General features: G+C 55.1%; 314 protein-coding genes and 1 non-coding gene across 315 annotated transcripts; 160 read left to right on the top strand and 155 right to left on the bottom strand.

Annotated features, from left to right (window-relative positions):
* Positions 1–2,885: 2,885 nt before the first annotated feature.
* On the top strand, positions 2,886–6,121 carry LY79DRAFT_257640 (UNC-like C-terminal-domain-containing protein). The gene has a single exon (XM_060551902.1). It carries the CDS (start codon positions 3,063–3,065, stop codon positions 5,733–5,735), a length of 2,673 nt encoding a protein of 890 aa, XP_060419492.1. The 5' UTR covers positions 2,886–3,062; the 3' UTR covers positions 5,736–6,121.
* Positions 6,122–6,229: 108 nt separating this feature from the next.
* Positions 6,230–8,827, bottom strand: LY79DRAFT_665938 (RNA recognition domain-containing protein 2; the record flags this gene model as incomplete). The annotated part of the gene is made up of 11 exons (XM_060563141.1): positions 6,230–6,375; positions 6,430–6,544; positions 6,595–6,674; positions 6,731–6,761; positions 6,909–6,926; positions 6,984–7,014; positions 7,077–7,198; positions 7,246–7,785; positions 7,852–8,100; positions 8,155–8,328; positions 8,384–8,827. 11 exons carry the CDS (start codon positions 8,825–8,827, stop codon positions 6,230–6,232), a joined length of 1,950 nt encoding a protein of 649 aa, XP_060419491.1.
* Positions 8,828–9,177: 350 nt separating this feature from the next.
* On the bottom strand, positions 9,178–10,131 carry LY79DRAFT_538308 (uncharacterized protein). Its single transcript, XM_060556727.1, has one exon. It carries the CDS (start codon positions 9,944–9,946, stop codon positions 9,668–9,670), a length of 279 nt encoding a protein of 92 aa, XP_060419490.1. The 5' UTR covers positions 9,947–10,131; the 3' UTR covers positions 9,178–9,667.
* A 400-nt stretch (positions 10,132–10,531) lies between these two features.
* LY79DRAFT_505862 (exocyst complex subunit Sec15-like-domain-containing protein) lies at positions 10,532–13,389 on the top strand (the record flags this gene model as incomplete). Its single annotated transcript, XM_060553667.1, has 10 exons — positions 10,532–10,582; positions 10,649–11,659; positions 11,720–11,851; positions 11,913–12,014; positions 12,068–12,177; positions 12,230–12,365; positions 12,423–12,715; positions 12,796–12,952; positions 13,005–13,258; positions 13,311–13,389. 10 exons carry the CDS (start codon positions 10,532–10,534, stop codon positions 13,387–13,389), a joined length of 2,325 nt encoding a protein of 774 aa, XP_060419489.1.
* A 388-nt stretch (positions 13,390–13,777) lies between these two features.
* On the bottom strand, positions 13,778–14,985 carry LY79DRAFT_665936 (histone-like transcription factor and archaeal histone; the record flags this gene model as incomplete). Its single annotated transcript, XM_060563140.1, has 5 exons — positions 13,778–13,807; positions 13,862–14,530; positions 14,600–14,653; positions 14,751–14,764; positions 14,901–14,985. The coding sequence occupies 5 exons, from the start codon at positions 14,983–14,985 to the stop codon at positions 13,778–13,780; spliced, it is 852 nt and encodes a 283-aa protein (XP_060419488.1).
* A 2,147-nt stretch (positions 14,986–17,132) lies between these two features.
* Positions 17,133–18,522, top strand: LY79DRAFT_538290 (Fcf2 pre-rRNA processing-domain-containing protein). The gene is made up of 2 exons (XM_060556725.1): positions 17,133–17,566; positions 17,786–18,522. The coding sequence occupies exons 1-2, from the start codon at positions 17,357–17,359 to the stop codon at positions 18,164–18,166; spliced, it is 591 nt and encodes a 196-aa protein (XP_060419487.1). The 5' UTR covers positions 17,133–17,356; the 3' UTR covers positions 18,167–18,522.
* A 479-nt stretch (positions 18,523–19,001) lies between these two features.
* LY79DRAFT_538288 (ribosomal protein S10p/S20e) lies at positions 19,002–20,349 on the top strand. The gene is made up of 4 exons (XM_060556724.1): positions 19,002–19,118; positions 19,224–19,303; positions 19,378–19,805; positions 19,876–20,349. The coding sequence occupies exons 1-4, from the start codon at positions 19,059–19,061 to the stop codon at positions 20,148–20,150; spliced, it is 843 nt and encodes a 280-aa protein (XP_060419486.1). The 5' UTR covers positions 19,002–19,058; the 3' UTR covers positions 20,151–20,349.
* Positions 20,350–20,721: 372 nt separating this feature from the next.
* Positions 20,722–22,201, top strand: LY79DRAFT_586767 (tryptophanyl-tRNA synthetase; the record flags this gene model as incomplete). The annotated part of the gene is made up of 5 exons (XM_060560689.1): positions 20,722–21,054; positions 21,207–21,287; positions 21,356–21,471; positions 21,569–21,687; positions 21,744–22,201. The coding sequence occupies 5 exons, from the start codon at positions 20,722–20,724 to the stop codon at positions 22,199–22,201; spliced, it is 1,107 nt and encodes a 368-aa protein (XP_060419485.1).
* A 272-nt stretch (positions 22,202–22,473) lies between these two features.
* On the bottom strand, positions 22,474–25,912 carry LY79DRAFT_505660 (armadillo-type protein; the record flags this gene model as incomplete). The annotated part of the gene is made up of 8 exons (XM_060553644.1): positions 22,474–22,558; positions 22,617–22,897; positions 22,953–23,137; positions 23,197–24,982; positions 25,042–25,174; positions 25,237–25,578; positions 25,633–25,814; positions 25,871–25,912. 8 exons carry the CDS (start codon positions 25,910–25,912, stop codon positions 22,474–22,476), a joined length of 3,036 nt encoding a protein of 1,011 aa, XP_060419484.1.
* Positions 25,913–27,220: 1,308 nt separating this feature from the next.
* LY79DRAFT_505913 (metallopeptidase family M24) lies at positions 27,221–29,306 on the top strand (the record flags this gene model as incomplete). The annotated part of the gene is made up of 4 exons (XM_060553673.1): positions 27,221–27,296; positions 27,376–28,465; positions 28,556–28,817; positions 28,881–29,306. The coding sequence occupies 4 exons, from the start codon at positions 27,221–27,223 to the stop codon at positions 29,304–29,306; spliced, it is 1,854 nt and encodes a 617-aa protein (XP_060419483.1).
* Positions 28,982–30,453, bottom strand: LY79DRAFT_257235 (uncharacterized protein). Its single transcript, XM_060551900.1, has 4 exons — positions 30,154–30,453; positions 29,682–30,090; positions 29,601–29,620; positions 28,982–29,466 (listed from the first exon to the last, which is right to left on the bottom strand). Exons 1-4 carry the CDS (start codon positions 30,220–30,222, stop codon positions 29,317–29,319), a joined length of 648 nt encoding a protein of 215 aa, XP_060419482.1. The 5' UTR covers positions 30,223–30,453; the 3' UTR covers positions 28,982–29,316.
* On the bottom strand, positions 30,454–31,325 carry LY79DRAFT_257234 (histone H3-like centromeric protein cse-4). The gene is made up of 3 exons (XM_060551899.1): positions 31,149–31,325; positions 30,964–31,088; positions 30,454–30,900 (listed from the first exon to the last, which is right to left on the bottom strand). The coding sequence occupies exons 1-3, from the start codon at positions 31,210–31,212 to the stop codon at positions 30,685–30,687; spliced, it is 405 nt and encodes a 134-aa protein (XP_060419481.1). The 5' UTR covers positions 31,213–31,325; the 3' UTR covers positions 30,454–30,684.
* A 401-nt stretch (positions 31,326–31,726) lies between these two features.
* LY79DRAFT_689393 (Der1-like family protein) lies at positions 31,727–33,050 on the top strand (the record flags this gene model as incomplete). Its single annotated transcript, XM_060564712.1, has 2 exons — positions 31,727–32,369; positions 32,493–33,050. The coding sequence occupies exons 1-2, from the start codon at positions 32,190–32,192 to the stop codon at positions 33,048–33,050; spliced, it is 738 nt and encodes a 245-aa protein (XP_060419480.1). The 5' UTR covers positions 31,727–32,189.
* Positions 33,051–33,790: 740 nt separating this feature from the next.
* LY79DRAFT_538266 (uncharacterized protein) lies at positions 33,791–34,950 on the top strand. The gene is made up of 5 exons (XM_060556723.1): positions 33,791–33,930; positions 34,001–34,073; positions 34,170–34,481; positions 34,531–34,590; positions 34,647–34,950. Exons 2-5 carry the CDS (start codon positions 34,044–34,046, stop codon positions 34,776–34,778), a joined length of 534 nt encoding a protein of 177 aa, XP_060419479.1. The 5' UTR covers positions 33,791–33,930; positions 34,001–34,043; the 3' UTR covers positions 34,779–34,950.
* Positions 34,951–35,893: 943 nt separating this feature from the next.
* Positions 35,894–37,034, top strand: LY79DRAFT_575936 (short-chain dehydrogenase; the record flags this gene model as incomplete). The annotated part of the gene is made up of 2 exons (XM_060559755.1): positions 35,894–36,022; positions 36,087–37,034. 2 exons carry the CDS (start codon positions 35,894–35,896, stop codon positions 37,032–37,034), a joined length of 1,077 nt encoding a protein of 358 aa, XP_060419478.1.
* Positions 37,035–37,802: 768 nt separating this feature from the next.
* LY79DRAFT_586762 (UDP-galactose transporter) lies at positions 37,803–39,148 on the top strand (the record flags this gene model as incomplete). The annotated part of the gene is made up of 4 exons (XM_060560688.1): positions 37,803–38,051; positions 38,114–38,204; positions 38,263–38,643; positions 38,715–39,148. The coding sequence occupies 4 exons, from the start codon at positions 37,803–37,805 to the stop codon at positions 39,146–39,148; spliced, it is 1,155 nt and encodes a 384-aa protein (XP_060419477.1).
* Positions 39,149–40,049: 901 nt separating this feature from the next.
* Positions 40,050–42,589, top strand: LY79DRAFT_598404 (MBOAT family protein). Its single transcript, XM_060561806.1, has 5 exons — positions 40,050–40,485; positions 40,583–40,627; positions 40,733–40,832; positions 40,907–41,928; positions 41,985–42,589. Exons 1-5 carry the CDS (start codon positions 40,464–40,466, stop codon positions 42,413–42,415), a joined length of 1,620 nt encoding a protein of 539 aa, XP_060419476.1. The 5' UTR covers positions 40,050–40,463; the 3' UTR covers positions 42,416–42,589.
* Positions 42,590–43,143: 554 nt separating this feature from the next.
* On the bottom strand, positions 43,144–46,547 carry LY79DRAFT_257033 (uncharacterized protein). The gene is made up of 3 exons (XM_060551898.1): positions 44,009–46,547; positions 43,500–43,924; positions 43,144–43,446 (listed from the first exon to the last, which is right to left on the bottom strand). The coding sequence occupies exons 1-3, from the start codon at positions 46,198–46,200 to the stop codon at positions 43,187–43,189; spliced, it is 2,877 nt and encodes a 958-aa protein (XP_060419475.1). The 5' UTR covers positions 46,201–46,547; the 3' UTR covers positions 43,144–43,186.
* A 141-nt stretch (positions 46,548–46,688) lies between these two features.
* On the bottom strand, positions 46,689–47,407 carry LY79DRAFT_256919 (uncharacterized protein). The gene has a single exon (XM_060551897.1). The coding sequence runs from the start codon at positions 47,295–47,297 to the stop codon at positions 46,845–46,847; it is 453 nt and encodes a 150-aa protein (XP_060419474.1). The 5' UTR covers positions 47,298–47,407; the 3' UTR covers positions 46,689–46,844.
* A 412-nt stretch (positions 47,408–47,819) lies between these two features.
* On the bottom strand, positions 47,820–48,426 carry LY79DRAFT_538255 (uncharacterized protein). The gene has a single exon (XM_060556722.1). The coding sequence runs from the start codon at positions 48,395–48,397 to the stop codon at positions 47,831–47,833; it is 567 nt and encodes a 188-aa protein (XP_060419473.1). The 5' UTR covers positions 48,398–48,426; the 3' UTR covers positions 47,820–47,830.
* Positions 48,427–52,304: 3,878 nt separating this feature from the next.
* LY79DRAFT_505797 (CAAX amino terminal protease) lies at positions 52,305–53,244 on the top strand (the record flags this gene model as incomplete). The annotated part of the gene is made up of 2 exons (XM_060553658.1): positions 52,305–52,697; positions 52,762–53,244. Coding segments are annotated over 2 exons (876 nt in total), but the record flags the coding sequence as incomplete, so codon positions are not given.
* Positions 53,245–53,297: 53 nt separating this feature from the next.
* Positions 53,298–55,100, bottom strand: LY79DRAFT_575931 (uncharacterized protein; the record flags this gene model as incomplete). Its single annotated transcript, XM_060559754.1, has 2 exons — positions 53,298–54,504; positions 54,955–55,100. The coding sequence occupies 2 exons, from the start codon at positions 55,098–55,100 to the stop codon at positions 53,298–53,300; spliced, it is 1,353 nt and encodes a 450-aa protein (XP_060419471.1).
* A 219-nt stretch (positions 55,101–55,319) lies between these two features.
* On the top strand, positions 55,320–57,142 carry LY79DRAFT_505848 (Sec1 family protein; the record flags this gene model as incomplete). The annotated part of the gene is made up of 2 exons (XM_060553664.1): positions 55,320–56,459; positions 56,528–57,142. The coding sequence occupies 2 exons, from the start codon at positions 55,320–55,322 to the stop codon at positions 57,140–57,142; spliced, it is 1,755 nt and encodes a 584-aa protein (XP_060419470.1).
* Positions 57,143–57,778: 636 nt separating this feature from the next.
* LY79DRAFT_256859 (glucose inhibited division protein A) lies at positions 57,779–60,456 on the top strand. Its single transcript, XM_060551896.1, has 3 exons — positions 57,779–58,203; positions 58,256–58,520; positions 58,591–60,456. The coding sequence occupies exons 1-3, from the start codon at positions 58,082–58,084 to the stop codon at positions 60,274–60,276; spliced, it is 2,073 nt and encodes a 690-aa protein (XP_060419469.1). The 5' UTR covers positions 57,779–58,081; the 3' UTR covers positions 60,277–60,456.
* A 10-nt stretch (positions 60,457–60,466) lies between these two features.
* LY79DRAFT_256829 (CDP-alcohol phosphatidyltransferase) lies at positions 60,467–62,279 on the bottom strand. The gene is made up of 4 exons (XM_060551895.1): positions 61,690–62,279; positions 61,279–61,592; positions 60,867–61,113; positions 60,467–60,751 (listed from the first exon to the last, which is right to left on the bottom strand). Exons 1-4 carry the CDS (start codon positions 61,911–61,913, stop codon positions 60,658–60,660), a joined length of 879 nt encoding a protein of 292 aa, XP_060419468.1. The 5' UTR covers positions 61,914–62,279; the 3' UTR covers positions 60,467–60,657.
* LY79DRAFT_256817 (Gti1/Pac2 family protein) lies at positions 62,280–64,180 on the bottom strand. Its single transcript, XM_060551894.1, has 2 exons — positions 64,088–64,180; positions 62,280–64,025 (listed from the first exon to the last, which is right to left on the bottom strand). The coding sequence occupies exon 2, from the start codon at positions 64,000–64,002 to the stop codon at positions 62,647–62,649; it is 1,356 nt and encodes a 451-aa protein (XP_060419467.1). The 5' UTR covers positions 64,003–64,025; positions 64,088–64,180; the 3' UTR covers positions 62,280–62,646.
* Positions 64,181–72,819: 8,639 nt separating this feature from the next.
* On the top strand, positions 72,820–73,855 carry LY79DRAFT_256783 (uncharacterized protein). The gene is made up of 2 exons (XM_060551893.1): positions 72,820–73,316; positions 73,620–73,855. The coding sequence occupies exons 1-2, from the start codon at positions 72,974–72,976 to the stop codon at positions 73,775–73,777; spliced, it is 501 nt and encodes a 166-aa protein (XP_060419466.1). The 5' UTR covers positions 72,820–72,973; the 3' UTR covers positions 73,778–73,855.
* Positions 73,856–76,894: 3,039 nt separating this feature from the next.
* On the bottom strand, positions 76,895–77,576 carry LY79DRAFT_256730 (uncharacterized protein). Its single transcript, XM_060551892.1, has one exon. The coding sequence runs from the start codon at positions 77,491–77,493 to the stop codon at positions 77,029–77,031; it is 465 nt and encodes a 154-aa protein (XP_060419465.1). The 5' UTR covers positions 77,494–77,576; the 3' UTR covers positions 76,895–77,028.
* Positions 77,577–78,010: 434 nt separating this feature from the next.
* LY79DRAFT_256726 (uncharacterized protein) lies at positions 78,011–79,092 on the top strand. Its single transcript, XM_060551891.1, has 2 exons — positions 78,011–78,318; positions 78,571–79,092. Exons 1-2 carry the CDS (start codon positions 78,069–78,071, stop codon positions 78,804–78,806), a joined length of 486 nt encoding a protein of 161 aa, XP_060419464.1. The 5' UTR covers positions 78,011–78,068; the 3' UTR covers positions 78,807–79,092.
* Positions 79,093–79,628: 536 nt separating this feature from the next.
* On the top strand, positions 79,629–80,535 carry LY79DRAFT_538226 (uncharacterized protein; the record flags this gene model as incomplete). The annotated part of the gene is made up of 1 exon (XM_060556721.1): positions 79,629–80,535. A coding segment is annotated over exon 1 (587 nt), but the record flags the coding sequence as incomplete, so codon positions are not given.
* Positions 80,536–85,441: 4,906 nt separating this feature from the next.
* LY79DRAFT_505688 (ubiquitin interaction domain-containing protein) lies at positions 85,442–88,085 on the bottom strand (the record flags this gene model as incomplete). Its single annotated transcript, XM_060553647.1, has 10 exons — positions 85,442–85,805; positions 85,971–86,155; positions 86,256–86,434; positions 86,514–86,574; positions 86,664–86,737; positions 86,803–86,855; positions 86,922–87,106; positions 87,165–87,237; positions 87,290–87,396; positions 87,486–88,085. The coding sequence occupies 10 exons, from the start codon at positions 88,083–88,085 to the stop codon at positions 85,442–85,444; spliced, it is 1,881 nt and encodes a 626-aa protein (XP_060419462.1).
* Positions 88,086–90,467: 2,382 nt separating this feature from the next.
* On the bottom strand, positions 90,468–91,622 carry LY79DRAFT_575926 (uncharacterized protein; the record flags this gene model as incomplete). Its single annotated transcript, XM_060559753.1, has 1 exon — positions 90,468–91,622. One exon carries the CDS (start codon positions 91,620–91,622, stop codon positions 90,468–90,470), a length of 1,155 nt encoding a protein of 384 aa, XP_060419461.1.
* A 1,950-nt stretch (positions 91,623–93,572) lies between these two features.
* LY79DRAFT_538196 (RING-box protein 1) lies at positions 93,573–94,335 on the top strand. The gene is made up of 3 exons (XM_060556720.1): positions 93,573–93,838; positions 93,927–93,997; positions 94,052–94,335. The coding sequence occupies exons 1-3, from the start codon at positions 93,604–93,606 to the stop codon at positions 94,148–94,150; spliced, it is 405 nt and encodes a 134-aa protein (XP_060419460.1). The 5' UTR covers positions 93,573–93,603; the 3' UTR covers positions 94,151–94,335.
* On the bottom strand, positions 94,336–95,265 carry LY79DRAFT_538193 (microsomal signal peptidase 12 kDa subunit). The gene is made up of 3 exons (XM_060556719.1): positions 94,785–95,265; positions 94,656–94,715; positions 94,336–94,586 (listed from the first exon to the last, which is right to left on the bottom strand). Exons 1-3 carry the CDS (start codon positions 94,833–94,835, stop codon positions 94,374–94,376), a joined length of 324 nt encoding a protein of 107 aa, XP_060419459.1. The 5' UTR covers positions 94,836–95,265; the 3' UTR covers positions 94,336–94,373.
* A 1,075-nt stretch (positions 95,266–96,340) lies between these two features.
* Positions 96,341–98,282, top strand: LY79DRAFT_506004 (cora-like Mg2+ transporter; the record flags this gene model as incomplete). Its single annotated transcript, XM_060553678.1, has 2 exons — positions 96,341–97,641; positions 97,703–98,282. 2 exons carry the CDS (start codon positions 96,341–96,343, stop codon positions 98,280–98,282), a joined length of 1,881 nt encoding a protein of 626 aa, XP_060419458.1.
* Positions 98,283–98,760: 478 nt separating this feature from the next.
* On the top strand, positions 98,761–99,584 carry LY79DRAFT_538190 (Tim10/DDP family zinc finger protein). Its single transcript, XM_060556718.1, has 2 exons — positions 98,761–99,077; positions 99,232–99,584. Exons 1-2 carry the CDS (start codon positions 98,960–98,962, stop codon positions 99,396–99,398), a joined length of 285 nt encoding a protein of 94 aa, XP_060419457.1. The 5' UTR covers positions 98,761–98,959; the 3' UTR covers positions 99,399–99,584.
* Positions 99,585–100,854, bottom strand: LY79DRAFT_538186 (ribosomal protein L23/L15e core domain-containing protein). The gene is made up of 3 exons (XM_060556717.1): positions 100,703–100,854; positions 100,410–100,477; positions 99,585–100,268 (listed from the first exon to the last, which is right to left on the bottom strand). The coding sequence occupies exons 1-3, from the start codon at positions 100,725–100,727 to the stop codon at positions 99,888–99,890; spliced, it is 474 nt and encodes a 157-aa protein (XP_060419456.1). The 5' UTR covers positions 100,728–100,854; the 3' UTR covers positions 99,585–99,887.
* A 172-nt stretch (positions 100,855–101,026) lies between these two features.
* On the top strand, positions 101,027–102,563 carry LY79DRAFT_256341 (nucleolus protein). Its single transcript, XM_060551890.1, has one exon. The coding sequence runs from the start codon at positions 101,183–101,185 to the stop codon at positions 102,077–102,079; it is 897 nt and encodes a 298-aa protein (XP_060419455.1). The 5' UTR covers positions 101,027–101,182; the 3' UTR covers positions 102,080–102,563.
* Positions 102,564–103,048: 485 nt separating this feature from the next.
* Positions 103,049–104,085, bottom strand: LY79DRAFT_665910 (2,3-diketo-5-methylthio-1-phosphopentane phosphatase; the record flags this gene model as incomplete). The annotated part of the gene is made up of 3 exons (XM_060563139.1): positions 103,049–103,687; positions 103,858–103,898; positions 104,040–104,085. The coding sequence occupies 3 exons, from the start codon at positions 104,083–104,085 to the stop codon at positions 103,049–103,051; spliced, it is 726 nt and encodes a 241-aa protein (XP_060419454.1).
* Positions 104,086–106,408: 2,323 nt separating this feature from the next.
* LY79DRAFT_256274 (uncharacterized protein) lies at positions 106,409–107,238 on the top strand. Its single transcript, XM_060551889.1, has one exon. The coding sequence runs from the start codon at positions 106,530–106,532 to the stop codon at positions 107,025–107,027; it is 498 nt and encodes a 165-aa protein (XP_060419453.1). The 5' UTR covers positions 106,409–106,529; the 3' UTR covers positions 107,028–107,238.
* A 779-nt stretch (positions 107,239–108,017) lies between these two features.
* LY79DRAFT_256264 (uncharacterized protein) lies at positions 108,018–109,245 on the bottom strand. The gene is made up of 2 exons (XM_060551888.1): positions 108,775–109,245; positions 108,018–108,675 (listed from the first exon to the last, which is right to left on the bottom strand). The coding sequence occupies exons 1-2, from the start codon at positions 109,109–109,111 to the stop codon at positions 108,335–108,337; spliced, it is 678 nt and encodes a 225-aa protein (XP_060419452.1). The 5' UTR covers positions 109,112–109,245; the 3' UTR covers positions 108,018–108,334.
* Positions 109,246–113,915: 4,670 nt separating this feature from the next.
* LY79DRAFT_506097 (kinase-like domain-containing protein) lies at positions 113,916–115,847 on the top strand (the record flags this gene model as incomplete). The annotated part of the gene is made up of 1 exon (XM_060553685.1): positions 113,916–115,847. The coding sequence occupies one exon, from the start codon at positions 113,916–113,918 to the stop codon at positions 115,845–115,847; it is 1,932 nt and encodes a 643-aa protein (XP_060419451.1).
* Positions 115,848–117,158: 1,311 nt separating this feature from the next.
* LY79DRAFT_256214 (transmembrane amino acid transporter) lies at positions 117,159–120,048 on the bottom strand. The gene is made up of 7 exons (XM_060551887.1): positions 119,724–120,048; positions 118,924–119,613; positions 118,448–118,860; positions 118,227–118,387; positions 118,082–118,147; positions 117,631–118,025; positions 117,159–117,569 (listed from the first exon to the last, which is right to left on the bottom strand). Exons 1-7 carry the CDS (start codon positions 119,882–119,884, stop codon positions 117,416–117,418), a joined length of 2,040 nt encoding a protein of 679 aa, XP_060419450.1. The 5' UTR covers positions 119,885–120,048; the 3' UTR covers positions 117,159–117,415.
* A 2,043-nt stretch (positions 120,049–122,091) lies between these two features.
* Positions 122,092–122,838, top strand: LY79DRAFT_538168 (uncharacterized protein). The gene has a single exon (XM_060556716.1). It carries the CDS (start codon positions 122,255–122,257, stop codon positions 122,612–122,614), a length of 360 nt encoding a protein of 119 aa, XP_060419449.1. The 5' UTR covers positions 122,092–122,254; the 3' UTR covers positions 122,615–122,838.
* Positions 122,839–123,980, top strand: LY79DRAFT_655897 (uncharacterized protein). The gene is made up of 2 exons (XM_060562677.1): positions 122,839–123,379; positions 123,471–123,980. The coding sequence occupies exons 1-2, from the start codon at positions 123,027–123,029 to the stop codon at positions 123,937–123,939; spliced, it is 822 nt and encodes a 273-aa protein (XP_060419448.1). The 5' UTR covers positions 122,839–123,026; the 3' UTR covers positions 123,940–123,980.
* On the bottom strand, positions 123,981–126,627 carry LY79DRAFT_538166 (WD domain-containing protein). Its single transcript, XM_060556715.1, has 6 exons — positions 126,121–126,627; positions 125,986–126,067; positions 125,819–125,914; positions 125,024–125,672; positions 124,498–124,965; positions 123,981–124,441 (listed from the first exon to the last, which is right to left on the bottom strand). Exons 1-6 carry the CDS (start codon positions 126,251–126,253, stop codon positions 124,214–124,216), a joined length of 1,656 nt encoding a protein of 551 aa, XP_060419447.1. The 5' UTR covers positions 126,254–126,627; the 3' UTR covers positions 123,981–124,213.
* A 6,291-nt stretch (positions 126,628–132,918) lies between these two features.
* Positions 132,919–134,104, top strand: LY79DRAFT_506093 (fatty acid hydroxylase superfamily protein; the record flags this gene model as incomplete). The annotated part of the gene is made up of 3 exons (XM_060553684.1): positions 132,919–133,169; positions 133,256–133,837; positions 133,900–134,104. The coding sequence occupies 3 exons, from the start codon at positions 132,919–132,921 to the stop codon at positions 134,102–134,104; spliced, it is 1,038 nt and encodes a 345-aa protein (XP_060419446.1).
* A 955-nt stretch (positions 134,105–135,059) lies between these two features.
* LY79DRAFT_665904 (uncharacterized protein) lies at positions 135,060–135,446 on the bottom strand (the record flags this gene model as incomplete). Its single annotated transcript, XM_060563138.1, has 1 exon — positions 135,060–135,446. One exon carries the CDS (start codon positions 135,444–135,446, stop codon positions 135,060–135,062), a length of 387 nt encoding a protein of 128 aa, XP_060419445.1.
* A 779-nt stretch (positions 135,447–136,225) lies between these two features.
* LY79DRAFT_538155 (uncharacterized protein) lies at positions 136,226–137,340 on the bottom strand. Its single transcript, XM_060556714.1, has one exon. It carries the CDS (start codon positions 136,901–136,903, stop codon positions 136,388–136,390), a length of 516 nt encoding a protein of 171 aa, XP_060419444.1. The 5' UTR covers positions 136,904–137,340; the 3' UTR covers positions 136,226–136,387.
* Positions 137,341–139,287: 1,947 nt separating this feature from the next.
* LY79DRAFT_665903 (ribosomal L28e family protein) lies at positions 139,288–140,143 on the top strand (the record flags this gene model as incomplete). Its single annotated transcript, XM_060563137.1, has 5 exons — positions 139,288–139,339; positions 139,463–139,557; positions 139,627–139,650; positions 139,749–139,873; positions 139,966–140,143. 5 exons carry the CDS (start codon positions 139,288–139,290, stop codon positions 140,141–140,143), a joined length of 474 nt encoding a protein of 157 aa, XP_060419443.1.
* Positions 140,144–142,316: 2,173 nt separating this feature from the next.
* On the top strand, positions 142,317–143,686 carry LY79DRAFT_586745 (malate dehydrogenase; the record flags this gene model as incomplete). The annotated part of the gene is made up of 7 exons (XM_060560687.1): positions 142,317–142,329; positions 142,387–142,418; positions 142,498–142,608; positions 142,680–142,767; positions 142,828–143,290; positions 143,339–143,483; positions 143,546–143,686. The coding sequence occupies 7 exons, from the start codon at positions 142,317–142,319 to the stop codon at positions 143,684–143,686; spliced, it is 993 nt and encodes a 330-aa protein (XP_060419442.1).
* A 476-nt stretch (positions 143,687–144,162) lies between these two features.
* Positions 144,163–145,178, bottom strand: LY79DRAFT_665901 (transporter particle component; the record flags this gene model as incomplete). The annotated part of the gene is made up of 4 exons (XM_060563136.1): positions 144,163–144,294; positions 144,356–144,445; positions 144,534–144,651; positions 144,784–145,178. 4 exons carry the CDS (start codon positions 145,176–145,178, stop codon positions 144,163–144,165), a joined length of 735 nt encoding a protein of 244 aa, XP_060419441.1.
* An 880-nt stretch (positions 145,179–146,058) lies between these two features.
* On the bottom strand, positions 146,059–148,480 carry LY79DRAFT_689323 (MIZ/SP-RING zinc finger protein; the record flags this gene model as incomplete). Its single annotated transcript, XM_060564711.1, has 7 exons — positions 147,856–148,480; positions 147,507–147,737; positions 147,386–147,454; positions 147,020–147,327; positions 146,838–146,943; positions 146,558–146,783; positions 146,059–146,506 (listed from the first exon to the last, which is right to left on the bottom strand). The coding sequence occupies exons 1-7, from the start codon at positions 148,004–148,006 to the stop codon at positions 146,059–146,061; spliced, it is 1,539 nt and encodes a 512-aa protein (XP_060419440.1). The 5' UTR covers positions 148,007–148,480.
* Positions 148,481–149,119: 639 nt separating this feature from the next.
* LY79DRAFT_538131 (uncharacterized protein) lies at positions 149,120–150,204 on the top strand. Its single transcript, XM_060556713.1, has 3 exons — positions 149,120–149,511; positions 149,592–149,636; positions 149,695–150,204. The coding sequence occupies exons 1-3, from the start codon at positions 149,325–149,327 to the stop codon at positions 149,826–149,828; spliced, it is 366 nt and encodes a 121-aa protein (XP_060419439.1). The 5' UTR covers positions 149,120–149,324; the 3' UTR covers positions 149,829–150,204.
* A 208-nt stretch (positions 150,205–150,412) lies between these two features.
* LY79DRAFT_646567 (GPI ethanolamine phosphate transferase) lies at positions 150,413–153,775 on the top strand. The gene is made up of 8 exons (XM_060562466.1): positions 150,413–150,914; positions 150,974–151,018; positions 151,069–151,360; positions 151,410–151,537; positions 151,595–151,965; positions 152,017–152,252; positions 152,317–152,579; positions 152,639–153,775. The coding sequence occupies exons 1-8, from the start codon at positions 150,703–150,705 to the stop codon at positions 153,675–153,677; spliced, it is 2,586 nt and encodes an 861-aa protein (XP_060419438.1). The 5' UTR covers positions 150,413–150,702; the 3' UTR covers positions 153,678–153,775.
* A 106-nt stretch (positions 153,776–153,881) lies between these two features.
* Positions 153,882–157,069, bottom strand: LY79DRAFT_505769 (nuclear condensing complex subunit; the record flags this gene model as incomplete). Its single annotated transcript, XM_060553656.1, has 2 exons — positions 153,882–154,306; positions 154,363–157,069. The coding sequence occupies 2 exons, from the start codon at positions 157,067–157,069 to the stop codon at positions 153,882–153,884; spliced, it is 3,132 nt and encodes a 1,043-aa protein (XP_060419437.1).
* A 352-nt stretch (positions 157,070–157,421) lies between these two features.
* Positions 157,422–159,996, top strand: LY79DRAFT_255779 (RNA recognition domain-containing protein). The gene is made up of 3 exons (XM_060551886.1): positions 157,422–157,486; positions 157,550–158,281; positions 158,354–159,996. The coding sequence occupies exons 2-3, from the start codon at positions 157,552–157,554 to the stop codon at positions 159,856–159,858; spliced, it is 2,235 nt and encodes a 744-aa protein (XP_060419436.1). The 5' UTR covers positions 157,422–157,486; positions 157,550–157,551; the 3' UTR covers positions 159,859–159,996.
* Positions 159,997–160,409: 413 nt separating this feature from the next.
* On the bottom strand, positions 160,410–162,491 carry LY79DRAFT_586739 (magnesium transporter NIPA-domain-containing protein; the record flags this gene model as incomplete). The annotated part of the gene is made up of 3 exons (XM_060560686.1): positions 160,410–160,953; positions 161,049–161,619; positions 161,672–162,491. 3 exons carry the CDS (start codon positions 162,489–162,491, stop codon positions 160,410–160,412), a joined length of 1,935 nt encoding a protein of 644 aa, XP_060419435.1.
* A 1,276-nt stretch (positions 162,492–163,767) lies between these two features.
* Positions 163,768–165,839, top strand: LY79DRAFT_538120 (uncharacterized protein). The gene is made up of 2 exons (XM_060556712.1): positions 163,768–165,530; positions 165,818–165,839. Exon 1 carries the CDS (start codon positions 164,161–164,163, stop codon positions 165,352–165,354), a length of 1,194 nt encoding a protein of 397 aa, XP_060419434.1. The 5' UTR covers positions 163,768–164,160; the 3' UTR covers positions 165,355–165,530; positions 165,818–165,839.
* A 2,764-nt stretch (positions 165,840–168,603) lies between these two features.
* Positions 168,604–169,989, top strand: LY79DRAFT_255682 (uncharacterized protein). Its single transcript, XM_060551885.1, has 3 exons — positions 168,604–169,268; positions 169,351–169,572; positions 169,638–169,989. Exons 1-3 carry the CDS (start codon positions 168,982–168,984, stop codon positions 169,915–169,917), a joined length of 789 nt encoding a protein of 262 aa, XP_060419433.1. The 5' UTR covers positions 168,604–168,981; the 3' UTR covers positions 169,918–169,989.
* Positions 169,990–170,967: 978 nt separating this feature from the next.
* LY79DRAFT_575901 (uncharacterized protein) lies at positions 170,968–172,354 on the bottom strand (the record flags this gene model as incomplete). The annotated part of the gene is made up of 4 exons (XM_060559752.1): positions 170,968–171,234; positions 171,593–171,665; positions 172,027–172,036; positions 172,174–172,354. The coding sequence occupies 4 exons, from the start codon at positions 172,352–172,354 to the stop codon at positions 170,968–170,970; spliced, it is 531 nt and encodes a 176-aa protein (XP_060419432.1).
* A 412-nt stretch (positions 172,355–172,766) lies between these two features.
* Positions 172,767–173,770, top strand: LY79DRAFT_255593 (uncharacterized protein). Its single transcript, XM_060551884.1, has 3 exons — positions 172,767–172,780; positions 172,838–173,030; positions 173,077–173,770. Exons 2-3 carry the CDS (start codon positions 172,941–172,943, stop codon positions 173,608–173,610), a joined length of 624 nt encoding a protein of 207 aa, XP_060419431.1. The 5' UTR covers positions 172,767–172,780; positions 172,838–172,940; the 3' UTR covers positions 173,611–173,770.
* Positions 173,771–176,376: 2,606 nt separating this feature from the next.
* Positions 176,377–176,869, top strand: LY79DRAFT_538097 (uncharacterized protein). Its single transcript, XM_060556711.1, has one exon. The coding sequence runs from the start codon at positions 176,465–176,467 to the stop codon at positions 176,720–176,722; it is 258 nt and encodes an 85-aa protein (XP_060419430.1). The 5' UTR covers positions 176,377–176,464; the 3' UTR covers positions 176,723–176,869.
* Positions 176,870–178,752: 1,883 nt separating this feature from the next.
* Positions 178,753–181,386, top strand: LY79DRAFT_505707 (uncharacterized protein; the record flags this gene model as incomplete). The annotated part of the gene is made up of 1 exon (XM_060553650.1): positions 178,753–181,386. The coding sequence occupies one exon, from the start codon at positions 178,753–178,755 to the stop codon at positions 181,384–181,386; it is 2,634 nt and encodes an 877-aa protein (XP_060419429.1).
* Positions 181,387–183,747: 2,361 nt separating this feature from the next.
* LY79DRAFT_505946 (helix-loop-helix DNA-binding domain-containing protein) lies at positions 183,748–185,313 on the bottom strand (the record flags this gene model as incomplete). The annotated part of the gene is made up of 1 exon (XM_060553676.1): positions 183,748–185,313. One exon carries the CDS (start codon positions 185,311–185,313, stop codon positions 183,748–183,750), a length of 1,566 nt encoding a protein of 521 aa, XP_060419428.1.
* Positions 185,314–188,931: 3,618 nt separating this feature from the next.
* Positions 188,932–191,085, bottom strand: LY79DRAFT_586735 (AMP-binding enzyme; the record flags this gene model as incomplete). The annotated part of the gene is made up of 8 exons (XM_060560685.1): positions 188,932–189,236; positions 189,286–189,682; positions 189,739–189,855; positions 189,913–190,018; positions 190,070–190,093; positions 190,144–190,160; positions 190,228–190,283; positions 190,383–191,085. 8 exons carry the CDS (start codon positions 191,083–191,085, stop codon positions 188,932–188,934), a joined length of 1,725 nt encoding a protein of 574 aa, XP_060419427.1.
* Positions 191,086–192,042: 957 nt separating this feature from the next.
* LY79DRAFT_505937 (uncharacterized protein) lies at positions 192,043–193,939 on the top strand (the record flags this gene model as incomplete). The annotated part of the gene is made up of 4 exons (XM_060553674.1): positions 192,043–192,279; positions 192,348–192,856; positions 192,911–193,282; positions 193,336–193,939. The coding sequence occupies 4 exons, from the start codon at positions 192,043–192,045 to the stop codon at positions 193,937–193,939; spliced, it is 1,722 nt and encodes a 573-aa protein (XP_060419426.1).
* A 468-nt stretch (positions 193,940–194,407) lies between these two features.
* Positions 194,408–194,892, top strand: LY79DRAFT_665888 (uncharacterized protein; the record flags this gene model as incomplete). The annotated part of the gene is made up of 2 exons (XM_060563135.1): positions 194,408–194,632; positions 194,704–194,892. The coding sequence occupies 2 exons, from the start codon at positions 194,408–194,410 to the stop codon at positions 194,890–194,892; spliced, it is 414 nt and encodes a 137-aa protein (XP_060419425.1).
* A 1,244-nt stretch (positions 194,893–196,136) lies between these two features.
* On the top strand, positions 196,137–196,703 carry LY79DRAFT_665887 (uncharacterized protein; the record flags this gene model as incomplete). The annotated part of the gene is made up of 1 exon (XM_060563134.1): positions 196,137–196,703. One exon carries the CDS (start codon positions 196,137–196,139, stop codon positions 196,701–196,703), a length of 567 nt encoding a protein of 188 aa, XP_060419424.1.
* A 2,922-nt stretch (positions 196,704–199,625) lies between these two features.
* On the top strand, positions 199,626–201,389 carry LY79DRAFT_505856 (family 1 glycosyl hydrolase; the record flags this gene model as incomplete). Its single annotated transcript, XM_060553666.1, has 2 exons — positions 199,626–199,669; positions 200,003–201,389. The coding sequence occupies 2 exons, from the start codon at positions 199,626–199,628 to the stop codon at positions 201,387–201,389; spliced, it is 1,431 nt and encodes a 476-aa protein (XP_060419423.1).
* Positions 201,390–201,775: 386 nt separating this feature from the next.
* Positions 201,776–203,889, bottom strand: LY79DRAFT_254030 (sodium/bile acid cotransporter). The gene is made up of 4 exons (XM_060551881.1): positions 203,493–203,889; positions 203,193–203,378; positions 202,614–203,052; positions 201,776–202,533 (listed from the first exon to the last, which is right to left on the bottom strand). The coding sequence occupies exons 1-4, from the start codon at positions 203,659–203,661 to the stop codon at positions 201,936–201,938; spliced, it is 1,392 nt and encodes a 463-aa protein (XP_060419422.1). The 5' UTR covers positions 203,662–203,889; the 3' UTR covers positions 201,776–201,935.
* A 497-nt stretch (positions 203,890–204,386) lies between these two features.
* Positions 204,387–208,579, bottom strand: LY79DRAFT_254048 (uncharacterized protein). The gene is made up of 2 exons (XM_060551882.1): positions 207,999–208,579; positions 204,387–207,921 (listed from the first exon to the last, which is right to left on the bottom strand). The coding sequence occupies exons 1-2, from the start codon at positions 208,306–208,308 to the stop codon at positions 204,851–204,853; spliced, it is 3,381 nt and encodes a 1,126-aa protein (XP_060419421.1). The 5' UTR covers positions 208,309–208,579; the 3' UTR covers positions 204,387–204,850.
* A 4,399-nt stretch (positions 208,580–212,978) lies between these two features.
* LY79DRAFT_254003 (uncharacterized protein) lies at positions 212,979–213,914 on the top strand. The gene has a single exon (XM_060551880.1). The coding sequence runs from the start codon at positions 213,104–213,106 to the stop codon at positions 213,725–213,727; it is 624 nt and encodes a 207-aa protein (XP_060419420.1). The 5' UTR covers positions 212,979–213,103; the 3' UTR covers positions 213,728–213,914.
* A 188-nt stretch (positions 213,915–214,102) lies between these two features.
* On the bottom strand, positions 214,103–215,682 carry LY79DRAFT_586730 (uncharacterized protein; the record flags this gene model as incomplete). The annotated part of the gene is made up of 2 exons (XM_060560684.1): positions 214,103–215,135; positions 215,210–215,682. 2 exons carry the CDS (start codon positions 215,680–215,682, stop codon positions 214,103–214,105), a joined length of 1,506 nt encoding a protein of 501 aa, XP_060419419.1.
* A 7,320-nt stretch (positions 215,683–223,002) lies between these two features.
* LY79DRAFT_253815 (Golgin subfamily A member 7/ERF4 family-domain-containing protein) lies at positions 223,003–224,277 on the top strand. Its single transcript, XM_060551879.1, has one exon. It carries the CDS (start codon positions 223,162–223,164, stop codon positions 223,951–223,953), a length of 792 nt encoding a protein of 263 aa, XP_060419418.1. The 5' UTR covers positions 223,003–223,161; the 3' UTR covers positions 223,954–224,277.
* Positions 224,278–225,035: 758 nt separating this feature from the next.
* On the bottom strand, positions 225,036–226,218 carry LY79DRAFT_506060 (pheromone receptor; the record flags this gene model as incomplete). The annotated part of the gene is made up of 2 exons (XM_060553682.1): positions 225,036–225,523; positions 225,597–226,218. 2 exons carry the CDS (start codon positions 226,216–226,218, stop codon positions 225,036–225,038), a joined length of 1,110 nt encoding a protein of 369 aa, XP_060419417.1.
* A 1,271-nt stretch (positions 226,219–227,489) lies between these two features.
* On the top strand, positions 227,490–228,057 carry LY79DRAFT_665880 (single-strand binding protein family; the record flags this gene model as incomplete). The annotated part of the gene is made up of 3 exons (XM_060563133.1): positions 227,490–227,767; positions 227,862–227,950; positions 228,005–228,057. The coding sequence occupies 3 exons, from the start codon at positions 227,490–227,492 to the stop codon at positions 228,055–228,057; spliced, it is 420 nt and encodes a 139-aa protein (XP_060419416.1).
* A 380-nt stretch (positions 228,058–228,437) lies between these two features.
* LY79DRAFT_505833 (glutathione synthetase) lies at positions 228,438–230,167 on the bottom strand (the record flags this gene model as incomplete). Its single annotated transcript, XM_060553661.1, has 4 exons — positions 228,438–229,464; positions 229,523–229,671; positions 229,717–229,792; positions 229,860–230,167. 4 exons carry the CDS (start codon positions 230,165–230,167, stop codon positions 228,438–228,440), a joined length of 1,560 nt encoding a protein of 519 aa, XP_060419415.1.
* A 1,499-nt stretch (positions 230,168–231,666) lies between these two features.
* LY79DRAFT_505675 (SNF2 family domain-containing protein) lies at positions 231,667–237,164 on the top strand (the record flags this gene model as incomplete). The annotated part of the gene is made up of 2 exons (XM_060553646.1): positions 231,667–236,586; positions 236,643–237,164. The coding sequence occupies 2 exons, from the start codon at positions 231,667–231,669 to the stop codon at positions 237,162–237,164; spliced, it is 5,442 nt and encodes a 1,813-aa protein (XP_060419414.1).
* A 1,875-nt stretch (positions 237,165–239,039) lies between these two features.
* LY79DRAFT_623446 (5-aminolevulinic acid synthase) lies at positions 239,040–241,717 on the top strand. Its single transcript, XM_060562078.1, has 2 exons — positions 239,040–239,717; positions 239,770–241,717. The coding sequence occupies exons 1-2, from the start codon at positions 239,342–239,344 to the stop codon at positions 241,296–241,298; spliced, it is 1,905 nt and encodes a 634-aa protein (XP_060419413.1). The 5' UTR covers positions 239,040–239,341; the 3' UTR covers positions 241,299–241,717.
* Positions 241,718–241,841: 124 nt separating this feature from the next.
* On the top strand, positions 241,842–244,832 carry LY79DRAFT_538049 (uncharacterized protein). Its single transcript, XM_060556710.1, has 6 exons — positions 241,842–242,265; positions 242,339–243,019; positions 243,086–243,337; positions 243,401–243,678; positions 243,776–244,499; positions 244,552–244,832. The coding sequence occupies exons 1-5, from the start codon at positions 242,162–242,164 to the stop codon at positions 244,450–244,452; spliced, it is 1,992 nt and encodes a 663-aa protein (XP_060419412.1). The 5' UTR covers positions 241,842–242,161; the 3' UTR covers positions 244,453–244,499; positions 244,552–244,832.
* Positions 244,833–245,411: 579 nt separating this feature from the next.
* Positions 245,412–247,549, top strand: LY79DRAFT_538047 (hydroxyethylthiazole kinase). Its single transcript, XM_060556709.1, has 3 exons — positions 245,412–245,822; positions 246,013–246,148; positions 246,203–247,549. The coding sequence occupies exons 1-3, from the start codon at positions 245,537–245,539 to the stop codon at positions 247,377–247,379; spliced, it is 1,599 nt and encodes a 532-aa protein (XP_060419411.1). The 5' UTR covers positions 245,412–245,536; the 3' UTR covers positions 247,380–247,549.
* A 67-nt stretch (positions 247,550–247,616) lies between these two features.
* Positions 247,617–248,334, bottom strand: LY79DRAFT_665874 (isochorismatase; the record flags this gene model as incomplete). The annotated part of the gene is made up of 2 exons (XM_060563132.1): positions 247,617–248,187; positions 248,291–248,334. 2 exons carry the CDS (start codon positions 248,332–248,334, stop codon positions 247,617–247,619), a joined length of 615 nt encoding a protein of 204 aa, XP_060419410.1.
* An 829-nt stretch (positions 248,335–249,163) lies between these two features.
* Positions 249,164–251,327, bottom strand: LY79DRAFT_253711 (uncharacterized protein). The gene is made up of 2 exons (XM_060551878.1): positions 250,938–251,327; positions 249,164–250,878 (listed from the first exon to the last, which is right to left on the bottom strand). Exons 1-2 carry the CDS (start codon positions 251,131–251,133, stop codon positions 249,194–249,196), a joined length of 1,881 nt encoding a protein of 626 aa, XP_060419409.1. The 5' UTR covers positions 251,134–251,327; the 3' UTR covers positions 249,164–249,193.
* LY79DRAFT_253703 (uncharacterized protein) lies at positions 251,328–252,111 on the top strand. Its single transcript, XM_060551877.1, has one exon. It carries the CDS (start codon positions 251,522–251,524, stop codon positions 251,981–251,983), a length of 462 nt encoding a protein of 153 aa, XP_060419408.1. The 5' UTR covers positions 251,328–251,521; the 3' UTR covers positions 251,984–252,111.
* A 1,214-nt stretch (positions 252,112–253,325) lies between these two features.
* On the bottom strand, positions 253,326–254,252 carry LY79DRAFT_665872 (GDSL-like Lipase/Acylhydrolase; the record flags this gene model as incomplete). Its single annotated transcript, XM_060563131.1, has 4 exons — positions 253,326–253,862; positions 253,914–254,038; positions 254,092–254,188; positions 254,247–254,252. 4 exons carry the CDS (start codon positions 254,250–254,252, stop codon positions 253,326–253,328), a joined length of 765 nt encoding a protein of 254 aa, XP_060419407.1.
* A 783-nt stretch (positions 254,253–255,035) lies between these two features.
* Positions 255,036–260,541, top strand: LY79DRAFT_575882 (BP28CT domain-containing protein; the record flags this gene model as incomplete). The annotated part of the gene is made up of 3 exons (XM_060559751.1): positions 255,036–255,412; positions 255,464–259,586; positions 259,639–260,541. 3 exons carry the CDS (start codon positions 255,036–255,038, stop codon positions 260,539–260,541), a joined length of 5,403 nt encoding a protein of 1,800 aa, XP_060419406.1.
* Positions 260,542–260,786: 245 nt separating this feature from the next.
* On the top strand, positions 260,787–263,057 carry LY79DRAFT_253526 (pyridine nucleotide-disulfide oxidoreductase-domain-containing protein). Its single transcript, XM_060551876.1, has 5 exons — positions 260,787–260,952; positions 261,020–261,315; positions 261,419–261,987; positions 262,059–262,770; positions 262,839–263,057. The coding sequence occupies exons 2-5, from the start codon at positions 261,165–261,167 to the stop codon at positions 262,955–262,957; spliced, it is 1,551 nt and encodes a 516-aa protein (XP_060419405.1). The 5' UTR covers positions 260,787–260,952; positions 261,020–261,164; the 3' UTR covers positions 262,958–263,057.
* A 1,181-nt stretch (positions 263,058–264,238) lies between these two features.
* LY79DRAFT_505665 (pyrroline-5-carboxylate reductase) lies at positions 264,239–265,325 on the bottom strand (the record flags this gene model as incomplete). Its single annotated transcript, XM_060553645.1, has 2 exons — positions 264,239–265,212; positions 265,268–265,325. 2 exons carry the CDS (start codon positions 265,323–265,325, stop codon positions 264,239–264,241), a joined length of 1,032 nt encoding a protein of 343 aa, XP_060419404.1.
* Positions 265,326–265,599: 274 nt separating this feature from the next.
* On the top strand, positions 265,600–267,147 carry LY79DRAFT_537995 (CTD kinase subunit gamma). Its single transcript, XM_060556708.1, has 3 exons — positions 265,600–266,109; positions 266,179–266,355; positions 266,421–267,147. The coding sequence occupies exons 1-3, from the start codon at positions 265,954–265,956 to the stop codon at positions 266,868–266,870; spliced, it is 783 nt and encodes a 260-aa protein (XP_060419403.1). The 5' UTR covers positions 265,600–265,953; the 3' UTR covers positions 266,871–267,147.
* Positions 267,148–268,116, bottom strand: LY79DRAFT_537992 (ribosomal protein L7/L12 C-terminal domain-containing protein). Its single transcript, XM_060556707.1, has 2 exons — positions 267,750–268,116; positions 267,148–267,613 (listed from the first exon to the last, which is right to left on the bottom strand). Exons 1-2 carry the CDS (start codon positions 267,975–267,977, stop codon positions 267,290–267,292), a joined length of 552 nt encoding a protein of 183 aa, XP_060419402.1. The 5' UTR covers positions 267,978–268,116; the 3' UTR covers positions 267,148–267,289.
* A 282-nt stretch (positions 268,117–268,398) lies between these two features.
* Positions 268,399–283,689, top strand: LY79DRAFT_598291 (ATPase). The gene is made up of 2 exons (XM_060561805.1): positions 268,399–275,715; positions 275,775–283,689. Exons 1-2 carry the CDS (start codon positions 268,447–268,449, stop codon positions 283,428–283,430), a joined length of 14,925 nt encoding a protein of 4,974 aa, XP_060419401.1. The 5' UTR covers positions 268,399–268,446; the 3' UTR covers positions 283,431–283,689.
* On the bottom strand, positions 283,690–285,742 carry LY79DRAFT_537984 (histone acetyl transferase HAT1). Its single transcript, XM_060556706.1, is given in 4 exon segments — positions 283,690–284,378; positions 284,396–285,045; positions 285,101–285,376; positions 285,437–285,742. 4 exon segments carry the CDS (start codon positions 285,453–285,455, stop codon positions 283,890–283,892), a joined length of 1,434 nt encoding a protein of 477 aa, XP_060419400.1. The 5' UTR covers positions 285,456–285,742; the 3' UTR covers positions 283,690–283,889.
* Positions 285,743–285,932: 190 nt separating this feature from the next.
* LY79DRAFT_253305 (ZIP zinc transporter) lies at positions 285,933–287,803 on the top strand. The gene is made up of 4 exons (XM_060551875.1): positions 285,933–286,195; positions 286,288–286,304; positions 286,422–287,393; positions 287,446–287,803. The coding sequence occupies exons 2-4, from the start codon at positions 286,294–286,296 to the stop codon at positions 287,630–287,632; spliced, it is 1,170 nt and encodes a 389-aa protein (XP_060419399.1). The 5' UTR covers positions 285,933–286,195; positions 286,288–286,293; the 3' UTR covers positions 287,633–287,803.
* A 1,800-nt stretch (positions 287,804–289,603) lies between these two features.
* Positions 289,604–290,546, bottom strand: LY79DRAFT_253255 (uncharacterized protein). Its single transcript, XM_060551873.1, has 2 exons — positions 290,502–290,546; positions 289,604–290,430 (listed from the first exon to the last, which is right to left on the bottom strand). Exon 2 carries the CDS (start codon positions 290,348–290,350, stop codon positions 289,880–289,882), a length of 471 nt encoding a protein of 156 aa, XP_060419398.1. The 5' UTR covers positions 290,351–290,430; positions 290,502–290,546; the 3' UTR covers positions 289,604–289,879.
* Positions 290,547–292,720: 2,174 nt separating this feature from the next.
* On the top strand, positions 292,721–294,972 carry LY79DRAFT_505698 (WD domain-containing protein; the record flags this gene model as incomplete). Its single annotated transcript, XM_060553648.1, has 5 exons — positions 292,721–293,188; positions 293,252–293,847; positions 293,898–294,260; positions 294,316–294,664; positions 294,727–294,972. 5 exons carry the CDS (start codon positions 292,721–292,723, stop codon positions 294,970–294,972), a joined length of 2,022 nt encoding a protein of 673 aa, XP_060419397.1.
* Positions 294,973–295,929: 957 nt separating this feature from the next.
* LY79DRAFT_537977 (pyruvate dehydrogenase E1 component) lies at positions 295,930–297,837 on the top strand. Its single transcript, XM_060556705.1, has 4 exons — positions 295,930–296,141; positions 296,253–296,386; positions 296,451–296,905; positions 296,962–297,837. Exons 1-4 carry the CDS (start codon positions 296,010–296,012, stop codon positions 297,468–297,470), a joined length of 1,230 nt encoding a protein of 409 aa, XP_060419396.1. The 5' UTR covers positions 295,930–296,009; the 3' UTR covers positions 297,471–297,837.
* An 8-nt stretch (positions 297,838–297,845) lies between these two features.
* On the top strand, positions 297,846–301,232 carry LY79DRAFT_537975 (DNA ligase I). The gene is made up of 5 exons (XM_060556704.1): positions 297,846–297,995; positions 298,129–298,277; positions 298,333–299,494; positions 299,545–300,313; positions 300,390–301,232. Exons 1-5 carry the CDS (start codon positions 297,859–297,861, stop codon positions 300,924–300,926), a joined length of 2,754 nt encoding a protein of 917 aa, XP_060419395.1. The 5' UTR covers positions 297,846–297,858; the 3' UTR covers positions 300,927–301,232.
* A 556-nt stretch (positions 301,233–301,788) lies between these two features.
* Positions 301,789–304,308, bottom strand: LY79DRAFT_665860 (uncharacterized protein; the record flags this gene model as incomplete). The annotated part of the gene is made up of 1 exon (XM_060563130.1): positions 301,789–304,308. The coding sequence occupies one exon, from the start codon at positions 304,306–304,308 to the stop codon at positions 301,789–301,791; it is 2,520 nt and encodes an 839-aa protein (XP_060419394.1).
* Positions 304,309–304,448: 140 nt separating this feature from the next.
* LY79DRAFT_253266 (uncharacterized protein) lies at positions 304,449–305,116 on the bottom strand. The gene has a single exon (XM_060551874.1). The coding sequence runs from the start codon at positions 305,012–305,014 to the stop codon at positions 304,589–304,591; it is 426 nt and encodes a 141-aa protein (XP_060419393.1). The 5' UTR covers positions 305,015–305,116; the 3' UTR covers positions 304,449–304,588.
* A 1,941-nt stretch (positions 305,117–307,057) lies between these two features.
* Positions 307,058–308,664, top strand: LY79DRAFT_505877 (histidine acid phosphatase; the record flags this gene model as incomplete). The annotated part of the gene is made up of 2 exons (XM_060553669.1): positions 307,058–308,491; positions 308,551–308,664. 2 exons carry the CDS (start codon positions 307,058–307,060, stop codon positions 308,662–308,664), a joined length of 1,548 nt encoding a protein of 515 aa, XP_060419392.1.
* A 3,267-nt stretch (positions 308,665–311,931) lies between these two features.
* LY79DRAFT_575869 (uncharacterized protein) lies at positions 311,932–312,853 on the top strand (the record flags this gene model as incomplete). Its single annotated transcript, XM_060559750.1, has 2 exons — positions 311,932–311,955; positions 312,023–312,853. 2 exons carry the CDS (start codon positions 311,932–311,934, stop codon positions 312,851–312,853), a joined length of 855 nt encoding a protein of 284 aa, XP_060419391.1.
* A 155-nt stretch (positions 312,854–313,008) lies between these two features.
* LY79DRAFT_655852 (phosphatidylinositol-specific phospholipase C) lies at positions 313,009–315,831 on the bottom strand. The gene is made up of 2 exons (XM_060562676.1): positions 313,742–315,831; positions 313,009–313,665 (listed from the first exon to the last, which is right to left on the bottom strand). Exons 1-2 carry the CDS (start codon positions 315,351–315,353, stop codon positions 313,151–313,153), a joined length of 2,127 nt encoding a protein of 708 aa, XP_060419390.1. The 5' UTR covers positions 315,354–315,831; the 3' UTR covers positions 313,009–313,150.
* A 303-nt stretch (positions 315,832–316,134) lies between these two features.
* Positions 316,135–316,626, top strand: LY79DRAFT_252931 (uncharacterized protein). The gene has a single exon (XM_060551872.1). The coding sequence runs from the start codon at positions 316,166–316,168 to the stop codon at positions 316,517–316,519; it is 354 nt and encodes a 117-aa protein (XP_060419389.1). The 5' UTR covers positions 316,135–316,165; the 3' UTR covers positions 316,520–316,626.
* LY79DRAFT_252917 (uncharacterized protein) lies at positions 316,622–319,026 on the bottom strand. The gene is made up of 7 exons (XM_060551871.1): positions 318,597–319,026; positions 318,393–318,464; positions 318,233–318,294; positions 317,982–318,163; positions 317,320–317,924; positions 317,057–317,246; positions 316,622–316,968 (listed from the first exon to the last, which is right to left on the bottom strand). Exons 1-7 carry the CDS (start codon positions 318,681–318,683, stop codon positions 316,724–316,726), a joined length of 1,443 nt encoding a protein of 480 aa, XP_060419388.1. The 5' UTR covers positions 318,684–319,026; the 3' UTR covers positions 316,622–316,723.
* A 952-nt stretch (positions 319,027–319,978) lies between these two features.
* Positions 319,979–321,699, bottom strand: LY79DRAFT_586707 (kinase-like domain-containing protein; the record flags this gene model as incomplete). Its single annotated transcript, XM_060560683.1, has 4 exons — positions 319,979–320,006; positions 320,059–320,433; positions 320,500–320,753; positions 320,827–321,699. The coding sequence occupies 4 exons, from the start codon at positions 321,697–321,699 to the stop codon at positions 319,979–319,981; spliced, it is 1,530 nt and encodes a 509-aa protein (XP_060419387.1).
* A 4,643-nt stretch (positions 321,700–326,342) lies between these two features.
* LY79DRAFT_537935 (legume-like lectin family protein) lies at positions 326,343–328,030 on the bottom strand. Its single transcript, XM_060556703.1, has 4 exons — positions 327,523–328,030; positions 327,412–327,435; positions 327,276–327,346; positions 326,343–327,185 (listed from the first exon to the last, which is right to left on the bottom strand). Exons 1-4 carry the CDS (start codon positions 327,610–327,612, stop codon positions 326,414–326,416), a joined length of 957 nt encoding a protein of 318 aa, XP_060419386.1. The 5' UTR covers positions 327,613–328,030; the 3' UTR covers positions 326,343–326,413.
* Positions 328,031–328,298: 268 nt separating this feature from the next.
* Positions 328,299–328,628, top strand: LY79DRAFT_505746 (Tim10/DDP family zinc finger protein; the record flags this gene model as incomplete). The annotated part of the gene is made up of 2 exons (XM_060553653.1): positions 328,299–328,382; positions 328,449–328,628. The coding sequence occupies 2 exons, from the start codon at positions 328,299–328,301 to the stop codon at positions 328,626–328,628; spliced, it is 264 nt and encodes an 87-aa protein (XP_060419385.1).
* A 317-nt stretch (positions 328,629–328,945) lies between these two features.
* LY79DRAFT_575864 (coiled-coil domain-containing protein 55) lies at positions 328,946–330,157 on the bottom strand (the record flags this gene model as incomplete). Its single annotated transcript, XM_060559749.1, has 1 exon — positions 328,946–330,157. The coding sequence occupies one exon, from the start codon at positions 330,155–330,157 to the stop codon at positions 328,946–328,948; it is 1,212 nt and encodes a 403-aa protein (XP_060419384.1).
* Positions 330,158–330,399: 242 nt separating this feature from the next.
* Positions 330,400–333,084, bottom strand: LY79DRAFT_655847 (LMBR1 domain-containing protein). The gene is made up of 2 exons (XM_060562675.1): positions 332,517–333,084; positions 330,400–332,460 (listed from the first exon to the last, which is right to left on the bottom strand). Exons 1-2 carry the CDS (start codon positions 332,825–332,827, stop codon positions 330,666–330,668), a joined length of 2,106 nt encoding a protein of 701 aa, XP_060419383.1. The 5' UTR covers positions 332,828–333,084; the 3' UTR covers positions 330,400–330,665.
* A 2,645-nt stretch (positions 333,085–335,729) lies between these two features.
* On the bottom strand, positions 335,730–337,304 carry LY79DRAFT_505897 (CAF1 family ribonuclease; the record flags this gene model as incomplete). The annotated part of the gene is made up of 2 exons (XM_060553670.1): positions 335,730–336,782; positions 336,843–337,304. 2 exons carry the CDS (start codon positions 337,302–337,304, stop codon positions 335,730–335,732), a joined length of 1,515 nt encoding a protein of 504 aa, XP_060419382.1.
* A 628-nt stretch (positions 337,305–337,932) lies between these two features.
* LY79DRAFT_665849 (NADH-ubiquinone oxidoreductase B12 subunit family protein) lies at positions 337,933–338,267 on the top strand (the record flags this gene model as incomplete). The annotated part of the gene is made up of 2 exons (XM_060563129.1): positions 337,933–338,033; positions 338,099–338,267. 2 exons carry the CDS (start codon positions 337,933–337,935, stop codon positions 338,265–338,267), a joined length of 270 nt encoding a protein of 89 aa, XP_060419381.1.
* A 1,243-nt stretch (positions 338,268–339,510) lies between these two features.
* Positions 339,511–340,545, bottom strand: LY79DRAFT_665848 (uncharacterized protein; the record flags this gene model as incomplete). Its single annotated transcript, XM_060563128.1, has 1 exon — positions 339,511–340,545. One exon carries the CDS (start codon positions 340,543–340,545, stop codon positions 339,511–339,513), a length of 1,035 nt encoding a protein of 344 aa, XP_060419380.1.
* Positions 340,546–343,620: 3,075 nt separating this feature from the next.
* On the bottom strand, positions 343,621–344,998 carry LY79DRAFT_537914 (eIF-6 family protein). The gene is made up of 3 exons (XM_060556702.1): positions 344,735–344,998; positions 344,459–344,617; positions 343,621–344,380 (listed from the first exon to the last, which is right to left on the bottom strand). Exons 1-3 carry the CDS (start codon positions 344,767–344,769, stop codon positions 343,834–343,836), a joined length of 741 nt encoding a protein of 246 aa, XP_060419379.1. The 5' UTR covers positions 344,770–344,998; the 3' UTR covers positions 343,621–343,833.
* Positions 344,999–345,564: 566 nt separating this feature from the next.
* On the bottom strand, positions 345,565–348,935 carry LY79DRAFT_505837 (NRDE-2, necessary for RNA interference-domain-containing protein; the record flags this gene model as incomplete). The annotated part of the gene is made up of 3 exons (XM_060553663.1): positions 345,565–346,108; positions 346,159–346,592; positions 346,656–348,935. The coding sequence occupies 3 exons, from the start codon at positions 348,933–348,935 to the stop codon at positions 345,565–345,567; spliced, it is 3,258 nt and encodes a 1,085-aa protein (XP_060419378.1).
* Positions 348,936–350,817: 1,882 nt separating this feature from the next.
* Positions 350,818–353,755, top strand: LY79DRAFT_586699 (voltage gated chloride channel; the record flags this gene model as incomplete). Its single annotated transcript, XM_060560682.1, has 6 exons — positions 350,818–351,031; positions 351,106–351,482; positions 351,529–352,665; positions 352,714–353,046; positions 353,099–353,479; positions 353,534–353,755. The coding sequence occupies 6 exons, from the start codon at positions 350,818–350,820 to the stop codon at positions 353,753–353,755; spliced, it is 2,664 nt and encodes an 887-aa protein (XP_060419377.1).
* Positions 353,756–355,942: 2,187 nt separating this feature from the next.
* LY79DRAFT_586698 (4-aminobutyrate aminotransferase) lies at positions 355,943–357,554 on the top strand (the record flags this gene model as incomplete). Its single annotated transcript, XM_060560681.1, has 2 exons — positions 355,943–356,247; positions 356,345–357,554. The coding sequence occupies 2 exons, from the start codon at positions 355,943–355,945 to the stop codon at positions 357,552–357,554; spliced, it is 1,515 nt and encodes a 504-aa protein (XP_060419376.1).
* Positions 357,555–358,796: 1,242 nt separating this feature from the next.
* Positions 358,797–359,105, top strand: LY79DRAFT_575855 (uncharacterized protein; the record flags this gene model as incomplete). The annotated part of the gene is made up of 1 exon (XM_060559748.1): positions 358,797–359,105. The coding sequence occupies one exon, from the start codon at positions 358,797–358,799 to the stop codon at positions 359,103–359,105; it is 309 nt and encodes a 102-aa protein (XP_060419375.1).
* Positions 359,106–363,927: 4,822 nt separating this feature from the next.
* Positions 363,928–367,478, top strand: LY79DRAFT_252287 (SET domain-containing protein). Its single transcript, XM_060551870.1, has 3 exons — positions 363,928–364,731; positions 364,813–366,419; positions 366,473–367,478. Exons 1-3 carry the CDS (start codon positions 364,338–364,340, stop codon positions 367,313–367,315), a joined length of 2,844 nt encoding a protein of 947 aa, XP_060419374.1. The 5' UTR covers positions 363,928–364,337; the 3' UTR covers positions 367,316–367,478.
* A 929-nt stretch (positions 367,479–368,407) lies between these two features.
* LY79DRAFT_665841 (uncharacterized protein) lies at positions 368,408–369,535 on the bottom strand (the record flags this gene model as incomplete). Its single annotated transcript, XM_060563127.1, has 1 exon — positions 368,408–369,535. The coding sequence occupies one exon, from the start codon at positions 369,533–369,535 to the stop codon at positions 368,408–368,410; it is 1,128 nt and encodes a 375-aa protein (XP_060419373.1).
* Positions 369,536–372,267: 2,732 nt separating this feature from the next.
* Positions 372,268–375,629, top strand: LY79DRAFT_506099 (uncharacterized protein; the record flags this gene model as incomplete). Its single annotated transcript, XM_060553686.1, has 3 exons — positions 372,268–372,738; positions 372,820–372,915; positions 372,984–375,629. 3 exons carry the CDS (start codon positions 372,268–372,270, stop codon positions 375,627–375,629), a joined length of 3,213 nt encoding a protein of 1,070 aa, XP_060419372.1.
* Positions 375,630–376,197: 568 nt separating this feature from the next.
* Positions 376,198–378,360, bottom strand: LY79DRAFT_598224 (ThiF family protein). The gene is made up of 2 exons (XM_060561804.1): positions 377,621–378,360; positions 376,198–377,568 (listed from the first exon to the last, which is right to left on the bottom strand). Exons 1-2 carry the CDS (start codon positions 377,970–377,972, stop codon positions 376,388–376,390), a joined length of 1,533 nt encoding a protein of 510 aa, XP_060419371.1. The 5' UTR covers positions 377,973–378,360; the 3' UTR covers positions 376,198–376,387.
* A 954-nt stretch (positions 378,361–379,314) lies between these two features.
* On the top strand, positions 379,315–381,051 carry LY79DRAFT_586693 (uncharacterized protein; the record flags this gene model as incomplete). Its single annotated transcript, XM_060560680.1, has 2 exons — positions 379,315–380,243; positions 380,298–381,051. The coding sequence occupies 2 exons, from the start codon at positions 379,315–379,317 to the stop codon at positions 381,049–381,051; spliced, it is 1,683 nt and encodes a 560-aa protein (XP_060419370.1).
* Positions 381,052–381,715: 664 nt separating this feature from the next.
* Positions 381,716–382,524, top strand: LY79DRAFT_586692 (dihydrofolate reductase; the record flags this gene model as incomplete). The annotated part of the gene is made up of 3 exons (XM_060560679.1): positions 381,716–381,850; positions 382,013–382,339; positions 382,429–382,524. The coding sequence occupies 3 exons, from the start codon at positions 381,716–381,718 to the stop codon at positions 382,522–382,524; spliced, it is 558 nt and encodes a 185-aa protein (XP_060419369.1).
* Positions 382,525–382,796: 272 nt separating this feature from the next.
* LY79DRAFT_537890 (ubiquinol-cytochrome C chaperone) lies at positions 382,797–384,125 on the bottom strand. The gene is made up of 2 exons (XM_060556701.1): positions 383,522–384,125; positions 382,797–383,413 (listed from the first exon to the last, which is right to left on the bottom strand). The coding sequence occupies exons 1-2, from the start codon at positions 383,937–383,939 to the stop codon at positions 382,872–382,874; spliced, it is 960 nt and encodes a 319-aa protein (XP_060419368.1). The 5' UTR covers positions 383,940–384,125; the 3' UTR covers positions 382,797–382,871.
* Positions 384,126–384,324: 199 nt separating this feature from the next.
* Positions 384,325–386,540, bottom strand: LY79DRAFT_537887 (thiolase-like protein). Its single transcript, XM_060556700.1, has 3 exons — positions 385,820–386,540; positions 385,040–385,762; positions 384,325–384,950 (listed from the first exon to the last, which is right to left on the bottom strand). The coding sequence occupies exons 1-3, from the start codon at positions 386,225–386,227 to the stop codon at positions 384,789–384,791; spliced, it is 1,293 nt and encodes a 430-aa protein (XP_060419367.1). The 5' UTR covers positions 386,228–386,540; the 3' UTR covers positions 384,325–384,788.
* Positions 386,541–388,026: 1,486 nt separating this feature from the next.
* On the top strand, positions 388,027–390,810 carry LY79DRAFT_506074 (OPT family small oligopeptide transporter; the record flags this gene model as incomplete). The annotated part of the gene is made up of 6 exons (XM_060553683.1): positions 388,027–388,849; positions 388,902–389,241; positions 389,301–389,715; positions 389,769–389,974; positions 390,027–390,268; positions 390,323–390,810. The coding sequence occupies 6 exons, from the start codon at positions 388,027–388,029 to the stop codon at positions 390,808–390,810; spliced, it is 2,514 nt and encodes an 837-aa protein (XP_060419366.1).
* A 3,632-nt stretch (positions 390,811–394,442) lies between these two features.
* Positions 394,443–395,495, top strand: LY79DRAFT_575846 (dioxygenase; the record flags this gene model as incomplete). The annotated part of the gene is made up of 2 exons (XM_060559747.1): positions 394,443–394,664; positions 394,785–395,495. The coding sequence occupies 2 exons, from the start codon at positions 394,443–394,445 to the stop codon at positions 395,493–395,495; spliced, it is 933 nt and encodes a 310-aa protein (XP_060419365.1).
* A 438-nt stretch (positions 395,496–395,933) lies between these two features.
* Positions 395,934–399,961, bottom strand: LY79DRAFT_252005 (fungal-specific transcription factor domain-containing protein). The gene is made up of 6 exons (XM_060551866.1): positions 399,744–399,961; positions 398,490–398,901; positions 398,226–398,434; positions 397,816–398,167; positions 397,076–397,757; positions 395,934–397,020 (listed from the first exon to the last, which is right to left on the bottom strand). Exons 1-6 carry the CDS (start codon positions 399,822–399,824, stop codon positions 396,237–396,239), a joined length of 2,520 nt encoding a protein of 839 aa, XP_060419364.1. The 5' UTR covers positions 399,825–399,961; the 3' UTR covers positions 395,934–396,236.
* A 1,283-nt stretch (positions 399,962–401,244) lies between these two features.
* LY79DRAFT_537868 (uncharacterized protein) lies at positions 401,245–401,666 on the top strand (the record flags this gene model as incomplete). Its single annotated transcript, XM_060556699.1, has 1 exon — positions 401,245–401,666. A coding segment is annotated over exon 1 (206 nt), but the record flags the coding sequence as incomplete, so codon positions are not given.
* Positions 401,656–403,225, bottom strand: LY79DRAFT_575844 (uncharacterized protein; the record flags this gene model as incomplete). The annotated part of the gene is made up of 4 exons (XM_060559746.1): positions 401,656–401,682; positions 402,117–402,336; positions 402,434–402,639; positions 403,193–403,225. 4 exons carry the CDS (start codon positions 403,223–403,225, stop codon positions 401,656–401,658), a joined length of 486 nt encoding a protein of 161 aa, XP_060419362.1.
* Positions 403,226–404,516: 1,291 nt separating this feature from the next.
* Positions 404,517–406,302, top strand: LY79DRAFT_505753 (CoA-transferase family III; the record flags this gene model as incomplete). The annotated part of the gene is made up of 2 exons (XM_060553654.1): positions 404,517–404,907; positions 404,957–406,302. 2 exons carry the CDS (start codon positions 404,517–404,519, stop codon positions 406,300–406,302), a joined length of 1,737 nt encoding a protein of 578 aa, XP_060419361.1.
* A 1,003-nt stretch (positions 406,303–407,305) lies between these two features.
* Positions 407,306–408,505, bottom strand: LY79DRAFT_575842 (uncharacterized protein; the record flags this gene model as incomplete). Its single annotated transcript, XM_060559745.1, has 1 exon — positions 407,306–408,505. The coding sequence occupies one exon, from the start codon at positions 408,503–408,505 to the stop codon at positions 407,306–407,308; it is 1,200 nt and encodes a 399-aa protein (XP_060419360.1).
* A 944-nt stretch (positions 408,506–409,449) lies between these two features.
* Positions 409,450–411,126, top strand: LY79DRAFT_655827 (uncharacterized protein). Its single transcript, XM_060562674.1, has one exon. The coding sequence runs from the start codon at positions 409,755–409,757 to the stop codon at positions 410,790–410,792; it is 1,038 nt and encodes a 345-aa protein (XP_060419359.1). The 5' UTR covers positions 409,450–409,754; the 3' UTR covers positions 410,793–411,126.
* A 201-nt stretch (positions 411,127–411,327) lies between these two features.
* Positions 411,328–411,998, top strand: LY79DRAFT_251939 (uncharacterized protein). The gene has a single exon (XM_060551865.1). The coding sequence runs from the start codon at positions 411,413–411,415 to the stop codon at positions 411,800–411,802; it is 390 nt and encodes a 129-aa protein (XP_060419358.1). The 5' UTR covers positions 411,328–411,412; the 3' UTR covers positions 411,803–411,998.
* Positions 411,999–417,576: 5,578 nt separating this feature from the next.
* LY79DRAFT_537850 (uncharacterized protein) lies at positions 417,577–418,229 on the bottom strand. Its single transcript, XM_060556698.1, has one exon. The coding sequence runs from the start codon at positions 418,158–418,160 to the stop codon at positions 417,813–417,815; it is 348 nt and encodes a 115-aa protein (XP_060419357.1). The 5' UTR covers positions 418,161–418,229; the 3' UTR covers positions 417,577–417,812.
* On the bottom strand, positions 418,197–418,572 carry LY79DRAFT_537849 (uncharacterized protein). The gene has a single exon (XM_060556697.1). The coding sequence runs from the start codon at positions 418,547–418,549 to the stop codon at positions 418,343–418,345; it is 207 nt and encodes a 68-aa protein (XP_060419356.1). The 5' UTR covers positions 418,550–418,572; the 3' UTR covers positions 418,197–418,342.
* Positions 418,573–425,046: 6,474 nt separating this feature from the next.
* On the top strand, positions 425,047–427,712 carry LY79DRAFT_505780 (leucine rich repeat domain-containing protein; the record flags this gene model as incomplete). Its single annotated transcript, XM_060553657.1, has 2 exons — positions 425,047–425,079; positions 425,175–427,712. The coding sequence occupies 2 exons, from the start codon at positions 425,047–425,049 to the stop codon at positions 427,710–427,712; spliced, it is 2,571 nt and encodes an 856-aa protein (XP_060419355.1).
* Positions 427,713–430,666: 2,954 nt separating this feature from the next.
* LY79DRAFT_689237 (uncharacterized protein) lies at positions 430,667–433,393 on the top strand (the record flags this gene model as incomplete). The annotated part of the gene is made up of 3 exons (XM_060564710.1): positions 430,667–431,064; positions 432,845–432,924; positions 432,992–433,393. The coding sequence occupies 3 exons, from the start codon at positions 430,667–430,669 to the stop codon at positions 433,102–433,104; spliced, it is 591 nt and encodes a 196-aa protein (XP_060419354.1). The 3' UTR covers positions 433,105–433,393.
* Positions 433,394–435,000: 1,607 nt separating this feature from the next.
* LY79DRAFT_505813 (PHD-finger domain-containing protein) lies at positions 435,001–438,693 on the top strand (the record flags this gene model as incomplete). The annotated part of the gene is made up of 3 exons (XM_060553660.1): positions 435,001–436,476; positions 436,531–437,564; positions 437,616–438,693. The coding sequence occupies 3 exons, from the start codon at positions 435,001–435,003 to the stop codon at positions 438,691–438,693; spliced, it is 3,588 nt and encodes a 1,195-aa protein (XP_060419353.1).
* Positions 438,694–439,694: 1,001 nt separating this feature from the next.
* Positions 439,695–440,411, top strand: LY79DRAFT_251828 (uncharacterized protein). The gene has a single exon (XM_060551863.1). It carries the CDS (start codon positions 439,876–439,878, stop codon positions 440,347–440,349), a length of 474 nt encoding a protein of 157 aa, XP_060419352.1. The 5' UTR covers positions 439,695–439,875; the 3' UTR covers positions 440,350–440,411.
* LY79DRAFT_251856 (uncharacterized protein) lies at positions 440,412–441,187 on the bottom strand. Its single transcript, XM_060551864.1, has one exon. The coding sequence runs from the start codon at positions 440,957–440,959 to the stop codon at positions 440,474–440,476; it is 486 nt and encodes a 161-aa protein (XP_060419351.1). The 5' UTR covers positions 440,960–441,187; the 3' UTR covers positions 440,412–440,473.
* Positions 441,188–444,902: 3,715 nt separating this feature from the next.
* LY79DRAFT_251763 (calcineurin-like phosphoesterase) lies at positions 444,903–446,569 on the top strand. The gene is made up of 5 exons (XM_060551862.1): positions 444,903–445,021; positions 445,178–445,506; positions 445,616–446,017; positions 446,100–446,399; positions 446,465–446,569. Exons 2-5 carry the CDS (start codon positions 445,327–445,329, stop codon positions 446,561–446,563), a joined length of 981 nt encoding a protein of 326 aa, XP_060419350.1. The 5' UTR covers positions 444,903–445,021; positions 445,178–445,326; the 3' UTR covers positions 446,564–446,569.
* Positions 446,570–448,041: 1,472 nt separating this feature from the next.
* Positions 448,042–449,019, bottom strand: LY79DRAFT_665824 (selT/selW/selH seleno protein domain-containing protein; the record flags this gene model as incomplete). Its single annotated transcript, XM_060563126.1, has 2 exons — positions 448,042–448,623; positions 448,921–449,019. The coding sequence occupies 2 exons, from the start codon at positions 449,017–449,019 to the stop codon at positions 448,042–448,044; spliced, it is 681 nt and encodes a 226-aa protein (XP_060419349.1).
* Positions 449,020–451,590: 2,571 nt separating this feature from the next.
* On the bottom strand, positions 451,591–453,886 carry LY79DRAFT_689229 (GGL domain-containing protein). Its single transcript, XM_060564709.1, has 4 exons — positions 453,572–453,886; positions 453,019–453,089; positions 452,089–452,489; positions 451,591–451,956 (listed from the first exon to the last, which is right to left on the bottom strand). Exons 1-4 carry the CDS (start codon positions 453,645–453,647, stop codon positions 451,836–451,838), a joined length of 669 nt encoding a protein of 222 aa, XP_060419348.1. The 5' UTR covers positions 453,648–453,886; the 3' UTR covers positions 451,591–451,835.
* Positions 453,887–454,740: 854 nt separating this feature from the next.
* On the top strand, positions 454,741–458,638 carry LY79DRAFT_537813 (eukaryotic translation initiation factor 3 subunit A). Its single transcript, XM_060556696.1, has 3 exons — positions 454,741–454,923; positions 455,076–455,339; positions 455,403–458,638. The coding sequence occupies exons 1-3, from the start codon at positions 454,921–454,923 to the stop codon at positions 458,352–458,354; spliced, it is 3,219 nt and encodes a 1,072-aa protein (XP_060419347.1). The 5' UTR covers positions 454,741–454,920; the 3' UTR covers positions 458,355–458,638.
* Positions 458,639–459,881: 1,243 nt separating this feature from the next.
* On the bottom strand, positions 459,882–460,880 carry LY79DRAFT_575832 (uncharacterized protein; the record flags this gene model as incomplete). The annotated part of the gene is made up of 2 exons (XM_060559744.1): positions 459,882–460,163; positions 460,647–460,880. The coding sequence occupies 2 exons, from the start codon at positions 460,878–460,880 to the stop codon at positions 459,882–459,884; spliced, it is 516 nt and encodes a 171-aa protein (XP_060419346.1).
* Positions 460,881–461,979: 1,099 nt separating this feature from the next.
* LY79DRAFT_505805 (WSC domain-containing protein) lies at positions 461,980–463,898 on the top strand (the record flags this gene model as incomplete). Its single annotated transcript, XM_060553659.1, has 3 exons — positions 461,980–462,205; positions 462,265–462,965; positions 463,017–463,898. The coding sequence occupies 3 exons, from the start codon at positions 461,980–461,982 to the stop codon at positions 463,896–463,898; spliced, it is 1,809 nt and encodes a 602-aa protein (XP_060419345.1).
* Positions 463,899–464,186: 288 nt separating this feature from the next.
* On the top strand, positions 464,187–464,258 carry LY79DRAFT_t32. Its single transcript has one exon. It is a non-coding gene; the product is annotated as a tRNA-Thr (tRNA).
* A 1,743-nt stretch (positions 464,259–466,001) lies between these two features.
* On the top strand, positions 466,002–467,149 carry LY79DRAFT_537801 (uncharacterized protein). Its single transcript, XM_060556695.1, has 5 exons — positions 466,002–466,275; positions 466,493–466,511; positions 466,585–466,740; positions 466,829–467,074; positions 467,129–467,149. The coding sequence occupies exons 1-4, from the start codon at positions 466,258–466,260 to the stop codon at positions 466,981–466,983; spliced, it is 348 nt and encodes a 115-aa protein (XP_060419344.1). The 5' UTR covers positions 466,002–466,257; the 3' UTR covers positions 466,984–467,074; positions 467,129–467,149.
* A 3,343-nt stretch (positions 467,150–470,492) lies between these two features.
* LY79DRAFT_575829 (uncharacterized protein) lies at positions 470,493–471,203 on the top strand (the record flags this gene model as incomplete). Its single annotated transcript, XM_060559743.1, has 1 exon — positions 470,493–471,203. The coding sequence occupies one exon, from the start codon at positions 470,493–470,495 to the stop codon at positions 471,201–471,203; it is 711 nt and encodes a 236-aa protein (XP_060419343.1).
* An 82-nt stretch (positions 471,204–471,285) lies between these two features.
* LY79DRAFT_251550 (major facilitator superfamily transporter) lies at positions 471,286–473,486 on the bottom strand. Its single transcript, XM_060551861.1, has 4 exons — positions 472,944–473,486; positions 472,364–472,886; positions 471,473–472,315; positions 471,286–471,364 (listed from the first exon to the last, which is right to left on the bottom strand). The coding sequence occupies exons 1-3, from the start codon at positions 473,324–473,326 to the stop codon at positions 471,476–471,478; spliced, it is 1,746 nt and encodes a 581-aa protein (XP_060419342.1). The 5' UTR covers positions 473,327–473,486; the 3' UTR covers positions 471,286–471,364; positions 471,473–471,475.
* Positions 473,487–473,988: 502 nt separating this feature from the next.
* Positions 473,989–476,354, bottom strand: LY79DRAFT_575827 (uncharacterized protein; the record flags this gene model as incomplete). The annotated part of the gene is made up of 3 exons (XM_060559742.1): positions 473,989–476,113; positions 476,180–476,258; positions 476,315–476,354. The coding sequence occupies 3 exons, from the start codon at positions 476,352–476,354 to the stop codon at positions 473,989–473,991; spliced, it is 2,244 nt and encodes a 747-aa protein (XP_060419341.1).
* Positions 476,355–477,719: 1,365 nt separating this feature from the next.
* On the top strand, positions 477,720–478,487 carry LY79DRAFT_575826 (uncharacterized protein; the record flags this gene model as incomplete). The annotated part of the gene is made up of 1 exon (XM_060559741.1): positions 477,720–478,487. One exon carries the CDS (start codon positions 477,720–477,722, stop codon positions 478,485–478,487), a length of 768 nt encoding a protein of 255 aa, XP_060419340.1.
* Positions 478,488–480,427: 1,940 nt separating this feature from the next.
* Positions 480,428–481,139, bottom strand: LY79DRAFT_537787 (uncharacterized protein). Its single transcript, XM_060556694.1, has 2 exons — positions 480,663–481,139; positions 480,428–480,608 (listed from the first exon to the last, which is right to left on the bottom strand). Exons 1-2 carry the CDS (start codon positions 480,929–480,931, stop codon positions 480,521–480,523), a joined length of 357 nt encoding a protein of 118 aa, XP_060419339.1. The 5' UTR covers positions 480,932–481,139; the 3' UTR covers positions 480,428–480,520.
* Positions 481,140–486,374: 5,235 nt separating this feature from the next.
* Positions 486,375–488,377, top strand: LY79DRAFT_586679 (uncharacterized protein; the record flags this gene model as incomplete). The annotated part of the gene is made up of 3 exons (XM_060560678.1): positions 486,375–486,645; positions 486,686–487,953; positions 488,027–488,377. 3 exons carry the CDS (start codon positions 486,375–486,377, stop codon positions 488,375–488,377), a joined length of 1,890 nt encoding a protein of 629 aa, XP_060419338.1.
* A 3,676-nt stretch (positions 488,378–492,053) lies between these two features.
* On the bottom strand, positions 492,054–492,464 carry LY79DRAFT_537780 (uncharacterized protein). Its single transcript, XM_060556693.1, has one exon. It carries the CDS (start codon positions 492,421–492,423, stop codon positions 492,115–492,117), a length of 309 nt encoding a protein of 102 aa, XP_060419337.1. The 5' UTR covers positions 492,424–492,464; the 3' UTR covers positions 492,054–492,114.
* Positions 492,465–492,554: 90 nt separating this feature from the next.
* LY79DRAFT_251326 (uncharacterized protein) lies at positions 492,555–493,041 on the top strand. Its single transcript, XM_060551859.1, has one exon. The coding sequence runs from the start codon at positions 492,686–492,688 to the stop codon at positions 492,956–492,958; it is 273 nt and encodes a 90-aa protein (XP_060419336.1). The 5' UTR covers positions 492,555–492,685; the 3' UTR covers positions 492,959–493,041.
* A 428-nt stretch (positions 493,042–493,469) lies between these two features.
* On the bottom strand, positions 493,470–494,061 carry LY79DRAFT_251334 (uncharacterized protein). Its single transcript, XM_060551860.1, has one exon. It carries the CDS (start codon positions 493,856–493,858, stop codon positions 493,538–493,540), a length of 321 nt encoding a protein of 106 aa, XP_060419335.1. The 5' UTR covers positions 493,859–494,061; the 3' UTR covers positions 493,470–493,537.
* A 3,385-nt stretch (positions 494,062–497,446) lies between these two features.
* LY79DRAFT_586678 (PHD-finger domain-containing protein) lies at positions 497,447–499,918 on the top strand (the record flags this gene model as incomplete). The annotated part of the gene is made up of 3 exons (XM_060560677.1): positions 497,447–497,502; positions 497,591–499,660; positions 499,735–499,918. 3 exons carry the CDS (start codon positions 497,447–497,449, stop codon positions 499,916–499,918), a joined length of 2,310 nt encoding a protein of 769 aa, XP_060419334.1.
* Positions 499,919–500,680: 762 nt separating this feature from the next.
* Positions 500,681–502,068, top strand: LY79DRAFT_505834 (3-isopropylmalate dehydrogenase; the record flags this gene model as incomplete). The annotated part of the gene is made up of 5 exons (XM_060553662.1): positions 500,681–500,731; positions 500,808–500,828; positions 500,900–500,971; positions 501,055–501,775; positions 501,833–502,068. The coding sequence occupies 5 exons, from the start codon at positions 500,681–500,683 to the stop codon at positions 502,066–502,068; spliced, it is 1,101 nt and encodes a 366-aa protein (XP_060419333.1).
* A 3,000-nt stretch (positions 502,069–505,068) lies between these two features.
* LY79DRAFT_586677 (uncharacterized protein) lies at positions 505,069–506,366 on the bottom strand (the record flags this gene model as incomplete). Its single annotated transcript, XM_060560676.1, has 2 exons — positions 505,069–505,754; positions 505,775–506,366. 2 exons carry the CDS (start codon positions 506,364–506,366, stop codon positions 505,069–505,071), a joined length of 1,278 nt encoding a protein of 425 aa, XP_060419332.1.
* A 3,481-nt stretch (positions 506,367–509,847) lies between these two features.
* On the top strand, positions 509,848–510,160 carry LY79DRAFT_665811 (uncharacterized protein; the record flags this gene model as incomplete). Its single annotated transcript, XM_060563125.1, has 2 exons — positions 509,848–509,917; positions 509,988–510,160. 2 exons carry the CDS (start codon positions 509,848–509,850, stop codon positions 510,158–510,160), a joined length of 243 nt encoding a protein of 80 aa, XP_060419331.1.
* A 617-nt stretch (positions 510,161–510,777) lies between these two features.
* On the top strand, positions 510,778–511,137 carry LY79DRAFT_665810 (uncharacterized protein; the record flags this gene model as incomplete). Its single annotated transcript, XM_060563124.1, has 1 exon — positions 510,778–511,137. One exon carries the CDS (start codon positions 510,778–510,780, stop codon positions 511,135–511,137), a length of 360 nt encoding a protein of 119 aa, XP_060419330.1.
* Positions 511,138–511,493: 356 nt separating this feature from the next.
* On the bottom strand, positions 511,494–513,049 carry LY79DRAFT_251198 (RTA1 domain-containing protein). Its single transcript, XM_060551858.1, has 4 exons — positions 512,798–513,049; positions 512,593–512,692; positions 512,358–512,525; positions 511,494–512,296 (listed from the first exon to the last, which is right to left on the bottom strand). The coding sequence occupies exons 1-4, from the start codon at positions 512,817–512,819 to the stop codon at positions 511,528–511,530; spliced, it is 1,059 nt and encodes a 352-aa protein (XP_060419329.1). The 5' UTR covers positions 512,820–513,049; the 3' UTR covers positions 511,494–511,527.
* Positions 513,050–513,866: 817 nt separating this feature from the next.
* LY79DRAFT_586675 (homocitrate synthase mitochondrial precursor) lies at positions 513,867–515,016 on the top strand (the record flags this gene model as incomplete). Its single annotated transcript, XM_060560675.1, has 5 exons — positions 513,867–513,910; positions 513,972–514,258; positions 514,374–514,693; positions 514,737–514,852; positions 514,923–515,016. The coding sequence occupies 5 exons, from the start codon at positions 513,867–513,869 to the stop codon at positions 515,014–515,016; spliced, it is 861 nt and encodes a 286-aa protein (XP_060419328.1).
* Positions 515,017–516,993: 1,977 nt separating this feature from the next.
* On the bottom strand, positions 516,994–518,981 carry LY79DRAFT_251031 (uncharacterized protein). The gene is made up of 3 exons (XM_060551857.1): positions 518,270–518,981; positions 518,043–518,210; positions 516,994–517,989 (listed from the first exon to the last, which is right to left on the bottom strand). The coding sequence occupies exons 1-3, from the start codon at positions 518,567–518,569 to the stop codon at positions 517,255–517,257; spliced, it is 1,203 nt and encodes a 400-aa protein (XP_060419327.1). The 5' UTR covers positions 518,570–518,981; the 3' UTR covers positions 516,994–517,254.
* A 667-nt stretch (positions 518,982–519,648) lies between these two features.
* On the bottom strand, positions 519,649–520,721 carry LY79DRAFT_251021 (uncharacterized protein). Its single transcript, XM_060551856.1, has 4 exons — positions 520,666–520,721; positions 520,292–520,592; positions 520,091–520,224; positions 519,649–520,041 (listed from the first exon to the last, which is right to left on the bottom strand). Exons 2-4 carry the CDS (start codon positions 520,543–520,545, stop codon positions 519,689–519,691), a joined length of 741 nt encoding a protein of 246 aa, XP_060419326.1. The 5' UTR covers positions 520,546–520,592; positions 520,666–520,721; the 3' UTR covers positions 519,649–519,688.
* A 1,672-nt stretch (positions 520,722–522,393) lies between these two features.
* LY79DRAFT_665806 (uncharacterized protein) lies at positions 522,394–523,968 on the bottom strand (the record flags this gene model as incomplete). The annotated part of the gene is made up of 1 exon (XM_060563123.1): positions 522,394–523,968. The coding sequence occupies one exon, from the start codon at positions 523,966–523,968 to the stop codon at positions 522,394–522,396; it is 1,575 nt and encodes a 524-aa protein (XP_060419325.1).
* A 1,030-nt stretch (positions 523,969–524,998) lies between these two features.
* On the bottom strand, positions 524,999–526,547 carry LY79DRAFT_586673 (triose-phosphate transporter; the record flags this gene model as incomplete). The annotated part of the gene is made up of 4 exons (XM_060560674.1): positions 524,999–525,418; positions 525,609–525,831; positions 525,986–526,161; positions 526,284–526,547. 4 exons carry the CDS (start codon positions 526,545–526,547, stop codon positions 524,999–525,001), a joined length of 1,083 nt encoding a protein of 360 aa, XP_060419324.1.
* A 997-nt stretch (positions 526,548–527,544) lies between these two features.
* LY79DRAFT_250933 (uncharacterized protein) lies at positions 527,545–528,139 on the bottom strand. The gene has a single exon (XM_060551855.1). It carries the CDS (start codon positions 528,042–528,044, stop codon positions 527,712–527,714), a length of 333 nt encoding a protein of 110 aa, XP_060419323.1. The 5' UTR covers positions 528,045–528,139; the 3' UTR covers positions 527,545–527,711.
* A 4,056-nt stretch (positions 528,140–532,195) lies between these two features.
* On the top strand, positions 532,196–533,982 carry LY79DRAFT_505758 (uncharacterized protein; the record flags this gene model as incomplete). The annotated part of the gene is made up of 2 exons (XM_060553655.1): positions 532,196–532,297; positions 532,540–533,982. 2 exons carry the CDS (start codon positions 532,196–532,198, stop codon positions 533,980–533,982), a joined length of 1,545 nt encoding a protein of 514 aa, XP_060419322.1.
* A 3,505-nt stretch (positions 533,983–537,487) lies between these two features.
* LY79DRAFT_586671 (uncharacterized protein) lies at positions 537,488–539,436 on the top strand (the record flags this gene model as incomplete). The annotated part of the gene is made up of 6 exons (XM_060560673.1): positions 537,488–537,564; positions 537,632–537,836; positions 537,912–538,196; positions 538,252–538,315; positions 538,417–538,716; positions 538,769–539,436. The coding sequence occupies 6 exons, from the start codon at positions 537,488–537,490 to the stop codon at positions 539,434–539,436; spliced, it is 1,599 nt and encodes a 532-aa protein (XP_060419321.1).
* A 3,141-nt stretch (positions 539,437–542,577) lies between these two features.
* On the top strand, positions 542,578–543,582 carry LY79DRAFT_586670 (3-oxo-5-alpha-steroid 4-dehydrogenase; the record flags this gene model as incomplete). Its single annotated transcript, XM_060560672.1, has 2 exons — positions 542,578–543,136; positions 543,194–543,582. The coding sequence occupies 2 exons, from the start codon at positions 542,578–542,580 to the stop codon at positions 543,580–543,582; spliced, it is 948 nt and encodes a 315-aa protein (XP_060419320.1).
* A 327-nt stretch (positions 543,583–543,909) lies between these two features.
* On the bottom strand, positions 543,910–544,677 carry LY79DRAFT_250779 (calpain). The gene is made up of 2 exons (XM_060551854.1): positions 544,384–544,677; positions 543,910–544,285 (listed from the first exon to the last, which is right to left on the bottom strand). Exons 1-2 carry the CDS (start codon positions 544,507–544,509, stop codon positions 544,010–544,012), a joined length of 402 nt encoding a protein of 133 aa, XP_060419319.1. The 5' UTR covers positions 544,510–544,677; the 3' UTR covers positions 543,910–544,009.
* A 1,374-nt stretch (positions 544,678–546,051) lies between these two features.
* On the top strand, positions 546,052–551,832 carry LY79DRAFT_623302 (uncharacterized protein). Its single transcript, XM_060562077.1, has 3 exons — positions 546,052–550,437; positions 550,489–550,718; positions 550,773–551,832. The coding sequence occupies exons 1-3, from the start codon at positions 546,501–546,503 to the stop codon at positions 551,334–551,336; spliced, it is 4,731 nt and encodes a 1,576-aa protein (XP_060419318.1). The 5' UTR covers positions 546,052–546,500; the 3' UTR covers positions 551,337–551,832.
* A 1,019-nt stretch (positions 551,833–552,851) lies between these two features.
* LY79DRAFT_586668 (TGS domain-containing protein) lies at positions 552,852–554,478 on the top strand (the record flags this gene model as incomplete). The annotated part of the gene is made up of 5 exons (XM_060560671.1): positions 552,852–553,134; positions 553,220–553,748; positions 553,921–554,029; positions 554,185–554,305; positions 554,459–554,478. 5 exons carry the CDS (start codon positions 552,852–552,854, stop codon positions 554,476–554,478), a joined length of 1,062 nt encoding a protein of 353 aa, XP_060419317.1.
* A 1,741-nt stretch (positions 554,479–556,219) lies between these two features.
* On the bottom strand, positions 556,220–556,763 carry LY79DRAFT_250664 (uncharacterized protein). Its single transcript, XM_060551851.1, has one exon. The coding sequence runs from the start codon at positions 556,644–556,646 to the stop codon at positions 556,263–556,265; it is 384 nt and encodes a 127-aa protein (XP_060419316.1). The 5' UTR covers positions 556,647–556,763; the 3' UTR covers positions 556,220–556,262.
* Positions 556,764–558,132: 1,369 nt separating this feature from the next.
* LY79DRAFT_250687 (uncharacterized protein) lies at positions 558,133–559,183 on the bottom strand. The gene is made up of 3 exons (XM_060551852.1): positions 558,979–559,183; positions 558,506–558,836; positions 558,133–558,453 (listed from the first exon to the last, which is right to left on the bottom strand). Exons 1-3 carry the CDS (start codon positions 559,039–559,041, stop codon positions 558,323–558,325), a joined length of 525 nt encoding a protein of 174 aa, XP_060419315.1. The 5' UTR covers positions 559,042–559,183; the 3' UTR covers positions 558,133–558,322.
* LY79DRAFT_250660 (uncharacterized protein) lies at positions 559,125–559,561 on the bottom strand. Its single transcript, XM_060551850.1, has one exon. The coding sequence runs from the start codon at positions 559,427–559,429 to the stop codon at positions 559,208–559,210; it is 222 nt and encodes a 73-aa protein (XP_060419314.1). The 5' UTR covers positions 559,430–559,561; the 3' UTR covers positions 559,125–559,207.
* An 825-nt stretch (positions 559,562–560,386) lies between these two features.
* LY79DRAFT_250595 (uncharacterized protein) lies at positions 560,387–561,321 on the top strand. Its single transcript, XM_060551848.1, has 3 exons — positions 560,387–560,575; positions 560,626–561,024; positions 561,103–561,321. Exons 1-3 carry the CDS (start codon positions 560,480–560,482, stop codon positions 561,181–561,183), a joined length of 576 nt encoding a protein of 191 aa, XP_060419313.1. The 5' UTR covers positions 560,387–560,479; the 3' UTR covers positions 561,184–561,321.
* On the top strand, positions 560,936–561,767 carry LY79DRAFT_250634 (uncharacterized protein). Its single transcript, XM_060551849.1, has 2 exons — positions 560,936–561,024; positions 561,103–561,767. The coding sequence occupies exon 2, from the start codon at positions 561,247–561,249 to the stop codon at positions 561,721–561,723; it is 477 nt and encodes a 158-aa protein (XP_060419312.1). The 5' UTR covers positions 560,936–561,024; positions 561,103–561,246; the 3' UTR covers positions 561,724–561,767.
* Positions 561,768–566,168: 4,401 nt separating this feature from the next.
* Positions 566,169–566,612, bottom strand: LY79DRAFT_665798 (uncharacterized protein; the record flags this gene model as incomplete). Its single annotated transcript, XM_060563122.1, has 1 exon — positions 566,169–566,612. The coding sequence occupies one exon, from the start codon at positions 566,610–566,612 to the stop codon at positions 566,169–566,171; it is 444 nt and encodes a 147-aa protein (XP_060419311.1).
* Positions 566,613–568,087: 1,475 nt separating this feature from the next.
* Positions 568,088–569,466, bottom strand: LY79DRAFT_505912 (PXA domain-containing protein; the record flags this gene model as incomplete). The annotated part of the gene is made up of 2 exons (XM_060553672.1): positions 568,088–568,893; positions 568,950–569,466. 2 exons carry the CDS (start codon positions 569,464–569,466, stop codon positions 568,088–568,090), a joined length of 1,323 nt encoding a protein of 440 aa, XP_060419310.1.
* An 815-nt stretch (positions 569,467–570,281) lies between these two features.
* On the bottom strand, positions 570,282–571,843 carry LY79DRAFT_505963 (zinc-finger of mitochondrial splicing suppressor 51-domain-containing protein; the record flags this gene model as incomplete). The annotated part of the gene is made up of 2 exons (XM_060553677.1): positions 570,282–570,958; positions 571,012–571,843. 2 exons carry the CDS (start codon positions 571,841–571,843, stop codon positions 570,282–570,284), a joined length of 1,509 nt encoding a protein of 502 aa, XP_060419309.1.
* A 210-nt stretch (positions 571,844–572,053) lies between these two features.
* On the top strand, positions 572,054–576,484 carry LY79DRAFT_537698 (CPSF A subunit region-domain-containing protein). Its single transcript, XM_060556692.1, has 3 exons — positions 572,054–572,427; positions 572,576–574,655; positions 574,828–576,484. Exons 1-3 carry the CDS (start codon positions 572,184–572,186, stop codon positions 576,140–576,142), a joined length of 3,639 nt encoding a protein of 1,212 aa, XP_060419308.1. The 5' UTR covers positions 572,054–572,183; the 3' UTR covers positions 576,143–576,484.
* Positions 576,474–577,541, bottom strand: LY79DRAFT_537697 (uncharacterized protein). Its single transcript, XM_060556691.1, has 2 exons — positions 577,218–577,541; positions 576,474–577,168 (listed from the first exon to the last, which is right to left on the bottom strand). The coding sequence occupies exons 1-2, from the start codon at positions 577,383–577,385 to the stop codon at positions 576,494–576,496; spliced, it is 843 nt and encodes a 280-aa protein (XP_060419307.1). The 5' UTR covers positions 577,386–577,541; the 3' UTR covers positions 576,474–576,493.
* Positions 577,542–579,110: 1,569 nt separating this feature from the next.
* LY79DRAFT_250465 (uncharacterized protein) lies at positions 579,111–579,639 on the top strand. The gene has a single exon (XM_060551847.1). The coding sequence runs from the start codon at positions 579,158–579,160 to the stop codon at positions 579,524–579,526; it is 369 nt and encodes a 122-aa protein (XP_060419306.1). The 5' UTR covers positions 579,111–579,157; the 3' UTR covers positions 579,527–579,639.
* Positions 579,640–581,486: 1,847 nt separating this feature from the next.
* LY79DRAFT_537692 (uncharacterized protein) lies at positions 581,487–582,287 on the bottom strand. The gene has a single exon (XM_060556690.1). The coding sequence runs from the start codon at positions 581,961–581,963 to the stop codon at positions 581,739–581,741; it is 225 nt and encodes a 74-aa protein (XP_060419305.1). The 5' UTR covers positions 581,964–582,287; the 3' UTR covers positions 581,487–581,738.
* A 1,364-nt stretch (positions 582,288–583,651) lies between these two features.
* On the bottom strand, positions 583,652–584,144 carry LY79DRAFT_537688 (uncharacterized protein). Its single transcript, XM_060556689.1, has one exon. It carries the CDS (start codon positions 584,054–584,056, stop codon positions 583,796–583,798), a length of 261 nt encoding a protein of 86 aa, XP_060419304.1. The 5' UTR covers positions 584,057–584,144; the 3' UTR covers positions 583,652–583,795.
* A 3,212-nt stretch (positions 584,145–587,356) lies between these two features.
* LY79DRAFT_537684 (uncharacterized protein) lies at positions 587,357–588,083 on the bottom strand. The gene has a single exon (XM_060556688.1). The coding sequence runs from the start codon at positions 587,989–587,991 to the stop codon at positions 587,737–587,739; it is 255 nt and encodes an 84-aa protein (XP_060419303.1). The 5' UTR covers positions 587,992–588,083; the 3' UTR covers positions 587,357–587,736.
* Positions 587,819–589,788, top strand: LY79DRAFT_250382 (uncharacterized protein). The gene is made up of 4 exons (XM_060551846.1): positions 587,819–588,288; positions 588,465–588,681; positions 588,738–589,223; positions 589,286–589,788. The coding sequence occupies exons 1-4, from the start codon at positions 588,121–588,123 to the stop codon at positions 589,594–589,596; spliced, it is 1,182 nt and encodes a 393-aa protein (XP_060419302.1). The 5' UTR covers positions 587,819–588,120; the 3' UTR covers positions 589,597–589,788.
* A 3,481-nt stretch (positions 589,789–593,269) lies between these two features.
* Positions 593,270–594,408, top strand: LY79DRAFT_665791 (zinc finger protein-domain-containing protein; the record flags this gene model as incomplete). Its single annotated transcript, XM_060563121.1, has 2 exons — positions 593,270–594,111; positions 594,168–594,408. The coding sequence occupies 2 exons, from the start codon at positions 593,270–593,272 to the stop codon at positions 594,406–594,408; spliced, it is 1,083 nt and encodes a 360-aa protein (XP_060419301.1).
* Positions 594,342–595,163, top strand: LY79DRAFT_250119 (uncharacterized protein). The gene is made up of 2 exons (XM_060551844.1): positions 594,342–594,643; positions 594,751–595,163. The coding sequence occupies exon 2, from the start codon at positions 594,826–594,828 to the stop codon at positions 595,141–595,143; it is 318 nt and encodes a 105-aa protein (XP_060419300.1). The 5' UTR covers positions 594,342–594,643; positions 594,751–594,825; the 3' UTR covers positions 595,144–595,163.
* Positions 595,164–596,194: 1,031 nt separating this feature from the next.
* On the bottom strand, positions 596,195–598,258 carry LY79DRAFT_505939 (peroxin 8; the record flags this gene model as incomplete). The annotated part of the gene is made up of 1 exon (XM_060553675.1): positions 596,195–598,258. One exon carries the CDS (start codon positions 598,256–598,258, stop codon positions 596,195–596,197), a length of 2,064 nt encoding a protein of 687 aa, XP_060419299.1.
* Positions 598,259–599,623: 1,365 nt separating this feature from the next.
* On the top strand, positions 599,624–600,129 carry LY79DRAFT_575798 (uncharacterized protein; the record flags this gene model as incomplete). The annotated part of the gene is made up of 2 exons (XM_060559740.1): positions 599,624–599,934; positions 600,009–600,129. 2 exons carry the CDS (start codon positions 599,624–599,626, stop codon positions 600,127–600,129), a joined length of 432 nt encoding a protein of 143 aa, XP_060419298.1.
* Positions 600,130–600,525: 396 nt separating this feature from the next.
* Positions 600,526–601,068, bottom strand: LY79DRAFT_575797 (uncharacterized protein; the record flags this gene model as incomplete). Its single annotated transcript, XM_060559739.1, has 2 exons — positions 600,526–600,865; positions 600,893–601,068. 2 exons carry the CDS (start codon positions 601,066–601,068, stop codon positions 600,526–600,528), a joined length of 516 nt encoding a protein of 171 aa, XP_060419297.1.
* Positions 601,069–603,087: 2,019 nt separating this feature from the next.
* LY79DRAFT_505733 (isoprenylcysteine carboxyl methyltransferase) lies at positions 603,088–603,855 on the top strand (the record flags this gene model as incomplete). Its single annotated transcript, XM_060553652.1, has 1 exon — positions 603,088–603,855. One exon carries the CDS (start codon positions 603,088–603,090, stop codon positions 603,853–603,855), a length of 768 nt encoding a protein of 255 aa, XP_060419296.1.
* Positions 603,856–603,936: 81 nt separating this feature from the next.
* Positions 603,937–606,031, bottom strand: LY79DRAFT_249744 (MBOAT family protein). Its single transcript, XM_060551843.1, has 4 exons — positions 605,458–606,031; positions 605,363–605,403; positions 604,304–605,309; positions 603,937–604,245 (listed from the first exon to the last, which is right to left on the bottom strand). The coding sequence occupies exons 1-4, from the start codon at positions 605,726–605,728 to the stop codon at positions 604,019–604,021; spliced, it is 1,545 nt and encodes a 514-aa protein (XP_060419295.1). The 5' UTR covers positions 605,729–606,031; the 3' UTR covers positions 603,937–604,018.
* Positions 606,032–607,620: 1,589 nt separating this feature from the next.
* Positions 607,621–609,435, top strand: LY79DRAFT_586659 (WD40-repeat-containing domain protein; the record flags this gene model as incomplete). Its single annotated transcript, XM_060560670.1, has 2 exons — positions 607,621–607,698; positions 607,759–609,435. The coding sequence occupies 2 exons, from the start codon at positions 607,621–607,623 to the stop codon at positions 609,433–609,435; spliced, it is 1,755 nt and encodes a 584-aa protein (XP_060419294.1).
* Positions 609,436–609,990: 555 nt separating this feature from the next.
* Positions 609,991–611,058, bottom strand: LY79DRAFT_586658 (DNA/RNA non-specific endonuclease; the record flags this gene model as incomplete). Its single annotated transcript, XM_060560669.1, has 1 exon — positions 609,991–611,058. The coding sequence occupies one exon, from the start codon at positions 611,056–611,058 to the stop codon at positions 609,991–609,993; it is 1,068 nt and encodes a 355-aa protein (XP_060419293.1).
* Positions 611,059–611,353: 295 nt separating this feature from the next.
* Positions 611,354–611,627, bottom strand: LY79DRAFT_537661 (uncharacterized protein). Its single transcript, XM_060556687.1, has one exon. The coding sequence runs from the start codon at positions 611,614–611,616 to the stop codon at positions 611,386–611,388; it is 231 nt and encodes a 76-aa protein (XP_060419292.1). The 5' UTR covers positions 611,617–611,627; the 3' UTR covers positions 611,354–611,385.
* A 1,251-nt stretch (positions 611,628–612,878) lies between these two features.
* On the top strand, positions 612,879–614,585 carry LY79DRAFT_506008 (ZIP zinc transporter; the record flags this gene model as incomplete). Its single annotated transcript, XM_060553679.1, has 3 exons — positions 612,879–612,942; positions 613,026–613,156; positions 613,230–614,585. 3 exons carry the CDS (start codon positions 612,879–612,881, stop codon positions 614,583–614,585), a joined length of 1,551 nt encoding a protein of 516 aa, XP_060419291.1.
* A 405-nt stretch (positions 614,586–614,990) lies between these two features.
* On the bottom strand, positions 614,991–617,073 carry LY79DRAFT_537657 (uncharacterized protein). Its single transcript, XM_060556686.1, has 2 exons — positions 616,759–617,073; positions 614,991–616,701 (listed from the first exon to the last, which is right to left on the bottom strand). Exons 1-2 carry the CDS (start codon positions 616,835–616,837, stop codon positions 615,215–615,217), a joined length of 1,566 nt encoding a protein of 521 aa, XP_060419290.1. The 5' UTR covers positions 616,838–617,073; the 3' UTR covers positions 614,991–615,214.
* A 170-nt stretch (positions 617,074–617,243) lies between these two features.
* On the top strand, positions 617,244–618,153 carry LY79DRAFT_689189 (RNA polymerase Rpb6; the record flags this gene model as incomplete). Its single annotated transcript, XM_060564708.1, has 4 exons — positions 617,244–617,278; positions 617,332–617,598; positions 617,676–617,795; positions 617,884–618,153. The coding sequence occupies 4 exons, from the start codon at positions 617,244–617,246 to the stop codon at positions 617,918–617,920; spliced, it is 459 nt and encodes a 152-aa protein (XP_060419289.1). The 3' UTR covers positions 617,921–618,153.
* A 3,776-nt stretch (positions 618,154–621,929) lies between these two features.
* LY79DRAFT_505868 (S-formylglutathione hydrolase) lies at positions 621,930–622,945 on the top strand (the record flags this gene model as incomplete). Its single annotated transcript, XM_060553668.1, has 3 exons — positions 621,930–622,613; positions 622,685–622,789; positions 622,850–622,945. 3 exons carry the CDS (start codon positions 621,930–621,932, stop codon positions 622,943–622,945), a joined length of 885 nt encoding a protein of 294 aa, XP_060419288.1.
* Positions 622,946–623,093: 148 nt separating this feature from the next.
* LY79DRAFT_646482 (spindle pole body interacting protein) lies at positions 623,094–626,398 on the bottom strand. The gene is made up of 3 exons (XM_060562464.1): positions 625,177–626,398; positions 623,874–625,118; positions 623,094–623,819 (listed from the first exon to the last, which is right to left on the bottom strand). Exons 1-3 carry the CDS (start codon positions 626,020–626,022, stop codon positions 623,400–623,402), a joined length of 2,511 nt encoding a protein of 836 aa, XP_060419287.1. The 5' UTR covers positions 626,023–626,398; the 3' UTR covers positions 623,094–623,399.
* Positions 626,399–628,353: 1,955 nt separating this feature from the next.
* On the top strand, positions 628,354–629,251 carry LY79DRAFT_665777 (uncharacterized protein; the record flags this gene model as incomplete). The annotated part of the gene is made up of 2 exons (XM_060563120.1): positions 628,354–628,780; positions 628,836–629,251. 2 exons carry the CDS (start codon positions 628,354–628,356, stop codon positions 629,249–629,251), a joined length of 843 nt encoding a protein of 280 aa, XP_060419286.1.
* A 2,783-nt stretch (positions 629,252–632,034) lies between these two features.
* Positions 632,035–634,630, top strand: LY79DRAFT_249585 (uncharacterized protein). Its single transcript, XM_060551842.1, has 3 exons — positions 632,035–632,898; positions 632,954–634,115; positions 634,172–634,630. Exons 1-3 carry the CDS (start codon positions 632,244–632,246, stop codon positions 634,467–634,469), a joined length of 2,115 nt encoding a protein of 704 aa, XP_060419285.1. The 5' UTR covers positions 632,035–632,243; the 3' UTR covers positions 634,470–634,630.
* Positions 634,631–635,462: 832 nt separating this feature from the next.
* Positions 635,463–636,028, bottom strand: LY79DRAFT_575785 (transcription factor subunit Med10; the record flags this gene model as incomplete). The annotated part of the gene is made up of 2 exons (XM_060559738.1): positions 635,463–635,905; positions 635,989–636,028. The coding sequence occupies 2 exons, from the start codon at positions 636,026–636,028 to the stop codon at positions 635,463–635,465; spliced, it is 483 nt and encodes a 160-aa protein (XP_060419284.1).
* A 523-nt stretch (positions 636,029–636,551) lies between these two features.
* On the bottom strand, positions 636,552–638,068 carry LY79DRAFT_505902 (uncharacterized protein; the record flags this gene model as incomplete). Its single annotated transcript, XM_060553671.1, has 3 exons — positions 636,552–637,499; positions 637,547–637,835; positions 637,899–638,068. The coding sequence occupies 3 exons, from the start codon at positions 638,066–638,068 to the stop codon at positions 636,552–636,554; spliced, it is 1,407 nt and encodes a 468-aa protein (XP_060419283.1).
* Positions 638,069–638,626: 558 nt separating this feature from the next.
* Positions 638,627–641,328, bottom strand: LY79DRAFT_249562 (uncharacterized protein). Its single transcript, XM_060551841.1, has 2 exons — positions 641,086–641,328; positions 638,627–641,003 (listed from the first exon to the last, which is right to left on the bottom strand). The coding sequence occupies exons 1-2, from the start codon at positions 641,137–641,139 to the stop codon at positions 638,742–638,744; spliced, it is 2,316 nt and encodes a 771-aa protein (XP_060419282.1). The 5' UTR covers positions 641,140–641,328; the 3' UTR covers positions 638,627–638,741.
* A 2,034-nt stretch (positions 641,329–643,362) lies between these two features.
* Positions 643,363–644,082, bottom strand: LY79DRAFT_575782 (uncharacterized protein; the record flags this gene model as incomplete). Its single annotated transcript, XM_060559737.1, has 1 exon — positions 643,363–644,082. The coding sequence occupies one exon, from the start codon at positions 644,080–644,082 to the stop codon at positions 643,363–643,365; it is 720 nt and encodes a 239-aa protein (XP_060419281.1).
* Positions 644,083–645,017: 935 nt separating this feature from the next.
* On the bottom strand, positions 645,018–645,818 carry LY79DRAFT_249494 (uncharacterized protein). Its single transcript, XM_060551840.1, has one exon. The coding sequence runs from the start codon at positions 645,661–645,663 to the stop codon at positions 645,100–645,102; it is 564 nt and encodes a 187-aa protein (XP_060419280.1). The 5' UTR covers positions 645,664–645,818; the 3' UTR covers positions 645,018–645,099.
* Positions 645,819–649,559: 3,741 nt separating this feature from the next.
* Positions 649,560–650,718, top strand: LY79DRAFT_665771 (GTPase CDC42; the record flags this gene model as incomplete). The annotated part of the gene is made up of 4 exons (XM_060563119.1): positions 649,560–649,579; positions 649,896–650,015; positions 650,204–650,582; positions 650,653–650,718. 4 exons carry the CDS (start codon positions 649,560–649,562, stop codon positions 650,716–650,718), a joined length of 585 nt encoding a protein of 194 aa, XP_060419279.1.
* Positions 650,719–651,948: 1,230 nt separating this feature from the next.
* Positions 651,949–652,701, top strand: LY79DRAFT_249064 (uncharacterized protein). Its single transcript, XM_060551833.1, has one exon. The coding sequence runs from the start codon at positions 651,992–651,994 to the stop codon at positions 652,493–652,495; it is 504 nt and encodes a 167-aa protein (XP_060419278.1). The 5' UTR covers positions 651,949–651,991; the 3' UTR covers positions 652,496–652,701.
* A 1-nt stretch (position 652,702) lies between these two features.
* LY79DRAFT_249278 (uncharacterized protein) lies at positions 652,703–653,516 on the bottom strand. The gene has a single exon (XM_060551837.1). The coding sequence runs from the start codon at positions 653,322–653,324 to the stop codon at positions 652,794–652,796; it is 531 nt and encodes a 176-aa protein (XP_060419277.1). The 5' UTR covers positions 653,325–653,516; the 3' UTR covers positions 652,703–652,793.
* Positions 653,352–654,944, top strand: LY79DRAFT_586649 (arginase; the record flags this gene model as incomplete). The annotated part of the gene is made up of 4 exons (XM_060560668.1): positions 653,352–653,483; positions 653,579–653,735; positions 653,879–654,208; positions 654,337–654,944. The coding sequence occupies 4 exons, from the start codon at positions 653,352–653,354 to the stop codon at positions 654,942–654,944; spliced, it is 1,227 nt and encodes a 408-aa protein (XP_060419276.1).
* Positions 654,945–656,608: 1,664 nt separating this feature from the next.
* Positions 656,609–658,420, top strand: LY79DRAFT_506055 (asparaginyl-tRNA synthetase; the record flags this gene model as incomplete). The annotated part of the gene is made up of 2 exons (XM_060553681.1): positions 656,609–658,233; positions 658,294–658,420. The coding sequence occupies 2 exons, from the start codon at positions 656,609–656,611 to the stop codon at positions 658,418–658,420; spliced, it is 1,752 nt and encodes a 583-aa protein (XP_060419275.1).
* A 1,096-nt stretch (positions 658,421–659,516) lies between these two features.
* Positions 659,517–660,357, bottom strand: LY79DRAFT_249436 (uncharacterized protein). Its single transcript, XM_060551839.1, has 2 exons — positions 659,777–660,357; positions 659,517–659,716 (listed from the first exon to the last, which is right to left on the bottom strand). The coding sequence occupies exons 1-2, from the start codon at positions 660,184–660,186 to the stop codon at positions 659,626–659,628; spliced, it is 501 nt and encodes a 166-aa protein (XP_060419274.1). The 5' UTR covers positions 660,187–660,357; the 3' UTR covers positions 659,517–659,625.
* A 160-nt stretch (positions 660,358–660,517) lies between these two features.
* Positions 660,518–662,104, bottom strand: LY79DRAFT_249272 (uncharacterized protein). Its single transcript, XM_060551836.1, has 2 exons — positions 661,250–662,104; positions 660,518–661,200 (listed from the first exon to the last, which is right to left on the bottom strand). The coding sequence occupies exons 1-2, from the start codon at positions 661,678–661,680 to the stop codon at positions 660,849–660,851; spliced, it is 783 nt and encodes a 260-aa protein (XP_060419273.1). The 5' UTR covers positions 661,681–662,104; the 3' UTR covers positions 660,518–660,848.
* Positions 662,105–665,888: 3,784 nt separating this feature from the next.
* LY79DRAFT_586647 (RNA recognition domain-containing protein) lies at positions 665,889–668,261 on the top strand (the record flags this gene model as incomplete). The annotated part of the gene is given in 3 exon segments (XM_060560667.1): positions 665,889–667,832; positions 667,842–667,883; positions 667,896–668,261. Coding segments are annotated over 3 exon segments (2,352 nt in total).
* A 128-nt stretch (positions 668,262–668,389) lies between these two features.
* Positions 668,390–668,887, bottom strand: LY79DRAFT_249266 (uncharacterized protein). Its single transcript, XM_060551835.1, has one exon. It carries the CDS (start codon positions 668,784–668,786, stop codon positions 668,517–668,519), a length of 270 nt encoding a protein of 89 aa, XP_060419271.1. The 5' UTR covers positions 668,787–668,887; the 3' UTR covers positions 668,390–668,516.
* A 335-nt stretch (positions 668,888–669,222) lies between these two features.
* On the bottom strand, positions 669,223–671,644 carry LY79DRAFT_249424 (Neurochondrin-domain-containing protein). Its single transcript, XM_060551838.1, has 3 exons — positions 670,920–671,644; positions 670,564–670,870; positions 669,223–670,513 (listed from the first exon to the last, which is right to left on the bottom strand). Exons 1-3 carry the CDS (start codon positions 671,339–671,341, stop codon positions 669,302–669,304), a joined length of 1,941 nt encoding a protein of 646 aa, XP_060419270.1. The 5' UTR covers positions 671,342–671,644; the 3' UTR covers positions 669,223–669,301.
* Positions 671,645–671,903: 259 nt separating this feature from the next.
* LY79DRAFT_665766 (voltage gated chloride channel) lies at positions 671,904–674,811 on the top strand (the record flags this gene model as incomplete). Its single annotated transcript, XM_060563118.1, has 6 exons — positions 671,904–672,710; positions 672,761–672,913; positions 672,964–673,078; positions 673,128–673,219; positions 673,268–673,453; positions 673,501–674,811. 6 exons carry the CDS (start codon positions 671,904–671,906, stop codon positions 674,809–674,811), a joined length of 2,664 nt encoding a protein of 887 aa, XP_060419269.1.
* Positions 674,812–676,271: 1,460 nt separating this feature from the next.
* Positions 676,272–677,213, bottom strand: LY79DRAFT_665765 (uncharacterized protein; the record flags this gene model as incomplete). Its single annotated transcript, XM_060563117.1, has 2 exons — positions 676,272–677,051; positions 677,124–677,213. The coding sequence occupies 2 exons, from the start codon at positions 677,211–677,213 to the stop codon at positions 676,272–676,274; spliced, it is 870 nt and encodes a 289-aa protein (XP_060419268.1).
* Positions 677,214–680,220: 3,007 nt separating this feature from the next.
* On the top strand, positions 680,221–681,411 carry LY79DRAFT_248985 (uncharacterized protein). The gene is made up of 2 exons (XM_060551832.1): positions 680,221–680,846; positions 680,903–681,411. Exons 1-2 carry the CDS (start codon positions 680,517–680,519, stop codon positions 681,284–681,286), a joined length of 714 nt encoding a protein of 237 aa, XP_060419267.1. The 5' UTR covers positions 680,221–680,516; the 3' UTR covers positions 681,287–681,411.
* A 1,420-nt stretch (positions 681,412–682,831) lies between these two features.
* LY79DRAFT_248822 (uncharacterized protein) lies at positions 682,832–683,869 on the bottom strand. Its single transcript, XM_060551830.1, has one exon. The coding sequence runs from the start codon at positions 683,627–683,629 to the stop codon at positions 682,943–682,945; it is 687 nt and encodes a 228-aa protein (XP_060419266.1). The 5' UTR covers positions 683,630–683,869; the 3' UTR covers positions 682,832–682,942.
* LY79DRAFT_248839 (macrophage migration inhibitory factor) lies at positions 683,772–685,496 on the top strand. The gene is made up of 4 exons (XM_060551831.1): positions 683,772–683,807; positions 684,081–684,569; positions 684,624–685,019; positions 685,075–685,496. Exons 2-4 carry the CDS (start codon positions 684,186–684,188, stop codon positions 685,414–685,416), a joined length of 1,122 nt encoding a protein of 373 aa, XP_060419265.1. The 5' UTR covers positions 683,772–683,807; positions 684,081–684,185; the 3' UTR covers positions 685,417–685,496.
* A 497-nt stretch (positions 685,497–685,993) lies between these two features.
* Positions 685,994–686,519, top strand: LY79DRAFT_537572 (uncharacterized protein). The gene has a single exon (XM_060556685.1). It carries the CDS (start codon positions 686,003–686,005, stop codon positions 686,462–686,464), a length of 462 nt encoding a protein of 153 aa, XP_060419264.1. The 5' UTR covers positions 685,994–686,002; the 3' UTR covers positions 686,465–686,519.
* On the top strand, positions 685,994–688,944 carry LY79DRAFT_537570 (Gtr1/RagA G protein conserved region-domain-containing protein). The gene is made up of 4 exons (XM_060556684.1): positions 685,994–686,460; positions 687,638–687,753; positions 687,817–687,918; positions 687,979–688,944. The coding sequence occupies exons 1-4, from the start codon at positions 686,455–686,457 to the stop codon at positions 688,835–688,837; spliced, it is 1,083 nt and encodes a 360-aa protein (XP_060419263.1). The 5' UTR covers positions 685,994–686,454; the 3' UTR covers positions 688,838–688,944.
* On the bottom strand, positions 688,945–692,387 carry LY79DRAFT_646469 (anaphase-promoting complex component Cut20/Apc4). Its single transcript, XM_060562463.1, has 6 exons — positions 691,332–692,387; positions 690,695–691,280; positions 689,923–690,633; positions 689,813–689,870; positions 689,611–689,760; positions 688,945–689,549 (listed from the first exon to the last, which is right to left on the bottom strand). The coding sequence occupies exons 1-6, from the start codon at positions 691,943–691,945 to the stop codon at positions 689,224–689,226; spliced, it is 2,445 nt and encodes an 814-aa protein (XP_060419262.1). The 5' UTR covers positions 691,946–692,387; the 3' UTR covers positions 688,945–689,223.
* Positions 692,388–692,407: 20 nt separating this feature from the next.
* LY79DRAFT_537561 (adaptor complexes medium subunit family protein) lies at positions 692,408–694,543 on the bottom strand. Its single transcript, XM_060556683.1, has 5 exons — positions 694,425–694,543; positions 693,916–694,359; positions 693,657–693,859; positions 692,797–693,604; positions 692,408–692,740 (listed from the first exon to the last, which is right to left on the bottom strand). The coding sequence occupies exons 1-5, from the start codon at positions 694,425–694,427 to the stop codon at positions 692,651–692,653; spliced, it is 1,548 nt and encodes a 515-aa protein (XP_060419261.1). The 5' UTR covers positions 694,428–694,543; the 3' UTR covers positions 692,408–692,650.
* Positions 694,544–695,052: 509 nt separating this feature from the next.
* On the top strand, positions 695,053–697,845 carry LY79DRAFT_586639 (uncharacterized protein; the record flags this gene model as incomplete). The annotated part of the gene is made up of 4 exons (XM_060560666.1): positions 695,053–696,381; positions 696,430–697,054; positions 697,352–697,768; positions 697,823–697,845. 4 exons carry the CDS (start codon positions 695,053–695,055, stop codon positions 697,843–697,845), a joined length of 2,394 nt encoding a protein of 797 aa, XP_060419260.1.
* Positions 697,846–702,026: 4,181 nt separating this feature from the next.
* LY79DRAFT_248613 (magnesium transporter NIPA-domain-containing protein) lies at positions 702,027–703,999 on the top strand. The gene is made up of 6 exons (XM_060551829.1): positions 702,027–702,080; positions 702,180–702,223; positions 702,283–702,482; positions 702,543–702,794; positions 702,853–703,144; positions 703,203–703,999. The coding sequence occupies exons 3-6, from the start codon at positions 702,398–702,400 to the stop codon at positions 703,690–703,692; spliced, it is 1,119 nt and encodes a 372-aa protein (XP_060419259.1). The 5' UTR covers positions 702,027–702,080; positions 702,180–702,223; positions 702,283–702,397; the 3' UTR covers positions 703,693–703,999.
* A 364-nt stretch (positions 704,000–704,363) lies between these two features.
* On the bottom strand, positions 704,364–705,901 carry LY79DRAFT_537554 (ribosomal protein S3). The gene is made up of 2 exons (XM_060556682.1): positions 705,673–705,901; positions 704,364–705,501 (listed from the first exon to the last, which is right to left on the bottom strand). Exons 1-2 carry the CDS (start codon positions 705,693–705,695, stop codon positions 704,739–704,741), a joined length of 786 nt encoding a protein of 261 aa, XP_060419258.1. The 5' UTR covers positions 705,696–705,901; the 3' UTR covers positions 704,364–704,738.
* A 680-nt stretch (positions 705,902–706,581) lies between these two features.
* Positions 706,582–709,406, top strand: LY79DRAFT_623209 (protein-tyrosine phosphatase-like protein; the record flags this gene model as incomplete). The annotated part of the gene is made up of 2 exons (XM_060562076.1): positions 706,582–706,941; positions 707,028–709,406. The coding sequence occupies exons 1-2, from the start codon at positions 706,927–706,929 to the stop codon at positions 709,404–709,406; spliced, it is 2,394 nt and encodes a 797-aa protein (XP_060419257.1). The 5' UTR covers positions 706,582–706,926.
* A 1,393-nt stretch (positions 709,407–710,799) lies between these two features.
* Positions 710,800–712,947, bottom strand: LY79DRAFT_248566 (phenylalanyl-tRNA synthetase). Its single transcript, XM_060551827.1, has 2 exons — positions 712,740–712,947; positions 710,800–712,657 (listed from the first exon to the last, which is right to left on the bottom strand). The coding sequence occupies exons 1-2, from the start codon at positions 712,790–712,792 to the stop codon at positions 710,902–710,904; spliced, it is 1,809 nt and encodes a 602-aa protein (XP_060419256.1). The 5' UTR covers positions 712,793–712,947; the 3' UTR covers positions 710,800–710,901.
* Positions 712,948–714,395: 1,448 nt separating this feature from the next.
* Positions 714,396–716,666, top strand: LY79DRAFT_575764 (armadillo-type protein; the record flags this gene model as incomplete). Its single annotated transcript, XM_060559736.1, has 8 exons — positions 714,396–714,461; positions 714,545–714,650; positions 714,704–714,855; positions 714,908–715,399; positions 715,451–715,710; positions 715,764–715,864; positions 715,913–716,250; positions 716,295–716,666. The coding sequence occupies 8 exons, from the start codon at positions 714,396–714,398 to the stop codon at positions 716,664–716,666; spliced, it is 1,887 nt and encodes a 628-aa protein (XP_060419255.1).
* A 494-nt stretch (positions 716,667–717,160) lies between these two features.
* LY79DRAFT_575763 (S-adenosylmethionine-dependent methyltransferase) lies at positions 717,161–718,096 on the bottom strand (the record flags this gene model as incomplete). Its single annotated transcript, XM_060559735.1, has 2 exons — positions 717,161–717,932; positions 718,044–718,096. 2 exons carry the CDS (start codon positions 718,094–718,096, stop codon positions 717,161–717,163), a joined length of 825 nt encoding a protein of 274 aa, XP_060419254.1.
* A 1,133-nt stretch (positions 718,097–719,229) lies between these two features.
* On the top strand, positions 719,230–719,616 carry LY79DRAFT_665752 (uncharacterized protein; the record flags this gene model as incomplete). The annotated part of the gene is made up of 2 exons (XM_060563116.1): positions 719,230–719,361; positions 719,449–719,616. 2 exons carry the CDS (start codon positions 719,230–719,232, stop codon positions 719,614–719,616), a joined length of 300 nt encoding a protein of 99 aa, XP_060419253.1.
* A 434-nt stretch (positions 719,617–720,050) lies between these two features.
* On the bottom strand, positions 720,051–722,954 carry LY79DRAFT_505712 (uncharacterized protein; the record flags this gene model as incomplete). Its single annotated transcript, XM_060553651.1, has 2 exons — positions 720,051–721,114; positions 721,163–722,954. 2 exons carry the CDS (start codon positions 722,952–722,954, stop codon positions 720,051–720,053), a joined length of 2,856 nt encoding a protein of 951 aa, XP_060419252.1.
* Positions 722,955–725,589: 2,635 nt separating this feature from the next.
* Positions 725,590–726,491, top strand: LY79DRAFT_248313 (uncharacterized protein). Its single transcript, XM_060551825.1, has one exon. It carries the CDS (start codon positions 725,824–725,826, stop codon positions 726,388–726,390), a length of 567 nt encoding a protein of 188 aa, XP_060419251.1. The 5' UTR covers positions 725,590–725,823; the 3' UTR covers positions 726,391–726,491.
* Positions 726,492–727,301: 810 nt separating this feature from the next.
* LY79DRAFT_248315 (uncharacterized protein) lies at positions 727,302–728,276 on the bottom strand. The gene has a single exon (XM_060551826.1). It carries the CDS (start codon positions 728,072–728,074, stop codon positions 727,589–727,591), a length of 486 nt encoding a protein of 161 aa, XP_060419250.1. The 5' UTR covers positions 728,075–728,276; the 3' UTR covers positions 727,302–727,588.
* Positions 728,277–730,185: 1,909 nt separating this feature from the next.
* LY79DRAFT_248270 (uncharacterized protein) lies at positions 730,186–731,153 on the bottom strand. The gene has a single exon (XM_060551824.1). It carries the CDS (start codon positions 730,921–730,923, stop codon positions 730,267–730,269), a length of 657 nt encoding a protein of 218 aa, XP_060419249.1. The 5' UTR covers positions 730,924–731,153; the 3' UTR covers positions 730,186–730,266.
* Positions 730,965–731,689, top strand: LY79DRAFT_575759 (uncharacterized protein; the record flags this gene model as incomplete). Its single annotated transcript, XM_060559734.1, has 3 exons — positions 730,965–731,151; positions 731,234–731,465; positions 731,530–731,689. 3 exons carry the CDS (start codon positions 730,965–730,967, stop codon positions 731,687–731,689), a joined length of 579 nt encoding a protein of 192 aa, XP_060419248.1.
* Positions 731,690–733,569: 1,880 nt separating this feature from the next.
* Positions 733,570–735,381, top strand: LY79DRAFT_575758 (Pro-kumamolisin; the record flags this gene model as incomplete). Its single annotated transcript, XM_060559733.1, has 1 exon — positions 733,570–735,381. The coding sequence occupies one exon, from the start codon at positions 733,570–733,572 to the stop codon at positions 735,379–735,381; it is 1,812 nt and encodes a 603-aa protein (XP_060419247.1).
* A 1,585-nt stretch (positions 735,382–736,966) lies between these two features.
* LY79DRAFT_248226 (uncharacterized protein) lies at positions 736,967–738,016 on the bottom strand. The gene is made up of 2 exons (XM_060551822.1): positions 737,175–738,016; positions 736,967–736,992 (listed from the first exon to the last, which is right to left on the bottom strand). The coding sequence occupies exon 1, from the start codon at positions 737,948–737,950 to the stop codon at positions 737,411–737,413; it is 540 nt and encodes a 179-aa protein (XP_060419246.1). The 5' UTR covers positions 737,951–738,016; the 3' UTR covers positions 736,967–736,992; positions 737,175–737,410.
* Positions 738,017–740,239: 2,223 nt separating this feature from the next.
* On the top strand, positions 740,240–743,160 carry LY79DRAFT_505658 (glycosyl transferase family group 2-domain-containing protein; the record flags this gene model as incomplete). Its single annotated transcript, XM_060553643.1, has 5 exons — positions 740,240–740,635; positions 740,685–741,230; positions 741,286–742,028; positions 742,080–742,726; positions 742,802–743,160. The coding sequence occupies 5 exons, from the start codon at positions 740,240–740,242 to the stop codon at positions 743,158–743,160; spliced, it is 2,691 nt and encodes an 896-aa protein (XP_060419245.1).
* A 1,351-nt stretch (positions 743,161–744,511) lies between these two features.
* Positions 744,512–746,421, bottom strand: LY79DRAFT_623191 (CTLH/CRA C-terminal to lish motif domain-containing protein). The gene is made up of 3 exons (XM_060562075.1): positions 746,016–746,421; positions 745,409–745,948; positions 744,512–745,352 (listed from the first exon to the last, which is right to left on the bottom strand). The coding sequence occupies exons 1-3, from the start codon at positions 746,064–746,066 to the stop codon at positions 744,702–744,704; spliced, it is 1,242 nt and encodes a 413-aa protein (XP_060419244.1). The 5' UTR covers positions 746,067–746,421; the 3' UTR covers positions 744,512–744,701.
* A 1,900-nt stretch (positions 746,422–748,321) lies between these two features.
* On the top strand, positions 748,322–749,368 carry LY79DRAFT_575755 (uncharacterized protein; the record flags this gene model as incomplete). The annotated part of the gene is made up of 2 exons (XM_060559732.1): positions 748,322–748,985; positions 749,037–749,368. The coding sequence occupies 2 exons, from the start codon at positions 748,322–748,324 to the stop codon at positions 749,366–749,368; spliced, it is 996 nt and encodes a 331-aa protein (XP_060419243.1).
* A 1,016-nt stretch (positions 749,369–750,384) lies between these two features.
* On the top strand, positions 750,385–751,034 carry LY79DRAFT_575754 (uncharacterized protein; the record flags this gene model as incomplete). Its single annotated transcript, XM_060559731.1, is given in 3 exon segments — positions 750,385–750,504; positions 750,566–750,585; positions 750,602–751,034. The coding sequence occupies 3 exon segments, from the start codon at positions 750,385–750,387 to the stop codon at positions 751,032–751,034; spliced, it is 573 nt and encodes a 190-aa protein (XP_060419242.1).
* Positions 751,035–751,079: 45 nt separating this feature from the next.
* On the top strand, positions 751,080–751,562 carry LY79DRAFT_665744 (uncharacterized protein; the record flags this gene model as incomplete). Its single annotated transcript, XM_060563115.1, has 2 exons — positions 751,080–751,466; positions 751,545–751,562. The coding sequence occupies 2 exons, from the start codon at positions 751,080–751,082 to the stop codon at positions 751,560–751,562; spliced, it is 405 nt and encodes a 134-aa protein (XP_060419241.1).
* A 12-nt stretch (positions 751,563–751,574) lies between these two features.
* On the bottom strand, positions 751,575–752,381 carry LY79DRAFT_537495 (uncharacterized protein). The gene has a single exon (XM_060556681.1). The coding sequence runs from the start codon at positions 752,135–752,137 to the stop codon at positions 751,625–751,627; it is 513 nt and encodes a 170-aa protein (XP_060419240.1). The 5' UTR covers positions 752,138–752,381; the 3' UTR covers positions 751,575–751,624.
* A 2,983-nt stretch (positions 752,382–755,364) lies between these two features.
* Positions 755,365–757,358, bottom strand: LY79DRAFT_586629 (uncharacterized protein; the record flags this gene model as incomplete). The annotated part of the gene is given in 6 exon segments (XM_060560665.1): positions 755,365–756,101; positions 756,151–756,387; positions 756,444–756,485; positions 756,497–756,925; positions 756,980–757,181; positions 757,233–757,358. The coding sequence occupies 6 exon segments, from the start codon at positions 757,356–757,358 to the stop codon at positions 755,365–755,367; spliced, it is 1,773 nt and encodes a 590-aa protein (XP_060419239.1).
* Positions 757,359–758,555: 1,197 nt separating this feature from the next.
* On the bottom strand, positions 758,556–759,584 carry LY79DRAFT_247938 (uncharacterized protein). Its single transcript, XM_060551819.1, has one exon. The coding sequence runs from the start codon at positions 759,474–759,476 to the stop codon at positions 758,868–758,870; it is 609 nt and encodes a 202-aa protein (XP_060419238.1). The 5' UTR covers positions 759,477–759,584; the 3' UTR covers positions 758,556–758,867.
* Positions 759,585–761,143: 1,559 nt separating this feature from the next.
* On the bottom strand, positions 761,144–762,333 carry LY79DRAFT_247954 (uncharacterized protein). Its single transcript, XM_060551820.1, has 2 exons — positions 761,367–762,333; positions 761,144–761,292 (listed from the first exon to the last, which is right to left on the bottom strand). The coding sequence occupies exons 1-2, from the start codon at positions 762,116–762,118 to the stop codon at positions 761,289–761,291; spliced, it is 756 nt and encodes a 251-aa protein (XP_060419237.1). The 5' UTR covers positions 762,119–762,333; the 3' UTR covers positions 761,144–761,288.
* A 6,849-nt stretch (positions 762,334–769,182) lies between these two features.
* On the bottom strand, positions 769,183–770,076 carry LY79DRAFT_537469 (uncharacterized protein). The gene is made up of 2 exons (XM_060556680.1): positions 770,055–770,076; positions 769,183–769,952 (listed from the first exon to the last, which is right to left on the bottom strand). The coding sequence occupies exon 2, from the start codon at positions 769,894–769,896 to the stop codon at positions 769,414–769,416; it is 483 nt and encodes a 160-aa protein (XP_060419236.1). The 5' UTR covers positions 769,897–769,952; positions 770,055–770,076; the 3' UTR covers positions 769,183–769,413.
* Positions 769,590–770,505, top strand: LY79DRAFT_247709 (uncharacterized protein). The gene has a single exon (XM_060551818.1). The coding sequence runs from the start codon at positions 769,895–769,897 to the stop codon at positions 770,408–770,410; it is 516 nt and encodes a 171-aa protein (XP_060419235.1). The 5' UTR covers positions 769,590–769,894; the 3' UTR covers positions 770,411–770,505.
* A 1,518-nt stretch (positions 770,506–772,023) lies between these two features.
* LY79DRAFT_537466 (P-loop containing nucleoside triphosphate hydrolase protein) lies at positions 772,024–778,179 on the bottom strand. The gene is made up of 6 exons (XM_060556679.1): positions 777,501–778,179; positions 776,633–777,436; positions 775,962–776,577; positions 773,398–775,905; positions 773,189–773,257; positions 772,024–772,830 (listed from the first exon to the last, which is right to left on the bottom strand). Exons 1-6 carry the CDS (start codon positions 777,810–777,812, stop codon positions 772,496–772,498), a joined length of 4,644 nt encoding a protein of 1,547 aa, XP_060419234.1. The 5' UTR covers positions 777,813–778,179; the 3' UTR covers positions 772,024–772,495.
* Positions 778,180–780,118: 1,939 nt separating this feature from the next.
* LY79DRAFT_537464 (alpha amylase) lies at positions 780,119–782,005 on the bottom strand. The gene has a single exon (XM_060556678.1). The coding sequence runs from the start codon at positions 781,771–781,773 to the stop codon at positions 780,172–780,174; it is 1,602 nt and encodes a 533-aa protein (XP_060419233.1). The 5' UTR covers positions 781,774–782,005; the 3' UTR covers positions 780,119–780,171.
* Positions 782,006–782,938: 933 nt separating this feature from the next.
* On the bottom strand, positions 782,939–783,719 carry LY79DRAFT_247689 (uncharacterized protein). The gene has a single exon (XM_060551817.1). The coding sequence runs from the start codon at positions 783,637–783,639 to the stop codon at positions 783,148–783,150; it is 492 nt and encodes a 163-aa protein (XP_060419232.1). The 5' UTR covers positions 783,640–783,719; the 3' UTR covers positions 782,939–783,147.
* A 2,731-nt stretch (positions 783,720–786,450) lies between these two features.
* LY79DRAFT_665739 (uncharacterized protein) lies at positions 786,451–787,449 on the top strand (the record flags this gene model as incomplete). Its single annotated transcript, XM_060563114.1, has 1 exon — positions 786,451–787,449. One exon carries the CDS (start codon positions 786,451–786,453, stop codon positions 787,447–787,449), a length of 999 nt encoding a protein of 332 aa, XP_060419231.1.
* Positions 787,450–787,976: 527 nt separating this feature from the next.
* On the top strand, positions 787,977–788,908 carry LY79DRAFT_247662 (uncharacterized protein). Its single transcript, XM_060551816.1, has 3 exons — positions 787,977–788,319; positions 788,635–788,715; positions 788,790–788,908. Exons 1-3 carry the CDS (start codon positions 788,080–788,082, stop codon positions 788,826–788,828), a joined length of 360 nt encoding a protein of 119 aa, XP_060419230.1. The 5' UTR covers positions 787,977–788,079; the 3' UTR covers positions 788,829–788,908.
* A 1,092-nt stretch (positions 788,909–790,000) lies between these two features.
* On the bottom strand, positions 790,001–790,836 carry LY79DRAFT_537453 (uncharacterized protein). Its single transcript, XM_060556677.1, has one exon. It carries the CDS (start codon positions 790,658–790,660, stop codon positions 790,154–790,156), a length of 507 nt encoding a protein of 168 aa, XP_060419229.1. The 5' UTR covers positions 790,661–790,836; the 3' UTR covers positions 790,001–790,153.
* Positions 790,837–792,507: 1,671 nt separating this feature from the next.
* Positions 792,508–793,352, bottom strand: LY79DRAFT_247452 (uncharacterized protein). The gene has a single exon (XM_060551814.1). It carries the CDS (start codon positions 793,076–793,078, stop codon positions 792,593–792,595), a length of 486 nt encoding a protein of 161 aa, XP_060419228.1. The 5' UTR covers positions 793,079–793,352; the 3' UTR covers positions 792,508–792,592.
* Positions 793,353–794,285: 933 nt separating this feature from the next.
* Positions 794,286–796,834, bottom strand: LY79DRAFT_505854 (stress-activated map kinase-interacting protein; the record flags this gene model as incomplete). Its single annotated transcript, XM_060553665.1, has 3 exons — positions 794,286–794,402; positions 794,439–796,755; positions 796,812–796,834. 3 exons carry the CDS (start codon positions 796,832–796,834, stop codon positions 794,286–794,288), a joined length of 2,457 nt encoding a protein of 818 aa, XP_060419227.1.
* A 414-nt stretch (positions 796,835–797,248) lies between these two features.
* LY79DRAFT_586625 (mitotic checkpoint regulator, MAD2B-interacting-domain-containing protein) lies at positions 797,249–798,409 on the top strand (the record flags this gene model as incomplete). The annotated part of the gene is made up of 1 exon (XM_060560664.1): positions 797,249–798,409. One exon carries the CDS (start codon positions 797,249–797,251, stop codon positions 798,407–798,409), a length of 1,161 nt encoding a protein of 386 aa, XP_060419226.1.
* Positions 798,410–798,771: 362 nt separating this feature from the next.
* On the bottom strand, positions 798,772–800,257 carry LY79DRAFT_586624 (uncharacterized protein; the record flags this gene model as incomplete). Its single annotated transcript, XM_060560663.1, has 2 exons — positions 798,772–799,561; positions 799,626–800,257. 2 exons carry the CDS (start codon positions 800,255–800,257, stop codon positions 798,772–798,774), a joined length of 1,422 nt encoding a protein of 473 aa, XP_060419225.1.
* A 3,339-nt stretch (positions 800,258–803,596) lies between these two features.
* On the top strand, positions 803,597–804,764 carry LY79DRAFT_655741 (uncharacterized protein; the record flags this gene model as incomplete). Its single annotated transcript, XM_060562673.1, has 3 exons — positions 803,597–804,123; positions 804,266–804,405; positions 804,492–804,764. The coding sequence occupies 3 exons, from the start codon at positions 803,597–803,599 to the stop codon at positions 804,704–804,706; spliced, it is 882 nt and encodes a 293-aa protein (XP_060419224.1). The 3' UTR covers positions 804,707–804,764.
* Positions 804,765–805,556: 792 nt separating this feature from the next.
* Positions 805,557–814,612, bottom strand: LY79DRAFT_537435 (ubiquitin carboxyl-terminal hydrolase). The gene is made up of 11 exons (XM_060556676.1): positions 813,414–814,612; positions 813,192–813,357; positions 810,425–813,125; positions 810,016–810,373; positions 809,663–809,966; positions 809,391–809,607; positions 809,230–809,339; positions 808,967–809,175; positions 806,182–808,911; positions 806,071–806,127; positions 805,557–805,993 (listed from the first exon to the last, which is right to left on the bottom strand). The coding sequence occupies exons 1-11, from the start codon at positions 814,117–814,119 to the stop codon at positions 805,896–805,898; spliced, it is 7,656 nt and encodes a 2,551-aa protein (XP_060419223.1). The 5' UTR covers positions 814,120–814,612; the 3' UTR covers positions 805,557–805,895.
* A 2,175-nt stretch (positions 814,613–816,787) lies between these two features.
* On the top strand, positions 816,788–817,991 carry LY79DRAFT_247262 (uncharacterized protein). Its single transcript, XM_060551813.1, has 3 exons — positions 816,788–817,034; positions 817,090–817,140; positions 817,225–817,991. The coding sequence occupies exons 1-3, from the start codon at positions 816,970–816,972 to the stop codon at positions 817,838–817,840; spliced, it is 732 nt and encodes a 243-aa protein (XP_060419222.1). The 5' UTR covers positions 816,788–816,969; the 3' UTR covers positions 817,841–817,991.
* Positions 817,992–819,013: 1,022 nt separating this feature from the next.
* LY79DRAFT_575741 (uncharacterized protein) lies at positions 819,014–820,563 on the top strand (the record flags this gene model as incomplete). The annotated part of the gene is made up of 2 exons (XM_060559730.1): positions 819,014–819,206; positions 819,257–820,563. The coding sequence occupies 2 exons, from the start codon at positions 819,014–819,016 to the stop codon at positions 820,561–820,563; spliced, it is 1,500 nt and encodes a 499-aa protein (XP_060419221.1).
* Positions 820,564–821,170: 607 nt separating this feature from the next.
* LY79DRAFT_537431 (nucleolar complex-associated protein) lies at positions 821,171–823,549 on the bottom strand. The gene has a single exon (XM_060556675.1). The coding sequence runs from the start codon at positions 823,332–823,334 to the stop codon at positions 821,235–821,237; it is 2,100 nt and encodes a 699-aa protein (XP_060419220.1). The 5' UTR covers positions 823,335–823,549; the 3' UTR covers positions 821,171–821,234.
* Positions 823,550–823,757: 208 nt separating this feature from the next.
* On the top strand, positions 823,758–824,459 carry LY79DRAFT_586620 (60S ribosome subunit biogenesis protein NIP7; the record flags this gene model as incomplete). The annotated part of the gene is made up of 3 exons (XM_060560662.1): positions 823,758–823,983; positions 824,054–824,142; positions 824,211–824,459. 3 exons carry the CDS (start codon positions 823,758–823,760, stop codon positions 824,457–824,459), a joined length of 564 nt encoding a protein of 187 aa, XP_060419219.1.
* Positions 824,460–824,748: 289 nt separating this feature from the next.
* On the bottom strand, positions 824,749–826,829 carry LY79DRAFT_247185 (glutamate 5-kinase). Its single transcript, XM_060551811.1, has 5 exons — positions 826,663–826,829; positions 826,423–826,610; positions 826,256–826,366; positions 825,934–826,204; positions 824,749–825,825 (listed from the first exon to the last, which is right to left on the bottom strand). The coding sequence occupies exons 1-5, from the start codon at positions 826,712–826,714 to the stop codon at positions 825,038–825,040; spliced, it is 1,410 nt and encodes a 469-aa protein (XP_060419218.1). The 5' UTR covers positions 826,715–826,829; the 3' UTR covers positions 824,749–825,037.
* A 776-nt stretch (positions 826,830–827,605) lies between these two features.
* Positions 827,606–828,869, top strand: LY79DRAFT_247207 (peptidase M76 family protein). Its single transcript, XM_060551812.1, has 3 exons — positions 827,606–827,625; positions 827,685–828,456; positions 828,561–828,869. Exons 2-3 carry the CDS (start codon positions 827,854–827,856, stop codon positions 828,786–828,788), a joined length of 831 nt encoding a protein of 276 aa, XP_060419217.1. The 5' UTR covers positions 827,606–827,625; positions 827,685–827,853; the 3' UTR covers positions 828,789–828,869.
* Positions 828,870–828,928: 59 nt separating this feature from the next.
* LY79DRAFT_537421 (kinase-like domain-containing protein) lies at positions 828,929–830,674 on the bottom strand. The gene is made up of 3 exons (XM_060556674.1): positions 830,397–830,674; positions 829,358–830,329; positions 828,929–829,298 (listed from the first exon to the last, which is right to left on the bottom strand). Exons 1-3 carry the CDS (start codon positions 830,490–830,492, stop codon positions 829,182–829,184), a joined length of 1,185 nt encoding a protein of 394 aa, XP_060419216.1. The 5' UTR covers positions 830,493–830,674; the 3' UTR covers positions 828,929–829,181.
* Positions 830,675–830,760: 86 nt separating this feature from the next.
* Positions 830,761–831,452, bottom strand: LY79DRAFT_537419 (uncharacterized protein). The gene is made up of 2 exons (XM_060556673.1): positions 831,263–831,452; positions 830,761–831,177 (listed from the first exon to the last, which is right to left on the bottom strand). The coding sequence occupies exon 2, from the start codon at positions 831,094–831,096 to the stop codon at positions 830,839–830,841; it is 258 nt and encodes an 85-aa protein (XP_060419215.1). The 5' UTR covers positions 831,097–831,177; positions 831,263–831,452; the 3' UTR covers positions 830,761–830,838.
* Positions 831,453–831,999: 547 nt separating this feature from the next.
* LY79DRAFT_537418 (uncharacterized protein) lies at positions 832,000–833,187 on the top strand. The gene has a single exon (XM_060556672.1). It carries the CDS (start codon positions 832,071–832,073, stop codon positions 833,109–833,111), a length of 1,041 nt encoding a protein of 346 aa, XP_060419214.1. The 5' UTR covers positions 832,000–832,070; the 3' UTR covers positions 833,112–833,187.
* A 2-nt stretch (positions 833,188–833,189) lies between these two features.
* Positions 833,190–834,523, top strand: LY79DRAFT_598033 (TIP41-like family-domain-containing protein). Its single transcript, XM_060561803.1, has 2 exons — positions 833,190–834,118; positions 834,178–834,523. Exons 1-2 carry the CDS (start codon positions 833,396–833,398, stop codon positions 834,298–834,300), a joined length of 846 nt encoding a protein of 281 aa, XP_060419213.1. The 5' UTR covers positions 833,190–833,395; the 3' UTR covers positions 834,301–834,523.
* LY79DRAFT_537416 (uncharacterized protein) lies at positions 834,524–837,241 on the bottom strand. Its single transcript, XM_060556671.1, has one exon. The coding sequence runs from the start codon at positions 836,775–836,777 to the stop codon at positions 834,897–834,899; it is 1,881 nt and encodes a 626-aa protein (XP_060419212.1). The 5' UTR covers positions 836,778–837,241; the 3' UTR covers positions 834,524–834,896.
* Positions 837,242–838,582: 1,341 nt separating this feature from the next.
* Positions 838,583–840,400, bottom strand: LY79DRAFT_506020 (DEAD/DEAH box helicase; the record flags this gene model as incomplete). The annotated part of the gene is made up of 1 exon (XM_060553680.1): positions 838,583–840,400. The coding sequence occupies one exon, from the start codon at positions 840,398–840,400 to the stop codon at positions 838,583–838,585; it is 1,818 nt and encodes a 605-aa protein (XP_060419211.1).
* Positions 840,401–841,064: 664 nt separating this feature from the next.
* On the top strand, positions 841,065–843,748 carry LY79DRAFT_537410 (uncharacterized protein). Its single transcript, XM_060556670.1, has one exon. The coding sequence runs from the start codon at positions 841,385–841,387 to the stop codon at positions 843,575–843,577; it is 2,193 nt and encodes a 730-aa protein (XP_060419210.1). The 5' UTR covers positions 841,065–841,384; the 3' UTR covers positions 843,578–843,748.
* An 814-nt stretch (positions 843,749–844,562) lies between these two features.
* Positions 844,563–845,338, bottom strand: LY79DRAFT_247019 (uncharacterized protein). The gene has a single exon (XM_060551809.1). The coding sequence runs from the start codon at positions 845,200–845,202 to the stop codon at positions 844,717–844,719; it is 486 nt and encodes a 161-aa protein (XP_060419209.1). The 5' UTR covers positions 845,203–845,338; the 3' UTR covers positions 844,563–844,716.
* A 2,043-nt stretch (positions 845,339–847,381) lies between these two features.
* Positions 847,382–848,636, top strand: LY79DRAFT_665722 (KH domain-containing protein; the record flags this gene model as incomplete). The annotated part of the gene is made up of 3 exons (XM_060563113.1): positions 847,382–847,781; positions 847,839–848,446; positions 848,499–848,636. The coding sequence occupies 3 exons, from the start codon at positions 847,382–847,384 to the stop codon at positions 848,634–848,636; spliced, it is 1,146 nt and encodes a 381-aa protein (XP_060419208.1).
* Positions 848,637–850,085: 1,449 nt separating this feature from the next.
* Positions 850,086–851,523, top strand: LY79DRAFT_665721 (UAA transporter; the record flags this gene model as incomplete). Its single annotated transcript, XM_060563112.1, has 3 exons — positions 850,086–850,312; positions 850,410–851,203; positions 851,291–851,523. 3 exons carry the CDS (start codon positions 850,086–850,088, stop codon positions 851,521–851,523), a joined length of 1,254 nt encoding a protein of 417 aa, XP_060419207.1.
* A 230-nt stretch (positions 851,524–851,753) lies between these two features.
* LY79DRAFT_246888 (uncharacterized protein) lies at positions 851,754–852,628 on the top strand. Its single transcript, XM_060551806.1, has one exon. The coding sequence runs from the start codon at positions 851,984–851,986 to the stop codon at positions 852,497–852,499; it is 516 nt and encodes a 171-aa protein (XP_060419206.1). The 5' UTR covers positions 851,754–851,983; the 3' UTR covers positions 852,500–852,628.
* Positions 852,629–853,651, top strand: LY79DRAFT_246889 (uncharacterized protein). Its single transcript, XM_060551807.1, has one exon. The coding sequence runs from the start codon at positions 852,757–852,759 to the stop codon at positions 853,405–853,407; it is 651 nt and encodes a 216-aa protein (XP_060419205.1). The 5' UTR covers positions 852,629–852,756; the 3' UTR covers positions 853,408–853,651.
* On the bottom strand, positions 853,652–856,513 carry LY79DRAFT_246890 (dual specificity phosphatase). Its single transcript, XM_060551808.1, has one exon. The coding sequence runs from the start codon at positions 856,239–856,241 to the stop codon at positions 853,896–853,898; it is 2,346 nt and encodes a 781-aa protein (XP_060419204.1). The 5' UTR covers positions 856,242–856,513; the 3' UTR covers positions 853,652–853,895.
* Positions 856,514–860,502: 3,989 nt separating this feature from the next.
* Positions 860,503–861,334, bottom strand: LY79DRAFT_246868 (uncharacterized protein). The gene is made up of 2 exons (XM_060551805.1): positions 861,317–861,334; positions 860,503–861,262 (listed from the first exon to the last, which is right to left on the bottom strand). Exon 2 carries the CDS (start codon positions 861,223–861,225, stop codon positions 860,722–860,724), a length of 504 nt encoding a protein of 167 aa, XP_060419203.1. The 5' UTR covers positions 861,226–861,262; positions 861,317–861,334; the 3' UTR covers positions 860,503–860,721.
* Positions 861,335–861,488: 154 nt separating this feature from the next.
* LY79DRAFT_246855 (uncharacterized protein) lies at positions 861,489–862,526 on the bottom strand. The gene has a single exon (XM_060551804.1). The coding sequence runs from the start codon at positions 862,424–862,426 to the stop codon at positions 861,752–861,754; it is 675 nt and encodes a 224-aa protein (XP_060419202.1). The 5' UTR covers positions 862,427–862,526; the 3' UTR covers positions 861,489–861,751.
* Positions 862,527–869,835: 7,309 nt separating this feature from the next.
* LY79DRAFT_586611 (Tpt1/KptA family RNA 2'-phosphotransferase) lies at positions 869,836–870,977 on the bottom strand (the record flags this gene model as incomplete). The annotated part of the gene is made up of 2 exons (XM_060560661.1): positions 869,836–870,504; positions 870,780–870,977. 2 exons carry the CDS (start codon positions 870,975–870,977, stop codon positions 869,836–869,838), a joined length of 867 nt encoding a protein of 288 aa, XP_060419201.1.
* Positions 870,978–872,373: 1,396 nt separating this feature from the next.
* LY79DRAFT_246780 (uncharacterized protein) lies at positions 872,374–876,553 on the bottom strand. The gene is made up of 2 exons (XM_060551803.1): positions 874,759–876,553; positions 872,374–874,452 (listed from the first exon to the last, which is right to left on the bottom strand). Exons 1-2 carry the CDS (start codon positions 876,175–876,177, stop codon positions 872,494–872,496), a joined length of 3,378 nt encoding a protein of 1,125 aa, XP_060419200.1. The 5' UTR covers positions 876,178–876,553; the 3' UTR covers positions 872,374–872,493.
* A 3,075-nt stretch (positions 876,554–879,628) lies between these two features.
* Positions 879,629–880,075, bottom strand: LY79DRAFT_246706 (uncharacterized protein). Its single transcript, XM_060551802.1, has one exon. The coding sequence runs from the start codon at positions 879,957–879,959 to the stop codon at positions 879,708–879,710; it is 252 nt and encodes an 83-aa protein (XP_060419199.1). The 5' UTR covers positions 879,960–880,075; the 3' UTR covers positions 879,629–879,707.
* Positions 880,076–881,540: 1,465 nt separating this feature from the next.
* On the bottom strand, positions 881,541–882,771 carry LY79DRAFT_586609 (uncharacterized protein; the record flags this gene model as incomplete). Its single annotated transcript, XM_060560660.1, has 2 exons — positions 881,541–882,469; positions 882,558–882,771. The coding sequence occupies 2 exons, from the start codon at positions 882,769–882,771 to the stop codon at positions 881,541–881,543; spliced, it is 1,143 nt and encodes a 380-aa protein (XP_060419198.1).
* Positions 882,772–883,408: 637 nt separating this feature from the next.
* On the bottom strand, positions 883,409–884,661 carry LY79DRAFT_537380 (uncharacterized protein). Its single transcript, XM_060556669.1, has 2 exons — positions 884,160–884,661; positions 883,409–884,059 (listed from the first exon to the last, which is right to left on the bottom strand). The coding sequence occupies exons 1-2, from the start codon at positions 884,494–884,496 to the stop codon at positions 883,461–883,463; spliced, it is 936 nt and encodes a 311-aa protein (XP_060419197.1). The 5' UTR covers positions 884,497–884,661; the 3' UTR covers positions 883,409–883,460.
* Positions 884,662–885,094: 433 nt separating this feature from the next.
* On the top strand, positions 885,095–888,477 carry LY79DRAFT_505656 (WD repeat domain-containing protein; the record flags this gene model as incomplete). Its single annotated transcript, XM_060553642.1, has 5 exons — positions 885,095–885,674; positions 885,732–886,364; positions 886,416–886,988; positions 887,036–887,128; positions 887,195–888,477. The coding sequence occupies 5 exons, from the start codon at positions 885,095–885,097 to the stop codon at positions 888,475–888,477; spliced, it is 3,162 nt and encodes a 1,053-aa protein (XP_060419196.1).
* Positions 888,478–890,595: 2,118 nt separating this feature from the next.
* On the top strand, positions 890,596–891,888 carry LY79DRAFT_575723 (phosphoglycerate mutase; the record flags this gene model as incomplete). Its single annotated transcript, XM_060559729.1, has 3 exons — positions 890,596–891,298; positions 891,370–891,481; positions 891,738–891,888. 3 exons carry the CDS (start codon positions 890,596–890,598, stop codon positions 891,886–891,888), a joined length of 966 nt encoding a protein of 321 aa, XP_060419195.1.
* Positions 891,889–896,011: 4,123 nt separating this feature from the next.
* Positions 896,012–897,087, bottom strand: LY79DRAFT_537371 (uncharacterized protein). Its single transcript, XM_060556668.1, has one exon. It carries the CDS (start codon positions 896,888–896,890, stop codon positions 896,246–896,248), a length of 645 nt encoding a protein of 214 aa, XP_060419194.1. The 5' UTR covers positions 896,891–897,087; the 3' UTR covers positions 896,012–896,245.
* Positions 897,088–897,517: 430 nt separating this feature from the next.
* Positions 897,518–898,964, top strand: LY79DRAFT_665712 (uncharacterized protein; the record flags this gene model as incomplete). The annotated part of the gene is made up of 2 exons (XM_060563111.1): positions 897,518–898,814; positions 898,885–898,964. 2 exons carry the CDS (start codon positions 897,518–897,520, stop codon positions 898,962–898,964), a joined length of 1,377 nt encoding a protein of 458 aa, XP_060419193.1.
* A 419-nt stretch (positions 898,965–899,383) lies between these two features.
* LY79DRAFT_537367 (uncharacterized protein) lies at positions 899,384–900,406 on the top strand. Its single transcript, XM_060556667.1, has one exon. The coding sequence runs from the start codon at positions 899,700–899,702 to the stop codon at positions 899,946–899,948; it is 249 nt and encodes an 82-aa protein (XP_060419192.1). The 5' UTR covers positions 899,384–899,699; the 3' UTR covers positions 899,949–900,406.
* LY79DRAFT_246481 (uncharacterized protein) lies at positions 899,977–900,853 on the bottom strand. The gene has a single exon (XM_060551801.1). It carries the CDS (start codon positions 900,779–900,781, stop codon positions 900,326–900,328), a length of 456 nt encoding a protein of 151 aa, XP_060419191.1. The 5' UTR covers positions 900,782–900,853; the 3' UTR covers positions 899,977–900,325.
* A 593-nt stretch (positions 900,854–901,446) lies between these two features.
* Positions 901,447–902,250, bottom strand: LY79DRAFT_246477 (uncharacterized protein). The gene is made up of 2 exons (XM_060551800.1): positions 901,975–902,250; positions 901,447–901,834 (listed from the first exon to the last, which is right to left on the bottom strand). Exons 1-2 carry the CDS (start codon positions 901,983–901,985, stop codon positions 901,495–901,497), a joined length of 351 nt encoding a protein of 116 aa, XP_060419190.1. The 5' UTR covers positions 901,986–902,250; the 3' UTR covers positions 901,447–901,494.
* Positions 902,251–902,823: 573 nt separating this feature from the next.
* On the bottom strand, positions 902,824–906,142 carry LY79DRAFT_246335 (WD repeat domain-containing protein). Its single transcript, XM_060551798.1, has 6 exons — positions 905,669–906,142; positions 905,481–905,598; positions 905,258–905,419; positions 904,665–905,197; positions 904,461–904,603; positions 902,824–904,406 (listed from the first exon to the last, which is right to left on the bottom strand). Exons 1-6 carry the CDS (start codon positions 905,689–905,691, stop codon positions 903,151–903,153), a joined length of 2,235 nt encoding a protein of 744 aa, XP_060419189.1. The 5' UTR covers positions 905,692–906,142; the 3' UTR covers positions 902,824–903,150.
* Positions 906,143–906,839: 697 nt separating this feature from the next.
* On the bottom strand, positions 906,840–910,107 carry LY79DRAFT_505702 (uncharacterized protein; the record flags this gene model as incomplete). The annotated part of the gene is made up of 2 exons (XM_060553649.1): positions 906,840–907,117; positions 907,173–910,107. The coding sequence occupies 2 exons, from the start codon at positions 910,105–910,107 to the stop codon at positions 906,840–906,842; spliced, it is 3,213 nt and encodes a 1,070-aa protein (XP_060419188.1).
* A 3,032-nt stretch (positions 910,108–913,139) lies between these two features.
* Positions 913,140–914,032, top strand: LY79DRAFT_246339 (uncharacterized protein). Its single transcript, XM_060551799.1, has one exon. It carries the CDS (start codon positions 913,266–913,268, stop codon positions 913,794–913,796), a length of 531 nt encoding a protein of 176 aa, XP_060419187.1. The 5' UTR covers positions 913,140–913,265; the 3' UTR covers positions 913,797–914,032.
* Positions 914,033–915,916: 1,884 nt separating this feature from the next.
* Positions 915,917–916,595, top strand: LY79DRAFT_537350 (uncharacterized protein). The gene has a single exon (XM_060556666.1). The coding sequence runs from the start codon at positions 915,975–915,977 to the stop codon at positions 916,194–916,196; it is 222 nt and encodes a 73-aa protein (XP_060419186.1). The 5' UTR covers positions 915,917–915,974; the 3' UTR covers positions 916,197–916,595.
* LY79DRAFT_246292 (uncharacterized protein) lies at positions 916,210–917,054 on the top strand. The gene is made up of 2 exons (XM_060551796.1): positions 916,210–916,868; positions 916,944–917,054. Exon 1 carries the CDS (start codon positions 916,346–916,348, stop codon positions 916,811–916,813), a length of 468 nt encoding a protein of 155 aa, XP_060419185.1. The 5' UTR covers positions 916,210–916,345; the 3' UTR covers positions 916,814–916,868; positions 916,944–917,054.
* A 283-nt stretch (positions 917,055–917,337) lies between these two features.
* LY79DRAFT_586603 (F-box domain-containing protein) lies at positions 917,338–919,400 on the top strand (the record flags this gene model as incomplete). Its single annotated transcript, XM_060560659.1, has 2 exons — positions 917,338–918,552; positions 918,612–919,400. The coding sequence occupies 2 exons, from the start codon at positions 917,338–917,340 to the stop codon at positions 919,398–919,400; spliced, it is 2,004 nt and encodes a 667-aa protein (XP_060419184.1).
* A 480-nt stretch (positions 919,401–919,880) lies between these two features.
* LY79DRAFT_246300 (uncharacterized protein) lies at positions 919,881–921,722 on the bottom strand. Its single transcript, XM_060551797.1, has 3 exons — positions 921,566–921,722; positions 920,469–921,506; positions 919,881–920,368 (listed from the first exon to the last, which is right to left on the bottom strand). Exons 1-3 carry the CDS (start codon positions 921,636–921,638, stop codon positions 920,127–920,129), a joined length of 1,353 nt encoding a protein of 450 aa, XP_060419183.1. The 5' UTR covers positions 921,639–921,722; the 3' UTR covers positions 919,881–920,126.
* Positions 921,723–923,765: 2,043 nt separating this feature from the next.
* LY79DRAFT_537322 (uncharacterized protein) lies at positions 923,766–926,329 on the top strand. Its single transcript, XM_060556665.1, has 5 exons — positions 923,766–923,787; positions 923,905–924,254; positions 924,314–924,759; positions 924,820–925,862; positions 925,985–926,329. The coding sequence occupies exons 2-5, from the start codon at positions 924,023–924,025 to the stop codon at positions 926,079–926,081; spliced, it is 1,818 nt and encodes a 605-aa protein (XP_060419182.1). The 5' UTR covers positions 923,766–923,787; positions 923,905–924,022; the 3' UTR covers positions 926,082–926,329.
* A 753-nt stretch (positions 926,330–927,082) lies between these two features.
* On the bottom strand, positions 927,083–928,738 carry LY79DRAFT_246157 (uncharacterized protein). The gene has a single exon (XM_060551795.1). The coding sequence runs from the start codon at positions 928,397–928,399 to the stop codon at positions 927,296–927,298; it is 1,104 nt and encodes a 367-aa protein (XP_060419181.1). The 5' UTR covers positions 928,400–928,738; the 3' UTR covers positions 927,083–927,295.
* A 1,027-nt stretch (positions 928,739–929,765) lies between these two features.
* On the bottom strand, positions 929,766–931,676 carry LY79DRAFT_665705 (uncharacterized protein; the record flags this gene model as incomplete). The annotated part of the gene is made up of 1 exon (XM_060563110.1): positions 929,766–931,676. The coding sequence occupies one exon, from the start codon at positions 931,674–931,676 to the stop codon at positions 929,766–929,768; it is 1,911 nt and encodes a 636-aa protein (XP_060419180.1).
* Positions 931,677–935,908: 4,232 nt separating this feature from the next.
* LY79DRAFT_586600 (major facilitator superfamily transporter) lies at positions 935,909–937,713 on the top strand (the record flags this gene model as incomplete). The annotated part of the gene is made up of 3 exons (XM_060560658.1): positions 935,909–936,121; positions 936,207–936,307; positions 936,366–937,713. 3 exons carry the CDS (start codon positions 935,909–935,911, stop codon positions 937,711–937,713), a joined length of 1,662 nt encoding a protein of 553 aa, XP_060419179.1.
* Between the last annotated feature and the right edge of the window lie 2,317 nt (positions 937,714–940,030).

Genomic DNA, 940,030 nt, shown 5'->3' with positions numbered 1-940,030 from the left:
CTAATACTTATATTCTTTATAGAGATATAACTTACTATAACTATAGTATTTTTAACTATAAAGGAAAAGGTAGACTATATATTTACTATTAAACTATATAAAAAAGGGATTATTACTATACCTAGTAAACCTTTTAAAAAGTCTAATAAGGCAAAAGTAAAAGCCTTTATTAACTATAGTATATTTTATATTATTACCTATAATAAGAAATCCTATAGTAACACCTATATATTTAAATTATATATAGTCTATAAAGTAAAAAGTAAAAACAAGTAGCCTTATAAGAAATTATAGCTTATTATCTAAGGTTATATAGATAATAGTAAAAAAATAATTCTTATATAGTTACTTACTATTTAGTAAATAGCCTAGTAATTAATACTTACTTTTACTTTTTTACTACTTTAATATAGATTTCTTCTCTAGTTATATAATATTACCTAAGTATATACTTAGTTAGTAATACTACTAAATTATATTATTTTTATTTACTTACTTATATAAATTTACTATTTTTACTTAGTAAATATAATAATAATAGTAACTAAGCTATTATATAGTATTATAAAGATAAAAACCTACTAGTAAGTAACTTATAACTACTATTATAAAAAGAATCTCTAAATAAATTTATTAACCTTTAACTTTTACTTATTAATATTATTACCTAATAATAGTAACTTTATATTAATTAGTATATAAATAAATAATATAATTAGCCTTATAAATAATAAATTTTTTACTTATAAAAAAAAGAAGCTTAAGAAGGCTACTTTTATAGTAAAACCTAAGTAGTTACTTATAGCTAATAACTTTATTACTTTTAATAGTAGTATATTATCTATTACTACTAATAGTATACTTACTTTTTACTAAAAAGGCTAAAGTAAAAAGCTTTAACTTATTAATAAGAAATTACCTACTGCCTAGTAAAATTATATCTAGTAATATACTTATAGTGTATATATTACTTCTATTTATTAACCTAAAGCCTACTTTAACTATTTAGTTACTACTTAATACTAATTACTTATAGTAAAGAAAATTAAAGCTTTAAACTACTAAATTAAATAGTAAATTAATAACCTTAACTATAGCCTATAATTTTTACTAATTAACCTTATAACTACTAAGCTTTTTATATTTATTAATAGCTTATTTATAAATAACTATAACTTTACTTTTTAACTTAGCTTTATTATAGTCTTTACTAATAAATAAATTATTAAGTAACCTACTATTAATAGTAAAAGCTTTAAATTAACTAGTAATATTATCTACTTTAGCTTAATAAAGTATAAGAGAGTTATATATAGTATACTTACCTTTAAGGTCTATAAAATACTTACTAGTGCTAATATTACTTATATAATTAGTATTACCTTTATAATAATTACTAACTACCTTAAGCTATTATAAATACCTATAATACTTTATACTAACTTATACTTACTTTATAAGTACTTTATAAAGCTTAGTACTATAAAAAAAAAGTAACTTATAATAAATATTATAGCCTTTTACTAGTTATATAAATACTATAAGATTTATAAAATATAGTAGATTTATAGTAGTAATAACCTAGTAAATAAATTTATAAAGTTATTATTAAATAATATATTAATAAAGCTAGTTAGTAATAGGTAGTTAAAAATATAAATAAATAAATAAGTTTCTTATATATAATAAGCTATATAAGTAAAAAGTATTAAATACTTTTTAGCTTTTTATTTTTATTATATTTCTTAGCTATTCTTTTAGATATAAATAATAAGGGATTTCTAGTACTATAGAAAGTTACTAGTGTTATAATATTAACTATTATAGATAAATATTAGAGTTATTAGGTTAACCCTAATAACTTATTACTAGTAAATCCTTAGATATTTAGCTATAGATTCTCTAAGGATTTATAGGTAATAAGTTAGTTATTTAACTAACTAACCTATAATAATTATCCTTTTTTTTTATATATAATAGAGAACTATAGTTACCTTTATTATTTATTAATTACTACTAATATATATAGTTAACTATATTAACTTATCCCTTAGTGTTACTAATAATAAGACTTAAAGATACTAATAATAATAATTAAAGGTTTATAAAGCTTTACTTTATTAAAAAAAGAATTTAAAGACTATTAAAGTAGTTTACTAATACTAATATATAAAGTAATTAACTTATAGTTAAAAAGTATTAGTAAGTTAGTATATTAACTTACTATTATTAAGGCTAAGAACTATTAACTTTATATAAAAATAAAAGTACTAAGTAAGTACTAAAGGGCTAAAAAGACCTAACTATATCTTAGAAAGTTACTTAATATAGCTAAAGTAAAGGTACTATAAAAAAAAAAGAAGTAGTTAAAGCTAAAGCTAAAGAAATATCCTAAGAAGGGGGTTATATAGAGAGTAGTAAACTACTTATATAATAATATAGTAATTATAAAAAGACTAAAAATAATATATAAACTTATAAAGTAGTTTAAGATAGTAATAAAGAATAAGGTAATATATATTTTTAACTAATTTTATATAATCTAGTTAAATAAACTTATAAAAATAATAGAAAAGTAAATAAATATATACTACTTACTATAATATACTACTTACTATATATATATATATATATTAGCTATAATAGTAAAGATATTAGAGTTCTTATATAAAGAAAAAACTATTACTATATATAGAGAAAACCTATTTAAAAAAAATAAATAAAGAATTAAGATAGATATATATAGCTTACTATAATATAGAGCTTACTATATATATATATATATATATATATAATTTAAATTAGTAACTAAAAATAGTTATTTTACCTGGTTGTTTTAGTGTACTATATATATATAGATAACAAAGCTAGGTTTAGACACCGCTAGTATAATTGACTATAGTTCTGTCCTTTACCTTTGTTTTCTAATGTTACGCTTCTGTTTAGTACCATGTTCTTATGCGGCCTATTATCTCCTGACCACACGATTAATACTTGGTGTAATATGACTGAATGCTTGGAGCCGATTTCGCCAGCGCCGCTGTCAAACCTGGCACGACAATATGACGTCGATCTGTCATCGCCGTTATCTTTCTAGACACCTACCGATCTTCTTGTTGGCACTGGTCGTTCATTGTGCCACAGGTTTGTGCCAACCGTCGACCATCCTTGATGCCCAGGCGGCCGTTTGCGAATTCAAGACCATCAATTATATCACCCATACACTACCGCAACAGTGTTTAAAAACAAGCTGGCCGGGACAGAAGGGACCTAATGAAAGTGTGCACACCAAAACCGATGACCCGCGGGCCTCGCCTGACGACCCAATGAACACTTTTGGTGGTCACCACATTTCGCTGGGACCAAGCCTTTCAACAACCGGGCTCTCCACAGATGCGACGGCCGACAACGATCCCACACCGAGACCGTTCATGTCATTTGAGGACTGGAAGGAAATGATGTTGCGCAAGGCCGGACAAGACCCCTCGGATCTCAAGTCTCGAAAGTCACTAGATCGTACGATCGAAGCCGAAAGGGCCGCAAGGAGTCCAGGTCTAGATAGTCTTGGGGATGATGGAGAGATCGATCTGAATTTCGACGTCGTGTCAGAAAAAATCAGCAATATCGCATCAGCTCCCCAAGCAACGCCGACAGAAATTACAGCGTCCGAGCTCCAGCAAGAACCAGTGCTCTATGACGACGGTCGGACTCAATACTACCGAAGCAAGGATGCAGGAAAGACCTGCAAAGAAAGATTCTCTTATTCCTCCTTCGACGCTGGCGCAACAGTACTGAAAACCAACAAAGGGGCAAAGAATGCAAAAGCCATACTCGTTGAGAACAAGGACTCGTATATGCTGCTGGAGTGCTCAGCCGAGAATAAATTTGTCATTGTTGAGCTTAGTGACGATATTCTGGTTGACACGGTTGTACTGGCCAACTTCGAATTCTTTTCAAGCATGATACGGCGCTTCCGGGTCAGCGTAAGCGACAGATATCCTGTCAAAGTCGACAAGTGGAAAGATCTGGGCACATTTGAGGCGAAGAACTCTCGTGACATTCAACCTTTCCTTGTTCAGAACCCCCTGATCTGGGCAAAGTATGTCAGGATCGAGTTTCTGACTCACTACGGCAACGAATTCTACTGCCCGGTCTCCCTTCTTCGTGTCCATGGCACGCGAATGTTGGAATCATGGAAGGACCAAGAGACGCCTGCTGAGGATGAAGATGTGGACGAGCCAGCGGCTGAGGTAGTTGGACCTGCGAAAGATAACACCATTGGCGATACTATTGAAAGGCGAGATAACGTAACGACATCACCTCGCGGTGGAGCAGCAAAAGAGGCGAACTCCGCCGTTTCGGTAGATCCGCTGATGCCTATACACATATTCCGTCTTTCCGACGACGAAAACGCAACCTGTTTGTCATCGGCTACTTCTACCTACATGTCAAGCGCAAGCTCAGCGAGCGCAGGATCGCTAAGCAAGACGCAGGGCGACTCGGATCATGCCACAATTCAGATCAGATCTGGAATGGAAAGGCTCTTCGACCAGACACCCGAGGAAGAGTCTTCTGCCTCGACGACTGATGGCCGCCACATTGAACGGAACACGGTGCCGTCAGCTGTCACGTCTGGTTCTTCGCCCACATATCAAAGTAGCGTCAATTCGGACATGAAGGCTGGGGGGGCGAGTGAGACCTCCAACAGTGGTGCATCTTCCACAAGAGCACCTTCGCAAGCCACCACACAGGCTCGGAACAAGAACAACTCAACCGCGGCACCGGCATCTCCGACCGTTCAAGAAAGCTTCTTTAAGGCGGTCAGCAAGCGTCTTCAATATCTCGAGTCCAACGTGTCATTGTCACTCAAGTACATCGAGGAACAGTCTCGGTCTCTGCAAGCTACTCAACTGTTGGCCGAGAGAAAACAATTGTCCAGGATAGACCTTTTCCTAGACAGCCTCAATCATACTGTCCTTTCGGAACTGCGGACCGTTCGTCAACAGTACGATCAAATCTGGCAGTCCACAGTCATCGCGCTGGAGAGCCAGCGGGAGCAGTCACAACGGGAGACGGTGGCTCTTAGCTCTCGGCTTAACATTCTCGCCGACGAGGTTGTATTTCAGAAGCGAATGGCAATTGTACAGGCGATTCTACTCCTGTCCTGTCTTATACTTGTCATATTCTCTAGAGCCATGACCCAGCCCATCCTGACAGGCTCCTTTGACCTGGGACGATCGCCGAGTCGCAACCACCGGCTGCCTAGTTCTTCCCTAGATCGTGGCCTTAGAGGTGCGTACATCCCTCGTTATGACAAGTTTGGGCGGCCGTATGACAACGACCATGCTGGTGAAGGCGAACTGTCCGACAGGAATCTGGATATGCATCGGCCAATACCAGACGCATCGACCCGGCTTCTCACGCCGGCATCAGATGCTCGGTACAGCCACCGCCCAGATACGGCCATGACACCGGAGCTACTTCCGGTCGAAGAGTTCATGGAGAGTGACCCCGACAGTAGCTACCGCGAGTCTTCTCCCGGTTCTGATATTCGCTCTCCTTCGGACGAGACATTTGAAGTGAGTAATTCCGGGCAGATTGATCATGAGTACCCATCGGAGATTCAAGATCAAACGATAGCGGTCTTGGCAGATTCTGTTTCTGTGTATGCTCGTGGCTCCCACTCTTCTACGCTCCGCAAACCACTCCCAGCGTTACCTGAGTATCCACACTAAGAACTACAATGCCGATATGGCACCTCGAATACATTGCAGCTTCAGGTCAGCCCGTCAACTAGCTATCGTTGGTTGGTCCTTGCATCGTCACAGCCAATGGTCGAACATCCACGCTGGCGGGCGTCCTTTATACACCATGTGGTTAACCATCCTGTCCTCCGGGGACGGGATCGACTGTAGGCCTAAGAGATAAGTGGCCCCTCGATGATGGCTAGTTCGCTCGATGAGGCACAAGCAAAGATTGAGGCGGTGTGGACGGTTCAGGACAAGGTCTTAAAAGTAACGCAGCCATTATATCCCAGCAGTGTCTAGCAAGGCATTGATGATTACACGTTGATAACGCTTCCAGAAAGCTCCTGTATATGTAGCAAGCAAAGCTTAAGCCCGTTAAGTGGACAAAACCTTGAGGGTGTGCAAATCTTCCACAGTAGTATAACAACCTCCGTCGCTTCTTCCTCCGTAATCTCTTCCAAGTAGTGTCGATCAAGTGTCTTTCACTGTGAGTGGTAAATATACAGCTGCATCGAGGCATCCAAATCATGCTCCTCGAGCGCTGCCAGTCTCGTGCCTCTGTCATACTGGGAGCGCCTGCGACGCTGCTCGTCGCGGAAATGTTGTCCGGCATTGGGCGTGAAAAGGCCTGTATGGCAATGATCAGCGGAGTTTTGTGTGGCATGATTTAAAGACATCGTACCGACGTGCTCAGCATTTTCGCAGCTGCGCTTCATCTTGGACTGGTTGTCCGGCTGGGGAAATGGCTCCTCTTCTCCTGCCAGTCCAGGAACGGGTCCGTTGGAAGTATAGAACAACTACGCTCGTGTCATCTTCACAGTTCTTGTTCTATAGGGTAAGGTCGTACCTTGGGACGATAGTGCGCAGCTTCCAGCATCACGGAGCTGTTCCTGAACTTCTGGACAAGGCAGTCTTTGCCCTGGATGGCTTTAGAGCCACATTAGCGTGCGTTTTGACTCAACCTTCTGCATTCCGATACTTACTGGCGTATGAAATCTCAGCGACCTTGTCGCTCTTGAAGCAATTCCTGTGATCTTCTCAGCAAGGCATGTGACGGTCAGGAAGAAAAGAGTAACCTGCCATCTTTGGTTGCCTCTGGTATTGACAAACTGGATTCCTTTAGTCAGCTCATTCTTGCAAATGCGGGGAGTCCTTACTCACATCAATGATATCCAGGGGCTGGTGAGGGATTGATCAGCAGACACTCATCGCAAGCTCGAGAAAAAATAAACTTACGTCAACGAAGTTGATGAACGCATATCCGACACTTGAGGGCGCACAATATCAGTTCCATCTCATCTTTTCGCGACAGATGGGGTGAGAACATACTTGCAATCGTTCGCAAAGTCGATCCGTAGATACATGAAATCATACTTACCCCAGCTGGACTCGTCCACGATTCTCTTGAGCATCGCCTGATCGACCTTGTTCGGAATATTCCGGAGCATGATCTGGCTTTGTCAGTCAGGAGCATGCCTTACCAAGCTTTCTATCTCACCGTTGTGCGGACATCTATTCCCTCCCGAATACGGTTCACATCGACATGGTTGTGGTGACTCGCTACGTTATAGTAGGGCGATCTATTGACTCGAGCTGCGCTCTGTCTGCGAGACTCGTTTCTGGCTGTGGGTGACATGGAACCCATAGCCGACACGGCGTGTGAAGAATGAGAGAACATGGGGCCGGAAAATTGGTATGTGGCTGGACTGGACATAGCAGATGCCGATGGCACGCGTTGGCCATCGTTGAGCAAGTAGGGGCCATGAGGTTGAAATTGCGGTTGACAGAGAATCGGCCACATGGTGAAGGGAGGAACCTGGATACCAAAGGGCGAGTAGGGGGAGTTGGGCCCGGGCATGGAGGTACTATGAGGCACCAGATGCATTTGAGGGGCCTGTTTAGACAAAGCCAATGCCTGGAGGGTGTTGGTCAAATCGCCAGGCATACCGTGGCTGAGACTGTCGGGCGCTCCACCTCTATCCTGGGCCCTGCTAGAGATGTCACTGGATTCCACAAGCGAGAGTGTCATGTGTGCTCCCTAGTCAATGGTCAGGCTTTGCTTGGGATGAAGGACGTATATGTCAGATAGGCTGTGGGCACTCACCTCGACGACTTTGTTGTCAAAAGAAAACACTGCGGATGCGGCTTTAGATGGATCAAGGAACTGAATGAAGGCCCTGAATACTGAAGGATCATAGCCATGCTGCACATAGAATGCAGAAAGCTGACCTTGTGAGTCCAGCATACGTTTGACGACCGCTTCAGTACGAGACACGTCCAACAAACCTGGGGGGCTTGCCACAACAACCACAGATACCCAATGGTCGAATTTGTTGGACTCTCGATGTACATGCTGTATAGGAATTAATGGCCAGATTTGAACCGAAGGGTGTGAAAGGGGACACACCTCGTAGAAACCACCATCCGACAGATAGTCGGCTTCATAACAGGCTCCCACTCGGTGTATGTTGTCGCGCACAAGGACTGCATCGCGGATATCACTAAACTGAACGTAGAGTTTACCTCCCTTGCACTGAATCTGAGTCGGCTCCTGGACCGAGAGGCCAAGACGCTGCAGTTTCTGCTTGTTGTCAGTGTGTCTCCCTGAAGACTCATATTGCAGATGGATGCCTTACCGCGAAACATGCATCCAGGTCAGCAATGCCGAGATTCTGGCCCGGTGAACAAACTTCGAGACTTCGAGATAGTTCAGCCTCGTACTTCTGGCCTGGCAAAAGAAATTGCTGGTTGCGGTCAGGGGTGGGGTGGTTTCTGTTCTTCTCCGGAGTGCATGAGAAAGGCTGGAAGGTCGAGGCAGTCGGCGACAGCTTCTGATGGCCGGAGTTGGGTTTTACGGCGATGAAAGGATCTTTCTCGGCACTAGATGTGACACTTCCGAATGCACTTGTAGAGTACCTGGAAGGAGTGGTTTCTGGTGAATCTTGCGATGTAGACTTCAGGAGACGAGAGGATCGTGTTGATCCTCCCTCCGGGGAGAATGCGGTCAATCTCGTGTCTGGTGTACCTTTGAAGGACTCGGCACCTCCAATGGAGGAATGCGGGGAAGATGGATTGAACATGTCTGTCTCTCGACTATGGGCCATGCCGTTTGTGTCTCTAGTTGGTTGTCGTTGAGTGCCTGGCTGAATTAGCACATGAGACTTTGTCAAGAACGTAACCATCTGAAGCAAGCAGGTAGAACATCGAAGGTGCAGCTGCGCAGAAGGAAGATAACTGACTAGAAAAGATATGAATATGAGTTCAACGTCGAACAATCAACAACAACAGTGCCTCGAGCTTTTGGGTTGACCACACGCAGCTATGGCTTACACGAAACGGACTTGACGTCAAGGGGTAGCAGTCAGCTGTGAATCGAAAACAAGTGTAATGCCTCGGACGAAAGGTAGGATATGCGTGACAATGAATCGAGGGGGAGGGGGCTACAGAGAGACAGCGTTCGTAGAGGGTTGCAGAAGTGTAGAACAGGCAGTCTACTGACGTCCTGGTTGATTGTGTTCAACTGAGCCACCTCGAGGCTCAAATGGTGCGCTTGTGAGAAGGTAGCTCGATGGGGGTGGAACAAGGTAGAAGGTTGGTATTGGGTTAAGTAAAATGCGACAATAAGGTGAAGATCCACGGGGGAGAAGAAAGAAAGGAGACGTGCCCGGGGAGGGCAGTGAAGATTGCTATGCACCAGGAGAGAGCGTGTCGTTCGTGTCGGGTGGCCTGGGGAAGGCGCCGTGAAATGGAAGGCAGCAACGGGAAGAGCTGACCTACGAACGCTTGAGTAGGTTAGGTAGATTAAGATAAGTGGAAAGTACATCCAACTCCTCCTTCCTCGTCTGTTACCAAGAATTATCCTTGACCTCGAGCTGTCGGAGGCAGTTACGCGGCCTGGAAGTGGGCGCCTCACACTTCCGTCACTTTCTACCTTCCTCGCCTATTTCCCTGGCTTTCCCGTGATATCCCTCCGCGTACTGCATCGCGAGGTTTCTACGCCCTTCCTCTTCATGGCATTGCCTCTCCCTTTCTTGCTGTGTGTTTTTTATATTAGTTTCATATACTCCCTCTGCACTGTGAAGGGAAGATATGCAGACCAAGCCAGTCTGGCCAGCAGTCAAGTAAGGCTCGCACAATTGCAAGCCCATTAGGGTTCCTTCGCTCGTACCAAGAAGGTGCAATGTGAAAATCATTTGCATCACTAGGCAACGAGAACATCTCGTTAATCCTAATGGGCTCTAGAGCGGAGTCAGACAAAGTGTCATTATCAAATGAGGTATTGAAAGAGGTCACGGCCAATGCATAAGTATCCGAATTTTCAGGTAGAGCAGTTTGAATACGGACTAGACATGGGCAAATGGCAACTGTCGAGTGTCGTTTGTTTTGGGCAGCTGTCACCCTTTTGCATGAAGTCATTAATTACTAAAGTGCATGGCGACGAGTTTCGCCGGGATGGACAGGGGTCTTACATGTGGGCACATGCATTAGTGGTGCTGAGCCAGCCCAGGCCCACTAAAGAGGCTCATCAGCTGCTGTCACTCCACCAAACCGAGCTAACATGAATGTTGTCTGTCCGCCGACATCACCATTCCGTTTGGCGTAACCTCACCTATCCAACATTAATCCGGCAGGTTTCTGTCTTTACACCACCTTACCTCACCATAACGAGGTCAACACAGTGGCAATAGATCGGTTGCATATGACTTCTTGACTTGATTCTGCTGAAAAATACACCCATATCGAGATCAACGAGCTGCCGAGGATTGTCAAGATCATGGCCCAAGATGCCACGACGTCCGCAGACCTATGATGACTACGGCACAGCCGTCCAACAGGTTTCTCTCCATTATCAGGCACGATCCTCCATATTAATCTCAGAGAGCTGATTTTGACTCCTTCAGATCATCCTGACTTCGTCCGACACGGATTTCCTCGATCAATTGATCCCTGTCCTCAAAGATGCCTCCCACTCCAACCGAACCCCCTCGTTGATGCAAAATCTTGTCAGATATGCCGAGGATAGAGAATCAGATATTGAGAGGATAGGCCTAACGAAGCATGAAGAATTCCTGAGCTCAGTGAACCAACTCCAGGTTGTACGCGAGGGCACTGTCACGCTCACTGCAGAGATCCTGAGGCTGAACCAGTCAATCCAAGCAAGCACAGAGAAGCTTGCCGACCAAAAACAGGCTCTGGTAAATACAAGAGCTGTGAGGCAGAATATTGCCGATGCATCTGACGCCTTGAACGAGTCTCTCAAAATCTTGCATGCTGTCAACCATGCCCACGACCTGATCCGCAAAAAGAAGTACTACGCAGCACTCAAATCCCTCGAGGACTTGCAGAATGAGCATCTGATCCCGACACTTCAGAATAAATATGCCACCCAGCACAAGCTGGCTGATGTGATTCAAAAGTCAATACCGGCGTCGCAGAAAACCATTTCCGAAGCTGTGATGACAGACCTCAATACCTGGCTGTTTCGCATTCGTGAAACCTCGCAGTTCCTCGGTGAGGTTGCCTTCTATCACACCGAACTTAGAAGGGCGAGGCAGAGGGAACGCGTGGAGCGTGATATTTATCTGAACAACTTCAGACTCAACTCGTCTATTGAGCTGGTCTTCGACGAGAGCGAAGAGTTCGACGTGCTTGACAACGAAGAGCTGCAGGTTGACTTTACACCGTTGTTTGAATGCCTGCACATCCACGACGCCTTAGGTCAGAGCGAAAAGTTCCGTGCCGAGTATGCCACTACTCGCCGACAGCAGAAAGACTTGCTATTGCCAAGTACGGTTGGGCTCGTTGCAGATGACGAAACTTCACTCAGTAGTTTGCTCGAAGGCATCGCTGGCTTTGCCATCATCGAAAAAGCAACTATGCGACGTGTTCCTCATCTGCGCTCTGCTGTTGACGTAGGTTCTTTGTCTCCAGATACTTATTTATTGTTGGCGTAGCTGCTAAAACACGACCAGGTGGACGAACTCTGGGATTCAATGTGCCATACGGCCATTACTCTCACCTCGCAGGCGCTAGATGAAGTAAGCAATGCCGAAGTTCTACTCAAGATCAAAGGCGTGATAGCCTTGTTCATACAAACCATGGAGGTAGGGCCTTCCCTATTCCCTGATCACCCTGACGTTGGCTCCTGAAACTGAAGCTCGCCAGAGTTGGGGCTACTCTGTGTCCATGCTCGACAACTTTCTCCTCACCTTATTCGACAAGTACGCCGAGCTTCTCAAGCGCCGGTTTAGCGAAGATTTCCAGGAGGTAAGAGTTTTACATGCCGCTTTTGTGGTGCACCACGTAACTGACAAAACAAGATTGTCTCGACCGACGATTATATGCCCATGGCCATTAATACTCGGGAGGAGTACGAGAAGGTGGTGAATGTTAGTTGGTTTTCTCAAGACAAACCTCTCGAAGAACTCAGGTATAGTTTGTATCCATGTGGCGACGTTAGTCTGATTCTAACGATTATCCAGCTTCCCCTGCGTCTTGCCATTCTCGCAAATGTATCCGCTCTGTTGTATCGATATTCGAAACTTTCTGAACCAGTTTTACTTCTTTTCGGACGACCACTTCCAGCATCCCAATATCATCGACGACACACTCCGCAAGGTAATTGAATTGACGAGCTTAAGAACCGAAATACTCGGCTAACTTGACTACTCGCAGTCGCTAGATGAGCTTTTGATAGAGAAAGTTTGCAAGTCACTTGTTGAAAGATTAAGTTCGCAGTACCTTGGGCAGATTGTACAGATTCTTATCAACCTTGAGCACTTCGAAGCTGCTTGCCAAGAACTTGAGCAGCTTCTAATCAGAGCAAGATCGTCCACGTCGGCTGGCGGCCCTGTCACGCTCGTTGCTACAGAAGAGTTCCGAAACAACAAGAAGACGGCGGAGAAGCGCATCTTCGAACTTGTCAACTCCAAGATTGATGACCTTGTGGACACCGCTGAATATGACTGGTATGTATCGCCAAAGAGGGATAGGCCCGACCGCCAGTTGCAAAACTACACAATCGATACCAGCTGACAACATCGAATAGGATGGCAACCACAACGTCCCCTGATCCAAGTAGTTACATGCAGACCATGACCCGATATCTCTCCAACATCATGAACTCCACACTTCTTGGCTTGCCAAGAGAGATCAAGGAGCTCATATACTTTGACGCTCTTAGCCATGCCGCCAATAAGATCCTTGTGAGTTTTGATATGCAGGCGTCAATGTCCTAGCCACTAATACCTTCTGCAGGCGTTGCCGCTATCCCCTGATGTCAAACACATCAATACCAATGCAGTCGCAGCACTTGCAAAGGATGTGCAGTACCTTACGGAGTTTGTTGATAGTCTCGAGAATGGAGCTATGCTCCGAGAGAACCTTGACGAACTCCAACAAACCATTAATCTCATGCAGTCCGACAACCACGATGAGTTCTTCGACATTTCTATCCGCAACAAAAAATTTGGTCGTGTTGACGCCTTGAATGGACCCATATTGCTGGAGAAGTACGTTCAGACGTGCCGCACTATCCGAAGTCAAGTACTGACCAACATGCAGGCTCACTTCTAATGCCCAGGGCCCTACCCGCAGCGCTCCTCTTGCCAACTTTTCGTCTCGGTTTGGTATGATGAAGTAAGGCATATCTGCTTCGCAACAGCTATTGTATGGGTGTGATCATTTGTGAGGCGTTCAGTGAGGGACATGGCTCCAACGTCACTATATTTCAAAGCTCACTACAGCCCAAAAAATCATTTGCATTTTTTCTCACGGACGTGATCGGACTGGTCACTATTTAGACCAGACTCTTTACTCTGTACCCGGCCACTGCCATCTGGAGCACTTCATCCTCGGCCACTGGTCGATCTGACCGATACCGTTACATCATGATAGCTCTTGTCGCTAGTAATGCCTTCAACGCCGCGACGCCAGACCCAAATGGAAACAATATTCGTGCCTCTTCTCTTTAGCCTTGGCAGTCAAGGAGAGAAAGACATTCAGTTTATGCACCTTGCAACTGAGCAATCTTACTCAAATTCCTCGGTGGACATGGGCGCCTAGGGGCAAGTTAATCGATCAGCGCAAGACACCCATGGCCTGGATCTACTCACCTGCTGGGGCTGCATCCCTCCGTATCCATACATGCCCTCGATCTCGCCATACATGGGTTGTTGAGCTTGACCGTAAGCAGCTGAAGGACCTGGCTGTACTTGACCTGGGTACATGTTGGGGTTCTGCCGGTAGTCCTGATCGGGGCCAAGGGCATGGCCGGCAAGGCCATAGTCGGTCGCGGCCATTGGATGGGAGGAGGAAGAGTGGTTAGCACCTTGTTGCAGGGAGCCGTGCTGACCCGGCATCTGAGAATTGGTTTGGGCCGGGACGCCTTGGGGAGCAGGGGCGGCTTGGCCGGCAGTCCTTTTAGCGTGGGACGAGGCCTCTTCTCGAGGAACGATGTCGATGAGGAAATCAAACATATCGGACTTGGCTAGCGCAGACGCGATATCAGACCGCTGCAGAGTTCTTCGCTTATTCTCCTCGGCGTGAATCCAGGCGCGCATGGTGAGCTCGGTGATGAAGATGTCGCAGCCCTTGGCGAAGAGGATGGGCGCTTCGGCGGAGATCATCTTGACTTCTGGGTCAGCTTTCATAACCTTCTTTATGCGGGCCAACGGTAGTTGATGCAGCTTGTAATCGTGGTTGTCACTCTCTAAGTGGTTGATGGTCTGTTGCCAATAGGTTGTCAGGATGTCCTTGTACTGTCCGGTCAAACCCTGATGAACCTGTTTTTATGAAAGCGCGTCAGCTAGTCGGGTCTTCGTGTCGCTATGGGGACCAGGCAAGATACGCACGTTGGCCCATGGACCAGTGTAGAGTTCGGCAGGGGCGAAGCCTTGGGCGGAAAGCTATGTACGGACATGGTCAGTCGCGACGGTTGAATCAGTGAAAGCAAGCCGTTGTGGCGGTCGATCAAGAACAATAACGAGGCGAGAGAATACGAACCGCAGCGCTCGCACCTAGGTGATGGGAGTAAACGTTAGTATAGTGTCAACATGATGAAAGTAACTAGAGGAAGCGCGTGCAGCGCACGCGCTACGCGCTACGCCGGAGATGACAGGGAAGTAGAGCGCTGTTTCTCAATTCTTTGCTTACCGTAATGGCCGCCATGAGTTGTATCGTACACAGGCTGGGGACGGCCCTGCTGAGCATGGGAGCCAGACTGATTCTGAGGATCCATCGCGATTTGTTTGACGGAGTTGCGCGCGTCGTGATTGCAAGCAGCCAAGTTCGATTAAGACAAAGTAGCGTAACGTGAGGCGCGCCGCAAGTGTTGATCAAAGCTGTGATGAGGTAAGGGGAAGGTCCCTCTCAATCAGGTTGGTTAATGGGCGAGTTGGGTTTCGTGAGATGTCGCGAACGAAACGTTGCGTGGGGTCGGCGCAATGGTGTTTGCGCGAGCAAGGAACGGTGTTTGCTCTGTAGAAATACCTAGCTTTTCAGCTATAGGTACCCGACCACCAAATGTGGGGATTTTGGCTGAGCTCACTAGTACCGTAGACACTCGCGTGATTGGGACAAAGCTAAGGAATCCGCTAACGGCAAGGAGTATCGCGGGCCGCTGTAAGGAGTATAGTGTGCTGGCAAAAACAGGGATCTGTATATGTCTATTTTCTTACGTAACGGTTGTATTGCTACTAACAGCGGGCTGGCTAGTGGGAAACAGAGGGTGGAAAGGGTGACCGCCTTCTACGTTAGGACTAGTGTCGCCGATATCTGCTAGCTGTCATAGGATATTGGCTAGCTATATCTGGCTAGCGGGCTTCCTAGCTTTGTCCCAATCTCGCGAGTGTCTACGGTACCTCAAGGTACCTAACGCCGCGTGATTGTCCAACAGTGTAGATTTAGCAGCAGGGGGTATGTACCCGTGCTTACCTACCTCGAGATCACTTTCGGCTCCTTTCCCTATGTGGTAGCTGAAGCTTGGCAGCAACAAATCCAGGTACTGCCAAAGCCCAAACCGATTGCGCCATGGTGGTCTGCGACAGACAGTAGCAATTCTAAGGTTATGCAACCTGAGAAGCAGAACTGATGCGATTGTGGACTTATTCGCCGACAATACGTGGCGTTGGACACCTCGTAGAAGACAATCCAGGCTCGAATGCCATCCCATCTGTCAGCAACCACGATAGCAGTGTATACGACCGGAATGGCGACCAGGCACACTAGCCAGTCAGCGCCGGCCAGGTACCTACCTAGGCAGTATATCTTTGAGTACCTATTACTTTCGCTGCGGCAGACCCTAGCGTAGCTGCAGCCTATCTAAGTACGGCTCCAGTACTTGTCTACTGAACACCTTCGACACGGGCTTCTGTGGTTGGGCAGCTATTGAAGGGTTCGCCAGCCAGCCTCTTGGAAACCTGACCGCCTTGTTTGCACCGAGTTTGTGATGCATTTTCCTGACAGGGGTCGGTTTGCTCATATCATACGTTGAAGGCGCAAATGATCAGTCAAGGGGCTGAGAGAGTCACAAGTGTGAAGCAGTCACGTATTCGTTCACACTCCGCACCATGCAGCAAGGTGACGTGGCGGGGGGATGAAAGCTCACGATGTAACTCCAAGATTCTAAACCGTTGCCAAGTACTACGGCTTTGCCTGTCCCTCCGTAAGACATGCTGCCTTGAGGTTGGAGGTTGGTTGATTGAGGGCAGTCATTGTTCGACCAGCCACAGAACAGAGCCACGGCATGTACTCCGTACACCCTTGCTTTACAGAGAGTGCCTTACCTAATACCATATAATACACCTCTGGTGGTTCTCTCTGGGAGAATAGTTCGTAGGGGGGTATTCCAGCTTCGGGGGGGGTATCCGTTGTGGGGCCGAAAAGTTCGGGGGGGGTAAAGTAGCTAGGGTTAGGGTTATCAGGCTTATTTAGGCTTAGCTTAGAGTGTGAGAAGTGCAAGAGCTTGAGCATATGCTAAGCATATACTAAGTATATACTAATAAATATAGTGTCTACCCTCTATAAATATAAAGGACTTAGTTAGAAGACTTAGGTCTAAGTCCTCTATAGTTGTAGAAGGTAAGTACTATATTTTAGAGTATATACTCAGCATATGCTCAGCATATCCCTCTAAATATAGTGACTAGCCTCTATAACTATAGTAGACTTAGACCTAAGTCTTCTAACTAAGTTCTCTATATTTATAGAAGGTAGACACTATATTTATTAGTATATACTTAGTATATGCTCAGCATATGCTCAGTATGCTTTAGTTAGTTTTTTTTAATCCACACGGTGCTTAGGGCTTTACCCCCCCCCCCTGAACTTTTCGGCCCCACAACGGATACCCCCCCCCCGAAGCTGCAATACCCCCCTACCAACTAGGCACCCGTTCTCTCTCTCCCACTTTTTTTTTCTTCTTCCCCCCCCTGCAGCGTTCCTCGTCCCCATCCTAACTCCAAGTCGCCCCGCCCCACTTGCAGTTTAAGAAAGGGGGGGAAAAAAAATCCCAAACGCTCGCGTCTACTTTTCTGCTTTCCGTCTTTGGCTGCCTCTACTCGACCTCGAGTTTCCCTTCAATCTCCACCGTTCAGTCGTACGTCACCGCTATGCCAGAGCTGTGCGATGGACATCTTGATGAACTCTTGAAAGAAGCGGCAAGCCGCCTAGCGACTAAACAGTCGTCACTGCCGAAGGATTGCAGCTTGATCGCCGTCGCGGCCTTGCCTGTCGATCCGACTACTGAATCAAAGGCACTGCTCAAAGCACAAGACTCAAGAAGCATTTCGCTTCGTGATCCTAGGCCAGCGGAGGAAAAAGTACGTTTGCGCTCATTATTTGTTTTCTCCCCTCTCTGTCTCCTGATGAGAAGCAAATCCCTGCTTAATCTCCTTGATGTGATGACAGCGCCCGTCTTGGGTTGCTGCACCACGCCAAAATGATCTTTTATTTTCATAGTTACTCTGACTGAGAACCCCTCACTTGGCCCTTTTCAATCCATACTGTGGCCGGAAACGCTTGCTAATAATAAGATATAGGCACACGGTGATGCTGGCCCCGGCTGGTTTGGGATCCCTAAGACGGACCCTAACGACCCCGACCTGAAGCGGGATCTGCAGATTCTTCACATGAGAGGAACTGCCATTGATCCCAAGCGGCACTACAAGAAGGAGTCGCTCAAGGCCAGGATACCGCGTTACGCCCATGTTGGACGTATCGTTGAGGGCCCTACCGAATTCCACAGCGCTCGTTTGACGCGAAAGGAACGAAAACAGACGCTGGTAGACGAACTTTTGAGCGCCGAAAAGGCGTCGGGCAAGTTCAGATCCAAGTACGAGGACATCCAAGTGAAGAAGGCGAGCGGCAGAAAGGCACACTACAAGAAGTTGATAGAGCGACGCCGGCGCAACCGTCATTAGGCAGAACGATTAGACAATTCCCTATTCTCTAATGCGCCGCATGGTTGCACTACCGCGTAATTTTAGTCATGTTGGTTTTCCTAGGTGAACCCGTTGCTAGCCATAATATTGCGCCTACTTGCTGGGGAGAAACCCGGACAAGTTCCATCTTGCGGGCCACTCTTCTGCTGCAGTTCCTCGGAATAGAGAAGAAAAGATAGGGAAATAGAGCAAGGGCTTCACGTGGAATAATAAACTTACTGCTTATACACAGTAGAAAGGAGATCAGTGGCTTCAAAAATATAATAAATATGTATGAAACCTGTAATATAATGTACATGTATAGCAAGTGGCGCATTATAGTAAGTAGTATATATCCTTATTAAATAAAAAACTCTCTTTTTTAAACTATTTATTAAAAAATAAGCTCTTAACTAAAAAAGATCTAGTTTCTTTTTATTATTTAATAGTAAAAATAAGGCTTTAGGAACTAAGACTATAGAAATTACTATCTGACTTAACCCTTATATTTAAAGCTTATCTTTTGTCTAGAGGCTATATAAGAGATATAGATACTAGTACTATTTTCTAAAGGTAAAGTTTTATTATTATATAATAAAAGAAACTATAAGTCATATTTTTAATTAAGAATTTTCTTTTTAATAAATAGTTTAAAAGAGAGAGTTTTTACTTAATAAGAACATGTGCTGCTTACTATAATATGCTGCTTGCTATGATGTGCTATTTGCTATGCATGTATGCTATATACGAGTCTTCTTCTTTTGTGAATATATTCTTTTACTTGAATTACTTATGGGGACCTCTAGATTTTACGGACTTGGGTGTGATCCTCAACCTCTGTGCACGAGTGTTACTCCAACGGCAACGCCGCCCTGCCACGGATTCGAGAACGATGCGCGTGCCATCTTTACTACGACCGACGTCCCGCTTCCTTGCGCGGCCAGCGCCACGGGTATGTTGATGTTTTTGTCTTTCCTTTTTTGTCTTCTTTCCGACAAGAAGTTGTGGGCAAGACGACTGGGTTCGCAAGCTAACCGTCCAACTTTATTCCTTGCAGGCCATTACCCAGAGACAGTCATGGATCCGTTGCCTCGCCACAGAGACGAAGCCGGCCACCCTGGATAGGCATGAGGCCGTGTAAGGACCAAACTCGATCTTTTGTAGAAATCTCGCGCGTAGTGTGTATGTTTTGCTAACCATCGCAATTGTAGGGGACATGTCCTTGCCAAAAGCAAGGAAGGCGGTCCGCGATACCCTCGAAGCGTACAAGCCCTCTACCTCCAGCCACTCCGGCGCGAGGCCGATTACGGTATTCCGTCATGCGATCTTCAGCTACGCTCATACAGCTTGAGGAACCTCGAATTCTTTGCCGACTTTGCCCTCCGGGCAGCGTACTACTTGAAGCTCCCAGCCTTCGGTCCCGTGCCGCTGCCCCGAATCACCGAGCGATGGACAGTTCCCCGGAGTAGTTTCATCTTCAAGAAGTCACAGGAGAACTTTGAGCGTGTCACGCTGCGTCGTCTCGTCCAGATCCGCGACGGGAACCCGGAGACGGTACAACTGTGGCTGGCATTTCTGCAAAAACACGCGTACTATGGCATCGGCATGAAGGCCAATGTCTGGGATTTTGACAAATTAGGTATGTGTTATTTTGATTCGCGCATAGCTTGGCCTCTGATTTACCCAGGCGCTGACATTACATCTCCTAGGTGTTGGCAAGACAATGGACACAACGGATGAAGGCACGGCCAAAGCTATCGAGACCAAATGGAGCCATCTTGGTCAGAACCGGGACCTGAATACAGTTGAGAAGGTGGAAGAATTTTTAGCCAAGGTGAGGTTCGACGTCGACAGCGGCAAGTTGGCCGAAGGTGAGCGGCGGTTCGTCGAGGGGCAGTGGAAACGGGAGGTGGCCCTGAAGAGGAAGGCGGCGACAACGGTAGAGTCAGCGTCTTCCGAAGGAATTGGAAGGACTTCAGAGTGACGAATGCTTCCTACGCGATTGTCGACCTATCGGGAGGGAGAAGGAGCTGTAGAATACGACATGAGATCGGTACTCAGTCAACCTTGTATTACGTATCTAGAATGGGCTTCATGCGCCCTATGTAAATCTTAGCAGAGGGAAATGGTTACCCGGGTGGAAGTGCGATCTAGAAGCAATGCATCTGTACCAGTGTTACCCGATTTCCGCTCGAGACCCTTTAGGTGAGACGGGGGGATATTTTTGCGCCCCGCTATAGCAATACGTTTCAGTAAGTCAACTGTGCACTCGCTAATACTTTTGGCCATTGGCAAGGTCGATCCATTTGCGTCGTCGACGACATCGGGTCATGCAGACTCATGGAGCTATGAAGAGCATCTTCCGAGCTTCATATAGTCATCAGGGTTGTCTATCTCTCTAAGACGACATTGTCGCAGCCAGGGTCAGATCCGTCACCGGCCACTAAAGGTGAGCACATTGGCAGAGCCCTTCTGGAGACATCAGCTCACCACATCGTCAGATCTTTGGCCCAGACAATACCGGTCTTCGACTACCACGGCGAGTGTATTTCACCATGTGGCGGCGCACGAGACCGGTAGCACGCCAACTTCGAACCTTGGATTGGCGGCGTGCCGCATCAACTGGAAAGCGAAAGGTCATCTTCTCGGGTATCCAGCCTACAGGAATACCGCATTTGGGCAACTATGCTGGCGCTATCCGGCAATGGGTGCAGCTCCAAAGCGAGCCGGCTGATCATTGCAGGCTTATTTATTCCGTCGTTGACCTGCATGCCATTACCGTGCCTCAACAAGCGAAGCAATTGAGGCAGTGGAAGAGAGAGACACTGGCTGCGTTGTTGGCCACCGGTATCAATCCTGAACGCTCGACCTTGTTTTATCAATCATCTGTATGATACTGCCCCAACCTTGCTATAGGCGTTATTTCTCTTTCATTGCACTCCCAAGGAATCCTGCGCATGCAATCAGAAGTCGCTTGGTTGTTATTTTGTCATTTTTATCTTAGTCGTTGAAAAGCTCCATGCTTACAACTCGACTGCAGGTTCCGTCACACTCAGAACTCATGTGGATCCTGAGCTGCACAGCCTCTATGGGTTACTTGTCTCGTATGACGCAGTGGAAGGTCAGTTGAGTTATCACATGGCGCTTGTTCACCTGTTCCCTCGCTAACCAAAGCCCCAACCTCTGCAGAGCAAGTTGTCGCTCTCTTCTGACGCCACCATTCTCGATGAAAGTGCCAAGGGTTCATTGAAGCTCGGCTTGTTTTCGTATCCGGTTTTACAGGCCGCAGATATCCTCGTTCATCGGTTCGTGACCCTTTATCCGACTATCGACACTTCCCTTTGTTTATATCTGAGTGCTGTGGTAGACATTAGTGACTTGGCCTTCTGACCCTTTTCCCAGTGCTACACACGTTCCCGTGGGTGATGACCAGAGGCAACACCTTGAGTTTGCTCGCGAATGTGTAACCAACTTCAACCATCACTTTGGCCCGCACCTCGTGCTACCAAAAACTATCACATGTTAGTCAATCCTTCCATATTTTGTTGCCAGGAATTGATTGCCTAACCAGACACAGCTACTGCCCGACGAGTTATGTCACTTCAGCAACCCAATCAGAAGATGTCCAAATCAGCCAATGACCCAAGGTCGCGCATCCTCATAATTGACACGCCCGAGGAGATTCACAACAAAATCATGAGTGCGCGGACAGACTCTTCGAACTATGTTTCCTATGATCCGACCAACCGGCCAGGGGTATCGAATTTAGTGGAAATTCTATCTCTCTTCGATAGCCAGGGAAGAACCCCGTGCCAGCTTGTTGAAACCCTCTCCCAGGCATCTCTTAAAGACCTCAAGCGGATCGTCTCTGCAGCTGTCGTCCAAGGGCTTAATGGAATTCGTGCGCGCTACTTTGAACTCTTGTCGGCAGACGAGGGGAAATATCTCGACGCCGTCGAGGCACAAGGGGCAAAAAGGGCCCGCCTTAGCGCAGAGGAAACTATGACCATTGTACGAGAAGCAACTGGACTGTGAAAGCCAATCCCTGCGGGTTTTCGGCGTTTTTCTTCTTCGGTGTGTTCTGGGAGACGAATGTCAACACAACTACTTCCTGGCATAGAATAACGATGATAGATCATGTAAGATTGTGTAGAAAAGTATCCCATGCCAGTAGACGCCCCAAACCGACGCCTGCAAGTCATCGATGATGGTTTATCATGGATCTTCCGTTGCATTGTGCGACGCTCCGAGCTTCAAGGTCCCCCTATAGACTCAAACACCCTTTTCCTAGACTCTTCGCATCGGCCTCAGGAAGCATAAGCAAACTTAGACCCTCGTGCAGCAAGCCAGAAATCTCGTACGACCTGGTTGGTTCCTCTTGAACCCCTGAGGCTACATGCCAGAATCAACATTGGCGTTACATGCTCTACATGTGGCTGGGTCAACTCACTTGATAATCTTCCTGACAAAAAGAGCCTTCTCGTCATCAGAAAGTTGTTGGCCGGGGAATGACGAATCATACAGAGCTTGCTCGAGCCATACACGGGCTTTGGCATGATGGTTAACCATCTTCTTTAGAGGCTCGCTGAGCCTATCTAACTCGCTCCTCGAGGCATTACCACCAATATTTCGGATGATCGACCGAGCGAGTAATGGGCCAAGCTGAGTAATGGCATGATCTATCGTTTCTCGTACCCCTTGATCCGTGGGCTTCAGCGTCATGAATGTTGCCTGCGCACCCCATTAGCAAGTTATCAAGGATAATACTCTAGGTCGAGCAACAGACCCAGAAATCAGCGGCTGCCGCTTTCGGTAGTGGTTCGCGCCCATCTAACACCCGCAAAGCGTACATGAAGAAGAATTCGGCGAGCGGAAGGTAGTCGGGATGAAAGAGGACAGCGGGCTCCCGTGACGTTAAGCGATTTGTGAATTCGATGCCATTCTGTGCGAGTTCTGTATCATTGTCCGGTTCTGTAAAGCCAAGCCAACTGAGTTAGCAGTGCATCTAGGTGCAACAAGAATCATCTTACCTGGCAGTTGCTGAAGTAGACCTATGACCCATCCGAGAAGCTTAGCCCTAGTTTCGTCGACTGCGCCTCGTTTTACGTTTCTCAGAGAGCTGAGAAGAGAGCAAGCTGTGCTCACGAATAAGCCGATTCGAGGTGTTTGAGACGTCTGTTGGATGAGATAGTCACAGACAAGTCGGGGAGGAAAGACAAATGGGCCACCCTCATATTCGGAAAACCCTGTTCGGAAGATATTGCAAATACTCTCAGCCACTTCGCCGCTCTGTGGAAATGAGCTTTGCAGCTGGGCAACCAGGGACAGAATCCCTGATTGTAACTGGTCAAGCCTTGAATCCTGGTTGGTCGGCGAGAAGTCTTTTTCTTTCTCCAGGTCGCATGGTACATCTCCCGGTACCTGGAAGCCTTTGCCGATGCTAATCAGACATCTCAACGCCTTCAAGGCCATGTGAAGAGGGAGCTCGGACGGTTCGGTCAACGTTGAGCAACGGTGAATGTCCAGAGAACCTGCCGTTGCATCAGGCGGGAGCCTGGGCAAAGACAGTAACTGCACAGACTTGCGAGCATCATGCTGAACGAAGGAAAGGAGAGCCTCAAGGTGATCAAATTTTGAGTTTCCGTCCTGGACAGCCTGTATGACAGCGGCAATAGCCCCCATGATTCTTTCACAGGCTAGGCAATCAAGCTGGCTCTGCGTGGCGATGGTCTGATACTGACTCAGAAATGCACTTACCTCGGATGCCAAAATAGTCCGAGATGAGAAACAAAGTCGTTGAATCGATCTTGCCGCAGGCCCAGCCAATACAGGATCGGCTAGGACAGAAAAGAGCAAGTTAAGCGCAGCTGGAAGGCTTTGCGTCTCGCGCTCAAAGTAGTCCGCATATTTTTCAATCAAAGATATGCACGTCTGACGTGTGCGGCCGGGTATCGAGTCACTCGATGTCTGTAATATATTGAACAAGGGCGAAGAGAAGAGAGCGCTGAGTGTCTTGTCGCACCTCGGATCGCCCGTCACACAGTCGGCCAGAGATCCCAAGCAGAAGGCTGCAGCTTCAAGATTTGACCATGAATTGGATGATACCGACTGAAGAGTTAGGTTTCCGAATGTCGAAATCAATGATGGCCCCGTCACAGTGAATGTCGATTGGAGAAGGTCAGCGACGTCCTTTCTTGCGTCTCCAAATCCTGCACGTTCGGCCGAGTCCCAGCTAGCAATAACACTAGGAGGTGGGTAAGCGATCCGTTGCCAGACTGTCGATACAGCCTCCAAGACGTGAGATGTAGCCGTTGGTACCCAGGTCTTGGAATCTTCGTCCTCTGAATAGATACTGTCCGTCAATGTCTCCACATAGGTGGACCAAAACTCTAGAGCAGGGACGAATATCTTGTCGTCGCTGACGGGGTATCCTTGAGCAGAAAGCAGGCCGCGCAGGTGTCCGAGAAAGCGTGAGGACCGGCCATCGACACCATGAATTAGAGCCTCAACCTTGGAATCGCCAAGAGCAATCATAAGCTGCCCGAACTGAACAGAGTCGAAGTCAAAGTCTCCCCCAATAAGGCGTTGATAGCGTTCGCGAGACCACTGCGTCTCGAAGAGAGAAAAGAGAGACTCGTAATGGTCTTCCGTCAGAAACCCGGAGTAATTGGACAAGATATCTGAAAGCAGCTCCACGGCTGGTTCGTACAGTTCGTCCTTGGCCAACGACGCAATGGTTGGTTGTATTAGGACACGGAGAGAACCAATAAGCTCGTCGCTATGAGTTGACATCCTCTGAGAAAACCATATCCACGACTATGTCAAGTGAACAAATGCTCCTGGTGAAAGATTCAATTGGTGCGAGGAGGCCTTACCTGCAAGCAAGTTATGGAGTCTTTCTGAGTGTCATGGCTTGTTGAATCCACAGGCACCTGACGTGAGAAACCATGAGACATCAATGCCAAAACGTCTGGAACGTTGCGCGTAAGGGTCTCGTATAAGCCCATGCTACAAGCTAGTCAGTAGGGACGAGGATTAGAAAGAGTATCGCATGTTTCAAGCACACGTACTGCTTTGCTGAGTTCATTTCTATCTTGGCTGCTTCGTCTACCAGTGACCCTGAGAACCACAGTGCGGCCTGGAGCTTTCGAGAATGAAGTGTTTCTAGAACATAAGACATGTCAATGGATCCTTCGACCCTTTCCTGAGGTAAAGCACTCCCCTCTGACAGAGAACAGCAAAGATGGCGGATACAGAACTCCCACTGTGCAGGGAAGCACAGAAAAAAGGTGACCAAAGCCGAGGATAGCTTTCTGATGACCATGGCCCCAGAGCCGTCGTCCAGCGATTTGACAAACCAGCCGACCAGATTCTGTCGAAGTTCTAAAGCATCGCCACTTGACAGAGATGGACTGTGTTCAACGTCAGCCTATGGAAGGTGGACATATAACAGGAAAAAACCGCACCTCTCGGTATTCAACTTGACGATCAGTGTGAGGGCACCAAAAAACTTAACCTTGTCATCTGCATGGCCCAGGAGATCTCGGGCAATCCACCAGCCGGATGGGGCTCTTTGCATGCGATGGAGTGTATCTTGAATTCGGGCGATAGTCTCAGGGTGTGCCGGTTGATAAAGGGCCAAGACCAACTATACGCTGTCAGCCAGAGTGCCGGTAAGAGCCGTAGATGAGCTGAGTGGCTTACGGCCTCAGCCTCTTGGATGGTCGATGGCAGTGGGTTATCCATCGTGGTAGATATATGTGCTCGTCCTCAGCCTGTCAAGACTGCTGGCATAATAGACCTGTGGAAGATAAAACTACGCGGACGAAGGCCTGCTATCGTGAGGGCTCCTGGGCAGGTTCAAGCGAGCTTCAGCGTAGAAGGTGATCCAAGTCAGGAAAATACGATATGGGGAAGTAAGGCACACAGAGGCCGGAGAACAGAGGCCGGAGAACAGAGACCAAAAGGAGAGAGGCCCGTCTGTTGGGAAACAGAACGAAAACAAGGAGCAGTAATTGCAACTTTGTCGTGCCTGACGGTTTCTTGGAGACTCAACCCGTTGTTTGTTGAAAATGATGAGTGATGACCATATGTGAAAATGCAGTTATGCAACAAAAGGATCGAGAGCATGGGGCTTGAGGCACAGCTGCTTGCTGACGATGCATGGAGGCGAATGGAGATTACAGAGAAGGAAGAGGGGCGATATTCTACCTAGGTACCCAGCTAAAGCATACCTAGGTAACTACGTTTACCTGCAGTACCTGTCAATGCCATGCGAAACAGTGGGTGCGGGGCCTGCAGGCACTGGATCCAATTGGGAAGGAGTAGTCGTTTGTCTTGATTTGCAGCAGATAGATTGAATCGAGCAGGTGCAAAGTGCCAGTTGCAACTGCTACGCTGCTCTTGTAAATTCAGGTGATGTTATGACAGCTTCCCAGCGTTGGCTGAAGAGGTTTCATTTGTGAAATCATGTTGAAGTAGACGTCCAGTTTGCTGTCAAGATGCAAAAAGCACACACTGAATGACTGACTGACTGGTGGTACCTTGGTGACGTTCCTACCGATGTACGGAGTACCGACCTTCGAGTGGGCTGAGGCAAGGCCTTTTGCAGACAGCTCCCTGTAGGTAGGTAGATACCTAGCTAGATAGGTAGTGCACACCTCTGCAGGGTAGCTGTGACAGCACGATGGCAGGAGCTACCCCCCACCAGCAGTCGCCCACATAACTTATTGTTCATATTATGTTCTGTCACTGCCCTGTTGCTGCCTGTCAGGTCACCCCCGCCAAATGCAAGTTAAGCCATCTGTGGTATTTAGTCGGCGTTCCCATTGCAAAGCGATCGCGCTCATATTACCTTTCGCCGCCATTTCCTTCCGCCTCTCTCTCATGCTCTGGAGCAGTCTTCGTCCTACCTTCAGCATCGCCTGCCGGCCCGGTTTCGCATATCCAGCGATAAAAACCCCGTTATCATCAGCTCTGCCATTCGTCGGATTTCAGATTTTGTCACCTATTGGCTTAGGCCGTCGAGCAGTTCACCAAATCCCAGCCGTCAATATGGAGCGAATTGATACAACCGGCCGTCTCTCAAGGCTCAGAGAGTTAATGAAGGAGCGCAACGTTGACGTCTACGGTATGAACGCACCACTACATTCAATCTGAGGCGCGAGGATGCGGCACAGGTACTGACTTTTCGGGCCCCTCTTACACAGTCATCCCATCCGAAGACTCCCACGCCTCCGAATACATTGCTGGCTGTGATGCCCGGCGCGAATTTATTTCTGGCTTCAGTGGCTCCGCTGGATGCGCTGTTGTCACTCTGGGCAAGGCAGCTCTGGCCACTGATGGCAGATACTTCAATCAGGCCTCCAAACAGCTCGACCAGAACTGGTTATTGCTGAAGCAGGGTTTACAAGACGTTCCTACCTGGCAAGAGTGGGCTGCCGAGCAATCCGCCGGTGGCAAGGTAGTTGGTGTGGACCCTGAGCTCATCACGGGCTCAATTGCAAAGAAGCTCACGGAGAAGGTAAAACGATCTGGAGGGTCTGATCTGGTACCTCTGGACGAGAACTTGGTAGACCTTGTGTGGGCCGAAGCCCGCCCGGCTCGTCCCAAGAACCCCATCAAGGTGCTGCCGGAGAAATTCAGCGGCAAGGATGTCAAAACCAAGCTCAAAGAGCTGAGACAAGAATTGGACAGGAAGAACTCACGGGCTTTTGTTGTGTCCATGCTGGACGAGATTGCCTGGCTTTTCAACCTTCGCGGCGATGATATCCCTTACAACCCCGTTTTCTTTTCGTATGCCATCATTACATCCGACTCAGCAACCTTGTACGTGGACGCCTCGAAGTTGGGCGAGGAAACACACGCCTACCTCACAGACAATGATGTCTCTGTGAAGCCTTACGAGACCATATTCGAATCCATCAACACTCTGCGGTCTTCTGACAAATTGAGCCAGGCGACTTCCGGGGCGTCTTCTAAGAGATTCATGATCTCAACCAAGGCTTCATGGGCCTTGAAGCGCTCCCTTGGCGGAGATGGTCAGGTTGATGAGGTTCGCAGCCCCATCGGAGACTCTAAGGCTGTCAAGAACAAGACCGAAATGGCTGGCATGAGGGCTTGCCACATTCGAGACGGATCTGCCTTGATCGAATACTTTGCCTGGCTGGAAGATCAGTTGGTCGCGAAAAAGGTAAAGTTGGACGAAGTCCAGGCGGCCGACAAATTGGAGCAGCTTCGGTCGAAACAAAAGGACTATGTGGGGTTGTCCTTCGATACCATCTCTTCAACTGGTGCAAAGTAAGCAGACTTTCCATGACCTGAATCCCCCATTTCTTTCGTCCCTTGGATGCTTATACGAGAGCAACGGTTACTGACATTTCTCTCAAGTGCTGCTGTGATTCATTACAAGCCTGAACGTGGCGCATGCTCGATTATTGACCCTACCGCCATCTATTTGTGTGACTCCGGAGCTCAGTATCTCGATGGAACTACTGACACAACGAGAACGCTCCACTTTGGACAGCCGACCGAGGCCGAGAAGCTGGCTTACACTCTGGTTCTCAAGGGAAATATTGCATTGGATACTGCCATCTTCCCAAAGGGTACGACAGGCTTCGCAATCGACTGTTTGGCTCGTCAGCATCTATGGGTAAGTGGCGATGCCCAAAGCAAAGTTGATTCACTCAAATGGCTAACATGGCTTACTTTGCAGAAAGAAGGTCTGGACTACCGGCATGGAACAGGTCACGGCGTTGGATCATACCTCAACGTACACGAGGGCCCTGTTGGCATCGGTACCCGCGTCCAATTCGCCGAGGTCGCCCTAGCGCCAGGCAACGTTCTGTCGATTGAGCCGGGCTTCTATGAGGATGGATCATACGGCATTCGAATCGAGAATGTGGCCATGGTGACTGAAGTCAAAACAAAGCATTCCTTTGGCGACAAGCCCTACCTAGGATTCGAGCACGTCACTATGGTCCCATACTGCCGAAACCTAATCGAACCCAGCCTGTTGACGGCTGAAGAGAAGGCATGGCTTAATGCCCACCACGCAGATATTCTCCAGAAGACCAAAGGATACTTTCAGGATGATCCTCTGACTCTGACATGGCTAACCCGGGAGACTCAGCCTTTCTAGGAAATGAAGCTCAGAACCGGACGAAGGCGGCAAGAGTGAAGGTGGCAGCAAAAGATAAACGGAACACAACATTGTGGAATGGTCTTGTCAAAACGGCCTTATTCAGTCGTTCCTTAGCGCCCAAAAGACGCGGTAAATCCAATCCATGTCGGTGTGCGAGCTGCGAGTTAGAGGTCAGCATTTGATGCGACGTGCAATATCAAAGAGGTTGGCTTCGAAGGAGGTAGTAAATACATAAAAGATAAACATGGCCAAGCCAGTGAGCAGGACCAGCGTGTGTGACAAAAAGCCTACCAGAAGGCCAGCGCTGAATCCTGCACCTCTGTTAGCAAAACATCTTACGTCGGCTGAGCAATTGTGTGATGGTCAATATACCAGACAAGGTACCGCTTGAGAGCTGCCTCATAGCATCGGGGCTCAAACCACCAAAGGAGCGACTCTGGGCGCGAGGTGTTGGTGACGCAGACGATGTGAGATGCGAGTTGAAATAGTTGTGATTTTGTCGGCAATGCAGTGAGTAAGCGACACAGATGCCACTTCCGACGGGCCATACCAAACGCCGGCCAGCCAGTCGAGCAGAGAGAAGCCCGCTCATGGTGTCTAGGAGTCGATGCGATGGGATCGTCTTAAGAAAGTCGAGTGAGTGATTTGCCGCCTGAGTTTTGGAGTTGCTGTTCCTATGTACAAGTAGAGGCGCCGAGTGTGCACATAGAAGACGTATTGATTTGAGGTTGATCCACGTCTGGACGGTGCGTTGTGCAGGACGTCCCCGATATATCTCGTCCTGAGGGTGGATAGGTATTAATTAGTACAAACTGGGAGGTAGTGGGTAGGTATGTAGGTGTACCTTGCGTCTCACTGACGTAGGGGGCTCGGTTACAGCAGCAGGTACAGAGGTGTTTAGTAAGGTACCCATTCAATGATGTACACTATCCCCAAGTGAGCCATAAATTCGTGGATAGGTATCCAATATGCCATGCCATGCCATGTCTTGGAGCTCGACTGCCTTCCTGAAAGGAACACTGCTACCTACTACCTGATGCTGCACTACAGGGTAACAACACGCACCCTTCCCTTGGCGACATGACAGCGAGTATACAGCGGGACATCTCATCCACGTATCCAGTTATCTATCACGCTCCATTTTTCATCGTACACAGGTCTTGTGTATATCTAGCCGTGTCATAGGCGCCTCTTCCAATTGAACTTGAATAGAAAAAAGACAAAAAATGGGGGAGGAACAATGGGGACAACAAACCCCAGACTCCCGACAAAACCACTGCCGCAAATGACTTGGGTATTCGTACAATAATAAAAGGAGAGATATTGGCAATCACGCGAATCGTCTTGCCGGGTTGTTGTGCCATATCTAGTGACCTCAGCCTAGCCCACCCCAGACGCCCCGAATGCGCCTTGCGAGCTGAATATCTTTTTGCATTATTGTTACTCTCTTAGCATGAATAGCGCAGAGGTTGGTGTCTTCGAAAAGGTGTACCAAGAAAGCCTCCGCAGCTTCTTGGAGTGCCTGTATCGCTTGCGATTGCCATCGCATTGCTTCGCCTCGGGGCCTCACCGACTCGGCAATTTCGCGTACCTGTAAGCAAGTTGGTATGGTTGGTCAATTGGGCGATAAGAAGAGATATTACGGGCAACGTACAAGGCGAGAGAATGGAAGTTGACGCAGCAGAAGCTGAGTGCCACTTTGGTACTTTCGGATCTCCCTGAGAGCAACTGTACCAGGCTTGTAGCGTCGCTTTCCTCGGTTCGGAATAGGGTCACCGGCTATAAAGTAGTCAGAGGCATGCCTTGGCAATTTGGAGTTGAGGGCACCAGAAGTCTTGCGTTGCACGTCGCTCTGACGGGATTTCCGATGCAAAGCGCCTGACTGTCTCTTGTTGGGGGCCATTATGCGAAAGAGAGAGGGAAAGAGAGCTTTCGGCGTCGTGACCTCTAGTCGCAATGGAATGAGGCTTGCGCTGGCTTGAGGGCGGCGAAGGAGCGGGAATGCTATGCTGCGATAACGGGATGTGGGAGAAGCGGACGAAAATAAAGAAGGTGATGGCGGTAGAGACAGAAAAAGATATTTCGATTGAGCTTCGTCTTTGCAACAATGCCGTATAGTCAGACGCCGACTTAAACGTTGGTTGCCGACAGTGTTGGTGACATGAGTGCAGTGTTAAACTGCATGCGCGAGGGTGAAGGGGGCGTGTCTAAACCGAATTGGCGATTTGCCAGCCCCGCGATTTTCCCTGGTTACGACAGGGGTTATGCGCGACGGGCGCGTTTTCGCGCGTGCTGCACGCGATGTACTAATTTAGGAGACAGTGTTAGAAATGATGTGTGCATCAAAATCACCGTGTGGCTGATGAAGTATGGCGGGTGTGCGCCGACGATGTCTCCTCCCATCCCTACACGGTCATCGGTCGCCAGCTATCTTTGAACAGGTACGTACCGACCAAAAGCACGGTTGGTACCTTATCGATTGTGGTGTTCCAACCGTCATCTGCAGATGCCACTTTCAGGCCGGCAGCAAGTCCATCGTACTAGGGCCATCTCTTACCATACATACCTCGTTCGTCTTTTGGGCATTCGAATCAAGATTTAGCGCCAGCAGAACGTTTACGTACCTTCACCTTCCGACTCCCATCCGTTCGCGTCATAATCCGCCGGTTGGCTGTCTTTCGAGCTACCCTGTCCAGAAGCCAACATCACGGACGTCTTGTTCCCACATCTCGCAATATCCATTTTTGTGTGGCAATACCTCTTCTGCACACCGCGGACCTGCACTGCTTCTCCGTGTCACGATTGCTGGGCGATGAGCGCAACTGCCTCGCCTCCTGCTTTGTACCTTTGAACACCAGTCAGACCAACCCGCCGCACAGCATGGATCAGATGATGGGTGACGGGGGCCGGTTCCCCCTTGAGACGTGGTTTTGGGAAATGCCCATATGTACTCGATGGTGGACGACAGCCACAGTCCTCACCAGCGCACTCGTCCAGTGTCAAATGGTCACCCCATTCCAGCTATTCTACAGCTTTCGTGCTGTCTTTGCCAAGTCACAAGTTCGTCCTTCACTTCGTACTTCCGATCCCCCCGCTTCCCCTCTTCTACCAAACGACAGCCATTTTACATTCACCTCCGTTGGAAGAGAGATTAAGACTAACAATTCTTGATATCTACTGTAGTACTGGCGTCTTCTGACCACCTTTTTGTACTTCGGCCCTTTTTCGCTTGACCTGTTGTTCCACGTATATTTTCTCCAACGCTATGCCCGTCTTCTCGAAGAGTCCTCCGGCCGCTCTCCAGCCCACTTCTCGTGGTTGCTTGTCTACTCGATGACAAGTCTACTGCTTCTCTCGCCGTTGGTATCGATGCCCTTTCTCGGCCACCCTCTGTCATCTACTCTTGTCTACATCTGGTCGCGACGCAACCCCGACACGAGACTGAGCTTTCTAGGCCTGCTAGTCTTCACCGCTCCTTACCTTCCTTGGGTTCTCATGGCTTTCAGCCTTATTCTGCATGGCTCTATTCCTAAAGATGAGATTATGGGTGTTGTCATCGGGCACGTCTGGTATTTCTTCTCCGATGTGTATCCACCCTTGCACAATGGCTCACGCCCATTTGATCCCCCAACTTGGTGGAGACGGCTTTTCGAGCGGCGACCGACGGAGGAAACGACAGACGGGATTAACAACGAGATCGTTGTCGCTGGTGGTCCAGAACTCGCTGCCGACGTCCGATGAGAGAGTCTTACCATTCGGGCCTTCTGAGGGGTATATGTACGCACGAAAACCGGTGGGGAAATCAACATTGGCATGGTTTCGGCGTTTAGGTCACCAATGTCGCGATTCTGCGGCTCTTCATTTGCATCAATATCATCTTCGACAAAGCGCCTAGCCTAGATGTGCCTTGAAATGTGGGTAGAATGGACTGGGTTCCGATAGAATGTTGCTAAGCTCAATCTACTACGCGCGCGCTCAATCAATCGTCTTTGCAGAAACGCGTGCGTGGCTCACTTTTGCCCCTCCCAAATGGTAGTCTCTCAAGGCTACTGCAAGCCCTTGTGATTCCAATAGGGGCTCGATACCTACAGTACCGGCCCAAAAGTCTTGTTACAGCAAAAAGAACACCCAATCAAGCAATTAGGATCCCACCGTGTGACCCATATTCATAAGGGATTTACACAACATTATCATAATAACCGGATTGTTTAGCCTTGGTTTATGTGAGACAAGCATCACGTGACCCTTATAACTGTCGCAAGACTTTTGAGCTGGTATTGTATGTACCTAGATAGATACCTATGTCAGCGGGCCATACCGCACTCTGAATAGGTACTCAGATCTTTGGCGCCGCGATCGGCAGATGTAAAGGGGGATCGGTGCGGAGCCGACGCGGCTAAGCGCACGTGCTGATGAGCAAGCCGCTGAAGAATGGACAGCGTGACAGCCTGGGTATACACTATGACCCCACATGTAAAGCCAATAGCGTCATCTCAAAACTATCCGACAGTAGCCCCTCAATCACGCTTTCGATATTCTCGTCCATTGCGCATCAGAGCAAGAGCAAGCATAGGCACACCGTTTAATCAAACGAGTTCAACCCCGTGAAAAGGTTCAGCTGGTCGGTTGTCCCAGTTTTTCTTTCCTTCGGGGGAGGGCGCTGCAACAACTGACAAATCACGCTCTTCCAGTCATATACCCCCTGGCGCTTGCGAAAGACAGCCACAATTCGATATGAAGGCCTATTGGTATGATAACCTCGATGTAAGTACTAATAGGAGAGGCTGATGGTACATCCGCTCGACCGTCTTTTTCAGTCCCTGACGATGCCTCCTTTGCTGACTTCTCGTGAAACAACAGGGTGACCAGCGCCTGGCTCACGACTCGGGCAAAGAAGTTACCGTCGACGAGTTGAAGAAATTTGGAGTCGTTTACCACCGAATCTCCGATATTCATGGCGTTGATAAACTTGCAGCTGAACGTGGGTACAGGAACAGGGATGAGATCATCGTTTCACCGGAGAAGATGGGCGACGTCTATGAGGAAAAGGTCAAGTCGTTCTTCCACGAGCACCTCCACGAGGACGAGGAGATTCGCTTTGTACGCGATGGGCATGGTTACTTCGACGTGAGGAGCGCCGATGACGCATGGGTTCGCATCCGCGTTGAAAAGGCAGGTGTCGCCCATCGGAATCTGGCGCAGGTGGGCTAACCATAGGCAGGACGATCTGATTATCTTGCCCGCTGGCATTTACCACCGGTTCACTACCGATGAATCCAACGTGAGGCAGCACCTAGAAAGTTTCATTTCCTAAGGTGCTCTGCTGACTGCAAACAGTACATTAAAGCCATGAGGCTCTTCAAAGACGAGCCCAAGTGGACCCCCTTAAACAGAACTACGGATTTGGATGTGAACCCGCACAGGAAGGAATACGTGCAGGAGTACCTCCAAGGCAAATTTTCTGCTTGATTAACGCTACGCCAGAGGGGCCTCCTTGCAGAAGATGGAATGCAGTGGTCAAACGCTTGGAATCTCAATGCTCTACACCTATGTCACTGTCCATTTTCTCATTCGTTCATGATGTACCTCATGTAATTGAGATGACTCTGGGGCGTATATAGTGGTTCAACCCCCCCCCCCCCCCCCCCCCCCAAAAAAAAAAAAAAAAAAGGAATCCGGTGTATAAGAAGGGTATCTAAATTACTCATTAGTTTTGGCACTCACATCATGGCATGCAGTCAGATATACCGAAAGTACCATGGGGGCCGACCACTATGCGAATGTCCAAGCATGTCCTATATAAGAGTCTGCAGCGAAACCCATGAGCCTGTGAACAGTTCTGTATGACTACCAAGCATCCTGCTGGGACTGCTGCCATGTAGTAGCGCTTCTTCTCTGTTGAATTTCATTGCGCGTCGCCATCACCATGGCTGAGTTTTGGGTACTTTTTATGGACATTAATAGAAACAAGCTCAGTCCAACTTGCTTCACCCCTCTTCTAACAGTGTATGCCGATATGCTATTATCCGTATGTTGAGTGCTACATAGGCAATACCCCGTTTTATGTGGGTTGTGGGTATATAACTAGGTAGCTACTGTACTAGCGGCAAACATGGAAAGGTACGTATACAGGCTGCCAGCTCAGGGTTCATAGCACAGGTTATTTCAAACCCATATTGTTATTACTTGAGTCTTCGACATCCACAGAATCAGTTTAAGTTACGAGTTCAATAACCGCAAATATACGCCGTAAAACGACGTCAATTTGCCATTAAGCCATTCGATCTGGCAGCTTCGCGCTTCACGCTGCCCACCTGCAACATGAGCGACTACATACAATCTTTGGCAGCTTAACACAATCAGCTTCTCGTCTATTTCCTCAGAGGTGACGGTCCCTGTTCGTCTTGCCATTGCAGATAGTACCTGGAGCTACCCGGTCACCCAGACCTGCAACGCATATTCGGATTTCTGTGCTTTCATTGGCTACTTCCGCGGGCTGCGCAGAAGCTGTTCCAAAGCTCCACGCACATGAGGGCAGTTACCAGACATTCTAAACCGCTGGCCAGGCATTGTCATCCAGCCCTATGGATGTATCCAGCGAGCACAGCGCAGCTCAGTCTGCAGCGGAAGGGGCCGGCAAAGTAAAGCTGCAGCTCCCGTCTAGTTGCGATCCGCCTCAAGTAGACGGTGAGAGAAAGCAGTTGGTGTGGGTGGTGAGTAATGAGGGCAAAATCCTTTCACCTGCTATGAGGCACACACGTTGACTTCTTGTTGCAGGTTTTCGGTGGAACGGGCCACATGGGCAGGTCTCTTGTGAAGTCCGCCTTATCCAAGGGAGATCTTGTTACGTCCGTAGGGCGGGTCTTTGAGACGAGCCCCGAAGATATGGCGGTGCATCAAGACAAGGACAGTTGCCTCGGACTACTATGTGACGTACGCTCAAGAGACTCAGTCGCGCGCGTGGTTGATCGAACATTGGAGCGGTTCCAGCGCGTCGACGTCGTCGCCAACTGTTCTGGATACGGCGTCATAGGTGCGTGTGAGGACCAGGACGAGCACGAGATTCGGAACCAGTTCGAGACAAATTTCATGGGGACCCTGAATATCATCCAGGCCACTTTACCCTACTTCCGCCAGCAGAACGGCGGTCGCTACCTTATCTTCAGCTCGACGTCTGGAGCACTGGGTGTCCCCGGCCTCGGTCCGTATTGTGCCACTAAATACGCCGTCGAAGGACTGATAGAGGCCATGCTCTACGAAACGGACTCGTTCAACGTCAAGGCAACCCTCGTGGAGCCGGGATTTGTACGCAGGGATGAGCCCGATACCCTAGCGACCCCACTGCCTACCTGGGGCCACTTCCTTATTAAGCCGGCGAGCGAGGCATATGCACAAGCAACATCACCAGCATTACATGCCAAGAGAATGGTTCAGTGGCTCGGTGACCGGCAACCGACGAGTGCTGTTAAGTGTGCTGAGCTTGTCTGGCAACTGGCCCACTGTTCTTACCCTCCGCTGCGGTTGCTCTTGGGAAGCTATGCAATTGAGAGTATTCGCGACAGGTTACGGTCTGTCACGGAAGAACTGGAGGACTGGAAGCATTTGAATTTCCCTGTGCCTGAAATGGGCGGTGAGACCGAAGTGAAGGATGGTAAGCAGGATCAAGACGAGAGCATGGCAGATTCCGGGCAAGATGTGTCTGGTCAAGGGACGCGAGAAGTGTAGATTGAAACATCGTTGGATGGGACGATGTACATGTTCTACAGTAGGTTAGTCGCGCCGTGTGCGGACTCCATGGCACTCGATTGATGGTATTGATTTAATGACCGAGAATATTGCGTAACTGCATACATGCTAGATGTACCAGATATGCAATTGTACGAGATGTCGCGTCGCCGCTTTGATACCCAATCTCTATACAGAGCAATACTGGGTAGCTATACAAGCTGTTACCTTTAACACGTACCGTGTAAGCCCCCTTGCATTGCATCCGTTCCGTGCGTGGCTGGACCGACTGTCCCGTTGGAGCTTACGTGCCAAAATTTCTCCACCTGGCCTATAAACTACCTGGAACAACGCAAATTTGGCATGAAATTCCATGACCCTTGATAGGTGCACGCGTTTTCCCCTGCGTTCCTGTTCAGCGCTCGTGAACATACCTATACGTCTCTCCTGTTTGTTTCTGCACCCCCTTTACCTCAAGTTCTTTCCATTCACCCTCCGACTTCCCCAACACCAACTGATTCTGCCACATCTGTTGTCATCAAGCGTGCAAAGGGGAACGGCCCGTCGAGGATATTGACAGAAGCGACCTTCCTGTCATCTCTCTTTCTTCGACAAGAGACCAACTGAACTCCTCCAATCGAGCCTGGCGCATTTGCATCCTCGTTCCCGAACCCGTCCGATTTGAAGCCAACGTCGCTAAAGTCAGCTTGCTTCCCCGCCGAGGTCCGGCACCATCCAGACAGCGATTGCGTGCCAATAATCAACATCATGTCAGACAAAAAGAATGAGGACTACGAGCTCAACAGCTCGGAGTCATTTGGTGAGAAGGATGGCTTCCTGTCTCGACCTCCCCCAAGGACGAGGCCTGCGCTTGCTTCGCCAATCAGCAAGATCGACAATAGCCCTGGCATAGCCATTCTTGCCTACTGCTTCTCCTCCATCAGCATGACGGTCGTCAATAAGTACGTCGTCTCGGGTCAGTTCTGGAACTTGAACTTCTTGTACCTCGCTGTCCAGGTGCGTTCTCGCCACGTCCATAGCCTGTCAGAAGCCCTCTTCTAACACCTGAGTGTTCGCAGTCTATCGTTTGTATTCTTACCATCGTCGTCTGCAAAAACCTAGGAATGATTACAAACCTAGCGCCATTCGATACTGATAAGGCAAAGAAATGTTGGTCACAAACATAACGCAACTTCCATCATTGCCCGACGCTTACGTCTTCTCGCAGGGTTTCCCATCGCGCTGCTCCTGGTTGGCATGATTTATACCGGTACCAAGGCGTTGCAGTTTCTCTCTGTGCCCGTTTACACCATCTTCAAGAACCTTACCATCATCGTTATAGCCTACGGCGAAGTTTTGTGGTTTGGCGGTAGCGTTAGCCCCCTTTCTCTGCTCTCTTTCGGCTTAATGGTCCTCAGCTCGGTCGTAGCTGCATGGGCCGACGTAGCGCATGCGCTGGGGGGTGGCTCTCATACCGCCGAAGCTTCGGCCGCGGTTTCGACTTTAAACGCTGGATATGCTTGGATGGGCATGAACGTATGCTGCACAGCGGCGTATGTACTGGGCATGCGCAAGGTCATCAAGAAGATGAACTTCAAAGACTGGGACAGTGAGTATCCATCGGCTTTCCGCCGCTGCGTCGTGGTTTGAAAACGGATTTCTGACAGAAGAGTGATGCAGCCATGTTCTATAACAATCTTCTGACCATTCCCGTTCTCATCGTCTGCACCCTTCTGACGGAGGATTGGTCCTCAGCCAACGTACAAAAGAATTTCCCGGTCGAGACTCGTAACAGCCTCTTCGTCGGCATGATCTACTCGGGCTTGTGCGCCATTTTCATCTCGTACTGTTCGGCATGGTGCATCCGCGTCACATCGTCGACAACATACTCGGTTGTTGGTGCGCTCAACAAGCTTCCTATCGCCATCAGTGGTCTCGTTTTCTTTGACGCCCCGGTCACGTTTGGCAGTGTGTCAGCCATTATCATTGGATTCGTCAGTGGTATCGTATACGCGTGGGCGAGGATTCGACAGACGGAGGCTTCCAAGATGTCTTTGCCGACAACGCAGCCCATGAGCGCGAGCGCGCAAAGCAACAGGGATGCCAATAAATGAGAAACTTAGTGTCAGGCCTCTTGGAAGGGACTCAAGACAAGAGGCTGATTGTGGCTTGTACAGCTGTGTGCGAGACCGATGCGGCATAGCAGCATGACGATAATGGCCGTTTCCTATCCGACCTTGGACCACAGCGCAGGGGCTGATTATATACGGCTAATCAACCTGCATGGCTGGTATTGCATGGCCAGCTTGGGGCAAGACATAGACCAGTGCGTTGTACAGTAATGCAAACCCTGGGCATGCACAGGGAGGGGCATAAGAGGACAACTTGGCGTTGAGATAGTGCACGGGGTTTCATTTGCAATATAGCGTGACAGTGAGGGTGATCAATGTAGCTTCCTCCAATGCCGCGACTTTGATCTACGTATACCGCAGCAGCTATGACGTAAATTTGCCAGGAGAGGGGTGGGGAACGATTGTTGAATTGAGATATGACTCTTTACAGGGAGCTGCCCAAAACGATTCGATTCAACAAGAGGAAGCGGTGGGTTTGGTTGAGATGAGCTGCCTTTGCACTCAGTCAGTTTCTTACACTAAAAGTACGCGCGATAAGACAAGAAAGGCCGCAGTCGCAGCTAGCCAAGCATAATCTCCTGTATTTCGATATTTCGTAATTCTGCGGTATGTGGTACACCACAAATATTTGTTTGACTGGAATAAATGCTTTATGTTGACATTTTCGGCGACGTAGTTTTTTGTGTGGGATAGGATTCAAGGCCCAACGAAGGCAAGCTGTTCTGGTTTTTTTTTTTTTTTTGTTTTTTTTTTCCTAATTTGATGTGTTGAACCTTCAATAAGAGGTACTTTCAACATACGGCAGCCTTGAGAAAGCAAGCAAGATGAAAAGGTGGCACGGCAGCCGAGGCTGGCATGCCACGCATCGCTGGGCAGGGCGGATCAAATTTTGGTGGGGGCCCACCACTTGGAGCTCCCACGCGGTTGAAATTCCGCCCTGTCCCATCACCAACCATCCCGTCCCACGTGCATTGTCACACACCCAACTTTCCTCTACCTGAGACTCTTTGTTAGCACTCCCATTGTGGTCATCTAAAGTCAAGTCGAGCCACATGGCAAGCTGATCAGTCACCTCGAGCAAGACAAGAACAAGCCCATCCCACTGCTCACGGCGCAGCTCAACGTTCCGAGCCTCCATTTCTCAGCTGTTTGCCTCTTTCTTCTTGTCTATCGCCGTCTTGCAAGAGCGATGGCTTGAGCGAAACCAGAACCTTTCTTCTGTTATAGACGAGTCTCGCGCTTTATACTCTTCCAAGCAACTTTGCAGTAGTGGCGGTGGAAGTGGCAATTGACCAACATGTTGCCCTTCATTAGCAAGCGTATGTAATGCTGCTCCTCGGGCAGAACTCTTGCTCGGGATTCTGTTGTCTGCTCCACTGCTCGCTGTACGCCATGCTAACTCTCTCAACGTCGTAGCTTTCGAGCTTCTCGCCTTACGTCTCGGCGCATCTTCCGACGAACGTCAGTATTTCCTATCGCGAGTCTAGTCACCGAACAGAAGCCAAATTGAGCTCCACGGGCGACACCATTGATAGCGCACCATTGCTGACGCTGTTATTCCTACAGTCAAGCTTGTCTTCTCGTTCCTCATATCGTACCCTCTGGCTGGTCTACTCAAGCGAGTTCCTGATGCCAGGCCCGACCAGAAGAACCTTTTTATTATATGGTATGCCCGTCGCTTCTGGCTACCTGCTTCTCTTCTAGCTTCTCATCGGCTAACATGTTACACCTTTCCATTAGTACATCCACATTCTATCTAGTTGGTCTCTTTGACCTGTGGGACGGTGTGCGTACCCTTGCCATCGCCTCTATCGGCGTCTACAGTATCGCCAAGTACCTTCGTACCAGTTACTTCATGCCATGGATTGGCTTCGGTTTTCTCATGGGCCACATGTCCATCAACCACATCGCACGTCAAACTGCTAATAACCCGTCCTCTGTCGATATCACGGGGGCCCAAATGGTCCTTCTTATGAAGCTTAGCGCGTTCTGTTGGAATGTGGCAGATGGCCAGCTCCCAGAGGACCAGCTATCTGACTACCAGAGGGAGAGGAGGCTGGTTGACCTTCCAGATATATTGGACTATGCCGGTTACGTTCTCTTCTTCCCCTCTCTTTTTGCCGGTCCTGCCTTCGATTACATCGACTATCGCAAGTGGATAGACACGACAATGTTCGACCTACCTGCTCAGGTTGATCCCTCCAAGGCACCTCCCGTGAGGAAGAAGAGAAAGATACCTCGCAGTGGCACGCCCGCCACCCTGAAGGCTGCTAGTGGCTTGGGCTGGATCGGCCTTTTTATGCTTCTTTCCAACTACTATCCAACCGCCTATTTGACGAGTCCTTCATACATGGATCATGGCTTCCTTCACCGGGTATGGATTCTTCACATGTCTGGTTTCACGGCCCGGTTGAAGTACTACGGTGTCTGGTGCTTGACAGAGGGAGCCTGCATTCTTGCTGGTTTAGGCTACAATGGCGTGGATCCTGTCACCGGCAATGTATCATGGAACAGGTTACAAAACATCAATCCCTGGGGCGTCGAGACGGCTCAGAATACCCGCGCCTATCTCGGCAACTGGAACATGAACACCAATAATTGGCTGAGGAACTACATTTATCTAAGGGTCACGCCGAGGGGAAAGAAGCCCGGTTTCCGTGCAAGCCTTGCTACATTCGGCACCAGTGCTCTGTGGCATGGTTTCTATCCTGGCTACTACCTGAGCTTCATCCTCGCTAGCTTCATCCAGACAGTAGCCAAAAGTAGGACAGCCTCCGCGGTGCCGTTGGATTGCATAATGGACTAACAAATACAACAGATTACCGTCGCTACTTCCGTGCCTTCTTCATCGATCCCAGCAGTGGCGCGCCCACCTCCGGCAAGATCTACTACGATATTCTTTCTTGGTTCGTTACTCAGTTGGGTATGTCGTTTGTCGTTGCTCCCTTCAATATTCTCGAGTTTTCCGGGTCGGTCCAGGTGTGGGCTCGCGTCTATTTCTACGCCATCGTGGGCACCGTATTGTCCATGGCCTTTTTTGCCTCGCCCGCCAAGCAGATGTTGAGGAAGCAGCTGGAGCAACGGCAAGGCAAGGCTGGTGCCAAACTCACGCGCACACTCAGTCAAGACAGTCTCTCTGGCCGGGAACCCGTCTTGGGCGTAGCGGCGGATCCTCAGCGCGAGATTGACGAAGCCATGGAAGAAATCAAGGCTGGAGTGGAGGCCCGGCAGAAGAAGAAGGCGGCTTAGAATGAGCACCAGCGGTTTGTCAGTGGCATCGTCCGAATCCGAGCCAGGGAACCCATCATGCCTCTTGTACAAGCAGCTGTTGCTCCCATTCCAGACAACAGTCTATAGCCAAGTACATGCGATTACTGCTGCAGCTCATCGTTATGGAAGACATGGTATAGGTAGTGGTAGAAGTGTCCCTAGAGGGGCGCGTCATTAGAGATTGATGGCTATATGGGTTTAAAACTAAAGCATTAAGATATGTCTATTTCCCACAGATGATATGCATCGTCGAGATCTGTCATTTCGAATTCCACTAAACACCGAGTCAGGTAGCTTGTCACCTGTGTAGGACCGGGAGGGTATCGTCAAGCAAGTCCCGGTAGCCTATCGGAAATGCAGAAAACCAAACAGACTCTGCCACTTGATTGCCAAGTGTGAGCTTACTTGGCCTGATGTACAAATACAATAGTCGTGTACGGCACCCAGTACACATAGCAAGCGCCTTCCGTGCTCGCATCAGAGGGGGTTTACAAGGGGAAAACAAAGGATGGCAACACATGGTCCATTGAGCCATGGTACTGGTATAAGGAGAATCGTGCTGTCGGCGATGAATGAGAAAAGGTCGTATGTGCGTGCATGTGTCTATGTAGATGAAGGAAATTGTAGTCGTAGATTCGTTAGGGCCGTTGTCGGGCATTCATAGCCCATTCGTAATTTCGAGATGCTGAAATGCCAAGGAAGATGTCGTTCCCCAGAGTTTTCAAAGATGCCAGAGAGGCCGTCAAGCTGCTACGCCATTTGGCCCCAACCCTGCTTGACACCCACAACAACGAGGGCAGCGATAGCGCCAATGACCAGCAACCCAATGACCGACATGTACCTATTAAGTGCGCGCCACCACCGGGCACTTTGGAAGAGCGTCTCGTCGATTGCCAGGACTCTTCGGGGAAGATTACGTTCGTCGTCCAGTAGGCTCGATCGGTGGTCGTGCTCTGCCATCTCGGCATGAGGGTCGGGGGGAAGCGGGAGGAAGGCAGCGATCATCCATGCTGTCTCGTATTAGCTCGCGCTTACATAGATCCGAGAAACGAGGCCCACTTACCGAAAGGCAGGATGAACCCGATGGCAAACAATGTGACTTGCATGTTTCGCTTGCCAAGAATGCTGCTCTCTGCAGACCATGCCATCGAGGGAGGTTCCCAAATACTGTAACGGCCAGCCCGTTGATCACGCCGCAAGTGAGGCGACCATATGCTCGAAGTCTTCTTCCGCAATCCGGTGCGCACTAGGTGGTTCTGCAGCGGCGCCTGGCCGATTTCCAAGGACCCTACGTCGGATAGTGGGCGGGGATTGGCGGGGTCGACTTCCCTTGGCCGTCGCCGTTGGCTGTAGATGTTCATGGGGAGATGTTCGACGCTGGGCGAATGGCTCTGGAACGAGCTTGGCGGTCGGCTATCGTTAGGGTCCGACATCATTGAATCGCCAGAGTTAGCGAGAAATCTGCGTTCGCCACTTCCATAATAAAACCTACAATGGGCAGTCGGGTCAGTAAAGGGTACAAACACTAGCTAATCGATAGTTTTCATTTGCTGAGAAACAGGAGTTACTTACTTGGCCCAGGCTGGGATGGACGTCGAGTTCAGGCTGTTAGCGCGAGAACTCCCCGAAGAGTGAAGATTCCGATCAGAAGATGAACTTGAAAAGAAACTAGAAAGACGGGTTCGCGATGGGCGTTGATGAAGTTGGTGCAATTCTGTTAAACCATCGCCGTGCTCGTCTTGGTCGCTCACCATGCGAAGGGTATTTCCACGACTGTGTGTTGCTCGAGGGCGTTCAAGAGAGTCGGTGAAAGATCGTGAGTGTGACAGTGAGAGCTCTTCGTTGGCAGCTAGGGATGATGAAATACTGAGCATCTGCCGGCTATGACTGCTTAGGGGTATGCTGCCCCTTCTCCCAGACGCAGACCAAGGAGAAACAGAACGGGAAGGAGGCTCGCTGCCTCCTTCACTCTCCGAGACAACGGTGGACAGTTGTGAGCTCCATTGATGCGGGTGGGCGTTCATGTGGGATGCAACAGGGACAACGCCAACGGCAGGAACAGTAGCCCTAGACACGGTTATTGTCTCTGGCTGCCGTTCAGGCTGGCCAGTCAAGCCGCGTGATCGATAGAATGCTGCAGGAGACGCAAGGAAACTTTGAGCAGCTTCGAGGGTAAGGTTACCGGAAATTGATTTGGCCGAAGCTGCGCGTCGCAAGGAATCTCTTGACTTCGACTTGTAGTAACCGAATCTTTCGTTATGTCTCTTCTTTTTCTTTTTGTTAGGTTTTAGTGGTGCCACCAAAAGACTTTCTTGCGAATATTCTGGCCGAATTCGGGAACGACGGCTAGAAGCTAGAGATGATGGCGCCGGAGATGATGCGCCATGCAAGACGTAATTCTGTTCGCTGTCTGCAGTCTTTGGAGGACTTCCCTCGGCCGATGATGGCTCCGGGGGGGAGGATCGGCCCAGAACTACGTAGTTGGAATGACTTGATAATGGCGGCTGAGAGGACTCGTCTCTCTCAGGCGAAGGGGGCGAGCTGGAACCGTACACCTGGTAATTTGTTGTCTCGGAAGTCGTCGACGGTGCATGAATCACGCTCTCGGTGTCGGTCGCTGGGGGTGAATTAGAGGAGTAGAGTTTGTAATTTGTCTTTTCTGAAGACGTTGATGCGGCGGCTGATGACTGGAAGGAGGTCTTGGTCTGCAAATCGTGGGTGTCGGAGGATAAAGAGGGATTGATAGTAGGCGCCTCGGGCAGCGGCGCGAGTCGAGGGCCAAACAGGGACGACGGAGAGGACGCGACCGGTTCGGGTTCAGGGTAGAGGAGGGTTGGCTTTTGCTCCTGCTTGAGATCGGGGGTATTAGGAACCTTGCGAAGACCGCCGACCATTCGATAATTCCAAGGAGACGATGAGGAGCCTGCTGCGGTGGTGATATGATCACCGGCTAATTGCGTGGATGAGGATGCCGGGGTGAGAGTGGATGAGAAGCTTCGGTCCGGAAGGGAAGTCACTGTCGAGCTGGGACGATTTTCACTGAAGGCGTCGGAAACACGCCCATGCGAAGTAGTGGTAGTCAACGACAAGGTGGGGGCTGTGGAAGAAGAGCCATGGTTTTCTTGGGTTCCGGCCCGTTGCCCCTGTGGCAGGAGGGAGAATGTCTTACCATCAGCGTTCAGGGCGATGAGATTGTGGCGACGGGACAAGGGGCGCTTCGCTGAGGGTGTGACAGACTCTTCGTCGTCACTGCGCTGGGAGGACCGGGGTCGCGCATTAATGGTAGTAATATCAGTCTGATGAGGTGGAGTGGTAGGGACAGGGGTAGTGGGGGACGACTGTTCGCCGGGCAAGGAGTCGGATCGCAGTTTCGAGCCTGAAACACCACACTCCTTGGCTGCAACCAATGGGAAGGTAGACGAAGCTGACGACAAGAACGACGTTCGGTTGCTGGAGGAATAAGAGCGTCGATGGGAATAGCGATCGCTCGCACGACTGGCGGAGCGGTCGTCAGCCCATGACGAGCTAGTGCGGTCGTGTCCTGATGGGTTGGGAGACAGTAGGGCTGTCGTGGACGTCGGTGTGCGTGATGACGAAGCTGATGCGGTGGAATCGCGGCTTTTGTCGCTCGGGCGAGGGGGGCTGTAGGGAACGATGCGGATGGCAAGGGAGTTGGACTGTGATCCTGAACGCTCATGAAGCGGCCTTCGTTGAGACCGGGAGGGGCCTCCCCGGGAAGGGCTCCCGGACCCGGACCCGGACATGCTCAGCCGGACACGGGGAGGGTTTGATCGGAGTGGAGCGGCTGTTGAACTTTGGAGAAGGGGGATGAGCGAGTGGAGGCGGGCTGTCTGGTTCGGCGTAGGTGGTCCGGGCCATGGAGTGCTAGAGGTGCCAGGGGTAGACGGGTGCACGCAAGGCCGGGACAATAGACGGGGGGCCGAGCGCGAGGAAGAGCTGCCCGGCGTTGCCGGCTTGCCGGGACCTGCACGGCTACAGTGATAGAGGGTTAAGACGGCACTTGGCCGGCCTGTGCTTTAGCTGTCTTGATTCAAGCACAATGAAGAGCAAGAACTTTCTCGTTGAAGCTTTCTAAGAGCAGAGGTGGCGTGCAAATCGAGGTAGGACGAAAGGAAACGAAGGAGCCGGAGTGAGAGGACTGCAGCTCGCGGCGAGGTGCAAGATAGTTGGCCGGGTTTGAGGTTGGGCTGGAAATGTCGACAAGCCGTCGAAAGCGTGGTGCCCCAAGATACTCAGTGTCGTCGCCCAAGAGGATTCAATTGATTGAAACGCCGGTGATGAATAAGCATGGGAATGGCTTTTATTCTTCATCAGGACGTGGGCAACTGAGCAACTGTGGCGTGTCTGTCTTGTCGGAAGGGGGTTTCTCTCTTGGTGAATTTCTTTCTTACTTTTCCTTACTCTCTTCCTGGTTTCTTTCTGGTTGGAGATCCGAGACTATATGTGGAGCGATAGCAGCCAAACTGTGAGAGCCAGCAGAGAGAGTGACTGAGGAGAGCTGAGCCGTGTGAGAGACTAAAACGATTAGATATTGGCAACAATCATGAGGGAATGAAACGAGTTGGGTAAATGAATGCGAGGCTACGGTGGTGCCAAAAGAGGGTGGAAAGATTATTACAGGCGGAAGCACCTCGATATTGGAAAAGTGGACGATAGATAGAAATAAAGGAAAAAGAAATGTCGTCGAGGACACGCCGCCAGACTCGAGAGGCGGGAGGCACAAGCCGAAGGTGGAGGAGAGAAGCAAAAGAAAAAGGGAGGGGGAAGGGGAAAGGAGACGAGAGAAAAGGGCCAAAGCAGCACTTTTCCAGGTTTGCTCGCTCCGCATCTTCCCACCCATTTATCTCACATCAAGCAAGGTACCTCGAGAGGTGGAGAGGGCGATGTGAGCCAGGCCCGCATTAGAACGCACCGACGGGGGTGGGCGAGAGGAGTGGAAGCGGACCAGGGCAGGAAGCGAAAAACGAGGCCAGGGATGGATGTGTAGTGTGGTAAAGAAGGTACGGGCAGTACTCTGCACAGAGCACAGGCACAGACAAATACGGAGACGGTGTAAGTCACATACCTTTCTTCGCCGTCCCGAGGCGACCTTACATGCGTAGACTAATGTTCTGCGAAAACGAGTATAGCCCGGCGTCTATGCCTTAAACTCCCAGTTTCGTCTTGCTTGCCCAATGGCCAGCCAGTCTCGGCGGCTCCTCCACGACCTGTCGCAAGACAACCGCCGCCCTGTCCTGAGAAAACGAACCGTCCGGGCTCATGCAGGCCCCGAATCCTGGCAGCGCGATGAGACCAGTTGCTTGCCGACGTAGGTAGGTATGGATCTATACTATACCTGGTGTGGACCGCTACGCTTTTTGGCTACACACTGGGCTACGCCAGGAAGCCAATGTCTTCTTCGGGACTCGTGCTGGTTGGACAATGTAGCCTTGACTCCCTGTCCCCTTGCTTCATTCTTCTCCTATCCGGTAGCTGCGCCAGCGGTTGGTATGGCGGTGGTCGAATGAGTAGGCAGGGGCACTTGACACCGTTGGGTTGCGTTGCAGGCGACAAGGGCTCGCGAACTGGTCCTGGACACAAGTTCCAGGCACGCACCAAACGATGAACAGCCAGAACTGGACACAATGCCGGGGGCGGTGCGGTGCGGCGGGGATTGCGGCTTTCCTTACTGCGCCAGCAGCTGAACCTGATCTGATTCTGCAGCAGCCGGATTGTATGGAAATGGGGCGTAGACCTAGGAACCGATTGGGCGATATGACAGGGTGATCGAGCTGCTGCCAGAAATGGACAGCAAGGAGGGAGACAAGGGCAGGAACAGTGGCTACCCGTTTCAGTGAGTGAGTAGCCTTTGGGGAGGAGAAGGTCGACGCAGAATGGCAATGACGACGGGGTCGAGGCCTTTTTGACACCTGGGTATTGATTGGACTGGAATAGCTGCATTGCTTGCACTTTGGCTGCCGACGTGGTTCACAAAGCGAGTGAGAAACAACAAAACAATCGGCAGTTCGCGTCCAAGTGTTCCCACCGCCGTTGGGGGGTCTGATCTTAAGGGCCAGGCGGCGACCAAGGAGACCCACGGCCGCGGACGAAGACGAGGCCTGGACAACCTGGTTATCAACGCTCGACGGCGCTACCAAGGAAGACGACTAGAAGGGTCACGGGCTGGCTGGGCTGAGGTGCGGCGCGGAAACAAGGCCACCATTACCTATAGGACCGCACATACATATACATATCCGTACTAGTTAGCGGACAGGGCAAGGCAAGGTAAGGCAGGGGTTATCGAGTGCGGTGAGCAGAGTAATAAGACGATGCCTAAGGTAACAAGGTATAATCTTAGCGGCAGATGAATCCGATCAAGGAGCATTTTGCTCGCGAACCCAGGAAAAGGGAACGGACCCCGGATCAGATCGAGCTTGGCTTCCCAAGGGAGAGGGTAAAGGGAGAGAAAATAGTACGTGCAAATGTGAGTGTTTTGGACAATTGCAATCACGGGCATGAGCCAGAAACGGGTCGTAGGAACGTCTCGAAATGTCTCGGTCTGCACGTTTAACGCGCCCCCGTCGCCGTCGATACTAATGTAGCGCGCACGGCAAATGAGGAGGAAGAGCCTGCAACAACTCCTGCTACTACTACGTAGTAGTCGCGATTTCATTACTGTACTTCCCGTTGGTTGCGCCGTGTCCATGAGTCGCCTATAGGGTCGGGGGCAGCAGTGTGCGCTAAATACCTCCTACGTGTGGCTGTGCGTTTACATTTCCGTCTCCACCTCATACCCGTCAGTCTTGCCTCTCCGTGTTTTTGCAAAGCCCTTGTCCTTGCTTACACGCCCGGTATCTTGGGTCCCTGATGACGATGACGGGTCGAACACAGCAACAGAAAGAAAGTTTTGTTCATTAATTACAACCGACAGGCGGCTGGCCACAGACCGGTAGTGGGACGGAAGGCCTGCGATGCTGTCATCCCATGTCCACGCACGTTGTGGCACATCAGGGTAGGTAAGTACCTTAGTTGATCTCGGTCGGCGAAGCAGGGTCAATAGATGCAGAACCAAGATGACTATGTGGCCCGGGCGAGTTTGGCTCAACCACCTGATTCTTGCATCATCCACAATCGATCTTGTAGTTGTTTACTCGGTAGAGATGCAACTCGGTGGTGACCTGACCGCTGTTGCTGTAGCTGGTGTGACGGCGGGTACAATATGGACGTGAGCCCAGGTAAGACACGCACAGTGACAAGATGCACAAGTAGTGGGTTTCCCATAGGCGGTTGCTCCTCCAAGGCCCTTGCGTAGGGTTCTTCTAAGAGGTGGTACGCAAGGCGCAACCTAAACTACCTACCTAGCCTGGGTAGGTACCTACATCGCACCACCTGCCTTAGGTAGATTGATGGAAGATGGCCCGTAAACCCAGCCGACCAAGTTCCCTCCTCCTGTCGTCCACGTACGTCTGGGCCCAGCAGCAGCAAAACTGCACTTGTCACCACCATTTTTAAGGCTTAAACTGTGGCCTTCGAACCATGAGCAGTTCATTGAGAACGGCCATCTCCCTGTTGGGCATGGTGTCTGAGTGGGTAGGTACTAGGCAGGTCCCCCGCTGTACCCGTAAAACGTTTCTCAAGTATACCCAAGGTCCACCAGATTCATTTAGTGAGATGCGGAGTCTTGATTAACTGCAACAGCATTTTGTATTTGCACTGCGAAGCTGCCCGGTACTTCCTAAACGCGCCACAAAAAGCCCCCAACGGCTGGCTCGGACTCGACTCGACGGTGTCGCATCAGTTCTCGGTGCTCGGTCGCCCGTTGCCGTGATGATACACCCCAGATTCCAAACGTCGGCCAGCTTCACGTTAGGCCCCTCAGGGGCGGCGGCTCTAAGCCTTCGATAGGCCTCATGTCTGACCGCCATTGTTTATCGTCTCATTGCCAGGCGCGGGCTGGCCGGCAACCCCGAGTTCGTGGTGTAGTGTTACCGTATTCCAGGAACATTGACCGGAGAGGAGGCGGGGACTTACATAACCAGACCAACGGATAGAGGGATAATAGATGATGCCCCTTGGCGTTTCTAAGCAAGAGGGATTAATTTCAATGGTAGACAGGAGAGAAGCAAGTTCCAGGGGGTGACTGACGGCGGACTGAGCATGGAGAAGGCCTTGGTTAACGTCTGCTTGAATTGGTCATTCTGATTGGCAGACAAATTGAAAAGCCCAGGTCACGGACCAATGCCGATAGGTTACCTATTCTACCAAGTCCAGCCGCCCAAGGATCATGCAGTTCGCGCCTTCGCTGTCCTTGCATGCGCAGGTAGTACTACCGCGTTGCAGCAATATCTACATACGGATACACTAGACGGAAAAGTGGGACATTACAGTCTGCAGGTTCTGACAACTCAGCAGCCAATTTCCCCTGAGGCGAAGGTGTAAAACACAGGGGGTGTCTTCCCCTCGACGCGCTTCCCATTTTCGGGGCTGTCGCCTTCAAACCGAAAGAGAGTCATGATTAAAATAAAACAAAAGAGAGGGAGGGAAAAGACTTGTAGGAGCAGCTGTACACGGTACGTGCTTTGGACCCCGGCAGGCGGGAGCGCCGGTCCTGTCAACCCGGTACCTTCGTCGGGCAGTGAGGCGCAAACAGTCAGATTCTCAAAATTCCAGACTTCAGATGATACGAGTGTGGGTAAGTAGCCTTAAGAGCCCCAATATGGGCAACTTGAGACATGCCCGGCTCGGCTCTTACACCAACAAATTGATGTCCACGGGGTGTTCCGCTTCCTACACTACACGTGAGACCAGAGAGTGTATCCTGGGGATGGCGGTCATTAATTATGCTGCCCCTGTTCGTCTTAAGCCAAGCTCGGCAGCTCGAGTAGGGCTGGCGTCTGAGGCCATGTCTGCAGCACGGTTTGAGGATAGGCTCGGCTCATGGCAAGCCACTGGTTGAGGGAAACCAAGTCTGCTCCTGGAGCGTCTATGCACGCGATGGGCCGCAGATGGTTTCGCTTCACTGAACGGTCCATCAAGTTGGGCTGCATACGTCTTGAGGACAAGTGTTTGTACAGGCTAAACATATTTGTGCGCTTGCTGGGCCGAACCAAGACACTCATTGATCTGATGTTGGCGCTTCGCGCGCGGTAACTTCGCGCTGGCTGGGAAAGAGAACAGGAGGTGCAGCTGCTGATTTGCATCATCGGTAGTACAGTGAGTGAGTGAGGATTGACGCTGCGGTTGCTAAGCTACTGTATGTCCCTACAGGTTTCACACATCCGAACCTGGTACAGATGCGGATACCCGATACCCGCAAGGGACAACGTGTGATTATGTAAGTCGGCAACCTTCGAGGAGACCCGCAAGGAAGGTCAATGAATGAATGTGTCTTGGTACCTACCTACCTACCTTGGTACCTGGTATGTGTGTGCTAAACTGCCTAGGTACCCACCCGCCGTGCTTCACAGAGTGTGGCCAGCTGACCGGTATTTTCCACATCCAAGAGGTTTCGTTCTTGATGTTCGAGGCAATTCTGGCCTTCTCGGAATAGCCGCATCATATACACCCAGGCTGTTGTCTTGCACTCAAGCCACCATAGTCTGCGCCTGTCAAGGGATCATTAACTTTGCCTTCAACCGTTCACGGCGCGAACCACGTTGCACGTCGCCCGGATACTACCGAGTTGACCCGGCCGCCTCCATGTCTACTGCTAGCAAGTTCGGCTTTGGGCCCGGCGCCGGCTCTTCCGACATACAACCAGCGTCACTGCAGCCCCTAACGGCAGGCGCAATGCTGGTATGTACAGAGTCCTCTCTCCGAATCTGCCCCAAACCTTCCTCGCCGGCCCGCTACACAGCCACTAATCCATGCTTTCAAGGTCGTCTATACTGCCATCTACGTGCTACCACTCTACATCTCACCCGCCAGCAGACCCTCACCGACGCTTTCTCGAGATGATCCTGCTGTCATCCGTACCCGCATAACTTCTGTCCTGTTCTCCACCGGGGTGTGCTCTGCCTTGACCTATGTTATCCTGGCTCGCCTACCTGACGGTGCTCTGCCCTTTGGTCCCCTCCATGCCATGGGATACTGGCCGCTGGGTATAGTTGAGTCTGCCGCATGCCTGGCTCTCACCGCAACCCTGTTCGCTGCTCCCTTGTACGAGACTCTCCTCATTGACGGCGTGTGGGAAGACTGGCGGGCTTTTGATCCCCTGGTTCGCGTCTGGACCCAGTGGACGACGTGGCGTAATATCGTCATGGTATGTTGTAATTCTTTCGTGCCACTCAGTTCATCTTACCAGAAAACTAATCCGAATCTCCAAGGGGCCTTTGACCGAAGAGATGTTGTTCCGATCGGCTTCGGTGCCGTTACTCCTCTGCGCCCGCATGTCCCTGACCCAGACCATCTTCATGTCCCCCGTCATCTTTGGTCTCGCACATGTTCACCATTTCTACGAATTCCGCATCAACCACCCCAAGGTGCCTTTAATAGCCGCCGTTGCCCGTTCTGTCATCCAATTTGGTTACACGTCTCTTTTTGGCGCGTATGCTACCTTTTTGTTCCTGCGGTCGGGGAGCTTGCTAGCCATCGTGTTGGTGCATGCTTTCTGCAACGCAATGGGCCTTCCTCGCTTCTGGGGAGCCGTTGAGCCCTACTGGCACGCCCATGGACACTACACGCAAGCTGATAGTCGGAAATGGACATTTGTTTACTATGTACTTTTATTTACTGGTGCCTTTCTTTGGTGGAGTGGCCTGTTACCCCTGACTGAGAGCTCGGCGGCCCTGGTGTCGCAGGATGCTTGAGGGGCGCCTTGTATGTATAGTTACGGTAGATGGGATTCGAAGAGGTATGTATGTCACATCCTCATGTCAACATCCATCCCTGGTAACGAGCCTGGCATAGCAAAGTCATCCTCATTCCGCATCCTCCGGCGCCGAAGAGAATCATGTTCGCGGCCTGTGCGAGTCCCTGCTTCAGCCTCAACTTCTCGTCGGGCCTCTGCTCGGAGATCTTGGTTGATGTCCTTCCCCTTCGCTCTTCCCACTGATACATTGGTCTCGGCCAGGCCGTCTTCGGGCCCTCTGGTGTTCTTCTTGCGTGGCCAGAGATTTGGTAATGCAATCTCCTGGAACCGAGGCTCTACGCATCGCTCGTCGAACCAACGGTGAAGACGTGCCTCGATCAGCTGGGCGATCTTGGGGACATCTTGCAGTCTTGACCGACTGCCAAGCAGACTCCGGATTGATAGGTCGAGGCGGTAATCATCCATGAAACTGAAGGTCATCATGGTGGGGGTTGACTGTGAGGGATTGCTGGGGATGAAGGAGATGGATAGGGTGCCGCTAAATCTGACCACCGAGACGGAGAGAGCCACAGGCAGCACCGCACTCAACTTCTTTGGATAATTCAGGAGAAGTTTGGTCTCAAGAGCGAGAGTCAACATGTCGCTAAGGTCAACATCCATCCGTGCCTGTAGCTTCGTCCCCTCCCTCGTGGCTGCGCTGGCATCGAGTGTCCTGCCATTGCCTAGGCTCAGCCCATCTTCGTCCACGGGGATGATACGACAGTTGCTGAAAATGGGGAAGTCTTCTCCCAGACTCAGTTCCGTTACGCGAATCTCGTCGACGAAATCGGGCCTTGAGCCTCCGTTGAGTGCCTTAGTCAGGGAGCTGAGGATGGCGTCGTCATGCTGTGCATCGCTCCGAAATTGTGCGATGGTCTGCGCCACGAGGACGTTGAACCAGTCCAGGCTTTCCGGCTGGTGGCCGTCGACGTTGTAGTAGGTTTTACTGAGAATGGACCCAATGGTGAGGTTGGGAGGGTTGCGGAGAACACTCGACTTCTTGCGGTTGAGCGTCTGCTGGCCCTGCTTCGCATTGGCAGTCCGCAGGCTTAACAGAGAGCGCTTATGAGCTAAAGTTCTAGACCGGCGCTCCGTTGCTCTTAAAGAGGCCGTCACCTCGGGCGAGGGAGGATCGCCGAAGATGAAGAATTTGATGAAGGCGGCAAGGACCAGAACCACCGACAGCTGGCCCAGAATGAGGCCTTGTGTGAACGAGAGCCTAATCCAATGGATATTAGCACGTGACACTCCGTCAAAAACAGATGGCATATCTATGGATATACGACTCACGTCGGTTCTGCCTTTGCTGGGCAAGTGTCCGTGGACAGACTCTCCATGCTCTTCGTCGTTGAAGGCGAGCTGGTCAGCGACGAGAAGAATCGTTACTATCTTACTACAAAGCCATGAGGCAGACCAATGCAGATTTACAGGTTGAGCTTAAACGTTGAAGAAGGCCCCGGCCAAGCTGTCAAAGAAAACCTGGCGCTGTTGAGATAATTGACCAGGTGGAAAACCAGAGAAAAGGTGCCCGTTTGACCGGATTGGCACTGTGAAGAGGCTAAACGTCACTACTGGGCGGAGATCCACCATCACCCAGTGTTTCACCCGCGTCTTCGCACCTGCCCGGCCCACATGCCAGGCACCATTACTGGCACTGTGCCCGACGTACCTGCCTTGCGGTACCAACCCAACGTGGATGACTGGGGCACGTCCAGAGAGCTCAGGCGAGCTGTCACGGCGAGCTACGTATCCCATCCAACGACAGCGAGGGATGCGCCAACGACTTCGTGGATAACGACAATCACGACCTTGCATCTGACCCCATCAACCCGGCTTGCTCTACGACCGACACATACGGGGCATCCAACATTTGTATTCTCGCGTCTTCTTTCTAAAAATAAAAAATATAAGGTGGTCGGCAACACCCTCCCAACGAATCTGGACACAGCTCAGGACCACCTGACCTTCCCCCCCCGTGCCCACGGCTTAACTCATCGGACATTTGTTCTCTGCGCTGCACGCCTGTCAGCCAGGATGGATGTGGCACAAGCAGTAGCCGGCTATGTATCTCGCATGATATCCTCGGCCGATTCTTCATCGGCAACCCAGTCGGCGAAGATGAAGGTTCTTTTGCTGGATCGCGAAACAGTGCCCATTGTGTCCACAGCCATCACTCAGTCAGCGTTGTTGAACCATGAGGTCTACCTCATCGATCGAATCGACAACGTGAACAGGGAGAAGATGCGCCATCTTCGTTGTCTTTGCCTTGTTCGGCCGTCCCCTGAATCGATCCAACTCCTAATCGATGAATTACGAGAGCCCAAGTATGGTGAGTATCACTTGTACTTCACCAACGTGGTCAAGAAGTCTTCGCTCGAGAGACTTGCCGAAGCCGACGACCACGAAGTCGTTAAGCTTGTCCAGGAGCACTTCGCAGACTTCATTGTCATCAACCCCGATCTATTTTCACTCGGTCTCGGCCTTCCCCATCAGCGTATCTGGGCGAGCAGCCCAGACACTTGGAACTCCGACGCTCTTCAGAGAAGTGCCGATGGACTCATCGCCGTACTTCTCGCTCTAAAAAAGAAGCCTTTGATCAGGTATGCCAAGACCAGCCCACTTACAAAAAAGCTGGCAACAGAGGTGCGATATCGGATCACACAAGAGGACCAGCTTTTCGACTTTAGAAAGGTGGACACGCCACCTATTCTCCTCATTCTCGACCGGCGTGAGGATCCTGTAACACCACTACTTACCCAATGGACCTATCAAGCCATGGTACACCATCTACTCGGCATCACCAACGGCCGGGTCGATCTTAGTGATGTGCCGGATATTCGTCCAGAGCTCAAAGAAATCGTCCTGTCCCAGGACCAGGACCCTTTCTTCAAGAAGAACATGTATCTCAACTTTGGCGACTTGGGCGGGAACATCAAGGATTACGTCGAGCAGTATCAGTCCAAGACTCAGAACAGCGCAAACATTGAGTCGATTTCGGATATGAAACGCTTCATCGAGGAGTATCCCGAGTTCCGTAAGCTCTCCGGGAATGTTAGTAAACACGTCACTCTGGTGTCGGAGCTAAGCAGGCGTGTTGGGGCGGAAAACCTGCTTGAGGTGAGCGAGCTTGAGCAAAGCCTTGCGTGTAACGACAACCACGCAACCGATGTAAAGGTATGTATCGCCAACCATAGAAATGCTGGGCCTGCGCATAATGACTAACGCATGCGACTCTCCCATAGAACATCCAAAAGCTCATACAGTCTCCCAGGGTTACAAGTGATAGCAAGGTTGGCCTCGTTGCTCTCTATGCTTTGAGATATGAGCGAAACCCCTCGAATGCGCTTCCTATGCTTGTCGACCTCTTAGTGGCAGCTGGCGGCGTTTCGGTACGGCGAGCAGATCTCGTCTCGAAGCTGGTGACATATCATTCCACGCTACAACAGTCTCAGACCCAAACAGGTATCACGGATATTTTTGAGGGAGCCGGCATTTTCGGAGGCGCTGGCAACCGATTTAAGGGACTCAAGGGCGTCGAGAATGTGTACACCCAGCACAGTCCTATGCTGGAGAGCACACTCCAGAACCTGATTCGTGGAAGGCTCAAGGAGCAACAGTATCCCTTTGTCGAGGGTGGAGGCACCACTCGGGACAAGCCTCAAGACATCATTGTTTTCATGGTCGGCGGCGCTACGTATGAGGAGGCCAAGACGGTTGCAACTATCAACGCAAGTACGCCTGGAGTGCGCCTAGTTCTTGGGGGTACAACGATCCACAACTCGGCAACGTTTCTAGAGGAAGTTGAAGACGCCGTATCATCGTGGCCTGAGACTCAGAAACCAGCGGCGCGGCGATAGAGTACTGACTGGTCTTAACAATCTTAGCGCTAATTTGGACGAGGAGGATTTAGGTATAATAGGGCTGTCTATGAAGACCTAATCTAAGCGTGTTTTGCAACCCAATCCGGTAAAGTTGAATGTCTTGCATGCCGACAATGCGAAGGAACAGAACATTAGAAAGCACGGGGAAATTGAAGGCGAAAAAAGTGATGCCTATCGATCGAGCACACAGAGTCCAAGCAAAACTAAAAACATACAACACCAGGTATTCGCTGGTCGTCACCGACCCAACTACTAATCCGGCCCTCACTGGCTTATCTATGGGAGAGCGGACGGGATCCCGAGTTCTCCAGTGGGTATGGTCGTATGTGTCTGATTGACAAAGAAAACGGTATATAATGAGGTGATACACAGCATAGCAGTCCAAATTCATGAATATCTAGGTAGGAAGCATGGGAAACACAGGCTCATTGGTCTCCAGAAGGGCCGCTGGAAGACGTTGCCATTGAATGCCGCATAAAGGAATCGCTGTTGTGGAACGTGTTAACAGTTGCCTCTGTCACCGCTCTCAAATCAAGCTATTGGGTCTGGCGTGAGCCTGATCTTTGATTTAGTCGGGTGTGTTTTGATGTAAGAATTCAAGCTAGCACATGTATTGACTGGTCTTGAAAGGGGCTACACCTCAAGAGATAAGATAGATGTGCACTCAAGTCTGTGATCGGTGGTCATAGGCGCCGTGCGCCGACAATGTCACTGTGCTACACTGTGACACTAGGGTGGAAATCTCGGCGGATTCGCAGGCCAACATTGGAACCCCTAGAAAGCGCATCTTTAACCGTTGTGATCAAGGTCGTCACTACAACGAATTATCCAAAACCACAGGGTTTCTTCTAGCACACCAGATATAAACTGTGCACTGAATCAAACGAATGATTGGGTTTCCAACGGGGACGAACAATGCGATCCGTCTCAACGGCGTTGAAGCTGCGGCCGCGCAGTGCTGCTCGAAAGCTGCAGCATCTTCATTCTCCACAGACCCTCGGCAGGCGTGGGTTTGCAGCCGTCGCGGAAGGCGCCAGGTTTGCAGCCAAACACTTAGGCCACCCAAATCATTACTGACGCTTAGCAAAGGCCGTTCGATGTTGTCGTGGTAGGAGGTGGCCACGCGGGTGCGGAAGCATGCGCCGCCGCCGCCCGAGCCGGCGCGCGAACAGCTCTCGTTACCCCTAAAATGGAAAATCTCGGCACCTGCTCCTGCAACCCTTCTTTTGGAGGCGTTGGTAAGGGAATAATCCTTCGTGAGATTGACGCGCTCGATGGGCTGGCCGGCAGGGTCATAGACAAGGCCGGTGTACAGTTTAGGGTCCTGAACAGAGCTAAGGGTCCTGCGGTCTGGGTACGAAGAAGCTCGCTTGCTTTCGTGTTAGTTGGAACTGTGTCGCTAACGCCATGATGGTTATGTGTAGGGCCCTCGAGCGCAAATCGACCGAAAACTCTACCAGAAACACATGAGGGAAGAGCTGGAGACATACCCCAACCTCTCAATCGTCCTCGGCAGCGTGTCCGACATCGTCACGAGCGCAAACCCAGACACCACGGGCTCTGCCCCAAGCAAGATCACGGGAGTCCGCCTTGAGTCTGGCGAGGTGCTCCCGACGAGCGCCGTAATCATAACGACTGGAACGTTCCTCAGCGCCGAAATCCACATTGGCATGAAGGCGTACCCTGCAGGACGCATAGGGGAAGATGCGTCCTTTGGCCTGAGCAAATCACTGAAAGACGCCGGCTTCCGCCTCGGGAGACTGAAGACAGGAACTCCCCCACGCATCGCCAAAGACAGTATTGACTACACTCATCTCGAGAGGCAACCGGGCGACAACCCGCCGATGCCGTTCAGCTTCCTAAATGAGCGGGTCACTGTCGAGGAGCAGATGTCATGTCATGTGAGCTACACCAACGAGAAGACGCACGCGATTGTGCGTGACAACCTGGAAAAGACCATCCACATCCGAGAAACGATCAAAGGCCCGAGATACTGTCCGTCGCTGGAAGCCAAAATCGTTCGGTTTTCCGACAAAGACAGGCATATTGTTTGGTTAGAGCCCGAGGGGTTCGACAGCGACCTCATCTACCCTAACGGGTTGTCCATGACTGTGCCGCCTGAGGCGCAGGAGCAGATTCTGCGCTCCATTCCAGGGCTAGAAAACTGCGTAATGACACAGGTGGGCTACGGCGTCGAGTATGACTACATTGATCCCCGAAGCCTCAAGGCAACGCTCGAGACAAAGACCATTGCCGGTCTATTCCTAGCGGGCCAAATCAATGGAACCACCGGTTATGAAGAGGCTGCTGGGCAAGGGATTATCGCCGGCATTAACGCTGGCCGATCTGCCCTGGGTCTTGCCCCAGCCGCAGTTTCGCGAGCGGACGGTTATATCGGCATCATGATTGACGATCTCATTACAAAGGGCGTCACTGAACCGTACAGAATGTTTACAACCAGAAGCGAGTACAGGCTGACGTCGCGAGCGGACAATGCAGACCTTAGGTTGACCGAGCAAGGACGGAAGTGGGGCGTCGTGTCGGACAAGCGATGGGCAGCCTTCAGTGACGAGAAACAGCAAATCAGCGACCTCGTGGCGTTGCTATCGTCGACGAGCAAGAGCAGCCCAGAGTGGTTGAAGCAAGGATTCCAGGTAAAGGAGGATACCACCCCACGTGACGCGACCGATATGCTCCGGCTGCGCAACGTAACCATGGACCAAGTCGCAGCCGCGGTGCCTGGTGTCGAGGCCTTCCCCGAGCGCATTAGGTCTCGCGTGCACATCGAGGCCACGTATGCGCCCTTCATCAAGCGCCAGCTGGCCGAGCGTAAGGTCTTTGCCCGGGACGAAAGCCTGCGGCTGCCAGCCTGGATTGACTATGACAAGGTTCCCGGGTTGGCCATGGCCGAGAAGGCCGTTCTGAAGGCCACCATGCCCGAGACTCTAGCTCAGGCGAGGCGGCTAGAAGGCATCACGCCGTCCGGCTGTGTACGTTTGCTAGGCTATGTTCAACGTCAACGGCGGAGCACAACGATGGCAAACATGTCCAAGTCGTTGCGGACGAATAAAGAGGCCCCTGAAGGTAAGGGCATCTCCCCGGTTCCGTAGACGCCCCTCTCGAAGGGGTAAAATGAATGTAAACTAGCCCCAAAAGCAGTGGGCAGTTTGACGTTTGATAGAACATTTGGTGTGATGCCTGCCGTCCGAGTAGGGGCCCCGTTTTGTGATCATAATGTACACTACTTTTTTTTTTGTGCCAACCTCTCCGCAACACCCCTTTTGATGCGTATATGTTACAAAGTTTTCTTCCCAGACCCAATTGAGAAAATGTTAAATGTTTTACAATACAAAGGCCTTGCTGTTCGTTTCCCTGGTATGTGACGTCCAGGGCCCTCTGCTGACTGGGGCAGCAAATGCCTCAGTTAGTTGACAGCGTTGCAAAACTTATACGTTCAGCGGAGGTAGCTGATGGAGAAGCTGCGAGACTTCTCAAACCTTGGTGGGTGGCGTCAAGATCTTGACCGCGTCTTTAGTATAGATGTAGCTCGCGCCACTCCACACTGTCGTGGTGGCCACAACGTACCTGCCACCAAAGTCAGCATGTCCATTCATTACCTCTTTCCCACCACTTTCATCCGTCGTTCAACTACATGGACGGAGGAAAGGGGACCAAAGTTGAAGGGACAAATCCAACGTACTGCATGATGGCCAACGGTGTTGAGAGATCGTAGCTGAACACCGGGGCGGCGGTCGTCATGCCAATAAGGATGAGTTGGAGGAACGTATTATACTTGCTGATGGTCGTGGGACGGACCTCGGCCGAGGGCAGAGAAAAGTCCCAATATCGCGCAAAGGTCTTGGGGGGCGGTAGGGAGACCCAACGGTAGTATATAGCAGACATGGCCAGGCCGACATCGCGGCCGAGGATGATGGTCGCGAGCCATACTGCCGAGGATAGCCCAAGTCAGCGAACATGCATTATCATTTTCCAGCGCACAGCCTTGCTTCTCCCGTCACGCACGCTCGCGCGCCCACACATACACACACGCACGCACGCACACACGCCTTACTGCACTCCTCCAACGGCAGACAGACGGTCTGTAGACTCACCCGGAAGCGACCCCTGCGCCGCCAGACACACCGTAAGGATGGTCATGAGTGTCTTATCGGCCATTGGGTCGATGATGGTGCCGACCACCGTCTGCTGCTTCCATCGCCGTGCGATCCAGCCGTCCAGTAGATCCGTCACGCCGGCGTACGCGAACAGGCCCAGTGCCCAAGCATGCTGGTCGTGGAGGATGAAATAGCCGACAAAGGGCGCAGCGACGAGGCGCGATAGCGTCAGTAGGTTCGGCAGGGTACGGATGTCTTCATGGAGATTCTTCGGTAGCGTCGGGAGCTTCGCCGCGATCTTGCTTGCCGTGCTGCGTTGGAGAAACGGTTAGTCTCTGTTGCACACGATCGTCTTCTTCCCCCATTGCGCCACAGTAACAGCAGCTCCCACGACGCGGTTGGACTTACCCGGACGGCTTGCCGCCAGGCTGGGACGTATAGCGGGCGGCACATCCCAGGGATGGGCATAGCGGGCTGTTGATCGTATTGTTGCTGATAGGAAGAGATGTTTGCCTGGGCGACGGCCGGTGGTACGCTGATGACGACAACGCATGAAGTAGGCGATTGCCGCTGCCGGAAATTCGATCTAATTGTAACAATGCCCTTCGGCCACCAAGCCTGAGAATCAACATCTTCGTGTCGTTCGCAGAGCCCCGACTTGGACTGAGTTGATGCTGACCTTAACTCGCAGAAGCAGATCATGGGTGGGGCACGTAGGAGTTTGGCCAGTCATTGGCCCCCTATGTCACGTCACTCCGCGCGTCGTCATTCATCGTCCCCAAGGAAGCTCATCCGTTACTTGCATAGCTATGTCTTTTCGCATAACCAGCTCTCTGTCTCTCTTAAAATAGGTAGGTACAAAACCAATAAAGTGTGCAACTGTCCCCAGCCAGTCAAGTCGACATAGCAAGACTGCATGCAGTACGCCCCAAGGTTACACAAAACACACTAAAAATCTTCATCGCGCGGCATACCCAACATGTATGGCTGCAAACTGTAATTGCTTTCCAGGTAAACTTTTTTAACGGCGCAACCTAGACCTTTTTCCGGCTCCGAATACTCTGGGGCCGCATTACCCCAGTCTGGCGTGCCTGTTTCGTTCTTCCAAACAGTACAAGCTCATCGCAAACCGCAGCCTCGGCGCTGCGCTGTTTTTGGTTCTCCACCTTGCTCGACGCCCATTTTTCTTCTTCTTCTTCCTGTCACTCAAGGATATGTAACCCCGCAACATTTCCACACTGTCGTTCAAGGGCGATCCTCTGTTGGACCCATATCATAGTTGTATCCTCCTTCCGACGTCCAACACCGACGGGTGTTGGACAGCTGCGGTGGCTGTAACTTTTCTGTGCCTGGCGATGCTCATGTTCAAGTTCTACCCAATGAGTTGTTGTTGCTGCCTGGCCAAGCTGTATTTCCCTGGGAGATATACTGTCCCTGGTCTTCCTCTAATTGTTCGAACGAATTCCAAGTTTCGCGAGTACCTAGTCCGTCAAATGGTTGTAGCGACCGGTCACCACCCAGCCCCGATTCGGAGTGAACATTTCGGGGAGAGGGTGAGGGGAAGGGCTCGTGCGGCGACAGGTCGTGAACACGTTGCTGCGAGTATAGCATCGAAGTCATGTAGTTGCCACCCATGCCGCGAGAGGGATCTGTCGGGACGGCTGGCAAACTGCTGGCGAGGCTCATATCCGGGCCCGACGTAGGTTCGTAAGCTGCTGAGTGACGCCTAGGATGATGCTGCGACTCGAGAGCCATGGTTCGGGATATGTCGGGGGTCAAACCGGCGCTAGGAGGATACCGACTGGCTCTGCTGATGTTGTCATACCCGTAGCTTGGGTGCTGAGCCTGTGCATAGCCCACGTTACTGACGGATCCCGGAACGCCGCTTAAATATGACGACATATAAGGCGGTTGTCCAAACTGAGGCCCGCCCATGCCGCCGCCCATGTGGTGCAACGAGGGCACCGACATGGCCCGTGATAAGCTCTGGTGATGATGGCCGTTAACCGGATAAGCGTGAGCGAAGAGGCCGTGGGCGCCACGCGAGTCGTCCATTTCGACCTCGTCAATGGGAGCCCGGAAGTTCTGTGACATGATCAACTCCCCGCGAGGGATGATGGTGGAAAGCTGGTGGTCCTTTGAAGGAGTCATGAGCTTTCCTTCTGTGACGTCTTCCACGTTGTAGTAAGATACCAGATGGTGCGGCACGCCTTGGTACGTAACGCTGATCGTCTTCTTCACGAGACCGTTCTCCTTGAAAGGATATGAGTCGACTAGAGAGCCGATGAGAGCGCGTTCGGCCTCCTTGTTGCCCTGCGAACCATCCCCCATGCCCATGCTGGCGCCCGTTCCATTGACGCTTCCTTGACGCGTGACCTCAGGCTTTGTAACACCCGTGGGCTTCTTGTTGCGCTTCATGGCACGTTTTTTCTCGCCGGGAGGGAACGGTCTGTCGAGCTCGCGATAAATAAGAAAATTACCCAAGATTCGACTGGGACTCCAGGCAACACCGTCGGTCCAGCGCTTGATCCCGGACGAGTGTTCCTCATAAATGAACACATTGCCACTCTTGATAAGATCTTGGCGTTCGCGATCGTGAGGTCGTCGGGGGACGTGATGCAGGGCACTGCTCAGGCATGCCTCAAACAGAACCAGAGCATCCAAAGTGGAGGCAACATGGCCAAAGAAGGTTGGGTTTAGCGGGACGTTGGAGTTTGCCATTTTGGCCTCCGGTTGCGTCGAGTCTAATCATGTAAGTTACTTTCACCAACGTTTGCGGAAATGATTGCAGAGTTGCGCCACTTACCGACCGAGTATGCCGTACAGGAGGGAGGTATATCCAATAGAGTACAAGGCTGGAATATGGTGGATGTAATGCGTGGCCGGTCGACTTGGTTGCAGGGAACAGCCGTCAGCAAAGCTGGTGATCGTTATTGTTGGTGTTGATGCGCTAGTGTTGTTTGTTGGTGCGCGTTATGTACGTGATGATCTTCGCCAGAGCGCGAGGTCCCGACAAATGACTATGGGGGAGGAAGAGGATGAAAGAAGCGCGGAAGGGGAGCTGGCCTTTCAACAGCGAGTGGCAGACCAAGAGGTGTCAAAGCTAAAGTTCAAGAGTGTTTCTCCGAAGGGGGAAGAGGGGAAGAAAATGGGAAGAGGACCTAATGGGTAGGGTAAGTACAGTTCGTGGGTGGAGCTCTGGATCACAGCAGTCGGACCTTGGTTCGGCCTGCACTTGTGGTCGTATCCAGGTTGCGGTACCACCTCCCCCCTGGCACCTCTTTTCCTTCTTCTCTCCTTGCTAAACAACTGATCAAGACCTGTGTGACTGTGGCCTGAAGACCACGACTGGGTCTGGCGAGGGGACCTTGAGTGGCTAAGTGGGAAAGTGCCTCGAATTGGCAACCGGATATATTTCCCCCCTTGTGATCTGTTGGCTGTACCAGGGATGGGGTAAAGCTTCAAGGTGGGATATGTATGAACAGTGGTCCGCAAGTGCCTATGTAAGAGGCTTGTGGCTTGCGTGGGCCAGGAACCGGAGGTTGATGGTGAGATCCAGTATTTTAAGGTTTGTCGAGCGCAGCACGGGCGGTACGATGGGCGGGAGTCTTGTTAGCTGCGCGTGCTGGTATTCCCTCTCTGGCCCTGCTGAAAGGACGGTACGGTGTGGCTGCCGATGACCGTGTGGGTTTGACATGTACGTGTACGCAGATGAACAACGCTGGTCGAACCCGTTGCAAAGGAGGGAAAACGGTAAAAGGTTGTGGGTGGCGGGAAAGAGCAAGTAGTAGAAGGAGGAGTGTAGGAGGAAGGTTGATAGTTGAAAGGTTGATGAATGCGGAGCGGGACCCTTAGAATTTAGAGGTCGGGAAGGAGGGATGCAAACAGAAGGAGGGCCTCGGAGGTTTTTGACTCTAGAACCAAACGGTTGGGCCTCGAACTCGTGTAGTTCCTACAAGCTTCAGGAACCGGGGACGCAAGAGGTTGATGTACGGGGACTGGATGTCGCGGGGGACTTATAAGATGTCGGTGCCCGACGGTAAAACTGGTAATTGCGCGCGAAGATCGGAACACTGGATGAAATATGTACTTTGCTGTGCAGTGCAGGTGCTGATGCGGTGCGACAAGGGGAGCTCGCCCAGGGCAGCCGGGTGGAGAATACAAGACGAGGTCGAGCGAGAGGGCAGACGAGGATAGAACAGGCCTTGTCAACAGACAGGGCAGATCGGGCCCAAGGCTCAGGCGGGATGCCGACGTAGGGCCAGGCCAGGCCAGGCAAGGTGCCGTGGTCGAGGGTAGTAGGAAGCTGTTTGAACCCGAGCAAGGGTAGCAGATGAAGCTCTACCATGTACGTCAGAGAGCCAAGCAAGACAGGGCGGACGGGGCAGAGCGAAGAGCAGCGGCGTTGGTGAAGCGGTAGAAGGAGACGAGGACGAGGAGGGATGGAGGATGAGGAGTATGAAAGCCCTGCAGCGACAGGCATTCAACAACAGTCGCTGCAATATGATAATGGAGACGAGTGCATGTCCGTCTGTTCCTGGAGAAAGCAGCCGACGAACGTGGAGGTAGGGTGAGGCGGAGGAGACAGCGGCGGCGACGGCGGCGGCGGCGGCGATGAATCTGGGACTGGGGACTGGACGCAAAGACACACGACCCAAGGAGCAGACCGGCAAGCAGGATACCGGGGGGGGGGGGGGGGGGGGGGGTGCGTAAAAGCTGAATAGAGATGGAGAGGAGTGTGATGGAGGGAGGAGGTGTGAGAGGAAAGAGAAGTGGGGTGGGGTGAGGGAGGAAGTGGGTAGGAAGACCAGAGAGAATGAGAGAAAGAAAAGTGCAGCGATGAGAGAATGTGTGTGTGTGTGTGTGTGGGTGGGTGGGTGGGTGTGGGTGTGGGTAGTTTGGGGGTAGTTTGAGGGGGGGGGCAAGATGGGAGTGGAAACGCTCGGCGATCAGAGAACAGAAATGCCTCTCAGTGCCTGCTGAAGTAGTTAGGTATGGTAGGGCATGTAGGCATGCATGTGAGCCAGAAGAGGAGATGGAGAAGCTAGTGGGCGAGCGAGACGGACGCAAGAGCAGACAGACAGAGAGCAAGAAAGAGGTACAAGTATCTAATGACGGTCAGTAACAGTACCAGTGCAAGCGCAGATGCAGGTGTGCAAGGACTCGACTCGACTCGGCTCGAATGAGACTGGGTTGAAGTAGAAACCAAGCGCCCACGAGCTGCACAACCAGATAGAGTACAAAAAAGTGCATGCCGCAGGTATTCCCGAGGGGGGATGGGCTTTGTCGAGTGAGCGAGCGAGAGGATGAATTTGGACTTGGCTCAAATCGACTGGCGGACTGGCGAGGCCTACGAGCTGACAAGCAAGCAGCCTGGCACATGCACCCTGAAGGTATCCAAGTCTTGTCTTGGGTCCGGTATACCTTAGTATCCTGCTCTGCTTTGCAAAGGCGTTGCTGTTTACGCTCTCCTTCTCAGTGATGTACTGGCGGGCCGGCCTGGTCGGTAGCGCGGGTGCTTGGCACAGGCAGTCCGTACTTCTGTAAGTTGGCACTACGTTGCGTACGAGACTGGCGGCCAAGTACCGAGTGTTAAGGCACCGTGACTGATGTCCAAGCAAACGTACCAGGCGGTACTCCTTGGCGCGGCACTATCGCCAAGGGCAGGGTAGACAATACAACCTTCATGTAATGTAGTCCAATACTACTGGCTGGCTGTCGTTGCTGCCGTCGCTGGTGGGATGGACTAGATGGGCGGATGTTGGGAGTGAAGAAAAGAGGAGGGCAAATAGTCCAGCAAGGTTAAGCTCAGGCGCCTCAAGGTCTAGTAGAAAGAGGACAAGAGGCGGCACGCCAAGACAACGGAGATGCCATCGATCGAAGGGTAACATCATGATAGATGATGCTTGTTGCTTTGTTTGTGGTTTTGGTTCGCCCAAGATAACTCGGGAGATTTCCAATGTCCTTCTCCCCTTCTCCCAGAGTTAGGATACCGGCCGCCGTCAAGTTGGTATTTGTGAGTGAACAATGGCGTAACCATCATGCTCATTTTTTGCCTATCATTTCTGCCTCATCTATAGCGGTGGTGGAATGGGTGTTCTACTTGAAAGGGGGGGTGGGGTGTGGGAGCGCAGTGATGTTGTTGGTGATGAAGTTGGTGGTGGTGTCTCGATGCCGAGTTGGATATTGATGCTCCCTCTATACGGCGACTGCCGCCGCTACGGCTGCTCCCAAACAATGCAAGGCACAAACAAGGTAGAGGATGTTAGGGATCCCCAAAGATCCAGTGTCTTTCGGAGGAGGAGCATGCTGTCTCGTCCGGGAGCACAGCCAAGATGAAATGAGGGGCCGGGTCCCAAGACGCCGATTCCCCAGTCTTTCTTCAACAGAATCCCAAAGTCAAAGCCTTGGAGACGGGGTTAATCGATGGAGGCTCACCTCGAGGTCGCATCCACCACAGCAGTCTACGTATTGTTGGACGTCTGCAGAGGCCAAGGGTAAGCAGGTCTGAGGTCCAATTTGATCCACCTTTGCAGCAAGGTAGAAAGTACAGTGACTGCACTGCGGTGATGAGGTAGGATCTGTTTATTGCAGCGGGGAGCTGGCCGACGTCGAGATGAGCCCGGGGGCCTGTTTCTGCGACGCCACAAGGAGACGTGAGCCATGTCTTCGCTACCTTGAGTGGAATTTTGTTTCTTTGCCCAACGAGCGTCCTTGCGAAGCAAAGCGGTGCCGCCAAGCAACGTCGAGTGAAGTGGGTGGTGTGAGCTGAGGCGATGGGGAAAAGGTCGGATGGACCTCGCGTCTCGAAAGGTGGTAGCGCCAAGATCATGCTCGCTGAATCTCCAGGGGCCGGGAGGTACGGGCTAGATGGGTGTTCAGAAGGTACATAGTATAGTATGGGGTGGACAGGGGCGGGGAAGATGAAGGCATACTTTGAGGCATGTTACTGAGATACGGTGATGGATGGGACAAGGTATAGGGGGGTAAGAATAGAATGGGACGGATAGGATGGGGTAGGATAGGCATTAAACGGGCAAGCGGAACGGGGAGAACGGGAAGGAGTAGGAGTATGAAGGAGAGCGGCGATGAAGTGAAGGAGAAGCACGGCCAAAGGTATCAGAATGAGGCAAGAAGCGTGCGTGATGAGACGGGTACGGATGCGGCAGTGCGAGGGAGTCGATGACGATGACGGGAACGACATGGTGGATGCGTGCATGCATGCATGTATGCCATGGAGAGAAACGCGATGCGGTTCCTGAGTGTACCTGCTTGAACTGGCCGTTGCCGTTGAAGGATGAAAAGGTCAGAGCGAGCGAGAGAGGTAGGTAGAGAGGAGAGAGGACCACTTTGGCCTGCCTTAAGAGATACGTACCGTGAGCCGTGTATGTCCTATAGCTACGTAGGCAGGCAGGTAGTTATCGACTCGTGACTACCTCACAGCCTCGGCACCTTGAGGTAGAGAGAGGGTAAAGAGGAAGGACGCCTTTCTCCTCGACCGTGTGATCGATCTACGTAAGTCAGAAACCAGGAACTCGAGGTACATACATGATACCTGCCACGCTTCGTTCCACTACTTTCCTCGAGAGACGGACCTTCTAGCCCCCTTCTCTCGTACAACGTCTCCGTGCGTGTCCCCTCGCCGTCATCGCTTCACGTGTTTCGCTGAAGGACAGTCTACGACAACCGCTGCCCAAATGCCCACCCAAAGCAGTTGTACCACTTGCCTTGGCTGCCTGGCCTTATACAGTAGACTGGATGGAACACCAAGGTTAAGCCTGTCATGGGAAAGGCAAAGCACGGTTGGGCAGCTAGCAAAGAGGGAGAAGGGGAGCACGCAGGCGGGAATGGAAGGAAAGGCAACGCAATGCAATGCAAGGAAAGCACAGCCCACGGACTCGATAGACTGTGGCGTAACGGAATAAACAGCGGAGAGAAAAGGGGAAAGGAGAAAGGTGAGGAGGCGGCCGCGGAGAGAGTAAAAGCTTGCCCGGTCAAGGGCTGGCAAGAGACAGGCAGTACAGATGACAAAAGGGAAGGGAAGGTGGCATGTCGATACCGATAGCTCCAGCGCCCCTGCTCTGGAGAATCTGAGACAGGGAAACACGTCTCCGTCTAGGTAGTGACGGATATCTCCTTAGCCACATGTCCGTACAGAGACAGGGATAGAAAGAGGGAGAGCGCCAAGCGAGAGGTACGTATCTGCAGCTGCTGTTGGCACACAGGCCACCCAGCAGCGCAGAGACCAGTAGCAACGCATAGCCGTCGATATTGGTAGTCCGTCCGTCCGTCCATCACGCCATCAGAATTCAGCGACCAGCGACTGCAACGCTCGTAACGCCCACGTTGGAACACTGAAATTCCACATCTCGAGCCATCCATCCACGGGCCCTCCGTGACCCAAGATCCCATGCCAGCCTGCAAAGGCCACCAACGGCATTACATGGAGAGCCATGGCGAAATTTGTGAGCCGCGTCAACCACACCCTCGCGGAAGGTACACCCGACAAGAAGACAAGGAGAGGGCGTTGAACCATGTACCGGTACTATCAACGCACTTGGTGAGGCATTGAAGTCTGAATATCGCGAAAGGCTGGCGAGAGATGCGTCTCTCGATGGGAAGGGGGGGTGTAAGGACTCGTTCCGATTGCGAGTTGTTAGTTTACCCGCTCCAAAGCTCGATGCCACCAGATATGTCAAGTACGCGTGTCAACGCACCTACCGCAGTAGTTAAGATGCTGAGAGCAGCCGCCAAAGGATGTGTTTTGCTCCGAATCCGAAGCGCGCCATGAACCCGGCCGAGAAACAGCCATGAGAAACGCTAAGGCAGTTCGCAGGCATGCTACGCCAATGAAGTGCTAATCTGGTTTCGTCCGTTTGTTCCCCCTCTGGTGATGTTTGTTCCGACTGAACCGGCCTGAGACTGGACGGAACGGGACTGAGCCCAAGGAGCTAGAATGGACCGAACCAATCCGCCGAAACAGCCCAGACCTACCCTTCATCGTGCCCAAGTACCTACAGTACCTAGGTAGGTTGTTCGTCGTGTCCGCGAGGGTGATACGTCCCATGGATTCAATGCTGCCACCAACATATTCCCAGAACAATGGCGAGCGAGCCCAAGCATGGATAGACTAGGATGTCACGCCTTCTCTTGCCCAGTAGGGCATTTCTCCTCTCGTTGGTGGTCGAATATACTATTCCGGATTGTGTACGGATAGTCCACCATGCTTTGTTGACGGTTTCCCGCCTTATTTCGATTCTATCTCCACGACTACCACTGACTGAGTACAGTGTTGGTGCTGTACTCTCTTGCGTATCGCTCCAATGTTCGCTTGTGTTCCGAGCTGCGTCAAGGCACAACAGCATCCTAGAACCACCTCTTCGTCTGAAGCTCCAAATTGATGCCGAAAGGAGTGTTTGTATTGGCGTTGAACACCGTCGGCAGAGTGCCGGAACCACTGGCGAGCGTACATCCTGGCAAGAGATTGCAAACTACCTATCTACTGTGTAGGTAGGTGCGTAGTAGGGAGGTACGTAAGTAGGCGATAGGTACCATGGAAGGCAGGTGGGTAGATAGAGACAGCGGTACGTACTATACGGCGCTTTTCTGTATGGTCCTGGGTGTGCCCGTCAGACCCGCTAGCCAAGACAATGTGAGAAAGTGCCATGGTCGGTGCTTGTGGCTCGTTTTCGCAGTGCCAGACGCTATTAGCTTCGTGGTGTGTCAGAGCAGCAGGGAAGCGCAAACAATGCACGGAAAGGCCTTGCGTGCTAGGAAACAGCAAATCAACAACAGCGGGGGCAGGGGAGGAGAGGGCAGTACAGGGGTGCTTCAGGCCGAAAGCAGCTTTGGCTTTCAGTTTTGCTCATTTAGAGCTCCGCGCGGGTATTGATTCGTGCCTGAGCAGGGCCCGGGCTCTCAACCCCGGCCAGGATCGCTTGGTTGGGGTGTTGGAATGGTTAAAGATCGATCCGACAGGGAGCATGGGAGGGAAAGGATACGACGCCAATGTTGCTAATGCTCTACGCAGTAAGGACCAGGTCTTGAGCTCAAGCTTCACAAGCTAGTAGACCCCTTCCATTTCCTGTCCGGCTCTATTGTTCACATCTGAGGAAAATAAGTCAAGGTAAGTATGTAGTCAAACATTAACTGGCTGGCCCAGCAAGTGTGATTGGAGTGTCCGCATTAGGTAAGGCACAGATGACCTGTGTCCGAAAGGGACCATGGTGCCTTGGACGCAGCCACAAGGCGGCTGGCACCCCACGTGCTATGTGTTATGTGTTATGCGAGTAAATGTTTTGACAGTACCGTATCCACTGGGTAAATACAGCTCTGGCTAATGTACGTGCTAACGAGAAGTGGTATCGCGGCTGCCAAATAAGGGCTGGCGTGCTGGCAGAAACAGGGTTAGTTGGTTGGTTGATAAGTTTTCAACGTTAATTGTAGTAGAGGGTGTGGTAGATAGGGGGCTGACCGCTTTCCATGATAGATTTAGCGCCTAGGCGGCCGCTTTCCCCCTTACCGTTAGTACGTACGTTAGCCAGAGCTGTATTTACCCAGTGGATACGGTAGTGTACCGAGAAAGCCACAACGAAAGCCACAGCGAAAGCCACACACCGTTGGGAGATGGAGGGTACGTACCGTGTGGGCGGAAAGACAACAAACTACTTGGTAGGTAGCCTCAGACAGCTATTCGAGGAACAGTTGACGGGTCCATTAAATCCCTTCAATATGGCCAGCAACCGAATCCGCCGTCAGGTCGATGGACTGGTTGGCAAAGGGGCTACCCATGCGGGGTTTTTTTTTTTTTTCCTTGTCGTTTTTTTTTCCCTTCTTTTCTCTCGGTAACTACGCAAAGGCCTATCTATGACTAACCGTCATTCCACCCATGGAGATGGAGAAGAAGGAGGCAGGAAGGAACGAGTGGCAAGCAGAAGGACAGGGGGTTGGGGAAGTAAAAGTGCACCACAATTAAAAAGAAGAAAAAGGGACAAATGCCACAAGCCTGTGAGTTTGGGCAAGGGACAGGACAGATCCGCTTAGTCACGTGCAGGAGACAAGCCGAGCCAGTAAGTTGCTGGTGAAATAACAGGAAATCATAGGAATCCTTGCAATGGGCTGCTAACGCCGGGATCGCTAGCGGGGTGTGAGGCTCAGGTCCCCGAGAGGTTGAAGAATGATCAACACATGGATGGGAATTAGGTGGCCGGCCGATGGATGGCAGTGCGGCCAAATAATGGATGGAGTCGCCTGTTGTGGTTGAATTGGGTGGGAGGACAGAGATGTGTGTGTGTGTGTGTGGGAGAAAGGAACAAGTGCTGGTGGGGGAGGGCGTGTGTGTGTGTGTGTGTGTGGATGGCATGTTGGGGGTGTGTTGAGTGAACGGACGATGCGGTGATATGGTGGTCGTTCAACTCTCTTACCGGTACCTCTCTTTCTCCATCCCTCAGCGCCCGCGTGGGAGGGGGTCCATGTCCTTTTCTCGTGACAATGCAGCCCGATGTCCTCGCAATCCCACAGCTACGCGATATACCTGTACAAATGAAGACATGGGTGGCACCAGTGTCTTCCCTTAGGGCGCGTGGAGAAATAATTGGGGGAGGTGGGGCTTGCACCACCACGTACAAGGTACCCTGTACTACCACCAGAGCGCACCGTCGTCATCCACCGAGGGTCTGTTTTCCCAAACCGAATGCTACTACGACAAACGCATCTCCGCCATGGAGTGGTGCCATTAGCAAAGGGCAGAGAACAAGAGAAACATGAAGGGGGGAAAAAAGAAGAAGAAGAAAAGGGGGGGAGCACGTATTACAGAGGGAGGAGATGGAAAGGCGGAGACACGCGAATACACAGCATACAATATACAACTTATCTTGGCTCACCTACAGTCATTCACTGTTCACTCAACGTATCGTACCTCACGTGCCTAGCCCTTTCATCTGCACCGGTGCCCTTCAATGCATCGCAACGCCATCCCAATCTAGCCCTAGGCATGCAGCTAACGCACTTGCGTTCTGGAAGGCCAGGTCCGGAATGTGAGTGAATGGTGAGCGCAACCAAAACCATCTCATCATCTCCAACTCTCTTCTCCCCAGCAGTATGGTGTATGTAGCATAACTAGTTGGTCAAACGAGGGTAAAGCCGCCCACAGCACACGCACCACGCATCACACTGCCTTGACATAGTCTCTCTCCCCCCTTTTCCGTTCGGAGCGGGAGGGGTTTAAGCTCTAGGACACAATCAGCATCCCCCCTTCGCAGAGCTAACCTTATTGGCATCGCAGGGCGAGCCGAACATGTAGGTATGTGCTTGTTGACCGGCGAGGTCTCATAACATAGGTCAATCGCACAGACTGGATGGTAAATCGCCTTATTACGGTGGAGGTGAGACATGGACACTGGCGGGTTGGGTACAAGTACGATGGTACCAAGCCGAAGTTATTGCCCTGCTAGGTAACCAATGCTTACCCCCTGCTACAGGACTTCTCTGTTGGTGAATATTTCCCCTTTATTATGATGCCAGCTATGGGGTGTAATATCATAGGGAGCAATGACTTTCCCCTGCTACCTGGTACTTCGTATTGCCATGGTGAGAATGACACGCATATGCTGGGCATGATGCATTTATTCACTGACAATGCAAGCGTGGCGCTGCTGATGGGTTATCCCGTAATCATGGCAAGTGTCAATTCAGACTAATGGCGCGCTGACCATTGTGCTGCATAATGTAGGTAAGCAAGCCATCTCGTCTACGTTGATTGAACCACATAGGGTTTACCGAAGACGGACCGGGGCCCGTCAGGAAAGGTACATGGTAGGTCGCTCGCCGTTCGACTTGGAAGTTAATCCTCACCCGGGGAACTGTGTGTGGGCAGGTGATCGAAGGTCATCCTGGTCGGAGTAATGCGTCCAAACACGGGCCTTGAGTTACGGCACGACAACTTACCGGGAGTATGGCCGAAAATTAATTGCATGTCAAAATACCTAGACTCATCCAATTGCTTCAGTCAAAGCTACAACTCGGGTGGCAGAAAACGTAAAGGCAGTTCGATGGGCATAGCGTTTGGCGGACGACCCCCGCCAGTGTGCTCTTCCACGTCCCGCCCAGTATTCGCCTAGACGTCGCCATTCATGACACTCGTCGGTTGCACCATGGCCGTATACTGCTGGCCCAATATAGCCAGTTTCGTTCTCGCGTTTTCCCATGTCCCAGGGGCCACACACGCCATACCGTGTGTGGCGCGCTAACCACCATAAAGGGGATCGTGGGGACCAACTACTCTCCAATATGCCACTTTTAGCAGCGTGCTGACGTGCGTACCTTGCAAGCGCCTGTGCGTTTTGTTACACCAGCAGGCACCTGGATGGCCATGTTGGAATCAAGGAAGGTCGAAGCCAACGCGCCAAGGCGATCAAAAGGCGCATTGTGGCGGCGTGTGTGTGTGTTTGTGTGTGTTGATCGAGGTGATTGTAGGGGCGCGCGTCCATGTTCTCGTACCGCAAGCTGGCAAGCCAGACGTTGTCGGTCATGGATGTAGCGAGGCGGAAGCAAACCCTATACAGTCCTGTCTGGCTCTGCCTAGGACCACGTACGATGTACTTTACAGAGTCGAGGAGTGGAGCGTGGTTAGGCGACGGCTATGCAGCATCCATGTCAAGGCATCCTAGCCTATACGCAGATTTCCGACGCCCCAAAGTGATGAGGCCCAAGGTTCACCCATACATATGTACATACAACCTGGTGGCTCCCACCACGCATCTACAAAGACTTCATCCTGAGTCTTGTTACGACAACCTTGGATACCTGGCCGCCCATTGCCCGTTGTCGGAGCTGCCTCCGATGTGAGGGCGGCGGCGGCGGCGGCGGTGGTGGTGGTAATGGTGGTGGTGGTGGGGAGGGGGGATGATCATCTCGCATGCGCACGGATGAGAGGGACGGGCGCAAGGTGGCTAGCGTTGAAGGCAAATTTACGTGCTGGCTTACGAGCAGTAGCAGTAAATATTAGGACGTCCGAGGGCAGTCGGCGTTTGTCGGCAAGTGAGCTTTTGTGCCCCAATAACCCAATTCTGCTGGCTCAGCGACGACGTGACTGTTAGCTACCTACCTAGTTATGCGGTAGATCGAGGCACTGAATGAATGCCTGGATGCCTGCATTTATGCCTGGCGGCTTTGGTTTTCTTCCTCAGGCACGCACATACGGGAAACACCTCCCGTGTGTACTTGGGGGCCTTGAGGTAAGCGGAAGCCTGAGGCCTTGGACCCCTGGGACTCGGGACTCGCTGGCATCAACGTCTGGCCTCGCATCGCTTCACATCGCATTGCATCACGTTGCAGCCAGTGTGCTACCTACACTATTGTACTGTATCTCCCTCTTTCTCTTATTCACTGCTCGTGCGCGTGCCTCCTGTCGGCATCCCGGATATCCGTGCATTGTACTGACAGGTGCCTACAATGCCGGTCGTATGTGTGTTCCTTAATATGAAACTTGACAACAATAATACACCCCAGCTCTCAAGCCTTTTCTCTTTCCTTTGCTGTTTTCTCTTTCGCCCATTAAGGCACTGTCAAATTCGCAGCTCGGTCCTGCGGGCATTCGGAGCCAGCCCCAAGCCATTGATTCTGCAGCCGGACATGGAGATTGCCGGGGGGCTGATTCGTTGGGGTTACGGCCGGAAGTAGGTGCCTACTGCTCCGTCCATTCCTCATGAATCCATTCATCTATCTTTCATTACATCCCATCTTCTCGCACGTGACTGTTGGTTACGACTCAAGCTCGCATTATCCCGAAAGCTCTCCAAAGCCTCCATGGAGGCACGATGAACGCACTCGGGCCATGGACCCGGGATCGACGCGCTCTTCACGCCGCATCCTTGGCCTGCCGGATGGATGTATGATCCCTAGACGCTGACTCCCACGGGCTTCTGTCTGCCTTGTTTTTCTCGCTCCCGACGGCTTCGATTCCGTCGAACCAGGTAGGTAGACAGGTATTCCCAGCATCGTTGGTTTGACCCCGGTGGAAAGTGGCCAATTTAAATCCCCAAACAGCATGTGTGTATATCTATGTATCGGCGCCAGAGCGGTAGCGGGAGCAAGAGTCATTCCACCCCCCTGCTTCCATCGTTATAGCGAAGATCGGCCCTCTCATCTCAACATTCTCGTCAGCCATCCCTTAGCTTCGCTACCGCCCGAGAGGATAACCCGACCATGTAGGTGTTGAAGGGCAAAGAGTGTTGCAAGACACCCCACCGACGGCGTCGTCGTTGGTTTAGCGAGCGCAGGCCCGAAGGTCCGCAAGAATTAGCCGTCGGCGACTTCACGACAGCATCGATCGAGTCGAGTAAGTCGTGTCCAGTGACGACAACGCAGAAGCCATGCAAGGCCGCCAATCGTATCCGTCCCCGAATGACGGCACCGGCTGTCGGGACCATAGCTCCATGTCCGTCGTGCTTGACTCCAACAGGAGGAGGTCTTCTCTCCATCCACAGACTCCAAATCAATCACGTGGATCACCATTGTGTAGGAAGCAACCCCGACCGACTGCAATTACCCCATTCTGGATCAGATTTGTCACCCACTCTAAACTAGAATTTAGTGTCGTTAGCTGGCTACCTGTCTCTCCGTGTTCGGGCCCTCTAGCAGCTACGCAAAAGAAGCAGGCAGCCGAGAAAATCCCCCTCGTTCATCAGTCGTGGTGGTGAGTGGGTGGGTGGTGTGCCACCCTGCGTGCGAGTGGCCTGATTTTTGTCGTTATTCCTGGGGCATGTTGCGCCGAGTCGAGTGGTCTCGTAGCCCGCTGAGGTGAGGCCTTGGAAAGGGCCCGAGCAGACGCTGTCTGGCTTTGTTTAGTTGCTCGCCCTGTCGTCCGTCCTCGGTTCGCCTCACGTGGTGAGACCCTTCAACGAACAGACGCCTGGACATCAAGGATGAGTGTGTGCCTGTGCTGCGACGACCTTGAGAGGGACCGCTTTGGCAACGCGCATTAACCTCGACATCAAAGTAGAGCGAATCCACGGATACTCCAGTTACAAATAGCAGCAAAAAGGCATGGCATGCATGGTGGGGGTTCGAACAAAGAGAAGATGGGCCACACCCGAGGTGGAGGCGGGGTTTCCGCATTCCGCGGGCCTCCGTGACTGCATGGTGTGTATCTGTATGTACTATACTACCTACTGAGATGATGCTACCACTATGTACACTAGATCGCATCAGCATTCAGCAGAGTGGTTCGGGCTACACTGTACCATTTCCGGTTGTCTCCCTTCTCTTTTCTTTTTTTTTTTCTCCCCCCCCCCCCCCCCCCCCCCTGGCTTCTTCCATCTCGCCGATGTGCCCATTTAACCTGATGATTCGGCCTTCTGACCCGTTCAACCAATCACCTGCCTGCCCGTACGTGGATAGTTTGACTGGTATCGTCTACCATCACATGAACGATGATGGCACTCACTTCTTTGCTCGAGGGGACGTTAACAGGCAACAGGACAGGGGGCGAGAGGTAAGAGCCGGGGTTTTGGAGGACTGAGGCACAGCGAGGCCGAGAAGTTGAGACGATATGGCGGAGGGGTCGATGGCCGTTGACCCAAGTACTTCCCTTCTCATTCTCACGATGGTGCGGGTACAGTGGGGTGGTGGATACGCCCATGAATGATCAACAAGATACAAGACGGAAGGCAAAATAGTTTAAGCACAAGAGCGAAGAGAGACCCCATGCGCCGCGCGTGCCCAACCCTCTCCCCCTCCCTCCGCCCTTCTCCCCCTCCCCATCTCGTCCCATCCTGCTTGCCCCACCCATGCTTCCTCCTTTCACCGGCCCTCATGTTGCCTCATCTTGGCTGTGCGTGCAGCACTCTAAATCTGCGCCCGCTCGCTCGCCCGCAGCGCTCCTCACCCTGCCTGTTCCCCGTCGACAAGCGCCCCATGGCCTCACCCCAGTGCCTCTCGTCCTCGACTTCGTCCCCGTTCCGGTCCCTGTCACTGTCCCCGCCCCGGGACGACCTGTCCCTACGCGTCGCATTTGTTACCCGAGCAGAGAACTCTTGGGTAGGTCCTGTCACCATGACGGGGGCTTGTCAATGTTTCTGATGGTTCCTGCGGTGTAACCAACCCGAACGATTTGCGTACGACTCGCGCCAGCACGGCCGGCCCCCTCATGAACTCGGCAAAAGAAACCATGATTTCGTCTCGCATCTCGTCGCTTGCCCCCTCCCCCCTTCTCCCTCCTCACGATGCCCATGCTGATGCCGATGCCCGTATGCCAAGGCAGCATACAGCGTGCTGACATGGTAGCTGCAGTCCAGGCTCGAGCTGGGTCCCACGTGAACCAAGCTCCTCTGATTCTTCCTTCCTCCGTCTTGAGCTCCAATACAACTGACAAGATCGGGGCTCAGACCCCGACGGCGTGCCATCAACAAGCGACTGAGGACAAGTCCTCGCGTTCGCGGCCTGTATGTCAAGAGCCCATTACTGGTCAAGGCCGAGACAAACAGAGAACAAGATGGCATCCTGGATCAAAGAACCAACCCGGCTGAGGTGCCAGTGCGGCTACATGCCCACGGCCTCGACTGAACTTGCATGGTATATCCGACTTGCAATGTATTTGCTACACCATGCTACTGTTACTTTTATGATGATTACGATTGTTATTTACTATCATTGTTGTTGTCGTTGTTGCTGTTATTATTGTTACTGTTATCATTATTATTACTACCATTACTACCCCTACTGCCGTCCGCCAGCTAGACTTTGCTAGACGTACAGAACGGGGCAGAGCCGCCAATTAATCCATCCGGTCTCGATCTCGATGGCATGTTGTTGTGTTAAGCCTTACAAGTGTCACATCTTACCTGGTTGACGGGAGGGTTAAGATGCCGTGCCACGTTGGCTGCAGCACGCCTGCAGCACGCCTGCAGCGCAGCTTGCATATAGGGGCCGCACTAAACATTTAGGTCCCGTGCAAGGCAACGATGACGCCGGACAGTAACCACCTAACTGGTGGGAGCCGTGTAACACACAAACAAACAAACAAACGGAGAGAGTTGGCAATTCGTTCTTTCCCCGGCCAGATCTGGCGCACAGCCGTGATCCCATTGGGTTCCCGTCGAGCGGCTCATACCCTGTGTTACCCAAGCTACCTAGTCCAAGGTCCAGAGATTTGTCTCGCTTCGAGAAGGGGGCGCGTATGGCTCCCCTGTCTCCCCCCTCTACTCCCCCCATAATGCGCTCTCGCCCCAGTATCCACACTGACCGCCGACCACCGGCGACCTTACCATTGGCCATTGATCATTGGAAAAGATTACGTGTGACCCGGCGACGGCCCCGCATATCATCTTCCAGTTCCACGCCACGGGTACTTCTCTCTTCTCATTCTTATTCTTCTTCTTCTTCTTCCCGCAACCATGTCTCATCCAAGTCTTCCTCAACATACTTGCGAATGCCTAGGCCATGAGTTGGTGTCCCGAGGGCCTGTCACGGTCCACTATCAGCCGCCCTGACCCCCGGCAAGAAGCTTCGTCGTCGCAGAAGTGCCGTGCGGTGCAATGCGGCTGTTGTCACCGCCATCATCTCGCTTCGACTCGACCTCATGGCGATATCCGCACACCACAACGCTATACAGGCGCTGCTGCGTGCATCCGGTTGTTTGGCCAGACTCAGGGCCGTTTTTGAAGTGCAGACCCCACCTCGTCTACTTATTTTAGATAGCGTAGGCCATCGTGATGCCCTCTCTCCCTCGGTCTTGCCTTCTTTCAATTTGTCCGTCCGTCCGTCCGTCTGTCTACCTCTCTGCTTCCCTGCTTCCCTAGGTACTCACCTTCCTCTCTCGCAGTCCCCTGTGATGTTTCCCGGTACCTCTTCTCTCCATTCCCCGCGCCACACCAGTCTCGACTGCATCGTGACCTTGCTTCGTCTCGCCCGTTCTGGCAGTCTCGCAAGCACATCTTCACCTCAGCCCAGGCCACACCGGATCAACCGGGAGGGTTTGTTCAAGTCGCGACGGGGGGCTATGGCAATCAATCAATCAAGCAAGCATTCTTGTCCCAAGGAAGGGGATACCCCCGTCTTGTCGTATGCCCACCTACACTCGGCAGTCAATCGACCCTCCCCTGCCCGGCCTTCTTGGCCCCCGTCTCAATGTCGACCGGTACAACAGTCACCTGCACCACTCGCTAAGTAAGCCGGCCCTTGACCCCAGCTCCCGCTCGCAAGCGACATAGACGGCCAGGCCGACAGTTAGAAGAGAATGTGACAGCCGCCGCGGACTCCGCGGCTTCTTAATGGTTGCCGTGCTACGCCCTCCCACGCTATGCCATGTTCAATCTGGCGTGGCATGCGGTGCGCTCAACATTGCCTGCCACTGCCACTATAGCTGTGCGGTGAAGGCTGCCTTAGACTTGCCGCCATGCCGCCGAGATCTTGGCCTGATACATGGAAAGAGTTTATGTCCGTTGTCACTTGGGTGGTGTAACGGTGTGTAGCACAGAGAGAGAGAGAGAGAGAGAGAGTCTAGGTCAGAGGAGCAACAAGCTATCGGATCCTCGTCGCGCATCTTCCTCCGCCGGCGGCTGCATTTGTCGTCCGTCATCACAGAGTCAAATCAAGTCGAGTCCTGAGATGCCTTTGTCGTGCATTCCCCTTGCCCACACTCCTCTGCCCCCCCCCCCCCCCCCCGAACTTCCGGATGCCGGTCGCTATGACCGCCGCCGGCGCCGAACGACTACCACGACCACCGCGCATCGCCTTTGTGGCCCCCTTCCCCCAGCCTCGCCAACCCCTCTTTCTGGCCGTGAGCTCCGCCGACACCCTCAAGGCGTTCCTCTCGTTTCGGACCAGCAGGTTTCAAGCTCGGGTTCGCTACGCTCGGCTAGCTCGTCAAGGCGACGCCGCATGGTGCGAAAAGTTTCTGTGGTGCGGGTGTGGCGGGGGGGGCACAGCAAAATGGGAACACGTTACGCAAGTGAAGGACGACGACGACGACGACGACGACGACGACGGTGTGTTATCTTGATGCCAAGTGCCAAGCCTTGGTGCTCTTCCTGCTCTCATCACCCAAAAAAAACTTTTTTTCCAAGACCTCACAGCTCTCCTCTCCTACGTTCACTCCCACATTGCGCAGTCACTTCGCCAAGAAATGAGTCTTGCTTTCAGATCGCTGCGTCTAGATGAATGATGGACCCACGCCTCTGCGGCTATTGATACCACTTTCGGCTTCACTTTCTTCGTCACCATCAGCCCGATCTTGGCTGGGTTTAATCGACTTTTCCCTCCCCTTCTCCCCCGCCGCGATACATACATAGTAGTATACACTACACATTGCCTTCCTACCTGCCAATCCGACGTTAATGTGCATCAGGTGTACCGAGAAGGCTAGCGGCTCTGCTTCGTTCGGTGCTAGCTTCCATCCCGGATATGTTACCTGCTTGGCTCTTTCCCTCACCCTAGGTTCGGCAATTTTGCGTCCGTCATGCCTTTCATCATCTCTAGCATGACGCCGGCGCGGTCAGGACGACACGCAAAGGAGAGAGGGAGAGGGGGACAAATCATCATTCAAGGCGGTCCTCAGCTGGCTAGCCCGCCTTAGGCTAGCACTGGAGAGCCACGGCCTCCACTCGATGCCCCCTCCCACCGCTGTCGCTTGCAGGCACATGCAATACTAGACTATGTGAACTAGTCTACGAGGTATGCATTCTCGGTCTACCAAACCTTCTGGCCTTGATCAATCATCATCATCGAACCTGCTGCCATGGACTTAAAGGAGTAGCAACGATTCCGGATACTCTCTCAGTGATGAGCCCCCCCCCCCCCCCCCAGCCCTCACCCCTGACGTGTTCCTGGTGAACCGTTTCCCTGGGCCCGAAGCCAGCCCCCCGTCGCTCATCCATCACGGTCAGTGTAGGTGTCTGTCTTGTGGGTTGTGGTCGAGTGGGGCAGGAAGGACGGAAGCAACCTTTTACAACAGAAGAAGACAAAGAAGACGGCAAGCTTGCCCCTGGCGTCGAATCCATGTGCGCCCGTTGGGCATGTACAGAAATTGCCTTGTAGTAGTTGGCGGGGTGCGTGTAATTAGACAGCCGACAAAGGTGCCAAAGGGTGCCCGTCTCCGCCCCCTGTCCAACACCGAGTGGAAGTCTGCGAGTGTACGGAAACCTCGCCCAGGCCTCGAGGGGTCCGTCCGGTCCGCAGATCTGATCAGGGATACACTCCCACAAACCCGCGAGAAATGGCGCAGGTAATGAGTCTTGAGTTATTACATCTACCGGCTTCTTCATCTATTTTTTCACCTTGGTTCTAATTTCCTTGCACTGCCTAGTCTGCCTTATTCGCAAGGGGATTGCCCCAGAATGCAGTTGAAACTGGTTTTGGATCCCGAACCCCCGGACCTGGTCGGTGGACGGGTATCTGTGTTGTGTTCGTACACTGCCATTCTCGCTGTGACCCTGCACGTATGCCTCAAGCGGTAGGTTTACCCGCCAGTCAAGCAGAAATCTAGTGTTCGTCAACCGCTCGCCTCTACTGGGCACGAGGGGAGGGGGGCTGGGTGCCGGCCCCATGTCACGCTGTTCGACATGCAGAGAGAATTTGCCCGAGGCGGTTGCACCGATGCAACTCAACTCCTTCACGTACATTCATTCATTCTCAACTGACTGCCCTTAGCACCCACAAGCGCGCGCCGGACGGCATTGCTGGGCAGTGGGATGAAGAGTCGGAGAACCCGGAACCACCTTGGAAGAGCCTTGCTCCTGCTCCCGTTGTCTCCTTGGGGTTGCATGATCTCCTCTCCTCCCTCAAGTCGGCGCCAACTCGACCCCATGCCCCTTCCCTCCCCATCTTGCTCGTGACCTCTAACCCAGCTGACCTATCCCCTCCCTGGTCCAATCAACTGCGTGCACAGGTCCCAGCGAAAAGGGCTGATCGACGCTACACCATCTCACAGAGCGGCATTGTCCACCAAAACGTCCGGGAGGTCTCATCGCCATAATCTCGAACTGTGTAAGCAAAGGGAACGGTTCCAAAGGCGGCAGGGATCTGTTGCTTCTCTGCCATCCGACACATGCAGCCCGTGTAACTTGGGTGTAAGTAGCGTACACCAGCACCCCAAGGTCAGGGGGGATGTGCGTACTTGCAGTAGATTCTGTAGATGGGAAAACAGGCAAAGAGAGGGAGCAGGATCCGGAGGGAGAAAATCGGAAAGGCGCTCATCTGGGCCCTCGCTGCTGCCGACCAGAGCGCCCCAGGTCTCCAAGCATATATCATGTATATGTGCCTTGCCTCGTAACTCTTCCCTTTCCTCTTCCAGGATGACACTTAAAAAAAAAAGAAAAGAAAAAAAAAGAAAAAAAAAGGAAAAAGACAGGTACAAGGGAAGAAAAGTCAACAGTGGTTATGGGGCCCAACAGAGCAGGGGGTGGTTAGCGCCCAGCCACTTGGGGAAAAATAGACACAGGAGAACAGCCGATGAAGACCAGAAGAAAAAAAGGTGTTACCCACGTCGCGCTCACGACAACCACACCACCACCCACACCACGCCCGCACCCACACCCGCCCACAGTCAAAATCCAAGAAAAGAAAGTCTGGCAAAAAAAAAAAAAAAAGTCTCTATGGTACCAAGCCCGCGATCTCACAATCTGGAGTTCGCGCTAGCGGCCCAACTTACCAGGACCCCGACCTTGCCAAGCTTTCCATGTGGGCTTGGGGTACTTTGCACTTTGTAGTGTAACTTCACTACACCGCATCAAACCAACCCATCTCGCTCGCTCATCTGTCTCGTCAACGTCCGGCCGTCGAAGCCCTCGCTATCCGGACACGATGTATGAGAACCCGCGCTCCGAAGCGTTTTGAAATTCGCTACCGGCAACCGTGTTCCTCCTCCTCTTACTCGCTAGGCACGCGAGAGATGAGTATTGGCAGAAAATCCACCGCATCACTCTCGGCTCACGTTCCAAGCAAATGGTCAGGGCATGTAATAGCAGTAGCGTAGCACTCCGAAGAGCGTCCCATTTCCCGTCCGGAATCCATTGGTAAAAATACGTCGTTTTGGTCGCCGACTACGGTGGGGAATCACGCGCGGCACGGACAGGGTCGCCCATCACCAACTTCAATCACCATCGCCATCGCCGCCGCCAAGGAGATACACTTTCGTTTTCGTCTTGCTCATCCACATCGCATTCCCCGTTTCATTTGCCATCGCCCCCGCCGTCGTCGGCTATACAGCGTGCTACCGGCTCACGCAGTATCACTCTGGTGGGACCCGTGCCCGCAAGTCCACTGCGGTCGGCGAGCATCTTTCATGTTATTTACACCCCTGATCAACCGGTCACTTTCCCATCGATCCCACCTCCCCCTACATACAATCTACATCGAGCATGTAACGGTCCGCTACAAGAGCCACCCTGGACGACAGCAAACCCCCCCCCCCCTTTTCTCCTATCCGCCACTGATTTGAACGTATTGCACGGCTGCATCCACATGGACCATCGTTTACCTACTCATACCCAGTCGGCCGGATTCATCCGGCATGTGGGCCACCGCCCTGTACTTTGGGATTTTGGAATGCTCGAATGTGCGTCTAATTGTCCGCAGCCGCGTCTTGTGGGACATTCCTGTTGCTTTCGGCAAACACACACCCATCAGTCTGTCTAGGTACCGATGTCTCGTTTTCTCCCAGGCGGCTTGCAACCCGCCAACGGTCGCCAATACATGCCGTAATTCATCAGGATGCGACCCAACGCCTGGATTCCTTGTTCAAATCGGTCTAACATACAAACCGCAGTCTGCTCATTGCAATGATGGCCTTGATTCCGCACACTAACATACCGCACTACCTACCTGAGAGCAGACTGGTCACTACCTTAGACAGTAAACAAGGTGATGGAGGGTGCTCAGGCGAAACCCACAGCGACATGCATGCCCAGGCACGGCAAGATTAGTGCCGCCATCGGAGGGCTAATCAGCCCGGCCGACCCGGGGCTTGCTCCAGGTTGAGACGACGCCATACCAGCCGTGAAGATCCATGTCCGTGCGTTCTCGTGTAGGCACACCTGCAATACACGACGCCGAGCTCTATCTCGCTCGCTCACCATGCTTCTTGTTTACTAGTGCAGCATCGCAGCTGCTGCCATTGGCCATCACCTCTCTCGAAGGGGTGTCTCAGTTGAGTCGCACCTGCTTCTCAGTCGGCCTTCATGAAGAACCATGGCCGGCTGGCTGCCGATTCATCTGACGTGTAGCGCTCTGCCGGTACCTTCATCGGGATGGGCATCGTTGTTCCAAACACACCCTCAAGGCACCGTGATTCGTCCTGGTCGAGTTGTTGTTGTCGCCGTTTCTCCTGGCTGTCTGTCACTGTCACAGCCGGACCCCCTTCACCTTTCGACATCGGCGCCTGCCCCTGTGCATCTTGGTCGGCTCCCGGCCGTGTCCCGGTGTCCGCGGAGCCCGGCAGGTTACCATCCACAGCGACTAAGACGCCGCACTCCCAGTTACGACATGTGAGCTTGGGCGCTCCTGACTCCCGTTCCTTCACTAACCGACCCCTAAAATCCAATTTGAGTCAGCCTTATGGTAGATCCACGCTGTTTAATTTTGCTGCTCTCCGTCTCTTCAATCTCCTCCCAACAACCCCCTCCCTGCCCTTCGCCTCGTCGCCGAATGCAGCGTTAGGGGCTGTTGCCAACCGTGAGGTGTCCCGTATGACTTACCATGCGCTCTCAGATAGATTTGCACTACCCATATATGCCCAGGCTGCGCCGTCGCGCGCCCGGACAAAGATGGCTTTGGTGTGTAGAAGCAAACCGCTTCTAACACTCTGGCAATCTCGGAGTAATTCTCGTGGGAAAGTGGACGATTTCCACCACTTCTCTTGGAAGGAGATGGTGCCGGCAGACTGGGCCATCATGTAAGATGAGCATACAGGGAAAACACAAGGGAATTTTGGCAGCAGGATCGACCGGTACCGCGGCGATCCCGGGCTGCAGACAACTTACAGATCTACCGCCCCGGCTACTGGAAACGGTACGCTCGGTCGGGAAGTAAATACGGACATGGCGCTGCAATTGGAGCGGCTCATTGCAGACCAGTCTAGAACCGCCCAGGCCTGCTTTTGCGGCCTTGTTTCTGGCCGGTTTAAATTGCCTGGCATCGTATTCCTTGATACCCGAATCCCCTACAAGAGGCCGCGGCACGTTAGCATGAGGTTTCCTACCTTATCAAATGACAGCAGGCTTGCTAAGAACCAGACATACCTTGGCATGCATAGTAAATCGCTTTTAAATAGGCATGGTTCAACGAACCCAGTGAAGATGCCTAAGATGACAAACTGATTAGCAACGCCCCATGCCACGCGGGCCGCCAAGACCCTGACAGTCTTCTAAGCCAAGATAACGCTTGCGTACCACGTAGTCAATATCCACGGCATCCTCAGTTGCTAGACCCAAGCTTCGGACGGTACTTCCTAGCCCACAGTAGCCTAAGGTCAACAGTTAGTAATATTTCAACACGCCACGGCCGTGTAGGCCTCGCATTCCGGCCAACCGCGGGTTGACTGGCCTGTGTGCTGCCAAGAGTCATTGGCATGGCTGCCTGCACTGAATATCGATGTCACCGTCAGTCATGGGATCATCTCAACTAGGATCGTACTGGCGCTGACTCACATAGAATGAACGAAGCCGTAGCGGCTTGTCTCGGTAAAGTCGTAGTTGTCGAGACTCTTGACCAGCTTTTCGTCCAGTCCAAGAGCTCGTAGGAATCGCCGGAGCTCGGTTCCAAACAGCGTCTCGGCCGGAGGCGCAGCCTGCTGAGTGCTTTCGAGCTTGGGCAAGTCGATCAGGAAAACCATCTGCTATTGATCAGCGGAATGGCCAAGGATCTGCCAACTATTGGGGGAGGGGGCAAACGTTTTCTAGTACTCCAGTCTCGCCCCAATCATATGGAACCAGATTACCGGAAGGAATCACAATGCGGAGATAACTGTAAATCAATCAACAGCTGCCGGTAGCTTAAATAATGAAGACCAACGTACCCTTCATACTTCAGAATCTGCAGCTTCGAATGCATGTATCCGCCGTACATTGGCGGAAAGCAAAATCGGACAAGGCCAGTTGGGGCGTTTGCGCGGATGGCAGCTTTCTGGAGTAGTGAATTGCAACGTCAGTCATGGCTTCCAACTTAAGCCAATACAAGACCGATTGCGGCTTGTTTTATATCAGAAGACACACCTCAGCCTCGTTGTTTGCATAAGCAACGAGCAGCAGCCTAGTCTGTCTGACGTTGACCTTGGAAAGGAGCCACTCCTCGTCCCACTGGAAAGATAAGAGTACAGCCAGCTGTAGCTTGTCCTTCTGAAGAATCTCCTCGATCTTGATGTCCTCGCCGATCCTAGGATATCCAAGAGCCCAAGTCCGCTTGAACGCGCCTTTTGGGAATGGTAGTTGAGGCACGTGTCTTGCTGCAGTTGCTGCTTCTAATGAACCGAAGGTGGCGCTGGAGGGCCGGTGCCCTTTGGGTGCTTCAGCTCGCTGTATCTTTGGTCTTTGATGCTGATCATCAAGCTGAGCTTGAGTTGCTGAACGTTTCTTGAGTCTTGCAAGCCGCTCTTCCTCCATCCTCTTTCTATCGAGCACCAAGGATCCAAAGTTGGTAGCGGGGGCTGGCTTTGGGATATGTTCTGAAGGTCTCTCGGTAGAAGAGGTCGTTGTCGTACCCCCGATCTTCAGGTTTTCTTCTTCCTGCAAGGAAAGCGCAATGGCCAAGGCAAGATCGGGATCATCATCGGGACCTGGCGATGAAGAACGCGCCCGCTCGCGGTTTGAAGCCATGCTCGTTATCGTGTGCCGGAGGCGAGTTCGTTACAGTGACGACTTCCTCGATCTCTACTTACTTGGATGGCAGTTTGATCAAATCCACAATTGGTGATCACTCAGCTAGTCGTCTTTGATATGGCAATCAGATGTAATGGTGGATGTTGAGCATTGTGCGACGTCCATATGCAGGCGACGTGTAACGGGGCACTTCGAGTGGACCTGCCTGTCACGAAGTCATGTGCTTTCGTGTTGCATGTCACCCCGATATACGCACATCCTTGCTGGTGCGGGGGTTTATAATCGGGTAAGTGCATGTAGCTGAATGCCCAACCTGTCGACAGATAGCTTCTCCCTAGATTGACTGGCTATTCTGAAATGGAGCTTATGATCTCCCTAATATCAATTTAGATGACTTCTATGTCTGTTTAGTAGTGGTTCTTCTCGCTTCTCAAAACATGGTATCCGCCTAAGAATCAACACAACCCTTTGAACCCTGTATGGCTACTAGCAACAGTAGGGTTCCGAAAGAATCATCTAACAATAAGTGCACAGCCTTATAAGGGACAGCTACATTTTCCAACTGACTGTCGAGGCCCATCGCACCAATCGTTGGTCTGAGCTGTATACGGATTCGGAATTTCCGAGGAACCTGTATCACAACACAATAAACAGACTATATTGCCAAGAGAAAACCCCCTAGATGATTGCTACTATCAGGAGATAAGGAACCTAACGGGAGGAAACCCCGTCTAAATTACGTCTGCAAGAGATTCCGCGGTCATATAGACCAACAGAGCTGTACAGAGTGACTCCAGAATGAGATTGCTTCTATGCTCAAGGCCTGGACCTGTTGTATAAGCCACAAGGTAGCTTGCCATCAAAATAAACCTTCCGATGCCGTCGATTCGGTAGAGATTTTGCACAAAGCCCGAGAACTTGTAGCCCTAAGTATCTTTTGAGAAGCATGTAGAAGGCTCTCGGCAAACTAGTTTCCCTAGTAGGTATGCTTACCGGATAATACCCGTGGGACATCACCCAAGAGGTCAAATCATCGGTAAAATCATTGAAGGGACCATGTCAGATCTGTGCCTCGTTCTTATTGATATCGAGACTGGGACATGGTTTGTCTTATTCGAAGAGACAATAGGTGACAATGCAGTCAGCCCGCCCGCCAGGTTGATGCCTACATCAGAGACCAAACCAGACCGCTAATATAGTTCGCCCCATCGTCAAACGGTTGTTCCACGACTTACTCATGGAGCTTGTACACCATGACCTTGGCAGCTTTTTATTAGGCTTACCATGATAACCCTTGATAATGTCGACAACTTCGGTAGAGGATGGTTTGTAGGTCCCCCAAACAAAAGGCATACTAATCGGTCCTAATCCCGAAAAGTCATCCGCAACGTCTTAGGGTGAGTGCAATGACAGAGAACACCTCAAATGGCACCACGAGACCACTGCTGGAGAAACAAACACGTGCTGGACCTTGAAGCCAAACGCAACACAAGCACATTATATCTTCGAAGATGCACATATGGAAGCTCTGAGCCCATACACCACGGCAAGACATACGAGCAGGACGCGCGTCTCTACCCCAAAATGTCCTTGAACAGCAGCAATTAACGGTATCAGCTTCTCGAGGTTGTGAGCAACGACAAACCAAGAAACTACAAACCTTCTTGCTTACGCTATATAGACCTCTGAACCTCTGACGAGAACACTGAGGACCAAACTCTGGAACGGAAGAAGCGGCGCTGACTGGGTCGTTGACAGCGGCACCACCTCTGCACGGTGCCGAGAACATTGTTCCTGCATGAAAGCGGCACATCTAGTTCGATGCTTCAGACTAAAGCCTCGTTCCACGACCCTACAATATGGTATTGAAAGACCACTGTCGCCGCTGCCCGCCATTCGGAGACGCAGTATCGCAAGTTTAATATGGAGGACTTCCTCAAATGCCCACTCTTGTCCCGACGACATGATCTACCCTGAAAAAGAGGAACGAAGACAAAGCCCCAACCATCATTAAAGTCCTTACAAGTACATCAATCAACATGGCAACAAATACAACATACCCAGGCTATATGGAAAAGGAATTTGGAATTGTCCTAACTGAAGAAAAACATCAATGTCGCTTTCGGGTATCAAGTTGAATTTCAGGTCAGCATGTAAAGCAACCGCCAGCCTGCCGCTGCCCGCAACCCCAAGACACCCAACAAGACAAAAAGAATAATCATCAGATAGTAACCGCATAGACTCCTGTTCCATGCCAGTTGGTATCAAGTAGCCTTGGCGTCCTTAAAAAAAGGGCCAAGAATACTAAGGCACCGTGTAACGCCCGAGTTGATGAGTGTAATGCAACTGGCTTGTTAGTAGTCCACCCACAACGACTGCCTATGAGTATAGAGGGCGATCTCCGGACTTGGCGGTTGCCAATGGCGATTCGAGTTTAAGAATACGTCGCAAATTGTCCTCCATTGCGCGTAGGTCGGCAGAGTGACCACTCTGGGATTCAGGAGTGCTTCCCATAAAACCGTTATGAACATACTGAGCTGGAGCGCCAGAAGCTGACGGCTGGGCAGGCGAAGCTGGGCCTTTAGGTCCGAACAGATACTTTTTCAGAGCCTCAGAACGGTCCTCGATCGGCGGGGGCTCCGAAGTTCTCGCGCCGTTTGGTGACTGATTAAGGGCGCCGCGAGCAGCCCGAATGCGTTCCTGATACGGCGTGGAGAAGGCAGGGCCAAGAGGCTTGCCAGAATGTCCGTCGAGCTCTGCGACGGAGATACCACTGGACGAACGCTGAAGGGGCATGCGATGTCCAGGATGAGTGTTGTAGGGCTTAGCAACAAATGGACTGTTGTAACCATTCTTTGGCGAGGGAGCAGCGGGAGATTCGGAACCGACAGGTCGCATTGACGACTGGAGAGAACTGGAACGCCGCGCCTTCTCCTTTTCAGCTCTATCAGCTCTGAAAATGGCGTCGAGAGGCGACTCCTGGGCCCTGGGTACAGTAGCGGGGTGCTGCGGTGTAGAGTGCTCATGGTCAGCTGGCGGAGGGGATGGTTGTTGCTGAGCATCTCGCTTCGGGCCCGGAGATTCAGGGATCGACTTCGAATAGAAGCTGGGCATAGGCAGAGCCGACGGAGCAGGCGAGGCATGGAAAGTCGCGCCAGCAAAGGCAGCAGCGGCAGCAGCAGCAGCAGCAGCAGTTGGCTTAGTGTTGACGGGAATGTTCTGCGGGGTCGAGCGGCGGTTCTGGCGAGTGACGTCGGGCGAGGCTACCGTATTGGGATTCTTGGCTCGGGGCTTGTTACGTGAACGCTGCTTGGAGCCAGCCTGGTTACCGGTACCAGACTGCGGCTCAGGGGAGCCAGAGTATGACTTCTGAGGGGTATGGGGATTGCCGTGATGCTCGTAGGCGAGGTTTGAGACGTCGGCCACGTCGTTCTCGGAAGCGTACATCTTCTGGCCGGCAGCCTTGCCGCCACCACCCCGACCCTGTCGGGGACGAGTGGGCGTCGGCTTTGCTTGGTTGGTTGTCTCTTGCATTCTGGGTAAGAAGTATTGCGCAATGCAATTGGTTGCGATGGGTTCGGGTAGTAGGAACCAGAGTCAGAGTTGGCGAAGAAACTGCCCCAGACTATGTTCGCTTGTGATGAAAGGATAGCGTGGCGAAAATAAAGATAGGGCAAAGTGTATAAGGCAGGTATCGGGTTGACTGTCTGTCTGTTGGTTGTTTCGGCCGCAAGGCTCTGTATGAGGGTGCGTGTATGTATCTAATGACTGTTTCGATAGCGCTAGCCAAAGATAATGGGCTTTTCTTTCTTGTTTCCCCGTGTTTTTGTTGGGTTCAAGAGCCAGGGGGATGATCTGTTTGAGGAGGCGGATTGGAAGAAAGGGAAAGCGAGATATAGAGGCCAGTGTTTGATGCAGGAAAAGCGCGTGAGTATTCTCTGCTCATGTTGCCGTGCGGACAGTAATGGGCTGAAGCGTCGAGTGAGGTGACAGCGAAGAGGACGGGGGCCAGGTGCGATAGCGTGCAGCGAAGGAGAGGAGAGGGGCTTAAGTAACCCGGGTGTTGGTGTGGGTTACGGGTTGGCCTCGTTCGGCAGCTGGCAGTAGTACATACGCACCGTACAGACAGGCTGACAGACAGACGCCGCCCATGGCATTGTACTCCGTAGTCTTCCAATTACTTATCGCAGAGTCCTCAAGTTCTTGGCACCCCCGATAAGAACCCCCCACAGTGTTAACATCAGGCCTCATGGTGCGCAAGATATTCCCCACTTGGGTTTTCTTCCCACAGCGTTTATTTAGCCCATGAGCCTTACCCCAATCCACGGACAAGCGCACATTGCCTCACCATCCTTGCTTTCCGTCGCCCAAGTTGGCCCCGGTGTACGGTGTGCGAGTCACAGCCCTGGGCTTTGAGAGGGTGAATGCGTCACTATCCTTGAGGGGCGAAGCCGCATGAAGTCCAGGAAACCTGGAAAACTTATGACGCCCGTTGCTCGGCTGGGTCAGGATGCTCAAAAGCTTGGAGGTCAAGCCTGACTTGACTTGGCTTCACATGTACGCGATGCCTGGATGTGGTTGGCTGTTCACCTCACCTCGGTGAGAATTGTTTGTTTTAAAAAGCGTAGTTGAGTGTGCACGCATATCACTGCTACCTATTACTGATTGGTAACTAGGAAGCTATGAAGCGCACATATTCTGTCTATGAAACCAAATAAAATCAGAAGTCCAAGATGGGTTCTGTGAGCCACTTGAGACATTGAAGGCACCCTCCCCGCTGCTTGAGGGGCTGGCCCAGTCCGATATGATCCTCTATACAGTGTGCGACGAGCGCAACCTACTTAGTCATGGACCCTCCAAGCAAGCTGATTTAGGCTCTGCAGCACTGCGACTACAGTGACCTTTCGTCCGCACCGTCCGCTAGGTAATACTTAGGAAAGCACATCAGGCAGCAGCAACAGCAGAGCATTCTCCGCGAACCCCTCTAGCAGGTCCACCCCACCCCGCCGTAGCTGTCGCCGGCACTTCCTTACGAAATCGGGCCGCCTTCATCACCAGTAAGTAGCCTTGCCTTCTTTGACCTTGTCTGCCCGCTGCCGCCATACCCAGACATCGCCAACACACACAAGAAGCCAAACCGACCGACAGCGACGAGCCGCAACAAGTACCGCGGTGGAGATCACCGATTTTTTCTACTTCCTCTCGTATGAGCCGCTTCCATCATCTCTGTAAGCGTGCCTGCCCGCTACCCGGAAGGCTAGACGACGTCGCCCGCCACCCTTCTGACGTTGCAGATCAGTGCTGCCTATCCACCCGTAACAAAATAGAAGGTGCGCATATCAAGAATTGCCCAAATGTTAGCCTACCCCCTACAGCGAAATTCCTACAGACTCTCCGAATCGATTGCAACCCGTCGAGGCCTCTATTCCCTCTGCCGGAACCGCGCCACTAAACAGAGTGCCCGCGCTGACCGCCTCAATTTAGTTCAAACCCGGCCGCGAACCTAGCTACCATCATGGCTGATGTCGACATGACCGATGCGCCCGGTACCGCGATTGCCAAGAAAACCGCTGATGGAGAGAGCAAGGTCGCTGAAGGCAAGAAGCGCTTCGAGGTCAAGAAGGTGAGAAGGTTGGCGTTGGCATGCCTCGCACAAGCTTACCAGGTCCAGTGGAACGCAGTTGCCCTTTGGGCGTGGGATATCGTTGTTGACAACTGCGCTATCTGCAGAAATCATATCATGGATCTCTGTGAGTTGATAGCCCACGCGGCAGACCCGAACCCTCCCCCCCCCATCTCCCCTCTCTTTCTGTTTCGGCATACTAATCCTCCTTACAGGCATCGAGTGCCAGGCAAACCAGGCCTCCGCCACCAGTGAAGAGTGTACAGTCGCTTGGGGCATCTGTAACGTGAGCCCTTCCCCTAATCACCATGGCGTATATTCTTACTGACCAAGTACGTAGCACGCATTCCATTTCCATTGCATCTCGCGTTGGCTCAAAGCTCGGCAAGTCTGTCCGCTGGACAACCGCGACTGGGAGTTCCAGAAATACGGCCGCTGAAGCGGTGGTGAACCCGGACGGTACGGCAACCGACAGCAGCGCAACATCATACCACAATGGCTGCGGAGCATTATCATACAAACAGTGGTAATTTCACCAAGGGAGAGTTCTGCACGCAGCTAGCACAAACGGCTGAGAAGGGATTGGGCTCACAAGGATGGGCACAAGAGTAGATACAGAACCATAAACTGTTACTGAAATGACGGCAACCTCTTGACTTCCACTATCCTGACTTCTCTATTGTAGCCATGTTCTGCGTCCCATATACTGATCCAGAACCAGTTCTTGAGCCTGGTTCCAGCCACTTGACCGGGTGTTGTTTGTAGAAGGGCCAGGGGGGTACAATGAGGAGGAAAGTAAGAACGGTTCCGGCCAACCCTACGTAGACTGCGAGCTTAATATCTTGAAGCAAGTACCCGATGATGAAGGAGAGAGCCTGAGGAAAACAGTAGATTAGTATGTAAAGCGTACGAACCGAGAATGTGTATGAGTTGCGGGTACTTACTCCAGATGCCGAGAGGACGATAGTCGCAAGCAGGTCTGCCAGTTTCTGGCCTTCAAAATCCTACGATAAGGAATTGGTTAGCCCGCGTTCACGATGACACCATTGATGCTATGTTGTATCGAAACGTACAATCTGACCCTCCGCCAGATCGCGAACTTGCTCGAGGATTTGATCAGCCATTGCGGTTGCGATTGTGGTGGGTAATCAAAGCGGGTTGGACAGTGGAATGGTTGACCTCGCGCGTCGTCTGTCAAGGGGTAAATCGGAAGGCTGCCAGTCGATGTGCCAATACACTGTACAGCTCACTTGGGTCGCAGTCGCAGAGCGTCGGGCCGTAGATGTGTGTCCGAATTATACTCCTCTGTCGGTCTGAGGTGATCAAGTGTAGGCTAAGCACCTAGGTAGGTAGGGGCGAGAGCGGTGTTAGAAACAAGTATGCCATTTCAGAGGCCCTGGAAAGCACGGACGATATCTGTTGGGCCTAATTCGCCAGCCCATTCGGCAAGGGCCGCGCCTACACCATCTGTCACTGGCTGACCCAAACGAATGGGTGGGCTGTGGAGACAAGCGACAAAGGCCGTGTGAGCTCATACTGTGTATAATCAGCAGGCGCGCCATGTGAACTTGCGGGAAAAAAAATCTCTAGCTGGCCTGTGCCGGGCGGCTTCTCCCTGGTTCGGAATTTTTAGTGAGAACCGGGAAATCCTCTCTTCCATCCTATCGCCTGTTTCCCCGTCCCCCATCGCTTTCCTTTTACCACAAAAAACCCCCAATACGCTCAGGACAAAACCGTCCCAACTGCTTATTCTACAAAGCCGACTTCTGCTCATTGCGTTGCACCAGGAAGGACGGCCTCATCTTTATCAGATTAGTCTGATCCTGCTTGGTTCTTGATTCCAGCACCTACATCAAGAAACAACGCACACTGGTTCCGGACTACGACGAGTTCCGCATCCTTGAAGGTCAACGTCCACGACAACAACAGTTTCCGCCGATCGCCAGCCAGCCTTTCTCAACAACAATCCTCTCAGCGAGCAATATTGCCTGTCGACTCCTCAGTCTCTGTACCATCGAACCGATTTCCCTACCACGCATCCCGAACTGTTGTTGAGACCGCCTATTTGCATCCGGCTTTCAGTCAGGTCTTCCAGGTCGAAAGACCCAGCTTATATACCACTCGACTCTCAAAACCACCAAGTTGGCTTCACTCGCAACTGACGCTACCTCCCCCACCTGTTCACTCCGAGGTCCTGGTTTCTGGGTCTACAGCGGAGTGCACAAGAAACCTCCGTAATCGGGCTTCTCGTCGTCGAACAAAGGACCATTGGAAACATCAAATCGGCAGCATCGTCGCGCGTCATCGCAGGCTTCTTAGCACACACGCCTCTCCTAGGAACAGGCACAGACTTCAGCCACCCTGGAAGCTCTTCATCATTCAACGCACACCGCGCCGCGGCCGCGCGGAGTGCGATTTGACTACGGTCTATACTGAACCCGCATCAGTTATGGGTATCGCAGTCTGAGTCAAGAGTTGTGGAGGCTTTTGAAGAGAAACGAGTTGAGCCTTACACTCTGTCGCCTCTCTTTCCCTTCAAAACGGTCTTATCAGACCGAGCACATCGGTCTCATCATCGGTTGTGGACTTAAGGAGCATCGACAATAGTGTTCCGCCAACAATTGCCAATATGTCTGATCAAGAGGAGAACACCTCGGAAGGCGTCTTCAAGACGCCAATCCCCGAGCTAGACGACCACCGTCACCAAATTGCGGCTAGCCCCCATCCGGAGCGGCCCCGAAGAGGCACTTTCGACACGCTTTACGGAGCGCGACTGCTGGGACCGGAGTCGGTCTCTGGTGAGCAGTCACCGAGCATTCGTGTCCGCGACTTTGAGGAGGCGATAGTGGACGATGAAGGAGGCGATGTCTCCCCTAGCGCACGCCGTGTGCGTCGCCCGACCGTCGAGACTATAACCGACCAAAGATCAGTCTCCCCACCCAATTCAGTGAAGGCCTTCGCCGAAGCACGCCGCCGCGAGCGTGGCATGTCCTTCTCCGAGTCCAAGGCGGAGAGAAACGCCAGTGAGGAGGACCTTCACCGAGCCGCCTCCATCAGCAGTCGGCGTAGCCTTCGTAGCCGCCCTTACACGGCAGACGATGGCGCTAGCCTGGCTACCAACCAGTCCGCGGCGGAGGACGTCTGCTTCCCACTTCAGGATCCTCGACGCAAGGATCAACTGTACATTGACTTCGACTACCTCGAGAACTTCATTCAATCCGATCGAGCTTCGCGGACCGCTAGTCGTCGTAACTCTGTACGGTCCTTCCCTGACCTTAGGCAACAACAAATGTCTGATGGCGGACCGCCTCAGCTGCAACTCAGCACTGTTGACGGTGATATCCTCAACATGCCCTCCGATTCCTCGGTGGGACAGGACGCATCGGAGAAGGAGAAGGAGGCCCCCGTCGAAGACGCTAAGCCGAAGCCTGCACCTACCCAGCAGCCCCTGGACCCCAACCGGTTTAGCTTCTTCTCTTCAGCTTGGGAGTCGACGATTCATGCAGCGGAACTTGGCGACTTGGTCCTTCCTGGCGAGGACCTTCGAGGTCTTTTTGCGTTACCCGCCGACGAATCTGATGGAGTTTGGTGGCTGAACGTTAACAGCCCTACGAAGGAGGAGGTCACAGCCATCTGCAAGGCGTTCGGCATTCATCCTTTGACCATTGAGGATATCACAACCCAGGAAGCACGAGAGAAGATCGAGCTGTTTCCGTCGTACTACTTTGCAAGCTTCCGGTCCTTCCATGCCGTTCAAGAAGACGATGGCTTAGAGTACGAGCCTTATAACCTCTACGTCGTTGTTTTCCGCGAGGGTACTTTGAGCTTCAGCTTCGAACCCAATGCCCACGCGTCTCATGTGCGGAAGCGTATTGCTTTGCTCAAAGACTATGTTGCACTTAGCAGCGACTGGATCTGCTACGCCCTCATGTAAGTTGACAAGCTACAAGTAGCGCAAACTTGTTTGCTAACCCTATTTCTTTCTTCATAGTGACGATATTGTGGATTGCTTTGCCCCAGTCATCCGGGACATAGAGCTGGAGGCGGATGCCATCGAGGATGGTGTATTTGTGGCGCGCGAGGATGATTCCAATCAGTTCCTACGGTCCATTGGCCGTGTGCGCAAGAACACGATGGCTCTGATGCGTCTTTTGGGAGGCAAGGCTGACGTTCTCCGAGGATTCACTAAACGCTGCAACGAGAACTACAAGGTTACGCCTCGAATGGACATTGGTCTCTACCTTGGTGATATCCAGGACCACGTTGTCACCATGGTTACCAACCTTGGCCATTTCGAGAAAATCCTCTCCCGCTCCCACAGCAATTACCTTGCCCAGCTTTCCATCAATAGCATCTCGCAAGGCACGCATACCAACTTGGTACTCAGCAAGATTACCTTCCTTGCGTCAATTCTTGTACCACTCAACCTGGTCTGCGGTTTGTTTGGTATGAACGTTGCTGTTCCGTTTCAGCATTCGTCTTCTCTCGCTCCTTTCTTCACCATCCTCGGAGGTTTGATCTGCTTCAGTATCGTGAGCCTCTCATTGGCCCGCAAATACAAGTATATCTAGGGGTAATATCTTGGAGTGTCGGTGAAGGATCGGGATCTTACAGCTCCTTTGTTATGTGTAACAAGTATGTCTTGGGCAGTTGCGGCATGTGCAACCAGACAACAAGCGCATGTTGATAATGACAAGCTAGATAGTAATAACATTAGTGCTTTCATGGGTTCAGACTTTGGATTGATCAACCGCAGCAGCCACATGATACAAATTCCTTGGGGGATGGCCGGTACAGTGCAACGCAGCAAAATTGGTGCATGCAGCTTCATGAACCATGGCCAAAGGATTACATGATACGGCAAGCCTGCTACTCACTGAGACATTTGCCATTTTCGGAATCCATGTGTATTGTTCGTCAATCATCTTGCACGAAAGCAGCTCGCTGCTCATATCACTGACGAAGATGGTCGAATATTGAGGCTCGAAGTGCCGTGCACAGTGCTCGGCCAATGGGAGGTCGTTAAGCAAGAGTGGAGACCTTGAAAAAGCTGGATAGAACACAGAGGTCAACTACATTACTCAAAGCCTTCCGGCAATATCCCTTACACTGTCGCAGACAACAGCACGCCTTCCTAACAAATAGTTGCTGTACCGTTGAAAACGCCAACAAGGACCTTCCACGGAACCTCGGAGAAAACACATTCAATTGGGTTACATCAAAGAAAGAATATTCCACAGCCAGAGCCATGGACTCCTCAAGGTTGGCCCTCGAAAACTCGGACCTCGAAAAGCTCAACGACAAAGATAAGCTTGAACTCCGCCAGTTCCTCGCCAACGAGCAACAGAGATCCCAGATTCAGTCACGTTAGTACAGGTTCCTCTATATCATTCCTCAGAGAGGCAGAACAGGCGGGAGCCAGGTCTGCGAAACACGACTGGGGGAGAGTAGTGTAGCAGCTGCGTGACGTTATGGATTGCTGGAGAGAACCACCACTAACAAGAGATGCCAACATGATAGAAACCCATGCGCTCACCGAGATTTGCTGGAAGAAGTGCGTCACTGGCTCGATTCGGAACTCCAAACTGGACAAGGGCGAAGAGGGATGCCTGGCCAACTGCGTTGACAGATTCCTTGATGTCAACTTTCTGACAATGAAGCACCTCAACAACATGCGCTCTGGTTAGAATTTTTTTTGCCCTAGTAAAAATATGGAACAGACTCCAGGGGAGGCTAGTAGACGGGATAACGAGCCACGATCGAAAAGTAGTTCGTGTACGAACGTCTCGTGTAAAGCACATGTAGAACTATGATGTAAAGAATAGAGTGGTACATTACAACATCACTAGCCAGACTTGCAATAACAACGGCTATGCCTAATCGGGTTCAGTTCACGTCCCAGTCGAACGAGCACTGGTCAACGCTGGGTATTCATCATTGAAAGTATTGTGAATGCCGCAGAAGTCATGCATTTATCGAGACTGAACACGGTTATGGTACCCTAGCCTGAGTACCGGGGGAATCGATTGGTGCCCATCGGAGATGCCACTCCTGGGGATTCTAATCAACAACCGTAAGACGCCCATGCCAATGCCTTTGCGGTCAATGAACCCGAATTGCTTTTGTTTTTGCTCATTCTCCTTCCCAAATTCCCATCATCCCGCTAGACTAAGCGCTTAAACGAGAGCAAGCTTGGTGGCGGCGATGTCAAGAGCATCGACGTCGGGGGTGAGGCGGGCGTAGGCCTTCTTGGAACCGTCGGGACGGATCAGGGTGTTGATCTTAACGGTGTCGATGTCGTAGAGCTTCTTGAGGGCCTGCTTGATTTGCGCCTTGTTGGACTTGACGTCGACGATGAAGACGAGGGTGTTGTTCTCCTCGATCTTCTTCATGGCAGACTCAGTGTTGAGAGGGTGGACGATGACCTTGTGCTCGTCGAGGCGGGGCTCGTGGGGAACCGACTTGCGAGGGTACTTGGGCGCGCGCGAGACGACGAGGGTCTTAGGGCGGTGGAACGAGGTGGTGTAGCGGACCTTGTTCTTGTAGTGACCGTGGGCCTATGAGGTGAAGATGTCTTAGTATCTGTCGCGAAATCTTCTTCCCTGATGCGGCATCGCTCCTTCCAGTCCGATATCCCAAGACCCGCTCGCCGAACTGGTGGGAAGACGACACATCGGAGTTCTTCAGTGTTAACTTACACCCTTGAGGGCAGCCTTGGCAGCGTTGTTGGCCTGCTTGGTGCCCTTAGGCGCCTTGGAGGCACCGCCTAGAGTAGAGATAGTCGCATCAGCAATCGCTCTTTATGTTTCAAAAGAACTCGCAAAATCTGCTGCAGCATGATGCTTCGGGAAAGGCCTCGTTGGCGGCGAGCCCCCCCGTTGCGGTCGACGAAACAGGAGATTTTTATCGAGTTGACCTCATAATGTATGTTTGTTTGGTGGTGCACCGGAATCTGGCGATATCCTGGCGGGAAATTGTGGTTATCAAGTACCTTTCTTGGAGTCCTTGGGGGCCATTGTGTATGCTGGAGGGGATGTTGGCTGGCTGGGCGGGTTAGCTGGCTGTCGCGGTTGTCGAGGTCTAAACGGGAGAGAAAAGAAGAGATTCCCGAATTCTTTTTCTCACAGACAGTTCGGTTCTGTGGGCTTAGGGCAGCTTTTTTTTTTTTTTTTTTAGCCCATCTGGTCCGTGCCTCCTCGATGTTTCCCTGATTGAGTGAGGAAGGGGCGCTCAGCACGGGATGGATCATTGTTTTGCCGTTTGGCCGCTCCATCGCCAATCGCATTCGAAGACTTACATCCATCGATATCATAAAAATCGATTGCTAGCTGCGTGTTCGTTGTGACTACCGAGTTGATGAAGAGCCACAGCTGAAAATTAAGAGGAGGCCTTGTCAAAGTGGTTCATTCTGCTCATCAAAACCAGCTTTCTTCTGAGAACCTGCCTCGTTTACAGCCAAGACTCAAAAAATATGGGCAGGAACAAGCCCGCCAGCAGGCTTCTTTCGAGTGGCCGACCCCCTACCCTCAAGAAAGCAAAGTCAATATCTCGCAAAGAAACCAGGACTCTCATCAACTCTCATCACACTTTACAGAAGAAACGTCAACAGGCTCTTGCACGCGGTGACGAGAAGGAAGCGGCAGCAATAGCCGCAGACATATCTGCCCTAGGTGGTCTCGAAGAGTACCAACGAGCCAGTCTTCAAGGGCAGAGGGTAGACCGGGGTGGGGACAGCTCCAGAATCCTTCTCGACTGGTTGCGATCAGCCAATCTACAGCCCTCGGGAACCATATCCAGCGGGAAGGATAAGGGCGGCGCCCATCGCCGGTTGCGAATGCTCGAGGTGGGCGCCCTCAGCACCCAGAACGCCTGCTCCAAGAGCGGTCTTTTCGAGATGGAGCTCATCGACCTCAACAGCCAGCAAGCGGGAATTCTGCAGCAGGACTTCATGGAACGACCTCTTCCCAAGGATGATTCGGAGCGGTTTGACATCATCTCACTCAGTTTGGTGCTTAACTACGTCCCGGACCACTCCCAGCGCGGTCAGATGCTTCTCCGCACGCTTTCGTTTCTCCGCCAGCCAGAAGACGCTCCATCAGAGACTTCCTACGCCCTCTTCCCCTCATTATTTGTCGTCCTACCCCGAAGCTGCATCGCCAATTCGCGCTACTTCTCCCATGATAGGCTGGTTGAGCTGATGAATCTCTTGGGTTACGTCCAGCTCAAGGGCAAGGTCACGAGCAAACTAGCCTATTCTTTTTGGCGTAGAGAATCTGCTCCATGTTCGCCGTTGCCAATAGTTGCCAAGAAAGAGCTCAACCCGGGGGTGAATCGAAACAATTTCACAATCACTCTCAAGAACTCATAACCCTCCCTTCGCACGCCCCGATTCCAACTGTCACTGTCACGGTGTTTGGAAGTCTACTAAATGGTTGCCGCGGTGGCCACCTATCTTTTGACCACACACGGGCGACTATGTATTCCATCTGACACAGTACGTGTATACTCCGAACAAAGGCGGGCTCCAATCGCCAAACCCAGCTGCCTTTTTCGGGCATTGCTCGATGATCACACGCTGGGCATCAAAGGTGATGCGAGTTCCAAGCGTTTGCTTTTGCAGCGATCGGCAGGCGATCACTTGCGTTGACGTCTCCGAATGGACGCCTTGAGAGGATTACGTTTCAGCAAGCCAACGATGACCTACATTGCGGGACATGCGTCGTCAAGAAGTCAAGCAACATACAGTTGCTTATCAGCAAACGCATCTGGTTAATAGGTCGTTGCCTCTACCGGCTTCGTATCGCCGGACGGACGGTCGGTGTTGTTTCTGACAGACATGGATCAATCATTTGCCTGGTCTAGCCTGTGCGGCAGAAGTACCACGAACAAAAGTCTCTAGATGGGGCGTCGGATAGAGCGACTTGGCTCGCGATTGTGAGGACAAGATAACGCCATCAACCGCAGCTGAATGGCCTTCTTCATTTCAAAGAATCCCCCAGCTCCCACCATTCAGCTTTAGCTCGCCTCAATTCGAGCACACGATCGTCGTGTCTCGGCCGGGATTCGATTGGCGCGGCGACATTCAAACATAGTGCTGCCCGTCTGTGGCACGGGCATGAGCGATGAGCATCTAGAACGGTCGCTTTGGCATCTGGAGAGGGACAGTGAATGAACAAAAGGCGCATGGATCTGTGATCGACGGAGACGGGAAAGCTGAACGTGGTGTTCACCGGATGCAGACTGTATTCGAGGCATTCCCTGCCAGTTCTCCCGATAGTGCTACAACTTTTAGCAGAAACGTTCCTGGCTGAAAATACTGCAATCACTAGTCGCTTTCTCAATATCTTAGTCCAAGACCCTCCAGTTCGCTAAAGTCTCTAATGGGTTCTAATGTTGGGCTCATATCCGCCGGAAGGGGTGCGTTGCCGGGGCGGACTACAGGTATGCTCTGCATTCCAGCCGCAATGGCGGCAGTGACTTCGTGGGGGTTGTCACTGAGAAACAGCCATTCCTCAGGCTTGGTGTCCTCAAAGTTGGAAAGGATAGAGGTGTAGCTACTAGGCTGGGTCTTGAGGCCGGCATTGACGGTATCGAACCAGCCAGAGATGAGGGACGTCAGGTCCGATGGCTGAGCGTCAGTGTAGCCAAAGAAGAGCTTCTGGGCGGGAACCGAGCCAGACGAGTAGATGACGAGGCGCAAGCCGGCGTCCTTCCAGGACAAAAGACGCTCAGCAACGTCCGGAAAGAGAGGCGCCTTGATATCGCCCGACTTGTAACCCTCCTTCCAGAGGTATCCCTGGAGTGCCTTGAGGTACGAGGCCTTGACGTCTCGGCTGACAAGGTCCCGGAAGTGCGCTTCAAAGGCGGATCGGTCAGACACGCAATCCTCCGGGAACGCATTCCGGTAAGCAGCAAAGTCGGGGCTGTCCCATTGCTTGTCTAGGGTAGCTGGAAGAGCATTGACGGCGTAAGGGTACTACGCGGAGGTTTCAGTACGGGATGACTCTTCAGCCGTGTGTGGTTACCCGGCTCGGAATAAGCAAGCCACCTCCGTGCCATCTGGGAAAGCAGCAAAATATTGGGGGATCGCCGGATACCCGAAGGACCGGGGAGGGAAGAAGGGGGAGCACGAGCGGGACAACGTACTAGAACATCTTTGACAAAAGATATGGGACACACGGTGCCCTCTGCAGTGCATCGAAGTCACAAATCAGCAGGTGTTGTCTTATCGAGCTTGCACCCACAATAATCCGAAGACATTGTCACCAATGACTAGAGGTACATAATGCGGTGAGGCGAGGTGAGGTGAGACGAGGCAAAAAGCTCACCGATGTCAAGCAATACGACCTTGATAGCGCCTAGGTTGGGTGCCATTGTGTATGAATTGTCTACAGGGGAAAACTTGGCTTGGTGCGTCGTTGGCAGCTGCGGCAGTAACTAAGGCAAGGGAGGTGTGGGGATCCGAAGGGAAAAAAATGTTTTTTTTTTTTTCTGATTGAAGAACCATCCAAAAATCTCGGCGAGACGGTGAGACTGAGACGCGACGCGTGATCGGATAATTAGGAGAGGGATTTGGGGTGGAATCCTTCAGCGACTTTCTGTTTCGTTGCCGTTATTCAAGCTTCCTGCAGCTGGTTGGAACAGGTTCGCTGGCGCCAGTTCATGCATGAAAGGTTGAATGCACAGGAAATTGGAATAAGGCGGTCAAGCCAGACCGGAATTTGAATGGGCCCGGACAGGAAAAGGGCGGTTGCAGTTTTGGCAGGTCAAGTGCAGGTGAGAGTTTGGGTGACTGTGTGGTGTGTGTGTGAGAGAGCCTAAGAGGGAGACAGAGTTGGGCGCAGCTGTGTGAGTGTGTGAGTGGAGATGACGAATGAGGTTCCAAAGGGCTACACCAAAACCTCAAACTCGTGGTCGCAGCCGTTGGACGAGACCCAATAGCAGCGCACCGTTAAGGTGACCATTCTCATGGCAACTTTGAAGTAACAGTACCGAAGCAGCGGTGAGGAAAAACGAGTTGGAAAAAAACATGTCACAGCACCGCGCCGTCGCCGCGGTACGATTGATCCGGCCACTGGGAAGGCAAACGGAAGAAACAAAAGGCAGCTTAAGTGTCTACCTATTACCTACCTACCTACCTAGGTCAGGCAAGGCGGACTAAACAAGTTCAGGACCGGACGGACGCGGCAGCCCGGGAGCCGGAAAGATGGTACCGGCGGGGGCTGTCGAGAGCCCGTCGGAGGTCTGTCATTGTGACTCCCGTTGGGTTGTGACTCGACAGAAGCACAAAGAAGCTCGTCGTCCCCGGTCCTCCTTCGGCGTCAACGGACCATGACAGGACGCCCGGGCTCTTTTGACTGGAGTGGAGCATCGCCGGCCCCCTTTTCCTCGAGGCGGGTATGGGCGCCCAGTCCTTGCATGGATGGATGCATGCATGCAAAGCCATCGAAGCAAGCCGACCCGAACAGCAGAGCATGCATCGTGGAAAGCGGTATCGTGGCGGCCGGACAAGCCACATCAACACCAGCATGCCAGAAGCCAGAAACGTCCCGGACGTACAGTACCGGGCTGAGGTAGCTGCTTTCAATGGGTCCCGCTGCGAATGGGCCGTCGGCACGGCAGCTGCAGCTGTAAGCCAATTGACAGGAACAGGTAGGTGCCGGATCGAGGGTCCCACTTTGCTCGCGTCTGCAGATTGGTCTTGGAGTCAGGACGGCTGGGAATGAGTGGGGTCAATGCAACTTCTAGCCTGACAGTGTTCCTGTTTCCCGACCAGCCTCCTTCTCTCTTACCATCTCTGTCGATAATATAGCTTATCTGGGCTTACCGCGACTTCTCTGCTCATATTGCAGGCCAACAACAAGCCGATAACAACGGCTTTGGTATGCAGCAAACTCGACGGAATGGGGTCTGCAGGTTACATCGTATCGGCGTTGGAAAGGTGGCCGGCCACGAGACTCTGAACCCCTTTGTTTCTCGTTCCTATCTGCACCACGCATTTGGCCTGTAGATCACCTTCCCTCTCTTTCTCCGAATCCAGTCAAGCATATCAACTGACCGGAGCTAGCGATTCTACTGGCCCCACGCGCCATGCCCGCGTCCTTTAGATATCCGCTGTGTCTTGTTTAGTTGACTTGCTTGATCCGAGAGCTTTCAGGCTAGAAGATGCCCCCACTCCACTCAGCAACGTGTCTCGTCGAGAGGTGGTGCTAGTGGCTAGAAAACGGAGACACAGGTTGCAGCCATCTATCGCGGTACCTTATGCGGTGGCAGCGGGTCTGGGGATAAGACCAGGGACGTGTGCTTGGCTGGGAAGGAGGAAGAGGGAAGTGGGATCGAGGACGAGAGCGAGCCGGTGGGTGTACGCGTACCGTATCGCCTTGCGGCGAACGGACCCGACATGATCCGAAAGTATTGTGTTGTTTTCCGTAAATGATGGGATGTATCCTGCTCATTGATAGCTGGCGGCTTGTTGATTTGCGCGTTGCATCACAAAATCCCACGGGAGCACGCTTTAGTGGTTGAGTTCGATCCTTGACACACGGACCGCGGGAATCCGTCACAGAGGGCGACATATGGCTGACCGCAAACTGTCGGTTGCCTGTCAGAACCGCAAGACGGATTGCAAAGGTGAATAACGTTTTGACAGCTTGTTATCGAGCAGGTATGAATCGTATCCACACACAAATGCAGCATAACGGGGACCGGCTCTGCCCCGATCTCGCCTCCGCAAAAACAAGGAAGGGAAGGGAGAGGGAGGCTGGCAACCGTTCTGATGGACACACAAACGCTTGTCGCTAAACGTCTACCGAATCCCGATGAAGCCTTGGGAACACGCAGCTCGCTGTAGACTTGCTTTGAAGCGGATAGCTATCGCACGGAATGGGGACCCTGGAGCTCGGACCTGGGACATTGAGAATATCCACCCCCAGGAAGCCGAGGAGATGACGAGATGCCAAAGAGTCATTCCATCATGCATGACTGGCTGGCCTGCACTACGACGAGTCACCGCGTGCTTGTCTGCTCGACTCCTGGTCTTGCCCGGTGGATGCCATCTCTCCCGAAGCTCGCGGGGTGGAAACCTAGTCACCACGGCCGAGACTCCGTTGCCAACCCTCACCGTCCCCCCTAGTTTTCCACGTCTGACACACTCTGTGTCTCTCCGGATGCGGCAGGCATCGCCTTTCGCCAAAGAGTATTCCGTTCGGGAAAAGAATGCCATTCTCGCCCGCCGCGAAAGCAAGACGCCTAGGGGATACGCCCCGCGTCTTCTAAGGGGGCGGCGGAGGCAGTCCTACTACATCCTTTTAGCCTAAGCGAAGCCCAACGTGCAGAAATGCAGCCGCATCGTAGGACGGACGGGGTCGTAAGTTTAAGACATGATGGAACCATAAATTATTGGAGCTCGGCAGAGACCGACAAGGCGATCGGCTGTTGTTTTTGCTCCTTTCCCGGTCAGGACCGCTCACCTCTGGCATTTCGCAAGCTGTGAGGTGATGGGTCGGCAGAAGCCTACGTACCTCAGTTGAGTTAGCGCATTCGAAGGTTCGTGGGTGTCGACTGAGTCGCTCATTCAGCCAAGCCAAGCCACAAGAAAAAAGAAGAGGAAAAAAAGACCATTACTGGTCACACGACCAAAGCGTTGGGGATGGCTGGACCAGAGGTGTGGAATGGGTGGTAGGAGCGACGCCGGCGAACGGGGCAGTTGGCTGTGCCCGTGTGACGCTCTTGCTCATTTCACTTCCCCGCATTGCAATTCGCCATAGGTTGACGACAGGAAAAAGATGATGGCTCACCAGAAAGGAGGAGAGTCAAAGTTGGACGACCCCGCTGTCCACGTACTGTGTGTGTCCGATATCGTATCAGCCAGCCCGAGCGAGAGACACATGGTGCCGTCGACGATGAATTGTGGATACGACCTAGAACCCCTTCTCTGGGCAAGTAGTTTGGGTTCGTGGGGATGACGAAGAGCGTCAATGTCTGAAACATTCTCAATGGCGGTCGTGATCAGCCAAGCACCAGCGTCACGGGCGCTACATGCTGTGCGAGGAGCCGGCTCTGAGCCTCTTGAGAACCTACCGTACTACGGCTGGGGCTGGGCAAGAAAGCTCGAATGAGGTGGCCTAGAAGGGGTCAGATCAGCATGCAATCATCGGACGAAGGTTTGACGTTTGAGGCCCCAGACTCGGACTGGGCCAGATTGGCGATACGACACGGCTCCAGGGGGCTGCGGTTCACGGTTGCAGCGATGTTGCAATCGAGGGCACACTGTACGTATAGGTACACTGCTTTCTGTACATGTTGTATCCGTACATGACAGAACAGCAGCAGCGTTTGGCGAGAAGCCAAAAAACCTAGGACGCAGGCCGGGATACTGGTACCTACCTAACTACCTCATCAACGACGATGCAAGATAACGCTGGTTCCGGAGGTGGTCCCGCCACCCGTTATCAGCATTGGGGAGCATCTTATCTTTGGGGTTCCGAGGGATAGAGGGAGTGGGACTCTGAATGTCGTAGGCAGTTGGAAGCAGGAGTGGATCCAGAGAGGAGGGCTCCTCCAATGGGGGAAAGGGTTCCCACGGAAAAGCCCCCATCTTTTCGTCTGGTTCTGGAAAGTCCATTCATGGCGGCGGCGCTTGGGGTCCTCCTGAGTTCCTGGAAAAACCTGGGGGAACTCGGCTGTCCGTGAGTGCTCTTTCCCTTTTGGCACGGTTGGAACACTCCAGGATGGAGACGGGACTGCAGGTCGAAAGGAGTGCAGGAAGGTGCGGCCGGCGGCCAATGAGACGGAGGGCGGGTGTGTAGGTGAAACAGAAACTCGAGGAATTCAGTCGAGAGACTGTGTGAGGTAAACGGCTGCTGCTGGGCTGCCCTGCGCTAATTGGCCTGCTGGACAGGCACAGGTGCAAGTCGGTTATGTAAGATGGGTAAAAGACAACGGAAAACGGGTTCCTGGTTGGTACTACTTGCACCTCCACGTTATCCAAGTGAACTTCCCGCATTCTGGGTGTCGCGACAGCCGGGCGAGAATTGGCCATCTGTCCTGTCCCATTCTACATACCTAGGTAGGCCCCTTCAGCAAGCCACTTAGTGCTGCTGCTGCTCTTGCTCCAGGTCACGCGGCTCGGGCAATGCAATCCATTCCAGGACGAGCAATAGTCAATGGCCACCTGAGCCCTCAACCTGTTCTGGAGTCCCCGAGTTGCTGAGTCCGTCCCCAGGCCCACGAGTTTCCAGGAACCCCTGGGAAGCGGGTTTCCGAATGACCAAATGACGATATTCTTCAGCCATGATCCAGGTCGTGATTTACGGAAATTCTGGACCTCAATATTGGGAGGGACGGACCCATCGACATTGCCACTCTTTTTTTGGAAGCTAAACCATAACCGGCACTTCATTCACCCAGATCTGTTAGTGTAGTTAAGTAGACAAGGGTCGCTTATGTAACCTCCGAGCCAATAGTGTCGACGAATGTCATGGGCGTGGCGTGCATTTCACAGCACCATGTAGCTATTCTATCCCACGGTGTTTTCCGAAAACAAGGTTCGACGGGCACAACCAAGTCAGATGGTCACGACGAATCGAGAAAGACCCCTTTTCTCCCTCTCCCCCCCCCCCACACGGTGCCCCGAATCCTACTACCGGTAGTTCGCGTAATCGTCTTTGGCAGCAGCTCGAGCCATGCCGTCCCAATTCAGACAGCATGCGCTCGCACAGCACGAACAAATGGATTTCTGGTGACGGGCACCGGCACTATGAGCGTTAGTCCTGGGCCCATGGCCGCCTGGGCCGGTCGATCAGTCTCCGTCAATGGCCGCGCGCTTCCCGCTGCGCCCGCCCTGCCCTGTGCCTGCCCGGTGGGTGCCGAATCGACCAAATCGAGGGGTCTCGATGAACAGCCAGAATGCTGAACTGACTGGCGACGACAGCAATAACGACGACGGGCGGCAGCCCCGTGGTGGCAGCATGGCAGCCTGCATGAATCCCTGGTACGCGGCCGCTAGGTACAAGCCTTCACCGTTGCTGACGTGGAGGTACTGGAGGTCGACGTACCTACAGGGCGGTGTGGCAACTAGCCACGCAGCTGAGTGGGGTCGGACGGACCCCAAGGAATAGTTGGCCGTGGGCTGCCAGGTACGTAACCGGCAGTGCAGTGCACAATACAGTAGGAGGAACGTTAGGCGCCCACCCTCCCGACGTACGGTGCATTCTTGGGAAAAAAAACAAACGGACATGATACGAGTACGTGTCTGTTTGGGCCAACAATGCTTGGCCTCGTTCCTCATACTTGGTGGCACTGCGACTCATCTTCTTCCCGGTGGTGATGAACCTTCGGGTTCCAAGTCGCTTCTACCTTGGTTTACTTCCCGTCAGCGACAGCGGCAACAGCAGCAGCAGCAATATTAACAATAACATCACGCATAATAGTGTCGTTGATGTCTCGCTATGCCCAGCACTAGCTCCGCACTCGATGCAGAGCATGCCCAGATGGTCAGTCGAGTGTTCAACCCCAGACGGCCCCTTGCAGCCACTCACAATTACACCCAAGACTTCAGACTCACTCTCAATCACCAGCGAGCCTTGCAGCTGCCCCCCCCGCCTTGATGTCTCCCCATTCGCCCATTCATGCACATCGCAGGGGTTCGCCCGCTGTCTCGAAAGCCTAGTTTCTCAAACCAAGTTTCCGAACCTCGTCCCGTAGGTAGTTGCGTCGGTCAATCCCCTTGAGTTTGCGAGGAACCTTGAATCTCTTCGAAGCTACGTGGCATTGTCTCCCTGAGCCCGGCGGGCCGGGAGTATTTCGCTATCGGCATTCGTCATAGCTACCATGTTGCACGAGTTTAATTGGTTTGGCGGCACCCCCCTTACCATTCAGCAGGGCGACCAACGTTCTTGCCGGGTTGTTATTGTTGCAGCGCCCCCCGTGTTGTTGATGTTTATGTTGATGGACATAGTTGCCGGCTATGACCCGTGTTTACTCACACTCGCCGATCCATCCACTTGTACTCCGTATATGGCGACTAGGGTACTCCGTACATGGCTTTGACACGTTTCTCAAAGTGTCGCTGCTGGTGAAGACAGCGGCAGTGGAAGACACGGGGTGATGGGTCCATGTTCAGCTCCGTTTCCGACACCGTTTACACTATACCGATCACCCGCCCCGCGTCGACTATCGGTAGCAATCGAGGCTCTGCTTACGAATTGCTGTAGCGGCCACTGTGTCATCTCATACCATCGCCTGCCATTTGGACAACTCGACAGAGTATGGATACGTATGGGTGAATGGCGAGGTATGACTCTTGTTCGCTCGCTGGCAGCTCCAAGCAAGTTATGGGACCGAGGACGAGATGATTAAATTGCTCCTACTATGTATGGACATACCGCATGGAGCTACATATTAGGCGAGAAAGAGGCCGTGCCGGGGCCGATAATCCACCGTGGCTTATGTACATAGTTTAGCTGCCAACCAGCTCTGGTGGCACTCGCTAGGTTTACCAAGGCACACACCTTACTGAACGCCCGTCCACGGCTGAAGTATCTCTCCGAGGAAATACCAGGGTAGAGGTACATGGGGCAGCCATCTGTGCGTCAGCCAGCACTGGGCAAAGCATTCCGTTATGTCACCGCTGACGGCACATTGTCACAGTGCGCTACTCTCAGTCGCCCGTCCGAAGTGTTCTGGGCCATGCTCTTCGCAGTCTGCTAGGAAGGAAGGTGTCCATGAGTACGTACTGGAGCTAACGAAGCAAGCATGCACGCGATGAAGGGTACTTGGAAGGTTTTCAACTTGACAGAACGGTGCTCAACGGGACTACACTAAACGGAGGGGCCGCATAGTCGAGGAAACATGACACACATGGACGAGGAGTGGGGCATCTGGGCTGACTCTTCCTTTCGATCAGTCCGTCTTCTCTACACTATCGGGCAGAGGTGCCGGTCGGTATGTTGTTACCATAACCATGATAGGCCAACACAGTTTCTCCTCCTGTAGTGTACATATAGGCATGGCTGGGTTGGGTTGCATTGCATTTGTTGCCAGCCCAGCCAAAAAGAAAGCTCAGTCTCGTCGTGCAGGAATATAGACCATTCTAAAGCTTGGGAGAACTGTATTGGTTGGGTGGACGAGAGACAAGCAATCCTGCAGGCTTGGGGATGCTGCTGCTACTGCAAGTTGGTCAAGCGTGCGTCCCGGTGGTTCCACTCCCCCTTCCCATCATTCCACGTAGCGCGCCATGCCCCATTGCGGTACGTACTCTCTCGTTCGTCCACCGCCTCTCTCGGTCCCCTTCCTGCTTCCCGCTTGGCTGGAGGAGCCCCGCCGTTTTCCTACCGTCAGAATCCCCCCGTATCCCCCGTGTCACCGTAAAGGTACCCAGCTCGAGAGGCAGGTACCCTCGCAAGGTACACACTACCCTACCTCTTACACTTATCTCACTGCGTGAGAGAGCGAGATGAGGATAGAGAGAGGAGTGTGTGTTGCAATACGCAGTTCCCGGTACGTACCTGCACTTGCGCTCTCGCCTTTCCATCCCGGTCCGCCTATCTCGCTCTCTCCCTCTCTCTCTCTCTCTGCCTGTCCCTCTCCCGGCCGCTCGCTCACTGCCCTTTCCCATTCCATCCCATCTTTGTCCAAGCCAACCCATCCTCGTCCATTCATCTCCATCTTCTTCTTTCGTTATCCATCTGTAGCTCACGCGTCCTTCTCTCTCACACTCTTGCACTCACACCTCTCTTTCTGTCACCCTGCCTTCCCTGCACCAGCCTACCCACCCTTCTCCTTCATCCAACCTGCCATCCTCCTGCCTACATCCTGCACTTACCTACTTTACTCTAATACTCCCCCTTCACCATCCTCACCCTTTCTTCTTTTGCCTTCCCTACTCTACCGCACCTGATCCTCATCGTCGTCAACGGCCTCTCTTACTCTCCTTGCTTGCTAGCCACCATCCTCTCAATCCCGCCTCCACCTCTCTTCCCTTACTATCGTCTATACATCCCTCCCTCCCTCTTCTCTCCGACCTTGTCCTTATCATACAATACTCGCACCGCCAACCCAACGCTTTCACCCGCGAGTCGTTCCGCAAGCAATCACGCAATCCTACCGCCTCCGCCGAAGAGTTGACTACACTTCGAATCGTCAATCTATCGACAGAGATAAAAGAGAGGAGAGGCCTCTTGGACTTCGACTCAACACCGAATCCACGAGCCTCGGCATTTGCTGTCATCGAATACTGACTAACATTCGTATCCGTTGACTCACTTGTCCCCACCGCCTTGGTCACTCCACAAGGCCCCGTGTTCCTAATCAACGACAACTCCCGCTCTCATCCAAATAAGAGCTACGTCTTTCCACCTTGTCTCGACTCGAACAACGCTGGTCAACCAACTCGTTTTTTTGCAAACACCCGTCGACGCTCGAATGCTGCTGTAGCCATTACTTTTTGCCGATCCCGGTAGTCAGCTTGCTTGCAAGCCGTTGCAATCACACGTGGACGACGACCACCTTCGGCCATCAACCACTGCCTCAATCCGGCCTTCGTGCCATCCAGAGTTAGCACCCCGACAATCAACCACTGTCAGTAGCCGCCGCCGACTCGCATCCCCGCCCGAATCCTCTAGTCAGGAATCGGCCTCTTCGCTTCTTCTTGCTGCAACCTGACGAATACACGTTGAGCTTGCGCTATCTTTCCTTCGACCTCCGGGCGCCACTCTCTATCTAGTCTTCATCATCCTTGCTCTATTTCAATGTCCTCTTAACGATACTTCTCTGTCTTTTTTCTCTCTACGGACCCCGACGTCCCAAAACCGACTACGACCAACCAACCAACCAACAACAGACCTTCGCTTTCATATGTCCGACAACAGCAAAAAAATACCCTCGATGAGCCTCTGATACGTGAACGAATAGGAGTTAGATACTGTCTTGTTTCCTGTTAGATTTGTTCCTTCCAAAACCTGTATATTCTTGGCAACAAACCCGGTCGCCACCTTCCCCGAACTTCAGCACCGCGTAACGAAGTTATCACCAAGTTTCCACACGCATCATCCCAACTTTTCGAATCCTCCTTCCCGCCATCAACGAACCGTCGACACCGGGAAAGAAAAAAAAGCTTGCTTCAAGGCTGCTTCATTACCGTCGTCAAGTCGTTGTTTCTCTGCTCGATACCCCCTCCTCTACAAGTTCATTTTTCCAGTTTCGACATGGCATGCTTGAGAGACAACTTTCAGAATGGCGTGTTGCTCGACGGTCGGTACAAGACCATATCTCCCCTCAATCATGGTTCCTTTGGCATGGTCTTCATGGCCAAGGACATCAAAACCGACGAGACCGTCGCTATCAAGTGCTTGACTAAGAAGGAAGCCGCTGATGACTTCGACTTTGACTTTGCCATCGACGAGAAGTCTGAGGAGCTTGCTCTACACAGCCGCCTCGGATCGCACCCGAACATTGTCAACCTTCTCCACACCTTTGAGACCGAGGCTCATCTCTACCTCGTTCTCGAGTTCTGTCCCCAGGGCGACCTGTATGAAGCTATTCGCAATGGTCATGGACCCCTCGAGACCGAGCATGTTCGTCGGTTTATGCTCCAGCTTGTTGATGCCGTCGAGTACATCCACTCCAAGGGTATCTTCCACCGAGACATCAAACCCGAGAACATCTTTCTCACTAAGTCTGGTGACATGAAGCTGGGAGACTTTGGTCTTGCGACAACTGAGAACTGGACTTTGGAGAACACCGTCGGCAGCGACCGCTACATGTCCCCTGAGCAGTACGACTCGGCCGGAGCCGGCTACTCCCCTGCTCAGGCCGACATCTGGGCCATCGGCATCTGCCTTCTCAACATTCTCTTCTCACGAAACCCCTTCACCACGCCGACTGAGGCGGACCCGCTCTTCCTTGACTTCTCTAGGGATAAGCAGTCTCTGTTTGACGTCTTTCCTTCCATGTCACTGGACACCTACGAGGTTATTGCTCAGTGCATGAGCTTGGATCCCAAGAAGCGGTCTCTTGTTGGTGCTCGTGCTGCCCTCCAGCGTGTCGTTAGCTTCACCACCACCGAGGAGGATGATGACGAGTTCTGTTGCGCCGATCGTCATGTCATGGCCAGTGCCAACCGGGAGCCTCTCCGCACACCCTCCATCCAGAGCCCCCAGGTCGACCAGGGTGCTTTCCCTTGGGCCAAGGCGCTGCACACCACCCCCCCAAAGCCCATCCGCCAGCTCAGCGCTATCGCCGACGATGAGAGCTACACTGAGGATTTGTTCTCCAAGTCGGGAGAGACTCAGGATTGGTTCAGCTCTGCTCAGACACCGTCCATCTCCTCTACCCTCAACTCAAGCCTCGGGGCCTCCATGAAGTCGCTCCACATTGGCCGACCCATGAAAGCGGTGCCTCGTGCCATCCCCAAGGTTTCGCCAATGGCCGGATCTCTGCCCATCAACATGAACAAACCTCGCAGCAACCTGTCTTCTATGTCCTTGGTCTTTGGCCGTAAAGATGTTGTCTCCAAGAGCTGGAGTGACATGTGGGACGAGGATGAGGAGGAAGAGGAAGCGGAGCGCGAGAGGCAGATGCAGTCTCTGAAGGACCTAAATTCGAGGACTTGGAGCCACGACAGCAAGCTGGATGACCAGGATGGCTGTGACACGGTCGATGCTACCCCCCTTGCGACCACTCCTCAGCGTTCTCTCCATGACGGCGCTAAGCTGATCCACAACGACATCGACAGCGACCACGCCTCTGATGGATTCTTCTTTCAACAGTCGTCTCCACCGAAGCCCAAGCCAATGCTGACCACTCGTCAGTCGCCCCCCAAGCGGGACAACCTTGACAAGTGGTCAGCCTTGGGTCAGCGGCGTCGCGGGCTCACAGGCTCATCGTATTCGCAAATGTCATCCGAGTTTCCTCGGCAACAACGAACAATTGGAATAGGGTACAATTCTCATGCAGCGGGAGTTTGGGAATACACTGGACACCACAACAGTCACATCACTCACAACAAATCACCTAAGGAAAAGGTGAAGGATTGCCCCTGGAATAAGGGCAGAGATTGGAATTACTGGCGCAGGGAGAAGCGCAATGATCTCGCAGATGTCGAGTGGGTTGGTGGCTGGCAGGAAGCGCATTCCTAGCCGAGTCACCTCTTGTGGTTGGGTTCTCACTAGCAGGGCGTCGCCGGGTTCCCTCTGCAGTTCTTCGTCGTGACTGATTACAGTAGCGGCTGGACAGCCTGGGGGTTCTATATGGGCAAGACATGATACCTGATTGGATGATGGAACTCAACTCGCTTTCTGTGTATTAGATATCTCCAGATTAATGAACAATACCAGAAGTTACCCACTCAAATCAACTTACTACTCGTAAGGGTCATTCACCGGTGACCAGTCTATTCACTCAAAGCACAGGCAAGCGACTCTAAGCTCTGCCTAGCCTTCCCCCCAAATCTTCATGTTCATGCTACGCCATGCTACCCCTCACGTGACCTGACTCGTGCGATCGCCAAAAGCCTGTAACAGCGACTGACACTAGCTCAAGACCTGTACTGTGCAATCTGGGTACTGCCGACGGCTCGGACAGTGCTGCGCGTGATACTCAGTTTCGGCGTCCCTTTCGGCGTCCTTTGATGACCTGTCAAGTATTGTCTGCTCTGTCGAAACCATGTGCCGCCGGCCACAACAAAACGTTTACTCGATGAGAGATGGATATGTCACAAGCACGTCTCCTCTTGATTTGCGTCCGATGTTCCGGGGAAGGACTATAAGGTGAGCGTCGTTTCGCGCAGCGGAGCGATTGGAGGGCGCTCGCTGGAGGATGGATGCCCCCAGAGGGGGCTAAATACCGACGTGGCCTACGTGTTATGACCTACCTTCCCCTGGCTATGGAATAGCGCGTGCCTCTCCGTCCCATGCGCCTTCATGGCCGCTGGATGCCTGTTGCTGACATCGGGGTCAGCGGCGGTATAGAGACGCCTGGGAACGTAGTGCAAATCATCACCGTGCCAGGCGAAAGGGGGTGCCGACGGCACATATGTATAGGCCGTTGCACATGTGGAGCGTGGCTATCGGGTCTTTTAGAGGAACCCCGGATCAGCTGCGGACATTTGACCTTGGCCGCTCCGTAGCAGGGAAAGTAATACGGTTGCCGGCTCTGCCGTGTCACCAGCCCCCGCCAGCCAATGTCGTACATCAAGAGCACTCGCTTTGAAAGGATGTTTCACGGAGGGATTGAAGTGCCGAGCCATGTGATACCGAGCATGCTCACAGATCGCGTCACAAACAGCTATGACTGCGCCTGTGATGTAAACCAGTCCCTAGTATCAATGATCCCAGGGCGCAAGGCAGCCACGGCTTCTTCATGACCGGGACTGCTGTGCGGGAAGAGTGACGGACGGAGGATATTAACATAGTATTGCGGACCAATATGTTGTAAAGACTGCGAGGTCGCGTGTATGTAGTAAACGACACAGTCAAGCATCTATATATTGCCGTGAGGGACAGATAGACAGACCGTAGATACACAACAGTAGCTATGAACGGAGGCATCGCAACAATGATGCAGGAAAGCATCCAATATATCACGCAGGTTTTAGAGCCAGATGCCACCAGCGCCGTGCAATGAGCCGAGTTGAGCGATTTTCCAGTACGCCAATTATGCCACGACGAACACAAGTACCAAAAAAGCCATTGTCGACACGGCCGGCTTACTCTGCGCCAATGAGGCTTTTGGGCAGGAAGGCCCAGACTGTGCCTACAACAGACAGGATCGTCGAGATAGTCATCAAGACATAGCAAAGGAGCCTCTCCTGGGAACTGATCTCCTTGCTGAAGAGCTTCACGTAAAACGCAAGAGGCAAACTGCGAAGGAGAGGTTAGCTGGCTCGCCCAAAGGGTCCAAGTTGCATGGGGCTTCACTCACAGCACGCAAATGGTAAAGCATAGTGCACTGCCCATAAACGCCATGATGCTGTCGAATGCCGGAAACAGGATGGAGATGATGAGGAAGACAAATACAGTCACAACCCTGATGGCAACCTTCATGATGCCCCTAAAGGTGGCAGAGCGGCCAACCATAGCTGAGCTGTCGGCAACGGCCTGCTGGTGAATGCCGGTCAACACCTCCAGGGTCGCAACAATCGGCCGGGCGTTGAGCGGGATCTTGGTCAGAGGAATGATGGCGATAAAGACACACAACAGGATGTTGAGCGCGCGCGGGTAACCGCTTGTCCGAAGGATGTTGGCCGTGATCTCGTCCAAGACGTTGTCGCCATACATGAGGAGGCCCACAACCGCCGTGAAGGCGTCGAGGAGATACTGCATCGCAGTTAGTATTTGGTGCAATGAGGTAGCATCGCTGCATGTCAACTCACCACGGACGTGAAGACCGTCTTAACGGCCCGAGGATACTTGTGAGGATGGCGCATGTCCCTGTAGATCTGAACGAACCGTCAGTATAGGCCTCCATATATATATACAGCATCAGCCCGTCGTCGTGGGGGTTGAGTGAGCACTCACGTTGGGGAATACACTGTGGCCACCCCAGGGGCTCATGAGCAGGCCGAAGCTCAATGGTAATGTGCCCCAGTTTGCCGGGAACAAGTACGTCGTGGCCGGCTCCAGAAGGGAGCCGGGTGTTGTTGGCTTGATGAGACCGTCGATCACCAAAATTGCCACAACTAACCCGGTACGTCAGCCAGGACCCTTTCAACAGGAACACGGGAGGAAACAGAACTCACTGCTAAAGCAACACACAATGCCAATGACGCTGGTGAAACTCAACAATCGGAGGGGGAGGAAGTTGAGGGGAACCATGATCACGGAGCAAATTAGCTTCCAGGTGTTGACGCTCAAGAAACCCGGGAAGAGCAGGGTCAGAGAGTCGGCAAAAAGGACGATGAGAGCAACGCAAGCGGCAAGCAGCTCGAGGGTGAAGAGAATGCTGGTGGCGATACGCGCATTGCGGCCATACGAGATGTAAGCCAGATCTGAGAAGGTAATCAAGCTTGGGTCAAGATCCATGCACTTGGCCAGAAGCTTGGCCGTGTAGGCAGTCACAGCTGCGGAACAGGCCAGGATGACCATGCCGCAGATCCAACCAGCATACTTGATTCCCATGGGCAAACTCAAGAGGCCGACCCCGATGAGAACGCTGCGTTACAAGTCAGCACTTAATTGCCTTCGGTGAGATTTGCAGGGATGGGGCGCGACTGACTTGATCGAGTTGAAGATGGTTTGGGGAAGCGTGGACTGTCCCTCCACAGTCAAGATGATCTTCCCGTCCTGCTCAACCTCCTTCACGAGAATGGGCATGTTCTCTCCATCTGGAACATTGCCCCCTGCCTCTTGCTGCTGACGCCACAGCTCTCCAGCCTGCGCCATCGATGGCGAGTCAACGTCCTCTATCGTGCCATACGTCCTGTACGAACTGTAGCTGCCAACCAGCGGCGGCGTTGCTAGATGGGGCGGAACTGCGAAGATGGACTGCGAAGGCCGGCGGCCGCTGCCGAAGCTTGAGCCGTAGATGGCGCCCGACATTTCCGCCTCGACGGCTTTGCGCTCTCTGTCGCGGAAGTCATTCTGGACCGAGCTACCGTCCGCAACTGAACTGGAAGAGCCATTATGGTGTGAAGTGCTAGGACCCGTCTCCGGCGTGGCTTCGAGGTGCTGTCTGAGAAGCGAGGTTCTCGGGTGCGAACCTGACTCGACATGGCTTCGGGAGTAGTCGAGGGCCTCGTTCGATCCCGAGGCAATGGGGACCTGGTCGGGTGCGAAAACGAAGGATGGCCGTTGGGGGATAACCTCGGCGAAGCCTGCAGCACGCGCCCAACTGCGAGTGAAAGAGCGAATGCTGTTGACGCCGCCGATATCTGTGATGCCGGCAAGGTGTCGTGTTACTGAAGACCTAAAGGAGGGGTATGTATGGGTTAGCGGGGGAGAATCGCATAGCAGTAACGACGAAAGCGACAAGCGAAGTCATGAGGGTACTGCCAAGTTTTTTGTTCAAAGACCAACCTTCTACGAAGCCCACGAGAATTGCCGCCGTAACCTCCCTCGTCGTCCTCCCCCAAGAGCGACTGGTCCTCGGCGACGGCATTGGAGTCGATGCTCACGGAGCGCTGGGGGGATGCGCCCCGTTCGTACTCGTCCCAAGTGGACGGGTTTCTCGAGGCCATGAGGGGAGCAGGTCGTGGGGTACCAGACCTTGGCGGTATGGATTCAAAAAAACAGTTGCCAGAGCGAGGGTGCAATGGCAAAGAGGAGCGACAATAGAGAAGGTGAGAAGGAGGTAGATTTCGCGGTGGTCGCGCGACTGGCTTTTTCCCCCCTTGTGCGCGCGGGCGTTCGGACTTGTATATACCTGGTAGTAGTATCAGTCGGGTGGCGCGAGACACAGGCTACACGCGGCGCCCAAAAAGCCGTGTAGAGGTAGGTCGCAAATCTACCCTTTTGCACCCCTGACAGAAGCGGTCCAAGTGGGGATGTCGCGGGAGATGAGTTGGTGCTAGTGCAGTGGATTGTGGGAAGTCCAGGTTGTCGCAAGCAGCCTCTGGCGAGGTTCCAACTGGGTTATTTTTTTTTCTCCTGCTCCACGTCGGGGTGGGGATGGAGGACGGAAAGGACGACAGAGATAACAGCAGTTAAGGTTACGTCGCAGTGTAAGGAGAGGAAGAAGAGAGGGAAGGGGAAAAAAAAAAAAAAAAAAAAAAAAAAAAAAAAAAAAAAAAAAAAAAAAAAGAGGAGCTAGATAATCAACTCCATCGACCTCCGTGGGTTGTTGGTTGCTGGTTAGAGGCGCCCGTGGGACCGAGGCGGAAGGGAAGATGGGAGAAAAAGGTGGAAGGACGATTGTAGGGCCGGAACGGAGGGGGAGTGATGAAGAAGAGGAGAAGAAGCAGTGTAGATGCTCGAAAGCCAAGGAAACTTTCCACTCGGACAGGAAACCACCCCAGTCAACCCGATACCAGCCAATGCTTCTTCCAGCTTTCCGATAGACCATATGGGAGAATCAGAGGAAGCCAGAGATCAGAGCCAAGGGGTAAGAAAGGGTATCGATCTTTGAGGGGCTGGCTGGCATTCCCAGGTAGGGGATCATGGACAAGGTTAGGCCGTTTACAGGTCCTTCTAGTCATTCAACTCTCATAATCCAAGGTTATCATTGTCGGCGGTACCGTACCAGCGCATGGAGCACCCGTCGATGCGCCGATAGGTATCTGCAGATTCACCTGCATGACAGAGTCCAAGAAGTTCAATCTGGGGCTACGGGCTACGCAAGAGCATCAGACAAGCAACCACAAGGTTGATGCGCTAGGAAGTGGATTCGATGCTCGCACCTCGTCCGGGTAACAAAGCCGGCAGGACGTGGGTAGATGGACGGGCCAAACAAGAAACTGAGTCAGCTAGATATCAGGACTTTAGTTTCCATGACGCCGTCTACATCGTCAAAAGTTGGCCGGCTTATCGCGCCTGCGTCTATGGTTGGACAATGGGTGACCGGCTTAAACCTGCAATATCTGCAGGTTAGGTAGGTTGCAGGGCCTCGCAGCGGCCAGAACTTGCCCAACCCCGGTTCCGCACCCCACCTTCCTCCCCCACCCCACCATGGCCCCCCTTCCCGTCCTTGCCTTCTCTATCTCTGTGTTTCCTGGCTCTCTGCGCGTCTACCAAATTGTGCCTCCCAATCGCCGAGTGCTTTCCACACTACCAACCTAAGGTAGCCAGACCTGCAACAATATTACGTACTGCAGTCGCTAGGGGGTGCTAAAGTGGGACGGGTGAGGAGGGGACAGGAAAAAAGCAAGCAGCCCTGTCGACTTTACCTATTCCTACCATCCGCATGTATGAATGCATGATAGCTTTTCTCCAACACAGGTGGGGAGGCTTGTTACTACGTGTGATGGGTAAGTAAAAACTCCCTAACAGGTAGTGTGGAGTTGTGACCCACGTACGCTAGACTCTCACTGGCCAGAATTATGATGGATGTGCACAAGAACCTCAAAGTACCGTCGCTGAGGTAATCAAAAAAGCACAGCCATATTTACCTGACGAGGGGGTTAAACTTTGGCCCGATACCATAGTAGGTCTGTGTTTTACCTCAGAACCCCGGTTAGAGTCTATATTGTGCGTGGTACGCAGATAACCCCAGGATACCCGCGGGCTCTTCCCCGTGCCGCTGCTACTCACCGCTACTTGCATACCTTATTCCTCCACGGCACTTCAGTACAGTCCCGCCTGCCATGTCATCCAATGCCCCGCGATGAGACAGGTTCATGCATGGAGGTCAAATGCGAGAAGAGGCTATCACAACTAGGGAAGGGGACGGATAGCGACAAGTCAGTGCCAAAAGTGCAGTCAGTGAGGGATTATTCGTAAGTTTTCAATCCCTCTCAGTGCCAGTCATGAACTCAAAATTCCCGTGCCCCTCGGATGCCTGAGCCTCGTGCTCACATGCTGTGCTGCCCATCGCAATCGCCTCATCTGGCACCATGGCCGCACCTCTCCTAGTTGAGACTGTCTATGGATAGGCAAATGTCGCGATCAAACCCATGACCCCCCGGATCGCCCAAGACCATATTCCCCCTTCCAACCAGGAGCCCGACTCCCCGCACAGACGTGGCTTTTTCTTTGTTCCGACGCCCCTTCCAAAACCGCCGGGTATATTCTTGATCGTCAACACCACCGTCATCATTTTCTTCTTCTGCTTCTGCTTCCTCCGACTTCGCCGGCTCTGTCCTGAGTGGCTGGCTGTGAATAGTGAAGTAATGTCGGGCTTGGTTTCGTTTGGTCTCGTGGCGGTTGCCAGCTTGTCCCATGCAAGATCCCATGCGGCTCACCCAGACAAAAAGTCAACGACCTCCTCCTCTGCAGATCCCATAGTCCGAAAGACGGAAACCCCCCCCCCCTAATACAACTTTACCTAACCTGACCTCGCCATACATTACATTACCGAGCTAATTTAAACTCTCACCGATCCGAACCCAGCCCAACGCCTGGTCAGTCAAAGTCTGCTTCGATACCCGTTCGCTCGTGCATGCATAACTTAAAAAAGATAAATGTACTACGGAAAGAACAAGAGGCGGAGGTGCACGGTCCCCCCCCCCCACTATGACAGGAGAAATAAATAAAAACAAGCCAGCCAAGGTACAGGAGCCCGTTTCCCATCATCGACGACTTAACTCGCTAGCCGGCGACTAAAAATAAAATAAAACAAAAAGAAGAAGAAGAAGGAAAGGGAAAACCCCCTCTTGAAGTCCAAATCACGTCTAGAACACGCGCTTCCCATCCTCGCGCGCGCGCGCGCGCAGAGCGAGCCGAACCATGAACCCCGCCGTCCCGGCCGACCTTCACCAGCCCACAATCGACGCCCTGGTCCCCGTCCTCCAGATCCTCGACGGCTTCAACCACCGCAACAAAAACCAGCACCGTGTCGCCCGCTGGTGGTCCCAGTTCGACCTCCTCCGCCGCTCCGTCAGACGTCTTCACGACGCCCTCGAGGCCCGCGTCCGCCACAACCACGCCCAGAGCTTCAGGGCGCCCTCGAAGAGATTGGCCGGCAAGGTCAGCGCCGGCGCCCGCACCGGCAACGGGGACCGGCGGGGCGAAGCGTTTGGCGAGGACGTCGCCAACAGGGCGCGGCTATTGCTCGACACAGCCATCCCATCGTCATTTTTGTATGTCGTTGTTGCCCCGTCCCCCGCCACCTTGGAGGCCTAAGACGCGACTCTGCCACGTGTCTCTCGTGAACTAACATGGTATCATCAGAGCCTTCAGTCAGTTGGCCGCAGATAGCCAGCATGCCGCCCTAGGCCTGGTTTTACTGGGCGTTCTGGCCCGTATAAACTCTGCTATTGCTCCCTTGATCCCTCGACAGCCCAAGGGAGGTGATGCAATGCTGCCCATGGCCAACTCATCGACGAGCCATCGTGATGCGGTCACGGCCAAGGAAGGCCAGATGAATCCAGAGTCAATGGGTCTCGGCGTGGCCATCTCCCGAGACCAGATGAAGCTGATCGCTAAAACCCCAGGTCGCCGTCCAACAATGAAAGAGGACGCCAAGGCTGTCGCTATAGCGCCCATTGCGAGCAAAAAGAAACGCAAGCTGGTTGATGCCCCCATCACCGAGCCGGAACCCAGCAGACGGGTCAAGGAAACAAGGTCGGAGAAGAAGCCTAGCAAGAAGAAGTCAAAAAGGGGCGATGAGTTTTCGGATTTGTTCAGTTCGCTCATGTAGAACTACCCGTGTATATATTCCAACCCAATTCGTGTAAAGCTTTCAAATCTTTCATTAGCGACGGCTATTTGCTACGAGATTCCGACATGTCCCCTGCCAGTGCGCCCCCGACCGTCCTGTCCGTCTCCTCAACTGAGGGTGTCCCAAGACGTAAGTCAGAGACAACAGATTTCACCACAAAAACCCCCAGTGACAGAGCACCATTTACTCGAGACTGCTATTTGGTATACATATCTGCCACTCACGAAACCCACAAAAAGTTGACTCCAGCTTCCTACTGGACACTTCGGTATGACCAGATGCGCGCCCGCATATCACCAGAGCCGGTGGCGAAGTAGCCTCCCGTCGGGCTGGGAGCGACGGAGATAACACTGTTCTTGTGACCCTGAAGCATCAACTGTGTGGCTCCAGTGCGAGGATCCCAGAATTGCACGCCGCGGTCCTTGGAACCGGACATGACCCAGGCAGCATCGGGAGTCAGAGCGACGGAGAGAACAAAATCCTATTCTTGTCAGCATACCAGTGCGGCTTAACTTGTTAGTCTGGGGAGCTACTCACTCTGTGTCCTTCGAAAGTCTTGACGCAACGTCCTCCCTTGGGACCGGGGTTGGGAAGACCACGAGGCGTGCTTAACTCCCACATCTTGATAGTCTTGTCCAAACTGCCACTGACCAGGTCTCTGCCGTTGGGGGAGAAAGCAACACTGTAGACACTGTCCTTGTGGCCGTCGGGGCCCTCAAGTCGCTCCAGGAGGTATCCCTGGTGGATATCCCAAACGCGGACGCTCTTGTCAAGCGAACCAGCCGCGACATACTTGGTGTCGGGAGAGATGGCGACCGTCGTGACACCGTCCTCAATGGTCAAAGTAAGAGTGTTGGTACCCTGCTCAATATCCCAGAGACGGACGGTCCTGTCTCCACTTCCGGAAGCAATCGTGCGACCGTCGCGGGCAAAGTCAAGCGAGTAGATGTCCTGCTCGTGACCAGAGAAGGTGTTGCGAATCTGCCTGGACTGGATATCCCATACCTGAAAAGGCGGTTAGGTTAGCATGGTCTGGCCAAACATCCGTTTTCGTTCTACTTACTCTGATCAACTTGTCCTCGGCACCAGTAGCAAGGTACTTGCCATCGGGACTGAAGCAGACGCTGCGGATGTAAAGATCCCCGGTGATGTCGACAGTGTCGTCCTGAAGAACGCACAGCTTCTCGCCGGACTGAACATCGTAAATCTGGGCGGACCGGTTGCACCCGGTGGCAACGTACTTGCCGTCGTGGCTGAATCGCACACAGCAGACAACACTCTCGTGCGCAAGAGTGTGGACAAGGTCGACGTCAAGCATCCGCGGTACATGCTGGTTGAAGATGACGAACCAGTCGTGACCCGATTTCTTGGAATGGGGAGGCAGGCGATCAGGGTCAAGATCGCCAAGGGCGTTTCCCACAGGAGGGGCATGAGGACCTCCCATCCGCGCGTGATCAGGCGTCGGGTGGCTGACTTGGGGCGACTGCGTAGCGCCGGGGAATGGAATCGGGGTGTTGATCTGAGGAGTAGCCGGACCAACAGCCGCGGGAGGTCGCCCAATTCCGCGTCTGCCGGGGCCAGGCGATGCGGTCGTCTGAGGAGGCTGGGAGCCAAGGCCGTTAGAGACGGGTCCGCCAGGACCCTGGGGATATTGCTGGAAAGGCTGCTGCGACTGAGGGGGCGGCGGCGGCGGGCCAGGGAGGCCTGGGGGCCTTGTGCCATCTGATGTTGCGGGCCCATTTGCTGGTCCTGAGGCGGAGGAGGGGGAGGGGGAGGGGCCAGTTGGGCCTGGCCGCCGCCGGTCATGATGCCGTTGAAGAGGCCAGTCCCGGGAGTAATGGAGGGAGGCTGTTGCGACGGTCCGGCGTGAGGAGGGGGGCCGCCAATGCTAGGCGGCGCGTTTCCGCGGGCCCCCTCAAGCTGGCGTCGGAGCATAGCAATCTCTTCCTCGTACCTATTTGAAGTTTACTATTAGCATTTTCATAGCTTATCGGAAAGTCGAGATTGCATCGGTAGCGGACATACTTTTGCTTCAAATTCATCTGCGTCTGCTCCATCGCGTAAACCTTTTCTCTGACGAGCTGCATCTCCTGGACCTGGGCCTGGACTAAAAGGACAGTTAGCGACAGCAACAAGAGCGACCAGACGCAGTCGTCTTACTCTGATGTTCGTATCCCTCGGTCTGGCGCATCTGCGTGTCGAACTCGGTTCTGATCTGGTCGAGGAGCTCGTTGAGCCGGGCCGAGTTATTGGGGGGCACCGCGCCCATGGCGCGATGCGGATACATGGACATGGTGACAATTGTTGCAGTCAGGGACAATGATCAGGGCTGCAGATACACGGATCGCCGGGCCGGGGAGGTGGACGTCGGTAAAGATGGATCGCCGAGTATCAGAAGATGAAGGATGATTGGGTTTTCCTCTCAAAAGTCGACGATGAAGACGATGAACACGATGCGTCGAGTTTCCTTATGGAAATCGTGGCTCGTAAAAATTTGGCGGTTGCCGCAATGGGGCGCCCTTCAATCGGTGGGTGTACAATGACAAGGCGCGGTTTGCCTTGGGTAACGTCCCCTGAGAGTTTCGAGTGTCGGCAGCGGCAGAGCCGTCCAGGCAGGGAGGCGCAGCTGGATGCGCGATATCGATGCTGTCGTAGGTTGGGGGGGGGGGGGGGGTGACGATGAGATGAATGCAGCTTGGTGATCGATTGATGATGATGGTGATGTGTTATGTTGTGTGTGTGAGAAAGAGAGGGAGGGAGGATGTGTGTGTGTGCGCGCGCGCGTGTCGAGGTTGTCACGGCGGAGATGGGGGGGGGAGAGAGGAACGGAAAGAAAAGTTCGGGTAGGCAAAGAGAGGAAGGAGAGAAAGGACCCGGCTGAAGAGGCTGGCGAGTGGAAGAGAGGAGACTGGTGCAGGGTGCAAGGTGCACAGGCCGAGAAAAAGAAGAGCGAGAGAGACGGGGATGGGAGCCGCCTGGGGATGTGATCCAAATGTGGATCCCACGAGAGAGAAGGAGTGTGAGAGAGAGAAAGGTGAACTGCTCTATGCCGCCCCCCCCCCCCCCCCCCCCCCCTGGAACCAATTGCACGCCAAGCTTGACAAGTAGCTCGCCCGATGAGGATACATCGGGCTGCGCGGAAAGGTACAGGGGCATTAGGGCACTCGGCTCAGGGTTTGGAACTGGAAGCGTGGATGGCAGCCATGTAGTCGTAAAGTATCAGCCAGGAGGCCGCTACGCCACCATAAAGCAAGGTCTGTGCGTGTCGACTTTTGGAGGGTGAGCTGGCTCGAAATATGGGTCCTTCCCATGTGGCGCTTGCTTGAAGTGTTCCTCCCAGCGGGTGTGGGTAGTTTCAATCTGTCCGGGCTTGGCTTGGGTGAGTGGGTCCCAGGCGGCGGCGACTGAATCGGTTCAATACATAGTAGTGTAGGGCAGGGGTGCTCTGGTGCCTCAGCTACCTTGCCTTCGGAGCGGGGGGTGGTGCTAGAGTGGGGTGCAGCTCATACCTTGAGCCTACACTACCGGTACGATGTACACTGGGTAGTCCAACAGGCGCAGGGCTAGGTACAGTAGGTAAGTACCTGTCAACGACCGTCCAGCCTTTGGTTTGCTGTCGTCCATACGAATATAGGTAGGTAGGTAGGTGGTGAGTGTGGTATTCGTCAATCTACCACAGTTGGCCACTCACCCGACTTGCTGTCACCTTGTAGCCATCCACCACCAACACCAACACCAACGATAACAACAAAATGCTACTACACCCGAACGCGATGTAAACATCTTGGCGGTATATGATTCCGTTCCTTGATCAACGACCTACGTACCTACGTCTGCAATGCAAAGTTTTGAGACCCGTTAACTTACGATGATGGCTAACAGGGTGCGTACCTTCTACATCATGTTTTTGTCTTTCCGTATCACGCACAAATCTCAGAAACATTGCGATGCAGGTTCGTCATTCAAGAAGTTTTGCAAAAAAAAGGCACTAGGTAAGCCTAACTCTCTCTCTCTCTCTCTCTCTGCGTAAGATATGAGTCAATCCGCCCTATCGTATATGACAATCTTCAAATGAGGAAGTGAAGCATTTGAGCACTATTGGTGATGTCCTGTCAGCAAGGTTGAGCATCGCGGAAAACGCGGGTTGGAGACAGCATCTTGAGATGCAACGGCGCAGCTTGTGGAAAACCCCAAGGACACACGGGGGGTGCATCCGAAAGTGAGTGTGTGGATGTGGCGGAGAAGACGAGGGTGTGGGTTGTGGGTACGGACGGAGAATGTTCCATTCGAGAAAGACGAAAGACGTGACGGATTAGGCATTATACCACTCAGCAGGTACATACATCGTGCACTAGCATGTGTAGTACCTAGTTTGGTAGGCAGGTAGGTGATTTGCAGCGTGTGGTTTGGATGCGGCTGTTGTTTCCGATGATGAATAAGGGTTTGTTGTTTGAACAAAGGGTATGTAGGCGAACGTATAGGAGGGAGGACGGTTAGAATACGGAAGGGGGTGGGGTGGAGGCGTCGTTCGGAGTAAGGAAAGGGTCAAGGATCAGGGTCGGAGGGATAGGTATGCGCTTGGTGTGGTGCCTGTGAGTGAGAAGGTTGTGTCCGTTGTGGATCGTCTGGCCTGGTCTGGTCTGGTCATGGGTGTGCGCCGAGCGGAAGACGGAAACAAGAGCGGGTTTGACGACGTCTGAGGACCGAGAGAAGCTCCCGCGTCAACTGTACCTTACATGTTAACACATGCGTGTACTTGGTGCCGAAGGCTCCGTTGGGTGCGGCAGCAAGACGTTATCAGTAGGCCAAGGTGAGACCTTGCCATACATAAACCCAACTTAGGTACTTGGTGTGTAGCAAACAGCTACCTAGAGACAGAAATGCTTTCCCCAGTCAAGCGGCCGTTGATGTCTTGCGTCGTAAAGGATTGACAGTGGCCTACGGATATTACTTCTGCCGCTCTTGTTAGGAAGCCGACGCGCCACCGCCGCCAGCTAACGATAAGGTTGGCAAGATGGAAAAATGCGTTACAGTTCTTCGGCCATCCGTTCGCTGTAAGTACGGTGAGTTAGTTATTCGTCATGAGTCTGTCTACACAGAGTTGAGTAGGTCAAGGCCTGTGGGCGGTGGCCATGACGGTGGTCATCTTATCCCCCACTTCGGGCATGGAAGCTGTGGAAATGTTCCATGCCCCCGTAGGTCATCGTCAGGACTATCAAGCCACTGCGTAGCAGTAAGAAAAGGTGAATTAAGTACGGTGTAAGCTCACCAATGATCCCGCTCAGCCAGCCCCCGGCTCCCGCTCCCTCTCATGGTAGTGTAGTGTACCATCACATCACTGCCGCCAACAGCATGCGCCATGCAATGTCATGTAGTGATTATGGGTACGGATAGGCCAAACAGACCGGGAACACGCGCGTATACACACACACCGCACACAAACAGCTCGGTTAGCAAGAGCTTGCAGGTCACGGGTGTGGGTATACGGTAGTTATATCCGTACTCACCACCTACTACAGACTACCTTGCGTCCACCCACACCCCATCCATCTCTTGACGATGTTTTTCTTCTTTACTTCCGTCCTCTCTTTGTTTCTTCTTCATGGTTACCTTCGTACTCCCCCCCTTCTCTGTCTCTCTCTCTCTCTCTGTGTGTGTGTGTGTGTGTGTGTCATCTTGCTGCCTGCTCCTTGGCGCACAGCCGCCCTTGCGGCATTACTGGTAGGAGTGGGGACAAACAGCAGTTCGACCCCTGATATGTACCCGTCAATCAACAAATGATGCCACGCGCCATCCGCCGTCGATGTAGGGTGCTCATGCCTACCACAGCATCCTACCATGCAGCAACTCTGGCAGATATTGATCAGAATACTGTGCCTCGACTCACAGAGGTCGGCATCCCGTTACGTGTCACCAGGGCCGATCATTATGCTGCAACTCACCTCACAGCGACAAGAGATCACATCTTACGCCGAACAAAAGATGCAACTCATCAGGCCGCGATTATCGCGTCATCTCATGACCGTCCAAGTTGAATTATAACTCGGCATCACATACAACGATAGCCTGGTCTCGGACGACACGCCAGGACCTGTGCAACAACTACCCCGTCAACCTACTCGGAAGATGCGGTCGAAGCACCATTATATTTTTTTCAGGAGGCGGCTAGGGCGTAATGGAGGTGGACGGGCGCAGCGTGGTTGGCCACACTCATCTGGTAACAACAGCAGCCCTCAGCCCAGGAAGTGATTGAGGCGCATTTCGGTTGCGTTAGCGTTGGAATGGCGAGATGGGTTAGGTGACTTACCATTGTTAGGGGTTCCAGCTGAGGTAAGCGGCTAGGCTCAGTGAAGACGGGTGGAGGTCATGTGTGAGCAGGGCTAGATAGCGTAGGTAGCTTAGTGCCAGCCAGGCCTGCCCTGCAAAAGCTCATCGGGTACGAGTACACAGGTCAACCGCTAGCTCAAGTAGGTAGGTAAGTACCTATGCTCTGCTTTTTGTACTATTTTGCCAAGGTCCGAAGCGCAAAGGGCGCGGCCATCCATTTACATATACTCGTATCCTCGCCAATTCCTGGCTGATTGTTTATGTGGTTGACTGTAACCCCGCGAGTACCCCTTTTCCAGAGGCCGTTACTACAGGTACAGGTAGAATGCCAGAGCAATTTGGTCGGCGGCCAGAGACTAACCCTATCTAGAAGGCACTGCCACCACCGCCACTTCTACCGCCACTACAACCACCGCCCTTTTTGCTATAAATCCACTATCGCTAACAGACGCCCACGTTGCCTAAGATTAAGCCCTTATATCTAACCTTTAAAGAGTACTAGCAACACATATAAACTTACTATTATAATAAAGGTATTACTCTTTAATTAAATAGATTATATAATATAGCAAGTTTTTAAATTAATTATAGCTGTTGCCTCTATTTTGTTTTAACTTTAAATTGCTTAAATCTGAGGAGTTTTTAACTTTATATAACTTTCTGAATCCTGGCCTTGTCATTAGTCAGTCAAGTCGGAATATTGTTTTTGCTGGCGCTGACATAATATCTTCCGAAATAGGCTTAACCCACTGGCCGCCGACCAAATTGCTCTGGCATTCTACCTGTACCCGTTACTACGGCGCAAAGTCCATCGCAGCTTGCGCATACTCATCCCACCGGTCACCTTGGCTCATGAGTTGAAGACTCTGGTCGTGGGAAGTATTGAATTCCTTCTCCATTCCTGGCGAAGTCGCTCAGGGACATGCTTCTCCGAGCATTAACACAACTTATTCCGATGTTATGGTTCCCCACAACAACCGCAAAGCCTCGGACTGCTGGCGGAACAACTTAGAGGTTGCCTTCCGGGACGACCCCCGCTTCGTTCCGAGTCAGTGGCCCACCGACCGGCAATCACTCGTTTCACCCGTCATTGGAGACGTTCTAGGCGCTGCGAGCCAGTGCCCCTCTCTCTCTCAATAAGGGTGTCGAGATCGACGCCCTGGGTAAGGATGGCCTTGGAAAGGGCTGCTAAACGTCTCTGCGACCCTCTACGAAATTACGACCGCACCAGACCCCGAAGGGCGTGGCTGTTGGCATCCGACACAGCACTTCGTCATTTAGCAACACGTGGTTTCGTACGTTAACCGTACCTCGATTCGGCCATGTATGGCTGTGGTCAGAAACGACGGCCCAACCCAGTCTAGCTTGTCACCACGAGTGGATCTGGGACAATTCAGAAGGCCCTGCCGCCAAAGCTGCATAATCACCCCGATACTGGAACCCCGAATCCCGGGCAGCGGCCTTGTGTTCTGGGAACAGCCGAAGAACGTGAGGGACCACCAACGGGGTGCCCAAAGACCTACACCACGACCAGAGTCGAGATTTGCCTGCCACGATTGGGCAGCGGCGTCGGCTGGGCCTGTCTGAACAGGCTATGGCGCTGGCTGGCCGCCGTTGCACGTCAAACGCCCAGATCGTTTGCAAAAAAGATGATACTAATCAGATCTTGGGTAAAGTCAGGTAAGGTAGGTAACAACCACCACTGACCCAACAGGCTGGACTCTAGGTCTTGATTGGTCGGTGCCCGACCTGCCCTGAATCCGAATACGAGTTGGGTGCGTCTCATTCGCCAATGGACCATGCTAGCGGGCTCCCTGGCTGTCCACCCAACGTCAACGTCGAAAACGGGACGACAGGGCCCATTCGGCTGGATCATGCGATTCCCCAAGTGACGAACATCCCATTGGGATATTAACCTCGAACGACTCTCCAGGAGCGCGAGATGGGTTTTGGGTACACCGACTATGCTGCGTCTCGCAGCTTGCCTGCCACAGACATTGACAGATCGAGTCAGAATAAAAGATAGTCCACTCCCACCTTTGGGTGGTTTGTGCCGTTTGACCTCGCGACCTTGACTTATAGCAACTTTATACGGCTGCCTTTCCGCATCTTGAGTTCGATCGTCGTATCAGTCCCTGCCAAAAAGAAAAAGAAAGTCACAGGGCTGGGTACGTTCCAGTATCAACGCAACCTTTGGCAAAGAGCTTCGACAGCTAGGCAGCACAACTCGAGCTGATTCTCAGCTTCGAAATTTATCCCCAAGCTCTTCGCAGCATAGACATTTGGTCTTTTCATTGCTGCCATTGCCGTTGCTACCCCTCATCTCAAAGCCCTCCGGAAAGCGAGAACAGGTTCCCGCGGCCTGCTGCAACCAGACAACGGCTTCCTTGTGCTCTACATCGGAATTCCTTCTCGACGTTGGATGAGATCAGGCATTCCCGAGCTACCCCAGCTGCGATCCTCTGCAGCTTCGTGCAACTGCGTCGACTCGAAAACCCGCCCTACGCCGCTCTTTTCCCTGCTAAGGCCCCGGCTTTCCCTCTCTTCTGTTGCTTTCCTGCTCTGTCACCGTCATCCGTGGCAAGCAGACCCTTTGATACTCAAGTCCGTCCCTCTTTGGTCCAAGTCGTCATGGACGTTGCTCTCGAGGTCGTCGACACCTTCGTCGGCGACAAATTCTTCGCTGCTCTCCTACCTGCACATGCTGCTCCGTATGACTTCCCTCACCACACCGTAAACGCTACAGCCCTACCATTTTCGGCATGGAAGTACAAACCCTCGACGTACATGCTCTACTTGGAGCCCTCCGAAGCGGCATACATGAGCGCTTGGCCTCGGGACAACATATTTCGCCAGTTCACTTCCCTTTTCCTCATCACCTGGTATGTCTCATGCGGACAAAATACGGCGGAGGGGTCGTCTCGCTCTGTCTAGCCATCCAACCAGTCACTAACACAGTAATGTCCAGGATCTTTGGGCTTCTCAACTACTTCGTCTTCGCGACCCTCTCGTACATATTCATCTTTGACAAGAAGACCTTCAACCACCCCAAGTTCCTCAAAAACCAGATCCGCCTCGAGATGAAGCAGGCCAACAAAGCCATGCCCATCATGGCCGTCTGCACCGCCCTCACCTTCGTCGCCGAGATCCGCGGCTTCTGTAAGCTTTACGACGCTACCGAGGACGGCCCGGGACGCTGGTATGACTGGGCGCAATTCCCACTCTTCATCCTCTTCACCGACCTTTGCATCTACTGGCTTCACCGCTGGCTGCACCTCCCACTCGTCTACAAGCACCTCCACAAACCGCACCACAAGTGGATCGTGCCCTCTCCGTACGCCAGCCACGCCTTCCATCCGCTCGATGGCTTTGTCCAGTCCGTCCCCTACCACATCTACCCTATGTTGTTCCCCCTCAACAAACTGGCCTACGTGGCTCTGTTCGTCTTCATCAACTTCTGGACCATCCTTATCCACGACGGTGAGTACATCACTGACAACCCCATCATCAACGGCTCCGCGTGCCATACGGCCCACCACCTATACTTCAAGTGAGCCCCAACCCGCCTTCCGACGAGTGCACGGAGCAGTAGGCTGATGACATGTAATACAGCTACAACTACGGCCAGTTCACGACGCTTTGGGACCGCCTTGGGGGCAGCTACCGCAAGCCCGACCTCGCCTGGTTCAACAAGAAGACCAAGATGTCTCGGGAGACGTGGGAGTCTAACATGAAGGAGATGGAGGACATCCAGAGGGAGGTCGAGGGCACCGAGGACCGTCAGTACGTCGTCGCCGAGGCCAAGAAGAAGAACTGAAGACGGTCGCGCCTGTTGCCACCACTGGTCGTCTTGCGTGACCCCATGTGGCACACTAGTCACTTACCTGGCAGCCAGCAGCGGTCGTTGCTGGACCCGCTGGCTCGCCTTCTTGTAATGCCTGGATATTGCTAGGCGTTCGATTGTACATAGAAACCGGCACATGTTGATGCTGTAGGAAATGGGGGTTGCATATGACGGGACAGCCCCAAGATGAGACGATTCGATACGCCGTCCTCGCGGATGAGACACAAAGGTAATAGCTACTCATATCCGGCCTCCGTCACGAAGAGCTCGCGACACTAATACAAAATTTGACATGAAGTACGACGAGGTCGTCAACGCGAGTGGCGCTCCGACCTGGTGCTGCACGGGTTGAGAGACATACGAGTTACCGGTGGAGCCGTTTCTCGACGAGATGACGGCAAGGGATCTGGAACGAGAACAAGAACTGAGTGTAATATTGAAGCCTCGAATCGCAAGCGCTCTACGTGGAAGAAAGCCACCTCGAAACGGTGCCGCGGGCGATGCGAAGCATACCGCGCACACACCCATTCTCTCGTCCATTACCCCCTCCCCCTTAAATGTGCTTCCAAGTAAGAAGAGCCCAAAACATAGGAAATCAACGCTACAACGCCTAATTTCTCCAAGAACACGCGGGATATCGGCGCAATGACAAAGCAAGGAAAGTAGTTGGTGTCGGTATTGACATGTAATAGTTCGGTGGGTGCCAGTAAGGTTGTGCGGCCAGCGAACATCAAGTATCGTGATATATAACCGACGTGGTATTTTCAGCCGTGAGGGATCCCTTCGTCCCTCGGATATCTCTTATCCCTCTCGTCCTGCGCTTCAAAATGGGGCGCATCAAGGCGGCCCACGCAGCGCGGCTCGGGATGGTTACCTCCGGCCCATCCGAGCAGCCCCTTCCCCTTGGCAGCACCTCGTCCTGGCGCATTTAGCTGAAGGTCACGGCCTTGGGGTCCAGCGGGCGCCCGTCGGGTCCGATGCCATTTGCCTTGAAGCGCTGCTGCATGTAAACCCTGCGGGCATCGTCAAACTTCAGGCGGCGCTTCTTCATGATCTTGAGGATCTCGGCCTTGGACCGGTCGTCGAGGCCGGCGCGGGCATCGCCCGACTCGACGTTGGCCGCGAGGTCAAAGGTGGAGCTCGAGAGGCCGGCATCCATGTCGCCAGCGAAGCTCGAAGGAAGCCGCGAGTAGATGTATTCGCGGCCGGGGAACGGAAGGTCGGGGAGGTGAGGGAGCCAGTAGGAGCGGGTGAAGTAGAGAGCCGTGGCGGTAACGAGGAGGAGGAAGGAGACCGAGTACAAGAGGTAAGCCATCTTGGCGGTCAGTCGGTCGGTCAATGAGGCGGTGTCGGTGTGGTGAAGTTGTGGTTCTGGTCCAACGTGATTTGATGCGCTGGTTGTGTTGGTGTTGGGCGATGCTTAGCTGCGTCGAGCTGGGATCCCTCCCGGTCTGCTAAAATGCGACGACGATGTGGCCGCGGTGTAAGACGAATGGCACGAGGTAAGGAAACGACAAGGAAAGACGTCTTGGGTTAACCGAAAATTCAGTGGGGGGCAAGTCGAAACGGTCAGAGACTGCCGTTCGGTGGGTTTAAGCAATCATATCGAGACCTGCAGGTGGTCGGGCGCCGGTCGTGTTTGACTATTTGCAGGAAAGGAAGGGTAAAGTGGTGTTGCAGGAAGGGAAACGAGATGACGAACGCTGGCCGGCTGTGGGATAATTGAGGGGGGAAAGCGGCTGCATAAGTGCGCATGGCTCTCGGGGCCGTTTAGGAGTTGCCTGGCCTTGTGATTGTCGCAATTAGGTACCTGGGTACCTAGGCGCAGGCCTCTCGGGCTGTCAGCGGTCCTGTATTTCCGTTTGGTCCTACAGGTACAGGCGCAGGTGCGCGCCTGGGCTTGGGGGTTTCACTTTCATTTACCATGCCTTGTTCACAACTGAGAAGGCGGTACGGTACGTAAGGGTGGGGCGGGCGCAAGGCCATTAACGGCATCGGGTGCCGCATGCTGCTGCTGCAAGGGAGGCCGCTGGAATGGAACGAACCAACCGCCTCGTATCACGTAAGCTGCTCCTTCGACGGCGATTCCCTGGGCATGCACGGGCCGCGGGTTTTCTCCGGATGCCCAAAGGAGATAGGTTTCAACGCCCGGGATATCACCGGCACTCCTAACAAACGTCGCTAGGCTCCAGGCCCACGCTGAGCACCCCACGCGGGAGGACTGCCGCGAGCGGCGATGGACAACGCACCAGCGACTCAAAAGTCAATATGGGTTGTGAAGATCCCAAAGCTGATTACGACATAGTGCCCGGGCGGTTTGGGAGACCTCGCAGCCAAGGTGGGGCGCCGCCCGCAGCTAGGATACCTATCTTCGTCCAGCTCCGACAGAGGCAGGTAACCTTCCGTCAATCTCTTGCCATCACTGCCGACGCCTCCGGGTCGAATACTATTTCGCTTCGTGCTCAGTGCCTGCGCAAGACTGCACACCGCTGTCTCAGCCTCTGTCTTTTTCAAAACACCTCCTTCCAGAAGATTTCCGTGCCGAACTTTACAGTGGAGTTTGGATAACCAACATCTCCTGGCACAAGCGGCGACGGCCCAGCTTCGTCTAGACGATCTCACAATGACGGGTTGAGGAAACAGACCGGACTCGATTCTCTGTGGCTTTGCCCGGAAGTGCCCGGATTGTATATAAGCCGTGAGTTTGCAATAGCACTTGTCTGTCCATTCTGATACACAGATGTTTTCTTGTGTGGCGACGTTCAGTTGCATCAACGTGAGAATCTCGGGGGCACCTTGGTTGAAAAGCTGTCACTTTTCGGGTATGAATGGGGTGTGTATCGCTGCACAGTTTGAGATTGACAGGGTGTCAATCTTCCCCGAAACCGCATGAGCATATGCAATCGTTAATCAAGAGTTGGATTGTCAGCCTGGGTGTAGGCAGAGAGAAGAGTGGTGACTGACGTGTATTCTCGAGGAGCTCGCTATGACCATTACACCAAATTTTTTCCCATTCAGCGGAGAGCTATGTTGCCGCTGACCGTTGAGGTGTTTCCGTTGAATGACGGTTGGAGACATAGACAACATGCTCCCACCAGGAGGTCATGTAGTTGACTCTGGTGTATATGCTAATTTTTTGCTATACTCTTCCTGGCGCTCTGCCGTTCATAAACTAGACTCTAAAAATGTACGACGCTTGCGAACCCCTTATGCTGTGTTTCTTTATAGTATACAGTAAAGAACAGCAGAGGGTTGATATCTGTATAGTTGCCTGCGATTGTACTTTTTGATGTCGTTCGTGCTATGTCTGAAGCTATGTGGTGACCAAGCATACAATAGCTTGATCTTAACTCCCTCAGTTCCCATTGTTTATTGACTAAAACTTGCTTTCAGATTATAGTATCATGCATTCAGGGCTGGGACTTTGCAATCAAAGCTGCGATACACCAGGTTCTCCCAAGCTACGATGATGTACACCCATCACCGCTGACGTCCTGTCCAAGGAGGTGCTATAGCCATGTGACATACATCCTGTTCATTGCAAATCTATGTCAACGAGTGGAAATCCACCCTCAACTCTCCTGGAAGTCAGAGGTATCTATCTACATACACATGTTCAGATCTGCTTGTCTCGAAGGGCCGTCCGCCTACATGGCAGGTAGCGCATTTGTTAGCAATACAATAATCAATACTGGGAACCGTTCTTGATGTTTTGGGAAATTGGAGAGTTCCAATACAGTAGGACATGCACTCTTTGAAGACCAGTTTCTATTACGATCGCCAACCATATGGCAAAACTCAGGAAACCTTGCGGAACCGATATGAACTTAGATTACATAGCACTCAAACGTCGTTTTGTTTAACATTTTTCGATGTCGGCAGTCGCTACATATGGTTGTATGATAGTGATGCGTGATACGCATACTGGTTGCCAATGCTGCACCATCCTCGACGTAGGCTTACAAGTACTTTGTATTTTTAGAGCACCAAGCAGTAAGGCTTGTTCCCAGGTGTTACGATGCAGCTGTAACTGTGGATGGGTATCTCGATGCTTACCAAGGGTGATGTTTTGGATGTAAAACCCGGTGTCTAATCCTTTCATTGCCCCGTACGTATTGTAGTTTGATCAAGGCGTAGAATACAAGGATGGAGTCAAAAAGGTCTATGGGGGTCGTCTTGGATGCATGTATCTGTGCCAAATACATCACTGAATGTCTTGAACCACAATGCTTAGGCGTCCTTGACGTCTTATATCACAGACCTTGATGAAACGTCACGAAGATACCCGTATATGGGGGCTGGTGTGTTCTGGGTTGATGCTCATATCTCTGCCCAGGCCATGTACTACGTTCCAGACATGGTATTGTGTTCTCGGAAAAATGTTGTACGATGGGAATAGTCAAGTTTATCTCGGCACACTCTCGATCACATGGTTACTAACGTCTCACAGTGCTATTCTTTATAAATTCACACACACATATTGAAAGAGGTTTCAGAAATATAGTGCCAGGCGATGTGTGAAGTTGCTGGCCCTGTTAGCTGGCTCGCTGGGTGTTATGATGGCCACGCCACTCTGACCAAACAAGCATTGATGGGAGGAGAAGGGTTGCTTCCACGACACACCAGCCACAACCGACTCGAAGATTATAGCAAGACCAAATCGAAATTAGAACAGAGCCATTGACGGAAGAAAGCATGCCAAGAGGTTGACCAGACTCCGACATCGACTCACTATCAGGGAGAGGCCTCGTGCGGTTGACTTGTCAAAGTTTGTCGAACCCTCTTGAGGCAAGCCATGTCTCCAAAAAGCACGAGGACACAACAAAAGCATGATCCAAGTAAGCCCTCGGCTGACAAGTCGTCACACTGTCGGTTCAGTTGTGATGATGTCGACAAGGAATAACAGGGGGTTTCGTAGAATGCACCGCCATCACCAGCCACAACCGTGCCGGCCCGCCGAGGAGGGCTTTTGTGCCCCGGAGGGGTGTCGGACGTGGCGCTACGATAAGATAAGTGGACCCGTATTGCGCTAGTCCACAAACCGATACCTAAGCGATAGCCCACACATTGAATTCTGCTACGAACACCCAGAAGGAGCGAACAGAGAATCGTGAAGGTATTCATCAACCATTCCGTGATCCCTCAAATCAGTCAAAATGGCCGCCACTCTGCCCAACGTTTCCTCGGACCTGATCTGGGAGGTCGTCCGTAAGTTGCATTCCGACGTCCGGCTGCGCGTGTAGTACAGAACTCTCGCGGAAAGAAGAAGGAAAAAAAAAAGAAAATGAGGACAACCATTGCTCACCAGCTCTCGTTTCTCTCGACACACAGGCAGCCAGAATGCGTTCCTGGTCAACCGCAACGATGCCGGCGGTCTCCAGCTCTCCCGCGACCCCCTTAACTTGGTCAACAAGCACTCCCGCAAGGTATGTCAAAGGCCCAACCGTGGAAACGAACGACGGGGACCATGGCGGTTTGGCTAACCATCGATGCAGTACGCTGGCTTCGTCAACGACAAGGTACATACACTCGCACCCTCAGTCGCGAACCCGACACCCTACACATGCGAACGAACCAACGATCTCGAACAACAGTCACTGACAGGAGCGATGATTAGGCCATCGGCGTTGTCCCCAACGAGAAGGGCGGTGTCAAGGTGATCAGCAAGAACCAGAAGAACGGCAACAAGCCCGCCAAGAGCCTCACTGAGGTCACATACGGCGGCAACAAGTCTGCGCGCAAGTGAGTTGGGACCCGGCCCCATGTCGTTCCTCGGCATGGACACTACCACATGACCAGGGATGGAGGACGAGGTGTTAACGAGGAAAAAATAGGACCTACTCCGCCGTCGCCCGCCAGGCTGCTGCCGGCGGCTATCGTGCCGACCTCCGCGAGGCCGCCGTCCAGCGTGTCTCCGCCATCCGCCGCGCCCAGCGCCCCGTGAAGCCCACCCCCGAGAAGAAGCCCCGCGGCAACAAGGCCAAGAAGGCCGACACCGAGACTGAGGCATAAACATGTTGTCATGCTGTTTAGCGGACGGGAAAGGCTTGGTTTGGGCGTTACGTCGAGCAAATAGAATACCTTTTTGAGGGACACAGGCGGAAACAAATCAAAAGCTTGAGTCAAAAGGCCAAAAATAACGACTGGGACTGGTTTCATTGCTCGCAAGGAGAGACTCTTTTCTCCCTCTCTCACCGTGAAGGTCAGCGAGGCATTGTGCCTCAACGGCGTACGCTATAGTGATGATGTTCCTCAACCAAGGAGAAAGTCTTGGAGGGAATAGTGGATTGGCTATGATAAAACATGGCGACGTAATAGGCAGAGTGCGGCGTGCGTTGTTCGCAGTGCCGTGGCCAGCAGTTGTCACCCGAAGTTGCCCGACTGTGCTCGGGAGGGATTCATAGATGAACCTCGGAACCATAGGCAAGCACCGGAATGTTGACGGGTGGCTCGGCTTTGACCATCCGGCGTCCCTGACAATGACGAAGCTGAGCCTGCTGTTCGGTGACAGATTATCTGGCAAGTGCTGTTGGATCTGGACGGGTTTTGATTGAGCCCGTTTCGCGGGGTAAATCTTCGCCAACTTCGATACTTTTTTTCATGTTGCCCAGGCTCTATAACCCGGTGGTCCCTTTAGCAAGTAGGTAGGTAATAGGTACTGCAACATGGCGGGGCAACACGGCCAGTCGGGCGTGATCAATTGCCTTGACAGGCAGGGTACGTACTTTAATACAAAGTAAACGATGCACAAGAAACAGGCAATTGTTACTTGACTGAGTATTGTATTTAGCAATCGAAGAAATGTGTTGATACCAGGGAGTTTATTCTCTCAAGATATAGTAAACGTGATACGTCGCTCGTATTGTCTCATAGTCGAGGATGGTGAAATGATGCAAGTCACAGGTTCACCGGACGATGGGGTCCTGGCCTTGATACGGTGGCATCTTGTATGGATACGTTTTGTTTCTACCGCACCCGGGTTTTGGCTATACATAGCACAGAGCTCCCCCCCTGCGCTCGGGACAAGACGTCCTAAGCAGGAAGACATCGGAACGTGTTGGCCAATTCCCCGGGAGTTGACGGGAGCAACATGGATGGACGAGAACAGGCTTCTCGCTGGCGATTCTGCCGTGGCACCGTGCTAAGCTATTTGGTGTCCGGCTTTCTCACATGTGTCAGGCTGGGGGAAATGGCGAAATGGATGAGGGGGAATGGGGGATTTTTGGGGGGGGGGGGGGGGCGGGGGTGACCTGATGAAGGTTAACTCCGACTTAGCTTCGTCAGAGACGCCTGTCTACCTAGGTACCCGGGTTGGAGGTGGGAAAGATGGGGGAAAGCTGCTTGGGGATAAGTCCCTAGTCTCCTCTGGCTGGGCATGTCTCATAGGCCTTTTCTTTGTCTGAGTGTTGAATGACGACAAGGAGCTGTCTGCGACAGCCATTCCCAGTGCGGCTACGGGAGGGAAAAGGTACCTCCCTCTTTGTACGTAACCACTCGTTTTCCGACTCCCGAGACAAAAAACAGCACTGGGCCGGGGCAAACTAGCAAGCGAATAGATGGAAAGCAGCAAGCAGCATGATCTTGCTGGGTGCGGCGCATGGCAGCGCGATGTAGTACAGCGCCTGCATGCCTTCTGCAATACAGTTGCGGTTGCTATTCTGCGCATGCACTGGCCCCCCCCCTGGTATCGGCCCCCTTTCCCCTCCATTGTTGCCCCTCTTCTTGCCCCTCCATCCAATGACACAGACGATCCCACGGGGCGAGGGGGGAGCAATCCCGTCGCAATGTGCCCCCCCGCGGTCGAACCTTCGTCTCCGCCGACAGCCTCCGGACAAGGTATCAGCTGGCGCAGACTACTTCTACCTCGCCCTCACTCCCTCTTTTCTTCTCTCTCCTTCTCATACTGACCAACAACTTCCCAACCGATCCTATTTTACCCATATTACCTTGGAAAACCACAGGGAAATTTCAAGTACGTGTGTCGAGACTCCTCCTCTGAGCTCCCAGTAGACAAGCTCCAAACATTGTCTAGCACTACCATCACAAGCCAGAGCTTGACTTGCCGAGCGAGCAAGCTCTCCCGCCCGCGAGCTTTCTAATGACCACCCCGCTAATCTGCGAGAACCCTTTAGGCCACCACCTCTGTTACCCGTCTCCAACCCAAGATACATAAAAAACCTTCAAAATGGTCAAGGCCGGTATGCTTTCCCCCCTCTCGGGGCCGTCGCATAAGGCTTCGTTCTGACTTCTCTCAGTTGTTGCTGGCGCCTCTGGCGGTATTGGACAGGTACAGTGACACCAGACAAACCCCGCCTTGTCAGGGAAACCCAATTCGCGTAGGCTCACCAACAACTCTTCGTCTCTAGCCGCTGTCCCTCCTCCTCAAGCTCTCTCCTCTTGTCGATGAGCTTGCTCTCTACGATGTTGTGAACACCCCCGGTGTTGCCGCCGACCTTTCTCACATCTCATCCGTCGCGGTACGTCTAAAGTCTCAACTGTATTGCGCCATCCACCTCGGTGCATGCTAATAAAAAATACCCGTAAACAGAAGACCACCGGCTACCTACCCAAGGATGACGGCGCAAAGGCCGCCTTCAAGGATGCTGACATCATAGTAATCCCCGCCGGCATTCCCCGTAAGTTCCACCTGCTCCCGTTGTCTGCGCTACTTTCGTGCTAATAGAGGGCACCTCCAGGCAAGCCCGGCATGACTCGCGATGACCTCTTCAACATCAACGCCGGTATTGTTAAGGGCCTGATCGAGGTCGCCGCCGAGGTCGCCCCCAAGGCGTTCATCCTCGTCATTTCCAACCCCGTTAACTCAACCGTCCCCATTTCCGCCGAGGTCCTCAAGGCCAAGGGTGTCTTCAACCCTCAGCGCCTCTTTGGTGTCACCACCCTCGACATCGTCAGAGCCGAGACCTTCGTTGCCGAGGTTGCGGGCAAGTCCAAGCCCCATGAGCTGAACGTGCCAGTCATCGGCGGACACTCCGGCGAGACCATTGTACCCCTGTTCAGCCAGGTCCAGCCCTCTGTCTCCATCCCTGACGACAAGTACGACGCTCTCGTCAACCGCGTTCAATTCGGCGGTGACGAGGTTGTCAAGGCCAAGGACGGCGCTGGTTCCGCCACCCTCTCCATGGCCTATGCCGGTTTCAGGTAGGAACAGAATCCGCCCATTGTCAAGATTAAGACTGACAGTGGTAGATTCGCCGAGAAGGTTCTCAAGGCCGTCAAGGGCGAGAAGGGTCTTGTTGAGCCTAGCTACGTCTACCTGCCCGGCGTGCCCGGCGGCAAGGAGATCGCCGAGAAGACAGGCGTTGACTTCTTCTCCGTTCCCATTGAGCTTGGCGTAAGTTGCACAACTGCATCCCCATCCTTCCTTCAAAAACGTCCATACTGACGGTTTCGTAGCCCAACGGTGCCGAGAAGGCCGTTGACATCCTCGGCAACATCACGGAGAAGGAAAAGAAGCTGTTGGAGGCCGCTGTTGCGGGATTGAAGGGCAACATCAAGAAGGGTGTCGACTTTGCCCACAACCCCCCTCAAAAGTGATTACCCCCTTTTGTACAATTGTTTCAGCAACAGCCCCCTGAACCCTCTCGAGGAAGCATCATGACAACAACTTCCTAATGTAGCCAAACAAGAAAGAATTGGCAATAGATGAAATATAACCAAGGGAGAATTATGGCTGATCGATTCTTCTTCTTCCTAGGCTGTGAGGTGATGCTGTTGGTCTCGTACGATGTGTAGCACACGAGCGGACAGTGTCAAAGTGCTCGTAATTCCGCGGTGCGTACGAGAGTGGCGTCGGTAATTTTGGGATATGGCGACGATCGGCGGTGTTTCCATCTACTCACTAGGGAGCTTGGGTTATAAGTGGAGTTTGACACTTTCCGAAATCAACTCGAATTGATCGCACCATCTGATCGGGACTTGCGACAGCATCCCTGTTCAACTTTGTGACTGCCCTTGCTTGTGCCCAAAGCCACAGCAACTGAAACCCGATAAACAACTCGCTTTTCTGGGTATTATGCACTGGATGGTAGTGTCTTGATCTGAAAGATGGCGGCCGGCAGCTCGTTCGTCTCGGCCTGGACGGTGGCGTTAATCCCCAACGCCGCCAGGGCTCCACGCACGATCCCGCATGGAAACCAGAGGAACTGTTGGCAAGGTTAGTTAGCAATTTGGCACATTGAGTATGTGATCTTGACCGAAACGTACCGGTTGTGCCCGAACAACGGCTTGTCCGCCAGTTTCTGTGCTCATTCGCGAGAATGGTTTGAACGAGTTGTCCGTCAACACATAAACGCCCTGATACAATAGTGAAATGGTCAGCACACCGTTTTTAAAACTTGGAGTATCTCCTGACCGGACGCCCCAAGGTGCCGCGACGACCTACTCTATGATTCGTCTTGAGGTTGTCCACCTGTTTCCTAAACACCAGCGACCAAAGGTCCTTGCAGACGAACTTGATGACGTCGAGCGTGTCGTTGAACCGCGGCCGGTCCCTTGAGAATCTGCAACAACCAACAGCAAGTCAGCCGCTAAGCCTTGACATGAACAAATGATACCTCATCTTGCCCTTGGCTTCTAGTCGCAGAGAACTGAAGACAGGAGAGACGTCGAGCAACATTGGAAGCTACACGCACCTCTCCACAAGCCCCTGTCCAACTCGGTATCCCAATGTCTCAAGGCGGTAGAATACTGCATCACGCTCCTCGTCCTCGTCCATCTTCCGCGCCATGCTGCCCCCCGCGGCACCCTCCGCGGACGACGGCGCAGGGCCGCCGGCTACACCTCCGCCAGGAGTATGGCTCACAGATGACAATGCGTCTGCCGATGCACGGTCGCCGGCGCTAGAAGGCGCGTCTGCGCCCGTACGATTTGCTGCGTCGCCCGAAGGAAGGTCGTCGTCGAGCTCCCTTGTCACGCGGAAGGCTAGGGGCACAAGCTCGATGAGAAGGAAGTCCAGGCACGAAGAGTTGAGGAAGGAGGCCGATGGGTCCGTGGCGTTGTACGGCGGCATGACGCTCTCGAACGACATGGTTGAAGACGTGTTCGGATTTCTCGGGTTGTTTTGTTTTGTTTGCGTGGTCTGGAAAACGGCGATATGCTTCTCGTTGGCAGCTTGAGGCAAGGTGACTGTCTGTACGCCTAGGGAATTGCTTGGTGGCAGATTGCGATGGAGTAAGGCTGCGGTGAGAGTTCGCAAGGGGTATGGGCTTGTCGCCGATGATTTTCCTTTCGTAGTGTCGACGGTCTGATAAGAGGCTGAGTTTGCTTGGGAAAATCGCAATGGGCAGTCCGTATGGGTGCGAGGCCAAGGTAAAGGTGTAGACGAAGGACAGACGAACGGATGGAGCGAATGAATGAGGTCAGGTACGTACCTACCTGCATTGACAATTGTGTGGAGCTGATGTTGAGCTCCAGGGTCCACACTGCAGCTCCCCGTTCCCACTCCCGCCCTGGAGTTCACTGGATTGCCTGCCGATAGTCGACATTTGGTACTGACAAGAGCTAAAAGTATGACAAGGGAGGGAGGGAAGTGGCAAGAAAAGCTTCGCAGAAATTGTATTTGATTATGCGAAGTCCATATCCGCAATGATGGCTAATAGAGAGACTTCTGCTCCTAGAGCCCGGCGATGCTTTAGCCCTCGCCATCTAAACAGACAGACTTCTGCTCGCCAGCTGACGGTCGCCCTGCTTCCATGACATTTGATAGTCGGCCGTCATGGATATCGGGATGTGTTTTGCCCCCTAAAACGCCTGAACAGCTATCCATCCATCCCTGCCCACGCTCAACTGGGTAAAAAAAAGCATACATGAGCACAAATCCGCCTTAATTGGGCATATGTACGACGTGTCAAGGTGACTGACCCCAGACTCCGTGCCCAGTAGATGAAACCAAGAAGAATAAATCCTTCCTAGTATGGCAGACCACTGCTGTAGCCGTTGGTGTAACTGTTCACGCCCGGCTGCTGCAACTGCTGTCTCTTCGGAGGCGGTTCGGTGGGTTCCTCGTCGTCATCAGAAAGAGTCAGATCTATCGTTACTCTCTCCGAATGAAGTCGCTTGCCGCTCGTTGTGGCCACGCCTCGCGGCATGGCCGAGCTCTCCCGGGACATGACTGTTGTGGTGGGAGTAGCCGTGCTGGCTACTGAGCGGTTGGGTGTTTCGAAATTGCGGCTGCGGATAGGATTGACTTCAACAATGCCCCAATCGTCGTCGTCGTCATCATCATCAAGAAGGCCGCTTCCACCGTTGGTAGGCTTGCTATCGTTTTGTGCCGAGTTCACTCGCCACTGACCATCAGGCTCGATCGTAACCTGATCAAGAGACTTGGACGTGTTGGCCAGGATGTCCCTGACATACCTTGAACGAGAGTCAGCTGGAAAGTCATAGTCAACTAAGAACAGAACCTACTCATCAACAGCCAGCTGCTCAAATGGGGCGGACTTGTTGCAAATGGGACAGAGCCACTGGGGGCCTTGTTCTTGCAGCTGGAGATATGATGTTGCGTCAAAGCATTGGATGTGTGAGCAGTTGACAGAACGGCACGGAACATCGAGACGCATATAGGAGAGAGGACATTTGAGAGACAAGACTTGTGACGTGGTCACGATATCCGTATCCGCTGCCTTCTTGCTGACTATTGTTTCTTAGTAAGGTAGAAAGGTCGGGGGTCTCGCTCGGGCAAACCTACTCTCTTCAATGACCTTATATTTTGGGATCTTCTTCCCGACCTTGATCTTATCGGCCAATTCCTGAGTCGAGGTGATTTTGCAAGCGTAAAGAACGAGGTAGAATTTCTGCAAAGCGAAGAGATGTCAACAAGGGGCAGCCGGACAGGGCGATGCCTACCACAGTGCCGTCGAGAAAACCCACCTTTTGAGTCAGCGCGTAAGTGAACTCAACGAGATTCCGGTTGTCGTTTTTCAGACGCAGGTAGCTTGTGATATCGACTGGCCTTGTCGATCCCGGCTTGTTCTTCAAGCCTCTCAGGTTCGCCTTGACCTCATTGCCGTTGATCTTGATTTCCGACTGGTGGGGGAAGGAAATGTCTTGGGTTCCGCTATTGTCCGCGGCGCAGAACACCATGATGCGCAGCGATTTGTCTTCGAGAACTCTGCTGACTCCTGGGTTCTCGCTGGCTCTGACCGGGACAGACACCATATTCCTGTGCTGGGTCATGGCTGGATACTAGTTAATTCCTGGGACTTGCAACCAAAGGATAGCAGATCCATGACGTACCTTCGCAAGTGCGGACATCTCCAACCCGGAACTGTATCTCGTAAAACGGGCTATTCCTGAATGAAGGTCCTGCGGGCAATTAGACGTCTGCAGATGAGTCGTTTTCTGGCCAACGTACCACTTGATCCGTAACTGGGCAGAGCGTGCGCATTCAGACCGCCAGGGCGAGCGCTGCGCGAGGTTCCCCAGTATGGATCTTGCCGCAACATAGGTACGGGCGTAGTCGCTGCGGAAGGGCGACCCTGCTTATGGGAGGCGGGCGAAGAGGATGCACCTGTTCTTGTGGTTTCGATGCTTCGTTGGATTTGTTGAAAGCGAGTCACATCATTGAGGTTGTATGCCTCCTGAATAGCTGACGGGCACAAGTCAGCCAAAGTAGACGGGAAAAAAACCGAAGTCTGCGAGCGGCAGAAGTCACCAAGAAACAGCGAAGAAGGGGGAAGGAGCACAAGGAGCAGGGGGCGACTTACCGTTCACAATGCGACTCTGCAGCGATGCCTTCACGCCACTACTAGTGAGGCCGTTCAGCTGGCAGATGCTGGAAAGCTGGCGGTTGAGTAGTTGGTTGCTGTTAACCAATTTGACCAGAGCTTGCAGCTCCTGCCTCGGGATGGAGGTCATGTTTCCCGGGCGAGGTGGACAAGTCGCGGTGGTGCGGTCGGTGATAGCCTCATGAAGGTTTGCGGGTGCGACGTCGGATCGACTTCGGCCGTGGGGAGCGCGCAGATGTCGATGGCTTCGGATTTTCTGGCAGTGGTTCTAGTAGCTGTAGCAATAGCGTGGGCAGATACAGGAAAGAAGAAAGACAGAGAAGGAAAGAAGACGGACGGGCTCAAATGGAAAGAAGAACCATGAGCGCGACCACGCGAGGCAGGAGCGACGAGGCTCGTGGTGCGCGCCGACAAGCAGGAGCAAAGTGCGTGGGGAAGTTGCCGTCAGTCGAGGATAGCAAGGGCAGGGTAGCTGTGCACTGGCTCTCCTGACTGTCAGCGGCGGCGGTGGTGGTGGTGGTAATAGTGGGTGTTGATTGCGGCGACTTTCTCCTCTTGGATGTGTTTTTGGTGCAGGGCCTAACGGAGAAACCGTGACGACGGCACGGGTAGTGGTGACACCCTGACCCCAAACTCGACTATATTGCTCAACGAAAAAAGCGTGCCAGAATAGCGAGAAGCGCACGACAAAACGGCGATGCGAGTCGGAGCAGACAAGGCGTGGTTAAGCCAGTCAGCGGGCTATTCTTTGGGTCGGCAAGGATTTGATGTCGTTCGCGACTGGCGCCGGCTTTGGGGGGTAGGCTTCTGTGAAGACAATCTGAGGATAGTATTGCAAGTGTATCTTAGTGCACCGAGAGAGGGCTAGGTGGGTGTGGGACTAAATGGGAGGAGACCACACAGCCATTATAGGCATCTAAACACCTGAGTATTATCGAGGCTACAGTGGACGCGGCCACTGCTGTTTCAGTATCTACGTCCTCTAAATCAAATATGGCGCCCTCATCCGAGCGGCAAGGCCACCATCCATCTGTCTCATCGGCTCGCCCTTTGCAGGCAGGAGAACGCTTGTGTGAATTGGAAATGGGCCTTTGGATGGAGTGGGGTGGCAATAGCCGGCAGGCCCCGAGACGCGGATTGGACAGTGGCAGGCCGTTTTCTGGCCCAGCGTGAGACCCTTTCAGGGATTGCTGCGTGTCAGTGGGTGTCTGGATCGGGAGGCGGGGCGACTCGGCGACTGCCTGCGTAAAATTTCCTACGTTCACTCTCACTGAAGAGAACTACCGCTCGCTCTCGCACAGTCACTTTCACCCTGTCAACGACAACAGATTACTCTCAACTCACAGCTGGAAGCATCTTTCGACCAGAGAAACCTTGGTGATACACTTATTCGGTGAATCTGCCCCGTATATTCTAAAACACCAGCCGCTGAGGCAACCTCCGCAACGATGGCCAAGAGTTCGAGATCCAGCGTCATCAAGAAGAACAACCAGAGACTCAAGGCAAATGTCTTTGGTCCCGTTGAGCAGGCGAGAGCCGAGCGTCTTTCGGCGAAGCTGCAGGAACTAGCCAGGCAGCCCAAGCCTGAGAAGGAGGCCGACATCGACATGGATGATGAGCAGCAGCATATTGACGGTGAGTGCTCATTCATAACCATATCCAATTGGGCTATTCTACGTCTCCGAAGATATCATGAGAAGCTGACATGAATCCAGCGCAACTCAACGGCGATGATGCCGCGACCAGGACTGACGATAATGGTATGTCGAATCAGGACTCACCGCCCTTTACACTTTACATAACTCACACTCATGACAGTCATGGATGTCGACTCGGCCAAGCCCAAGCGTCGGACCGGCAGAATCCAGAAGCAGAGGAAGAAGACATCCAAGGTTGTCTTCCCTAAATACAAGGACCGCCACGGTGGTGTCCAGAAGAAGAAGAAGGCTTAAGCGCGTCGCCGTTTGTTCATTTTGCTTTTGACATGATGGACACTTTGTGGTTGAAGAGACGACTTCCAACGGCTAGGAAGAAGGCGAAACGCCCTCATGGGAAGTCTGTTTGTGAGGAGTTCACCTTTGGGCATGTTCCCCCTCGGCGTTTTGTGTGGATGATCAAAGGGATCGATTTTTCATTTTATTTTTTGTGGTTAGTTCGGGGGGTCATTTCCCCCCATTCGACTCGGTTAAAAGTTAGTAGAACGCATTTGCAGCAATGGAATAATAAGTACGACTCTTGAAATGATGCATCCACTATAAAAAATGCCAGGTCTCGACCTTTCCACTGTTGTTTAATCACAACGGTCATTGATGTTTGAGAATCATACACGTACTGGGCTTGTAGTGGAAGCGGAGGATTCTTGCCCGTATCGGCCGAGTCCTTCTGTGCTGCGACAGGGCTCCCGGACTTCGCTCTACCGAGCCCAACCAATCAGCGGATGCAATGTCGTCCAGCCGGGCGCGTCTCGTCCCTGTAGAGCTGTCACAATGTCCTTCTCAATCTATGCTCCTTATCCATAATTATTACGCAGCTGAGCCTCTCTGCTGGGCACTCACTTTACCTATTTCGGATCCAAACCACCTTGACAACATTGACGGAACAGCGCCGCTGCCTTGCATTCGTCACCCCTTCAACGTGCCGTTGCTTGTGGTGCTCACTCTTTATAATCGCAACATGACTGAATGACACGGCGGCATCTTCCCACATCAACGAGATCGGCCTCTTCCAGGCGTTGAAACTTGGGGACAACTTTACCCCAAAGCCCACACCTAAGCTCCCTTTCACGAAACGGCGCTCAACGACAACCTTGATGGATACGCGACGAAAATGTCTTTTCGATATGGTCCGGGTTTCCTGGCGACCCTTCTTACTGTTGCAAATATCCTAATTCCGCTGGCGATTGTCACCTTCGCATCCGGCTTCTTCCCTTACAAGCCAGTTCTCCCTGGTCTGGCCCAGTATGAAACTTTAGATTACGGCCCGCCGCCCGCCGCGCCTTTCGACCGCCTCATTTTCATGGTGGTCGATGCCCTGCGAAGGTAAAGAAATAGCATCTATAAAAATATACGCCTGAGAGATGTTGACTGCTTGCACACAGCGACTTCGTGTACGCCGACGGCACAGGTTTTACATATACTCAGGAGTAAGCCCCCGCAATCCATGGCAGGCTTTGCGTTATTGATCGTTTAGCAGACTTATTCGTAATGGAGCCGCTCTGCCCTTCACTGCGTATGCTCGGTCGCCGACCGTCACTATGCCCAGAATCAAGGCCATCACAACAGGCTCGATCCCGTCCTTCTTGGATGTCATTCTGAACCTTGATGAGGCCGACACGTCTTCCACTTTGGCCGCTCAGGACACTTGGCTAGCACAGATGAAGGCCAAGGGGGCCGGAAAGCTAGCCATGTATGGAGATGATACCTGGCTGAAGCTCTTTCCCGGAACCTTCGACCGCTCTGACGGCACTTCGAGTTTCTTTGTAGCAGTGAGTAATCACTATCGGTCTTCAGTCTTCTTCAGCTGATCCATTAAAGGACTTCACCGAGGTGGATAACAATGTCACCAGACACATCGACACCGAACTACAGAATGACGACTGGAGCACGCTGGTTTTGCACTACCTTGGCCTCGACCACATCGGACACAAATCGGGACCACGAAGGTGAGGCCATCATTGGACGCAGTCTTCCGGACTCCTGTGCTGATTTTACACCACCAGCTCGCATATGGTCCCTAAACAGCATGAGATGGATGGCATCGTCAAGCGCATCTACAGCGCTATGGATACCCAAAGTCACATGTCCTCGGCCCTGCTGGTCCTCTGCGGAGACCACGGTATGAACGACGCTGGTAACCATGGAGCCTCGTCTCCCGGGGAGACCTCCCCGGCACTTGTCTTCATATCGCCGAAAATAAAGGCCCTGCAACGCAACCTGTCGGCCCCTGCTGCGTTCAAAGAGGACTTCTCTTACTATACCGTGGTTGAACAGTCGGATCTAGTGCCTACACTAGGTGCTCTGCTAGGTTTTCCCGCGCCAAAAAACAATCTGGGCGCGTTCATCTCCGATTTCCTGCCCTTCTGGCCTGACAGTTGGTTGACACTACTTTGTATCTAGGAGAGTAGCCACTGATCTCTTGCAGGGAACGACCAGGTCCAGTTACTCATTCGCAACGCTCGCCAGATATTGAAAGTTGTAACAGCGACGTTCGGCCCAGAGATGTTCGACACCGCAACCATCTCGGCCCGAGAGGCTTGCACAGGCCCACAAGACGATGCCCAAGAGCTGGCTTGCGAATGGCATCGCGTCAATGACGCACTCAAAGACATGGATCGCCAGGCGGAACTAGACCCGATCTGGCTCGAAGCCATGTCCAAGGTTTGCATTCATCCCACTTCCCCTTTATCTAAACCAAAGAGCACACCCCACTAACATCCGGCAGTGGCTCAGTAGAGCGCAGGATCTCATGAGCGGCATGGCCAGCAACTACGACATGGATAGGTTGCACATTGGCGAAGCCGTGGCCGTCCTCGCTACCGGCTCTCTTGTCTTCGGCGCCCGGCTCAGCCTCGTCCCGTTGCTCGCCATCGCAGTCGCGTACGGCATCATGATGTTCGCGAGTAGCTATGTGGAAGAAGAGCATCACTTCTGGTACTGGACCACGTCCGCCTGGCTGGGCATTCTAGCCATCAAGAAGATGCAGACGTGAGCACTCCACGCCCGATCCTGCACCTTTATCTTCTACTGTCTAACCGTTTCCCCAGCACTCGCGCCCCTATCAAAACCCTTCTCTCGCTCCTGCTCGCATTGACAGCCACCAGACTGATCCGAGGATGGAATCAGACGGGCCAAAAGCGCGCCGGCGAGCCCGACATCGTCAAGACTTTCATCGCGGCGAACCCTCATTTCCTCTGGATCCTCGTTAGCTTGACTTATCTCTTTCTCTTTGTCCAAATCCTTAGACAACTCCGCGGCCTGCCTCGCGCCCTCGTAGTCACCACGTCCGCCACCCTTGCCCTCTCTGCCTTTACCTTCAAGGTGGCCTTCACCAATGAAGACGCTCCCGAGCTCGTCACCGGCGTCCCGGCGACCCTCAACGCCCTTACCCAGGGCCTGTCTCTTGTAACCCGGGCCAGGACCGTCTTTGCCGGTATTGCCGCTACTGCGGCGTACTCAACCTACCTCACGCTCTCTAACCCGCGTGCCGAGGCGAGACACACATCCCCCTTGCTCCACCACCTCATCACCCTCCTCCTCGCCACCCAGTCCCGCGTGACAAACATACCGCTCCTCCTGCTTTTCACCTTTCAGCTTCCTTTCCTCGCTTCCCTCGACCTCGGCCTGCCCGCGATCTCTACAACCTCCTTGCTGGTGCAGTACGCCTCCTTCTTCGCCTTCGGCGGCACCAATGCCATCTCCTCCGTCGATCTATCGAGCGCCTACAACGGCGTCGCGGGCTTCAGCGTCATCGCCGTCGGGGTCTTGACCTTTATCGGCAACTGGGCCGGACCGATTTACTGGGCGTCCGCAACGAGCCTGCTACTGCTTCAGTACCGCAGCCGCAGGGCCGGCGATGCAGCCGACGGGAGAAACGTGTTTTTACGGCACATCGGTCACATGACGCTTTTCACGGCGTGCAGTGTCACCTTCATCATGGTAGCTTGCGAAGCATTGCGGACACACCTCTTTGTGTGGACAGTCTTTTCACCGAAGTACCTTTACTGCATGGCCTGGAGCATTGGGCAGCATTTAATCATCAACGTCGTCATCGTCGGCCTCTTGTACCGACTGGGATCTGCGTGATTATATCTTGTCAGAGAGCAGGAGAACCGAGAAAGTAGCAAAAGAAGTAGGTAGTTGCGCAGTCGATTCCGCAAGGGGCAATCATTACATGTATATCATCAATCCTTGTCAAAACATCAATCCATAAAGCTCCCTTGTTCCATGATCCAGGAACAGTTGTCCATCCATCAAAAGTGCCGCCCAGTTCATCAACATGATTGCTGCTCACGCCCCCTCTTCATCTGACAACAGCTCGCTTACAAGAGAGTTGTCGTCTTCCTTGAGGGTGGTCTGGATGACAGTGCCATCGCTGTCTTCATCTTCCTCTTTGATGTCAGGTTCGTTCTTCTCAGACGGCGCGACGGACCCTGCAACGGAGCCAGCAGCGGACCCGGCGACGGAAGCGGCGACGGACACGCTTCTGCTTGTGCGACGCAGCTCGCCATCCTGCTGCTCCCCAAGGGTGGCAACAATCTTGCCCAAGCTGACATGGACCTTGTTGAGGGCATTTCGACCAGTTGTGTCGGAGATCAGCCTGTCGTTGACGGCGATTGTGACCTCGTCGTATACTTCTCGGATCTTCTCCTCCGTGCTAGTGGGCGAAATATACAATTTTCCGAGTAGCGACGCCACCACCTTCTTCTCATCCTCTGTAAGAGTAGTCAGTATTGATACTTGGATCTTGCCACCACTGAGGTTGACTTACTGCTTATGCTGCTGTTCAGGCGGTCCAGGATATCCAAAGCAAAGTCCAAGTGAATGTCACCATTGACAGTCTTCTTCTCTAGGTCAAGACCAGTGGCAGGGTTGAAACACTTGCGGGGATCAGTCCAGTCCACTAGACAAGCACCGATGGTCGTCAAGCTCTCCATATCTTCATCGACATCGGCGTCGTCGTCCTCCAGGCTCTCGCGGACGTTTAGGAGTGCGTGCAGAGCATCCAGTGCGACGGTACGCATAAGATCTTGGTTTTCAGCCCGCGAGTAGCAGAAGACGGGCAGGAAGTAGTTAAGAGCCTGTCTAACGCTTTGGTTGGTAGCTGTAACGGGGTCGAAGTATTGGACGACGAGTGTCTTGAGCATTTCAGCTGAAGCTTCAGGGTCCGTTACGACACGTCCCAGTAGCAGCTTAGAAACAGCCAGTGTGGCGGCAGCCTGGACTTCGGGCGACTTCGTGCCCGATTTGAGTGCTTTGATATAAATCTTGAGTAGCGCTGGCGTTGAGCTGAGCAATTGCGCTCCATGGACATTGAGGATGTCGGTAAGAATCTGCAGGGCTGTAATCTGAAGGGCAGTATGACCCTTAGTGAAGAAGTGCATGAAGAGTGTCAGGTTCTCCTCGGCCAGGGATCTGTCGAGCAGGGAGCAGAGACCCAGACACACAAGGCCCCTCTCACGCACCGGTGCCTCGTGGCTGCGAACAGCAGGGACCACAAGGTTGTTGAGCATCGAAACCAAATGGTCATTCTGTTGCAGATTGCCCGCGACGTTGGACAACATGCACTGCACGATATGCAAGCACTTCATGTTGATCATAATCTCCTTGACAGCCTTTGCTCGAGCTTCTTCTTCGCTGAGCTCGGGGCTCTTCTGCCGACTTCCGCCTCTCGTGGGCGTAGCGTCGCCGCTGACCTCAGACCTCGCTGAGTGGAAGCTGTCTTCAGTGCGGTCGTCCGGTGCAGGGTCATCGACGATTGTGTCGTGAACATCAGCGACGGCCTCGAGAACCACCGAACAGAACTCCTTCTCGCCGGCGTTGTCTGGCGCGCAGATGTCCCTGAGGACATTGATAGTGAGTTTTGTTACATCATCCGGAAGCTCTGGGACTGAGAGCGACTGGCGGAGGAGAGCGAACATCTTGCGACGACCGACCTCGTCAGAGTAATCGAGGGTGATGGCGATATGAAGCAGCTGCTCGACGATGAACTCCTGCTCCACAGTGTCTTCTTCTTCGTCCTCTTCGCCTTCAATCTCAGAAACCCGCTTGATAGCCTCGATCAAGACGCTAATATATCTCTCCAGGTAGAATGCGAGGGTAGTCACTTCTGGCAGCTTCTCCTCAACCAGCGACTCGAATTTGCCGTTACCCTCGTTCCTGCAGAAGTCGTTGAAACTGCGAGCCATGAAAACAGACTCGGCAGAGAGCGTCTCCCAGAATTGGTTATCGAAAGTGACAGCTTCCCGGTAGTCAGGTCTTCCTTCCCAGAAGCCTTTCATTGCCTCAAGAGCGACGCCGTTCTCTACACCGGAGTTCACAACATCGATTCGTTCCAGAAGCTCAAGGAGACCATCGAAGTTCGGAGGTGAAGGTTCGGCGGGCGGAGCCCCTTCTTCGGGTGGTGCAACGCCAGCGCAGTCTTCGATCCACCGTTCGCGGAAAAGTCTGCCTGCGGACTTGCGCACATTTTCGTCTCTATCGCGGAGACCCCACCTGAGGAGTTTCTCTCTCATCGAAAGCGAGAGATGTCGGAAATCACCGAGAGCTGGCAGAAGTCGCGAGTAGACTGCCCTGCGAGTCAAAGCATCTTGATCCCTGGCGCGTTCCAATAGGTAGGGGAGGGTGGCGGGAAGGATCGGGAGGTTAACGAGAAGCGACCGCCTCACATCTGCGCTGGGATCGTTTTGGAGAACCTCTAGGAGCTTCTCAAGCAGCCCGCTGGCGTCATCGTCATCATCGTCTTCGTCTGCAGCGTTGACTTGATTGCCAGCCAGACGCCCCAAGCCCAGAACTGCCTGCGCGCGGACCATGGCCTCCTTATCATGAATGCGCTTAAGGAGGCCATGCCGAAGTTTTTGGAAGAGATCATCGTCGATGGCATCGAGCGAGTTAATGATGTGCGAAATCAATTGAGTGGATCTGTACCGCACAAACTTGTCCTTGGCAACCATCAGGGGCAGAACCGTGCTCATGAGGTAGCTGGTAAGTCTGGTGCTAGGGGTCTCGGGCATGACGCTGGCGTCCTCGTCGATCTCTCCCAGGATCTCGTTGTCTTTGTCATTTGCGTGTCGCAAGAAGAAACCAATAAATCGGATCGTCTTCTCTCCAACGGCCTCTGTCTTTTTGATTGGCATCACTCTCAGGACACACCGGACGAACTCGGAGTTGAAAGCTTCCTCGTCAAACTCATTTGCTGTCGACTTCTTCAGGCTGGTCGGCTCGTAGGCGCAGGCCTCCTGAATCTTGCGCAAGGTGACGACGAGCTTGCGGTGTGACGCTGTGTTTTTCTGCGCATCTCGGAAGACGGCACACACCTGGCTGCGAAGTTCACTGTCGGGTCTTTCGGTCGGGACATCGAGGGCAAGCGAAGAGGAGCGGGACGCTGTTGAGGCTCGGGAGCCGACTGTCGCTGCGGAGGATTTGTGCGAAACGGCGGCCGAGGTCCGCGTGGACCGGGTAGATACGCGTGCGGGCATCTTGGGTCTGTCTGTTTATGTTGTAAAATGCAGCGGATCGGACGAAGCCGCACGATATATGGTGGGAAAAGCTTTATTCGTTAATGAAGCAGAACAGTATGTGTTTGTTGATTGACGGGTGATGGCCAGCGCCTGTTTGCAAAATGCCAGCACACACCGCACACAATTACAGTGGATGAACCCCCGGCGCGTTTTTGTTTTCATCCAGTCTGCAACAGGCAAGTCAATAGACTTCCAGAAATGGTATAGCGCGGGGTCGCCTCTGGGCTTTCTCCACTCGCGATTCCAAGTCCCGTGCACGTGCTGATAAGCCCAGGAAAAAAATCCTTATCGTGCAATTCGCAGCTACGATCACCACCAACCATTTTCCCATGCAGAAAGAGTGAACTCTCTCCACAACCTCTTTTGGCAGTCAAGGTAACCTTTGTTCATTCCTCCTCAATCAAGCTGGCTTTAAAACAATACAGCTAAATCAATCAGAAATGTCATCTCCTGGTAAGCCGCTCAAGCGGTCACGAGCCGAGGAGGACGAGCACGATGCCCTCGTCGCAGCCGCCGTCGCCGAGAACCTTGCAGCAGACTCTGCAGCGGAACCAAAGACAAAGAAAGCCCGCACCGAGGCCAATCGCTCTCTCTTCGTTCGCTCCCTTCCTGCGACCGCCACCAGCGAATCCTTGACCGACTTCTTCTCCGAGCATTTCCCAGTCAAGCATGCGACTGTCGTTCTCGACAAGGCCACCAAGGCTTCCCGCGGCTATGGCTTCGTCACCCTGACGGACGCCGAAGATGCTATGGAAGCCAAGAAGAAGCTCAACAACATGATTTGGGAGGGTCGCCGCATCAGAGTCGATGTTGCCGAAGCCAGACACCGCGACGGCAAGGAAAGCGCCGTCGGAGCGGCTGCTGCTGGTCAGAAGCAGAAGCGCGCGCAAGAACTTAAGGAGGCCAGGAAACCCCCCAAGTTGATTATTCGCAACTTGCCCTGGTCTATCAAGTCATCCGAGCAGCTGGGTGCTCTTTTCAGAGCTTATGGAGTCGTCAAATTCGCCGACCTGCCCCAAAACAAGGGCAAGCTTAAGGGTTTCGGGTTTGTGACCCTGCGAGGACGGAAGAATGCTGAGAAGGCCCTGGAGATGAACGGAAAGGTCATTGACGGAAGACCTATTGCGGTTGATTGGGCCGTGGACAAGAGCGAATGGGACCAGGTGAACGGTACCAAAGAAGACCCGGAGGATGACGAGAAGCCGAAGAGCAAGAAGCAGAAGAAGGCTAACGCAAAGGAAGAGGCCGAGGCTGCCAAAGACGACAAGGCTGGCGAGGAACCTGAGGGCGCTGACGCCGACTTGGAAAACTTTATGAAGAACCACATGATGAATCTCGAGGACGAGGAGGATAGCGACAAGGACGAAAGTGAGGACGAGGACGAGGACGAGGATCTGGACCTGTCCGAAGACGATGAGGAGGGAACCACCAGCAGCGCTCGGGACGACAAAAAACCCGTCATGAAGACGCAAACATCAACCGATAACAAATCGACACTCTTCATCAGAAACCTTCCTTTTACCGTTACAGACGATCAACTGAAGGAGCATTTCGTCAAGTTCGGCCCCGTCAGGTATGCCCGTGTTGTCATGGACCGGGCGACTGAACGTCCCGCAGGCACTGGATTCGTCTGCTTCGTTAACGAGGAGGATGCGAAAGCCTGTATCAAGGGCGCGCCCCGCCCACAGCCCAGCGCCCTCCCGACCAAGCACTCCGTGCTGCAAGACGAGGCCGCTGACAAGGATGGTCGATATACTCTAGACGGTAGGCTTCTGCAAGTCGCCCAGGCCGTTAGCAAGGACGACGCTGAACGCCTGGCCGCCGATGGCAGTGCCAAGAGACGGGAGAAGGACAAGCGACGTCTCTTCCTGCTCAACGAAGGCCAGATCGACACCAGGTCTGCCCTGTATCACAAGCTCACCCCCAACGAGATTAAGATGAGGGAAGATAGTGCCAAGCAGCGCAAGAAGCTCGTCCAGAGCAACCCTACGTTGCACATCAGTCTGACCCGTCTGGCCATCCGTAACATACCGCGCAATATCGGCTCCAAGGAGCTCAAGGAACTAGCCCGGAAGGCCTGCGTCGAGTTCGCCAAGGATGTCAAGGAGGGTAAGCGTCAGCCCCTTTCCAAGGAGGAGAAGGTTAGAGACGCAAAGGAGGCCAAAGACGCCGAGCGCGAGCGCAAGCTGAAGCGCAAGGGTATCGTCCGTCAGGCCAAGATCGAGTACGAGAGTCGCGAGGGCACCAAGGTCCCCGAGGCGAGCGGCGGCAAGTCCCGCGGATACGGTTTCATCGAGTACTCGTCCCATCGGTGGGCGCTCATGGGCCTGCGCTTCCTCAACGGCTATCAGCTGGAGAATGAACTTGGCAAGAAGCAGCGTCTCATTGTCGAGTTCGCTATCGAGAACGCCTCGGTCGTGGCCCGTCGCAAGGCCAACGAGAAGAACCTCGATCGCAACAGGCAGAATGCCCAGAACGCTAAGGACGGCCAGAACACCAAGAAGGGCGGTGCCAATGGTAAGGAACTGCCCAAGATGGCCTCCTTGAAAGACAGAAAGGATAGGAAGAAGGGAAAGAAGGGCAACTTGAACAAGGGTAACAAGGAGGAGCCGGAGTCAAAGTCCGAGAAAGCGGACAAGGCCGATAGTAAGAAGCCCAAGGGCAAGGTCGATCGCGAAGACGTGAAGCCTTTGCTGATAGCAAGGAAGCGTCTGATGAGAAAGAAGAAGGCCTCTTCCCGGGGTTAGGCCAGGCGGGAAGAAACATGGTGTGTGCGAGGGATGTAACTATGGGCTCTCTGCATCATCGAGGCTATTTAAAAGCATTCAAGTTTCGTTCGATAATCATAACATGTTCTGTCAACATCCATTTTCCTTTTTCCGTGCTCCCTTGGAGGAAGTCCCTTTTCCGATTAGCCAAGAATAGTCGTCAACGAGTGCACCTAAGGATTCCCAAGACCCGTCGTGAGGTCACGTTGACGCAAATCCTTGTTGCATTCAATGTCATAGCCCAATCAAGCGTGTATGAGGTGCAGCAAACCAACAGTGTACAAAAGGAGAAGAGCAATAAAAAAACGTGTTCCAGTACCATATCTCGGGCGCGCCCTCAAAAGGATGGACACTCGTATTTGTATTGCGGATGAAATTCCAACAGCACCCAATCTCAAAGTCTCCTTCTACCAGAAACGCCGATCCAATATGCAACGCTGGGGAAAGATAACGATGCCCCCCCGAAGCCCCTCAACCAGAAGGTCCCTCGGTTGTGCAATAAATAAATAAACATGTATCCACCTCTTCTTTTATAAGTTCTCCCCGGGGTCGGTGTTGGCATCCCTCCTGTTCCTCTTCGACCTAAATAACCCTCCTAGCGTGTCGCTCAGGCTTCGGGGTCTTCCCGTCTGGGGCCCTCTGGAAGCACCTTCGCCCGCTGTCCGACTACGCTCGGCAACGCCTCCGTCTCCGTAGTCAATCCCTCCACCCATTAGGTCCTGTCTCTCGGCATCGCCGTCCGGGCCCTCGCTGTTCTCGGACATGAAGAGACTGGCCCTGATGCTCGAGCGCAACCTCCGCACCGAAGGCCTGCGCAGCAGCGGACTTTCTGCGCTCCTAAGAAGTGTGTCCTTGACCACGGCGCTCACAGTGGACGAGAGTGGGGATGGAGAGAAGATAGGGCCTGGATATTGGTGGCTGTGAGGTCTGTTCGGCAACGATGTGCGCGGTGTGACCGGTCTTGTATCTGTGGGATACTTGGGCTGCAGTTGGCCGTCATAGTATGGCGTTGCTGGCTCCGACGGCGGGGAGCCGAAGCCAGGGAACGTATGAATAGAGTCGTCAGATATCGTCCTTGTTCCAGGCGGGGGGTAATATCATCTGCGGAGTTGCTCCAAGGGTTGGCCAGCAGTGGTTCCGCCTCTGAGCTAGGAATATTGCCAGTCGACGCAGCTGCGGGAACGCGAAGTGTGGGGATTCCCGAGTCGTGTTGCATACTGAACTGTTTCGACCCATTGTTTAGGTGCCCTCCGTTGGAAGCCCGAGAGGAGCGGCGTGATCTCGAGGATGGGACTGAGATGGATGAAGGCGCCAGTGGCTGCGTGGGGCTATAACCGTCTTGCTCGGCCAAGCCGATCGTCTCCTCGACGCCATCAGTGTCGGACATGCCATCCTCGACATCTTCCTCGACACGACCGTTGGTAATGAGAAAGACACCAAAAAAAGTGAGCAGGCAACCCCCAATAAACTTGCCTGCCTGTTCGGCGGATGTCCTCTCGAAGTCACGATACAGAACGGCACTACCAACGATGACGCAGAGCGTGAACAGAACAAACTGAATGGGAATGACCTGCGTCGAGCTGAACCTCTGCAGCGCCTTGTTGACGTAGCGCACCTGCATGACCGCGGTAAAGAGAAGTATGAAGAGTAGCGCCCAAGCAACCGGGGTTTTGAATGCGCCCAGGAGGGTGGTCGACAGGATTGAGGACACACCCTTGGTGGACAGAGCTGTGAAGCCACCTAGAAAAAACGTCAGCCGGCAGTTCTCATCGTCGTCGAGTACGGTACATACCAAAGAGTCCGACAAGACCAAGGTCAATCAAAATGGTCCGATGGCCGTATCTTGGGCTCGCCCACATGAGGACAACAATCAAGGATATCGTCACTGCAAGGTATATCTCGAAGGCCAACGTCGTGATCGCGTCCCACACAGCGCCGGGGTCGAGTTTCGTCTCCTCCTGCTTGGCGCTCAGAACGACGACAACAACTCCGGCCACAGCGATGATGACACCCCAGAAGTCGCGTTGCCTGAACTTCTCCTTGAATAAGATCGGCGCGATGACACAGTTGGATATCAGCGCGACGACTCCCAAAGGGGAGACGATGGAGGCGGGCGCGAAACCATAGGCCAAAAAGTTGCCCAGCTCGCCAAGGGTAATGAGGATTTGGCCAGCCCACCAGTAGGGCGACTTGAGGTACGTGGAGGGGGTTTTGTCGTCGTCGCCAGAGTAGTCGGAACCAGCTGACTCCTCGGAGCGGAAGGATCTCGTCAAAGGCGCGGAGTCGTCGCCATCGTCACCCGCGTGGTGGTTGACACCGTCGCGGCGCGCATCCGTGTCTCCTGCTTCTCCACCGCCAACAGTACCGTACGGCCCTGTCTGGACTCCGCCCGGCGCATGTTTCAGGGCCTCTCTCGCTCGCCGCCGGACGCGGATGCGCTCTCGGTGGAGTCGAAGGTGGGCGTAACGCTGGACATTGAGGGCGAGGGCGATGAGGACATTGCCAACGATTGCGGTGATGATGCCTATGAGCGAGGACCAGTTCTGCAGGTCTTTATCGTCGTCCGGGCGTGCCGCAGGCTCAGCAGCGACGAGCACGGGGGCTATTGTCATGACCGGCGGGCGCTAGTGTTGTGACGCCGGAAAAGAGAAGGGCGGGGAGTGTAGATATCGAGCCGCGGGTCGTGTATGTCACGAGTTTATTTTTGATAAATTTCTTTCTTTTTCGTTTCTTTTTTTCGGGAGCAGCACAAGCAAACGGTGCTAGTTGGGCGAGGTTGGCGATGACGACGACGCGAATTCGGTCGCCGGGCACCCAGGCGCAGTGGATGGGTGGACTCGAGTGGGATGCGGTATCATCTGGACGGCGCGAGGATGCGGCAACGAAAAGGCACCGGGATACTGGCAGAAAGGATTGGCGGACCTACGATACAGAATGCAAATCGTCGTAGCCAGCCATGAGTATCTGCGGTTGAGAAATGGGAATTGGTAGTTCGGGGGAAGGCTTAGTGTTGAGTGGTACAAAGATGTAGGGTAGGTACCTAGATAGATAAGTAGGTAGGTAGTAGTGATTGGAGCATTCAAGATTTTAGTGCAGTTGCTAGGTCTAGTGGTTGGCGGCGTTGACCAAGTGCTGCGATGGAACTAGGTAGGCTGACGCTACTCCATGCTCTCTTCCTGTTCCTTGTGGTGGTGGTGGTGGTGGTGGTGGTTCTCCTCTCTTCTACGACTCGCATCGGTCGGATGCTGACGCGCGAGTCTGGGCATGAGGCACGTTCCCACATTCGAGGTAAAAATCCCCCAGTCAAAGAGGAAAGGGGGCCCGCCCCTCAAAGAAAGTCCCTGAGCGGACGTAAAGGTGGGTCTCCGATGATGCTCCCAAAGTGTGGCTCAGCACCAGTGTGGGGTTTTCCAAACTTGAACTCTGCTGCAAAATGCTGTCATTTCCGTGGCGCGCTGTGTCCCGAGCACTGGGTTGGCATGTGCCTGCCTCATGTTTGCGAGGAACGCTATCTGTCTCTGAAGGCTTAGTCTTTCTCAGTTCACCTGCCAGCCACACTGGTTTAGCGTCCGTGTTTGGCCCCAATGGAGGTAATTAGTACTCCATAAACCAATTCGCAGACCTAGCCCAGGGTCGGTCGCTACGGGCGGATCTTCCAGGAACGCATCACCATCCAGTGAGTGGATTGTGGATTGTGTGAGTGAGCGACCCGACCGGGACGGCCAACTGTGTGAGGCTGACGCCCGAGACCCCGATTGAACGATTGGAACGTGGACCAACACGTGCTGAAAGCGGGGTGCGGACTGTGGCTTGAACGCCACACTGGATGTACCTGTACGATACGTAGGTCGATAATATTCTGGGATATTCTGGTCTCCAGAACCCGCCGCCGCCGCCGTCACCGAAACTCCCTCCACCCCCAATCCCAGCTCATTGGGGAATTGTCGGAGGTTCTAGAGGCTCCGATTTCTCTCTCCTTCTCACACAACTACCCACCTCACTCCATCTCCCCGATCGCCACTACCGGTGAGCTGGTCTGATCCGATCAACGTCGTCATTCTCGTGAGATTCCATCTTCGCCCGTCTCGTCGTTCAGGCATTTATCCCACTGTTCATGTAGGCCTCGAGCCTCCGTTGACGCATCCGGAGACAATCCGCGAATTGCCTGCAACAACATCCAAACTCGCGTACCTCATCAACTGAGGTACTCGCAAATCACAAACAGCTCACATCTTGAAACCAACCACTTGGCTTGCCACCTTACCAGATATTTCGTCCATCATGCCCGACAACGATTCCTCGGACAACTTCTTTGTCCGGTTCAAGCAAAAGGTTGACGATCATGTCGCCTCGGCTTTCCAGAGAGTCCTGGGCATTCCCACCGCAGTGTGCCGCCTCAACAGCAGCTGGCCCGAGCCTCCCCGACCGTCCCAGATCGACAAGAATGGGCGCAGAATCACAACAGCATCAGATGGCAGCGGCGCCACAGATGCCGTCCAACCCCATGAGTCGCTCTCACAGTACCCCCACCGGAGCGTGTTCGACCTCTTCTCGTCAATGTCGCCAATGCAGGCGCTTTTCGAGGCCGACAAGCTCACAGAGTCCCTGTACCAGGTCTTGTGGATTTCGTTTCTCATCGACTCGCCATACTCGCCGTTGCGGCTCCATGACCTGCCGCAGCCCACCCCTAAGGACCTCCCCGAGGGCGCTGACCCGACTCTGTTTGGTTTCGAGGACGCGTTCGAGGACCTGCTCATGGTCAGCAGCGGCCAAGGCTTGCCGGACATCAACGAACGGGTCCGCTTCCGGAAGGAGTGCCGCGACTCCTTCCCCCGAGGGTTGCCACCGATCCTCTGGCTTCACCAACTCACTCGTCAGGGCCTGTGGGATGGCTGGCTCACGAGACCCGAGGTGCTGGACGGGGCCGTGAGTGAGCGGTGGCGGCGGTGGTTGCAAGAGCAGGATGACCCCTTCCATGAAGGGAGATCGCTGCCCGCCCCGAACCAGCCATCGCCCAAGGAGCCCGAGATGGCGCCAGTGTTTGAGAAAGCGGCACGGGAGTTGCGAGCTCGTCCAGAGCAAGACGACCATGGCGAGACGGAGGAGGATTCTTACTTCTCAGTCATGGGCAAGGCCCGTCTTAACACATCTCGCGAGACGTCAACATCCACACCCACATCCGAGTCACCCAAGTTAAACTCAACCACGCGAGACCTCTCACCACGAGGCCTCCCCGCTGGCTGGAGAATGGTGGAAAAGGTTCAGGAACAAGAGGACGCGAAGGGCAACGTTCACGTCACCAAGACGGTCACGACGTTCAACGATAGGGGCGAGGAGGTCGGCAGGCAAACTGAGAGGCGTTCCGAGTACACTTGGTCGGCGACTTTGTCGACGGGCAATGGCAAGAACAGGGATCAGCAGCAGCGAGATGCTAACGGGGATGGAAATGACAAGAGCAGTTGGTTTTGGAAATGAAATAGCGACTTCCTGACTTTCTCCCTCCTTCTCTTTCTTGGTTTTTTCCCCCCTGGCGTTATTGGCATGCGATGGAATCAAGGGTCGACAGTACGAAACAAAACGCCAGCATCAGTGTACAGAGTAAGATTACCGGGCAAATTGAGAATACCAAAACAGTCAAAGCCGGGAATAGGGTACGTCCGTTTCCTGACATTTGCTCGTCTTCTCGCTTTCGGGTCTCCCCGGCACAACCCCGCGTCCGTGTAGAACCTTCTACAGCACGACGTATCTGATCTGCAGAGAAGATTTTGTTTTCCTCGCCCTGGGAAACATGATCCTTATCTTCGGTCTAGGTCTTGGCTGCCGGGGCTTTTGGGGATATTGTTGAGTCGCGTATCCGCTAGCAAGCAATACTTTCCTCAGAACCCTCCCAACCCACGTTCGAAGGCCAGCAGGCCTGTGTTTACTAATCTGGCATCAGAACTCGAACTAACAGCCGAGTCTTGCAACCGAACCATGTCCTAGTTAGTTGCCTTAGTTCGTGCCGTTCTCGAAGGCCGCCACGCCTCCCCGGACCGATCCCGCTTGGAAGAACCAGCACCAAACTTTCCGGTCGGACGAAACCCGTCACCCGCGGCTTCGATGCTGAACGTGGTCACCGTTCTTGGTCTGACAAAGATCGAGACACCCGACTCTGTACACACGGAGTGGTGGGATCGAGGCCGAGGACGAACGGATCGACGTCGATCGACATCTCTTAGCGTCCCGTTCCCCTTCCTGCTTTCCAAAACGGCCCTACGCGGAGCAAACGATGCCTGTGCCAGACTCAGCAATGGGCCATGACACCAGCAAGCTGGTAGCGCGTTCATATCCTTGACTAACTAAGCATATCTTGTAGGAGAATGCTTTCCAAACGCCCCCCCTCCCCCCCGGTACGTGAAGCCACGGCTTACCCGACGAAGCCCAGCAAATCTCGATGCAGTATTACGCCGGGTGCACGGAGAGACAAAGACGGATCCTTTCCCTTGTTTGGCATCTATGCGCCGCGAGCGACACGACACGACGCGTGATAAGGGTCTTCCGATTCCTGGCGTCCGAGATCACCGGCCCTGCTGGGCGGGGTGGCCGATACCCAGGTGAGCCCCAACGGCCCATTAGGGATTTGTTCCACGACCCCCGGTCTTCGTTGACTGAGACACCAGCTCGTTCATCTGCAGGCTAACGAGGCGGACGACCGTTAGGTGCAAGGCCTCCAAGCTAGGTGGCTAGTGAAACCTTAAGACCTGACCGGATACCATTCCGTTCGGAAGTGGCGCTCCTTCGCTTCGCTTCCCATCCAGGAGAAAGCTCCCTTTTCCTAGCCCACGAGGCCGGCGACGCACAACTCGTGCCGCTCTAATGGCGTGACGGGAACGCGAAATGGAACGAATGAGGTATGGAGCTTCGACGAGAGTCGGTCAGCAGCCTAGCAGCCTCTCACAAAGCGGCAAAGGCGCGTCCGGCGGTTGGATACACCATCAGGACACCCTCACGCCCCAACGTTTCCGCGGGACAAGAAAGACATGATTTACGGTGACGGATTCCTTTCCAACGGTGGCTGGCCGCTAGAAGCGCTATCCGAGTTCTGCCGCACCAAGCCAATAAATATCCTCCGAATTTGGGGCCCGACCATCAGTCCAATTTGGCCAGATGTCGATCTTTTACATGGGGTCTTCGTTGGAGGGTCGCTCTTCCGTTCACATCGTGCTCTCCGACGGGCTGATGGGCTCGCCCTCAATTTCAGTAAGCGAATGCCGGCAGTTGCGGAAACATTAGCACGGAGATTGGACCAGTTCCCGGCGTGTTTCCTTCGCCCACCTTCTGCTACGTAGAGACGTCGCCATTCCGTCTGTGCGACCGTGTTCGTATATACATACGGGTTGACACATCTGTATGTCTCTGAACATGTAGTTCGCCAGCACCAATGGGCCGAATGCGCACGGCCAGCCAGGGGTCGGGCCGTCCGACCTGTCAAGAAGAAAATCGGTATGTCGTGGGCGTGGCGTGTGCGGAGGAGCGGATCCAGATAGCTTGGTGGCCTGAAATGTTGGAGGATGTCAGATGCCATGAGTGGTCGCTTCTGCAGCTCGTCGGAGTTCGGACAGCGATCGCCGTGCGCACAGCTAGCGGCCCAACGTCGAACTTGTTACGGGGGGGTGACTAACGCTCCAGGGAAAGTCACGAAGAAGGCCGTTTGACGGCGCCCGTAGTGGTCCCGGCCGGGACCGGCCAGCCTCCTTTCCTAGTGTGCTGGATTCCCAATCGTGAAGACGACAACGTAATCGTGGGAGTCAGGATGGCCGGAGAGACGGCGACTGCCAGAGCCGGTTCCCACTAGTGTTTTGGCTCTGGTGCCACCTGTGCTTCTGGCCTAGCATTGTCGGTTGACTGACACGGTGCCAAAGCAAAACACGATTATTATTATTATTATTATTGTTATCATCATCATCATCATTATCTATCTACCTACTGGTTTTGTTGTTGCTGTGTCCTTGGCGGGGATGGACGAACCCGAGTTTGAGCGCAACAGGTAAGACGTCGTTTTCTGCTGTGCTCCAACTTGTTTGCGCGGATCACTCACATCCGAGCGTCGAGGGAGGCGGGGTGGCGCATCTGGGTTGTGCCTGGTTCATCCAAGGAAAACCGCTGGGACGGCGACGTATCCAGAGCCATGAACCGTCGTCCCCCAAGATCGACCATCAAGGGTCCGAAGTATACCCGTCTCGTATCGAACGGCAACAGGCTCGTCTCTGTTTCTCTGTCTGTCTCCTCTTTTATAATGAACCAGAGCGGGGCGATGGTTCGGTGCATTGTTGTATCGTTCACACGCTGCGCCCACGACGTACCCATCAGCTGCACCCAACGACTCGGTGGGTTAGTGGTAACTGGGCATGTGGGTGAGTGATGAAACCCCAGCGCGAGGCAGAAAGAGTGTCTAAGAGGCGGGCGACGGAATACACAAAGGTAATAGGAAGGGCGTTATAATAGTGAAGAGGGCGTTATAGCAGCTGCTGTATCTCCAAGGAGCACCGATAGAACTCTAGCGCAAGCAACGCGTAGGCCGACAGGGGGACATCGTTTGACGATGGAACCACGATACCACGTCGACTGTCCGCCTGTTTCCAGAGAGGGAACGTCGAAGGCCCACAGCACTCAACGAGGCAGAGCAGATGAAACAACGGTCCCTATCTAGTTTAGTGACCGACCTGGCTCCCACTTCAATGGCAGTGTAAACCGGGTCTGTCGAGTCGACTCCTCCAAAGAGGGACGACGAGGTGGAGGTGGTCAGGCAGGGACAAGCGGGACTGTAGGCGGTACGGTTCGTGAAGGAGCCGGCGCCGATAGCGCTCAGGCCAACGGGATCCTCCTTGCTCGGGATGCAACGACAATATTGCAATTGAAACCTTCGATCGGTGTCCCGCCCGCACCAAGATGCAGCAATAATGGCCATGGATGTACTCTACGCGACGGTGAGAAATAGGTTTGTCACGGTTGTGTAATGTCTCAGCGATGGCGTGAGATCAAAACTGTGCTGGGGGAACTGGGGGTTGACGGGACGGGAAAAACAAGGATAATCGAGATTCCGAGTTTTCTACCCCCCCAAAAATGATGTCCCCCAGTATCCTCTCACTTCCCCCAGGTCGAAGAGTGAGAACAAGTGTGGCACTGGGCCCATATGTTGGCGGCATGTTTTGTTCCCTGGAGTTGGAGATCCAACAGACCGTTCCTGGAACTGAGCGTTGTGTTGCCGAAGATCATCTCTCTACACGAAAGGAGGTGACCATCAGCAGCCTGCCCGCCCACGGGGAACAACAGGTCGCGAGAACGGGTCATCTGTCCATCTTCAGGGCTTCCATGCGAATTTTGCGGGACCTTGCAGGGTCTTTGTTTTGGTGAGGATACCATGTGTTCAGTGTATTGGTTGCACGCAGCTAGCAGTTGAACCGTCACACCGACTGACGAGTCTGTCGTTAGCCTATGCAAGTTCCCCGAAATACCTTGCGGTGGCACGGTGCAGGGTCTTGCACAGAAAGTTCGACGCTTCCTCCAACGGAGGCGGGGACGCACCCACAACAACGCCGCCCCCCCAGCCGAAATTCTGTCAAGGCCAACACCACACACACACCATGGACATTCGATTACCAGCTCCCGGGGAGAGAAAGACAGACAGGCCCCGATGAACCATGGTTATGCCGCGTGCGTAGCATCCTCAGCGATCCTTCTGTCCACTCGTGCTGGAGTTGAGTTAATCGAGGATGCAGCAGATTGGTGCCTCGGCCCTCGGGTCGGACGAGAACCAGTATCACTTTCCTACTGCGCCCTTATTTTCCCCTCTCTTTTCCGTCTCTGGGTTACAGACGCGTCGTGAGAAGTGATGGCCGGCCCCGACAACGATCGGTCTCTTGGAAGGTTGCAATGCTTTGCGAAGATAATGTTGCAGGCATTTGTTCCCCAGAATTTTATCCTTCTCCACACGGAGAAATGTCAAATAGTAGGGTTTATTGCAAATTTTTGCTCGACCTGCTGGCATATCGCGCATGATATTGGACTTGCTCGTTTCGGGTGAAGGGGTTTCTGAATGCCTGAACCCCACGATCTCTCAAGAGAGCCCCATTCAAAGGGCTCATATTCTCCTGATGGGTCTGCCTGTTCAGAGCGTTCCTTGTCCAGGTGCTTCCGGTTCGTCATGGGTTGGCACGATGCATTCTGCCAGGAGGGGTCGCTGGAACCGTATCCGCCATTGCATTGAGTATCGGTCCAGCGGACGGGCCACTAACGACTGACGACATGCCATTCGACGATGTCTTGTAAGCGACAGTGTCGGATTCGGCTATTATTGACGCCTGCACGTCGTCGAAGAAGATGGGGGCCAACGAGGCAAAGCGCAAAAGAGGGCTGACGTTCTGGAAATGATGTCGTTGCATCCTGCCGAGCGCCATGCCGCAAGCCATCTTCCATGTTGGGGCGGACCAACAGAAACAGCTCCAAAGACGAAGAGGACCAGGTTGGCAAAGCGAGGTGCTCATGTCGGTTACAGACAGCCGGAATCCCATTGGTTTTAGCCTGTGAGGGGCATGTCATGCCGTGCTTCGCTTGAGGTCGAACCAGACAGACAGTCTAGGTATTTCGTATTTCCAAGCCGTCGGTCGCTTACGGGAGGGTGTCATCATCTTTCTCTCTTCTTTTCTTTTTCGGGTACCGCCTCGCAGTGATTCACACCGGCGGGGCGATCCCAAGGCCTGCTGGCTCAGGTATACCCCGCGTAGGGCTGCTGGCATAAGAAACGTAAATGAAGCAGATGGAGTGTGGACTCGACTCAGCAGCCGAACGACAGACAGAATGGGCAGGACAAGCAAGACGGATGGTGAGCCATCTCGGCTTTACAGTAGGGTAGGTGGTTTTGTCAAAGTCAGAAGGTATCTGGGGTTTGGTACGTGTAGGTAGGCCGGTACCTTGGGTCCTGGTTTTGGCAGGTGGCAGACAATGCAGCAAAAGGGCAAGCAAAGTACAGAGATACTTTATTTATTGCAGCCAGGCTAACTATTGCAAGGTATCTGCATAGCGATACTGGTAGTACCAACTACGTGAGTACTAAGTAGGTAGGTACGGTACTACCGGTAGCTGGTACTGGAGGGGCGGGAGAGAACGGCGTCTCCTGCAGAAATCCTTGACTTGACCGTTGTAACCGACCAGGACCTTCCCTAAGCCAAAGTAGGTAGGTAGGTACGTATCTAGTGCGTCGGTGTTCCGTTTCTTGGAACCGCCTGCCCACAGTGCATTGACTCCCATAGCACGCGCCCACCCTTCCTCGCCATCAACCCTCCAATCGGAGGTGTCGACAAGAACAGCAATGGTGGTCTACCGTGGTACAGATATATGGTTATATCGAAGCTGCCACTATTATAGCACAAGGCAAAGGGTGGCACAGACAGACACGGGGTTGGCGGGCTCGTTCCAGAGGCGGGGGAACTCTGTCGACACCAAAAGTCAAAACAAGAGCATTGCTACCGGCACATAGGTACAGTATAGGTCCGTGTGCGATGTCGTTGCGTTTATTCTGGGGTGTTTCCCTCTGCGTCGGACCATGGCCCCCAAGCCACTAAAAAGGGGCGCAAACACCTGGCCGCACCTTCCTGAGCCTCCCAAAGAAGAAGAAGAGAAGGAGGACGAGGAGGAGAAGAAAGGGGCCTAGAATTATCAGACCCAGTTGTTTCACGGATTGCTCTCCACCTTGATCCTCAGCATCAGTATCTGTGGCGGGTTGACCGATGCCCGTGCCGTCTTTGTCTCTACTCGCGAAGTAGGTAGGTACAGTAATCCACATATGTATGTGCATGGCTTGTTGAAAAAGTGTGATATCGCATACCCGTAGTTGGAGATGGAGGCGAATGGTTCTGGTCCCCTTTGCATTTCCTACTCCGTATCGGTGGGTGCTGTGGATTGACAGGACCCTGGTCCGTCCAACGCCCCCACTGTGAGCGAGTAGTGTAGTGCCTTCACAGACGTACTGTAGGTAGGCGTTTGCGCACAGGGACACACTGTAGCTGGACTAGCCGCAGGTGAGGAAGTGGACAATAGTGCGCCACGACGAACTCGGGGTGGGGGCTTTGGTCCTCAATGGCGGAAAGACCGTCGATACTGCCTGCTTACCTACTGTGTACTGGTAGGCATGTATACATAGGTACCTCGGCATCTACCTACCCAGGTAGGTGGATGGGTAGATAGAACGGCAAGCAGACACGGGTTACAGTTTCCACGGGCATGGAGGGTGCAGATGGCGGCAGTAGCAATGCTTACAGTACCAGGTAGCACTCATTCCCACCTTAACACCTTGGGTAGTAGATACGAATAGGTAGGCAGGCGGTTGTTGCTGGAACTCCTGTCCACCGGACAAGGCAACGCAAGGCAAGGTAAGGGTCCGGCCAGGCGGACAAGGTAGAGACAGGCAAAGATGTGCAGTGCAATAGGTAAGCTGCATCTGCACCTAATGCACGCAGGCCTGCCTTCCTTGCTCTCTGCCGAGCTTCTCTCTCCCTCTCTCCCTCCGTCCTGTGCCAAGCTTGGCCTTCTTACCCCCCCCCCCCCCCCCCCCGTCGATTCTCCGTCTTGTCCGTTCATCCTTCCAGGAACGCACCACCAGCCCGTCCAGACTCAAACCAGAAAGAGCCTTGCCCCGAGCCAGAATCAGATCCACGAATGCAGATCTGATTGAACGTGTTGTGCGTCAACAACAAGCTATAGCATTTCTCCGAGACAAATAACAAACAGTTCATCTTCCTTCTCCCGCAAGCCTTGCCTCATCCAGACTACGACCCCATCCCCTTTGCACCGAATCGCTCCAGGTCCTGCCTGTCACCAAACCAGACAGCCAAGCCCTTCAAAGACGAGGCTTGACACGCTTACCGTGAGTTGTCATCCGACAATCTGGAAAAGCTCATCTCTCATCTCACGCCTATGGTAGTTCTTCTAAAGTTCCGCCTTATCCGTCCGTCACCACACTCTGTCGGGCAAGTGCAATGCCAATCAATTGCTCAATCAGACCATTATAACCGCAATATCAATCCATGGCAAAGCGTGCTGAATCGGCCGGCGCCAATTCCAAATCCCAGTTCGCCGTATCTGTGATCCTTCTAACAACGCACATGCCTGTACCGGTACGTACAATGTGACTATAATTATAATTATATTTATAATAACTAGTTGTTATCAGTTATTGTTATTTATTTCTTATTTTTCGGCAGCATCTCCAGACTTCAAGGGTTGGTGGTATGCACGCGTACATACCCAGAACCCTGGGTTTTCTACCCGTCCACCCGTCCACTCCCGTTGCTTTCCAGACAATGCAGTCAGTGTGAACCGAGCGTCCGGATCAGACAACACAACACCATCGGCAACTGGGAGACCAGAGAAGCAACATCCAGTCGAAAAGACCTTCTTCCATCGATGTCAGCAAAGGCATCTTGTACGGATATCCACCATACATCTATCCCGCATCTTATCCACTGCCCTTGCAGACGGCCTCGGCTTCGCTTGGCATCCCGCTCTTGCTGTTGCTTTATCGCACCGCGCTGCGCCCCCCCGTCCATCCATCGTTCCTCTCGTTCCTTTGACGGGAGCGTCGAGAACGCGTCTCGTACCCGCCCAGGCGTGATCCGGTATGCCCGGTATGCCTTATATCGTACCCTTCACTACCCTAGTGTTCATCCTGCGTACCCTTCTCACTGCGCAACGTGAGGGGCGCACTGTCTGGAGTTGTCGTACTATGTATGGATGAATTACGCAGTCGCTACAATTGGAGTGCTCAGATCTTGCGTACCTTGCAGCCATCAGGCCCATCAACTGAGATTACCGGTATCTTGATCCAGAGACTACGTACACCACCCGCCACCCCCACCGCCGCTCTGCTCGTCTGTCCGGGCCCTCCTTGCGTCTCCATACCCGTCACAAGGTTCTGGCGAATAGGCTGTCGTCCCGCCTCTGTGGGACAGTGGTAACGGACAAGAGAAAACGACACCCTCGCCGTCTGTGCGTTAGGTCCATGCAGGCACGCAACTCAGGTCCGCCTTGAGCCAACGCCTAGCAAGCTTGCCCGCGACCTAGCTGGTAGCGAAAGAAAAGCAAAGCCGAAAAAAGAAACATGGATAAAAAAAAAACCAAGGGGAAAAAAAGACGCACTCTCGAGCCCTTTGCTGGCAGCCAATGCCCAATGAGATTCCAGACGAGCTTTGCCAACATACGGTGCCCGCAATAGGGTTAATACAAGCACCACGTTAAAAGCGGGCAACTTGGAGACAGACAAGAGGGTCGGTTCAAAGGCCGTGTGTCCCTGACAGCTCGACAGCGCGCGCGGGTTGCGGGCTCGGGAAGAGCCTGCTCTTACTGACATTTTCTGGAGTACTCGATCAGGATTTCGCGAAGCTACGGATACAGCGAATATGCTCAACGGGCCCGAACCTTTGTGCTGGGATGTTTCTAGCGACAGCGGCATCAGCACTAACTGCAGCGGTCCTTTGCCAATCTTTCTCACGTAAACACAACACGCTCCAAGTTAAGCCAGACCCCCGCTGTCGTCATTTTGCATTTTCCCCGTTCCCCGAGCTGCAGTCATCGACAAACGGGCTGACCTTACTATTCGGGAGTTGATGGGTCTCGCGCGGAGCACAAACCGCGTATGTAATACGGAGAGAGTGAGAGCGAGCCAGTCATATCTGGAAAGCAACACGACATGGCGGACATGCACCAGCTCTGGATCCCTCATGTGGAGCAAACGTGGCTGATTCTTTCAAAGCCCCAGTGGACCCGGCCGGCTCCAAGCCCTCCCCTGGAAAAGGTCGGCGTCGCCTTGCCTTGCCAAATTCAGGTTCCAAGGTACTGCGTATGTCCTGAGCGGTTTGTTCTGTCGGCGAGGCGTCTGGGCAGCCTAGCTCGAACATGGGTATCACGGGTAATTCCAGAACCGAACAACCGACAAAGTATCGACAGGGCAGAAGAGATGTGGGCAAGCCTAGCTGCCTAGGTCAGTTTGCCCTTCTGCACGTTACAATGCCCAGCCAATCGCGGATCTAGCGCTAGGGTATCGACCATCGGGGAACGAGGGAGTCTGGCACGCGGCGCGAGACAAGCCCGTCCGCACCCACAACTGCACCACCGTACCGCGTGCCATCAAAGGCCATTGTCTCAAATTCTCCGCCAAATAAATGGGCTGTCTCAGAGGAACCCCGCTATCACCACAAACCTAACGGTCAGGCCAAAGTTGGCATTGAAGAAAAGGACGCGAAGCACTATTTTGTACCGTGTTGTATGGCATGTGAGGTTTGAGGCCGGGGATGAGAGGGGGGGGGCTGGTCCCGTCACAACCTTGACCGCTTCGCTTGTTAGACGCCGAGCGGCACTCTTCATGTGCCGGAAATCGCAACCGATGGATTAACCGCATGGCTTGTGGATGATGGATGACGGAGGATGCTGGTCGTCCGGCACCTCGCTCACAATGTGGCCCCAAGACGGCCTCTTTGGCATATGGAGAAGGAACACCATACGGCCGGCAACTCGCAAAGCCCGCATGCGAATCGAGCAGTTCCTTGTCCATCGTGTGGGCGTGCGCACTGCACGGACGCGGACCTGCCATTTTCATTAGGTATTTGTGTATTTTTGGTACCGCGAAAAGCCTTCCGACGGGGACCATGACCTTCTGGATGTTGCTGATCATGAGCTGTCACAATTTGAATCTGGCGCCGCCGGCGCTGGTAGCCAGCACGGTTTGGAAACCCCCCAAACGCATCAGACAAACAAGTATCCGCGGACTAGCCACGTCAAAGAAGAAGAAAAAAAAAGAAAGAAAAAAAGGCCGCCAAAAGCGCGATCGCCCGCGGAGGCGGAAATCTCTTGCCAACTAAAAAATGGCAGACGCGCTTGGCTGGAAAAGACACTGCATACGTCACGCGTCTTCTTCGCATCAATATGCATGGGCCGGAACTGATTCCTGATACAGAAGTGAGGCAAAATGGGCGCCAAACCACTGGCTTGCTGGATCCGATGGAAGCTGCAATAGGTTTGGCAAATACTGCGGATAGTAGCACAAGCAGCTTCGTCGTCTCATGTCGGCGGTTGTGCTCGGCGTGTCATTGGGGGCCATCCCAGGCGGAACGCATAATACAGGTGCTGCGAGGACCCGTTGACCGTAACTACTAATTGTCTGACCATGTTTGGATTTCAATAGTTCAGACGACAAAGTGACAAATTATGGAAAAGGCCACTGACACCACATGTACGGAGTACAGTACATGATCGACGGAAGCTCTGGGCACCGGCAGCGAACGACTCAGGAACCTTAATTCTCAATGTTCTGGCGGGTCGTCGATAAGCTGTTTGGCCAGTGTTCGGATGAAACTGTCCAATATTGTTGCAAAATTTTAATTTATACGTATCTGTCTGTCACGACAGGGCATTTGACACTGTATGCCAATCAACCAACCAACCAACCAACCGACTTGGAGGGTTTGAAACTGCACTTTACACACAAAGTTTGTCTGTCTTTGGAGGCCATGAATCAATTAAGCCGGCTCTGACAGAAGACGGACAGACGAGGTCCATGCAGCTATTTCGTGCGAGTACTCCGTACACGACATGTGCAAACATGCTCTTGGCGTTTGCTGCGATCTTACGGAGTAGATACCTACCTATACGAGATGGAGAAATTGGTAGCACAGCATTCCAGCAGCAGCTACCGAATGCCCAGCCCTCTCAGCCGTTTCAGCACTTTCGAGACTACCCGTCCCGTCGAATAACGATGGCTTGGACAGGGGAACGAGGTCAGTTGGGACTCGAGTCAAGCTGCCCTTCTACCTAGTACTAGACTCTAGCTAGCATCAGGCACCAAGCAGGCAGACAGACATATCAAATGAGGGCGAGGGGCTAGGTATGTATGTATGTATGGAAGGGTTCTTTCTTTTGCCTTGGCGGCAAGCGTTGAACGACACGGCAAACCGGGGCCGTCAAAGCGACGACTACCCAAGGTACGGATACTGCGTACACATTTCGTCCTCGTATCCAGTGCATGACGGTCACTGCTGGCCGGCACCTGGGTTATTGGACACGTTCAAATTTCACAGGCTTCGAAATACGCAAATGGACGAGCGCTTCCAATCTCATTTCCCCTTTGTGATTTGGCGTCGTCCCTGCTCCGCTCTTCCGCTTTGGGGAAGCAGACAGGACCATCCACTGGCTGTGGCCTGATGAGACTTCTGGCATGTTATTGCACTCCACTTTGAGCATAGTAGCAGAAGCGGCCAGCCCTGCGACTACGGGATATTAAATTAGCAAACCATGGCGGCGGAGCCTTGCGGTCCAGGCTCTATGCGTTCGAACGTTCGTTGCAAGTCACAATGTCCAGAGTAAAAGATGGCAAAGCTGGGCTCACATCAGGCATTTTTATTTTTATTTCCATTTTCTATTTTCTCTCTGCCGATACCGAGGCTGTCAAAGCGCGTCAACCATCTGCGACGGGGAAACGCAAAGAGTGGCATACGACGGTCTTGTTATTACACACACTTCCCCCCTTCTTTCAGCTCACTTGGTCCTTGGCACGCGACAGGGAAACATTAGGCACGGAAGCGTTGTGGAAAAGTTGTTGACTGGTCGAACTGCAGGGTGCAAGCTGCAGCGTCCCAAGAGGAGGAAGGATGAGCAAGGTCCCGGCTAGAATCCCGCAAGGGCCGTCTACGACCAGACCAGCACAGTCCAAGCAAGCAGTGTCGCTGCCGACCGAGCTCGCGCTATATAGAGGTAGCGGAAGAGCAAGTGAATCAAGAGGAGGATGTCGTCGTCGTCGTCGTCGTCGGTGGCGGTGCTACTACGACCACTTCCACCGCTGACAATTGCTACTTGCTACTTTGGAATCAACGGAGACCAGATAGATGCTGCTACCTACTCGCTTCAAGGATGTGTGCGAGAGTCGGTTGCACCTTGCCCTTCCTTCCTCCTACCTACCGCACCCACATCAATCGACAGGCCCCCCCCTCGATCCTTACGACCAGGTATCCCAGGACCACCTACCACACCCCTCCCCCCTCCAGAGCCAGATGCCTCTCCATTTCTCTCCACCCCTGTCGAACAAACACCCTGGAAGAGGGGACGAACGAGGTGATATGTTGCGGCGTCGCATTTTTGGGACTAGGCTCTGCGAGACTCTGAGCATATTGCACAGGGCAGGCAAAGTGGCACCCTCCCCCCCCAGTCTCTCTGTTCCTTTTGGTCTTGCTTGGATCTAGCTGCCGTTCAGAGAAAGCAGAGGATGGATCCCCAATGTTCGGATGCCGACGACGACCTCCCCCCCCTCCCGCCATTATTGCATTGACAACGGCACCATATTAGATATATTACCTACCAGTCCCAGGCACGTCCTCCGCAGTCCGGCTGATCCCTCGTCACCTGTCGCTCTCTCTGAACGTACAGAGAAACAACGAAATAGGCGCTACGGTTGATGCTTATTACTATTTTCTGGGTTCTTTTTCCATGCGCTGTCTCTCTCTATCTCTCTCTCCCCCTCTCTCGTAACAACCTTTTCTGCTCAGCACGCTGCTCACACACGGCACCCGACTTTCCTACACATACCATACACACCTTCGCATCCTTTCTTCTCTCTCCCTCATCCATACTCTTTCGCACGCCCAACTCCCAGATCCTCGATCCCAAACGCAGAAGGTCCGGATCCAAGGCGACCCAGTTTTAGGAAAAAAGGTAAACAGAAAAAGCAACTGCGGGAAAAAAAAAATCCTCAACTCACTCGGACCCATCCATAACACGCTGGAGAAGAAGGGGATCCCTTGAGAGGGGGCACGCCTGGCTTGACGTCGCCCTCTGCATTAAGTCGGAAACAAGATGTGGTCCACGGCTCCACTGCCGTATTACTCGGCCTACAAACCGAGTCGGAGGCACGAGAAGGCCGCCCCCGGCGACAAAGATTACTTGCCGCCGTCCTCCATCAACACCAGACAGCAACAAGCCCCTCTTCCTCTTCCTCTTCTCTCAACCCAACACCACCACCCTGATCACGTCACTGATTTGTTCGAGCCTGCTCTTGATGGACCGCCATCGCCGGAAAGGATTCGTTCCCTGAGCAAGCAGATGAGGAGGGCCTCGGCTGCGGACAAGCACAAGAGCCACGCAACCACGTCCTCTGGCTCGACGTCCTCACTGCTCTCACTCAACTCGGACCGGTCTTGGGAGCACACCCTTGAAACCATCACCATATCGAGACGTTCGTCTGGCCGATCAACCTCGAGCAACATGCAGCTCCGAGACCGCCCAGAGAGCGTGCAGCTCTTTGGCAAGTCCATCTTCAACCGTAGGGCCAAGTTGAAGCGGGAAAGCACCAGCAACCAGAATTCCTCTGAAACTTCATTATACTCCGGTGAGCTTGCCCTTGATGGCCCGTTCTCGACAACCAAGGACCATTTCATCCCATCCATTTTCGGCCGTCGCAGAACTCTAAGACAGGACGACTTAGGTGCCACCGACTCGCCTATGGGACGAAAGTTGCAGATATCGGGCCCCTACAACTTCCAACACGTTACTCACACCAAGCGGGACCACCTGCCGGACCTTGAACGGGGCAGCCGTGCCGAGCTGGTGACCGAGTTCTCCGCCATCCGCGCCGGCCAACGGCCGACCACCGGCCAGCCCAGGGGGATCGAGGTCGAGGACCTGCACTTTGCCAACTTCTCGTCCGAGGCGCTGCACACGCAACGAGACACCACCGCCCCGACCAGCGAACCTCGCGCAGAGCCCCCCAACCGCTCGCTCATCATTACACGGCATATAGGCCCTCCCTCAGCGCCTAGGCGGTTGATCAAACGCACGCGCTCCCAGGAGCAACTTCGTTCGAGCCCGCCGCGGCCAGCGCCCCCGCGGCCGCCCAGGTCGCCCATCCGCGAGGAGCCCATGTCCCCAACTCTTCCGGCCTCGCCCCTTCCCCCGCCCAGATCATCGAGCCGGATCGCTACGCGCTACACGGCCTCCCAGGACTCTCTCGCCACCACCGACAGCAACCCGGAACGCCCCCAGATCAGCACTCCCTTTGATTTGGGGGCGGAAGCCATCGAAGCCCCGGTCGCCGCCCAGGGTATCCCGTCATCCGGCGAAGGTCTGGAGGCGCTGGCAGACCCCCCATTCTCCCACGCAATCACAACCCCCGACGACGCGGCATGGCCGCTCACTGCCAGCACCAGCTTCTCTTGTGAGGGGGCGTTGCCCGACGTGCCCGAAGAGGAGGAGCAGTATGTCCCGTCTGGAGAATCTTGCGGCAGCTTGCCCAGCACGCGGTCATCCCTCCGAGGGAGCCAGTCGGTGCCTGTTCTACGAAGACTAGCGCAGACGCAAGACGAGTCGGAACGGCCACTGAGCGGCGCGTCGGACACACTGGGCAGCTTCGACATGTTTGCTGCACAGATTGCGCTACAGGAGGTCTTGGAGACCGAAGAAGTGGCCGAAGCCTCACTCCCGGCCAACTGGGAGGACGATATCGACTACTGCTACGAGCATGAGGCCGAGGCCAACTGCGACTATGCATGGGACCGCCCGTCGTTGGACCTCGTGAGGGACGGTTTCGTCGAGTCATCCTTTTACGACGACAGCTTTCTGATAGCGCCGCTGTCGGACGGGTTGAAGCCGGCACCGAGCGACTATGCGGACAACCTCCCGGCATTGAGCCCCGCCAGCCAAACGTCTCTGAATGGCCACGAAGCCATCACGCCGACCACCACAACGTTGCCTGTGAAGTCCAACTTTTCCCACCCCAGAAAAGAGACAAACTACAGAGGAAACGGGCACCTCCACGTGAGGACGGCATCGCAAGCCTCGAGCTTCAAGGAGTCGCACGGCTTTAACCTGTCGCCGTCACTCCTCATCCCCGGGGATTTCCACCAGCAGATGCTGGCCGACTCCGACACGGACGCGTTGCCCGCGAACATTTCGAGGCAGAAGTCGGATCGCTTTTCGTTTGACGAAGAGCCGGCCTTGACGATTGAAATGCCGGGCCTGTTCTCCAGAGACCGCGCCAGCACATCGACGACCGGCAGCAACTCGTCGGGCCAGTCCAGCTTTACCGGCGCGCGCCACGCCTCTACCAACTCGACGTGGACGGCGCTGACGAGATACACGGGAAGCACGACATTCGAGGGGTGGAACCCCAAGGTCGAAGGCAGCGAGCACTCGCGTTCTTTCAGCACCGACGGCCTGTCCGAGCTCGCCCTCGGATCGCCCAGGGGACAAAAGTCCGTCATGACACCGCTGCCCGAGTTCGAGGAGGCCCTAGCCACGTCGCGTTCCACAGGCGACATCCGCGCCGCCTCGGGACGTCTCGACGCCAGTCAGTCTCATGACCACCTCCCGCTCCCCAAGACGAGGGAGTTCCCCAAGCAGCACCAACGCCGACGCGCGCAAACGTTGAGCGCCCCGCCGCCTCCCGGGCAGTACGCCCTCTTCCCACCCACCTACTGCGGCAACCGCATCTAACGTCTATCCATGACAGCGTGTTACTCCAATGACACCATACACAAACATCCTACTAGATCTCCAAACCACTCATATTCCACAGACACACACACACATGCGCGCGCGTGCACCTCTCTGGCCTTTGGCGAAGTGACACGGTCTCGGGTCGCACCAAGCGGCGGCGCATTTCACGTTATTGTTTGTTTCCCGACATTTCATGGCGGCGCTTCGAGACTGCCGTGATTCGACATAAACATTTTCCTGGGGCATATTCGGAGGAGTTTCACGGATTCGATATTTATTTTGCACACATCTTGCGCACATAGACCAACAGGGCCCATCGCCCATTCCGACCACCTACTATCACTGCCGCGGTTCGGCATCACAACATTTCCTTTTTGTCTACTGGCCCTTCTCTGAAGGAGGGGGTGGGAACAGCGAAGTACCCACCATCACCACTGCCACTACCACCACCACAACGGGCTCACTTTGATATTCCGACTTTTTTTTTTTTTTTTCTCTTTGTCTCGACAACATATATACTACCACCGCTAGCACCACCGCTATCCACCGATTACTGTTATTTTTTTGTACCAAAAGGAACCTCAAGGCGAGAGAGAGAGAGAGAGAGAGCGGTGCCAACTCCGAAAGGGGCCGGCACGGAACCTTCGCTGGATACGATATGATGGACTCATGACGGGGGGGGAAGGGAAGGACGATATATAAAATAAAAAAAAGGGCCTCAGGGTTTGAAAAGATGAAGATTTATATCCGAAAAGGGAAAAAGAGAAAAAAAGAGAGAGAGAAGAGAGGTATAGGGGGCATAAAGGAACAGGGCTTAATCAGTGCCGGATGATAGATGGTAGGCGCGGTGTGAGTTTATTTGTGTATACACGTCGGGAGGGGCGAGGAAGTCCCACGGGACCAGCGGAGATGAGAGTCATAAAACATGTTCCAAATAAGGGGCCGGCACCTATTTATTTCATCGCAGGCTTGGAAGCATACTCCCCCTCCCCTCCCTAGGAGAAAAAATCCCAAAGGGCTCTCCCCGTTTGGACTTTGAATAATTCAAACAACTTGTCAAACGCTGTCCGCACTGATTCTTTGACTCGCTGACTCCCCCCGCCCCTTTTTTTCCCCCCCCTTATCGATCCTGTTTGTCTGGCTGGTGGGAGCCATTCGGTCAGTCAGCGATGATCAAGCGTGAGATGAGTAACGTAGCCCCAGCGAAGGGGAGGTCGAGTGTCGGCGTCTACTTTGAGCATTGGCTCCGGGCTGTCCTCCGTCATCATCATCACATCCCACGCTTCTCCGCCGGAGGACGGCACACGAGAGAGAGAGATATATGGACAATGGGGAAATGGGGGGGGGGGGGGCCAAAGGGTTTGTGCGAGACCGCAAACTACTTCCCCCGGATGGCCGGCCGGCCGGGCCCATAAGGCCCTTGTTTGCATGACACGACGAGCCGTACGGAGAAGGACGCGTCGGCGACGAGCATGTCGCTGCAGTCGGCCAGCCAGTCGGCCAGCCAGTCGATCAAAGCCAGGACAAGCAAACTCCTGCAAGCTGCCCGCGCGTGACACTTGATGCTACATTGCATGCCAAACCACCCGTCATGACGCAACCTCTTCCAGATGTCAGCATTGTGTGGGGCAGGGGGAGGGTAGGGGGGGATAAATGGCCCCGAACTACCGCCGCTTACCAGTCCCCCTCGCTCACTGGTAGATTCGCTCCCGTTCTCCCGTTCTCCCGATATATCCACCGTTCTGTCGTCCCGCGTCCCTACCGGCCGCTCGGTCTCTGGGATTAAAGCTAGAGAGACCGCCCCCCCCCCGTACAGTTCTTTATCACCTGAGGCATTGTTGGATTGCGCGTGATGACTGCCTAATCACGCCCGTGTCTTTTCTTCACTTCTCTCCCGCGTGGAGTGGAACGGCCCTTCCTGTGCGCCGGTAGTTTGTCCGTTGTTGTTGTTGTTGGGGGGGGGTTCGATAAAAAGCATAAACAAGTCGATCCGAATGACAAGGTGTTGGAAAAAGAAGAAAAATGGAGGAAAAGATGAAGCCGGGAATCCCAACAGTGTATAGTATCTCCGTTCAGCGATCAGTTTAGATGTCTATACTAGGTAGTGTAAAGACGGGAATAAGTGGACAGGCTAATGGCTGCCCCCCTCCCCCCACACACGGCGTGCCATCGGACGGTCGGCGAAGCTCCGAAAGACCCATTGCCCCCCTCCGGCACCACTTCCTCCGAGATTTCCAGCTCACACCCCTCCCCCCCTCCCCCACGACGTACACAGCGTGGATAGCTTTGCTTCACGCTCCAGAAAGCAAGCAGGCTGGGCAGGACTGTGACAGAGAGAGAGAGAGAGACGACTGGGGCCTAGGTATTCCTCCATGACGACGCGCTTGTCTCGTCCATGACCGCCTCCTTCTCCAACGTTTCCAGGCTGCGCAGCAGCTCGCCGCGTTCGCGGTGCAGCGCCTCCCGCTCCTGCTCCAGGTTCTTGATGTGCCGGCGCGCCATGTCCAGCACCTCGGCCTTGCTGACCCGCCGCTCCTGGTCCGCCTGCTGCGGTGGGTCCGACTCGTCGCCGTTCCCGGCGCCGGCTCCGGCCGCACCGCGCACCTGCTCCGGCAGGGCGTGGAGGAGGCCTTCGAACTGGGCGTTCAGCCGGTTCCGGTACTGCTTCTCGACCAGGTTGTGTGTCGCGCGCGTCCGCCGCTCCTCGGGCGTCTCCGTCTGCTTCTGCGACTGGTTCTTGGACGTGCGGGAGGCGCTGCGCAGGCGCGGTGGCGCCGCCACCGCCGCTTTGCCGCTCGAGCCGGCGGAAGAGCCGGCGGACGAGACGGCCGAGGAGAACCTGGTCGATCGGCCGCTGACGCCGGTGCGGTCCGCGGGGTTGACGGGCCCTCCTCCGTTGTTGTCGTCGTCGTCGTCGTTGTCGTCGTTGTCGTCGTTTTCGTCGTTGTGGTCGTGGCCGCCTTCGGCGCGGCGTTTGCCCTTCCTCTGCTGCCTGCGAGCCCCGGGCACCGTCTTGTGCGCCTTGCTCGTCCCTGCGGTCCCGTCGACCCTTGCCTCCGGCACTGCGCTTTCCTCGTCGTCCCGTGGAGGGTCCCTGACGTCACTGTCGTCGGTATCCATGCTGCCTTTGCCGTGCTTTCGGGCATCGTGGTTCAGCTCGGCTGCGGCGACGGCTGCCATGCTGGGCGTCAAAGTAACGGAGCTGCTGTCCTGAAGCCCAGGCCGCCACGGCGAAGGGTGGAGGTCCAAGTTGGTTGTTGGCGGTTGCCGGTGCGCTGCGGAGGAGAGTGGCGTGATGTCGGCGTATTCTTGGCCAAGGAACAACGGCTCGCCCGGTGGCGGTGCAGCAAATCCAAAATCGTACAAGTGACGGCCGGTGCCGAAGCTGTCGCTGCTGTCATCGCCCGGACCTCCAGCAGCAGGAATGGTGGCAGATGGGTTGACGCCTGCTGCCGTGGCGGAGAAGGAGGGGTGGGAAGACGTCGCATCGGCGTGCTGCTGCTGGCTGCCATGGTACACAGGGACCACTCCATATTCGCGCGGGAGCCACGCGTTGGGCTGTTGCTGTTGGCCCTGCGAACGGAGCAGCGGCGACAAGCTCTGCTGATCGGCCAGAGACGTTGCCCCTGGACCGGGTTGGCGTTGGTGGGCATAATCTGCATGCGTCAACCCCAGTCCCAGGGCTGAATGATGGAGCTCGTGCTGTGGCAGCTGATGCTGTAGATCTGCGACCTGGCGTGATTGCACCCTCGCAATGGTGGCCCTGCTCGGTTCGTTAAAGGCGTTGGGGCGATTGTGGTCTGGACTCAACAGAGTGGGCTGATTACCGGGCCGGGTGGCGTGGTGCGGGCGGTCGCCAAAGTCGAGAGTTCCTCCGGAAATGTCGGGAGGAAAGTGCGGGGGCATCGGCGTCGATGCCATCATCTGCTGATTGAAATAGTGGTCAGACTTGGTTCTCTTCTCTTTATCACTCTCTTCCTCTTCCTCTCTCTCTCTCTCTTTCCTCTCTTCCCTCTCTTCCCTCTCCTCCTCTCTCTTCCTCTCTCCTTCTTTCTCTCTCCCTCCCTCTTTCGCGGATAACGAGTCTCTCGAAAACGACGCTCGTTCTTCTCCCCCCTCAAACTCATCGTCATATTGTCTCGTCAGCAGCTGGAAATATCACCCCATTATGGATGACACGTGAATTTTCGGCGCCCTTGGACCTCCGCCAGCCGCCCGCACATATACCCATCTTCTTTTGGACGAGCATTACGAATATCTCCTCCCATATGTGAAAAGTTGAATGGTTCCATGGTCATGGCTTGACCTATCACCGAACCCTCGGGAGGGTTGGGCTCATCTCGGTGCTGCGGTGTCGTTTTGCATGCCCACTTCTAACCACTTGGTCTTACAGTTCTTTCGCCGCATCCTGCGCCTCCTATACTAAGCGGAACAGGCGTGGTGAAGGAAGGATTGGCCAACTGAACCCGTCGTGAGAGACTAGCCCCCTTCCCGATGGCGATATATCGCCTCGAGGAGGAAGAGGCCAGCCGAGAGTGCGAGTTGATGCCCGGCATGATTCTACTTACTTCCGGATCATCCACGAAATACTCGTAGAAGGGGTTGTTGTTCGGCGTGTGAGCCATCGTATCGTCTTGCGAGTGGTGTCGAGGGGTTTTTGGTTTGGCTCGAGAACCCCCTTTATAGTCCTACCGTCCGGTTGCAAAGCAACGCAAAGTCGATGGTGATTTATACAGTTTTTAACTTGAGTTTTGGAAGCTTCGGCCTCGTTCCCGTAGCTACTCTCGTCTCCTAACCTGAGTAAAAGGCCTCCCGGAAGATCCACGAGGGGCCAAGATCGGGCAACAGCAAGCATGCCAGCCAAGGTTAGATGACTCGGGTAAGGCGTCCCGCCAGCCAATCCCAGTGGACGCAGGTTGTCGTCGAGATCAGCCAAGCAAGTTCCTGGCTGGTGCTCCAGACCAGAAGTCACAGCACCCTACGGGGATTGGATAGGAAACAGTGGGCAATCGGGAGACAACTTGTGATGCGGGTTCGTCCATGTGCCGCTCCCGTGGAGTGCCTTTGATCTCCAGCGAGCCACCCTTCTCTCGGAGTAGGGGTCCAACAGGGTCAGCCGACAGCGACAGCGGCTCAAGTGAACCAAATAAGTGGCAGTATCGAAGTTTGTCTTGGTATAGTACGTCGGCGCGATGCGAGTGCAACGTGACCGGGCCCTAAGACGTCGGCAATCGGAGAATCGGGATGGCTTGGATTTTCGACAAAGTCACTCCACTACAGTGCTGTTGCCGACTAAAAAAATAAAATAACTACTGCTGTGTCGCAGAGGGTGCAGGACATACCTGGCTGTATCTTGCGTCGCCCACTGCGGATGCCCCGGTTTCGGTGTCGTCGTTCCTTTTGAGATCTCGATCTATATGGCCGTGGCAGTTAGTGTCTCCTCGCCTCCTTGTTTGTACAGCAAGCTGTCCGCTGCTTGTCCAGGGGGGCAGGCTCTCTCCCTCCCTCATTTCTTCATCGCGCCACTATCCTCACCGAGCTTGTGGCCCCCTTCAGTCAACGACAGCGTCCATTGTCTGCTTGCTTTGGTTTCGTTCACCCCTCTCCTTTTTTTGTCTCGTCCGATTTCATAGTCAACTGTTCTCTCCGGTTCGACTTACCAGCTGGGGCGAGTCTAGTAACTCACCGCCTGCCACCGCGACTTCTTCCTCTCCTGAGGTCTGTCAGCTCTCACGTTCGGTCCGTCGCTGAAGTTCTTGAGGCCACTCCTTGACCTAGTCTGCTTTCCTCGAGTGGGGTTCAGGGCGGGCTTTATGAGGTTCGGGTTCGACAGACCGACTAGTCTGTAGGCCGGTTCTCATGTGAGCTCGGCTGCGCCGCTTGATGGATTCGCGGCCGCTGGCCGACAAGGGCGGCATGAGGCACAGGAAGCCCCCAAGATCCGTGCAGAACGTACGTGGGATTACCGGTCCAATCCCGAGCAGCGGCTTGCGCGTGCGCCTGACACTGCCTCTTTACAGACGCAGCTATACCCACAGTAGCCTGCATAGTGCAGCTGGCCTTGCCGTTTCTGCGTGTTGACCAGTCTCGTCTGGAGGAAAAAGCCAATCTTGGCTTGATTTACGGTTTTGCCAGGCGCTAGGAGCCGCTGCTACTACGCCAGCCCGAGAAGAAAGAAAACCCCTCCTTCTCGTCATGTTCAGGAACAGCGATATCATATCTTGGGCGAAAAGGAGCTATTGGAGGTCTGACTCAGGTGTTCATGAATCCCGGAGTCTCGTATCAGGGATCCGGCTAGGTTGACGACAAGTGTCAAGGTACCAGTGGACTGACAAATGCCGAGGCAATCTTCGGGGGGTTTTTTTTTTTTCTATTCCCGCCCGTCACTCCGTTGACCACGGTCTCCGCTTGGTCTCAATATCTGAAGAACCTCTGAAATCTGTTTTTCATTAGGTGATGGTACGACGTTGAAAGGCGACAGCCCCAACTAGAATATCGTGTCACCTTCTCGTGCTCTCCAGGCACAAGAGAGTTTCTCATTAGAATATGTGCGTGTTGGGTGGCCTCGGTTTCCATCTGTTGTCGAGGCCGTAGCCAGGACCGCGATGACCTCGGTTCCGAGGAAAGAACAACTTCTATACGTGACTGACGGAGGGGAGCCTTGCGAGGTTGTGTTCAACGAGAGTCATCTCCACGTGCTGGATTTAGCGAACCCTGGGCTGCCTATATCTGTATGTTATCCAGTAGAACCCTTGTGCTCCCTCCGGAGACGGGCCAAAGCCCAGGGTTCGGCCTACGGGAAACCGGGATTGTTGCCCTGCCGTTGTTGGCCAGGCTTACAAGCTTCGTAACGGTCACAGTCCTCTCCGTCACTATCTAGGGTGCTCGGGCTACCTAAGCATCTCGGTTCCCTTGTCCATCTGCTGTCCAGGGGTCGCCTTCGTGGCGTGTTTCCGTCCCTGCATATGTAGAACCCTCGGCTATCTATCCCGTTTTTGTTCCCGTCTTAGGGCTTGATGTAATAAGTCACGCAGCCGATCCATGAAATCCCATCGGGCTGACTGAAGCCCGTTGTCGTCTGGTGTCGCTCAGCTTGCTGGTATTTTTGTGGCCCTTTTCGTTCATCAAGCGTGGGCAGTTGCTTCCTTACTTTGGGTGCTGCTGTACCCTCGAAGGAAGGTCGGCGGGTGGTCCTATCTCGTCGGAGGTGATTTATGTGATCCCTGCTCATATGGCCCAATCCCTCGACCTTCCCACCCTGCGCAAAATTACGCAATGAACCCCGATCCCCTACGCTTTAGTGGCGTGTTAGTTGAGCGTCAAGTACAGACAAAGCGTATTGGCTTGCCCACCTGCGGTTCTAGGCCCAGATCAGCACGCATGTTTGCAGGTCTTACATGGCAGCGAGGGGGGAGGATGGACCTCAATGGGTGAGATGTTGCACCGGGCCGCACCTGTAAAGACCTAGGGGGTAGCCTCGATGTGATGGGGCGCACCTTTAACGATTTGTACTCGCTGGCCTGTTAATTTTCTACCCATCTATTACTCTCTATGCCCCTTTGCCCACTCCCTGAGGACGTTCTTCTTCAGTTTACCCGTGCTAGTCTTGGGAAGCTCGCCGACCACCTCGACCTCGCGGGGTACCATGAACTTGGAGATATTGCTCTGATGCTTCGCCCATATGATCAGGTCCTCCCCCTTTAGAGTCCTACCTTCTTTGATCGTGACATAGGCTTTAGGTCGTTCGCCCCAGTGAGAGTCAGGTACTGCGACAACGGCCGCTTCGAGTAGGTCGGGATGCTGGACGAGCATACCCTCGAGGGCCACAGAAGAGATATTCTCACCCCCTAGAGCCTCATTAGCATCGACGGCACGACGAAGCACGAGACTTCTTACCCGAGATGATGATATCCTTTGCCCGATCAAGGATCTGAGCCGAACCGTCCGGGTGCCAGACCGCCAGATCTCCCGAGTGCAACGCGCCCCCTTCGAACAACTTTCTGGTTGCCTCGGGGTCCTTGTAGTATTCCTTGGCGCAGATATTGCCGAAGAACACAATCTCGCCAATCTCTTTGCCATCCTTTGCCACGTCAACGAGAACACCTTCCGGTTGATCCGTCTTGACTATACGGATGGGAAGGCTCGTCACGAACCCGTGGCCCTGACGAGCCATCTTGGCATACTTCTCGCTGGACGGGAGGGTTTCCCACGACGGCATAGGATAGCCTTTGGTGATGGGTCCATACGTCTCGGTCATTCCGTACACGTGGACGGGGAAGAGATTCAATTTCGTCTGTCTGCGTCAGTGCCATGCCGACGCAGGACACGGGCTTCTGCACATCCACTCACCATCTGCTCAAAAAGATGCGCGCTCGGAGGGCTGGCTGCCACGGTCACCCGAACCTCGTGAGGCAACCTCTCCGCCTCCTTTGCGGAGCATAAGAGAGTGTTGACGGTTGGTGCCGCCTGCATATGCTGCGTCAGAGCTTGAATGGCTTTATTTCTTTTGCCGGTGATGCTTACGTTGAAATGAGTGACGCCTTCCTCCTTGAGGAGTCTCCAGATGAGAGGATAGTCGATCTTTCTTAGGCAGATATGTGTACCGCGTACTGCCGTCACCGCCCATGGACTAAAATAGGTTAGTATAAGAATGGGAGTAGAAAATGGTGTATCTTCTTACAAAGTCCAACCAACAGCGTGGAACCTTTGACGAGTTAGCAGGGCCCTACCCGGGGGGAACAAGTCATGACTTACATGGGGAGGGTCCATAGCTACATTGCAAGGCAGCGCGGTCAGCATCAGATTTGCAGGAAGCTGGATTCTATGGCCACCACTTACGAATTTACAGCGTCCATTATGATAGTTCAACCCCGACTCAATGACGTTTCCCATGGCTGTCAAAAGCGCCGATTATCAGCGCATGTCAACCACAACGCATGAGTATTAGGATAATACGCGGGTATGGAGACAATGGACAAACGCGAGACACATACCGGCCAAGTAGGCCCCCCGGTGGGTGAATACGACACCTTTGGGCCGGCTCGTGGTACCAGAGGTGAACGGAATGGCGAGCATATCATCCTCGTTGCCACACTGGGAGTGGAGTCCCGCCCATCCCTGGCCATGGAGACTGTCATACTGCAGCCCCTCTAGGACTGCATCATCAAAGGGTCCACTCAATTCTCCCTCAGTGGCATCAGTGTCCGTGTCGATGATGAAGGGCACCTTTGGGTGCTTCGTCTTAAACTCATCTAGCAAAGGGACGAACTCGTGGTCGACGATTATGGCGTCAACCTCGGCAAAGCCAAATATGTATGTGATGTCATCCGGCTTCAGTCTGTAGTTGACACCCACATTGACCCCCCCAGCGGCAGCAATTCCGAAGATGGATTCGAGAAAAGCTGGAGTATTGGGCGCCAGGATGCCAACCCTCTTGAAGCCGTGTTTCTTGAGATAGTAAGCCAGACCACGTGCTCTGTCGGCGAATTCCAAGTAAGACCGTCGCAAGGTTTGGCCGTTGGCCGTTACGTGGAAGATGGCCTCGGCATCTGGCTCTATCGCTGCAGCACGCTCGAGAAAGAATGTTGGGGAGAGTTGGTGAATATGGTGCTTTGGCTGAGGCTCATCCTTCTTCGGTACAGACGACGAAAGAAGGTGTCCGAGTATGTTTTTGAGTCGAGATGGAGGGCTGGACATGGCAACGGTAGCCAAGAGAAAAGCGGTAGCAATGAATTTAGAGAAACAAGAGATCGATACGGCACTGCGCGTAAATCACTTGGATCGGAAAATGACGTTGCCCCCCAAGCACAAGCACTGCAGATGAGGAGCGAGAAGAAGTAAGGGTTCCCGCAACGTGACGACGGACACGTTCCGTCTCCTTTTGCCCGGTTGCCATGCATGTCCACCTACTACGCCAGTTGCCCGCCTGTTTGAGACACTTTGCACTCGACTGTGCGTGCTACAGCTCCATCTAGTGTAGCTCATGCCCCCAGCTTCAACCTAGTTTACAGCCGGTTGTCCTCGGTTGAAATTACCCCACATTTGGCAACTTGAGCCCACCAAGCAGGCCGGGGTGAACGCTAAGCCGCATATGGACGAGGTGTGATTACATAACCACCACACCTTCCAGCGAAGCACCCATTCATATGCCTTAATGATGGTGCACAGACCCCCTGCCACTTAACAGAAAGTCGCGTCGTCTCCGTGCCACCGACCACGCCTGGAGCCTTGCGCGACAAGGAGAGCAGCGCCGCGCGAACCCAATGCCCGAAATTTTATCACTGGCAACCCTCCAAGCAATCGCCATCAACATCCCTTCCACCCGTCCAGACCATTTGCAATCCGAGCCGGACGTCGCTCACTCACCTTTTTGGTCCAGTCGTCCCTCCATCTGCAGCACAACTCGCCCGTCCCGACGCACATTATTACACTTGGCTTTTCGATCTCTCGTTGGCAACCATGGCAGCTATGTGAGTGCGCGCCTCGAGCTCTTACTCTTACCCTGCACAGATACCACCCCCTGCGACCACCCGTCTGGTGGTCGCCCTTCCTTCTTCTTCGCCGCAGACTTGCGCAACGCAATGTCTTTCCGATCGTCATCACGCGCATCCAGAGCGGTCTTCTTGCCATCATCAAACTGCAGTGGCTAACAGGATGCCTCCTTCTAGCGAGAGTTTCGATAGCATCTACCTGGACTTATCCAAGGAGAGCGGCAAATGCAGATTCGCTGAGAGTGGTCTCGGATGGAAGCCTGCCGGCGGTGGCGACACCTTCACCCTCGACCACAGCAACATCGCCTCAGCGCAGTGGAGTCGAGCTGCCAAGGGCTACGAGATCAAGATCCTCAACCGGGACTCGCGCATCATTCAACTCGATGGATTCCAACAAGAGGTAACGACGCTTCCCCTACTTCCCCAGTAAGCGGGGGAAGCCGAGCTAACTGAACACTTGGCGTGCAGGACTACGAGCGCCTCGCAAAGATTTTCAAGAATTGGTACAGCACCGCCCTCGAGAACAAGGAGCACGCCCTGAGAGGATGGAACTGGGGCAAGGCCGAATTCGGAAAGGCCGAGCTTTCCTTCAACGTCCAGAACCGACCTGCTTTTGAAATCCCTTACTCCGAGATCTCAAATACCAACCTGGCAGGTCGCAACGAAGTCGCCGTCGAATTCTCTGCCCCGACGGACCAGAACGATACCGGTACGAATGGTCACCTGGGCGGCGCGCGAGGAAAGGGCAAGAAGGCCGGAGCCGGCAAAGATCAGCTCGTTGAGATGCGCTTCTACATCCCCGGAACCGTCAAGAAGGAGGCAGAGGGCGACGATGCCGGCAGCGATGCCGGTGCCGGGGACGAAGAGAAGAATGCCGTCACACTCTTCTACGACACTCTGATGGAGAAGGCCGAGATTGGAGAGACCGCAGGCGATACTATCGCCACCTTCTTGGACATTCTGCACCTTACACCCAGGTATGTGTGCATTGGTCAATTGTCTCGATTGACCCTTGGCTGACCTGTCAACAGAGGACGTTTCGATATCGACATGTACGATGCGTCTTTCCGTCTCCGTGGTAAGACGTACGACTACAAAATCCAGTATGACGCCATCAAGAAGTTCATGGTTCTTCCCAAGCCGGACGAGACCCACGTCTTGCTATGCGTTGGCCTAGACCCGCCCCTGCGCCAGGGTCAGACGAGATACCCCTTCATCGTCATGCAGTTCAAGAAGGACGAAGAAGTCACAATCGATTTGAACCTCACCGAGGAGCAAATAGAGGAGCGGTACAAAGACAGGCTCCAGCCCCATTACGAACAGCCTCTCCACCAAGTCATTACCTACATCTTCAGAGGACTCGCCAACAAGAAGATCACAACGCCAGCCAAGGACTTCCAAACGTACGTTGTGCCCCATATTCCCTGCTAACCCGCCCCACGCTAACCTTGACCAGTCACCGCAACCAGTTTGGTATCAAGTGCTCCATCAAGGCCAGCGAGGGTTTCCTGTACTGCTTGGAGAAGGCCTTCATGTTCGTGCCGAAGCCTGCAACATACATTGCCTACGAGCAGACGGCATCCATCACTTTTTCCCGTGTCGGCGGTGCCGTGTCTGCGCTCTCGACCTTTGACATCACCGTGCAGATGAAGAACGGTGCCGGCTCATCACAGTTCAGCAACATCAACCGCGAGGATCTTAAGGGCCTCGAGGAGTTCTTCAGACTCAAGGGCCTGCGTGTCAAGAACGAGATCGATGAAGAGTCGAACTTGATCGCCGCTGCCCTTCGTGAGCAGGCCATGGACGACTCCGAGGAGGAGGTTGTCGGCGCCGCCAAGGCTGACCGTGGTTCGGCTGACGAAGACGAGGAGAGTGTCGACGAGGACTTCCGCGCCGAGAGCGAGAGTGATGTCGCGGAAGAATTCGACAGTGACCACGAGAGTTCGGGCTCTGGTAGTCAGGAGAGCGACGTTGACAATGCCGCCGATGATGCCGAGGAGGACGAGGACGAGGAAGATGAGGAGGAGGAGAGGCCCAAGAAGAAGAAGAAGACGGGTTAATCGCCTCGTCTCGCTCGGAGCTTTTGAATGGCGCGGGTAGGTTAATGGGCGTTTTTCTGAACCGGACGACACGTGTAAGACTATGATCGTTGTTGATCTGCATGCTGGCCGACAGGCCATCGTGGAGCCGAACCAAAAGAGGTAAATACTCGGGGAATGCGGGCCAGGCAGTGAGGGCTCTTTTTCTTGCAATACCAAACATTTTTTTTTCTTCTTCCAGTTCTCTTGACTGCGTCTGCATCCACCATATGCCTGCCCCCCCGAGCGTCCTGTTCCTGCACAAGTGGGGTGTGTCAAAGCAAGTCTGCCTGGACGCCGAAAGGGAGGTGTGAGTCGAACCTCCTTTTTGAAATGCAGCCGCGTATTGACAACAGCTGTGGAATACTGGTGCCATCAATATCGGTTTCAGAGGGGTGAAACCAGGCGCAGTGGATGAAAGCGTCACGTTGCCGGGGCACAACGGCTACCATGCCGCGAGTCGGCCTCGGCGTCTACCAGCTACGGGGAGAGACGGGAACGGGTACGTCGACCTTCTTCCTCGTCCACAGGCCCGTCGAAGGGCGCAGGGAGCTCTGGGCCGCTCTGGAGAGGCTGGGGTCCGAGCGGGCGGTCGGTTTGAGCAACTTTAGCGTCGGCGCGTTGGAGGAGACGAGGGCGTACGCGGAAGGTGTGGACGCCGTGAACCAGATCGAGGTGAGTGCCCTCCCCTCCCCTCCAGACCTGGCTTTGTTGACGGGTGATGGTGATGATGATGGGGCATACAGATGCACCCGTGGTGCCAGCAGTGGGAGCCCGTCGAGTACTGCCGCGCGCGCGGCATCGTTCGTGCAGGCGTACAGCCCGCTCGCGCGCGGTCGGCCTATGGCGGGCCCGGCGTTGATGGCCGTCGTGGAGCGGGTCTGACATCGGTTTTACGGGCCGGGACCACCCGCCTTTTGTGGCCGGACGAATAAGCTCGGGATGGGGAGAGAGGACTACGGCATCGTGAAGTGACAGGTTTTTTTTTTAGTTTTTTTTGTAGTGTACGGATAACGACTGATTGATTGCCTAGTTCTCCCTGATTGCTGCTACCTTCCTGGCTGGTGGTGAGAGAAGAAGCTTCCTGCTAGACAGTCATCAACCAACCCCACTCAAGCCGAACCTGGTCTTTTTTTCTTCTGGTTTTTTTTTTTTTTTCCCTCTTCAAACTTGAGATTCAGTTTGCTTGGTAGGTGAGGAAAAGCATCACCACCCAGACTCTTGAAACCCGGCGTCGTCCCAAGCGTCCATGGAATCTTTATCGAGAAGAAAAGCATGGCAAAGCAAAGCAAACAAGCCCCGCCTGGAAAAGCACAAGACGCTGGGAGACCAGACCCATGACGGAAGTGCCCCACGCAGAAGGCTACCCGCGGCAGGCGAGCGGGGAGGGGGCAGTGCGCTATGAAGTGAAGCAAGACGGGAGATCCACCGATGTCGATACCTGCACATGACATCGAGATACTCAGCGTAGGCTGTGGTTTGCTTTACTTGCAAAGTCCCGCGTGGGTGGAGGGGAGTTTGCCGTCCACTGAGTCCGGGTACCAGCCGGGGTTGCCTTGTGGAAGGTCACTCACCGGGGCGTGCGTGGTCTGCTGTGGGACGCGGCGGATGCTGGGCTCACCTGGAAGCTTCGACTGATCTGAGCTTGCCCGTCAGGCAACCTTACCCGCCTGCCTTCTGCAGCTCGGGGGGGGTAACGATCAACGGGCAAACAAAACATTCAGCAACACCTCTAGCGTCATTAGGACCAGCCCACTTAGAAGCTACCGATCGATCCTTCCCTACATTTTCTGTCTGGCAGACCCGGACAATCCAGACGCCAAATTCAAACGGTTCTTCTTCATCTTCTTTTTCCGAATGAGCAGGAAGCCCCAACAGTGAACATGAGCGGGAGAAGCTTGCAACGCGCCTTGAGCGGCGGCTGTCATTGCGGGCGCAACAGTTACATCATCGATGTTCCTCAGAGCACCACCGAGAGGGCGCAGGTGCTCTTCCACACGGATTCTATGCACAGTAAGTTGCACCCATCTCGTCCTCGTCAAACTCGCTTGCGGGCGTTTCTCGGAGAGGCTCTTGTTGAAAGCGAACGGCATGCCTCGCCTTTTACCGACTAGCGGGAACCCGGATGTTAAACATGGTCTGATGCGCAGGAGTCCCTCTGGCAACCCCACTGGCCGCCATGCTCCGCGTGCCGCTGTCGTGGTATCGCAGCTCGACTCACGCCTTCTTCCCCGACGAAAAGTACTCGACGATCCGTCGCGTCTTTGAAGGATCGCCCAACCACCCGTCGAAGCGGCACTTCTGCGGGTTCTGCGGCACGCCTCTGTCCTACTGGACCGAACGGCCCCAGACCGAGGCCGACTACATCCATCTGACGCTGGCCAGCCTCCGAGGCGAGGATTTGAGAGACCTGGAAGACCTAGGCCTGATCCCCGAGTTCGAAGAGGCGGAACAGCAGCCCGCAGTCCCGACAACAACCACGGTAATTGGAAGGGAAATCCACGGCGTCCCGTGGTTTGAGAGTTTGATCGACGGGACCCATCTGGGTAGCATGCGTCGCAGCCAAGTCGCTGATCACGGCAACGACGGGAAGATCAGGGTCGAGTGGGAGATTGTGGAGTGGACCGACTCGGACGATGCCAACAACGTGGCCCCAACGGCCGAAGACGTTGACATGACGATTAGCCTTCCTGGAAAACGCAAGATGGGAGACCGAGATGATGCGGTTGGCGACGCCATGCAGTAAGCCCTGCCCATGTCGTGCATCCTAATAACAGGGTAGGTAGCAGCGAGGCCGGGGTTGCTTGGACTGGGCCGACTCACCTTCGTCCCGGCTTCCGCACACCTCGGTGAGCTATAGGTGAAGCCCCTGGACGGCCTTTTGAGCTTTGGACGAAGAACGGCATGTACTAAAAGGCGCGGGCGAGATGTATGCAGGAGAGCGTTGATGCGGAAAGATATCGGCCCGGGTGTATCGAGCCGCGGAGAGAGCGTATGGAGTCCGATGAAAAGCACCGCAGATTGAAAGGGAAAGGGAACGTGGACTAGCCGGGCAGAGATGCGCAACCCTAAAGTGCCCACGATAAGAAGAGTAGCCGGACAAGAGGCTGCTCACATAGATAGATGCGTTAATGATGATGTGTGTGAAAAGCTCCGGTGATTGACCGCGCGCGTTGTGTATTGCTACTTTGATGGGCAATGAGCTCCCGGTGCCTGGGGCCGAAGGCTCGTTGGCTCGATAAGACGGACCCCGCTATCCGGCAAAAACGGCGTCGCCGACCGAAGACGAGAGAGAAGAGGCGGTGGTGTAACAAGGGCATCCTTGGAGCAGAAAGCAACTGTAGGCTTCCGCGCAAGCATGAAGCGGTTGCTCTTCATGTGATACTCGTGTGTTGGAAGTCGCGCAAAGGAAGGCGACGAGAATGCAGCTGGTCGGCTTTGGGGGAGGGGGGCGGAATTGAGATTGCGGCCACACGTTGACGTCGTACCCCTACTCAAGGGTGCATGACTGCGGCGTCAAAGGAGACAGAACATTTCGGATTGGAGCTGATGTTGATGCCAAGTGTCCAGTGTTCGTACAATACTGTGTTCTCATACTGGGTAGCCGGAATGGGTACCTAGAAGAGTGGATTGTAGGACGAGCAAGACCATGGGTAATAGTAAGCCTAGCCGCAATCAAGTGATTTTCTCTGTGTCCAGTGTTCAGTCGACGTATTGTCTACTTACCTACCTGCCTATATCAGAGCGTTGACACGTAGCCCGGGGGTTGGACAGCGCGTGGACGGCGAGTGGACGTTGCGGCGAATATGCCCGTCCGACGTCCGCTCGCCGAAACCAATGGGGGGCCATATGGTGGGGACATGCGTCTGGCAGTTGGTAGTGGTGGTGGAGGTGGTGGTGGTAGTCCAAGATGGCTGGTTACCTGGCGTCAGGGGACGAGGGAACATCGGGAGAATTCCCCGTAGCCCCTCCCTTTTCGCCTTATGCGAGCGGCTGCGTGGTACGAAAAGGTTGTCAAACATATGTAGAAGGCAGATCTGCCATCAGCCGGTCCTGGCGAAGCAACCAGACAGCAAAAGACTTGTGCCATCATTTCCAATCAATGGAGCGCGAACCGTCGGCCGAGGATCTAGCAAGGGCAGCCGTTGGATGCATGACGGCGCCGCCGCCAGGATGCCGAGGAGAGCGTGTAGATATTGTTTGTTTGTAATCTGTTGTGTGTGTGTGCGCGTGTGTTGCGTGCGAAACGTGGCTGCAGAGCTTCTAGCGCCTTTCATGTTGGTTCTGGTTCCGAATGCAGGTCGGCGCCCAATGAGACGGTCGAGGAAATCGTCAGCTGGGGAGATCGCGGGATGTTCTTGTTTCGACTCGGCTCTTGGGAGGGCTGGGCAGAAGAAGGACGTGAGCTATCGGAGAGACGGGCCGTCGTGTGGTTTTTTTTTTTTTTTTTTGCAAGCGGCGGGGAGGAGGGAAATAATACCTAGAGGGGTCTTGGGGGAAGGGACCCCACGGCGGGGTAGCGAAAGGCGCCCCTGGCCGCTAGTCCCTGATACCTCTACCGGTATCTGTATCTGTATCTGTACCTGTATCTGTACCTGTATCTGTACGGATAGGCTGTAAGCTTTACGAAGAAGAGGCGCACGACCGGGCACAAGGTACTGGGAAGGAACATCCCGAAAGATGGAACATTTCATCTGTTCACGAGTAGCAGCATTGGCAGCAGTAGCAGAAGCAGGAGGGAGGCAATGGCGAGTTTCGTAGCCAAGGGAACCAGGGCATGTACATCACTTATTACCTTCTTGCCGAGATGTTCCATGTGTGCTAAGGTACTTGTTGTACTGCGTCGGAGGGTTTCCGTTGCGAAGCAAACATAGACAGGCATCGATACCCGTCCCTCGGGTACTCCAACTCATGCTACCTACCTACATAGTACCTACCCACCTACCCACCTATCAGACGCCATCTCTCCTTCGGGCCATGTCCAGTCTCAGCTATTCGGTGACGACGGTCCGTCACGGGAGAATTTCTGGAGACGTTTTGGGTGCCAGATTGACTACCTATGCAGGACTGCGAATCGTCATCCTGCATCCACATCCACATCCACATTCACATCCGCATCCACGCACTCACTCATCCCATGTCGTCGTCCGTCGTTCGTCTGCGGGTGTTTGTCCCATGTCTGGACGCTGCATCCTTGCAGGCCATTCTATTTTCCACAGACCCTCATGATCATGTTTCTATCTCACTTTTTGCCTAAAGCTGCCAAGGTCGTCCAAGTATCCCATCCCCATCCAAGGAGCGGCGTAGGAATCGCATTTTGATCCCACCGCTTCTTTTCCTTCCGTCCCTTGTCCGCGTTTTATAAGTATTGTCCCAGCGCCTCACTCACTTCCCTGTCTGCTCAATCCGCCTCTCGTTCTCGTCACCCTGCCCCCCATCTCGAACCGACTCGGCATTTGTTTCATCACGGCCGCTGTTCACTTGTTGTTGAGTCGCTGCTTTGTGCCGGGACAGATCATCGAAACTTCACCCCCATCGTAATCATCATCATCATATCCCACAACCTCCAGTCCTGTTTGACAGTACTTGGTCCGCAACGCATCGCCACTGCCTGAAAAGCGATTCCAACAACAAATAGCTTATAGCAACTCCTACCGGGCCGCCCATCATGTCTCTTCCTAGCGATTTCCTCTGGGGCTTTGCCACTGCTTCGTACGTACTTCACTTCGCCATCAACCCCCGCCTCACCAGCAGGTCCATCGCGGACCACTTCCCAAATCCCTGGCCGTTGTCACCTTGCACGTTCGCGTCGTCTCCCGCCGACATCCCAATCCGGACGACTAACAGGCATCCGTCCACCACCCTTCGCCGTCCTCCCTCCCGTCTCTCCCACTTGCGAAGCCCAATCTCCCGGCCCCCCGTCCCCCCGTCCAACGTCCCCCACTCTCATCTTTAACCCCCCCTCTTCTTCCTTCCCAATAAGCGAGCCCGTGGATACGCCTTGCTGGACCCTTGCTGACGCTGCTCCTTCTCCCCTCCCCGCAGATACCAGATTGAGGGTGCCGCCGAGAAAGACGGCCGTGGCCCTTCCATCTGGGACACGTTCTGTGCCATCCCCGGCAAGATCGCCGATGGCAGCTCCGGCGTCGTCGCCTGCGACTCGTACAACCGCACTGCCGAGGACATTGCCCTGCTCAAGTCCGTCGGCGCCAACAGCTACCGCTTCTCACTCGCCTGGTCCAGAATCATTCCTGTCGGCGGTCGCAACGACCCAATCAACCAGGCCGGCATTGACCACTACGTCAAGTTTGTCGACGACCTCCTCGACGCTGGCATCACCCCCTTCATCACCCTCTTCCACTGGGATCTCCCCGATGGCCTCGACAAGCGCTACGGCGGCCTCCTGAACCGCGAGGAGTTCCCCCTCGACTTTGAACACTACGCCCGCGTTGTCTTCAAGGCCATCCCCAAGTGCAAGAACTGGATCACCTTCAATGAGCCCTGGTGTTCCTCCATCCTCGGCTACAGCAGCGGCTTCTTCGCCCCCGGTCACACATCCGACCGGACCAAGTCCGCCGTCGGCGACTCGGCCCGCGAGCCTTGGACCGTCGGCCACAACTTCCTCGTCGCCCACGGCCGTGCCGTCAAGGTCTACCGCGACGAGTTCAAGCCCACCAACGGCGGCCAGATCGGCATCACCCTCAACGGCGACGCCACCTACCCCTGGGACCCCGAGGATCCCGAGGACGTCGAGGCCGCCGATCGCAAGATTGAGTTCGCCATCTCCTGGTTCGCCGACCCCATCTACTTTGGCAAGTACCCCGACTCCATGCGCAAGCAGCTCGGCGACCGCCTGCCCGAGTTCACCCCCGAGGAGCTCGCCCTCGTCAAGGGCTCCAACGACTTTTACGGCATGAACCACTATACCGCCAACTACATCAAGCACAAGACCACCCCACCCGAGGAGGATGACTTCCTCGGCAACCTCGAGACCCTCTTCGAGTCCAAGAATGGCGAGAACATCGGCCCCGAGACCCAATCCTTCTGGCTGCGTCCTAACCCCCAGGGCTTCCGCAACCTCCTCGTCTGGCTCTCCAAGCGCTATAACTACCCGCCCATCTACGTCACCGAGAACGGCACCTCTCTCAAGGGTGAGAACGACATGCCCCTGGAGCAGATCCTCGAGGACGACTTCCGCGTCAACTACTTTGACGGCTACGTCAAGGCCATGGCCGAGGCCTGCGAGAAGGACGGCGTCAACGTCAAGGGCTACATGGCCTGGTCCCTCATGGACAACTTTGAGTGGGCCGAGGGCTACGAGACCCGCTTCGGCGTCACCTTTGTCGACTACGAGAACGACCAGAAGAGATACCCCAAGAAGAGCGCCAAGAGCCTCAAGCCCCTCTTTGACAGCCTTATCAAGAAGGAGTAGGCTTGCTGTGGCGGGTTGCCCAGTTCACGTGGGAAGAGGGGAGAGAGTCCACACATGTTGGAAATGCATAGCTTTTTTTTTTTTGTTGAGAAGAGATGGAGAGGGCCAAGAGCTGCTGCTTATGATTGATATTGATGTACGAAGATGGTGTTTCATTCGTTGTTATGACCCATCATGTAGTTTGACTACATGAAATGCCGAAATAAACCCCGGACTTGACCTTTGATGCCGATCTTGCCCTTTAATTGAGCCAGCTCGTGGCTGCGTGACCCCAGCCGCCATTCAATCCAACAACCTGGCGGCCAACCGCTCGTCGGGTCTGTAGTACTACGTAAGTTGTGCTTCGGCATGGAACGCGACCTTGAGCGGCCGGTGGTTCCCAAAAAAGCTCACGTGCCCCCAGAGGACGACGACTGCATTGCATCCAGGGCGCAGGCGTAGCTCAGATGGCGGCGGAATGGGTGATTTTTGATAATAATAAAAAGTATTGCGTTTGTTGTATTATATCCAGAATTCACTGACAGTAATCAAGTGGTCGGGAAATCGCTAGGTCTGCGATGTCTCCTTGACCGGCACCACATGGCCAACTTCCCCGGGCTCCTTTCTTCCCTTCCGCTCATCCTCGTCATGCCCGGCCGAGCCCGCCGAATACTCCTGCACTCTGTCCCCCCTCCCGCCCTCTTCGTCCTCGGTCGTCGCCTCGGCCTCGGCCTTGGCGGCCCGCCGCAGGTACCACTTGAAGACGTAGACGAGGATCTGCGCCATAAACACCTGCTCGATGGTGTACAGCAGCACGGGGATCTGGATGAGGGCCCGCGTGAGGTCGTCCGAGGCCGTCCACATGGCCGTCGCCAGCGGGATGCCCAGGGACGTCGTCTTGGCCGCGCCGCAGAAGCACACGGCGATGGCCTGCTCCCGCGGCAGCCGGCGCAGCGTCAGCGCGCGGCGCAGGAGCTCCGGGCCCGGCGCGCGGCCCACGCGGGGGTTCACCGCCTCGCACGCCGACGGCGGCGGGCGCGCGGCGCAGAAGCAGATGAGGGTGAAGAGCGCGTAGAGGGCGACGTTCATGAAGACGTTGAAGATGATGGAGGCGTGGGGCGTCACGTAAAGTGCGCCCGTTTGGAAGGCCGCCGAGAAGGTCGTCCTGTCATTTTTATCCCCCGTCGTGTCAGCAAGGCGCGCGGACCGTTTTGAGAAAGGAAAGAGAAGGGGGGATGGACTCACCAGACGAGCAGGATCAGGCAGAACGTCGACACCTTGGCGAGGTAAAACGTCTTGAGTGCCCACTCGACCCTCCTTTCCCAGTACCACCGCACGACCTGGCCGACGGCCAGCGGCAGCAGGACGCTCAGCCCGAGCTGGCGGAGGACGTTGGCGTACATGGCGCCGAGGGTGCTCGGGTTCGCGGGCTGCCAGTCGGCGAACTCGGGCGTCTTGGGGATGAAGCCGTAGATGAGGCCGGGGGAGACGAAGCTGCCGAGGACGTTGCCGATGACGACCTCGATGATGGCCGCCGCGTCGTCGCCGCCCGCGGCGCGCGTCATGACGACGTTGGAGGCGATGGTCGTCGGCAGGCACGAGGCCACGACCATGCCGACGATGATGGGGGTCGAGAGCACGTTGTTGCGGAGGCCGCCCGCGGCGATGATGATGTGAACTACGACTTTTTTGGGGGTTGTGCTCCCCCGGGCCATCAGCCTTGCTTCTTTTGGCCCATTTCCCTTTTCATCCTTCATTCTCACGAGTGAAGATGCGAGAGAAAAAGGAGCCGGGGTGACGGGAGGGGGGAGTCGTGTGTCTTACTCAGGAGTATCACGGGTATGACGATGAAGCTGATGCCCTGGACGACGATGTGGAGGCGCCAGTTGGTGAGGTTCTCCCGCAGCTTGGCGTGAGAGAGCTGCAGCCCGCTGACGAGGAAGATGACGGCGATCCCGCCGTAGATGATGGAGTACTCGGACCTAATCGGGCCGCCGCGGGCCGCGACATCTGCGCGGTGAGGGAAAAGAAGACCCGTCAGCGACGGCTCTCCTCATTCTAGCGTTTGCCAATGACGATTCTCTGGGAGGGGGGGGGCGGCGGTTGTCATCGCGTCCGACTTACTGGGGAAGAGGTACGCAAACACGCAGCTCAGAGCGAACCCGATAACGAGCCACTGCGCGAGGACGAGCTTGACGATCCCGACCGCCCTCGTGCGGAAGCGGGACCACGCCGTCGCGTCGGACGGGCGCTTCGCCTCCGTCTCGCTCTGGTCGCCCGCGGGGCCGGCCATCTCACAAACGCTGTTTCTCGAGGTCTCAGGGGCCCGAAAGAGACACCTGGGGAAAGATCGTTGGAGGCTCTCGCACAGCTGGGAGACGGTGGAGTGGAGTCAGTCGGTTCGGAGTCGTTCCCCCTGGGGCGCGGGAACCCCGTAAACCTAATCAAAGTTCCCGTGGGGGAAAGAAAGAGCCAATGTTTGTAGTCAAAAACCTTAAAAAAGAATTGGTGTGATGGCGAGGTTAAATGGACTGCAGTCAACACCCTCCCGGGACCCTTCACCGGCCGCCTCGCTGGACCTCTTGCGACAGGGTATCAGCCTGAAGAGATATCGGACACAGGTGCTCCCCGGGGGGAGGAAGGGGGGGGGCGGACATGTCTTTCTCCGCTCGACAATCGGAGAGAGATTGTGCATAGGAGACATTGGATGACGCCAATGCCCAGGTCGACGCTCGTTTCGTCGGTCGCGGGTGGGGCCGGGCTATTACCGACCGGGCCATGGAGATTCCGACATCGGGGCGTCGACCGAAAAAAAATGTGTTACCGAGGGGGGGCTGGGTGATGAGATAAGAAGTCCCGTGGACGCCAGTCGAGCACGCGTGCGGCGGCTATCCGGGCGATTGATCATCTACTCGGGCGTGCCATTTCCAGCGAATCCAAGAAGTCTTGGGGGCGTCCGTGTCGGTGCCGCGCCGGCTTGGCCAAACCATCGCCGGTCTGTCGGTCGGGGGCATGTGCGGGTCGGTTAACAACCTACAGTCGCCGGGGACTCTACTCCTTCGTCCAATCACACCTCTGGTGGCCGGCGGTTTGCATGGGGCGGTGCTCGAGGTGGACAATTGGATCTTACGGTTCAGTGTTTTACTATTACGTTTACGACTAACTCCAGGAGGGTATCGTGGTTAACTCCTTCGCAGCCTTCTCTGTTCCGTCGTCACGTACGGACATTACAACCATCCGTCATTTATCGCCCTTAAGCTTCGTATCCCGTACACCCGAGTCTCCTTTTTTTGCCGACTCTGTTGTCGCCATGACCGTCTTGGATTCTGTCCCGACGTGCTGTTTTCCCCCCACTGTGTCTAACCATAACTTCCAAACCAGGGTATCTACCAATGTTGTGTTTTTTAAAAAGAACATGAAGAGAAAAAAAAAAACATTAAAAGAAAGTTCGCGCTGTGCTGTGCGCCACGCCCATTATCGTCTTAGGCGTTTCTCGCTCGGCTCTGCATCCTCCGCATCGCTTCCCGGTGCAGCTCAAACATCTCGCCGCTTTGCATGCGAGCCGTGAAGGCCTGATCGGACCTCTCCTTTTCGAGCCTCTCCTTCTCTTTCCGCTTGGCCTCGGCGTCCTTCTGGCTCATCATGAAGACCCGCTGCAGGTCAATGTTCCTTTGCATCTCGGCCTCGCGGGCACCGTTCTGGTCGGCGAGACTTGTCGCACTCGCTGAACGATACATGCTCAGAGCCGTGTCGCGACCGTTTGAACCAATAGGGGCCGCGGCCGTGCTCGCGCGGAGATCGGCTCGGACAGAGTTGCGGAAGCTGGCAAGCTTGGCCTCGCGGGCCTCTTGTGACGGCCCGGTGGAATACCGTACAGGTTGGTGGGAGTCGAAGGCCACGCTCTCGGCCGACATGCCAGGCATAAACGCTCCGCTGGGTGGTCTGGGATCTCCCACGAGCGAATGCATCGTCCCGAGACTGCTCTGGCGGCGGATAATCTCCTTGCGTTGGCTCAGAGGAAGGTCGTCCAACGAGTCTGGCGCCATTTGCTGCGTGTACAGGGGATAGTTGTGCATCGAACCGGATTCACTGGCGGAACGGTATGCCACGAGGGGGATATCGGGCATCGTGTTGCCGCCAGCAGTCAAGAGTCCGTATGTCTTGTTGTGCAGGGCGAGGCTCCGTTGCGCAATGAGGCTCTGGGGACTGTCATATGACATAATGCCCGGAGGTGGAGGCGGCCGCTCGAAGCCGACGGGGGTGGCGGGAGACGCGGATGATGGACCCGAGCTGCCGCTCCTTGTGCTGACTGCTTTAGAGGCCACGTGCACATCCTCCTCCGCAATGGGCTCGAACTGCGTCTTGCTTGATCCTCGGCGGTGAGACTGGTACGAGTTGTTTCTCGAGTGGCCACCGCGACTCGGCGCGTAGTTTGGCAAAGGTCTTTGTTGCATGGGACCGGGCGACTTGGTGGGCACTGGGGCTGGCGTGGCGGACGAGGCCGTCTGCTGAAGCTCCTCGACGTGCACCGGAGCCGGGGCTTCCCGTGTCGGCGGTCTGTCCTCGGCCAGCAGCAAGACGTCTGGCTCAGGTGCTTCTGCGTGGCTGAGATGCTTAGCCCACTCGTTTGTCCGGTAGTGAAGCGCAACGTTGGAAAAACTAGGCGGCAGCCGGTCTGGCGTCAGATTGACGGGTGCAGAATCGACCGAGGCTGTAGACTTGGCTTTCTGGGAGGTGGTTTCAGCCGGCTGCGGGCTAGAGTCGAGGCTTGTCTGCTCGTGCTGCTTCGATGTGATGCTGTCTTTGGCAGCGTCGCCGTCAGAGCTCTTCACATCCTCCTCCGGCATCTCGGCGACGATCGGGGAGACGGGCTCCGTAGGCGGTTGTTTGTTCGCGACGTCGCACGTGATTGACATCGCCGAGACTCGGTTGTTGATGTCGTCGCCGTTCATGCTTTGTTGAGATGCATGTGTCGATTTGCTCTCCGACTTCTGGTCCGCTGGCTTTCCATCAGCAAGCTGGGCGTTGACCTCGATACTGCGGCGGAGTGAATGACGGTCAATGCTTCCGGCGCTGTCATTCTGGGTGTCGATCGTCGCGGCGATGGAACCGGTGTCGTCATCTTGCGGCCGTCTGAGACCCATCAGCTCCTCGGTGGCCAGTCCGTCTACGTTACGAAGCGACGCCGACGTGCGCTGGGAGACCTTCCGCATGAGCTGTGCCGAGCTCCAGGAAAGACGTTTCGCCAGGGAGTTTCGCTTGCTGCCAGTGTCGGCCTCACCTTCGTCATCGTCGGCGAACGTGGCGATCGTGGATCTGTCTCCCTTCTCCCTAGCCATAGTCTCTTCCGGATCCGGGAACCTAAACGGTAGAGGCACCACCTCGGGAGCCGGCGCCACTTCTCGTGCGCTCTCGACAACGGCGGTGCCTTGCTGAGCCGCAGTCGTCTCACAGACCACCTTGCTTGCAGCGTCGGAGTCTGTAATGGTGTCGTCGGCTGCAACCCGCACCGTCACCATACCGTCCTTTTCCTTCTCTGCTACCATTAGGCCCGTGGCCGTCGGCTTGGGAGGGACGATGGGAGGCACATCCGAGCCTTCCATTTCGGCCACCGGCGGGTCCTGCGACCGACCGATGGCGGTGCTTTGGCTATAGTGTACGGCCTTTTCGCTCTCACTGTCGGGAGCGAAGCCGGAGTCGTGGTCCGAGCTATTGGGGACGAAGTCTCCGTGAACCTTTTCCCACGCCCGTCTTTCGCGGGCGTTCCGTGCCTCGAGTTCCTTTCCAATGTTCGCTTCTTCCTCGTCCCGAGCACGCTGCGCCTCGGCCAGCTCCTCGTCTCGCTTGGCGCGTCGTTCTTTGATGACATTCCACAGCCTCTTTTGAGAAATGATGCCGATGCAGAACATGACCATTATCGCGGCAACCTCAACGCGAATGCCCTTGGTCATGGGGTATGTGTCGGCGCCCATCGGGAAAAGGTTGTCGTTCAGGCCCCAGACGTAGGCCCAGAACTCCTTAAGCCCAGCGCGGCTAAAGCAGTCGATGCCGAGCACAGTCACGGTGGCGCCAGTGAAAGAGATGGTGATCATCAGGGCCCAATCGCGTGTCCACCGTGTGAAGTATGTAGCAAACCCGGCCACACTGAAGGCAATGATGAAGACCACCTTTGCAATGCCCGAAAGCAGACCGCCGTCGTGAAGGCACAGAAGCCACATGGCAAAGCAAAACCCGCCGAGAGCGCATGCCAGACACTCTGTGATCTCCTTGAAGAACCAAGAGGAGAGAACGCCGGCGAAAATAGCCGGTAAGACGGCGGCGACAACGTAGGCTCCCTGAGACGCGTTGGAGACTGGCACGACCATGACGTAGATAATCAAGACCGATATGCCCAGGCCGACGACGTACGCAACCGAGAAGGCATTATGTACGACGGTATTCTTGATCCCAACCAGAGTATAAACAACACCGGTGCACATGAGTATCACGCCGGCCACGGCCCAACCGGGTGTGATGACCGGCTGAAGGGGCAGTTGTCCATCAGGGATGGTGGCTGGAACAACAGTCAGTTTCGTCCTAGTGTTCGGTTTGATGGATGGTGTCAGGAGTGTAAAGTAGAACATCACTTACCGTTGAACAAGCTGGAGTTGTCGGACGTGTTGCCTCCGGACACAGTTGGGACGGGTGAGGCACTAGCGGTGCTGTCGGAGGACTGAACTGAGGCCGTGGTGGTGACCGGCGTTGACCTTATCGACGATACCGGTGATGTCGTAGCCTCAGCACCTAGTGCGCTTTCGGATCGAATGGAAGAAGCAATGGCAGTAGCCGAGGTCCCGGCCTCTGTCTCTTGTCGTCTAACTGGGATCGCAACATGAGCAACGACGAGTTGGAGGCAGAGGAAGAGGAGGCCCCAGGTGATCAGGCGATTCCATCTGGCCATGGTGACTATCGATCCCGAAGGTGTTGAGCAGATGTCACGGTTGCCTTCCAGCTATGATCGCAATGGCGGATAGTCGGAGACGCTGAGCATCCGTCTTGATTACTAGCGACGTCGACAGAGTGAGGGCTACCGGCAAGGAGGAAGTAGCCGGACGAAAGACGTAAGCGGAGGAGAAGAGCTGGGGAGGACGATGTTAATAGTTGAGCAGACAATGGCCGGCAAGCGTCAACTCCGACCCCAGAGACCAGTGGGGTATTGAGACAAGACAGCTTCGAGGCTGACGGCAGAGAAGGAAAAGGGAGCAGGGGGAAGAAGCAAAGGAGGCCAAAGACAGGGGAGGGCAGGGAGCAGGGGCAGGGTAGAGCCCAGATGTCATAGGTGGAGTCGGGACCCGGAGGTGATCAAACTATATAGGACCAGGAAGACCCCACGGAGGATGGGGATCGCGCAGGTAACACTGAGCAAGGCCACCATTATTGGGGCGTACAGATGCCATGGGCCACCGACAGTTTCGTAAGAGAGAGGGCAGTTGAGCCCTTGTTGCTAGTATGACGGAACAGATCCGGCACTCGAGCACTTGATGAAACTTGTCTTGGTGGGCCAAGAGGTGCAAAACCTTTTCTTACCTTTAAGATAGCCAGCGCAATATTGAAGAATGTTAAGACGGGACGGAAGGGAAGGGAAGGATGGGGCTGCGTCGTATGCTCGAAGGCAGGTTCGCAAGGACAAGCAGATAGTGGCGAGCCGAGCATGCATCATTGGGAGACGCAGCAAACAGGAGAGGGGTGCGGGTGGGAGATGAAGACCACGGACGGGCAGGAAAAGCAAGGGTGCAGGCAAAGAGTGGTGTGTCCAGCCAAGACGACGAAGTGCTACATGGCAGCGTCGGATGCAACCGAGTGAGCTGCGGCTCTCGGCCAGAAGAGTGGCCTTGGACAACTGTCCCGGTCCAGCGGGACAGAAGCAGAATTTGCCTGCTGTGTGCCACGATGATCCTGGGAGGCCAACAAGATGTGCATTTTGAGCAAACGCCCGGGCGGAAGGGCGCCGAGGCGCGACGAGGAGAGACGCGAGGTGAAATGAAGAGAGGTGAAGAAAAAAAAAAAAAACCGTAGTGTTCTGGCGAGTGGTGAGCAGTCGTCTGAAGTCGAGGCGGCTTCACCCTAAATTACAGGGACAGGGGACGACACCCGGGATACCACCCCCCACCCCACCGCTCAGCGTTTGACTCGGATGGGAATATTAGTTTACACCAAGACAATCAGGAACACATAAGAAAAGCCCGATGGTGGAGGGGTGGGTTTGGGGGCGTATGTGGGGGAGTGGGGGGGGGTTGCCAATTGGACGGACGCACACGACGAACGGGAATCCCGGATTGGATGAGAGACGGAATGAGATGGAGGGGCGTGCGCAGATGGGATGATTAACGATGAGAGAAATGGTGTAGGTGGGATTGGATGAGGGGAAGTCCCGGTCCGTCCTGTGTGTACGTGTACGACACCGGAGAGACGTCACCTCCTGCATCTCAACAACCTCTCTGGCCCTACCTACCTAGACACCTATCGATTGTGTCGGTGCCGTACGGCAAAAGAAATGCCCGAGACGGGCGGCGGAGCATTGTTGCTCTGAGCAAGGTGATGCGCAGTGCAGTGCATCGCAGCGTGCGCTGGTGTGGACCGGCCTTGGTTCAAGAAGCTGGTGACGCCGGACTGTGTCATTCGCGAGGTGTTTTGTTCTATACCTACCTAGGTAGGTACACCTAGGTAGAGCATCCACCCGACGAGGGAGGTACGAGTCGGTCATGATGATGATGTGGAAATCACGTCGACTGGTTTTGCTGCTTCTCCACCAGCTACCACACCACCACGTCGCTGCAAGGAAACAGTATCATATTGGGAGGATCGATAGTTGTCTGCCACCGGCAACCGGATTGCGACTCAATGTCCAGATGCGGACACGTCTCGTCTCGGCCATGTTTATGCATTGCGAAAGCTTGCTTTTTTTTGAGGCGCTGAAGGGCAGGTACAGGTAGACGAGGAGGGGGTTACCTATTGCCATCTGAGTCGGCTTCGCCTCCGCCAGATCGGTGGCGTAGGGGGAGAGAGACAAGGCCGGTAGACCTAGATGAAATTACAGCTACTATAGTATCCATCCAGAATATCCTAAACCATGTAGGTACCTACCTACCTAGGTAAGGTTGGCCAGCAGCAAGCTGTGACGCAAGAAGCAAAGGCGCCACATGCAGTCAGTTAATCAGTCGGTCAGTACCCGCACCTGTACCTATCCGGTCTCAACTCGAGAGCGGCTGTGATGGGTGAAATGAGAGTTGCACTGACGCCGCGGGACGAGGACGATCACAGGTCCACCGGCGCTTCTCATCTGGATGAATGGTACGTACCCATGTACGTGGAGTCTACTCCGGACCTAGGGCCAGAGCCCAGAGCCAGTAGCCATCTGCGCTGGTCCAATTTAGGGATACTCTGCTAACGAGATCGTCTTGGATAGGTATATGTTTGATTTTCGCCGCCGTAGCTCAACGGCGTTCGGAAAATGAAAGGGGAAGGAATGACTACTACTGTAATGTAGGTATGGCCTGAGAAGTAAACTAAAAAATAAACAATAAAATAAAATAAAAGAGAGAGAGAGAGAGAGAGAGAGCAACCCCCCTCCGGAGGAAAGTATAAGAGATTTCGGCAGGCCCGTGCTCGATGGCTCCTTCCCCTCACATCGCATCGCATCGCATCGCAACGCTCCAAAAGCAGAAAGAAGAACCATGCAAGTGGAGAGCTGCGGCTGTGCACTTGGAGGCGCAAGTCCCTCATTAGATTTAGGTATGGACCTTTCCATCTCACCATTATACATTTGCCATGGTGAACAATGTTCAAGAACATCTGAACCTGGATCTCGACCCACAACTCCACCTCCAGTGATCGCCCGTCACGGCCTTGCCATCTCCGTCGCACACACACGCACACATCATCGTGACCGGTCAGGCCTTGCTCGGCTACCTCTATCCACCCGATCGAGATCCAGAAAGGCTTATCATCGGCTTCACCAATAAAGACCCATCGCAGGTCCGGCGCGGTCTGATCACAGACAGCCTGCTCTTTGTCACCCGGACTGCCCAGAGGGGCCCCCCTTCTCGAGTCTTGACGGCAGCGAGCTAGGTAGTGGGGTCCGTGAGATGCGTGCCCCTGCCATTAGACCTTTCGACAATGACAGGTTGGTTGGCGGCCAACCGGTGTGTCGGTTCAGCCTGGAACGGAAAGACCATTCATTCATTTAACGCGGTTTGCCTGATCAGCAGCACGGAGCATCTGGAGACTGGCACACGTCGAGGCCGCCAAAAATAAGCCGACGTCGCCCCATCCCTATCCCAGCCTAACCATCTCGCAGCCCTTCAACGGCAAGCGTTGGTTCGTGTCTTATTTTTGGCACCCTCCCCTATTGATCCATCGCTTCTTCGTGCCGTCCATCAAAAGCAGTAGAAAGGAAACTGGTCTTGCAGTTCCAACTCCCTTCGTATGCTCGATGTGCGGCTTGTCGGCTACCAACGCGGAGCCGGCAGGGGTCGAGTACCCGATCGGGCGATACTGGGTGGCCTTGTTCGACAGCCGTCGTTGGACCCCACGCCCTGCGCCTCGCCGCATAAAGGGGCCCTCGCATCCTTGCCCGCTATGATACAGGCAAAGCCTCGCCGCATGAGCTCCCCCCATATTAGCGGTCCTGAGGGAATATTTCTCTTCATTTATTTTGTCTTTAAAATCCTGATAACCGGAAACCCCGCGCCTGAATGGGCTGGCCCTGGCATTCCACATCTGATGCGTCTACCAACCCGAGAAAAGCAACAAGCTAATTTCGGCGCCTCCCTGCTGCTGTCCTGTCTGACGCACATTATTGGGGCTTCGTCCCACAAATCCCACCGCGCGCCACGTCTGCGGACTCCTGCGAGCCACTTGCTTGCCCTACAGTCTTCATTGCAAGGGGGGTTTTCTTTCCATTCAGCTCAATATGGGACGACTCTGCCAAAAAGTCAAGGCGCAGAATACCACCCCCCACTGAACTCTATCTTCGTCGACGGTTCGTCCGAAGTCTCGCGTAGACCAGGTTTGTGCCGTGGTCGTCAACAGGCTTCCCCCTTGACAGACTCCCTGGGATTCGGCCCCTTTCAACATACATAGTATGGGGGAGGGGGGGTTGGTCTTGCAAAAGTTTTGCTGAAGAAGCATACATCCATTGGCCATGCCGTTCACTATTGAGATATCCGCATGGCGGCTTATTCGTCGAATCCAGACCGTGAGATTCCACCCGCTCCCGTCTCCCCCGTGTTTGCAACGTATGTCTCGACCGTGAATTATGTTCGTTATGGGATCACCCAGTCAATATCGGGCGTCTCACCCACGCGGACGGGCCTTGCAACTCGAAGCGTCCGCACAGACCTGGTCTGGCTCTCGACCTCCGTTCCGGTACCAAGCCTTCGTTCCGCCGACCGCCGTGAAGGACGTCCGTTTCCCGCGGTCCCCCCCCCGTCCATACGTCACATAGTATCTGGTTAACCGCTCTGGACTTCCCCAGCTTCCCAGGAACTCAAATTACTCTCGGGCCGCACCCCCCTCCCTTCCCCTCCCCTCCTTCTTTTTTTGAAAAAAAAAAAGAAGAAAAAAAAGAAAAAGGGTTAGGTAACGGACTTCGCGGAAAACCCCTAGACCGTCGCAGACATGACTGCACATGGCGGCACGGAACATTGGCATCTTCTTGCCTTTCCTCCTGCCTTAGCCAGCATGCCTTCCATCTCATGTCAATCCATGGTCCTGTTCCCACGTTTTCCCGCCACGAGCCACGAGGACTCGGGTGGCCCTGTTCGGACAAAGCTGGCACGCGCTCTTCCAGATCCAGAGACCAGTTCCAACTCGCGCGTCTATACATCATCCACAGCCGCCGCCCAGTGGGGAGGGGGGTTCCAAAATCTGGGAATGACCTGCCCCTTTTAACCCTGTTCTTCTGCTACGTTCAGCATCATATACGTGAATTTGCGAGACCTGCTTTTGGGAGCCAAGTGGACTCCAACCCTCCCGGCACCGACGGAGATCACACTTGTGACCGCCCCTCGCCTGATCCTGGCCTCCTGCGGGTCGTGGCCTGGTATTTCTCATCCAATCCGACAGCGACCGGGACCGAGCCAAGTGGCGATAGCTCGGTCGCCATATTGGTGTTCCAACCTCGCACCGCGTCACGTGAGCTGTACTGCAGACCTCGAGCAGCACTACTGCCCATCAAGGCACGGCGATATACACCAACCCTTTGGGCTAGGCCGATTGCCCGAGGGGGGGAGGGGGGTTCGGGATGCGACGCCGCGGACTCGCGCCTCGTCTCGTCACGCCACGGGGAGACACCTTGGATCAAACGAACGATGCCCTGACAAGCGGTCGTCCGCTCGAGAGCGATGGTAAGGGAGACTTATAATGCTCGTCCTTCTGACAAATTGTACCAAAGATCGCGCTCATGTCGCTTCTCGGCAGATTGATGGGAGGGATCACATCGGAGGGAAATGGGTCGTTCAAGATCCTTGATTCAAGACTACCGATACGGAGTAGGCAATATTCGTCAACCCGGTCGTTCTAGTGTTTACCTGGCAAGCGATGACACCCGTTTTTGTAACGCCATCGGAATCGACCCTTCCCTTGAGCCCCCCGAAACCAGATGAGGACATCTCCCGTTTTGCAAAGAGGATATCATGTTCGTAACTCCAAGCCAGCCTGCCCGTCCGCCCGCCCAACGCCCATGGCCTTTCCCGTCACCTCTTCGAAACCCTGCTCGGCGGCCTGTCCGCTGCGACCCGGCCGTGTCCCATGGCTTTCCCGCTGCGGCTCGACCTGGATGCCCTTTCCGGCATCGACTTCTTCTTGCGCTTGAGCAGCCCGCGGACCGTCTTGAACGGGAGCACCAGCAGAGCAACCATGGCGAAAAAGGGCATCGTGAGGACGGCCCACACCGACTCGACCAGCCACTGCATGAAGCCCGGCCGTGCCGCGCTGTTCTTGGCCGCCGCCGCCGCCAGTGCGATGGCGTCGTTCAAGCGCGTGTCGACGGCCGCGAAGCGCGACTCGGTCTGGAATGCGAGCACTGTGGCCTTCTTCTCGTACCGCCGCACGGCTCGGTTCAGCGCGTCGAGGTCGGGCTGGATGGCGTTGCGGACATCACGGGCGATGGAGGCTTCTTGCTTAATTTTTGTGGTGTCCGAGTTGCCGTTATGCCTGATCGGTGTCGGCTCCTGCCGCGATTCCAGCATATCCAAGCGGGCCACCAGTGCCCTGACCTGATCCGACGTGACGCCGTCGTCCTTGTACGGGTTGACATGGACGTCTCGTTGCAACTGGATGGTCCGGCATTGAACAAGCTTCATTAGGTGCGATATCGGACGGACCTCCGCGGCCAGCAGGAAGATTGTCAAGTTGTAGTTGGAGACGAGACCCTCCGAGGGCCGGCTCAGCTGCGCGCGGATGGCATGCAGCAAGTACGCTCCCAGCATCGGGAACATGAAGCATGATATCAAAGCCAGAATCTCATGCAGCCAGAGCTCCGCCAGCGCGTCCTCCTTTCTGGTCCGAGCCGTTGACTTGGGCACCTGTTCCTGCACGAAGGATGTGGGCGTAGCGGGTATCTCGGACGTGTCGTCGATGCTTCCATTCGCCGTGTGGCCATTCGCCGTCGATGCCGTCGGGGACGGGCTCTCGACGGCCTGTTCCATGTCGCTCTCGTCATCGATCACGGCGCTGGTGCTGACCTCGGCGCGGACGCGCACCGCTTGCGCCGAATGATACCAGTTCCTGGGTGGCCGATGTCAGTGCCCGGGTGGTTCTGCACAAGCAGTAAACAAGAAAGCCAAAGAGCGCAAACTTACCATGGATGTGTCACAGACCAATGCAGGAACACGGCCGATAAGCCTAATAGCATGACATCCGTCACGATGGCGCTGCCATTTTTGAATAGCATACCGCCGACGGCAGGAAGAAGTGCGAAGGCGAGAGGGATCGAGGCCCAGTTCGACATGTCGTCGGCCGACGTGGGCAATGTACCATCGCCAGGTCTCGGGTTCAGGAAGTCTCTAGCTTCGGTGAAGCTGTAATCCGACAAGGTTGAACTTCTCCTCCTCCCCAGGCCCTTCTCTGAGAACGAGCTGTCAGTGGGTATATGGCCAAAAGGCGCACGTCGCCGCATCTGAGAATTTTCGTCTGCCGTCACAGCGCGCCTGAAGTGGCCCGAAGGCGCTGGCGAAGCTGTTGTTCCGGGCGAAGACACGGTCTGCTTCCTGCTGATGTTGCTCGTCGCCGTGACCGGCGAGGTCGGACTTCGGGAGCTGTTCTCGTCCGACATGGCGGATGGCATGAAAGGGTCCAGGCCGGGTGGCTCTTTGTGTTAGTTGTGGTTGTTGTCTGCTGTTCTATTGGCGTCGTCCTGATGGGTTCTGTTTCGGTATCGGTCGATTGCACGAGATTCGACGGAAGACGTGCGAGTCCAAGCTAGGGACAGGCAGTCGAGGGGTTTTGAGGGCTCTTCATCCGCCCTTGTGAACAAATGGGAGGGGTGTCTGTGTTGGTAGGCCTTCCTCCTGAATTCTAGGAGGAAAGGGGAGGGAGCGAGGAAATGAGAAAGAGGCGCCGGGGGGGAGGAATGGCCGCTAACTACAGATCGGGTATTATGTGTCTTGTAGAGAGAGACGTAGTGTGGAGTAGCGTGCGTGCGTACGGGGGAACTGGTTCGACCAGGCGTACCAAGGGCGACAAGTGAAGCGCCACGGGCTGATGATGATTATGGCGTGGTATTTTGGCGGGAGTTGACGTGGTTTTAGTCCCTGGGCATTGGTGGTGGCGACTTTGGATCGTCCTTGCCTGCCTCAGCCAGGTAAGGTACCAGGACGTGATTGCATAAGGGAGAGAGAGAGAGAGAGAGAGAGAGAGCGTCCGCCAACTTGACAGTCTCAAATCGTGGTCGACGACGTATGGCCGAGGCAAGGTGCCTTGCTTGCCCTTGTCACGCGTCAGTTCGCTTCCTCTCAAGGCGTGATTCGGGATGAAACGAAGCTTCAAGGAGACGTGGGCGGGAATCGGGGGCGGAAGTCGAGAGGGTAGACGACGGGACGGGCAGGTGCTGAGAGACACGCGAGGTGAAGAAATGCGCCCGCAGTCCGGGATGGAAAGTGGGCGGCAATAGGAAGTACGGCACTGTAGGTAAGTAGGGAATCAGGCTTGCATCTGGCTGAAGTGTCTCAGTCCAACCGAGGCAAAGTATACTGCCCTACACAATGCCACGGCGAGTACATGGCGAGGAAACCCGGCTTTGAAAGTTTACATTAGCAGCTGGCTGTGGTTGGTAGGGAGCTGCGCCGGGGCTGGAGCAAAGGCCGCTGGCGGCTTGGAGTGTGGCTGCTTCACTGCGTTGCTTATGGCCCGTCGATGCTGACGACAGGGGTGATGATGCAGTGATGCAACCCGCGCCCCTCCCACCCCCGCTCCCGCTCTGCCCGCATCCGTATCTGACCAGCCCTGTTTGGAGCTCCACTGTGGACGTCGGGCTGGGCCGAGAGAGCCGTTCTCCAACTCCCACTTCAACCTCACTTCGTCATCTATCTCGCATTTTACATGTCCGTCTCCCTCTTATTTGTGCTGCTGCTGCTGATGCTGCTGCTGCTTCGTAGAGAGACGTTCGAAGTCAGTCGCGTCGTTGCACATGCCGGACGAGCTTCAAATACGTCAACACATCGTTTATTATGTGTAGCCTGCCTCGGTTCGTAGCCATACATAGACTAGTGAGACGTGAAACAGCTACCGGTATCTCATCCCACCATCTCGCCTTCTCGGCGCACGCGTCTAGAGCGAGCGACATTCGCTTACAAACCCATCATCTTCTCGTCGTCACCAGTGGGAGGTCAAAGATAAGAAATAAAGGAGAGGTAAATGCATACCTCTCCTAAACCTTATCGGCTTACTACTAGCATGGCTTGCGGCCCACCAGCTCTGGAAGCTCGTGAACCATGCTTTACACCAAGCGGGTGATCATCAACGGATGAACGACCCGTTAAACCCACCTCTGGCTTGGCTACGGCCAAGATTTTCGGGTTTCTGTGACTCAGTTATGAGTCGGCCCATCCCTCCGCCCCAGCGAACCCAGAATAAAAAACAAACTAAAATAAATAAAAACAAAATAAAAAACACCCTCCGAGTTATTATCGTCGCACACATTTCGTCATCTACAACCAATCCGACATCGCCCCCGCCTGATGCGATGTACCTAGATACCGTGGGCTGGATGGGTGTGGCGATGGGGAAAGCTGGCGGGAGGGAAAAGGCCCCGGTTGCTTCGTTCCTGGCCGGCGCGTTGACCTTTTCCTGGAGAAACGGCCGCTTGGCTTGTTTGATGGGGACAGATATCGTGACGGCAACGTCATCGGCGTCGGGTAGAAAGCCGTGCCACGGTGTCCGCCAAAGCTGACCATGTCATCATCTGAACCTGGCCAAGCGTAGTGCCCTTCGTGCAACAGAAGGATCTGCAAATCCCTTCGGGGCTCCGCGAACCTGGATGTGCCCGTCAGACCGGCGAGCGTGTACTCCAGAACTCCTGTCGAGGATTGCTGTCATCGAGCCTCAGTCGCTTAGTGCTGTTTCGCTACAGTGGTGAAGCATCGTGACCTGGCCCCAGGATGCGACAAATCCGGCCCCGCGAGCTGAAAGAAGCGGCAAGAGATGTGGTGGCAGGCTGGGTGTTTCGAAAAAGCTGGGGCCGCTGCATGCAACAGGCGCTTCTTCCATCCGTGACATGCTCAGTTTAGAATACATCGCTCGATGTCGTCAGAACAACAAACAACGACCTAGTCAACCAAGGTAAATCGGAGCATGGTCAGTTTCCGTATCGGGAAGCGCCGTCCAAGGACCAAAAGCGGTATACTATGTAGCACGTAGGTAGCCGCCATGAATCGAATCATCAGTGCCGGTTTGCGGCCGTCAGGCGTCTAGGAAGCCATGGGGACGGAGCCGGCTAGGGTGTCGGGCGGAAACCCCACAGTTCTCCACGGGGAATGTCTCGTCGACATTGTCAACCCAGCCGCCGGCGCAAACGACGTGCAAACATAAACTAAAACGAAAAGTGGGAAGGGTTCTGAAGTCCAGCCTGTTGCGGCCATGCATGTCGGAATAATGTAGAAGCTCTGCCGGGCGGGCAGAAACTCATCTGTGACAACCGGCGGCAACAACAACAACAACAACAACAGCACCTCCGCTCAGTAAACCATACATACTAGTATGCGGCTCAAGCTACGCAACGACCGTATGGATTAGCGAGCGATGCACAGGTAGTCGCGGCTGAGGAGCAAGCCGCGTGCGGTTGGCTGTCTTGCTTGGATAGTGTGATCGACAGAGGGGATACTCTGCATGTCTCATGCAGGTGTCAATACTAACTGACCAAGGCAAGACCCCAGAAACCCCCGGCCTAGCCACTCTCAAGGGAGATAGCCTCGTTCTTGCGGTTACAGTACTGGGTCAAAAGTCTAGCAACAGCAATATGAACAACCCGATTAGGAGTCACAAAAGGGACCAATCAGCTTGGGGTCACTTCACAGTACACCACCAAAGGACGTATGCCTCATCACTACTATTGCTGTTGATTGGGCCATCCTCATCGCTGTTACCAGACTTTTGCCCTGGTGCTGTATGAGTTGTGCTCTCGCTTCACTCACATTCGTCAGGTTCCTGCTCGGAGACACGTCTGAGAGAGGATGACGCAAGTATCATTCACGTCCTGGCCCTTCCCGACGAAGGCACCATGTCCGCGCCCGAAAACAGCCGGTCGTGAAAAGCATATGCGATGAGCGCAATGCACACGCAGGTTTGATGGAGAAACTGTGGTTGCATTGGTAGCTCTCTCTTGCAAAATGGTATCCACTGAGAGCGATTCGTAGGTACCTGCTTATTAACAGGTAGACACGTACCTAGGTAACTACCCAACTAACCTGGTAAGGCAGGTATTGGCGCCCCCGCTACTTGAACCAGAACTGCACAAGGGGAACTCCCAATCTGTGGTTCCAAAGATGGATCGGTCGAATCTAGAACTCGTCAGTTTTGGGGTGTTTGGCAGATCCGTGTTCCCGTTCCATGTAATTTTTCTGGGTCCAGAGACAGTGTGAACATGTCTTGAACCAGCTGGATATCCGATGTACAAGGAGTACGTGTGTTCGTAGGATAACCACAGTGTCAAAACAGCCACTACAGTGATACCCCTACGGTGTACCGAGACCCGAGGCTTATGGTCTCGACTTCGGAGGCGTTGCCAATGTTATTATGTAGGAGAGGTTTCTCCTGTACGGTTTACACTCCCTAAACAGATGGTGCATCTAGACAGAGTGTGTAGTCAATATAGCGTACCTAGCTGGCGACCTTACGAGGGGCCGCCTTGTACTTGTACTTGTGTGTTCTTAGGATGCTATTATGCAAGGCCGACAGGCAAATTGCCGGCCTCTTCTTCGGGACCGGTAATCATGTCATCTCACGGCAGTTGGCGAGGTGGACACAACGCACAGACGGACCCGGGCGCAACGGCAGCTGGTTGATCAGCGTGCAGAGATTTCTGTTGTTACCATAACAGTAGGGCTCTTCTTTCTGTCATGGTCGTGCTACATATAATGGTCAGCCGTTGCAAACATGTTAGCTAGTATAGATGGGCGGGCTTCTTATGAACCAGCAGTTGACTCGGCTCTGCCCAAGAAAAAGTCAGTCATTCCTGTTGAGGCCAGTGTAATGCAAGATTTACGCCGAAATGTGTTGTGAATGGACAGGGACATGCGGTTGGGATATCGTTGGTAATTCTCTCTACCTCCTTTATGCCACGAGATTTCTGGAAGAAAAAAAAATTAATTTTTTTCTTCATTGAAAGCAAGGCACAGATTTGCTTCAGCCGAGCCGGACAACCCGTGGGAAACCCTGGCATCTGGCGGGGCTTCGCCGGGCAACAAGAAGAACCAGCAAGGGTGACTCTCCGGGGTCGCGAGCACAGAATGCGTCACTCGGAACCAGCAAAACTTGCTATGTAACGCAACACAGGCGTGTCAGAGATGAGGCCGAGCCTGCGTGGCGGCAAAGTTTGCAAGGCTTCCGATATAATCTTAAAGCACCTTGTCCGTTGGCCGGGACGACAGGGAGGTAATCCCCGAGGCTGAGTGCCATTCGAGTCAGCAGGAAAGCGTGGGCGGCGGCGAAGGCCCGTTATATCATATATTGGTGACCAGGGACGGCAGGTCAGTCGGCAGAGGGTTCTCTGTATCGCGTCTAGTCCTTCCCTTTCTTTTTTGTTTTTCTTGTAGCGAGACCCTTTCCAGACCAGAGAAGACCAGAGAAGCCCCAACAGAATCGTCGAGCCCCCCCCCCCCCCCCCCCCCCCTGCAGCTATCTATAGCCGGAATTTCCTCGCCGGACCACCGAACCGTCGTATGATGGGCGCTGCTCCGACAGTGACTCGGAACTATTAAGTTAAGCAGTCGTCTGTCTCTCTTTCTCCGATCTGGATTGCTTTTTGCCTGCGACACTGCGGGAACCTGCGGACGACAGTCTGCCTTGTTGATCGATCGGACTTTGGCACGCACATTCGTGAACTCGTATGACGAGGGACGACGACAACAACGACGGCTACGACGACTCGAAAGATCGATTGGCCAGCCCAAACCCACGCACACGCACTCGCGCACGTATATACGATATACGGCTCACGACGTAGGCGATTTCGCTCTCTCCTTGGCCGAAAACGATTCTCAATAGAAGCCCGAATCAGCAAGCAGCAAAGACGAAGCGAGACAGCCCCAGATCCGCTGACCCCCCCACTTCTATTATTTGCATTGGGGGGCCGGCAGCTGCAGGAACGCGTTGGATCCGAACCACTCCATCACACCCGCAGTCACGCAGCAAGGAGGTAGAGGAAGGCCAGGACGCGGCCGATCGTGGTCTCCTCCAGATTCTCCCCATCCCTTGTCGTTCCTGCACCTTTGACATAGGTACGCATCCTCCACCTTGCGTCCGGAGTATCTACCTAGCCTATCTGTACTTCGTACCTACTTTGTTTGGCCCGGGTCACTCGGATCTACCGGTACCTACCGTGCGTACATAGGTAGGTACCTAGCCCAAGGGTTCTCTTCTCCTCTTTCGCTCCTGCCTGCCAGCCATCCCCAAAAGGTGGGTGTGGTGAAGCGACTTGGCAGGTGTGAACGCTGAGAGAGGGAGCGAGGGAAGGAAGTATCGATTCCTTTCCTCCCCCATCCCGGGGCCTCTTGCCGGAACGTACACTAGCGGCTGGCCTTCCCAAAATGCTGGGACTGAGCTCCAACCCAATCTCGGCCATTCCCCCCCTGAACGCCATCCCCACCTTTCATTCAACACCGTCCGCCTGCATTCGGCCGCTCATTTGGGCGCAGTTCTTTTCATTTTCGTCAATTGCCAACTGCACCCGTGCCTGCGCCGCCGCCGCCACCACCACCACCCGTGCTTGTGCCAACACCAGCACCAGCATCAACAGCGACGGCCACAGCGACACCACCCCTCGTCCGCCTCCTGTTGAGGCTTCTCGGCCCAACTCCAGGACCAAGACCGCTATTGTTGCTGCTACTACTATCGCCATCACCAACACCGCCAATCACGCTCTTCGCCCTCTTCAACCCCTGCGGCCCTCCATTGGCAGCATTCGCATTGCCAGCGCTTGCATTGATAACACCACCGCCGTTCAAGCAAAACCCAAAGGTGCAGCCCGAGCCACAGTCGTCTGCACCTGCACGATTTTGCATTCCTTTGTCCGTGTCCCCACACATCTAGCTGCAAACCTAATCGCTCTGCTGCGCGAACCGACTCTCGCCATTCGACAATATCCTTTCTCCAGACACACACGGTCCTCCTCCTTCTCCCTCTACTCCCTGCCCCAGCGATTGTCTCAACCACCCCTCTCGCTCCTCCCACCATCGCCGCCGCCTCGTCCGCTTAAAGAGGCCCTGGCGACCTCAAAGAGCCTGGCTCAGGCGTCGGTGCAATCTCCTCGTCGGCAAGACCCATTTTCCACCCTGCCCCGTAAGGCCGTCGTCCTCGCGGCGGCCTTCGTTGAAACATTCCTCCCACGGCTTCCCACGCGAGAAACACGCCTTTGTCATCGCCCACCTTAGATGCTCCCGCAAATCCTCGACTCACCACGCTTTCGCAGCAACCCGCTTATCCTGGCGCTTCGCCCGACCTGCAACGTCCAGTAGCCGCCGCTGCCTCCGCCGCTGGCTTGTCCCAATTCCATCCCCAGTCCCTGCCACACCAATACGACCCCAAAGAATATCTCCTACAATCTCCCTTTCGGAATCGTGCAGCCTCCTCTGCCGCCCGTCGACTTCCTCACCTCTCCGCTGCCCGTCTCTGGAACCCGACCAACTCCACCCCCAGGCTTCCCGACAAGCCCCGACGCAGACGACGTCCATCAACACCGCCCCCGCCCACCGTCCCGCTATCTCACCCAACCCTCGGTCCATCTTCCCTCTACCCTGCCGATCACCTGGGAATCGTTGCCGGCGACTACCCGTTGCTGACTCTCCCCGAGCAGCGCCAGACGCGACATTCTACCTCCGCCCGAGCAAGCCTCCACATCGACCGGAGTGGTAACGCCGAACATCGCATTAGTCTCCCCCCCTCGCTTCATCATTCGTACGACGGAAGGAGGTCTGCGGATCCTTCTCCAACTGTTCCCGGATTCGACGCTGGCCCCGCCGACGCTCAGGAAGGACTAAGTCCCCTCGTCCACGACTTTGCCTTCACGCTCGATATCGACAAGGGAAAACAAAAGGCCGTGATGGAGCAGGGAACCGAAAGTCAGACGCGAGGCCCCTCCAAGGACCTGGAAAGAGGTCCCGATGTGCTCCCACGCTACTCCAATGCATCGGCTGGCGATGCCATGGGCATTGGCTCCGCCATTTCCTCCTCAAACTCATCCATCATGGGAGAGGAATTGCCGCCAGACATGGGCGAGGAATGGGGACCGCAACACCCTTGCTTCCCGCACCTTAACCCTCACGTCCCTGTCGACTCTCCCGAGTATCGAAACACTCGAATCATTCGCGTACGTCGGGACTGGTTGATAGAAGGAGACCTGGCACCGACCTTCTCCAACCTGTACCCCGAGATTCTGGACCCGGCAGGCTTGTCAGAACAGGAATTTCGAAGGATCATCGACAAGCTCAACGGCGAGCTCATTCCCGTCTTCAGCCCGTATAGTTGGAGAAACATTTTGGACGGCTTGCTGGGCCTTATGACGGGCTGGTTATGGGATGATCTGGGCTTCACCGGAGTCAAGGCTCGGCTGGACCGCCTGGAACGTTGGATCGACCAGTGGAACACTGAGATGGAGAAGACTTTTGGCAACGAGGACGGCTCGATGGCGCCGCGCATCATCTCCCTAAGGAAAACCGGTTACATGACAGTAAGTTTGCCATCCCTCTGCTCAGCTCAAGGTGCTGACCCGGACTGTAGCTGGACATCCAAATCCCGGACCCTGAAATCGCTCCAGCCCCTAGCACGCCTGGGGGCTCGAGATCCGAAGGCTTGCCAATGGAGCCGCCGCCCGTTGCTGTGGCATAATATTTGACTGTGAACACGACTTTGTCTTTCGTGGTCTATCCTTCTTTTCAAATCCGTATTTCACCATACAATGTTTTTAATACCGGATCGGCCGCGGTGTGGGACGAACCGACATGAATTTATACGACCGTAGCCTCTCTACCTTACGAGGCACTCGATATCCATTTATTCCCCGGGGTTAGTTGGCTTTTCTTATTCGCCACAACCCCCCACCCTACCACTAGGTACCTTATACCAAGGCATGGCGCGGAGTTCAGGATCCCTCTGGCTGGGACAGTTACGAATGCGATTTTCAATGACTTTATTGTTGCTTGCTGGTTGCCTTGGCGCTTTTGATTACGTCTTTCAATTTCACGGGTGGGATTTTGCGGCTAAGGGCGATCGCTGAGATGCGGAGGACCCTGGTTATGCACAGAAAGGGGGGGATCGAGCGATCCTACTGACCAGCACTCGACTCGAATCATATAGCTGGGTCCAGGACCCTGTAATATTTATATAAAAGATCTCCATCCCTTCGACACTTTCCTTGATCATTTCGTGATTATACCTGTATGCCTGATATCGTATGGCAAGCCTGGAATATTCATTCGAACCATGGCATCGACATTCGCCGGTCGACGACGGGCTCGGGCTCAGGCTAGGCGTGACACACAATTCACCCATCTACAGTCTTCGTCCGGCCGTGACTGGGTGTGTACGTGGGCCCCGGCTGGCGAGGTGGTGGCGGACCGACCGTCCAGAAACGCCAGGTCGCTGTGACGCGGGGGATCGAGGGGGTTGGAGGCACCTCTGGCGAGTGGCTGCGGGGCCAGCCGCGTTTGGCCACGGTTCTGGGTCCTGGTGCCGAGACCGTGCTCCAACCGTCATCGATGGCTGCCTGTGCTTTTGCGGGATACGACAGCTCTTCGGCAGGACTCTCAGGCTCGCCTCCATACAATGAGGGGGGAGAGGGTGCCGAGTTGCGGGCCATGGAAACATGACTGACATGGACGTGTTGGGAGCTATCGTCGGCCGACTTAGTCAGCTCCAGGCTAGTGATGGGCGTCAGCCAAGAACCCTCAACGTTCTGGGATAAAGCGAGCGCAGCACCTACTCTGTCTCTGCCTGCAGCAAGATTCCCGACTGCCGGTCTGTTCGCCCCGAGGCTGGCCCCTCGCGGAGCCACGGCAAGACCCTGCCAAGGCCAACGGTCCGCAATGCCCGGTGGCAGATCCCCGCCGCCTCCCCCGTCATACCGAAGAAGTAGAAGACGGGAGCCGCGGTCGCGATGACTAGGTACTGGTGGTTGAGCTCGAAGAAGCTGAGGTTGCTGCTGGGGAGGAGCAATATGGTGTTCCACGGGAAGGGGTCGGCCCGCTGCCGGATCCCATGGAAGTCGAAGCCGTTGGAGAGAAAGAAGGCCCTGAACTGCGTGGCAGCCACGTAGCATTCCACCGGGGCGTAGGGAACGAGGATGCAGACCATGACGAGGAAAAGCCGCCGTCGTGTCCGGCTCGCCCGGGAGGCCGCCGAGCCATTCGACATGAGAGCCGGGCGGGTGAACTGCGCAACCAGACTGTAGCGCCTCCAGGTGAGGACTGCGAATCGCCGTGAGTGCCAGGCTTTTTTCTTCTTCTTCTTTTGCCGCAAACGCACACGAAAAAGACTTACCGGCGTAGTACACCGACGCGAGAACCGCCAGCAGGCGCGGGGCCAGGAAGAAGACGAACAGGGGCCAGCTCGGATGGCCGCTCCACATGCACCCGGTCAGGGTGACGATCCTGTATCTCTGCGAGGATATCGGATACAGCAAGCTAGCCTGGACGACCGGGAGCGGGAACACAATCAGGGCCTGGACGAGCCTCTTCCTGCGCCTCTCCCGGCCGGACAAGGGGCTGGCCCGCGACAGGTCCATCTGCTGAGCGAGGTTGCGGGTGATGGCGACGACAGAGAGCCAGTATAGGGGCATGAGAGGCTGATAGAGGTAGGCGTGCAGGTCACACCACACGCGGCCGTCCCACCACCGGTACACGTCGTCGTCGCGCCAGGCGAGGGCGTTGGCGGCGGCGAGGCAGTTGGCGACGATGACCGTGCCGACAAAGACGGCTGGGGCGAGCTCGCCCTGGCGGCACAAGTTCCGGAGCGGCACCCAGCAGCCCGCGTTGGCTAGAAGGGCCAGGACGACGCGGCAGACGAGGTTGGCCTGGAGATAGGCGTTGGTGTACGGCGCCGACGGCGGGTCGGGAATCAGGAGAGAAGCGCGCGCCGTGAGCATGCCGGTGACGGGCGCCATGTCGAACGGCCGAACCGCTAAGTTAGTGTTCGGGGCGGCCTTAGCGTTATTCTTTGCCTTCGAGAGGCGGTGCGGACTGGACGGCTTTCCGACTATACACATCCGCCAGACGAAGAGAAAACCAACGAGTTAGAAAGACAGAGAGGGAAGCCGTATCCGAAACATATAGAACGACGACGAAACACTGGGTACGCCTAAAGCCAGCTCCTGGCCGGATCACGACAAAGATATAGCGAAAGGTTGGCGGCGGACGACGACCGCCGTGTAGGGAACGAAGCAGATGCGAAGGGCCCGAGAAGAAGGAAGATGCAGAGAATCGTAGAGATACGTGATGACCGGCTGAGCGTGCCCCCCTTTAAAGAGAAGACAACACCGGCAGCATACGATAGCTAAAAGGGAAAGGCAGTTAGTTCAGGAGCGGGAAAGGGGGCCATCAACTTGGGCCGTATTTGTGGTTGACCATTTCTTGTCATTTATTCGCTTCCCTCGCTCTCTTCCAAGACGGCTATTCAGGATCACTGTAGGAAAGCCATTGGTCTGTGACCTGTACGAGCTCCTTTCCTCGTGTGAGCCGCAACGCAAGGCCTGATTCGAGCAGGGCAATGTCTTTGAGCAGACGGTCCGGTCAGGCCCATGGTCATATTCGACAGGTTTGAGCCACAACTCGACACGTTGAGACGGGACTCGGAATGGGTCTAACTCCGGGTTGCCGTGCACCAATGCAATGCTGGACAGACGACGTCAAGATCTGGATATCTCGACTCAAACCTTACAAAACGCATACAGAAGCAAGCCGTCAACCAATCCGGCTACACCGCTCGGAGGTGCAACAGAGCTTGGCCATAGTGGCGGAGGAACTAAGGCTGTTTCTCGATCAGAGAGGGTCACGGGACCATTGGGGAACGGCAGTTATCGAAAGGTTGGACTGGCGAGTGCAATGTCGATAACCTAGTACGGGAAGAGGAGTATCATGAAAAGCAGGCGAGCTATGCCGCAATCCCCGACCATTAATGCGTGTAAAAATCTAGAGACCTCCGGCTGGAGGGAGGAGGTGCACGAGCCACATGCCCAGCAAACGGCCGTGGCTTGTGCCTGAAACCCCTGGATTATGGGACCGCGTCGACGGGCGCGCGCACCGCTCAAAACCAACGCCTCCGTCTCGTCAATTCCGACACATCAACCAACGCCACGTTCCTTCTTCTGCTCCTTCATCACCACACACACACACACACACGAAACCAAAAACACCAAAAAACAAAACAAAAGCAGGAATGTCTGCCGCCGCCCTCTTCCGCCGCGCCGCCGCCGCGCCGCGCATCGCCCGCGCCTTCAGCACCTCCCCGTCTCACAACGTCGCGCGCATCACCATCGTCGGCAACCTCGCCGACAGCCCTGAGCTCCAGGCCACCAGCACCGGCCGCGAGGTCGTCCGGTACTCCATCGCCAGCAACAGCGGCCCCCGGGACAACCGCCAAACCAGCTGGTTCCGCGTCACCAGCTTCGAACCCGAGGGTCCCCGCCGCGACTACCTCCAGAGTGTGCCCAAGGGGTACGTTCTCCCCCTCCCGTGTTCGGATAGAGAGAGAGAGAGAGAGAGAGAGAGAAATGGGACACATCCGGGACATGCTAACGTACGGTTGCAGATCTCTGGTCTTCGTCGAGGGCGACGCCTCCATGAGCACCTACCAGGACGCCGAGGGCAAGAACCGCAGCGTCCTGAACGTTAACCAGCGTACGTCTTCCTCCCTTGGTCGCAATGACCGAAGCATCCTAACCCCTCGTCCAGGCCACTTCGAAGTCCTCAAGCGGCCTCACACCGGCACCAACCCCAGCGAGTAAACGCATCCATCCCTTAAGGACGAACGGATCGGATCGGATCGGATCGGAGCTCTCTGCTTCACATGTCCGACGAAGACGGGTGTATATTCTTGGGGATTTCGGCCGACCTTGGGTTCTCTATCGCTCTCCGCTCCTGTAGATGTTTCCTTGTTCTGTGTAACAGCTTGAATGACAGTTGGACCGGGTGAGAGCGTGTTGTATAAAACATTTCCTAGAACGATAATTGATGCCACGGGTTGCTCCTCTCCCGCACCAATGGCGTGCTTCCTCACTCAATGCCTAACATGTCACGCGGAAACAGCTGGTACCGTCCGCAACAGCCTGTCTTTTCGATGTTCTATCCAAAGTAGCTCGCCCGTGGGGGCCGAACCGCCGTTCTATCAGACAAGTGTGCAGCTGTCCATGCAGCCGAACCCGGCAGCGACACCGCCCTCGTTGCTGGTGTCGCCCTTGGTCCGAAGAAGATAGCCCACCTCCTCGTTATGAAGGACCTCCCCGGTGCCCTGGTTCCAGACCGTCGTACCGTAAATGCCAAGCTCGCAGATGACGCCGCCCTCCTCGAGGTTGCCGTTCCGGAGGATGATGTTGTCCTGCTTGGGCGGGGTGATGAGCTCCATCAGGATGTACGAGCCCCAGTGCGTCTCGGGGGTCTTCTTGAGGAACGCAGGGATGTCCTCGCGGTAGTGGTTGTTGCCGCCGCCCTCCCTCTGCGGCTTCAGCACGTAGTTCTTGCAGAGCTCCGGGTCCTGGGCGATCCCCCGCGCCCTGAGACCAGCCTCGGACGTGTCCATGGGGAAGATATTTGTGAATGTCTGGAAAACTTCTGCCGTCTGGGGCGCGTCGTCGGGGATGAACCGGCCCAACACCGAAGGTGACGACCCCGACCTCGGCGTGGCCAGGACCTGCTGGATCTTCTTGCTGCCCGCGAGCTGCGTCAGGACGGTCGGGCACTTGACGGCCGCCGACCGCTCGAGGTGGTAACGGGCCTCCCAGGAGCTCTCGTCCGGGTAGTCGGATGGGTCGTACCAGCACCGCAGGTAGGCGACGGCGACCTCGAAGACCTTGGATGGGTCGCGGGGCAGCTTGTAGAGCAGCTGCCGCTTGGCCGTCGCGGCTACCTCGGTGTGCCGCAGGAGCTCGGAGCAGGGCACGCGGAAGACGGGGACGGGGTCTTCGGGGGAGCTGGCAAGGGCGTACTCGAGGTGGCGCTGGTCAAAGATGTTCCTCTCGCCGCCCTGGACGACAAAGATGACGCACTTCCTGTGGCCGAGCTCCGAGGGGCCATAGGCCTCGAAGGCGGCGCGGATGCCACCGGAGAGGCCCTGCACGCTCTTGTTCTCGGGCAGCTCGAGGGAGCCAGTCTCAATGGGACAGTCCAGGAGAGGGTACTCCGCCACGGAGAGGAACCTGGGGTCCGTTAGTTGCGGGCTTTCTTTTGTCCATGTCCATGCATCTGGGTCATTACTTGTGGAGGAGCGAGGTGCGGGATGAAAGGCCACCAAAGGACGAGGCTATCGTGTTGAACTCGACTTGCTTCACCTGGCGCTTGGGCTCTCCTGAAGAGGTGTCTTGGTGGACGAGATAGTCCGACCTGAACAGTCCCAGGGACAGGCTCTATGAATCGTTAGTCTCGTCTTGTGAATGCGAGGTAGAGCATACCTGGGTATATCCCTCCTTCTTCACTCGTACGTGAGTATCCCACAGCTTACTAATGAAGTCGTCGCCACCCTTGACTCTGCCGGATCGTTAGACGCGAGCGACGAGGCCTGGCCTCCGGCCCAACAGATCGGATCGTAACGTACTCGTTCACCATTGCACCGAGAAAGTCTTCATCTCTGCTGATGGCGGCGTAAAGCTCGTTGTAAGTTTTCTGAACAGACCTGGCCTGCTCGAAGCATGACCGAGGAAACGGACTGGGAAAGAGCGTCACCGGCACGTTGACGGCCAAAATGCCCTTGGGGTCCGATTCGGCCGGGACGACGGCGGGAGGTGGTCGGACGGACAGGCCGTTGCCAATTGCCCAATCCTTGACGGTTTGTACGAGGGCGTCCTGCTCCGACTGAGACAGCCGGGGCGGGTACTGCTCCTTGGTGAGGGTCGAAGTCGCCATCGCAAAAGCTTCCTATAGCCCTCTACAGACTCCAACGGCACGGGCACGCGTTTAAGGGTGAGCCGGTTTGCTTATGCGACTGAGTGATTAATAATCGTCGGCCAACGCTGGATGGATCGTGTATGTGGACGCCCGAGATGGGGCCGTGTGAGTTACACGGGCTCACGGGTATTCAAAAATTGGGGGGGAAGGGAGATGGCAGGCAGGCAGGCAGGCAGTAGAAGAATTCAACTAGTGCTTGGATGTGATAACTCAAGTACCAGTTACGACGTTGGATGACGAGCCGGCGGGAATCTGAATGAGGATGCTGGACTGAACTAGAGGGGAGAGAAACCGGTTGCCCCACCATGAGCATCCACGCCCACCTTGGGATGGGTTTCCTAGTTTAGGTACGATTATGACTTGAACAATGCAAGTAAGACGTGACCGGCCTAAGCGGGGATGCCAACTCTTCTGATACACACACGAGTCACTAGGCAGTATATCAACCACAGACCAGGACGAAACGAAAGGTTTGGTGGCAGCACGGAAACCAGGAGATCATTGCTACCGCTCAATTTTTCCCTGTCGGACGCTGGTGCAAACGCCCAAGCAGTGCCCCCCGACGTGCCTGTCATTACCCCTCCATCACACTAAACAGAGACAAAGAGAACTGGCAGCTCCTGACCCCACCTCATCCATCTAAACGTCGAAAATCGCATATGGGTCACGTGCAAGGCAAAGCATGTCTGAGCCAAGAAGCTAATTGGCCACGGCTTCGAGTGGTAGGTACCGTTTGAAGATACGTACCTTCAGCGCTTGTTTGCCTACGGGCTGTTGGGGGGAGGTACCCTGTGTGATCAGGGAAGGTGGGGCTTCCAAATGCGATCTGTGATTGGGACTTTCGCGACTTCACTCACGCGTTGTGAATTCTACAGAGGAGATCCAACACCTGTTCAGCTGTCTTCAACCTTCTTTTTCATCTCAACTACCTAGGCACAAGAAGAGAATCGTCTTTGAGTCACACTCCCTTGGGGTTGAAATTGAAATTCTCTCTCCATTCCCCTCATCCTCCTCCACTTTCTATCAACCAGTTCTCTCTACACTGCGTACACAGTCATGTACTCCTTCCTCGACGGCTTGTTTGCCTGGTAGGGGTCATTCGTTTCTTTGTCAGTGCCTTCGTTCCATTGTTTCGCTTTGCAAACCGAAACGTCGTCTCGCAGCTCTTAGTATCACCAACTTTCTCCCCATTTCTCTGAGCTTCGAGCTTCGAGCACGAGGAACGAGCAGGAGCTGGTTGACTTCATGCACCCTGGTCCGACGGCTGACAACTCCCAAACCCTTGTATGTTCGTCCCCTTCGTATGTCTTCATTCCGCATCTCCTCCATGCTGCCCGGGCCGAGATCACACTCTTTCTCTCTTGCTACTCACCTCGCCAGCATTACTTGAATGCCTTATATGCTGACAGAAGCGCCACTATCTAGCGAGTCAACTCATGACCTGAACGGCGATCATCATGGCGGGAGAAGAGGACGACCCCTATGAGTGGGACGTCACCCAAGTGGTGCATGAATTATGTGGTCCCGAGAAGCGCCCTTGGCACCCGAATATTGTCACCAAGAGACCCGATCCAGCGACTCTGTCAAAAGCGTTGATTGATAACGATATTGACGGCGAAACGCTACTCACCTACCAAGATGTGATGCAGTCCTTCGACGGTATCTTCCAAGGTCTTGGCCTCGTCAAGATCACCCACAAGATGACTTTCGTCAATGCAGTTAATTATCTGAGGTCAAAGAGCCACAGATACCGAGCGTTCAAAGCCGACGCGGTGAAGCAGGAGATCGAGACACCGACCGATCCACAGGAAGTACACGTCAACGGCAACTGCGACGTTGCAGTCCCGGACCATACCCGCGCCTCGGAGAGTCCTCAAAATAGATCCTCGACTCACGACGTTGATATGCAGGGTAATTCAGACGACTGCGTTCCTGCATCAGATCTGCCGTACAGCCAGGCTCTTCCTGCCCAAGAACCCGACGTCCAGGTTCTGAAGCAAACCGCTCACTTGGAAGCTCCACAAGGTATTGGTACGGGTCAAGAGACGAGCGAACCACCCCAGAAGAAGAGAAGAATGGTACCAACCTTGGTGTCCACTGATATCATTGGAGTGGGCAATGCGCCTATCCGAACTGCCGCAGACGACGTTACTGCGCGGTCTTATGGCACAAAAGACACTCTGCCTCAGCTTCCTGATTCCTTGACAAGGATTCCTGCAAAAATCTCGGGAGATGAGGGGAACAAGTTTCCTGTCCAGGAGCATGCCTCCAAAGCATATTTCGGTCCCAATGGGCTGATTTTGGACGGCCAAATCCCCAGGTCAAGTCTGGTTCAGGACACCAGGGATACAGACGACGGTGGCAGCTCATTCCTTCATCTCTCGAAAGGCCTGGTCCCTACTGGCCGACGCCTCCAGGCCAGCCGGGCAATGCGACGACTATTCCGCTCGAACAACCAGTCGCTTGCCTTGTTGCAGAGCGGCCAATCTCCCTATGTTGAGCCAGACGAGGAGGATAAGGTCCTTCCCGTCTTTGGCGACTCGGGCGACGAAGATGGATACGATACGGAGACAAGAGAAGCAATCCAAAAAGAGGAAGAAGAATTGCAGAGGGAGATGGATCTAAAGTCTCAATACCTCACCCGAGATGAAGTCAAACATGTGATACAAGATGAGATCCAGCAGATGGAAGACTCGTGGGACGAGAGAAAGCTGCCCAAAAAGCAGCGGAAAGCGAATGAACTCTGGAACAAAGCCCGCCGACGTGGCCTCATCCGACAAATCGGTAGCGCCACGGCCAAGCTTGAGATGCTCAACGCCCGCATCGAGAAAATATGCCGAGAAATTCTGGAAGACGAATGGCCCAACGAGAACCAGCTCAGAAGACAAGCTCGCTCTCTCGAATGTAGTGTCGAGGATCGGAAAGCCGAAAGATGGCTCCTCGGCGTCTTGCGAGGGCATGAACCTCCACGGCCGGAATCGATGCCTAAGCCACGACCGATCCCTGCCAGGCGAGAAATCTTGTCTGACGAGGATGGTGAATACATCACTAGTGAAGATGACGACAATGATAACTTCATCGTCGACGACACGATGGATGTTGCGTGCTCGCCGGTTCCTGATCAGTCCCGACCTGCAAGCCCGATGAACCTGGATAAACCCGAGGAGCTGCTTCAACAAGGTCTCCACGGCCCAGGACTGCCTAAAAGCGAATCGCCGGCCGACAACGTAGTTGACATTCAGTCGGACAATAATATTATCGACTTGACGATATACGACTCCGAGCCCGGTTCTGAGAAGCACACCGAGGAGAACATCATTTGCCTCGATACGCCCCAGAAGACACAGACACCCCTAGCGTCGGTCCCACCGTCTCTCCCTAATAGCGATATTGAGGAACAGCCAAGACTCTCCCAGGAGGAGCTTGCGATTCCATACGAACAGCCTGAGCGAATCGGCGTCATTGCACCCAAGATGTGGAAGCTGCATTCAGATAATGAACGACTCCTCATATCTGTCATCTGGCGACTCGACGAACAACAAAGGCGAGCCTTCTTCCATACCATCAGCACAACGGCCCCGCCTGACATATGGACCGACTTCGTCATGACAGCACTGGAAGATACAGAAGACGATGAAAAGGTGGCTGCGCGCGAAAGGGGCACCATCATTGCCCGTCTATTCAGAACCTATGTGTTTCGCAAAATAGCGTCGCCCGCCAGTATCACCAAGCGCCTAAGCGAGCGGAAGGCTAGGGGCATCAAGGGCAGGGTAGAGCGTTTCGAGAATTTTTGCAATTTCGTAAAGGAGGATGTTGTGCCCCATTTTCCGAACGTCACTCGAACTACGCCCTCTGATTCAGAAGCGCCTCGGAAGAACCGGCACGGAAGTTTTGACTCCTTAATCGGTTATAGTGATGACGATATCGAGGAGTCATCCTCCTCCAAGAAGCGAAAGCGGGTTGTCATCATCGATCAAGCAGCTAAAGATCTCAGAGACAGTGACCTCCGTCGAAGGGAAGAACAGGAGAAACGTCGAAAGGAGCTGCGCAAGAAGCTGGCCGCATCCGACACCATCTCCAGCGATAAGTCACGGCTAATTATCAACGACGCAAAAAAGGACAATCAAGGTCTGATTTACGTCAACGAGCACATTGGCAAACGGATCAAATCCCACCAGATTGAAGGCGTTCGTTTCATGTGGAACCAGATTGTTGACGACTCCAAGGTGCGTCAAGGATGTCTCCTGGCCCACACCATGGGTCTCGGCAAGACTATGCAGGTCATCACCTTGCTCGTTGCAATCGCCGAGTCTGCACAGTCCGAGGACGAGTCCATCCGATCACAGATCCCTGAGGAACTTAGACAATCCAAAACCCTCGTGCTGTGCCCGTCGGTTCTTGTGGATAATTGGATGGACGAGCTGTTGATGTGGGCTCCTGACGGGCTTCTTGGGCGTCTCTTCAAATTGGAGGCCATCACAAAGGCACCAGAGAGAGGTCCTATGGTTCGCAGGTGGGACGAGGAAGGAGGCGTGCTAATTATAGGTTACGACTTGTTCAAGAGGTTGGTTGATTCGCCCGCCAACGGACTGTCATCGCCTCACGATGCAAAGTCGGTCAAGGAAATCCTCACTCAGAGCCCCAGCCTTGTTGTTGCGGATGAGGCCCACAAGATGAAGAATCCGGCTTCAAAGTTGAAGATAGCCACCGCACAATTCAGAACACATAGTCGGATCGCACTCACTGGTTCTCCTTTGGCCAACAGTGTGCTGGAATTCTACTACATGATCGACTGGGTGGCGCCTGGGTACTTGGGCCCCATTCAGGAATTCAAGTCTTTCTATGCCGAGCCTATCCATTCGGGCCTCTACGAGGACAGTCCCAAGTCTGCCTACCGCAGGGCAATGAAGCAACTTGCTGTCCTGGAGGCTACTGTTCAACCCAAGACACACAGGGCGACAATCAAATCCTGTCTTAAGGATGACCTGCCACCAAAGATGGAGTTCGTGCTTACAGTTCCGGTTACACCCATTCAGGCCAAGCTCTATGACACTTTTCTAGAGTCTCTCAGGAACGAGGAGAAAGGCGGCGGAAAGATTCTTGGTGCCGTCAACAGCTTCTGTCTCATTGCCAATCACCCCAAGACTTTCCAAACGAGACTGAAAGAGGAGCGCGACCTTTTGGGGAAGAGGGACAAATCAACCCTTACTTTGACAAGCCAAATCATAAGTGACGGCCTCAAGATTACAGGGCTCGAGAGGGACATATCTTCGCCGGCCTTGTCCTGGAAAGTACGGCTTCTTGTCGCCATTCTGGATGAGTGCGAGAGTGTGGGCGACAAGGTTCTTATCTTTACTCAGTCAATCCCGACCATGGATTACCTGGACTCCCTTTTCCGGCAACAGAAACGGAAGGTTGCTCGTCTCGATGGTAACACGCCGATCAGTCAGAGGCAGCAGAATATCAAGGACTTCAACAGCGGAGACACCCAGCTATACATCATCTCCACAGCTGCCGGGGGCACTGGCCTCAACATCTTTGGGGCAAATCGCGTGGTCATCTTCGATTTTAAGTACAACCCTATTCACGAACAGCAAGCAATCGGCAGAGCGTATCGCATTGGTCAGCAGAAGCCGGTCTACGTCTACACGTTCATTTCTGGTGGCACGTACGAACAAACGTTACATGATAGAGCTATCTTCAAGACCCATTTGGCCTCTCGCGTCGTGGATAACGAGAATCCAAAACGATGGTCCACAAAGGAACATGAGTACCTCAAGGATCGCACGGAACCGCTGCAAAAAGATTTGAGTCCCTTTGCGGGCAAGGATGTTGTGCTCGACAGCCTGTTGATGCATCCCGACCTGTCCCAGGGTATCCGTTCGATCATCAAGACGGACACTTTTGAGGAAGAGGATATCAGAAATATCTTAACTCAAGAAGACTTGAAGGACGTGAAGGATCAGGTCTACATGAATTCAATCAGAAACACCGATCCAGAGAAGTTCCACCAGTTAGAGCTTGAAAGGGCTGGCAGACTTAACGCTGCGCCGTCAGTGATGGGTATCGCAGCAGTTTCTCAGGCAGCGTATCGGCCCCCAGGTTTGCCCCCAGGTGGCGTTCAAACACCTATCCTCCCCCCCCTTCATCCTGGCTTGACTGCAAGAGGTTCACCCTATCCACTGGGCCAGTCTGTGGGTATTCAAAGGGCCAACGCTGCCGAAGTGCCACCGTCAACGGTGCCTGCGCCAGAGCCAGCAGCAGCGCCTTCACACAAAGATGGAGAGAATCTGGACGCGACACAACGGGGGTCTCCGCAGTCCGTCCCGGGCGTCGCTTCGAGCATCGGAAATCTTGTTCAGCAAGACTTTGTAGAGGTACAGTTTTTGTCTTCGGATGTGGGCGATCAGTGCTAACTTGACATACGCCACAGTCTCGAGGCGCCCACCCTATGCCCATCGCCGGTGCCAATACATTCTTCAGGGGTCAACAGGGATCTATGCCCCCCTCACCTGCAGACAAGTCTACTTCTTCACCTTCGGCGAGAAAGCAGACGAATTTGAATTCCGGAATCATCAAATGGCCGGATCAGTTCGAGCAAAAGCTCCTAGAGTCAGTCGACAAGATCGCGGACCCCGAGTTACTGCGCGCAATCGGAGAGGACAAAAGTGATCTTTGCAAACGGATTGCCAGCTCGACTTGGCTTATAAGGGGTGAGATGAATGAGGGGAAGCTGCCTGACAATTCTCACATGAAGAAGTTATGCAGCTTGGTAGAAAACCCTAGGTTTTCTGCAGCGATTCTCACGGGCCATTTGCCTCCAAACAAAATTGCCCAAGCATCGACGGAGAAAGGACTCGACAATCTTGTCGGCGAGTTGACACAGCTTGACAACGACTCTTTTTACGAAAAACTCGGACTGAGAAAGCACTCGGCTAGAGAACCTGACGTATGAGCCCGACTTTTCCGCCTTTTTGTTCTCTCTCGCATTTTCCTTTTCTTTTCTTCCGCCCTGCAATCTGCACCTATTCGTCATGCAGTGACTTATCGCGGCTAATGATATAACCAACAGCAGCTACAGAACGTGGCCAACCGACCGAGTCCGTTTCCAGCACCCAATCGAAGACACCCCTTCCGCGAGGAGGACGACGATGACGATGACGAAGACAGTATGGACATCATGAGGGCGGTGGCAGCGCAAAGGAGGCGTCGCGCGCCTAGACTTCCCACATGGGCCAGTGAAGCTGTTGGGAAAAACAAGCTGGGTTATGGATGGACACGGGAACCGTCATCGTCAGCAGGGCACGGGTCGTGATTACGGAGGCATTTGTATTGAGGCTTCGCCATGGTCTACCGGTAGTTGCATTGCAAGGGTCGTCGTATTTAAGGTTCTGGACAGGCGGGGGAGTTTTGGGACATTTGCAACGCTTGCTTTATGATACCCTTTTTTTCTTTTCCTTTTGTTTCTGGCGTACGTCTTTGGTTCTCTTTAGCGGGAGGGTTATGGAGATGATCTGGGAATTGCGTCAGCACCAAATGGGCGTTAAGCTTAGTTAATGGCATATTTTGGGCGGCTGAATTGAGCAACCGAAGATTGGCACATGGATGCAAAGAGGTCTCGAAGTCTAGTGTGAAGTGATCGGCGTGTGAGAATTATGTGAGACGGTCCATGGGCGAGGTTGCTGATGCCGCCCGCGGCGATATGCCACTCGTTCGTTTTGCAGCCGGCTTGGTTTCGTCAGCAGACTCGGACGACGGGCGGGACGGCCGGAAGCAACATGGGTAAATAACGAGTCCTCTTGGCCCCATCGTAGACTACAATATATTACACTTTGAGACCCAGCGGGAGAGGAGGGGCAGTTTACAGGCGCTCTAAGCGATGTGGCAGGTGACCAACCCAAGCAGAAGGTCACCCTGATCCAGGTACTTGACCATCCGGACATGTGTGCTACACGGGATGCCATGGACTCAGGAAGAGGGAGAATTATGACGAGGGCTGACGAGAACTCTTGTTTTTTTCTTTCTTTTTTCTTTTGCTTCTTGTCTTCTTCTCTCATTCCTTCCGGGTTATGCTCGGTCTCCGATCTCCGGGACCCCCAGCGGATCCGTCAATGTTCGTACGATGTACTGCAGTTTTAGACCCACTCCGCTCAACAACGGCGTTTCTTAAAACATGGGTGTTGAATAGGGAGGCATTTGGAGCCTTGGAGGTGTTTAATCAGCACACTGACCAGTGTCCAACAGGGACGGCCCGCGGAAATAATAAGTGGCCCAAGGACGACAGCAACAGCAGCAAACACCGAGAGAAGGACAGAAGGGCGAAAAAACAGAACAAGGGATTTGTGGCCGCTGTTTTCTTTCGGTCACCAGAAGCCGCATTTCCAGTGCCGACCAATCAAGAAATTGACGAATCCGAAAAAGATTGGATCGGGCTATTCAGTGATTGGACAAAAAGACCGATGCATATCCACAGTTAGTCAGAACTAGGGGTCCCCCACCTTAGCCGTACGACAGACACGCATGGATGTGCGCTGCACCCTCCCCGGCCTGAGGGACGCTGAAAACGCAAGCGGCGGCATCCCCAGCCCACCCCTACCTAGGTAGAGCCTATTGGGACTCTCCGGGACTTATGACCCCTCTGAATCTCCCTCTCTTGCACCTGCAACGGCCGCCCCGCCATCGCAGACCCAACCCCAGTTTGACTCGGTCCAGGCGCGCACGTACTAGGTAGGTACCTACGAATACCCTGGGTCTAGTGAGTGTACCTGTGGTGTCATGGCGACTCCCGAGCCTTCACCGGAGACACGCTAAAATAAAGACTGGTCCGGGAATCTGCTCTTTTCCTCCTTCGCCTCTCCTCCCCATCCGCCAAACTTCCCCTACTTCTTCTCCTTTAATCTGAGAAATTCCCATATTCGTCGATCCATATCGACCGCTCCTCTCCCTCCGCCAATTGACTTGTGTCCAGTCCTTGCGCTGACGCTTTTCGCTGGCAACGCTGACTTCACATCTCCACGTTGCGCCTCAAATCGCCACACCAGAAACACCGACAAAGCCGAGTCGGATCCATCACCTCTTCCGAACACACGTCTCACTCGAACACCTCGCCCGAACTCCTGCTCGCCCCTCACCATGGAGGCTGCTCTGCGTCAATCTAAGGCCATGTGCCCCTTCTTGAAGAAGGCGTCCCCCGCCAAGCTCCGCGCGCTGTCCACCTCGGCTCGTCCCCACGCCATCCAGGCGGCCCCTCAGACGGCTGTCTCCCCTTGCGGCGGAACCATGTCCAAGTTGCAGCTGCTCGCCCACCGCTGCCCCGTCATGGGCAAGGCCCTGACTGTCCAGTCGGCCCAGTATGGCCATGGCCGTCCGGCCAAGGTTGGAAACTCGTCTGTCGCCGGCATTCGTGCGCTGAGCACCAACTCCAAGCCTGGTCGCGCCAGCATCCACACCAGCCGCAGCAACGATGCCCGGCCTGTCGATGCCCCCTTCATCAAAGGACGTGACAGCGGTATGGGAAACCTGCTCCGATTGCTAAAGCTCTAGGCTAACCCCGACACCAGCTCAAATTCCCCCGATCATGGCGGCCGCCCGCCAGAACGCCGTTCCCAACGTGGGCATGAGCAATTCTGACGCCTCCAAGGCCAAGTTCAACTACGAGGCTTACTACGCCGCCGAGTTGGAGAAGAAGCACAAGGACAAGTCGTATCGCTACTTCAACAATATCAACCGCCTCGCCAAGGAGTTCCCCCGCGCCCACATGGCTGACAAGGGGGAGAAGGTTACCGTCTGGTGCGCCAATGACTACCTCGGAATGGGCCGCAACCAGCATGTCTTGAAATCGATGCACGAGACCCTGGACGAGTACGGCGCCGGTGCTGGCGGAACGAGAAACATCTCTGGGCATAACAAGCACGCCGTCGAGTTGGAGGGCACAATCGCCAAACTCCACGCCAAGGACGCCGCCCTTGTCTTCAGCTCGTGCTACGTTGCCAATGATGCCACTCTGGCGACGCTTGGTAGCAAGATGCCCGAGTGTGTGATTCTTTCCGACAGCCTGAACCACGCCTCCATGATCCAGGGCATCCGTCACTCCGGAACAAAGAAGATTGTGTTCAAGCACAACGACGTTGCGGATCTCGAGGCAAAGCTGGCCTCGCTGCCGCTCCACATCCCCAAGATCATTGCTTTTGAGTCGGTGTATAGCATGTGTGGTTCCATTGGCCCCATCGAGGCCATTTGTGATTTGGCGGAAAAGTACGGCGCGATCACCTTCCTCGACGAAGTTCACGCTGTCGGTATGTACGGCCCGCATGGCGCTGGTGTCGCGGAGCACCTGGACTTCGAAGCGCACCAGCAGGGCCGCCCGAGAGGCACCATTATGGATCGCGTTGACATCATCACTGGTACCCTTGGCAAGGCCTATGGATGTGTTGGCGGCTACATCGCCGGCAGTGCCAAGTTCATCGACATGATTCGTTCTCTCGCTCCTGGATTCATCTTCACCACGTCTTTGCCGCCTGCGACCATGGCTGGTGCCAGGACGGCCATCGAGTATCAGATGGGATACGATGGCGACCGCCGTCTACAGCAACTCCACACCCGTGCGGTGAAGGAGGCCTTGAACGACCGTGACATTCCGGTTATTCCCAATCCGTCCCACATCATCCCTATTCTGGTTGGCAACGCCGAGCTTGCCAAGCAGGCATCCGACATGCTGCTCCAGGATTACCAGATCTACGTGCAGTCCATCAACTACCCCACCGTTCCCGTCGGCCAGGAGAGACTGCGTGTCACGCCCACCCCGGGCCACAAGAAGGAGTACCGCGACCAGCTTGTCCAGGCCCTTGACGAGATCTGGACCAAGCTCGGCATCAAGCGCACCTCGGAGTGGGCTGCTGAGGGTGGCTTTATCGGCGTAGGAGAGGCGGACGCCGCTGTAGCGGAGCCCCTGTGGACCGACAACCAGCTTGGCATCGAGCAGGCTGCGAAGGAGATCAAGGCCGCGGGAAACGTCAGCAACGGCTTCGTCGAGGCCCTGCTGGAGCGTGAGGCCAAGGCGGCTGGTCAGGCCGTGAGCTCTGCTCTCTGATTCCGTTCCATTGCCAGGTCATTTGACCTGACACGTTCAACGTTGATATCTTGATAAGGGGAGCTCACGGACCTAGACCACCTTCTTTGGAGCGATCAACGAAGATTTGCTTTGGCCACACATCCATGGCCTGTTGTTCTCTTTCGATTTGAGATGGCTTATCTATATGATGGTTGATCTCAGTGTTGGCCGCAACACCAATAGTTTTTTAAAAAAAAAACGAAAGTCACCTAGTGACAAATTCTTCACCACTTTGACTTCAGTCTATAATCCCTGTGGTTGCAATCCGTGTGCGGGCCGTTCGTGCAAATAAATGCCATCCGAAGTAGTTACTAACTATGGGCATTATACTAGTACCTAGGTTGGGGGTGCGGGTGCATGTTGATTCTCGGCAGGGCAGAGTTATGCGAGTGCGGTATCCGACCACTCAGGTGGGGTAACCCGCATTGAGCCCACACGTAATCGTAATAGTTTATAATGGGCCCCGCGGCGTCCGTGAGCCGTGCTCATCAGCCTGCAGACACGTCGCCACGCCACGCCACCACACCTCTCGCATGGAGCCAACCTTCTGGGCGGCCATGTCGTTATTAGTCATCAACTCCGACGGAGACGGAGGCACTGAATTGCTCCGTCTCCGTTCGACAAACGCCATCTCGATCCTCGTTATTGGTCGGAAATGCCCACCATGACTTACACGAGTCCAGGAGAACCTGTAGGGGGGCATAACTCAGACGATGGCTTACGACGCAAAGGATCAGTGGATTCGCTTTGTATGATTTTTTTTGCACCCTTTCCTTCCCGTCTCCTCCATCTCCCGTGAACCCGCTTCACCGCTAGACCTCATGAGTGGGTGAAGATTCAACATGGACTATGAGCAAAAGAATAAGGGGCCTCGGGCCTGCGTCACTTGCGCCAAGGCGAAGGCGAGATGCATCTCGGGACCAAAAGGGAGCGACAAATGTGAACGGTGAGTCGGCCAACTTGCTCTCCAAAAGGCTCGCGTTTTTTCACCGTGGAAAGGCGCTGATGGGTTCATTCAGGTGCCACCGGCTCCGGAAGGCCTGCGGCTTGCAGACTCCTGCGCCTCCGAGACCGAAAAGGGACCCAAGACCGACAAAGGTCGCAGAGCTCGAGAAGAGGCTGAACGAGTTGACGACACAGCTGGGTGCTACCCAGGGCAACGCCGGTGCCACCTCCCCACCCACCGTGGTCGGCAGCGCCGGCTCTCCGCTCCCGCTCAGCAACAGCATCAAGCCGGCATCGGCCAAGATTCCCATCAATTGTGATCACCTTTTCCCGCCAGAGGACGTGCCAGCGGGCGATGGCGCGGAGACCGGCGCCTCCGTTCCGCTCCCGACGCCGAGCTCCTCGACGGCGGATGACCACCCCACTGTCAGCAGCCGCGGTTGGAGCCAGTCCGACGTGCGTGACGAGTCGCCCTGGCCGTTGAACAACGAGCAAAGCATCATTCTGCAGACATTCGTGGATGAAATGCAGCCTTTGTACCCGTTTGTGATTGTGCCGCCGAACATGGGCCCAACGCAGCTCGCTGCTGGGAGGCCGTATCTGTGGAAGGGGATCCAGATGACGGCGTGCCACCTGGATGCAGCGAAGCAAGTGAGGCTGGGAAACGAACTGCTGCAGGACATTGTGCAGGCGTCATTTATGAAACCCGCGAAGAGTCTGGACGTGCTCCAGGGGCTGCAACTTCTAATTGCATGGTGAGGCAGTGAAATCGGAACACTCCAGAGCGGGGCTTGATGAGACTGACTCTTGGGGGAACGCAGGTATCACTACAACATCAACAGTTATCAGCTTACAAACCTTCTGTTCTTGGCGAGGTCCATGTGCATCAGCTTGGGCTCCAAGGACAACCCTATCAAGCTCAAGCGGCGGGGAAAAGGGAACTGCGGCATGGACGGCATAAGCGTGCAGAACCAAGATGACGGCTCAAAGGCGACGCCACAGACCAGGGAGTCGGCGTCGGCGCGGCTGGAGTTGATGAGAGCCTTTGCTGGCTGCTACTACCTCAACACGCTGTGAGCACCCCCCCTTACGCGAGAAACCGGACAGATGCAACTTGAGACTGACAATCCGAACAGCGTCTTCACAACGAACAAGCGTCCGGACGCGTTTATGAACACGGCCCATCTCGAGTCGTGCTGCCGACAGATCGAAGAAGCTGGGGAGTACCCCTCTGACGAGCTCCTGGTGCAGCTGTTCAAGATCCAGCAGCTCGCGCAGGCCATCTCCCTTACGTTGGGGGCCGAGAGCAAGAGTTTCCAGTCGCAGCAGCTACCGCTGACCATGGCCGTCCAATTGTTCCAGCAGCAGCTCGACATCTTCAAGTCGTCGCTCCCGGCGCATCTCAAAGACAACCGTAAGCTGAAACGCGCAACATGACTCCCCATGCGAGAGAGAGAGTAAGATAGATAAGGAGAAAGAGCATTGCTAACGATACCCTCCCTGCCCGCCAGTTGGTCTCCTCACGCACGTCAGCATCGCTGAGATCCTCCTCTACGAGATCGGCATACCCGAGTGCCAGGGTTCGTCGTCCTTCATCACGCTGACGGAGCGCCTCGAGCTCCTCTGGCGCTGCTGCAGCGCCGCAAAGACGTTCCTCGACCTGCGCTTCCAGCGCAATAACCTCAGCGTCCAGCCGCTCTTCATATGCCTCAGTGCCTCCGAATTCATCTACGTCTTCATTTTGTGCCTGAAACTCATGACTCTCGAGGTGCCCGGATGGGATCTGCCGCTGATCGAGAAGCACTTGGACCTCGCGGGGGTAGTAGATGTCCACGTCGCACATCTCGACATTTATGTGGCGCACAGGAATAAGCGACCCGCAGGCGCCGTAGGGACGGACCCGACCGCGTTGTCGACGGACCTCCCCGGCCAGAACGTCGTTGACCCGCTCATCCGGCTGACATGCATGCTGCGGTATTTCAAGGAGCTGGTCCGGGGCGAGCTGAGCGGGTCCCGGTCGCAGCCCACCACCCAGGGCCCAGTGCAGCTGCCGGCAAACCTGTCTGACAGCACGCAGGCCATGATCTGGGACCTGGACGCGGACTTTTGGAGCGGGATGCCGGACGACGAACTCGGAAAGTGGGACGCCGGGTCCGCGTTTCCCGCCATGGACTGGACTGCCACCTGAGGAGACCACTCTCGAGCCCGCGCTGCCAGGACGGGTACAAAGGGTAGGCGAGTTATATCAACACCGAGCCCGCGCTGCCAGGACGGGTACAAAGGGTAGGCGAGTTATATCAACACCGAGCCCGGGGGGGATGAAGTGACACAAACACAAATGTTATGACTGAATGGCACGAAGGAAGACGGGCCTCTGCTCTCGAATGAACGACCAATCTCTTCTCTGATTTCGCACGAGCCTACAAGAATGGGAAACCGAGCTTGAAAAGCCTGGCACGGCGTGCATAAAATACTGCTTGGCGCAGAGGGGCAGCGAGTAGACGTCTGCCGAGTTAGGGTGGCATCGAGAACCAGGAGTTGTCCAGAAGAGGAAATTCCGATCGGGGGGGGGGGGGGGGGGGGGGGGGACCGAACATAGGCCGTCTCGCACCGAGCACGGCCGGGATGCACCGGCAGGTCCGGCCGACTGCAAACACTTGAAATATCACAGCTCCGGGGGGTGAGGGTTTTCTTTTTAGCCATTAGAAGACAACTAGTTGGCTGTCGGAACCAGTTTCCGTAGTGAAAAGGGACAATAGTATCGGATGTCTCACAGCTTATGAGTGGGAAACATATCAACTTTTGAATGACCGTAGGAGTTGAGCCAGAATGTAGGATGAGTGTAATCCAGCCAGGTTTTGCTTCGCGTGTACATTAGACCTCAACGGGCCGAAGCAGTTCGCTGCCAAAGTTTAAAATAAAAAACAAAAAAAAATAGTCGATGTCATCTCATCGTCAACCCCACCCCTGTGCGCAGCCCAGCCTGCATCCCGCCGCCATCGGCGCCGTTCCTCGGCCGCGGATATCCGCACTTCACACGAGCAAACCGCGGCGCCGAAAAATCGTCTCCCCTCCCCTCCCCCCCTCCCTCGCCTTCCGCGATACAACATTCGCTCACTCGGATCGTGGCAAGGCTTAGTCAAACAAGCCAAAGGGGCTCGTACGGAAGAAACCCGGCGTGTTGATTTGACGCATCCTCAGAGAAAAGAAGAAGAAGAAGAAGAAGAAAAAAATAAGGACGAAAGGCCGACCGCCTGCCTCCTTCCTCCACCATGCCTCAGCCCACGGTGGACTATTCCCTCTACCTCGTGACGGACTCGACGCCCGCGATCCTCGGCGACCGCGACCTCGCCTCCGTCGTCGCGGCCGCCGTCCGGGGCGGCGTCACCGTCGTGCAGTACCGCGACAAGACGAGCGACACGGGCGCCCTCGTCGCCAACGCCAGGCGGCTGCACGCCGTCACCCGCGCCGCCGGCGTGCCGCTGCTCATCAACGACCGCGTCGACGTCGCCCTCGCCGTCGGCTGCGAGGGCGTGCACATTGGGCAGGACGACATGGGTGAGTGGACTGTGTTTTTCTTTCTTTTTCTTAATCTATTCTTTTCTTCTTTCTTTTCTTCCACACCATGATAATACTATTCTTACGCTCCCGTCTATGTTCTCAATGATGCATCGCCGTGGAAAAAGAAAAAAGAAAAGACACAAAACTATAAAACAAAACTCATGAACTGACAAACTACCCCGATCAGAACTCACCGCCGCGAGAAAGATCCTCGGCCCGGACGCCATCATCGGCGTCACGGCCAGCACTGTCGAGGAGGCCCTAAAGGCCTGCGAAGACGGCGCGGACTACCTCGGCATCGGCACCGTCTTTGCGACATCCACGTACGTTGCACACCCCCTGGCCACCCCTCGCTCGGCTCACTGACAGCCCGGCAGCAAGGAGAACACAAAACACATCATCGGCACCGCGGGCCTCCGCCGGATCCTCGCCGAGCTCGCCTCGGCCGGCCACATCCCCCGCGTCAAGACCGTCTGCATCGGCGGCCTCAAGCCCTCCAACATCCAGCGCGTGCTCTACCAGTCCGCCCCCTCGCCGCCTTCGGGCCCCTCGCTCGACGGCGTCGCCCTCGTCAGCGCCATCGTCGCCGCGCCCGACCCGGAGTCCGAGTCCCGTCGCCTGCTGGAGCTCGTCAAGACCAGCCCCTCGTACCGGCAGATCGTTTCCTCCTCATCCGGCGGCGCCCCCTCGGCGGACGTCAGCTCGCTCCTCGACCGCGTCCCGGACGTGATCAGCGCCGTCGCCTCGGCCTCCCCGCTCTCCCACAACATGACCAACCTCGTGGTCCAGAACTTCGCCGCCAACGTCGCCCTCGCCGTCGGCGCGTCCCCGATCATGGCCAACTACGGCGAGGAGGCCGCCGACCTCGCCCGCCTCGGCGGCAGCCTCGTCGTCAACATGGGCACCGTCACGCCCGAGGGCATCGCCAACTACCTCCAGGCGCTGTCCGCCTACAACGCTGCCGGCCGCCCCGTCGTCCTCGACCCTGTCGGTGCGGGCGCCACATCCGTCCGCCGCGCCGCCGTCCAGACCATCCTCGCCGGCGGGTACCTGGACCTCATCAAGGGCAACGAGGGCGAGATCGCGACTGTCCACGGGCAGGCGGCGCCGGAGCAGCAGCAGAAGGGCGTCGACTCGAGCTCGACGCTCTCGCACGCGCAGAAGGCGCGGCTCGTGCGGGACCTCGCGCGGAGGGAGAGGAACGTCGTGCTCATGACGGGCGCGACCGACTACGTGTCGGACGGCGGGCGGACGTTCGCCGTGGAGAACGGCCACGAGCTGCTGGGCCAGATCACCGGGACGGGCTGCGTTCTGGGCACGACGGTGTCGGCGGCGCTGGCCGCCTGGGAGGCCGACCGCCTGCTCGCCGTTCTCGCGGGCCTGCTGCATTTCGAGATTGCGGCCGAGCGGGCCGCCGTCAGGGGCGACGTCCAGGGCCCCGGGACGTTTGTGCCGGCTTTCATCGACGAGCTGGCGCGGATACGGAGGCAGACCGTCGACGGGGACTCAGCCTGGCTTTCAGGGGCCAAGGTGAAGGCCGTTCATGTCGAATAAAGCTGTTTCCTCATGTCATGGCCCATACAGGATATAGAGTGCGTTAAAAAAAAAAACCCCCGAAGAAAAGAGAAAAGAAAAAGAAAAAAAAGCAAAGAAAAAAGTATAAAGGGTCCGTGTATAGAGTAACAACAAGGCTCAAAAACTGTCCATTTCCAGAAAGAAAAAAAGAATGCACGTTCTAAAGAGATCCATTGCCCGCCGAGTCCCAAACCTGTCGCGGAACCTTCTTCCCCCTCAGATCTTGGGCGCCAGGGCCTGCAGAGCCTCCTTGGTATCCTTGCTCGTATCCTTGACCAGCCCGACGATACTCTTGAACTCGGGCCGCGCGGCGTCGCCCATCATCTCGTAGATGACGCTCTCGCTCGTCGTGACCGTGACACCCTCGTGCCGCAGCCGCTCCAGCGCGATCGGCACCTCCTCGCGGTTGCAGCTGCTCACCCCGTCGGCGAGGACGTACACCCTGTGACCCGCCGCCAGCAGGTCCAGCGCCGTCTGCGTTACGCAAATATGCGACTCGATCCCCACGACCAGGAACTCGTGCGGGCCCTTGCCGTTGAACTGCGCCGCGATCTCGGGCACCCACATGCTGAACCTGGTCTTGTCGACAGGCACGCGGACGAGGTCCGACCCCCGGAGGAGCGGCGCCAGCTCGGATACGGTGTCGCCGAGCCGCGCGCGGTTCTGTGTCGTCGTGTAGACAGGGATCTTGAGGGTCTCGGCGGCGCGGAGGAGCTTGGAGGTCGTCTTGACCACCTTGTCGAACTCGAAGATGGCTTTGCGGAACTTATCTTGGAGGTCACAGACGCTGTGGTGGTCTCGGGTCAGTCTCATGTGTACAATTTTATTCTTCCCCTTCTTTTGATTTGCTTCACCAAACAATCGAGGGAGGTTGTCCGTCGCCAACGTACAAAATGACCGGCCTTGGCAGCCGGCGAGGAGTAGTGTCGGACATGGCCGCGGTTGTGAGGGGGCGGCGTCGTAGAAGAAGCCGGTGCGGTCGCTGCTGGGTTAATTGGGCAGTGCACTGGACGGGGATGCGAAATTCTCTCGCGATGGGCATATCCCAGATATTCGAATCGAACCAAAACCAATTAACATCAACAAGATCTATTCTCAAGATGGTCTTCGGTCGAGACGATGGCAATAATCGACTTTCATCAATCGTAACATTGCGGGGGGACGCAGTGCGGGGTGCGACTAATAAGTGGGGGTGTCTAATCCCGGCCCCGGCCACCAACCTTACCTACCTAGTCCTGGGGTTTGCAGCGTGCGTGTACCTATCTTTGCAGTGTATCCGTACTCCGTACTCCGTACAAGCAGGTAGAGACGGTTGCTGGCTGTCGTGGCTGGCTGGCCAAAGGCCACATGTCCAGCCATCAAACCCCTACATTCAGCCCACAGATGCGGGCAACTGATTTTCGATGCAGCCAAGATTGCAAACTGCTTTGCGGCGCCACCGCCAAGCGCTGCCGATCAACTAGCATGTATGCAATCTGATAAACACTGAAGATAACATCAACATGTGAGATGATGGGGCGGTTTTTTTTTTTTCCTGTTTTTCAATTCTGTATCCGTCATGCGGACTTTTCTAGCCGTCGTGCTATGGAACTCATCCTGTCCTGGTACACTGAATGGCTACCAGTCGGCCCGTCTCGCGCAGTACTGAAGCCATCCCGCCTCTTCATGTTGGGGGAGGAGGGTCGTTTGGTCAAAGCAAAGAAAAAGAAGATTAGTGCTCTTGGTCGTGTTTGACCACCTTTATGTCAAGTGCCGCCGGGGCCTACCCTTTTTTCTCTTCTGCATAAGCAGTTCTACTCGGCCGTTGCCGTGGGCTTCGCTTTGCCTGTCGGGTTCATCCACGAGAATGCGGATGCGCCTCCGATCGGGTTCACCGATCGCGGCAGAGGCGGGCCCGCGTTCTTCGTTTCGCGTTGAGCCTTGGCTTCTGTCGTGCTGCTGACGCTGCTGACTGACCTCTTGGATTCCCAGCGAACCGTTGCCGGGGGCGTGCTCTCTGCCGCTACGCTAGCCTGGCTCTTTCGGCGATGTTCGCCGCTGGTCCTGGGTGCTGGTGGCGGCTCATAAGCCGCCCCGGTTCGGGCAGAGGATGATGAGCCCGATTTCAGGGGTTTCAACACCTTCATATTCCGACTTGAGCGGCCCGCAGGCTGGTAGCCGCTCAAGGGACCATTGGCGTCTCTTTGCCCGTTCTCACTCCCGCTTGCCGAAGTTCCCTGGCGCCATGACCCCCAGATGCCGCCAGCAGACTCACGTCGGCTGCCATCTGTGCTGGCTGAGCTATTCTGCACAACTGAAGGTTCTCTGGCCCCGGACTCGGACCCGCTGGCGTGATCTTTGCCTATCCTCTCACTCTCCCCGCCACTTTCAGACAGGTTGCTTGCTCCAACCGACTTGTCAGGTACAGAGTGATGTCCCAGTGGAGAAAATGGACCCTGCAACTCGGCATCCTCAGGCTGCACGCTGGAGACGCTGTTCTCCAATGCGTCGTGCGTTGTGGAGGCCTGCGGCCGCGGGTCTCCGGAAACGAATGGGGCGGCGTTGGCGTTGAGCCGAGGTTTCTCTGGGATGAGGTTGGTTGTGCTGATGTGCTTGAACGCACCTTCATCCTCGGGGCGCACAAAAGGTACCGACAGTTTTTCGCGCTCGCTGCCATACAGACTCATGCGGTTTTGGGAAAGGAGAATGTCGGCCTGATGAGCTCGGAGGGTGTCGCTGCCGATGAAGATCTGGATGCCCCGCTTTGGTTCAGCTCCTTCGGCCTGTTCCATACCAGACACCTCAAACGTGGTCAGGAGGCTTGGCATCTGGTGGCCCGGACTCGAAGACCGGCTGCTCCGTTCGGAGACGGTCGCTTCAACTAGGTAGACCGAGAGCCGGATTTTGTAAGTGCCGTCCACGTCGCGTTGAATCTCGTCCAACATGCCAAGGTCCCTGATGACAGAATAGTCCACCACAGACTTCTGAGAGCCCGTGCATAGGTCAGCGTACAGAACGGTATCGTGCGCAAAGTTGGTCGTGAGCCAGCATCGGATGATGGTTGGTACGGATCCCAGGAAAAAGAGGCCTGGCGGCGGCTCTGGCATGTCGACAGGAGAGTCGTCCTCGTGGCTGCTGACCATGAAATTGGTATCCAGTCCCAAACTGCTCGCTCGGCCAGATGCCACAGAATGAAAGGAGTGGACAGAATGGCCCGCTGAACTGTGTCGTCCATCCGATTTGTGGGACAGAGACCTCTCCATCATCAAGCCGCTGCTTGGACGTGGAGGTCCAAATTCACCAGAGTGGCGGTTGCTTTGACTTGACCAGTCTGCTCCCCGCAACGCACTTTCGTCGAATCGTACACTGTTCGCTCGAGAAGCAGCACCGCGGCGGGTAGGCTCTTCCTCGGCCGGCCCAAGATGGAGCGAGCTCAGCAAATGCTGGCCTTGCTCGTCGAAATCATCAAACATGTCGTTGGGTGATACATGAATCGGCCCTGATACACAGAATGTCAACAGCGTCTGGATGCGACATGGACACACGTAGCGGCCCTACCTTGCTGGGGAGTTCCGGCTAAAACGCCAGGAAATGGATGCTGCTGCCATACAGACTTGAGGCTGGCATCCTGTTCCTGACGCCTTTCAAGCCTCAGCAGTCTCTCGCCCTGATTACTCTGAACCAGTTGGATTTGCTTCAAATCCATCTGGATGTTGAAGAGGTCGTCGCGGGTGATTGGGAACCGATGATCCATGCCCGGAAGTGGTCCCGATCAACTGTGTGCGATAGATGTCTTGAGGTTGAGAAACTCAGGGAAATATACCGGGTATGCGGCGGCTGGCGGGAGAAAGAAAGACGATAGCAAGCGAGTGTATTGGGACCAGATCGTGATTGGGCGGAAGCGCTGGAGAGGGTATCGGCAAAACAGGTCGTAGTAAAGGGTCGTTCGAGTAAGAGAGACACGCCTATATATAAATGGGGGTTCGAGTGTAAGCGCGTTCGAATGACGGGCCGAGGAAGGCTATGGGCGCTTCCGACCTCGATCCCTACGATATCAGTTCACGAGGTCCTCCTCCCCCGCCACATCGCACGGTAAGACCAAGTAGGTCGTCGACGACAGCGGCAGCAGGCGCAATCTTGGTATGTTCTCCTTTGACAAGTGGCTCTTTTCACAGGGTCCAGTCGATCTCAGCGACTGCGGCAGCTTGAGAGTGGCGATGGCACTATGCTGGTTTTGCACGATGGTCAATGGAGGCGGAATTGCCCCGAGTAAGGTGGCTTTGGGAGATCGTGGGTATCGGCAGGATTTCGATGTCCAGGCGCAATCAAATGCCGAGGCTATTAAGCACAAGGATATCTTTGAACAGTTGTGCAGCCGAAGCAGGGCGCGAAGGAAGACTTCGTTTTCTGGGGGATTGGGGATTGAAGCGGGTGTTGTCGTCACTTGGGAGGGCGAGAGGAGCGGTCGAGGTAGATGCAGTTCAGCGCCGACAGAGGGCTCGCGGTTAAGAGTAGGATGGGATGTAACAGAAGTGGCGTCGAAAGGAGGACGGTCCGAAGAAGGTAAATGCTTGCTAAGCACACTGTCGAGCGTTTTGTGGTAAGGAGTCGAAGAGATGAGGGGTTGGAGGAGACAAACAAAAGTCCTGAGGTCGGTTCAGACAAGCACGTTGAATTAGTGAAGTGAACGGGAGGTGGACAGAAACAAGGACTTGGCTCGAAGGAGGTGAGGTGAACGGGCAGCGACGGGAGTGGAGGATGGGGCCGGGCCAACGCGAGATGGTCCCAAAGGTTCGGCGTGTGGCTGGCTGGATGTAGCCTGGATGTAGTTGATTCCAGATGTTACTCGAGAGGCTGCAGCTTGCAGGGCGAAAGACATACTCCTGTTGACTTGGTGCAGGGTGACTCCAGGTACTCGAGCAAGGAGGCAATGAGGGTCCAGTACATCTCGGGTTGATACAGTGCGTTAGACCCGGGACTCTAGCAGTACTCGCGCGGTACCTCGGCGGGGCAGCAGCCCACTGCTCTGAGTACCTGCCTACCCACCTTACATAAGGTAGGTACCTAGGTGCTTTTCACTGGAATCGCCCCTGTGCAATGCTGTGCAGTGCAGCAGCGCAGCGCAATGAACGCCAAGTCGTGGCCCTCCACCAACTGGAACTTGCAGCGGGGACCACCAGTTGTTTGCCGCGTCGGCATAGGTTGTGTGACGTGGTGAGGGCACGATTGGGAGAGGAGGGCTTCGGGGACGTGCTGAAGACCTCAGGCGTCACCCGTCCACTCAGACACACGCACCTACCTGCCTTCTGTTTTTGTTGCTGGCTCCTCTTCCGCAGAGAGTGACTTCCACCAGGGACTTGCTCGCCTCCTGCAGAGACCCAAACTCTAAAGCAGCTGAGTTGTCGGTGCCGATGCGATCGAAGCCTGCCCCCCACTGCATGGCAATCAAGTAAGGTCCGCGAGTTGCTATACTTATACTTGAGTGTGTGTGTGTGTGTGTGTGTGTCCTTGTCAAAAAGGTAGGATGTGCATAGGGAACAAGCCAGATCCTAGAGCAAACAGTACCCGTACGCTGCTGAAGGACATCGTTTATTATTTTACGGCGTGGACAGATCCGATGGCATGCTAAGGAATGCCATGCTGACGAGACAAACAGAAGCTTGGCGGTCTCGAGACATGTCTCACAAGCCAATATGTCTTGCTGTGGCTCGGGGCCAGTATTACCAGACGCACAAAGATAGGCCAAGCTACGACGGGGACAAAGTAGATGGCGACGGAACTTCCACGTGCTTGGTAGAGCCGAAGCACCGGTAAGACTTTCGATGTCTGGAACCACGTACATTCTAAAAATCGCCTTGATCTCAAATACTCCTGCAGGGCACATGCAACATTGCATGGACCCTCTCCATCAGCTTTCCCCTTTTGTCAGAGTGCCCTCAGTCATGTCTACGCTGGAGGGTTCACCTCACGCCAGCCCGGGAAGACGGAGGGGCCCTTGCTCCAGTCGCCGAGGTGAACCGACAACGTCTCGTAAAACACCCTGTATGCTTCGCCGCTCATGTGGAGGCCGTCCGGGAGGAGATCTGCCAGCCCGCCCCGCTCGCCGAACTCCGGCGTGCCTGGCAGAGGACCTCCGGCCTGAAACCCTGGCGTCCTGGACACAGCGTGGTCCATCAACGCCTGCCACAGGTCGACCAGCACCACGCCGGGCACCTCGGCCGCCACATCTCGTGCCGCCTGTGTGTATTCGGCGCTAATCTTGGAGGTCCGCTGGGGCTTCGGGTGGCCCGCGGCCAGGTCGAGCTCGGTGACACGAATCTCGTCTATGGGTGGCGGCGTGACGAGGATAATCTTGGGGTTGTGACCTGTGATGTTGGGGTGCGTGACGATCTTGACAAGATTCTTCTTGTAATCGCTCAGCGGGACATGCTGCACGGTCGTTAACATGGGCTGGACGGCATCGTTTGCGCCGAGAAGCACCACCTGGTCAAGACCTTAGCAAAGTGACGCCCGGGAGTGGTTTGCTACACTCACGAGACATTCCAGCTTTGGCCCAGACTCGGAGGGAGGGAGGAACATATCGCCGAGATATCTGACAGCGTTCGCTGTGTTCCAGCCAGAGAAGCCACGGTTGACCACATCGAAGCGGCGCATCGCATCTGAGAGGCGGCCTATAAGCTCGAGGATGCAACGCAGACCAGAGACGACTCACGGCACTGGAGCTCTGCTTGAAACGAGAAGCCATCGGATGCCTCGCAACAGCCCTGGATGAGGGAGTCTCCGAGGAGCACGATTTGGGGGTAGGGTTTCTGCAATCATGGTAAGCCGCCCCGGTTCAATTCATTGTATTCCGGAACCGTAACCTACCGCCATGAGGTAAAGCGTTACTGAAGCGGAGGCGGGTCAGAAAGGAACAATGTGAGAATCAACCAGGCTGCGGAAGTGTGTCTTCTGAGCAAATTGGTTGGTGAGTCCGACTTGGGCTAAATAGTGTCTTACTACTACACGAGCCGCCTCTGCAGGCAACCCGCTGAAACTCCCGATCCCACAACCCCCACGGAACGGCTAGAGAACGAGACTGCTAACTGGATCATTCACACGGACTGCCTGCGGTTACGGGTCCATCAACCATGCAAAACGGCTCCCAGCTTGGAAAAGCAGCAAGCAAGTTGGGTTCCACTGAAGAGACTAACAACACTAAAGCCTCTCGACCTCTGGAAACACTTGTTTACTGACAATCAAACATGAGCGATCCTGATTCCCGAACTCGCAATGACGAACTAGTATTACAAAGACTCATTATCTATCTAGTTAGGTAAGGTATAAATTGAAATGAACGTACCCGACTCAGCTTGACAAGCTCGGAGCAACTATATGGAATCCCGAGCTTCCAAAGACTTGAGCTGGTGCGCAATGGTAGAGAAGGAGGGGACGGTGGGGTCAATGCTACTCTACCCACTACCTTATCAATAATTGAAATGATTCGCTAACTGACTTATCAGCAACAAAAAAAAAAGTCGGCGTAACTAATACCCGCCCAGGGAAAAAAAAAATCGAGAAATCCCAGGTACACGCTCTAGGAAAAATCCCAGTCTCGTAGGACTCCCCGCCATTGAGTTGTTCAATCACCGCGGAATGCCGCAAAACTTCTAAGATATGGTGTCCTCTCTTGCTGCGCAGTTAGCGCAGATCGCCGCCAACTCCAAGGCTTCCTTGGATGTCAGGGCGCAAAAGGCCGCCCATTCCAAGTCCTTAATCTTCGAGCCGCGAGTTGCTGCGACCCAGAGCTACCAGACTCTTTACACGATATGCTCCGAGGGCTTCGAGGAGCTTTGCGAACTCGATGGCCGCTTCAAACCCTTCTCCAAGACGCTCTTCAGCGAGCAGAGCATGAGCGAAGATCGAACCCAGATGACTGCTGCCGAAAATGCCGAACTGGATAAGAAAGTCGAGTCCTTCCTCCGCCTTGTCGGCAGCCGGTTGAGGCTCATGCCTTCGATCCGGGCCCTCGAGTGGCTCGTAAGGAGATTCAGGTATGCCGTTGCGGTCCATGCCATGTCGCCATCTCTCTAACCGGGCGACAGAATTCACGAGCATAACACCAAGTCCCTCATCACAACCTTCCTCCCGTATCACTCGATCCCCGCATTCGTCACCTTGCTCTCGATCCTCCCGCCCAAGATCCCCCACGAGTACCGATTCTTGAGCCCCTACATCAAGTCGCTCACTTCCCCCCCGCGATCCGTCTTGGTCCACGAGGCGATCCACAAGGCCAACTTCCTCAGCACCCTGTCCGAATACACGCTTGAGGCGTGCAGGCACCAGCAACAATACCCGACTTTGGTGTCGTTCTGGGGTGGCGTAATGACGGAGGCTGTAAACGGGCTTCTCGAGAACATGCGATCCGGCCGCGCCGCTGTTCAGCAGGATAACAACGAAGCCTTCTTGCATCGTGTCGGGCCTACGCTTGCCGAGGCAATGTCGATGAAGAAAGTCCCCAACATGCAGATTGCCTCCTACATGGCTGTCACTGTCGTTGCGGCCAAGGGCAGCTTTGACGATGCGACTCTTTCGGCCTTCATGGAGCAGATCGTTCACGGCTGGACCAGCGAGACTGTTCGCCCTGGGCTCGTCTGCTTGTGCATTCTGGCGCAGTACCGGTCGGCGAAACAGCTTTCTGGGAAGGTCACCAAGGCCTTGCTGAAAGTCCAGAACCTTGGCGAGATTCTGGTCGAACTGGGTCAGGAGAGGAGAGTTGACAAGCTCACCAACGGACTCTGCATTGCCTTTATCGAACGCTTGTGCAAGAAGGGCGACGCTCGCGGTCTGCCCATCATCCGCGCCATCTTGATGAGCAAGATCTTGAAGGAGAAGCAGATTGCTGTCATTTTCAAGTCCCTGGTGCTGGCTGCGCACAGACTCGACGACAACGTTGACAGGGACGGCGAAATTCGCAAGGAGCTTGGCTCAACATTGATCGATCTTTCTCGCTTCTCCGGGGACACTAGTGAAATCATCCGGACGGTCTTAGAGGAGGTCGATTTCGATGTCGAGGAGCTGGAAATGAAGCTCGACTTTTCCATTCGCCAGAGAAAGGCCTTGCCAGGCAGTCAGGAGGACGTCGAGATGGACGAGCCCAAGTCCGCCCCCGCAAAGGAGGACTTGCGAGAGACCATCCAGGAGTTGTCGGGCCAAAATTGCGCTCTCCCCTCCTGCCTTTCTACCAGCACTGGGGAGGTCTACGACGAGTTCAGCCGACTTTTCCTCCGTGTTGTCTCCCAGCAGTCCGAAGACCCGACTCTGCTTGCTGATTTCGACCAGCTGCCGTCCCTCAGCCGACAGACGGCAGTCAGCGATCACACCTACATCACCTTCTTTGTTCGCATCTGGTCAGGTCCTTACCCGACTCTCGCTCGCGCGGCCGCTGTGGACGCGGTCAGAAGACGTCTCAGTGATGGCGACGGTAACGACCTCGATTTCCAAGCTCTCATCCCCTACTGCCTCGTGGCTCTGGTCGATTCTTCCAAGAAGGTGCGCCGTACAGCTGCCGAGCTCCTGATCCAGATCGGCCATTTCTTTCCTCATCAGTCCAAGGCTGCGAAGAATTCTGTCTGGGGCGGTAAGAAGCTGTACGACGACAGCTCCAAGGTGCAATGGCTGGACGCCGATGTTGTTTCCCGCCTTCTTCACGGCGTCATCCTTCCGGCCCTTGAGGAATGTATCATGTACGAAGACTACATTCGCGCGGTGCTGCACTCGGCGCTTGATAGTAGCGCGAAGAACGAGGGCAGCGACGGGAAGAAGGCACTCAGCTCATCGGGTAGAGCATCGATCCTATCGTTCCTCGCCAGTCACGTTGTTGCGACACCACTGCTCAGGGTCAAGTCCAATCTTCTCTCGATCCTTAACCGCATCAGAGGAGTGTCGTCCACTTCAAGGACGAAGGTGCTGCTGCCGGCGTTCCAGTGGTGGGCTGCCTTGTCTTCCGAAGAGACGATTCGACTTTCCGAGGCCGAGGAGGTGGACCAGGCTGTGCTCCACACCAGATTCGCTGAGATTGTTGTGCCGAACGACAGCGAGGGTCTGGATTGCCTCCTCTCAATCGTCAAGGACCCTGCCTCTGCTAAGCGCCCGGAGCTGGTCCGATCAATCTCTGCCCGCATCCGTGCCATGTGGAGTTCGATGAAGGCCGACACCAAGTTCGACGTCGCTCAGACAATGCTTGAGCTCTCTCAAGCGCGACACGCATCCCAGGACGAGGAGGACATCATTGCTGATGAGGCTGCCGATTTCCTGAGGAACGTCGAGCTCACCACGGACATCCTTTCCTACTTTCTCGAGTCCATTCAGACGGGCACGAAGATCATCACCGAGCCCCCGGCGAACAAGCGACGCAGGACCAGCTCATCTGAGGCGAACCGCGTAGTCACTGCGCAAGCCAGTGCCGAGCTCAGTGCGACGTTGAGATCAGTCACCTTTGTGCTCCAGCTCGTGGATGGCTCCAACCCTGCTTCCCACCCCGAGCTCCTTGACAGTCTCTTCGGCACCCTCTCTGAGCTCCAGCATTTCCGCACCGTCATCGGATCCGAACTTGGCTACCTGCAAAATTTGGTGCTCACGAGCTTGATCGCGATGGTGCCCGCTTACAGAAACAACAAGAGCCTGAAGATCGACGGCTCAGGGGGCCATGGCGACCTGCTCGTCAACTGCATCCAGAAGTCTTCCAGCCCGATCGTGCAAAACTCGGCCTTGCTTCTGATTGCCAGCCTTGCCACTGCTGCCCCTGATCTGGTGCTTCATAGTGTGATGCCCATCTTCACCTTTATGGGCGCCTCCGTCCTCCGCCAAAACGACGATCACTCTGCTCATGTGGTTAACCAGACCATCAAGGAGGTCGTTCCGCCTTTGATGGCGTCCCTTAAAAAGGGCAAGCGGAACCCGGTCGCTGGCGCCGCTGAGCTGCTCGCAAGCTTCGTTACTGCGTACGAGCACATCCCTGCGCACCGCAAGCAAGGCTTGTTCGTTGCTCTCATCAACACCCTTGGCCCCGATGAATTCTTGTACGCCTTGCTGGCGATGCTGGTCGATAGATATGGTCCTAACGACAGCCTGATGGCGTTTGCCTCTGAACTCCTGGGCGTCTACAGCGCCGAGGTGCAGCTCCAGACCTTGGCTAAGCTCCTGGACTTGATCAGTGACATCTTCAAGCCCAAGCCCGGTCTGTCGGCTACCCTGCTGGGCGTCGGGGAGGACTCGACGGAGAAGAAGCCCGAGACCATTGCCCTGCAGCAGCTGACCGTCTTCCCGGCTCTCCTTTCCAGCAGAAAGCTCCGAAAGGAGATCACCGTGCTTACGGAGAGGGACGACATGGATTCTTCCAAGATTCGGGACCTGTACGCCGTTCTCCTCAGGGATGTCTTGGCCCTGGCCGAGACCGTCAAGCAGCAAAAGGCGTTGCACGAATGCTGCGGCAACGCCCTGGCTAACCTGCTAAACCTCCTGTCCATTGGCGAGTTCATCAAGTCGGTCGAGAATCTCCTAGACCGTACCGAAATCGACCTCCGCCGCAAGGTCCTCCGGGCCCTCGAGGTCCGCGTGGACCAAGAGAGCGTCGCGGACGTCGCTTCCAGGACGGCATTGCTCGCTTTCCTGCCGCAACTCACCGCCGCGATCAGGGACACCGACGACATCAAATACAAGCACATCGCCGTTGCCTGCGTGGACAAGATTGCGGAGAAGTACGGCAAGAAGGATATCGAGGCCGTGGCAGGCGCTGCGGCGACCATTGCCGGACCTCACTGCCTCGGCCAGCCCGATGCCCGCCTGCGCGTCATGGCCCTGCTCTGCCTTGCCTCTCTTGTTGATGTTCTGCAGGACGGAATCCTGCCTATTGTCAACATTGCCATTTCCCAGGCCATCCTTTACATCGAGCAGTGTGTGGAGGACGAGACGACAGCAAACGAACTGCACAACGCTGGCTACGCGTTCATAACCGCCCTGGCGCAGCACCTACCTTATATGATTTCTGCGAAGCACCTAGACAGCATCCTCCTTGCCTCCAACAAGTCGGCTGAGGCCGATCTAGATAGCGAAGCCGACGATGAGCGCCTCAACTGCCTAAGATTCCTCGCCAGAAAGGTCGAGGCCAAAACCATGCTGGGCAGCCTGGAGAAGAACTGGATCCCGGCCACCGAGGCTGGTTTCAACGTAAGTTGCTCGGAAGATGATCGGGATTGCAACGAGACTAACAGACCTACAGGCAACTGAGGAATGGGTTGACATCTTTGGCGTCGTGGTCGAGAGCCACACCAAGTCCATCGTCACGAAGAACGTCACATCCCTGTCCGCGATTCTCCTCAACTCGTTGGACCTCCGAAGACGCGAGAACGCAAAGGACAAGCTCACCAGCGCAGCATCTCAGCGCGTGGCCAAGATCGAGGCATCCATCAACGACGTCGCCCTCAAGATGATTTACAAGCTGAACGATGCGGCTTTCAGGCCCATCTTCACCCAGATTGTCGAGTGGTCTACGCAGCTCCCCAAACAAGATGTTACGGGGCGCGCACTGCGTCGTTTTAGTGTCTACGGATTCCTGCACGTGTTCTTCGAGAGCCTGAAGTCGATCGTCACAAACTACGCGACTTACATCGTGGACGACGCCGTCGAAATCATCAAAGCCTGCGACGTTAAGCTGCCGGAGCAGAAGGATCTGTGGCAGCGTGTCCTCTCTACTCTGGCGAGGTGCTTTGCGCACGACCAGGACGACTTCTGGCAGGCGCCCGCGCACTTCAGCAAGGTTGCGCCCGTTCTCACTGCGCAGTTCCTCAACGCCACTTCTGTCGATCTGTCGGCTGAGTTAATCCCTGCGGTTGTAGAATTGGCGTCTGCGGCCGATTCCCAGGAGCACCAGAAGGAGCTCAACAGCGCCATCCTCCGCCACCTGCGGTCTGAGCAGGCAGCCGTCCGTCTGGCAGCCGTCAAGTGTCAGCAGGAGCTCGCCGAGAAGCTTGGCGAGGAATGGCTGTCGGCGCTGCCCGAAATGCTGCCCTACATCAGCGAGCTCCAGGACGACGACGATGAGGTTGTCGAGCGGGAGACGCATCGGTGGATCGTTAAGATCGAAGGAGTCCTTGGCGAAAGCTTGGACTCCATGTTGCAATAGAGAATCCGAATGGGTAGGAGAGGAAGAAAAAAAAAAAAGGATGGAGCCAAGGGCCGCGTGGCTGAAAGGCTATTGGACGAAGAGGGTGGTCAATCTGTGTATTAGGTACCAAAAGTAAACAATTTTGAGACGTCATTTGAACATCAAAAAGCGGAGACTCCATCCCGGAGTGTCCGGACGGGGAAAAGTGGAGACGGAGACGTCACTTGTCCGTATGGCCGGGCACAAGCGTCTCGGCCTCGGTAACACGGCGCTAAGAAATTTGCGTGTAGTTAGGTTCAGGTAAAAGCTATCAATGCCTTGATATCCTCAGAACGTTCCTCATTCGCTTCGGAATCCTTCCCTCCCGCGTAGGATTTGAAGTCGTCGAGGTTCCACAGCAACCCGCTCCTCCGAATCGTCCCGTCACCGGTAAGCACGCTCTTTGAGTAGCGCATAGACTTCCGGTCCTTTATCGCGCCCACTTACAAACGCCCAGACAAAATATCAGGGCTTGACGCAGCGCCTCGTCAAGCCAGGGTCCGTCCAGGGGCTGAATTCGCAGACATCCCATATATATGGCATATACTCACTGCTGCCCCGTCGTAGTGCGTGTGGTGGTGTGATTCAGTTACGATACCAAAATGGCATCATCGAAAGTCGCACGGCAATATTGGAGAAGCCTCGCCCGGCCTGAACACTGGGGTCCCGCCGGGACAGCATTGCGGGCCGGGGCGACGACTAACACGAGTGTTGTGAAGTATCGCAACAGCACGAGCTCGAATTCGCCGACGGGTTAGTCTGACTCACTCAACTTAATAACCACCCCCTCCCTCGCCACCCGTACCCCGAACAGTGACCAAGAGATGCTCACGAAACCTGCTAACTTGCGTGCCAGAGCGGAAACGCGAAAGGGTCGTCGTTTTGGGCTCTGGATGGGCAGGCTATGCCTTTGCCCGCGAACTCGACCCCAAAAAGTACGAGCGCATCCTCATCTCGCCGCGCTCCTACTTCGTCTTCACCCCCTTGCTGGCCTCGACATCGGTCGGCACACTAGAGTTCCGCTCCATCCTCGAGCCCGTCCGCTGGCTGAACCTCGACTCGTTCTACGAGGCCTGGGCGGACGACATCGACTTCTCCAAGAAGCTCGTCCGCGTCGAGAAGGTCACGTCCCAGGACGCCACGTCCCGCACCCTCCCGGAGAGGCAGCCGCACCGGCCCAAGGGGGAGGTGATTGATGTGCCCTACGACAAGCTAGTCATCTCCGTCGGGGCGTATTCGCAGACCTTCGGCATCGAGGGTGTCAAGGAGTACGCCAACTTCCTGCGAGATATTGGCGATGCGAGGAGCATTCGTTTGAGGGTGCTCCAGTGTTTCGAGAAGGCCGATTGGCCCACGACCACGGATGAGCAGCGGAGGAAGATGTTGCACTTTGCCATCGTGGGAGGTGGCCCGACAGGAATTGAGGTCGGCAGTCGCCCCCCCTCCCCCCCTGCCCCCAGCTTCAACCCCGAATGACACACTGACCTAATTCACAGTTCGCCGCCGAGCTTCACGACCTCATTCACGACGACCTGTCCAAGCTGTACCCGCACCTCATGGAGTTCGTCGGCATCACGGTCTACGACATCGCGCCCAAAGTCCTGCCCATGTTCGAGCAGCAGCTCGCCTCCTACGCCGAGGACCTCTTCCGCCGCCAGGGCATCAAGGTGAAGACGCAGCACCACCTGCAGCGCATCCGGCCGGACGAGGATGACACGCACAACACGCTGAAGCTCAAGATCAAGGAGTACGGCGACGAGGAGGTCGGCGCGGGCCTCGTGGTGTGGAGCACGGGGCTGATGCAGAACCCGCTCGTCCAGAAAATCCTGAAGAAGGAGCTGCGCAACCCCGCCTCGGCAGTCGAGGGGAAGGAAAGGGAGAGTTTGAAAGTCTTGAAGGCGGAGAGGAGCGGCGGCATCATCACGGACTCCCACCTGAGGGTCCGCCTCGACGACCCGGATAACGAAAAGGCCGTCCTGCCGGACGTGTATTCCCTGGGCGACTGCTCCGTCCTGGAGACCGGGACGCTCCCCGCCACGGCGCAGGTGGCGAGTCAGCAGGCCGTGTACCTCGCCAAGACGCTCAACAGGGCGGCGGACGACCGAGGGAGCAAGCCGTTCAAGTTCCGCAACCTGGGGACGATGGCTTACCTGGGAAGCTGGAGGGCGATCCACCAGAGCTCCGCGGATGAGCTGAAGGGCCGGGCAGGTATGTTTTCCTTTGAAGAAACGGCGCCCTTCGAGCGGTGTGGCTCTCTTGTGCTAATGCGTGAACAGCGTGGATTCTGTGGCGTTGCGCTTACCTGACCAAGTCGATGAGCATCCGGAACAAGATCCTGGTATCGTTCTACTGGTTCATCACTTGGGTTTTCGGGAGAGGTATTTCTCGATTCTGAGTGAATTCAGCTTTGGGGGGGGCGAGGGGGGTCGTCTGAGTACATGCTCCGACACCCCGAGACCTCTGACCCTCTCCGAAAACACTCGCCTCGGGAAGATGTAAGTTATGGGTTAGAAGCTGTAGTAGTAAACCAAAGTCAATAGGGGTGGCTGCATTTAGACCGGGTTTTTGACCTGTTTGTTATTTTTAGCCATAGACTAGACGGGGGAGAATAACGGGAACGACTCAGAGTCTACTTGTCTGTATGATATGAAAAGGAAAATTCTCATTCCAATATAACTTGTCAAAAGTCGTGTAAGTTGACCCGCCCCGGCATAGTGACGCTTAGCAGATATGCTAGACTTATGGCCATTGGCAACCGACGCCCACAAGTGATTCAAGCCTTGTCCTGCTAGCATACGAAGTGGGCCGACCTGAGTTGAAGAGATGTTGACAAGCCGAAATAGGTCGAAGACAGCCCAGACAACCTGTGCAATCCGACACTTGTTCACGGCTTCCTAAGTCGCTTTACGTCCCGGGAATTTCGCTGGAGGGCCCTTCCTATAATCCTCCAGCATCCAACGTCAAGATCTTATATAGGTATGTGCTGCCTTCTATAATACGCGGCTGATACATCCACCTTCCGCTCTACTAACACCTCTCCGTTCCCAATTACTTACGTCAGTATCTTAATTGGTTGATCTGAAGACGTCAGTTAGGTACAGAACACCTCGTAGAGACTATGTTGTCCCATGGGGGAGGGGCGCGGTGGGCGTTTCTTCCGTGACAACAACCTTGCTGTCACCACCGAACCCTACCTAAACCACCTACCCAGCTTCGAAGATGTCTATTTGATCCATCCTACCGTCCCCTCTGTCACCGGTTCAGCGATGACGGAGTGTGTGGCCTAGTTCTTTAAAGCTTTAACATGATACCCCCGAAACGAAACTTACTGGGCCTCGTTGGAGGGGGGGAGGGGAGGGGGGGCGCTGTTCGAACTACACTGAATAACAGGGCGTAGGAAAATGTATTTTTCATCTTCTTTTTGCTTGTATAATCTCGAAAAGAGGAAGGAAAGTATGCAGCAAATCAACCCTCCCCCTAACAACCATGTCAAACGAACACACCAGATGATACATACACCCGAAGTACCCCCCCAGCTAAGGACAAATAAAATGGCAAGTTCATGTAATGGCGGCAAGTATAAATGATTTGTTCGTCATCCATGCTGTATAACGCTAACACGCTCTTGAGAACGCCCACCGGCGCAAGAAGAGGAGAAAAAGAAAGAAAAAAAAATCTAGAACTGGGAGTATCCTGATTGAGGGGTGAAACGAGTGCCGTTGACTCCCTGGACACCCTGGCCAAGCTGGCTGGCAACGACGGTCGACTCACGCACAGCACGCGCAATGGTGCCCCTCACGCGACCCTCCTCGAGCACCAACAAGCCCCCAATCGTACAGCCGCCGGGGGTGGTGCACTTGTCGCGCAGCAGGGCCGGGTGATCGCCGTTCTGGACCAAGCACGCGGCGCCCTTCATGCTCTGGGCAGCCATCCTCTGGGCCTCGACACGGGGGATACCCATGGCCACGGCGCCGTCGATGGCGGCCTCGAGCATAAGGGCGAAGAAGGCCGGGCCGGAGCCGCACAGGGCGGTGCTAGCGTCCATGTTGTTGGCGGGCAGGTAGACGACGTCACCGATGCGCCTGAAGATCCAGGTGACGAGGCTCGCGGTCTGGGAGGGAAGCGGGTAAGTCGGGGCGCCGATGACGGTCATGCCCTCGCGGATGAGCGAGGCGGTGTTGGGCAGGGCGCGGATGACGCGGCACCGGCCGTCCTCCTCGGGGTTCTTGGTCGGCACGGCGCCGTGGAGCATCTCTTCCAGGTGAGTCTCTGTGAGGCCGGCACAGATGCTGATGAGCAGCTTGCCGTGAAGGGCGCGGGCCATGCCGGGCTCGCTGAGAAGGTCCTTGACCATGTAGGGCTTGCAGGCAAGGATGACGACCTCGGACTGGTGGACCGAGTTGACGTTGTCGTTCTGAACGACCTTGAGGATCGACGAGTGCTCCCAGAGCGCCTTCTTGACCTTCTTAGCGCTCTCCGAGCGGCGAACGCATGCGATGAAGCGCGAGGGGAGGCGGGCGGGGACTTCATCATGCAGGGGCGTCGAGGTGCCTGACGCCGAGGGCGTATGGAGCATCTGGAGAGGCCTGGGGGCCTGCATCTCTACGAGGGAGGTGAGGATGCCGTTCAAGATGGCGATACCCATGGTTCCTGTTCGGAAGTCAGTATTCCGCGCTCCGTTCCGAGGGTCCCGCCGTCTACTCACCGCAGCCAAGGACAGTCATTGTCAGCTCCTCGGAGCTGTGGTCGCCCATAACAGACATGGTGAAGGGTCGATATGGGATGAGATTTGCGGTGTAAGTTGTAAGTGATGCTTGCCCTGGTGCAATTAATGACCTTTTTCTGCTTCTGGTGGAAGGCTGGATTCAGGTTCAGCAAAGAAAATAAGAAGCAGCTTGGTCTGTACAATCAACTCCAGTGTGTAGAAACGCCATTCGACTGCAACGTCTCAGCCCATTAATTTAAAGCACAAATGAAAAAAAAAAAAAAAAAAAAAAGAATAGGAGTCGAGGGGTGAGTGAAAAGAGCTCTCCACTGGTCACTGATCCGAGATCGTCCGTCCTCATCCACTGAGCTGCCGTTTCTTCCGCGCTAAACCCGGCATGGCGTAGCACTCCGCTCGTTACCTTTCGCACAGCGCTGGCAGAGCCAAAAAATACCATGGAAACGGGCGACGGCACACCCCTGTGGGAAACTGAGTCGCTCATTCGTTCGCCCTGCAGTAAGGTACCTAGGTAGGTATCAGCTTTCGTGCTCAGCAAAGAGCATCCATCCGGTCTCGTCAATGACCTCAGTCCGGGCGTCGCCAGCGAATCTGATAACCATTTCGGCTTGATCCTCTAGACTGATTCCGCTGAACCCGACGCCGACGAGGACTGGCATCCAGCAGACATGGCGGACCCTTTCGAGGTTCGGATGCGCTTCACGGCCCAGCTTCAACATCTCAACGCGTCCGTCACCTCAGCTCAGAAGGCCGCTCAATATGCCCTCAAGTACAAGGACATGGATGAGGACCTGCACTCCTGCATACTCGAGCAGCTGGAACGGGTGAGTTCAGTTCAATGCAGAAAACGACAGAGGCTGATACTGACTTTTCCCCCCTCCGCCCACCCCCAGAACAACATGAACACTCGCGCCAACATCATGTACTTCATCGAACACTTCCTGGAAATGGCCCAGAAGGAGAAGCACGTCGACTACGTTCGCATGATGCAGCGCGACATCATTCGCATTGTCGACGCCGTCGCTCCTGATGATGGATCTGGCGCTGCCAACGTCAAGGTCGTCAGAAGGGTGAGTCCCCGCCGGGTGTGCTCATGTTACATGAGCTCGACTGGGCTTGCTGACGTGCAGACCAGGTTCTTCAGGGCCTCCAGCAGAAGAACTTTCTCGAGGCGCGCACCGTCGTCGAGATCGAGGAGGTCCTCAGGGAGCGCGAGACCAGTGCCCACGACGCTGGCCTCTCGTCGCCCGTCAACGGCGACGTCGACATGGGCGACGCGCCGCCTAGCCATGCGCGCCCGTCCAACGGCCGGGCCCCGCGGCTGGAGAAGCGCCAGATCGAGCAGCGCATCGAGGAGGACCGCGAGCGCCACAAGCGTCTCCGCGAGAACATCTGGGCCATTGGCGCCCATGAGACCGCCGAGATCGACAAGATCTGGGACGAGACGAGCGACCTGGGCGATGACGATCACATCCTTGCCGAGGAGGAGTTTGTCGCATGCACCCAGGCCATGAAGCACTCATGTGCCCCCAAGCCACCTGCTGGTCCCGCCAGTACCCGTGTCGCGAATGGCAAGAAGCATTGAGGGCTGACGACGCAGCACTTACTTTGTCGGCTTCGCATGAGCATTTCCTGGCGTTTAATCCTGTGGAGAGTGGAAAACTGGCGTTCATGGGTTGGTTTCGGCGGCCGGGCCGGGTCTGTGTATACCATTGGTAGTAGTACCGGGTTTTGGGGTTTCTCATCAACAGTGGCTCGAGGAGCACTAGGAACGACGCAACAAGTTCACAAAGCTAGAGGCGGCTTTGCAGCAAGAAATGGTGGTGTATGTGTCTTGATAATATTGTTACATGGGTGTTTATACACTCATACACGTCCGTCTAGACCAATCCAATCCAGATGTCCGACAACAATGCTCCTCCCGCCCGAGTTTTACATCTCCTCCCCAGGGAGTAGGGCGCCCTCGTTTCTCAAATCGGCCAACCAGCCAGCCGTCAGGGCGATTTACTCCATGGTGACGGTGGCGCCAAGCTCCTTCATCGTGGCGATGATCTTCTCGGCCTCGTCCTTGGCCACGTTCTCCTTCATCAGCTTCGGCGCGCTCTCGACGAACTTCTTGCTGTCCACCAAGCTGAGACCCAGCAGGTTCTTGACTTCCTTGATGACCTTGGCCTTGGAGGCGGCGTCGAAGGCCGTAAGCTTGATGTTGAAGACGCTCTTCTCAGCTGCCGCCGGCGCGGCCTCCTCAACCTCCGCGGCCGCGGCGGGGGCGGCTGCGGGAGCGGCGGCGAAGCCACCGACGGGAAGGTCAGGAATGTTGAGCTTGGACTGCAATTAAATAACGGTCAGCATCGTTGCATTTCTCTCTCCACCCCCCCCTCCCTTACGACGAGTCCATTCGGGAAATGGATGGATGGTTTGATGCAGCACCCAACCCCCCCGTTCGCTGTGTCTTTCAACTAACCTTCAAGCTTGACACGAGGTCTGCGGTCTCGAGAAGGGTAAGCGTGCTGATCTGGTCGACGATGGCGGCGATCTTGGGGTTCGTAGGAGCGGCGGCCTCGGTGGAGTTGTACCTCCGTGCGGTCGCGGGAGTTCGGGTCTGGAAGAGGGATGTCGAGGCACGCAGCGAACCGGTGACACGGAGCTGACGGGCGCAGCTCTGAGCTGCGTATCTGCAAGAGAGCGCCATTGTATTTGTGTGTATGCGACGAGGTGGGACGAGAGAGAGAGAGGAAGCGGGGGGGCCCAAGTGACGTTTTGGTGAGGAGCGGAGCGGGTTGTCGTCGAGTCGGCCTCAAGCAAGCAGGGAGGTTCAAGCTCGGAATATCTCTGGCTTGAAGTTTTTCGAGCTCTCGAATGGTTCCAGTCGCGTGAATGGGTTGAAGAGTCGTCTCGTCTCTGATTGGCTCGGGGGCTTTGTAGCGCCGCCTTCCGCCCCGGCGGCAGCTGCAGGGGCCCCTTGCCAGGTTGCTCCATCCGAAAAAAAAAAAAAAAAAAAAAAAAAAAAAAAAAAAAGGAAGTCGCCTTTGGCTGGAGTGGCAGGGTCCCACCTTCTCTTAGTAAGTAGGTGAGGAAAAAAAAAATAATTGGAGGTACATACAAACCGGCCTCCCATGAACATCACCGCGGACGACATATCTTGAAATTGCGCCGCAGCCATGGCCGTGATAGATGTGTCATCGCAGAGGAGTGCTCTCCTGAACGACGCGATCGTTCTGGAGCATCTACCAACCGAAATCCTAGAGGTTATAAGAAATCACACGGCCTCAAACCTCCTCGACGCCATCGCAGAGGCTGCTCTCATCCCCCAACTTACAGATCGAATTTTCATCCACTTTGAGAATGTCTTTCCCGACATCTGCGCTCGTTGGCTCCTCAACCCCAGAAATCAAACCAACAACGGACCCGTACTTGCTTCTCTTGCAAGGATACTGTCATTCGCACCGTATTTATCCGAGTTCATACAACATGTCATGAGAGAGGACTTGACAAAGACGCCACCCCAGGGACTCCAGGCGCTGAACCTCCGATTCCCCGACCTCACTACTTTCACTCCCGCTCAAGATCCCGAACTCTTGCGGTTATTGTTGGCGGCATGGCGGCTGGTCTGTTTCGACCAGAGGACTTACGGTATCCTGGTCTCGCCAACTCACATGCAAGCTCTCTTCACGCATGAGAGCCGCGCCGTCAGGTACTTGGCGATCCGAATATTTAGCCAGCTTCTCCGCGCAGCCGACTCGAAACTGGAAGCTCTCATCCACGAGCATGTCGGGTCGAAGGAGGCCATCCTCGCTGACTTTGATGGGCGCGAAGTAGACTATGGGTTTCTGAGTCTGTATGAAGATGCACGCGTCAAGAAGGTCGCGGCGCTGCGCCGTGAGCTTCGCACTGCCGCGTCCCAGAGCAATCAAATCCATCCTGTCCCACCGCAAACTCTGACCCCCTTCGTTGCGTGCTACGGCAGAACAATACTGCCGCGACCGTCCGGACCGGTCGAGAAGAACTCGTCCCTTGTGCAGACGTCCACTACCATCCAAAACCTCGAGGCCCTGGCCGGTCTCCTGAAGAATTCAAGTCCGATTCTGCTGCACGGCCTTCCCGGCTCTGGAAAGACCTCGCTGGTCCACGAAGTTGCCAAGGAGTTCGGCAAGCATTCCGAGATGGTGACATTACACATCAATGAGCAGACAGACGCCAAGATGCTCATCGGGCTCTACTCGACGGACTCGAAGCCGGGTACCTTCTCGTGGAGAGCCGGTGTTCTGACGACTGCCGTCAGAGAAGGCCGCTGGGTTCTCATCGAAGACTTGGACAGAGCGCCGAACGAAGTCATCAGCACGCTCTTGCCCCTGGTCGAGCGAGGCGAGCTTCTCATCCCGAGCAGGGGTGAAAGGATCAAGGCCGCCAACGGATTCCGCCTTTTCGGCACTGTGAGAAGCTCCCGGGGCATGCATGGCAGGGAAACGCTTCCAAATCTCCTCGGCATGCGCTTCTGGCAGCTTCTTTCCGTGCATACACCCACGGAGACCGAGTTACAGGACATCATCGTCGGGTCCTACCCCATCCTCCACAAGTTCGCCCCGGGAATCCTTGCTGTTTACCGGCGCTTGTCAAAGCCGACTTCCGGAAACATGCCTTTCTCCTCCAGCCGTGGCATGGCTGACCGCCAGACTAGTTTGCGGGATCTCCTACGATGGTGCAGACGCCTTAAGGCTACGCTTTCTGCAGCAGGATGCAGCACCGGCGAGGAGCCCATCACTGATACTACCCGAAACTGGATGTTCATGGAGGCCGTCGACTGCTTTGTCGCGGGCATTCCGGACGCGCAAGTCAAGCGACACCTAACCTTTGGCATTGCCGAGGAGATGCATATGGCGAAGGAGCTAGTAGAGTATCACTTTGATCATTACGTCCCGCACCTCGAGCAAAGCGATAGCCAGTTCAAGATCGGCCGCACGGCCCTGCGCAAGCGAAAAGAGCGCGTGAACAAGGCTGCTCTCACCAAGAGGCCCTTTGCTAGTACCACGCATGCCAAGAAATTGCTGGAGCAGACGGCTGTTGCCGTGAACCTGGCCGAGCCCGTCCTGCTTGTTGGCGAGACCGGTATCGGAAAGACGACGGTCGTCCAGCAGCTGGCGGACACCTTGGGCCACAAATTGGTTGCCATAAATTTGTCCCAACAGAGTGAAGCCGGTGACCTGCTCGGTGGCTTCAAGCCCGTCAACGTCAGAAGCCTGGCTGTTCCCCTGAAGGAGGAGTTTGAAGACCTATTCTCTGCAACCGGAATCTCGACAACGAAGAACCAGAAGTACCTCGAGCAGCTCGGAAAGTGTTTCGCCAAGGGCCAGTGGGCGAAGGCTGTCAAGCTGTGGCGCGAAGCGCCCAAGATGTTCAGGAAGATTATCGAGGAGTTGACACGGCGAGAGAGGGAGCAGAGCCAGGCGCGCGACGAGGCAGGCCAGCCGACGAAACGGCGCAAGACCGAATCCAAGCTTCAGACCCTTCTTGAGCTCAGTCCCAGGTGGGATCAGTTTTCCCGCAGCCTCGACCAGTTCGAGGTCCAGCTGTCCGGCGGCTCGACAGCGTTCGCCTTCTCGTTCGTCGAGGGCAACATCATCAAGGCCGCCCGAAACGGTGACTGGGTGCTCCTTGACGAGATCAACCTTGCTTCGCCAGACACGCTGGAGAGCATTGCAGACCTGTTGACGGGCCCCGTCGAGACTCCTTCCATCCTGCTGTCTGAGACCGGCGAAATCGAAAGGATCAGAGCCCACCCGAACTTCCGCATCTTTGGTGCCATGAACCCGGCAACAGATGTGGGCAAGCGCGACCTCCCCATCGGCATTCGATCTCGGTTTACCGAAATCTACGTCGACAGCCCGGACAAGGACAAGAACGACCTGATCACCATTGTCAAGACATACCTGAAAAATAGCAGCATCAAAGATGAAGCCGCAACGAGCGATATCGCGGCGCTGTATATGAACACCAAGAGCTACGCCGAGCGGAAGGAGATTGTTGACGGGGCCAACGAGGTGCCGCATTTCAGCCTTCGCACCCTGACCCGCGTCTTGACTTACGTGAGCTATATTGCTCCTTTCTATGGCATTCGCCGTTCTTTGTACGAGGGCTTCTCCATGGGCTTTCTCACCCTTCTTGACAGAGAATCAGAAAAGCTGATCATGCCATTGATTGAACACCATTTGTTTGGGCGCATCCCAAATCCCCAGTCTCTCCTCTCGCAACCACCAAAACAGCCTGACGATGGCAAGCAGTATGTACGGTTCCGCAATAAGGCAAAGGACCGCCATTACTGGCTTGCCCAGGGAGAGGAGACCCCAAAGGAGCGAACAGACTACATCATCACACCCTATGTGGAGCGGAACCTTCTTAACCTCGTCCGCGCCACATCTACTCGTCGATTCCCCATTCTAATTCAAGGGCCAACGTCAGCAGGAAAGACGAGTATGATTGAGTACCTGGCAAACTTCACTGGCAACAAGTTTGTGCGCATCAACAACCACGAACACACCGATCTGCAGGAATATCTGGGCACGTATGTATCGGACTCTACAGGAAGGCTTCGTTTCCAAGAGGGGTTGCTCGTGCAAGCCATGCGCCAAGGCCACTGGATCGTTCTTGATGAGCTGAACCTTGCTCCGACCGATGTGCTCGAAGCATTGAACCGACTCCTTGACGACAACCGAGAGCTTCTGATTCCAGAGACGCAAGAGGTTGTGAGACCGCACGAAAACTTCATGCTGTTCGCGACCCAGAACCCCCCCGGTTTGTACGGCGGCCGAAAGGTGCTTTCGCGTGCGTTTCGCAACCGTTTCTTGGAGCTGCACTTTGACGACATCCCTGAAGACGAACTGGAGTACATCCTGCAGAACAGAAGCGTCAACACCGCGCCCTCGGACTGCAAGCGGATCGTGACGGTGTACAAGGAGCTCTCCCGCCTCCGCCAAACAAGTCGACTGTTCGAGCAGAAAGACAGTTTCGCCACGCTTCGCGATCTGTTCCGATGGGCTTTGCGAGAGGCAGACACTCGCGAACAGATTGCCGTCAACGGATTCATGCTCCTTGCGGAGCGTGTACGAGTTGAGGAGGAACGCACCGCTGTTAGAGAGGTCATTGAGAGTGTCTTCAAGGTTAAGATCGACCCGGAAGTTCTCTACACCGCCAAGTCATCCCCGGTTTTGAGCAAGCTTCAGGGAATGCCCAACAACCATGGTGTGGTGTGGACCCGAGCCATGCGTCGTCTCTATGTTTTGGTTCACGCTGCCATCCGCAATAACGAACCTGTCCTTCTTGTGGGCGAGACTGGATGCGGCAAAACCACCGTCTGTCAGATCTTGGGAGATGTCCTCGAAAAGGAACTGCACATTGTCAACGCCCACCAGAATACCGAAACTGGCGATCTTATCGGTTCTCAGAGGCCGGTGAGAAACCGCGGGGCGATTGCAGAAACGCTGAAGACCGATTTGGCTGCCCTCCTTGGGACCCTTGGCGAAGATTCAACGGGCTCATTGGACGACCTGCTGCAAAGATACCACGCCCTTCCGGCAGAGACGCTGACCAAAGTCGACATCACCACGCAGGAAAAGATGGCACTTCTGGAGGCCAAGAGCAAGGCCTTGTTTGAGTGGTCGGACGGAAGTCTCGTCCACGCTATGAAGGCCGGCCAATTCTTCCTGCTCGACGAAATCTCCCTTGCCGACGACTCTGTGTTGGAACGTCTCAACTCAGTCCTTGAGCCTCAGAGATCTCTCCTCCTCGCAGAGAAGGGTATCGATAACTCGTTTGTCACCGCAGCAGATGGATTCCAGTTCTTCGCCACCATGAACCCAGGCGGCGACTTTGGCAAAAAGGAGCTGTCTCCGGCGTTGAGAAACCGTTTTACCGAGATCTGGGTTCCGGCCATGTCCGAGATGGACGACATGCTTGACATTGTCCTCTCGAAACTTGACCCAGCCTTCAAGTCCTACGGCAAGCCTGTGGTGCAATTCGCCCATTGGTTTGGACAGGTTTTCAGGTCGTCTTCTTCTACGGCCTTCTCGATTCGTGATATCCTAATCTGGGTCAGCTTTATCAATCTCTGCGGACCCGCATCACCCCAGTTCGCCGTGGTTCATGGTGCAGCGACCGTCTTCATCGACAGCTTGGGCGCCAACCCTTCGGCTTTACTGGCCATGGACCCCAAAGCGCTCGATTCACAGAGGCAGAAGTGTCTCGACAGGCTTAGCGAGCTCCTTGGGTATGATACTGCGGCCATTTACCGGGCACAGCCCGAGGTCACCTTGACTGAAGACAGACTTTCCATCGGCGAGTTCGGTCTGCCCCGAGCAGCAGCCCGCTCGACGGACCCCAGCTTCGCGTTCAACGCCCCGACCACAAGACTCAACGCTATGCGAGTGATGCGCTCTCTTCAAATGCGAAAGCCCATTTTGCTGGAGGGAAGTCCTGGTGTTGGCAAAACCACCCTTGTTGCCGCTCTGGCTCGCGTATGCGGCCGACCCCTGACTCGAATCAACTTATCGGACCAGACTGATCTGATGGATTTGTTCGGTACGGATATGCCCGTCGAGGGCGCCGAGGCTGGCAACTTTGCCTGGCGCGATGCTCCCTTCCTTCAGGCCATGCAAAACGGCGAGTGGGTGTTGCTCGATGAGATGAACCTGGCTTCCCAGTCGGTGCTCGAAGGTCTCAATGCCTGTCTTGATCATCGCGGTGAGGTTTACATCTCCGAGCTGGACCAGGTATTCAAGAGACATCCGGATTTCAGACTATTTGCCGCGCAGAACCCCCATCACCAGGGAGGTGGCCGAAAGGGTCTCCCCAGCTCCTTTGTGAACAGATTCATCGTCGTTTACGCCGACGTCTTCACGGCGGAGGACCTTCTCCTCATTGCGCAGCATAACTTCCCAAACATCCCCACCGATATTGTCAGCGGCGTCATCCAGTTTATCTCTCTCCTGGATCACCAGGTTGCGATTGAGAAGGCTTTTGGCTCCCACGGGAGCCCCTGGGAGTTCAATCTGAGAGACATCCTACGATGGTTGCATCTGTTGGCGACAAAGGATCCTCTGCTGGCCACTGGAAAGCCCGACGACTTCCTCGACCTCATTATTCGCCAACGTTTCCGATCTGCTACGGACCGCGAGGAAGTAAACAAGCTCTTTACCCAGGTCTTTTCGAGGGCTCCGGAAAGCCACAGCTTGTATCATGATACCAACGCGGCTTTCTCTCAAGTCGGCATCGCGCTGCTTCCCAGAAACCTGACATCGCAGCCATTGGCCCTTCCTGGCATCGACATTGTGCCTCGACTTCCGGAAATCGAGTCACTCATGATCTGCATCAAGCAAGACATCCCGTGCATCCTCAGTGGCCCGTCTGGCAGCGGAAAGTCGGTACTCCTTGAGCACGTCGCTGCTCTCGTTGGCAAGCCTCTTGTTGTCTTCCCTCTCAACGCAGACATCGATACGATGGACTTGGTCGGTGGCTTTGAGCAGTCGGATCCTTTCCGCGAGGTGAATGCCTCTTTAAGGGAGCTCTATGAGGGCCTCCAGACTACAATTTTGACCCGAGTGCCCAGCCAAGTTCCCCCACAGGCACTTACCTTATTGTATCTCCTGGAGACGTATCGTGGGGACACTAATGGCCTGCCGGCCATCACGGCCGCAGTCGAAGAAGTTCTGTCTGAAATTTCGAGAGAGTCTGAGATTGGTGCCCTCCTTTCCAATGCCCACGCTGCCTTGCAAAAGCCGTTGACTGTCAGCAACCCCCGCTTCGAGTGGCTCGACGGAGTCATCGTGAAAGCTCTCGAGACTGGTCAATGGCTGGTCTTGGACAACGCCAACCTGTGCAATGCTTCCGTTTTAGACAGGCTCAACTCTCTGCTGGAGCCCAACGGCTTTTTGAGCATCAATGAACACTGCGGTCCTAATGGAGAGCCCAGAATCATCAGGCCTCATCCGGAGTTTCGAATCTTCTTGACAGTTGACCCGCGCTACGGGGAGCTGTCGCGAGCTATGAGAAACAGAGCTGCCGAGATTCATCTCAGCGAGTGGCAGCCACAGGGTCTCGAAGGATTCACCTCGAGCGTCTACGTGGAAAGCAGCCTCCAGAGATTCTCTTTGTCCACAAAGATCTCCACCTTAGTCTTGAGCGAGAACGACTCCTCGGACGTGAGCAGCGCAACGGTCGTGAACCTGTCGCTTCGCGACACCGGCCTCATGGAAAGATTTTCTCAATCCCTTCATCGCGGCTTGACTGACCTCAATCCGTCTGGACTTGAGAGGTACCAAGGGAGCCTCAACGAGCACCTTAGGTTCCTGGATGCAGCAGAGACGGCCGGTCTTCGCCAGTCTATTTCGCAACTATACGCCGCTCTCCCTGGGGCCAGCTCGGGTCTCGGCGACGCTCAGGTAAGATGACGTACCTTATTGAGGGAGAAAAAAAAAAAAAGACTGATAGGAATCTATAGCCCCTGAACCCGCTTCACAACGCTTCTATGGTGCGCGTTCTGCGCCAGAGCAAGAACGAGTTACCTTTCTGGCTTTCAGCCTCCTACGAGTTCCTCTTGGAGACTCAGCGATGCCAAGCTGCGATTACCACACAGGCCAACAAGGCAAAGGCAACAAAGCTCGCCTCGTTGAATCGCCTCCAACGATCTATCGTCTCAGACCGCGTTGCACCTGTCGCGAAGGACTCCACAGTCAGAGTGTCAAAGTTTCTTTCGAGGACTCTTCAAGTCATCAGAACCTTCATCCAAGGCAATCTCACAACTTGCCAAGGCTGGAAAGAGCGCGCTCGCGTGATTCGGAAAATGCTGGACTTCTGGTGGCGAACCCTCAGCCTTACCACCGAAGACCATTTTGAGGAAGCACGATTCCAAGCGCATCTTGTGCATGGTGTTGAGTCTGCTCAGGCACTCCTTTCGCCTACCACGGAAGCCATCAACAAGCAGCTCGCCGATCGTTACCTTCAGACTGTAGAAGAAGACTTCACAACCGGATTCCGTCTGACAACTGGTTTGAGCATGGAGATCATGTGGAAGCAAATCAAGCCGCTCCCTATCAGGAACGAAGAAGCTCTCTCCAAGAGCCAAGAGATCGAGCAGCTCGGCAAGCGTCTTGACGAGCTCAAGTGGAAGGTCAAGGCATCCATTGCCGATCTAGCTAGAGCCATGACAACTCTCGTCAAGGCCGATGGGATTGTACGAACCACCGACTTCGACGTCACCGAGCTCATCCAAGATCTTACCAAGGAGATCGAGCTTTTGGAATCCAATATTGGCTCGGAGTCCAGCGAGGTCAGACCGTTCTTCGCAGCAGCGTTCGAGACTTTGAGACAGGCTTCCGTGTTAAGATCCCAGGCCATCGAGTATTTCGAGGGCTTGCCATACAGCGCCAACGAGACGGACCTTTTGGTTTTGTCGAACCAGCAAACTATTGACCAGATTCGCCTCGGCAGCTTCGGAGCTAAGGAGGCTCGTTCCTTGACCATCGGCCTGCTTGCTTCTCAGGACCCTGCTACTCATGTCTGGAACGGCAAGTTCGCCACGTCTCTGCTATCAAGACTCAACTCTCTTCACGCGACAAGTCTGCGCTCACTCGGACTCCTTGAGACCGAACTGCCTGCCCTGGGTCGATCCGTCGCGGCGCTGGCGCCGGCGTTCCAGAAGAACCACGTCGTTGCCCTCAATGCAGTTCTCAAGAAGCTTGTCACAACTGCGTTTGCAGTCCACGGCAGTGAGCAAGAGGATATCGTCCGTGCAATCTATGACAGGGTTATTCACGAGTTTGAAGGCACCGAGGTCGCGCCTCTGCAGATACAGCAGCTGGCCGCCCAGTTTGAGGGCAGCATTCCTAGCGTTTGGCCTGTCCATCTGTCCCAGATCGCCAAGCAGCACTTGCTTCCAGCTACGGTTGCCCTTGCTGTGTCCGATAAGATTGAGCGCAACAGTCACGCAAACAACGAAGCAGCCAGCGCCCGCGCTGTCGCTGCTTGCTCTGCAGTCGCATGGGTCGAATTCTCGATCGGCGCGATCAAGCTTTACGTGCCGGACAAATCTTTCGATCCTCAATTGCGGCCGCAATTCGAAAAGGACGTCCATGACGAACTGACGAAGGGACTGGAACACAAACTCTCATCACTTTTGGACTTTGAGACTCGCTTCACCGGCCAGACCAAGTCCCTTCGCATACAACTTGTGCAAGAAGATATCGAAGGACTCGGTCCTGCGCCGGCACCGACGCAGCTGCTTTACAGACCCGCTCGATCAGAACTCGCCAATGTTCAGACATCTTTCAACAACGTCCTGGCCACCATCATTGGACAAGAGCTGTCAGCCCATCACACAGCATTTGCCTTGTCAGGCTCTACCGATGCCGCGCAGGTGATCAACCTCGTCAAGCAGAACTTGACTCACATGGTTGACCGCTTGGCAAACCGTGACCACCGGGCGAACCATCTTGATGCCTACCAAGACATGACACGGCCTCTCGTCAACCTCATTGGCTGTCTTCAGCTTGGTCTGTCGCTGAGCGATGGACTGGAGTCCATCGAACACCACGTTGCGGACCGGACTCTCATGGACCTAACACCCTTCGTTGGTGGCAATCCCGAACACCATGTCCTCAAGAAGTTCCCGAACAGGAGTTTGGAGTTCCTCGACTACGCTGGACTGGTCGCATCTGTCGAAGGGCTGACAAACTTGAACGCCAGCGTCCGCGAAGCATTGTTCGAGTGCGTCCACAGGTTCTTCCAAGAATGGACCAAGAGGCTCGAGGAGGATCGCAAAGCCGAAGAGGCCCGAACAAATCTCTACCGTTTCAAGGGCAGCTTCGAAGACGAGGAAGAGATGGACGAGCAAGAGTTTAACGAACTCTTCCCCACGTACGACGAGGAACAGGAAGAGAAGCCCGCCATCGGACGTCAGAAGGTTCGTGACGTGTCGGTTAGGTTGGCGGAGTCGCATCGCAAGGTCTTCCTGGAACACCCGACCCCATCTGAGGCACTCAAGGAGGTTTGCAAGAAAGTCGGCAATGGAATCGCACAGGAGCTCGCGCATAAGTCTGCGGTTCACCAGGGTGTGAACATCAGAGTGCTCCCCCTTGCGCTTTGGTCAGTCGATGAACAGATGACGACGCTCAACGCGAACATCGTCGGCACCACCTATAACTTCTACACCGAATCGAACCTTCCTGAGGTTCGCCGTCTGATTCAGCTCGTTGACAAGGTGGAGGCTCGCTTCCGTGACTTGCAACAAGTGGACGAGATCGGCCACATGCAGCCTTTGGCAGATGTGCGAGCCGCTTGCGAGCAGCTCCTCGACCTCACTCACACCGAGCCCCTAGCCAAGATTCTGCCCAAGCTGGAGCATCTCCACGGCATCGTCTACGAGTGGCAGCACGGAGGCTACGCCCCGGCCATCTATGGAGCGCCTGCTCTTTACACCTCTTTGACAGACACCATCATCAACTGGCGACGCCTGGAGCTGTCGACCTGGGCCAAGCTGTTCGACATGGAGACTCAGAAATGCTCGGAAGATGCTGACTCGTGGTTCTTCATCGCTTACCAAATACTTATCGCCGTGCCTCTGTCCCTCGTGGACTCCAACGAGCTGAAGGACTACGCTGTGAATCTGGTGAGGGAGCTCGAGACATATTTCTCCACTGCAATCATCGGGCAATTCTCTGCACGCCTCAGACTGTTGAGACAGTTGCAGAAGCACCTGCAGCTGCTCACCGTCGACTACCCCTCTTTGACTGTCGTCTCCGACGCAGCAATAAACTTCATCGACTTCCACTCCCGCTTCGAGAAGGTTGCCAAGGAGGCAATTGCCAAGGGAAGAGCGCCGTTCGAGAAGACGATGAAGGAGGTTGTCCTGCTGGCCAGCTGGAAGGATACCAACATCAATGCTTTGCGTGAGAGCGCTCGCAAGTCTCATTTGAAACTGTTCAGACTTGTTCGGAAGTTCCGCGCCGTCCTTGGTCAGCCGATGAAGCCCATACTGGAGCAAGGCATCCCCGACGAAGAGGTTCCCATCACTCAGAGTTCTGATACTCAAGGCAAGGCCGATCTCAAGGTGGACCCCACGGCCATCTCGGCCTGCAACAAGGGCTTGCCTAGCTGGTTGGCTCAGCACAAGCGTCTGTCAAACTCCTCAAAGACGCTTGTCATAATGGCCAACGTTGCTTCCAAGTTAGACCAGAGCTCTCTCAATGCTACGCAGGAGATTCTCTCGTATGTCGAAGAGGTCAACACTTCCATTGCGGAATTGCGCAAGGAGACTCCTGGCACCTTGACCGATGAGAACAAGGACCAAGTCAAGCACCTCAAGATGCGCAAGCGCAAGCTCTTTGCGGACGTTCTGAAGATGATGAGGCAGATGGGCTTCCGTTACAACCTTGGAACCGAGGAGCTGGCCAAGCAAGAATCCCTTGCGGTCGTCCTGGCAGGCATGCCTGCCTCTCACGTCGAGAACAGCATCAACGACGCCGCCGAGTACTACTTCCACAAGGTAGTTGACATCGCGCCCAAGGTGAGAGCCTCCATCCACGAATACTCGGAGGAACTCACCGGTGCCGAGATGTCTCGAAGCACCGGTTTTATGGAGGGCATGTTGGCTGTCATCCTGGGCCAGCACAGCTCTCTGTCTGCCGCTCGTGATGCCATCGCCTCTCTTGACCGAGTCATTGCCTCAGTCCAGAGCTTGAGCGGTACAGCTGTCGGGCGCAACACGAACGGCATCCGGCCGAGCGTCACCGTAAATTGGATGAAACCAATCCTGGACTTTGGAATCAAGATTGTGGAAATCCACGGCAAGCTGGCTTCTGTCAACAACCAACCCGTGTTGAGCCACCTGCAGAACACCTTGCAGGAAGCCGATGCTTTGTCAAAGGAATGGTCCTCTTTGGCTTCGATCCCCGACAAGTTCAAAACCAAAGAGCACGAAGCCCTGCGGAAGCGCTCGTTGCTTGCAGAGGAGAACTTCAAGACTCTGCTCCCTGGTCTTGGCCGCTCGGATCTAGACTTCGTCCTGAAGCAGATTACAAGCTGGTTCAGCGTCGAGATCGCTCAGGGAGATGACGAGTCTCACGGCTCTGACAGTACCGCCCAGAAGTTCAAGAACTCGATCTCCAGTCTTTGCGACACTGTGCTTGTCGCGGTCCAAGAGTACAAGAAGGCTATGGCTGACCTGCCGAGCTCAGCTGAAGATTCCGGCTGGCTCGCAAAGACCTCTGCCGTCCGCAGCTCCGGTCTCGGCGCACTCTATATCAACGCGATCGTGAGCAAGGTCGAGGCGTGTCTCTCCGCCTTGGAGAGTGTTGACCTGGAAAAGTCCAACATGGGCACAGTCACTTCAGCCCTCTTCTCCATTGTTCTTCCTATACTCCAGCAATATGCTCTCATCTGCCGCCAAAGCTTCTCTCAGCTCCATAGTTTGCATGCTGCAACCGGCCACATGGCTTACCATCTGGCGCGAACTTTCGTCCAGCTTGCTGCCAAGGGCTTCTGCTCCCCACAAGAGAAGCAGGGCGAGGAGTCTGGAGAATCCGGCAAACTTGAGTCCGGAACCGGCCTGGGTGATGGCGATGGAGCGGAGGATATCAGCAAAGATATCCAGCCTGATGAGGACCTGTCTGAACTTGCCCAGGAGCCGAATAAAGAAAAAGACGGCGAGATGGAAGACGAGAAAGATGCTGTCGACATGGCGGACGAGGAGCTCGAGGGAGAGATGGGGAGCGTGGGTGGTGAAGAAGACGAGGAAGAGAAGTCGGACGGAGAAGGCGAAGATGGCAAGGAGGAGAACGAGATGGACGAAGAAGTCGGCGATGTCGACGACCTCGATCCCACCGCCGTTGACGAAAAGATGTGGGATGGAGACAACGAAGAGGCAGAAAAGGATCAGCAGGGCGACAAGGCCAAGGGGCAGAAGAAGGATGAGCAGATGGCCGCTGATGCTGACGCCAACGCCGAAGACAACAAGGCAGAGGATGATGATGAGCAGCAGGTCGATCAAGAAGACGAGGAAATGGAGGAGGAAGAGCCCGGCCCGGAGCAAGAAGACGCGAAGTTCGAGGATGACCAAGTTAAGCAAGATCAGAATGTGGACGAGAATGACGCCCTGGCGATGCCAGAGGAGATGGACTTTAACTTTGACGAGGAGGGAGAGGACGTGGATTCCGAGGACGACGAGCTGGACAAACTGTCAGACATCGAAAAGGAAGAACCTCAACAGCAGCAAGAGTCCGACGTAGAGGATGGAGAGGATGAGACGCAGCGACCCGACGAGAAGGGCCCCGAAGAAGACGAGGAGGAAGAAAAAGAGGAGGAGTCTCCTGAGGAGGATGTTGCGGGCGAGCCCGAGGTCGACTTGGAGCCCAAGGCAGAGGAGGAAGAACAGCCCAATCAGCCCGAGGAGCCGGACAACCGCGTGGAACCCCCCCGGGACGATGCCAACGCCGACGCGAACGCTGCGCCGAGCGATGTCAAGGGTGGCGGCCAAGATCAAGACGCCGAGGATATGGACGCTGAGAACGACTTCAACACCAACGCCGCACAGAGAGATGACGGAGACGCGGGTGATGGGTCGGCGGAGCAGCAAACCAGCGCCGGGAAGAAGGGCCAACTTTCGCGATCCGACGACCAAGCGCAACCCACCGACCAGGACCATGATGACGTGCCTGAGAACAGCAGACAGGATCCCTTCAAGAAGCTTGGTGATGCCCTCGAGCGTTGGCACCGCCAGCAAAACGACATCAAGGACCCCGAGAAGCAGCAGGACGAGGGAGAGCAGAAGCAGTCCCAGGACGTCGATGCGGAACTCGGTGCCCGTGAGTTCCAGCACCTCCAGGACGACGAGACTGCAGCCGATGCCCAGGCGATGGGCAATGCCTCCGAAGACCAGGTGCAGCCTATTGACGAGTCGATGGCCATCGACGAAGAGAAAGAAGATCCCCAGAGCCGCGTCATGCCTGACGACGAGGATGTGGAAATGGGCCAGGATCCCGACACGATGGACACCACCGAGGCCCCTGACGCCCAGGAGAAGGACACCAGCGCCGACAAGGACGACGGCCGGTCGGGTGTCAAGACACGCCAGGGCGCCTTCGACCGCGAAGTCTCGCCCTCGGAGGACGAGGTCCAACGAGCCGAAGATGAGTCGGACGAGGAGGAGCAGGTCATTGAGGAAACCTCTACACAGCTCTCTACGACGCACATCAGCGACGACCAGCTGCCCCTCCGCGACTTCTCCGAGTCTCTGCAGTCCTGGACGGCGTTCCAGTCTAAGACGCACCCGCTCTCCCTCTCCCTCACCTCCCAGCTCCGCCTCATCCTCACCCCCTCCCAGTCCACCAAGCTCTCGGGCTCCTACCGCACGGGCAAGCGCCTCAACATCAAGAAGATCATCCCCTACATCGCCTCGAGCTACAAGCGCGACAAGATCTGGATGCGGCGCGCCATCCCCACGAAGCGCAGCTACCAGATCCTCCTCTGCGTAGACGACTCCCGCAGTATGGGCGAGTCGAGCTCCGGCACGCTCGCCCTCGAGTCCCTCGTCATGGTCTCGCGCGCGCTGACGATGCTGGAGGTCGGCCAGGTGGGCGTCCTCGGCTTCGGCGCCGACACATTCATGGCGCACGACTTTGCCGAGCCGTTCGCCTCCCACGACGCCGGGGCCAAGGTCCTGCAGCACTTCAACTTCCAGCAGGACCGCACCGACATGGCGCTGCTGGTGCGCCGCACCATCGACCACTTCCGCGCCGCGCGCCTGCAGAACCCGGCCCGCGGCGCCGAGGACCTGTGGCAGCTCGCCCTGATCCTCTCGGACGGCCTGACCCCATCGTCGCAGCACGGGCCCATCCGCCGCCTGCTCCGCGAGGCCATGGAGGAGCGCATCATGGTCGTCTTCATCGTCATGGACGACACGGGCAACAAGAAGGGCGACAGCGTGCTGGACCTCAAGGAGGCCAAGTTCGTCAAGGACGAGACCGGCAACAGCCGCGTCGTCATCGAGAGGTACCTCGACACCTTCCCCTTCCAGTACTACCTCATCGTGCACAACCTCGAGGACCTGCCCACTGCCCTGGCCGGCTTGCTGAGGACATGGTTCGCTGAGGTCAACTCATAAAGAGCGAGACGGAACAACGGCGCAAGAGTTTGACGGAGCGAGAAAGAAAGAAGAGGGGGGGGGGGGTTCATGAGGGTTTGTTTGGTTTTCATAGAGGCAAAAAAACTCATTATCGTTAGTTGTTTCTGTGCAGGACTGGAGTTTGCGGATCGATGCGTGCATGTAATTAATTCAAGAACAAAATTAGAGGGGGGCGTTGAAAAGTGGAAAATTATAGATTTGAACCTAAAGGAAACTTCCTTTTGTTTTCTTAGAAAAAGTCACCTTCCATTTATTGATATGTTGGCCTTGCTCGGCCTGCTTGTGAGACAACGTGGTATCAACCGGGCCGTAGCCAAAGGTGCGTAGAAGTACAAATATGACCTGAAGAACGCCCCCGTAAACTCCTTAACCTGGACCCCCCCCCTTTCCCTTATCACGATCTGTCTCTGCATCTCGAAGCAAGTGACAGGAGCAGGGCTAGGCGTCCTCAACTCGGGGCTTCTTGCTCGCGCCCTGGTCCTCGGCGTCGTCTGCCGACTTGCGCTTGCTACCGCCACTCTCTGCGGCGGCGGCAGAGGCGGCGGCGGCGTGCTCTTCCCACCGGGCGTGCCAGTCGAGGAGCCTGGCGTACTCGAGCTCGACGCTACCCAGGGCCTCGTTAAGCTTCTCCGAACGCTCGGACTGATCCAACTGGCCAAGAACGTCGGCGTTCTGGCGGTACAGGCGCTGTTTGACGAACAGCTGCCACAGATGGTAGTGGTGCTTCTCCTCCTTTGTCGGCTTGGCCTTTTGTTCCTCGCCGAATCCGACCTTCACAGATGCGGGCAGCTGCGACATGGTCTGCATCTCAATCAGGCGCTTAAACTGACGCTCTACGATCTTTGTCTTCTGGCGGAGGTTCTTGAGAAGCTCCTGGTCGACCAAGTCCTTGGGGACAGTGCCGCTGGGGGGTTGGGAAGGGCGATGCTGGTGTTGATCTTGACGCTGCTAAACTCCGGCAGTGATCGCAGGAAGGTCAGGTCCGCCAAGTCGCGCATGTCGTCGAAGGCCTCGTTGGGGTCTTCCACGGTCAGCTCCAACGTCTGCGGGTTGTTGTAATAGTGCTCGAAAATGGTCTTGTACAGACGAGCACCAATGCCCTTGCCCTGGAAGGGCGGCAGAATCAAGAACTGAGAAAGCCGTGAGCGGCAGGGCAACTCCTCCAGCAGGTTGAACTCCTCTTTTGGCAGATCCCACTCGGACGAGGGCGGGGTAAGCGGGCGGAAGCAGAAGAAGCGGTAGACAGTCGCATAGCCAACGAAGGTGTACGAGGGCCTGCCACTCGCCTCTGGGGACGTCTGTTTGCGATAAAGGAAGAATACAGTCCAACGGTTGGCGTCCTCGGGGACCTTCCAAGGATCTTCTTCGTTGTTCGTCTCGCGGGAGATGTATGAACCCCCCTCAATAAACATTGGGATAAGAGCCTCCACGCGGGTGACAATCTGGCGAACGGCGGGGTCCGCAAGGCTGCCCTTCCATACCTCATACGTGCCATCATGACCCTCGTAGCTCGAATGGAACGCGCCAGGAGGGGTCCAACCGTCAGGCTGGCTCTGAGCGCCGGTGTTGAATTCGCGTGCGGACTCGAAGGCAACTATAAGGCGTCAGTGTCAGTAATATTGACTGTTTGCGATGACAGCGTCACTTACCCAATGGCAGATGCTCCTTTAGTGTAGCATTGACGTCCGCGGCCTCGGTCTCGCCGACGGACTGGAACTTTTTGCCATAGGACACCTTAACATTCGGTCGCATGTCAAAAGTGCGATAGCGTAGGTCGATCCTGAGGTCCTTGTAACCGAAGATGCGCTCATCGTCGCCAAAGATGGAGTAGGTGAACTTGGGATTGAAAGACGCAATCGTTTTGGTAGCTCCGGTAGCAGGTGCGATCAAGCTGATGTTCAGGGACTCGGTGGCATTAGCCGACCCTGAGCTCCCAGTCAGTTACTACAGCAACAATGAAGAAACAAGGGCTGTAGGAAACGTACACTCGTCAGTTTCAGCCATGGCGGCGGCAGAAGTATGAGCTGGTGCTGGAGATTTTGTGCGAGAGGCAGAGAAAGAACTGCGTCGCAGGTGCAGGCTTGTATCGCGATCGCGGGATGGTTTGATGATGGGGAAAAGAGTGAGACTTGAGGATCAAACCACGCTGTATGAAGTCTCAAAACAATGCGATCCAGATAGGCTGTTAGCGTCGATGCTCCCAGCTGAACAGAGCCTCTTTTTTTTAATGATCAAAGCCTTGGGGGAGGAGTGACGCGCGCCAAATGAACCGCGACAGAGACGCGATTAAGTGGTTCATGCAGTTAAGAGGATCGGCTTAATGGACTGTCGCGACTCGGGGCGCTAGGTACAGGAGCGGATTAGCTCCATCGCTCTTGGTAGCAACAGCGGCGGGAGGATCCACTAGCCATTACGACATGGGGTGACAAGACCTTAGAAGCAAGGAAGCCAATGGGCTGGTGCCCAGTGCAGCTTGGGAGCCAGCTCAGCTCCCCAACCTTTGATGGAATTCTCCCTGTGCACCCAAGCTGAAAGTCAAGAAAGAGTTCAGCATTTTCCCTTCCTCTGCGTTCGCTGGCCATCTCGATTGCCGTTCGCCGACTACTTATTATCAGACATGCTGGCGTGATCCCACAACTCTCAATAAATCCTCTCTCCCCCCGATTTTACGTCTTGCCTGCACGGTCGTCGGCACTTTACCCGGAAAATGGGAGGGCTTATGTTGCTGCTCTTGATGAGCGTAGGTACCTTTTTACCTCTTGGCTTTGGGCTCCCGGCCGGATAGTAGACTCCTATGCACAATGGAAAGCTAACGTGTTCCTTTGCGAGAAACTAGGCGGTAATGGCCTTGGCGTAGGTTGCTCCTCGTGCGAAAAGGCGCAAGTTTTCTTCCACACCCCGGGAAGAAGCAAATGGCCAGCTACATTCTCTAAATGATCCGTATACTGACGAGGAATCCCCCCAAACCAGGTCTTTCTTCGCCGGCTCATTACCCCTCGCCATAACCCTCACGCAGTCGCAACTCCGTTTGCTATCCAGTGTGGGCGTTGGCATCTTGGTCGGCACGTCGATGATCGTCATCATCCCCGAAGGCATTGAAGCTGTCACGACAACCGGCGGGCACTCGCATAGCAAGAGGAACGTGTTGGCTCCGGCAGGCAAGCAAGGGACGCTTGGTGTGAGGTGGGTGGCAGGCGACGATGTCCCCCAACTAGCAGCCGCCGCGAGGTCTATGGGATTGGCGGAGGAGCTCCATAACCTCGGCCGCGATATCGAGCACACTGCAAAGCTGCCCAGCAGAGAGGAGCACGACACCCATGGTCATGATCAACAGCAGCAGCCTCCGTCGGGCCCTGAGCCCCACCACAACGAAGAGGGACACAAAGAGGTGCCGACATTCTACATCGGTCTCTCCATGGTCCTCGGCTTCGTCCTCATGTTCCTGATCGACAGGCTGCCGCGGCACGCGACGGATCGAATGCAGTCTGAGCCGCAGATGCGCCACGTTAGCCTGGACAATCTGGGGGGGTCATCCACTATCGGCGACGAGGAGACGGAAGGCTTCCTCGGCCCCCTGACACCTCCACCGAAGCAGTCACGGAGCCTTGCGACAACCATTGGTTTGGTTATCCACGCAGCGGCGGACGGCATCGCCATGGGAGCATCAACTTCAACATCCAACACAAAACTGGGCCTCATCATCTTTGTTGCCATCATGGTGCACAAGGCACCGGCAGCGTTCGGTCTAACGTCGGTTCTCCTCAAGCAAGGCCTATCCAAGCGGACGGCACGAGGGCACCTGATCGTCTTCAGCCTTGCTGCCCCTTTTGGGGCTCTGAGTACATGGGCGGTCATCAGAATCTTGGGTGGCGGCAACTTCGAAGGAGACTCTGGCCAGTGGTGGACCGGCATGCTTCTGCTCTTCTCCGCGGGAACGTTTCTGTAAGTAGAATAACGAACCGGCAAGTCTGTTCAACTACTAACGACCGGCAAGTTTTGTTGCGATGCACGCGATGCAGGAAGACGGCAGCTCTGCGAAGCATGAACACAGCGGCACCAACGGCTATGCGGATGGAGGCGGCGTCCAAAAAGCACAGCAGCGGCCGCAGATGCGCGATACCTTTGCGACAGTCGCCGGCATGCTCTTGCCCCTTCTCACGCAGTTTGGGCACCATCATTGAACGATTCTCGGGCCAAAGTGCGGTTGAAAGATCAAACCCGGAGGCTCCGACGAAAGTGTTTGGGTCCCTTGTACAAGTATATGGAGACTAGGACGAAGCCAGGCTCTCCTGGCATATGACGATGATGATTGTATAGACTTCCACCATTTAGGTTCTCTCACTGGATTCCAAGTCCAGACGATATATTTTAAGAATTCGTGCTTTCAGTTCGACGTGTGCTGCGGTGCTACCGTGCCTCCTCCCGGCCAAAACGCAATATGCCTCCTTATGTGCCGTTCCAGAAGCGACAAACTTACTGATTCGAAAGCGGACCCAGGTGACTAAGTGATATGCTCTACGCCGATGGAGGGATGGTACTGCGGGAAGAGCTCGCGGACAACAACGGCTGACTGGGTCGGACGTCAGGGAGGGGTTAACCGGTGGTGCCCGCGACCGAGCGTCGAAGAAAACTATGCTAAGTTCGCAGTCGGGATGTTTCAAGTTCGTATGACGCCCTTGGCAAGCCCGGCGAGACGCTTCCTTGCAACTGGGTTGAGGGTGAAGAAAGACGAAGGGGTGGGCACAACCCAGGATCGCATTCGCTTGTCAAACAAACACATGGCGTTGAAAACGCCACAGTGGCCCTCGGTGGCAGATGGGTAAAGAGGTGGGGGGGTTCTCTTTAACTAGGTCCGTCGGTGTGAGATATATCAGCAACTCAGCATCGACATAGGTACACATCTGCAAGACATCCTTCTACACAGTAGAAATGGACGTGTATGCATGCCTTTGGCCATCTCAGCCTGCAACGGCCAGAAAGGCATGCAGATGTCGCATTTCTTCAGGCATAGATCACCCCATAAGAATAGCAGCATTGTTGCCCCCTCCTCTTCTCCAACACTGGCCAACCTGTGGTCTGGGAGCGCAAGAATGCTAGGTTTTGGGAGGGTGTTGACCCATACGAGAATGGGCTGAGTACTAAATAAAATCACATCCCTGTACCGTATCACTGGGGCATCCAAGCCGCCAGTGTCGCAAGTGAGAGATCCCCCTAAGGGGGTTCAGATGAGGATCACGGAGAGCACGCTACGTGCTATGCGGCCAACCGCATTGGAACCCACGGCAATCACGTTTCTTTCTTGTGCCATGTCGAAATTATTTTAGTCAATCAAGATGGTGAGCTGAGGCCGTTGTTGCAGCGGCCCAGGACGGCAGTATGGAAATCTGCTTCCTGCTCCCTGCTCCCTGTTCCCCTCCCATTTCAGTTCCCAGAGTGCGAAGCATGCAAGGTATTCCGACATCTGATGAACAGGGATATCAACGAAATCGATTGGAGGACCGCAAAAAGTAAAACATTGGAAGGCCTCCCAAACCGTGCGGTATTGTGGGTTCGACTGCAGCCGACTACAGCCGGGTCTATACCCGTACCGTAGCCAATAATCCAACCAAAAGCCCGGATCGATCTTGGCTTTGATAATGGAGCATAGTGGTGAGCTCCGGACGACGAAGACCGCTCGGGAATGCTCCATTTTCGCGCACAGCTTGGACTATATACTCCGGCCACGCCGACGTTGTACACTCGCAACCTGTGCGCCGCATCCGGTTCGAAAAGAGTTGCCGGTGTATGGTAGACGCCAAAAAAGAACGACTCTTGGAGCAAATTTCTGGCTGGTGAGGCAACGGCGAGCCGTGCGCATTTTGCTGACGAGCAAACATCAGGTTGACCACCACCTCGACAAGTGCGGCGGCGGACGGTGCGGGGCTTGGTTGTATTGATAGCCAATCATATAGGACCCAAACTCTCTCTTACAGCCGCGCGACAACATCAAAACAGGAAGGAATAAACCCTTTGTGTTGCTGCAACGCCCGGTTTTATTCTACTGTATCATCATGTCGTCGTTACAGTGCTTTGCTGTAACCTCGTCGACAATTGTGTTGTTAGACGCTTTGGGTTTCCGATAGCGCTGAGTACCGGGTTCAAAGGGCGAGGGGAGCGGTTGTGGCCGTCCCCCAGGACAGGGGAAGGATGCAGCTTTGGTCCCCATTCGGCGCAGATACCGCGATGGCCATGGACTAGCGCATTGTCGAAGGAGGGAAGCTAAGCGGAGACTCCTCCATTGCGCCATCCGAGTGTTCCCCCCCATCCACAGACTGAAGCATGAGAACAAGCCCCACAACTGCGCTTTTCAACGTTATCATTCATCTTCGGAGAAACGTTGAGGCATCGTTGCAGACGCAGACGAGGTCTGACTAGGTTTGTAAATGAACCTAGGACAAGTCAGAACCGTAGGTCAAACAAGCATCAGTGCTGAGCGAACGTCTTCCTCGAGTCAGTATACAGACTTGGTAGCGACTTTGCGTGAAAGAATGGATCGACGTCACGAAGACCCACGGGGTGTGCCGACAAAATGCAGACGAAAAAAAAACAAGCACTAGTGCAATATTAAAGCCACTAACTCGGACCCTGCAGGCCCTCCCGGAAGACAGATATATTTGCCCTTCATAATTGCAGAAACAGCAGAAATGTGAGACCCCTTTCCGGCTGCTTATAGCTAGCATCATACAGACAATAGACCCAGGAGTTGGGGAATGGAAATACTCGAATTGCATGCGAATGGTTTGATAGCCGGACCGAGGGGAGCGAGCGACAACCAAATTCGGCTGTAGATAGTGTTGACGGAGCACATCATGCACCGCCTGACTTGGGTATGCAAACAGTGCCAATACTTTCATAAACATGCCAGGCAGCCTTCATACAACAGCGTTGACTCGCTGCTGCATTGTTAGAGATAATTTGCCTTTTGACGGCACCCATGCCTCTGTCGGCAGCCAAACGTCAACTGTCTTCTCATACAATGATGGTTAGGGGGTTTGAGGTCGGGGGACGGACGCTTGCGGGCCTTGCTTGGCTCCCGCCCTAGAGCCGGGGGCTATTCCGTGTTGTTCCCCCAGCCGAATAGGAACAAATCAAGGCGGGTGGAGTTTGCCGGGGGCGAATGCTGAGCAGAATGCGAGTCCCGTCCTTTCCATGTAGTATAGTGTGCAATAGAAGAAAAGAGGTCATTGTCCCTGCATCGTAGAGATATTCGTGTGTTGGTCAATCAATACCTTGCATTGGGAACTCAGATCGTCAGGTCGGCCAAAGTGGCAGATGCCAGCATTGTGATGGAGGGTGTGAAAGGTGCCGTAGCGCAGGCGTCTCGTCAACAACGAAACAGTGCTAGATGAGGGGGCCCAGAACAAAATTCTGATTTTTTTGGGAATCACAAGTCTGAGCCTCTTCATCGGTGTCTGAGTAATCCTCAGGGACGCGGGAAAGGTGATGCTGACGGATGGTTGGCTTAGGAAGCGTGGGAAGCGGTGTGTGATTGCGTAGTAACGCATCCGTATGCTTCAAGTTAAGACGACGGTTTGCTTCTCTAGGTAGTTCTTCTGCTGCCGAGTCGGACTGGTTGTAGGCCGCATGTTGAGTGTTGTTGTAGGAACCCCGAAGTACGAGGATAGGTACTTGATCGAGGTACGTACCACGAACAAAGTGAGGATTGGGTCAGAAGGTACGGACGGCCCAGGCTTTGCCATATGCGCTAAGATCAATTATCTGTCACGGGCTCTTACAACGCTATAGCATCGTCCCCAGTTTTCGCCTCCTTCCTCGGCCTGTTCCTCTTCCTCCTTGTCCTTCAGGTAGTTTTACCTACTGTAGCCCATCTCCTCGCCTCGCCCCTCTCCGTGATGTGCGTGTGAAATGCAAAAAAGTCGGCACGAAGACAAAGAAAAGTGTATGCATAGTGACCTGTGTGGCACTTGCCCCCAGTTCCATCCTCCGCCCACATCGCCTGGAGCCCAGGCCTTCTTCGACGCACTACCTGTGTAGTTAGTGCAGTCTCGTCCTGTCCGCCCACCCCCTTCCCCTTCCTCTCCCTCCTTCCCGTCTTTCACCCTGCACCTTTCTCTTCCCTGAAAACAAGGGCCGCCCACCGACTCCGCCTCTGCTTGGCTTGGTTTATTTCCCGTCTATGACCAGGCACCGTGTGTCTTTGTGTCTGGACTTGACTCTCTCTCTCTCTTGACCTCGCTTTATGTACCTACTCAACTCTCACGCTGTTGCTCATTGGCCCCCCTGGATCTTGGTCCTTTTGCCAATTCCCTTTCCTTCCTTCCCTGGCCCATTATCTCACAACCCAATCTACCCCCAAACCCCCATACCCGCCAGGAGACTCATCAGTGCCTTCCATTCCTTACCTCGTTTGCCCTAGCCTGTCTGCCACCCCTCTTCCCTTCTTCACTGCTCCCGAATTCCCAAATCCGCCCTACACACTGTCTACTCCTCGCTGCCCTTCGACGACAACCACCAGCGACGCGAGACAGTGAATTGCAGGGAGGTGCGAAAGACATTTGGGCGTCAATCAAGCGAAATCTTCCGACACCATCGAACAATCCACTTTCCATTGTGATTCGCCCTGTGCATTCCACACTACAAGGCCCAAACGACCCACGCTTTCCGCTCAACACCTCCGATTGTTAAGCTTCCCGTCTCCCGCTGGCCCCATACCACGGTACACCATCCTGCAGCGCCGCCGTATCCTCCTACTCTGCTCGTCCCAGCCCTCAACCAGGAACCGACCAACTCCACGTTTTCTAATCAACAGCGTCGCCCCCTTTCCTACGGGAGACGTTCCATCGCACCGTCTTATTTCGTACGAAACAGTCCTACCACGCCGCTGCCGCCTCGCCGGAGTCATCGTCGTCATCCAAGATAATTAAACCTGAAATAGTCGCCTCATTGATCCCCAACGACCGACGCGCTTCGCTGCTTCATAAGGCCTTTCAGTTCCTGCCCACAACACATTGTCGCCACCTCATATCGCAAGCCCCTCCAGTTGCGCTTCCTCACGGAATTTCGTGTCTGTCAAAGGTCGACCCCTGACCTTTTGGCTGTTTAATGAACGGCCCGGTAGCGACTTCAGACACCTGAACTGGTCTCAACACGCCAGTAGCCCCTGCCGCCACACCCTATTGCCCAGGAACTCGCGATCGCTATCCCAAATATCCACGTTATTCACGACCTCGAGGCTGTCCAAGTTCGATCGTCCTTCGTCACACCCCGACATGGCCGGGTACAACAACAGACCATTGAGTTTCTCCGAAAGAAGAGGGAGCATGCTTAGCGACGACATGACGCTGAACACCGGCGGAGCCTCTAGCAGCACGAAGCTTGAGAAGATGCCCCAGAGACCAGGACATATGAGGGGTCCACCAACCCCCAGCATGTCCACTCCTGCTGCAGACTTCGATCAGCAGTTGACCGGCTCTCCGCCTCCTCCGCCCACGCCAGCAGCCTCTCCCGGTCCCTCACACCGTCAGCTCGACTGGAGCGATGCCGCCGACGACGAGGATTTCTTTCTGGCCAAAGTCCGTCATCATTTCAAGAACTCCGGTGGTCCTCACCGTACCCGTCTCTTGGCCGACCTGTTGAATCTTTGCACAAGTCAACAGTTGAGCTTCGTCCATCAGTTCGTTAGCCCTCTACTAAAGAAAGATCCGTTCACGAGTCTTCCCGATGAGCTGTGCCTACGCGTAAGATTTTTGGATTTCCAAACCCCAGCTGATGGCAATTTGGTACTGACAAATTTGCACTAGATCCTCTCCTTTATCGACGATCCCAAGGTGCTGGCCCGTGCCTCGCAAGTGTCCAGAAGGTGGCGAGACCTGTTGAGCGATGATATGACGTGGAAGAATCTTTGCGTAAAGCATGACTACGGTAGGCGTCTGTCTGAGGTCTCAACGTCGATGGGAAGTGGATTGCGACCTGGAACACAACATCTATGGGGGGATGATTACGCCAGCAACAGTTTCCCGGGAGCCCTGCCAATGACGGCTCATGCTTCAGGGTCTCGCAGTCTGGATGGTGCCGGAAACGCGCGTCCCAAGATGAGATCCTACAAGTCACATTTCAAGCAACGGTATCTTGTGGAGGCAGCTTGGAGATCTGGCGGCACCAGCACAACCAGGAACATCACACAAGAGGGAGGTGTTGTCACGAGCCTGCATCTAACGCCCAAATACATCATTGTGGCTCTTGATAATGCCAAGATCCATGTATTCGACACAAAGGGCAATCAGCAACGTACTTTGCAGGGCCATGTCATGGGTGTATGGGCGATGGTCCCTTGGGATGACATCTTGGTCAGTGGTGGATGCGATCGCGATGTGCGAGTGTGGAATCTGGCCACGGGGTAAGCAAACAACGACTTCGGTGCTATTTTGAAGATACTAACATGCATAGTGCCTGCCTTCATACTCTTCGTGGCCACACTTCAACAGTTCGCTGCTTAAAAATGTCTGACGCAAACACGGCAATATCGGGCTCGCGCGATACGACGCTTCGAGTATGGGATATTCGGACCGGGTTGTGCAGGAATGTCCTTGTTGGCCACGGCGCCAGCGTCCGATGCCTCGAAATCAAAGGGGACATCGTCGTCTCTGGCAGCTACGACACTATGGCCAAGGTTTGGAGCATTTCGGAGGGCCGCTGCATTCAGACGCTTCAGGGCCACTTTAGCCAGATTTATGCCATCGCGTTCGACGGCAAGAGGGTGGTGACTGGCAGCCTGGATACCAATGTCCGAATCTGGGATCCCAGAACAGCGTAAGTGCTCTTCACATTGTGCTATCGTGAGCGTCGGTATGCTAAACTGGTCCAGTGAGTGCTTGGCCATCCTTCAGGGCCACACGTCCCTCGTTGGTCAGCTGCAGATGCGTGGAGATACTCTCGTGACTGGCGGCTCTGATGGTTCAGTACGAGTCTGGTCACTGGAGAAGATGTGCCCCATTCATCGACTTGCTGCACACGATAACAGCGTGACCAGCTTGCAATTCGACGATACGCGGGTTGTCAGTGGTGGCAGCGACGGTAGAGTTAAGATCTGGGACTTGAAGACAGGCCACCTTGTTCGGGAGCTCATTGCTCAAGGTGAGGCCGTCTGGAGGGTAGCTTTTGAAGACGAAAAGTGCGTGGCGCTAGCTTTGCGACAAAATCGTACAGTAATGGAGGTAAGAGAGTTCACTTTGGTAACTCAGTACGCCTGCTTGGTTTCTAATCACGTACGTCTTAGGTCTGGTCGTTCTCCCCGCCCGAGGACGTTCTCTACGACCGTCCGCTCTCTCTTCAACAGCGTGCTTTGCAAGAGGCACCCAATCGGCCGATGAGTGCCATGCAACTCGATTACAGACAACCACAACCGACAGTCGCAGGTCCTAGTCGAGAAGCCGCCGGAAGCCAGGATGTGGACATGAGAGACGCTGGACCATCCACGGCTCCACTCCAGGGCGGGAACAAGACGTTTTTCCATGATGACTGAATAAACTTCCGTAGCCGGGATCTACGGAGGCGTAACCTTGGGGCTCGACTGGCGGTGAGCATCACACTGAGGCAGACCTTGAGTGCATTTGCACTATGCGCGCTTTTACTCTCGGAGAGTTAACAAGGCGCTGCGCCCACGATTGTTGATGATACCAGCGCTGCTTGGCATAGCTTGTCCGTCTTCGAGGCGCTAGCGGGCATAAATGGAGGGTGCTCGCAGAGACAGAGGCGTCGTCTTTTGGCGTTGGTCTGGAAGCATCGTATGCATTTGAAAGGGTGGCCAGCATGGATTTGACAGCATTGGGAAGAAAGCTTTATTCGAGGGTCTACACGGCACGGCAACTGGGGCGGGCGGTCACGACGGGCTCAGGGCGTAAGCGTTGCCCAACTACGTGCATGCGGTCAGCCCGGCCGCTTTTTAATATACCCCGTGGTAACGTCTAGTGAGCTGTATACCACATCAAAGCAATTGTTGATGAACAGGATGCGCGAGATCACCGATGTAACTGCGGTGGTGTGATAGGGTATGATGGTCTGGAGTGTTAGGGCAAGTGATGGTTTGATCATGACTGAAATGTCAGCCGGGGGTAGCATATAAACAAAAGGTACTCCGTACGGTGCCCGTATACCTCAATGTGTTTTTATTGCCCTGTACGGGTTTTGAGTGTATGCGGCGATTGGCCGTCATTGTCCGTTTTGGTCATTTTATTTATCTCCGAAGGTCGCTCTGCCAGTCCACTGAACTGGAACTCAATGGGGGGCGCCGAGAGAAAAAAAGGACCGACCGGTGAAAGTCGGGCCCGCCAATGTCGCTACAATCCAAAGCGCACACCACCCAGATCCCGTTGAGGCAGAGTCACGTGAATACGTACTAGCCATATTGGGACTAGTAGTTTTCAACAAGCAGCAGCTCCCTTCCCAACCAACGCCGCGATTTTTCGGAGCTCCAGCGACCAAATAATTTGTTATCACCCTCCTTCCCCCGAACCCTTCTCACCCTCATCGTCCGGAGGCTCCATCACCACCACCCCCACGATGTTCTCTCGCGCGATCAGGTTAAACCGAGCGGTGCCTCTGCGCACTCGCACCCCCGTCTCTCTTGTTGCTTCGACCCGGTCTGTCACCACCAACGCTGCTTCGGCAACCCTGGAGAAGGGAGTCCCGCAGGTCAGTGTGCGCTCTTTTTTCTGCCGCCACCATCGGAGGTGCCGCGATAACAACGATCTCCCGGACATGATCAACACTTCAATTGCGCATTGCTAACGTGCATTGTTCTAGTCCGAAGAGGAGCCTTTCCAGATTACCCTGAGCGATGAGAGCTTCGAGACGTACCAGCTCGACCCCCCGCCGTACACTCTTGATGTTACGAAGAAGGAGCTGAAGCAGATTTACAAGGATATGGTTGTTGTCAGGTATGGCAAGATACTCTCTGCGGAGGGACATTGCAATGAGAATTCGATAATTGACCACGCGTAGACAACTTGAGATGGCTGCCGACCGATTGTACAAGGAGAAGAAGATCCGCGGTTTCTGCCACTTGTCTACCGGTCAGGAGGCTGTTGCCGTTGGTATTGAACACGCTCTCAACCGCGAGGATGACGTGATCACCGCCTACCGTTGCCACGGTTTCGCTTACATGCGCGGTGGTACCGTTCGTTCCATCATCGGAGAGCTTCTCGGTCGTCGCGAGGGTATCTCGTACGGCAAGGGAGGCTCCATGCACATGTTCGCCAAGGGCTTTTATGGCGGTAACGGCATTGTCGGTGCGCAGGTGCCCGTCGGCGCCGGTCTTGCTTTTGCCCACAAGTACAATGGCCGCAAGAACGCTTCCGTCATCTTGTACGGTGACGGCGCCAGCAACCAGGGTCAGGTCTTTGAGGCTTTCAACATGGCCAAGCTCTGGAACCTGCCCGCTCTGTTCGGATGCGAGAGTAAGTTTTGAAGTTGCCGAAAGTCAATTGACGTGTCAGGCTAATCGTTCTGCCAGACAACAAATACGGCATGGGTACTGCTGCCGCCCGCTCTTCTGCTCTGACGGACTACTACAAGCGTGGTCAGTACATTCCCGGTCTGAAGGTTAACGGCATGGATGTCCTCGCCGTCAAGGCTGCCGTCAAGTACGGAAAGGAATACACTGTTGCCGAGAACGGACCCCTCGTCCTTGAGTACGTTACCTACCGGTACGGTGGTCACTCCATGTCCGACCCTGGTACCACCTACCGTACCCGTGAGGAGATCCAGCGCATGCGTTCCACCAACGACCCCATTGCCGGACTCAAGCAGAAGATCATCGACTGGGGGGTTGTCACTGAGGATGAGCTCAAGACCATCGACAAGGAGGCCCGCAGCTTCGTCAACGAGGAGGTCGCCGCCGCCGAGGCTATGCCCGTCCCCGACACCACCCCCAAGATCCTCTACGAGGACATCTATGTTCCCGGCACTGAGCCCCAGTTCATCCGCGGCCGCACCCCTGATGAGACCTACTACTTCCAGTAAATGTCTTCCTGATGACGAATAATTGTCTCTTAAGCCTTTCTGTCCTATTGTACAATACCTACTAGCTAGAGAGGGTGAAGTGGTCACAATCTGAATATGGCCGGAATCTGCAGATATCCTCCTGCCTGAACAAAGTCTGTTCCTACTTGTGTAATTGGCGTGAGGTGCAATTCGACATGTCGGTAGATAATTAGTAGTGCACCGCATTTTCGTTCCTGTCGAGTATGTACTCCATATTAAACCCAATTAGTGCATATCAGATAACTGCCTACTGTAGTTAGTTACCTGCCTAAATTTAGTGGGTCTCGCTCGCGTCGCGGCAGGCTCAATTAATGGCAACGCGCCTGCCTGGCGCGTCAAGCATCCGCATAGTCACCCGACAACCTTCATGGCCTGCTCTCGCCTTTTAAGCAGTTCAATTCCTCGCAGGAACGCACTCAGGGCCGCTTCTCGCATCGATACTCGATTCTTCACTCCTTACAGCCGACCCATTGTTACAATGGCACCGAAGCAGGCCACATTAGGGTACGTCAAGCCCTCGCAGACGACGTTGGGGTGTGTACAAGGGCAATTTCCTCAGACCACCATGCATGCTTTGAAGCCTTGTCTTCTTCGTTACTTTGTGGTAGTTGAGATTGTCTGCTGACAATTGCTACAGCAAGTTCTTCGGCGCGAAAGGATCCAAGCCCGAACCGCAGCAGAGCAAACTAAGCTTCGCCACCAAGCCAGCACCGAAGAAGGAGGTTAAGAAGGAGGCCGATACTCCTCCGGAAGTAGCTGCTGTTAAGACAGAAAAGGCCGCAAACAGTATGTCTGAATATTGTTCAGTATTTGAAGCATCTCGCTAACTAGTCTTGTGCAGAGCCTAGGAAACGCACCAGAAGCCCGAGTCCCGCTGTCACGGCATCAGGTCCGAAAGTCAAGACTGAGGTTGTCGAGGAGGACGATGAGGACGAACCTGCCACCAAGAGACCTCGGCGAACTCGCAAACGTGTAATTGAGGAGGACGAGGACGAACTGATGGACGAAGCTCCAGCCAAGTCACCTGCAACATCACCTAAGGCGTCGACAGCCAGAAAGAGCAGCCCTTTGAAATCTACGATTGCTAAGGCAAAACCTAACGCACCCAAGGCGCCTCCTTCGAAGAAAGTCTCCAAGTCTCCCTCCCCTGTGCCGGCCGTCAGGGACGAAGAAGAGGAGGTAACAGAGTCCGCATCGGAAGATGACGTGGTCGACGATGACCAAGACGATACCAAGCCTGCAGTGTCGAAGAAGACACTGGAGGTGGTACAGATGAAGCTCAAGACGCAGACCAAGGACCCATACCCCGACTGGAAACCAGGCGAACCAGTTCCATACGCTGCGCTGTGCACTACCTTCTCCCTCATTGAGCTTACGACCAAGCGACTTGAGATCATGGCTCATTGCTCGCTGTTCCTTCGACAGGTTCTGCGTCTGACCCCTGATGATCTTCTCCCCACCGTCCTGCTCATGATCAACAAACTAGCTCCTGATTATGCTGGTATTGAGCTAGGCATTGGCGAGTCTCTCATCATGAAGGCCATTGGCGAGACGACAGGTCGCAGTCTTGCTGTCATCAAGCAGGATCAGAAAGAGATCGGAGATCTCGGCCTTGTCGCTGTCAAGAGTAGATCAACACAACCCACCATGTTCAAGCCTAAAGCCCTCACAATCAGGGGTGTGCACAATGGCCTAATGGGCATCGCCACTGTTTCCGGCAACGGCGCTCAGGGTCGCAAGGTGGATGCCATCAAAAAGCTGCTGTCGGCAGCCGACTCCCGTTCCTCTGGAAAGGTGGACATCAGCAAGGACAAGGGAGGTCCCAGCGAAGCGAAATATCTCGTCCGATTCCTCGAGGGTAAGCTGCGGTTGGGTTTGGCCGAGAGGACTGTCCTCGTCTCTCTAGCTCAAGCTGTGGTTTTCCATGAGGCGGATGCCAAGGGTCAAGTGCCCAAAACCACGGACGTGGAGCAGGCAGAGGCCATCCTCAAAACGGTGTATAGGTATGCCCTTTCTTATATTTCCGCCTTAGTGCGGCGCTGATCCAGAGTAGTGAGCTCCCGAGCTACGATGTCATCATACCCGCCATGGTGAATCACGGTATCATGAACCTGCGGCAGCATTGCAAGCTCAAGCCCGGGGTGCCTCTTAAGCCAATGTTGGCCAAGCCAACAAAGGCCATTACTGAGGTACTGGACCGCTTCGAGAACCAGACCTTCACCTGTGAGTACAAGTACGATGGTGAAAGAGCCCAGATCCACTACGTAGCCAAGTCTGCGGACGAGGAGATCAGCCAATCTTTGCCGGGAGCTGCCAAGTCTGCGGCAGATGGAGTTGCTTCCATATTTTCTCGGAATTCCGAGGACCTTTCTAAGAAATACCCTGATATCCTCGCCAAGCTACACACCTGGGTCAAAGCAGACACAAAGAGCTTTGTTCTGGATTGCGAGACAGTTGCCTGGGATGTCGATGAGAAGAAGGTCTTGCCTTTCCAGCAACTGATGACTCGCAAGAAGAAGGATGTCAAGATTGAGGATGTCAAGGTCAAGGTGTGCGTGTTTGCCTTTGATCTGCTCTATCTCAACGGAGAGGCCATCGTCGAGAAGTCACTTCGAGAACGCCGCGAGCTTCTTGAGAATGCTTTCGAACCAGTGGAGGGCGAGTTCTCCTTCGCGACGCACATGAACGGACAAGAGCTGGAGCAGATTCAGGAGTTCCTCGACGAGAGCGTTAAGGCATCCTGCGAGGGTCTGATGGTCAAGATGTTGGACGGCACAGAGAGCGGATACGAGCCCAGCAAGAGAAGCCGGAACTGGCTCAAGGTAAGCTGCTTTGACCCCGCCCATAAGAGCAGTTTGTGTCGATGATCTCCACGTGTGCTGACCGCAAACCCCCTAGATAAAAAAGGATTACCTCAGCGGCATCGGCGACTCGCTCGATCTTGTCGTGCTGGGTGCATACTACGGCAGAGGCAAACGTACATCCGTCTACGGCGCGTTCCTGCTCGCGTGTTACAATCCTTCGTCCGATTCATATGAAACTGTGTGTAACATTGGCACAGGATTTTCCGAGGCTGTTCTAGAGGAGCTACACAAGCAGCTCTCGGACATAGTCATTGACCGGCCCAAACCGTTTTACGCACACTCCTCGGGCGGGCAACATCAGCCCGATGTGTGGTTCGAGCCGCGTTACGTCTGGGAGGTCAAGACGGCAGATCTGACGCTCAGCCCGCGCTACAAAGCCGGGTCCAAGGAAGGTGTCGACCCGGGCGGCGAGAAGGGCATCAGTCTGCGATTCCCGCGGTTCATCAAGGTGCGCGACGACAAGAAGCCCGACGAGGCCACGTCGAGTCGCCAGGTGGCCGAGATGTATCGCAAGCAGGAGAGCGTGGCCAAGAGCAAGGGTCCCGCGGCGGACGATGATTTTGAGTATTAGCTAATGGCTTTTGTACGATTTGCCTTGATCACCAGCACGGGCTTACGGCGGCGGCGTTCTTGCATGGCTTTATTAGGGGGAGGCAAGGATGGCGGATAATGAATATGCCCTCTCCAGCTCGTTATACGCAACGTAACGTTGGTCACCGAAGTACGGAAGAAACGGACAATTTTGTAAGCATGGCTGTCAGAAACCTTGCGATATGAGTTACATCTTCACCCGCATACGTCCTTAATGTTCACTTGGTGCTCAGCCATCTTTTTTCCTTTTTTTTCCCCCCTGCTCTCTCTCTCTCTCTCTCTCTCTCTCTCTCTCTCTCTCTCTCCGATTTTGGCACGGTCTAAGCAAGTATTCTACAATCGGGCTCGGACGACTGCAATCGTGATTCCCGCCCAGATCCGCTTCGGCCCTGCATGCGTGGATGTGTATCCCTGCATGCTGCATCTGCGTATGCTGCTACCCCTGCTGCAGTCAAGCAAAGCGCTTCGGGGACCGGCGGCGGCATTCATGTGCGTGCTCGTCATCGCGCTTCCGCAGGGACAGGTTCTCGCCCGAGCACAGCTGCATCAGAAGATGCGAGAAACACTTGCTTCTTATCGTAGCATCCGTCGCGGCAGTGACGCTCGTTGACGAGGTGCCAAAAAAAAGGTTGGCCGCTGCAAGTTTCGGGGGTTTAAAGGGGGCCTCAACAGAAAACCCATGCTCGTAATTCCGCTGCTACAGTCTATCATTGTACAAATTTGATGCTACGTGGAGACGCCAGCACTTGGGCACGGTGGTCCCACGCCATCTTCGGCGCGCTGGTGGCGGGTGCTACGTCTGATCAGCTGGGCGAAGCCCTAAACCGCCGGATGAAAACCTTCTAGGCTCTAATGACACTCCTCTCCCGGCCGTTTGCTTTCATCGCGTTTCCCAGGCCGATACCCTTTCGTCGGCCGCGAACAACAGCCTCCAGCGCCCTGCCGACGGCAGGCATGTCACCGAGCATGGTCAAATGCCCGCGCTCGGTGCTGACACGCCCGCCGCGCACCAGCTCGTATCCCTCGGGCAGCTGCGCCTCGCGTGCGAGGACCACGCCGTCACCGGCGCGAAAGACGAGGTCGTCGTAGGCGCCCTGGTGGGCAATGGCCTCGCGGCTCGCAACCTTGACGGAGTGAACAGTCGGAACCTCCTTGCCGTAGATGACGCCGAAAGGCGGGTAGGCGTTGGCTTCCGAGAGGGCTGGGTTGAACTGGGTCTCGGCGCGGAACTGCTTGACTTCGGCCAGGACTCGCTCGAGGTAGGCGAGGTTCCTGGCGCGTTTGGCGGGCGTTAGTGTCGCAGGTGACCCTTTGGTGAACGGTGACGGCTTGCTGTTGGATGCCGGGTTGCGAGGAACGTGGCCGTCGATCTGCGGGTTCATGTTTCCTTCGTGGGCCAGCTCTGCTCTGCGGGCTGCGTCGGCGAGCGATGGCGGGAGCACGTGGTTCTGCTTCTTCTCGCTTGAGCTACGACTACGGACCGATAAAAGAGACCCCAAGGTTGTCGATTTCTCCTTGGGGGCCAGTGGCGGTAACGGGGGCTCGATGCAGGGCGTGAGGCGGTATTTGATCCAGTCATTGACATCGTGGAAATCGATCTTGTACTCCTCCTTCGTGTCTTTGTTGACGAAGCAGAAGCCGTCCTCGGGAAGGAAGACGAATGTGGTCCTGAGTGAGAAGTTAACCTGCGCAGTCAAGATCTTCTCGTTCAAGAGAACCGCATCGCCGTCCCTCAGGGGTCCCAGGATGTTGATACACCGTTGCGGGGTGCCAACGTATACCACACCAGAGAAAAGATCTGGCCTCTGGTTGACGACGTGGCGAGTGATGAGACCTCCGAGACTGTGTGCCAGAACCAGTGCGCCTCTAGGCTCCTTGGAGTCCGGTTGGTTTGACGGGAGCTTTTCCAAAAACTCAATCATCTTTCGAGACAGTAAATGAGGACTTAGTCTCCAGTCATAGCCGTAATCCCACAAACGCAGCTTCCCTTTCCGAACGTTCTCGCAGGCACCGATCTTCTTGAACAACTTCCTCGAGATGTCAATGGGGCCAATGTTCTGCAACATGCCTGACGGGATGATGCGCTTCTCCATCGTTTCTTCGTCTTCGGGATCCAGGCCTACCTCCAGGTCGACTTTCCTCATGTTGAGTCCGACCTTGACAGGAGCCCATAGCTGGTGGTGGGGAGGCTCCGCCGATCGCAGGATCGAACCTCGATATCCGCCGAGAATGACTATGTCTCCGGTCAAAGTCTCCAGAACTCTGTCCAGGGTGGAAGATGCATCGTTATCAACTTTTGGCGCGGGGGCTTCGGGCACTGCTTTGCCCATTCCGTCCTCGTTCAGCTTCAGTGAGGAACCCAGCTTGGGTAAACTGGGCATCTTAAATGTGGGTCTCTCAGGTAGACTGTCTCTGATTGCCTTCACTCTCACATTTGCCATTTCCCTGACATGATCAAACCTGCCATCGTCATCACCGATCGAAGACGTACGGGACAAAGAGTGGTACAGGAGCGAGTCATCCGAAGTAACCTTTCTTAGTACGCGAGGTCTTGTGGTGGAATGTCTTCCTGAAGAAATGGACGGGCGGTTCCCGGACGCGTCTTGGACCATGGTTTGCGCTCGAGGGAACCCGTTGGCACCGCTGGACATAGGGGCCAAATTGATCAACGACCGCCCGCCTTGAGACTGTGCTGCCCTCCGCCGGTCCATTGGCGACCTTGGCTCGGCTCTCTCAGCGGCCGCGGTGAAAAACGACAAAGAGTTGAAGATTGCAGAAGGCGCCGGAAAGGAGGAGAAGGCATTGGAGAACTTCTTGAGGGCGTCGGCCCCGGTGGAAGAAGAACGCTTATGCCTTGTCTGACTGACGGATGCAGACTCGAGAGCGGTCTTGGTCGGCCCGCCATCTCCGCCGCCGAAGAAGGCGTTCCTCGGACTCGATTGCCAGGGCGATGGCAAGTCTCTTGGGACAGGCTTCGGCTTCTGAAGTTTTTGGGATTGTCTCCTGCGAGGTGGCGCTGGGGTAATCCGCAGTTCTGGCTCCGTCTCGAAGTTGGTAGGGATCTCGTCGGGGAAAGGTGTCAATTCTGGCGAGCTGGCAGAATCATCGCCGCTCGAGGGACCGGATTCAAAGATGTTACCGGAAGATCTTTTTCTTTCCAGCGCAGCAGCTCTCTCGGCGGCAGTCGTTTGTGGCAGCGTAAGACGGGCGGCAACAACGTTCAGGGCGGGCTGCATAACCGTTTGGGCGTCATCTTGATCATCGTCACCGTACACAGGGTCTTCGGACGGTATTATTTCAAGAGCAGGCGGCGGCGAACTCCGTCTCACGGTGACGCCTTCTTTTTGAGACAGGGCACCCATTGCGAGCCGAACGCCGTACGTACAGAAGTATGTGAAAAGCAGAGGATTGCAAGGTGAAATATAAAGAGGTTGCAATTAGCAGCCGGAAGTTCCGGGGATTAGCTCAATGGCACATGCTCCGTATCCTCTTTTGGGGGACACGATAGTGGACACCGACCAGCACACCGAGGCAAATGCGGGATAATGGCCTGAATAAGAGGCCGGAACCGAAGGCGCAATCAAAGAAGGGGTCTGAAGAATCCGGGGGAGAGCTGGGTCAAGGGGGATGTGACCCAGTAAACTAGAGGAGAAGAAGGAAGCTGTTTGTTGAGGTCGGGGGGTGAGTGTCTCTTAGGTTGGTTGATGCTTTGGGTTTGAGGTGATGAGGCGAGGCCGATGATTCAATACAATGTCCCGATCTAGAGGGAGGAAAAGGCGGAATTGGATGTGACGACCTAGATCCCATGGGGCACCAGGTAGATAATAAGAGAAAAAGACCGTTGGATAGTACCTTACCTACGTAGGTAGGTATGCTGCGACGTAGTAAGGCCAGCATGGACGTGTACAATATGCTAATCCACGTGTGCCCACTTGTTCCTGCCTCTGGCGTGTGCGTGCGTGCGTGCGTGCGTACTTGGGCAAGTGCCATGACAGAAAAGTGTCCACGGCAAGGTACCAATCTCATCAATTCAAGAGAGTGGATAACCAACACAAGGACTAGAAGCATGGAAGGGAAGCTTGCTGATGTCTTCCCGCCGAGTAGGGATTACGGCGGTAGAGAGCCAGAAGTGTGATGTGCACAGAGCTGCGCCTCCTTCGTCCGAGAGCAGGGGGCACCCTTCCTCGGTCGTACATCGTACATCGTACTTCGTACAGTACAGTGGACTGCGAAAGTAAATGGCTCGGGCTTTCAGGCTGCTGCCAAATGTCGAATGCGGCGGTGTTCATTCCACTTGTCGTCCTCCCGCGCTCGACATTGCCATGCCATGCGGGGCCGTCCTTTTTTTTTTTTTTTTTTTGCCAAGGCGAGGCTCAAAAAAACCGGCGCAGTGAGCGCCGTTCTATGGAAGAGAGCAAGCAAGGCAAAGGAAGAAGTGAGAGAGGAAGGCTTTTTTTTTTTTTCCCCGATTCAATCGCAATGGAGCATCTCCCATACTTGGGCAGCGATTCATTGGCCGAGAGGTGCCCATTCGAACGTTTTTGGTATGCGGATACGTCAGTCAGGGCGTCAGTTAGTCACCGGGAGCTTTTCCTCCCAAGTTTCCCTTTCCTCTTGTTTCTGCCACTGACATAATCAATCACATGTGCTAGCGGGGCTAGCTCCAAACCCACTTAGGTAGTCTGAGCTACCAATTGGAAAGAGCCCTATTGGCCCAGTACCTACATCGCACATCACCGACCGGCAGCTACGGGCGTACGGCATCCGATGATCCGGCATGGACCATGTCGATCGACTCGGCTCAGCTGAGCTGGTCGGTTTTCTTGGTTTTCTTCGATGCGCTCAGCTGAGGTGGAGATATGGAGATACACCTCCCAAAGAAAAGAGTTGACGTAATCAATGGAGTGAATGCAGTGTAGTGTACTGAGTAGCGTAGCGTAGATCGCAAGAACTACAGTACGCAATTACATAGCGGTATGCCATGCCAATCTCATGGAGTGGGCCAGAGGAAAGGTGAGATCCGGTTGGTTCAAACAATAGTGCATAGATATGGGTCGGTGCAGTCGCGCGCACCGTCGGCGCATTTGGCAAGCTTATCCCAAGGTCGCCATGGCCCATGTTAGGTGTTAGCTGGTAAAAGTGGTTTAAGCTCGGGCGAATGGCCTGATGGAAAGCTCAAACCTACAAGCTTGAGGCTCTGAGGATCGGATTGGGCCCTGCTCAAACGTTCTCTTGTGGTTCCAGAGTCTGTCTGACCTGTTGGGCCGATACAGCAATTCAAAACGTGCCCGGCAGCGCGAGGCACGTTCCCGACGCTACGATACGCGCTGGACACCGCTCACGGACGGTCCACTGCGTTTTTCTTTCCTTTTCCTTTCTTTTTTTTTCTTTCTTTTTTTAAGCCTCCGTCAGTGCCAGTCTCCAAAAGAGGTAGGTACAAGTCTCCGTACCACTACGTACTTCGTACATACCTAGTGCAGTAGAGTGTACACTAGTGCATTCTCAGTGCTTCTGACAGCTGTCGAGCGAGGTGCTGTCCCAATAAGAGACCCTGTCGCCCCCACGAATTGCACTGTACATACCTATGCCCCGCCAGCGCGAGTTTGTATCGTCATCATTGCAGGGGCCCAGCCGCCAAACCAAAGCCTCTACTCCGTATCGCGCGCGACTACAACAGTATCCGTACCTCTACACCACTGCTTGGCTTGGCCTTCGAACGTTGAACCCTTGCTCATCACCCCCGCGAAACGAAACCTGTGCCTGTACCACCTACACATCGTCTCGCACTGCTTCCCAAGGTACCCGAGATATCTCCAGGCTAGGTAGCGCAGGTCCTGTCTCTGGCCGAGACCACCTGCCGTATCAAACGTAACTCCCCAGCTCCTTCAAGTAGCTTCTCCTGGCACTCCTGGAGCGGCAGCAGCCAACGCTTCTTGAGCTGTGTCTTCACACTCCTCTTCTGTCGTCTTCATCCCAAGAGCCATCCTGTTTCCCGAGCTTCCACCCTACTTTCCTCTCGCGTATTCTCCGACCTTGTCTCACACCATATTCCTCCCCGCTCACTGATCTCCAACTCAATCCGTCCGAGAGCCACATATAACCTCCGAAGCTATGACTACCCTTGAACCTCGCCAACCTTACACCGATGCCGAGTTGCGCCAGCTCTACCCTCCACACCTTAAGCTACAACTCGTGCAGATCCTCCTACGCCACGGCGAGCGAACTCCCGTCGCGCCTCGTTTCCAGAACACCGGCCTCCCGCCCTACTGGCCCTACTGCCGTGCCGTCCGCCACCTTCGATCCGCCATCCTTGACCCGGACACTGGCGAATACTCCTACCTCGACTGGAAGCGCCGTCTGGAAACCTTTGGTTCCGACGATGACAGTCCAATCATCGCTGCCGGCCCGAATGCCGAGCTTGACGACATCTGTGACATGGGCATGCTCACGGACCGCGGGCGGGAAACCACGCGCGACCTTGGGCGCCGTCTCCGCCATCTCTACGTCGATCGCCTGAGCTTCCTACCCGCCAACCTTACCAGCGCCGAGTCTCTCTACCTCCGATCCACCCCGGTTCCTCGGGCCCTCGAGTCACTACAACAGGCCTTATCTGGCCTGTACCCGGCGACCCACCGAGCACCCGGCCTTCCCCCTCTCACCATCCTCACCCGAGCCCCTCAGGACGAGACACTGTTTCCCAATGATGGCAACTGCCGCCGTTTTGCTGCCCTCTCGCGTGCCTTTGCCCAGCGCGCTGCCGAGCGATGGAACAACACTCCAGAAATGGACTATCTCAATAAGAAGCTCGGTAAGTGGATGCCCAACGGAGCACGCATCGCTGTAGACTCGAAGCCTCGGTTAAGCGGCATCATGGACACAATCAACGCCACCCGCGCGCACGGTCCCCAGACGAAGCTGCCCTCTGAATTCTACGATCCCAAGGCCATTGCTATCATCGAGAGGATTGGCGTGGAAGAATGGTATGGCGGATACGCAGAGAGTCAGGAATATCGCACACTCGGTATAGGAGGCCTAATGGGCGACGTTGTGGCTCGCATGGTTGGCAGCATGGAACACACCCCGGCGGACGGAGAGTACGAAATCAAGCAGTCAGGCACTGCCCCTAGACCCATCCGGTTTGGAATGAGCGGTTGTCATGACACGACACTGGCCGGTGTGCTGGCCAGCTTGGGGGCCTTGGGCCCAGGCCAGTGGCCTCCCTTTACGAGCCACATCGCCGTTGAGATGTTCCGTGATGCTCGGGTTCCCGCGGTGGAGACCTCGACCGAGCTACCGGCTGTGCCGGCCCCCAAGAACGGCAGCTGGTTCAGCTCGTGGTTCTCTTTCGGTCGGGCTAGCGCCCCGTCGCCGGGAACTGCGCCGCCTGGCATTGGCCGTAAGGCAATGCCCGAGCTAACCGATGCCGAAAAGGACAAGCTGGACGGGTACTATGTGAGGTTGCGGTACAACGACGCGCCAGTGACGATCCCCGGCTGCAAAACCCCTGGCAACCACCTTGAAAATGACGAATCTTTCTGCACTCTGGTAAATCCTCACCTCTTATGCTATGCTACCCAAACGGGAGATAATTGACATGTGACTAGGCCGCCTTCAAGTCCATCGTCGACAAATACACACCTGTCAGCTGGAGAGACCAATGCCGCATGAATGCCAACGCTTCCGCTTTCCCGGCCAAACCTGAGCCGGCCGGGTATTGATGACTTTTTTTTTTTTTCTTTCGGAGCTGCTGAACGATCGAGATGGAGCCAGATTCTAAAAAGACGTTTTATTTGTTGCAACTCGCCACGGCAAGCGGCGAGGCCATGATCATGCGATTATGATACGTCACCCCGTTGTGTAAGGGATGTCACTTCTCACATATTTGGGCCCACCAGTCCCGTTTTATTATAGCTGTCGTAAGTGCAGCGACTAGTGTATCGGTTTGAGTTGAAACGGGGATAGTGGAAGGAAGACGCTTCCTAACAACAAAGGTATCTGATCGGGTCGATGGACGGGTAGGCCTCGGGACGCTGTGTATATTCAACTCGTACCAGTATAGCGGTACAAACATCGGCAATGAAACGGTTTTCACAAGACGCAGTGACTAGCCGCCCTGGGGCGGCATACGCAATCTTTCAAACACGTTCTTGCCTGTAAAGCTGCATCCGTCAGAGACATGGGAGGTGAACTTGGCGTCCAATGCATCGTGAGATGCTGCAAAGACAACGAAGCATTCTCGTGCTAGCCTCAACATGCGTGCTCTGACAGGATATCTCCTGGCCCGCATTACTGGAAGCGGTCTTACGGTGAGCAGGCTCGGGCTACTGCGGCTGAGTGAAAACTAAAAGCAGCAAAGCGACTGTCTTCGCGACGTCCCCGTCGCACAAACTGACCGGCGCGAACTTGTGTATTTGCCATCGGACACCGTTGACGCCGTGGCATAGGAGGGGGAACACTGCAAGGCATGGTTTGGTGAGACGACAGCCGCGCCCCTGACGCCGCCGCCGTGGGGTGGTACGCGTGTGATCTCTGCAAAGACCAGGCGTTCTGGTTCTTCAACCGAGCCGAGCCAATGCCAATGCATTCTCAGCCAATCTCGCGCGGCATGATGGAAGACGGGTTGCCAGGTCCGGGGTTTCCGAATCGCGTTGCTAGAACCCAAGTGGCTGGCTGCTTCATACCTTGCGTCGTCGGTCATTGTCTTCGACCTATATACTCCAAGGTATACGAAGACGAGAGGGGGGTCAGTGCGGCCTTGAGAGACGACAAGAGAGTCCAACATAGATATGTGCGTTGGTCCTTCGGAAATGAGAGCCTACAGCGGTATTGCTCTACACTGTCCCCCCCGCTTGAGTCGTCAGTCACCATCGGCGAGGTCCGGTTGGGCTGGTTCGCAGTGGCGTGGCCACGGTTCTCGCAAGACGATACAAAGTTCATATTAGGTGTGGTCTGGGTACTCGCTAAACAGTCATCTCGAGCTCTGAAGCCGTTTGCTTCATTTGTGGACAAATTCGGGGGGTCGTTTATATATCTGCAGTAAGACCTCCCTCAGCCGATGTTGCGTGTCTACATGAGCGAGGCGACTCTGCTCTTGCGTCTGGTTTTGCTGTGCTGTCTCATGTCGTGTCACACCGATTTTCGCCGTTGCCAATGGAACAGATACTAAAAAAATAAAAATAAAATTGAAAAAATAAAAAAATCGGCGTATAGAGAAGGGAAGGGAGGCCGTCCTAAGGCCTGTTGATAACCTTGACGACGCATTGGGTTGAGGAATGCTTGGTGCTGTATCAACTGTTTCCCGTCCTCTTACACGACAATGTCCGTACCAAGCGGCGAGTGTTGACTTACACACCTGCGTGCATGTTGCAGTTGCTGTCCGGCCATAGCCGAGGGGAAGGTTACCGACTACTGTGATATCATCGGGGCAGGTTCTCGCAGAGCGGCGGTCTCACAGGTGTGTCACTTGTCCAGGAAGCTTACACCGTACGTACTCGGCAGCTTCGAGGGAGAGAATACGATGGCAGAACCCGGGTCGACGGTGCTCGATATGGATAGACCCGGAGCACCCCGATTCTCTCCCCTTCATCTAGCTAATCAGGGACTCCCTCATGAGGAGCTGCAACCATCAAGAGGTAGATGTCAGCCCGGTGCCTCACCGCATCGAGATCCCAACAGTTCCAACCACACATCCCGTACCTGTTCCCAGAGCCACGCTCCTTGACCGGGTTGAATGCACTTCCTCCTGGTTGGGCAATTCTGCCAGGCCGGAGCTCCCATGCGGGGTCGTCGAGTCGGTCTGCGCACGTGGAGGTGCGGTTTGACAGCTTCTGGTGATGGGTTGTTGGAAGCTTGCCCGGGCACGTCAAACGCGCGCGCAAGCATCCCCCTGTCAAGCTGGGCTGGTGGGTCGCCTCTGGACCGGTAGGCAACCTGGGGGACCGCAGCAGTTCGGTGTCCAGGCCGACCCATCTCCCAGCACCACCACTGGATTGGGTCGGCGCCGGAGCCATGGTAGCTTTCTTGCTCTCCGTGGCATCCAGCGCGCCCGATTCGTCCCATCCGCCAGCTCCCCCGCGAGGGAACGTAAGTTGTCCAAATCAGGTTTTCCTTGGCACGAACAACTGCGCTACTGGTACGCTACAACCGGTCGATGGCGTGCCACACTCACACATACACAAACTGGCTGCTTTCCTGCCAACGCAAGCAAGGCATTCGAGATGCTGGGACAACTGATGCGGTGACACCATCTGGGGGTGTGCACGACGTACCCGGTATGACGACATTTCGGTGGACTGGGGGGGGGTTGCCCGTTTCGCCATGGCGATGCTGTTTACCTGCTCTTTTCCATTCCCGACAACATCCAGAGATTGCCCTGTTTTTCTTGTCTGTCGCCGGGACGTAAATATTGTTGCCTTGCGTCAATTTGCATTGGGCCGGGCCAATGTCGTTGTTGCCGTCTTTCCATCAGCGCGCACGCACACATACACATGTCTTCGCCCAGGGGATCATCAGGGTCTCCTTGAACCCTTTCGCTTGTGGCTCGGCACGGTACCATGAAGGGAAGCCCGGTTCGCGGCGACTACCACACCAAGCTTTCCCTGCCCGTCGTCTACCACCTCCAATCCGACGACGAGTTGGAAGGAGGGGGTTCCAGACATGGCGTAAACCTGCATCTTGCTAGCGTGCGACCCTCTTCTCGATGGGCTACTACCTTGTCGATCGGGGGGAGGTCAAGGGCATTTGAAGGATGAGCGTAACTCTCAGGCAAGCAGAGCCCAACGCATGTGAGAGCGAGACTGGCATTGTGACATGACTCCCAGACAAGTCCGTGTTTTGTTAAATACCCATCAATCCCCTCGGTTTCGTTCCACGCTCTCTTGGCCTTGCCTCATCTTCTCCTCTTCCTCATCATCGTAACCATTGCCATCCTCCCGAGTCCACTTACACACAACCATACCCCGAAGCCACATATCCTACCAGTAAACATGTCTTACGGCGGCAACGACGACGTGAGTGATACGCCCCTGTTTCCTGCTCCCCCCTACAGCTCGAAGCCGGTGACTAACACGCCTCCAGTCCAACTACGGTTCCTCCCGCAGGGACAACGAGGACAGCTACGGCACCTCTGGCACCACGGGCTACGGCTCCTCCCGCAACGACAACGAGGATAGCTACGGCTCCTCCAACCGCCGTGACAACAACACCTCGGACTCGTACGGCTCCTCCACCCGCGACGACAACGACTCGTACGGCTCCTCCGGTCTAGGCCGCAGCGGCAACGAGGACAGCTACGGTTCCTCCACCACCCGCCGGGGCAATGACGACGAGGACTCGTACGGCTCCTCCCGCAAGACGGGCTCCTCCGCCTTCGACTCCTCCACCTCTTCCAACCTGGCCGGCGCCGACTCCCTTTCCTATAACGCCTCGCAGAACGGCGGCCGTACCTACGACAACGACGTCTCCGACAGCTACGGCTCGTCCACTAATCGTCGCGACGACGACGACTCGTACGGCTCCTCCGGTCTAGGCCGCAGCGGCAACGACGGCACCTACGGTTCCTCCACCACCCGCCGCGGCAACGAGGACAGCTATGGCTCCTCGGGCGCCACGGGCTACGGCTCTTCCCTCGGGGAAAACGACACCAGCTACGGCTCGTCCACCACCCGCCGTGAAAACGACAACTCGGACTCGTACGGCTCCTCCTCCAACCGCCGCGACAACGACGCCTACGGCAGCAGCAACGCCGACAACGACTCGTACGGCGGTAGTAGCGGCGGCGGAAAGGGCGACAGCAAGTTCGGCAAGGTGCTCGAGAAGGCCGGCGACCTCCTGGGCAGCGACAAGCTCGAGTCCAAGGGCCAGGCGAAGCGGGAGAACGCCGGCTACGGCAACAGCAACGACTACTAGGCGAAACACACCGGAGTCCGCGTGTCGTCGGCGGTCCGATGAGCCATATGTGTGATTAATGTTTTGGTTGCCTGCTAGCGAGCTCTGAATGAAATAATAATTATTGAACCACACACACACGCACACACCTGATGGAAAAAAAAAGGAAAAAGAGTGCCAAGTAATGGGTGACGCTATTAGAACTGATGCTTTTAATGCTATACGCTATGAAAACGGTTCGACCCCTGAAACTGCCCGATGCGACCTAGGTAGGGAAAGAAGAGGAGACATCCACATACACCCGCCCACCCCGAACATCTAGGACAACTTCTTGGTAACCCTCACCAAGATAGCGCCCTCCGTCAGCCGCCCCTCGCAGTCCATGAGGTGCACGAAGCGGTACCCGGGCCGCAGCCGGTCCAGCCGCATGGCCGCCCATGCCGCCATGTCGTCGCGCCCGATCTCGTCGTCTCTAACGGTGAACCGCACAAACGTTAGCTCCTCCACCACCCCCGGAACGCCCGTGAACTGCAGAGCCTCGCCCTCAAAGTCTGGGTCGACGCCGCGGTTCGACTTGGTCTTGGCCTTGTACGCGCCCTCGCGCTCGCGGCCGTCGTCCTTGATGTGCGCCCCGGGGAGCCGCTCCTCGGGCGACTCGACGTGGATCTCGACCTTGACGTAGGGCTTGAACCCCTTGATCTTGGTGTCGCCGGGCGGGAGTGGTAGGTTCTGGGCCGCCAGGATGTCGATCTTGAGGTCCAGCGTCTTGTAGTCGATCTGCGGGACGCCCTGCGCCGTGTCGGGGGGCGAACCTGCTTTGGGGCAGCGGTATCCTTTTCGGTAGTAGTCAGCACAAAACGTTCGTAGTCTTCGTATGACGGAATTGAACCTCAACAAAGGTGGACGTACCCTCGGGCTTCAGGACGTAACCGCGCGTGCCAGCAAACATGGCCTCGTTGAGCATCATCCCCTCATCCCAGTTTTGCCAGTTCAGGGCCACTATCTGGATACCGCGGCGCCAGAACACAGGGGCGTCGAGGTTCGAGCTCCCGATCCGCAAGCCGGACGGGTACGCGCGCATCAGGAAGTGCCGATTGTGGTGGAAGAGCTCCGCCCCCTGCTTCTCGTGCACTTCCATGACCCCCTTCTCCGACAACGAGAAAATGTGCGTCGGCATCGTGGCCTCGGGCTGCGTCAGCGACTTGAACGACACGCCGCGCGTGTAGACCCCCAGCCTGCTGAGCGCCTGGATAATCTTGCTCGGCTTTGTCTTGGCGGCCGCGGGCTTCTTATTCGCCGGGTCCGCCGGCGGCGATGGTGACGGCGACGGCGACGCGTTGTCGTCCTCGACGTCGTCGCCTGGTGTGTCCGTCTCGGGGCCCGTCGGCGGGGCATACTTTACCTTGACGAGGATCTTGCCCAGGAGATCCGCGGGGCGGGGTAGCTCATCGGCGTCGACATCGGGCGTCGGGACCAGCAGGCCCTTCCACGTGTCCTCCATGATCTGCACCATGATCTCCTGCTGCTCGGCGCTGCAGTGCACCTCGAGACTGACGACGAGCGGCGTGTCGGCCGCCACGAAGCCATAGTCGCGGATCGTCTCGCAGACGCGCCTGAAGGGCACCTCCTTGGTGAGCGTGTAGCCGTGGAAGACCTGGGGCTCGATGGGGTGGTATCTCGGTGAGGGGGTCTTCTGCAGCGTCCCCGAACCGGCTGCTACTGTCTGTTGCCCCACGGCCGCGGGCGGAGCCGGAGCCGTGGCGGTCTCTGCCGGCGGGCTGATGGACCTTTCGATCCTCTCATCCATCTTCTTCCCCAGCGACGTCTTCTCCAATTTGCTTGCGAGAGACCCCGGCATCTTATCCTTGAGCATCTGGAGCTTGCTCCGCTTCTCCTTCCGAGGCTTCGGCGCATCCGCCACCGCGCCGGCAGCGACCTCCTCGTCACTGCTGCTGACGGAGGTGCCTTCCTCATTATCCGAATCGTCGCCGTCCCAGACGTCGATCTCGATGCACCTGCATCCCCGAAGCAGTACGTTCTTGTACGCGTCGGTGCTCGAATCACTGTACAGCTGGTTTCCCGTGAGATAGGTGTTGTGACTGGAGCTGATGAAGTAGCTCGAAAGCGGGTAGGTCAGGTCTTGCTCCCGGGCTGGGGCAGTGGCGGCTGAAGCCGAGGAGGCCATGTAGCTGAGGAAGCCGTGAAAGTCAAGCTCCTCCGGGGCGTCGGCAGCGGCATTGGTTCCTGCCGTAAGACAAGCAGGCGTCTCCTCGCCCTGGACAGACTTCACAAAGGAGGCGATTTGCTCCTTGTGCCACTTATGGTCGGCCTGGCCGGCATGGATGCTGAATACCCTGTTTAGGTACTTGATGACGGAGTCGTTGAACGCCTTGACGGTGCGCTGCGACTCGCTGGCGCCGCCGCCAGCCTGGGCCTGGAGAGGCGGTACTGTGTCGGTGCTGGCCGTGACGGCCGCGGGCTGGGTTGATGTGTCTGCCATGGTTGGCGATGCCGATGTCATGAGGTGGTGAGGGTTGTGAGTGCCGAGTGAGTGTGACGGGAGCGACTGAGAGTTGACTCGATGGAGGAAAAGGAGGGAAACTAGATGGTCCAAAAAAGGTAAGATGGCTGATGCAAGCTAGGCTACGAGATGCGATCCGCGTGTCGTACGTTGGTATCAGATCAGCCACTGGGCGCTGGTGGCGTGAGCTTGGGATACCAGATGTGTAAAGCCCAACGTAGGTAGGTAGGTAGGTCGAGCTATACAGGTGGACGTGCTATGCTCTCGGCTCGCTGTCCCGAGCTGGTATATGTGGGCGGGATGTCCCCGTACGTCAGTTCGCCAAGCTACCACAGCTTCGGTAGAGGCAGAGTGAGAGGGGCAGACAATCTTGTTTTGGCCCGCAGCCTCCCATTCAAAAATAAAAAGGGAAACCGGCGATCCAGTAAGTTTCAGCTTGGCAAGGGGGGCACAGAAGCCACTGAGTGGTTGCCTCAGGGGCTGCTGGTACGATAGCTCTTTGGTGGCAGCTTCCAGCTTCCAGAGTAACGGGGGGGGGGGTGCGGCGTGAGCTGTCCCGGCCCCCGGTCTGCCCCCGATTCTGTGGGATGTCGTCACAGGGTCTTCTTTCGTTCTGGCGGTAAGGAAAGCCCAGTCCAGCCCAGGGGCGTCTGACGGACCCCTGGGAAAGCAGCCCTCTCTTATCGATAGCATTGTACCGAGAAACAGCCCCCCCCACCATTCACCCCTCATTTTAGTGCCGTTTCTTATGTCCTGCTCCTGCTAACTACCATCCCTTTTTCGAGCCCTCTTTTATTACTGTTTACCTCTACATGGGCAACCGAAAGCGGCTGCAGCGAACATCTTTGCGAGCCCGCGGGCTGTGGTTGAGTTATTTTGATATCCTGGCAGCATGTCAATTAACAAATTGGTCATCCATTGCCTTACTGCCTCCCCCGAGCATGAGCATGAACATCCCAGAGCCAGGAGCGGCCCACACCGGTTCGAGTGGGACGGGGCTCATACTCGTGCTCATTATCACCTTCATCCTGGCTGACTTCTTCCCGCAACTCGACCCGAGCCGCGAACGAGAGGGGGACCCGCTCATGCAGCCAGTTTTCGTTTATGCCAAGGAACAATATCAAAAGTCGCTGGTTTGTCATATATACATATATATATATAGCTAGGTCATAAATGTCATCAGGTCGTAAGGCGTGATAGCGATAGGTCTTATGTACATATCCACCCACCATTTGCCCACCTTCTTCATCTGAATGCTAGAATCCCGCACCTCTCGTAGGTTTTTTCTTTTCTTCCACACTAGGGCGTGCTCCGCGCCCCGTCGCACTCGTCTCTTACAACCCTCGCGTCGCCTGAATCACGGAATGGATTCATGGTCTTATGGGCGACGTGACCGACGTCCATGTATTGGCCTTACTCATCGTCCGCTTCCGCATCATGGCCATGATGTCCGCCTCCATGTGCTCAATGTTCTTCTCCAGGTCCGCGTCCTCGGAGGCGAACTTGCCCTCGCGCCGCCGATCGAACAGGATCCACCCAACGACGATTGCGATCGTTAGCGGTATCGTGATGGCGAAGTACACCCAGAGATCCTTGGAGATGACCGGATCCGCATCTGTCCCCAGGGTTAGGCACGGTACTCAGCAACGCTAGGGTTTGTGTCCGGGCTGCGGATATCAAGACACAAGTGGGCTTGGACTTACCCTTTCCGAAGTCGAAGAAAGTCATGCTGAAGACGGACGCGAGGAATGTTCCCGGCAGGAACACGGCACCGAGCAGCGAGATGGTCTTCATCGCCGTACTATCGCGCTTGCTAGCGTGCGCCAGCCTGCGCTGCTCACCGGCCATCTGGAACTGAATCTTTGACTCCCGCTGGGAGAGCAGGTTGTACAGCTGGCCTCGGCCGTCAGCATCCCGCGCACAAGTCAGGTGGGACGTCCTGAGACAAAAGAAAACCAAAACATACCGCGCTCCGCTGAATGTGAAGCCTTTCCAACGTCGTCGCCTGGTAATTCTCGATACCCTTGAGCTTCAGCCGGTAGAAGTCCAGCCTGGCAATCATGCTCCGGTGCAGCTTGTCCAGCTCCGACGGGAGGTGCTCGACGGGCACCTTTTTCTTGAACTTCTCCAGCCCGGCCTCCATCTCCTTGACAATCTCCAGGTACGCCTGCGGCCGCTTCCATAGCACCTGACTGTGGCACTCGACGAGGTCGCGGCTGATGGCGTCGACCTCGAGGTACCCGTCCTTGCTGACGTAGCCCTCCTCGTCCTCGATCTCGTTGCGCATGCTGACGGCATGCTCGAGCTTGCGCAGCCAGTCCCGCGCGTCGCGCTGCTTCTGGTCGTTATGCGACGACAGATCGTGCGAGAGGATGATGGTGGGCAGTAGCATCGGGTGGCCCACCTGCCGCGCGCAGAACGTCAGGTGCTGAATCGCGCTCACGATGTCGGAGCTCGGCGTGCCCTTGACGAAGCCTGACGTGATGCCGGTGCTGAAGCAGTACGAGAGCATGATCTCCCACCCGCGCGTCTTGCCCTTTTTGCGGACGTCGGACTTGCGGAAGATGATTTCTGCGACGGCTGGTCAGTATTTGCAAGTCATTGGGCCAAGGCACAGGTAACACCGACGGAGAGTGGGATCATCGTCATCCTGATCGTAGGCGCACCAGAAAAACGGTCCGACAACGCTGGTGCCCTCGATGGCTCTGAAGGGCAGCCGCATGACGCGGACCATGGACTCGTAGGCATCTGCCGTGAAGGAGATTGTGTGCGGAGCGAATGTATCCTTGTGCTTGGCGTTCTTTTGGAGTCTGTCGATGTGTCAGTTGATGAGCTTTCATAAGAACAGTGGCGTTTTTCTCCCATGAGAGTTTGCTCACACTAATCGGATGCCGTTGAGCAGTTTGACGCCCTCCTTGACCTTTGCCGGCTCGAACGCGCCCTGGACAAATCGGGGTGGTTAGCCAACCCAATTCTCGTCGTGAGCCTCTCACGAAATGCCGTGGCCGTGTCGTTTGTCACACAGGCCATGGTACTTACCCGTCGGTAGAGGAAGTTGTCAAACTCATCCATGGTCAGGGGGTGCTCCTCGCACGAATTGTAGAAAGGGTCCTGAAAGTCAATTGGGTTTAGTCTGGGTTCAATGAGACCGCGCTCCCGCGCCTGGGACCCGTCCGCCCATCCATTCCGTCCCGCCCTTTGCGCAGAGTTGAGTGAAAGGTGTGTGGCTCCTTGAAAACTCACAGAATAGTTGAGAATCTCAACATAGTGCGTCGCCTCCGAGACTTGGCGGCACTTGCTGACATGCTCGCGGAACATGTAGTCGTCCATCGTGGGCTATTACCGATCGAACCAACAGTGTGTCAATGGCCGGGGGGGAAACGCAACCTGAAACTTTTCTTCGACTTCGGGCTCGACTTCGGGAGAGGGAGAACAACAGCAACAATTACAAGGCTATACCGGCAAGGAAAAGAGAAGGAAAAGCAGAGTTTTGGAGGTTCCTGCAGGCCGACTTCATGGCCCCCCAGACGGGCTCCTTTCATAAGCCGCCCAGCCCCGTGACTTTGCACCATGTCTGCTCCGAATGCAGCGGGCCATGCCGGGGCCTAGGGTCCAGTCCCGGCCTATTCGACTGGATCATGCAACCTGCAAATACAACCGTGGTGCAATTGGCCGAGACATCCATACACAATGAAACCGCTCGTTGTCAGCTGGGGTCCCATCTTCACCTTGTTACAGCGTGCTTTTTTGGTCTGACCGAGCCTAAGCAGGGGACGGGTTTTCTCAAGCGGGCTCTCATATCGCCTACCAAATGACCAGAAAGCTTGAAGGTCCTGGGGGGCCCGCCTAGAGTTAGATCTCGTACAGTAAAGAGGAGTCAAGGCCGTCGTTCCGCCGCCCTAGCCAATAATCCCCGCACTATGCCCTGTCACCGCCAGAACGAACCGCTGTTTCTTTGTGCATTGATAGGCTCGGATAAGGAGGGGGAGCCTTCTGGAGCTTGTTCGAACTCTAAGCTCACCCACGTGGGGGCAGCGTAATGGTCAACACCAATAGCTGAAGGGACCGGCCGATTGAATTCATCTCGGGTAGGAGAAGTGAGAGCATCTCAAGGCAACCAATAAAGGAATGAAATATAAATCAAAATGAATTACTCGCACTTCGTGCATTCCAGATATGCTGTAAAATATCAGATGAGGCCCGTCATTTCCCGTTGTATCGCCATGGCCATCATCCGCCAAGTCCCACGCCTGACAGACCCATGGAACCAATGTCGACCCCTTCAAGCCGCGATTCTCACCCTCCTGCTTGCTTGCCCGGCAGTAACTTGGTAATATAATTGTTGTTAGGTATTGATGTAACCAAGGAATACGGTAAGAAGTCTGCTCTCATTGCACCTTTCCATCTTTCCAGGACTGTTCGAGCCATCGCCCAACGACCCCCGTCGTTGCCTTCCATACCGTTTTTCCAAACCGTCGGCCGGACGCCCAAAACAGTGCAGACGCCAATATCAACACCTCCGGGGTCGGCCAAGCGCATTATACTATTCAAACACTGCTCGCAGACCGGAGCATGCAAATACACACTCCCTGTGTCGCAACTCAACATGTCTTTCGAGAGAAAAATTAGAAGTCGTTGAATAGATGGCCGTATCTGAAGCGTCACGTTAGCTGCACTCAGGATCGCCCATTCAAGGGACACCCACTCGTCATGTCCGGCTGAGCCGTATCGTTCGGGATCTTCTGGGTATCTATCGAACTGGCTCGCGTCACCCGCGCCGGCCTTGACCGGGGGCGTGTAGGGTGCATCGATGTCCTTGCGGGCCAGTCTGTCCCACGTAACCTCCGCGAACCACGGGTGGTTCTTGACATCGTTTGGACCGGCGTACAGGTTACCCAGCCGCTTGGTGAGATCCGCCGTGATCAGCTTCTCCAGTAGATCCTGCGCATCCGGGTTGATGTAGGCAGGGTATTTCACCTTGCCCTTGAGGATGTTTTCGTAGATCTTCATCGGCGACCCGCTGTCCCAAAACGGCGTGTACCCGCACAGCATCTCGTATATCAAGATCCCAAGAGACCACCTGCGACAGGGGGTCAACATTTGCTGGTATATCATCACATCATGCCCCGGCCGAAGGAAACCCTACCAGTCTACGGATTTGTTGTAACCCTTGTTCGAAACGACCTCAGGCGCCAGGTAGTCGGGGGTGCCGCAAAGCGTCCACGTCTTGTCCGGCACGCGCTTGGCGAAACCAAAATCTGTTATCTTAAGGTGCCCATGCCGGTCGAGCAGCAGGTTCTCGGGTTTGAGATCTCTGTAGATGATGTTTCTCGAATGCATGTATTCGAGCGCTAACGTGACTTCGGCGGCATAAAACTTCGCAACAGGGTTGGGGAAGCGCTACAAGTAGGGAAAGCCGGGTCAGCTCGGACGGCGACGGGGGAGGGCGAGAGACACATAAAACTGCACGTACCCCAGATTTCCTCAGCAACGAAAACAGCTCACCGCCTTCGACAAAGTCCATCACCATATACAGATTCTTGGAATCTTGGAACGTGCCCCATAACGTGATCAGGAACGGGTGTTTGACCTCGCCCAGCATCTTCCTCTCGTCATTGGTGTGCTCAACCTGCTTCATCTTGACGACCTGCGCCTTCTTCAGTACCTTGACGGCATAGAAGCGCTGGTTGTGCTTCGACTGCACCAGATGCACTCTTCCAAAACTACCAGTTCCTAGCGTCCGCAGGATATCAAAGTCGGTCAACGTGTATTTCCCCTTGGTCTGACGGACCTGCTGGTCCGCTGCTTGTTGCTGCATGCCGAACTGCTTCTGCAGCTGTTGCTGTTGCTGTTGTTGTTGTTGTTGTTGCTGCAGCGGCGGGTGTAGCATTGATTGGGCTTGCTGTTGTTGGAGTCGCGCGGAATCGGTTCCAGAGCTCGGGTTTGGCTGGGAGGGTTGGGACGGCTGCGCTAGGTAGTTGTGGCCGTTGTTCGAAGCGTCTTGTTGCGTGGAGTTGATTAGGTTGTTGATACTTGGGATATGATGTTGCGATCCAGCTTGCTGATTGTAGTACGGTTGGTGAGCTGCTGGCTGATTGGGCGGGTGGACAGTGACAGGATACATCTGCTGCTGCTGCTTCGCCGCCTCGGACGAGGCCGAGTCGTCGCTTTGCTTCAGCCCGTGTTGAGGGCTAGAGGACAGTGAGGAGATGGTGGTCGAGATGGAGCTGTCGAAGGGCTTCGAGGAGGTAGGCGTTACCGGGCTGGTGGGTTGACTGGAGCCGCCTTGAGGGTCTTGATTGCCCTCCCTCGTCCTTTTTTTCTTGAGAAAGCCGAGGGTAGGCATATGAAAGTCGGAAGAGAGAAGAAGGGCAGCGTGCCCCTTGAGAAAATGACGGATGCGTATATGCGTAGGTTGGGGCCCACGACGTTTGCAGTTGGGTTACGGGGGGTAGGAACGGTCGCAAAGTGATTCGTCGGTTCAAGGAACAGCCCGGTTGGGCCAAGAGTTCTTTCGGGGGTGAGGTGATTAGCGAATTGAGCAAAAAGAGGAGCGCGGGGAAAGCAGAGTTGTGCTTCTCCTCTGGCTGCCGCAAATCCAGTGGGAAAGCCGCGCCTATTGCCGTCAGGAACAATAGTGCCAATTTGACGTAGCCTCTAGGGGAGAAAAGGAAGGGAGGGGAGAAAGGCCGTCAAAGGGTGACGGGAAGCTCTTGCAATTGGGGGGAAAAGACGTAAAAGTGTCGAGGGGTACTATCAAGATGCAAGCAACCGGCCAGTCGGCAACAGGGTAAGGTCAGGTAGGTGGTGATGGGATCCTCGCAGACGGCAGAATGGGAGGAACGGGAGCGTCTATTTGCTTGACGCTGGCTAGGCCAAAAAAAAGCGAGGGCAGCCAGGCGCAACAAACAAAGCAGAAGGGACGAGAAGAAGAATATGGCCGAGAGCAGAACTGGGGGGTGTGGGAGCGGGCGGGCGCCGGATGGAATGGAGGGTGAAAGGGAAGAACTTACAACCGGTTCGAAAGCTGGCACCTTTTCCTTTCGGGGGTCCCCTTCTCCTTGAAGGAAGTCACAGAAGGTCTCGTAAGGACGGACAAGGTAGGATGTTGAGTCGTTCGTTGCCTTTCCTCCTTCCTGTCTCCCAGTCGGAAGTGACAGTGGCAGTGGCAGTCGGTTCGATCGACAGCGGCGACTGCGTCTGTGTCAGCGTCTGAGGGGCTCGGGGAAGTGCCAGCTGGGTAAGGGATATGGGATATGTTACTCTGTATGGGTGATGTGCGAGGGGGCACGGAGGTGACTGAGTCGTTGCACACCCTATAAATGGGGACAGGATGGGGACGGGGAAGATTAAACGGTAACCTCGCGGGCTTGTAGCGATCAATTGGGCTTTGTAGATGACACCTAGAAGCTTGGTATGGGTTTGTCAGTAAGCTAGAGATGTCCGAGATGGGGCGGTTGAAAGAAGGTTGGAAGGACAGAACCTGGGGAGAAGGGTGGAAACGCTAGACGAGAGAGAGAGAGAAAGACCGGAAAAAAAGAGCGATGGCGTGGCCGATGGAAGCTGAGGTCGATGATGATGTAGTATGCAGCGAAGGGTTGATTGGAGGGAGGTAGGTAGGTAGTTAGGCAAATAGAGAGCTACCTTGCCTCAATTGCTGTCTGCGTCTGCGTCTGCGGCTTGCGTCTCTGAGTCTCTGCGTACGGATACGGCACCGGAGGAGGGGTGGGAGGGGAACGACGGTGGGGGAGCTTCTGGCCGTGCGCAAAGTGGGTGGAGGCGGAAGTGGTTCAGTCTGGTTTGACGCCCGCGTTTAGACGGGAACGGCATGGGCAGGGAAGGAAGGCGACGACGCAGTCGACTGCAACATCCGTACGGTACCGTCCAATGGGAGGGGAGACCAGACGCCTGCTGAGGGCGAAAGCCAAGAAGGAGATCCAGTCCCTAGCAATACTACGTTTCGAGAGGGCTGGACACGGAGACAGAGAGCGTGCGTCGAACACGTTGATGATGATGATGTGGTAATTACCGTTCTCGCTCGGTCGACCGCGCCAAAACAAGCAACCCGACGGCACATGCCAGATCAGTCAATGGCTCGAGGTACGCAGTAAGGTCTGACAGTGACTTGGTCACTAGGGCATCCTCAGATGCGATTAGGTACTTGAAGCATGCCCACCCGTACAGGTAGACATGGTTGCTCTGAAGCTACCAACAAATTGCTGCCCCTGCATCCTGCTGCTGCTTCCACCGCGATCGACCACCAAAGCATCTTGGTAGGTATACGGACTAGGTACTAACAAAAGAGGCCTAGCGGCGGTGGGGTAGGGGCAAAGCCAAAGTAACACGACCTGGATCTTTCGATGGGGCCACTAGATGGCTGACTGATTGACAGTACTGTGTAGCACGCAGAGACGGGGGACAGGGACTTGCTCTCGGCATCGAACCCGAGCCTGAATTGGGCAAAACCAGTCGCGCCAGGCAAAACCACCACTTTTAGTGTAGAGTCCTCCTCATTCTTCCATCTGCCGCATCGCGACCAAGTTCACAAAGCGGTGATGTAAAGGCGCGGGGTCCATGATGCTCACTGCCCTGGAGCTAAGTACCTACTAGGTGGCCTGCCCAACTACCTACGACCATGTATGAGGTACCTTGGCGTGGTAGCCAGAAGCCCAGAATCCACCCCACTGGCGCAAGGCCCGCCTCCAGCGCTCAACGCTGGAACGACGTAGGGAAAGGAAAGGAAAGATGGGAATAAGAAAAGAGATCGCAGGACTGCCCAGTGACAGGACAGACTATCTGCTTGCTGCAGCTAGTGCTGAGCTGGCCGATCCCTCGTTCCATACGGATTCAAAAACCGGGTACAGGTAGAATGCCAGAGCAATTTGGTCGGCGGCCAGTGGGTTAAGCCTATTTCAGAAGATATTATGTCAGCGCCAGCAAAAACAATATTCCGACTTAACTGACCAATGACAAGGCCAGGATTCAGAAAGTTACACAAAGTTAAAAACTCCTCAGATTTAAGTAATTTAAAGTTAAAATAAAATAGAGGCAACAGCTGTAATTAATTTAAAAATTTACTATATTATATAACCTATTTAATTAAAGAGTAATACCTTTATTATAATAGTAAATTTATATATGCTACTAGTACTCTTTAAAGGTTAGATATAAGGGCTTAATCTTAGGCAACGTAGGCGTTTATTAGCGATAGTGGATTTACGGCAAAAAGGGCGGTGGTTGTAGTGGCGGTGGAAGTGGCGGTGGTGGCAGTGCCTTCTAAATAGGGTTAGTCTCTGGCCGCCGACCAAATTGCTCTGGCATTCTACCTGTACCCCAAAAACCAGTGATGTGCATTTCCCATTGTAACCTCACCTGAAATAGTGGGAAAGGTATGAGAGAGACGCAGGGTACCTTTCATCTCATCCTTTACTTTACGTCGTACACTACCGGCATACCTGGATAGGTACTTTGTACTCCGTACCTCGAAGCAAGAAAAAGAAGAAGAAAAATACGTACCCTAGACAGCTTCTCTGCCTCACTCGAGCACGACCACCAGCGCTATGTCCAGACTGTAACAAGACTTGTTGAATATTCACAAGATCAATCCTTCCGCCCCCTCCCATTGAGCTCACTCTGAGGTGTACCATGTCAGATCCCTCGCCCTCGCCCTCGCGTTCCCGACCGTCTCTCTCCCTCCCCAAAGACGGGTGATGCCGCACTCGTCAGCCATCGTCCCTTTCCAAAACAGAAACCATAGCACCTCTGCGGGTCCAAACCCGCGCTGCCGCTACCGTCATCCTCCTTCATTCCCCCATCCCCCTACCGTACCCAAATCTCAACCCGCCTCCTGGGTGTAGTTTTGCCAATGACTATGCGTGCGGCCCTTCCTCGCAGAGTCTCGCCAAGCGCTCACTTACGTTCGCTCCGCATGTTGTTGTTTTTGTTATCATCGCATCTCTGCAGGCAAGCTCGACGGTTCGTGAAATGAGCCAAGCGGCCAAGAAAGACCGCTCCCGCCTACTTCTCCCTCCACAGCCACATAGAGGCGGTCGAGACCGCGAAGCTAGGACGACATGCGAGCTGGGATTCCATCTGAGCTTTCACGGGCCCCATTCACCTAGTAGTACCACCCACCCGCCCCGGAACCTCGGGCCAACGTGCATTCCACGTCCGTCCAATGACGAACTACCCCCTCCCCCCGATTCCAGGCGCGCCGGGAACGGCAGAGCAAACCGCCCCCGGCGGCACTTCTCTCTCCAGCCTCCCACATCCTCCCAGCTCCTTGCCCTCTGAGCAGTCCGTTCCGTTCAGCGGCGGACGCAACCGGTGACACATACGAAATCGGGGCCCGCCCTACGCAGCGTTCGTCGGTAGTCTCGAGGTCTTGCGAATCTGCGAATCTTTGAGCGTACCCCGCCGCCCGCTGGTGCTTGGGGCCAACACCTTGATATCAAACTATCAAAGACAACCAAATAAGCACATTCCCCTCTCGGCCATTCCGTCCGCTCAGTCCAGATGGTAAGATCAGCCATTGCGCCGAGGGCCCTCCGGACTCGATATCCACCTACCTTAACTAGCCTTTCACTTGGCGGTCTCTCCAGCGGGGTTCCCCCCAATGTCCTCTGGTCTCCTAACCCGTGCCGGTGTGTCAGTGAGACTGGAAGCCATTCCTCTTGAGCTTGCGTCTAGCATTCCCGTCGGACCAGCTTCTGGATCTGCCCAGTCTCGTCATCATATATTGCGGACATGGGATGTTCCACATGCGCGCTCCGTTCACCGGCTAACCGTCGTATATTACACTTGAATTCATCTCACACCGAGTTATTCGTTAGACAAAAACGTAAGAAACATGAGTGAGAGCAAACGGGTAACCATAGAAACTCGATTTCCCGACCCCTTGGCCTACCCATGCAAAAAGATGTGAGTTGGTGTTGTTTTGGTATGTACGGTCAGTCATTTTCTCAATCCACCCAACTGTTGAAACCCCCCCCCCCCCCCCCTTTTTTTCGATCTCCTTGCAAATAAACCCCGCTTCGCCAGTCGTTTTCAATCTTCGCACCTTAGAAACGATGTCTCTTGTCGTTCTTCGCCCTCCAGGCAGTGTAGCCGACGTAACCGCCGCCGAGGACGCCAAAGAAGAGGAAGATCTTGAAAAAGGTCCACGTCCAGCTGCTGCCACCGCTCTCCTTCTTGATCGAGGATCCCTTCTTGCCGCTACCGGGGGTCGTCTTGCTGTTGCTCTTGCCGGCCTGCGACGTGTAGAGGTTCTTGGCCTGCACCGAGATAATGTCGTGGTTGTCGCTCAGCTCGCCCGTCTCGGCGCTGAAGCCGAGGTAGGTGATCTGGGGGATCGCGGGGGGCTCGTTGGTCTCGAAGCACAGGGTCCACTCGCCCTCACTCTTGTACTGCAGCTCCAGTTTGAGGAGTTTGTCCTGGAAGTACGTGACCTTGGCCTTGGTCGGCACGCTGGCGTGACGGATGCCGCGCGCGGAGCAACCAGCGAGCTCCGTGTTCTTGCCGTCGTTGTCCTTGTCGTAAGAGGTCTTGCCGTCGCCGTACATGGCCATGACGTAGGGGAAGACGGTGCCGGGGCGGTTGTTCTTGTACGTGTCGAAGAAGATACCGAGGCCTTCAAAGTTGTCCGGGCTGCCGAATACGGTGCCGGACTGGCCGCGGTTCTTGGTTACCCACATGGCGAAGCCATCGCCGTAGAGCTGATTCTTGCCATGGATCTTGAACTCGACCTCGACCTCCCAGTTGGTTGCCGTCAGGGGTACTCTCGAGAAGAGCCAACCGGTTTGCGACGGGCGGTCCGATGTCAACCGAATGTAACTAAATTGTTCGCCATCACTTTAGCCTTTCCTCTCTTTTCTTTTCTAGGACTATGTCTTTAAACCACTGCAAACGGTGACGGTGACGTACGAGTCCGTTCGGATGATGGTATCTCCTCCAAAGTCGTACCACCGACTTGCCATGTCGGAATCGAGGTAGGGCTATCGTGCATAGTCTCAGTAAAGCGCGTTCAGGGGTGTGGCACATGCAAGCGGGTGTCGCGAACCTGGGTCAGGGAATGCGTTCGGAGCTATACAAAATAAAGACACATAGAGTCAGCTTCATCGTGTCATACGAGTGCGCAACGTGAATTTGGAGCGGATAGAATGGGACGAACCGCAATGCTCTTGACTTCATCATCCGCCTTCGCGGTGCCCAGGGCCATTGCGGCCAGCCACAGGGCCGAGAGGGACTGCTTGAACCACATGGCTGTTGCTGCTAGCTCGAATTGAAAAGGAGTAAACTCAAAGGGAAGATGAGGAAAAGAGTGCGCGCTTCACAACAAGGGGGAGGTCAGGGAGGAGAGCGAAGAGGGAAAAGGGCGCCGGTTGAGGAGAGTGGTAGAGCCGCAGGGTCCAGCGACGAAAAGACGTCGTTCGGCGAAAGTCGAAGGTGGTGGTGGGTTTTGCTCGTGTGTCTCCTTCCCAGCCGTTAGCTGTCCTCTTTTTGGCTGATGGGTCCTGATTCCTGGGGTCAGCACGTTTTGGAGCTTCCACCCCTGTTCTGCGCTAAAGAGTACCCAGGCCAGGTACCATGCCACCACAGCGCTCTTGACACTGCTGATGGACTGGTCTGGTCACTGTAGACGCTCGGTTCTTCCCTCCTCCCTCCCTGCGTCATTCTAGTCTCTACACTACCTGGGGGACCGAGCTGTGGGAAGTTGTTGCTGCCTCAGGACAGGGAAAACCAGCCACAACAGCCTTACAGCACAAGCCACCTCATCTTTTCAGCATCCCGTTCAATGCGCAGGTATTAACCGGGGACTCGAAGAATTCCGGTGCAAACAATCGCTGGTCAAGAACGTCACTTGCATATTATTCAAACCCAATACAGCTTCTCGAGACCGCAACAAAGACTCCCCCAAGTTCCGGTTCACAAACCAAATTAGCCGTCATGGACTCCGATTCTGTCAAGAGGTCCGTTATGCAGCAGGTCCTCCAGGAGGCAAACATGGCCAACGCTCGTGTTCTCATCGAGGTATGTCGATAGCTCCAGGTCAAGGCGCAACCGAGGTCGGACGCTTATGCAGTCAACCGCAAACAGAAACTCCAGGAGCATTGCTTCGAGAAGTGTGTTCCCAAGCCCGGCAGCTCTCTATCCAGCGGCGAGACCACTTGCATGACCTCGTGCATGGAAAAGTACATGTCGGCATGGAACCAGGTCAACCACGCATACATCAACAGGATAAAACAGGAGTCTATGAAGGGCAACAACTCGCTGTAATCGATTGTACATGAATGGAGGAGCTACTATAGAGAAATAAGGGGGATGTTTATCATGTACTACTACTGTACAACAAGACCACAGAGGGGGGCTATAAGAAGCCCATTGGAAGCATCGAATTGGGGAATGAGTAAAGAAAGCCCTCGTGCTGAATTTCTGCATCGCAGAATCGGCATCAGGACCATGTACACAGGGAAACTAGCCCGAGCATCCAGAGACAAAAGGGCACAGGTCTCGTCATGAAGCTGCTCGGCCCGCCTAAAAGGCATTATAGAAAGAGATGCATTCTCGGTTCTCGGGGTATCTTGTGAACTCTTCTACTCGGCCAGCCCCTTCTTCTTGGCTTCCTCCGCTTCGCGCTTTCGAGCAAGGTACCGCTCCTTCGCGCTGGAGATTTCCCCCTCCGTCTTCCTCGTCTTCGTAACCCGTTCCACCTTCTCGCGCTCTGCCTCCTCTTCCTCACGTGAGCGCTTGAGCGCCGCCTCCAACTGCGCCTCGAGCATCCGCGTCTGCCGCTCCCGCATAGCGCCCTTGCCGCCAGAGCCAACAAATCCGGTGCCGGAACTGCCCTGCGGTCTGCTATCTTTCGGTCGCGCCGCCTCTTGTCTGACCTGGGCCTCCTTCTTAGCGCCAACGTTGAGACCGCCTCGGAGGAGTTGACGTTTGTCAACCACCTGTCCCTCCTCGTTGACAGCAACAGAACCGCCCTTTTCGTTGATCTCTCTTGCGATTTCGGCTTCGGACTTCTCTTTGCCCACGTCGGCCTCTTCCGGCGCAGGTGTCGGGCCAGCTTTGGTCTTGTCCTCGGCCGCCTTCAGGACCTCAGCATGCCTCTCCTCGCCCTTGTTGAGGAGGTTCTTGTAAAAAGCGCTCATGCCGCCCGTCTTGTTCTTCTTCGCTTCCTCCTCCTCCCTCCTCCTCTCCTCCTCCTCGATTCGTCGGTTCTCCTCCTGCTGTTTCTTGTACGCCTCTGTGACGAACTTCTCCTTGTCCGCGTACTCCTCACCCTCAGCCTCCCGCTCCCTCGCAATCTTTTTCTCCTCGGCAATCAGCGCATCGCGTTTCCGCACAGAAGCAGCCTCGAGCAGGCTCTTCATGTATTTGGGCTTCCGCTCGGCGTCCTCCTTTGTCTCCTTCTTCTGGGGCTTGAAAGACTCGTACACGCCGTCGTAGTCGTAGACGCTCGGATCCAGCTCCTCTGCCTCCTCGGCATGTTTTCTCGATGCGAGCGAGCTCGAGAGGTCGCCAAACATGACGCTTTCCTGCTTCTTGGTTTTGCTCGTCGGTGGATGTGTCGGCAATTTGGTCTTGTTGTTCTTTGGTTTTCTGCTTCCGCTCTCCTGTCTGCTGAACGAGGAATCGAGATCGAAGCCGCTTAGCTCGTCCAGTGTCTCGACCTTGGTCCCCGATTTGGGCACATCGTCGTCCGAGTCGTCGCCACCAAACGCCTTCCGTTTCGCCGGCGCAGGCTTTGATGCGCCTGGCTTTTTGCCAAGGCTAAGGCCGAATGACAATCCTGGTTTGCTCATATTCTGTGTTGGTTAAAGGGGTGTTGGGTGGGAACTCAAACCAAACCAAGATGCCTCTGGGTAATAGTCTTGATTAGTGCACGGTCCATTTGGCAGTCCCACTAATGCGCCCGGGCCCGGAGCCGGCTTGCAGGCGGGGAGAGAGGGTGGGGCCGGATCCGTCGAAGCGGTTTGCAATTAAGCACTACTGGAATATCAATATACAGAGCAATACACCATAGTGATACCGTGCATTCTCCTTATTGCTTTGTAACTCATGTTGAAAATTCTATAAAAGGTATCTATCTTATACACACGCGGCTTGTCGCGGGTGTCATTAAACAACTATATAAATATTTGCGCGAGACTGATCATCTCCCCGTCTCATTGCCCGGGCGCTGGAACTCAAGCCAAAACTCCTAACAATGCGCACTCCCCAGCTCTTGGTAGAGACACCAAATCCGTGGAAGTGATGGTATTTAAAAAATAACAAAAGAGAAGTTGGTCTCAGCCAATTTCTTGGCCAAGATCATAGCCGAACGCGGCCCTCGCCACCGAACCAGCGTCGAATGTCAGACTCAACGCCGCCATCGCCGCCCCTGGCTGTATTACCACGGCTGCTGCTACCTGGCTCATCGTCATCGCCGCCGAGCCACTTGGGCTTCTTGATGTCTTGAAACCATTGCGGAGCTTCAAACGTGTCCATCGTGTTCTTCATGCGATGGCCAAGCGATTCGAAAAAGTTATGGTCCTCCTCTGGCTCATCGTCACGGTACGGTCTGTTCCTTGCCGGTTGGCCAAGTTGACGATTGTGAACGGCCCGAACAGGAGATCTTGCCGGGGATGCCGCGGTGCCGATTCGTCCGCCAGGAATGGTCAGAACGGGCGCAGACCTTCCAGTTGATTCGAGCCTGGCGAAAGTCTCTTCGCGGCGTCGTAGGGCAGAGTTGCCGCCCAACTCGCGCTCGATAAGGTCTCGACCCTCGCGCCAAGAGCCCGTTCCAAAGACCCTGCCGTCGCCGTTGTCGTCATCGTCAATGAATTCGCCGCCGAAGCCGAAGAGACGCTTGATCCTCCCGTACAAGCCAAAGAGGGTGGCTGCGACAGGGAGGAGCACAAAGATGGGGAAGAGATAGTCCGCCCAACGGCCCAGAGCGGTGAAATCGATGAGCTGTCCGAGGAAGAGATAGAAACGCGTCTTCTTATAGATGTCCCTGGACAAGAAGGTCATAAAGTTGTAGGATAGAGGAACGCTAAGCTTGGCAACTTGGCCGGAGTACCAGAATGCCGATTCGTAGGCCGTGTTGCGTCTAACGAGTGCACGTCCTCGCCAAGTCTTCACTTCTGTCATGGTGATGAAGGTTGCTGCACACATGTACAGAAGCCAAAGAACCGAGATAAGTTGTCCAGCAAACCCGACCTGTCCTTTTTCTCCGACCCAGTGGTGAACTACCGTCAAGCGAATGACGGACAGTTGGGGGAAGGCTGCCTTGATCACTTCAGACCAAATGATAAGGGCCGACGCCACCGCGAGAAATGATCCGAGGGCAATGCACGCATATGGCTCAAAATGATAGTAGTACAGATATCGTGTGTAGGGTGTGTGAACAGTGAATCGATCCCAGAAGCCGGCGTGGGGGGAGGGTGAGCTAAATTCGAGCTTCTTCGAGGCGGCCGAGTCCAGGATAGCCTGCGTTTCCGATGCCTCCTTCAACAGATCATTCCAGTCGTTTACGTAACGGGACCGAGCATGCCGGGCGCGCATCAACCTTCTTGACAGATCGGCCATGAACTTCTCCGTGATAACGGTCGGCAGGGCGCGGCTGTCGGCAGATCCAACAGCCGTCCGGGACTGCGACTCGGGCATGTTGGCGGATTCGACGAGCTCGTCAATCCACTCGCTGAACTTGACGGCGCTACCTGTCTTCCGGCGGCCCAACTCCGACACCTGCAACTCGATATCCTCCAGGTTCAGCAATGAGTCCTCCATTTTTTCGTAAAGTTTCGGCGCACGGATCTGTAGTCTGCGTAACCTCCCGCTGATGGACGAATACCGGAAAAGCCGACGAGGCACCGCAACCAGTCCGTGTCCCATAAGATAGATGGCAAAGACCAGGCCATAAAAATATGCGAGTGCCATGAAAGATGTCTTGAGTGTTGTGGGACTTGGGTTATATCTGATGAAGAGATACGCAAGTCCGACGGCAGCAGTTCCTAGTACCATCGCATGGTATTGAGCGTTTTGACGAAGCGAGTATTTCAGACAGTCGTTGGGTTCGCGGTAGCCAGAGTCGGAGTATTCGCCGAGGATAGGAAGAATAAACCTGCGGGAACCGTCGTCAGCGCGGGTAGAGATCAGCACCAACAGCGAAATACGTACCATGTCAGGGCAAATGTCAGCCAGTACGTTATCCTCCACGATACTAATAGCAGCCGCTGTGGAAGCCAGATGCCGCGCGTGGCCTCATCGTCGGTCCTAGCACTAGAAGCCAAGTCGATGGGCACAAGCAGCACCATACATGCGGGCAGCCATAATGCGAAGAATATGGGCACCAGGTAAAAAGCCGGCGTTGTTCGCAGGGGCAGGAAGTGGCGCAGGATGAGTAGGACGATGACGGATATGAGGAGCAGCGCAAGAAGCGCAAAGATTTCCGAGGGCACTGGCGACGAGGCGCTCACGACGTGGAACATTGTGTCGTAGTCGGGGCAGCGTCCATGGGGTGCTGCGCTGCGACTGGTTTGGGTTCGGTGTTGTCGTCGGTGGTATACGTAAAGAATACGGTCTATGGTCTACGGTGGGCTGCTGGTTGAATGAGCAGCAGATTTCGAGGTGCGGCGGACGTTTGGGGGGGTAGTGGTGAATCTGTATACTTCCGAAAGTCTCCCAAAGAAGCACCCTGGGAATGTATTGTTTTGGCATAGGACCAGGCCATGTGCACGGACCCGGGATGCCTGTAAAGTCCGCAAACACGAGGGTTACGTCACCTGCACGGCACTCACAGAGGTCTCCTTGCACCATTCGCGCCGGTTTAATTGATGACTTTACCAGACCCCAATCTTCGTTGCCGGCGGGTCCTTCACCCCCCGGAGGTCGTCGACATCAAGCTCCGTCCCCTGTTTCTGATAAAGATAGAAGTGGCGATCTCTTTGTGGGTTACTTCTAGTATGCACTAGGCACCTTGGTTCCACATGGTTCGCCCTGCTGTCTCAACTAGGACCGGTGACTAATACTATCCTTTATAGTTTACACGGTGTTCTCATGGCTCCTGAGTATGGTTTAAAGAATGCCGCAGTTCAACTGTCGATAGGTCAACTTGTTTAGTAGCCATGTGAAATAAGGTAATACGAGGCTCCTACGACAGCAACAGCCGTGTTGGGGTAGGACCTCGCACAGGGACACAATAATAGCCATACACAATCATAGAAAGGGACCTTAGTTCCAACGTCATTCAGAAAGGACGACGTTTGTCATCAAGGAATGATAGAGGTAATTCAGGGTGTAGTTTGGTCATGAAACAAAATTAAGATCATATCGGCTCTACTTGGTGGCCCTGGTTTCTTGAGGGATTTATGGAAGAAAGCAAAGCCATTGGGCTCAATAGGTTGCTGTGACCCGATCGCTAAAAAAAGTATTTGGACATCCGTTGTACAAGGAACCCTGTGCGATCGATCAAACGAACTAATATTAGCCTAGCAGATGGATGGCGTTCTGATGGCACATTTGTACACAACTCTTGGACACCGAGGAGGTATCGATTGGCTGAGCTGTTCCGTTTCTTTTAACGTATCTTGTTTCCCACAAGAATTGCCTGAGATGATCACCCGTGTATGCGCCCACTTGTATTCACTGGAAGTATCGCATGGGAAGAGTCTCTCATCTATAGAATGCGTCGGAGCAGGTAGACTCGCTTGCCGGATAGCTTCAGTCCAATGGACTACCACCGGTGCTGAAGCAGGCGTATACAGCCACATCGATTTGGACCCTGTCCTTTCTCAGAACTCCGATGGTAAGATTCAGCAGTAGTAGGATGCCAAGTATAGCGGTTTACCAGTTCATCTCGGGACGGATAGTCGTAGTATACGGGTCGAAGAACGGCACCGGATCCATAGCCCCTTATTTTCGAGTGGTATGAGCAGTCCGCCAACTCGTATAGTTTGGTTGCCAAAGCTCAAAATTCAAGCAATCCAATTCATCATCAACACAAGAAGGGCTGAACCCTCAATTTCAAGAACGTCGCAAGATACCGGCATTAATTACCCTGAACAGCTTCTATGCCTGCGGCACGCCATGAGAAGAGTAACAGAGGCAGGCATTTCGATAACACAAGACAAATGTTGACTCTGCGAGGTCTCCAAGTACTGCCGAGCACGAAGAACGCGTTAGCAAGCACCAGTCTCTGCTACCACAGGCATCTACTGCATCGTCTCGGAATCGCTCACTCACAATGCCGTGCAGATGTTGAGGAGAGACGGCCAAGACAACTTGTCATCAGGTGAGCATATCCTCACAAGACGGCAAGCAGCCACGAAGGCCCGTCAAGCCATTTCTCTCAAGACAGACGCCAGGAGCAAACATACACCACACCGGGCAAGCGAAGCCGTCAGGTAATCAGAACACCCTAATAGATCTGCAACTGTCGACCAATCGAGATGTTGTCAGGTTGTGGAAGTTCGCCAGCCCGGACTTAAGCAGCCCGACACAAGCTCAAGACGAAGCCCTCCAAATGACATTACAATCACTCGCACGCAATCTCCTCCCTCCTCCCCTCAACGTTTGTTACCCAAGAAAGCGAGTCAAGAAAGAGCAAACAACTAAACTCGCGTTTGGATTCCAGTCGTTCTGACGTCCAAGAGCCCCCACCCCCGGTTCCTGATCCCAGGTATTCACAGTAAAGTACATGATTGAAGAGGAGAAGGAAAAAAAAAGAAAAAGTTTCATACGCTCGTCCCCTTCTTCTGTATTTACCCCTTCACGGCCTACAAGTATTCATTCCATTGGCACCTCCATGTTCCCCTCACCTCCCCTTCGTAACTCTTCCCGAATGACCTCCCCTACCCAAACATGGTGTTCGCAGGTGGCATACATATAAGTCGTTGTCTTTCATCCCGAGAGTCCCCCCTGTTCTCCTAACCCTCCCAGAAACGAAAAGAGAAAAAAAAAGACCCCGACCGTCATCCAGATGTAAAGAGAAAACATACCGCCATAGTCACCGCCGCAGATTCTTTTTGCGCCATACGTGATGCTGGAACCAAGGACTTTGCCGAATCCCAACTCCATACGTCACCGCACAAAAAAAAGTACAGAGAGGAAAGCAAATTGCCAATTTTTTTCTTCTTTTCGTGTGGACAAAAACGAACCTGGTCTACTCCCAGCGAGGTTAAGTTTTCTCCTTCCGAAAAGGCAAAGGGGAGATCAGGTTCCCCCCACGGAATGTATAGACGAAGTATGCAAAACCGAAGCCCAGTGCAGCATTGAACCCCCTTAGAGAGCAAGTCGCCATGGCCAGCACCCCCCAAAAAAGTCTAACGCACACTGATGGCTTCTTCGTCCCCTCGAGCAACCCCGGTTCGGCAAGGGCGCGCACGTGGAAGCTTATCTGGAGCCTCCAAAGGCAAAGCTGCCGAACACTCCGCCTCCCCCGCCCGGCGTCATTGGCCCCATAGAGATGCCGTTGGTGTTGTGCGACTGAGCGGCGGGTGTGCTCACGAGGCCAACGCTGGCGGTATTAGGTGTGCTCGGCGCTCCGTTTTGCTGGCCGTTGGGACCCTGGCCTTGCGTCGAATCCTGGTTGCCGCCATTGTTGCCGAACGGCAGTCTGTCCAAGATCAACAGCTCGGGGATTCCCAAGCCCCAGACCTTGCCGACGTGCTCTTCTGGGATTTCTCCGTTGAAGATCTTGTCCCGCATCTGGAAGAAAACCTTGCCCGTCAGGAGGGAATCGGAGCCGGCCTGGTGCGCATTCCCCACTCGCTTAATCTTTAGAGAATCGGCGATGTTCTCAAGGCCAGACTTGTGTTCAAACTTTTGGAGGATGTCGGCGCTGCTGGGGTCGCTGGGGGTTAGGAGCCCGGAGTTGTGGAGACGGATGGCATGCTTCATGAGGTGCTTAACATCATAAGCTGACGGGAAGTACAGTTTCATGACTTGATCGAAGTCCGCCTCGTCGTTGGGGAGGTCGTTGCAGGTGAGGAGTTTAGTAAGGTAGCCAAAGTCGTAGCCTCCATGGAACGAGATCCATTTCACGTTGTCGAAGCATACGAGGCCGGATGGGATAAGGAGGGAGGCGAATTCGTGGGGGTCGATACCGTCCCTCTCGAGAGAGGCAAAGTCGATTCCGGCACTGGATAATGACTCAATCGATTTTTCGTTGTACATGTCATCCTTGACAGAGAACTTGAAGTTGAACTGCCATGCGTAAGGGAACGGGCCTTGTGACGCCGCTCTTCGTTGAGCCGCGCTAAGTTCGATGTCCTGCTGAGAGTTCGGTCGCGCGGGCGGGGTCTCGCCGTCTTCGTTGAACAGCGTCAGTCCGATCTGGATGACTTTGAGCATGTCGACATTGGTGCGCAGGCATTGGTAGTGGTAATCGCTCTTTCCCCTAAAAGAGCCCATTGGCCGGGACACCACGCCTGGGAATTCCGTATCCTGTAGTTCAGCTTGTCAGCTTCGGGTTCATCGACCTGGGTGCTCTGCGGGTCCGCTGACCATAGCGATGTAAGGGTACTTGTCGACAAGCTCCCTCAGCACCGCCATTTCCTCGTGGAGGTTGTGCTTCCACACTTCCCTTATCCTCCCCTTGTTCTGCGTCGTCCGCGCCGGCGCAGCGCCGTGATCGAGCGCGAAATTGTGTTGCGGCTGGCCGTGCTGTTGCTGTTGCTGCTGCTGGAGGCTTGCCGCGTGCGCAAAACCCATCCGCGCAGCATGGCTCCCCAGCCCGGTGTCGGCGCCGATAGGGAAGCCGCCATTCAGGCCGGGGGTGCCGCTGAGGACGTTTCCGTTCGTGGAGAAGGGACTGATCTGGGCGGCATTCGCATTGAGGTAGGAAGGGTTGGCACCTAAGGGCGGTCCATGGCTAGGACCATGGCCTTGAGCGTGGGAGGAGAACTGCTGGTGGTAGGGCGAAATAGTGTTTGGCCCGCCAGGGAACCTAGGCAGCTGTGGCGGCATAACAGATTATGCCTCTCGTGAGGGTTGTACAAAAGAGTCGTGATTCACCGTGTTGTCGAGCGAAGGTGCGTCGGGGATTGAGGGGCTGTGGACGATCCACGGCCTTGCATTTGCGTCTGGAGATGCGAGTAATGGGGACTAGCAGCAAAAGAGCTCCTTTGTTCTTAGCCGTCGGTCGTCGAGAATTGGTTCGGCTCGTGTAGAATCGTCGAAATTTCCTTCGGATTATCAAGGTATTCGCTTCGATTGATGTCGTTCGTCCGGGGGTCGTGGGAAGCAGAAGCGCTTTCAAAAACGTCTGGTGATCTCGGATTTGGACAGAATGTGTGAATGAGGCCTGAAGGCTTGCTCTGGCCGACCAGTCTCATGGACGTCGAGAGGTGGTCTGTGCGGGGATTTGAGCCAAAGAGGTACGTACCGCGGTACTTGCCGACGACAACATCTCAAAGATCTCGAATCAGCTTCCCCCCAACTCGACTGACCACCACCGAAGCGTCCATTGTTGTACGGCAAGACGATATCAACACAGCAATCATGCAGCAAACGAGGTATTCGCACTCCGAGGGGCCCAATTGATGTTGGGGGAACGTGACTGGACCACTGACGCTTCTCCGACACCAGGTTAGCAATGGCGTCCGTCCGCGGACAGAAGCCCAACATTACCGGCTTCGACATGAGAGCCTTCAAGGAGGCCGCCGGCCAGCCCAGATACGACCCCTGGGAGAGGGCGTCAGTACACCTTGAGAAACCCTTTTAGCGACGCTGCGGCATCCGCTGACGATTGAGAATCACAGAGAGGCCTGGAGATACAAGGGCCCCTTCACGAGATTCAACCGTTTCAAGGGATCCTTCCCCGGCCTCGGCATCGCTACCGTCGCCTTCGCCGGCTACTGCGCCTACGAGTACTTCTTCCTGGCCGACGACCACCACCACGGCGACAGTCACGGCAAGGACCATCACTAGAGGGCTGCAGACGGAGAGAGGGTTAGGACGGAGGAATGGGGAGGAAGGAGGAGGAACGACTGCTCCGATGTACATTTGCCTCTCGAGCCGGCAGACCGGCTCGCTGGAAGGGTCTAGATAAGGACGAATTGTGTTCCTGCGATCAAGATGCAGCGTAGCCATGCGACACATCTAGGGATATGTGTGTTATGGTCGTCGAGGACCATCAGCCAGACTTCCGTCTTTGATCTTCAACAGCCTAATGAACCGGGCAAAGAGAAAATCCTGCTGGCTTCTTGTGTTCAGGCGGCAGAAACTGATAGACGGACCAATCTCGCAAGTTACCGTAGACAGCTTTCTGATCCAATTAGAGGTTCCCGTACGTTCAAGGCACCAATACTTGAGGTTCGCAACCGTGAAGGGTCGCCATCGCCGACGCAACTGCAAGGTCGAATCGAGGTAACGCAAATTGGAAGATGGGATGGCCCCTGCCAGACGTTTCTCTGAACTTAGGCGCCTGCGCCATCAGGATGGCTATGCAGCAACCCGGGCAGCCCGCGGTGGCGCCTCCTCTCCTTTTGGAACGAGCCTGTGTGCCTGAAAGAGCCATGGCTCTTTCGCTCTTCCGCTCTTCTACTCTGGCACTGTCTGACTACAAAAGAAAAAGACCTAAAGGAAAGAAAAAAGAAAGAAAAAAGCAAGTCCCGAGCACAAGTCGTGACGTAGATTTACCTCATCCGCAACGCCACAAATCTCATAATCAGAGAGCCCAGCTTCCTGTGCAACCAGGCTCACGTGCTCTATCTTGGGTTGCTTACACAGCATTCTAAACCAAGCTCTTCCTCTCTCGGACCTTGACGACATGTCTAGAGCCTCAAGTCAACATACATGACTCTTGCTTGGCGAACATTCAGCCAGCATAGGCCGACACCCGATCACATCACAAATCTTGCCTTGTAAAAAAAGAATAGGATTCGTCAGCTCATCGCACACGTTCAATAATGTTGTTCATTCTCTAGGTCTCAACTCATCTGAGGAGGTATACGCGGTGTTTCGACAAAACATTAACAATGCCAGCTTATTGGTATCGCGATTTATGTGTTCAACATGCGAAGGAAACACCGTCCAGACAACTCCGTTTAAAAACAACCGAGTAAACGCCGCCATGCCGCAGAGATCAAACTTCTGCTGTATCTCGCGGGTATACCACCAAAAAAAAGCAAAAAAACAAGATTTGAAAAATTTGAAGAAAAGCAAAAACCGATCAATAAAGCCCAAGGCCGTTGACCGCGTCCAGCGCATTATCCACACACGTCTCTAGCTCCTCCACACGATGCTTCAGCCCACGGTTCTCGTCTCTCAGCAGACTGACGGTATCCCACGCAGCCCGCTGGTCCTGCCCGCGGCAATTCGCGCACGACGTGGGACCGCCCTCCTGATTTGCGGTATCCCCAGCGACGCCTCTCATGAGCTTCTGGAAGACGCTGACCTGCTGAGGTGAGGGCTTCTGGACGGACGACCGTGACGGCCTCGGCGGGCCGAGCGAGTTGGCCTTTGGCGTTTGCGGCGTCGGTGACATGTCCGCGATGCTCCCCTCGAACACGCTGGGAGCAGCAGTGGTGGGGCTCCGCGACCTCGAGAAGACGCTGGCGTCCTCGACGCTCTCATCGTCCGTATCAAAGCCCGCGCTCTTCCTCCACTTCCGCCTGGCCATGTCTTCTTCAACGCCGAGATCTTCCGATGTCGTGGACCCCTCCGAGAGGGGTCGGTTTCGTTCGCGCGTTATCCGCTCTTCGTGCCGTGCCTTCTTTTCGGCGTTTAGTTCCGCCATGAGCTGTTGCATCAACTGCTCCTGCTCGGCGACCTTGGAGGCCATGTTTTCCAGCTGGACCCTGAGATGCTGAATTCGCGTATCCGCTTCGTCATGCTCCTCGGCCTGGGCGTCTTTCTCTGTGCGTAGCTCCTGGAGGGCTGCATCCTGTCTTTGGTAGGCGCTTTGAAATCTCGTCAGCAGGCCGATGGCGGTGGCCTCGAGGTTCTTGAAGGCTGCCGGCGAAAAGGCATCCCGGCTGGTCGGGGATGAGGGAGGAAACAGGGCATTCTGAATGTCGAGTGAAAGTAGCTCCTCGTCCTGCGTGGGGTCGACCTGGGGTTGAGTGTTTTTGGAGAACGGCGAACTGAAGAAGGCGAACCGTGACGTGCTTGGCGAAGTGTCCTTGGGTGCCCGACTGCTCAAGACACCCCCTCTTCTGGCGTCTGACGATCTACCGCCACTCTTGCCATCACCTGTGAGAGGCATGTTGACCGATAAGGGACGGCCACTCCCTCGCTCGAGGGATGGCGAAACAGTGACTTGTGGAATGGAACTGTTGCTGTTGTTGTCGAAGGAGGATGAAGGAAAGTTTGGGACCGATTGCTGTCTTTGATGATGAACTGCGCGTGGATGGGGAAAGCTTCGATAGGAGTCAGAAGACGAACTGATATGAGCTGAGCCGGGATGGACAGGCGGCTTGATGTTTAAGGTAGCACCAGGAGGAGCGCACGGAGAGGGAAGATCGTCTTCTGCACCAACGCTCAAGGGTCCGTATGCATGGTATTGGGGCGTCTGAGTCCCGTACATTCCAAGACGCTGCGTGGGTGGGTGTGGGACGGACATTGGGGAGCCGGGTGTGGAGGGAGCGGTGGCAGCGTGACGACTTAGCATGATGGGTTAATGTTTCGAGTGGATCGGCCAATATCTCTTTCTCTGGACTTCCTTGCTGGCCGGCTGGGGGCTCACAGATTTGATGGTAGCGGCCAGCCCAGGGAATGCTGACTAAATGGATCAACTCGGGCCACAAACGGGATCGTCCTTTGAGTAACTAGGACCAACCTGGCCAAATAAGGAGCTTCCGAGGGAACAACGTTGAAATTTGGAACTCGGGTGGATAAATCGTTGACAATTGGAGGGGCGATGGTTCGATTTAGACAAAGGGGACAGACCTCGGGCAAGAGTAGGTAGACGCCGGGACACCCCCTTGCAAGCGAAGCGTTGGACGAACTGGGACAAGTTGCCAGACGATGGAGACTACAAAAGTCGCATGCACCTCGCCGTGGTGCGCTGGCTCGTGGACGAATCCGGCGGCGGTCTGGCCTCGGCAGAGCGCTCGAGTGCGCAAGCAGCTGTCGATCTAGGACAGAGTGACGACAACTTTGCCCTGCTGGGCGTCGGCGGCGCGGCCTAGAGAAAGACGTCGAAGCTGTCAAAGTCGCAGGTGAGTAAATCCATCCGCTTGTGGCTGAGATACAGAGGCTTGCTATCTCGATTCAGAAGCCTAGTCGACGATCCAAAAGGGCCGGGCACAAAAGTGCAGTGTTGTGATGTGAATCGTTGCCTTGGGCAGCGAGTTATGCCGTGGAGGGGATAGAGAGAAAAGCGGGGGTTTCGATGCGATGCGGCTTGATGTTTGATTTCGGTCAAAGGGACGCGAAAGCGGGTGGACCGTGTCAGGAATGGGGGATAGAATGAACGCCAGCTCGTGACAACTTGAGCATAGGTAGTATGAGTATTATGTATGTAGAAAGGTTCCGCAAGTGGGCAGTCTGTCATTTGGAATCCAATAACAAAGAAACTTGCTTTCTCGGATCCGAGCAGCTGTGTGGCTGGATGGAAGTGCTGCAGACATCAAGAAACGGGGACGCCCCCCCCCCCCCCCCCCGGTCTATTGCAGAAATGTGTGTCTGGCTTCCACGAGGTCAGAGGCCACGGGCTGGCTGCAGGGCGTCGACGTTGGCTGCGGACGAGAGCGAATGACGGGAGACAGGGGTAATAAGAAAAATAACAGCAGCTTTGGTTATTTGTAATGGACGCCAAATGGGAGGGGAAGAACCTTACGGTGAGGTCATGTCCCTGATCAAGCAAACAAAACGGAACGATCGCAGGCGACGTCAACATCAACAATTGGAGGTGGCTGGGCATCTCCATCAATCAGTCCCCAGTACTCTGTACTCCGTAAAGGACCCATCAACAGCCCGCTCCCCGGGCCTCGGTACTGGGGGAGACGAACGAACAGCCACTCAGTCCAGTCCACGCATTCGAAGTGTCTCGGTGCAGCCAGTCGTCATTGGACTGCACACGCAGCCTTTTCACAACTGGTCATATCTTACACAAATGGTGTTGTTGTTGTTGTTGTTGTTGTTATGATTGAGGATGATGATGTGTCGTGTCCAGCGCACTGCCCTTTGCATATATTCAGCCTAGGGCCCTAGAGCACGCCCCCATCGGTCTTGGTCCGTGCCATCTCCGTTGAACCCTAGAAACACACCCAAAAGTAGGTACTTGTTTGTGTCTGTGCAAAATAGTCGAGGATTTGCATGTGTTTCTGCCTACGATGAGTGGCACTAATTTAGACAGAAACACCGACGGCAACAAAGATTCAAAGATAATTCTTCCGGCTCTTATCGAGCTGACGATCGACATCCCCCGTGGCCGTTGTTGCTGATTCCCTCCTCCAAAATCATCAACAACATGGGATGAGTCAGATACCGAAGTACACGGGCACGTTCAGCCTCATCATTATACATAGTTAGCCGCCCTACTACAAGGAATGGTCCGGGTCGCTATCTTGGACCTTGAAAGCAACTCTACATGCTCGAAACGCCGACACCCTCTCTCCTCCCCCGTTTGCCGCGCTCAGACATGCGAAGTGCATGCCATGCGGGGCGCCGCCTTCATTCAACGGTTCAAGGAGCACAACCGGCGCTGGACTGGCGCGCCCGGAGGAACGTGGTTCATCTGCTCCCTTTTCCCCAGCCCAATGTCTCGTCTATTCAAAGAAATCATGTAGAATTGGTGTCCGCGTTCGACGCTGCATCTCGGATACAGCATCTCAATCCGCCGCACGTACCATCCGCGATTGTCAGAATCGGTGGCTTGTGGTCATGGAGGCCCTGTCTCCAAACGCTCCGTCGGAGCTTACGTTTGCTATCATCAGAGAGAAGCCGTTGTTTCAATGCAAGATGATCCCCTTTTTTTCTTCCATAAGATATATATATATACATATGTATATATATATATATATATATATATAGTATTTCCAAGTGGGAAGCGGCGTGGACGCTCTCACAAGCAAAATTTGAGCATTGCCTTCCAGACGAACATGCCCGTGGGCAGAGTACAATTAGAATACTCTTGGCATTCGATCTCTTGACACTTGACAGGCGGTTTTGATGTTGACGCTGGCCAGCACCCTGCGGTTGAGACATGGTCTCTTCCTCGTCGTCCGCCATAGCAAATGTTTCAAAGCCCCATTGCAGTAGTTCGCCGTACGCACATGGCTAGATCTCGAAATGCCTCTGACTGGGGAGGGGGGAGCACGCGTGCTTGGCGACATGATATGGGGTCCTCAAAGTGCCCGAAGGCTTTTATTCATGCCGGTCGTGATGATGTACGCCCGTGATGTACTGAGCCCTAAACCTGGCTCGTGGGATAAGCCTACCAAACCGTGCTCAGCCCATTAATGGTATCCCAAACCAACGAAAAACCCGACCTAGCAATGCTCCGGCAGTCTCCACCAAACCCTCCTCCGCAACGACCAACACCCTTTCTCTAGTAGAAAGACTCGACCATGGTGTCCTTGAGCTTGGTGTTGACGTTGTCCGGGCCCAGGCCCTCGCCCAGTCTGAATACACTCTCAATCACGCTGAGCTCCGTTGCCGTCGTGTCGAGGCCGGTGACGGCCATCCAGTCGTTGACGACCATGCCGGAACCAACGACGTTGCTGCCGCGGTTGACACTGCCGGCCACCAGGGGAACCTGCAACAAGCTCGAGAGCTCGTCCTGGTCCTGTATCGATGTCTTGGGGTGCACAAGGCCTCCCTGGTTCGTGAGCGACATGTACGAGCCCACAAGCACGTTGTCGGCAATGGTCTGCCTGAACACCTCGACGCCGAGCACATCGGCAATGATCTCCTCCGTCTCACGCTCCAAGTCCGGGTGGATGAGGGCGATATGGTCGTTGCACACAATGACGTTGCCGAGGGCCGACAGACGCTCTTCTATTCTCTGGATGCGGACTTCGTCTGGCAGGGAGTTGCGGAGATGTTGGAGCTCCTGATCTGATGTCGTGTTCGGGACCAAAAGACCCTTGCGGTTACTAGAGCCTCGCATGTCAGCCTGACTAGTTCACGAGTGCGCCGAAAAGAGATGCACGATCCCATCGCGTATGACTTACCCAGCTGTTAACCGGCCGATGATGCGGACGCCGGCAATGCTGGCCCGGCAAATGGGGATCACGCCTTGCAACTCAGCCTCGAACACACTGTAAAAGTTCTCGCTAGCGCCGGGAGCGACAAGAGCGTAGGAGTTGGTGAGGGTTGCAAAGCAACCAATCCTAATGAAAAGGCACACCAAGGGTCAGCACGTCTGGTCTGGCAGAACATCGTGGTGCAGGTGAAAGAAGCTGCAGCACGATAGCGGGGTCGTTCCGGCGGGGCTTTTTTTTTCTCACTCGTTGGAATTCTCGAATTGCGCGCGCACCGCCATGTTTGTGTTTCTTATGGGAGTGTTGACTGTCTGAATGGTGTTTTTGGAAGGGAGGGTATCGGGGTATACGACGGCAACAGTCGTATGGGATTCTTCGTATGGAAATTCCTGCGCAGGCGTAGGAAAAATTGTCGTCGTTAAGAGTTCTGTCGTCAGAGTGTTGCTGATGGAATTTTTGCGGCGGCGGAAGTCGCAATTAATAAAAAGCGACAATGGAGAGAGACCAAAAGGTGGGGCACCAGAGCTGCCCGCCGCTTCACCTCTTTCCTTCCAAGGTCGTCTGGAGGGGAGGGGAGGGGGCGGCTTCGGGCGGGGCGGGGCACACCGAGCGACCTGTGTGGACCCTGATTCGCCTCAAGCACTGGGGGGGTGAAAAGAGTCAATGAGCTGCTTGCTGTAGTTGTACACTATGGCAGATGAGTCACTCCGCATCATCTTAATCGAGCGAGCAATGGCTGGATTACTATTACTGTGTATGTATGACCAACCAGCCAACCAAAACTACCTTGTCAGAATTCTCGTCGTGCTGCGGATGCATTGCCACTCTGACTCTTTCGCCTGCTCGCATGCCTGATCAATCGTTCCTAGCCCGAGCTAGCCCCAACCAGGTCCAAACCCAGTCATTGTTGGTGCCGAAATCCTGCAGTGGCACCAACCCCCCAGGTTTCTGTTCATGGTGGTTCACGCTTTGAATCACACCATCAGTTCTTGTTATCGTGACCGAGGCCTAAATGTTCCATTACAGAGCCGGCTGTTTGACATTAGGCGCCTGTGCTACGCCTCTACTGCACAGCATTAACCATGCATAGCCCTCGTCTCCTTGTGCTTGGCTACGAATTCGTCCAAGTCGACATGTACCCGCAACCCCTTAGACGACATGGTGTTGAAGACAGATCTGAGTTCAAACTCATCCATGGCATTGATGAGCGTCGTGTACGCCTCGAGAGCAAGATCTTTGGACCATGGGCAATGCCTTAGGCCCCGAAAGAAGACGTCCTTTGCCTTGGCCCTGAGCTGCTTTCTGGCGTAGCTGAATTTGATATAACATCGCCAGATATCCGGGTTGGACCTGCATGCGGGAGTGTCAAGTGCCCGCTCAAAAGCTGCTTGTGTAGAATGCACGTTTCCTTTTTGCAATTCGTATCGGACTGCAAAAATGCGGTTGCTGATGCAGTCATTACCGTTCGTGAAGGCAACCTTGCGAAGAATGTCACGAACAGGGTCATCGATGCCAAACGTAGTCGATGCCCAGGAAAAGAGGCTGAGGAACATTGTGTTGCGGGGGAAAAGCTCGATGAACTGACTAAGCTGTTCCCTCAGATAGACACGACGGAACGGTCTGCTGCACGATTAGCTTTGAAACTCTAGGAGAGGGTTGGACCTGCTCACCCCCGGCTGGCATGGTGATACAGAAGCCTTGCACCAGCTTGCAAAAGTCTCTCGTGTGTTGGAGACTTGGACTGACCTCGGGTACAAAACTCCGAAGACATGGTCCATATCCTTTCCATTGCAGCTGAGATGCTTCCTTGCGCTTCAGACGTTGGTTCGGAACCTTCCTGTGACGTGAGATATACGAGTAGTGCAAGGCATTCGGCTGTGACGATGGCATCATCTAGTTGTCCACTGAATATTTGGCTTTCCAGGCTGGCCAAGAGTGACTGGTGTGCTTTGAGAAGCTGAGAGGGGGTCGCAACCACGGCATCTCTAAGGGCGCCATCCGTTGCCGCACATAAACGCACAATAGCTTGTGCGTTGTTTCCAGCATTGAGGTCCATCCAGGCCCACGTCCTCCATAGCATCAGCCCGTCACTGCTATTCGAGGTCTGCAGTAACGTTGTTAGTGTTTCAACCCACGAGAAGACTGGTTCGATCGGGGGTTCACTCACAGAGATCAGTCCAATAGCTGATGTGACAGCCTGTTGGCCAACTTCCTGTCTTCCGTAGGCAACCTCAGCAAGAGCATATGCATTGTATAATCTCAGGTTGGTAGGATCTTGCTTGATGAACGCTTTGGCGCGCTTCTTTATGTTGCTGGGGTCATTGATAGCTTCGATCGACAACGAATATTCAGCCAGCTCCCCAAGTCCCTTCGAGCTCGCCAACAACCGGAGAGCATTGGCAAGCCAGGCCAGGTCTACTGGCCCATCCAATGTTTTGGATGTGATTGTCCAGCCGGAAAAAAGCGAAAACCAGTCAGAGCCGGCAAAGAGTAGATCAGGCGACGCTGCAAACCGAGATCCGTCTTGTCTGAATCCGGGTGTCTTTTTGGACTCGTCCATGACATCAGGTTCATTGGGCTTCAGGAGGACATCATTCTCAAAGAGACTCATGCTCCCTACGACCAGCATATCGTTCTCCGCTGCTCTCGTCCACTCACTCGTCAGAAACGTCGGGGGCAAGCAGCAAAACAGTAGGAACGCATCGACGAGCTGTTTCCAAATGGTAGGAACGACCCCTGAAGGTATGATGAAGAGCATCTCCTCGATATCAGAAAACATTACAACGCGGTATGGGTCCTCTTCAGGGACATCATCCGTGGCTCGTGCTGGGGTTCTCGCGTTCGTTGCTCGAAGCCGCTCAGTCGCACCCCAGGACTTGTAAACGTCCCGAGACCCTTGTACGGAACTTTCGTCTCTCCATGGCTCTGCAAGATCAACGGCACCGTTTGCCCGGACGTAGTATTCCCAACCGAGAGCACTCTTCTCCCCTATACGCGGGGATTCATCCTCCCAGAAGTCCTTGAAGGAGTCGAGTATCTGTGATGGCGTCCTATCATCGAAGTTTGAGGGTCGTTGTAGGTTCAGTTCAAGGAGTGCTTGCCATGCAGCAATTGCCAACTCGCGGAAGCCAGCACTGTATGCAAATCTCGTAGCCCTAAGGAACACCAATATCATCTGCTCATAGCGTGAGGTGTCTGAACAATTTGTCGAATGGCCCGGATCGGGTGACGCGGAGACCTTGGCTTGCTTGGAAATAGCCCGCAGTCGGTTGATATGCATAGCCTTAATCTCAGTATACTGAAACGTTGACAAGCTTGTGAGTTTGTGGTCGACCCTGGATTTCCACAAGCAAAAACTTGAGTCGTGTTTCTTCGCCACTTCCTCCCAGCGATTGTCAAGCTTCGAGGTCGACCAAACTCTGGAGCCTTCGAGCATTAGGCCGAGCAACAGCCGCTCCTCATCCTCAGGCTTCTTTGCTTGAGCTAATGCAGACTCGAACATTGATATTTTGATCTCCGCGAAGCTGTGAACTTCAGCTTTTGTTACATCTCTATCCAAGCTTTGCCCAGCGTTCAAGAGTACGTCTTGATGCTTGATGAGCTCAAGCCAAGCCTCAATGTCCTCGGGGTGTTCTTTGACTAGGCGTGATAGTTGAACAGAGCGCTGCTTGAAGGGATCATCCATATCAAGATCTATCTCCTCTTGGGAATCGGAGTCAAAGTCGATGTCGCTGTCGGAAAACTCGTGGGCTTTGGCCTTGCCCTCGATGGATCGGTAAGAGGGTCTTTCGTTCCCAGAGGACTCTGAGTCCTCGGCGCGTCGTCGCTTCGTGGAAGTACTCAGTGGAACAAACTCTTCCTCAGCGCCGCGTGATTCGGTTTCGTTGGTTTCATCCCGTAGTCGTATGCGCTTCGGCTTGCCTCGATGAACCTTGGCTTGGAACAGTGCCCTATCTCTCAAGGTCGAGCTGCCTTCTCCAGGCATTCGAATGCTAAAGCGCTCCTGCGGACCATCTCTATGGACGACCAAGTAGCCATCGGAGCCGAGCACACGTCCACGGTATCCACGACGGTATATTGGCACGCGTGAACGATCATTGCCACCGTATCTCCTGATCAAAGGGTCACCCTTTTTATCGAAGAAGAAGTTGCTCTCAGTGGCCTTTTCGTCTAGGGCTCTGGGCATATCTGGCTTCTCGACCAGTGGCTGTTCCTGAATACGGCTGTGACTGCCTTTGCGATGGTGGTGACGGTGCTCCGGGCGATGTTTCGCACGGTCATGGTGATGTCGGGACTCGCGGCGAGGCCGTTTCTCCCTGACATCTTCATCTTCATCATCCTTGCGATTACGCGATTCTGTGATGTTGGGAGGCGTTGGGGTCGCAGTTTTGGGTTTAAATGAAGAGAACTTGGGCACCGTCGACTTTTTCTTCTCAGCCTCGGACATGTTGACTACGCCGGTCTGCACCTCACCGAATCATAGTCACACCCAAACGGAACTCAGTACTTTTGGCTGTTTCCAGCGGCGGACCGATTGCGCGCTATCACTTGGGGTGTAATAGCTTCGGTTCCCGCCTAGATGTCGCTGTGACTTGACGTGGTTTAGGTATGTCGTAAAAAATTGTGGCGCGTGGCGCGTGTCGCGTCCTTGACTGTGGCGGAAACGGGAAGTCGCCAAGCAGTCACCAAGCAGTCACCAAGCAACGACGATTCGAGAACGTGGGCGGGCTTGGTCCTCGCACTGTGAACGGTGTGACAAACACTACCTAGTGTAAATAGACACGTTGCGCCGTCCAAAGAGATTGGGCACGTGTGTGTTACGAAACGAATCCAACGGTGAATTGGGACATCAAACCAGATGCATGTGGGGTGCGTGATGCGGCTGGCTACTGGGGAACCCGACCAGGCCCGAAATGCCGGGTTCGACTTCTGGGGCCGAGGCGCAGACGTCTCTGAGCCAAAACACTGAAAACGAGGCCAAACAAACCCACCCGAAGACAAGTCGGCTGATGTGGGATGAGTGCAACAGTCGGCGACGTGTTTTGGTCTTGAGGGTGAGGCTGTGATGTCTTGATGGACCCACGGTCGTGATAGTTAGCGGTGAATCAACGCTGGGTCGTCTTGAGGGAAACCGACAAAGCCGAGAATTTTCCAGGCCGAGAATCTTCCGAGACGGTGATGCGGAGAAGGCCCGTGTAGCCATACGGACGGGAACATAGATGCGATTGGTTTAGGGTTGCTTGGGATTGACTCGCGACCTTGACGGAGGTGGGATTGGAGACGGAGCGCACTCACGGAATCTTGGCGAAGGAGGCGGTCAACTTAGAGGGTCGCCGCCATAGCGTAATCTCAGGGTCTTCCTGTACAGTACTGTAGATAGGTACCTAGGTATTCGCATGGGATCTGACTGTTTTCACAGGCAATCGCGCTAGCGTCAAATCGCCTAGGATATCAGCCAATTACCGCCACCTGATGTCTCGCAACGGCATCCACCCTTAAGGGTCAGCCGGTGCAAATGATCTCACAGCCAAGCCGTTCTCTCACCTGCTCCGAGTAAACCACCCCCTTCATAATGTTTGTCTGGTGGAGCATGTCCTCGTCTTTACCGCGCGTGCCCCAGTGCATAGCCCGATGGGGGTGGGGAAGATGGTCGTTTGGGAAAGTGGATGGCCGACTAGAACAATCTCGACGCGACTTGTCGCACCTTCCAGACAAGTGAACCCGACCGGTTAGGTATCAGGCCCGCTTGATGCTCTTGATAGCTTCTTCGTCTCTTTTTTCTTCTTTCTTTCCTCACGAGTCTCTTCTTCTCACACTCTATCCCCTCCTCACATTTTCTTGGCCGCTGTGCATACTTACCTACTGTTAGTAACGCCAAGGAACATGTCTCGCCTACGATAGTCAGCCGCCTTACGCTTCGTCGCATCTGACAACAAGCCCTCCTTGCCGTGATCAGCCTCCCGCCTCGCCCAATTTTAGACCTGTGCTCGTGGTTATCTGCGACCTTGGAACTGGTAGGATAGAAGCCAACATTGGTTCACGTGCCAAGCCTCATTATACTTTGATCCGGCCAGCTTATCCTACACCCCCTATTGTGCCCTCCGAAAAGAGGTTCCTTAGCAGACAAACCACTACTACTACCAGGCTCTGCTTTCGACTACGCACAGTGTCATCTTATCTTATATCCCCACGTAGTGCAGCCTTCTTTACTGGTCAGTTTGCGCCAAACTCACATCATCCGGTCGCTGAAAGCTGCTCGAGCCCAGAAATTCAAGATTCGAAACTATCTCTAGAACTCTAACGGTTGAGCCGCCTTCCCAAGCTCTGCCATGGCCGATCATCCCGACGATGACGGTCCTTCGGGGCCACCCTCGCCCTTGAGCACGAGAAGGCCAAGATTCGGATCTCGGAGGGGGTCCGTTGAGGTGCCGGATGAGCGTTCGCCTTTGCTCTTGGGACGGGCAAGGATACGGCGCCACCAATCCGGCACAGAGAGTCCCAAGCATCTTAAACCAGGCCTGTCGAGAAACCACAGCGTCGCCGGTACGTTATCTTAAGCGCCTTCCTGCCCATGGCTGTACCGAGAATCTGCAGAAGCTAACACAATCCCGACCAAGGAAGCATTAGAAGTCTACATCACAGCCGTAATCCGTCTCTCGGTCAACGTCTCTACAATTCCATCGAACATCTCGATCCAATGAGCGAGTCGAAGCGATCAATACAGCCTGATGAGCGTGTGTGGTATGACCAGTTCACGTCTACTGACTGGGTCCATGACAACATCGTCGACGCTCATCGGGTGAAGGCACTGAGGATGCGCAAAGACCTCCGGGGGAGGATAAATGCCGTCTTTGATGCCTCTCAAGGTTGGATCCTGAGTGCTGTGTGCGGGTTCGTCGTTGCCCTCGTCGCATACGTCGTGAACTTGTCCGAAGCCACCGTTTTCGACTACAAGTATGGCTACTGTGCACGCGGGTGGCTTATTAGCGAAAAGGTACGATATCTTGCGCAAGATATTGAGTCTTGCTAACTGGTTCTAGAATTGTTGTCCTAAGCAAGGTACCTGTGCAGATTGGCGGACTTGGTCCGAGGTCTTGCGATTCTGGCCCTTTGGCGATGTCGGGACCGAGTTTACCATTTCCATGACGGGATGTGTAGTCTTTTCCTGTCTCGCCTGTGCCATGACCTTGACAACCAAGACCGTGGTACCCTCGGCTTATCGAATGACAACCTTTGATGAAAATCTCGCGGCGGAAATTGCACCCTACACGGATGAACCTAGAGGTGACGAGACCTCGGCCCCCCCAGAGGTCTTTGAAGCGATTGAAGCCGCCGTGCCACCTCCGATGGTTTACTACTCTGCTGCTGGAAGCGGTGTCGCTGAAGTTCGTGTCATCCTCAGCGGTTTCGTTTTGCACGGCTTCCTGGGTGTAAAGACGCTGGTTGTCAAATCGGCTGCACTCATTCTGAGTGTGGCGTCTGGCCTCAGTCTCGGGAAGGAGGGACCTTACGTCCACATCGCCACCTGTATCGGCAATATCGCCTGTCGACTTTTCGAGAAGTACGACAAGAATGACGCCAAAAGGCGTGAAGTATTGTCAGCCGCTGCCGCTGCGGGAGTGGCCGTCGCCTTTGGTGCTCCATTGGGGGGCGTTCTCTTCGGCCTCGAAGAGGTCTCGTACTTCTTTCCTGCAAAGACGCTCTTCCGCACTTTTTTCTGCTGCATCGTAGCTGCGTTGTCTCTCAAGTTTCTCAACCCCTACGGCACGCACAAAATCGTCATGTTCCAGGTCAAATATGTAGCCGACTGGCACTACTTCGAGCTTGTATTCTACATTGTACTTGGAGTGTTGGGCGGTGCTGCGGGTGCGCTGTTCATCAAAGCATCTAAGCACTGGGCCAAATCGTTCCGGAAGATTGGCGTCATCAAGAAATACCCAATGATGGAGGTCATGCTGGTTGCTATCGCCACCTCCGTGATGGGTTACTGGAACGTACACACCAAACAGCCCGTGGCGAAACTGATGCTCAACCTCGCGGCCCCTTGTGACAACGACTCCGACCGCGAGGACTACGGCCTGTGCCCAACCGCTACGGACGACATTCCGCCTGTTCTCCTCAGCCTCTTCACTGCCTTTCTCATCAAAGGATTCTTGACCATCATCACGTTTGGAATCGTAAGTAATTCGGCCCTGTCGACTTATGAGACTCTAACCTGGCCATAGAAAGTTCCAGCGGGTATCTACGTCCCATCCATGGTGGTTGGTGGCCTCATGGGCAGACTGGTTGGCCATTTCGTCCAGTACACGGTCCTTTTGTATCCGGGATTCGGGTTGTGGGGTGCTTGTGCGTCGAAAGAGGCCGGATCATGCATCCAACCTGGCGTGTATGGTCTTATTGCCGCCGGTTCAACGATGTGCGGCGTGACTCGACTCTCAGTAACCCTTGCTGTTATTCTGTTTGAGCTCACCGGCAGTCTGGACTACGTACTGCCCTTCTCCCTAGCAATTCTGGTGGCAAAGTGGACTGCAGACGCCATTGAACCAAACAGCATCTATGTAAGTGGAAGATGCTTGTCACTCTTGGGGAACGGCACTAATTTCTTACCAGGATCTGTTGACGAACATGAATTCGTACCCGTTCCTCGACAACAAGCACAAGCCCATCTTCACCTCAGACCTGGCCGACATTGTTCCTCGTGTCCGCCGAGAAAGGATCATCGACATCAGCGCCTCTCCTGCAATATCTGCAACCAGCCTTCGCGAGAAGCTCGAGACGCTACACAGAGCGGGAGAGATTGACGGAGGCCTGCCCATTATCCGAGACGGTATCCTCGTCGGCATGATCCCGGCCCCCGATCTAGAATACGCTTTAGACAACCTGGACGATGAAGCCTCGAGCATGTGTCTGATGGCTCCTGTCACAACCATCGAAGACTCCGATGATGAGTCGGAGGTAGACAAGACTGATTTCACCCCGTATATCGATCCGGTAAGTAGCAACGATAGGAATGGTAAGAGGTCACGGCTAATGACATGCAAACAGGCTCCTGTGGCACTGGACATCAGGTCGCCCATGGACCTCGTATATGAGTGCTTTGTCAAGCTCGGTCTGCGCTTTGTGTGCGTCCTGAAAAACGGACGATACGCCGGAATGGTATGTTTGACGAACCAACCTTGGAAAGAAGAGGAGACTGACAGTATGCAGGTGCACAAGAAGAGCTTCGTGAAGTACATGCGGGAGCTCGAGGAGAAGCAAGGTCACTGATTTTCGACCAATATCTTAGGGGGGTGGCTGCTTTGATTGAGCCTTGGCGTAGTTGGAATACTCTTCGCGTTCGATATTCGACATCATGTTAGCATTTTCGTCCCGGGCAAGACTGCTAGAGCAGCAGGAGAGATTGCCTATTTTCCATTTCTTGTTCGATTGCGTCCGCTTCCATTATTTGCGGTTCGGCATACATGGTTATGGCGTTCGTTCGGTTGGCATACCGGGGCGGATGATTCATTGACGCAATTTGCATAGCATTGTAGCTTTGTTTTCTCTTGGATTTCCTTTCGCGGCTGGATCACTGTAGGATACGTAGGGCAGGCCATGTTGTCTTCGCATCTAAGCCGTTTATGTAGCCAGAATGGTACGGCGTTACAGTTAGTACGAAAGCACAACGGCGAGTCGAATACCATGAACCGCAAGGGTGGAAATATGAAATCATTGTGCTCTGTCGTTCTGATGGATGCATCGCGAACTACTGTTTGTTGTGCTTGTGTATCGAAGCAGTTTGCTCGCCGTCGATGCATCACGATGTACGGGTTGCCTTGATTGGTGTTTCTTGCAAAGTCAGCATACCTACTAAAGGCCTGTTCCAACGTGCTGGAAGAAGAGAGCCACGGATTGACTGGCCAAGAGCTCGCGCGGGAAGTCGGTTCAAAGGCGAGTAAGGAGAACAGGAGAAAACAGCAAATGGTCGCGCGTCGGAATCTATCTCGTGAACCCCACTGTCCACTTATAGGTTCCCATGGGGGTGGACGTTGGTGACGGAGCAAGTCTGTAGACCAAAAAGCAGTAGTGTACGACCGGCATCGTTTCCCGGTCCCGGTCTCCGGTCCGTCATCGGCCTTTCAGGGTTCACTAATGATAACACCAATTGGATACTTTGCAGGGCTAGTCCCCGCGGTCGGTGGGGTTTCCCACGAAAGGATATCTCTCCTTATCATTGGAGTCACGCAAGAGACAACTTATCGCTGATGGGGGCGGCTACTGACCGTCTGCATCGTGCCACCGAGGGGTTTCCCGGATCCGATCTGAGATTGCGGTGAGGATTGGGCTCATGGGTCTCGACGACAGGTACATACAGGACTCGGAAGCCGGCACGCCATCCGTACACGACATTTATGTCCGAGCTCTGATAAAGGTGAGGCGTGTTGGGTGACAGGCTGCTCCACCAACAATGGAAGCTGTATCTGTACGTCTGCAAAGGTGAGCCAGTGTCCAGCGGATTCTCAGACACAAGATAGCTTTTCCCGCCCATTTTATTGATTCTCAATCGATCCTCTTTCCAATTGACGCCGTTCATATGCGCTGCGACGACCAGCAATGGACAAGAACAATGCCCTAGGTAAAGGGCGAGGCGGTGGCGGCGTAAACGGCGTAAACCATGACCTCACCTCTAGAACAGCGCGCTGGTGTCCGAGCAGCATGTCGACTGTGTCACTCACTAGTTTTTTGTGTGTGTGAGGTCGGGTCCCCCGGCTTCCCTTGCGGGTCCCCGCATTTTCACACAATTCTGGCACGTAATCTTGGCACGCCTCCCTGTCCATCATTGGAGGGGCAGGAGGGGCAGACCAGACGTAAACTGCTACTACGTACATTAGTCCCGTCTTGAGCAGGTACGGACCCAAGACTTGCTGCACACTGCGGCGCGCACGCCGGCCGGTCTGATCGTTGGGATGTACCGTCGGCTTGACTCAACGCCAGACCGGGGGAGGGGGAGGACCAAAGCTCAAACCAGGTACTAAGCGTGTGCAATGCACGCTACGGTGTGTACTTGAAGCAATGCATTTGGCTAGCTATCGCGCCTCCACCGGGCAACGACATGGTGACGAGGAGATAGATAAGCCGTGGCCACCCGCCATCTATAAACTTGCCCCTCCCCCACGTAGCGACACATACCACGAAACGCCCTTCTTCTCTACATTCCTCCTCTCACTTCTTTTCCTGCAATTGACCGACTGATACCCCCTCTCCTGCTGGTCTATCTTGTACCCTCCGATATCGCACCGCTACTACTGTATCCAGCCCACGATACCCCACCGAGCGAGCGAGCGAGAGAGAGAGAGAGAGAGAGAGACAGTGTGTGAGTGTGAAGGACATCTGTGTTGCCGGGAGCTTGCCTAGCTGAGAGGAGAGCGAGTGGGAGAAAGAGACGCACGTACACACAACCCCACAGAAGCAACAATGGTCTTCACCAGAGCCTCCGCCGCAATGGCGCGCCCTGCCGTCCGGGCGGCCAGGTCTTCGGCCGTCGCCTTCCCGCGCCGGTCGCTCTGCGCCTCCGCTCCGCGCATGGCCGCCGCGAGCCTCTTCCCCGGCGAGCCCTCCGGCCCGTCGGTCAAGACCGAAATCCCGGGTCCGGCCTCCAAGAAGCACACTGAGGACCTGCACAAGGTGTTCGATACGCGGAGCTTGAACATGCTCACGGACTACAAGAAGAGCAAGGGCAACTACATTGTCGACGCCGATGGTAACGTCCTGCTTGACGTGTGAGTGAAGATCCAAAAAGCCGCCTCCCTCCCTCCCTTCCTCTCACAAAAGCACGATGAGGAGAGACACTGACACCCAGACCGCACCTCCAAACAGTTACGCCCAGATCGCCTCCATCCCCCTGGGATACAACAACCCCGTCCTGGCCAAGGTGGCCCAGACCCCCGAGATGGTTAACGCCATAATCAACCGGCCGGCGCTCGGCAACTTCCCGCCCGAGGACTGGGCCGAGACCCTCCGCTCCGGTATCCTCAAGGTGGCGCCCAAGGGGCTCGACCAGGTCTTCACGGCCATGGCCGGCTCTGACGCCAACGAGACAGCCTACAAGGCCGCCTTCATGTGGCGCCGCCAGCAGGAGCGCGGCGGCTACGACGTCGACTTCACCCCCGAGGAGACGTCGTCCGCCATGGACAACAAGTCCCCCGGCGCGTCCGACCTGTCCATCCTCTCCTTCCGCACCGGCTTCCACGGCCGCCTCTTCGGTTCCCTGTCCACCACCCGCTCCAAGCCCATCCACAAGCTCGACATCCCCGCCTTCGACTGGCCCCAGGCCACCTTCCCCCTCCTCAAGTACCCTCTCGAGGAGCACGCCGAGGAGAACGCCGCCGCCGAGCAGGCTGCCCTCGACGAGGTCGAGCACCTCATCAAGACCTACCACGTGCCCCCCGCCGCCGTCATCGTCGAGCCCATCCAGTCCGAAGGCGGCGACAACCACGCCTCTCCCGCCTTCTTCCGCGGCCTCCGCGAGGTCACCAAGCGCCACAACGTCCTCCTCATCGTCGACGAGGTCCAGACCGGCGTCGGCGCCACCGGCCGCTTCTGGGCCCACGACCACTGGGACCTCCCCACGCCCCCCGACATGGTCACCTTCTCCAAGAAGGCCCAGACCGCCGGCTACTACTTTGGCAACCCCGAGCTCCGCCCTAACAAGCCCTACCGCCAGTTCAACACCTGGATGGGCGACCCGGCCCGCGCCATCCTCTTCCGTGCCATCATCGACGAGGTCGACCGCCTCGGCCTCGTCGAGCACACGGCCCGCGTCGGCGACTACCTCTTCTCCAAGCTCGAGGGCCTCGCCGCCAAGTACCCCGGCCAGTTCGACAACCTGCGCGGCAAGGGCCAGGGCACCTTCATCGCCTTCGACAACCCGCGCCGCGACGAGTTCCTCAAGCGCGCCAAGGGCCTCGGCATCAACATCGGCGGCTCCGGCGAGCGCGCCGTCCGCCTTCGGCCCATGCTCATCTTCCAGGAGCACCACGCCGACATTCTGATCGAGGCCCTCGAGAAGATTGCCAAGTCGTGGTAGGTAGAGAGCTGGTGCGGGGAGTTGAAATAAAATAAGAATTGAAGAAGAAAAGGAAAACCCAGAGCCATTCAGGCTTGGGTCTCTTTGTTTCGTTTTCGTCTTGTTTCTGCTGCATCGGTTTTTTTTTCCCGACTTTTCGAAGCATCATTTACGAAGGGGGTTCGCTGTCTGGTTCATGGTCTAGCGTATAGGACTGGTCTCCAAAATCAAAAGGGACAAAGAACGGACTGCGTTCAAAAAATAAAAAATATCATATAATCCCGAATGGTTTCTGCTGCACAAACTAGAGGTGTACGCGAGTTGCAATCTTTCCATTGACATGACAGTCGCCTAAGCGTATTCGTGGTTCTGGTATCGTTGAGTGTATTTGGTATGTCATATAGCCCGACCTACGTACATCTATAGTACGTCTTTGGACGGGCAAAAACAGATTCTAGCCATCCTTAACTTGAACTATGCCCGCTCGATCAAAATTGGTAGGCTTACAGCGCCACGGAATCTAGTATACACTTGCTCGTAGCAGGCATGCGTCGTTTGTTGTACACAGGGAGGTCTGGTCACCCATGTCTTAGGCTCGTTAAGCCACACACGCTCGTGCATTTAACACACACACCCCCCCCGGGTGCGGAGCGGTATATGGTTTTATAGGTGGTAGTTGTAGATAGTTTCTTACCACCTCGTAGCCGGCTCTGTCTTCTATCTCGCCAGCCCCTCCCGTTGTAGATGACTGATGTGTGGGATAGCCTTTTGCTTTTGTGCATCAGGTAGCTGTTCGCCCTCGTTGTAGGGGTCGCGAGGTACCTCGTCAGACGGTCGGCGTGAGGCTTGGCTGGGCGTCGATCCCGCCGAATGCGACTTGGGTTGTTCTTCTGTCAAAAAAGTACTCTAAGCAGCGGTCAGATAGATGTCGAGGTGGTGGGGTGAACACAGACACCTACTGATTGTATTTTTTCGGATAACCTTGGACGGCCGCGCTTCCGCCTTGCTGGCTCATTCTGTCCTTCCGTCGCTGGGCCGGGTGACAGGCTATAAGCGGGGCTTTCTGCCGGCGTCGTCGGGCTTTCTGCCACCAGAGACCGAGGTGCCGGTGCTGGTGCGAGGGGAGTCAGGTGTTGTGGCAGCAAGGGCCGAAGCTGCCTGGCCTTATCTGCTCGCGATGGCCGGCCTCTTTTACGAGGCGGGAGCGATGCTGCCTGTTTCTGGCTAGAACTCGATGATCCGCTGGGACACCCGGTGCTCTCCATGCCGGTGGGCCGTGGTTGTATATTGGCAAGCTGTGGATTATGTGGCTGCGAAGGCGTCGCCAAAACGGAAGGCACAGACATCGACGGATACGGCGCCAAATTTTGCGTGGCAGAGGCCAAAGAGGGCAACTGTGCTGGCGGTTCCATCGTGGGAGCTGCAGCTAAGCGTTTTGAAGGCTGTTGGAGGAGATCGGCCATGGATTTGCGCTTCAGGTCTGGTATCCTTATGGGCCCCTGGAGTATTTGCCCCGTGACGGCCAAGCACTGTTCCATGGTGCGGCCTGACCCTCCAGTGTTAGTATACTAGGGCACCGGGTGGAGGGAATGCTGGAAGCGCAACATACCACTAGGTAACTGCATCTTAAGCCAATCCGGTTCGACATTGTGTGTTTTGAGAAACCCTGCTAGAAGGCCAACATCCAGGTTGCTGGTCTTGATGGCTTCGGCAAGGATGAATCTCTGCGATGGAGCTGCGCATCAGCATGGAAACTTCACAAGCAATTGATGATGGCTGACCTTTTCCTCCTCAGTGAAAGAGTAAGCCATCGTGAGAAGAAGGAGGGCTGAAAGCTATGTGAAGAAGTGTCATGGAGTATTGAAGAGAAACGTGTTTATCCAAAGAGGCAGCAAGGTAGGCATTTGCGATGGAGCTTAGGCAAACGAGTGTCTCGGCGCTGTCAGAAGGTTAACGAGCGGCAGATGTGCCGTTGGAATGGAAGTGAGCCTCGAAGGTACGGTTAAGAGAGCGAGCGAGAGATATTGACGGAGCCGGCGCCGTCAACCGAACAAGCCGTGCAATGCAGTTGAGCTTTCACTCTACCAGGCAGACAAACGCGACGGGAGCAGGCAATGAATGCTCGTCGCAAAGACCGATAACAACAGCACCCAGGAAGTTTCGGTTTGCTACGCCACGAAAAGAACGTCGATGAATGTGCCTTTAAGGCTAACAACTAGTTACGGCGCAGGTGCGTCTAGAGAAGAAAGGCAATCAGGCCGGCGCAAGCGCGCGTTCTTGACTTGAAGTCACCGTAAGCGAGACGTCGTGCCACGACGCCGTCGAGGAGAAGTTGAACAAGGGGCGAGGAGGGGGGTAACACAGCCTAGACAGGCTGTGTAGGAGGAGGTGGTGGAGGCTTCGATTGTTTCGTTTGCTTCTGGGGACATGGACCACTTCGCGACTGACCGCGGGAGGCCCTGCACGGCGCGCACTCGGGGACTTGCTGGCGTGACTGGGGTCGGGGGTGGCAGGCTAGAGGCGTGTTTTGCGCGTGAGTGATAGAGAGACACACCCGGGGGGGGGGACCAAGCAGGTTTGCCGAGTCTTTAATTTCGCGTTAGACCTGTCTAGGAGAGCCTTTCCAGGGTAGTGGTTCAGTCAAGATTTGGGACGGGTGTCCTTGTACGATTACTCGCAGCAAGTACGGAAAGTCGTATGGCTTTTCGAATGTGTCCTGTTTGATTAGAGGCAGGCGACAGGGAAGGCGAATATGGGTTGTCCTAAAATCCGTAGATACGGGAGAGAGGGAGGCGATTCTATCAGTCGAGATTGCCAGTCGGCCTCCCTTGGCGCTAGTTCGAGTTGTGCTGGGCGAAACTTATGAAGGATGTGTATACTGGATAAATAAGTCACAACCCCAACAGCGCCGTTGAACTTATTGGAGTGCTCTGGTTAATGTAGAGTCGCAGCGCCCGAGCGATGGTGGTGGCTGGGAATTGCACGCAGATGGAAAGACCGACAGCGATGACTGACAGTGACGGCGTGCGCGTTGCGGCTCATCAGGGCAGGATATGAAATGGGCAACGACGAGATCGGGAAAACAGGAGGCTGTCTGCGCAGCGAAGTTGAGGGGCGAGATAGATCGGCAAGACCGAATAGGAGCCTGAGCCGTAGCAAGCCTCTCGGGAAGGATGCCAAAAGTCGCCTTCGTCGTCGGCAGGCCTGGCTCTGTGCTCGCTCGCTAACAAACTGATGATGGCACTACGGCACTGCCAATCCGGGCATAAGTCGATGTAAGGCAAGGCAGGGAAGAAGAGGTAGGGACTGTCGGTGTTGGTGGGATGGGATGGGATGGGATGGGTTGGTGGGTGGGATGGAAGGATGCTGTCATAACCTGCTATGCACATCCGAGCCCAGCGATGGGTCAACTACACAACAACAAAATGACGAACATGTGGTGTGGGAGCGACGGAGAAGAGAGTGTACGGTCGGCGCCGTAGTGGTTATCGGTGTCGGCCGTGGCTTTGGGCGTCCATGTCAGAATGCCGCGTCGTTTTTCGAAGCCGCCGCTTTCGCTAGTGCCGTTGCTGGTTGTTGAAGTCCGAGGTTTCTTGCATATTTCTCTCGCCTCGCTCCTCACCCAAGTACGAATAATCTGTGCCCTCTTTGCGGCAAGCGCTCTCCCTCCTTCTCTCGTCTAACCCGGCAGTGGCATTGTCTCACGCGCCTCCCGCGTCTCTTATTCCGTCGTCGGTTTCTTGCTTTTTTTCTCGGCAACCAACCGCATCTCCTGTCCATTTGCAATGCTTATGTCTCACCAGTCCCCAAAAGGGGACGAGAAACCTTTTGGTTGGCTGACGTCCACACCCCGGGCCTCTTCCGTTCGCATCCGAGGTCGAAGATAGGGCCCCGACTCTCGTAACTGTTTTCCTGTTTGACCCTCACTGGAGGTGGCCAACCATCATATCACATATGACTGCATACGCGGGCTGCGTCTCTCTGACTCTGCAATCAATATGTAATCGACAGAGGGGATATCCCTGTCTCCCGCCCGTCCTGCACACACGCTTCTGTGCAGCACGGTCCCTCCGCCACGCTGCCAGTGGCTCCGGAACTGGGCTGAGAAGAGCCATACGCAGCCCGTTTGCGCCGAGTGTAGCGTGCAGCAAATGCAGATGCAGATGCAGTGCTATCCCCCAAGGCAAAGGGTTGCGTCCTGTGGCCAATCCGATGGATCGACATGTTCCGCCTGACTAGTCTTGCCGCCATTCGCAGGATGTCATTGTCGTGGAGCTTGCCGAAAGCATGATGTTCCCTCCCTACCCTTAGACAATGAGAGACGCAATATTATGAATGAGAGAATACCGCTAGGAAATGTCAGCACTAGCCAACAATTATTGTCATGGAGGAATGATTGCAAGGAAGCTCTGGTGGAAACCGAGCGAAAGATGGGCTGGGCTGTGTAGCAACACACACAAGCGCGCGCTCTCTCTCTGTCTCTCTCTCTGCACTCCCCCCCGCTTGCACTTGCATTCGCGCAGTCTGGAAAGTCCAGCCAGCAAACACTTGATTGTCTGAGCTCTTTTGGTGGTGGAGGAGTAGGAGGTGGTGGTGGTGGTGCTTGCTCGTGTTGCCTCCCCCACCAACTTTGGCTGATGCTCCGTCAGCAGGGGTACACCTGTTTCCCACCTCCTTGCGTTTCCCTCCCTCCTGCTGAGTCGGCCGCCGTCCTATTCTATGGTTCAAAACGCGCCTGTTGCGACAGTTTTGGACGCTATTTCAGACAACGACAAAAACAGAAAAGAAAAATGATCGACGTACGACCGAATAAGAATATAAGGGCATTTAAGGGCCCGCGACGAAATCGCGGCCTGTAGTCTTCATTGGCTGCGGCCCAGCGAAACCCAGTCCTCTGGCGACCAGAGCAGGAAACCATTCGATGCCCTCCTCACCAATCATCGATCAAGACCAGCATATGAGCCAGCATGGGGCACGGGTTCGTCACCTTGTCCGCTTATCAGAGGTGAGCGGCCCAAAATGTGACCCGAAGGAGAGAAGAGCGAAGCAATGAGGCTGAAGAACCGGGACCCCATTGTTGCACACTGACGACAGACGGATTCCGGTATTGATCGATCAATAGACCGATGCCATTTTTCAAGGCGACTGCGTTCGTCCACCGCCTCTTTATACTCTTGACACAAGTTGGCCACCTCATCCGGCTTCAGCAACGTCCTTGCTGCACAATGAGCTGGCAGCCTCCCACTGGAAGGGACCCACCCATGTACGACCCGTCCATGCAAATGGCTCTCCGCCATTCCCATATTCCCTGATGCCAGCAGTCGCCGGCGGCAGAGACATCATCTGTCGTAGCTAAAGCGGCCATGTTGCCCCAGTCCGGTACGGCCACTGCATACCGGTCTCTCGATTGGAACGCTTATCAGCTCCCGCGTGGTCGGGTTTGCTGCCGCCTGCGTCATGCTGCTTCAAACCCTTACGCTCTTCAATTCAAGCTGGTTGGTCTCCCGTACTTTCCAGTACGCAGAGGAAACCTAATAACCATCCCGTGTTTCCTAGAAATATCATGCAGATTGATTAGTTAATTAGGTGGGCGCAAAGTGTCGCTAAAGACAGCCGAGAAGCTCAGTGTCTCGATTGCCGGCTATCAACCCTAGGCTGTGCCTACCTTGAGATAAATGACGGTTTGGGCTTGCAGATTCAGCGACATCAGACTGCACCGTTTTACTAGCTGAGCCGATGTTTTGTACAATCAACCACCGTGAACTACCTCTCGCGTACGTCAACAAAGAAGACTGCCTATAGACGGTGCCAGGGAATGCCATTGAACCATACAGGTAACGGCGAAATGCCATTGGAAGCATTCGTCGGTGTTTTCTGTTTCTCCAGGCGAGTTTACTTGTTTTACAATCAAAAAAAGCATGGGGCAATCGGAGATTCTAATGTATTTGTATTTGGTGGAGGCTCCAGTAACATGGGATCTCCAGGTTCAAGACTCTATCGCTGAGGGTATCTCCGTACCCGTGAGCTTTGCGAGGTGGGTCGCCTCTAGCATGTTTATTGGGCGGATCTCCCGCATGCCATTTTTCTGGGGGACGGAAAGCTACGATCGGATTTTGGAAGTCCAGGCCCCAGTCTACGGGATCCGGTAGGTCAGATAATCCGTGGCACTGGCTGGCTGGCTGGCTGGCTGGCTCCGCTGCCATTGAATTTGCGGTTGGCAGCAGCCCCCCTCAACCACCACAGGGAAGTAGCTAATTTTGGCCCAAGCGCGACTGGATGGACTGAGAGTGATTGCTGTGGTAGGAAACTGCTGCTACGAGATAATCCTCCTCCGAGCCTCCCATCTTTGCGACTTCGCCCTGAATTCGCAATTTTTTTCTTTCTTGCTTCTCTTCTTCAGCCCTCCGGCTGTCAGCGCATTCTGATCCAGTGACTGGTACCAGCAAAAGACCGCAATTGCTCAATTGAATTCTGATTTGCTGTGCCCCGTTCTTGCGACAACCTGCAATGCCGGAAGCCTTTGGCTCGGACTACTAACCCGGTTCCAACGCGCCGCCGCCTCTCGCATCTCGCTCCCCCATTTCCTCATTCACCCTCCTATTTTCTTCTTCCTTCTCCACCCAACACCACAGCCACAGATACATGCGCACCGTCTCGCCGACTTGCCAACCTCTCTCGACTGCCATACTCGACTTTCCCTGAGCCTTTGCTCCACCTCAGCACCCCGGACGATACGAACTGCGAGACCGAACCGCATCCCTCGTCTTGCGCACCCGCCCTGTCGAGGGTTTCCGTAGCTACTTGATGGAGGATGAAGCGCTAGCAATGGCGAAGATGGAGGAGGTCAAGATTGAAGAAGGTGGCGTGCCGAACGGTGTCAAGTTGGAACGGGACGCAAGCAAAACTCCGTCGCAGAACAAGAGCAACGAGGGCTCTCGCACCACTAGCCTGTCACCCGGCGAGGACACAACCAACGGCGATGGCATTTCGACGCCAGGAGGCACGCAGCGACCGAAGCTGTCTCGCAAGGCATCGCAAAAGCCCATCAAGCGCGAGGCGCCCCTCTTCCACGACCTGCCCGATGTCACTGAGCAGTCCTGTACCACATTTCAGGTAATACCCGATTGTCTGTACGGATCCAAGCATATGGGTTCGACCGACAATGACGCTCTCGATTGCGATTGCCGTTCTGAGTGGCGTAAGTCTTCCCGCCCTGCCGTTGTACCCTTCCGCGGTATCACTGTGAACCGCCCCGTACTGAAGTCTTGAGTATCTACAGACGATGGGGAAAATCTGTCCTGCGGTGAGGATTCCGATTGCATCAACAGAGCGACCAAGATGGAGTGCGTGGCGGGCGCTGGAAATTGCGGCGATGGCTGCCAAAATCAGAGATTTCAGCGCAAGCAGTATGCCAGTGTTTCAGTTATCAAAACCGAAAAGAAGGGCTTCGGCCTCCGCGCCAACGTCGATTTGCAAGCTAACGACTTTATTTTCGAGTACATTGGCGAGGTCATCAACGAGCCGACTTTCCGACGGCGAATGGTGCAATACGACGACGAGGGTATCAAGCACTTCTACTTCATGTCGCTGACCAAGCACGAGTTCGTCGATGCGACGAAGAAGGGCAATCTGGGGCGCTTCTGCAACCACTCGTGCAATCCCAACTGCTATGTCGACAAATGGGTCGTGGGGGAAAAATTGCGCATGGGCATTTTCTCCTCACGCCTAATCAAGGCCGGTGAGGAGTTGGTTTTCAACTACAATGTTGACCGTTATGGAGCCGACCCCCAGCCTTGCTACTGTGGCGAGCCGAACTGCACTGGATTTATTGGTGGCAAAACCCAGACCGAGCGGGCGACCAAGCTGCCCCTTACCACTGTGGAGGCCCTCGGCATTGACGACGGCGACAGCTGGGATATTGCAGTCGCTAAGAAGCCGCGCAAGAAGAAGCCCGAGGAGGACGACGAGGAGTACGTTAACAGCGTGCAGGCTAGAAGCCTCGACGACGATGGTGCTCGCAAGGTCATGGCGACGCTGATGCAGTGCAAGGAGAAGTGGATTGCAGTCAAGCTGTTGGAGCGCATTCAGCAGTGTCGGGACGAGCGGGTGATCCACTCCGTCATGCGCATGCACGCCTACCAGATCCTCAAGACCACGCTCAACACCTTTATCGACGACCATAACGTCGTCCTCCAGGTTCTCGACATTCTCGACAAATTCCCGCGATTGACGCGAAACAAGATCGAGGGCTCTAAAATCGAGACCACTATCGATGGACTCACGCAATCAGAGCACGAAGAGGTCAGCGCAAAGTCCAAGAGGCTGTTGGACGAGTGGTCCAAGTTGGAGCTCGGTTATCGCATTGGGAAGCGAAAGTTTGACCCCAACGCCCCTGCCACAAACTCCTTTCAAGAGCGACGCAACATGGGCCGCGATGAGGATGTGACCGCCAAATCGACCCCGGATCCCTTGCAGAATGTTGAGATACCCAAGGGTCCCCGAAGCAATGTCCCGCAGCGGAACACCCACTTCTTCAACGGCCCTCCCCGCCAAAGAAGGCATCAGAACTTTAACAACCATAGCGCTTTGCCAGCAGGATGGTTCACGGCGACGGATCAGCGTGGAAACACCTACTTTTATAGCAAGAACGGGGTCACAACCTGGCAACGTCCCACAAAGCCCGCAGACGCACAGAAGTCGACACCAAAGGCGCTGCAGGAGCAGCTGCTGCTCAAGAACATCATCGATCAGGTCACTAAGGAGCAGACCCCGAGGCCTTCGGCCTCGCAGACACCTCAGCGAGCAGAGACGCCCGTGCAGGAGAGCAAGCAAGAAAAGTGGCGCTCTCTTAGTACCGATAAACAAATGAAGATCTATGAGAACACGGTACGTGATGCACATTATGGAGGTATACGGGCAATTGCTGATCTCTAGAGTAGCTTTTCCCTCACGTAAAGTACGTGATCGACAAGTATAGACACAAGCTTCCCAAGGACGATCTCAAGCGGCTGGGCAAGGATGTCTGCAAGAAGCTCGTCTCGTCAGATTACAAAGGCAAACGCGTGCAGGACCCGACAACACCACTCGACCAGAAACAAGCGAGGAAGGTCAAGACCTACGTAAAGGATTTCCTAGACAAGGCCATTGTGAAGTTCAAGCACTTTGAGCAGGAGAAGGCAAAAGCGAGTCCTGTGGGCCAGGCAGATAAGCCGGGAAATGCCAACCGAGCCAGTAATGGTCTTGGGGCGGATACTGACGGTGCTGCCACGCCGGTTGATGCCGCTGACGACGTAATGCTGTCAGATATAGAGGATGCTGGCTCAACGGGAAGTCCCGAGCGAAAGCGCAAACGTGGAGAGGAGGATGCAGCAGAGTCCCTGGACCTAACTCCCTCGGATGAACCATTGGTGAAGCGGCTGCGAGAAGACGATGCGGAGGATGGTGCAACACCGCCTCCTCCCCCGCCACCCCCTCCTGCCGACATGGAATCTACTGTTACTCCTGAGGAGCCAATGACGGAGGAGCAAAGAGCTCTCAGGGAGCAAGAGGAAGCTCTCATGAGAGAGAACGAGGAATCTGAGAGGCTGGAAGAAGAGGCCGAGCTTACCAAGACTAAGGACATTGGAAGCGTGCCTCAGGGAAGGCTCGATGCGCCCCTTAACGATCATAACCGGATTAACGGGGGCGTGATTGTGGCTGGCGATGGAGATCCTGTTGACGAGTCGGTATTCCCGAACACAAGCAACAAGACAACTCGGCAACAAGAGGTCCTTGGCCACTAGCTATGGGCTAGGACAGAGGGGACATGACCAACTAACTGGCTGACACCCATGGTGTTAACGGAGAGAGTGTGGGTGGGTGAGTGGGTGGTGGCTGAGAACAAGTGAGCAAGCAGTCCTCGGCATTGTACGTATAAGCAGGCATATTGCATTTTCTGGAAGGGAACCAACAGGCCCCCCCCTCAAGCACTTGGTTGTTTGTTTTGTCACGATTATAATGTGTATATATCGGTCATGGAAATGGTCATAGCCTAGCGAGGCCGTACCCATTTATTTGCGAAGTTCCTTTTTTTTTTTTTTGCTTTCTGTCTCTTTGATCTGGGCCTAGGCTAGCACGGCAGGCGGCAGGCGGCAGGCAGCATGGGCCCGAGCCTGGGGCACCGAGGTGTGTGTGTTAGGGGGGGGGGATGGATAATGGGACTTGGTGGCATTGCAAAGCATGGGTCTCTTTTATCTTCACGCCTCAAAGAGGGCACGTTGAACAGGCAGGGCACAGGGCAGCAAAAAGGCATTTGTGACAAGAGCATGGACTTCCTCCCCCACTCCATTTTCCATGTCAAGTGATCCCTTTTGAAAGGGAGCACCACGGGGGAGAGACAGACAGACGAGAAAGAGAGAGCAAGCCCACCACTGTATGTGGTCGAATGGCATCAACAGCATTTTTAATGGCATTGCGAAATGGAACAAGGTCGCTTGGTATAAACCTGAGACCCTCAAGGTTCTGGCACAGATGCAATGGAGGCACAGTACTGACGCAAGTTGATCTCTCTATTTGTGTGACCTTTGCAAAGTAGTCGTTGTGAAAGCTGCCCTCCCCATTTTTCGATGTTGTACCCCTATTCCATTGTTATTCTTTTCTGAAAGACCAACCAATTCCGTGACTAACGCCGTGCTACCAAATGCCAGAAGTAGACTGCCTTTGTAGGAAGGGGCAAATCTGATACTAGATGGATGTCTTGTTGTTGCACGTCTGCAAACTCCTGGACCCAATTATGGACCTCTGTTCCCTATTGTCCCCTTCTCTTCGCTTTTCGATATCTCCCAACGTCTATCAGCAGCACCTGAATGCGCTCCCTCACTTTCTTTTATATTTATTTAGTCGTCAAAGCCCTCGTCCACCTCGGACTCCTCCTCGCTGCTGCTCTCGTCCCCGCCGCGCTTCCTCTTCTTCTTGCCGGGGACCTCCTCGGGCGCCTCGTCCTTGCGCATGAAGACGTAGCTCCGCGCCGGCCTCTCCTCGCCCTTCCAGGCCGCGCCGCTCGCCTCGCCCGTCTTCTTCTCCCTCACCACGCCCAGAGTCCGGGCGTGCTTGTACCCGGGGTAAGCCTTGGAGTGAAACTTGAAGCTCTGGAGGGACTGCAGCCCCGCGTGGCGGCCGAGGTCCTTGATGTTCCACAGCGTGTACGGGTCCCCCTCAAAGAGAGTGACGACGATGGTGCCGCCGGGGGCGAGGGAGGGGATCGCCGATTTGAAGAACGCGACGAGGAGCTCCTGGTTGTAGCGGACCTGACGGTTGCGGTCGGTAGACTTGCCGCCGACGTGGGGGAAGTTGAAGAGAATGCGCTTGAAGATGCCTTGCTTGGAGGGCGCCGCCATGTGGAAGCCGCGGTGGTTGGGCGCGGACTTGCGGGTGAAGGGCTTCATCGTGCGTGCGTCGACGTTGTAGAGGATCTTGTTATTATTGGCGACGGGGGGTTTGTACTTTTCGTCGTCGTCTTCGTTTAATTCTTCCTTTTCGTCGGCGGCAGGGTCGTCCGCGCCTTCTGCTCCTTCTCCTTCGTCTTCTGCACCGTTGCCTCCGTCCTCTGTGGGTCTCGAATCCGTCGGCGCCGCTGGTTTTGACGGGCTGGCGCCGTTGATCAGCGCAATGTTCTCGGCGGCGTGCGGGTATTTTTCCAGCAGCTCGCGTTCGTTCTTCTCGAGGACTGTGGCCGTCACGTTGCGGCAGCCGTGGTGGGCGGCGAGGCTGGCGGCGAAGCTGAGGTCGCCCTCGCCGATGAGGAGAATGGAGTCTTCGGGCGCGAACGGGATGACGGGCTCCTGGTTCTGGTGGTACTGCTGCTGTTGCTTCTTCTTCTTGGCCTCGCTATCGGCGACGTGCGCACTCTGGCTGGTTTTCTTCTTGCTGTTCTGGGCCGGGCCTCCGGGGCCGTTCCTCTTCTTGCCCGAGTCGACGAAGTGGTTTTTGTGGCTGACGCTGCCGAGCTTGCGCTTTTTGGCCATTGTGGGGTGGGCGGGTGAAGCTTTCGGTGCTTGGAGAGGGTCGAGATCCGGGCCGTCTCCTCGTCGGGGCAGTTCCGATTGGGGTTCCGAGATCAATGTCCGGCAGCAGCACGCGTGGTGGTCGCGGTGCAAGGTGGGATGTGTAGTCGGTGGTTGGTGGTGGTGTTGCTACCCGTGTCGGCGCCGGGGTGTGTGAATACCCCACGGTTGCTTGTTTGTACCTTGACCGAGAACTTTTTTTTTCTGCCGTTCTTCCTTTTGGCTTTGCGACCCTGTCCGCCCGGCGGTGAACTAGCGTGGCGCGAGCGCCCCGGCGGCTCGGGAATTGACGAGATTCAGCCGTGGTCCCCCGTGGCCCGTATGTCCGCGTTGCTTTCTTTGCCCGGTGTGCGTGTGACTGTTACAGTGGTCCAGGTGCTGCGTCACAGCGTGTCTGCCAGCGTCCCCTTTCGCTGGCCCCGTTGGAAACCGACCCCTGGAACGGGAGTGGGATTGGGCGACACCGGGTTATGGAGAACCGCAGGGGGTGGAAGGGGCGGCGGGAAGGTATCTGGTACATGCGGTGCTCTGAGGCGAACGTGGTCCTGTTCAGGGACTCGCCGACTTTGCACCCCGGGCGTGCGGCGTCGGTGGATACTCGGATTTGCAGGGAGGCAGAGAATTTCGGAGCCCATCCAAGAAAACGGTGAGATATCTGAAGGACACGCTGCAGGCTTTGTACCGGGCAGCCAGCCAGACCGCCGCCGTGTGATGGATTGATTCCATTGCTTATTCGGAGCATGTGGTAATGGTGGTGGTTGTTCGTCCCTTCTTTCTTAGCGTTACCGTTAAGCAAGTGGACCGAACTTGGATGAGGCTTGCCTGGCACGCATGTAACCTCGAGCAGCTTCGCATTTAACTAGACGCAAGGGAGATGAGCATGCCAGGAGTCTTGTCGTACAAAATGTGTTGCCGTAGCAGGCTCGCAGGAACTCATTGTCGGAAACCAGCGGACGGCGGTCCATGTCGAGACGGTCGTCTTGCTGAGATCTGCCTATTACCTACGTAATGTGATTCCATTTGCTCATTGAGCAGGGCACATGGCCAGCCACACACGTACAACACCAACATGCATCTAGCTGGGTCCTGGAGGAAGAAGAACTTGGCCCGGCTGGGGCTCGGGATCTGGCTAGAAGAGGCCCACCCGGACGGGTCCAAGACCTGTAAAAGTCGCACCGTCCGACTCGCCCGAACAAGCTGCGTACACTGCTTGAAGAAAAATGTCTGCTTCCGTTATCCAGAAGTTCTACTTGCCGAAGTACGAATGAAACGTCGACAGAATAAAAGGAGCCATGACACAGGATACCGGTGGAGAATAACCACCGTCGTAGGCTGGACGGTCGTGGTAGCACAGCCGATTACTATTATTGCCTGGATCAACGGCCGACGTCTCGAGATGTAACCCCCCGGCCCATCTCAATGCGACAGGCGTGGCAACTTGGCTTGCCGGGTGGCTTTCGTCACGTCAGGGGGCTCAGGGCGGCCACGGGAGACGGGCATCGGGAGTTGGGACAAATCAAGATAACGGTGCTGAACGATGCCTGGACGCTTTAGGAGCTGCCGACTGTACTAGGCACCGAATGATCTTTAGGTGACATCCTACAATCGGAACTCAGGCATCATGCACAGTGCAAAGGTGCAGCATTGCTTCGGCGTCCGCCATACACGTCTTGATCAAACCCAGTCAGTCGATGGCATCAGGGCAGTGGGCAATAAAACATCACTCAGGAACGGTACGAGATACGGGCACCGAAGACTGTGAACCACACACACAAGCAACTCAGGCATGCTCGCGTGTTGGCCTGCCAGGTTGCAAATCCCCATTTGAGGACCTGAGCGGCCCAGCTCGCTGGCGACTGAAGGAGAGGGCTTACACTGAGAGGGTGTGCGCGTGGCAGTACCCTGCCAGATGACAAAACCTACAAGTACTCGGTACTTTCTACCTGCTCTGGTCCGACAGGGGTAGAAGACTATTTCCGGTTGTCGGATTATCCAGCCCTCCGGGCGAATGAAAGCGCGGCAAATCGAGCCTACTCCTACCAGATTGGTGTAAGTGTCTGCAGGACAGTGCTGGGCTGGGCCTTGCCTTCTGCCTCGTTGTAGCAGGGTGGTCACGTCTGCTCCTGCCTCTGCTGTCGCTCCGCCTGGTATTATTTGCTTGCAAAAGGCAGGAAGGGGAAAAAAGCGAAGCAATCTTTTGTTGCACGCCGCAATTCAACACCGCATTCGCGCCACTCGACATTGACAGCCGTCTCTGCGGACGGACCTCATCTTTACCCTGATCCCAATTCTCCTCGCTCAAGCCCGTCTCTCATCGAGAAATCCTGGGCCGTTGCGAGAGACCAGGCGGCTGGCTGCTTTTTCTTAGCCCACACCATTACCGTCCCCGTCCAATCCACACCACACACCTCACTCACCCTCGTCCTGTTCTCCGAACAGCCAACAACGAGCTTCTACAGCCCAAAAGCTTCCGCCTGGCTTGGACCAGTCGCGTTTGATTCCTCCTCTCTTGAGATCGACTGAATAGCACCCGGGCGGCTCGTCACCCAATTCTCTTTTTCCTCAAGCCGCGTACCGAACTCATCTCACGTTTCCCCCGTCTCATTACACCCATACCCGCTCACACTTTTGCCTCCACCCATCTCCGCCCCCCTCTCCTCTTCACGTCTCTTTCATGAACGGTCATCGCCATCATGTCAGACGTTGAGACACCGGAGCAGTCCGCTTCGACTCCAACGCCCCAGCTCACGCCCAAGGCCAAAGGCAAAGGCAGAGGCCGGGGCAGAAAAGCTGCCGCTCCCAAGAAGGAGCCGCCAAAGCCCGCCGCCGCCGCCGGAACAGGTCGACGCGGCCGATTCAAGCAGTTCGCCGACGACAAAGTCCAGGCCAACTATGAACGCCAGCGCGAGCTCAAGGCTACTTATGCGGCTCTCGCCAATGTTGTGAAGCCTGCCCTTCAGGACTTGGCCTCCCGAACCGTCAAGAAACTCACCAGGAATGAGGCATACCACATGCTGGTGCCGGAGTTTGCGGTTGTCAGCGAACACGTCGACTTGCGCCTCGATAGACAACTCGCCCTCTCGGAGAACAAGCTGGCGATTGTTGCCAAGATGACCTTCAAGGCCAAGCAAATCCAGCTTGACGCTGTGCGCGACATCTACAAGGTACGTGAGACCCCGACTGACACGTCGTGTTTTTCTCGCTCCACTGGTCATCCGCTGACTGGCGGTGATCCGCGGCATTAGAACGGATTTGAAGACCTTGAAAACGAGTTCCTGGACGCGCAACTTCATCGCCTCGACATTCTGGAATACCTCCATGATCACGGCTTGCCCGTTGATGTAAGTTTTCTTTTTTCTTTCTTTTTTCCGTTCTTCTCCTATATCTCGCTTATTCACACTGGCCTCAGCTCGTCGACGGCGGCTGGAATTACAAGCAAATTTCCGACAAGGAAGCCAGCGAATTTGGCATTTACGAAGTCTATGTCGATGGCAAACTTGTTCCCTACCCTCAACTCGTCGAGGGAACTGAAGCCAATGCCCTCAGACAGGCTGCTTGGGCCGAGCCTCAACCGGCCAAGGACAGTCTTGCACCACCCACCTCAACCGCTGCTGCAACGCGGACCAAGCGCAAAGCAAAGGACCAACCAGATGGTCAGCCTGCTTCCAAGAGATCTGCCGGTGATGTCGCGCCTGTTCGTCACATCGCGGGTATTATGTCGGCTCAACAGGCTCCAATTGAGGACGAGTCAAACGAGAGTACGCCAGTTCCAGAGGGCCCGGTGACCGCTGACCAGAGAGAACCGGCCTTGCCAGCCAAGGCGTCCGAACCGGACGAGTACGGGTGCCGACAGGTCAACCGCCCTACTGCCAAAAACGGCGCTAGTATCGCCAACCGCCTCATTGTTCCTCCGTCATTCCAGTTCGACGATGACGAGATTGGGTACCGCGATTCGACCAACTCCCCTAGGCACGGAGCTACTCTCGCAAAGCGTGGCAAGTATCTCGGCAAGCCCAACTCGAACACCTGGCACTACGATCCCCTGCTTGCTCGTTGGGACGCTCGGGAAATTGAGGAAGACGACTATGACAAGGAACTGGTGGAGAGGTTTGCTGTTCATCCGCGCTACGGCTACTTCCTTCCTAGTAGCAAGAACGACGCCGAGCCTCCAAAGCCGGAAGCAAACCCAATGCACCCGACCGTGTTCCTGACGCCTTCTGGCAGGACCATCCATGCGTCTCGTGTCGTTCCTGCAGCAAAGGTCGAGATGGCCTTGGCGGACAAGCCCCATCAAGGCAAAATGGCTGCCGTTCTCTCATCGGTATGTGGCAAGAATGACATCTCGCCGGATGACATCGAAGGTCCCGAGCTCAAGGCCCTGAAGGACATCCAGGCCGAGTATGCCGAACAGAGACTTGTTGCCGAGTCTATCAAGGAGTCGGAGCCTGAAAGCGTTGAAGACACGCCTGCTACTTCGCCTCTGCCAACCAATGATTCCGCCCTAAACATAGCGGGCATGGAGGAGCTCCTCGTTGCCGCCGAAGCTGTTGAAGCCGAGAGCAGGGAGATTAGGCCGGTCGAGGAAAAGCCTGCGTTTCTTCCCGCTCCGACTCCCGCGAGGCCTGCTACGCGTGCCTACGACGCAATTCGAGATATCTTTGGAGCAAGTGATTCCCCCGCTCCCGAACCTCCTGCTCCTGCCATGGCCCCCGAGCCTCTCGACACCACTGCACTCGCCATCCTCGCCGACGCGTCCACCGCCGCTCAGACCACTCAACCCGCTGACGTCGTTATGGCTGACGCACCTGTTCGCCACCCCATCCCACTCGACGGACATCGTCACGGCAACATCGAGCCCGGCTACTCTATCCAGCCTATGCCAGCTGAGTCTCTTACCTCAGGCGCACCTCCTAACGACGGTATCAGCTGGGTCGAGCCCCGTATCGCATCTCCGGGAGCCGACAGCCGGATACACCCATCCATCGAGACTGGCCTGATGCGGGATCATCACTCGAACCAACTACCCCCCGCACGTCCAGTTGAGATGTCGCAAATGCGATCTTCCATCGATGCTTCGAACGATACGCGCCGACACTCGATGTACCACGAGCACAGTGGCCCCTCGGCCTACAATGACCAGCACCTACCTCCTCCTCATCAACAGCAACACTACATGGCGGCGGATCCCATGATTGATCCCCGCCTCTACTCTGCGCCGATGGAGGCGCAGGCCGGACATCATGAGTATCACCAGCAAACTTACAACCAGGCTCATCAGGGATATCAATTGCCGGCAATGTCCATGCCAGGAGGTCCGATGGCACAAGGCCCTCCACAACTTCAGCAGTCCGGCTCTACCTCCCGGATGCCGTTTACAAACCCCTCTCAGGACAGAAGCTCGCCGCTTCCGCCGTTGCGACCGTCGCGAGGGCGTAAAAGCGCCCCTGCTGCATCGGAGCAGTCCATGTCTATGGAGCACCAGCAGCAGCAACAACCGCCTTCGTACATGAACAGCAACAGTGGCTCGTTCTATCCTCCCGGTCCGCCGAGACCTTACCACAATGGCTACTCCCAGGAGCAGCCTGGCATGCCGCCTATGATGGGCCAATATCCTCCTTACCCCGGCTCGCAGCCTCCAGTGCCACCCCCTCAACAGCAACAGCAGCAGTCGTATGGGCCACCAGGAATGTCGCCTACCTACTCCTCCATCGCGCCTGCACAGAGCTCCCCCACCCTTCAGTTCGTCCAGCAGCAGCCTGGCGAGCCTTCGAGAAGCCGGGCGGGAAGCGGCTCATCCACACCGAGCGCCCCGGGCAACAGCAAATACCCCAAGCTGGCACCTGCTCCCCTGCCCGCTCACAGAGTTGGCTGGCCACAGGGCCCCGAGTTGAGGACTGTTCAGTATGATTACAAGGAGAACATCAAGGATTATTCACCCACCGAGCCCCCTCCGCGTCGCGGCCCTGTCCAGATCCGGGGATGGAATATCAACAACAATAGAATCCAACGTCAGAAGACGGAAGAGAATGGCGACGAGCGTCGCGGTTCCCGCTAGGAACAGGACCAGGTCCGCAAGAAGCCGGACTCGATGCCCAAAATGAAGGGTCTCAAGAAGACTACCAAGAAAAACACTGCCAAGACGGCGGCCACTAAGAAGGCAGCTCCTAGGAAGTCCGCCTCCAATAAGCGCGACTGCAAGGGCGCCTCGCTAAAGATTTGAGCATCAGTGGAGAGCGAGTCAGGAAAAGCGAAAAGAACATGTACTATATTACCTTATCACTTTGGACTTTGGTTTATACCTCTGGGGACGAATTACCCCCATGATACCAAGGCGGAGGAAAGCAAAGCAGAGAGGGAGCTCGGGCCGAAAAACCGTCCAGGAAGCTCCCCAGAAGGAATGGGAGTTAGGGCCGAGGGGCTATGGTCGATACTAGACCCGAGTAAATTTGGAATGATAATGAACACTTGGAAGGGAATCTGGTTTCAGACAATCTGCGCGACTGCATGTGAACTGGCAATGACTGAAAGCTACTTGACTTTCCGTCCGCACCAGGTTAGAGTTACACACGACAAGCAATAGCGGTGACCAAGAGTGTTCAGAACATGGACGCGAGCCTGATCAATCTTTGTTTGATTACAGTGTAGGCAGCTTAATATTACATGTGTCCGGCCCAACTTTTTTTTCTTCTTCTTGTCAAATCCCACGCTGGTAGAAAAGTGTCGGGATAGGAAATCCCGGTGTCCAACTCCTTGCTTCAAAGCCCAGCCGTGTCAAGGCCGCCGACGCGTGCCAAGAGAGGGAATAAGGGCCTCCTACTGGGTAAGGATCTGGTTTCCAAAGTCCACCGTGCCGTCCATGTTCATCATCATGCTAGGGTCGCCGGGAACCATGCCTCCCCCGTTGGGCATGAGACCGCCGGCCGCGGCGAGGGAGAGCAGGCCGCGGCCCAGCTCGCCGACAGGGTGCAGCGGGAGAACCGACGCCTCCATGCTGTTGCCGTCAAAGATCACCATGTTCTGGATGGGCTGCTGGGTCTGGCCGAGGACGTTGATGACGTCCTGCGCGAGCTCGCCTCCGAGGATGGCGGTGACCGGGGCCATCTCGCTGCCGATGTTCTGCAGGAAGCTCCGCAGCACCTCGGAGCGCAGAGTCTCGGACGGGAGGCCCAGCTGGGCGTGCTTAGCCGTGGCAAGCTTGGTGAAGAGACCGAGGTCCTCCTTGGTGTGGCTGGGCAGTCGGCCGCTGTTGAGGACCTGGAAGTCCCACAGCGCCCGCAGGCAGGAGATGACGGGGCTGACCGCCTTCTTCCTTCTCGCGCTCTTCGCGTACTCCTCGGGCAGGGTAGCACCGTCACTAGCGAGATACCATGTCGAGTAGAGCTCACGCTTCGTCACCACCTCGACCGTCTTGCCGCCCTCCTTCTTTGTGCTGACGCCGACGACGCTCCGGGTTCTCGTCTCGGGCCCCAGCTTCGTCGCGACGTTGCCGAGATCTCTCTCGATGACGTAGTCGTGCTCGATCAGATCGGAGAAGATGAAGCCGTACATGCCGTGCGTGCCGGCGGCGTAGAATGACCTTTGGTGCAGGCGGGTGGCGGTGTTGATAATATTGAGGGAGTCGGGGTCCATGTCGGTGGCAATGACGATATCGAAGGCCGAGAAGTAGCTCGTGCCCTTGGATTTGATGCCCTCAGCATCCACATGGACCTGGACACGGGGGTTGAGCTTCTGAATGGCGGCGGCCGCAGCCTGCGCGCGGTTCTGGCCAATGTGGTTCTCCTCCTCAGACAGGAAGAACTGTGATCCCAGATCTGATTCCGTAACGGTAGCGCCGTCGAGGATGGTGAGGGATCCGATGCCGGCAAGGACGAGGTTCTTGGCGATCTCATTCGCAAGAGCCTTCATGGTAATGAGGAGGACGTTTGCATTGCGGATCTTCTCCTGGGCCTTCATGCCCCAGAGGCGAATCTGACGGTCATAGAGCGCAATCTCATCTGAGAAAAGGGTCAGCCATCTAGTGGGTTCTTCTTGCGAAGTGACGCATACCTGCGCTCATTGCGGGAGGTGCGGCGATAGGGAGGCCTTGAAGCATGCCGTTGTTGTTATACATTTGTCCGCCCTGTTGGAGAAGCTCGGGCATGAACATCTGGGTCGCTTGGAACATGTCCGGAAGCATGTTTGGGGGTAGGTCTCCTGTAGGCATGCTTCCAGGCATGACCCCCTGCAGGGCTTCGGGAAGGACCTGATCCATGAGCGCGGCTTGCATGCTGGGGTCAAAACCGTTGGAGGTGTTGGGCAGAGGGTGGTGAGGGACGATGGTTTCCTGTGCCGGGGTGCCGTTGCTGGGCGCGGTGGTCTCCTGCGCCGGCTTGTCCTGAGGCTGTGTTTGCTCATCCATCTTGAACGGCTGAGATGAGACTGCGCCGAGAGCAAGGTGATATATGACGCAAAGATGGAGAATCTGTCCGCGGCTTGTAATTTGGATCGAATTACGGACGAATTAGCTCAGTAAAGCATACGCGCCAGGTTCTGGCCTGAAAGCTGTGTTGGCGCGATGAGGTAGTAGTAAATCGAAGGTGAAAGAGGCCGCGTCGAGTGACCCCGGGAGTCGGGCTTGCCGTGAGGCCTGTCAAAGGAGCGAAGCCGGGGGGTCCGTGAATTAAGTCGCTAGAATTTGGTTTGCTCGCTCGAGGAAATTGATGCTCGATATGTGAGTATGTACGACCCGAACTCACCTCTCGAAGCAAGGCTGAAGGTTGAAGGCTGGACGGATTCATATGAGGTTGAGGCTAAGGTAACTTCTATTCGTCAGAAATTGTTAAGGTGCCAGGCCGCTGGCACCTTCCCGCCTCCCAATGTAGGCCATGGCTGGAGCACGGATAACGCGCTAGAGCCACACTAAAGTGGTACCTGGATGGGGCACGTGGTCCCATACAATGATCGAGTACTGCTTACCATTTCCTATCGAGAGCCCCCTTCCTTGCACCAGTGGCTCATTATAGGCACGAAACCCCGCGATAGACAGGGCCAGGGGCTCTCTTTAGCGGGTGCATCAGGGCGATCCCAACTGGCTCTGCGATTGGAGGTAAGCTTGCTGCACTCGGAACAGTACCAAACCAGGTATCAGTGGCACCCTCCAGTCCAACCCCGATTTCCTACGTCAACCAACTTCCGCCATTCGCTGGCCTGCTGACGACAAATCTTCGAGCCCGCGACGACGGTCGTTCGCGCCAGTATCGTTCGGCTCTTTCTCTCTCTCAAAAAAATACAAGCATCCATCTCATCAGCCATCTGTCCCTTGGCTACGGTAAGGACTGACGACTGATTATACCCTGATCATCGGTCGCGACCTCTGTGAGTGCGTCCTTGATGGTGGTGGGTGGTTCTGTGTATTCCATACCCTCCGCTCTGTCGACTGTGGTTTTAAGCACGGCCAAAGCCTTTGCGACGTTTCTGCGGTGTTATCTCTGGTATTCTAACTAGTCTACCAGCTTCCAAGCTTCTCGATCGGCACCCGGCAGGTTGCTCCCTGGTCTTTACCATTTATCCCACCCACTCAAACCCACCGAAGTTGCCTCCCACCGAATCCACAATTATCCCCTCGAACCGCGGCCAACACTCCCACCGCTCTTCGCTCTCGCCGACATTGACGGACACGATACCGGGCGACTCTGAACGCAAATCTCTGTCCCTGACAGGCGCCTGCGTCGCTGGGTGTTTGTAATCTCTACCGCTGAAGCATGTCGTCGCAGCGGCCAGACCCGAGCCAGAATTCTCAAAGGCGCGACAACAACGACTATCCGCCTTTACCACCGCATCGAAGACTACCCCCACTGCCGCCTCTGCCCGCAGATCATGTGATACACCCTCCTCAGCCACCTCGACACCCATGGGAACCCGATCCCTACACGACCCAAGACCAGACTGAATCTTATCTTCATCTTAGGCGGCATATGGCAGACAGAAATTTTCAGGCCGAATACGACGAGCTGGTGGGAAACAGCCTGAATGGTTTCACAGCATTCATGTCTGCGGCGCAGGACGACTTTGGTTTCTCCCAAGATAGCACCCAGAACCGGAGCCAGGCGTCCAATTTACTAGATACACCCCAGAACGATCAGCGAGACAACGACGACGTCCGAAGACACCCCCTCCAATTACCGCCCGTCTTTGGTTATAGGGCCGTTCGATCAATAAACGGCCGTCAGCGACCCGAGGGCGCCGAAGACGACGTAGAGGCAGTGAGAGCCCTGTGGAATCGTAGAGCTCAATATAGCTCCTCACCCTTTTCACCGCCCAGGATGCCTCCTAACATGTCCCCACCTAACCTATCCCCCCTTCCTCCTTCGGAGGAATACCCCGAGGGGACCCGAAGAGTAAAAAGGAGAAAGCTGGACTCCGAACGCGCTTCTCAGAGCTTCAAAGGATTTCGGTACGGTCGATATGGGCAAGTTGAGCCCGGCCAGTTGAAGATGGAAATCGTGAGCTGCGACGGGGGACTGTACGAGAACGCCTCCCTGCATGCTTACGAGAATATCTTAAAAGACGACAAAACTGTGTACTGCACACAATCCAACCGTTGCAACATCATTCTGCGGCATCAGGGCGCAACAGCATTTACCTTGAAGGAGCTTGTGATCAAGGCGCCCGCATCAAATTACTCATCGCCGTAAGTGATATCTGCGCCGATCCTACGGAAACTAGATCTGACAAGTTCCGGCAGCGTGCGAGAGGGAATGGTGTTTGTGTCTATGGACCAAGACGAGCTGCTTAAACGCACAGCGCAATATGAGATACAGTATGCCCCGCTGAGGTCAAGTCGTTCATCGGCGACAAGGGCGCTGGCCCCCATCATCTCAATACGTCACCACGAAGATGGCACAACCGTCACCAGAACTCATACGCGGCAAAGGCGGCTGTACAGTTTAGGTCACGATGAGGAAGAAAACGGGCCAAGGACGGCGCAGATCCCCGCGGAGTTTACGACCCACTTGCCGCCTTTCAATATCACAACCGAGTGTAGTTACGAGGAGACCGATGACGAGGAAAATCCAAGGGTTCCTGTCAATCGACGAGCACCCAATAGAATTGGAGCCTTGCCTTTTGAGAGTGACAGCAGTGACGACGGCAATCCATTCGCCTCGGACGAGTATGGATTTGAAGAGTTCCCCTTCACTAGCAGGCGTCGAGACGCTTCCGACATGTCTTTGGCAGAGGCTGTAGAGGCAACTCAGGTGGCAACGCAGGAGGCTGTGCGAGCCGTCGGTGGGGAGCTCATGGCCCCCCATGCCAAGTTCTTTATCGAAAAGGATAAGAGCAAATGTACCATTCGGTTTGATCCGCCAGTTTCTGGACGATTTATACTCCTGAAGATGTGGAGCAGCAGCCGGGCATCCGGCAGCAACATCGATATTCAAGCGGTACTCGCCAAAGGTTTCGCAGGGCCGCGGTATTTCCCTTCGGTTGAGTTACGATGACCCGCTGTAGAAACGCAGCTGGCGAAGAGGTGTTGCGAACAGGGTCATAATGGGTGGATGGATGCCTGTAATCCGCGTTATGATGGTTACAACGGAGTTGTTGGCGTTTGATTACAGACGGCTGGGGCTACTCGGGTGTGACAAGGAAGTCACTCATCATATACCACGTGCGACTATACTAGGATTGACAATTGAATTTGAGCTCTCAAGCTTCATATCGAGTTTGGTGAAAGTCATGTTTTGGGTGAGACACGGTTTCGGTCGCCGCAGACAACCATTTACCTTCAGTTATTAGACAACGGTGTTTTTAGATTGTGTCTACTTCAATCTAGCCTTTGCAGCGGGCTACTCGCTCAACAGCATTTAACTCGAGGTTTGCATTGATGTTTGCGAGTCCAATACGCATTCCTCAAGGAACCCACCGATTGGCCGGCGCCAGTCGTGTGGCTCGATCGCGTCCCGCAAAACTAGACTACACTCCATCCACATCTCATACAACGCACAACCCTCCACCACAACCACCCGACTTACATATAGCAAGTTGCTCTGATACGCCGCTCTCAACTTGGCTTAACATTTCTTGGCAAAACAACAATTGGCGTCTCAAACTAAGAGTTCCAGCAGAGAAAGCAACGCAACCCAGGCCCAGAAGGGACGTCCCGCCATGAGTCACGAGCTCACCCTCATCGTCGCGGCGACGCGCAACATGGGAATCGGCGCCAAGGGCGGTCTCCCCTGGACGGGGCTCAAGAAGGAAATGGCCTACTTTGCGCGCGTGACGAAGAGGCTCCCATCCCAGGTACCCAAGGTTCCCGCCTCTCCCCTTTCCCCTTCATTTTTTTCTCCTTTTCTCTTCGCCTCTCGCACATGAGATGGGACCGTCACAGAGCGTCCATGGCATCATGTAGCCTAATCTATGTACTAGTCCGCCGACGCTGACCCTGTAACTACGAGGTAAAAGGCCCCCCCGGACGCCCGCAACGCCGTCATCATGGGCCGTAAGACGTGGGAGAGCATCCCCCCGAAGTTCCGCCCCCTCAAGGGCCGCCTCAACATCGTCATCAGCCGTTCTCACCCCGCCTGGGACCCGGCCTCGGCGCCCGCGGCGGCGGCGATGCCAGACGCCGACAAAGAGCCCGTCAAGGTGGGCTCCCTGGAGCAGGCGCTCGCGTATCTGCGCGCCGACGGCGTCGCCAGCCGGCTGGGCAGGGTGTTCGTCATCGGCGGCGCGCAGATCTACGACGCCGCGCTCCGGGCGCCCGAGGCGAGGAGGGTGCTGCTGACCAAGGTCCTTGCCGAATTTGAGTGCGACGCCTTCTTCCCTCTAACGCTGAGTGACGAGGGGGGGGGGCGGAGGGGTGGAGGAAGCTCGAGAAGCCGGGTCTGGACGCCTGGGTCGGGGAGGAGGTCGAGGGGGGCGAGATTGAGGAGAACGGGACGAAATATGAGTTCCAGATTTGGGAGAGGGCTTGATATTAAGACCGCACATGGTCCGTTGCAAATGGAAATTTAAAAAAGATTATCTGCTTTTTACATAAGTTGGATCGATGAGCTTTCTTTCTTTTTTCCCCCCCCTTCTTCTCTTGTGCCCTTTCCCCGGCCCGTGCCTCTCTAGGTAGTATGCGTTGGTGCGTGTACAAAGTTACAAAGCGTAAATGCGTCATCCCTTGCGCATGCCAGGTTACAATCCGCGACCTCTGTCGTTACTATACATCACAATCGCTTCACAATGATACAGGTACAGTAGTCCCCCCTCCCTCCCTCCCAGAAGCCTTGCTCGGGCGGTCTCTGTCCCAGCCAGCCAGAATTGCTGTCAAATCTCAGGCCTTGGCTACGGCCTCCCCTTGGACAACGCCGGCCTTAGCTAGGTCCGCCTGGACCTGCGGCGTAACAGCGTCGACGAGATTGAACATTTCCCTGATGTCCCTCTTGAAGACCTTGGCCGGTGCCACGAGCAGGTCCTCGGCAGGGGCTGCCTCGAGGTCCTGCATTGTGGCGCGCAGCCAGGCGACGACAGCAGCAACCTGGCGCATGTCAGCATCCTCGCGGGACTTGAACAAGTTGCGCCAGATGGCGGCGGCGAGCACGCGGTCGTCCTTGACCACACCCTCATCGTAGGCGGCGATGAGGCCGCGCCACTGGACGAATATCTCCTTGAGGTACCGCTGGCGCAGCGCCGACGAGCTCATGCCGTGGTTCAGGTGCATCATGCGCTCGCAGTCGAAGAAGAACTGGTCGATGAACTGGTGCTGCAGGTTACGGGAGGTGTCGCGGTCCAGGCATCGCATGCGCGCGATAACGGTGTACATGTGCAACATCGTGGCCTGGGACCACGAGCTGAAGGAGGGTTGAAGGTCCAAGCCTGGTGGCGGAGGAGGGAGTCAGCAAGGGCCTGTTACATCCAAAGTCTTGTGCAATCGACGGCATGGGGCAGTTCCCCCGGGGGGGGGGCACCAATAGGTCAACGTACATTGCAGCCACGGTCCGATCGGGTACCCTATCTCCTCGCCCTCAGTCGTCATGCGAACCGTGTCGTTGGTGCGCTCTTGCTCCGGGATCTGGTACAGCGCTGGTGCCGAGCAGATCTTGTAGAGCGCCTCGAGGCGGGAGGTCGTCAGGGCCGCCGCCATGGTCTTTGGCGCGGCGGCCCCAATGCCCGACGCGATGGCCTGCTTGAATGCGGACGACGGCGACCCATTCCGCCGCGTCGTTGTCTGGCTAAAGCATCTCCTTGACGGAGGGGTTGGTGTCGTGGAGGTCGCCTTGGCCACTGGAGTCACCCGGCGCGCCGTAGCAGCGAAAGGGTTCCAGGGCGAGGCGAGGTCGGCGGTGGCTCGCAAGCTCCGGGCCAGGAGTCTCGCCTGGTAGCGGCAGCTTTGGCAGGCCATCTTTCCGGTGTTCGGTGGAAGTAGGTATTGTTCGTGCCGAGCCTGCGCAGATTGTGGATTGGTGGGGATTCCTCGTTCGGAGTTGTGTCGGTAGCTTCGTAATCGAAAATGGCCGATACAGCCTTTTTCTCCTCAACTCGGGCCCAAGTCGCGGAAGCTTAAAAGTCTGGACGTCATCCAAAAAAAAAAAAAAAAAAAGTCCATGAACACATCGAATTGGGAAATTTCGAGTTCGCAGCGCATGCCCGGTCGGCGGAACTTCGGGCCATACGCGCTCAGCCTCGACTGCACAGTGTTTCCTGGTCTTTGCACGGTGGCGATTTTCGGCCTGGATTGCGCTCTTCGATGACGGTTAGGTTAATAATCCACGAGTCTTCCCGGGCCACAACCACATTATTACTATATGGTTTACGGCTTACTTTGGATGTGCGCTCATCTTTCCGAGTAGTTGTCCTGTGCGATCTTACGAGGGTCTACCTTGGCCACCCATCTCAGCTTTGGGCTTGGTCTTCCTTGCTTGTATCTCAGTTTGGACATGTTCCTTTCCTTGTTCACACTTTTACGTCGGAGATGGTGTTCGCCAAATTCATCTCATGCTGCTACCTACTCATGACAGATACTGGCCACGCATGCGGACCACGCACGCCCACCGGCAAGTATATTTATTAGAACTCCGTAGTCCAATCATTCGAGTTGTACGATACTCAGGCTCCATAATTAGCTCTTCAAAGTAAAGCAAACAGACATGCAAAAACCAAAACCAAAAAGTATGAGCCAATTCTCGATAAAACGTGGATACGCCTGTCATCGCTAGGTTCTTCTGGCTGCATCGGCACCGCTCTCCTCGCTCTAGTGAAGCTTGGAGAAAACAAGCGAGGCATTCGTGCCGCCGAAGCCGAAGCTGTTAGAGATAGCATTGTCAACCCGTTTGGTCTGCGCTTGGAGCGGCACGAGATTCATGGATCCCCCGACGTTCGGGTTTTCGAGATTCAGCGTGGGTGGCACGATATCCTTTAGCATCGTCAGCAAAATCTCCATTTTAGACAAGAAGTCTAGGAAAGATAAGGTTTCGGTTCAATAACCGAAAGGCCGCGACTCACCTCGGCGACTGATAGCACGGTGAACAGTGCCTCAATGGCGCCAGCCGCCCCTAACAAATGGCCGACGGCACCCTTGGTGCTGCTCACCGTGACACACGACTCGTCCGCGTAACCCTCCTCGCCTGTCATGATGAGTCGTATCGCGGAAGCCTCTGCCGCGTCGCCCACCTGCGTCCCAGTGGCGTGCGCGTTGATGTAGTTCACCTCCTCCGGTCGAACGCCGGCGTTTTTGAGGGCAAGCTTCATGGCGCGGAAAGCTCCATGGCCGTCTTCGCGCGGGGCTGTCATGTGATGGGCATCGCCGCTGCAGCCGTAACCCCTCACTTCCGCGTAGATACGAGCGCCCCGAGCCTTGGCGTGCTCGAGTTCCTCCAGCACCAAAACTGCCGACCCCTCCGAGATGACAAAACCGTTGCGGTCGCGGTCAAAGGGACGGCAGCTGGCGTGGGGGTCGTGGTTGTAGGCCGTGGAGAGGGACCTTGCCCTTCCGAAACCGGCAAAGGTTAGGGGATGGATGCAAGATTCAGTACCACCAGCGACCATGACGTCCGCGTCCCCGAAAGCAATAAACCGCATGGCATCCCCAATGGAGTGGGCGCCAGTGGTACAAGCGGTTGTGACGGCATGGTTCGGTCCCCGGAGCCCATATTTTATTGAGATGTGGCCAGCAGCCAAGTTGACGAGAATCTTGGGGACGAATAGCGGCGAAACTTTCTTGTAGCCCTACCCAAACAGACTTTAGCTTGGCATCGCTCGTCGATAACTGCGGCGAACTCTCACTTGTTGGTCAAATGCCAAGCTCGTTTCGTAGATCTCTTCAAGATTTCCTATGCCGCTTCCGAGGCAGACGCCCGTGGCCTCTTGGTCGTCCTGGCAGGACGGCTGCCACCCAGCATCTTTCATAGCCATCTCAGCACATGCCACGGCATACTGGGCAAACCTAGACATGCGACGCTGTTCCGTGGCATCCAGCCAGTCGTCAGGCCGCCAATGGTCTGGATCTGAGCCATGGCTGGGGACTACGCCAGCAACTGTGCTCTTCAGATCTTTCCAGCGGCTTTGCGGCTCCAAGTTGGCCACGCTGGTGATGGCAGACTGGCCAGCCAAGAGACGATTCCATGTGGAGCGCACGCCGACACCAAAAGGCGAGATGGCACCGAGACCTGTCACGACAACTCGTCGCATCATTCGGCCATGTCCAAGGGGGGGTGTGTGTCGTGTTTTGTTCAGAAAAACGCACCGACGTGTAAGCAGGCAAGACAAGAAGATGGAAAAGGGCGGGGCGGAAGGGGCGGGTCGCTGCTTCGAAGGTGGGGATGGATTGAGAGCCGAGTGAAGCAAGAGAGTGTGTCAGTGCAGGTGTCGGTAACCATGCGAAGAATGGGTAGGTAGGGTGGGAGGTAAGTAAGTAAACAGCAAACTTGAAGTCGGAACAACGTTAAAATGCGCGGTCGGGTCGTCTCTGCTACACCGCACAGATGGAGAGTTTTGGCGCGACTTGTGACTTTGATAGCGCGGCACGTACAGGCGCGACTCCCATTAGCAGAAGCATACAGCGTGATATGTACCACTGCAGGAGGCTGAGACGAGGACCCATATGCACACTGTGCGGTCAGGTGCAGGCTGAGTTGGTGAGATCACAGTGCGAGGACCTTATCTCACGTCGATAGATTCTGCGCAGTAAGGGACCACTTGTACCTTCCAGTTTACCTCGTACGTACATGGTAAGGCCGACTAGCGGGAAGCGACAGGGGGCTCAGCATAACCTCAATGGAGCTTGGCTCAGGGTTGGACGGCAGCCACTCACGAGTCAGAGACCGACTAGTACCGGGGAACTGGCCACTGCGTCGCAAACGCAACGCAACGACACGTCGCGACTGGCGTGTTCTCACACGTTGTCTCTTTCCCCCCTACATGTCGATGAATATTGCACCGCTTTTGAGAAAGCTTCCCTGAAATTTGTTTTCTGTCATGCTTCTATCGATCCCATAAGGTGGCATCCTTGACCGTCCCATTGCATTCTTGCTGACCAGTAGCCTTAGGACCATCACAAAATCAACCCCTTCAAAGAGACGGAATCCCTGGCGGACAACATCTCATCTCATCAGGCGTCGTTGATCCACGTTTCAGACACCAAGATCTTCCTGGCATTCCAAATCGGTATCATCGATAGCTTCCAAGAGAAATAAATGAGCACTCTGGAGCAGAGGCGACTTTGAGCCCTGCGTCTCCCCCCATCTTGCAGGGTCTCCCATCACATCTCGGCATCTGCAAACTCACCGTCCGCCTTCATCCCCGCAAACCAAGTTGCTATCTCCGGCCTCGATTTGCCACACCATACTGCATCTGTGCTGAGTTGTGCCGCAGCTTGGTTTCAGTGTCGCATGTGTTTCTCTTTCGATCATTGGCCACCCGTCGAGCAACCATATCTCACTCAGCCTTTTCGTTATCCGAGCCTTTTCACTAGCCAGGAAACCCGCCTTCCTTGAGACTAGCCGCCTTTCATGCCTTTGACCACCTCGTCTTCGACACCCTTGACCATCTGATCACCGCACACGACACGCTCAACGATACTTTACCCCAGTGGGTGCTTTCGCTATCTCTTGGTCTGATCCCGGACTGTGGATCGCCAAACTTTCCTACCGAGTATCACCCTGCCTCCCCAAGCACGGGGGTGGTCTCTGCGCTGTTATCTGCACCTGCGACCTGCTCGCTTCGGGGTTCAGAACTTACCACGCTACTGGTCGTCTCAAGAGGGCCGCGCCAGTGCCTTATCCGATACAATCAGAAAAGCAAATAGCCTTTGCTTCATATTGGTCTGGGATCGGTCCTCTTAGCTCAGTCGGTTCTCATCCGTCCTTCAACGCCATTCGCATAGACACCTTAGACTCCCCCTATATAGAAACCCACTGCCTCCTCCTGCTTTTGGACGTTTTGGGGCCCTGCGTCGATGATTGTGCTCCCACGCTTTTGGGAATATCATCAGCATGCCCCAGCCATCTAGCGTCAAGTCGTCTGGCACGGCTTCAGAACCTACGATGGCGGATAACGATCGCGGCCCCGAATCCAAAGCAGAGGTGGAGGTCAGTGGGCGCGAGATCAACCCCGCTACCACCTCAAGTTACCATGACCACGACCCGGTCGAGGACTTGAGGCAGCGACTCTCGCAATGGGGTGAGTCAAGTGTCTACCATGGCTATGATGATGAAGATGAGCAAGGGTCCGAACATGAACTTCTCTTAGATCCCAACCTGCCCGAAGAGTACGAGACAAGGATCAGCAAGGTGGGCTCGACACCAACCGCAGAGGTCGACGATGAGCTCGCTATGAAGAGGGAGGAGGAGGAGGACTCACCCTACCCAGAAGTGCGTGCCGCCGTTCGCAACTACGACGAAGACGTCCCATGCAACACCATTCGAGCCTGGACTATCGGTCTTTTGTTAGTCGCCGTCGGCGCTTCGATGAATACCCTGTTCTCATTACGACAGCCTTCTATCGGTCTCGGCCCTCTGATCGCCCAAATCATCGCCTGGCCCATCGGCCAAGGCTGGGCCAAAGTGATGCCAACAAAGCAATACAACACCTTTGGCCTCAAGTGGAGTCTGAACCCGGGGCCTTTTAATATCAAGGAACACTCCATCATCGTCGTGATGGCCGGTGTCTCCTTTTCGGTCGCGTACGCCACTGATATCATCTTGGCCCAGCTGGTTTTCTACAAGCAAGACTTTGGTATCGTCTTCCAGCTACTTCTCACAATATCGACCCAGTCGCTGGGCTATGGCATCGCCGGCATCATGAGAAAGTTTCTAGGTGCGTCTCCCATGAGTAAGCCAAGGCTTCTGGTCGCTGACTTCAGGCCCAGTCTACCCGGCGGCCATGATCTGGCCCGGTAATCTAGTGTCCGTCACCTTGATGAACGCCATGTACGAAGCGAACGACCGACCTGATCCCAGCTTCATCGGAGGTAGCATGCCTCGGTACAAGTGGTTCGGCATCATTACGCTCGCCTCATTCTGCTATTACTGGATCCCCGGCTTCCTTGCTCAGTTCCTGAGCATTATGGCGTTTGCCACTTGGATTGCGCCCAACAACGTCGTCGTCAACCAGCTGTTCGGTGGCACTAGCGGTCTTTCAATTCTGCCGTTGACGCTCGATTGGACTCAAATTTCGGGTTTCGTTGGTTCTCCGCTTATCCCCCCTTGGTGAGTCTCTCCAATACGTTTTGTGTGAAATGTATGGGATCCAGGCTGACCCCGAGTAGGCACGCAATTGCCAACACCCTCATTGGTGTTGTTACCTTCTTCATCATCGGCGCCTCAATCTTCCACTATACCGATGTTTGGTATGCCCAATTCCTGCCCATGAGTGACTCTGGCACGTACGACAACACCGGCCAGCCGTATAACACCAGTCGCATTTTGACGCACCAGCTCACGCTCGACGTGGAGGCCTACAAGAACTACTCGCCTCTCTTCATTAGCACAACTTTTGCAATTGCGTACGGGCTCTCTTTCGCTGCCATCGCCTCCCTAATCGTCTACACGTACCTGCACAATGGCAAGCAGATTTGGGCGCAGTACAAGAACAGCAGCAAGGAGAAGCCCGATATCCATATGAAGCTCATGAAAAAGTACAAGGAGGCACCAACTTGGTGGTACATGGGCTTGTTCGTGATTGTGAGTTTGCACCGCATCGTTTTGGTATAACCCCACTGACAAGAAGGGCCTAGATGCTCGGTCTCGGTTTCGTGACCGTCCTGGCATACCCGACCAACCTCACCTGGTGGGCTTTCCTCTTGGCCGTGGCCATCTCGTTTGGCTTCTCGCTGCCCATCGGCATCATCCAAGCCGTCACCAACAACCAGATCGGCTTGAACGTGTTGACTGAGTTCGTCTATGGATACATCCAACCCGGCCGGCCGCTCGCGCTCATGATGTGAGTCTTCTGCGGGGACGTTTCCCTCATCGTGCTCTGACAATTCCAACAGCTTCAAGACCTTCGGCTACATCACCATGTCGCAATCTCTGAGCTTCGTCTCTGATCTGAAGTTTGGCCACTACATGAAGATTCCCCCGAGAACCATGTTCATGTGCCAAGTCGTTGCCACGACCGTCTCGTGCTTCATCCAGATCGCGGTTCTCAACGCCGCGCTGAAGAATATTCCCGACGTCTGCCAGCCGCACCAGGTGAACAAGTTCTCCTGCCCAGGCGGCCGTGTCTTCTTTGCCGGTACGTCTGCTTTATTTTCAGCGCTCAACGTCCATTTTGCTGACCAGCTCGCAGCCTCCGTCATATGGGGTCTCATTGGACCCGCCCGCATGTTCTCTCCGGGCCAGGTGTACTCAGGCCTCTTTATCTTCTTCGGCCTCGGCGCTATCCTCCCGGTCATCTTCTACTTTGCCGCCCTCAAGTGGCCCAAGTCGCCCGTCAAGTACCTCATGGCGCCCCTCATTTTTGGCGGAGCCGGCGCGATCCCGCCCGCGACACCCCTCAACTACCTCAGCTGGGGCGTCGTCGGCTACATCTTCCAGCATCATATCCGCAAGAAGCACTTTGGCTGGTGGTCGCGCCTCAACTACCTTACATCGTCGGGCCTTGATCTCGGCCTGGCCCTTGCCACGCTCGTCATCTTCCTCGCCTTCACGCTCAACGGTATCGACCCGCCCAAGTGGTGGGGTAACGATATCGTCACCGCGACCATGGATGCTCAGGGCACGGCGATCCAGTCGATACCGGCACCCGGCATGAAATTTGGTCCGAAGACCTGGTAAGTACTCCTACGACAAACCGCACGAATGGCGTCACGGTTACACGGACTTTGTATCACTAAAGGGACTGGCAAAGGGAACATTAGGAATTAGGAAGGTTTCCTAGCGCATGCTTCTTATTATCTGCTTTTATCGCACTTGATTCCATATTCCATACATTGGATAGATCCAGGTAAGAGCGAGTGGGAGAGATGAAGGGAAGATATTAGCCACGTATATATAGGCAGAAAAGAAGAAGAAAAGAAGACGGCGGCGGCGGCGGCGGCGGCGACGGCTGGATTGCCACTACGATATCCGGGCCGGGTATTTACTCTGTATATTCCCTATTTCCATCGCGGACTAGGTGTAATTTCTACGTACGATTGGAACAGTTCCGTGTTCACTTTTCATCTCAAACGGCTATTTCAGATGACGTTTTTGTTGCCATTGATTTGATTTGGCAACTGTCTAAAATTTAGATGGATAAAGGATTGGGGAATCCGAACCTCGACGATGCAAAACACCAGACCGCCCACTACATGAGACACGAAGAAAAAATGTCGAGTTGCGGCCTGGTACGCTACTACGTACTCCGTACATACCACTGGGAAAGTCTGCCTATTGCGAACACAAAGGCTATTTGGCGAGGAGCGCAACGTGATCAGCCCAGGTAAGCTTTGGCAGCCGAGCACCGACGTTTCGCTCGACATCGGCTCTGGCCGCAGTCAACCAAGCAAGCCATGTTCTCGAGTATATCATGTATCCTGCAGCCGCGACAAGACCACAGCTGCCATCCGCCACAAGCGCGTTGCGCCTTCGACGCGACGAGACCGAGAGGGACCCCTCCGCGTCGGCTCTACCCGAACGGAGACTGAAACCGACTTCGATCTGGATATACTGCCATGACTAGCAATTCTGCAATGCCGAAGGGGCGAGGAGCTCGTTGGTTCAATATTTGATGTTTACTAGGTGAGTCCAATACCGGCTCGGCATACCAAGGCCGAGGGGAAAACATTGATCTTACACTTCTCTTGGCAAGCGGACATGGCGTCTGTGAAACCCCTAGCAGCACAGTAGCGACACCCGAAACTAACAACGTCGCATCGGTGGTGGAACGAAAAATGTTTCCTTCGCACGCTCCCTCTCTCGCCGGGAGCACATACACGCTTGGCGTACTCATTGTGAACATTTTGATGAGTGGGCCCGGGAGGACTCGTGGCTTTCGGGGTGGGGTTTCCATGTGGCACTAAGGGTTCGGTGGGGGTGGGGTGGGCATGGCGGCCGGGTCCCAGTGGAACACCGGGGCGGACGGCGGGAGGAGAATGACAGGGACTGGTGCTGGAAGAGAATAAAATGGCAGCCAATAGTGCCAGCGAGAAATGGTCGAACAGGGGGAAAGGGTGCTGGTTATCGCGTGCTCTCTCTGGGTGTGCCAGTAGACAGAGTTAGGCCGAACCGAACTCCCAAACAGCGTTTGTTCTGTTCTTGGCCTGAAATCAAGCCGTCAGCCTAACGAGAATCCCAGGGAATAATGTCAACATGCCTGACGTGGCGGTATAGATTCTGCCGTTAATCTGACAAGCTATGTCCAATGCGACGAGGTTGAACTACGACAACGAAACGAGTTCAGAAAAAAAAAAATCGGGCTCGGTGCTTAGTAGGCTGGCTTCCAGGCCTGATATTGACGACGTCGCAACTAGGGTTGAAGTACATTGCCAAGGAGCAGGACCCAAAAAGGCAAGGTGTTCGAGAAATGCCGGCCGGATGCGTGGTTTCTATCCACACAGTCTGAAGAACCGGCGGAGTTTCACCACAGGCCCATTGTTCAGGTGGCCCAAGAGACTGGGGAACGAGGGAAGGGGCAAGACCTGTCTGCATTGAACAACAATGAGATTGCCTTTTACGATAGTACGGATACTGTATCCGTACTTCGTACATGCGGCCTGCTTGATTTCTCGCTAATTTGCTCCATCTCACGGAAGTTGGGAACAATACAGACAGGGCTTGCCTTCCAGATTCCTTTGTCTCTCCTCGCCCTACGGATACACTCCATACCAATACGCACATGGTACGTACGCGAGACGGCCCAGACTCTCTGCATCCACATACCGTATCCTCTGGGCAAATTGGCCAACCGCTAATTCTCAGGCTAACGGCAAAGAGTATCGCGGCCACCAGATAAGGGCTAGCGTGCTGGCAGAAACAGGGATCTAGAAAGGCAAAAGCAGGGGTTAGTCATTTACGTCAGCAGGAAGTTAAGGCGTAAGAACAGTAAATAATGGGCAAGTGGGCAGGTGGGTGGATAGGTGGGTATGTTGACCGCTTTCTCTGATAGGTTTAGCGCTATGAGCGGCCACTTTCCCCTTTACCGTTAGCCCGAGAATTAGCGGTTGGCCAATTTGCTCAGAGGATACGGTACTCAGGGCTTGCGGATTTACAGTCGGATCATCCCCACCGCCACCGTTCCCGACGCGGCGTCCGCTGATTGAGCGCCAAACCACCTAGGCCTGCCGTTGATCTTTCGCATCTCACCCCATGGCATTCCGGCTGCCTGCCGCCAGCTCTCACAACTCGCAAGACCCCTGCCGGGTCTTGTCCGGCGGTCTTCCTAAGCCCTCGCTGCAGGGGTTCTCGACTATCGTCTAATTTAACCCCTCTCTCTTTGTTGAGGCGGGCGGGGATGCGGGTCTTGATCGCCGCAAGAGCGTTCGTTACTTTTGCATGCGCATCCTCTGCCGCTGTCGCGCAGTGGTCGACCTGTCACTCGCGTGTTCGCAACGCCACCACGTCAAGTTATTGGCGACGGATTCATAATGACCGCCGCAGAGCTAATGCGCTGCACGGACATATTTGGGCTCTTCTCAGCAGACCTTGGCTTGCATAGCCCCGAGCGACTGTTCATCGACTCACGCTAGCAAACCATGTCAGGGTTCCAACACCATGCTCATCCGGCGTTTGCCATCGCGGTCCACCGAGGCCTTTCCTTCTGGTCGCGGCCGGCACCCCGGTTCCATGGAACCTTCTCCGCTACCGCCTGTGACTGTGCCGAGTGTCGAGGTCTCGCCGAGGTGTGGACGACTCGGCTGCGACGCACCTTGGTGACGATGAGCGACCTCCGCAAACTGCTGTGCCCTTTCTGGTTGTCCCTGCGGACTCTGGTCCCATGGCCACCTCCCAATATGTAACAGACCAGATTCGCCGCCCGAGACTCCGCCGCATCCGGTTATCGATGTCGCGTCCCTATCCTTTCTCCTCCCTCTCCTGATATAGGTGTCTCACCAAGAGTGCCGTACGATATTGCATCCTTCATGTCGCTCACCACACTCGAGCTACTAATGCCATTTGTTCATGGGAATAGTGATTCCCTTCCTACCAACGCACAACCATGTACTAAAATCTCACGTGAGACTGTGCAGTAATCATCACGCATTAATTATGCTGAACAGTGAACAGTGGACTATGGGCCAGTCGTCAGCTCCTGTTTCCATCTCGCCGATGGTCATATCAACCGAGACCCCTTGAGCAAGAGTCTCTCGAGTATATTTACAGTTTAGCATTCTTCCGACGAACCTTTGCCTGCTCTGGGGCCGCCCCGCAAACCCTAAACAACGAACGAACAGTACGTGAACTTGCGAACCTAATTCGGTCCAAGAGCCATGGCAGATCAGAACGGCTCCAGCACCGCCAACGGCACCGGCTCCATACCGGCCGGCAAGGCGGTCTATGACTCGGCCTTCACCGACCGGGTCATTGCCGCCACCGGCCCACACGCCAACCCCCGTCTGGCCCAGATCATGCCGAGCCTCCTCCGGCACCTCCACGACTTTGCTCGGGAGGTCGACCTGACCGTCGATGAATGGATGGCCGGCGTGCAAATGGTTAGTAGTGAGCCTAGGGCACCTTTCCTGCCCGCTCTCATCCTGTTTAGCCCAAGCAGTCTTTCGGACTGCTTCGAAGGACCACCCAGCCACTAACATGACTCTGCTTTGCCATGCTAGATCAACGAGGCCGGCCAGATGTCCAACGACACCCGTAACGAGACACAACTCCTCTGCGACATCCTGGGTCTCGAATCCCTCGTCGACGAAATCACGGCGCAACAGCTCCAGTTGAAGACGACCTCGTCACTCGAAACCAGCCCTACCTCGTCCGCCGTCCTCGGCCCCTTCTACCGCTACGACGCTCCGATCCTCCCCAACGGCAGCTCCATCGTCTCCTCCCTCGATTCCCCCGACTACCAGGAAGCCTTCACACACCTCTACGGCCGCGTCCTCGACCAGCACGGCCAGCCCGTAAAGAATGCCACCGTCGATATCTGGCACGCGGCCCCCAACGGCATGTACGAGCAGCAGGACGCAAGCCAGCCGGACATGGACCTCAGGGGACGCTTCCGGACCGACGGCGAGGGCCGGTACTCCTTGTACTGCCTCAAGCCCGTTCCCTACCCCGTGCCCGACGACGGGCCGGGCGGGAGGCTCCTCAAGCTCCTCGACCGGCACCCGTACCGCCCTGCGCACCTCCACTTCATCGTCTCCGCGGACGGGTACCGGCCCGTCACGACGCAGCTGTTCGACAAGGAGGGCGAGTACCTCGAGGACGACTCGGTCTTCGCGGTCAAGGAGGACCTGGTCGTCGAGTACAAGCCCAGCGGGCCAGACTCCAAGGCGAGGTGGACGCTAGAGTACGACTTTGTCCTGTGCAGCGCGTGAAATGGGGCGCTGATCGCCTCGGGCCGGTGTTGTGGGCGGTTTACCCAAAATGGAGAAAGGGGTCGTTTGGCTTCGGGCCACCGTGACGAACTACCGGAGACACGAAATCGAGCAATGCCAGTCATAGGCCTTGCGTTGCAAGCGGCACACGCGCGGTTGTCAATCAACGCACCAAAGGATTTGGTTTGTATTGTTTTTCTTTTCTATTTGTTTTTCGGTTTGTTTACCCGACTGCGTTTGGTTCCTTTTCGTGCTCATCCTCCTTGTTGCTTGGCCTTGTATTCTTCCACTTCTTCTTCCCTAGCCTCGCCACCAGAATGACCAATGATCACCGGCTTCCCCCTTATTAACACTTTATATGCATCGCAATGCCCTGGCGCGCTAGCCCTCACACCTTTATTTTAGTTTTAATTCAGATATGAAACAAAAACAAAACATTTCCTCCCTCGCCGTTTGCTGGGTATCTTCAACCGCGTCTCGTTCGCAGTCCCTTCATTCCATCGCTCGAATGCTGCGTTTGCACGGACCGAGTCGTCGTGCATATGAACATCTCCAAAAAAAATCCTTTCCCGGACCTTGGCCACCGGGAATGGCGCATAGCCTCGACTTCCAGGATGGGGATCGTCCAGTCGTCTAGGCTGGCTCCCTAGTTCTTACGTTGTCGATAGCGATCGACCTTGGCAGGTTGGCGTCCTCCCTCGTCCGCGGACCGGATCCTGTACGCCCATATCCTGAACCGTATTATGAATACTCTGCTGGAACAAATAATGGCACGTTGGGAGTGGCCACGTATCCCGAGGGTGCGACCGCCGGAACACCATTCCCATTATGACCGCCAGGTACAATGAAGTTTGGAAATCCCTGGAACCCTTGGCCCGGTCCGCGACCTGGGAACGCCGGGGGGGCGTTTGGCGGTGTCGCCGCTGTCATCGACGCCGTAGGGGCCCCGGCAGGAACTGCTGCCGACCCCCCTGCCATGTTGGGTACAGCCGACCAGCCCCATAACTGGTCAAACTCGAGCTCTCCGTCGGCCGTGTCCGAGTCGCCGCTCATCCTGACGCTCTGTTCGCTCTGAGACATGCCGGGAGTGCTCTCTGCAGGTGAGTGGCCTGCGTGAGGGCCTGTCGGCGTTGAAAAACTGTGTTCCGTCTTCATGGAAGGCGGCGGCGGAGCCATCGTCTTGACCGCGACCGCAGACGGTCCCGAGGTAATAGTTGCAAATGAGTTTTTCCGCGATACCCTGGAAGATGGGAAGATGGTGCGAATTGGGTCTTGAATTGATGTTGGCGATAACGTTGGAGGAGCGGACATGGCCGGCTGCTCCGTTTTCTTTTGCCGGAGCTCGTAGATAACGTTGCGGAATGATGTAATAATAAAGAGCAGACGGTTAGCTTGTGGGTCACTGGCGGCGCAGTAACGCATGATGGCGATCGTGTTGGAAATCGAGGTTTCATAGCCCGGGTTGGGGTACACCGCCGCGAACTCGTTGCTGAGAATGATGAGGGATGCTGCAAAGAGGAAGTAGCTGCGGATAATGTCAGTAAGACAGACGGGCTTGTATGGTTTGGGGGCTTACTAACAGAACAAAGGGATTGCGTTGTGGGAGGTAGTTGCTCTCGTATGCCTTTTGCACAAGACTGATCGTCTGGCTGGATGCATGCAGACATGCCTCACAGTACCTCGACATGCGGTTGATCCAGCGAGGGACCGGTAAGTTGAGACCGCTTCGCTCTCCGTGTACTTTGCTTAGCAGGCATAGAAAGAACGGCCGAGTCAGTAACAGTATCGAGTGGCAGTAGAGCAGGTTAACGTGGAGCGCTGCAATGCCTTGTGCCGGATGGCTGGGATCGGCCGCGACTTTCCCTCCGGCCAAGTCCGAGCTTAGTGTAGAGTACCAGCTGCTGCACCGTTCCCAAATCTCTTGGGCCAGGCGAACCGATATTCGTCGCCGAGCATATATCTTCTTAAGAATTTGTCCGATGATCCGACAAGACCGCACGGCGGCGTCAAGTCCGTCGTTCGGGTCCGTGACGCGAACCAATTGCCCCTGAGCGTTCTTCTCGAACACCAATAGGGCTTCCGCAGAACATTCCTCCTCGTCGATGGCGACTGGACGGCCAAGCGAAGCAGCAAGAAATCGGTCAAGAACGAACAGGCTTCTCCAGAGGTTCCGTCGAAGTCTGATCTCGTGGCTATTGAAGATGAAATGGTTCTCTTGGACCCTGTGCAGACCGAGGGCAAAGCCGGATCGGACGGCCATTCCTGGAGCAGAAGGTCAGACAACTAGGTTCTTCATGAACTCGTGAAGGTATGGTCGTACCAAAGTAAGCATAAGCCGCATTGCGCTTTGACACCGCGAGCATGTAGACGGCCATCAACAACAATGCCTGCACAGACCAGAAGTCGGCATCTTCGAACCCCGTGATAGGGTCACCGAGGGCTTTTGCGCTTCGGAAAAAGAGCTCCGCGCGGTCATACTCGCTCGCGCGGAGCTTCTTGAAGATCGCGTCTTGCTTGCTGCCAGGAAGCGGCGTGCCAAGAACTGTGCCAATGGCAAAAGTCAAATACAACAAGCAGAGAAAAGAGGACTGTGCTGCCAAGGGATCCGAGTAGCATGTTTCGAGAGACTTCTCAAAGGCTGCCCTATTGAAAACCTCAATCAGTCCGCGAGTCTGCGAAAGTTAGAAAACGAACGTCCATCTCCCCATGGCACGAAAAGGGGTCACCTGCGTTTGTGAAAAATGAATCAACCATGGCGTTGGCTGTGTCTCTATCAGGCAGGATGTGCGGAGGGCGTATGTTTGCCGGCATTGTGATGGTAGCCTCCATAATCTTGTGGCGGCTGGGGTCCAAGGTGAAGTCGCTGGGGCCAACGCTCGCCTCAACAATCATCCGTATGAGCTGCAAGTACGCCAGCGACGCCGAGTCGCCCACATAGACTATACACATAGTTAGCAAATTTGAGCTATGAGATGCCCGGAGAAGGCACTATACGAAGTCTGCCCGTGGGGTCCTGTAACATCCTGGTCGACTGTATGAGCGAGGTTTCCTCGTCCGGGCCCGATGCTGTGCTATGCCTCGAGCGGATGTCGAACTCTCGGTCCGCTGCTGTCGCTTCGTGGTCATTTTCGATAGAAGGCTGTATGTCAAAACCGACGGTTGTGTTATCTTCGTTAGCCGGTTGCTGCGACTTGGACTCCCATGGCGTCGTGGCCGCTGCGGGACTCGCGGATGCGAGAGAGCCTTCAGGGGCCACCGGAGTCGCGGTGGGCGGCTCTTCAATATTGCGACGCTTGGAGGGAGACGCTATTTGGTCCGGGAGAGCCTGCTCGGAGCCGTTGCTTGTGGTGTAGGTACACACCAGGCTCCTCTTGGTACATGTGGCACATGGGCGAGAACCATTACACTTTGGAAGTATTGATCAGTCCATGAACGAAACTTGGCGGTGGATGCGTTGACAGGATCGGGTAAGGTCTGAGGAAAATAGGTAATCGTCAAGCACTTGCCGAGCCTGAGGTCTTTCACCGCATTCGGGATACGGTGCCCACAAGACCGGCATGACAGAACCCCGTTGTAGGACGAGACTGGGGCTCTCTACGGGACAAACCCATTGTCCTGACAAGGATGTGGCCGGATCGTCGGGTTGCCCACTGGGGCATGTCCTTTCGAGGGCCATCCTGGGTATTGAAGAAGACGCCCCGTTTATAGGGAGGGTCCAGTGGTTCTTGCGAATTATGATGCGAAGAACATTTACCAGACCGATAGTGCGTACTGGGATACCTGCCACATCCACTTGAGATAGGTCAACTTGGTTGGCAGCGTGATGTTGACAATCAGGGTAACGAAGGGAAGGTCTATAAGCAGGCACGACTAAGATGGATCAACGTCGGGGTTCTAAGCCCAAGATGATCGTAGTGGGAGGTAATAAATCCGTCGATATCCGGACGTTTGCCCAATAGCGTGACAACAAGGAGGACTAAAGTCGGGAAACATGATCGGGACGATGAGCGGGTAGGAAGTCTTCGTCCGTGATTGCTGATATGTGCTTGTGTTTGGCCCTTCAGGCAACTAGCCAAGCACGGCACAGGGGAATAGCGGGCAGCAGGCGGGATTATTAGACAGGGTCTCGATACATCGAGGAGAAGAGTGAGAAGCAAGCAAGCAAAAGGCTTCCAAGACGACAGTTCAGATAGGAGGGGATGGGGAGGGGGGAAAGAGCAAGCAAGCTGAGAAAAGGGAAAGGCTCACCTTCTGCTTTCTGCGCTTACAGGTGTCACAGGCCTGGGCGGTCCGTTGGCGTTTGTCGTCTGGGACCTTGGGTCTGGTCATTGTCGAAGACGATGATGCATCGGCTGACAGTCCATGGACCCCTGGCAATACCCACTATCCGATGAGGCAGCGGAGGTAGAGTTGGGGTTTGGGGCGGATGAGGGCGGGAGAGGGCGGAGGTGGAAGCCGCGACGAGGGTACACGGATGACTGCAAAAGGTATACCGGAGGGTGGACTACAGAGTGGCGGATAGCAGGCACCGGGTACAGATGCGCATGCTTTCCTCTCACTTCAGGGCGCGATATGCGTGGGTTGCAGCAAGAGGGTCGGGCGGATGCCGCAGCCGCAGATAGTGTTCCGTGCTCTGATCCGAAGCGGAAGACTAGTACCTAGGGGTCGACTCTTTGGGCAAGGTTTTCTGTCATGCTCCGAGGACGGGACAAGCAAACTGGCCTGGCGATGGCGGGTGACGAGGATAACTGCAGGTGGGGAAGCTTGAGCTTCGGGTATGGGGGTGGTTACTTTAAAGAGTAATCAAGGTACGCGATAATGATATGTGACGTGGGGAGATGCAGGTTTGTACGCTGGTCTGCTGCTGCGGGCGAGCGAGAGGGGAGGGATGGGAGGGGAAGGGTTGGGATAGGACAGGATGGACCGCCGTTGCGGTAGCGGAGGTCGGCGAAGGCGGGGAACAGACGTTAGGGAGAAGAGGCGAGGAGAAATGCCACGAGGATGAAGAAAGGACAGAGAAGAGCCTGGCGGGGAGAGGGAGAGAGAGGGAACAGTGAGACTTTGATCGGATATGGGACAAGTGGCTAGGCCGGCCCACGCAGAAGTCAGAAGAGGCCCGCGATTGGGCAAGCATGCACTCACTTGTCACGCCTTACGGAGAGGCAGGCCAGGTAGAAGGAAAGGGGGGTTGGGAACTTTGGGGGAGAGTCAATATTGACCAGAGGAGCCACCTTCGGGCTTAGCAACGTAGACAAGGAAGGGTCGTGGAGTCAGGCTCTCAAGGCGAGCTCGAGTCGTGCAACCGCAATGACATGCGATGCCGAGTGGGGGCTAAGAGCGTCCAGGATGCAGACCGGGTGGAGGAGGAGAATCGAGCAAGGGGGGTGTGTGTGTGTGGGCAAGGCATTGAAGCTAGGACCGCATTGTACGATTGTAGGGCAAGGGGGTCGTCGAATGTGATGGGCAATCAGCAACCCCCCCAATAGACTTTGATGTGAGTGGGTTTGGAGCAGCCTGCGGGTCGATCTTTGAGGAATTCGAAAGAGGGCTCGATTCAAGTCAAGGGGTGTGGGTGGCTTGTTTCTGTTTAGGTACCTAGTAGTCCCTGGCCCCGAGCCTTGCGAAGAACAGATGTGTGAGGCGAGGCCCGAAATGTCCGTTCCAGCAGGTGATAGATCAGACACAAGCCCAGTCCCAGGTCCAACCCGGGGAGTGTTTTCTTTTTCTTTCTTTTTTTGCGGTTTGGCATGCCAGAGTAGAGGCCAAGATACGCCCGCACGCGGTAGGTCCCGGTCTAGAAGGCGGCCGTGACGGCGCCACCGATTCTCCCATCTGGAGAGAGAACGGATACACAAGGACGATGTCTCAATCGCCCAATCGTCTGTGGCCGCTCGAGAGTCTCTGAGGGCAAAATCTCACAATGTTCAATGGGCGACAGAAAGAGAGGGGGAGAGAAAGGAGGAGCAAGCAATCAGGGGCTGCTTTCCTGCCGCATTCCGTTCCATCGCAACCGTGGCCTTGGCTGGGAGGATGGTGGGCCGTGACTTGGTGTATTCGCCTGCTGGGAGTGTGCTCTGTGGTTATTGATGAACGTACCTGTGGTTCGACGAGTGGACATTATGTTGACTGACGTGAATTGACAGGCACGTGGAGCAGGATGCTATCGGTCAGAGCTGCGACTAGCAACCTGTAGCACAGCCGTTGCATTCGATGGGCTGCCATCTCCTTCAACAGGTTGCAGCTGGAATCGTCAAGGCTGCCCTTGGATTGGCTGCTAGCTTGTGTCAGGCATAGTTTTGTGTGCGAAAGCCTATGTACGTGATGTGTACGTGGGTACGACATGACGAGGCGGCAGCGGGTGATGATCTCCAATGTTTGATGGAGGGTGCAAGGGTAGCTTCGTCCCGTACCGCTGACAGACTTTTCGCGGCCCAGGTTAGACCCACGGCGCTGGTGGGGAGCTCTGGAAAGCTCCAGAGAGCTCATGCATGAGCATGACCTCGATCGTGGTGCTGAATCAAATTACCTACCCTGCTAGGTTGCAAGCCACAGCGCTGCCGCTAGCTTAACAAAGAAAAGAAAGACTGCCCGAGACATCTGGTATATGATGGCGTTTGGTACCCACTTTCCACTGCTTCCCCAGGTAACACCTGGGTATGACAGGTGAAGCTGAGAGGGGATTGAGGATGCCGAAGGTGTGGCGGCCACGCTTCGGCCGATCTCTTTGGCTAGGCTGTGCTGGAATCCTGCTGGGCGCTTGGCGGGAGTGAGTGAACACAAAAGACGGGCGAGGGTAGGCTGATCAAAGCGCGAGGAAGCCCAGAACCCACCACCCCCTATGCTTGGTTATTGATCGGAAGTATTTATTTCTCCTCGGGGTCGGCGGGTTCTCGATCCAGGCGCGCATTTCGACTGGAACGTTTCCAACAGAACGGTACGCAAGGTATCCATGTTGCTTGAGCTGATGGCCGCGTCTGACAGGGCCTGGTCCGTTGGCGGCAAATTCCTCGATCATTGTGTATCGGCCGGGCTTATTTTCGTTTGGTAAAGGCTCACGAGGAGTCGACTTGCCGCGGTTGGTCTGCGATGGCGAAATTTGCATCGACACTGTGGAAGTCAAGAACTCCGGAGGACTTCCAGCGTACTATGCAGAGACGCATAATGTAATGCGTAAGGATGCACAACGAGGTGCAGAGCTGGTGGGAATGGCGACGTGTATGTTGTATGTAGACAACAATAGGTAGGTAGGCAGGCATGATACAAATGCAATGCACCCTCTTTTCGATCGTCCGTGGTATTAGGAAGGTGCTTGGAAGTAAATATCATGACTACCTGAACAGTGACGGACGCCTAGGCACCCTCTCCTTTTCCTAACTCGCACCTTCCTCTCACGGACTCTTACAGTGTTGGCCGGGTTTCTTCTCCGGGAGCAGAGCCGGGTCAGAAGGTCCAATTCAGGACCTTGAAGAAGTGCAACGCCACCTAACCCGGTCCCGGTGCAATCGCGATTGGCTGACTTGCCGTTCAGGGTTTTGTTTCCGCCTTATCCCTCTCCACTACAGAGTACAACGCGAATATCGCCGAGCACATACCTAGGCAGGTACTTTTATCTTAATCCTCGTCGCCGTCAAACCCCACAACTGTTTATCGTCGGATAGCGCACCAATTCAAGAAGTCAAACATGAATCGCAACGCACCAGACCGGGGTCACGTTTACGCAAAGGCTGCATGGTGGGAAACGGCGTGTTGGCATGTTTTCCGCTGTTTAACCGAGCACATCATCCTATTTGTTCTCCTCAACCTCGCACCCCAATCCAATGTCCTGTGCGCCCGTCCTTCGTTGCTATACATGCCTATTCCGTCACTCTCATCACTTTTCTCCGTGCCAGATGCTCTGCCGGGCAACTTCGCTCTATGCCCTGCCGCTCTTATGCATGTGAGCGGCACCCGCAACAAGGGCAGAGATTGGTTGAAGCCTGATCCAACGTTGACCTTGCCATAACCGCAAAAGCACCCAGTCTAGGACTTGCAGCTATGGTTGAAATACCCTCGTGGACAAGGGCTCTAGCATATTTTTTTCTAATACCGCAAACAACGGCCATCGGATCGGATGTTGCACCCGCCGACTTTCGTCGTCGGTCAACTGCCGCTTCCGGCGCTCTTCGTTCGGACCCAGCACGCAAGACATTGCCCTTCTTTGCGGATATACAATAATTGGCCGACATCAAGGCAGTGGCAACTCGATGGCATCGCATGTCATTGGCGCTAGATTGCCCTCGCCATTTACCCAATGACAGCGATGAGGCCGACTTGCCCCGACATTGACCAAGCGTCTTTTGTCATGGTCTTTGTCTTCCAGTTGTGTCCTTGATGAAGCTGGCTAAGGAACCCGCCTGAATTGGTGTTCCGTGCCCCCCTACCCTGCAGGTTCCGCGTCCATGGTGCCAGATAATACGATGTACCTAACCCCCTCTTTCTTCAACGTCCCACCTGCGTTGCGTCACCGTATCCTCGACTACGGCTGAAGTGCATCCGGGCGACTACATGTCGCTCGCACCCAATTCCTGTCCCGTTTACATGAGCGCCTTTTCCGCTACCAAATGTCCCGCCGCCGCTGTCCCTATTCATAACCGCTAGGAATCCAGGCATCTTCCGGGCTGGTTGCAAGACCATCCTAGTACGGATGACGGCAAATCAGAAAGTACGTTTGATCCAACGTGGCCGACAAGCTGCCCGTCCCTTTCACTCACCCTTGCGCTTCCTGCTTCCCGCCTCCCGCTCCCGAGCCTGTTTAGTTCGACGGGGTTGCTTGTCCATAGTTCCACAATCTTCAACTTTCATTTTGTCTTGGTGGAGAGATCAACATACAACAGCCGGCCGGCTATCTAGAGAGCCGCTCGCCTGTGTCTTTCGATGCATGTATATTTATATATACTTTGGCCATGTGTACTATGTAGAGTGGCTGTCGGAAACTTTGCCAATATTCGCTCTCTCTAATTTGATCACGACCTCGGACCAAAAATGGTCCTCAGGAGACCTGGCTCTCAAAGGGCTACGGCAAGCTATTCTGTCAAGGAAGGGTCCGAGAATGCGTTGGCTGCACTCATCGCCGCATGCCAACAACAACTCCCACCTGAATTTGTCGAGCATTTGCGAAACGTCGTTTTCACCGCGCCACAGGGCGACGTACCTTACTTCCCATGCCCCCTCAAAGAACAGGAGGCGACAGCCTCTATTAAAGCCCTCGAAGGCATGGCGGCCGCCGCCTTGTCGGATCTTCGGCACGGGCCTCAAGCCCAGAGGCATATCGAGGTCGACATGGCTCGTACCGCGTGCTTCTTGATGTCGGCCTACCTCACAACAGTCGACGGCATGGATAAAGGTCACCCCAACGTGAAGTCCAAAATCCCAGGTACGTGGGACACGGCTCGGACAGCAAACCTCTAGCTTACATGTCATAGATACCGACTTGAACCAGGCGCAGTCCATCCTATACAGGCGCCTCTCAGCAAACCTCTATGAAACCAAGGTTGCCGGCGAATACTATCACCTCCATGGGTCACTCGAGGCTTCCAGGGCTTTGAACATGATCGGCCTGCCCGCTTTCAACCCAGAGCTCCAGGGCTACAGCGAGTGTATCCAAACAATCGAGACCGCAATGAAACGTTTCTCTGTGCAAGAGCTGGAAGAAATGAACCGAAAAAAAGGCCAGGCCGGGGTACCTGTGCTCAAGAAAGAACAGTTCTTGAACACGCCCCACGGCAAAGTGCTTGAGCAACTGCCTCCCCTGACCGTCAAGTCGATAGAGTCAGCCACGCCACCAGCCCCCTTCGAGCCACAACGCAGCAGCTCGGGGGCTGAGCAGTGCCTCAGTGGTATCCGAGTATTAGAGCTCTGCCGTGTTATTGCCGGTCCAACCATCGGCCGTTCCCTGGCGGCCCACGGCGCTTCTGTCCTCAAAGTGACCTCGCCAAATCTCCCCGACGTCCCCTTTTTCCAAGTGGACGTCAACACCGGGAAGCACGCCACCTCCCTGCACCTCAAAGATCCGGGGGATCGCGCAACTTTTGAGTCGCTTCTCGCCAGTGCCGACGTGATATTGGACGGCTATCGGCCAGGTGTCGTCGACCGCCTGGGCTACGGACCCGAAAAGCTGGCCGCCATCGCCGCAAGCCGCGGCAAGGGTTTCGTCTACGTCGCAGAGGACTGCTTCGGCGGATCAGAGTTGGGCGTGGCGAAGGCGGAGTGGGCGGGACGCCCGGGATGGCAACAGATCGCAGACTGCGTCACAGGCGTCGCTTGGGAACAGGGCCACTTTATGGGGCTGGACGCTCCCGTCGTGCCCCCCTTTCCCATGTCTGACTACGGCACCGGCGCCCTGGGCGCCGTGGGAGCCATGGCCGGCCTATACCGGCGGGCGACGGAGGGCGGCTCGTGGGTCTGTCGGACCAGCCTGTGCCAGTACGACATATTTCTCTTGTCGCTGGGCGCGTACCCGTCCGAAGTCCAGGCGCGCCTGCGTAAGACGCACAGCCCGGCTTTTTTCGACCTACGGCACCACGACTCCGTAGACGAGGTCGGTAAGCGGGCCCTGCGCAGCGTGAAGCATCTCCACCCGGAGCTTTTCGCAGAGGATCTGATGCACAGAGCATGGAGCCCCGGATTCGATGCCGAGGTGAGGTGGCCGAGGGAGGCCGTCAGGATCGGGGGGTTGCGGGTCGGGCATGATCGGGCATCGAGGCCCAACGGAGCCGACGCGCCCTCGTGGGAGCACTGGGAGGTGCAGGATGATATCGTCCGTGCATAATGGTTCACCAATGAGTAATGACGATTATACGGCCTGGTTTAGACGCAGAAGCGATGTTTGGGACATGGATGGAGATAGGCCATAAATGAAAGACACTCCGAGCCTAATTCTTCATTACCGTCTACCTACTCCAATGTGAGGGAATCCAAAAGTTGGCCGTCGAACACTCTCTGCCAACAAACCCGCTATACGAGCACCTGCTCGGAAGAGCTCGTCGGAGGAGGCGAGGCGGACCTGCCCGGGTGGCGTCGAATACCAGACGAACGGCTTTCGGGAAAGGGGCCACCATCGCTGCGTGGCATTTCTCCTGTCTCGATGCATCCCAACGGGATGAATTTCGAGAAAGTTGGTGGTTCCGACGTTAGCTGGGGAATCCAACCGATGCGTATCTCGTTCGAGGGCTATAGTCGGTCTTCTGTTCTGATTCTGTGTTGGTCGAAACATCTAATGCGTGGCGCCGTTCCTCCTCCTCCTCCTCGAGAAGAAGAAGATATGGTACTGGAGGGACGGCGATAGAACCAAAAGACTCCAAGCACCAGGTCGAGATCGGAGCCTGGTTCCTCTTCCTAACCGGGGCCCCAGAGGCGCCACAATCGGGCTCGCCCGCCGTCTGTCCGTCCTGGCGGCATGATGCAGGATCCGTTACCTTGCGACGCCTACACATGACGAAAAAAAAAACTTACCATTGATCGTCCGTGTACGGGACGGGGCCTTGAGGGGAGTACACGGCAGAGAGCAGGTCTCGCATAGCAGGGAGTCGACATGGGACGAGCAGTGAGTGGGTGCTGCTCCCTCCGGGCGTTCCGATCTCGTAAGAAGAAACGACTAAAATTTGGGGGTGTATATGACCTCTATTGTATCCGTCCACAACATACTACTAGTACATTTCCCGTGCGGAAGAACGAGCTTTCTCCCCCCGCTCCCTGCCGCGGCCTCTGAATCATCAGCTCTCTCTATATTACTTCGAATCTCTCCCACTCTCTCACGCAACGTCGAACACGATTCACAGGACGAGCCTGCCGGGCTCCCCCTCCAGGATCAGCTTGACCCTCTCCAGGAACACCTTGGCGCGCTTCTCGTCGCCCTTGGGTACCGTGAGTGTGAAGAGGTTGCCAGCGGACGAGATGCCGGGGGCTTGGCGGGGGGCGGCGGCCTTGGGTGCGGCGGCCTTCTTGGCGGGCGCGGCGAGGATGTCAATGATGTCGGAGGAGGATGACCGCGCGGCGGCGGGGCGGGGCGACAGGAGGGAAGCCTGGGGCAGGGCGGAGATCTGGGGCAGGTAGTGGCCGCGGGAGCCGCGGGGCGCAAGCTTGTCAAGGCCGAGGACCTGGTTGAAGAGCTCGTCGGCGGTGGGCTTGCGGGCAGAGGGGGGCAGGTCGTCGTTGGCGACCTCGGCGGCGCGGGCGACGAAGGTGGAGATGGGCATGAAGACGCCGAGGGTCGACTGGATGCGCTCCTGGGTGGCGAGGACCTTGGACAGGGAGACGGGGAGGGCAACCTGGGCGTTGGCAGGGGCGGCGGGGGCTTCTGCGGCGGCCTTGTTACCGGCGGCCTTCTCGGGCGCGGCCTTCTTGGGGGCGGCGACCTTGATGTTGGTGAGGTCGAGCTTGGACATCTCGACGGCGCGGGCCATGATCTTGCTCGGGGTCTCGGCGTTGATGGCACCCAGGTAGGCGAGGACGTCGCCCTTGAGCAGGCGGCCGTTGGGACCCGTGGGCTCGATCCTGCTGACGGTGTCCTTGTCGAGGCCGTGCTCATTGACGAGGGACTGGACGGAGGGGAGGAGGGGATATCTCTGCTCGCGGGCCTTGCCGCCCGAGGTCTTGGGGGCGCCGCCCTGCTGCTGGGCGCGGGCCTCGCCCTGGGGCGCCTCGCGGCGCTCGGCGGTGTCGCTCTTGGGGGCCTCCTTGTCGGCGGGCTTGCTGGAGGGGGCGGAGGCTTGCTCGTCGGCGGGGACCTCAAGGGAGGAAATATCGTCGCCGGTCTCGGCAAGGACGGCAATGCGGGTGCCGACCTGGACGGCCTTGGCACCGTCGCCGGTGAGGATCTTGAACATGACGCCGTCGTCCTGGGCCTCGACGTCCATGGTGGCCTTATCGGTCTCGATCTCGAGGAGCACGTCCCCGGCCGAGAAGGACTCGCCCTCCTTGACCTTCCAGCTGGCGATGTTGCCCTCCGTCATGGTCGGCGAGAGGGCGGGCATGGAGAAGTTCTGCGCGGCGAGGCATCGTGCTGAGGTCCGGAAGCCTGTTCGTCACCCAGTCGACGTGGTCAGCCCCGTGTCTTCTTGTCTTGTCTGTTTGCTGTGGGGTTCCAGGAAGAAGGGAAGGGAGGGAGGAGGGAATCTTCTCCTCCTCCTTACTCTTCCTTCTCTTATTCTATTGCACTTGCACGTTTTCTTTCTGGGAGGGTGATATCTACGGACCTCGAGCCGTGGACTCTGCGGGTATTCTCCGGCCAACAACCCTCGCAGAGAGACGAGCCGCCGTCGCAAGGGAAGCCATCTTGTCGTCGTTATTGTTTTTCTTTTCTCGTTTGGCGAAACCGTCGGCCCGGGGTGGGAAAGTATGAGCCTCAATTGAGTCTCGGTCGTCGGAGGGAAGGAGGGCGGAGGAGGGGCGAAGTCGGATGTCGTTTTCGTGATACCCTGTCGAAAAGGTTCGGAGGAAAAAGGGAGCAAGCAGCGCAGAGTGGGTTGAGGTTTCGGGCGTGGTCGGCGGAGGTTCGAATTGGCCTTCGCCTGCGCACCACCAAAGTCCGGGAATCTTTTTTTTTTTTTCGCAGCGTGGACCCAGCAGGGGGTGGGAAAATTGTCGAGCTCACCCCCAAAGCTCCCAGCAGTAACGCACGCCTTGTTGGGGGGGACCGGCCGTTGGCTGGCCCTGTGGCTTATCGCCGATTATTCGCACTGACGCACAGACCAAGAAAGGAAAAACGGACTGACAGATGCGCGGATTTTTGTTGGCTTCGCTGAGCGGCAGCCTCGTACCTGATTGGCCGGTTAGCTTTCCTCAATGCCCGTTACATTGGATGATGGCAACCGATACGTACCTATCTACTAGGTAAGGTACGTATCCAAGGTGGTTCCTCGTAAGGTCGCACAGGTCCTAATGATACTTTAATACAGTCGGATAAGCAGATTAACATACCTGCCTACGGTACCTCCGTAGAACTACCGGCTAAGCGCTGTATTGTTGCGCCGCCCTCCGAAACAAGCCCCCCCTGTCGCAGGTAGGACGTCGCATTTTCCGGTCGCAGGACCCTCCTCTCCCCGGCGCGCCGGGCGGGTGCTCCACTAAAACTTTTCGGATAGCTTCAGTTTCTAGTCTGACAAAGCGTCCGCGGCCCAATTGAAACCACAACCATCCGCCGCGAAGAGAGCACCCGGCTACTTCCTTCTTGTTCCTCTTGCGTGCATCCGAGCCGCATCCCGAAACTGCGATACCCCGACCATGGCCTCCTTCGCGAGAGGCCTCGGCCTGGGCCTCTCCCTCCTGGCCCCGAGAGCCGCCCCCCTCTGCGCGACACCGCAGCCCCTCCAGCCTTTCTCCCGACGCTTCTTCGGCTCCATCGCCGCCTTACGGCACGCCGCGAAACCTCCCTCCCCCTCTTCCCCCCGTATAGCCGCAAGCCTCCCTCGCGCCGCGACCGCCCCGAAGACCCTGACGCCGAAACCGAAACCGACCGCCCCGGGCCCGACGAGGACCGTCTCCCCCGCCGCCGCGGTGTCGTCCGCCGGCTCCGCCTACGCACTGACGGCGCAGCTCGCGCAGCGCAGCCAGCCGACGGTGCTGTACGAGGCCGGCTCGCACTTTTGGATGAAGCTCTCGGCCTGGGCCGCCATGCTCATGTTCTACTCGTACGCCGGCATCAACTACTACACCATGCTCCTCCACCCGCCCGAGGACATCGCCGCCTGGGTCCCGCATGCCTTCGCCGTCATCTGCCTCGCCATGGCCGGCTTCGGCTCTTACTTCTTCTACAACACCCGCAACATTGTCCGCCTCGTCCGCGCCGTGCCCACCGCCCTCCTCGCGCCAAACGCCCGCGGCCTGGCCTCCGGCGCCGCCGCCGTCGCGCTGAACCCCAAGACGACCCCGATCCACCTCGAGATCACCTGCAAGCGCATGCTGCCGGGCCGCGCCAAGGTCCTCGTCGTCCCGCCCCAACAGGTCTCGATGCCCGGCCGCATCATCGCGCAAACGGCGTCGTCGCACGCGTCGCCGGCGCAGGAGCGCGCCGCTGCCCGGCGGGAGCAGGCCCGCGCCCGCGCCGAGTGGGAGTACGACAAGGACCACCTCATGACAGTGCCGTTCCGCCACGCCGGCAAGGGCTTCCGGGCCGCGTGGTACGGCATCAGGAGGGCCGTCACCAGGGAGGGGTTCATGCAGATGGAGGTCGGCGGCCAGAAGCTCAAGCTCGATGTTGCGTCCGGGTGGGCGCTCGATGACGGGCGCGCCATCGACCGCCTGGTCAAGATCGGGGCTTGATATGCCCATTGAGAGGAGGCTGGTTCTCTCTCCGAGGAGTTAACGAGCCCCCGCGTCGTGTTTCCTCGGGCGGCGAATGTAAAACTACTGTATCATGGTCTTGGATGTCGACATAGATGTGCTCTCGAGCATAGTCGTAGAAAAGGCGAGGGGGCTACGCTCACCACACCACGAGCACCTGTAGCTTGTGGAAAGGGAGCAAGGGAGGGAGTCTCTTCACAACAGATGGGCCGTAGAGGGCCTCTTGTAGAGTATGGGTAGATTCACAGCCATCCAGATATCACAGACGAATATAAAATTGACAAGCACTCCTGTGTGTGGCCTTTCAAACGAGCCATGGTTGCGAGATATCGCGACAAAATCAAAGGGCTTTTCACAATCCTCAGCTCGGCGAACTGTGGAAGACAAGAGTTCCTCCCAGCCAGACAAACTTCGGGCAGTACGGTCGTAGTCACCCGTCAGAACGGAGCGAGTCCAACCAAGTCAGAAGCAAGCACTTACACATCAACAAAGTGCAGTCCTCAAGCTCGCCTCGACTGACACTACTCGATGAAAATCGAGACATATCCACGGTAGCCAGATAGATCTACAACGCATACAAACGTAAAGCGCAATCGAACATGACCCCGCTCCCCTCCCCGGGTGCCATCGACTCCATAAGCAGAGTCATCGACGGCATCGTCGATCCCCCACAGCCATCGGGGCCTTACCGAGCCTGGGGCCGACCGACTTGCCATTCGAGCGATGTAGCTCTGGAAACGCCCAGCCCCGTCTTCGTGTCCCGCTTCCAAGGCCGCAGAAGTGGTGAGAGAAAATATGGCAGGAGCGACTTGGACCACCTTAGCCAGCGAGGCGTGTGTGTACGCCAGCTAGCTAGCCAGCCCGCCCGTCCATACATCGTGGGAAGCTTCTCCTCGGACGCTTTCATCTCTTTCCCCATCCAGACCGGTCACGGGCGGATCCCTCCACAGCCGCAACAGGAGCTGCATCGCTTGATGATGAGACCTTGAACTGGACAAGCGCAGGGGCAAGGTCAGAGATACCGAGAAAGCACGGATCGGCCTGATGCCCCTGATCGGCTCCTGTCTTCGCGCGACCCCCTATCATCGGTCACAGTACTGTGCGGTGGAACCGACAACGCCAAGTTTGGCAGCCCGCGATGTCTCGCCTTGTCCTTGTCTGCCTATAATGGCGTGCGTCGAAGGGAGCGGCAAAGCCGAAAGTACAATTGACCAGTGCGCGCGCGGAGCCGACTCCGTCCCAGCCTCACTGGAAGCGGTGGAGGGGTAAGACCACGGCACTTCCCTGGTATCCCATGGACCCAGAGGATGGGATTTTATGGGAATGGACTAAGGGAAAGCAGGGAAGGAAGGCAAGTTCTGTTTGATACGTGGACGAAGCATCAACTAGCGATCTCACATACGAGTTTCTTCAGCGGGTGCGAATCGAGCAAAGGCCTACGGGATCGGTCATGGTAGTGATTAGAATCAAGGGCAGGGTGGAGAGGTAAGAGGGGAAGGAGGGAATAAGGTCCGAGAAAAAAAAAACAAGTTGGCTGGCCTAGTTGACCGCGCGTCCCACCTTGGCGGATGGAATACCCAGGTTGTTCTAGCTGAGAGAACGGTTGCTGGCGATCTGTAGCGGTCAGTCAGCCTCGAGTTTTACGGAGCGAGGCGGCGAGGCTATCCCTGCCTGCCAGAAGGCCACGTCGGAAAACCTTCAACGGGTGACGAACAAATAGGTATCTCCCACAGAGGGGTTGCAGGCGGCAAGGACGGAGGGACACCTGAAGAAAAATGCATGGCTTGCAAGTCTCCTGCAGCGCGGCGCGGCGCAGGAAGGGAAGTTCATCCTATCCCAGACAAGGAGCCGTTGATCGCCTCGTCTTGAGACGCAAGGGAGTGAGGGGCATAGATGCAAAGCGGAGGGGTTTGGCCTTTAGGTGAGGCCATTCCCAAAGAAACCAGCAAGCGGTTAGAAAACTTGGTTGAGGGGGGAAAAGGCGAACGCCGGGCGCTTGCTGAGCGGTGTGAGGTGAAGCGGCCCCTCACCCCTCACCGCGCGCGTGGGATTGGTTGTGTGTTGAGGAACAATCTTCTCTGAAGCAGACGAGGGAGAACAACGGTCGCCCGTGGCCTTTCCTTCAACCCCGCTACCGTCCTATTCTGGCATTCTTGGTCCACCCCGCCTTTTCCATATTGTGAACGATGCCGTCATCGCGCCTCGGTCGATTCGTCCGACAGCCGGGGGCTGGTCGCCAGACAATGAGTTTCGGCCGATGTTGACCCCACTGGATTGAGTGGGCCACACTCTACGGTACCTACTTTTGCGCCATGCTGGACTAGGTACACTATTTCGAAATTTGGTATCCGTAGCACAGGGCGGGTTCCGAAACTCCCCAAAGCAAGCAACGGGGCCAGCGATTGCAAAGGGGACGTGCAGACAGGACTCGATCGCCTTCTCCACCCTCCGAGATGGCGGCTCCGGGCACCGACATCAAAGGGACCCGTTGAGGCCGTCTGATCTGGCCGACCGTATGGCCGCTTCCTCCCGGTCGAGGGCAGATGGGACAAGACAGCGAAAGGTAGACCGGTGCAACCCGACGTATCTGTACCGGTACATTGTTCCTCTGTACCGCACACCCAGGAAGAGTGCCATGTGACTTGGTTTGGTTGCACCACCGTCGAGGCAGAGTCGTGCACACACAACGACGCGGTTCGCACTTGCGGTGTAGGAAATTGCGCGAGCGAGTACGATGAGGGGGGGAACCGGTTCCGCGAGTCTTCCTTCGACCCATCTTTCCAAAAGTGCCCGGCGCAGCCGTGCGGTTAAGCGTATACGGTATCTCGAGTACAAGGCGATGGATGCATCGACGAGCTTGCCCGCGAACCTCGACTGTAACATGACGGCGCCAGCGTAAACTTTCAGATAGACAATCAGCTCATAGTGGTCTAAAGGGCCAATCCGTAGTGTACGATACCCGCAGAAAAGAAGCAAAGAACATGGCTGCGACTGGGTTTGTTGACGTGCGAAAGCGGAGATGGGCGAGTAGCGCAAGACAAGGTCCAGGGTCCGACATGAACCCCTTAGGTATGTGGTGCAGAGCATCCGAGATGAAGCAGTGGGGGGGACCCAATCCGATTAGAGGCGGCCTTAGCAATACCGGTACTATGTAAGGATAAGAAACTGGGAAAGTCAGCATCGCAAGCATCGCATCAGATCCAGTGGGTGCGGGACTTAGATCTCGGCAGTGGCAGAAACGGCGCCTCCTCCAAAACACACCGTAACACTGGTATGTCACCGAATGCTGGACCGGCCCAATTGGACATGATCCTCTCAGTACAACGGTCGCGACAGCGTCTGTATGAGCGGAGAGCCCTGATCTACGCGTAGGCATCTCAAGGAGAGGCGGGGTTTCATCGGCGGCAGGGCTAGAGAGCCAGTACGTGCCGTCCGGCCGTCGAGTTCGCGAAGGCGGACGAAGGAGGACGAAGGTGGATGGAACGTGCTGGAGAAGGCGACGACGATTCAGAGCGCGTCTATTTGCGGGCGTATGTGCATGTGGGTGGTCTTGCGTACTCGGGTTGCGTGGTGCAGGTGCAGGCGGGAAGGGCGTTTGGTTGGCCGCCGCCAACTGACCTCGCCGACTCCCCCACGAGATCGAGGGGCAGCTCCAGGGTCCAGATGCCCCTCCTTTTGCTGTCTCGTTGCCGTTTGCTCGACATGAGCGAGCCGATAGCAGCACAGACCACCGGAGAGTACCTGCCTGTACGGATACGGATACATGGTACAATGCACCACACAGTCGACACCATCACCTTGATAGTATTCAACTACGTACCGTCGACCGCCCTCCAGTCCATCACAGCCGACAGTGATTTAGTGATAGCTCGACGAGCGGAACGGCTGATCCAGTGGTTGTTGTGCAGTCTCGCTTACATGGAGGGGAGAGACCAAAAAAAAAAAGAAGAAAAAAAGTGTACAAGCCTGCAGGAGACGAAAAAAAAGAAAAGATTTTCTCTCCACGAGCGGTGAGCATTGAACAGGCGTATCGCTCCCCAGCCCGATAACCCCTGTCGAGCGAAGCAGCCACTGAGACGACAAAACGTCCAACATTCCGCATTCCCCATGACCCCAGAGTGGCATGTGCCTCCTATTGCCCAAGATTCCAGCTCTCGGTAGATGGCAGTTCTCTTGGAGATCTTCAGGGTTCAAGCAGCCTTGTTCTTCTTCCTTTGCCCCCCCCCCCCCCCCCCCCCTTTGGAAATCCCACCCTAAACTATGTAGCGCGAGCGTCAGTGACGCCGTCGTCCAACTTTCCCGTCTCTTTGCCAGAACGGGGGGCATGGATAGGAGTAGGGTGTACGGTGTAGCTCACGCAACAACAAACAGAGGGTCGCCCGGATACTGGATCTTCATTGCGCCGACCCAACGACCGGCGATAATTCCATTCCGTTGTCGTCCGTCATCCGGGCACCACCCCCCGACTGACCGACAGATTCGTATCGCCCATTGTCAGCTTCAGCAGGAGCAGACGGTCTGCTCCTGCAGCGGCTACGAGCAACGTTGGTCGCAGAGGCGCAGTAGTGCTGGCCGGCGTCGACGGTAGGTACCTACCTAGGTAGGTAGGTAGGTAGGCATGTACAAAGATAGTCCAGACCATCATGCTTTGTTATGCAACCACGGCCTGCCGGCGTCCGCAGAGTTCGTCCCAACGACGACATATCACGTTTCTGGTTGGCATGCTAGAAATTCTAGTGACATGTCGTTCGCGCGCTTGTCGATGCTTACCCCATCCGCTACTTCTGACTCGTCGGGATTCCCATGGCAGTCGATATGCCGAGTCGCAAGTCTCGCTACTGCAGCACTCGGTCGCTCACGGGAAGCCTACCTAAGCCACCTAGTACGTCCTGATCCGGCGAGATCGACGGATGCTCGGCCGCCACCGCTCGCTCGCTCGATTGCTTGACCATGAAGGCATTAGAAGAAGACGACTCACGTTCAAACGTGAATCGCACAGCTGGCTGATCGCGCCCTGCCAGCGAGTCAGCCGCCGCCCCAGTCTCTCCTCCGGACCTCCAGCCTCGCATGTCCGCCATCTCATTGGTGTGCCCGTCGTTGCACGCACCGAGCCAAGTAGGGGGCCACATGCGCGCAGGAGCGCCACTCCTCACTGGTAGAGGGCCTTGGCGTCCGAACTGGCTCGGAACCGCTGCGAGCTCGGTGGTCGGCCGTCGTCGTCAACCGCCTCTAGGATTCCCATTGTTTCTGCCAGCTTGGTCCAGCAACAAGACGTACCATCTCTCTCTCTATACATCTTGTCTCGCATGGGTGATTATTTTGCCATCGGGGTCTGGCCTCGGGTGGCCCTTGTGGAAGCTAAATGCAGAGAAGTGCCTGAATGTCAAATGATTCCTGCGCCTGCAGGTCAGGTCAGGTCAGGTCAGGCCGCGCGACCGTGAATGCCGCATGCGCAGGCGGCCTAGTCGGGTCTGGCGCCTTGTCTCACTGTCGGGGGGTGGGCGGTTGTCGAATGAGGAAACGGCATCTGCCAACCCGCACCCTCCATCACACCCTTAGACCCCGAGATACTACCACCTGCATCCTCCACCGCCTCCTGGCGAAACAAATACCCCCCGGAGAAGAGCCATGCCTGAGACGAGCCTCAAGTGCCTGATGATCGCCTCTCCCGTACCTGGGTCAGCGCAACGTCTGCAACACCCGAGATTCCGGGGCTGAGTCGCTACTCTTGCGATTACGCCTTCCGACCTCGCCCGCTCCCCCATCTCCGTCCAACACGTCCTAAGAGGACATGACCGTCAGACGAACCGTCTTTCGTGTGCCACGGCGGGCAAGAGAGAGGAGGAGGAGGAGGAGGAGGAGGAGGAGGGGTATGGGGCCGTGAACCGACTCGTCGTCGCTGCGTCGCGGCCATGGTCCAACGGCGCGCACATGATGAATGCTCGAGTCCAGCTCCCGCGCACGGAGACATGGCGTCCAAGCTGACCTACCCAGGCGACTTGCTGCGACGGGGGAGGTTTGCATGCGTCTGGCAACCACTACACGAGACACGGCATCGCGATCGCGATTCATTCTCGTCGTTGCCGTTCAGACGTTTGCCTCACATTTCAACCTGGATCTAGGCCATTCCTCACGAACCTTCGGAGGAGCGGTGAGGGGCACACGGCGACACGAAGACGCACACTAGGTGCCGGTGTAAATGAAAAGTGAGAAAGGCTCATCTTGCACGATGATAGGTAGCATACCACGGCACAGAGCGTGTAGGTTGAGGGGAAGAAGCGCCGAGATCAAGCGAAGCCTGTAGGGCAGAGGGCCATAGGACTGTCGGAGATGGGGTGGAAGGTCGTCGCCAATTCGCCGCCGCCCATGGCGGATGCACAGTAGTAGCTTTCAGGTGTAGTGTACCCGTACCCGCGCAACAGTCCAAGTTGACATGGTACCGTTTTGTAGCGTCTACCTCGGAGAGACGTCTCTAGACTCACGCACCGCGGTGCTGCAACCACCCGCGCGAGATGGGCCGGCCGTGCACTCCCGTTGGCTGACCGACGTCTGCGGCCACAAGGGAGGACGATGCTAACTGGGAGGCCAATCAAAAGTTGCAGAGAAACAGGTGTAGCCTACCTCAGTATACGGTACTTACCTAGGTCTAGGTACAGAGGGCCTGTCTCTTGACCGATGCATCGCCGCGGCTCCCTAAGAGAAAGAACATTTCCTGATGGAAGACATACGCCCCTGAAGATCGGCATCTCTGTGGAAGACTATAGGCATAGGAGCTCGTTTCAAGTGTCACTCGTGTCTATTAGAGACGCAGAGTATCTATGCTAATTTACCCCGGGCATTCTAGCTCTCCAACTTCCACTCTTCCCGCCCTTTTTTTCTTTTCTCCTAGCATGTAGGCGTTCACCCTCGCGCGGACTTGTGTGCCTGGGAGAAGCTTTCCCAAAGAGACCAGCGAGGCGACGGATTACCTACAGGAATGCGGGGAAGACGTGGCTATACTCAGTAAAGCGAAAGCGGCACATGGATGCTGCTCCGCACTGACGGATGCGGGCGGTGGCCGGGTGAGAGAGAGTCGCAGATGCGGGTTAACCGCCCCGGCTCCCAGGAGTCACAGGCAGGCGCTGGGTGCATTCGATACGTCAAGGGGACTGTCGCGAATCTCAGGATGCAGCTATTCGCAAAGTGAGGCGGCGGCAACGGCGCTTGACCGATGGATCTCTCCCCCTTCCCGCGATGCGTAGATTCCACAATGATGAATGCCCAGCGGAGGGGGTTATGCAACGGCGCGTCAGTAAAGTATCCCGGCCCGTCGGAGACCAACGACAGCAAAGCGAAACAGAAGAGCATGCTGCATGATGATGACGACGAGGAGGATGAGGAGTGAGAGCGAGAGAGAGAGAGAGAGAGCAAGGTAAAGCGTGGTCGTGGACATGTGGGGAAACAGGCCCAACGTATGGGCGGTCTACGTTACCTGGAGATGACCAGGGTGTTGAGAGGTACCGGTAGTGTGTACTGTATGTAGTGTGGTGTTAGCTGCACGAATATGTTCCACGCGCGTCTGTCACCATCCAAGTGCCATTTTCCCACGGGAACGGGCGACGTGATTGATGCGTCGATGCACAGCGCAGCGCAGTAGAGGGGTGAAGAGGCGGGAGGGGCTCTTGATGACGGTGGTGAGCGTGAACAAGGTATGGCCTAGAATGGGAATAGGCGTTGGGACAAGGATGAGATGCCATCCACAATCTTTGTCTTGTCTCCAAGATGGTGTCGAGACGAAAGAGAAGCAAGGGAAAAAAAAAAAAAAACCACTGCTAGTAAAGTGTGAAGTGTGGGGGTTGAAGAAGCCCGTGAGCTGGGGAGGGTCGCCCGGCTGGTCTGCAGGGATGATGGTGAAGAGTATCGCTGCGGTCCCAATCAGAAGGCATCGCAGGCCACGGGCTAGTGGAGATATGACATAATTGTTGCCAATTGCGCGCGTCCTGGGATGCAGCTTGCTCTCCCCCCCTGCCGGATGAGACTCTATACTGACGGGAAAACGCTGTTCGACGCCCAGTTCTGCCGTCGCTGGATCCAGTATTCTTCCGCTGTGTATGTGTGTGTATGTGTGTGATGCGTCGACTCGTTGCATGCATGCGGCAGAAGGCGGGAGAAAACAAGGTGAGATGGATGGATGGATGGAGGAGGAGGAGGGGGGAGCATTTGCGAGCTTGTCGTCGGTACAAGCATACAACCTGCGACAGTATAGTACAATGGAAAGGGAGGGGGGAGGGGGCATCAACGAGGCCACGATCCATCTAACCGGCGCCATAATTGGTTGCAAGCCAGTGCCGTAGGAGAAGAGCCGAAAAAGGATCGGCGGGCGGAAACCAGCGGGGAAACGACAACTAAAGTCTGTGGCTTCTGCAACGGACGCGAGGTGAAGGAGGAGGAGGAAAGGGCAGATCTCTCGAGTTCAGCGCAGGCCGGAACAGATGATGAGCGCGGCTATCAAACGAGCGATCGGCAGCGCTGCTAGCGCCCCAAACACAGATTACCGACCTGGAGGATGAGAGACATGAGAGACATAGGCTGCGGCGCGCGCCCGTCACGTCGTCGGGCGGCCGTTCTTGGAATAGCAGCTGCCGTCATGGCCTCCAAGTCGAGTCCGAAGGGGACGTCGGGATTTGAGACTGGCCTCGCGGAGGGGGTCCGTTGCAGAGATAACGGCGATGCCGGGCGTAGCGTTGTGGCTGGGCGGGCTGGGTTGTTTCTAAAGATGCTACTATTTTGGACCGGCCAAGTTTGGGGTTTGAGGCGCCATGTCTATCTGAAATGGATCGACGTGGGGAATGTTTCTCAGCCCTTTCTCTTTCTACTTTCTCTCTCTCAGTCTTTCTCCGTTCCCTTGCCCCGGGTTTCATGTAGCTGGTTGCTAAATGCGTACTCGCGGTGGCAAACATTCAGGCTATGTGTTTGACACTCGTGCACTCGGAACCCGGAGAAGCGGATAGATGGACGGCAAGGCGGCAACATTTTAAAGTTGATTCCAAGTGGCCGCAGCGTCGTAGCCGTCTACCTATTCCCATACATGACCACTATCTGTGTCGGCGCGTGAGACTTGGTTGACGTCAAGGCAATCAACGACTTGACGTGCGCAGAAGGAGAGCTGATGGGGCTCATATACCTGATGTTGAACGGTAAGCGGCGATTGTCACGGAGAGAACGAAAGTCAAGGGTGCATGACGGGTGAGTAGGGACCCCCCTTTTTCTCTCTACTGTTGCGACGTGCTATAGTGTCTCTCCTATACGGTACCCCATTCCAATTATCAGCGATACCAAGCGATAGCAGCGATAGCAGCGGTCAAATATGGCTTTCATGGGGATGCATTGTCGATAATCGGAGAAACTCCAGAGCCAGACGGGGGGGGACTGGCAGTAATTGACAGAAACGGACAGGGTCCAACGCTCCTTCTGGCAAGTGCTGGCCGGCGATTCCACGACTTCCCTGCGCAAAGGTCGTCTGGCGATGCCAAAACTGACGAGCGCCCGCGCACGGACATAGCAACCATCCCGGCCGCTGAGGTTTCCTTGCGCAGGGTGAGATGCAGATTTTCCTCATCCATCTCCCTTGTGTACCAGCTACCACTATCCGTACATGGTATACGTATGGGGAATACCACGTACACTAGTACTGTACCACCGCTAAGCGAAAGGGAAGGGGGGGAAAGTTGGAGGGTCCTCTGGTGGGGGGGGGGTGGGTGGCTTGCAGGGTGCAAATTTGCCCGGGGTCCCTTAGCGCAAGACATGGGATGACCGTGCTGAGATGGAGGGGCCTAGAGTGGACCGGCAGGCAGAATAGACGAGGGAAAGACGAAATTGACCTTCTCCGCCACGATCCAATGTCGTCGTGACAATCCATGCGCATTATTGGACGTTCTGAGCCGCTGCAATCTTACCGCGCTTTGCTTTTGCCGTCGCCCACTGCGCACTATTGAACTGAATCGGCCGACCGACAATGTCAATATCAACACCGGCACGGAGCGCAACGAATATGCGATGCGGCGCACGACGCGCAGCCCAAGCAACCTCGTTGCGCGATGTCGCGTCTGAGTCGGAGAGGGGCCTCAACAACACACACAAACACTGCGCGATGTTGGAATGGCATCATGCTACAGCGGATCGCATTGCCGACGTGGAGCTGGGCCATTAGACAGCATATCAACCATCGCGATGGGCAACAGCATTGCGGTAATGTCATGCGCATGACGAGCCGACGGCGATGGTCGCTGGAATGCGTTATCAACGGCCCGTTGTCTTGTTGGCCCTGCCCTTTCCTGGCAGATGGATGGTGGTCGTGCCAGGCATGTTGCCAAAGGTAAACTACCTAGATGTCGGCGGTGCAAGGGCGGCGAAGCCGTCAACAAAAACAATAATTTTTCCCCCCCGTCCAAAGTAAACAAGAGGAACAACAAGTGCGCTACTACGTACACTGCAGAAAATGGAATAGTTTACCACGGCAATGGGCGGTTGGACTGGCTCGCCGGCTCACTGGCTGTCCGAGATCCTTGATGCTAGTTCGCATGAATGAAATGAGGTGGAAATGCGCACCAGCCGGTCCCGAGGCCGACCTTTGCTCGACGTTGTGGACGGTGCGCTGCCCGCGCAGCTTGCTCGCATTCGCCCGGCCATCCCAATGCGCTGGATCCGGACCGAGTCGCAATGATGTGATTGTCTCGTGTGCTAGGAATGCGACAGCTACAGAATCCGGAGAGTCTGTGTGCGCCCCGGGCTGGTAAGATAGGTAATGTTGGTGACTCGACGAATTCCGGGGAGAAGGCGACGTACGGAATGAACAAAGACTAGGCAGCAGCCAAGTGAGACTCGCCGATCGACTGTGGAAACGAGGCCGAAGATGCCATGTCGTTCGGGGGCATAGACATGTCTCTTTGATTCTTTTCCCCCCCTCGTCGTCTGTCTGTACAATACTTCGTACCTTCTGCTGGTGCTGCTTGCTGGTCGCTTGTCATACGTTTGGAGCCAAGCGCAAGCCCCATCCGTAAGCCAGGATCACTGGTCGGTCGAACCCCTCCTTGCACCCCCCCAAGGAACTCCGAAATCTCGGCGACAAACGGGTGACTAGGTGGCCTTGGCATGTATAGAGTACCGTACCGTCGACTTTTCCCACTGGCCGCTCGTCGGCCGCCAGTCTTAGTGACCACCAACTAGCGAGTGGTGACGGACGGATTGCAGCGAACAATCGTGTGTTTTCGCAAATGTTCCATTCCTTCTCATGGCGGCGCGTGTCATCTGACTGTCCTATGCCTTACGCCCGCTCGATGTCGCCACGGTCACCAATGGCGAGACAAGCAACGGCGGAGGTGGCGGCGGAGGTGGCGGCGGAGGAAGGGGTTCTGGTCGATGGCTGTTTTGACTCAATCAACGTTGCTGCCACGGAAAATTGAATACAACGAAGGTGGGATTGCTGTTAGGGGCTGATGGGCCGGGTCGGCCGTGCGCCGGAGGGCTCGACGGATTGAACGCTCCCAGGTAGTATAGTCCATCTGTTTAAAGCCAGTACCGAGACGTATCTACGGTGCCAAGGTTCCAAATACCCACAGCCGGCATACGGGACATACGTGCATGTCATCTTGAGGGGTGTCGTAACTCTGGGAAATACTACCTATCTAGGGGAGAAGGGGAAAGAGAACGGGGCTCTCACGGTGGGTTGGACATGGAGATGGCGGCATTCAATCATGGCCGAGTCGAGACCGGGAAAGTCGAGTCGTGGCCATCGTCGGTTCTCGAGGAACTGCATGCAGTACGAATGCGGATAGGCGGCAAAGGGGGGGGGGGGGGGGGTCGATTAGTGTACCTAGACAGAGAGAGAGAGAGAGAGAGTGAACACGAAGGAGAAAAAATTGACAAGGACAGGAGGAGACCAGGGTCAAAGATCAAACGAAATCAGCCATCAAATGGTCAAATACACCCTGTCGCCGCATGCTGCGCTTGCGATGCACGTCTTCAAATCAATGGTGCAAGTCAAACAGGCGTGCAGCAGAAGCGGCAAGGGAAAAAAAAAATTTGTGATGAAGACTGCCAAATAGGAAGAGGCAAAACAGAAACACACGGAGTCTGCAAGTGCAGGTGCAGGTGCAGGAAGACAAGCACCTCACATGCAGACCGCTCTCGCCGGCCATTATTGGCTGATTGTTAACGAGGCGAGTCACGATGAGGATGGGCATGAAGGAAGGAGGGAGGGGGCAGGAAAGGTTGGCAGGAAGGAGGCAGAAGGCGGGAGTAACTAAACATCGTGAGTTCCCCCTTCTTTCCCTGCCTCACCAGCGCCAGTCGAGGGTTCGGATAGGAAGAAAGACAAAAAAAAAAAAAAAGTAGGAATCACCCCCCCAGCCCAGTTGCAGTCGAAATGGAAAGGTCCATCTCGCATATTCCTTAGATGGCCCGTGGCTCTTTCCCTCATGTACCTAGTACTTTGCACGTCCAACCCACCAACTACTCTCGCTATGCTTTGAGCAAATGACCCGCCGCACAGAAGGCAGGGATGACCCCAGTTGCTTAATCGCTCTGTGTATCCTCTCTGCGCCAGTGTCTGTCGACCCTTCAAGAGCGGCGGACAAGCACTTTTTCTTTATCCTATTGCCTGCCGTTACTGACAGCCAAAGGCTCCTCTCTTGCCCGGCCTAGAGCACCTGTCGCTTAATTCCATCACTGCTGCCGCTGGCGAACCTTCCTTGGCGCTTCTTGGAAGAAGCGTGCAGGGTCGACTAGGTAGGACGTCCTTGTGCGCTAGAGTGTCCAAGGGCAGCTGGGGGGATGCTAGTCCAGGAGGGTCAGGGTTGTGCTTCTGTTCGATATCCACCCTTGGAGACGGCGACGGGTCCTGTCGACAGACACCCAGTCCAGGGGTGTCCTGGTGCAGGGGTCACCTGTCAGGGTAGGCTGGCTGGTGGTCTCTCTTCGCTGCATCTGTGGATTTCATGGTGTGGATGCAGGTGGGTTGATTGAGTGAGAGGTGTGGGTGCGGCATGGGTACGTACTGCGTATTCCAAGGACAGACACGAGCAAGAGAGAGAGAGAAGAGGCAGAGAGCCAAGGTGCGTGGGTTGGAACGGTAGGCGGCGCTGGGTTCACTGGACCACCACCACCACCACCACCAACCATCGGGGAGCCGTAGGCGACCATTGTTATTATTAAACCCGGACCCCGTCCGACCACCCCCTTCTCTTCAAGAAAGACCCTTCTCGGTTTTTCCTCACACTCCTTTTCTCTGTGTTCTACAGAGTCGACGTGAGGAGGTTGGAAATAGCTTCCTCGACCTCGAATCAATATCTCCAGCCTCTTTTCCTGTCTACTCTCCCGACAGTCCCTTTCGACTACGCCTCCCTCGCCCATCCGTCGTCCGCCCGAGGAGCTCTGCGAAATACAACACCAAGAAGGAGAGCCACTGTCGCCGGTGAGCCATCTCTTATCTATCCCGCCCAAAAGGTGAGTGCTCTCTGTTCGGCCGCGCCGTCGTGGTCTGCCTTCACCACAAAGAACACCAAGAGAAAACACAGGACCACGGTCCATCACTGCCGTCTTTTGCCTCTTGTCCAACCTATTACCTCGCTTTTGTGACTCCTCACCACCCCGCCTGCTTATCATGTCGCCTCAATTTCGAGGATGAGGCAGATTTCTGCCTCGCACCGCACCCGCACATCTGTTATCATCGTCGCTTGTTACATCTCTTCTCTCTGCCCTGTGTTTGCCTGTACTGTCACTACTCACCATTTTCGGCTGCCCTCGTTGCCCTCAGCGTCTTGTACTTCTCCCCTCAAAATTCCTGCCTTGTAAGACAAGACGGCTCCTGCGGCATCTGCAACGGGATACATCGCTTGTGGCCCATCTCACGAGCATGCTCACTCATCCTGGCTGTGCTGCCAAGCAAAGTGTTGCAACAGCGCTTCTCCCCCTTCCCAATAACCTTTCACCCTGACTTCTGGCTCTCACTTGCTTTCAAGACGCCCGGCCACGGACCAACGACATACTAACACCCCTTGTAGTACAGGCTGCCGTATAACCGGTCACGACTGAACCTCCGTCGTCCGACCTACCTGCGAAATCTGATACAAGACTCGAGAGACGTCCTCGGACCATTTTAGACGCCAGTCCTCGCCATTCCCTCATTTTCCCCGACCCCTCTTCCCCAGATACCCTATACCCTTGTACCCCGTCTGCCCTCGATGCGTCCTTGATCATGGATTCGGAAGACGGGGAGTTGTTCATCAAGGTACGTCAACCCGCGACGACGAGATTTTGCTTCTCTGCCGCTGGGCCTCGCCGCCTAGCCTCCCGCGCCGGTGATGCTAACATCACCCTCTGCAGCAACTGGCCAGCTTTGTGCGCACGCACGAAAAGGCTCTCGCCAACGCCTTGCAATTCCGAAGACAGGCAGCCTCTCGCCATGGCGCCTCTCAGAGTGTCAGCTCCATCACCTCGATTCCCACACCGCAGTCCCCGGTCGTTCCTGAAAGGCCTTCGACTTCGGCTTCGACCTCGAGCGGCCTCGCATCCGCCCTTTCTCTCGGCACTTTGAACTTTACTTCGCACAACGTCAAGTCGGCGAAGTTGGCTCTGACGCCACACCATCTGTTTTACCTACTTTCTCGATTCGAAGAACTCGCCATCCCCGTTGGCCCCATGAAAATCCGCCTCGAGAACCTACACGATAGTTCTACCGCTGCCAATTACGTCTCCTTCTTGAGCAACACCCAGCGATCCCGAAGCAGAGGCTCCGATGTTGGCTCCATACACTCCGTGTCCAGCGTCCGAAGTGTCATGTCGGGCATGTCGGCTCTTTGGACGAGTTTCGGCATCGGTGCCAGCATCTCGGCTGCGCGAACCGAGAGACAAAAGGCCGCCATCCAAGCCGACCTGAAATACCTTTACTCGGCCTTTACCAAGATTCCCTGCCTGCGACTTGCGCCTGATTGGCGCGCCCGGCTGATCCGTGGCTACGAAGAATTCCCATTCGATTCGGCTGTTCCGCTGTACGTCTTCAAGAATTTGCAAGCCCTTGAAGTGAGCAGCATCGACTTTCGACAGTTTTTTGGCTGGGATCGCTTGGCCGAGCAGCTGAGGTCGCTGACGCTCAAGCGCGCCGGCGTGGAGGACCCCGCGGATATCCTCATTGACATTGTGCTCGACGATATGGACAAGAGACGCAGGAGGACCTCGAAGCAACAATCCTCACCCACCACGCCTTGGCCCGCGAGCTCCAGCCCTCGCAGGAGTCCCGTCATCCCGCACGCCGAACTTCACAAGTCGACCTCGGTGCCCTGCTCTCCGGAACCGCGCCACTCCATCGGTGACTTGGGCATCGCCTCCATGAACATGCATGACCATGCCGTTGACGAGATCCCTGGCGAAGGCAGACGGCCCTCCCTGGCTAGAACTGAAACGTTTGAAGCCATGTCACCTCCCAAGGGATCAAGACCGCGCAGCAACTCGCCCACTCGTCCCGCCAGCTCCCGCAACCCCTCGCACATGAGGGGCGGACACAAGGTCCGCCGCTCTGGCTCTGGTAGCTCGCATTCCAGCCTCTCGGACTCGTGGCACCACAGCCGCGCTGGAAGTTCTTCGAACCTTCTCAACATGGGCGTTCTGCCAGCATCCAAGTGGCGATTCCTGAAGCACCTCAGTTTAGCCGACAACTCGATGACTTCGATTCCCGCTACTAGCTTGGTGCCCCTTGCAAACACGCTTCACTCGCTGGACTTGTCGTCAAACCTGTTTACGCAGATTCCCGACAGTCTGGCCACACTCACCGCGCTCCGCGCTCTTAACCTCTCTCACTGCATGATTGACGGGCTCCATTCCCTAACGCGCAATCCTCTCCCGGCTATCTCGGCCCTCAACCTCCGAGCCAACCGATTGCAGTCAATCGCCGGCGTTGAGAAGTTGTATCCCCTGGAGCGATTGGACCTTCGGGACAACCGCTTGTCGGATCCCTTGGAGCTTGCCAGACTGACCGGGATCCCCGACATCCGGGAGATCTGGGTCGAGGGCAACCCCTTCACCCGCACTCACAAGGACTACCGCATCACTATCTTCAACCTCTTCCGCAAGACTCCGGGCTACACTGAGGACATTGTCATCGACAACAGCGGCCCCACCTACTCGGAGAGGAGATACCTGGTGGAGCGTACGCCGGTGCCCGCCGCTGTACCGGTCGTCAAGCCTGCTCCCACCGTCATTCCTGCCGTTGACGTTAGCAAGCCAGCTATCATCTACGATATCCCGAAGGAGTCTTCCGTTCTCCGCAAGGAGCGGCCTGTCCCGAAGGCTGTCACTAGCGAAGTCAACACTAGCTCCACTCGTCGCCGAAAGACACCCAAGCGGCGAATCGTGGACCTGTCGACCACAGATGCATCCGTTACTGTGACACCCGGTGTCATGCAGGCGGCTTCTGGGAACGTCAAGGTTCTCGCCGCCGATGCCACGGTGACTGCAGCCGGTTCGGACAACAACTACCGCATCTCCCTGGCCCCAGAGATCCCTCCCTTGCCATCGGCTATGCTCTCCGATGGCCGGAAATCCAACTCCCAGCCCGAGGTGCCCCGCATAGATACCAGCGTGGTTCCCGAGCTCCCACCCATCTACACAACCCGTGAGGCCCCGTCAGACTCTAAGGACTGGGATGTCAGCGGGGAGATGTACCGCCGGAAGATCGAGGCATTGCGGGACAAGGTTGGAAATGGTTACCTCAGTGTGCTCAGTGAGGAGGGCTGGGATCCCTCCCGCCCGCCAACATACTCGGTACCAGACTTCAGCCCAGCCTCGACTGTTCGACCTAGTCCCACCACCCCTCGGACTACCTCACACCACCCTCCGGCCATCCACAGTGGCCGCACCCTTGGTTAAAACGAAAAGAAAAACAAAAAGAGTCGCCCTTTACACATGATACCCTTCATGATACCCACCCCCCTCTTGAGGTTCTATTCTACCATTGGGCTACTTTTTCGAATTCTCCTTCTGCAGCATTGCATACCGCACTGCAACAAGCATGGACATTCAATACACGTCCACACCATTGTGTTATTGGTCATTTATCCCCATCATGGTAGAGCATAGCGTACGAGGCGTTCCCGGTTTGGCGGCTACCTGGTTTCAGTTTCCGCATTTTCCTTCTTACAGTTTCCACTGCCCAAAGTGGGTAGAAAGCCACAATAGATCCTGTTGCTTCCCGTCTGTTCTGGTTTCTTGGCGCGACCTCCACGAGGTCTCTCTAGGGATGGAAGGGGTAAAAAGCGAGTGACATTGGGCGTGCAGGATTCTTCTCTTCTCAAGACTTGTCGACCTCTTTTTCTCCTTCCTGGTTGCGCATGTTGCGGATCCGGGCTTGGCTGGCGTTGGTGGAAACACATTTCGAGTGGCCAGAGTTGTTCTTTTAGTATCACGGGGCACGAAAAAGAATTCCGCATGAGTTTGCTTGCATTGTAGTTGGTTCTTATTATGGTAGATGAGCACTTGTCTTAGAGACAAGCTGGTGGGCGACTTCTAATACATGATGACACGCATACTTGATTGAAAACTCTCTGTCCACTGCCCACTGTGCCTCGTAATATTTGACGCAATCTTGGGAACCCAGCTTTCTTCAACTTGGTCTTGCATAACCTTTCGCCTGTTCGTCGTGTTCTTGACGGCTATGTCGACAAAAGTTCAACCCTGGCTTCGGCCCCCTTTTACATGAGCAAGGCTGACGTTGGTTTCTGTTGGAGAGGGTGCCACCCCATGTAAGACACACACCATGCCTGGGACGATTACCATCGCCATCATTGTCCATTGTTGTCATTGTGCTTCTAAGCATATGACCTGTTCCTGCCTGATGACGACTATCGGCGATCTCTCTGGTCTGTTGGCTGGTTCTCGACTTGACCTGATCCCGGCATAGGCGTATTCGACGTGGTGGCCGTCACTTTCTGTTTGCTCGAGACATAGATATTGGACTCGTCCGGCTTTCCTTTCTTCTTTCCATCTCCCTGACATGCCAGGCCGTTGAGCATCCAGCCGTCTTGCCATCCATCCATTTTACACCTCAACACATCATAACCACCTTAAGGTGCACAGAACCCAGACATGACAACCCAGACCAGCCCGAGGTTGTCAACTGTGTTAAGCAGTGTGTCATCGCTCGCCCTCTCAGCTAGCAGCGATCAGATGGCATTGAAATCCGGACTGAAACGTCATCCAAACCCTTATCCAAAGTTTTATCCGCACTAAAAGTTTCACCTGGTTACTCTGACCTACAGGAACTCACTAAGGAGATTATAGAGTCATATACCAAAGCTTTATCGTCTGACAATATCTGTACACTACGCGCATTTTCTCAGCGAATTCTCTCGGTCCACTAACGACTGAACTGGTTTCTTCAGATAACAACTTCCCGCTTCAAAAAGACGGAGTTTTTCAGGGCTCATTACCATATCGCAAAAGTTCTCGACACAAGTGGGAACGGGGCAAAGGTCGAGGCGGAGATGAGAGTTTCTTAGAGTGACCCTGGAAATCTGAGCCCCGCCCCGGCGCGAGGTACCAAATGGCGCCCTTGCTCGATTTTGAGAACTGTGGGAGGCGTTTCGTGGACGCCAATGAGGGGCTGTTCTACGGCGTCTTGCTTTGCCGAGGGCTTTTTCGCCTTTCGCCCTTCCGGTGCTGATGGCACCGCACCGGACACTCGTGTCTCCTTGATATCTGGTTGACCAGCGTAAGCAAGCCCCCGGTGGATAGACGCGTTGGCACTTGCGCTGGGTGGCGTGGCCGCTACAGGTTTTCAGAGGGTGCGCGTACGGTCTGTTTTCTTGTGCTAGCAGCAACTCGAAGCCAGCCATGAGGCAAAGGACCGCTTCGAGTATGACATGTCCGTCGATCTACATGCTCCTATAGCGCGTCCATCTTGCTTCATTCCGTCTTCTTCTCCTGTGGGACACTATTGAACAAAATAGAAACCGAGTCCAGATGCATAAGAAAAAGGCATATGTAAGACGAGCGAGTCAAAGAGAAAACGGCAGATTTATTGTGTTGTTTCGGGTGAGTATTCCACAGGAGCACCATGGTACAGCCACTACATATGAAAACAACCGGTACCCAAGGCATTGTTGAAGATGTTTCCGTGTGATATCTCGAGGATACTTTGTTGTGCTCATCAACTACAAGGGCCTGTATGATAAAAGTTCCCTTTCGCCTTTGCAACGGTGCGCATCATTTGTCACACCGTCCACCGTCCTCGGTCGCCTATTCATTCACCTCGTGTGCAGAAGAGCATGTGAGCAGCTACGGACCACAGAGTAAGATCGGACCCCGAGCGGCAGCATGGAAACCGGCATGGGATACCGCGGGGAACACCATGACGTGTCCTCTGATGGGCATCTGGTCGTCGTGTCAACTTTTACAACCCTATATGGCCATGTTATCCATGGAAAAGGCGTCTATCCATCACCGGTGTCTTCGGAATGACCCGTCGCCACGTCTCCTAGGCCGGCCCTCCTGGTCTTGAGGCACCATGATAGGGCCGATGGATGCAACAGGCGGTTTGAGATGGTCGATTCCTGCATGTGGTGTGTTTCCTCCAGGAGCGACCAACTGATTTGGAAAGGCTGGTTTGAGGCCGGGGAACGAGATGACCGCCTCTTTATCAAAGGAAGCGGGTTCCGCCAAAAGAAGACTTCGGATGCCCCAAACGCTACCGTTCCTCCCGACCATAGAAGGGAGCCCCCCCTTGCCGACCATCGTTTCCCGCGATCAGGGACATCCCTGCCCGCACATCTTCAGGTCAGGAAGAACCGTCACCTTAATCATCTGAATCGAGTGATCTGAATTCGATGCCTGCTCTTTCGCCAGATGGTCGATCAGGCGACACGTTGCCAGCTTTCAACAGCGAGGTCAACAGCCCTGAGGTACAGTCGTCCTCTTCCCATAACTCTGAAGCCGATTGCGCCATCAACGAGCTCTCTGGAGAGTGTGTCTCACATGAAGATGATGACCAGGAACCATCACCCAAGAAGAGTCTCATCAAGACCCGGGTTCCAGCCACTAGTAACACTAAGGAGACAGGCAAGAACGGCAAGAAGCGTGGCAGAGATGACAATGCTATTCCTAAGAAGCCAGTAAAGAAGGCACGCACTAGTCCTGGCCCACGTGATGGTAGTACTGAGTCCTCGAAGAAGTCAAGTGCTAAGAGAACAGCTGCTTCTACGCGGCCTAAGCATCAAAACGGGAAGTAAAGAAATGGGAATGACTTGGTGGCGAGAGAGACTGGGTATGACTGAAGTGGCTGGCTGCGAACGTGGATACTGGATGTGAAGGTAGCAGATACACCTGGTGGTGTGAAGACATGGTAGGGCTGCAGGTCCCTCCCTACTCTGGCCCCGCAGGGGACCACATGCTTGGTATTTCCATTGTAACCCGGATAGTCCAATCCGATGTTATAACGCGCAAGAAGGCTTAAGTCTCCAGAAGCACAGGCGTAGTATAGGAAGTATCCATGGGCAAAGATGATTGGAAATCGCAATTTCGCTTCAAACCCAGTCGCAAACGCTAGATGTCAGAGCTCGGGACAAACAACGACAGAAACAGTGACAACATCAAACAGGGCAACCTGTTGGCGTCGCTGCAAGCTACAAAGCCGGTGCCGCGCGGTTAGGATGACAAAAAGGTGTACCGGAAAGACCAGCTTCCCTGGTGTCCGGTTTCGGCCCGCACGAATGACGGATGTTATCAACCGCGATTGACGAGGATTCAGATTTCCAAGCCAAGACGGATGACTTGGACATCGGCTTTTCCGTGTTCCCGCAGAAGCCTCTGGGGCCAGGCAGCGCGGCGTGGCAGGAGTGAAACGCGAATGCCGATGAAACTTCCCTGACATGGCCTTGCTCGGAGCTTTATAAGCTCGTAGATCTTGCCCTGAACACACTCGAGCGTCGATCATTTACGTGAGAAATGTTTTGACTCCCCTCAGTATGAGCCACCCAAGGGGGGCCTCCAAGACAGCTGATAAGAGAGAGGGGGGGGAAAGCTGCCAAACCAACTGCCACCAAGTATTGGTTTGTTCTGTACACCGGTGGCCGGTACACGCGGGCTATCCCGATGACCACCAAGAGCCAAGGCATGCATTCGCAGCCGCCATGCATCGGGATACGCTGGAGAGGTGTAGTGCCAAAGAGCGGTTCCCTGGCCTGACCCTGCTTTCCATTTGACGTATTTGAAGAGCGGGTCGAGCAACGTTCCGGGATCGGCCTCCAGGAAGAGCACGAGTTGTCTTTTGACTCGCGCAGGTTGTATCGGCTGCTGTCATGCACACTGACTCATTCATTGGTCGGTCGTTAGCATTGGGAGAGACTGAACGCGATTCTTGACTATTCTGCCGCCCGTCACGATAGTATTCATCCGAGCTGATGTGGCTTCACCCAGATGATGGTGGAGAAAAGGAAGTTGGCATCATCACGGATAGGCGATGACATGTTCCCGAGCCAGATGTATGAATTCGATACAACGTCAACGACACAACGCCAACCCCGGGTAACAACAGTGAAATCACATTAGCCGGATCTTTGGGTGAATCCAAGGCCGTATAGTGGCTTGAAACTTCTGCGTCGACAATCCCCGGCCACGGAGGCGGGTGTCGCTAAGACAATCGGGGACTGAGTCGTGGCTTGAGGCAACAAAGGAAGCCGAATTCTACATTTCAGCGAAACAGATTTTTCATTTGTTACACGCTGGCTCACCACACGAAAGTTTCAAGGCTTGGGAAAGACGCCTAATGGATGGGTTGTCGTTGGAACCGTCTTTGCTCGCGAGCAACGCTGACTTTCATAGTCAAGACTCGTGATGATAGCGTTGTCGTACGTATGCCCCCTCTAAAAGGCTCGAGGACCCATTGAGCAGAGCACCAGAAAAAAGCACCCTCCCATGGTAGAAAGAGCCGGATGCACGGGCTGGAAGATCCCATCATGCTCAAGCACCATTAAGTATGTAGGGGGTGATTGCTGGGGATGGTATAGTGTAGTTGGAAGCAGGAGCAACTTGGACAGATTGCTAGTGGAACAAGGTCGCGGCGTTCAGAAGCGTCTTACGCTCGAAGGTAAGCGAGACCAGCGACATGGGCTGAAACGAAATGTGAAAAATAAGGACAATGTCCGATAATGTAGTTGGGGTTTCACGCGTGCAAACGCTGACGGGAGGCTTCCCGACTGCCGCTGAGGACTTGCCAGACCGACCCGATGAAGCGGGTGGTGAGCATGACTTCGCTTGCGAAGACTAGATGAATGCGTTGGGTCTGTAATTGACATGTTCCATGAACTCTGCAATTATGCGCTCCGTTGTTCATGACGATCGCGCCAGAGGCGACCATCGTGTTTGACGATCGCAAAGACGCATTGGCATGAGGCTTAACTAATATGGTGCTGCTCGGTTGGGGTGTTGTGATTCCCACTGAGATCATTATTTCGGATCAATGTTGATCGGGTGAGTGGTTGTCGAGGATGGACTCCGGAAAACACACCAGAGGGTTTGCTGGTCGAAGGGAATAGAGCAGCTGATTAATACGACGAGCGCACCCACCACCTTGGTGCCACTCGACCGACTAGATCACTGGGGACCTTCAACACTGTTGAGTCGCGGAGAATATTCTCAGTGTGGTGTGGAAACTTGATCGGTCGGGATGGGTCAACGGAGGGGCCGCACAGTTCGCCCACAAACGCATTACCGGCGAAGGAACAAACGCTCCAAATGGCGTGTCTTGACAAGAATAGCGAGATGCATGAGATGCTTATGGGATGCCGGCACGGTATACATGCTGCCAGCGGCTGACGACTGACGACTGAATGATGCTGTCAGGACGTCATGGGTAAAGACTTGAGAAGAAAAGGCTTCGCAAACCGCCGTCACCAAAATGCGTCTAGACTGATCTCTGACCGCAATTTATCTAGCTGATCGGAACCCTGATCAGAGACTTGCCGGACAGGGTGGCCATGTGGTGGTGGATTATGGTTTCCGATCGAGGGGGGGGGGGGGGGGCGGTAAGGCACATTGGCCGCGACTTGGCCGCCTCGGGGAAGGGTCCGGAAATGTGGAGATAGATCCGGGGTTGATCGCAGTGCCATCAATAACGGTCGCAGGTCTGGTAACTGCGAACGTTCGAGAAGAAGGCTCTCGACTGCGTTGGCGTGCGACGGGGCTCTGATTGGATCGAGGAGGAGGGCTCCATGGCGCAAGGAATAATGCTCTTGTGCTGATGCGACGAGTCTCAGCCTCAGCCATGGTGCGACCATCATGTATAGTGCGAACCCACTTCTCGGCCGAAATGAATAACGTTCTTGTCTTGTCGCGATGTCCAACCTATCGAGTCTGAGCTTCAACGAAATGACTCGGTACATGCAAAGTTGTGGAGAGATGTGCCGTGGGCTACCTCTCATTGCCTGCATGTTTGTCGTGACGGCCTCATGCAGCCAGTCATACAGCAACCGAGTGGGTAGTTTAAATGATGCACAGCAGCGAGCAGACAGTGGCCGCACTGATGAGATGGGCAGAGGCGCTAAGAAGTAAAGACGTGATGATGGGATGGTCACCGGGGCTAACGGCCGGGGAGGATAAACGGCTTACAGACGAGGTAGTTGCCGACAAGGGACTACTACGTACGGCCCTGCCAGGAATGGTATTTCGATCTGATAAAAACCCATATGGAAAAATGGGAGCGTGTCCAATCAAAAGTCATATAGAAGGCGCTAGTGTGGAGGTGGATGCGGGTGCGGCTTCCCCCCAAAACCTGAAGCGAACCCCATTCACCCCCTGCCGCTTACATCTGCAGATGACTAATAGCGCGTTGCCCCTGCGGCCAACAATGGTATCCGGGTCCGTGCGTTTCAACCTCACGCGTTCTCTGTTTTTCGCAGGAGTAACTCTGAGCCGCAAGTTCGACATCACCTCGTCTCCTGATGTCCTTCTCAACTTGTTTCCAAGCCAGCATTACTTTCGCCTTCACACTATAACCTTGTTGCGTGTCGGAGATACGTGCGCGGTCCTGTTTCGCCAATGCCCCGCCCCTTCCCTCAGCCGCACTACGACTCCGCGCGCCACCTCCTCCCGACGCGGTGATTCTTGACACTCCCCCCTAGCCCATCAAAAGAAGCATAATTCCAAGAGAAAACAATTGCCAAACATGCCGTCGAAACCTTCCACGCCGCGCCGACCTCCCACCGGTCGAAAACGGGGACGTCCTCCGGGGACTACGAATGCCGCTCGCATTGCGCGCGAGGTCGGCGATTCCCCCGCACCGCCGCCCAGCCGATCAGCGCGCGAGCACGCTACCCCTTCGGCTGCCCCTCAGACCGAACCGCCGCCAAAGAGAAGGAGATACATACCCGGCGGTGCCGGCGGCGGTGGCCGCTTCATCGATGATGACGGAACCCACACCCCCATCACAGTGCGCAGACAGCCAAGGGAGCCGCGCACCGTATCTGCCGTAGTGCCGAGACGAGAAAGAAGCGCAAGACTACGAACCGCTGCCGACCGAGACGACATGGAATTTAGCTCTGCTGCCGCGGTTGCCGCAGCTGTTGCCGAGAACGAAGGTTACAAGCCCAGAGAGGAGCGAGGCTGGGAGGAGTTCCATCCGAAGCTCGATATTGATGCCACGTTCATGATATTCCGCTCCGAAGAAGTTGACGGCATCCCTCTCCCAACTGCCAAATCACCTCCCAGAACTCCGGCTGCGGTCCGACCCTCGACGCCGATGAACGGTTCCAGTACGCCGTTGAGGGAGATGAATCCGGCCTCGACCGGCAACACCCCAGTCCCGACAACAAATGCATACTTTGCGCTTTCCATCGTTGGAAGCGAATCACCACAAAAACGCCGGACAAGACCTCCGCGCGAATCAGTCTCTTTTCTCAACCGAGACCTGGCTCCGGCGTCGATGCCCCGAGTGCCTCAGGTTCTGCCCATTCGTAACCAAACACCAAAGGAGCGCCTCGATCTCAAGGCGCCATCTTACCGTCGCTCAGACCAGGTGGAGCAGTTTGAGAGCAAGAGCTTTGGCCAGGCGAGATACGTCGACAAGTCGATGATGAATGTGGGCTACCAGGAGACCGATCGCTACATCCGACCCGAAGGCAGCCTCATCAAGGCCGCGGAGCCGAACTTGGAAGAAGATCTCGAACTGGCGGCTGTCAAGATCGATGGCGATGCACATCCGACTTCTGGCACTAACGTGGGACGTGTCGAGTACGACATGGACGAGCAGGATGACCAGTGGCTGGAAGCTTACAACAAGGAACATCGCAAGGGCCACGAGCTTGAACCGATTACCCGGGAAGTGTTCGAGATTGCCATCACCAAGATTGAAAAGGAATGGCATGCGTTGGAGAAGCGGATACCGAAGCCAAATCCCAAGCCCCCTCAGACTCATCGACCACGGTCGAGTTCAGCGGCGGCGGTCAATGGCGAGCCCCAGGTCGGAGAGGAACAAGACAGCAAGTGCGCAATTTGCGACGATGGCGACTGCGAAAACACCAACGCAATTGTGTTCTGCGATGGCTGCGATCTTGCTGTCCACCAGGAGTGTTATGGTGTCCCTTTTATCCCCGAGGGACAGTGGCTCTGCAGAAAGTGCCAGCTTATTGGGCGTGGCATACCGGTAAGCCCCTCTTCTCTTGACAAGTCTTGACAGCATTGTTAACCTTGACTCTAGACATGCATATTCTGCCCTAACACGGACGGAGCCTTTAAACAGACCAATTCTTCGAAATGGGCTCATCTTCTCTGCGCCATGTGGATACCGGAAGTCTCCTTGGGTAACGCCACCTTTATGGAGCCAGTCATGGACGTGGAGAAGGTTCCCAAAACTCGCTGGAAACTGAGTTGCTATATCTGCAATCAGAAGATGGGCGCCTGCATCCAATGCAGCAACAAGTCTTGCTACCAAGCTTTCCACGTAACCTGTGCGCGGCGGTCGCGGCTGTTCCTTAAGATGAAAAACAGCCATGGGGCCCTCGCAGTTCTGGATAGTAACATGGTGCTGAAGGCTTTCTGCGATAGGCACTGCCCGGCAGATTATGCCAAAGACAACGGGGTAGCTCAGGCAGCGCGAGAAGCTAAGAAGTTCTACAAACGCGCAATGAAGGGCCGTATCTGGGCGGACAGCCAAGCAGCAGCTCATGCATTGGCTGCCAACCATCGCCATGCGCTGACGGAGCATCCACTCGACGAGAGCCAGATGACTGGAGCCAAATTCGCGTCCTTCGTGGGCGGAGACAAGAAGAAGGGGCAACCTGGGAAGCAAATTTGGAAGTTGCCTTCGGGTGCTCCTATCATTCCCCAGGCTGTTTTTGAGATTGTCGAGCAGGCACTATCTCGATTCCCGTTCCGTAAACGCAAGGACTTTGTCAGCGAGGCGTGCCGTTATTGGACGCTGAAGCGCGAGGCCCGTCGTGGCGCGGCGCTTCTCAAGCGTCTGCAGCTGCAAATGGAGACATTCTCATCAATGGAACTCACGAGGCGGAACTTTGCGCAAATGGGACCATCTGGAAAGTCTCGGCTTGTGCGACGCGTTGAGTTTGCAGAGACGTTGCTCAAGGACCTCTGGGAACTAAAACTCCTGTCGGAAAGCGTTGTGCAAAGAGAACAAGAGAAACTCGACGCTGCAGAGCTCGAGCAAGAGTTTGTGGACACATGCTATTTCCCGATTGCTAAGCTTTTCGTGCCGGTTGTCGAGAAGGCGATATTGTTAGTTCACCCACCTGCCACGTCAACATGGTTTGCTGACCACGATTCCAGCCTCGACAAGAACATTTTCAAAGACGGCCTTTTGGAGCTTCAGGAGAAGCTCGAGCGCCGGTTCTACACAAACACCCTCGTCTTCACTCATGATCTTTGTGAAGTAATCAACGTCGGCATCAATACAGAGCCTCCACATACCGAGAGCGCCTCCCAGGGTGGCGCTCTCTCACCTGTCAAGCAAAACTTCAACGACCCACGACAAAGAAAGGCGCTCGGGAAGCGAATACTAAAAGCCGTCCAACCCCAGCTTGAGACGGCTCTGAAAACTGAAGCCGAGATCACACACAAGCCCTACGACACTCTTGCCAAAGAGTTTGAGGGCATGCTCGAGGCCAGCATCGAGTTCCGACAGCCATCGATCATAGTCTCGCATACGGAGGAGAGCACCGAGCCCAGCCAGGATACCATTATGGTGGACGCTGCCAATGAGCAGATTACTGTGGCCAACAATGATGATGCACAGGCCGAAGAAGAACCGGCCGCTGCTGGTGACGAAATGGATGTGGATGCCGAAGGAGAGGACGACGATGAAGGCAATATAGAAGTCAACACATCGACTCTCGGAAACCCCAGCGAAGTACATTCGTCCAGCTCCTCGGTTGCGGGCCACGAGGGCAACGGCAAGGCAGCGGTGAAGACGGAAGGTTCACTAGCGTCTACCATGCAACCCTCAGACACACCGCCCGAAACCAACGGCTATGTCACGGTCAGCAGGCCGGCGCAACCGGCGCCACCAACACCTCCGCAATCCAACGGCAGCCTGGGCAACGAGTCCACAGACCCGCTGTCCGAAGGTGGTGTGCCCTGGTACTTTACTGACTTCAAGCCCAAGGGCACCACCATCATCGAGGAGCAGTGGACGGGTCGTGAAGCTCTTCGCAGTCTCAGCGAGGATCTCACCGACATGGACGACCAAGAGCTCGAAGGCCTCGCCTTCGACGTTGAAGATAGCACAATCACGGCGTCGCCTACCGTCAACGACGAGGTCGCTGTCGACACGATCGTCAGCAAGGCCAAGTCTAACAGCAAAGTGCGCAAACGGACGAGCGCCCGGGCATCGGCCAGGAGGAGATGAGCCGCCCCCATCGTAGAAGCGACGACACATGTGTGACGAACTTGTGCCTTTTCAAACGAAATTGTATTTGTACGAAGGGCGCCCCTCCCGGAATACCTGTTTATTCTTGTTTCTTGTTTCTCATTCTCCAACCTCGCCGCGTCATGATTCCCTCTGACTTACCTTACAACCGTTTCTCCTTCTTCTTCTTCTTCTTCCTCCTCCACCTCTTCTTCTTAACCTTTAACTACCACGCGTCTACTATAGCGACCACCCCCTGCTTCTACTACTTTAAGCTCTTCTTTCTTCTTTGCGATTTTGAATGGTCAAGACCAGGCGTTTACCAGGATCGATAGGGAGGGGACCCACCCTAAATCATGGCTTTAAGGGCGTTTCGGGAAACAGGGGGATAGGGAGTGATTGTGAAAGGTATAGCCAAACACAACGGAGGTTATATTCTAGCTAGTCCATTGGTACTATAGCTACGGCAACGAACAAGGGCTGCTTTGCGTAATTTCCCTGACTTTGTATGCCCCCAAAGAAATTATGCTCTTTGCTTATTCCATCTCCTGAGGCTCTGTCTCTCTCCCTCTGTTATCTCCCCGGAACGCACGGGGAAGTTGCAGGCGTTTCTGCGATTGATACAAAGACGACGCAAAGAGTTCAGAGCCCCGAATATGCGTGCGCGCACACAAAGTATATACAATATCCCAGTTGTCCCGTCAGCCTTATGGTCGTGTCGACCCAGTCCGGTTGGCGCGAGTTGATGTATGTGTGTGAGAGCATTGTCCATGTTAGCGGCAATATTGGGTTTTTTTCTTTCTTTTTTTTCCCCTTTTAAAGCAACCGCGATGACGACCGAGTGGGCAACCCCCCTTCTGAGGATATGCCTGAGGGCCCTCCCATTCGTGGCTAGCCGGATTCAGCACCCTGGGCTGAAGGGGGGGGCATCGACGACGTCGAGTCAAGAAACGACGTCAAGATGGGTCAATTGAAACTTGAGACCGTCGAGCAACATGTTTTTTTGAGCTGTACATATGTGAGAGAGAGAGAGAGCGCATGACAAGGCTTTTGCGGAGGGTCTGTTCTTGCTAGGCGCACTTCCTCTCATGGAGGGGCACTAAAAATGCGCTGCCACGTCGCTCAGTTTGTCATGGGGGGGGGAGCACCCTTTGAGCCGATGCCGACCAACGCCATCTGAATATGTTGGTAATCGAGCGGGACGTCGCGGGGCAGTCATGTGATGTGACCCCTCCAGAGGGTGGAAAATGGGAATGCGATTGCCTTTTCTGTCGACAGTGTCTTATTGCACGCTCACCGGTCGGCTATGGCAAATACATTATAATCCAGCTGCCCAGTGGGGGGAGGGGGAAGCATCGGTTTGGCTGGGGGCGGAAGGTCAGGGTTCCACCCGATCTACAAACATCGGCGCCAATTGGATCTTCGAGCACCCAAAGAGCTGATGTACGTACATCGTACGCTTGTATCTGCGCCACTTCTTCCCGGGGCCCCCTCCTTCTCTCCCAGTCGGCTGAGAGCGACGCTGTCATGACGGTTTTCGGGCGGAAGGAGGGGGTGCAAACCAGGCCACAATACGCTTCGGTGCCAGCCGATGGGCACAGCGGAATGAAGAGTCGGGAGTTGAGTGGGCGGAGATGGAGCGAGAGAAGGCAGTGATTACCAAGGAAGTTTGCGCTGCATGACATGACCCTCCCTGTACGTCGACCGTCGACGCAGGCTGACTGCCAGGCAGACACAGGCATATGACTGACGTAATCGACCTCTTTTTCCCTATTGGCCGTCAACTCAGTTGCCGAATCTCCCGCAACTGGCGTCTGTCTCTGGACCGTCCATTCGGTTCTTGGATTTCCGAGCCGGCTGCGCGGAAGTCTAGGCCCCCGCCCCTGACTGGAGGAGAAAGGGAATGGGACGTCCCGAACATTATAAAGGATCGGTCAGTTATCTTGGATTGCTGCGAGGCTGTCTGTTCCCATCGTTGACTGGACAGACAGGATTTGCTCCACAGGCGATGCCCCCTCCTGGTCAGCGACCGTGCAAAGCCTCGCCCTGACCGCCCCAAGTCGCGGTTGTCGAAACACAGAGCGCATCGATGGCTATGATTCGAAGCCGCCGTCAGTCTTTGATTGCAACTAAGTGCTAAGTATCTTCTCCCGACGAGGGGACGAATAGGCATCGAGCCGGCGAACAGGATGGGTGTGGGCTGGCCCATCTTGGCACGTCGATGGCCCCCCGTCTGATCAGAATCCTGATGGACTGGCTTCCCCATTGTCCGCAACGACCCATCTGGCCAGGTTGCACACCGAATTATTTTGCCTCGTCTCGGGTGTTACATCGAACACCAGGCCGAACCCGTTGGATAGATTCTCACTTGGGATATGTTGTTGACGGGCAGTATAGCGAATCTTGCTACTGGTGGGTGGCTATTAGTAGTGTGTTTTTGCCAGCATTGCATTTTTCGCTGAGTCGGTCCGCGAAGTCATGAGTAAGCCATGGCATCTTCTTCCAAAGTCGGGCCTATCACCTAGCAGACCTAGAAGGTTTCTGAAGAACCCCGTTGAAGGACGGAGCCAGACGCGAGACGTGAATTTCGCGAGCAAAAAGAAGCGGAATGTCTTGCGTCGAAATGGCTTGTGGCCGTTCAGCTGATCTTAAAGCCAGTGCCCCCCCCCCTCCCCAATCCAAACTGGCCGTCGCAAGCGGGCAAGTTTGTGAAGAGACATTTATCATGATATTGATACGCCAGTAGAACACAAACAAGCGTGATGGAGGATTCGGGGTACTAGAGGTGGCCGAGAGCATGGACCAAGATGGTGTTCCTCATCGGCCAAGGCACGTATTGTTTGTTTCGAGAGCAATCCCCTCCTCTCCTTTAGGTTCCGGAAACATGAGATGCGGTCTGGTGCATGGCCGGGGAGCAGAAACACCGCAGCCACAGGCGTGAGAATTGATGCGCGAGTCGTTGTCTTGGGCTGCCACAGTGATAGAGTTCTCGTGCTAGAAACGTAAGACACGTACATGCACGCACACACTTACAGGCGGGCGCTGGTGACTACCTAGTCATTTTAGCTATATGGGGAGAGTGGCTTAGATGAATGCGGTGAAAGGTGGTCTCGGAGAATACTTTAATTTGGGGGCAGGCACCAAACAGACCGTCCGACGTGGCCGTCGTCGAAAATCTGATCCGGGGTCGGACCCTGATGATCATGGTGTTGTTTGTACGTAGCTGAGGGATGAGACTCCGGATCGCATAGACGTAGAAGGAATATGCCGAGGGGGGGCGGCAGCATGGATACGGCTGCTTCGGAAACACTTGGGAGGGTTCGCAAACAACACAACGGTGGTGGCGGCCAGCAACAGAATGCCGATATAGGACGGAGTCAGGTTTGGCGAGGTCCAACAAAGCCCGTGCCAAGTTGTCAGAAGCCAAAAAGCTTAAGAAGCCACTGTGCTAAGCCGAAGGAATGAAGGATAACAAGAGAGAGAGAGAGAGAGAGAGAGAGAGAGAGAGAGGCCGACTGGACAGTCAAGCAATGGGATTCTAGAGTGGCTTGTGGACAGGACGAAGGCTTGCTTGCATAAGGTAAAATGGTGAGAAAGCAGCAGCAGGAGTAGCAGTAGTATAGAAGGTGTAGTGCAATGATGAGCAAAACACTGGCCAAGGATCGCCGGCGCGTGGCTGCGAACTCGGCTTCAGGAGGCAATCTTATCTCTTCTCAGCCCAACGCCAATCTGCGAGGGCTGTACGCGAACAGGAATCTGGCTGCAAGGAAGGGGAGGAGGGGGGGTATGGTGTATTGTATTTGTAGAAGGAAACACTGCCAAACTTGAGCAAACAAGAATACCGGCAGCAACCAGGTGTGGGGACTAGTTAAGGCACGAACGATGACGGTGAATTTCCAACAACACGGGCAAGGGGGAGGCTGAGCCCGCGCGCGCAGTGTGGAAGCCGTCGTGATACAAGTTTAGCAACAGCTCCAGCGGCGGGTCCCCCGTCCGCAAGCCTCGCGCAGTGCGACGGTGCCGTCACGGCATGTCCAAGTCCCCTGTGGTCCGGTGGGTTTGTCATCTCTTCGAGACCCCGGAACGTGACATTTCCTACCCCAACCCGACGTCCACTCGACGGCCCACGGCCCACGGCCCAGTGCCCATGCACTAACTAGTCACTAGGAGTGTAGGCCCAAACCGAGAATCCCAATTGAAAAGGAGCCCCAAGCTTTCAGGCTCGCCGAGGTCCCCTGTGGCCAACCCTTGTTGCTGGGTCGTGGAACTTTTCCCAGTTGTTCCATAGGTGGGCGTTGCCCCAGACTAGCACTGGCAATCGCACCTGCGTGTCGAAATCTCCATGCTGGATTTGCCATTGCATTTCCTCGAAAGCAAAAAAGGGCGTTTTTTGTTTTGCAGTGCGACCAGCCCTTCCCCCCCTGGTTCCGTCAGTTGGGGTAGGTAGGTAGGTAGGTAGGTAGGTATCAGTAGCTAGCTAGCCCTACCCATTCAACCATTCAGCCATTATCTATTGTCTTTACTCCTGGCGTGCCTTCACCACCCAAACTTCATTCCTGAAGGTTAGTTGGTCTTGGGGAATTCGGTCGAGCGATAGGCGGCAATACCCAATGCCTACCTACATCGGTACCCAAGGTACAGGGCCAAGGCCCTCAGGTACAGTACCTACCATGTTAAGGTACCTACCTAGGCAGGGCAGGGAAGGCACGATCGCTGAGTGAAGGCACGTCTGCGGTTGACGGCAGGGCAGGCCACCCCCCCCCCCTGCTGCCGCAGCTACGCACGCCCAAGTCGCGCTTCCCATTCCTCCCGTCGCCGATAGAAACGTACCTGCCCAACCCGACGCTTCCTGACTGGTTGATGGGCTGATTACCGACCTCACCGGCTGGCTGGCGTGCTGGGACGTGGGAAACGGGAAGAGGCGCTTGCTGATGCGCTGATGCTAGTGTACGTACGTACGTACGTCCACCACCCACTGCACTCAGCGGCACGCTTCAAGAAGAGGACACCTTAGGGTGGGTGTGTTTTGGGTGGATTGGCTGCTGGCATCATCTCCAAGCCACGTTGGTTACCAACCCAGCAGCACGTACCTTGCGCGCAGTGCCTTGCTTTCCCTGCCTACGGTACCTTGGTCATCGTTTACTTCCCCCGTTACCGACCTGGGTAGCAATCCAGACAGGTCAAGACAGATAAGTAGAGACGGACGACGAGACGCGGAAGAGCGCGCAGCGGAGCACCAGCACCTCGCGCGAAAGAGGAAGGGGGGAGATCGAGACCGTTCACTGACCCCAATTTTTATTTTTTCTGCGCGTCCAGATCTCCTTGTGTACTTTTTTCTTCGTCCTTTTTTCTTTTTTTTCTTTTGCTCTCTCGCCCTTCGGCGTCTCCTCCCCATCCCTGACCCCAAGTACACGATCCTCGGCGTCTGCCTCGTTTCCTCTGTTCTCTGCTGCCTCCGGGAAACAGGCACTCTCTCTTTCTCTCTCTGCACCCCATACAGTGTAAAAGAAGAACGAGACCCTTTCGAGGAAAATTTTGCCTCTGGTGCATCTCGTTTCGCTTCCTCTTCTGCGTTTTTGGCTCTCAGGGAGCCCATAATATCTACACCACCCACACCCACCAGCGATCACTTAGTGCCCATAGCACTATCCCTCTTTAACCTACCCCCTGTAGTACGAGCGGCCCCCTCACGCCTCTCTTTCGCTCGCTCGCTCACACACCCACCCACCCACGTAGGCGCAGGCGCAGACGCAGAAAAGACCGATCCCTCCATCACTCTTCCCGGACTGGATTGGTCTGGTCCTGCTGCTCCTCTCTTGCCTTTCCGACCAAGCAGCCCGCCGCCGCCCAACACAAAACACGAAAATCCTCCTCCCCTCAAATCCACCCTCACCTCTCCTCCCACCCAAAGCCTCTTCCCCCCCACGAGGCCATACCTGATCCCAACGGCGACGATACGTCTAATCAAGACGACAACGCGATCCAGAGATTTTCATCTCTCAAAAACATTCAAAACAACGACGATCAATCAGTCACACGATCCACGCACCGCCATTCCCGGCTTTTGCGGCGACTACTGAAAAAGAAGAAGAAAAAACAAAAACAAAGGCGAAGCTATCAACACAGCGAGACGGCCCTTTTTCAGCGGCGATTTCCAACCCATACAGGCGAACTCGATCACGCACAGGGACGACGAAAATTTTCTTATCGACGACGCGAGACGCTACCACACAGTTTGGTCTGCGAACGTTCCCAAACAAGTCATCCATCTGTCGCCACTTTCTCTCCTCCAGGAAGAAAGGCCTACAAGAGCTGAGATCACTTCGCCGTAAGTCCCTTCCGCCGCCCTGTCTCGCTTGCGCTCTCCCCTCTCCTGCCTTCTTACCACATCGCCCATTTGGCCGCTTGCCTCCAAAAAAGCCCTCCCCTCGACAATTACACCTGGCTGCGTTGCGCCGTGCTGATTACGTGTTGCTCGCCGCAGATCCGAGAAGTGCATCACCCCCCAAATCTGGGCATCCTTTGCCTCCGGCCGTTGCAAAGCGTACACCCCTCTGGTACTCTTGCTTGCCGCAGTCGCGAACCACCTTCTCGGTATCAGCGGGCCATCTTTCTGGCTGGTGAGGATAAAAGATGGCGGACCAACATGAGGTCGACCTTGACTCGATAATCGATCGTCTCCTCGAGGTGCGAGGCAGCCGTCCTGGCAAACAAGTCCAGCTTCTCGAGGCTGAGATTCGCTACCTGTGCACCAAGGCTCGTGAGATCTTCATCTCCCAGCCCATCCTCCTTGAGCTCGAGGCCCCGATCAAGGTGAGTACGCTTTTTCCCATCTTCAGTGACCTGGTTTGGCCACTGTCTTCTCTTTGCTTCGTAGCACCCCCAGGTAGCACAGACCTGCTGACGCCGACCCCTCATTCAGATCTGCGGCGATATCCACGGACAATATTACGACCTGCTGCGTCTCTTCGAGTACGGCGGCTTCCCTCCTGAGGCCAACTACCTCTTCCTTGGTGACTACGTCGATCGTGGCAAGCAGTCCCTCGAGACCATCTGTCTGTTGCTGGCCTACAAGATCAAGTACCCCGAGAACTTCTTCATTCTTCGCGGCAACCACGAGTGTGCTTCCATCAACCGCATCTACGGTTTCTACGATGAGTGCAAGCGCCGCTACAACATTAAGCTATGGAAGACATTTACGGACTGCTTCAACTGCCTGCCCATTGCCGCCATCATTGACGAGAAAATCTTCACCATGCACGGTGGTCTTAGCCCTGATCTGAACTCCATGGAGCAGATTCGCCGCGTCATGCGACCTACCGACGTACGTTGTATCCTGTTTTCGTGGCCAAGCCTTGGCCTGGCTTGTCGTTGCTCTCAAAATACTGATGCGTCATATTCTGCAGATTCCTGACTGCGGTCTTCTCTGCGATCTTCTGTGGTCGGATCCTGACAAGGACATCACCGGCTGGAGCGAAAACGACAGAGGTGTTTCTTTTACCTTCGGTCCCGACGTTGTGTCTCGGTTCCTCCAGAAGCACGACATGGATCTGATCTGCCGCGCTCATCAAGTCGTGGAAGATGGTTACGAGTTCTTCTCCAAGCGTCAACTGGTTACTCTCTTTAGCGCACCAAACTACTGTGGAGAGTTCGACAATGCTGGAGCTATGATGAGCGTGGACGAGAGCTTGCTCTGCTCGTTCCAGGTGAGCCACATACGCTGAAACTCCGGTCCGTTTGGTCGCATTGCTCATCTCTCTCGCCCTCACAGATTCTGAAACCCGCTGAGAAGAAACAAAAGTACGTTCCTGGTGTTCTCGGAGGCAACAGCCGACCAGTCACTTCTCCCCGAAAACCCGCTTCCAAGTGATTCTGAAGAGTTTATGCGAACATACCCGTCTTTCTAGGTTCGGCCGTCGTTAATTGCCTCTCCGCCCATCTTGACCATACGACCTTTTTGTCCATCGACGCGGGTCTCTGGTCCCCGCCTCCGTCCTCCCGCATTATGGAATCCTCATGGGGCCCCCCTCCGTCAACCCTCCACCCTGTCCGATTCTGCTCAAGCCCACCCATCCGACCATAAACCGTGCGACCTGTTCACGATTACGGCTTTCTGGTAGCTGAAGATAAAACACAAAAAAACTGGAATTTGCAATGGCTACCACAACGTTTCTCGTGTCTCTGTGCGAAACCCCGAGGTGGACATGAACTCGCCTGGGGTCTAATAATGAGTGATTTACACGCAATAACGCCCCAGAGCAGAGCCAACGCGACGTTCTGCAAGTCGACTTTTGTCCTCACCGGCCACCAGCATGAGCAGGCACCGCTGCCAGACTGTTTCTCAGCTAGTCGGTTTACGTGCCAACAACTGGCTGTCTATGGCGGTCACAGTGACATGGGCGATGGCCACTCACTCTGTCTCAGCTACAGGTTCTCGTCTTCGCGTCTCAGACTGGGGACCGTTGCATTGCCGTCCCTGACGCCGTCCTTCGGCTCCAGTACAGTAGCACCTGTATGACTATAATTTCACTCGGAACACGGGGGACCAAGGCGGGGATGGGATTGGTATTCTGTTGTCAAGGGATAGGATTCCATCGTTTGGGCAACCAGAACCCGCTTTTCTCAGGGGGAAGAAATGGTTTCGGACCGCTACTAGAACTTCTTCTCCTTGTCTTTTTGCTTGTACTTTTCCACCACTTGTTTCCATTTTCTCTCTCTAGGCATCTATCTGGTCGGTCAACAGCGGAGGTGGGTACCGAGACATCAAGTTCGGGGATCGCCATTTGGGTGATCCCGGGATGGGAGGGTCTGACGTCCTGGCCCAAGTCTGTGGTCTCTGTACACTCGAGGCATGAAGCGTGTATTTTTTCTTCCGTCGCGGCTAAGTCTGATCAGGGTCCACATTTGGGTGCCGCGCAACAGGATGATACTACGGCTAGTGATGCCAATGCAAAGCCTACACTTTCGATCGCCCCCCTTCCCTGTGATGGACCATTGCGTAACGTGTGAATCAATCAAGGGAATTTTTGTTTCGGGCACGACATTCGCTAACCGCCCAAGCCTGGCTACCTTGCTTGGTTCGAGCTAAAGCCGCGGTCTCGGCAACGCTCCACGAGGCACGCATCCCTCTGGCCGTCCAATTAGACCATTGGTGGCGTGGGCGTCCCGTCCGCCGCCGCCGACAGCCCACATTCCAGCCGTCTGCTGTCTTTCGCCGCCCCTTCCCCCCTACCGACAGTCGCTGGACGACGAGAGGGCGAGGAATGCTCTCACTCAACTCCTCGCCCGTCTAATACTGTTACTTTTGGTCTCCTCAGACGGCACGCTTACAGTGGTGGTTTACATAGCTCAATCACAGTCCTCGCACTTCTTGCTGAGCTTGGCCGACGACTCGTCATACTTCTCCACCGGCAACTGGCCCGCGGGCGTGATCTCGGCTTTGGCCTTCTGCCCCGTGTTGGCGCGGGCGGCGCTGATGGCATCGCGGGCCTCGTCACTGAGGGTGGTGCCCTGCTCCTCTCCGCTAGCGGGGCCGGGGGCCTTAATTGCATTGGCGGGGTGCTTCTTTAGCTGGGAGACGACGTCCGAGGCGGACGGGGCGGCGGAGGGGGCCATTGTCGGCGCAGCTGCTGCCGCGTCCGAGGCTTGGGTGTCGGAGACTGTTGCCGTGCCTGCGGCCGGCTTCGCGTGCTTACGGTCGACGTGGCCGAGGTCCCTGTCGGGCTGGATGACGTCTCGGAGGCGGCGCTTGAGCTCCTTGGTCTCCGGGAAGCCCCCTTCGGTCTTGCGGTCCCAGAGGACCGTGGTCGAGGTCGTTTCGGCGCCGGCGGGGAGGTGAGTGAGGGTAACGACAAAGGTACCGCCTGTCGAGGGCTGGAGAGCAACCTCGCCAATGGAGGTTGAGAATGTCGAGAGCAGCTCCTGGGCAAACTGGGAGTTGAAGGTGGTATGTTAGCGGGACCAGAGCTTCAAGACGATGCAGCAGAATGAGGGAAGTAACGGAAGAGTGAAATGATGATTTGGTTGGGTGATGTAGATCGCGACGATGGGAGGCTAACAGGCCAAGAAGACGAGAGGTGGCTCAGAGGCGCCGGGGTTGTGTCAGAAGGATGAGGTCACCTCAAGTCAACCATCCACGTAAGGTATATGGATGGTGACGCGCGTATGGGTGGCGCCAATCAAGAGGGAAAGACAGAACCGGCAGGGTGCTTTTGGGGCTGGACTTACATATGCCGCGCGGAGCATCCACTTACACTGAGTGCAGAACTGGATGGCGACGCGGGGCAGCAGCGTCGGTGTAGAGGCCGACGTTGTTGGCTCGGCCATTATCAGGTACCAAAATAGGTGACTATTCCGCTCAGACGGGGGCGTGAACAGGAGAGTCAAGTCGGCGAGATACTGACTAGTCCCCTGGCGTCGGGTGGTTGCTGAATCACTCGCTCGAATGGATAAACCCGATTGTGTGCGCCCGTTGACGTGAGGAGTCGGCTCCCAGAGAGAGAGATTGTACACCAACAGTAAGTTCCGTAATTGTTTACACCCAGAAACAAGCGGACAAGCTTTATCGAGGAATGATAGATGAGCCACTTTCCTCACAAGATTGTCGATGCTCAAATGCCCGCGCTACACGCCTATGATTGATTGTGGAACAGGTCCACGACGACTGCATGACGGTATGGAATGGGGGGGAATCGCGCCTCACATAGGTCGTCCTGCGTCATCGGCGTCGCTGGCGGGACGTGAGGGGTGGTGGGAGGTCGCAAGGTAGGAGTGCAATGCGGCGGAGAGTCGGCCAATCAGGAAGCAGAAGGGAAGGGGGGGAGGGTAAAAGCCACTCAGCTGACAAAGAAAACAAAGCGCCGGCGGAGGGAAAGACCGGAAACAGAGGCCAAACACTTGTATCGTTCAATATAGTTGTGTTGCAGATTTTGCCAGCCGGCAGCTTCAGATTTCAGCTGGCGGTCCTCTCGGCCCATCCCTCGGCCGGAAGCGTTCTCCCCCGGCAGCCCCCTTTCCCCAGCCCGTCGGGAGGAAGGAATGCAAGAAAAAAAAAAAAAAGAAAAAAAAAAGCCGGGCCCACAGAGCAAAGACACACCCCGGCTCAGAGATGGCAGCATGTGGCCCCAACACCCTGCAGCAATTCAGGTACGGGTGGAGCCACGGAAAAGAAGTGAATGAAAGACCAGGGGGCCGGCAGAAGGATGGTACCTACGATGTCGAAGCCAGAAGACTGGTGTGCCGTCGCTGGAATGTACGCACTGTCGAAAAGCACCGAATGAATCGCACAGTGGGCTGGCTCGTTTTTTAGGTAGCAGAACAATCGCATCCATTGCGATGCTCATCTATGGTCAATTGAGGGCGGGGACGGCAGCTGGCCAAAGGAGACGAATACCAGGGAAACGGATCCCCCGTCCGGGCGACAACGTCGGACGGGAGACTCAACGAGACTCGCGGTGTAGGTAGGGTAGGTAGCAGCGGGGGAGGGGGGATGAATAGGTTGTACGAGTAAGAGAAGAATTGAAAGCGACTCTGCTCCGTATCGTATCGAGTAGTGGCCCGGCGGAGTTGCAGTTGGGAAAGGGCAGGTAGCAAACAACGTAGCAAACAACAAACCCGCAACCCGCCCGATGTACCCCTGACGGAAATGAAATCGTCCTCTTTATGGCTTGAACGCCATCCATCCTGCCGGTCCCCGCGCATTCCCTCCTCCCTTCTCTCTCTCTCTTTCTCTGCTCCCGGTTTGGTTGACGCAAATGGAATCGGCCAATAAGAAGAACAGCGAAGAGAAAGAGAGAGAGACGTGAAGAAGGCTGCGCCTGGCTCGGATTCCCCCCTCATTTAAGAAATAGAGCAACCCTAAAGAAAGATGCCACACTGTCCAATATGCCAGTGAGATTTAATATACGCGCAAATTGACTTGTAGAGCCCGTGGTCATTTCCTTGCCTTCCTATTTATTTATTTATTAGCTTTCAGTCCCCAACCCCCCAGGCTGCCACTCGATTAGCGATGGGCTGATGTCTCTGATTTCTATGCTTCCTGTGTCTGGGTTGAGTTGCATCTTTGCGGTCGTGGCCGAGGGGCGTCGGCTTCGCCCTTCAACCCGAACATGTTTATATTTCTGTCTGTCTGCCAGCCAAGCCTCCGACCCCGCTAATACGGCCATTGGTTGGCCGAAATGACCTGTTATAGTATCACCGCTGGTCTGAGTGATTTTGTTGTCCCACGAGCGCAACGCGGGGGGTGACAGGCATGGGAAGGGGTTATTTTTTTCCTTTTCCTTTTGGAGATCTACCCTAGGAAACCCTAATTCTTCCAGCATTCCAATATGATGCAGCATTGTTTGTCGATAATTGTAATGATCGCTGGTTCCAATCAAGATGCAATGTCCAACCAGCTCGGGCGGTAACAAGCACCCGTTGTTCATTCTAGCGAGACAATGTGATTGACTGATTGAGGCTATTCACACACTCGGTGCGAGACATAACAGGAAAAGGGGGGAAGCAAACGAGACAGGCCCAAGAAAGAGAAACAATGAGTACAGGACATCAAAATAATTATTACATGCTGAAGAGCTGCCCGCCAAAACGTTCTGCCTCCCCGATGACTTCCTCCTCTCCAATGACAACAGAAAAAAAAAGCAGCATAGAAGCATTATCGTAGCGGGGACCGTTGCCTCTTCACTCTTCGGCTCCTCCCCTCGCTTCCTCTTTCCTCCATCCATCTCCTCATCGAGCTTGTTCGTCTCTAAATATTACTGACCCGTATGTCGCTACCCGTGCCGTTTCGTCTTGATCCATCGAGGGGGACAGAAAAATGTTTCTTGGCTGGCAATATAGGTCCTTTCCCCCCCATTCTCAATCGTTGGGAAACATTTTGTGGCCTTCCTCTTCGGCTCCGCGCTGGTCTAGGACTTTTGGATTCCGTCGATTTCACGACCGAGTAATAATGATGAAAACACCCTCTTTTTCCCATTGTGCGAGATGGGGGCCGGCTCGCTGTTTCAAGAGGAGGTTTTGCTGCGTTCCCGATGGCTCTCGGGGGTTTGGTATCCCACGCGATAAACAAAATTAAATGACAATGCGATCGAAGGGGGTCACGGCTGTTCGGATGCCGACATCGCTAACACTTGATAACCGTTGCTCTACATCACCACACAGCATCCGCCGCTTTGTTGTGGTGCATAAGGATCTTCGCCGCGGGGAACGGCGCCCCAAACCGATGGAACCATGTAGTCCCTCGTGCTGTTACAGTAGGCAATGATGCTAGTAGAAAATGAATCAGTCCCTGCTTCATCCGGTCGCGATCGCCCGATGAGTCAATTGATGGCACATTGACACGATCTTGATAGGTGGTGTTGATGATGAATAGAAGAAAAAAAAGAAAAAAAAGCTCACCTCTTAGAAGCATTGCTCACAGGGATGCGTTCCCTTTCAAGATCCTCGCGCAGACGGTTGTTGAGTTCGGTCAATCGCCTCAACTTGAGATCGGCCATCGATTGCTTGTTTTTCTTGATCTGCGACGGGTCGCCGACATCGCGCGAGGTGTATTGAGGCATTGTAGCCGTGGTTCGTGGAGCTGGAGACTTGGACGACGGGGGGGTCGAAGACGACGTGGCGGCAACAGAGGCGTCGGCTGGTTGTCGTCGTGATTGTTTGTCGTCGGAAAGAGGCTGATGAGCGTGATCCTGCCGCTGTCGAGAAGAGGAAGAAGAGGCTGCGGTGGTGGTGGTGGCGGCGGCGGCGGCTGCTGCAACAGAGGATTCGGCGGCGGCGGTGGTGTTGTTGGAAGAACGGTCCTGCTGAGAGAGCATATCGTGTCAGTTTAATTAGAGTTTCCTCCTTTGACTCCGCTTTGGCGGTGGTTATCGCGATTTCCCACCACCCCGTGGTACGAGCACAATCCAGGGTGGGAGATGGCCGGAATTAAATGGACAGTCGAGGGGGGCAAAAGACTAACAGCTCTGAGACGGCGTTGGGGATTGAGATAATGACCAAGGCCGGTTTCGATCGAAGCAAATCGACAAAGAAAAGAGCGTCGGGGGGTGATTGGATTTGGGGGGGGAGGAGATTACCAGCGTCGAGATGGGTAGGTTGGTTGCTCGGATAATGGTTTTGGTTTTGGGAAAGCAAAGCAAAGGAGAGGACGGGACGGACGACGGGTGACGGGGAGGACGAGGGAAAGGTCAGGAGAGTGGTCCAGCAGTTGGGGAACAGTACAGACAGAGAGGGACCGGGGACTGGGATTGGATTGGATTGGATTGAATTGCGGAGCGTGGGAAGGTTCCCCTAACGTGAACGGAAAGAGGTCAATGGTTGCAAGGTTACCTCTCGCGCTAGGGCCACGAGGCGCACCATGGAACCAATAACTGCTCCATCCCCTCCGACAATGTAGGTACCTACATGGCGGCCCGCAGAGCACCTGCACGGCATGCACGTAGCGAAGCGAAGCGAGAGTCTGTGCCAGCTGTCGGCGGGCTGGACTGCCAACCTCATCATGCATGTAAGCTGCTGCTCGCTTGCTTGTCTGCCGTGCTCGTTACTGGTCTAGCCGGGTCTCAACCCCCACAAAAACAATGTAGGTACCAGGCCTACTGTGTGTTGCAGTGTACCTGATAGCGCGTCACCTGTGGTGGGCGGTATGTAAACACTCAATCAGGTAGTACCTGCTTTCACGAGTGGTCCGCCGGGGATGTTCATTGTGGTTCCAATCACATCTCCGAGAAGGTAATTTTGAGAGGGTGATGTTCTGCACGGACACATCCAGCGTTGGACAGCTTTGGCGGGATTGGTAGACTGGCCGCGAAGGGGGGGGGGGGGGGGGCAATGTGCCAGAATTAAATTTCCCTTTAGTTGGTTACCTAGCAAGGAATACACTTACACGCACCACGATACGCAATATCTTGAGCAGAGGTCGATTGCAATATGTCGTTTTGATACCAAGCGTCCACAAACATTACGTACTTTGGACATCATGAGCCGAACACCGTCGGCAACTCAAATTTTCCTTCCAGAACGCCGTACAAGACGCGCCACCTCGATCTGACTTTGGCTCAGCGCAGCCAACTTTGTGTTCGATGAATCTACACCCTTCGTACGGCATTCCATATCCGGCTAGTTTCGATACCGGAGCCAATAGACGCCCTAAGCAGACTGTTCCTGAGGGTTGTTGTATGATAAAGCATCAATAGGAGTTTGGGGATCGAGACATGCCGCGGAACTCTCAGCGCCAAGTGACGCATTCAGCCAGTCTGACAACCCTCCCATCTCGGCCAGACAAAGAACGCAGTGCTACCTAATCGAATGGAGAAGCCCAAGGGGACAATGGCTGTAGCTAATAGGCATAATGGACCGACCGATTAGATGCCGGGCCTTTCCTGGTTTGGTCCAGCCTGCGGACACAACACTCACGACTACTCCTGCCGTGCAGCATCAACTGGTCTGGTCTGGTCTGGGGAAGCAAAACTGGCACACTCTTCCACAAATGTATAAATCACCCCCTCAAATTTAGGGCCAAAATCTAGATCCAATCGGCCTCTTCAGTTTGCTGGTTTACCGAGGAGTGTGTGAAGTTGCAGACTGCCGCGGGCTGTGCAGGAGGGGGGGGCGGGGGGCATAGGAGGTTCCGAAAGTAAGTTGGTAGAGTTCTTGAAGACAAGTCTATCAGGGCTGGCAAATCGAGGTACAGATCGTAAACGGGCCACCCCACCGAACGGACGAAGGTTATGGGAGACGACGCGCAACTTGAAGGCAATCTGTGCCCGATTTGATTATATTCCTGATCACTAGTTGACGACCAGGCGTTGATCACGTCAATAGTTCTGTTATCCGACCCCGATGCCGGTACCAGCTTCCAATCGTTTTGCTCATCTATACTGCGTAAATTCACACATATGGGGGCTTGTCGGAGTGAACCTCCAAACCTTAAGCCTAGGGGAACAAGCCCATACCTCGAGAGTCAGCCTTGGCTGACATAATCGTGCTATCACGTGACATTCGTTTCGCACCATGCACGGACGGACACTCGAGCCCCTCAGGACTCGCATAGCGGCCACACACGAAATTGAAAAATTCCTCCGGCTGAGATCCGCCTCTATTCAGCAACGCCAAACGCACCTCGAGCGACAGCCAAGTCAATATCCCGCTCGCACCCAAAGGCTTGCGCTCGCAACTACTCACACCAGAGACCCTCTCGAGAATACTATTTTCCCGCAGAGGAGGTTGCCCATCATGGTGAGTCCTGCCTTGCCCTCTGGGTCCCTCTCGACCTGACGCCTAAGATTTCTCCGCCCGATTTTGACGCTACCCCTCTCTGATCTGACTGCCACGAGGCATCATCTTTGCTTCCAATGGCGACAGATAACGGTACTGACAACATACTATAGCCTCCTCCACCCCATCAAAAACCCGAAAATGTCCTGAAGCGCGCCCACGAGCTCATCGGCGTCAACCAGGTTCCGGCTGCGCTGACCCTCCTCCACGAGCACATCACCTCGAAGAGAAGCCGAAATGTTCCCATCGCGTCGTTGGAGCCGGTTATGCTCCTGTTGGTTGAGCTCTCTGTCGAGCAAAAGAAGGGAAAGCTGGCCAAGGATGCCCTGTACCAATACAAGAACATCAGTCAGAACACCAACGTCGCCACCATTGAGGTAGGCCATTTGATTGTCGTGAATCTTAGTTAGGGCAAATGTCGCTAACAGGGCCACGTATAGTTGGTCCTCAAGAAGTTTATCGAGCTGGCTGCCGAGAAGGTTACCGCCGCTCAGGCCAAGGCCGATGAGGTCCAGTCCAGCATCGAGGCCAACACCTCCACTGCCAACATCGACGACCTGGAGGCTAGCGAGACCCCGGAGTCTATCCTTCTCGCCACCGTCTCCGGCGAGCAGTCCCGCGATCGTACCGACCGTGCCATCGTCACCCCGTGGCTCAAGTTTCTCTGGGAGGCCTACCGTACCGTTCTCGACATTCTCCGCAACAATGCCCGTCTCGAGGTCCTCTACCAGAGCACGGCCATGCAGGCCTTCGACTTCTGCTTGAAGTACACCAGAAAGACTGAGTTCCGTAGACTTTGCGAGCTGCTCCGCAACCACGTCCAGACGGCCGCCAAGTACTCAGCCCAGATGCACGCCATCAACCTGAGCGATCCCGACACCCTGCAGCGTCACCTGGAGACTCGTTTCCAGCAGCTTAACGTTGCTGTTGAGCTCGAGCTCTGGCAGGAGGCTTTCCGCTCAGTTGAGGATATCCACACCCTCCTCAACCTCAGCAAGCGCCCTCCCAAGAACATTATGATGGCCAACTACTACGAGAAGCTCACCCGTATCTTCCTCGTTGGCGAGAACTACCTCTTCCACGCCGCCGCCTGGTCCAGATACTACACCCTCCTGCGCCAGTCCGCTGTCGTCGTCGCCAGCGGACAGGGTAAGAAGGCCGACAACCCCCCGGCTACCGAGAGCGACCTCCAAAAGGCCGCCTCGTTCGTGCTGTTGTCCGCTCTCGCCATTCCCGTCATTAGCACCACCCGCTCCCGCGGTGCCATGGTCGACTTTGATGAGTCGAGGAAGAACAAGAACGCTCGGCTTACCCACCTTCTCGGCATGAGCCAAGCCCCTACTCGTGCTGGCCTCTTCCGTGACGCTCTTGCTAAGCAGATGCTGAAGCGTGCTCGTCCCGAAATCCGCGACCTCTACAACATCCTCGAGGTCGACTTCCACCCCCTCTCCATCTGCCAGAAGATCTCTCCCATCCTGACCAAGATCGGTGCCGACGCCGAGATGGAGAAGTACATTCTGCCCCTGCAGCAGGTTATCCTTACCAGACTCTTTCAACAGTTGTCCCAGGTGTACGAGACTGTCGACCTGGGCTTCGTTGAGCGTCTGGCCCAGTTCCCCGAACCCTTTCAAGTTACTCGTGGCACCATTGAGAAGTTCATTATGAACGGTAATAAGAAGGGTGATCTCGCCATTCGTATGGACCACGCCACCGGTGTCCTCAGCTTCGATAACGATGTCTTTTCTTCCGCCAAGGCTGCTCACGCTGGGGCCGCTGCTGGTTCCGCTGAGGCCGACGGTAGCTCCGTCCAGCGTCTCCAGAGCACCCCATCCGAGATTGTTCGCTCTCAACTGACTCGTCTTGTCAAGTCTCTCCACACCACTTGCTTCTACATCGACCCCAGCTACAACCAGTCTCTTGTGGCCGCTAGGGAAGCTGCCCTGGAGCGTGCTCGTGCTGGTGCCGAGCAGGAGCACCACGCTATCCTTGCCAGGAAGGATATTATCCAGAAACGCAAGGAGGAGGCTTCCGAGGCCCAGGCCCGCAAGGAGAGAGAGAACGCCCGTCAGAAGCGTCTCCGTGAGCAACTGCTCCAGGAGGCCGAGGACAAGCGCCTTGCTGCTGAACAGAAGGAGCGTGAGGAAAAGCGCATGAAGGCTGAACGTGACCGCGTCCGTAAGGAGGAGCTCAAGAAGCAGATTGCCGACCTCAAGATTGGTACCAAGACCATCGACTTGGACTTGGAGAACCTCGACAACCTCGACTCGGGCGCCATCCACGCAATCAAGCTGGAGCAGCTCAAGCGTGAGAAGAACGACGTCAACGAGAAGCTCCGCATTGTCTGGAAGCGTATTGACCACTTGGAGCGTGCGTTCAGAAAGGAGGAGTCCAAGAAGCTCGGCGAGGACTACCAGAAGCAAATCGAGAAGGACCGCGCTACGTACGAGGCTGTCAAGGCCCAGACGCTGAAGGAGGCCGAGATCAAGCACAAGGAGAGCGTCGAGCTGAAGCACCGCCTTACCCGTCTCATGCCCGAGTACGAGTCATTCCGCGCTAACCTCCACGAGCGTCGCCGCGATGAGTTCGAGAAGCGCCGTAGAGATGCCGAGAGAGAGCTTGAGAAGCAGATCGCTGCCCGCAAGAAGGAGTACCGCGAGCGCAAGCTCCGCGAGAAGCGCGAGCGCGAGGAGCAGGAGAGAGTCCTGCGCGAGGCCGAGGAGCGTGCCGCTAGGGAGAAGGAGGAACAAGAGCAGCGTGCCGAGGCCAAGCGGGCCGAGTTGCAGCGCCTCAAGGAGCAGCGCGAGAAGGAGCGCCAGGAAGGCCTGGAGAAGGCCGCTCTCCAGGCGAGACGCGAGGAGGAGGCCCTGGCCCGTCGCAAGGCCGAAAGAGAAGCCCAGCGGACGGCACCACTTTCCCGTGTGCCCGAGCGTACCGCCGAACCCTCCAGCTCCGAGGGTCGTCGCCCGCTCAACCTGCCCGGCGCCGGCAAGTGGCGCGAGCGCGAGGCCGCTGCCAAGTCTACCTCCCCCGCCAACGCAGACTCGGCTCCGCCCGCTCGCGCACCCCCTGCTCGCGCCGTTCCGGCGGAGCGTACCGAATCCGGCGACCGCCCCAGTGCCGGTGGCCCGCCCCGCCTCAACCTTGCCGGCAACAAGCCCAGCTGGCGTGATCGTGAGGCCGCTAAGGCCGCGGCTGGCGGTGCCAGCGACAGCGCGCCTCCGCCCCGCACTGCCTCCGGCGGCGCTTCCCTTAACCGGGGTGGCTCCGGTCGTGACGACCGCGAGAACGGTCGCCCCGAGCGGACCGCCTCGCCCGCCACGCCGGCGGAGCCCCTCAAGCCGTCGGGCGCCCCTGGCAAGTGGGTTCCCCGTCACCTCCGCGACAAGGCTTAAATGTCTCGAGGGACAAGGTCTTTTGTCATGGGAAATGGGAGAACGAAGAGTGGTTACTGCAGTCTGCATCGGCGTTCTAGGTTAGGCAGGAAGTTGTTTTAAAAAGGATGTACTCTAGAGCCCCCCAACGAGGATGGTCTCCCTCCTTACAGAGGGGGGAGCTGGAATGGAAGTAACAGATGGCCTTTAATCGTCATGAGGACGGGGGTGAAACGTGACATGACTTTTTAGCATAGCTTCTTGCTGGAATTCAATTTTCTTGCACTTATACTCAAGAAGCCTCTTTTCTTTTTTTGGTTTGCTCTTTCAAAGCGACCCTATGCCTGTGGGGAGGCCGCTTGAGAACGGAATTCAATTGTCGTGACCTAGCCAAGACTGTGGGCACCTACCCTTTGAGCCGCGTGAAGGTAGGGCGTCTTGCTTTTGACTGCCATTGTGATAGGTGAGGGCATCGGGCGGGTACTGGTTACTCCCGGCTGCCTCTTGGCAATGACGGCGCAGGAGGGCGTATGTCGCCAAGCCGTGACAGTCAAGTAGAGGGGGAGGTGGTGGCTAGGAGTATTTCTGATAGCCTCGTCAGGGGAGAGCGATTCACATTCGGGGGGTTGCCCGAACCCCGAGCCGAACATCATGAACGTTTGAGCAGACAGGAGACACTAGGTAGATAGATGCCCGACTCAGGTATGCCAAGAAGAACGTCGCCGGCCTGACAGGTCCAGGCCTCCAGCCCCGCTCGGACCTAGCGAAAGGCTATCGCATTTGCATGTTCAGGTTAAGCTTAGGAAGAGGGTTTGCTGGCAGTTGGCCGAGTCCTATTAAGCTTCATTTGCCTAGACCTCTTCTATACGAGATCAGGTAGAACCATGTTAGCATAAGGGGGGATGGCGTGGTTGTCAGCAGCATCGGGATCGACGCTTAGATTAATTAAAACAAGCCTGAACTTGAGTGGCTTGGGTGCTAGTGTAATGGCCGAGCACTGGTCAGAGCGCCACGAGTGCGGCCCCACTGACGAAGTGCTTAGCTCTTTGTAGTGTAAACGGGCGTCGCTCGGTGACGGGCGGTCAGACACAGCAACTCACGTAATTTTCTTGAGAGAGGGGTCAACAGTGGCGTTTTCTCAGGTATGTGTGGCCCATTTGCATTGATCTGGGGCGATGCCATGGACGGGGACGGAGGCGCAGCTTTCTCTGTCGAGTCGTCGTTGGCAGGAGCCGCAAGAGATTCGACAAGCTTCTTGTATGCACAAAGGGACCGTTGTCACGAGGGAAGTGCTCTACATTAGACGGCAGCGTTCGGGCGAACATCGTCCGAAGGTTTGGCTGGCTCGGATGTATTGATACTTTTTCTCGCTTGAAAGGCTCTTGTGCTTGTTTGAGTGCAGTAGACTTCAAGGCACGTTTCTCGGAACAACGATGGCAAACTGACGAAGAAATCAGCAATGACAATGGCATAGTTGTACCGATAGAATTGAAAGACCTGACGTGACCCGAAACCACTGGGGTAAACAAAGTCTCGCCCGATAACTCATCAACGCGAACTTGTGTCGAGCCACAATCCGCCATGAAACGATGACGGGTGCTTCAGATCGCGTGGCGCACCGTTGTGAAGGATGGGGAGGCTTCGGTCGCTTCCCGATCGTGGTTTGGATTCGGAGCGTCTGCATACTGCGCTGCGGGATGCCAATAGTTGCAACTGTTCAGTCGAGTTTCCTAGATAGTCGTCCTCGCCTGAAGCTGAGAAGTCTTGGCGGCCTAGCTTGTCGCCTAGCAGGCCTCCTAGCGGTGAACAACCTGGCGAGGCAGCCGACCCCTGGATGCGGGGGGTTTTAGTAGTAGTGGTTTTTTTTTTTTTGGTTTTTTTTTCCTGTGTTTTGGGTCGGAGATTCTCCTTCGATTGTTTGTGAGTCTCGTTATTCGTGCCGACTTTGTGGATCCAAGTCATTGGAAATGGGACACTAAGCACGGAGTGTGGAGTTTGAGCGAGCTGGTGCCAGAGCATCTTTCGGGGTCTTCGTGTCGTCCGATGAGGCCATCTACCTAAGCGCAGAGGGCCTTGCATCAACTTCAATATTCGCCCGAGCGGATGTATGTTGGAAAGATGCTGTATGTGTGCCCTGTGCGTCGAAGCCGTGCCCGTGTTGTTATCGACGGCAACGCCAGATAACACGGAGGTTTCCCAAGGTCCTGGTCGGAAACCTGGGGTACGATTCAATATTGCAACTGCATCGCATCAAACAGGGCTATACGAACCAACTCGGCCGAGCTAGACGCACAAGCGGTGCAACGCTGGTACGAGTCTAGCTTTAGAGTTACGTTGGCTAAGAGAACTGGGGTGGCCGGTTGTGAGAACGAGGGTGATGAGAGCAGGGGAGGAGCGGGAGCAGGCGAGGGACTCGGTACGAGTCAGGGCATCTGCCATCTTCCTCTGCTGTAAGGGCAAGACGATCGGTCGACAAGTGAGGCTTCTGGGCGTTGTAGGTCGTTCTTCAGGGCCACAGGACGGCAGCGGCGTGTATTGTTTTGGCATGGTGATTTGCCCCTGATTCAGATTCGAGCAAAGGAAAGCCAAGATCCAACCTCACTGTCGGCTTGTACTAGTGGGTTGTGTATAGACGATTGATTCCCCGAAAGATTGAGTCTAACGACATACTAGAAGCAAGGGAGCGCCAAACAATGGTTCAGGGTACCTCTGGGCGACGCTTGGGTGTAAAGGTGGAACAGAGGAAGAGGAAAAGGCAGTCGAGAAGGATTAAGCCTAATCTACTAGTAATGCAGGTACGAGCCTTTTCTCCTTCCCCCCTTGTTGACCTGCCGCTGGTGGACGGGATGAATTGAGCTTATCCTCAGCGGCCCCAATAAGACCGAGCAGTTCCTCCGAAAGCGGGTCCATCTATTCCCTGTTTGGGAAATACCCCTGACCGCCTTCTTACACGATGCATGTAGCCTACTCGCCCGCAAACCAATCCCACCGTGATCTGACGACTACAGCCAGCTGGAAAGAGCCTGGCCCATTCCTTCTCCTCCCACGTTCCATCTAGCGTAGTCACTGTCTGCTCGGACCCATGGGCATTACTCTTGGTCGCCAGTCCGGGCCCAACTTGGCGGGTGTCCCATACATCCATCATCAGCCACGCTTCTTGACCTCAAAGAGTATGGCCCTTACCCACCAGTTCTGCAAAGACCTCTGTTGGCGCAGGTGTGACCACATCGTTTGCCGGCCCTACTAATGTTCTTCTGGCTTTTTCCCAACATCCTCGCGCCGTGGCGTTCTACTGCTCCTTGCCCATTTACATGGTATTGCATTTTCATCTAGCTAAGGTAGTACTGAACGTCGTGCGTCTCCATCAATCCTTGGACTTGCCACTAGCACTCTAGCCGTGATGTTAGCCCTGGCCGACCTGACACCACTCCATCGACCGCTCCGGTTGTATTGCAGTTCAGCCGCTCATCGTGAGTCCAATATGATGGAATTTGACTATATATGGAGTCCATCCATGCCTCCCATCCATATCTCGTCTCATTCGATCATCACACAGCCCAATCCGGGAAGACATTCGCTTACTCCTGTTCTTTCGCTTGCATAGAACTTGGTCATTCTTTCAAATCACCATCACCATCGTTTCGTAATGGCTCCTCTCGTTCGAGCCCTCGCTGCTTTCGCAGCCGCAGCCTTCCTGACCCAGGTCACCGCGACCACCGTCGAGCTACCGCCATGCCTTGATGATTTCCAGCCCTTCGCCTACTCTGGCTGCTTCCAAGACACGGGAACCCAGGGCGAGCCCGTCCTCGACTTCCGCTCTTCATCCAACCAGTCCGAGAACACCGTTGAGAAGTGTGTTGCTGATTGCAAAGGTGCGTACATCCATCATGCGACCACGCTTGACCTGTGGATCACGTTAACACCTCGATAGGCAACAGTTACCGCTATGCCGGTCTCACGTACTACGGTGTCTGCTACTGCGGTCAAACTGTCAACAGCCCCTCTCTTCCCGAGGCAAGCTGCAACATGCCATGCACTGCCAACAGTAGCGAGACATGTGGTGGCAATGGTGCTTTCTCCATCTGGCAAGATACTACATTCCCTCCCTCCACTGGCGTCACTATCAACGACTACGTGTCCCTCGGCTGCTATACCGACGATACCGACAAGGGCCGCACCATTGCCGAGCGCCAGGACCAGGTTGCCTCTGATAACATGACTCCTTCTTTGTGCTTGCAGGCTTGTGCTGGCGAAGGCTACCCCTTTGCCGGTCTTGAGTACGGCGGCGAGTGCTACTGCGGCGTGGTCATGGGCAACTACACCAAGCCTGCTGCCCAAGAGGAGTGCAACACCCCCTGCAATGGAGACAGCACCAAGACTTGCGGTGGAGCCTCCCGTGTCGAGATCTTTGTCGCCAACAAGCTCAGATCTCTCGAGCCCTGTGGCTTCAAGCCTCCCGTGAACTCGGTCTCTTCTTCCGTTAGCACCCTTAGCACTAGCACCACCCCTCTCCCCCCCGTCAGCGTCCCCAGCACTACCAACGTAGTCTCTACGATCATCTCCAGCCAGGCTCCTGTTCCGACCACGACCCAGCCTGTCACCACGACCCAGCCTGTCACCACGACCCAGCCTGTCACCACGACCAAGCCTGTCACCACGACCAAGCCTGTCACCACGACCAAGCCTGTCACCACCTCGAAGCCCGCCGTGACCACCACCGCTCCTGCGGTCTGCACCACCACTATCGTGACCCCCCCTATTTGCGAGTACGGTTGCGGCAACTGGTGCAACAAGAACCTTCCTGACTTCGACGATGCCGACAGCTGCACCAAGGCCGCCAACAGTTGCAAGCTCCAGGTTAGCGCCTGCTTGGGCTCCGGATGGCCCGGCTCTGCTGGCTGCATGGACTTCAAGGCCTGGTGCAACGACATCGGTAGTTACTGCACCAGCAGCTGCAAGGGCAAGGGTTCCTGCTCCAAGAAGGACTGCTTCGCCAAGAAGGCCCCCAAGGGATACAAGCCAGGCACCACATCCGTCTCTACCTTTCCCTGCCCCTCCAAGCCTACCTCGACGGTCTCCGCGGTCCCCACTGTCGTCCCTCCTCCTCCTATCGGTCTCTGCAAACAGCCTAGCGACTCGCGGTATGGATACGGACCTGGCAAGCCCGTTGGTGGCATTGAGATCCCTTTCGTCACCTGCAACGATATCGCCGCCGACTTCAAGGCCGGAAACAAGTTCAAGCTCTACACCAAGTCCGACTCTCGCTCGTGCAAGTCCTTTGGATCCAACAACGTCCCCAACGCTTGCCAAGAGGCCTGCCAGGAGCAGTACAATCAGTGCCAGAACACTTACGCCCAGGGCTGCAAGGTCTACAACAACCGCCGTGGCCGCCGCGAGGATGCTGTTGTGTACGCCCGCGCTCCCGAGTTCGCCAAGCGCTGGTTCTTCTCGGATTCTTATAGTGTTGCCACCAACAAGTGCAAGGCTCAGTACAACGACTGCCTTTCCGAGAACCATGTCTCGTTTGCTGCCAACAAGTGCGGTGCCTTCGGCACTGGCTACTAAAGAGTGCATCCCTCATCGTCCGGAGACAACGCCCATGCATGGACACGATAGGTGGGGAGTTATCCCCCTCAGAAAAGGGCACTTGGTGCGACTTTGGACTCTTTGACCAACTTGTTAACCTTACTTGTATTAATTACTACTTTTTTTGCAGTTTAATCGGGCTTCGGCTCATTATCTATGCTTTAATCGTTCCTCATTTGTGTGACGTGACATTGGTCTAACGCTCTGGCGGTCAAGGGAGAAGCCTGCATAATTCCCGTTGCAATGCCGCAGGTGCAAAGCACAGCCGCCAGCATGGCCAAGTGGTAAGGCATCGCACTTGTAATGCGGGGATCCTGTGTTCGATCCACAGTGTTGGCACTCTACGTGTTACGGGTCTGCCCGGGCTCAGATTTTGCATTTTTGTCCCCTTCCTCTCGTGGACGGCTTTCACACGAATGAGCTGGGCGATAGATAGACAATTGGCGACCGGCTGTGTTTCCTCAGCTGGAGACTGTGAGAAACACAACGCTAATTCCGTGGTTTATTCGTCGATGGCAACGCGCCGCCTGAACTCGCGACAATGTCTTCGCTGGCAAGTTGAATCCTTCTCGGAGCGCAATCATATTTTGCAAGCAGGTTGATGCGTTTTCAATGCGACACGTAAGAGGACGCAGTGGCTCTTTATCTATGGCCACCTCTCGACGAATCTGCGTCAGGGTTTTGATAGGGAGGCTGGTATCATCATATCCTCTTTTTCACGGTGCGTGTGAAGCTGCCCGAGTTCCCCGCTCTTTCCACGATTCGCCCGGGTTAAGTGTAAGTGCAATAGTGCCTTCTTGCGCCACAGTTTACTGTACAAGACAGGAAACCGCATACGGCCACCGATTGACTTTCCCGATGCCAGCCAGATATACTCGTCCTGAGCAGACGAAACTGCTTGTAAAGGACCGGGGGTCGCTTCAAGTCATCAGGGTGGCTGACCTGCAGAGAGGTTCTTGTACGAGCGCCGTTCGGGCGTACTTGTTTACCTAACTACTTGCTCTTCAATTCTCGAAAGAAGTTCCGAATAACGGCCAGCGCTGCTTCGCCATCACTTGAACCACAGCGGGATGTGAGGTACAAGTGTTAAACAACCATCGTCATCGGCCAGGCATTACTATCCAAATACGGCAAGTACCGGAACCGTCGTCTCAAAAAGACATTTCCCCCAGCTTCATGTTGTGGAGCCTTCCTGTACTCAGACGACATTGACGTCTTGAACCCGGGGAAACGGCGTGCTTCGACCAACGGCCGGGTTTCAAGAGCTCAGAGGTCAGGGCAAAAAAGGTGCACAGAGCTTTCTCGATCATGCAGGATCCTCCTCTCTCGCTCTGTCGTTTCCCCTCTTTTTTCCCAGTCAAACCAACGGCTGGCTGGTGCTGCCAGGAGTCAGCCAGCACGCAACGCCAGTGGCAGCAATTGCGGGCGAGAGAGTTTTGTGCACGGTTTAGGTTCCGTATGGAGCTGGGGCTACAACCGGCAGATAAGGGACGAGATGGAAACGTGCCGAGAGTCCCGCCCCTCCCTCTTGCGTCAGCTTTCGCAATCCATGAGGGCGACGACAACGACCGAATGCGACGGTAGTTGTGTTGTTTTCATTGTCTAGAATGAGCTCGGAACCCAGTCTGGCCATGTTAGAGATTCGGCACCGGGACTTCAGATTGACCGAGGCTGCCCAGCCGGCTTTATTTTACTGCGCTAAGGCGACCCAAAGTTTTCTTGACTGCCTGGTAAAGAGGCAGCTTGGAGGAGGAAGAGGGGGAGGAGGGGGAAGGCAGGCGCGTCTAGAACCCTAAGAAGTTTGGGTTGTGAGCACTGAAAAAGGGCCGGGCAACACACAAAAAAATGGAGGTCGGAAGAATTGTTAAGCGAGCCCGCAACAGTAGCGATCATCTCACACACCAGACGTAGCTTGCGGGCAGCAGGAGGAGAGGCCCTTACGGCGCTCTCAGCGCCTGTACAGCCCGTGCTGCGCCCAATGCTGGCCTGCGATTGGTGGCATGCCAGAGCTGACGTGCCCCTTGGGCCTGACCTAATTTGCCCTGTGCTGTTTATTTTGTTTTTATTTTTCGTCGCTTCCCTTTTAGAGTGCCGTGTGGTGCTGCTTGCTGTTGTGATTTGTCCCCGTCCGGAAAACCCCCTCCAATGCCCCATCGCGCAGTTTCTTCACCTGAGAGTCCCCATCCGTAACATCACCATAGCACCGGCACCAATTGGTCCATACCCCCCCCATTGAGCATCACCACCACCGCCAGGTCATGGTGTTCTAACCTTGTCTTTTACCCCAATCATCATCCTAGACTAGGTCGCTATTGTACACCACAATCCAGGCGACAAGATGTCGGTCGCAAGCAAGGTGAGCCTCGCTCTTTTCCATCTGTCCTTGAATTTATTTCCTCGTCATTACTTTTTTTTTACTTCGTTGTTGTGTGCGGGCGGTGCGTGTTTGTGTGTGCGTCGACCTCGTCGACGTTGTCGTTATTGCTGCTCCCCGACCCCCGATCGTCATCCTCAATGTCATTATGTTCCACGATGCTCGTCCTCATGATCCCGACTAACAATTGTCTCTCCAGAACCTGTTCGAGCTCCTCGGTATGAATTTCCTCGATTTAACGATACCCGACGAATCTTCGATCTGAACCATGCCCTAACCAACCCACAACAGGCAACGATGCCGAGGATGACACTCCTCAGGCGCCCGTGAAGACGGTTGACAAGACCACCATGCGTTCAACCAAGCGAGGTGTCGAGCCCGAAGCTCCTACCCGTGCCGCCGGTAACACCGGTGCTCGCCGCACCAACGTCTCTGGCAACGAGGCCGGTAAGTCGACTCCATCATTAATCGCGGCCCTTGGAGGCGCAGACCCCGCTTTGTGCTTCGGCCCGCTTACTCGATCTTTTATCGACAGCCTTCCGCGACCGCGGTGCTGGCAGCGACCGCAACCGTGGCAAGACCACCGAAGAACCTGCTAGGGGTGGCCCTCGTGGTGGCTACGGTGCCCGCGCCCGTGGAGGTTCGTGTCTTCCTGTCGCTCTCCTTGCTTCAAGACCGGATGCTGGGTGAATGAGGGCGTCCTCGTATTGACAACAAAACTAGGTCGCGGTGGCCGCTTCCCTCGCGAGCGTGATGACCGCCAGCCTAAGAACATTGTCAGGTGAGTTTGAGTCTGGCCTCGTTAACCAAGGGCCAAGGTGCTGACTCCGTGAAGCGGTTCCGAGAAGCAGGCTGCCCAGTCTTGGGGCGCCACCGAGGGCGAGGCCGAGCGCAAGGACGAGGTTGCCGGTGAGGCCATCGCCCAGGCTGAGGCCAAGGATGCCGAGGCCGAGGCCGCTGCTCCCGTCGAGCCCGAGGAGCCTGAGGAGAAGCACATCTCCTACGCCGACTACCTCGCTCAGCAGGCCGAGAAGAAGCTTGCCCTTGAGAGCAGCTCTGAGATCCGCAAGCCCAACGAGGGCACCAAGCTCAAGAAGGAGTGGGCCAACGCCAAGGAGGTCAGCCGTGACGACGACGACACCTTCATGATTGGTACCGGCGGCAAGACCAAGCGCGAGCGCGAGCGCAAGACCAAGCAGCTTCTGGACATCGACCAGCGCTACGTCGAGCCTGAGCGTCCCCGCGGCGGCGATCGTGGCGGCCCCCGCGGTGGTGCCCGTGGCGGTGCTCGTGGCGGTGCCCGCGGCGGTGACCGTGGCGGCCGTGGTCGCGGCGATGCCCCCCGCGGTGGTGCTCCCCGCGCCGGCGGTGCCCCCCGTGGCGGCCGTCGCGAGGGCGGTGCGCAGATCAACACTAAGGACGAGTCTGCGTTCCCCAGCCTCGGCGGCAAATAAATGCCCACGCTACCCAGCACCTATATCCGCCCACATATAGGCAAGAAATGTGCTCCGACACATAGTTCCGCTCTAGTCAAGGATAGAGAACGGAAGGGAAGGACCAGTTTTCGGGGAGATGTGCAGAAGGATGGTTGCGTCATGGTTTCCGAGGACTGGGCCGGCTGATTTCTGGTCGTTGCACGATAAATGAAAGGCTTTTTTTCATCTAGGTACTCAAGGACAGTATCGTTCAAAAAAGTCAAAAAATGGTCTCTTTTGCATGGTTTCTATAAGGAAAACAACAACTTGGTCTCTGGCCCGCTGTCGATCGCGTTGGTTACGGGGATGTCTGTGAGAAGGTCTGGCTTATAACTGCAAAGGAAATGGTTTACTCAAAACAAGGCGATGTTTCCGAGGATAGTACCTGTGGATTGCGTTTCATGATATTACTAGGGTTTCGATCCGAGTCTTGGTTCTGCTCTTGGTTAACATCCCGCCGCTCCGCTGATCCTATAGGTATCCTCGTGATGGACAGGATATTCGAGGGTTGCTATGTCGGTGCGAAAACAAGAGGACTAGTGGCCCGATGACGAAGTCTACGCACGTCCCTCTTGATGGTGACAGAATGTATGGATTTGTAAAGCCCATGTGCCGTCACGAGCCGCCGGGCCCGGCCGGCGTTGGCGGTCTGGAATCATTTCGCGACATTTTGTCGGCCAGCAGGTATAAGTTCCAGACTGACTGGCAACCAAGAGACAAGCACATGAGAGTAGCAACTGAAGCCCGCTGTCATGGGCTACTTGACCGGCCCCGTATGCCTATGTCGACCGATGTGTACAACCAACCATTACGGGTACGGATCATAGCCGTTGTCACGAGTGAATGGCCACGAAAACAAAATGCCCCCGGGCTGCTAGTCCTCGCTATGGAACCCCGCGAGCCGAGGGGGATTATCATTTTCCGAAATCATTACTTCTGCCCTCGCTGGATTCATCCGTTGTGGACAACAAACACAATCCAAGCCGTGTATGGGTGTGTCGCAGTTATTCCCTTTCGAGGCGAGGTAAGTAATGTGTACGTACAAGAAAAATGTCACTTGGCGGCTACCAGCAAACAACACCTATCGGTGAAGTAGGAGAACGCGAGTCTCGCTGGCACAGGTGCGGCGGCTCTACGGTTGCCCAGAGCGGCTTGGGGGGGGGGGGGTTGCGCTTGCCACTACGTTGGCGACCCTCTGTTCTCGGGGTTCCCTATTCTGCGTAAGACAGTGCCCGGGTCAAACTGTACAACAGGCTCGTTCGAGCTTCCATTTGGCTCGAGATCGTCGCCGCCTACAAACATGACCCGCCAGGCGGGAAGACGTGTCCGCTCGCGATGGCCCTTGGGCGATGACAATAGGTTGGCCTACGGAGCATTTCTCAGGAGTCGATTCCGTTTGCCCCCCGTGTCTCGATGTTCGGCGGTTACTCGGTGAACCTGCCTTAGGCTGGCAAAATTCGAGAACCATGGTGGACACATCATCTCACCGCAGAAGAGTGCGGCTGCGTGTTGTTGCCCCCTTGTGATTCCTGTCTTGGGATTCAAACAAGACAATGCGACTTGTCACAGAGACTAGGTAGTTGGGATTTCTTCTCCAGAAGACCCTCAAAACGGCGAGCCACCCACTGCGTGATCCCGCACTTATACCCAAGGGTTTGGCACGTGGGTTTTCTACGTCCTGGCCACCGACGCTGGCGCCCCGTCCCTGATGAGCCGGCACCCAGACGCACTCCTACTGTTGTTGAAGCAAAAACACAGGTGTTGTAGAGGGGGAACATTTAGTTTCTTCCAAGTAGACGGCGGCGCTGTTGCCGTATATACTAATGCCGCGGGTTATTGAAAACAAGGTCTAACCAAAACTCTTCATTGGATGGTCAAGTGTGCCTGCGAGTTGCATACGGCCGCAAGGCAGAGGGGCTCGCGCCGAGAAAGTGAGGTGAGTTCGAGAATGTGCAAACTCAAGGATCATTACTATCGTAAAACTCCTGGTAGCACGGGAGGAGAGACATGGAGCCCCGCCCCTTATTAAAGCCTCGTGAGGCAAATCGAGAGACCCCCCAGGCCTTAGCCTCCAGAGAAGCTGTTCAATTAGATGCGGTTCGACCGTGACGGCTGTAATCGAACGTCAGCCCCAGTGATGCAAACACCCGCCATGAATCCATACCATACCATACCATTCGTATTCTCAAGAGAAGGACAGCGGCCTCGCCATCTAGAAAAATGGCATCGGCTCAATACCTCACAGCCCCAAACCCCCTCTCCTATTCGCCAATTTCGCCAACACGGCCACGACGAACAGCCAGTTCCCAGGCAACAACCTCAAAAGAGACCAGCTCGACAGACTTCCAGCAAGATACCAAAGCAAAACAAAGGGGGAACCGGTTCTCTCCCACAAAGGACTTGACCGTAAGGCCACCCCCCGGTCCCTTTTCTAGCAAGCAACAAAACGCCGTTGAATACCGTAGCAATGGGATTATTCGTGCGCCCTTTGTGTCAGTGTTGGGAGGTCGAGGGCCACGCGGCCGCACGTCGATGGACGGCTTTGTGAGTGGTGGGCGATGGCATTTGATTAGTATATTATAGGACATTTTCTTGCTTTACTAGTGATACTCGAGCAGGACCACTGTCACGGAACACAACCGCAGAGCACGCTCGACACATCCCGGACATACCGGCATCTTCACAGCGAGAGCCCATCGACACCGACAGGTCTCCCCGGGAACGATGCCTTACGTCACCTGCAACCCCGACGCCCCATCGGGCCCGTGGACCGCGACGATACCCTGTCCCGTCTGCTATGAAGCCCGCAAAGTGCGAGAGCGCCCCAGCACCCTCCGCCGGCTCCTTGGCATTTCCCGCCAACCCGGGCCCACGTCCCCTCCCTCTGTGTGCTCCGAATGCGGCAGCGCTGGGAGAGAGACGACCACCTTCAGCGAACCCAACTGGAACCCGGAGCACCGTGTTGACCGCCGCGTAGAAGAGCTCGTGGGGCCCGCCAACGAGACCCGGGCAGACGACGTTTTTGGCCCGCCGACGCCCCTAGGCAAGCCGGCGAGCATGTGGGCGAGGGTGAAGCCGCTGGAGGACCACCCGTATTTCGCCGTCCCCGACGCCCACGAGCTTGCCTGGGCTAAGGCCATCAGAAAGGCGCGGAAACCCGAGCGGGCCGCTTCAGACGTGTGGAGTGTACTGCGGGAGATGATGGGCCGTCTCTTGCTGTCTCGTGGGCTGACGCTGCCCCCGGTGTATGAGGAGCACCGGGTAAGATCGCAAGAACGGCGGAACCAGGCCGATAGGTTAGGACGGACCGGGGACGGGCCCTGGACCTGGTCCACGTCGCCTCTGATATTACCGCAAAGCGCACTCGAGTCTATCCCGGAAGGGGAGAGTCGGAGGAGACAAGCCGGACGCAAGCTCGCCACAGACGAGGGGTGAGCAAGCTGCCTGAAGGTGGGAGAAGAAAAAGACATGTGTCGAGGATGGACAAGGTTTGCGAGGCTATTTGGTTCGACGAGTATCGTTGTGCTCAATCTGGGTAGACTGTTGGGGACGGGATCATTGGATATGGTCTTGCGTGCCAGGCAGGTATATTGGCACTGTTCAGGGAGAGACGGGTGAGTACGGGGCCTCCTTGGACATCGAGTGAGTCACATATGAACATATGATGGAATAAAAATGTCTGTTGATCTTGTCACTTCTCTTACTTTTCACTGCTTGTCTCTATAAAAGCGACCAGCATCGATGCCCAAACTGGCCAAGAAGAGGATCGCGTTAAAGGACGCCATCATGTAGAAAGGCGCGCCGTGCGATACGGCGTCAAACATGAAGCCGCCCAATTTTGTGAGCAGCAAAATTGCAGCTCCTCCAAACCAGGAGTACATGCCCGCAATGGAGCCCTTGAGCCGCACTCGCGACACGGCATCTGCACTCGCATTGTGCTGCAGCAACGGTGCGGACTCGGTACGTGCCTCCATGGCCTCGGTCGAATCCTCAAACGTGTCGATGATCTGCGATTTGGGAACATCTGCGGTAAGAACGCCGCGGCCGAGGAAACCCAGACTGCAGACAATTGAGCCGATCTGGCTAATACCGATCAAGATCACGATGAAGAAGATGGCCGGGCTGCCCCCTCGGCCATCGACGTTCTTGTATTCCGGGCTTTGCAGCTGGGGAAGGGCGATGTAGCCGACGATTCCGGATGCGGTCGCCACAAGGATAGGATAGTTGACGCGACTGCGCCTCCTGTTAAAGTAGCCGAACAAAGGTGCAGCGAACAGCCCGAACAGCTGGGCTACGCCAGTCAGAATGGACGAAAGAAGGTAGGCTGCTCGACACTCCTTCTTCAGCTCAGGCGAAGGGTCGTGCGGAGACCCGTGACAGAAGCCATTACTGATATAGTATGTGTTGATGTAAAGAGGGATGAAAAGAGAAATGGCGACGGTAGAGGCTCGGGCTACGAAGCCGCCCAGGTACCCAAGGGCAATCTGGGAGTCTGTGAAGCCCAGCGTGACAGAGTCTCGCAGCAAACGAAGGTATGGCAGAACCTTCTGCGATCTGTTAGTACGTTTTCCCGATATTGCGAGGGGACTGCTTACCGGCCGTATCGGATGATCTGAATCGTGCTCATCAACGTCTTCCAGGCCAGAGTTTGTCTTGAGACCGAGAAGGATGCTCCAACCCTTGCCCTCCTCACCCTTTAGGTCTCTCAGCCCGAAGAAGACGATAACTGATACGATAAATGCCACAATGCCTACGACGTAAAAGCTATCGGCGACTGCATCAGCCGATGTGACACCGTCAATCTCGCCGAACCGAGCTGGGAGTGGGAGGAATAACGAGAGCGCAACCAGTGCGCCGCATCCCGTGAACAGTCCCACATAACCCGCCAACGCCGAGGGCTTGCCGGCCTTCGCCTCTTCCCTTTCACTCGCGGTCGCAGCCTGGACATTTCCGTCAATGCCGCGGAATCGCGCCGGGGTGATGGTCATGTCGGACTCGAGCGACATGGCCACGCTGAGTCGGGGGTTGTAGGTCGGCTTGTTCACAGCGTCTGCGGATGTGTCGGAGTTGTCGTCATCGTCCGTCAGAGATGGCAAGATGGCCGTTACCATGGTGGCGCTAAGGTGAAGAACGTCAGTCATGCGTCCGCTCAAGACCTTGGTTGTGATTACTTACGCAGCGGTTGCGCCAATGGCGAAGAATATACGCGCCAGTAGCAGTTGCGGATACACGTTCTTCGCCTGAACGAAAAGTATGAGGGCGGCGCCAATAACGGCGTATCCGATAACTGCGACCCATCTCACACCGAGCCGATCCGAGACCAACCCCCAAACGGGACATGCGATGAGCGCAACGAGCTCGTCCACGAAGCCGAGGGTGCCGACAATGTCGCCGACGCCATCCTTGACGCCAATTAGGTCGGTAATAACAAAGGATATGCTGCTATTGAGAAAGACGAGAAAGGAAATGGAGAAGAGAGAGATGCCGAGGAGATATGTCACTGCTTGCAGTGTTGTGGTCGCCTCGGAAAAGGGCAGGTAGCGGGATAGAAGCGCCATGGTGAGGGTAGGTAACGCAATCGGCGTTGTGCCGAGCAATTCAGGTGATTCTCGTGTTTTTGCAGGAGACCACCTTCCGGACCTACTCTTACATCTCGCGGCAAGCGGAGGCGATGCTGAGAGAGGTGGGCAGTTTTGTTTGTTGTTGATCAGAAGGAAGAGAGTACGTCAAAGTGGGTATGTAGCTGCCGTAGGAGTGCCGGTGCGGGTCATAGCAACAGCAACCCCGATAGTCCGTCCGCTTTACATAAGCGCCGCACCAACGGTCTACCTCACCATTACGCACACGACTAGATACCCCGCCAAAGTTTGGGCCCGGCATGCCAATCGCAACTGTTGGAGAGTATGTAAACACGTTTAAGAGGGTTTGGTGTTTTTATTTATTTTATTTCAGTTCGGGGATATTTTCCGGGGAGGGTTCCTTTTGTGATGGTCGCTCGACAAACTTCTATTGGCCTAGCTACATGTCGCAAGATGTTTTTACCCCTTGAATTGAAAGAGGTATCAGCATGACGCCCAACGCCAGTGGCCAAGCATTTCTCACGACTTGCCTCAAAAAAAAAGCCAGTTTCTGAGTAGCCCTGTTGACTCCCCGACTCCGTTGCTTTCCCAAACCGTGATTTTCTTGCCGGCATTTGATTTATCGTCCGTCATCATACAGTCTACCACGACCAGAGCACCTTGTGGTGCAGCACCCGAGCGCCAAGTCGCTCGAACTCGAATGGTGTGATCCACGAATCATTGGCCGGCAGTTTGGCAAAGACACTAGCCCCCTTCCATGTCACGACCTGCTCGTCCATGTCCCTCGCGCTTCGGCTGACGAGAATGCGGTCAAACAGGTCAGGCCGCCTAGCCTTGAGCTTCTCTTCCAGTACGACAGTGAACTGTGGAGTCTTTGATCCGCCACCGACCACCATGATGCTGCCCAGGTAATCACGTAACTTCTTGTCGTCCCCCTTGGCGGCGTTGTAAATGCTAGTAAGAATAGCAAGATCCAATGGTGCGGTGGGCAGAACACCGTCGCGTTCGATCGCGATTGCTTTGGCACTGCGTGCAGAGGCATCAACAAACATGCCAGCAGGCGGCTGTGCCGCCGTCGCACCGTTCGGTGCCGGCGTGCCGCCATTTCTTGCGGGAGGAGCCGGGCTGCCTCCGTTGGCGCCATCTTTGCTTCCGCCAAAAACAAAGGGCGCAGGCACCGGCGTGCTAACACCCTCAGGCGCCGGCGACGGAGCATTGGATCCTAACGGAGTGCCATTGATACCGTTCTCGCCCCGTTTGAGAAAGTCAAATGGCTGCAGCTTTTCCTTGACTGGCGTCGACACATCGTTCTGCGACTGTGTGAAGCCGTTCGCAGGAGCAGCATTCAATGAAGGCTTGACGAGAGCCAGAATGCCAAACTGGGCTGCCGATGTCGGGTCATCAGGGATATCCACGTCATAGGCGTTGTAAGACCGTTCAATCAACTTCCTGCGACCTTGAAGCTTGGTACTGTTGTCGAAGATCGTCGGGTCGTAGAAGCCCATAGGGGCGAGAATGACCTCGTCGTAGGTCTTGAATTGGTACTTGTGCGTCGGTTGATTCGGGGCTCGCAGATGGAACTGATACAACTGGACAGAAATGTCTGCTTGGGACATCGTACAATGCTTCATCTTGAGCTCCTCTGCTAGCAAAAAGTCGTGGCGCTTACGGAGGTTGATTTCTTGGTAGGGGAAGTTGTCGTAAAGCAGCATCTTGATAAAGGTCTCCGTCACGTCGTAACCACCGTATTTCAGATTGATCCGAGAGTCTTCGACGCAAAGGCCATCCTCAACGCAAGTGATGGAGGTCTTCTGGGCACCAACATCAACGACACAGGCCTGAGTGTATCCTGCACCAAACGTAGCAGCCATGCTCTCTTGAATGAAGCATATCCGGTTGAACTCGAACCATGTCATGCAGGATCTGAGGACCTGTTCGACGTACTTTTTGTCGTAAAGATCGGGGATGACGAAGACACAGCTGTACTGTCTCCACGTACTGTTCTTGGTAAGACCCAGCTCCTGTCTGATCGCTTTATCGAGCAGGGTCTCGAAATCGTCAAAAAGGTGTTCGGCATTCAGGTAATCGTCCTCGTTGAATACTCCATGCTGGATTGGCCACCAAAGCTTAAACTTTGGCTGAGAATCATCAGGTACTCGTTGTGCTTGGTGCCCGATGAAGCAGGAGGCGGATGATTTGGGATCGTCTAGGCTGTTGACGTCGGTCCAATCGATTTGCAAGGGGTCATTGTGCGTTTGGATGATCTCGGGCTCGGTCCGGCGGTTGTAATTCAGCACCAATTCTTTGGAATTGGGCAGTACCTTGCGCTTGTTTGCGCGCATCTCCAATTTGAGATCGCTGCACATCTTGTTGTACTTTTTCGACCACTCCTCGCCGTATTGCTGGTCTTGAGTCTTCGCTTCGAACTGCCGACGGGGAAGGGCTTCGTGCATCTCAGCCTCAGTCTGCGGGAATCTCGACGCAAGTGTCATCGGAATCGATTTGGGAAGTGCGTCGCTAGCGAAGCCAATCCGGAGGTTCTGACTGCCAGGGTGGATGACAATAACCTTAGACGGGTCGAGACCTGAGGCGGCATCGGTAGGCGCTTCGTCAGGTTGAATTTCGGGAATAACGAGAGGTACTTCAGCGCGGCCACTCTGTGCTAGAGCACGATCTCTGTCCTTAGCAGCTTGAACGATTCGGTCGCGGGTGGCGTCGCCTTGGAGTCGTAAAGCGAGAATCTGGTCATCGCGCTTCATGTAATCCCTGACGAGAGCATTATGAGCATCAACACGAAGAAACATACAGAACAATTTATCCTAGGAAGCTTACGTATAGTAGTTCTTCTGGTTGATTGGTGTGACATCCGGCCAGCTGGTTTGCTTCATACCATTGTCGGTTCTCTCCAGGCCTGTGATTCGCAATCAGCATTTGGGCATCACAGTAAACAGCTACGCGTTAACTTACCCTCCCGCAGGAGAACCCTCTCACTAACTTTGCCTACCATTGTGTCGACTTGCTCCCGGTAATTGGAGCCAAAGGGCAAGCTCGCGTTGGTGTCATGGGTTTCCAACAGGAAAACAGATCAATAGCGACAGCCTCAAGGTCGGATTACCCTCAGCCTCCTCGTGAGCAACGAATCATCGTGTTTGGCAGCCTGCTAGTCCGTGCATACAAACTGTGGCTGGGGTAAAAGTCAGCCCCAGAAGCCGTGGCTCAAACCAAGAGCGTCAGAGGATCGGGGTAACGATAAACCGAGACTATCCACTATGTAACCAATACGGTACGTACCGTGCTCGCTTCGAGGAAAAGCTCAGACATGCCAAACTGCAACGACGCCATTGACGTGTCGCATGTCACGTCTCGAGCTTGACCTCACGACAACAATAACACTTTCTTGACACGACACGCAGCGCGTTCCTGATGGAAATAGTCTCGCTCGCTATGGCAGTAATCTGTCCAACAGATGATCCTTGTGGTACCGCCGCATTGCGTGCACAGCTGGCCAGCTAAGGTCAAGTCATCGACAACGTGACTCCGCTTCCTCCCATCCACTGAAGCTTGGATTCGCGACTTCGAGCGGTCCAAGCACTTCAGGTAGCAGACCGTCTTGCGGCTCTGGTGAGCAGAAAATTCAGTGACAAACCATTGGTCATGAGATACGTTGCTCGGACTGTCCCTTGAATGTTTGGTTGCTTAATGCCTCGCAGCCTAACAATCGCTTGGTTTGCATAAGCGAGAACTGAGTGGATGAACTTGACACGACAGTTCGCGCCAAATCAAAGACCAAACAGTTGATGCGAGGCTAACACCTCCCGGGGACTTCGGTGGACGCCGTGTAACTCTAACTTTCCAAGGTACCAGTAGGCGGCGGCATTTCTTCCCGGAAAGTACCGCGAGGCAAGTGATGCTACCACGAGCTCCCCGATGATGGTCCCCATACCCGCTGTTACTATTGTTTACATTGCCGTCATTTGCATTAACCACAAAGACATCTTTCCCTCGGAACGACGCCGTTTTCTCAGGAAGCAGTAGGGACGAACATGGGAGCAAAGGAAGGAAACATGCATTCGAGGTCCGGGCTGCCGCTGCTGCCCTCACCAGTCACACACCTCTAGTCACCTGACAGCGCCCCAACCACCAGCAATGACGTCGTCACGTAAGGTTCCGCCTGTCATGGAGGAACTACACAACGTGCCACGTCTGTTCATGACTCTGAACCGATTTCAAACACATCTCACGAAAGACGCTCGCCATCCGCTCAAGCCAACTCAGACCGTCCTACAGCATAGACATCTCGCAGCATTACACACGGTGTGACCCCGCATTTCAGTTCATCTCTCACTCTAAGCCAAGAATTTGACATCAAGCCATGCCTGCCATTCCCATCTTCAAAGACACTCCGATCAATGCCTCCAAGGCATCGGGGGCTACTCCGCAAACTGAGGAGTCACACTCCAGCGCCAGTTCCAATAACGCCCCCGAGCTATCGCACAGTCGAGTCGGCGCACCCCCACCCGCACTCGCACCATCATCCACCCACCAGCAGCCATGCCCGCCGGCACAGCCTGTTGCCGCCCCGTCTCTCCCTGTCCAGACAGCCTCCGCACAAGCATATCCTGCGCCGCGGCCAACTCCAACCCAGAAGACGGGTGATGACAGCCCTCCGCCGCCCCAGCCAGGCGCTGCCCCGGTGCCCGTGACAAGCACTTCGACGCTGCCTCCGCGTCCGAAGGCGGGCGAGGCCTACCAACCTCCAGCATCAACGCCCGCCCCCCTTCCTTACCCTCCACAGATGGGTATTCCTCCCCCAACCATGTCTCATTCGGCGTTGCGAGGTTCTTCCACGTCTATTGCCACCGGACCTCAGATGACTGGGCCACGACCCATCCCGCTAGGAGGCGATCTTGCATTTAGCCTTGAACACCCTCCGGGTTACCGACAGGACGTCGGTGCGTCTGAGTTCAGCAGCCACCAGAGAGCTGCTCACCATGCTGCGGTGACATCGTCTGCTGAGAGAGGATTCCAAGCTCAGCCCGAAGAGGGGGTATGGGACACGGCAAAAAAGTGGGCGCAAGCTGCCGGCGGAACTTTAGCCGCAGCCGAGCAAGAGGTTTGGAAAAGGATCAACAAAGACTAGAACTGCTGAGGGCCTTGTGCCAAAATACCAAGCCGTATTTCACTGTCAAGACCCAGTTGTTCGGTTGGAACTCTAGATTGAACTGGGAAGCCGCCTTGAAATCAAGAAGGATCGATTTGACGGGCAACATTCGATTGGTTGATTGATTTCTCCTGGGCCGGTTACAGCTGGTGATGCTTGCCGGACTCCAACTTCAAGCATCATACATCCAGCTTCTGCCCCCCTTGCCCCTGCACAATTTCCGTCCAGGACTCCAGGTTCACCTCTTGTACGATCTTGCACCAATGATCTCGCGCGAGCGTGTTCGGCTTCGTAATTGAGTCTTCCTCTGTCCATACAAGTGGTCACTGTCAGGGTTGCTTTCTTTCGATAGCCCCGAGGGCAGCCCGGATTACGAACTGACGAAAGTTTGTCTAAGAGCGATGGCGTGAGGAGTCTATGACATCTACCTAGTCCATTCTATTTACGGTGTCCCTGTACATCAAGATCAACTGGTAGCCGAGAAAAGCACATCCAGCCGGAGCTAATGCCTTGTCAGGCCCATCATTTCCTGGCCGGCCCATGAGAGAGCCGGACTAGCTCTAGCTATGATAAACATCAAACGCATCGATATGACTGATAAAACGCGGACCACCATACATAGTACCTAGCGCACTACGGAGAGTTCATCGCTACCTTGCTCGCCTCCTTTCCCCTTGCGGCTGCAGATACGATCTTGTCAGCCTTCCCCAATAATCTGCGTGATGTCTGGTGTCCAGTTGAGCCGAGCCGACTAACAATCAATGGCGGGGTAAAGTCGCGTCATCATTGGTCCATGATCTCCATAAGAGCTGTGCTATAGACAACAACTATGGCTAGAGAGTTGGTTCAATTTCCCAAAACGTCCGTGGTTGTCATGCAAGCAAGACAGCCAGCCCACGTCGGCGGCCAGTCCGGAGGATCCACAGAACAACTCATCGAAGGCACGGCAGAAGCCAGCCAGAGAAGACTGGAGACTCTGGGAGGCCAACGGCGAGAGACGGGCGTTGCATCCTTCGCACAGACGAAGGGGTCAAGGACGGCCTTCTGGGCGGCTCTCGGAATGCACATCTGATCTAAAGGGGAGCGTCAATTCTTAGTTTCCTCGCCTTGCGACGTCCGTGGCGTGTGATGGCGGCAAGAGGGGTGTCCGCGACCGTTACCCTACAAAGGAAGTCCACCCTAAGTTTCACTAACAGAGACACAACCCATAGGACCGGACGACAGAGTTTTTGACTGGCGATGTACGTCGTTAGCGCCATACCAGTATTCGCAAGTGGGTGGGCTGTCACCAACGTAGTCGCACAGCAAGCTTCAACAATCCACGGGCTCAGTGCTGGCGACAAATGATGACTTTTTCTTTTCTTCTTTCTTTTTCTTCTCCTTTTCGGGGGAGGGCCAATTTACGCGTGTACACTCCATGCCGGACAATGATCCCTAGATCTCAAGTCGCGGCCGCAATCTGTGCTGCAATAACGGGAGTAGGCGACCATCCTAGGTGAGAAAATTATGGAATTATCCAGGAGATCCATGCAGGGCTGAGCTATAGCGGGTTTGTGTTATGTGGATGGATGATTCATTAACGTGACGCGGATTATTGCTGCCAAGCGGCCAGTCAGTCGTTCAGCGATTGGTCTTTTGCTGACAATCCTAATTGTTCTCAAGAACGACAACTTTCTTTTCTTATCGACATCTGCCTTCAGCCAGCTTTCGGCTGGATCCTCTACTGTCAGAATTATGGCACTGAAGCTGTGGTCTAGATCAGCTATAACAGACGACGGAACAAATCGCAGGCTATCCGAGACGAGGTGGGCGCGGCTCGCTAAGAGGCGCGTCAAGGGATGATGGCGTGGGGGGGGGGGGGGGGGCAACGGCGAGGAGGGAGGATGGGGTGGAGGGGCAACCAGTCGCGAGGCCAGATCTGTTGGATCGCCAGCACCAGTGAACCTTCTTGGCGCAAGAGCCGGACGGAGCCAGTCTTTACAGGTAGGTCGATTTGCAGAGGGAGTTTAAGGTTACGGCACCCTGCAATGGTTGAGTAAGCAGGCAAGAAGTAACAGGCGCTGAGGGAGAGCCACTTTAGCCAGAGGATCCGGATGTGTCGTGAGTTTCGTCCTGACTTGGCCTGTTCTTGACAAGTCTCACGTCTCATACAAGAGCCCAAACGTCGGCATCTGTGCGGCAAAAGTATTTGATATAATTCGATGTTGGATTTGCTTTCCGTGGCAGCCGGACACGTCTGGCAGAGCAGTCGCAAGGGGGCAGACCGTTTGGATGGGGACGAACCCCACGGACGGCAAAGCACAAGGACGACTTGGGACCAAAGGAACAGCAGAAAGGGTTGTACCAGAGCGGCTGCCGCCATGGGGAGCAACATGCATGCAAATGGAAGCGAAGCGGAACGGATTACGGCCTGTATCATTCATATATGCAATTGGTGACAGGTGACGGCCTTACAAGCATAGAGTGGGTGGTTGATTGCTGGATACACGTAGATGAGGCGAAAGGCGATCAAGATGAGGCTTGACCTGTCATGTCGAAAGTGAAGCCAAGTGATCTACAAGATGCAGTCGCATCGAAGACTTCATTAACAGTGGTGATTCTCCTATCGCGGCAGCATCCTTGGCAGGAGCGGGAAGCCGTGGTTGACGGAAGGCACGTGAGAGATGCCTGGTGAGCACACAAATAAGACACGATAGCGGCACGCAGAGGTTGGAAGACAGTGAGATGGATGGGTTCGCGTGGCAACTGAGAGGTCACAAAGAGTGACTGCGGTCAACGGCCAACCTAGTCGGGAGGCCAAAGCGAGACAAGGGTGTGTCTTCTGTGACAGATCTGAGACGGCTTGCATCCCTGCAAAACCCCTGGCACAGCCCCCACATCCCCAGTGGACTTGGGGTCGACAAGACCTAAATCCAGCAAGTCACGACCACGAGTCAGTGGTTGGTGGGTGGCATTCGGCGCGCTGTAGCGTAGCGTACGTGTACTGCACCACACTACACTACCTACCCATACAACGCCACAGCAAGGGACGTGGCTTCCGTACCATGGCTCAACATTTCAACGTGTGCCTTCGAGCTTCTTGACGTGGCCTGTGAGATGGGTAAAGACGCTGCATTGCGAAAACGAGGTGGGGGTCGGAAAGGGGAGCTGGACAGGAAGCAAGGTTTTAACAGTAGGGGCATTCGACGGACAAGACGACGAAAGGTCGAGGGCCGGAGACGGACAACCTGCTCGGCACCGAGTTGATTACAAGATAAGTCACATTTATACACGCGGCAGGCAGGTATCGGACGAAGAAAATAACGGACGGGACACGTCGCAGCAGGTGATGGTGGACAAATGTCATCAGGCAGATTGCAAGATGCCGTGTGGTAGCTGCACTCTGCAAGGTACATACATACAAGATATTATACACATACATGGTATAGTCACACACACACACACACACACACACAACACAGACACACACGCCGTACTTCAATTGGTGTTGACAGAGAACGGGAAGAGGAAGAGGAGGGGGCAGAAGGAGAGAGTACGTACTCCAGGTACGGGAACGACGAGACACAAAGCCGGGGCCAGCCCACTTGCCATATACCCCACCCCCTACCACACCTCCCCTCTTCTAGCCTCACCCCTGCAGATGCTTACCTCAGCGACAAATCACATTGCGCCGCTGGCCAGCTCAAAGTCAACTTCAAACGTGCCTGCTCCGTGCCAACAGCACCACCACCATCACCACCATGTCAAGCCGACCAACGATGTCAAAGAGGCCTACAGTGTCCCGGCTCCATCATGGCGCCCCATATACCCTCCATCACCGGTGCTAAGTGGCACGATCTTTTCGTCAGTTCTTTTTGCTCTGATCTCCCGATTCAACACCATGACATGCACACGTACTTCCCTCCCCCCTTTTCTTTTCGCCTCCGTATTCGCGGGGAGATTGGTCCGACTATTGCCTTTGCTGCCCGTCTACAAGGTTTCCGTACGACATCATGTCGTTCTTTTTACTCTCTTTTATCTTCTTTCCCTTTTAGGTATTTTCGGAGACGCGATGCCTGTCGCGTGGACACTCGTCCCGTTCGGCTGTTGTCAGGCAGCGGAACCGATGACTGACCTGACTCCTCTTTCCCTCTTAACCATGCCCAAACGTTCGAACCCACTTGCCAACCCCAGGATGGCTGGCTGGCTGGCTGGCCTGCTGGCACAAGGCCAAAGATTCCAATTATTTGACGAATCGCATCGGGGCCTAGATGGGCTGGCCTGGAAACAACTGGACCTGGAACTGGAACCGTAACTGGAACTTGAACCATAGCTGCGACTGGGATCTCGTCTGACCCCTCGTCCACATGGTTCCGAGGCTGCCTCCCCTCGGCAACACTCCGCTGGTAGATATGTTCCTGCAGTCCTCCCGGGACACAGCCAGCCAGCCGGGCAGACAGAATGGAACGAGATGGATGGTCCAACTGTCATCCACTCACATCGACCCTAGGCGCATCTTCTCCGATCTCGTGTGTGCTCTGCATGCTGCAGCGGCCAGCTAAGCTCAGCTTAAGCTCAGCTAGCTCGACGAGCTGCGATCCGAAATCAGCCTCTTTGTTTCGCAGGCGCCACCGCAGACTCATTGATCTATCTGAAGACTGGCATTTCTTGTTCGCTCGCATCAACCCAAAAGCACACCATGGCTGCATCCGTGCTTGTTTATGCCTGTCGCGGCTTTGCTCGTCGTTGGCACGACGGCCGAACGAACAAGAAAAAGAAGCCCGAGAGCGGATCTGCTGGAAAGGATAGGATGCCAGGTTCATCATGTGGGGAACTAGGGATTTGACAAACTAGTAGCAAGGATATCCCTGTACCGCACTCGCCGCCAAAACAAGAGCCCGACGTCAGGATCCTCTTGCTTCTCTTACCAAACACTCTCTTTCCATGATCTTCGTACCCGAGCCTGATTGGCCCCAGAAAGGCCGCCGACAGAATCCTGAGTTCTCACACCCGGCTGCTACACAGACGTTGCCCGAGACCCCTCTCCATGGTCCCCATGTCCTTCCTTCCCCCTCCATTGGCCTGGGACAGGATCAAAAATGGGTCTAGCACCGCGGCGGATTTACCTTGCAGACGTGCCGTACGGACTCGGCCTACCCTACCTACTGACACTCCAGACAAGTCGCATCGTATCATTCCGATACTGGACTGAGGTTCGTCCGTGACCCCTGCTTCTTGCTTGGTTTCCGCTACGAAGAAGGTTGGAACCTGGCGCAAAACCTGTCCGCGGAAAGACACGACAAGAAGAAGGGCAGTAAGATTGAACACCACGAACAACCAAGGAGCGCATCAGACCAGGCCCAGTTTAAGCTAGTTTCGGCTCCGCCTTTACTCCCAACTCATCCGCCGTATTGCTAGGCTGTGTGCAACGCAGCAAAAGACGAAGTCCAACATGCCGGCCGAGCCACTAGCCATGATCCATTCCGATGCCTCACCTGCAGTCTCCTGGCCCCTCTCTCTCTTTCTCTCTCTCTCTCTCTCTCTCCGCGGCCTCTGGGGCCATGTTGCAACATGTGGGTGTATGGGATGAGACAAGCCACCTCCTCGTCAGCTATTTTCTTCGATTTGCTGGGGTCCTCGTCAAATTGCAGTCCTGATGGCCTTGGCCGGAGACCACCGAAGGGGTGCGTCTTCTAGCTCATACGTCGTGTCCGGATATCTGAAATACCAACATGGCGATCCAGCGGGTGGTCCGTCGCCCAAGTTGGGTCCTATATTTTGTCACGACGAATATCTCTGCTACAAATCCACACCTGCACCGCCGCCGTGAGTGCACAATATGGAGAGTGCACGGGGAGGAGGGAAAGGGGAGGGGGGAGGAGTCTAAAGGTCTAGAAGAGGGTGTTGTGTGAAAAGGTCCTCTAGGTGTATCCGTATAACACGATGGATAGGCTCTTTGCATGGAGATAATCGCCATTGTATTGTATGGGCTACAGTAACCGCAGGCAAACGTCCATCCGGTAAGTCATTCCTCCTTTTTTTTTTTTTTTTTTTTTTTTTCCTTTATTTTTTCCATCCCATCACTTGCTTCTCCGCGACTGGCTGGCTGTCCGTTCTCTTCATGGGCCCCTCCTTTCGCCTTTTTTCTTTCTTTTACTCTGGACCTCCATCCCAAGTATCTCTCTTGCTCCTCCACACCCCCCCCCCCCCCCTTCCCCCAAATTTGGCTCTCAGTCCCGCGGATTCTCCACACCACCGTCAGCTCTTTCCCTCTCAGTCCTTCCACTCTCCATCTGGGCCTCTCTCTGTCTCTTCCTCAACTAGATTTCGCCCCTCCCCTTTCTGGTGACGCATTTTTCTTTCAGTACCGAGTTCGTGCCATATACATAGTTTATGAACACACATCCAGAACCTGGGTATAGCCCTGTTGACTTGTTTGATCCTTGTCCTCGACTTCCAAAAGCAGGTGGGAGTTAGGCCGCTCCCTGGCTCATCGGCATCTCGCTCCCACACATCCACATCGACGAACAGATGTGGCCTTGTCCACCACCAGAAATACATCCCTGCAATAGTCGCCCTTGCGTCTTTCTCTTCTTACTGAGCCAGGCTAAGCACCATTCTTGCCTCTGCCGACGCGCCCCCCAGGTTCACAGACAGGAAGAGGGTTGTACCAGGGAATCCGGCTTAGCCCCAACCGACGTTCCGAACCTGACCGTGCAGACCTATTGGTTAGTTCATGGATGATGCTTCTTTTTCCCACACTACTTCTTTTATACCTCCAGGATCCGTCTGCACCGCCCCTCGACCTGTCTTCTTCTTGCTCTCCTTTTGCGTCCCACTTACAAGGTCTCATTGCTCTTGATTCCCATTGCTAGTCACTCCTTTTTTCTTCGACTCGGAGAGAGAGAGAGAGAGAGAGAGAGCCTTGTAACCTATAATTTTTTCTTATTTTTTCTCGAGGGGTGCTGCCTCCTCTCATCTATAATACCTACTCTCCGGGAGCTGGACCTCTTCACCCCGCCAGCAACCCAGACGATCACCGCTTTCTCATCTTCGTCACCAAGTCACCAAACGAGGTTGCCCGTTACCGCAAACTCCCCACGCTCCTTTTCCTTGCTGCCTCGAGTATTGTACGAGTTCATACATTACTCCTATATCGGCCCGGCACACAATTGCCTGTCACCACTCACCTTCTACACCACGCAGTCTATCTAAGGACGGGAACCCCGACCGCCTCTCGCTACCACCGTCACTAGCCTCATCGCGAGGACCCGCCTGTCCCAACGCTCACTACCAAACGGCACGCCCTGCAATATAAGAGGGACGAAAAGAGACCCAGAGGCGTCAAGAAAGGGAAGGGGAGAGAGAAATTTACGCGTTCCCCTGCTCCCAGCAAGCGGCAGCCACGCACGCCTGTCCGCCCGCCCATTACTCGCCTGGCCCGGAGATTATTTGTCTCCCTCCGCCGAGGTTGGCCACTGCGCCAGACTCTTCCAAGTAAGTTCCTGGGAGTGCTTCCTAGTCGGCGTCCTGTCGGATCGCGCTCGTCGCTACGTGGGCACTGTGGGACCCCCCTCACCCTCTGCGACTGCCGTTAGATGCAACTGCCACCCTTGGTGTCCCTCGTCCGAGGATCAATGCTAACAGCCCACCGTCCCCGTTCAGCATCGACCCAGTAATTGATTAACCGCACGCTCCCTTGTCATCCTCCTGTCCAAGCACCATGGACTCTGCTCAGGCACAGCTGTAGGCACCCATTCCGCCCCTGCAGCCTCCGGCATACATGACTTACAAGTACGATTTAGTCGGCACCAAATACAGACACCTTCCTTCACTTTCAACCCCAACAACAAGTTCAGAAGAGACGTCCCGCCTCGCACAACGCCCATGATCAACATGAACGGTAACGACATGCCCGTTAAACAAGAGGGCGTGGGAGCGCCCACTGGGGTCTGGACTACCCCGACGTCCCAGGGCATGCGGCCCCGTCCTGCCACCATCCACGAGGGCTTCTCTTACAGCTTGGGTGACGACTACGGCGCCCTCACCTCGTGGGACTCGTCGCCCCTTCCGATGCAGCAGACTCCAAGCGACGCCATGTCCCGCCCCGTCTCGGTTCACCAGCAAGACTTCTACCCCGTCACCACGATGGAGAATAGTGAGTCGACCTCGCCAAAGGTTACCTCGCATGCTAACAGCACTACCAGACTGGAATCAAAAGCCCTGCGAGGAAACTTTTGAATTCCCCAGCCTGGACACTGACATGATTGGCCAAGCGTACACCTCGGACGAGGCTATTCCCGTTCTTGACTTGAGATACCAGCAACAAGAAGGCGAGCCTTTCAACTTCGATTGTGGCCCCAACCCAAGGCGCATGTCGGGCTCATCCTTCACCATGTCGACATCTGGTGCTCTATCCGACATGCCATCCTACGAAGACTTCTCCGCCGCTCTGTCAGAGGCACCGTCATTCAGCTCAGACTACCCCCCGCTGTCTAACCGCAATTCGCTGATGTCGTCGACGCAACTGTCGCCCGTAGCGTCTCCTCGGATGACCCCTCAAAGCCGATCTGAACTCGTCAGGACCCAGAGCCGTGGCCGCGCCTCTCCGTCACCGCGCCCGGGAATGCGATCTGCTCCGTACAGCGTTGAGCGCGGAACGACAAAGAGATGGTCGACGGGATCGTATGGAACCCAACAGAACCGGCGTCAAACACCGTTCGTGTTCCATCCCGGTCACGATGCCTTCGGTGCTCACCAGCGCATGTCTTCCAGACACTCATCGCCCACTATTCAGCATCAGCAGGTCCCTCTCAACTTCACCAACCTCCAAGCAGCCCAGCAGCACCACCCGTTCATGATGGCTGCCCAGCCGCAGTACCAGAGGAACAGCATGAACAGCATGCTCTTGCCATCCCAGTTGCCGTCCAACGGCTTCCACCCCGATGCCCATCACTTCGAGGCCCCGCCGCCGCTACTGTCCCATGGCCTCTTCCGTATGCTTCAGAGCAACGCCGACCCCCATTCTCTTCACAGCCACTACACGGACCTGTCCGACCCGCCCGACCTCTACGCCTCATTGCACGAGGAACAGATTCCGCCCCCACCCGAAGACATGAACCCGTCCGACCCGGATCTCGTCCCGCACGAGCAAGAACTGCGGTTCGAGGGCGACCTATACACCCCCAGATGGGTGAGGGGCCACGGCAACAAGCGTGAGGGATGGTGCGGAATTTGCAAACCCGGCCGCTGGTTGGTGCTCAAGAACTCGGCATTCTGGTACGACAAATCCTTCACCCACGGCATCAGCGCCGCCACCGGCAACCCGTTCCAGGAGCCCCAGGAGACTCGCAGAATGGATGGCAACCCGGACGTCTGGGAAGGATTGTGCGGCAGCTGCAATGATTGGATCGCGCTCGTTAGCAGCAAGAAGAAGGGCACCACGTGGTTCAGGCACGCCTACAAGGTATGTAACGCGGCACCCGGTCGTGACAAGACCGCAATGCGTCACAGCAGCGACTAATTCGTCTCCTTTCTAGTGTCACACCCACCCTAAGATCAAAGACGCGCCAAAGCGTCGACGGGAGAGCAACCACAACCGCAACTTGGCGGCGTCTCAGATGGCCAAGCCAAAGGTTGAGCCGCAACAACAGTCGGCGACTTCCATGCCACCGCAGGCCCCAATCACACCCCAGATGACCCCGTCGGCGATGGCCGGTACAAGCACGCCGACGCCCGCTCAGATGCAACAGCAGCACCATCATCAACAACATCAACACCTTCAACAGGTGCCGCCGCCCATGTCACAGATCCACCCACAAATGGGAGCGAGCCACGGCCAGCCGGGGAATGTTATCAATCCTTTGGAAGGCATGCCTGGCATGATTTGATGGCGAGCCCGGCCGTTGCCGCCACCCATCTTTGATCTCGAGATTATCTGGTTGCAAAACCGCACTACCCTCCAAAAAAAAACAAAAAAAAACATCGCACACGACTGATACCACTTCTTTTTTGTTGTTGCCTTGTCTTTTATCTTTTCTTTGTTACACAATTTGACCTACGCCGCAGCGCGTGCTTGTGGTACAAACACGCTCATCCGAAACGTCATCATGAAAAACAATGACAATGAAGCCTTTTTCCTTGGACCTTACCTTTTATAGACACGGGCATCACGAGAAAAAATCTCGGAGAAGGGGAACGGAAGAGCTGTGGGAGAGGTACTCAAGGGTTATTGGACTTGTTTGTTTGCTTGGGGTTTGGGCATGGATTTGACCGCCCAACCATCCTCCCCCCCTAATCCAGAGAAGAGGAGGGAAGGAAAGAGAAGGAGAAAAGAGAAGAACTGTGTCATGGATGATTTTCCAAAATATCTACTACCTTACCTACCGGCACGACCATCACGATTGAAACCCCCTATCCTTCTTTTACTTTTCTCTTTCCTTTTCCTTTCTTTTTTCGTCCTCGCCAGCCGCCGTCTACGCTGAATTGACGCACGAGCCAAGCACGACTGTCCGTTTTTCATGCTACGTTCAAGAGGAGGAATGGATCGAGTTTTTGCTGTTACGCCCGCCCGACACACGAACAACTCACAGTGCAGAGTTCTATACTGGCCAGCCACACCCAAAACGAATGCCACAGGAAGAGAAAGGGGCTAGTTCCCGGCCTGTTTCGAAGGAAGGCCTTTTGGTATTATTTTTCTGATTCTTGTTCGCTCCTTCTCGAATCGCAAGTTTTTGGTTATCCACTTACTCTTTTTTTCTCCGTCATGGAATTTGTCCAGGACAAACCTAATCGTAGATAGCTAAATAGGTGGTATGTACCTACGGCCCCGGAATCGTGGGCCGTCCAGTCTCCTTGTTTCGTTTTTTTTTCCCTGATTTGTTTTTCACCTGCTACTCCGTTTCTTGTTTCTTTGTTTGAGGAGGACATACCAATGATATCAAGGGGAGGAAAAGGTGGAAATACATGGGAGTTTCTTTTCCTATTTTATTTTTCTTTTTTACTCTCTCCATACCCTACTCACGGGAACTCGGGGGGGAAGGGACGAGGCGAACCGACAAGTGGGGAGAGAGGACGTGGATAAAAAAAGGAACGGGAAGGATTCATCTTGCTTTGAAAGTCACTGGACGAAGAAGGACGACGATGCCATCATGTAAATGGAATGGAAAGGAAATGTTATTATCGTTGGACAAAAACCCTCGCGGTGAAATAGTGCTCAGTTAGAATTTGTTATTTCCCCTCCCCTCTCCATCTCCGTTGCTCAATACCACGCGCAGAATGAGGAATCACAAACAAACGGCCCATTTCAGAACGAGGCAGCCTCGGTGATCTTTCGCGAGACTCGGTTGTTTCCCTCCTCCTCCTTCTCCTGCGCCAGATGACTGACGGCGGCCGGCGGACTGAGGCGGCACTGAGAGGTCAGGGTCACTCTGGCTTGTGACACACGCGACCCACAAAGAGGGAGGGCGGCAACGAAGCCGACAAGGTCGCCCTGCGCGGGGTTTCTGGTTCTGTTCCAAACCGAAACCCGCGCGACCTCGTTTTCTGAGCTTGCACTTCCCCATGACCCCCCCCCTCCCCCCCCCTTTCCCTGGCCCTTATCGCTGCTATGTATAACCGTCTCATGAAAATTCGCCGTGAATGAACATCCGCCCCCCCTACACCCCGGAGGCCGCGAAGCTGTCGGGAGAAAAAAAACATGGAATCGTTCGAGAAAAGGGAGAGAGCGTGGGGGCCGGACGGCACTTGCTGCCTTCACCCCCCTCCCGGTCCAGCAAACGTAGCGGGTTTGGAGTCACGGTCTCCTTCCACCAGCAACCGGGGTGAAGGGGAGGGGGGTAAGAGAACTGGGATACCAAGAGGGTTGGGAAGAAGACGTGGCATGCGTTAACTCAAGACCCATGTATTTCAGGATGGGGCCTGCCATCCGGACTCATACCTTTGCGGGATTCAGGGACAGGAACAGGACGGTAGACAGGCAGAAAGGAGAACAGGGGAACCGCATCGATGCCGATTAGGAGGGTAAGATCGGTGGAGGAGGTACACCGAGCGAAGGGACCCGGGGGGGGCCTGGGCCGCGGGCATGGGAGTTTGGGGTGCAGCGTGTCGTGGACATGGTTTTGGTCGTCGTCGTCTCCGCCGTCGTGGTGGTGGTGGTCCACCATGCAGCCCTGCCCTGTGATCTGCGTTTCCGAAATAGTATGGTCCAGGAACGACCAACTGCCGGCTGGGGCTGATGCTGCTAGGCCGCGAACTTTGCCTGTTGGCTCTGCCTACCCCCACCTCCCTTCATAAGGTCAGATGGCTGCTCCCTACCAGCTGTCGGGGGTCAAGAGCACGCTAGAGAGCTAGGGCCTGCAAATGGAAGAACATCAGACCAGGAACCAGAAAGGCCGGTGGATGGTGGGATGAATGGACCAGGAACCCGGAGTGACCGGTGGACGCTGCCGGGAGAGGCCACCACCGTCTCGTTCGCCTCGACTGCCCGCCCGCCGCCGACGGTGGCCGAGGGCTGCGGGAGGAGGAGTTATGACTACGTGCCCGAGCATCATGTGGGTATCCAGTGTCTTGAAGGGGAATTTACTGTTCCTGTGCTCTGCCCGAGAGTGGAAGGGAGGGAGGGACTCAATGGCGGACCGGGTAGCATGTTGTGCGCGTTTCTTCGGTGGATCATCTTCTCGAACGCAGTACAAACGCGTGATCGGCCAAGTCTCTCTATACACGGCTCCAGGAAACAAACGACGACGGATGGACGGACGGCAGAAGTGCCGGGCAGAGTTGGGGTGACGGCGGCGGCTACTGCTGGGACGGAGACTTTGGACGATTCAGGGGCACCATCGGCTTGTCTGTCTGATGAGGGCCCGGTCGAGGGATTCCCAGGACGACTGGCCGACTGAGTGACTGCTTGGTTGACTGGGGGCTGCAACAAGCTCTTGTTTCGATGGAGGACGGCAGTCCCGGGCGAGAGGACTCGGCGCCGGAGACTAGCCCTTCCATCACAACTCATGAAGAAGGCCCGTTAGGCGATCCCCTCTCCCACCCCTGGGCTTCTTCCAGGAAACCACTTTGCAAAACCTTTCTTGCCCACCCCTGTGGCGCCTCTCCGTCTTTCTTTGCCAAAGATGGTTGTTTCGATCCGACGGGTATCCCGGAACCAAGACGATCCATTTGGGCAAGAGAAGCCGCAAATGGTTTCTGTCCGCGACGGCGGCGGGCGATGCCAGAGGAGGGGAGGCCCGGCTCTCTCCAATTTCCCAGATTCATGCGTCTCGGCTGGGAGACCCCGCCATTATGTATCCGAGGGGTCGGCGCACAGGCTCTCCCTCCTCGACGTATGTAGTATCCGTAATGTACCATTCGTATGGCGGCATCTGGCGGACCGAACAGGCGATAGGCGGACGATCGTGTTTATTCTCGCCCTACGGACGTACCTAATTTACAGCGGAACAGGATGACGCAAAAAACCGGGTACGGCTGAGATGGTTCCAAGGCCGTGGTAGGTATTGCTGCGCGCCTTCTTTCGTCCGCCGTGCAGCCCATCCTCATCCACCCCCCCCCCCCCCCCCCCCCCCGCTGGCGATGTCCGTTCTGTGCGCTGGTGGCGCGAAGTCGTATCCTGGCTTTTTCGTTAAGCCCTGTCGGTGCGGATGGGCGCGGATGACACGGACGGGATGGGCCAGGAGCAGAAGAAAAGGGGGTAATCGCTCATGTCGGGAACGGCTGGCGAGGAAGTCGGCGTCGATGCCACGCCCCGGCCGACCCCCTGAGCAGAAACTCGAGGGCACCCACCTGCCACTGTTGAGGTCTTGGATGGTGCCGCCCGGTCTCGCGAAGAAGCGGGGTTTCGGGGGACGGCAGGGACCCGACTGCTATTGAAAAGGGCGGCTTCTGGTGCGCCGAAAAGGCTCCCACTACTTCCATTGATACCTTCCAGCATGTCGAAAGTTAGCACAATACCTGTATGGCCATAATGAGTGGGCAGACTTGGAGGTACTTCGTGATATAAGACAAGCTGGTGTAGGTTTAGTGCCTACCCAGGTCTCATCACCCAATGACATTCAACTGCAACCACTCAAAAACCCCTTGCAGCTGCAGCGACGATGGGCCAATGACAGGCCGGCAACAGCATTTGCTTACGCAGCTCTCTACCACACACATGGCAGCTGTCATGAAGTAGTGACAGCCAATCGATTCGATTGATGGTTTCTTTACTTAGTTCCATGTTTTTCTACTATGTGGTTCCCTGGATGGACTTATTGATGGGGCTTTGTTTTTCGAGCCGGTCTGCTGTCCTCAACTGCCTAAAGTGGCTCAAATGGCTCCGCATATGCAGCAAGGTGGCGGGAGGGATGTTTCGTTGTCGGCATCTGGCCAGCATCACTTCATGCCCAACGTCGGAGATGATAGCCCGCGGCAATGATGATGATGATGGTGTTGATAAAAGATGGGGACCAATGGCCCGCCAATCGTAGCAGTGCCGAGCGAACCCAATTAACTCCAGCCTCCAGAAGCGACCGGCCGCTAATTGTGTGTGTAGACACCGGACCGTCCGATGTCCTCCTTGCCCCGTTCAGCTAAACACTATTTCGTCTGATACCTGCATATTACGGCATGATTTGAACTCTTCTGCGGCGGCTATGGTGCTTCGGCGAATGGTCATCGCAACAACTCTGCCTGGAATACTACCTATCCGGCTAGCGACACGACAACTGGCACGGAGACTGCCGAATTCTTTGCTGAGGTGCGGCTCATGCGCCTGCCAGTATGCTCTCGCCATGAAAGTTCGTCCGGTGGCGCTAACTACACGTCAGGCGCTTGGAACTCTGACGTTCTCCAAAAGCCAAGCCAACAATCATTGTTCCGTGCACCGCCTTTTAACAGTCAGGCATATTGGCCTCTGGAGTTGCGCAACTTGAGTTTGGGACATGGCCGTTGAGTGCAGTCCCGTTACCAATTATAACACACCACGACGAGTGTTGAGCAGGAGAACTGGAGGGCAACTCTGTGACTAGCCGCGGAAAGGCACTGGATCTCTGCGCTAATTTGTTCTGTCAGGCCAAGTCCGCGCTCGTAACTCTGACATGAGTGGTGAGAAGTGACAGGAGGCCCCAACCGCCTTGCGTAGCCATTGTATTGGTATTGTGGTACCGCCTCCCTTTTGTTTTGCTCGTGAGTGTCACAATGGGCGGCCATTGCGAGGACTGAGCGAAAGCTGACCATTTGCCGATTTCCCTGATTCTCGAGAAGGAAACGGATAGAGGGCTGAGCATGATGCTGCCCTTGGCGATGTCATGGATAAAGAGAGGTGGGACGGCGCGGCACCCGGATACCGCAGTCCGCACCACGAAGCGTCCGAACAGACTGCTCGCCATTTTTGTGTACTCCGTGGTTCGTACAAGACTAACCGGCTATATTTGAACACTCGAACCCCTCAGGCGTCATTGGAGGCCTTGCGAACCGCCTTACCAGAGATTGCCAACAACTTGTGAGATGCCCGCTGCGCATCGGCATCCTGCCGAAGTAGTTAAGGGGTACGTGGGCCCCTTCGGGATGCGAAGCCAGTTGCCGAAAGGAGGTTGAAGCGCGAAGAAAGGGTAAGGGGTCAGCTACGGGTCCGATTGATAACCCGTGTTGATGCTTGAGCGGCCGGCAAAGTGTCTCACTCTGCCCCTTTGGTCGACCTGTTCGGCAGAGGCTTGAGTTCCCCTTGACATTCTGCCGTCGTGGGAAATGAGACGATTGTTGATAAGAGGCTCCTTGTCCTACTGCAAAGGCAAACGCCTCAGCGCTCCATTGGTATCTGACAGAGGGCCTCATTGCCTACGTTGTCTTTCCAATCAATCCATCCCGGGTTGGAGGATGCGAAGTTGCTCCCGCAAGGTCTCATTGCGGTGGTAGGGGAGAAGCCCCTGGCCAGGCACAGCTGAAGCTACTTGCAGCCACCTCCGAAACAGTGGGGACCCTTTCGACTGATGACGGCCTTTGGCTTGATTCATTTTTGCCAGAGCGGGAACGTCAGCAAGGGCTCATCCTTCGTAAGTGGCATCACCACGAGGAGCTTGTCGAGTGACACGATGGCGGGGGTTGATTCGGCAACCAAACAAAACGAGTTCCCTGATCCAGCACTCGCCGCTCGTACTTGTCCTGTTGGATCGGCGCATACACAGGTGCTTTACGATGCGATAAGGTGCAGCGTGTCGCGAGAGAGCACGACGGACGGGGCTAGTATCGGTAGCGCAGCGCCGTGTTGACTCACACACGCCGCTTGCATGCGTCGGAGGTCTTGATGGCCAGTCCGGCAAGGGAGTCGTCTTGGGGACGGGGCGATTCTGGGGGTTGCCGGGTCGGTCGTCCCTCGAGGCCGTGGGATGACGCCACGAGTGTGTGTGTGGTTGTGAGGCAGTGTACGGATACGGATGGATAATTGATGGTTGTTGAGCGGGGATGATTATCCAAATGGCTAGGTAGTTACTTCATCCTGCAACTAATTGCTGCTGATGACGGCTATCGTTCCTGGTGAGGCCTGTCATCAGCTGGCCAGACAGACATTCCTGGCTGGCTGTATACCGAGTTCCGTACGGTACATTCATTAGCAGGTTGGCGCAGGATTGCAGCCGAGTTGAGGATGGATGGCGCTCTGCAGGTCGTCCCTGCCTGCCTCTCCCTGCCTGCGGGGAGTCCCTCTCCCTGTGCTTACCTGGCCTACCTACCTAGGTAGGTAAGTAAGTAGTAGGTAAGTAGGTATATGTATACGGGGAGTAGGTATCTGGCTTCCCCACTCGCCTTGTGCAGTTGCGGAAGATATGGCTGCCTCTGGCTTGGCCAAGTACCTTGCATGACTCTGCAGACGATCCATCCCTTCCCATCACATTTGGGCAATTCGCTTGCCCTGCAGCCGAGCCGTTGCAACCAGCAACCGGCTCAGCAATTGATGTTCGGCCTAGCACCGTCCCGATGAAACAGAACCAGGCACAGCGGCTCCGAGACGCCGCCTTCGATTGACTGTAAGGCAACGCCAGTGATGGACCGACCGCATGTCACCGAGTCTCTCTCCGGTCAGAACAATTCCCATGTGGTTGGACAGGTGCTGATTTGCATGTCTTGGCCGCAGGCCCCCCCCTCCCTCCAAAAAAAAAAAAAAAAAAAAAAAAAAATAAGCCCATTCCACACAGGAACATCCTTGGAGCAAGCCCTTTCTTCAGCCCCTAGAGTTCATCGCATTTCCCTGCCATCGACCGTCTCCCTACCGCGGCAACAGCAGCAGTAACAGTTGGTACTTGTGAGCTACCCGGGTCGAAGCATCATGCCCTTGGCTAGGCCCGGCTCTCTGCTGCGGATTGCGCCATTAGTTGGTTGCCCTTGCCTTGGGTGCGTTGATTCGCAGACGCTAGTTTGTAATTCCACGTTGGCTGGCTGAAAAGCTGATTGCCATGTACTGACTGGTATTCGTACATCCCACTCATCATCCGATCGTTGCGAACCTTGAAACCCCGAGTACGCGCTGCTGTTTCCTCCAGGAGGACCTTGACGTGCCATCACTGCACCACAGCGTCATCATCTGTGCGAGAGCCGGCTGTGATTCTGGCACCCCTCAGGCGGAAACATCTCGCTGTCAGCGCCAGTGCGCTCATGATGATTCGGCCATCAACGGTTCCAAGCGTGGCTTCCCACTACTCGCTGCCTGCCTGAGCCACGCCTATGGTCCTGGAGAGTCGGTTTCCGCTCAAACTGCATCGGGGGGGAGTCTAGAAGCAGCCAACGCCGTTAAGGGGCGTCATGTCATGGCGGCTGCTGTCATCTGCCGACGCAGGTGGCTTCGATGTCGAAGGAATAGAGAAACAACGGACGGGAGGAGGGCGAACGAGGTCAAGAAGCAAACGTCTCCTCGTTTAATTGACTGAACCTTCAACCTAACGAGCAACCGCCGTTCCCCGGGAAGCCCCAGCAGAGCCTGTAGCTTATCACGGATGGTGGGCAGTCCAGTCACACCAGGTGCGCTGTGCTCCGCTGGACAGTGCTCCTATCCCGTCGTCCTCCGCCAATAGAACGCACCAGCCACCAAGATAGGTACCACCGGATTGCCTTAACTCGAGGTACCTCACCTCATGTACCCGTGCACACCTATCAAAAAAATTTACCAAGCATCAACACGTCTCCAACGAGGGGAAGGGGAAGGGGAAAACCCCGTCTCTGCCTCGCTGTGTCTCTCTACGTACCGTTGTGCGCCGTCCTGAGGTTACATACGCCTCTTCACAGCAAGGTGCGGCTACTGTCAACTGCTGCTCTACACACCTGCTCTTGCAACTGCCTGCGGTTCTCTGTAGTTGCTATTGCTACCTTCTCTCATTCTTCTTCTTCTCACGGTCAATCATTGGCCCTTGGACGTTCCTTTCCTCCTCCCCCCCCCTTCCTTTCGTGCTGCAGCAACCTCCGATTCTGCGCTGTGCATGCCTAGTATTACGGCCAAGGCTGTTGCTCTGCTGTCTCGCGACTCTGACGACTAGATTTCCTTCTTCTCCTGTATCCTCTTTTCCACTGGTACGCTTGCGCTCGCTGTGTCTCCTGGCCTCACGGACCTCCCTGCCTGCAAACCGCAAACCGCCCCCTCGACTCCCAGCCACCCTGCCTCGGATTAGGTACTTGGAAACGCTGCTGTTCACACAAGTCCTTCTTCGTCCCTCGCTTTATTTTCCTGTTGATGACTCTACCGTCTTCGACCTTCCTGTAATGATCAATGAATGATATACGACCCCGGGCAGCCCCACATATCTACATTCACGAGCCGATCCATCGACTTCACGCCGCCCTGCCTACGCTCGCCTCCAACCCGATTGCGACCCTTGGGCGTTCTCTGGCCTTGTTCGGAACCCCTCAGCATCTTCGAAACGCGATAACTCTGCTTGGTGACGGTGGTTCACGTTATGTTGAGTTAGGGTTGTGTGAACTACAGTAGAACTGCTATGAGTGGGGATCAGTTGGCGTCCAGGCAAGATTTCAACCAGCCTACCCCGTTCACGTTGGTCTTCTGCCTCCCAGCAGGCCGCAAGATCAACAGGCCGGCTTTCCTGCCAGAACCTCCTTGGCTAACCTGGAATCGTTTGTAGCTTTGGAAACCCAAACGCTCAATCGCCCACACCCAAACAGACTCCCACCTCGGCCACATTCCCGAGTCCCGTCTTCGAGACCCCCAAACAGCGACAAGGCCACTTTGACGACGCTGGCGGTTGGACGCCTCGCTTTGCAGAGGAATACTCCGTCTTCGATACAACCCCCGGAAACCTTCGAGCTTCTCCGGGCTCTTTCCCCGACTTTACCACCACTACGTATCCCCCTTCGGCCACCCTGGAGAGGCCCTTGTCCGCCGAGAGCCTTGCTGCACAGATAGCAACACATGCCAACCATTTCTCGCCCAATCCCAGCCTATCCTTGCCGCCAGTTGCTGCCGCTCAACGACTGCCTTCCTCTCCCAAACCTCCGAACGAAGAACCCGAGCTTCCTGGCCAAGAGGGCGGGCCGCCGAAACCAGAAACCGCATCGCAGGGCACGGTGTCAGAAAAGTCCAAAGGCAGGGAGAGCATCGCGGATCTGAACGGGCAAACGGCCACTCCTCCTCCGTCTTCCCACAAAGGTGGCCGGAAACTGGTTTCAAAGCTCCAGGCCGACAATATGCAAAATGATCACGGCTACGGCCAGCCAGATTTTTCCGGGACCCCACAACACCCCAATATGGCAGCGGCCTTTGTGAACGCCACCGATATGTTCGGGTTTCCCTTGACCGGTCCGGCAAACGGCTCTGCAAGCTTTTGGGATCCGAGTGCAGACATGTCAGGAATGGATATCGACTTTTCTTTTGGCCCCAATGTATTCCACAACTCAGGCCACCGCCACATGCCGTCGTTCGACGCTTCGCAAATGTTCCAGGAGGCAAGTGCTCTGCCACCCCCAAGTAGCCAGGAGAGCTCTCAGCCCACCAAGCGGACTCGGCCTTTGGCTCCTAAGCCTGCCATGCATGCTATTCATTCTGCCTCAGCAGACATGTCGATGGCATCGACCTCGTTCTCGACATCGGTGGACGACCCCTTTGGCCTCGGGAGCCCGGGCGGAGTTGATCCGGGCCTGCTATTTGGCCGACCGTCGTCTTCTAGCATGAACACCGCCATTCCCATGACGCAAGGCTCGGCCCAGTTCGCCTTAGCTGCTGCTGCTGAATCTCAATCCAGAGCACCAATGCACAACGACATTCGGCGTTCTTTCAGTACGAAGGAGTTGGGACCTGGTAGAGCAACCGGCAATACATCCGTAAACTCGACTGCCAAGTCACACGGCCGCTCAAACGGCCTGCAGCGCAGCGTCAGCGATAACCGAGGGCGCCGCGGATTGGCAAAGGCAGCTTTGCCCAAACTCGCCCCGGCCATACAACCAAGACCGCAGGCCACCAACGGACCAGCATTTGGCCCGGGCCGGCCACCGAGCCGTCCCTCCGGTAGGACATCGCCTCTCAAACAGAACCATTCTCGCACTTCTGGCCTGACCTCGATACCCGAGGCAACCCCCCCGCGCACGCGGACCGCTGTCAAGTTCACTATTGACTCGAAAGGCAGAGCAAGAGCAGAGGCCACCATGGTGGTGGACGACTCAATGGCCAGTAACACGCAGAGAAGACCGGTAACCCGGGAGATGCCGCGGAGGGAGAAGAGCTGGGAATCGGACGACGACGACGACTCTTCAACAGACGACGAGCCAATCATCATCCCCAGCCGGAACACCTCTTTCGCACTACCCGACCCTCGAAGAACATCTTCCGCTTCTGTCTTCCACTCATCCAGAAGAAGTGTCAGCGAACACAGCTCGAGCAGCCTTGGTGCGTCAGTCTCGCAACATGACGCCGAGAGTGAAGCAGAGACCGTTATGCACGAGCCGCAAGGAAAGGGTGGCGACGCAGCAAGCGAACTACGAAAGCTGGTCGAGAACAGGCAGAGGCGAGGGCCGCAGGCCCCGTCTATCCAAGCGTCACAGCTGTTTGCGTCCGGCAGTTTTCAAGACAGCCACGGGGGCCTGGTGTCGCCGACAGCATTCACCGAAGTCAGCCTTCCGTCTCCAACAAAGGCGACCTATAACATTCGGTGCGTTTGTCGGAGCGGAGCAAATAAACAAGGAGAGTACATGGTCCAATGGTATGTTGCCCGATCCATTCCAGCCAGCCTCCACAGGCATTTTTTTACTTTGACCGGGACTGACAGTCGGACAGCGAATCTTGCGAAATGTGGCTTCATGGTTTGTGCATCAACATCTCCAGGCGGACGCTCCCGACTGTATATATCTGTGCTTTCTGTTCGAACACGCCCAATATGCGAGGTGGTCGGCTGCGCGGCAGTGGCCCGGCGCTAGGTCCATCAGGGGCAAGCCCTTTGGCTCGCAAATCGTTCCGATAATCCATGGCTGCGGTCGAGCTGAACGATAATGACCAGATGCGACAAAGTCAATGATGGTACGCAAGGAAAAGAAGAACAAAAAGTCTAGAAAGAGAACGGGGCGATCCGCCATCAAATCATCTTGGATATTGATGAGTACATATGATACCCGAGTACAAACTTGCGGCTTAATGATAAATAACAAATGAAATGATGCTGAGAATTCGCTCCGAGGCACTCTGAGGTAAAGTGACGATGGCACAGGTAGCGTCAGATGGGCAAGACGAGCTGTGATGAGATCAATGTTCAGCAGATGTGTTCTGTCTTGGGACGGAAAACGAATCCCGGTAACACCAGCGGCAGGTCGTTGGCTTGTGCCGCTCTGCCCGAATCCACCCTACGTACATAGTAATGGTCGTCGTCGGATGAGGTGGACGGAAGAAGACGAATTTGTGGAAACCGGAACGACCGGGCGCCGACAGAAGCCGAACTAAGCTCCGAAGCTTTGCGGGGTGTTTGGGGCTGCGGGGCAAAAGCTGAGCTCGCAGCTCCCTAGGCCTCCGACTTCGGAAGGCGGGGTTGAGGCCGGGCCTGCACTTTTTAAATCTTGTGTGGGATGCGGGGCCGCCGCTCATCTGTTTAGGTTATCGGTGCAAGGTGTTCGCTGTTCGCTGTTCGCACTTTCTCTCCTCGTCAACCTTCCTTCTCCCATTGCGCAGATACCCCCTTTTTGTTTAGAAGCCTCCCCCAAGAACGCCCATTCCCTCCCAAATCATATTCAACATGGCGACGCACAACATTGTCGTGTTTGCTGGCGACCACTGTGGTCCCGAGGTGAGCCTGACAGGAGTCTCGCTCGGCAGACGCAAGGAGATGAGGGGGCAAGAAAGCTAATCAAACCCTATTCTAGGTCGTCGCGGAGGCTGTCAAGGTACGCCGATGGATTCAGCCGTCAACGGAAAGGCATGCATCATGAGACTGATTGCTTCTCGTCTTTCCTAGGTGTTAAAGACAATTGAGGCCAACAGCCCTTCGGCCGGCAAGTTCAACTTGCAGGATCACCTCCTCGGCGGTGTAAGTCCCAAGCAATCCACCCGACCGCGCCCAACAGATGACCCAATTGAGGAGCGCGCACTGACGGCAGCACACCCGAACAGGCCTCTATCGACGCCACCGGATCCCCTCTCACTGACGAAGCCCTCGCCGCCGCCAACGGAGCCGATGCCGTTCTTCTCGGCGCGATCGGCGGCCCGAAATGGGGTACCGGCGCCATCCGCCCGGAGCAGGGCCTTCTCAAGCTTCGCAAGGAGATGGGCACCTACGGTAACCTGCGCCCCTGCAGTTTCGCCTCCGAGGCCCTCGTCGACTTTTCTCCACTCAAGGCCGAGGTCTGCCGCGGCACCGACATGGTCATCGTCCGGGAATTGACGGGCGGTATCTACTTTGGCGAGCGCAAGGAGGACACGGGCGACGGCAAGGCCTGGGACAGCGAGCCGTACTCGCGCGAGGAGGTTGAGCGGATTGGCCGCCTGGCGGGCTTCCTTGCCATTGCCCGCGGCGAGAAGACGGTGTGGAGCTTGGACAAGGCCAACGTTCTGGCGACGAGTAGACTGTGGCGCAAGGTCATTACGGAGTTGTTCGAGCGAGAGTTTCCTCAGCTCAAGATCGAGCACCAGCTCATCGACTCCGCCGCCATGCTGCTCGTCAAGAGCCCCCGCGCGCTGAACGGTGTCGTTGTTACGAGCAACCTGTTTGGTGACATCATCTCCGACGAGGCGAGTGTCATCCCCGGCAGCATCGGTCTGCTGCCCAGTGCCAGCCTGAGCGGCATTCCCGACGGCAAGGGCAAGTGCAACGGTATCTACGAGCCCATCCACGGTACGTCGGCCCTAAACTCTACCATCATCTCATTCCGAATGTGCTAACGATATGCAGGCTCCGCCCCCGATATCTCCGGCAAGGGCGTCGTCAACCCCATTGGTACGGTCCTCTCTGTCGCCATGATGCTGCGCTACTCCCTTAACCTGCCCAAGGAGGCCAAGGCCGTCGAAGATGCCGTCAAGGCCGTCATCGACAACGGTATAAGGACAAAGGACCTTGGTGGCAACGCCGGCACCCAGGAGGTCGGCGATGCCATCGTCACGGAACTGACCAAGATCCTCAAGGCATAGGGGAGTCAACGTTGAAATCTAAGAAGTAATCTGCGAGGGCGGGTTTGAAGTCAAAATGTAAAGATGATGAAAAAAAAGAACCACCCAGGCCTGTCTGGTGCGTGGAGGTTTGTATAGCTCACTGGACACGGTCCATTTTTATTGAGGTAGAGATGAGAGACTCGATTGCATTCCTGTCACGAGGACCCTTCACGTGTTTTCAATGGTCATGGCCTTGTTCTTTGGCCGTGGGCTCCTACGAACTCCTTACTTGGGCTGTCGCCCCCGACACTTGACAGGCTCCGGATGTTGCTCTAGGTCTCGTTTGGCTTGCTCTTCTTGCCATCCTGGGAACTTGAGCTCCTCCGAATTTAGGAGTGTATAATAAAATACACAAGAGGCGTGTGTCATTACCCACATAAACTGTAGCGAACCAGACAGACGGTTCTGGAGTGGTGAAAGGGATGCCATAGATCCTAGCTGCCTAGCGTATACTGCCGCCAGCAGTGACGGCATCTGTTGCCCAAGCGATCTCAGATTCGATATACCCAGCCATAGGGCAGTAAATAGATGGTGAAAAAAATGAAGCCATTTGGATGAAAACTGTAAAAGTGGTTACAGTATATATGAAGGGGTTGGGTGGTTAGGGGTGGAGATGCATGATCGCAATGTCGGGGTGCTCGGAAAGTGGGTGCTTTGACTAATTAGATTCATTTTGTTGGGCGCGTCCCCGAAAGAAATAGCGGTGGCAATTTGGATTTGGTTGCGACGTTAACCTACAGCAATAATGAAAGTCTAGGCGGAATACCCGCACTAGCTAAAAAAGGTCTGTTATCCTATTATTCTACTTACCTATTAGAGGTCGTCTGATATTAAGAAGACTCCTCTTCTGTTTATTACTACATAAAGACGGCCCAGTACAAAAGCTCTATTTTTGTAATAACGTACACGCATAGTGAGCTGCGCATCATAGTGAGCTGAGCACCTTCAGAAAAGTGGAGTGTTTCTGGCTGGGCTGCACGCGAAAACACTGTTAGGAAATTAGTAAGGGGCTTAAGGTGCACAGCTTACTATGCGTATATATGAATAGATATATATAAGACCTATAAATATAAAGTAGAAGCAGTAATTCTAGCAGTAATTTAAGCAGTAATTCTTGTAGTAGTAGTTATAATATATATATATATATATATAGTAGGTAGAATTAGTTCTAATAATAAAAGTTAAACTTTTATTCTATATACTTTACTAACTTTTCCCCCCCCCTTTTTCCTTTTTTTCCTTTTTTTATATTGCTTGTATCTAATTCTTATATATTTCTTAGTTTGAACTAATTACAAATTAATAGATTAGAAGCATAATCAAGGATACTTACAAAGTACCCTTTTTACAAAAATATATAGTCTTATCTTCTCTCTATTTTCTCAGCCTTACATTCTTATCAGCTACCTTATTTATTCATTCATCACTCCATTTTAACTATTCAATATTTATTGCCTATCCTCAACCCTCCTCTCCATTGCTCTACTGCAGTCATGAAGCCTTCTGCACTTTTGTCCATCGTCGTACTCGCCACAGGCGTTGTCGCCACTCCACCAAACATGAATGGGCTACCTGAATCCCACGTCGCAGCTGCTGACAATGATGGTCCATCTGAGTCCTATGTTGCTGCTGCTGATGCGCTGAACCGTCTGCAGGAACGTGGCAGGCCCAAATGCCGGGAGGAGGGCGAGAGTTGTAGCGCTCTCAGGCTCAAGTTCTGTTGCCGACAACTCATCTGCATACGCAGATGTGTCGTCCCAGCGCCTAGATCCTAAGGGTACAGTCTGTTGCATTAGCAGTGTCTAAAACTTATTTTTTTAGTCTATACGCTTATACTACATAAATATAACGCTTATATAAATTTAGGTTTTTTAGGTAACAAAATACAAAATCTATATTTTAGTAATATTTAATAGTTGGATTGGCTCGCATTTGGCCAAGGTAGGCAGGCACCTACCTGGTTCTAACCTGTATGGACGGCTGTCGTTCTATTTCAAAGCAGGCTTTGCGCTGTGGACTCTTTGGGTTGGGCCATACTTGTCAAGGTACCGCGGTCCATTTGTGGTCTACCGGCAGCCTGCGAGTGTTCTCATGTCTGGTGTTGTTTTCGAATGGCTTGTCGTCGACCCGGTGTGCTATATAATCCATAATCCACGTTGATATGCAGTATGTTACACGTTGTCTGGACGACTTGATCGTACAGTGTAGTCACAACTCTTGGCCAATGTTTTGGGGGAAGTCGGCAAGGGCAAGCACCCTTTCTAACCTTTCATATTGTCTTGGCAGAGAATAATGCCACGTTTGATATAACATGGGATCTTGGCTTATGTGGAAGGGTGGTGGAGCTGGCTTTGTTTCCTGGATGGGACAAAATGGAAACGGCTGGCGCAAACTACTAACCTATCACTTAATGGGACGGATGTGTCTGCAACTACACTTAAGTTAGATGTTCAGCGACAAAAAGAGCCTCTTGAAAACCTCGACTACCTACGCTGTTTATGAATTACAGGTACTGCAGGGTTTGTAGATACCCCCGATTGATGTCTCCTCATTCCTCTGGTGTTTTGGCCGATCCCTTCCGAAGTCTGATCCGAAAACCATCGTGTTTCATTAAGTTCCGATCCGACGGCCCTCTTCCATCTGATGAAGCGCCGGCTCAACGCCGTCCGTCTTCTACTTCTGGTCATTGTCCTCGACGTGCAGGTTTTCGGCCATTTGGCTGAGCTCCGATTCCAAATCTCCCGGCCCAGGGTGAGAGAAGTCTTCGTGGCCACCCGAAATTCCGGCCAACAGTTCCGACTGTGCCACTGGATCGACTGGGGGCTCAACTCCAGCTCCTTCATCCTTGTCAGACTGCTCAACAACAGCCTCCACCTCGGTGGGGAGCGTGGTCGCGCCTTGAGCATAGGCGCTAGAGATCGTTGTCTTCCCTCCCGGGAGGTTGTGTGAGGTAGTCGCCGAGTTGGAGGAATCGCCCCCCTAAGGCTGTTCCCCGGACCCGGTGCCAATTTCCTCGGACCCGGTGCTAGCTTCCTCAGCCTCCGGTGTCTTTTCGGGCCACGTCGTGTACTCTGTGTTAATTATGTTCCTGATGGAACCGAATTTGTTGAGCATCCACAAATCGAGATCACAGGAAACGCCTTCGTCGTCGTTGTCTGGACGCCATTCGGTTGGGATCCAACCTACAAAACCTAGATCTTCCAGCACCTCCCACGAGAATCGTGTGAAGGGGTGAACCTTTTTCGGGAAGTCCTTCCACATTTCAACAGGCTCTGTCCGCAGATGGTCGACAATCGACCCTCCATAGCCCACCAGAACCGCTCGCGGCTTTTGCATCGGTTTTTTCAAGTATTTCACAGTCAAAATGACGTTGATAGGGTCAAGCCTAGCATTGTCGAGGCCAAGCTTTTCTTGCGAAGCGATGCCGTGCAAGAGCTGTGAGAGGATCTCCATCCGTTGGTCTTGGTCGGTTTCGAAGCTCCTTCGTGTTGACGGCTGGTCCTGATACAGATTGACTGTTCCCCGAGTAGGGCCAAGGGGCGTAAACAGGCCTTTCATTGACACGCCTTCAATGTATTCGAGTGTGAGAACGGCAACGGGACGAGATTTCTTAGAGAACTTCTCGTTCAAACTCGTCACGTTTGCAGTCCATCCTCCGAAAAAGTCTGGCACGATGGAGCTGTACCCGGTGCGTGTGAAAGCAGTAGTGTCGAAGGAGCAAGCCCTTTTTCGTGGAGGAATTGGTAGGCTCCAAACTCGTCGCTGAACGACGAGTCTGCAAGCCTCGTCACCTTCATCTCACTTTCCGAATAACCAAGCGCCTTGTACCAAAAGAGGGGATCGAACACTTTCAGAAAAAGAAGTTGCCCCTTTGTAGGCAATTGGTAGCCCTTGATCGGAGAGGTTGTGGGTGCCTTGGTGACGTAGCACTTGAGATTCTGGGGACCGGGGCTGTAGCCGAGACCCGGGCTGCCGCAAACCATGTCGGCAATCTGAACCTCCATCTCGGCGTTCTTGTCGTTCTGGAACGTTTTGCCTTTCTGGGGCTCGTTGCCGGGTGCAAAAACCAGTTGAGTGACCGACATGGCCTTCTCGTCCTCGGACAACATAAGCTCCTCCCCTTCGTTTTCCATGTCTGTCTTAGTTCCTGGTAGTGGGTAGACATGCGAGCCGTAGGGGGCAAGAGGCCGGTGGGAAACTAGTGTGAGGCGCCTGCCACGTGAATAGATCCACTCGTGGTCGTACAGAGCTCCTTGGTCTTCAGATGAGGAAGACATGGCGACTGGTGTGAAAGTAAGGTGAGTAGGGGGATGAGGTGTGGGATGAGGTGTGGGATGAGGTGTGGGATGAGGTGTGGGATGAATAGAAGAAACTTACGGGTAAGAAGCACATAGAATGTGACTTGGAAAGTTGTGAGGATGAAGTTATCAAGTTGAAATCAGTCTGCAGACAGCCTAGGATAGTTCTTATAGAGGTAGGTTGAGAAGGTAAAAATATGAGGCAGCCTCAAGGTATCTATCTACCTACTTAGGTACCTACCTAGGTAGGCAGAGAGGTATAGACAGTGCGGGAGCAGGTAGGCAGGCACCTGGCAGTATAAAGATACGTACATGGTGGGTCGCGTGGTCTGGTCGCCACCTACCTGGGTAGGTAGGCACTACCTGGGTAGGGAGAGTGGACGGGATCCCGAGTTTTCCAGTGGGTATGGTCGTATGCGAAAGACTTATGACGTTTGAGCATCTATAACTGTACTCTGTGCTTGGCTTGTTGGAGTAGGATCATGTCACCAGTTAGAGCACACAGCAGGGCACATGAGGGTTCGGGTCTAGAAGGCTTAATTCTATGTAAGTGAAAGTGAAGAAAGGGAAGTCCTATATATAGGCAAACGAGTGTGACACACCACGTGATACAGCACCTGACAGAGCTGTTCCAGAGGGTGAAAATACATGAAGCTATCGTGACAGATCATCTATCTAGATAGAGCGAGGAGGGCCTCTTTCGTAGTGTCTTCTACAACCTGGGCCGGAGGGCTCCGTTTCTCAAAACCGATGGAGCGGAACATAATATGACCGATTAGCATTCGTCTTGGAGGTAAAAGTGCCGTCGGATCAATCTTTGACGTCTTAGGGCGGACTACTTCTCCGTTATGCCACGCCGCAGCGAGCTGGGTAGCATACTGTTCTATGTGGTCTTCAGTCCGTATTTACAGATCTAGACCGGCGTTATCCAGCAATCTAGGGGAGATACAGGATTTAACAGACACTTCTTCGTAGTAATTCATACTCGAGGTCGCCTTCCAGCAGCCCCCAGAGCCAGTATGGCCGCCAGCCTGCATTAAGGGCTACGAGCATCTGGGACGAACCTAGAAACCCGTGGTACAGCGCCCATAGGAGAAGTGGTCTTTTTTACCGTAATGGCCTTCCTTGACCTTATTATCTGTCTTGGGCGAGGAAATTCGCGCTTGGTTCTGGCAAAAGAGTCAGTTGGGAGCTGAAATATTCTATTGTTAGTCTGCCATGCAACACCACCCGAGCTCATACACAATGCGTATAGTGACGTTATTCATACAGAGTTTGGTCATTCAATTAATGCTGAAAGTGGACTGCTGTAAGCTTGAATATGCATTGCAATCGATTGGTTAGCATGGTAGTAATTCTGTGCCGCCATCAGATATGAGTTCAAGGATCTGCTACAGAATACACTGGGTAGTCTAGTCAAGCGGTTTGCAGGAGACTCTAGCAGGTCCTTTCTGCTTAAGAGCAGGACTAGCTATGAGGCCAGATGGCCAGCAGCCGACCGCGAATGGTGGGAGAGGTGAGAAGATTGCTTGCGGGCCTCTTTGGGCGCGTGCATGATGCTTTGGTTAATCATGCCGCGACAAGCCTGCCCATCAGAATTGCCGGGCCAAATTCAAAAACAGCCAAAAATGTCCGTGTTGGTTGCGAACGTATTCGTAGTCACTGTCCGAGAACACCAGTCCATCAAATTGAGTATGCTTGTCCGTCTTGTGCCCGGTCCCGTTGCCAGCAAACGGCTCGAATGCACCGCAGCGTTGCCTATTAGGGTAGTGTGCAATCGGCCGATCCCTGTCAAGTTATGCTTGATTCGCTTAGAAACGTCTATCCTAGGCCGGGTTAACCTTGGACTCCATCATCATGTTAGCTAAGCCTAACAGGACGACTACGGTAGAGGATAATCGTTTCCCAGGATGAGACTGCTCCGTTGTGGGATAGCCATGGCAGATCAACAGACAGAAAGGGATACAGGTAAATTGACGGCCCTGTTCGTTATATTGACGGCCCTCCAGCCACCACACCCGTCCATAACCCATGCAAAAAACGCCCTTTTTGCCGGCAATTGAGGCCTTGACGTTCGAATAATGCTGGCTGCGCGTACGTATCTATTATTGCAGCGGGGGTATTACCTTGCTTGCTGACGATATCTACTTTGCCTCCAATCGCTCGAATCCGAGGTCTTTCGATGTTACGCAACTATTGTGGGGCCGCTGTGACCCCGATGGTCTGATTGACTGGGTAAGCCCAAATGCTGTTGTGGGCGATTTCTTGCGGAGGCTGACAGAATGACTTACTCAGAGGGCCGTCAGTCTAACAAACAGGGCCATCAATTTACTTGTATCCGACGGAAAGAAGCAGTCAAGTTCCGCCAAAACCCCCAAAATATGACGTCGATAGGATTCGAACTTAACTAACACAAGTACTTCCATTTACCACAGACAGGACAGGAAGGGTGGAGAGTGGGAAATTAACGGTCCGTTTAGACAATTAATTATGCGAGATGGGTACAGTACACCCGTATGAAGCAGACGCTACATCTTGGGGTAAATAGTACTACATACCGGATGCGTACTGTTGAATGCACTCCCTTCCTATTGCGGGATATGAGTACGTGCTGTACCAAGGTGGCCAACCAAGGCTCCTCCAGAGTAGGAAACCCGGCCTTAAGCATGCCACCACGGACTTGGCCGGGAGGTAATGGTGGTAGGTAATATGCGGATTAAGGGTCGCTTATAGAAGGTGATTGGCACACGGGTTGCAGAAAAAAGCGCCCACTTCAGCGTACTAAGACAAGGGGCTAATAGCAATAACGTATACACAATACTTACGCATATTTAATACAAAAGAAAAATGGCCATTAGAAGTGCAAAAAGCCAGTGTTTATTTATTATTAATCTATGGGAGAATTTTTGATTTCGTGATTCTCATATGGTAGCTGTAAAATAGGTGGACTAATAGTCTCTATGGTAGTAGGCTCTGAAGTGTGCGCTTTTTCTTGTAAGGCGCGTGCCGGGGTTACAGCAGTACGTAGTAGTCTAACTGGCTCGTGACTGGCTGTTCTTGCGGGGTATACTGGGCCGGAGGCTTCGTCTCGTTGCGGAAGGTATCAATGTGATGAATTGGTACGCTTAACTGCGCGCCTTGCCCGTCCCTGTCATCTTAGCTTCAGAGGGAAACATTGCCGATGGAAAGCAACACTATCACGCAGGTGACATGCCATCGAAGCGGTATCCATCGCCAAGAAACAAATATTCCTGCTTTCTCAGGCTCGGTCACCGACTCGGACTTTGACCTTTTGGACTCAGTCTGCGAAGATCGATAATCGTCTATAACATAAATAGCATCGTTGCTCTCCAGTTCCATTGAGCAAGTCGTCTTATCCCTCATCCACCACTCCAGCGCTTCAACATCTCAACTCTACGTGCCATTTCAATAATAACATATCCTTTCACATTCCATCACGATGAAATTCTCCCTCGCCATCATCGCCACGGCCATGGTCGCCGCCGTTAGCGCCGCCCCCAGCACAACTCGTAAGTAGTAGTGCACTTGTCCATTTTTGAAACCGGAACCATTTATCTACAGGGACTAACTCACCCGTAGCTCCCCTCGAAGTTCGCCAGCAATGCCTTCCCTGGTCCACGCCTTGCGAGCGCCATGAGCAATGTTGCGACGGCCGCTGCACCTTCGGCAGCGTCCCCCCTAGCAACCCCGGCTTCCCCGCCCGCTGCGGCAACCAGGACTGGTACCCCGGCGGCCAGCCCTGGCCCAACTAGAGCGTTTGATGGCCTTTTTTTTCTATGATTGGGGTTGTTGAGAAAGGATTGGAGGCAACAGTCATTTGGCTGATCGTTCGGAATATCAATTATTACGACTAATAAGATTGCTGAAGACATGACTATGCTTATTTGGCTACCGGTGCGTGCGCATGCGATGGTAAACGCTGTGACTGTTCTTGATTTGTGCTGTGATTACTGGTCATGTGCTTGAATCTTTCTCAACTAACAAGTCTTTTGTTATGTTGAAAGTTAAATAATTACATGTTCGCAACACTTGTGATGACTAATAGGGATCTGTTATCCACGGTATGTGGCAAAGAGCATGAGCGTCCAGACTATACAGTCCGCTCAATGCAATGCCAGGCAGGGTTCAACTATGAGTACGACATTAAGCAAGTGCCAGCATGAACAGGGCCTCCTTTCATTGAATCGTAATATCTCTTTGCTTCAAGCAGCGTCGGGACCAAGGTAGACGCGTTAAAGGGCAAACATACTTAGACAATTGCAAAAATATTAAGCAGTTATAAAAACAAAAAAAACCAATAACTAGGGTGCACGGTACGCCTTCACTACTGCTTTAAACTTTCCCATGTTATCAGTATCCATCACTCATTATGCGGTCTTATAATTCATCCGCCGGCACCTGCTACGAAGGCGCCTGCGCCGGCGATAGGGTGTACAGCACAGACGGCACCTGCGGCCCGGACCACGGCCTCCGGCTGTGCGCCGGCAAGTGGGGCGACTGCTGCAACCTGGACGGCGCCTGCGGCACCGGCGACGACTTCTGCGGCACCTCCGTGTGCTTCTCCGGCAACTGCACCATTCGCGACTTCGAACCGAGACCGCCTGAATGGACGAGGGAGAATACGCCCGACGGCACGTGCGGTGGCGAGAACGGCTACACCTGCAACGTCGTGTACGGCTGGTGTTGTAACAAGGATGACACCTGCGGTGTCCACGCGTCGGATTATTAACGCCTTTCTCTAGTCTAGTGGATGAATAACACTTGGATATCGGAAGCTCAAACCGAATAGTTAGGGGAAACGTTCTATGGTGGCTATCATCACAAGTCTTTTCATCTAAATAAGTTTTGTATGTCCTTTAACCGGCCTGCCTGCGGAGCAGCATATTTCCTCCTAGGATTTCTTTCTGCTAGTATTAAAGCAAAATAGGAAAAGGAAGGAGGGGGGGGGGGGGGGGGGGGGGGGGAAGGAAGAAAAAACGACCCCCATTCTGATAGCGGCATACAATGACAGAGAGCTCAAGTATAGTACAGCGACAGCGCAAGTTATGTGAGTAGGCAGCTGCCGCGGCCGAGTGCGTGATATCCAACAATAAAGCGGCCCAACAAGCCAAGAGGTCTGTTACCCATTCCCGAATGTAGGCTTGGCACGGGTATCGCTGGCTGTGCCCTGGTGGAGCTCGTGAGACTGCCGTCCGTATGAATGGCGTTTATCGTCCCGGATAAGCAAGCCAAACATAAGAGTGTTAGCCATCGTGAGCAGCGGAGGCCGTCGGTCGCTGCCGTCGTCATCCCTCTCGACTTCTGATCCGTCCTGTGCTAGGTAGATGTGAGTGTTCCGGGGGAGATGGGGGCCCGGGTGGCGCGCGTTCCACAAGACGGAGTTGACGAGCATAAGGCTTGCCTCGAAGATGTAAAAGTACGATTCGTAGCGTAGAATAGGGCTCATCTTTAGCAAAGCTTCCATGTCGCTGAGATCCACGCTTGTGGTTCCTAACGAGTTTTCTACAAGGCGGTATATGCAGCGGACAAAGATGAGAGTCATGCTGAGGTAGAGCGTCGTCAGGGTGGACTTGACGAGGTTGGCCTGTGCAGGTATGCGAGCCCTGACGAGCCGGCGGTGGAAGGCGACAGAGAGATAGGCAAAGGCGAAAATAACGACAACCTGGAGGGTAAGGGCAACAAGGATGAGGTTGTGGCCAGCTTTCTTAGGCGACTCCTTTGCGTTAGCGTTGGCGGACAAGGAGATGCCAGCGGCATTAAGACCCTCAACAAGGGCCATAAGCCCGCCGAAGAAGGCGGTGACTCTGCCAGGGTTGAACGGAGAGGCATAGGGGACATATTGGAAGACTCGGCCGAGAACGTGGTAGTTGGCGAGCTCGAGGAAAGGACTATAGGCAGCAACGGTGAGGTTTGTGAAGAAGATACGGAGGCAAATGGCGAGAGACGTACGGGCCAACGAAGATGCATATCTGGCTTGCGATGAATACAGCCAGCGGCGTCTTGTCGGTGGAGATATACATGTAGTTGTTGGCTCCCCACACGCGAAGGCCGTATCCGAGAGTAAACAGTGTCGCGCATACAGGATGCAAGCCAAGCAGTCCCCAAGACTTGAAGCGGCTGGCGGGAACTCTCGGGTCAGAGATGGTGGTCATATAGCGACTCGGGGTCACGCTGGGTTGCTTACTAGCACTGCCAAATGTGGACAGCAGCGGTAATGGCGTAGGCAACAGTAAAGAAAATTGCTGCTGGCTGATTAGGTGCATAAACATAGAGGCTGCCTAGGACTAGGAGGGTGATGCGTTAGCAGATTCTTATTGTACGTTGTGTCTTCCGTCATTAAAGCACCAAAGACATAGCTAGATAGGATAGGAGAATTCCGGATGGCTTACTAGGCACTCCGCTTCCTGCCATACCGGTGAGACGTGAAGGTAGTAAGCCAGTCAGTCAGTCAGTCAGTCAGAGGTCGGACTCTTGAAGGGGCAATTCCGGTTTCGCTTTGACCTTTTAGATATAAGACCAAATGCAAGAAGAGAAGGAGGAAGAAGCAGAAGAAGAAGAAAGGAGGAGGATAAGGTTAACTAGGAATAAGACAAGTGCTATTATTAACCTGCCCTAAAAAAGGAGTACATATGCAAGATGTAAAGTAAGCCTGCCTTGTAGTGTAGTGTTCCTACTGTGTGCGAAGTGTAGGCGGTACCTGTTTAGGCTAAATAGGAGAAAGAAGATGCTACACCTGTTGTTAGCCACGACCGCTGCCCTTAGGACCAAGCACCCCGAGTGCTTACTTACTCTTGCTAGGCGGCTGTCCAGCCAAAGGTCAAGCTTCATTTACCAAGTTGGCTAGACAGTGCAACAGACTTAAGGCATCAAGCCTTGTTATTCGTTGAGTCATCTTTTCGTTCGTGTTGGCTGTTTACTTTCGCCCGCGTCTGCGATGAGGAGGAGTTGCGTGGCAGGCTGCGCAGCTGCGCAAACGCTTACGTTGACAGGCTCGCTCATTCGTCGGCGCCGCTTGAGCCAAGAAAGACGTCGATTCTGGTTGGAGGTGATTCAGGTTGGAGGTCGTCGAGGAGATGAACCGAAGCAACAACGTACAACGCAGGTAAGAAGACAAGGAAAAAGGGGCTATCAGCTTGCCGCCTGCCTATCTACCTAGGTAGGTGGGAATACTTCCAGGATGTAGGTAGGTACGTACCCACAAGCCACGCTGGCTGGCGGGCAGGCAGTACTAGTACGCTAGAAACTTGGCATTCTAGCCAATCGGAACCGACCGTTTCCTCCACACTCACTCCGAGGGGGCCGAGAGGGGTAGCCTGGCTGTTAGTTTGCAGGACGTCGGGATGCAACAAGCCACCATCCCCTTGGCCGTTATTAGCTGCTTGCTTAGTGTCCCGAGTATATATCAACAGCATCCATTGCCTTGTCTTGCCCACCCAACATGACTAATTGCGATGCCACATGGATAATGTACGAGTAGCCGTAGAATGCGGTGTTGACGGAGTGTAAGGCAACCCCACAGTCAATTTCCTGGCATCGGCAGCAGAGACTGAGCGCTTAATGCAGAAACACCATGATGGGAACGTCGGCTCTTCTTCGCCAACATTCTCACGGCAAGGATGTTGCCCAAATCATCAAGGCAGCGATCGAAGTCATCGAGTACGTCAAGTGTCGGGGCCTCGAGGTCGGATTTTTCACCGAAGACTCCTTCCGATCCAATCTCGTCGACATCCTTTCCGTCTACAAGGCCGTGGACACAATTGGGGTCAATCGCGTGGGAGTTGCAGACACCATTGGTTGCGCCAACCCGCGTCAGGTCTACGATCTGATACATACCCTTCGAGACGTTGTCTGTGAGTCATCGCCCTAGACACCAGTTTCCCCATATTAACATCAACAAAAAAAGGATTATGTCACAAATAAGCCAAACGGAGGGGTTTTTTTTTTAACGTCTCGTTTTCAGACCAGCTTGTGATATCGAAACCCATTTCCATGATGACACCGGCTGCGCCACCGCGAACGCCTACACCGCCCTCGAAGCTGGCGCCACCCACATCGACGTCACAGTCCTCGGCATCGGCGAGCGCAACGGCATCACGCCCCTCGGCGGTTTCATGGCGCGCATGGTTGTCGAGAACCGCGAATATGTCACCGGCAAGTACAATCTACACTTGATTAGGGAATTGGAAGACATGGTCGCCGAGGCTGTGCAGATCAACACCCCTTTCAACAACCCGATCACTGGATTCTGTGCCTTTACACACAAGTCTGGTATTCACGCCATGGGAGTCTTGGGCCACCCCAGTAACTATGAGATCATCAATCCCGAAGACTTTTGGGATCACGCGATACGTCCACTTCGAGTCAAGACTTACGGGCTGGTATGCGGTCAAGACTCGCGTGAGCCAACTTGGCCTGGACATGCCAGACGATCAAGTTAAAGTTGTGTAAGTGCTACTGTGCTTTGATAGGGTCTTTGTCGCGCGCATCAGCATGCTTACTGACATCGCATTTTAGAACCGAGAAGATCAAGATGCTGGCCGGCATTCGGCCATTGGCTATCGAGGATGTGGACTCTATCATTCGAAGTTGCCATCCAGGTCAATCGTAAGACGAATAGTTGTTGCAGGGTCTGGCTTGGATTGATACATCTCTATAGATGGCAAAAGTGGGATGAAATCAACCTCATGCTCCAAAGGCACTGGCAGCAAGGGTCTCGAGAGTCATGATGATGAGGATATGTTCTGTTCGTTGGTGTTTTAAAAAGCTCTTGAAGAGGCTGCAACAATATTTTATGCATATCCAAAAACGTTAGATTTTAGAGCTCGTAGAGATCCTAAGAGGGCACGTACTGCCGCCTTCGGTGCTTTGCTCCAGGATTCAAGGCCATTGATATTGTCGCTCAGCTCCGGAGTCACTAAAACTCTCATTGCAGTTGGAAAGCTAACAATCATTACTTGAATCGAAGTTGACAGTAGGCTCTTGAAGCCAGCTGGTATCTGTGGCGCTCATGCGATCCCATTGCCATGCAAGTTGAAGGCAGTGAAGATGCCTAGGCTATTACTTAGCCACCTTACTTGCAGCACTTAATAAAGGGGAAAACGGTGGTCTTAGTAGCTGCACTCACCGAGGAAATATCAAGTTCGTGAGATCTCGTGTCATTCCAAACACCAATACGGGTAACATTTACAGCACCCAGCCTGTCGACATCACAAAGTCGCCCAAGGTTGGTAAGCCTACTATTGGAATTAACAGCCATCGGATTCAGCACAACTATGACGCTGAGGGCCCTCCAGCAACCTGCTATCTACATTACTGTACAACTCCCTTCTTCCGTTTCGGTCTTCTTTATGTAACGTGAGATGTCACCAATACCGATACTGTGACTTTACCTAGCTGGGGACATTATAGCAGTACTAAGGCCTACTAACACTATAAGCTCGCCACCTAAAGGTGCAAATAAAATCGACACCTCGAGCTTTATATCTTCTCGGGGGAAGAAGCACACCGCCCGAAAGGAACTGAGGCGGGCCATTGATAACGTCAGCAACAGCCTGGCAGTCATCTCGGTTGGCCACCCAGTCAAGATCCAAGATCAAGCATCCCGGCTTACCGTGGCACGTAAGTGGCACGTAAGTTTTGTGGATTTAACTGCCGTTGGGGGAAGAAGGCACCTCGAGGCAAGCCTGATGATCTGGGAGTTCAGCAGTCGGCATACTGCAGAGTGCGGACCCGCATCGTCGTTTCGGCTGACGGTGGAAGCAGAGTTAGGGGACCCGGTGTTTCGGCCTCCACCTTCTAGGTCCCTCGTGTCTCCTCGACGAAGGTAACGGTCCTTCGGTCCTTATTGTTCATTCGGAACTCTCGCTCGACCGGGACGGCAGCCGGACGATGATGTCTAACAGCGGGTCCCCACATTCCCGGGTTTTCGGCGACACAGACGTCGATGGGTCCCACTTTTGCGGGATTCTGCCCGGCTTCAGACGGGGACACACACCGCCGCCAACCCCATAACTTCTACCAAGAGGGCAGTCTAGCCCCCCTCGCCCCGACAGCTCCCCGTACACAGCTAGATAGGTAGTCGCGCCACATTCTTCGCCGGTCTGACCCCTTCCACGTCGGGCAGGGCAGGGCGAAAGGAACTGTTGGCGAGCCCCCCCTCCCAGGCGGGAGCAATGTTTGATGCTGCCCACCACACCCGACTCCTTCGCCCGTTCAATCCTCGAGCTCTTGAGTGCTTGAGCAGGTACTTCCGCTTTCCCCACCCAGCCGCAAACGAGCCGGCCAAGAGCCAACGTCGCATCAGCACTTCGACACGAGGTTGCATCGCTCCCGCCGCCGGCCAACACACACACAACGCACGCAATCTGGGCAGCGCACAGTAGACCGATTCTGGCTAGTTAAATATTTTAGGCGACGAAAAAGTGCTGTGCTGTCATGCTTTTCTTGCGAGAATGCAATTTGCATTATTTTCCTCCCCCTACGTGAGTGTCCGCCGCGACCGCCCGCTGCGCCCGGAGCAATGAATAAATCCATCAAAACTGAACGAACCATCCCTATTCGACTTGACAAGCGCTATCCAAAAGTTTCTGCTGCCTTGTGTAACTTCCGTGCGTCTCTTATTTTCCACTTGTTCGTCAAGGAGTGTCGTTAGGTATATTGTTATATCCATACCGTCGTAGACTTGAGCTTGTCGTACAAGCCATGCGGAGAAAGTCCACTCATTAGAGCCGGACACTCCCGCCAACAGGCCAAAGGGAAGAAATTTAGATGAGGGCTAGTGAGAGGCCAAAGCATAGAGATTGAAAGGAGCGGAAAGCAAACGGTCTGTGACGTATAATTCGAATGCTTAGAGGAGCGCAATAGCACCCAAGATGCCGGCAAAGACGGCAACAGCCGGCGCCTTGCGGGCGGCCGCGGCATTGGGCGGGACGACCACAGGAGCGGTGCTTGCGACGACAGCGGTCGACACGGTGGTGACAGGAACCGTCACCGCACTCGTCGTGGGCACGACGACGGTGTTGAGCGCTCTTGTCTGTGTCGCGTAAACTGTGCCAGAAACGGTGATGTAGACCCAGGACTTCTGGGTCACAACGTCCTCGGCCCCGACGGTGACCGCCTGGGTGACCTCGACGTGCTGCGTCTTGGTCTCGACCAGGACTTCCGTGATGGTGTGCACCTTCTCAAGGGTGATAGTCTTGGTTCCGGTAGCCGTCACCCAGTGAGTCTCTCCGTGCTCGATCGTCTGGTACGTGGTGACCGGCTTCGTGACGGTCTCGTATACCTCCGTGGAGAGGTGCTGAGTGGTCTTGACAGTGGTGTACACGTCGACCTTGGTGGGAACTTGTATCACTATGGTTGACGTGGAGATCCACGTGACGACAACCGTCTCTCCGCCGACAGTCTTGGTTTCGGTGATAGGACAGAGGCTGGTCAGGGTCGTGTACTCGACATCCTTCTCAGTCTTGGTGACGTCGGGGAGACTGATGGTCTCCCAGACCTTGGTCGGCACCTTTGTGACCACGGTCTGGGTCTCGGTGTACGTCTGGGTGATGGTATGTCCGTCCTGGGTCAAAGTCTCTGTCTATCAAGAGTATTAGAAGGCTGCAAAGGGGCTCGGAACGTGCCTTGGCCTACATGAGGGATGAGCTTGGTGATGGTCGTGTAATCGATCTCCTTGGTCTTCTCAATCACCGTCGGGCCCGGGACGGTCTCCCAGACCTTGGTGGGAACCTTCTCGACGATCGTACTGATCGTTGTGTAGGTCTTGGTGTAGGTGTGCCCATCGCCAGTCACGGTCTCCGTCTGGAAGGAGGTCAGTCTTGTTTATGGCAGCTTGCCTTGGCTTCCGGATCGGTGCTTACGACAGGGCATAGGCTCGTGTAGGTGGTGTAGTCGACTTCAGTCTTCGTGACGTAGTCGGTGTGTCCAGGTAGAGTCTCGTAAACGGTGGTTGGGACCTTCTCAACTACAGTGGAGGTCGTAGTGACGATCTCGTAATGGGTAGTGCCGTGGCCGGGCTTGGTGACGGTGACTGGGCAAACGGTAGTGTAGGTGGTCAAGACTTCTGTCACGATGGTCTTCGTCTTGTCTTTGCCGTGGTCGTGGTCCTCGGTAGCGAGGGCGGTGGCGGCAAGAGCCAAGAGAGCGGTTATGAACTGCATGGTTGCGGGTGGATGGGTGTTCAAAGCAATCAACGAGAGATATTCTTGGAAACGACGGGTGGATGAAACTAGGGCTTTGGCTGTGCGAGTGTCTCTTGAGTAACCTTAACGAACGAGTTACGTGATAGCTCAGGGATACGAGAGAGGGTTCAGCTGGGTTATGGAGAGAGTTTGTGACAAGCTGCAAGAGGATGGGGAACGAGAGAGAATTTTTGAAGAAGACGGGATGACTAGTGAGCTTATATCCCAAGTCCTCAGACAGACGGTTGACCTTCCTGGTCTGCCCGCATCTGTGCAGATGAGACAAGAACGCAAAAAGCGGAGGTTGTGATGACATCTTGCCGGTGAACCATCAGAGCTCAATGATCTCCACAGTAGGACTGCAGTAGTTTCCGGCCAAGTGGACGGTAGGCGGGCCATAGTTTGGTCATTGGATGAATGCACGGGAAGATAGGAAGACTGGGGAGACTGGGAAGTGAACGCCAAGCGGTGATACGAGAAATAACGATTCTTGGAGATGCCCCACAGCAGATGGAAGAGGCATGGAATTCAGGGGTGGCTGGAGGATGAGCCAGCCAGGATGGTTAATGTCGCTGTTGTTGAACAAGCCCGTGGCGTGAGCAGATGAAAGCCCAGTCTCTGCCGCATGGCCGCGCTGTAACAAACGTCACTACTTGGTTCGAGCCTGAAGATAAGGCACACGCCATCCAGTGTACATAGTGCGGATGCGGCTAAGAGACGAATAAGAATGCGAGCACAGGTTGACTAGAGAGGGACGGCATGGCAGCTTTCTGAAAGGCCAGACATACCCTTCTATCCTGGTCAATGATGTCGCCAAGTAAGGCCTTGAGGTCGACAGAATGGTTGTCTTCGGAGACTTTTTGTCAATCCCGTCTGACTGGGTGCCCGAGAAGCGAGCAAGGCAGCACTGCAGCCCGCGGGGTGACAACTGTGTTCGCTGGCGATCAAGAGCCTCCTTATTGTGGTCTTCTGCGCTGCAGTCGTGGACGTCGAGCACGCCATATCTTCATCACGAGTAGGACACGGGAGTTGGAACAAAGTCGAACACCAATAAGCCGTGGCGGCTTCATGTTTCTGGTAGTGGGAGGGCTTAAGCTGTCAGTTGTTTCCTAGCCGCATCTGTGTCGACTGAGCTTCACTGGCAAGAGCCGGGACTAAGCGGGCTAAATTGGCGCACAAGTCTCTCTCGTGACACAAAGGTTGTGTGTTCGTTGTGCACCCAGGAGGGCTCGTGTCCAGGCCGTAGCACAAGGCCCAGGATCTACGGCTTGCAGGAAAAGTCCAACCACGACATGCGCTGGACTTGTAGTCTAGGCCATTGGCGTACAGGAAGGCATCCAACCAGGCCCTGAGGCCAGCGGCAAGCGAGGCACAAAACTTGTTTTTGGCGGGGCGGGCGCCGAGTTGAAGAGGCGGGAGACTGTGGTAACCAAGCCGGCGCCGGGCAAACCCAAGAGAATAAGCGTTGGAACAAACAGACCGTGGGGAAGTGCCTCATACCTCGTACAGCTCTCACGGCGGGGTCAAATCGGTTACGAGGGCTAGGCAAAAGGATGCAGCCGATTTCTATAACTGAGCCAGTGCCCACTGCTCGAATAATGGCCAAGAAAAGGGGCCGCGTGTTGTCGGCGAGTCTGACATGTTCGTGAGCGAACGACAAAAGCTCGGCAAAGATCAGAAGCGCCGCCGTTGCGAGCCTACCCATAGATTGCCAAAGTGGTCCACTGTTTTCCCTGCGGAGCACTCCCTCGAGAAGCTAATAATCTCGGCCACCATGAAGTTGCCCCAAGTCGGCGGCGGCGGCTTTGCGATGGAACTTGGTAGGCAGAGGAGGCGCTGTGCCGCCTTCGGAAGGGTTGTTTGGTCTCGAGTCGGTGGATGTGACTAATAAGTGAGGGATCTCCGAACTGAACATAGAAAAACCGAAGCGATGACCAACGGATCAGGCATTGCATGCATCAAAGCATAAAGTCTCTTTCTTGCAGGGGGGTGTGCGAATAAGCTGCGTCGTGGTGGCGCCATTAGGAGCTGGATGGAAGCTGACAGTCAGCCAACGGGGGACGGGCGACTAATACCTCAACGCCGTCTGATCGATCATCCCCGTGGTTGTGGTGGATGTCGAGACGGAACTAGATCTCCCTCTGGACCAGGCACTGACTGCAAGACGCATGCAGAGGATGACATTGAGGACAAAATGGCAAGGGGTTGATGGGCGAGAGGGAGGTGGGTGGCGCTCACATCCGATGCATGTCGGTGTGTGTTGGCGGGAGAGGGTTACGCGGGGAGAATGAGGAAGGAAAGTTGGAACCGAGAATGGAGCAAGCAGGTGAGAAGTGACGAGACAGAGCAAGAAGACGACGACGAAGGACGATGGTCCATCGAAACATGTTTGGGGGGGGAATGAATCCCTTTGGTAGAAAGGAAGTAGAGGTACACGTGTAGGGAAGGAGAGGCTGGGATGGGCTGGCGGTTGCCCTCTCAACAGTGCAGCTACATACTTCTTCCCACAACGGTACCGGCATGTCTGGGCCGCAAGCCATGTATCTACCTAGGTACCTACGTAGCGAAGGTACCATCTACCTATGTAGGACAACAATATATGGTTTGCAAGCACTGAGTTGTCTCCCTAGACTACTCATGAGCAGCCTGATGCAGCCGCATGCAAGCCGACTCTAGTATACGGAGGCCCCTAGCCATGCGTCTTGCATACCTGAATGAAGACATGCTCGAATTGCTTATACGAACCTCGATTAAGAGCACACCACCCACTCACACGCACACGTATATGCACATGATGAGTTGTAAGGCGATGAACATTGCGGGGGATGTGCTAGCATAGGACCGTAGGTAGGGATGGTGGGATGAGATGATCCAAGACTGCTGTTAGTGAGGGACAGCGTTTCCCGTCCCGCTCCCCTCCAGATAGATCCCAACCGCCCTAGCGGATGTATTGGCGCCTCCCGGGGAGAACATACATGCCCAGGTTTCCCCCAACCGTGACTGCCTCGCCAGCCCCGCGCCCGCTGTCTTTCATCGTCGATTCTTCAATTGTCTCTCCAAGTCTAACAGACCAGTGACATCTGCCGCACCTCGTGTTGCGGTAAATGGCGTGTGGGCCCTTGTGTCTGTGCATCGACGCACCTACCTTACCTTACTCTTATTTGACGTCCATGCGGAGTCCGGTACACTGTGCATCGGCCTGTTCACCCCGCGCAACCTCAACCTCATCCCATCCTTCTTCCGCTTGTCTTCCGCGGCTGCGGACTAAATGGTGCGCAACCTTCGTCTGGCTTTCGTCCGGTCTCATAGCACAAAACTATTCCGATGACGTCAGTTGAACAAGAGGAGAGGAATGCGAGCACTGTCGAAGCCTTGGACTGGGATGGCCCTCTCCGGGCGACCCTGCGTCCCTGTCACTAAAGACGGGACGGGACGCCTTGGAACGTCGTCAGGAAGACCGTCTGACGCGCCTTGGTCAGGACGAACTTCCAAAGTTGGCCTGCAGGCGGACGCTCGTTGTTTTCCACTGTGTATGTGTCACAAAAGAAAACGCTGTCAATTGCGGGCAGCGATTGACGTCTTGAATCTTGCGACAGTATTTCTCTCTCGTGGCGGGATGAAGGACGTCTGGTCAGATCATTCCAAGTGAATTTATATTAGCTTCCAGCTGGGTCGGACCGCAACGCGCTTCTACCACAGCGTTGGGGCGTTCCCGACCCGGCATCCATCTTCTTGTACCATCCGTAGCCTCTAGGTCTGACATACACTCGAACAACCACGAGGTCTCTCCCCCATCCTATGCCCTACAAAGCCTTGAAACAAGTTGTCGTCAACCGCCAGACCATTCTCAACCACCTCCGCTTTCCGCCCTTCTCCACCACCACCATCTGCTCCTCCTCCTCCTCCTCCTCCTCCTCCTCCTCCTCTCCCAACTCCCTGCCGCCCCCGAGTCGGAGCCCCCTTTCCCCAAACAGCCAGGCGTTCAGCCTCTGCATGTCCCACCAGTCCCTCTCCCCGTCCACGACCCTCTCCAGCGCGCCGTCGTCGAACGCGATGCCCCGCCACAGCAGCACCCCGAGGACCTGCGCCAGCCGCGCCCGGCGTATCACCTCCTCGTCGCCCACGACCCGACCGACCTCGTCCCAGAAGAGGCTTCGGAGGGCGCCCGCCTCCGGGTAGTACTCGAACCTCGTCGTGCCCGCTCCGCCGCCGGTGTCGGTGCCGTGGCTATCGTCGTTCTCGACCAACACGTCTTCCCCCAGCACCTCCTCGAGACCGTACATGCCCACCCCGAACGGCAGCCACTCCACCTCGGCCCAATCGATCAGCCCGACCAGCCCGCCCGCCCTCTCCTGCATCTCCTTCCGCCGCCTCCCGCCCGCGCCGTCGCCCTCTCCCCATGGTGGCGGGTGGACCAGGATGTTGTCCGGCACCAGGTCCCCGTGCGTGACGACCCACGGCAGCGACCCCTCCACCTCCGCCAGCTCCCCCATCACCCGCCTCGCGACCTCCCGGAGCTCCCCCGTGAGGCCCTCCACCAGGACCTCCAGCCTCCACCGCAGGCTCCTGCCGACCTTCCCCTTGACGACGTCTCGCCCGTCCCGCCGGCCTCGCCAGGCAGCCGCGAACACGACGGCCAGGTCCGCCACGACCCGCCTCCTGCACGCCCGCGGATCCGTCCCCGACGCTGCCGACAACCCCCGGAACCGCGTCAGCGAGACCCCGCCGGCTCGTTCCAACCCATACACGCACAGCGCATCGTCGCCGCCCCCTGTCTCTGCGCCCGCCGTCTCCAGCCCCGTGAGCACGCCCAGGTCCTCGACACCCGGCACGATCCCGCCGCCGAGAACGCCCCTTGCTTCCGCGCACATCCCGGCGTCGATGGCGTGCCGCCTCGGCCGAAACTGCACCAGCAAGTTATCCCCCCTCTCGCCGCCAGCTGGAACGTTCTTTTCCCCGCTAGTGTCCGAGCTTTCGCTGCTGCTGCTGCTGCTGCTGCTGCCGCCGCCGCCGCCGCTTCGGTCACCGGCGTCGACCCCGCTGTCCCGCCGTCTACCGCCGGGTGTCCGCGGCGAAAGGAGCAGCGTGTACGAGCAGTACCCCTGGAACGGCGCCGGTGCGACCTCGCATCCCGGGAACTTGGTCCTCGCGAAGTCGTGCGCCGCGGCGACGGCCGAGGCTCTTAGCCCGCACCGCGCCAGGAACGCCGCCACCTTGTCGTCGTTTCCTCCGCCGCCCGCTTCCGACGCCGAACATGTGTCGGGGCCGGGCTGCGAGCCAGTGCCGGTGCTGGTGTACGTCACGTCGTCGTCGGCGGCGGCACCCGCGCCCAGCTCGCCCGCCATCTGTCCGCCGAGATTGTTCATGCCGACGGTCATCGTTGATTAAGAACCGTGTGCCGACTTGCCATGGTGAGGAGGAGCGATTCGATCCGACTCTCGTCCGGGATGCGGGCGAGGGGGAGGAGGAAGAGAGATAAAGTTGTCGGTCCCTTATCAGCCGCAGCCTGCGTGAAGAAAAAACCGGACGGCCCGATTTAGGTTCACATGACGGCGCCATCAGCAGGCCTTGCAATCAGGCCGGTCAGCAGCGTAGTAGTCTGCAGCAGGTCGGTGGAATGGCAGGTGAGGGGAAACAACCCACCCTTAACCCCCTCGGCCGACTACATACACCACACCACCACCACCACGAGACGCGCCCGCGTGGGGTGGTGTCTTGCAGATGACTAGTCATCATAAGCCGCCCAGTCGGGTTTGGTGATGGCTACGCCGGGCGCCAGAGGCGGCCATGATGGCTAGGCGTGGTAAACACCGTGTAAATGGGTAAATTTGCGAAATGCGAAGGCAGGGAAAAACGCAAAGGCTGGTTCTGTACGGTAAATGTATTATCCCCCGTCTTGAAATCTAAAGGCGAAGAAAGCAGGGCTAAAGACAAATAAAGCTTTCTCGGCCTGTTGAGAAAGAAGAACAAGAAAAATAAAAATGAATATATCCCATGTTTATGCCCGTTTCCGTTACTCCATGCAAAGGGTATAAAATCGATGCGCGACCCTTTGGTAGCGCATGCATGCTTTGTGAACTTCCCCCAATCTTACACGCGGCGCCATCTCTAACTGAAGAGGGGCGGCACAGCGGCCGGCAACATCGTCGCGGGGGTGGCAAACGGCATAAGCTCGTCTTCCACCGCTTCTGCCCTATTTACCCAATTGCCAGCAGCCATCGCCGCCGGTCTGTGGCTTTGCGGCTAGAAGTCTTCCGCATTCCCATTGTTTTATCAACCAGACGCCACGTACCCTTGCCCTCACAAGCTGGCCCAGACGTGTCTGGACCCCCGTTCTATGATTTTCGGCCGTTACTGATATTCGTTACATGCGCCTTGGTGCGCAGTTTGCCAGTCGATGTGAGTCGTTCATTTGCGGGATCTGCGATCGAGTTCGACCTTGCTGTACCAAGCGGCACCAATCATGGTGAGGATCATGCCGGAGCCGTTGAATAGGTGGACCTCGACACCGAAGGCAACGATGCCAAGTCCGACAGTGAGACACTGCTTCAAGTTACCGCAGATGCTCATTGTGAGAGCTCCGGCGACCTTGTTCGTCTGGAAAGAGGCAACGTTGAGGGCGAAAGCGAGGATGCCGTTGCCGAGGAGGGCGATGACGGTGGCAAGACTAATGTTGCCCTCCGCCCGCATGGTGTTGAGGTTTCCGAGCTCGCCGGCGGCGATGGCGCAGGCCAGGGACTGCATGGCCGCAAAGGGCGACATACGCAGCAGAACCTCCATCGCAGGGAGGGCGAGAGGGCCGGTCATGATGCGGTTTGTGGCGACCGTCTGTTGTTGTGTTGGTCAGCAACTTCATCGGCATGGGACAAACGTGCTGGAACTGGGATAAAGGTTTGCTGGACGGGTTCCAGAGAGCGGAGCCACATAAACCCAACCGGATATTCGGCACCACTTCCCGCAACCCAAACATGCATTTCGGATGATAGATGGGACACGCGGCATGCGCATAGTTACGCACCTTGATTGCGGCAAGCACAACGCCCGCAAAGGTGAGCAGAAAGCCCAGGTCAGTGAAAGTGTACTCGCCAATAGTCGTCAGGGCAGCGCCGATCATGATGGGCACGAGCGTCAGGTATGTCATGTTCTCATAGGTGCGGCCGAAAACGACGCGGTAGATGAGAACGGTGAAGACGGGCACTGTCGTTCGCAGGACCTGATAGAACGGCACGGATACCATGGCGCTGCACGGTGGGTTAGCATGATATTCATTCTCCAGTTCGAGTCCCGTCCGAGTCCCGTCCCGCCTCATCCCGCAACGGGAGTCATGGGCGGGAATCTGCAGCGAGAGTGGCGTTGGATATCCCGAGATTGCAAGGGGGTTGGTTGGCTGCTTACAGTGACAGGTTGGAGACGGCGATGTTGGTGGTGAAGAGCAGACTGAAGGCAAGGAGAATGAGGTTCTCGCGGCGGCCTAAGTGAGACATGGTGAAGTAACCGCATTGCATCAGCATGTAGCAGCCCAAACTCGCACAGGTGGCGTGAAGCGAAGTGAGGAGCCACGGGAAGGGGAACTGAAGATGGTGTTAGTGATTGCTCTTTGGAGATGGCAAGTCATCACCCTGCCGCCACGAGGGCCTAGAAACTAGACCAGGATTTGGGGATAACAACTCGGGGGAACGGGCAGGCAACGTACAGCTCCAAGGATCAGCTTGTTGTATAGGGTCAGCACCAAGCTGAACATGAAGTAGGCGCTCAACCAGCCAAACTTGACCTGGGGCGAGATGGTGTATTCGACGGGGTTGCGGTTCCTTTCGGCGTTGCTCTGGGGATCGGTGGCAGGGCTGACGTTGGCCTCGAGATCATAGCTCTCATCGATACGCTTCTCATCGCCGTTGAGGAGGCCTTGGCCCTCCTCGCTCCGTCGAGCCTCGTTCTTGAAGTTGCTAGATTCCGCCATTACGTCGAATGTTGAAGATGTTTGGATGCACTGGATATTGTTGCCGTTTTATTCTCTTCTTCCCTTGGTGATTTCCGCCGTTCGCCGCAAAGGTTGGACTTCTTAGTGTATTTGTTTACAGGCCGTGTGTTCGTGTTCGGCCACAGATACCCTGTCGCTTAGTGGCTCAAGCTGGCGACCGTCCCAGTTTCACGACAGAGATCGGTCCCGAGCGTGGGGGTGGTTCGGGAGGATGGAGGTGCGCAATATAGTCGAGCTTGAAAAAGTGACGAACCGACAAGCGACGACTGGTAGATGTGGCTGCTTGCGATGGGAGGAAGATGCAGAGAAGATGAATAGAATAGGTATGAACGAGAGGCAACAATGGAAGAATTGTATGCCGTGTAGTGGGTGGGAAGAAGCCAGTAAAAAGGGAACCCCGGCTGAGTGGTGGTGGGTAGGTCCTTGGGAGGTACCAGTAAGGTAAATGTCGCTTGTACAGTGGAACCAGCGTGCCAAGAATCCAACCCTGCGCTTCGGATGACAGACTTTGCGAGGCGTTAGCTAGATGCGATACACCAATTGTCTGCTAATGTCAAAATGTACGGATAGAAGGAAGAATAAAATCCGAGAACAGGAGGAATGGGGTGGAAGGTGCTGAGAAAGGGAACGACTGGAATGGGTGGGAAGCGGACGCGAGCAGGAAAAAAAAATCTCGTGTAGGAAAAGACTGAGTAGTGAGGTGTGAGTGTGTGTTAATGATGGAGGACGACGACATAGAAATGGCGGCGGTGCCGAAGAAAGACTAGGAATAAGAGGGAAGTGAGGAGTGGAACATATGAGAGTGCAAGCTGGGGATAACAGCTAAAAGGGGGGGGTCCACGGGGGGCGGAGGGGCGGGGGGCCGGGGGGTGATGACAAGAGTATCCGTACCTACTACCTACTAAAAGCTACCTAGGATGCCGACATACTCAAACGGGCATCTTTCTCGCTTCCGCACTTGGCGTCAATGACGTTTCGGCTGGTGGCGTTGGCATTGCTACGAAGTATCGCTATTGCTCTTGCTTTGGCCCAGTCCCTCACGTTCCTCCATAATATCTGCTGTCTTGGTGTGTGTGGCCGTCCCGGCCTAGTGCAGGGCCAAAGTCACACGTACCTGGCCTAGCAGGGCATATCTGTCCCCCATCATCCGACTATCCGTAGAGTCGCAGCGTGTGCAGGCAAGGGGCTCTTCAGATCTGTCTGAACTTCAGGGTCTATCGAACGAAACGGACCATGGCATGTTTTTTTTTTGACACAAGTTTCCTTGGGGTATACAGATACTGCGTACGTAGGCTTGCGCGGTAAGGGAGGCCAAGAGAGTCTGAGATCGGTAGACCAGAATCCGAACGTGGAGACGGGTTGGGACACAAACAAGCTGCCAAGGCACATCACACATGATGTGAGGGGAGAATCTGGAAGATTACGCCGGAAAACTTTGGACGGCTCACCGTTCCAGTATCGTTGCTGCGTTTTCATTGCCTGCGCCGCCAGCGGGCGAGTCGAGTGTGCATCGTACACTGGCCGCTGCCCGCCTGTTCAATTCAGATCCAAAACGGCATCCGCCAATCGGCTCCTCGCGTCGCACTCACAGGTGACGATCTACATTAATTCACATACACCATACCACGAACGTAGGCAATACAGCAGAGCGGGATGTCAGGCTTCGATTAGGCCTCCCTGCTAACTGTATTGCAATTAAGTAGGCGGGGGAAAACGATATCTTCCAGCACTCGGCGTGAGGCAAGGCTTGAGGAAGGAATCAGCCTGCCAAGCTTTCCACGATTAATGTTACTGACATTACCACCCAATCCATATTGGTTTATGTCAATCTGGGACAAAATTCCGTACCTACGCGACATAGGTAGGTAGGGAAGGTTTGGCGGAATTATCGTCTCTCCCTCTCGGCCCCGGTCTGCTCCGCGTCTGAAGTGAGCTTGTCCTGGGGTCTTGGGGTATTGGGTCCTAGGAGCACCCCCTTCGCAGCCGCGTAAGCCTGGGCCCTGATTCATCGTGGTGCGACCGCATGGCAGGGGCGTGGCTTGGAGCGAAACCGGATCAGTTAATCAAAAGCGGTGGTCCGGACAAAATGCAATCGTGGCGGAGGGAAGGGATGGCAACGATCGACGTCTGTGGCGGGCCAGGGGCTACTTTATGAGTGGGCGCTGAAGAAACCTAGAAGGAGAAAGCAGGCGGAGTCTAGCGCTGGCACTGGCACTGGCACAAGTGGTACGGATATGTACGCGTAATTGGTGACAGGAGGCAGCAGCTGATCATGCATCTTGTCTTTTTTTCTGGAAGCTCTTTATCATTCCAGCCTGACAGTTAAGACTCCACTCCGTCCAAGTATACCTACCTACTATGTACGTAGTACCCGCAGGGTCATCCTATTCATAGTACGGATACATTACGTTCCAAAGTACGGATAACGCGCATGCATAACAAGAAAAAACTGGTAGGCGGAACAGTGAACGGTGGCCGTGACCTAGCCAACACACCTGGCGCGTGGGTAGGAGAGCCAATCTGACTGGCTCATCTTATTCAAACACGGCTCTAGGCATGGGCCAGCGTCCAAAGGCGTTCTCGATTTTATCCTTGGGTATTTTTCTCTTTTAATTCTTTTATGAAAACAGAGACAATATAGCCCGAGTCTCCGTACCGCGTACCGGACGCTGCTGGTTGGTTGATTGACAGATGGTGGTTTGTTTCTCTTCTGCGGCTGCTCACATCCCAGATATATTGTCTGGCAGGTCTCAAAAGGCCACGTAAGGCAGGGCAAACGGAGACACGCATGGCGATGCCCGCTTGTCTTGCGGTTGTCTGTGAGCTACAGCCGCACGGAGGAACACCGTAAGCACTTAGCCGACAAGCCTCAAGTGTTGCAATACCGAGACTTGTCTTTGAAGCGAGCATCGCCATGAGATCGGCTCCCTCCCTTGGCCTTGGCACCTGTAGAGGAGAGGGAGGAGGGGGAGGAGGAGGAGGAGGAGGAGCGGAACCATCGGTGGAAGCAAGGAGGTGGAGAGGAACACAGGCAGCGAATAGGGAGGGTAGAAAACATCCATGCGGATATCAATTCTGGAGACAAGGGACGCAACTGGCCCAGAGACTCAAGGCGGAAATGAAAAGAAATCATGTTGCATGGACGGTGGTACGCGGCGTTGGGATGACAGGAGTGCTGGAGGAACCGTGAAAACTGCGAATCCAACAGGGAGAAGTACTGTACGTATCTGCCAAGCAAGGAACTTGTTAACTTTAATGACCCCGCTTACATCAGCAAGCAGTCCACCAGCATCTCATCTCTCGTTGGGCCAGTAAGATTTTTGCCCTGTACACAACCACCCCCGTCGTGGAAATGTTACTGTCGCTCGCAATCACCGTAATTACCGTAACCCTCCATATTTTTTTACGGTATCCGTTCTCATCCGTCCACGAGGATACAGTGTGAAAGTGACGTTGCGGTGCGTATGTGGTGGTGATATGAGACGCATCGCAAGAAGAGAGAGCATCCCGCAGCGAATCGAGGTGTCCGGCGCAACGGTCGGCACCTTGGCCCATGCTCATGTCTCAGACATTCAGCCACTTAGCAGCAGCCAACCGCCCGCTAGAGCTTAATGGGTGTGCGTGTCCCAACGGCTAACGGCAACACCACCTACACCTACGACAGGCGACAGTGCGTCGACTAAATAGCGTAAACAATGCATCAAAGATAAGGCCGCCCAGTACTTAAGGACACAAGAGAATTAAGAGCGGCAGGGTAGAAACAGCAATGGGTAAACGCAATACGGAGTACCTAGTACTACTAAGCAGCAGGCGCGTCAGACACTATGCAATGGGAAGTACTGGGGCTTTGCAAGACAACCCGCACGCAAGGGCTGTTTGGGGCGAGCATACCAAGTCTTGGGGTCTCACCGATGCGGCGGCACTAGGCCTCCAAGCCGGACGTCACGGCATCTTTAATTTCTTGGGTTTCTTGGGCACACCACACCAAGGCCGCCAGGCCCTCATCTGGGTCGCGCGGTCGGCCAGTGCCAATCAGTCCACGTCAGCGACCCCCGTTGCTTGCCGATGCTCCCATGATCCTTGTAATACGGATGTGTCCACTGCTCAGTCAGTGCCTTCGAGTTTCGCTGGACCCAGTAGGCTATTTCCCCCTTCTTTCTTCATACGTTATGCTCACACGCGTATCCTGTTGCAAATCGAAACCAGGCCATGCGACAGGAGGCTGGCTCTCCAGGGGACCGGCCTCGTTTGCTGGTCGTCAACATGGACTCTTTCACCCCATCACTTATTGAGGGGTTGCGGATGCGTTCATGGACACCGAGGTATGAGGTTGGGTGTACATTAGGTACCTACTGTACGGGTATGTACATTACGGATACGTCTACTGATGTATCCGTATGCAGATGGATGATGTTCCCACATGGCCCATAGGTAGCCTCTTGTAGCACTACAACGCTACGCCATACAGCATTGTCCGTCTCCTACCTACCTAGGTCCCTAAGAAAGGTAGGTAGGTGGGCACCTAGTAGTAGAGTTGCTCGTCCTGTCTAAACGGACCGCCTACCATCATTCACACAGCATACCTACCTACCTAACTTTGGTAGCTAGCTCCACGCCGCGTCGTTCTCCTTCTCCTTTTTTTTTTTTTTTTTCCCCCTCTTCCTTCCCTCCCCCCACCCCTAACCTGGACCCTCACTCCCTTGGAATAGGTAGTTTACAACCAGTATCTGTACGCTAGGTACGGATACTAATGACATAATACATACCCCACCAGCCTTCTTCTCGCTTTTCTATCCAGCCCACCGTGCGTTCAACACAATCATGGCGGAATAATCCTACTTGTACGGATACTCGGCCCACATCACGAGTCCCCTTGCCCAATTTCCTTGCACCTCCTTCCCCGGACTCTCCCAAACTGCCGGCCCTCATTCAAATCATCAGGTGCGGCTCAAGTATAGGCAGCTGTATACGGATACAGCCTGAAGTGAAGCTCACACCGGTCGAACCGCGTGTCACCTCTGCCGACGCTTGCACCTGCACGCCGCCCACCCACGACTGTCTTTACCGCGAAGGGAGCTGCAGTTCAAGACAGACTAGACGCTTTCGAGACAAGACGGGAGAGGAAGAATCAACCTCCTGCTTAAGAGGAACACGAGATTTCTTGAACCTAACCGACCGCACTTTTGATCGCTGCTGGAGACGCAGACATTAAGTGGCATTGGCAACTTGGCCAGTTGCCCAGAAATAAGCTCCTCCGTCCATCTGCCACCACACGCGCGTCTTGCCACTGTCACTTCTTTTAACTCGATTTCCTCGACATATTTTTCTTCCCGCCCGCCCTCTCCTTGACGACGATAGTTCTCGACTGCGAGTACATTCTCTTCGGTTTCTCTTTGCTTCTCTCGCTCTCATTACTGCTGCTTTTTTCGTTGCTTCGCTACCGTCTTTCATATTACCCAACTGCACCTTTCGATCCCCGAACTCTCGCCATCGGCATCGCCTCACCCTCACCACATCAGACGCCACCCGCCTAGGTTGCCTGCGCGCCCTTCAACCCTCCGGAATCGCCCACCCTGGATCTCAAGCCGAGCCGGCAGCTAAATGACACCCGTCTCGCACCCATGCTGATGGCGCTGAAAGGCCGCAGGTTCGCACTGCTGGCCGCCTTCGTCATTGTTTCGGGCCTCTTGATCTTTTCGCAATCCCTCTATCCAGAGAAGCTGAGCTGGGTGAGTTTTCCGTTGTCACTTCAGAGTTTTTGTCGCTATTTGATCGCGTCGCAAATCAGTCCGTCAGCCTGGGCTTTTTTCCTATTTACCTTTTCTTCTCCTTGTCCTTTTCAGGAGAGGAATGCGCACACCTGCCGATCTGGGCTGAAACACTAACGGAACACCTCGCGAGCGGACACCTCGCGGAGGGGGGGGCCTGAGACAACCGTCGTAACTGATACTGACGTGACATTCTTCCACAGTCCGAAATCTCGGCTTCTCTTCCTACAGGAAGTAAATCTTCCGTACCATCTACCAAGAGCAGCAAACCTGGCTCCGTGGGCGTCGGCCGCTTCCACTTCCTCATCGCCGCCAGCGCTCCGAACCTCCAATTCTGTCGCGCCCTTGTTTCCTCGACCGTCAACCGCTTCGGCGCGCCCGTCATCGCAGGATGGAACGCCACCGGGGAGAACGATGCTGCTCTCTCTCACCTGGCTAAGATCCGCGTCGTTGCTAAATACCTCGAGGAGCTGCCCAAATCCAGCAACGACGATCTATTCCTTATGATCGACGGCTATGATGTTCTCCTCCAGTTTGGTCCCGACGTCTTGATCGACCGCTACTTCAAAGCTTCCGAACAAGAGGATGAGCGCATCATCCATCAACTCGGCCCCCAAAAGGCTGAGACTCTAGCCGGGCCCCTCGGCCGACACATCTTTTTCGGCGCCGACAAGGTCTGCTGGCCCGTCGACTGGCGGCGCCCGGCATGCTGGGCTGCCCCCCCGGTCCCCAATATGGACGGTCGAGAGTTCGGCCCTCTCACGAACACAGACGACATGGCCTTCAATCACCCGAGATGGCTCAACAGCGGTACCATCATGGGCCCCGTTAAGGAGGTCCGCGAGATGTTCCGAGCCACCCTCGACCTCATCAATCAAGTGTACGACCCCGAGTTCGAGTTCAGAGAAAGCGACCAGCTCTACATGAGCGACGTTTGGGGTCTCCAGGAGCTGGAGCGGATCCGGATGCAAAAGGATGAAAATCCTGAGGCCGTTGTCATGCAACCCCCGGAAGACGGCTTTGTTCCTCGTCTGGAACCTGCTTTCAGCTATAACTTCCACATCGCTATGGACTACTGGGGTCTGATGTTCCAGACATGGGCTGGCTACGCGGAGTGGGTGGACTGGCGCAAGTTTGTCGGTCCCCTTTACTCGTTCGAGGTTACCCAAAACCACCGCAACAACTCAGACTTTGTCCCTTGGAGCCTGCACATGCAGGCTGACGGCATGAGGTCGTTGAAGCGCATTTTCAACACAACGTCAGATGAGACCATGGGCGGGACGGTGAATGAGCTGATCCGCAAGTCCGAGTTCGGGGCCAACATTATCACCAGGCAGACGTTCCCCTTGCTACACGTAACAGGAGAGAAGGGCGCTCTGGATGCCTTCTGGCCCCGCATGTGGTTCTACCCCTACGGGCGATCGCTGGTCCGGTCCGCCATCAAATGGTTCCGGACCCAGGAGCACTATGCGCCTGAACCGATCAACAACAGAGTGTGGTATCCAGCGCATCCCTATCCCGAGAAGATCAGGGAGAGCGATGCCGGCGCCTGGTCGGACGCTAGCAACGACAACGCAACCGTCTACTGGTTGGGTTTTGACGAGCTCTGCGCAGAGCATCATAGCATTCTTTTTGGGGAGGAGTAACCCTTCCGGAATGGAGTCTACTATACGGGTTTTTTTTTTTTTTCGATTGAGCAAATTCGAGCACCTTGGACCTCAAGGTCTGGAGAAACACTGCGCAGATTCCATGGAATCAGAGGCATTGAATCAGTAGCAGCATAAAAGTTGTTGCAGAATAGGGACGGCAACAACAGTGATCCATACTTGACACATGACGTCACGGCTGGCATCACACATTTGGAGATGCAGCACGCAAAGATGTAATACACGTGTAATTGTACGCGCTCTTGTTTTGCATAACGCAGCGTTGTGTAGGACTTCGGTTTAGAACATGGCGACGAGAAAACAATAGACATGGCCATCAGAGGCAAGAATCTTTCAAGACATGACCTTTTTTTGCCCCCCTCAGCTGAGCTGTCAACTGCAGGGCGAATGCATAGTGTCTGGGGAGGAGATGTATCTGTCTCGGCATGGCCGGGTCGATGGAGTGAGGTCGAGTTTGACTCTCCCCACGGTGCTGTCGGGCAAGATGGTGGGCCATGCCGGTTACTGCAGGGCTGGGACGTTTTCCCACCACCACCCTATAATGATGTCTCTAATTTGTTTGATCTCTTTATTTGTTTATTTTCCCAAAAAGGGTTTGGCCATGCTCTGCTGTAGCTGAGCTGGCACAGGCTACCGGTAACTAGGTAGGCTGCAAGAGGTACGTTTTGCGGAAAAGAAAACTTTCCGAATCGAGATGTATCTCGGTGTCGACTCTTGGCGTGATTGGTCCCTTCGTCGTGCGTGAAGATGCCGACAATGGCTAGGCCGCCAAGACGGGATGTGGCGTAGCTCACTCACTCTTAGGTAGGTAGGTAGCCTGGCTGGTTTTGTACATCGGGTCGAAAGGGGGTGAGAGGGCAGAGACGGAGAGACGGAGACGGAGACGGAGACAGCGGCCCGAGGCGAGAGCGATGAACCATCGTATGAAAGACTTGTGATATGTGTCTGAGTTACGGGCGACGGTGCAGGTCTCGGTGAGTCTGCCTTTTTTTTATTTTTTATCTGTCTCTCCTTTTTTATTCCTTCCACTATTCGTTCTGTCGCACGCGGTGAGCCACACCTTCCGGCTTTCTATCATAGGCACTGCGTTTGGTTACTTATTTTCGATTTATTCATGTAGAGCACTTGTTTTCGATTTATTTATGTAGAGTTGAGATCGCGTAGCTTGGATGTCAGAAGACAATGGGACATCAGGGCACGCTCGGCGGGAAGGGGGGATACAATCAAGTTCAGGTGACGCAATCTTGGGTTCTTTTCTTTCTTTTTCTTTTCTTTTTCTTTTCTCTCCCCTTTTTAGTGATTTATTTTTCTTCTCCCCTCTCCTCAAGGGCGGAGGGAAGGAGAGAGCAAGACTTGTGTGGGTCAACTGTAATGAATTGGGGCGAAGGGCGGAGAGCTCTCTGCGAATGGATGAGTTGCAGCTTGGCAGAGTTCAGCTGATGTTCCCCACAGCTTCGACATGCATCCGTCCCGTCTCTCGGACGAACTGAAGCTGTCGTAGGCACGGGAAAGAGCGCCACCGTGAGAAACTAGAGACACGACTATGTAACATAAACTACATAAACTACATGAGGAACAAACTTTGGGTTTGGCGGGGCAGTCCCGGGTGTTGACGAGACCATTTGAGGTGAGTCGTCGTTTCGCGGTGGCATTTCCGTGTCCCCTTGGCCAGGAGACATGCCAGAGATCAAGCTAAAAGTCACTTGCATCTCACCGACCGCTGAGCAGTGCTGGCCTGTTGCTGAAGTGGCAGGGCCGGAAAGGGGAGGGCAGCAACTTGCTCTTTCCTCTTGGGGCAGGTGGCCAGGACGTTCATCGAAAAGGGGAGGCGGATCGTCGCCCTAGCGGCGGTCCAGTTGCTGACCTGGCTCGGGCAATGCGACGATAACATGTTCTCAACAGGGTTGGGAAATTGATTGATGATGATGAGAATCCTGGGCAAGCAAGTCCAATAACCGAATTGGACGCTCCTCCTCCTAATACGGTCTCCTCATTGAACCATCGCATACTACGGACAAGGTCTATGAAAACTCACGGAAAGAAAAATACGGTCGGCATGGGGCACATTGGCCGTCGAGAGCAACACGCCCGCTCTTTTTCTTTTCGGTCTTGGCGCTGCCCACCTGTTTTATTTGTCTCGGGTTGTTCCCGTTCGTTGGATACGTCTGCTTACTTACTTACCGCTGGCAGTGCAATGCAATGCCATTTCAAGTCAAAGCAGCAGTGGGTTTCGTCGGATTGTGGAATGCCAGCCGTCAAGGAAACTCTGGGATTTGATGCCTTCGATTTGCAGCCGCCCACCCATCTCGTCGAATGAGCATCGAATTGGATTGGCTGAGCCACGTCGCTGAACCTACAATTATACCCTTTCCAGTTCACTCGGGCGATCTGGCGCCTTCTCCCTCTCGTACGCCCGTCCACCAAAGCCACCGAAAAACCTCTCTCATTAGGCACATTACCTAGTTACACCTCCTTCCTGCCTTGCCAAGCACATCACGACCCTGCCACCCCCCCCTATGCCACCCGCCCCACGATCCACCAGCAATGACAGAAGCCACCCCCAAGAAGCGTCACTCTTCGCCGCTGAGCTCACTTCTTCCGCGCGGACGGGGCGGTCGCAAAGCAGCCAATGGAGGCGCTGCGAGTGTCATATACATGTTCGATAAATTCCGGTGCCTGTTTGCTCTACCCTCAGGCCCCAGCGGTCGCCCTTGTACTCGGAAGGATGCTTCATGCATCCCCTTCTGTCCTCCTCTGGCTCCCGAGCCGTGATTGAACACCGGGTACAGCTGCCTGGGCAGAGTCAGCCTCTCCTCGTCCGCAAATTTTTGTCCGTTCTACTTGACCCCATTGCATTGATTGCATGCCCTTCGTGTCAGACTACAGCCGCGCGCTCTTGGCCTCGTCAGGCAACAGTAGAGGAAGGCGAGCATGGCGCGCGCGCGCACCTCCCACACAGCCCGCGTTCCTGCCCACGTCGCCTGTGTTCGGATTTCCCCTCTCTATCGACCTGAAGGCTGAACGACGGCACTTGCTTTCCCTCTGGAATGTCCCATCTCGCCTCGCTCAGGGCTTCCCTCCTTCCCATAGGGCAGCCTTACGGAGCTAGTCTGGTTTCTGTTTCCTCCCTGTACCAGTGCCTCAGACTGAGGAATCCCCGTCGACTGTCTCCCCCCTTGTCGATATAAGGAAGGGAGCTGCCGCGTTCCGCTGCACGCTGGCTCCCGGGAAGGCGTACATTGAGAGTTGCAGACATAGACAAACAGGCAGCTTCGTCTCGTTTCCGTAAACATCAATCTGATCGTCCATCCCATCATACCCCCGATCGCCCGTCCGATCACCCATCCGATCATTGATCTGATATTAAATACCATCGTCAATCGGATTATCACGTCTGTCCTTGTTCAGGCAACGCCTCTATCTATTCCAGTAGAACTCTACCTCTTCTCGCCATAGCCAGTTCGCCTAGGCCAAGCTGCCCATCATGACGGCCCCGTCTGTCACCATTAACTACTCTCCAAAGAGACTGATCGTTTGCTGTGATGGCACCTGGATGAACTCGTGAGTGCTACCGATTCCGTGTCCCGTCTCGGTTTCGCTCACACCAAGGTGCTAACCTGTCATACAGAGAGAGCGGTTACGTGAAGCCCTCACTTTGGAACCGTAAGGGCTCCCTCCAGATCCCGTCCAACGTGACCCGTATCTCGAGATGTTTCCGCCGTAGGTGTAGTGACGGTCGTGTCCAAATAATCGAGTACGAGTCGGGCGTCGGTACGGGGAGCAACACCCTCGACACCCTTACGGGTGGTGCTTTTGGTCTCGGTCTCGGCGAGGTGAGCATCTCCTTCTGGACTCGGCCCACTCTCATCCTTCCTCGTCCTAGAGTGCAGGGCTTACGTACCAGACAGAGAGTTCGCAACATATACAGCTTCCTCTGCGCCAACTACTGCGATGGCGACGAAATCGTTCTTGTCGGTTTCTCGCGCGGTGCCTACATTGTCCGTTCCGTCGCCGGCATGATCACCGATCTAGGCCTCCTCACTCGTGAGGGTGTAGAGCACTTTTGGCCCATCTTCAAGGACATGGAGAACTGGAACAACCACCACTACCGCGACGAGTTTCCCTCGGAGCCATTCGACAACAAGCCTAAGGGCGACGGTGCTGCAGATGTCTACCGGTCCAAGTTAGAGAAGGTTAGTCTGTTACCCTCTATAACAGAACGTCAGTAATGACAATGACGAATACCAGCTCGGCATGACCCGCGTTCGGCAGGAAGAAGGTAATGGAGAGCTCATCAAGGTCAAGGCCGTTGGTAAGTAGTCCTCGAATCTTTCATTCAACAATAACCTCCTTTCATCTAGTTGAAGCACCTTACCTTTCATATAAACGAGAAGCTTGGCTAATTATGAACAGCCGTGTGGGATACCGTTGGTAGCCTGGGCATCCCCCAAATTTCCTGGCTCAACAAGCTTGGCATCTATGCATCGAACCGAGAATTCAGATTTTGGGACACAAGCCTTTCAGACAAAATTGAGCACGCCTTTCAGGCTCTCGCCCTCGACGAGACACGCTACTCTTTTCAACCAGCAGTATGGGAGCGCCTAGAGGCCAATCGACTCTCGACTGATCTCCGTCAGGTATGGTTCCCTGGCAACCATGGGAACTGCGGTGGAGGCTGGAACGACCAGGGGATGTCCAATATCACGCTTGCTTGTAAGTTGACGTTTATCCATGCTTCGTTGTCGGCTAACACAAAGCCACGCAGGGATGATGGACCAGCTAGCCTCAATTGGCGTCGAGTTCAATCACCGCGTCCTTGAAAATTTCGTGCAACAGTCCAACTTTTTCTACCAATCTCAAAAAAAGAGTGCTATGCCGTGGGCCATGGAACCCATCTACGGCCAAAACCAACCTCTCCGACCTTGGGGCCTGGGCGCCATCCAGAATACGTCAAGTCGTCTTTACTCATTGGCCGGCACGATTACCCGCTCGCCTGGTCTATACAAACAGGTCAACGCTGAAACGGAGGCCCCAAGCGCCTATTTCCTCCAGGATACCAACGAGCGAATTCACTCGTCGGTGCGGATCCGCCTGGCCTGCAAAGGCCTTGGACTCAACGACGTTGGCGTATGGGACAACCCTGCCATGAAAAACTGGAGACTTGTCCGCACAAAGGCCCAATACAAAGATCCGGTGCCAAACCACCCGGCTTGGGAGCCAGAGAAGGACGGAAAGGCATGTATGAAGCATCCTTCTGAGTGCGAGGACGGCCGCTGGGTCTGGGAGTACTGTGGGCCGAATAAGAACGCCCCCACCAGCCCTTTGGCAAGAGTTATGGTTGAGGAACCTCTAGGACCGTTCGAGCGTTACTTATTGAAGTTGACCGGTGGCACCCCCAGTGTATACCAGCATGCCTATGAGAACGCCCAGTAATTCTGAGAAGCGTTTGTTTGTTTCTTCCCTATAGTGCAGTTCACCGACACATATATAGTATCGCTATGCATAACAACCTAATACGCACAAACCCAGGGTGGAATGCGGGCGAAGGTTGCCACAGAAGTCCGCCGAGCATGTGTGGAGGGAAAAGGAAAAGAAAAACGCCCGAGCCGCGGTCCAGAGTCCGTGAAGGCTGCCCTAGCCGGGTGGTTTGAGGTTTGGCATATGCTCTGTTTCTATGTCTGTCTTGACTAGCGGACCCGTGAATAGGTATACCCTCCAGCTCCACTGATTCAATCTGTTTTAATACCTCAGCGGTAAAGCCATGACACCTTTGATGCCAATAGTTTGGGCAATATCCGTCTCTGCGTGCGGCGCATAGACCATGGCCATATCCAAGACAATCGGATAGATGATGTCGGATGTCAACTGCTTCTATTCTCTATATCCTTAGAGTTACATAAGACTTAGCCAAACGAGCAAGAAGCTTGCTGGTATACTGGCACCCCTGGTCTGTCTGGGAGTAGCGAGGACACTAACGGACGGAGCCACATCTCGCGGGCTGGTTCTTACGGTGCTTGGCTCATGATACATAAACACGTCTGCCCCCGCAAGCACAGATAAACCATAACCACATAGGCTTCCCCTGATACTGTTGAGTGTGCTCATAGATGCCCGGGATCTACCAGTATACCCAAACTCCCCGTCAGCATTCCAGCTACATCCTATGTCCCTTCGCCCTTCCCCCATCTAAGCCGCCCCTACAGCGCAGCCGTCTGCGTGAAACCAACTATCATGTGCCTCTCTATACGGCCTATTACAGTGGTCTTTGTTGCGCTCCAGCCCCGCCGTAGCGTTTAGGGTCAATTCGTACGTCTCGTCTGCTTCCTACCTTTCCACAGGGCCTGTCTCCCTAGAACAGTCCCCTCCAGCCAACACATGCATAGTTACATCCATGCTATACACGACTAAGAAAACATGACCGTTAAGCGAGGTCGCGTGTTAGAAGCTAAATGTTCCTTGGCTCGTTCCCTCGTGATGACGGCTGGCTGGCTGCAGCGGCAAAAATGTGGCGCCAGGGATTGTTGCCACATCTAGCATCACAGGCTGGGGACTATCTTGACTGCATATGCTGCTAGAGTGTGATGCGGAGAGAAAGGGGGTTAGAATGAGGATGATCTTCGCCATAGAACGGTCGGAAGAGGGCTTCGTAGCCTCTCACGGGGGGGGTTAACTCACTCACCAACGGCCAGGCCGACGGGCTCAACTCGCTAGAACCACCGGAGGCGATTGCCAGACGTGTCAGCTTCGGGAACTGCGGCTTTCCTCCCGGGTTTACAGACAGGAAGGAGACGTTTGACGAGCTTCAACTCAGGGTCAGATTGAGGAGTAGCGAGGCAGCAAGTCGGGGTACATAGGTCAATAAGGCCATAGATAGACGAGAAAAGAAGCGATGTGTGAAGGGGGTGGTGGAAGAGGGGACTAAGGGGCGGCAGGAATAGGAGAAGGGCCCTCTGGGATATATGGCAGAGCCTTTAGTGCTTGAGAGAGCGAAACTGGAGGGATTCTCGACGTATTTGGCGACATTTTATACCGTTCCATATGTGTAGATGGATGATGGTGTTATCGGTTCGGGCAAACGCCAAGTCAAATATCGCTGACCTCCCCCCTCCCACCGGTTTGGTCTCAATAGTGTCACATACAGTCTGCGAGTGGTCGAGAACACCGTCTGGTCACACGGCTGCTCGTTCTCTGGATACTGTCGTTAGTGTGCAGGTAGTTTATATCAGAGGAATGGCTAATGGGATGTTCTGAGCAGAAGGGAAGGGCGCTCTTCTCCTTCGGCACGTTGGCATGTCACAGAAGAATATGGAAAGTAGTTGGGCAATCTAACCAAGAGTATTCCGACGCCATCAATGTTGGCCTCCATTTAGACGACATCAATTATACTAACGACACTTGAGCCCCCCCCCCCCCCTTCCCCCTTGACCATAAGCGAAGACCCCCAACGCCAAAGCAAATTCTATATCCGGGGGCATGTATAGGCAGCAAAGCCGGAACAGTTGGCCGACTCAACCTCCTGGCCCATCCACCAAAGGGCCGCCCTCGACTACGGATTCCAGAGCCCCCCTCCTGCCCCTTCCTCGGCCTCAAGCCAATATAACTAGTTGCACTGTGGTGCACTGTGGCTATCAACGGCTACCCAGATCTATGAGCTTGATAAAAGAGGTGCTCCATTCACCACGAGACAGTTGCAAGCACCTGTAAGGACCAAGTCACCGGATGAAGGCATACACTGAGTGCATCTGCGATATCGTTCGGTGTACAAATTCAGCAGCGGTGGTCTCTAACATCTGGCGTCGTCCGTGTAGAGGGCGATGGCTTCGGACATGTTGAACAGGCTTCGACGATGCAAGGAACCTTCCCCCCCCCCTTGCAAAGGTCCGAGGATGACTCGAAAGAGGAAAACTAGGGCGGATAGGCTACGATAGGTTGGTCGCGTGGTAAAGGTTATGGTGCGATGGACGCCGGAAGGGGATCGAGGCAAAGTGTAAAAGAGCTTGTGTGCTTCGCGGAGATGGATTCGAGAAAAAGGTCGAGGTCCCTTTATATACAGGCCGAAGGGCTGTCGTACACATGGCGGCTCAGTGGTGCAAGCCACCCCCCCTTACGAGCCACGGTTCGCCCATTCTGTCCATGCCGGCGACTAACCAGGCGACCAACCAGCGGCCGCCCTATTGGCAAATCCAAGCATAAGGCAAACCCCCAACAGACTCACTGCCACATTTCATAGCGCCCCCCACAGGTCTTATCCAGGCAGACACCAGGCAGACCAAGGATGCAGCGACGCAGCTGCGCCTCGCCGATGTTTATTTAGGACGCCTTACGAAAAGGGGGGCGTCGCCCGCCTCACCTTGGGCGGGAGGATGCAGCGTGCTGATCCCTCATGTTTTCGTGCATGCTTTTTGAGTAAAAGCTCCGCCTTGTCGACTTGGCTTCCAAAGTTGACGGGTCCGGCCAGTAGATGATCCGGCCGCCGCAAGACGGACCGTATCAACACCCCTCGAGGCACTGTACGACGCATATCCCTCCTCGAACCTACCGCAGCTGGCAGTGCGCGTCCATCAAGGCCTCATCATGGCCTCCCTTACACTCATTACCGAGGGTCTTTCGGCCTTCACTCCCGCTCAATGGTGTCAGATATTCTTCGGAGTCTCCTCGGCGACCGTTCTGGCTATACAGATGATCCCCAAGGCTGCCCACCACCTGCTCCTCGATTACGGCCCACGTTCGCTGGCCAGTACCGGTGACCAGGCGAAGGAGTCAGCTGGACCCAAGGGATCGAGTATTTTCATCAACATGGTCAGGGCGGTGGCCTCAGTCGGCCAGATCCCCCACTCGTGGTTTATGCACTTCTACGTTGCGTCAGTCGCGAGCTCGGTTTTCTGGGCATGGCAGTATCTCCAGGGTGGCTCTGCCATCGCATCTATCGCAGCGCAGCAGGCAGCTTCCGGAACTCCGTCTACGAGCTTCGAGCAGACGGTCCTTGCCTGGGCGCTTATGGCTCTACAAGGTGGGAGGAGACTCTATGAATGTCTGTTTGTGATGAAACCGGGGTCTTCCAAGATGTGGTTCGTCCATTGGTTGCTCGGACTGGGATTTTACCTCTGCATGGGCGTATCCGTCTGGGTCGACGGTTCAGGCGAGTCTCTTTACGCCAGCCCCGCCTCCGGTTTTCACTGACCTTTCTTAGTTTCCCTACGAGAGACAACCAAGCCGGATTTTGGGAGACTGCTGTCGCCTGCCGCCGTCATCGGAACGGCTACGTACTTGTACGGCTGGACCAATCAGTACCTGTGCCACAAACACCTGGCCAGCCTCAAGAAGTACTCGTTGCCAGACCGTGGCCTTTTCCGATATCTCGTCTGCCCCCACTACACCTGCGAATGCCTCATCTATTTGGGCTTTGCCATCACGGCCGCTCCGGAGGGCCAGTTCATCAACCGCACTCTCCTATGCGCCCTATGGTTCATTGTTGCCAACCTTGGCACAACAGCTGACGGAACGAAGCAATGGTATGCGCAAAAGTTTGGGCCTGAAAAAGTGGCCGGTAGATGGAGAATGATTCCGTTCATCTTCTAGGCGCACTTGAGCCGCAACATCATTTCTTCCCAAACAACCCAAACTTGGCCCCAAGCTTCGAAACCTGCATCACGTCGCGATACGTGAGGCTTGTTCTGGTTGCACGGATGTTCCGGCCGGCAGCGAAATCGGATCTCGATCGCAGGAGGTCCCAGTTCGCAATATTCTCGGCTGAAAGTCCAATGTCCTCCTCAATATCGGCAATCCCATGTAGGAAATCGGTGTAAAGGTCGTCCGTCGTGACGAGGAGGCTTCTAGGTTCCTGGAGAATGCGTCCCACAGGCTCCGGATCCAACCCGCCGTCCTCTTTGCTTTGGTAAAGGTTCAGGCACAGGCTTGCTCCAAGGCTGACAGTGCACACGACTGGATGATAAGCAGACCCGTCCTGTAGCTAGTATGAGATTCAAAAGCTCCTCACATCAACCACCTACCGTGTACTCAACTTATGCGGCATGATTCCAACTCCAGGAGGATACTCGTTAATCAACACATGGTTCGGCCGCTCGTGAGGGCTGTCGGCGAAGAGATTGGACGAATCAGGACCGGCGACAAGAGGCAAGGAAAGAATTCGCGAGACCACGGGCTCTTGAAGCCAGTGTGGCAAGGAGGCGTCAATCAGCTTGTTGTTGACGAGATCAGACGGCCACGTTTGAAGACGTCGATGAGTCAGTTGTTTCCAGCGTGGTTTCGGCGCATCAGCTATCTGTTGCGTGACGGGGACCGGTGGTTAGCCGCAATTGCAAACTTTGGGGAACGGATTTTTTCTCCTTTTGAGGGGGGAGGGGAACAGAGGCATCGTACCTTTTGCAACAGGAATTGTTCCTCCTCCTCTGATATAAAGTTTGCGATGTAAAAAGACGATGGCGGCAGCTTCTCGATCCTGACGTCGTCAAGGGAGGCTGGCAGATTCACAGCTCTCGAATCCATAATGGCAGGCTTCGCCCCACGTATGCAAGTTGGGGCGCAGGTGGTGCAATTTGGCGCTGCGCCCAATCTTGTGTATGGGAAATGCCCAATAAATTACGTGACTTATTGCTGATGTGGATGGCGAAGTCGAAAAGATCAGGTATAGCGAAGCTTGTCGGCATGAACGAGGGGTATCAGGTCAATCGTCAAGCGTGTGAGCTCAAGCTCCGACTGGAACGTGGTGGGTGTGGGGAGCCTAGCACCTACTAGTAAGTAGCCAAACGCCAAACGCCAAACGGCTCCGGGTTAAGCTGGGAGGATCCAGGCAAGTGGGTGAGGAGACGAGAGCGGGAAGGTCATGTGGGGAATCGACGAAAGGAGCTGGAAACAGAAGAAGATGCGGTGCCTTGATTGCCTCACGACCACGTCGAGCCAGTTTGCCCGTCGCTTTTGCAAGTCGTCGCAGGCAGACAGGCAGAAGAGGGACGAGGGTGTGTTGGGTGGCGTCGGAACAAAGGAGGCAAGAACGGGACGCTTGCTCCAAGGGGCGCTAGAGGGAACCAGGCGCCGGCAGGTGTTAGCTACGGCAGATAGGAGTGCATGACCGTCAAGTGTCCGTTCCCAGTCACGCCGGTGCGGCGATGCTCAGGCTGCCAGGTGTCGAGAGCTCACTGCTTTCAGACTCGACTATGATTCGCTGGCTGAATTCGAGATGCGACGACGAGGGGAGGGGGAAAGGAGGAGCCTGCTACGACGCTGGGCTCTGGAGGAGGTTGGGATTGGCCGAGGTTGGGGGGCATTGGGAAATCGAAGGCTTGGGTACGTAACTTTCGGGTAGCACCAAAAGGTCAGACCTGCAGCAAACTGGGATGGCTTGAGGTTTCCCACCCAGGTACCTACCCAGACACCTACACGTAGTGTGATGCACGATGTAGGCAGGTATCGGGACAGCGAACTAGGTACCGTAGTAGTATGGAAAGACCAGGCCAGTAATGCTGCGGGGGGATGGTTTTGAATTGAGATCTTGAGGACAATTTCCGACGGCTGGCCGTCCAGGGTCAGGTGGTCCATCATCATGCACCCAGCGGTGCAGCTTGCAGAGCCAGAGCCAGGACCAGAACCAGAGCCAGAACCGGAGGCGAAAAAGGAAAGGAGAGAAATTAGCGTCGCTATCTCTCAACCTTCCATGTAAGTACCTATCTTTCTGAAGCAAGGTGGGTGCCGGGGCTACGTAGTAATTCCAGGTGGTATCCTCGCCCATCCTCGTTTTGGGTGCGTATATCGACGGTACTTGTCTTCTCCGCAAACGACCGCCCATCACCCAAGTACCTCGAAATCCAGTTCTATACTAATTATGTGGCCTAGTTCTGACTGCATGTGTGAGCGTCGCGGTGCCCACCTCAACCGTCAGGCTGCCACTGCTACACTACTGACTGACACCGCCGCCGCTACTACCAGGTGCAGGCTCTCGACTGCCTGCCTGGCCTGTCTGTCTGCCTGCTGTCGGTGCTCCTCCTGTCTGTCCCGTGTCCCAAAGCCCAAGTGTCCCCCCTCGGGTCCAATCAAAGATGTGGCGATCAGACTTTTGACTCCGACGACCTCTCGCGGCCCCATTTTCTCTACCTTCAGCCATACTGAAGCGTCGAGCGTCACTGCCAGAGCCTTTTTTTCCGCATTACTTACCCACGCCGCGTCCATCGAGCCTATACGCATTATTCCCACTCGGCCAGGCGCTTTCTTTGTTTTTTTTGTTTTTTTTTTCCCTTTCATCGTCGACGTGATCCAGTCTCTACTACATCCAACTCTACCACCCGCCATCCACAATCGACGCCTGCTTCGCGCGACCCCCCGTGACTGCTCTGCCCATTTTCTGTTAGGGGGTTGTCGTTCCACCGACTGAGGAATCGTCCACCGACCACAATCAATTCAACCAGCACTCTCGACTCTCTTTCTTTTGGCCGACCCTTGGCCAGGATGGTGCTGGCCGGTTTTTCGACCTCTAGATAAATGATATGGATGCGCAGAATGCTGCCGGGTCCGACAAGCCGAAGCCCGTCGCTGCTGCGGAGAAGCGACCGGGCAGTCACCAGCCTGATGAGTCCAAAGAGTCAACCGAGCCCAACAGCAAGCCTGCGAAGGCTGCGGACGAGTTCATCAAATCTCCGCCTCATCTGCCCAAGGACATCAAGTCTAGCGTAATCGTATCGCGCGCTCCCCCCGCCGCCGACTACGCTCCTGCCGACCGAGACTCGGATGCCGAAACCATCGTGCTGCCTGGTAAGGATGGTCACTCGCCCTCCAAGGTGAGGAAGGTGAAGCACGAGGATCGCAGCGATGGAGAGCCCCCGGCACCCCCGCCCCTCCGCAAAATCCGTGATGCCAGCGCTAGCAGAGACGGCGACAAAGAGAAGATGGCCAATCCTCCCCGCCTGTCCGAAACGGCCTCCTCGCTCGGATTGAAGAAGAAACGCATCCACGATCAATCGGTGAGGAGCAAAGACGGTTCCAGTGGCCTCAGTTCGGCTCCAACCTCGCCTCCCCACCACATGCGTCGATCTGGTGGGCACTCCGATACCGACACGGGTGCTGACCGTAGGAAATCCCCCAAGCTGTCCATGAAAGACCGAGCCAAGTCCACCGATAGGACGATACCCCACAAACGCAAAGCTTCCAGGGCAGACTCGGAGGACGAGGCGGAAAATCGAAAGGCCCGACGGCAACGCATCATCGCGGATCACAACGGTGGCGTCGAATCTCGCGCGAACCGCCTGTCCAAGGAGCCAAAGTCCTCCTCTTCATCCAAGAGGGAACACGACGGCCACTCAAGCTCACGCACCAGATCCGTATCTCCCCACCAGCCACGTGCCCACCGGCGGAGCGTTTCGACGCAGCTGCCTGCAAACTCTTCCAATGGCCTGAGCCACAAGAAGAAGCGCTTGCCTCCCCCTCTGCAGTCAACTGATTACCATTCGGACGAGTCCTCTGCCAGCGGCAGCCCTCATCCCCGGAGCTCCAAGCTTCGCAATCTTTCCACACCCGCCACCGCCGAGTCAAACATGTCACCCGCCAAGATTGCGCCGCACAAGAAGCACCTCGACGCACACGGCCAAACTTTCCTTGCCAGAGCATGTGCCAGAGGCGAATACGACCTTGCTAAGCAAAGACTGGGTGAGCGACCCGAAGACCTCAACGTAGCTGATTACGCTGGCAACACGCCACTGCAGATCGCTGCGATTAATGGTTACGAGGATATCGTGAAGCTCCTCATCGACGCCGGCTGCAACCTAGACTGCGTGAACTACGACAAGGACACACCATTGTTGGACGCCGTCGACAATGGTCATTTGGGAGTAGTGAAAATGCTCCTCAACGCCGGAGTCAATCCTCGGAAGGCCAACTTGAGCGGCGAAGAACCTTTGGATCGAGTAAGCGATGATCTGGAGAACGCAGAAGAGTTCCGGGCTGCGCTCGTCGAAGCAAAGTCCAGACAGGGCGATAGAAGGCGCACATCCGAGGACCACCATCAGACCGACCACCCCGATAGTCGATCTTCTCACGGGCCAGACAGCCCTCGACGATCACCGGCACCCTCGGCTTCTCACGCGAGTGGCCGTCGGGCCGGTACCGTAAGGGCAAATAAAACGAGCAACCACTTGCTGTATATGTCACTAGACGATAAGACACTTCGACAAGCTGCTGGCAAGGGAGACGAGGAGACTGTGACGCGGATTCTGCAAGTCAAGGATGGTTGCGATGATTCCGAAGCCATGGTTGCGGCTGCTCGAGGTGGCCACGAGGTGGTTATCCAGCTCCTGCTCGCGTTGGGCGGCGCAAACCCAGATCCTGCTCCCGTCTCGAGCATGCCGCCCGAGTTTGCAACACCCATGCTGGCCGCGATTGGTCAAGAAAACATCAAGGTTGTTAGATTGCTCTTGGATCAGGGCAACTTTGACCCGACGCGGCGGTTCAAAGGCGAGACATACTACGAGATTGCCCGACGCCGACAAGGAACGAACTGGAAAGACGAGGAGCACATGCTCAAGGAAGCTTACGATGCGTACAGAAAGTCGCATCGCGACATCGCCAAGACGAAATCTCCGAGTAGGCGCGAGCGCGAGAAAGAGCGCGAAAGGGAGCGGGAAAGGGAACAAGACCGTGAGACGAAGCGCCAGGGCCGCAACGAACTCAAAGACGAAGCTCGGCCACACAAGCGCAACCTTTCTAGCCCCCCACGCGATCCGGAGAAGAGGAAAAAACTTTCTACTCGAAACGTCACCAGTCCGAAAGAAAAGCGACGGGCTGACTCCTTCCACGACGATCAGGCTTCACCAAAGCGTGGTCCTGGCAGACCTAGAAAAGAGGACCGATTACCAACGATCGCCGTATCAGACCGAGAAGCATCCCCTGCACTATCGCAGAAACAATCAATCAAATCTGTGAAACGAGCAGAATCCGACGTTGCTGCCATGTCGTCTGAAGGGGAGGCTGCCAAACCTCGTCGGAAGTTGGTCTCCAAGGGGGAACTCCGCGGTGAGAGAGAGAAAAATCGACGCGCTAGTATGGTGTCCGCCACTTCATCCATCAAGGACCCTTCAAGCCCTCGCGACCCCAAGCACGACGACCATCCCGAGAAGCCAAAGGGTGAGCCCCTGTCAGAAAAGTACCACGATCGCACCAAGGCTCTCAAGAGGGACGAGTCTAGAGATCGGCTTTCTGTCTCAGGCGACAACTCTTCCAAGAGGCATCGGTCCAGCGTCACTCCGCCCCATTCGAGCATGGGCGATAAAGACGAGGGCGAAGCTCCCGTGAAGCGAAGGCGGCTCGATATCGACGGCAAAGAGCGACGACCAAAGTCGACAGCATCTCCCGACGACCCCCACCGAGCTTCTCGCGACTCCCCCCTGCGATCTAGGTCAAGCTTGAGGGACCAGGAGGACAGCGATCGCAGACCGTCCAAACCCAAGGCCGACCCTGACGGTCACAGAAGGGAGTCCGGCAAGTCCAGTAACAGCGATAAGTCCAGCATTCACGTCAAGTCTGAGGATGTGGACACAGATATGCCTGATGCGTCAGAAGTGAAAGACACGATTGAAGCGGATTCGCGCCTGAAGAAAGACCGTGAAGATGAGAAGAGACGCCTGGAAGAGAAAGAAAGGCGGCGGGAGGAGAAGCGTCAGGAGGAGAGGAAGCGCCGGGAGGCCGAGGCGGAGGAAGCTCGCAAAAAGGAAGAAGAACGCCGACAGCGGGAGGCGGAAGAGAAGAAACGAGAAGCCGAGCAGAAGAAGCGCGAAGCCGAGCAAAAGCAACGCGAGGCTGAAGAGAAGCGGTTGAGAGAGGAAGAGGAGGTCAAGCAACGCGAGGAGCAGGAACGCAAGCGTAAGATTGAGCTGGAAAAGAAGCGGCAGGAAGAGGAACTGCGGCAACGACGCGAGGCCGAAGAGAAGAAAAGACGCGAAGAGGAGGAAAAACGGCTTCGCGAGGAAGAGGAAAAGAAGCGGCGCGAAGAGGAGCTGAAGAGAAAGGAAGAGGAGGCCCGGAAGCAGCGGGAGGAAGAGGAGAGGCTTCGTAAAGAACAGCTCGAGCGCGAGGCTGCTGAAGAAGCGCGTCGTCTCCGTGAAGAGGAGGAGCGCAAGGAGCGTGAACGAAAGGAACGTCTCCATCGCGAGGAGATGGAACGCAAGCGGGTTGCTAGAGAAGCCGAGCAGCGCCGGATCCTCGAGGAACAAGAGCGTCTACGCTTGGCAAAGCTACCTCCTCTGTTACGTTGGTTGGACACTTGCCCCAACCCCAAGACTCCCGAACTTGCGGCCAAGTTCAAGCACATGCAGGGGGTGCGGTACGACACCATACGCCCGGAAGCCACCGGCACGGCCGACGGCAGAGAGCAGTGGGTGCTCAACACTCATGTTGCGCTGCTTCTTGGAGAAAAGGATCTCGCCTTATCAAGATGTAAGTGCCTCAGCGCGGGACAAAGTCAGGATATCACTAACAGTAATCCAGACACAGGTTGGGAACATATCCCGGTCTCAGATCTCGCCAAAAAGGTTATTTGGAGACTCGAGTCAGACCGGTATGCCCTGATCAACGAGGGCCTCTACGAGCTCGGAGCCGGTCTATCGGATTACTACGGCGAAGGCCAGGACCCCTTCAAAATGAGCTACCGCACGAAGGAAAGGCTCCGTGGCGAAGCGAGGGAGAAGTTCCTGAAGTTAGACATGTTCTTTGTCAAGGTAAGTGCTACAGTCCGCCCCTTGCAAGTAGGATAATGACTAACGTGTCTTTAGGTGTCGGATTTGATGTTCATTGTTCCGAGTGTCCCTCACCTCCGGAGTCTCAAAATGAGCGTCGAGTATCGCGAGCTCCCAGACGATGAAGGCCAACTTTACGGGTGGAAGGTCCCGCAAAAGTGGAAGGAAGATTCGGACGCTGACCGATTTTACGGATTCGCGCCGAGGAACAAGTATTACATCGACGGTGTCATGGTCGAGGAGCAAAAGCCCGGAATGTCTGCCACGAGTAACACTCCCTTTCCCGAAAAACGGGTCCCTCGGAAGGGATTGCAGCAGGTTTTCCCAGGCGACCCCGACTATGCTCGCGTTTGCAAAGAACAGGGGCTGGATCACCTCTTGAACGGCACGAAACCTCCGGCGGCGCTGCCTAATGGCGGGCATTTGTCGCCGAGAAGCCGGTCGAATACGACGGAGTCATCGGTCGAGCCGTCGAATGGCTCCCAAGCTATTGTTCCTGGCCCGACACCCGCGCCGGCGCTCGCTCCTGTACCGGCATCAACTGAGCCGAAGCTTTTACCGAACGGAGTTAACGGCGTCTCAGTTTTGGATTCCAACTGAGTTGAGTTGATTCACGAATTAGATCACACGAGTCACACTATTTAATATACAACAATGCGCATGCCTCGCAGTAACGCCCGGAAACGATACATGATTAACCATCGGAGTCGGCAGAAGTCTCAGAATCGCGGTTGAGCATCTGGTCTAGCTGTCCGTCCTGTCGCTACTCCTTGCGGCTACGGTTCGAAGAACCGATCGACATTCGGGTTCGAGACGTCGATGAGCTGCCGCGCTAGCTCCAACGGCTTTGGATGACGGAGCACTGTATTTATGAGACAGCCGTTTGCAGTATTTGTAAAGACGAGGAAATAAGACGTGCTTATTTGTAGGCAAACGATGGACGAAAGACGGTCACGGCTTGAAAATGTTGGAAGCAGAGCTGGGTGGTCTGGGATGGGGTTTCCAGGCGCAAAACGTAGATGATGAAAATAAACCGTTCAAAACGCACTATTCTCCCTATCTCTCTACTGACAACCCCGTGAAATTTTCGCATCTCACGACGCTATTTGATGATTTGCTGAGACGCAGGGCTGAGATCACGAAAGACTTTTTGAATTGGAATGAATCAGGCTCTGTCTGACATCACCAATGAGCACCCAGGCGACCTGACCAATGAGAGCCGCCGAGACGGCAAAAAGATGGACGGCCACCCCCGCCAAAATTTTATACATCGTATGTGCCTTTGGCACCGCCGCGCCCCTCCCCGCCATTTGCCCCCTCCGAAAAACCCACCACCACAAAGCCACCAGCTTGCCAGGACGTTATCACCAATCCCAGTCCAATCCAGTTCAAATCCTCCGTCATTCTACCCTAAACCCGGACAGCCATTTCCTCTCTTTTGTCCGCCGATTGCGTCTGGAGAACTTGCGCATCTGAGAGAAAAGAAAAGAAAAAACCCAACACCAAAACGCATCACGAACACATTCGACGAGCCTTCTTTTTCCTTCTTTTCCTATCCTTTGCTCTGTGATACCCCACTCGCTTTCCCGAACTTGCGCTACAGCAGATCTACAGTCGGCATTCGACGCGCGCGCTGAACAGGCCAGGACAGTTTTCGGTCCCAACCTAGCCCTTCCATCGAGTAGCAGCGTCTTCGGGACGAGGAAACCGCAACCATGGCGACTACGGTGGACAAGGTATGTTCGGCCTCATAACCCTCTGCTTCCTTGGGCCCTCGTGCCCTGCCGTATTTTTTTTGCTTGCTAACCTGTGGATTGCGTACAGATCAAAGATATCGAGGCCGAAGTACGTTTTCAACCCCTCCTCCATCATCATTCTCCTTCTCCTCACGACTCCTCTCGCGATCGCCTGTCGTCAACGACGTCAAATGGTTCCCTCGAACCCCCTTAGCTGATCCGGCGAGGGCTTTCCCTCCCCCCGCGGCGTCGTCGGCAGCACCCTTTTCCAACAATCAGCACCTCGAACCCCCTTCAGGTCACACACATATGAACCGCATGAAGAGGCGAGGAAAGCTTCAGGAACGTGGACTGACCATGAAACCTCTTCTCACAACAGATGGCCAAGACCCAAAAGAACAAGGCCACATCCTTTCACTTGGGTCAACTTAAGGCCAAGCTTGCCAAGCTCAAGCGTGAGCTGCTGACGCCCTCGGGCGGTGGTGGCGGCGGCGGTGCCGGCTTTGACGTCGCGCGCACGGGTGTCGCGAGTATCGGCTTCATCGGCTTCCCGTCCGTGGGGAAGAGTACGCTCATGAGCAAGCTAACGGGCCAGCACTCTGAGGCCGCCGCCTATGAGTTCACGACCCTGACGTCCGTCCCTGGTCAGGTCACCTACAACGGTACGAGAAATCCCTGTCCTCCATGGACGTGAGCAGAATGAGACGAGGGTGGATAAGAATCAGGAGACTAACTAAGTGTGTTCAGGTGCGCCGCTGCAAATCATCGACTTGCCCGGTATCATCGAAGGAGCCAAGGACGGTCGCGGTCGTGGTCGTCAAGTCATCGCCGTGGCCAAGACGTGCCATCTCATTTTTATCGTGCTCGACGTCAACAAGCCCCTGACGGACAAGCGCATCATCGAGACAGAGCTTGAGGGCTTTGGCATCCGCATCAACAAGAGCCCGCCCAACATTACATTCAAGAAAAAGGAGAAGGGCGGCCTCAACATCACGAGCACGGTGCCGCTGACGCACATTGACCACGACGAGATCAAGGCCGTCATGAACGAGTACCGCATCAACTCGGCCGACATCGCCATCCGCTGCGACGCCACCATCGACGACCTCATTGACGTCCTCGAGGCTAAGAGTCGCAACTACATCCCCGTCATCTACGTGCTCAACAAGATCGACGCCATCAGTATCGAGGAGCTCGACCTGCTGTATCGCATCCCTAACGCCGTGCCCATCAGCTCCGAGCAGGGTTGGAACATTGACGAATTAATGGAGGCCATGTAAGGACTATTTCTGCCCCCACCCTCCTTTTGCTTTCAAGGCCCCCTCCGCCCGGATGGTTGCCCCCCTGAGCGGCAGCACAGCCGAGACAATGCCAAGGGCTATCGGACTCTGGAACATTGAACTTGCAAGAACCCAAGCAGCTGACAATCGCTCCTTACTGGCGCGTAGGTGGGAGAAGTTACAACTCGTTCGCGTCTACACCAAGCCCAAGGGCAAGCTGCCAGATTACTCCCAGCCCGTGGTGCTCCGTTCGAACAGGTGCACAGTTGAAGACTTTGTGAGTACCGACCTCGTCATTTCTGAGGCCGCCTCCGACAGCCGCCTCGATCAATACGGCGCGAGCATCCTTTCCCGTCTGAGACGAGGGGCTGTGTTGCATCGCTTGCTCGTTTGCTTTAACCAAGTGCTGACTGAAACGTTTCCTCTTCACAGTGTAACCAAATTCACAGGAGCATTCTTGAACAGTTCAAGACTGCCATTGTGTACGGCAAATCTGTAAAGCATCAGCCTCAGCGCGTCGGACTCGCCCACGAGCTAGCCGACGAGGATATCGGTGAGACTCTTTGTCCTGTTACCCCCTTCTTCTTCCTCGGTCTCAAGGCGTCCTGGCTCTCGGGCTTTTTGTTCAGGCATTTGGCCCGGTCGAGGAAAAAGAATTGGGCCAAGAGAGAGAGAGGCAGATGTGACTAACATCTGGTGACTTTAGTAACAATCGTCAAGCGCTGATGAACGCGGCAACAAGCTAATCTGCGCATGGCGACAACGCGGTCGCCATGCCCCCACGTCTGGTTGGACAAGGCGCCGGGCGAACCCCCTTTGGTGGGAGAAAAAAATGATAACAGGCCATTTGCTTCTTTTCCTCGCCTCCCCTCCCCTCGAGGTCTCTTCTGGACCCCGAGGTCTTTTTTCTTGCTCGCTGCAACCTCAGCCGACACCGGTTCTACAACACGGCGTGCAATATCCAAATAGTTTTCAGCAATTTGAAGTGGCATGGCAGGTATCAACACAGACACACACACTCAGACACACAGACACCCACACCCACACATGTGCGTAGTCGGTCAGTCCGGAGTATGTGCTGCCAACTGCAAATCAGAGACTGTCACCTTATTCGGGACAGGGACGAGTTGTGGTGATGGTGGTGCCACTGCGTATGGGCACGCGGCCGCAAGCTGTCCGGAGAGCGTTATCTGGTGGGTATCTACCTACTTTTGCCGCCCAAGGGAGATGCGCACGAGAAAAGGCGATGTTGGGTCAGTCAAGCAGCGTTCTCGTTCTAGCATGATAGAAGAGGAAGAGATGCAAAGACAAAAGGAGAAAAAAGTAAAAGGGGGGCCGAGGAGGAACCTGGCTTGCGGAGTGTTGGCTTAATCGAAGCGGCTTCTGGACTACGTCTCCATAGTTTTTTTTTTTTTCTCTCTTCCCCTCTTGTCCGTCATTTCGCCCCCCTGAGAGGTACGCTGTATGTGTGATGTTATAGCTTCGGGCCAGTCGGGTTGTGTCAGAATTGTGAAGTCAGGGCCGTTGGGCACTACTACGTGAGCTGCGCGGCGGAAAAGAGTGCCTGACTTGTACAAGCTTCTCCCAGTGTCGTATCTGTGTGTAGGGATGGCGCCGGCTGGGACCAGAGCCTCGCTAAACGCCCAAGAGTTGTTTCCCCCGTCGTCGCTCTCGCGTGCCGTTATCGTTGTATCAACGTGATCACGGATGGGGGACAAACTGGCCGTGGGCCATTCGGGCGCACCCCACACACGCCACCATTCGGTGTCGTCGGTCAGCAAGTGGTATGAAGGAAAGATCATGGACGGCCTGCATAGCCGATGGCCTTTGTTTCTGCGGCCGCACTTTTCCCAGCAGAAGCGCAGGGTGCATATCCTGTCTGCAAGAAGCACCACATGCCCGCGCGGTGCTTGGGTGCTCTGCAATACCTCTCCGCACGGGACAAGAGGGTGGGTGGGAGAAGCATGCAGCTTCAACGCCCACATCCTGTTCCTGGTGCATGGGCTGGCAAGAGCGGGCAGATGTTTGGGCGAGCCGGACGGGGGACCCCCTGGAACGAGGACAACGTCGGCGCTTAAACCAGAGCCAAGATGGCACCCTTCTCTCCCCCCCTCTCTCTGTCTGCTGCCACGCTCATGAATCTGCGTCGAGAAGGAATCCGATACCGCTTGTGCCAATGCCTTTCACTGCGAATCCCGATGAGAATCGTCCCCGGCGGGATACTAGTAGTCCCGTGCCTGGATCTTGCTTACTCTGTGAAAAGAAGGGGAGGGGGGAGCTTTGGGATCAGCCAGACGCAAGCCCTCTCTATGACCACCTTTCACAAGGCTTGCTTTACCGCCCATGTCAAGCATATTTTGTCCTCGCGCAGTCCCGGTTCTCTTTTCTTTTCTTTTTTAATTATTTTTTTCATTGCAGAGCGGATGTGTCAGTTAAGGATGGACCCACCACCCCCCCCCCCCCCCCCCCCCTTCCCAAGCGAGCCGTGATCTCATAATCTCATTTTCATCTTATCCGAGGAGGACGACTGGGAGACGTCTCAAGTCCGCGATATGTGACGAAGGGAAGAGAAGGGGATTGCAGAGACTATGGTAGCAGCGAAAGTCACCGGACGATCTTAGCTTCTTGTCTCGACGCCGACTCGAGATTACCGGCGAGCAGATGAATGTACACCGTGCCTTGCAGCAGATACAGATGAGGCGAACGATGGGCGATAGGACACAGACCACGGGAGAACGGCTGCAGGGAAGACACGCGCAGGGGCAACACAGACCGACGGACGGCGGCGGATGCTGCGCTGCAATGTTGCTCGCACTGACTAGGTTCCCTGCTTGCTCCAGGGCGACATGAATCAACCAGTAAGTAAGCTGTACGGATACTGGCGCAGCTAACATCCTCTTGGGGAGGCTTGATCGCGAGGGCTAACTTTGGACGTGCCGTGTGTGCTTACACAAGATGGTAAGCATGAAGCCTTAGTCCGGGGTGGTGTGTCACCGAAGGCCCATATGGTAGGGCAGTCGTCTTAAGTTGGGTGGCCAACTGGCAGGCCATGGGACTCGAACGGGAACGTCTCCGCAGTCATGCTGGGACGTTGGTATTTCAAAGTCGATTTTTGCGATCATGGGTTCTCAAGGACAAGTTCTAGGGAATGATGCGCGGCAGAAATTGGGTATTCGACGTCGAAAGCCACTAGCATGGGCCTTCCTTCCTAGCTGTATCCAGAACACCCAGCGGCGCAAATCGAGATAAAGCCTCCATTCGCTGCTGCAATAGTCCGTTTCAATGTCGCCTTGATGAATCCCGTTATCCATCTAGAACGTCGGTGATACGATGCGAGGATGGGTCTTTGAAATGAGACTTTTTCTTTGTTCTCTTGGAGCTCTGCATTCCGACATGTCCATCAATCATGGACGTAGATTGACAGGCACTTGTCGTCGTAAGATGAGAGTCTTGTTCCCATGACTGGTGCGAACTCAATGCTGAGCGATCAGATACTGATTCGGGCAACGTTCGAGTCGGTATAGTCTAATGTTCCGCCAGCCTAGGCTAGGATGTCGCCGGAAGGGCCCGCTTCATATTAAGAACGGCGCATGTTGCGGGCCAACGCGGGTGGGTGCTGGTCGACCCCGGGCTATGCCCCAATCGCAATAGCATGTACACTTTGGCCAAGCGCCCAAGCTCTCTAGGACGAAAACAACGTCCTGAGAGGTTTGGCCAAATCCTTCGAGAGCTTGAGTGGGTGGATGGTTCAGGAGGTTCTTGCACTCAACGACTTGTCCAAACGGAAATCAGTCCGCGACGAATTGGCTTCGCCGGAACCGCTTCAAGCGCGAATAATGACTCCTGACCAATGTTAAGTGCGGTAAAGTCTGATGAAACCAAGAATTTGGTCCAATGAGAATGCCACAAAGTATTCGAGCGTTGCTGTTGGCCAGCAACAACCCTCCAATATTTGAGCTTCAATCCCAAACGGTGCATACGCTTGTCTCCTGGCTTGGAAAAGGAAATCCGGTGACCTTGTGGGGGTATAGCTCCCCAGAGGTGATGATGGTGCTGCAGAGCGCACAAGAGACATCAGGGTTCCACGATGTGAACAAGTGGACCGTCGCTGGCGATATTGCCCTAATAATTGGCCTCTGGCTAGGGAAGTCGGAACATACCTGTCTCGAGGCCCGTTCCATGATGAGCTAGCCGGATCTGTCAAATTGCATCAAAGCTGTTTGTTCTCCCACCGCATGACCACAGCAGGACTGAGGTAAGTGGACCGCACAAAACTGACCACATGGACCGACAATCTTAGCGACCGCAAGTCGTGTTCAAGACGGGACGTAGCTCTTCAATTACGGTCCACGATGAATACGACGAAGGTGGATGTCGGTTTAATGGAGGTTAAAGCCTCGTAACAAGACCCTGTAGGAAACCGAGCACCGATGGCCTAGAGGGTGCGTCATAGTGCTTTAGGTGCCTAGGCCTTTAGCCCATTATCGGGTAGCATCAAGGCTTCATGAATTGTCATGGACATCCGCATATCAAACTCGGGACGTGAGATTAAAGCGTTTGATTTGAAGGCTCACGCACGTTTTGGTGTAGGACGAGTCGTGGTATTCCACCAGACTGGGGAAGCCCCTCCATGGCCGAATGCATTGATCGGCATAGCCTGCCGTAGGGGTTTATGCTGGCAGCTCTGCCAGGTTAAGTCGACTTCACTTAGCCGAGGCTGACAAAATGGTATGCTATTTTGATTATTGCTTACAAGTTACGAGGAGCTGAAGGTTGCTTACCGCAGCCGAAAGCGATAGCAGTCCGTGGGGAAATGACCGGGTATCCGTCTGCGAGAGGTGTTTGTTATAGGGCCATGAGGCCACACCCCCTCCCTCAATGCTCAATGGTGCCTTTGGACACCAAGACGAGTGTGGGACATCGGGGTTGCCCCTCCGCCCCTGGTAGCAGAGTAGGGCAAGGATGGGGTCAGGTTGCCGGCAGACCATCCTCAAAGCCTCAATCGATGGCTTGGCAGCTTCGATGAAGGGAGAAATGAGGTGGAAACGGGATGATGTATCAGCGTCGTATGTTGGAGATAGGGACTGTAAAAGGCGTACCAGCCGAAGGATAGTTTCGTAGCTAGTGCTGAGTTATGCGCACATGGTATCGATGCAGAAGGGGGTGTGGTGGTGGTGGCGGCGGTGGTGAGGTGAGGAGTCGATATTTGACAGAGCTGGCTGGGGCTTTGCTCGAAACGGGACCTGATCGGAGGTTCATGTGGTGCGAAAAGGCGCTCTTCTGTAACATTATTCGCACAGCTGTTTGGCCTCGTATTCTTCGAGGGAGACTCTATAGCGAATCGAGGCAATGACGAATTGTCGGTCAGAACGGTATCCGTAGCAGAAGTGTCAGATGATGAAGTCGTTGAGTGGATGTGGTTCCAAAAGATCAAAGTAGGTGCGTAATTAGATGGTCACTGAGTAGGTAAGCTGTGTCGGAGCGGCTGGGTGGAGGCAGGTATCTGGAGGACGTCGAATAGAATTGTACCAAGCCGATCAGCTAAGGTGGTTGGAAGGTAAGAGTGTTGGAGCTCTGGTCCTGTCAGGGTCTGCAAGTCAGAAGTAAGCCTCCTACTGGTTCTTTTCGCAACCCCCCGGCGACGACAGCCTTCGACCAGAGATCGCTTGTAAGTCATCTGAAGCGTGGAAGAGGGGAGTGGTGGCTAGAGGAGCTAGAGCTTCATGAGTCGCAACGATGGAGGAATCATAGGCATGGCCCTATGGGAGGGGGAGAAGCAGAGGATAGATAACCCCTCATGGACCGGGGGTGTCGGTCGGGTCCTTGGGGGGGGGGGGGGGGTTTTCTTCTTCCCTTTTCTTCCTTTTTTTTTTCCCCTCTCTTTCCATCCCCTCTCTTTCCATCCCCTCTCTTCCCCGCCCATCTGTCTACCTACTATCTTTTCTTTATTTGCTCCTTCCCTCTCCTAGGTACTCCTCATCCTCTGTTCGAACCTCGTTCGTTCGAGGAAGGTACGTAGTACGGATACAGACCATGGCGGTACAAAGTGGGTCCTCTTTCGAAGTTTAGAGCTATGAGAGGTCCACCAGTCCGTCCAGCCAGTCAGTGCGTGTCGCTCACAGTGCACCCTACTCAGATATCCCTGTCCATAGGTACGTCTCTTGAGGTCTTGGTGGGGCGACGGAAGGACGGGTGAGCCACTGAACGCTCGGCCACCGGCCCACTGCCCAAGATGGGACGACGTTGTTTCCTTCCTTACCCTTTGGCGTTCCGTATCCGTCCATGTGTATGGTTTCCTGTCATATTGCTGCCTCGGGATACAACGTACTTATGGAAGAGACGCAGGCAGGCGGGAGGCAGCATCGATACATCAGTAGTATTGCTCTTCCAGCCCACTCGGCCAGCCGTGAGGTTGTTACTTTGCCGTATACCATCTTATCACACGTCGTCATGTTTGCTGATTCGATGTCTAGCTCTCGTCTCGCTCTAACAAGGCACTACTACACCACAGTACTCGTCGCTTACACTGGCAACGGTCCATCTATCGTCTGGTCTCTTGCCGCGTCTTGTCAACTAAAGCCCTTGCTAGGGCGTTCGTAAGTCTGGGTGATAGAAGAGGAGTCTACTGCCGCCCCTTGTACTACCGCTCGCAAAGCCATGCCTTTCAGGCTTGGGCTACCCGACCTTAGCTGCCTGCATCTCAATCTCATCTGTCTTCACACAGTTAATGCGTCGAGCCCGGCAAGGATGCGAACACTCCGTCCAGCCTGAGGATATTTCTCTCCGTCTTGGACCACGGCTCCAGCGAGCATGGCACCTAATAGTTCGTGGGTGCCCGCGTGTCGTGTGGGTGGTAATCTCAGCGCAAAGCAGGTCCTGATGTCAGCTCATTGGCGCGCAATTCTTGTTTTCAAAGCCCTACTCAGCCTCTCCTGGTTATTGATCGTCCAAGCAACCATTTCTGTAACATCTCGTTTTTGGCCTTTCTTTTCCTTCGCCCATCTGTTCCATGCCCGCAGGCTGTCGTCACGTTCCCTGGGTGATACAGAATCGGAGTGTCCTACAGAATCTCACTATCCGCACCACCGGGCCACCCACCCAGAAAGCCGTCAGGATCAGCTCTGCCGCCCTTGGTTAAAAAGCAGGGCGGGGCGCGGACGCCAAAGTATTGGTTGCTGTGACTGGTTAGCGGCCGTTCGCCTACCAGCATCGAGCGGGCGAGACATGAGGGAAAGCGAAGGCGAGGCTGGGTCTAGACGACGCGCTACAGGACGAGACGAGACGAGACGAGACGGAACCGAATCAGCACCTAACTAGTGCCTGTGTGTGGCTTGCTCTACTCCCGTCAAGACCGTCTTCCAGTTCCAGATGGGCCGTCGTTTCTCGCCCATGCGGCAACGGAGACAAAACGGAGCCAGTGGCTTCTTCTAGCTCCTCTCCATATCCCTAGCCGTGACGGCTTCAAGGCCTAGGCTAGTTGGATGTCAATCCACTATGATGTTTTTTTGTCGGAAAACACTCGCATCGTCGACAACCATCGCCCAGGAATCCCATAACTCCGTTTCGTTGCACCTGCCATTTGCTTTGTCTCCGACCTTCTGCTCACGCCGGCTGCGAGGGCCAAGTCAGATCAACCACTCCATCCTTCTGTTCCTACCTCACCCCTGCAAATATCATGACACTTCACGCATAAAACTACCGTCGCTATGTTTCGTTGGATGGGCTTCTTACGTGCCAAGCTTATCAGGCCTGCGGTTACTGCCGGCGCTTTTTTCCGACAGACAACTCAACCATGGAAACCTGTGCCTAGTTCTCTTCACATTGTGCCATCAACCAAGGGCAAGACAGTCTACGAACTTCTTACTCCTTTTCGTCTGTCCCGGGCGATTACTTGGTGTTAGTACTTCTCAAACCCCCATGTCATTCTTTGCCGGGTCTGGCTGTTACCACACGACCCCCAGTCCGACTTAGATTCGACCATATGCCCACCACACGCCCCAGGAGCAGGTGGAACACCCCCCCCCCCCCTTCTCAAATATCCTTGCCGGTACTTACATACCTAGTACCCGCCGCCTTTGCCTGCGTACTACGGCCCACCACCACCCACACAACCCTCATCCTTCCGTGTGCTCGGTAGTATTACTATCTGAGAAGCCCGCCTACCCCAACCCCGACCTGCCAGTTCTGTCTTCAAGCCTTGCCTCGTGCACCGCGGCGTCTGACCCTCGTAGCGTACTATTATCTTCTCATCCTACTGGCCCAATTCGACTCTCCGGTCCTGCCAGGCTCGTCCTCCTCCGCCCTTCACTGCTTTCCGGCATCAGCGTTTGCACCGAGCAGGCATCTCTCTTTCCTCGCACCTCTTCCACCCCTTTCCTCACAGGTTGATCCAACGTCGAGAAACGGATTGCCAAAGCAACCCAGCCCTATTGTCTTGGTGCCAATTAACACCACAAGAGAGACAACTGGGTCAGAGGCTGTAGGCGAGTCGGGCTGCCTTGATGCAGTACAGGATCAACTGCGTGGCTACCCGTTGAGGTGACTGTCGTACCAGCATTTTAAGCACGCGCTCGAAGCCAACCCCCAGAACCTGTATCTAGGCTCGGCTCTTCTCGTCAAAAGGACCTGCGGGAAGAGATACGATCAGGCGATTCGATTCAGAGACGACATCCCCCCTCACCCCTGGTTCCCCAACCGCTCTTCTGCAGCCTGCAACGCACTTCCGTCCAAGTCACTCCAAGCTCCAGGGCTTTTTAACCTACAGAGCGGACCGCCTGCACGCCGCGCCTTCAGACCAATTGGCCCCTTCTATCATGCATGTCGTTTCTTGTTCATGAAACTAAACCCGACCAATATCTGTCTGGAACAGGAATCCCCACACTTGACCTGTGGTGGCGTCTATCCCATCAGTCAAGGCAGATTTTCCGGCACGATCCCTCCTCGCCATCATCAACCTTGGGACCTGGTTTCGACGACGACTGGTCAGCCAGATATTGCCGCTTGCAGACTACCGACTTGACTTACTGGGCTCCGATTCAAGCCAAAGAGAGTGATATAATAAAGCAATGGACCACTCCATCGTGGGCACTGCCACCATGGACCAGAACAGCCATCTGGCTCAGGACGAAGACAGCCACATGGCTCACAACCACGCATCCTTCAGCACCGAGGGCTGGGGAGACATGAGCCCGTACGGCCATCAGAATACCCTCTCCGATTATGGAGGCTTCGCTTTCATGCCGACGACAGTCACTCATGGCTTGCCGTCCGAATCAATCGGCAGGATGCCTCCTCCACCGGCTCCAGTCCAGCCGATGCAATCACACCAACAACAGTCTCATGCGCAACTTCCGATGCTCATGATACCTTCTCAGCCAACTTGGCCCAGTATGCTGACGAACCCCAACAGCTACTCGGCACCGCCCTTGGGGATGGCACCGGTAGTTGCTCCGGCGCCCTCCAGATCGACACGACTATCCAACGGCCCACAGCCTCAGCAGCGTAGGGTTTTGACCGACGACGACCGAAAAAAGATGTGCCAGTATGCTGCTGAGCACCCCAATGTGAAGCAGACGGACATCGGTGCCATGTTCGGCGTTGAAAGAAGGTAGGTTTGTGCAATAGCATGCATGATGGAGGCAGTGGTTCTCTAACATTGGTATCCCAGCACCGTATCCAAAGTTCTACGGAACAAAGAGAAGTATCTTAACCCAGAGGCAGACAGGAGCCAGTCTCCCGCTGGAAGGCGGCACAACAAGGGCAAGTTTCCGGACATCGACCGAGCTGTTGCCGCGTGGGTCAGGAGACAGCAGCAAGTTGGATTGACTCCGAGTGACGAGGAGATTCTTGATCAAGCGAAGCACTTTTCCCGCACCACCAACGGCGCCGAAGCCGGTCAGATGAAGTCCATCAACACCACTTGGCTTGAGCGGTTCAAGCAGAGGAACATTTTGGTTTCAGGAAAGCTCTTACGCCGGGCATCGGAGACGAACATCACAGACCACGCGAAGCTCTCTGGCTCTCCGTCACTTGGGGCATCTGCCATGTCGCCAACATCCCCGACAGGACACCCGTCTCCCCTGTCAGCCGATAGAAGCGACGAGGACGCCGTGCACGGGCTTGGCTTTGTCGGTTACGGGGAAGGCAACCCGTACAAACACCCCAACTCGCAAAGCACGACATCTCTCAACAGTGCCTTGACAGACGCAGGTAACTCGTCCTTCTCCGGGAGCGCCATGAGCCCGACGGCAACTTTCACATTCTCCCCTGACCCCAACACTGGGCAATTTATCTCGACCGACCCATCCCGTCAACTACACGGAGGAGCCGCTTCGAATTTCCAGAGACCGAGAAGCCAGACTTTCCCGACTCTCGACATTGAATACATGAACCAGACCGAGGCAACAGAGCCTATGACTCCGAAATACCATCCTGCGTCCACGGCACCGTCTTCCGCGTTGGAGTCTCCTGTTCACGAGATGACAGTGCCGCATTTTGGTCTGGATACTGCTATTAATTCTTCACCTCATCTGCATCACAGCAGCAGTAACGGCAGTATGGCTGGGCGATCAGCTGCAACTCCTGCTGGATCTTCTCCGACGTCGCCTACTCAGGAGGATGCTCGCAGGGCAGCGGATACTCTACTGAGCTACATTCAGAACAACAGTGGAGGAGCGCTGCTGGATCAAACGGAGTACATGATGATGATAAGGCTAACGGAAAAGCTTCGACTACAGCAGCACCAGCTTATTAAGTCTTGCGCGCCTCAGCCATTGGGTATTTTAGATCGAATCCCTGAGGGAGATACTGAGATGTTACCGCAGCATCCTTCCCCGATGTCTCTCGAAATCAAATCTGAGCCGGTCCGGACGTAGGGATCACAACTTCGCCGCTTTTCCAAATGGCTCTACACAGGCAATCCTATATCGGTTCGACTATCGGTAGCCCTTTTCCCCAACAGAAATATCTCCTTGCTTTACAGGCGTTCGCTTGCTTTCATTTCGGACTGGATTTGGGAACAACCACTTCGCTCATGCGTGTGTGGGCAACGACAACAGGACGACGAAACATCATCTTGGTCTCACCAATCTCTAGAATCGGCGATAGTTCTGCGAAGAACACAACCACCTTGCCGTGACCAGGTTTCGGTTTCGGGGAAAGAGAGGGGGGAAAAAAGAAAGAAAAAAAAAACATACCATCAGCGTTACCTATCACAGGGTATCAAAAAAGCCCCAGGCATACACGGTTTCAGTCTCACGACAATTTTCAGGCCTCGCTCGATGTATATCGAGGCCCCTCTTTTCTTTTGGAACTTCACGATGACAAGTTCGAGCGCCTCACCCCCCCGGTTCCCAGTCTCACGACACTGGAATATGGCAGAAATATACCTTATCATTACAGAACCGGGAGAGAGTGTACTAGACGACGTCTGCGCGGCTGACATTTTTTCTTCTTGTCATTTTCACACCCAGAACAACTTTACCATGCTCGACGCCACAATCAACCTATTCATATACCCAAATCGCACAACCGCTCCGTCAAGGGAAGAACTTTCCGCTCACGCGAAGACCGAAATTCCCCATTGCGCAACTGCTTCAGCCGCGATCCTTATGTCTTGAAGCCTTTTCATAGCTTCATTGACGAGAACTTTTGGAAGTTTTTCTATCGCCTCATGTTTGGACTTTCATTCGAATTCTTCACTGTACTATCTTTCGCACACGCTCTCTGCATTGGAACATGGGGTTCTCTTCTACTCCTATCTCTGTTTTTCTTTTTCCTTTTTGCCCTCTATCTTGATTAGGGGCTGATCAGCATGGCGCGGGTGGTTATGGGCAAGACTAGGAAGCAGAGGTGTTCCGGTGATGGTCTTTGTCACGGGCAGGTACGGGCCTGGGTTATCATAATCGATCAGCGGCTCAGGATAGTGTCAGGATGGGGGGCAGGGCAGCGAGAAACACGGCATCACATTCATGGGTGGGAAGGGCCAGAGGATGATGGGGATACGATGTTGAACAAAGAGGGGTGAGAGGCATCTCGCCCCCCGAGTCGCAGTCAAGACGGCAAGGGGGACTTCATTTCCCTTCGCTCGACCGATACAGACAGACTCGCGTTGCCCCGGCCAGAGAACGCGTGGGAAACCAAGGAGAAAAACCGGGCGGCCCCTTTATTGCATTTCATTTCCCTGGGGATTAGCCCCCTTTTCCCTCTTCCCATATCCCGACTGGTCCGCAAAGCACACGAACTAAATACGCTGTTCCTCTCTCTTTCCATCGCCTCACTATGCACGCACCAAATCATGTGAAAAATCATAAGAGAAAAAAACACTACGTTACAGGCGTCTCCGACAAAAAGGGTATCTAAAACACGAGAAATGAATGATCGTAGAAAAAGGAGGGCCACAGGACTGTAAGGATCCATCACAGGCTCAGACGTTCCTCCCAGAGCTCGGTAACGCCCTTCTCTGCCAACTCCGGCATCAACCTCACCAGGATCAGCTCCAAGATGCTATACACGAGGTGCTTGTTGCAGTACTCGTCCGAAAAGACGTCGAGAATTCCCTCCTCGATTTCGGAGAGCATCTGCTGCTGGCCAACGTCCTCGTCGCTTCCATCACTGCTATTGTCGTTGTCACTGTTGGCAATGGCGTCGGCCTCTTTGCCGCCACCGTCAACCTTGCTGAGGCCATCGGCCTCATTCTCACTCAAGGCAGGCTTTGAAGCCGGACCGGACCGCCACCGGAGGCCAAGGCCTCGCCCGCCCAGGTACAGGTTGGCCAACCATGGCGGGATTTTGGCCAGGATGGCGCTAGCGCACCTGCGGCGCAGAGCACGCAGTTCTTTGTCGGAGGAGGGGGCCACCATTGTCGAGACACCCGGTGCGTTGTTAGGGAAGAGAGCAGCGCGGATAGAACGGAGGAGGGCCGGCAGGTATGCAGCGTCGAGGCGTTGGTGGATAGTGTGCGAAATGAGCCTGTATTTCGACGCGGCAAGCGCTCTTTGTCAGTTCTGGGCATACTTCCGACTCGGAGTCACAACGCTCAGTGTGTGGGGGTCGCAGGGTCTTCCATGTGTGGACTGACAAAGGGAAGCAACGATCTGCGGGAGGGAAAATGGGCAAAGGGGGCTAGAAAGCAGGAATCAGGACGACACAGGAAAGGGATGGGCACGGCTGGGCAATGGTAACACGAGAAGCGGGACAAGGGTTAGCCACCACAGATGATGGGCTTGCGGCAAGTCTCGTGCAGAGCCAGTCAAAGACGTTGCCTCCAGGTTTAGTATACGAAGACGCAGGCGAGGCATTCGCAACCCAGATAGAAGGAAAGCCTCGATATCTCGTAGTCGCTCCTAAAAACGGCCTGTTGAAAAGTCTGCGCGCATTGTGCGTGTGGTTGTCTTCGCGATAGGAGATGGTGTGTAACATGCCAGCCCGGGGTGCACCTCGTCTTCTCGGAACGAGCTAACCCAAGCTTCGCATAGGATCATGGGGGCCATTCAGGCATTTAGCCGCTGGGGGAGGGCAACCTATCAGCCCGGGGTTTTCGGGACGGGTCGAGTCACTGTTTGTGATCGAGACCGTCACGCCGCATCGATCCAAAGCATCGAGAGGCGGTCAGGGACGGGAGCCCTTGACAAGCCGCCTCATGAGTTGGATCTTGACAGTGGTCTTGGAAGTAAGACTCTGAACCGGACATGCGTGCCCAATTCCACAACCGGAATGAGATGGCAGTGGGGCGAAGAGAGGCGAAGGCCGACGGTTAAGTTGCCGGGATGGCGTCTACGCAGGCGAGCGCGGGTGAAGAGATGACGGTGATGAGAGGAACCCCTGCAAAGTGATGTTCTTTGCTGGACCTGGGCGCGTAAATGAGGCTTGCTGGTGGATGGGAGCGCGGCCCCGCGAGCCCTATCAAGCAAATCGGAGGCGAGCAACGTCGAAACGTGCTGCGATTGGCTGGAGGCCACGAGGTCCAGGGAATGCAACTGCATGTTTCGAGGAATCGGGGAGAGAGGTTAAGTCAGGGTTGGGTCGCAGAATGGGCCGGGTGGGAGTGTGTCGCACAGCATATCTCGGCCTTTTCGCGCGGTCCTGCAAGACTCGGCCACATTGCTACATGCACCCCAAGCCGTGACGTTGGAAGCCGTAACAACCCTCATCAACAAATCCACTCGATATGCAGCCCACTAGACCATCATGAAAGCGGATGTCTCGTCTCACGCACTTGCCTTACGTGGTGTTTCTGGCCGCCCACTGGAGCTGGCCCGAGGTCCAGTGACTCGAACCTCATGCGGTGTGACGCGATTGTTCCAGAAAGGGGAGGGACAAAGTGAAGGGCAGTTGCTTACCTGTCCATGGCTCCGTTGAGACCAGCAACACGGCCTGGGCCTTTCATGGCTCCAAGCTGTAACAATGACAGCATTCCGCTCAACCAAGGCATGCGGGTGTCCATTTCGACCAGGTCCGATATGCATGTCCATAGCTTGAAGGCGGCGATAGGCGTCTTTACTGGCCGCGCCTCGTTCGAACTAATGACAGGATTTGACATTTTCGAATTCGATATTTGACCAGTCATCTCATGTTTCTCATTCAGGTCGCGGTCCGACCGCGGAGGCAAGGATGAAGACATAGCGAGGGTGGCTATGAGCAGACGGACAGATGTGAAGGCGAGGAATGTCCATTGTACAAACGACCAGAACGCCCCCTGGATGGACCAGTTGCGACGGACCAGTCTAGGGGCCGCGGATGTTGGCCCGGCCGGGGCAGACCCGGCAACCCCTCCTTCGATAGGTTCTGGTTCCTTCTTTTCAAGGACTCGGGTGAGGATGATGATACATTCGTAAATGAGCCACGGTTGCGAAAGTCGATTGGCGAGGACGTTGCCAATGATCAGCTCGGAGAAGATTTGTCCGACTAAGGAGGTTAGGCAGTCGTTTTCGAGATCTTCTGTTGGCAGGAGAACGGCCAATACGCCCTGCACCAACAGCTCACGGTATATCGCTTCGTTTTCCTGCTGAGTCGCGACAGACGAAGGGTCTTCTGGACGAGGTATGGGCGACAAAGGGGCCAGAGGGCAAAGCGAGTGGTACACTTCTCGAGGGTCTACCTTTGTCGGAGGCTTAGAAACGGGATCATGCGCCGCGCGATAGGCTGTTGGGCCGATTATCAGCGAGAAGTATTGGAAGGACTGTGTATGATGATCCCACCTAAAATGTGTCTGTCCACCAAATCGGGTAGCTCATCGAACAAAAGGCCTTCCAAATCCACCTTTCGTAGTCGTTGCTCCAAAGCTCTCGTGCAATGGGCAATTATTTGGACGACTTCGTCGACAAAGGTGTCATCAGGAGTGATTTTGCTATACCACACTTGAACATATTCCCTTATGATGACCGAAATGAGTGCGTATAGCTGCAGATCAACATCGTTGCGGCTGGTCAGGGGAGGGAGCAGCTCTTCGATGGGGGCAGGAGTTGCCCTCCCTCTTTCGGCCAGATGCTTGGAGCATAGAACGCGACGGATGAAGGCAGCGGTCGCTTTATCGGAGAGGAAGTCTGTCGGCGTAGACCGAGCGGAGCGGCGAGCGGAATGGTTGCCTTGTAGCGGAGGACGGGATCGGTCGGTGCCGGGGGTTGGCAGAGGTGTAGGGATATCGGTCGCGAAGCTGACTGTCGCGGGGCCCTTGGGGCGCGGCGTCGGAGCGCGAGGGGTAGCGACAGCTGCCATGGCCGTCTATGTTTGTCGCAACCGCAATCTCATGGTCTGCCGGGGGTGGAGTTGGGCGCATATGGCCCTTTGGCGGTGATGGTGGTTAAATAAAGAGCTGTCGTCGACTTTGGCTTGCAGCAAGAATTCGGACGACGCTGATCTGTGTGGGCGAGTGATGGCGGGCGGGAAACTGGGGACCTTCCCCCCCGGCACCGGTCAGGTTGCAGGGAGGGGCTGGTCTCCCGTTGCAGTTGCCTCAACGGCCATGGCCCTGTGCGCTGCAGCCCCCTTCTCGTAGAACCAGAGACTGACTTACATAAGGCGCCTATCGGAGTAGCCTGCATCTGCATATGACGCGCTGGCACTTGTCACAGTCGAAGATTTAACAACGCATGCGTTTGTCTTGCCAATGCGAGTCAGATTCACATGAAGCAGACATAAAAGTTCTAAAAGTTACTATCACCCTCAAACTCCAGGTATCAAGCACACATGTCTTGGCTAACCACCTACCTACTCAGGCAGTGGCTGATGGAAGCGACTCCGTGTGCGCACTTAGTGTACAGTGCTTCTGGAGAAAGCAAGCATGTTCTCTTGATTTGCTCAGAATACACACAATGAATGATACGAGTCGACGTGGTCTTTATTTATTTTTTCCATCTCCTGTTGTACAATGCACATGTCGGTAAAGAGTATAGTACACTTATTTACAGGGCCCTGCATCAGGCCAGGCAACGTCCCTGCTTCATAATTCCGGTAAATAAAGCTGCCGCCTATTCGTCGTCCTTCTTGGTTGTCTCGTATCTATTGCAAGTCAGCACTGAATCATATCGCTGTCATATTTGCATTGCGTACCTCTTTCCACGGAACGCCCATACTCCCCAGTTCCCACAACTGACATCCTGAGGATCCAGATCGTTCATGTCCCACCTCAAGCTGCGGAAGAGGTTTTCGCCGGGCTCCAGCAGCACATCGAACTCGCCGGCGGCCGTCTTGCGAACCCATTCAATGTCCCGCTCCATGTCGAACTGGGTATAGCCTGTGGCAATAATGGGGAGTTTCGTCTCCAAGAGCAGAGGGAGCGTCTCCGTCCACTCGTGGCTGCTTGCAGGATGACCCAAACCGGGGTGGAAAAGACAGAAACAGTCAAAGTACGGGTCGTACGGCGCAAAGTACCCGGTCTTGTGGATGGTGTGGTAGTAGTCCACGATGGTGCTGATCTTCATCTTGTGCGATATCCGGTCTTCGACCACCATACCGAAGGGGTTCTCGGGAGTTCGCGGTGGCAACGGGAACTCGTCATCGCGGTTCGCCATGCTCTCCGGGCCGATAAAGATGAGGTGAACCCTGCTCTCGGGGAACAGATGCGCGAGCTGGAGCCAGACGTTTCTGGGCAGCGACGATTCGGCACGAGCACCCAGGCAGAAGATCCGTACAGGAGGAGCCTCAGGACGGAGATCCTTCATAGTTGTACCCTTTCCGGATAGGGGAGGGTGAAGGGTATACCGTAAAGCTATCACGGCGTCAGTCCCAAGGCCATTTCGGCGTTGGTGTTGCCAGACTCACCACTCAAACTCTTCAAGCCCTCGCTCGTCAACCTCTCTCCTTTCTTAATGCTGTAGGGGCTCAGCTCGTGGAGAACGCTGCCAATAGTGATGGGGTATGTGAGCATCTTCGTAACCTGACGCATGCTGCGCTCGTCATTTACGGCCTCGAACTCGCGGCTGTACATGAAAGTATCCCAGTTCGTCATGTTAACGACAGCCTCAGGCATCTGATCATCCGCCATGACGAACTCGGGGAACGCGCGGCCAGATCGAAGGTCGTGGTCATCTTCGTTGATCTCCTTCAAAGTGTCACAGATCTCAAGGTGAGCCTCGTAGTCATCCATCCAGTGTTCCTTGCTGCAGTAGACGGGGACTCCGCAATCGGGGCATTCGAAATCGACGTGCGCTGGCGCAAGCTGGCCCGTTGACGACTGAGTCTCCTCTCCGTGAGGCGCGACGGTAGGAACTCGAGTGGCGCGGTGCTCTGGGTGAGGGCAATACGCATGTTGCCTCATGAAAGCCGCACGGCGGCGGATCTCTGGGATGGGCGAGTTCGTGAAGGAGTGGAATAGATCGTCCGGTCGAAGTTTAGGAGCTGTCTGGGTTTCTTTGGCATTGAACTTGACAGCAGCCGCTTCCTGCGATGCTTTTGGCGTCGAAGAGAACTGTCTCGCAGGTGCATTGTTTGCCTTTGACTTCCGGGTAACAGTGGAATGGAGGCTTCGGATCGAGTGGGCTGACGCGATTCGAGGGGAGGCTCTGGAGAGCCCATTGGCATTCAATTGCCTCCTCAGCATTGCGGAACACTGTCCACAAACGCTGGATGCTGCTCTTCGCAACGCTGGCTCCATATTCGGCAACTGTGGCGGAAACCCAGTTGCGTGGTCTGCGACGATACCGCGAACACTTCCGTTCCAGGAACTTGCGGAAGCTCGCTCATGTCTACCGACCGGAAATTTTGGAGGAGCTCGGATCAATAAAGCGCCGCCGCCGCCGCCGGCCCCACCATGCCTAGCGAACTTGTCTCAGGCGCGCCGAGTGGGAACCTCAAGCTTCTTGAAATTTTGTGCTAGAGCTCCCCAGCCTCCCAACCCACCAACACTTCAGAAACACCACCGCGTCTCGTGCTTCGCCCATCCATTCGAGCTCGAACCTTGAGGCCGCGCAGGCTATCTGCGCTCACCTGCAAATATGGCGACGACCTCAAACATGTTCCTGTACTCCCTGACCCTTCAGCCGCCTACAAATGTCACCCAGGCGGTATTGGGTCAGTTTTCAGGAACGAAGGAGCAGAACATTATAACGGCGTCGGGGTCGCGGCTGACACTGCTCCGCCCGGACCCGTCGCAGGGCAAGGTCATCACTTTGCTCTCCCACGACATATTCGGCATCATCCGATCCATGGCCGCGTTCCGTCTGGCTGGAAGCAACAAAGGTAAGTCTCGTGCCCATTGTCCCATTCGAAGCTTCACTTAGTGATTGAGAAGCTTGTCCATCGCGACAGATGTCCTCGCAGTCAATGTCGACAGACTTCGGAAGCGAGGCGTGATTTTCAAAGGACTTTGCTGACCTTGTGTCAAAAGACTACCTCATTCTTGCGACTGACTCTGGAAGGATAACCATCATCGAGTACATTCCTGCCCAGAACCGATTCCAGCGTCTGCATCTGGAGACGTTCGGCAAGTCTGGGGTCAGGCGAGTCATACCTGGGGAGTATCTGGCTTGCGATCCTAAGGGCAGAGCGTGCTTGATCGCCTCAGTTGAGAAGAACAAGCTTGTCTACGTTCTCAATCGTAACTCGCAGGCAGAGCTTACAATCTCGTCGCCTCTTGAAGCACACAAGCCTGGTGTCCTTGTCTTGTCCATGGTTGCCCTAGATGTCGGTTATGCAAACCCAGTCTTTGCTGCGCTTGAGATTGAGTACACAGAAGCGGACCAAGATCCTACGGGAGAGGCGGCTCGTGAAGCAGAGACTCAACTTGTGTACTACGAGTTGGACCTGGGGTTGAACCACGTCGTCAGGAAATGGTCTGAGCCAGTCGACCCCACGGCGTCCCTACTCTTCCAAGTTCCTGGCGGTCAGGATGGACCCAGTGGAGTCTTGGTCTGTGGCGAGGAGAACATCACATATAGACATTCGAACCAAGAAGCGTTCCGCGTACCGATCCCGCGTAGGCGCGGTGCGACGGAAGATCCGTCAAGAAAGCGTCATGCTGTTTCCGGCGTGATGCACAAGCTCAAGGGCAGTGCTGGCGCCTTCTTTTTCCTCATTCAGACCGAAGACGGAGACCTCTTCAAGGCCACCATCGATATGGTCGAGGACGCCGATGGCAACCCCACCGGCGAGGTTAAGAGGCTCAAGATCAAGTATTTCGATACCATACCGGTCTCATCCAGCTTGTGCATTCTCAAGAGCGGTTTCTTATATGCCGCAAGTCAGTTCGGCAACCATCAGTTCTACCAGTTCGAGAAGCTTGGAGATGACGATGAGGAACTGGAATTCTCAAGCGACGACTTCCCCACAGATCCCAAGGCCGGATATGACGCCGTTTATTTTCACCCAAGACCGCTGGAGAACCTTGCGCTTGTTGAGAGTATCGACTCGATGAACCCCCTGCTTGACTGCAAGGTGGCCAATCTGACTGGCGAGGACGCTCCACAAATCTATACGGCATGCGGCAATGGCGCTCGCAGCACATTCAGGATGCTGAAGCATGGCCTAGAAGTAAACGAGATTGTGGCTTCAGAGCTACCCGGTATTCCCTCGGCTGTGTGGACGTTGAAGTTGAACCGCGGCGACCAGTATGACGCTTACATCGTGCTGTCTTTCACCAACGGAACACTGGTCTTGAGCATCGGCGAGACTGTCGAGGAAGTCAGTGACTCCGGCTTCCTGACGTCTGTGCCCACGCTGGCCGCACAGCTGCTGGGCGAGGATGGTCTCATTCAGGTCCACCCCAAAGGCATTCGTCATATTCGACAGGGCCAAGTCAACGAGTGGGCAGCACCGCAGCATCGGTCCATTGTCGCAGCCACGACAAACGAGCACCAGGTTGCGGTTGCTCTCAGCTCGGGTGAGATAGTCTATTTTGAAATGGACGGCGATGGATCTTTGGCCGAGTACGACGAGAAGAAGGAAATGTTCGGAACCGTTACCTGTCTGAGCTTGGGTGAAGTTCCAGAAGGGCGCCTGCGAAGCTCATTTTTGGCTGTCGGTTGCGATGATAGCACCGTACGTGTCTTGTCGCTGGACCCTGAGTCGACGCTCGAAAGCAAGTCAGTGCAAGCGTTGACTGCACCTCCATCGTCTTTGGCAATCATTGCCATGGATGACTCGTCGTCTGGCGGATCAACCCTCTACCTTCACATTGGGCTCCACTCTGGAGTCTACCTTCGTACGGTTTTGGACGAAGTTACTGGGGAGCTGACGGACACGAGACAGAAGTTCCTTGGCCCCAAGCCGGTGCGGTTATTCCAAGTTACTGTCCAAGGACGGACTTGCGTCATAGGATTGAGCTCCCGTCCATGGCTTGGATACTCCGATCCCATCACTCGAGGCTTCTTGGTCACGCCCCTGAACTACGTCGACCTCGAATGGGTTTGGAACTTCAGCAGTGAGCAGTGTGAAGAAGGTGTTGTCGGCATTCAGGGTCAATCGTTGAGGTAAGCACTTTTCTTTCTGCATTACCCCTTCTATGACATGATGAGAAATTTGGGATCCTATGCCAAAGTGCTATGAGGTCTTACGCAACATACCAATTGTTCCTACTGAGTCATATCGTAACCTACTTTTTTTTTGGTTGTATATGCCTTGGCCAGCACTGACAAGCTATAGAATTTTTGCAATTGAGAATCTCGGAGACACTATTACCCAAAAGTCGATACCCCTCAGCTACACTCCGAGGCGTCTTCTCAAACACCCAGAGTACCCCATGTTTTATACCATCGAGGCGGATAACAACACTTTACCCCCTGATCTCCGAGCAAAGCTCATCGCAGAACCGGGCGTTGTGAATGGTGACGCCCGGGTCCTCCCACCTGACGAGTTCGGCTATCCCAAGGGCAAGGGCCGATGGGCTTCATGCATAAGTGTCATCGACCCCTTGTCTGAGGATCAACGGGTCTTGCAGACCATTGATCTCGACAACAACGAAGCAGCCGTCAGCGCTGCGATCGTGTCTTTTGCTAGTCAGGATAGCGAGAGTTTCCTCATCGTCGGCACAGGCAAGGATATGGTTGTCAACCCTCGCCAGTTCTCTGAAGGCTACATTCATGTCTACCGTTTCGGCGAGGATGGCCACGAACTAGAGTTTATTCACAAAACCAAGGTCGAAGAACCCCCTTCGGCACTTCTCGGTTTCCAAGGAAGACTCCTTGCCGGAATCGGCAAGACCTTGAGGATATACGACTTGGGTCTGAGACAGATGCTCAGAAAGGCTCAAGCCGACGTAACCCCTCAGCTGATTGTGTCACTGAGCACACAAGGAAGCCGTATCATCGTCGGTGACGTTCAGCACGGCATCACCTACGTCGTTTACAAGCCCACCACCAACAAGCTTATTCCTTTTGTGGATGACACCATCTCCCGATGGGTCACCTGTACCACCATGGTCGACTACGAATCAGTTGCTGGAGGCGATAAATTTGGTAACATGTTCCTCGTCCGCTGCCCTGAGAAGGCAACCCAAGAGGCGGATGACGAATCAGGTGGTCTGCACCTTCTTAACACCAGGGACTACCTGCACGGCACCCCTCACCGCCTCAGTCTTCTCGCCCACTCTTACACCCAAGACGTACCCACCAGCATCACCAAGACGAGTCTGGTCGTCGGTGGCCAGGACGTCCTCCTCTGGAGCGGCATCAACGGCACTATTGGCGTCTTCATCCCTTTCGTCACACGCGAAGATGTAGACTTCTTCCAGAACCTCGAGCAGCACATGCGTACTGAAGATGCGCCCCTCGCAGGCAGAGACCATCTCATGTACCGTGGCTACTACGTCCCCGTCAAGGGCGTCATCGATGGCGACCTGTGCGAGAGGTACACACTCCTACCCAGCGAAAAGAAGCAGATGATCGCCGGCGAGCTTGACCGCTCGGTTCGGGAGATTGAGAGGAAAATCTCGGACATTCGTACACGGTCCGCCTTTTAAGGGCTGTTGACCGGCGGTGTGTTTTTTTTTTTTTTTTGCTTTTCTTCTTACGGGCCAGGTTTGCTTGCTTCCCGAAATCGATTTTCGCGCAAGAGACGGAAGACGCTGGAACATTTGCATGGATTGTGTACAAAGCGTTACAACGGTATATGGTAGCGGCGTTTTTTATACAGGCCAAACAGAGCCGTATAGTGGTTCAGGACATGATGACGATGCCAATGAAAAAGAAAGAGTTCTAATAAATACCAGATGCCCCTAACGCCGAACCAACACTCACGTGGTTGTGCCAAGTGCCCCATGAAGATCCCAGCTGTCTGATCCTCGCCCCCCCCCCCCCCCCCCTACATACTTTCACGCAGAGCCCCTCCAAAAGGGCCCGCGATCACGCGGTGCGGTTTTGCTCTTCTTCTTGCCGCCCTCTTGCACGGGGTTGTTCCTCTCCCATGCCTCATCGTCGAGGTAGGCCTCCATCGCCGCGGCGAGGTCGTAGCCGACCTGCTCGAGATACAGCACGGCGACGTCGTAGTCGGAGACCTTGCACCCGGTCATGAAGCGGCGGATGCGGCTCTTGCGCAGCTCCTCCTCCTCACCTTCGACAGGGCGTGGCGACAGGCTCACGCCGGCGGCGTAGTACTCACCCGGGATGAGGATCGTCCGGCGGCCCTGCAAGAGGTGGTCGCTGGCGATGTTGTTGGCGCGGCGGAGGACGGCGGCGGGCACACCGTAACGGAGGGACAGCGAGGCGATGGTGTCGTGCTCGTGGTCCAGGAAGTGGAGGGTGTCCTCGGGCGGCGTCGCGGTCGACGACGACGACGACGGGGCACCGCCGCCGCTCTTCTCGTCCAGAGGTGCGTCGGCGGCGCTGGGCGCGTACGGCGGGGGCGGGGCCGCCGGAGCGCCGGAGGAGACGTGGTGCATCGGCGGGAAGGAGCTGTACGACGGCGGGTCCCTGAGGTTCGGGGGCAGCACAGAGGGCGCCGAGGAGGTCTGGCAGTACGGGCAGTAGGATGCGAAACGGGGGTTGTTCTGCATGCGGTCAGCAAACTCCAAAACGGGGGAGCGCGGGTAGGCGAACGTGGATGCAGTTTCCGCAGATGACACGAGAGCAGCACTCGGGTCGCCTGTCGTCCGGGAGTGGCTTCTCAGTGGCGGTGCTGTGTCGGGGGACGGAGGCGAGGAGCTTCGCGCATGTGCAGCAGGCCTCGCCGTCCACGGCCGCTGCTGAGCCCCGCTCGGTTTTCATGATTCCGTGAGATCAAAAAGGGTCTGCCGTCGTTTACAAATCGCTGGATCGCGTGTTTTGCCGCGAACTTTTTTCCGGGTCAAGTTTGTTAGTATGAGCGGATCCGGGAGGAGGTGTGTTACGGCCCCCCGGGAGGAGGGGCATGAACCTTAGCTAGTCCGCGACGATGAGCCGTCGACGATGTCACGGGCTGGAGGGCCCTCATCCCCGCAGTGTCGCCACCCCCGCTGCGCCGCACCGCCACCCACCGCGACCGAGTTGGGCTGACGTCTTTCATCCGTACTTGGCTTGTGCCGTTTCGAACCGCCGCGGGTGTGGTGTTCACAGGCACACGTTATCGCGGTCGGACTCGCCCTACAGGATTGCAAGCGAACGTGAACACTGCCATGGCTACAGGCTCGAATCGTTCAGCGGCACGTCGGCGGGCTCGGTCAAGTACACACACAGGCAGCAGGTCGGCGCTACCGCTTGCTAGCAGTTGCGGAGGATTCCTGCATCGGGGATTCAGCTTTATCGTCTGGGCTCCTGAGCTGCCAAGACCGCACACGCGTGCTGTGTATCTGGCCTGGTTTCTACGTCTCAGCATCCCCATGCTTCCATGCTGCTGTAACGAATATTATGGTATCTTGTCGTTCTATTTCTGCGCGATAAAAGCGCTCCAATTCCACATGGCAAATGTTTTCAAGGGTTATCAATGATAGTTTGGAAGGGTGGCAGTGGGAAGAAACACCATGACTAAACATGTTGGTTCCGATCAGACCATTCATACCAAGCATTAAGCGCAAGGCTGTAGGCGATTCCGTGGGACACCATGCGTCTTTCCGGATGAAGTATTACTCTCTGTCAGTCGGCTTGGGAGGCAAAGCCAGCGACGAAAGGGAAGAAACCGTCTGGTGCGCGGCTTGTTATGCATTAAGATCCTTAGGCCTTTCGATGACACCCAGCAATCTTGACCATTCTCGACCTGTTGAGCCCGCTTTCCTCTAGTTGCCTGTGCGTATCGCTGCCCATGGCGGAACCGAAACTTTTGCAGTCCAAATTATACCCATCCCAGGCAGGTGGCTTAGAAGGATGACGGACCGCCCCTGTGAAGCCGCTCCACGATCCGACGGAAGCTATCAGTGCTCAAGTCTGGTATTCCATTCGATGGACATTTCATAGGACTAATAAAGCATCAACATAGCTACTACAAGCTGTTTATGTAACTTCATCGACTCGGATATTCCCGTGCTTGGGGGGTTAAAAGAAAAAGACTTGCACATGTTACCCTCCCATGCTCAATGGCAAGGGCTATGTTATCATCGACGCCGAGCTCGTATCCATTGTCTTTCGAAATCGAAACCTTAGTCTGGGCCCCCTGATCAGCGACATAACACACAAGATAACCGCTCTCGGAAGCCTGTATAGAAATGTACGACAGTGCCTCTTTCCAGTCGCAGTGGAACGGATTTGCTCACTCCACCCTGACGAGAGAACAGCTCCGTCTCACCAATGTCGCTGGCTTGCAGGGCGTCGCCCGGACTCTTGATGCGGTACCGAAGGAAGGCCTTCACCATCCAGACCTACACATGTGTGTGCCAGGAGCACCATGATCACGGCTACTACATGGGCATTATGCGGCCCCAACAAGCCCGGGAAGCAGGATCCTTCCAGGTCGAGTCGTACAGGGGTTTCGAGAGTTATATACTTGCCATTGTCATCAACATTCTTCCTGGCTTGGTTGCCCCAAGAGCGATTGCATTCCGGAACAAACTGCGAGCGGGGTTCAGGACATGTTTTTTTCCTTGCCAGAAGACCGAAGCCCTTTGACGCTTTCCTTCATGAAGCAGTGCGGCTCTCTTGAGCGTTCTCGCGGCCTGAAGGTAGACGACATGGCTGCGCTCGAGGCCATTGGAGTCCACAGTGCCCTGTTCAATACCATTCCTTCGTCATCTTGGCCCCTTGTTTACGTCTTCAACTCCGTAGACCTCATCGTGTATCTACGCGCGGAGTTGAAAGCCTCTTCGTTCTCGGCAAATCTTCCAACGAGATTATCGTTGACATTATTCGCATGGCGGGAGATACCTTTTATTTATCACATTCTTCCGAGAAATCCACTGTCTCAACAGTACCGGAACATCCATTTGCCGTATCATGAATAGCACGGCACTTTCTAATTCTCCCCGCAACTATCTTCTTAAAGAAGGCTACTTCTTTTGAGTTGATCCGCATCAACAGGGCTGGATGCCGAGGAATTCTTTGGCCCTCACTTCGTCGGCAAAGGAACCGAGGGTCCAAAGCAGAAGAAGAGGGTGTATTTCCCATTAGTAGGTGGTCTGCACACTTGTCTGAGTGGCCAATTTTTCTTCTGTCGAGCGCTGAGGCCTCCTAGATATTCTCCCGCAGGGCTTTGAGGTTACGAATGCCGAAGGCGGTCAGATCCGTGTTCCGCAACCGAAACAGCCAAACATGACGACGTCCATCTGGCACCCATTTGCCGGGGAAGACTTGAGGGCCAGGTTTACAAAGAGACAAGGCTGGGAAGGCGTAATGGAATAATTTAGTCAAGTTTTGGTGCAGCATCCTGTATCTCCTCTCGAACACGAAAGAATAGAGAAAATAGAATTCGACGAGGAAGGGACCAAACACTTGCAGTAAGCGTTCGCATTGAAACAACAGTGGCGAAGGTTGATGCTTCCGGATCGGCAATGCTTCCATCCCATACCTCCCATGGAAATATCTCTCCACTGGGTACGATCCTAATTTAGCGGTACAACAAAGAACGTACCGGCGGCTGTTTGGCCTATCGAGATGTACATTTACTTATGGAATCGTATACGTTCCTTTGGAAACTGAGAGGCGGGTTTCAGCACGTCGCCCGAGAAACCCGCCAATGGAGGCTCCGACGTGATGAATTGATCAACTGACATACACACCGAATGTTGCGAGAAGGTGGGGGGTACAAGAAGTATGAAATGTGAATAAACATCTACTAGTGAAGTATCATATGTGATATTCTGCTTCAAATACACATTGTCCTTCCTCTCTATAAAGTTATGCCAGTCTGGCACATGGGATTTATTGTTCATGATTCGGCCATGCTCCATGAGCTACGCCTTCCTTCATTTCATCAGCTCTCCCGATGCATGGTACTAGGCCTGGTAAGTTAGATGTAATTGTCAATCGTTTGTTCTCTACCTCGCCGTTGTCGTAGCCTGGTCGTCCGGACGGCACCGATACCTGTATCCAGGCCTCTTACTTCACGATAGCCGCCCTTCCCCGGGTTTACGTCTGGAAGACCGGCCCGAAAACAGACTCATCAGCCAGGCACCTTCAAATGGATGTCCATGCCACGGAAGGCAGTGGCGAAGAGCATCACTGCTTGCCCGACCGGCCTGGACCTTCCTTCCCGGTCGCCCTGCCTTTTTAGAGAATAAGTTTGCTATGACGAGGCACCTGAACTCTCAAGTATCTCACATGACAATCGGGTTTTCTCTTATGCAGAAGCGAGGGATAAGTGTCAGTCAGCCGCGTTCATCGTTTCATGCCTTTGATCTTTACTGCACTATGACATTTTGAGCTCCAGAGTGGCAATGGCGCAGCGGTTTCTGGAACGTACGACAGCTTAGTGGGGTATTGTATCTCACTTTCAGGAGACGTGCTAGATTTACGGATTACGCGGCAAGGATAAGGAGACACTGGCTATCTAAATTCCTTGCGAATGGCCACCCAACAGCTTCGCCGGGTCATGGCAAAGATTGGAACCTACTCCATGGAGGCCCCGCGACCAAGAATATATGCTTACCATTTAGCAGATAATCATCACTTAGGATTTGAAGGTTTTTTATCTTATATCTATTAGTTATATGAGGATCTATCATATGCGTAGCAGCTGCATGAACTTACTGTTTAGTTTCTGCTTCGGCTGAGGATGATAGTTTAATTAAAAGATCTAAAGGAATTAATTCACAATCTTCAACTTAAAAAGATGGGCTTCCCCGGTAGACTGACGTTAGACAGAGCGGTCCGGGACGAACCTGGCCGGGGCATGGTGGAGACAGGGCCGGGCCGGAAGCGAAAGAAAAAAGCGCAACAGCAGCAACGGAGTGCCGAATATCTTAAGCCAGAGCCTCTGACAGTTCCGAGTGCCTGATTTCTGCGGCTCAGTTGTTTTCCATACGCCAGATGCTCACCTATGTCTATGACATACAATTCGGCTCAAAACATAACCAACAGTATACATACTTCGCCTGGAAACACACTCGGGACAGGCCGAGGACAAAGCCCTATACCTGCGTTTGCATTCCCAAAGTTGCCTCTGTAAGCTATCACAGGGTTTGTTTTATTACATCTTCGGCTACGTAGTTCGTTTGTCTATATCAAAGGGGTTGAGTGAGAGAGAAAGTCGTCTTGAGATAATGTGCGTTGATGAACAAGAAGCCAGAGTATGCCAACCACTACACCACATCGGACGTACCGTGAGAAATAAGAGTAAAGCAAGAGAACATTCCTCGAGTGCTGGTTCGACGACCAGATAGCCATTTGCGTTCCATACAAGAAACCTTGCAATGGATGGCACTGAGCTGAGAATCTGCACATGTGGAACTTATACCACAACAGGTGACATCTAGTTGTGGGTCTTTGGAGCAGCAGTGCATCGCCGGCTTTGCTTGCTGGCGAGGAAGAGCCGTTGAGACGTGTCCTGAGCCACCGGATTGTGAAAACGAACTATTGATGGAGTATGTCACTCAGCCTTTGTGTCAAACCTCGAGTAAACGGTACGCGCGTATTCTGGCCGGCAAAGTTGACCCACACAAAGACTGCGGTTTCTGGCCACGCCTGACCCATGCGCCAACTGGCCCCAGCCGGTGGGAGAGCGGTTAAGCGGATGATCCACAGTTTGTCCGGGAGCGTGCGTTCACTACGAGGGCACATCACTGAGTCAAGAAACCCGGGCCTTCCTTGAGGGTGCCGGCTCAGGGAATCATTCAAAAAGGCCCGATCTCCCTTTCGCGTTTCTGCCTTGCAGACATTCGTTTCGACTTTTCCCACCCTCGACATCAGATGACGCCATCCATGACAGAACCACATGAGAAGGACGACAATCGGGGCCGCTTCTGAGCAGGTTTCTCGAATCATCGGGGTTTCCATCTCGCCACGGGCGAGGTTTCACATTGCCAAAAGCTTCGGGCGCAGTGGCATCGTCATCTTTGGCAGAGAAGCCGGGCTCAGTCCGAACATGTTTGTTTGTAAAGCATCGAAGCCAAGCATCTTGACGGGACAAGAGGCGCCAATCTGGAAGGCCAACCGTCTAATCGCTGCACTCTCCACAGACTTGCGGAGATGACCATCTCACCGGCTTTGGTGTCAACATGTCATATAGCTTACTTGTCCTTGGCGGTGAAAAGGCATCGCCTGACCACCACGTAAACGGCGCAGTGCATCCAACAGGTGAGCGAGGGCTGGTAGCGGTTAACAGGCAGACAGATTGCGGGTCAAACCTTAGCATCTCAGACTATCTCAAAGTACTGACCCACCTCCTCTTAAGTCACAAATTCTCCACACCACCAACTTCATCTACTAACTTTAAATCTTTAACTCCTAGGTCAATAAAAAGAGAAAAAAAGCTTTTTTATTAGTATAGTTTATAGCTTAAGTACTCTTTAGTTAAGGATAGGCCTCTAGGGGTAAATTTCTCTAAAAAGTTGATTTGTGCTACTATATTCTAGATGCACCTTAAGCTGATAGAGATATCTCTGTTTTCTTCTTTTTTCTCTAGGAAAAGGGTGAGCTGGTCTGTGCGTAGGTCTGTGCAGGATTAAGCGAGAGACTTCAAGAGGTACTTTGATGACTCAAGTGCTGCCCCGCAATGTGTCTGCCTGTTAACCGCTCCCCGAGGGCTTCAGGTGCTGCGGCCGGCGGCCAGCTTCCCACTCACACTTGACCTGAAGAGGCAATGAAACGACAAGCCTCGCAGGTACATCTCCACCGCGGCCCACCGAGTTGGCGCCCCCGCCCTAGGGCTCGTCTATGGGATGAGAGAGTTGCGTCGCTGGAGGGAGAAGGAGGAAGGGCAAGAGCGACTGAACAAGCCGCGCAACCCAGACAGAGGCATTTTCTTGAGGGCCTTTCCTTTCGTTGTCAGTGCCGACTCATTGGCTTTCCGTTGTTCGGACGCTACAACAAGTACCTAGGTACCACCAGAACCGACGCAGAGCGCGGGAATGGCGCGGACCTGGGGAGAGACACGTTGGAGACTAGAAGTTTTCTAGAAGAAGCCGAGTGATGTCCGCTTTGGGTCCTTGCTGCGGGCTCGGGCCATCCAAGTTGACCACCAGACCTCGATCCGACGCTAGTACCGACCAATCTGGCCGAACGGACGATGGGTCAGCTGGACGGAAGCCCATCGAATGAACCGACTGCCTGCCCAGCTAACCACCCACCATTTGCCTGCCTTGGACGATCATGGACGGACGCACGGTCTGATCGGCTGCCAACTCAACAAGTGCCGCTCGCATCAGAACCTCCGCTTCCCAGGTAAAAAGGAAGAGAGTGGGAAACGACGGGATGAACGTCAGTGGCCACGGCCTGGCATGCAGAGGTCGGCCAGGGGACAGGGTGCAAGACGTGTGAATAAAAAATAAAAACAAAATAAAAACAATAGTGGTTGGAGTAAGTCTCCAACGCTGCATGACAGAGGTACGTATCCAAGGCGGTCCCGTCCCGTCTCTCTTATGTAAGGCCGCCCAGGTAGGTACTACTACAATACAACAATGGGGGTCCAACACGGCGACGTGAAAATTATTTCAACCTGACTGACGACGTAAACGAGGAAGGAGGGTGTGACGAAACACCTCCAATCACCCTCTCTCCTCCCGACTGCTTGGTTCCTGCCGCGACAATGGACGGACGCATGCTTTCTTGGACGGCCGAATAGGAGAGCCCGACAGCCATTGGCTCGCTCACACACCCGCTGTCACAACGACATGAGGCGATCCGCGGAGATGCAAAATTTCTTATCCTCAAGGATCCGAGGCAAGCATTCCTTAGCGCGGTCCGCTAAACCTTTTGCCGTACCGCGCAGGTCGCAGGGATGAGCCTCCCCTACAAACCACGCTACGCCATTGGGGGCGTTTCTTCCTTCTTTTTTTTCCTTTTTTTTTTTTTTTTTTTCCTTCTCTTCTTCTTCACCTTCCAGGGCAAAGCCGCATTCGGGCTTTGCTGACGCTTTTTGCGGCACCGATGCTGATCATTGCGTCGCTACCGCTACCGCTCAAGAACGCCAACGTTGTATGTAGGTCGTTCAGACCGAAAAGCTTCAGCGCCGCCAGTGGGAGGGTGCAATCTAGGTACATAGAATCCGTACCCCGCCTCCCAAGTGATCTATCCTGAGACACGTCAAAAGGCCCAGCTCGGCGATCCTTTGCCGGGGCGCTTTCACTGTCCCGATGCTTCTTATCCTTGAGATCCAAGAGGGAAACCACCCCCGTTCTCGAGTTAAACACTCCCCAGCTTCACTCTGAAGAGTCTGGAAATGTTCTAACTGTACGGTAAGCGGCCACTCCACGGAACAGGCTGATTACCAGAAACGTTGGGAACGTTCCGCCAGACAATAGTACGTCGGCTACATGTACCCGGTGCCACCATTGGAGCAATGGAGTGTGTGTGTGTGTGTGTGTGTGTGTGTGTGCCGCGCAACTGGACAACAGAGGTGGTTGCGGTTTCTCCGCCGCCTGGGTGCTGGCCTAGAGCTCAGGTGATCTGAAAATTTCATCGACGCGAACGCCGGCTCCGCCCTGGTTCAAGGCCCGGCCCCAGCTTCGTCCGATGACCGCCCAGAGGCTAGGCTGGCTGCACCAGTCGCCAGCTGCACCGGGCCATCGCGAAGAGACTGTCTGCCTGGGACGTTGGACGTCTTGGGGAAAAAAGGCCTCTCCCGAGCGAAATGACCTCGTCCCCATTGCCAAGGACGGTCGCGGTGATGCTCCTGTCGACCTGCAAGGAATGCTTGTGGGGCACCTGCATGGGAGGTTGTGCTGATGGAACTTTGCCATTGCATCACTGTTAGTTAGGGTTCATCTGCGACAAACTGCAACCCGCAGATTCCATGAACTCGCGAGTTGGCCCGAGTACGTGTAGGTAGGGCAATGGGCGGAAAGTACTATCGCGTCGCAGTGCAGTGCATAGGAACAATTCCCTCCCCAATCTCTCCAGAGGCCGGCCCATGGTATGTCCTGTCCTTGGGGGGGGAAACACGCTCGCCTGCGCCGTGTTCCCTCTCTTGAGCTGTCTCAAGCCAATATGTTGGACCCATCGCCAACGGCGAAACAAGTGCTCGCGGTCCGAACCAAAAATCGGGGTTTCATGGAGCCGCTGTAAGCAGCTTCCAGGTCTGGCGCGCAAAAGTGTGCCGACTCTGCCACCCTGCCGCAGCGATCTGGCGAGGATGGCTCTGGGTGCCGTCAAGGGCAAGGTTCCCCGAGGCGACGTCTTCCTTGCGCGATTCAAGATGAGCCTTCTGGAGGGGCAAGTCCTAATCAGGTACGTTTACAGGACGATGCAAGTGCCCCGAGTTCCGGTCCAGCCCTCCTACCCTGATCCACGGGCGAACCCTCATATCATTGCATCCTTAATGTGCAAAAAAAGAAAAGAAGAAAAAAAAAACCGCCAGTTGCCAGGGGGCGTGCACGGCCTTGGTGGACAGCGTCAAGTACCCACCCCGAAAAAGCCTTGACAGACACCATGCTCCGTATCCGTACTATGTAGGTAGGTGGTTTACATATAACCAACCCAGTCCCACCCCGAACCCCGTGTTCCAAAAGCTTTTCTGGGTCTTTGGCAACCGATTATCCACCTCCGAGACCAGAAGGAACTGGCTCATTTGGTTTTTGCGAGAAGCACGGGTAATACCTCGAGGGCGCCGTTGAGACCGCCAGAAGGAAACTACGACCGAGACAGCGTTGCGTGCATTACGGCTACCACACGACAGACACGACACCCGCGCGCTGCAAGCCACCATCAAACCCCCTCCAAAACGAGGCACACCTGCTTCTACGAATGACCGACCCTCTTTCACCCTGTCAGGGGCAGAGATCCTACGCCGGCGCAGCCTCCGCGAACGACGCTGTTCAGCGAACCCACGTCGTTTGCCGTGAACCAAGTTGATCAAGACCTGAGCCGCCGGCCTCTTGCGGTATCCAGTCCCATCCCACCAGACTCAGGGGTTTCTCCATTCCCGTCATCGTCAAGGGTAGGTAACCTTTTGGAGGAGCAACAACAGCCTCTGTCCCGTCCTTTGATCGATCACTATCGCGGTGTTCTGCTCCTGCCTGCTGGTCTTCGTCAACGCCGTTGAAGTGCCACAACATACCGCTGGCACTGCTGGTTGTTGGATTGTCGATTAACAGACCAAGATTGACATCAACGCGGCTCCTCTTTCTCCCCTCATCTAAGTCCTTACCCTCTCATATCATCCAAGTGGCCGCCACCACCATTATCACCACTCACTCGTCCCGGGATCTTTCCGGAAAAGTCAAGGCAGCCCACCGGCCAGACAGAGAAGAGAAACGGAGAAAGGAGAGAGAGAGAGTGAGTGAGAAAGGAAGACAGAAAGAAAAGGGAAGAGGGGGAAACTAGAAAAATAGCCGTTGGCAAATCTGTACATCCAGACAACCAACCCTTCTGGCACCACGCCTGCACCAAAACGCGGGGAAGAAGTTCGGTCCACTTGCACTGACGAAGCAAGACAGAGAAGAGAAGAGGAGAGACAGCGAGAGACATACAAACGAGCAGACTCCGTCAAGCCAACGTACGTACGTACCTATGTGAACGTTGCGAAAGCAGAGCATCTCGCCCTTTTGAACAGGAATTGCGAGCGCAACCTGGCTGAGCTTGGCCTACAGAGCCCACACCCCCCTCACACATACACATACACACACACACACATACACACACACACACATACACACGCCCCCCCCCCCCCCCCCCCCCCCTTCCCTGATCTTTCCTCCCAGTCTCACCCCTCCTCCCTGAATCCCCTCCTCTCTCTTCTCTCTCCCCACCACCGTTGCTCTCTCTTACCCATCCCTTTATTCCTCACCCCTCCCCGCTCGCCGCTGCACGCCCACCTCCCACGCCGGCGGCCCTGTTAGGTGGTGTCTGGCAAGTCTGGGTCTAGGCGAATGGGTGAGGGGTGCCCCCCCGTCGAGCTGGCAGTTTATTATCATTACATAAAAGACCGTCGCTCTCTTCTATTTCCTTACACACTGCAACCTCTCATCGCTGCGTCCCTTATCTCTGGGCTGGCAGAAAACAGCTGTCAAAGATTCACCTGAAGCTCAATTGCGCCCGCTTGGATGCCTCTCCCCCCCAGTCACAGTCTCAGCTGCGCACCGCTCCGTACCTTATCTTGCGACTGCTTAGATTTTCCCACCCATTCAAGGTCCCGTCTACCACGCTGTCGGTTTCGCCCCAATTCCCGTGCGGGCGCTCGTAGGCGCCACTGGGCATCTTGTCCCCCCGGATCTCCCTTTTTCGGGCAATTGTTTACGGCCCCGTCCCTGCTTGTCATATCCTTTGCGCCCGCAACCACGCACAAACACCCATACAACCAACGCTTCCAGAACATCGTAGGGCTGGTAGTGTGGAACACGCGACGTCACAACGGCGTCCTATCTACAGATCCTCCTGTGCTTGCTGCCGCTGCCGCTGCCGCTGCCGACCGGCCACCCACCTCAACCCCCGGGCGAGATAAGGCATGGCAGATAAGATGTCCATCGACAACAAAGCTCCCAAGGAGGATACTCCCGAGACCACGGGCTCTAGTCCCGAAGCCGATCAGCCCGGCGCTGCCAACGGCTCCTCGAACAACGCCAATGCTGCCACCGATAATCAGCAGCCCAAGCGAAAGGGCGGCCGTAAGCCCGTGAGTCAATCCCTTCTCTTCACCCTCGCTGCACTTGACAAACCCCTCCATCTCTTCTCAATACCAGCGTTTCCCCAGACTTTTGTCCGTGTTACCAGCTCCAAGCTTTCACGCTGGGACGAAACCTTGTTTGATCCTATCTCTCGCCCGGCCGAAGGCTAACGGGCGACCCCAAGATCTACGCTACCTCCGAGGAGCGTAAGCAGCGAAACCGCCAGGCCCAAGCCGCTTTTCGCGAGCGCCGCACTGAGTACATCAAGCAGCTCGAAGAGGCCATCCGCGTCCACGAGTCCAACCTGCATAACCTCCAGGCCGCTCACCGGACTGCCGCCGATGAGTGTTTGATGCTGCGCTACAAGAACTCCTTGCTGGAGCGTATTCTTTTGGAGAAGGGTGCGTCAATATCGTGCCATGACATGGATGAATCCTCTGCTAACAACCCATCACAGGCATCGATGTCCAGGCTGAGCTTCGAGCCAAAACCGGCAGTCCCAACTTGGGGCCGACTCATGCTCCCCAGAACATGGTTCAGCCTCCACCCATCCAGCGTGCCATCCTGAATAGACATCACCAATCGCGAAGGTCTCACTCGAGCATCGCCCCGAAGCTCGAGCCCGGCATCAGCAGCCTGCCTCCGCCGATACAGGCTGCTCATTCGGTCGCGTCGCCCAAGGGCCGACCTACGCCATCGTCTCATTCCAACTCCCCCACGAACACGGCGGCGTATGGCAGTCAGCCAGCGCTGTCGCCGGCGGCCTCCGACCACGGTCCCCTTCGCCCAGGCATAGCATCGTCCATGAAGTCCCAGCTCAGCCCAATGGGCCCCATGAACCCGGCCGCTCGAGCTCACATGATGTCCGGCGGTCCTCCTCGAGTTGGCAACACCGGCTCATACTATCCGTCACCTGGCTTCCAGAACCACATTGAGCAGCTAGGTAAGCCGCCTTTTCCTCCCGTTACGGAACTCTGTTGTCCTAGTCCTAACACCAAAGCCCAGAACAAGAATATGATGCTCCTGCAGCTATGATTGAGGATTCCGAGATCGATGCCCCAAGTGGCCCCGGCCCATATCCCAACGGCTTCTCCGGCGATGCGCCGCAACAGATGATGCCTTCCCCAAATTCTGTTGGCCACGGCCAGCACATGCCATCTCAGGGCGAATCCACGCAGCCTGCCCATACGAGCCAGGGTGCATATCCTTCCATGACGCAGCTCTTGGACACTGGCATGGAATGGGACCCCTTTGGACTGAGCGCCAGCATGGCCTTCCCGTCACAGTTCTCTTTCGACACGAGCAACATGCGATAACACCACACCCCACACGACACCCCACACGCCAACCAAGAGCCATTGACACGGCTCCCTGGAAAGGAACCAGTCAAGATCGAGACTCTTTTCACTAGTTGACAAGAGAAGATGAGGGGGTTTTGTACATGTTTCGTCACGGCCGTCGCGGCTCATGTCGTATTTTGTTTTATCAAAAAAGAAGTAATCATGTGAAATGGGAGGTGGCGACGAGCGATAAAAATACTCGATACCCGAAACGACACGACACCAGCATTCGGACGGCGAGATTGTTTTTCTGGGGCGGAGCATATGAGCAGCATCCTTCATCACGACGGAGCAATAGGGAGGAAATGATTCTCAAGATGGCTTCAATACCGGCGTCGAGCGGCCATCTAAGAGGGGGAAATGCGACCACGACATAAAAAAGTACCACAAAAATGTTTTGATCTTTCAGCAAGCAAGGGACATGTCAACTGGGCGGCGGGGATACCCCACGGGAGGTTGGGCGGCCTGCAGTACTTGGTCTTCTTGTTTTGTAAGGGCGGGCCACGCGAGAGCCTGCCAAGTTTTTTTGTTTTCAAGGCGTTTTCTTCAGCATCACAGTAGCTGATGGTATGGGGGAAAAAAGTTTTTGTCTATTTCTGTTGGTCTCAAAAGTCACATATTCTCTTCTCTACTTGGGCCTTGGTGTGTTTGCTCCCAGTGAGTGAAGTGGCTCTTCGTTGTCGCAGGGTCGGTTTCGTGCCCCGATTCCTTGGATAAGACTTAATCGAGCCACGGGCCGAAGGACCTTGACCTGGTCCATTGTTCAATACTGTACAGTTTTTTTTTTTTTTACTTCCCAGATAATGATACATCACGAGCGAACGATTAGAATTGGCGTTGGCTGTCGTTCCTCATACCCCCGTTGCCCCCCTCGCCGTGCCTGATCCAAACCCTTTTTTTACGCACGCTGGACTACCTGGCTTCTGCAGCCCGTGTTGGGTTCCGTATGGCTCCCGTTTGCGCCGATCTGGACCTTTGGGTAATCAACGGGGCTGAATGTTCCGGGAGCCCTGGCTTGACGGGCGCGCCGGCTGGGCGAGCACCCCCCCCCCCCTCCCGGATCTTCTTGGTCACGGGGTTCCAGGAGGTGCATTTGCAAAACCTAGGTGGCTTCCATGGCAGACGTAGCCCGGGGCCTTCCGGAAGATGAGTCAACGGGCCAATGGGAGGGCATACACCGCAACGTGTTAGTAAGAGTTATGTCTGAAGCGCTGAGGCTGGCAAGGCATTACAACATGGCGTACCTGAGGCACGCTTCTCATCCACGAACGATCGGGAGGGGGTCTAGACTCGGGCTGTGAAATGGGAGGGGGAGGGGCCAAGGCGTGTCAGGCGACCTGACCGGGGTGAGGAAGAGGAGGGAGAGGCACCGACAGTTTGGTGTATTGGGAGCGTGATGTGGATGTATGCAGCCGTTTCCCTGACGACGACCCCAGATCCTCCAGCTAGGAAACTCTTGCTAGTTTAGAAAAACGAGAAGACGGAACAAGAACCTGGGGGCGGCCCCGAGTTGTTTGGTTGATCGCCCGTTCTTCCCGTTGAACCCGTGCACAGAACTCGAGGATGGTTAGGGAGAGAGAGAGAGAGACTCGATGTGGGCTTGCCCGTCCGTTGTGACAGGGAAGTGGAGAGCAATCGCCTAATAGTTATGTTTGGGTTTCCGAGGAGAGCCACACTGCCCAGTAAGAGAGAAGAGGGGTTTTTACACAGAGTCACGTTCTCCACTGGTGATTGTTCGGGAATTACGTAACTCGCACTCTATGATGAGAGAGGAGGGATACGAATATGCGAGGCGCGTGGGAGGGTTACCTCTCTGGGACGATGGCTCGCTAGAGCTCGCCTATATGGAACGTGCGAGGGGGAAGAACGGAAGAGAGAAGAGAACGGGACTGGGTGGTGGCCTGGTACTGGGGAGCACGGCACGGCGCCGCGGAGATGGGTGGGAGAGGGGTTCAGAACGGCGGGCGTGGGGTTTTGGTGCTGGGCCTGGGCCGGAGGTGACCTGGCGGACTGGCTGGGCGAGTAGGATGCGGGCCAAGGAGCGTGCCGGGTGGTCATTGGGAGTTGCGTATATTGCTCGGCACATCTTACGAGGCGGCGATGGCTTTTCACGGAGGCCGTGACGTTGCATGGACAAGTTCCTCTAGGAACCAGGCAGGAAAGTGGCCAACTTGGTCAGTGTCCGGTCTGGATCTTTCCATGAGAGGGCCCGGTGGTTTGAGCCAAGCGCATGGGTCGTAGACTCCCTAGGACGATGTCCTTGGCCTTTGTAATTTGGGATTGTGCTGTCGACACGACTTGGGATAGATGGGTCAGGCCATGGTGTTTGCTTCATTTATATCGAATACGGCTATTTGGGCTTTGTCGACGACTCTGGTAGATGGAAACTCTAAAAGCGGGTATTACCAGTAGCAGCAGTAACCTTGGTTGCTTTCCGTCTTCATATCTCTATCCGCCTCTCCCTATTATACCAAGAATCGCCAGCGCATTGTGAGGGCAAAGTCAAGATAGGCTGTACGGTTGTGTACGCGTTTGTAGGATATGGATGAGATGGAAGGAGGGAACTTGAGGCGTAAGGTTTTCGACGACCTTGGTGGCAGAGTTCGGAGTCGTCGTGTGGCTTGCAACCATCGCGACCTTGGTGGTAGGTTCGACAATACCATCATCGCCGGTATGTCAGTCACGCCCTCGTCGTTCAGTGCAGGTTGCCGCCGACGTTCCGGCGCCTAAAGGTCGTTCGCCTATGCAGCCATGGCTGAAGTGAAGTCGGATCCGGCAGTTGCTCTACACCTGCTATCCTACACCGTATTAAGATATTGAGGTCTGACACAGGTCAGAGGTGCCCTGTATCGGGTTTTACGTACCGTGATATTACATATGTATCGGGTGAACTGCACTAGACCACTTATGGGGGTTTGGAGCGACTACATCCATCAATACATGCAGCCTTACATGCGCTCTTATCAGTCTACCTCATCTAGAAAGCTGTACTTCTTATATTTAATTAGGACGTCCTCTGGGTTAACAGTGGATCAGAACATATCAGGTAAATTATGAAGGCATTGTTCAGGCTGTGGTAGGTGTTAAGTCTTGAACAAGTTCTATGAAAACGCCCAAATTGTGATAAAAGAAACAAGACGACACGAATGGGTAAAAGAAAAACGCAGAAGGAAACCAAATAAGTACGGATAGGTTAAAGTCGGCCCAAAAGCAAAAGGATACCATAGTCAATCTATATAACAGTAAACATATAGAAAAGCTCCCTCCCTTCTAATACTAAGTCCAACTACAGGTAGCTGGTAAGTCGAGCTTACTGAGGAACCCCAAGCGAATTAAGTCTCATGCTCTCCTGCTCTTTTCACTTTGTACTTCTCTTCTGTGCCTTCCCCCTTTATATACACCCAATGTTGTTACCGTACCTTGGTCCCCTACCCTCAATAGGAAGGCAGAGTTGGTTATCAAATTCCATGGTACTTCCTCCTGTTCAGAAACCTTCTATTTTGTTCAGGTCTAGGGAAAGTACACATCTTCCATCATCTCCCATCATCCCACCCACATTTACATCATCCCATCATCCTACCCACATTCACGTCATCCCATCATCCCATCATCCCATCCACACCCACGTCATCCCATTCCATTCACCAATATGTCTCGCAGACAGTTGAGCGCCAGCGATCGGACTGATGCTTCTGTGTCCTCGCTCTCAGAATCAATCAATAATATGGCCATCGCGAGTCTCCAACTGCGACACTTCGAGGAGCTCGGCAGGGGACAATGTGGTACGGTGTACGGTTTGCTCGGCAGCCCCGACATCGCGAAGCTGGCCAACGCCCATGCAAAGGTCGGTGAACTGCTTACCGACTACCGCATGCATCACACGATTCAGCTCGCAATGCAGAAGCATGACCCAAGCCACGAAATCAGCGCCAGGCTCCCCAAACTCGGTGCTTGGCACGATAATAAATCGAGATTTTGGGCCGAATACGGACTTCTCTTTGATTCCCACGTCAAAGTTAGAGAATCCGCGTTGATGTCAGAGCGTGTGCTCCCCGCCCCCCTCTCTGTCAGGGAGGCACTTGTCGACGCTCTCTTGCCCATGACCATTAGTCGTCAAAAGGAGGCTTTCCTCGCCAAACCCGAGAACAAGAACTGCCTGATCCGTATGTATCTTGGCAGGCGTCACACGACCAGGAAGCAGGACAGAATTCACAACCTGAAGCTACAGAACTTCCCCCTCCATGTCAATGAGATGGAGGAGCTGGGTCTCGACACGGCCCACTTTGCGAGCGTCATGGCCAATACTTTGGCTATCGTACACTGGGGCGCAATGGTAGACGGCAATGATGTCGAGTTTGTCTTAGGAAGCTCTCCCGCACAGGTTAGACACCCGGAGAATGTTATGACCATGACCTCGCGTCAGCTGTGCGAGGCCACCAATTTCGAGTTCAACCACCGATCTATGGAAATGTGGGTAATCGACTTCAACCAGTAAGTCACCTTTCAAAATTCTGCTTCTTTAAAATCGCGACTAGCTTTTAATCTAGGTGTACCCTGATCCAGGATGATCAAGCCGGCATCGACAAGCTTGTCAAGGCTTTCATCTTCAACGATCCTTACTACCCTCGACCGAACCAGTCGGACGACCGCGACAAGGAACTCTGGGCCATTTTTCGCAACGACTATCTCAGAACGAGCCATATGCTCACGGAGGGCTCTGGCCCGGACACGTTTATTACACGCGTGGAGATGGAGGGAAAGCAGAAGAGGATTGATAGTCTTTTCTAGACAGTGGTGTTGTGTATTCAGGGGACCTTTTCGAGAATAAAGAATATCTACTACTACAACAAGTGAAAGAAAAGAAGCTCTCCTCTTCCATCATGATGATTTTCCTCGAGTGTCAGAGGCACGTTTCTGGGGTCGAAAAGGTCCCCTGAATAAGCTGCGGGAATGTGTTGAAGGAAGAGGGAAGGAGCGCTGTAAAACGTAACCTCCGCGACTGCCTTGACTGGATATCTGGGCGGTGAGCACTTTCCCACCCGGAATCTTCCACAAATGAACCCTTTACCTCCCACCTGAAAGACATTTCTCAAACATACTCTAGATGCCATTACCAAGCTGACGCAACAGATACCGGAGCTCTTCGTCTCTTCCTACCACAAAGCTGACTTCTCGCCTCGAACCAATACACGACGAACCCCAAAGATGAAGACCAAACTCCGCGCCTCCAGCCCCGTCGAGGTCGTCAATCCGCTGCTCAACCCGCCGCCGCAAATCAGCCGCAAGTACCAAGGCGCTCTCAGACGCCTACTTCACGCAAAGATCGGCGGCGTGCGCGAGGAGGACAAGCCGCTGATTCAGTTCATCATGCCCACCATCATCCGTGCCGCCAACGATCCCCTCATGCCGGACCCCGATCGCTTCTACCAGGACCCCGACTACGTCCCTGACTACAATAGCCTTCTGCGGCTGGTGCAGCAATTGCGGGCTTGGTATGATGTCCGGCCGTCCTTCTGGAGATGAAGGAACGGAAAGTCCTATCCCGAGGAGTCCGCGATGGCTCTGTAAGACTTTCTTTTCACCCTCGTTAGAAGGTCCTTCATAATATGTGTGCTGACTTGACAGACTGTTTGAAAGTCGGTAGAAAGGAACATATTCGATAGTGGGAGGTCACGGCATCCAAAAGTGGTGAAGAAAAACAGGCGCGTGGTAGAGGAGATCGCGAGGTCGATGCACATGGAGTAACAGCGTGAGGAAAACATCGCGATAGGCTCAAGATAGCAAGCACAAACACTGATTGATTCAGACCCAAGAATTCAAAGACAATTAAATGAAAGATAGCATCATACCTCTGTTAATACTGCATAGTCTTCCTCCCGTCTCAACCCAAGAAGGTGCCAACAGTGACTGACTGTCGCCATCTGCGGGCTTCTCGTTCTGATTTTTATTTTGCAACTGTGTACTTTCGAACCGCCAGACCCAGCCCGCAAGAAGAGAATAGGGTACTTGGTTGAGAAATCTCTCTGGATTCTTCAACAATGGCCTCAGTTTTCGAAGGGATGGCTTGAGGCAACGGGGCCAGATCCAGCGCTGAGTGCGGCAGAGGTGAGTTCATGTTCCAGCATGTTCCAGCGAAGCCTTTCTTTTTTGTAGTTTCTCCTGACTTCTTGACGTGTGGCTACCACAGTATACACATCATTCCTATGGACCCCTGTGCGTGTTTAGATGTACCTCGTGGTCTTGTGCTGTCCGTGGTGGGACTTGGTCTGGTGTCGTCGGTTGGACTTGTGGGTACCTTCCGTCCCGTCTCCCGGCCCCACCACGCGATCGGCCCCACGTGCGCGAGTGCATCGCGCCTTCCTGGGGCGGAAAGTGCCAGGTGGTCGAGGGGTCAAGGAGGTCCTGCCATCTTTCTTAGGTAACTTACGTAGGCCGCCCTCAAGGGCCAAGGTTCGAGCCTCCCATTTTCCAATATTTTGTTGTATTCAACGTCGTTCATCATTTCATGCTCGCTCAAAATGTGCAATACAATTACACGTTGCAGCTCATCTCACCTCCCCCCGTTCTCTGTCTCTCACAACCGACTCGACTTGCTCTCGTCCATTATCGCACCACTCATCATGGGGACTTGCTGCACAACCCGCCCCAATACCAACTCCCGCCCACCCTTGGTGGTCCACCATGCGACGCCAATCGTGGCCCTTTCGACATCCATCTCGCCGCTGACCAGCACCTCCCAGAAACGGTCCTTGACAGGCTGGCGCATGGCGGGGTCGGAAATCTCGTTCATCGCCTGCGCCGTCAGGGCCATCCAGTCTTCCACAAGCGGCAACGGCAGGAAGGGCAACGAGTCGATGAGCGTCAGGATGAGCGAGCTCTGCTCGGAGAGGGGCTCTTGTTGTGGCGTGAGGCCCTTCTCGCTTTGCGCGATGACGTCTTGCGTCTGAGGCAGGAGAGTGGTGCTCGCGTCCATGGCCTTGAAGCGCACCATCTCGAGCAATGTCTCGGACAGTTGCGGTTCCATGAGCGAGATCGGGAATGGCGGAGAGACGATCTGCATGACTGTCTTGAAAGCCACTCGGAATTGTCGTGATGATATCTGTGAAGGGAAGGATGCAAAAAGAGCATCGATATAGAACGGCACGAGACTGACGGTCAAGGGGCCGTTATGTGGGCAAGACAATACCGAAAGAACAGCGCTGTGAGCAGCTTCAAACAGCTCAACCATGGTTGCCGTCATTGTGCCGATGTGAGTGAGATAGGCGGTCGCTGGCCGGACGATGAGGCTGTCACAGGCCTCAGTGGGCATGTTGAGGGGCAGGTGCTCCGACACGTTCATATAAAAAAGGTCCAGTGTCCGGTCTAGCGGGCTAGGAGGCACTGCTCCCGCATGAGGGGGCTTCGTCTCGCCTAGGAAGGACACACACGCGTCTCCAAAGCGTGCCAATATGTCAAGGGATGTGAGATAGGTGAATGTGTATGCTTGAAACGCGCCGGCTCCGTGCCTCGACGAGATGAAGAACAAGAATCGTAGGGTGTGCAATGATTTGGTGGCGACTTGGGGAGCCGTGGCGTCGTTCCTCATGCGGGGGTCGAGCAGGCTGCGTCCGATGACGGCTTGCATAACAGCGACCGTCGCGTACATCGTCTTCTTCAGCGTCCCCCACAAGATCGGCCAGGTAGCCTCCAGCGTGTTGGGCTCCAGCCGTACCGTTTCCTCGGCGGCGTCCAATGTTGATAACGGATTGCGCTGCCACTGCTGGAATAATTTCTGCGAAAACTCGAGGAGGCAGTCCTGGGCCTCAAGGACGATGGCAGAGTCCGTCGCGTTGGAGACGGCAAAGGCTGTCAGCCTCGACAAGGGCCCCATCCCGCCCATCAGCGGTTTGCGTTCGATTAGCTGCAACAGCTGAAATGAGGAGGTATTTGGGGCCCACTCGACCATCTGCCCGTGTTGTCTGACATCTCTTCTGATGTCCTCCAAGAACCGCCCGTCCTGGAAGCCGTCCTCCCCCGTGATAGCCAGAACGGCAATCGGCAGAAGCGCGTTGCAATTGATCGCGCTCTGGTGGAGGTCTGAGAGGAACGGGAAGACGTAGTTGAGCGCAAGCACGATCGACGCCGAAGCAAACGACCCGTCCTGGCTCTCCAGCGCCAAATTTGCGGCTGTCACGACCGCCTCCTCAAGAGTATCTCTCAGACCGCGCGACAGCGACTTTCTATCGTTGCCTTCCATGCCCATCAGGATGCCCGTCAGGACCAGCAGATGTTGCCACCGGTTGGAACGTTCGTCGGCGCCCTTGACTACGGCCCTGACCCACGTATCACAGCTGAGTCCGCCGCCCTGACGCGGAGCGTTGGGGATCGCGAGTTTGGCATTGTCCAGCTCATTCTGGCGCACCCGGATCGCTGCGCTGTTGTAGATGGAGATGATGCGCAGGCTCGTCTGGAGGCCCTCGCGGCGGTGCCAGATGGCCGGTGCGATAAGCAGCTGCGAGGTGAGAACCCCAAGATTCAGCGGGTTCGAGAGAGTCGCGAGGAGGTTCACTGTCGAGCCGATGATCTGGTCCGTCTTGCGGTCATCGTGGACGTTCTGGTACAGCTGCAAGACCGTGTTGAGGAGCCGGTCGGCCGGCATCGTGCGCTGTGCGCTGTGCGGGCGCGTCGTTTAGCGATTATCGATATACGAGAAATCGTAAGCAGCGTGCCCAAGGAATCGAGTCGGTTGCAGGACGGATGATGAGATAGCCGCGGATGATAGTCGGTTGTGTGCAGTGGCTGTGATTGACACCGATGGCAGGGTGTCTCCGTCAGGCGCGGGCGACTTACCGAGGCACCTGAAAACGGGCCTACAGCCACGCCTCAAGCTTTCCCGAGAGCTGCGCCATCCCTGCACGACCTCCCACAACACCTGAAGATCGACGGGCTGGGACAACAGCAACAGTTAGTACACTACACAAATAGCCTCTATTGAACCGTCCACATATGTGGCAAAAGCAACATGTACGTAAGCGGAAACACATTCAGCTATATTGACGATATGATTGAACAGCTACAGGCACACTGGGTGAAGCACTGACTCAGCTCCCGTTCTTATCCTAGTTTACCTGACATCGGAAGATCCCCCAGCAAGACCCTTACCCTAACCTTTGAGATGCGGGATAGGGCATAATCCTACCAGTCCAGATTTGCGCAGGAGAGAGATGTGGATCCTCTATGAAAAGGCATCATCTACTGATTCTTGTAGGTCGAATGTACGGGGACATGGAGCTGAGCATGGGCTTAAAAGAGTCGGGGCCGAACAATGAGGAACGCGCTTGCCTTGGTAATGGTAACGGGAGTGGCAAGCGGTGTGTCCCTCGCTCGTTCGCCTCCCCACATCGACGTGATAGCCATTTGTTCTGCGATTCTACTTCTCCAACAACTCCCTCTAGATTGGCGTGGAGATCTTCGAAGTAGAGGCCCCCAAAAAGATACCGTGTGTCCCTTGAAGTCTTGCATCGGATAGGTATATGGTACCCTGATGATGGGGTAGATTCAAACATTGCAGGACCGGTCTGGGATCGGGTTGAGCTCGTTAATCTTGGGATTACCTCTATCAATTTGGTGCTGAGTACCTAGTTTAGCGTTGTACACATCAGGTTAGTACGACAAGCTGGAGGATCGCATCTGGCGCTTCGGCAGTTGCGAAGGATGTTTGTTGAACCTAAGAAACATGTATGACTGTGGATAGTCTCATATATGCTTATATTCATAATAATGTCTGTACGGAGTACATGGACCGAAGTATCCATATTCCTGCTAGATGCACCAAATGCATATGACAAAGATCCACAGCAACCTACCTCGGCGGGCTCAGCGGCAAGCAAGCTAACCCAGTGCGATTATTACAGTAGTGACACCCACCTATCTCCCGAGCCGTCAACCGCGGGTGTCGACGACATCTCGAACCCGCGTCTCTCCACTCCAACCAACCTACCTACTACACAGACAGACCGTTGCGATGTCACAAAGGGCACGCAATTACCCGCCCGAGAACTACCATACGCCCTCGTTCCCCGGCATCAACTGGCAGCTTAGGGACCTAACAGATGATCATCGCTGGAGCCTCTTTCACATTGGCGACATTTGGCGCTTTACCGTGCTATGGACCATCATCATCTACGCCGTCGTGCACCTCGGCGCTGCGGCCATCACCATCGCCATGCACACTAATAAGCGGGGGTCTCTGACATATCTCTGGGCGGTGCCGCTTCTGTATCTCATCGTGTCCGGCGTACAAGCCCTGGTCGCGGGTAGCGTCGTTGGGCTCATGTAAGTCTCTGTCTTCGGACCGCCAGGTGGTAGATGACGAAGCGGGGGGCTGACTTTTGTCTCTTTCTATATAGCCTCGGCGCGGTCTATAATGCCGGTTTCTTCTCCATGTCGACCTGGATTCCGCTGCTCTGGGGTGTCATCAACGTCCTCGTCCTCATCATCGCGTCCTTCACCATCCAAGGTGGTCTATGAGCCGACCGGTAACACGCATGCGAAGAGAAACAAAATAATATTACTACATAGTAGAGGTGTAATTAAAGTTGGTCGACAACGCTGGCGTCGACCCGGCGCCCGACGGCGTGACCTTCTTGATTACCCGCGCCGGGTTGCCGGCGACGCACACATAGTCCGGCACATCCTTCGTCACGACGCTCCCTGCACCGACGGTCACACCGCGCCCGATGGTGACGCCGGGCAGCACGATAACATTACCGCCCAAGTAACAGTCGTCGCCGATGGTGATGGGCTTCCCGCTCTCCGGTCCATGGGTACCATTGCGCAAGGAGGGGTCTAGTGGGTGCTCGCCGCTGTAGAAGCAGCAGTTGGGGCCGATGATAGTGCGTGAGCCCACCGTGATGAGGCAGGTGTCTACCCACGTGCTGTTGGAGCCGATGTACACGTTTTCGCCGAGCCTGTGTTATGGTTAGAGACGGTGACACCACGAAGCCCTCCACTTGACTGTGTGTGAGGGACAAGGGGGTGTACGAACTTTACGTTGTAGCCGTAATCCATCTTTATGGGGGTTTCAATCCACGGGTAGTTCTCGAGCAGGGCACTGTCCTCGTCCCGGCGGGCACGCATTGGAGGAAGAGGGACCGTGTCGCCGTTGATGCTGGTATTCCGAGTTAGGTCCATACTCTCCAGGACAGGGCCATCAAATTCCTCAATGACAAAGACAGGGGTCCGCCAAGTGCCCAAGAAGTCACAACTGGGAAAAAATAAGAGGCAAACTTACTCTTTCCAGAGGCCGACAAGTGTGCGGCGGCTCACATCACCGGCGGAGTTGAGCTTGCCGCATGCCGCCTTGCATCGTTTCCGGTCCGCAATGAGATCTGGGGTAAAGGCCCAGTAGAGCTCGCCGTTCCTCATGTGCCTCCGGTTCTCTTCTCTATTGATGGAGTGGGTGTCCATGGCCGACTGCTGGGTGCCGGAACAGCGCGTATGTGTGTGCGCGTGGTACGTATGCGTGAATCTCATGGTCGGGCCGGCGCGGGTGAGATTTCACGGGCAACGGGCTTCTCTGAGGGACCGGGTGTGACGAAAACGAGAGGCTAGCAGCGTTGGTTTTACGAGAAAGCGAGGAGCAAAGAAAGGCAAGGGACGTTTGGAGCAGGTCCCCAGGACTTTTTGTAAATGACACGCTCCAATGGATAACGGGGATGCCCTGATGCAGAGGTGCGGTATGAGCTGTTAAGCGTAGACAATCTCGGATGTCAATGCCGGCCGTTCCCAGGCTAGGACTTAGCTTAGTAGTTTATTTGTCGCCTGGCCTGAAGTAGAGGTATCAAGTGACCAATAGAGCGATTTTCCAAGCAAGAACTAGGCGAGGGAAAAGCCGTGTAGAGCAAAAAGCTGTCGGTGAAGCCGAGGGATTCAAGGGTAAAGTTGACAGCTCGTCGTCAGCGCCTTGGTGGTGGTTGGTGGTGGTGCTGCTTCTGCTGCCGCCCCCCCTCACCGACGACTACAGCAGACCAAAGCGTATCCCATCTCATCTCGAGTCTCGGGGCCGAGCAAGCTCGACGACGACGACAACGATGGGGGGGTGGGCAGCTGCTCCACGCACTTGCGTCACCCGCCCCCCCCAAACTCGGCCCGCGCTCACGCTTGGCCTTACCCGCCTACAACTGCTAGGCTATGCCTTCGTCCCTCCCCTCCAAATGTGTGCTTGTGTAGCGAGAGGATAACTGTATTGTTCGTATTCACTACTAGGAGTCAATATCTGTTTCTGTCCGTCTCTCTGTCTGTCTGTCTGTCTTCCTCTCTTTATTCATTTACCCTTTGCTTTTGGTAAGATCAATCCAAATTGCATGGGAAGCGGGGGATCTGCAAAAGGAGAAATAAAACAAAAAAGATTGGGTACTATTATCCAGTCTCCACAGAGCCCACGGGGGTAACTCTAGACCGACCGCCTTCCTTTGCTCTTCTTTCCTTTTTCGGATTGCTTTCCGTTTCCCCTGTCGGACTCTCCTTTCTCCGTTCTCCCCACGCAGCCGCGTCTTCCTCGGACCCGACGACGAATACCTAGTCCACGCCAATGGGCTCTTTGCAGTGCAGAGACGCTCGCAGGAACTCGCATCCGCATCCGAGGTGTCCTTACGCGTCGTACTCTGGTGGCCGAATTACTCACCCGGTTTGGTCGTATCGTGTTACGCTTTGATCAGAGAGCCGACCAGAGTTGGATCAGTGTTGCCAAGCTTTTTCTTAACCCTCTCGTCCCAACGTCCGTCTGTGCAACGCAGGTGGTGTTGGAATGCCGGCACCTGGGAGCTAGAGCCGCCGCCACACGACTGTTTCCTGACGTCGCTCCACCCTTCTCCCCCTGCCTTGCCTGTCTGTCCTTTTTTGTCACTTGAGATTCAGACCGAGAAATTCGATTACAGACTTACGTTTCCGTTCTTGCCCACCTTAACCGCATCCCGCGGCCTCCCCCCCCCCCCCCCCCAAAAAAAAAACTCAGGCCCACTACTCCCAGGTGGCTCGCTCGGCCAGCCAAGCCTTAAGGACAACATCGGATCACAAATTCCCGCCGCCGCTACGATGTCGACTTTCCGCCGGGTGTAAGTTGGTTGCTGTCCTGTCCCGTCCTTGTCATCCCCTACCAACTCAGCCCTGCCAAGCCTCTCCTCCCTTTGGTCCAACCTGATTCCCCGTCGATTCCCTGATCCCGCCCGGGATCTCTCCCCTCGCGCAGTGTGGCCACCGCAGCGGAAGTGCCCCTCGAGGGGTCCCTTCACTCGTTCCTGCCCCTCAACACCACGAGCCCCGCCATCGCGATCTTTTCATGCAAGCCCATGAAACCCCTCGTTTGACTATCAGCCCTCGAGCCTTTAAGCTGTCACCATGAGACAACCCCTCCCTCACCACCTCAATATTCTCTCCCACACCATCCCATCCTCACATCAGCGCCTCTGACACTGTCCCCCCTCACTCATGACTAACGTGTTTCCCAGCGACGCCCGCCCCGTCGACCCCCCCGTCCCCGGCAAAGAATACTACCCCCATCAGCCCAAGTCCCTTGCCGGCATCGCACTCCGCGCTTTCTGCCTCGGCGCAGCTCACCTGACCGGCCTCCTCCTGACCTTTGCTCTCCTGTCCTCGACCTCCTCCCCGCTTTGGCGTCTCTCCTTCTTCCTCGCCGCCCTCTCCCTCTTCCATTTCCTCGAGTTCTGGACGACGGCAGCCTACAACACACCCCAGGCCACCGTCCATGCCTTCCTCCTCACTGCCAACTGGCCCGCCTACGCCATCGCCCACGCTACCGCCTTCGCCGAGTGCCTCCTCACGAATCTCGTCTTCCCGGGCGCCGTCTGGGTCCCCTTCGGCCTACGGCCTATTCTACTCGCCGTCGGGCTAGCGTTGGTGGTTGTGGGCCAGGCGGTCCGCTCGCTAGCCATGGTCACGGCGGGGCAGAGCTTCAACCACACGATCCAGCACTACCGCGCCGAGTCGCACACCCTAGTGACGAGCGGCGTCTACGGCTGGTTCCGGCATCCGTCCTACTTTGGCTTCTTTTGGTGGGCCATCGGCACCCAGCTGGTCATGGGGAACCTGCTCTCCCTCGTCGCCTACGCAGGTGTGCTGTGGTACTTCTTCTCCATGAGAATACGTCACGAGGAGGATCTGCTGGTGAGGTTCTTTGGCCAGGACTACGTCGACTACCGCAAGCGTGTCAGTATCATGATTCCCTTCTGCGGTTAGCACGACTGTGCATACGGCCCGGGACACCGAGCCAGTGTACTATACAACTGCATGTGATGTTGAAAAGCGCCATTCCTGTTTTTCTCTTCTTCTTTTTCTCTAATAAAGGTAGACAATTACACAATAGATTAGGCAACGCCATGCCTTTTGCAAATTACGCTCGTTACGAGCTTGGTGCGGCTGACCACGCCATCTGCCTGCTCACGCTGCCATATTTGGCCTGCCAGGCGTAAAAGTACATCAGAGCAGCAAACGGCTGTCCGAGGATAGTGAAGGAGACCCAGAATATGCAGTTACCAATCATGCGCCCAGTCGGGGTCTGCATCTTTTCGAGGGGAGTGGTGATGGCGATTAGGGGGAGCTGCAAGAACATGCCAGCGAAAGCAACACCTGGTGTTTGTTATTATATGCACTGTACTTCACTGCAGTATTGTGGGAGGTCGCGTACCAATAATGTTGTGAGTCGGGATGCCGACAAGTACCTCATGGAGAACAGCCGAGGCGAAGAAAACGGCCAGCTGGGCAGCCCTAGAACTCCATCCTCGGCCGATCAGAGGCGAGTAGACGTGACGCTTGAAGTACTGGTAGACAGGCTTGTTCCACAGACGCCAGTACGCACCCAGACTCTCGCTGTTCCACCAGTCCTCGTAGAAGCATCGGTCGCCAAAACGAGTCACCTCGGCAAGTGCGTTGAGGAAAGACTGGAACAGAGCAAAGAAGCCGGCGAGCCAGATAACCAAGGAGATGGTTGAAAGCTTCATCAGCCGCTCAAGAATCTTGGGGACATCTAGGGACGCGATCTTGTCGAGGGAGTTGATCAAGACCGGTGCGGCGTACTGAGCACTCGCGAACCAGATAAAAACGCCCAGACCAAACACCTCCGCCATGCGCTTAGCGACAAACAGCCATCTGATCTTGTCCGTCCTCGGGTACGCCGGCTGGTAGACCAGCGTCGGTGCCCACCAGAAGTAGGCCAAGTTGTCCATCGTGATGTTCTGCGGGTAGGGACACTGCTGGTAGATCTCGGGCATGGCTGCGAGCTCACCCTTGACAGGGTGCAGGTAGGCATGCCGCAGGTCTCGGTTTGTGAAGGCGTACGATGCCGTCTTGAGCCAGACGATTAAGGCGTGAAGCTGTGCCAGGGTACCGATCAAGGGATGGTAAATGTGGAAGTACACGACGTAGGACGTCACAGCCAGAGCAAGCGTAATGTTGACAGCGTGAATCCAAGCGATGACCTTCCAGGTGGAGTCGAATCGTGAGCGTTGGTCTTTCGTCGGGCTCGCGGCTCCATCCTTTGATTTGGCTCGCAACCCCCTTGCTTGCTGAGCAGCAGCTAGTTCGATCAAGTATGCGGCAAACAGATGGCAGGGGATGAGGAGGTACAAGCCCAAGCCCAACACAAGATCTTGCCGACGGAAATCGTGGCAACGAACGCAGATCAACACTCCATACTACGAATGGTTAGCAACGCGGGACCACGTTCAAAGTATCAAAAACTGCCTACCTTTTGGATGTTCTCCATCATCAGACGAAGATTACCGACAACTAGACACCGTAAGCTCAGCTGCCTAGCAGCCCCTGGATGCGGTTCAAACATACCTAATACGATTACCATTAGGTTCCTGAAGCCAATGAAACTCGGAGCAGCATTAGAGTCATGGCTTAAGGTAGAAGGGCGCGATCTGTGGTGGACGGCAGCAACGTGCCGGTACTTCCGCTGGACCGCTCTCCTCAGTTCCTCAGTGGTGCGGCGCTTTTCGGGTGTAGTTTCCTCTGCGGCTTCCTTGGAATTGGTGCTGCCATTGTGTGTGTTGCGGAGGGATGAGGTGGTGGTTGAGCTCTCGAGGCTCGTCACCGTGGCCGTATTCATGACGGGCAGGGCGTCCTGAGAGCAATTGGATCCCCGGCAAGAATGTATGAGGGTGAGTAAAGAAAAGCGTCCGGGGTGGATGACGAGGGGAGCAGAAGGATGAGAATGGAAAAAAGTGAGAAGAGCTGGTTTGATAGGTAAGGAATAGCTAGTATGTATATGCAATGCAGGTGAGAGGTGGCAAGCGCGATAAGATATCGATCGGACAGTAAGTGTGCAGGGCGTCACGCCGGGCCGGGGCAGGAGGAACAGGGACGAATTGAATTCGTAACCAGTGTTTCCAAGGGACGACGGATGGCAAGTTCGCCCTAAACCTCCTTAATAGCTGAGAGAAGCTATTTTATTTTGGATGGATTGGGCGAGTGAGCGCATTGGCCTTTTTAGGACTGTACTTTTTACGAAGAGAGGGGCAATGATCGAGGGGAAGGGAAGTAAAGTAGGGGGTACGTCAAGGCACAAGGGGGAAGAGGGAAAAACAGGTGGAGGGAGCTAGGCAGACGCCACCAGCCCTCAAAGCGTGGGGATCCGTTCGTTAACGTGGAGGAATGGCGGACGAGTAGGCGCGCTGACGACAAGAATGCAGAGACGGCGTGCAGATGTGGGCGGTTTACAGAGACGCGAGGCAAGAAAATAATAAGACACAAAGATGCAAGACACCAAAACAAAAAAGAACTACTAGTAGATGGTAGATGGGGATGATGAGCAGTGCACTAGAGGAGCTAGACGATGGCACGGTCCTGGAAATTGGAAGGGGGAACCTTGAGAATGTCAGGGCCGCCGAAGCTGTCTGCTGTCTGTCCGTTCGTCTGTCTGGTCTGGTCTGATCTAATCCGGCTCGTTGGGGGTAGTGCAGCCCAGCTCTGCAGTTAAGCAGCCCACGAAGAACCATATTAAATCTCCTTACCACGTAGTATACTATGACGCCAAGGTAGTTGAGACCCCGACAGAAAAGCGCATGCACGCACGCCAAGGGTCTCTATGGCTCCACGGAATGACGGAGATCCCCGGTGACATCTCTGAGTGGTGGACACGGGGGGCTCGTGGGGCGTAAGCTGTGTTGGGAGAGAGAAATTGAAGACGGAGTCGTGGCTTGAACTCAATCACATGTAAATTGTCAAGGGGGCAAGGGGAATATCTCAAGTGGAAAGTGTGACTGGGGTCATGAAATCGCGCCTTTCCGGAATTATCGCTTCATTCTAAAAAATCGGGGGATATTTGTTTGGCGGAAGGACAGTTGGGAGCTGAGCCGGATGTTGGCCCGGATAAGAAATCCAGATAAGAGCCGTGGAGCCCCTCAAGTGCATCAGCTCATCCAGGTAGGTAGCTCCTGCCGACGTTCTGACCTTGCTGGTCAGGTGACCTGGAGAATCGGAGATGGCGCGTGCACGCGTCGTGCTCATTTTCGCTGTGATTGGCGATGAACCAGCCTCGTGGACCGAACAATTGGAAGCTCCCTCATCAACAACGCCAAACTGCAATTGTTCAACCTTGGAGCTTCGTACCATCAGTATAGACAAGGATACGCCCTTCATTGATACCTGACTGATCTGAGGCTCGCTCATGACAGTCTAAAGATGGCCTACGATCCTCGAGGGGATCACCATGACAGGAGAGGGCCAGGCGGAGACGGTGATGGCGGATTTGTGAGAGCTCGAGGTCGACGTGAGTCAACTGATTGTTTTTGTCATCCAGCCTTGCGAGAAAAAGAAAAAGAAAAAAAACTGTCAAATTTGATGGCGCTTGTTCTGCTGCTTCATGAAAGGCTGGGAACATCACGGTTCGCAATGGACTCACCTCAAACTCGAGACACTGGTCAGCAGGCATTAAAGAGACCACATGGCTGACATACGCTAGGTCCCGTCACTGACTACGGGTCAACGGTCGCTAACTGGATGCGCCATCGCTCACCCTTGGATGGAGATGCATACACTGGAGAGATCGAACGACCGAGTGCTAGCTTCATCGTCGACGTAAGTCCTCAGCGAGTTTCCTACCCTCTTACCGTGGCTTTGGCACCAACAGTCTCATAGTTCATACCACCTGCTGCGAGGAAGACAGATCCTGGCGACACAATCCCAGTGAAGCACCTCCACTCTTCGCTCAACAAGATCAAGCACCCCATCAACGTCGTCCGATGGACACCAGAAGGTCGCCGTCTCTTGACCGCTTCCAGCAGCGGAGAGTTCACATTATGGAACGGCACAGGATTCAACTTCGAGACTATCATGCAGGCTCACGACTCTGCCATCAGAGCGCTGGCCTATTCCCACAACGACGACTGGCTCATATCTGCCGATCACGATGGGTGCGTCAAATACTGGCAGCCCAACTTCAACAACCTCCAAAGTATCGCTGCGCACAACGACCCTGTCAGAGATCTCGCCTTCAGCCCCAACGACTCCAAGTTCGTCACTGCTTGCGACGACTCGACGTTAAAGATCTTTGACTTTGCGGGAGGAGCAGAGGAGTCAACCCTGAAGGGTCACGGATGGGATGCTAAGAGCTGCGATTGGCATCCGACCAAGGGCTTGTTGGTATCGGGCTCGAAAGACCATCTGGTAAAGCTGTGGGACCCCAGAACCGGCCGTTGCCTGACTACCCTCCACGGACACAAGAACACAATCACAAAAACCTTGTTCGAGAAGGTGCAAGGCGACTGCCTTGCGACATCAGCACGAGACCAGACTGCCCGAGTCTTCGATCTTCGTATGATGCGCGATATCTGCTTGCTTAAGGGGCACGAAAAGGATATTTCAACCATTGCCTGGCATCCAGTTCATTCAAATCTGCTGACCACTGGCGGTCACGACGGCTCCCTGTATCACTACATCCTGGACGAGCCAAATACCCCGGCCGGCCATGCCAGCTCCGTGGCGCCGTATGACAGCTCTGATCCCTCGACAACCACAGCGCAGACGATATACCCCGCGCACAAGGTCCCCTACGCTCACGACTTCGCCATTTGGTCTCTGGATTGGCACCCTCTCGGTCATATCTTGGCCTCCGGTTCCAACGATCGTATTACGAGATTCTGGTCCCGGAAACGTCCCGGCGATGCCGATGTCTTCCAAGACCGCTACCATGTTGGAGAGGCGGCCGCCGAAGCAAACGGAACCTGGGATCGCCGCGGTGGTCGTCGTCAGCGGCAGGAGGAAGAAGAGCAGGAGATGGAGGATGAGATGGACGGCCTTGTCGACCAGAAGATGCCCCTCAAGCAGCCCATGATACCTGGCTTCCCCGGTCTTCCGGGCTTGCCTGGACTACCCGGCCTTTCCATGCCACAGAACGGTGCTGGTGGTCCTGTGCCACCGCCACCCATGATACCCGGCGTCGGTGCCAACGGCGGAGCTCCTCCCCCGCCTCTTCCTTTCCCGCTTCCCGGCCTGAACGGCGCACCGCCGCCGCCGATTCCCTTGCCCGGTGGCATCGACCCCAGCAACCCCGCGGATCTCGCCAAGATCGCCGAGATGATACAGAAGGCTGGAGGCACACTCCCACCACCGCCTCCTGGCGGCTTCGCACCCCCCGGCTTGGTACCACCGCCCAACTTTGTGCCGCCCCCGGGCTTTCCGCCTATGCCCATGCCGCCACCTGCGAGCCTTCAATACGAGTCCGACGGGCGTGGCGGTAGGAGAGCCCCGCTTCCTAGTCAGGAGGAGAGCCTCAAGGCGGAGCAGCGACGGGGCAACTACACCAGGTCGCGTTAGGAACGCCTCTGTGGTAAGAGAAAAACGAGCGGGAAATCCGAGGCGAGGAAGGGGAAGGTCGGAAGCCAGCAGCACCTCGTCACGCTGCCCTGATAATCCCCCATGTATGATATTGACTTCGGCTGGACAACGGGTTGATACCCTGGCGTTAGATAATGGAAAACAAAACACTAGTCATACGATTGGGAGCATGGATGAGCCCTTCCTCTTTCGCGCTGTTACGTATGTGGCGAGAGTCTGTCGCCCAACCGTCTATTCGGCAGGGACCAACTAATATACATGTGCGTCATTGCTGGAAAGAAGATTTCTCGCTCGGTGCTTGGTCTCTTCTGATGCAATCGTGATGCGACCGGCCTCTTATGATTGCTCCTCAGAGGTACAGTGGTAGTACAGAAAGGGAAGAACAAAACCCGCCGTGTCATGCAAAATTCCCGCTACGAAAAAAAAAAACGAAGAAAAAAACCACTAAAAAACCTCTAATGATCAGAACAAAATGCCATGCTCTCTGTTGTAGTCCCAACCCTCTCTTCCCCTTTCCCTCGTGCCGTTCTGTCTTTACGGGCTCGGGCTCCGGGACTGCGAGCCGCCCTTGCCGAACGACTTCTGCCTATCGGCGTACTCCTTGACGACGATGGCACACGACGCCTCGCTGCAAAGCCTCTTGCGGCGCTGGGGCGCAAGCTTGGACGCGAACTCGACGCCGGCGGCGCGCTCGACAGCCTCGAGGGGCATCTCGAAGTCGGAGAGCGGCTTATCGTTGGGGATGGGCGCGTTGGGCATGACGAAGGCGCCGATGGCGACATTGCCACCGGCCTTCCCGTCCTCGGCGAAGATGACCTTGTAAAAGTGCGTGGGGACGGCAACGTTGGGCGGGTTGCCGATGACCTCGTATTTTGTGTACCACTTGCCGTCGACGGGGTCGCGCTTGGGTAGGTAGAGCGGGCCGGTGACAATGCGCACGGAGGGGTAGCGGGTGGTCAGGCGGCGGCAGAAGTCCTCAAAGTGTGCCCAGTAGTCGCGGTTGAAGCCGTCGCCGACCTGGGGGCACATGTTGGAGAGGTAAAATGTGTCGTCCATGGCCTTCTGGGACCACTTGCAGTCGGCGGCAGGGACCTGGTGGCCGCGATCGTAGCCGCTGCGGAAGTAGTCCTTGAGCTTGGCCTGGAACTTTTCGGGGATGGAGGTGTCCTCGACGAAGGCGCTGTTCTTGCGGTCGCCACTACGCTGAGCGAGGGAGGCCGGGGTAATGTGCTCGATGACCCAGTGCGGGTTGCGCGTGCGGCGGTCGTAGCTCGATATGAGGGCAGGGCGCTGCGCGAGGTCGGCGACGGGGCCGGGGAAACCGTATTCGAAGAGGCCTGCCGGGTCTACGGGGCTGCCGGAGACAGATCCGGGCAGTGGCGGGGACGGCGCAGCGGCCGCAGGAGGGACCGGCGCGCTGGGATTGGCGAAGACTTGGGTAGCGGGAACCGGGACGGATGGGGAATTTGACGGGAGGCTCGCGTTGGCTGTCGAGGGAGCAGGTTGCTTCGGGGAGCGGAGCGAGTACATTGTCGCTGTGAGTGCGGCACCGCCTCCCGCGCTTAGAGCTGCGATGAGGGCGAGAGATGTGGTTTTGGACATGGCGACAGTGTATTTCGGCAGCGGACGGTCGGCCTTTTTGTTGATGTGGTTGGTTTTGGTAGAAACGAGGAAGAGGAAGAGAAGGGAAATTTTGCCAATGTCAGGCGTCTGGCGAGAATGACACTGTTCTGACCACGGGAATGGGAAGGATGGGCATGTGGTGATGGTGGTGTGGTGGGCGTGTCAGCTGTGCTTCGGAGCTGGAAAAATTTGGGCAGGCGGCCACGGCTGACCTGACCTACCGAGAAATCTTCAGGGACTTGATCGGAACGGGACAGCTCACGGTGCTGTTACAGGGGAAAGCTGCTCCGTGGTAAGGCTGGCGCGCTAAGGCAGCTCACCGAGGGCTGGTCTCGGTGTATCTCTCTCACCGAGACTGGGTCTGGGCTTAGCGGTGGAGGGGCCGACCAGAAGGGAGGTGACGGGCGGATGACCAACGCCCAGTCCCTGATTCGCAGCCCCAGATAACCCTGCAGCATGGGCAACTTTCTTTACAAGAGGCATCCCAGCCGTGGTAACAAGGATTGAAAGTATGACAACGAATGAACAAACAGGCATGTCACTTCAATATGATGCAAAAAAAACAACAAAAAAACGCCTTTTCACGTGTGTAAAGCCAGGCATCCCTTGGCCAGGCTCTTGAAGCGGCGTGCATCAATGAGTTGGCGCACATAGCAGAGATCACGGGGTCCTAGGGGCACTAGGGTGCCCAGCCCATCCGGGTCCTCAAGCCAAGCCAAGCCGCCCCTTGGTCAATAGGCGTGCTGTCAACTGCATTGACTTGATCTGGGATCTGGGGCGGATAAAATCCCCATTGAAGGCGGAACAGGGTTGTCGTTTGGCTGCGGCTTCTGCGGGATAAACGATGGTAACAGATCCGGAATGCCCATGGATAGACGGTTGGCTTATCCTCATATTTGCCTCCTCGCCTCAAATCTCCCCATGTTAGAATGAGCCGCATGGTGACAGCACTGAAAGGAAGAGAAAGGTGGGTTGCTCTGGGAGAGGGTCAGACGGCAAGCTGCAGGGCGGCTTCTCGGGTGAAAACAAAAAATATCATACGAATGAGAACGAAAGGGAAACGGACAATGTCTGGGCGTGAGACCTCGGACGGGGCGAGTCCTGCCATTCGGCCATCAAGGTTCTCAAAATTCGATCCGCCCTTTTCCAACGACCAGGTTCCCCATTAATATGACCCTGCTACCCAGCCATTTCTAGAAACAACGCAGCAGCTCCGCCAACAGCGCCAAACTCAGCGCTCTCCCGAACCCACTTCAACGCTGACTGGAAAGCTTAAGGCGTCCGTCCATGGGTGGTCACAGCGCTTCCTTCCTAGTTTAGTTCATCGACATCACTGCTTTCTCAGCAACAATACAACACCCATTGATATTCATTACCTACACCCGTCATATCCTATACCTACGTCCTCTCAAATTCCTCGTTTCTCCCGCTCCAAACTATAACGGAAACTTCGCAACGTCCTTCAAAATCTACCTGACACCTTGATATCCTCATCATCCTATCTCGCCACGTTCTGCATCTCCAACAACGCATTCACCACCCGCCTGTGTCACTTGCGCGCCTGTACTACGTCAGTGCTCGCTCACTCCTGCAGAACGAGAGGCAGCCACACCGATACCGTTACCCAGCTTCCTGGACCTCGCGAACGAGACTCGAAAATCCTAATCAATAGAACAAAATCCCTCAAAAAACCCCCCCAAAAAAAACGTCGACTTACTGCTTGCCCCTTATATGCGCTGAGCACTGAGCCCACCTACAGTCAGGCATTGATTGGAGGCGTCGAGACTAACCTGCTCATCATGGAGGCGACAGAGGTCGACAACGACACCAGGGGGTGGATTATGAGTATCGTGAGCGGAATGGGTAGGTAACCAGCCATCCTATGCTATGCCGTACTTTGGCGTGCTGATTAGTGAGCTGTCGCTGACATTTTTATTCCATGATAGCCTGCGTCGCTGGCGCATCCATCATTTGCGTCGACCTGCTTGTGCGCTACATTCCTGGAAAGCGCAACTTCAGGATACAAGACAGCAACGGCTTCTTGGCCTGCTCACTAAGCCTAAGTTTCGGAGTCATGGTCAGTCGGCCCCCAAGAACTCTGCGATGATGTTATGGAGAACATTGACTGACAATGGCATTATGTGTATCAGCTTTACTCGGCCTTGAACAACATGCTGCCGTCTGCAAAGAAGTATCTGAAAGATGATGGGTTTCAAGAGCAGCTGGCAGGATTCCTTATAATGGCCTGCTTTATCGGAGGATTCGTCGGCATTCAAGTCATTTCACGCCTGCTGCACCAGTACATGCCGTCGCATGTTGTCGACTGCGATCACACGCACGACCACAGTGAGAATGATTTCCGGTCGCGCAGTCTAAGCAGGAGGACATCTACGTATACTTCGAGCCGCCGATCTTCCCGCCGCCCGCTCCTCGGAAGGGTTGCAAAGAACGGCCACGCCACCGAATCTACTCCTCTGCTCAACGGAGGGGTGCCGCAAGAAAACGGCGCCGACCTTGTAGCCAAGCGCCACACCTCGAGTAGAACCCCAAGCGTCAACACCGCGCATTCTACCCCTGCTCGGCCTTCGCGGAGTCGTGGTCCTACAGTCGATAGACGACCGTCCATGGCCCAAGTCCAACAGCGGGTCATGTCCTTCGTCAAAGACACGAAAACCAACTGTGATGAGAACGGGCCGTGTTTTGGATATACTGACCCTTGCGGGCAGGAGTGCTTCAAGCACTTGAGCAACCGATCAACAACTGCTCCAAGGCATCCGTCCATGCCCCGGACGAGCATGGGGAGCTTCCATGTTCACAGCCACGCCGACCTGGACGACTTGGAGGAGGGCGGTTCCTTAAGCGACTCGCCCACCAGCGGGACAATGCAGACGAGCCGTGCGACGTCAAGAGAGCCTCTGTCAGAACACCATGATACGGATCACCATGGTCATGACCACAACGTCCATGGTGATGCTGAGCACATGAGCGAAGACGTCGAGGCCCAACATCACCACCATGTCCCGACCAACGCCTTCCTCTCACTTGGCCTGCAGACCTCGATCGCTATCGCGCTGCACAAGTTCCCCGAGGGCTTCATCACATACGCGACGAACCACGCCAACCCCTCGCTGGGCTTCAACGTCTTCATGGCTCTGTTCGTGCACAACATTACCGAGGGCTTCGCCATGGCGCTGCCGCTGTACATGGCGCTCGGGAGCCGCCTCAAGGCCATGGTCTGGGCCGCCCTCCTGGGCGGCTTCAGCCAGCCCCTTGGCGCGGGCATCGCCGTTTTGTGGTTGAAGCTTGCTAAGCACACCTGCCTCACCCCCACCGCCGTCGCGTACGCCTGCATGTTCGCCATTACGGCCGGTATCATGGTGAGCGTCGGTCTGCAGCTGTTCGTCGAGGCGCTTAGTTTGAACCACAACCGAAACCTTTGCATCCTTTTCGGATTCATGGGCATGGCTCTACTGGGCATCACCGGCGCCATCGCCTCTACGCATTAATGGCATGACATGCCTTCTTCAAAAACGCAACGCTGCGTTCGGAGACACAAGCGTCAAAATACCTCCCATCGGCGTTTAGGATCATTATTTTTTCTGCAGTCAGATTTGATGAGCATGGTATCGGGCATCGGCACAGGAAGGGTAGGGCGGAACGGGGGCATATGAAGTTATACCACTGTACGTGTTAACGACTTGAAGAGCTTCAATCGGTTTAGACTGGACGGACAGGTCGTCTTTGCGACCTTGCGAGCATAGATAGGCCTGGCTAGGTAGGGTGGGTCACTTGTTAATCGCAGAGCATAGCGCTCGCGCGACATTATAGATATGGGCATTGAACAACAGGATTCGGAAAACATCCTACAACCAGAGAAACGAACAACAGTGACGGAATGTGATGGAGCGTTAACGACTTTTTTGTAGCTCCCACAGATAGTGTATATATACATTTTGACTGATCAAAGCAACAACTTTTGGTGACCCCCTTATTTTTATCTAGCAAGTTCTTGTGCGTGTCGTGGCCTTCCGTGTGGCCGGGTATCATTGCTGCCGTAAAGTAAATTAGAAAAAGAAAAGCATCGCGCGGACTGTTTCGGTTTCTGCGACGGTCCGGCTCCGTCCACCGTCGCCGTTTAGGCCGTGGTTCCGAGTGCCGGGTCGACAAACTGCGAAAAGTTCTCGTCGATGAGCGCGCGCATGGCCGCCTCCTCCTCTTGCCACGTCTGCGGCGGCGTGCCGAACTCGTCGGCCGCGCCAATCCAGAAGTCGTCGCTCGGACCGGAAACGTCGCCGCCGCCACCGCCGACGCCCGCGAAGTCCGTCACGCCGGGGATGATGCCGTACAGCGGCAGCTCCGGCATCTCGCGATCACCATCGAACGGTGCGCTGTTGGCATTAGGGTCGTCCGCCAGGCTGAGGATGGCGGCCTCGATCTGGTCCATGCGCGGAGCGGTCGGGGAGGGCGGTGGGTGCTGCTCGAGATGGACCTGGAGATCGTGGTGACGGATGAAGCGTGCCGTACAGCCTGGCATGGTGCATAGGATGGTCCGCTTCGTGCCGGCGATATCGTCGATGATGTTAGGGGCTTTCTGGTTGGGCACGGGGCGCTCCAAGCCCAGGTGGACGTAGCGGATGTGGTCCTCGAGGTTTGCTTTGGTGACGAAGCCTCCGCCGCAGCCCTGCTCGTTCGACCAGCTCTCGAGGTCGGGGGAGCCCCTGACGTCGACCTCACCGCAGACGAAGCGGAAACCCTCATGCGCCGTGCGGATGTGCACCGTGAGGTTGTGTTTCTTGGTGAACTTCTTTTCACAACCCTCCCATGTGCAGGGAATCGTCTTGCGCGCGTCAACAGGGATGCCAGAGTGGTGCATCTCGACATGCCGCTCCAGCTCCCATCGCCCTGTGCACTTGAACTCACAAAATATGCAGTTGAGGTGCTCCTTGCGGATGTGCGCTTGCAGCAGCGCGAGGGTCGTGAACCCGACCCTGGCGTTTTCGTCTTCATTGCCGCACTCCTCGCACCAGAACTGCGGCTCGCTGTGCTCGCGGCGCGTGTGGTTCCGTAGCGCACCCTGGGAGTCGAAGCCTGCGCCGCAGCCGGGCACCGTGCACGGGTAGGCGTGGGCACCGAGGTGTTCGGATCGGATGTGTCGCTGAAGGGTGTTGTGCTTGCGGAAACTCTGGTTGCAGGGAGGGAAATCGCGGCAGCGGAAGCGCTCCTGGCCGGCGTGGACGTCCTGATGGCGGCGCAGGCGGGTCGCCGTGAGGAATGATTTGCCGCAGCCCTCGTGGGTGCAGGTGTAGGCCCGCTCCTGGGTGTGGGAACCCTTGACGTGCTGGCGGAGGTGCTTCTCTTCGCGGTAGTCCTTATCGCAGCCGGGGTAGGTACACTTGAAGGGCCGGTCGTCCGTATGAGAGCGGAGGTGAGCGGCCAGGCGAGCCGGCCGGTTGAAGGTCTTGTTGCAGTCCGGATAGGTGCAGGGAATCGTTTTGAGGTCGGAGGGAAATTTGCGGGAGCGGGTGGTGAGGGAGGTCTGGCCAGTCTGGACGGACTCTACCTCTGCATTCGCAGTCGAGCCAGAGTTGCTGGCGGTATCGTCGTAGTCGTCGTCGCTGGGAGCTGTGGTATATTGTGTTAACGGAATACACCGCTGCGTGGAGCTCAGATATCACCTACCAATGTCTTCTAGATTCTCTGCCTTAGACCTTTTAGGGCCGGGTGCGACAGCGGCCTCTTGGGCCTTCCTCTTCGTCATGGCAGTCGAATTGGGAAGAGCATCGCCTTCCTTAGCAACGGGGAGGAGATTTCGTCTTCTGGAGTTTGAGGGTCGCTGGTGAACTTATTCATGGCAGAAAATTGCACGATCCTGGGCGGTCAAACAAAATTTTGTGCGCTGCACCGGCCACAGAAGGAGGGGCCTGGGTGCGACTCGGTCCGGGACAAGCTTTCCTCTGCTGGTCTGATAACGATAGCACGGACCCACCTAAGGACCGCTGTTCGATCGCAGCCTCGTCAATAATTTTTCACGGCTGGACCCAGTAGAGGCACTCTGGCTTCCCCCCCGCGACAACCTCTCACCTACGCGACAAGACCAACCCATACGTCAACAACCGATCGCACCACCATTTCTCAGTCACGACTCTGTTAATTGACACTTCAAGATGTCTGACTTTGGCGATGATGATGTCGGCGGAGGGTACGTAGACGAATCTTGCATCTCGCCAGCGCCACTCTAACCTGATTTACTAGCGACGAGCCCATGTACGAGGACGAGGCGGCCGACTACTGGGATCCCGAGGTGCCCGCTGATGACGAGGATGTCGGACGGGCCGAGGGTGATGAGGATGCCGATAACGTGGTTGTGTCGGGAGACCCGTCGGCTGCGGCGAACGCGGGCAAGGGAAACGAGAAGTCGCACCGCGACAAGAAGATTCCCGATGACCAGCGGACTACAACGCCATACATGACCAAGTATGAGCGTGCCCGCATTCTCGGCACGCGCGCGCTCCAAATTAGGTACGACAAAGGAGCCCCCTCCTCGCGATGCTCATCGTCATCCACGCGCGATCAACGAGGCTAATACAGACGTTTAGTATGAATGCGCCGGTGTTGGTGGACCTGGAAGGAGAGACGGATCCTCTTCAAATCGCGATCAAGGAGCTCCGAGAGAAGAAGATCCCTCTAATCGTACGCCGGTACATGCCCGATGGATAGTAAGTACTGGACTGTTTCCACCCACGCAAATCGGGCGTGGACTCAACAGTTGAGTTTTACGGACGTATGCTAACTGCGCGCGAACAGCTACGAGGATTGGACTTGCGAGGAGCTTCTCCAGTAAGAGGGGAGACCAATGGTTTTCGTCACTTACGGGTCAAAGAGAGACATGCACACACGACTAGATGCAAGGCACCTTATACCCATCTCCTATTGTCGTTGCCTCAAGAGTAGTCAGATCCGCCCCCCGAGCCAGGTCCTCCAAATCCGTTTTCTCCGTCTCTCCCGAGCCTGCTCGCGTCACTATTGCTACGCAAGAAGTTTTTGAAGGACAGCAACACCCATCCCTCCTTAACAAAAAATCGTTACACTGAAAGGCAGTGTACTGTAGGTTGATTTTGCATTAAGCGTGGCGTTTTTTCTTTTCGTTTTGTTTTTTCTAGACAAAAAGAAACATTGGATTTTCAGACCATAACAGAGCACCTTCTCAGCATGAGACGCAACTCCAACTCATCCCCTCTTTTCTTGTCGATTGGAACTTGTCCCGCATCTGCTGCAGCCATCCATCCAAGAACTCACATGCTCCATTGCTCATATTCTCGCACGTAAGTGAAAGGTTGTCTGCCCCATGACAAGCGAGTGTGAGACTCCGGTGGCCTCCCCGGCCAACGCGCCGGACTGGGCGAATCACGCAACCCACCCCCCCAGCGGATGGCATTTTATTCTTCCCCTCCGGCCCTCATCCCTCGAAGGCAGAGAGCCATGAGCCTGGGATGTAGAAAGGAGAGGGCCTCTGCCCCTTTCGACAACTTCCTCGCCCTTTACTGCATCGTGACACCCGTAAGTCTTGTTTTCTTGAGGTTGGTTGTCAAATGCAGAGCAGCAAAGTGGGTGGGGGCGGGGTGGGGATAACGTCCACACTTGCACGCTGGCAACGCTGGTCTTTCTCCGCAAGAATTCCTACTTCCTCTCACACCTCTATCACATCTAGACATTTGAGAGGCGAGTAGAGGCCGAGTGCAGCTGTAATGGGAATCCGCCGTTGCCATTGGTTTTGCCTACCTTTGAAAAGGCACCGACACTCGTCAGAAACCTTCCGTTACTGGAAGTAAGGGCAGGACCATAGAGGACAGTCCGCGCTGCCTGACATGGGACTTCGACACCTATCCGCTGCGCCGGTGATCCAGCTTCCGCTGCACAACCGAATCTGGTCCAGGACAACAACGATATCGAGAGATTCCTAGCCGTCGAGCAGGGGAAGGGCTCTGAGGTATGTCGGTATCGGCGAGCTAGTCGTCTACAGCAGCGGACACTACGCGCTGGGCTGGGGTCCATTTGCAGACATCTTCTCGAGCCCTCGCAACGCGACGATCTGACTGCCTCGTGGACAGATAGGGAGGATACATTGGAGCAGGCAGAAGCTAGACTGGGCGAAACGCCAATTGAGTGCTGCCGTTTTGTCCCGTTGACAGCATCTGGTCCTTCTCTTTTTCGGGCGGAGCAGTAAGTGATGGCTGAAATGTTGACCTGGGCGTCTAGACCGTCTTCGGTACGAGCTTGACTAGGAACCAAGCGTCTAGGTCAGAGGTGAAGTTTGACGACGTGATGGTCGTAGGACCGCAGAGTACTGGAGCAACCCCAAGGCAGACAGTCGGTATGTACGGTCAATGAGCCGTTCTGCTATGAATGTGCAGCAGACTAAAAGGGTACGCTCAGTCTGTTGGAGCAACCTCTGTGGCTGGATTTGTTTGCTATGTGTTAAGCTGCGATGGTTAGGCATCGTCCCATTATAGTGTTTGAGTCCGTTAGACGAATAGTGAGTATCCTTTTATGTTATGGTTTACTGAAGAACCATGGCTTATGCATCAGCAAGCAGTTTCAGACAGCACGAACATCTCTTGGCGGGGCATAGCTCATTCGCGAAGCTGTATGAAAGGTTAGGGCGAGTAAGAAAACCGGTTGAAATGGTAGACTTGAACAACGAACCAGACACGAGCCAGCTGTCTTCCATCGTTGAGAACGAAGTGAGGCCGTGGGCAGCGGGCATGCGAGCGCTGCGGAGTCTCTTCTGGCATGATGGCGGCGGCGACGTTCTCCAAGCGCGTGCTAAGATAGTGAATGCCAATACACGGTTCGCCGTCGTGCGCGGATGGTTCTCCGTGTCTCCAATTCCACAGGGAACAACCCGGTGCTGTGGGCAGCCGGGCAAGCCGGTTGTATGGGCATGACGTTCTTCCAGTCCTGAACAGATACACGGCGGTGCCATACCGCGGCGTGTCGCCCGAGCGGCACCCCTTTGTTGTATAGTTCATCACCTCGAGGGAAGACCGTGCGAAACTCAAGCCTGATGCATCCGCCGCGGGTGGGGGGCACTGGCGCCTTGTCTCCGGAGAACCCGTTCCAGGACGAGACACAGAAGTTCTCGTCTCTTCTTGCCATGACTGTCACCCACACCACGTGCCACCCATGGCCGCGCCATTGCTCGTCCGAACCTGTACCTAATCGCTATCTCGATCTGGTTTCTCACTCGAGATCTCTGCGGTGTTTGCCTCGCTTCCTCCGGCTATTGTGAAAGATTGTGAACGGACGGGCTCAGCGCTCTCAGGCCTCTCAAGTCCGTCGCAACGTTTGTTTTTGTGACAAGACAGCATGAGATTCTTTGACGCAGATATGCGCTCAGCGACGGCGAAACTACCTGCGGCGGCTGTTCCTCCTGTCAAGAGGCCAGCAGGACGTCTTGCCGCTCCTGTAGCAGAGTTTGACGCTGCGCTGACATATTTGTGACCTTGCGCTCTAATGATATGGGTCATTTGAGTCGGCGTGGCCATAACTTCAACTGGATGGATTTCGCCAACACGATATCACGTCAAGCTGTATGTAAAAGACCGTGGTTGGTCTGTAGGTGGCTCTGACGGACTTACGTGGTTCGCGATGAGGATGTAGGCTCCAAACGGGCAAAGCAGCTCCAAGAAACCGAGATTAGTGACTTTTAGACTGTCGAAGCATACTTCCTCGCATGCCATTTGTCTATCGACAGTTTTTGGGGGGGACGCGTAAGGTAGCTCGCATATTCACTAGTGCCTCGACGAGGACGAGGACAAATTACACCACACCGTGGGCAAAGTTTCAATGCCTTGGGTCGGGACTCAAACTCTCCGCGCTCTGATCTCCTGATGAAGTATTTTGGCAGGAATGGGGGCCAGTGGACAATGGGGAAAAGGGCAGAATGCGGCTGGGGCTGGCGAAGTGACGGAAAGACGAGTCCTCTCTATTGCATAATGTCTGGCATGCAGTGTGTGTGGTCTGGGAGGTTGAGTTGTGGCTTACTCGAAAACTCAGCCAGGAAGGAACTGGTCCAGTCAGCTTCCGGGATAGGTACCGAAGCTGGCTGCCTACAACTTACCTGTGCGTTGGGGTGCCCCCCCCCAATGCCGATGACGCACCCCCACCTCACCAAGCTACGAGACAAGTAGCTCCAAGCTCTCTAGGTACTCTCTCAGCTTCCAGCTTCGCCGGTCCGGCGCGACAATGCGGGGTCTGTTGCAGCATGAGTGAAAGGACCTCTCTCCATTGAGGACTCACCCACCCCCCTCGAACGGCATTACAAACATAAACTGGACCTTGCAATTGCCGGGTAGCTTTATCACCTTTGGCATGTTACACGCCCCCCCCGACTCGTCAATCCGAAGATACCTTGCTGAACGAGACTCTCGAGGAGGGGTTGCTCCATCCATCCCTGCACTGTCGATGGTGGGGTAAAACTGGCATCAACACGACGAGGGGCAACGGTCAATGGCAGAATCGAAACAATGGGACGGGGGGACCGGGGGAGGAAAAGATACAGTCCATTCAAAAGCCAAGACCGTCGTATCCCTCCTTCCTCCACTTCTCCGATCCGATCTCAATGGACTTAACTCGGGATTTTACTTATTAGGCTCATCGGATGCCGCCCTCCTCTCTGCTCTGCAACCATAGAATAATTCCAACCTGCCCCCCTCCTCTTCTTCTTTCATTGACATCCTCCTCGTCCTCCTCGTCCTCCTCATTTTGACATCTCTTGCCTGTGCTTCTCCTCGAATTCAAAGCATTATACCCCCTTCTCACAAGTGATACCCCCCAAAACAGCCGCAACAATGGCCGCCGCCGCCGTGTTCCAGACCAAAGCATCCATCACCAACTTCGGGGGCCAGCTCCTCAAGCTCTCTCACAAGTCCTCCACCACCGGCACCGACATGGCTGTGAACCTCTACCTGCCTCCCCAGTGCACCACCCGCGCCGTCCCCGTTCTCTTCTACCTCTCCGGCCTGACCTGCACCCCGGACAACTGCACCGAGAAGGGCTTCTTCCAGGCCCAGGCCTCGGTCCGCGGCGTCGCCATCGTCTACCCGGACACCTCCCCGCGCGGCCTCGACCTGCCGGGCGAGCGCGACTCCTGGGACTTTGGCGAGGCCGCCTCCTTCTACGTCGACGCCACCCGTGAGCCCTTCCGCCAGCACTATCGCATGGAGACCTACATCACAAAGGAGCTGCCCGAGCTGCTCTTCCGCGAGTTCGCCGGCAAGCTCGACCGCTCCCGCGTCTCCATCACCGGCCACTCCATGGGCGGCCACGGCGCCCTGTCTCTCTACCTGCGTCACCCGGGCATGTACCGCAGCGTCAGCGCCTTCGCCCCCATCGCCAACCCCTCCCAGTGCCCCTGGGGCGAGAAGGCCTTCAATGGCTACCTCGGCGACGACCGTGCCGAGTGGGCCAAGCACGACTCGACCGAGCTCGTCAAGAATTGGAGTTACGGCCCCCTGAACGCCCTCATTGACGTCGTACGTTGACTACCTTTGCCCGGATTGCGAGATAATGTAGGAACGCGAGAATTCTGACCAGGCATAAACAGGGTCTTGGCGACAACTTCTACATCCAGAAGCAGCTGCTGCCCGAGAACTTTGAGAAGGCCGTCAAGGAGAAGAACCTCGAGGGCCTGAATCTGAGATACCACTACGTGAGTTGGGCCACATCGAACTCGGATACGCAGCGGGACTGGAGGTGCTGACAATCACAGGGCTACGACCACTCCTACTTCTTCATGGCGTCCTTCTCCAAGGACCACGTAGACCACGCCGCCAAGCACCTGGGTCTCGGTAATCCCACCGCCTGACTCAAAGGCCGGGGCAATAGGTTGTAAACGAAGTAAATACCAGGGTTGACGTGGGTGTCGTTGAACGGCAGTGGCTTAATATCGAAGCTGAAGGAAACGGATACCACGGAAGTTGTGTAAACAGAGGGTGTCGCGTGTTGCGCATAGTCGAAATTTAGTTTTTTTTCTTCTCTCTTCTTTTCTAGGAATATGCTGCTGCTGCTGCTGCGGCTGCTGCTGTTGTTGCTGCTGAGACTCTTGAAATTCGACAAAAAATAACCGACGTTCATGCACCCATTCCCATCATGACCTTCGTGATGTGCAAACCCAAAAGCAGCAGCCCTTTCCCTTTTTGCGCATTCCATGTTGCGCGTGACATGGGTACTGAGCAGAAACGCCAGTGCCGGGTATAGAGACCGTCCGTCGTCCTGAAGGATATCTAGAAGATTGCAACCGAACCAGTGTGTGAAAGCGCCTAGCTGACCCGTTTCTCCACCTCGGGATTCACACTCTCCTTCTCGAGCTTCATTCGCATCTCCATATCCAGCTCCTTGCGTATGCGGTTGTACGCCAGTTTCTCGAACCGGCTGAGTGCGTTCCACCAATGCTGACCCGCCTCGTGCTCGGCGATGCGTTCTAACAAATCGGCCGTCTTGGCGCGCACTTCGCGGTCCTTATGAAAGAGGCCAAGGGCGATGTAGAATAAACCAGCATGCGATTCGGGCGCCACGCTCAGTAAGAGACAAATCTCATCGTAAGAGTAGACGTATTTGGAGAAGGCCATGTAGATTTCTTTGCTTTGCATCGGGTTCAACCGCTGCGTCCGTAGGCGGTCATGCATGTGGTGCAAGTCCAGACCTTTGAGCGGCTTTATCGTGTACATGAGTGCGAGGTCCTGAGCCTGTTAGTTGGAGAGGCCCGGGCTAGTCGTTTCATCGTCAGTGCTTACCTGGATGAAGCTGTAGTAGCTCCTTGTGTTTCGCCATCCTTCGATTCTCGTCACATTTCCTGCCAGCTCCTTGGATTTCGCCTGCTCGTTGGGCCACACGTAGCCATGCCCGTTGACCACTATAGGCCCCATCTCCAGCTCATCGCCACCAATGTAAAGAGCACTAGCGCCATATACGCTCTCTTCGAAAGCAGCTGCAATTCGCGTGAACCTGATCACCCAGTCTCGCCATTTGGCGCGAATTACCCGCTCACCATGCCTGGCCGCTATGCTCCTCAGTATGTCTTGCATGAACGCCACGTCCCCGGTGAGATCGCTCTCGGCCGCAACCTTGGAGGCGCCTCCAACGAGCCCAGCGTATGCTGGATTCTGTTGTTGGAAGTAGACCATCCCCTCTGTCACGGGTGCCGGTTCAATCTTGCTACTGATCTTAACTCGTCCCGTGGGCAAGTCGCACAAGACATCCCACCATTCGGGGTGCAGCTCGAACGTTGGATTCGTGACACCAGCGATGAACCCAGGCACGTTGAGGAGATCGTCGATCTTTGTCAGGTCGGTGTACGGGAACGCGTGCCGGGTGAAGCCCCTGAGTGTACCGCCAGATGCCAGGGCGCATGCCGCCAAGACTGCCTCCGCAACCTCGCCCGAAGGCATATTGTGCCCCAGGAAGATGACGCGCTTCTGCGTCAGTAATGCGTTGACTAGCACAATGATTGGGTGTGTATTCGGGCCGTTTGTCGTCAACTGCGCGTGCAAGGGGAAGGGCTGTGGCGCTTTGCCCTGCGGCTCAGAAAATTTCTGGATGAGTTTGATCAAAGAGAAGTCGCCTACGGTTTCGGGCATGACGGCAACAGGAACCTTGATCGGAATCGGGATGCCCTTGTACATAACTTTGCTTTCGAACTCGTGCGTATCGCGGGGTACAGAGTATTGTGATGACCCCTCAATGTGAGCTTTTGTCCCTGCTCTGGAAACGCCAGGTAGCTTTTGCGAATCTCGGCCCGAATCAAAGGACAAACCGGCGAGGTGCTCTCCGCGGTCCTCGGCTATCCTCATTTGAATCATCTGTTCGAACTTCTCCACAAACAAGTCTTTGTTGTCACTGGCTAACAGCAAATGTCTCTCAAGCAGGCTGAGTTTTGGCATGAGAGACAGATCCATGGAGTTGACGGCATCGTACAGCAAGGCCAATGTCTCAGGAACCGGTGCCTTGAAGTATTCGTCAAGGGCCAGCAGTAAAAGGGGCTGGGACTTGTTAGTGAACAGAGAAAGGGGATAAAGGTGCGAGACGATGCCTGCTTGCCTTGTATATGTGCAGGAACGGGTGCCTTGTGCAGATTGCCATTGCTTTCACAACAGCGCCTCTCTTGACCGTCTTGTCCTGTTTTGTGTTGACCAGATTCAACACATAGATCAGAGGCGGCCCTTCCCCTCCTTCGGGTTCTTCATCGTCCGACTCGGAATCGTCGAGCTCGTTCAAATCATCCAGCCTCCCCTCTTCATCGTCCAAGTCCTCGCTGCCGTCATCTTCATCAACAATTCCAGCAGCTCGGTTGCGCAGGCGTCTCCTCCTCTTCTTCCTGGCCTCCTTGGCTTTGCGTTCCTCGTCCTCCTCCTCCTGGCTCGTGTCCTTGTGCAGGAAAAAGATAGTCCAGTCCTGATTCCGAACGTGGGCCTGATCGGGTAACATGAGCTCCGCCAGCATGTGCTCGTCGCCGGTGATGGAGACAGGATATTGGTGCTCCATTACCGGGCCGCGGTCGATATCGAAAGAAGCGACCAGAATGTACTCGACATGGTTCTCGGTAGACCCACGAGGGTACTGTGAGCGCAGCTTACGAGGGGGATGCGCATCAGGGTTGTAGCGCCTCGGGGCGGATAGAGATGAGTGTTGTGAAGACACGCCGGTCGACGGCGTCTTGGACTTGGAGCTCGGGTTTGAAGAACGATCCGCCTCGACAATGGGAGGCGGTTGAGGAGATCGCGACGGGCGAGACGTATTGGACATTGACGAAGGGGACCTCGAAGCTGGGAAACTGGAAAGTGACGTCCGACGACTGGGCCAGGGACCGTTGGGTGGGGGGTACTGTGTTTGCGTGTTGGAATAGTTGCGCGTGAGGAACGGCAATGCGGTTTGTGTCGAAGCCATGCTGAGGAGGCAGTGTTTTAATTGCGGAGGCGATCAGATGGGTGTATGGGAATTTGAGGGATTCGAAGCGTTGCGCAAACTGTCGGTACCCAGAGCCATCCAGAATCGGGTGCAGCCGAGGGGGTCTGTTCGGGGAGGTGCAGCAAGTAAGGTTGTCTCCGATCGAGAAGCGAGGTTAGAAGGTTAATGGCTCAGGGCCAGGGACGTCTGAAGGCGAGAATGCGACATGAACAGGACGACCCAGAAGGCGGGAAATTTTGCGGTGAATCTCGAATGTCGTAGGGAATCGTAAAGGATGTTGGTCGTCGTCAGGCAGAGTCCTGGAAGAAAAGCCAAATGCAAAGCGTTGGTCTAGGGGGTGCGGGAAACGAGATAGGGAGGGCGCGGCAAAAGGGCGATGAAATGGGTACGAGGGAGGAACGCAGGCGACGCGGCGGTACATGCAGTACGTACACTAATTGGTTGGCTGTAGGTAGGTAGGTGTGCACGTTCCGGAGTAGTATTCGTTTCTAGAGGTAAGGTATGCATGAGTGACCGTCTTCAGGTCCAGGGTAGTAGCGCGAGGGGGCGTTCTCAGACGATTGCCGAATGCGCTCTTCGAAACGTCAGATGCAGGCGACTGATTGACAGCACCCAATCTCTGTCAACGAGCGAAAACAGGATCGCCCTTCGGGGATTAGAGGTGGTTACCGGAGAAGGAATACCGGTATCCTGTTCCAAAGGAATTAAGAAGCGTCAGTGCGTGGAAGAGTAGATCACCGAGACACAACCTGCTACGACGTTTAGTTTTGTCTTTGCCTCTGCTCTTCTGACCCTCCGACCATTGTGGTACCTACGTTGTTTCCTGGGCTTGAGTTCCAAACTGTCCATACCTCCTGACAGGGATGGCCTATGATATGATGCTTCTTTTTCTCTCACATTGTTTTCATTTTACATTTAGATTGTGCAATTCAACTCAAACCGAACCCCGTCGTCGGTTCGAATAATGCTTAACTAATAAGGTGCGTCGAAGCAAGGCACACGCACCTCTTTCGGCCAAACATGGCGTTGGATTGAGATGGAGTGAGGTCCGCCCCGAGAGGAATGCCATGAATCGGGCCTATGGTTGGTTGCCATCCCCCCCCTTTTCTTCCCTTCTGCTGGTGGTCTTCCACGTATCGCTCGGGGACAGTAGGCGGTGACGATTGGAGCAACTGGTGGTTACGGATAGATTCAGATTCAGAACTCTTCAGCGCGTATCTCGGAAAGCAAGGAGCAGCCCGCTGAGGGGTAATCGTATTGCGACTAAGTACTAGTCGCGCTAGGCTATGCTGTCAGTCGGTCTGCCCAAAGACTCAGAGCCCAGAGAGACGGACAGATGGATGGCACGTGGTTGACAATGCGGGCTAACATCTGTCTCCATGAGCAGTAACCTGTGTCTGCGGGAATGCGTCGACTAATTAATCTAAACATGCAAAGCAATGTCGATCTCGAATATTAGTTTTGCATTTCCCTTCCTTCAATAGGGTGCTCCTCTCCTTGTGCTGAGCCTTGTTTTTTATTCCTTTATTTCCTTTCTCGGAGTCAGCAGCCCCCAAGGGGCCCCTTGCTCCCCTCCCCTTTTCCACGTTCCCCGCCTTCCTTGTCCTCCCTGTTTTCCCCTTCGAGAGAATACCTAGGTGCCCCAAGCTGTCGCACCTAACCTAAATTCCGGCTTAGCGCCTAGGGTCCTCACATGAAACCCTTGTGGCTAAGGCGGTAGTGTTTTAGCACCTTGCGCAGCTAAATGCTATCCCAGGCCACAAGCCACCAGCCACCACCAGCCACTGCATACTGTATCGTCCACTTACGAGCCTATTATCGTGCACGGACGGCATGGTGATGCAAGGCCGTCGTTGTCACGGAGAGGACGCCTCTGTTTACTTTCAGCCCCCAAGCCATTTATTGTCTTGTCTCTAAATCAATGCCTTGCCGCATAATGCATTGCAACGCCAATTTGAATCCAACATAGAAGGCCTTTCCCCCTCTCTCTGCCTTTCGACAGAAAGAATCTGACACCGACGATACGGCTCTTTTCCCGACCCATTGTTTCTTTTTCCAAAATCGTCATCGCCCCTTTCCGGCACTCCCACCACCACCTCTTGGCTACCCCATATTTCTTTCGCATTGTTTACTTTGGTGGCAAGTGGGCGCGCGGCATAGATCCAGAGCAAGGCTTCCCTTTTTCCCGCCCACATCTGTTCCCGCCCAAATCCCCCTTCGACATGGTAGGCTAGGGTCCATCTCGCGCGCGGATCATCAAAATCTCTTGGGAAACGCATGAATTTTGACCTGAAGAACCCACAACAGGCAATGCCCTCTAGCTACAAACCTTCCCCACTAGGGCCTCACGGCTCTCCTCGCAGCTCTCCGTTCAGAAGACCAGAATCGCCAGCGTCACCATCGGCAGCGCGACAGCCCTCGACACAAGTGACGCCCTTCGGATCGCCGACGAAAGCATCCTACGCAACCAACAACGGACGCTTTGGCAACCCAACCACACCGACAGACACGCCTGAGATCCGGACACCTCGAGTACGAACGCCGACTGCCGAGACCACCATGGTCTCGCCACTGCCTCTCCGGCCGGGTTTGAAGAAGGCGATAAGCCACGGAAATGCGCTGTCGCATCTGCAGCCCGCCCAAGTCAGACAACTCCGGGAAGGATTCGAGATCTTGGATCGCGACAGTGACGGAGTCATCAACAGAGAAGACGTAGCGGACATGCTAAGCCAGCTAGGTAAGGAGGCCGATGCACGAAGGACCCGGATGTGACTGATCTTACACATTTCTAGGCCTTCCGTCCAGCGCATCCGATGTGTCACAGTTCTTCCCTCCGTCGGCCGCGCAGACGATGACGATGGCCGCCTTCCTCAACTCCCTGGCCACGATGCTGGCATCATTATCGCCCCAATCCGAGCTCCTCTCTGCATTCTCTGCATTCGACGATGACGACAGCGGCCAGATCGACCTCGCTGAGCTGCGCGATGCACTGCTCCACACGGCGCCTGAACCCGGCGAGCGGCCATTGACGGAGGCCGAGGTCGAGAAGGTTATTGAGGGATTCACGGGCAAGAGGGCGTTCAACCGCCACATGCAAGGCGGGTTGGGCAACCGCCGCGAGGTCTTCAGATATCAGGACTTTGTCAACTCCATCATGGGGACTAACACGGCATCCGAGGCGGCATCTGCCGAAGGATCCGAGGATTGAAGTTGATTTGAGCGAGTAAGCAAGGCATCTGGCATATGGGAGAGAAACGGGGTCTGACGACATGTGCGAGCGTCGCATGCGGCGACGAGCGCCGCGGGGTGACGAGCACAATTAAACGGAAACGAGATTTGACGAACACTTTCGGACATGACTGTACTTTTATTCATAGCCAGGACGTTGGATTGCGGTGGCGTCAGGTATAATTTCGGTTCGGTTTCACAGCATTGCGGGTTTTTATGCCAAGATAACCAACCCGTTTGGCGCTGGGTAGCAGCGGCAGCTCGCTCCCGCACAACCCATGTGATAACACAACTGAGGAGACGGCGGGAGGCAGACTCGGAGGGTCAGATCGGGTGGGTACGGTCTTTCGAGGTTGCGTCCATACACTATTCTCAACCCCAACATCCACGCTTGCGGATTTTGAGTAATGCGAAAGGCTGGGGAAAGCAAGTTGGTGATGGCAGTGCATGCGTCTTGTCTGCACCCGCGCTTGGTCCCAGCTTGCATATATGTACGTGTACTCGAGGAAAGCGTTTGGGCCCCGCCGTATCCCTGGATCTCATGTGGCCTTTTGTCAAAAAAGAAGGCACTGGATGGGCAAAGCGACGGCATGGTGATGCCATGAGCTCGGTTGGCAGGAGGCTGGGAGCTGCAAATCGACCAGGGCCTCCCTCCAGCGCCTGCAGCCTGCGCTCGCACCCGCAGTGCAGCACGCATAGGTATTTCAAGGGGCGGGCGGTTGTGGACTGGGACATGGGTCGGTTAGCTGGTAGTCGAGTACCTACTACTGTTGCTCTGGCTGCTGTCGCCTCCCCTCCCAATAAAGAGAAAATAGAAAAGATAAAAATCCAGGGACTTTCCTCCCCTCTCTCCTCCTGGAACACGGCGCAGGCAGTGGCTCGGGTCGAGTAGCATCAGACATAGCAACACAAACTCCGGGCGGTTCGGGGTCCTGAAGGAGGGTAACTATAGGTGATAGTCGGAGCTGATTGGCCATGATTGCAGGGGCCATGACGGGCCCCACCGAACCTTCTCGAACCGACCCGCTGGTTTGCCGTACATGGGAAAAGGCAATAGCCGTTTGTTGCAAACGCCTCGATATATCGATTGGGCCTTTCAGCCGTTACCGGACATCGGACCACAGGAAAGAATCGGTCTTTTGGGCATTTGTCACTCTGGTAGTATCCGGAGAGGCCGTCTTTTGGACGCTTTCTATCTTCACTGCCGAACCATTTCATCAGCTCCCAGCAGCTTCCATCAGTCAGGTCTTAGCTAGCTTGGTCCCCTGTCAACGCCTTGACGCTATCATGCTCTGGGGTCTGGAGCTGAAGACCCTCTAAACGGAGGCTGAGCGTGTGTCGAGCTCCTCTCTTGCGTACCAGGAGCGTAGGTACCCGTCATCCTGGTCCAGGTCCTAGTCCAGGTCCAGTACCATGAACCGTACGCGGGCAGGTCCATCTGACATCTACCTCCTACATCTACCGCGCGTAGTGCACAATCGGCCACCGAGGGAAATGAAACAATTCGGAAGAAAAATAAATAAAGAGCGAAAACAATAGGTGGCTAGGAGACGAGACAGCTTGGAACCACGACCAGTGGCCGTCGTCCGACGATCTTGTCGTCCACCCACCATTCGGCAGGTATTGTGGTAAACAAACCGCGACTTAGAGGTTGCCATTGGCTCCTCGTCGGCTGCTAGTAGTCATCGGAAGACGGGACTGTGCGCCTCTGCATGTACTCGATACTATGCATGGTTCAATGGCCATTGATGATGCTACTGATGACTTCTCCCTCGTCCTGCCAATGAGAGCTTCCGTGCTGCAGGCCCAGCACCCCCATTGCTGGACACACGCGCACACACGATGTGTTTCTCTGAGGAGGCCGTCTTGGGAGCCAGCTCTTGGGCATATCATATACATTGTACATTTCTGCATGCCCTGTCCGCGTATAGGCTGGTTGGCACACCTTCCACATTACGCATGCCCAATCCAGCACCGAGGCAGCATCCAGGACCTTAACTAGTCACCCAGACACCCAGTCGAGTCCCCGTCTTTCCCGTTAGGCGCAAACCCAGGCCTGGTATAGTGTAGGTAGGCGGGAAAAGCAACAGGAGAGACGGGGTGAAATTGTGCACAGCTGATCAATCGTGAGAGGTGCCTGCTCCCGCCCCCCCGCCGAGTAGCAAGGCTCCTCACTCGCCTCGCTTGTTGTTTGGGTTTAATTTTGGTACCTATTTCATCTCTGTTCCTGCCTTGGGCCACCGAGAATACGACTGGAGCAGAAAAGCAACAACTTTGTGCATTTCACATCTGAAGCTTGCCACCGACTTCCTCTCCTGCTTGCTCACTTGCTTGCTTCACTGCTCATCAGTACTGGACAGCTTGTTCTCCTCTTGCCCCTCCTCCCTCTCTCGTCCATCTGCCTCTTCCCTCTGCGGATCCTCTGGCTCTCTCGCTCAAGCACCCTGCTACCTCTTCCGCCAGCTGCATCTCCTCTCCAGTGCCCACTCTGATGGGTTGTATTCTCTCTGGCCGAGCCTTTTCGCAGTATTAGCCTGGGCTTCCTTCCTTTCATAACTTTGCCTCCCGAGAGCCGCCCAACCTCTCCCTGCTCCTTCTTCCTCTCTCACACACACTCCTCTTCTCCTCTTCGTCTTTGTATTCTTGGAATTCTTTGAGACGAAGCTGAATACCCGACTGTACGCGTATACCGCACCAGCCGCACCCTACCGCATTCCATTCCATCAAGACGAGTCAAGCAAGGTACCACTCCCTACCTTCCAACAGGCACACCGGTGAGCACAAGAAAAAAAAAAAGAGCACCTTTTTTTTTTTTTTTTTTTGCCTGTCTACCCCCCTTCACTAGGCCCGTTAATACGCTTTGGGGAATCCGGTGCACAAGCATAACCTTGCATCGAGGTTACTTACCTAAACCAACAAAAAAATAAGCCTGCGCATTCTTTGGTTCCCCTCAGAGGGTGACTGCTTTATCAATGAAGCTCTTTGCAAAGAAATCGTCCAAGAAGCAAGGCCAGGACGACGACGACCACAACCAAGATTCGAGTTACTTCCCCTCCTCTGAGGCTTCTTCTCCTACGAAGTCGCCCATCAAGCCCCGATCTCCCACCAAATCTCCGACAAAGTCCCCCACCAAAAAATCCTCCCAGCCCGCATCCCCAGGCCCTCGGGAGACAAAGTCGTCGCGCACATCCCGCACTTTTGGACGCCACCCTACCGATCCTGGATCACGCAGGAGTAGCAAAATCGACCTTGACTCCCACCCTCTCAACCTCCCCCCGGAAGAGCGTGCAAAGAGACTGTCCGCCTTGTCAGCCATGAGTGGTAATGCCATGGACGTCGACCGTGAGTCAAGCGCAGCGCCGTCGTCGCCTGTTCCGGCGCCTGTTCCGGCTCCTGCTGCGGTGCCCCAGCAATCTCCTGCGCAGTCTTCCCCCTCTACCCCCAAGTTGAATGGCATCAACACCAATGTCAACGGCGACGACGATGCCCCGGCCCCGCCCCCTCATAAGTCGAACCCCTCCAGCCCAGTCCCCACGACCGAAGACGAGGCCGAGGCCTACAAGGCTGCGGGCAACAAGTTCTTCAAGGACAAGGATTACAAGAATGCTATTCTTCAGTACTCCAAGGGTATGTCTTGCTGTTGTGAAATCGATGAGGCCACGAGTTAACAAGTCCCCTCCAGCTATCGAATTAATCCCCGACTCGGCCACTTACCTGAGCAACCGTGCTGCTGCCTACATGTCCAATACCCAGTACGAGTACGCCCTCGAGGACTGCACCCGGGCTGCCGACCTGGACCCCGAAAACCCCAAGATCCTTCTCCGACTTGCCCGCATCTACACTAGCTTGGGCCAGCCCCAAGAGGCTCTTCTTGTTTTCGGCCGCATCAACCCTCCCCCCTCCGCCAAGGACCAGGCTTCGGCCAAGGAGATGTTCAAGCACGTCACCGCCGCCCAGAGCGCTCTCCGTGATGGAACTGCCGGCTCAATGGTTCTCCATGCTCTCGACCAGGCCGAACGTCACTTGGGCTTCGGCGCTTCAAGACCTCGCAAGTGGCAACTTATGCGAGGCGAGGCATACCTTAAGATGGGTAGCGTCAATGCCCTCGGCGAGGCGCAGAACCTCGCCATGGCCCTGCTCAGGAATAACAGCCAGGACCCTGAGGCGCTAGTGCTTCGTGGCCGCGCTCTGTACGCCCAGGGTGAAAACGACAAGGCCGTCAGCCACTTCCGCAAAGCCATTAGCTGCGACCCCGACATGAAGGATGCGGTCAAGTATCTTAGAATCGTCCAGAAGCTCGACCGCATGAAGGAGGAGGGCAACTCCGACTACAAGATGGGCCGCTGGCAGTCCGCCATCGAGAAGTACAGCGCTGCGCTCGAGGTTGACCCGGCCAACCGCGGCACCAACTCCAAGATCCTGCAGAACAGAGCGCTGTGCAAAATCAAGCTGAAGGAGTACGACGGCGCCATTGCCGACTGCGAGCGCGCCATCAGCCTGGACTCAACGTACCTCAAGGCCCGCAAGACCAAGGCCAACGCTCTTGGCCAGGCGGGCAAGTGGGAGGATGCTGTGCGTGAGTGGAAGTCTATTCAAGAGCTTGACCCCGAGGACCGTACCATCCCCAAGGAGGTGCGCAGAGCCGAGCTCGAGTTCAAGAAGAGCCAGCGCAAGGACTACTACAAGATCCTCGGTGTTGAGAAAGACGCCGACGACAACCAGATCAAGAAGGCCTACCGCAAGCTCGCCATCATCCACCACCCGGATAAGAACCCCAACGATGAGCAGGCTGCCGAGCGTTTCAAGGATATCGGAGAAGCATACGAGACCTTGAGCGACTCTCAGTAAGTCCAATGCTCTTTTGAAGAGGAGTAACTCTTACTAACCAACTCCCCCGTAGGAAGCGCGCTCGCTACGACAGTGGCGAAGACCTCATCGACCCGTCTGACATGTTCAGCGGCGGTGGTGGTATGGGTGGTATGGGCGGCATGGGAGGCATGCACGGCGGCATCGACCCCGAGATCCTGTTCAACATGATGGGCGGTGGCGGCGGGGGCGGATTCGGTGGTGGGGGCGGCTTTGGTGGGGGCGGTTTCCCCGGAGGCGGCGCACACTTCAACTTCGCCGATGGAGGAGGCGGTCGTCCGCGCCAAGGTGGCGCCGGGTTTGGCGGCCGCGGCTTCAACTTCTCGACCTGACAATCCGAGTCGGAGGAAGATGAAGCAGCCAACTACGACGAGTCTGCCGAGCCAGGACGCAAAGCAGGTCGCTCGTTCGCCCAAGAGTCAAGGAAGAGCCACACGAAGCGGCGCCGAGATGAAGGCGACCGACTTGTGGACAAGGTCCGCCGGTATGGAGTCTGGATCGTGGCCGCCCTGGTCCTTGTCCCCGCGCAGCTCCTTGTACTGGCGGTGGCAGCTGTGGGATTCGTGTACATTTGCATCATAGGGGCCCGGAAGCTGGGCATGCGGCTCCGCGGCGAGGAGTGAGCTTTCGACTTCGGACCTTGGCATTCGGGATATGTTTTCTTGTTTCGGGATAGACTATGACGCACAGAAAAAGTCGCACGCTCACACACACACACACACACTTATACACCGGCGGCGTTTTACCCAGGCATCAAAACCGTCTTCGTGTTTTTTTTTTTTCTTCTTTGTTTTGCCGCTTTACTGTATGGTAGAGAGAAAGAGAGCGAGACAGCGAGAGTCATGGCCCCAATCTTATCAACACCCCGAACTCATGGGATATGTAAAGAGAGAAGAGCAGAAAGAAATGGGAAGGAAAGGGGCTTCTTTATACATCTCATGGGATGCAGGATGCTGTTTTTCTAGTCACGAGGTTAGGCATAACTGACACTTGTTAATGGATAGAACTGTAAGCGTCTCTTGGTTGGGGACGCCACGCCAGCCAGTATCGTTTTGACTTGTTCCTAAATACTGTTCTTGTGCTTTTCGTTGTGCCATGTTCTACACATGGCTCTGGGTATCAAATTATTTGCGCCCTGCTTTCTGGGTGCACCACCATCCTTGGGCCATACACGTCACCCCCCTTTCATCTGCTCCGTAGCCATATCGATGCCCTAACCTCAAAATGACTCTGTGCTATGGTCAACTGCACCCCTTCCTTAAGCCTTTGGCCAACTCAGAGAAACCGGGGAAGAGGGTCAGAGAGAAGTGCCCCTACCCTCCTGCTCACTCTGCCGTCCCAGGCCTCCCGCTCCCGGTAACCTTTGTGCTCTCCAGGACCCGCGCGACGTCGTCACGCAGCTCGGGCATGCCGCGCTCGATGTGGTCGGCGAGGACGTCGCGGAAGCGGGCAAAGGCGCCCATCTTACCGCGCATGAGCTGGTTGCCGCGGCGGACAAGCTCGACGAACTCGCGCGTGTAGATGTCCGGGTTACGGCCATTCTCGACGTACTGCACGAGCTCGGGCGGGATCTTGGGAAGGGCGCCGGGCAGGTCGGGCGACGGGGGCGCGCCGGCGACGGCCGTCATGTGCACGCGCTGCAGGGACTGGGAGAGCGCCTGGACGGACTCGGCGAGCGCCGGGCCCGAGGGGTTCGAGGGCGTCGCGTTGTAGGTCGTCACCTGCACCATGATCTGGTATAGGTCCTGAATCGTGTCCTTGAGCTGCTCTATGCATGGAGGACTGATGTCAGCGAAGGGAAAAAAAGTGTAGAAGCAGGCGAAGGAAGGGGGGGGGTGGGGTGGTGCGTACGCTCCAGCTCCTCGGGAGTTGGTTTGTCGAGAGGCGCCATCTTGGGCGGTTGATTTTTAGTGTTTTTTTCCTTCGTGCTTTTCGCAGGGCCTTGGTGGCTTTCGTGGCTTGGAGACGGGCAATCGCGGGTGAGCTGTGTATCGCGCCCGAGTCGCGACCTGGGTTGCGGTCAAGGTTGAGTTGCAATGTGAAGGACGAGGCTGGGTCTGGTCGACGGCAAGTTCAAGCACCTCGAACATATGTGTGGGGTAATTAGGTGCTGCAGGGGTGGTAAGTGCAGCTGGGATGGGATCGGGGCCAGTGGTTCCTGGCGCCGCGGCCGTCATGCCGCGACACCCTGGCCTTTCATAATGAAAGAAGCTCACTCATGAACCCCTCCCCCCGTTCTCCATAACTCACCGGCGGTTTATACTTGGCTCCCTGCCGGAATTATACAACGTCAGCGAAAGGTAGCATTAGGAGCCCGGTTTGTGACTAAGCGTTTTATTTTGAATTCTGCATGTCGCACTACTGCTAGTGGTAAGGATATCTCTCAAGTACTTGTTCATGACCTTCAGAACCCATCACTTCCCGCCGAACAACTTTCGAAGAGCTTGCATGTTCTTCTTCTTGCCCAACTCCTGGGGCGAATCCGCCCCGTTGAAGAGTAGTGTGTCTGTACTGTGGTTCTGTCCGTGGCTACTGCTGCTTTCGCTCATCATGCTCGCCATCTCCCTTGACAATTCCAGACCAGCTCCACGGCTTGCTCGTCTAGGAGCAACCACGACAGGCTGTGTGGTCCGTAGCCGCGGGGATGGCGACCGGATCGGATTGTACCGCTCCAGATACTCGGATGACTGGGGCGGAGGTGTTCGACGGACGACGCTACGCCGTGTGATGCGAGCCGGAGTTAGCGGGCTTTGGGGCCTGATACGGCGAAGCTGCGGTGGCGGGCTCTTGTACCGCCTTATCTGCTCTGAGGGCGTTTCCGGCGGCGTGACATACCCTGACGACGTCGTCGTGCCCGACTTCTCGAGACGCTCTAGACGGGACGCTATGCGCGACGAAGGGCGTTTGAGGGGTTCGTTGCTCACCCAAGAGAGGGGCGGCGCGCGTCTGATCTCGGGAGGCGTCCAGACCGAAGAGGACCCTGGCGGAGTTTGCAAAGGTGATGAAGGACGGACAGTTGTACCAGGTCGTTTGTTCAAACCAGGTGACGCCGCTGACTCCAATGTTGAAGTTCCTGATGTTGATGTGGCCAGTGTCTGCGCGAAGTCCGCCAAATACCGAGGGGCAGCGCTAGCTTCGTCCCATTGCCCTTCCGGTTGTGCAGTCCTGGGGAAAGGCTGCATCCGTATCGGTATGGGCTTCGTCGGACTCGCTCGGAAGGTAGGTTGGCCTATGGGATCGTTGATGGAGACGTATATCGTGGACTCTACAGGTGGTGTTGCCAGGCACTCCCTAGCCCGGTCGTGCGACCCGTCTCCCGCTCGACGGAGAGAAGACGATTCTCGGCTCAGCGTTCGAATGGACTGTGACTGGGTCAGTAAGAGCCCATTCTTCTTTCCGGGTGACTTACCGCTGGGGCCCTTCTTAGGCGTCCTGCCCTGCCCTCGCCAGCATCCCATCTCGCCCGGCTCAAACCACCGTCTACCCTCTCAACCCTCGCCAGCCCCTGCTGCACCACGTCCCCTCCCTCCGTAGCCAGACAACAAGCAGCACATAGCGGCGGCACTTCGACCTCCCTCATACGCCCCTTGCCAGCTGTCCCGGCAACCCGTCGCATCGTACTACTGCTCTCTTCCTCATCGGCACAGTGGCCCTCGTCGAAGAGCTCCAATAACGGCACGCCACGATGCACCAGCTTGCTGCCGCAGAACAGACACCCGTAATACGAGCGGTGCCAGAAGCACTATCCCAGGCTGATGCACTCGTCGCCACGGTAGACGATCTCCCCGCAGACCCAGCAGATGGCGAGGTCAATGAGCAACGCGTGGCAGGCCGAGCATGCCAGGCGTGCCTCGTGGCCGACGACATGAGGGTCCTCGGATGTCTGGTAGCAGAATGTACAGGTGAATGGGACCGAAGCACGCGGGGCCATGTTATCAAGAGAAGGCACCGTATGGTGTTATCAGTAACAAATCATATGGGGGGAAATGAACATGAAGCGGACGTTAGGTTGCTGACGAGAAGTGAAGTGTTTTGTTATGGCGCAAGGTAGGGTCGACTTGGCTGCTCACTGCTGAAGATGGCAGCTGCTTTAAGAAATGAAGAAATGGAACGAATCGGCCCCGCTTGCATGGTACGTTCCTGCAACTGCCACCCTTCAGTCGGCGTAACTCGACTAGGAATATCAGATCAACTCAAATCATAATGCCATTGTGTTGTAAGAGTACAACTTTTGAAGATCCGAAAGCTCAACCAAGGTAAACCATGGCGGATACCTAAACAAGACAACCCTTTGCCAACTCCAGTCGATAGGTATGGTACAGAATGAAACATAAACAACGCAGAGGCCAATACTTCTCCCCAAGTAACCTCCATGGTCTAGCCTACCCAATTCTTTCAAAGCAAAACATCCTGTTTACGCCGGTCGTATACCCCTGACCTCGTACTGCCAATAGCATCAGTTGTCAGATGCAAGTGAGAGTACGTGTTCCACCCTCCAGATATTCTTGTTTGTCGTCATATAATACAGGTTAGCGACACCAAAGCTTGGTATCGCAAAACAACGGGTGGGTTTATCATGCTCCCAACAATCATTCGTGCAATGTTCAACGTCGCATTTTCGGCTTCGCGAGCATGTTAAGTCGGCTTAAACTCATGCCGCTGCGCTTCATGGGGCTGGGCGAAGGGGCAGTCCGAGAACCCTGAATCTTCTTGCCCACAGTACCGGGGGTCGTTCCCATAAGTCTGGGGGCAAGGAGAGCATCGCCCTCAGGAACATCCTCAGCCTTACGTCTCTTACCGGCTCTCTCAGCTGGCTTCTCCTCAAGGTCTCCCTCTTCTTCAGGGGCCCGAGCCCGCTTCTTGTTGGGCATGCCGTGGGGCTTGCCGGCGAGCAGCTGCATGGGGGACCTATTCTCCTTGTTCGCGACGAATTCGGTGCCGGTCGGGAAGCCACCCGGCATGTCCAGCGAGGGCCGGACATGACGCAGGCTAGCCTGTCCAGCAGACGATCCAAAGCCAGTGGGCGAGGCGCTACCAAACCGAATTGTGTGGTCGCTGCGGAAGGTGAAGGTGCCAGGAACGGTCGGGGGCAGGTCGTTGTTGCTCTCAGTCACCTTATCTGCGGTCTTCTCGCTCGCCTTCTCAGATGGGCTTTCGACATTTAGCTCTGGATAGAGACCATCATCCTCCTTTCTCTGGGTGACGTTGCCGAGCATGGCATCAAGACTCGGGTACTGAACCTCTGCGTGCTTGCGGATGGGAGTCATGCTGGCAAAAGCTCGGTGCGCGACTGTATTGGGAGCAGCAGCGGCGGCGGTCCGATCAGTGTCCGGAGTGAAGTCGACCCTCTTGAACAATTTCCTTCGCGGAGTTGTGAACGGAACGGCTTGCAGAGGCTTCTTATCCGCCACTTGCGGCGCGGGGGTTTGCGAGGTACCAGAGGCGGGTTGGGGAATGGCGCTCTTCGTCTGGTCCAAAACTCCCTTGCCGCCGCGCAGGATTGACTTGACTCTTTCAAATCGGCCTGGGCTCACAATCCGGCGTTTCAGCTCGGCCGTCTTCTCCAACGCAGTTAGGTTGTTGGTCGTGGAAGACTTTGTGAGACCACCCAGCTCAGGCTTAGAAGGCGACTTTCTAAGGCTTCCAAGCTCGGGCTTCGAGGGAGACTTTCTGAGGCTTCCCAGGTCGGGCTTGCTAGCTGACTTAGTCAGCGTGCCGGGAAGAGGCATTCTGCTGCCGGCGGTGCGGGCCAGCGAAGAAGCGGTAGGGCTCGTCAGGGATGCCAGGCTAGGTTGAGATCGAAGGCCAGCAGGGGCGTCGGTTCCGCTTGACTTGGGGCGCGGAAGAGAACTGCCATCGCGGGAAACAGGTCGAGCCGAAGAGGCGTCGTCCTCAAAGCGTTGTCTCACACGCTTGACGGAAGCGGGAGGCTCGATGAGGGCGAAGAGACGAGCCTTGGGCCGACAACTGAATGGAGCGTTCTTGGAATCGCTAGAGTCCGTGTCGTCTAGATTGGCCTTGGAGGGAGACCGCTTAAGGCTTGCTTTTTGCTGAGTAGGCGTGCCAGGCACGCCCAGGTTGGTCTTAGAAGGCTGCTTGAGAATTGACTTTGGGTGAGTCGGTGTGTCTTGAAGGTTTGCCTTTGAAGGAGACATATTGATACTAGATTTCGGATGCGTGGGGGTGTCGTCCAAGTTGACCTTAGAAACGGACCGCTTCAAGCTAGACTTTGCTTGAGTGGGCGTGTCATCGAGGTTGGCCTTAGACTGGGTACGCTTCAAAGAGCTCTTGAGCGGAGTGACTCGGCCAGCTTGGGCCCGGAAAGATGAGGGGTGGCCTTCGATGGAGTCCATCTTCTTGAACTCGGCCATGTGGGCGGCGCTGTAGCGACCAGACTTGCCCCGGGCCTTGGCAATCCTGCGCCCGCTGATTTCTTCATCCTCTCTCTCTAGTTCGCGCTTGGCGAGCAGCTCCATTTTGATTTTGGCGGCTTCCTCGCGCAGCTCGTTCATCATCTGCAGGGCGTCGCTGCTCAGGCCGGTGTCACAGGTAGGCTGCGCGACGCGGAAGGTGAAGGGCGACTCAGGCACGCCTATGGTCTTGGAAGGCGTCGTCTGATGGTCGGCGTTCTTGTCGGAAGGCTTCATGTCTCTGAAGCCAAGCCAGGTAGCCGAGGGAGGTGCGACGGTTTGGTGTACTTTGCTTGGGTGCATTTCGGACAATGGCGCCTTCATGTTCGTAGATGAGGAAGGTGTGGCAGGATCGTGGTTGGGAACAGCGAGGGCATTCAGGCTCTTGGCAACCTCTTGCGAGGGAGGGGTTTCTTCGCGTTCGGCGACGGCGGAAAGAGCAGATTTGGCTTTTGGCTGGAAAATAAATAAAATGTTAGTCGGAGTCCGCGAGTCGCTATTGTTTTTGTTTACACAAGCGGTCAAAGAGCTTCCTCACCTTTGGTGTGTTTGCACTTGCCAAACGGGCCGAGCGACGGCGGGGCGGCGACATTGTGATTGATGGCTGGTAGTGAGCGTTAACAGCGTCGTTTGCTGGAATGCCGGAAAAATCAAAAGAGAGCGAAGAAGCAAGATGAACGAGGTCGATCCAGCGAGGCCTTTGTGTTGAAGGACGAGAGGTAGATGATGTCAGGCGAGAGCGGATAGGGTTCGTTTCGGTAAGGAAGGTAGAGGTAGGTAGGTACGTAGAGCGCGACGGGGATCGCTGTGGAGGGGCTTCTCGTTTGTTTACATTGCGCGCCGAAGCCTAATTCCTGATTGGATGGAAACGGAGAGACGGTCCAAGCTCCTGCCCCGGGTCTGCGGCGGGTGAGATGGGGTCACAGTGGGAGAGACCGTGTTATTCACAATCTTTGCTGCGAATTCACATTGAATCTGTGCGGCGCCTCTCTCTGGTCTTCGTGATCCGCCCAGTGTTGATCCATACATGGATGGCCCTCGGGTACTCTTCATGGGTTGTAAACAAGGGGAACGCGTGGCTATGGAGCCCCCCTTCTACGATGTACTAATTCTCGAACTGTCTCTTGTTTCATAATACTTTTGTGCATCTCGTCTTGTTTGCAACTGTTGCAACGTCTGCCATGGCACGTCTTCATCGTCACCACTGCCACCATCATTGGAACCCGTATTTTTTCGATGTTCAGATAGGACCGAACCTTTAGGCCCTTGGCAAAGATGAGCGTGGTGGGACTGCACGTTGGATCTAAGCTTTAGATGGCAACTATAGCATAAATTCGGCTCGAGCCACCACAACTAGGAACATGACCTGCCGTCGCATCAATTGTCACGAACCTTACCGGCCTTCCTTTCTTAGTTGTCATCACTCGGGTTTGCTTTGTTTATGCCCTGCTCCATGGTATTTGACCTACTCCCTGACTCATGTGTATCTCGACCGCTTCATGATAGCAACAATGTTGACGTGTGGTTAACTCGTAGCGAAATGTGTTGAGACATTTATATTGGCCAACCTGAAAACCATGGCCCGACAGCGAGGAAATAAATACCTTGACCCAAGCGGTTGACAGGGCAAAAAACAAAAAAAAAACAATCCTCTGCAACCGTGATAAATGAAACTGCCTTGTATACCAACAGCAGCGGAGTATCGGCGGGGTTGCTCTTCACCACGTGGCTAGTATGTGCCGCCACTCGGAATCTTCAGAGCTAACACAATTGATTAGCCCCTCTGGCGTCATTAACAAGAGGAAAGTATATACCATATCTATCGGTAGTCTGAACTGTATTCGACAGGTTGGTTTATTGTTAGGCAAAATCCGAACGGGAAAAAGTGGTGAAAGGCGAGCCATATGGTACGATATCGAGTTTGGCCCTTCTAGCCGGACTGGAAAGGGAACACAATCCAATGCATACAATTCTTGCACAAGACCAGTTGCCGCAGTCTTCCATGCGGAATTAAGGGCCGTCCAGCTCCGAGGCATTACGGCTCTTATTCTCGTCTTTTCATTTCTCGTTGCTCTTGAGCTTCAACGATAATCACAGGTTCTAAGCTTCGTTAGTCTCCAGACAAGAGGACTGTCAAACCCCTTACGTTTTCGCATCAACCATTACTATGGCTTCCGGAGCTGGCGGAGGGCGTGTTCCGAGAGGTTGAGAATGTCTTATTGTAAAACATGGAGTCAAAAAATGGATCCTATGTAAGCTAGAGAGGGCACGAGTGGCGTTTCGCTCTGTATGTACTATGTAACGCACTTCATGTGATCAAAGGTGTTGTCTCCACTCTTTTTTACTTAACTTGGGAGATGTAAGACAGGCAACTTGAAGATGGCATCGTCTTACAACTATCGAGGTAGCCTGGGAGAATGGTATAAAGGATCTCTTGAACTATCATATTAAGTGTAGAGAACACGGCTTTAATGAACACAGCGCCTCGCGTGCTGCCCTGTCGGCTCAGCTACCATGACATAATCGTGCCAGGCACGTAGACTGCCAGCGGTTGCGAGACGGGGGCGGCCAAAAGCCGAGCTCAATGGAGCACGACAACCGGCACGAAAGTAGACATGGACCCGCGCTCTTAGAACTTGAGTTGATAGGGAGATGGAGGATATGCTCCGAAATCTGTGCTATAATTCGGCTCAGAAGCCGCCGCCTGGGCATATCCTAGATCAGCCGGAGCTCGAACATCCTCAAATGCTTCCTGAAAGGAGAGCTGTGCGGCCCTCTTAACACCCCACGCGGTGTCGATACATGGGGACGACAATCACATCGATTTAATAGCCACCACCGGGGCTTGTAAACCGCCTTGGTCTGTCTCGGGGACTTCTTCCGCTTCGCTCTTCTTCAGCACGGCCTCCGCCTTGGCTCGCCTCTTCCGCGCCCGGCGGACTTCGATCTCCACGTCCTTCATCTCGGCATCCACCGATGCCAGCTGCGGAATGATGTCTTGAACAGCCTGAACCGAGAGCATCTGCGCCTGTCGCAGAGGCAACGGCGCCAGGATGCCGAACCATCGAAGGGGGTCTTTGCTCGTCTTCCTATGCTTCTTCGTCCTTCCGTTCTTCTCCGCTTGGGTCTCATACTCGCCCCCATCAGCAGGCGTTGTCTCGGACTCATCATGCGGAGCCTCATCAACACCACCAGGCACTCGCCCCTCAACCTCCTGGCCCTGAGCCTCACGGGTCTCCATCTCGGCCTCTACGGCCGCTGTCTTTGACAGCGTCACGGCGTCTGCAGGCTTGACGATCTCGAAGCGGGGAACACCCCTGCCGTCTGCAGAAACATCGAGGACCCTCGAAGCCTGCATGCGCTCGTCGTAGTAGTCGGGGCCATATCGGATGCCCCTCTCTGCAGAGAAATTGGCTCGTGCGATGTTTTGATACATGCCGGCCTGGGCCTTGCCGAGGCGCTCGCGCAGAACCGTGTATTTATCCAGCAGGACGAGGTAGCGCTCCAGCAGGCTGTCGATGTGGTCCGTATCCATGTTCGCGTGAACGTAGGAATATGTGATGCGTGCTGCTTGTGTTGGTGAGGAGAGAGAGGTGAGCCGGCAGCAGTGTGTGGCTGGTGTACAGCGTTTGGTGCCAATTTACGGACCGGTGGCTTTCGTTTGTTGTGGCTGATGAATGTACTGTGAAAGTGTCGTCAAGGTTGCGGAGAGCAGGCTTTCTGACTCTGGGCGAGGAAAAGGGGGGTTGAGTTGAGTTCCGTATCCTCTAGGGGCTACCGGTATGCATGAGTCGATAATCAGCTGTAAGCCTCAAAAACACAAGGGATTTTGTGGCTTGAGCGATGATCTGCACAGAGGGGATGGTATGCAGGGGTCGACCCGAGCTAGTGATTTCCAAGACCCAAGTCTGCGGCTGTGGTAGCGGTACTTGAATCTCTCGGGATACCAGGGAAGACTTTGGCCAGAAACACACTGCTACTTCGTATCAGTACTTTGAATATACCTGCCTACCAACCGCCGTTCTGCGAAGCAATCAGTGCAATCGGAGCAATTTCCCATGTGCGACTGCTCGACATGTCAAGAGCTCCATCTAAATCATTTGCGAGCGGGCAACATCACACGCCAAGATCGACTTCTACTGAGGAAAACGGCCGAGCAAACAACATGAGAATGGATTGCAATGCAACGGCGGCGGCCCCGCGAATCACACGATGACCGGGGCAAAGTCGAGGGCTGCCAGCAAACCCAGATAGGAACAGAACGACGAGATCGTCCAGTCCACTTCCCTTTGAAGGCTCGCTTTGCCCTGCCATGAAAGCCAGGATGCCGTGAGGTCGGTTGTCTATAATGCTCTCATGTCCCACGCCGCGATTCTGGCATGGCTTCATGTTTCAGTTTTCGATATTGACGGGGACGATGGCCACTGGTGCGATTGGGCCAGCAGGGAAGGGACACCGCCCGAAAAAGGATATGACAGTCAGGGAAAACCACAGTCATTGCAAGGCCTATCAAGAAATGGTCCGATTACCCGTCAAGACTTATTTCCCGTCGTCAACGGCAAATATCGAGCACGAACAGGGGGGGGGGTTGGGGTTGTTTCCTCTGCGTCGGCGATACCCGTTCTTGGTCACACACGACCCTTGGCAGCGACGGCGGATAGCGTTGAAGATAAACGGCTAAAAGGCAAGCGACGAGCTTGGATCTCATATGGTAGTCGGAACAATGGTCGGAAACCATAGAGGACGGCATGATGCGAGGTGATATGAAGGCCGGGCCATGCTGTGAAGTACCGGAGTCATGAATGGATGAAAGCATTGAAAGAAGGACGCGGGTGCCCGTTGACTGGTTCCCCTCCCAGCTTGTTCCCTGTACACAGGAGAATGCTTCAAATGCGTATCGTCCATATGACTTGGGAGACACTGCCTGACCCCGAGCCGTTCCCCGTCCGCCTCGGTGTTGTCTCGATTTCCGTCTTAAAAGCACGAAGGCAGAGAGACGGATGCGAGACGGCGGGCAGCAGCACGAAGATTGCATAGCAGGTGGGAACCAGCAGGCACAGCATGCCGCGGGCGACCGGTGGGATGATGGCGTGTCAGTGTCGAGCGTCGAGACCATGGGCCGAGCCAGAGACAAAGAAATACTTGCCAAACAATCCGTTCGTTGGATGAACCAAATCAGCGCACAGGCACTCCAAGGCGTGCCAGACCCGGATTGTTAATACTCGACAAGGGGCCAGACTTGTGGCACTTGCCTTGCTCGGTAGGCAGCATTGAACCGGTCTCGGGGTATGGAACAAGGTGAGAATACAGGTTGTAAGGCATGTTAATCCTGTGCCCCTTTGCTTATGATGGAGGTGCCGATCCACCCGAGGACGACCATCGCACGCCAATGCAATGTACTTACTTCACAGTAAGCAGAGTCAGCTGAAGGCATGGAGCTAGTATGCCAGAGGCCAGAGGCCAGAATTCGAAGAGTAATGTCGAGGAAAAGAATTGATTGCTAGTCAGTCTATAGATGAGGCGCCCATACTCCTGCCTTCATAGTCGGCCGCTGCATGCTGAAAGTGGCGGGAGAGATTGGTGGTCCGTCTAACTTATGACTTAATGCGAGGCGTTATCGGCTTTCGGGAGGGAATCGTCGGATGATTACGTGAAAGGAAAAGAAGTGACATAATGTTGGTGAAGAGGGTTTGTCGGACAAATCTGAGCTGATGCCCATCATCGACTCATGAAAGCTTATATCCAGAGGCTATTTGTTAGGTAGGTGGAGGATGGGAAAAATATGAATAGTTCAGATAGAAAGATGTATGCCCGATGTTTAAGTGGCCGTAAAGGAAGAGCCGACAAAGTCGACCCATTTTACCTATCTACCTATCTAGGTGCCGGAGGGACTGCGTTGGAAGCGCATCAGGCAACGTTGATACCTACGTTGGCGGGTATCCAATCTCCTATCACGGCCTGATGAATACTGTGGAAATCATGCGAGTATCTTGCATCGATTGATTTGCACACTGGTATGAGACAAAACAGCGCCTCAATGACAGGCACAAGCAGGCCCGAGCCATTTAGCAAAGAGGTATTGCGTGTACCGGGAAGCGAAGATGGATAGCACTGGTGTGCTTGTGTTCTGGCCGCCACCTCCTCCTGCCTTGCCTGTTCATTCAACAGGAGGCACCTGAGGTACCCCTTCCCGGCAGATTGATATATACGTACCTACCTAGGGTAGGTAGGTAAGTAGGTAGGTACCTTGCTTGCACCTCACCTCGCGTTTTGCAAGGAAGGCGGTAGGGGGCGGAGGCGCCTCAGGCCCTAAGTATCCCCAATCTGCGCAGCGACGGGGGGTCCTCTGGACACGACCTCGCTCGGCACAACAAAGAAAGCATCGACAGCACCTTTGCTGGCGACTGCGACTGCCTCTCGTCGTTAACCACATCACCAAGGATCGACTTGCCAACCCAGCAGAGGGCATCACGATGGCTGCTGACCCAAGATCTGCCCTCGGACTAAGAAGTCTAAGTCAGCGGATGCCTCTTGGCCAAGAACAAGGGACGATGACCCCACCCGCCTTTTACGGGATTTAAAGATGAAGGGAAAATAGCGGCCAGCGAGAGCGGTGAAGAACCAAGTCTCATGCCCACGGGGGTTTACACTAGCATGGCACAGTCGCCAGTGCCCCGCGTCCGATCCTGAGCGAGACGGTGGGCGGGGGAGAGGGCCACAAGCCTATAGCCCCTAAGGCTTTGTTTGTCCAGCGCATCATCCTGGCCAGCGGTTAGTCCGTTTAGGTTTGCCGAGTTTGGCTCCTTGGGACGAGGAGCGCGCATCAGCGTCAGCACCGCCAGACGCACCTGTGCCAGACGCACCTCTCCATCTCAACGACAAGTCTTGTTGGCAGCGTGGGCGGCTGCTTGCGTGCTCGTCCGTGTCCATGCTGCGTCTCATCATTTTCTGCCATTAGTGAAAAGGGAGAGTGCAAGGTAGGAGACGAGGGAGGTCAATTGGAACTGTGATAACCAGACAAGGACATTGCACTGGATGATTACGTACCCCCCGGGTGGTGTCGTGAATTCACGCCCAGGCAGATTGGAAGCAAGCAAGCCAGCCAGGCTCGAGAGAACGAGAGCCCCAACCGAAGAGTAGCACCATTCTTCCTTCCGCCGCCATGGGCCTTTCATGGTCCGACAGGTACCTTGTTGCGTTGAAATACGGCGCCAGGCAGAGGGGTTTGGAGAACTATAGGTGGACTTCTGCCTCTTCTGTGACCATGAGGACATGACTGGGACATGGCGACCCTCCGGGTTAGGCCATGTCCTCCAGCCAACACTGCGCCAGACCCTATCAAGGAGCCCGAGGATAACCGACAAGGCGCCATCCCATCAGTCTTGGAACTGTGAACTGAAGTGCGACGGAGCGCCAATCCCAATCCTATGCAGGTATCATCAGTCAGCCTTGCAAACACTGAACTAACACGAGGGGAGAGGCGAACAGCCGGAGACTTGAAGCCCCCCTGATACGACTTTTTATCGGACACCATGCCCACCTGTCTGAGTACCCGAGGTCAGTATTTCTGATAGAATCCTACCCATCATCTTGGTACCATAGGTATATACAATGGCTTTGCTGCAATGCTGCTCAACCTTTAGCTACCAGGCGGCCTGGGGGTTGTCTTTATCCAACCTTCGTCCATTCAGCCCCGAAAAGACTAAAAGCATGTGGCTCACTCTGCGTAGGCAGAGACGAAGAGACCAGGAAATTCCTACAAAGGACCAAAGGAGGGGAGCAAACACCTTGCTTATTTCCCTAGGTTTGCTAATCAAACCAAACCCGACGGGAAACCGATTCTCGGGTTTTTCTTTTTGGGCCTGGTAGCAGAACCAGATAGACAGAAGGGGGGAGTGAGAAAACGTTGACATTTCCCCTGTGCAAGGTTGTATTCCTGCAGCCTTCCATCACCGATGGTTGACCACCATCCCCTCCCCTCTACTGACACCAACTGACACTCGACATTTTTCGCCTTACCCCATCTTCCAAATTATCTTATTGTTCTTTGTGCCCCTCCCTCCGCCCCCCCCCCCCCCCCCCCCCCCCCAAATTGCGGCCTGCTCTTGCTCCCTACTCTCTGCTCTCAGCTCTTTCCTTCGCATCATCTCCAAACTGCCTGCCTGCTCATTCGACAGGAACCCCGCAAGGCACTGCTGCTGCTTCTGCTGCTACCGCTGTTACTACTACCTATTACTACTACTACGGCTACCACCAATTACTTACAAGTCTACTGCCTACCCTCCCCCTTCTAATACCGGTATTCCTTCATCTTGTTTCCGCTTTCCTGCGTTTGCTCTTCGCTGCTACGTGCATCGAGACCACAGCCGAGGCCATCGCTAAAAAAAAAATCCAAAAAAAAATTCCCCGACATCTACTTGTGACCCTTCCTTGCCGTCCCTGGCTGGGTCCCTAACCCCCGTCCCGTCATCGCCTATTTTTCACTCGTTGCTCCCCTGTCTCGCCTTACTCTTACCGACCTTTTACTTCGCCGTATCTTCTCTCACCTACTACCTAGGTAGTCCTCCACCACCTCCTCCTCCTACTCTCGTCTGCCCGTGACCAACCACACACACGACTGGACCGCGCTCCCTGCTCTGCTGCTATTACTTCACACCCAATCCACGCCTTTATTCCTCCTCTCTCCCCCCCGTCCCCCCATTTCGATTCCGTCCAGTCGACGCCCACGTCCACATCCACATCCCACGTCTCCACCATCCATCTTTCCCGGCAACTACCACCACTACCATTCCCACTAACACTTACCACTCTCGCTGCCGCTCCAACCCCCCAAAACCTACCCACGCCCGTCCCAGCGCTGGAAATCACTTCCGACCCCGACCCCGACCTCGACAAGACAAGACACTTCGACACGACGCGCCGCGCAATAAGGGAGAGACTGCGAGACCAGTCTAAATCATTTTCTTTCCCACAGGTCTTTGCTCCTGCTCAGGAGCATCACTGATCTAGACAATGGTGGTCGCTACTATCAAGTGCGTACTCTCTGAACCGCTCCCTTTTCGCCTCTGCCCTCGCCCTCCTTCCCTTCTCTCCTTCCCATTTCCCATGCTCGCCGTCCTTGCCCTTCGCCTCCGTTGCTTGCCTTCTTGGCTGGTATCGATGCTGCTCATCTCGTCACTGTCGCAATCAACTGCTCTCGTGCTGGTTGGGTAATCGAGGTGGGAGGGCGTTCTGCGCGGTCGCCCATCCTTACTTGACTTGACGATCCACCCAAGGGGGAAGGCCATCAAAGCGCGCATGTCATCCAACATTTCATTCAACACCCAAACTGATCACTGTCTTTCTTAGGTGTGTTGTCGTCGGCGACGGTGCGGTCGGAAAGACGTGTCTCCTCATCAGCTACACGACGAACAAGTTCCCCTCCGAATATGTCCCGACTGTTTTCGATAACTATGCCGTCACTGTTATGTGAGTCCCTCCAGCACATTTGAACATCAGCACCGAGTCTCGAGTGTCTTCCAAGACGCCTTCAATGGATGAACGGATGGATGGACAAGACGGGTTCACAGGAAGACCACGCTCGAGATGATGGTAGCTGGGATGATCACTATTGGGCCTTTTTTTTGCTGACGGCCGTTTTCCCCCCTCCTTTACAGGATCGGTGACGAGCCTTACACTCTAGGATTATTTGATACCGCCGGTCAGGAAGATTACGATAGGCTTCGCCCTCTATCGTACCCCCAAACCGACGTCTTCCTCGTCTGCTTCAGTGTCACATCACCCGCCTCGTTCGAAAACGTCCGCGAGAAGTGGTTCCCTGAGGTACATCACCACTGCCCCGGCGTCCCCTGCCTGATCGTCGGCACCCAGGTGGATTTGCGCGAGGACCCCAGCGTTCGCGAGAAGCTTTCTAAGCAAAAGATGTCTCCCGTACGGAAAGAGGATGGCGAGCGGATGGCAAAGGACTTGGGTGCCGTCAAGTACGTCGAGTGCAGTGCTCTGACGCAGTACAAACTGAAGGATGTATTTGACGAGGTATATATTTCCGAGCTCCATCTTGTTCCCGACTTTGCGGTGGACACCAAAAACTGACATGCGTCCCCAGGCGATCGTTGCGGCTCTGGAGCCTCCTGCCCCGAAGAAGAAATCACACAAGTGTCTTATCCTCTGATGGTAGGACCCTCTACGTATGGGTCTTGCTTTCCTCCCGTCCTGCCCGGCTCTGGCTCTGGCGGTGAGCGGAAACGCCGAGAACCAGGCTTGGGCCTTTCCCCTTGCCACCTAGGTGCGCGCGCAAACGGTTCCGGGTTTCCGGCTCGGAATGGCACTTTGCACCTCTTTTTTTGCTTGCAGCGCGCATGGCATAGGACACGCTGGGCCTTGATTAACCGCAACATTGGACCGACCAAGAACGGTCGTCTCCCGCGAAACAATGGATTGGGGCTTCCTGGTTCAGCGACAGCGAAGATTTGGATTGGATCATCTGCCCGGCAGTCAGGGCTTCTAGGCATCTCGTCATCATGGGGGGCAGGCCTGTGAGGGACAGGGGAATGGGCAAGACGACGGGCTGTATTTCCCCTTCCGTATTTCGTTCACCAATTCCCAAGTCCTCTCTCTATCTCCCCCCTCTCTCTCCCTCTCTCTCCCTCTCTCTCCCCCTCTCTCCCCCTCTACTCCTCACCTTTTTTACCAAGACCCCAAACTCTTTCTTCTCGCTCCGACTACTCTTTGCCGTGGCCCGGATCATGGTGGTTTTCTTGCTTCTTTCTACATTTAGGGATGGGTAAATTCATCACGCAGGCAGGAATACTTCGATAGGACAGTTTGGCGATTGGAGTGCACTTTAAATCGATGGTCTTATTTTTTTTTCTATCGCGCTGACCTTGGGCATTGTCTCGCGTTCTTATCGTTCCGGCTACACTGTCAACACTATGATTGGCTTGGCAGGCCTCCTGCGTCCTCGCCCGCAGATCGTCAGTATTATATCAACTGTACAGAGTAAATATTCCAATATCGGACCAGCAGGGCCAGCCATCAGTTGCGTGCCGCTCGCGCCGATAGACGATGGCAGGTTCTTCACTTTCATCACAACTCACCAGGTGCAGGGAAAAGGATGCGGCAAGCAACGGACGGTGAGCCGTAAGTTTCGAGGAAAGCATGGCGCTGTTCTTGCTCTCGTTCATCTGCTCAAGCAGCAAATTCCCATTTGCCTGCCCTCCCCCGAGTTCCGCTGACTGCAAGAGCACGCACGCAGGGGGCCATTTCAACCTGACCCCATCTATGGCCGCCCTCAGGGCAGTCAACACTCAACAGGCCCGTTGGGCAGCCGCCGCAGCAGCAACAGGAGTCTAGTGAATTTAGGGGATGGGGAGGGGGGATGGTATGTACTGTTAGTGAATTCGGGAGGGGATGGGTGGCTGAACAAGGGGCGGAGGACACGGCGCATGACAATAATGACGTCGCGACCTCTGGCGCGCCAGGCTCCGTCCACCCACCAGAATTGGGGTCATCAATGCGAGACAGATGCGGTTAAGGAACTTCGTAGGCCGCCGCCACGACAGGAGAGGCATTTGATAGCTGTTTACCAGGGGCTCCACGGGATTTTCTTCGTTCTTTGTTCTTCTCTCTCCTTCTCTCTCTCTCTCTCTCTCTCTCTCTCTCTCTGTTTTGCCAATCCGTGTCTTGTCTTTGGGCAAATTTCTTCCCCGCTCTCACTGTCTCTGCACCCCCCGGACACGTCTCACGAGGGAGGTGGTGTCCAATGCGCGTCGCGAAATCAAGGGGACCTCTCATGTTCCCTGAAGTTTGCGGAGGGGTATGGAGAGATATACCGACAAGAGAGCCTCCAGACACTGGCCGTCTTTGGCACCAAGGTTTGGGCTAGGTTGGCTTATAAAAGATTGGATTGGGGCATACGAGACGTACCGCACATACCAGCGCATGCCTGAGCTACTCCAACTCATTACTCGAACGGTGCGGTGCTCCAGTCGGTAACTCCGGGGATGGGATTATGGATAAGCGGATAGGCCTCACTGTATGCGATATACCGAGTCGCGAAGCGCAGCGAGAGCGTGGCCGGGAGGAAATCGGACAGGTTTAGCTACATATCCGGGCATAGCCCCACTCGCGGCTGCCACTGCACCACCCCGCGTTCGACGTTTCCGCCGATTCGAGTCTCCCCTTCCCCAAATATCATCGATACCCTGGCGGGAAATAGTGCTCATGCACTCGATGACAATTCATTCCTTACTCAGTGTGCCGGCATCGGTGGGGCTTGCTTTCCTTGGACGATAACCCGTCAACCGTTATCGATTGGACTCTGTGGCCGTCCACTCCCCCGCCGGACGTTCTCCGTAGGCGCCCCCCAGAAGCTTGATGACATCCGATAACTGTGTACACGTACGTAAAGCCACTTGACAAGGAGACGGGGCTGTGGCCAATGACAGGCGCGGCCAGGCAAATAGAGTCCTCAAAGGGGAGGTCGGGAGAGCCCCGAAGGACATGGTTTGGGAAGCGGTTCAGGACCCTCAATCGCAAGGGCACGCAGTAGTCTGGACTGGCCCGGCCCGGTCGACGTTCTTTGCGCTTTCCGGTCTCCGGAGTGCTTGGCCCGGCTTGCTGTTTCTTCTTAAAAAAGTCGTCACACGCCGCTTCTCTGGTAACGATTCCTAGCCCAAGCCGCTGACTTCTCTTTCCACCTCTATCTCTCGCCAAATTTTGCACAGCACTTCCGTGATATTGACCCCACGCCTGACGACGATCATCGCGTGGAACCATACGGATAGATCTTATACAAACGACGTCATGAGGTTGGCATCGCTACTGCTGGGCTGCTCGTCGGCCCTACTGGCCGCGGGCTGCGGCAGCCACGGCGATGACGGCAAGGAGTGGACCAAGGCCGAGCTGGACGAGTTGGAGGCGAAATGGGGTTTCGAGGTGAGTCTCATCGGCCTATATGTGCCAATGACGATAACAAGCGGGAGACTGACGAATGCCTGTAGTGGGGTGAGTGATTACCTTGAATGAGATAGGTTGGGAGAGCGACTTGGGTTCACCGGCATGTAGGATTTACGGGTATTGGCGCCTTCGCCCACCTCAAGCATGCAAAGTGTCTGACGACGCCGTCCGAACTGTACGACATCGCAATCATTGGCGCCCCCTTTGACACGGCCGTCAGTTACAGGCCAGGTGAGTAAGGCCTGATCGCCTCCCTCAGATTTCAAAGGCTCAGCAGCATCCCCTCATTTCTCACACCGGAGATCTACCCTCATCCTTCTCCCTTCGCCGCGGCCACACAAAAGTGTCGGTCCCAGAACTGACGTTGATACCAGGCGCCCGCTTCGGGCCCCGCGCCATTCGCCAGGCCTCGAGCAGGCAGACGTCGTTCCGCGGCTTTAACCCACGCGCCAGCATCAACCCGTACGCCAACTGGGCGACGATCCTCGACTGCGGCGACATCCCCGTAACGCCCATGGACAACGTCGTCGCCCTCGAGCAGATGTCGGCGGCGTTCAAGGAGCTTGGCGCGCGGCGGCCCGTGTCGTCATCGCTGAGTCGGCCCAAGCTGATCACGCTGGGGGGCGACCACAGCCTGGCGCTGCCGGCACTGAGAGCGTTGAAGGAGGCCTACGGGGCGCCGCTTCGCGTGCTGCATTTCGACGGTGAGTGACATAGTCCCCCGAGGTGTTGACGAGGAGAGGCGTGAAAGGAGAGCAGAAAATGAAGTTTGGCGGGTGATTCGGGTGAGGGCGGCGGATAGACGACGACGGAATGGCTGAAAATGGTGCAGCTCACCTGGACACCTGGCACCCGGCCAAGTACCCGTCGTACTGGACCTCGACACAGTTCAACCACGGCTCCATGTTCTGGATGGCCGGAAACGAGGGCCTGCTGTCCAACGCGTCGTCGCAGCCGTCGGTGCACGCGGGCCTGCGCACGCGGCTCTCGGGCACCGACTTCGCCGACCACGAGGACGACACGGCGCAGAACTGGGTGCGCATCGCCGCCGACGACATTGACGAGATTGGCACGGCGGGCGTGGTACGATCCATCATGGAGACCCTCGGCACCGAGGACCTGGTGTACCTGTCCGTGGATATCGACGTGCTGGACCCGGCCTTCGCGCCCGGCACCGGCACACCCGAGCCCGGCGGCTGGACGACGCGCGAGCTGATCCGCATCCTGCGGGGCATCGAGGGGCTCAACCTGGTCGGCGCAGACGTGGTGGAGGTGTCGCCGGCGTACCAGAACGCCGGTGAGGAGACGGCGCTGGCGGCGGCGCAGGTCGTGTACGAGATCCTCAGCTCAATGGTGAAGAAGGGGCTCGAGGGGATGGGCAAGGAGGGTAAGGCTGCTGCTGCTACTACTCCTGTAGATGGGGAGAAGGACGAGCTGTGAAGATGAACCTTGAAAAAGGGGAGTAGTGGAAAGGAGTGAGGGCTTCAGTGATAATCTCAAAAGGGGATTCGGTCTCCTCGAGGTTGGTGCAACGGCTTAGTTGCTGTCGAAGTGAGGATGGCAGGGAGGGGGGAGGGAGGGTTTCGGCGTTCAGAGTAATGGGCCGGGGAAGTGCCCGACGGTACGGATGACGTTCTCGACGAAACATGTCAAAAGTCGGCCAACATACATATCCGGGCCTTTCGATCAGTGGTGCCCTTGCTTGGCGGTCAGACATCTCGAGATGGCAGTGCGTTGCTCTCTCTCCTTTAACGAGTCGCCTCATGGAATCGCCAGACTCAAAACACACGCAAAGAAACAAATACGAGAACAGCAGCCACGGCTCGTTTTTATGGACATGGAGAGATGAATCGGCTGGTTGCCTTGCATTGGTGGCGGGGGTTCCTTGTTGAGCAATAAGACAGCTATCTGCCTTACAGAGCTTCACGTTTCGACATGACGGACCGTCCTCATGGGGGGCGGCGCGCCGACGGAGGCGTCCCAACGGAAACAGGACCGGCACACGGCGGTAGGCATCGACCGCACCCGGCCGTGGGCGCCTCTCGTCGCCATGCATGTAGATCGGGGCCCTCGCCTAACCAGCTCTGCCGGCCGACGACACCCTCCCTCTTCCCCTTTTCCAAGATGCTTGAATCAGGTGGATGAGATACACAAAGTACACAGCAATTCAGGGAGCGATAGACCAAACAAGGACCCTGCCAGACGAGCGTCCCCCCCTCAAGCCTTCAAAAAGCCCTGCAACTCACCGCCTTCGATGGTACAGGTCCTCCTTCCCAGAAGACCTCACCGCAGTTTTCTCCCTTCTACCCTGTCGCCCGTTCTGACTCTCTCTCTCTCTCTCTCTCTCTCTCTCCTATCTTCGGAGCGAGCCGGGGGAGGGGTAGGTGAAGGCGGGTTTTTGGCAAGGGTAAATGTGATTTAAGAAACAGGCGGGCCCGAGCTTCCCCAGGCCCTTATCTCTGAGCAATTGCAACGCTCAATTGGCAAGCCCGGCCAGCCGGCCGGCCGGTGGTCCCTGGAGCAGCGCCCCCCTTGCGCTTTCGTGGGCGGGCGACTGAGCGCCGCGGCCGGCATCCAAGTGTGTCGTGTGCCGTTCGTATCAAGGGGGTTGCACAAACTGGCCGTTACTTGTAACAAGCCCCAAACAGTTCCAAGGTGACTCACACGCCCGACAGCCATCATCTAGCTGGCTTGTTCAAAAGGAGGGAGCGTCGTCCCCGGCATTGCATCAATTGACAGAAAACCGAATCCTTCTTTTGTTCTGTTGTCATATCATCTTCGTCTGTTGGAGACCCATTCATTCGGTGGTACTCTCTGTCTCTCTCCGTCTCTTAGTGACTCACAAAGCACAGTCACCACTTTCAGATACCCGGCCTCTCAGGTCACCCTCCGCCCACCCCTCCTTGTCTGCGCTGCACTGTGTTGCACTTTCCCACCAACCCAATCCGAAGAATTTACCCCGCCATCCAAACCGTCCCAAAAATTTCCCCTCCGCAGCATCACCACCACCGCCACGACTGAGTCAACAAACATCGTGTTCTTGCAGCCCGTGTCGGATCTTGTTGGTTCCACAGATTGGGAAAGCCCGCACAAAACACAAAAAAATGGCCGCCATTCAGGAATTGGCCGAGCGCCTCAAGTCCGACGACAAGGTCTACGTCGACACCGACGCCGGCGTTGACGAGCCCACGACCGCGGGCACCGAGTCCTCCCCCTTCAAGTCGCTTGCCGCTGCATACATTGCCAACAACGACTCCGTCACCTCGCGTCAGTTCCTCACCCGCGCCTCCAAGACGGGCGACGACGAGGCCGCCCGCCTCGAGTGGAAGGAGCCCGCAAAGAGTGCCGTGAAGAAGGCCCAGTCTGCCCTCGACGCCCACCGCAAGAAGCTGGCAAAGCAGGCCCAGATCGAGGCCAAGGAAGAGGAGCTGAAGAAGGCCCGCCAGCAGGCCCTCGAGGCCGCCAAGCAGGTCATTATCAAGGAGGATGAGTCGCTTCCCCCGGCGAAACGCATCAACATTGGCGAGAAGAACGTCCAGCTCGGCGAGGGTGATAAGAAGGGTGACCGCGTCAAGATTGCTGGACGCATCCACAGGCTGCGTGCTCAGAAGCAGGCCACCTTCATCACTCTGGTCGACGGCTACGGCCACCTCCAGTGCGTGCTCCAGGCCGGCGATCTGACCAAGACGTACGATGCCCTCACCTTCGCCCAGGGCACCTCCCTGTGGGTGTACGGCGAGCTGAAGAAGGTCCCCGAGGGCCAGACGGCCCCCGACAACCGTGAACTCCACGTTGATTACTACAAGGTCATTGGTACCTCGCCCACCGACGAGGATGCCATCACCAACAAGGTATCGCTGCTGCAGAACCAGTGGGACTCGCAGATGCTGGACAACCGCCACCTTGTCCTCCGCGGCGACAACGCCTCCGCCATCATGAAAATCCGTGCTGCCGTCGAGTGGGCCTTCTGCAAGACTTACAAGGACCTCAAGATCACAAAGGTGTCGCCTCCGGCTCTGGTCCAGACCCAGGTCGAGGGTGGTGCCACGCTCTTCTCTGTCCCCTACTACGACGAGGCTGCCTACCTCACCCAGTCCTCTCAGCTGTACCTCGAGACCGTCCTGCCCAGCCTTGGCAGCGTCTACTGTATCGAGAAGTCCTTCCGTGCCGAGCGCAGTTTGACCCGCAGGCATCTTTCCGAGTACACCCATGTCGAGGCCGAGCTCGACTTCATCGAGTTCCCCGACCTGCTCGAGCATCTCGAGGAGGTCATGTGCCGCGTCATCGATAACGTTTTGGCCGACGAAGAAATCGCTGCCTTCATCAAGGAGCTCAACCCCGACTTCAAGAAGCCGGTCCGCCCCTTCATGCGCATGAAGTACACCGACGCCATCGACTGGCTCAACGCCCAGGACCCCCCCATCCTCAACGAGGATGGCGAGCCCCACAAGTTTGGCGACGACATCGCCGAGGCTGCTGAGCGCAAGATGACCGATGCCATCAACAAGCCCATCTTCCTCACTCACTTCCCTACTGAGATCAAGGCTTTCTACATGAAGAAGGACCCCAACGACCCGCGCGTCACCGAGAGCGTCGACTGCCTCATGCCCGGCGTCGGTGAGATTGTCGGTGGTTCCATGAGAATGGAGGGCTACGAGGAGCTCATGGCCGCCTATGACAGAGAGGGTATCCCGTCCAAGGACTACTACTGGTACACCGACCAGCGAAAGTGAGTTTCCCCTTCTTCTTCCACCGATTTGTGACCACTGCTGACAATGTGTCTTCCCAGGTATGGCACCTCCCCCCACGGCGGCTACGGTCTCGGTCTCGAGCGCTTCTTGGCCTGGCTGGCCAACCAGCACACCGTTCGCACAACGTGCCTGTACCCCCGCTACATGGGACGTTGCAAGCCTTGAAGAGGTGGCCGTTGACGTGAAGGGTCCGTGTTGCTGGATAGAGGGAAACAAAAAACGCCCAGCGTGCATTGCAAGCGCTGCGGCGAGGCATGAGCGAGATCATTCAGGGTTTTCAGGGGCTTTGTAAGGGTTCCGGCAGCGGTTTGCTGCGAGGGTATCAGAGACGGGTCGGGGGTTCTAGATAGGAGTTACGGAATTCAACCCATCCCCATCGGAGATGCTGACTCTGGGAAACGAGAATCATTTAGCCAGTACGTGTAACGAAGGAGCATCGATGAGAGGGACGATGAGGTGCCAACAGGCTCCCTTCTATCAACGCTTCCCAAAGAGTTTGGTCGGAGCCGATCTCGGCCGGGTAACAGCATACGTGGTATGCTTGGACGTTGCGGGGGGCACACCCCGCCCGACGACGTATCCATATGGGGGTTTTGCGGGACTTACGCCCGTGATATCCAGCCGTTAAGACGTCAAAGCCAAAGAAAGAAAAACACAAAGGTGAGACAGTGAGTGCAACCTGGACCGAGCACATGGAATAGGTGTATGGAACGGCAGCCATGTCGTGGTTGGACTCGTTCCTGGGCGCAAGGCGGATTCGTACACTATGACAGTGGCCGTTGGTAGGCAAAGTCAGTCCGTGGTGGGCTGGTATGTTCGCAAGTGGCGTTATCTGATGCCTAGCGGACCGGGACCCGGCCGAACAGGCGTTGGCGAGGAAAGCTGCCAATTGGGCCGATCAGCCGTCCGAGTTGCAGCACTGAGTTCGGAGTCTGCCAGAAAAAGCTTCAGCTCCTGCTTGCTCGGCCGATGTTGGAGTTTGAGTGTCCACATCAGACCTCCTTCTAGAACGTCTTGGCGCCCTCCATCTCGGGCCGTATCTGGTTGATGACGCTTTCTCTCCCTCCCACCCTTGCAAGCCCAAGGAGGAAGAATGCCTTGCGAGTCGGTGGTTGAATTCTTAATGTCTGGGTAGAACCAATGATTCTCCATCACAAAGGTGGTGTCAGTGCTTGTGTGTTGCGGGTGAAGTCTATTTACCCTTTGGGTTTGACCTTTGGGGGGGGGGGCGGGGGGGTTGTCTCAAACACACTCGTCGAACTCCGTCCGAGGGGCAACTCAACCCGAGGCTGTGGCTCACCATCGTACGTGAGGACTGGTGCAAGGTGCGTCCACCTCCATTACACTCCCAGGTGAACGAGGCAGCCAGACTACGCGTACATTACCGACTCATCGACTATTCCCGAGAGACGGGAAGGATGGCCAGCAATTGCTGACCGACCGAGCGGCGGGGTTGCCTTACTGTGCAGTGATTCACCAGGATGCAGCCAATTGATCAGATGGTGGGGGTAACCTACCTACTGTAGGTTCGGCGTCTGGCAATACGAGGCGACAATCAATAGGATGCCGGTTATCGGTTGAGCAAGTTGAAAGCGGTTAGTTAGCAGGTAGCCAGGGTCTTGACTCAAGGGAAGTTTCCAGACCCTTTCAATGGCGTGTGGCGTGAGTTGTCTGTGGCGGAAAATACAGGCCAGGGAGTTTGCCCGGAAAAGGGACGCATTCTTGCCAGGTCGAAGAGAGAGAGAGAGAGAGAGAGAGAGACATGATGTGGTCTGTTGATGATTCGACGTGAGAATCAATTGGATGAATAATGACCTGATGCAAGGCGGACCCAATGCACCGTCACGGATCTGGCGCGGCATATCGTGTGGCGGGCGGGCAATGACAGTGCGTGGTACGTAGCGAGGGGCCCCAACTTCCATTCCAGCCATTGTGTTCGGGATTCTAGACCAGCGGTACTGGCCACATGCGTGGGTGCTACGACGCACATCGCGGCTATGTAAGGCACAGAAAACCTAGCTCGTTGTTTAACGCAGGAGGTGTGGATTGCAACCCCGTGTTTGACAAGTCTTGGATAGCGCCGAAAGTGTCTCCCCCCCCTTATGGTGGCAGTGTAGATGATGACGACCCCAATCAACGGCATGGCGGCGGTTTATCCCACGGCCATATGGCAGCGGTGGTGGGTTTTCAGGCGACGGAAGTGAATAATGACGCACCCGTCAGGTGGCGGTGAGTCTGGTCAAGGAAGATCGTGTGCGGTTCCGGTCAGCTAGATGGTTCAGCATCCGGCCGCTCCTTGGCAACGCTTGGTGCCAAGGAGTTTCGAGGTCTGGTTTCGACTTCTCTCTTTGTTACTGTTATTGCCGGCCCAAGTTGAAAGTGACTGTAATATGTTTGATCAATGGCGGGGAGTTGATGATGGCTCAGCCACAGGCGATCGTGCAGGCCATGTTGCAACATTTCATTCGACGTGGTTTTTTGTTGACCCAAAGCTCCCGTGATAGCCTGGGATTCTCTCTCCCTCTCTCTTTCCCTTTGTTTTTATTTTTGTTTTTATTTATTCAACCAACCCAGGCTCCTTGTAGCCCGTGTTTCATCCGAATAGCTCGACAGGTGTGGAGGCTTGGGGGAAGTATGTCCTGACATCTTGGGACACGGATACAGCAGCCGCACTGCAAGGAACAGCAGCAACTAGCCCCCCGACAGCAGAGCCGCGGGCATTGGCGTGGTCCCGTGCACCGTGACCTGTGTGGCACTGCAGGACGAGGCGAGGAATGGCGTCCCCTGCATCGTGCAACAAACCCGCCACAGTTTGTGTAAAGCCGTCCTGGCAGAGTAGTCCCTCGGGTTGACTCTCCGAAACACACCGCGGGGATGAGGTGGCAAGCCCTGTTGAGCGAGACAGTACGACGACGGCTTTTGGCCATTCGAGACGTGAAGACAGGCTGTGCATGTCAGCCTTGTGAGATGCGGCGAAGCGAGAAAGCGACAAACAGGGTGATATTCCAAGAGGGTGGTGGAGGTCCAGCTGGTTTAATTTCACAATCCTTCATCGGCATGATCGGATTCCTTGTGAGGCAGGGAGGCTGTAAGTATGTAGCGAGCCGATGCATCCAATATGGGGAAGCCGACTGAGCGTAAAGGAGAGCGACGGGTTGGTCCGGGGCATGCCACGATAGCGTCCAGGATGCTGTCCAGATCCAGATGCGTAGTGGTGCAGGCAGTAGAGCGTCGTGATCGGACACGATCCTTGAGTAAAGCCACACGGATACATCGAGGTGATGGTCAAACCCGCAAGGCAGATTGGCCAACGGCCGTCCGAGGGATTGAGTATGTCCGAGAGGCTCATTGTTTCGCAACGGGGTTGTACAGACGTCAGTTGTAGAGAACAAAGTGCAAGCCGGAGCAAAGGAGTATTTGCTCATGCCCACGCCTGTGCTGAAGCGGTGGGGCCAGTGTAGGAGCAGATATTCTGGCAAAGTCGGCTGTCTGTGTTCCACAGGGTTGGGTGAGGAGGAAGACGAACCCTTGGAGGATGGATCGGGGAGACTATTCAGAAGGGCACTAGCCAAGCCAGAACAGGCGGTGCCTTTCCCGAGCTATGCATGTTGGCCAGGCCGTAGGCAAGGGGAGGAAGGGTAGGGATGAATGGCTGGAAGGGACCAGGTTCCAGGAGGGGGCCGGCAAGAGGAGGAGTGAGTATGAGACGTACCGCTCAGCGGGCAGTGGTTGAAGTGTACTGTACGATACTAGATATGTGGTAGGGCCGGGGGTAAAAGGAAATGAACAGGGGGAGGGAATCTGCTCGCGGAGGAGTACATAGTGTACACTATACCAACCCCCCCGGTCTATTGTCTGTTGAAATGCAATATCCGCCTCTTGGCTCTGCAAGAGCGCACCGAACCTCTCGCGCTCTGTTCTCTCTATCCGTATAGGTCGCAACTATGAGACGGGTTTATCCACGAGTTCCAGCATCGGCCTTGAGGATACAGAACTGCTCGGGCGTCTTGATGATGGATGTTATACAGCAAATGGCAGGAGCAGGCGGTATATTGGCTCTGCTTGCAACTGCGTCGGAACCGAAGCGAGGCTCTCTTCCATCAAATGTTAAGAACAGGTAAGAGCAGATCCAGGGGTGAGCAGAGTGGAAGGTAGGGGGGGGACCAAACAGGGGTAGGACGAGGAGGCTGTTCATGTGGATAGGACTGAGAAATCGGGGTGTTGCATGGCTGATGCCAACGGACGGGTGGAGAACGGGTAGGAAAAGGGGACGAAGATCTAGTGTTTGGTACCTACCTAGGCACCTAGGTAGGTTGATTGATTGATTGATTGATTGAAGACATGGCACTTCTCGGTTCGCCACGTCTAGATGGAGCAAGAGTGGGCAAATGTCGGCAATACCGAGGTTGTGCGTACTGCAATGCTCGACCTGAAATAGCATGAGGCGAGTCTGAAGAGGCAAGGTAACCCGTTTCTGGCTCAGGGACGTAGAACTACCACGCTCTACACTAGGTGGTCTGTAGAAACAATTAACGAGCGAACAAATGAGGAAACGAGCACGTTTCGTTGTCCCCTCAGCCGTCATGAAAACCGGTAGAAGAAGCCCCGGAGAGAGGCAGAAAGAGGTGGGATGGATGGCGGCATGTCGGACGCTAAATTAGTAGCGCAACTGTGACGGTCGATGTTGAAAAAGTCTCGTGGTTGTGGCTGGACTTACCCGCCGCGCAACTGGCTATAATAAGACGGCGGCGGCCTGTTAACGATGGGTTGAGAACCCCTCGAGTCTCGATCAGTCAGTCTCGGGGGCTAAATACGAACAAGTGAGGTACGGTACCGCGACGTCCTGGACTTCTGGTGCCCGTTGCTGCAGCGAGTACAGCATTTGTTCTCTTGGCGCGGAACCAATACTGTCGAGATCTGACAGTTGTCGGTGCGTTGTTCGCTGCAGGTCAGACCTGCAGAGGATAAGTAGTTTGTATACTCTTACTCGGGGCGCCCTGAAGATCGGGGGTTTACTCAGAGTGCCTAGTGTAATGCACAATGTCCACTGGTACAGGTAGGTAGGTAGTGTACCGGTAGACGCCAATGTACGGATGTACCTTGGACTAACTTCTATCATTTGTGCAGATCGACCTGCAAAGCCAGGAAGATGCTGTGATGTCCGGTACGTACCGACGATACCTCATGCCAAGGTGTCCGACAATTTAGGTAGGTACGCAGTACACTAGCCCCTTCTTCGCTACCAACGCACACAGCAACCTCACCCACGTCCCCCACTGTCAGTTGCAAAGGTACTTCAAGCTACCTGGTGACTTGTCTAATTGGCCCACCGTACTGCGAAGGCGCACAACCCCCCCCCCTTTTTTTTTTTTATTCTTTTTTCCCCCTCTTCCTAAGTCTTCCCTTGCCCCTAAACTGCAACCGTGCAAAGCGCCCAGAAGGGGTGGCCATCACGCCGTTGAAACTATCTTTGACGTGCAATTTCTAATGCAAAGTATCGGAAAGGGGCTCGCCTCATGCGAATTGCTGAAGGGGGGCCGTTGGTGCTGCCTGGCACAAATAGGTAGGCAAGTATTTGTACAATCACGCGGGACGGACGACCAAGGAGACGACAGGCAGGAGACAGGGACAGAAACAGAGACAGACGGACGGTCCGTCAAGTCACTATTTGCATCTTCATCTATCTACTAGTAGTGCAGAATGGACATTGGCAGGTCGCACTCAGACCTAATCGCCCTACCTGGATGCCAACTTACTTTCATGTTGAGATAATTTCTGGGGGGAGGTGGGAGGGCAAAGCGACATGGACCTGCCCACACGAGCGGACGGTGTCAGGTTCCTGTCACGGTGGGCTGGTGATGGAAGGGCGGATGGGTCAGCAGCTGCTCTGGGCTCGGCTGAGAACAGAAAGACGGACATAGCGAAGCAGAAGCCAAGTTGCAAATCAGCCGCGCAGTCAAACGGCCGGCGAGAGCTGGATGGGACGGGAAGGGGGCAGATGCACCTCTGATGGTTTAATCATAGCACACATCATAAGGCGTGCACAAAGCACATGAACATGTCCACCATCCACTTGGCATTGCATCCACCCTCCTCGATCCAAGGACTCGGCCGGGGGTCATGACAAGAGACAAAGCTTTGATTCATACCTATCCCTCCCAACTCTCTCCTCTAGTCGTAACTATCGCTGTGCGTTTGTTGCTACAACAAAAGGAAGAACTGGATAGAAACGCTTTCCGCACATGCACACACCGCAGTACTACCTACTACACAACTCCTCCATGCCCATCCATGTCCATGACCCATCCCCCCGGGCTCCCAGCGTCCAGTCTCTCTCCCTGCTGTGGACAGCGAGTGTGGGCGGCGGTGGTGCCCGTGGGCTCACGAGAGTGGGTTCTCCTACCGTAATCCCTGGTCAGTCTCATTAAACTTAGCGCAGCCAATTCTACTTTTTTGACCCTTTTGGGCAATCTACCGCCTACACGAACCCCCGTCCACTCTCCTTCCTCCCACCGTCCGCCGCCCGCCCTTTCTCTCCTTGCTACCCTTACCTCACCTAACACCTATACTCCTCCTCACTCCGCTTTTCCTGCCTTCGCTCACCTCTTTTATTTTTATTTTATTTTCCCTTTCCCTTACTCCCGTTCGTCCACCTCTGTGTGCTCCTCTCACTCCCTCACCTACTACTCACTCTCGCTTCCTTGAGCTTTCAAACCCTTCCTTCTTTCTTCTCTCCTTCTCTTCCGGCCCCCCCCTGCTCTTATTCTTCTTACCTAACCTTACTTCTCGCTCCCTCCTCCTATTCCTCGACTCCACCATCCGACTTCTAACCCCCCTTCTCGACTTTACCTCTTCTCTTCTCCTCTTCACCTCCCATCACCTTATACCTCCCACCTACATCCCCTTCCTCTTATCCGCCCGCCCTCATCCTTATTCTTCATCTTCTATTCTTTATCCCTTGCAGCCAAACCGCCTGTCGCTGCTGCCGACTTCCTCTGGCCTATGCGATCGTTGCCGTATTGACCAATCCTTCACCTTGGCTTCCACATTCGTTGCCCGTATATCCTTCGTCTATAATTCTTTGACCATCTTCCGGTCTGCCTGCAAGGAGTGATTCATCCCGCCGCCGATCTCAGCACCGAACCGATCCGAACCTTGGACGCTCGCTCTCCAGACGGCTGCCCAACATCGACTTGCACGAATTGCAACTTGCTTCTTCGACTATCCGCTATCCGGCTCTCCCGACAATATCGTTGCCTTGAAGAGCTCTTTGTTCTGGACAGCATTTGTTGTTGCGTCGACCGTATAATTTACTTTGCTCACTTTTGGCTTCTGGACCCCTTCGCCACCAACTTTAGCAAACGGCCAGTCCATAGCTTGGTCCACCGACGAGCTACCAAAATCCGTCTTGCTCCACTCGTGTCTTGAGCTCCGACATTATTTGCTCGTCCCTCGATCAGATCTGACGCCCAACCAATCACACGTTGAATCTGCGGTGCTCTCAGAGTCCCGTAGCATTCCAACGCGCCCATCTCCGATTCTTCGTGCCTCCCAAGGGCACGTCTAATCTTTCAAAACGGCGGTTCTATCCCAAATCGGTCGGGACAACCTTGTCCCTCCGCATCTTCTCGGGATGCAGGAAATCCAAGGACCCGTCGGCCAGGGCGGCCCCAGTGCTCCTGGGAACCGCTTCGGCCACGCCTCCAAGCCTTCCAACAGCGATACCGGTTTCTCTCACGGAGCTTTCACTTCCAACATCTCTGGCTTCGCTGACAGGCACCCTCGCCGCGGAAACATTCCCACTATCAATACCCAACCCCTGAATCACCACCAGCAGGCGCCTCCCTCTGCTGCTGATATGGCCACTCCTGGCACCGGCTTCGATATGCAGTTTACTCCTCTGCTCCCCTCTCAGCTGCTACTCGGAAGCCCTTTCCAGCCCGGAACTCCTGCCGCTTTTGCTAGCCCTCAGTTCCAGAATCTCCAGAGCTTCCAGCAGGCCCAGCAGCAGAGCCAGCAGCAGCACCACCACCAGAACGGCCTTCAGAGCCCCATTCAGCAGAGCATGTCTCCCCAGCAGTACCAGGCCTTGGTTTCTCCCTCGACCTACGGTGCTCCCCAGTTCTTCCAGCCTCAGTCACCGACCGGCGGCAGCTTCAATGGCATGCAAATTCCCATGCAACCTAGCTCCCCCGTTTCCATGGGTCCGGGTATCGTTACTGGCACCAGCCGCACTGTCTACCTTGGTAACATCCCCCCGGACACATCAGCCGAGGAGATCTTGGGCCACGTCCGCAGCGGCCAAATCGAGTCCGTTCGTCTTCTTCCCGACAAGAACTGTGCTTTCATCTCTTTCCTGGACGCCAGCTCCGCCACCCATTTCCACTCTGATGCCATCTTGAAAAAGCTCTGCATCAAGGGTCAGGATATCAAGGTGGGTTGGGGCAAGCCTTCCCAGGTTCCTACCTCGGTGGCTTTGGCCGTTCAGCAGGCTGGTGCTTCACGCAATGTGTACCTGGGCAACCTGCCGGAGGACATTACTGAGGAGGAGCTCCGCGAGGACCTGGGAAAATTCGGTGCCATTGACACTGTCAAGCTCGTCCGCGAGAAGAGCATTGCTTTCATTCACTTCCTGTCTATCGCCAATGCGATCAAGGCCGTTAACCAGCTTCCTCAAGAGCCGAAGTGGCAGGCCCCTCGCCGCGTTTACTACGGCAAGGACCGATGTGCTTACGTTTCGAAGACGCAGCAGCAGAACGCTGCTCAGTACCTTGGAATCGCGCCTGGCTATGCGCACATGCTCACTGGTGCAGACCGCGACGTCATCTCCAACGCCCTGGCCCAGCAATCCGTTGCCGCGGCCGCTGTCGCGACCACTGCTGGTGGCATCAACAACCTTGGAAACCGTACCATTTATTTGGGCAATATTCACCCCGAGACGACGATCGAAGAGATCTGTAATGTTGTCCGCGGTGGCCTTCTTCACCACATCCGTTACATCCCTGACAAGCACATCTGCTTCGTCACTTTCATCGACCCGACGGCTGCCGCCTCCTTCTACGCTCTCAGCAACCTGCAAGGTTTGATGATCCACAACCGCAGACTGAAGATTGGCTGGGGCAAGCACTCCGGTGCTCTCCCACCCGCCATTGCCCTCGCTGTTAGCGGAGGTGCCTCTCGCAATGTCTACATTGGCAACTTGGACGAGACGTGGACCGAGGAGCGACTGAAACAGGACTTCTCCGAGTACGGCGAAATCGAGCTGGTCAACACCTTGAGGGAAAAGAGCTGCGCGTTTGTCAACTTCACCAACATTGCCAACGCCATCAAGGCTATCGAGGCTGTGCGAAGCAAGGACGAGTACAAGAAGTTCAAGGTCAACTTCGGCAAGGACCGTTGCGGAAACGCGCCCCGTCAGCTCCAGCAGCAGGCGCAATCTCCTCGCACTGATGGTGTTTCGTCGCCTCCACCCAACGGTTCCCAGAATTCGGGCTCCCCAACCAACGGCAACACGCCCCAGCAGTCGGCAACCATGTTTAACTCGAACAACCACCCCCTGACGATGTACCTGAACCATGTCTCCCAGCAAGCTCAGCAGCAGCAGCAGCAACAGCACCAGCAGCTTGCTGTTCACTCCCAGGCTTTGTTTGGCACCGCACAGTCGTCCCCTAGCGAGATGTCTATCGACATGCAGTCGCAGGGCCCCATCACGGGCCACCAGCAATCCGCGAGCATCTCGAACGGCTACCCTCAAAGCGCATCTGGTTCTGGTCCCACCACCATCGGCGGTCTTCTGGCTCCCAATAACAACCGCGGACAGCACAACCGCGCAGTAAGTCTGCCTGCGCTAAACCCCGGGTTCGACAATGGCGGCGCGCCCTCGGGCCACGAAGGAGAGCGTCGCGGCCACCAGTACCAAGCGAGCTTTGGCGGCATGGGTGCTGGCTATGGCCTGGCCATCCAGGGCGGCTTAAACCAGTGGGTTGAGGAGGAGGTTGCCAACTAGAGAACAGTGGACAGTTTGCTTCCCCCGGCATGCGATGCAACAGGAACATAGGGGAAAGATTGGTTAATCGTTGTAATTGCATCTCACGTCTTCTCACTTCCCATTCCTTTCTTGATTCATGCTTCTATTTTCATCTTTTCTTGTTCTTCTCATCTATAATTTTATCGCCACTTTGGCATAGTGGTTTTGGGTTGTTTTTTTCCCAGTTCCCGAGCACGAGGAGGATACTACCACACAAAATTTGGCATAACCCTTTCATGCATATGATAGTGGTCGAACATAGCAGCAGATACCAGAGCATGGCCGGCCTGGAAAACGGCACTTACGATCTGTCGCCAACGTGGAATGGACGGGAAGGGCACAGGCACAGTCACAGGCCCAGGAAGGGAGAGGGTGGATGTAGCAGAGTGAGGCAATACTGGCTTCGCGTAGCGGTATTGTCCGTGCATGTCTATTAGAGCGTGATTCAGGAAAGGCATCGGTTTCCCTGGACAAAAAAAAAAGCAAGCAAATATTGATTTGCATCTACAACTAGTCGTCACACCGTGATGTCGAAAATTGAAGGCCTGCTTGCCGTATGGTGAGATTCTTGTCTGGCCCTAGAGCCGGCGGGAAGCGCCGGCTCTCTGAAGGTGATACCAAATGGAACTTGGTGAGCTGAGTACATCTCGGACTAGCCAGCGTAATCGTGCCACACTTCTTCCCTTGGATTGACCTAGCGACTGTATGCCAACGCGAGACAGACGCCTTGTCTCCAGCACAATTGATCCTCCGTTTTCAAACTACCTGGCCGAGTCCCATGCCAGTGTTCGTTGTGCATTTATGCCGAGCGGGTGCGGAGTGCCAAGCAATCTGAGCCCGGAGAGACTGTCAGTGCGTTGAATCGTCAGATCCAACAAGGCTTCTCTTGTATTGGGGCCAAGAGAATGCCCAATCCAAGAGGAAGTGCGCTGAGCCCATGGCAAACTGACCGGTGCATCACACAAACTTGAATTGCAGCAGATAGCAACGCTAATTTTGTCAGGGAATCATTTCGCGAATTAGCGGAGACTACCTAGGGTTTGCAGCACGTCGACCAAAGACTCCCTCAACGGATGGTCTGCGTCGACATGTCTCTCCAGCCGCGCAGCGATGCCGAGGATGGCGCTGGTGGAGTGGACGTATCGCCTCTTCATCCCCTCCGGCGCGCCGACGAGCAGAGCGGTCGTAAGCTGGAGGACCGCAACCTGGGCCTCCTGCACGACGAGCGGCTGCCCGACCTCCGGTGCGTCCCAGGCGGCCACCGAGGTGACGAGATCCATCCACTCCTCCCGCGAGCCGGCCTCCTCGCTCTCGACGATGGGCAATAGGATGCGGACGATCTCGATGGCGCGCGCGGCCTCGTTCTCGTCACTTACCGTCGACGTGCGCTGCAATATGGCTAGAAGGTCCTGGGTTAGAGCGTCCCAGCCGTTGTGCGTGGTGAACTCCTCGAGGCCTGCCTTCTCGACGAGGATACCCTCCAGACCTACCAGGATCGGGGAGCGGAAGTCGAGTCGTGTCGGGGAACTCGCTTTGTAGAGGTCAATGAGCATATCCGTCAAGCCGGCCGCCTCCTTTCTCAAGAGGTCGTTGTCATCCTCGCGAAGCCAGAGCGACAAGACCCTGATGGCTGCAAGGATCAGGGGGTCCTCATGGATGTTGTCCTTCTTCGAATCCCACGAAATCGGCAGCCTCTTGCCCATGGACGTGTCTGTTTCCTTTTCCCGCGCATCAGGGTGCAGCCCAAAAGTTCCTGCCACGGATGCATCCCATCTGTCTCGTAAGAACTCGATGGTGAGAGACATGGTTTCCGCAATGACCCGGCGGATCTTGAGCAGAAAGTCTGCGGACATGACCATGTTTGCCGGCGATGACGTCTCATCATCAAGACTCCTCATGAGATATCCAACAAATCGGGTGGTGATATCGAACGTCGATCCCAGGCGCTGTGCAATGGCTGGATATGCAGGGTCATTGAGGAGCTCGAGTAGTCGCGGCAGAGTCGCTCTAGTATCGGTGAGGAGTAGGGTAATGAACAGGTACGAAAACGGCTTATCTTCTTTCACGTCGCTGGTGAAGAGAAGCCTCGACGTTTCGGCCGGGTACACCTCAAGCAACGATGCAGCGGCGATGGTGTAGGCATTCCTGGCCTGTGGCGTAGGCCTGCTGGTGAGGAGCTTCTTGATGAAGTTAACGGCCGGTTTGACCCACTTCGGGCTCGACGGGAGGGCCTATTCAAGTGTAAGTCAGCTGCCTGTACCTTCTCGAGGAGACAAGCTACCTTGGGGTCTGCATTTCGGAGAAATTTGCCGAGGAACTCGAGAAAAGTGACGGCGTCGGTGCCTTTGAAGGTCGAAACAAGGGCCTGCACTGTGCCATCTATCTTCGTCTTCAAGGCAGTCCTATCCTGCATCAGGCTCATGCAGTTGATCCAAGAAAACCCGAAAACTTCGAGGGCCGATGAGTTGCTGGGCGCAATCTCGACCAAGGGACTGACATCCTCAACCTCGAGGAAGGACTTGGCGCCTTCTGGGAATGCAACGAGGGTGAGTATAGTCTGAACGATCAGTTTAGACGTCTCCTCCGAGCTTTTTGTGTGTTAATGTTGAAGCTACGTAACGAGTTCCTGCAACGCACCTCTGGAGCAAGCTAGAGACTAGGAGAGGCAACCTCCCGACGAGTCTCTTGTCTCTCTTTGACTGATCCGGCAAGAGCAGGGCGAAGATATGGATTACTGAGACTGCCAGGTCCACCATGTTCTTTGCGTCGTTTTGGGCTGACTGGGTCGAAGACCCTGCCTTCACCAGCCGATCCAAAAACTTTGGAGAGATGGACTCCCATAGGCTAACAACGGTACCGGCGTCATTACGCAGCTCCCCAGAGTTGTCGAGCAAGGTTTTCAACAAAGCTAAACCAACGAATCGCGAGGTATCGTCTTTGGCTTTCAACATACTCTGAATTTGATCGAGTGATGCGGTTTGTTGGGTTGTCTGGGGCGGGTCAGGCGCTTGCAATGGCGCGTGAGGGTCCGCCGACCCCGATGATACTTCTTCCGACATGCTCTTGCGATGTTGTAGTAGGTCCCGGCTGGGGGTCTGATTATGCCGGCTTGATGGTCATGTGCAATGGACGAAAATGTGTGTAAGACGAGCTTCAGGTGTTGTCGTTTTCTTTTGGCTAAACAGCACTTGGGGGTCCACCAGTTCTCAAGAAAACACTTGCTATATTGGCTTGGAAACGTTCTTTTCTTTCTTCTAAAAGATCGGAAGAAACGCACAGATTATAGCTTGTCAAAGCCTGGTGCCTAGGCAAGGTTCGAGAAGTCAAGACCGGACGAAATGACGCTGTCGTGAAAAATTGCCCCGCGTAGAAGATACTGGAGACACAGATCGCCCGCACTCCATCAAGACCCCTGCTCTTGGCCACTTGCCCCCCGGCGTCGCATCAGCCCCATATCGGGTCGCAAAAGGGTCCGAGCTCCTACACCGAGTCAGCCACGCGCGGTTTGTCACCGAACAGGTATCCGGCCCGAGATAATAACGTTTCCGTTAATTTAGGAGAACGACAACAGGATGGCCATCATCTGAGGACACTGGGAGTCAACGTCGTCAGATTCGCATCATGGACGGTCGTGCACACAATGATTCGTCCGCCTCATCTTCAACGCGCCCGCTGAACAATGGCAACAACAGCGACCCCACCGACCGCGACGAACTGGACTTTTGGAGCGACGACGAAGACGTTGCCGATGTCTTGATCGAAGACCCGATCCACGACGACCTCGAAGAACCTCTGTCCTTCAAGCGCAAACAGAAGCAGGCTGTTTCATCGGCATCAGTACGCTTCCTATCTGCCTTCACCGGCTCGCGACCAGGCACAGCCTCCCCTCACTCTTCGCCGCGAGCTCGAACGCCGACCCAAGACCCCAACCGATCGCCTCGGAGAGCAGACGTGCACGGTACTGCAAATCAAAGCATAAAAGATGGCGCGCCATTGGACTGGTATGTCGAGGGGCCCGGCAAGAGAGTACGATATGAGGATTTGACGGCCATCGATTGGATCTTTGAATACACAAAGGAGCGCCAACGTCTGCGCGTCCTCCACTCGAGCGCGCACGGCCTGCTCGGGTTGTTCAAACAACTGCTGGATGCCAGCGAGATCTGGGTCATTCTGATACTAACTGGCATGGCTGTTGGAACTGTTGCCGCTGGCATCGACATCACGACAGACTGGCTTGGCGACCTGAAGACAGGCTACTGCACGAGCGGCCCGGAAGGTGGCTCGTTCTATTTAAACAAGAACTTCTGCTGCTGGGGCTACAGCGAGATTTCCAAGTGTTCTGGCTGGACACCCTGGGCCAAGGCCTTGGGAATTTCGTCGGCTGTTGGTAAATGGTTCATAGAGTACTTCTTCTTCCTCATTTTTTCGGTAAGGGTTGCGCTCCCATTGCTTACCGTCACGAGCTGATTCTTCTGAAGGTTTTTCTGGCATCAGCAGCAGCGATTTTGGTAAAGGAGTATGCGATGTATGCCAAGCATAGCGGTATACCCGAGATCAAGACGGTGTTGGGCGGCTTCGTCATCCGCAGGTTTCTTGGCAGCTGGACTCTGATCACAAAGTCGCTGGGTCTGGTATGTTGTTGTAGCCCTCACCGCTTAGTCAGATCGACTGACCGTTCTAGTGCCTTGCCGTTGGATCCGGCATGTGGCTAGGCAAAGAGGGACCTCTGGTACACGTTGCCTGCTGCTGTGCCAATCTGTTTATCAAGCTCTTCTCGAACATCAATGAAAACGAGGGTAAGCAGGTCTTGCAGGCTACTACACGTACATCACTAACATCGCATAGCCCGGAAGAGAGAGGTGTTGTCTGCGGCAGCCGCCTCCGGTATCTCTGTTGCCTTTGGATCTCCAATCGGAGGTGTCTTGTTCAGTCTCGAGGTGTGTAGCGTCGATATTCCTCGATAACTTGGGCTAATTGGTTCTTAGCAACTTTCTTACTATTTCCCCGACAAAACCATGTGGCAAAGTTTTGTCTGTGCCATGACGGCAGCCGTGGTTCTCCAGGCGTTTGACCCCTTCCGAACGGGTCAGCTTGTCATGTATCAAGTAAAGTTCAGCACCAGCTGGCATGGCTTCGAGCTAATCCCCTTCATCCTGCTCGGCATTCTGGGTGTAAGTAGCTTTCACCTTCTGCTCGAACGTCGCTAACGACATGACAGGGAATCTACGGCGGGCTCTTCATCAAAGCCAACATGGCCGTAGCTCGATGGAAGAAGAACACGCCGTGGCTACCAGGCCCGATCACTCAGGTCGCAGCAATTGCCCTTCTTACGGCACTCATCAACTACCCGAACCATTATATGAAGTTTCAAGCTTCAGAGCTTGTGTCGAACTTGTTCGTCGAATGCTCCAAGTATGTCGACGACGAGATCGGTCTCTGTAAGACAGGGGCTGCATCGACACCGACCATTGTGCTTTTGATTTTCGGGGCTATTCTCGGTTTCTTCTTGGCCACCGTTACCTTTGGCCTTCAGCTGCCTGCAGGGATTATTCTGCCTTCGATGGCCATCGGTGCACTCACTGGCCGGGCGGTGGGTATCATCATGGAGATTTGGGTCACAAATCACCCTACGTTTTTCCCATTTGCTGCCTGCGAACCGGACGTCCCATGTGTGACTCCTGGGACGTATGCTATTATTGGGGCAGCGGCTACGCTCGCTGGGGTCACTCGCATGACGGTTTCGATCGTGGTTATCATGTTCGAGCTGACCGGTGCCTTGACATATGTTCTTCCCATCATGATTGCCGTCATGATCTCGAAGTGGGTAGGAGACGCGTTTTCACGCAAGGGCATTTACGAGGCCTGGATTCACTTCAATGAGTACCCGTTCCTGGACAATAGCGAGGAAATGGTCATACCAGACATACCCGCCTCCCAGATTATGACTCGTATCGAGGATCTAGTCGTGCTTACAGCTACGGGCCACACTATTGGCAGTCTCAACAACATTCTCAACACGCACCCTTACCGGGGCTTTCCCGTTATTTCGGACCCCCGCGAAGCTCTGCTGCTGGGCTACATATCACGAGCAGAGCTCAGCTACAACTTGCAGATGTGCTCTCAGCCACCTAGATCACTTCCACCGGAGACGGAAGCTTTCTTCTCCCATCAGCCCCTTGCGGACCCGCGCACCACGCTCGATCTCCGGCCGTGGATGGACCATACGCCCATCACCATGGCGTCACGCTCCAATTTGCACTTGGCTGTGAACTACTTTCAGAAGCTCGGCCTGCGGTACGTCCTATTTAGCGACCGTGGTGTCCTACAGGGTCTCCTGACGAAGAAGGATGTTTGGTACGTGCTCAACGGGGCGGATGAGACGCGTCAGAGCAGCGGGCTGTCGAGAGGTATGGGTGTCGAAACCGGCCTCACTAGAGAAGACGCTGGCGGCGAGCAGAGAGGCCTGTTAAGGGGTGACGGTCATGAGGAGGGGATCAGTCCAACAAACGACCAGGGACCGATACTATAAGCTAGAGCATGATCTCAGGACAGTGTACGGTTTTTACTTAGACGCAAACGCAATCTCGTTACGACTCGACGGCCCTTGACACTTTTTACATCCGGGATTGCGGCGACCTCAAGAGGGCTTGCTACGACCAGCATGCTTCAGCGATGCGATTCAAAGGCGAGGTTTGCCGTCTTACCGCATAGCGGCATACTCCATTCTCTTATGATAGGACTGAACGGTACTAAAACCAAGGCGGAGTCATCATGCCAAACCCCACATACTTCCCAAGGTATACGGATATTCTCAAGGGAAAGGACCCATCATCCGTTCCTGGGCTCCTTATGGTAGGCCGCAAAGTCCGGCTCATGCAATTTGTGATGACCCACTGCTACGATTGTTGCAACGCCGTAGCGCTGTCATGGAGAGTCCGGAAACAAAGTGCAGCAGACAAAAGCAGCCATGGTTTCTTGCACACCTCTGATATGGGATATTTTCCGCCGGTCTGCCGAAATGGGTCGACAAACAGTGCGCCATGGCGGCGTTGTAAGTACAGCGAGAGGGTTTAATGAGGTGGTTACAGGTAGACCAGCCAGCCAAGTATCAGGTTTAGAGCACGTTACTATCTCAAAAGGTGTTCTTGAACTCTATAGTTAAGATCAAAATCCGACCGTCACAATCATTAGGGCAGTCAGATACCAGGATCCCTCGATGGTGTTGTTTCTCATAGAAACCTGATATGGAATACCGGGCACGATACCTATACTACGTTTTTTCCAACCCTGTCAGACTACTGTCGTGTACCTGTGCTACCTTGAGGAACCGCCTTGTTCGTAGGGTGCGATAAGTGTCCCTTGTGGTTAGGCTCAACAGTGACAACAAACCTCTTTCGGGAGTGTAGCATCATGCGTAAGGGCGGCCGGCGATTATACACAGGACGACTATAGGGTACGACACATATAGCTCGAGTTAAGGATATGCGGTAGGGGTTTTGAAAGAAGCCGCGACATAATTTCAAGTCGACCCAGGTTTTTCTTAATCGGGCTGATTACCATTACCGATGAAGAAGAGTTATCGTTCCTGGCGCTTAGTTGACTGGTTAGTTTTAGTACTGTTTTTGTTACACAGATTCGGGATTAAAAGCGATATCTCCCTGTTGCGTCAAACCAAGGGAACCTAGACACACAAGTGACGCGGAGCACTGGCAGTTGGGTTGGGATAGCGCGAGGCAGACCGTCTTCCTCGTGCGCCAGGATGTCTTCCATATGATATGTTGGACAGACTGCTCGCCTTGTATCAACCCAGTGTACGGATACATAACCCATATAGCTTATAAATGCCCGTTGTTAAAACTCCAACATTCCACATATCCTCCCAACGCCGATGTATCCCAAGGGTATCTTTGAAATGCAAATTGACCAGCCCGTTGTGTCGCACCCAAAGCCTACGCACGCGGAAAGCGCCCTCTGATAGCCGCGAAGGAGTCAGGCGCCGACATTGTATCGCTTTTGCACAGAACAGGGAACAGAGCAGCCCGAGATGTGACCCGGTATCGATGGGACGAGTGCCGTCTTTTCCGCCGTCCCCAGCGCCATTATGCACCAGCGCGGCGGCTTCCAATCCGGGAAGATGTCGCAAACGGCCCCCATGGCGGCCTTCACCTGCCTCGCCATCCGCTCCTCCAGCATGCTGTTTTGGTTCGCCGGCACCAGCTTGACCTGGTCATCGTAGACGGGGTTCTCGTCGCAGGGCACGAACACAAGCCGCTCAAGACGCGGCATACGCAGGCGGACGTGCTTGAGGACCTCGACCGTCAGGTTCGCGGCGCTCATGGACTGGTACACCCCGTCTATCCAAAAGATGGAGTCGTTGATGGCGAGGTGGCGCACGCCGGCGAGGTCCGCCGGGTCGCACATGGACATGACGGTAAAGAACTGAGCCCCGGAGGCCATGTACCCGTCGCGTGCGCCAAAGTAGAGGACGTCGTGTGCATTGTCGAAGAAGATCTGGCCCGGGTTGCGCGTCATGCCGAAGCTCAGGCGGTACGAGGCCAGAGCCTCGTGTCGGGATTCCCGACAGACGTGGAGGTTGACGGGGACAGCGGCGTACGAGGTGCACCCGCTCGTCGAGGGCCGCGGGATCTCAGCAGAGGAGGCCAAGGTGAGGGACTTGGCGCCGCACCTGATCGGGACAATCCGGGGCGGTGGGAGGTTGAAGCTCCAAATCTTGAGGCGGAGCTCCACAGGCAGTCTGAGGAAGAGATGCTGTGATGGCTTCGGTCAACTGGGGCTAGTCGCAGAATGGACTATATGGGAGATCGACGGAGCTAGACATACGAAGTTACGTAAGGTCCGAGGTGGTGTAGTCTGCGCGGCGCCGTCATCCGTTTGTCTACTCGGTACGGGAGTCGTCGTGATGGATGACATGGTATGTAGGCTCGGGGAGGCGGCGCAAAACTGGTGGTCTGCGACGCCGAGTTGATAAAGTGTGAAAGGGGGCCCGGAGCGAATGACGTGTTGTTGGACCAGTGCGGAGCACAGGTTGATGGGAGTCGAGGAGGGGGTTGGCAAGGATGAGTAGTTATATCGCCGCGACGTCGCGGCTCCCAGCGCCATCCCAGGCAAATGACGACAAAGAATGAAGGATATGCCTGCTAACCCGCTTCCCGCAACCACCCCCCTCCCCCCAGGGCGATCCGAGACATCATTCGACTTCTTTGACAAATACACAGCCCCGGGTGCTTATTTCAAAGCCAGGCCGCCGGGTGGCCAAAGATTGTCTGCACAGCTGTAGGAGGCTTTGCAGCATGTCGTGAATCATGACTACGGCTCTGGCGGCCACACCCTCCCGCCCAGTTCGAAGCATGCTAGTGTCGAGGAAGAAAGTGTGGCGGCCTAGAGCCCGAGGCCTTGGGACGGGGCGACCGGGGGAAACTCATGTTTGTCGGAAGCTGACTGCCACTTTGTCCACTTTAGGTTAGACGGCCTTCGGCGTCAGTATGCTCGAGGAGTGGCATGGCGGATTCAAGGGAGGATGAGTATCAGTATGCAGAACAAAGCTCAGAGCTACAGCAGTGTCGATTATGGGCTCAGACTCCAAACCACACGTTAGTGGCAGTCGAGACTCCCTGTAATGGCGTTCGAGATAGGCAACTTTGGAACCAGGCTCTCTTATTGAGAGAGAGAGAAAGAGAGCAGAATATACCTCTATGGTCAGTGCAAGAGAACGGGGGATTCCATCAATGCCAAGACCGTTTGGGATGGTTATCCAAGGGGCGCTGATCTGCGGAAAGCGATAATGGGGGACAGGCCAGTTTCTCCAGGCATACGGGAAGGAGTTGAGGATAGGCATGACGGGCATGCTGGAGCAGGGAGACGTGACGAAACTGTTAAATTACTACCTTCTTTGGTCTCCCGGATGTTGAAAGAAGCGAGCCTGCAAAGCTGACCCGGCCGTGAGATACAGAGGAGTGATGGGCGTCTGGTTGGTTGGTCCCAGAGGGTCGGGCTGAACCAGGGGTCAGGGCGTGGACGCTGCAAGCTGCTTATGACCGTCTGTGCGTTGGACCGGGGCCTCTCTGATTTAACCACTAGGTTCGGGTGGCTCTTTGGCGTCGTATCCCTAGCTGGGCTGTGGACAGCCTCAGCTGAAGTCCGAGTACGTACTCACCCGACCCTTACAGAGGTCGTAGGAACCTTGACGCTGCGGCTAAGAAACCTGCGCATACTACGTAACTATCCGTGATCCTCCCCCAATGACCAACGCGGGCCTCCCTTTCGGCCAGTCCCCATCACCACCCAGTGACTTGGTCGGCCTGCTGTTCCTTGACTTTCATCGGAAGAAACATCGGTACCCGTCGGATAGGGCCGACTGCTCCACGTCAAAGAGTCCTGCTTACCATGCTAGAGGTTTAGTATGGAGCCTTAGCGTCCAGCTGAATAAACAGAGTAGCGGCATCCGACCCTGACGACTCCAGACTGCCAAGCCATGCTCAGCATACCTAGGCGAGTGGGCACCGACGGTGTCTTAAGGTTGTTTGCGATGACAACAGTGTTCACCAGGCATGTAGTAGTGCTCGGAAACCGGCAGCCGAAGACTGTGAGGTCAATAGCTTGACCACCAAGTGAACAACTGACAGGTTGATGGTCTTACTCAAGGTTCCGTAATGGCCGCATGGAGATTCGTTTCCCCGAGCTGAGTGCCTCAGATACTCGGGGTTGAGTCCAGTTGCACATATTGCAACCCATCGCATCTGGATCCCCAGATGTTCATGCCCTTGCAAGGGGGGCCAGAATATCGATGTCTTGCGCCTCTGCAAGAAGCCTATCAGCCCCTGCTGGGTAACCGAATCCATCTGAACGTCTCGGTAGACTCCTCATCTATTGAGTGGGGCCTAAAGGTTTATATAGTTCTCAGTATCGGGCACCAAAGCTGGCTACACGCCATTAGCAGCCTTATCTGCAGGCCTGCTACAGGTGCTGCACACCCACTGTGGTTGAGAGCGGCCATTACGTTTTTCGCCTAAGTGCTAGATCACCTGACCCATTGAACAAGGGGGTCGGTCTGATCCCCTGTCGCTTCAGAAGTCCGAATTGTACTTGTCAGTCTAGGAAGGCAAAGAGTCATTGGCTGCGCGTGTGCCTCATGTCGTAGTTCAGCTATAAGACACGCTACGCTCATGGAGACGGAGACTTGCAAATCCAGCCCTCGCCGTTCTGAACATTCGGAAGTAAAATTCGGCGAACCACATCGCTGTGCCTATCACTTATCTTGTCTCATTCAGTTTCCGTGCCCGTATGGTAGCGATTCCCGTCTCCGTACGTATCGCAGTTGCTTGAGGTGCTAGGATGGCGAGAATCTGTTTGAGAAACAGGGGAAGCTAGTTGCGCGAGCCTCATACAGGCGGAATGGTAATAGATTGTAGATAGATATTCAGGTGCAATAGTTGAAGCTAGAGGAGTGTAAGTCGGGCAGGCAATGCTGACAGCTGTCCGGCTGGATGCACCAAGTGTCGGCATCAAAGCCACGTCTAGTCGTCACGTGTTCTCCGGCCACGGAACATTGAAGTGCCAACTGGGCTCTCGCCGGGATCTTCCTTCCATCCCATCCCTACGCCTGCCGCTTGACGTGAGCTCGACAGCGGCAACCGAGGAACATGATTGTTAACCGTCTTGCTGACTTGCAGCGGCCCTCGATTGGCGACCGTTCCCTTGGCTAGCGAGTGAGGGTCCATGGTCTGATCTGTTTAAGGGCTAATCGCGCCGGCTCATTGGTCTCATGAATGGCCTGCTGCTTCTAAGCGCCGGGGATGGCCACCACCACGACCAGCATCTGCGGGCTCCTGACCAATCTGAAGCCTGCCGGCTCTCCAGGACCCCCGCCAACCTCCAACCTCAGAACTCCGAGATGTCGCAAGCGCGGCTATCTTGCATTGGGCGCAACGCTCGTCACGGTAAATTTAGATATACGTTTCCTTCCCCGGACGCGGGCAAGATTACGTGCCGCCTCCAGGCCCGGCACCCGGCGCGTATCTCTGTGTCGTTTCCTGTATTTGTACGCTCCAGAGTCGTCGCCTTTTCGTAAGTTTGCGATGCAGAATACGCAGTACAGAATCCGTTCTCTCTTCTCTTTCCTACGTCCTTTCCTTTCACCGGAAACACTTTTTCGCATTCGTCGTTATCTTCTGTTTCGTAATTCAACAAGACCGCAGTCTCCTTCCCCTAGCCGTCATGTCTTCCGAACCCAAAAACGTCTCCCGCACCTCAGACTTTGAGATCGATGTCGAGGAAGTTCACATCTCATCTCAAACACGCATCCTGAAAGCTGTCGACTCTGCAAGGGTTGCTCTGACCGCTCTGGCTCTTCTTGCAAGTATCACAGTTCTCGGCGTCTCGGCAGACGCCCTGGCAGTCTACGATGCCACCCACGTGCCCGCCGACTACTTGCTCCCATTGTGGCCAGACGCCTTCGACCTACGCCCAACAGTAGCTCTGGTTGTGGGGGGCTCGATTCTCACCATTACCAACACGGTCTCTCTGCTCTTCAGCCGAGTTCAATCAGTTAGTCGAGAGCTCATTGGAGTGTGTATGCCGTGCCCTAGACTAACACCAACTAGCTGCGTGGCCAAACTCTCATTCACAACTCGCTAATAGCGGCGGCCCCCGCATTGGGGCTGATTGCATCGATCATCGCTATGTCCTTCTTTTATAGCATCAACGCATCGACCACTGTCGACACCCTTCAGAGCTGGAGCTGCCGGTGGTCTTCGGTTGTGATGATGACACGCCCGCACTTTGGCACTCTTTGCAAACAGAGCAAGGCGGGCCTCTATTTGTCCGTTTTGCTGATCCCAGTCGAGGCTATCATCTTGGGAGCTGGTGCATACCAGATGATCCTTCAAAGGAACGTAAGCAGGTCCAGCAGGGTGGTTGAGCAACAGCGCAAGTCTGGAAGCCCTGTACCGTCGTCAGTCCGCGATATCGAAGGAGAGCAGCACTGATGGGAACGGCCTGGGACTCACAAGGGTTTGGGAGACGTATATGTCGTCTAGTTGGCGTCCGCTGGTCGGCTCGAGCGAAGACAGCGACGCCGGAAACGGACATGGACCTCTCGCTGGAATGGAAGTCATGAGGAAGTGTAGGGTCTGAACGGCCTTATGCCTGTTGCATCTTTATACTGCGTATGTATTCGTACCTTTTAATGTATGATTTCTATCCCCGTCTAGAAGTAGCGGCGACACCATTGGGTGGATGGTGATGTCGCTGTCTATTCAGAATCCGTTTGTTTTCCCCATCATGACATCTTCATCGCTCAACCAAATGTGGCTCGCACCAGACCCCGGATCCGGCTTCCATAGAGGCCTAAATACAGCAAGGCATGCGCATACTCATAGTATTGTAGCTGCGCAAGCGACCACTCGAGTGTCCGTTGACGCAGGTGCCCCCGAGAAAGCGAATTAGTGGATTCAGCGACTCTTGATCTTGGCTGCTTGCGGAGAGGGCTGCGGTGGATCTAGGTCCAGGGAAGGGTGTACTGTAGATCATCTCAAAATCGAGAAACCTTATCTAGCACTTCCATTATCAACTTGTTGACATAGCATATGCATGGTCCTGAGCAACTCGAAATTCCATCCAACTCAGTCGGTAACACGGATGCTTTTGGCCATCTCCCGGCTCATCAAGTATTGGCCGATAGTTACAGCGTTGGGCACAGGGTATAATCGGGCCCCAGAGTCAACTGTTCACTGGACCGATAAGGATACGAAAGCAATGATTGAAAGTTCAACTAGGCGGCCACCTTGAGAGGACCGAACCCCTGATAAGCCATCCATCTTTTAAGGATATTTTGGTGAGCTGCGCCAAGCGCATCCTCCAATCCAGTGGAACGCCTTCAAGCCGCTAGAGGTCAGCACAGAGGCCTCGCGAGCTGAAGCACCAATCCAGATGTGCCGCTAGGGACTCTTCAGGGCTTGCCAAGTACCTACCTAAGTAAATGTAGATAGCTGCAAGTGCCAGAGGCAAATTTTGAAGCGGATTGATTGGCCTGGATACCAGGTACTACTCGGGACGCGCGCTGAGAAGGAGGCGAACACCGCTCTGACCCCCCTCCAGGGTACTGGACCGTGTATGTAGAGATTCCGCCTTTTCTTCTGTAGCGCACTCTACGTGAAGCCATCATCTGGTAATTAGTGTACCCACGTATGTACCCTGCTCTATCTGGCCCACAACTGGATGGCTTCGCATTTCCCATGCTCGAACTGCCCGGAAACATGGGCATCCCGTCCCATCTTTGCCTACTCCGTCGCTGCATGAACTCTCGGCCCGACACCCGTACAACCGTCTCCAGTATAATCGCTACCTCCTTCACTTTCTTTAGCGACCGCTCCAGCTCTTGTCGAGACGGCGCAAGCAGATGTGGCACCGCGCTAGGATAGGGTGGGCACGAACTGGCATATCAGTGTTTACCCTTGCCAGAGACTAAAGGGTTCCGGGAGCCCACGCGAACCCAAGCAAACAATCTTATTCTGCCAGCATCACTGACTGGGGCGTGACACCGTCCATAATGCGGCTGGCCGAGCAGCAACCTGCAGCGTGCCGTGCGGCCTTTGGCCTTGTCCATCCCCTCTCCTCTCCTCTCTTCTTTTCAGTCTGACATCTCAGGCACCACTGAAGGTTGCCGCAAACTGAGTCGGGCTGACCCGCATGCCAGAGCTATCTTCGGGCTTAGGACCCTGTCGTCTGGTCTTTAAGCTATCATGGGCCATGTCTCTCGATCTACCTATGCCTGCCCTGGCAATGGCGGCTGCGGAAGCGTGCGGAATCCAGGCAATCTCTTTGGCTGCGGACATGCGGCGCGGCAATTTAGGGATGCAGTGAAAACATGGCAAAGTGGAAACGAGGTTAAGGCAAGGTATGAATGAAGACAAAATGGGGATGATTGCGGGTTTGCTCATGTCGTGTGCCACCTTCGACCAGAGAACCCCGGCGACAGGCATACAGTTCAGGCGCAGACAATTGAGTAACGAGACTATGCCTCGAAAAGTTGGTAAAGAGGACGTGGGCTCGGGACAGCTTCGTCCAGTCCAGTCCGGTCCAGCCCTCATTCTTTCTCCATCTTTCCTCTTTCCGTTCGTTCTGATCGACCATTCTCTCAACCAAACTGCGCTCGTCGAGCGGGAAGAAAGGCGCGGTGTTCGCATGTGGCCTTGGCTCCTTCCGTTTTCAACCATCCCCTCGCGTTGCTGGTGGCCAACTGGCTTTGCACCAATTCCCACCCCAGCGACTCGCGTCCTTGTAGGCCTTTGGACTGGCAACCAGCTGCTAGCTTGGGATACTCGGCTCATATAACAGTCACTCTTGCCACCAATCTATCGAGCCTAGCAAATGCTCGTTCGTGCAGCTCTCTTATTTACGTCGAGCCCTTGGAACTACACCAGCTCCCACCCAGTCCGTCTCGTTGCCAAACATTGGAAGGATTGGCAGGCCGGCGTCTTCTTGGCAAGACCTTTGAATAATCAAAACGTACGTATGTCTTCACACTTTTTTGGGGTCTATTTCCTTTCGTAATCCTTGGGAGGCCCGAGTACTAGAAACTCCGTGCGTCGGAGCGCACGACCTATCTACACTCTATTCATGACAGCTGAACGTACTGCGCCAAGTACAAGGGGTCTCTAATCAACAGGTCCATGTTAAGTTGCCGCTCTCACTCGGTGATTGCGGTTGGTGTCTTTTTTTGTTGTGTGTCAGGCTAAGGGGGTTCTGCGCGGAGCTGAAGACTAACACGGCCGCTACTAGTAAAACCACCGTTTCCAAACAATCAATTCTGATACAACTATCCCAACTCCTAGCACCATCGAAATCGCCTTTATCTCGTCTTCGGCCTCGGACACTGTCGCAGACATGGCTGATCCCATTTCTCCGCCTTCTTCTCCCCTGAAGGAGTCCAACACCTCCTCCTCCAGCACCACAAGCGACAAGTCCACGTCCCATCGACCGGTGACCGCCCAAACCAAACTTACTTTTGCTGAACGAAAGATGAACCGTCGTCCTTCAACTGCTCCCACCCCCATTGTCGAGGGGGATGGTGGCCTGACGAGAGACGTACACCATTCTCTCCCAGGTGACCCTCGCAGCAACCGAAAGTCCAAGACACCTGCCGATTTGGCGAAGCGTAGGAGCTCTTACTATGAAGAGGCGTTCCAAGGCGACAGAGAGGCCAACCTGTCTAAGGACCGCATCCTCAGCGAGGCCGTCGTGATGACCGACTTGCGCACCAATGTGATTGTACGCTGTAGCACTCTAGCCGCAGCTTGCAGCCGAGGCTAACTCCCTGTGCAGATCAACGACGAGTTCAGCTTCATCACAGATTTTTCCTACCAGCTGTCGGTCAGATATCAGCGACCAGTGTCTTCGATCGTGGTCAACTTACAGCATGGGGCCTGCATGCTATTTGGAGGTACCTTCGAGCCAGCGTATACGATGTCTATCCATGCGCTTCCCCTTGAGGTTGGCATGGCCAAGAACAAGAGGAATTCGGCTTTGCTACAGAGGCACCTTCAAGAAGCCCTTGGCGTTCCGCCAGCTCGTGGATACGTCAAGTTCGTCGAGGTGCCTGCTGATTGCATGGCTGTCAACGGCAAGACCACTGCCTCTCAGGTTTTCGAGGTAACTGGCGAAGAGGAGGAGACTATTGCTGAACGCCGCGCTCGCAACCGCAAGAGTCTCGGTGGCAAGGTAGGCCGCGCGGAGAAGCATCTTGAGAGGAAGGGTAGTGCTGACGGCGTCCCAGCCCATGTCGGCATTACGTCACGGATCCATTGTCGGAACTAAGAGGGGTTCAGTATTCGACTTCCGTAGGGAATCTGTCGCCTCTCCACGAAAGGATACTGCTCAGCAGGAGCTCACTCCTCCGCACAGCGCCACGGACGCGCCCCTCATCCCCTCTATTCCCGAGACTGATGCCGTCAACAGCACCTCCGATGAGAAGGACACACCTTTCAAGGAAGTTGAGAAGGCTCCCACCAACACCTACGGGGACTATATGAGGAAGACCAAACCGGCCAAGCGCAAGGGCAATTTCGTCTCGTCGCTATTTTCTCGTTCCCCCAGGAGCGATGCCATACAACTGTAAACAACATTCAACTTCCCAGACGTGTTTCTTTTGTATTACGCTCGCTATTTGGCTTTGCAACAGTGGTCGAATTGGAACTTGAGAGACTGTAGGAAACCAAAACGCTGCATTGATTAATAGGGAGGTGGAGTTATGCATAATCGCCCGCCTGGGTAGGCGGCTAGGAGCTCATGTCCAGGGGCGCTATTCCTCTTGTAATCTTATCTGGACTCTCCAATACTGGAGGTATGGCTGTTCGGGAAGACTGATATTTGCAGTCACCTCGGCCAGCTCCACTTATGCCATTAAGCTGACTGGCACTCGATAAATTCAATGCTCGCTGTTCCATTTGCTATCGACGGTGAAGGTGCGGCAATTTGCTTGCATCGAGAACCTTCGAGGGGTGAGTTAAACGATGTATGGCGCTGGATGGTCAAACCACGTACTACAAAAAATCATGAATAGAAAGAAACAGGCGATGAGCATGTCTCAGTCGGTTATCCGCACAAGCAACTTGCAAGTAAAGTGCTTCAAGGGTGTGGTGACAAGCGCTGTGAGGCTGGGGTGGGTGGACCGTGGACAAGCGAGACGAACTCGCTTAATTAAAATGGGGCTTTCGCAGGTGGGTGTCCAAATTCTTCTTATCTTATCGCGCTGTATCGTCATTGTTCCTCCATACCAATTACCAATTGCTTCAACCCCCGTCGCATGTCTTGTCATTCCACTCCGATCCGCAATACGGCCTCCTCCACATTGGCACTGTGATAGGCTGGAACTCAACGTCGGCGCGACTAACCGGCAGACGCAAGCTCAGCGCATAGCCTTTTATTCTCTTTATTTCTCGTTTATCGTCGGAGGGCTGGAAGGGTTTCCAAACACATTGCGATACTTGTTGTTTGCCGGCGTCTTCAAAGAGTTGGAGTCCTCTTGCTCGTCGCTGCTGCGGGTCAAGGTGACGGACAACCGACTTCGGCGGCTTCTGGACAGGCGCAGCGAACACGAGGAGCGCTTCAGTCACAGCAACAGGAAACGGACGGAGGAGAAATCCCTGCGCGGAAGATGGAGGTGAGATTTTGACTTTTGCTTCTGTTTTCTTTTCTTTTCTTTCTTTCTTTCTTTCTTAGTCCCTCCCCCATCACTCTTGAGCCGCCGCGTTCTCTTCATCTTTTTTCTGCGTATTACACCGTCCAAGGGGTACAAGACGAGAGCCTTTCGGCCTACAATGTTTCTTGTATGAGACCGTTTCCGAACCGGAAACGCCAGGCCAACCTTGGTTTCCTCAGCCTGACTGAGTAAGCAAGCTTCAACTACGCTTGTCGGCCAAACACATATACTGCCGTTGATGCGGCTCGAAACACCTCTTGGGGCATTGCCAGCTTGCGCAGTCCGGCAACATCCTGCGTCACGCCCGCAGTCATAGCTAGGGTTCACCCAACTACAGCCCGGTTTGGCCTGTTCGTCCGCCCCTATCAAGGGTCGAGTCATAGTTCCGGGCGATGGAGTGGGAGGCTGAGCCACGGTGTCATGGATAATGCGTTGTCTGTACGACGGTGAGATCCGCAGAAGAAAGAAGAGCTTGCCCAGTTTTGCCTCAAAGCCGGCGCAGGGTCTTCCTCCCAGCCGTTGCGCGAGCGGTTTGCGACAAGCTACGGGTTTCCCCATGTGAAGATGCGCAGGCCTGCCGCCAGATTCCCTCATCCTGCGCGTACCCGTTGGAGCCGGTCGTATTCGACCGAAATTGTGCCAAGATAGTTATTCTGGCGACAACTTTCGAGGTACTGCAAGCGAGTAGATGACAGCGTTCCTCTCATAGTGTCTGGACACACATGTTCACGAGAACAATCCTGCAGGTCTGGGGGCCTCCTGACTTTTCGCCCTGGACCGTGGTCAGCCTTGAGACCTGTCCGAGAACCCGTACAAACATCGAGACCCCTGGTCTATGGCATCGACCTTTCTGAGATACCAGCAAACACAAAATATTTCGCGACGTGGCAGGAGCCTCGACGAGACTACATCTGACGAAAGCTGCTGAGCCTCGGATACTACGCTGTCGCCGTGTAATTAGGTCGGCGAAGATCGCGGACGTCTGCCAGAGCAACATCTCGTGATTCTTGGGATGAAACCATCACACCCCTCAATTGATTCAATGCTGTCCCAAGCGGTTGACGGCCTGGGTCTTTCTGTCCATAATGCTGCTTTTCGCGCGAACGGTCGTCAGAGTCCGGCAAGGCTAACCCTTCAGCGTGTCTACGATCAGGACCAAGGAGTCCCGCCGACAGATGCGAACAAGCCGATGGAGCTACTTCCGGGACCCCCCGGAAAGGGGAAACCCAGACTTCTTCTGATGGGTCAAAGAAGGTATGAATCGACGCCCCCTAGAATCTTGTTCTTCATCTGAGCCCGACACTGATCTATGAACAGGAGTGGCAAGTCTTCAATATCAAGTGTGGTGTTTCACAAGTTACCGCCCAATGAGACGCTGTTCCTCGAGTCGACGGCTCGTATTCAAAAAGACTCCATGGCGTGAGAAGCGATTCGTCTCATCCAAGCTTGCAGGACCATCCACTGACACCCGCCGCCCAGATCGTTCATGGATTACCAGGTCTGGGACTTCCCCGGCCAGATCGACTTCTTTGAGAACCCAAACTTCGACATGGACGCCATCTTCGGGGAGATTGGCGCCCTTATCTGGGTCATTGACGCGCAGGACGACTACCTCGAGGCCGTGTCACGGCTCAACGCCACGGTCCTCAATCTCCAGCGGTTTTACCCAAACATCAACATCGAGGTCTTCATCCACAAGGTCGACGGCCTCTCGGACGATTACAAGCTCGATATCCAGCGCGACATCACCATCCGCATCCAGGACGAGCTCTCGGACCACGGCTTCGAGAACGCCCCCGTCACCTTCCACCTGACGTCCATCTACAACCACTCCATCTTCGAGGCCTTCTCCAAGGTCATTCAGAAGCTCATCCCCCAGCTCGGCACCCTCGAGGCCATGCTCACCAACCTCTGCCGCACGTGTCGCTTCGAGAAGGCCTACCTCTTCGACGTGCTCTCCAAGATCTACATTGCCACCGACTCGGCCACTGCCGACATGGCCTCGTATGAGATCTGCTCCGACTACATCGACGTCATCATCGACATCACCGAGGTCTACGGCTCCTGGCCGCGCTCCGACGGCCAGCGCAAGCGCCTCGAGGCCGAGCCGTGGAACGCAAAGGTCGAGGATCAGGTCGCCTGCAACTGGGCCGAGAGCTGCATGGTCCTGCACGACTCGCAGCGGCCCATCATGTTGCGCGAGGTTGACCGCTACCTCGCCCTCGTGGCCATCATGAAGGAAGACTCATACGACCGAATGCCTCTCGTGAATATGAACGTCGAGGCCGTCGTTCAGGGCATCACCGAGTTCTTTGAGATTACAAAGTCGCGCAAGTGAGGAGCGAGAGAGGGGATGGTATGGCAAGTGGGGGAAGCTTGAGGAGCGTAGGCATCAGACATCCATCAAAAGAAGATTTTCCGCACGTTTTGGCTCGTTCTGTACAATAAATCTTTATTCTCTTTTTCTTTTCTTGTTGCACGACCACTAAAGTACTCTGATTTCTTTCTCTCTCGCTTTCGTGATATGAGCCATCTATCCACTTTTGACTACCTCTGTCCGTGTCTATCAGGTGTACGCGACTGCAGTCTGTGAAATAACCCATCTAGCGCCGCCTCTTCTAACTCTTGAACCTCCAGCACACCCATACGTTTCTTCCTACGCGGCGTGAAGCGCTTCGCCGGCACCTTGAACATGTTCCCCGGCGTCAGGGGCACAAGCGTCTTCTAAGCGCCCTGTGCCGCTCTCGGTGTCGCCGGTTCCGGCGGTTGCGTGTCGTCCAGACCAGACCCGAGGCTGAAGACCTTGTAGGTGGTCCGATTAGCACCTAGAACACACACGCGGGCGGGGACTTCGCCGCGCGCATCGGAGGCGTCCTGAACGTCCATCCGCGCCGGCGCGAAAGACGGGTCCTCGGGAAGCGGGAATGTGGTTGCTTCACCCTGTAGCTGCTGAAAGAGAGCCTGCGTCATGGGTAAATTTCCCTCTTGGTAGGGCATGTATGTAATGCTGTGTGACTGAACCGGGATCGTAACAATGTTGGCAGATTTGCCTGTGAAGAATTAGTAAAGAGAGTTAGTCATTTGGTCAAGAGGTTGCTGAATCCAACGTACCTTGCTTGCATACAAGCAGAACCAGCGTGCTGCTGTTCAGAAACTTGACGTCGACAATCTTGCCATCATCTACAGAAAGAGCTGCAGTCGTGGTGGTTACGTTGCTGCTGATGCCGTTGATGATGCCGATGGACGTGCGGAAGATGAAGACTGTAAGATTGTTTGCATTATTTTCAGGCGGACGTTAAGAAGAATCACTTACCACTCTGGTCACATCCCTCTTCGACAACAGCCGCGAAGATAAGTCCGTCAATCTCCTTCTGCATGACAATTTAGCAAATGATCGTGGTTTCTTCGCAGTATCAGACGAACCTCCTTCTTTTCTGGGCACATTGTGGAATCGAACCTAGCAATATTGCGGCTCAAGGCGATCTTTGTCGGCTGTCCGAAGCGAACACTTCTCTTCTGTGCTTCGGCAATATCTTTGAAGATTCCATTCGCGCGAGTAGTAAGGTAATCGACGAGAAAGCTGACATTCGGGAAAGCTTTTAAATAAGACTGTCCTTCTTCCCATCGCTTGAGCTGCGTGTCCAATTCTTCAAGCATTGATGCTCCGCTCTCAGCTCGCTCCCAGTTGGTTGAGTAGTCTTCTTTGGATACCTCGTCCAAGAATACGGCCATAGGGCTCTCCACAAGGTACCGTTGAACGTACACTAGCACCTTGCTGTTCTCCATGGTGGCTTCCTTTTCCGTTAGATCTTCACTTGCTGAGCTTGGGGCAGCGAGACGGTCGATCTGGAATCGCATCCAAGTGGAGAAGGCATTGAAGAGATCGAGTTCTTCCATGACGTTGAGCAAGATCCTGTGGCCAACCAATGTAAGGCAAGAGACGATGTCCATTGCACGGGAAATCTGGGCAACAGTGAAGCCGATGTCGTCCCTTGAATCGTAAAACTGAGCTAGCCCACGTAGACGGCTAAGAATGATGGCGCATCTCTCCAGTGCGGGCAGCATGTTCTCGTGTATCAAACATCGCAAGTTTTCGAGACCAGATACAACGGCCTTATCCCATCGTTTATGTCCCTGCGTGATCATTTTAGCCACAAAGTATGTGAGTTCAACAATAGCAATATCATGAACTTACACGCTCAGCTAGGCTATCGACAAGCCATTCGCGAACAGGTTCGTATGTATGGCCTGTAATAACTGTATGAAACAACGCCTGAACAACGTTTGTCGGGCCATAGGAAGCTTGCTCCAGGTCCCCTTCTACACTGCGCAAGAACTTAGAAGGCAGATCCCTCGTATTCTTGTATTCCACCTGCATATGCAGTTGCGTTTGCTTCACATATCGTAGCAACTTTTGCAGTGTCGTGAGTTTGGACGCCAAGAGGGAGATGTTAATCGGCGACAGAGGAATAAAAGGTAGGTCCATAGGTACAAGATACAATGCCTGGTCGTCGTCGGCTGAGGGTTTCAGGAATAGAGCATGGGTTGACACCTCTGGATGAGAAGCATGTTGGACTAGCTGGAGGACACCCGGCCTGTACATTGAGCTTGGCAGGGTATATCGGAAGTTGCCAATAACAAAAGAGTCGTAGATGCTGAGATGAAGGTGGCCATCGCTCGTTCCCACGAGCATTACGAAGACTTGATCGCTGTCCTGATTGTTAAAAGGTTGGAATAGGTACTCGATGCCTGTCCGCAACGTGAACACCAGCCCATCTTCGCTGCAATCGCGGTCAGCCACAAATAGGGAACCATTGGGGAAGCTAACGCACCCTGCTCCAGCACTTGAGCTAGGCAAAGGGCTGATCTTGGGCAGTGCCGAGTCCACCTCCAAGAAGGTGAGTTCTCCCGGAAAATCTAGTGAGGCGAGTCCCGCAGGTAGTTCGAGCTCCTCCGACATGAGCTTCTGCCACGGCTGAGACGATGTCTTCTGGTATCGAAATCCTGATTTGCCTACGGTATTGCGTGACCAGCCGATGTGGGTGATGTTGGGCGCTGTTGTGTTGTCTCCACAGACCCGGATATGATGTGCAGCTTTGTTGTTCTCCAAGCCCATCAACCTTACGTAGCCGTCACTCCAGCCTACAGCGAGGAACTGACCTATCACCGAGTCAGTCAAAAAGGTGCCCATAGGCGCTGAATACACGGAATTACCATCCGGCTTCCATCTCACGGCCTGTGGTTGTGGTGTTTGCTGGCCAGGTTTTGCGAATTGGTGGATTTTGGACACAACCTGTTCCCTGGGTCGGTATATCAGAAGATTCTTCCCCGTTGCATCCCAGCTGACGGACAAATCGACGGTCGGGTTGCTGCAGGGAAACCCATCTGCAACCCGGTGGTCGAATCTGGTCTCGCTGTAAGAGCGCAGCTGTGTGATTTTAGCCATCGCGAGAAAACGAAGCTATTCGTGATGTTGTGCGAATGGTGCTTGTTCGAGAAACCATAGCTGGTCCCCTAAGGGAAGGCGCCTACGTCTACCCAGGTAGGTACCTAGGCGAAGGTAGTGAGCGAAGCAGAACCAAGCCCAGACCGAATAACTGCCAATTGAGACGCGAAGCAATTGATCCAACTCGCTGCTCCGAGGACGACGGTCATGCTCAGAGCAGGTGTTTTGGGTGTCGACTGCCTTTTTGAGGTTCGCAACTCCTGCCTACCTCAGGGCAGGTACCAGCATGCATGTACTTCTTCAGGCTCGTGTTTTGTGTGCGCTTTCAGGGACGCTACGGATAACGAGCCTGCCTGCAATTAGTGGGCCTTGGGTGCACTTGCCCGTTTTCCAGTGACTGGAACACACATCACTTTAAGTAGGTACTAACAGGTGATTGGAGTGGATAGGTGGGAAAAATAACGGCGCTTAAGGGTGGGTTGGCAACAACAGCAACAATAAATAGCTTCTTTTGCAGGTGCTTTCGCGCCCTGTTTCTCTCTCTAAGATACGTTTCATTTCATGCAGCCAACTGCAATGGCAATTTCCCAACATTGCCAGTCAAACCCGCTGCTCGGAAACTCCTGGGTTGGCGCTCAACAATGCAACCACTAACGATCTCATCTCAATCTAAGATACCTTAGCTAGCTACTGGAGCTCGGCTCTCTATTCAATCAAGAAGTTGTCTGCATTCGACTTGACTTCCTTTGAGAAAGTCACTTCCTCATCCTCTTCAAGTAGGGAAACCGAGGAGACCTAGGCATATACATTAGCGTTTGTGTCATGGACATATTTCATGAGCTGCAACTTACATCGACGTCAATGAAAGGAGACGTCTTTGAGAACCTGACCGTCATGGGAAAGAAGTCATTCTCATCGTTGGTTTCGGCCTCAAACTCGAACGATCCTGTGGGGTTCTCGTCTGACACTGTTCCGATGTTCCACTCCAGAGAGTCTCCGGAGACCTCGTACGAGGCATCGAAACTCGAGACAACTGGCTCGCTAACCTGATAGGGAATGATCACACTGACGTCCCTAAGTGTGTCGCCGCCCGTCAGCTCATACTCGACCGTCATGTTGTACTTGTCCGCATCCTTGTTGATCCAGACTGTGAACGTAATGGGGCACGCGCTGGCATCATCTGCCTTGGCCGTCGCCCTCCAGCGCAGCACGCCCACTGACTGGTTCGTGGGGAAGCCGCGGGCAGTGTTGCTCATCTGGATAACCTTGGAGCTGTTGAAGAGGTTCTTGTCGACGTTGGGATGCGTTCGGAACTGGGCGCCGTGAGATGCGTTGGCCGTCAGGTTCAATTTGACCTTGGTCAAGGTAGGGTCGGAGATGCGGAGGCTCAGATCACCAACTATCGCAAGGGAGTTGATGGCTCCCTCTCTCGACAGCTTGGCACTGATGGCCTCGTTGACCACGACGTGGATAGCATCACGGTCAAGGGTAGAGGAGACTCGGGGCTCTGCTGCAGGCTCGGGAACATGGGCAGGGGATGGCGTGATAAGGGGCGTATCGTCCACTTCGGGGCCCATCTCGCCTCGAACACGCTCGAACATGTCCGTGGTCTTGGATTTCTTGCCCAATTGCATACCCTTGCCCTTAGGAGCATTCAGTCTGCACATGTCAGCCGCCGATCACCATGTCCTGGTACCACACAGCAACTTACTTGTTGAAGGTCTTGTTCTTTTCAGCTTCGTACGAGTCGTACGTATCCGTTGGCGTCGGGCGGGTCGGAGGGGTGTAAGTCGGGTACACGGGCGTTCTGGGCATGCCACCACCGACGCGGCCAGCTCGAGCCGACTCCTTGCGCTGCATTTCCAGCTGCTTGGCCTTTCGCTTCCGCTCCTCCGTCGCCTCCAATTCCTTGTTCTGTAGCAAATGTTAGTATGAAGCGTTTGGCAACACAGAACAGTAGAGTGACGGACTCGTGCGATGATCTCCTGGATTCGCTCTTCGTGACTCTCCATCTCGAGGAAGGTCTTGATCTGGCTGATGGTTAAGTTCTCGCGGTATCCGAGGGTGACGAGCTCGTCGAAAGCGCTGAGTAGCTCGTACGCATTCTTCAGGATCTCCCTCTCATCGAGACTCTTGCATGTGCTGGTGACAACCTGCGCGAACAGGTGCAGGGAGTCGATGTCTTGAAGGATGTTGGACTGGCGGTTGGTAATGAGCACCATGTAGAGCTCGTCCAGCGGCTGGTAAACGAAGCGCACATTATCTTGTTCGACGGTCGTGTGCTGGGTGCCACTATCAGCCAGCTTTGGAAAAGACGCAAGGAGGGCTTCGATGCGGGATCGTGGCATCTCCCTGAACTGGCGGGAGAGGACAGCTTTCCCGCCACGGGTACAAATCGACGCTGCGAGGACAACCTATTCAAGTCAGCATCTTCTGTCTGCAGTCTACGCAAAATACGGATGGAAAGAAGGCGCTTCACCATTTTGGACGGGGTGTTGTGACAGTGTTAAGGGCGAATTGAATATGTAGACGGGCTGTCGCAACTCGACTTCGAGGTCCCGGGCCAAAGGGGGACCACATGGGGAGCTCGAATATTGAGCCGAATGTGTGAATCTGGCCAGTGCACGGGCCACCTTAACCTTACGCACAGCGGCTGGAACTAGCCCCAAAAGAGTAAGGTGGAAGCTACCTCCAGAAGGCGCGTCTAGCCGCGCTTACGGAACACAGAGGGGGTGGCACCTGGCCCTTTTTAAATTCCTAACGCGCCTGGTTCAACTCCACCTGGTTGACCCTACCTTGAACTTTCAACTCTTTGTCCTGCAACGATTTCCTCCCTTTTCCAGGGCATGCCTCCTCCGGACAACTTTTCAACTTCTCCAGCGAACATAACGTCAAAGGCCAGTACTTTCAGGGTTCAAACTCAGCTTCATAGTCACATCCCATCGATACCCCCAAACAACTGGATTTCGCTAGCTTCGTCGAGCGGACATCCGGTCTACGATACCTAAACTACCCAACCGAACCGCCGATCGTCCTGATATCCAGAGGGAAACCGAAACCTCTTTCCTTCAGAAACGGTCATCTCCGACTTGTCGGAATCAGAGGGGATGGCAACCGAAGCAGCTACGCCCCCGAGCCTCGAGGCTCAGCAACACGAGGAGTACATCGACTACTCTGAAGACGACTTGGCAGTACCTGCCGTCGCAGCCAAAGACTCGAACAACAAATCGTTTTCGTCCAACGCTCAGTTTGACCCCGACGGGTCGGAGATCTTGGAGATGGCGCCTGCAGAGTCAGACTACCAGGCCCAAGCCATCGACGTGCAGGTCGACGCTGACATTGAGACCATTTCTGCGGTTACCGATGTAAAGTTGAAGGGTGAAGGTGCAGAATTCGATACTACGCTCGCCTCTGAAGCCGTCCATCAGATACATACCACGGAAGCTGAGGATAATTACTTCGACGAGACTGAAATTCTCAATACTGTCAATAATACGGAAGCCGAAGGAGCTTATGTCAACGAGAACGAAATCAGCTGGGAGGATGGTTCTGGCAATGAACAGGATGCAGATCAAGACGATAGTCACGCCAAGACTGGTAACGATGACTGGCAATTGGTTGGTGATGCAGACCAGGTTGCACAAGATGCTGCAAATTTAAACGACGGATCATCCGAACATGAAGAAGCGGAGTGTCACGAAATTGACCAAGCGCTGGAGGACGTTCCTAGCGCTTTTGCCAACCTCGAAACAGACGTCGAAGCTATTGCTGTTGACCTTGGCCCTGCTTCGGAAGAAGGGCAAGTTGCCGAAACCCAAGATTCAGAGGCGGATGATGTGAATGGGACAGCTGATCCCGATCCGGAGAACAGCGATTCAGCTGTCGATGCCTCGGCAGATGTCAGTGACACCCAGCTCGAACGTCTTGAGACCTTTCAGGAGGGTCTTCACAATGCCCCTAGCGAACAAGGCGCCGAGGACTATTCCATGGGCGAAGATTACGGTTCTCAGCTTGAACGGGACGCCGAAAGCGACATTGCTGCTACTGATGATGATGTCACCGACGAGCAGCACCATGGCGAAGTTGCCGACGCTACCGACCACATGGTGTCAGAGGAGGCCATATCGGACCACGAGCATATAATGTACGATGATGAGATGCTTGCCGATGTGCAATCGTCAGTTTCGGCAGAAACGTCACCCAACGAAGACATGGATATTCCCGTAATCACGGTCTCGTACAAAGGCATCGACTATCCTTTCTTTTACGGCTCGCCGGATAGTGAGGGCAAGGAATGCTTTTTTCATGACCTGTCGCTTTTGCACTGCAAAATAGAAGGCGTACTGGCAGGTTTCCGTCGAGAGCTTGCCAATGAACTCGGTCCATTCGACGAGCTTGTGTTCCAGATCGACGAGCTCGGACTTGAATTTGCTGAAGTAAGCTTCCATCCTTTGGAAACAAAACCCTTACTGACCAGCTCAAAGTCCAGCCAGCCAGATGTGTTTTCCGATATAACCTTGGGCCAGATTATCTCCGTGTTTGACTCACTAGTCAAGAACCAGAACCCCAACGCGTCAAAACCGCTCTACGCGTATCTCTCTACCCGGCCCAACTGCAAGAAGCGATGGCTTTCCCTGGTCGATGATGCCTACAATGGCAAAGGCCTCGATGAAATCAGCTTCTACTTCGCATCCAGGGCGCACAGTGAAGCCCCTGAAATTCTGGATGACGAGGCCGACCTGATTGGAGAAGAAGACAATGCCGATGCTGCTACATGGCCACAGTCCCCTCGCGAGAGTGAGCGTGGCGACCTGAATGAAGACAAGACTCAGGATGAAACTGTGGAGACCAACGAGAACATCAACGAGTATGACGATGTTGACGATGGCATCAATGGAGATGGCAATGCAGAGTCACAAAGTGCTCTTAACGAAGATTCCATCCAGCCAGAGGCGAGCGTTGTAGACGACGTCGATGTCGAGCCGACCATGGTCAACAACGGAGCTGCCCCCATGGATGAGTCCACCGTAGCTGCGGATGTTAACGCCATTGAAGACACCAGTGTGGTAGACATGGGAGACCAGCTACCTGAACACCACGGAGAAAATGGTAATGCCGACTGTTTCCTATCAACCCCTTGTTTCTACCCCAGTTTTTGCCTTTGCACCACTTGTTCTTCGGCTTTTCCAGCGGCACAGACGGCGGAGGAAGATGGCTTTCGATACGAATCTTTAGTGCGGATGACCCGATATTCTGCCCAACGACAAACGCAATTTCAACTAAGCCATTCGTATCTGGAATTTAACAAAGGATTCCATACCCGCACAATCCGACGCCACTTGCATTCTGATTCTGATACCAGCATGGCTTTTCCTTCAACCACAGACGCTGACAATATAATTCAAGCCCCAGAAGTCGATGCATCTAACCCACTCGATTGGGATGCGAAAGAAGTCGACGCGTTTAACGCTGCCGAGGACGTCCAGGCCTTTCCAGAAGACGAGGATCTCACGCACAGTTTGAACCAGATTGCCGAAGGTGTCGACGTGAACCCAACAGTCAAGGTAACCCCCAATACCAGTGCGACATCGACACTGAACGGCGATGAAGAGGCGACGTACGACAATGAGCTTGATCTCAATGCCGACCTGCCTGAAAACGAAATTGATGGCGCTGAGATCCATGGCCAGGACGACGAACTAGCAGAAATTGATTGGAGGGAGTTTCCTGGCCAAGACGATGATGTTGCGAAGTCTCCTTCGATCTCTGGCAAACGCCAGAGATCGGATGTGGACGACATGCTGGATGACGAAGCTCAGAAAGGTATGGCTTATGTCTATAAAAATCAAGGAATTTGCTTGACTAACCACACATTAGACGTCAAGCGTCGTCGGTCTTGAGCTTCAAGCATTCTCACAACTAACCCCTTTTATGACTTTTCCACCGACGCAGATAGGATTTAGGTCTGCTGGACTTTCGGACCCAATTGTTGGTCATCTTGGCGAGCTCGAATCCCACGGTGCAACTACAACTACGGGACTGTTACTCGGCATGGTGTCCTATACGACCATCACGGTGTTTCGCTTGGAACACCACAATTGCCCACCCAAGGTAGGCTTCTGACATTGAATTTCGTACTGACTTGCAGCTTTTACATTCAACAATTACCCACCAGGCGGCGACCTGGTGTACTGAACGGACGACACACTCCTCCTGATACAGGCCCCCCGAATCTTCTCGATACCCCCGTCTATTCTCTTGCGATTTTGGTGGGATCTTTGGCGTATAATGGGAATGAAAAGCAATGGGACAGACCCACTGACTCGGTTAATGTTTCTTGTAACCAAACCGTGTCGGAGAAAGGACATGAACAAGGCGCCAAGAAGGTCTGCTCAGCCAGGTGAAGTATGAAGTCTTCCTGCGAAAAGACGCGGGGGGTGATCAGCATCTAGATGTCATCAGGGTATCTAGTTCTCATGACTGGCTGCCTTTGTCTCAGATGAGCTCTTTCTTGGAAGGAGGCGAATCAGGGTGCCATATATCACCAAGCTGATGCGTAGAGTCCTTCGAGGAAGCAGAATACGACAGAAAAAAACTTGCCTAATGAAGAACACGCATTTTCTTATCGATTTGTAGCAGGGCGGGTTATGCTAAAGTCCTTGTTGAGTCAATCTGCCGGAAGTGAACCGTTCCTTGCAAGTCTAAGCCTCGGCTTGCCTGTGGTTGTATCACGTGAAACAAAGGCTCATCAAGCCTCGTAGGATGTCGGCCAACAGGAGCCATCAAACAGCTTATGTTTGATATTATGAAGGGATCGTGCTGAGATGCCATTGACGGCAGTGGATTTGGGACGCGGTCTGAGCATAGGGTGCAGGATGAGACGACTGCATGGTGCATGCATAGTGCAAGATTTTACCTAGGACGCATTCCATCGCACTTTATTCCGGTCTTTTTCTTCTTCATCCAATGTTGAAGCGCTTATGTTTGGTTCATGGCCACAACAGACCAGGAACGCAGATTAGCGACATGAGGCTTGATTCTGGGAAAATCAGGAAACCCTGCGAGGAAGAGGGTTATTCGAAGCTCGAGCTCCAATACATAGCACAATATGAGTATGGTTCGACCCGAACCCGGCGATTCAGTTGAGCTAGAGGCATTGAGGTGGCTAGGCCGCAGGCGAGATCTTTGACTAACTGCCATTGACGGAAGTTTGCGAGCCCAAGGTTTGTATGGGTGGAGAACGAGCCCATGCTGCCAACCATAGGGCTGCTGATGTAGAGTTTTCCCCGACTTGTCGACCGTTTTGCCTCTGGATTAGTATGGCGCGGGAATCCCTGCGTGCTCTCTTTCCGTGTATCGATTTCTTAAATCAACCCCCTCCCCGATGAGAGGGACAAACTGATGGCAGGTTTGGTTTCGGCGGCGACCGTTCACCGTTATGCGGGGCCCTGCCGTCGCTCACGCGCTGCGAGGTTGTTGGATTCGTTTCCCCTCCACAATGAAAGGAGGGGGATACCGCATAGCAAGGGACAATTTACAGTACATGTCTGCTGTGCGAGACCCTCGGCATGGCACTTGTTGGCAGGTTGTTTGCAACTCGCCTGAGCGGGATGTGGGATCCGGGGAGAGTGTCTGTTGGAGATAATTGGACATGGGTACACAGAGCACGAGGCATGCTGAGGGGGCGTGTGGGTCGCGTTTTCGAGCGGCAGTGGACAGGAAGGCGCTGGTCACGAGTTACGGCATAGAATGGCGCCTCTACATTCCTCTCTGCCATGGCACTATTACCCACGCATTGCCTATGGTACGGCATGGAGTCCTGGGCAGCCACTGGCTGCTGTAGCGGCCCGTGTTGGCAAAGCAGACTCGACAGATTCCCGTTTGCTGGTGACGACGACTCACCCTAACTAACAATACACAAATGTGGCTGTGTGGTGGTTTTTTTTTACACGTAGACGAGTGCCATTTCGTAATGAACCGGTTTCAACAGGACCCACTTGGCCTGTGAGAGAAAAATAGAAATGCCGATTTCCCTCTTTGTGGGATCGGATCTTCGTATGGAGATTCGACAGGGGGGGAAGAGCACTGTGCTTTCCTTGGCTAGACAATTAAGCCATGACTAGCATGTGTTCTTGCTGTTCCCAACAATAGGCGGATTGCACTGCACACCTAGATCCTGACGGAAGCGGTCCAGGGGTTTTGATCGCCATAAGTTCCGTGTGACAGGAGAGCCTAGGCTGGCAGCCTCAAACCCCCTCAAGACTGGTCGGTCTGATACTTCAGGAGAGCGCTGCTAAACTGTGTAGCCCTCCTGAGGAGAGAACAGCGGAACCTCACACATCAAGTCCCCCTTACGCGCCGTCACCCCTGTCGGAAGTTGAGTCGAGTTGCATTAGTCCAGGTGATGCTCCGAGACCCCTACCTCTGCGATGACCTCAGCGTCGGCGCCATCGCCCTAGGGTAACACAGGACAGAACGCTCAGGATCACGCGAGAACAGGGGGGAGAGGCTCAAGATGGATGGAAGGGATACGGAATACTAAGATCCCCCCTTCCCTCCTCTTCCTCTCGATCTTGTGCAGCGAGCGGAGACTACTTCACGGCACAGGCGAAGACGAGAGGGAAAAGTTTCGAATATCCAAGAGGCTTGGCTTGACGTCCCTGCAGATTTGGCTGTGTCAGGAATCGCCTTTTTGTCCAAATCGCATGCGATGAACGTTCCATCCCACTGATCCCGCCACTCGCCGCCCGTCGTCTGCAGTGCTTGTCCGTGTCTGACCTGCACGGTCTTAACTCTAGAAATCCTACAGCGCTTCTAGTCCCCGTCGCACTCCTGCTACACGACAGCAGGCCATGCATGCCACCTCACATCATCATGTCCATTGCCCAGCCGCCCCAGCCGCAGCAGGCTGAGCAAGCTGAGCAGTTAGTAGGTACCTAGTGTACTCCGTACTTTGTTCCCCTCCAAAGTGGACAGCCTGGCCAGGTCTCTCTCTCTCTCTCTCTTTATTTTCCCCAACGCGCTGTTCCCCGTGCGGTCGGCCTCAGCCCCTCTCGACCCTCCCGCCAGGTCGATACTTAACACAGGTACGAATACAGGTACGATGGACCCACCTGCACTCAACATGTTTGGCATGGCGACTAAGTTCCCGTCTTTGTGCAGAGGCACTGGGATGTTTCCAGGATCAGTTGTTGAAATTTATTTGTCCGGTACCTGACTCTGCTCATTTTCACTGTTCAGAACTCGTAAAAAACGGGCAACACGAAAAGAGAACACGCACCCTTGTCGCACACGTACATTAGGTACATGACCTATTTCCTAGGCAAACCACTGAGCGGGTGACTCCTCGACTCCCCAGACCTGAAAGGGCACACCTCTCTAACCCTCTCCCCAGGGGGCTCTGAAACTCAAACCTGTCCCTATCTGGCCGGCTAGCATTCCTCCACCACGCTCCTACCCACTACGTAAACCACCTTCTCTGCTACGGGACCACATACTACACTGCACCATTCCCAGCAAGTACCAAAACCACAACTACCTTCATCCTCGCTTTACACTACTTTGCCTTGCTTTGTCCGTTTCTCGCCTTGCTCTGTCGGTTGGGCACAGTACTACCGCAGGAATAAACCTAGAAAGATAGGTATCCATCTGTGGTCTGTCCGCTACGTACCACTTTCGCAGTTCGCAAAATCCCACGAAACGCCCTCCCTCCCCTTTCGGCCTCCCAGTCGCGCCAACCCACCTTTCTCGACCCCGACACTCGCATACCACCACGACTCCCTCGACCTCACTCCAGGCCCCGATTCTCCAACTCGACCACCACGACGGCGAAGAAGACGACGACGGCCGCCATCTCACGACCGTCATCGCGCTCGATTCCAGATCTTACAGCTACCGCCACCGCCAGTGTCCCCAGGGTCCATATTCCCATGTGTCGCTGCTGACGAGGTCCGGCCATCACTCCAATCGCTCTACCTCGCCCGGCGCGAGCCTCGCAAGCTTCCCTTCACGGGGTACGACATTCTCTACAGCGACCGCCTCGCCACGGCGCATCCGCCTAACAAATACCGTCACTCTTTCTCACCTTTGTCGCAGTCGGCGCACTCACTTTCGGCAAGATGATGCTAGATGAGAAGTACGTTTGCGACCTGGCCGGCATCCTCGTCGCCATCCAGATGCCACCACTTCCACCTGGCCTCGGGGCTCTAGTTAGCTGACAATCAACCTCGCGCAGATACATTGGCCTCGGCCTCGCCATGGCGTCCAGTTTAGCCATTGGTATGCATACAATTTTTCAAAGACACTCGAGAACCACCACTAACCGTGCCTTCTTGCAGGTATTAGCTTCGTTGTGACGAAAAAGGTACGCGCGACTTCCGAATATTGCGGCCGCCCTGGCAACGTCGATTACCTTTATCAAGTGTGGAAGCTAACCCTCCACCTCAGGGTCTCATGCAAGCGGAAGAGCGTCACGGCTTCGAAGGCGACGGATACGTGTACCTCAAGAGCCCGGTGTGGTGGGCTGGAATTTCGACCTGTGAGTTTGCATTGGTCCTGCCCTTCGACTGATGGCTGCAAATCGCTAACAGGTGCTCAGTGGTCCTCGGGGAAATCTGCAACTTTGCCGCGTATGCCTTCGCGCCAGCCATTCTCGTCACCCCTCTCGGAGCTCTATCTGTCCTCATCGGAGCCGTTCTGGGATCATATTTCTTGAAGGAAGAGCTCGGTGTCCTGGGCCGCCTGGGAAGTGCAATCTGTCTCATCGGAGCCGTCATCATTGTTCTTCATGCGCCCCCAGATGAAGACATCCAGACCATTGACCAGATCCTGCATTACGCCATCCAGCCTGGTAAGTCTGCAGCTCCAGCGGTAGAACGCAATGCGACCGACAACTAATGCCACCCCAGGCTTCTTGCTGTATGCATTTGCCGTCACTTCTTTCGCCGTCTTCATGATTTACAAGGTCGCGCCGGTTCACGGACGGAAGAACCCCATCATCTACCTCTCCATCTGCTCGACGGTCGGCTCAATTTCTGTCATGTCAGTCAAGGCTTTCGGAATCGCACTAAAGCTCACGTTCGCCGGAAACAACCAGTTCAGCCACCCCTCGACCTACGTCTTCATGATCCTGACGACCGTTTGCATCCTGACGCAAATGAACTACTTTAACAAGGCACTTGCCCAGTTCCCCACAAACATGTGAGTATAGCCGTCCCGTGGTGCGCGCTTCGGACTGCGCTAACGAGAGACGATGCAGTGTCAATCCCCTCTACTATGTAACCTTCACGACGGCGACTCTTTGCGCCTCCTTCATTCTGTTCGGCGGCTTCAACACTACCGATACGGTCAACACGATATCCCTTCTCTGCGGCTTCCTCGTTACCTTCACTGGCGTCTACCTGTTGAACCTCTCGAGATCCGACCCGAACGGACACAATCTGGTTGCCGGTCGTGGTGGCGATGATGCTACAGGCACGGACATGATCTCCACCATCCAAACTCGCCTGAGCATGCAAGCCCGCAGGAGCCAAGATCCCCACCGCATGAGCATCGGTAGTCGCCATGGTGACACGACTGGCTTGATGAGGGCCTATGACGAGGAGGCTGGTGCCGAGTTCGGTCTCACTGATCTAGCCGAGGAAAGCGACGACGACGATGCTCATCATAGAGCGAACGGATCCGCCAAAGGCCACTCGAAATCATACAACGAGACAATCGAGCTCCAGAACCAGAGGTCCAACAGATGAGAGGGTACAGTGGAACCGTCTACTCTCTAGTCATGGGTAGACGTTGAGGCGGCAATTGTCCTTTTTTTCTTCTTTTTTTTTCCGCAACATTTCTTATTAGGAGCCCGATATGGGGGCAGTATTGTACATTTTTCTCCACAGCCATATGACTTGAGAAGTTCTCCACGACATGATCGGATTCATGAAAGAGGCAAAGACCTACTACGGAAAAGGTGCAGGTGCACCCTAAGCAAGGGAAAGGGAAAGCACTAGGAAACCAGAACCATCAAGCTTTCCACACTATTTCACTTCTGCCACGGCACGAGGAGCATCATCGGCACGGGAGGGATCACCCGGGGGGAGGGGTGGGCGTTTACTGGGGGTTCCATGGCACCACGTGCGAAGGCACCTATTGTACGATTAGGGAGGCGACGATGCGGGAGGGCGTGACTACAAGAGGCATACCCCGATTCGCCCGGAGACTGGCATTTTTTGTGCATTGTCCAGAAGCATTCAAAGCATCATAGACGTAAGACCGGGGCCAGGAGCCTGGCGAATTGAGAACATCATGGACCCGTTACGACCTCGATTGCGAACGCGGTTCCGGCAGGGCTTCATACCCAATCCCTTCTGTCATGCACGCCGGGCGTCCGTCACTTGGACGAAGCGAGTATAATAGCAAGGCACCATCGTTTTACTTGAATGATTTCGTTGCTCATTTCATGGTTTGTTCTACCATTACAAGCCAGTCGCAACTATCCGAATTCCCCTTTCGCAGAGTGATGCAAATGTTGATCAAGACGCCTGAGTAGTAGTATTCCACACCCCCGTCCTCCCGATAACTTTTTTTTGTGCCTGGTTCGCGCGAACACCCCCATTTTTGTCATCTCCAAGTCTGTCTGGTATTTTTTGGGAAAGTAGACAATAGAGACTAGAAGCTAGCGGAAAGCAGACCAAAAGTTTTTTTTTCCTTCCCCAACTGACGTCGTTTACCAACCAGCCGGGCCGGCGCCAGACTCAGCAGTCTCCTCGACGACATGAGAAGAAACCTGCGGCTCGGCAGCCTCCTACGACTGAGCCTCGGCCTCCTCGCCGCCCTCCTGGGCCTGCTGCTCCGCTTGTTGCGCCTCGGCGGCGGCCTGGGCCTGAGCGGCCTTGGCGCCGTAGTCCTGGGACATGGGCTGGACAACGGCCTGCTCCTCCTTGGGCTCGAGGATGGAGACGGCGTCGGGGAGGGTCTTCTGGGGACCGGCCTTGCCCTCGGGGTCAGAGCCGCGCATAATCTTGACCTTGATGCCGAGGACACCCTGGCGGAGGAGGACGTGACGGGTGGCGGAGTCGATGAAGTCCTTGGCGGGCTGACCGGAGTGGATCATGAAGCCGTCGGTGAATTTCATGGACTTGGCACGGGCGGCACGGAGCTTGCCGGAGACGACAACCTCGCAACCCTTGGCGCCAGACTCCATGATGAAGCGGAGGACACCGTAGCAGGCACGACGGACGGCGAGACCGTTGAGGAGCTTGTAGCGGAGGGACTCGCACTGAGCGACGGCGGAGAGACCGCGGTTCTGGACCTTGGCGGCGTAGAGGGAGACGGAGTTCTCGGGGAACTTGAAGCGCTTCTGAATGAGGGAGGTGAGCTCGCGGATGCGGCGTCCCTGCTCGCCGAGGACCTCCTGGGTGTGGGTGGCGCGGATGATGATGTCGGTTACCGTGGGGGTGACGCGGACCTCGACGCCGGAGTAGCCCTCCTCGGCCAGCTCGCGCTGGAAGAACTCGTTGAGCTCAGCGTAGAAGACGCCATCGGCGACGAACTTTCTGCGCTTGGAGCTGTTGAGTAGAATTGGTTAGCGATCCAGTGTAGAAATTTCCTTGTGCGCCGCAATCTTCTTGTTATTTTCTCGCCTTCTTTTCAACCCCCTTCAAGATCGTGAAATGTTTCGCGCCGGCGGGGGTGAAACCTTTTATTCTTCGCAACACAGAAGGGGGGAAAAGGCTTACATCTGAGTGCCTGGAACAGCCATCTTGACTTCTTTGCCCGGTTGTCGAAAAAAAAAAGAAGGGGTGGGATAGTTGGGACGGGTTGTTGGAGGTGTCGACGGTTCGTTCGCGGTCGGGGGGGCGGGTGAGAGGGTTGAGAAGTGAGGTTGTTCAGGTAGCCCGCTTCGCCAGTCGTCCAGTGCCTCGCAAGATTTTGGACCGCGAAATTGAAATTCTGTGTGCCCTAGGAGGTGGACGATAAGGGGACTTTGGTGGTCTGTGCTGGCCTTATCGGTCAGTCGGGTTGAGGGTTCTCCACCGTGTGCCAGCTGTGGTGACCTGCCAGCTGACAGCGCGGCGCGTGTGATAGATAGAGGTACGTACCTCTCCGCTGCTGACGTTTCACGTGGTGGCTGACTGTCGGGAATCGGGAGAGAGAGCTCCGTTTGCCGGAGGTGGGGTTTCAAGGGGGACAGCTTGTTGGAGTGGGAGGTCCCTGGTCGCGTTGTCAACCCCCGGGCCACGCCAGTGAAGGAAAGTCATTTACAGGCCCCAGCTGAAGCCGTCAGTTCAAGATTGAGAGCTGCTGTTTTATCACCCAACCCTTTCCTCAGCAGTGAAGGAATGCCTAAGCTAAATTACTACTCTCTTAGGAAACGAGACACAGTCTACTTGTCTCTTTTCCTTTTTTTTTTTATACAAATCATAAAGAATAATTCTTTCCAAAACTGAGATCAATTTCTTCCAAATCAGGTCGTGGACATCCAGCTGTCGAAGGTGGATTTTGAACATAAAGACCCTGGCATTCCATAGCCAAACACTCTTTGGAAGGCGTGACGTCGGCTCTCTGTTCTCGGCCCCGCGCTAAGCTTTTAGTGGGGACCTGGATCAGCCGTCCCTTCCTGCTTTTGCTGCGCCTGCACCTGCCCACATTGCAACGACCAGAAGCGTCAGCCAAACTGCTGGACCGCCGACCACCGTGACAACCCCCCTACGCTACCAACCTTACCTCACCTTCCAAACCTTACCCTGCGCAACCTCTTTAACTTCAACTCTACGCAGTTACATTGATTTTCCCTTCTTGTCTTCTCTCCATCGCGGTCCTTTCTTTCTTTCTTCTTTTTCCTATTTCCTCTTCACTGAAGTTGCGCGGCGTCTCAGCTGCTCTCCTTCAAGTGAACATCTCAACCTACAAACCGTCAACCCCTCTAGACCTTCCGCACGCAGCCATGCTGCAGTAGCTCAAAGAAGCATCATCTTCAATAGCACTTCACCATGGAGGCCAGGAAGGTAAGTTGCACATGCTCTTCCAGTTGCTCCCTGGCAGCATGGAAAAGGGGAAGAAACAAAGCTGACTATGTTGCGTCCTGAACTAGGTAGTAAAAAACGTCCAGTGCATCAACGGAGGCCTTACCTCGGTCGGCACTCTGCGACTCACCGATTTCCACCTCGTTTTCTGCGCACCGCTGCCTCCCCTCAAGGACCAGAACAAGGACGACAGCAATCATAACAGCCAGCCTCTCCCTCCTCCCAAGCACCGAGAATCATGGATTACCTACCCCATCCTTTCACACTGCACCCTCCGACTCATGCCTCCGAACCACGGCATCCACAGCTCTATTCGCATCCGCTGTCGCGACTTCATCTTTGTCACCTTCATGTTCGAAGACAACAACGTTGCCCGAGATGTCTTTGAGTTCGTGAAGCTCAGGACCTGCAAGCTCGGCACCATTGAGAACCTCTTTGCTTTCAGCCACAAGGGCTCCAAGGCTGAGAGACAAGTTAATGGCTGGAAGATCTATGATCCCAAAGCCGAATTCCGCCGCCAGGGCATCAGCGAGAAGTCAGCAGATAAGGGATGGAGAATCACCAACATCAACAAGGACTACACTTTTTGCGATACCTACCCCGCTATTCTGGTGGTCCCCTCTTCCATCTCTGACAATGTCCTGAAGTACGCCAAGGAGTACCGATCGCGACACAGAATCCCAGTGCTTAGCTACATTCACCCAGCCAATAACTGCACCATCACTCGTAGCGCCCAACCTTTGTCGGGCATCACCAGGAAGAACAATATCCAGGACGAGAAGCTCGTCATGGCCTCATTCGCTCCAACTGTACCCCGGACCAGCATCGACAGGGATCAGCCTCCCCGCCGGAGCCAGTCAGACACCTCTCAGAAGAACTCTTTGGATGAGTCAGAGCTCTCGGAGCAGGCCAGGCTGGAGGAGCAGGCGATTGCAGATGCAGAACCCAAGATGTATGACGAGAAGGGCAAGCGACTCATTTACGGCGCCCAGCAAGCCAACATGATTGTCGATGCCAGACCTACTGTGAACGCTATGGTCAATCAAGTTCAAGGCATGGGATCTGAGCCGATGGATAGATACCCTGGCGCCAAGAAGGCGTTCATGAACATTGAGAACATCCACGTCATGAGGAGCTCGTTGGCCAAAGTTGTAGACTGCCTCAAAGACGCCGACATCTCCCCATTGTCCCCGGACCAGAATGCCTTGGCTTCGACTGGCTGGCTGAGACATACGCAAGCCGTCCTGAACGGAGCTGATATTGTTGCCCGGCAGGTGTGGTTTAAGCACTCTCATGTCCTAATCCACTGCTCCGATGGGTGGGACAGAACCAGCCAGCTCAGTGCTCTTGCCCAGATTCTGCTGGACCCTTATTACCGGACCATTGAGGGTTTCATCGTTCTGGTTGAGAAGGACTGGGTATCGTTTGGCCACATGTTTAGGCTTCGATCTGGCCACCTGAACCACGAGAGCTGGTTCACTGTCCAGAAGGATGGCATGGCTGGCTCAACAGTCCAGCCTGGCGACAACGATGGCCGTGACGATGCCTTCCAGAATCTCTTTACTGGCGCTAGGCAGTTCTTCAACCCCAACAAGGAGGAAGCGGCTGACCTCGAAGCCGTCGCTGAGGGTTCTACGGGAAAGGTCGCCAAAGATGAGGCCACGGTTCCGAAAATGATCAGTCCCGTCTTCCACCAGTTTCTGGACTGTGTGTATCAGCTTCTCCGCCAGAACCCAACCAAATTCGAGTTCAACGAGAGATTCCTTCGCCGTCTGATTTACCATCTCTATTCTTGCCAGTACGGTACATTCCTCTACAACTCCGAGAAGCAGAGGACTGAAGCCAGAGCGTCCGAGCGAACAGCTTCGGTGTGGGACTACTTCTTGTCCCGGAGGCCGGAGTTCACCAACAAGGAGTACGACCCCACCATTGACGAGTACGTTAAGGACCGTGGCCGTATCATCAAGCCGAACCTTGATGACATCCGCTGGTGGCATCAGCTCTTCAACCGTACCGACGAGGAGATGAACTCGCAGTTGAACGCTGTGGCGGCCGCCGCAGTCAACAGAGCTTCGGCTCTGGCCAACTTCCAGCCATCTACTGAGGAATCGTACGTAGACAGCCAGCCCGGCACCCCGCCTCAAGAAGCTTCGAGCCCCAAGCCGCCGCCGGCTCTGCCCACCAGCCAGTCCGTTCTTGCAGCCGTGGAGACGGCGCATACGACACTTACCCCTAGTCGACAAGAGCGACAGGCACCGGCTTTGCACCGAAGTGTATCGGCCGAGAACTCGAATGCCTTCAGTGCCTTGAGAGACGGCATCGCCGGCCTGAACATCGGCAAGAACGTTAGCGGCATGCTCACCAATCTCGGCGGGCGCAACGCTAGCCCGGCGTCTAATTCGAGAGTTACAAGCCGCACCGAGCAAGAGCTCCGGGAAATGACATAGGGCGTCATGTTCGAACACATGCACGAAGCGCCTTACACAATCGAAGTGACGGACAAGACCATGATGCTTGACGCTGAGCTCTTCTACCAGGAGAGTTGGGATGACCCGAATTACACAATGAGTGACTGGGATGACGAATCAGTCTGGGCATGGGGGACCAAAGGGATGGTGAACTTTGGCATCGAGAGCTTGACCAGCTTGAAGAGCGTCTTGATCGAGGATACGTCAGTCAACAGTATCCGCTCTGGTACATCGATCAACTTCGTGGATGGCGTCGCTAAGAGAGATGCCAAAGATGATGCATGTTCCGACACCTCTTCCATCCAATCCCTCGGGTGCGTCGCGACGGGTGAGATCACCAATGGCGGTCTCTTCATTATGGTGGGCTCGAGTGTAGAGGAACTCTTGTCTGCTGAGAACGGCAGGTCTATGAACTTCGATTAGCAGTGCGACCTGATGGACAAGCGGTCCACAACCTAGTTCAATATTTCAAGAGTTTGGCGGGACCCGATGCATTTTTCCACCTTACGACTACAAAAGAATGAACGGATGGTTCTAGCAAAAAGCGGTATGGGAATTCGGGTGGAGTGTTTCACGGCTCCATAACGACAACGCAATGGCGTTTCTGTACTTGTACTACGACTTTTTTTTATCTTTTACTCTTCACCTCGCCTCGCCTCGCCTTTTTACCCTACTTCTTCGCTTCGGAACGTTGCTCATGCCGGAACCGGCATTTGCACAGTCTGCTTTCCGGCGTCAGGTCAGCAGAATTAGAAGACAACTTGCATCCAAGAGCGGTAAAGGGGGCTTCAAGACGCAACGAAACGGAACGAACAGAAACGGCTTCATACACGGTAATTCAGATGGGAAGAATCTGGAATAAAAAGAAAATTAGGCGTGGATTGAGCGGCTTGAGTGGAATGGAGACAGATGAGAGAGTGAGAGGGCGGAGAGATAGAGAGACGCTGGGGGGGATCCATTATATAGGACCGCTTGGATTTTGAACTCCCTGTACTCTCAGTTCCATAATTCTAATCAGTTTTCCAAGTAACAACCTCTTAGTCCATCGGTGACAGTTGTCAAGGACGGGTGCATGTTGGACCCCAGACGCCAGGGCATGCCTTTCTTTGCCTATACAGGGGGCATCGATTGTTGGCCCCGAAATGATGTCTACGCCACAAAGTCTTCAATAATGATCACTGTAGGGGAATGGGTTTTGTTCAATGATCTTTTTTTCTCTTCTCTTTTTTCCCCCTGTGTCTATTGCTTCGTTGGGCATCGGATCAGCTAGTCTGGTGTAAAGAACAAAGTCCATATTCAACCACCCATCGCCAAGCTGAGTCTCCCTTTTCTTATTTCACGATTTTAAACGAACCGCAGCCATTCGTCATGCTCATATCCCATCATGCTCGTCACTACAAGAAGACCTCGAGGTTGATCTCGAGGGTGCTCACGGGGTATCTGTGCACAAGTTAGTATTCTACAATTCAGAGAGCTATGAAGACTCGGAAACAAACCTCAAGTCAAACTTCTCCAGCACAGTGGGGTGCAGAATGCCGAACTCTCCGATGCGCGCCTCCTTGCCGCCGAGACGCAGGTAGATGGCAGCCGCGTGGCCGGGGAAGAAGGTAGCCTCGTCAATCTCCTCGATCCAGTAGCCGTCAGGCTTGCTGGGGTTCTCGACGACCTTGAAGTCGACGCTCTTGCCAGCCGTCAGACCCTCGTCATGGGTGAGGAAGGCGGTACGGAGCATCAGGAGGATGCGATCGAGGAGACCGTGAACAACCTCGAAGCCGCTGGTCTTGCCGTACCAGGCGGCACCGAAGTGACGTTCATTACGAGCCTTGCGCTCCAGAGACTCATCCTTGAAGACGACGTCTGCCGACTCGAAAATCTTGATGGGGACACTGTGCTTCTTGTTCTCGCGGATGGTCTTGAGGAGACCGGGAACCAGAGATGTACGGACAACCTGGTACTCGGCAGTCTTGGGGTTGGCAAGCTTGACAGCAGTCTTGCCGTCATCTTTTCGGTTGAGCCAACCGAAGTTCTCGTCGTGGCTGCAGAGGATGAGGGGCATGACTTCGCTCCAGCCGGACATGGCGGCCTCTGTCCGGACAATATCGGCCAGCTTGTTGATCATGAGAGGAGCGCCGATGGTTGCGCTCTTGTTAGGAGAAGATCTGGGAAGGTTATTGTATCCGTAGCAGATAGCCAGGTCCTCCATGATGTCGCACTGGTGGAGCACGTCGGCACGGGTGACGGGGATAGACACGTTCAATAGGTTGTTGTCCTTGGTGGAAGGCTTGGCGATGTAGGCCATCTTGGTAAGAAGCTTACACAAGGTCTCGGGTGACTCGTTGAGACCAGTGCAGGCGTTGAGGTAGTCGATCTCGACGTCGATGTTGCGGGGCGCCAGGGTGGGTGTCGTTCTTGAGGCGCCGTTGTGCTCGGAGACAATCTTGACGGGCTCCACAGTGAAGGGCTCGGAGCAGTACTGCGAGAACATGGTGACCATCATGTCGCAGACGATGTCGAGCTTGGTGGCGTCGGTGGCCGTCATCTCAATAAAAACGTTCTTGGTGTCGACGGTGATCTTGGAGTGGTCACCATTGATAATGGGCGGCAGGGAGCAGACAACGCGGTTCTTGTCGTAGATGACGGGATAGACGGGCGAGTCCTTGATTATGTGCAAGTACTTGCCGAGGTGCTTGTCGCCCTCGTAGAACTGCATGAGCTCCTCGCCGTTCATCTCCTTGGTCTGGTTCAGGGGTTTGAACTTGATGTCCCTAGGCGGCAGGGCCTCATATGTAAAAGGGCCTTGTATCGTGTCGAGGTCGTGGGTTCCAATAGCCACCAATGTTCTTTGTCTCGCCAGGTTCATGTGCAGCTTGTCCTGGAGACCGATGAAGGAGTCGTAGCTTTCTTGAGTGAACTTGATGTTGCGGAGGATGGCGCCGGCGACGAGGGGTCGGATCTTGCCGGTGTCTTGGGCGACGGTGATGACCTGGGTCTCGGGGTTCTTGGGCGCGACGACCTTGTAGTTGGGCGCAGCGACGGTTCCTCTGAAGATGTTGAGCATGAGTGCTATTCCCTCGAAGCATAGCATGTCGTATCGGTTGGCTGGGATCTCGATCTTGAGTTGGGGCGGCTCCTGCACGCCATTGACAATCGGCCGCTCGTCATTTTCGGTGTCCTCGTCAAGTTCGATGCCGAATTCGAAGCAGAGGTCTTCAAACTCCTGGGTTGTGAAGCTGCGTGGTGATGGTTAGCAAAAGGGACATTTCGGGATGGCGGGGTCGTGATATGGTGGGTGCGACTGGCGGCGCAACTTACTTTTGGCCCAGGGCCTTGTACAAATCGTACTTGTTGACGGATATGGTAGGCATGGTGAGGATTGGCGAGGTTCTCTCGAGGATACAGAGGTCCGTCGGTCGTCGAGGGCAGGAGAGGATCGGGCAATGGTCACTTTCCTTCTCCTAGTATGGCCTTGAGTCACAGATTTTTGGGGATATTCGGAGGTGAAGCAACACCACCCATGGGGGGGTTCGCAGGCGGGATGAACTTGCTGCTTTTACGGGCTTGGTGGGAGTCGTTCAGGCCACTCACTGCCCGTTCCCGCACAATGTTTGAGGGGCTGCGGGGTTGAGGGGCATCAAAAGCGGCGGCAGGACTCGGCATCTCAATTTTCCAGGGTCCGATGTCACTCCAGTGGCCCGTGCCAGGCGAAACCGGCAGCGCAGAGCTGCTACTGCTGGACGAGATGCAGCAAACGTCTTCGGTGCAGAACAGGGCCGATGACAGCTGGCGACCAGTGCGGCGGCAGGCTCGTCATCAACAGACGAAGTCGGGATAGATAGTGATAGCTATCATTGATGTTCAAAGTTTGATGGATGGCAGCTCATAACTGCCTCACCATCTCTGAGAGTGATAGTTGATTTTGTTCGATGCATGAACACGCTTGGAACCTTTACGTCATTATCTCATAGCTCTAAATCTGCTTTGGGGAATGCCCATGATCATGTAGTTCTCGTTGGCCACTCTCTTGGTTGGGTAGACATTTTAGGTGCCTTAGCTGCATCTCAAGTGACCCCTCCCTCAGCTGGTCACCGGGGAGACTTGCCAACCAAAGGGTCAGAAGGGATCTCTCTAGTAAAGACATCTGGTGCAACCTACCTGTAGGTAGATAGCTACAGGCGTCGCGTTTCTTGCACGAACATGTCCTCATCCTGTCAAAGAAGGACGCCTAAGGTCTAGAAAGTAGTGTACCTACCTACCGTGCGTCGAAGGAAGAGATACGTCAGTGCTAGTAAACCCTCTCTCTTCAGCTCCTCAGAGGCAACAGCCCCTCACAACTCATCTCAAGGGCAGAGCACCACATCTCCCTGTACCCCTGCCTTACTGCTCCCACCGCCCAAAGAAGACCTGGTACGTACCTTGGCAGCCTTACCTAAGGCGGCTCATCTAGGTAGTCACAGATACAGGGCTCCTAGACGCCCTGGACTGCTTGCTGTTCCCCGTCACCACACTGACGCCTCTTCTAATTCAAGTACAGTAGCGTGCTGGCCGGGTGGGACAGCACCAGAAGCAGAGACCTCCGAAGCGTCAAACTTCCCTCTCCGTGCCTTGTGCTGTCGCTACCTATCTCAAATCAACACCACATTTCTCCTCCGCCAACTCCCACACGAACGAATCCTCTCTTCTCACCACGACAACCAACTCATACTTGTCGCCAACCCGCCGTCGGATAGTGGCGTGGTCTGCATGCCCGCAACCTCCTGATAGTAATTACCATCCACCACCCCGGTTGCATCGTCTCGGATTTCAGAGCCCGCCCACCCCCATCCCACAACGACCGCCGCTCGCCCTCAACCAACCCATTGCATCACTCGCACGCGATCCACTTCGATCGCTGAAAACCAAGACGTCGACTCTCCTGAACATCGCTCGAGCCCCCCCATCGATAGACGCGCCTGTGCTTTCTCGCTCGCCATGGCAGACGCGCCGAATACCCAGGACGAGCTTTACCCCATCGCCGTCCTCATCGATGAGCTAAAGGTATGGCGGTGACTGCCTGGCCAGCCCCGATGCCAGCCTCCCATCCCCCGGCGCACACTTCATTGCTAACCTATCAAACCCAGCATGACGATGTCCTCCTGCGTCTCAATGCCATCCACCGCCTTTCCACCATCGCCCTCGCTTTGGGCGCCGAGCGCACGCGAGAGGAATTGATTCCCTTCCTCGACGGTATGTGTCGCGCATCCTATTCCGTCTGAGACAATATCTAAACAAACCAATAGAATCCGTCGAGGATGAGGACGAGGTACTGGTCGCGCTCAGCGGCGAGCTGGGCAACTTCATCGAGTACGTTGGAGGCCCCCAATGGGGTCATGTCCTCCTCTCACCCCTCGAGAACCTCGCTGCGATCGAGGAGCCTGTCGTGCGGGACAAGGTAGCTATTGCCCTGCTCCACCCGACCAAGTCACGTCGCCTAACCAAAACAGGCCGTCGAGTCCCTTAACAAGATTTGCGAGGAGCTCTCCTCCCAGCAAGTCGAAGAATACTTCATCCCCTTGACCATCCGACTGTCAAAAGCAGACTGGTTCACCTCCAAGGTGTCTGGCTGCGGCCTTTTCACAACGCCCTACAAGAAGGTGTCCCCGCCTGTTCAAGAAGAGCTCCGGAAGCAGTTCGGCCAGCTTGTTCACGATGAGACGCCCATGGTCAGACGCCAAGCCGCCACCAACCTCGCGAAGTTCGTCAAGGAGATGCCGGCTGCTATTGTTGTCGAGGAGATGATACCCCTTTTCCAGCACCTTGCCCAAGACGACCAGGACAGTGTTCGTCTCCTCACCGTCGAGATCCTCATCTCCATCGCCGAAGTCGTGCCCAAGGAGCAGCAGTCGAGCCATGGCGTGCTGCTCACCTCCTTGCGCAACCTGATCGAGGACAAGAGCTGGAGGGTCCGGTACATGATTGCCGACAGGTTTGAGAAGGTTGGACGGAGTCCTCCTGTGGGTGATGAGTTTACGCTAATGCGCGTATAGATTTCCAAGGCCGTCGATGAAGAGGTTGTTTCAAGAGATCTGGTGCCGTCTTTCGTCAAACTTCTCAAGGACAACGAGGCAGAGGTTCGGACTGCTATCGCTGGACAAATACCCGGGTTCTGTGCTCTGGTCGACCGAACCGTCCTCTTGAACGATATCATGAGCAGTGTCGAGGACCTTGTATCCGATACTTCCCAGCACGTCAGAGCTGCTCTGGGAACTCAGATTAGCGGTCTTGCCCCCATACTGGGCAAGCAAGAGTAGGTGACCTGGCTGCTGAAGTAAAAAGAAGACATGACTGACGCCTCAACAGGACCATCGACCACCTGCTGCCCATGTTCTTGCAGATGTTGAAGGACGAGTTCCCCGAAGTTCGCCTTCACATCATTTCCAAGCTGGAGCTGGTTAACCAGGGTATGTGAGCTTTGTTCTCGGCGGAGGCGCATTGCTAATCGTCCGCAGTCATCGGTATCGACCTACTATCACAGTCACTCCTCCCCGCCATCGTTCAGCTTGCCGAGGATAAGCAGTGGCGAGTGAGATTGGCCATCATCGAGTATATCCCTCTCCTTGCAAGCCAGCTCGGAGTCAAGTTCTTCGATGAGAAGCTTAGCAACCTGTGCATGAGTTGGCTCGGCGACACGGTCTTCTCGATCCGTGAGGCCGCGACGCATAACTTGAAGAAGCTCACCGAGGTATTCGGGGTTGAATGGGCAAGCGAGGCGATCATCCCCAAGGTTATGGCTATGGGCAACCACCCCAACTACCTCTACCGAATGACGACCGCATTCGCCATCACCGTGAGTGGCTCACTTTTACTACAGAGCATCCGTGTCATGTCAAGTGTGCTAACAAGTCGCAGACTCTCGCTTCGGTCGTGAGCCTTGATGTCATTGCTGACAAGATCCTCCCGATGCTGGACAAGCTCGTTGATGACGAGATCCCTAACATCCGCTTCAACGTTGCCAAGACATACGGCGTTCTGATTGACGTTCTGCGCCGCCTGCCGGAAGAGGGCACCATTTACTCGTTGGAGAAGGAGGGCAACAGCTTCACCGCATCCCCGAGAGGTATGGAGCTGATCCAGACGCGCGTCATCCCCAAGTTGGAGAAGCTGCAAAAGGATGACGATGTCGACGTGCGGTACTTCGCCACAACGTCCGCGAACAGCGTTTCTGGACCTTCCACTGGCGAGCCTATGAACACATCACCATAGATGAGAAACGTAATGAAGCAATTCCCAATCTTTTTACCCGGGTCGTTCCAATATTCCTCCCTTGAATGCATCGACCAACATATGCCGGTCTTTGGTGCTCCTTCGGCTCGCCTTTAAGGTTTTGCGGAAAAGAAAAGGAAAAAATATACAATAGAGAGAACGAGAGAGAGAGAGAGACAGAATGGTGTGCGCGCATCTTCAGATGGTTTGGGCTTGGCGAAAGGGACGGTCCTAGAGCATAGGTTGCACGCTGAGTTAAGGGGGGTATCGGAGGATGGATACAAGGGCGGGCGCCGCCACCGATCGATACCACTCCCTGAACGAGAAACGCAATGTATGATACACCAGCAGCTGTCAGAAGCGGGAACGCGACGCAACAAAAAGGAGCATTGACTAAAGGTGTCATGTGTGCTTACAGCCGCACTGTGCCAATGGATTTGGGTATCTTGATGGGCTATTCATTCGTCTAACTCGTGGCATCGTGATGAGCCGGCCTATATCTGCTTCTGGAAGCACAAGCTACTGATGGTCTGACCCTTGGCGCCGCCGAACGTGAAGCTGGGATAGTCAACCTTTCCGACGGCGACGAAGCGGCCGATGTCGTCCTCGTTGGCGGGTCCCTCGAACCACGCCCTCAGTTCCTCCTCGGTCCAGTTGCAGCTCGTGATGAGGAGCAGGCCGCCTGGGCGGACGAGGCAGAGCGCGCGGCTGCGGTAGCCCTCGCAGATGCGCCGGCCGCGGGCGTCCTTTTCGTCGCTGAGGCAGATGGCGTCAAACGTGCCCTTATCGAGGACGACGTCCCAGCCCTGGGCTTGGACGCCGTTGAGGACCGTCTCCCAGGGGCCGTTGAGGACGTCCCACTCCTGGAACTCGGGCTCCTTGGCCTCGCCATCCTCCTCCTCGCCTTCCCCCGCGTCCGCCATGTCCTCGTCTTCCTGGTCTGCGGAGGACGAGGACGAGGCCTGCCTCCGGGCGGCGATGCGCCGGGCGAGCTCGACGCTCTGCGGCGCGTAGTCGACGCCGAGGGCGCGGCCAGCCCAGCCCTCGTCGCGGAGGGCGAAGAGGAGGGAGCCGTTGCCGCAGCCGAGGTCTAGGAACGAGGCGTCAGATTGGCGGATGGAGTGGTCGAAGGGGGCGGACTCGGTGAGGTCCTCGAGGTAGGTCAGGAGCTTGGACTCGGCGTCCGAGTCGTCGAACCAGACGGTGCCGCGGTCGTCTGGGTTAGAGGCGTTGTTCGTGAGCTCGGTAGTGTAGAGGCTGGACCAGCTGTTCGGTCTGGTGTGTCAGTTGCGGTAATGGTAGGAGGATCGGATTTGGCTTGCGATGCCCCCTCCCCGGGGCATCAACTGGAAAGGGAGGGGGGAGGGGTGGACCGACTATTCTCTTGTACCGAGCTTGGAGGGCTCTAGGTGAGTAGGCTTAGAAGCCATTATGGGCGCGTTTTCAGCCGTCAATTACGAGCTGCGTGTCTTTGGGAGTTTCTGGCTTCAAAAAAATCAAGCGTGGTCCTTCTGGCCGTATTGCTCACCCCCACATACATCTTCAACGTCCCAGATTTTTGATGCCATCGCGGATAGGTTTGGCGGGGTGTTTTGCCAATGCTACTCGAAAGAGGAAGGCGGTATGCGATACAAGGCAAGGGGAACCGACCCCACTCTCAATGTCCGGGGCAAGGTGCACTAGGTACCTGCAAATGGACGAGGGGTCAGCGGCTAACACTCTACCGCTGTCAGTGTGTGCATGTCGATACAGTCGAGCAGAGATGATGAGGGTGCGACGTGGTGTGACGTGACATGACGTGACGTGACGACGGAAGAGGAGGAAGGGGAGGAGAAGGGAGGGCTTGGCTATGGAAGGCTTGTTATTCACATTTAATGACAGAAGGACGGCCACCAGTCCGACGTCTTATGCAAGGGAGGGGGAAAGTGGCAGTTGACCGTGCGATTTCGGATAGCCAAGGGGAAGAGCATGGCGTTCATGAGCATTGACGTCGTCGGCTACCTGGGGCGTGCGTACGAACCAGACAAGACAAGCTACTGCACCTACACGCGCCCTGCCTCCGCTCCGTTTCGGCAGTGACGTTGGCAGATGAGCGCGTTCCATTTAGGGGGGAGGGGAGGAAGACCAAGACGGTCTGTGTGATGAAACTCCTTCTCGTACGAGCTGGTGGCCAGTGAGCAATGTCGTGTCCACCTTCTCCAAGGCATATGAGGGCATCGTCCCTTATTCAATCCCAAATACGTACGAGCACGGCAAAGGGGACGGGGTGGCGTTTCGTCTGGAGTCGGAGTTGCCTGTATAGAATAGCCCACGCGCACGCCTCTGCTCCCCGTCCCTTCCTCTCCTGTCTCCCGCTTCCTCGGAAGCGTGTCTGTTAAACGTTGACTAGACTCGCGCAGCACCACACTCGCTTATCAACCGCCAGTATCGTTATCGGATCCCCTCGCACCAAAAGGAAGTCGAATCCCTCTCTCTCGAAGGCAGTGCTCGACGGACCCGGTGGCCCAGGAGCTCGAGGCATAGCACGTGCCGTATCACAGGACGAAGACGAAGACCCGGCTTCATGCACACCCTCCGTATCGTCCTCCTCGTGGCCCTCAGCGCGAGCGGCACCGTCTCGGCACGCCTGCTCGACCGCGAAGCTCTCCTCGCGGCGCGGCAGTCGTCCGGCCAGGACGAGAACAGGATCAGAGGTGTAAGTCCGGCCGGAACCCAAAAGGCAAAAAAAAAAAAAAAAAAAAAAAAAAGGATGCGTGAGGATGGCTGACTGCGTACGCCGCAGAGCTGCACGCAGACGAGTAACAAGTGCAACCTACCGGGCCGAAATGCCCAGGTTTGCCCGGCCGACTACAACAGGGTACGCGTTCCGGTCCACAACGACTCTGACAAGACAGGGCTGGAGGCTGACGAGCGCGGCAGTGCCCTTTCGACGGTGCCTCTTGCGTACTGATCGAGCCCAAGGGGGAATCAAGTCTCAAACCCGAAGTGCGATGCGGATACCTTGGCAGCACCTGAGAGAAAGGGAGGGGAGGAGCGACGCACAGTGGACAATGTAAAGAATGGAGAGCGAGCGAGAAATTTTCAAGGTACCTTGGCAACTATCAAGGTCCTCTTCTTATCCCCAAAGAGAATTCAAGCACCCAGGCATGCCTCTCTGGCATGGATGTGAGCCTTCAGTCGTGAACGTCACCTCTTTCCCGTGTAGGTGATTGAATCCAGCCCCCTTTCGTCCCAGTATCGTCCTTCAGCCTACTCGTGCCCCTTGCCACCAAAACTTCAAATGCAATACCCATCATCCAGGAGGTTGCTCCTCTATATGAACTGCTGCCGAGTCCCTAGGCATATAACCCCTCGTTGTCTATTCGTCATCCCAAGCAAGCATTCTCAAATCGTCCACACAGTAGCTTTCACGAGAACCTGGCGGCCCCGAACTTCCACCGCTGGGAAGCCTGCAAGCCGCACGACATTGCTGTCTTTGGGTGGAAGAGCTGAGGGAGGGGCAGCATCAGTACTTGCGAGCACGATTGACGACGCAGTGCTGCCCTTGCGGCCGGCGTGCGTTCCGCCGCCGAGTATAGTAGTGAACATACCGCTCTTGCTCTTCTCGGCCCGCTGGGGTTTGTTGTTCTTATCCTTGTCTCCCTCGTCACCCTCCGCCTCACCCTCGGCTTTGGGGGCATCCAAGGGCGGGAGCGGGGTCTTTTCCACGTCCATGATGTTGGGCTGGACGGGGTCTCCGGGCAGGGGGTAGTTGATCGCAACATCTCTGCTTTCGAGTGGAAGGTTGGCTGCGATGCCGACGGCCAACTCCACGATCATGGAGGCGCTGCCGTCGACACCGGCGGGTGGTGGGTCTGTCATGTACTGGAACAAGGTCGCTGTGAGGTTGGACGTACACATGCGGGTGAAGTCCGCTCGGTTGTCGGCACTTTCCGGCGAATTCAGAACCCGCTGAAGACCCTCCAGCGTAGCCATCCGCCAGCTGACGACCTTGGTCGTCAGGGCGTCGAACTCTTCCTGGCTGGTCATCGTGTAGGAGAAGCGTCGTATGTTAAGCTCAATCTCCTTCAATTGCCGGCTGAGATCGAAGTTGAGGCCAGGGTGGAAGCACTTGTTGAAGATTTCCTCTACAATCCATCTTGTGATGACGGCGCGGCCGACTGCTGTCATCTCCTGCTTTCCGGTCTTGAGCGCATCGATACTGACAAACATGTCCAGCCACTGCGGTATTGTACGCCAGTCCTTTCGAATGTTGAACGAGAGGTTGTTGATGGCACCATTGAGGCGGTTGAATCTCGTTATGTATTCGCTGTCGTCAAGAGCGGTGCGCGATTGGGACATGCGCTGGTTCGCGAGCGCATTCTGCAGCTGCTCGATCTGAGAGTTGAGGTTTTCGATCTGCGTCTTGCCGTCAAAGTACAGGCGCTTTACATTCTTATACTTAGTCACTGAAAGCTGTTAGCATACTGTCGGTGCGTGGCCTGTGTACGCCTTACAGAGCTCCTTAAACTTATCGGGGTCCGCGCCATCACGATCGGGGTTGGAAGGCTGGGGGCTGTTTCTGCCCTGCTCCCCTGCTTCTTGAGGAACGCCGGGCCGGAAAGCTGCAGCAGCGCCGCCAGCAGCAGGAGGCATTGACGGGTTTTGTCTGTAGCTCGGCGGCGGGCCGGAAGGTGCGTCGACCTGGCTGCGCAGTGCTTTTTCCGTCTCTTGCGACCGCCGAATTGGGGGAGGACCTCCGGAGGGGGGGGCCATATTTTGCTGGTGAGGCTGAGGTGTTCCTTGCTGGGAAGGAGGAAGTGTTGGAGGCTGCGGGCTGTCGGTGGTATGCACAGCGTATCTCACTGCGGGGGAGGATTGGGTAGATTGAACGATTGCGGAGCGAGCGTCTGAATCAGTGACAGGCGACTCATGCGACAACTGAGAGACGGTCTCGGGATTTTGATGCGAGCCGGCACCCAGGTGGCTGGTATAGATGGCAGGCGGCCCGGCTTGGTATTGGGCGCTCTGCTGTTGGGAAATCTGTTGGTACTGCTGCTGCTGCTGCTGCTGCTGCTGCGAGGGATCGTAAGCAGGCTGGTGACCAAGCTGCTGCTGCTTCTGCCGGTCTCCGTGCACGGAATCGTCGTAGGAGGTGTCCTCGAAGTCGGCTGGCACGTATCGGACGGAGTTACGGTTGGGCTCCGGGCTCTGTAGACGGGGATCTATGTTAGGGTCTTGTGCCAAGCGGTGATCCTCGATCTCGCCAACGCCCTGCAGCTGGGGAGGTTGTTGATGAGGACCCGAAAGTGGCCAGTCAACGGATTGTCGATCCAAAGACAGCTGCGAAGCCCTTTGGGACAAGGCAGTCTTTGCGGGTGGCGGATTGGACACTCTTTTGGATGGCCGGCGAGCAAGACCAGCAGTGTTATCGTAGGAGTTTGGCGGGGTAGTTTGGGAAGGCGGGGTGTTGTGGTGGTCGCGGCCCGATCCGCCCAAGATGTTCTTGAGCAGCCTTCGCGCAGAGCGCTTCTCCGGGGCGGGTGGCGGAACTGGCGACGGAGCTGGACTTCGGAGGGGAGCAGGAGAGGTGTTGTTGCCAGATGCTCTCAGATTGTCGACGGAGCTGGATGCAGCAGTAGTGAATTGGTGGTTGTTGTTGTTGTTGTTGGGGTAAGGGGCCACAGCAGGCTGGTAGCGCTGTGGCTGGGGATCGGCAAAATCCTGCTGACTCCTTTGGCGTAAATCGGCAATGGGCGGGTTCTGGTGCTGCAGCAGGAGAGAGTTGCGTGAGGCAGTAGCGGCGGCGGAGGTTGAGGAAGGGGGATATACGTGGGGCAGCGCAGGTGATCCCTGCTGGCCCTGCTGTGGGAGGTTTGGCTGTTGTTGCTGGAGGTGTTGAAGTTGTGGTTGTTGGTGTTGATGTTGGTGTTGATGGGTCAGCTGGGTTTGGTGGGTGTCGAAGGATTCGCTGGAGCCGAAGGCAGTCGAGAAGACTGAATGGGGGGTAATCTGACTATTAGCGCCGGCGGCGGCGGCGTTGGTGGTGATTGCGCTCGAGACGGGCGCGGGTGCAGGACCGGGAGGACCAGAGGCAGGAGCGAGTGACGAGGAGTAAGGGTAAGGGTGAGACGAGGAAGAGGAGGAAGAGGAGGAAGGAGCACCAGGACCGGAGGCAGCAGACCCTGAAGGCGGCGCAGGTGTAGCAGTAGAATGTGAAGCTGCTGGGCCGGCAACTTCTCCGCCCTGATCAACGAGTGCTTGCTGCGAACGGTTATGGTGCCGTCCAATGCGACCGAAGGTCGGCATTATAACAGCGATATCGTCGTGCGCAACCGCCGCAACCCCGGGTAAAGCAAGTCAGGGCAACCTGTTTTTTTTTTGTCCCTCTGTTTCTTGTTTGGGTGGATCGATCGTGCAGTAATGAACTGACGTCGTGTGTGTGTGCGTGTAGAGCAAGCAAGTCGGCGAGGCCGGAAAATAGAAAGACAAGTAAGAACAGACCGGCAACTGTCTCTCTCTCTCTCTCTCTTTCCCCCTCTATCTCTCTACCTACTTGACCTGCGGAACGGCACAGTCCACGAGTGACCTGGTACTGAGTAGCGGAGAGGCACACACACACACAAGACGGGGAACGGTGGGCCGAACGTGCAGCTTGCTGGGCTCCGGGGGCGGCAGGACAAGTTTCGCTTCAGCTCAGATCAGTCAGTGTCGCTCACGTTCTTGTCTCTTGTCGGTCCAAGTCCGAGGTTGAAGACAGCAAGAAAGCAACGGCAACAGCAACAACGAGCGGCAAGTCAGAAGGGCAAGCAAGAGGATGATGACAGGACGGGAGATTGATCAGCCCGCCCTGCTGGTCCCCTGTTCCTATTTTTGCGCCTCCGCAGATGCGTCTGCGACCCTGTCTGTCTGTCTGTCTGTCCACTTTCTCACTCGACTTCAATCTAACGTACGTGTGCAGATGCCCGCCAGGAAGGAGCACCAGTAGAGCAACAGGCAGGAGACCAGACTGGTGGGTTCGGATTGGCTATCCAAGCTACAGAAAGCGGATGCCGTGCTAGGTCTGGGGTTGCCTAGAGGGGCTGCCTTGGGGCTGTGCACAAGTCAAATCCGAAGTGGTGCTAAGCTGTTGTCCTTGAGAGAGCTGGAGTCGCTGATGGCTTACTGCTAGGGTGGTGCCAATGGCTTGATTCGTTTGCCGGTGGCTGACGTTCTGCCCGACCAATCCTGGGGTGCAGCGCTATACCATTCCCGAACAGCGATAACAGACCAAAGGGGGTGGTGGTGGTGGTGGTGGAAATAGTTGCTTATCTGGTCCTGTTTTGCCGTCTTTGCTCGTCTCCAGCTACCTACCTCTGCTGACCAGTAGGGGTGCCTCTGTTCAGACGAACGGCGATTAAGACTCGCCCCTCGAGGGAGGGGAATGGGCGACACGCTCCAGCTGCTGCAGGGAGGGATCTGGGGTCCTTTAGTGAAACGCAGATAGGTTTCGATCAGCGTCGCCAGGGACGTTCAAGTTGCTGCCGAGACGGTAAATGCAATTCCTCTGGGGCCGACGGCTGAGACGGCGAAGACGGACGAGGGACGAACAACGTGTCGACAGCAAACGGGAGATGTGGTTTCGCTAGTGGACAGTTGTGGATGTCAAAGGCAAACTCGACGAGATTGGGTGGAATGTGGAAGCGGGGAGTCAATCATATTAACGTGGGAGGATGAGAGACAGAGAGAGAGAGAGAGAGAGAGAGGCGAATAGCGTTGTGTTGGAATGGCACGCCAGGATAGGGCTGATCAATTCCTTTCTCACCGGCGGCCCTTCTTCCCACTGCGGACTGGGTGCAAACACGGGATATTTCACGAAACGAGATCTCGGACCGGAGGCTCGAAGAAGAAACCCCCGAGATATTCGGAACCTGCGGAAAGGCTGCGGGAAGCAAGACGGACCAGCCATTGATTGCCAACAGTCAGCACCAGCAACGCCTCTCTCTGCTGGATGAAAAAGCATCAGGGGTCGGGCAACAGTAGTAAGCATCGAGGGATTAGACAGGCTCCATCCACCAACCCATCTGCTATCAGCAACAACGACGACGACGACGACGACGACGATGATGACGACATCCTCCAGCAGCCATGCCCTCGTTCAGCCTCCGTTGCCGTCTCGGCCCCTCAGTACGGTACCGGGGGAGGGCTGCTACCTAGACTAGTAGTACCACCACCCACCCAGGCCTCCCAGCAAGACCGCCCCCATGCATGTCGATTATGCTCGCCTTCGGCGGGCGTTCGATTTCTGAGCGAACCACGGATCATGCGACTCCTTGATGATTGATGTTCTGCCGCATCTTAGGCAGAGATGCCTTGGTATGTCGACACCGGCCAGGAAACCATAGTATTCCGAGGGGCCATCACTTGGTGTTGTTTACCTCAATCACCCCCTCCTCCCACTCGACTCGTTCAGCTGAATAGCTCAGCCCTAAGAGAACCTTGTCGCAGAGGCTCCAGAGTGCCAGGGTTGATTCTTTGCCCTTCGTGCTGCATGCTGCCCCCTCCTCTGGCAAATTCCTCGGTGGGGAGCTCTCCTAGTTCACCACGTTCTTGGCCAAGGCCTGATGGCTTCTCCACCTCGCGATTCTGCCCCGCATCAGTCGAGCACAGCAATGGCTTTGCTGGCATCGCTCAAGCATGTCTCCCGGCAAAGAGCAAGGCATATATCTAAGGGCTGTGCCAGGTGGCTCTTGGTTTATGCTTGCAAAACACACGAGTGGCCTCGACCAGCGCCGGTTGCATCCACGCTCGCGAACGCTATTTCCAGCGTATATCGCAGCAATTATTAAGCCTTTCCGACCACCCCCTTCGTCTAAACCTCGCTCGACTCCAGAAGCTTAGCTACTATATTCGTAGCTGTACCAACAAACCTCGGCCCTAGGTAGAGAGCTCGGGTGGGGCATCCCTCGGGGAAAGAAACCACCAACAGCCTACCGCCGAGGGGACGGCCAGGGCCAACAGTAAGCCCAGTCAAAGGCTCGCCAGGTTGGCGAGCTGCGTACAACGTTGACTTCGCGGCCAACTGGCATGAGTGAGTCATGGTGTGTCATTTGGATTGGGTCGTGAGAGATGACGGTTTCAACGGCCTGGAACGGAGCCCACAAACGCGATTTCCCTCCCGGGGTCATGGGAGCTTGATATGGGCCCTTTCAGGCTACCTACTACGTACTATTTGTTGTTGGCAGAGGGCCCTCTCGTTACTCCGTACGCTGATTGCCATCCTACCGGAGCTGAAGTATACTTTCTGCCATCCGAGCCATCAAATTGTCTGTTACAGGGGCAACGCATTCATTCTTTTAGTGTAGCCAAGCGTCCGGTGCTCACAGGGATCTGCCGAGTGGAGAGGGGACCCTTTACCCTTCCCTTGGGCAAAAAGTCAATTTGGGCGTGGGCACAGGTGCTACTAATAATAGCAACGAAAACCCAAGGGAAAGGAGCGGGCCAAAACTATGCCAAAATCTCATGGGTGAGAGAGAATGGGAGCCGTGTCAGCTCTCTCGTCCATCGCGCTTGTCCGGATCCGGGACGACCAGAGACGGAACCCCCTTCGGCTCACCTAAGCAGAGGAGGAATAAGTGCCGGGAATGATGGGGGGGCGGGATCCAAGCCTCTTGCGGCCAAGATCTCACCGCCCACAACACCTCAAACCACTCGACAAAGCCCGTCCAACTCCTGCATGTCAACTCTCTCTGGACAAGACCAGTGATCAGCTTCATGCTCATGCTGCGGCATCATGTGTCTGTATCAGCGGGCTGGCTTCCTGGGAGTCGACGTGACGTCGAGACGACTGATCTACACGTCGGGCTTTTATGCGTCGTCTGGCTTCGGCGCTCACCGTGCAGGCATCCTCCCTATTGGACAGACAGACCCTCTCTTTCGCAGCTCACATAACGAGCAGCGAGTGTCTCTATGCATCACAATCTCTTGTTTCGACGCTTCTCCTCCAAGACTTTGACGGCGGGCACATGCTTGATGCAAGGCTGACAGTTGCAGGTGTGAGCACCATGGCGGGGTCCAATGGTCCCGGGATGTCGACTGGTTTGTTGCCTTGTCTTGCAGGTCGGTGGTGTTCGAAATCAAGATCGCCATACGAAGCATCCTCCCATACCTGCCACCCACCCAGGCTGTCCCCGTCTCGGACTCGTGAAAGAAAAACGGCATTATCTCGTCTGATGCTATTGATGCTTGCCCTCATGGCCCCCCCAAAGGTCATCAACCCCAGCGCACGGCCCGGAGTTCGTGCTGCGGGTTCCTCCCAAATCAAAGCTTGCGTCCATTTTTTCTCCCCCTGCAAAAGATAGTAATCAAGACCCTCTAACTGGCTGGTCATGCCGTCAGGCGCTCTCACGAATCAGCAACGCCCTGGAACCTTGTACCCAGTGTCCCGAGAGTCGGCAACTCCGTCCGAAAAACCCTCCTCGCGTGGGGGCTCACCGTCCCGTCCCGCTCGGGCCCGTTATCAGACTACTGCGGCTCCGGAGGCTCTTGCTTGGTCATCTCGATCCCTACTCACAACGGCATTATCCGTGTCCCCGGCAGGCAAGAGCTGTTTGGTCATATTATTCGGAGCTGCGGTCTATTATATGTCAACAGGCATATTACTCCGAGTAGTCGAATAATGTTTGTACTTTACAGAGAACTAACCAGTGTACTGCAGGAATGGCGGCAGTGGCCACGAAACCGAATCCAATGGCGACCAAGGTGGGTTAGTCGCAACTGTGGCTAGAATGAGAAGCTCTGGCTTCCGAGGCCATTCGGGGAAGTAACAGTCATATAAATCCAATAATTCAATCTGGAACTCGGCTTTGAGCTGCAGCTTGTAGCCTGGGAAGCTATTGCCGCCGTCTCGGGACATTGCGGTCGTGATCATAGCTCGGGTATTCTCATCCGACGCAGTACCGTTGTCATGGACGAGGAGTATCTTTCAGAGATTGAGGCAAATTCTGGACATCCGGCCCATTGCTTGGAAAGTGAACGGCCATGACCTGCCTTGGAGGCTGATGGCGACCCGGGTGATGCGGTCGATATGTGCTGTGTAGCCCGGGACCTGTGACAAGGTGAAGCTGTCGACTTGTACGGTGTCGCAGCCGTCCAGGAAGAGGATGCAGTCTTTGGGGAACGCCCACACGCGGCGGGGGGCTATTGTGATGGGGGACGGCCAGGCATGGGAATGCCTCTTTGAGGGTGCCGTATGCCTCGGAGCACGCCATGGCGGTGGACGGGATCGTGGGGCCGGTATCGACACCCATTTGAACAACCCGATTGATGGGATCGCGGTGGGGTCCTATGATTTTGATAACTCTTGGCTGCGACAGTGCCTCGATCCATATAGCGCGTCGAATCTCGGCCGGAAGAGAGTCAAACAGATGGAAATAATTGTGAAGCACCATAGTGATGACGGGGCAGCGTGTGTCGTTGCTTTCTCTTGGGAGGGACAAGAAGCGGTTCTGTCTCTGTTGCGGAAGAGGAGAGGGGAGTCTATGGTGATGATGTCGAAGTTGTTCTCGGACAGTCCCAGGAATTGCGGCTGATGGGTTTTTTTCCTAAAAAATTAAAAATTAAAAATAAAAATCAGGCACGTTTTTTTGGCTGCGCTCTTGCTCCGGGAAAGCATGAATTACTTACCAGCAGTTGAGATCCGCACGATTTCCGTGGAAAGAAAGAAAAATGAGAAGGAGTAAACTCCAAGATGAATACCAACGCGATTGTTTATGGAAAACTGTCACTGAGTGTAGGCGAGGTCCGATAAAGAAGGAACGTGAATGATATGTATCTGAAAAGGCAGGCACGTTAAGCAGCCCTGTCTGTGCCTCTCAGTCTCTGACCAGGCCTGAGTTATTCGCCACTGTTTAGCTAGTTGGCAAGATGAAGCCCGATATAAAGAGGAAACAAGAGAAAGCATGCGTGCCTGTCTGCAGTGTGTTTTGGGAGAATGCTCTGAAGCGGCAACCGTTATTATTTGTTGGTTTCAGACCAGGCTCTCCGAGGTGAACGGGGTCATCGGAATCGAGACTATCTAGATCACCCATTTCCCAGGGGCTAGGTAAACCGTAGCAAGTTGGCCCCCCTGCAACGGTCTCTTCTACCACACATTGGTGTGGATATACTACACGCAGTTAGCAGAAAGTGAGAAATATAAAACCCGCATGCAAGCATCTCATTTTTCTGGTTGATATAAAAAGGGTTGAAGGCTTAGTTAAGGTGTGGATATTGACTAATACGAGTTGTAGGAAAGCCGTCTCGTCCCAGAGATGCCAATATGTTTTATTACCATAGCATCTTTCTAGGAACGCTCACCAGCAACTATTGCATTCTCAATTTCAAGTTGGCACTCAATGTCTCTGCCGGTTTTCATAAAACACTTATGGTCGGTTGCCGGCCACTGCAGACTTAGCAGATGTCGGTGTACTCATTGCATCAGAGAGCCCCAGCCCACTACGTATTCTGACACTGTTGATAAATGCAATGTATTAAAGGCCTGTCACTGTAGAAATAGCTGGAAAGATTAACCCATGCCTAAACAAGATCTTCTGGCGTCCGGATACCATATGAAGAGCTCTGAGTCGAAAGTCGATGCCCAACTCCCGTGACGGTTAACAGAAGCTCTTATTCCTTTCTTGTGCCTCCGAGCGATTGCAAGAGCCGGTTACACGGAGAAGCCGGGCATCTGCTGTGGTCTCCTAGAACAGGGCTAGACTGGCAGGATTGATGATCTTTCTGTAAGAGCGGTGTGTGTGGTTGAAGCCTTTTGAATGGTTTTCGGTAGCAATCTCGCCCCGTGGGACATGAGACTTTGTGATATGATGAGGCCGACGAACCAATCGAGAACCATGTCGGCGAGGATCGTGCTGCCCTGGACGGGCTCACCTCGGAGGTCGACCATAGATACTCAGACGCAGTGCCTGGACTAGCCTCGTGGAATGACTGGGGATCATGTGCAGCTGCTCACCGCCTGGCCGCTGCCTTTCGTCTGAAACGGAAGCATCAGGCGGTACATGTGCGTGGCTACAACCAACCAACCAACCTCCTTCCCTTCCCACCCACGGTACATCATGATGAGCTGCTAACGAGGCCGGCCATTATACTGCCTAGGTCGATTGTAGCATACATATGAATATATACAATACGGGCCAGATTCTACGTTTGGTCTTTCCGGTTCCAAAAGCGCAGCATCGTCCGCTGGATGGCTGCAGTGATCATGCCACCTGGTGCAATCCAGGGAACTGGATATGCTTCTTTCTGGGAGCCAGTGCTTTTGTACTTCTGGCCCGGATAATATGACTAGCGGCGCGTCCGAGCAAACAAACAATGTTACGGTACGCCTTCCGTCGGGCCACCGAGGTTGCACCGTAGTAGGAAGGCAATTTGCCGTTCCCGGTTGCACGAACAGACTCCTCCTCTATATACCTTGGTCTCAACATGTCAAGTTCTCCTGCGCCGAAATCGCCCGATACTTTGTGAGATATGAGAGGGTTCGCTTGGCCTGCAAATCCACGGCGTGGGCAATCAGTCGTGTCCACGGGCAAATGGCACAACCACCAGTCGTGGCAGCAGACACAGACCAAAGAGTCGGTGAACGGTGCTACATTCCCGGCCTTGGCAATTTTCTGGGGTTCGTTTGTGCCAAGGGCAGTCTGTATAGCTCACAGAATCTCTGCCGCCCTACTTTGGGCAGCCTTAAACAAGGCGGTGATGAAGGACTATCATCCTCCTGTCTTCGTCCGGAACGGACACCAGTCACTCTTGTCCAAAGTCCTTCACAGTCTGTATGACATATTACGATCAGTTCTCGCGCTATCAGAGCCATGATCGGCGGCAGCACAACAATCTCCGAGGAATATTGGTCTACGCCCCCGGCAGGTACCCTCTCCTGATTTCGGGTTCCCCGTACCGGCCATGTCTTGGTGATGCTGCCGGTCTGATTCGACCGCACACAATGCCTCGTACACTCAACGACGGCGCTGGCGTATAACCGTGCACAACCACGGCTTCTTGCACCGGGCCGCATGGGAACGTCGCCGGTTGCCCGCATGCTGCTCCGCTTTGGTGAGTTACCGGCGCAGAGCATCGTAGACAAATGACATGCTACCGCCGTCGTTGCCGAAAGCCGGATACTCGATATCAAGCGTCTTCCCAGGAAGATATAAAAGATACCAGAAGACGAAGGTGTTGTTTCCTGTTGATGCCCTAGACTAGGTCCAGATATTCTGACCAGGAGCCAGATCCGTGCCTCTGCCATAACCTGGTAAAGTTCTGCTGTCACAACCAGTCTTTAACAAAATGAGCCTTCTGGGACTGGCATCAATGCTTTCTCTCATCTTCATCTCCCTTGTGGCAACCTTGCCGACATTGGACACCCAAGCCGTTTCCCAGTTCAAGTATCCCTGGCTAAACATGACGCTCAGCAACCTCGAGTCTGTCTGCCGTAGGGAGCAAAGAAACGAACTGTACACCTGCACCCTCGAGTGTGAGCCTGACTGTCCCTTCAAACCATTCAACCCCACACGATACGCGGTGGCCCGCACAACACTGACACCCAGCCCGCCTAGTCGATCTTTACGACCCCAACACGGAAGGCATCGTGGAAGTCAACGGCGCACACTGTGGTGCGGCGTGGGCATGGGACGGCATCACGCCGAACCACGGTCCGAACAACAGTTACCCCAGCACCGGCGTCCTCTGCTGGAGCGGCGGCTCGAATGCGTTCCACTTTAGGGTTGCGGCGTTCCGGTCAGCCTCGAGGTTCGAACTCTACGTCAGCCACTTGTACCGAGATACGCGGTGAGTCCGGTCTCTCTCTCTCCATGGACGAGGCGCGCTGCTCAACCTGTCAAAAATGCCACAGGTTCTTCAAACCACCGTACGACGGGAGGAAAGCCCTCGTCAACATCGCCATTCCAGAAGCCCACCCCCTTCCACCCATCGCGCCTTATGTGCCCCCGGTCGACCAGTTCGAGTTCATCGCCACGGCGACGATCTCGAGACGCACAGACGGGCTGTCGTAGGGGCGCAAGCGTGCGTGTGGTGCCAGTTTCACAGTACTTCTCTTCTCGGAGAACCTCAGCTCGGTTCGCTGGAAGCGCCGCCCCGTTGTCCCATGCCTACTTACTGTGGTTGAGGAGCGGCTATTATTATTATTTTTTTTGTTTCCCACCCGAGTCGAGTGCGGGGTAATCAGGGAAAGGATTGTATCAAAGTCCGTATGCAAATAAAGTTGAGCGATCTACTTTGACCTAGTTCCGGCGGAGCTTGCGACGACCTGCCTAGGCCGGATGTGTATCGCTGCGAGTTGCGTACCGTACGGTATCAGGATCCAGACTCGAGCAGGGACTCGGCTTCGCACCTTTACCATCACCCATGACCTTGCCGGCGGCGATGCCAAAAAAGTGCCGAAGAAACAGAACCAATAATTTTGCCAAGCAATATATCATCCTCCGTTGCTCTGCCTCCAAAGAAATCAGTTGCCGTTGCCCGCCGCCCGGTGTAGAGCCAAGACGTTTGAACAAGCCGTCCATGAAGCGACACTGTATGCATGTTGGAGATCCAAAGTAGTTTAACAAAATCTACGAAACTAAAATATGCGGCACGGTTGCTTCATTTCTTGGGCCACGCACGCATGATTCACGTGTTGTTTCTAGGATGGTCTAGCTTCTGATTCGCCAAACCTTTTTGGCTTTTTTTTCCCCCTCCTTTCTTTTCCCTTCATTTTTTTTTCTTTTGCCCTAAATGTTCTATAGACTTTATTTGATAGTCGTTGACTTGCTCAAACCCAACAGACTTTTTCAGTTTTGCTTTCAAGGCGTCTCCTTTCGAAATGAGCAACTCGAGACAAAAGGGTGTGTTCGGTACACGACCAGTGATGCGTGGAATACACGTCATTGATTCATCCGAGACCCGAGACCTGCGATCGATTAGCTAGGATTCTATAGACTATAAACCCTTTTTTTTTCTCTGTTCCCTTTTTCTTCTGCGTTTTCCCGGTACGCCCTCCTGCATAGCATCAAGCTTGCTACAACAATCATCCCAAGGTTTGCCAAGACCACAGCGCTTCTCGGGGATGGGCGAACGAGGCAAAGATGCGCAGGGGGAAACGGGGATCCTTCGTTAAAGGAAACTTCCATGTTTCTCCACTTGCTTTTCCACTTCCCTGCCCGCTCGGGATCTGTTGCAGGGCGCGGCGGGCAGGGTTCAAGCGTTGAAACGTACCGACGTGCATACGTCTACGTTTGTACTGGCGTTGTTTGATATCATGTAACGCCATGGTTTGTTTCCTCATTGACCGAGACACGCAACCGACTTGGGACCGAGGTACTGTATATCCAGGCGGTCCCTCTTAAGATCGCGCGGGTACGCAATAATACTACTACTACGTAGTGACGCGGTCAGAAAAACACAGTTCAAGTATCATGCCCTATATTCGATACAATAATAATGATCGACATGGGACGAGGGCCACCGAAAACCACTTTACATAGTACACGCTGCGGGGCCGACCACGGAAGTGCCGATTGGTGACGCTGCACCTATCCCAGCAACGAGTTGAGTTACAGTTACTCGAGGGAACTATACCACCCGTGCGGTAAGAGCACCAGCCTTGATGCCTGTTTGGAGTCGTGACCATCGGACGGCTGCCCTCGCAAGGTCGAGGCCATGCCCCTATTGACCCGTGACTTCACCATCCCAATCCATCCCTTTCTTCGGCTATACATCTTGTGGCCTAATCCGCATGCGCTTCTCTTCTTTCTCCTTTTCATAACTGGGCTATCTAGCTCTTCCTCAGGTACTAGTCACGTTCGGACCTCCAAGACCCGCGAACGACCCGTGTGCCCCGGTATCCTCTCCAGCCTCGTTCCGAGTTCCGTGTAGCGTGGGTGATCCAGACAGAATGTCCTTCCTCAAGGCCTTCGTCGCACTGGCGGCCATCTCGCCCGTCGCCGAGGCCCGCCTGATGTCCAGGGCGGCGAACATCGCTCAAGGCGTCCAGATGATGAACATGGCTGCCGAAGACCAGCAGATCAGGCTTCAGGTCGGCATCAAGATGCAGAACATCGACAAGCTGGAACCGACGCTCCGGGACATCTCCGACCCGGACAGCCCCAACTACGGCAAGTACCTGACGGCGGCCCAAGTCAACGACATGTTCAAGCCGGCCGAGGCCTCTGTCGCCGCCGTCCAGACCTGGCTGGCCAAGGAGAACGTCAGCGACGTCTCTTACACGGAAGGCGACCGCTTCGTCAACTTCGCGACCGACGTCGCCACCGCCAACAGGATGCTCGGCGCGAGCTTCGCCTACTACGACGTCCAGGGCACCATGAAGCTGCGCACCAAAGAGTACTCCGTCCCGGACGCCATGGCGGAGCACATCGAGCTCGTCACGCCCACGACCTACTTCGGAACCACCAAGTCGGACCCGGCCATCACCAACGTGGCGCTGCCGCTCACATCCGCGCCCCTCGCCCGCAGACAGGCCCCCGGACCCGGCGCCGCGACCAACTGCTCCAGGGTTTTCACGCCGGCCTGCTTCGAGCTGGCCTACAACTACGGCGCCTACCAGGCCGACCCGGCGGCGGGCAGCCGCGTCGGCTTCGCCAGCTTCCTCAACCAGTCGGCCCGCCAGGAGGACCTCACCACCTTCCTGAACAGGTTCCAGCTGCCGAGCCAGAACTTCACCAGCGTCCTCATCAACGGCGGGCAGGACCACCAGGACCCCAACGGCGCCATCGGCGAGGCGAACCTCGACGCCCAGATCATGGCCGCCACGGTCAAGTCCCTGCCGATCACGCAGTACATCACCGGCGGCTCGGGGCTTCTGGTGCCCAACCTGAACAGCCCGACCCAGGCGGACAACCAGAACGAGCCGTTCCTCGACTTTTACCAGTTCATGATGACGCAGGAGAACGACAAGATCCCGCAGGTGCTCTCCGTGTCCTACGGCGACGACGAGCAGACCGTGCCCATCGAGTACGCCACGCGCGTGTGCAACCTCATCGGCATGATGGGCCTGCGCGGCGTCACCGTGCTCGAGTCCAGCGGCGACACGGGCCTCGGCGCGCCGTGCCGCGCCAACAACGGCAGCGACGCCGTCCAGTTCACGCCGCAGTTCCCCGCCTCGTGCCCGTACATCACCGCCGTGGGCGGCACGCAGGCGTTCGGCCCGGAGCGCGCCTGGATCGCTTCCGGCAGCGGCTTCAGCAACTACTTCAAGCAGGCGTGGTACCAGGAGGGCGCCGTGAACCAGTACCTCCTGAGCGGCATCTCGGCCGACACCAAGGCCTATTACCAGCCCTTCACCAACTTCAGCGGCCGAGGGTTCCCCGACATCGCGGCACACTCTGCCAGCCCTCCGTTCGCCGTCGTCGCCGCCAGCAAGCTCATGGGTACGGGCGGCACTTCGGCCTCCTCCCCGTTGGTCGGCGGTTTGATCGCGCTTCTCAACGACGCCCGGATCCGCGCGGGCCAGCCGACCATGGGCTTCATGAACCCGTGGCTCTACAAGAGGGGCTTCAAGGGATTGACGGACGTTACCGCGGGCGGCGCAAAGGGGTGCACCGGTATCAATCTGCAATCGGGCAAACCTGTGCAGGGTGCCGGCGTCATCCCCTTCGCAACGTGGAACAGCACGCAAGGATGGGATCCCGTGACGGGACTGGGAATTCCCAACTTTGAGGAGATGAAGAAGATAGCTCTGGCGAAATAAGGGGGAGGCGGTCGCGCGTTCGCGAATGCTTTGTAATTAGGGGTTTACCCCAGAGGCCCGGCTGGCCCTTTTTTCATGAATATACCGGGGAAGTAATATCGACACCGCCGTTTCCCGTACCCCAACCAACGCTGTCCCAGCCTGCTTGAGAGGAAGGGCTGCTTGCGAAGTCCAGCGTCGGAATCCATGCCGTTGAACGCAATGGGTTTGCTTTCGGGCCGTCCCGTTCCACCGTTTCAAGTGCCAGTTGATTGTGACTGGACTCGGAGAATGAGACTACTCTGTCCGAGACATTAACAACAACACCGCTTCCTATATCCCGACGAAGCTTAACATGGTGTCTGTTCCACTGAGAACCCGCGGGGTTTGCCATGGACCAAGAGACTGCCACTTGGCAGATGTAACAGGCAGATGTACGGAGTACAATGAAGGAGACCAAGGATGACCGGACATGTGAGGGACAGCCATGTGGACGCCGACGGTCCGAGTAGTTATCTCACCAGCGCCGTGGATGAAGAGCTTTGGTGGCAACGAAGATGGGACTGGGGTGAGACATGGGATAGACAAGAAATGAGACAGGGGCTCTTCACCGGCCTGTTCAAGTACGGCCTTGGCAAAGACCAGTCTGAGGTTCCCGCGAGAGTGTACCATGGACCCGGTAAGGCTCTCTCAGCACTATTTTGCCTCGTGGCCCGGTTGACAGATACAAGTCTGCACCCTTTAATTGAGGTAGTCTCCTTCAGGTTTCGATAGCGTAGGCAGACGGCGCATGGCAAAGGTCCAAGCCCGCGCCATTCTTGTGGATAATAGCTGACAGCTGAAGCCTTGGCACCGAAAAGAGGCTTTTTGGTGAGGGGGCAATCTCGCTCCTCCTGAAGCTCCTTTGCAATCTGGCCATCTTTCAGCTGGCGGGACCGGTGACGGCGGTTTTTTTTGCGCTTTCGCCATAGAAGAGCACGCTCACCTGCTCACCTGCGCGGTATACCCTTTTGGTCGAATGGACTTACAGGGTCGAGGATGACAGCAGCTGGACGGGCATCCTGTCTAGTCCTCGGACAGTTCCCGCAGCGTCTTCATGCTGTCTTCGCTTGCATGCATATTGGACTTGGATCGCAGAGACATCGCTCGCACGATAGAGCTGTGCGGGGTTTCTTCTGAGCTGCAGAGCTTCAATCGTACTGGGACTGGCTGGGCGGGAGGGGCGTGCGTGTGGGTTTCTTCTCAAAGAGGGAGCTCATTCGGGAGACTTGGCCTCAACGGGAGAGGACCCCTCTGTGTTGCCAATTGTTATGGGATTTCTGCTGGTGGTCGGTCTAGACGCTGACCCAAGCCCAGCGCCGCTAGTGTAGATGCCGCGTGTCCCGGACTTGACCCTTCAGATATGAACCAACGCAGGCGGCTAGGCAGGATGCCTGCACAATGGAGTTTTGGGCTGAAACTTTTGCAATCTTCCCGTGGTGCCAGTCTTTGGTTGCACAGCGAACCAGCTCGATCGAAGGCCATGGCCACGATGTGTGGTAGGTAGGTAGGATGGAATTGGTTGGATGCGAGATGGCTCCAGGAGGTGGCCGGGGACAATATCTGCGGGAAGGCAATAGTGGGAAACGTGATCTGCGCAGACACAGGGGTCATTAACAAACAAGCAAAGTCTGCTGAAAGCTGACTGATGTTCATTGACAAGCACGGCTGTCAGTTGACATTTGATAGCATAACGCGGATGGCCCGGCCAGCTCCGATTGGATGGATGTCGAGAGAGCTGAGATGCAAGTCACAACAGTTTGTTGACTACCTACCTAGGTAAGGGCTGGTCGTTGAACACAGAGAGGCCAGCGGAGCAATAAAGTTGCTGGTTCAGAAGCTTAGCCTGCAGCGACGGCAGGCGGGTTCTGAATCGAGCGCTGAAGGCTTGGCGGATGAGGATTAAGTCGTCACAGATACTTGCGATTCCTTCATTGAGCCTTTTTCTCAGTGCCATTCTTTATTGAAGCCGTCGAGGCGTGCCGCCCGGGCACGGCCACTTGCTAGCGTATCAGAGGCCTGCAGTGGCGCAACGACCGTAGGCGATGTCGAGGATACGAATTTCTGACTGGGGTTTAAGGAGCTTGAGGGGGCGCATTCGAAGGACCGAGAGAGAAAGCGCGCTGCTACCAGGGAAGATTTCGACACGGCGGGGCGGGGTGTCTTTGGTCCAGTCCAACACATGCGCAGCACACCAGGAGGGTTGAGGTCGGGCTTTCGGCGTGTCGGACTCGGCCATGATGACGGGGATGCGAGGTTCTTGTGCAGTGAGTCGAGACATACTTGGTGTCGACAGCTCAGCACACACCCACACACACCCACTCAAGCGGGAGCGGTGCGGAGCGGTGCGGTGCGACTCGAGATGAGACGGATGGACTTTTGATCCCCCGGCGGAATACGATTTGATGTGACTGTACGGATACAGAGTACCGACAGGGGGACGATAGAGGCATATTTGATGACTTGAACCAATAGGGTCAGGTAGATACGAAAAGTGCTCCATACTGGGCGCCGTATGGATAAGCGAATACACGTCGCTTTGCATAATCATACCTCGGTAGTAGGTAGGTACACTAAGCCGTACGAAGTACGTACCTGACGACCCGGGAAGTGGGGGGAGGGGGGTCTTTCTTTGTTGTGGGTAAGTAAGTAAGCGCAAGGTATAGCGGGAAACAACGACTCAGGAAAGATGCCGCAGAAGAAACAAAGACATGATGATCATTAGTAACACATAGGTACGGAGTACTACTAGGTACCGGTAGGCACCTATTCACCCGCTTTGTACGTACTCGGGGCACAAAGAATGCTGCATGGTCCCCCGGCGCGTACAAGGCGGCCCTGGCAGGCCATGTCAGAGATTCAGCAGGCCACTTTACCAAACTCATCTTATCTTTTCCGCCCACCGAACTCGGGATGACGGCAGCCATCCCGTCCCGACTCTCTCTCTCTCTCTCTCTCTCTCTGCCTACCTAGTCGGGCAGCTCATCTGCATGTCCCTTGGACTCGACAAATCATGAGGCCGCCGCTATCGTGGCTGAAATGCAGCCAGCTGGCATGCGACTATCGAATGCCTTCCCACGCCTGCACCACCGGAGAACAACCTTCTTTGGGATTGTAAAGGCGGCGGGCTCTACCTTGCAGCATGTGCTTCATGGTCTAGATCATCGCTTTCTCACGCTCCACTTTCACCACCGCAGTTAGTGTCAAAGCAAAGTGGTCCCAAGTACGCAGTTTGTCAGATTCGGATCCAGAACACGACACCATTGCGACCCTCGGTAGCCTTGATTTAAAGTCGAAACACCATTGGGGGCCAAACATCTCTGTTATACGAGCCAACCACCCTCGACCCCCGCCGAGACTTCGTAGACCGATGGGTCCCTACGAACTCCAAGCCCAGAAGACCCCAGAGTGCCGACCCCGGGTACATGAGCCAGCAGACCAACGAGTCAAACTTACCGGAACCTTGGAATGCCCTGCCAGGTCCTGTCGTCACCAGGGGTTTGGGAAGAAATCCGCTCGGCGCCCAAAGGGCAAGCTGTGTATGCTATGCCGATTAGCGCTTGTATTCCAAATGGCCGGCTCAAGCCACACGAACGAGCGGAAGTTTTCAGTGGCTCGAGACCTCCCCAAGGCTTGATTCGCGGCAAGCCCATACGCGGAACCGAAAGGATCGCAACGATGCCAACTCCTCCCTCGACAAAGCATATCTGTCTATCCACTAGTGGTCTTCTGCGCTGCTTCGCTTTGCAAGCACATCCTAGAGCCGCAGGAATGTGGCTGACCTAAACCGCGCTAAGTCAGGACTGCACCCGCGGTTCCTGAGCTAGACTGTTTGGAATCTCCTGTCTCTCCCCCACTGCTCATCGTTATGCTGGCACATTCATTACCCGTCGTCAGAGACAGACGTTGCATCTTCTTCAACCGTCTTCTGTGCCAGTCAGCCCGACCTGGACAGGCGTACTTCAGGTGAAGCACACCTTCGCTCCGCTTCAATGTCTCATTCTTGTGATGCGCAGGCCAGTCACGTTGTCGCGTCAATATGGGCCATTCGCTTAATCCATGTCGGCATCATGATGATGGCCGCACTCTCACTGTCGGCGTTCGACCACCAAGGGGAACGCGCGGTCGACTAGTATCTAGTAAGCCTCTGACCTCGCAGGGGTACTACGGCTCCTTTGCAGCCTAGCGGCTTGGCCATGCAACGCTTGGGGAGGCATCGTTCGCGCGATAAGGCCTCGGCTTCCCTTTGTCGCCTTCGACCAACGCTAACACCTCAGGATACCTAGTGAAGCCTCTTTCCTTCTTTGTACGAATACCTGCTTACCCGGTTCGTACCCAGCGCACGGGTGGCGGCCAACTTCCCACGTATGGGACCAGGGACAATGCCGCTTGTCACCAGTCCCCAGCTAAGATGCTAGCCTGTAAAACTCATGTTTGTGCGATGGGCCTCGAGTGATGGCAATGCCAGCCGCTGCTTGTCCCTGGTACGATCCGGGGCCGTCGTCTTCTCAATGCCGCGGCGGGAGCGCCCATGATCGCCCACCTCGTTTATGGCGCGGCCAATTAGACCAGGCCGTATTGCTCTCAGCCCTCCGGTGCCTCCGTGTACGAGGCATGACTGGTCTTTGTCCTAAAGTCGATGATCCTCCGCGCTTGCGAAGTCTCTACCATGGGCCCCCGTAACACATAACTTGAACCGGTCCCCTGTCTCCTGGGTAACAGATACTCTTACCTAGTAACACATTCGCTTACAGTGCTCACCAACGTTCTCTCTTCATCTCAAGGCTGGAAGAAGTGGTTTGACCAGTTTGTGGTTCGTTCGTTCTACAGCTCCCACAAGATGAAGGCTTTCAAGTCCTACATCGCGCCGGATAAGGCAGCGGCCGAAGCTTCGATGCCCAGCACAGTCCAACCGTCGACTCCCTCGCCGAAACTACAGTCCGAGAAGCCAGGCCCCTACCGCAGCAACAGGGCGTCCGCTCGGCAGTCGACAGTGAGCTTGGCGCTCACGGCGGGAATGAGGGATAAGCATGCCAGCAGCATCAATGATCTCTGGGCCGACGTTACGGTACACAGCTTGTACCAGGACCAGCTCCGGAAGATGTACGCCTCGGCCTGGAACCTCGGTGAGGGCTGTGTTCTGAAGAAGGGCCGCAACGACTATGTCTGCGCCCCTCCTCAGCTGGCTACTATCCCGAATGGATTCTTCGACATGGTCGGCCAGCTCAACGTCAGCGTAAGTGGAGCCCTAACCACGGAATCAACATCGGTACTGACCAGGCCAGTGTGCCATGACTGTAAACACACCCGTGATCCAGTCCATCATCCACGGCTTCTTGAATAGCGGAGAACAGATGGCCTCGATCCCTCTATCTGGAGGCCTGCAACTGCAGGTCCTTCAGAGAATGACAGACCTGCCCCGGTGCCAAAAGCATCACTTCGCGGCCTACATCCTGGACCCCCCCCTTCTGGTTGTCTGGGACGATGACGCGAACAAACTCCACAATCGCGCAGAGAGTCTGGAGGAGATGATCATCGCTCACATTTGGCGAAGCGAATCCGCTGACGAGGAAGAGGCCGATGAGAAGAATGAGAAGCAACCCAAAGTCGGTGTTGAGGAACTCTCGCCTGCAGCGCTTGAGGAGGCTCTCAGGACCGAGGCACGGCCAACTCGGGTGGTAAGCTCTGCCCTCGTGGCGTTGGCCCTCGGCCTCAGTATCACGTGCTTGGGTCTCGGTTGGAGAAGTCTGGCTCTGGAGGTCACAGTCGACGGCTCTTACGCCCGGCTGGGGTTAGTGGCAATGGCACCGGTCACTTTCTTCATGAGCTTGGTAGGTTCATCACTACAATTGCCCTTGGAACACTATTGACTAACACATCGTTTAGTTCTTCTTCATCTCCATTGCTGGCGTCATCTTCCAAGTCTTTGGCCCTATCTCCTCGATTAACGCCAACTCCGCAAACTATTCTGGCAAACCTCCTCGCCGACTTAACCCGTACCAACAACAGCTGCCCCATGTCACTTTTCAGATGCCCGTTTACAAGGAAGGTCTGAGCGCCGTCATCAAGCCCACGGTCCTTTCACTCAAAGCGGCCATCTCGACCTATGAAATGCAGGGCGGCTCTGCCACCATCTTGGTCAACGACGACGGTATGCAGCTCATCGACCCCGAGGAAGCTGCCGCCCGCAAGGAGTTCTACAACGAGCACAACATAGGTTGGATCGCTCGTCCTGGCCATAATCCGAAGCCCGAGGACCCCGCCGAGACGCCCTTCATCCGCAGAGGCAGATTCAAGAAGGCCTCCAACATGAACTACGCCCTGATGACAAGTAACAAGTTGGAGGAGAGGCTCAACCAGGTCGACCGCGGCAGCAATTGGAACCAGGAAAGCGAAGACAGGGTCTACGAACAGGCCTTGGCGCAGATCATTGAAGAGTCTGAGGGCCGCACCTGGGCTGGAGGAAACATCCGCATTGGCGACTACATTCTTCTCATCGACTCCGACACCCGCGTCCCTCGTGACTGTCTTTTGGACGCTGTCAGCGAAATGGAGGCTTCTCCCGAAGTGGCCATCCTCCAGTACACCTCTGGCGTCATGAACGTCTCCGACTCGTTCTTCGAGCAGGCGTAAGTTGTCCCACACGATCGGAGCGTTTTGATACTAACGTCCTTGAACAGTGTCACCTGGTTCACGGAAATGATTTACGCCATGATCACCTTCAATGTCGCCAATGGCGACATTTCACCCTTCGTCGGCCACAATGCCGTGCTCCGCTGGTCCGCTATTCAAGATGCTGCTTCCTATATAGACGAAGATGGCTACGAGAAGTTCTGGTCCGAGTCCCACGTCTCGGAGGATTTCGACATGGCTTTGCGGCTGCAGACAGCCGGTTACATCATCCGATACGGCGCCTACACCGGTGACGGCTTCCAGGAGGGAGTGTCCCTGACGGTCTACGACGAGCTGGCCCGCTGGGAGAAGTACGCCTACGGCTGCAACGAGCTGCTCTTCCATCCCCTCCGCTTCTGGCCCACTCGTGGCCCCTTCACACCCCTCTTCCGCAGGTTCTTGACGTCCAACATTGCCTTCTTCAGGAAGTTGACGATTGTGGCCTACATCGGCACGTACTACGCTATCGGTGCGTCGTGGATCCTGACATGGGCCAACTACTTCATCACTGGGTGGTTTAATGGCGTGTTCGATAAGTACTATCTTGACTCCTTCGCCATTTACTTTGCCCTCATCATCGTGTTCCCGCTCTGCGGCAACGTCGCTCTGGCCGTCCTTCGGTATAGATTGGGCCAGCAGTCCCTCATCGCAGCCTGTAAGTCTCACACAGTGCCCTCAAATCCCTCTGAATATTCGATGAGAGCGCTCGCTGACTGATGTCCCTCTGCAGTATGGAACAACTTCAAGTGGATGCCAATCTTCACCATTTTCCTCGGCGGTATCTCACTCCACGTCTCCAAGGCTCTTCTCTGCCATTTCTTCGAGATCAATATTCAGTGGGGCGCCACGTCCAAGGAGGTCGAGCGCTGCAACTTCATGGAGGAGATCCCCAAGATCATCAAGAGCTTCGCGGGCACCTTCATCTACACCTTCGCCGGGACTGCTCTCATCGTCTGCGGCATCTACGTTTTCCCTCCCCTGTGGCAGATCAACACCTTCGCTACCCTTTATCCCGTGGGCGTCTCCGTCGTGTCGCACTTTGCGCTCCCCGTGCTCCTGAACCCGGCCTTGATGAAGTTCACCTTCTAGGGCCTGCCACCTTTTCACGTTCACGTTTCTTTCATTTCTTCCTCTATGGTTGGCACAGCCTCTGGGTATCATAAAATTAGGGTCTCTAGACGGAGTTTTCATTCTGGCAATGAGGTGTTTTGGGGGTATAGACTTTTCGGTACGCCATTGGGCACGGCTGCGGCAATGGAGGCCTTCCCTTCCCGCTTTACTTTCAGTGGGAAGCATCGTTCATTAGACGATATGAATATAATGTCTTTTGTTTGCTTTGATCTGAATAGCTATCGTCCAAACATCTTATGAAATGAACCTTTCCAAAAACAAAAATCCGAACCCGGCGCCAGCCAATATGGCGTCTTGTTTCCTCGCTGCCCCTGTGGTCAGAAAAGTGACAACTCAAAGACTTGCACACACGATAGACAAGGACGGTGTTGAAAAGGGGGCTTAAGGATTTGGGACTTCCCCCGGGAAGTTCCCGACACAAGGCGATCGTAGGCTATTTGCGGCCGGTTGTCATCTCTCACAATCCCCCTCCCCCCCCAAAAAAACACATACACACACACAAACACAACGACCACACCGCCCCATATCTGGAATACCTGTGACCTCGTGTTGGCGCTCATACTGCAGCACCTTACCAGGACGCAGCTCCCCGCCCGACGTTTCTGCCTCTTCCGAGTTTCTCGGCCCACGCCTTGCACCTCGGCGCGGGCCATAGAGGGGCACCGAAAACACGGGAGCAGGCCTCCCCTAACGAGTTGCGAAGCTCTACTTGGGGAGGGGGGGGAGGTTGCTTCAATTTCAATGAAGGGATATGGGGGCATACAGGGCAAGGCCCACACGACCAGTGGAAGAGGAACGGTGTATACCGTCGCTTTGGTAGGTTCCTCCCGACCTTCGGGCCATGTAGGCAAGGGTTGACGGGGCAGGAACAGAGGAACAAAGGGGGCGTCCTCGCGGAAACGGTGTCTTGAACCCCAGCCCTCGTCCGTCCGAGAAGCCAGGCAAGGAAGGGGAAGGGGGCTTCGTTCGGAACCTCGAAGGAGAGCGAGTATCCTTGGCTAGACCACAGTCTCTCGGTCTGTTGCAACCGAGCGACCGATCACGCTCTTGAAGGCAAATTACATCACCAGAGGGCAGGATTTGCTGCTCGGCCAAACCGTCGCAGTGGTTGTCCCCAAATCCCGGCCGGTGCTGACATTGCGATGGGTGCAAAGGGCGGAAGACAGAGCCAACACGGTATAAATCAGCAGAAGATAGGAATATTTTCAAAAATTGACTCTCAGCTATTTCTTTTTCTTCTCATCTGATATGGTGCTGTGCTCTTTGTGGATGAGTGAGTCGTATCCTTGATTGCCCCCCCCCCCCCCCCCCCCCTCGGTTCGCTTTCCCCGTGTTGCGCCTGAAAACTCCACGAAACAACCTATAAACGCTGACATGAAGCAATATTGATAATCTGGTGTGTGGTGACACTGAAAAAGAGATGAGATCACACCGTCACCGAGTTTTGAGGCTGGCCTGGCACATAGAAAGGCTGCAGCCCTCGTGTTTCTGCCACGGAGTCACGTAATGAAGACCTTCTTGAGCTTGTCAATGGGGTAGACTTCTCCAGTCCGCAGATCCTTGACCTGGTCCGGCGGCAAGCCGGACTTCTTGGCGTACTCTTCGAGGCGCTCCTTGCCATAGGCCCGGCTATTCGGCAACAGCAGCAGGTCGTGCTCGACGTAGCTCTTGGTGTGATGCGCGTAAGGGACGTTACGAGCGAGATCGTTGAGTTCCGTCGAGCAGATCGGGCAGACGGACTGCGTGCCCGCGGTGGCCGACGCATTGGTGGCAGTGTTGGCGTCTGCCGCGACGTGTGACGAGTTCAAGGAATGGCAGGCAGGGGTCTTGAGGGCAGAAAGACCCGACGAGAGAGCAATGTGCAGGAGAGGATAAGAAGGAAGGGCGAGGAGATTATTGTGGGTGCGGGTGAAGAGCTCCGCGAGGGCGTTCCAGCGGTCTTGGCTGTATAGGTCCGAGTAAACGGCATTAGCAGCTGTGGGAGGGTAGGCGAGGAGGCCGAAGGCTTTGCGAAGCTCGTCTGGATACGTCGACTTGAAAGGGACAAGGTACTTCTTCGCGTGCGCGATGGCCTCGAGCAGTTTGGGTTGTGATTGGGTGCGGACGAGCTCGATGTACTGTTGGAAGCGGAGCATGAACTCAAGGTTGCTCTATTGTAAATTTGGTCAGTCTCAACTCGAGAATAAGGCGGATGGCAAAGACGTACATCCATCTTGCGGAGCTCCTTCTTGTTATCTTGACACCAAGCCAGCGCCTCGACAACGCTCCCGCTTCTAAGCGATTCCTGAATGCGGCTCATATGCACAAAGGTCTCGACGTCGACCAGGTCATCCATGTTACGCTCGGCGGTAAGTGCCTGGGCGCTTTCGTTATAACCCTGGCGAAGCAGGTAGTCGACAAGCAGACGGTCGAGACGTGCGCGGCTCCAGGCCTCGTACTTGACGTCGTCGACCGAGTGCATATTGTAGAGGTCGCCAAGGTGCGAGATGCGAGCGCCCGCCTGGCGGGTGAGGCGGGCCTCCTCCTCGGCATGAGCAGTGAGCTTACGCTTGACGCCGCGCATGCGGGCGATCATGGTATCGAGGTTGCGAAGGACATCGTCGGGAGATGCGCGGCCGTTGACCGAGGCCGTGGCGGTCTCCTTGAGAAGGGTCTTGATGGCAGTCGAGTCCTTTTCGACGGTGAAATGGGCGGATCGAAAGTTTTTGCGAAGGAGTTCGTACGGGAGACGGAGGAGGGGTTGGTCCTATCGGTTGGAATGGGGGGGTTAGTGCTGGAGTTTGAGCTAGCTTGTGTCACAGCGACCGACGTACGAGGAGGAGATGATCCTGGTGCTTTATCGTCGAGTGCTCGTGATCGCCCATATTGGCAACCGTCCTGGACGTGTCAATGGGTTGATAGCACTGCTTGGCCGTTCACAACGGCGTGTGTGTCCTCGAAGGAGGGATTCGCGAAGGCTGGCCTTGTCGGTGTGACTTGAGTGGTTGTTGGAGACCCGCGGCTAGGAGGTTGAAGCACAGATGCACTGATACGGCCGCTAATAGCAGTTGACGTTATGCGGCCCGATGTGGCGGGGCCGGAGTCGCTCCGTCGTCAAGATGACTTTGGAGAGAGTTGGCTTACGTTATGACTAAGGTATCGGAAGCTCGCAAGTAGTCATAATTCCACTTAAAGTCGCTTGCAGCATCGCTTTTGCATTTTGCTGGGCTAAAGTCCATTGCGCAGTCTCGATACTTGCTATCAAAAGGTCCCCAGCATGTCCTCTGGTTCCCCACAATGACGGACCCCAGCACTGGCACACGACGACTGAGCTGTTCTGGGTGCACGAGCCACATCTGTGGCTCGGTTCGGTCTGCGTATCACTACCCCACCCAGACGCGTCTTCTTTCCCGTCCCCTCAGCCACATGTCACTCGCTCATTGTGAGAGGTAAGCGGGTGCAACGCGAGAGAGCCTGGGAAAGAGGTAAGACAACAACCTCGCAGGCCGTGACTTACAGCGGTGGAGACTACCGTGGAGCCGGCGTATCTATTGCACTCGAGTTCAAAGTGGAATGTCTCACAGCCCATCAGTCAAGTGATTCATGTTGTAAGCCAACGAGGGCATCAGATGATTGGTAAGGCTCGGTATTCGCAGTCGCAGAGTTGGCGGGTGGGTGCAACGAGTCGCTAAGGCAGAGGAGCAAAGACCCCGGCCCCCCTCGAACGGGTGGGTGGAAAGCTACCCCTGCTGCCGTTTGGGATTGTTGTCCATCGCTAACGTGAGGCATGGGCTCTTTCACACATTAATCGATAAGTCGTGACAAGCAACACTCGCATTGCTGGCCTGGGATGCTGTTGTAGCAGGTGCCCCTCTGCAGGACGGGGATTGGATCGGGGCACTCGGGGAAGGAAGCACCAGTAGTGGCCGAATGCCTGGGGGTGTAGCTTCCCAGCCCCTGATTGGCTTTGTACACTTCCTGCCTCAGGCCAGAAGCCTCCCTCACCCTCAAGCGTATTTATCTCCAGCCTCACCCACTTTGCACGTGTTCACCCTCTTCCTTTGCCGCGTGACCAGAGCTTCCCGCCGCCCCCCCAAACCAACAAGTCAACTCAACCGGCCTCCTTCCAGTCTATTTCCTCCTCAGGAACTAATAAGAATAAACGCAAGCCTTCGCCCAGGCTGTGGCAATCTTCAAGATTCGCGAGTTGTGAAAAAATCCGACGCGTTTTCCTTGTATTCTTCCACCATTCGATCTTCAGCTGCTTATAACTGGACGGGCTCCATCCGACGAGCCCCCCCTAGCTACCCGCTGCCGCGCGATATCACGAGTTTGATCACGCCGAACACGTGAACTCCAGCAAAACCCGTGATCTGGCACTCACCGCCCAGACCACGCCGCAAAGCACATGATCTGAAGGTATGCGACCTGTCCCATTTTTCTGGCGATCTTCACATCGGTCCTATCGTCTTCCATTTCAATCGCACTGCACAGCGACGCAAGGCAGAGTTTTTTCTGCCTCGTTGCTTTTGCTCATTGCGCCATTTCCCGAAATACTGCCTTCATCAAGTCTATATCGCGATGTTGCCCGTCAGCCCTGATCAAGTGATCTAAGATGAATTTCTTCCGCATTGGAAGGAGGCACAATCCGCTTCAAACAGACCCATCCGGGCCATTCACACACCCAAAACGCGCTTATTCGGAGCACGGCAAAGCCTCTAGATGGTCTCGGATATCATCACAATCTCTAGCCTCACTCACCGCAACTCATCCTTCATGGCAAACATGCGACAGAATATGCCTGGAAGTGGATCACGCATGTCAAGTGCAAGCGCTCTTGCCATCCTGACTCACAAGCAAATCGCTTCTTCGAGATCGACCACCTCAATTTGATGTCTTCCACTAACACACTTATCCCTTTGCTCACTCAGCCATCTTCGCCCTCCATACTCTGCGGGCTGATTCACACCTTAGTCTCGGGTGCTAACCATCCTTCCAGTCCCGCGATTCATCCTCGTGGCTTCGAACTGTGCTGACCTCGAGGCTCCGCCAACTGTCGAAGGCACAGACAGTGCTGCGTTTCCTCTCTCCTGCCCCCCCCAACCTTTCAATCCAACAGCAAAGCCCTATTATCGCAATAATGGCAGATGTCATGGTCGATCACCCAGAACTCTCTGAGCTGACGGGTTCGCCCTCGCCTGGTCAAAAGCGGAAGCGCGATGACATGTCAGAGTCCAACAGTCCTGGTCGAGCCAAGCGAGCTAGCGCTGGACTCTCAGACGCCGACACCGCAGCTTTCATCGAGAACGCGGTGGAAGCTGCTCATGCCGCCGCTGCTAACGGCGTCAACGTGGCCGACTTCAGCGCTCTCCAGCAAGCTGCCGCCGCCGAGCACTCGGAGGCGGCTGATCCGGCCAATGCATCCAGCACCGCCGCCGCCGCCCTAGGATCCATGTATCCTACTCTTCATGTTCCATCCACCACAGAGGAGCAGTTCGCCGCCCAGACGAGTAATGAGCCGAACCATGGCCAAGACCATACCTTTGGTCACCCCGATCTGAGCCCGCCTGATGGACTGTCTGCCCTCCCTGCTGTACCTCAGCCCACGAATGGCGTCCAGGCTGTCCAGCAGCAGCAGGCTCATCAAACCCATCAAGCTCTTCAGCAACATCAGCAGCATCAGCAGCACCAGCCCCCGCAGCCCCAGCATCGGTACTCATCTGGATCGGCGGGTACCCCCGCTAAGAAACCAGATGTCGGTTCTGAGGAATGGCACAAGATGCGCAAGGATAACCATAAAGAGGGTAAGCATTCCTACGCACTGTGCTCATAGACGTTCATGCTGACTTGAACAGTGGAGCGACGTCGTCGGGAGACCATCAACGAAGGCATCAATGAGTTGGCCAAGATTGTTCCTAACTGCGAGAAGAACAAGGGATCAATCCTCCAGCGCGCCGTCACGTTCATCAACCAACTGAAGGAGAACGAAACGCAAAACATTGAGAAGTGGACTCTTGAGAAGCTGCTTACGGAGCAAGCCATAGCAGAGCTCAGTGCTTCCAACGACAAGCTCAAGCAAGAATGTGAACGTCTCTACAAGGAGTTAGAGACTTGGAAGCGCGTTGCCCAGAACGCGGGCCTTTCGTACCCTCAGGCGAACAAGGAGGAACCGGCGTCGACGGCTTAGGAAGCCCCAGCTCAAGCCGAAGACCCTTTTCTGGCTGACTTAGGCCAAGCTGTTATCCCAGATGGTTTACCGGTCAGCCAGATGGACGTTTATCAACGTGTTCCTCAGCATCACCCCTCGGCTGCACACAGCCCTCCTTGCCGACCTCAGACCCCGGCTCCCAGCACTGTAGCGCCCCGGCAAGTTACCCTCGCCGACGTAGCGGCCAACCAAGACCAAGCTCAGGCTTCTGTTGAAACCGGTTCTTCCCCTTTCTTTTCATTTTATACCCCTAGTCAGCAATAAGCTGCTTTTTTGGTTTTTTCTTCTTTTTTACTCGGATTACCCAACACGGTTCCTGTGGTTGCAAATACACTATAGTTCATCATCAGCCACGCTCTTTGGCTTTCGTTCTACTTGCGTCAGGTGGACGGATTGACCTTGGTATTGAAGAAAGTTTGGTCTTTCGTGTACAGAATATGTATATGGCTAGGGTGCTGGCTGATATATCAATAGTTTGAACCTTTGAGTGTGCCCCATACTAGACGACAAATGACACCCCGATATTGGCCACAGTAGTTTCGCTATGCCTGCCGTGAATTTGCCCGTCATGTTTGAGGTGTATATGGCTATGTTGACTGACATGAGGATGAGGCTTGTTGAGCTTTCTGGAGGCGAGCACAGGTAGGGACAACGGAGCGACGTATTACATAGGCGTGAACTTTGCGCTTGCACATCAAGGGGGTTGGAGGCTCGGGTCAAACACGACGTCTAGTTGAAGAGGGTCGGCTGCTACTGGTTGAAACCTAATAGCAGAGGGTATCTGACTACATAGAGGCGCTGGAGAGGCAGGGACATCCTACGATCTGGGCCTTACCAGGATGAAGAGATTATAGTACCTGGTCATTGTCTCTGGTCTTCGCGATTTCCGACGTCAACAGAGCAGAATTTTGTCTCCGATACATGTCCTAGGGCGCCACCAGAGAGTTGAAATATGCTCGAGAGTACGAGGTTCGGACGGCCGGGTCCTTTTCGACATGTATTACATGGCACTCTTGCCTTCTCTGGTCGTCGCAGACGTAATTCACACGGAACTATGGTACAGAGAAGCACAGGGAGGGGGCAAGAAAACGGATAGCGAAAGTACTGGTTCCGATGTAAGCCAGAACCTTTGGCGTGCTCATGTGTGGGTGTTAAAGTTGACGACGAACTCTATAGATTCGTTTATCAGTAAACTCGTGAGTTTGATTTCAGGAGGATTGTCAAGATCGTTAAGACAGGCCCCGCCCGAGTATCATCTGACCGACTCCCGAGCTTCATAGCTGCAGCCAACGGCATGGAGGCACATCCAAATGGCCGCAAGTACAAGCTTCCCACCAAGCATGGCCTACCGATTGTACCCGATGACTACTTCACCGACAATAAGTACAAGGTCACGCTGGACAAGTCAGAGGCCCATTGCTTTGTTGGTCGGTGGAGCATCCTCCACCGCTTAGCAGATTGGAAGCGCACTTGGGCTCGTATTATCGTCGATGAGGCCCATCAGGGCAAGAAGGATAATGGCAAAATGTACCAGAATCTCATCCGCAAGCAGTCCAACGCCATCCATTTCGTCTCGGCTACCATCCTCGCCAATCACATCCAAGATCTTACGGTCTTCATTAAGATCCTGTACTGCAAGATGTAGGCGGGCTTTGGGAACAAGATTTGGACGGCCCCCGCGCGTGCGGACATGGGTAACATGATTCTCATGTACTACCCAAAGTACGACCCTCTGGCCGAGGTCACGACTGTGGGAAACCGCACAGTGAAGGGCATCTTCCATCCTGCAACGTACGCCAACAACGTTCTTCCACCCGGCGCAGCCCGCTTCAGACAGATGTGGGAACAGACTAAGTTGCCCCTCTGGATCCTTTATCCTGGCATCTACGCCACCGTCGGCTGTGACTCTTTGTGGCGGGACGAATTCGCCCAAGTTGTTGTGCCTAGCATCCTCGGCATGCTCCAACGCAAGCGACAAATGCACTCTCGCCTCCGCCTCCCCGATGGCACCATCACGTTGCCTCAGAGGATGAAAAGAGGCCATGGAAAACCGTTCCATGGAGTTCCGTTCCATGGAGTGAGTCGGGTAAGTATGCAGGTTCCCTGCCATATTCGGCATCTCCATATACTCGCTCCACATCTCTTTGGAATCAAGGGGCAAAATACGGAGTAGAACCAAATAAATGCTGAGATGAGCTTGTGAATTTATGCGTCTACCCGACGTTATATTAAGGGCTATAAAAAGAATATGACGAGATATGGAACGCATTTGATGATGTGGTCCTCCGCGTTACAAAGTAACAACATAGCGCCCCCCCGGGAAGGTGTTGTATGGGGGAAAAGCCCATCATGACATACCGCCCTTGTACACAAAACATGGCATGCTGCTCTGCTCATGAAGAAGTAAAGAGGTGCCATCATCCACGCAAGCCAACGCATGCAATACCGTTCGTTCCCGTTGGACTGCATCGTTCGCCAGACCAGCGTAAGCACGGGAAAACGCCCTTCAGGCCACAAAGGAGACCGCAACCAGCGTGTCCACCTGTGTGTTGTCCTGCAGTTCATGCACTTTCGCACATATGCACGACGTAGTTGACACCTACTCCCCCCCTCTCCGGACCCCCATTCGCAAGATATCGAACGGGCAACCGAGGCCTCTGCACCTCCGCCACCCCGGCACCGGCCACGAAGTACGCACTCGCGCCAAGGGCAGACGAGCGGGCGGAAAGGATTCGAAATGGCGTCCATGTAGACGGGGTCAATGTCTGCCGATCTTAAAGGTATCGACACTGGGGGGGGGGGGATTGAGGCCTGGCCCCCGCAGCATCATTCCGGACTCCGGCTCTGGAACGGGGAGGCCGTCGATGCCATGTAGCGTGTTTCCTGCGGCTTACCCGATACTTTTTGCAGTGACGGAGTCAAATAATGCCCCCCCCCCCTTTTTATTTTGTATTTTTTCTTCTTCGATTTGTGGCTCCGTCAGGGAGTCGGGGCTGACTGGTGGCTATGTTGTTTGCGCGTAAGACAACGGGGCGTGTACAGGTTCGTCTCACTGCGCCCTAGCTTACTTTGGAATTACTCGGCGGTTTATTGCCGAAAAAATGGAGGTTAAGGTATGTGGGCGTGAGGAGACTCGGACTACCGTCCCTGGATCAAGTGATTTTGAAGTCCGGCTGTTCGGCGCGGCTTCAACCTCGCGAGAATATCTTGTTTACCAGACTAGTATCCGTTTCTGTAGACTTGACCCCTTTGCCAATGGCCCCCTTCTTGCCGTATAACCCCCTTGAAACGAACTCCGAATCATGGCATCCATCGCGTCACCATAGAAGCTCTCACGGACAACGACTCTTTTCTAATGTGGGCCAACCGAAAAGGGAACGAAGTTGTGTGGCAACCGTAGGCGGAAACAAACTAGACTGCCCGCTGTAATCTGTACGAGAATTCCTTCCCGAAAAAAACGACCAAGAAAAGCGCACGATTCTCGTGCTTATGGTGGGCTGGCCGCGAGGAAGTACCTACGCAGTATACATATGCCTTCCAGCCATCAATCCCTGCGCACCATACAAACACTTCTCCCCTGCCGTTGCCTCTCTATCCACTCCCTGGTAAATAACCACAACGCACGAACGTGTGTGAGTGGAGAGGTAAGGACGCGAGAAAGGGGGGTGTAGGCGAGCTGAAGATGGAGGGTAATGGGAACGCTCCGCAGCGGGAGCCAACTCGGGCCATGCAAGTAGCCCTCCTCTCCCGACCCGTCTCCGCATCATATTACCGGAAAATCAAGGAAAAAGAAAGCTCATAACACACATCATCTGTCAGGAAAGCGGGAGACGTGGTGCAACGGGGGAAGGGGAAGGAGGGGGGGGGGGGGGTCAGATGTCCGAACAACAACGAGCATGAAATGGAGGGGCGTGTGACGTTCACGGGTCCAAAGTCCAAAAATAAGGTTGTTTGGAAGGGGAAACCACGAAGAGGACGGATAGGAAACAAAGGGGGGGGGGGGGGGGGAGAGACCCGACAAATCTCGGAATAAGGTATGAGGTGTGGCACACCGCGGCGGGTGACTGGCCGCCCGGCGACTCCACTTCTTGACCGGTATGCGGGGCACCGGTGACCGGGGTATTGCCCCCCCTCCCTTTCCCCTTCCCTCATGCCCCGGCGAGGAGTTCACGACTCGCCCGGCCCTTGCGGCCTTGCCGGGCCTCCGCAACGTATTTTCCCAACACTCCCCCCCCTTCCTACCGACGCCTCAGAAAAGAAGTCATATTCGACGAGTCACCTATGCTGTTTCCCCCCTACCCAGGAAAGCGGGACCCAGAAGTACCAGGGTCGCTGGCAGTGTAGTTTATGTACAGCCCGAAACTCTACTGTCGTGGTTCGTCCCCCCCCCCTCCTCCTGCGTCTGTTCCTGCTTCGTTGGGTACCTGCCAGATCTGTCCGGTCGTGTGCGTGCAAACAAACCCACTCCCCCCTCCCTCCTGTCTCTCCTCCTTTCTTGACGTTCCTCACCTCTCACACCCCGTTTTTGCCCCCCCTGACGTCCTGGACCCCTTGATCTCCCCCCCCCCCCGTGACGATGCTGTGGGAGACCACTGTTTGTTTACTCGTCATATTTCATGCCGGTGCAAACGCAAACAACGTGGGAACCTTCGGAAACCCACCGATTGGCGCAGTTGGAATGGAAATACATCCATCCCCACCCACCTTCCCAAATACGTTTTCTTGGAAAGTTGTAACCTCACGCTAAATTCAGCCTAGCCTCGGATCTGCCGAGGAGCCTCATCGACGCTCGGGTCCAACGAGGCTGAAGACTATCTGAGACACACAGACACGCACTAGACCAGATAATAAAGAAGGACGTGGTAGTGCCCGAGGTCATATCAACGACAGACCTCATCGAAGATCATGCGGATGAGCAGGGAAACATTGCGAGTAGACCGCCGTTCATTAATAACCTATCTATAGCGGCATTCGTGAAAGATCACCCCAGGCTGAACCTCACAGGGCTCTCAAGACGGAGTAGTCCCCGAAAAAACTCCAAACAAACAAACTACAAAAAACTCCGTCATAACATCATGCCAGACCTTCCTTTCCCAGTCCAATCTTTTTGTCGGTTGCTTCTTCTTCTGGACATGTTTACTTTCTCTAGCGATGCCTCAGGGCATAGCTCCTCCCTTCCGTCTGTGATTCAAGCGCCTCCACTGATATGAAGTTCATAAAAGGCTGGAACGTCCGAAGCCGGCAAAATATCGCTACAAAAGAAAAGGTTTCAAAAAGAAAACAATCGTCCGGCACATGGCAATGACCAACAGCTCTCCCTGGTGAACCCATTCGTGTTCGCTGATGCTTGGGTAAGGTGGAGCCCGGAAAAGACAAAGCGAAACAGACGTATCGTTCATGACGACGTAACTTGTGCCACCCCCATATCCGTCTCGAACCCTCGGAAAACAGAAACTCCATTCATCGGGCCGTGGGCCTTCCCGATGGAAGCAGCCCGATCTGGTGTTGAAATCACCAGCTCCCGCTGTTTGCATTGCTCCAGTATCCATTACCCCGGAACTGCTGTCGCTAGTTGATGCGCTCCCGTATGCTTTCGATGTCAAGTGTTGCTTTTTAGACCCGCAAATGATAAAAAGACGGACATGTCGCTCGCGAGGTAATCGGCCAGGTCGCGGCGACATGGATACTAAATAGTGAAAACACCTGGCTGCACATATTTCCATCCCTCTTTTTGGCGTCCCAGTGTGGGACTCGGTGGCTTTGAACTGGTTCTGGGCCGGAAGGAAGGCTTCGTATGCAAGAGCGCCAGGAAATCGGGATGGGTATTGAAAACGTGGCCGTTTCATTTACCGCACCCTAATAGGTCGATTTATTCGTTTGTCCAGTGCATTTTCCGCATTGGAACCGTAATATTGATGCCGACGCCTGGCCACAGACAATTAGAAGAACGATAATTGGATCCTAGCTCGCCTCATTCAATGCATCTGCCCTCGTGCAAGTGGTTCTGCTTTTCCTCCTGGACCCGGAATCCCTCGTGCATCCGTCGGTAGATAGCCCGGAAACCCCTGAGAGTTCTGCACAGGAGTCTGGCTGGCACTCACGGGACGAAACACAGAATCGAAACCGCCGCGGGACATGTTGTCGTATGGCGTGGGCATGTACTGGTTCTGAGACATTGGGACGCTAGGGTTCGCAAAATGTCCCTGTGCTGGCCCCGGCTGTTGGGGAGTAAACGAATAGACCGAGTTGCCACCAGGAGCAGCTGTTCCTCCTTGCCATGGCTGCGTGTACATTCCTGCCGAGGCGGCATTGGAATATTCGGTGGGGGATGCGTATAGGGAAGGTCGGCGATGAGGGTCATGAGATGCTGGCACAAGTTCCTGCAGCGGCATGCCGGGCTGGTGGATATTGTTGTTCTCAACGAAATGGTGTTCGGGTTGAATGTTCGAGGACAGCATCTGGGCAGAGTAGTGTTGGTTACGCATCGGCATCTCGTTCATGTACGCGCCCCCATGTAGAGGTCCCGCCGGGCTGTGGTCGCCGCTGGACGTGTGCAAGAGGTCGTGCGGCGCTCCTGTCTTCGATGGTGACGCACTCGTATTGATGGATGGGTGTTCCTCCTCCTCCTTTACGAAGCCATTGTCCTCGTTGTCGGATGGGTAATTCTCGGGGAACTTGTCTTCGGACATGACAAAGACCTGCGTATCGGCGTCTACCGCTCGTTAGTTTGGAACTCCCTAGGAAGGAACAAGGACGCTCACCAATTTCGCCGTTCTTGTACCTCTCCTCCGCTTTAGCCACTTTGAAAATCTCGTCGAGGTATGGCTTCTTCTTCGCGTTCAGCTTGTTCTCCTTGTCTGAGAAGAAAGCCGACATTGCCTCCGTGGTAGCGTCCTCTAGCTTCTGTACGTTAAGATTCATTTTGCGGATGGCCGGGTGCTGCTTTTCAGGGGGTTCCACGATCATTCGAAGGATGTGACACAAGAGATGAACTCGCTCTGGGACGCTTGTCAGCACATGAACTAGATCCTCGAGCTTCATCATGTCATCGTACCTCGTTTGTAGAGATGATCAGGCTCCTTGTGCCTGACTTTCTCTTTGTAGGACCCCATGGCTTCGGCCACCAGTCTGGAGCTTTTTCGTCCTGGCCAGTGTATGGGTGATTCGTTTGTTTTTTCGGCTCGACAACCTTGACCCAAGCCTTGGCGATAAGCTTGCAGGCCGTTTGTTGACAGTTCTTGAATCGTTGTTCGTACAGATTCCACACCTCCTTCTGGTCGCCCACCTTGAGGGTTTTCTTCGTATTAGATGTAACCACAATCGCGACATCGTCCTCATCGTTGGCGGTTCTTCTGTAGCCGGCTACTATTCCTGCTCGGTGTCTCTTGCGTGTCTTGTAGCCGCTATCCTCGTCGAACACATCGCCGCCTAGTCGACGACGGTCTGACGTGCGGTGCCCAAAACTGCCGAAATTCTGGTGGTAGCCATCGCTGTCGAGATGACTGAATTCGGAATCATCGTGCAAGGGAATGGCAACTACACACGTGTCAGAAGGCGATCGGCTCGTGCCAAATATGGTGTGATATGTACCAGGGCGTACACCACTGACGTGGCTGGCGTAGTTGACATGACGAATGAAGTTCTTCAAGTTGAAAAACTTGCTGTACCCGTTTGGGTGGTGTCTTTCGCCCGTGTTACCAAAAACTTCCGTGGACCCGTCATCCAAAACAGCTACCATGAAGAACTTCTTGGCTGGGATGTTGCAGTGATCTCGCAGCGCCTTCTCGATATCCTGACCTAGTCAACAGCCGATGACAGCTTGAAGGGGGTTGCGTGGACTCACAATTGGGGGTCTTCGAGCGTCGCGGGACTCGTGATATCGGCCATCATCGGGGGGTGGAGGGTCGATAGGAAACCGCTCCGGATGCCATTGCCGGGGGTATGGCTCCCGAGGGAAGTCGCGGACCATGACGATGGCACAAACGGCGCGAAAGTTAGTTCGATCTGTGAGAAGCTTGCATCCAGTTGCTGAGATGGAATATCTGAGGTGTCGTTCGGGCAAGACTTAAGACCTTCTTGTAAGCGATGGTGAGTAAAGCGTACAACGCAGCGGGCCGAATCCAAAAGACGAGGAGCTGAATACGACGTGTTACTGTTCGAAGGTTAGAACATAATGGCTTGTTTGATATCCGGTGTCGAGTATCCTACGTAGCGCGGTAAAGGTTGAGACTTTAGAGATGATTGTTATGGAGCAGAAGTATATGTGCAGAAAAGGAGCATCAGAATCAGATATCAATGCAGCCGAGCAGTGACCAGGAAAGGAACACCAGTAAAAAATGGCCAGCGGGGATGCTCAAATCTGACGCACGAGTTGGGTCGTCAAGACTTGACAGAGGTGTGCCGGATCTCGTGCGAGGGTGGATGCAGCAGAGAGCGTGACTTGTCCCGACACCCGTCAAGGGAGCGCTGGCTAAATATTCCACGGCTGGTTCGAAGAGCGTCCGGCGGATTCAGGCCAGAACGGATCACAACGTGTTGATAGGGCTCACAAAAGGGAAAGCGGGATCTCGCCTGATATTGTCGGTGGCTGGCAGAGCGGATGGCTTTCAAACGCAGAGTGAGAGGCAGAGAAATTGCTCAGTGTTGTACCGTGGCTGAACAGACGAGATTGACGGTCCAAGTGATGGACACGACAAAGAAGACGGGTGGTGACTTGTCAGGGGACGTTGCCGGTATTTGGGAAAGGAGTCGGCAGAGGCGGCAGGGTTGGGGGCGGTCGAAACAGATCTGTCAGCTCGCGAAACTGGGCGCCGGGAAGGACCTCAGAGTCCTCTTTGTTCCCAAGATGTCTTGAGACATCGGGGGGAGAAGCCTCTCCACTGGTTCGCGATTTGTCTTAGAACGCAACTCTCCACGCAATGTCTCGGGGATATGTGTAGACCAGCAGAGAAGGAGAGAGAGGAAGAGAGAGAGAGAGAGAAAGGTTGAGAAGTGAGGAACTAGGCGAAGAACCAACAAGATGGGTTTGTGATCTCAGCCAAGAGAACGATGGACACAGCTGCCTCTAGAAGAGAAATCAAAGAGAAAGAGCCAATGACCAAAGGCCGAAGGGTGAGGGCCCTAGATGAGGTCAAGGCTCGCGGGCTGAGGTGGATCTTGGAGGAAGGATAGGCCTGCGAGGCGAGGGCGAGTTGAGCTTGTCGACGGGTCCAGTACTTTCGTAATGTTCCGACTTAGGGCTTCTTAGTGTATCTCGATTTGCCGTGGTAAATATGTGGCAGCTAGCTGGGGAGTACGAGCACGAAGGAGTGTCCCGCAAGCGAAGGGAGGGGGTGAACCGCGAGACCAGCGGACTTGAGGTCGAGGGGCAGCGAGACTAGCATCCGCAGTTGTGGAAACAAGAACGAGCCGGGAAGCAGGAAGTCGACGACCCAAAAGAGACCCCTGGTCTAGCCAAAGGGGAGCTTTCTACCCTCCTTCAGGCTTCGGCTGTATGGTCGGTGGGAGCCCAGGAACAAACAAACGGCATGAGTAACGAGGTCGTCCGTATGAATGCCAGATTGAAGTGCAGCCGGGTTGAGAGAAAAAGGTGGGAGCACACGCCTGAAGCAGGAGGACAGTACGGAGGTATTCCGACGCGAGACGGTGGGGAAGGAGAGACAAAAGGAATAAAGTGATAATAATAATCAAAAAAATAAAAATAAATAAATAAAAAAGGGTTTGCCAGGTACGCCTTCAGTGGTGTGTGGTGAAATGTGGCCAAGGTACTTGTGAAGCTGTGCGAGGGGAAAACTGGAAAGTACCTATTTGAGTGCCCTCCCTGGTCCGTAATCCTGACAACATGTGGCAGGTGTCCGTCAGGAGGGAGAGGGCGTTGGATAAGTCCATACACCACCAAGCTCGCAGATCCAATATGTGTGACCTGCAGGTGGCCACACCCACACCCCCAAGGTAGCCAGCCCCCAGGCTCTCCTGTTGTACTCGCACTACTGTGCGTAGACGAGTTCATCAGAGTACAGTCCCGAGCAAAGACTGCCCACATCTTTGCACATCCATAGCTTGTGCCAGACCCAATACGGCCCTGCATGACCAAACAGAGGGATCCCTAGTCCCGACAAGGGGTTCACCATGTGCTGTCACTTGCGAGATTTGTAGAGGGCGGGCGGGCGATCCTCTTGGCCCTAGTCGCTCTCCCCAGTCCCCAGGAGTGAGCAGTGCCGCAATGAGGTCCGCAATCCGAAGGCTCTGATCATTCAGAATCGGGCACACCTACGTAAGTTTGCAGTTAGCTTTCCATAGCTCATGTTTCCACTCATCCTTGATATCTTTATCAGTTTAACGTCTCGAATCTGTTGTTTCGATGACGTAAAGAGCAAAGCGACCATAGTGGACTCAGAGGTCATCGATGCGAGTATCTGGCGCAGTGAGCAGCATCCCGAGTACCAGTGCACCCAGTCGCCAGATAGTTCGGCAGGTGCTTACGCCGCGGGATTTCCACCCTCCTTGCCGTCTTTGATCTGTCAAGCACCCTTCTCGGAGGTGCTGGAAAGAATAATTTGTGCGGGTGCGTAAGGGTGTGGGAGAGACCCCATGTCGACGAGCAGGGGGTGGAGGTGAGACAACGGTGGACCGGGCTGAACGGCGCATCGGTCGGCAAGAGCCTCGCCAGTCACGAGGGTCTCCATAAGTACATGACTGGCCGTAATCTGGTCGCCGATTGCATCATGTTCAAGCCGGGTGCTATCTCATCTCAGTACTTTCTTTCTTCTTCTCACCATGGCTGCTGTTATTTGGGAATGCCTTGAAATACTCCCTGGGGCACGTCTGGGTGCTCCTCAGATACCCGTATCTCAGTCTTGGATAGCATGACGCCTGCGGAGGCCCGTTGTGGGTTGATAGTCGCCAACGTAGCGATATTTGTGCTGTCCACTGTCTTGGGCGTTTCGATTGCATTGATTGGCGGACTCTTGAAGGATATATGGTGGTCTGGGATCAGGGAAATATATACAGCGACCCGTCGTGCCTGGCTCAAGATCAAGGCAATATTGTGAGCAAACAGCTTGCCTTATTTTGGAATGCAAGGCGCATGGTTGGGTTTGCAGCAAATTCAAGGAGCGCGGACAGAAGAAAAGTCCTCTCACGTGGATTTAGACGAGACATCGGCCCTCGTTTGGTCGACTACACGTGCGTAGCGAAAACCCTATATGACCAGCTGGCCGCCAGTGTCCGGTTCCTGGCACTCTGAACAGGCTTGCAGATGAGAGCACCCGCGGTCGAGATAAGTCCAGGCGGGGGTTGAGAGCGGAATTGGCATGGTTGGTGAAAGGCTTGCTGAAGTTCGGGTGAACTCACTATATCAGAGCGGGGACTTCATTTTTGGTGAACAGGAGACAGGACCCCCTTGCTTCAGGACGGGGCCAGGAGAGGGACCTGGGTACCTGGGAAGTGGTCGCCATGCGATCCCCTCGTTGTCGGCCTGCCTTTGGTGTGGATTTTTTTTTCCCTTTCCTCTACAGCTCAGGGCGAGCTGCGGGAAGCGGTACGGCGCGGAAGTTAGTACGAAGGCTGGCAAGCAAACAAATTTTCGACGGGGACCCAGTGCCCCATAGACACGGGAGGGAAATGGTTCTTATTCGTCGCCACTGGGTGCGGATTGAAAGGGCAAGTGCCAGTTACTAGTTTGCCCAAGCCATTGCCTTTCCGTTGGCGGCAAGTCGTCAACGGATGGCCAGGGCAGGTTGCGAAGCTGGGGCCGCAAGATGGGATGAAGCCTGCAGTTGGAGGGGACCAGGCGTAGCGGAGTCGGGGATGGTTCCGAACCAGGGTTAGGCTTGTGTGAGTTCTGTCCTGGAGTATGTTGGAGGCGTAGGATCCAGGGTATACGTGTTCGTACCGTTCGTTACCTGAGGGGATGTCAGCTTCTGGTAGAGCGAGGGGGATGCAATCAATGGCAAACACCGAGGTGGAAAGGCCTTACCAATCGAGGCACAGACAGCGATGCGCCAACAGACTGCTGCTGCCGTCCATTGGGGGCCCGAACCATGCCGGTCCACCCGGGACAAGCAATAAGAAAGGTGGACTAGGTTCGGTTCGTTGTGGAGAAGAGTGGAAGGGGTGGTAGTCAACGGCTTCATTCTGGTGTCGGGAAACCTGACGGATGCTCTGCAGACGGAGGAATGCCATAAACGTTAGAAGCCGAGAAACGCATGTTTGCTTCCTCTTCAGGGCCTGAGAAGGTAATAGGTAGGCGGCGGCGGACGGTTGGGCTAGACCTTTTGAGAGGCCCGCCCCCCAAGACAATAGATGTACTCTACCGGTATATCCGTACGGATACTGCGTAGTGTATAATTCTGGAGTGGTACGTATGCGCGGTGCAGGGAACAAGAAAAAACGTGGGTGGAACAGAGTAGCAGTGTGGTATCGAGGAGGCGGGGCGTATGATGCAGGCAGGCAGGCGTCCTGCTGGAGGCACCGTGTTTCCGCAAAGTAGCTGGCGGCCATGGCCCGATCGTGTTTGACGGTAAAGGCGGAATTGTTCGATCGATGCACTCCCAGGTCGTGCATAGAAAGAAAAGAAGTGACCGCCCAGGGACGGCTACCCGCCGAGAGGCGCCCGCGACAGGTATGGGCGGATGAAGAAGGACAGCGCAATGGTTGGATATCTATCAGAGCGAACAGCAGGAGTGTGGCGTGAGTCGAGAGAGGAACTGCTACATTGAGGACGATCATGAGCTCGGATAGACCAAAAGGCGGGGATCGAGTTGGGGGAAGAAAGTACGGGACGACGGGAGGTCAGTCAGGATGACCGTCAACGTCGCGTCATGGCCAGATACCTAAGGTACTTGGGTAGGTACCCTGCCTAGTAAGTACCTCTATCCGCCTAGGCACCTGCCAGGCAGGTACTTTCCTCAGGTGGGTGTAAATGGGCATGTAGGCAAGTGGGGACTTTCTGGTTCGTACTCTGTACAGGGAACTTTCTCTGCGACCGCGTTCTGGGCGAATAGGTGTGGCCGCCCAGCTTTCTCCACTCGCTGGAAAAGGAATAACGCTGCTACCATGCATGTAGTGTACACTACATACCTAGGCAGATACCTACACTACCACTACTTGCATCCAACTAGCACTACCACCGTCCCGTTGTGCTGACCATGATGCTTCGCTAGGATGAGCTATCCGCACCTCCTCCCTCCCTTCCTCCCTGCCTGGTCTGAAAACCGTGCGTGTCCACCTCATGTCAGGCTCAGGAACACCGACGAGCGGGCAACCCACCCAAAGGGGGACGGACTAGGGCTGCGGAGGAACGTTACGACACGACGTCAACGGCTATCGACAGCAATGGAGCTGTCCTGTTGCCCGGACGCACTACGGGCACGAACTCTGGCCAATCCTACGTAAACTACCACACTTGGGGCAAGAGTGTGGGGGTTGCGCGGCAGGGCTGCTCGACCAAGAGCTTTGTCAATCTCGACTTCAACCTGAGCACCTGCAAGCACCTGTACTTGCGCGGTATGGCCGGCGGGACAGGACGACCGAGGCAAGGACGTCAAGCATTCGTAGGACATCTCGGCCAGGGAAAAGTGTGATCCATCGGTGTCTCAGTCTGTCTGCTGCAGCGTTGGCAATGGGCTTGCGTGCCCGCTCCCTGCATCCAACTGAGGACTCCATCGCATCAATGCCAACTCGAGGCATGTAGGTAGAGTGCTGTGTCATGCCAGATCGGAGGATTGGGCCCTTCTTCGGGTTGCTGTGATACGTCGAGACCACGGCGTTAAACCTTGACGATTATTGCCTATGCTGAAGCTTCCGGCCCGGCCCATCACGGCAGCAGGGGCGGGGCGGACTACCTGCAAAGTTACCGGTGTCCATGGAACGGCCTGGTAGTCATTGGCCGAGGCGACGCCATGTCGAGGTTTAATATACAGTTTGCGCTACCTGAAGCCGTGGGGCAAGAGTAAGAGAAGTGGAACGGGTAAATCTCTGCCCTGGTTCCCGCGGGTCCATTCGATTCCTGCAGTAGGGGAAGTGGTCTGATAACTTGAATGCATCTTAGAACAATGTTTGGCTATCAATTTGAGAAGCTTACTTGTCTACGGTACTTACGCTCGAAGAGAAAGCTGGTTTCAATGGAATCCACGGATGGAGAATTGACGAAGTTCCTACCAGCTTGCCCTACCGTTGTAGGTATGGTACGGCCCAGAGGGGTTCCGTCTCCTTTGATTTTGCGAGACTGGGGAGGAACCAACCAATCCGGCATGGAAGCTCACATCCTAGCCGGATACCTAGGTAACGGTAGATCCTCGTCCCAGCACCTGCCACCGGGCAGCTGTTCTATCCCTTCCTCCCGTGGGACCCCAACTCTTTAAATACATAGATGTCATAGCTTCCGCAGGGACCCAAACGTACCAGGTACCTAGGTAGGTAGCATAGGTGTTTGGTCCCAAGCAGGTAGGCATGGCATTATACGCAACAACACTCACAGTTGTCCTTCCAGACTGGAGAACCCCGCGTGATGCCATTGTCTCCTTTTCCATCATTACCTAATGCAGCCAAATCTGGTTAGCTTTCTGCAGGGATGCAGTTGCCAAAACCATAGCAAGCCATTCACTCCTCCTCCCTCTTTCCCGTCGTTTCTCAGCTGTGACTTGCTGATACGTGATTGGCCAAAATGTGCCATGTTTTTGGAACGCACCTGCCATTACCTATGAACCTCGTAGCCAATGGCAGTGCCTGCCTTTACTTGTGGGATTTGTCCGGACTGGCCTCAAGCCTGTACCCACGTCCTCATGGTCACCCAGGTCCGAAAACCTCATTCGCACAGGAGACGATCCCATCACCACCATGGCGATGCGCAAGGCAGCACCAACCTTTTACAGCAATGAATGCCGTCCCCCACCGATCATACGACAGGCATGGACACCCATCAACCTTCGCTCGTGAGAGACATTGATGCCGTTCCATGGTCTTGGCGCATCCGGTTGAAGCCAGGTCACACAACTGACTGCACACGCTCGTATGCAGAACCGAGCTCGTCCTGGACATGCCTCTCGGTCTAATAGGCGGTTCTGGCAGTTGGGCTGACTCAAACCTCTCGTTTCGGTCAAATTGGAGTGTCAACGATTCTCGGTAATCGCAGCACACTTTTTGTTGTTATTGTTTTTTGCTTTTTGTTGGGGGGGGAGGAGGAAGAAGAGCATCGGATGGTCCGCCCAGAACCTGAACCATTTCGTCGTCCAACTCTGTCACATATTCCACCGGCTCGTCTCGAGCGATAGTGCAAAAGCAAGATATCGTCACATCCTATCGATCCAAAAGTGCCGGCCCGGACGAACCTAGGACCCCACCACGCTAAAGCTGGTCTTGCAGTGCCTCTATGCACGCTGCGAGACCACCACACTTTTTATGCGGCCTACCGATACCAGCCGCGACCCTCGTCAGCCAACCATAGCAAGCCTGGCCACCGTAGCCAAAGGCATGTCTGAGGCAATGTGGTTAGTGGGAAAACTCGACGTCTCAGCGTAAAACACGAAGCCCCCGCCGCTACAGCCTACCATCACAGGAAAAGCAAGCAATCCAAGAGCTACCTGTTTTGTATTTGCCTTTTTTGTGGCTCACCATGGCACCTGTTGACCGAGGAGTGCGTAACGATCGTACCTCTCGCTTGCCCAACTCGATGACCACTGCATCTTCGACCAGAGCAGCCACTTTGAAGCATGTTGAGGTTGCATAGGCACAGCGCTACTTCATCCTTCTGGCAAATTCGTGCTTTGCTGCTGACGCCCGCATCTCGAGAGGCCGAGCCGAGGTGTCTCGTACAAAGTGCCGCTGAAAAGAAGGACTGCTCTGCATTTATGCGCCTTCGGCACCCTCGATTCCGGAATCGCACTGCCCTTGGCAGAAGAGCTGAACGTGTCTTGAAATCGCAGGTGCGTCGCTCGCTTGCTTGCCCAGAAAGCCCAACCAAAGATTACGACGATTGTGTCCCAGCCCCGTGCAACCAGAGGCCATGCAGTCTTGTCGTAAGCAGACTAGCAATTCGCCATGTCGAGTTGTTGAGAACGCTTAGTGGAGACGTATGCACATGCCGACCTCTCTGATCACATTCCGTTGTTCCGTCTGCAGATAGCGGTAAGCGTGAAGAAGAGACTACCAATCCCTTGGGACGATTGTCGGTTCGGTGCTGGTCTGTCAGGAAACGGCACAGGAGGAGGGTTACACCAACTACCGTTTGGCTTCATCCTCCGCTGCCTTCCATAAGCCCTAGAGCAGGCATCTAGGTAGTGTACGTGCTACTGACGTTGCTCTGCACATTCGCGATGCTAGATAGGCATGTTTCCGACAATTCGTCCAGGTTATGGCCGAAGGCCAAGAAGCACACTGGCGCAAACCTGTGCATTGGGACCCAGCCTCTACTCTATGACACATCTACGAATCCGGCGAGCAAGAGCGGCGGTGGTGGCGGCAACGGTGAGGGCTTTGCGACAGGCATCGACAAGGAGTGTACCGGGAACATCCATCCGAACCCTCGCACAGTTTGGTCAACTGAACCTCACACACTCGTTGTTCGGCTTTGATCGCTCCAACCGTCTTTCCGTTGCAACCCTGAAGCTTGGAGAATGGGGCTTTGTATCTAATCAACCTCATTCGCAGCGCCATCGATCCGTGATTCGTTGTCTCCACATGGGTGATAGGCGCCCCAATGCCGTCAAGGCCAAAGCGGCCACTTCAAGCCCTTCACCCTCTCGACGCTGACCAGGGAGGGCACTAGGGAGCCCTGGAAACCCATGAACATACACGTAGGGTAGAGACTCGGCAGAACTCTCCACTTATAACCGGTCTGACAGCTTAAGTACCCTACAGTTGGAGCCATCTCCACCTCTATTTTCTCCTCTTCCAGTCACCTCGCTTCGGACCACTTGACGGATGGCGGCCGCACACAATGTGTCAATGCATCCCTGCCTGCCTGACTGTTTGCTATAGCCTTAGAGTCAATAATTTCCGTTCAGTATTGGCTTGCCTGGGGTCGATGGAGGGTTGGCTTAAGGTCTTTATTGCCGCATCTATTTCCGGAAAGGAGATGTGTGGCATGCCGGAGTCGAGGTTGGCTTCACTCTGCCAAATCGACTCGACGCGTCTCAGTCTTGGCCAGATTTTGGTGAGTTTTTGTTACTTTTAACCCTATTTCAACATCAGTGTTCCGACAACATTCCTCGAGCGTTATGACTGTTGAACCCCAGCTCGCCTTCAAAATCCACACTTTTCCCAGCATGCGTGCATCGTTATGGTCTGTGTCTGATGCGTCGCGTCCGTCGATAACCTGCGCAGCTCATTTACCGTAAGACTGGTAACGAGGAGGCCTACGAGCCACCTGTGCCCCTGACATAAATTCCGTGGTGCCGCCCGGAAAGCCTATCACGGCTCACGGACCATGAGAAAGGGGATAAGAGCCCATTCTCCCCCTCATATTCCGGGTACTCTTCGCTCCAATCCTCTCCTGTCATCTCTATTCCGGTAGAGATGTCTCGGGGCAGGATGGTCTGGCCAGGATGGGTGACCGTACCGAGCAAGAGGTACGAAGATCTACCCCCCCCCCCCCATCTCAATGCGCTACCGCTAGCGTTGGTCTTCGTCTCTTATCGTCTCTCACAAGTAGCAGAATCCGCATCGGCTATGGATGTTGGAGCTCCCTCGCCAGATCCCCATGGGACACTGTTACCACCCGGAACAACTTTATACTTCCTCAGAAGTGCGACTGTAGCTATGCATACTGTGTTGCGGCCGCCGGAAATTCGAGCCAAGGAAAAGATTATCCATGGATAGATGGCGTCGTCTCAGGTCCCCCGTGCTATCAAGGCGGATCTCCTATTTGTCTGTTACTGTAATCGTTGCACGGCGCCGACACTTTTGCAAACACTGTCGTGATGACTTTCCTCTTCGTGGAGCCCGTCTACATGCTGCTGACCGCTGCTTACACTCCCTCACCGGCACACTTTGGGCGAGCTAGCATGAAAGGCACCACGAGCCTGTCATTCATTATGGTCGGGCTCGCTACGTGTCACGGAAAACGGTTTCAAACCCTTGTAGTATGTGATTGGGACACTTACGTCAAGCATCGACATTTGGGCTGCTTCCCACGCCAACGCCACAACCATCCTTGATGTAGCAATCCAAGACGAAGGTCCAGCTGTAACCGATTGCTCGGATCCTCTCACAAGGTGACTTCGAGCCAGTTTCGTTGGCGCCTAAATGGAAGACACTGGCCTTTGGTGGGGGTGTTTCTGACCGTCGGCCAGGCAAAGTCACGAGATTGCTTGGCTCTTTACATGTCTTTATACCAGCACCCTCTGTCTCATGGAGGTACATGGAGGCGGCCGACACTCTGCTGGGTTGCACAACATTCGGCGGTGGCACATCAGTCTAGGTGGCCGCCACTAACTCTTGTTCGATAGCCCGTGCGGCCAGGAAACGCTCTGGCGTTCCCGGGGCTTTATTGCGCACCCACGACTGTTCAATAAGATGTCCGCGGTATACCGGGTCATAATGATACGTTGTTTCGCTCGCGTTCTACTACTCGACGTGAGTAGGTTCTCCAGGAGTACAGCTCTTCAATGGCGCTTGGCAAAAATGCTGTCTATGGTAGGTTGCCTCTGACACTTGTCGGTGATCATGGTTGCTTATCTTCTGTATCCGCGGCTCGTTCAAACCACTCCGGACCACCACGAAGAGCGGGCAACTAGCTGCTCAGGTCTGGCTCTCAGTGCATCTTGGCTGGTAGCCCGACGCGTCTCAAAAGTCTGTCACAAATGACCACACATGGAGCGTCTCCACCAGAGGTACGAACGAAAGGGGGGACCCGCGAAGAATGCCTCCCTCGCCAAGGGTGAACGTCGAAAGGGGTCTAGGATCTTTTGGATGGGAACCCATGTATCAGACCATTCTTTCTTGTGATCTTCATCCTCTCAACCTTCCATGGCGGACCAGCTGAGCTTCACGGGGGGCTGTCGCCGTATGGACGACATTAGAACCCCACCATTGGTCTGCTAAGTCTCCTTGGACGAGTCAGAACTGCTCAGGACAACACTGTATGCGGCTTTCAGACACCGAAATCAGTGGCTTATTGCGAGCATCCAATATCAAGCGTGGAGCATTGGGTGCAGGCATAGCCTCCTCGGCCCAGTCTGTCAAAAGACACTGCTTCCAGCATCGATATTGGACGCCCGCCGTTCCTACCGAAAGTCAAGTCATATCGGAGTGTACATAACGCACTGGCTGACCGCAAGTAGGATGGGAACTTTATGCTTATGATGCCCCTCCGATTTGGCGTTCCGCCCCTTTTTGGCTCCCACCCACACACAATCCTCATCTCCAGAACGCTGACCCGAGGTCGATTTCGGACAGGCCTCGTATCTCGAACGTAAGCTGCAAGTCATCGGGTACGCCACGAAAAGAAAAAGAGAGTTTTCCCCGTACCCACTATGAGGTGATTACCGCTCCTTGAACGGTGTATATGCACTGGTGGCCTCCGGCGGTCGAACTGTTGCGGTGTTGTGCACATCAATGGTGCGGCTACTAAGGCGGTCCCGCGCTCCGCTTCGGGGCCTTTTATCTTTGAGTCCGTTACCAAGTCTGGTTCTTGTGGATTCGGGTGTCAGCACGTGGCCATTGTCCCGCTTGCGTGTGTCCGGGGCTGCTCCGGAGCCACCCGGGCAGGGCGATTGGGAGAGGGAAGGCGAGAGGGTCGTTGCAAGAAACTCCTGCTGATTTCTCACGTGTATGACGTGATTCCGTGTGCCTGTCGCAGTAAGCTTTGCCCGTTCTGTTCTTGCAGTGATTGAACTCTGAGCGTCATCTCTGGTTGTTTCTGCCTTGTTGTAAACACTATGCCAACGGCAGCCCATCTTGCAATGGGGCTTGAGGCTACGATCATGAAGCGAGCCACCGGCCTTGACTTTCTCCTCTCGACGAGAACGCCCCTAGCCGTGAATCCACAACTCGATTGCGAACATTCTCCCCTCCGACGTCCCCCCCTACCCCGCCTTGACGACGAGCCACGTAGACGAAAATAAACCTCTCGACCACCCCTGACCTTCTTCTCGGGCGTGTTCCGGAGAAATCCACACTGCCGCCGAGCGGCGGTTGACGACTCTTCTCCATGTGTGGGCGGTGATCCGGCTCGAGCCCGGCCGGCCTCGAGGACGCGGACCTCGTGGACGGACGACCGCGGGAGGGTCGTCTCGGAGCGATGAATGCGGGTGTCCCTCCCGCCCGGGGGAGCAAGTACCTAGTAGGAAACGTATCCGTGTCTCGCGAAGCGGGTGCGCTCGATGGACCTGCCGTGTGTGTGTGTGGACCTTTGCCGCTGACTGCCAGTGGTGTTGGCGAGCCGGTTCGAGCGGCAGGCGACCTCGACCCCGATAAGCACCGGTACTGGGCCAAGTCGTTCTTGCGCTCACCGTGGTGTCCAGGTTGTGACAGCCGCCAATTTCGAACGTGATACGAAAGTGCGACATGGAGGATCCGTTGCGGCAGAGGTGTCACTGGTCCTCCTCGGAAAACGGACGCGAGCCTGCTTCGTCAGTACATATGTTGTCGGTTAGCCGCGCTCGGTATGCGTGGAAACCCCTTGGGGACCTACGAAGGATCGACCAGAGAAGCCCAAGGAGCTTACCGTTGTTACTTTTGGAGGCTTTAAAGGACATCGCGAGCTCTCTGACGCCGCGCGTTAGATGGGATGGACGACTCGTCTCTCTCCGCCTGCAAGATAGGAGACGGGAAGCGGCGGACGAGGGATCCCGGAGCGCTGGCAAGAGTTCGCCGGGGCGTCCACGAATCGATACAAAGACCCAGGGAGCTTTTGGTCCGATCTGGAGAGCTCCAGTGATGTGCTGCCTTCCCCCCCCTGCTGGTCTTGGGTTGGGCTGCCGTTCGTGTCCCCGTAAGGGCCACCCAAGTGATGGCCTTCCCCCTGGAGAGAAAAGGTTGCACTCTGACCCAGCAGACGGTTGGGGAAGGTGTGTTTTCTAATCTCCAAGTCAAAGCCAGTCCACCGGACCACGAGGGATACGATTGTCTTCCAAGACGACGCGTGGCTATGAATCCGAACAGCTCGAGGTCACGACGCCGCGAGCTCTGGCCCCTTTCCGTCAGAACAGAGAGCGTCTGTGAATAACGTGCGCTGCTCGGGGACTATGTTCCCCGTTTCTCGCCTCTTGTGATGCTCTTGAACTATTGCGAGTCATCGCCGAGGCATCACTACGGGGTCGGCCGACTTTGGGGGGAGGGGCGTAAACCCCCTCGCGTGGCAACAGTGGTAGTAGAGCAGCGTTTGGATGCTTCCCCTGGCGAATACTCTGTCCGGAGCTCGACCGCTTTGAAGTTCACAGTGATAAAATGTCACGGCTTTGTGTTTTCTCTTTTCTTCTATGCCGTATATCTCACCCCAGGTTACGCCCACGTATTCTCCGCTGTGCGCTAAAGAAACCAGGTCCGTCAAGGGGTTTGGCCATAGGACAGATCACCGAGACCTGTTATGCCCTTATGGGCAGAGCTTGGTATGAAGTCGAGGACACTGATACGTCACCCGGACTCCCGTGGCATCTAGAATACCCAGGCACACGGCGAACCAGCCGAGGCGCCGAGTTGCAACGAGACGCGGAGGGTCTCCCTGGCCCAGGAGGGGCAAGCGTAAGGTCGGGTTTTTATTCTTTCTCAGTATATCTGGAAAGCTGTCGTGTGTTTCTGAAGCACAAGAGATACGGAATCCTGGGTACTAGGTTTGGATATTTCTTCTGCAAAGTGTAATGCTGCCGCGAAGGCGAGGAGGAAAACGCAGGGGGCCGGAGACGTCGAAAGCCCGCACAACAGTATCAGAGTTTCTGCTCCGGCGACATATACCCCTTTCTCACCAGAGACCTCACAGAGCAACTATCCCGACGCACTGTAGAGAGGGATACAACCCGGTACATTGCTGCCGCATCACGGATTCCACGCCCTTTCAGCAGCAGCAGCGGCGTCCAAGGTCACTTTTGCTGTTCCCGTTGTCGCCAAGACGGACGGAAGTGCTGTTCGCTCGTAAACGGCCCGCATACGGCCCCCCTTCTGTGTGTCACAGCCCACCCACCCCACCCCGTCAGACGCGCTCCCAGCCTCTCGTCCAACGAGCGCCGTCCTCCCCTCCCTCGCCCTCCAGAGCCCGTCTCCGTCGTTCCGTCTCGCCCAGCAAGCCCGCCAAGCCCGCCCTACGGTAAGCCTTCGGCAGCCGCGTCTGCCCAACCCTCGCCGTCGCAAAGGGAACCGCTCCTCCCCACCCGCCCGGCCGAGACCAGCTGCCATTCAAGGAAAACAAGGATGGGGGAGAGAGAAGGAGGAGGAGGAGGAGGAGGAGGAGTGTGTGTGTGCGCACACACACACACACACACACACAGGGAGGGAAGAACAAGAAGAAGCTCCAAAGAGGGTGTGCATACCGGGACCCGAGGACCCGCCTCTCGGGAAATACGAACGGTGTGGGGTTCGGCGGCAGCCACGCGCAGGGTGGTGATAGCGAAGAGAGGTGAACATGGAAAAGGCTAGGTCGAGAGGCGACGGCGTGATGACATTCACCGTGGCAGCACACCACCAGGCGTTGGGCCGCGGACGGGGGGGAGGGGGGGGGAGGGGTTCGATCTTGTCGCCGTCAGACGGCATCTCAACTCCCTCGGCGCCGAGCCCGTCTTTCCTCACCCTCTCTACACGAATGGCGCAGGCGTATGGCGGATGTAGATCTACAATGGCTTCAAGATCCTTGCGGGTACTTCTACAACGATGCCGGTGTATGCACAAAATATCCTTTCTATCATCTACAAATCCACGCCATCCCACCCAAAGATCACACACACCCTCTTTTTACCGGGGCTCGCCCACAGCCAGTGCATTCTAGTTCCCAAAAGGATAAAAAAACATCGTGTGGTTACACAAGCACACATATGCTCTCCCGTTTTCTCTCTTGCCTCGCCCCCCCCGCCTCCGCCACTGCCAATACGTCCCCCTTCACCGTCTTCTTCAGTCGCACAGGCTTCTTTTTGGCGCCCGCCGCCGTCCGACCAACGGTCTTGTCGGTCCATCCTACTGCTAGGACGACTCCGAGGTATCAAGACCGGCCTGCTTGACCAACCCGTAAAAGACGCCCCGCTTCTTGATGAGCTCCTGGGGCTTGTCAAACTCCACCACCTCGCCCTTGTCCAGCACGACGACGCGGTCGCTGTCGAGGATGGTGTTGATGCGATGCGCGACCGTGATGATGGTGCGGTTCGCGAACAGCGGCGACCGCAACGTCGCCTGCAGCATGGCATCCGTCTCGATGTCGACGGCCGCCGTCGCCTCGTCCAGCACGAGAATGTTGGACGGCGTCAGCAGCGCACGAGCGAGCGATACGAGCTGCCGCTGACCCTGCGAGAGGTTGGAACCTGCGGCGTGAAGAAGATTAACATGTCAGCAATCTGGTTACGCAGCCCAACAACAGTCCAAGTCGGGGGAGAGGCTTTGTGGCAGAGCGAGTGAGAATGGGGGATTATTGGGGCAAGGACGCAGGATGAGTTGAGCTAGCATGAGGCGTCCACTGCATGCGTGGAAGATCATGCAGGGGACTCTAAATGTGGAGATGGGTTCATGGAATAGATGACGGCCGCCCAGTCGCTTAAGTCTGATGCAACAACTTGAACTTCCGATACACCACTGCAAGCAGCCGTAGACATTGATGTGGCATGGCGCGAATGGCAAAGCCGACAACAAGCGAAGAAGAATGAAAAAAATTCGGCGACTCACCTCCTTCATGGATCTTTGCGTCTAGGCCGCCTTCCATCCTCGACACGTGGTCCTTCAACCGGGCGTGTTCTGTGATAGCACCGCGCATTAGCTTCCACCATCAATTCATGGAGGGGTAAAAGTAAAGACACCCATCTCGACGAGGGTGTGGGCGGGGAGCCACCACGATTGGTCGGCGAGGGCATGGCCGCTCGTCTGGTATGACTTACCCAACACGCTCCAGAGCTCCGTGTCATCATGCACGTTGGCGGGGTCCAGGTTGTCCCGAACTGTGCCCTCGAACAGGGCGGCGTCCTGTGGGATGATGGCCAGTCTTCTACGCAGGTCCAGTAGTCCGATAGAGGAAGTGTTGATCTGGTCGATGCTGATGTGGCCAGCAGTCGGCTCGATGATGCGGAAGAGGGCCAAAGTCAGCGAAGACTTACCCGCTCCCGTGCGGCCGACGACGCCAATCTTCTCATGCGACTTAATATCCAAGTTGATGTTCTTCAACACGTTATCCAAGCCCTCGCGGTAGCGGGTGCTGTAGTTCTTCAGTTCGAGAGAGCCTTGGGATGGCCAGGCGACGGGTGGCCTGCTGCCCTTGATGATCTCAGGGGCCTCGCTGGGCAGACGGGCGTATTCGAGAACACGCTCGACCGACACGATGTTCGTCTCCACCTCGACCGTCTGGCGCACGATCCAGTTGAGCGACGTCGTAATCTGCAACGCGTAGGACATGGCGAGACCGACCATGCCCGCGCTTATGAAAGTGCCGCTCGCAGAGGTGGAGACGATACCCCCCGCAGCCGAGACAATGACCAGGGCACCGATGAACTCGAGGCGGACAGCCAGCCAACGGTTTGCGCTGATGGACGGGAAGTAGGCCTTGAGGTTGGCATCAACACGCCACTCGTTCTCGAGCTCGAATCTCTGCTGCTGACGGTAGGCCCGAATCGTCGAGATACCTCCGAGAGACTCTTGGAAGTGGGCGTAGATGGGGCTCTTGGTGACACTATCGAGTCTCTTGAGCTCGCGAGAAGTGCGGAGGTAGTATCGCTGGATCCAGTAGTAGATGAGGATGATGGGGATGATGAGCGCAGTAAACGGAGGCCACGTGACTGAAATGATGGCCAGGGTGAAGCAGGAGCGGGCACCATTGACGAAGAGCATGTTGAAAGTCCTGGCAAGTACCTCGTCGACCCTGTAGATGTCACTGGAAAATCGGTTGAGGATGCGACCCGTCGGCGTGGTGTCGAAGAAGGACATGGGGGACCTGAAGATGGCGTTGGCCATCCTCTCGTGCAGCTTCCTTGAAGCCTCGATGGAGCAAAAGATCCACAGAATAAGCGTCTGGAGGACCGTCAAAAGCGAGGAGCCGATGCCGAAGGCGAAGTAGATGCCGATGTAGTAGCCCACGTGCAAGTTGCCACCTGCTTTTGAATTTCCTTCGGACCACGTCTTGAGCCACGCGGAACCACCAATTTGGGCCGTCTGGGAGGCCAACAGAGCGATCATGTAGACTGCGACAGCAACGATGTTGCTGTTCTTGGCGTACTCGAAGTAGACGTTCCACTTGACCTTTCCTTGCTCAACGTGTTCCTTGGCCTGCTTGGACTTGCTGCCAGCGACTTCTTCGTCGGTAAGCTTGCCACGGGGACCTTTGAAACTGGCGGTGCTAGCGCGACGCAGAGTGGCCATGCTCGAAGACCGCTTCTTGTTCTTCATGGAGGCGGCGGTTTTGATGGGCTCCATTTCCAGGAGCTGCTCTTGGGACTCTTCCAACTCGGACTTCTCTTGGCTGCTACCCTCGACCTCGATGACGGTCGAGGTCTCGCTGCTGGAACCGCTCGAACTTGCCGAGGAGGACGGGTCCGATTCTTGTCCGGCAGTCTTGATGAGGTCGTTCACCATGCCCTTCATAGCCACGAGCTGTTTGTAGGTTCCACGCTCGACGATCTCGCCATTCCTGATCATGGTGATGTAACTGGCCTGTCCGAGCACGGCGATGGCGTTGGTCGCAAGGATTCGGGTCTTGGTGCTCAGCAGACCTCTAGGGCCCAGGACATTCTCGATGATGTGTCGTCCCACATGGGAGTCGACGGCCGAAAGGACGTCGTCCAAGAGGTAGATGTCCGCCCTGGCATAGACGGCGCGGGCCAGGGCCACACGCGCCTTCTGACCGCCACTCAATGAGATACCTCTTTCACCTACAACGGTCTCGTCGCCATCGGGGAGTTGAGCAAAGTCATCGACGAGGGCGCAAGCCCTGACAGTCTTTTCGTAGAAATCGGGATCATAGCGGTAGCCGAAGATGATGTTCTCCTTAACCGTGGCGTTCAGGATCCAGGTGCCCTGAGAAGCATAGGCCGTAGTTCCATGGACTTCCACCAGTCCCTTGACTTTCCAGAGGTCGCCCAGAATGCACTGCAAGAAGGAAGACTTGCCAGCGCCAACGCGTCCGACAATGCAAGACAACTCTCCCTTGTAGGCAGTGAAATCAATGTCCCTGAGGGCCTCCTTGTCCTCGTGGCGATTCCAGGAGAAAGATCCATCTCGGATGATGACGGTCTCCTCTCCAATCTCCTCAGGCGCCGGCTTGATCGTGATTGCATCGGGTTGGATCTCCTCGGCGGTCAGGAAAGAAGTCAAGCGACCAACGGCGACGCTGGCCTCAACGATAGAGGTGATGACCATGGGGAGAACAGCCAGGGGGAACGTAAGCAAGTTGAAGAGGGCTGGGGGATTGGTTGTCAGCACTTGGCACCGTCACGGGCGCGCCGAGAGAACTTACTGAGGGCGGGGAAAACAATATCTGCGGTCAACGGCTTGTCCTGCGTCAAGACGAACACAGCAAAAGTCGAACAAGAGACGAAGAAAGGCGCGGTGCTCCACGTGAAGTTGGCAAAGGCCTGTGTCGCCCCAATCTTGCGCAGGTTCTTGAGTTCGAGGTCATTGCGGACAAAGTTGAGCTTGTTCATGAAAGCAGCGCCCCAGGCGTAGAGCTTGATGCTCTTCATGTTGTTGATGATCTCGTTGATCAGACGGCTCCTCTTATCCTTGTTTCTCATCTGCTCCTTCTGTAGGTTCCTCATGATCCTGGCAATGAAACCATGCGCAGGCATCATGATGACCATAACGCCGATGCCAGCAAGCATGGACCAGCCTACCAGTTGGTAGAGAGACACCATGCAGATTATGATCTGGAAAGGGGCGGACCACGCTTGCTGGGCAAACTGGGTCAGATCCTGCAGACGTTGCGCGTCAACGGCCATGTAGTTCACGATATCGCCAGTTGACTTGGAAGCGCGACCCTCATTGGACAACCTCATGGACTTTTTGTAAATGGCGGATGCCAGACCGCCCTTGATACGCATGCCGGTGACGAAAGCAAGCTGGAAATATTGATGCTGCCAAGGGTTAGTGGGGCTGACGTTGGGCCACTTTTTGCGAGGCTGGACTCACAATCATGGAGGTCTGCAAGACGGCAATCGCGAACATGGCCAAGGCAATGGCGGCGCCCTGGACCACAGGCTGATCCTCCTCGCCGGCTTCGTTCCGGGAGTTCACGAAAGCAATGAGGTACTTAAGAAGCTGTGGCTGGATGTACTGGGTGACGTCATTGACGATTTTGAAGAGCGCGGCTATCGCGTAAGGGCCACCATAGGCACGGAACAGGGCGAGCCACAAAGACGGGTTCTTGTGGTGCTTCAGCTCGTACTCCCAGGCTTGGTTGAAGGCCTCCCCGGTGTTTTTGGTCTGGTCCTTCTTAGCAAGCCCCCATAGGTCATCTTCGGTCAGATACTGCTTGTATCCGTAGCGCATCAGGGGAGTCATCCACGAGAAGGTTAACAGGGAAAACACGGTGGCGTATTCAATCGGACATTCTTCCTCGTCGATCAAAGCCTCGTATGCGCTGACCTTCCTCGGCCACAGCCACTCGATCAGAAACTCGGCGATGGACAGGCCGAAGCCGACGCTGTAAGTGATGAAGTAAGCCCGGTTCGTGTCGTAAAGCTGCTGCGAGATCAGAGAGCGGAACTTGACGGCGTAGGCGATCAGAAGGAAGAGCCAGTAGAACAAGACAACGCCGTTGGCGTTGCGCAGCCGGGAGTGCTCAATCCATTGGATGGCGAAAACGACGCCAAGAGAGAGGATGGTGGCCGCGGTCGTCCAGAACCTGAAGTCGCCGAACCAGATACCGCGGTAGCTGATTATCTGTATGGCAAGCTGTACTGTGACATCGGCGATGATGAGCCCGAGAAGCGTCTGCAGAGGCGGCGTGTCAGAACAGAACTGCGGGGAGGGAGACGGCAGACCGGGGGTCACTCACTTGCTTAACCCAAAAGTGCCAGTCCTTGGGAGCGTCCGTGGGCTTCTTGTGCTGGAGGAGCCAAGCTATCGCGAAAGATCCGAAGACAACGCCAAAGACGGCCACGGAAGCTATCCAAACATCGATGAAGCAAGGTGTGAAGTCGTAGCGGATGGGACTCAATGGGCCCCAACCCTCCTCGTTACCGCACAGCGGCTGCTTGTAGACTGCGGTCGCAGAGAGGTAATTGCTGCCGAGCTGCCCCAGGCGGTGGAATCCTGTGAAGGATCCCGTATGCAAGACGCGCTGCGACGAGTGGTCGGAATAGTCCATGACGAATTGCTATCTGCGGTTCCCCAATCCCGCCTGTCAATGCATGCTAGACAGCAGAACGGCTACTCTCGGGCGGGGAGGGTTCTCGGTGGCGGTGGGAGGTGTCGCTCGGGGTTGTGGCCTTTAGTAGGTTATGACGGTCGGCTTGCGTATGCGAGGTGTAGATGTTGCAAAGAAAAGGACGCCGCGACACGGAGGGCGACTCAATCGTGATTATCGTGGTGGGAGAGGGGGGGAAAGTTTTTGAGAGACTCGACCGGTCGGAGCAGAGTGCTTGCGATATTCCGCGAAATGGATGGCAGAAAGGTTGTACCGGTATTGCTGCTGTTGGTGGCTGCACGGTTTGTCAGCTTCGCGCAGAGCGAGTGACGGTACGGTGTGGGAAACGACGTTCGATCGAGTTCTCCCCGGAGAGGGACCACGCTGCAGGCTACTGCAAGCTGCTGCAGGCAGCGACGAGTGACCTAACCACAGGGCTCACCGTGGTTTAGCTCTCGGGAAAAGTGGAGAGCTATGACGACCTGCATTGACTAGTCCCGCATTCGGCTTTTTATTTTTATTTCTTTTAGCGCACTATATATCCGCTAACTCCGATAAGTGCACTACCTGCCTATCTACCTACCTACCTACCTACCTACTGGAAGAGCTCGCCGGCCAAGGCATATATTCCCTGCAGATACTGTATGCACTGGAAACGATGGTTCCGCGCGTGTCAGCGTCTTATATCTCAGATGAGACATTGAGAGGGGGCTCGAGTATCCCAAACCCTGACTATCCATCTATCTTTGCCGCGTACCCGTGTGAGCCTGAGTCGTTGTTGACCAAGGCAGTTGGTTACTAATTTTGTATAATGGCAGATGCATGTACCTTTTCTTCACAATACGGTTAAGGCGGACACTTGACAATCAAATTGAGATGCGGCTCGGTCAGCACCATGGTCCGGTCTCTTGTCTCAACAGCTTATCAAACATCCATCTGAGTCTCTGAAGATCCAAACCTGAGACAAGAAACACAACGCGAGGGGTGTGTGCATCCCCCCCGGATGCAACATTGCTTCTTTGAGTGGTACATTCCATTTAAGCTTTCGTGAAACCCCTTTTATTGTCAGATGGGCTTATCCCAAGTGCATCGTGACACCTCGCCCGTGCTTGTCTGCCCATCCCTCACGACCAAACCAAACCAAACCAAACCAACCCCACAACTTGTTGCATCAAACGCCGCGTCGAGTCATCACCATCTTCGAGTGCGGCGACTGCTGACGCGTGTTCCCATCCGGCCTGACGCCCCAGAGGCCAGCACCGCAAAGTCAGGAGAGGCTGAACCATGAGAGGGGAAAGCCCTTGCACGACTGCCTCTGCGGAGCATCCGACAATTCCGGTTTCCCTGCTTCCACCTCTGAGGCCCTCTGCCTGAATCCAATGACCAGCATCCGAATTCTAGCGTCTATCCCGGGTCCAACACGCCCTTGTCCGTTTTGCGGCCGTCTTGCGGGCTGAACCGGACCTCCGCAGCCTGCCTCGCGCCCCATCGAGAGAGAGAGGGGGGGGGGGAGGGAGGGGGGGAGAAACCTGACCCAATGCCGTCCGCTGTCGCGTCCCGGGGAGCCACGCGATGAACCATCTCGAGAGCGAGAGAGTTGTGGCTTCATGATGTTCGAGGCCGTCCGGGGCAAACGTCGGCCGTATTCTCGGGTCGCGCGGTGTGTGATTTTCTTACGAAGGCCATCCGATACCGTATGTTGAAACGTGACTGTCTGGGAAACGCCGCAAGCATGTCTGCCAGCGAGATGGCTGCGGACCCGACTTTGCGGCCATCCGATGCCGTTGCTCGGGCTCGGGCTCAGCCAGCGATCTAGCCTGTCTTGATGTACCGGGTCTGTTGTAAAAGATCGGGTTTACAACACTAGCAACTCATCCAAGAGTGAATTTGATATCCCTCAGTAATGATGGCAACCATTTGATTATACGCGGATGATTTAAAGCACAGGTATCCGTAGTTCCCGTCGAGATTGCCATAGTGGAGCAAGCAATGCTTAAACAAACCAAGGGTGGGCCCCGAAGTACCGACCTCGAATTAGAGACAACTTTCTGTCATGCACGTAGGGACGAGGCTGCATTTGTTTTGTTACACGTGCTTATGTTTAGTCATTATGTATATATACATTAACCTGGTCCAAGTATTAAACGCGCAACGCTTTACATCCAAAACACATCGACATGTGCATAGCTAGGTAAGCGTCGGGTCTCGTCAGGCACGTTTCGTGCCGCCATAATTCCGCTGCGCTATATTTTCGCCGTCCATCCGTGAAAAGGAAAAAAGAAAAAAAAAAAAAAACCCCTAATACCACATCACGCTACACCTACTCCAGGATCGTCGTCACGTACGGCAGCGACCGCTTGCTGACGTACCCGGTGGTCTTGTCCACGCCGACCTTGACGGTGGCGCTTGACAGGGGTGCCTTGATGTTGCTGCAGAGGCCGGCGGCCTGCTCTTTGGGCAGGAAGACGCGGGGCAGCCCCCCGGCGGGCATCTGCACCCAGAGGCGTCCCTTGGTGGCGACCGTGAAGGACTCGCAGTTCAGGACGTCGATGACTTCGGCGCCGAAGGCGAACTCGTGGACGTTGCGGGCGATGGCGAACATGACGTTGTTATTGGCGTTGACACCGCCGTTGGTGTACATGGAGAAGAGCTGGCCCTTGCGGAAGGCGATGACGCGGCTGCTGTCCGCGCTGTAGTAGGAGAAGAGCGCCTGTATCCGGTCCGTGGTCAAGAAGTTGGGGTTCGCCTTGGCGGCGTTCACCCGGATCTTATTCGTCTGCTGGATCCAGCTGTACAACGTCGACTTGGCATCGTAGCCGGCGCCCAGCCAGAGGGCCTCGCGTTGGTTGGGCGTGGCACCGCCGCTGTAGTGCTGCTCCTGACCGTAGTAGACGATGGGGATGCCGTCGCGGAGCATGGTGATGGCGTACATGTTCTTGGCCAGAGCAATGTCGGAGGTCAGGTGGGGGAAGCGAACCTGGTCCTGGTTCTCGGCGAAGGAGCCCAAGATGGTAGGATCGAGGCTAGGCATGCTCGCCATCTGGTTGGTTCCCTTGAACACCGCGGACAGGTCGGCGTTGACCTTGGAGAAGGCGTCGGCGAACCAGTGGTAGGCACTGTAGTCCATGTAACCGTCCATGACTTTCTGGTAGGGGGCCAGCACGTCCAAGTCGGTGTGGCTGATCTCGCCCATGAGGTAGACGCCGGCAGCTTCTCTGAAGCCGCCATCGGTCCAGAACTCGGGCTCGATCTCGAGAGCCGTGTCGAGGCGGAGGCCGTCGATGGAGTACTTTGCGACAAGGTCTTTGATCCAGTCGGCATAGGTCTTGCGGATGTAGGGGTCCTCAGTCCTCAGGTCGGGCAGACCCGAGAGCCAGCAGACCTGGATGGACGGAATGCTCTTCCAGTTGATCCCGCACTGCTTGTGGTAGTACTCGGGCTTGTTGAAGGGGATGTACTGGGAGTAATCGCCGGGCTGGGCGTTGAGACCCACGTGGTTGGGGGCGACGTCGACCATCAGGTACATGCCGCGGGCGTGTAGAGCTTTGGAGAGCTCCAACAGGTCGGCCTCGGTGCCGAAGCGCGTGTTGATCGAGTAGAGGTCCTGGGTCCAGAAGCCGTGGTAGGCCTCGCCGGCCCCTTCGATGTTTCCTTCGATGTTCTTGACGATGGGCGAGATCCAAACGGCGGTGGCGCCCAGGTTCTGGATGTAGTCCAGGTTCTTGGTGATGCCCTTCCAGGTGCCGCCGCAGTACACACCCTTGGTCGTGTCGCATGCGGGGGTCGAGCCATCAGAAGTGGCGTAGCGGTCGGTGAGGACTTGGTAGATGCTCTGGTTGCGCCACCCGGCGGCGTCCAAGGCCGATGCGCCCTGGATAGCCCCGATGGCCAGCAAGGAGAGAGTTGATGCGATGGAGCGCATGGTGGATGTGGAAAGGGTTAGGGTATTGCGGTACGGGTCTATGGCCGACAGGAAGGAGGGCAGAAAAAGGAGACAAATTAAGATGCTTGGAAATACACGATGCAGCGAGAAGGAGTTGGTCAACGATCGGAATGCAGTGCCTGGTATGGATCAAACGAAGGACAGTAGCGAAAAGGTAGAACGAGGGAGTACCTTTGCTACAACTACAACGGCGGCAACTGCAGATGAAGGGAAGGGCCTTGAGCGAGTGTAAAAGACGCTGGCAGCACGGCGCTTATGATATATTGTCGCCGACCAGGGCGACAAAGCAGGGCACGTAGCTCTTGCACCCCCGATACCGACTGCGCCGCCTCCCCTCTCGGCGTGTGCGAACCCTTTCGACTCGGTCCTTGCACCTATATAAGCTGTGATATTGGCAAAACGCGAACCGCTTACCAGATGGAGAGATCCCGGCCGATCGGAGGCGCCCCGGGCTGTCTCTTTTGAATCATACCCCGGCCGCCATCTCCATATGGGGACCCACTATGGTGCCTACCCATGCGGTAAAGGTCCTTAATATTGGTTCAGGTACCGCTAAGCTCTGCAGCGTTTAGAAAAGCAACTTGGCGAGTGGGGAGCACATGCTTGGAGAGAGGTAGAGAACTTGAGGAAAGAAGCAGCGATGGAGGGGGCAGACTACGGGCCGAAGGAAAAGCCTCCCGTCTTGATGTTCTTGAAGCTTGCCGAGGGCATGGCACTATAACCTACCTACCTTAATCTAAGGATGTGTATCCGTATACACTCTCTCTCTCCAATTGAGGCGGATTCGTATACCGTCTACACTCTGCAGATTCGTCTAACGGCAAGGGGGAAAGTGGCCACTCACAGCGCTAAACCTATCATAGAAAGCGGTCAACCTTTCCACCCATCCTTCCACTTGCCCACTTGCCCTTTATTTACTGTTCTTACGCCTTAACTTCCTGCTGACGTAGATAACTAACCCCTGCTTTTGCTATCACCAGATCCCTGTTTCTGCCAGCACGCCAGCCCCTATTTGGTGGCCGCGATACTCCTTGCCGTTAGCCTGAGAATTAGCGGTAGACGAATCTGCAGAGTGTAGACGGTACTGTATTTGTACGTACATCCCAACTCGGCAACGGACAATGTGGGGCGGCGGCTGCACGACCCATCACGGAAGAAACAAATGGGACCATTATCCCGATTAGTCAAGATTGCACCCGCCCCTAGTGTAAACTGCCCATCTATGGTTGGAGCGCACGGTACACCAAGCTCTCCATTGGGTATGGTCGCAAGTCAAATGCAACATCTGAACCAATTATATACATAGCCAACTGAAAGGTGGTAATGTCAAGTCGCAATCCAGTCCCAATGGCGTCAGTGCAGCGGAGCTCTACACCTGTGCATCGGCAATCGAGCCTCGAGTGGGTTGGGAACAGAACAGCACGCAAGAAAAGGGGCGAAATCAACCTGGGGCTGTGCAAAGAAGATAAGGTGTCTGTCACCTCGTGAGGTAACCCCCCCCCTTCCACTCCCCACCTCTCTCGGACTTGACAAAGGGGTCGGCATTTTTGGTGCGAGACGTAAGGGTGAAAGATGCTGGATGGAGGTGTGGGTGGTGGAAGAGGAATCTAGGAAGCGAGCTGGAAGTTTCATATGCTGAGCAGCGGGTCGCGCCGGCACCGGAAGAACAACACGCCTCGACGAATCGAGAGACACCGCTGTATCAACATGTTCCGCCTTCCAGCATATACGCATCCGTGGGTTATGAAAAACCGAGACGAGTCCTTTCCGAGGCGGTGCTCCCTCCTTGACTATCCGTACTTCATCAGCTATGGAAAAATGCCTCGCTGACAAACCCTTGCGCATCAGCCGTTTTTCGGTGAGCTATTACATTGCGCATATATATAACCAGACCTGTACATAGTGCTACTGTGAAAAAACTGGACAACCCTTGTCACCTCGGGGCTCCCGAGGTCTGTGCCTTTATTGTCCGCTTTCTACCCGACCGCCGTTAGTGGGGCGGATTGAGTAGATCGAGGTTGGTTCAATGAAAGAACTGACGGCACTTCTCGATGTTCCTCAACGACTCATGCTGTGCTCCACCGGGCAGTCAGTCTCCTTGCCAAGGTCAATGCCAGTCATTAAAATCCCGTATCGCTCCCTGCTGAGGGGTCTGGTTTGGCTGGATGCCGTTGCCCCGCTGAGTACGGATAAAATGTACGGCTCTCCGCAGCCCACGAGTACTGCAGCATTGCATGTGGAAACACTCGGCCAAGAAATAAGGATCGTAAAAGTTTCGACCTGATAGGCATCTAGCGAGCAATGGCACACCTATAGCTACTTCGATTCCATGCAGATGTGTGCGCCATCTTGACGAAAAAGAAGACCACAAGAGCGGGGAGTTATCGAGAGGCAAGTATCAGTTGTGGTTTCGCGGGCATGCTTCCGCCCAGCTGTAAGTGCTACAAGGGGCCTCCTTGCAGCGATCTGGTGGTTGATTCCATTCCACGGGCTACCGAACAGCCTATTTGATCACTTGGAATCCCCATCAATGGACAGCAGATGGAGACTGCGAAACAGTGGAGCAAAATCCGTCTATACAAACATCGGAGGGAATCAGAGCTGGACGAGAAGAACTCGAAGCTTGAAGTTCACACCCGTGACTTTGGATATAGTCTCGTTGGAGCGTGGTGAACCTCACATGTCTCCAGTTCCCGGCGTGTGAGACCAGACTATCTGTGCAAGGTATAGCATGGTCAGCCACAAATTGTCCCCCCCCCCTTTTTCACCCAAGTAAGTGAATGAGTCGTCTCCGGCCGATACCATGGTCGCGTCATCAAGTTTTTACTTCTTTTCCCGCCTGCAGCAACCTAATCGAGCTGTTCGAGATCTGGTCTGGGAATTCTACTCCGGCTCCAGATAGCCGCATGGACTGAGCCGCATAGTTGCTAACACCACATATTCCTCAAGGAAGTGGGAGAACACATACTTCAGAGGGCTGCACATGTGCCAAGAGGTCGGTCATAGCTCGTCGTTAAGAGCGCAGGGACAAGCTAGCCCTTATTGGCCGCCTAACTCACCGGGGGGTGAGAGAACGGACACGGAAAGTTCCCCGTATCAGATGACGATATCAAGGGCGTATATCCGATGGGAAGTTGTACGAGTATCGCGAATAATGCGTGATGTTGAAGTGTGAGACTATGGGAGGGTAAAAGAGTACACTCTTTAGGCATCGGGGGAAATGATGGAAAATGTGAGCTTGGATCCTTTGACAGGCTCAGTGATGGAATCATGTAGGAAATAGTACCAGGAAAAACCGGCATCAACTCTTTTCGGCATAGACATACGCATCTTGCAGGGTCAATAGTAAGAGCACAGCTGCCTCAGCTTCCCGTGTGTGTGTCTCGATCAAGCTAGTATTGCCGCTATCGTTGTATATAGCTATTGTCTTATGTTTAAGTTGTTGCTCTGATGTATCTGCCCATGGCAGATGTGTTTCTTGGTTACTGGCTCCTCAGGTGGAGGGAAAGTGGTTGTTCCTTACATGCGCAGAGGCCGTCCGAACGCTGACAAGGATATTGTTGGCAGGCTTTCGATATGTCCAGAGCGGGAGTGACCGGAGCGAAGGATTCCCAGTCGCTCCACTCCGGGTCAATCAATGCCAATATTGGCACAACTGCCGTTGTCCCCCCCTGACAAGCTTTGTCCAAACGGGAATTTGTTATTTCGGTCACCAGGCAGCCCATTGCTGCCTCTTTGACGAAACGCATACTCTCTAGCAACGGCTTCAGCTGCTCCCTCGCCCTCGCCCTCGCCCTCGTTCTGTCAATGCCTAGCAACGAATACCACCGGAGCGACTACGCAGTCCGGAAAAAGGAGAGCAGTACTGTGCTACGGTCGAAGCAGACAGGCACCATCAAGAGGACCGCCATATTCCCACGTTCGGGGTCAGCCCATATTATGGTAGCAAGAGAACATCCATTTTGAGCCATATACGCAAGATCCTGGGAGAAATGCCATCAGAAAACTACAGCCGGGATGTGAAGGGTATATCTGTCCATGGTGATCCTTTCCCTTGCTGTGTCCGACGATTCGCATTGGATCGGATTGGCTTATTCGGCGAAAAAAACACTACGCCGGGGAAACCTACTAACACAGCAGCTTCCTCAACACCCTGATCATTTCACACCTGAAGCTGTGTCTATATTCCCGTGGCCCCCTATGGTTGGAGCTGAACCATACTCACTAGGCTCAGAAGTGCTTTGCCTTCGACATGTACATCGTGAGGGGCACGTGAGTAGTGTTTGGATTCTTATCAGTGCACAACACCCTGGCCAGCCTGTTTAGCGCATGTCGTATGTGCGACATTGTTTAGACATCAGATGATGTTACGGCTTGTTGAGCCTCAAGATAAGTAGAGTAGGTAGTCAGGCACATACCGTTGGAAAGGGGGCTACCAACCTACCTAGGTTGGTTAGCCGCCAGGCTCAACCTTATCTCGCGTCATGTGGAGGGAATGACCCAGGCACGTGCCAAGGCCTGCAAACAGGAAACTTTCGGCGCCGCACACGATAAGATAAGCAACAACGACGTCAACCCAGGGCCGAAACTTTATACGACTACATCTCTCAATCCGACGACGACGACGATAGGCAGCGCACCGATGGGGTTCTCGCCATGACGAGCCCACCAGCTTCCCCGCGACGGCGGCACATCCTTTCATCCGTCGACCCGGAGGAGCGTCACGAGGAGGCGCCGCGGTCCAAGAAGCGCAGTTCACCGGGCGCGACAAAGCCGATTACAGAAGGACATGCGACAGCAGATGACGACCCAGACCTACGGCCTAGACCATCGCGCATTCGTCTCAAGTCGAAACACTCCACGTCAAGCAGATCGCATCGCGACCGCGACGATGGCGAACACCGTTCCACGCATCACCGCCATCACCACCGTCGGCGACATCGCAGACGGTCGAGATCGCCGACGCCACCAAACCCCTACGAACAACAGGCACTCGACCCGGATGCCGCGTTTCGCGAGTCCCTGTTCGACGCGATGGCGGACGACGAGGGCGCAGACTACTGGCAAAGCGTCTACGGGCAGCCGATACACGTTTACTCCAACGAGCGCCCCGGCCCAGAGGGCGAGCTGGAGCGCATGACGGACGAAGAATACGCCCAGCACGTCAGGCAGAAGATGTGGGAGAAGACGCACCAGGGCTTGATCGAGGAGAGGGCCCGTCGAGAGGAGGCACGGAAACGCAAACGCGAGGAGGAGAAGATGGATCGGAAGCTGCAGGAAGACATGGAACGGAGCCTCCGGCGCGGGGAGGAGCGCCGCCGGAAGAGGACGTGGACGCGGCTCTGGGAAGAGTACGCACAAGCCTGGTCGGAATGGGCCAACGATGCGGAAAAGATACCGTGGCCCGTGGAGAGTGGACGGCGCAAAGACATCGACGAGAAGGAGGTCAGGCGGTTCATCGTCAACGGGCTGGCAGTGGAGGACATTGGCGAGAAGGAGTTCGCCGCAAAGCTACGCGAGGAACGCGTGCGGTGGCATCCGGACAAGATGCAGCAAAAGCTCGGGGGGCAGGTGGACGAGGCCATCATGAAGGACATTACGGCCATTTTCCAAATCATTGACAAGTTATGGGCAGATACCCGGTCGAAGGCGTAGCAAGTGCCGGGCTGCGGGCATCCTTCGATCACCACTTCGTTATGGCGCAATCAAAAGGATTAATCACGAACATGCTTTTGGGCTTCCTAGGTGGTGAATGGAGGAGGGTACGACTACGGCCCAACTACCGGTACAGGTGTGCCCACCCCCTTTTCTTCTTGTGCCGTGAAAACACCGGGGTGAAGCAAGCAGATGGGAGAGAGCTTGGTGCCCTCAAGTACGGCCAAGACGATTGGCGCTGGAATCACATCATCACTCTCCCCCCCATCCGGGCGATGAACGCATAGTTCCAGCACAGGACACAAGCGTGGCCTGACGCACTCCCCCCCCCGGGACTACCCAGTCAGGTGCACCACGGTGACTGCATGGATCACAATGCAGGCATTTTGTTCGAAACTGAGTAGATTGCGCGCACCGGCGCATTTACCCGGTGCCAAGTTGTTGTAGGCGGCCAAGGCGCGTGTGACGGCAAACCGCGCCTCAGTTTTTGCCCAAATCTCGATTCCCACCAGCCTGGCAAACGCATCACAAGTCGGGAAAAATTGCCAAGTCAAACGGCCTCTCGCGGAAACTCAAGAGTTTATTTTTCTTTTCTCTTTCTTTGCTTCTTTTCTTCCGAAAAGGGAAAAAATGTACGGGGTTGATGATTTATTTGTTGGTGTACAATTCGTACAGGTATTACATCATGATATATCTGATACTCCCAAAAAGCCCAAAACAATGCTGTGTGTTGTCCACCGTCATTTCATCAAGTGGTACCTATCAGGGGAAGGTTTTTTTTCCCGCCCATCAAAAAGAGCCCGTGACGATTGCGTGAGGCTGTATGAACAAGTGTCTAGTTTTTTATTTTTTTACAAGTTGGCAACGAGAGCGGCACCGCCGAAGAGGGCACCGAGGGCGACGGCGGCGGTCTGCTGGGCACCGCTAGCAGCATCGGGGGCGGTGGTGGTGCCAACAGCGCCGGTGGCGGATGCGACCTTGGAGGCGACGTCGCTGGAGGCGGCGTCGATGGCGGAGGAGATGCTGGCGGAGGCGGAAGCGTCGGTGGCGGAGCTGAGGGCCGCGCTCAGGGAGCTCTGCTGGGCAGCGGCGGAAGAGGTGATGGCGCCGACGAGGGACGAAGCGGAGGCGGCGGCGGAGGAGGCGGCGCCGGCGGCGCTGCTCGCGATGCCGGAGGCTTCAGAGGCGATGGCGCTGCTGGCGGAGCCGATGATGGAGCTGAGCTCAGAGGCGCCGGGGACGGAGGGGGTTGTGGTAGTCTCCTGGGCCTTTTGAAAGAAAGCATCAGTATTGGACAGCGAAAGAGAAGTGTCTTGAGGATCGAGAGTTGCAACTTACAGCAGCCAGGGAGACGAGGGCGAAGACGGTGGCAGCGGTGAAACGCATCTTTAACTGAGTTTTGGGTTTGGTAGGTTAAAAAGGTTATTAAGTTGGTTGAAGGTTGGTTCGAGAGATCGGTGTGTACTGAAGACGATTGAGATGGATTATAAAATTGATGGGAGAGAGGACAGTCTGTTGGAAAAGCCGGTAGAAACGGTCTTATATATCCCATGGCGAGCATCGTCCAGCAAGAGGCCAAGACAGTGGGCGTCCCCCATCCTTCTGTCTCTCGCCTCGATTTGTGCACCCACGCCCCCCCCCTTCATCTCGTGTCCGAGAAAGGCGAGGGCGCGATCCTCCACAATCCTGGGCGGCAGCCGTACACGTAGACTTGGCGGTGCAGTTATGGTGAGGTAAGTGGTACGGCATGCCGTCCATGATGGGAATCCTCCTCACTCACCTCCACACACCCCACCACCCACCACCCCCCCCCCCCCCTCCCCCCCCCTATGCCTCACCTCGCCAGCTCGAGGAGGCGAACACGGAGGAGGGTGCCTTTGGGGCTTGGGGCATTGCTAGCGGATTGCGGGTGGCGCTCCAAGACGGAGATGCTACGGTAGCGACTACGTATCGTATTCGCAGGGTGCGGTGTACCTACATCGGACGTAGCGTACATAGGACGGCGAGAAGGGCAAACGCAGAGAGAAGCAGCGAGACAGCGGGTATGAGAGACCCACATACTCACGTCACCCATACGGTAACTTGCGGCCCCGGATTCTCCAGCTGCTGAGACGGGCCGGGGTTATGAGTTTACAACGTACGGGGCTTGGTTGGGCCTCGAAGGTCCCTTCGGAAGCTCGCTCGTCTAGTGTATAGCAGCCCGCTGCTCCTCCCTCCAGCGTCTTGTCTGAGACTGACGGCGGAGAGGAGGCATTGCACTACAAGTACAGCCCCTCTTGGGACATGATCCGTCCTCGGGCATCGCGTTTGCCTGCGAGCCTGGTAGTTTGGACTCGGGGACGTAGTACAGCTTGGTAGGCTGTAGCCCAAAACAACGAGCAAGCGAGCAAGCAACAAGCAGCGATTAGGGGGGCCCTCATCATGCCCGTCAATCTGGGGGAAGAGGACAAGTTCCCCACCCGGGCCATTAAGAAGAGCAGCGTATATGTACATACCGGGTACGTACACCGTACGTCGTGGACCGCACCAGCATGACCACTCCACACACACACACACACACACTCTCTCTCTCTCTCCGCCTCCAACGAGAACCTGCAGAGCTGTTCCGTCGAAGAATCCGATCACCAGGAGAGGCGACAGAGAGGAGACAGAGAGGCGACATCTTGAATCGGTTGATGATGGAAGCGAACGCGTCCGCCGTCCGTTACCCCAACGAAAAGGAGCGCCAAGGCTGACGAAACGGGACTAATTCAGCCCGGATTGAGGAATCTCTCCCGTGGAACCGAACTGGTGCTAGCTGAACGGTGCACAGCAAGGCGAGACACGCACACACGCATACATACCAAGGCCCCCCTGGCGTTGGTGCCTGCGCAGCGTGGCTAACGTTGTCCCGGACGAGGAATGAACAAAGGGAAACGAAGGGCCCAGGACCTGGCACCTGAACAGCCGGCCGTATCCCAAGATAGCAACAGCAGGGAGGCTCGCAGCTCGCAGCTCGTAAGCCACGCGGGTACGTGGCATTCATTGGCGCGGTGAGGAGAGGTTGTCTGTCCTCCGCATCCTCCACGGCTTCCGCGCAAAATAAGAGTACCGTACAGCACGGTAGGTACAATGTGTAGCAGACCCAATGACCAGGAGAAATTACCCGGCCCCAGAGGTGACAGTGCGTTGACAGGACAGCAAAGAGCGGAGAGGGATGACCCACGGCCATCGGTCGCGTCGCCGAAAGGGGGCCTTCGTTCGTCCAACGAACAAAGCGGGGGCATTATGTCATTGAGAAAAAAAAAAAAACCACCAAATGAGAGCATATCGTGTACACGGTACTCCGTACTTGGCCTACGTGCGTTGCTATGCTGGAGTGAAGACGGAGAAAAAAGACACCCAAACGGGGGGGGGGGGGGCAAGGACCGGGGCGGCCGATCGACAGGAGGTGGGGAGATTAAGGGGGGACGTGATTCGCCAGAGCTCCTCATCCTCCTGGCACACCGTTCTGAGGCTATTCTGGGATACGTACCCCCAAAGCAAACGGAGGCATAAACTACACAAACGGGAGAAACGGCATTGATTGCTGGGCAGGATGACGATGGGTAGCCACGAGGGAAGCAAGGGGGGCGGGGAGAAGGAAGAAAGGGGAAAAAGAAGGAACCGCCGGCTGGCTAAGTATCTCTCCCGGTTGGACAAGGTTGGCACGGCAATCAGGCTCCTGCGAGGGATCTCGAGTCGTCATCATCGCTGACAACGACACTGTTTGACGGGCACACAGGGAACTAAGCAACACCGATGCCATTTACTTACTTACTTACTTGCCGTAATCAGCAGCCAGAGGGAATGAGGGAGTGAGGCTTTGTTTGTACTGGGGAATCTCCACGCCGACTATCGGTTTCCCCTCCCCGGATCGACACTGATATCCATTGTAATTTCTGCACCGCTTTGCTGAGGACTGGTGCAGCTTGGAGGGAAAAAATGCATTTTTGTCCCGTCGATTTACCCACCACTTTGCCCGGCGTCAATCTGCCCGATGCCGCCTGCCAGCGCAAACTCAAAAGTCTATCCCAAGTGTTACCGCTTTTCGTTTGTTTTTAGTTTTATTTTTATCTGATATTTCTGCTTGCTGACAGCAGATAGACGGGCAAACTTTCCCAAGCCCGCCCCCCTCCCCCTCCTGGCCTTGTGAAGGGGAAACATGCTTTTGTTTGACATTGTGATGTCCCTAGAGTGTCTTGGTGCACTGACGGTCAGTATGTCAAAGCGGCTGCGCCGGTTTTTGCTCCTTGATACGGATACGGCACCAAGCCAGATTGGTCTCAATTGATGGCGTTTGTCGGAGCAGGCCAGACAGAACAGATCAGGACGACGGTACAGCTACGAAAGGCTCGACCCCCCCTATTGGATTTAACGTAACGCAGAAGAGAGGGGAGAGACGGAAACCTCTAGCTGCTGTTTCTTGGTATGCACCGGTGTCGCGTTAGTGGTCATACTACCACTTGCTACTCTCGGTTGGCGAGGGCCATGCAAACCCATGTAATCCGTAGGAAACTGGGAAAGCTGGCAGCGGGAGAAAGAGAGAAAAAAAAAAAAAAAAAAAGAGGGGAGAGGGTGAGCTGGACCCGACGGACGCAATCGAACGAGTCTCGACTGTTCTCGGAGACCAGGCCCAGCACCCCACAAAGCCCAGAGGTCGTTTCCTGCCGGCTTGGCTGTGTCTGCTGTCGGACTGCCAATGCTGCACCAATAATGTCTCTTTCACTTTGGCGTCTCCCCCCCCCTCCTTCTTCTCCAAAAGTGCCTTTCTAATCTGACATCGGCTGAACGGTCCTGTACCAGATCAGACGAGTCGGGCAGCACGGACGGGTGGAGCGAGCGGTGGCGTTTTCGTCTTCGTTGTCGTCGTCTTCTTCTTCGTCTCTGCATCTGTGCGCCGGCGATGGATTTTTTTTTTTTGGGGGGGGGGGGGGGGGGGGGGGGACTTTGTACGGGGCGAAATACGCACCGGTCAGCGAGCAAAAAGCCCAAACGGACAAGAGCCCTGGAGAGAGTTTCCAAAACCCAGGCTCTCTCCCTCTGCCGCGCTACACACGCGACGTAGAGAGGGGACGGAGAGGCAGATTACGTCATAGGCGGCCCAACGCCGCCAAGCACGCCGTTAGTTTCGGACACTCCCCAAAGTGCCATCGTCAAGGCGAGGCCTATGCAGCGCCGGGAAAGGAAACTCAATCCCGCAAGTGAAGGCTGCACTAAGGTGTTTGATAAAAAAAAAAACCCCCTTTCTCCAGGGCACCTCGCTCCAATTTCCTGCTTTCCTTCCGTAGGGAAGCTCTAGAAGTGTCTGACATACAGGGCCCCGAGGGGTGTGTTTCACCAAGACACCTGCTTGGAGGGACGCCATGCAGGGAGGGAATCCTCGGGGTTCCGCCCGCCTGCTGTCGCGAAATACGATGTTGTGCGACCTCCCTAACCTTTTCCTTCCCCCCCTCCCCTCTTTGGGAGCGTGAGAGTGAGGTGCACATGTACGGATAAATGATTTACGCATGGGCAAGCAGGGCCCATTACGGAAGGAGGGGAAGAACGCAGTCGGTCTCGAGTATTGACTTGGTCGCTTCTGCCTCGAATGGCACGCACCATCAACCATCACATCCCCGTTCTAGCGTTCCACTGAACAGAGTAGTATACACCAAGACGGTGGGCAGCAAGCCCGGGAACTCTCCATCTCGGTTGATTCCCACCAGGGATGAAGGATGCAATAGAACAAAGCCAACGGAGCCCCAAAGGTGGTTTTGGTTGGCTCACCGACGACTTCTAGCTGTTGTAAGATGACGTGATGACGGGCATCACACTGGCATCACGGCATGCATGACAATAGGCGAAATCAAGAAGGGTTCCGGACGCGGCAGAGTCAGCCCTGATGCAGCTTACATCCGTCAGTTTCAGAAAGCTCGGATTGTCCGTTGTTTTGTCAATTGATTGATTGCCTAGGTATGCTGTGGGTTCCGAGGAGCGTGGCTGAAGCTGGGTCAGCTTCGTGCAGGTATCCTACACTGGCAATCTTCTTCCCCCGATTACCTCATCTCGCCCATCCATCAGCTCATCATCCTGCCTCATCTCCCTACAAGCCCCTCAGGCCCCCCGGACCTCCTGTCGCGAGATGTACCTAGCCTTGCGCCCTGAGGGCGACTCAGAAGCAGCGCGGCCGCGGCGCCAAGTCTCCCGGCCCGCGGCTCCCATCGCGCTGATCTGCATGACGCAGAAGCCAGGATGCGAACCTTAATTGGACATGTGCCCCACACCTCAGCACTCCCACGGTCCCACCCCGGAATTTCTTGTACCTGCGCGTCTCTCTCTCTCTCTCTCTCTCTCTCTCTCTCTCTCTCTCTCTCTCTCTCTCTCTCTCTCTCTCTCTCTCTGTGGGTGCTTTTGGAATGTGACACCATCCCGGCCCACCCCCATCGTACGTGTAGGCAGGCGTCGATTGGCATTACGTAATGGTCAACCCCCTTCCGTCATGAAGGGCGTGGCAAGCCACTGAGCTCTGCTAAATTAAGCAGCCAGGGGCTCACTTTGTGGTGACGCGTAATCCTTTGCCAGCACAGAGGCAGCCGGCCGGGTGCGCCCCGTCCAACCAAATCCCGTTCTGGTCAGCAGAATTGAGTAGATCGCCCTTCAGCCCCTTCCCGCGCAGTCCGGTTCAACTGGAATGCCACCAATGGTTCGACTCTATTTCGTGTGGCGGTGATGGTACGTGGCGCAGCCCGCGTAACTGCATCTGTGGCGAGTACGTAGTACCAGACGGCTCCTTCGTGATCGCCGAACCATGCGCAATGCCGTCGGGCATAGGATGCTCAGCCCATAACCTGGGCAACCCCCTTCTTGAGCTCGTTGACGATCTCGTGAGCCTCTTCGACCGACTTCGCTTCGAAATCATAGCGCTTGCTCTCCGTGTCCTTGTATATGAAAAGCTAGTACGCAGGCCATCTGTCAGCTTATGCCCCAACGCGGAAGCCTGCTCGGCAATCTGTACGTGCACTCATCTTGAACTGGTTCGGATGCTTGCTCGAGACCTTGCATCCAATCACCTGAGAGATGTGCGCCGTCGTCGTCTTTGAGTCCCTCGTCGTTGGCTTGATGTGCACGTACTCCCCGTCGATCTCGAACCGCTTCTCGGACTGTGTGATCATCCGCACCGTGCGCAGGCGCCAGACCACCCACGACTTGTGATACGCGCTCGTGAACTCCGCCTGCTTGATGGCCTCCTGGGCCAACGGGTGGCTTCCCATGATGTGCGGCTTCTTAGCTTTGCGGCCCGGCTGGCCGTCTACAAAGGGAAGAAGCTTCGGCGAGGCACTGCTCGGCGACCCAGTCATGGCGAGTGGGCCGTCCGTGGCGAAGCGGCGCCGGTGCAACTCCAGATCTGCCAAGCTGCCGATTGCAGCGACCTTTGTGTCGAGCAGGATCACAGGACCTCCGCCGGGCATCTTGAGAACGTGATTGGCCTTGTCCAGCTGTCTCTTACGACACACCATGTCAAGAACCTCGGCCATGTACGTTTCCGTTGTTGTGTCGAGCGTGACCAGCTGCCCCGGAGCCACGTCGGTCGAGTGGAGATGCACCCGCAATAGCTTTTGCTGACCCCGGCTCGTGTTGGGCGCCGCTGCCGGCGCCTGAGGTGCGTCGGCGAACATACTATGCTGTTGACTATAGGTAGTATTCGTGACGGGGTTGGGGCGAGGCTCTGTGGCAACGGGAAGGAACGAATTCAGGTTCGGCTGCGGCGTGTTGCGCGGCGTCAAGTCCTCGTCGGCATCTTCGGCCGCTTCTTCCTCTTCCTGCGGCGTGATGCTCTGGTTCTCGTTGAACTCGGACTGAGTTGCCTGGACCAGGCCAAAGTTGTCGTACGTCTTGGAGTTGGCACGCGTCCTTCCGGCAGCTCGGTTGTTTGCCGTGGTGAAGGATGTCAACGCCTTGTTCCGCTCAAACGGCGGGAAGTCATCGTCGACTTCGCCGTCCTCCTCGACCATTCTAAGGGTAAACCAGTTGATGTTGGCTTTATCGGCGGGGATGGGCGGCTGCCGTTTCTCCTCGTTGTATCTCCAGAGTGCGAGGCCGATGAGGTCCGCCACTGTCACGGGCCGATCGCCGCCTTCGCCGTGATGCACCATGCGCCGGATGGGGACTTCGAACGGTTTCGCGGGGTTGTCGGAGAACGCCGGATAGATCCGAACGGCGATGGGGTTGTTCTCGCCCTGGCCGGACAGGGCCGCAAAGCTCTCAAACGGCACCTTGGGCTTGGTCTTTCTTGCTCTGAGCGCCGCAGACAGCAGACTCTTGGGCTGGATCATGCTCATGGGCCGGATGGTGCTCATCGGACGAGGCGGCGGCAATGCCTGTAAGATGCGGGGCGGCACCTGTGACTTGCGGATGGTAGACGTCCTCGTAAACTCCCGAGGGGGCGTTCCGACAACTTGCTTATGAGGGAGTGGTTCTGGGTTCCCGACGGCGTCCAGGATCGAGGCCGAGTCGATGCTCTCAATGTAGGCACCGGACATGTCCGACCCATCGGAATCGTCGTCGTCCTCCTCCTCCTCCTCCTCCGGCAGCAAGTCAGTGCCAGCCCGCTTGATACCGAGGCCTGGCTCCTCCATGATCTTAGCCTGAAGCTTCACAGACTTGGCGGCGGCTCTCGCAGCCTCTCTCTGCTTATGGAAACCGGAGGCGTCGAACTCGTTCTCGGAGGATACCTCGCTGCTCGTGACCGTGTCTCTCCGTGCCCTCTCTTTGACCACTTCAAGAGCAGACTGAGAGCCCCGGCGAGCGCCGTGGGCTGCGCGGGGCGACATGGCTGGCGACTGCTTGATCTGCGACGACTGAATGGGGCTGGATCCGGCCCTTGCGCGGACGGGCATCTTGGCGAACTTGATCTGCTGCGCCGCTCGCTGGCCTGAGTCGTCATCGTCGCTCTCGTCGGTAAGATCACTACTATCATCGTCTTCGAGCGTTTCGCGACGTCTTCTTCTCCTTATAGCCAGGCCTGGGCCGATGGTATCGGTGCCTCCACCAGTCAACATTCCGGCTTCATCCGGTTCATCTTCAAGGGTTACTCCAGCCTGCCTCGGTGCTTGGAAGTATTCGGAAGCAATCGCGGTTGGTATCGGGGGAGAGTAGCATCGTTTGACAAGGTCGGGATTCGCCTGCCAAGCGACCGCCTTGAAAGCCGATGAGTTCATGAACCCCTCATTGAGGGTGATTAGTCGCTCGCCCACCCCGTCAGCGATTTCTGTAAGGTAGCCGCAGCGAAGCTGGTATGCGACCAGCCTGGAAAGCCAAGATCAGCAGGGCGTGTAAGCCTTCCGGGTACTCATCCTACCTACTCTTCGTTCTGGATAACCGACATTGTGGGTAGGTGTGCTTCCGGTCATTGGGGTTGAAAGAAGAAGTTCAGTCGCAGACCATTCCAAAGGGTATCAGGTCAAAGGAGCTACGCCCACGATCTAAAAAAGAACATAATTGCGAGCACGGCTCGCCAGATCGCAAAAGGAAGAAAGCTGTGCGAGGTTGAAAGAGGAAGCAGCCGAGGGGTAACTACGAGATGTGTCGGCAACAACCAACCCTCAGCCTTGTGAAACAGCAGCGCCGAGGAGATGGCTCGTGCACCAGTATGACGCACGGTCCCAGACTAGCCTCGTGGTGTGGCGGTGCGCCCCAGACATTCGATGGCAGGCACCTTGTTGACCTCCCAAGTCACTTTTCGCATTTTGCCCAACTTCATCTACAAACGGTAAACGACAACCTACAACCAGCAGTAACGATGGGCTTGGTAGACTACCCGGACTCTTCAGGGTCGGAAGACGAGGCGCCCGTCAAGCCGACCACCGCGAAGCCCGCGTCCACCACAGGAAAGAAACCGTTCCAGAAAGTCGTCGACCGATCGAACCCAGGCAAGATCGTCGTCAACCTGCCGTCGACACAAGGGGAAGATCCGAAACCCTCGAGCGATGAGCCGCCAGCCAAACGCGCTCGCACCGGGAAGGGCGGCCTGTTCAGCGGCTTCAATTCCTTCCTCCCCGCACCGAAGAACACCACGAAGGCTGCTCCGGCGCAGAGCAGGAACAGCAGCTCATCGCGGCCAGTATTCCAGCTCAAGACCGGCGCGGAGCCTGGCTTCAGCAGGGAAAGAGGAGGCGTAGATGGAGATGGATCGTCGGGGATAAGTGGCGGCGGCCTGGGCCTGCCCGCCCCCAAGGCTCAGGCGCAGCCGACGATACCAGAGGGTATGAAACCGGCGGACGAAGTCAAGTTGGTCGGGAAGCCGATGATGTTCAAGCCCCTCTCCGTGGCCCGGAAACCGAAGAAGAAGACCTCGGCCTCGGCTTCTCCCTCGGCAGCGCCCAAGGCGACACCTGCAGTAGATGTAGGGTCTGAAGCGAAAGACACGCCAACGCCGGCGCCAGCACCGACGAAGGTCTCCCTCTTCTCCATAGAAACCGATGACGACACCGCGGCCGCGCCGACGGACGCGGCACCCGCCAGCGGCACATACGAGCCGCTCTTCGCGACGGAGCAGCCGACGGACAATGGCTATGCGGACTACGCGGCGCAGGCCGGCTGGTCGGCCCCGACGACGGCGCCCGACACCGCCAACTCGCTCGACACCATCGCCGACGATCTCAACCTCTCGGCGGCGGCGCGGCGGGAGCTCTTTGGCCGGCAAAAGGGTAGCGGCGCGGGCGTCCCGCAGACGGCCTCGCGGGTCATCAATTTCAACATGGACCAGGAGTACCAGCACAACGAGGAGCTGCGGGCCGCGGGCCAGCAGCAGATTCACAACCCCGTGCGGTCCATCGCGCCGGGCAAGCACAACCTGCGGCAGCTCGTCAACCAGGTGCAGAACCAACGCGAGGCGCTCGAGGACAGCTTCGCCAAGGGCAAAAGCAACAGGAAGGAGGCGTCGAGCCGGTACGGATGGTAGGGATAGGGAGGCAGGCAGACGAGAGAGAAGACATGGCACGAATGATACCCGGATTGATGTTAAAATCTTTTTTGAACTCTTGTTTGGTCATGTTTGGTAATGTACATGATGGTTGATGCTTGCGCATCTTGGTTGTCTAGGTATCCTCCCCCCAAACTTTTGTACTCGTAAAGGTCGTGATACACACTTGGAAGAAGAAAATGAACAAAAAGGCTATCTTGTATACATGGGAGAATGTTCACCAAACCATCACCGAATGTCTTTCCCAACAGGGAAAAGAGAGAGAGAAAGACAAAAAAACTAAAAAAAAAAAAAAGAGGAGGGATATCGCGAGGGCACCGAAGAAGCAAAACAAAGTACGCTCAGCAAGTCATGACTGGGGCGGTGCGGCCGGCTCCAGCGCCGCCGGGTCCCATGAGGAAGCCCCACTCGCCTCGGGTGATGGGGGAGATGTCGTCGTACGCGTTGGGTGTCACCGGACCCGCTTGCTGCCTGTCGTCGTGGAGGACCTCGGCGATGGAGATGGGACTCCAGATAGACACGGGCGGCTGACGCTCCGGGCGGGCGGTGAGGTCTTCCTCCTCGTCGGAGACCTCGCCGGCCTTGACCTCGCGCGGCGGCGACAGCGGCTTGTTGTCGAAGTTGGTCAGCACCCGCAGCACGGGGCCCTTGGGGGAGGGCGGCTTGGCGATGCGGATGGTGCCCATGGCGGCGGCCAAGGTGTCGTCGACCTCCCTTTCGAGCTCCCTCACGGTGCGCTCCACCTGCTCGGCGGAGCCGACGCCCTCGATGGCGCCGACGCGGTCGGGCCCGCCGTAGGCCCTGCGGTACATCTTGTCGACGTCGTTGAGGGCGACGTCAGTGACGCCGAGCCAGTCGTAGGAGCGCAGCAGTTCAGACTTGGAGACCTTGCGGCCCGCGCGCGAGAGGATCAGCCTGCGGAGCTCGTCCACGGCGTCCTCGAGCCTCAGGGGCGCGTCGGTGCGGGAGTAGCTGGAGAGGGCGGCCTTGAAGGTGTACAGGCGGTCCAGGGAGACGAGGGTGAGGCCATCGGAGGCGAAGAGGACCTCGTTCTGCACGATGGAGCGGCGGATGAGGTTACTCGTGACGCCGCACGCGGAGCCGTCAACGACGGGCGGGAGCCATTCAGTTCTGAGGGTGCGTGTTAGTGCGGGTTCTTGTTTGTGTGGTGATTTAGGGGGGCGTAAAGACTTACCCAATACGGAACTTCTTCTCGGCCCGCTCAATGGTCTGCCTCAGCGTCCGCTCCTGCTTGTCGGTAAGCAGGTCGGCATGGATGAGGCGGACGCCAAAGGGGTTGGGCGACATGGGGCCGGAGGCGTCGGTGATGGTTGAGGAAGCGGTGCTGGGCGTCATGGGCGGGGGTGAGAGGGGGATGCCCGGCGACAGGGGCCAGCGCAGCCGCGGGCCGTTGGTGTCCATGAGGAACGAGGGCGTGAAGACGAAGGTGTCGGGGGCGGAGGCGGAGGCGGCGCTGCTGGCGGAGGAGACGGAAGAGGTGGAAGAGATGCTAGAGCCCGTGTTGGACCTGACGAGCTTCTTGAAGTTAAAGCGGGAGGCGGAGAAGGAGGAGTTGCTGTAGGAAGAGGCGGGCGGCGACATGGCCGGCGAGGAGAGGGCGGAAGACGAGGAGGCCGAGGAGGAAGGGAGGAGGGTGGGAAGCTGGTACTCGCGCCGGGCGACGACGAGGGTGACGTGGATGGACTTCCTGGCGAGGCGCTTGGAGGCGTACTCCAGGGCCTCGTTAAGATGGGGCGGTAGGTTCTGAACGTCGAGGATGGAGGTACCGGCCTCCAGGGGCGACGAGATGCGGCTCTTGAGTGCCATTGTGCGGCTTTTGGTGGGTAGTCTGGGTAGAAAAGAATTTGGGGCAGGGAATGTTTCCCGAGAAGGAAGGTCAATAGCCCAAAGGTGGCGACGCCAGGTCGATGGAAAAAGTTACAAAAATACTAAGAGATCGACACTGAGCGCCAGGCTTCGTTTGGATTGTCGATACTGGAATACTACTACTGCTGCTGAACTTGTCGATAAGCCCTGAGTGGTAGAGATCGAGTTTGGGGGGGGAGAGGCGACGATGTTATATCGACAGGAAGGAGGCGCGAATGCAGGGAAACGCCCCCCCAAGAAATCCGAAACAAGAGTCATTTGGATGCGGGAACCCCCTTGGCAGTCACCTCGTCATTAAGATGGTGATGCAACTCAAAACAGCCTTATGGGGGGTGTCTTTTCATTCTTTGGTGCTACATGGTCTTTTTGGGCAGAGTCCCAAAGGGGAAAGCAGCTATCTCCCGCGGACGGTGTGAGCGAGTGGCTTTGGCGGCTGCCCCACAATTGGTGCTCCCCGCAGCTACTTACCCAACTGGGGTCGTGGTGGGTGTGGTCGATGATGTTGATGTACACCACGTACCCCTGCCTCCTCCCCAAGGTACCCATGCAGCAAAAGGGGGGAAAGGAGGGGAACCACTGCCAAAGGGACACGAGGACGTGTGAAAGAAGAGCCCTAGAGGCCGGATAAAAATAAGGGTTCACTGGGCGTTGGCGCGTCTGACCAGGGAAAACTTTATCTCTCGTAATAATGTACCTACTCATGGTGGATTGCTACAGCCTTTACCAAAAAAGATGAAACCCGTCTCTTTAAGATGACATGTGCGATGGGAGAAGGACGGGACGCACGGTCGCTACGGCTTAATTATTGGTTCTGGGCAAGCGACCAGCGGCCGCGCGGGCGGGCGAGTTGTGTTTGTACGTACAGAGTACGAATACATGCGCGGGCTGGAATGGGGCGGCGATTCCAGTAGGACGGGATGGCCAGGCGAGCTTTTGTTTCATGATCTCCCTCGGTTCCCCGTCCTGATTCGACGACTTTGTCACTCGAGCGGGGGATGGTATCAAGGCCGTGGTGACGACGATGAGGACGAGGCCGACTACACGCACATGATGTACTGGTAAGGAAGAGGCAGGCGTTGCCGAGGAATGCGGGAGAGCGAGAAAGAAGCCAAAGCTGGCCCCGCCTGTCATCTATCTCTGCCCATCATCAAACGTGCCGCCAACAACGACCAGTCACGGCCAGCACCCCGCGGCCCCCCGCTGTCATCGATAAGCATGACGTGGGTTTCGATATTGAATGGGTCTTTGTTCCCTAAGCGAACCACTGCCACGTATCATGGGCTGCGCGACGTAGAGTGCCTACGCAGTGAATACCTAGCCAATCTCACGGAGAGCTGGTACATCGTCAGTGAGCTACCTAGGTAGATGGGGCCACTTCCTATTTCCAGCTCAGGACGGGAAGCTGCACTCGAATCACACGGTAGTCCACTTCCCGTATCTACAAAATTGGAGCTGGGAAAGCCACTTACTTCTTGTTTGTTCTTGCCCAAAATCTCACCTTGGAGGCACCTACTATCTGGCTATCTTTCCCCGAATCTGCAGAAAGCGAACGTTTGGAACAGAAAGATGGCCAATCGTAGATTTCCGCCCATCTCTCGTGCGTGCAGTAGCGTCTTCTGGGCGGCTACGATGCTATTTTCAGTGTCGAAACCGACGACCGTTAGCTAGGTCGGGCCAATCAGACGCCGCTGAAGCGGCCGTGGGGATCTGCTTCGAGATCTCCTGTGTGCGCGTGTGCCGAGCAGGGGTATCACCTGCATGGTGTGGGGCAATACCGGGCCCGCCGTTCTCTCTAGTGTCGCAAAAATAGAATGATGCCTGCCTTCCTGCCACACCCTTTCATCAACGCGCCGGCAGAATGTCACCACGAAAGAAGAAAACGAGAGAGATAGAAGCTCAGGAATTGGCCCACACGTACCGCGGCGATAACTGCGAACTCGCGGGTGCCGAACCCGCGGACCGGCCCCCCATCTAACAAAGGACGCGACTCGAAACAAAGAGAATCAATCATCCTCTGGGGCATCGCGATAAGGCTTCCAGAAGAGGCAGTCATTAAACCAGCTTGCACACGTAAAGGGCTTCCCAGACCGGACCCCTCGCAAGACAATGAATGGGTCGACAGTTCCACTACCAACTAGGGCGAAACCCATTGTTATTTTCTCTTCTCTCCCCGTCTCTCTATGTCTGTCTCTGCCTCTTTATCGCAGACTCGCCTCCTTGCCGAGCCATGGGGGGGAGCCTTGGTAGCAAACGACCGTTATGCCGCGGCAAGTGGTTACTATGCATACAATGAGCACCTAGGTGCTTACCTACCTGTGCCTACCTACCTACCTCCCTGGCGGCTTCGCCTAATTTACCTGAAAGGTCGGCCGTCACGGTCGTCGCAGACGTTCCCGTGGGGAAAATGACAGGTGGGGCGACGGGTACAGGTGCGCAAGCCACTCTCGCTACTACAACATGTCGCGACACAGCCCATCAATTTACCCAAGGGAGCTTTCTCCCACCGCATTGCTGCGCGGGATATATATCTCTTGTCGCTTTGAGGTGCCCGCTCGAGATAGATTGCGTATCCCCATGCAGCCCACGACGTTGTGGACTGGCCTTGGCAGCTTCCGCATCCACCGTATCGTAAGTGATGCTGGGGGAGAAATGCCGAGAAGCCCTCCGGGGCTGTTCTTTCGACTCGCTTTAGCGGGCACTACCGTTATACCCACCCCAACGGCCAAGGAAAGATGGAAAGTCAGTCAGTCGTTCGGTCGGTCAGTCAGCTGCGAGGGCTGGTAGAAACAGTGCCAAGTAGCTTGGCGGGACTCATTGTTGCAACAATAGTCGAATATAGCCATCAACTCATCTACACCGGACTCGTCGAGCAACAAAGAGAAGAGCATTGAGACGGACAGCGCATGGATTGAACAAGGAAAATGGAAGGAAGAAAGAAGAAGGAGGGTAGAAACCAACACAACAAAACCTTAAAGAAGACAATGGAAAAAAGGAAGGAAGAAAGAAAGAAAGAAAGAAAGCAAGCACGTCCCTCGCCTTGGCCAATGCCAACAAAAACAAACTTATCTCCAACTCGTTGCAGAAACCTTGGTTCTTCTTCGTCTTGACTCTTCGTCTTGGCTTCTCCCCCCTTCTTAGTCACTTTGGTAACTTTGCCATGTCACGCGCGAACTGGCGAGACTCAACTCCATCTCATCCTTGGCTCAAACACTTCCTCACTAACGGCCACAGTCAGCAGGGCTCGTGAACATGTCAACCTGCTCTGCCAGATCGAGATCGATGCCGGGCCCCGGCCTGACTGGCCCGTTGACCCTTGGCTCCCTCCTCCCAACATGGCGGTACACCGGAAGCCAAGCAGCACCTCGGCCTCAACCGCGTCGTGCATCGAATCCAGAGGAAATGCTAGCCGATGTTCGGAAACCCGAGCCCGTCGCGTCCGCTCACTCATCACGTCAGCCCAAGTCAGCAAACCTAGAGCCCCAAGCTTCGTCCCAACAACCCCTTCTTGATCGCGGCCACATGAAACCGTCAGACTGCCCGATTTATCCGGCCATCAAAACCCTGGCTTTTCCCCCTCGTGCCCTTCGTCCACGGGCTCCTGCCGCCGTCGCCGTCGCCGCCCCCGCCCCCGCCCCGGCCGCCCCGGCCACTCATCAACTACCGAGATGGCGTCATGCGGTCACGCTGCTTGTCGCATCTTTCTTTCGACCTCTTTCCATCTTCCTCAACGATCGTTTCCAGCTTCGATTTTCGCCACGCGCCGGCAAACATCGCCCCTCCCCCATCGGCCCGGTTGACACGGCAAGGTGAGCTTGTAGTAAAACATTGTCGCCCATCCTCGGAAACCGCTAGCGGCAATTGATCCACGGCATCACGGACAACGCACGCGACCGCCAAGCCGAGGACATATGTTTCACCCAAACGCCCCCCTCCCCTTCCTTCTTCTAGGTACTCCTTCGTTGTCGACTGTCCTGTCAAGTGCCGGCCCCATGCCCCGAGAGCACACTGCCCCTCATCCCCGTATTCGGGCCACAAAGCTTACCGTACCCCCGAGAGACCCGGCCTCACCCGGTTTCCCGTCTCTGATCGTGTATGGAACAATGTCAGATGCCATCCTGTTACACAACTTTAGATGAGAGAAAAAGCTGCTGCTCACTGGTGTGTCGTGCTGCAGTCCTAACGACAATTGCATCAATGGGCGGTAACCTGATCCCGCCCATCGCCGTGGTCGCATCCTCTCAGGAAACCACTTTTTTCGACTCGTCCCGCTGCAACCTCGAGTGTCAGCCAGACAGAGTAAGCGCACCGCCCGGGCGCGGCCAATCGCTGCCGCCCAACCGTACCCGTAACTCTACGTCCAGAAGCCAAATGGACCCTCCATTCCCCTAAATCCTGCTTCACCTACCCTTCCCTTCCCCCCCCGCTCGGACCGAACAAAAAGATAGAGAAAGAGAGAAAAAAAAAAAAAAAAAAAAAAGCCCAAGACAATTCCCCACGTGTGACATATGCATACTGTGTACTCCGTATGCGAGTTGACATCCGTAATTGCTAGGGACGTGCCCCCGCCCGGAAGGGCACCCTTCGACTTTCCCTATTCGGCAGCAGCTGTCAACTACCCTGGTCGGTTTGACCGACTGCTACCTTAGCTTAGGGTATCCACGGCGGCTAGCAAAATGGCGGGATACCACCGCGGGAACCCAAATTGCCTCTTATCTCTCTACGAAGTAATCTCCTTCTGCACATCATCTTGCGTTATTGTTTTTCTCCCCCTCATACCCCCTCATACACCCTGAACCGCCCGGAGAAACCTAATAATGGAATCGTCGCCCCATCTGCGTTGAGCGCGGACGGACTTCTCTGCATGCCATCACATTCCTTTGTCTACTTGTTCACTGGTCCACCTTATCACTTGCTAAGTCAAAGCCGCCAACGGGCCTGGCATGGTGACATTCATTCACGCTCACAAGTCTGTGCCCACTCCCACGATGTAGTCCCCACCCCTTTCTCTTGTTTCTACAGGTACTTTGTCCATGTTCCCCATGGCGTGCCAAAAATAAGTTTTACAATTCTATGTTGCTAAGTATGCCTGCATGCAAGACCATCGTGCACAGGTATGGTCCGGGCCCTAACATGGACCTCATACCCCATCGCCCCCTTGACGGAACAATAGCGGTCTACTAACTGGTCGTACGTGGCATGTCAATCACCATCCAACGCCCCCCCCCCCCCCCCCCCCCCCCCCTTTCTTACGATCAAGAGCTGGCTGGCCGGCTGGCTGGAAACCAGACCATCGCACTCCACGCCCTTGGCCGTTGCTGTCCTCGTTGAGACGCAAGAAAACTTTTACCCATCCCTGGGTCCGTAAAACGCCGACGCGCCGCTGAAATGCAAGAAGCCCTCATCACCCTGTATAGCGCTTTGTGCTGCCGATCCCAGAATCCGTCCCAAGCGAAGACTCCTCATTTCCCAGACTCCTTGCGTGGTCGGACTGTTTCCGACCATTTCGCACAACGAAAACGTCTTCAAGCAATGCCGTAGTCATTCAGTTCGTCAAAGGCATGTATGTGTTGGCTTCCCGTCACTGCAGGTCCGACTCTGGCAGGTCACCAGCCGCCTGCATGCTGATATCTGCAAGGCTCTCCAGCTGCTCCGAGGATCCGCATGAATTCTCCCAGTCTTGACCGCCGTTCCAGTCAGCCATCACGATTCTGAGCCGAGGGTGTCCGTGTCACTGTAGAGTCCTGGGGACATACCGGAACCCTCATCCTCCAATTCTTCCACTGTCATGCGTCGCAGCGGGTCAATAACAGCTAGGTCACACGTTAGCAGCCGTCCAGCCGAGGCTTGATCCGTCCGTGACTTACAGCGGTAGAGCTCTTGGAAGTCTTCGTACATGATGAGCCCCATCCCGTTGACTCCCGCCCCACTTGTGAAGAACGGCTCGCACTTGGCAATTACGGCAAGTAGGGGTTCGGTGGACTGCTTGGCCACCTGGGCGCGCCTCTGCACAACATGCTCTCTAAGGTATATGAGGCAGTTCATAGCAAGCCTCCGGGCCACCGCGTTCAACATAACCGCCATACTGTCGTCGTTGTCCTCAGCCGCTTCGTGGTTTGCAAACCACAGAGACAAGAATTCCTCCGCCCCCCGCCGCACCTCTGCGTCATAGTAGCCCAGCAGCGAGGGTGCCCATATGGGAACGTGCTCCATGTACAGAGGGTAACGAGCGGCCCTAACCTCTTCTCGTTCGTTCTGCAGGCTGGCGTAGGCGAGTCTGAAAAAGTCGAGAAAGGCTTTGCCGTCCGTGTTTTGCAGGTTTCTGCACTGATAGGCGACGTGCCGGAACAGCGCCTGGACGCAGCCCGCATTGCTACTTTCCTCGGAGAACAGCACGGCGGTTCTGATGTAGGGCGTCATCGAATACTGTACCACTTGGCCTGTAATCATGCTCTTAATAGCTAAAAATACTTTTTGGTTCATGTCGGGGTTCAGGTGAATCATGCGCTTGATGATGGACGCTGTGTAGATGGGCTCCTGGTCGAGGTCGACCAGCTTCTTCACAAAAGTGCTGCCCGTTCCTTTGTTCCATTCATGGGTGAGAACGTTTACTTCGTCGGGCGTCCAAGACATCTTGGGTGCCTGATGCTCCATGTAGATCTCCAAACGCATCTCATGTGTTTCCACAATGGTGTGAATATCTATAACGTCCTCCAAGGCGTCCATGAAGTGGTCGATGAGCTGGATGATCATCTCATACGAGGTGGAACGCGTATTGTTTATCCGGCGGATGACATTGGTCAGCATTCGGGCGTAGTTGCTGGGAAGGTCCATGTTGGTGTCAGCGAAGACGATGCGCAAGACTCTGAAGAACCAGTCCTCCGACATAAGCACGGCCGTCTCCAGCGGACCCATTTGTGCGAAGGCTAGGATGGTCTGGAAGACCTCGGGCCACGACCGGATATTAGCGTGGAAGTTGCTCCAGAGTGTATCGAACATTTGCACAACTTGCATCATGACAGGATCCTCGACCATGTCTGCCTGGGACAGCCCCCAGATCTCGGGCTTGGAGGTCTTGATCTGCCGCAAGGCTGTGATGAACAGGCATCCGACCGAGTATCTGACGTTGCAATCGGGATTTCTCTGAAGAAGCTGCCGAAACGCCTCATGCCTCTCCTGAAAATATTCGAAGAAGTCCACGGCGCACTTAGCACAGTTGACGACGGCATGCTCAATCTCATCACGGAACAGCTCGAAATAGGGGAGATCCTTGGTCCGGGAGGCAACCTGGTCGAGGTGGCCGAGAAGCATGTGCATGGCATGTTGCTCGATTATATGCATGCTTGAGCAATTGCCACCATTACGCATCTTTGCATGTTGGAACATGCGGAGCACAAACTTTGAGTGGCTCGGGTCGTAGAGGCAATGCCGTCGAAGTAGGACTGCATTCTCGCCGTTGATGTGGTCGGCAACCTCGGCGGGTACGTCCATTTTCAGTGGAGTAGTCAGCGAGAGGCTCTGCAGCTTCTCCTGCTCCGCTCTAAGAACTGAGGACCGTTGGTAGAAAAGCATGTATGCGCTGTACGTCTTGTCGTAGGAAATGCCAGTCTCCGCAGACCCATCCGTGCCGCCAAAAGTCGACTCTTCCATTTTTGCTGGATCCCAGGGGGAAACGACGTCGTCGTTGAATTCGAACCATGTCTCCGAGGAGGCCGCAGTCGGCCGCTCTCGGATGTACGAGTAATAATGGCCAGACTCTGCCGTGCCTGCGTGAACGAGTACGCCGACCAGCTCGAAGATGTCCTCTTCGCCAGACTCAGACGGAGATCCCAAATGGTCGATGGTGTACGGGCGCATGTCAATCTTCGTGGGAAACGAGAAGTGATCGTTAATCTTGCTCCGCATCAAGGTCCGAAGATTGAAATCAAACCGTTTGAGATGGAAGATCAGATTGTCTGGGATGTCCTTCAAGCAAGCCCTTTTGACCGCATCCACGTGCCGGTCGCAGCTCGAACACTTGTACTTGTTGTCTCCTTCCATGATTTCGCCGTCGACGTAAGCCTGGAGACTATCCTGAAGCGTGCTCTTGCCCTTGATGTCGCACTGGATGGCCGAGAATGGCTCAAGTCGCTCGGAGATGTGATCGCATTCCTTGGAAGCAACCTGCTGGACAAGTTGGCCACCATAGAAGGACCTCAAGGCCTTTCTGTCATCCGCCGTCGAGAGCTGTCCTTCCCAGCGATCGAAAAGCAGGTTGTAGAACTCGTCAACGTCCATCTGGTTATGTACATCGATGATTGTCTCCTCGTACGTCTTGATCGAACCGACAAGCAAGCTTGGGTCGATGAATTTCCGAGAACTTTCTTGCATGAACGCAAATAGCTTCCGGGTTTCTCTGAGCAGCGCATGCGTGTTGGCCTGGCTTGGAACGCGAGCGTTCATCATGAATTGGCGGAACCCTGTGTTCATAAAAAGCTGTGTAAACAGCGAGTTGAGATAGCATGTGTTGGACAGGTTGCGAAGTCCAGCATACCCGCAGGGCGCTCTCACGGCAGACATTCGGTCGAACTGAGGCTGTAGCTCGTAAAGGTACGGGTCTTTTATCATCCTGTAAGCCATTGCGAGAAATAGTGGCAGACTGGGGGGACATACCAATATCGAACTCGTCGAAAGGCACTAGCTTTTCGAGGTCCTCAAGCATAACTGTAAACTCACGATCTCGATCCCTGACTAGGTCGAAGATGATTTTGCACAGAATCGATCTAGTTTCGGTCGATAGGATGCAGGATCGACTTGAAGTCAAGCCATGCTGTCCAGGAGGGGGGAACAAGTGTCTCCAGAAGAGCTTCTTCCCGAGGTTTCTGCGACAGGTTAGCATTGCCTGCCTCGGTCGTTTTGGCCTCTGGCTGACTTACGCTGGCAGGCTGTTCTCCAGATCAACATCGGACCCTTCATTCAGGCAACTCTGTAAGAGCTTCACCAAACCGTCGGCTACGGCGTCTTTGTATCCGCCATGACCCAGTTGCTTGGGTTTATTAGCAGAGAGGTTCCGAAAGATAATAGCAGTGTTACTCACTTCCGATGATTCGTGCTCGAGAAGAAGCCTCCCGCAATCGCTTGCCAAGGCAGGGATGTCTACAACGAAGGCATATTCGAAAGCCATTTCGCGCAAAAGTGACAGAGACAGGCCAAAGACTTGTCTGCATTGCTTTGGGGACTTCGCCGCCTTTGGAATAAGCCGGTGAAGTATCGGCCAGAGAAATTCGCAGAGCGAGATAGTATTCGGGGAAGACCTGTTGGTTGTGTCAGACGGCAACGAATGAATGACTGTCAGCCAGATGGACATACTCGTCAGGAGAGATGACCCTTTCCTCAAGGAGCTTGGCGATATTAGCACGGATTGCCTCGGAAGGCTCATCCAAAAGCAAAACTCCCAACAACTCCTCAAGACTTGGCACAGCTTTCAAGGATACCCAGAAAGCAGTGTCGACGGAAGCACTGCGAAGAACTGCAGAGAATGTCGATGCGATCAGGGGAATAAGGCTCGTGTGGCCTGGCGCGGTGACCGCCGACCAGAGAATTTCAATGAGGCGGTCCGCAGGTGCTATGGCCACGGGACTGGGAGGAATCTCGATTCCAATGAGATCAGGATCTGTGGTAGTGTTAGAAGGTGTCATGATCAAGAGACTATCGCATGTTACCTTTAAAAGTCAGCCCGTATACGTTCATCAAGTTGAACGTTAACCGATTCTTTAGAGCTTCCGAGGCACAGCCTACCAGAATGTCACGGTCAGAAATTGCCGCCACAACCAGGGCTCTCACTCGGGTTAGCGCTTCGAGGTATGTCCCAACTCTGGCATCATCTGCATCAGATATAGATGACTGCACTTCTCTCAGCCGACGACCAGCCGTGGCGATATACTCCGTCATGGCGTATAGGGCATAAAGCGACTTGAAAGGCTGCCCCGAAGGGAAAATCTGCTGATACGATGTGTCTGGTGAGTCGAAGGCAGCTAGCATGTGAGCGTCGGCAGGTAATTTGGTAAGGAAGGAGTGAATCTGCGGCGATGTCAGCTTGATGGCACTTGATGCAAAAACAAAGATGCATACCTCTGCGGCAATAACTTCCTGCATACTCAAGTAGTTCCATAGCTGATCGAAGTGGCCCAGGATCTCAATCTCCAACAGGGAGGCGCCTGGCTTGATCCTAGATGCCATGGCTGTGCCAGTCTCCTCCCGTTTGACCAAGATTAGGCCGTCGTGGATTTTCAATTCTTCGAGAGACCGGCAGACATCGCTTTCGTTGGGAGCGAAGGGGTGACCCCGGTAGTAGATCCGATAGTTGTCGAAGCCAGTCGCTTGGCGAATGCTCGCCAGTAGAGATGCAGCGGTGTTCTGTCTCCCAACCTCGAGGGGCATGATGTCCGTCTGAGTATTGCCATCGAAAGACTGAAATTTGAGCTCAGCAGGCTCACCTTCGGCCACGCTTGGCGAGCCAGGCGTCAGAGCACGAAGGTCGGGTGCAGAGAAATGAGCCTTGGCCTGGTGCGCATTCAAAAAGTGCCGAAGAACTGCAAGAGATCGTGTGAAAATGCGTTCCTGTTCCAGCATCTGCTCTTCGGTTGCCACAATAACCATGGGCTCATCGTCACCGCTCCGGGTGTCGTCGTTGAAAGCCTCCAGCCTCTTCGCAGAGTCTTCCATTTGCTCAAGGCAGCGAGCTACAAGTCCCAAGTGAACCTGACAAGCCCTGTGGTGCGGGTACGCCAAAATGGACTCGCTGTCGACATAGATGTCGCCCACAAGCGTCTGGATCGCGGCATCAACTAGTGTCATTTCCTTGGCCACGATTGCGGCATCCTCGGCATCGAGAATCATACGCCAGAGTTGCTCGACCCCACTCTGCGCAAGACTTTCACCATCATCCAAAATGATGTCGTTGATCTCGTTGACGCGAGGGAGCACTGCGTTCCTCACAAACTCCAGAGCACCTCCGCAGAGGCAGTCACGAGGAAGACTTGGCAGATACTCACTGAAGCAGACCGAAAGGAACGGGTTTCCGTGGGCCGTCTTTGGGGTGGCGTTGAGGATCTTCCATCCATCGTCCCGATCGTCCTGACAGGCGGCGCCATGACCAACAAGCATGTCCCATAGGCGCGGTCCAAGGCCCGATGTAATTGTGGAGGGCTCGTGGACCAGAATGTTTGCAATGAGGTCCCTGCGGGGATGGTTAAAGGTTCCACCAATAATCCTTCGGATGCCAGCTTGCTTGCCTTGCTTGATCGCATGCTCAAGCTCGTCTACCAGCAACAGGGTCAGGTTGTGTTCCGTGGTCAGCACGCGCAACTCTGAAGCCACAGCGGGCCGCAAGGCCACCGAAAGGCACGACAAGGTTCCTAATGTCGTGGGCGTTTTCGAGGCTATGTCCTTGATGCAGTCGTGATAGATTTCTCTGCGAATTTCAGGCTCAATGCCATCTCTCACGAGCTCTCTCAGTTTGTTTAAAGCAAAGTGGTGAACGTCGGGATGAGCAACAGCCGAATCCGAAACGTATACCGAGGACTCCCGCAGAAGCCGGATGCAGATCCTCAGCGGCAGGACGCTCTGGTTTTCTCCCGCGAGCTGAATCTTAGTCTGGAGGGCTCTGAGGCTGTTCTCGCAAAGGCCTCGTACGGGCGGGGTGAAGTTTTCTATCGGTAAGGTTTGCAACTTTTCGCACAAGTAGAGCAGCTCCTCTTTGTAGAACAGATTGACGATGGTCGTTGTCATACGAATCAGGGCTTCTGACACACGTGGGTCCTGCGTGGTCGTGATTGTCTGCCAGAGCAAGTCTGTTTGCTCGCTGCGGTAGAAGCGGGTGACCACCAAGAAGCCCACGATGTTGCCGCTCTCGACGGTAATTTCGGGATGACAGGTTGGACCCAGGATGTAGTCGACCAGCTTGGTCCCAAGAAGATATTCAGCCACGTAGTTCAAAAAGAGCTTGCAGTCCTCGTCTTCGTTGTCATTGTACCTTTTCCAGCATGTGACCAGATCATGACACATGGTCGAGGCCGCCATAACACGCAGTTGCATCTGGCTTGACGTGATCAGCTTCCCAAACACGCCCAATCGCCATTCCGAGGAGATGGCCTCCGGCGTGAACCGATGGGGCAGGTCGGGATGTGCTTGCCGGTGTGCTTTGAGCCGCTCTGTAGCCAGTCTATGGTCGCTGCCCAAGGAGATTTTGAGGATATCCGATAGGGAAGTGACAAGACCCTGCGTCATTTCGTTCGAGAGTTGTGTCACCTTGTTTTCAATCGTTCTGTGCAAGGCATCCGCAACCAGGTGGTACAAGGTATGGCCGTCCGCCAGGCGGTTTTTCGCAGTTTCCAGGCTCGAAGAAGGGGCATCAGGGTAAATGCCTTGAATGGTCTTCTGGAGGATGAGGGCCGCAACGTTGCAAATGGGTGAAAGCACATCCATCAGATGCTGGTACTTCGACGTGTTGCTCACATGCATCTGGGCGAGCTTGATCAACCCTTTGATACTTCCGGTTCCCGACTGAAATGTATTCATCATCTCCGTACCAAGCATCTCTTCTTCATGTAGCTGACCATTCTGGATTCGATTGTGTTCTCTTCTGGCGAAGGATGTCAGTGGCTGTAAAAACCGGTAAAGAAGGAACTCTGGTTGGCGGGGCTCGTCGTCTGAGGATGCCCGGAATGCCTGAGCAGTGAGAAGATCGAATTCAACGAAGTAGGCGGCCATTCTCGAGTAGGCTATGAAGAAGTCGGCGATGATCTGCCGGCATTCCGCAGAGACAGGTTGTCTGTGAAAGCAGTGTGAGTAATTCTGCTTCACCTTCCTTCATTGACGGGGCGAGCTATGTACTTACTTTCTGTTAGACAATACCCATGCAATCTCTGGAAACATGTGCCAGAATGTATGATAAGCCACTTGAGACTCATAGGCGGCTCTCGTCCCGACGATACCGACGTATTTTGTGTATTGGATTGTCCAAGAACGCAGAGACTCCAAAACACCCTCCTCTGGCGGCGCTTCTGGACCCAGTCAGAACCTCAACTAGAAACCATTCACCAATGCAAGTCGGACTTACGAGAAGAGAGGTAGTTAACCAGCTTTCCAACCGTTTCCGGCAACGACTCATGGGCATCATGGTATGGGAAATCGGGTGTCGGATCAAAGGACGCCGCATCCTCGCGAATGATGCCGACCTCCTCGTCGAACGGAGCATCCTGATCGTCGTCAGGTATGGCAACCACTTCCACCTCAGGACTCTGCGGGCTTGAAGAGGAAGAAGGCGGGGTGTCTGTGATCTCAATGGGAGCTTGACCCATGTCAACTTCTTCCAAGTCTTCCAGACTCTTCTTGGACCTCTCTGGTGGTTCGGTCGGCCGGCCTGGCAATGTGTGCGGCGTCGGGGAGACGGGGGATGAGGAGAAAGGCTCGGGCTGGGCAGTATTGCGCAGGTTTATCGTGACCCGGCTCGAAGCTGGCTCGGTTGCGGGCTCTGGTGCAGTCGACTGCCGCTCTGGCGTCTGCGGCGTGGAGGGGCTGGTGTCTATTTTCATGGCAGAGTCTTGTGTGGCAGCGTCGTCGGCGTGGTGTGCGTTGGAGGAGCTTGAAGTATCGCGGTCCGACTTTGTGGTTTCGACAGAGAGGCTGCGAGAGCCGCCAGACATCGAGGTTCGGCGCCGTTTCCGAGAAGAATCGTCGCCTTCGGTAAAAGGGTTCGGTCTCGTTGAGCTAGGCTCTGAGGAGACCGCGCGTTCTGCTTCCGAAGATCCTGTAGGCTGGTCCATCTGGCTGGTGCAATGAGGTGTTGCAACGCGGATCCTGGAGCTCCAGAGACGTCACTCGGGCGCGAGAGACGACTCGGCAGCAGCTGGCCAAAATTAGCATGTGGTTTTTTCCCCTGTCCGTAGTGATGATCAAAGCGGATGGCAAAGTACGTGTGGGCAGTGATGATGTGCTAATTTTCTGAAGTGAATGAAGACTGGTGACGAGGCTTGGCAGCAGTTCCGTCGTCGAGGTAGAATGGAGGATGGAAAAAAAAGAATGAGAGAGTGGCGCTAAGATGTCGAGGTGACGGTAACGATAGCGAGGTGCAGGCTGAGGTCCAACAAGGCAAAGGAAAGGCGTGTTGAAGGTGGGCTTTTGGGGGGAGCAGGGATTGTACGTCAGCCTTTTTCGGCGCTCGCAGGAGACGCGGTGCAGTGCGGGCGCAGATGTGAACAACGTGAATCCACTAGAGCTGGGAGCTGTACTTTGGAGGGGGAGGGGGGCGGATAGTTGCTCGTCTGTTTGGAGACGGGCTGATGGGGGTGGAGGGATGATGAGGTAATGCCTTATGACCTCAAGGGCTGGGAGGACGGGAATGAGTACTTTTTGTCACTCGGTTTTGGGTGAGGTGTGCAGGTAAACGGCCCAGGTACGAGAAGTACCTTTTTCTTTTCTTTTCTTTTCATGGTGGGCGACGGTGGGCGATGGAGCTCTGAGCTTACCTTGGCTTAGCTTATCAGCGAGTTGCTAACGTGGAAAGGCCTGGGCACAAGATTGGCTTTCCATGGATGAAATAGAAAAGGATACCTGGAAGGGGAGAAAAAAAAGAAGAAAAGTTAGAATGTTGCCGGGTATTTCCTCCCATTAAAAGCACGCCATTCCAGGCATAGAGAGAAGAAAAGGTTACTGCACCTTTCTGAGCCTCCGATTTGGGGACAGCTTCCGTCGGCAAGAGGTTTGATGCTGCCAGAAGCTTTTGGACGATAATTGAGGCGCTGAAGTTGGCGGGTGCGGGGTGACGGTGCCGTGTAAAGTCGATGTGGTGTGGCTCAATGGTGAACACCGAAAGTGGGGACGGCGGACTGAGCAAGGCAGGCGAGAAGGTACCTGCAGGTGAAGTGAGAGGTTGAAGAAGGAAGGCGCGTCGCGTTCCGACGATGACCAAGGACGAAAAAAAAAAAGAAATGGAGGAGAGGCAGCCCTGTGTGAGTCCAAATTACGTCAGTTGCCTCGGTTTTCTCTTCAAATCGCGTATTCGACTTTTTGGTGCTGCTCTTACCTCAAGGTGCCGAGCTTGAGCTTTGCTGACGAGGTAATGCTGCGACAAGTCAATAAGCCTGCAGCTGTGAGCTGCACAAACGATGAGCGACAAGAAACTGTCAACCCTTGTATTGTCGTCTGAGATGAACAAGGAGGTTGACTCCCTTCTACGTAGGGATGCTGGTTTTCTTTGACGTGATGCGTGGCTCTAGTTCATATGAAGGGGAAGAAAGCGATGGATGACCAGCAGCTGTCTTGCACTACTACCTGGTACCAAAGAAATCTCATAGGTTTTTCGGGTGGCTTGTTCCTCCAGGGTGACGGATGTGCTCGCGCTTATGCTTAAGGCCGTGGTTGGCCAAAACACAGGGATAGATGGTCCGCAAAACACCTCTGGGACTTGGTCGCGAGAACCAACCCAAAGCTAATATCGGCGGCTGCGGCGTGTGTCAATCAGTCTGACTCGTCTTACCTCTCTTTCTCTAGGCAGCCTGGGAGTCAGTGGTGTCATGAATTGGTAGCGTCTGATGGGGTCACGACAGCATGAGCTAACTGCTCGATTGAGAAACAATCAACCCCGGGCAGGCAGCAAATCTAGAGGAATGCCTGTTCGCCCCGTCCTCTTCCTGCCTGCCCATCCCGAGTACCTTGCGTAATCCAGTGTGGTCGAGCTAACGCTTCGATCAACGCTTCGGTTCTCTTTCTTATGGGGTCTGGAATGCTTCTGCTTCGTAAACGACCAGATGACACTTTGGGGCTACCTACCGACGGATGTATTATCCACCAACGGCGTCCTGTCCGTTGATACTCAACGTAGCACTCGGCCTCTCGCCGCCCCTTGCTCGGCTCTTCATCTCGCCGCTGTCCGTGCTCCCCGGGAGACTTGGAGCTCATGCGGGGCCGGCATCTCTGTGGCCCTTGTCCCTGCTGCGTAGGTACCTCAACGACCCCAACACTCATGTTTCCGTGCTTGCTGGGGCTGACGTCCAGCGAGGAGACCAAAGTGAAACGCTGTGACAGACTATGTAGTCTTTTGAGAGTACCTATGCGATTGTATCTCTTGAAAGCGCAGTGTGTGACTGTTCCGCATGTTTTTCTCAGCGTCCTGATATCGTTGTTGAAATCCTTCGTTGGTCTGAAGCTCTTATCTGTTCGTCTCGTTTCCCCCCCAATAGTCTCATGTGGCGCTAGTGCCACCCGTCCATCTCGCTTATCGGCCAGGCTATCGGCCGCTAAGGCCAATTAGCTTGATCCGTCGTTTCTGACTGACGAGTTTTATTTTTGCCTTTCATTTCGTCCACGACTGACACACACCAGCATTGATGCTTTAATCCAACCCTGTGCTATCTGATTGGAACACCTGCTATTGCCCAGGAGCTCAACACTGCGAATCGCAACTCACACCGTCTTGGCATTGGCCGTTCTCCGCATTCTGCAGCCCTACCGTTGCTGGCTTCTCACGGAGACGATCCAGGGTTCGCTGCAATCTCAATCCCCACTACCACCAACGTCCTGCCAGACAGGTGGTGTTGGATCCATTGGGCACCCTGCTTGTCTTGCCGCTGAAAGAGAACAGAGACGTATTTTGTGGTTTCTTACGAAATTACATCATGGCCGCGCAACTACGGAAGAAGCTGGTGTATTCGGTTGACACCCCCTTCTCAGCAACACAATGGTATGATGTTATTGCCCCCAATATCCTCGTTCTCGTTAATGCTAATGGGCGATAGGCCAGAGATTGTTCCTGAAGATCAAGACGTAATTTTAGAATTACTCTGCAGGTACGTGTAGGCCTTTCCTGTGCCACCCGACAAACATTCTTTCTCCTTGCTTGAGACCTCTGAGCTCGCTGACATGAAATACAGTCTTTTGTCTCCTTTGGGCCAACATCGCCAGAGGCATGTCAAGCCCTCAGAAGGCAAGCGAGCGGCCAAGAGGAAGAGAAAAGAAGGTAGGATGGCTTCGAAGGAACCAGCCAAGAGCGAACGCCCGCCCGTGCCTGAGCTCGCCTCCTTCGTTGACGTCGGTCTCACGAGTATCACTCGTAACCTAGAAAGGCTTGCAACAGGACAGCAAACCTCGGAAGCCTCCGGCGATAACAACACCATGGCAAGCTTACCTACTCCCTATTCCGTTGTGTTTGTCGCTCGCTCAGGGCAGTCATCCGCTTTCAACTGCCAACTGCCTCAAATGGTCGCCGTTGCCTCCAAGAGCTCGCCAACTGCTCCTCCGACGCGGCTTGTGGGGTACTCGAAGCCATGCGCCGAGAAGCTCAGCGCTTGCCTCGGCATTCCGAGGGTTTCGTCGGTCGGCGTCCGGGTTGGTGCCCCTATGTCCAGGGCTCTCGTCGAGTACGTTCAACAGCACGTCTCGCCCGTACGAGTGGCGTGGCTTGAACAGGCCGAGGAAGCCATGTATCGCCCTACGCAGTTGAAGATATATGAGAAGATGGTGCCAGTAAAGAAAGGCGGCAAGGCTTGATTTCCACCGTCATGGTCACTAGTCGTCGGGATTAGAGAGGTAACATCTATTGGGCAGGCTTCAATAGTATACCCCTATCAGACTGTAGCTTCCTGAGAAGCATCACGTTGAGAGGCTAATTTCCTTGCCCCCAGATGGGTTCATTAAAGCGAAGGGTTCCATACCCGATTCCATTCGTGGCCACCACTCACTTGTATTTCTTGCTCGCTGCCCTTTGTGTCTACGACACAATTCATGGTCTTCCATCTGTCAATTTTGTAACTTACAAGATTTACGGAATGCTTTCTAGGAGTATGTGCATATGCTTATGGTGTCATGGTATGCTGGTACCACGCTTATATCATGCCTATCCTTGTTATTGGATATTCCCATGTCCAAACCTAACAAAGACCTTTGCGCCTCTAAAGCCTGTAATCACTTGCCTCCTTCTTCACAATACCTAGCATGTCCACTTGCTGTCAGCACTCCACTAGTTGGGTACTTGACCAAGCGGTTACAGAAAACCCTATGGGAATGTGAGAAGGAACGTGGATGGTGCTGCTTTGCTCTTTCCTATCATCCTTCTATTCTCTTTCTGTTTGGCACCCGCACAATTCTTTTGGCGAGTCTACCTCAGACACACCTTTCTGACCATTGAATCACGAACTCAATTTCCCAATTAGTTGCTTGGGAAAGAGCCTTTCCATACTCTCCTCTGTTGCTTCCTTTTCTTTCCACTCAAACTTTTTCTATGTGGCCTTCTTACCTTCACATCTTTCCTTCAACACTTGTCTTTTCTCTCTTGTCAACATCACCAGAGGGTTGAACTAATCGCCATACACTCGAGGCAAGGTTTGTAAAATCTGTAGAAACATACCACAATTCCTTCTGGGATTTTCATCAGACAACGGAGCAAACAGTAGGTTACATTCCTTTTGTTTCATCTGCCCCATCATCAACTTCTGTTGCTTTCTTGACGCTTCTTCTGCATTATGCCTTCCTATTCGCATCATCACTGCTTCAGTTTTCTCTACATATGAGCCTTTCCCCCTCCTATGTTTCGCGTTCAACCAGTACCGACGACGACACTTCAACAACTAGGACATCATAAGACATTGAAGCTAACACCAGTCCTAAAATTAGAGACCTGGTACAGACAGAACCACCGCGTCAACAGTTCAGGTCATCAACACGATGGACAGGGCCGCTCAGATGGAAGCGGCCAGAATTCTGGCACAGGAGTTCAAGTCGGGAGGTAACTCCCGACGTGCCGGTGGTACTCGAGGCAGCGGCAGAGACGGGCTGAGAGGCGGAGGTGGTACCTATGGTGTTGGAGCTGGACGATCCTTGAACAACCCTCGATCCGAGTTCTCTCGCAGCCCGATGAGTAAGTCATTTTCCGAGATGTTGCATCGCGCTCTTCGCTAATCTTGCCAGATCGTCCTATGCCTACGAGCTCCCGCTCGGCTCTCTCAGTGGGCAATGCCAATAAAACTCCTACTCGAATCAACCCATCCCTTGCTGGCTGGCTTGGAGGTCAGAGTACCGATCAAAACAAACCTGCGAAGTCTGCTCCTGTCGCTACCAAAGAAGCCACTGTCACGGTTCCAGTCGACACAAAGCTTGCCAGTTGGCTTACCAACAGCAGCCAGTCTCAGCCTCCTTCAACCAAACAGGTACCGAAAGCCAATGCAACTATTGGGCCCGACATCTCGGCTTCAGAGATTGACTCTGCCGTCGGGCCTGCTGCCTTTTCCCAGAATCAAACCATTCTGAAGGAGCCGATGCGTGTAACTGCTCAGACTCAGAGTCCCACGTCTTCAACCATCAGTAAGACTCATCCGGTTAAGCAAGAGGTTTCGGATAGCCCCTTCGAGAAGAAGGCTACTTCAACATCGAAGGGCAATGGCCCTGCTAAGAGCATACGAGCCAGCGAGAACTCATCAACTGTTCATACACAGGGTGAAATCAATGCCAAGGGTCCAGTCGTCGACACCGCCACGAGTAGCCAAGCTTCTGATATACCCCAAGGGCAGCATCCAGTCTGTAGCACTGTCGCTGCATATGATGGACAGGTTTCCCGGCTCCTTGAGACGGACTACCCCAAAGACAATACTCAGAAGGCCGCCAACAAAACCGGCAGCAACCTTCAACTCCGCCAGCAGCCAAAGGTTGGTACCTTGCTCTGGGCCTTGCAACACATTGAAGCAGGATTAGAGCTCCCGGATCCGCAGCAGATCAAGGCTCATGGATACCAAATCAATGACAATGGTCCTCGTATCCAGTCTGTGGCTGCCTCACAATCAGACGACGTCAGGGGTACCGTCTCACAAGGTCGGAATCAGAAGACCGAAAACGACGAGGGCAGAATTGTCTTGACAGATGAAATCAGTTGCGACTGTCCCAAGAGAAGCCATCCTGTTATTGGCTTGGCGGCTTCGAAACACAATATGGACATAGACGGCGACGTGGACATCTCTGGCATGTCAACTACAGCTCGTAACAAGTTTGCAGTCAACGTCATTCTTCATGACCATTCTAAGCCTGATTGCCCCGTTCTTTTGAGAACCAAGATGAAGTACCCACTGTATTTTGGGGCGAACCCTGCTACAGTTGACAACGGGGATGATGGACTGAATGTTACGGTTTGGGAGGGACCGCACCAAGCGACTCCCCCTACTCAGCAACTGCGGCAGTCGTCCAGCGCAGGAAGAGGCCTCATGTCTTCAATTTGGGCTGATTAGGTCATCCTGGAGAAAATACAGACTTGGTTAAGCTGTGTTAGTCATTGGAGCCGTTGAGTCGTCGACCAGACGCTGGTGAACCAACATCAATTGTGGTATTTAGAAACACGCTGTCCTACTACTGGGACACTGGGACCGATGAATAGGCACGGCTGGATTTCAAGGCATTGATCAGGTCGAGATTCGACCAAATGTATCCATTGGCTGGCTCTCTTTCACAACGCCTTGCAACGTCACGGTTTTGAGAAGCTACCGAACAGTGACTCACTTCTGGTGCTGATCCCTTTTCGGTGCTGGCGTTCGGCTATCATGAACGACCGACGAGACAGTGGGAGATTGGGGTGTGAGGCTTGGGTCAGAACGTATCAAAGAAGGACCGGCAGACCATGCGGCATTAACTCCAGCGCCTATAGGCACATAATCCGCTGCCAAGTGTAAGCGAACTCTAGATAGTCAATCAACGAGATGCACAGAAACCGCTGGTCCTGTCTACCGAATCACATGCCACGGGCCACGAACTTGCAGACTAGATAGATGCCTCTGAATGGCCTCACGACATCACAACATGCTCTTTGGGATTCAATGCCACGCAGTCAATAGATAGGTAGTAGACAGCACCACCAGTATTTTTGATTTCCCAACTCCTTCTATGCTGTGTCTGAAATTGCTCTTTATGCGTTACTGATCTCTTTTTCTAATAGCTTGACGCCCTCCCGCACCTTGGGCGAGAAGTGCCTCCGCAGGAGCTCGCCCTCCCACACCGTCGTCGCGAACGGGTTGCTGCCTTCGACGCTCTCACTCAGCGCGTTGTAGGTGCCGTCGCCCTTCCTCTCCTCGGTGCGCCACAGCGACGCAATCTTCTTGCCGTGCGTGTGCGAGACGTCCTGCATCAGCGCCAGCACCGCCTGGGCCGACTTGTCGGGCAGGTGGAGGGCGGCCGACATGAGCTGCTTGGAGAAGGCCGCCAGCCGCAGGGGCGGAACGGAGCGGATCTGGTAGGCGGGCAGGAGAACGGCCGTCAGGCAGCGGAGGAGCAGGACGGTGGTGGTCTGGAGGTTCACGCGGTTGTCGCGCGTCGCGGCGGCCGCCGCGGGCCGGATGTGGAGGGACTTGGAGGTCAACTCCAGGTCCGGGTTCATGCAGAGCGAGGGGAGCGAGGTGAAGAGGTGGGTGACGAAGTAGGAGAGGTCGAGGTGGAGCTGGGCGCGGGAGTTGTGTGCGTCCTGGCCCGCGAGGAGGGCGAAGGCCGTCACGGCGCAGAGGAGGGCCTCGCGGGTGGTGTTGCGGGACGGGCCGCCATCATCGTCGTCGCTGGCGTCTGCTTCTTGGTTTCCCTCGCCGTCGGCGTCGACGGAGTTACCTTCAGCGTCTTCCTGAGCGTGACGGATGAGGTCCTTGAGAGCCTCCAACAAATCGCCGAAGAAGTCCTGGTTGATAAGGTGGGCGTACTTCGCCAGGCCCTCGAGGACGGCGCCCATAAGATGCGGCACGCGCATCTTCAGGATGCGGAAGTAGGACGCGAAGACGAGCTTGAGCGTCTCTGACTGCATGCGCTCGCGCTCCTCGTGGCTGACGAGGGCATCGGCCTGCTGCATGTCCTTCTCGATGGCCTTTTGCTCCTTGAGCATCTTGCGCTCCTTCTTGGTGCGGAACTCCTTCTTGAAACTCTTGCGGGATTGCGGCGGCGGCGCGCTCGGGTCGTGCTCCCGGTCAACACGGTCCTGTGACGCCTTGCCGGCGAACTCGGACAGCAGGCGCAGGTGGAGGAACAGGTTCGGCACGCTCTCGTCGACGGCGAAGCCGCGGGCCTTCATCATCTTGGCCAACAACGACACGGCCTCCATCGAGGGGCGGCCCTCCTCGTCCTCAATGAAGAGCGTCTCGAGCGAACGGCGGCATTTCACGTAGTCGGCGTCGATTTTGCGTTTTGAGAGCTTGCTGACGAGAATCTTGAGCAGGTCGTTGCGGAAGTTGAAGTGCGGCACAGCGTTGACGAGCGTGCAGGCGCACGCGATGGCGACGCTCGAGATGCTCTGCCCTGTCTTGCGTGTCGTAGGGATATCGGCCTTTGCCCACTTGGCCAGCTCCTTGACGTACCCCTGGTATCCGGACACGAGGGCCTGCTCAAAGGCACGCAGTTTGCGGACCTCTTTGGAAAGCTTCTCGACGGGGGCGTCCTCGGCGACAGGCCGGATGCGGTAGCCCGGGATGACATCCTTGTAGACGGCGAGCTGGGTGGCCAGCGTGAGCTTCTGGATGGCCTGGATGCGTGACTGGCCGATCTTGGCGAGGGCCTTGAAAGCGCCGACGTTCTCCTCCGGGTCCTCGTTCAGCGCCATCGCGATCTTGGCGAGCTCCTCCTTAGCCTGGTGGATCTGGACGGGCTCAGGCAGGTTCGACTCTTCTTCCTCCTTCCGGCGGTCCTGACGCAGCCGTTCGGCGGCCGCTTCGGCGGTGGCGTCTTCATCCTCGCGGCCCTCGAGCCATTCGCCGTCGCTCTCAACCGAGGCGGCGTCGTCATCTCTGTTGTCGCCCTCGAGGGGCTGGTACTGTTCGAGGCGGCCGTCCGCCGTCTTGATGGGCAGCCGATGGCTGTCCTTCTTTTCCTTCTTCCCCTTGCGCGGGCGGTTCTCATAGTCCTGCTCCAAGTTCCAGCTGGCGGCGTTCTTGAAGAAAGACTTTTGGATCTTCTTGGAGCTCTTGCCGGCGGCGTCTTGCTCGTCTTCGGGAGGAGGTGTGAGCCTGCGGCGTTTGGTGGCTCTGGACGACATCTTGAATCGAACGATGGCGGGTATGTCGTCGATCGGATCGGTTTGGCACGGGTAATTGAGGCTGATCCGTTTTGTTGGCCTTCAATGCTCGTCGCTTGCTCGCCGAATGGAAGATTTCTCGATGCACGGGCGGGCTGGATGGGGACCCTGCGAGACCAGCAGCAGAAAGAGGGTCCGTCGAGAACTTTTTAGTGGGGTTACGGCATTTCAACCAATACTAACCCTGGTTTCCCCTCAGACCGCCCGAAATTTTTTGGGTTTCTGCCACTACTCCAACCTTTTCGCATCGCGATGCACCCTCTGCATCCCACTCTCGGTACGGTAGCGCTTGCAAGTTTTCCCAAGAAGGCTGCCCTTGGTTTTCTCACCACCACCAAACAACACTGAATCAAGAAAGAAAGAAAAAGACGCTAGAAGCCCACCATGCGTCCCCTTACCGAAAAGGAGACTGAGACCCTTTTCAACAAGCTGGCCAGTTACATGGGCAGCTCGCTGAAGAATCTCATCGCCCCGCTCGACAACGGCCCTGAGCCGGACCGCTACGTCTTTCGCATGATCCGCGACCGCGTCTACTACGTCCGCCTCTCCGTTGCCAACCTCGCGACCAGTATCGCCCGCGATAAGCTCCTCAGCATCGGCATCTGCCTAGGTACGTTCTCGCGCGCATGGCCTCCTCACACTGCATTGGAAGTTGTGTCTCTAACCTATGGGCGATGTAGGCAAGTTCACAAAGACAGGAAAGTTCCGCCTGCACGTCACCGCCCTCCCGATTCTCAGCGAGCACGCAAGATACAAGATCTGGGTCAAGGTGAGCCATCCTCGTCCCGAACAAGTCTATCCGAGGACGGTAATGCTAACTGCAATCCTCTGCGACAGCCCAACGGCGAGATGCCCTTCCTGTACGGCGGCAACATTGTCAAGGCCCACGTTGGCCGCTGGTCTGAAGATTGCCCGGAGCACCAGGGAGTCATCGTCTTCTCCATGGACGACAAGCCCCTCGGCTTCGGCGTTACCGCCCGCTCGACGGCTGAGGCGCGCCGTCTCGACCCCACGGGTGTCGTGTGCTTCAGGCAGTCTGACTGTGGCGAGTACCTGCGTGACGAAGATACCCTCTTTGCCGGTTAAACGGATTCTGCTTGTTTTTTTTGTTCTTCTTTTTTCGCGAAGGAAAGGGGACCGTGGTTGTGAAGGAGGAGGAGGAGGAGGTCAGAATCCCCCCTCCCCTCCACCCCCTTTGGCTTCTTGGACATTTTTGTGTTAAACATGTTTGGAATGGCGTTTTCGGTTCCACCCTAAAAAGAGAGTCAGAGGACACGGCGGGGCATCTTGACGGCGTTTCTTGTTGGTCATCAGCAGTCTTGTTCTTTCGGTCATTTTTTTCCCAGCCGGGGCACCATGCTGGTACTGCCGGCGGCCTTGCGCTGCCTCCCCCCCGACTAGTAAAATGCAATCGCCTGAAGGATATATGCAGAGTTTTTAAGAGTACAGAACGAATGAGGCGCAAGTGACAATGTATGATTCTGTAGCAGGACCCTTGTGTGAGAGAGAGCCCTTGTATAGTCTTTGGCAAAGCCGTCAGGTCTAAAGCCGGCACCTAGTATCCCTTTATGGAATGCGCCTCGTAATTCTGGAGATATTGCTTGTTGATTCATCACACATGCAGACTTGCCCCTACCCCGGCCATCGTTGTCCCCCCTGGCCTTTTACGTCTTCTGCTCATACCCGGTGATGCCAGAAATCACCTCCTCAACAATCTGCTCCTTGGCCTTCTCGATGCTCGGCGTCACTGGCCGGCTCTCACGGCTGAAGATGCGGATGTGCTGCCTCTCCGCCACGTACTCGCTGTCGGCGTACCCCAGCAGGCCCCCGATGTCCGAGCTCTGGTGGCCCTTGATGCGCATGATCTCGGGCGCGGCGTAGTTGACCAGCGCGCGGCCGACCTCGACCGGCGTCCCGCTCCACGACTTACCGCTCTGGCCCGCGCTCGGGCCGTGCAGGCGGTCCACGACGACGAGGCGGACGGCCTCTTGCTGCGCAAAGTTGCCCTCGACGTCGATCACGCCGGCCGGGAGCAGGCCGGCCTTGCGGAGCAGGGCGCTGTGGGCGCCGGCGTCGATGTACAGCGTGCCGTGGGGCTTGAGGCCGTGTATGAGCCAGAAGTGGCGGTCGCGGATCGGCTCCGCGGAGGGGAGGAAGCGGGTGTGCAACGGGGGCTTCTCGACGGCCTGGTCGAGGCGCAGGGAGGCGGTGGACTGGGACAGGGGATCTTCGCTGTGGTCGTGGTCGTGGTCAGTGTCGTGGTCTCCGGCAGTGGCGTCCAGGTGCGGGGAGGATTTTTGCTGCGCCTGGATGTAGCGCACGATCTTGACGATGTTGCCCGGGTTGGAGGAGCGGGTGATCACAGTGGTCACGCCTACGGATGTCGCTAGCCTTGCAGCCACGATCTTGGTCATCATGCCGCCGGTGCCGAGGGAGGACCCGGCGGTTGATACTGTTTGGGTGTGTCAGCTTCGGTGCGTTTACCTGAGAGCTCTCTCTCTCTCTCTTTCTCTACCTCCCAGATTAAAGGGGGTGAGGTGTTGATTTCATATCGACTTACCGTCCGCTTGGATGCTGGAAATATCTTCAACCACTTCAATGGCCTGGGCGTCGGGGTGTGTTCTGGGGTTCTTGTCGTAGAGACAATCCACGTCGGTCATGAGGAAAAGCATGTCAGCGTGGACCATGCCGGCGGCGATGGCAGAGAGCGTGTCGTTGTCGCCGAACTTGATTTCCGACACCGCCAGGGTGTCGTTCTCGTTGACGATTGGAATGACACCCATGTCGAGAAGCTCGTTGAATGTGTTTTGAGCATTGAGATATCGGGTCCGCTAAGGCTGGGTCAGGCATTTCCATCGTTCGGTCTCATCAGCATGACTTACATCCGCTATGTCGTTCCGCGTGAGGAGGATCTGGGCGACAGGCTGTCTAAAGTGGCTGAACAAGTCGTCCCACAAACTGATGAGTCTGCACTGGCCGATGGCTGCTAAAGCCTGCGAGTCTATCAGTCACGTCTCTTTTGAGGTCGGGGTTGCAGAATCGGACCAACCTGCAACGTCGACAGGTGTTTCGGCCGCCTGCCCATTTCCATCCGGAGAAGACCAACGCCAATGGCGCCGGACGAGACGATGACCACTTTATGACCATCTTTTCTCAACTTCACCGCCGTCTCGACAATAAGACTAAGAATGGATAGCAGGGGCTGATGAGTCTTCTCGTCAACAATGGAACTGGTGCCTGTGAAACAGGTCAGTACGAATCATGGCAAGTCCGTTTTCGAGCCACTCACCCAGCTTCAGCACCACCGTTTGGGGTTTCTGGCCCTCACGGTGCTGCTTCATATCTGCGATCGATGATACTCGAAGTTAGTCACAGGCTTTTTTTCTTTACAGCTTGCACCTTTCGCTAACGCCAAAAATGGCCACGATCAACGGTACAAACAGCACCAAAAATAAAAGACTAAAAAGACGCCCAACGGCGGCATCAGGCATATTACGTAGGCGCGGAAAATATTGGATCCTCTTACACGTTGGACCACTCTCTTCCGCCATTGCCAGGACTCAGACCAGCCAGTTGTCGTCGAAATGTGGGACGCAGGGACGAAGAAGGGTGGTAATGTTCAAGGCCCCTGGTCAGGACTAAGTGGTTGTGCGCCCCTTTGTTGTCGGGCTTTGGTCTGGTGCGGCGCTGGATGACTGGATCGGTAAGAGAAAGAAAAAAAAGAAAAAAAAAACCCCCTTCCGGATGGCCCGACATCGGGATCGTCCGGTGACAGAGACAGGCGGAGAGAGCCCGGGAGTGAAGCTGGGAGGAGCCCTGTGATTGGGTGGGTGCCCTTCCCTAAAATCCGGGGCGGAGTGGTCCATATGAGGAATCTCGTACAAATATACCACCCAAGGCCGGTTGTCCTTTAGATATGATGCATGCGGCAAGTTTTTGAGGATTTGATGGCCCAGCATGTCACCAAGTCGAGCTACAGCAATAGCACGCCTTTTCAGACCGCATCTGAGCCAACTTCCAGGGGTGCGTTCAATGCGTACCTAGGTAGGTAGGTAAGGTAAGGTAAGGTATATATGGTGGGCATCTTACTCAGCTCAGCGGTATTAGAGTAGTAAGTTGGGAAACCATTGACCTCAGATTGCAAGGCACCGGGTTTATTCCAACGCTGGCCGTTACGATGGACAATTAACGAAATAAAACCACAACATGATGAACCATATACGGATAATCTGAGGTGCTTTCGCTGCAAATTGTGAGTAATGAGATAGCTGGATACTTGTCAAATGGCCCACTGATCGGCACTCCATGTTGAACATCAGTTCGCGCAACGCCGCTGGCCTTATCGATAGCGGCCAAAATTTCCCCAGTCTCCAATCGATCTCCCATTCCATTCACAACCTCCACCCTGGCCATTACCAACGCTGTCCAGCGCCGATACCCAACGACTCGATATTTCACATCACTCCGATAGCCGCCTAAAATGACGATTCTCGACGACAAACAGATCCCTGCGGCATCCCCCGAGGCCCCCTCGACGACGACGACGGCTGCTTCCTCAGCGGCATCAGCAGCACCGAGCACGCAGCAGCAACCGCCGCGCGAGCTTCGCAACGATCCCGCCCGCACCGGTTTCGACCCGCAGACCAAGTGGTGGGTGAACTACTTCAACGTCCTAGCCGGCCGCATGACCCCCGAGGGCCAGTTCCACTACCGCGAGGCCCGCTACCGCGCCAACGAGGAGCGCGACTGCAAGCGCTGCGAGGAGCACCGCGACTGGCTCCTCGCCTTCTCCCCGACCGTGCGCTTCCTCAACGATAAGATCGCCGCTCTCAACGGCAACCTGGACTCGTCCAACATTCTCTGCAAGCGGTGCCCTGCCCGGCTGACCGAGGACGGCGAGGTCCACCGCCAGTCCGGCGGCTTCAGCCCCGCGCACGGGATCCTCATCTGCGCCAACGAGGTGAGGGACCGGAAGCACCTCGAAGACACGCTGTCGCACGAGATGGTGCACGCGTGGGACCACCTCCGGTGGAAGGTCGATTGGATGGGTGACTTGGACCTGAAGCATGCGGCGTGTACAGAGGTGGGTTTTCTCCTGGGAGGGGGGAGTGGACGGCGAACGTGGGGATAATGATGACGGCGGCGACGACGACGACGACGACGGAAATGCTGACGTGCGAGAAACAGATCCGAGCATCGATGCTCAGCGGTGAGTGCAGGTGGACGAGGGAGGCCTTTACAAGAGGCAACTGGAGCCTATCGCAGCAGTTCCAGGACTGCGTGCGGAAGCGCGCCATCCAATCCGTCCTCAACCGGCCGAGGTGCAAGGATGACGTGCAGGCCACCAAGGTGGTGAACCAGGTCTGGGAGTCATGCTTCAGCGACACGCGGCCCTTTGACGAGGTTTACAGATGAAGGAACGGCGCCGAGGAGACGAACAGGATGGTGATGGTAGATGGGCTCGGGAGATGAGCGTGTGCGTGTATAATAATACCCTTAGAACTGGATGTAACTACTACTATATTTTCTCTCCACAAGAAACGAAACACCCAACTACAGTAATGCTTTTACGATGAATGGCTATGCTTCTCTGGTTCTGTCTCTCTACACTTCAAAAAAACGACGGACATTTAGAGACGACCCAACTCCCGCCATGCAATTGGAAAGAAAAAGAAACAAGACTGCCCCCCAAAACCCCAAGCCGTAGATCAGAGCCCGCCTGGATCCCGCAAAGAAGAAACGCCGTTAATCATACAAGGGCCGTTATGCCTTGATGGTATGTGATGCATGAATCATAAGGGTCATAAATTAGGTGCTCTTCTCGCGGTTGGCGGCTCTCTCGCCTTTGACGCAGTGCTTGACGATCCAGGGGTGCGTCTGGACCTGCTCGAGGGGTATTCTCTTCTCGGGGTCAAGAACGAGCAGCTGAGTAACGACGTTAGTAAATGGCGTTTGGGAAAGCGGCGTGCGTGATATCGACTCACCTTCTTAATCAAATCCTTGGCCTCGGGACTGACAAACGACGGGACCGTCATGTCAGCCCGGGCGATCCTCCTTTGCGTCATCACGGGCGTGTCCTCGAAGGGTGCCTCGCCCACGAGGAACTCGTACGTGAGGACGCCCAAGCTCCAGAGGTCGACCTTTTCGTTGTAGTAGTTGTCCGAGCTGCCGGGCTTGATCATTTCGGGCGGCAGGTAGTCGAGGGTACCGCACATTGTGTTGCGGCGGTTGTTGGGGGCGTGGACGCTCCAGCCGAAATCGGAAATCTTGATCTCGCCATGGATGCCCATAAGGATGTTCTCAGGCTTGATATCCCTGTGGATGACGTGCTTGCGGTGCAGGTAGCGCAGGGCCGAGGCCATCTGGGCAATGTACTGCGCCGACTTCCACTCGGGGAAGCGGCTCTCCTTGCGGAGGTGCTTGTACAGCTCGCCCTTGCCGGCAAACTCGAGGATGAGGAAGACGCGCTTGCTGTCATGGAAGTGTCCGTACAGCTGAAGGATGTTGGGGTGGCGCAGGTTGCTCTGGATCTCGATCTCGCGACGGACCTGCTTCTCGACGCGGCCTTGCTGGAGCTCGTTCTTGTGCAGGACCTTGAGGGCGCAGATGAAACCGCTCGTGCGCTCCCTCGCGAGGTACACACGGCCGAACTTTCCCTTGCCCAAGGGCCGGCCAATCTCGAACATGCCGAGGTGGAAGACCTTGGGCGCCGAGGGCTCGACGATGAGGGAGATGGTCGACTTGCGCTCGACCTCGACGACTTCATCAGACGTCCTCGACGAGGTCGATGGCAGGGGCTTTCTCGCGGGTGAAGCAGGGTTTTTCGCAAGTCGTTGTGCGGACTGCGAGGGCAGCGTTACCGGGGCGACGGCGTTTGTGCTCTGGGACTGGAGTGCGACCTTGACGAGATTTGGTCTGCTCGAAGCCTGGGAGAGCTGTGATGTCTTGACCAAAGACTATATACGCCTTATGTCAGCGACGGTGTCGTCGGATGATGCAAGTACACCGACGAGAGGCACGAACCTGGGTCTTGGAGTAGAGCTTGCCGCTGTCGACAGGCTCATTCTCGTCATTCACCGACATGCGCTCAAAGCGCGACTCCAGCGTCCGGGTAGCCATTGTCGCCAAGTGTTTTGGAGAAGGTATGCAACTAAGTCGAGTGTTCCCTGCCGGTTAGAAATGAGTGCACTGAGAGGTTTGTATGGGTGTAAGGGAAACGTGGAGTTGGTTGTCGGATTTATTAAGAAAGGTCTCGAGCGACTAACGATGTACCAGCCTTCGTGGGAGCTAAACAACGGGGGGGCAGAACGGTTGCCAGGGAGACGGGCACACTGCAACAGCAGGGCAGCGACCCGCCCCTCTGTTTTCAGGTACAGCAACCGTGCCATTCTCCTGCCCCCCGCCCCGCACCAGCTGATGGCTCCCCAACCGCCTTGTCTTAGCTGCTGTCAGCTTGGTCTGACGTCTACGGATACCGGTACATGTCCCATTTCCTTGTTCGTCCACTCCTCGATCCTTTCCGACCCCGTTTCAGGTCATGTGCCTGGTCAATGGGTGACCAAGATGGATTAGGCCCCGTGGTTTTTCCTGGCCGATGAGCGGTCTGGGCTGCAACATCCTGATGCGGATATGCACTCGTTTTGATGACCGTATGCAACGTCCATAGCCAAGCACACAACGGGTGTACCGTATACTTCCGGTGCAGAGCTTGAGTATTGTTCATCTACTGTCCGTAGTGATCCACAGCTTGTTCATCCTGTATCGCTCTAAAATGACAAAATCTTATCGAGTCATTACAATGTCTCTGCTCCATCATTACTGTCCGTTGTTTGAGAGGAGAGAATCTCAGACGATTAAAAGTTTGACTCAGAATTGGGGGAGGAGGGCACCTGAATAGCAGCGCATGGTGGCATGGCTTGAATCGAAGATAAGCGACGACCATGCCTCCCTTTCTCCGATGTGTCGAGACAAAGAAGTCTGCCTTTCCTATATTGTGACCTTGAATTTTATCCTTCGTCCGTCAAACGACTATACGAACGAAACATCGTGCTCATGATGACGACAAATTGTCACGAGCCAGCATGTTGCCAACCTCCCTCCCCATTGGTTCCACGAGCCAGTATCCTCTCGCTACAACAGTACTGACCTATCTGAATACTCGCGTCTAACAAGATTAAGTTTTCAAGGCATCGGTCCAGAATCTTATTCTATTCTTTAAGTGGAAGGTGTGGATCGAGTTGCTAAGACGTATCTCCGATGACCTCCCACAGATGCATATCAACTTACCACCCAGCTGGCTCTCTGACAGGAAGCAAGATCTCGAAAACAAACAAGCATCACCGCAAATACCTTCAAACAGCTGTTGGGTCTGGAGGTTAAGATACTTTCCAGATCAGGAACACCGATACTAGGGCAAACGAAATCGTCTAGTCCGATTTCAAACGCAAGATGGAGTTGGAGCAACAGACCACGACCACATCAATTGTGCCCTTGTGCCGGCTCCCGCCGTTGGAACTTTTGAGAGAAAACGCCAGGATTTCGGGGGGCTACATAGGCATGTGGGTCCGATGTGATAGATGCAATAGACGCATCGAAGCACCAGTCTCCAAGAAATGGCTTCTCAGGATGAGCGAGTTCAAGGACCGATACCCGATACTTGCAGCGAGCTTCACACAATCCAACCAAGTGGAGCTGAGCATGACAACGATACGGGCATCTCCTAAACTGTGCCCCGGCTACAGCGATGGCAGTTGCATCGCCTCGGGCACTCTCGAGTACATCCGGACGTGGAGAGAGTTCAAGTCGCTTCCCGGTGTATACAAGACAGACAGGAAGTGGTTGAAGCTTCGATACCCACCGGCCGAGGGATACTCCGCGCACCCTGGCTGGCAGGAAATGCTGAAAAACGCGGCAAGGTCGGTGGCCGACTTGACGCCCCCGTATATCCGCTACCTCAGCTGGCGGTTTGCATGGCATCTCTTCTGGCACCACAGGGGCATGAGGCACCAGAGCGCACCGCTCGAGAGGATGTGGGGCAACGTCGCAGCAGACGTGCTCCTGTGGCACTTTAGACTCCTCCAGGACCATGATCTCGAGGTGCTTTACAGCATGAGCGTTGGCAGCCTCTTGGGCCTGCTGGCGTGTCGCTGGGACTACGGCATCGCCGTGCTCGAGATGTTCTACGCTATACGGCAGGATCTCGATAAGCACAGCTTCAATCCGCTCAAGTCCGCCGTCCAGCGAGCTGATACAGCCATGCGCTGGTACATCAAGGCCATAAATAAAGATGAAGAGGAGCAGAGATATCAACGGATGCTGCTAAGCAGTGCCTTCCGAGTTCTCAACAACATGTTGAGAGTGTATGCGACGGAGAGACAGTGTCGAGTCTTTGCCAAGCTGTATTGCAGACCCCCTCCGATTCCGAGAGATTTCTTTGTTATATTCTCTCGGGATCAATTCGGCAAGGAAATGGAACAAGAATCGGGTCAACTAGAGCGAGAGAGAGCGGATAAGTCGATCAAATGGCTCGTGCATCATATTGCGGAACACGAGGCAATCCATGGGAAAATCGAGCCCAAGGGTACAACGGCCCCGCACGACCGGCATATGAGCTGTGTTAATGCGGTCGAAAGCTGGTACGGTCACGCATTCATCGAGGAACTGGCCGAGTCCCTACAGGAGCGCGAGAGAAGTGAGAAGTCGGGCCATCTCAGCGACTCGGTGAGCTTGGTGGAGTGACGTTGGGTCCCTCCCCTCACCGAGAGAAGCAGGGGTCTTGGCCCCGAGACGCCTTTATTCCCCGCCAACCCCCACCATCAATCCCTAGTGCTTCCCCGACCAGAGAGAGCTTCGACACAACTGCACACCTCCGATCCGAGCTGCGTTACACCAAAACCAAAACCTTCCTCTCAACACCAACAGCTCCGAGCCACTATACAACTACTCCCGTCGCAACTCTCTTGCAGCGCCCCCTCCCAGTTTGCATCGAACCTTCCCAAATCGAGACCCCCCAACGCCCCAAGATGAACCACATAACTTCCCCCAACGAGCCATTCCCTACCCCCTCCGCCCTCGCCGCGGCCACGACAACCCACACCCAGCGCAATTTCCGCATTGCCTCCCGCAAGCTTCCCATCTCCAAGGCCGGCCCCATCGACGAGATGACGGCCTCTCTTGGCATCCCGGTCCCCGAGATGATCTTCGGCGACAACCTCGTCTCCGTCTCCCACGTACCCACGGGCTGGTCCGTCTCCTTCAACGCCTACGACGCACTCGACGCTGTCGACAAGACGGACAAGAAGATGCTCAAGGTCGCCTACGCCCGGGACTGGTCGTCGAGTAGAGAAAAGACGAGCGCGGGGATCAAGGAGGTCGTCAAGCCATACGACTGGTCCTACTCGACCGAGTACCGCGGCACCCTGAAAGAGCCCGACGCCCCGGGGCGAAAGCTGGAGGAGACAACGACGCGGCAGATCCCGCTCGAGCTGCTCAAGCGCCGGGACCCGATCCTCTTCTTCGACGACGTGGTGCTCTTCGAGAGCGAGCTCGACGACAACGGCATCTCCATCGTCAGCGTCAAGGTCCGCGTCCACGAGAAGCGCATGTTGCTGCTGTGCCGCCTATTCATGCGCCTCGACAACGTCATCGTGCGCATCCGGGACACGAGGGTGTACGCCGACTTTGAGACGGACGAGGTCATCCTGGAGTACACAGCCAAGGAGGACACCTTCGACAGCGTCAAGCGGGTAAGTATCGAAAGCCTCGGATGTACGGGTGAAAATTGCTGACGACGAGGGTGTAACAGTCGTTGTTCATGGAGGGCAGGCTGCCGGATGATATCACCATCGCGTTGCGGGACCCGAACCTGCTCTACAACCTACTGCCGACGGTCGAGCAGACGGTGCAGAGCGTTTCTCTGAAGCAATGAAACGCACCCTTCCCCACCCCCTTTCTCAACTATTTGCTTCATGGGTTTTGTTTCGCCTTTCAACTAGTGACCGGCGTTCAGGGCGAGAGATGTAGTTTCAGGCGTTTCGGGCATCGGGAAAAGCTTACGGGCATGGTAGGGTACCGCGATACCTCTGCAGGAAGAATAAAGGATTTGTCCATACGCCCATAAATACGCATCGCAAGCATCATGTGAATGGAATCGTTATCGAATTCGCTGGATAAAGTACCTCCTTTGGTTCCTGTAACTGATTGCCACCGCACTCCCTATTGTAAGAGAACGCTTTCGACGAGACACGCATCAGAACGCCCAAATCTCCGGCAAAAGCAATCGCGCAGTGCGTACGTTTGGGGTGCCCACAACAGCTCGACCACACATGGAACGCCCAGCAGCGTCGGTGCGGGTATTTCCGACTTCACATCAGGCAACACGAGCAACATAAAAATAAAAACCCAGTTAGGCCGCCGCCCACGCCCTTTTGAAAGTTTCATCGTCGTCCCGTTTGTTTTCCCACGGAAAAAAGAGGACCTTAAAAAAAAAAAAAAGAACTTTAGACTGCCACCCCCTGGTCCTCTTCACCGCGCATCCCGGTTCGGCGACGAGCCCTCCGTCACCTCCTCAAACTCGAGCTCCCAGCGATCGACTTCTTTGAACTTGCGCGCCGCCTTCTTCAGCTCGTCGGCGCTGCGGGTCGGGTCGCTGCTGTCCTGGCTCTCCGGGACGTCTTCCGGGACGGGGGCGAAGCTGTCGCCCTCGGCCCCGGCCTCTGTCGTTTCTTCCTCTGCCTCGTTATCCTTGTCCGACAGACGACGGCTGTACGTGCGCGTCGATGAGCGCGTCGCCGCCCTCGGCCTTTCAGCCGACGCGGCTGCCTTGGCGCCGCGGGAGGCCGGCCGATTCGCCGTGCCGAGGTCGCGGGGCGCTGCCTTTGCACGCCGGGAACGAGTACGCGAGTCAACGTAGGAGAGCTCGTCGTCGTGCTCCGCGAGGTTCGAGGCGTCGACCTCTTCCTCATCCGTGTCGTTCACGCTGTATGGGTCTCGGGCCTTTTTGTGGCGTCTGCGGGGCAACAGCCCGGTGAGATCCGCCGTTGTGACCTTGGGGGACTTGCCCTGCTTCTTCTGTCGGGACTTGTTCCTCGTCGCTGGGAAGTTGGGGGAGTGCGTGAGGGAAGGCGGCGAAGAGGCGTCGGACACGTTGCCGTCTCGCGTCGGCGTAACCGGCGAGGCACGACGACGCCGCTGCTTGGCGAGGGTGTGAATGTCAGGCCAGATTCCCTCACTGCCCTCAGAGCCGCTGCTCTCGGGAGGTGCCATAATCTCGTCCCGGTTCGGCGTCGTCGGCTGAGGGAACATGGACGGCCGCGTGGGCGTGAGAACCGGTGAGGGCAGGTCTGAAAGCTCCGAGTCGCTATCGCCATCCCCTAGATCAGGCACGGGCTCAGGCTCAGGCTCATGTTCAGGCTCCGTCCGTGACGCCTTTCCCGGTCGGTCGCTCTCCGCGTAACTCTCTGTACTTTTGCGTTTGCGCGTTGTGGTACTTGAAGGGGGCGCCACGTCCTTCTGTCCGGGCTGTGAGTCTGGAGCGAGGATCTGCTGTGACTCCGACTCAGGCTCTGCTGCCAGCGGTTGTGTTTTACGCCGCTTCTGGAGAGGCGTCGACTCGGCCTCGGGGTCAAAGCCGTCGTCGGCCTCATCGTCAGAGTCGGAACCGGACGATAGCTCGATCGGCCGCTGCGCACGCTCCTTTTGGGCCGTACCCAATATACTCGGTTCTCTCTGCCGGCGCTTGAACAGTCCGATGTTGAACGTCGAGCTGATGCCAGGGGTGCTACCAACACCGCGACTGCTTGGCCTAATAGGCGCGTCATCCCTGTTGATACTGATGCTCGGCGCGCGGCCCCGGCGCCTAAAGTGACTGACACTGAATGTAGAGGTGACGCTGAATGTTGAGATGTCCGAACGTGGCGCAGCGGCATCGTCGTCGTCGCCGAGCGTGGTGTCGAGACCCTCAAACATTTCTTCGTCCAAATCCAGCCCTGTCGTGTCCCTCCGGTTCTGTACCGGCGTCTCGCGCGTCTTCCTGCTCAACTCCAGCTCCAGCGAGGAGTCAGACTTTTGCCTCTGGTCACCCTCCGTCTTTTCCTTAGAATACGACATGCCGAGCTCGTCCTCCAGCCTGCTCATGGCCTCGTCACGCGCGTGGGCCGACTCCTCCAACGCCTGCTTCTGGCGCAAACTGGCGCTCCGGCTCAGACGCGCAGACGCACGCCCCGCGAGGCGGGACGACCTGCCTCCATCCTCCTCTTCGAGCTCTTTCCGAATGACCGAGTGTTCACGATCGCTGTGGCTGTAGATGTCGCTGCCCGAGGCAGGCGCGGGGCTCGACTTTTCCTCCGGTGCCGCGACGGCGACGGGGGCGGGTGGCGCGCGACGCGCTCGTTTGGGCCTCGGCATAGCTTCGATTTGTCGTTGGTGAACCTGGCTTGACGTCCGAGTGGTCTGTGTAGCTTGGGTATCGAAGGAGAGGTCCGGCGCGGTTCACGTCAAGCTAAGGGGTCACACCAAGATAAGGATGGGATGGCGGAGTCTCGTGATATTTTGATGTGGTGTGGGAGGGAAATGCTTGTGAGCGGGACGCGTCGCGAACTCGAACCTTGCTCGAGCCGGGTCGCGACCCACCCCCAAATTGAAAGCCGATGGGGAGCTAGCGCCACAGCAACACCAGCCACGCCCTCATACAAACGCAGGCTGGCTGACGGTCCAAGCAGCATTCGAAAGTAATGTCGCCGCTACGGTAGACAGTCCATAGAAAATGTTGGGGCATTGCAGGTTTAGATTTATTGTATGCACAAATAAAAAACATGTTTCGTTGGGAGTTGGGACCTTAATCCGCGAGTGCGACCTTCCACCTCGGGTATATGTGTGCCATCCCATCCTTGAACCTTAATTCTGTCTTTTCTTGTACAGCTATGTGAGAATTTAATGTCCTCTTCGCACTCTGTATGATATAGGTGCACGAGCCAGAAGTACTACAAAGTACCTACCCAGAAATACTATAGAGTGGCAAATAGCTGACGAAGCGCACTGAAAACACTAGCATACGGCATAGGAGTGCATGTGTCATTGATCGAGTGTTGTATAACTTGGACCAAACCTATCTTCCGCTTTCAGTATGGACATTTGTGTTTCTGTATTGATAATATAGTATCTAACTAGTAATTTTATTTCTGCCTGGCTTCATAATTCATGACCCCATATAGTAGCTTTTTACATCGCTATGTCGATGACGCTGGCATTGATCCTGCTCAAACATCGCATTCACCAGGCTTGACCTCCTCAACCTGCTGAGTTCGTCCACGAAGATTAGAAGGGCAACACTGCCAAGCGACTCGTGCAGAATCGCACAAGGTGATGTCACAGGCTCAGTCGTATTCACAACCACAACGGTAAAGCTGGTCGTCGCACATGTTGTGTTGTTCGAACTGGTGTCTAAAACCACCTGTTTTATTACGTGATTCTGATGCCTGAGGCAAGCTTGGCGATTTTGGATGACAGCTCCTCAACAACTTCTCGCCTTACTTATCCATCTACCTAACAACACGCATCATGGCAGGCTAGAGGGAATTCCCGGTGTGCCCCTGCGGCGCTCAATAACCCTTGCTAGGGACTTTATTTCACAAACCTTCTAACAAGATTTCACTTAAAATAAAGACTATGTGTATACGCCACATAACTTTAATGGAGAAGGAAAGCAATAGGTAGATACTTCTCGATGTGGATACAAACACTTTACCTAAGCCTAGGTATGTGGATGTGAAGTTGCATGTGCATCAAGTTAGTGTTGTTAGGGACAAACGGTAAGCGGTCCTGTTACGTTCTACCTTTACACTGACTTACTATTTTGTGCGTAGCAATTATATAACAGCTCAATACTCAGACATAAGAAGGTTAACGTCTATATTTCCATGGGGTGGTCGGAAACAGGTAGCCAACTCTTAGGCCGTCGCGATGATGACTCATAATCTAGGCCACAGTATTCATCACTTCTAAGCATAATCCATTTTGAGCGTCATCAGCCTGTACCCATGCCAGTACTATGTGTGAGACCGAAATGATCATACTATGAAGAACATGTCCGTGCGCTAAGAGAAAAGAATTTACTTCAACCAGACACTCACTCATCTCGTACATAGATTTATACATTGTATAGTTTTACATGTATTATACAGCGTTCTCCTTCGTCCATCCCGAGAAGCACACTAGATGAGAGCTTGGCCCATGAACATGCTCTCCTTGACCTCGGCAACGACGTCCCTCTTGTCGTCCTTCCCAACAAGCACGATACCTCTTCCACGACGTCCCATGCGGCCAGCCCTGCCTAGGCGATGGATGAAGTCGATGGTGGTGTGCGGGACATCGTAGAGAATGACATGCCGCACAGCCAGCGTGTCAATGCCTCTAGACGCCAGATCGGTGGCGACAATCACCTTAGTGTTGGGCAGCGACCGCTTGCCGGCGACAGGGGATTCCGAAGACACGGAACGTAGAGGTTCCGCCGAAGTGAAGGAGTTGAGCATCTCAGACTGGCGGTTCTCGGTCGTGTCTCTGTTCAGCGCGACGGCATCGATGCCTTTGGACTGGAGATATTCGGCCACCTCGGTCGTCTTCTCACGCTCGTTGACGAAGACCATGATGCGACGGACGTCAATCTCGCCCTGGATCGGGCCCTCGTGCTTGGAGGCCTCGCGGCCGATCGTGTAGATGGCGTCCGCGCAGGCCAGGTTCTTGTTGTTGCGGTAAGGGTCCTTGACGACGTCAATGACGCCGAGCTGGACTCTTCTCGGGATGGCGTGGAGGTTCGGCGTTGTGATGCGGGTCATATTGGGGAAGTTGTTTGCGAGGTAGTTGTCCAATCTCTTGGGAATGGTCGCCGAACAGAGGATGAACTGCTGCAGCGACGGCATCGCCCTGTCGATGATGGATGTGGTAACTGGTGCGAAGCTTCGGTCGAATAGAGAGTCCGCCTCGTCGACAATCAGGTGGCTGACTTGAGAAAGGATATTAGGGTCGGATTCTGCGATCGAGGCCAGTAGGTGAGGCGTAGTGATAACCATGTCGACGCCGCGCGGTGAGTACAGGTTGCGCTGGATTGTGGTAGCGCTGAGATTGGCCGAGAGCTTTTCTGACTTGAACTTGACAGCGTGGGAGAGCGTCTTGGCCACTTTGCCCACCTGATCGACGAGCTCTGCCGAAGGAACCAGGACAATGACGCGGGGTCTTGCCATGGTTGGGTGAGGCTCGTCAAAGGTAGAGATCTTCTTCGACCTGGAGGCCCTCTCTCTGGCCTTCTCCTCCTCAAACCGCTTCTTGTAAGCCTGGATTTCAGGATTCGCCTCCTCAGCAATTTTCATAGCGTTGACAGCGGGCAGTAGGTACGCCAGCGTCTTGCCGGAACCCGTTTCAGCTGCGAGCAGGAAGTCTTGCCTCTTCTCGCTCCTGACTTTAAACACGCTGGTCTGGCCGAGCATCGCCGGGATCGCAAGCCTTTGTACTGGAGTCGGTTTGATGTCCACCATTCCCCGCAGGAGATCCTCGCTGATGGCGGTCTTCACGGCAGGAAGGAGATTGAACTGGTCAAAAGACTCGTATTCCTGCATTTTGCCTTTCAATGCGTTCCTCTTGACATATGACACGCCGGCAAGGGACCGCTGCATCTTCAACGCTTTTCTAGGATCGGACGAAGTCTGGGAATCGCCTCCTCTGCTGGGCCTACCCGACGGCGCTTTCGCATTGGTCGGTCGCGAGGTGGCGCGGCGCGGCCCTTCGGGAACTCTGGCAAACTTCTGGTTCATGCCACCAAATGGTCCCTCAACTAGTCGTTTCGGCGGGCGGGCATCTCGATTTCGAGGTTTTGCGACGTTGTCGGAGAGAACCATGCGCGATGGTTTTTCTTTCGCCGCCGAACGGTAGCCGGCGTGTTGCGTGAACCATGGCGAAGTCGTCAGTCGGGGGAAGGGTTGGGGTCGTAATGTCAGTTGGCATTTGGGGCACAGCGATGCCAGTGTCCTCGAAGACATGATGGGCAAACGCGTGAGAGTTGTGGCTAACGCTGAAGCTGAGGCTAGAGCTGGAGCTGTAGCTGGAGCTTGAGTTGTGGGAGGAGCGAGATTTCCCCTTGGCTCTCTTGAAATTTTAGAGGTCGGTATGGAGATTTTTGCGCCGACCCCCCATGCAGTCGGCGCGGCCTAAGCTCCGTGCCGACCTCTGCCAGCGCCACCTCCGGGGTCGAGCATCCCGGCTTCAGTCAGATACGCAATCCATGTTCCCGTCGCATTTTAGACTGTGGTAGCCGGCTTGGCTTTAAGTGGACTTAGCAATGATCAGATTGACTTGCTCATACTTTTGTACACTCACTTGTATGGTCTCAAGGACTGCTGAACGACGCGGATTCGGATCAATTCCAGCTATGTCCATAGTGCGTGTTTCCCGTCTACTGACAAGGCAACCTCAATTGGCATTGAACCTCCATGGCGACGAGTCGAATGCAATCGCTTCTAATCACATGGTCTTCAAGTGCAAGCTACCAGCGAGGACAACGCATCCTTTTTGTAGGGCTGGGCAGTTGCGCTTGTGTCTTGGCCAAGGATCATTGCCGTACCTATTGCTGTGGCTGTGGCGCCCTGCAAGGAACTACCCGAGCTTTTTTAAGCCTTGGAGTCCCGTCCCCCCTCCCGCAATTCAGCTCAAGTCGTCCACCATTCGATTCCAGGCCTGTGGAACCTCCCCTCCCCTTCGTCAATCTCTCAGCCCCATTCACTACCGTCGTCGAGGGGGCGATTCCTGTTTCTGATTAACTAAGGTCGGTCCTAGAAGGTCAGCTGTCTATCTAGCCGAACATCCTTTGTTCATGTCGTCGCCCGCCAGGCTTCTGCCTCTTCTCTCCATCCTCCCCGCTGCTTTGTTTTCCTCGCTGGACTACACGTCTTGGCGGGTACATTTCGCCAGCAGAACTTGAAGTCAGAAGCATGTGCATCCCCAGGTGAGGACAGGGACCCGAAGCAATGAGCGCCGATCTCTTGGACCTCGACAGCTTCTACCAGAGCCCTCCGCCGCAACAACAGCAAACGGGGGGCCACCAAAGCCAATCGCAGCAAAAACAGCAGCAACGCCCGCAGCAGGCCACGGCATCGTCGACGGACCTCTTTGACTTTGCCTCCTTCACCACCAACGGGCCTGCAGCCGCGGCGTCGCCGGCTCAGCAAACCCAACCATGGCCCAACTTCGCGACACAGCAACCAAGCGGTGCTGGTAGTGGTAGCAACGGAGGATGGGGTGACCTCAGCTCACTCTCATCGGGCTTGGCGTCTGCAGCAATAACGCAGCAGCCCAAGCAGACGCAACAAGCTGTCGTCGACGACGACGACGATGGATGGGGTGATTTCGAGGTCGCGGAGCCTACGCCGACTCAGCAATCATTCGTGTTGCCCCCGCAGACAAACAAAGCGAGGTCGTCTCCGCCACCGCGGAACCGCATCGCGCGCGCCTCAACGTTCGATCTCATATCGAACAACCTCATCAACGTTGTGGATATGCCTCTTGGTTCCGGTCTGTCGTCGATCCCTAGTCCAGGGCTCCCCTCGCCGGACCACAGACCCGCCCCTAACCCTGGGCTCTCCTGGCAACAGCTCAATCGACAATCTAGTCCTGGGCTTGCATGGCAGGCGCAGAGTACCCAGCCGGCTGGCAGTCCGGGCTTTTCGTTCCAGGCATCCTCTGCAAAGCCGCAGCCGGGTCCTGGATTCTCTGGCCAGATGCACGGGTCACAGAGGAAGCCAATCCTTCAGCCGGCTAAGCAGTCTGATCCGAACGTTTTATTTGACGCGGAAGACTTTGAGCTTCAGGGCGGAAACGACGACGAGGAAGAAGAAGAGGAGGATGAGTTTGGCGACTTTGAAACTGTACAGACCCCCTTTCCCGGTGCGAACACGAGCCCGACGTTGGATTCAAGATCAGCGCAACAGCGACCACCACAGGTATCGCACCCTCCGCCATCTATGGACTTGCTCTCCCTCGACGACGATCCCACTCCGGTTTACCAGCCTCCGTCGAAGAAGCCGCAGCTAGCTTCATTGAACCTCATCGCGCCTAACTTACCGTATCCACAAGCCCCCAAATCGCCATCCTTCCAAGAGCGCAACCCCTTTCCGGGACTGGGACTCACCACGCCAACCTCTGCGGGATTCCAAAAGCCAGTGAAGAAGGATGGCGATCCCAGCTCTCCCACGCCTCTTACAGCCTGGCCATCTTTCGGGCAGACATCACCAAACAAACCATCCACCGGTGCCACGAAGAAGTCATCTACTACTACCAGCCTCCAGAAGCCGCAGAAGGAGGAGGGGGAGGACTGGCCAGATTTTGAAGACTTCCCTGATGACGAGCTCTCGGCCGTCGACTCCGCCAACCCCCCGGAAAGCTGGGACTGGGACGCAGTCGACAGCGTCAAGCCGGCAGTCTCCTCCGCAGCAACCACCAAGAAACCCGCCCCGAAACCCAAAGTCAAGCCAGACTCTGAAGCCCCCGAAGCCTCCGAATCCCGCGACGACGCGCCGCCGCCCATCAACATTCCCCCTCCCTCTGTCCTCCTCTCCATCTTCCCTCAACTCCTTGACCTCGCAAACTCGTCCCTCTTTAAGCCCACGGGGCAGATGGCGGCGCCCATCAGGAAGCGCATCCTCTCGGACCCGGGCACCGTGTCCTTCCTCCGCGCGTATCTCCTCCTCGCCACGGTCGCCGCCCGTGTCATCGCCGGCCGCAAGCTGCGCTGGCACCGTGACAAGTTCCTCGCTCAGGGCATGGCCATATCCGCCGCCGGGGCCAAGGGTATGAAGCTCGCGGGCATCGACAAGGCGCAGGCGGCGCGCGAGGACCGCGAGGCGGCTGACGTCGTGGGCGTATGGAGGGAGCACATCGGCCGGCTGCGGTCCGCGGTCGCGGCGGCGAACTCGACGGTCAAGACGCCGCGTGACCAGCTCCGCGTGCCCGAGATCAACGAGACGATGCCCGTGTCGACGGCCAAGGTCGTGCCGACGGCGCCCAAGCCGTGCATCATCTGCGGCCTGAAGCGCGACGAGCGGGTGAGCAGGGTCGACTTCGACGTCGAGGACAGCTTTGGAGAGTGGTGGGTTGAGCACTGGGGTCACCGGGCCTGCAAGAACTTTTGGGTTGAGCACGAAAGGCAGCTGCGGCAAAGGTAAAGGGAGATGCTGCGATGGTGGCGGGAGAACTATCCAAATTGTACATAGCGAACATATATGATACCTCGAGTGCTTTTCTTTGCACATATCGGGTGGCAAGTCCCACAGCGACTGGACATTTAGATTAGGTAACGGTACATCAATGGCTTCAGTTTATCGTTTTGCAGTCAGAGCTCCAAGTACCCCTCCCTCTGGCTGGGTAAGTTGGGAAGAGCGTCGCCGTGATGAGACGGACGTTCCATGTCTTGTTTAGCCTCGACCGGATCAGATGGTTCCTGCCCAATGGCGCAATCATCACATCGTGGATGGGGGGGGTGCTGCCTCGTGTTGCTTCAAGCGTGCTGGCGCTTGCTAACTCTGATCGACCTTACGCGCACATCTCTCATCTGCTGTCGCTTACAAGACACAGGGTACCCTGGCTGCGCCAGTTGTCGCGTGCCCAGGGCATCCGCGAGCTCTGTGCCCGGCGAGCGTCACATGACGAGAGGCATTTCGAGAGGCATTTAAGGGCAGTCACTGATCAATAGAAGAGCCGTCGAACTACCTATCTACCGCGGCGGGTGTCTCCTTGCAGGCGATCCAGCGCTGCGAGGCGCACTCGGGCCGGGATAGGCGGAGGCTTGCCGAATGAGAGAAGACGGGACGGGCATTAGTGACGAAACTACTGCAACTCAGACGCTGAGTAAGGGTTGCTAGAGAGGCAGAGAGGCAGCGTTCTCGTGGAGCCTTTGTCGGCATGCATAAACCCCACCTACCTTGAGCCGGCCAATCCAGAATACTTGCTAGGAATGGACTGTCTCGAATACTATTCGTAGGTCGTCCCATTTGCATCGTGTTTTCGGGACTGGAGGAGCTGCGACGGATGGCCCGAGGCTAGTGAGATGACAACGACGGTATCGTATGTGGTAGCCGGTCAGCGGGAGAGGCTGGAAGAGGAGGAGCACGTTGCGACCGTCCCCGCGAGATTGTGCCATCGTATTACCCGCGCAATCCGAATGGCGGGAGATGCTGCAACATTGTGTTACAGAGCAGAGCACCTCTTCTTTCGTGCGTAGCAACAGTGGCCTATCCACATCAGCATGTCAGATACGAAGACTGAAGCAATTGGGCCAGTGGGACATCCTAAAAGAAGCCAACTACTATCCTCTCCGGCTCACAGCACGGACTGCCATGAAATTTATGATATGCCATCTCGACAGTTGATAAACAGCTTCTCTTGAGACCGGGATGAAGGGGAGGCTGGCCCTGTTGGTATCGTTTCGACAGACTGCCGGCCGCTCCGATCGGCAGCCCATCATCAATATGGTGAAGTTGACGGGAGCCAAACATTTCGTGGGGGTGTGTACTCTGCACCCGCGCTGGCTTAATACCATGACGCAAGCGCACACTGTAAGCAACGTGACGACTGGAGCGACGAAGGTTCTCTGATTAATTAAGCCGTCCGATCCGATGGGAATGTGAAATCCATAAGCCACGGACCACGGAGAGGAGAATCGGAGCTTGGGACGCTTGATGCGCTCGCTGCATCTCGAGCATGAAATAGGTTTTCGTGTTTGGGAGCTGCGAATGCGAAAGGGGTGTGAGCTGTTTGTACTCAAATACCGGCAGAGCCCGTTTGGTTGCATGCCGCCACGTCGCAAGTCGGGCAAGATGTGACTAGTTCGATTGGAAACTTGTTCGATCCAACAGCACACCTGCCGAAAAAAAAGAAGAAGAAAAAAAAATAGAAATAATCCCCCGATGCGGCCGGGTACTCAAGCACCATTAGATCCCGGCGAGATTAGTTATGCGCATTGAACTTAAGGAATCAACCCTGGAATGGGCGACGATTCGAGACGGTCGCGAATGCTTCTTCCCTGTTGTGTGGGCTAGCGGGGACCAGTCCGAGGGAGCTATATTAATATAGCAAGGGCAGAACTGCCCTGTAGTCCAAGAGGTTGTCTGGAGATCCTACCCAGAGTTTACAGCCCACCACGACAGAGGGAGAGGAGGGAGAGGTCGATGCCTTGATTTCAGGGAGGTATCGCGGTGTCTTGGTGGGTGATTGAGACACAGAGAAACGACAGCTTGGAGGAACCTTAGATGCAGCAACTTGGTATTGTATCGGTAGGTCGGTGCAATAGGTAGTTTGAGGTCTCTTCCAAGAGAAAGAGAAATGAGCTCCCTGGGTGGATAGGAAGAAGCCCAGAGATAGTGGATTTGGGAAAGCTCTGTGTTGTGTGGAGGGAAGGGTCTTGAGCGAGGTGCCATGTGCAGCAAAGCATGTGCACATGAGGGGCGAGGTACTTGGGAATGTACTGTCTAGGCAAAACTACGCAGAAAAGGTACACGTGATCTGTTAGAGGGTGGAACTGTTAAAGTGATTAAGAGTCGTAAGACGTCTGTTGCCCTGTGTAGTGATGCCCTCCCCCCACAGTGAATTGTTGCCGTACCTGCCTTCATCACAATCTTTCCATCCCATTCATGGCCCCTCATAGTATTTTAACCTCCTGCAGCAAAGCTGCACCCCCAATTCCCCCCACACACACCACACTCAACTACTACTACAGTACAAGCAACTACTATCTATTCAAGTACAGAGAGCACCTACTAGGGAACTACTACAAGCATTAAGCAAGCTATAGGTAGTAATTAGCTACCCCCCTTAGGTACCTACCTACCTGCCTTTATTAACTACATCACATACCTACCTACATCCTACACCTAAATCAGTACCTAGCTTTTCTCTTGTGACACTACATCTTAGTAAGTACCCTATACCTTTACTTCCCCGCCCCAGCCTAGCAGCTAAAAGCCAGACAAGAAGGGGGGGAAATACTGAGGCGCACTTTCCTGTTCCTGCCCGTCCCTTACAATTACAATTACCTACCAACTTTTCTCCTCCCATTTTCATCTCCCACTCTTCTTTTCGTCCTTCACCTCTTCACCTCACTCTCCACGCCCACTACACGACCTCACTTCTCCCCGCCCCCCAACTCTTCACCTCTTCACCTCACCCAACTCTCCCATAAAACCTCACTTCCGCCTCATCCTCTCTCCCTCTTTACCTCTCCCGTCCCATTGCGTCTACCTCTCTACCAAACTCTTCTACTTCACCCCCATCCCCCTCCTCTACCCCTCCATCAACCCAACTTCCGTGGTCCACCACCCACTTCAATCTACAACCTCCCCCGCGCGCACCTGGCTTGCGCCATCTGCACGCCCCCATCACATCACGACTCCAACCAGCCTGCCTTTTGGAGATTCTAGCAACTACTCCTCGGTTTTACTTACTGACAACTACTTGATCGCGCCTAACAGCCGGTTTCACATCTTCCACAACCTTTCTTGACTACCTCCCTTAGTAGTCATTACTTGAGAAAGACCTGTGCCTCACTGGAAAGTCTAGAAACATCAAGGTAATGAACTGCTATCCTATAACTCCTTGCTGAATGCGCGCACTGCACTGGAGACGCACTATGTGCTCTTCTATACCCTGGCGCGCATTGCACCCACTGCGCCAATTCAGTCTAAACATTTTACCCAAGGCAGTCAGGGTTGTCTCTGCATTAATCCTATCTAGGCACGGTGTAGAGACACTTGTTTCTTTCTTTTCTTCAGACTGTGGTCGCATACACAACTTCTACAAAATCGGCATCTTACACTTACACTTTCCCTTCCACGCTTGCTTCCGTTTTTATTCCGAAAAAATCGTCCCAACCATGACAAACGTCCACTTTGCGCGTAACAGCTAGCTAACTATGTTCCTTAGGTTCCTCAACCCCTACCCTAAATCTTACCCACTTCGAATCCGAATCAGTCAACATGTCTACCGAGCACATGTCCTCCAATGGCAACGACCTTGTTGGGTCTTTGGACCAGCTGAAGATGGATGACGAGGTTAGGCTCGGCCCCGACGGAGAGCCTGCGCCCCGCACGGACGAGGAGTATGCTATGGCACAGCTTACTCTGAGAGCCATCGTCTCCTCCAAGGAGGCTGGTGTCATCATTGGCAAGGCGGGCAAGAACGTCGCTGATCTTCGCGACGAGACCGGTGTCAAGGCCGGTGTCAGCAAGGTGGTCCAGGGCGTTCATGACCGCGTCCTCACCATCACCGGCGGCTGCCAATCCGTCGCCGAGGCCTATGCCATTGTTGCCAAGGCTCTTCTCGAGGGAGCGCCCTCCATGGGCATGGGCGGCGTTGTCCAGAACAATGGCACTCACCGTATGTCTCCGTTATCAGCAATGCTTCCTGACAAATGTAGCTAACGTCCTTGCCAAGCCATCAAGCTTCTCATCTCCCACAATCAGATGGGGACCATCATTGGCCGTCAGGGACTGAAGATCAAGCACATTCAGGACGTCTCGGGTGTCCGTATGGTCGCTCAGAAGGAGATGCTCCCTCAGTCGACCGAACGCATTGTCGAAGTTCAGGGCACCCCCGAGGGCATCAAGGGAGCCATTTGGGAAATCTGCAAGTGCCTCGTCGACGACTGGCAGAGGGGTACCGGAACCGTCCTGTACAACCCAGTCGTTCGCACTCAGCCCGGCACCACCTCGACCGCTGGTAGTGGCTCGACCCCGGCTTACTCTTCTGGCGGTGGCCGCTCCAGCGACTACTCTGCGCCGCGTGTCATGCGCACCGGCAACGGTGCCGACTTCAGCGCCAGCAACACTAACAACAACGGCGGCGGTGGCCGTCCCTATGGCCGTCGCTCTGACTCGGACGCCGCTTCTCGCGGCCCGCCCACCCACGATGAGAACGGCGAGGAGCTTCAGACCCAGAACATCAGCATTCCCGCCGACATGGTTGGCTGCATCATTGGCCGTGCCGGCAGCAAGATTTCGGAGATCCGCAAGACTTCTGGTGCGCGCATTTCCATTGCCAAGGTAAATTGGTCCAATTCCCTACATACATGTCCACCCTGACCAACTTTGCTAGGCCCCTCACGATGATACCGGCGAGCGCATGTTCACGATCATGGGAACCGCCAAGGCCAACGAGTCTGCCCTGTTCCTCTTGTACGAGAACCTCGAGGCAGAGAAGATGCGCCGTCAGACTGCTACTTCGCCCGAGTAGAAAGTGTTCGGCTTTTCGTCCCTTCCATGGTTCGACATCTAGTTTCAGACGCTGGACATTGCAGAATTTTAGCCGCAAGGCTTAATGACCGAGATGGGGGTGTGGTAGTTCTTCACACCTCATCTCTGGGACGGACGCAACAAAACACTTTTTCCCCTTGCTTTTCTTGTTCGTCAAAATTTCTGGGTCGACGGATTACCCAGACATGCGTGCAACGACACGAGTCACCAAGCTGGTCCTCAACTTTCGCTTTGAAACGTTGCGCACACGAGTTGCTTTTTGGGAGGGTGGTCCTCCGGTCTACGTTTGGGCAGGCAAAAGATACCCCCGGGTCTACGGACAGGGATTCTTGTATTCAGCCTTCCGGAACTGAACATACGGCACGACTTATGATTACTTCACGCGGATACCTCTTTGAAGCAGGGTTGCAGCTTCGGATCACTTTTAATGACATCGGCCTACAACTCATTCCACATCCTACTCTCGAAAGTTACCCTACCCTTATACTCCAACTGATCCGAAAACACCACCAGCGGCCTATATGCGTCTGCTGGTCTTGGGTTATGGAACTCTTGCTTCTGGTATTAGCTTTCTGACGCCAGGGGAATTTAGATAGTACGCCCTACCCGTAACTAGGCAGATGAAAACCCTTTGAGCAAGGCCGCTCAGTAAACCAACGTGCCAAGGTCCTAGGTGTGATGCGTGGATTCCCTGTGAAAGGTTCTGACGGCATGGCGCCTTCGCTTAGTGATGGGTAAGCTCTGGCAAGTCTTGTTGGCTGACACGGGATAGGTACATTTTCACCATTCGGATCTGTCGCGCAGTGGGAAAGATGGAGAGGTCAATTCGTCGGCCAGACCAGGATGGAGATTTGGCAAACGGACCAAAGCAAGTCACGACTGACCCTCATCTAGGATCAAAATGCGATCCTTTCATGATTGGCCAATGCCGGGCGGGGTTATGGATACCGGTACCTATGTATGGTGCCGATCCCGAGGGGACACCGGGCTGGGCTGGGTGGTTCCTGATAAGGTTAGGGCGGCCGCAAGCAAGCAGTGGAGGGGGTCCCTGAAGAGAGAGAGAGAGGTAGGTAAGCTCTCCACCTTATTTTTAATTTTGGCTTCATGCCAACCTGTCATCTGCCCCAGTCGGATCGTCGAGTCGGTCATCCATCCATCAATCGCTTTTTTCCGTCTTTCTTTCTAGGAGCGGCTCTGATCTCGAATCTCGGAACCCTTTGTTTTTCTTCTTCTGTTTCTCTCTGCGACCATTTTCCCATTCTTCCTCCCCAGACTTCGATCCGCTTGTGGTTACGCATCGAGGCCTTGTCGCTCCTTTGCCAACCAGACGTCGCGCGCCCGCCAACTGAGTTGCGCACCACGACGCTTGCCCGCCCAACGCACGACACGAAACGACACAGAACATTACGCGCGCCGATCACGAACCATAATGGCGCGCTCGAAGCAGGCCACTCCCATCCGTCGGCAGACGTCGTCCGAGTACTTCAGTAAGGCCGACACCCTCGCGCGGACGCCCAGCCACGGCAATGGAGCTGCGATGACGACGACTTCAACAAAGCCCAACGGCAAGGTCGCCGGGTCCGCAGCCCCCGTTGAGGGGAAGGAGGCCGGTGCATTGCAAGTGTTAATTGCCGTTGGCGGCATTTACGCCTCGTTGTACGTTGCTCGCCCCCCACCCCCCCCCCCCCCCCCTTTCCCCATGTAGCCGCACATGTTGGAGAAGGCCTCGTTACTGATACAGGACCACGCGCAGCTTGACATGGGCCTACCTCCAAGAGAAGCTCACCACGACGCCCTACGGCCCGGCCTCCAAGCCCGAGGTGTTCAAGTACCCCGTCTTCCTAAACACGATTCAGTCACTCTTTGCGGCGACAACGGGCTTCCTCTACCTCTGGTCCTCCTCGCGCGGCGCCGCCTCCCTGCCGCCCATCTTTCCCTCGCGCAGCATCGTCCTGCCCCTCGCCCTCGTGGCCGTCACCTCCTCTCTCGCCTCGCCCTTCGGCTACGCCTCACTCGCGCACATTGACTACATCACTTTCCTCCTCGCCAAGTCCTGCAAGCTCGTCCCCGTCATGCTCCTCCACACCACCCTCTTCGGCAAGCGCTACCCGCTCTACAAGTACCTCGTCGTCGCCGGCGTCACGGCGGGCGTTGCCGTCTTCACACTGCACTCGGGCAGCAAGAAGAAGAAGTCTGTCGTCAACCCGGACGCCAACATGCCCTGGGGCATGCTTCTGCTGTCCATCAACCTGTTGTTCGACGGCCTCACCAACACCACTCAGGACTACATTTTCAGCACTTTCAAGGGGTACACTGGTCCGCAGATGATGTGTGCCAACAACCTCATGAGCACTGCCGTCACGCTGGGCTACCTGGTCCTGAGCCCTTGGCTGGTACACACGGGGCTGGGCGAGTACCTCGGCATGGACGTCGCCGGCAGCGCGGGCGAGCTCAAGGCCGCCCTGAGCTTCATGGCGCGGTACCCCGCCGTGTGGTGGGATGTCCTCGGCTTCGCGGCGTGCGGCGCCGTCGGCCAGGTCTTCATCTGTATGTCTTGGTCTTCCTGCCTTTCTCGGACAACCACATCCTGCTTCTTTGTGGTTTTTCTTGTCATACCGTTAACACATGTCTCAGTTTACACACTCTCGACTTTCTCGTCCGTCCTCCTAGTCACCGTGACTGTCACCCGCAAGATGGTCACCATGGCCTTATCCGTCTTCGCCTTCGGCCACAGTCTCACCAGTATGCAGTGGCTCGGTGTCTCCTTTGTCTTCGGCGCCATCGGCGCTGAGGCCCAGATCGCGACCAAGGAGAAGAAGGCCAAGGAGGCTGCGAAGCGCGCCGCAGCCGCCGGCAAGACGCAGTGAATAGGAGAAGGAAACGTTCTCATGCGAACACGCCTCCATCTCCGTAACCTGTCACTTCTCACTTGTCTAAACCGTCGCACTGTTCCGCGCACCAGCTCTCGTTCAGCCATGTGAAGGGGCGGGGACCCCTCGAGGGCTACCGCTTGACGTCCCATGTTATGCCATGCGTTCGCGGGGATTCCTTACCGTGGACCCCTTTTCCCAGAAAAATGGCAAGAACAGAATACATAGCACACAACCAGAGAAGAGCAATGGTTTTTCTACCCATGCTAGAGTAGAGAGGGAGCGTTACACGTCTTTTCCTTTTCAGTTTTTTTCTTTTTCTTTTTCCAGCGCATTATTTTGAGATATCCAAGAAAGAAAAAAAACTTGTTGTCCGACACGGTCACCTGGTGGCTTTGCACAGCATGGCCCATGGTTTTCATTTCTCGTTTCGTATACTTGTTATATATTTATTTACATGTACATACGTCCGTACACGCCACATGCATACCTTATAAACGCGCTCGTTCGCAGACGTGGAACACGAGGCGAGCTCGTATCTCTCTCTACCCGGCCCCAGGCGCCGGTCTGGCGTCTACCATCCGATGAGAGATGTATCAGAGAGCGGCAGGGAGACCGGGCTGCCGGGGTTGGGGGGGAGGGAGGTTTCCCCTTTTCGATGCAAGGGATCCCGTCATCTGCCTCCGCATGCTCCCCCTCCTTCCCTTCCACCACCCCTCCCCTCTATCTCTCTCCATCTCCTCCCTGCGTGACGTTCGCGGCCCGTCGACGATGGCGGAGCTTCTACAATCCATCGTCGCGACAGGAGCAACAGGGGATGGGGATCCCCTCCCTTGCCTCCGCTGCTCCTCGTTTCCCAAGCACCTTGTCGCCCATGGGTAGCCCCAGACCTAGAAGAGGCGATTGCTCCTCTCTCTTCCACCCCACCCCTCTCCTCCGTCTTTCTCCGGGAGCCCGTGGGAGAGAAGATTGACCGGCCGGTAAGGCGGCGGCACGGCGCACGTCTCGCCGTTCTTTCACCGGGCCGAACAAGCCTGGGTTTCAGCTGGCCGGAGAGAGAGAGAGAGAAAAAACAAAAAGACGTTCTGGGGTTCGGCGGCTGCCGGGGACTCTCACGTAGGCATCGCATTTCTTAGGGATTACATGTCTTGCTGAACCTGTCACCGTGACCGTCCAGACCGTTGATGACGGCATCCCGCGACGTGCCCGCGCTCCAACGCTTTCACCATTATGACACAATCACGTGGGACGCAAGGAGCAACAGATTTGACACACCAAATGTGGTTTCTCATTGTGGTTTTCAAATCATCTACTTCTCTCCCGCCCCCACCTCCCCTTCTCTCTTTTCCTCCTGCCATGCATTCATGGTATCCTCGTCTCGTTCTTTGCCACATTCCCTTGGACTCCGTATGCGTTTGCGGAAAGTCATCCGTAGATAGACCCGCGGAAATTCCTAAACTCGACAAACACAAGAAAAAGAAAAGAATAAGAAAGAAAGAAAAAAACTATGCCGGTGTCCTTTTTGGGGGGGAGGGGGGAATGGAAAAAACCGACATCGGCAACTGTCATCTCTCCAAGCAACCCAGTCCCCGTGGGGAAAAGAGCCCCCGCGAAAAACCAGTGTACCAAATCCCCCCGGCTGTCCATAAACTCCCTGGTCCTAAACGTTGGCGCACCCGAAAACGACCGCAGGGTGTGCAAAGATGGCCGAACTCCCGTTTCCTTGCCCGTCCATGTCCAAATAGTCAGGATTTGCTTCCCACCTTTCCGTTCCAATATTCGCGCTCGGAAGATGCGCTTCTAGATTACACATTTCGGTTTATGGTTGTAAAGTACGTTCGTTTGCAAAGTGCTCGCGTGGCGGTATCATTCGCCAGCTAACCACTCGCTACGCGCTGGATTTAATAAAAGGCTTGAAAATGACAAAAGAAATGCCGGTTTGGCGATCGATAAGCTTCTGGAGCTTGCCGTGCTCGACGAGTTAGATAGGATCGGATGCACGTCTCATTGGAATCGTCGGCGGTGTTCGCAAGTGTTTTCCATAATAATACCTGCCACCTATATCCCGCTTTTGTTGTCCAAGATGACGCGGACGCAATGCTTGCAGATGTCGTTCCAACATTCAAATGGAATGATGAAATACTTTGACTCGGCGAACGTGCACATGGTTTGAGTCGCTGTCTCGTGCTCCGTCGATCGCAGGCCTCGTACAGGGTCTCGCGTTGTCGCAACACCCGTATCGACTAGTCCGTGTCGCGGGGAAACAGCCATAAAAGGCTCAAGTTTGGGCCAGTGTCGCCAAAAATAGTCCGATCCCCGAGCGGTTGTTGCTAGTTGCAAAGTGACGTTATACACCGTCCTGGCCGTGGTCATAGCAGCTCGTCAATAGACCTCACAATTGGTGTTTCACCCCTTGTAGGCGGGCTTCGCGGGTCGGCAACCTGAGCAGGGCGTCCGAACGGGTAGAAAGGGTCTCGAGGGAACAGTGTTTGTCTAGGCGAGAACAGACCCTCATTTGGGGTTGGCGGAACTTCAATAAATTGCATCCCTGGAAAGTCGCTGCAGGGATCGTGCAGCGGGTTTTTTGTCATCGTCTCTGCTCTAGGCGACATGAGTGGCGTATCATCAGGCATCGGGCCAATCATTGCGCGAGGTAATTCCTTGCGGATGGTGTGTTCTGTTTCCATTTCGTGGCCTAATGACGGGCCCAGGTTCAAGCTGGAGAAACCAAAGCCGGCTGCTGGGCCGAATCGATGAGCTCCGAAGCCGGGCGACGGCGGCGGTTTGGCCGGGAATGATAACGACGATGGTGCCAGGCCCGAAACAGACCGTTCAGGCTTGGATGGAAGTAAGCGATCGACGTCAAAGGTGGCAAACTTGACGGGGTCCGTCTCGTTTTCTGACCAGGAAAAGCTCGACGGTGCCGATGATGGTCCGGGTGAAATTGGTCGGCTGCCAGGTGTGGAATGTCCTCTGCCACGGGTAGGGCTGCCCTTCTTTGGGCTCGCATTCCCTGAGCTGCCTTCCTGCTCTCCTGGTAGAGGAGCTGTCAAGGGCTCCTTGGGCGCAAGCTCCATGGCGGCATCGACGGACAGCGTTAAACGGTGCTTTATGGGGCTGCGTCCAGCTCGAGGGCGTAAAGCTGACCCTGGCGGGCCGTTCTTCTTGGAGACTTGCTTCTGGAAGTCCTGCAAGCAGTACATGAGCTTCATGTTGGGGCTGATCCATTTGCTCTTGCCTTGGGCAGCGTAATAGGCGTCGTTAACGCTGAGCTCAGGGTTCCTATACATGCCGTACGCGATGATGAGACTGGCAGATCGACTGGCGCCTTGTTGACAGTGAACGAGTACCCTCTTCCCCTCCTTCGTTCTCGCGTCGATTGTTTCACAGAGATGCATCAGATCCTGTGCGATGTCTGTATTGTGGTCCCAGGGCATGTGAATGTACTCTGGGCGATGATTGGAGAACGATGGGCGTTTAGGCGTCGTGGGTGTTTCGGTTCTCTTGAGGCTAGGGAACTCAAAGGCCGTGGAGAAACTCGCGTTTGACAAGGCAGTGTCGGGGATGGGGCTGGCTACAGGGGAGTCCGACATGGGCTCGTCCGGCTTTGGCAAGAATGAAAACGGATTGTTGACCTCCCGCGCAACGTTGATGACAGTGTCGAACTTGGAAGCCTCCTCGGCTGTCGGTTCCAGGTAAAGGTAGACATTGTCTTCGTAAATTGCAATAGGACCGTCTGGGTACCCAGGTGTCTTTTGGTCCTCGTTGTTTTCAATCTCATGGAACGGCTCAAAGTCAAGGGCAGCACGACTCGCAAGCTGCGTCTTGATTGGAGACTCCTCCTCGACAATCGCCGTGTCGAATGAAGAGCCGACGCCGGTCTTTGTCGGTCTCAGAAACTCTGAAAGACCCGACTCGTTCCTTTCCAAAACCTTGGGGAAAGTCATTCCGCCGGCAGGGCCGAACGTCGCGCTCTTCAGCGAAGGCAACATGTGGGGGGACGAGGTCGAATGCTTCAAAGCGCGCCTCTGCAGCATGGGCGGCATGCCAGGCGTACCGGGGACTTCCAGGGTGTTGTTCCGCATGACGAGGTCCGATGTTTTTGTGTTGAGGCTCAGCTGACTGGGCTTGCGCTTCATTGCCGGGATGGTAGGCTTGATGAAGGAGGGCGAGGCCGGTTCAGAAACGAGTGTCGCGACCGGGTTGCTCACAAACGGCGGCTGGATCGACAAGCCCTTCATGTTCTTGGGGCGGCGCGGCGAGGGAGAAGTCATGGGTCGGCCGAAGCTCGTGGTTTGTGCCGCAGTGAAAGTGTTCATCGCAGACATGGGCGAAAGACCGCCAAAGGACGTGGCAGGGTAAGAGTTGAGGGGTATCAAGTTCACGGGAGAGTCCGGAGAAGACGAGGGGGACGGGTCTGACAACGGAGAACAGTCGCTTGTTGAGAGCGTCGTCGTGGGCGACGACTCTGCAGACTCAGAGGCCTGGGTGGAGGTGCTGTCGTGGTGCTTGTGAGTGGGATCCGAGGGCATCGAGGCCCGCAGGTGGTGGATGGGGTTACCCAAGGGCTTTCCTGTAGCCTCCATCTCGATCAACTTGGGGTCAACGAGAGTGACTGTCTCCTGGGCGGCGATGGTCTCTGCGTCGAGGTCGAAGACGGACATGAAGGAGGGGATTTGATCTTCGTAGATCCGTCTCGCTGCTGCTGGCGGCATGGTTCTGTGCACCTTTGGAATGGGCTGCCCGAATCCCTTCTCTCTCTCTCTTCTCTTGCGCGAAGGAAAGGTGTTGGCGGCAGTCTCGGGCGACGACGAGACTGTATAAGCCGAAGGGGGCAGCGTGGGTGTAATGGTTAAGAAAATGTTTGCGACGGGGGGTGGTTGAAGGGGCGGGAGTCGCGGTGGGTGTCGAAAGAAAAGGGCGCGGGCGATTGGGTTGGATCGGAGGACAGCGCTGCTGAATCCCGTCGATGGTGTTGCTCCTCGTCGTCGGCGGGGGTTTCGTGGTCCGGGTCTCGGCAGGACCGAATGTTGCTCCCTCGTATATTTCCTACTCTTCCTCGTACTCGTTACGGTGGGCTGGTGACCAGTATCGCGACAAGAATAGCTTGAGTCGGCGAGATGGCGGGGGACTGCTCGTCCGGGAGGGCGGGTCCCTCTGCAGAGTTGAAGTCGTCGTGTAGAGGTCGAGAAGCCAGTAGAGGGTGAAGCGGAAGGAGAAGAGTAGAAGAGAGTAAGTGGTTGGAAGTGGTGGAAGAGAATGAAGAAGAGAAAACAAATGGCTAGTCACGACGGAAGCGGCGGGCTTGGGGTTAGCACATGCTGTAGGCGGAAAACAGATATGTGGCGCCGTCTAGTCAATACAAATACATGGATTGGAATGAGACGGCGGGCAAAGCAAGCGGAAGAGGAGAAAAGTGAACGAGGTAAAGGATGTTTTGCCGATTGGGGAGACCGCCGGGCCAGAATCGAGGGCTGGAAGGTGTAGAGAATAAGAGAGGGGGTGGGAATTGAGGATATTGGGGGGGAGGGAAGGGAGGATGAAGTGAGAAGAGAGTTGGTAGAAGAATGTATGTGAGGTGGTTAAAAGTTGAGTTGAGTTGAATGGACCAGGTACCTAAAAGGTGGGAAGGGTTCGAGAGAGGATCCGACAGGGCCTTGAAGGCGGACGGGGCAAACTGGCAGCACTAATAGCAACAGCAACAGCGACAAGCAGGAGTCGCGGCGGCAGCGGCAGCGGCAGCACCAGAGTGGAAAGGATTGGATGGGTTTGGGGTTTGGGATTCGGGGGTGGGTGAGAGAGGGGGGACGCTGCTCGGTGCGGATGCCGGTTGTTGCTGGTTGCTGGTGCCGGTGCTGCTGGTACGGGGTGGCGCTGCAGGCAAGCAAGCGACTGGAGAATGACTGCTGCCCTCGTCGAAAATGGGCCTGCGCAAGCCCGAAGAGACACAGATGCTGGTCAAAGGCAAGGACCACGGATGGTGGGAGGGTTCCCAGGGTTGACTGCTGGCTAAGGGCGTGAAGCACTGGGGCGACCGGGGCCAGGGGTCCTTTCCTGGGCTGCTAGTGGCTGCCTCGGGAACCCCAAGGTAACGCAGTACGGCGCGAGACAAGGTACGAGAGGTACGTATCCTCTCTTCCCCTCTGTCTCCCCATCCTTCCTGTCTGAGATTGTTCGTTTAGGTAAGGCAGTGCGTCTAGGTACGTACATTGCAAGGTACCTCGGTACCTACCTGGTAGAGCACGAGGCCGGTACGTATCTTCTCTGCCTCCCATTTCCCACGGGTCGCACACCATGAATAGCATCACTACTGCTACAGTTCCTACGTCGCTCACAGACCACGAGGCTCACTAGTGCCTCTTGCGCACGACATTGGCTCGAGTGGCGGCGGCAGCAGTGGCAGTGGCAGTGGCAGCAGTAACAGCGACGACGACGATAAAAACACAACCCATCTTGTCACGGCTGCTACTTGCCTAGCTAGTGGGCGGGTATTGCTAGTACGGTCTCGTCCACGGCATCTTCTGCACAACACACCGGATACCATCTGTGCATGTACTATTGTGCCCTGGCCTGGAGGGGAGGGGGACCGAAAGTATATTGCAACACTAAGCCGCCGCCATTGAAGAGAACTTGGACTGGTGCCCGTCCTTGAATTCATTTGTTGTTGTTTTAGAGCTGCGGCATTGCGGCGCTGGAAGGGTGTGGGATGGGAGGGTTAACTGCCTGATCCAAGGAGCCGTTGGCCTACCAAAGAGGCAGGCAGGCAATCAGTCAGTCACTCATTGAGGTAATGAGTGACCATGCTCACGTACGAGCCGTCTCGTGTGCTTGGGCCGGCCACCTTGAACCGTTAGTCTGCGATGAGCGAGCCCTGACACCTGCAGCATAGAAGAAAAAGAACAGCCTGGACTAGCATCGGCGCAGTGCTGTGTCTGGTGCCATTGACGAGCCTTCGTGCTCTTGCCGCCGCTCATGAGCGTTGCCGCCGACAGATGCGAATGGACGAAGCTGACTGGACTATCGACTTTTCCCATGTCCCCCCTCATCAGTCTGTAGTAGTACCATCACGTACAGATAGTCAAGGGCCGGCAGCGCAAGTGGGGGCAGTCGTTGTGGAGAAGAGCAACGAAAGAGTGGGGTTTCTTCTTCTACTCTTTTTTTTTTTCCTTTTTTTTTATCCTCCTTACCCTTGCCAAGTTGGTGTGAGTGATCCATGAGGGAAGGGAGTGTGTGGGCTTGCATCGTGACTGGAGCGTGTTTTGCGAAAGATGACCGGGGTAGCTATTAATAGCAAAAGCCCGCGGTTCCACTCCGCTGCTCCCCCCCTCATCCTAGGTTGCACTTGTGTGTGTGTGTGTGTGGTGGTGCTTGCGCCTTGCGTCGTCCGTCGGCGCCAATTATGAACCAATGAGAGCTTCGCTAGAGCTGATTTCGGCTTGACTGTGTGCAGGCAAGGCAAAATGGATTCATTTCATTTTTTGATGGTTTTCATTTGGCCCATGGCGTCCGTTATGTGAGTACTGCCTTTGCGTTGGAAAAGAGGCCTTGTCATCCTGCTGAGCCCGTCTCTTCGCTTCCGAATCCGCACTTACGGAATCACACGTCCGGTTGGTCACAAGTTTGGGAGGGGTTTCTAGCTGAGAAGAGGCTACTCAGCACTACTTCTGCAGATATAACCCGTCGTTTCCACTTTGCGGTCCCTCCCTCGCCACTGAGCCGTGCTGCTGCTGCGTCTTTTACTAGTAGGACGAAATGGATCTGCTGCCTGGGGCCGCCTCTGTCGTCGTTTCCATCGTTTCCATCTCTCTTCTCACACACACACACACACACTCTCTCTCTCTCTCTCTCTCTCTCTCTCTGTATCTCTCTCTCTCTCTCTTTCTCTAACGTCTCAGAAACAGGAAAGATGCGCCATTACGTGTGCAGTGTGCCGTCACAAACAACCAACATCAGCACACAGGGTCACAGCTATTGCAAACATATGCGCGAGCGACACTTGGACGCTAACTGGTTTCCGTGGTACCGGCGGGCCGAGAAGAACGTATACTCGCAAGAAGATGACAGGACCTGTCAGGAGTAAGCCTTTCGTTGCTCGAGCGTCAGCTAACGAGCCTTGCGACCCATCGACCGCCCCAAACTTGATTTTTGTTCCTTCTTTTCGACCCGGGCACACTCGGCCGCCTCGACTCGGCTGTTTGATCTCTCGCTCTTGGCCCCACTGTTTCCGAATGTCCCAGCCTGTCCGACGGTGATGTGCCTCCTAGTAGTAGGCATGGGAGACACCTCTTGGCGTCCTGTGCTTTTTATCTCTAGTGTACGGAGCATCCCTCTCTACTACATCGTACTTAGTGTGCTTCGCCCCAGTTCCATCCTTGCAAACAAATACCGAGACTCTGGTGCCGCGTGCCCTCTCTTTTGGAGTTGCTAGACCCGGTGAAATTCCGACATTCCAGTCCACAGCCGTTCCCTACCGCCAAAGAAAGAAAGATCGTCCAGTAACAATGCCTCGGAGAGAGTCCGACCGACAATCCCTTCTTTCGGCCGGGTTCGCGGGTTCGTCGTATGTCAAGTCAGTAGTATATCTTTGGAAATGTCGATTGCAGATCATTCCAACATTCCACCATTCACATACTCCACAAAGCCCAATATGATGCTGGCGATATCTCTAGTTCTTTATCTGCTGCAGTCCGTGCAAATCCTCGATGGTTTGAACACACACAGCACTTGGGTGACAAAAAAGATGGCCTTTTTTCCTTAGCACTACCATACGACAACAGACCTTTTTTTTTTTTCGTCACCCGAGTGCGTCGCTACCTTACCCCATCACCAAGGGGCCAGCCAGCCACTTCTTTAGCTGGCCCCCCATCCCTTGAGCAAAGTCTAGAACATGTTTCCGGATCGAGCCCCCTTCCTTCCCGTTAGCGGGCTGGCGATGGGCTGGCGATGGGCTCGCGCTGACAGGGCCTGTCTGCTGCGTGTGTTGTCTTGTCCTCTCTGGATGCGACGTCCACACAGTCAACGAACCAACCACTGGTTTCAGTTTGAGCCACCGTCGTGGAAGGCGCCATCGCCATCTTCTCTGTGGCTCCGGTACCAGCCACCAAACCCATCAATTGTTACTGGGCGCCGCACAAACTCTCCCAGCATTCATTCCACTCTGCACCCCGGGCGGCAAAAGCTACGACCAGTAAACCTTTACCGTACCCATCGCGAATAAACACTTGAACCAACTTCTCGGCCAGGCCGCCAATGGTTCCCGCCCCATTTGCAATGCCCATGTGCGTTGTCCCGGGTCGCCATGGATCGAGGGAGCGGCCATTCCGTGGGTCTGATTTGTTGGAAATATCGGTATACGACGATTGCCTTGATCACGGTGGCCGTTTCGGTAGTATTGGTATGGAGAGGACCAGGGGTCCGATCTAAACTTTCTTCTATCCGTACTGCGTAGTAGTATGCCTGCCACTGCATCTCCATCCGTCCCGAACAAAGGGCACGACAATAGGTACAGGTCCGCCTTGAGGCTCGGGGTAACATCGCACTGCATCGCGGCCGGCTTGCTCGCAGTGTGGCGCAGACCGCATACGTGTATGCCGGCGGCCGACCGATGATGGGGATTCCCCGTCTCGGAAATCCCAACGGTCGTCTCGAATCTGTCAATCTGGGATCCGCGATGTCAACCCGCTGACAGGGCAGTGGCATCTTCCCAGGGCTAAAGATTCACAAGTGATTCGCTTTGCTGCTTCTGTAGGTAAGCACAGGTGGCTTCATTTTGGAGAGGGGAATGTTTCACCGCGCATCAGCATCCGGGTATCGTGGCATGCCAGGAGCAGAGACAGGATGGAAAAGCCACACCCAAAGGCAGCATTTCATGGTTCCTGGGCGGCGTTTACGGTGCACGAGTAGGTAGATGGCTGGCTCGTTTGTCCACTATTCTGCGCCGTACTGTGTAACTACCGCGTAAGCCAGAGTGGGGACTGCATTTGCCAAGCAGAGACATCCTTCCGACCCTGCACTTGACAAAATCCCTGCTAACCTTGCTAAGGGATATATGCCGAGGCATGGGACTGCTTGTATCGTGGGTTCCTCCTTTCGGAATGATACCTTTACCTGACGAGCGGCAACCATAATGATGAATATTGTCTCTCTAGCAGATTTGGAACCAATATAGTGTAATAGTTGTTGCTCGTATATGCGCTTGCTATAAACTACTTGGTCTCACCGTTGGTTAATCTCCCTGTCTAGAGATGGGGTAACCCACCGATTCGTCCCATGTCCCTCTGCCTCGCTCTCCACACCACCTAGGAAGGGAAGGGAAAACACCACCGTCATCCTTTACATCCTTCGTTCCAAAAAAAAAAAAAAAAAAAAAAAAAAAAAAAAAAAAAAAAAAAAAAAGAGAGAGGACGTTGGCGCTGACTGAGGACGCATGAGATGTACGGTGGAGGCGACGAGAAAGGAGGGCGCTCTGGTGCTTGATACAACTCTGCCTCCCCCTGGCAAGGCCCGGCAGAGCCTCCTTTGTTCGATCGTCGCATGAACCCGGATTTGTTTCTTTTGACGAGTGCAGCGGCGGTACCGTCTGGACAAAGATGGCGGTCCTCTTCCTGTTTCGCTGCGACGGCCCCTTCCCTTTTCTTGCCTTTCCCCCTCCAAAACAAGCCGGAAGTTGGTTCGGTCGTCGCTGCCACTCATCCTTTTTCGGACTTATTATGTGGGTCCATGATGACCGTTCAAGGGGGTCCCGTCGTTTCAGAAATTGCCAAGGCGTCGAGGAATAGCATAGCTTCAAATTTCGACCAAAGGCAAGCAGGGGCCCGATGCTCCTAATCTCCCAGGCGCAGCCACCACGATTGGGACGCTGCGTGGGCTGGTGGGGGCACGCCTGGATCGAGACGCCCATTGGATACTCTACAGCAGCTCCACGAGATCGCCGCCAAAGACAGTGTGTGGACACTGAACAGCATAAGATTGCCTCAAACGATATCCTGCCGCGTTCCTTCAGCGGGATTCGCAAGCCACAGAAACAATACCAGACACGACCGGCAAGGGGACGGGGTAGGAAGACGGAAGCAAGGAATGAGAAACAGAGGGTTTGAGGATCACACTAGTCTCGTCATCGCATTTGTCGCATCCTCGCGCCTTCCTACTAGGTAGTTTTCTTGAACTTGCGATGGACCGACGGGCAAGTGTGACTGACTGCACAGAAGGCAAACAAGAGCAGGAGCAGCACCTCGGCATGGCAGGGGGGCATGCGCGCAGTGTGAAAGAGGTGGTTTCTCAGGGCAGGCAAGCAAGCGGTTGTTGCTTTTTTCAGTGGCAGTGACAGCAAGCGCAACTGACCATCTGCCGTCCGAATGAGACACATGAGGAGAAACAATAGCAGGCGCCATTCCGAAAAGTCGGTCTGGCACAGGGAACATCCCATCTCATTCCGCCTCTTCTGCCACTTTCCCTCCTTTCCACGCGCACAAACGTCGTTCGTTACCTAGCAGTAGGTATTTGTGCACGCGTCTATTTTGGGCGCCTATTTTTCCTTTTTTTTCCTTTCAGCAAATCACCAGCCTCCAGGTCGACCCTTTCTCGGCCCACGGCCACTGACTCTTCCTTATTAATTCCACCGGCCGTTATTGCTCCTCGAACTGCGAAGGACCACGGGCCCCGGCCGACGAGTTCCGAAGGAGCGGATCTTCGCCTGAAGAGGAAACGGGGCTCCGAAAACCCTTCAATGTCGTTAAACTGAACATCCCCTTGTCGCAGTCTGTGTCACCCGTTGCGTTGCGCCCAAAGTCCAGGGCTATTCAACCTGCCCGCCTTCAATTCCAAACTGATGACGACGGACACTACCGGTACGAATAGTTATACTCACGTGTGCCGCACGGGTGTGCACAAGTCAGTCACCCCCGTCTGATGAGCCTCATCAAATAGGCTTCGGGGCAGAGGCGTCGATCCTACTTGCACATCCAAACAACAACGCTAGCGGCAGGAACTTTCGCGAAATTTACCCGTGTAAACCTTCCCGCACACGTTCTCACCATGGCAATTTTCTCTTTCCTGCCCCGCCCGTCCGCAAAGGAAGGTGAATCAAATCATGAAAATTTCACAATGGCAGTTCCCGCTCGCCATAAATCCTGTCATTTGGCCGTGACCCTGTCGTGTCCCGAAATAAGTCGTAATATATTGCGGGATAAAGGGCATGCGTTTCGTCTCTATGCTGGCGTATGCGGACGCCAACATGCGCATAATGGTAATATCCGCAAGGCAGCTGTTGGCAAAGCTTAGCCACCCGCTTCAACTTGCAAGCCTTGAGCGGCAGATCCGCGCCTGTCAAGACGGCACACTGGAACCAGAGGAGGAGGGGGATCTTGGGTCACCAGATGAGCTGAGACCTCTATCAAACACCCTCGACGATTTGTCTACCCGATCTCGATCCCCCATTTGAGGGGATTCGGGCCTGCCACCTCCACCTCCTCGGTCCTCTTCCCTATTCATACGTATGCCCGCAAACGATGCTTCAACTGCCCAACAACGGTGAACCCATGCCACGCCGCGGGGATCCAGGAACCGTACCTCGGATCCCAGCTCGTGTGTAATTTGAAGGGGACCTGCTCAACCGAGCCTCAAATCTGTTACCGTTTTGGGACGACACCTGGTCCAGGGATTGCTTGTTGCTCCTCAGCCTGCTGCCCCGTCGCCCCAGCAATGCAAGACGACGAGGGCACTGACCAGCCCGCTCGCCATCTGGGTCAACACCTATCTCTCTCTCTCTCTCTCTCTCTCTCTCTCTCTCTCTCTCTCTTTCTTCCTGGGTCGTCGGTGCGCCTCGAAGCCTCGCCTAGCCAGGCCTTGAGGAGACGATACCGGGGTTGTGACTCCCTCTTTCACTATTTCGTCTCCGTCTCGTCTCATCAAACCACCCTGCACGAGAGCGCATGTGGATGTTCAGCCCTGAGAGGCGGACGCGCTCTGCTTCATGCACCACGGTTCCCCCGGCTCGTCTTCTTGCTATCTGTGTCTCCATACATCGGTGCAACAGACTACCACGTATACGTAATTTACTTTGCCCTATCTCTCAAGACACTCCGGCTCTCCATGAAAACCCACTTTAGAGTTGTCGCGGCTCGAGCTGAGCCTTGTCGTCATCTGGACGATCTCGAACATCCGCCGCGTCGGAGGTTGACAAGCAGAGGACCTTATCGTTCCACCACCGACCACATCATCAAATAACACTGAAGCCACCGACTGCAGCTCGAAAAACTTGAAGCGGATCGAACGCGCGTGATGCCCGGCACCACGGTGGTCCCCAGCTTTCTCCAGCCCCTGCCCGTGGCCGTAGCATGGCCCCTTTGGGAAATCAAAGCGCCCTGGCACAGGTACGAAACTGGCGACATGCCGTTTCAGCATCTCTCGCCTACGAACCACGTCGCTCTGGCGACTGTGAACGTCAGGTTATACGCGAAGACAACAACAGGGGGGTGTGCTGAAATGGTGCAAGTTATACCGGCAGTCTGACAACGCGCGCGGAATATTCGTTTCGAACAGATTCACCTCTAGGCTAAATTACCTGATGCTCTCAAGCCGGCGGGAGATTATCCATTTGGGCTAGTCTTTTGCTACGGACGCTTCATCCGCCGTGTGGTCCCAGCACCCCTTCCTCATCACCGGCCCGTGTGACACTGCAAATTGCGTCTTGTATCCTCCCCCCCTGGCACCCGAGATGTGTGACCTAGACGAGCCCATCTCGAACCTTCTCACCACACCAAACCACTGTCTTGGAACACGCGCTACTGCAAGGCAAAACTTCTTGCTGGCGCTATTTACTCGTGCGATCCAAGGTCGACACCTGTAACGCGATCACGACACGATCTTCTTAACGGGGAAATGAGCAAAATGCCCCCCTCCTGGGTCGGAACCCTCCCCCGCGCCTTCTGTCTTGTAGCCTGCACGAATGGTCTGAACTACCACAATCGGGAGCTCGTTGCGGTTCAGGGGGCCGGGGCTGTCCCGTCGAGCAACGCCAATTCGGCCTAATACAAAGCAGGGTGGGGAGGGGGGCTCTGATCGTTCGCGGGCTGACTTTCGGTGTTCCCTCGTCAGGTTCGGCTTCATACCCGTAAGGCGACGTGATGGCGACGTAGTACGCCTGTCGGCCGCCCGCCCGCCCGCCTTGTCTGCTAATTGAGGCAGAGGGCATCTAGACAGTCAGTCCCGTTGTCCGCCTGGCGGCCTATATAGTTCACTAGGTTCAGACCGGCCTTCTGGCCATTCTATTCTTCCGCGATCCGCGACATACCTACCGTATCAGGAAGCTCTTGTCCGAGATGTGGTGATTAATCTCTCCTGGTGCGAAGCCATCTCCGTGGATGCTTTAACGGCTGGCGGCTGCGAAAACCAGGCGCGTATCTCTCTATTTCTCCCTCTCTCTCTGTATGTGTGTGTGTGTGTGTGTGTGTGTGTGTGTCTTGGCTAAGAGACGTCGGCTTCATGACCATTTTTTTCTATTGCGTTGGGCTTCGGGCATCCCTGTTAGGGTGTGATCGCGTGTACCTGTGCGAACTCAAGAGGAGCCGTTTTTGTGTACGTACGTTAGTCGGCCTCTTTATTATCATGTGTTCATCACCATCCGGGCCTCCCCATTCACGCTGACGAAGCTCCGGGAGTTAGTAGACCATGTTCGTATTCCTAAAGTTTCCCGCGACGGAGGACTAGCTCGGCGCGGGTTGGAGGGAACCGATGCCCGAGAAGAGCAGAAAAGCGTGACGGGGAAGTGACGTTAAAAGCAAAGAAGGGTTAGCGGGGTGAAGGCAAGGAGAGGTATGGGTAGCAGAGGCCTGTTGCGAGGTTGACGTTAGCGGCGCGCCGACCTCCGTCCTTCCGTCCTTCCGTCCTTTCGTCCCTTCCCCCCCCCTGGATCCCCGACGCCGATCGAGGGGGGAGTGTGCGGCCGCGGGCGCCCGAAAGAACCGAGAATCCCGGGAATAGAACTACGGCAGCCGGCTCGCCTTACCGGGTCATGGTTCGGCTACTTTTTTCCTCTCTTTTTCTTTCTTTGCGTTCCGACGTGCCGGGCTGGGCTGTTTTGAGGGGGGAGGCACTTGGACACCGCGTGTCGGCGAGCTTCCTTTCCGCGCGTAGTCAGGACATGACGAAGAACAAGACCCTACGGGATCTAGAGGGTTTCGTGGCCCGTTGGGACGACCAGAAAGAACTGCGGCGTTTGTCGCGTTTGGCCGCATGTGCTGTTACTGGGTTTGGTCGCAGGCGTCTGTACCATGGCAGAGAGTATCGTGCTTGGAGTCTCTGCTGTTGGCCGTATACACGCTCGTCAAAGCCGCGTCACCTCCCGTGTTCCTTCCGTCGTTGGTGATCTGGTATTGATTTCCGGGCCGCGTGTGCCCAGCCCCTTCTTCCTAGATTACAAAATTCATGTCGCCATCTCAAGATATCCTTTTCTCTGGAGGATTCCTTGTTGAATCGGGGGACCAGAGGGTGGAGCGGACACGAACTATGAGATCCAAAAGACTTGTTCTATTTAGTAGAGAAGCCAAAGAGCTATAGAGAACCAGGCAACACGATACTGTTGGCTCAGACGTACAAACATGGCAGCGACACCATATCCCATATTCAGACCATCAGTCTGCCAATACATCTCAATTCGCATACATAGCGCTATAGAACTGGTGTATCTTATCAAGACTAGGCTTCAACCGAACCGGTCGGCGGTGGAGAGTTTCGACCAGATCCTAAACTTTCCAGGGACGCAATTTATCTAATAGATATGGCTACAAGGCTCGTATCCTCACTGCAATGGGCTGACCTATTTCACCTTCAAGCATAAACAGCCCAAAAGGACGAGAAGAGGAACTCGATGCCCGTTGTTCAGCTCGTTCACTACTTTTACATGCCGCAGATATCGCATCGACGCCCATACTCTGCCTCGACAACCCCTTTCAAGCTGGGCACGCCTCTCAACTATGATGCATCAAGGCTCGAAGAGTGGTTCATAGCAGCATGTTTGAATACTATACCCCCCCTTGAGGAGGTAGTCTTGGAAATATCGTTGCCGTAAACAGCGGGATGGATATCCAGCGTGTGGGCGATCTCTTGAGCATCGAGCTCGCCATTCTTATCCTAGCCAGTCCACCCGTCAAGAACAGTCGCATTACTACAGCAAGTGAGATAGCTCAGGATAAGGTCCGATAAATGGGACGAACAATAGTATATATGTTCTAAGATGCCATCGGATGGGCAAACTCCAGTGGTACGAGCTGTCATGTCGTCTGCCCATCGGAATCAAAACTTGCGTAAGTGCAGCTTTGAACATCCCAGAGGTGAAAAGCAAGTCATCTCTAGCTCCTAGCATGCTCCCAGTATAGGAGCGCAGTATTCTGAACAGTTCACCACTCAGCAGCGTGTCAAATGGAGCATATTCTCCAGAGATTTGCCCGCCAGCTACGGCGGATGCCGTCCTCGGGGCGCCTTCGCACATGCAATCCTGACTTGGAGCTGCCCAAGCCACCGTGGCCGTCACTATTTCGGATACCGAAACCCTTCTCGAGGACCGCAGAGCGGGTCCCTCGGGGCATGGGCAGGCTGCCAGCGTCTTCGGAGCACCCGGCGAACGATCACGAGCAGGGACAACGACTGCCTCTTTTCCCGCCAAAACAAGCTGCAAGCGGACCACAGGCTCGTGCCTCTCCCAAGATACCGACTAGGTAGATTACTCAGACCGTAGAAGCAGCAGCAGCAGCCTGGGCGCTGCAGGACGTCATCTCTGTCTAATTCTTCGCCCCCCCCCAGAATGGCAGCGGCGAACGCGATACGTGGGGGGCCCACCCCTGAATATAGAACAATGTTATAGATCACGCTCTATACGCCTCTCACTCAGACGAGAGGTTCCCGGGCGAACACGTCTCCGCCGAAGGGAAGGGGGGGGTTGATTTCCCTTCATGGTTCGACCGAGTCAAGGACGGAGACACCCCACCCAAAGACGACATAGGGCTCGTTTCCAAGGTACAGGTGATAAGATCGTCCTGGTCGTGCGCTTGCTGCAGGCGTTCCCCATCCAAGCCATCTCTGCTCGCTCGTCCATCGACCATCGCAGCAGCCCAACTGGATCACGCACCGCGCATTCTGAGGAGGCGTGGGATCATCATATCCTCCCCCTCTCCCAAGCGTGTTGCTGCGTTCTGTAACAGGAGGGGTAAGACCGGATGTCCTCATCCCGCCTGCCACTTTATGAGCGGTTTTGGCGGGATAAAACAGAGATATATCTCGGATCTGCGTGAGCGTTGAAACCCTCTCCTCGAGAACCAATCACCTTTCCCGGCAGCGTGCCCTTTTTTTCCGTCTGTCGTTTCCCTGTGATGGTAGGCCGAGCCCACACCCGAGGCGGCTGTGCCCTCCGCAGCCTGAGAAGAGCCCTCGCCAATTGTGACACAGCGGGCCGGTGATCAAACAGCCCTGCGAGCCCGCAGGGGAGGAGGCCCTTTTCGCCATGATGTTTCCACCGTCGGTCTCGCCCGGAACACACAAAGAATGCATGGCTTGAAAAATTCCGACCTTGAGGCTCGTTGGGGGTAACATGATCGCCAGGATCCTTGTGCTAGAAACCTCCTACGTGAGCTGCAGATAGTACAGGGCGGGAGCGGTGAGGGCAACTACAGAGTCACGTAGATGGTATTTTTCCTGCCTTTCATCGACCGCGTATCGCACGGTGCTTTGACTTGCGATCGTGTCTTTCCATATCGTGTGTCAAGAGGCCCGTTTGAGGAAGAGGGCCAGAATGGCGGAGGCCGTTCTTAGTCTTTGGTCCTCTTGATCGAGTCATGTAGGAATATCCTGGGAAGGGAAGAAGAAAGGGGGGGAAAAGAAACAAGAAAAAGAAAAGAGGGAGAAAAAGACGCCTGGCTATTGATCAACGATGAGTTTCTTGGCCCAGAAGCAAGCCCCGGAGACGTTGGATAGAGGTTAACCTTGCATCTTGGCAAAAGCTTTGGTTGACTTCACATCTCCGAGATTACACTGGGCATGCCCTCTCTTGACGAAGCCCCGAGGCTCACCACACACATCCATCGACGCGCCGCTGGGCGAGGAGGCTTCATATACTATATTGATAAATTGCTGGTGAAAGTCCCGTGGACGATATGCAATAGAAGAACTGGCTTCGTCGCGACGGCTCTCTCGTTGCAGGCATATATTGCCCGCCATCTTCTATCTCCTGAGCAGCACAGTCGAGCAGAATGTCTCACGACCTCTCACCACATCAGGGCTGCCTTGCAAGATCGCATTTTCTCGACATGTACGTGTGACTCACGCCCTTCCGCCCCTCCTGCCTCCGCGACCGCCCCGCCCCTTGTTCGGCGGCGCCCTCATCCGCAACCCTTTGGGCAGCTCCCCGATCTTCTCCCCGTCCAGCCAGAGAACGCCGACGCCCGACGTCTCGTCCCTCGCGCGGACCTCCCGGAAGAGCCTCGTCGGCACCCGCCCCTCCTCGTCCCCTTCCGTCAGGACGACCCCGTTCTCGCTGACCCACCACCGCATCCCCTCCTCTTCCCGCAGCGCCCGTTCGACGTCGACGTACACCAGCACCTCGGCGTCCCGACGCATCCCGCTCACGACGCCCTGCTCGTCCCCGGGAAGGCCCGTCGCGAAGTGGACGTGATTCCTTCCCATCCTCGCCAGCCCCCCGGACTCCTCGATGTCCCTCCAAAAGGCAAAGTAGGTCCCGTGCACCACGACCTCGGGTACGTTGCCCGCCTCCAAGGTGATGGGAGTCAGGAGGCCCGCCGAGTCGACCTTGATGCTGTGGCCCTGGTTCGCTCGGATCAGCCAGTGCGAGGGTTCCGTCGACTTCTCGTCCAGCGACGGGTTCGTCGCGGCGTTGGGCTTGAGGGCGAAGCGCTGCTTGTCCGACGTCGTTACGGCGGCCTGTATGTCGGCGAAGGTGACCTGCAGCGAGCGGATGGGACCATAGGCGAGCTGTGAGTGGTGTTAGCGGCGTTGTGTACACCCAAGTTGTGTGCATGGCCTGGTGGGGAGGTAAAGAGAGGTGAAGCGTAGGCGGGAAGGCCGCCCGTCCTCCACCCCGGATCGGCCCCTTCCATGGCCGGGCCACCGCATGGAGGTTGGAAACAACTCGTTTCTAGCCCTTGGTTCAGATCCAGTGAGATCCAACGAGGTCGATTTCGTGCCGACCAATCCAGATAGGAGCACCATCTCGATCCTGAGTAGAGAGAAATAGAACCAACACTCACCACCTTGTCCAGCGGCGCATACCCGCCTTCATCAAGCTTCAGCCCGGCATTCTCGGCTTGGTGCCTCAAAAGCTTGGAAAGAGCCTTGGAAATCAACACCTCCCTAGGCTGCCCGCCCCCCCTTCCGCCTCTGCGTTCCCCCCTTTTCTGCGTCCTGGCCTCGACCGCGCCCGCGGCACCCTCATACTGATCGGCCATTCCGTCTTGTCCCACGACAGAAGACGACGAATTATGATTTGGAAACAACGATGACGGCCCGAGTTGCTGTGCCGACTGAGGTGATGAGAGATGCCGGGTGAGAGCTGTCTCGTGCGTCGCCAAGCTTCGCCTAGTAGTCGGCAATAGCGGAGTGGCGTGCGTGACGGAGAAGGTCTCGTGCCGCAGTCTTCTGGCCTGGCTAAGCGGATGGAATTTATATCGCTTCGAAAAGCAGCCGATGCCGGTTTTCATGTGTTGGGTTTTATGCAGGCTGCCGTGGTTCGTGGCCGTGTTCAGTTGGAGTCGTGAGTGACGAGTTGGAGTTAGGTTTGGGCTCAGGCCCACTGAAAATCCATCCAGTCGGTGATTTTCTCTAAAACCCCAAAGAAAGCCCCGTCCTGAGCCATCAGACCTCAGTCGCCGATGAGTCAACACGGGCGCCCGCGCCTCATCGTAGTCCTTCCCTATAACCAAGTTGTCACTTCCCGGCGTCACATGAAGCGGCTCGAGCACGAAGTTGAGCATGCCGCCTGTACTCCAATTGCTTAGCGCCCCAGTGCATCTAACGTGCTTGGGGGGCAATCAACTCGCTCGGGATCGCGCGCGATGCTCCCCCAATCCTCCAGAGTCTCAATTGAGGACCCGGCAGCCCCCTCAAATTCGAGTACCGTACCGCCGAGTCTGTTCATCTGCCCTCGCAGCTCGGGCGTGATATGGTACGGGCCGTCCACCTTTATCAGCATGGCTGCCACGTCTCATCGGCCTTGAAGAGGTCAAATACCTGGCTGTCGCCGGGCAGTCCTCGGTCCCGTGGGGCTTCTTGAGAACCAAACAAGCGTATATACAACATAGCTCCGAACCCAGACCTTTAATATCGGTCGCACAGAGCCTTATATCTAGTAATGAAGCGGTCATGGAATGACAACGCAACGGGCTTACAGCTTTCGCAAAAGCCGATTGCTGCGTCCGAATGCACGTACTTCACTTTTAGGGGTCCCTCGCCATCTCCTAGCCTTGTTGATAGACTAGGTAGCCAGCTACAGTACTAGGTCCAGAGTCTGGCAACAGCCACAAGGATGGCCCAATCAACAGCGACAGTAGGGTGCCTTGGTGGTGCACTGTGAAGTGACACCCAGCTGATGCGTTCCTTCTGTGACTCCTAATAGGGCTGTTCTCATCGCTGTTGCCAGACTTTTGACCCAGTACTGAAGGCGCGTTCTAGATTCCGTGGTCACATTTAACTGGAAAAATGTTTTAACAAAATTTGCCAGAGACATTCGAGGCCTCTGTCGATAACCTTTTTCCCATTGGTTGTTCGATATACAAATACTCCAGCCTTCCCAAGTGAAGGCGAGCCCAGCAAATCAACCGGCTGTCCGTCATCGATTGTCATACAAGTACAAGGTAACCGCCGCCGAGCCCATGCGGTTATAACATATGCCAAACAGGAATGACGCCAGCGAAAGAAGAAACATCTATGATACATTCATCCGTGTGATTGTGATTCGTTAAGACGTTATCGGTAGCTGCCTGACTGGGCAGCTGTCGATGAATTCGTTATCGTGCTGTCGCGGTTGGGTCTGCGGCTAATGCTGCTTGCCCGGTTCAGCAGCGACGTGTGGTTGAAAGAGAAGTTCCGTGGCTGCGCCACGGCCTGTTGCGGCCGGTCTTCGGTGGGCTTTTCGGACGGTGAGAATTGTTCGCGTTCGGGGGTGCGCTCGAGGTACCGGCGTGTTGCCAACGACGACGCAGATGGCGCGACAAGGCGAGACGTAAGGGACGATACTCCAAGCCGTCTGCGAGGAAGGGCGGAAGAAGCAGGCGATGACGCTTCGTTTGAAGCAGTCTGCGGGTGGTAAGTATGGGAGACGGCGCGAACTGGTGTGGTGAGCTCCGTCGCAGCTCGTGAGGGTGCACGGAGTCGGGGTTCGTCATCCACGTCCTCACCAGCGGTGAGCCGGCGTGACCGGAGCAACGAGGTTTGACGACCACTCTCTCGCGAATCCTCCGGCTCCTCGGTGCCTGCTCGCCGGGTTCTCAAGAGCATCGAAGACCTCCGGCCATCTTCGGGCTCCTCGGTAACCGCACGACGAGGCCGGCTGATGAACAAAGACGACTTCCGCTGGGCCGCCTTGTTGCCGTCTCCGGGGGTATTCGGTATTGTCCCAGGCGGTAGAGCATATCTGGGGCTAGGCAGAGAGCTCGAGCCCAACATGGTGCTGCGCCTCTCCTCATATTTGGAAAGGGCCCTAGGGCTGGTGACTGTGTTGGCGTTTGGCTTCGGCAGTGCTTGCTGTTCCATTGTTAGGCTATGGCGTCGTTGGGCAGCTCCGCTACTAAGCGTCTTAATGACCGTTGGGGTAGAAGGAGTTGTCGTCTCCTTGGGGGTGGGCACGTTGACTTGAATAGTCCTATTTCCTGCCGCTTCCTCGCTCAGTGCCAGAACCAGCTCAGTCAGACTCCGACAGATACTATCGGCCTTGCGTCGCAACTGGCGGTCGGTCAGGTTCGTACCCATACCAATGGTGCTTGCGCCGCTAGAAATGGGTCCCGGCTGGCCTGCCGTACCCATCATATTGGCGAGTGCCAGAGCGTCTTTGGCGGCCACCTCAAGCGCCCGGGCTACTTCGTCGCTCAGGAAGGGCTTGGATTTGCTGACGGCAGAGAGCAGGATGGGCTGCTGGGTTTCGCGCTGTGAAGATGTGGTGCTGACAGCATCCTGGTAAGGATGGTTGCTGCCAGAGGTTCGTTTCGGTGAAGTGGACATGGTGGTATTGGTGGCGGTTGGCGGGCGTTCATCCGAGGCTCGAGACATTGCGGCGCCCGAAGTTGCAGGCAGCTTGCCGGTCAGCTCCAGCCGATGGATTCGCGACTTGAGATCGTCCAATTCGTCCCACACAGTCGAAGGTGCGTTCGTTGAGGCCGTTGCTGTCGACTCTGTGCCCTCGACCCCGTGATTAGCATCATGCTGCGCTTCAGTGCGCGGAGATTCCGTCGACTTAGGGACCAGCGGTGAGGAGCTGTATGTGCGTGTTTGGCCGTATGAGAGGTTCGATTGTCTATATGCCGAGCTTCGGGCGGCGTGGCCAGCGTTGTTGTCGGTCAACGAGGGCCGCCGCCGCGCATATGGCGAGTTCTCGCCCATCGGATCCTGAAAGGTGAAGGATCGGGGCGTGCTGACGGTCGAACGACTGGCCGACTGACTGGCAGAGTAGAAGGTTTGTGCGCGTCCGAGGTCCTCGGCGGGATGGTTAGATGCTGGGCGATCTCGAGTCAAGGGCGATCGGTAAGCCAACGCGCGTGCCGTTGAATCGGCGGCACTCTCGTCCTCGGATTGTCGCACACGCTTTTTCGAGGTCTCCTGCTGGTCGGAAAGGCGACGACTGAGATGGGGAGGCGAGACGGGATGGTGATATGATAAGGGGACGGCGGCGGATAGTGGGCGGCGGTGGAAAGATCTAGCAACACGGCTCTGCTGGTCATCTTCAGTCAGCTCACGGTCGTCCATGGCAAAACCCTGCGCGCAGGTGTACAGGACGCTGGGGTGGCCGGCGCGGGAAACGTGAGAAACGAGAGTGCACTAAGAGACCATCGGACACACATGCGGGGGGATTGATTGGGGGAAGGCAAAAAAAGACCGGGATGGACAACCAAGATACGAGAAGGGGGCTTGATACTATGGCGAGTAGACAGCAGCCGTTGCAGAGCACGGCCATTTGTATCGCGCTAACATGACTTCCCGAAACAACAACGCAACTCCATGAAATGTGGCTAAACTTACTACGGTACTTGGCTGTTCCGCCGGCGCAACATCGCCAGAGCCACGACGGGTTGGCTCCTGCCTAGCGATCTTCATGAAGACGTCACCGGTGGTGTCGTCGGCTTCGGCAGACAACGGCGGTGTCATTTGGGAATAGTCATCGTCGTGTCTGCCTTCGAGTGCGCGCAAGGTGCGGTCGCGTTGGTTTGAGTCGGTGGATTCATCACCAAAGTCGAAAGACCGCATCGTAGAGGTACTGCTGTCGAGTCCCAGACTTCGACGAGAGCCGGATGATCGAAAAGATCGGATGGGGGCGACGCGCACCGAGGTGGTCGGGGTGCTTGCGGCAGTGGCTTTGAAGGAAACAGGCGGTCGCGACGTTCCTGATCTTCGTTTCTCATCTGTCGGACTCGAGTTTTGCAAGGTTTTTGGCAGCAGCAGTTCGCGCTGTCCCTGGGCCCAGTCCTTTGTCGACCTATCGGCCGGGGATCGAGGACTGCTGTCGGCCGTGTCAAAGGAATGCGTGGGATTAGTCTCTACAAGGTGTGACTTGAAGCCAGTCGCATTTGACTCGCGGAACCGAGATGCAGCGGCTCGTCGGGTTTGCAATCCGGTGGAAAGAGCCGGCGTTTTGGATTTTGAGACGTCGCCGTGGGGTGGGAAGGACAGCACGATGACGGGGTAAGAGGCGGACCGCCGGGGTGAGATGATCGTGTTGGCAGGGGTCGGCTGGGAAGCAGTGGACGCTCTGGATCGCGGACCGAGTTTGTGAGGCGACTCGGGCAACTCGCGGATGGGACTCGGATTGCGAGGTGAGAGGAGTTGGGGAAGTTGGCGGGAAGAGCGGCCGTCGTGGGTCGGTCGGAGTGAAGTCGACGGAGTGTCTTGTTGTTGTGAGCAGTTAGTGTCGGATTCGGCGTTGTTATGTTGCGGTTGCTGGTGTTCCTGCAAGTCTGACGTTGTTGGCAGGGCGGTGGGAGAGGCAGTGTCGGTAGCGGTGGTAATGCCAACGCCAAAACCAGAGTCAGCGACGGTGGCAGCAGAGTGGTTTTCGTTGGTGGCGTGTTGGGATTTAGGCGAGACGGGAGAGGGCGGGTTGTGTTGCAACAGTGAGGGGAGCCCTAGGCGTAGGGATGGGTGCTGCTGATGCAAGTCGGCGAATCGAAAGGTGGGAAGTTTGGATGAGTTGTGGCTCAGGCGATGGGTGTGGTAGGGTGAGGAGTGCGGATTTGCCGAAGATGTCGCAGGGACGGAGGTGGTATGGAATGCGACGGCGCTCTGCGAGGAGAATGAGGATGAAGAAGACGCGGACGCGGACGCGGATGCGGATACCGAAGCAGAAGAAGACAATGTGGGATCCAGAGTCGGGGCATGGCCCGCAGCTTCGAAACCACCTCCTTGTGCTGCTGCTGTTGTTGTTGCTGCTGTGGCCATGGCCATTGTCGCGTCGGGGGTCTCCCTGTGCTGGGATTCTCACACTGACTGTTTCTCAGTCAGGAAATCTCGGGGATCCGCTTTCGCGTTCGCTTCCGCTCGCTGCGCCTGAGAGTTGGCCAGGGCTTGTTAGCTCTTTCCCCCCTTCTGTTTTTGTTTTTTTTCTCCCTTTCCCTATCCTTACTCGCTTTCCCCCCCGTCTGTTCCCTGAGCATGCACTGGAGAACAGCACTTTTCGTTATCTGTCTCTGACTGACCCCGGTCCAGCCAAAGCAAACGAACGGCTGCTCTTTTAGGAATCCACCCGACCAAAGTTGTGTCCTCTGTGGCCAGTGGGTGGCGCCGCGCGCTATGTGCGTCTGCAGCTACTAGTCGTCGTTCGTGGATAAATGTGTATCGTTATTTCTTTTCGTTCTCTCAAGGAGACTGCTTTTTTCTTTCAGTTCTTTTTTAGTGATTCCCCGCCGCTCAAGTGTTATGATTTCGGACACGTTGCTCTTCTTGTTGGTGCTCACTGTCCAGATGGGTGACTCGGCAAAGTTTTTCTCGTGTCTCTTTTTTCTCTCGAACTTGTTTCCCTCTCTCGTGATGTTGCGCAATCCGCCGGCGTCGGGATGGGTCGCTGGTCTTGTTGATTAGGAATTAGCGGTTTCTGTGGTATAGGGCGTCTGTTAGGATCGTCCATCAGGCGTATGCACGTCGGCGCTCAGCGTAAGCGTCTTCGCTAGTCGTCGTGGACTTGTGGGAATATGTGCGTGTTAATGACTCGGGAAATGCGAGAGTATTCGTAAGGAAGGGAGCGGAAGCGTATTAGAGGCTGTCGTCGTACTGATCGAATCGAAGGGGAAATCCAAGGAGTGATGACGGACGCTGGCGTTCTTGGTGCAATGGACGAGGCGATTATGATATAGAGGAATGGATAGATTAATGAGAAGGCGAGAGGGCAAGAAAGATAGAGAGCGAGGTTTGAGTTGGCTGCAAGGGCTTGGGTAATTAGAATTAAAGAGGAGGAAAGAGCGTCGTGAACATGTGCAAGTGCGAGTGCGGGCCGGAGGGGGTGCGTGAGCAGGCAAGTGCTGATCTCCTCGTCTGGTGGTGTGTGTAGTATGGCCCTGAAGAGGGAAAGTTAGATCCCGATGTACGGATGGGATGGTCAGTCGGGGATTAAGTGATGGACAGAGAAGGACGGAGAGAAGAGAAGACAGATGACTAAAAAAAGATATGAGAGGGAAAAAAGGAGGGAGAAGTTCGCCAACTCGTCTTTCCTCCTGTTCGCACGAGGTGACTAGTCTTTTTTTTTTTTCTTTCTTTCTTTCTTCCCTTCTTTTCTTTCGACTCTACGGAGTATCCGCACTCTCCTGAGGCTCTTCTTCGATGGAGCTGCAAAGGGTACGAGCACGAATACCTGAGTAGGTACCTCAGGTATCTCGTCGGCCACCGCCCTCCCTGCTCCAGGTCCGCCCTCATATCCATATCCGTCCGTGGGTTGAGTCGCGGTGCTTTCCGCCTCCCAGACTCCAGTGAAGAAGACAAGGTACCTCTTCTCTTGTGCGTACCTTACCTAGGTAGGTACTTCCATTCCATGTCTCCTGTTCCTACCTGATCGTTTCGTTTGGGCGCTGGCATCCATAGGTACATCTATCTCCGCATATATGCCCACCATCACGGAGCATAATCACATCTCGACTTGCATCGTACCGGCCAAACGCGCCTTCTGGTTCCAACGGAATTATACCCTGAAGCCCATAAAACCACAGCAGCCTACCGGCCAATCTCCTCGTGCCTGTCTGCCTGCACATATGCTTATTCTTCCCGCTTGGACTTGGAACGATGGTTCAATCTAGAGCGCAAAGCATGTTCCGTGCCTTCTCTCACCTGACGACCCATGCCAGCAGGAGCAGCACACATATCACCTACATCCACATATGCACCACACAAATACCACAACGCACCACCCGGACGAGGCCAGTAGACGGACGCGTGGAGACACGGGGCGGGGCCGTTGATGTACCCCCGCCACCTCTTCTGCAGACATGAACCTGGTCGTCCAGGGATTCAAGGACCCAATCCCTAGCTCACCGCTCTCGCTGTTGGCTCGTCGATCGCCATCCGCCTGTCATACAGTCATACTGAGTATCTGTCGTCGAGCTCCTTGGACACTACGGATACAGAGTATGGATTTCAGACACGAGGGCTCTCGTCCTTGGCCCGTTTGCTCAGCGCCTAACAACTTACTTCCCTCGTTCTGCAAAAGCTTCCACCCCATCTCCGCCGCCGCTGAGGAAACAAACAATACCAATACCATTTTGGTGGGGAAGCTGCAGGGAGCTCCAGCACTTTAATCTGGACAAACGAGGTGCGAGAATACCTCATGTACGCCATCAGGGGGGGTCTTTGTGTGTCGCTTGCAGCTTGACGATTCGGGGTGGCTGGCTGACAACTAGTGTAGTCAACAACCCATTGGAAATAGGGGGACTGACTTCCTGACTAATTCAGCTCGACCAAACCACCGCTGATGGCCGCCGCCTTAGTGCTGGCGCGACGTCAGTTTCGAGGAAGCCAAGAGGTCACGGGCTTTTACAGTCGTGGGCTGTCTCAAATATGGACTGCCGCTGCTACCGAGCTACCGCCCTTCATCATTCAAATACTACGTAAGTGAGTGCAAGTTAGGACATGCCGGCAGCCTTCTTCTCTCTCGCATCGGCAACCAAACAAAACAGGGGGCTGGGCGAGGCCCCTCTGCCCAAGAGACACGACATGGCGTTGCGTCCACTCGTGTACCTGAGAAATGATATTAAGCCCACTTATGGGCACAGGATACGCCCAGACTCCGCTGCTCGACCATGACAACCGGGGCCTAGGTTGTTGACAGCTGCCTGCCGTAGCTGTCTATTGTGTATTGTGTGTGTCGTCGGTACGCTCAGTACTCCCCATCGAATCTCAATGGCCTCCGAACTAGTCGGGCACCAATGCGACGTACCGGACGAGGCTCGAGCTCTTCTCCTCAGAACCCACATCAAAGATGGCGCAGGCCCGTCATTGTGCAGATTTTGATTGCTTTTTCTAAGCCTCAGCATCCGAGACCTGGCATGGTTACGCAAGAACGGGCTCTACTGAGTACGTCTTCAAGGCGGTCCCTCTTAAGGTTGCACCGAAGGGCTCTACTAAGGAGAATGTAGCCCCCGGGGTGGGTGGTCGCAAGGGGTCTGCAGGGGCTACGCAGTACTCGACTCTTCCACGTGCAGAACGACTGAAACATACGCCATCGCAGCATGCAACCCGATCTCACTGTGGCGCTCTCGCTTCCTGCACTCGGTCCGTTGGGGTGTTATCGGTGTCAGACACCGGCTCCTTTGGTCTGTTGATGTGATGCTGAATCCGACGCGATGTCGACTTTCCTGCTGGACTAAACTACGTCGCAATCGTATGTCTCTTGCGCTCATCATAAGAGAGGAGATGCTAATTACGCAGATCCTCCTTAACCCTAGGGCATGATACAGGGGTTCTGGAGCAAACCTTGGTGAGGTGCAACCCGATCAGCCAGGAACGGCTTGGACAGGAAACGCAACGCCCATGGTCGTAAACACCAAGTTTACTGCTCCAACGGCCAGGGTCCGAGACGCACAAGCCATCCAATGAGATGTGACGAAAATCCTACAGTCGCAGAAACATAATGTCAACAGTAGCGCGCAGAAATGTCGATACGTCACTCTTTCTGTCGAATACAATATGCACCTCGAAAAAAAACTTTGAGACCGGGATGACTTGAGCAGAGGTGCAGAGGTCATGGTCCTAGTCGCAGGTGCATCTGACTTACTCTGTATAGCAGAAAAATTATGCTGCTAGACCGAAGTTTATTTTGCAGCGCAAGCACAGATCGTCTGAACGAAGATGCTGGCCTCACGTACCCATAAGCCCGAAGGTCGTTCCGTGTCTCTCTTTAAGAGCTAAGGAAAACAACCATGGACCTCTTGAAACCCGGCAGATAATCATCAGACGCAATTCAGAGACACAGCAGTCCATGCTGAGACTGAACTTCCCAAGATGGTGCTTTCCCCCCTTTGACATGCTTGAAAAAATGCCACCTCATCTCAGCCTGTCGAAGCGCGCACGGATGGTCCAACTTCCAAAACTAAACACCAAACCAGGAAAACCGTCTCATCTGCAACACCCGGCCCAAGGCTTGTCAGCAACGGGAATAACGGATGAGCCGACCATCATACATAGTACTGTGGAGTTCAGCTCGAGTCTCTCTGACGTCGTCGAAGCATTGTTTCCTCGCCGCAAGCACGAATGTCCGCAGTCGCACGGGCTCAGCATTTGCGACGGTTACTTACCTGCGTGCCAATAGGATGAACTGAGGCCTTCCTCCCCCTCGCGGACTCTTACTCGCAGATGGAAGATCGGACACTTGGCGCCACACTTGGGTCAGCATCCCCGGCCATGCTTTGCAGCCACGGGGCCCGGGCCCTCGACCGGCACGCCATCGCCGGAGCGGAATCTAGAAATACTCCGGGGATGGTTCCTGGGATTATCGGATGTCCGTTGATAACTTGGCAACTATATACCAGGAGCGGGCGCTTTGGCTCGAGGGGGAGCGTACCAGGAAGAATATCAACGGGTGCCCCGGTGCGCGAAACGAACCAGCAAAGCGCGCGGTTCATGGTTTGCGATTGATGCTCGTGTTGCCGAAGTGCCTTCCTGTATAGTCAGCATAACCAGGCTTGCACCCGCCCCAGCTTACCATGGCGATCCTCTACGTGGATCGGCTAATGCGGCTCATGAAGAAAAAAGGTTCGGCTTAGGATCCTGGATCCCGGCATGGCCGTGGGGCCAACCCGGGCATTGTTTTGGTTCCGGGTCGACATTGCTTCATTACTATGTGGGAGAAAATCTGCCGCCTTATGCCAAGTCTACCAGACCTCGCACCGGTGATCAAATGTCCAGACCCGAGCACAAAACCTCGAAAACCATATCTACCTGGGAAGTTCGGCTCACTGGAGGGACGCCCCGGCAACTTTATCAGTATGCACTACTTCGACGAATCTAAAGTGTCTCGATGGTTCCAGAGCTAATTGCTTCATTATTGTTGCCACCAGTCCTTCAGCACTGGTAGACAGTGATCTTTGAACCAGAAGAGCCTTTCTTTCAGGACTGTCTATTGAGGACAATCCTCCTAGTTATGAATGTAGTTCCTAGAGTGGCGCCTCCTTCCATGCCCCTATATTCCTCCTCCCTGAATAATACGCCGGAATCAAAGACCAATAAGCAGTTTGTTAAATTGGTGCGCAACTCGCACGTGAAGATGCCCAAATCTTTCAATGATATATACCGATCGGTGCTACCTGCCATGAATAACATCACGGTCATTACCCCCTTAACAACCTCTTGGCCTTCCTGTTCCTTTCTTCCTGCTCGTGGAGCAGCCATGCCAGAATATCCTCGGACATGCGGTCCTTGGCTGCCTTCTTCGTCAGGACCTTGTTGACGGTACCCAGGTCTTCTGGCACGCGTAAGTCGTTGCCAAAGTCCGCGCGGCCGTTCCAGAAGTCGCCCCCAGGCACCGTCGTGTCTTCGGTGAGCTTGTAATGGGGCACCGGGTATTTGAGGCGGCTGCAGAGCTCGCGGACCCTCTGGGTCGCCGAGAGTCCTGAGGGGTTGGAGGTCACCGGCGGGGGTATGGCAATGGGGACGCCGGCTGAGGGGGTGCTTGCGGAGGATGTTCTCGTGGACGAGGAGGCTGAGGTGGACGCCGATGCTGGTTCTTTGGCGGGAGATGATCTTCTTGCGACGTCGGGCGCGCCGGTAGCGCCATCGTTGCTGTCGGGGGAGGGAAGATGCGAGGGGGGGGAGGCTCTCGCGTGCTGGTTGTCCAGCCTCTTTCTCGCCGCTGCAGTCGAGAAGCCGTCGACCCCGATGATGGGCGAGCTGGGCAGCGACCTCTTGGCAGGGAGGACGGACGCCGACGGGGAAGCGAAAGCGCCGGCGGGCGAGGGGGCCGGTGCAAAGGCCTTGGGCAGCTTCGGTAGATCGCCCGAGGGGAGCATATGGCCGTTGTCGATGAGCCACTTGCAGGCCGCCCTGGCGGCGTACTGCTTCGCGTCCTGCTTCCGCGGGAAGTCCGGGACGATCGCATCGGCGGCGGCGTCCACGCCGTATCCCGGTCGGGGAAAGACGTCGCCGGTGCTGGTGAACGTCGCCGTGCACGCCCAGCGCAGCTCCGGGGCCTTCCCGAGGCGCGGGTGCTCGCGGGGCGCGTCTTTGAATGTGATCTTTTGGCCCCTAACCTGCTGGAAATCTGCAACCGAGCCCCCCCCCCTTCCGTGTCAGTTGAAGGTCCGTTTAGTTACAATAATATGTGGAGAAGGTGTTATCCCGATACGTACGGTTCAGTAGACCAAGCCAATTTTCACCGCCGAGATCCGGGTCCAATCGCGGAGCCGGGCGGAGGAGCACGGCGATGGCCTCAACCTCCGTCTCACTCAGCGGAGCAGGGCGGCCGTTTTCGGCCTCGAACCGTTCTTTTTCTGCAATGTACGACTTGAGGGCTGCCCAGTTTACGCCCTGGGCAGGTGCGCCGGTAAGCGACGAGGCTGACATGGCGGCCGATCAGGCTGCCTCCGTTCGATCGGAGGGGCGACGTGAGAGAAGTGTCAGTTGCTACGTAGCGGGGTGCGCCGGCGTGTGGGGAACATCCATATAAACCCGGGGAGGCCAAGTATGGTAAAAGCAAGGCGAAAGAAGTGCAGGCTGTTCTTGACACGGAGAAGTGCGAATGCTTGTGGGGTTGCTTCGCCTCAAACCGCCTCGTTGGCTGAGGCCCATGCGGGAGGCCGCGGGCTCTGCGTTCGGGTGACGTCTTCGCGTGTTTATCGTTTGGAGATACTGATGGAAGTTGGAGCTAATGATTTGCTGGATGGTAATTGATGGAGTGCCTGACTCCTTTTCAGGCTGGTTGGTGGAGGTTGCTTTAAGTTTGAGAATGGAAAAAGAGTGGCTGTCACTACCCATCTAGGTACCTAAACCCAGCTAGGTAGGCTGATGCTCACATCGGATGACATGCACCCTTGGCATCCTGCGAGGAGAGGTGCCGTCGAGATGCCTGCAGAACGGTTCTCCGGGACAAATCATCATCGACTGTTGTTCCATTGACGGCGATCCCAGAATAACTTTCTTTAGAGGGTATACAAATGGCAACCGAAACGCTCAACACCATGCCCATGCTCCCCCCCCCCCCCCCCCCCTTTCCTCTTGCTCTCTGCAGGCTGTTTCCTTCGCATTTCGCAGTTTCACTCGAAGAAGCCTGTGCCGTCGTCCTCCTCCTCGTCCGCCTTCGTCGGGGCCTTCCGCTCCTGCGCCCTGCGCTCCCTCCTGTTCATCGGCCGCTTGGGGTCCTTCGCCTTCGCATCGCTCCATGTCTTCTTCGACCGCGCCAACCACGGATCCTCCTCCCTCACCCGCGCCGGCCGCTGCTTCCGCTGTGGCAGGGGCTGCCTCTGGTGCGGGGCCGCGTCGGTCGCCGACTTGCGGTCGCGCAGCCTGTACAGCGCCGCCTCGCCCTCCGGCAGTATCTTCTCGACGGTGGCCCACATCTTTGGCCGCTCGGCGTGGAGGGCCCGCAGGGCTTTGGGCTGCTTGAACGGCTTCGCGTCGGCCTCGGGTTTGTCCTCGTCCCCGCCCTCCTGCGCCTGTTCTCCGTCCTCGCCCTTCTTGTCCTTGTTGGGATACAGGCTCTCGTAGCGCTCCATCAGGGGGAAGAAACGGGCGTAGGCGACGTCGACCTCAGCCACGTGGGCCTCGGCCTCGAGGTGCTTCTTCTCTTCGGGGTCTTCGGTCTGCTGGAGCTTCTTGCGGAGCTGCTTGAGGAGTCTCTCTGCCTTTTTCCGTTCTAAATGCATCGTAAGTCAGTCAGCCGAACGCATCCCGGAAACCCACATACGCACGCGACGCGGCGTGATTTTGGGGTGGGGGGTTAAGAGTTCACGTACCGAAGAACCGAACCATGTGGTACTTCTGGATCATGTGGCTCCGCCTCTTTCTGAAGTCGTGCTCCTCGACCTTCTCCTGCAACGCCTCGAGCTCCTGCTCCAGCTCATTGCGTTTCGTGGCGGGCAGCTCCTTGCCGCTTTGTAGTAGTCTCCGGATGGCTCTCGCGCGGGTCTTGTTCCAACTGATTGTGCCCTCCTTTGCCTTGTGCTTCTTCCGGGTGGCCTTAAACCTCTTGTAGCCGTGTTGACCGTTTTCCGAGCCCGGGGAGTTGCTGCGTTGATCATCCGGCTGCACGCCTTCTGAGTCCAAGTCGGAGTGCCCTCGTTTCGTGCCCATTGCTTTTGCGATTGTGGTCTGACCGGGACTGTGTTCTGATTGGGGATGTGGACGTTTATGGGGATGGTTTGGGTGTACGAAAGGGAAGCCGTTGATGGTTTCGCGGGTTCTACATTTCAAAAATTTGGATCGTTATCGGCGGCCTGGAGGGTGCCGACCCCACCCGGATATGCTTATCTTTCCATTTAGGGACTAGCTCTAAGGATGACCCACCTGGGCCAATGACAGGTCCCAATTACAACGCTCACTGAACTGATCGCGAAGCTATTCCGCCCAAGCTTCAGTGATTTGAGGTACCCGACTGACACCTGCGAGCACTCGCGCCGACCTCCCCTTCAAATATCTCTGGACGCCACTAATTTCGGCATTTTGGGGACGAATTCTGTATACAGACTGTCTTGGGCTTGCACCACACTCGGCTGATCTCCTCTCACTTGGTCTCTGCCACCAAGCGCAGCTCATCCACTCAACTCAGGTACCTCGAAGCAGTCGAGCACCATTTCAAACTCGAGCCATTAGCGCCTACTCTCGCTACGATTCGAATCACCGCAACGACCAGTCACGAGACATATCCAGAGTTCAGGCGCGCGCGGCCGCCATGGACCGCCCGGAGCCTGGACTGATCAAGTGGTCGCAGATTCCTGGCTACGACAGCTTCATCCACATCAACCTCCAGCATCGCGTCGTGCAGCTGTATGAGCCCAACGGACTCGCACAAAGAAGCCGGTTTGATTATACGAGGCTCTCGAAACATGATGACTTCCCCACACTCACCACGTACGACTGGTCGCCGACGGTGCCTGGCCTGCTGGCCGTTGGCACCCAGACTGGCGTCGTCAACCTTCTGAGGATGGACGATAATTCCAACGCCTATATCGAGCTGAACCTTAAGATGACGAGAACGTGTCAGGCGGTGTCATTCAGCACCGAAGGCCTCCTCGCGGTCGGCTTGGACCGAGTGCGGATGGACCAGTGCCTCCACATATGGGACGTCAACCGGCTGTCGACCATGAACAAGACTGCCAAGGGTTTCCCGAAAGACCTGCACGCCTTCGCGGATCCTGCCTACCGTTTGGAGCCTAGTGTGTCAGTGTCGAGCGTCAAGTTCTTCGAGGACAACCCAAAAACCCTGGTGGCTGGGATCAAGGCCCAAGGCCTGCGCATCCATGATTTACGAGGTAGTTGTCCATGGCCCACTTCAACGTAAAGAGCGACTAACACGTTGCGTAACGTAGAACCCAGCAGTGTTGTCTGCACGTTCCAGACCAAATGCAACAACAACCTGGCCATCGACTACGCTGACCAGAACTACTTCGCGTCTTCCGCGCTGGACCAGCCTGGTATTATGATCTGGGACAGACGCGCGACATCCCGGCCAGTCGCTTCGCCGTCTTACCTGGGCGCGATGGAAGAAGACGACCTCCCGTGGGGCGGTGCCCTGAGGCTCGACCGGGTGGTTGAGATGGACGATGACCCGTCCCTGAGCGAAAGCAAGCACTCCATCGTCCGCTCCCTGCGCTACTGCCGGGATCGTCGGGGGCTTCTGGCCGTGCTGTCTCGTTCAGGTCAGCTGAAGGTTTTGGAGACGAACAAGGAGATCACGCCTCGCGATATGTCTCTGGAGGGCAGCCCGGAGCTTCTGGAAGTGCACAAATCCCACGACATGGATGTCCAATACCGCGACAGCGGCCGGAAGAACGATCGGATTGTGTCTTTTGACTGGGTGACACTGGACTCGTCTGTGCTGCAACCTCGCCTTTTGGTCCTACGCGCCAACGGGATCTTTGAGATTCTCGAGCAACCATCGTATACCTCCGATTACCTGTACAAGATTACGCCGTGGCAGCCGCCCCATCGAGGGCTGGAAGGTATGTTGGGTAGCTCACCTATCGGACCGACCGAATCCTGACGTCATGTAGAGGGAGCTGCGTACCATAGCATCATGGAGTTCGAGCCATCGCAGGCCTCCGATATGCTCGGTCCGTTGTTTGTCGAGGAAGCGCTTTCGGACATTCCCATATTTGGCCCCAACAAAGCCGACGTTCAGTCCATCGTGGACACGACATTGCAGTCCAAGTTTTCGGCCGCCGAACTCAGCAGCAGGCTGGTTGGTAACATGGGCAAGGCCACTCAGGCACTCGACAAGTCCAAGTCAACGGCAGAGAGAATGCGGGCTCTGAGGTCGGAGCTTAAGGAAAGGGCCAAGGACTCGGAGACTAACGGGACCGAGAGCTCGATCATCATGGAGGAGTCGATCAGCTCACTTGCCCAGTTGTCCATCTCTCGGGAAGGGCCGGTGTCTTGTCGTCATATGCACGAATCACTGCTTTCTCTACCACTAAAAGCGCCAGACTTGTCGACAGAGGCCCAGTGCCTTCTCGATCACGTTATGCTTCTCCGCGCCAAAGAGAAGTACCTTCTTGACTGCAATGTCAACCGCACAGTGGTATCGGATGACCCGTGGTTGCGCTATGTGTGGGACTGGGTTGCTGGTAAGTGTCACGGACAATTTGTTGTTATAGTCGCTAATGAAATGCAGATGCGGAAGATGCGGCGTTAGACGGAGGCATGAAGCTGTCACCACTCGATCTCAGCTACATGGGGGTCTGCACCATTTGGACCGATGACCTGGGTATGTAGAGCGTGGTTTTTTTTTTTTTTTTTTTTCAACTCCGGAATGTTACTGACACGACTGCAGGTCGGAAGCCCTCTACAAGACTTCCGGAGGCGTCGCCCATCCCAGAGACAACCTTGTGGGAAAAGTGCATCGGGAGCATCTGCAAAAAGCGGCGATTGCCAAAGTACGAAGGTATACAGACCAGAAAACCATTTCACAGGCAACTGTGCCTAGACATTTGCGGTTGGGGAGACACTGCGGCACACGAAGCCAGGGGGGCAGCGGCGCATGATCCGAGTCAAGATTACCCAACGACGGCGCACACAATGGCGGCAGCCCGAGCTGTCTTCAAGGGCGACACGCAAGAAGCAATCCAGATCCTCAAGACGGCGAGCGTCACCCACCCAGAGCTGCTGTTCGTCTCGCTGGCGTTGCAACTCATCGGACGGAGCGAAGATCACCTTAGCAAGGAGCAGCTCGATTTCGACGAAGCGGTGGCGTCGAAAACTGACCCGTATCTCAGGGCGATGTCGTCGTTGATCGCCACGGGCGACTGGTCTGCCATCGCCAACCAAGATTCGTTGCCCCTGTCGGATCGGGTTTACGTTGCAGTTCGAAATTTTGACGACGAGCAGCTCACTAAGTGGCTCCACAAGCAGGTCGCAATGGCAGTAAAGACTGGAGACATTGAGGGCATCGTTCTCACGGGAATCACAGACAGGCTAGTAGACATCTTTGCCAGATACGTTGAGAAGTTCAACGACTTCCAGACGGCGGCGTTAGTCACATCGATATGCGCGCCACGTTACATTGACGATTACCGGTGCCTGGCGTGGAGGAACGCGTACAGGTCGTATCTGCAACGGCACAAGGCATTCCTCCAAAGAACCAAGTTCGAGGTGGAGAGCACGAAGAAAAGCAAGCGCGAGGAGCGCGGGCGTCCCACGATCAAGCCGCCGTCTCGCCAAATCGCGCTGCGGTGCGTGTATTGCGACGCTGAGACGACGCTCGCTGGGCAAGGCGGGGCCGGGTCAGGGCCGCCGCCTGGGGGGCCCGATTCGAGAAATCCCCTGATGGCGACGAGCATCAACGCGGGCATCAGCTGCCCGAACTGCGGCCGCCACCTGCCGCGGTGTGTGGTTTGCCTGGAGGTGGTGGGGGTTCCCAGGTCTGACCGGCCTGAGGTCAACGGCGAGCCGGAGGTGTGGATGGCGGCCAACTTCCCAACATTTTGTCTGAAGTGCGAACATGTACTGCATCTCGACCATGCGAGGCAGTGGTTCACAAGGCACGTCGAGTGCCCGGTCCCCGAGTGCCGGTGTCGATGCAATTTCAGGGCGAACCCGGAACTTAACTATCACTAATCACGGGGCGAGAGACAACGGGCAGGGATGCAACAGGGAGGGCATGGTACAAGGGGGCTGGTCCGGCCTCGGCCGCAGTGTTTCGTAGACTGACGGGCGCAGGCGTTATATGTCAAAGTGAGCTGTCGGGTTTTTTTTCGGGGAGGGGAAGGGTTTTTTGTTTCTTTTTTTTCCTTCTTCACTTGCTTTTCTGGTAGTCGTGCCGGAAGACGTATGGCACGACTATGGTTCTGCAGCCGCTTGCTATCTGCAAGGCTCACCAGATGTAGGGGAGGGTGTCACGGAGAATTCGAACCCTATCGTCAGTCAAGTCGGGTTGCATATCGTCCCGTAATGACTTGTACCCTCCGAGTACCGTCTCCCCTGGCCGTGGCCCTGACGCCAAAGAAAGGTCTAATATTAAGTGAGCCATATTGCCGCTAAATCCCTCGAGGATATGGGTGCAAGATTGGGCGGCGGCGGCGACTCGGTGAGGGATGGACATGTCACATTCGGAGCCGAGCTGCAGCTTGATCGATCACCTGCGCATCTCCCCGGTTGACCGGCGGGTGGGATGCTACCTTACGTTGCCGGATGCTGCCCGTTGCAGTGTTCCGGTCAATGACCTGGTCCACACCACAAAGCATTCAAGGCATGGTTCGGTACGTGGGTGGCATGTGCTGGCCACCCATTCCCTTGAGGCTTTCGCAACACTAGTGTCTGTGTGTGTGTGTGTGTGTGTGTGTGTGTGTGTGTGTGTGTGTGTGTGTGTGTGTGTGTGTACTGCGGTTAGGCATGTCAGAGTAGGGGAGGGGAATAATGAGATGTGAGATGTGAGCTTTGGATGATGATGGCGGTTGACAGGGGGGGGTATACTGTGTACATGGCCACACATACTCCAAAGGGTGTTCCGAAGCCCGCGCGCTATGCCATAAGGTGCTGAAGGATGTGGACCGACTCGGGTTTAGTGATTGCATTGCTGTAAATCCATCCATCCATACCCAGCTACCTTCCTAGGTATATGCAGGTCGGTGTCTGTAGCGTGCAAATCAATCACGGTGCGCAAGAGTAACCGTGAGCGCTTACCCCGGTCGAGTATCCCCGAGGTCCCTACGAATACCCCCCGTTTAACTGCTCCTTCCCCCTCTAGTGGGGGAAGGGTTTTTTTTTTTTTTTTTTTTTGCCAGTCTTGCCTGCCCCCGGCTGCCCTCGGCTTGCCGCCCGCGGTCGGCTTGCTGGGTTCTTTTGGCAGGCAGGCAGGTCACTGCGGCCGTCTTATTTGCCTCGGCAGGCTCGTACAGGGTTGATAGCGTTGGTTTGAGGGAACACAGCACACGGGGAACTGGCCCGGGCTCTTGCTCGACACTCTTAGTTGAACGACATCTTCAACCAACCTAACCTCTTCGCCAGGGGGGGGGGTGTCAGTCCCGTCCTCCTACACTGTTTCCATGGATGGTTGCCGTTCCTTTGCCTGCAGCATCCACGTATCCTCGTCCTGCTTCCACACCCGATCCAACCGAGCCAACTTCTTTCTCTCCATCACATCCCGCCCCAATTTACAGATACTGGCTTGATCACCACCGCCACACCACCGAGCTTTGTTTGGCCTTGCCTCACCTTGCCTTACTATAGCCGGCCTTCGCGCCTCGTCTCACGGTACTCACTTTATCCCGGAACCGACACGCATCCCATTCGACTCGAGTCTGAACACGACAGCGCCCGACCCATCCTTTTTTTCTTCTTGCTGTTCCGTCCTGGTTCCGTGGCCGCTCCTACCTCCATTTCCTGCCAGGGTTGCGACGCGCCGCCCGTCACAAACATGTCATTGCAGGTAATTTATGTCGCCCGCCATGGTGTAAGTCCCCATCCTCCAATGCTCCATTCCGTCTTGTCACATCCGGCTTCATCTCCGAGACGGGGACCGAGACGGACGTTTCCGACACCAATGAGGACGAGGGTGGGATCCAACAGACGAGAATCCTGTGCAAAGTTCCTCCCTCCCACGGAGGCCAAGCCCGCTCGCTTGGGAAAACAAGGCCCCCTCCTCGACTTCTCGATAGTGGGCCGGCGAGCAAGGGCTAGCGCTGCACCGTCGACGTTGGAGGCATTCTTTTGTTGGTCTGATGAAGAAGACTGACGATGGCCTTGGCGCCCCTTACTCAGTTCAGGTCCAACTGGCTTGTCGACCCGTCCACGGGCAGCTACACGGCGTCCATCCCCTCCCCGACAGGAATCCCTGCCGACCCGGAACTGACAGCACACGGCGTCGACCAAGCCAAGGAGCTGGGCGCCCACCTGATGACCGTCGAGCCTTCAATCGAGGCCGTCTACTCCAGCCCCTACTACCGCTGCCTGCAAACCATCACGCCTTTCGTCGCCCTCAAGCAGGAACGCCTCAACCGCCTCGCGGGACAGGACGTCGGCGCCAACGACGCCGAGGCTGTCACCATCCGCCCCGAGCATGGACTCAGTGAGTGGTATGGTGCTGCACCCTTTGAGCATCCGACCCCGGCCTCGTCCAACGTGCTGAAGTCCATGTTTCCTCACCTCGATACCACGTACCAGAGTGCAGTCTTTCCTGCCCGCAACGGCGAGACCATCGCTCAATTGCATGACCGTATTGCGGCCGCAGTCCAGGCCATCATTGAGCAATGCGACGCCGAGGGCAAGCGCGCCGTCGTCTTGTGCTCGCACGCTGCCTCCATCATTGCCCTCGGACGAGTGCTTACCGGCGTCATGCCCGACAGCGTCGATGTGGAGGACTTCCGAGCCTTTACCTGCGGCTTGAGCGTGTACCGGAGGAGATCGCATTCTTCTTCGGCACAGACTTCAGGAATCCAAGGTAGGATGCGAATCCTTACGTCATCGGCTTACTCTGCGGGCCTCAGATTGACTGACAACGGGGACCAACAGGGCCGGATCCGGACACCAGCTCATGGAAAAACGGTCGAGGAGTTGGAGGTGGGTGGATTTGCGAGCTCAACAGTGACTGCAGCTTCTTGAGCGGAGGAGAAGAGAGGGGATGGTAAGATTGAATTCCCGCCTCCCACCCGCGCGCGCACCCGCACACTGATTTCACCAATAACGCCCCCCAGCCAAGCCCTTCCTCACCCTTGCTGCCACCATTGCAATGCGGAACACACAAGGCCGCTGGGGAGGGGCTGCCCACCCCCCCCCCCCCTTTGTTCCTTCTTCTTTGCCCGCTCGCACCGCCGCCGCCCGAGAGGGTCGAGACGCTGTGCTGTGTTTGGATGGAAGCTGACACACCAAACCATATATAGGAGGTTCTCGGGAGATGAGTCCTTTTCCACGCCCGAAAACTCGTCGCAGGCGGCCGACGCTGGAGTAGCACTCGGTGTGGTGGTGGAAGGAAAAGTGAAACCCGACAAGGTGTCTTCTTCTCCAAGAGCTGCAGGTCATTATCGTCTCTAGGAAAGCGGATTTATTGATCGGGTGGCGACGTCCTTCGTCATTTGCATTTGCTTTTTCCCTCTCCATTCTCCCGAGGCCAATTCCTCGACCTCAGCTCAAAGGGTCAAAATGGGTCGAGGGGGCCTTTTGGGGGCTGCGACAAGTCCTGCTTCTCCGACCTGGCCAGAGACTGATCCGCACCACCCGTATCATTGCGGCCGATACACGATGACAGCTAATGCCGGATAGACTTGTCTAGCTGCTGCGGGATGCATCATTTGCATATCTGTGGCGTAGCCTTGGTAGCATAGAATCTGCGAGCCAGTTTACCACAGCGGCTAGCCCCGAATCCCTGACAGAAGAACCCCTGTCGTTTTCATCCCACATCTGCCACACCATTTCATCGCTCCCATCATTCAACCTCAACTGCTCAACCTCCATTGACTGACTGTCATCCGATATACTCTGGATATGCGCCCGAAGACTGGGATTGAAACAGTACCTTCGCGTCTCCGCCATCCGAACTTTCCCCAGCCAGATTGGCTCGTTGAGCTGAAGAACCTAATCTCATAAAGGCAGTCTCTAGCGTTCAATGTCTATCCTGCGTCATAAGCACATGCAAGACGATTGGCGTGTTTGTTGTACCTTGAGTCTCGCCCGCTGCCGTGTCCTAGCTGGCTCGATCCCTTGACGGCTTGGATCTCGGGAGGGCTCTGCGATGGGGCTCGCTGACGAAACCTCGACCATCGGCTGGGTTTTGATCATAGCGCAGATCCGTCCTTTTTTTTTTCTTTTTTTTTTTCCCTCCCCCCTTGCACCCGCTGTCACCTCCGCAGCCCCGACTGTCGGCGGGACCATGCCTGCCCCCCTCAGGGAGTGGATATTCGCATACAGGACAATGGCCAACAACGGAATGAAGGGTTGGATTTGGTATTACGCCTTGCTGAAGAAGACAGCCTTTGCATGCCTATGCCGTGGATGTGCCCGCAAAGCAATCTATCTCTCCCAGAGTGGGAAACCGAGTCATGACTGCGACCGCGCTTTGATGAAGACGACAACAACGACTGGCAGGCGGGCTCATTTGATTGCCTGCCGGTTTCAACCTTGATCCATCGCTTTGCTTTGGACGAGACTCATCCCCGAAGATTTGATCTAGCAGCAACGCGGGGTTCGATCGGGGGCGATGCATCTTCCGAACCGGCCAGCTGGTGTCTTTCCCGAGACCCTAGCATCGTCTTCGGATACCTGTCTCGATGCCGGCCTCCCTAGCGGTGTAGGCTCGCATTGCCTGATTCAGCCGTTCGACGAAGAGCGTTCCTGTCGAACCGTGAGATTTACACGGGGCGTGCTACCAGTGGCCACGCTATATTCCGTCTCGCAATTACGCAACATGGTCGATTCGCCAAGCTGCAAGTCTGTGGCAGCTCATGATGATCCTACATAGGTCAAAAGAGCGGTGGACCAAGGCAGTCACGCGTCGGAAGGAGATGGAGGGGGTTGGGAAGGGCTCACCGTCCTTCTTATGAGAGGCTCTGCCATGGGACAGGCCTCGAGCGATGGCAGCCTTTGACTAACGCGCATGTGCTTTCACCCAGCTGCAGAAGACGGGCGATTGCGGAGCGCGGGCCTGTGACACGTCTGGCAGTCGATGACATACAGACTCCAATGCACGACATGGCGGGAGGCGATGGCAAACTATGGACTCCTTCTTAATCGGGCGGCATGCCTTAGTCTATCATGGCCCTAACCCGGCTGAGGAGCCTATCGGTTTCGTATCTTTGATGAGAGCGTTGGTCTTGCGAGATCCATGGCTAGGTTCCAAAAGAAAACGTAAGAAAAGTAACGACGACGGCTGGCCATACGTACGCAGGGCGTGATATTTGAATTGAAGTGGTATTGTTGCCCGCAACACAGGCCGCTCACTATGTAACGGGAGCATCTGCAGAGAGCAGGATTGGGCAACCCAGGAGGGCTCCCGGCCGACGCGAAGAAAGTCTGAAAGGCTCCTTGAGATAGCTCAGCTTCACCTTGGGCTTGTTTGTATGAAGCAAAAGGCGATGGCATCAGCAGACGACCTCGTGGGCTCACGTTCCGTCAACTTGGCGTCTCTGCCCGTTCTGGGCCGGCGAGTGGCGTCGAGGCATCCTGCGCGGGGGCGGGGGACCAACATTGCCAGATAAGCGGCAAGCACCCATTCAGTCCAGCGCCGACTAAAGATGGTGCTTATCGAAAGGACATGCAACAACAATGGCGTATGCGCGCGCGCGCGTGTGTCTGATGCGTTGGGCTGCTCGTGTTGCAGAAGGGGGAGCGAGACGATCAAGGCGGTCGATTCCAGAGTTTGTGAAAACAACAGCAACGCAACAATGTCGACGACAATGGCTGAGGGTGGTCTAAAGAGAACCAAGAATTTGCCGGGGTCTGAAATGGATAGTCTGGGGCTTCAAAGTTTTTCTACCCATGGCGACCGCTGCCTGGCTTGGCCGGAAGTTCGCGAGAGCGACAAAAGCCAAGTGGAAAAGAAACGCCCGTACTACATCGTGGCGAAACCCCCCTGCATCTCAAACTTGGTCAGCATCGTCGCGTGGGTTTGATAAAGGGAGGGAGATGGCTAATATTAACAGCGCGCTTGAATGAAAGTCTAGTGAAGAGTCAGTCCAGCCAAGACGAGACAGGGAAGGCGAGCACCCTCTGGCTGCGGAATAAGAAACATGGGGTGCTCGTTGGTTGGCCAGACGCTGAATATGGCTGGTAACGGGCTCACAGACGAATGGCCAGGGCAGGCCAGGCCAGGGCAGGGGGCAGGCCGCATGCTAACACAAAGTCGATTGACCGTTATGGCATTGTGCTGGACATGGGCTTTTACCTAGTCTGGTCCGGATCGCAGTGGCTTTTCTCCACCTGGAAGGCTTTTGAGACCGACAACCTCCTCGCCTGTCGCCGTCTTTTTACACCGGGTAGTCAGCGAAATCTGCGGCGGCGGCGATGTGTTCCTTATTCCTCCCCTCTCGGACCATGGATGAAGATCTAGATGGGCTCATCTGAGCCACGCCCACTTGTGCATGCTATTGATACCGACACACCTCCCCCGGTGCGTTCTCTCACACCTACCCTGGTCAATACCAACCTGACCGTACCCAATCTTGCCAACTTCCTGACTCTCACTCACCCTCTCTCTCTTGAGCCAGGCTTTGGCAACCCTCTTCAGTCGGTCCCCGCAAGCCCGCAAGCGGAGTGAACGGGTGGGCGGTCGAGACTACCTATCTACCTAGACACCACGGCGGCCCCACAAACCGTCTTCCCTGACCCTAGACGACGGCGGTAAGGCGGCTGCACTCAACGACTACCGCGTGGCCGTCCACTGGCGGCCTTCCATCGAACCCTCTCCTCTCCCCCCCCTCTCACCAGCGGGTACCGATGTCTGTCGCTCCTAAATCAAAAATGCATCTCAGACAACAAGCTGAGATGCTACGAGGGACATTTCCTGCGAGATTCGGGGGCGGGTACATGTGTGTCTGTGTGAGTGGGGGGCAGGCGGCCAGTAAAGATGCCTGTCCTGCCCGTTCTGCACCAGAGAATCACACCGACCTTGACTTAACATTATGTAGTGTTGCTGCCGAGGCAGTTTACCATGCCGCAAACACACGAGAGAAGACACGAAGGAATACGCGGGAGCGTCAGGACCTGGCATCGAGGTTACCAAACAGCGACGACAATGGCCATGCCATGTCGACGACAATCGGAGCAAACGCCAATGCTTGGGTTGTCCAAGGGGGAGCAACTGGGCCAGGGCAGCTATTATTATTACAGCTACCAGAATCTCGCAAAGAGAATGCTCCAACCGAGTCCTGCCTATCGTCTTCGAGTCAGTTTGGGGAGGGGCGGGGGGGGGGGAGGACTCATGAGGTGATCCAATCGCAGCCTCGTGTTAGTCCAACAGCAAATGAGGCTTCGGGTCACACAAAGCAAAGCGGACATGCCATGCCTGGCCGTGCCTTGCCCCCAAGTATGCCCAAGATCACAATCCCTCTTACACCCCACTTATGTCCAGACACATACGCACACTCTCTCGCTTTCTCGGTCTTGCAAAGCCCCTTGGCCGGGTGGGCATTGAGCGTGTGTGTACGGATACGTATGTATGTGTGTGTGGGTGGGTGGATGGGTGGGTGTGGGTATCCGTCTCCACCATGTATACCCACACCACCAGTGTCCCGATTGAGGTCGTTCGTCACTCGTCTCTGCTACGTCCGGAAGACAGTGGAACTCACAGCAAGGCCCCCGGGAGACTACGACCTCACGCACCAGTTGTGACGCGCAGCTACGATCTAAGACTAGCGCCTCTGGAGGAGAATATCGACTGTGCAGCATGTCCCGAATACTACTTGCACCCACCCACCATAATCACCTTCTCATTCTCACACTGACACCCATTGCACCCAGGGCCTGCCTGCACTACAGACCGAACTATCCCCTTCATTACTCTGTATGCACCGTCGTCTCGACCATTGGGCGACCTCATTTCGAAGGCCGGATAATCCAACTTGCTCGGCTCCCTCCCTTGCGAACTGGCGAGCTTCTCGACCCTGCCCGCCTGCGGGCGCCACACCTTCGATGCCTCGCGCCTCTCTGCCGTCTCAGAGCATCTCATCAGCCATCCGTCTTGCATGCCCGACCAATGCTTCGTCATTCCCAAACAGACCATGACCTTGTTTGCTGCATATCCCAATTCATTGGCGGTGGCGTGAGGTTGGTTGGCATCGAGGGCGTGTGTGTGTGAGAGTGCGTGTGTGGTTTTCCATGTATGGAAATAGCCACTTGCACAATTGGATGAAAAGAAGCGCACGCATAGGGTGAGAGAGAGAGAGAGAGAGAGCGCCCATCCTTCAAAGGTCTCTCCCCCATATGACGAACCAGGATCAGGGCCCTGGAGGAGGGGCACCCGGCGCCAGCCCATACTAGACAGATTGGGCGACCTGCAGGAGATACATGCCATGGATCTACACATTTGGCTGCGACTGCACATAGCAAGCCTTAGCACCGAAGAAAATAAGAAACGACCTCTCGCTGTCAGAATGCCACCAGGCGGAGCCTGATCTCCCTGGCCCTTACTTGGAGCTATAGTGTAGCCGCAAACCTAGCCTGCCTTTCTCTCACTCCCTCTCTCTCACTCTCTCACCCTCTCACTCCCTCACTCCCTCTCTCTCTCTCTCTCTCTCTCTCACTCTCACCCTCGATCACTCTCGAACACCCCCCCACCTCCTGGGCCACGACCAGGGTCCCGGCTCGTTGCTTTCCCGACTGGGTTGTACAACCAGCCAGGCCGTGAAAAGAGATATAACAGAGACAGAGATCCATCGCGGACGGGAGCTTAATAGTCAGGGTCTGACCCGTTGTCGATGACTCGTCTCGTATCTCTTCACTCCCCGATTAACATACACCTGTCTTCGCCCCTCCCGCAACAAAAACATCTGCCCTCTGCAACAGTTCTTCATCGATAGGAAAGAGATCTCGGCAGGTGTCCGGCATCATCTGTGCCCTCTTTCGGCTTGGAAGACGTTCCAATCTGGCCAAAACGTCTCTCACTCCTCGCTTCAGACCGTCCTCGACTTTCCACCTTGCCTACCTGCAACGCCAACATCAGACAACCGACATGTTCTTTAGCTTACAAGAACACCAACAGCACGGCATGGACCGCCTACCGCCACCCATGGGCTACAACCAGGCCCGCAACGACGAGGTGCCGAGAGTGCTTCCCAGCCTCTCGTCATTCACCTTTGACGACAGGATGGATGTGGACAGCCGCAGCAACAGCATCAGCAGCAACATCAACAACAACGACCGGAAGCCCGGCAAGCGTCACGATGTGGAGGTGGCAACAACACTCGCCTCCATGGCCTCCTTCAACATCAAGTCGCCGACACTCCCCTCACCCACCCAGAGCTTCACCTCGATCAGGTCAGACGGTAGGCCACATCTAACCAAGACCGTATTGGATGAAGAGCGACGCGAAGCTTACGACAGCGCCCCAGGCATGACGAGATCAACAAACTCCCAATACTCCTCGCCTGAACCCAGGTCACCAGACCTCTCATCCGTCAACACCCAGCTGTCCTTTTCCAAGGACGGCAGCGGCGGCAGCACAGCATCTGTCATTACGCTCCCGCGCCTGCGTGAGCTGGACCTCCGGCCCCTCGAGCCCGAGTTCATCCCCAGTCCGAGTTTCCTTCCTCCGTCCTCCTCCTCCTCCATCTCAGGGGCGACAGGGCCGCGGCGGAGCAGCCTGGAATCCATCAGCACCTCGTCCTTCACGGAGCCCAGGCTCGAACTCGCCTCCCCGCCGGCCTACCGAATCCCAATGCCCCCAATGGCGTACCCGGACGTCCCTTCCCCGACCCCTGGTGTCTCCCACCACCACCACCACCACCACCATCACCATTCCTCCTCTCGTCCTCACCACTCCCACTCTCTCACATCCCCCCGCCGCCTCCAGCACAGGCTGCCAGTGACGGCCCTCCGGACTCCCAACGGCGCCTGCAGCCCGTCCCGTCGGCCCCGCCGCTCCCCCACGGGGTCCCGGTGCAACGTGAAGTACACGATCCAGCAGGTCGACTTCATCGACTACTTCCGCGTCGACCACCACCTTTCCTGGAAGGAGGTCGAGGCCAAGTACGCCGCCGTGTTCCCCGAGGACGCCGCAAAGGGCCACAAGCGCGGCCCTCAGGGCCTGCAAGGCGTCTACTACCGCAAGAACAAGCAGATCCCCGTCACGGACCCCAACAACCTGCTCGTGTTCGACGAGGACGACAACCCCAAGACGTTCCAGTGCGACGTCCGCGAGCAGGGCAAGAAGATGAACAACTCGATCGGCCTGCTGGGCATGCACCCTGAGCGCGCAATCACCTACCCGTGGGTCTCGGAAGAGCACAAGAGGCAGTATGAGAAGCTTGGTGAGCCCCCCCTCCCTTTCCCCCCTATACACCTTCCCAGGGGACGAGCAATGGCTAACAGAGACGCCAGGCCGCGCAAGGCAAGCCCAGCTCGACGCCGCCGAGGCGCGGAAAAAGAGGAGACGGGCCATCCAGAACAGCCGTCTCTGAGATTCTCTCTCATCTTCCCCTTTTCTGTTTAAGCATCATGTCTTTCTTCTTTCTCTTCTTTTCCATGTCTCGGTTCACTTCTTCCCATGATATCCAAACTTACTCTTTCCCCCTCCGCCCCCCCTTTTTTTTCTCTTCTGAATTTGTCCTTTCTTTTTCTTCTTTTTTTTTCTTTTTTCTTTCTATGCGAGTTCTTTATACTTCGCTGGTCAGAGGGGAGTTATTCGGCCATACACATACTACATTTCAAAGGCCAACGGGGATTTACAGGGAGCTCCGGCTGGGGAGTGGGAAAAAAACTCGGGGATTACACAAGAAAAAAGAAAACCCACATCCCCATTAGCATTTGTCTAACGTGTAAATCACACAATCAAGAGAGAGCGCGCGCGAGAGAGAGAGAGAGAGAGAGAGAGAGAGAGAGAGAGAGAGAGAGAGAGAGAGAAGAACACCCCTACCCTGCAACAACACTTCCCATCAAAGCCCCCCCTTGCCCCAAAAAAGAAAAAAAAAAGGATGGAAGGTCAACCAAAAAGCATCACAGTGTGTGTGTTTCCGAGGAGCCGCCCCCCCCATCCGTGTACGATGTCCAAGAGACGAGAAAACGTTTGTTTCTCGCAGCGCCCGGGAGTCGCTTCTATTCGAAGGAGGGCAGGAGAACCTAGGCTGGCGAGCAAACAGAGGGCCCGGGTCCATGAGGGAGGGGACAAGCAAACAAGAGGGGGATGACCTCCAAGAATGGTCTTGTCTTCTTGGCCCCCTTCTCTTTCTCTCTCTCTCTGTCTGTCCGTGTTTCTCTTTTCTCTTTCGTCTTTCGTCACGGGGCTTCAATGTGTGCTCCTTTTTTCCCTTCCTTCTTTCTCTCTCTATCCCTTCTATCCCGTGAGGTCACACACTCCTGATGGGTTTGGGAAGGGGGTTCAGGGAGTTTTCGGGACACGCCGACGGGAAATAGACGCATTTACGAATTGGATTTCGATACGTTAGGGGGAGAAGGGAGGGGTGAGCATGGCAACCGGGCAATGTAGCAGCGTACACGGGGACAAATGCCAATGACGACAAGGAGTTGAAAACATTTATTTACTTTTATTTTTATTTTTTTTTACAGACCTCCTTCCCCCCTTTGCCCCCCTCCTACTAGGGACAAGGGAGGAGGGGTGGTCAGGAGGCAAATACCTACAAACGGGAAGGGGGGGAAAAACAACAACCACAAAAAAACACACGGGATACCAACGGCGCGTGGTGTGGGGATGGGATTTGACAGTCACCAACAATGACGTTGCTATTGACTCCTCCCCCTCCCCAACCCCGTCGTTTGTTCACGTGGTGTCTGTCTTCCAGGGCCAATGATATACGACAGCGTTTTATCTATTTAGAAATGGGTTATGATCAGGGACACAAGGTCGGGCGGAAGTGGAGGAAAGGGGGGGGGGGGGCGTGGGGGGCGTGGTTTGGGTTTGGGTTTGGGTTCGGCATGGTGATAATGATGATGATGATGATGGAGGCGACCAAAGCCTCCCCGGGCCCGGGGGGCTAGTATTACTTAGGATACCAATCAACCAGTTGAACAATCCATGCGGGCAGCTGCCATTCTCGAACGTGCGTCTGCCGGATCCGGATTTTTCCAAGTGACGGGCGCCGTCGTCGCACAGAAACCGTTCGGGCCATCGGGCCTTGTACGTCAAGGCAAACCGCTTGTTTGGGACCCGGGGAGGGGGGAAGGGTTCAGACAGGCGCTGGTGACGGATTACCACTTGGATCTCTCTCTTTTGTGCGTCCTTTGTGCCTCGACGCGTAAAAGTCCGGGGAGGTGGGAGCATCGCTAACTTGGTCCAACTGAAACCAGGCGAAGCAGCCTCGTGGTTGAGTGATTGGTAAGGGGGTACAAAAGGGGGGGGGGGGGGGGTTTGTTTCCCCGAGATCACGTTAGGGGAAGAAGGAGAAAAGAACGCAAACAATGTGCCGCGTTGATGTTCTTCTGGTGGTGTACGGACGCTCCTGTATTTGGGGTGGAATTGTCCGTCACCAACTGCAGGGCCGTTATGTTACAGATCCGTGAAGAGATCCTGCAAGCAGGTTGGGAAGGGGGGTCAGCCTGTACCTTATCCGGTCTCCAGGTACTCCGCCCAGCGGTCCAACCCTAGAACTGGTTAGACGGTTTGGGCGGTCTGTTCGACTTGGTCTTGGGAGACCGGTGTGTGTGTGTGTGTGTGTGTGTGTGTGTGTGTGTGTGTGTGGGTAGAAGAGTGTTTGTCGATAATCTCAACCGTACTGATGATAGCGGTCAGGTTGGCTTCTGTCACAGCAGACAGTATGGGGCGAGGACACAAGACTATCGTGCCTCGAGGCTCGGTCTAGACGGGCGATGACAATTACACGGAGATTTGGGGCAGCTGATAGGGGGCAAGCCCTTATGCAACCGAGAGGCCGTAAGGGGGAGGGGGCTATTTCGGGTCGCATTGCTTACAAGTTGTTTTCTCGAAGCAGGAACAGTGAGACATCATCTTGGTCCATTGTTATCGACTTCAAGAGGTCAATGCGAGCATGAAGGGGGGAAGCCTCGGGGTGAAGCGGGTCGAATGTGAGGTGGCGGTGATGAAGAATCTTGGTGGAGGGTCAATATCGGTTTCCTTTTGGCTTCCGTTGCACACGCCCCCCAAGCCGACCACGAACCGGACTGTCGGACCCTAAGTGTTGTTGGTGGCGTAGTTCCCGATCGAGGGGGAAACACGTAGAGAAAGAGGCTTGAACCAGTGCAGAGGTCCATTATGCGGTTGGAAGGGCCTCGGCTGCAGTCGGAACCCTGGAGAAGGGGGCGAGGGTGTTGTTTGCGTGCGTGTTTGCTTGCTGTGCCTTGCTGAACCATGTAGCATCTGGTAATTGGCTATCAATACTGGCCTCACTTATGTGATGGATCCCGTTTCTGGATGTTTTGGCAAGAGAAAGGCCGGGTAGTGACACAGAGGCCTGGCTTGACAGCGTGGTGCATGTTCTCGAAGTTTGGCAGACAGACCTAGAAGACATGAGATGTTTGGGGTCTGGGGGACATGCCCCAAGCCCTTGCACGTATGCTTTGTCCCAGACCTGGGCCCTTTTGACAACCGGTTCCTGCTTGCGATAACAAGGGGGCTTGGTTGGCGAGGATGGTGGACCTTGGCATGTCTGCTTTGAACCTAGAAGGATCCTCGAAATATCCTGCACCAACACGCGACTTCAAGGCGTGTATGTCCGTTGGGAGGGGGTGACGTGCCACAGAATCGACCTTCATCTGTCCAGCTTTCTTATGCTTGAGGAGGACGATGCCTTTGTAATACGTTGGCATCGTCGTCGTCGTCGTCATCGCATGCATGCTTGATCATCGATAAGAACGGGCATGAAAGCCTTCACAAAGGGCCTGCCGTCGCATCGCATTCGGTGCTGACCGTACCCGCCGTCGACGGCCCATCAACGTTCAAACAGCAGTGCTCTCTCGCATTGGACCGTCGGCGGTCGTACAGACACTGCCGCCCCCTTGGGGACCAGGGAGTCGAGACCTTCCGACCTTCAGCATTGTCATGGGGATCTTAGCCTCCAGGGGTTACAGAACGAGGCGCACGACTACCCGCGGGTTCTGTGTCGGTCAATGTGATGAGTGGAGGCGGCTAGAAATGACGAGTCAACTGTTCCATGGCCTTATCGTTGTTGGAAGTGGAAATGCTGTAAGATTCCGGTCAACTGCGGTTAGCTCGAGTGGAGCGTCCATCCAATCTCAACCAGAAAAGAGCGAGTTTTTGAGCCAATGGAGCGTATTCCCTTAGCGCAGTTGCCTCCAACGAAATTAGACCAGAAAAGAGATCATCCCCGGCTTCATTGGTTATTGCCTGCATGCATCTACTAGGCTTGGCCAGCGCGGAAGGGCCGAGAAGGAGGCGGTCCCCACATGACATGTAGCGGCGGCGGCGGGTCAAGTCTTGGTCGATGACAACTGGTGGAAAGTCCAGAACGATCGTTAAAGCATGGAGACCACTGCGGGAGACGAAGGGAATCGCTCGGAAAGTTAAGTATGTATTGTCTTGATAGTGCCGGCTCTCCCATCTATGGACACGTCCGACATCTTTCCTTGCTAGCAAGCCTCGCATTTGTCATGCTGCCGGCTTATTCACGTTCTCGATTCATTGTCATCATATCTCCAAACATGTTCTCGTAATCGTTATGCAAATGGAGACTTGTGCTTCTCCATGGGCTGCAGCCCAAAGATGTCATCAGACTTGATCGGCTTGGTGTCGTCGTCGGAATCGGCGACAACCTCGCCAAAGAGAAAGGCGTTCCGCTCTCTGCTGATGTTTCCTGAGGGTTTCTTCCGGTGTGCGCCTCCGGAGCTCGACTTTGGCATCTGCGGTGGCGACGCGGATTGCGCGGACTGATCCGGCTCAAGCATCCACGAGAAGGACGACTGGGCAAGGGTTGATCGCGTTGGAATCGGCGGCTGAGGTCGTTCCTTCGGCTTCCTCGGAGGGGTCCCCAACTTTGGGCTTGATGTTGTCACTGAAGGATGCTCGGCAGGTTTGTCTGCAGGTGCATCTTGTGTGGTATCCATCGGCTCGGGGAGAGGAGATGTCGAAGCTGGCGACAATATGGCTTTCCCTTGGTCTGCCATGGACAGCGTGGATATGGCACCTGCCACATTTTCGGCGGAAGCAGCGGCCTCCAGGGCGGCCTTGCCGTTTGGGTCGACGTCCATCGAATTTTCTCCTCTCGCTTCTTCAGGTGGCGGACTAGTGAAGCCCTCCAAGTCTGGGACCTCGATCGTTGGGTCTTCTAGGTAAACCTTGACGAACTGGATCTTGGCGGCTGCTACCTCGACGAGCTCCAGGGTCTTAACCTTATCGTCGAGGTTGGATGTGCCCAAAGACCTAAGACTTGCGACCGTCTCGTCCAGCATGTTCGCCAGGAGCTTGTTCCGTTGCTCCAGCGCGGCAATGGCCTGGGTCGCCGAGTCGTCTCCCAGCAGTTGTCTTGCTGTGCGAGGAGTATAGCGTACCTCGTTCAAGCTCTGCATGTTCTTCCTGATGTCACCCATGGCATCGCGTACGGCTTGGTTGATGCCGAGCTTCTCGCCTCGCTCAAGCATGCTTTTTGCGGCGCCCTGGAACAGAGCTTCCACTCCACCCTGCTGCTGGATGAACCTGCTTGCCGAGGGAATCGGCGATTGATTGCCTCTGGTTCGGTTCCTGAAAGAAGAAAATGCCTGGCTTATTGGCGTCGTGGGCCGTGAACTAGCTGCAGACTGTGTTGTGCTTGGCATCTTCCCCGTATATTTCAACAGGAGCGAGACACCCCCGGAGACACTAAGATGCGTTCTCAGGTACATGGCATCGTCTACAAACGTGTGAGGTCCATGAGGGGCATCTGGTGCGGGATATTTGAGTAGTAATTGCAAGCAAACAGAGTAGTCTGCCTCGAGCACTGCAACGAATTAGCCTGGAAAGAGGCAGGAGGAAGTACATGACGAGAACCTACAACTCCAACGAATCCTAAGAAGCATAGCAACACAAATAAGGTCTATCAAGCTTAGGGACGGGTCGACGGCAAAGAGGGTATCCCAAAAGACAAGGAGCTCGTCGAACGGAAACTCGCGGCCGAAAAGAAGGCGGATCCATCGGCTAAGGGGCCAGCTCTGTTAGTACTGGGGCGCAGAGATCTCTGAGGGTTGCAGATGCTTACATCAAGAAAATCTGCGGCAGGATCTCAATATCTTTCAGGTGGTTGGCCAACTCTGGGTCAACCTTGGCCAAGCACACCTCGTGGATGAACTTGCTCTTCTCAACAATGGCCGATGTTTCCACGCGATCCTTGGACACGGATGCCAAGGCCGCCTTTGAAACGGAGTCCTTGACTTCATAAAACGATTTGGCCTTCTCCATGATCTTGGAAAACAACGCAAATGTGTCGTGCTCGATGAAGGACGAGTCCAGCATACCAACCATCGCTTCATCAACCGGCTGTCCGCTGGACGCGATGGCTTCACGATCAAGCGCATCTTGATTGACCACGTATGCTATCGGCGCCAGAAGCTCGTGCATACCCTGGCGATATCCGCCGCTATTAGGGTGCAACTTGCAGTAGACAAACAGCGCGTCAATGATCAATGTCTGCGTCCGGTCTTGGTGGTAGAAAGGTTCATCCGGCAGGCGACGAACATCCTGCGCGATTTCCGCCCTGATGATCTCGTCTTGACGGACAGTGTTCCACGGCGACTGCGGCAAAGTGTGAGCTCAAGGTCGCCAGGCATGGGGGAAATACTCTATGGCACGGACCTTTGGGTCGTCGGTCAGCGGGTCAATGGCTACCTTGGCCAGCTCCTCCGGGTGCTCGATGAACTTTAAGAAATGATCCCGGCGTTGAGAGTAGTAGCTGCGCAGCTCGGAGATCCCATGAAGCCAGTCTGCGGGGTCGACGTCTTGCAGGAGCAGGAAGGCCTGCGAAGCGTAAGTCAGCTCGGCCTTGAGACAGCATCAACGGCCCCGACTTGTCACTGACCTTCCAACACACCGACCTGCAGCCTGTGAGGCATGGGCTCGAAGGCCCGTTGTATCTGACTGCATTCTGTAACTCGGAGAAACTCCTGGCATTCTTTGATGTCTCGGCCCACCGCGTCCTGTGAGTTGGGTTAGTCGGTGGGAAAATGATGTCAGAGGTCGTGGTGATTCGACGCGCACCGCACTTACTGGGCTTCATCGAGGGTTCTCATCGTGCAGCAAGGAGGCCTCGGCTGAGGGAGCCTTTTGGACTGCCAAGACTTACAGAAGCAACCCGGCCTGGCATCCCAGATGGAAAGTCTCAAACTCAAAAGAGCCGCACGCAATGAGACGGGATTAGGTTGGCGATCGATTGGAGTGTAGTGAGTTGAAGGTGGCTGGAGAGGAACTAGGCGCTGGTGGAAGCTCTGGCCAAGTCAAAGTACCACACCTCGTACCCCCTCCCCTGCCTGAGATGAGGCCCCGATGAGGTAAGAGAGACTAGCATAGCAGCAGGCCTGGGACAGCAGGTGATGGAAGGGGAGTCAGCGCAACGGCCAGAGTGGGGCAGAGGGGTACGTTGGAATCAACGACCGCCTGCCCAAAAGACAGTGCCCCGCGCACGATGGGCCACATCACACACAAGGTGGGTAGGTAGTCATGTCACTGCTGGCCAATTTCGTTTCCAGTATGAGGATACTCTATAGCAATCTACCTGTATCGATTATCTCTACCCTAAACCGGTTCCCTCGCGAATATTACCTGAAATCCCCAAGCCGCCAGATTGCCGGGCTTCGACACGTACCAAGGTATTTATCTCGTACTCCTCCTTTCTGGACAACACCATCGTGAAGGTCGTTGCTGCCAAGGGCGGCTCGCGTTAGGAGAACGCTCACAAATACACCCACGTGCTCTCCGTCAACAAAGAAGCGTTGCCAGCTCCGTTCGTCTCATCTGCCATTGTACCCTCCTCGACCCCGACAACACAGACAAAGGATGACCAACAGCGCAGAGCGAGATTGCACATCTAATTTTGTATTCCGTACTCCCTAACTCCGAACCCACCCCCTACTCTTCAAAAGAAGAAGGAAAAAAAAAAAAAAGACCACTTGCTCCATCTTCACCCCGGTATTGAAAGGCCGGCTCAATTTATCACATGATCCAAAGAAAGGAAGAAGAAAACGTCTTGTTGTGTCAAATAGCTCTCTCTAAGCACGCCCGGTTCTGACTCGAACGGGGATCGGACGAGAAGCCGTGCTTTCCAAGATTGCTCTTGAGGGTATCTTGACCAAATTTGCTCCGTGGCCCCGAATAGGCCCCAGCTGCCTCCCAATGCTCATATCCCTTCCTTCCTTCCTCGTCATCACTTCATTTCACTCCTTCAGTCCTCCTCTTCAACCCCCTGGCACCAAGGATGCTCCAGGACTTGGTTGATGTCGTATCTCGCAGTTACATCACGGTCGAGCATACGCCGCACCAGGTCGATGCTCTCGTCGCTCATCGTCCACGGGACGCGCAGGTCTCGGTCCATGATCTCGTCAATGCTGTAGAATGGGTTCTCCTTGTAGATGATGGTGTAGAGCAGGATTCCGAGCGCCCATACGTCTTGCTCCCTACCACCATATGGCTTGCCTGCGAGCACCTCCGGAGCAGCGTAATCTGTGTCATGGTTAGCTCTCGTCACCCCAATACAAGCAAGAACGGGTCGACTCACCAATAGTACCCACGAAGACATCAAAGGGGCCGTTCTTGATATACGCTGCGCTCCCAAAATCGATCAACTTGATGTTGCCCTCGCCGTCCAGGATCACATTCTCATCCTTGATGTCTCTGTGGACTACCAGGGCCTTCGTATGAAGATGGCCAATGGCTTTGGCAACCTGGACGAAGATGCTCCGGCACTCGGCCTCTTCCATGTTGCTCCGTAGTTCAATGTAGTCGAAGAGGTCCATGCCTGGCAGTCCGTGAGGCACCATTTCGATGTAGTAGTTCACGTCATCCTCAAAAAATGATTCCATCTCGACAATGTTCGGATGTCGCAAGTCAGGACGTCGCAGGTAGTCAAGAACGTGGATCTCTAGAGGCACCGTGCCTAGCTTGCGATCCCTCGTCCAAGTGTCGACCAGAATGCGTCGCTTTGTCACGTACTTCAAAACCACCTTCTTTTGCGTCGTCGTGTACCTGGCCAGTTTGACCTGGCCGTAGGCACCCTGACCCATATCCTCTATGATTTGGAAGTCGTCGATCGACTTCTTCTGCTGGGCCGGCTCGACCACTGGTGGTACGGGTGCCTTGTCATGCTTCTTCTCGGCTCGGGGCCCGCCAGTCAGTTTCGCAGCGGCCGTCATGGCGACTTCTTTGAGTTGTTTGGTAAAACCCGACGCAGTCGAGGATGACGACGCTGCTGCAGGCTTGGGCTCGTCGGAATCTGAACTAATCTCGATTGGCGTGTGTGCGGGCGTCTGCCCAGGTGACGGCTGATGCAAGGGAGTCGTCGTTCCAGAGCCAGAAGCTGGCGTCACGCCTAGATTGGCCCGGGAAGCGTGCATGTGCCTGGAATAGGTGATCCAAAGGGCAAACACTATTTCGGAATGAGGAATCAAGAATGAGTCGTCGTGGTTTTCTCCGCCCTTGTCCTCGTCTTCGTCCTCAATGACAGTCTCCTGTATGACCGTGGACTGCTTTGCGCTTCTGACCACTCGCATCTGGACGTCGATTTTGAGCCCCGAGCCGTCCCTGTGTTTACCCGGCAATCCGTCCGGCCTCAGGAAACTAGCTGCAGCATCTGGGCGGTTCTCCCTTAGGCCCAAAATTGCCGAGGCTCGGCGGAAACTGTGCTCCGGCACCACAATCCCGTCCTGCAACTGCACGCCGTCCTCTTCTGTCAAGATATGGAGGACCTTCTCGAAATCGGGAACCAGCGAATCAATGGGCATGCCGTCAGGCTTTTCGTACCCAAACAGCGCACCACAGAAAACCGAGTTGGAGCTCTGAATCTTCAGTGTCTCGGGGTCCACTACAATGATGCCTGCGATATGCGGAAAGCTCGAGACGCGCAGTTCTGTCTTGCCCCGAACTTGCTCGACGGTGCAGGGAATGTTGACTCTGGCTGGGTTCGGGCATGTGAAGAACCTACGTCTGGCAATCTGCGCAAAGTCCACCTCGCCGGTGCGAGGGTCGATGCCTTGTCGAGGAATGCGCGGTATCAGCTTGCCGATATCGACCCCGCTCTGTAGCGATTCGAACCCCCAGATCGGTGCTGTGGCCCCAGAGATCTTCTGGATGATGCCTTCGTCGTCGAGTTCGATCTGTGCCACGTCTTCGTGGATTTCCTCAAGGACCCAAATGAGACCGATCCGCTTCTCCTTGACCCAGAGACTTGCGGAGCCCGTGGCGCCGTTTCGTTTTTGAATGGGAACGACGTCTCCACATAGGAGAACACCCCGGGATCGACTGCTCTGGTGCCGCGAAGTTCCTCTGAGTTTGGGAGGGTTCGGGTCTCCACTATGCACGGTTTGGGCTTTCCGTGCGACTGCTTTCGGTGGCTGCGATCGCGAGTTAGGCTTGCTCAGCAATTGGGCGGTGATTCCACCTCGCCCGCCCAGAAGCGAAGATGTGGAAGGAGTCGGTGGAGATACCGTCGTCTTTGGGATGTCTTCTGCCTCTTTGATGACATCCTCGGGGTCCATCTGCAGGAGTTTCTTTTCCAACCAAGCCCTCCGCTCCTCCTGGACCACCTCCAAGATGCCCATCTTCCGGACCTCTGCCTTGGTGACGCCAAAAACCAGACAGGCAAGATCGTTGGCTGCAATGATCGTCCATGGCGGCTTGGACTCCGTTGTGAAGATGGCCTGCGCTGCCGGGACCCATCTCGTGGAATGCCCATGAACAGCCGGGCCCAGTGCGTTTGGCATGTTTGATGCGGACAAGGGATGTGCCGTTGTGGGGGATGTAACCGCCTCCTGATTTGCCAGGTAAGGTTGCGCCATGGTGTCGATGAGCTGTTGATGAACCGAGACCGGTAGCGTATCCGTCAGTGTCCGCTTCAGGCTGAGTCTCCGGGACGGCGGCGGCGATGTTTTGGTTGTCGTCCCGCTCTCGTTTGTCGGCGTCCTGCTCGAGTTTTCTGATTCGTTGTCGGCCGCGGGTGGTTTCTGTGTCTCATCTTGTGCCGGCTTCTTTGCAGTGTCTGCTCTGGCAGCCGGCGCCTTTGAATGGGTCGTGGTAGGAGACGTACTCGGCGAAGTCAGAGGCTCGGGGCTCGAAGTTCGCGGAACGAAGTTGGCTTCGAACAGATTCTCCCCCGAAACTTGCGGGGGACCTGTCAGAGGGCCGACGAGTGACTGGTCCATGGATGGAAGGTTGCCCGCCCCAACAAGTTGTGCTCTAGCCAACAGGTCTAGCATGTTCTGGGTCTCGACGTCGCCCGTCGCTCGCGCTTGCGCACTTGCCAGTGCAACGTTTGAAGGCGAGACGGACCATCCCATCCTGTCTTTCATAAAGTCTATGGATCGCTTGAGGACGTTCTGCCGGTTATGGATGAATTCTTCGGACTGGTGGGCGAAGGAGAAGGAATGCAATGACTCGGAAGGGAAGCGGGAGAGGTCTTCGGAAAAGTTGGGCGAAGAGGGATGCGAGCTGAAGGGCATGCCGGGAGAGTTCACAAGTAACGTTGTCATGGACGTTGATCTTGACAGGCCGATCGAGGAGCTTCTGGATGTGGGGTTCGAAGGAGCTCGCGACGAGGGCTGTTGTCGGATACGACGCAATCCCGATAGACCAAGGCCGTGATCATGGTCCGTTAGGATTGAGGATCTATGGCTAGAAGAAAACCTGTCAGCTACGATGATGCCTCGAATGACTTTGATCGCCATGTGATGGTTCAACCCGCCACTAAGTGACTGTTTGAATGATGCACTTGCACCCGTGACATACATTTGCTTGCCACCCGGCAACAAACATTAAAAAAGAACAAAAAAACATAGTCATGTATCATTGTCGCCCGCTCTTTCAAATATGCATACTCCGCCTTATACTGCGATTGAATATCCCACTTGGAATCATTCTTTCATCCTTTGCAGGCTCCAATGCGCCCATATAGACGCCGCGCGCGCCCCATCGTCTAAAACCTTGTGTTTCGTTGTCGAGACGGCCATCTTGGCGACGCAGAGCAAAACCCAACCATTGACCAAATGGTCATCGACTCGGCAGCTTTGCCAGATCGGTAGGAGGCATCGGGGAGTATCCAAAGGTGAGACCAACCTTTGCATCGCTTCGCCGCCATCCACAATGGAGCTGGCATCGAAGGAAAAGCGCATTCGGCCAGAGCCAGCGTTGTTATCGGTTGTGACATCGAGATTCCCGGTGCTTCGGTTCTTGGGGAGCTCCAGCTGGGTCGTCGGGGTCCGGCTCCTTCCCCGAGGCTCTTCATGGTGTTTGTCGGTGCCTACAAACCGTGGGAGAGGTCTAGGTCAGAGAGGACGCGGCGATTCGAAACAGGAGGGAAATTGCGTGGCCGGCAAAGACGTACCATTGTTGTGAGGTCCCCCATGCGGCCGTAGCATAATTGGAAAGAAGAATAGCAGTCGATTCGGATAATTGTCCTAGGGAGTAGAATATGCGGGCAGGATGCGGATTCGACGATGCAGGTTCGGGTTCGGCGGGGTCGAGTTGAGGAGCGAAAGGTCGGTCTAGCAGGTATTGAACGGTGGTTCGGCTCTGGTTTGTCTGGGGCGGTCGGCGGCGAGAGGAGAGAACGAATGAGTGGTGCCCGACGATTGGCAGTGCTTGCTGAGAGGTGCAAGGTGTTGTACGACGGTGGCTGTTCCAGCTAAAAGTAATAGGCAATGAGGTACGGAGTACAAAAATGCAAAACACTCCCACAAGAAGCACTACCTCTGTAGGTAAGGCCAGGAGGTATGGGGTGGGAGTCAGAGGGGAGGTAGATCGGGTTCCAATAAGCAAGCAAGGTTTGCCACAAGGATGAGGGTGCGAGTGTTTTGGGGCCGACAAATAGTGTGAGGAAAAAAAAGCACGTTCTGTCCTTTTTTTTTTCTTCTCTCTTTCTTGCTCGTGGACCGTCCTGTACAAACAGACAACAAGAAGGGCGGCGAGGGATCGGGAAGAGAGACAGAGAGTTTGAGGAAGGATTGATGGAATGATCCGACGACAAACAATTCCGAAACTAGCGACGATGGTGGTGGTGGTGGTGGTGGTGGTAGTTGTGGTGGAGGGGAGTGAGAGTGAGGTGGACGTAGGCTCGTTAGCAGCGAGTGGCTAGCAGCAGCAGCAGCAGCAGCAGTAGCAGTAGCAATAACGGCAGCGGTAACGCAACAGCTAAAATCAGACCACAAAGGTCGAAAGAAGCGTCTCGTCGTCCTCTTTTCTTTGGGAGCCGGTTCTTCTGGATCTGGATCTGGTTTTGGTCCTGGCACGGGTCAAGCAAGGCCCAGTCCGGTCCGAGTCGATTCACCGAAGGGCCAGGAAAGGGAACGTGAGTCGTCTCGCCGTCTTGTGCTAGTACCACCTCGGTGCCAGCGCCAATGCCAGGAGAATGCCAATGCCAATGCCAATGCCGATGCCAATGCCAGTCAGTGTCAGTGCCGGCGTCAATGCCGCAACCGGATGTCCTCTAGCTCGCGCTCTCTCTCTATCTCTCTCTCTCTCTCTCGTTCAGTCCACTCCGGTCCGGCCCAGCTACTTCTGTTCTTCTGCTTTCTCACTCGCCCTTTTTTACTCTCTCTGTCTGGGCTGCGCCGTTGACAAGCGCGAGTGTCGAGAGTCAGGGAAACAAACAGGGCCAAGCAAGGCGAGTGGCTAGTCTTACACCTGGCAACTTACCACCACGTGCGCCTGGCCTCGTGAGAGGATCGTCTGCCGTAATCGTCCAAAGATGGGCTAAGACTGGCTTGAGTAGTGACAGAAACCTGGAGGCAGGGAGGAGGGCGGCTTTAGTCTCTGGTAGTTAGTGCACACACAGCACGGTGTTAGCGCAGGTGCTTGTCCGTAATGTAGGTAGCGACGGAGGAGACCTCGGGAGCTGGGAAGTGGCTCCCTTGTCAAACCCAAACAGCAATGCAGAAGCTGGGGGTTAGCAGCGGGCGTCAGGTCACGGATGGTGCGGGGGGGACGGCGGCGACGACGACGGCGGTGTGTTGGTGACGTGACGAGGAAGATGGAGACAGCACAAGCTCAATGTCACCTTTGGGGCTCTGAGAGAGATACGAATCTCGCTCTGTGGACGTCGATGGTTGGTGAAGTAAGGGAAAGGAGAGGAGAGGAGAGGAGAGGGGAGGAGAGAAAAGAGGAGGGGAAGATGGCAGTAGTGGACGAAGAGGGGAACAATTCCAAGAAAGAAAGGGTAAAAAAAAAAAGTCCACTCTGCTGGCTTCTCTGGTGATCGAAAATTTTGAGATGCATCTGTCCACAGCTTCGGATTATTACCAGCCAAACATTCTGCATCTGCACATGTGTGTCCCAGTTGCCTCACCAAAACCCTCTCTTCTCCTATCAGGAGGAAACCCCCCGCCCCCCCGAAATTCGCTTCAAGGTACATATACAGGGCGGTCCCTCTTAAGGTCGCACATGCATACACACAGTGATACTCTAACACAGTCGGGAAAACACCCGGAAATTCGCAAGTCGTGCCGATTTCTGCAACTCTAGGTGGGCACACAGCACAAGTTACAGGCTTGACTCGTAGGGCACCGAGGCTATTACAATCACGCTGATTGGAGGGTTTCGCACGCGGCACCGGGGCCTCAGAGAGGGCCGAGGAGGGGAGGAACACGATGGAAGCCCACTGGAGATGCAGTTCCGCGACGGCCGGCCCATCGGTGGAGCCCTCTCGTTGATACTGAGCGGCGGCACCGGCTGTGATATAATACCCCGGGAGGGTTCCACGCTCGAGAAAAGGGGCTGTAGATCCCGGGATGCGTCACAGTGCCGCAGCCACGCCCCGGCGAGTGACATACTGGCCGAGTCCGCCGCTATTCAAGCAGCCATCATCCCTATGCCGGTGCGAGATTCGATCATCACCGCCCAAAGCAAACCTCATCGTTGCGGTGCCGGCTGCCTGCCACACCTGACAGGACGGAACACCGGGCGGAAGCATTCCCGTCGTCCGCCCCATTCGCACACCAACCCCCGACTAGACAGACCCTTGCCGACAACAGCCTTTCCATCAAGACAACGCAGCGCAGTCCTGGCAGGCTGTGGCCTACAAACAAGATGCACAGTCATGACAGCCTCGATGCGCACGACTCGCGCGATACCCTGCTCAGCAGGTTACTACTACTACTACCACTACTACGCGCACGTTGGCCAGCACCGCAAATAGGGGCCCAGTAGTTCACCAAGACTGTCCGTTGGCAGTCAATTTGACGACATGGACGTATGCTTGCCGCTTGCCATCGCACCCCCGCGTCTGGCAGATCTGGTGGCCACGGGAGCATATAGCCGCCATGCTGCTGGTTTCAGAGAGTAAAATAAAACATGCTGTTAACCGTCTTGGCCATGAGCTCGAAGAGGTATGATATTCGCCTAGGTAGTCTCGAACGACGTAGGTGATATTCCCTAATCTTATCGTTGAACTGTTAGAATTTCCGGCACGTGGCTGGAGGTGCCCACATAACTCTTTCGCCCTCGATGTCGAGGCAAGGCGGAAGTTAAAAGATGCATAATGGTGCCCTCAAACACTGCATCGCAATACGTCGAGGCCAACAACCTGCGCCGAATTCAGTAACTGTCTCGATGGTTCACAAAGGACGGCTCTTTGGCACGACGGCTCGAGGATGTTTGAGACAAGTGGATCATGAGATCTCATGACGGACAGGGTCAGGTTGAGATCGTCTTGAAGGAACCACCGTCTTGGACGCGAGGCCGCGATGCGATACTGGGCAGGTCGTTCGGCGTAGAGAGTGTGTACTTGCATGGTATCCGCCAAGACTGGGCGTTTTAAAGGTGTCGCGTGGCTCGTCGCTTGCTACGTCCTTATCTCCCCTACCCGAGTCGGCTGATGTGTGGTCATATATAGGGCCCCGAGCTTCGGCGTGAAAAGCGTCAGCCGATAGGGCCGGTCTGTGTGTGGTAGTACTCAGAAGTGCGCTTGATCAAGAAGGAAAAGGCTGGAATACCAAGAAGCCGCTTGAAAACAGTCGTGTCAAAAATGCCACGTTGGATCTGAATGGAAATCTGCCAAACCGCTGCGGTCTCGAAGATTTCGTGAACCGACATGAGCGCGGCGAAGATGGCCACAGAAATGGACTGGAGGTGGGTTCGATTGTTCCAGGTCTCTCGTCAAGGCGGAGGGCGCTGAGATGGCCCCGCTTAAAATGTCGCATTCGGGTCGATGCTGATGAAAATCGTTTCTGTAGCCAAGAGTCGTTCGGTTGCGGCGTGGGCCAAGGAAGACGGATTGCAATACCGCCAAAGTGCTTTCTTCCGCGAGCCTCGAGGTGTTCAAAGCGGGCTGTATTGAGCTAGTCTGTTTCGTCAGTTTCGGCTGGATGGGGTATTCTTTCCTTTTTTTTCTTCTTCCTTTTCAAGGCGGGTTACCGGCATCATCCTACCTACACCGTAGGAAACTTCGGATGGAAAAGCGCCTGATATATCTGTCGGCGAATCAGGTAGCACCGGTGCAGATACATGGCTAGGTACATATCTCGATAAGACCGAGAGACGGCGCCGAAATCATGCAGGCAGTCAGCAGAAAGACGCAACGGCTACAGTGACGGCGGCTGGCGAGTGATTCTTGGGACAGTCTAATTCCTCGATTGACTGGTGATGCAGATAGTAGCGGGTGGCGGTTCCGGAGTGCAAATCAATACCCACCCAAGTGCGTCGCGGCAAGTCCAAGGGTCCTGCAAAATGCGCTAGCGAGCATTAGGAAGAGACAGAGAGAGAAACGTTGAGGGAACACGCAGGATCCGACATGCAGATCCGATGCTCAGGTCCCTGCTTAGACAGACACACTCTCTTCTGAAGGCGGAGGACCTTGCGGTGAGTGAGCTAGCCGACTGCACGCAGCACAACTCGTCGACGACGTGGCGTGCCTTCCATCGAGGTTCATGGTGGTTTTGTGCAGTTTGCCATGCAGTACAATCCAGCGGTGTCGAAGAGCACGGTGTTTCTGGCGGTTTAGTACCTGACCTTGCATCATTTGACTGATTGCATGGCGGTATCAGGGTCGGTGATGGTCACAAAGAAAGAGAGGACGGTGACTTGGACAAGTGCTCAAGTCAGGTTCCCGCCGGTCTGAGGGTCTTGGAGGGGTGTCAGTCAGCGGCGATCTGACTGGTAGCCAGTAGTGGGGTTCTGATCCTCTAAGGAGACCCATTATTTCCTCTTTAGCCGACGCAACGATTGGTTCCTGACCAAACAGGCAGTCTGCACTCCGGGCAGGCCTCGTCCTTCCACATCCCCCCCCCCCCCCCCCCCCCCCACTCCACCCACCCGCTCTTTCTCGCCGGGCCACGGGCCCCGCATCAGGTGGGTCAAGTGGGAGAGTGAAAGAGGTATGTATCTTGCTGCGTATCGGCCGCCAGTAACGACTTCGCATGTCCTCTTTTGCCTCCCGTTCCCTTGGACAGTTGGGATCGATCTAGGCCGACCAACCATCCTCTGCGGTCGTCCCCTGCGTTGCGGTGGTCGGCGGTGGATCCTGCTTCCAGACTCTTTCAGTCGCTGTGCCACTTTCCAGCTTCAGAAAGGTCTTGGGCTGGGCTGGAAAGGCGGGTAAGACGAAGCTGGCAGCTGCATCCAAGCTTAGCCAGCGGCCACCTCCCCAGAGTCAGAACCCATGCTGTTGTCCCAGGTACACCCTGAGGATTTGGATGCAGAGGCAAGTAAGCCAGGTGTTTGTTTGTACCATCGGGGGCCGTCAGAGTGATGAAGCGACTCGTAAACTACCAAGTAATAGGTGTGAGGGGTGCGGTGAGAGTCGTGCATGACGGGCCGGGATCTATCAGTGCCAGTCGAGAAGAGAGGGAGGGACCCTGTTTCGCCGACCTGGATGGGAGGGGGAGGGGCATGGCGGTGATGGAGGGTGTGAGGGCCGTTTTGTATATCCGGCCCAGAGCGCGTTTTAAGCTTCTGTTGTTGCTTCCCGTACGTACCGTACCGTACCTGTACCCTTCGGCGGTGCGCGAGCGCGGTCGAATTTTGCCAAAAGGTAACCATTGTTTCCCTCTTATGTTTCTCATCCTCCATTTGTTTTCTTCCTCCTCCATTCTCATCCATCTTTACATTCCCGCCTTCTCACTCTTATCTTTCCCGAACTCATTGTCTTCTTGTTGGTTCCCCCCCTCAACTCCCAATATCTTCCCCGACCCTGCTCGTGTGACCTGCCACCAATAACCCAACAGGCCATGATATCTTGAGCTTCGGTGTGCCATGTGCTCCGCCCCAACCCGTAAGGTCCCCTTCTTCCAGCCTTCCAAGGCTCCACCCTCCGCTACCTGCACCGGCTGACCTCCATGATCGATAGCTGGCACCCGTTTTCTTAGCAGATCCTACTCTACAGAACCCCTGTCTACCCCTCCGCTTCTGCCTCCTCCCCCTCCAAAAGATAGAAAGAGCGGGCATTCGAGACAACATCCTCTCCCCGATTATTCGTGCCCTATGCCTCATCCGCTCTTCTAGGGACCTGGTCCGTCTCTCGAGTTGTCTCGAAAGAAAAAAAAAATACTCCCCCGTCTCTCCAACACACGGACTATGAATTAGGACCGTTCGTTCCACTGCCTGTTTCGAGCGCTTTGCCCTCATAAGGCCTCCTCGAGTTTGCTGTTTATCCTGTAGTAGTCCCGGAGCCTTTTGATCCCACTTCAGGTCGGCGTTTTGCACATTTTCTTTGTCCCAAAGCTCGTCGTCGAATCTCCAAAATGACCGACACTACCGAGACCCCCGCAGGGCCTACCACTATGGAGGTGGTTGACGAAGAAGGCCCCGGTCTCTCGACTTCATCTACCAAGACCAAAGGCCGCCACCTTGTGCTCTGTGGCGTGCAACGAATACCCTCCTCACCTTCTCTGTCCAGGACCGGTCGTACGAGATCGCACAGCAGTCCCCAGCGCGGACGCGTGAATGTCTCCTGCGTGAGCTTGGCAGGACCTTCGACCTCCGCAACTTCTTTTGGTGGCGATTCTTACTTCCCTGCCGGAGTGACAGCATCTGGCTACGCCAGCGCCTCGAGCTCGGTTCCAGGAACACCCTCGAGCGAAACCGTCCAATTCGTGGGCATTGACAGCCGTCTGGCTATCCGACGAGTCGACAATGTCTTTCCCATGTCGCAGTCACCAGTGCCTCAGACAGTTGGGCTTCCGTCCGACATGAGGACGACGAGCAGAATCCAAATCGCAAACCCTGAGGTACCCAAGCGTGGCTTCGACTTCTGGGAGAACATGCCTCACGAGATGCGTGTGCAAATATTCTCCTACCTTACACCCAAGGAGCTTGTACGAGCTTCGCGCGTTAGCAAGATGTTCTACAAGATCTGCTTCGACGGGCAGTTGTGGACATGTTTCGATGCTACGGAATTTTACCAGATCATTCCTGCCGAGTCGCTTGCCAGAATCATCGTTGCTGCCGGGCCTTTCATTAAAGACCTAAACCTCAGAGGCTGTGTCCAGGTCGAACACTATAAACGGGCTGAGGTGGTCGTCAAGGCCTGCAAGAACCTGGTCAACGCCACGCTTGAAGGATGTCGCAATTTCCAACGCAATACGCTACACAACCTGCTGAGGAGCAACGACCAGCTCGCCAACCTAAACCTGACTGGGTTGACAGCAGTGACCAACATGTCCTGCAAGATCATCGCCGAGTCGTGCCCGCAGTTGGAGACGTTCAATGTATCGTGGTGCGTGCACATGGACGCACGAGGCATCAAGGCAGTACTCTTGGGGTGTCCCAGACTGAAGGATTTGAGGGCCGGAGAGATTAGGGGCTTCGACAACCTAGAAGTCGCTGATACGATCTACGAGAAGAACAACCTCGAAAGGCTAGTTCTGAGTGGCTGCGCCGAGCTCAACGACCGCGCGCTCAAGATCATGGTACATGGAGAAGACCCCGAGATCGACATCCTTACCGACCTACCCGTCGTCCCCCGAGGAAATGGCGTCACCTCGATCTCAGCCGCTGCTCCCGCCTCACGACCCAGGGGGTGAAGGCTTTAGGATACAACGTCCCCGATCTTGAGGGACTGCGGCTGTCCGGTTGCACCGCGCTCACAGACGCCGCGCTGGAGCCCATATTGGCATCCACCCCACGCCTGACACACCTCGAGATGGAGGACTTGTCAGGTCTCACCAACAGTCTCCTATCAGATCACTTGGCCAAGGCCCCCTGCGCGCGGTGGCTAGAACACCTGTCCATCAGCTATTGCGAGAACCTCGGCGACAGCGGCGTGCTCCCGGTCGTCAAAAACTGCGTCAGCCTCCGAACCATGGAACTCGACAACACCCGCATCAGCGACCTCGTCCTCGCCGAGGCGGCTTACATGGTCAACAACCGCTCCCAAAGCACCGCGGCGAAGCCAAAACCGCGGGTCGGCCTGCACATGGTTGTCTACGACTGCCAAAACGTCACCTGGACCGGCATCCGCGAGGTCCTCTTCCGCAACGCCCAGACGAAACCCTCCATGTCCGAGGCTGGCAAGTTTACGTACTCAGCCGAGGCTGTCAGTCTCAAGTGCTTCTACAAGTTCCAGATGACTGTCGACGAGCATATGAAGCGCGTACTCCGGGGCGACCTCGCCGCCGCCAACCGCCTCGAACGCCGGTGGGCAGACTACATGCAGGCCACCGAGGAGGCAGGGACCGCCGGAGCCGGCTACCGTCGTCGCAGGCGCAGGGCTCGCGAGGCGCAGATTCTGCATGCCGACGAGGAGGAGGGTGGTAACGGTGGTCGCCGGCGGGGTCGGACCGTTGGGTCCTGTACCGTCATGTGATGCGGTAGACTCACTCTTTAGGAAGCCGTCGGAAGCTTCAGGAGAGATGCATCTAGCTTCTTTTTCTTCTTTTCTTCTTTTTTTAGACACTTTTTTTCTTCTTGGTTTTTTATTTTTACTTTATTTTATTCTAGCTGTGTCGATTTATATTTACATAGGGGCGTTCGGTGCAACCTACATTTTGGTTGCTAGACTGGGGATGCATTGCCATTTCTCTCCGTTCGTTAACGGATGAGCTCAGGCGTCTCGCATCAGGACTGGCGTCACTTCATTGAGCCTCTCTTATTTGCTGCTGCTTTTTTGTCATTCTTCAGAAGAAGAACTCCATGCTTTTTTCTTTCTTTTCTTTCTTCCCCTTTCTTCCTATACGGTGTTCTGGGAGATCGGGCTTGATCATTGGCCAAACGAGACGGGCACTTCTGCGCTGGATTAGAGGGTTTCCCTCTATGACTTGCGAAGGGAAGACAGATTGCAAGGCATTTGCGCCTTGGAGGGTGGTATCATGTACTTATCCTAGAACTTTTGGGTGGTGCTGCAGCTGTTTGAATGGCACACATCACATTTTCCGTATAGGCCAACGGTCCCATAATCTTGCGTGAAAAAGAAATGCCTAATCACACCCACACCTGATGGATTGAGATTCCGTCTTTGCCACAGGGAGCAGGCTACTTCTGTCATACAAACCGTGTGCAGCCCAAAGATACCAAGTAGGTACACTCCATCGGCTCAGTGCGCGCCGTGCTGGCGGATATACCGACGGATCTTTTCCTGGAAGACGTCGTCCTCGTCGCGCCTCTCGTCGCCCTCCATGACGTACATGTCCTCGCCTTCGTCCTCGTCCAGGTCGCGGGCGTCGAACTCCTCCTCGTCCGAGGCGTTGGCGTTGCGGAAGAGGTAGGCGTGGCGGTCGTACTCGTCCTCGGAGTCGACCTCATCCTCGGGGTAATCCGCCGTGTAGTGGTTCTCGGCTGCGGCCGCGCGTCAGTATACGGAGAGCTCTGGGTCGACCCCTTTAAGACAATGGGGGTGGGAGGGGGAGGGGAGATTGAAACTGGGAGAGAGACTTACCGTTTTCGTCTTCTTCGTCATCGTCGTCCGAGTCGTCGTCCTCGTTGCCGTAGAACAGCTCCAAGTCCTCCTGCGTATCGAACCTCAGCACGCCAATCTGCTCGGGCGGGATCTCGGCCAACGCGGTCTTTGAGGGCGCCAGCTCGTACACCTCGATGACGTAGTCGTCGTCGCTGCTCTCCTCGTCACCGCCGCTCGCCTCGGCCATCTCTTCGTCGCCGCGGCCGCTGCCGTCGAGCTCCCTCGCCAGCTCGGGGTGCCGCTGGGCGAAGCGCTTGGCCGGTGCCTTGGGCTTGAAGCGGGACGGCGACGCGGCGCCGGCGGCTGCCGGCGCCGCGGGCGGTTGCTCCATCGACTTCAGGTTCAGCCCGATCTCGTGCAAGACCCACTGGTCCATGTCGGCGGCGATCTTGTCCAGGTCCTGGGTGGGCGCGACGCTGGGCATGGGCTTGCGCTCCGCGTCGACGTTGGGCGCCGCGGGCCGGGGCGGGCGTTTCGCGAGGGGCTTCTTGGGCGCCGGCTTATCCTCATCCTTGACGCCGACGTCCGCGGATGCGAGAGCGGCGCCCTTCTTGTCCGCGTCGAGCTTGTCGAGCGCCCTCCGCGCGCTCTTCTTCTTCCCCCGCTCCACGAAGACAGCGGTGCCGTAGCGGCCCCGTTTCGTGACGCCGCCGCCAGCCTTCAATATCGTGCTGCCGCTGGGGGAGCTCATAGCTGACCTGGACATGTGGAATCGTCTCGGCTCGACGGCGGGGTTCGTTGGCCGCTGTGGCCCCGCGGCGGTTGACGTCGTTGGCGCCTGCCCGGCGGGCGCCGCGTTCGCTGCGGACGGCACATCGCTCGACAACGCGGAGGGGATGCTCGATGTTGGGGGCCGGCGGGAGCTGGAGATTTCGTCTCCGGGCTTGGATGACTGGATAACGGGCTTGGAGTGGGCGGCGGCGGCGGCGGCGGCGGATCTGGCACTGACCTTTGCCAAGCGTCTTTGGTAGACCCAGCTGCTGCCGGCCAAGTGCCTCTTGGATCCTGGCTCAAGCTCTGTCGTCTGTTAGTACGTGTGTGGTCCCCAAAGGAACAGTGAAGAGAGGGAGTCGCACGAAGGTAGGTAACCGGCACATCCTCATCGCCCCGCTTCCGTTTGATGTGGATCAGCTGAGGAGGGGCAGACATGGCGGGCGAAAGAGGCTCAGAAGTTCTTTGGCGCTGGGATACAAAGAGGAGAGAGGGGGTGAGGTATTGAGTTCGTGCTTGCTATTGCCTTGTGGTTCTGAAGAGGGGATTTGCTAGGGAAGTTGGAGCTGCGATCCCTGGTTTGTGGTAGGCTCTGCCACGTCGCAATTCATGCAGTGACGTTGATGGGTGTTTTTTTTTTTTTCTTTCTCTCTCTCGTTTGCGAAATGTGGATTTTTCTGGAAGCCTCCCGCGATTCAACCCAAATGAGACCGGGACCACATGTCGGAGACAACGAAGGTCAGATAAGCCTACCTTATCAAGAGATCACGTCATTGGCCAAGAGCTCCCACCGCCTTTGGCAGAATCGACCACTGTCCGGGGATAGCCCCAGACGGTGGCTTTCACTACCGGACGGGGAACTGGGACGTTGAAGCAGCCCCGCCATACCCGAACCAAAGCTGAGCTTTCCACGTCCATGCAATGCTGTGTCCCGCTGATACTGCAGCCAATTGGAATCCAGGAGCCGTTATTGGGGTATCTGGGCCGTTCTGATCGCTAGATCGTTTGCCCATCGATTTTGGTGGGTAGATTCAAAGGATAAGGCAAGCAAAGGTACGGCTGGGTAGAGCAGACGTTGGAGAGGCATCATGGAGCTTGGCATATCTAGCCACTCAGCGTTTGCCTCAACTGGACAACTAGCTTGCGTAGGTAGGCATTTTGTGACAATGGAAACTGTATTTCAGGGGACCTGCGGCTGACTGAAAGACCGCTTTGGTTCAGAGTCAGGAACTGGGCATTGGCAATTTCTCATTGTGTAGCACAGTGGATGGAAAAGCTGTGCTGGGTGGCCAGCGAAATGTCGGTGTTGAGTGCAGCCTTGGCAAAGCCATTGTGCAATCATACGACATGTGAGGAGATCGGGGGAAAGGGATTGCCTCTCATCATCAGTCGACTATCCATTCCACACAAAGCATGATGGAGGTACACTAGCTGAGGGGTGTCTAGTCCTTTCTTCCACTGGGGCCAAGGATGGTGCTTGATGGCTTGTGCGTCATTGGAAAGTCTCCGATACCTTGGACCGATGAGCCGCCAGGCCCAATGAGTATGTCCCCGCGACCTCCCCTGCCTTCAGCATGCATCAGGGATGATGACGCGCCAGGCATGCCGACACTGAGATGGAGTAAACGACGGCTACGGTGCTGATAACCGCTACTGATGCCCAGGCGCCCCAGTGTGATATGATTTGCAGTATCTCTCGCACCTTGTGCATTGCGTTGGGGAGGTTTCCCGCTAATAAAACTGGTATCAAATCGGGGACGAAGGGAGGTGTCGCAATGCTGCAATTTTGTCTCGTGCCTCACAACAGATACACACGCCTTTTTGGGTTTGTTCGTCCTAGTACGGACGGCATTTGCCAGGCGCGCACCATTGCTGCTATAAACAGCTACCTCCTTATGGTAAAGCAGCGTGCCTTCCCTTGGCCATTCATCAAGGCGTCCAAGTTTGCATCCCGTCAGCTACCTTAGTATACGTACCTGTCCGGCCAAAGATGGCAAGTACCTCGTCCGAGCTTCTTCCTCTCACCCTTCCCAACCTTCGTCTCCTCAATTCCCCAGTCTTCTTTCCCTCTGGAAACTCAAGGAACACTTCCCCCAACGTTTGGTATGTCATGTACCTTAGGTACGGAATAGTCATGCAATGAACCCCCCTCCCCTCCCCTGTGCCACTGCTTCCCTGTTGTGAATTACTGTGCTGTACCTCCCCCCCCACCCAAAACAAGGTCATCGCCTCTCGAACTCTGCTCTCTGAGCTTCTCGCTACTCCGCTCCTAACGGCTTATGTTGCAGTAGCTTCTTCTTCTGCCTCCTCTCTCTTACCTACCTTGCTCTTTCTTCCCCGACAGACCCGGCTTGTTCCCTCAAGCTGTTTCACTCGCACCAACAGATAGCCCGACTCTTCCTCGTCGTGTGAAACACTCAGACGCGGGGACTCCAATCCCGGACTCCTCTCCCCAAGAACTGGTTTGCGTCTCTTGTCTTTTGCTTTTGTCACCACCCCTTTCGACGCCTCTTCCTTTTCCTCCAAAGTTTAAGGTGTCGCTTAGAGACCGCCCCATTCGTCAGAGTGTTTCTCCTTCGACTTCCCAGTCCGTAACCCTCACTGTGGATTCCAAGGGAACGGCTTTCATTTTCTTGTCCCTTCTGTCGAGGCATTCTTTCTCAAGGGTGCTTCTTACCCGTGCTGACTTGAAGTGTGTTAAAAGGAAAGCCACAGAAAGGTCAGCTTTCCTCATCGCTGCTCGCCCGATCGAGTTGGCCGAGTGACAACGGCTTGCTGAGCTTCTTGACATAGGTACCTTGGCGCGGACACCAACATCGACAATGGTTTCCGTATCCATCACGTACAAGAAACCAGGCACGCAGCCTCCCATCTTCGTCGCCGGCTCCTTCTCAGAACCACAATGGCAGCCCCAGGAAATGCAATTCACCACTGAGGACGGCGGAGAACACACCTTTCACAAGGATATTGAGGTGCCGCCCGGCTCGCAGATTCAGTACAAATTTCGAGTTGGTCTAGGTGACTGGTGGGTTCTTAACGAAGACGCCCCTACAGGTAACATTCATCTTTTCTCCTCTTTAGAATGGTCACAGCTAACATGACGGGCCTTGTAGTGACCGACGCATCTGGAAATCGAAACAATATCCTGATAGCTCCGGACGCTGGGGAGGACAAACAGCCGAACGGAGACAACGGCGAAGACTCTGCTAAGACTTCCGAAAGCATGGAGGCCTCGAACGTTGCTACTTCTTCATCAGCCTCTCAGCCCGAGCCCGAGCTCGAGCCCAAGCCCAATGCCATAGGTCATCTCAAGGAAGAAGAACGGCAGCGACTTTCATCAACACCAATCGAGCAAGTCGCAGACACCGCAGCAGAGGTCGCCGACAGCGCCGCGAAGCTTGATGCCGAAGTGGATACGACTCGCCTTGAACCAATCCCCAAAGGCGTGAGTCAGCTGAAGGATGAAGAGCGACAGCGTCTCTCGTCGACGCCCATTGAGCAAGTTGCTAGCGTCGCCGCCGAGGTCGCTGATAGCGCCCAAGCGCTGGATGCTGACAAGGTGGGAACCGCCAAAGAATCAGGCGCCTAGAGACTACGCCCATGGCTAACATTTCAAAAGGATTTCGAACGAAGAGACAATGCGGACGACGGTCCCCCGCCTCTGTTTACTCACGAAGCTCTGGGACCTTATGAACCTTCGGGAAGTGGCGACGAAGATGACGCTTCTAAAGGACTTGATCATCACGGCACCGTAGACTATGACGTCGACAAGTACGATTTGAATGATCCGACGTTGGAACGTTGGCCCTCAAACCGCAGTGGCATCATCGACGCCGTGCGCAAGGTCGAAACCGGACTCAACGAGGATCAGACTAGCTTTCATGGCGCACCCCTATCTCCCGTGATTGGGTCTCGAAAAGCTGGTCTTGATCAGTACTACGAAGAAGCCGTTCTCTCGTCAGGACCTTCAAGCCCGAGTTCTAACAAGAGGCTCGAATTGCCCAGAAAATCCCATGGCTCAATGGTATCGGACAGATCGCTCTTGTCTTTGAGATCAATTGCTGAAGAGGACAAGGAAACGCCGAGTGCCGAGGGAGCCGGCTTCGACGACGACGACGACGATGACGACGACGACGACGGTATGGTGCGGGTGCCGAGCCCCGCGATACGACCAACACCAAGCACCTTGGCATCACCTGCGAGCGACGAGGACGAAGGAGTCGTTATGAAGGGATCCAAGGCCAAGTCTAGGAAGAGTTCGGAGTCAGCGATGTCGGAGTCGCCGCACCTCAATGGCGTGTCCAATGGCAAGCACGTAATGGACGAGTCGCCCAAGGCATCTCCCGCACAGCCAGGTACCCCGGGAGTCGCTGTCAAGACACCCGAGCAAATTGGAGAGTCGAGCAACGCCGAGGACAACAACCAGACAACGTTTGTTGAATTAGGCCCCAACGGTCCGGCCTCGACCACCGGTCGAGATGATGGCCACAAGGGCCAGATCAAGAAGCGCGGAGCTTCATCGGCCGAACGACCCAGCACTCCTGCCTCAATACACAGTGTTACAGACAGTAAGGGTGGCTGGCTACAGGCTTTCTTCCGCGTGCTGTTTGTGGACTGGATCGGTGGTTTGTTCAGCCGAATGTTCGGCAGCCGGAGAAAGGCGTAAGGCTCTCTTCTCCCTCTCTTCCGGTTCGAAAGTCGATCGGTCGCCCATCTTGTTTTCCCCTTTCTTTTGTTCATGTCTTATTCCACACGACATCTGACAGGTTGACTTTTGTCCGTAGGATGCTGGTCACGAGCACGGTCGCCATAGTTGCAGGGGCTGCATGGTGGAAGTTTGCCATGGGCGGCGACTTGAGCTTCGGCAAAACATCACTATGAAGGGGCCACGGAGGGCTGGCATAAGTATTGCAGAGCACTGGAGTTTGCACACTGGCATACCGGCATGGATTGTACAAGTAATGGGGTGGGACGAGCATGGCGAGCATGGTCAGAGGTGTGATGGATTGATTACCTGAAACCTGGGACAGACACTGTGGCGTACCCGGCGGAGGAGGGTTATTGTGTCAAGGAAACATGCAAACAAACACGCACTATTGGACCTGAACAGATTGATATGGCACGGGGAAAATCATGTCTCTCCATTCTTCACGCTTCCTTGCTAGCCCGTGATGAGTGCTGAACTGACAAGAGGCTCATTCACTTGCCTCAAACCACTCTCCAAACAGCACCGGCTCTCTGGGTATCTTTGCCGAGACCGTCGTCTCCCCCACGGTTCATCCTCCTGATCCACTCCGTCTCCCTCTCCACCGCGGCGGCCTCGATCTCCTCCATGACGGCCAGCTCGTCGAGCATGTCCCTCACCAGGCTGCCGCAGCCATCCAGCATGCGCTCCAGGCTCGACGCCTGGGTCTTCCTGCCTCCGCTGGCGTCGTCGTCGTCACCGCTCGCGGCCTCCTCTTCCGCCCCGGCGTACGCCATCTCCCGCAGCTGCGCGTCCCAGCCCTCGAGCTTCCGGACGAGCGCCGCGGCCTCGTCCTTCCAGCGGGCGTCGAGCCCGCCACCGTAGCGGACCTGGGAGTCGGCGTCGAGCAGGGCCGAGGGGTCGCCGGCGTCCTCGGCGCGGGCGCGGGCGGCCTCGAGGTCCGGAAGGGCGGAGGCCCAGCGCTCGAAGGCGCGGACGAGGCGGCTGTGCTTGCCGCCGGGGGCGTCGAGGGACCAGAGGGAGGCGAGGAGGGCATCGAGGCGCTGGATCTTGTCTTCGAGGGTGGCGGCGGCGGCGGCGGCGGCGGTGCCGGGGGCGTGGGGTCCCGAGGGGGGCGACGACCGGCCCCAGCGGCGGAGGGCGGCGACGTTGAGACGCTCGGCGGCGTCGGCTTCGAGGCGGGCGAGGTCGGCGGAGGACTTGGCGAGGTCGGCGTGGCGCGCGGCGAGGGCGGCACGGGCGCTGGCGTGCCAGGCGGCCGTGGTCTGGGGCAGGTCGCGATGCAGGAGGTGCAGCTGGAGGAGCTCGGCCTGCAGGCGGGCCGTCTCGGCGGTGAGGGCGACGTTGGCGGGAAGCTTGGAGGGGGAGGGGGGCGCGAGGTACGTCGCCGTCAGGGGCTTCGGGGCGAGGGACTTGGCGGGGAGTAGTGCTGCTGGAGGGTGTTGAAGGCCGGGCGGAGCGACGCGGTGGTGGTGGCGGCGGCGGCGGCGGCGGCGGCGGTCCTCGGCGGATGAGGACGCGGTGGAGACGCGGTGGGCGAGGCTGGTTGCTGCTGGCGGGTGGGTTTCGGCGGCTGGGCCGGCTTCGCGGGGGCTTTGGGGGCGACTGACGCGCTGGGGGTGCGGGTTGGCCTCGTTGATGTCGTCGTTGAGGTGGTTGTTGCCGAGGAGAGGGAGGATACGGAGGGCTTGGAGGAGAGGCGGTCGGTCGCCGAAGGCGGGCGCGGTCTCGCAGCCGGCGCGGGCGCCGCCGTCGAGGTGGGAGGCGCGCCGTAGAGGGACGTCGGCCGTGCCCTCGCCGGCGCAGGGCCCGCGGACGTCTGGCCGGGCGGCCGCAGGACGGTGCTTCCGTTGAGGGTGGCGACGCTCCTGGCGCGCGCGTGTCCCTTTGTGGGGCCTGACGCCGTTGTGGATGCCGCGCTGGTGGATGTTTTGGAGGCGGCCATGCCTCCCGACGTCGTCGGTCTTGCGGTCGTCGATGATCTCGTCCCGGGTCCGGTGGTGGTAGAGTAGGAGGAGTATTGTCCGAGGTTGCTCGTCGAGGCGTTGGCCGGGTACCGGGTTCGTGTAAGCCCGGGTTCTCTGGTGGAAGACGACCTCGTCAGGCCCGCGAGGGCGCTCGTTCTCGACGGCGGCGCGGATTGGGGCCCAGAGCCGACGGAAGTTGCTGTGCCGGCGGCATCTCGCTGGCGTGTAGGCGCCGTCGGGGCGTTTCGTCGAAAGAGCGTGGATATGGGGTTCGGCTTCTTCTTCACGGCGGCAGCGTCAGTACTGGCCGTCGTGCTGGCGACGCTGGCGCCGGAAACGCTGCGCGTCGTCGGGCGCGGCCGGGGCGCGGGGAGTCTGCTCGGGGAGCCGGGGGGCTGGGCCGAGGCCGTCGTTGTCGCTGCCACTGCGGCGGCGGGGGCTGTTCCGGTCGCGGTCGGGGGCAGGTCTGCCGAGGAGCCCTGCTTCGGCTTCCGCAGCGAGCGGGTGCGAGCCACGGACGAGGACATGATTGGTTTTGGCGGTCACGCGGGTGCCCGACGTCGCCTCTCGCATCGGCGGTCGGGATCCAATTAAGGATGCGGGCCCCCCTTCTCGTTTGGGATGGAATGCCGGCAGATCGGAGATAAATTAAAAGGAAAAAGAAAAGGGTGACAAAAAAAGAAAGCAAGATTCGCCGGATCGTGAGGCAGGTAGATAGGTGGGAGCGGGTCACAATGGGTATGTCAAGGTGAAGCCGAAATGTTGATGTTGACCTCAGGGGCGCATGCGGGTGGTTCTTGCGGTGTGGGGGGGGGGGTTGCTGTGGGACCCGCCCCAGCGGTAGGTTGGCAGTAATTAAGGGTGGGGGACGGGGGGGTTGGTGTTCGGATGGGCAAAACGGGGGACGGTTGGGATCGCTAATCGTAGCAACGTCCTTTACCTATTTACGTCACACAGGGCTGCAGGGCGGAAGTCTTCTCTTCACTTTTTCTCTAGCGCCGGCGCTTGGGTCTTCTCGACTCCCGCTGTCGGCGGGCGGGCTGAGCCGAACGATGACACCCCCCCCCCCCCCCCCCATCTTCTTAACCAGACGCGACGGTGTAATCTCCGGCGCACCCGACATAAAAATCAACATGTCTTAGATTGGGATTGTCGGGCCTTTTTTTTTTTTTGTGCTTTTTTTTTTGTGCTTTTTTCCCCCTCCCCTCTTTGCTTTAGTTTTGCGTCGAGGACCTAACATAGACATTGGGGCAGGCGGCTTCCAATTATTCTTCCATCACCCGGGGGAGGGGGTCTCGGAGCTATTTTCGCGGTACAATGTGATTTGCCATGCATGTCTTGTTGAGACTTCTGGGTATCTATCCAATAGCACATAGTTCGCTCAGGATCTCACAACGGCTGCGTTGCACAAACGAGCTCCTGTCACCCACTCTTTCTCGCGTCGTATTTGGAATCATGTAGTTTATTGGAAGGGCATTCCTACCTATCGTAGTGCCACTTTCCCATCTCTCGTTGTCTAGCTTCGTTTCCGTATGCTCGCCCTCGAGCAAGTAGCATTCCACATCGTACAAAAAAAAAATAACAAATAACAAAAAGAATCATGTGTGCGTGATTTCTCTCTCCGAGGCCACAGAGGGTCCCTACACACAAAACGTGGTATATGGACGGGGAAAAGAAGGGGTATCAACCAACAAACCTCTCTATCTAGTCCCATGATGAAGCAAGCTGTTTTCCCTGATGCATCCGAGGCCGAATTGAACACAAAAAAATGGCCATGTGGTTCCCTTCTCCTATGCCAAAGCAAGCAAGAACGAATTTGCAGAATGGTAATGTCCGTGGTTGAGCCGCAGACTGCTGGGGACTGAGTGCGCCGGGCGTTCTTCCGTCAAACTCTTACGCCTTCTGCACCGCCGGGTCGATGCCTCCAGCTGTGGCAGGGCGCTCCTGCGAGCCGCCGCTATGCGGGTTGGCCTCCAAGTGCGCCATGAGTTTCCCGAGGTCCCTGCGGTTGTTGTTGAAGATCTGCAGACACGAGCCGCACATGCGCACGTAGCAGAACTGGCACTTGTAGCGGTCTTCCGTGTCGGCCTTGCCGCATGTCTGGCAGGTGAGGGCGTAGTTGCGGTTGCGGGTACGGTCCATGGTGCGGTGCTTGACGTAGCAGTCGAACATGCTCTCCTTGAGCGGCAGCGCTTTGATGATGATGCTGGGGCTGGGGGGCTCCTTGCCGTGCATGGGAAAGTAGGCCGCGCGCGGGTCGGCGGGCGGCAGATCCTCAGTCTTAAGCTCGCGATACTGGACGGGTTCCTGCTGGGGACGTTGGTCTCGCGTGGCTAACCGCAGGTCGCCCTGCGTGGGGCCGGGCGCCGGCGCGTGAGGCGCGTAGGGCGGGTACTCGCGGGGTGGTTGTTGCCGTTGGCCCATCTGCTGCTGCTGCTGCTGTTGCTGTTGTTGTTGTTGTTGCTGCTGGATGGAGGTGGAGCGAGGCGATGGCTGGTTCTTCGCTTCGGGACTGACGGGACTGACTGCAAAGTCTTTTGAGATGGTGGGAGGAGCCTCGCTGCTGGTGACGGGCCCGTCCGCTCGAATCTGAGGCAGGCTTTGAGCGGGGTGCAAGTTGCGCGCCCCAACGGCCTTGCGCGGAATCGGCACATTTTGCTCGCTGCTTGCTTGGTCGCGCGCGGGCTCGGGGGACGAAGCGGGCGAGACGGGCGACACGACGCTGTCGACAACAACGTGCGTCTTGACATCCCCCTTGTCGTAGTCGGGGGTCGGCAAGCGCTTGGTCGGCGAGAGGGTGGTGTGGCTATGGGACGCTCCCCGGTTCGCGCCTTCCTGGCCGTCGCGCAGGTGCGAGATCTTTTCCTTCAACTTGGACGCTTCCTGGCCCATGTTGCCCGTCTCTGGGGACTGATTTTGCGAGGCAACGGGTCGAATATTCCTTCCGGGCAAACCCGACGTGGTGCGAGGGGGAAACTGTTGGGATGAAGAGGATACGGCCGAGTTTGGAGATTGCCCGATGTTTGGTTGGGAAGCGGCCGTCGACCCGTGACTGACTGCCAGATGAAGTTGGGGAACCTCCACGTTACGATCGGTCTTTACCGACCTTCTTCTCCACAGTGGTCGCTGCGGCGATGAGGTCGAGTGTGGGCTTGTCGGACTGCTTACAGTCGGGGTCTTGTCCGACTTGGGTGGAGGGGGCGGGCCCTGCCCGTTTCGATATGCCGGGTGAGGCGGCAGGCCCTTGTTTGGTGTGAATTTTTGTGCGCCGTTGCGCTCATTGTCACCAGACGACAATGAGGTGGGCGTCGGGATCTTGACTTCCTTGGTTGCATACTGATTATCAGAGGCATATGTTGGGGTCGAGTCTCTCTGGCTGGTGCTTCCGTCCGGTGACATGATGAGGGATTCGCCCGAGCTCCTCGAATAAGCCGACAGCAGACTGCCGATGGAGTGCCTGTGATCGTCGTCGTCTTCATCGTATTCGGGAACGACTGGTTGGGGCTGAGATGAGGGCGTCTGCGGTTGCTTCGCAACGGGGCGGCGAGTAATCTGGACTGGCGGCAAGGCTTTCGTCTGGAGGGGAGGGAGGGGAGGGAGAGACTGGTTGAGGGCCTGCTGCGGCGGTGGTAACGGCTTGTCCGACATGATGAAGAACTTCTTGGACAGCACGGCAGGGACGGGAGGTATCGAAGAAAGCTGTTTAGACTTGGGAGAAGGATCTTTCTCGGCAGGCGGAGGGGTCGGTAGGGCTTTTGAGAAGCGCGATCTCCCCTTTCTGCTGTGGGAGCGGAGGAAGTCCATGTTGGACAAGGCCCCCGGATGGCCGGTGGAGTGAAGGTTGTTCTTGGGGGTGGATTGCACGCTTCTCCTTCCCCTTAGCTACCTTGCCCGGCTTGCTTGCTTCTACTTGTGGCTCTGGTCCAAGTCGGTTCTCACCAATCGGCTGTGGGGGAATCACCAAGGAGGCCGGGAGTCGAGGAAATCAAGGCACCGAAACTAAGCAAGCGGGCGTGGTGGGACTCGAACAACGTGGGACAGCGGAGGGATGGCGGCAGGATGATTGGAGCGATGAGGTTCTGGCCTTTTGCCACGGCGTTCAGTATCGTAGCATCGCGGTCCTGGAAGCAGCAAGCATCAAGGGTCTTGTGAGATGGGAGAGAGTATCCGCGACATGCACCACAGCAGATGCCTGCAGGATAAGAGGTGGTGGTAGGGAGGCGCAAGGCAAGGATGAGAGGGAGGGGAGGGGAGTGTAGGAGAATAAACCGGACAGGCGTGTGCGGGAGCCGCGTTTGGTTGGATAGCAAGGGGGTGGGTTTGAAGGGGTGTCAACAGAAAAGACTGACTGACTGACTGGTTGACTTACTGGCTGTGTGCCGCGAGAGAGATGGATGGACAGACAAGACGAAGAAGCCCGCGATGGACCAAGGTTTGAACGTTGGATATTTTTGCCCTTTTCTTGGGATGGAAGACGGTTAATTACTATGTAGACAAGGATGACATCGGTGTGGGTGGTTTAGAGCAAAAGTACCTTTTTGCATGATGCCGGCCTCTCCCTCATAAATAGGTAGCTTACGTAGGTAGGTAGGTAGGTAGGTAGGTATGTAGTAGTAGGTATGTATGTATGTGTAGGGAGGTATCGGCGTCGCTACCGCGGATGAGGATTTGCATCCCATGTGTTCCTAGGTACTTCTATATCTAGTTTATGTGGGTAGGTACCTGTGGCCATGTACGTCAACCGCTCTGCTAGCGGGCTTTCATGCTTTTGGCTCACTACAGTGCGTCGTGGACGTATGCTGCGCTGTCTTTTTTAGCGTCTTGCTTCACTCTGTCTTGAACACCTGCAAAAGTCCGTCATTGGCTCCGTCAGGCTGGAACTGGAACCGGCCCCGCCCATCGGGGGTGGGGTGGGGCGGCTGGGTGCTGCGAGTCGCGACTCCTCCCTCCCACATTTGCATCGGCGACCCCCTGCAATAACAGCAAGCAGGATTCAGGAACAGGAACTTTCCTGGCCTCGGGTGCTGGGGTTGTCGACGCTGAGATGGGGCTGGGCTGGGCTGTGTTGGCTTCCTATGTAGGTAGTGTGTATGGGACTGATGACGGCTTGTCGGAGGGTTGGTTCTCCGTCGCTGTGCCATTGCCATTCCCCCCCCCCCCCACGGAAGTACCTGTTGAGCCAAATAACCGTGGAATCGACTTTGACAACTCGCCCGGTAGTGGTACTGTTGTAACTGCTGTCAGTCAACGCTGTCGGTTCTTGTATGCACGCATGCACACACCTCGCGGGCTGTGCACAACACAACCAGTCCACCCACTGTCCACTGCCACTGCCACTGCCACTGCCACTGCCACTGCTGCCCCCATCCATCCCATCCTCCAAATCATTCCAACGAAGCACACCTGTCACGTCGTCTCTCCAACAAGTCATCCGATGTCCATCTCTTTTTCCCATGCGGCGGCTCCTGATTCAACTCGATCCGATCTCTCATCTTAGTTCTGCATGCCTCGGCCGTGCTACGTGTGAGACATTAATCAGAAGGACAAGAGACACACCCCTTTAATTTCGTCACATAGCATTCCCATCTTGATTTACCATGGGCTCAAACCTACCTAGGTAGCCCCGTCGGGGCCTCCCGAAAGAAGGATCGAATTGAACTGGCAGGCTCGACGTGCCATCGGGCATGCCTCTCGTCAACATGAACACTTTCCAAAGTTGCATAATCACAGTATAGCAGCATCCACTAAGCGCCCTGCTTAATGCAGACGATGCAGACGATGCAGACACCCGGCACCGCCAACCATTATTGAGCAGCAGCCCGAACCAACCACTCTCGGCCGAATCTTCACTCCGACCGTCAACTTTGTTTGCCGTTTATGCCTCCGCCGTGCCGCGTCATGAGATGAGGGCTCCAGGACCACCCTGGGCATGTCTTTGTTTGTCTTCATGGCTTTTCTGATGGCCGACGGGCATGGTCTATCATTATACCCGGGATACTAGCCTAGCTAGCATTGGAGGCCTGGCCAAAGCATCGTCTCCTAGCACCGACACGGGAACTACGGAATGCCCCGTTGTAGACTTGGAGATGGGCCAGCTCCGGCTCCAGCAGTCACCAATTGACGCCTGCGAACCGTCACATCCAAGCTGAAAAAGAGAGACCGCCAGCCCAAACACCTTTCGACGCGGCATAGCTCCATGTCTGTCGCTCGCTCTGTTCTGTGTCTTGCAGCTGCGTTGCCGCGCTAACACGACACGCCTGGTAGGATTAGACCACCGCTTCTCCCATTGCACTGCACTATACGCCCTGACTGACACGTTTTCATCTTCTAGACCTGTTTTGACAGCTGGCCAGCGCTCGCCCGTTCCCGCCACCATTCATGCCGCTCCAGCGCCCCAAACCAGCCACGGCGGGCGAATACCGATCTGCGCCAGGGAAGCCAACCAGGCCCCACGACTGTTAGGACACAGATGGAGTCGCATCTCACCTTCCCATCCCGGTCCGGCATCAGACGTACAAGGGGGTCATCCCTTGCGGCTCACTTAGCCCAGAAGCCGGCCTGCCCGCGCTCTCCCTGACCAGGAATCCTGTTGGTAAAGACGACCCGAACTCGTCTCTTGGAACCGGCAGACCAGTCCCGATGGGCTTGCCATGCAATCGATCCCTCTGAGAGCAAACCGGCACCAGTCCAGTCACTGAAGTAGCAGTGCTACCGGTATGGTGGTTTGTTGCGGAGCCAGCCCAACTACCTAGCTAAAAGACCTCAGCCAGCTGCCAAGAGGGGCGAGCGCGTCTCTGAGCAGGGGCTTCGCGGCTCGCATGAACCACGGATTTGAGTCTCTTATGGCGTTCGAGTCTCACAATCAGGCCGCCAGGTGGCCCATGCAGGCCACATCAGACTGAGAGGGGGCGCTGCGCTCCTAGGTACCCCTGCCTCCTTTGCCTGCCCCCTTGGAAAGGTGAAGCTGATGATGACGAAAGGTCGCTTCCCGTCTCGCAGGCGCACAAAGTTGGGACGACATACTACTACTGGTACTACTCCTCGTACCGGGTCAGTGCATCGTGGCCACAAACTGCGATGATACAACATAAGTTGCACTCTCTCGTCAGTTGCCCAAAACCTCGGCGAAGAGACGAAGAGGCGGTTTGTCGTGATGAGTCGCACCATTCGTGCACGAGAAGCGGCGACGCCTGCGCCGTGCTGTTTCACCTCTCAGAGGGCGGAGGTCCATTCGGACAGAATGAAGCTACCATTTGATAGAGGACCGCCTTCCGGATAACTGGTATGCTGAGGGTGCAGCCCGAAAGTCCCGACGGGAGGGGGATTGCGTCGCGGAGACTACCTGAATCAACATTAAGATGACTTTTGGGGCTCTCATTGTGGGAGGATGGAGCGGCAATGCGACGGTCTGTTTCACACTGACAGGATTTTCTATGTAAGACGGGCTGCGATCCGCTTTTATTCCGCATCCAATTCTTCTCGTCAACCGGGAGGGCTCTTTTCTCCCCGGTCGCTCGTGTCATCCGTTTCCGCTACGTACTCGGGTTATTCTGTCAACCAGTTAACCGATCCGGTTGACGAGGTGACGGGTCAGTTGAAGAACACGGATGCTTCGGGGAGGTTCGGTCAAAGCCCGCGCAAGATGCAGAGTTTGTCTAGAGCGGGTTGCCAAGCTTATTTGACTTCTGGCGCCGTTGCAGTCCACTCAAGGTGCATGCTCACGTGCTGGCCCGCCGGAATGGCGTTCGCCGCGATAACGGATGGGACCGGCTTATCGCGGGCAAGTGTCCGATGATGGTGCCGACAGAAACGGGGCTTTACTGTATGCAGGAGGGCGGGTTATCAATCCTCGTCAGCGAGGATGCGAAAGTCGGAGAGAAATGGCAGGGCGACGACTTGAAAAGGACCCGGTCCGCAATCGGGCACTCGGTGTTGTGCATATCTCTGCACCGAGAAGGCATCGGGAACCCTGCGATTTGATTCTCGACACTCGGACGCTCCTTTGAAGCCCCTCCCCGCTCCCCTCTTCCGCGACCATGACTGGCTCCGCTGACGGCACCTCCGTCCCGACGGAGACGTCGCCGCTGCTACCCAACTCCGACTCGGGGGTGGTCAATGACAACGGCCCCCTCGAGAACCGCCCGGTCAACGGCGTCCCGGCCGTGGCCCAAGATGCCAACGACAACCGGGACGGTAATCCCGAGATGGCCAAGAAGATGCACATCCTCCTTCCGGCCGTCGGTATTGGCGTAGGCCCCCTCCCTCCCCCGTCCCCTTGTACCCGACGAAAACAAACTTTCGTGCTCGACCGGTCGCTCACCGGGATCTCCCTAGATCTACCTCTGTGCCGTCGATCAGCTGCTCACCGTCGCAACCTACGCCAAGATCGGCAGCGAGCTGCACGCCCTGCAGAACACGAGCTGGCTCGCGACAGCGTGAGTACATCGCTTCGGCGCCCCCTCCCCCCCGCGCCTCGCTGACACGCCACGACAGCTACTACATCACGCTGACCAGCTTCCAACCCCTCTACGGCAAGCTTAGCGACATCTTCGGCCGCAAAGAGTGCCTCCTCTTCGCCTACGTCATCTTCGGCCTCGGCTCTCTCGGCTGCGGCCTCGCCCAGTCCTTTGCCCAGCTCTGCGTCGCCCGCGCCGTCGCCGGCATCGGCGGCGGCGGCATGAACAGCGTCGTCGCCATCCTCCTCAGCGACATCGTGCCCCTCCGCGACCGCGGCGTCTGGCAGGGCTACCTCAACATCATCTTCGCCGCCGGCACCTCCACCGGCGCGCCCCTCGGCGGCCTGCTCGCCGACACGGTCGGCTGGCGCTGGTCCTTCGCCGGTCAGGTCCCGCTGTGCGCCCTCGCCTTCCTCGCCGTCTACCTCGTGCTCGACCTCCCGCGGGCCGACCACGCCCGCTGGCGCGACAAGGTCCGCCGCATCGACTTCCTCGGCGCCGCGACCCTCGTCGCGGCCGTCGTCGCCCTGCTCGTCGGCCTCGACTCGGGCTCCAACAACGGGTGGTCGAGCCGGGCCACCGTCGCGGGGCTGGCCTCGGCCCCGGTCCTCTTCGCCGTCTTCGTGCTGGTCGAGATGCGCGTCGCCTCGCACCCGTTCGCGCCGGGCCACATCATCTTCGACCGGTCGCTGTTCGCGTGCTACCTGGCCAACTTCTTCGGCATCGCCGGCCACATCGCCTCCATCTTCTTCCTCCCGCTCTTCTTCCAGGCCGTGCGGGGCGCGTCGGCGACGCAGGCGGGCGCGGCGCTGGTGCCGGCCATGGTCGCCTCCGTCACGGCGAGCGTGAGCGCCGGCGTGTGGATGAAGCGCAGCGGCCGCTACTACACCCTCACGGTGCTGGCGTACGGGCTGATGGTGCTCGCCGTCGCGCCGACGGTGGCGGCCCTCGGCGCTGGCTCGTCGGCCGGCGTCGTCGGCAGCATGGCGCTGCTCGCGCTCGGCGGCGGCGCGGGCATCACGACGACGCTGGTGGCGCTGCTGTCCAACGCGGCGGTGCAGGACACGGCGGTCGTCGTGGCGTGCTCGTACCTGTTCCGGTCGCTGGGGTCGAGCATCGGCATCAGCGTGTGCTCGGCTGTGCTGCAGCAGGTGCTGCGGACCCAGCTCGCGGCGCGGCTGAGCGACGGCGACGAGGCCCGCCGCGTCGAGGAGAGGGTGCGCGAGAGCCTCGACTACATCCGCGAGCTGCCGCCGGCCGTCGCCGCCGAGGTGAGGGCGAGCTACCAGGTCGCCACGCTGGGTGCCATGGTCCCCGTGGCGCTGTTGCTGGTGCTCGCTTTCGCGTCGACCTTTTTCATTCGAGAGAAGGCCTTGGGCAAGTAGACCCGGGGGGCGGGGTTTATGTTGCGCCATAGTACAGACTGCGTAAGATTCTTTCCAAGTGGTGTAAATCATCAACGTATATGCATTTGTGTGTGCGTGGCAGCGTCTGCTGTAGCCATCTGGGAGAGGGAACGGCTTGGCATCTCGGGATGGTGACTAGGACCGCATTGGAAGAGCCAAGCCGAAAGGGGGTAACGAGAGCATCTAGGAAGCGGACTCCCTGTCGATGCCAGTTAGCTGAACGTCAGTTGTAAAAAAGAATGAACAATGTTCTAGTCTTTTAACGCGGTCCCCCTTTCCTCTCTTCTAGAGAAAGCACGAGTTCATGTCGCCTTACTGCTGCTTTAAAAAGGGCACATGCTCGAGATGGTCTCTTTATCACATTACTCGGTAGTATTTTCTGTTGTTGGAGTCCGTCGGGCCTTCGCCCGACCTCACAAACGTAAGAGGTGGGCAAGAGTTCGTGCTCCAGGGCTGGGGCCATGCCTTTCCTGAGCGGACTTCCGGACACTCGTTGGACGAATTCGGGCTCATCGCAGTGCACGTCATCCCCTCATTTCCGGATTTCGGGGTGTGTCCGTCGTCCGTATGGTAAACGGCACTTGAGTTAAGCAACACTCCATCCCGTGGCCCCGGATCGCTGTATGGCGACCTGGTCCTCGATCTCGGTGGCTCCTTGTCGGAAAAGGCGCCCTGTCCGTTGACCAACCAGAGTTCTGCGACGAATAAGTGTATCTTTCTTCCAACAGGACAGACGACAGAGTCAAAGAGTCATTCATTGCGGCCGCTGATCTGCTTGGCATGGCGCTATTGGAAAAGCAGCTGTTGGATCAAACTTGGCTGTTGGAAGGGCCACAAGCGGCGCAGGAAATGGACAATTGGGCCCCCCTCCCCCCCGCGTCCCAGACCGACACACTGGTTTGCCCTCTTAAGACATGGCGTGTTTATGGATAAGGACATCATTCTAGGTGGGTCTTGACGACAGTGACTTGGCATGACGGGCCTGGTACGCCTGCAACTGAGGCGAAGTTGAAGACCTATTTCAGCCTGCCTTGAGCCGCCCTTTGGACAAGGAAACATGCTAAGAGCGGTGTATAACTTGATATTCAATGCGATTACAGATTGGTTCTTCGAGGGCGTCGCCAACGCCACAGGGCTTGCTGTCACATGTGGTGTAACCATGTGGAGGCGGGGTCATGCCGGAGAGCCGGTACCCCACCGAGGCGCCCAACTCGCCATCTCCATCTCCCTAGCTCACCTTAACATAGTAGCGGCACTTTTTAGGGGGCTGCGGAAAACGAGACCTACATCTACAAAATGGCTACGTAGCCAATGAGGCGCCGTTGGTTGTCAGTTTAACCTGTGAGGAACTAAGACCCCACCCTACAACTCAGACCACCCCCTAAGTCAGACTATACAAAAAAATTATTATTTTAGCCTAATAGTCACTATTTATTAATTATATAGATTAACCTATATAAATACTAAACTATCTATATTATAAAGAGGGATTTACCTTTACTTTTTTTTTTACTGCCTCTGCCTCTGCTATTACTTTTTTTACCTTAGCTAGTACCTTTACTGCCTTAATTACTGCCTTCTTAGCCTCCTCCTTAGCTTACTCCTTAGCTACCTTTTTTTTTACTATAATAATACTCTCTATAGTAGTAAAGTAAGTATTTAAATTAATAGTAACTTTACCTTTTTTATACTTCTTTATATAGTTTAGCTAGGCCTTAAGTAACTATATCCTTTTACTGTTCTTTACTAGTGTAGTGTTTATATTATTAAGCTACTTTTTTACCTTTATAAAAAGTAGTCTTTAAGTATTATAATCTTATTTATTATTTTCCCTTTAAGGATCCTATAGACTCTAATACCTCCTTAAGTCTTTTAACCTTTAAGAGGTTTTAATAGTAAACTATTAAAGTATACTAGGCTTAGTAGAGAAGCTAGGATCCTATATTAAAGCCTTTAGGTTATTAGTATTATTATCTAGGTTAATAAATTTACTTATAAAAGGCTAAGCTATATTTATAGGCTATAACTTTATTATTAACTAGCCTACTTAAATATTTTTCTTTATAAAGGTCTTTCTTAATACTTTAAAATAATAGTAAAGAAAGTTCTATTTCTTAATTAAAGTACTACTTAGGTTTATAAATACCTCTAAGACTTTTCTCTAATAGGCTTACTTTAAAAAAAAAAAAACTAAAATATTAAAAAGTTAAGTAATATAGTTAATATAAAGTAGTAAGTAAAGTAAATAAATATTCTATTAAAAGTATTCTTATATAAAGTTATTAGATATATAACT

Source organism: Colletotrichum navitas (genome assembly GCF_030913465.1).
Source record: "Colletotrichum navitas strain CBS 125086 chromosome Unknown LY79scaffold_4, whole genome shotgun sequence".
Taxonomy (NCBI): Eukaryota; Fungi; Ascomycota; class Sordariomycetes; order Glomerellales; family Glomerellaceae; genus Colletotrichum; species Colletotrichum navitas.
Note: the sequence above shows the minus strand (reverse complement) of the source record. Positions and strands in the feature narration are given on the sequence as shown.

What these genes read in the sequence shown, in the direction of transcription:
- LY79DRAFT_257640 (XM_060551902.1), top strand. Translation starts at nt 3,063, where the DNA reads ATGACGTCGATCTGTCATCGCCGTTATCTTTCTAGACACCTACCGATC.
- LY79DRAFT_538308 (XM_060556727.1), bottom strand. Translation starts at nt 9,946, where the DNA reads ATGCAAATGATTTTCACATTGCACCTTCTTGGTACGAGCGAAGGAACC.
- LY79DRAFT_538290 (XM_060556725.1), top strand. Translation starts at nt 17,357, where the DNA reads ATGCCAGAGCTGTGCGATGGACATCTTGATGAACTCTTGAAAGAAGCG. An exon ending in CTAGGCCAGCGGAGGAAAAA is followed by an intron (nt 17,567 to 17,785) that starts GTACGTTTGCGC and finishes AATAAGATATAG; the next exon opens with GCACACGGTGATGCTGGCCC.
- LY79DRAFT_538288 (XM_060556724.1), top strand. Translation starts at nt 19,059, where the DNA reads ATGCGCGTGCCATCTTTACTACGACCGACGTCCCGCTTCCTTGCGCGG. An exon ending in CTGGATAGGCATGAGGCCGT is followed by an intron (nt 19,304 to 19,377) that starts GTAAGGACCAAA and finishes TCGCAATTGTAG; the next exon opens with GGGACATGTCCTTGCCAAAA. An exon ending in CTGGGATTTTGACAAATTAG is followed by an intron (nt 19,806 to 19,875) that starts GTATGTGTTATT and finishes TACATCTCCTAG; the next exon opens with GTGTTGGCAAGACAATGGAC.
- LY79DRAFT_257235 (XM_060551900.1), bottom strand. Translation starts at nt 30,222, where the DNA reads ATGGGTACCTTACTAAACACCTCTGTACCTGCTGCTGTAACCGAGCCC. An exon ending in CTCAAGCGGTACCTTGTCTG is followed by an intron (nt 29,621 to 29,681) that starts GTATATTGACCA and finishes ACAGAGGTGCAG; the next exon opens with GATTCAGCGCTGGCCTTCTG. An exon ending in GATTCAGCGCTGGCCTTCTG is followed by an intron (nt 29,467 to 29,600) that starts GTAGGCTTTTTG and finishes TCTAACTCGCAG; the next exon opens with CTCGCACACCGACATGGATT.
- LY79DRAFT_257234 (XM_060551899.1), bottom strand. Translation starts at nt 31,212, where the DNA reads ATGGCCCCCAACAAGAGACAGTCAGGCGCTTTGCATCGGAAATCCCGT. An exon ending in CCGTCAGAGCGACGTGCAAC is followed by an intron (nt 31,089 to 31,148) that starts GCAAGACTTCTG and finishes ACTACTTTATAG; the next exon opens with CCGGTGACCCTATTCCGAAC. An exon ending in AACTTCCATTCTCTCGCCTT is followed by an intron (nt 30,901 to 30,963) that starts GTACGTTGCCCG and finishes ACTTGCTTACAG; the next exon opens with GTACGCGAAATTGCCGAGTC.
- LY79DRAFT_538266 (XM_060556723.1), top strand. Translation starts at nt 34,044, where the DNA reads ATGAAGGCCTATTGGTATGATAACCTCGAT. An exon ending in TTCGCATCCGCGTTGAAAAG is followed by an intron (nt 34,482 to 34,530) that starts GCAGGTGTCGCC and finishes AACCATAGGCAG; the next exon opens with GACGATCTGATTATCTTGCC. An exon ending in TCACTACCGATGAATCCAAC is followed by an intron (nt 34,591 to 34,646) that starts GTGAGGCAGCAC and finishes GACTGCAAACAG; the next exon opens with TACATTAAAGCCATGAGGCT.
- LY79DRAFT_598404 (XM_060561806.1), top strand. Translation starts at nt 40,464, where the DNA reads ATGTTGCCCTTCATTAGCAAGC. An exon ending in CGGCGCATCTTCCGACGAAC is followed by an intron (nt 40,628 to 40,732) that starts GTCAGTATTTCC and finishes TTATTCCTACAG; the next exon opens with TCAAGCTTGTCTTCTCGTTC. An exon ending in CATCCAGACAGTAGCCAAAA is followed by an intron (nt 41,929 to 41,984) that starts GTAGGACAGCCT and finishes CAAATACAACAG; the next exon opens with ATTACCGTCGCTACTTCCGT.
- LY79DRAFT_257033 (XM_060551898.1), bottom strand. Translation starts at nt 46,200, where the DNA reads ATGTCCGGGTCCGGGTCCGGGAGCCCTTCCCGGGGAGGCCCCTCCCGG. An exon ending in TCCATCCCAGCCTGGGCCAA is followed by an intron (nt 43,925 to 44,008) that starts GTAAGTAACTCC and finishes TGCCCATTGTAG; the next exon opens with GTTTTATTATGGAAGTGGCG. An exon ending in CGGGTTCATCCTGCCTTTCG is followed by an intron (nt 43,447 to 43,499) that starts GTAAGTGGGCCT and finishes AATACGAGACAG; the next exon opens with CATGGATGATCGCTGCCTTC.
- LY79DRAFT_256919 (XM_060551897.1), bottom strand. Translation starts at nt 47,297, where the DNA reads ATGGGTGGGAAGATGCGGAGCGAGCAAACCTGGAAAAGTGCTGCTTTG.
- LY79DRAFT_538255 (XM_060556722.1), bottom strand. Translation starts at nt 48,397, where the DNA reads ATGCAGCTATTCCAGTCCAATCAATACCCAGGTGTCAAAAAGGCCTCG.
- LY79DRAFT_256859 (XM_060551896.1), top strand. Translation starts at nt 58,082, where the DNA reads ATGCGATCCGTCTCAACGGCGTTGAAGCTGCGGCCGCGCAGTGCTGCT. An exon ending in GCCGTCGCGGAAGGCGCCAG is followed by an intron (nt 58,204 to 58,255) that starts GTTTGCAGCCAA and finishes CGCTTAGCAAAG; the next exon opens with GCCGTTCGATGTTGTCGTGG. An exon ending in CTAAGGGTCCTGCGGTCTGG is followed by an intron (nt 58,521 to 58,590) that starts GTACGAAGAAGC and finishes GGTTATGTGTAG; the next exon opens with GGCCCTCGAGCGCAAATCGA.
- LY79DRAFT_256829 (XM_060551895.1), bottom strand. Translation starts at nt 61,913, where the DNA reads ATGTTGATTCTCAGGCTTGGTGGCCGAAGGGCATTGTTACAATTAGAT. An exon ending in CCTGGCGGCAAGCCGTCCGG is followed by an intron (nt 61,593 to 61,689) that starts GTAAGTCCAACC and finishes TCTCCAACGCAG; the next exon opens with CACGGCAAGCAAGATCGCGG. An exon ending in GGCGCAGGGGTCGCTTCCGG is followed by an intron (nt 61,114 to 61,278) that starts GTGAGTCTACAG and finishes TATCCTCGGCAG; the next exon opens with TATGGCTCGCGACCATCATC.
- LY79DRAFT_256817 (XM_060551894.1), bottom strand. Translation starts at nt 64,002, where the DNA reads ATGGCAAACTCCAACGTCCCGCTAAACCCAACCTTCTTTGGCCATGTT.
- LY79DRAFT_256783 (XM_060551893.1), top strand. Translation starts at nt 72,974, where the DNA reads ATGCTACTACGACAAACGCATCTCCGCCATGGAGTGGTGCCATTAGCA. An exon ending in TGGAAGGCCAGGTCCGGAAT is followed by an intron (nt 73,317 to 73,619) that starts GTGAGTGAATGG and finishes CTCATAACATAG; the next exon opens with GTCAATCGCACAGACTGGAT.
- LY79DRAFT_256730 (XM_060551892.1), bottom strand. Translation starts at nt 77,493, where the DNA reads ATGCTGATGCGATCTAGTGTACATAGTGGTAGCATCATCTCAGTAGGT.
- LY79DRAFT_256726 (XM_060551891.1), top strand. Translation starts at nt 78,069, where the DNA reads ATGCTTCCTCCTTTCACCGGCCCTCATGTTGCCTCATCTTGGCTGTGC. An exon ending in CCCGAGCAGAGAACTCTTGG is followed by an intron (nt 78,319 to 78,570) that starts GTAGGTCCTGTC and finishes TGGTAGCTGCAG; the next exon opens with TCCAGGCTCGAGCTGGGTCC.
- LY79DRAFT_538196 (XM_060556720.1), top strand. Translation starts at nt 93,604, where the DNA reads ATGGCTGATGTCGACATGACCGATGCGCCCGGTACCGCGATTGCCAAG. An exon ending in AAATCATATCATGGATCTCT is followed by an intron (nt 93,839 to 93,926) that starts GTGAGTTGATAG and finishes TCCTCCTTACAG; the next exon opens with GCATCGAGTGCCAGGCAAAC. An exon ending in TCGCTTGGGGCATCTGTAAC is followed by an intron (nt 93,998 to 94,051) that starts GTGAGCCCTTCC and finishes CCAAGTACGTAG; the next exon opens with CACGCATTCCATTTCCATTG.
- LY79DRAFT_538193 (XM_060556719.1), bottom strand. Translation starts at nt 94,835, where the DNA reads ATGGCTGATCAAATCCTCGAGCAAGTTCGCGATCTGGCGGAGGGTCAG. An exon ending in ATCTGGCGGAGGGTCAGATT is followed by an intron (nt 94,716 to 94,784) that starts GTACGTTTCGAT and finishes TCCTTATCGTAG; the next exon opens with GATTTTGAAGGCCAGAAACT. An exon ending in TCGTCCTCTCGGCATCTGGA is followed by an intron (nt 94,587 to 94,655) that starts GTAAGTACCCGC and finishes TGTTTTCCTCAG; the next exon opens with GCTCTCTCCTTCATCATCGG.
- LY79DRAFT_538190 (XM_060556718.1), top strand. Translation starts at nt 98,960, where the DNA reads ATGGACTCCTCAAGGTTGGCCCTCGAAAACTCGGACCTCGAAAAGCTC. An exon ending in GAGATCCCAGATTCAGTCAC is followed by an intron (nt 99,078 to 99,231) that starts GTTAGTACAGGT and finishes CCAACATGATAG; the next exon opens with AAACCCATGCGCTCACCGAG.
- LY79DRAFT_538186 (XM_060556717.1), bottom strand. Translation starts at nt 100,727, where the DNA reads ATGGCCCCCAAGGACTCCAAGAAAG. An exon ending in CCCCAAGGACTCCAAGAAAG is followed by an intron (nt 100,478 to 100,702) that starts GTACTTGATAAC and finishes TCTCTACTCTAG; the next exon opens with GCGGTGCCTCCAAGGCGCCT. An exon ending in CCAAGGCTGCCCTCAAGGGT is followed by an intron (nt 100,269 to 100,409) that starts GTAAGTTAACAC and finishes TTCACCTCATAG; the next exon opens with GCCCACGGTCACTACAAGAA.
- LY79DRAFT_256341 (XM_060551890.1), top strand. Translation starts at nt 101,183, where the DNA reads ATGGGCAGGAACAAGCCCGCCAGCAGGCTTCTTTCGAGTGGCCGACCC.
- LY79DRAFT_256274 (XM_060551889.1), top strand. Translation starts at nt 106,530, where the DNA reads ATGAAGCCTTGGGAACACGCAGCTCGCTGTAGACTTGCTTTGAAGCGG.
- LY79DRAFT_256264 (XM_060551888.1), bottom strand. Translation starts at nt 109,111, where the DNA reads ATGAAGTGCCGGTTATGGTTTAGCTTCCAAAAAAAGAGTGGCAATGTC. An exon ending in TGCTGAAGGGGCCTACCTAG is followed by an intron (nt 108,676 to 108,774) that starts GTATGTAGAATG and finishes AGGTGCAAGTAG; the next exon opens with TACCAACCAGGAACCCGTTT.
- LY79DRAFT_256214 (XM_060551887.1), bottom strand. Translation starts at nt 119,884, where the DNA reads ATGGCCTCGAGAAACCCGTCCACTTGGGACGAGTACGAACGGGGCGCA. An exon ending in ACCATCTTCAACTCGATCAA is followed by an intron (nt 118,861 to 118,923) that starts GTCAGTCGCGCC and finishes CTTGTAACGCAG; the next exon opens with CGTTCTCATCGGGGTCGGCC. An exon ending in CATTGTGTGTTGCTTTAGCA is followed by an intron (nt 118,388 to 118,447) that starts GTGAGTTCTGTT and finishes GTACCGGGTTAG; the next exon opens with TTGTGGCAATTTTGGTGATC.
- LY79DRAFT_538168 (XM_060556716.1), top strand. Translation starts at nt 122,255, where the DNA reads ATGACCCCCCGGATCGCCCAAGACCATATTCCCCCTTCCAACCAGGAG.
- LY79DRAFT_655897 (XM_060562677.1), top strand. Translation starts at nt 123,027, where the DNA reads ATGAACCCCGCCGTCCCGGCCGACCTTCACCAGCCCACAATCGACGCC. An exon ending in GCCATCCCATCGTCATTTTT is followed by an intron (nt 123,380 to 123,470) that starts GTATGTCGTTGT and finishes TGGTATCATCAG; the next exon opens with AGCCTTCAGTCAGTTGGCCG.
- LY79DRAFT_538166 (XM_060556715.1), bottom strand. Translation starts at nt 126,253, where the DNA reads ATGTCCATGTATCCGCATCGCGCCATGGGCGCGGTGCCCCCCAATAAC. An exon ending in CCGAGGACAAGTTGATCAGA is followed by an intron (nt 124,966 to 125,023) that starts GTAAGTAGAACG and finishes CCGCCTTTTCAG; the next exon opens with GTATGGGATATCCAGTCCAG. An exon ending in AGACTTTCGAAGGACACAGA is followed by an intron (nt 124,442 to 124,497) that starts GTGAGTAGCTCC and finishes TGACAAGAATAG; the next exon opens with GATTTTGTTCTCTCCGTCGC.
- LY79DRAFT_538155 (XM_060556714.1), bottom strand. Translation starts at nt 136,903, where the DNA reads ATGCAACTGAACGTCGCCACACAAGAAAACATCTGTGTATCAGAATGG.
- LY79DRAFT_538131 (XM_060556713.1), top strand. Translation starts at nt 149,325, where the DNA reads ATGGCCAAGAGTTCGAGATCCAGCGTCATCAAGAAGAACAACCAGAGA. An exon ending in TGAGCAGCAGCATATTGACG is followed by an intron (nt 149,512 to 149,591) that starts GTGAGTGCTCAT and finishes ACATGAATCCAG; the next exon opens with CGCAACTCAACGGCGATGAT. An exon ending in GACCAGGACTGACGATAATG is followed by an intron (nt 149,637 to 149,694) that starts GTATGTCGAATC and finishes CACTCATGACAG; the next exon opens with TCATGGATGTCGACTCGGCC.
- LY79DRAFT_646567 (XM_060562466.1), top strand. Translation starts at nt 150,703, where the DNA reads ATGTCTTTTCGATATGGTCCGGGTTTCCTGGCGACCCTTCTTACTGTT. An exon ending in GGTTTTACATATACTCAGGA is followed by an intron (nt 151,019 to 151,068) that starts GTAAGCCCCCGC and finishes ATCGTTTAGCAG; the next exon opens with ACTTATTCGTAATGGAGCCG. An exon ending in CTTCGAGTTTCTTTGTAGCA is followed by an intron (nt 151,361 to 151,409) that starts GTGAGTAATCAC and finishes GATCCATTAAAG; the next exon opens with GACTTCACCGAGGTGGATAA.
- LY79DRAFT_255779 (XM_060551886.1), top strand. Translation starts at nt 157,552, where the DNA reads ATGTCATCTCCTGGTAAGCCGCTCAAGCGGTCACGAGCCGAGGAGGAC. An exon ending in CGAATGGGACCAGGTGAACG is followed by an intron (nt 158,282 to 158,353) that starts GTACCAAAGAAG and finishes ACGCAAAGGAAG; the next exon opens with AGGCCGAGGCTGCCAAAGAC.
- LY79DRAFT_538120 (XM_060556712.1), top strand. Translation starts at nt 164,161, where the DNA reads ATGCCCGACAACGATTCCTCGGACAACTTCTTTGTCCGGTTCAAGCAA.
- LY79DRAFT_255682 (XM_060551885.1), top strand. Translation starts at nt 168,982, where the DNA reads ATGATGTCCCCCAGTATCCTCTCACTTCCCCCAGGTCGAAGAGTGAGA. An exon ending in CTTGCAGGGTCTTTGTTTTG is followed by an intron (nt 169,269 to 169,350) that starts GTGAGGATACCA and finishes GTCTGTCGTTAG; the next exon opens with CCTATGCAAGTTCCCCGAAA. An exon ending in ATGAACCATGGTTATGCCGC is followed by an intron (nt 169,573 to 169,637) that starts GTGCGTAGCATC and finishes TCGAGGATGCAG; the next exon opens with CAGATTGGTGCCTCGGCCCT.
- LY79DRAFT_255593 (XM_060551884.1), top strand. Translation starts at nt 172,941, where the DNA reads ATGGCAAAGCGTGCTGAATCGGCCGGCGCCAATTCCAAATCCCAGTTC. An exon ending in CAACGCACATGCCTGTACCG is followed by an intron (nt 173,031 to 173,076) that starts GTACGTACAATG and finishes TATAATAACTAG; the next exon opens with TTGTTATCAGTTATTGTTAT.
- LY79DRAFT_538097 (XM_060556711.1), top strand. Translation starts at nt 176,465, where the DNA reads ATGCAGCTATTTCGTGCGAGTACTCCGTACACGACATGTGCAAACATG.
- LY79DRAFT_254030 (XM_060551881.1), bottom strand. Translation starts at nt 203,661, where the DNA reads ATGGCCGGCCCCGCGGGCGACCAGAGCGAGACGGAGGCGAAGCGCCCG. An exon ending in CATACCCGTGATACTCCTGA is followed by an intron (nt 203,053 to 203,192) that starts GTAAGACACACG and finishes CCCCCAAAAAAG; the next exon opens with TCGTAGTTCACATCATCATC. An exon ending in TGCCTGATCCTGCTCGTCTG is followed by an intron (nt 202,534 to 202,613) that starts GTGAGTCCATCC and finishes TAAAAATGACAG; the next exon opens with GACGACCTTCTCGGCGGCCT.
- LY79DRAFT_254048 (XM_060551882.1), bottom strand. Translation starts at nt 208,308, where the DNA reads ATGGCCAGATGGAATCGCCTGATCACCTGGGGCCTCCTCTTCCTCTGC. An exon ending in CAACTCCAGCTTGTTCAACG is followed by an intron (nt 207,922 to 207,998) that starts GTAAGTGATGTT and finishes CTGTTGTTCCAG; the next exon opens with CCACCATCCCTGATGGACAA.
- LY79DRAFT_254003 (XM_060551880.1), top strand. Translation starts at nt 213,104, where the DNA reads ATGTCAATCCATGGTCCTGTTCCCACGTTTTCCCGCCACGAGCCACGA.
- LY79DRAFT_253815 (XM_060551879.1), top strand. Translation starts at nt 223,162, where the DNA reads ATGGAGCAGGGAACCGAAAGTCAGACGCGAGGCCCCTCCAAGGACCTG.
- LY79DRAFT_623446 (XM_060562078.1), top strand. Translation starts at nt 239,342, where the DNA reads ATGGAGGCTGCTCTGCGTCAATCTAAGGCCATGTGCCCCTTCTTGAAG. An exon ending in CATCAAAGGACGTGACAGCG is followed by an intron (nt 239,718 to 239,769) that starts GTATGGGAAACC and finishes CCCCGACACCAG; the next exon opens with CTCAAATTCCCCCGATCATG.
- LY79DRAFT_538049 (XM_060556710.1), top strand. Translation starts at nt 242,162, where the DNA reads ATGGACTATGAGCAAAAGAATAAGGGGCCTCGGGCCTGCGTCACTTGC. An exon ending in GGGAGCGACAAATGTGAACG is followed by an intron (nt 242,266 to 242,338) that starts GTGAGTCGGCCA and finishes GGGTTCATTCAG; the next exon opens with GTGCCACCGGCTCCGGAAGG. An exon ending in GGCGCATCTCAAAGACAACC is followed by an intron (nt 243,679 to 243,775) that starts GTAAGCTGAAAC and finishes CCTGCCCGCCAG; the next exon opens with TTGGTCTCCTCACGCACGTC.
- LY79DRAFT_538047 (XM_060556709.1), top strand. Translation starts at nt 245,537, where the DNA reads ATGCCTCAGCCCACGGTGGACTATTCCCTCTACCTCGTGACGGACTCG. An exon ending in CATTGGGCAGGACGACATGG is followed by an intron (nt 245,823 to 246,012) that starts GTGAGTGGACTG and finishes TACCCCGATCAG; the next exon opens with AACTCACCGCCGCGAGAAAG. An exon ending in ACCGTCTTTGCGACATCCAC is followed by an intron (nt 246,149 to 246,202) that starts GTACGTTGCACA and finishes ACAGCCCGGCAG; the next exon opens with CAAGGAGAACACAAAACACA.
- LY79DRAFT_253711 (XM_060551878.1), bottom strand. Translation starts at nt 251,133, where the DNA reads ATGGATCATCGGTTCCCAATCACCCGCGACGACCTCTTCAACATCCAG. An exon ending in AGCCGGAACTCCCCAGCAAG is followed by an intron (nt 250,879 to 250,937) that starts GTAGGGCCGCTA and finishes TCTGTGTATCAG; the next exon opens with GGCCGATTCATGTATCACCC.
- LY79DRAFT_253703 (XM_060551877.1), top strand. Translation starts at nt 251,522, where the DNA reads ATGTTCTCCTTTGACAAGTGGCTCTTTTCACAGGGTCCAGTCGATCTC.
- LY79DRAFT_253526 (XM_060551876.1), top strand. Translation starts at nt 261,165, where the DNA reads ATGGCATCATCGAAAGTCGCACGGCAATATTGGAGAAGCCTCGCCCGG. An exon ending in GTGGCCCGACAGGAATTGAG is followed by an intron (nt 261,988 to 262,058) that starts GTCGGCAGTCGC and finishes CCTAATTCACAG; the next exon opens with TTCGCCGCCGAGCTTCACGA. An exon ending in TGAGCTGAAGGGCCGGGCAG is followed by an intron (nt 262,771 to 262,838) that starts GTATGTTTTCCT and finishes ATGCGTGAACAG; the next exon opens with CGTGGATTCTGTGGCGTTGC.
- LY79DRAFT_537995 (XM_060556708.1), top strand. Translation starts at nt 265,954, where the DNA reads ATGGCGGACCCTTTCGAGGTTCGGATGCGCTTCACGGCCCAGCTTCAA. An exon ending in TACTCGAGCAGCTGGAACGG is followed by an intron (nt 266,110 to 266,178) that starts GTGAGTTCAGTT and finishes GCCCACCCCCAG; the next exon opens with AACAACATGAACACTCGCGC. An exon ending in ACGTCAAGGTCGTCAGAAGG is followed by an intron (nt 266,356 to 266,420) that starts GTGAGTCCCCGC and finishes CGTGCAGACCAG; the next exon opens with GTTCTTCAGGGCCTCCAGCA.
- LY79DRAFT_537992 (XM_060556707.1), bottom strand. Translation starts at nt 267,977, where the DNA reads ATGGCGCTCTCTTGCAGATACGCAGCTCAGAGCTGCGCCCGTCAGCTC. An exon ending in ACCTCGTGTCAAGCTTGAAG is followed by an intron (nt 267,614 to 267,749) that starts GTTAGTTGAAAG and finishes ATTTAATTGCAG; the next exon opens with TCCAAGCTCAACATTCCTGA.
- LY79DRAFT_598291 (XM_060561805.1), top strand. Translation starts at nt 268,447, where the DNA reads ATGGCCGTGATAGATGTGTCATCGCAGAGGAGTGCTCTCCTGAACGAC. An exon ending in CGGGTCTCGGCGACGCTCAG is followed by an intron (nt 275,716 to 275,774) that starts GTAAGATGACGT and finishes AGGAATCTATAG; the next exon opens with CCCCTGAACCCGCTTCACAA.
- LY79DRAFT_537984 (XM_060556706.1), bottom strand. An exon ending in AAAGGAGCATCTGCCATTGG is followed by an intron (nt 285,046 to 285,100) that starts GTAAGTGACGCT and finishes GACGCCTTATAG; the next exon opens with TTGCCTTCGAGTCCGCACGC.
- LY79DRAFT_253305 (XM_060551875.1), top strand. An exon ending in TTCTCCGCGGGAACGTTTCT is followed by an intron (nt 287,394 to 287,445) that starts GTAAGTAGAATA and finishes ACGACCGGCAAG; the next exon opens with TTTTGTTGCGATGCACGCGA.
- LY79DRAFT_253255 (XM_060551873.1), bottom strand. Translation starts at nt 290,350, where the DNA reads ATGTTTATGAAAGTATTGGCACTGTTTGCATACCCAAGTCAGGCGGTG.
- LY79DRAFT_537977 (XM_060556705.1), top strand. Translation starts at nt 296,010, where the DNA reads ATGTTCTCTCGCGCGATCAGGTTAAACCGAGCGGTGCCTCTGCGCACT. An exon ending in AAGGATATGGTTGTTGTCAG is followed by an intron (nt 296,387 to 296,450) that starts GTATGGCAAGAT and finishes GACCACGCGTAG; the next exon opens with ACAACTTGAGATGGCTGCCG. An exon ending in CGCTCTGTTCGGATGCGAGA is followed by an intron (nt 296,906 to 296,961) that starts GTAAGTTTTGAA and finishes TCGTTCTGCCAG; the next exon opens with ACAACAAATACGGCATGGGT.
- LY79DRAFT_537975 (XM_060556704.1), top strand. Translation starts at nt 297,859, where the DNA reads ATGGCCTGCTCTCGCCTTTTAAGCAGTTCAATTCCTCGCAGGAACGCA. An exon ending in CCGAAGCAGGCCACATTAGG is followed by an intron (nt 297,996 to 298,128) that starts GTACGTCAAGCC and finishes CAATTGCTACAG; the next exon opens with CAAGTTCTTCGGCGCGAAAG. An exon ending in GACAGAAAAGGCCGCAAACA is followed by an intron (nt 298,278 to 298,332) that starts GTATGTCTGAAT and finishes AGTCTTGTGCAG; the next exon opens with AGCCTAGGAAACGCACCAGA.
- LY79DRAFT_253266 (XM_060551874.1), bottom strand. Translation starts at nt 305,014, where the DNA reads ATGCTTCTAGTCCTTGTGTTGGTTATCCACTCTCTTGAATTGATGAGA.
- LY79DRAFT_655852 (XM_060562676.1), bottom strand. Translation starts at nt 315,353, where the DNA reads ATGACATCGGCATCGCCAACCATGGCAGACACATCAACCCAGCCCGCG. An exon ending in TTACGTCCTGAAGCCCGAGG is followed by an intron (nt 313,666 to 313,741) that starts GTACGTCCACCT and finishes ACTACCGAAAAG; the next exon opens with GATACCGCTGCCCCAAAGCA.
- LY79DRAFT_252931 (XM_060551872.1), top strand. Translation starts at nt 316,166, where the DNA reads ATGGGCAACCGAAAGCGGCTGCAGCGAACATCTTTGCGAGCCCGCGGG.
- LY79DRAFT_252917 (XM_060551871.1), bottom strand. Translation starts at nt 318,683, where the DNA reads ATGGACGACTACATGTTCCGCGAGCATGTCAGCAAGTGCCGCCAAGTC. An exon ending in TTGAGATTCTCAACTATTCT is followed by an intron (nt 318,465 to 318,596) that starts GTGAGTTTTCAA and finishes ATTGACTTTCAG; the next exon opens with GACCCTTTCTACAATTCGTG. An exon ending in CTCAACGGCATCCGATTAGT is followed by an intron (nt 318,164 to 318,232) that starts GTGAGCAAACTC and finishes ACACATCGACAG; the next exon opens with ACTCCAAAAGAACGCCAAGC.
- LY79DRAFT_537935 (XM_060556703.1), bottom strand. Translation starts at nt 327,612, where the DNA reads ATGTGGTTCAAGCAGTCCCTCTCGGCCCTGTGGCTGGCCGCAATGGCC. An exon ending in ATGAAGTCAAGAGCATTGCG is followed by an intron (nt 327,436 to 327,522) that starts GTTCGTCCCATT and finishes TATTTTGTATAG; the next exon opens with CTCCGAACGCATTCCCTGAC. An exon ending in GAACGCATTCCCTGACCCAG is followed by an intron (nt 327,347 to 327,411) that starts GTTCGCGACACC and finishes TATGCACGATAG; the next exon opens with CCCTACCTCGATTCCGACAT.
- LY79DRAFT_655847 (XM_060562675.1), bottom strand. Translation starts at nt 332,827, where the DNA reads ATGTTCCACGTCGTGAGCGCCTCGTCGCCAGTGCCCTCGGAAATCTTT. An exon ending in CTGACATTTGCCCTGACATG is followed by an intron (nt 332,461 to 332,516) that starts GTACGTATTTCG and finishes CGGTTCCCGCAG; the next exon opens with GTTTATTCTTCCTATCCTCG.
- LY79DRAFT_537914 (XM_060556702.1), bottom strand. Translation starts at nt 344,769, where the DNA reads ATGGCGGTGCGCGCGCAATTCGAGAATTCCAACGA. An exon ending in CAATTCGAGAATTCCAACGA is followed by an intron (nt 344,618 to 344,734) that starts GTGAGAAAAAAA and finishes CCTTTTCATTAG; the next exon opens with GATTGGTTGCTTTGCAACCC. An exon ending in ATCGGCCGGTTAACAGCTGG is followed by an intron (nt 344,381 to 344,458) that starts GTAAGTCATACG and finishes GCGAGGCTCTAG; the next exon opens with TAACCGCAAGGGTCTTTTGG.
- LY79DRAFT_252287 (XM_060551870.1), top strand. Translation starts at nt 364,338, where the DNA reads ATGGAGGATGAAGCGCTAGCAATGGCGAAGATGGAGGAGGTCAAGATT. An exon ending in CGATTGCCGTTCTGAGTGGC is followed by an intron (nt 364,732 to 364,812) that starts GTAAGTCTTCCC and finishes GAGTATCTACAG; the next exon opens with ACGATGGGGAAAATCTGTCC. An exon ending in TGAAGATCTATGAGAACACG is followed by an intron (nt 366,420 to 366,472) that starts GTACGTGATGCA and finishes TCTCTAGAGTAG; the next exon opens with CTTTTCCCTCACGTAAAGTA.
- LY79DRAFT_598224 (XM_060561804.1), bottom strand. Translation starts at nt 377,972, where the DNA reads ATGGATGAGCAAACACAGCCTCAGGACAAGCCGGCGCAGGAGACCACC. An exon ending in ACCTCCCGCAATGAGCGCAG is followed by an intron (nt 377,569 to 377,620) that starts GTATGCGTCACT and finishes CCCTTTTCTCAG; the next exon opens with ATGAGATTGCGCTCTATGAC.
- LY79DRAFT_537890 (XM_060556701.1), bottom strand. Translation starts at nt 383,939, where the DNA reads ATGGCCTGCCAAAGCTGCCGCTACCAGGCGAGACTCCTGGCCCGGAGC. An exon ending in GATCGGACCGTGGCTGCAAT is followed by an intron (nt 383,414 to 383,521) that starts GTACGTTGACCT and finishes CTCCGCCACCAG; the next exon opens with GCTTGGACCTTCAACCCTCC.
- LY79DRAFT_537887 (XM_060556700.1), bottom strand. Translation starts at nt 386,227, where the DNA reads ATGATGCGACGAGTTGTCGTGACAGGTCTCGGTGCCATCTCGCCTTTT. An exon ending in GCTTGGCATTTGACCAACAA is followed by an intron (nt 385,763 to 385,819) that starts GTGAGAGTTCGC and finishes CTGTTTGGGTAG; the next exon opens with GGCTACAAGAAAGTTTCGCC. An exon ending in CCGTGCTATCAGTCGCCGAG is followed by an intron (nt 384,951 to 385,039) that starts GTGAGTCGCGGC and finishes ACGATGCTAAAG; the next exon opens with GATATCGTGCCACCCACGCT.
- LY79DRAFT_252005 (XM_060551866.1), bottom strand. Translation starts at nt 399,824, where the DNA reads ATGACCAGACCCAAGGTCCCAGACGACAAACGCCAACGGACCGCCCAG. An exon ending in TTGATTCATTTTTCACAAAC is followed by an intron (nt 398,168 to 398,225) that starts GCAGGTGACCCC and finishes TAACTTTCGCAG; the next exon opens with ACTCGCGGACTGATTGAGGT. An exon ending in CAACGCAATCCCTTTGTTCT is followed by an intron (nt 397,021 to 397,075) that starts GTTAGTAAGCCC and finishes CATTATCCGCAG; the next exon opens with CTACTTCCTCTTTGCAGCAT.
- LY79DRAFT_655827 (XM_060562674.1), top strand. Translation starts at nt 409,755, where the DNA reads ATGGCCTCCTTCGCGAGAGGCCTCGGCCTGGGCCTCTCCCTCCTGGCC.
- LY79DRAFT_251939 (XM_060551865.1), top strand. Translation starts at nt 411,413, where the DNA reads ATGACCCCGCTCCCCTCCCCGGGTGCCATCGACTCCATAAGCAGAGTC.
- LY79DRAFT_537850 (XM_060556698.1), bottom strand. Translation starts at nt 418,160, where the DNA reads ATGCTCTTCTGTTTCGCTTTGCTGTCGTTGGTCTCCGACGGGCCGGGA.
- LY79DRAFT_537849 (XM_060556697.1), bottom strand. Translation starts at nt 418,549, where the DNA reads ATGGCATCTCATCCTTGTCCCAACGCCTATTCCCATTCTAGGCCATAC.
- LY79DRAFT_251828 (XM_060551863.1), top strand. Translation starts at nt 439,876, where the DNA reads ATGTTGGTAATCGAGCGGGACGTCGCGGGGCAGTCATGTGATGTGACC.
- LY79DRAFT_251856 (XM_060551864.1), bottom strand. Translation starts at nt 440,959, where the DNA reads ATGGGGAAGCCAGTCCATCAGGATTCTGATCAGACGGGGGGCCATCGA.
- LY79DRAFT_251763 (XM_060551862.1), top strand. Translation starts at nt 445,327, where the DNA reads ATGGCGGACCAACATGAGGTCGACCTTGACTCGATAATCGATCGTCTC. An exon ending in AGCTCGAGGCCCCGATCAAG is followed by an intron (nt 445,507 to 445,615) that starts GTGAGTACGCTT and finishes CCCCTCATTCAG; the next exon opens with ATCTGCGGCGATATCCACGG. An exon ending in GCTTGCTCTGCTCGTTCCAG is followed by an intron (nt 446,400 to 446,464) that starts GTGAGCCACATA and finishes TCGCCCTCACAG; the next exon opens with ATTCTGAAACCCGCTGAGAA.
- LY79DRAFT_689229 (XM_060564709.1), bottom strand. Translation starts at nt 453,647, where the DNA reads ATGTTTGTGGACGCTTGGTATCAAAACGACATATTGCAATCGACCTCT. An exon ending in TATTGCGTATCGTGGTGCGT is followed by an intron (nt 453,090 to 453,571) that starts GTAAGTGTATTC and finishes GCCGCCATGTAG; the next exon opens with GTACCTACATTGTCGGAGGG. An exon ending in GTGAGCAATGCTTCTAAGAG is followed by an intron (nt 451,957 to 452,088) that starts GTGAGCTTTTTT and finishes ATTTTCTACTAG; the next exon opens with CATCATTGCCTACTGTAACA.
- LY79DRAFT_537813 (XM_060556696.1), top strand. An exon ending in CCAACGTCGCCACCATTGAG is followed by an intron (nt 455,340 to 455,402) that starts GTAGGCCATTTG and finishes GGCCACGTATAG; the next exon opens with TTGGTCCTCAAGAAGTTTAT.
- LY79DRAFT_537801 (XM_060556695.1), top strand. An exon ending in CGTCTCTGGCAACGAGGCCG is followed by an intron (nt 466,741 to 466,828) that starts GTAAGTCGACTC and finishes TTTTATCGACAG; the next exon opens with CCTTCCGCGACCGCGGTGCT.
- LY79DRAFT_251550 (XM_060551861.1), bottom strand. Translation starts at nt 473,326, where the DNA reads ATGGCGCTTCTATCCCGCTACCTGCCCTTTTCCGAGGCGACCACAACA. An exon ending in GCCATTGGCGCAACCGCTGC is followed by an intron (nt 472,887 to 472,943) that starts GTAAGTAATCAC and finishes TCTTCACCTTAG; the next exon opens with CGCCACCATGGTAACGGCCA. An exon ending in CAGATCATCCGATACGGCCG is followed by an intron (nt 472,316 to 472,363) that starts GTAAGCAGTCCC and finishes AACAGATCGCAG; the next exon opens with AAGGTTCTGCCATACCTTCG.
- LY79DRAFT_537787 (XM_060556694.1), bottom strand. Translation starts at nt 480,931, where the DNA reads ATGAATGATACAGGCCGTAATCCGTTCCGCTTCGCTTCCATTTGCATG. An exon ending in CAGATGCCGACGTTTGGGCT is followed by an intron (nt 480,609 to 480,662) that starts CTTGTATGAGAC and finishes GACGAAACTCAC; the next exon opens with GACACATCCGGATCCTCTGG.
- LY79DRAFT_537780 (XM_060556693.1), bottom strand. Translation starts at nt 492,423, where the DNA reads ATGCTGGAAGGTATCAATGGAAGTAGTGGGAGCCTTTTCGGCGCACCA.
- LY79DRAFT_251326 (XM_060551859.1), top strand. Translation starts at nt 492,686, where the DNA reads ATGGTTTCTTTACTTAGTTCCATGTTTTTCTACTATGTGGTTCCCTGG.
- LY79DRAFT_251334 (XM_060551860.1), bottom strand. Translation starts at nt 493,858, where the DNA reads ATGGCGAGCAGTCTGTTCGGACGCTTCGTGGTGCGGACTGCGGTATCC.
- LY79DRAFT_251198 (XM_060551858.1), bottom strand. Translation starts at nt 512,819, where the DNA reads ATGGCAGGAAGCGGAGTGCCTA. An exon ending in GGCAGGAAGCGGAGTGCCTA is followed by an intron (nt 512,693 to 512,797) that starts GTAAGCCATCCG and finishes TCACCCTCCTAG; the next exon opens with TCCTAGGCAGCCTCTATGTT. An exon ending in ATATGCATCTTCGTTGGCCC is followed by an intron (nt 512,297 to 512,357) that starts GTACGTCTCTCG and finishes TGCTGCCTATAG; the next exon opens with TCCTTTCCTCGAGCTCGCCA.
- LY79DRAFT_251031 (XM_060551857.1), bottom strand. Translation starts at nt 518,569, where the DNA reads ATGCAGTTCATAACCGCTCTCTTGGCTCTTGCCGCCACCGCCCTCGCT. An exon ending in ACACGAGCCTATGCCCTGTC is followed by an intron (nt 518,211 to 518,269) that starts GTAAGCACCGAT and finishes ACCTCCTTCCAG; the next exon opens with ACGGAGACCGTGACTGGCGA. An exon ending in TCACCAAGCTCATCCCTCAT is followed by an intron (nt 517,990 to 518,042) that starts GTAGGCCAAGGC and finishes TACTCTTGATAG; the next exon opens with ACAGAGACTTTGACCCAGGA.
- LY79DRAFT_251021 (XM_060551856.1), bottom strand. Translation starts at nt 520,545, where the DNA reads ATGCAATGCCTGATCCGTTGGTCATCGCTTCGGTTTTTCTATGTTCAG. An exon ending in ACCACTTTGGCAATCTATGG is followed by an intron (nt 520,225 to 520,291) that starts GTAGGCTCGCAA and finishes CGAACATGTCAG; the next exon opens with ACTCGCCGACAACACGCGGC. An exon ending in CGCCGTGAGAGCTGTACGAG is followed by an intron (nt 520,042 to 520,090) that starts GTATGAGGCACT and finishes CTTATTCTCTTG; the next exon opens with GGTTTGCCCGGCGCCGGCTT.
- LY79DRAFT_250933 (XM_060551855.1), bottom strand. Translation starts at nt 528,044, where the DNA reads ATGAAAACGCAGCAACGATACTGGAACGGTGAGCCGTCCAAAGTTTTC.
- LY79DRAFT_250779 (XM_060551854.1), bottom strand. Translation starts at nt 544,509, where the DNA reads ATGGATTCGAGAGCTGTGAATCTGCCAGCCTCCCTTGACGACGTCAGG. An exon ending in AACAATTCCTGTTGCAAAAG is followed by an intron (nt 544,286 to 544,383) that starts GTACGATGCCTC and finishes GTCACGCAACAG; the next exon opens with ATAGCTGATGCGCCGAAACC.
- LY79DRAFT_623302 (XM_060562077.1), top strand. Translation starts at nt 546,501, where the DNA reads ATGGATGCGCAGAATGCTGCCGGGTCCGACAAGCCGAAGCCCGTCGCT. An exon ending in GGATCTCGCCTTATCAAGAT is followed by an intron (nt 550,438 to 550,488) that starts GTAAGTGCCTCA and finishes ACAGTAATCCAG; the next exon opens with ACACAGGTTGGGAACATATC. An exon ending in TAGACATGTTCTTTGTCAAG is followed by an intron (nt 550,719 to 550,772) that starts GTAAGTGCTACA and finishes ACGTGTCTTTAG; the next exon opens with GTGTCGGATTTGATGTTCAT.
- LY79DRAFT_250664 (XM_060551851.1), bottom strand. Translation starts at nt 556,646, where the DNA reads ATGTTAGCTGCGCCAGTATCCGTACAGCTTACTTACTGGTTGATTCAT.
- LY79DRAFT_250687 (XM_060551852.1), bottom strand. Translation starts at nt 559,041, where the DNA reads ATGTTACAGAAGAGCGCCTTTTCGCACCACATGAACCTCCGATCAGGT. An exon ending in CAGGTCCCGTTTCGAGCAAA is followed by an intron (nt 558,837 to 558,978) that starts GCCCCAGCCAGC and finishes CGCCTTTTACAG; the next exon opens with TCCCTATCTCCAACATACGA. An exon ending in CCTTCAGCTCCTCGTAACTT is followed by an intron (nt 558,454 to 558,505) that starts GTAAGCAATAAT and finishes GGCTAAGTGAAG; the next exon opens with TCGACTTAACCTGGCAGAGC.
- LY79DRAFT_250660 (XM_060551850.1), bottom strand. Translation starts at nt 559,429, where the DNA reads ATGACTTACAAGCGATCTCTGGTCGAAGGCTGTCGTCGCCGGGGGGTT.
- LY79DRAFT_250595 (XM_060551848.1), top strand. Translation starts at nt 560,480, where the DNA reads ATGCGTCGAGCCCGGCAAGGATGCGAACACTCCGTCCAGCCTGAGGAT. An exon ending in AGCGAGCATGGCACCTAATA is followed by an intron (nt 560,576 to 560,625) that starts GTTCGTGGGTGC and finishes AGCGCAAAGCAG; the next exon opens with GTCCTGATGTCAGCTCATTG. An exon ending in CTAGACGACGCGCTACAGGA is followed by an intron (nt 561,025 to 561,102) that starts CGAGACGAGACG and finishes ACTCCCGTCAAG; the next exon opens with ACCGTCTTCCAGTTCCAGAT.
- LY79DRAFT_250634 (XM_060551849.1), top strand. Translation starts at nt 561,247, where the DNA reads ATGATGTTTTTTTGTCGGAAAACACTCGCATCGTCGACAACCATCGCC.
- LY79DRAFT_537698 (XM_060556692.1), top strand. Translation starts at nt 572,184, where the DNA reads ATGGCGACGACCTCAAACATGTTCCTGTACTCCCTGACCCTTCAGCCG. An exon ending in TCTGGCTGGAAGCAACAAAG is followed by an intron (nt 572,428 to 572,575) that starts GTAAGTCTCGTG and finishes TTGTGTCAAAAG; the next exon opens with ACTACCTCATTCTTGCGACT. An exon ending in ATTCAGGGTCAATCGTTGAG is followed by an intron (nt 574,656 to 574,827) that starts GTAAGCACTTTT and finishes GACAAGCTATAG; the next exon opens with AATTTTTGCAATTGAGAATC.
- LY79DRAFT_537697 (XM_060556691.1), bottom strand. Translation starts at nt 577,385, where the DNA reads ATGAAAACCGAGCGGGGCTCAGCAGCGGCCGTGGACGGCGAGGCCTGC. An exon ending in TCTGCGGAAACTGCATCCAC is followed by an intron (nt 577,169 to 577,217) that starts GTTCGCCTACCC and finishes GACCGCATGCAG; the next exon opens with AACAACCCCCGTTTCGCATC.
- LY79DRAFT_250465 (XM_060551847.1), top strand. Translation starts at nt 579,158, where the DNA reads ATGTTTTTTTCCTTGCCAGAAGACCGAAGCCCTTTGACGCTTTCCTTC.
- LY79DRAFT_537692 (XM_060556690.1), bottom strand. Translation starts at nt 581,963, where the DNA reads ATGTGCAGATTCTCAGCTCAGTGCCATCCATTGCAAGGTTTCTTGTAT.
- LY79DRAFT_537688 (XM_060556689.1), bottom strand. Translation starts at nt 584,056, where the DNA reads ATGCAGCGTTGGAGACTTACTCCAACCACTATTGTTTTTATTTTGTTT.
- LY79DRAFT_537684 (XM_060556688.1), bottom strand. Translation starts at nt 587,991, where the DNA reads ATGTTCTGGAAGCGTTGGTTGTATGGGTGTTTGTGCGTGGTTGCGGGC.
- LY79DRAFT_250382 (XM_060551846.1), top strand. Translation starts at nt 588,121, where the DNA reads ATGGCAGATAAGATGTCCATCGACAACAAAGCTCCCAAGGAGGATACT. An exon ending in GAAAGGGCGGCCGTAAGCCC is followed by an intron (nt 588,289 to 588,464) that starts GTGAGTCAATCC and finishes GGCGACCCCAAG; the next exon opens with ATCTACGCTACCTCCGAGGA. An exon ending in GCGTATTCTTTTGGAGAAGG is followed by an intron (nt 588,682 to 588,737) that starts GTGCGTCAATAT and finishes AACCCATCACAG; the next exon opens with GCATCGATGTCCAGGCTGAG.
- LY79DRAFT_250119 (XM_060551844.1), top strand. Translation starts at nt 594,826, where the DNA reads ATGAAGACCAAACTCCGCGCCTCCAGCCCCGTCGAGGTCGTCAATCCG.
- LY79DRAFT_249744 (XM_060551843.1), bottom strand. Translation starts at nt 605,728, where the DNA reads ATGAATACGGCCACGGTGACGAGCCTCGAGAGCTCAACCACCACCTCA. An exon ending in CCTAATGGTAATCGTATTAG is followed by an intron (nt 605,404 to 605,457) that starts GTATGTTTGAAC and finishes TACGGTGTCTAG; the next exon opens with TTGTCGGTAATCTTCGTCTG. An exon ending in CCCGACTCACAACATTATTG is followed by an intron (nt 604,246 to 604,303) that starts GTACGCGACCTC and finishes AACAAACACCAG; the next exon opens with GTGTTGCTTTCGCTGGCATG.
- LY79DRAFT_537661 (XM_060556687.1), bottom strand. Translation starts at nt 611,616, where the DNA reads ATGCCTGTTTGTTCATTCGTTGTCATACTTTCAATCCTTGTTACCACG.
- LY79DRAFT_537657 (XM_060556686.1), bottom strand. Translation starts at nt 616,837, where the DNA reads ATGACGAAGAGGAAGGCCCAAGAGGCCGCTGTCGCACCCGGCCCTAAA. An exon ending in AGAGAATCTAGAAGACATTG is followed by an intron (nt 616,702 to 616,758) that starts GTAGGTGATATC and finishes AATATACCACAG; the next exon opens with CTCCCAGCGACGACGACTAC.
- LY79DRAFT_646482 (XM_060562464.1), bottom strand. Translation starts at nt 626,022, where the DNA reads ATGGCTTCGACACAAACCGCATTGCCGTTCCTCACGCGCAACTATTCC. An exon ending in CGTTCCTGCACATATACAAG is followed by an intron (nt 625,119 to 625,176) that starts GCAAGCAGGCAT and finishes AACAAGTCCCAG; the next exon opens with CCCCTTTTACTGCTGGCCCT. An exon ending in GCTACTACAGCTTCATCCAG is followed by an intron (nt 623,820 to 623,873) that starts GTAAGCACTGAC and finishes TAACAGGCTCAG; the next exon opens with GACCTCGCACTCATGTACAC.
- LY79DRAFT_249585 (XM_060551842.1), top strand. Translation starts at nt 632,244, where the DNA reads ATGAAGCTCTTTGCAAAGAAATCGTCCAAGAAGCAAGGCCAGGACGAC. An exon ending in TATTCTTCAGTACTCCAAGG is followed by an intron (nt 632,899 to 632,953) that starts GTATGTCTTGCT and finishes AGTCCCCTCCAG; the next exon opens with CTATCGAATTAATCCCCGAC. An exon ending in GAGACCTTGAGCGACTCTCA is followed by an intron (nt 634,116 to 634,171) that starts GTAAGTCCAATG and finishes ACTCCCCCGTAG; the next exon opens with GAAGCGCGCTCGCTACGACA.
- LY79DRAFT_249562 (XM_060551841.1), bottom strand. Translation starts at nt 641,139, where the DNA reads ATGTCGCCGCCCCGCCGTCGCTCGGCCCGTTTGGCAAGTGCAAACACA. An exon ending in CAAGTGCAAACACACCAAAG is followed by an intron (nt 641,004 to 641,085) that starts GTGAGGAAGCTC and finishes TTTATTTTCCAG; the next exon opens with CCAAAAGCCAAATCTGCTCT.
- LY79DRAFT_249494 (XM_060551840.1), bottom strand. Translation starts at nt 645,663, where the DNA reads ATGGTCTCGACGCTCGACACTGACACGCCATCATCCCACCGGTCGCCC.
- LY79DRAFT_249064 (XM_060551833.1), top strand. Translation starts at nt 651,992, where the DNA reads ATGACAATAATGACGTCGCGACCTCTGGCGCGCCAGGCTCCGTCCACC.
- LY79DRAFT_249278 (XM_060551837.1), bottom strand. Translation starts at nt 653,324, where the DNA reads ATGGTTCCACGCGATGATCGTCGTCAGGCGTGGGGTCAATATCACGGA.
- LY79DRAFT_249436 (XM_060551839.1), bottom strand. Translation starts at nt 660,186, where the DNA reads ATGGCTGGAATGGAAGTTGGGGCCCCTCGCTACGTACCACGCACTGTC. An exon ending in TGCCAGACGCCGAACCTACA is followed by an intron (nt 659,717 to 659,776) that starts GTAGGTAGGTTA and finishes ATCACTGCACAG; the next exon opens with TAAGGCAACCCCGCCGCTCG.
- LY79DRAFT_249272 (XM_060551836.1), bottom strand. Translation starts at nt 661,680, where the DNA reads ATGAGCAAATACTCCTTTGCTCCGGCTTGCACTTTGTTCTCTACAACT. An exon ending in CCCTCTTGGAATATCACCCT is followed by an intron (nt 661,201 to 661,249) that starts GTTTGTCGCTTT and finishes TGACATGCACAG; the next exon opens with CCTGTCTTCACGTCTCGAAT.
- LY79DRAFT_249266 (XM_060551835.1), bottom strand. Translation starts at nt 668,786, where the DNA reads ATGCAAATCAATATTTGCTTGCTTTTTTTTTTGTCCAGGGAAACCGAT.
- LY79DRAFT_249424 (XM_060551838.1), bottom strand. Translation starts at nt 671,341, where the DNA reads ATGTCGGAAGAAGTATCATCGGGGTCGGCGGACCCTCACGCGCCATTG. An exon ending in GTCTCTAGCTTGCTCCAGAG is followed by an intron (nt 670,871 to 670,919) that starts GTGCGTTGCAGG and finishes ACACACAAAAAG; the next exon opens with CTCGGAGGAGACGTCTAAAC. An exon ending in TCCGAAATGCAGACCCCAAG is followed by an intron (nt 670,514 to 670,563) that starts GTAGCTTGTCTC and finishes ACACTTGAATAG; the next exon opens with GCCCTCCCGTCGAGCCCGAA.
- LY79DRAFT_248985 (XM_060551832.1), top strand. Translation starts at nt 680,517, where the DNA reads ATGTCTTCCGAACCCAAAAACGTCTCCCGCACCTCAGACTTTGAGATC. An exon ending in TCTTCAGCCGAGTTCAATCA is followed by an intron (nt 680,847 to 680,902) that starts GTTAGTCGAGAG and finishes AACACCAACTAG; the next exon opens with CTGCGTGGCCAAACTCTCAT.
- LY79DRAFT_248822 (XM_060551830.1), bottom strand. Translation starts at nt 683,629, where the DNA reads ATGAGCCGAGTATCCCAAGCTAGCAGCTGGTTGCCAGTCCAAAGGCCT.
- LY79DRAFT_248839 (XM_060551831.1), top strand. Translation starts at nt 684,186, where the DNA reads ATGGCTGATCCCATTTCTCCGCCTTCTTCTCCCCTGAAGGAGTCCAAC. An exon ending in ACTTGCGCACCAATGTGATT is followed by an intron (nt 684,570 to 684,623) that starts GTACGCTGTAGC and finishes CTCCCTGTGCAG; the next exon opens with ATCAACGACGAGTTCAGCTT. An exon ending in GCAAGAGTCTCGGTGGCAAG is followed by an intron (nt 685,020 to 685,074) that starts GTAGGCCGCGCG and finishes ACGGCGTCCCAG; the next exon opens with CCCATGTCGGCATTACGTCA.
- LY79DRAFT_537572 (XM_060556685.1), top strand. Translation starts at nt 686,003, where the DNA reads ATGGGGCTTTCGCAGGTGGGTGTCCAAATTCTTCTTATCTTATCGCGC.
- LY79DRAFT_537570 (XM_060556684.1), top strand. An exon ending in CTTCTGATGGGTCAAAGAAG is followed by an intron (nt 687,754 to 687,816) that starts GTATGAATCGAC and finishes ATCTATGAACAG; the next exon opens with GAGTGGCAAGTCTTCAATAT. An exon ending in ATTCAAAAAGACTCCATGGC is followed by an intron (nt 687,919 to 687,978) that starts GTGAGAAGCGAT and finishes CCCGCCGCCCAG; the next exon opens with ATCGTTCATGGATTACCAGG.
- LY79DRAFT_646469 (XM_060562463.1), bottom strand. Translation starts at nt 691,945, where the DNA reads ATGGCTAAAATCACACAGCTGCGCTCTTACAGCGAGACCAGATTCGAC. An exon ending in AGCTCAAGTGCTGGAGCAGG is followed by an intron (nt 691,281 to 691,331) that starts GTGCGTTAGCTT and finishes CCGCGATTGCAG; the next exon opens with CGAAGATGGGCTGGTGTTCA. An exon ending in AGAGGGATGTGACCAGAGTG is followed by an intron (nt 689,761 to 689,812) that starts GTAAGTGATTCT and finishes ACAATCTTACAG; the next exon opens with TCTTCATCTTCCGCACGTCC.
- LY79DRAFT_537561 (XM_060556683.1), bottom strand. An exon ending in AAGAACAAGACCTTCAACAA is followed by an intron (nt 693,605 to 693,656) that starts GTAAGTTGCTGT and finishes TGACATGTGCAG; the next exon opens with ACTGAATGCTCCTAAGGGCA. An exon ending in CTCCTTTCATTGACGTCGAT is followed by an intron (nt 692,741 to 692,796) that starts GTAAGTTGCAGC and finishes GTATATGCCTAG; the next exon opens with GTCTCCTCGGTTTCCCTACT.
- LY79DRAFT_248613 (XM_060551829.1), top strand. Translation starts at nt 702,398, where the DNA reads ATGCAAGCGGAAGAGCGTCACGGCTTCGAAGGCGACGGATACGTGTAC. An exon ending in GTGGGCTGGAATTTCGACCT is followed by an intron (nt 702,483 to 702,542) that starts GTGAGTTTGCAT and finishes ACAGGTGCTCAG; the next exon opens with TGGTCCTCGGGGAAATCTGC. An exon ending in GCCCAGTTCCCCACAAACAT is followed by an intron (nt 703,145 to 703,202) that starts GTGAGTATAGCC and finishes GAGACGATGCAG; the next exon opens with TGTCAATCCCCTCTACTATG.
- LY79DRAFT_537554 (XM_060556682.1), bottom strand. Translation starts at nt 705,695, where the DNA reads ATGGCTGTTCCAGGCACTCAGAT. An exon ending in GCTGTTCCAGGCACTCAGAT is followed by an intron (nt 705,502 to 705,672) that starts GTAAGCCTTTTC and finishes TCTACTCAACAG; the next exon opens with CTCCAAGCGCAGAAAGTTCG.
- LY79DRAFT_248566 (XM_060551827.1), bottom strand. Translation starts at nt 712,792, where the DNA reads ATGCCTACCATATCCGTCAACAAGTACGATTTGTACAAGGCCCTGGGC. An exon ending in TACAAGGCCCTGGGCCAAAA is followed by an intron (nt 712,658 to 712,739) that starts GTAAGTTGCGCC and finishes ATCACCACGCAG; the next exon opens with CTTCACAACCCAGGAGTTTG.
- LY79DRAFT_248313 (XM_060551825.1), top strand. Translation starts at nt 725,824, where the DNA reads ATGGGCCCTTTCAGGCTACCTACTACGTACTATTTGTTGTTGGCAGAG.
- LY79DRAFT_248315 (XM_060551826.1), bottom strand. Translation starts at nt 728,074, where the DNA reads ATGGTGCTTCACAATTATTTCCATCTGTTTGACTCTCTTCCGGCCGAG.
- LY79DRAFT_248270 (XM_060551824.1), bottom strand. Translation starts at nt 730,923, where the DNA reads ATGGCAGAGGCACGGATCTGGCTCCTGGTCAGAATATCTGGACCTAGT.
- LY79DRAFT_248226 (XM_060551822.1), bottom strand. Translation starts at nt 737,950, where the DNA reads ATGATTATGCAAAGCGACGTGTATTCGCTTATCCATACGGCGCCCAGT.
- LY79DRAFT_623191 (XM_060562075.1), bottom strand. Translation starts at nt 746,066, where the DNA reads ATGGGCGATCACGAGCACTCGACGATAAAGCACCAGGATCATCTCCTC. An exon ending in ACCAGGATCATCTCCTCCTC is followed by an intron (nt 745,949 to 746,015) that starts GTACGTCGGTCG and finishes TCCAACCGATAG; the next exon opens with GACCAACCCCTCCTCCGTCT. An exon ending in AGGAGCTCCGCAAGATGGAT is followed by an intron (nt 745,353 to 745,408) that starts GTACGTCTTTGC and finishes AATTTACAATAG; the next exon opens with AGCAACCTTGAGTTCATGCT.
- LY79DRAFT_537495 (XM_060556681.1), bottom strand. Translation starts at nt 752,137, where the DNA reads ATGGACGCCATTTCGAATCCTTTCCGCCCGCTCGTCTGCCCTTGGCGC.
- LY79DRAFT_247938 (XM_060551819.1), bottom strand. Translation starts at nt 759,476, where the DNA reads ATGCAGGGCCGTATTGGGTCTGGCACAAGCTATGGATGTGCAAAGATG.
- LY79DRAFT_247954 (XM_060551820.1), bottom strand. Translation starts at nt 762,118, where the DNA reads ATGATCGTCCTCAATGTAGCAGTTCCTCTCTCGACTCACGCCACACTC.
- LY79DRAFT_247709 (XM_060551818.1), top strand. Translation starts at nt 769,895, where the DNA reads ATGGAGGATCCGTTGCGGCAGAGGTGTCACTGGTCCTCCTCGGAAAAC.
- LY79DRAFT_537469 (XM_060556680.1), bottom strand. Translation starts at nt 769,896, where the DNA reads ATGTCGCACTTTCGTATCACGTTCGAAATTGGCGGCTGTCACAACCTG.
- LY79DRAFT_537466 (XM_060556679.1), bottom strand. Translation starts at nt 777,812, where the DNA reads ATGGACTATTCCGACCACTCGTCGCAGCGCGTCTTGCATACGGGATCC. An exon ending in TCTTGCAGACCTCCATGATT is followed by an intron (nt 776,578 to 776,632) that starts GTGAGTCCAGCC and finishes AACCCTTGGCAG; the next exon opens with CATCAATATTTCCAGCTTGC. An exon ending in TATTGTTTTCCCCGCCCTCA is followed by an intron (nt 775,906 to 775,961) that starts GTAAGTTCTCTC and finishes CCAATCCCCCAG; the next exon opens with CCCTCTTCAACTTGCTTACG.
- LY79DRAFT_537464 (XM_060556678.1), bottom strand. Translation starts at nt 781,773, where the DNA reads ATGCGCTCCATCGCATCAACTCTCTCCTTGCTGGCCATCGGGGCTATC.
- LY79DRAFT_247689 (XM_060551817.1), bottom strand. Translation starts at nt 783,639, where the DNA reads ATGCGCAAGGGTTTGTCAGCGAGGCATTTTTCCATAGCTGATGAAGTA.
- LY79DRAFT_247662 (XM_060551816.1), top strand. Translation starts at nt 788,080, where the DNA reads ATGTACGGGGTTGATGATTTATTTGTTGGTGTACAATTCGTACAGGTA. An exon ending in TTTACAAGTTGGCAACGAGA is followed by an intron (nt 788,320 to 788,634) that starts GCGGCACCGCCG and finishes GAGGCTTCAGAG; the next exon opens with GCGATGGCGCTGCTGGCGGA. An exon ending in GGGTTGTGGTAGTCTCCTGG is followed by an intron (nt 788,716 to 788,789) that starts GCCTTTTGAAAG and finishes TGCAACTTACAG; the next exon opens with CAGCCAGGGAGACGAGGGCG.
- LY79DRAFT_537453 (XM_060556677.1), bottom strand. Translation starts at nt 790,660, where the DNA reads ATGGCCGTGGGTCATCCCTCTCCGCTCTTTGCTGTCCTGTCAACGCAC.
- LY79DRAFT_247452 (XM_060551814.1), bottom strand. Translation starts at nt 793,078, where the DNA reads ATGGTTGATGGTGCGTGCCATTCGAGGCAGAAGCGACCAAGTCAATAC.
- LY79DRAFT_537435 (XM_060556676.1), bottom strand. Translation starts at nt 814,119, where the DNA reads ATGGACCAGCCTACAGGATCTTCGGAAGCAGAACGCGCGGTCTCCTCA. An exon ending in AGGAAGTTATTGCCGCAGAG is followed by an intron (nt 810,374 to 810,424) that starts GTATGCATCTTT and finishes ACATCGCCGCAG; the next exon opens with ATTCACTCCTTCCTTACCAA. An exon ending in ATTGGAGGATGAGGGTTCCG is followed by an intron (nt 805,994 to 806,070) that starts GTATGTCCCCAG and finishes ACGGCGGTCAAG; the next exon opens with ACTGGGAGAATTCATGCGGA.
- LY79DRAFT_247262 (XM_060551813.1), top strand. Translation starts at nt 816,970, where the DNA reads ATGGCCGCGCAACTACGGAAGAAGCTGGTGTATTCGGTTGACACCCCC. An exon ending in CCCTTCTCAGCAACACAATG is followed by an intron (nt 817,035 to 817,089) that starts GTATGATGTTAT and finishes AATGGGCGATAG; the next exon opens with GCCAGAGATTGTTCCTGAAG. An exon ending in ATTTTAGAATTACTCTGCAG is followed by an intron (nt 817,141 to 817,224) that starts GTACGTGTAGGC and finishes CATGAAATACAG; the next exon opens with TCTTTTGTCTCCTTTGGGCC.
- LY79DRAFT_537431 (XM_060556675.1), bottom strand. Translation starts at nt 823,334, where the DNA reads ATGTCGTCCAGAGCCACCAAACGCCGCAGGCTCACACCTCCTCCCGAA.
- LY79DRAFT_247185 (XM_060551811.1), bottom strand. Translation starts at nt 826,714, where the DNA reads ATGAAGCAGCACCGTGAGGGCCAGAAACCCCAAACGGTGGTGCTGAAG. An exon ending in AACGGTGGTGCTGAAGCTGG is followed by an intron (nt 826,611 to 826,662) that starts GTGAGTGGCTCG and finishes CCTGTTTCACAG; the next exon opens with GCACCAGTTCCATTGTTGAC. An exon ending in TTCCAGCATCCAAGCGGACG is followed by an intron (nt 825,826 to 825,933) that starts GTAAGTCGATAT and finishes ACACCCAAACAG; the next exon opens with TATCAACCGCCGGGTCCTCC.
- LY79DRAFT_247207 (XM_060551812.1), top strand. Translation starts at nt 827,854, where the DNA reads ATGACGATTCTCGACGACAAACAGATCCCTGCGGCATCCCCCGAGGCC. An exon ending in AGCATGCGGCGTGTACAGAG is followed by an intron (nt 828,457 to 828,560) that starts GTGGGTTTTCTC and finishes TGCGAGAAACAG; the next exon opens with ATCCGAGCATCGATGCTCAG.
- LY79DRAFT_537421 (XM_060556674.1), bottom strand. Translation starts at nt 830,492, where the DNA reads ATGGCTACCCGGACGCTGGAGTCGCGCTTTGAGCGCATGTCGGTGAAT. An exon ending in AGCTCTACTCCAAGACCCAG is followed by an intron (nt 830,330 to 830,396) that starts GTTCGTGCCTCT and finishes AGGCGTATATAG; the next exon opens with TCTTTGGTCAAGACATCACA. An exon ending in CCAAGGATTTGATTAAGAAG is followed by an intron (nt 829,299 to 829,357) that starts GTGAGTCGATAT and finishes GTCGTTACTCAG; the next exon opens with CTGCTCGTTCTTGACCCCGA.
- LY79DRAFT_537419 (XM_060556673.1), bottom strand. Translation starts at nt 831,096, where the DNA reads ATGAACAATACTCAAGCTCTGCACCGGAAGTATACGGTACACCCGTTG.
- LY79DRAFT_537418 (XM_060556672.1), top strand. Translation starts at nt 832,071, where the DNA reads ATGACAACGATACGGGCATCTCCTAAACTGTGCCCCGGCTACAGCGAT.
- LY79DRAFT_598033 (XM_060561803.1), top strand. Translation starts at nt 833,396, where the DNA reads ATGAACCACATAACTTCCCCCAACGAGCCATTCCCTACCCCCTCCGCC. An exon ending in CCTTCGACAGCGTCAAGCGG is followed by an intron (nt 834,119 to 834,177) that starts GTAAGTATCGAA and finishes AGGGTGTAACAG; the next exon opens with TCGTTGTTCATGGAGGGCAG.
- LY79DRAFT_537416 (XM_060556671.1), bottom strand. Translation starts at nt 836,777, where the DNA reads ATGCCGAGGCCCAAACGAGCGCGTCGCGCGCCACCCGCCCCCGTCGCC.
- LY79DRAFT_537410 (XM_060556670.1), top strand. Translation starts at nt 841,385, where the DNA reads ATGAGCGCCGATCTCTTGGACCTCGACAGCTTCTACCAGAGCCCTCCG.
- LY79DRAFT_247019 (XM_060551809.1), bottom strand. Translation starts at nt 845,202, where the DNA reads ATGCAACCAAACGGGCTCTGCCGGTATTTGAGTACAAACAGCTCACAC.
- LY79DRAFT_246888 (XM_060551806.1), top strand. Translation starts at nt 851,984, where the DNA reads ATGTACATACGTCCGTACACGCCACATGCATACCTTATAAACGCGCTC.
- LY79DRAFT_246889 (XM_060551807.1), top strand. Translation starts at nt 852,757, where the DNA reads ATGACACAATCACGTGGGACGCAAGGAGCAACAGATTTGACACACCAA.
- LY79DRAFT_246890 (XM_060551808.1), bottom strand. Translation starts at nt 856,241, where the DNA reads ATGCCGCCAGCAGCAGCGAGACGGATCTACGAAGATCAAATCCCCTCC.
- LY79DRAFT_246868 (XM_060551805.1), bottom strand. Translation starts at nt 861,225, where the DNA reads ATGCCACTGCCCTGTCAGCGGGTTGACATCGCGGATCCCAGATTGACA.
- LY79DRAFT_246855 (XM_060551804.1), bottom strand. Translation starts at nt 862,426, where the DNA reads ATGGGCGTCTCGATCCAGGCGTGCCCCCACCAGCCCACGCAGCGTCCC.
- LY79DRAFT_246780 (XM_060551803.1), bottom strand. Translation starts at nt 876,177, where the DNA reads ATGGCCATGGCCACAGCAGCAACAACAACAGCAGCAGCACAAGGAGGT. An exon ending in CGGAACAGCCAAGTACCGTA is followed by an intron (nt 874,453 to 874,758) that starts GTAAGTTTAGCC and finishes GAAGATGACCAG; the next exon opens with CAGAGCCGTGTTGCTAGATC.
- LY79DRAFT_246706 (XM_060551802.1), bottom strand. Translation starts at nt 879,959, where the DNA reads ATGACCTCTGCACCTCTGCTCAAGTCATCCCGGTCTCAAAGTTTTTTT.
- LY79DRAFT_537380 (XM_060556669.1), bottom strand. Translation starts at nt 884,496, where the DNA reads ATGGGCACGAAACGAGGGCACTCCGACTTGGACTCAGAAGGCGTGCAG. An exon ending in CCACATGGTTCGGTTCTTCG is followed by an intron (nt 884,060 to 884,159) that starts GTACGTGAACTC and finishes CGATGCATTTAG; the next exon opens with AACGGAAAAAGGCAGAGAGA.
- LY79DRAFT_537371 (XM_060556668.1), bottom strand. Translation starts at nt 896,890, where the DNA reads ATGTGCAGTCGCAGCCAAATGTGTAGATCCATGGCATGTATCTCCTGC.
- LY79DRAFT_537367 (XM_060556667.1), top strand. Translation starts at nt 899,700, where the DNA reads ATGGTCTTGTCTTCTTGGCCCCCTTCTCTTTCTCTCTCTCTCTGTCTG.
- LY79DRAFT_246481 (XM_060551801.1), bottom strand. Translation starts at nt 900,781, where the DNA reads ATGCTCCCACCTCCCCGGACTTTTACGCGTCGAGGCACAAAGGACGCA.
- LY79DRAFT_246335 (XM_060551798.1), bottom strand. Translation starts at nt 905,691, where the DNA reads ATGAGAACCCTCGATGAAGCCCA. An exon ending in GCAGGTCGGTGTGTTGGAAG is followed by an intron (nt 905,420 to 905,480) that starts GTCAGTGACAAG and finishes TACGCTTCGCAG; the next exon opens with GCCTTCCTGCTCCTGCAAGA. An exon ending in TCTTAGGATTCGTTGGAGTT is followed by an intron (nt 904,407 to 904,460) that starts GTAGGTTCTCGT and finishes AATTCGTTGCAG; the next exon opens with TGCTCGAGGCAGACTACTCT.
- LY79DRAFT_246339 (XM_060551799.1), top strand. Translation starts at nt 913,266, where the DNA reads ATGCAGTTCCGCGACGGCCGGCCCATCGGTGGAGCCCTCTCGTTGATA.
- LY79DRAFT_537350 (XM_060556666.1), top strand. Translation starts at nt 915,975, where the DNA reads ATGTATCTTGCTGCGTATCGGCCGCCAGTAACGACTTCGCATGTCCTC.
- LY79DRAFT_246292 (XM_060551796.1), top strand. Translation starts at nt 916,346, where the DNA reads ATGAAGCGACTCGTAAACTACCAAGTAATAGGTGTGAGGGGTGCGGTG.
- LY79DRAFT_246300 (XM_060551797.1), bottom strand. Translation starts at nt 921,638, where the DNA reads ATGTCTGCCCCTCCTCAGCTGATCCACATCAAACGGAAGCGGGGCGAT. An exon ending in TGTGCCGGTTACCTACCTTC is followed by an intron (nt 921,507 to 921,565) that starts GTGCGACTCCCT and finishes AACAGACGACAG; the next exon opens with AGCTTGAGCCAGGATCCAAG. An exon ending in TGACGAAGAAGACGAAAACG is followed by an intron (nt 920,369 to 920,468) that starts GTAAGTCTCTCT and finishes GCGCGGCCGCAG; the next exon opens with CCGAGAACCACTACACGGCG.
- LY79DRAFT_537322 (XM_060556665.1), top strand. Translation starts at nt 924,023, where the DNA reads ATGGTTTCCGTATCCATCACGTACAAGAAACCAGGCACGCAGCCTCCC. An exon ending in TAACGAAGACGCCCCTACAG is followed by an intron (nt 924,255 to 924,313) that starts GTAACATTCATC and finishes CGGGCCTTGTAG; the next exon opens with TGACCGACGCATCTGGAAAT. An exon ending in AAGCGCTGGATGCTGACAAG is followed by an intron (nt 924,760 to 924,819) that starts GTGGGAACCGCC and finishes ACATTTCAAAAG; the next exon opens with GATTTCGAACGAAGAGACAA.
- LY79DRAFT_246157 (XM_060551795.1), bottom strand. Translation starts at nt 928,399, where the DNA reads ATGTCCTCGTCCGTGGCTCGCACCCGCTCGCTGCGGAAGCCGAAGCAG.